General features: G+C 43.7%; 2 protein-coding genes across 26 annotated transcripts in view; one reads left to right on the forward strand and one right to left on the reverse strand.

Annotated features, from left to right (window-relative positions):
* The first annotated feature begins 40,783 nt into the window (after nucleotides 1–40,783).
* On the forward strand, nucleotides 40,784–963,647 carry PTPRO (protein tyrosine phosphatase receptor type O). Of its 6 annotated transcripts, none has more exons than XM_085652636.1 (27): nucleotides 40,977–41,200; nucleotides 433,426–433,699; nucleotides 496,427–496,585; nucleotides 530,122–530,274; nucleotides 575,299–575,739; nucleotides 616,790–616,951; nucleotides 661,127–661,323; nucleotides 691,595–691,715; nucleotides 696,589–696,782; nucleotides 709,730–709,841; nucleotides 711,683–711,834; nucleotides 737,954–738,074; nucleotides 766,818–766,957; nucleotides 793,130–793,262; nucleotides 797,907–798,027; nucleotides 806,437–806,505; nucleotides 830,932–831,015; nucleotides 836,039–836,110; nucleotides 864,751–864,832; nucleotides 867,351–867,441; nucleotides 885,784–885,860; nucleotides 904,999–905,133; nucleotides 909,879–910,001; nucleotides 917,092–917,246; nucleotides 939,582–939,717; nucleotides 957,761–957,874; nucleotides 962,518–963,647. In XM_085652636.1, the coding sequence occupies exons 1-26, from the start codon at nucleotides 41,126–41,128 to the stop codon at nucleotides 957,863–957,865; spliced, it is 3,684 nt and encodes a 1,227-aa protein (XP_085508762.1). In that variant the 5' UTR covers nucleotides 40,977–41,125; the 3' UTR covers nucleotides 957,866–957,874; nucleotides 962,518–963,647. The 6 variants fall into 6 exon arrangements, with proteins under 6 accessions (XP_085508766.1, XP_085508767.1, XP_085508762.1 ...); XM_085652638.1 differs by having other exon boundaries at nucleotides 836,039–836,074; XM_085652637.1 differs by having other exon boundaries at nucleotides 797,913–798,027.
* A 55,678-nt stretch (nucleotides 963,648–1,019,325) lies between these two features.
* EPS8 (EGFR pathway substrate 8, signaling adaptor) overlaps nucleotides 1,019,326–1,153,433 on the reverse strand; it is an 861,544-nt gene continuing 727,436 nt past the window's right edge. For all 20 annotated transcript variants that reach the window (XM_085652654.1, XM_085652642.1, XM_085652660.1 and 17 more), the window contains 6 exons: nucleotides 1,126,640–1,126,751; nucleotides 1,118,089–1,118,229; nucleotides 1,086,723–1,086,936; nucleotides 1,060,197–1,060,377; nucleotides 1,051,664–1,051,793; nucleotides 1,019,326–1,020,405 (listed from right to left, as the gene is read on the reverse strand). In XM_085652654.1, the coding sequence (XP_085508780.1) occupies nucleotides 1,020,292–1,020,405; nucleotides 1,051,664–1,051,793; nucleotides 1,060,197–1,060,377; nucleotides 1,086,723–1,086,936; nucleotides 1,118,089–1,118,229; nucleotides 1,126,640–1,126,751 (892 nt within the window). In that variant the 3' untranslated portion in view covers nucleotides 1,019,326–1,020,291. The remainder of the gene's footprint in view (nucleotides 1,020,406–1,051,663; nucleotides 1,051,794–1,060,196; nucleotides 1,060,378–1,086,722; nucleotides 1,086,937–1,118,088; nucleotides 1,118,230–1,126,639; nucleotides 1,126,752–1,153,433) is intronic.

Consider the following 1,153,433-nt stretch of genomic DNA (forward strand, 5'->3'; position numbering starts at 1 on the left):
AAGTCTTGTCTGGGTTTCGTTGTTATCGTAATAACTTCAATACAGTCATGGGCTAGTGGGTCTGTTCCTATTACAGGTAGAAGTGTGGCAGGATTCAATGTGTTACAGCGTCTGATTTCTATATGTGGCTGAAACAATGTAAGCTCATATCCTGTAAGTCTGGCTATGGTCAAGTGTTGTGTTTGCGTTCTATTCACAAGAACCTCTACTGCGTGTGGTACTTGAACTGTCAATGGATGTCCCAACACTATAGCATCGCTTTGTCTGATTGCCAAAGCTGTCGCTGCTACTGATTTCAGGCAGGCAGGTAAAGCCTGAGCTACGGGATCTAATGTACTAGAAAAATAAGCACATGGTTTGTGTGCTCCTGCTTGTTCCTGTGTGAGTACTGACAAGGCAGCACCTTCGCGTTCTGTAACAAAGAGTGTAAACTGTTTTCTGTAACATGGCGTTGCTAAAACGGGTGCTTGACATAAAGCTTTCTTTAAGCTTTCAAAAGCTTGTGTGTGTTCCTGAGTCCAAGGGAGAACAGTCGATGTGGCTGCCTCCTGTGTGGTTAACTGAATGAGTGGTTTTGCTAGGAATGCGTACTGAGGGATCCACTGCCTGCAATATGACGTGAGGCCTATGAAAGCTCGTACTTCCTTTTGTGTCTTGGGTATTGGCATGTTAGCTATTAACTGAATGCGGTCGGGTGTAAGCTGCCTTCCCTCCTTGGACAGCGAGTGTCCAAGGTAAACAACTCGCTGGACACAGAATTGCAGCTTAGAAGGGGACACCTTGTGCCCCTTTTCGGCTAGGAATTGTAAAACTGTCAGCGATGCTTTTTCACATTCAGGTTCGCTTCTTGCGGTGATCAGCAGATCATCGACGTATTGAAGCAGAGCGGTGTTAACTGGCATGTGGATACTGTCAAGTTCTCGTTTCAGTGCTTGGCTATAGATGCTGGGGCTTTCTGTAAATCCTTGAGGTGCGCGTGAGAATTTAAAGCTACGCCCATTTAAACTGAATCCGAACAAATATTGACTTTCCGGATCTATTGGGACGCTGAAAAAGGCATTTTTGAGATCAATTACAGTAAAGAATGTTGCTTCGGAATCAATAGCTGTCAATAATGACGAGATATCTGGGACCACAGGGAATTGTGGCACAATGCATTTGTTTAACTCGCGCAGATCAATAACCAATCGATATACTGGCGGGGCTGTAGGATCTGTTCGTTTAAGAATCGGAATTATCGGTGAATTACATACATTGGAGTCTGTTTCTACAACTACTCCTTGGGCAATTAGCTCGTCAATGATTTGTAGTAAAGCCGCTACAGCATCTGGTGGTAACTTGTATTGTCGCATTCGTGGTAGCACCACTCCTGTCTTGAGTGTGACTCGATATGGTGTAATATTCATGCAACCAACATCAGTAGGGCCTTGTGCCCATAGATGTGTAGGTAGAGTCTGTAGTCGGGGATCCATGTCTCTAGACACATAGTGACCTTTAAAATCACGTAAAAACAACCTTACTCCTTCCGGAGAACAACATATTATGGCTCCTAGGGCTTTCAGAGTTTTAATTCCTAACAGATTCTCTGGGCATGATTTAGTAAGCAATAAATCTGTAGTTCGTGTCAAAGGTCCTATCGTAAGTGGAAGAGGCTGTGATACTTCATTAACAATAGGTTTTCCTGAAAAACCAAGGGAGATATTCTGAGAGCCTGAGAGGGGTGCCCCTGGAACTTCACTACGTTTTATAGTTGTTCGACTTGCCCCTGTATCGAGTAAGAATTTTCTATCTTGACCTAATAATTCACTATGTACATAAGGTCCTTCTTGATCTACAGGAATCTCGAAAAGGGGTAAGTCAACTTCCCTCTCTAGGCTAGTTCATGCGTAACGCTGATACTCAGGATATTCATACTGTGCAGTCTGATACATTTGTCGTGTTGTGGTCTGTGTGGCAGCAGCAGGCAACGGTGGTGCAGCTGGCACAAACTGTATTGGCTGTTGTGCGGCTGGCATGGCCTGGGCATGCTGCATAGCTCCTTGTTCATTCTGATCCTGTCTGAGTGGCCGTGGTCTTTCTTGTGTTTTACCTATGGCGATATTATGTTTTAAAACTGGACAATCGTGTACGTAATGACCTGGCTTCTTACAATAATTGCATGTCCCTTTTACCGGTCCTGCTGAATCGGAATGTGTCATACCCTTTTTATGTCCTTCAGCTGGTACTGTCTGGGCAACTAGCATTTTCATTTTTGTGTCTTTCATGCGTCTGTGTTCATGTTCCTGTTCCTCTTTAATTCTATTGTGATGGTACTGTAACATTTGTAACATTTGTGTTGGAGTGTTACCTTGCCAGGTACTCTCGAATTTTAATACTCTATTCTTTACCGGGGACAGAGCATTTTCTACTAATTTTGTTACAAACAGATGCGGGTATGATTCGCTACTTGCTTTTATGCCACTATTTATACCAAAACATTTTTCAAATCGGGCATAGTAATCACTAGTGTCTTCATCTTGCTTCTGTTTACAGGCTGAAATTGTACCCCAATCTTCCTTTTTCGTAGTTAATAAACGTGGCAGTACCTGTACTAGCAAACCTGGTAGTGCTTTAGTTTTATCCCCGAGTCCTGCTCCTGCAGTTCGGGCCTTTTCTTCCGCTTCTAACACTGACCATTCTATCTTTTGGTCTCCTACCTCCCACTCTTTTTCCTTGAGTTTCTCATAAATGCCAGCAGGCATCAACACCTTTAATATCGTCATAATGTCGGGATAGGTATACTCTCCCATGAGTAACATGTCTTTAATTTCTCGGTGAAAACCCGCTGGGTCTTTGTCATGACTAGGTACTACTTTCTTCATTTCTAACAATTCTATTTTCGATATAGGCGTATATACAAATACACGTTTAAACTGATTGTCCTCGCCTTTTATTGGGTGTACTTCTCGTAAAGGATTCTGTCTATCCAGGTGATACGTCGTTCTCTCCTTGACAGGCAATGAGACATGCTCTGAGCATACAAAAAGAATATACTGCTTTCTAGATACTAGAATTTCTTTAATTAATTTGGTACCTGGACCTCTCCATTTATTCATAAGCAATTCAGTCAATATGTCAGGTAAGGGACCAGGGTCCGAATGCTGACTCTGATATAGTATAATGAGTTGTTGAATCATATAAATCCCAGCTAACCTCTGCTCATCTGGGGTGAGATTCAAAAATGTGCGTACTACTGTCTCATCACTATATTTTCCGGGACTGTCCACCCAATGAACAGCTGCCCTCGCTAAATCTTGTTCGTCCATAGAATCGGGAAAATGATAACCCCTTCGTTCTCGGAGTAGTTTGTCGGCGGTTTGGAACGAATGCTCGTTAGACCTTATGTTAATTATAGGTATTTGGAAATTCCTGTCATTATCTGGACATATTGGACGTATTGGGTCAGTATGACATCTAGTCTGATTCCTATTACAAGATCTTCCTCTACCTACATAGGCTATGGTGTCTGACTGTCCGGCGGGCAGTCCTGACCCTTCTTCCTCGCTTTGCTCGAACTCGTCTGTCTCTAATCTCTCTTCGTGTAGGCGTTCTATTTCTTTACGGATCTTTCGGCACATGGCTATTATACAATTTTGCTTATCGTGTCTCCCTTCTGATATATTCTGGCTCCATTTTGTAAGAATTTTCATTGCTTCCGGATCTACCCCCGGTCGGTCTTGATTTCTGATCATACAGTTTATGAGGAAACGCAACAGTTCCCCCTGTATCTCTACTTTCTGGTATTCCATAGCTCTGTTAATACATTCTGGATCTCGCCCTGTTTGAACAAAATGATATATTTTATCTAGATGCGCAGTCATTCCTGGTAGCTTCGCTAAATACCCTGCGGCTCGTCTGATACGTAATGATGCCAGGATCATTTCGTCCTCTTTACCGAGCACCGGGTCATATCTACAATCTATAAGAAGTTCCTTAAGCGTACGATCACTTACGAATTTGGGTGTACGTGAATGCGCTGACTCTTGGAAAATAAGTTTATTTATTCTAGGTGGCGTAGAAAAAATATTGGTAGCACCTCCCGTGGCCCCGTCTGGGGCGTCGGGTGTGAAAGGATTCGTCGAACGTGACACAGCAACTATAGGTGTGGACTCAGCTATAGAAGTACTTGTAGGAACAGATGCAGAAACAGATGTGCTTGCCGGAACTTGTGACTCGATTTGTTGCTGCAGGGATACGGGTGCTGGATCTTGGCGTTGGACCTCCCTGGTATGCGGTCTGCGTGGGGCGGAATTAGCATACTCGGGAGCTGCGTCATCTAAATATGAGGAAAGAAAAACATCTTCTGCGGTTCTAGGATGCCCCTTAGGATGTACCTTTATTGGGAATAATGGGGGTGGCAAGTCTTTCGGTATCTCTGGAGTAGCCTTAGGTAATCCTTCGGCCAGAAGGGGATACATACCATTCATAAGGGCATTCCTTTGTCTGTCTACTTGTTCTGATTTCACTCGGATACCTTCCTCAATTAATAGATTCTCTCGAACTTTATTGGAATTCTCTTTACTCTTCTCTTCCTGTCTACGTGCTTTTTCTGTTCGTCTATGTGATTCTTTACGCCATAATTCAACGGCGTCTTTCTGTGACTGTCTGACTTTTCTTTTCCATAACTCTTCCTCGACTTTCATGATGCACTCTGCATCCCAGGTTCCCGCTGTGGGCCACCTCTGACTTTCCGGCAATCCCTTGGTATAATCTACCCATAAATCAAGAAATAATATGGCATCTAAGCCATGCTTCTGATACATAAAGTGCCCTGGAGTATCCCTAGGAGGAATAGGGACGGCTTCTTCAAGTACCCCTTTCCTAGTAGTGATCTGTCTTAATTTCGAAAAGAGCGGCATATTGACAACTGATCCGATACTTAATTTTGAACACACTTAATACAAAGAGCACACTAATGAACAACCATTCATGCCACAATATGCAAGACGTTTAACACATTTAACATTAAAACATTAAACCTTTAACTGAAACAACACTGATGATCGTCTGCATAACTAAATCACCATGCTTAATTCTTGACACTTACTAGATACTTCGGAATACTTGATATACTGCTAAACAGTACAGATACACTGCTAAAACAGTGCAGACCGGATTTGTGTACCCAAACCCGTCTTGACCGGCACAACCTATGTGCACGTCAGAAATGCCTCCCCAGAAATGGTACTCACCGGGTAGCTTCGGAAACGGAAGGCCTCAGTAACTTGAACTTGAACCGGACTGGACTCGACTCGACTCGTCGGGAACTGGGCTAGACTTCGAACTGGTGGGTCTCGATATACCTCGGATCTTGCTCTCTCAGCTAGGCTCTGGTCGGGATACTTCGCACTTCTCACCGCCTCGTCTGGGTGTTGATCGTAGTCTCAGTTGCCCCCGCTTGACCGGAGGGAGATACAGGAAATCCTGCTGGTACGCGTTATTGTCCGTCCAGCTGTGGCAGGAGACCGGGCCTGCAACGCACCGCCGGCGCGTGAGATGAGAAAGTGTCCCTGTTCGGGCGCCATCATGTGGTAAATAAAAATTCCTTTACCGGGACTGAATTTGATACATAATCATAATAAAATAGCTCAGTAAAATGAGAGGCAGAATCCGTGATATTAGAGTTTCGGAATGGGCTTTATTCCAATAAACGATTATAATCGGATGCTTCGAGTTCCATCACCACGGGGGTTCAGGAAGTGAAGTACATACTTTATTGACAAGAAGTAACTTTTATAGTACATACGTTATAATGAAGCAAATACAGTAGGCGTAATAATTGATAAGGAACTTGACGTGGTACCTGCGTAACCGAAAATGGGTGTTTACAAGGAGTAAAAAGACACATGATTGGTTATGATATCATGCATAGGTGGATCTATAAGATAATACTTGACATAGATGCGCGCGCAGCAGCATGACGTGTAATTGACGTGTAACTAGGGGGTGAAGGGAACTTGACGTTAGCTCTACATGTGGAGACGAAAAGTCTGGGGGTCAGATCAACCTAATCCCAAATCATATCTAACATCCTATGTTTAAAGAACTATGTTATCCATAAAGAAGGACTCTCGGACTGAATCTATTCTATACTGACTGTGCGTGTGTATACAAGCGTCTAAGTGTCTACACTGAATGCGAGGGGGTAGGAATATTCCATGGTGACAGGGCTATGAATTACTTGCATGAGGGCAGAGAAGCCGGGCCTCTTACTTGGTAACTGGAAGAATGTTTACTTAAGCTACTAGGCAGGAATGCATCGGCTGAGGGGGAAGCAGATAATTCGAAGGTGAAATACAGCTCTTGGCAGAGAATAGGCTGATGTCAGGCTTCGTGGGCCGCGCAGAGAATGAGACAGAGTTCATGGTCACAGATGCAGGCTCAGACTGGAGCTTTCAGAGGCAGAAGGCAAAAGGAGTTTGATGACAGAATCAGGGCCTACTTGCCTTGGACTGTAAAATGGCATAAGTGAACCATATAAAGCCGGTGGCCTTTCATATTTAGGAATGGAATATCCGACATATTCATGGCGGATCTGACAGAGGACATGTTGACGGTGGACGCACATATATTTGCGTCTTCATAACTGGAACTGGAGGGAACATACATGTACTTGTGACATGCACATAGAACCGTTGGGGTCCAAGATAGGGGACATAACTGACCAGGAAAATCCACATTTCCACAGTGCAGTGAAAAAGTCTACTGAAATAACAGCTGAAGATTTGAATGATTCGTTGAAAGTTCTTCAAAAGAAGGATACAGATTCACAGGCAATTGATGTAGCCAGGTTGCGCATAGAATTGGAGGAGCTTATTGCAAGAACAATTTCTACAGAAATATTGAAAAACCATCATGATGGAGAGTTGTTATTTATGTGCAAGAGTATCACCTGGAGGGCTAAGAGTACACATGACAGGTTAAAAGCAATAGCGAGTGAGCAAGGAGTTGACATGGATAAGGTGAAAGCTTTGCAGAAGCCTTACAGGGTGTATTTTACCGACAAAGACATTGAGAATCTAAATGGTGCTGGTAGAACAGGGCAGATTAAGGAAATGATTGCCTTATTGCGAAAATGGGGTGATGTGGAAAAATGGAAGGATAGATGGTACAAGAAAAGGGAAGATTCAGTGGACAGGACTTACTCAGCTTTTCCTATGAGAGAAAAAGAGAAAACAGTGGATGCTTATCCTATGAGAGAGATTCCTGGAGGAGGATATGTACATGTCCCATGGACAAGACAGGATATTTTATCATTTACGAATGATTTTCCTCGACTGAGAGAAAAGCCCGTCGAGTGGTATAGGCAGGTAGACAGGTTTGTGAAATTGTCAAAAGTGCTGTGGATTGACCTGAATAGTCTGTTTGATATAATTGTTCCAGCAGACTTGTGGGCAGAGTGTAAGATAGTTGTAGATTGGCCTGCTAAGGAGTACCTAAGAGATCCGAAAACGGGAGCACCAGACCCAGTGGTTATGAGGAAGTACGAGCAGGTAATTGTGTTCCTGAAAAATAAGGTACCTCCGAAAGAGACAGACTGGGTTAAGATAGATCGAACACATCAGGAAGCAAAAGAATCAGTTCATGCTTTTTATGAAAGGCTGATACTGGCTTTTAAACAGTTCAGTGGAGATGAACACCTGGGTGATAAGGATTTGAGTCATTTTGTATACAGGTTTATATATGGCCTGAGACCTGAAATCAGTGAAAGGATACGTGAGCACACAGTTGATTGGCAGAGTAAAAAGATTGATGAAATCTTGAGACATGCAAAGTACTTCAGTGATGAGATTGAGGCAAAACAGAGAAAGCTGAAAGAGAAAGCAATGTGGGCACAGGTGAAGGTTGCTGAAAGACAAGAAGCACAGATGGTGGAACAAGCAAATAATCCAGGAAATAGACCCAGATATGCAGGAAAAGGGAAGGGGAATCTAGAAGAAGCAAAGAAAAAGTTCCCTTGTCACAACTGTGGACAATTGGGGCATTGGAGATCCGAGTGTACCAATCCACCATTAGTGAGTAATGAGAATAAATCCTTGAATCAACAGGTGCAGAACGAGGGGTGTAATCATCAGCAACAACAGCAGAAGGTTGTCAGACAGCAGAGCCAAGAGCCAAAACCGCCCTTGCCGCAGAATAGAGGGTCCCAAAAGTATAACCAGAACTCAGGATTCTACAATGATGAGCAGGTAAACAAACCGAGACGTTCTAACCTGGTACAGCAGTACTGGTTAAAGAATGAGGGGAGTGAGTCTGAAGAGAGGAGGAAGAGTGCATACTTGGTGCAACTCTAGAAATAGCCCAGGCAGGACCATTTGTAGATGGGAAAATAAATGGGGAAAGTGTTACTTTTTTGGTAGACACAGGAGCGACGAGATCAACTGTCAGGTCAGCAGATATAAAAAATCTTCCTCTCTCGGACGAAGCAATCCAAGTGGTTGGTGTAGCCAATACACAGATTAAGACTCGATTTACCGAACCAGTAAGGGTAAGAATAGGGAAATTTTCAGACATGCACAGGTTTGTAGTCTGTGACACTAGTCCAGTGAACTTGTTAGGTAGGGACTTATTGTGTAAGATGAATTGCACAATTTTCCGTACTCCGGATGGAATAGCTTTTGAGACACCAGATGAGGATGTTTTGTACAGGATGACTCTAGACAATAGAGAGAGTGAGATTGTTGGTACATATGCTGTGTTTAATCCAGATGATTTGCCTCAGGAGTTGAGACACACAGTAAAAACAGCGGTTTGGGATTTTACTGGAGAAGATGTGGGATTGATGAATAATGTAGATCCAGTGCAGATTTCAGTAAAAGAGGGAATTGTTTATCCTAATATCCCACAGTACAGATTGACACCAGAGATAATTGAGGGAATAACCCCTATAATTGACAAGATGATTCAACAGGGTGTTTTGAGAGAGTTACTGAGTAGCCCGTGTAATTCACCGATAATGGGGCTGAAGAAACCTAATGGAAAGTTCAGGATTGTACAGGATTTGAGAAAAGTTAACAAAATTGTGGTGGCATGTTGTCCCATTGTGCCAAATCCGTCAGTGATTTTGTATCAGATTCCTCATGATGCTGAATGGTACACGGTGATTGATTTGTGTCATGCTTTCTTTTCAATTCCATTGCATCATGATAGCCAGCCGATTTTTGCATTTCGGTTTGGACAGCGTATTTTGGCATGGTGTCGTATCCCACAGGGGTATACAGAGAGTCCTTCGATATTCAATCAGTTGTTGAAGAAATCATTGGAGAGTTTGATCATGCCTGAAAGCTCAGTACTAGTGCAGTATATCGATGACCTACTTGTGGCATCAAAGACACGTGAAGCTTGTGAAGTAGATACCATAGCTTTACTGAATCATCTGGCAGATGGAGGGTTAAAGGTATCTCCAGCCAAATTGCAATTTTGCAAGAAAGAGGTGCATTATCTTGGACACAATATTGAAAAGGGTCTGAGAAAGGCGACCGATGACAGGATCAAAATTATCAGAGGAATGAGAGCCCCAATGACCCAGAGAGAAGTGAGGATGTTTCTGGGGATGGTGGGTTATTGTCGTCAGTGGATAAGTAATTTCTCCCTGATAGCAAAGCCACTGATTAAATTGACTAAAAGTGAGGTGAGAGACCCATTGGAATTGGATGCAGAACAAATGGCAGCATTTGAAGAGTTGAAGAGCAGAATGTGTGAAGCTCCTGCTTTGGGAATGCCAGACTATGAGAAGGAGTTTGAGTTGTACTGTAGTGAGAGAAATGGTTGTGCACTTTCCGTGTTAATTCAGAAACATGGACAACTGAGAAGTCCAATTGCGTACTTCTCATCAACACTTGATCCCGTAGCTGTGGGTTTGCCAGGTTGCCTGAAAGCAGTAGCTGCTACATGCAGAAGCTTGGAACAGAGTGAGGGTATAATAATGGGATATCCTGTACGGGTATTCGTACCTCATGATGTGGCAATTCTTTTGACAAGAAGCAGGACTCAATATATGTCACACAGTCGGTTGACTAAATATGAGAAAATCATTCTGGGAGCATCAAATGTGACTCTTGAGAGATGTGTAAATGTGAATCCAGCAACTTTGTTGCCAGATGCTGAAAATGTGAATGTGGGAGATGATGTTGATCATAATTGTTTGGATGAGCTTGACTACTGCACAAAACCCAGACCAGACATAAGAGATTTGCCATTACCTGAGAGTGATCATGTGCTGTTTGTGGATGGATCATGTCTGAGAACTGATGATGGTGTGCTGAGTGCAGCATATGCGGTGTGCAAGGTTTCAGAAGTTATGGAAGCTTCGTCTTTGAAAGGAGTAAGATCTGCTCAAGTGGCTGAATTGGTGGCATTGACGAAAGCTTGCAAGATTGGGAAGAATTTGAGAGTGACTGTGATGACTGATAGTCAGTATGGATTTGGAGTGGTTCATGATTTTGGCCAACTTTGGCTTCAGAGAGGTTTCTTGACTTCGAGTGGGACTCCAATAAAGAATGCTGAAGTGATTGGGAAGTTGCTTGAGGCAATACAGCTGCCTAAAGAACTAGCAGTTGTAAAATGTGCATGGACAAGGAGATGATTTTGTTACTCTTGGTAATCGTTTTGCCAATGACATAGCACAGTATTGTGCAAAGAACAATCATTCGATTAATTGGGGACGAAAAAGGGAGATGTCTTTTTGTTCTGTGATGTTTACTAATGTCCTAGAAACGTGGGATGAAGTGAAACAGTTGCAGGATGAAGCAGGAGATGAGGAAATGAGAGATTGGATCAAGGCAGGTTGTGCCCCAAGAGAGACAGATCATGTTTGGATCTATAGAGATGGAAGACCAGTTATGCCAAATTCAATGCTATCTACGATGGCAAGAATGTATCATGGCCAGGGACATCTGGGGAGGGACGCAATGATTAGGTCCTTTAAACAAACCTGGTACAATGCAAAGTTCAGGCTGATTGCAGAGAGCATCTGTCAAAGATGTTTGATTTGTCAGCAGTTCAATACTGGAAAGAAGACAGTGGTGAGCCTAGGAACAATAGGCAGAGAAGGAGGTCCTTTTACCAGAATGCAAATAGATTTCATTGAAATGCCCCAAGTGAACAGATTGAGGTATGTTCTAGTGGTAGTCTGTTTGTTCTCAAGATGGGTGGAGGCCTATCCGACTAGGAGGAATGATGGAATAACAGTGGCGAAATTACTGTTAAGAGAGTTGATTCCTAGGTACGGGTTCCCAGTGACAATTGAGTCAGACAGAGGTGGACACTTCTACAATGAGCTCATGGGTTTAATTTGTGAAGCATTGAGCATACAGCAGAAGCTACATTGTGCATACAGACCAGAGGCTTCTGGTGTTGTTGAACAGATGAACGGCACAATCAAAAACCGAATTGGTAAGATGTGTTTAGCCACTGGAATGAAATGGCCTGATGTCTTGCCTCTAGTGCTAATGACTATTAGGTCTACTCCAGATAGAACCACAGGGTTGAGTCCACATGAAATATTGATGGGACGTGCGATGAGACATGCTTTCGTGCCTGTCAACAAGTTGATGACAATAACTGATGACATGATTTTGGATTACTGTAAAGGCCTGGCTGACGCAGTTCATTCTGTGTTTCACCAGGTTGGAGAAGACGCCACCACACTTGAGAAGAAGCAAGCCCATGATCTGAGTCCAGGGGACTGGGTGAGGATTAAGGTGCACAGAAGAAGAAATTGCTTGGTTCCAAGGTGGGGAAGGCCAAGACAAGTTATTCTGACTACGACAACTGCAGTGAAGTGTGCTGGTGTAAAGAACTGGGTTCATGCAAGTCATACTCTGAGAGTTCCAAATCCAAAGGATGGGACTGGTAAAGAGTATTTTGAAGAGTCAGATTCCAGTGATGATGCGGAAATTGAACCAGTGAGAAGAAAAAAGAATCCTGAAAGGGGGGAAGGAGAAAGAGAGTCAGGTGATTCTTTTTTCTTTCCGAGAGAGACATTGAGAGCCTCAGAGGAGAGATCGGATTCTGTAAGAGTGCCTGAAGTTCCAACAAGCAGTGGAGAAGAAAGAAGAGAAAAGAGCGATTCCACAGAGACTACACCTGAATCAGATAAAGAGGTTGAAAATTCACCTGAGATTACTTCTGAAGAAGCAGGGTCAGAAGAAGTTAGAGAGGGACAGATTGCGGAAGACCCCCGAGGAGGTGTAGGGAACATTCCTGATAAGCTAGGTGAAGGGACAAGTAGACAGCAAGAAGATTGCGTGTCGGAGACCCGAGGAGGGACAGTAGCAGGGAAATCTCAATCGGTGGGGAAGAAGTCTGTGGAGCAAAAGAGAATTGTTGAAGAACAAGAGGCAAATGAAACAGAATCAGATGAAAGTGAGAATGAGAAATCAGAGGGTCGAGTTCTGAGAAAGAGAACTTGGATCGGAGAAAGAAATAATAAAGAAGTGAGACCAAAAAGGGTTGTTAGAGGAGATCTTTGGCCTAACAGAATAAAGAGACTGAGGTATAGACTGACACGAGCAAATTCATCTAAAGATGAACAGGTGAACGAGGTGTCGAGTCAGAATCAAGCAAAGGGGGATAAACAAAAGGTCTCAAAAGAACCAGAGGAGATCAAGAGAATCAGAAAACCTAACCAGAAGTATAGGTCACCGGAATGGACGTACGTGGCACTGTCTGAAGGTGAAGAGGCAGAGAGTCAAGGAAATCCAGAGGGGACCGTACGAGAAGTGGTTGAGGAGGAGAAAACTGTTGGAATCCTGAAAGTTATCCTGACTGACATTGGAGAAGAGTCAGATGCTCAGGATGTTGTTGAAGATCTGATACAATTTGATGTTGCTGAAGAAGAAGTGAAAAGTGATGAAAATCCAAATTGAGTGAACTAAAGGAGTCACTTGGAGAAAAGTGAAAAGAAGAGAGTATGAAATTAGCTGTTTGAAATAATATAGGGATCTACAATTTTAGTAGTGGAGTAGAAGAGGCTAAGTCAAAAGACACTGCCAAAGTAGTAAAATGGCTAACACAGAGAATAATCAAAGTAGATGTGCCTTCTTGAAAAGATGGTGTAGAATGTGCTGCTGCTGTACTGGATTATTAATGCTGTTATGGGGTGTGCTAGCTTTACTAGTTACTTTTAGGGTTACGATAAACACTTTTGGAATACATGCTGAAAATGTGACTAACATAGAGAAGAATTCACAGAAAGTAGTTCCGACTAGAATTAGCAACATTTACATACATAAAGATAGGTCAATTAATGATTTTTCTAGCAATGTTTAGGCCTCGGCTAGCGTTGCAGCGCATGCGCTGCTCGCTTTGCGAGGCATGCAGTATACACTATAGTGGGGAAGCTTCGAGGAAGCTCCGCCCACTCTCTGCCCATGTTTTCTATTGGCTTATTTCCTAAATACAGCGTCATTTGTATCCTGCCACGGCTACCGGCCCCTTTACTCAGGTACTATTTTGTTCCCCTACCTCCCCTCCCTCCGTCCATCCTTCTTGGCCCCTCCCATCCGCACTCCCATTCTGCTCTTTCGTCCGCAGTCCGCTCTGTCAGGCTCTCTGTACCCAGGCTCTCTTTTCCCGTCAGTCCTTCTCGGCCCCTCCCACCCGCACTCCCATTCTGCCCTTTCTCCACCGCATTCTTTGTCAGGCTCTCCGTACTGAGGCTCCCTTACCCCGTCCATCCACCTCGGCCCCTCCCACCTGCACTCCCATGCAGTCCGCTCTGTCAGGCTCCCGTACTGAGGCTCTGCTTCAAAATAATATTTAACAAAGGCTGACAAAGAATAATAGTGTGAGGCCCACTGAAGTATATTCGTTTTGGTACTTTTGCAGCCGTTTGTTGGAAGACAAACGGCAGAAGGTCATTGCTCTTTAATTTATTTCAGTTGACTTGAACAGATTGACGAATCTGCGGTACTTGGAGCCGTGGTATATCGTAAGTGGCTAACGGGCCATTTTTTTCCAGGAAACTGTTAAAGAGTGACTTCCAGCAATGGACTGTGCAGTTCTTCACTTCCGGTGATAGACTGTGCAGTTCTTGGGTAATCGCTGCGGCGGGCCGGGCCCTTCTTTCATCCAGGCGGCGCAATGTACATAGCAGGGCCATAGAAGAGCGCTATGAAGCACCCGGAGGTGGTGCCGGCTGATGCACCCGAAGGCCGCTACGCCTGCAACATCTTCCTCGTACTTGGCACTGTACAGCTCAGTGCATGTAAATGAAATCCGACACGGAATGCAAAGTACGAAGAACGTTATTAATTTCTCTGTGGAAAAACAGCCTTCTGGCAGGCGCCCTTTCGAGTGCCATTATTGGGAGGATTGGACCAGCATCGTCACCTTTGTTCCTTTCTCACTGTGAATTATCTCCTGTCCCCCTGTTCCTTTCACCCAATTAAAGTTTTCATTGACAGATGAAAAATGGCAGAAAATATATATGGGTGGGCAAATATAGCGATTAGGACGCAAGTACTGCTTATGCTTTTCTGGTGAAAATGTTACCATCTCGGAATGATATGAAATTTAACAACAAACAGCTAGTATTTCCAGTCGCTTACTAGTATGTTTCGCATAATTCCGGTTTGCAAACAGAGGTGGCGTACATGGTCTGCACCTCATGACGGCCGCATGCAGAAAAAGGTTGAACACCGTCTTCCAAGCGCAGGGAAAGAGTTTGGCTGCCAGAAATCCAGCCCACAGTCGGAAAGCACATACACATCGGGGCTGAGAAATCAGCATAAATACGAGGACACAGCACCGTACGAACACATCAGCACTCCGGCCTACAAATGGGGGCGGCCTGTCTGTGGTGATATGGTTGGGAACTTGGCGCACACAGGCCAGCTTCTCAGCTGTAACCTATGTAGCACAAACAGTGTCGGTGTTGGGGACGCGAGCCTGGTCCTGCGAGTTACAAACATGACAGACTTTAGGCACTATCTTTGGGTGTCTCTGGGGCACGCTCGTCAGGTTCTATCAGTAAAACTGCACACACACTCTGCACCCTGACCTCGGAGGTACGTGGGCACACAGAAGGGAAGTCGATGAAGCGCACACGTCAGGCAGCCTGTGTTCCTATGTACAGTGGTCTATGCGGAGCACAGGGCAGTCTATATGCAGGGTCTATGGGATGCACGGTGCAGTCTATATAAGAGGTCAATGTGGAGAACGGTGCAGTCTACATAAGGGGTCTATGGGGAGCATGGTGCAGAATGTCTGTTGGGCTTCGGTGGCACACATACAGAGTAGCCCGCCCATGTAGGTGTGCTACACACATAGCTTAGAACCTTCGCAACTCCTGAGGCGGAAAGCCGGGAGATAGGCTCTAAACTGTTTTAAAATTGTTGTGTTACTTGTGTTTACTCTGCTGATTTTAATAGCACTACTCACTTGGCCTCACTGGACTCGGTCCAAAAGCACTTTGCACAGCTGCCCTCGCGCTGCCAGCGGACGCCCAAATCCACCTCAGCGCCTTTGCCGGCGTGCCAATAGGCCACGCCCCCTTGGAGGCCACGCCCCCTCCCCTAATACAGGTACATAACCGCTGATTGCAAGCGCCGCCTGTCAGAACCTTCGCAACTCCTGAGGCGGAAAGCCGGGAGATAGGCTCTAAACTGTTTTAAAATTGTTGTGTTACTTGTGTTTACTCTGCTGATCTTAATAGCACTACTCACTTGGCCTCACTGGACTCGGTCCAAAAGCACTTTGCACAACAGCTGCCCTCGCGCTGCCAGCGGACGCCCAAATCCACCTCAGCGCCATTGCCGGTGTGCCGATTGGCCACGCCCCCTTGGAGGCCACGCCCCCTCCCCTAATACAGGTACATAACCGCTGAGTGCAAGCGCCGCCTGTCAGAACCTTCGCAACTCCTGAGGCGGAAAGCCGGGAGATAGGCTCTAAACTGTTTTAAAATTGTTGTGTTACTTGTGTTTACTCTGCTGATCTTAATAGCACTACTCACTTGGCCTCACTGGACTCGGTCCAAAAGCACTTTGCACAGCTGCCCTCGCGCTGCCAGCGGACGCCCAAATCCACCTCAGCGCCATTGCCGGCGTGCCGATTGGCCACGCCCCCTTGGAGGCCACGCCCCCTCCCCTAATACAGGTACATAACCGCTGAGTGCAAGCGCCGCCTGTCAGAACCTTCGCAACTCCTGAGGCGGAAAGCCGGGAGATAGGCTCTAAACTGTTTTAAAATTGTTGTGTTACTTGTGTTTACTCTGCTGATCTTAATAGCACTACTCACTTGGCCTCACTGGACTCGGTCCAAAAGCACTTTGCACAGCTGCCCTCGCGCTGCCAGCGGACGCCCAAATCCACCTCAGCGCCATTGCCGGCGTGCCGATTGGCCACGCCCCCTTGGAGGCCACGCCCCCTCCCCTATCAGCGGAGCCCAGGCACGATAACTTTCCCCGTTCGCCATTGCCGGCGAGGTAAGAGGCCACGCCCACTTAGAGGACACGCCCCCCGCCCCCATTCTGGCTAGAAATTATGTGCATCCATCGTACGCGCAGCGGACGGGCACAGCGGGTGCGCCGTTTGCGCGCCGAAGGCGCGCCTAAGGCAAGCCCGTCTTCGCCCGTCCTCGCCAAGACCTCGCCTCTCGCCAGACCCCCTGCTCAATCACTATACGTATACGATAACAACCTACTCTGGTCACTTAACCCCGGCACCAGATGTCACAATCTAGAAGGATGTATGGGACGAACAGCTCTTCAATGTAAAAGCTGCAATCTGACTATACCCGAGCCACGGCCAATCAGCCGCAAAACGACCAGTAGGAGCCAAGCTTCGCTCACCATCTCTCAGCTCAACGTCAGATCCCTGGTCAAACATCATGCGGAGGTAAGAACGCTCTTATTAGATGAAAACCCAGACATTATGTTTCTCTGTGAAACCTGGCTAAAAGACGACATAACTAGCATCCCTAATTTAGCACTACCGGACGGGTTCTCTATGACCACCATCAATAGGGACTCAAGAGGAGGTGGTATCGCCGCCATTTATAGATCTTCCTTCACCTGTTCCTTTCAATCAGAAAGCATCACGGGCAGTGAATGCGCACGCTTTAAAATATCTACGAGCCCTCACTTCTCCCTTTCAGGCCTGTTTATCTATAGACCCCCGGGACCTTCTTTGAAATTCATAGAAGAGCTCCTTGAGACATCCCTGGCACTGATCACGAGCTCGGCCAATTTTACTATCCTAGGGGATCTTAATCTCCACCTTGACGACACCGGTGATGCTAATATCCGCAACTTCTTAACGGACTTAGCAGCCTTGCAGCTGACCCCTCTTGTTCTAACTCCCACCCATATAGCTGGTCATCTTCTCGACCCTGTGTTCACTAATATCCCAGCAGCCACAGCCGAGGATCCCAAACCTATGGCCTGGACTGACCACTCGCTGGTCACGTTCTCTATCCCGAGTAGTTCCCCTCCCGAAACAAAGGCACCCACCGCGTGCCTAAAACGGCCCTGGCATAAACTCCAACATCTTAACCTTGCTGACAGCCTAGGTGAGCTTAACCTTGGAGGGCATCAACGACATTGAAACGTCGTGTGTGGCCTTCCAGGACTGGCTCACCAAGGGACTGGATGCTGCAATACCGGCCAAGTGGACCAAAGGTCGTAACACCCCCTCCAACCCTTGGTATGATGAGAACCTGAAAACATTGAGGAAAGCATGTAAAAAAGCAGAACGTCACTGGAGGAAGGACTACAAGCGGGAGGAAAAAACGCATACCTGGTCCTGCTTAAAGCATATCACAAAGCCATTCGCTTGGCTCGCGCAGCCTTTTTCGCCAACGAGATTAAAACAAGCCCCAACCCCACGAAAACAATCTTTAAAATCGTCCAAAAAATGCAACATGGAGACAAGCCGGCCTCTCACATCACTTCCACTCAGCAATGTGAAGATCTAGCCACCTTCTTCACTGAAAAAGTGAAGAAGATTTACGATTCCTTCACTCACGACCTGCCAGAGGACTTGAACTCTCCCAACGTCACCTATGAGGGCTCTAAGCTCTCCTGCCTCCCAGCCATCTCGCGTGAGGAAATAACTACAATATGCAAAAAGGTAAAATCCGGCGCCCCCGCAGATCCCATGAAGCCAGCTTACTTTCAGGGAGCCCTGGAATTCTTTCTTCCACCTCTGACCTTACTCCTTAATCTCTCCTTCGCAACGGCAACGGTACCCATCTGCTGGAAGCAGGCCTGGGTTACACCCATTATAAAGAAGCCCACTCTAGACCCCTCCAAGCCGGAGAACTACCGGCTGGTCTCACTGTTACCTTGGGTGGCGAAATTAGCGGAGGCCCACGCGAACAAAGTGCTTAATGACCATATGGCGAAGAATAACATCCTGGATCCCTCCCAACATGGGTTAAGACCGGGTCACAGCACGGAGTCCGCTCTCCTTACCTCCACAGAACACCTACGGAAAATCATGGACACCGGCAAAAGCGCCGCGCTGATACTGCTAGATCTCAGCGCGGCCTTTGATACGGTCTCCCATGCCATTCTACTCAAACGACTAGAAAACGCAGGGATCATAGACTCAGCACTAGAATTGTTCCGTTCGTTTCTCACGAACAGATCCTTCCAGGTATCGGCCCCCCCCTTCATTTCCCAACCCCAAGATATAGGCCAGGGAGTCCCGCAGGGCTCTGCCCTCAGTCCATCCCTTTTTAATCTTTACATGCAACCTCTGGCGGAAGTTGCTAAAAAATGGGACCTCATAATGGTATCGTACGCCGACGACACACAGCTGGTCATCAGTCTTAATGAGGCTCCCTCTCCCGATGCCACTAGATTCAGGGATGGACTGACCGCCGTCGCCAACTGGATGACAGCCAATTGCCTTCAACTTAATGGAGGTAAAACTGAGGTGTTGCTCATGGGCAAAAATTCCAACATCTGGAGCAACCTTTGGTGGCCCCACTCATTGGGCCCAGCCCCCCCCCGCCTAAAAATCTGGCAAAAAACCTGGGAGTCTGGCTGGACTCGACACTCAGCTTCCAGGCTCACACTAAAAAAGTTGCCGCGACCTGCATTGGACTACTGAGAAGCCTTCATCCCATCTTAGGCTTCTTCGATTCCAAAACGAGACAACTCATCGTACAATCGACCATCTTATCCAGGCTGGACTACGCGAGTGTCCTGCTATTAGGAGCTAACAAAGCGGAGATCAAGAGATTCCAACGAATTCAGAATTCCGCCGCCAGGGCTATAGTAGGTCTGCCGAGAAGGTGCTCCGCGAGAGCCACCATCCAAAGACTACACTGGCTACCGGTAGAAGCCCGTATCCATTTTAAGGCCCTTATCTTTGCCTATAAAATTCTGAGTGCTGAGGGACCAGAGCTCCTTCGCCCGTTGCTAACGCCCCACAATCCCCAACGCAACCTCCGCTCCAAAGGGCAACACCTAGTACTGGTCCCCCACACGAAGTACTGTCGCATAGGAGGACGCTCCTTCAGATTGCTAGGGGCCAAATTATGGAACTCCCTCCCCCTCCACATCCGCTGTATTGACAACCTACTGGCTTTCCGCAAAGCTATCAAAACTCTTCTCTTCCCCCCCATGTAGGTTCTCTCCCTTCTTTTTTTTCTCCCAGTTGGTTACGATGGTTCTAGCGCCGGGACGCCCCGTTGCCAGGGCAGCTGTTGCGCTTTACAAAACTGCTAACATAACATAACATAACATAGCTAGTTGATTGTTCCAGCGTGCTGTCAAAGCCCCACAGTCTCTGGTGTGCATGCAGAAGTATTTCAAACATGCTCACTAACACAACAGTATTTTTATTCTCCTCATTTAGTCGAAATTACGTCACGGTTTCCTGGGTAGCGCGCCCTCTATCCTGCCCGCCGAGTCTGCTCCTCCTTTCACCCCTTTGACACCGCGGCCTGTTGGCTGCTGCTGCGGGTCCCACGGGCTGGCAGTAGAGGCCCCTCCGGGCCGGTACCGGGCAGGAGGAGAGCCTCAGTTTCTTCACGCTGCTGTTGTGGCTTGTGCTGCAGATCATGATGGTGCGTGAACTGTCCTTCCGTTTGCTACTGCCCCACAGTACCAGGTGCTTTTGCGGCTTCGCTTCAGGACCTGCCGTGGTTTTTTAAATTGTAACTGTTTATTCTTGTGCTGCTCTGAATGTGTCCACACTCGGAGATGCCTTGACACTTTCAGGCCTGCACTACCCTCTATATACCTCGCCCCTCTGACCCACCTCCCCCAAACACACACACAGAAGGGGTAACCGCTGCGGCGGGCCGGGCCCTTCTTTCATCCAGGCGGCGCAATGTACATAGCCGGGCCATAGAAGAGCGCTATGAAGCACCCGGTGGTGGCGCCGGATGCTGCACCCGCAGGCCACTACGCCTGCAACATCTTCCGCCACGACGAGAAAGCGCGATATCAAAAGCGTGACCGACACCTCATTCCCATTATCGCCGCCGCTCGCGGCAAATCCAATTGAAATTGCCGACCACTAGTGCATTCAGTTACTGACCGTCACCCAGCTATGCAGCGGCTCGGGGCTACCACGACAGACTCCTGTCACACTGAACAGCCACCAACCGATTCTGGACCAAGGAGGCAGGTGGCAAACCGAAATGATTGTCACCTGCGGGGGTTCAGTGGCTCGCTGCCTGAGGAGACTGGCTGCTGCCTTGAATGCAGTCTGGTAGCTGAAAGGAAAATAAACGGACATGGTAAGTGCACACCTTATTAGTAAAATGTTTGAAGGCTGCAATAAAAAGAGCAGATTTCGGTAACAGAACTGGAGCTGATTTTGTGTACTGCTCTCTACTGGGGAAGGGGGTGGGGTGTGGTGATGCTGGACCTCTGCTTGTGTGTGAGGGTCCTGGCGGGGCCTACCTGTGCAGCCTCCCATGGAAAGTACTTCGTACCTTTTCACATGCTCTTGCCGCATCCATGAGGTGTCCCACTGTGCACGGAGCAAGCCGCACCTCCCGGGGCCATGCAGGCACCACTGCCCCCTTGCATCTCGAGTGTGCCCCACATGTGGATGTAAGAGCCTTGCTCATCCACTGGGCGCACACCGGAACCCTATGGTTGTCCAGAATTTCTCCACTGACAATCCTGACCCCCAATTACAAAGGCCGCCCCTCCTGGCCACACGGCAGAAAGGTCTCAAATCATACCATGTCCACTACCCTTTAATACATCTGTTATAATTGTGCGAGTTTGTTCTCGCTAGCCACTTCTCTTTTTCTCATTTGACACTTCACATTTGACCTGTTTCTATCTTGTGGACCGTCCACCCTGTTGTTGCATCCCTGTCAGCCCACCTTCATCACAATTACAACTCTATTGCGTTTTTGTTAATGACAGCCTGCTTGGGCTCTCTTTCCACGTTGAGTGTCAGTTTGGAGGATGAACCACGGCAGGATAACATTAGCAAACATGCAGCCAAGTGTCAATTATAATGTAACACTCAGCATCCCCAATTCATCTTTGCAACGTTTGTTTATTTATGTAATGAACTGCAAACAGCAGAATCAACATACAACAATGGGTAAAAACAGTGTGAATAGACTGAAGATGAGTTCTGTATCGCTTAACAAGTATGTTGTTAACATCTGCAGAGATGATCCTAGTGATAAATATACCCAAATGGAATATATAGTCCAAAATGCCAAAGTCATGTCCTCTGCCCAAGATGCTTATGATGATGAGATATAAGGAAACAGAGAAGAGCATCTCTCATTCCTCCTAAAATGTAAGCTTGTCTCGTTAGCCGATACATGCACGCTCTCCCTCTTTTGGAGCTTCTGTTTGGTTGGGACCCCAGTGTGTAGTCTCATCCGCCCCGTCCGTACTTCTGAGTCTTGTCTTTAAGCAACAAGCAGTTTTATTTGTAAACCTGATGTTATGCATCCTGTGCCATCTCACACTGACCCAATTGCTAATCTTCGAAGTCTTGCCCAACAGTGACCCCCTCCCCCTTGCACATCCCTCATATACCACGGCAACTGTGCTATATGTCCACTTTTACCCTTGTTCTCTGTCTTGCCTCAGCAACATTAGCACCCCAGACGACTCTGCTTCACTTTAGTGGCCTCTGAAAATTGGTCCCCGGGTTCAAAACATCTCTTCCTTTGACAACTGCTCGTAAAGGACACAACCACGTTCTAAATTATTTCATAAGCATAAAAATCCATAATTAGTGAAGTAGATACCCCATTACAATCCAAAAGATAACAGGTATACCAAAAAATAAGTTAAATTAATTAACCAATAATGAAAATATCAGCAACCTGAAACCTGTTGCATTTGGATAAATATTCATATAATGGGGATAATGTGTATAACTGAGACACTTGTTAATAAAAGGGAGCACTTGACAAAGCCAATAGCCTGGCTTGGTGGCGCCAACACATGCTTTCACAAATGCTGATTTTTACAAGTGGTAAGAAAGGGGGCTTGACCGATCACGTCACTTTATCAATGTGCATGCTAACAGTTACATTACACAATACATGTTGGCATGTATACAGGGCTTTAAGTAGACTGGGTCTTGCGGGTCATGACGTTTTAGCAAGCATTTACGCGAGTTTAAACTATTGGTATTGTAATTGACAATGCCTTTAATTTATGTTTTAAAAAACAAAAATAATACCTAGTGAGTCACACAGTTTGGTGCTTACTTCCCCTCAATGTTAAACAACAGTAGATGTTTCAGCACCCAGGCTAATGTGCTGCATAGCTAAATACATATAAGGTCCCAAAGACGAGGCCGATTGCATTGCAAATGCTTGTTTTTCAAAGTTGTTGTACGAATACGTGAAGACAATGGAAGTTAGGGATTGCTACGTCTGTATGCAATTACCTGCATCCGTTTCAGAGGGTGTTACTTATCATCATTTACCAGCTACGTATGGGATTTCATGTAGTGTGCTAAGTAGTGTTTTTTATTTGTTAGGGAAAATAGATTATGAGATGTCTAACAAAGATAACATTTTTGGGCAATTACCTATGAATGCGAAGCTGAATCCAGCTAAAGAAGCTAACATTTTTGGTGAGATTTTTATTGAGGTAGAAGAATTAACATTAGATTACATTTTTAAAAACAATTTAACTTGCAGTTTGAAAGAAGAGGAGAAGGCTTTCCTAGACATGGTAGAGGAAAGGAGAGTGAGCATGAATGAAAAGGCAGGGAAATATGAAGTGAGTGAGAAAATATGGGATATTGAGATGGGAAAGGAGTTGAGGAATGGGGCCAGTCCAACTTTGGCTTTAGATGCACCACAGAAGGGTAAACTATGCATTACCAGAAAGAAATCCCAATATGATAATTACTTTTTTGGGACTAGTGAGTGTCATGATACATACTTTATTGCAACAGGATGGGGTTTTAAAGGTGGAGAAGATCCAGTTTTCCCGGGAGTGTATTATATTTGTGGGAATAAGGCTTATTACAGGTTGCCTGACCATTGGTATGGCACGTGTTATGTTGGCCTGGTCTTTCCAAAGATTTTTCATATAGAAAAGATAGAAGATGTAGAACACATTAATCTACTAACACGTTTTAAGAGAGAAACTTGGTCAGAAATTGTAGGTGATATTTTTGGAGCTTTAATTCCAGCAGTGGGAATTTCTTTAAATGCATATGGAATTCGGAAACTGTCAACAGTGGTGGATCGCTTATCGACAAGTACCGCTGGAGGGTTTCTTTTGGTAAATACGGAGATGATTGCCGTACGTGCCATGTCTATGCAAAATCGACTTGCCCTTGATATTCTATTGGCCAAGGAGGGGGGAGTCTGTGGAATGCTGAAAGTTCAACATTGTTGCACTTACATTCCTGACGAAAGCAGAGATCTAAAGGTCTATATCAAAAATATTACTGATTTGCATGAAGAATTAGTACCACTGGAAGCTGAAAGTATCTGGACTAAAATGGCTAATAAGCTACTTGCTGTTAAGAGTTTTATTGCTAAGATAGGTAGTACCATTATTGGTAAGATATTATTTCCTTTGACATGTGTAATTGTTGCTTTATTGATGCTTAGATTAGGGTGTTTGTGTTGTAAAAACAGGGGAGGGAAAAAGAGAATAATAAGAGAAAATACTGAAAAGAAACAAAAGAGGTCAAAAAGAGACCCACAAGAAATAGAATTAGAGGAATTGAGGGAGAGTGTTTACTTGGAGTCGAAGAGGGATGATGAGAGAGAGTCTGGTGTGTAGTGTCGAAAAAAAAAGACATTTCAATTTCTCCTAAAAATGGGGACTACATTTTTTTTTTTGGGTTGGTTTTTGTGGTGATATATATCACCAAAGGGGGGATTGCTGGAGCAGGGTTTTCTATTGAAAATTTATTGAGATTTAAACTCCAGTTTATGTTATATGTCATGATTAAAATTACTGATAATTAATTAATAATTATTAATTTTGTTAAAGTCTCTGACTAATCAACATTACTAATGGGAGAATTACACGCGGGAGTGCATATATGTTGCTTTATTAATACGTGAACTAAATTGGTGAGCAAATTAATTAAATAAGTGTCGCAAAAGTGCTATTTGTTTCGTGTTTGAGCTTTTAAATAACGAACGTTAATGCTTTTATATGTTGCAGATGGCTAGATAATTACATACACATAAGGGTATTAGTGGGTATTAACACTGTTTAATCATTATGATGTGGTAACGTTGTTTTGTATTTCTTTTAATTAAGATGGTCCGTTTTGGCCTAATCCAAGATGGCCGATATTTACAGCCTGCACTCGAGTGATTGAAATGTGACGAGAGGCCTTGCTGAACATGGTTTGAAACCACCTGACTTCGGCCTCTGTCTGAATTAAAAGTTTCCGTGAGGACAGCAGCTCCAGGCTCGCTGCCAGTTGCCCTTGGAGAAGAATAAAGTCACAATGAACTCTGATAAACTTGCAGTGGCTTCACTATGGTTCCGAGGAAAAGCATTCATGGATTATCATTTTTCTAGCTTGAGTTTCCTTCTTCCGTGTTTTTATTTTTGTGATTTTTTCTGAGCGGAGATTTTCTAAATGTTGCGAATCAACATCCTTTCCTGCTCGCTCTGCTCAGCGGCTCAACGGACGTTTAGAGTTTGTTTGTTACTTTTATTTTGTTAGTTTCATTATAAATAATGTTAGACTAGAGAGGGTCTAAGGCCACTTCTTCCGGAACCTATGCTCGAGAGGATCGACGCTGATTGAGAGGACGGCGACTCGGGAGACTTTACTGAGAGACCTGTCCTGACCCAAATGACACTTAGCTAGAATAGGTAACTATGAGAATAATGATTTTGCTATTGATTGACTTTCATTTGAACTAATTTAGATAAAATAACCTTTGTTTGAATTCCAGTGTCGGGTGGTTATTTCTTTGTCGTTTATTGAGTTACAAATGTATTTCCTGTGTTTAGAATCATGACTCAAGACATATCTTTTAGGTCGCATTGACCTCGCACTAGATGCAGATTGGTTCAGGTTTCTCTCATATATTCAGTGTGGATAGAGTAATAGAATGAATGTTAGTGTAATGGGCCCTAGCGTATGATGAGTGTATGTGCGTGCGACTGTGGATTTACTCTGTCCGTGGAAGTAGGGAGAATTGATATGCTCTGATCTGCAGCAGTGGCTGGGGCAGCAAGCTAACTGTTCAGAGAAGGTGGGTATTAGGAACTTTATTGTTTTTAAAATGTGTGTCTGTGCGAACTACTTAAAATATGAACAAGTATGCAGCATAATCTCACTTTTATTCGGGAAGAGGAGGACGTTTGTGACTGTGACTCCGGGCTCACTTGGCAGAAACACCCCCTGACCCTCCACCCCCCATCACAAAATGTAATGCCCGTGAAAAGGGTAGGTGGACGCAGTGTTATATAGAACATAGTCCTGAGAGCACGATTGAAAATGAAAACTAGATATAGTATATGGTATAAACTATGCACCAAAAAGTGCATGAAACCGGGGCGTGAAATATAATATGCAATACATTGTGCGTAATGACAGATTCATTGGAGAGCGCGAGATAGCACAGGCACTAGCGCGTGCTATGCGATATGTGCCTTGGAGTGTAATATGCACAGGGCAGTGTTGTGTAACCTAACTAGTCTCTAAAGTTGTAATATAAAATATGTGCTGGGGAGTGTAACGTTGCATATGCACTGTGAAAAAGATGTGGATCCCAGATTGTAATATGTATGGCATAGCGCTGTGCGTTATAAAATAGGCATCGAGGAAGGCACGTTAGATGGGGCAATATAACCTGTGCGAAGGCAAGTGTGGCATGACATATTCACGGGGTGGTGTTGCAGTGCACATGGGCTAGAGAGTGTCATAGCATACGCACTAGCTGGTGGAATACCACACAGAGGTGCGTGGCACTCGGCGGGCACTGGTGGGTGTAACAGAGCATTGGGCTCAGCCAGGAGCACGCTGTGACTCTCAAGTGTGGTTCGTCTCCTTTCCAGAGAGTAAAATAAAAAGTATTACACATCCGGCGGTGGATGTGTGTTTTATTAACCGTGAGGGGGGTTTCTTGCATAGTTTGGTCGAATTTTTGTCGAATCCCCTTTGATTGGCTTGGTGTGCGTGTGTATTAAATGTGCCCGTCAATAGCTACCCATGTTTGTATAAATAAACGACAAGGGTGTCTACTTGGAGAGTACCCACTGGCGGGGGCGCCAGGATTAGGCACGGTAGGGCGTCAGACACATCAGAGCTTCACTAGCGATGTAAATACATTCCACGTGGATTCATTGTATGCATAGTCGCCTTTTAATGAATATCACGCAAATCGTCATGGTGATAGGTACATACGGTTTGTCCAGCATGTCCTAGGTCTTTCTATAAATATATATATTTTTTAAATAATAAAAAAATAATAAAAAACAAAGGCTGGCCCCGGGGGATGGGGTCCCCGGGGCCATAAGTGGCCTGAGGAGGGGGGCAACGCAGCCCCCCTCCTAAAGAATTTAAAAAAAAAAAAGACCATGACCTGGGGGTTGGGGTCCCCGGGGCCGATTAAGGCCTTGGGAGGGGGGCCACACGGCCCCCTTCCAAATATATTTTTTTCAACATAAAAAATTAGGGTGCAGGCCCTGGGGGATGGGGTCCCCAGGGCCAATAAATTAGAAAAAGGAGGGGGGCCACACAGCCCTCCTTCTTAAAAAAATTAAATAAATAAAAGACCGGCATCGCGCCGGAGGCTACGGCCCCTCCTTGCAGCACTCTGCAAATGCACCCCCTGGCCACTTGTAAGTTGGGGAATTAATTCCCCTTCAATACTGAGGGTCTCTGAGGGCTAACTAGCCCAACAGGTATCTCCAGTATGCGTCAGGGAGCTGCGTTACAGACAGGTGTTCTGAGGCCACACCCCTTTTTACACCTCTATGCAACACAGCTCTGTGGCGCTTACTGGAGGTACCTAGTGTGCTAGTTTGACCCTAGTGACCCTTAGGATTCAAGGGGACTTAACCTCTCAACTTAGAATGGCCACAGGGCGCGTTTACACAGTGGTGAAGGGAGGGGACGGGGCCTGAGGTGACGTGTGCAAACACGCCCTGTGGCGCGTTTTAAGTTGTGGAAATAATTCCCTTTCAATCCTGAGGGACCCTGTGGGCCAACTAGCCCACCAGGTGATTCCAGTAAGTGCCACTGCTCTGCGTTGCAAAGAGGTGGTGCAAGCAGTGCCCCTTTTTACACCTCTCTGCAATGGCGCTTACTGGACGTACCTAGTGAGCAGTAGCGGCCCGTGGTGGGAGTGCTGCTGGGCGCTGACGTGGGGCGGGGGAGGGGCAGGGTGGGGGTAGTAAACTACGGATTATGGCTGATTAGAGGTAAGTAAACATATAAATAAATAAAATGAATTTTGTTGCGCGCGCTGCATCGCCAAATGCGATGCAGTGCACACAACGAACTTCGTTTTATTTATTTATATGTTTAGAGGTAAGTAATCAGCCATAATCCGTAGTTTACAACCCCCCACACTGCCCCTCCCCCGCCCCACGTCAGCGCCCAGCAGCACTCCCACCACGGGCCGCTACTGCTAATGAGCTATTTTGCCCTTAGGGACCCTGAGGATTCAAGGGGACTTAATTTCCCAACTTAAAATGGCCACAGGGCGTGTTTACACAGTGGGGAAGGGAGGGGACGGGGCCTGAGGTGACGTGTGCAAACACGCCCTATGGCGCGTTTTAAGTTGGGGAAATAATTCCCCTTCAATCCTGAGGGACCCTGGGGGCCAACTAGCCCACCAGGTGCTTCCAGTAAGCGCCACTGCGCTGCGTTGCAGAGAGGTGGTATAGGCCATGCCCCTTTTTACATCTCTCTGCAACGCAGCTCTGTGGCGCTTACTAGAGGTACCTAGTGGTCTAGTTGGACCCTAGGGACCCTCAGGATTCAAGGGGACTTAATCTTCCAACTTAAAATGGCCACAGGGCATGTTTACACAGTGGGGAAGGGAGGGGGCGTGTGCAAACACGCCCTGTGGCGCGTTTTAAGAGGTAATTTTAATCCCCTGCCCTATTATATACTAGGGGCTTACAGAGGAGGTCATGCTAATCACAGGGGGACCCCAACGCATAGTGTTCCCTAGTGTATGTAGGTGTTTTCATTGTATTCTGAGTGTATTTTAACATAGCACTGGCTCTAGGACTGGTTAGTCAGACTCAGTTACCACCAGTATCCGACTGAAAAAGTTGAGGGAACAGTATGATTTTGCAACGAGGCTTCTTTCTGCTCTTCTGTTTGTTCTTTCTGCACGTTATCCTTCTTCCTGCACTTTTCTTCGTCTTTGAGGACTTCTGTTGCTTCTTTCTGCATTTCTTTTTTATCTTTCTGTGCGTTTTTTCTTCTTTCTTCACATGTCCTATCTCTGTAGGCATAGTTAGAAATTAGCATTTAAAAAACCTTTGAAATTCACAGAAAAAACCATAGGTTTCAGGCACGTTATAGTTAGGAATTAGCATTTAAAAAACCTTAGAAATTCACTGAAGAAACCATAGGTTTCAGGGGCGTTTTATTTAGCTGGACTTTTCACTGGTACAAAACCATTGAAATTCCCCCGTTATAGTTAGTTCAGCTAACTATAACTCGCGCGCCCGCAATGCACTGCTGATGACATCACATATTACATCACTCATGACATGGTCAGTGACATCACTCATGACATCACTTGACCTTCTGGTAGGTCGCTCCCCCCCCGCTGCAGCTCCGCCTGCACCCCCGCTGTCGCCGCTGCCGCCGGAGAAGTCGAGGACCTCCACCACCCGCAGGCTTCCACCTGCGCCTCATCCCTGGTGGCCAGTGGTGGCCTTAGGTTCGTTTCATTTCCCTTGTGCTGTCTCTTTGCCTTGTTTGCCTCTGTGACCCTGATTTTGTGCCTGTAACTGCCGTTCCCCCTGCCCCCCGCTCGCCGCTCTGCTCTGTGCCATTTCCCTTGTGCTGTTCCTCTGCTTTTTGCCGCTGTGACCCTGATTTTGTGCCTGTAACTGCCGTGCCCCCTGCCCCCCGCTCGCCGCTCTGCTCTGTGCCATTTCCCTTGTGCTGTTCCTCTGCTTTTTACCGCTGTGACCCTGATTTTGTGCCTGTAAATGTCTGTGACCCCTGCCCCTCGCTCGCCGCTCCGCTTCTGTGCCCCCTTTTTATTTCTGTACCACCTCGCCGTCCGCATGCTTAATTTGTGCCTGTGACCCTGTTTGGTGCCCCCTTTTTATTTCTGTACCACCTCGCCGTCCGCGTGCTTAATTTGTGCCTGTGACCCTGTTTTGTGCCCCGTTTATCTTCTGTACCACCTCGCCGGTCTCCTGTCCTCCGTCCCTGCCGCTGCCTCCCCTGCGGCCCCGCCCCCTCCGCGCCCATTGGCCGCTCCCGTCCCTCGCCTCCCGCCTCCCAGCTGCTCCTCCCTCCCCACCTCCACATATATGGCGGCCGCTGTGCGGTCGCGCCGCTGGCGTGCCGAAGGCGCGCCTAAGGCAAGCCCGTCTGTGCCCGTCCGTGCCTAGACCGCGCCCAGCACCAGAACCCCTGGCCCCCGCGCCAGCCACGAGGAGCACCGCCTCTGCTACGACGTCAAGACCCTCATCGCTCTCAACCCAGGAAGAACCCACACCTGCTGCATGGTCGCCCCGAGGCGCACCCACGGCCCCTTCACCTGCCGGAACTGCAACTTCTCTTGCAAGGAAAGCGCCAAGACACCGACCACAACGGAAACCAACTAGCTCAGATGCATCCTGATCAACACTCGCTCCGCACACAAACACGCCGTCGAACTCTAGGACCTACTCGACACTACATCTCCGGACGTCGCCTTCCTGACCGAAACCTGGATGAATGAAACCTCTGCGTCTGACATCACCATAGCCATCCCAGACAGGTACAAGATCACCCGCAGAGACCGCGTAAACAGAGCCGGAAGAGGCATCGTCATTGTTCACAAAAACACCATCAAGATCTCTACAAACACCAACGACACCCTCAGCACCGCCGAACACATGCACTTCCAGATCCACACGGACCCCAAGACCACCCTAAGAGGCACCCTCGTCTACAGACCACCAGGACCCCGGGCTCAATTCTGCGACTCCATCGCCGTCCTCATCAGCTCACATGCACTGACCTCCACCAACTACATCCTCCTCGGAGACCTGAACTATCACCTGGAAAACAACAATGACATAACTCCTCCACCCTGATCGACAATCTCGCCAACCTCGGATTCAAACAGCTCGTCATAACGCCGACCCACACCGCCGGCCACAATCTTGACGCAATCTTCTCCTCAAGCCCCCACGTCACCTTCAGCTCACACCCCACTGAAGAACAACTCCAGACAAGCCTCGCACTCAACCCTCCGACGAACCCCACCAACCCGGATGATGGTATACTCTCCCTCGAACGCTGGATGACTGACTGCGCCAACACCATCGCGTCACTGAAAAACCCCACCAACAGAGGCACCAGCAGAAGAGTCATCTGGTTCACCCCGGAACTCCTCGACCCCAAACACACCTGCCGGAAACTGGAAAACACACGGAACAGGGACAAGATGCCAGACAGCCACACTGCCTACAAAGATGTCATCCGCAACCACCACCACCTCATCAGGACCGCCAAAAGGACCTCCTTCACAGACCGCCTTGACAACAACACGCACAACAGGAAGGAGCTCTTCACCATCGTGCAGGAACTCTCCAGCTCCAACGCCAATGACATCCCACCATCACAAGCCCTGTGCGACTCACTCGCCACCTTCTTTCACTGGAAAATCACCGACATCCACGACAGCTTCAGACCCCGGACGACCCCTGCCACACCTAACCCACCGCACCCCACCACCCACGAAACCCTGACTACCTGGGCTAACGTGAGCATCGAGGACACAATCAAGACCATGGGATCTATCCACTCCGGTTCCCCTTCAGACCACCTCCCACACCACATCTTCAACAAAGCCAGCAACTCCATCGCACCCCACCTGCAAAAAATCATCAACCTCTCCTTCGAGACCGCCACCTTCCCTGAGAACTGGAAGCACGCAGAGATCAACGACGCCCTACTGAAGAAACCCAAAGCAGACCCGAGCGACCTCAAAAACTTCCAGCCCATCTCCTTGCTCCCGTTCCCAGCTAAGGTCATCGAGAAGATAGTAAACACCCAGCTCACACGACACCTCGAAGACAACAACATCCTAGACCCATCACAATCAGGATTCCGCAGCAACCACAGCACCGAGGCCGCCCTCATCGCCGCCACAAACGACATCAGGATCCTGCTAGACAACGGCGAGACGGCGGCCCTCATCCTCCTAGACCTCTCAGCCGCTTTCGACACCGTCTGCCACCGCACACTACGCACGCGCCTCCATGACGCAGGGATCCGAAACAAAGCCCTGGACTGGACCACCTCCTTCCTCTCCAGCAGAACTCAGAGAGTCCGCCTTCCCCTGTTCCGCTTCGAGGCCTTCAAGATCATCTGCGGCGTCCCACAAGGATCCTCCCTCAGCCCGACGCTGTTCAACGTCTACATGGCACCACTAGCACGCATCGCTCGACAACACGACCTCAATATAATCTCCTACACCGACGACACTCAGCTGATCCTCTCCCTCACCAAGGACCCCCTCACCGCCAAATCCAACCTCCACCAGGGAATGAAGGCCATCGCCGACTGGATGGAGGACAGCTGCCTCAAACTGAACACAGACAAGACAAAAATCCTCATCCTCGGGTCCAATCCCTCCGCATTGGACGACACTTGGTGGCCCACGTCACTGGGGTCCCCCCCGGCCCCCACCGACCATGCACACAACCTGGGAGTCATCCTCGACTCGAAACTCTCCATGACCAAACAAGTCAACGCAGTTTCCTCCACCTGTTTCAACACCCTCCGCATGATCTTCAGATGGATCCCGACAAACACGATGAAAACTGTCACCCAAGCCCTGGTCAGCAGCAGGCTCGACTACGGAAAAGCCCTCTATGCCGGAACCTCGTCCAAGCTCATCAGCAGACTACAGAGAATCCAGAATGCCTCTGCCCGCCTGATCCTCGACGTCCCGAGCCGCGACCACATCACCCCCCACCTGAGGAACCTGCACTGGCTCCCCGTCGACAAAAGAATCTCCTTCAAGCTCCTGATCCACGCACACAAAGCACTCCACAAAACCGGCCCAGCCTATCTCAACAGCCGACTCTCCTTCTACGTACCCAACAGGAAACTCCGCTCCGCTGACCACGGACTGGCCGCGGTCCCACGCATCCGGAGAACTACTTCCGGAGGCAGATCCTTCTCCCATCGCGCCGCCAAGACCTGGAACACCCTCCCCCTCCACCTACATCAAACCGAAGACCTGCTGACCTTCAGGAGACAACTCAAGACCTGGCTCTTCAACCAGTAACATCTTCCCCACCCCCAGTGCCTTGAAACCCACCCGGGTATGTAGTGCGCTTTACAAGTTACATGATTGATTGATTGATTGATGACATCTCAAATGACATCACTGATGACATCACTCATGACATCATCCTTGTGATAGAGTGGCAGACCTCCTCTCCCCCTAATATAACCTTTGAAACACACATTCAAAAATAGAAACTAACATTTTCAAAACAATGGACATACCAATACCAGTTACAACAACCTATTCAGTAATTCTAAGATCCACATACACATACACTCATTCACCAACAGTCCTATACAGTCACTCATACATGTACTCACTCATAATAAGTACTCATACACCTATACATTCTGTTACACAACGCCACTCATCCATAGAGTTACTCACACACATAGTCACTCATGTTAATAAAGAATCAAACATCCATTTACTTGCATATACAGTTATACACACACCACCGCACTTACTTCTACAGAAACTTACACATACTTAGTCTTTTAAACAATCACTTATAGAAACACATACTTATTCATACAGGAACACTTCCAATCTCTCCCTCTCACATATACTCACTTATATACACCAATAGTCACATATACTAGTTTAAAACATATGTAGTTACGCATAAATACACTATTGAGACAGTCATTCACTCACTAACATACCCACGCACACACTCATCCACCCATACAGTCCTGCACACATGCTGTCTTCAACACATACAAACAGTGAGTCACTCATTCATGCAGCTATGCACTACGTAATACCCTCCACCAAACCATACAGACACTCAGACACTCATACTGATACTCAAAAAACCAACTAATAACCTATATAGACACTCATGTAGCTACTCACCAACCCATGCAGCCACTTATACACAAAGTGAGAGACTGATACAGATATTTACATATTTAAACATTACTCTGTAAGCCTTGTATTCACTAAGATACACTTAATCAGTCAGTTATACAATCAATTTTTCAAAAACAAATCATCCATTTAGACACTTATATACCCATTTATTCTTCCATCGACCTTGAGATATACATATATAAAACATATGTAATTTTCAGAAAAACACACATTCACTGGATGATGTCATCAGTGATGTCATCAGTGATGTCATTTGAAATGTCATCAGTGATGTCATGAGTGATGTCACTGACCATGTCATGAGTGATGTAATATGTGACGTCATCAGCAGTGCATTGCGGGCGCGCGAGTTATAGTTACCTGAACTAACTATAACGGGGGAATTTCAATGGTTTTGTACCAGTGAAAAGTCCAGCTAAATATAACGCCCCTGAAACCCATGGTTTCTTCAGTGAATTTCTAAGGTTTTGTAAATGCTAATTCCTAACTATAACGTGCCTGAAACCTATGGTTTTTTCAGTGAATATATATATTTATCTGCGCTGAAAAAAGAGCGGAAAGGACTGTTTCTATATATATATTTAAGAGACTCCATGGAGGTAAGCCATTAAAACTGAATCCTAAATACCAGGCATTGCCTTTGCCACCGGTATCCCCAAATAAACGCCCTCTCCCGCTCCCACAGCTCCTCGCATATCAGCAGCCATTGCTTGCTGCCTCGAATCCTGCGTCGCTCCCGTAAACGCCGTGCCCGGCTGGGCACACAGAACGTGATTGTATCCTCCCAGACCACGATCACCATACCCTAATCCAAGGTAATCCGCCTCCGTACTCTGTTACACCATGGACCTTCGGCTTATCAACGTAGCCGCTCATCACTACCTTCTTTCCTTTATTCCCAGGTGATCCAATACCTCACTACATACCATGTTTCCTGGGCTTGTCACACCACGAGCCCACTCATAAGGTCAGCCTTAACTCTTAGTGAGTGCTCCGGCAACACCTTCACTGCGCCAACCGCAACTCACTGCCCACTCCGTCCGCATTAGATGGCTCCACACCCCATCCATTAATTATCATTAAGCTAAGGACCTTTGTTCTTTAAAATAAGTAATTACCCGAGGTCCTAAGCTACCTGATCGGGTCCCCTTGTTAATTATACTGTGTCGGTAAGTGAGCACGAATGACTGAGCGAAAAGTATTACACTGTTTCCACGGTTCGGAGGGATCAGAGTTGTCATGTTCGATAGTTGCCAAGAACTATTCTCTCCTTGGTAAGAGGAGTTTCCAATGGCACTGTGAGCTAGCTGATATACAGGCCAACATACCCGGTTGGAGTGTCTGGAATCAGTCTGGACACCAAAAAGATCTGGAGTCTGGACACCAAACACGCAGATCCTGTATAGGTCTTATAGAAACTACACAACAATATATATACATATATGTATATACATATATATATAACTTTATGTTTAACATGTATGTAGGTCACTGAATAGTTTTCACATACGTTATTGTTTAGATGCTTATGGGTCTCAGCTTTTTTTTAATCAATCACAATATGTAAATATGATCAAAACATTTGTATCAATAAGTGCCTCATTATTGAAATATTTAGGGAAATATAAAGCTAAAATAAATATAAAAATATATAAAAATACACAAGTTAGCTCTACGCAGAGCAACACTTGAAAGTCTGAGCTTCTATCTATCCATGCATGCACATATGGAACTTTATACAATATAACTTTGTATCTCTTTATTATTTTCCTCATACATCTATACCCTTTCTATGTAAGTATGTATCTATATGTTTATTACTTTTCTCCTGCTGTAGGAAAAAAAACCTACGCTCTCTCCAAAGCACTAATTTGTGTCATCCTATATCCCGATAAATATATCATCTGCCTCCACTTTCTGGTTCATCCCAAACCTCATTCTACTACTGTGATGTTCCTAATAACTATTTCTAGCTTTTCCCTCCTCTATCCCTCCTTGACTCATCCCAAACTTCATTTTACTACTGTGATCTCCCAAATAACACTTTCTAGACTCTTCCCTCCTCTATCCCTCCTTTATCCAATTCAATTAAACTAACAGACGTGCATGTCCACTGCCCAAATTAACAACTTATATTTCCCTATTCTAATCAGCCACTAATCCTCTTTGGGTTCCAGAATAGCATGCTACTCTCCGAAAAATGCTTTTAACGCCTCATCAGGGATAGTAAGTGCTATTTAAATAAAAATACAATTACAATACAGCACAAAAATGTGTAGCATTAAAAATCGATAGAACACATGCAGTATTGGTTCCCCCATAAAGCGTAGGGGTGGCGAACCACCAACAAATGGACCAGGTCTGCCTTGTCTCCAATTACCTGCTGAAATGATGTTTAACTTTTACAGGAAAAGGAGTGTCTGTTTTTAAATTAAACTGTAACATCATGCCAGGGGGGGCTCCACTGCCCCTTTTAAACTTCATGTGTCAAGCAGTGACTTCTTCAGCTCACCTCACACATTCACAGTTGATAGCAGACATGGAGCATTGGCCTCAGGCAGTGCAGCAAATCTGCTAATGAAGCTTCAGTGGGGCTTGTCACTCTTCATCCCTATACCCTATCAGATGGCAGGTTAGTGGAGAAGAACCTGCCTCCAGACGTATCATGGCATCTGATGTGGCAGTAGCTTGTGTTCCAGGCCAAGACAAGCAAAAGCTATCATTTATGACAGCTCCCGCTTGTATATACTGGGGCACAATTTGTGGGAGTCAGAATCCAGGCGCAAGAATTACGGTGAGGTCGAATTCAGAGTACCAATGTAAAATTGTTTTAATAGCTTTTGCGTGTGTGCCATGTGCATGATTGTTTGCATGTAGTTGTAGGTATATATGTGTGCATATGTGTATCTGAGTTTATGCATGATGTATGTCTATCTTGTGCCATAAACATGATCTGTTCTATGTGCTGGTCTCCTTCATTAAAATCGACCTGTTTATTTTAATAACTTAACACTTATTCTGTTGTTTATGAAATGCTATAGTTATTCATTTAACCTAGCAGTCTGTATAATTCTAATATCTATGAAGAACAGCAATGTCTGCAAGGCCCTGGACGTAATAGTGGCAGATGTAGCTGTTATAACAGTATGATATGCATTTTGATATTAAAAAGACTTTTATCCCATATCTGCCATTTTATTCATATTTCTCATTTTCTATTTGCACAGTCGGCCTTTAACACTTTTTTCTTGTCCCCATGTAAAGCTCCCAGGTGCCACGGTATGTCTTACACAGTGCAAATCTTCACAATAAAATAAAATGAATAACGCATTAAAAATACACAGGTACAATTTGTGGGATCACATCAAACTCTGTAAGGGCTGGAAGCCTTCAAGCTCCTATAAATCAGTGAAATACATCAGCGCCCTGGGCAATAAACTTGGAGGAAGGAGTGGGGGGCCTTGTCAGGGGTAATAAGCGCTATATAATTAGAATTACAATTACAATTACGAATCTTTGAAGAGGAGATATGTGAGCACATGGAAGGTACAATCTTCGTCCAAGGTATCCAATGTGAATAACTGCACATCACTTTGAATTTAAGTGCGCCACTGCCTAAACCTTTAATAGGTTCTGGATGTACTTAATCTGCCAAAATACAATATTTTGACATTCATTGACATTGTCAATGAATATGATACAGTCAAACATGATAATCTAATTGACCTCCTGGAGCACAGGATGGGCCTGTCTGGGCCTGATCTTAACTGGTTTTCTTTGTTCCTTCAGAACAGATCCCAAAGCTTCAAGATGAACCAATCCCTGTCCCATCCTGCTCCGGTCACTCTGGGGGTTCCCCAGGGTTCAGCGCTTTCCCCCACGCTCTTTAACCTGTTTATGGTGCCTTTGACAGAAATTCTGAAATCATCCAGCATTTACTATCACATGTATGCGGATGATACCCAACTATACCTGAATATCACCTCCTCCGATTACATTCAGTCCCTCAACTCACTTCTGTGGGAAACTCAAAGCTGGCTGACACGTAACCACCTGAAGCTTAATGCTCTAAAAATGGAATTCCTCCTAATCTCACCCCTCAAACAATCCCAGGTCATGGATCAATGGTTGAATCAACATACTGCTTTTAATTGTAGACCTCACCTCGTTGATTCTGTATCCTCTCTGGGTATTATATTAAGCAAAAGGCTCAACATGCAAAAGCACATTAGTTCCCTCAGCAAAGGAGCGAACTTCCAACTGAGCATCCTAAGAAAACTCAAACCCTATCTCCCTGCTCAAGACCTAAAGGTTGCAGTGCAAGCATTAGTGATCTCAAAGCTGGACTATGGGAGTGCAGCGCTGTGCGGCTTGCCCAGAGTGAAGACGGCTTCTCTTAGGGTTGCCCTCAATTTGGCTACTAAGCTCATAACTGGCATTAAAAAATACCACCCTATTTCTCCGGACTTGCTAGCCCTAAATTGGCTTCCATATGAAGCTTGGATAACCTTAAAATTGCATGCATGGCACACAAAGCCATCCACTTCAAGACCCTGCTTTACCTCGCTCAAAAGGTGGAGCTCTCATGTGGGTCGAGAGCCTCCAGAAGCGCCAGCACCCTCTTGCTCAAACCACAAAAATTCAAGAAAAGAAGACCTACAATTGTGCCTTCTCAGGTATGGCTCCGAGGATCTGGAGCTTCCTTCCCCCCCGAAGTCAAGGTGAACCCTTCCACTGCCTGCTTCAAAAAAGAAGTCAAAGGGATCTTGATGAAGAAATTTCTGCCTCAGTAAGGCCTCTCCATTGGTCACTAGGGCAATAGACGTTGATTTTGGGTCCAGCTGCCTGGCTCATTAGAATGTCGGACAATATATGATTGTGAATATTTCACTTTGTTGATTCTGTTTTGTTTGCTTTTACCCTTCTTGATGCATGAAAGCGCTCTGCTACCCTCAGTAGTCATGTTCACGCAATATAAAACGTTCTAAATAAATAAATTGTGATTTTTGGAGGCTAACTCAAACATTGTGATGGTAACAGAGAGTTTCACACTATGCAATTAATAATCTTAGAGTGGCAGTCAGAGAAACAGGCAGGGCTGCGTAACAATTGTTTTGATTTACGACTTCAGGCAGGGTTTTTTCTATTTGCCTTATTAACTGGGCTATTATAGCCCAAATCAAAAGTTCTAGAAGATGTGAGACATACAGCATTATTGTTAGACACTACGCACATAAAAGTAGATAACTACAAAAATATGGCATTCAAAAGGAAATACTCCTAGAAGAGTGATTTGTCACAAGGGGTTTGGAGGCAGACAGTGTAAGGATAAGGACATATTTGAAGAAATATACAATAGCAAAATGGGATTTTAAGTTTAGAGTCCTTTTAAGCTGAAAAAGCATGATAGCTTAGTGAATTAACACCTGGCTCTGACATTTGCAATGAGGTGGAGATCATGAGTTTGAATTCTGTTAAAAGACTCAGAATTCCATCCTTCCATGGTTCCTCAGAAATGGGGTCTATCTTTAGCTATCTGTATTCGTTGTGCTTCTATACTGCCTCAACGTGTCACTTCTGTTGACTGAATGACGTGCTAGGTGTCAGAAATGCAGTACATTTAAGAAATCAATTATGTGTGAGTGTCTCTGTGCTCGGGTCTGTAAGGCGGTTTGAAAACAAACTATTATCTCTGGGATAGCATTTGGCTTGTTTCTTGTATATATTCTTGAAATTCTAGCCCGAGCCCCGCCCCCCCCCCCCTCTCCTTTTTCAGTTTTAACTATGCGGGCTTGCTTGCTATGCCTCAGATCTTTAAATCGTGGCCTACCACTTTTTAAATCTACCAGCCGACACTGAACACATGATCACCACAGAATACCACTCAACAAATACGTATCAACGTTCTTATCGCACACTACTGCCACCTGAATCCTCCTTTCATAATAGTGTAGTAAAGAGTGTTAGTAGCAACCAATCACTCCCTTAATTTAAAGTGTATTTTTAACTTCACGTTCCCAGTGCTCGTTTCACGTGGCGCATGACTCAATGCGCTTTAGACCCCGAATATTCTACACAAACTTTAAAACAATGTCGTGTGTGAAGATGTGTTACTTGTCACCCAAAAATGACATGCAGGGTGGGTTGTCTGGATTGAAATTAAGAATGCGGTGAAATGTGTCGGCACACACTGGGGGTAGGGGGCGGGGATCTAATTAGAGGGCTACTTGCCGAGCACCTTCTGTTTTAGCCACGCACCTCGTATTTAAAGTCCAAGTTTTCGAAGGTGCCCGCCCACGGGTTCGTTTGGTAGAATTGTAAATTCGGTTTTCTCACGAGAAGTGAATCAAAGCAGAGAGCTTCTTCAACATCTGTAATCTTCCGTGTGTTCATTTTTGGGCACTTTTGTAAATGTAAAACAGAAATGCCTCCTCAGTGACGCAACAGGAATCTGAACCTGCATATTTAGTCACAAAGTGTATGACCGAATTGATACTAGTTAAAGAGAGTTTTGAGCTTCGATGTCTAGTTTGGTATGTTATATAAAGCGTCCCACTTTCAGTTCAATCAAGTAAAGTGCTGCGTCTACTTTGAATGGTCTGCATGCGCTATATAAAATAGTGATGCCACTGAGCTTAACTATACACCATAAATGAGATGGCGTGAAAAATGCGAAATGAAGGACAGTAAGAGATAAGATACAACATTTAGCAGACGAAACACGCTGTGTCTTTTTCTGTTCACCACAGAAACCTAGAAGGCCCGCTGGAGAATAAAAAGCACAGACGTCCCATTTGCTAAAAATAAGATCAGACTGTACCAAGAAAAGTAAATGTGTCTTGTCAGCAGCACACGTGGAAAGTAACTTTTCAAAATGAAGAGCATCGCGGCGGCGGCGCGTGGAGATAAGAGATCGGCGATAGACAGCAGGCTCTCTCTCGGGGGAGGGGTGATCTGGCTGCTATGAAACAAGGAGGAGGCTGACAGCCCCGGCGCTCGGAGAGGAATGCAGGGCTCGTTCATTCGCTCACTGAGCCCAGCAGAGGAGCCCGGCTGCCTCCGTCTGTTGCCGGCTGAGCATGCTTCCAAGAGGGCAGATGGTCCGGAGAGCACCCCTCCCTGCCTATTCCTACCGTCTCTGCTGAGGGAACCCGCAGGCACGCCGCGCCGGAGCGCAGGCATTCAGATAACCGCAAAATAAGTGGAAGGCGCGGGATTTATGTGCACCCTGGGAGCCGGGCGCGCGGACCGGCGCAACTGATGCTGCTGCAGCTGCGATTCGCCATTGTTAACATTTGGAGCCGAGCCTGAGCGGAGGGGCTGCCATTTCACGCCAATGCCCCGTTATTGGCAAAAGGGGCGAGGCAGCCCGATGATTTACCCCCTGATATGCCTCCTTCTGTGCATCAAGGTAAGAGGACGGGAAGCGACCTCCCAGCCCCCCCATGCCCCCTTAGCAGGTTGGTTGTCGATTCCTTGGCCCAGCGCATATGTGGTGACCAGGACAGGGCAGCTGGGCAGCTGTGTGCCAGCACCGCTTTTGTTTAGGTGGTCGTGCAGAGATGCCAGTGTGTGTGCCACCTCCCTCGTGCCTCTTTGCTATAAATAATAGGAGGTGACATCAAAGGTCGGGTTGTGAAAATGTGCTTCCTCAGGCAGAATGAGGTCACTTTCACCCAGGCTGCCTCTCCGCCGTTTCTGTTGCAAGCGGAGCTGGAAGGCAAATCCGCGTCTATTTCCAGGGCCGTCCTTAAATCCCTCAGTCTCTCTAAATTCATCGTCGCGAAGTGGACTGCATGTGCATGCGGTAGGGTTTTGGGGTATGCGTAAAATGTTACCGCTACACTCCGTGCGCTAAATGTTAGTGCCAAAATCGACGCACGTTCGGAACACCGAGGGTGCAATCACAGCATGAACTTGTCACACCTCACTGCTGACACAATCCTGCCTCCCGAGCATCTGTTCAAGTGCTTTCATTGGTGTAGCACTCCCCACACACAGTGAGCATAGGGCGTTATTTTTGTGTTTTTTACCGGGCGACTGGTAAGTCCGTACGTAGGATTCACAACACATAGCTGAAAGGTAAATTGAACAGTATTATTCTACAACACACATTGAAATTAGATTGATTTGACCTCTGACCTTCCGTGATCAGTGGTCCTCTCATATTCAGCCGCTCGCCACCGTGTATTGTTTTAAAATGTTATTGGGCCAGGCTGGAATGTAATTGCACAGTAATGAAGCAACATTGACATTATGACAGTGTTCAATATACGGGTCAATCTTTAGGCAGACGGCGAGGCGAGGCTATACGTGCCGCCGGCTCGGGAGCTGTCCCTTCAGCACGGCTGCGACGCTGACAAGCAGGAAGTAAAACCGCCTGCGCTGTATGAGCATTTGCACACAAAGTGATAGCTGTTTACACCGCCTATGGCTTTGTGCATCCGAAGGGGAATATATGGTTCTCCCGTGGTGTTTCTGGGGCAGCAAGGCAGATGAGTCTGTGTGGATGAATGGATCATTAAACTCGAAGGAATGTCTGATCAGAAGGTGCGCTCAGCCAGAAGCCCCGCTTGCAGAGCGGCATGTGGAAGCAGGCCATGATGATTCCAGTTCAACAGCTTTGGCCCAGAGCTTAACTTTCTGACTTCATGAATATAGGTGAGCGAGGGAGGGTCGCGAGGCACAGGCCACAGCGCAGGGTCACTTGAAGTAGCCAAAAGCCAATAAATGCCACGTAGGGATGTGTTTCTGATATTGTGATATTAAATGTATATTCTTTGCAGGCCTTCCCAATGTGCTGAGTCATGCAAATATGTTTCCACTTGAATTAAAGGGAGTACTGTCTCATGTTAGCCTGATCACATGCAAGACTCAATTAGTTAATATTGTAAATGCTTTGCACTGCTCCGTGGAGGCGCTGCTGTTGTTTCGACGAGTTTCTAAAATTTCAATCAATGACTACAAAATACTGATTGTCATGAATGGACAGAACACATATAGGAGGAAATCTGAAGCCATTTAGGAAGAGTTTCTGCACAATCATGGCTGTCTGTTAATTCTTTCCAACCATAAACTATTGATGCCCCCAGGGAGTATGGTGAGATACCATACAACCCAATACTCCTTGAATGATAGGATGCTTATCAGTTCAACAAGTCTTCTCTTATAGGAAGGGGAATAATATGGGCAGCAATCATTTCAATAGTATTGTGTTATGTAGGTTTATCATGGAGAGCGACATGTAGGAATCACATTTATTCAGCGGCTTCTCGGGCTTCAGGAGCGTAACTATTATGGCTTCTCTTAGTGAAGGGGGTTGATGGTCCATGCTCCGGGAATCCTCTTTCGTTGTCAATAAGTGCAGCACCAGGTCCTCGGCATTGGCTTTATAGAACTGAGAAGTCAGGCTGTCCAGGCAGGGGGCCTTACCCCTTGCCGTATCCCGGATGGCCAGGATGACATCATCTACTGTGAAGGGGTTATCTAGGTAGAGCCTGTGGTTATTGTCAAGCTGGAGGAGTTGTACCGAATCAAGGTATTCCGTCAGGGCATCGGGTGATACGCCCCCCTGAGATGCATATAACTCGGAGTAGTATTGCAGCATAGTCTGGGTGCTTTTGGCTGAGGAAGGCTGCAGCTCTCCAGCAGAGTGTGTGGGTGAGACACCAGTTAAATGCACGCTCAATGACGCTCCTGATGTCAGGGTCTGGGCCACCAGTGCATGAGCCAATGGCATGCGGGCTAATCATTCAATGCTTTCAATGCGCCCACATATGTTTCTGGAAGTGACCCAATAATCTATTGGTGAGCAGGTTCTGTGGGCGATGGTGGCACAAGTCCCTCATCCACGCAATGGTGCCTAGCTTATCCTACGCCGACCAACTTGTAATCACCCATGATAGAGCATATCTGAGAGGCAGCCGGGGATGGGATAGGGCCAGCTGGAGGGAGGTCTATCTAATAAAGGGTCAAGGACAACATTGAAATCCCCTCCCCATATCACTGCCAAATGACCAAGGGCAACGATCTTGTCCCACATATCCGCAAAGAAGCCCAGGGAACCATTGTTTGGACAATAGACGTAGACGAGCACGATGCACTGTCCCAAAAGAACCCTGTGTATTACTATATATCATCCCTCGGTTTCCATCAGAGTCTTTATTGCCACTGGATCCCCACCCCTATGCTGAGTATGTAGAGATGTGTACCTTCACTATCCAACCGGAGCAAAGTCGCTTCCAGGTGTCCTTAGTAAGGTGAACCTCCTATAATGAGGCAAAGTCCACCCTGTGCTACCTAAGGTATGCTATCATCTGCCTCACCTTCCTCGGGTTACTAAACCCTCGAATGTTCCAGGTCAATAACATGCTAGCAGTCAGGGCAGCCTGGAATTTAGTATTACTAGGCCATACAGGTGCAGCTCTGTTGTGTTGCCACCCTAATGCACTCGGTTGTCTATAGGGTGCAAATGTGATTTACTGGATAGCAAAAGAAAGTTCATGCTAATCACAAACAAATTGCACGTTCCAACAGTTCAACCCCCCATCCAATTCAACATACACAACTTGTTGAAGAGAACCCCTTTTCATTTGAGTAAGGAAACAAACAACTAGTTTAGGGGGAATTATTCGCAGGGCATAACAAAGAGGTAGATGGTCTCTCGTCCCGTCACTGGGAAGTGGCCCGGAGAGCGCGTATCAAGGGCTGCAATGTAGGAGTTCAGTCATTATTGTTGAGATGACTGTATTGGTCTGGCTCAGTCTGTGAGGCCATGTCAGGGAGCCTACAGAACTGTCTGTGGCAGAACTTCATTGCTGATTTTGGAGTAGCAAAAAAGTGTGTTTTGCCATTGAGGGTGACACAAAGCTTGGTCAGGTAGAGGAGGTATAGTAGACACCCATCCTCATCAAGATATGCTTGGCAGGAAAAAACTCCCTGCGGTCCGATTGGACCGCCAGGGTGAAGTCCTCGTATATGGATTTTTTTCGCCTTGATATTGACGCTCACCCATTTCTCTTGTGAGGCATGCACTAGTGTTCCTGTGTCTGTAGAGAAGTAAGCATGCTATAACGGGGTGCACCGGCATGCCCAGTGTGAGACGCGGCCCCAAGGAGCGATGCATGTGCTCCTCTGAAAACTTTGTGGTCAACTGGTCACCAAACAGGGCGAAGGAGAGTCTCCATGTAAGTCTCTGTGTTGTTATGCCAGTGAATTCTGGAAAGCAAAGCACTCTGATGTTATTGCACCTTGAGTGCGCCTCCAGATCCTCATTCTTTACCTTGATGGCCGCTAGCACCTTCTCCATTTGTAAAAGTTGCTCCGCGTGCATTGCCGCTCCATCTTTCAAGTCTGAAACAAGTTGTTCTAGTTGGGCAAGGCGCTCGTCATGGCTGTCAAGGCCATTGCCCATGTGATCAAGCCAGCTGGTCAGCGTATCTATTTTGGAGTCAATACTCTTGAGGCCATTTTCCACCTGTGCAAGTAAGTCTTTAACATCTAAGGCACCAGGTGAGCTTGCAGCAGCTCTATCAAGAGTGGACTCTCCAGTAGTAGCCTCCTTTCTGCCTTTCAAAGTGCGCCATTTGTCAAATACCAGCTTTGGCTGCTGTTTATCTGGCTTTCATATCTGTGCAGGCATAAAAGTGGTATTTCTACCTTGACCGATCCCTCTCAGTGCACGTGGGGTAGTGTGTGGTAGTGAGCAGAAATGCTGCCAAAGTGGTGTAGTAAGGAGGGGGGTACCACAAGTCATGGCTCAATGTGATATTGCAGAGGCCCTGCCACTCTTGGTCCCACCATGGGACATGAGGGAGCCTCGTCAGACCGGTTTGCATGGGGGTCCTCCCTTCCAGGGGGCACCTCTGGCCTAACATGCTTGCGGACCCCATCCCACCTCCAGCCCTCCAATGAGAGTAGACAGGCCACAGCCTGGTCAGGCAGGGTGGGCAGACATCTGATATCAGGCCCCCTGGCAACACAGACTCAGGGGAGGGGAGCCCGCCTCACCCAGGAACCCAGCAGCGAGCACCTTGTGGTCACCTGGCCCACACTGCCACCACCAGGGAGTAAAGGATCAAGGCCCAGCCTCTAAAGAAGCCTCGGCAGCCCTTCTCCATTGCCGCACCCACCTCTGCCTACAGTGAGGTTCCCAGGATAATGGACACTCCCTGCCCCCAGTCTGGTCATGCTGAAGCACCATCCAGGAAGCAGGGAGCGTAATTACCGGTTTTAGAGGGGGCACAGCCAGACTTCTGCATTCCGCCCAGCAGCAGGCCTTTGGCCTGGTCCCGGATCATCACATCCTCTCTGGCATCCCAGGAGCTACATGTAGGTCAGCGAGTCTCTAAGGGCCATAGATCACACCCAGCACCAAAGAGCGCAGCTGGCAGCTCTTTGTGAAGGATCAATGACAGATTTCTTCTCTGGGCCAGCGAAGCCTCGCACAGTGGCGGCCATTTTGCAGCCTGGCTCTCTGGCCCCCCATTGGAAAGAAATTGTTAGAATGAGGAAATTGTAAATCAGAATTTAAGGTCTGGGCAAAATGAAAGCTGTAATTCGGAGCATAATGTAAATCCCTTGATCTTTCAAAGAATCTACTTCCATGTACTTCCAACATTAAAAGGTATGTAGGCCATAAGGAAATGGCTAAACTGCCAACCTTAATGATCAACACTGTATGGTAGTCTGAGGTGATCTTGATAGGCCTGGATGGAGTTAGCGGAGTTTCGCTATGCTCCAAATAACTCCGCTACTTTGTACTGAGTCCCACAAGTGGCAGAGTGCCTTAGGTCATCCCATTTGTGCTAATTTTTAGTGCCGGGTCCGACGCTGGAAAATCAGCACGAACATCACCATGCACAGTGCAAGAGGGCACTGCTTCCTTCTGCTGCTTGAGTAGATGTTCTACTCGATCAGCAGCTTCCTTAACGCGAACGGAAATCTTTCTCTGCAATCTGTAGCGGCAATCCGCGACCACCTGCGTTAAGAAATCTTGCCGGGAGGTGATCTGGAGTAAGACTTTTCTCGCTTGCTGTGCTCGTCAACTTAACGTTGGCGTGTGCGAGCGAGGAAACAAACTCTGCTCCGCTATGCTAGTGGAGTTTTTCAGAACAGAGCAGGTAGTGGAAAAAACTCTGCAAACTCCGCAAGCGGACAGGAATTTCACCTCCAGGTCTAATCTTGTAAGGTGTATGGATGTAGAAATCATCACACTCATTTTAGTTTAATGTGATTTAAGACATACTCTAACTATCAATTTGTTGTGCTCCCTTTCTAATAACTACGGTTTAGACATATTCTATCAATTTGCTTTACTCCCTTTCTAATAACTATGGTGCAGATAATGATGAAAGGACTATGGCTCTGTTAATGGATTCACAATGCCTTGAAATTCACTAAACCTGAATATATTTCTGATTTTATTTAGTTGGTTGTAAATGTATGCATCTTTGTTAATATCTTCAGTATTACAGCAGAGTTAACATTGAAAAAATGTGTTTGTACAATGTATATATTTTCTATAATCTGTGTATATTATGTGATATCCTACACAAAACATATTATTTAAAAGAGATAGAATATTTTGGTGTGGTAATGAGGCCAATATATGATACATAGTTCAGTGGCTGCCAATTAGTGTTCCATGCAAGTAGTGATGTATCAGGATGCCATGGGTCTTAATAAAAGCAAATCCAGGGGGAAAGGCCTCCACCCTGCCCCCTGGTTGGATAGTTCAAGGTAGACACAGCAACAATGCAGTGGATCACCAACTCCCTTGATCACCAGGACTGCTTAACCTGCTGGTCTTTTTTGTTTTTTTTAGGGTTGGTGACATAATACAGTATGGTGCATAACAAGTTAGGAGTCAGCTGAGGGATGCCTGGTTTATTAATTGTGTACACTATACGTCCCTTCTAAACGTTGTAGATTATTAGTACATTACATCCCACTAAGATGAGACCAACAGCAGCACATTTTATAATTAATGTTGACCTTGGACCAACTTGTGATCATCCTTAAATGATCCTTTTGCATTTTGTTGCTTCTGTTTAAGATCACAACTGACAACTATTGGGAAATTTAATTAGTTGTCATGCTTTATCTCGTGTAATAATTTGCTAAATAATATACAGTACAAAGTTGAAAAGCCTAATAATTATGAAGGATAGGATATTGTAGATATTTTAAGTTTGTGTTTACTGCTGGGCAGGTGTTTGGTGTTGTGTGAAAGATTTTGGCTTTTCGTGAAGATTTCATTAAAGTTTAATATTACAAATGCTCTTTAAAATATGGCAGAATATTGTCTACCTTCAAAAATTATGATAAACAGTGCTATAAAAATCAGTTATAGGCACAGTCATTTGTGTCCCTTGCATATGATCTGAAATGTAAGGCCACAGTTCTTTAATAACTTTAAGGCAATAAGGTTGGAGCACTTGATCAAGGTTTCCCGCCCAAGTATGATCTTAGGGAATTTGAGGCTATATTTCCGTTTAACTCAACAATGATGATTGCTTATACATATGGTATCTGACATGATCATATTCATTCATTTGTTACCAAGTCAAAGAACTTGTCAACTGTGTATGTTGGGGACAATGCCAAATATTGACATTGACAGAGTAATTTAGCACCTACACTGGTTTTTGAACAACCGCAGAAAGTTTAAAATGATAGAGTTGGAAAATATGTCAATTTGAAATGTAGTGTTTTAATTAGCTTATAGTAGAGGTCATCATCCCCTAGGACAACTTGTATCCAAATGTCACAATGAATAGCACCTCTGATGCACTATTTGCCCAGCCCTGTGAGCGAAGGAATAGGTAGCAAGATCTGTTGTCCAGATAGAGTATGCTAAGTAAATGGGTTTGTAAAACTCACTGGGACTGTCTTGATGAAAATGTAGAGGCAGGTGTCTTCCTAACATCTATTAATGTCTGTGTTCTCTTGTCTACATTTACGAAATTGAAATATGAAATACTTTCAACATTGATGGATCCCAGAGATATTCTCACACAATTATCAGTACCAAACTGCTAATTTGTTTGGGCATTTCAAACAATGACATTGACTTGTTATCTTTGTGGGATAAGCCACTTGCCATCACTTTTAAGAGGGTCTCTATAGGGTGGAGCATGCTGCTGTTTGATAATATTCACGAGGAATTCTGATATGTCTGATGTAGCATGACTACAGATATTCTGGAAGTTTAGGGTGGCTAGCTAAACATCATGTGTAATTCTGCTCTGGGAGGCTGGGGCAGGTGGTTACTGGAGAAAACTAAAGCACGATATTGGGAGAGGACACATTATGGCACTGTCCTCGAGTAACATTAGGAGTTGGAGAGCGCTATGCTGCTGAAAAAGATGAATAACTTTTCAAGGGAGAGTCAAGTCCCAATTATTTGGAAAGTAACATAAAACCGGGAATTAAAGAGCAGACCTAGGGTGGCTTACAACTGGAGAGCCACACAACACGGCAATAGAGAGTACAATGGTGGTTATTGGAGGGAAGGCCACACTTCACAGACTGGATGAGCTGTTGGTGCAGTTGCATAACAGGTCTATAGTGAATACGCACAAGTGCTGGATTTGAAGACACAAAAGTTACAAAAAAGAAACAAATATTAGTAGCAAGAAATCCACAGACTGACAATGAGAGAAGACTATTAAACAGAGAGAGGAAACAGTTACTTCCTTGATAAACCCTGTACCCCCTGGAGAGAGGAGTGGTATACTTGCTTCCTTTTCTTTAATAAAATCTTATATTTCTCTATGCTAATGCAAAAAAGAAGCACTTTAATTCAAAACAATGAGACGGCATAATATGCATGGTGAAAGCCCACTACGAACTCTATCGGCATTGCGGACTGCAGGCTCCAGGAAGAGCATCCTTAAGGGAGCAACGGTGGGCTAATCTGAACAGGAAACACTTGGGAGGCATTCGTAGGAATTGTCCAAAGAAGGACAGGGAGACCCAATCTACTTCCATTTTTTGAAGGCCAACAACCACCTGGTGCCTCTGATCTAGAGGTCCCTCTGGGTCAGCAATAGCATCTATATGCACCCAGACAAACGGCCAACTTCCCAGATGCAAAGTGGTTCAATACTGAGAAGTACAGCAGAGGGTCTCCTGTCGGCTAGGCCCTCGAAAGAACAGTGGGTGCAAATGGGAATACTGAATAAGGGGAGTCATTCTACCTGATGAACATAAGCCTGAACAAATGGTGTTGGATTCACAGACAAAGTGGGGGGTGCGGATGGAATGAGATTCTTGCCTATGGAGATGAAGACTGGGTCGGAAGAGGACGAAGCTTGATTAAAAGAGGGCCATGGGAAGAGGATTGGATTCCCAGTGAAAAAGAGCCTGGGAAATAGTTGCGGGGAGAGGCTGACTGTAAACTCCAGAAGAAGAGAGGGGTTACAACCCTAAGAGAATAAGTGCAACGGAGAATGACTTGCAAAGCCACAGAGCAATGACAAGTCAATAACGATCATTTTATGCATTTCGTGATACAGTGTAAAACTTTAATTTGTTGCATATCTGCAAGTAGAAGGCCTTTTGGTTGTGCACTGATTTCTTGAACAAACATTGCCAAAGCTAATAGGTCTGGTTGCATAAAGCTAACAAATGCAAACACAAATGAATAGAGACAATTTGTAAGCTGTCGCTGTGCAACTTTCCTCTTTCTGGAAAATCTGCAGACCTAAGTTCAAGAGGGCAGCTTTGCTTTTATGTGTGGGTGATAGGCCATCAGGGTTAGAAGAGGTGATTCTTTTGACGCTCCTTCGGCAGATTGACCATTCATTGTGTTTAGGACATCTGGCTCTGTATGATGCTGTAATACAATGTGGAATCTGTGATCCTCAGGGATTCATGTGTGTTGTATAGACTGCAGGTAATGTGTATGGATTAATGCTTCAAAACAGTAAGATTGTTGTGAATGTCCAGTTCTATAGGAGTAGGGGTCGAGTAGGGTGTAAAGGGGTGGGCATTTAGCAATGCAACGGCTGAAGGAGAGTGTAGTTGTCAAACTTTTTGTTTTATCATTTTATGTAGTCGATCAATCAGTTCAATGTTCAATGTCAAACCATTTATTGTTAGGAGTAGATAAAAAATGTGTGCCCTGGACATCAGTTAGTTTCTGCAATGACATTTGAGGTGCATAATCATACCTCTCAGGCAATTCATAAAGAGAGTCAGTTTGTGAGGTGTTGGTCTGATGTGTCTGGACTAGGCCAGGAGGATGGTAGGCAGATGGAGGCAGTATGGATGGATGGTTCTTTCTTTTTCTTTAAGACACTTACAAAGCGCATGGCTACCAAAGGCCTCCTAGCACTAAAAAAGACACACCTAAAACTGCACATCTAACTGCTCAAGAGAACAAAAAGGTTTTAAGATGCTTGCGAAAGATAAGATGGTTGGCCTCAAGATGAACAACATCAGGCAACTGATTCCAACTTTTAGCAACCATGACAGAGAAAAGACGGCCCCCGCACCGGGATCGCTTGAATCTAGGGACAGTAGCAAGATGTTTCGACTCAGATCGTAGAGGTCTTCTGGGGACAAACAAGGAAATAATCGACTGAAGGATCGGGGGAGAGCTCGCCACCAAAGATTTGTGCGCAATACACAACGCCTTAAATTGAATTCTTTTCTCAACTGGCAGCCAAAGGAGTCCCTTGATGTACGGTTTCGCGGATTCTCTATTATGAACCTTCATAAGAAGTCATGCGGCACAATTTTGGACCGTTTGAAGCTTTTTTATAGTCGAACAGGGAGAGTCCAGGTAGAGCACATTGGCATAATCAAGCCTAGATAAAATTAGTGCTTGTACCAGCAGCTTCCTGGCTGTAAAAGGCAGAAGGGGCAAGATACTTCGAATCATTTTAAGAATGGCATAGCAAGAGCCAGCGACCCTAGACGCCTGAGTTTTGAAACTAAGGTTGTGATCCAACCAGACTCCTACTTGGTCTTTAGGCGCCGGCATGTCTCCCATACATTTAGGCCAGAGAGTACCACTCTCCAGGCTGATCGTTTTTCCCAGAAACATAAGTTCTGTTTGTTCCGCATTAAGCTTAAGGAAAGAAGAGTCCATCCATGCCGAAACCTTTTCCAAACAATCGGCCAGGATAGACTTGTTATTGTTTAACAGGTTGAGGGACACAATGAGCTGAGTATCGTCGGCGTACGTAATGATCTTAACCTCGAACGGCTCGACGATATCAGCCAGAGGATGCATATACACATTAAAAAGTGTGGGGCTAAGAGAAGAGCCCTGAGGCACCCCACACTGCAATGGCATCCAGTTGGGGGTAGCATTATTCTCAAATACTAGAAAAGATGTATCCGAGAGATAGGACGCAAGCAATTTGTGTAAAATGCCAGTCACATCACTTTCCTCAAGTCTCGCCAATAACCGTTGGTGATTTACCGTGTCGAAGGCCGCGCAGAGATCAAGTAGAATAATCGCAGCGGAGCCTCCGGCATCCAAGATTTTCCTCGACTCCTCAACAACCGCTAGCAAGGCAGTTTCAGTGCCCTGCTGGGGCCTAAAGCCTGTTTGAGAGGAATGAAGGCAATGGTTGCTTTCCAAAAAAGCAGAAAGACTAGAGTTAACATGCCTTTCACATATTTTGGCAATCCCAGGAAGTAACGAAATAGGGCGGTAATTGGCAAGCACTCTGGGATCTAAGGTGGTCTTCTTCAAAAGGGCTCTAACCCAAGCCTGTTTCCAAAGAGAGGGGACAATCCCAGTGGAAAAAGAGCTATTTATTAGCTCAAGAATAACAGGCGCAATTGAATCAAATACCTGATTAAGGATGCGGGGGGGGGGGTGCTGCGTCACTAGGGTAACCAGATTTAAGGCGCTCCAGTTGCAGTTTTAAATTTCCCAAGTCCATCAATGGAATGGAGTCAATAAAACGTTTTGAGGGAAGGGGTTCATCTCTAGTCAAAGGGGGATTCGCCCCACCTTCTAAAGCCGAAAAAGGGGGAAAGGCCAAGTAAATATCCTGAATCTTCTTATAGAAAAAAAGAGCCGATTCGTTGCAACGACCTGTAGCATTTTCAGGAGGCAAGGAGGGCTCAGGAAGTTGCATAAGAGATTTAGTAATTTTAAAAATTTCACAGGGTGAGTTAGCCGCTAACATAATTTTATTTGTAGAATAATTAGATTGGGCAGATCTAATTTCAGCTTTGTAAACTCAAATGGCATCTCTATATTTAAGTTTCTCAGTGATTGAGAAGTCCTTTCTCCAGGTTCTTTCATGGCGTTTACAAAGTTGTTTCAACTCCCTAACTTTAGGGGAGTACCAGGCAGCGTCATGATCAACTTTTTTCCTAAATAACCATTTTTGGGGGATATGGCTAGCTAAAGACGTCTCAAGCCACTGATTAAATTTAATATTATCACACTCAGGGTCATCACTAAGCACCGGCCTAGTGCTATCAAGAGTAAACGCCCATTCGTCCGTGGAGAGATTAGCTCAGCTCAGATTCCAAAGTTTTACCCTTTCCCTTGGCTGTCCACCCTCCTGAGGAGTCCAAGCAAAAGGAACCATGAAGTGGTCTGACCAAGGTAGAGGGATGGGTTTATCTACTGACAAATCGTTGATATTGGACAATAAAGGGTTCAGAAGATAACCTTTTTGATGAGTGGAGCCAGACACTTTTTGCTTCAGGGCCAATACTTCTAAGATGTCAGTAAGCACCTCAGATTCAGGGTCCAAAGCCAGGTCAAAATTAATATTTAAGTTGCCTAGAACTGTAAAGTTAGAGGTGGAATTTACTAATTTGGCTATGCTGTCTGGGAGCTCTTTACTAAAATTGACACTAGGGCCCGGTGGTCTATAAATAAGGGTACCCGAAAAGGTACATGTGGGGGAGAAGCCTATCGTAAAGAAGCAGCCCTCACAATCCAAAATCAAACTGTCAGTAATTTGACAGCGAAAAATATCCTTGTACACGATAGCAATCCCCCTCCTCTTCCTCCAACATGGTGTTGTCTCTGGAGCAAGTACCCAGATGGGAGAGTACGAACTACTGCTGGATCTGCAGTACTAGATAGCCATGTTTCCATAAGGAACAAGGCATCAAGTTTGTACTCCTCCAGCAGCAACCTCAATTCTGTAGAATGTTTGGGAAGGGAGCGACAATTCAACATGGACATAAAGAAATTGTTTGTGGCTAACAGAGGGGCTTTGGGTTTGGTCCTTGAGAGTATGAATACTCTGTGTCCTTATTGGAGAATCTTTGTTTCAGGTTATGCTTTATACTATATTGATTTATGTCTGGCTGATGCCTGCCTCATTCTCCAGGGGTTGGTTGGGTGATGAAGAGGAGATGGTGAAGAGGAAGAGAGTGAGTTTATGGCGGTGTAACCAGTGATATGTGATAGGCATAGCATCAGTGTTAACATCAGTGTTTACATCCCTAACTATGGCAGACACTTAAAGGACATAAAACAGTGCGGTGAACTGAAGATACAGAGGTTGATATTTGAGAACTGACTCACAATCATGCCATTCTAACCCAGCGTGATATATAATTCATATTTCCAGTTATGGTGTATGCTTAGATAGTAACTGTTTCCCTGAAAGCGACTGTGGAGCATAGACCACTAATACAGGAGAGCAGGTCCTTAGTAAAAAAATAAATAAAAAAAATAATCAAGGTTTTGCTTTGGTGGTATTTCAGGATAGTTTTGATTGGATATGGGGAATCACTGAAGCATTGATACATGCATTCTAGAGTCTAATCTAACAGTTGGCTCACTTGATCATAGGTTTGAAAAGATCACAAAAAAAGGGAAGGGTACTGATCATGAGAATCACATTAAATGTGAGATAACTGCAATATGCAGACATGTGGTATGACTCAGTACAGAGACAAATTGTGTTGGCAAAATGTCACTTTACGAGTAAAAGATGTGTGTGTGTGTGCGTGTGTGTGTGTGTGCACGTGTAAGTCTGAACTCATATTTTGTCAACGGTGCATTATGCAGATTAACTTGTGCAATATCAGCTTCATGTGAAAACTATTTAAAACCACAAATCACTTTTATATCCTAAATCTCATTTATATGCACAAATCACTTTAAGGTGAAAAATCACCCTTGTTGCAAAGTAAGCAGGGTCGTGATATAATATAAATGGAAAAAAACATATTAAAATGCAAAAACACATTGCGGTACAAAATCTCTTTTAGGTGCAAAGTTAAGTTTAGATGGAAATCACCAGTGCTGAAGTTTCACCAGCTTTTTGGAAGCAGTTTTAGGAGTGCAGATGCAGCTCGAATGAAGCTCATAGATGATTTGCTGCACCACATATTCGTAGCAGTGGGGAGTGCTTTGCAGGCGGGTGGAAAAACAAATGTATTATCTAATAACCATAGGTGAGACTAAAATAGTCATTTTGACTGATGTAAAATGCAAATGACACTTTCTTCAGGTAGTGGCTGATGGAGTCCGACAGAAATAAACCAATCTGTTATATACTTGGCCACCTTGAAAGAGATGTGCCCCTAAAAAGCACGTTTACTCCTGTGGCCATACTGATCATTTTACTCACACGACTATGTTGAACTTATTGCGTGCTGTCCATACATTACAGAGTGTTGCTAAGCTGCAAGTGCTTTCATGTATGCTCCTCATCGGGTTCAGCACGTATGTGCTATGTGGAATGCCAGTTTTGGTGTTTCTGACTTTGTAAAGTCCAGTTTGTACCTTTTCATTTCTTTAATCTATGCTTTGCTTTTCTTTTCGATATGCTCTCTGCATGGATATCAATAAATAGACATTTTCATGAAAGACTAACGAGCGGGAGGGAGACATTTTTTTTTTTATATATTCTCTGCTTCTAACCCTATGTAGTTGATCATGTTATGTTTAATTGCTTCTTTCTGTCGGCAAGGTCTTATAGATGCATTTTATTGGAACACATTTTATATTGTGTTTGGGCATTACAAATATTTGAATTTTCGAATCTTTACTTAAAGTGTGAAACTAATGGAATATATTTTCCATTTATCAGGGTTGTAGTGGATCAATAATTGATTGTAAGTGACAGTTTCGTATGAAAATACAAAGGGTATTCGTGCGTGCAAATCGAGATCTATTCCTTCTGGGGCACACATGTGCTCGTGCTTATAAACAGCTGCAAGGCGCATCCTTTCCATCCACCCTGGAACAACAAAAAGGTTTATTGATTTTAAGCACTTGTAAAAGGAATTGGACCAATTTACAAAGCTATTTATGAAGGCACATCTACATTTACAGCTGTGAACTGTTCCATTTATGCCTGTCAGGTGTTCAGAAAAAGATAATTCTCACGAATAAGTGGTTTTACCACCGCATAACTGTATTCTGAAACATCACAATATGTAGAAGTAACCCCCATACCAGCGTGGGAGGAAAAAAATGTTTCGAATTGAAAGTTTACAAATTTATGATTGCCTTTGTGCACTTGATGTAAGAGAGCTCAGCCACCATATTGTGGCACACATATTATTAAATGCACGAGAGCAAAAAAGTGATAGCGCTCATTAAAGGATTTAATGGTGGTTACCACGTGCCGCCTCCTGCATGATGTTAAGGGCAGTAGCTCGTTTTCCCCTGTATACATGCACTGCCTCTGAGTGAGGCAAAGCGTTCTGCCCACCAGCGGTATGTTGTGGTATGCCTTGAATGGAAAACGCATGGACCCTTTATTGCTGCAAGTTCCTTCATTCAGAGACTGGACCTCTGAACCTTGGAAATGCTACAGCAACTTTGAGCTCTGGAAGTCTGCAGCCGGCTAATTAGAAAATGTGTCTCCAAGCGAGCAGCAGTGGGGAAAGATATTAAAAGAGCAAATCACAGATCGATGGAAGCAGAAGGGTGCCTATTAATATTAATACCAAGCCACAGAACTGTGACTACTGATGGACCAAACAGTAACGCGTCTCACTGCTTCCTGTGATTGCCTGTCCACAACATGCAGTGGCCCTGTCAACCATCATCACTTTAGATTAGCTAATGTCAATAAAGAGGCCAGTCATTTTTAGTAATTTGCAAATTAACCAATGAGAGTTTGCGAGAAATCTCTTTCTGGCTATTTGAATGCTCACAAAACAAGCTAGAAAAAATAGCTAAACACTCCAAACACACCGGTTTAAGTAGAAACATCAGCGAGATCTCTAATAGAAATACGATTCCTGCAAAATTGTCTTCACGTCTGGAAACGGGAAGTAGAAACAATCTTTGTCCCATAATGTGCAAATTAATAAAATACACTTTGAGCGTTTAGAGCGGTGGACATTGATGCCTGCCTCTAAAAGACCTCGGTTGAGATAAATAAATACAAAATATTGAAGCCAGTGAATGTAAGCAAAACATATTCCTACCACCTGCATTTATGCATGAGCCAGTCATTGTTCTGCATGCTACAAATGGGTTGTGTTGTTTTTGTGCCTGTGAGAGGTACTGATTTCCCAGCAGGCAATGCATTCTAGCCTAGAGCCAGCGCGAGACCACCAAAATAATTTGTCAGGGTCCATTTAAACTGTGCTATCCCATATACTGCATATTTGATCGTCGTCCAGTTCAGATCAAATCATTGGAGAGCTACTACGAGCATAATATCCTGCGGCGATCCAGGATCAACAATTACCTTGTTTTCTTGAACACCCAGAAAGTCTGGTTACAGAAGGCTTTTACAATTGGTTTAATTTTGCATAACCAAGATATTTTTAATCACACCCATGTAATGGTGGATTGCATCGTCAACACCATTCATTTACTCACAATGGATAGCCATGTAAGTTCCCACCATGTAGATATAAAACTGGAAAAAGACGATAAATTGAACCATAGGTAATGTCTGCAACAAAACTTAGTTGGTTGTGTAGATTTTATAATCTTGCTATGCTCTGCAATATTAAAGCACTGCAGTCAATGTTCATGTAGTTTCGGGGTATTCATTTCAAAATATATTTTTATACCAGCATATACATCCTACTCTATTATAATTTTAGCTCTTTCAGAGTGAAATTCTTCCTGACCAAAGACAAATACTCCCCCTCCCCAAATTATTGAAGAATTGCTATACCGTCATTACTTATTATCACAATATTCTTCCAAAATTATTGTGGAGTCATATTATTCATGTATCCAAAAACTTGATTGATTTTCATTTATTGAAGCTAAATTTCATTGCTAAAACCAAAATAACATCATAATTTATATTATTCTTTAGTTACATATGAGCTTCTCTTATACAAAAAAATAAAGTTAAAATCCATCATCGCCTCCTCACATCACACACAGCCATTCCCTTCCTAAAATGCTCAATCTTATTCATACATCTCATATACCCATACATACTATGCCATAAAATATCCATATGTCAACAGTGTCCAAAAGAAATATGTTTTCTTTTTCAGACTGGAAAAAGCATCTTCCAATCAAGTTCATATAAGTTATATATTGTATCCATGTGTAGATTTTAATTATTCTCTCCTGCTAGTTACTTTCCATCCACCAGATTGGTTTACTTCACATTTTATTGTTCATCTGTGAATTTGTACCATTAGTTAGTATCCTTTAATGGCCATACAATGACGTCAGTCTTGTGTGTGCCAATGCACGTTTCGGTGTGACCCGGTGGATGCCATCCACCTTCCTCAGGGCACAAGAAGACCATTATTTAATTCAGAGCTAACCGTTGGTGGGTAAGGAAGAGATAAAAATGACCTCAAACACACATAGTAAACAAAAATATGAATAACTCCAAAACTTTAACACCAAAGGACTCCCACAATCACTTGTGAATCAACTAACTCCAGAGTATGAGTCCCAAAGAGAGAGTAGCTCATCATAAATACTCCCCACCAACGCACCCAAGTAACCATCATCAGTAAAAATGACATACTTAAAGTCTCATAAACCACCACCACAAAATTTGTTCTAATATTCAACCTACTTGGGAGACCAGGCTCCATAGTGCATGGTATTTTAAACATCTGAAGATACCCCTGTCAAAACAGTGTTAATATCAACACTCTCTCATCTTTCTAATGAAAAGTGAAAAAATAACAATAACAAAGATTTCTATATCAGACCAAAAGCCAGGCAAAATGTCTAGTGTTAGAAAAAGCCCCTATGAATAGTTATGTTCTCTATTGATGTTGTCCAAATATTCCAGAATTCTGCCCAAACATGTTGCCCGCTGGGTAACAAATGGATATAAATCACATACGGTGATATTGTGTGTGTTGTATATTTCATTTGATGTTATTTCTGAAATAAATCATAAAAATATGTCACACCACACGTCCAAACAACAGAAATAGTAACACCGAATCCATTTCCACAAGTCTGAGGACTATAATTATGGGTCCCCGATATACTTATATGTAATGGAGGAGCAACCGTTCTTTAACTTCAGGAGTGACACTAACTTTGCCTCTAATGCACTCACCTCAAAACTGTTTGCTATCAGAGTAACCCCAACAGTATGCCGTCAGGGACAAAAAGACAACAATTTCCGATAGCCCCCTGCAACCGGAAATATATGTTCGGCTGAGATCGCACATGACCAGTGGTAAGTTCCCTTATTCCTCCGTACATAGAGGCTACTGAGGTGGCCATATTTAAAGTGCATAATAATAATAATCCCAGGCATTTACTCTTGAAATGTGTCAGGGTGCCTTCATAATACTGCTCATATTTTTGCCTTGATATGAAAGATGTAACTCACCCCTACATACAAGTCATCATCAGGGGAACAAATAAAGAAATAACTAGACTGTCTATGTAGTCTAAAATATAGGTTTAGTACATAAATACCCTATTGCATGAATTAGGGGAGGACATGAACCCCTCAGAACCTCATGGTATCCTGCAATTCAGTAAAAATGGAAATAAATCAATCCTGGTAGGTAAAAGGAATATGTGTAGAGAACAAAGGGAAAAAATCAACCCACAATCAATAGGTACTGTATGGGCCGTCACGATCAGGGAATACAAGGCTACCTGGTAGGCGTGAGAACAACATATGACAGATTTTTGTGGACTAGATAACACCTAGAATTGATTCACCATTTAGTGGTCTTTCCAAAAACAGATCTGTGGCCACGGAACTTATCGAGATGCCCATATGATGGAAAGGCAACACAGTCGACGACTCATTTGATGTTATTTTGTAAATTGTACTGTGGAATTAGATCTTCTATTCTACGACCCTTTTTCCTGTCACAGGGTGTTACTTACCATCAGGAGACCCTCACATTTTTAAAATCTCTGAGTAATGTGTATACGTGTTGTACAATCCTTGTTTATATTAAAATGGCTCTTCGCAGGCAAAAATCACTATCTTATTTGGACGGTTGACGCTACGAAGAAAACTGAAAAGGCTGTAGGGTTATGTCAATTCTCAAGAAGGGGCATGGCCAATTTATATTTTATTATTGCTCTTTTTAAATAGTGCTAAAATGTTTTTGTCAGTTTTAAATAGGAAAATGTGTCTTTAAATATATACAAATAACCCTTTGGAACTATTTAAATAAAAATTAGAACATACAATTTGCACTATTTGTTGACCAGCCCTCGAATACTGACTGTGACATTCAAATTTTCAATATATTTCATATGGTTTCTTTTATATCTGAGGATGATATATGCCACTTTTATGTATATGATCTTTGTCTCTTTTATGGATTTGAATATAAATCCGAATACAGATATTTGACTGACTGACTAACTAGACTGTTGATGTAGTCTAGAATACAGCTTGTCTTCTCAATCATGAGACAAATAACGAGCTCTGAGGCTTTTACCTTCTTGAAACAATGCTGTGGCAGCCATTTTAAGGGGCACTCCCAAGCCGAGCTACCAATTAAAATTGGAACCTGCTTCCATATACCCTTTTCAGTCATATTACGTTACGTATGATGGGAACTATGGCATCCTTTATGATAAAAATATGCCTTATCTGTATTTTTATCTTGTTTTACTGTATTGTGTTATGTTTGGACTCGTGTTGTTTAGTTGGGTTTTTAATAACTGAACCTTCTAATTACTAATTTCGTGTTTCATTTCCGTAAATGAGCCCACCTAATTTTACAAACTTTGCCCAAAATACCCAGAAAGTCACGTGCTCCTGCTATATATCGCCGAGGTTCTGATGGACACAGGATGTCCTGATGGAGGACACAGATACCATCTGCCCTAGGTCTGCTTTACCTGAGAGTTGTTGATTCAAGATTTTACATTCACACACCTTTTGCAGTGTTTGCCAGTTCTCACCCATTCTCAGGAGCATCAAAGGCCCCATATGGAAAACACGTATCACTGTGGCAATTTACCAGTGTCCCTGGTGCATCCAAATATACGACTAAAGTGGCATTTTCCATACAGTTCAGCATCAGAGATTAACGAAATGTAACTTTTTTTGTCCATTTTAATGAATTTATTGGGTAATGCAAAATTACACTTTTTCAGCTACTTTTCCAAATACATCCACAATGATATGATGTCGCAAAAATAGATTGCAGGCCATGAGATTCAAAATCATATTTCTGCTCACATCAGACAAAGAAGGCGGACTTTTAATAAATGAAAATCTGGGAAACAAATTCATGAATATTTCTTAGGACAAAATGGACAGATGGCAAGCAGTCCATCAGAAATAAGTGATATTTTGTAATAAGATTAGGATAAACCAGGATGATTTAGATCTTATTGCTACAGTATGTACAGGTGTATATTTGTGTGGGGTCATAAAAATTAACAATGACATTCTACGTGGGTGAAATACCACGTTTGAGTTCTGATAACAGTAAAATTCAGCGTACCTGCCCTTCTCAATATTTGTCTGCCTGTAAACGAAAAGGAAACACAGTAACTTAGCCTCACACTTAAAGGAGTAGTGTAAGCGCCTGGACGCAGTTTTAAATTCTAGTAACACTGAGTGAGCCTTTATCCTTATAAGGTCGATGAAATGAGCATCGCTGGGAGTAAGAGTAACAAAATAAGCTATTTTTCACAGAGGAATTAATTCTTTGGTGTGAGTGAAATAAATGGCTATTGTTAAATTATATATTCCATTATGTAGATTGCTGCTATTTTGGGCCATATCTCACAATTATTACTGGAAGAGCTAATTTAAGACAAGGTCTCTGCCACAGTTTTGGGCTGACTGATGTCTTAAATAGCTGGAGAGCTGGGGCAGCGCTGTTGCACCGCGTTAGACAGTGAACAATCGTGTGTTGCTATGGGAACACATGTATCTGAAGTAAACAAGAGAATGCAACATAATGACATGTACAAAGCAACATAACCACTCAATTAAAACGTAACAGTTCACTGCATAACAGTTTAAAATAACGCAACAGGACAATCAGAGGAGAACACCTCACTATGCAATACTGCAGCACAAAAACACAGCAGCATACAAAAACAACACATCACCACCACACAAAAACCAGAACACAACAAATATGCACAAGCATTCTGGTCACACATCACCACCTCCAGAAACTTGGGGGCATATTATCAAGGGGCGACGATAACATTATCGCCGCTTTAGAGCCCGTTTTCGGGCGCAAAGCGGCGATAATATTATCGCATTATCATCAAGGGCACGCTAGCGCGTGATTCCTTGATGTATCGCCCCTTTTTCACACGCCTCGCCTCGCATCGATAATGAGATGCAAAAGAGGCGTGGCTGTGAAAAGCAACATGGGATAATATCGCGAAGGAAGCGTTGTGATATTATCAAGGAGGGTTAGCGATAAATAAAATCGCGTTAAGTATGCCTTAACGCAGGAGTTTAACATATGTTAAATTCCTGACTAAGGCATACCTAACATGGGGGGGTGGATTGTGTGGCTAAGACCACAGGCCCTATCATCTAGGATATTGCCGTTTTCCACCATGGAAAACGGCAATATCTCACCTATCTCTGGAATTTTATCGCCTCAGCGTTGCGCGTTGTTGATAACGCGCTAACCGGGTGATAAATTCTAGAGATAGCCGTCGATAAATATGCAAGCGCTAAGTGCGCTTTGCGATATTTATCGCCGGCCCTTGTTAATATACCCCTTGCTTTCATAATAGTTTGTAAAAGATGTTTACGCCAACCCCTACCATAACTGACAACCAAAGGCATGAAATAGCTTTAATTAAAATGTGTGTGCGATCCAGCCCTTTGGATTTTCTCAACACACTTGTAAGCTCGAGACTGTTGGACTGCCATCATGTGATATACAGCACACTGCACCCCAGACGTACGCAGCATCTCCAAGGGCACATTTATCAGGACCTTCTTGAGAGCAAACATGGAGATGCCGGCTCATCTCAGAACGGCTCGGGGCTTCACTGAGATGCACTTGAGCACAAGCAATTTGTGCTGGAGCATCGCTGAGACGCTCTTGTCATCTCCAAACACGCGGAGCAAATCTTACTGAGACTGCCCAGAGAGCTCTGCGGCCTGTTTCCGAGATGTCCTGTGAATTTCCAATGATGCTCAGAAGGAGCTGTTAGTAAATATGCCCTTGAAACGGCGGCTCTTAATTTGACAAGTGTTGTGATGTCCTGGAAATAGAATTATCGTGACGAAATTTGAATTCGTGCCCTCTGCTGGTGTACTGGGCTGACGAAAAAGATGAAAGAAGAAGCAATGGAGAAAAAAAAGATTAGCGAGAGGGAGAACATGTAAATACGGTGGGCTTTTGTATTAATAGACCTTTCTAACGCAAAGTAAGGAATGTTGTAGACTTTAATATATAAAAAATACCGAGTGTGAAACAGAAAACGCTTATAACACATGGCAGTGTGAATGGGGAGAATATGTAGAGTGAGTGGAATATATAGCAAAAAAAAAAGGATTTTGAAAGGGAAGAATAGTGTGTAATAAATTAAAAGCATGTATTTGGACAGTATCATATACATTAATATTCCCGTATATTGGAAGCAATGGTTTTAAATAACTCTATATCATGTGGAGTAGGAAAATGTAATTTCAAGAAACCAATGTATATATTATTGTGCAAAACCATATTTATGAGTATACCTGCTCTGTAGAGAGTGGATTACACGTTAGACGGTTTAATTTTGTAAATTCGCAAAATATGTACTTTGCAACTGTGTACATTAACTGCTTTTGCTAAATCCTTGATAAAAGCGTGCATTTATATGCTCATGGTAAAGTATTTTGTAAAAGCTTAAGGTCTTAATATCATGCGAGTGATAGAAATGATAGGATACGGTAACATCTCCTCGCTTTAGCGCTCTGACTGCAGACAGAGGTCCTCTGAAATGGCTCCAGTGTTGTAGTTTAGGCTGTATATATGTAGCTGCCCTTATCCTTGGATGGATCCTTACAGCTGTGTGAAAGGGTTGGAGGTTGGCATTGTTCTATGCTGGGTACAGGGCCACAAATTAACCAGCATGTCAGGTGGGCAGGGGAGGGTAGAGAGATCACCTCTCATGCCTTATAGATGGTGCAACATACACAGGGAGTATGGGACGCTTGTAGAACCCTGCCACCCACTGCCTTTGAGACGCATATAATATTCACCGACATGTTCTCTTTAAGCCACCAATGGAACCTTAAAAGTCTGTTGTCTTCGTGACATCACAACCCATCACTCGATGGGGAGTGTACAGAGTGTAGACCAACCCGTTTGCTCAACCCTTGTGTAGGGTGTGCCACTAGGGTTACTTCTAAGGAACCTCACATTGTACATGGGCTACGGGGTGGTATCCAAGCACATGCGTCATTGGATTAGTGATGGCCCGTGTCCTGCACTGCCAGAGAGACAGTAGACCTTCCTCTTTCCAAGTGGGAACTATTCCCATGAGATTAAATGAACAACCCCTCATGAAACGGGTGGTTCCCCGAGAATGCCACCACATTCTATACTGTACGATGGCCTGCAGTCAAAATTTGATGGATGCACAAGGCAGGCCTCTGAAGGGCGAAAAACAATGGACTGGAATGCGCCCCAAGCGAGCACTAGAGACTGAGATTAATTCAAGCATTCTATCTATCACCTTTTTGTTTGCTTTACAAAAATGAGCGTAAATCCCAGGTGCTGTTGTCTGAATGCCCGGCTTACATTCTGTAATTAGTCCCTTCGTTTTTTAATTTTTTTAAATGTGGAGCAGGATTATACAGTTTTATGAAGTTCCTGCATATCTTTTAGTGATTGATAGCGACACTGCAAAACGTATGGATTTCAATGTCAGTACTTACGTTATAAGAATTGACATATGCCATCCTGAATTTGACTTAAAATCTAAAAATATTGATTTGAAAGGGACATCACCGTCTGATTGTTCCGCCGTCTGGCAGTTCTGCAGGACGTTGCTCGAATTCCTTTATCTAATTATGGCTAAAGCCTTGAAAATGATTACATTAAAGGAGTGTGCTACTAGCTAATTGTCCATACATGTATAGGATATTTTTGGAATTGCGATTGCTCTGGGCAATAGGCTCAGCTTTTATTTTTGCCATTATTTTCTATTTTGTGGGTTGGTACCAAAATACCTGAACTTGCTATAGCAAACCAATGAACTCTCTGTGGATGAAGGAGCTCATTGGGTGATGCTTAAACTGCATTCTTTTCAATTCCACCTGTGCTCCGGACTTTTCATCAGCTAAGTTCTGGTAAAACTTGTGAGTGGGACACTCGCTGGACATAGTAAATTACCATTGGAATCTGGTGCTGTAAGATTTAATTCCCACAAGCATTCCTTAATATTTGGAATACCGCGGTCTTCCCACAACTTGGGTTTGCTGATGCCTGTGATGTCAGTATTTCTGGGTGTGGGGATACTGCATCGATATTTATCGCTCCAATAGAATGAGGGCCAACGAGTGGACTCCCTCCCTCGCTTAAGATCCAACCAGAAACACCCTCGATTAAGGCTATGCTTTACTTTCCTTGGCCAAGTTCATACAGAATGGTAGCTTGTGAAAAATAATTGTATGTCAATAATGTGGTAGCTGGACATATATTTTATGGATTTGATCGATAAGTCATTCCTTCAAAACCAGTTATTAAAAATGTCCAAGAGGTCTAATTCCGTTTTTCCAAGTGGAGCAGATAGGGCAATTAATTTATGAGTCACCCCACTACAATGTGGGTAGCAGAAAAAATCCTTATGCTGCAAGCTTTATTTCTTATGTTAAGTTTCAAAGAACTTCCCATCCACCTCCTCAGTAAGATATTGTAGTATTTTGATACTACAATATCTCCTAAGGAAAATCCCCCTCAATGCATTCATTAGTACCGAGTGATAGCTTTAGCTTGACACATACAAGCAATTCATCTCTTATAACCTCAATAAAGGGAGACATGCGAGGACATTAAAACGACAGAGATGAAAGGAAAAATTATGTTCAGAATGTATTTTATAATAATGGAAATATATAGGTGAGAATATACATTAAATGCTGGAATGGCGTTAAATAAGAAAATAACAATTTGTTCTAGTTGTGAGAAAAACGAAAGTTCTACAAACGGACACTCTCCTCCTCAGTTAGTAAATGTTTCCATCCAATACACTCTCTTGTTTAAAATTAGAAATATCATTGTCAACACAAAAGCAGTCTCCATTTACACAATCATATATCCTAACAATTCTCCGATTAACATAAATGTAAAAAAATCTGTGATTTTTATTTATTTATTCTACTAGCTAAAATATATTTGCCTTTAAAAATGTGTGTCGGGTTCGCCAAGTGTAAATTTGGTAACCCAGTTAGTATTACATTCAATGTTGGTTTTTGAGAATGAATTTGAAGCTTTTGCATTACAGAAGGCCATACCCCAACTCTTCACTGTTCCCATTGAGCAAGTAAAAAACACTCATGCTTAACTCAATATACACATCAGCAATCGTACTACTGAATAACAACACCCAGAATATCGTAGTACAAGAATACTGAGGACGGAATATCAAGAGACAATAAAAGAGACAGGTAAGGGAATGTAGGGAAGGACAGATTTGCTATTTCTAATTTAGCGCGTTGATATATGTATGGAGAGTTAGGTTTAGAAAATCTATACTTAACTGTCAATATTTTTTTACAAATATTTTATCCTCAATACTGTGTCACATCGATCTTCTGTGGTCGATATTCAGGCTGCACACCATGTATCAGAACATCATCAAACTATCCCGCTAGTTTCAAATGACAACTGTGGAAATGATAGAGATGGCAAAGATCTTTTGTTTTAGCCAATATGAAATCCACACACACTATAAGCAATATAGGCATAATAAATAAGAAGCCATTCCCAATTTCCAGCAGACCCCATCTCCTTTGATTATTCGCCAACCCAATGTTATACATGACATCTGTTATCATTCTAGGGGCTTGACATCATAACCTTGGTGCATAGGTAGGCACATCCAGCTCTGTCTTTTGTTCTTAGTCAGTTCAAGATTCTCCTCTTTGACCCGAAAACCTCAACCCATCCTTTTACCAATGTAGTAGAGCAGAGTCTACCAAACTGGGGGTCTCACTGGTGGGTCGTGAGCTAAGTTTTGGTGGGTGGTGAAAGTCCAAGCAGTAAATAAAGATGCCTTTAAATTCTTTATTTATCTTGTCACATTTGCTGCACTTCCAAGACAATGGTCAAATGTCAGGCTATATTTTCTAACAAATTGCTGCTTTTTGTTAAAATGGGAAATTATTTTTACAAACTTCTCTCACTTTGAAGTCAGAGAAAGAAAAGTAAAATTATGTGACAAACTTGCTGGGAGCAAGTATTGGAAACGAAAAGCTGTAGGATGTTATTTTTTGTGACACAACAAAATAAAAATACCTGCAAATGAACTGTACACATTCAGCAGTAAAGAAAGCAAACATCAAGCCAATTGTTTTTTGAGAATTCTGAAGTGTGATGGAAACAAAGATTTTAATAGGAACAAAACAAAGCAAGGCATTTACTTGGTGAGGCACAAATGATAAATGTCCACTGAAACTCGATTTCTACACACTATCATTTGTGTGTGATATAATTTAATCAGTAAAATTGTAGGTCTGTACATCTTTAGTGGCCATTTTGTGGCCACAAAAATGTGCTGTTAATTACAGTGTGCTACCACACTGTGCTTTAGTTACATTAAAAAATTGCCTTCCTCATGTCCATTAAAGCTCGGTGAGCCGATAAAGTTTGTCCTTCTAAAGAGTGGGTTCCGCTTCTAACACGTTTGGGAACCCCTGGCTCTCGAAGTGCAGAGGATTAAGATCTACTTCCATGGTAGATCTGTCAGTGAATGCAGCAACATTATTAGTACTTTCTCAGAGAAGTCCCATCATTTAGAGTCTGCTCAACTCTCCCCTGGGGGGAAATTTTCCAGCTATCTGAATGGTGAAAATCGAAAGCATGGATTCTTGAACAATATTCATCTTTTGCTTCATAAATGTTTTGACTTAATACAGTTCTTTAACACTATTAAGATTCACTCTGTGTTTAAATTTGATTACAGGTCTTGCGAAGAATTAGTGAAAGAATATTGCCTAAAGAAATGTATTTGCCATACTTGGTAATTAATTTATCCTTACATGATGAGATTATATATTTCTTTTTCATGATATTACTATGTTGTACCTCAAATGAAGTTAAGAAAGAAGAATCTATATTATACATTTGTACATAAATATATACATACACGCCCAACGTTCTGCAGTCGGCCACCCACTGCATATACAGCTCTTGGCCATGTGCATCTGGGCTCGGCCACAGGGCCTGGCCTGTTGTAGTGCCTTGCTCACATCTCACAGTGGGCTGCCGGCTCTAGCAGTGCACAGCCATTAACCATGCACATTGGAGATTGTCCAAAGACCTTGGTCTGTTGCCAGGCCATGCTTCTGAGCCATTGCATGTTGCCAAAACGAGTATGTGGCGATTGGCACAGTGCATCTGCAGTGCACGGAATTATTATTTTGTCCTTTACTTCAGGATTTGTGAATCAACTGATACCAATAATTTTTTTATCATTTATTTTAAGTCTAGGGGTGTCACTTTGGGACTTCTCGTGTGCCTGCTGATCAGGACAGGCTCACCCTGGCTCCTTGTGCCATTTAGGTTTTTATTTTTCCAAAAACAGTACTTGGTGGTGGGTAATGGCAGCCGCAACAGAACATTTTCTGTGTTGACCAGCTAATCCAAGCCCGGCAGATTCACAAATCCTCAGCTAGATTGGTGAATTTGCATTGCATGATGGGAGAAAATGCTCCCTGACTTAGGGATCTTCCTAATTTTTTCATTCCGTGAATTAACAGTCTAGAGAGCTCCAAAATTAAATCTCTTCATGCCCAAGCCAGGACACCTTTTGGATGCTAATTCCTTGAAAACGAGTGAATGGATTTACACTAAATCAAGCAAACGGGGTTACTTGAGCAAAGTTTTACTTTCATATCAAGTTTGGAGCAATGTCCTCCAGCCATTTTTCCTGTATCAAGGAGTAAAAAATCCTACGGGGTTAAAAATAGAAAATATATCTTTGAAAAACTCCCCCTCATTTTTGTTCCCGCTTGACAGATCCGTACATAACTTGCCAAGAAGAATCTTTTTGTGGAAAGGTTCATGTAGATTCATTGGATGGCCCCAAAGTTAATTAAACCAAAAATGCCTTTTCAATGAAAACTCTGCCTTAACTATACCTACAGCGGTAGACCTGCTACATCTGTAATGTTGGTGTACAGATATTACCTAGTGCCAGTCCCCTCTGGGTAGTCATAGTTAGGTCAGCTGTTCCATTGGAAAAACATTTTTGTGTTGCTAATAACTTTGACCCCGTTTGATGAATCTCAGCAAAAGTTTCCATAAAAGTGCTACTTTTTGAGTAGATTGTGCATGGAATGTTTCTGGGTGATCTGCTAAGTGGGGGCTGAGAAAAAGTGGGAGGTCCCAAAATGGAAAATCTCCATGCATTTTCCATAGACTTCTTTAAGAAGGGCTACAGCAAAAACTGCTGAACAGAATTACACAAAGTTTGCGAGGGGTGCATTTAATAATCGGAGGGGAGCTTGGCCACCTTTCCCAAGCCACCAGATGCCCTGGGGAGATCACCCCTGGGGCCAAAATCCATTAAGAAAGTGGAGGGGGTGCGTGAACCCCCTCCAGGAGCCATCACAGACCCTAGGGTGGGACCCCGGGGCTAAAATCCATTAATAAAGGGATGGAGTGTAAAGCTCTCCTCCCAAAGCCATTATACGCCAAGTGCAGCCAAAGCCCAGGGCCGGAATTCAGTAAATAGGCTTGAAAAGGCCCTGTGGACCCCATCCCCCAGGGCCACTAACTTTCTAAAACTGGGGGTGGGCACATGGACCCCCTCCCTGAGCCATTTATGACCCCTGGAACCCCATCCCCTGGGGCCGGCTCACATGCTATGTTCCAGGTAGCCCTTCCCTAGGACACAGTGGTTTCCCTGCCCGCACCGGCACGGGCAGGGAAACCTGTGTTTACTCCCACCTGGTAGGAGCATTTTTAAATCTCCTGCCATGTGGGGGCAAACCAAATGTCTGCTCCCTGTGGGTGGGAGCTTTGAAAATGCTCCCACCAACTGGTAGCAGATTTGTAATCTATTTACCTGCCCGCAGTGATGTGGGCAGTTAAACAGATCAAGATATTGCTCTTGCCCAGAGGGAGCAGCATAAATAGCTGCTCCCTCTGGGCAGGAGTAATATGTGTTGTCATCAATGGTGTCATTTGAGATGTCTTCAGTGGTGTCATAAATGATGTCATAGAACACGTCATGAGTGAAGTCAAAAGCACTGCATTGCAGAGGCGCAAGTTATAGTTAGCGTTGCTAACTATAACTGGTGAATTTCTGTGTTTTTTTAAAATTAAAAACATTAATGTTATCACTGACATATTCACCTGACTATAATGTTACTTTAACCTTTGTTTATTTCTGCGAATTTCAAAGTTTTTTAAAAACAAAAACAGATCTATTTATCAGACCTAACTATAATGTTAGTTAACCTTTGTTTTTTGTGTGAATATATATATATTATATATATGTGTGTGTGTGAGTGTACATTTGTTTCTTTGTGTGATGGGCTTAGTTTTGTGAATGAAGTTAAACTGAAACTGCTATAACACGATCATAATCTGTCAGTGTGCATGGGATACATTTTCATTCTCCATTCCTTCTCTCTGTTGGCTTTTGAAAACCTCTCTTGACTGTGATTACATTACTATAGGTTTTATGTATAATAAAATTATTGACATGAGGCTTTCCACTGTCCATGATGGGGACAGTGGTGGGACACAGATGGTACGGGAAAGGAGAATGTTGGGTTTAATAGAGTCATAAAGATAGGATGGGCTTGAGGATTTGGAGCTAAAAAGAGCTTTAATTATCTCTCATGGTTTAAATTTTCCTAAAACGACATTTCCAAAGGTGTTGACCAGGAGGTAAACTTTCTATGACAAGATAAAGGACTTCAAAACTGACCCATTACAGCTTGTTCTCTGTTATCAAAATTCTATCTACAGGGTCATATGTTGGAAAACAAAATACATGGCCTATATGGATAGCAGTATGCTGTGTCTTTATAATGTTTTGATATTCTTTCTAATTCATATTTCTCCGAGCTCACAGAGAATTCTTGTTCTTTAGCCATGTTATCTAGGGTTCATTTTTATTAATTTATTCTTATATTCATCATGATTACTCCCCCTTGGCAGATTCTTTGGCATTGATAAATGTCTATTTTGGGGGTCTAACCTTCTCCTACATAACCTTATCTGACTGAAACACATCACAGCTGGGCTGCTTGAGTATGTCAGTTCTCTCTGTGGAATAGAACACTAATCCGACATCCGTGTAATTACACATCCAATTATATTGATGGGCTATCTGTTGTACTTGGTTGCCATGTGTCAATAGTCACAAAATCCCTGAGTCTTTCTACAGTTGGCCACATCATATTAACAAACCAATGGAGAGGACGGACGGAGAACATGTAGGTCAGGTCCGAGGCATTGGAATTGTGTGTGCATTCTTCCACAATTTTGTACATACTTTGCATATGTGCGGCAGGCAGATTTTCAGACAAAAGTGTCATTTCTTAGTCGCACACAATTAAAAAACGGTTTTCGCTCTAATGTGAAAAAGAGGGGAGATCCCTGATTGGTCAATACAGCGCAATTTAACATGTTTTGAGTTTCCACCACAGTGATGGTGATTGAAAAAGTAATTTAGTCTCTGAACATACATCTTCATTCAAGGGAGGCATAAACCTGTCATTGCACTCAAGAAGCAATCCTGGCTCGATCGCAAAAAGCAGCTCTCATCAGGATGTCTGCCTGCAGATGTATCAGTCATGGAAATGTCTATCCCAAGGCAAGCAAATGCGGGAAACTATCTCTTTTCAGCTGAAGCATGCTCTAAGGTTATGAAAAATTGGTGTTCCTGAAATGCAAATACTAAAGATGACAAGCAAAGTTTGCCTGCTATCAAATACAAAATGTATCTGATACTCTAAGAAAAAAATAAAATTTTCCTTTTTGATATTGTATTTCTAGGATTACCTCAGACTAACGCGCCCATTGCCAGTGACCCGGTAATTTTCCATATGTGCTATAACTCCTGTTACCGTAGATATCAAAATGATACATTTTGAGGTTTTTATCACACCTCGTACATGCTGCTGCAGTAAAAGCTGCATTCTCTGGGTTAATTCCTCAGGTCAACCTCATAGAATTTAAAGGGAGAAAAAAGGTCAGGAAAATACTGGTACTTATGGATTTTGGTGTAGTAAGCACCAAAGTCCACATGCTATCCCCATTTTAGTGGTCAATCATGAAAAAGTGGAATTTCTCACTACGTATAAATAACATACCCACAGTATCATTATTGATCATGTGTGATACATATTACACCTAACAACACTCACAGTGAGAATCTCAGCAGTAGTGTCAATGCGGTGTGTGCATAGAGGCAACAGAAAATCCTGTGTTCCCATCTACGAACACTTTCTTTTGTAATTGGACATTAAAATGCCCTTCCACCTCATTATGCTCTGATATTAGTCAACCCTTCAAATTAGGTGCAAAATGATGTGAGGGTTTGTGGACGCTCTCATACGCTAGCCACATAAAGCAGTGGATAGGCAGTCGCGAAGAAGATATGACGTAAAGCATGGCCCTTCCTCATAGCTCCTGAATCATCGCCAACTGGCCTCATGTGATGAGGTTGACTTGTAGAATGTACAGGGTTTTAGGAGGACAGCATTAAGCATGATTGCGGTTTATAGTTTCACGTTTCCCTCCATGAGATTGGCCATTCTAGTTGCAGCAATGCGAGTGTTGCATCCATGTCAGGACCGACTGAACACCAATCTCATAACATGATGCCAGTTGACAGCTGGTATGATTCCTGGACATATCAGGAGATCGCTGGTCTGATTTTCAAGCCAACAGTTTTCATTAGTTATGCAGACACAACTATCCTCATGGGTCTCTAATGGAAATATAATGGCCAGCTGTAAGCATCTTCTGAACATTCATAGAATTGGTCAGGTGGAATCTGCTAGAGTTATTAAAAAAAATAATGATGAGAATTAAGGAAACCACAAATAGAGGGTCAAATATAAAAAGAGCAGGAGAAAGGAAAGAAGACATTTTTTAAAATGGGAGACAAAAGATGGGGTGATTGAAATACGAAAGAAACAATGTGAAGAGAAAGGAGGGATGGAAGAAAAGAAAAGTGAAAAAAAGAAAGATGAAAAGGTGAAAAGAAGAATGAAGAATGAAGAAATGAAGGAAAGGTGAAACAATGAATGGATGGAAGGATGAAAGGATGGATGGAAGAGTGAATGCATCAATGGGTTAAAGGGTGAATGAATGGAAGGATGAATAATGAACAGATGGAGAAGAGTGAAAATACTGATGGGTAATAGGATGGATGAATACATGGATATAGTGACTGGTAGATGCATGAAAGGATAATTTTATGTAGGAAAAGTCAAAAGGATGAATGGATGGAAGGAAAGGTAAAGTGATTTACGGATGAATGGCTGATGACATAGAAGGGGAAAGGATGGATGAATAGATAGAAGGAGGGTGAAAGGGTAAAGGGAACAATCCTAATGATGGTTAGCTTTGCTGGCTTGCGTGCTTGGTGTGTGATTAGAAGGGGGGGTGGATTTGATTTTTCTGGCTACTTCCTTGTATATTTGCATGGTAAACACTGTTGAGACAACACAGCTTTTAACCCCTCCCCTGCTCATGACGGAGCCATTCCGTCATGAGCCACGGTTGCCGTGTGCTCATGACGGAGTGGTTCCGTCATGCCGCGGCCGTTGGCGGCCGCTCCGCCCACGCGGCGCTAATTCCCCGCCTGTGCGGGCGATTAGCGCCGTGGGCGGAGTCATGACGGAACCACTCCGTCATGAGCACAGCTGAACCGTGGCTCATGACGGAGTGGCTCCGTCATGAGCACAGCGCCACCGCACTGCCCCCCCCACCCCCCCAGCGCTGCCGTGGAATTCCCGCCGCAGCGAAGGGGTTAATGGGAGAAAATCTGTGCAAGTACTGGGGGGGATTAGGAAATCAATGACAGGTTTAAATAGTTCATTAGATGTGTGACGTAATTCTGAGAATAGTTGGGACCTACCTAAAGTTCTTTGTTGGAATAAAGATTTGTATTATTAGCATGCTATTGTCTGTTTTAAAGTCTTGCATTCTATGTTTCCTCCATAGAGATTCTACTGGTGTGACTTTGGCTTTCACAAATTCCTACACTTTTACTACATTATGATATACCAAGGAGCAAAACCTTTTTTGACTGCAGAGGTGTTTTTGTAAAGTCTGATAATAATTGCCATAGAGACAGAATAATATGATATCTGGAATAGTATTTGGCGCCTAGAGTTCCAGAGGCAGGGGTGCAGGCGCTGGAGGAGAAAACACAAATATATAAACCTCCTGGCTAACATTGTTGTCTCCACTGGGTACTATTTATTTAAAAGGCTTTGAGACGGACCAGATACGGGATATTAGAGCGGCAATAATGGTGCGTTGGCAGAGGGCACCCAAGACCTTGAACATGGAACAGCAGGAGCATTGTCCCCTAATAAGGATGGCAACAGGCCATATTAGAGCCCGGAGGGAGAAGCGGCGAATATCCCAGTGCACGCTAAACTGTGCTGGAAAATGGTGAGCAATATACAAGGCACATATTCTCATTGGTCTTCCTATTCTAGGCCCTTGCTTCCTTTCAAAATTGATTTTATGTTGCGGACAGAATTCTTTTCAAATCAGTGGAGTTCTGCTAACCTTCCTTCTCATCACACCTCCTCACACACACTTTCCCGTAGACTGTAAATCTATTGATGCGCCTCTCACAAAACATGGTTGAGTTTGATTTCAGGTAGAGAGGGTTTTCAGTCGAACGTACCTTCATTTTTTTCTTTATCATCCTACAGTCATTCCCTGTGTAAACTACCTCAAAAATCTGGAAACTATACAGGAAACAGAGCAACGTAAAGGAGCTCGATGGTTTGCTGTAGAAGTATACATTGGTCAACCATTTGTAAGGTTGTCCTCCCCCCGGCGCCCTTTATTTTTTCAGTCAGCCCCCCAAGACACTGACGTGCAGTGGATCAAAACATGTTCATCACTTTTGACTTTTTGCCGCCTTACAGTGCTCTTATCCTAATTGTGATTTTACTCTCCGGGAAGAGGTGCTTTTACTGAGGACAGAAGCGTGCAATACACTTCCTAGTCTAAGGCTTACATTCATTTAGGGCTAGATGTATCAACCTTGCATTTTGCGAGTCTTTAATAGCGAATTTTACCGATTCGCTATTAAGGACTCGCAAAATGCAATGTATGTAGGGTTCGCATTTTCAAATAGCAATTCCTTCGCATTCCTTATTTGCGACTCTAAAATTCCGACTCACAAATAAGGAATGGCTCCCCATTCATTTTTATGGGCCAAGAGGCCCATAGGAATGAATGGGAATTGCATGCACAATTTAAGAGTACCCAATAGGTACTCGCAAATTGCACATGCAATTTCAAGGGTGCAAGGGTTCCAAAAAGAGACCCTGTTGCACCCCTGAAATATGCACGTGTGCATATGTGGAGCACATGTATGTGTGCCACATGGCACTTAAAAAAATGCAAAACAGTGCATTTTAACAGAAAAACGCAAATTATCACCAACTTTAAGTTGGTGGTAATTTGTGATTCCTTAAAGAGGTATCGCAATTTGCGAAAGCTGCAAGAATAGCATTTAGGGAATCACAAATTGCAATTCCCTAACTGCATTCGCAATTTAGGTTAATCTCAAATAATTGCGATTACCCATATTATGAATTCTTATTGCTTGATAAATGTCAAAACGTATTTTGGAGATCGCAAATGGGTCGATTCTGCGAATCAGCCCGTTTGCGACCACAAAATGCGTGGATACATCTGGCCCATAGAGACTTGTCATTCGCACTCCTCCTCTTTCCTGAGAGCAAAACGGCAACAAAGAAGCCTTCAACCAGCAGTTTACAAGAAAAAAAAACAACGACACCTTCCACTGTCAAACACATTGCACAATGAGAGATGTATTTCATTGTGTGTGCCCTGGAGCTCAGAGGTCAGAGGGGCCCACTGAACGATTGGTCCCGTCTCCAGTCACGACCTTTAACCACGGCCCTCTTAAGGGACTGGGAAGCCCATCCGGGCAGTGTCTCCAATGCTACCCACCTGAAGGCGACTCATTCTTTTCCTTGTAGGCCTTTAGCGACCATCTTGGGAGGTGCCTGGCTCCTAAATTTTTAATATAAACTGCTGTGAAGGCTCTGATGCTGGTTTTATTAATTTCATGATATATCTGTTTATGCGCTACTATTTTAATTAACTTTCTGTTACCAGTATTCATGCAGCTCAGGAGGTCTTGTGGTGCACGAAGGAGGATGCTGGACCCCAGTTTTCATTTTTCTTTAATTTGTCCATTACTATTTTTAATTTAAAGCGCCCTATCTTGCTTCTCCCACTTGGTCCTGCCTCCGGCCTTGCCCTTTAACCACGGCCCTCTTAAGGGAGCGGGAATCGTGTCCACACCGATTTGCTTTTTGGCAATAATGCCCCCTTCTGGAATACCTCGTGGTGGCCCTCTAATTTAGGTTCCCTTCCATCTCCAGTCCAAAAAGCCCAGGACCTTAGGGGTCATCTTTGACGCTAAGTTGGTATTGCAGCCCATACAAATCAGGTGACATCCTCCTGTTGGTTTACATTAAAAGTTTTAAAGAAAATCCACTCGGATGAGTGTCTGTTGATGAAGCAAACCATAGGTGATACCTCTGGGTGAGGACCCTAAAATATATCCCACAAGGGCACAGTGATTTTGACCGATTTACCTGGGTGAACAATCCTACACCCAAGTGAGACAGTGACATGTGGATAGTAATAGGATCCATAAAAACAAGGTAAACCTCCTCAAGTATTGTTCTATATGAAAAGGGAAGGTGAGGGTAAAACCTTACACATACTTCTCACTCCTCCTAAGTGTTGTCCTTACTTCTGGGTACTTCTGTTTGGCTTTGGCGAGGAAATGTTTTTAATCTAAGGATATTTGGTGTACTTTTGTCTCAGTTCCGAGCCTGGCTTCCCATATGGTAGATATTGCCCAACTGCTAGGAAGGCTCTTAGAAAGGCTCAACAGGCCTATTATGCATCGATCAGTCAAGCTAAAAGCTTTCACTACGCTGCGCGCATTGCCCTTTCCAGGAACAATGCTAAAGAAATCTTTAACATCATTCAAAGTTTCCTCTCCCAGAGCGAAGGCTATTACCCATTCTGCCTCGTCTGTCTGGTGTGACGAACTCTTTAGCTTTTTCATCGACAAAATCCAAGCTCTCCAAGCGAATTTGGATGTCGGCAATAGCCTGTCAGTAGGGAACACGCCCCCTAACTGTCTGTCTCCGGCTTCGCCAACTACATTGATGGCCTTCACGGCCATCGCTCTGCCAGACTCCTTGGCGGTCCTCAAGTCTATTAAATCTAGCTCACAAGCAGACCCCTGTCCGGCTAAACTGCTGACTATGGCCACAGAGACGATCAATCCTACATTGGCTGATCAATCTCTCTCTTACCACAGCCACGGTGCCTACAGCCTAGAAACAGGCCAAAAGTGTACCATTGCTGAAAAAACCTACTCTTGACCCCACCATCCCCTCCACCTACTGCCCTATTTCCCTCCTTCCTGCTGTGGTGAAAGTATGTGAAAAATTGGTTAACAGGCAACAATCAGATTATGTAGAACTTCACGGCCTGCTTCACATGGCAGAATCGGGCTTCAGAGCCGCTTGCAGCACTGAGACGGCTCTGGTAGAAGTTGCTGAAGCCATTCAGGAAACTTTGGATTCAGGAGGTAGGGCAGCTCTGATTCTGTTAGACCCGTCAGCAGTGTTCAACACTGTGCCACACTCCCTTCTCCTGGACAGTCTCCTGGAAATTCGAGTTTCGGGGTGTGCTTGGAGGTGGCTGAAATCTTTGCTTGAGGGCAGATCACAACAAATTTGTATCCCTCCTTTCTCTTCCTGCCCCCAGACTGTGACCAAGGGTCTAGTTTGAGCCCTCTTCTTTTGAACATTTATGTCACTCCCCTGATACAGATGGCTGAGGAACTCAGCGCCAAGATCATCGCTTATGCTGATGACACCCAGCTCCTCTTCACATGGAGGAAAAACTATTCCTCCATGAGGATTTCCCTGTGATCGTGTGCACCCAGAGCCCAAGTGAGTCACAGCGAAGCTGTGTGCGTTTGCTTCGTGCAGCCTGAGACCTTCGTGAGGATTTCCCTGTGATCGTGTGGATCCCGGAGTTCAAGTGAGTCTCAGCGACGCTGTGTGCGTGTGACCTGTTGCAGCCTGAGAACTTCGTGAGAAATTGCCCCATGACTGTGTGTCCCGGAGCAGTCTTGTTCTCTGCTTCGATCGACAGCGTGACCAGAAGTGCTGTGATCGTCATTGCCATCGGCCCGGACCGGCATACCCAGAGGAGCTGGGGGAATTCCCCGCCGCAGTACCGAAGTGTATTATTTTTGGCATTACGAACTGCCTGATTGTTGCATTACAAAGTGCATTATTTGTGCATTATGAACTGCCTGATTGTTGCATTAAGAAGTGCATTATTTTTGCATTACGAACTGCCTGATTGATGCATTATGAATTGCCTGATTCTTGCATTACGAACTGCATAGCATTGCATTAATACTGCAAGAACCTACCAGTGCTTGCTGGCCTAATAACCAGCAAGGAGAAATATTACAAATACGCATATGTTGAATTCTTATTGTGTGGTCTCATCGTATATCTTTTTTATATAAACATATCATTGTTTTTATGAAACTCCTGTGGAGTCCATTTGTGGTGTTATCACTGTGTTACTGAGAGCGTGGCTGTAAATACTTTACACATTTGCCTTGGAGATAGGCCTGGCTGCTCGTGCCAAGCTACCGAGGGGGTGAGCAGGGGCTATCTGAGAAGGTGTCCTTCCTTTCCCTGACTTAAAAGCAACTAAAATTCCTTCGAGAGGTCAGGAGCCTTTACAACAAACAAATCAAGAGTACTAAGACTGACTATTTCAGATATCAATTGGATCAAGCTGAAAATTGCTGCAAAAGAAACTTTTCGAATTGGTCAAACTGCAATTAGTCGTCGGTCCTAACCATGCGGATCCTGGTGGCAACCCACCTTCATGCGACAAATTTGCCACTTTTTTCACGGACCTCGCCTCTAAGAAATCTCTATTACCTTCCTCCAGTGCCGCCACACCCATTGACCCCATTGAAAAGCACAATTCGACCACCCTGAACACCAAGAGCAATGCGTCATGTTGCTCCTTTGCAGAATATCAATCCCTCTACTCACTTCAGTGACCATTGCCCCCATCCATCTTCAAAGATATCAAGAATGCACTAATCCCCACTTGGACAAGGATCGTTAACGTTTCTCTGTCACAAGACACGATCCCTCAGTTTCTAAAAGCAGCTCAGGTATCTCCCATACTAAAAAAACTACAATAATTTCTGTCCCATTTCCAACATCCCCACCCTAGCTAAACTTCTAGAAAAATGTGTAAAATCCCAACTTTGTGCTCACATAGACAATTACCAACTCCTAGACCAACATCAATACGGCTTTAGGAAGGGGCACAGCACTGAATCGTCTCTCACTCACGTTATAGATGACATTTTAAAAATACTTGATCAAAACAAATCCTGCCTCCTGATCCTCCTGGACCTTTACTCCGCTTTCGACACGGTTAATCATGACAACCTCCTATCCATTCTGCAAAACAGAATGGGTTTCTTGGATCAGGTTCTACAATGGTTCTCAACCTTCTTACATCACAGATCACAAAGAGTCAAGGCAAATCACTCTTTCTCTCAGCCCTCTCCTGTACTCATGGGGTCCCCCAAGGGTCCGCCCTCTCTCCTATTCTCTTCAACCTCTTGCAAACTCACTAACCTCCATGAACATTCTCTTCCACATGTATGCATACGACACGCAACTCTAGCTGAAAATATCATCCCCGGAAAACATCATCTCACTCAACACCACCCTAATATCTACTCAAAATTGGTTAACTGACCTGCTCAATACATTCAAAACGGAATTCCTGCTCATATCCCCTCTGAACCACATCCACAAACCAGACCAATGGCTGACTCACCTTACTGCTTTCAACTGCACTCCTCTTATCATAGACTCAGCCAAGTCACTTGGAATCACCTTGGACAAGCATCTGAACATGAAAAATCATATCAGCAATGTATGTAAGGGAGCAAATCACTTGATGAGATCACTCAGAAACATCAAACCTTTCCTTCCACAAAATGATTTCAAGCATGTGGTCCAAGCGCTCGTCTTGCCGAGGCTAGACTACAGCAGTGCTACCCTCTGTGGCCTTCCCAAATACGCCCTGGCTCCACTAAGGGCATCCCTAAATGCTGCGGCGACACTGGTTACAGACACCAAACGAAAAAAGCATATATCCCCAGTACTAAAATGAAAATCTCTCAAATGGCTGCCCTATGGAGCATGAATTCTGTTGAAGATTGCTGTTCTGACACACAACTCCCTTCACTTCAATACTCCCTTGTACCTGGCTCATTAACCTGAATTATCCTGTGGGGTACGAGCCTCAAGAAGCGCCTCTACCTTCCTCTTGAAACCACTCATTTTTAACAAAAAGAGAACTTGTCACAGAGCTTTTTCCGGCGCTGCCCCGAAGATATGGAACTCACTTCCACCGAAAATACGCAGAATCTCCTCAATGACAGTGTTCAAATTGTAAGCCAAAAGGTTCCTAATGAACAAATACTTACCCTAAGAGGGATATGCTTCACTTGCCTGTTGTAATCGTTCCCACTATTCATTGTACCACCATTTGTTAAAGCTTTTCTTTACTACATACTGTTGACCCCAACTTGTCGCCCGCCTACACCTGCTGAGTGTGTTAACCTCCTGGGTACAATTGTCCTGTAATCTGTGAAGACTATTTTTTTTTGTTGTTGTTGTTATTTTTCTTACTTGATGTGAATATTGCTTTTTTGTCCTCCTTCCATCATATTGTAAAGCTCTCTGATAACCCTCTGGATCTTGTTTGCGCTATATAAAACTTTATCAATAAATAAATAAGGGTCCCTATTTGACTAAGGCACCTACCCCAGCCAACCAGAGACCCCAAGTTCTAGCAATCCCATAATGACCAGCATGAGACAACACCTGTGTGACCTGCATTGGCTGCCTATGATGGAGAGGGTGAAGTTTAAATCCTTGATCTTGGCACATTCAGCTCTCTATGGGCATGGTCCTGCTTACCTGAGAAAGTACTTCAGGTTCTATGTTCCTACCAGGCAGCTGTGTTAAGCCACGCAGCTGCTTGCCCACATCCTGAGATTTCACCTTAAGAGAGCTCTTGCTTTCAAGCCAGCTTCAGCTTGAAACCTTCTTCCCTTTGACCTCCGCAGCATTCAGGATCCCAAGATGTTCAGGAAAAGACTTAAGACTTTTCTCTTTATCTAGCCATTTCTTTCCTCCTTTCCTTCCACTAGGTTCATGCCGGGACACTCTTCTGAGTAGCTGTGCATGATACAGATCCCATAAACATAAATATTGCGCTCGATATCATTTAGTCAGCTTGTGCATTTCCTGTCATTTGTCAGAGTTAGGGACACATCATTTGGGATGTTAAGATATTCTAATGCTTGTCTCTCTGACTCAGATTCCTTGTGATTGGGACTTCCATTTAAACATCCGCATTATTTATAAATGAGGAAGGAACGGCATACCTCTTGACTTTTTGTAGAAGCTTGTTGGGTCCGACTTTCAATTGTAGCAGGAAATGCACTATTTCTTTTTGACCCAAGCATGTCATTATTTTACCTTTCAGCCATGTATTTCAATCCCTGTGTGTAAAAAACACTTGCTAAACATTAATTCCTGTGCACAACATACTAAATGAAGCAGTGCTCATTTTCTACGTGGGCTCTGCCATGCTTCACTCATGGTCAGTGTGCCAGATCAATAGCTTGCTGAGTCAGGCATTCATATCCTGAACAAAATACTGAGCAGCACTTCAAACGTTTGAATCATGTCAAAGCCCACTCAGCAGTCTGTGGGAAATTGAACACTATATATCAGGAAATAGTGCTTTCCCCCCTCTCCTGGTGGGTGTCACCACCTAAAGGTGGTGAGTTGAGAAGTATGGCAAAAACTGAAGTCTTCGTTTGCCATGAGAGAAGGATTGGATATTTATTTTTCAAAACAATTCACTATTACATATTTTCAGCTTACAGAAAAAGTGCAGGAGTCAAATGAGAGAGATTTTCACGAAACTCTTTTAGAGGGGTGGGACTTTCAGATAATCTGTTAAGTAAGATAAACACAATTATGTTGATCAATCAATCAGGGTCCTTATAGAGCATGGTTAATCACCCATTAGGGCCTCAAGGCGCTGGGGGGGTGGGCTCTGCAGTTCAGTCAGAGAACCAGTTCAGTCAAAGAGCCAGGTTTTGAGGTAGTTTCTGAATCGGGACAGTGACTCTGATTGCCTGTAATGTAGAGGAACAGAGTTCCAAGTCTTTGCAGTGAGGTAGGAGAAGGATCTTCCTCTGGCCATGGTCTTGCGGATTCATGGGATAGTGGTCAGTGCCAGGTTGGCAGAGTGAAGGTGTCTGGTGGGAGTGTGGAAGGAGAGGTGGTGGTTGAGCTATGTAGGTCTGATGTTGTGGAGGGCCTTTTAAGTGTGCTTGAGGAGCTTGAGGTGAATCTTTTCTTGATCAGAAGCCAGTGGAGGTTTCTCAGGTGATCGCTGATGTGGTTGCGGTGGGGATTGTCCAAGATAAGTGCAGCAGTCTAGATTCCGTGCAATTTATTTTGGAGCTTCTGGATGGTCCTAACATAGAGCATATTGCCATAGTCGAGTTTGCTGTTGACGAGTGACTAGTGGACCGTGATGGACTCAGTGGGGATCCACTCAAAAATCTTTCGAAGCAGGTGTAGCGTGTGGAAGGAGGATGAGATTGTGTTGATGTGGGCCACCACGAGTTGTCTCAGGCAGAAGCGGTGGTTCTCAGGAAGAGGACTTCAGTTTTGTCAGAGTTGAGTTTGAGGCAGCTGTCCTACGTCCAGTTGGTGACTGCCTTCATCCCGTTGTGGAAGTTGTTCTTTGTGGTTGTAGGTTCTTCGGTGAGGGAGAGAATCAGCTGGGTTTCGTCGGCATAGGAGATGCAGTTTAGTCCGTGGTTTCTGGCAATGGCTGCCAGCATAATGGAAAAAACATGGAAATGAGGTATGGGAAGAGGATGAAGGAGGATAAAGGCAATAGTAGGAAGGGGTTAGGCAAATATTCCAGCAAATAACTAAAGAGTAGCACAAAAAAAGTAAAACATCTTGAAAAAATATATTTTGGTTTCTAGAGAGAGGTTTAGATTTATTCATACGTAACTCGTGTCAATAATGCAATACAAATACTTTTGGGGACTTCACAGTACCTCTGACAAAAAATAATCGGACTCTTAGCTCACGAGGTACCCATTAGCTTATACAGTTGTTATGATTGCCTTTAATTCAAATTACATGTTCTTTTTTTTCCAAAAGTTCTGATTGGCGAGAATTTCTGCTGATATTGTCTTCCTCAAATTTATCTATGTATAGTGTTGTAACAGGAACACACCATTTGAAATTATTTGAAAGATAATACAGTCCTTTCTGATATCCTCAGGATGCCATGGCATTCCTGGTTAGTGGGAATGGCTTCAGAGATCTCTGGCCCAGACGTCAGATCGGCAGTGGCAACATGTAAGAAAGCACTCACTGTACTGCAAGCTTGAGATGGGAAGGTTTCCGTTTTTTAGTACTTCCTCCAGCAGAGGAGGCGAGGCCCCAGAATCCGGCACATCCCTTCAGGAAATGGCAAGCACCCCATAAAGTAGTTCCATGTCAGCCATGAATAGTGTATTCCTATCTTACTTCTTTATATTATCGCACTCATAGGTTTCGTTTTCCCAGTATAAGCGCAGGACTACATATGTTAACAGTCTGAGGCAATGATGTGTGCAGTCTCAGAAGAACAGAGTAAGAACGAGGCATCTAATGACAAAAAAACTGTCAAATGTTGGTGATAAATGTGCTGATCAGAGAAAACACCCTTGGCTGTTTCCCACATCCAACTGTAAAATGACAGAGGAGGAGTTTGAGGCTGGAGAAACATGTTTCACCTTGATTGGAAAGTACTTGCAGTTGTTCCTTGCTGCTGTGGACACTCTTTGCTGTGGCAAAATGGGGATTTCCTGGGAAGCTTAATACTCAAGAGTTTGTAGACCTCCCACACTTCCCTGGAGCCCAGTCTTCAGAAATAGTGCAGGAGTACGAAGTTCCCTGTCAATCACTCATTGGTAAGGGCTGATATTTTCTTGTCCCTTCCTGATAAAGCAGGCTGTGCTCTAGAAGGCTCTTATTGTGAAATCATTTTTGGAAAGCGGCCCTCAAACCATGACCACCTGAAAGCACTATCCATCATGCACACTTTCAACTACAGAAGTTATATTTTTTCTTCTGAAAGTCGAAAATCTATTTTCTTTTTATTAAACACCCCCAAAAAATTTCAGGTGGCTCCAAAAATGTTGCCATGCCTCTAAAACGGGGTTACAGCAGCGAAAGGGCAATGTTGGAACCCCCTTTCAGCATCTCTCTCATCCTCTGGTAGACATACTGTGGGAAGTATTATGACATTGTCACATCTGCAGCCTTCTCTTCCCCATCCGGCACCTCCCTAGAACACACGCCCTGTCACCTGTGCACCCTTCCTGTGCTGTACCTTTCCCATGGTGGATCCCGCTGTATATAATCTAAAATCTAGTGATCAGATCTCTGGCCAACTCAGATGGATGCATGCATGATAATCAGTTTCTGAAGTAATGGTGCTGGCTAAGGCAGTACTTTCAGCCTTTGCAAAGGCCAGCCTAATAATGAAGTTTGTTTGAGAGCCTTCTGTTTTAAGTATTTTGTCTGCTAATTGAAGGAAAGAAATTGAGTGCCTGGGAGAAGTTCATCTTAGCACCTGAATTATGGTTTTGCCAGTACTAGGCATTTTAGTTTTGCCAGTACTGGGCATCGGCAGGCTCCAACCCCCGTTTAAAGCCTTGACCGCCGCTCTAAAAACTATTAAGAGTAAATAAATACATAACAAATTTAATACAGTGGTCATGCATATCTATACTTCAGACAGAAGCCTCAGTTTATAGTTTTGACACGTAGCTCTTATGTTTCGCCATGGATGCTAACGTTTTGTGACATTTTCCAATGATGGTAACTCATTTTCCCAATAATTTAAATAGATGGTTTCCATTTGTAAACCAGTGACATGCTTATTTTAACAACAGGAAACAGTTTCCTTTTTTGTAATAAGTGGTAATGGTCATCCTATTGTAGTGACCTGGGGGTCTCCAGTTGGCTGAGGTAGGTACCTTAGTTCAAATAGGGACCCTTGCTTCTAAGTCAGGGAAAGGAAGGACACCTTCTCAGATAGCCCCTGCTCTCCCCCTCAGTATCTTGGCACGAGCAGACAGGTTTATCTCCAAGGCAAATGTGTAAATTATTTGCAACCACACTCACAGTAACCCAATGATGACACCACAAATGGACTACACACGAGTTTCATAGAAAAACAATTATATGTTTATATAAAAAGATATACAATGAGACCACATGATGAAAATCCAAAATATGCGTATTTGTAATATTTCACCTTGCCGGTTATTAGGCCAGAAGGCCCTTGTAGGTTCTTGCAGTATTAATGAGCAATTTTTTATGATCCCCTGCCGTCCTAATGCAATGCTATGCAGTTCGTAATGCAAGAATCAGGGACTTTGTAATGTCAAAATAATGCAGTTCGTTATGCAACAATCAGGTAGTTTGTTCTGCAAAAATAATGCAATGCGTAATGCAACAATCAGGCAGTTTGTTATGCAAAAATAATGCAATGCGTAATGCAACAATCAGGCAGTTCGTTATGCAAAAATAATGCAATGCGTAATGCAACAATCAGGAAGTTCGTTATGCAAAAATAATGCAATGCGTAATGCCCTCCGGCACAGATCACGGTGCTTTGGATGGTCTCTATGCCACTTGTACTGACTCGCGGTCAGCTTCTGCCAACATATGCCCCCGAATCGGGTATGGTGTAAACCAAAGTGCAGCTCCACACTCCGGCCCCAGTACTGCCACTCCTCGGCAAGTACGGGGCGTGATACAAGCTTAAGCGGAGGCTCGCGCTATGAGAATGGGATAGGCAGAGAGCGTCTCTCTCTGAGCCCGCACCCCACCCCAGACGGTGACACACGTTACCTGGGGGTGTGACATCGTTCTCCTCTCCTCGTGACTTGGGCCTCCAATGCGACCTCGTCGGTTCCAGGGAGTGGAACTCAGGTCCCCCCGATGGGGTTGATTCGAGGTCCCGCTTGGGCAACGGCAGGCTCAGGCCGGCAGCACAGCTCATCTGGGGATGCCGGTCCGGGCCGATGACGAAGATGTCAGGCTGCAACAGGGCACGTGCACACAGCGTCGCTGAGACTCACTTGAACTCCGGGTGTGCACGATCACAAGGCAATCTCTACGAAGGTCTCAGGCTGCACGAAGCACACGCACACAGTGTCGCTGAGACTCACTTGAGTTCCGGGTGCACACGGTTAGAGGGCAATCCTCATGAAGGTCTGAGGCTGCACGAAGCACACGCACACAACGTCACTGAAACTCACTTGGATTCCAGGTGCAAACTATCACAGGACAATCCTCTCGAAGGTCTCAAGCTGCACAAAGCACACGCACACAGCGCCACTGAGACTCACTTGAGTTCTGGGTGCACATGATCACAGGGCAATCCCCACGAAGGTCTCAGGCTGCACGAAGCACACGCACACAGCGTCACTGAGACTCACTTGGATTCCGGGTGCACACGATTACAGGACAATCCTGACGAAGGTCTCAGGCTGCACAAAGCACACAACGTCACTGAGACTCACTTGGATTCTGGGTGCACACAATCACAGGACAATCCTCACAAAGGTCTCAGGCTGCACGAAGCACACGCACACAGCGTCGCTGAGACTCACTTGGTCTCCAGGTGTACACGACCAAAGAACACGCCTCATGAAGGTCTCAGGCTGCACGAAGCACACGCACACAGCGTCGCTAAGACTCACTTGGATTCCAGGTGCCCACGATCACAGGGAAATTCTTATGGGGGTCTCAGGCTGCACGAAGCACACGCACACAGCATCGCTGAACACACCTGGAAACTTATGTGTTCCTGAGTTTCCAAAACAGGGAGCCAGCTCTCATCAGGCCCTTGGAGATAAGTTACTTCAGGACACAGCACACAGCTAAGTACTGTCAAGCAGGGGGACACAGCACACCACAAAGTCCCCTTAGCCTCTCCTTGGTTCAATCAGCAAACTGCAGGCCAGCCCCAGAACACAAAGCAAGGGTCAGTCCTTTCCTTTAGTCTCTTTAGCTCTTTCTTCCTTGGCAGAGGTTCCCCTTGACCACAAAAGTAGTGTCAATCCTTTTCAGTCTTGATCAATCCATTTTTCCAACGTTCAGGGGATTCAGCTCTCATGGTTATACACCTAAATGTCTTTGAAGTCTTTGTGTTCAGGGAGGCACTGACCCCTGTCCAAACCAGTTCTGGGTGTCTCCCTGCCAGTGATACCTTCTTCCTTTGATAGTGGGAGTCTGGATCCTCAATCACTCAGCAGGAGATGGAGCCATTGTATTATGGCTGCAGCCCAAGCCTCTTCACCTCCAGGGGCTACTCCCCCCCACACTCCAGATGCAGGTCAGCCTGATGCTGTCTCACCTCCTCCCCTGGGTCATACATTCCCCAGATCCTATCACTTTCAAATCCAGACAGTCAATCCACAACCAGGCAGAGACACACAGAAATGTTAGAACACAAAAACCCAGCAACTTCTTAAAGAGTGTTTCTAAACGCACAATGCAAAAACCACATTCACAAAAAGATGTGTTATTGAATTGTGAGTTCAGGCACACTAAACTTCACCTCTCCATCTTAATCCTACGGGAAGATAGGCTGGAAACATATTACACAGCCTCCCCATTCTGTCCCATGGGCAAAATGGCCTTTCAATAGAGAAAACGAAATGGAGAGTATTTCACTGTTAGGACATGGTACACACCTTACTACATGTTCTACCTTTCACATACACTGCACTCTGCCCAGGGGGGGTAACTTAGGCCTACCATAGGGGTGTCTGAAGGGAAGGGTGAGGCCTGGCAAGTGGGTGCACTTGTCAGGACAACAAGGCAGTTTAACAAAGTGTGTGCAGGCACTGCAGTGGCAGGCCTGAGTTCTCTCTTTAGGGCTACTTGTGTGGGTGGCACAATTAGTGCTGCAGGCCCACTAGTGGCATTTGCATTACCAGCCCTGGCACACCTAGTGCACTTTACTAGTAAGGCAAGCATAGCAACCATGGACAACCCCATCTGCGCCCGTCCGCGGCCGGACACCGGCCAAAGCCGGCCTGTATGCGAGAGTCAGGAGCGATCAGCCCGTTCGCTGGTCGTGGGGTGAGCTGCTGGATCTTCAAGGTCCTCTCTGCATTAGAGCTCACCAGCATGATCTTGCGGCCTCTCCATTACCACCGAGTTGTGGGACCTGCCACAGGAGCTTGGATATGGTTAAGGCCCCCAATATGAGACAACCTGGTTGTGGGAGCCGGCCTCGTAGCGTGGTCCTGTTTCCCCGCGCTCAGCCGCACGAGGTCCCATGCACATCGGGGCTCCTCCATCTTGGATTGCACGTCACTCCACGTGACCACCTGTATGACCCTGCTCTACCCGGCCTCGGTCCCAGCGAGGCCCGACATCGAGATGCCAACCCCTGGCTCGGGGGATACCACATGAGCCCTTCCCACTCTCGGCGGAGGGCAGTATCGATGGGACCCCCTACCGTCTCTCCACACCTGGGTGTGATCATCCCACAGCTCTCTGGGGCCTGGCGCCTCTCCTGCTGGGCGTCTGGCCGGCCCCTACCCGTCCTCTCCGCCCCCTCCGGGCGCACGGGTCCGGACATCAAAGGGCTCTCGTCCTATATCTGGGGCGACCCGACAACAGGGCAGTAGTTGTATCCTGGAGTCGAGAGCCCTGCTGATCGGATCGCGGCTGACCCTACGAAGAAGACTCCCCCTGAACCACCCCTTGAGCCCTGCTGACGACGTCGCGGCTCCACCGTGCTTAAAGACCTTCACGAACCTTTGGGGCCCTGCTGACGCTGTCGCGGCCCGACCTTGTTGAACCTTACCACCAGAGCCCAGCTGACCTCGTCGCGGCTCGACCTAAGCGGAACTACCATCCGAGCCCTGCAGACGACGTCGCGGCTCTCCACGTCCGAGCCGCTCTGAGACCAGCATCCAAGGTCTGGCGCAGAGCCCTCCCGTGCCTGGCTGGCACTAAGACTGTCCCGCTACCCTATCCTCTTGAACGAACACTGAGACTCTGACAGGATCCCTCGATCCCTCTGTAAATATTGCACGTATTACTGCCGATAAAGAATCTAATCTCGCAACTACTATTGAGTCCTGTGTGGTGGTGTTACTGGGCCTAGTACGATCATAGGAGAAAGACCTCCCCGAGGAGGCTTCTCAGCGGCGCTCGGCTATAACTTTGCGGTAGGAAGGTGCCGGAATAGTCTCCCCGACTACCCGGCGGGCCTCCCTCCAACATTTGGTGGCCAGCGGCGGGATCCGAGCAAACGCAATCGTACAAGCAAGTAACGCAACCACTACCTGACCAGACGAGAAGAGAAAAAGGGAACCATGGATGGCCAAGAAGCAACCATGGCCGCAACCTTCCAGTTGGAGAAACTGGAGGAATACACCCACAAGGAACTCAAACAATTCTGCAAAGACAAAGGGATCCCAACCACAGGATTGGGCACCAAGGAGGAAATGCAGAAAGCCCTGAAAGCCTGGGCAGAACCCGAGACCCCTCCAACCCGAGCCGAAGGGACCTCGGCCCGGGACGGAAACCTGCCGACCACGGCCCCGACAAACGGGGAGCGAACCATCCCAGACACCAGCCTTTCCCCCGAAGAGATACGAGAACGGGAAAGGGCCCGGACACACGAAATGGATCTTGCCCGACTCCGGCTGGACGGTGAGCTCCTACTGGCGGAGAAAAAGATAGCCCTGGAGCAACTACGACTACAAGAAGAAATCGAGGAGAAGAAAAGGCATCGGGAGCTAGAGGAGAGACGGCTAACCCTCGAGCACGAGAGGAGCCTCAAAGAACTTGAACTAAAAGCTAAAGCTGGGGAGACCAGCAACCCCGGAGCCCGGGACGCTCTGCCCCCGACCGAGCCAAAGGTTCACATCCCCAAGGATGTCGTCAAGGAGTACTATAAAAATGACGACATCCAGCAATGGTTCCGAGCGTACGAAGTCGCCATGACCTCCCATCGGGTACCCCGGAAGGATTGGGGTGCCGGCCTATGGGGGAGGGTACTCAGCGAGGGACGGGATACCCTGCTGCAACTCCCCGACGCAGTGATGACCTCGTACGACCACATGAAGGAAGCCCTACTCACACGCTACGGACTGTCGGCCGAGATGTACCGGCAACGCTTCCGGGACTGCAAGAAGATCCCCGGTACCACATGGGTCGAATACGTGGACTTCTTCAGCCGAGCGTTGGAGGGATGGATCAAAGGGAGCAAGGTCACCTCATATAACGAACTATTCGACCTCATTGTCTGGGAGCACCTCGCCAACAACTGCTTTGTGGAACTGAGGCAACACCTCCTGGACAGTAAACTGACCGAGCCCCGGAAGCTCGCCGCCGAAGCGGACCGAAGGGTCAACACCCGGGTCCCCCGGAACCCCGTGGGGGACTACCAACGGAGCACCACGGGACCTCCCCACCAGCGCGGCGGAGGAGGGGGGTCCCACCGCAGTCGAGAAATCCAGCTGGACCGCCCAGAAGTCCGCCACGAGGGCAAACAACCAACCCGCTTCCCCGACCCAGGGCCGAAGAGGGACCCCTATCGCCCGGTCTGGACCACGACCGACAGTAACCTGCTTCGGATGCCAACAGACCGGCCATTATGCAAGTGACCCGGCTTGCCCCGTGAACCGACGGAACGGGACCACGGGGCCACCTCCCCGACAAATTGCCGCCGCAGCCCTGGGGGAGGGAGAGGACGAGGAGGAGAACCACGACGACGGGTCCCCCGAGTGGGAACCAGCCGCCATGTCGCTTGTATGCCTAGGCTCCCGAGAAATGGTGCCCCGCGCCACCATCCCTAGCAACACCCAGAAGTACCAACAGTGGGTCACCATCAATGGGCGACGGGCCGAGGCCCTCCGGGACACTGGGGCCAGTGTGACCGCTGTCCGCTGCCATCTGGTGACCCCCGAACAGATCCTACCACATGTCCTCTGCCCTGTCCGGACCGCCGACAACACCGAGAGCATGTGCCGGATGGCCCGAATCCCCTTCGAGTGGGGAGGAGTGTCCGGCACCCTAAAAGTGACTGTCCGCGACGACGCCCCGGTGGACTGCCTCCTGGGGAACGACCTAGAGAGCTCCCCCTGGGCCCAGGTGGAGCGCCGAGAGCATCTGGGGATGCTAGGACTACCCGAGTGGGCCTGCGCCACCACTCGGTCCATGACCGTCCAGCCAGCTGCGGCCCCGGCCCCCGACAAACCGGCGGGCCCCGAACCATCCACCTCCTCCAGCCCGGAGGAACCTGACGAGGAGGCCGGGCCCTCCGAACTTTCTTCCAACGAGGCCGCTCCCCTCAGCGAGATCCCCGAGCTGGCCCAGTGGCGCCACGACGAGGGCCCCACCCGTGAACAATTCCAGCAAAAACAGAAGGGCTGCCCGTCCCTCGAGGGGGCCCGACAGCAGGCGGCCGCCCAGGCTGCGGGGGACCCCTCGGGAACCCACTGGGTCTATTGGGACAATGACTTATTGTATAGCGAGCAGAAAGTCGCCGAACTAGGGGCCAGCCGGGTGCTGGTGGTCCCCCTCCGATTTCGAGAATTCCTCTTGAACCTGGCACATGACGTGCCCCTCGCCGGACATCTCGGGCGGGACAAGACGTACAGCCGCCTCGTGACCCATTTCTATTGGCCCCGAATGAGACGAGACGTAGACCAGCACTGCCGGTCCTGCCCGACCTGCCAAGCTAGCGGGAAGACTGGGGGACGCGTGAAAGCCCCCCTGCAACCATTTCCAGCCGTCCACACCCCGTTCGAACGAGTGGGGATAGACATCGTGGGGCCCCTCGACCCCCGGATCGCCCTGGGCCACCGCTTCATCCTGGTACTGGTCGACCACGCCACCCGGTACCCAGAAGCTGTTCCCCTCCGAACTGTGACCGCTCCAGTGGTGGGCCGGGCCCTGATGGGCATCTTCTCCAGGGTGGGGTTCCCCCGAGAAGTGGTGAGCGACAGGGGGACGAACTTTATCTCGAAGTACATGAGATCCCTCTGGCAACAATGTGGGGTCACCTATAAATTCACCACCCCTTACCACCCCCAGGGCAACGGACTGGTCGAGCGGTTCAACCGAACCCTGAAGGGGATGATCAAGGGCCTGGAAGAGCCCCTCAGGAGGAGATGGGATGTCCTGTTGCCCTGCCTCCTGTTCGCCTCCCGGGAGGTACCACAGAAGTCCCTGGGCTTCAGCCCCTTCGAACTGTTGTATGGGCACCCTGTCCGAGGGCCCCTCAGCCTGGTCAAGGAGGGTTGGGAGTCGAACGTCCAGAGTGCCCCGCCCGACGTCTACCGGTACTTCCTGACCTTGCGGAACCAGACTCGAAAGTTCCGTGCCCTGGCAGAAGCCAACCTTGAAGCCAGCCAAGAAGATATGAAACGCTGGTATGACGAGAATGCCTCAGCCGTCGAGTTTGAGCCGGGCCAGCAAGTCTGGGTCATGTCACCCGTGGACCCCTGCGCCCTGCAGGACAAGTGGACCGGGCCCTTCAAGATAGTTGAAAGGAAGAGCCCCGTCACGTACCTGGTCGATATGGAGTCTCCGAGGAACCCCCTCAGGGTCCTGCACGCCAACCGGCTCAAGCCCCATTTTGCCCGAACTGAACTAAGCTTACTACTGGCTACCGACGATGGGGGTGAAAGTGACTCCGAGCCCCTACTAGTCCTCCTGGGGTCCTCGAGCCAAGACGGCTCCTTGGAGGGCGTCCACCTCTCCGCCACCCTGACACCAGAACAGCGCCATGATTGCCAGAAGCTACTGCAACCCTTCGCTGCCCTCTTTTCTCTCACACCCGGGGTAACCCCCTGGTGCGTCCACGACGTGGACACGGGGGATAGCCCCCCTGTACGACACCGCGCTTATAAAGTGCCTGACCGAGTCCGGGCCTGCATAAAGACCGAGGTCGCCAAGATGCTCGCCCTCGGAGTCATCGAGCCTTCCGACAGCCCGTGGGCCAGCCCGGTAGTCTTGGTGCCGAAGGCCGCCGCCCCCGGCACGACCCCCGAATTCAGATTCTGTGTCGACTACCGGGGCCTGAACGCAGTTACCAAGACCGATGCCCACCCTTTGCCACGAGCCGATGAGCTGATTGATCGCTTAGGGGCCGCCCGCTACCTAAGCACCTTTGATCTCACTGCTGGGTACTGGCAGATCAAGCTCACTCCCGGCGCACAAGAACGATCAGCTTTCTCTACCCCCGATGGCCACTACCACTTCCGGGTGATGCCCTTCGGCATGAAGAACGCCCCAGTGACCTTTCAGAGGCTGGTAAATAAGGTCCTGGCCGGTCTCGAAGCCTTCAGCGCGGCCTACCTCGATGACATTGCTGTCTTCAGCGACCACTGGGCCGCGCACCTAGGACACCTTGGGGAAGTCCTGACCGCTCTCCAAAGAGCCGGCCTCACAATTAAGGCCAGCAAGTGCCAGATCGGTCAAGGATCTGTGACCTATCTGGGCCATCAGGTGGGGAGCGGCCAGGTGGCCCCCCTCCGGTTAAAAGTGGACGCCATCCAGGCGTGGGAGCCCCCCGCCACCCAAACCGCTGTCCGGGCATTCCTGGGCCTCACAGGCTACTACCGACGCTTCGTAAAGGACTACGGCAGCATTGTGGGCCCCCTTACGGAACTCACTTCAAAGAAACAACCCAAGGCGGTGCACTGGACGCCCCGCTGCAAGACCGCGTTTGATACTCTCAAAGCAGCCATGTGCGCTGCCCCTGTGCTACAGGCCCCCGACTACAGCAAGGAATTTGTAGTCCAGACCGATGCCTCGGAGTACGGGGTCGGGGCAGTCCTCTCCCAGCTGGACGCCAAGGGCCTCGACCGACCGGTGGCCTTTATCAGCCGCCGACTGCTGCCGCGAGAACAGAGGTGGAGCACCATCGAGCGGGAGGCCTTCGCTGTGGTATGGGCTCTCAAGAAGCTCCGGCCCTACCTTTTCGGTACCCACTTCAGGGTCCAGACTGACCACCGGCCGTTGCGGTGGCTCATGCAAATGCGGGGCAAGAACCCCAAGCTGTTACGCTGGTCCATCTCGCTACAAGGGATGGACTTCACTGTTGAACACCGGCCCGGCAACGACCACGCCAATGCTGACGGCCTGTCCCGATTCTTCCGCCTCGGCGAGGAGAACCCCCAAGAAGATGGGTGACTCTCCCTGCCTTCAGCTGGGGGGGACGCGTGTGGGAGCCGGCCTTGTGGCGTGGTCCTGTTTCCCCGCGCTAAGCCGCACGAGGTCCCATGCACATCGGGGCTCCTCCATCTTGGATTGCACGTCACTCCACGTGACCACCTGTATGACCCTGCTCTACCCGGCCTCGGTCCCAGCGAGGCCCGACATCGAGACGCCAACCCCTGGCTCGGGGGATACCACGTGAGCCCTTCCCACTCTCGGCAGAGGGCAGTATCGATGGGACCCCCTACCGTCTCTCCACACCTGGGTGTGATCACCCCACAGCTCTCTGGGGCCTGGCGCCTCTCCTGCTGGGCGTCTGGCCGGCCCCTACCCGTCCTCTCTGCCCCCTCCGGGCGCACGGGTCCGGACATCAAAGGGCTCTCGTCCTATATCTGGGGCGACCCGACAACAGGGCAGTAGTTGTATCCTGGAGTCGAGAGCCCTGCTGATCGGATCGCGGCTGACCCTACGAAGAAGACTCCCCCTGAACCACCCCTTGAGCCCTGCTGACGACGTCGCGGCTCCACCGTGCTTAAAGACCTTCACGAACCTTTGGGGCCCTGCTGACGCTGTCGCGGCCCGACCTTGTTGAACCTTACCACCAGAGCCCAGCTGACCTCGTCGCGGCTCGACCTAAGCAGAACTACCATCCGAGCCCTGCAGACGACGTCGCGGCTCTCCACGTCCGAGCCGCTCTGAGACCAGCATCCAAGGTCTGGCGCAGAGCCCTCCCGTGCCTGGCTGGCACTAAGACTGTCCCACTACCCTATCCTCTTGAATGAACACTGAGACTCTGACAGGATCCCTCGATCCCTCTGTAAATATTGCACTTATTACTGCCGATAAAGAATCTAATCTCGCAACTACTATTGAGTCCTGTGTGGTGGTGTTACTGGGCCTAGTACGATCATAGGAGAAAGACCTCCCCGAGGAGGCTTCTCAGCGGCGCTCGGCTATAACTTTGCGGTAGGAAGGTGCCGGAATAGTCTCCCCGACTACCCGGCGGGCCTCCCTCCAACATTGGTCTTCGGGGGGACGCTAAGGAGCGCAAGGTTAACATTAAAGCCTGCCTGATTAATTGTAGATCTTTGGTCAGGCATGCCACGGAGGTGTGGTCCCTTCTTAACGATGGGGTCTGGGACCTAATATTCTTGACAGAAACCTGGCTCCACCCAGATACGGTGACTTCAATCGCATTAGCTACACCGTCTGGCTTTAACTTCTTTCATGCCGACCGTGAGGGCGGGAAAAGAGGGGGCGGAGTTGCTATTATCCTCAAGGATTCTTGGGTGATGACGTCCTCGGAACCACTGGTCGAGCTGGGCATTGAAGGCCTCAACTTCTGTATCCAATTCAATCCGTCTTTTGCCCTGGCGGGCATTCTTATTTACAGACCCCCCGACTGTGCCACCCCGGCCCTGCTAAACTTATGTAGTCTGATTGCCCAAAAATCAGTAAAATACACGAATTTCCTGGTTCTTGGGGATTTTAATGTTCATGCGGACACCTCAAATTGCACACAAGCAGTTCAATTGATATCTGCTTTGGCAGGAGCTAACCTCACCCAACAGGTCTCTTTCCCCACGCACATAGCAGGTCACACCTTAGACTTAGTTTTTACCTCTCTCACTGAGTTAGTGATGGAGAGTCCTGTCCCTTTAACATGGTCTGACCATTATCTGATCCCTTTTGGCTTTCCCCTGCTAAATGGAGGACAAACGGAAGGCCCCCGTTGGACGCTAAAGAGAAATTGGAAAAACTTGAACGAGGCAGACTTAAGTGCGGCCTTGCAAGCCACTCGTCCCCACCTATTTTCTGATCCGAATGCAGATGCAGTCTCTATTCATAAATGGATTGCCTCCGCAGTAGACGAGGTGGCACCGGTTACAGTAGCTAAATCTACGAGATTATCCCCGACTGCCGCCTGGTTCTCTTGTGCCCTTAAAGCTACAAAAAGTAGGTGCAAAAGATTGGAACGCCAGTGGAGAGTGAGCTACTGCGATTCAATCAAGGCATCCTATAAAAAAGCTCTAGGGACATAAAAGCAGCTATGAGAGCTCACTTTATAAATCGCATCCAGAATGCAGACCACTCCGGCCGCGAGGTTTTTAAAGTAGTCCAATCCTTTTTTAACCCCAAGGCGCTGGAGACTAAAGTAAACCCCACCCCAGCCTTGTGTGGCAAAATAGCCAATCATTTTGAAAACAAAATTTTATAAGTCTATGACTCCTTTGCTCCACCAGAGCCTACTACGGCATCGGACAAATCCCTAATTGCACCAGTGGCCCCTGGGCTTCTCAATTTTACCCCAATACAATCTCTGGATGCTTTAACTGCTATCCAGAGATGTTGCTCAGGCGCTCCCGACGATCCCTGCCCACCAAAACGTTCGAAAACAATAGCTAACCCTTTGGCGGATTCACTATTGCAGTTATGGAACTCCTCGCTGGATACGGGCATTTTCCCGGATTCATGGAAACATGCAACTCTATTGCCATTAAAAAAGAAACCTAATGGCGACCCAGCAGATCTCAGCAATCTCCGTCCCATTTCCCTACTCTCAGCCCCAGGCAAAATGTTGGAGAAACTGGTGCAGCACCAATTGACCTCTTTCATCGAGCTTAGAGGGGCCTTACATGACACACAATCAGGTTTCAGAGCCGGTTTCAGTACAGAAACCGCGCTCCTTGAGGTTGCTGAGTCAGTTAGGTGGGCAATGGACTCAGGTGATTCGGCAATGCTGGTGCTACTGGACCTGTCTGCGGCATTTGATACCATGGACCATTCTATACTGATCCAGAGGTTACATGCCGCGGGCATTGGGGGTAAGGTTCTAGCCTGGATGACATCCTATATGAGCGGCCGCACGCAGAGGGTCGCCCTTAAGCCATTTGAGTCTGACTCGAGACATCTCTGGTGTGGTGTTCCACAGGGTTCTGCCCTGAGCCCCCTACTCTTCAACCTATATCTCGCGCCGCTCTTCTCTTTGATCGCCAATTGGGGTGTTAAAGCGATCTCCTATGCTGATGACACCCAGCTGTTTTTCTCTTTTAAAGAGCAGTCGGCGGAGGCCTTTATGAACTTTAAAGGCTGCCTACGGGATATTGCGGTCTGGATGAACTCAAACAAACTCAAACTGAATGCGGTGAAGACCGAGGTTTTGTTCTTTGGTCAGGGCGGTGCCCCTGATGCAGAGCTGTGGTGGCCAGTGGAAATGGGTCCACCGCCCTCCCCCGCTAAATGCATCCGGAATTTAGGGGTGAGATGGGAGACAGATCTCTCCCTCTCAGCTCAAATCCAGCAAGTCTCTGCAACTTGTTTTAGTAAATTAAAAAACCTAAGGAAAATTCTGCATTGCTTACCTGAAGACTGCCATAAAATGGTAGTTCATGCAACAGTCACTTCGAGGCTGGACTGTGCAAATGCCCTGTACCTTGGCCTTCCTAAATATGCGATTCATCGACTCCAGATAGTACAGAATGCGGCTGCGAGACTGGTCTGCCGCCTGCCTTTTCGAGACCATGTCTCTCCGCATCTCCTGAGACTACACTGGCTGCCAGTTGAGAAGAGAATCATTTTTAAGGCTATGACCCTGTCCTACAGGGCTCTAAGAGGCAGGTGCCAAAGCTATCTGGAAGACAGACTACACCCCTACAAACAGTCCCACGCACTGCGTTCTAACGCCCAAAATCTGCTCCACTCTTTCCACTTTAGGAAAGCCCGTCTGGGGGGGTAGAACCTTCTCGGTTAGAGCGGCCACACTGTGGAACTCCCTGCCAGGTCACCTTTGCCTGGCTAACACAGAACTTGTTTTCCGGAAAGCCCTAAAGACCTGGCTGTTCAAGTCAGACTAAGATAACAGGGGTGGATGTTGACCTTTCTTTGCCTGTGCTATTGCCTGATGTTTTCAGCGCTGGGACGCCCCTGTTCGGGGTAGCTGTCGCACTTTATAAGCTTCTGTATTATTATTATTGTATTATTTATCATTACACTTTATACAGGGAACACTTGCACTTTGACACTGATCAGCAGTGGCAAAGTGCCCAAAGCATCTAAGTTGGCAACCCCATGTCAGAAAAAAGGTCTAGGGGGAAAGCAAAAAGTTTAGGGAACTTTAGCCAAAAAGAGCCAAGTCCAACAGTCAGTTTTTAGCATTCACTCTTGAGTACATATTTTTGTAATGTTTTAAAGTCATCTGATAACTTAGTACACATTCTTTTAGCCCATGGATTTACTACCAGTTGTAGGTCCTCCAAACAGTCCACTTCACAGTAAATGGCATACACATTTTTGCTTCTTTTCGCTCAAAACAGGGTCTTTGACTTTATTTCTGAGAATAGGTATACATATGAGTAATTTAGATATATGAGGTAGCAAACATGGATGGGCGCAACACGTGTAATTTTGTTAAGCGTAATCACGCAAAATTACCAACAAATTCTGCGAAATCACATGGAATTCCACAGAGTTATGTGAGAAGAGTAATTCTGCATTTAGCACTAGTTTCATAGTGGAAAATGTGCCCTTACATCCAAAATGGACCTGAGGAGGATGCATTTTGCCCAAAAGAAAATAGCGCTGAATGCAATACCCATACACAGCAGTGTGAGCAGCTGCTCACTTAAATGTGCTCTTGCAGTAGGATTTCCCCCCCAAATTACTCTTAATTACATGAGCGGGTGTAATTTTGCTATTATCCATAATTTCGTGCCAAAGAGTTAACAAAATTACTCTGATTACTCTGGCGGAATCGAATTTCCACCCAGGCCTAGTAACAACAAGTTCAACAGCACCTTTGTGCAAAGAAATATTAGGGACGGTTAAACTGGTGTGTTTCTGCACTCAGTTCTGACTCTAGTGGTTAGTAACCATCCGGATGAAATGTTTGATTGTATGACTCTAGAAAACAAATCCGATGCTAAGAAAAGCAGAATAAAAAAGTACATTTAATGTGAGCAGTGAGATATCTAAAATAGGAATCCAAACTGAAGTTTTGAGGGATGTTGCAAAACCACATCTACTTAGCTAGATTGTGTTGCATTTCCATATACCATCAGTAATCCATTTTAACAGTGTACATTCTCTCCACTGTCATCATGATTTCAACCGTAAAGCCAGCTGGGGCAGCTTGAACTAATACCTCTGGGAGATCATGTCCCCTTTATATAAAGCTGTACTGCTAGCAGCAAATCTGAGATTAAATGCTGTTCTCTTTCGACCAAAATAGGTTTTCATTTGAACTCCTGCATTGTAAGTAGTTCACTGCCTGTGTTCCTTTGACCATTACATCTCAGCTTGATTTCTCTATCACGTTTTAATCAAATTAATAAAGGCAATGTACCATCTCATTGAGACAGCATATGACGGAGAGTGACATGTCATGTTTACATTAGTAGTTCTACATTATTTGAGTTAAAGAATGTGGCTCAAAATAACAATGTTTTTAAATCTAACCAAGTAAAGCATTTGTATCAACGTCCAGATATCGGACTCAGATTACTTGCAGCTGAAATGTCAGTGGTAACAAAGGACTCAAAAAAACAGAAAATTGTCAAAAAAGCAGACTTTGCAACAGCAAAAGAGTATTTTGATATGTGCGTGTCGAAAACACGTTCTCACTAATAAATGAGTTTTGCAAGCTCGTACAGATTTCAGATAAGAGGGGGGTTGAAAGGGTCATCCCCCCCGATTTGGTATTTACAATGGCGTGTATCAATTCTTGGTAACCACAATTGCAATACCATCTCCTGAGGTTAGGTGGTATCTGAGGAATCATGTCAGTTAGCCTCAAAGGGGAAGAGGGTAATAAAAGCAGCAACTTATCCATTAAATGGGCATGTGCTGCTTAAAAAAAATGTTTCCTGTTTGAGAAAGCAATGCAGGGAATAAGGTCTGCTGGTCCTCACAGTCCAACATCCCTGCACTGCCAGCCAATGAAAGAAGGTAGCCAGGAGTCACTTGCCTAATTAATATTCATCTGATAGGGCATTTGAGGACCCCCGGTGAATGGGCATTTTGCAATGCGGCCTACTAGAACGTAGGTTGCATCTCAAATTGCATATCCTTTCACAAACCAGCTGGTGTGCAAACTGCACAATATGGTTTGCAAACTGATCTTGCTTTCTACATTGGACCCCAAATATAGTTTTCTAGGAGTCATATCCCAGTACAGCAATCTCAGCCTTCCAGTCTTATGAGGACAGTACATTTCATACCATAAATTAGGTAATAGTAATGTCTCAATTACATTGTGGTATGTAACTCAGTAATTATCATCTGCACTTTCAGTTAAATGAGCTAGATACCGATATTGGTCCATTTTTTTCAAGCTCTCAAAAAAGGAGCAGAAAGTGGATTATCATATGGTCCTCCTCCCTGCCCAACAGTGCAGTTGCTAAGCCAGATTGTTTTTATGTATCAATTGTAAGCACAAAAATACCTGAAAGATATTGTGAGTAAATGGGACAATTATCCAATGGAGAATATGTTAGAAAACATGCATTAGTTATGAGCATTGGCCTATCACAAACCCACAATCAGCATAAATTGCTGGCGTTAACTTGAAAATTACTAAAATCTAAATCTATGTCAAATTTGATCTTATAACAGTCAATGTATCACTTTTAAACTCAAGTTAATCAACAAAAGCTTAAGATCTGGTAAAGATCTTTAGTAATCAATGCATAACCCCCACTTCTTCATGACATACCAATTTTCATGGCTTTCCACCAGTGCTATAGTTCACTTGAAGAGGTTGTACTACAGAATATCAACCACAAGAATATTGTCCAAAAAATATTGACTACTATTGAATTTCAACGTTGTCCCTCCATGTCAATTACAGTAATATCAATAACAAAAATGTCATGTTTATAAATATCAAAGTAAACACAATATTGCAGTATAAAATTAAGACTACAATATCAACTTTCCATTTGCATAATAGAAAGGAAAAATATATCAAAACCTAAAATATTAACTACATTAATTACTGCAAAATAGATGCATTGCTTATAGAACCCTCATAAACTAGATTACAATATGTTTTAAAAAGAAATGTATCTCACATAATTAAAAATGAGTCATTCAGATTACACCTAAATCGGTGTTTGCCCCATGAGTGAAATGACAAAGAAAGTAATGTATCTCACATCATTAAAAATGAGTCATTCAGATTACACCTAAATCGGTGTTTGCCCCATGAGTGAAATGGCAAAGAAAGTAATAAAAAAGCGGAACCAGAAACCTTGTCACATTCAAAAGAGAAACATTTAACAAATCAGAAAAAATATTAATTGATAAAGTCCCATAAATGCGATAAATGCCTAGGAATCAAAGTGCCTGCACCCTGAGCAAAGACAGCAAAAGCTTGTCACACTGCCAACATTAAAAGCATTCCAGGTTCAAGAAAGTAAATAAAACTATGGAAAATGGAATGAAAAATTCTTTAAAAACTGAAGTATGTTTTTCTGTGGAAATAAAAAAAAAAATAAAGTGAGCTAAACCTATTATTTTTCCTTTATATATCACCACAAGAGGAATTGCAACAGAAGTTCACCTACCAAGCAAACTGAAGACAAAAATAAAAAAAACAGCCAGATCTGTAACTATCTATATATAATATAAAAGCAACCTAAAAACATCAGTTACAAATTATAGTATAACTTAAACTTAATAACTATATAACCCAATGCACTGAAATAATTGTACCATTTTTAAATCACATTTAGATCCCAAAAGGTCTAATTATCGAAATTTCACTACAGCTCAAAAAGGAAAACCCCTATTTATGTTCCTTGGCTACACCTTCAGAAGAAAACATAGTAGTAAAGATCAGAGCCACAGGAAATGTATAAAACTGGTTGCTGATTAGGTGACAACAAAAAATGCTACTGTAGGGTAGCTCAACTTATTCTGTCCAACACTCTACCAGTTAATTAAATCCCTCCTTATGGGGCATAGTTACCACAATCTCTGAATAAAAGCTGTCTAACCCACATCTTGAAATCTAAACTTTTAAAGCAACGACAGCATATACACAACACGCTAAGTAAATAAAGTACCGCTCTACCAAGAACTTCAAGGGATCATTTTGACTCTATAGCCTACAGCCTATTGTAAAGTAACACATTTGGTAACCCTTGTCTACTAAAACACTATCCAAATAAAGTGAAACTCTTTAAAAAAGTACCTTTAACAAAGCAAAGAAAAACCTTATATTATTTGGATTGCATATTTAATTTATTTCAATTGTAGTTTGGAAATACCCTAATTTACAAGCAAAATGCAAACATGCTTGAACATATTGTTTTGTATTTTAATATATAACATTCAGTGCACCATTTAATTAAAATATAAATAAATTATACACATACTAAATTAAAATACACACACATCCAAATCATGAACCTAGATAAGAGCTTTAAATAGAAATCATGCAAGTTTCACATTACATAACAGCCAATACAGTGTTAAAGAAACCAACGCAATCTTCTTCAAACATATTTTAAAATTAAAATAGATGTACAATTTTTTGCACTAGAACATCTTCAAATATCCGCTTCTACTGCTATCCACGGAGAACAATCCAAAAATGAAAAAATAGAGAGTTTCCCAAAAATTTTCATAATACATTCACAAGTACAAACCCACAGATATATTAATATATAAAAATGACTCCAAACCAAAAAAATGAATTTCATTTTAAAAGCTAGAGACAATAAAATATCCTTCATAATTTCTTTAGTAAAGTTCCCAAATAATGGGGGCCAATGAATCAAAAATTATCTCGATAGAAATCTTCTTCACTCTTGCATGTATAACTACAACACGATTCTCACTTCAGCTCAAGACAAAAACAAATTAAAAAACCTTTAAAGCAAAGGAGCAGATTATAAATATGGTGGTAAATATACATTGAAACAAATACAAAGACTACCAAACTTCTTCCAAAACAGTAAGGGGCTAATTACGATCTTGGTCGGAAAGCCTGCAACCTTAGTTCGGCGGCTTTCCGACTGAGATTGCGGTTTCACTTCCGACCGCCTAATTTCAGTTTTGGTGGTCAGAAGTAAAACCAGCCAGTCATTCCGGCTGGATTCCACTGGGCTCAAGGAGACCATCGGCCAGTCAGTGATCCAGCGCGTAATCCATATGGACGGTGTTTTATGCCTTCCAGATTACGATGATCGCTTTCCGGCAGGCTTTTCATGCCAGTCTATTCCGACATGGAAAGCCTGTAGTAAAGTGAGTTTGGGGGCCCCTAGCAGGGCCCCTTCTGTTTGTGGCTTCTGTTTGGCACGAAGGGGGCACCTGTGGTGCCTCCTTGTTGGTCCCTGCACCATGTGGCAATCAAGCTGAGATGAACACAACCTCCCATTTCCCTATGAGAGCTTGTGCTATGGGCGGTTTAAGACCCTCGAACATGCTCCCATAGGGAAATGTGAGTATGCGACCACACAATGAGCGGTGTTGTCATAATTAGGCGGTCGGAACTGCCCACCTGAGATCAGTTGGACCTGTATCCGCGACGGTGTAATTGTAATAAGCCTCTAACCATTGAATGCCCATTCAAGATAATACTTTTTTGATGTTTAAGTAGAAGTGAATTTCTTGCCCTCGCTTTCAATATGGAGTAGTTAAGCTTCTGCCACACCGCTGACAGAGGTTTGCCTTCTCTTATCCAGTTTACTTTAGAATTCGCAGATCTTCTCCACTGGCAGTCTGCGTCGTGAGTTTCGCAATCTCAAGCCACGGCCAATCTTAAACATCAAAAAAGGAAATGGAAGATACAACTAAATGTTGAAAAATAATGTCAACCAGTTCATGGTCCTGAGAAGAACCCTGAATTGTTTGGTTTGAAATGCGTCTACACTTTCAGAAGTATGGAGTTGGTTGAAAGAATCCAGGGCCAAAAGGGAACCTACAAAAAACTGAAAAAATAACGCTTGTCCACTGTTGAAAATCTCATTTAAAGACATTTCTACAACCACTATTTATGGTGTAGGAGTACAGAAAAAAATGAAAAAGGTTTACTTCTTGAACATTTCAAAAACCGGGACATTATAAATTTGGCATTACGCTTGAGATGCTGTTTTTAAAATAATATTTTGTAGGTTTTGTGTTTATTACTTTGTAATGATGTGTTTGTTTAAGTATGTTTAATGCAGTGGTGGTTCACAAAGTTGTTTTGAGTTACACAATTGTTATAGGGTTCCAAAGTTTATGACATGTTGTGCTAAGAAACTTAATTTCTTTTTTTTTTTTAAGATATATGCCAAAATAAATTTGTGGTCACTCTAATTAAGTTGCAGGACCATTATGATGAATCAAATGAGAAGTTAATTTCTGTCAGTCAAAGTAACTCTTTGTATGTTTGAATTTATAGTGGCCTGACCTTGCTGACAAAAAGCAGGCACAACCCTTTCGAACCTACACAACTTTTAGGATGCTGGTATTTTCTTGTTCTAACAATTTGGTGCTTCCAGCCTGTATCCTGGATCACATGACTAGATCTAGTTGGCAGTTGGCCTTTGTATATTCCTCCCTGGCAGTATCATAGAGGCCCATGGGTATCGGCAGGATGGACATTCCTCACCTGATGGGAGAGGCAGACCAGTCACCTACCACACTTGCACTTCAAAGGAGCTGCTTCAGCACACCCAAAAAAAGAATTTAACACTAATGTTTTGTGACTCTAGACATCCGGGGACAAGGCAAGGAAAGGAAATTAATTCCAGAACCAGATGTGAGGGGGTCTAAAACATTCTCCCACTTCAAAGCTAGCACCAGGTATCTGGTACCTGGACCAACTCTTTAGTACACTCCTGGACCTGTGGACACTATGGACGAAGGATTGTTCTGCTGCCAGAGGACTACCTTTTTGTCTGAGAAGGAAGACTGGACAGTTCCCTTCATCCCAGGCTACCCTAAGTTTCTCCAAGGGTCAGCTTACTCTTCAGAGTTACAGTGACATTACAAGCTCTAGAGTCCATCCTACAACTGCCCAGCTGACCTGTTGCATTGGGCCTACCTGGACCTGCAACAGGACCTGCATGAGCCCTGCTGGCCTCTGCTGGAGTGAGTTCTTAATCCTTAGAGATGTCCCCCAGGCCCTGGATCCATGGTTTGGCACCATCTGGGCTCCTCCTGGAAGAAAACAAAAATGCTGAAGTTTTGAGCTCTTTGCAACTACTGAAAGGGCCCATTTGTTCCAAGATCTTGCCTCTTGCAACGCCTACAAGTGCAAAGTTCCAGTGAACCGGACTCGTCTCGCTACAGTGACCATCAGCGAGAACCAGCAGCACGAGATCTGCTCTTTAGGCTAAAGCATCAACAGCCCACGGTGACCCCCAACAAGAAGCTCCAGCTATGACCATCCGTGATACCCAACTGGATCTTCACACTATATTGACAACCTTCTGCAAAGCCCAGCCTGTTCTTTACGCTACAGAAATGACAATCCATGATGCTCTCCCTGCTTCTCGTGGTCAACTCCACCCTGAACTGGACTCTTCACGTTGGACTTTTGAGAAGGTAACTTTTTCAGTGGGATTAACCTCTTCCCTGTGTCCGATCCATGCTCCATCATGGTCTGCCCGAACTTATGACTTTCCCCCAGTCTAGTACGACCAGAAGACTGCAAGTGCTCAATTTTTTTAAATTGTTGTGGTATGTTTTTTGTGTTGTGTTTTCATGTTATTACTGTTTGTGTGCTGCATAAATACTTTACACATTGCCTCTAAGTTAAGCCTGACTACCTTTGTGACAAGCTACCAGGTTAAGCACAGGTGAATTTAGTGACATGTTGTGATTCACCCTGATACCGATTGTGGCTGTTACATGGGAAGTTGTATGAGGTTCTGTAATACAATATAATAATATACAGTTTATTTACTTTGTGTAGTAATCGTTCAAAACTATAAAAACTGATATCACTTGTGTGGATAAATTACAGTGTTTTTATTTTGTTATTAAATAAATGGTTATAAAAAATAATAAAACACATGCTAATATTTCTATATATGAATTGAAACATTTACTTTTCACAACAAACATTTTGAAGCAATGAAAGGATTCTTAGTTTTTTATTTTAACATTAAGTAAATTATACTAACTTTTATAAATATATCTAATAATGTTATAATGGGTGTATTGATTTGCTTCTATTTGAGTCCAGACCCATCAACTCTGGGGAAAAGCACATATTTGTGTTTATGAGGTTAGGGGGTCATATTATTTACTAATAGCTACTAGTAATTAATTGTAACTGTATTCCCACTTAAATGTAAGTAAATTAAGAGTAATTTGGAGGAAGAAATTCCAACATGAGAGCATATTTCTGTCCTGTTCCTGTTAGCACTATTTTTTAACTCAAAATGAATTCTCATGTCCATTTTGGATGGGTGCGAGCATTTTTACAATAAGAAACAGTGCTAAACGTAGAATTGGTCTCCTTGTGTAATTATGCGAAATCTTCTGGCATTCTTAGGAAATTCTGTGTAATTTTGCTACACTGAATTATGGGAGTACTCCCACCCATAAAAGATACAACTTCAAAAGAGCAGTATTGTCTAGTTACTACAGCTGTAGGTGCAGTTGGGATTGATAGAGCAAAGATGACATCAAAAAGATTTTATGACAAAGAAATGATTAATGACAACTTCTGCGAAAACACAGCAAACGTATGAAAGTTACACAAATGACACCAATATTCGAAGTATAGTTACTGCATCATAAAAGCATGCAGAAGAAAGATATATTTCAGACATTTTATTTGCTCAACTAATATAATAATGACATCTTATCCTATTTATTAACATGTGTCAAAAGTATGTAGGAGGGTAAATTCTCACGTTATGGAGTTTTTTGATAATCAATCTGACAGTGATATATGAGTGTGAAAGACTAAAATAGAAAATAATATAACTTACCTTGATTTTCATGTGAAAATTAGCTACAATTTTATTTCATGTCATAACTTGTGCACCGCAAAATGACAAAAGAAAAGTAGGTGATACATAATTTTTACTTAACTTCTTTAGCATGCATTTAACATATGTATTAGTAGATTAACACATAAACGACAATGTTTGGCGAAGGCATTAGTTATTTTTACACGTTGGTACTTATGAAATTTGTGAGTACCCTATACTTGTATTCATTTCAGTCATTATTAAAATGATTATTGATGCATCAACAATATGTTTGAACGTATGTGCTTAATTTCCTCTTTTAATTTCTGATTCATAATTAACATGACTCTGTTGTAAGTCAGCTTAAATTCATGTAGGCCTTATTCTTTCAGTGAAATAATGGACTAATATTACCAAAGCATATGGGAACATTCTGTTTTATTGCCAGTAGTATTGAAATAACAATAGTTTCCTTTGACATCTCCTATACTTACTACAAACATAGCAACTTTCTTGAACAGCTACCTGGGAAAGGGCCCTTTTGAACATACTATGCTTCTTCTTCAATGTACCATTGTTTAATGTGTCATATGATCGAATAACTTAATGAAATGCTTAATTGAGCCACCCATTTTTCCATATTTGTGTCTTATTTACTGCTGCATCATGCTCATCCTATACGAACTGACCAATGAACTGAGTGGTCTGACAAATTGAAGTGATGCCAGGAGGTGTCACCCCAGAAACTGACCTAGTATAATTGCCTATCCTAAAGGAACTTGGGGCTGCTCTCTGAGATCTGAGGATCTTGGGGTCTTGTCGTAGAGTAGAACTGAGAGAGAGTGAGAGTGAATGGAGAGCTCCATTTATGTTGCAGAGACATTTGCTGTTTCAGTGACAGGCAAGACAGATCACTGTCCACTCGGACTGGAATGGCTACTTGGAACTTTGCTGAACTCTCTAAAGAGTCTTTACAGAAGACTCACCGCGCACCTTATCTATACAGACACATACACTGTATGTGCTTGGGTTCTACCTTGGCTGAGGGACACTGCCCCTCCTATTTACTTTACTTCCCCTGAATCTCCTAACTTTGATATATTTCATTAAATCTATTCTTATTTGAATTATAATCTAAATGCTAATTTTCTTAATGACATTGCTACCAATCAATCTGATAAACTAAAATACCTACTTGATCTGTTTCTGATGTTCTGACTCATCATTACTTGTGAGTGAGCATTATTTCTGGGTTACCTTATAACTAGAGACAAAAGCAAGAGGGAAGTTTTATGATTATCAAAAATCGATGGTATTTATTCTCTTAGCCATAATACATTTCTACATGAGTGTGACTTCAAGATGTTAGATACAGTTATCCTATTGCTGCCCCTCATTGTGTAACTGCCCCTTCCTTTAATATCCATCCCCTTTCAGCAAAGAGCAAGATCCATCCGAGGACCAAACTGATAGTATAGGAGAGTAAATGATAAAAAGGGCCCAGTAAACTCTCCTTCAGTATTGTGCTGAGTGCCACAGGTTCCTGGCTGTTGGAGTGCTTCTGTATTCAGCGGTGTATCAACAGTGTTGGTTCATCTTCACTGCACAGGTGTAGGCATTGACTGGCTAAGACTGAACAACAAAACCTATAACCTTCAAATTTTCCCAAGGCCAAACACTAGACAAGTTTTAAGTTATGTTGGTATCAAAGGGAAAAATACTTACTTAATTCATCAACATGTATTATACTTGAGGTGCTCATAAACTCTAGCATACCAGCTACTAGAATGCAAAAGTGAGGATCACTCTGATGTAATCTTAAATGAGCAATCAAATGAATGGATCTTGAGGCACAATGTCACTAGTAACAGGGTAAAAGGCTGGTGAGAAAATATGAAATGGCTTTTCAAGTCTGTTGAAATTAAAAGGAATAGGAAATAGAGGTAAATGAAGATGAGTTTTCAAAATATTCCTTTGAGATAAAAATCTTGTGCTTTGCTCCTATTCTTTCCAAGGGGGCTCGTCATTATAAGCAGGGACCAAGTGCTCTATTGTGTCTATATCAGCTGGAAGCAAGCCTTTTAAAGCATGTAATTAAGAGAGTGAAAATCCAATAGGCCCCTTCGCTGTATAATAAAACAAAGAAAACATGTTCCTCTTCTTTGCATGACAGTATTTTCATGAATAACAAAAGGTACTCAGAATGTTTCAAGACTAATGAACATCCACTCCAGTACAAGAAGGTATTCTTCTTATGCTAATATTGCTAGAGGGATTTACCTAACATTTTAGTATAGGAAATGTAAGGTCATAAAAGGATAGTCATGGAACCGTAATCCAAGTTGGTGTCTCATCACATTGTAATGCTGCTGATTACAGACCCCTGAAATAAAGTATTTGACAAAACATTTATGGCATTTGGTGATACTCTTGCAGAAGCATTGGTAAATGTTGTTTTTTAACGCAATTGAACAATTCAGATTGAGTGTGTAGTCAGTGGTGGCTGCCACAAAATTCAAGTAGGGGGTAGGGGGTGGGATGTACGGCAGATTAGGGAATAATAATTTTAAAAAATAACTTACCTGTCCTGCTGCTGATGCTGTCTGCCACCTTGGTGCTCCTCTTCTCTCCTGCTCCCTATGGTGTCCCAGCAGCCCCTGCAACACCAGCATATGCTCCACACCCAATCCCAGCGCAGCTCTCGGTAGCATGAGAGCAACACCAGGATTGGTCTGAACAGCCCGGTTTGCCACTGAGACAGTGCCTGGGAGTCTCTGCTGTTTCTCCAACCCGGTGGAAGAAACCTAAGTGCACATGTCTGTTTGGACTGCCTAAGATGGCTGGCCAAACTGACATGCGCTTTTTAGAGGGCACTTACCACTCCTCCCTGCCATAGCCTGGCCCCAAACCAAGACTCTCTGGCTCAGTAAGTCAGCAGGAAAGAATAATGATAATATTGTTTTATTATCATTTTATTTTTTGCTGACTGACTCAGTGGGTTGACACTCTGTTGCCATTACAGAGGAGCCTCCCCTGTGTTTAGGACATATGTTTAATTTAAAGTCCTGCGCTTGATGGAACAATTAAGCGAAAGCATCAAAAAGCATAAAACATTGAGAGCTCTCTTGTTGTAAGTTCATTGCTTGTCTTGCGCATATCACAGGGATTCAGAAGCATATGGTATAACTAGGCTTTCCTGTTATCAGTTTCTATTTTTGGTAAATTCTGGTGGGGTTTTTTAAGTGTTTTCCAGTGATTTCAATACCTTAAAAAAACTGTGCTTTTCAGTGGTTACTCATTTTCGCCTCATAAAAAACAGAAGAAACCGCGTTTTACCGGTGTTTATGGAATGCTTCGCTTTTATTATTGCTTGCTTTCTTAATTGATAAATGGTATATAGACAGTACCTCTCTGGTTTATGCTCTAATAATCAGTATATGTGTGCCAGTGCCATGAACAGGATATGTGTTTGCGATATGTAGTAATAAAGATGTGCCATGTCATCCTCGTATAAGAACTAGTAGTAGCATTAATACTAGGCACTTCACAAAACCATTTTTGCAAAGTCGCATCCTACCAACGCCCAAGAAATGATTTCTAGAATCTGTGCTCACTCCAAATATGAGGTTATCGGGCCAGCGTGGGAGGAAGACATGGCTGGCCCAGAAAAAGGTGTCATGAGCCCCTATGCAAGGGGCGTTGGAGGAATGGGGCTACAAGTTATTACCTCCTTTTAATCAAAGGTGAGATGGGACCAGAGTAGGGACACGGCACATGTGTTTCAGAACTAAAAGTTAGATGCCGCACCTGGAGTATAACATGTTTTCTACAATTAAAAGAAACACATTCATTGACACACATTTTTATGCTCTCAGATGTGCAATCCTATTGTACCTTTTTAAAACACAGATCTGTGATTGAGAAACACTATAAATGTAGGTATTTATGGTAGGAAACCGCAGCAAGAACCTGCTATTCAGGGGGCATCAAGGGAAGACACATTTCATTTAAAATGTATTTTAGCTCAAAAAGTCCACTACAAAAACAATTTTACTGGTAAGTATATTCTGTGCACAATTTGGTTCACAGGATTTACGAGTCGTTAATCCCACCAATTGGCTGCCCTCCCTCCCCGATGGAGTGTGTTACTGTTCTCCTACATTTATTGTTTTAAGGTGCTTCTTTTTCTCTCCATGTTCCAGAAACATATTTTTCATAAAACTCTGCCCTTCGCTTACTTAGTAAACAAAAGTTGTTAGTATCTTTTCTGGCAGGCAGTATGCCTGAAGTGACCAGGGTTCCAATGTTTGTTAAAAAAGCAAGCAATTTTTAAATTCTCTTGCTAGTCATCAGGGTTGTTAGGCAGAATGTTTCTATAACAATACTGTGCATCACAAAGTTTTATGATCTCCAATTCATTATGTCACCTCATGTAAAATGAAACAATTCTATAACACAAAGCCCTCGTATCTCATGCCCGCAAACCGATAATGATCACATGTTGCTGGGGGCCAGGTGTTGCTCCGGCTCTCGAGCAATTCACACCTCTGCCCCCCATGTGTCGGACCGGCCCAGCAGCATTGTTTTCCAACCCACCCAGCCAGGCCGCTGCATGCAGGCCATTGCATGCAAGCCATAGTGGGTGGGGGAGGAAGAAGTATGCAGGGCCTGCTGGGGGCCAGGTATTGTCACCTCGGCCCCAGTGTCTTAGGCTTCGGTGGAGGGAGTGTGCCTTTGCTTTGGCCACGCTGTGAAGTGACAGAATCCTAGGATCTGCTCAGTATCCTGTGATTCTGGGCAACTCGCTTAATCTTTAAAGGCCTACATTAAAACTAAACTTTGTCTTGTATGTATTCTGCACACATGTAAACTACTCTAGGGACTGTGGGCCGAGATCACACTATATAAAACTACACAAAATAACCAGCCAGGTTTAGTACACATTTTCATGTTAGGGAATTCTAATGCTGATCAATCCGGTAAAAAATACAGCAATACATAAAGGCATGATCTGGGAATGCAGGCCATTTTTTCTGAAGTGCCCGGCCCTAACTGTGATCCCAATCCAATCCTTACCCCATCTCGGCATTCACCATTGCAGCCAGCTAAGATGTTGCTGTGCTAGGCGCTCTGCAGATTTTGGAGCAGATGGGACGTGCAGAGTGAGGGTTTGCTTCAGATTGCTGTTTCCAGTACAGTTCAGTACTGCTTTGGCTCCCTCAAGTGGTCACGCTGTACAATAAATGTTGAAAATCAGTGACACTCGGGTTAAACCGGGTCAGCTGATTTTCTGCCGGTAGGGTATTGTCAGGCACAGTCGGGTTTAACCGATTTCCGGACAGCCTAGGTATAACTGTTGACATTTTGTGGCTACATTACAAATAGGCAAACAATCATTGGTAATGCCAGTAGATCTGGCTTTAAAGTAACTTTGTAGGTAATGTGAAGCATGATAAATAAATAGCATGGGAATAGATATTTATTTGTGTGGAAACAAAGATTTGTAGAATAATATTGCTGTAGGTTCAAAGTACAGGTGACAATTGCACTGTCAAGCCAGACATAAAAAAACATGTAGGTTAGTGGCTGCCCTCCTGCCATCTGTACTGCTGCCAGAGAAAAACACCATATATTATCTTGCTATTTATGAACTTTATTAGCTTTACAATGTCATGTGTATGTTCCTGTAAGTTCAAGCTCAAGCAGCTGGATATAAAACACAAAATAATCACAGTTGTATGTAGGACAAGCACTTTTTGTGGAAGCTCACACATTCTGGCCAATCAAAACATGTATTACAGACTCCCAACATGTGGGAGGAGCCAAAGCCCCTCTCTAGTGCTGCTCACATAATTGTCTGGTGACAGCTGGGCTGTCAGGCAAGACCACAAAAAGCAAGTCATCTACCTCAAAATTATACAAAATATTTTAGTGTTTCAATAGTGAGCTAAGTGGTGCTATGTAGACATTTTAGATGTCATCAGTGATGTCATAAATCATGTCATAGAACATGTCATGAGTGATGTCATATGTGAGGTCATAAGCAGTGCATGGCACGTTATAGCTAGTGCTGCTAACTATAACTGCTGAATGTTTGTGATTGGTTTTTGTTCAAAATGTTAATGTTGACACTCGATAATTCATCTAACGATAGCATTACTTTGACCTTGGGGTTTTCCAGTGAATTCTTTAGGATTTTCAAAATGAAAACAGAGTTTTTTATCATACCTAACTATAACGTTACTTTAATCTTTGCTTTTTTCAGTGAATACATTTAGCTATATATACATACATTTCTCAAAGAAAAGTCTGAAAGCCATAATTAGAATTTTAAAGAGGAACATGTGGGCAGTATAGATTGGTAAATGGAAGGTGCCTTGTACATTTATTTTACTCCCTATGACACATAAAAGATGGATGTTGTGTTATTTTGTGGTACTACCTTTTCCGCCACACCATCCACCCAGCTGCTAAACAGGAATTCAGTGGGATTTTGCCTCCACCCACTTCCCATCATAGAGAGCATATATAGACATGTGTCTGGGAAAGGTAGCAGGATGTCAGAGAGTTCACCTGACCATCAGCCACCGAAAACTCAATCCCCTCCCCACAGGAACTCTGCGACACCCTCGCCGACCACTTCCACATTTAGATATCAACCAACTCAGCACAATGTATACAACCACTCTAATGAACTCCCTCTACTCTGGAGCACCCACAGACCTATGCCCCCACTGACTTTTCAACCTCGGAATGGACAAGATCATCTACCACCTAACCTCCAACCTCAATGCCACAGGCACCTTTTCTGATGGCTGGAAACATGCAGAGATCAGACACCTCCTCAAGAAATCCTCTGCAGACCTCAGTGAGCTCCAGAACTACTGTCTAATCTCACTGCTCCTGTTTCCCACCAAAGTCAACAAGAAGGCATTCATACTCCAACTCACTAAGCACCTGGAGAGAAACAACCCGCTGGACCATTCCCAATCAGGATTAAGAGCCAATCACAGAGCCAAGCCAGCCTTAAAAGCCGGGGCAGACAAGATCTGCACCATATTCAACAGAGGAAAATCAGCCACCCTAATCCTGCTTGACCTCTCTGCAGCCTTTGACACCGTCTGCCACCACACACTCATCAATCAACTGCGCCAGATTGGAATCAAGGACAATGCACTCAGATGGATGGCATCTTTCCTCATGGGGTACACCCAGAGAATGTCTCTCCCTCCCTTCACATCACAATCCAAGTGCACCATCTGTGGTGTCCCCCAAGGCTCATCCCTCGGTCCAACCCTCTTCAACATATACATGACACCACTCGCAGAAATCGTAACAACCCAAAACATCAACATCATCTCTTATGCCAATGACACCCAGCTCGTCCTCTCACTCCCAGCAGACCCCACCACAACAAAGATCAACTACCACAGCTGTATGAAGAACATATAAGACTGGATGAAAAAAAACTGCCTGAACTTCAACACTGACAAAACTGTAGGACTGATCTTCAGCAGACACACCTCCAGCAGACTCCTGGTGGCCATAGGAACTCAGACCTACCCCCAGCCTGAAAGACCACACCCTCAATCTCAGCATCATCCTGGACAGCAAACCCTCCATGAAACATCAAGTCAATGCTGTCTACTCAGCCTGCTTTCACACTACATGCTCTGCAAAGTCTTCAAGTAGCTGCCTATTAGCAGCAGGAAAACTGTGACACTGGACCTCATCACCAGCCAGCTGGACTACAGCAATACATGCAGGCACCACCATGGAACTCATGACACGACTCCAGACAATCCAGAACTCAGAAGGCAGACTGATCGTCAACCTGCCCAAGAAGACCTACATCACCCAGTACCTGAAAAACATCCACTGGCCCCATCCAGAAAAGATCCCAATTCAAGCTTCTGACCCACACCTACAAAGCCCTCCATGACCAAAGACCCACCTACATGAACCACCCCCTGAAGTTCCACCTGCCTCCTAAGGGCCTCCGCTCCACTCACCACACCCTTGCACAGATACCACATATCTGCCACTGCCGCACTAGTGGATGCTTCTTCTCCCACCTCACCCCCAAGTCCTGTAACACCCTTCCCCTCCACCTCAGTACTTCACCCTCGTTGACTCACTTCAGGAAGGGACACAGGACCTGTTTCTTAGACTAACACCTGCAGCACAGCACTTGGATGCCTGATCTATATAAGTATCTCTTGATTGCTTGACCGATTGATGTGTACGAGTCCACCAGATTTGTGACCATTCAAGATGTAAGGTAAGGTCCATGCTTCTGCAATGCGATATCTCAGAAGTAATTTGAACAAAAGGTTTAATAAATGTCATAAAATGCTAATCAAATTTGGGTCACAACCATCGGTTTCATTTTGGTGGGCTGTGGAAAATGAACCTTCCTTGAGTACCTAGATGTGAGCTAAAATGTTTAAATGCTCCGATCTAAAATGGATCAATATATTTAGTGCCTGAGCCTAACGCCCCCCAAAGGCAGAGCCAAAGAATTTAAAGGATAAAAGAGATGTTGACGTGAAATGAACAGAGGAAGATGACTATATCTATACATCACTCACAGCTCTATATGACTATGGAAACTACTTTTACAACAGTTATTGCCGGGGAAAAAGTTAATTTCTAGAATCAACTGACATTCCACTGTTTAATCTTTTGGTCTCCAACTTCTATCTATACTATGTTTCTGTGAGGATGTAGTAAAGATGACATACAGGAACATAAGATCAAAAATATATATCAATGTTCTGTCTATTGTAAAGGCTGACAACTGCATTCCACCAGATGTAAGAACATGACCTCAATTAAATTGCTGGACTCCTAGCTCTAACTTGTTTTGCAAATCAAACCTGAAATCCACTTCCAAAATGCTGTGACTCACTGTAGTATATACAACCATTTCCTCTCATTCCCTAACTGCTTGAATGAGTAATTCCCTGAACTTAACGCCAACATAGCCCAAATAGCTACCAACAATCAATGTGTATGAATTTGTCTTTGTCGGACCATCTCTCTACAACCACTCTATCATCGTGTGTATCAACATCTGTAACATGCACCTTTTAAGTTCTGTGTAATTCTGTCTTTGTGTTCCCTACAATATTCAGTAGAACATTCCATGTGCTCATAGATTATTTCTTCTTATTTTACTGACTGTTGTAAAGAACTTCCCATTTGCACAAGATTTCTGGGTTCACAGACCGCTCTGTGGGGCTGCTGAGATAAAACCTTAAATCTATGGGCCCGTCATATCCCTGCCTACTCTCCAGCACACAGAGAACAAGACATGCTATTGTATGTTTACAGTGGGACTCAGGAAGTAGATAGCATGTGGGCCCTGAGTAGTCTAACTATAGCCTTACCTCACTTAAGACCAAATTTACAAGTTAGACAAATTAGTGTGAGAGCCACACTCAAGTAAAAATCACAAACCTTTCCATGATAAAACAAAAATGTTACTAAGTAAACCTTTGATCAACCCTCTGGTAGCTTAGCACAAAAGCAGTCAGGCTTAACTTAGAGGCAATGGATAAAGTATTTATGATGCACTGAAACAGTAATAAAGTAACAACAGATGAACAATCCCAAACCAATTTAGAAGCATAGAGAATATTTTAATAAATAAAATGACACCGGAATGAGAATAATCCAATCAGTAGCACCGGAGTTTTGAGTTTTTAAAGTTTGAAATAATAATACTGTCAAAAAGGCAGAATTCCCAACTGCGGGTATCTAGTTGCACCAGACCAGGACAAAGTTAAAAGTTCAGGCTATCTGCTATGAAGTGCATGTTGTGTGTAGAAGCAGGTGCGACCAGGTAGGAGTTGTACCTTTTTCTCCTTGGTGCAGTGCTGCAATGGGAAGCACTGCGCCGCATTGCATCGGGTCCATTGAACTGACGATCAGGAGCTGTGCAGTACTGCAATGCAAGGGCCTGTGTTATCTTGTGCCGTTCTGCATTGGATCCCATGAAGCTGGTGATCAGAAGCGGCGTGGTACTGAAATGCGAGGCGCTACATCATTCTGCATCATGCTGCATCTGATCCGGTGAAACCTTCAGCTGAGTAGGGACAAGTACACCTTGAATCTAGACACAGGTTCAGGACCTTGAGGACAGCACTTGGGGGTCAGATTCACTCCCACAGAGGCCAGGAGAGGGGACCAGGTCAGTTCCACTTGGATCTGGTCAGATGGAAAGCAGGAGAGGCCTCAAGACATTTATTGTGTCCCTGTAGCTCAAACAGGCTGTCAGCTAACTGACCTTTGGAGTCACATCCGGAATCCTGGGTTCAAGTCAGGTCCAGTCTTCTTTCTTCAGACAAGTCAGTCCTTCTTCTGAATCTCCTCAAATCCTGGAGTGTTCTAATTTCAGGTTGTGAGAGTACCACTTTTATAACCAGTGCCAGCCTATGGGTGGTGGTTACCCCTTTGCTTAGCACTAAAACTGGTTCTGGTTAATTCTTCCCTTTCTTTTGCTTTTGGTCCAGTCTCTCTTGTGAAACAAAGGACAGTCTCCCATCTGAAAGGAATACACATCACACCACAGGAGAGCCACCAACAGACTGAATGTATCACTTATTAAATGTAATAAAGTAAAGCAGTGTTAGTCTTGCAACAATGAAAATGAAGACAGGTTTTTTTACTGTTAGGACATGTAAAACTTAAGTACGTATGTGGTACTTTTTAAATACCGTGCAGATTGCACTTGAAGCCTTTAGGGCCTAACTTAGGAGTGACTTAGAAGTATAAAAAGGAAGGTTTAGGCCTGGCAAAAGGTTTATTTTGCCATGTCGAAATGGCAGTTTAAGGCTGCACTTCAGGCTCTAAGGCAGGCCTGAGACAGGTATTACTGTGCTTCTTTAGTTGTTGGCACAATGAACGCTGCAGTCTACTAGTAGCATTTATTTTACAGTACCATTTGCTTGGAACATTTTAGTAAATTAAACATACCAATCAGCTGTATACCAATTTTACCATGTTTGGAAGCGAGAGCACACACTCTTTCAAACTGGTTAGCAGGAAAAGGTATGCAGAGTCCTCATAGAAATGGTGTTGGGACCTAGAACAGTATATCTAAATGTCTGGAACACATCCATCATACGAAGAGGGAGAGTTGTGTATTTCTTGGTAGCTCAAAAACTACATCGTGCTACTGGGATACATTACCATCAAGTCTATGGCTTCAAATCAAATCGTTAGAGGTCCTGGGGAAGGGCCTCACCAATGATCAAGGCTAAGAACGTAGCTACCCCTGCTACATTCACACACCAGATCAGTCTGTAGGTCCAGAGTGACAGTGGTAGCTACCAACTGAACTCTATGAGGAAGATCTCACTCTGGACGGATTTCCAAACATTAAATAGAATCAAATGCATCTCTAATTTCATTGAAAGTAAACTACTGCAATACTATGTACATCAAGCAAATAGGGGGTTCTCAGGGGCATTCGTTTGACAAATAATATCTAGATTTTTTTGCAGTGGTCATCTTTAATAAACATTCATCATCTACTTGTACATCAGATTGATAGTACATACACTGATACAAATACCAAAATAAGGGTTCCTCCTTAAGTGCAATGGATAGCCATTTATTGTAAATGTAAACTAAAAACTGTTTTATTATTGTGAAAAAGCGCGTAGACATTACTTTAAAACAAAATGCGATAATACATTCAACATATGATGTTCCAAGATTAGTATGCAAATACAATAAAGAAACATTTACAATAAATACAGAAGTCGAACATACATGAAAATAGATTGGTACACATCCAATAAATAGACTGGGGCTGATTCACAAAGGACTTAAAGTTTCAAGACCTTTTAAAGAAAACTAAGAGGTATAATTTTTGAATGGGAAGAATAAAGAGTTGTGGCACTTTAAACTCTTTTCCAAACAAATGTTTCTTAATAAGATCACTTGAATCCCTCAGAAAGGAACTGTAAAATTCACTCCATTCCCAACACAGGGACATCCATGATGTTTGGTGTAGACCAACATGGTGGTGCTGTAGCAATTTTAGCTTTCCAAACCCTTCCAGATTGTTTGCCCTTTATGGGGCTCGCCATACAGCTTTAGCCATCTTTTATTATAGCCTATCAACTAAACCGTTAGCTCTGAAACAATAGAAAGCTGTCTTTTGGTGCTTGAGCAATACTTTGTTTAGAAAAGGATTTATCTGCTATGAAGTCAATTGAACTCCATTATCTGTGAACAGGGTGATGGTTTTCCTGCTATACAAAAACTGTCCCATAGAAAATCAATGAGGTCGTTGATTGTGGTTTTATTAACCAATTTGGTAAAGATCCAATGTGTATTCCTGCCAATTAAAACAAAAATGAACTTCTTGAGTACACCTAAGCAGTTAATGTTGCCAATGATATCCAAGGCTAGTTTTCCCATGGTTTTATAGGAAATGTCACTGGGGACAATGGTGATGTACAGGTGATTTTGGAAATAGCACTCAAAAGGCAACTATAAGAATCTTTACTACTTGATCAATAAAGGCATCCATTCTGGGGAACCAATAAGCACGTCTAGCTGTATTTTCCATGAAAAGTCTGCTTAGGTAGCCTTCATGAGAAAGCTCTATAATTTGTTCCTCAGTTATTCTGGAGGTATACATTTATCATTGCAGAGTACCAAGTCTTTGTGAATGTTGAGTTTGTGTCTAACCTCCCAAAATTCCAGAAGATTTTAATCTAGATCACTGCACTTTGATGGCCAGCTTTTTGTGATGTTCCCTTTGATACGATTGAGAACAGAATCTCTTTCCATGTGTTTTCTCCATTCAGATTCAGATATTAACGCAGTCTTAGTTTCCACAATTTGGCAGTCTAACGTTTCTTCCACATTTTCCATCGGTTCAGAGAGAAAATCAACATCAAACTTTTGTTTCCCTGGAACATATTCTATTTTGAAGCTAAATATTATCATATGGGAGAGGTAGGGCTTGCAGTAGTGAAAAACGAATGTAAGTATTTTTCACTACCAAGACATGTACGAGTTAGAAGTACATGTCCAACTTTTAAGTACACTGTAAGCTACATTGTGGACTGTTTAGGGCCTACCCTGGGGTGACATATGTGTATTAAAATTGATGTTTTAGGCTTGGCATTTTTTTTTTGCCTGGCCAAAATGGCTATTTAAAACTGCACACATAGGATTCACTGGAGGCATGTTTAAAGGGCTACTTAAGTGGGTGGTACAAGTAGGTGTGCACGCCTCCTAGTTGCATTTAATTTACAGGCCCTGGGTACATGTGTACCACCTTTTTATGTACTTACAAGTATATTTAATATGCTAATTGAGTGTACGTCAATTTTCCCACTTTTGAAAAAGAGAACACAAGTACTTTGGCTCTGGTTATCAGTGGTAAAGTGTGCAGAGTGCTAGAGCCAGCAAAAGCAAAGTCAGCAAAAACAGGAGGATGGAAGGCAAAAAGCTGAGGGAATACCTCGCCAAGGACATAAGGCCCAACACCCGCCCTGAATGCTATTGTATGTTAGGCACTCCTCCCTCCACCTCAACATACAGCAATCTTGGGACCGTTCAGATATGACAATGTTCACAGAGGTGATGAGAGTAGCAGAAGTGCTCCTTAGGGGACCACCCAGACCAGTCAGAGCTTAATTTACCCAGGAGGCAGTGACAGGGAACTGGGTTGCCAATCTTTGCTGCTGCAGGAATAGTAAGACATTGGTTAACTCTTACTTTTTCTGCTCCTTACTTCTTCATAACAATGGGTCAGCAATAAAATCTTGAGACCCCACATACCAATATTTACAACTCTTCTAATTGCAGTTGATGAGGTGCAGACACAGTAGCCAGCCCAGGCATGTGACCACTGTGGCCACCTTGGTTTGTTTCTGCAATGCACTGTGAGTGTTTGAAGTATTTTCAATGATATCTTTGTTTTCTTTGATTAAATTACTTCAATATTAGATTTGTACACACACAGAAATATATAAAAGTGCACATAAACAGACATAATGTTAACAGCTAGAACAAGTAAACATACATATTAAATGATATAGTGATACAGGGAAGTTTGTCAGCTATAAACTATGCCCCATTTCCCACAATGTTTCAACAATTAGTTTCATACTTGTGTCATAAACAAAAAAGATGACCGGAGGAATGCTTGCAAAAAGTCTAACCACTGACAATCGTTCAGGGTAGCATTCCAAACCATCGTTTTTTGCCTACTGTAGGCAAAGGCTGAACTTGCCTTGGGTTGCTTGTGTACTGGTTCAGAAAAGACCTGGCTTGGCTCTTCCATCTTGACTGTTTGTACTGATTTCCATATGGCTGGGCTCAAACTGAGGTAGTATGGTCGGCAAAAGAACAATGGGTTGGAATCCTAACCCAAGTGACTGCCATTGGTTAGACAAATTGTAAACATTCATCCCATCAACAACTAGTGTTAACAACAGGTTTTCATTGCTGAAAATTAGAACCATTGATGCTGTGCCTGATTCTTGTATGGGTGTATTTCCTTTCTTTTTTCTCTGACAGTAAAACTAGTGGTTCTCTCAGTCACATTGAACATTTAGTCCTTCAATTACCATCTTTGTTCTTTATTTAGGAGTTATGTGTTTGTTCTATTACACACATGGCCTATTCTTCATCTTGGAGCCTTTGCTCTAGCAATACAGACATGGGAAATAGATCCCATCAGTGGCTGTAAAATGCATGAGAGCAGCTCCTCCAAGGTACAGCACTTTATCACCCCAGACGTTCTCTTTTACGTGTTCCATAGCACTGGCTGGAAATGTACATGCTGATTTGCACTTCGAACAGTGTTGGAAACACAGCGCTGCAGGCATTCCATGCACCTTCTCCATTTAGCAGTTGGCTTAAAACCTGGGCACCGAATGAGAAACAAGCATTGGCAAAGCCACTGGGTCTAGTGCTGAGTACCAGTCTTTGGCTTTGGCAATTCTTGTTTACTTATTCATGACTTTTGCAAAACGTTGTTGTTGGGAAGCCGTCAGGCTGTCATTCTCAAAAACAAACCGTGACTAAAACCATCAAAAAGTACACATTGACATAGTAGTGATGTCGGAGGAAGTAGGATGGCTGTAATCCATACAAGTAAGTATATTGTATGTGTAATTTTTGTAAAATCACAAGGTCTAGGGTAAACCTAGTTTTGTTTTGGCTTTTGCAAAACTTTATTGTTGGTAAGCCGTCAGGCTGTTGTCAATCACCAAATATTGACTAAAACCATTGATTTTTTGGTCTCAAATAGCATGCATTGACATGGTGGTGCCATAGGCGGAAGAGGGCTGGCTGCAATCCCTTTAAGTAGGTATATTGCAGGTGTAATGTTTGTCAAACCAAATGGTCCAGGGGAATTCTAGGCCTAAAAATTATGGCTACGAGTAGCATCATGCTATTGTCTGCTATCTTGCCTGACATTTAGACCCATGATAAACTCTGGAAATAAACCAGAGCTGACTAGAACTTGCACCCCCACTATGCTCTGCTTATGACCTTACAGATTACACCATTCATGACATGTTCAATTGCATCATTGATGACATCACTGATAACATCCCAAATGACATCATTGATGGCAACACTGGGCATGGTGGGGGCACAGGTTCTAGTTGGCTTATTAATCAATAACTGATTAATTTCAATATTTTTTTTGTTTCAAGTGTTACGTTTAACTGACATGTTTGTCTAACTATAATGTCACTTTAGCCTTTGCTTTTTCCATAAATTTCTGAAGTATTGTTTATTCAAATAGCGACATTGTTACCATACCTAATTATACTATTTTTTGTACATCTCGCCCTTAGTATTAAGAGTGGGGAAATCTCATAAAACTTTGATAAACAATCCACCCTAAAACTTACTAAATGAACTTCTAATTTCCATGCTAATTTCCTCTCAGGTCGACAAAGTTTTTCCATAGTGTTAGAATGTGGCACAACCCAAATAGATTTAAAAAATAATCATCAACTTACAGCATTTACTGTTCAGTCAATGATGAAAAGTTTGATGAAGTTTTAATAAATGTATTTTCTCTTAAATAGATCAATCTGTATTTTTGCATTTTTATTCAGATTGGTCAAATAATTCCATTTACAGAAATATCGAGAAACGTTGGTTAGAACAAGCATACAAAATAACAGCAGCTTCCATAAAGGAATTAGTCCCTATCTTATTCTAAAGGACCTAACCTATCCTAGCAAGACCCTACAAAGAGTTATTTTGGAAAAGAGCAAGTAAAATTTGGAGCAAAAGACTAATTGCTGTGAAAGGTGGAAGTCCCCATAAAGAGCAGTTCTGGAAACTCAGCTGAGTTAACAGCTGGAGTAGCAACCGTTAAACAGGTCAAAGGAATTAATCACAGCATTAGCTATGATCAGCATGGAGTAAGTCTCCTTAAAGGTATCAGGAAAAACAGAAAATCACTGCTCTCAGTAGCTAATAGCAATCTTGTGTGAGAATAGCACAGTCAAGTGCTAAGGGGCATGGCAGAATAGGTATGCATAGAATGGCTTAACTCCTCAGCTAGGAAAACGTACTATATAGAAAGCACAAAACATTTTGTTACAAAGGCAGATGCTTATGTCATTTTTCTCCAAACAGAAAGGATCTTCCAATGGCCTGTTGTCTTCTCTCTCAATTCTCATGGTAAACGTCCATGTTGGCATGTTGTTATTTGAATGTGGCTACAGTGTGTTACAAAAAGATACATCTGGGAAGGTTCTCATGAGAACCTTTGTGAACATACTGTGTTTGCTGTTCAGTGTCCCATTGTGTAACAATGGACTGCTCTATGAAATGAAACATTAATATCTAGCATGTCCTGGTTACATCATGGAATTCAAAACTATAGCAAGCAGTTTCTTTCTTTCATATACATCTACATTAGAAGTATATGGCATAGAAGACTATCTAAAATACAATTAAATCATATCGTGTGAGGAGCAAAGAAATAAATTTTGCAGCAAACAGCACATTTCACGAAGATATCAAGTTCTGCAGTTCAATTTTAACGTTAAGTCAGCATTTACGAAAAAGCATTTATTTTCTTAAAGGGTTAAGAAAGAACCAAGAAAATATTCAGGACTAGCCGTGAAAGAATGATAGAAATGTGAGCTTTCTGCAAAAAAAGCAGCATTTTCACTTTTCGCACATTTCGCATTTTCCCTCACCACAATATTGACACACATTTTCTATGTTAACATTAAGGCACATTCCAATATTATTATGAGGCTACATTTACGTAAACATTTTCAACCACCACAGTATTCTAAAATGTGGGCAAATTGAAGAGCAAAGTTAATACAATGAGCAATATTTAATCATTTGTTCATTTTCCTCGAAGGATATACTGATGGCGACAATTACAAAATCTTTGAGATACCACAGACCATTTTTAAATATGTTCCCCAATGAGCATTACACATGTTGGTTATATCTATCTGGACAATATCTTGCAATATTAAGAGCAGAGACAGATGGGCAAGAAGGTCTTTTGATGCTCCGATGGAACCCGCTTTTTCACCCACATGCTTTCTGTCTCCTGGAATTCACGAGAGAAAACAAAATCATGTTGAAATTTATACTGTCATAGGCATATAACAATCAGGTTTCCAGTCCAAGTATGATATGAAGTCAGCAAATATTTGGGGTGCTTTCATGGTCTTGAAGATAAAGGACCACAGTCTATGATGATCCATATAAACTTCTCATCTGCTTTCAAAATGGTTGACTATAACATCTAATTGCATCATTAATAGTCTGTGGCTGGTGACCCTGAAAGGTGGCTTCAGTCTTTCTTTACTAGATTATAGCTGAGAGTAGATCTAGGGCAAATGCAGTCTCTTAAGAATCATTGCTTCAGGGTGATGTAACAACCTCCAAAATTGTGGGAAGCACAAAGCTGCGGTTAACGGGTGTGACATCACACCAGAATAGCTTTTCAGCAAGAAAATTGGGCTTTGCAAGTCCTATACAAATTATTAAAATATCTGTGTACATATTTTCTTTCAAATATAGTCCTACAACTTCATCAACTGAACTGAAAAACAAAAGCAGATGGTGGGCACTTAACAGAAGGAAGCAAAACCTAATTTACTAGCTATTTACTCACACTTAAGATAAGGAAGCAAAGCCTTATTTATTTGTTAATTATCCATGTTTTGCTTAAGGGACAGATGTACTGTTAACAGAAATAAATGTCGGCAAATATCGCCCCCCAGTTGTGATCTGTGTATCATAAATGTTCTTCTACGCATGTAAATATTGTTACTGTCTTGTGTGTGTATGATAATGAAACCAGACTTATAGAGAGCACAAATGATCCTAGGAGTGTCCCGGTGCTAGTCTACAGGGTGAATAGCCAGGTTTTTAGCTTGTTCTTTAAGACATGTCCCAAACTTTCCTGGCCCAAATGCAAGAAAGGAGAAAGAAAACCCACCGGTCCTGCCCTCCTCACTCTAGGTACTTTTACTGAGGCCTGGTGTGAGTACCAGAGATTACTGGCAGGGCGGTAGAAATGGACATGGCAGGCCAAGTAACTTGGACGAATATTGTGCGAAGCACAAAAAATAAGCTGTAATGTTTTGAAGAGGATTCTCTTCCTAACCGTAAGTCAGTGCAAGGAAGAGAAATGTATAGAAATCCTTGCTCTCTGTGGCAGATTCAATAGGAGTCGACTCGCTGCATTTTGCACCATCTGAAGTCTGTGAATGGCACAGTCAGAAAGTCTAAGATATAATATGTTAGCATGGTCCAAGCGAGAGGTTATCAGAGCCAGGATAAAGGTTTTTCTGGCCGGAAAGGACAGAAAGAACAAGAACATTTTCAAAGCCCACAGGATAGCAAAGCACATTCCAGCCACTGATCTATTCTGAGGTGGAACGTTAAACGGTTATCAAACTTAACTCCTAGGTTCTTGGCTGTCTCCATATAAGAAGTAGGTGGAGCGTATCCATATCACCAGCATGATGACCGTAGTACCAAAAAAGAGTATTTCTGTTTTATTGGTGTTGCCCATGAGCTGTTTCTGATGCAACCAATCAAACACGGTAGTTAGAAAAGATTTGATAGAATCGACAAGATCTTCCCCTTGCTTGAAAGAAAAGATAATTTAGGTATCATCTGCATATGATACAATCTTGGTGCCAAATGACTCAACCACAGAGGTGAGAGAGGTTGGACAATAAATAAAGTTGGGCTAAGGGCAGAGTCCTGAGGGGCCCTGACTGAAATTGACCTATTACCAGAAGCTAACGGGTAGCCAAACTTCCTGTTCTCTATTGTCTAAGAAGGAGGTCAACCACCTCAGTGCCAAACCCTTTACTCCAATCTTCAGAAGGTGATCCAACAGAGAGGAGTGGGGTACCATGTCATAGACCTAACATAATCAGCACAGCCTTGCCACAGTGACTTTGATTTGTTCCGCAACCTCGAGTAGAGACGTCTCAGTGCTCAGACTCCGCCTGAAACCAGACTGACTTGAATGGAGGCAACTGTTAGTCTCCAGATAGCAGGAGAGTGGCCTATTGACTGATTTCTTTAGGATCTTAGAGACTGTAGGAAGCAGAGATATGGGCCTATAATTACTCAGTATATTGGGATCAGCTGATGGCTTCTTCAACAGTGGAAGAATCTTTGCCTGTTTCCAACCCGTAGGAACCAGAGCACTTGCCAGCGACTCATTATGCAACCTATTTATCCATGGATTGATCATCTCTGCAACCATGATTAACACACTACTGGGGCAGGGGGCAGCTGGCGAGCCCTATTTGAGACTTTGAATGACTGTTAGGGACTCCTCAAGAGAGCTTGGATTAAAAGAGGAAAGGGAGCACTCCACCTCGGTGGCTGCTTTTCCAGGAAAAGGGAGGCTACTAAGTTCTTGAACAGAGTCTGCAAGGCTGAGTTGGATGCTGCCAATTTTCTCTTGAAAATAAAACAGCTAACTTATTGCACCACTCTAGAGAAGGTGGAGCATCTTTGGAGCAAGGCCTAGGGGACTTAAAGTTGTTCACTATCTTAAAGAATTCATGTGTCTGATTTCCTTCCCCTTCAATTTTGCTTTCAAAATATACCTTTTTAGCAGACTTCAGTGAGGCATGATATTTCCTGAAATTATACCCCTTTCTCCATAATCTTTCAACCTTTTAACACCGTTTTTTTCTTCAATGAGCACTTCAGTAAACGAGGGTATGTGTATCGCTATCGAGCATAATGGATAAAAGAAAAGAAAGAACAAAAATGGATTTACAGTAAAGAAATATGACCAATTAAATTTACATTTTGAGGCAAAACATCTTCCATTGTTCTATGAACTTTCGATAATAAGTTTGTGTTTTTTCTCTTAAAGGACATGGACACATTGCAACTTTATCTATAGAAAACGAATGCTGAACTGTACATAACCATGTTATTTCTGTACTTTCTGGTCCCAACATTGGCCTTATATTGACTTCCTTAATGTCCTGGCTCCAACAAATGCCTTCATCTCACGATTACCACTCACAACCTTGAAAGCTAGTGGTATGAGGAAAGATATTCCTTATAGATTTAGGGGCTCATTTACAAGCCCTTTGCCCCGCCGGTGCATCACTTTTAATTTGGGAAAACTATGAATATCTTCAAATATAATCTCTAAATGAAACATAGAGTAAGTTAGACCGAAATAGCAGCATATAAGAAATAATTAGATATTAGCAAGGGGACGTCGGAAATTTTGTGGTGGTTGTTACAAACTAAAGAAATAATTATAAAGTTAATTCATGGGAAGCAGGTCAACTTGAGATGTAGGTGTCCTTGATTGAATGAATATTTTCCACATAGAACAGATCAAATAACTGTGATTCTAAACACCCAAATGCACATTTGTAGGCCTCTCCTACTAGACAGCACATGTGTTTCCCTATAATCCTGCATTGTTTTCATGCCTGTGTGATTCTCCCCTGATGTCCACGTTGCTCTCTCTTGTCCATGTGCTTGTCTTCTACCTCTGTGCTCTGCATTCCTCTCTCTCAGTGACTCAGTGCTTAATTTGTGAAATAATAAGTACCTGGGCCCTGACCAGGAGGCCACTGCAGCTTGCACCACCCATTGCCCCTTTCATTGCTGCTGATGACGGTCCCAAAACAACTACTAACCATCTCTCTCGCCTGCAAGTGCGACAGTTCAGATTATTCCAGATATCCAAAGCTAACGGAAAGGCTGGTGTGGCAGATATCAGCTATTTTTAATGTATATTGTATTTCACCAACAACCACTGTTCAGCTCTTCTCTAAATATGATGAACAGTACCACTATGTGGCAGATTGTCATAAGTGAGGTGTGGACAATTAAGTGCCAGTGCTGAGCATCGGAAACCAATTAAGTGCCAGTGCAGAGCACCAGAAACCACTGGCTTAAATTAAGCACTGCCCTCTCTGTCCTTTCCCCCACACCCATTTCCTCTGTGCTGCTTCTCCCTGCCCACTGCGGGCCCTCCGCTTTGCTTCACCCAGCCGGAACCACCATGTTACTTCCACCCCCAACCCTTCTTTTTGCTTAACCCCAGCATCCCTCTTACTTGGCTTATCACCATGTTAATAGAAGTCACTGGCAAAGCCAATAGGTCCGAAGCACGAGACCAACTGGCTTTGCCATTGCTTGTTCTCTTTTGTTATCACTCGCATCAGTTATGCAAGCGAACTTCTGTAAATTGGTTCTGCCTCCTTTCTTGATGTCCAATTGATTTTTTGTTATCTAAAATGAGCATCCTAGGTGGCACACAGACATGGTCATGGCATGGACTCAGAACTTCCATCCCACCCGAGCTAGCTTTACGTAACTAGTAGGAGGTTTGTGGAAACTTGCAGTGCCATAGTGGCCTAGAAACGTGATACATTTTAATCAGACTCATTTGGAAAGTAAAACTAATTCAGAATATACATTATTGCAGAAATGTGTGCACTTCTGGTGGAAATCCGGGATTTCAAATTGAATATCATCTGTTCGGCTTTCCTAGATTGGGCACTTATCCAAGATAGGTCACAATTTATACGTGTATGCTACTATCCAAGTGAATTTGCAAACTCCATTTTTAATCCATCAAAGCTGCTATGCATTGTGTTAACCTCAGAAGGTTTGAAAGTGGAGTGTTGTGGATCACACCTGAGCATAGATAGCTTCCACAGCTTTTACAGTCAAGAGGTAGGTGACTGATTCTACCATTGCCACAAGACACTCTCTCTGTGCATCTCTGCTGCAGTTATCAACCCTTTCGGGAGTAGCTTTCTTGACAGGCTGCCCTTAACTCTTCACGTATCAAGAGCAGCACTATATATCAGTTCTCTCCATCAAAAAAACCCTCATTGTGCTTTCATAGTCCGACCTCGCTTTATCTTTCCATACTTGTCAATCACCCATTTATCTGAGCCTTACAGTTACAGACACGTCTGTAGGAGGACAGTATTCATGGATAAGCAAAATCAATATTCGCCTGGCTCCGCGGTTCCTGTTCCGTGAACAGCACACATCTATCAAAAAGATCAAAAAGTGACAAGTGAAAGATACAGCTCTTGATGGAAGTCAGAGAATATGTTACTTTTGGAGAGGAATACAAGATATGTGCCAGAGCAGAGCTTTACATTTAATGCATATAGAGTTGTCTTGCATTGCCTGTTTTTGATAACATTTTGTTAGGAACTGCTTGTTACCAACTTGTTTAGATGCCACATCTGAAACTCGTTTAATCACTTCCTAAAAAATAATATTTTAAAATAACTGAGCATGGCATTTGACTTGGTAGCGCTATAGATAATATGAAATTCAGAATCTAAATCTTTCATTTTCTTGGACAGTCCTCAACCCTCACAGTTCACATAAGTCCTTCTAACAGTGTCTGTGAATTGATTTTCACATTTTGGTTGCTACGTACTGTGGGGTGTTGTGGCAGTGTAGCGTTCCAACTCAACATTTTTATAACTTTGTGTATACATTTCTGTGCAATATTCTAGCTTCATACCCTCTTTTATACTTCTACACATCGCAATGTTCCATGTACAATTTTTATCAATATAGATTTTACGTAAATGACTGTCAGAAACCATTTCAGTGGGTCATGGGGCAAGCAGGGGTTACAGAGCCCAACTATGTAGTTTGAGGCATTTTACTCCTGATGTATCGAACTTAATATGGATCCTGAGAAACTGGGTTAAGTACCTTTTCAGCACTTGACTCTGGATTAGAGTGGTCTCAGCAGTCCAAGACTTCCTCAGGGGGACGTGTGGATACAGGCTCACTACTCAAAATGCACGCAGCAGCAGCAACAAATCATTGTCCAGGCAAATGCTTGCTTTTTTTTTTTATTTTATTAAAAAAGAGTTTTTTTTCTACAGCTACCTCAACAAAGGTAAATATGACATTCCCAAAAACTACACAGTATCCCTGAGGTCAGGGCTCTAGTGTTTCCCGGGGTCGACTGCCGCCTTGCTTCTAGAGATAATGGTTATTTTCCATCCACTATAGGCAACCTCCAGGGTAAGCCTCACTAGTAGTTCAAGTCTCAAGAGTCCACTATGACTCTATTTTTAAAGTTAGCAATGTTCCAGCACTGAAGCGTTACCTATAGCAAGCTCCCCTGGGCCCAACTGTCCCGAAATTTGTCTACCTGGACCTCGCAGGATCATAGCAACCAGACTTCCTGAGCACGCCTCTTCCATGGATGCTGGACGCGGCCCAAGCAGGCTGTACTCAGGGGTCATAGAGTCTTCACACCGATGGCCTTAGTGGCTCCTCTTTGAAGGATAAGTCTCTGGTTCCACTCACAATGGGGGTGGAGGGGTGGGTGGTGGTGCAAAGATCCTAGCGCGAATCCTGTGCCCCGGGCAGGTGCACAGGGTCCCACAATGACCTCACTCTTCTGGCGACAACTCCATTTAGGTCACAAATCTTAGTGGTCCTGATGAACCCCTCTGGCATACAGGATCACCGTAAACTCATGGTACACAGGCTTTGGCCTGATCCGCACAGTGAAGTCCTCAGCTGCGATCCCTCCTGGCATACGGGGCTGCTGCTCCCCGCTATGCAATGGTTCCGGCCCAAATGGCGCAGCGTTGCACACAGCTCAATTCATGGCAGCCCACCTCAGGTATATGAGGGTTGCTGACTTCATCCTGCACCCTTGTAACAACCTGATTTATGCAGCATCTTTCTCCTCACACCTCACAAAGGGAGTCCGCTCGAAAGGGCTATACACTGAATATCACACACCGGTCTTGGCAATCAGGTAGGTGCTGGTGCTCCGGCATCCCAGGCAGGTGTTCTTGAACTCCCTGGGTGATGCCCCCATCCCAGCAGGTAGAATAGCAGGCCTTGGCCCCCAGTCCTGGTCACAAGCAGAAGTCTTGCAGAGCTTCCCCTCCTCATACTGCCCATCTGGTTGCTTGGCAGATGACAATTTTAGCGTCACACACTTCCCTTGTTATAGTCTATTTGCAGACACCTAGGGCCTTATGTAGGTAGCCTAACATTTACCACTTCATAAATACCGAATTTTACCGATTCGGTATTTATGAAGTGGTAAATGCTATGTAGGTAATCAGTCGGTAAAAATTACCGAATCGGAATTGGTCGGTAATTTAAAATCGGTATTTACCGATTCGGTAATGGTAACTGGCTTCCCATTGATTCCTATGGGCCAGGAGGCCCATAGGAATCAATGGGAAACCAGTTACCATTACCGAATCGGTAAATACCGATTCGGTAATGGGGGGAGCACAATCAAGGGTGGCAGGGTGTCACAGTGACACCCTGTTGCACCCCTGATTCCTGCATGTGTGCACATGTGGCACACATACATGCCCAATCGGTAATTTTACCGATTCTGTAAATTACCGAATCCTGAAATGTCCCCCCTACATACCAAAAGCCTGAATACCGGTCGGTAACGGGATTTTTACCGAAAATCGGCCGTTACCGACCGGTATTAGGCTACCTACATATGGCCCCTGATGTGATTTAGAGTCTTTTGGAAGTTTATGTTGGGGTTGAAGATCTACCTTCTCTGTTCTCTTCTTCCTCTTGAAAGCTGTCTATCACAGAAGAAGCCGTTTCAAAGTTGATAGCAGCACAACATGGCTATGGGAGTGACTGAGGCTCACACATGGATGTTAGCCACAGTGATATTGTCATCAAAATGTTAGGCCATGTCCCCAGCCCTACTCTTTATGATTTTCTTATAAGCCCCATCTGCTTCATGAAATGTTCCTGGGCCCCTTCCTTGTGACCTCTCACTAAATCAAAGAGCACCATATGAAGTGTACAGAAGAAGCCTGGCTCTTTCCTCTCTGTGTGTTCTATGCAGCCTGCAGGAATGCAACAATACACAAATCTGTCTGGGAGGATTCCTCTTCCTCCTCAGGTTTCGTTATGCAGGCCTGGGTCTAGAAAGATGGAACCCAGGGTCCTTCATGTATTGTACCATCCACAGGCACACATATACTCAGTGCATGTATACAGCATGCACACACTGCACAGCACAGTATCCTTCATGTACTGTACTGCTCATAGGAACACCTATATCTAGAACATAGAATTCACTTGCATGCACTGCACAGCACTGTATCCTTCATGTCCTGCACCATTCTTAGGCACACAGACATCCAGCACATTCACTTATCAAGTATCCACTGCACAACACTACATCTTCTACGTATTGTACTACTCTTAGGCACACATACATCCAGCCTATGCATTCACCATGCACTCACTGCTTAGTACTGCCTTATCCCTGTATGGTAGCCTTTCCAGGCAAACATACACCCAGTAAAAATACACCATTTATGCGGTGCGCAGCACTACACACCAAACCAATGTAGGCCAAGGATGAGTTAAGCACAGAGCAGTGGAACGTTAACTAAGTGTGTCTGTAGGCCTCACTCCAGTGACTTAGGTTTAAAAGGGCCTGTTCACTCCTACTGATCACTACACGGTATGCTGGCACCACTGCACCCGTGCTCCCCTGGTGAAGGTAGTAGCCTCTCATCACAATGACGGAAGTACTTTTGGTGCCCCTCCTGATCCAAAAATACCACAGTCCATGAGACAGGCCTACGTCATGATGCACACGCATGATCTGTGCCTGCCTATGACTACAAAAATCAGCATTAGTGACCTAGACAGTGGTACAGTGAGGGCACTCAGAGCAGAGTTGCACGTCCATTACCATGCGGAGAACTTTTCCATCCCAACAATGACTTGAGAAACTTTGATAAAAATCACCAGTGCGCACTATATTCTGTGTGCAGATGATATAAAATGCACTTGACTGTCACCGGAGTTGAGGAAGCTTAATGACCCTCTGAGTCAACATGCTCAACCAGGGGATCCTGTCGGCCAGTGCATGCTCTTTAAGTCTTTGTGAGCGGTCCATTCTGTGATGTCAGCTCCAGACTTCTAAGGTACCAGTTCTCATAATCCCCCCACACCGAACTTTAAAATATTAATCTAGTGTCCTAGTGGTGATTCCACATCCTGCCTAACCAGGCCTAGCAATGTTCAGCTGTTTGCTTCTGTTCTTTTCATTAGCGCTATGATACCTGTGTTTAGCGAACGTGTGCCATGCAAAAACGAAATGCTATAAAAGCGTTGTCCTCTGAGTGCTGCAAGATTTCGCTCCTGCTGAGCATTTAACTATCCTATGTTTTGAAATTTTTAATACATACTTATACACTTAAGTGCAATATTTGCGGAACCTCTGGTAAATGCGTGGACATTGGCCAGATTAACAAAATAATTTGAAAGGACAACAACCTATTGTTTTATGTCACCTTTAATTCCACAGATTAACAACATTGCAACTAATGCTGTTGCGTTACCCATCTTACTGGTACTAGTTTTATCGACCTCAGGGTGGTGACGGGCTTGGTTGGGCCTGTGGGATTCAACCTCATAAACTGCAAATCACATTGGATAACAGCTACAGGAACTTAACCCTCTAAGTCATCTTCCCAACATGATCACCAACAAATTGCAAATGATGTGTCCTTTTACAAACCATGCTTGCCCATCATGAGCTGCACAATTACAAATGTGTTGTGGTTCATTTTGCAACATTTGTGCAACGTTAGAGTGGAAGTGGGGATAATTTGGTCCAATTGTTCACATTCCATTTCACAAAGGAATGCATCGCCATTTTTCCATTGCACATCTCCATTTAACCCTGCAAGCGAATACACGCAGCTCAGTGAAGTGTGTGTGTTTTTCTTGCCAAGTTTGAAGCAGGTATCAAACTTACTATGAGCCCAACGTCTCAAAATGAAATGTCGTTTAAATTTTTCAGAGGTTCAAAAAACATTTTATGCAGTATGTGAAAGTGAGTCAAACATATTACAATTCCTCAGGACCAAATAGGAAGCTGCTACATCAGAAATTGTTATAAATGGGGTTCCTGGTTGGCTAGGGTATGCACCTAAGCCAGTTAGAACCCACCAGTCCTAGTCAGGGTAAGGGAGTTACACACCCAAGATAACCCCTGCTCACCCCCTTAGTAGCTTGGCCGAGCAGTCAGGCTTATCTCAGAGGCAATTTGTAAAGTGTTTGCGCAACACACACACACTAGTGACTCCACAAAAGAAACTTACACAGAAGGTGATATCAAAAATACATCCTTTGTATTATAGGTCTAAATATAGCACAGCACCGAATCACATTGGTTTAGGAAAGACATTGGTTGTTCTAGTAATCACAGATAGTAAGTTACATGGGAATCATTAGCAGTAAATCAAAGGCAGTGAATCATGTGGGTATTACGCAATGAAATGGTTATTTCCAGCACTCATTGGTATTTTCTGTGAAGGGAACAATGAGGTGTGCTCCATGGTTCGCAGGATACCCCATGAGAAAGTAGCAGGGGTGTGTCTGAGGAAAGGAAACAAAAATGGAGTGCATGCAATCATTTGCAATTATCTTTCTAAACGTGGCACTTTCAAACTGACAATTTAAAAACCACTTTTACCAAAAGGTGGGTGGTCAAATTCTGAGTTCAGGGAGTCCAAACTGGATGGTTTTATCAGGTCCCAATGGGAAGTTATGCTGGCAAGGGATTTGCACAGCAGCTCCCATGTTATCCTATGGGGATGATAATCCTGCAATAGTGAAAGATGGAATCTGGTTATATTTCACTATTAGGACACGTCACACGCACTGGTACATGTCCTACCTTCCACATACAATGCACCCTGCCCATAGGGGTCCTGTGGGCCGGCTAGAGGGGTGCCTTACATGTAAGGAAATGGAAGGTTTCGGTCTGGCGAGTGGGTGCACTTGCCAGGGCAACATGACAGTTACCAACTGCACACAGACACTACAGTGGTAGGCCTGAGATACATTTACAGGGCTACTCAGGTGGGTGGTACAACCAGTGCTGCTAGTCCACTGAGTAGCATTTGAGTTGCCAGCCCTGGAACACTTAGTGCACTGTACTAGGGACTTACCAACAATTCAAATATGCTAATCAGGAATAGCCAATTAGAAATAGCAATTTTATCCCGGGAGCACTTGCACTTTGACACTGATCAGCAGTGGCAAAGTGCCCAAAGGCGTATAAGCCAGCAAACCACAATCCAGCATATCACCAAAGAGAGGTAGAGGCAAAAAAGTCAGGGGAACCTACGCCAAGGATGCCAGGTCTACCAGAAATAATTCTGACAAAAATACTAGACCTCCCTTTGGGGTGATACCAGTAGCTTGACATCCTCTGCATTTTACTGTCTCTTTTTGTTGTTTTACCTCTGTGACCCTAATGTATGTCCATTGCCCGGCTATTCCAAGGGGAGGTGCGACTATGCCATGTTCTTTCCATGGTGTGCCATGTATTCTGGCAATTCCTGCACACCAAATTACTGCTAAACATTTTTTATGACATGCTGTACAATTGTTTCTCTCCAATTACTTCGTTTGTCTAATAGTACCTCGAAAATATGTCTTTAAATAAGAATATGAATCATTAATACTTTAATAAATCAGTTCTGCATGCTAACTTCACTGAAAAGACCTGAACTTAGATATTTACCATATACCATACCCTACACTTGCCCCCATGACAAAGGGATAGAGGAATACCGCATTGCTATTCTGCCCCGGAAGTACTGATTCCACAGATATCGGTACTTGTGCTTTGCAGATTTACTAGACCTGTGCAAGATTGCTCCTGAAAAAAGGGAAGTCCCACAAGGTTACATTTTACTTTCTTAAAAAGATGAAATGTCTGCGTAACAAATGTCCCTAAATGAAGAACAATATGAGAATCAGTGAGGAAAGACAAATCCCTGTATGATACTCCTCATATGTAAGCAGTTTTTAACCCCAGTGAAATCATAGTATTAGGTTAAATTCAGTGCTTACTTTGTCAAAGAATAAGTGCTGGGGCCCAAATTCTGCTCAGAAGCCCTCTGCAGGCGATGTCAAAGGTCAGGGTGCTGAATACCAAGGCTGGGTAGTCTTTAATTCACCCCTTTATTTCAATCTTGCAGGTTCTTTTTCATCCCTGCTTTCTCCCTTTGCCACAGGTTTTCCGTCTTCTCCTGCTCCTTCTTTCCCCCTTCTGCAGGCTTACCGGGCAATCTGGCAGTGTTGGAAGGGCTGGTCTCACAGAGCAGTGTATGAGCAGTTTTTCTTGTGACTGTTTGTGGGCCTGTTTTATGGTCAGGTGGGCAGTTTTTACTGTTGATTTCTCTGATAATACGACATACATTGACTGCAACAAACACAAATGCGTGCAGTCTCCCATGCCTTGCAAGATACAGGTATAAAACTGCCCTGACTTGTAAATGTGGGCCACTTGTTGGCTATTTGAATAGCTAGTGGCACCATTTTTTATTTGGTGCCGGGCCTATTTTCTGTCCTTGTCTGGCACTGCTCTTTTGTGTTCTTCTGTCTTGTGCAGGATCAAAGTCTGTTGAGGAAAAATAAGTTCCGTCCCCAAAAATGGGCCCCACCTGCAACCACCAGCTCAAATTAGGCACTGAATAGAGGATTAGTTTAAATACTGTACACAGACAGCAATAGGTATTATTGGCAGCCCTTACACCACCATGGTCCTGCATCTAGCAATAGTGGTGTAGGAGTTTTGTAAAATAGATTTAAAACAACAGTAGTAGGTAAAAACATGTATTCATGCTTTTAAGATTAAAGAAAATAGAACGCAAAAATAATGGTCAGATGACAGCCAGTTATTGTGTAAGGGCTTTGGAATTTCGATCACTTGAATTTTTTCACAAACTATTTTATATTTTATCGTCTGCCTTTTTTCCTGTTTTGTAAATGTCCAGAGTATTTATTTGCTAATTTGTTAAATGAATGAGCTCCTCAGTCATCGGTCGTACTCAGTAACATGAACTCAGCTTCCTCCAACATGTTCTTAGTTCTACCCACAGTTCTGCCACATGCAGCATACTTTACTGTCATTTCTGCTGATAGAGGCCTTGGGAGGTGATGAGGAGGGGACAGTCGGATCCAGGCTTACCTCATTACATACAATATGGGATTGACATAGAAGACTCACTCACCGTAAGATGATGGTCCGTGCAACACTCCCACTCCCAAAGGCTCAGCTATGAGGAGCCTTGATACCTACTATCAAATTGCTCTCAAAAGTGGATAATTTCTCATTTGTCTGAGGTGTAAGAGCCCGCGCCTTGTAATCCCAGAGCAGTCCACAGTTTTAATCCATGATTCTACAAGAACTGAAGTTTTTGGGGGAATCTGATTATTACATTTTTATCACTTGTGGTGGCCACAGCCTTTTCCAGTTGCTGGATTGCATTAAATTCATTGGGAAAGGACAGCACGGTGGGCCAATCGTGTCCAATACGGGTCGGGTACTATGAGGGTGGAATTTATGTAGGTCGGTTCCCAAAATAAGATGCTGGTTACAACATGGTGGTGCCCGAGTGTTGAATGATATTTGATTGAGACCATTTTTCACGTACATCTGGGATGTAAACAGTTGTTTTGAAAGCTCAATCCAGCAAAGGTACACTCCTGCAAACGTCAAACACAAATGACGTGCACATATGAAGAATGCCGTAAAGAATGGAACAGTCCATGTGGGGTTGATAAGAAATATATGGCTGGAACGTTCAAATAGCAGATCACCTGGAGGCTGTTTAGACAGCAGTGCTATGTGCAAGTTGAAATCGAGAGAAAGTGGCATGAAATACCCTGAAGTCAAATAAAGGAAGTATTTAAAGTCCAAGTCCCTGCAGAGATTGTTATAAATCAAGGCATGCTCCAGAAATATGTGATAGATAAAGAAAAAAACTATGTATCAGGGACAATATTTCAAAGGGACACTCTTTCAAATGAGCTGCATTGCTATCTCAGGAGGGTATGAAAACAATTGTTGAAGTCTTCTGTTCCTTCTGTCTCATAATGTTAAATTCTGTTTATCACCCTTGTCTTTAGTTTTTTTAAGTCCAGCGTTTAGATGACAAACTCTTTAAAAATGATATGAGTAGTCTTCCTGTTGCGACATGTGGTATGATGCTTCCTGTGCTGATTAGTTTGCTTCACAATGGGTTTGCCTGATGCAAGCCTAACTAACGCCATGAAATATTTGTAATGCCCGCATGCATTAAATCCTGGTAGTGGATGCACCACCATGAAACAGGTGAGATCTGGTTGGCATTTTGGTAGCAATAAGTACAGTGCCTCAACAACCCGTAGAGTGCTTCCTGTTTGGCAATGGCACTGAAAGAAGCTGCAAAGCTTTGTTTTGCAATCTGTCTTTCCTACAGATCCCAGTGTGTGAAGGTTGAGTAATCTACATCTCCTCCTCTCCCACTAGCATGTCGGATGTTGACTTACTCTCACCATTGTTCTACCTCTAGTCCAGCGCTAGCAGAACATGGAATGTCATTTCAATGATATGCAGCTAACCCTCTGCCCTACTCGAGGGCCTCACAGTGGCCACCACCAGGACAGGGAGTGCCCCAAGATCTGTATGACCCCCTGACATTCAGCCCCTCCAAAATAGAAATCTTTCTGTTCAGGAAAGGCACCCTTTACCAGCTCAGTTTTGGATAATGGTGCACTTCGCTCTTGGAAATCCACCCGCATACCTTTGTGTGGATAAGTCTTTTGTGTTCACAATCCACTCTTGACTGCGCATTCCACATAAAATAAAGGCAATAACCCCGCTTGAAGATTTTGAACAATGGCGCAGCCCACACATCACTCCACATAGACCTAGAGCTCTGCTGCAAGTCTAAACTTTGCTGAAGCTCACAAATTCAGCAAATATTTTGACCGCCTTTCCTCACCTTAATCCACTGACTCTTGAGAAAGGGAAGAGTCACCATCAAAATTGCTTGTAGGACTTTGAATCCCCTCTTCAGCAGCACCTTCCTTACCTGAAAAAGTCACTCTCAGTTACAGAGAGGATACATCAAATCTGTCAGGACCACATCCCATCTAAGATTGGACCGCACCCACCAGACAGCAATAACAACGGAATGAGCCTGGCATTTTCCGGCCATCACCCAGAATTTGGAACTCATCACCACACTAAACCCGTGTTTTACTTCCGGTCATAGTTCGTGAAAAAACTGAAAATCTATGACTTCATGTCCCTTCTGGGAAATAGCTTCTCATGAGTGGTGTAGTTGGAAATGATTTGTTTTAATGGTATAATGCTCCCGACTGTTCTTTCTACATCGTTGCAGTTTTGTGACATATGCATAAATGCATGCATTATTTAAGGAGTTTCATATAGCTCTTACATATCACCCACAGTCCACCTCAGAACACTGCCAGAAATGGAAAACAACATTGCTGACTTTGCAATAAAAACAGATAACAGAAGGGGATGACCCAGATCAGCAATGGAGACAGAATGAATAGAGAGATAGAAAGATTCTTACTGAAAGTCCAGAAATGGACGGGATTAGGGCCCGGACCATTGGATTGGGGAGGAGGGGTTGGTCTATAAACATGGATGTGTGAGGAAAGAAAGTTTGTACCAGAATACTTACTTTTTAAAGCTAAACCCTAGAATAATTAGGAGCCTGCCTACTTCCAAGCAAAAGTACTTCTGCAAATGGTTTGTTTTCAGGTTGCCTGCTGTTTGCAATTGCAACAATTTTGTTCTCGAAATGAAGTCAGTTTATCAACTCTGCATGCTGCTACAACCACTGAATGAAGGTGAACAGACATCACACACGCTGCCACTGTAGCATGGCCCTTCCAATTGTAATTCAAATACTAGGAGCGCGTGGCTACGATAATCCATAAGTTATTTCTTTCACAGAAAACTGCAGTGGTCTCAGCAAAACGGAAACACACGCAATACATAAGTAACATAGAGAAAGCCGCAGTTTCATTAAAAATAACATTTCATTTTTATACATATGTTTGGTTACTGTTATCTCGTTAAAGTCGATATAAACAATATATACATATATATAGTTTAGCCCCTCAGTATACTTAAAGTCACTTCAAGTTGAATAGAAGTTCTCATTTCGATTATTGATATGATTATTAATATGGTTAGTATTTATAGAGAGGCTCCTTCGGAAGAGAACATGTTGGTTTAAATTGATCACTGACATCCCAGTTAATAGATACGAATGTGGGCACCTACTTTTAAAATGACAAGATGTGCACCGCACGTGTTAATGGGCTGTGAACCTGGCAAGATGTGGAGCCTTTAAAAGTGTGTAACTTCCACTTTGAGTAAGTGAAGGCAAGAGTACACTTTTATTTGACATAACCCATTTACCACCACTTTTCAAAAAGTTTGCTTGATTGATTGGAGAGCACAGAGATTACTTGATGGTTTCGGGGTGCTAAAGAACGACACCAACAACAGTTCTCTGGCCAACCTCAAGGATTCAGTACAGCACACGCCAGGTCGCGATAGGCGAAGTTTCATCAGAAGAGAAAAGGTTAAAGGGCTTTCTGAATGCCAAAGATGGATGGGCAAGGTGTTCCAGTGCTTCAGGTCAAGCACTGGGGGGCCTGGGGGGGCCTGGCTTAGCATCGTTCATGGCTGAAGAAACAGACAAGAAACAGAAACTGAAAATAAGGTGTCATTGACCTATATTGAAAGAAGTATTTTTGGGAAAGGGTGCATGTACGTTTCAAAACCCCTCTAGGACTGGAAACAAAACACTTTCTTGAAAGAGAAGTCACTGCAGACAATTGCTCCAATTCATTTGCTGGAAGAACAGGAACTCACACTGACTTGCAGAACTTTTAAATTTCTCCATTGAAACCCTTGCCAATATTCTTATGACTGAATTTGGTCTACTACCAGCCCACAAGCGGCTCTGCTGAAATGTTATCACAGTAACTTATTTGTCTCTGAATGTGTTAAGAGGCTGACTGAGATTGACAGGGCCCAGCCTTATGACAATGCTAAAGATGATTATAAGTGGTTCTCCCAGTGGGTGGAGTCTGCCTTTGATGACGTACTGCCTTTATAGAAGGTCTGCCCAAAGCGGGCATCAGGACTATTCCTTTAAGGCTAAAATTGAATTAAAGTTGGCACTGAGGAAATAGAGGATGGTAGTTTCTGCTAACGCTGAATATTTTTCAATGAAATCCTAGCCACATATAATTCATCAAAGGAAATCTTTATTATAGTCAGGTCTTTACCTTCTCAAAGTGTGCCAACCAAGTAATTATACCATCTCAAGACCTTGTAGAGAGACTATCTAACTTTTTTGAAGATAAAAATAATACCATCTGCAATTTGTTGGGGTTTTCAAGTCAAAAGTCTGCTTGAACAGTCGGCTACTGTCACTTGCCTCTTCTGATAAGACTCGATTGTTAGCTGCCAGCACTGACTTATCAGAAGCCTCAGCTGAATCACATAATGCGCCTTGACTTGGTCAGTTTGACTGCCAGACACTGGAACAGCTTGTTGCTATAGTGGGTGCATTTAAGTCAGATTCCCCACTGGATGCTATACTTCCAAGCGTTCAAATTCTGGCCAAGTGAGCACTTTAACATCCTTTGCTGGAGGTATGCAATGGCTTTCTTACCAATGCCTGGATCCCAGCAGAGTTGAAAAAGGCCCTGATTTTTTCTTTGTTGAAAAACACAAATGCAGACCAAGCTGGCCTCTCACTACAATCATCCCTTATTAGTCCTCTCCTGTGCAGTCAAAATCCTGGAGAAGCATGTCAACCAACTGATATCTGTCTTTCTTGAACAGCATATAATTTTAAAGCCGTAAATTCTGATTTCTGACCAGCATACTGTAAAGAAAGTGCAATGCCGTTGGTCCTTGATGACCTGAGACTGTTTGCGAACACAGCAGAGCCAGCTGGTCTGGTACTCCTTGATGTATTTATTTATTTATAAAATGTTATATAGCGCGAACATGACCCTGGTGGGTATCAGAATGCTTTACAATGATCAAGGCGACATGTACAACAATAACAACTTCATCCAGCAGGGATAATATGTGGGAGACTCTCCTACAGGGCAAACCACCAATGCCAGGTAGACAGCAACCAATAAAGAACATAGTTTAGAGAAATAAGCATGCACGCAGACAAGGGATGGATCAAGTTCTGGGTTATAGGTTATGCGTTTACCGGCATAGATTTGTTTATCAGTATCCTTTTGACTTCTTTCTTGAATGAGGCAGTTGAGGCCTTCATTCTGATTTCGGGGGAAGGGTGTTCCAGATTCTCGGGCCTAGCCTGAGAAGGTTTGGTTGTTCATTTTCTTTTTAAGAAATTTTGGTGGTTTCAGCAGATGGGAACTTGTGCTTCTAGATGCTCTGATGCCACAAGACAGCTCTAGTTTTTGTGCAAGGTACCTCAGAGTGTTGGGATGTAGGGTATTATGTGTCATGCAGGCAGGGCCAGACTAGCCGTAGTGGGCACCAGGCCTTTTCCCAGTGGGCGGAAGGGTGGGACTGGTGGGGGCAGTTTTTGTTACTGGGGGCCGGTTTTGCAGCAGGACTGCAAAATCGGCCCTCTTTAACAAAAGCGCAGCATCAGTGGGGCCAGTTCGATGTAATTGCCACGTGGTTTGCGTTCTCAGTCCGGTCCTGCATGCAGGCAATTTTCAAATGAATCCTCACCTCCTATGGAGCCAGTTAAGTAATTTCAGTTCCGAAGTGATGTGATTGATTTGTCTGCCGCATTCAATGCAGTGTCTCACTCTGACCTTCTACGCGGACTTGCGGAGGCTAGGATGTGCAGGAGACCACATCAGTGGCATAAATCCTATCTCAAGAATAGACAACAAGCAGTCTACTTAGTATCTTGCATGTCAGCATAAAAGTTATTAGTTTAAGGTGTTCTGAGGGGGGCTTGCACTAAGCCAGGCTCTGCTCAACATATATATCCATCCTTTGGTTACTTCGGCCAGGTCCTGTGGCATCGCCTGCATGAACTATGCAGAAGACACCCAGCTGATCATAACTTTAGACAGGACAGGGTCAGCACATCTTGACATGTTCCATCAGTGCATGTCAGTAATTGCTTCCTGGTTGCGACTTAACTCACTGAAGTTCAACTCTGGAAAGACTGAGGTTCTTTGGATCTCCTACTAAACTTTCTCCATCAACCTTTTGAGCTCCATCCTTGTTGGATCCCCGAAGCCCAGTAAAGTCACTGAAGGATCTTGGGTTCTTCTGTCCTTGGAGAAGCAACCCAATAACTTCTTCCTGCCAATCACTTTTATCACCTCTACCTGCTTTCTCCTGCTGGGGATGCTGAGAATAAATGTTCCACCTCTTCCCACACAGGCCAGTCGAACTCTGTTCCTAGATGTAATCAAGTCCAGACAGGTGAAAGAGCTTTTTCAGTGGTGGCTGCACAATTATGGAATACTCTACCCCCTAAACTCTTCACTCTTCTCCATTTTATTGAGCCTCTAAAGACCTGGTTATATGGACTGTAACGGATGCTACAGCCTTGCATCTCTTCTTTCAGGCTCATTACCTTGTTGCTTTGGTGTTTGTATCCTGTCTCTCAGCAACAGGACACCTTTTAGATATTTTCTCGCTCAATAAATGCCATAACATAACATTGTTCACAGTTTCAAAAGGATGAATCCCATTGCATCACGAGTCTCTTGAATCGTTGTCTGTCATCTGCATGTGCCGTGAAGACAAACTCGATACCTTTTCCAGTTTCACATATTTGCGTGTATACACATGAGCAGTCAGCATTAGCAAGTTTGCAGTTATGACTGAATTGAGACATCCACAGGAAATTGTTTTTTTTTTTTCATTTAAAAATTACTTTTTCTCAATTTAACGAATCTGCGCCACATGGAGCAGCCCACTTCTGCTTATTATTTTCATTGTTCTGATGGAGCACAATGTCATCACCCAGTTTAGAGAAAACTATCACAAACTTTTGGGCCAGTGTGTCTTCTTTAAAAAAAAAAATGCAATTTTTATTCACTTTTTTGGGGGCACTGCGAGGGAACATCAGCCCCCGAGACACTGTTAATGGGCACTCCCCACTACATGCAGCGAGCCACATCCCATTTAGACATGCCAAGCAGCATGAGTCTGTGAATAGTCTTTAAAATCATTCGACAATGGCCGTCCGAACATTCGCATGTCTGGGCATGCCTAGGTTGTGATCTGTCAATGGTTTTTGTAAAACTTTATTACAAAACTCTTTCAAATGGCACAAGCATACATGTGGATGGAAGACTGCCCATCTAAAATGGTTCTTCAAAAAACACAAAAAAATAAATAGTGTCAAAGCCAATAAGGACTATAGCGAAAGTCAGACCTACTGGGTTTGCCAATGCTTGTTTTAGGTTTTGTGCACAACAGTCAAGGTCAGACAGAGGTATTTAGAGGCGACCTAAAGTAGAATTTTCCATTTTATCCCCCAAATCAATTTTTGCTCCGTACTGAAGCAAAACCACTGAAGAAAATCATAGCAGAAATATTTATATATTCTGATTTTGAGGAACACATACATTTTATGAAATGATGTAGAAAACAGTGGTACAAAGGGTTGAAACCCTGTGGCAGCCAGTGCGGCAGTACAACCCAAGGCCCTTCATTGTCCATTATTGCTAACCCGTGATGCGGTGTATATTTGTGGCAGACTGCTGTTGCAATTAGACGTCGAGCCTCTGTAGTTAGGCTTTTACCTCCAGCACTTGATATGACAAACAAAAGCAGTCAGATGGAATTTTCAGATGCAAATGATCTAACCAGTTCTGAAGTACTGAAGCATTTCTTGCAGAACAGTTTCGGTACACCAAAAATAGCTCATCGTCTGATTTTACATAAGAGATGACATGAACTGCAAACATTTCTATTGTGAAAGTAGCAAAGAGTAAATAGGCTTTTGGCATAACGCTCTTCCTCTGTAATTGTATCTCACAATTTCAAAAATATATATGCCAAGTATCTCTGATTTATAATTGGTAAACTTCTATTTTAGAAAAAAAACAGACGATGTGACGGGATGTTTCCATAGTGGTACGCATTAAACCAAGTATGATGCTTCCATCCAAATGTGTCCCTGATTATACATATGCCCCAAAGCAATTGATTGACATTTTCAGGTGTTAATAGACAAATAGAATGTTTTTCTGCAGTAGGGTGACAATTATATATTTCAAAAGAAATTCCATTCTGGTTTACATTAATTAAAACTGAAATTCCATAGAGAACTGTAAGAAATTGGGTTATTGGTTGAGAGGGGGTGGAAGCCCCACTCAGGCATCAAACACAATCCTTGTCAGGGTGAACTACAAAAGTCACTAAATTAACCCATACTTAACCCTCTGGTAGGCTGGCACCAAAGCAGTCAAGCTTAACTTAGAGCCAATGTGTAAAGTATTTAGGCAGCAAACAAACAGTAATATGGTTAAAACACAACAAAAATCCCAAGGCAATTTAGAAAATAGTGCACATTTTAATAAATAAAATACCAGCATTCCAAAAATCGAATAAGTAAAACCATATGTATTGAATTTCGTGAAAATAGTGCTAACAAGCAGAAATCACCTCTTGTGGTTAGCTGGTCACGCTAAACCGAGGCAAAATCACACATTCAGGCTGACCGAGATAGAGTGTGCCTGAGATAAAAGGACCAGGTTAGTCCTGCTGAAGAGTTACCTTCTCAAGTCTGTCAAGAAGAGGTCTGTTAACGTTGGAGGAGACCCCAGGGAGGAGGCTTTTAGCGCAAAGAGCAGGTAGATCATTGAGGATGGTCACAACTGTAGCACAAAGAGTCAGTCATGGCTGAATTTTCCATTGGCGGTCACCATGGGCTGTCAATGCTGCAACATGAAGCGCAGGTCTCACTTGCTGGTCATCACAGACTGTTTCTGTCAGTGAAACTTTAGTGAAGAGCAGGTCATGCTGGAGCTTCACTTGCTGGTCATCTTGTGCAACACAATTTTGGTATGGACAGGCACGTTTGCAGTTGTGGGGAGCTCAATAGGGGTGGCCACAACTCACAGAGTTACATAAAAACTCTGTATGATTCAGCAGGGTTCCACCAACGGCCGTAAAATATGCAGCTCGTGCTGTAACTATGCGCCGGTAGCAAAAGCAGTGCTGAAAAATCAGAGCGAAAGTCACCAGGAATTGCACAAGAGTGCACAGCCATTCATCTGGATTTTGCTACCCCTTGAGTAGAAAATGTACTGGAGCAGCACCAAATCTGCTCAAAGGGCAGCCCTTGGGCCGTGACTGCCCATGTTAGAAAATCATACTAGCAGACACCACATCTTGCTCATGAGCTTGCCTATTCCAGAGCATGATGGTTGAAAAGTTTTGCAATGCAGTTATTGGTGTAAATTTGGCCAGAACTCTGCATTAAAGAGTAATGCAGAGTGATCAAAATTCCACCAATTGCGTGGGTTCAACGAAACATTCCACCCACCCCTAGAGCCCAAACTTCGGAATTTTCCCTTTTACTTTAGGAAGCACTCACACTGATGCCTGCCAAGGTTCCAGGAACTGGAGCATCTCTTGGGGATCAGGACTCTCTAGCAGCGGCCAGCAGCATGGGTCAGGCAGGTCTAGTTGCAGCTTGTCAGCTCCCCAGTTGCAGAGAGGCCTCTGGAAGCTTGCTGTGTGCCTGTAGATTTCAGCCAACTGCAAATCAAGCCAGCACATCCATGTCTTATCAGATGTTTAGATCACAATCTGGTTGTCTTTATAATTTTTCTTCTGGAATCCTCTAGAAATAAAGTTTACTCTGTCTATCTTCTAGTTCCATATCTGCTGTCTTCCTCTTCACTTGTCCGAGTTTGTGCACATTAAGAAGTTACACACCGAAGATAACCCCTGCTCACCCCCTTGGTAGCTTGGCAGAGCAGTCAGGCTTAGCCCAGAGGCAATATGCAAAGCATTTGCACAACATACTCACACAGCAGCGACACACTAGGCACACCACAAAAGAAACTTCACACAAGCTTATAAAAACGTAGCCTTTGTATTATCCATAAAACACATTAGAATATATCACATATATACACTGTGTCACCAGGCACTAGTCATGTATTTACAGGTATTTGCATAAATCACCAGGCCAATCGGGCCACTGTCATAATCATCACAATGCACAGTTAGTGAGGACAACCAGTAACAACCGGTAAGGGTGCACTTAGCACACCACCTTTAGGCATAAAAATCAGCAGCAGTGCATCATTTCCATAACACATTATGCCCCTCTTAGGCATAAACATCATTACTGCACCTAACACTGGCGGAGTGCACACATTACAACCGCATCAGGCATTAGGCAATAACTCAGTACAGTACGGGATGAACACCATCAGCAGTGCATCATAGCAAACTTTATTAGTGTGCAGACCCGGTATTATAGCCGGATCTAAAATCGGACTGTGAGTCGTGGAGAAGTTGGCAGGACTCAATACTGTTGGAGAGTTGTTGTTGCACAACTTTCTCCAGGATTTTGGCTGGTTTAGGCAGGAGGGAAATGGGTCTGTAATTGCTAAATATCGAAGGATCGGCTTCAGGTGTTTTTAAGATGGGGATAAGCAAGGCCTGTTTTCAGGACACGGGGTAATAGCCAGTTTGTAAGGAGGTATTCCAGATCAGGTTCAGCAGAGAAGTGATAAGAGGTGCAAGAGTGTTGAACAATTGTGCCGGACAGGGGTCAAGAGGAGAGCCCGATTTGCATCTCAACATTATTTGAGAAAAAGTATTAAATCGACATTCATGCTTCCAGTGCTCCAACCTGCCACAAACATGGTAAGGGTTGGTTTTCTTCAAAGTTGGCACATCTAACCAGCTGTTCTCAGACCAATCCAGACACCTTGCCCTCTACCTTGGTGTGGAAGCCCTGGCTGTTAAAAACCATTAACACCTTGCATTATTGGGACCTGTTGACATCCTCTCTGCACGGGACCAGGATTATCAATAAACAGCTGATTCTGACCTCTCTGACTGCTTTCAATTGTGCAATCATGAACTTTTCTTTCAGTTTATTGTGTTTCATTTCCAAAACATCTCTACAGTACTTGGCATATCTCAGAATTTCATCTATGGGCTTACTCTGCCAACAAATCATATGCTGCTGAATCATAGAACTAAACTCAGGTCTCAACCCCTACACAAATCTGTAAACAAAATGTACCAACTCCTTTGCTGCAATAGTGTCTGTCCCACTGAACTGCTTGGATGCCTGCAACAATCTTTCATAGTAAGCATAAATTGACTCTTCGGTTTTTTGGGTCGTTCTGTTAATCTTGACTCAATCAAACTCTTTAGGAGCAATTTTCCCTTATCAGAAAGGTAATCACCTGATTATATTTCTTCGTCACTAGTGGGGACAGAGCACTTGATTCAGGATGTCCCATCAACTCTACTTTGGGCCAATCCACAGAAACCTTGCATTCAACCCACAAGTCACCTGGAGCCACAATCTCAAATAAAGTATCCAAATCTTTCCATAAAAACTGTGATGTTTTCACAAATCGCTCAACCTGTCTGTACCATTCCACTGGATTCTCTCTCAATTTCAGGAAATCATTTGTAAAAGATGTAAGATCAGACCTGCTCCACGGTACATAGGCATACCCTCAATCAGGCACATCTATCATAGGAAGCATGTGTACATTTTAATCGTCCTCCTCTGTTCAAGATGGAAGAATATATAACCTGACTGTCTTTGGTTCTTTTTTCCTTGACCAAGTACCTTCCCACTTATCCAGCTCGATCCATTTCCATAGGGGATTAACTCTCTATTCTGTAATTTCATTTCAGATGGGCGCATGTTTACAATGTCTTGGTCACTAAAGCTCAACCTGTAACTTCTCTGTAGGGCTTTGGATTCCAGAAAACCAATCAAATGTTTCTGAGCTAATTCCAAAAGTCTATCATGCACGTCTAGTAATGTCTTTACACAGAAATAATAATTCATCATCCTGATAAACCTCTAATCAAGATGGACTAAGAGTTCCAATTATCATTTCTACCATTTCTATTTTAAACTTGGCCACATCCATGACCCTTTCTTTCTCAAGGGCATGAGTAGTCGCTTCTCCACGCGCTCCAGGATTTCCACTACTTGTCGGAGTGTCTATACCTCCAAGCCAATCATCAAATTCTTGGGCATAAGACCTAGTTGTTCCACTGGAGCATTAACAATTATTTCTCTACTATCCGTACCACTACTTAAACCAGGGTGTAAATGCAAAAAGGACATGTCAGAATTTGGTGTTCCCATAGGCACTTCCACCCTAGAGGTACTGTAGTTCATCATCGGTGGGGCAGATGTATTGGACACGAAAAAGGGTGACAGTCTCTGAGGAAACCTTATAGACCAGTCAATCTTAGTCTGATTCGAGGTAGGGTTTGCTCTTGAAACACCTGAAGTGTTCCCTTATGCCGGAACCATAGGAGTCGGTCTCATCGTTGAACCTGTTGAATTGTCAGCTGCAGCATTAGTCCCAGTAGGAACAGCCAAAGTGTGTATAGTATTCCCTACTGGTCCAGGCTTATACAGCGGGATCAAAGGACAAATTGTGACCAGAAGAGTCAATGCATCTGCACATGTGATGTGGAAGGAAGTGTCATTGCTGAATTTTGTGCAACTGAATTTGAATTCTCATTGAATGGTGCCGAAGGCACATCAAAAGTCCCACCAATAGCTGCACTACTCAGTCCACCAGTCTGTGTTTCCTTATATGGGGTAGAAGATTTGCCAATGATTCTGTCAGAAAATCCTCATCAAGTTTGCTGTCACTATCCTCAGGATTATTCTTTATCTCTTCTGCCTAGTTATTCTTTGTCCTTTCTTTTTGTTTACTCTTCTCTTCTCCTTCATTTGTCAATACAGGATATAATCTAGTCCATCAGTCTAGCTTCTGCATAAGTGTGTATGGCCTCCTTGACTCTTCCCTGAAGTCTTTCTCTCTGCCTTATCTGAGTGGTATGTTCCTAATCATTATGCGCTCCAAATTGTGTAGGTCTAGGAGGCAGTTTCATTTCATGCAATACCCTCCTCAAATTCTCAAACATTCTCAAATCAAATGTTCCATAATGTGGAAGCTGCAATATACCATCTTTCTCAGCGTTCTTATGCCATAATGCGAGCCAAAGACGTGTGAAAATTCATGTCTGTTGCCAAAATACAACCTGGCGTACCTTCAGGTGGTGCCTCTTCTCTCTTTCTAACGGGCACAGTCACATCTCTCTTTACTATATTTTGCATGGCTTTTAAGAATTATGTTTGTGCTCAAATTATTGCAATGTTCACAAATGACTGTCAGTTGAAACCAGTAAATAAGTTTCACCCACAGTTCTCTTGTTCGGCAATTACAACTAATACAGACTCTCTATGATGTATGCAACCAATCACACCAACCGAAGTATAGCAACACGGCACACTGTAGCATCAATGTCGCTCCCCGCGCAGCTCACCCTCCTTTACAATTTCTCCCAAGCATGTTCTCTAAGCTATGTACCCAAACCAAATGCAAGCAATTTCAACAACTAACTCTGCTCCACTAAAGAAATGTAAAGATTTTTCATGCACACAATAGGTAATTTGGAATAATTCTTTTCGATCTAATCTAACATTCATTTCAAGTGAAACCTTGACCAGGGTAATCTCACTTGGATTGGTACAGTTATTCCCTGTGCACTGAGATCAACTATACCAACCATGTTGCACTATTACACACAGAATAAGTCCCTATCTCAAAGATGCTGTTGATGACTCTTCATGACAGGCATCACTACAAGGCAGACAACTACACCGAGTGCCTTCTACCCTCTTACTCAACTTTATGTCTATTATTTTATCCCACGATCTTAGGTCACACGGACCCGATAACCACTTTAACTCTCTACATTAATCGCCACACCTCCACGTCAATCTTAATCATTTCCACAAGACAGCATACAGCCACTGCAAAACACCGCAATCTGAGCTTAATTAATTGCAACACGCAACCATATTGATACTCACACTCCTCCACTGCTACAAGTCATTTCCGAACCACCGGTGCTCCATCAATCTTTCGTCTGAACCATGGGGTTTGGGAATTTAGACTGGTCTTGAATAATCTCTAGATAGGGCATCCTAGATATCTAGATCCCCCACATCAGCGGATAAACCATCCGACCTGCTACCAGATTTGACAATTTTTTTCCTGGGCCAACACTTTACTTACTTATCTAATCTTATTTGTAAACTTACACTTGGTCCTCCAATTGACCCTTTTAATTGCACTGTGGGGTGGAGAAAGTTAAGGTGTCACACTTCATTCAATCAATTAACAGTGTAACCTATTTAGCTACACAATGAGGAACAGAAATTGGTAGCCAGGTTTCAGGGTGTTTGTTATAAATTAGTAATCAAATTGAAATAGATCATTCTCAAGACCATGCTATAAAGATACAGAATTACACCAGGGAGACCAGGTCTCCTAAAGAAATTTAGGTGGACCAATATAAAACAAACAAGAAGTTCTGTTAGAGCAATGCAGGATAACAGCTCCAATATCTGATGCCCAGAAAACTATCTTAGGCCATCCCTTCTATACATCAGAAATATAAATATCCCAAGAACAGTCCAAGGGGAAAGAGTGGTTTGGTTAATTCAGAGAGTCTCAGAAATCAAAAGGTTCCATTTCAGAACCAGGAACGAGGCAAAGTGGACTGCATAAAGCACGTATTTGCATATCAGAAGCTTGGTCAAGAGTCTCCAATAAGTCGGAAATGAGTGCTAGCCTAAGCCACACTTAAGGCAAAGTTCATAAGGAACATTGAGGCCCAAACCTAATAAAGTCTATTCAAAGGGGTTGCGGGGAATCATGAAAGGGGTCTGCAAAAAGGACTCAAGAGGAATTCTGCATAGAGTCTGCAGAAAAGGACTCAACAAAGCAATCGACAAGGAGTCAGCAAGGGAAGGTTCTACAGAGTTCCGAATAGAGATTCTTCAAAAATCAAGATGAGCTGTTGGTAGGTTATAGTCCAGAAAGCTTATAGGTAACACCCACTTGGTCATCTTGTCATCAAATGTCCATTGTTAACTTCCATTCCCATGTTGCTGGCTGCAACATCTGTGAAATAGCCCACACTGGACATGAGAACGACATCTCTTTCACACACCCAGCGTAGGGATGAATAGTCCTTTCATTAGCACTCCAGTTCTCATGTGAGCCTTGAGACCCTCACGGGTGAGTAGTGCACTCAACAAAACCCTGATTGATTGATTGATGTGCATGTCGTCAAGGTCCTATTCTCAGGCTATGATCTATTGCTGGTCCAAGAAATGTATTTATTTTGAACTAGCAATTCATGAGAATACCTGCAAGAATGTTGTGTTAGCAACATTGAAATACAGTGATTTAATGAAATGCAGCACAGTGAAATACAGGCCTTTAAAGTAAATGTCAACTTAAGGTATTAAACCAATGGTAACACATTCAATATGCTTGAGCATATTCAACAATATACGAATATGATTTATTTAGTACTTTTAGTTGGTATTGCATTAAGATACTGTGAATAAACATATGACTCAATATTAGGTATGACTGAAAATAACGTTTGAAAGTACAGACATGTAACATTGATGCATACATTGCATGATGGTTATCGATTAACTTGCACTAATATTCTGCACATATAAGGATGGTTGTGAGCTAATAACTAGGGGGCATATGTATCAACCGAACTTTTAATCGCAAACGCTGCGATTCGCAAAAAACAGCGTTTGCGATTAAAAATTCGCATAACGGGATGTATGAGGCAAATTCTCATCGCAAATTTAAGGAATTGCTAATTTAGCGAGTTCTTAATTTTGCGTAAGCATTTAAGAAATCGCAAATTGCAATTTCTTAAATGATATGTAACACGCACCAAAGCATTGCGAATTATCCATAAGAAATCGCAAATTACCACCAACTTCTAGTTGGTGGTAATTTGCGATTTCTGTTAAAAATGCACTTTTTGGAATTTTACAAAGTGCCACGTGGCGCACATACATGCCCTTAGGGCATGTATGTGCATCATATGCACACACATGCTCATTTCAGGGGTGCATCAGGGTGTCATCATGACACCCTTGCACCTTGGAAATTATTCTCAAATTGCGATTAGCAAATTGCAAATCGCAATTTGAGAATTACTTCCCATTCATTCCTATGGGTCTCCTGGCCCATAGAAATGAATGGGAAGGTATTCCTTAATTGCGATTTCGCAGTTTGCTAATCGCAATTAAGGAATTTTAAGAAATCGCAAAAGTTTTGCGATTTTTTAAATACATCCCGTTTTGCAATTCTCAAATAGTGATTCTTTAAAAATCGCTATTTGAGAATCGCAAATGGAGATGTTGATACATATGCCCCCAAGTCACTAAAAGGTACACAGACAATATAGCACATGTTTAGGAATCATGAATCGTGTATTTGTAGTGAAGCACAATAATATGTAAAGGATGGTTCAGAGTAAATTACAAATTATTAAAATGTATCCATCGCAATGTAGCACACGTTCTTAAATCATAAGTTCTTAGGTGCAATGAAGGAAAGCATAATAACACGAACATAGTTATTAAATTCTTGTACATTTGTTATTACATGTCAATCACTTTATTAATCATACATCAAATGATTATTTCTAGATCATTTACACTGAATGCATGTCAATTAGGTGAAGATAGTTCCTTACTTAAACATCAGGAACATTTATTTTAAAATTATTAAACACTCTATTTGTGCAGGATGTACATTTCTACAGTAAAGACACTCTGCAGTAGTGTTGTTGGAGGAAATGGTTGCGTAAATCATTGTGCCACATAAGAATCATGTGCAAAGTGCATGTTCAATATGTGTGTCAGATATCATTCTCGTTAAAGTTCTTGTGACTTGTAAAGAGTGAGAAACTTTGTAATGCACCAATACCAACTTAGAAATAATTTTTGGCCTCCAATATCAACATTTTAAAATGTTCGATTTTACATGTTGCTTCTTTATTTATATACACTTTATTAATCTGTTAATAATATTTAATTTTCTAAAGCATTTGCGGACCCCTGGAGAAGGCATTGTGGACCCCCAGGGACCTCCGGACCACCGGTTAAGACCACTGTTCTATTGTGAATGGTACTGAAACAATCATGTAGCAATACTAAAATCCACCAGGCGCAAAGACCTGCTGCAAAACAGTCACAAATTTTGTTTTTTAATATAATTTGTTTCAGAAATGTTTCATACAGTATGTTCCTTAGTTAAAAACATCTAATATATGTTATGTTGAAAATAGCACTTATTGCACGTTCACCTCAAACGTTTTGCCTTCCTCCTCCTCTTTTTCTGACCTGTACTCTAAATATATTAGCTCATCCCTTTAAACATAGCTCAGGCCTACCATTGCAAAGCCTGTGTGTGCAGTTTAAACTGACATTTCGACCTGGTAAGTTAACCTACTTGCCAGGCCTAAATCTTCCATTTTATTCCATATTTCACCCGTACAATAGGTACTAGGCAGCCCTATGAGCAAGGTGCAGTGCATTTAAAAGGTAGGACACTTACTTTTGAGTTTTACATGTCCTGGTAGGGAAAAGCTTCTAAATTAGTTTTTCACTTTTGTAGGGACTATCGCTTCCATAGGTTCATCGTGGAGATTGCCTTTAAAGTATCTTTTAAGTGTAATTTCCTATTGGGAAAATTGGAGATTGGTGTTTCTGGACTCAATTTAAAAACACATCTTTTATTATAGTTAGTTTTTAAATAGCAGGTCTGAAAATGCCACTTTTAGAAAGTTAAAAGACACACAACAATTTTAGAAAGTTGGTATTTTCTTACTTTAACCATTCTGTGCCTCTGCCTGTCTCTCGATACATGCCTGGGTTAAGATGACAGTTGGTCTTTGCGCATTCCATTTAGACAGTCACTCAGAGGGAGCTGGGGTGTGATATTTGTATACTGATGGGCCTTCCTGAGATAGATTGGGAGGGAGGAGATGACACTTGTACCTGAATTGTGCCTGCCTGCTACATGCTGCTCTTTAGTGTCTCTGGAGGCAAGAAAGGAAAGGCAGGGAGGTTCAAAGGCCTCTTTGACGTCTCTCCTACTTCAAAGGCACATTTGGGAATATGTACTGGACCCCTGACACCCCCAACTCAGTTCACTTTTGGGTCCTGAGAAGACTCTCCAAAGAAGAGGAGCTGCACTGCCTGGAGGTACTGCCACTTTGCTAACCGCTCTGCTGTGTTGGCCTGCTGCCTGCTATTTGCTGTGCTATCAGGAGGGACAGTCACTTTGCAACTTGCTCTGCTGTGCTGGGCTGCTGCCTCTTGTAGTGAAGGACTGACCCTACTCTACAACCTCTTAACCTAAAGTAACTCCAAGTGCTTGTGGCTTGCCCCCTATTTTGAAAATCTCAGTGCCATGAAAGATTTCATCTACGCACTACCCTTGCGGGACTCTTTCACTCATGAGTCTGGCAGCAGCATGTTGACAAGGAGCCTTGATCGCCCGCTCCTTGCTTCAGCAAACTCAGTGCATGTTGGGCACTTTGTACTTCCCCAAGACCAGCGTGTTTTGGGCGCTCTGTACTTCACCAGCGTGTGTTGAGCATTCGTATCTTCCCCAGAACAGAAGGTGTCTCAGGTCCTCATGCTTCCCCCAATGCCACACTCTCCATGTGTAGAGAGTTGCCACATTTCAAAGGGAAGCCCTTGTCTCGTGAAGCAGGAGGATTGCCAAACAATACAGAGAACTCCAACAACATCATCTGTGGGCAGGGCCCGGCTGCCAGAGGGAAATCATCGCAGCTGTGACAGCTGGAGACTGACTTGCATTGCCCATTGCCACACCGCCTAAGTTCTGGGGCGTTCCAGTGACAAGGCCCAAGGTTGTCACCCCCAGCAGCTCCTAAAATCAGATACTGTGCCTATGAACTGAGCCCGTGCTCGCAGCTGAGTCTGAGGTGTCCTTTGAGCCGAGGCGTGTGCTTGCGACTGAGTCGTGCCTAATCCTTTGGTCCTGAGTGACTCATGGAGCACTTTCTCTCAAGTGCAGCACCTAAACCACTGCTCGTGGTCACAAACCCAATCAGAAGGGTCCCTGAACCTTCCCCAACCTTGAAATGGGGTTGTGTTACTTTACGATATGTATCCATCAGTGTTAAATAATCATGAGTGCTTTCGAAGTACTGGACTTACTGCATATTTTTGAATGCTCATAATGTTGCTTGAATATATTGGATTTTTGTTGTTTTGGTCTTGTTTTTACTCAGATAAATATTGGCTTATTTTATGAATCAGCGAGGATTCTTTTTGTGGTGTTTTACTGAGTTACTGTGTGTGTGTGTGCTCACATTCATTACCTACCGCCTCCTATGTTTAGCCTGACTGCTCTGAGCCAAGCTACCAGCGGTTCAGCACATGTTTATTCTGAGTGTGTAACCACTGGCCCTGACTAGGATTGTGATCCCTACTTGGACAGAGTTCATACCTCTGCCAACTAGAGACCCAATTTCTAACATGATACATTTTATATGATATCAAGATGTAGGAATGACAAGAGGGACACTTTTAATTCTGTCTAATAATTTTGAAAGTAGAATGGGTAGCATTATTAAGTATGATAGCAAAATAGAATGATATAAAAAATATAGAAAATCATCTTATTTGATATTTATATTTACCATATATTTGAGTAGAAAGTAAGTTTCATCATCATCTTGATTTATGGAGAAGGGGGATCAGTGGCAGCGATATAAACTGTAACTGATATTATTAAACCATTGCAATTTGGTTTACCATTGCAAGCCTTCAGCTCGATCCAGGAATGCTGGGTTGAAAAGCCTGCTGACTTTAAGGATATAACAGTACTGTTGTGTCATGTGTCTGTGCATATGAGGCCTCTATTGGTCCTCAGCAGACTCTTTACAAGGATTACATCATCTTTTGGATGTGGCTGGGTGGGGTAATAAAGTTTGTGACTCAGTTAACGGTTGCATGCGGAAGAATAAAAATGTGCACACCAGAGCTCCAGGTGTGGCGTGGTGTGTTTACCTGCTCCCGGGCGGATGAGGATGCTACAAGTAGCACGTCCTTAACTTAATTTCATATTTTACTTATTACTCATCATTTTGCTAAAGTAACATCTCCCTCTATTAAAGTACATTATTCCAATGGATTGATTCTGAGGCAATACCAGAAAACTGATAATTTCAGGTCACTTTGGTCAAGTAAGCAATTCCATTGATGAACACATGCTACTTCCTGACGTGATCAACTATCTTAGAGGGAATCTCTTTGACTTTACAAGACATTAATTTTCTGAACATTATATTAAAAATAGTTAAGTGCCTGTCAGTATCCCGCTAAATAATAGGTATGCATACGCTCGCTTTACACAATACCTAATATTTTATTTAAAAGCAGAGGGGAAGTTAGAAACAGGTATGTTGTCATCTATGGGAAGAAACTGCATTTTTATTTTTATGTCCCTTCAAGTAGCACTGCAAACATATTTATATCCCAAAAGTGTCATTTTGCAGTCATTTAAAAACTTGAAAAAACATTTAAGTGACCCACTTTCCTGAACTATTAAGCACAAAAATGCATGTCTAGAAATAGCAACGGTATTTCAGTCTAAAGTCTTCTTCAAGCAATACTGCTTCTCAAGTGTGGAAAATAAGCTTAACACAGGTACACTTGAATAGGTGAGAATAAGCTTAGCTCAGGGCTTTTATGAGCAAAACATATTTGAAAAACATAAACTAAAATGAACTCCATTAAAATGAGGACTCTACAACAAAGACTAGAAGAACAGCAGCAAATAAGAAATTGGCAAGGATGTGTGGCTTTTCTGAAGTTCAGATATACCTTTGGGATTTTGCTATCATATCTTGACATCCTTACAGTAACAAAATACTGTTTAGCAAATATTAAGTACTCAATTGATTTGATAAGCTCTCGAATTAAAGTAATATTTTATTCAAAGGTATCAACAGGAAAGGTAAACTCAATTTTCCTAATAATGTTATATTTAATCTTGGAGACTGCCCACAATAAACTTCAAGGTAAAAAGAAAACAAGCGGCTTAGAGAACCAACAGCATGTGCCTTTTATGTGGTATCAACCGGTATACAATTATTCTGGTAAAGGGAGTAGTTTTGAAAAAGAAAATGTTTTAAATTGACCATAATCACTAGGACCCAATTGAAAAAATCACAGAAACAAATCGGAATTTTTATGGTTTGGTTTTGCATCTACATTTTGATTACATTTCAGAATTTCATGGAATTCTCAAACTGGGCTCATGGGAGTCTGGGACCCAACGATCATCATTTATAGTCTTTTCTTCTGTGGAAATGTAACTGTCCACATATCTGCATGATGAAAACTCATGCAACTAAGCATTTACACTTAGGGCCTAATTACGATGTCAGGCACCACCTGACATCGTTTCTGTCTTGGGACCACCTGGCCTCCTGTCAGCGGTCCCAACCTACCAATTAGGATGCGACAAACAGTGTTCGGTCGCACTCCTATTCTTTATAATGGGAGCATGCATTCCAACCCGTATGCATGTATCTTGAGGGGCCTGCCACAGGGTGCAATGATCAACAAGGGGGCACCATAGGTGCCCCCTCGGTCACCAAACGGAGGCTATGCACCCATGGGGGCCCTGTTGGGGGCCCCCAAAGTCGACTTCTAACAGCCTTTCTGTGTCAGAAAGGCTGGCACAGAAAGGCTGTCGGAATCTGACAAGGTAATCCCTTGGGCGGAAAGAGTCGCCTTTGGGATTACTGAAGTCATTCTGACTAGCGGACGGGCTCTCCGAGCCCGTCAGAAGCCAGTCGGAATGACTGGCTGGATTCCTTTCCAACTGACACCATCAAAATAGGTCGTCGGAAATGAATCCAATCGACTGATTACCAGCGGTCGGAGCCATTTCCTAATGCATCGTAATCAGCCCCTTAGTTCTTTTTTTCGAGGATATATATCAGGCATAACATTTTACCCGTGGTGAAATTCCATCTTCCACATCCCCACTAATTTTGGAGTTGTACCCTGTGCATTCAAACCCTGAAAATAGATTTACTTCTGCCCTCAACCCAAGAAGATCTACAGTAATATCTGGAGAATGAAACTCCCTGCAAATGTTTGATGGACCTGTAGTGTCACTCCAGTGATGTAACAGGAGCGTCAGGATTGCATTAATGTGCCCTGATGTCAGGGGTGTTATGTTACTGCCCCTGCGGACTGAGTATTATTTGGTTCGCCCCGTACCACGTGAGGCTTAGTAAATAAATGCTGCCTTTGCCGGGCATGGCCTCAGAGGAGACCTTGACCTGGGCAGAGTGTGAACAATCCAGCCCGTCTCTGTGTGGGCTTTCCCCATGCCTTTATAATAACTTGTACTACGTCACACCGTATGAATATCGGGGCCTGAATCACCCTCTCTTAAGGGTCCCCAATACAACAGGACCCACCCTTAAATATCCACATACCTACCTGTGAGCAGACCTGACGACATAGACATGCAGCCTTATTGGTGGTGTAATCTCATTTAATTGTGCAAATTCATACAATCCCTCATTTTGTGACGCAAGACTGAGAATGTGTGCTCAAAATTAAGTTAGTGAATTGGGCCCAGACACATTTCAACTTGGCGATGGTCTCATTTATAATTTGTACATTCCATCCATGTGAGAAAAAATTATTCTAGACTAGTCTTGTGAATACGTTGTTTGTTGTCCGATTTGTTCTCTTATAATGAAGAAACTTCATCGAAGATAGATGATACCACAATATACAAAATATGTAATTTGGTTTCCAGCTTTGCCTGCTATATAATGGGATCATTCTCCCTGCAACACCAGGTAGAAGTTCGGAATGGTTTTCAATTTCTTATACGTAAACCTTAGAGGAAATCTAAAATTAAATCTATTTCATATTTCCCTAGTTTATATTAACCATCACTGCAAAATTGTCTGATTGAACATTGCATTAAAGCCCCAAGCCCCACCTCCAGAATTGAAAAAAGATTTGATGGAAATTAAGACCAATGTTAGGGGTTTGTGAAAAGGGGAAAATCTATAAAGGTTTCCTAATGTTGTCTGTCTTGTTTCAGTCAGTATAGCTGCCTGCCTACGTCCCCTTATCAACAAATGTCCCCTTTGATTATAGGGATTATAAAATGTATTTTAAGCATTATGAAAAGGCATAGTCTGAGTGGAATTTAAGAGATGTATAGTTAGCAGTAAATAATACAAGTTCGGAAGTGTTCTGTTATCTCCCACTTGAAGACAATAGTGTCAATATTTGGATTTTGTAAAGATTAATCATTCCCCTGAATTACTTGGGAATCCTGTTTAATTTTTTTAAAGACTGGTTTTTAATCTTTCGGCAATGGAACAAATTTATTTTTTGGGAATATGAGCAAAAGAGATTTGAAGGTAAAAGTATTTACATTTAAGAACAGGTCCTAGGAATTTGTTTTGACTTGTCATGCTGCTTATCAAAACCCTGCTCAATCCCTAATGAAAGGCTTTTTGTTTACTAAAAGAAGATTGAATATGTATTGTTGCAATAAATGAGAAACGTCATAAAGTAAGGTCAACGCATAGTGCAGAAATCTTGAAAAGAGCTATGTTTATTGTAAGTTTGGCATCTCATAGAAAGTAAAATGGAAATGATGGTCTACTGACCTACTTTTTCCTTCTTGGTGTGTGTTTGAATTGATTTTAAAAAAATGTTGTAGTCCGCAGCCATGGCCCTCATAAGCAGATTTGATAGTACACTCCACAATTGTAATCCATTTACATTAGTGGCTTTATCAGGAATGTCACACTGTCCAAGGCCCAAATGCCATTCTGATTTCTTTTTTTTAAAAAATCCAATAATAAATAACTTCCCTCCACTAAGAGTGTTTAGGTACTGGAAACATCCTTAGCTCCAGGAAGAGCAGAATTGTTTTACCATTACATAAATAGGGATCTAACAAGGGCCCAAAACAATGGACTCTTCTTGATGCTAGTAGAAAGATATTTGCAAAATTATTTTTAGAATTCTTGCAAAAGTAGGTGTATGTAAATAACATCATATAAAATAGAAGAATATGGCTTTCAAGCTCATTGTTCTTTTTCAGACAATCTGTAGAGTAATCAGAGTTACACTGGATCCATTTGTTAAGGGCAAAAAAGCAACTAGAGTATGCCACCTTTATTGATTTTTCTGTAGCTTTCAAAATATTGAATAGACCAAATTTGTGACATAAACTGATTGCTCCTAACATGCCAACAGGTATACTTAGGATTTTAATCACATATCATTCCAAGACATGGTGTCACTGTATTAAATCTTGACACAATTTCATGTTGGATCATGAAAAAGCATAATTACATCAAACGGATTTAAGCAGAAGCGCACTTTGGCAGTCATGCTCTCCTATGTAAACTTGTACGGTTTGCCCACAGTGTTCTTCAATGTTAGAAAATCCCCTCCAATGCTTTTGTGGAATCTTGCTTCACATACTATTATATGCGGATCATTTCATCACTTTTACATTACACTGCAGAGGAGATCACTAGCAGTTTAAAATTAATTTTTAAATTATTTTTGGAAAATTAGTGCTATCAAGAATTAGATAATTTTTTTATCACATGAAATGTTGGGTACGCGCCTCTGGAAAAGGTAAAAAGTTAATCTTACCTTGGGATATTCTTGCACGAGAATCTTTTTTACCAGCTACATCTGAAGCCATTTTCCAGGGCTCAGTTCCTTTTATGGCGCTAAAGGCAAAAAATATCTAGAAGTAACTTTGAAAGAGTATTGTACTAAAATGCCCCTAATTCTCTTGTGTGAATTTGAAGGTCTTCCAGTTGTGAGGCTGACCCCCCTATATAGACTAGAGGGGACAATGTTGAAGGAGTCTCAGAAAGGAGCAGATTACCCTTAGAAGCCTTGGGGTAGAATTGGCCATGATGATTTCCTTTGCACAAGCCTTTTGGGGTTTCATACATTGGAACTTATGTATAAACAAGGCAGCTTTGAATACCATCAGAGAACTGGTATTAGGTATTGCACAGGTATGTTATTTTACTCATTTTCCAAATGTTACATTATTTATTAAAAAGTTTGGATTTGGACTACAATGATTATTTTAAGTGGGGAAACATTAATCAAGTAAAATATATAGTTAGGTTAGGGACACAAAAGGTTAGTTTCCATTTTGAGATGTAGACCCGCTCATCAATAAGACATATGCAGGTATGCATTGATTCAACTGTCTGAATTAAATGCAACTTTACCTTATAATTCTACAAGAGCATTTAATAGGAAACACTTTTTTAGATCTCTGCACTGATGGCCTCATATTATAAATAAAAATTGACAAATTCAATGAAACCAATGCTTAAGATCTTAATTGCCTGAATTGCACCTCTTATGTACAAGATCTTAATCAGGAAATCTTTAGTTTGTCCTACTTTGCTTCATAACTCAAAACAAATTTGAAAGAATATGTTTATGCAGAGTAGAGTAAGCAGTGCACAGGAAGCTTTGGAGCATGCTCCCCCACAATATTGGATTGTTACAGGGTACATACATTTGTAAATAGGTTTTTGATTTATATTAATTTAAGTTGGAGCATTGTAGTTGTTTGATGGAATTGATATGTATTTAGAGGTTCTGCTTCATGAGCATTTATTTCAATTTCAAATACAATGTGCGTGTTCTTAGTTGGAAGGTTTGTATCCTGAATTTAGGCCTTTTTTTCACATGCGTTTACAATGCATGCCATAACAACGCGGTCGTTACAACAACCGTGTTGTTATTTCGCATACCGTTACAACACAAGTCGGAAGAACGACTTGCTTTTAGGGGGCGCTGGATGTTGGAATAGTATAATTTAGTATTCCAACTCCAGTTTGTGAGGACACTAGGGAAGGTGTTGGATTTTAAATCCAACACCTTCTTCCCCCTAACGCAAGTCATTTTTACGACTTGCATTGTAACGGTATGCGGAATAACAACGCGGTTGTTGTAACGACCGCGTTGTTGTGGCATGCGTTGTTTAGCATGCAAACAAAAGGCTGTTTACCTTGTATCCCATATGATTTGTTTTCTTGACCTTTCTGGGAGGTTTTTATCAATCCTGAATTAATGCATATATGTTTTTTCAGATCTTTACTGAGCCCTTCGGATTTGCAAGTTGGTGATGGCCCATGTTTATCCTCAAGAGAGGATATGCAAGTCATCACTTCCTCACTTTTTCTCTCTATTTCCTCCTGATTATATCATAATTTAGACTGATAGATTACTAGGCAGATGTGTCTTAGCTTTGTGTGCTACCTCTTTTCAACAATCATCAGGTATCCCTTCTAGAGGAAAGACTGAAAAACACATTGCAGCAAACTTATGAGTACCTCACTGTCACTTTTAATCGTACAGTAAATACATCATTGTGCTTCTAATAGTGAAATAATCTTGGATCCTCCGTTCCTATTTGATTTGGGCCAATTTACAATGTTTTACTCATTTTCAAGAATATTGTTATAGATAACAACATTGTGCTATGCGTTGTGCAAACAAAGAGTGGATCACAAACTAGTAGGATAGTATTATGGCTGTTCAGACAATTATTTTACATTTTTCAACCAGGTGACCTGTTGCCAGTTGAGACTAAGGATGAAATTGATAGATTTATGTAGGGCTACTGTCAATGATACAATCATTTAGACAAATATCTAAGTCAAAGTATGCAGCTAGAGGCATGAAGTCAGTGCATTGATATTTGCTAACCACAATACTTTATTCCAAGTTTGCATCCTGGCACCAACCCTCTTTAGTTTATAATTAGCAGATCCGCTTTTCATTTGAATCAAGCAATTTGTTCTCTCTGAAATGTAAAGGTCTTTAGCTTTTGTTGGTGATGTATAAAGATGGTTTGATCTTCTTGGACCAAAATGTAATAGGACCTCAGAGCACCTTAAGTCACATAGAGGTATATAATGCTAATAAGTGTGAATGAAAATATATTCACTTCACAGCAGCCATGGCTGCTTCACCCTGGAAAATATTACTGTAATTATTAGGTTGAACTACAAACATGATTGCTCTTTGACTGCCATTTATGGTAACTACAATTACCATCGGAAAACACCTCATCTGGTTTCCATAGTATTTCATTCCACTTCTTGGTTGCTTGATTCTATCTCCCATTTTTATTTGCTTATTTGAAACGTTGTAGTGCGCAGAAGTCATAGAGGTGTTAGTGTGCTTTCCAATGAAATATTTCATAACACAACTGAGACTACATATGAAATTAGAATAAAGGGTAATAAAGGGGAGTACTAATTGTCAAAAGCAGTCATTTGGGCAATAGGAGCTCCAGGCAAATAAGATAATATGATTCAAGTCAAAATGCAAACATAGGAATTGTGAGAAAACATTAGTGTTTAAATGTTTTCTAAAAGTGATGAGTGGTGTTAATCTTCGTGGATTAAGGTACACAGAGTTGCATGCTGAAGTGGCTTCAACACAGAAGTTTTGCTTGTGAGATAAAGTGGTTTTAAACAAACGGATTAGCAGAAGTAGCATGTCTGTGCTTCTCAGCCCTCTCGACCCACCTGAGTTTTCAGATAAGCTATAGTATAGTGGCCTTTGGTAGTGGATGACCTTGTGTACTGTGCAATAAACCTTAAATTGAATTTTGATTGTAATTGGTAGCCAGTGTAGATCTAAGTGTATAGGGATACTAAGCATAGGCTGCCTTTGAGTGGGGCAATGCTTGATAGAGGTGCTCAAGCTATAATGACATCTCTAAAGTTTAGTCAGAGCAAGCTGTTATGAGATGCGTTTTTCAAGAACAAGGCGATGGATTTTCTTCTGGGTGTAAAGATGAAAATTGTCTGTTTTGCCTACTTGTTTTTATGTGTGGGATGCATGAAAGACCTGTGTTCAGAGTTAACATTAGGCATTTAGTGGAGGGTGTGGGTGAAGGGGAGAAATCTTCTACACTCTTTGAGACTATTAAAGAAAGAAGGCGGTTTATTTTAACTGAGATGTTCCATTTTCTGAGGATTAAGAAGCACAATGTTGTGCTCCTCAACATATATGAAGAAATGGCCTAAAATTCAAATGAATTCATGTTTTCAAAAAGCACACATTGCTATAGTAGTTCCTGCAACTTAATGTAACCACTTTGTACTTTGTATGTGGATGTGCTCTTAGTGAAAGAGTAGAATGTCATCACTTATGGTGAAATTAGACAATGGACGATGTGGGCTGGTCTATTGCCCCATACTGTATGCAGTAGTGGGTGAAAGAAAAATGCAACTGACCGAGCAACAGGCCAATGGATGAAGAAGGTTGGCTTAAAGCCACTATTAGTAAATATATTGGATATATAATTTTATTGAAATCAAATGTCTCAGCTTACTTTGAGGGGCTTTGATTGAACCCTCTAAATCTATTGGTCTGTTCATCTGTCATTCAGAGTTTGCTTCTGTCAACTACAATGAGTATCGAAATAAGGAGAGGGGAGAGGAGGATATGGCTAGGTTCGTCCTCCTAGGTACTAATAATGCAAAAAAAGATCCGACATCAGGGATCAGAGAACCTAGCTAGATGGGAAAGGAGGGGTCTACTTAGTGAGTAAGACGCACCTCAAATAGAGAAAAGAAAATACTTTTCTTGAGTCCCCTCACTCACCAAAGGTTTCCCCTAGGTGACATGCTTCATCATTGGGGCCATCCCAAGCATCTACTGCTTGGGGCGTGCTGCGACTTGCGACAGTTACGTAGGAGCACTATTTAGTGAAGACTATGTGTAGTGCAGTGAGAGGGGAGTGGTGCGGGTTAATTAAAAGTTACCTAGCTAGTGCGTAAAAGAGTTTATTCTTGCTCCTAGTTGGTAAAGGATAAAAAAGGGGGTTTAATAAAAGGGAGGAATTAGGTAGCAATGTGCTAATAGTCCCTAACATTGAAAGCCAACATGTTTCGAGGTTATCCCCTAAACCTCTTCTTCAGGACTACATGGGGACCAGCCCCATGTGTACCACTCCATGCAAAGACCTAGAATAAGGTGATAAAGTAAAAAGGAAATATAAACGCGCACATTAGTGTCAGCGTAAATCAATTACATACGGTTAGATTGAACGCGTAGTATCTGGAGAAATACAAGAACTACAATGAGTAGGCATCAAAAGTGAGGCTTCATGTAACCTTTTGCCCCGATGTCAAACAAATTTAGAACTGGAAATGAGAGTTAATCCAATTTACGCAAGGTATATCTTAGTGGGTAGGTAATGGCCACATAGGAGGAACAGAGCAATAGAAGTATCTTTGCTGTTAATAAAAATGTATTACATTGATTTCCATTTAAAGGGACGCAATTTGTTTATAATATTTCAGTTTGAAATTCCCCTTATTTTAAGTTTTTTAGGTCTTGTTTTAACCAAGATATTTATATTTTAGTAAAATTAAATATATAATGTACTTAATCATAAGAGCTTTCAGCCAGCTCTCTTCATCGATTGGTACGTTGTCATGGCATTCATATTCTTATTCCACCAGCAAAAGCATACAGTATGGGCCAAAGAGTCAGCCCACTTCGTCCACTGGTTCTCTTGCATGGAGAGTGATGGCATATTTAATTATAATGTGCACATCCACCTAAAAAGAAGTGCATCGTCAATTGTATTTTTTTCCTTCTTTTCATAGTAATCCTGTTGTTTTAAACCAATGTCTTCAATGCCAGGTAAATAGTAACGGTTTCTTTGCACCAACAAGAATAATATTTTTCTGTGATAAGCATTACAATTGAGGATTTACATAATTTTATAACTACTTCTTCATTGAAGGAAGTACTCATACTGTTGTATTAACCGTATATGCAGTGAAAATGGTTTTTTCATGTAAACTGTTTATTGAAGGCTTTTAACACCATCTTCAGCGGTCACATATTTTCCTATTTTATTTGTTTGTCATACACTTGCAGTGAAAGCTTTGCAACACAATTTCATGATCATAAAAGTACAGAAGCAATTTAAAAGGGAAAACAACTCTCATAAATAAAATATGGTAACCATTTCATCTGGATTCTTATAGAAAGAAGTTAAAAATCTTACAAAGATTCAGTTTAAAAGTACTAAAATCTGCCATATCAAATATAAGTTAAAATGCAAAATATAAATAGTTAAATAAATTTACCTAAAAAGTTTTATAATTCCAAGATCTCCTGCCTTTTCCTATAAGCCCATAGAAATGAGGCTAGGGAGAAGCACACTAGATGGTCTGGTAATGATTTTAAAAAGAATAGTGCAACCCTACATTGGACAAAATTATGGCTGTTTAAAATCGGTACAATGTACTTTTTCCTTTCTTTAAGATAGTGACCACAAAAAAACAGTATATGAAGATCTGTTTGGGCAGAGGACTTGTCACAAGGACAGTTGATCAAGTCTGAATGGTTATAAGTTTTCAATGGGAACCCTAGCATTAGTGGGATCAAATTTAACCGAAATCGGATTAATATAGATATGTGGTGTGGTATTGTAACCTCCTCTAGGTAGGAGGATCCACCTGCCCAAGCAGATAAATAAGGTTGATAAACCAGAATAGACTGCTTCCTGTGGTTGTTCTCCCTACAAATGTACTGGGCTTTCAGTATAAAATTGTCGACCAGTCTTTGCTTGGACATTAACCTGCAAGAAAGCGGGTCTGTAAACAATACTTTCATTCCCAACTCTGTCAATTCTCGCTCGACATAGTTAATCCATCAGATTCTCTTATAATAGTCGAGGCTCAGGCAATCTTTTATTAGTCTCTGGTTTAAAGGGAGAGTTTTCCTTCGCCAAATTGAAAACCACAGAAGCAAAGGAGCCAATCTAATTGAATCCGTAATATGGGGTAGGCTTGACTCAGTGTGGAGTATAAAATTAGATGTTGATTGGGGAAGGGAGACCAAGGATTTAAAAAACTTATCTTCAATGATTTGGAGTTGTTTGTGGTGTGCCAGACCCCAGACTCCTTCCCCATAAGTGCCCGCAGATTTTGTTTTAGCTTGATAAATCTGCTTAACAGTGGCCAGAGGTTTCCTGCCCATCCTGGAGGTAAATGCTTTTAATGCTCCCAGACTCCTTTCCATTCCCATGGCCCATGCATCAATTAGTCTAGACCACGTTTGATTCTTATCAAAATGCACCCCAAGATAAGGGAACGACTCCACCAACTCAACACATTTTTATGTGTAATAGATTGGCTTTGTTGGAAATGTTCCCTTCCTGCAGAGTTACCCAAGATTTTTTTGCCTTTTTATTGAACCCTATTTTTGTTCACTGGACAACGCTGTACGCTTTGACCTTGCTAACCAGTGATAAAGTGCTTGTTCTCTCATTGTTAAATATGGTACTTTAGGCACACCCCTGATTGGCAAATTTAGCTTGCTTGTAAGTCCCAAGTATATGGTACCACCTATACCTAGGGCTTGCAAATTAAATGCTACTAGTGGGCTGCAACACTCTTTTTAGTCACACACCACAGTATCCCCGTAAAACATTTCTCCAGGCCTGCCACTGCAGCCTGGGTGTGCAGCTTTTAACTGTCATTTTGGCCTTGCAAAATAAACCTTTTGTCAGGCATAAACCTTCCTTTTAAATAGTTATAAGTCACACCTAAATTAGGCCTTAAGAGCCCATAGGGAGGGCTGCATGGTATTTTAAAGGTATGGCATGTATAATTCATGTTTTACAAGTCCTGGCACTGAAAAACCAACAAAGTCATTTTTAACCATGGCAAGGCTGTCTCTCCCACAGGTTAACACTAGTTTAAACTATTACCTTTCATAAATGCTAAATACAGTTCTACAATAGCTATACAAATGTTTCATGGGCACCTTTTAATAGAAATTAATACTCAAGTTGAATTTTATATGACTAGAGAGTTCTACTTTTTCTGCCTAAAATCAAAAGTCTTTCCAATCAGTGTCCCGCTGTCACCTGACCCCTATGGCTCCTCTGTGGTGCGATATTTATTGCTCCTAGGGAGTGGACAAAGGACTGTGGTTGTGGATAGGTGGACTCCATCCATGACAAGATGGCCTGAGGGGCTGTGCCCAATCCTTTCTTGAGCTTCAAATGATGCCTACCTTGTCAATGGCAGATGAAGCGTACACCAAGGCCTGCTTCCACTTTTTCTCCATAGTCAGACTGGCACCAAATGTAGTGAGAGCAGAGGAACTAACGAGAACTGATTTAAGGCGGGGAACCCACAGGCTAGCACTAGGAATAAAAGTGAACCCCACAGACCTCTTCACAGAGCACTCCTGGAAATGTGGAAGATCAGAAGTAGTGCTGCCCTGCTGTCTAAAACATGAAGCGAGACTGGTCCTGCTTGCCTTGAACCCAGAAGTGATTCCAAGGGTCAATTGACTGACCTCTGTTTCAGCTACAGGCACACCACAAGGTTCCATAGCCCTCTCTGCCTGCAACTGCTCCATTAATCAGTTCAGACAGAATCTGCCCTTGACGCTGCTACTGGCCTCTGTTGGAGTGAGTCCTAAACCTCAAGTAGTGTCCTCCACGACCTGGACCCTTCGCTGGTGTTAGAATGTACTCCTCCTTTCCCAAAACTGCAAGAAGTAGGACTTAGAAATTATGTGCCAGATTTCTGCCTGGAGAATAATCAATCAGGATAACAGTCGAAGACACAGCCATCAACGATGAATCACAAGTTAGCCTCAGCTTGCTGATTTGCCTCGCTGAGTTAGAACTGATTTCCAGAAACCTTTCTAAGTCCGAGCGTAGAGGGCTTCCTTGGAATCGACACCAAGCAGCATCCAATCGATCCTCAGGCCTTCCTGGGTACAGACTTCAGATTTTGCCTGCTCAGGGCTTACCTACCTTCATCAGCGACTGCACCGGGACCCCGTTCTTCAGCAATGCATCATCACCGAGCCCTGCTTTGGATCTAGCTTGCAGCTTGCCAAACTGCCAACTCGTCGATGACCACTTTTTCTACATAAACTTTTTTAAGTCAGAAGGTAAACTTTCCATCAGGATGACCCGGGTCCCTGTACTTGAACCGTGCTCCATCGCAGCTGGCCTTAGCTTTTGACTTTGACGCAGTCCGTTGTTACCACATACCTGCAGGATGTGCTTTGTGTTTCTCAGCACTATTTTTAATTAAAACTTTTAAAATGAATGTCTCCGGTTCTAATTAAATTACATTTTTATTGTTGCAGTCTCATTTTATTTATTAAAATATTCTGTATTTTTCGAAATATGTTTGGAATTTTTCTTGTGTTGTGTTTTTACTTTATTACTGTTTGAGTATTACATAAATACTTTACACATAGGCTCTAAATTAAGCCTGACTGCTTTATACCAAGCTACCAGAGGGTTAAGCACAGATTTATTTCATGACCGCAGTGGCTCACCGTGACAAGGATTGTGATTATTATTTGAGGTGGGTTATCAACTACCCAGAACTAACAGTCTTCATCTCATTTATGCATTAGGTATCTGTAAGGATGTACGCCAATAAGGTTTGGTTCAAGTACTGTCTTTATTTGGTACAAGACAAAGTAAAACACCTCCAGCTTGCTCTCCAGCTTCACACCTCTAACCTCCCTTCACATTCAAAATATAACATTCCATCCATACAGATGGTTCCACATTCCATCTCAAAATGAAGATAACTCTACACATCTTCACCCTTGTACACAAAGGGAAAAAAACAAATAAAAAAACAATTACAAGTACATTTCAATGTACAATTACACAGAAAAATAACTGTCTCCACAGGTTGGAAGTGAGTCACCTCCAATTATACATCAATCACAGAGAATTGGTTGAGGAGCATTCCATTTACATACATTCCCTGTGCTCCAAGCAGAGCAATCAGCTAAAATAAGAATATGTTTCTGTACAGCTCTTACTTGAACAGGTTTAGAAAATTTGCTCTCACCTTTGATTACTACTCCACTCTTCCTGGCTGCAACCCAATCACCTTCCTTTATGTCTGGTATTTTAACAGCTTTCCTGTCATTATAATGACTAGTGGCAGCGCATTGCTTTTGACACACATCACTCTCAACAGCGGCATGATCAACCGACACACACTCTTTATCCTTCAGCCAGCCAGGTACTTCCTTCACACCTGGCTCATGCCCTTTGAAAGAGACGAACGGTGGCACACCAGTCACAGAATGTGGTGTAACTCTATACGACCACACCAATTACTTCAATTCTTCCAACCAGGACAATCCATTCGAAAGTGAGAGTTGTATATTATCCATTATCAAACGATTTATTCTTTCTACTAATCCATTGGCCTGGGGCCTGAACAAAGCAACCCTTTCATGTTTGATTCCTAGTTTTCTCAAGAAATCCACCATCTTCCTCGATACCATCTGTACCCCATTGTCAGACACCAAGGTCTTCGGAATGCCCTCATTCATGAATACTCTCTCCAAAAATCCCACAACCTTGTCCGTATCAATACAATTGGTAGTTTCAATGACAAACCTCTTGGAGTGGTAGTCCACCAAAACCATTACAAACCTGTTGCGAGAACCAAGTCTGGAAATTAGACCCAAGAAATCAATTGTCACTATCACCCAAGGGCGTTTGAGAAAAGCAGTGCATATCAAGGGAGGCTGCCTCACAATCTTAGTCTTGTCACTATTCGCACACGCATAACACTCCTTCTCTACCTCCTCAATTTCACTGTCCATCCCTGGCCACCAGAAAGACTGTCGGATCCTCCTCTTTGTCATGTTGCTTTACAGGTGACCCTCATGAGCGATGTCAATAATCCTCCTCCTAATCCCCGCTGGTGGCACAAACTGACTCCTCCTTAACAACCTCCCATGACACACTCAACTCGTCATGTACATGATGATAACCCTTAAAACAGACGTCCTTCTCATGATTACACCAACCTTCAGATACGAATTTCATAACCTGTTGTAAAATATCGTCCTCAGACGTCGCGGATGCCCACTCTGCCTTATCGAGAGCCAATTCCTCCTTTTCGCTCCCTACTATGCTAATCTCCTTATCCACCACATCTTCATCCTCCACAAATTCCACCACATCAAGGGGCACCCTGGACAAACAATCCGCAACTACATTTTTCAAGCCCTTCACATATTCCATTTCAAAATTGTACTCCAGCACCGATAGCATCCACCTAGAAATCCTGGGGGTTACACTACCTTCTAAACCCCTTCTCCCCTTAAACAAATGAATAAGGGGTTTGTGGTCAGTACGGACCTTGAAAGGTAGACCCCAAACAAAGTATCTGAAATGATTTATGCCCCAACAACACGCTAGATCCTCCTTTTCAATAACTGAGTAGGATGTTTCCGCATTCCAAAGTCTCCTAGATGCAAATCCAATTACTGTTTCTTGACCATCATAAATCTGGGTCAACACGGCCCCAACTCCAACAGCACTGGCGTCAGTGGTAATAAACGTTTTAGCATTTACGTGAAAATGACCAAGACTAGGAGCCCGAGCAATAAGACTTTTCACCTTATCAAATGCTTCACTACAAGCCTCATTCCATACAAATAGAACACCCTTCTTCATTTGTTGTCTCAAGGGTTCTACAATCTCAGTGAAACCTTCCAAAAACTTGGAACAATATTCTGCCAAATCGAGGAAAGATTTCAAATGATACTTAGTAAGGGGAATAGGAGCATTCTTTACGACAGAGACAATACTTTTTTTTAGTTTGATCCCTACCTTAGATATTTCGTGCCCCAAATAAGTCACACAATTTTTCTTCAGTTGACATTTTTCTTTCTTAATTGTCAGCCCATTCTCTTCCATTCTCCTCAACACCTCATCCAACATCTCATCATTATACGTACCATCCTTTCCTACAATTAACACTTCATCTTGAAAGCAAAGAACATTTCTCAGCCCTTCAAATATTTGTTGCATTACTCTCTGGAAAACCACTGAGGCAGATGCCAATCCAAAAAACATTCTACATTAACGAAGTGCCCCCAGCGGTATTACAAAAAACGTGAGGTGCCTAGATTCCTTGTGTAAATCTATTTGGTGATAAGCAGCTGACATATCGATCACACTAAGTACATCTCTCCCACCCATAGCAGTTAACATCTCTGAGGTATTGGGTGACGGCTGCCTATCGACCCAAATATTTTTATTCAGGTGGCATAAATCCACACATAAATTAATCTTCCCTCCTTCCTTAGGGACAACCACAATGGGCGCCAACCATTCAAAGGCCTCAATGGGCTCTATTATTCCTTGCGCCAAGAGTTTTTTAAGTTCTTCATGAAGAGGTTCTCTCATGAGATGTGGCACACTCCTCACCTTGTGAACAACTGGCATAGAATTATTTTTCAAAATGATTCTGTGAGAAAAATATTTGAGCTTTCCCAGATGATCAGAAAACACCTTAGGATACTTCTCCATCACAGTCACCTCATACGTATCAACATTGTGTACAACCGAAGTAGTAACTGGTTCAGTGGCGTTGGGATTTAGAATGATGTTGAGATCTTTTTGGTGACGCCTCCCTAAAAGGTCAGACCCTTGTTTGGTCAAGTATACACGTCCAAAAACTTTGGTACCATTAAAGGAAATTACCATCCATCTCATTCCCACAATTTCTATGAATTTTCCTCCATAGCCAGCCGCTTTAATGTCGGGTTTGTCCCACACAAACTCTTCTCCTCTCCACATTTTGGAAAACGTTTCTCAAGATTCAGAACATCATTGATAATAAGGGACGCCGATTTTACATGTACCATAGGCTCCTGATGTTAAGGACCAGGTATCCCGACTCCTCCACTCTTCTTCTCGGCTTTCTTGGTTAGCTAGACATACACTTTCCCATGATCCTTGGAGACAACGGTCCCTTTGAAATAGAAAGATGTGTTCACAGCGCTTCCTCTGCCCTGAATACCTCTAGATCGCAGTTGTAGAACAGCGCACCTTTACACACTCAGCGCTAGCGTAAATGTAGCCAAAATTAAATCAAGCGGCAGTTCCATTCAGTTTACACTGCTCAGCGCTGGTAGAGTTGTCGCCGAAGCCATCCTCATCACCAATGTAAGGATGTACTCCAGTAAGGTTTGGTTCAAGTACTGTCTTTATTTGGTACAAGACAAAGTAAAACACCTCCAGCTTTCTCTCCAGCTTCACAGCTCTAACCTCCCTTCACATTCAAAGTATAACATCCCACCCATGCAGATGGTTCCACATTCCATTTCAAAATGAAGACAACTCTACACTATCCTCTCTCAATCTAAAATCAGTGGTATACGGGGGTACATTTACAATTAAAAATGACCAGATTAATACTTATTTGATTTACATCAATAGATGTAAGATGGATTCAAGTCCAATCTAAAGTCAAGATGCTGTTACTGGGCCCCATCGCATCACAAAGTGGTTTTCTATACAGTGTGTTATATATATTGCTATGCACACTTCATTCACTCATCTTCCATTTAGAAGATGATCCTAAACAACTGCAGACTTTTGACATTAGGATAATTTTAGAGCTGACATCAAACATGCAATATTTAATTACAGCTGTGTGATGATGGTATATTAATGCATAATAAAGTAAAAGAATGAAAACAGGGATGGACTGTGCATCTAAAAGCAGCCATGGCAAAAATGCTCAAACCAGACCCCCTCCCATAATTTCCTCATGCTATCTCACTGTTTCCTTACATCCATTTTCTCTCTTGCCTTCTTTCCTCTCTTTCTCTCATTTCTCTTTCTGATCTCCTTCTCTCTACCCCGCCTTCCTTCTCCCTCTCTGTTAAATCCTCCCCAGCTCTTTTGAAATTAATCGGGGGAGTAAGTGACAGAGGCACCAGGAGCCGCATGAGCTTTCAAAACTGACCTCTAAAGGCTCCAGCCCACCAGGGAAATGCCCGGTGTACTGATAGGCCTGCCCAGTCATGCATGAAACTCATTGGTATATAAGAACTAGAATGTTACAGGGGGGAAGCAAAGTTAAACATTTCAGACAGGATGTAAGGAAGGATTTTCCTCCTAGATTCCAAGCTCAAAAGCGGAGTAAAAACCAGCCTAAAGTGGTGCTTGACCTCTAGCAGAGGATGGGGGGGCACAAAACAACCGAGTCAGGTACAGCTACCCAGGCCGTTAGGGGGTGAGATAAAAATGCAAAGAATTTGTCAGTTCATCCCTCAGTCAAGGTAAACTGCAGTCTCTCAGGCGCGGCAGCAGACCGGCTTCACTATGTGACAGGAGAAACCAAAACAAGCAAGTCCTGGGGCATGACCTTCACACAGCAGAGAGGGCAAGGAATGTCAGTGTACAGCCAGCAGTCTATGATACAGGAAGGACACAGCCCACACATAATATCCCCCATGCCCCCATCTGTTGAATGTGATTAGCATTCCACACATGTATTTCTAACAGGCTTCGTTATTTCTGAGGTGGGCATCCGATTTATAAAGGGTGGTTAGGAAATGACACAACAAAACATGTTTCCTCACATATTGCCTTGATGTGGAAGCACAAGTTGGTTAATAACTCATTGATAACATTGGCATATGCGTTAACTGATGCAATGTAACTTTTTTTGCATACGTCTTGGCTCATCAAACATGATTGCAGGAAATGCAGGATAGAACTGGGCAATAGGGCAATCAGAACAGTGCCAGATGGGCTGGTCTGAAAGGGTGGTATGCAGGTCTGTTTTTTTGTGGGTTTTTTGCAGTTTTATATTGCACAAACTCAACGTGAAGATATTGGAGAGCTTTATATGAGCACCATTTACATTATACAATGCCACATTCATTTTTGGGAGGCACAGGTAGTGTAAGTGATTTGCCCAGAATCACAGGACATTGAGCAGATGCCGAGACTCAAACCTGGTTCTCCAGCTCCAAAGTCAGTAGCTCTGGCCGTTATGCCACATCCTCTCCCTTTATGGTCTGCCTGGCCAGTTTTTACTGTTGATTTCCTTAGTATTAAAACATGGGTCAGTTTTTACTGTTGATTTCCTTTGTATTAAAACAAGTTAAGCATAGCTACTACAGTTTCTCACCAATTGCTGTAACTTAGTAAAACTCCTAAACATTTGAAGGAATGTGTCAGAGCTGTCATTCTTAGGGTGCTATTTCCCCAACTTTTTGCCTGCTTACCTCCACTTTTTGCTGTATCTTTTTGTTGGCATTAGGACTCTGAGCAATTTACCACTGCTGATCAGTGCTAAATGTGCTTCTCCTCTAAAACATGGTGACATTGGTATATACATGATTGGCATATGTGATATACCATATACCCAGGGCCTGTAATCTAAATGCTACTAGAGGGCCTGCGAAAAGAACAACTGATGGACAGAATGCAGAACAATGTCATACATTCACCCCAGTATACAGATCTGGGCCTAAATGCATCGGTTGCATGGTGAGCAAAATAATGATGGATTTAACCCAGTGACTGGGGGTGAATGTTTGGAATTGTTCTGCATTACGTCCATCAATTGTGTGCCTTTTACTAGTGGGCCTGCAGCACTGATAGTGCCAGGCACACAATTTCAAACTTGACTCAGGTCTGCCATTGCATGGCCTTTGTGTGCAGTTGTGTGCAGGACATGTACTCTTAAGTTTAACATGTCCTGGAAGTGACAAACAGCAAAAGAAAAAATTCACTGCTGCAAGGCCTACTCCTCTCATAGATTAGCATTGGGAATTCCTTTAAACTGTAATTCCAAATTATAAAGGAGTATCTAAATCATGTTTCGCATCTTTGGAAGCGTAATGATAACTCCATTTTAGTGGTAAAGCTGGATTTGACTTTACGATTTTAGACATTTCCTCTGCTCTAAACTTTGCTTTGTGTGCCTGCAGCCTAACTCAAATACACGTCTAGTCTGGGTGACAGCTACACTTTGCGCATTCAAGGTGAGGCTTATCGGCATTCTGAGCACTGATCTGCATTCTGATGGGACTGCCTGGGCAGGGAGGAATGGGAGGGGCTGACACTCTCACTCTCACTTCAATAGGTAGTGTCCTTTCCACACACAAATGCAAAAACAACAATTGATGGACAGAATGCAGAGCAATGTCGTACATTCACCACAGTACAGAGATCTGGGCCTAAATCCATTGTTCCTAGTCAGGGGAGGACCTGGCTTGGCAGTTCGGGCTGGACTGCTGCCATGAGGCACAGGGTCAAGACTGATTTGCATATGGCCAGGTCTAAACTAGGGTGGCATGATGAGCAAAAGAATTATGGATTTAACCCAGATCTCTTGCCTGGGGGTGAATGTTTTGATTTGTTCTGCATTCCGTCCATCAATTGTGTGTCTTTTGCTTTCTCGCCCTAAGTGCGACAGGTATGCCCAGACGTGGGTCCTGGGCTCACTGTGCCACTGGAATCAAGCTATCCTGGCTGAAGAGGGGTGAAACCCCGAAACCGGTCCTAGGATGCTTGTTTCTGGTCCAGGGAGGACCTGGCTTGGCAGTTCGGGCTGGACTGTTCCCATGAGGCACAGGGTCAAGACTGATTTGCATATGGCCAGGTCTAAACTGGGGTGGAATGGTAAGCAAAAGAATGATGGATTTAACCCAGGTCTCTTGAGTGGGGGTGAATGTTTTGATTTGTTCTGCATTCCGTCCATTAATTGTGTGTCTTTTGCTTTCCACACACAAAGCACATATTCTCCCCCGCAGTTAGCCTGGCAGACAGGACTGAGTGGAAAGCAATCTTTGTGCACTTCAGAAAGTTCCTTTGAATTCACCCCCTACATCAAAGGCACTGTTGAGTATAAGAACTCTGCTGGAGCAAAGACTGCTGAGCTGTAAGGATTGCCACTTTGCCTTGACTGACTGTTCTGAGGAACTGCTTCTCTGCCTGCTAACCTCTGCCCTGCTGAGGACAAGGACTGGACCCATCACTCTTGAACCCAGAGTGACTCCATGGGCTTGTTGGCTTGCCTCCTGTTTTCTGAAGTCTCAGGAACACAAAAGACTTCCAGCAATCCTGCTGGTGATGCCGGACTCTGCCATATGTGAGTCCTACCCTTGCCTGAGGTGCCCCCTCCAGTCCTGGGCCTCAGAAGTGGGTTCTGCAGCTGCTTTCTGCAAAACCCAACACATTGGTTTGACTGCGTGAGAAATTCTGCTACATCGCCCTTCGATGCTGATGCAGATGCTTTACAGCCTGCGCAGCTCGACAATGAGGTTCTGCGTGGCACGACTATGACGCATTGCATTCAATTCAACGGCGCTCAACAGTGGCACGGGACCTCCTTTGTTCGACTCGGTGATGAAGCAGTAGGCTCTCAATGTCAACACTTGCTTCAGCCAAGGTATTTCTTCAGCTGGACCTGTCTGGGTCCTATCGCAAGCCAGCCCTCAATTGCGGTCAGCCTGAGCTTTGGATTTGTGCCAGTCCCTCAAGACCTCAGGTAATCTTTTGACCGCAAGTGACTTCTAAGCACTATTTTAGGTTTATTTATTTTTTATTCATATCTTGACAACTACTTATTGGATTTCTGTCATTTTAATCTTGTTTTACTCAGATCAATATTCTGTATTTTTCGACACCTTTGTGGATTCTTTTTGTGGTGTTTTCATTGTGATACTGTGTGTGTGGTGCACAAATACTTTACACATTGTCTCTTAAATTAAGTCTGCCTGCTTTCTGTCAAGCTACCAGAGGTTGAGCACAGGTTTTTTTAATGTGTGTATGCTAGCTTACCCTGACTAGGATTGTTGTTCCTACTTGACCAGGGTACAAACCCTGTCCAAATTGTGCAGTGGCATAATTTCCAAAGCCAGTGAGACTTAAAGGCATGTGATTGAAATGGTGAATAAAATAAATGGCCATTGTACAATAAAATGAATTTTCCAGAATAACATTTCACCCCAGGTGTGCCTGGTGGAAGCAATTTGTCATTTTTCATGTTGAGCATGTATCTTGATTGGAGAAAAACAAGCTACAGCCAGTCATTTGACAAAGCAAGTGCACTTTATCACAGCTGGAGTGAACCATTACAGAATATTGTGTGGATGTTTGAAAGGACATTTCAGGGGCCTATTAGAAGGTAAGTGCTGAAATGGCAAATCTGGAACAAACAATTCAAGTAACGCTGTCCACAAGTTTCATTTTAAATTTATAGCTCCTGAAATTTTATTTGTTGGACAGTTCAGGTTGTAGCTGGTGTGTGGGCTGATTACATTTAGTTTTTGATTGTATTTTGTTGATATTGCATTTGTAAAATTGCACCGATATCCTTAGAGTTGGACTAGTGGAGATTACGGATTTTGTGAGGACTGTTTTCTTTGACGGCACTTTATTTACAGCTTGGAATATTTTGTACATTTTGTCAGACCGGCCCCTGTGCGGTGCATAGTGAGTGTTTTGAGTGACCTGGGTCTGTGTGTGTTCTCCCCCCGAGAAAATCTGGGCAAAAATGATGCATTCTACAGCACATTTTTCATTATATATTCAAGTGAATTAGCTTTCAAAGCATAGTAAATAATGCCCTTAGAGTCCTCAACTATTCAACAATATTTGGTGGGGCTCTCTCCAAAGCCCCTCTCTCACATATATTTCATTTGTTTTGTAGCGCCTCTCATACCAGTGTAAGGTGTCACACACAAATACAGACAATGAATCATACATGTGTAAATCAGTGTATAGAAAGTGTTACATGGGGCAAAAGAGGACTTCAGGGTGTAGGATTCATGTCATCCATACAGGTAGGCATTTTTAAGGGTGCTTGGTCTGCAGAAGCACAAACTCAGGATTCAGAAAGCAACACAGTGGTTCTTATAAATTCCCTGTTGTTGCACATATTTGAACCTCCCTAATCTCCTCACTTCATCAACTATTTCTCTGCCCCTTTTTGGTCTCATCCATCCACATTCTCTAAGATCAGATTCCATCCTATTTAACTGGTCCCTAATTTGTAATACTTATTCTTCTTCACTCAAATGCATTTTATTAATGTAAGTAACCAAAAAGCAACTAACCAGCATATTGCCCAATTCCCTTCCCACACTACATCAAGGAAACAGATATCTTTAATTGATCTATTCACAACCGAAACACCAACCTCTGTACTTCCATAAAATTAGGTCACTGTAGAATTCATCTCACAGGGTACCTTTCTTAAGTATCTCTTATTTTGTAACTACTACCCTTTGCATCAACATATCTCTATCACCATCACAAAATTCTCATCCACCACATTGCAGTTGACCACAAGATAGCCTTGACAGAAGTGAAAAGCATTGCACTATGCTGGCTATGCTATATGTGTGCCAATAATTCCGTCTTAGAGTGCCTACACTCCCATGCACACATCACTACTACTGTACATTTTCAAAGGCTACACCAGTGACTCTTTTCCACTTTCGCTATATACAATCTCTCTAGTTTACCTCCAGTCTTCACTTGGCTATTTTTACCACCTCTTTGTGGAAGACAAAGAAATCCATGGTCACTCATGCAGGCGTCCAAAAATCTTTCCATCTTTAGTACTGGTTATGGGTGAGAGGCACTCTGCAAGGCTGGGGAGGAGCGGGCAATCCTAAGTCCGCTATGCAGGGAGGCAGGGAGGGGGGATGAGTTATGGGGTTTTGCCTTTTCTCACTGTTTGTTTTGTGGCACAAGGTTGTTGTTTTTTTCTTTAAGACACTTACACCATGCTCTGACACAGTTGTACACTTGGTTCCCCTGCCCCGTGCCCCTGATAAGCCGGCTGGCTTGCCATGCTGCAATGGCATCATGACCACTTATTCCTATGAGAGGAAGGGCTGGCAATCCTGGAATGTAAATGTCCTAGGAGACAAAATGAAATAAGGAGTCATTCTTCATTATGTCAAATGACAAGCACCTGATGTGATCCTTCAACAGGAGACCTATTTGAAGAGTACTACTTACCAAGCACTGGACAGATGGGGTTACACATTACTGGCTTATGAGGGGTATGCCACAGGCTCAAGAGGAGTGGGTATCTTAATAAAAATGTTGATACTGCTTACAGTTCATCAAGTCTGGTCGGACACCCGTGGGAGATATGTCGCCCTCACTGGGAGTTGGGAAGAGATGACTATTAATATCTGCTTGACCTATGTCCCACCGCGCCTACATGATGTTAAGCTACCTGAGTTGAGTGGCCTACTACTTTGCGTGCTGGACAGAATGTTGCTCATGGGGGGTGACTTTAACCTGATACTGTTTGAGGAGTGAGACTGCTGCCCCCCCCAAACAGGCAGGATATTCCCAACGCCCACTGCTTGATTTCCGTACAGCCCTTGGGTTGACCGACCTATGGCAGGCCCACAATTCCAGGGACCAACAATTCACATTCCACTCAGGGGCACATGGCAGTCTTTCCCATATTGACTATCTTCTCACCCTCGCAGATCAGCTTCATTACTTCTCGGAGGTCCGTCATCAAGCTAGAGGCATCACTCCCCCCTATATATGAGGTGTTTGGTCCTTCTGGGAACCCCAGAATATATGCCACATCAGGTAATCTCTGGTACCTTAAACTGCTGAAGGATAGAGAGGGATTAAAATTAGCAATGGAGCACTATTTTGCAGAATACGAGACATCAGTTGACTCCTCTCTGACTCTCTCGGAGGCGTACAAGGTGGTAATTAAAGGTCAGGCCCTCTCCTTGATCACTGGGCATAGGAAAGACAAAAAGATCAGGATTGAGACCAGGAAATTCAGATGGTGAAAGCAGGACTTATTTTGTGGGATTCTACTGATGCCCTCCTGCTGAAACAGAAAGAATATAGGGATGTAGTGACAAACTGCACCCAGATGAGTCATAGGGCCATGCAATACTGCTTGTATGAGGTTGGTAACAAGGCTGTTAGCCTGGTTAGACAAAAGGGAGCAAGCCGGATGATGGGTGTTACAGGTGAAATCAAGGGATGGTACATTAGTGAGAAATAGACAGGGTGTGGTGAATGCAATTACTGCCTACTACACCCAGATATACTCCCTGGCTGTGACAGACTGAAGATTGCACCTCATTCAGGCCATATCACTCCTCTATGCTGAGGCTAAGATCTTGGCCAAAGTCTTGGCCTCCCACCTGATCAAGATGATTTCAGACCTGGTCCAGGGTACAAGTCAGGCTTCATGCCCTATCGCAGCACTACCCTTAACCTGAGATGCCTTCTTGGAGTACTACATCTGGCACCTAATCTATAGGAACCTACGCTGGTGCTTTCCTTGGACACCCAAATGGTGTTTGATTCGGCGAAGTGGGCCTCCATGTTTGAGGTGCTAGGTAGACTGGGCTTCAGCCCTCATTTCGTGCGTTGGGTGTAACTCTAATACACTGATCCCTTGGCACATGTGATGGTAAATTAGGTGATCATCCTGTAAATTTAAGCTCCAGCTAGACAGGGCTGCTCCTTGTCACCCTTAATCTTTGCCTTAGCTCTAGAGCCCTTGGCTGCCTGGATCCAGCAGGATCTGCTGGTCTGCGGTCTGCCATGAACTGATCACTGGGAGGATAAAACATATCTGTATGGGGCAATGTCCTGCTTTATGTGACAGATGCTGAAAATACCCTTAACAGATTAATGTAGATCATTACTATCTTTGGCCGATACTTCAGCTAGCCAATTAACTGGAGAAAATCCCATGTATACAATCTACAGGGACAACTGCCGCACTTGCCTCATGACTGCACGGTGATGACAGCATATGAGGGGCTCCGCTACCTCAGGATCGATATAACGATGGAGCCTGATGGGTTCTTTCTCAGCAACCTTTTTATACCATTTGAGAGATTAAAGCAAGATGTCCAACATTAAAGGTCCCTACCATTGTTGCTCTTGGGCAGAGCCGCTCTTTTTTAAATGATGTCCCTGTCGCATTTCCTCTGTGTTCTGCAAAGCATGCCATATCCTGTAGATACCTCAAACTTTAGGAAAATAGAGGATGAGACTAAGACACTGCTTTGGAATGGAGGCCGGGCAAGGATAGCAGAGAACAAACTGACGATGGGTGGTATGATGGGGGATAGATGTGCCAGACATTCAAAATACTATTGGGAGGCGCAGTTGACCACCATAAATGGTTGGGTCTTCCGCACCTCGGAGGAACATGCATTCCAGATGGATAGATTGGAAATGCAGCAAGGACCGTGGTCACCCTCTTTCACACAGCCACACGGGCCCTAGGCTGGAGGGGTAAGATCACACTGACCCCTCCAATTTGGGACATGGCAGTGCTGGATATCCTGGGAAAACTACCGGGGTTTGACAAATTGGACCTCATTAGCCTCTCTCGTGGAAGACCCGTGGACACAGGGAGATGTTATCTCCTTAGCTGACATACAGCGAGAATACCAATTGGCACTGGCCAAAAAATATTGTTACCTGCAGGTACGCGACGCATTGCGGGTGGTGTTGCCGAAGGGAGAGGAGCTCCCTGAGTCTTCACCCCTGGAGGATAGACTGCTCAATGAATACATGCCACATAGGAAAAACTGCGTACTAATGCGACAACACCCACTAGTGACCGAAAGAGCATTGGGCTCATGACCTGGGAAGTCTGGAGGATGACGAGTGGGCGAAGATCCTGTTATGTAAATGTAAATGTATAGGTACTTATATAGCGCCGATCACCACTACGGGTATCTCAGCGCTGTACTCATACCGCTGAAGGAACCCTTCCTGGCTTTCCATGTGAGGTGTCCACTCCTGGGCACCCCCATGGTGAGGCCAGGCATCCCAGCGCTGTTGGGGCCATTGTGGAGATTAAGCAAGCTATTGCCCAGAGTTGCAGCGTGGGACCCATGATTAGAATAGGCACTGAGGCGAGAATATCCGGTCCGCGGAATATATAGCCCGAGACCCTGCCGCGACGGGAATCGAACCCTGGTCCCGGACCAGTGCTCTGCATCGAGGTCTGCCGCTCTAACCATTGAGCCACACTTCTCCACTCCACTGTTATCCGCTAGAGAGGTGGCTACACAGGCAGGTTTCTACTTCGTCCTATTGAAAATCCTCCACCGCTCCTATTATGCTCAGACCACACTGGCAAAAATGGTTAGAACGTCAAATAAAAGATGCCATTGAGGCTGTGGACACACTGGCACTTTCTACCATATAGTATGGGACTGTCTGATATGTCAAAGCTTTTTGGTGGTGGTGGTTGCATGTATGGGTAAAGTGTGTGGAGGTTCCCTTACTGCCTCAGCAAAGCGGAGTCTCCTAAGTATCTGGTAGAAAACAGACCTGCTCCGAATGGAGCATATATGGATCACCCTCTGACTGGCTGTCGCTAAACAGAATGTGATTAGGTTGCGAAATGCAAAACAAGTGCCTCAATTGGAGGATTGGAAATGTGATATAGATTGTGTATGTTGGCCGAGAGGGTGCTATACGAAGGTCGGGGATGACCGCAAAAGTGGGCAAAGATCTGGGGATGCTGGAATAGCTACAGAGGGAACGTTTGTGATGATCTTGCCCCTGTCAGTTTGTAGGAACTATCGCCTACTGCGGTCAAGTTGAAATCTGCTGTAGGCTGTGTTGGGGGAAGGGGTGATAGAGAAGTCAGCAAGGGTTGATGCTGCAATAAAGACAGAGCCAATGGACTTATCAGTGCACTGTTTGATTTTTTTACTTGTTTTCTTAAAATGTAATAAAAAGATTTGTTTAAAAAAATTATTTCCATCTAATTTTACCTGGAATAATTTTGACTCTCCTTCATCACCTAAAATGTCACTTCTCTCCAAGTTTGGCTGCTCAACATCTATTAAATCCACACCAGTGAAGTTTCCAGTCTGTCAAAATTTTATAAAAGCACTCATCCTCACCAACATGGACTTCTGCAATAGTCTCCTGCTTGGCCTCTCTTGAAGTTACTTATAGAATGCACCAAGACCCTGCATAGGATTCACCAGCTGCAGCCCAGCTGCCTTTATGAAAACCAAGACAGGCTGGCCCAATGAGTTCTTAATGTGATTGCTATTGTCTCCATAGCATGGTCAGAAGCAGCTGGTGTGGTGACTGTGGCCTCACAGTCACTCTGTAGGGCTCTTCAGCCTTGTCAAAACAAGAGGAGCTGTCAGGCTGCTAAAATGCCAGACAGAATGTGTTGGTGATGCTTTTCCTTCTGAGTCTCTCTGCCTCTCTCCTATTAAACAGGCTGACCTGCATAGGTATTTTGAAATCGTTCAAGGCAACTCGGTAACTGAAGGAGAGATCGAAGTGATTAGAACTAGACTCAAGAATAGACACTGGGAGAGGAGGAGCCTAGCGCGCATCCAAGATGGTCGCGTGAGCACAGGGCTCCCCGGACCCTCGCTGCTCCTCGGAATTTATCCTGACAATATCCTGATTTGGTTTATGGAATCTGGGAGATGACGACCGGCTGAGCACGTATCTCCTTTCAGAAATTTAATCGGACCCGGGAATCCTGAGTTATCGTTGTTTGAACTTTTGGGACCCACCCGACGGAGGTGCCCGGGGTGAAGGTGAGCCGTGGGGCCGTGTCGCAGTTGAACAACAGCGGCTGCGGCGCGGTGCCAGGGGCCGCTCGGCCACTTTCGGTTTCACTTTCAGACCTCAGGGGGCTGGCCGGTGGAGCGATTGAGGTGGCGGGGTGTTTCCCTGACCTCTGCACAAAGCTTTGTCACCACCTGCCACTAGAGTGCCTATCGCCTTGGGTCCCCCCGCACCGTCATACTGTGGCCTCGGGTGAGGCGCTGGTTTCCAGGGCCGGTATCCCAACTACTTTTGTCCGGCGGTCCCCCTCGGAGTCCGTGGCCTCATGGGGGGCAAGGGGGGCCCCGAGGGGCGCAAGACTAAATCCTCCCTCCGTGGAGGATCGGTCCAGACCAACAACATGGACCGCTATACTCAGGGCAGGGGCTCTCCTGGAACGGCCGGTCCCCCCTCAGACGTCGCCGGTGGTGGCACATCCGTCTCTTCGGAACTTTCCCTACAGGACATCATGGGCGCCCTTGATGGCATCAGGGAGACCATCGCCACGCAATACGAGGCCCTGGCCCGCAAGATCGATACGGTGGCGATTGATGTCACCTTAATACGGGCGGACCTCTCCAAAACAAACGAGAGGGTTCAAACTCTCGATGCGCGGACCTCCACCCTGGGTGCGGATGTGGCGGACCTGCAGGCCGCGCTCGGCGACATCAAGGTGGTCAATGAGCAGATGGCCCGGCGGCTGGAGGACTTCGAGGGACGGGCCCGACGCAACAACATCCGTGTCATCGGCGTACCGGAGTCCTCCGACGACCGCCCGGTTGACCTCCTGGTCGAGGAACTCATCCTCCAACAGCTGACCCCTGCGGGCTTGAGTAAATTTTTTGCCGTTGAACGGGCTCATCGAGTTCCGGGCGGGCGGCCACGGCCGGGGGCCCCCCCGAGGCCTATCGTGGCCAAACTGTTTTACTACAGAGACCGGGATGCGATTCTGCAGGCCTCGCGGGTCCATGGCCCGGTTCGATATGAGAACTCATCCATTAACTTTTATCCGGACTTTACTCAACTTGTCCAGAAACAGCGGATGGGATTCCAGGGGGTGAAACGTCGTCTTCGTGAGCTGGGCCTCAAGTACTCTATGCTCTACCCTGCCAAACTCCGAGTGGAATATGAGGATCGGACTGCCTTCTTTGACTCTCCTGTGGCCGTGAGTGACTGGTTGGACTCGCTGCCGGACAGAGGTGGCCGTCCCGGGCCCTCTGCGGGTGCCAACGGTGACGGGTCCCCTTTGGAGTGACTCTTGGTCCTTGATTTTGCCAATTTGCACTGCTCAGCTGGGTTGTACTTCTTTGGTTCAGTGTGTTTTGCTAGTACCTGTATGGGGGGCGGGCGGGGACGGGTCCCTCTCCTCCTCCGGGGTCTTTTTGTAGACTGGGGTTAGTTGGGCGACAGGCACACTGCAATTTGGGGGGGTTTTTTGGCCCGCAGGGGTGCAGGGTGGGGGGAGTTGGGTGTTGGGGGGGGTGGGGGGGAAGGAGGGGTTGTTTTGTAGTGTGGTTTTTGTTTGCAGGGCGAGATATTGATTTTCTGCCACCTTTGGGACTTGTGCTACTTGCGGGGGGACCTCTGATCTATTGGAGGGGATGGGGGGGGACGGGTTGAAGCTGATGTCATGGAACGTCAATGGGTTGGGGGACCGTATCAAACGCGGTGTAGTTCTGCAGTATTTGCGTCGTCTGACTCCTGATGTGGTGTTTATCCAGGAGACGCATTTGGTTGGCAATGTCTGCCATGCAATGAACAGGGGGGGATACCGCCTCGTGGCTCACTCTGGTTTCACAACTGGCTCCAGGGGGGTGGGCATTCTCCTGCGATCCTCACTTCCGTTGGAGATCACGAGGGTGGTCTCAGATGACAGAGGGCGTTATGTTTGTCTGACTGGGAGGTGGGAGGGGCATCCCCTTGCCCTGGTCTCAATTTACGTCCCACCGGGCCTCCAGAACTCCACCTTCGCGGACTTGGGTCGAATGCTGCTTGAACTTCCGGATGGCCTTTTGCTTATGGGCGGGGATTTTAACTCGGTGGTTTCGGGGGACCTGGATCGTCACCCACCCAGGGCCCTCCCCGCTGCCCAGGCTTGGCTAGGCGGTCTGTTGGAGACCTTCGGCCTGGTGGATAGTTGGCGATTAATGCATCCGACCCAATGTCAATACACCTTTCACTCTGGGGCACATGGGAGTCTTTCTAGGTTAGACTATTTCCTTATGCCCGCGGCGCAGACGGGTCGAATTCGAGAGGTCAGGCACCTGGCGAGGGGTATCTCCGATCATTCCCCGCTGTGGCTTCTCTTTGACACCGAGTCGCGGTCTGCAGGGCGGATCGCTCCCATTAACCCGTGGTACCTGCGAGACCCCACGACCCGCGAGAGTCTGGTTAAGGCTATGGACCAATACTTTCTTGAAAACGAGGGGTCTGTGTTGTCTGCAATGTCCCTGTGGGAAGCCTTTAAAACCGTAATCCGCGGACACGCCCTCTCCCAGATAGTAGCGGCCAAGAAGCTCAGGAGTGAGGCGGTGGTGAAGCTGGAGACTGACATCTCGGGGCTGGAGTCGGCCTTGGAGGCGGGTGTCACTCCGGACGGGCTCCATGCCCTCAGCCTGAAACAGTTTGAATACAGATCTCTTGTCACCGACGCTGCCAAAACTATGTATAGGGAGCAGCAGGGTCGGTTGTATGATGCCGGGGACAAGGCGGGAAAGCTTATTGCGTGGCTGGACAAGAAGGAGAGAGTGAATCGTGTGGTCCCGGAGTTGCGTGTCTCGGATGGAGTGTGTGTGACTGAGCCTGGTGAGATTGTGGAATGTTTTGCCGACCACCTCCGGACTGTGTACTCCCCGGTGACTGATAGGGATGAGGAAGATTCTCGCCTTCTCCTGAGGGACATTGCTTTGCCTGGCCTTTCTGCCGAGGACCGTGAGCAGCTGGACGCTCCCTTGTCGGTTGATGAAATCGCGACTGCGATTCGGTCCCTTCGCTCGGGCAAGGCCATGGGTCCCAACGGTCTACCTATCGAATTATATAAGTTGCGCCCGGATAAACTAGCTCCCTTCCTCAGTCGTATGTTTCAGGAGTCCCTTGAGGCCGGTTCCCTTCCGGTCGACCAGCGACTGGCCACGATAGTCGTGATCCCCAAGGAAGGTAAGCCACGGGACCGCTGTGCCTCTTACAGGCCTATCTCACTGCTAAATGCGGAGCCTAAAATCCTGGCTAAAGTCCTTGCCAATCGTTTGTTGAGCGTTATCTGCGATCTGATTCATCCTGATCAATGCGGCTTCATCCCCCATCGCAACACCGCCCTCAACTTGCGGCGACTCCATGGCGCCCTCGCCAGGGCAGAGTACCTCTCCGAACCGGCCGTGCTGGTTTCTTTAGATGCCACGATGGCCTTTGACACCATCGAGTGGCCATTCCTCTGGGCTGTCTTGACCAAATTCGGCTTTGGGGAGGGATTTCTTGGCTGGGTGAAGCTTCTCTACACGGGACCCATGGCTCAGGTGGTGGTTAATGGGCGGGTCTCTCGGCCCTTCGCTCTCGGTAGGGGTACGAGGCAGGGGTGCCCGTTGTCCCCTCTGCTCTTTGCTCTCGCCCTGGAGCCACTCGCCGCTTGGCTCCGCTGGGAGCCCTCGATCAGGGGGATCCGGTGGGCCCCGGGCTTTGAGGATCGGGTCTCGTTATATGCTGACGATATCCTCCTGTATCTTACCTCGCCGCGGCAGTCGCTGAACGTTCTCTTCGATGTTCTGACTTCCTACGGGAGAAATTCGGGTCTCACGATTAACTGGTCTAAATCCTGTGTCTATCCTATCTCCGGTGGCCCCCCTCTCCTGCCGCCTCGGCTTCCGATTCAAATATCTCTGTCCGGCTTTAAATACCTGGGGATACACATCTCGCTGGACCCGGTAGCTCGCTATGAGCACAATCTCCTGCTTCCACTTCGGCGTTTGAGGGAAGACACGGCTCGGTGGTGTAGGCTGCCCCTGTCCCCACTGGGTCGGGCCGCATTGTTTAAAATGATGTCCCTTCCCAGGTTCCTCTATGCACTTCAGAACTCCTTCGACATCATTCCAGTGGCCTACTTTCGGGAAGTAGAGAGCCTGCAGAGGAGACTGGTGTGGGACGGACGGGCGCGTATCGCCCTGGCCAAACTCACTCTCCCCTGGTACGACGGGGGCATCGCGCTTCCCGACATTCGCAGGTATTATTGGGCCTCACAGCTGTCAGCCATTAACCATGCCACGTATGGGCCTGGCTTGAACCCGGCGTATGAGATGGATAAATTCCTGCTTCCCGGCGGTAACTATACCAGGGCGCTTTACTCCCGCTCGGCTGGACGGACCCTGACGGGCCCCACTAAGATCGCGGTACGGATTTGGAAGGCGGCCAATGTAGCCATGGGCTGGAGTGAGCGACTGACATGCGCTACTCCTTTATTTGCCTCCGACCGACTGGGAAGCCTCTGGACAACGAAGGGGTTTGACCGTTGGGACACGATTGGCATCAGTAGAGTGGGAGACTTATGGATGAAGGGCGCGGTTAAGACCTTCGCGGCGCTCCAGAGCGAATACGAACTCACGGAAAAGGAGTTCTTCCGATACGTCCAGGTTCGGCATGCCCTGCTCTCTGTCTTTGGGGAGGGGACCAAGATCCCGGCCTCTTCGCCCCTCGAGGACCGCATACTTGATGGTCATGTTCCCGACAGTACCATCTCCTTAATCTATAAAAAACTCATTAATAATCGGGCTGACCTATTGGTGCGCCTTCGGGAGACGTGGACGGGGGACGGGGTGGAATTAGACGACGAGGACTGGCAGTCCGCACTATCGTCCCCCAAGGAAGTCGCCATTCCAGCCCGTCTCCGCCTGGTCCAGTTAAAGATTCTCCACCGGGTGTATGTGACGGGCCCCCGTCTGGTCTCGATGGGATTCTCGGAAGACGGGCTCTGCAAGCGGGGGTGTGGGCTCAGTGCCACCTTTCTCCATATCCTTTGGGAGTGCCGGGAGGTGGCGGACTACTGGCGTCGGGTTCATGGGGTCATGGGACAAGTCACCGGGGTGGCGCTGCTGCCGGAGGTGCGTCGCTGTGTCTTGAATGTGTGGGAGCCCAATGATTATAATGTGGCGCAGACTCGGTGGGCGGCCCTGGGCTACATGATTGCTAAGAGGGATATAGCGCAGCTTTGGGGCTCCCAGCGGCCACCCACCGTGTCAGTATGGAAGGAAAACATGGACTGGTGTATGTTCAGGGAGAAGACGGTATATGTGGCCCGCGGTAAACCCGGGGCATGGGGTAGAATTTGGGGGCAATGGAACGTGTATCGTGGGGGTATCTGTACGCCCCCCCTAGTGGACACCGATATTGCCTTGTCCCCCTGACCCTTGATGGTTCCTTGCGACTGATTGTAATAATCGAATATAGATGTTCCTTTCCCGTTACCCCCCCCCCCCGATCTTTCAGTACTCCCTCCTGTTGATAGCTAATTGAAGGTTTGGAGTAAAAGTCCCCCGGATGTAGCCTGACACACACTTTTTGCCCATATGCCTCGCCCTTTGTTTTTTGTTGTTATTTATGTTAAATGTATGTCTCCTGCTTCTCTCGAGCTATCCTGAGCCATTTACGGGGCTGGGCCCCAGGTGTCGCCTACTGCTTTAACTAATGTACGATTCTTTCTTAGTCTAGCGGCCGGCCCTGGTGGTTGTAGGCCCATGCTTGTAACTGCTTTATTGTTTTAATAAAAATTTTTGAAAAAAAAAAAACAAAAAAAAAAAAAAAAGAATAGACACTGGGAAATGTGCAAGAGACCAAAAGAAACATAAGAACAGGACTAAAAAATAAAGTTTCTAAATCCATAAATGTTGCTCTTGATAGCTAAATTCCCAAGTTTATATGACACTGAGAGTGGAAAATCTTGAGATTGTATCATCTCTAAATTACCTGGGTGTGGAGGTAGATCATTCATGTTCTCACAAAGTTATAATGTGGGCAAAGTTATAGGTCTGGCAATTTCACTGTGGTGCAATGCCATCCATCCACTTCTAAGGGTACTAAGGTCCACGTTCATGCACTCATTAAATTATGGGACACTAGTGAACTGTGACAAGCTATAAGAATAGCTAAACAGCAAATTGTGTAAATGCATATGTTCTTATTTTCATAAGTCCAACTCAAAGTTGCAAACCCAGTAACTTTGAGAACTTGTTTTTGAAAAACAAACGTTGGTATTCAAATCTGCCTACATGAAATATGGGACCAGAATAAGAAATGCTGATCTGGAGGATCTTTCAATTTTTGAAAAGAAAAAAAAAAGAATAAATACATCATTCAGCCTACAAGGCTACGCGGTCTTAGCGCAATTTGCTTCATCCTCTATCACTGCCCAATAGACATAATTTGTTAAGGCTGTGGCTATTGTTATTAGTGATAGCAGAATTTTAAGGAACTTGGTTGTAAAAGCATTAGTCTATAAAAAAGGAGAAACTTAAAGGACTGCAAAAGTGGTCAATCCAAACATCAGTGGTTCTGCAAAGTCTGATATGTGTATCTCCATCTTAATTTGGGGGCCTCCCCATAGAGATGCGATTGTGATGGCCATCTTGGTTTAGACAGATGGGGGCTGCATCTTTGATGAGGATGGATCCTTACCCTCCAAGTAAACTGCTTCTCTCTATCCTGCTACTCTACCTGTCAATGGAAGACTACTCCCAATACCCAGTGTGACATGGTGACCTCGAACTGCCATTCCCAAGTTAGTAGATGCACCTGCATCTTGGACGAAGGCAAGGGTAAGGTTGAAGCATGCCTGAGTACCACAAAGTAGAATAAGAGCACATTAGGAGTCAAGACTTTTTCTGGAGGCCAGACAGAGAGTGAAAAGAACATTAAGTGTCCACAAGAAAGGCATGTTCGTATACATAGTGTGTAAGTGTATGAGCAGAGGGAACCCTCTCAGTTGCACACCAGGCCTCAGTTCATGGCACAAAGTATGAATGGAGTTCATCCACTCATTTCTCTCCTATTAGCTAACACAGATTATCCTCTCTACCACTCTTACATCAAATTAATCATCATTTTACCAGTACCTAACACCCATTTACAATGATTTAGGTCATTTCATCTCCTACAGTCCCCCTACTACCAAGTCCTACCCTTTTATATTGAACCTGCCTCCATCCCTAGCAAATTCAAGAGGATCGTAAAAAGACAATTGCACTGCAAATTAAGTATTGATTTCTAAAATACAGCTCTCTGCCTCCTATGTTTTACTACTGGGTTCATTTCTATGGTCAATCTTGCCATAATCTCTGATCAGCATTTTTGTTGAAGATGCTAACTTGGCCTGGACTAACATGTAATATTGGCACTGAACATTCGAACACTGGCAAACATCTGTGAATTAATTGAAGGTCCAGCCTGTGGTTTGAAATGTCATTAACAGCCAAATTCTGCTTTTCTGTAGGAATAGGGTGCTTAATAGAAAACATAATGGCCCATATGTATCAAGCAAAATTGCGATCGCAAACGCCGAAATTCACCGAATTTCGGCGTTTGCGATCGCAATTTTGCTAAGTGGTATGTATGAAGGCAAATCTGCGTGAAAAATAAGGAATCGCAAAATTTGCGATTCCTTATTTTGCAATTGCATTTAAGGAATCGCAAATTTTGCGATTCCTTAAATGCAATGTAAGAAGCACCAAAAAAGTGCAATTTGGCCTTAAGGAATCGCAAATTACTACCAACTACAGGTTGGTGGTAATTTGCGATTTCTTTCAAAAATGCATATTTTTGCATTTTTCAAAGTGGCTGTGGCGCACACACATGCCCTTAGGGCATGTATGTGTGCCACATGTGCACCCATGCTCATTTCAGGGGTGCAACAGGGTGTCCTTTTGACACCCTGGCACACTTGAAATTGCATTCTCAATTAGCAATTCTCTAATTGAGAATTGCAAATTGAGAATATCTTCCCATTCATTCCTAGGGGCCTCTAGGCCAATAGGAATGAATGGGGAGGTATTCCTTAATTGCAATTCGCAATTAAGGAATATGTAGGATTCGCAAAATTATTTGCAAATCCTACATACATAGCATTTTGCGATTCTCAAATAGCGATTCTCTAAAAATCGCTATTTGAGAATCGCAAAACCAATGTTTCATACATATGGCCCAATGTTCCTTATTTTGTAAGTCTAGCCTTGGGCACTGCACCCTTCAAAGACCTTGCAGCCCTCAGTATCACATTTTGCAGTTGTCAATTTTCTACCATACTTACGGGACTGTATGTATAGTAAAATTATACAATCTGCCATATTAATGTACAGTAGATTTCAGTTCTTCAGCTATGCCTACATCCCCTTTAGGAATGTTAAAAGAGTACAATGTTTTATAATGCATTGTAAGAAAATGCCTCTTTTTCTATGGTCACTCCCATTATTTCTGGTCTGATGCTGCTGATTTTCTGACTCTGCGTACTGAGATTTTGCTAACCAGGTCCCAGTGTATGCACTTTGACCCCAAAAACATGTCAAAATTCCCTACACTCGTGATGAGCATATTTAACTTACCTATACTTGCTGATTTATGGTACAAAAGGGGACCCAGAGCTTGTAAGTAAAGTGTCACTAATTGACTGCAGCACAAATTGTGTCACCACTAAAGTAACAATGCAAAACATGTCTCCAGGCCTACCCCTGTAGTCTGAGTATGCAGGTTTAAAACTGCCAATTCAACTTGGGAAAATTAACTTTTTGCCAGGTCTAAAACTTCCTTTTTAAGTCTTACTTAAGTTAGGCCTTATGTGGCCACAGGGCAGGATGCATGTTGTTCAAAAAGAAGGACATGTGTATTCTATATTTTATTCACCAAAGTTGTATTCCACTGTGGCGAGGTTGGTTCCCCCATAGGAACCTTCCAAGGTTACAATATAAAACATCGTAATGCTTAAGTTCAGTTTCAAAGTAGCTAGAAAAGTTATTACAGGAATTATTTTAATAGTAATTTAAATCCAAGTTAGTGGTCGGGTCGGAGTTTAAATTACTATTTAAAAAATGACCGTTTTAGAAAGTTGTCATTATTCTGCTTGAGTCAAATGTGCCTTTCTATGTTCAGAGTCACCAAGGAACAGCATGGCATCTTGATTAGGTGTGAAGTGGCTACCAGAACTTATACAAAAGGAGAAAGAGGTTTGCCTTCCCTTGACAGGATGGCCATAAGTGCTGTGTCCAGAAATCTATTTAACTTAAAAGGATGTCTATCCTTTCAAAGGCAGATACAACTCATACCAGGTTCTTCCCCCTCTATTGTACTGCTAGCCAGCCAGACACCAATCCCAGTGGAAGAGGAGCTGCCCCCATAAGCAGGTGTGAGCAACCACAAAGGAGAGTATGACCATTAGCATAGTCACATCTCCGGGTGCAGCCGCGGTCGGTAGTAGGAGTAACTGCAGGGCGGTGACGTGGGGAGGGGGAGGGGCAGGGTGGGGGGTAGTAAACTATGGATTACGGAGGTTTACAGGTAAGTTAACATATAAATTAATAAAACAAATTTCGTTGCGTGCACTGCATCCCCAAATGCGATGCTGTGCACGCAACGAAATTCGTTTTTATTAATTTATATGTTAACTTACCTGTAAACCTCTGTATTCCATAGTTTCCTACCCCCACCCTGCCCCTCCCCCTCCCCACGTCACCGCCCTGCAGTTACTCCTACTACCGACCGCGGCTGTCCGGATGGGTACAAGTGACATGCACAGGGAACAAAGGTCTGCCATCTTAGCTTTAGGAAGAGAAGAGCACTGTAGAACACTGAACAGTAAAACAAGTAGGAAATGTGGCATAAAGGGGTAGGTAACTTTTACACTATTGGTTAGGGAGCACACAGGAGTTTCCCCCACCCACAAGTTTGCACTGGGCATACATGTGGCATCCCTAGTACCTCTGGAAGACAGAAGAAGGACTGCAATTGCTGTTGTGAACTGTGAGGAGAACCCTAAGGGCTATACCTGCTCCCACTTGTACCCCGAACCAAGAAGAGGACTCCAAAAGTGATTTGAATGATCTCCTTTTAAGCTACAGGGACACAAAAGTTACACGAAGACCGCTTTCTTAAAGACCCTTGCTTAGTTCCAAATGGACCTGCCCTAGTCCCTGCTGGCAGCTTTTGTGAAGTAGAATATTTATCCGAGATTTTTGCCTGGCGTACCAACAGACGACCACGACAAACCTGTTGTAGATGTGCTGCTGCTGAGCCAAAGATTCAGGATGTTCCAGCTCCGAGCTTCTCCACAGCAGAAATTTTGCTTCAGCTGGATGTCACAGAGAGGCCCCTTTTCGGCTACAGCTTGCAGCCTTGCCCTAATGGAGGAATCCGACCTCCAAAAAGTGACTACGACCAAAGGTAGAATTGTTCACAGTGCAAAGGCGCCAAAAACATCCAGCATTCATTGACCTTCATTCACTCATTCATTCATTCATTCATGGACCTTCATTGGCCGGGAATTTTTAATTCCTCCCACTCTAAGCTTTCCTGCCAAATGTCAGCAGCTTCGCCGGGACTTCATCTTACTGCTATCTGGCCTTGTGGGACCCATATTGGCTACAGCTTGCTGCCTTGCCCCACTGAGGAAGGTGCCATCTCTGACCAGGATGAACCTGGTTTTCGTACCCAACCCACTCTCAGACATGGTCAGCCTCAAACCTTTCCCTTGTCCTTGTCTAGTGAGATCAGTAACTTGTGATTGGTCTTTGGTTTTTTGTTTCTTTTTTATATATTTGTTTTAACATTTTTAATTGATATCCCTGGTTCCCTTTGTTAGATTGCGGTAATTTTGTTGTCATTTTATTCATTAAAATGTTCTCTATGTTATAAATTGGAGTCAGATTTTTATTGTGTTTTTGATGAGTTGTGTATTTGGCTTTTTTTAACTGTCTTGGTACTCTAAATGTTTTACTCATTTTCTTAAATTAAGATTGTTTCCTGTGTACCATAGCTCCCAGGGTTTGAGTTCCGGTTTAAATTACTGAAACCTTTACTGGGATTAATAAGAATAGAGACATTATTATTTGTGGTGGTTTACCATCCACGCCTGTAATAATCCACTTTCTCGCATGCATGTAACAAATCGTCTTCCAAGAGCCTTCGCTCTGCCCAGAGCATTCCATTTATGTGTTTTTTTACCACTATTCTTTGGCAATCTTTGCTGCTCCATAGAATAGAAAGAAATAATTGTGACAGACTTGCCCAAAGTTCTGCCAGTGCATCAACTTCTGGTATTTCCAAACCGGAGAGAACAAGTTTTTGCAAGGTCTAATGGTAATCAATATAATATATGCAAAGAGTGCAAAAAATGAACAATCTAGATTTCAAATTCTGGGGTTTGTGATGGCAAGACCTAGAGATTATTGTAATACAGATAGAGTGTACTGACAGCATGACTAAGATATCATAAAACGTACTATATACATTCATTCATCATATAGGACAGGAAGACGCCTACCAGAGTTGAAGTTAATTGACATGTTATTAATCAGTTTTAAAACAGCAACCAAAACCCAGAACTATAAACGAGTTCATAAAGACAGTATGTATTGTCATTCTAAATATTATAATAAATATCACCATATTTGCAGTTTTGGACAAAACAAACATTCAGTGACTCCATTTATGATACTGCTATTTGGAGACTATTGCCAATTATATTTAAAACTAGGCAATACATGGACTCCCTGTAAAGGGAACTCTACGGGAGCTTGTTATAAGGGATACGTGGAATTTACACGTCTTATTATTGTGCAGCACCGCACAGTGCAATTCACTGGTGGTATACTGATGCTTTTGGCGATTGGTGATGATCAAGAAATGGGAAGCAGTGCTCTTGCATGTGTGAAACACAAGAGATTGTGTACACAAATCGTATTAGAACTTTACATACAAAAGCAAAGGCACACCACCGTCTACACTTACTCATTTAAGCCAGTGAGTCGAAAAAAGCAACAGGGTGGATATTAATTGGTGTCAAAAGGTCAACATCTATAAAGCTAGAACAAGGACAGGCGAAATCCTTCTATTAAACATATTTAAATAATGAAAACATGAATGCCTGTCAAATGCTTCTGCTTTTGTATCCAACAATTCTGTCATTCGCTGGGGAGGCAATTGCTTCTAATGCACATGGAAAACCAGAGTAATGTTTTCCCTGTTGTGGTTTTAATAGACTTTTAAGATTTGTAGCATTTTAGTTCGAGATGATTCTTCTTTCATTGTATCATTGCTTCTGCACTTGCTCTTCATTTCGGTTTGCTTCCTTGTCAGAGTGGTAATCATTGAACATGATGAAATGTTTAGATTGTCTAAATGGTAGATAATACCATCAGATATCAAAGGTACAGATACTTGACAGATAGAGCAACTAAAGGGGATGGACTATGCTTCATCCAGAATTGCAAGATGTGGGGAAGGAGGGAAAAAGACTAGAGCCAACGTCAAATAAGAGTCATCAACCAGGGGGCTAAAGTATGCAGGGGCAAAGAGATTTCCATTTATATATAACTGTGAAGATCCAACAGACTTAGGCACAGTCAATCCCATTTACTTGCTTGTTCTAGGTTGCTTGTCAGAATATCGTATACAGAAATATCGCCTGGCACATATTGTGTCGTAAAGTTCGCTTTGGTATAGGTTTTCTATTATTAACTCCAATGGGGCAATATTTTTGTGGGTTTTTATGTCAGACAATATTCTGACAACAATATTGCGGTGCTACACTCTGTCATGTGATTGTGCTCTAACACGACTGGCTTTTTCATATGGTTCAGTCAACCTTGCTGAAAAAATGGGTGTTGGCAAAGCACCACCTTGGCTTATCATTGGTAGTCTCTGAGAAAAGGCTTTTACTGTTTTATTTAACAAATCACCAAATAATTATGCAGTTAAAGAAATAATATCACAACTGTACACTTTGGGCCTGATTCCCAAACTGCATTTGTGAGTATGTTCACACTTTTGAGTAAGTTTACTACTGTTTGGTTTTCACAAACTGCACTTTTGTAGTAATCTATGCTTTTGAAGTAAGCTGGACTGTTCCCATGAGGCACAGGGTCAAGACTGATTTGCATATGGCTTGGTTCAAACTGGAACGGCATGGTGAGCAAAAAAAAGATGGATTTAGGCCCAGATCTCTGTACTGGGATGACATTGTTCTGCATTCTGTCCATCAATTGTTGTTTTTGCATTTGTCGCCCCGAGTGGGAAGGGTATGCCCAGACGTGGGTCCCTTGCTCTCCATGCCACTGGAATCAAGCTATCCTGGCTGAAGAGGGGTGAAACCCCGAAACCGGTCCTAGGATGCTTGTTTCCAGTCCAGGGAAGACCTGGCTTTGCAGTTCGGGCTGGACTGTTCCCATGAGGCACAGGGTCAAGACTGATTTGCATATGGCTGGGTTCAAACTGGAACGGCATGGTGAGCAAGAAAACGATGGATTTAGGCCCAGATCTCTGTACTGGGGTGAATGTATGACATTGTTCTGCATTCTGTCCATCAATTGTTGTTTTTGCATTTGAAGTAAGTCCAGCACACATGGCCAATCACAGGTACTGTATCACCCTCGTGTAGAAAATAGTGAAGGAAGGGACTTACAATAAAATCTTATAAAAAATAATATTAAATTCAGTTTAAAATAATTAAAGATATAGACTTTTATTGTTACATTATATTCTACATTCAAAATGTATTAAACATTGTATAATTATATAAGAAATATGAACTATTTCTATATATTCTTTAAATATCAATTTATCAATTTAAATATTTTAAATAATTTGATTGAATTTAACATTATTTCCTAAGGTGTTTCAGTTTATATCCCTATTTCCATTATTTTGTATTTGAGTGTGATGCAGTACTAGTGGTTGGCCATGTGTAGTACTGGATGTACCACAAAAGTGTAAGTTACTACAAAAGTGTAAGGGCTAAATGACGAGTTTGGTGGTCTTTGACTGCCAGACTCTCGGTGGTGGTCTTGTGGCTCCCGTATTACAAGGCAGCCTTTCAGACTGCCACCATTACGCCGACTGCACCAGGGAACCGCCGCTCTCACAATATGCATGGAGGGACCACCACCACCCACCGAGCATATTATGAGGTTCCCCACCGCCAGCCTTTTCATGGCAGTGAGAAAACAAAAAGGGCCTTTCAGGGCCTCCATGGCCCCGCCACCATGGGGATGCATTCAGAGGGACATGTTTGCATGCACCCTAAGTTCCAGCACGGCTAGGACTTCACAGTGCATGCCGTGCAAAAACTGCTTTTGCATTCCCATTGCGGTGCCCGTTTTCAGAACACCTCCATGGGAATAGCAAAAGAAAAGCCTGCCAGACATGAGTTGAACTCGTAATCAGGCACAAGGCCCATGCACGGCTTTGGCGCAAAGCGTGCGCAGCACCGCCAAAGTCGTAATCAGGCCCTAAGTTACTACAAGAGTGTAGTTTGTGACTATTGAAATGTTGTAATCTTACTCAAAAGTGCTTACTTACCAAAAAGTGTGAGCTACCTTTGTTAATCTGGCCCATTTCATTTATTTAGAAAAGGAAAACCGTATTATAAACAATCAAAATAATGGGTAAAATTGGCCATTGAATTTAAAGGTTAGGCAAGAAGGAAAATGCCTCAATGATATTAAAAGTAAAAGTTGATCTGTAAACACAGAAGACAAAATGGTCACATATGTTGAAGTGTTTACTAAAGCCAACATCAAAATCTCAAAACCTGTGACTAATTGCTGTTGGACTAATTTGGGATGCGGGGTCTTGTCCAGTCAAGGTTTTTACCTCTACATTCAACAACTTTTTGAGCAAGAAATTGTACAGCAGAACAAACCGGAGTCTGTATCAGAGGGTAGTCAAAAATATCTGTGTTAAAGACTCCATGTGCAATATTTCCACCCTGGAGTCCTAATTTTGGCTTGCTTATTTAGCACCCAATAGGCCGTGTAAACCAGCTCCTCCACCATGGCACAAAATTGAGACCTCTTTTCCATTCTCTAGCAAGGAAGGTTCCACCTTGCATCACTGGTGCACAGTGATTAATTTGTAAAATATTGAGTGCCAGGGCTCTGACCAGGAGGCCACTGCAGCTTGCACCACCCATCGCCCCTGTCATTGCTGCCAAAACAACTACTACCCATTACTCTCACATGTAAATGCGACAGTTCAGATTATTCCAGGTCCCCAAAGCTAAAAGAGTGGCAGGGGAGGCAGGTATTAGCAATTCTTTTAATGTATATTGTTTTCCTAAACAACTGTTATACTGCTCATCTCTAAATTACATGAGCAGCGCCACCTTGTAGCAGACGGCCCTAAGTGTGGTGTTGACAATTAGGTGCCAGTGCCGAGCCCCTGAAACCAATTAAGTGCCGGTGCTCAGCACCGGAAAGCACAGGCTCAAATTAAGCACTGCTGGTGAACCAAGTTTCTTTTGGCAACGGAGAGGCCAATAGAAATTAGGGAGATGGTCTAGCTAGGACCTCAAAAGTGATCCATGATTGCTAGGGTCATCATCTTAGGATCTAGAATCAGTGACCTCCCTGCACCAATAGCCCTCTAATCGAGGACATTGCTACATCATATGAAAGTATTGGTCAAGAGGAAAACCACACCTTTGGCAGCTTACGAACCAGCCCTTACTATTTTCCATCAGTGTGAAGGATTATAGTAATATGTGTGTGAGTAATTGAACTAGATAAGGCATAAACCTGCTGAAATAGCTTGCACTAAAGTGCTATTTACACCTTGATCCAGTGGTTGTAATCCAACTTTGGTAGACGGAGCTCCATTATTGCACCTTACTCACTTTTTGACACTCAAAACAGTCCAGTGGCATCAAGTGGAAAGGTCTACCCACCGAGGGCTCTACAAGGTCAGACATGAGGTGTGAAAAAAGTTACCTAAAAGAAGTTATTGGGTTTGCTGTCAGGATCATTTATAAGAAAGCCCTGTGAGATCTGGTACTACTTTCAGGAGGCCGTATTTACATGGGGGTCTTGGCATGGACCAACGGCCAAAGAAGTACGACTTCTTAAAAGCTAAATGTGTGTTATTTCATTGTAATTCCCTTAAAGAAGTGTGTGCGATTAATTATAGATAGCGTTATTATTACATTATATTTTTATCGAGGAAGAAAAAAGAACTTACTCTTATTAGGTGACCTAATGGACTATCCTAAAACACAGACCATTTTAAAAGCTGAAATTGCAAATTAATTAAACTTTTTTCCTTTGTGTCGTTTTAGAATGTATATATAAATGTCAATTATGATCTCTGAGCTTCATTTAAATTGGTAAAGCGTGCATAACCTTAACAATAACATCTTAGGAATGGATTAATTTGAATCTGAGATGTTTAGTTATTATGAAGTTCAAGCCAAGAACCTGTCTATCTTCATGTCAGATGTACACACATAACTTTTACATAGCTGTGTTTTATGCCAAGTCTGAAGAGACATTATTTGGACTGGAGACAACAGTAGTCATTCAGTTGAGGCTGGGTTCTGAAGAAACAGTTCATTATGTAAAACTTGTCTTGGGAGTGGGGCTCAGGAATCACTTAAATTGATTATTATTCAAAACAGTAGTAAATTTAAGAAGCCACTTTCTAGTAAGAGAGAAGATTTGCAGAAATCGGTAGTTTTCCAGAAGGTCTTAGGTGGCAGATGCTTTCAGTATGATCAATGCCAATGTGAGAAAAAACTTATAGTCAATGGTGTTCCAACAGGGAGAGACCTTAGCTAGCTAGTTGGGCCAGGGGCTGTTCATCCTTTCCCCCACATGGCTGTTACTTTAACAACTCTCCATTATTTTAGTTACTGATTTATTTGTATTGATTTTTAGGACAAATGGAAAATATAAATATATTTCCACTTGGCAATTGATATATTAGTTTGTGACACAAACGTTCAAAGGTGAAGAGAAATCAGGAATTTTCAATAATGTTCCCTATCTTCCAGTTTCAGTGGAACAGCTGTGCCACTTCTGAAACCAGACAGCCTGCGGAATGAGATAGTTTAGGAGTCAGAATTGTGATGTGTTTTCTATTCATTAAAGGAAGCAGGGAGGCTGAAATTCCTTCATGAATGCAAACTGAAATGACTTTCTGTGGGAGGAAGGAATCCGCCAGGTAAACACTTTTTAAATGAGCCTCTTGAAACGCTAATAGCCTTCCTGTAAGGTCGCTACGGGTGTTCCTAAACAAACCCCTGCCTGATAAAATGAGGCAATTACGGCTTTTACCCGCTGCTTCTTTTTGAGCTATTTTGTGAAACCTTTGCACAGAGTACTACATTAAATATGTTTTCCGTTCAAAATATTCAAACTGCCTTGGTTGTCTATAATAAGTGGGTTTTTTTTCTCAAAATTCTCTGCCGACCTTCCGCAATGCCATTTAATGTACAAAAAATACTGTTTATAAAAATCATTGTTCCAAGTAATTGGCTATTATTAGTTCACAAACAAGTGTTTTTTAAAAATCATAATCAATAGAAATCATGTGATTTCGGTAAACTGTGCATTTTAATTCCGAGTGATGACATCATTCCTATGTATTCCGATTTTCAAACGATTGGATTTCAAAAGCAATAATCAATATAAAAAGGAACAATGTTTGATGCCTCCGAGTACGAGGCGCAGACTCTGCTTCTAATCACTGGGGCATTCAGTAGCACCCTGGCACAGCTGTGAAATTATGAGGTAAACACCATGGAATGTGGGATTACTCACCCTTCAGGCTTCCTTGAAAGTATTGGTGCATGAGACAGGTAGAGGAAACGTGGTATCTACACTCGGGATGTATTAGTGGAGGGGACTTCCATCTTGCTTCTGGCCACCCTATTCCCCTTCAGTTCCTGGAGCCCCTCCACCATAGGATGTGGGAGTTATTCCTAAGTGGGCTGTGCAGTGGCCTGGCACAGAAAGGTCTACCATCATGACAACAGTAAGCCTGAATATACTCTGGAAGGGTCGAAGACTAACTTGTGTCCTAGACTAAACTGCGGCCTTTTGTACAGAAAAATGTGTGGTTTAGATACAGTCTGTAGCCAGCATTTCATTAAAGAGGGTTGCTGTTTCTGATAGACATAAAACGAGCTCTGTAGAAAACAAGCATTTGCAATGCAATGGGTCTCGCACTTACCATAAATAAAGGCATTGTCATTTACACAATGCTAATAGCTTAAACTCTCGCAAATGCAAGACCTATTGCTTTGCAAAATGCTTGTTTTCAATGTTTGGATCACTGTTTTGTTTAAGCTGTGCTGTGGAGAGAGGCCTGCTGGACAGACCTCGGCCACGCCCCCTATTTCTTGGGGCATCATCACACAGCAATCTCTGTCGCCTTGGTGATATGAACGCATGATAAACATGCACCACAGCACTGTCCATGAAAACCTGCACTGTTACTCCCTATCCATGTACAACCACAAGAAGTAAGATCTCTGCACTCTTACAATATCACATCTTGCAGTGAACATTAGAGACAGCTACTCCCTTGCACCCTCAGGGTATTATGTCAAGCGCTCTGACACCTTCGGGTCGAGTGCCCACTGACTAAACATACAAAAACAAAATAGGACAGAATGAAGACAGAGGGTGAGGACGGCAGAGAAGGTGGCGGAAGCGCAAGAGAAAGACGGAGTGAAAAGGAGAGGATAGATATAAGGGGCAGAGCGAGAGTGTGAGAGAAAAACAAACGGTGAAGGAGAGAGGAGTGTAAAACTTAAGTATCGGTTGATGAGACAATTCAGTAAGCAATGAGCAGGTATTCAAGTGCACCATCTGAGAAGTTTCACGGGCCGCCATGGAAATAAAAAAAACATGGAAGCGGGCGTCACGCTTTGTTTCAGCACGGTGCCCGCTTTTATGTGTTTTTTTTATTGCCATGGCGGCCGTCCGCATAAAAGTGATTTCAAATGCATGAGAGCAGGTGCCGTGCTTAAAGTTAGTGCGGCGCCTGTCCACATGAAAGTGATAAGCGTGGAGGGCTTATCACGTGATTAGAGCGTGGAAGCAGAAGCGGAATTTAAAAAGTGAAAAGCATGAAAGCCATAAAGAAAAAATCAGCATGGATGCGCCAGGGAAGATGCGTCACGCAAGTTTGCACTTGCGCCACCGCAGATGCGCCGCATTTACAATGCGTTGCATCGTGGCGCAAGGACAAGCAGATACGTGACGCATCTGCCGGCGTAAGGTTGGCGCAGTGCTGAAGTTGCGCGACGCAACTCCAGCACTGTTCCAACCTACCCTATCCCTAACATGGTGCGTCAAGCCTTACGCCTGCTTCAAGCAGGCGCAGGGTTTTGACGCATCAGCGTTGGGAAAGTGACTCAGTGAAATCTTATAGATTTCACTGAGTCACTTTTCAAGGGCGTTCCTGCGACGGAACGCCCCCCCTGAGTAGAAACGCCCACATGAAACCTGACGCAGGTTTCATGTGGCGCAGGGCTTTACACCGTGACGCATCTCCATAGATGCGTCACGATGTAAATGGGGCGCAACATGGAGCATGGTTTACGCCGCCGCTGCGTCACAAACGTAACACAATGGCGGCGTAAAAGTGGCGCAAGTCTGATATAAATCTGCCCCTCTGTATTTTACCAGTGCTCCTGAGCCTTGGAAAGAAGTGAGCACTCGGTTGCACGAATGAGACCGGAGACAGGAAAGAAGAACGACTCCAGAATCGACCAATCCTAAGCAGGAGGCAGGCATTAAGTGGTTTTATCAATTACAATAGGTCTTGCAGACAGGGCATGCGCGCTGATGCTCGACCTAAAAAGCACATTCACTGAGGAGTGAGCCTTGTGGTGCTTTGCGAGATTACTACAAAACATGTCAAGATCGGGCTCTTTTTTTCCATTCTCCATACCGATTTGCAAGGCCCCATCGACCTGGGATGTCATGAAAATAGATGGTACATATTGTGTTCAAGCGAGAAATAATGTAGATACTTTCACTTTATGTTTCTGCCCAGCACCCTAAAGCAAGACATTTCTCTCATCAGTAAATACTAGTGCTGATGGTCACGTCATTGATCGTTCTTAAAATCTCAAAGCATCATGCCAATTTGCAGAATCTCAAGAACTGAGCCAACCTTGCCTTGCTAGTGCCCAGTGGACAGCCAGTGTGCCCGTATGCATGCATGCTTAAGAGCAATGTTTTGCTCCAGGCTCTATTAAGACCCTCTAGCTTTGACATTGCCACTGTATACTGGGATGCAATCGTCAGCCTGGAGCTCTCGCGCATCATGCAAATTAGGACCAATTAGTGATCCTCCGGGACTCCAAAAATTGCCTAGTACAAATTACTCCATCTGTGTGTACTCCTCAGAGGGCACCAGCCTGAAAGGATCTGCATATCCAGGCCTCACGTGCAGTACATTACCATTTGCTTGCCTCACATTTACTGTGAGCATGCAGGGGAACTAGAAATGTCCGATCAATCAGCACCATCAGTGGATTTAGTGTCCGTTTGTTTCATTAAAGAGGCTCCATGTCCAGAGTATTTTGGTCTGATTGTATTTACAGTCGTCAATGCTACAGTGCCTAGAATGGCACCAAACAGAGTTCAGGAAAATGATATAATTATATCTGAAGGGCACAAACCGTCGCTATTCCCAATGCAGTCGTTTTTTCTGTTTGTGCGTTTAACAATTGTCCTCTTAGGTTCTCCATTCAGTATCTGCTGCTTTATTTCTCCACGTTTCTTATAATCTGTCGCCCTCTCTCACACACCCAGTGCTTCTCTGGATTGTACCTTCATGCCTTCTTCAGGTTCCACGGCATAGGTTAGGAATGGAAAGCACTTTGTCTCCATAACTCCATTTCATATGACAAAGGGGTATCTTTTTCATATGGAAGAAGTGAGAGGGTTAACTGAAATGCAGCTGAGTTGATATATCTGGCGTTGAAGATCAAGTTCTCTGTTGGTCTACATAGGATGCACAGTAATAACATCAGGCTAGACCCAAAAACATGGCAGAAGAGAAGAAGCAATACAACAACAAGCATTCGATTGAGTCCCAACTCTGCCCTACTCCTCTATAGTCTCCTCCTCTATTTGTATGCAGCCCTGTTCACACTATATTACTTCTCGATATATACTTACACGTATAGATATTAAATAATAGTCTGACAGATTAATAAATGCTTAGAGAGTGTACAAAGGCAGCACTTCACAAGGCTACAGCCTTTACCTTGCCACAAATGGGGCTTCTATTCAGTTGTTCAGGAGACGGTGGTCCAATTGTGTTATGTTACAATGGTGGGTGGGATATGTTCACAATATACTAGCACAACTGCAAATCTTTCTTCACTATGTCAATTTAGGACTTAAAGTAAGCGGCCACAATAAGGAAGCAAAATAAATTGTACTGCTTGTAGGAAAAATTGACAGAGTGCCAGCACGTGAAAATGTACATATTTTGATAATTCATATTGGTTGCTAAATTGTAAACTGAACTGGATTCCTGATTTTTAATAAAAACACAAATTCTGGCCAATAGACTGACCTGTTAATGTTCCAAAATGGCTGCTGCGTGCTGCTGATGTGTCCGTCAAATGTGTCATGTCAAGTCTGGCTCCACCCACAAGGATGAAGTTAATGTAAGCGTAGTTAATTAAAGCAATGTCTCACTCGGTCACGGTGAGTGAAAGGGGTCCATTTTATGTAGTCAGCTGTGGCAGCCGGCACCATTTCAACTGTTTAGATAAGGATTGAGTAGAGCAGACTCTCTTCTTGTCGTGGGTGTGATTACATCACATGGAGAAAAGATTCACTACATCATCTAACTTCCACACAAGTAATATCATTACGATTCTACTTAAATGGGCCTACAAAGTTCTTTTTGGACTCCACCTGCACTCTGTAGCACAGATGTGACACTGAGCACATTTTTTTGAGAATTTGTGGCTTTTGAATTAGGTAATGCTAAACCTCACGCTACCATGTTCTTTCTTTAGGGCACACAGACGCAAGGCCACCAGATGAAGTCTATTGTTCTAGAGTCATTAACTCTCCAGCCAAGGATGCATATTCCAGTGTCGCTGCAGTTTATTTAAATCGCAGCCTAGTCAGAGCAAAGTGTTGCGCCTGACAGACATATGTTTATCTCCACTATGGAAGTGATGATTACTCACTGCAGCCCACCTCACATATGGCATTTAAGCTCCAGAGTCCTATTATCAGCAACTTAGGGACCAGAACAAAAAAATATATATAACCTGCAGAAAAGGCAAATTTGCTACGCAGTCACATTTGAGGTTTCTGATTCTACTGTGCGTGAACATAAAAACTTCAGTCTCAATCAAGAGTAATGGAAATTAAATTGCAATCTGCCTGGAATCCTGCACCAGAAGGGGGGCAGAATCTCAAGAGTTCAATTTAATGCTTAGTGGGATTATGTAGGTAAACTGATCTCCCAGTTTTATCTGAATGTCTCACTATTATCGGGGCCTAGAGACTCTATCTCACTGACTTCTAACAGCAGGGGGACCAATCTCAATAATAAAGTGTTGGATATTTAGTCTGGCCCGCAAAACCTAATACAATGCCTAATTCATGAAGGTGTGCCAAAGGCCCCATATTTCTCTTGTTTGATCCAGTTAGCTGGATAGCCTACCAAGTGCTGACATACCCACATAGCAGAGTCATTTTTAATAATCATAATAATAATATGTAGTCCTAAGAGGAGATTTGCTCACCAGGCAGTGTCAATGGTCAACACACCTGCATTTGCAGTGTTGTGGTCCTTCCTGCAGCTTTTCCTCCAGTCTCTAACCAGAAGAAGGAAGGCAGCACTCAACTCCATGCTCTTGAATCACCAGCAACAGGCCCATGCCCATGTGATGTTCAGTGAGAAGCCAGGCAACTCCAGCTTATATCCAAAACTTCTAGCAGTTTCCCCCCTCTGCCAATCACTGTCGGTGCATCTTGAAACTTAAAACAACTATCAAATTAGGCAGGAGCAGAGTTTCTGTCCGCAGAGAAGAATCTTTGAGGGTTCTGTTCCGAAAGGGAACTGCTTTCGCCACAACCGACATAGAGGAGACCACATACACCATTAAATGAGGAATTTCTGGAGAAAAACATGTTTCCCCATCTGAAGAGTCTCTGATCATAGACAGGTGGCTGTATGTCCGAATATCGACCACCTCAAATCTCAAAGCCAGTGTGGCTTAACGGCTAGAAAGTCCGACTTTGAAGCCGGGGAACCAGGTTCAAGTCTAGTATGAGGCTAAAGCATCCTGTGATTCTGGGCAAAATTGCTTAATCTCCCTGTGCCTTAAAAACATAATGAATGTGTCTATCTGTAATGCAACTGGTGCTCATGCAAAGCGCTCTGATGCCTTCAGGTCGAGTTCGAGCTATAAAAAACTGAAAAACAACAAGCTATCGACCACAAAAATATCATGAAGATAAGTGTATATGGGTATTTTATTATACACTTTTTACTAAACGCCATTCATTATAATGCATGCAACATGTGCAGCAGCGCAGCTGTATGTAATGTTTGAGAACATTACATTCACTTAAGAAAAAGCCTCTGACCTTTATTAACGCTGGGAGTCCAGAAGGCCACTTCCCTGGGAGTAACTGGGCACCCCAAAAACAACAACAAGCAGTCTGTGCACTGTGCAGTAACACCGATGCTCCATTTGGAATCCCACTGCCAAATGTCGAGCTGTGGGAGGATGTCCACAGGCCCGGACTGGCCGTAGCGGGCACCGGGCAATCCCCCGATGCGCCGCAGGGGTGGGGGCCGGTTTTGAGACCCTGGGGGCCGTTTTTGCTACAGGCCGTTTTTGCAGCAAAATCGGCCCTGTAACAAAATCGGTCGAAACCGGCCCTGGCAAAGAGCTCGGTGGCACCCCCAAGCCCATGACATAACGGGGACTCCTTGCACTCTGCCAGCTGTGCCGGGTTCATACACCTATTGCTGCTCTTGGTTTTTCGTAGATGTTACCTTCAGTAGGCAGATAACAGGTGTACAAATGTTCTCAAATCATTCAATTTTTGTCATAATGGTGGTAATAGGGGGTCCTGTAATATCAAAGACTTCGAATATCCCAAACCAAATACACATCTTTTGCACTGAATTACAGTCCCTGGGGCACGTTTACTTGGTTATCTGGAAACATTCTGCATATAGGACAACCTATTTTCACACTTCCTTTAGGTCAAAGCTAATAACTGGAAATGTTTGAAATGAACTCAGACATTGAATATTTCTGTGAGCTGTACTCATTTCCATAATTGTTATTCTTATTTGTATCATTATTAAAGAGGGGCAACCGTATGTTTGTTTGTTTGTTTGAAGAGTTTTATATATCGTGAAGAAGACCCTTTCGGGTGATAGAGCACTTTACAATAACAAAAGGTAGTTATAATACATACGATAAGTGAGATACATAAAAGTACAAACATGAAATTGGTATAGTTACATAAGCAAATAATAGGAAGACAGAGGGGAACACATAGTCGTTCGTAAATACTGGCGTTGGTGGAGTCCGATAGGTGTCAAGGGGTGTGTAGAAGGTTCAGAAATGGGAAAACAGCTCGGATCTCGGTGATGTGGACGAAAGCGTGATAACATAGATCGTCAGACAAGCAGGTGGGCGTCACGAATGGGGAGAGCAAGTCAGTCTGTCCCTATATCAGAAGAGTGGTCCAATCTGAATGCTAAGTCAAGTCTTGTCTGAGGGGATACACCTAAATTTAGTTTGCGGATTGTGACTTCATAGGTGAGATGCTTCTTGAGCCCCAGTGGCAGCGCTTACTCCAGACCTATGTCCGCAAATATCCATTCATTTAGAAACCCTCGGACAACCACAAATGGATGACTGGACGCACTCTAATTAGTTTTACGGATGGGAAATTGGCCAGAGAAGAGGTCCATGCATTTACCTTTCAGCTTGTCAATGTCATTTCAGAAGAGAAGCAACTTCACAAATCTCATTCTTTGCCTCACACCAAAAAAGGCCAACATGAGCTGAGAAGCTCAAGATCTTAGCAAGTGTTAGAAACCAATGCACTTCGAGCTTTCAAAGAAGCAGCGCTTTCACGAAGGTTAAGGGAAATTGTACTTACACTTAGGTTGACATGGAATGAACTCACATTTGCTGTTACAAAGACATTTCCTTGAGCTGTCCACATAATTAACACAGTGGAGTAAATTCTCTTCGCAAAATCAAAGACAAAAGAACTGTTCGTCAAAAGTCCTGCTGCAGTTCTTGTACAGGAAAGATATAATAGTGCCAAATGTAAAGTAAGCACTGTTTTTAAAAGCGCATTTTTAAATGTAACATATTCACAATGTAATATCAGTTCTGCAAAAGGTTTATCAAATGTGACCAGGTGAAATTGCATACTACTCCATGTTCTATCATTATTGTTTTTCTACCAGTGAAAATAGAAGACAAATTGCAATTTATTTATTTTTAACCATACCCAAGGCTTACTACGATGTTGGTCGGAGCTCCCTCCGACTGACACTGTCTCGGTCTCAGGAATGATCAACCTCTGGTCGGCAGTTCTGACCACCTGATTACGATGCCACCAAACACTGTTCGGTCAAATACTCACATTTCCCTGAGGGAGCTTGTGTTACGGCCATGGACCGGCCATAATACAGGATACCATACAGAAATGGGGGTAGTTTGTAAAACTCTGCACCCTGTGGCAAGCACCCCAGGATGCCTGCCACGCAGTGCATGGAATTATAGGGGAGCACCCTAGATACCCCCTCGGCCTCCAACCGTAGGCTGCCCACGCATGGGGGCCCTGTCAGAAGCCTACAAAGTTGCTTTCCGACAGCCTTTACATGTCAGAAAGGCCAGCACTGAAAGGCTGTTGGAAATCGACATCGTAATTCCGACAGCGAAAACGCCATCCATAGAGGATTACGGTGTGGTTCTGACTGGACAGAACACTCCAAGAGCCAGTCGGAATGAGCGGCCTTTTCACGCTCCGACTGCCGACATCGTAATTTGGTGGCTGGACCTCAACCTTACAGTTTTGGGCAAAACGCTTCCGACTACCAGTCGGATGCTTTCCAACCAACATCCTAATCGGCCCCATATTGTGTAATATCGTCTTTGCTGTGGTGTCCCAGATTTTTACTGTCCACCCATGGCAATTCCTTCAAGCGCTGGCCTTTCATAAGTAAAAAGTTGAAAGTAAAATTGCAGTAAAAAAAATATGTTGTGAGGAAGTAATTAGTAACAAAAGAGGAGAGATACGTGAAATTAATGTGAAGGTGGAGTGCAGTGGAGTGAAACAATCATGTTGTGTCAAACCAGGAAGCAAATTGCACAGTTGGAGTTGTTAAATGTTGAAGAGATAAAGTTGCGAGACAGATTTGCACCTTTTTAGGTAGGTTAGTCAGGCTTGCTGTACAAGCACAGATATAACTGTGATGAAGAGGAGTGCCCAAACAGTAAATAGTTTGATCATATGGAGCACGCATGCGTAATTGAGGGGCACAAGCAAAGTAGCTAGGTATATGTCCTTAGATGGAAATTGCAGCTTTAAGCTTTCGTCCACTGACGCGCCATCCCTCGTCCAGAAAGTGACCTGTGTGTATAATGACTTCCTCCAAATCATTGGGCACAAAATATATTGCTACTGGTTTAGCGCTTCTCAAACTTGACTTCCTCACCCATGGCCATATGCATTTTAGGTTAATTCAATGATACGTTCTGCTTAGAAACAGAAAGTGATTTGAAGATTGCAAACAGTATCCACAGCAAGGGCATGTGGAGTACCTAGGCTGGAGTTTCCCAAGCAGATGTTCATAATGGGGTACAATGGGGAATCATTTTCTTTTTTTCTACGGTAATTTTGAAACTAAGACAGCTGACCTGCTGTATCTGTTTTCTGCCAAATGATTCTTTCGTCTAGAACGGCTTGGTTGTTTGGGCTCTCCCTTATGTTTGGGTGCTGTTTGAGCTAAGGTTTGGCTCGGTTTTTCTTGAAGTTGGCTGCTTGATCAAAGGATCCAGCAAATGTTCCCTACTCAGTTCTGCCTGTGCTTTGTTTAATTGAGTCATCAGTAGGTTGTTTGATGCTACATGCTAGTTCCATGCACTGATAATTGTGCTGAACTGGCTTTAGATGCCATAATAAAGTGGGGTGCTTGCTGCTGCATCTGCTATGGGGTCAAACCCTAGACCTACTTCAAGTGGAGCAGTAGATGATGATTGGGGAAGGTCAAATGCTTTTTTCCACAGATTCCTCTCCAGACAACGTTTTACTGATACATTGGTAGCAATACCCTCGCTCTCAGCTTCATATCATAAAATGCTGCTCACTTTTGCTTGCAATACAATTGTGACAGCTCTTAGCTCTACATGGTTGTGTCTTTTTGTGAACTGTGCGATCCTCTCTGCAGCTTTGCGTGCCCTGGCCAAAGCATTGTCCAGATGATATCTCTAGGCTAGTAAATTGGCCACTGTCCTCCTGCCTTTGTTTTTGATAGTGTTTACGGTCGCGATTGTCTGGCTTCCTAGACCTAGTAGGTTACTAGCACCTTCTTGGTTCTGGGGCTCCATATCATGACTTTTGCTTGTTTTGGAACAATCTTTAGCTGGTTGTTAGCGTAGTAGTTTTCCATTGCGGCGAGCTTTAACTGCTATTCGGATTTAGCTCTTTTGAGCTGCTTTTAAAAAAAGCACAACACTTTCCCGTTTTGGAAAACAAAGCCAGGGATGGGAGTCTCCTATCCCTTGCAGGCCGTTATCCCTGTAGTCACTGCCGATGAGAGCGGGTAGTTAATAGCTAGTCGTGTTAGAGGTCTCTCTGAATGGACATTTTGCACTGTGACCTATTAATACATCCTAACCAGGTTGCAAAAAGTCAGTGCGCATTTTGAACCTGCTGTTGGCAACCTTCTTATGTGTGCTTCTGGCCCTTAGTTCTGTACCCCATTGAATCAAATTGCATGAAAGAAAACTACTTCACACTTAGAAACAGAATAATCCCACTGGTTAGCAGCAGCTAAAAATAATCTTTCATCTATAAGCATGTTGGGGCAATTTGGTTGGCATTTGGCTAACAGCGAGGGCACTCCACATCATCGTTCGCGGCGTGGTCGTGGGGAATTTGTTGCAGAGAATCCTTTCGAAGCCCGGGTGATCTATTTAGCAGAGAATTTGCAGGAGGCGAAATTGATTTGCACGCTCCGTAGATGATGCAGGCTCAGTGTGTCACCAATAATATTTTGCTCGGCAATCACTGCTAATTTAACAGTTGTAGCAGCTTTAACATACAATAGCAACAGCGCAGTATGTGATTGCATACGTCTGCGTTGGACGGTGGCGCCTAGCTGCCTTGCAAAACATTCTATGCCAGACTAGTTGTTGCCATGCCAACCACAAATATGCCCAAGGCCTCGAGAGGAGGCAGCGAGGTTCTGGCCCATAAATTATTTAAAAATAAAATTCGATGCGTCTCTATTCAAAGTATTGCATTGCTTTACCTTTATTTATGTTATTCCATATTCTGTGGTGGTAGGAATATGAGATGCTTTCTGTAGGCTTCCAAGTAGCTACTTAGAAGGGGTGAGCCTATTTATCCCTTGCAGACCCCCACTTCTTCGAAATCAGATCAACATTTTTAATTGGTTTCCCCCTCACTTACCAAGACGTGTATATGCAGCTTGTCTGTGCTGGAGTTTTATCCCGAGCATAGAATGAAACAACAGATTCATTGCGCAATGGAGGCTCCTTCAAGTCGCCTCGCAGTGGCTCAACATTCGGTCCCGCAAACTTCCTCCCAATAATGAATTATGAATGATCTTCTCTTAAGCCGCTAAAGGTCTTGTTCTAAGTGTAGAAGTTGTTATCCCTTGCAAATCTGAACTTTATGGAGTTAGCAGTATTTGAGGTCCCAGTAACTCTAGGGGTGTGGAGTTACTAGATGTTGGAAACTTGCATTGGGGCATAATGACTAACAATAAATACACTTTTATAACAAAACCATCGTGCCAGTGGAGGTAGATTATCTGTTATTAACTCCAACGAGGCAATGTTTTTATAAGCATACATTTATTCAGAATATTTCTGTCTCGCAATGTGTCGGCCACGATGTTCCAGTACCCTGCCACAGCCCCTCTTAGAATCCTCTCACACAGGCATTTTCTAGTCACACCAAGTCATTGATTTTCCGTCGCTGTTTCTGCTAGCAGAGCAAATACACGTTTGCGTGTTTGCATGTTAGGAGCCAGGCATTATGGAGCGTCATAATGGAGGGCTGCAATAGTGGCAAGGCAATAGTTTACTGGTAACACGGGCAATTGTCATCTCATGAAAAGGAAGATGGGTCACAAGAACTGTATTCAGACCAAGAGAAACCGTGTGACTCTACGAGATACACAGCAGTAGCACAACTGGTGCAGTCAAGGTGGAATGCCACATCTGGAAACCAGCACAAATTCAACAGGTGTGGTTGTGATTAAAACAAACAGCTGTTAGTACATTGAAAATATACTATTTTTTGGAAAACTCTATCTGCAGCTGTTGAGGAACACCCTTGCCAGTTGCATATCCATCCCATCAATGCATGTATTTTGTTCATGAATTTAAGGCCCAAATACATTTCCACGGTCTTCCTCAATTGGAGAAATAGGGCCAGATGAAGAAAGGTATTTTGCATTTCTTAATGGTTTGAATTGCTATTTTGGGCAATGAGGAAATGCGATTTCTGTATGTACGAAAGGCATCTGCAGAGGTGCTAAATGCGATTTCTATCTAGTAGAAATTGTCTTTTGAAAATCGCTAAATGGGAAATCCCAAATTGGAATTTCCAAATAGCGAATCGCTAGCACTATGTACAAAGAATTTCCTAATTGTGAATAGTCGCAAAATACTCATTAGGAAATGCAATTACCATCAATGTGGATCTGGTGGTAACAAAATGCAACTAAAAAAACCACCCAAAATGCATCTGGCTCTTTCAGAATGGCGGCTCTGTATGTCTTGGCGAGGAGGATGAGGATTTTGGCTGGTAGGCAGAGCAGAAAGCAGAGACAGGAGACACTCCTGACCCACGCCTACAAAGCTCTCCACAACAAGGACCCCCCTATATGAACCACTGACTAATTTCCAACCTACCTTCCAGGAACCTCCGCTCACCTCGCCCCTGCACAGATACCACGAATCCTCCGCTGCCACACCAGAGGACGCTCCTTCTCCAACCTCACTGCCAATTCCTGGAACACCCTTCCCGTCCACCTCTGTACTTCACCCTCACTGACCCACTTCAAGAAGGGTCTCAAGACCTGGCTCTTCAACTGGCACCGCAGCACAGCGCCTAGATACCCTATCGGGTCATTAGCAGCGCTAAATAAGTACTGACTGATTTATTTGATATTTAGAGTGAGGGTCACCCTTTTTGAACAGACTTAGGAGAAGATAAATGAGATGTACAGACTCAGTAGTGAGGTAATTTTGAAATTAATTGCTAAGTTACAACATCAGCAACAACCCCAGCAGTCAAAAGCAATGCCATATTTTAGACGTGGCATCTTTGGTGTGGTTTCCCCTGTCTTTTTGCCTTATATCATCTGTTTTTGTCTGTGTGCTGGATTTAGATTTTACTGTCTTTAGGACTCAGGGCACTTTACCACTGCTGACCAGTGCTAACGTGAAAGTGTTACCAGTCTAAAATGTGGGGCGTGTTAGTATACGTTTTGCATGTCCTGGTAGTGAAAAACTGCTAAATTCGTTATCACTACAGCAAGGCCTATCTCTCCCATAGGTTAACATTGGAGCTGCCTTTTAACATTTTACTAGTGTATTATCCAATTGGGAGCTGACAAAAAATTGGAGTTTGGTGTCTCTGGACAATTTAAGAAATACATCTTTCAGTGAAGTCGTTTTTTAAACTGCTGGTCTGAAAATGCCACTTAGTTGGCATTTTTTCACTTTAACCATTCTGTGCCTCTGCATATCCCTGAATGCACATCTGGGTTGGATGACAGTTAGAATTTGTGAATTCACTCTAGACAGTGAAACACAAAGGGAGTTGAGGTGTGCACTGCATATCCTGATGACCCATCTCCCGGATGATGGGTCTTTCTGAGGTAGAGTGGTGGGAGGAGTTGACACTTGCAACTGAATAAGGCTGTGCCTATTCCTTCACAAAGCAGTCTGTAACCCCTTGTTTTGTGTCTGGAGCCGAGGCCAGGAAGGGGAGGGTTCTTTTGTCCACTACAAAGATTCTCCTTTGAAGTTTGCCTACTTAAAGGTATGAAATGGATGTATGTACTGGACATTTGACACCATAACATAACATGTGTATTTGTAAAGCGCACGTTCACTCTGAAGGGTATCTTGGCACTGAATAACAGCTGTTTATTGTTACCCAACTCAATGGTACTCATTTTATCGACCTCAGATAGATGAAAGGCTGAGTGGACCCTCCGGGATTTTAATCTGTGACCATGAGGTTGAACACAAGTCCCTGAAGTGGACACATTAGTCCACTGAGCAACCAGACCCGGCCATATACTCTGAACACTTGTGGACTGAGGACATTCTACCAAGAAAAAGAGCTGTGTTGCTCTGAGGAGTGACTGACACTTTTCTGTTTGCTTTGCTGTACTGGCCTGCTGCTTGCTGCTTCTGCCTGGGAGTGAAAGGACTGCACTTTGCTTTCTACATCCTGGTTTACAAGTTTCTCCAAGGGCTTGAGTTGATATTGCCTCCTGTTTGAAGTGTCAGGGTCATCAAAGACTTCACCTGCGGCATCTAGGCTGTTCTGCTGAGAGCTCTACTCTGCTAAGTGGTGCCAATTCCAGTTCTGGGCCTCGGAAGTGAGATTGCTGTGTTCAACAAAAAGAAATCAGCATATCTTCATCATTTGTTCTATATTTCGACGTTATTTCAGCCATAAAAGATTTACAAGTTAAAACAGACATTGCAACACATAATATAAAATTGTCAATTCAGGATATACAATAAAATTCCATAAAAACAGAAATATACAGTCACCCCTGGCTACTATTCGCAATTATGAACCATCTCTTGGACCACATATCTATCAGAAACTTCGATAATGCAAAGACGATATGCCCTGAGGTGTCGGTCTTAAGAATTCTCATAGCAACCGAGCATTTGTCAAAGCCCAAGTTCTTGCATAAAGGTACTAAACAATACTTCCTGGCTTTACTATAAGCAGGACAAAAAAAGAGTATGTGGGGTTCATCCTCTTGATCGGCACCGCATCCTGGGCAAGATTCATTCAAAGAGGAGGGCCATTTGCTTGTAAAGGCCCTTAACGGTAGTGTACCATACCTCCATTGAATATAGAGCTTCCTTGCTGCTACTGGATAGATAACATTTAAGAAGTCCTCGAACACATAGGCAGTCTTGTTATTTAAAAATAGTTTTGTCATGGTGCCGACTCGATAATCATGCAGCCATATGCTGCGTTTATAAACCCTGAAGGACTTTGTAAGGGATTTACCTGAAACCTCCCTGCACGCCTGTTCTGGTTCATACCACAGGGCAGGTAGTCCCATATTCTCCAGTTCCTGTTTCACAAATACAAGCCAGGGAATTTTTGCTGCTTTACTATGGCTCAGTACGTCCTTCAATGCAAGCCTGTAATTTAAAAGTTCTGGCGTTATCCAGAGCCTCCGCCAGAACCTGAGAGGTTTTAGGGCTAGCTCATACTGGATAGGACTTAGTCCTAGATCTAACCTTAATGGTAGGAGGGGTGTACTTTGGGGGAGGGCCAATAGCTGTCTCATAAATTTATTCTCCACGTTTTCGAGCCTGCAGGAGTGCCCCCAGAGTTCCCCCCCATTGAGGGCCACTGCCCTTGCCTTGACTTTATAAATCTCAAGCGCGGGACTCACTGGCTTGAATGTCGACTTCGATTGTGACTTCAAAGCCGGCGGAGCTCTTTGACACCGTGCCTCTGGCTGCACTGGAGCCATGGTCCCACCCCAACACAGCAACCATAACTTGCAATGCAGGCAACGCTGCCGCCGTAGCGCAGCTGAACAACTGCCACAGAGTCTTCAGTGTCGGCTGACTCCAACTCTGCTGCCGCACCGGTGGCCCCGTGGTGTGACACCGACACTGTGAATTCGACGCTGCGCGGCTTGACTCTCGACACTTCATCGACCCCACATCACCAGCGGAACCAACGCCTCACTGACAGTGCCGTATCACTTCCCCTGTGCATTGCACAGCCCCGAGCACCGACGTGCCAATGACCTGCACCAATAGTAAGGAACTGACGCCGCGCTTGCCCCAGCAACATCTTGCAGCGTCTTAGTTTTGTCATGGTTTCCAAGGTACTGTACTCGGGGTCTGTGCGACTCCGCTGCCAGCCCGTGCTCCATTGTGGTCAGCTCTGAACGTTGAGTTTTAACTCCATCCTGCACATCGTTGTAGCCCCAGTTTGAGCTATGCAGTTTCTAATCTCTATAACTGCATTTAATCTTTGAAAACTTGTAGTTTGATTTGAATCATGTATATTGGATTTTTGTCGTTCTGGTCTTGTTTTACTCAGATAAATATTGGCTATTTTCCTATACTGGTGTGGTGGACTTTTGTGATGTTTTCACTGTGTTACTGAGTGTGTGTGTGTGTATACAAATACTTTACACATTTCGTCTGAGGATAAGCCTGACTGCTCTTGCCAAGCACCAAGGGGTGAGCATGGGTCATTCTAAGGGTGCAACTTACTTGCACTGACTAGCGTGAGGGTCTCTGCTTGGACAGTGTACAAACCACTTTCTATCACAATCCCACCACTTGTGAAGGTATAGTGTTGTCTACATCTTTTGGCTTCAGGCAGTCACGGGGAGTCATAGTATTGGCAGGAGGAGTGTCACAAAGTGCATTTCCTTGGTTTTGTCTCAGGTTTCTGGATATCATGGCTAGCAAAGTAAACAATTTCATATGTTTACCAAATATGGCCCAATATTTGTAACATACCAAATGAATGTTTTGCACAGTTTCCTAATATAATTGGCTGTGTTGATGGCACACATATTTACATATGCCCCCCTGTGCAAATAAATTCATGTACAGAAATATGAAAAGCACCCATTCGCCCAATGGACAGGTAGTGCGTGATGCCTCATGCATCATAACTGACATTATAGGGATATTGTCAGGCAGCACCCATGACTCCTTCATGTCCTACCACAGTAGAATACATAACCGACTATCTCAGGGGGAATTTGGCAATGGTTTATTACTTGGTAACTACTGACTCAGTGCATACATTGGCAACATTTGTTTGAGTAATGTCACCTACTGTTTTATCCTTCTCATGCATGTTAAGGAGACAGTGCATATGTCTTGCGTCCTTGGATGCTTACACCATACTTGACTCCAACACCCAGATGTGAAAGGCAATACAAAAGGTCACATAAGACAACACGGTCCATCGTCGAACAGACCTTTGGCATACTGAAGGCCAGGTTCCGCTACCTCCACAAAACTGGTGGAGATCTACTTTACAGACCTAAGACCACCTAATTTGAATGGGCGGAGTTAGAGGTCAGTTTTCACTTCCCATCACCTCCAGCAAAACCCTGGCGGTAAGGGTCAGTGAAAACTGCTAAATTCTCCCCTTGCCATGGGAGCAGCTTGGCGGTCATTTACAAATGTGATGGTTGGAATAGTCATGACCTGGCGGACATTAAGTCCTCCTCCAGGCCAATGGAGAATACTCCTTCTACCAACAATGAAATCGGCCCCTTGGACTAGCCATGCATTTTGGCTTGGTCAAATGTAAGCTATTCATCAACAAGCTATTGTATGCATGATCGGGATGGATAGCAAATACTAATTGGGATTAACCTATGAGACGAAGTGGTGTGGGTGGAGCCACAGTAGATAACTTGTAACAACTACAGCTTGGAATTGGGGCAACTGGCAACAGCTCCAGTGTGAATTCTACCATAATGCTTGGTAAGACAATGCATTCCTCATGCTTTGCCCAGGTTCTCCACATTATAGTGACACAGTTTGTCAGCCACTGCATGTCTGTCAAGAAATCTGTTGCATGGTCCCAGAAATGCTGTACCCATATTACAGGTGCACTATGACTTGCCACATCAAAAACTAAGGCTGTCAAATACGATCACCTATTTTCGACATTACACATGCTCAGCCACCTGTATCCGTAATGTCAAGCGCTATAACAGTCGTCAAACCTGGGCAATGGAGAAGACCTTCATCATACTACCTAATGTCAGCTGATGAGCAATTCATGCAGTGCTCTTTCCAACTGAGTAGAAATAGGTCTGTGTTAGACAGAATACTGTGCCACTCAGGCCCCAAGTTATGAGGTGGTGGATATGTGTTCAGGGATACCATGTCACCGGCAACACATTTCCTGGCTAGAACTCTTGCACATAAATCTGTCTATAATGATTATTGCCCCCAGAATGTGGGCCCAGCATTACAAGGTCGAAATACAGATACGGTGTCCCTATTTTTAGAACAAAACCATTTTGATTAGCCTCATGGTGGTAAATTAGAATGGGGGTAAGACAGTGAGGGTTGAAAGAAAAGTAGAGGTGGTGTGATGGCAGGAGGGAACATTCAGTGATCCTCTGTGCCGTGGAAGGGTGTCAGTGGGTAGCAAGGGTGAAGGCATTGCTGCATTTGCAACCTAAACCTAAAGAAAAATGACTTTTCAGAATTTGCGATTTCCTAAATTGCTATTTTCTATTAGTGATTGTGAATAAGGAGAAATTGCTATTAGAGGAATACACTGTTTCATAAATAGCGATTTCTACAGATTCTCTATTTGGAAATCGCAAAGCCAAACTTTCGTACATATGGCCCACATTTCATTAACAAACTGATGTAGGGGTCACAGATGGAAGAACACATTTGTAGAAAGGGATAAGGTGGCAGCGACAGGAGTGAAGCCAAGTTCACCCTGATAATCGAAATACATTGTCAAAAATGTCTCTGGCTAAAAGCATCCTCTTCACTTCAGCGTTGGGCTCATCCACATCTTCCAACTAAGAAGATAAGAAAGTCAAGGAAGAAATTTAAAAAGGCTCCATATGAGATAGTCAGCAAAGTTACTGACTCAAACTTCTGACACTGAGTACCTCATTCAAAGTTAGTCAGTAATTGAACGATACTGAGCCAAAGATACTGATTCTGACCTGGTTCTCCAGTTCAATTATCAGGCATTTTAAGTTACCTTATCTCAAATGGGTAATAACATGCTGGATCCATAATTATAGGTTCCAGTTTCACATGTGTATAGCAGTTCTGGGTCTGTATCCTTCTACATTAACCTCCAGTTCAAGTAGAAGGAAAATGTGTGCAGAACCATCTATGGTTTTAGAGGGTGCATGCCTGGTAAAATTTGAATTGGGCAGGGCAGTATCACCCCAGGAATCCCTCTCTGCCCTTCTCAGGAAGAGCCTCTGAGGTGCCAGTTCAGCCAGTGTAGCGTAACTGCATTCCTAACCATGATCTCAATTCTGTTCACATCATTTTATAACAAGAGGCTGCCACACCCTTCCCACTCTTGTGACCTGACTTCCAATGTTTCGCAGGGTTGGGATTTGTTGTATCTCACTACAAACTGCCATGGAGATGATACAGCTGGCAGAGGGATGTCACTTGGCTGGAACTATAGACTCTGCATAGGACAGATGCTTTTTTCCCGGTGAATGCTTGTTGTACGTTGGCAGTCCACTGTACATACTAGGAAAGGTTCAATGTGACCTTATTAAAGGAAGACCAAGTCCTAGTATATCCCTTGAAAATTAAAAAAGCAAACTGCTCTGCCTGTGCATGCTAATGTGTATTAAGCATGGTCTAACCTCTGACCACTTGTGGTGATGCTGCATATCCCTGAGATGCCACACGGGAATGCTCGCCATGCTGAGCAAGCAAATAGCAATTCCCCTCTAAACATATTCCACTTGGACCGCCCTCTGGCAGACCCAACCAGGAGGTATACTGCTGACATCATTTCATATTCTTCGAGTCCTCGTTCGTTGTCATATATAGCTGTGGTTCAGACTCATAAAGGGCAGAATATAGCACGGTTGATCCCCATTATGCTCTCCACGTGGTGCCAGATCTTGAATCTCTCAAACCATTTCTCAAGGACTTTTTTTTAGTAATAAACAATAGTGTCATAATACACTTGTTCTTTTTGCATAATGCACATAGTAAGCATTTGGCAAAGAAGCCTTTCAAAAGCAGAGCTAAGCAGATATGTCTTTGCACTTTTAAAGAGACTATGTGGCATATTATCAAGACAGGCGATAAAATTATCGCTGCTTTAGCGGCAAAAAACTGCTAAAACGGCGATAATGGGCTTGATAATATGCTCTATGGAATTCCAATTGAAGCTCAGGTTAGATGTCCTTCACATCTAACATGGGCTTCAATTGGAATTCCATAGAGCATATTATCAAGTCCATTATCTCCGTTTTAGCGGCAGTTTTCTGCCGCTAAACTTACCTCAACCGCAGCTCTCTGACTGGGAAGCCTCGGAGGTCACGTGAGGATTAGGAGTGCTGCTTTCCCTACTGAGGGAAGGCAGCAGTCCCAAGCCTCGCAGTTCCCAGGAGAGTTGGAACTGCTGACTTCCCTTAAGGCAAGACAGCAGTCCCAATCTCATCACAGAGTGGGCTGGGGTCAGCGAGACTGCTGACCCCACCCCGCTTTGTGATGAGGTGTCACTGATTGACACTTGTCCCTGGGCTCTTCAGGGCTTAAAACTGAATTGCCCAGGCCCATGGCAACTGGTGACGCTTCCCTTCGTTACGAGGGGGAGGGTCTCAAGGCACTTTTACCAGTCTGAGGAGGCACGCCCACTGGGCTGTGAAATCCTCAGCCTGGAGAAGTGCAGCTCAGGCAGCCAGAAGCCTGAAAATTTAGCACACGTCTAGCTCCTGACTGCCTGAACTGAACCAGAAGAGTGTCTGTCAGGCAGACCTTTGTTCAGCCTGACAGACTCTTCTTGCCTGGAAATGGATGTTTACTTCTGATACACATGAAACTCCGTTGGTTTTTTCCCCTTGATTCTCCAAATAAAAATATTACACCTATGATTATTAGTGATTTCTTGAATAAAAGCTCACATGTTTATGCTATTAGCATTGTATTGTAACTAATATGAACTTGAGTATCAATCTTGCATAAACATACCTGAGCACGTCACCCTGAACAATGTATCCTTCGCAGCATACATTTGTGTCTGTTGTAAATATGTCAATACACTTTGCAAGGTTCGAATATATTTCAAGTAATGTAGTGCTTCCACTCTTCCTACTTAAATAAATGACATTAGTGTTTGTCCATAATAGGCAAGACTGGAAAAGACTGGAAAACGTAACAAATCCCATGCACTAAACTTTCAATAATTAACAACACCCACACCATCTGTTTTTGGTGTAAACATCCTCTTATGTTTTAAAAACTTTTAATAGGCATCTGACAGTACATTAAAGACACAGCTTGAATCATCTGCATATACACTTCTCTTTTGATATTTGTAATGTGTACCCCACATGTAACCTAGCATGAGCTATGGTTATTTAGTTTGTCTAGATGGCTCCTCTTGATTGATGGTGGTATGTGTAAGAAAGTGGGTTACTAGTTAGGAAGGATATGGGGCCTTCTCAAGTAATAAGCCACCACCCTACTGTCTACTGGGAACCAAGTCCGCGTTGGAGCATGTGACTGTCTCAGGGTAGTGAGGCAGAGCAGCCTAAGGCCTGCTCAGGGGAGGTGGTGCGGGCTGATACCCCAGTCCGCAGGCACATAACAAACATCCAAAAAATCATCGTCCAGTCAGTGATGTTACTTATAATAAGGAAACGTTTCTTTGCTGGGCATTTGGCGCTGTAGATCAGACTTGAAAAGTGTTTTTATTTGCTTATTTTAGATATGATTTGTACATTCTGTTGAGCATGTGTTAGATACATTTTACAAAGAGCATTCTTTGATTTCTGCTGGGCCTATTAAAGTGTTGAGTTTTGCCCTTTTATCTTTTTCTTTGACGATTTGGCTTATGGTAATGTTATTAGAGGGACTGTTTTGTCTAAGGTTGTGGTCATCCAGTCTTATATAACTTATTTGCAGAGTTTATATGGTGTTTATAAGTCCTACAAATTCAGCTTACTTCACAGTCTGCAGGTTGTTGCTCAATTAGATGAGTAAGTTGAAAGTCATGAAGGGATCAGGTGCAAGAATGAGATAGGACTTCTGATCTGTTCAGCTGACAGGGCGAGTTTCCATGGATTCATATAGAGCGTCCAGATTGCAGAAGATACGTTCTAACGTATGGCCTGAAATGTGGACTGGCCCAGTGACAATCTGGGTTAGGATGTGAATGGCGGTGCCTGATAAGATGGACTTTTGTTGTAGCATTTATGTTTGTCGCACAAGATGTTTAGGTCACCAAGGACACAGGTGATAGTGTGTGTGATGAATGGGTCTGTCTGATATTGCACATTGTGTGGTGGTCTGTCATGCATGTAGCAGGTGAATGTAGGACTGGGTTTGCTTTGAATAGGAAAGGCTTTGCAACCATATATTGCAATATTTAACCAGTTTGAAGGCTGTCATGGTTTTGCGCCAGACAGTAGGCTAATATTAATATATTCATTTTTAGGTCTCGCCTAGCGTTGCAGGGCGCGTGTGTTGCTCGCTCTGCAAGGCATATTGTAGTATGGTAGGTTTTAGAAGTGGATTTGAAGCCCTGCCCAGCTTTTCTTTTGGCTGGCGTCATCATTTATGGTAAACGCTTGTTTCTGATTGAAAATGAGGCTTCTTTGTTACCACCCTGTCTCCTTTTGGGACCGCCCATCCGGACTGGATCGTTTACTTTCGGCATTACACGGTGGGCTTTATCTGGTAGGTGAGCACTATTCTTAAAACGGACACTGATAGGGAAAATGGCGGATGCAGCGCTATGCACTCAAAATTGTATGCTTTTTTTTACTTTAATGAGCGCGGTGTCCGCTAGGGACACCGTGGTCACTTTATTTATTTATATTTCGCGTTTATGTTGAGCGCAGTGTCCACTTCAGGGACACCGTGCTCTGTTTGGGGTTTTTTTTCCTTTAAAACTGAGTGTGGCGCCGCTTCAAGGACACCGCACTCAGTTTCTTTATATATTTTTTAACTTTAACACTGAGCGCAATGCCTGCTTCAAGGACACCGCGCTCAGTGTTAAAGTTAAAGAAAAAAAAAACGAGCGCGGTGTCCTTGAAGCAGCGCCATGATCAGTTTTAAACGTAATAATTTGCAATGCAATTGGACCTATTGCATTGCAAATACTTTTTTACAAGAAGGTGTCGACTTACTTATGGAGGCTCTGGCCTTTGGGGGCGGTGTAGTGCTTAGGCACGTTATCTTAGGCAAAGCAGTCTGACGAGGAAAAGTAATGAGTAGGTGGTAACCACCTAATTTTGGGCTCCTCCTCCTTTACTCTTGCCCAAAGTTGATTTTAAGTTTGATGCTAAGGGGCTGGCTGGAGGTGGAGTGCGGAATCTCATGACTCTAAAGTTTCGGTTTTACTGGAATAGTGCAATGCTGAAGAGCATGTTGAATTGTTGCTGATGAAAACCTGTAGCAGAGGAAGAGCCTTGAGAGAGCATCTCTTCCAGTTGAACGGGTTTACTAGTGAGTGGTACTCTAACGTTATTTACTCTATAAACAACCTCCTCATCTCCACAGACCGAGCTAGTGCCTTCAAGATACACTGCTTTTTCAGTGCTTTCTGCCTGCCCCTGTGCACCTGATTTAGAAGCATGTATGTATACGCTAATTAGAAAGGCACTGCGCATTTTTTCTTCAGTGATCGAAATTCTTTTTGGGAGATGTATGAGGTTCTGTAAAAACTATTAATTCTCCTGCTGCACCCCTGGCTTAAACAGCTTGCTTCAGGTCGTGTTCCTTTCCTGCATACTGATCCGTACTGGGATCCCCAGTTTCAAAGGCCACATCTCTTCCTAAAATTATGGTGCATTTGTTTGTTCTATACACAGAGGCCTCCATTGAACTCTGGCTTGCATGTGTAACATTCAGGGATGTCTAGGTGCTAGAGCTCTTCAATTACTGCTTTTGTGTAACGTCGTTCAAAGCATTAATTACAAATTCAACCTGAAGTAACGCTTTACATGAGCACAGTCACATTTAATATGTTTTCAATCTAGGCATGCGAAGATTGGGTAGGCCTGGGCAAAAATTTTGTTCCGTTTGCAAAAATTGCGATAATTTGACATTTTCGCGTTCCGCGGAAAGCGCAAAAATGTCAAAATTTCCGCATTCCGCAGCTTAGCGATAATTTGGTTCTTGCTCGCACTGTAAAATAATACATTCTCGCGCGCGCGCGATCGCCTTACCTGAATCCCTGCGTTCGCCGACAAGTTTTCTTGATCCGGTCGCGTTCTCCATGAGATGTTGTATTGTTTTTAGCCAGTTGCGCTGTCTCGCAGTGACGTCATGCGTCGCGCGATCACGTATTTCTTCTCGCGATCATGCACCGCGAGACAACTGAAAACAAGATGGCCGCGCCCGCGAGCAACCACATGGGTAAGTTGGCGAGCCGCAACCATGCAGAAAATCTCGCAAACATGCAGGAAAAAAACTTCTGCATCTTCACGATATTTCCGCGTGTTTGCGATAATTTTTAACATTTTCGCGATAATTTGCGAAAGTGGATTTCGCAAATTCCGCCCACCCCTCATTTAGCCCAGAATCACAGGATGGTGAGCTGGCGCCGGGACTCCAACCTGGTTTCCCCAGGTCTAAAGTCAACACCGTTGGTCGTTATGAGACATACTCCTGCCTGTGATTCAGCATCGGTGTTGTTTGCAACCTCTCTGTGTACATTGATTTAGAGAAGTGCAGTTTATTTCCGGCTGATAAACACATAGAAAACAAAGCTGGAATCTACTTCAGGGACTAGCGTTGCTTTAATATGTCATTGTCTTACTCCAACTCAGTCTAGTAACTAGAACTCGGTCCAAATAATAACATTAGAAAGAAAGGCGCACAGGATGCTTATTGATTTAATCTGCGCTTCCATATAGCGGGCACTCGGTCCAGGTGCATTCCAGCCCTTCACAGCACAACTGCACTGTTTTAACACGAGTGCCAAACATCACATTTTAAACATTTGTTCAAACTGTTTTCAATGTGGTGTCGAGTGCTTGATCTAGCATCATGGGATATTGAGCTGAGGCCGGGATTCCCATCTGGTTCTTCAATAAGGATGGCGGCAGCCTTAGCCTTTAGGCCACATCCCTTGCAAATCTCGAGAGCTAAACTTGCCCACAGTGCCACCTGGATTCTCACGACCAGCCTGTGCAAAATTACAAAGGCAAACAACCAGGAAAAACCTGGAAGTAGGAGTGGAAGCACCGATCATACCTGGGAAGGGGTGGGGAATTAGGACCCCTGCCCAGCTGGGGCAGATGTTCCACAAAAGGCAGCAGCGGGGAATGCAGAGCCCAAGCAATACTTCCGGTTGTACCGCCCTAAACCTGAGGAACCTTGATGAACCCTGCCCACCTGATTATAACCCAACAAGAAGAAACACATGTTCTCCTGTGCTTCTTTCATTCATCTGTTGGTGCGAGCGAAAAGGGCGAGAGCCCACCTAAAGCCCCCAAACTGGGCTAGACATGACGTCATCCGCCAGGTTCTGGGGCTGAGATCTCGTGCTGGCCATGGCTAGTTTGCCTATCAAGGAGGCCACTGAAAAAATACTGTAGGCAGGCAGTGGAGAAACACTAAGGGGCTGTCCCCTTTGATGTTCCCCTGAGGGTGATGTGATGTGACCTTCCACCTTTCCAGTTGTGCAGAGAACGTAAATGATTGAAAATAGTGCACAATTGTTTTTATAACCAGGTTAAATGGTTACGGAACATTTGAAACTGAAAGTGCAGCTGTGTGCCGTTTTTCTGTCCATGGTGGGAAATCTCCGCACAGATTGGAGTAACAACAAGCATTTGCAATGCAATAGGTCTCGCATTTACGCAAGTTTAAGTTATTGGCATTGGAAATGACAATACCTATTATTTATGTTTTAAAAACGAAAACAAAAATAAAAGACATTGTGATTTGTATGTCAATAGCTCAAACTCGCGTAAATGCGAGACCTATTATATTGCAAATGCTTGTTACTCTTTAGCCATGCTTTGATCAGGAAGCAATTAACCTAGGTGTGTACAGAGTTATACCTACCATTTAAGAGTCAATGCATTCCAGGGCTTGTCTGTGTTTACTTTTCTAGGGGATTTGTACAGATGGAGCAACGGATAAGGGGATAATAAAGAGAAAGCAGGCAAGGGAAGAATGAAAATGTGAAGGTGAAAGAATGAGGATGGGAGCAGGAAAAGGAGAAGCAAAGTGGGCAAGGGAAAATGAAGAGAAAGGAATTAGAAATAACGAGAATGGAGAAGGAGATGTGGATGAATGAGAGAGAATGGTGAACAGAGAGATGGGTGTCGGGAATACAGAGAAGACCATTAAATGGATGAAGGAAATGAGGGGAGGGCGGCGTGTAGACAGGGAGGCGAGAAGGAAAGATGAGTAGAATGAGAAATTTGGAGACCTGTAAATTAAATTTGTGTAGCAGGTGCTATGAAACTGGGCTCTAGGTGTGTGTTGGGCACACTGCACCTTATTTATGGTAGTATTTTAATACCGAATGGGAGCTTAGTTTCATTGCTTGAAATAGGCAATTGATCTGTATTTAAAGGCAAAATAGAATGGAGCCACGTTACTATTGGTATATTCTTTTGCATATTTCTTTGTGGTCATGGTTGATATGTCATGATTGTTTGGTTTATGTTCTCCTTCTTGTGAAATAAAAGGCAATTGAACTGATTGGATGGATATGCTGTTTATGGATCAATTAGTCCTAGTATTGTTGCTCTCTGAGCTGCCCCTGTCTTGGTTAAAGGAGTTAACAATAATTTATTGGGATTGTGTGCGGGTCAGAGTCTTTGTATATCTGAGTGTTGGTTGACAATTATAGTTTGGTGATGTATTGAGGTAATGTATGGACATGTTGCATGGTGTTGTATAATGCTGTCTTGTAGGTAAGGAGATGCATATCCCATTGCTGTGTTTGGGTTTCATTTGCTTGTTTGCTGAAAGTTGATGGTTGTGAATTAGGGTTGGAGGAGAAGCTTGAGGGTTTAACTTTAGAGCTCTACATTTGTTGATTGAGGATAGATGTGAGTGTGTAGGTTATGTTGAGATGTGGAGTGCTGTTCAATTGGTGTGTTTAATAGGTAGCATGGTTGTGACTCATATGTTAGTTGTTTTTTTGGGGATGAGTGGTGACATGGGTGCGAGTGTGCTGTTTTGAAGGAGAAGGTGTTACCTGTTATTCTGGATTTGGACTTGAAGAAGGAAATGTAGGATGGTTTTCTGTATTTGAGTTGGGGATGTTGGCTGGTTAGGTTTTGAGATGAGTATGGTATAGGGATTTTTTCTAGCAAGTTTTGTCTAAGGAATCCTTAGTAACTGCTGATCAGGATAGCCGGCAGTGGCCATCTTTGTAGGCAGGCCTTGGTCTAAGACTTTTTAGGGAATAAGTGTATAGAGTTAGGCATGGTGGAGGAGTAGGTGGGGTGAGTGCGCTGTGATCATGGATGCAAGGGAAGTGAGACAGGCTAAGAGAGGATAGTTTAGCAGTAGCTTAAGATTGCAGGGGTGGGTGTGTGGTTGATATGGCAGAATGATAGAGGAGACGTAGGAAATAGCAGAAGGTAGTGTTGGGGAGGGAAGTGGGGAAGAGCAGTGACTGGTAGAGATATAATATGATAGAGTAGAGGGCTGAATATGATCACTTGCATTCAAGGCAAGCTTTCTGTGCTTCAATGGAGCTAAGACTAAAGTTTTAATTATGGGGATTCCAACAAATCACTCCCTTTTGAGAGAGGAGCAGATCTAGATCATCCTCCGTTCCCCTTTCTGTACAAGACGTAATTAATCTAGGGTTAAGTTTTGATGCAATCCTAATCATAATCTTGCACATCATTGCTAATATCAAGGGAATCAATTGTCACGCGTACTGGAAATCTTCTCACTATTCCAAACTAACCCTTGAACAGATGTACCACAAGTTAAGGGTGCATAAAGATGAGTGCGATATTATCTGTCTTTGAATTCAGAAAAAATCTCTGCAACATACTAGAAAGGTTATAAAATCATATCACTGAAAGGAACTTGCACTTATGTATGTAATATCATACTTAGCTGGGCCAAAAAACACTACATTCACTTACAGAGGATTTCAGGACCATATTCAGCACTCTGCATTTAGCAGCGATCCTGGATTTCTCTAACATCTGGCACGTCACTACATGCCGGACAGCAACATGGATCTGTCCTCTACACATCTGATTTGACAACAACCCTTTAATAGAAGAAAGCATGAACACAGATTTTTGGCGTTTCATGATCAAAGACTCTGTAATACTCTTAGAACACAACATCATTCCAAATTCAGCTAGCTTCAAATCACTTTCTGAGGACTGAATTATACAGAATTGCTCTCAACTAAGCATCTGAACTCTCCATGGGCAGCAAATAAACAATGCCCAATCTTGGATCTCTTCTGGCTGGTCTTAATTGGATTGAACAATTTTCATATTGCTCTTCTGTTTGGGTCTCACTTCCCACTTCGTGGTTGATGTGAAACTTGTGTTATATAAAACACCTAAAAAATAATTTGATAAACAACTAAACAAAAATATAAATCCAATGAGATGATGTAACAAGCTGATGTCCTGATTTGTATGGGAAAACATAATACCGCAATGGTTTCCTCTGATCCTCAGGATCACACTCCACTGAGTAGAACACATTAGGGCATGTTTCTCAAGACTTTGTGATGCAAAGTTAAGTAACCTGCTGCACTGTCTTGATAAATGTTAGAACCGGCGGTCTCTAGTTGGCAGAGGTATAACACTTCTGACAAATAGGGACCTACCAACTCTAGTCAGGGAAAGGGGATTACACACTCAGATAACCCCTGCTACCCCCTTGGTAGCTTGGCAGAGCAGACAGGCTTATCCCAGAGGCAGTGTGTTAAGCATTTATGACCACATACAGTAATAAAGTGAATACACTACAGATGGACACGACACAGAAGTTATTATAAAAATAGTATTTTTATATAAGGCTTAGCACAAGACCAAATAACGACAAAAATATACCACAGTCTTAATAAATACTCTTTGGAAGGAAAAATAATAGTTCAAGTAAGGTTTCTTCTTGGCAAATAGTTCTTTAGCAAAGTATTCTTCTGAGCACAGTTCTTTGGCAACAATGTAACCCCCACAGGAGTCACACGACGTCGAGTCTACAAGATTCCCAAGGTTCGGCGTTGACCGCGAGGAGCGCTACGTCGAGCCTGGAGTCGCAACTGACCCCACAAGTACAGTACCTTGAGAAACGAAGAAAACGAGGATCCACGGCGTCGAGATGTCGGCGTCGAGGTCGGCGTCGATCGTGCCTCGGAGTCGGGTCAATCCGCAGCGGTGTCGAGGGATGTCGGGCCGGAGCAGCGCTCACGGCGTCGAGAAGGGCGTCGAGTCGATGCGATCAGCAGCGGCGTCGGGACGGGGTCGCTTGGAGGTGGAGCCGATACTCACTCCTCACTGGCATTGATACCGGTGTCGAGACGGGGTCACTTGGAGCCGGGCCGATACCCACTGCTCACTGGCGTTGCTGCTGGCGTCGAGACTGCAGATTTTCCCTTGGGTACTGGAAACAACACTTTCCAGCAATTCAGCAATTCAGTAGATGGTGAAGTCCTTTGGCCCTGTGACTTCAACAGGAGACTGGCACTCTTCCAGTCCTTGGAGATTTCCTAGCAAGTGTTCAGAGAGTACACACCAAGTTCCTCTCTCCTTGTTCCTTGGCAAAAATAAAGAAGCAGCTTCCAGGTTCCTCCACAGCAAAACAGCACTCTGGCAGAAAGGGGAGGCAAGTCCTTAGATCAGCAGGCTTCTTGTCCTTGGTACAGGTTTCCTTGTCAGAAGTGATCCGAGTTCTTGGTTCAGGGGTCCTTCTCTTATACCCCATTTCTCCTTTGTTCCCTTTGTCCAAACAGGGAGATTCCCACCATCTCAGGTTTGTTGTGGGTGTTGCCAGGCAGAGGCACCTGGCCCATTCACTGAGCAGGGCAGAGTCCTCAGCCGCCCAGCAGGAGGCGGAGCCAGTATTGTCACTGGCAGGAGCAGGGCTATCAGTCGCCCAGCAGGAGGCGGAGCCAGTATTGTGTCAGGCAGGGCAGGCTACTCTTCCCTCACTCTATGTGTAAACGCCCCATTCACCCCACACTGACTCACTCAGACCTCTGGAGCCACCCAGCCCCTGACACACACACCAAACCAGCAGAGACCGGTAGATAGTTGGACAAGAAAATAGCCACTTTCTAAAAGTGCTATTTTCAAACATAGAATTTAAAAACCATCCATCCTAAAGGGTGTGTTATTAAATTCTGAGTTCAGGGATACTAAACTCGACTTGCTACCATGCTCCCTGAGTCAGATAGATTATAATGGAGTTAATAATCCGTCTGCCCAGTCTGGCCTATGGGAGGCAGGTAGCCCTTCAATAGTGAAAAACGAAAATGGCTGTAATTCACTATTAGGTCATGCCACACACATCAGGGCATGACCTACCTTTTACCAACAATGCACCCTGCCCGAGGGCCTACCATAGAGGTGTCTGAAATGTGGCAAAGTGAAGGTTTAGAGACTGGTAAGTAGGTTTCCTTACCAAGTCGACATGGCAGTCAGGGACTGCACGCAGGCGCTGCGGTGGCAGGCCTGAGACACATTTTACACGCTGCTTCTGTGGGTGGCAAAACCAGTGCTGCAAGCCCACCAGCAGCAGTTAACTTACACGCCCTTGGCACACGCAGTGCACTAGACTAGGGTCTGAACAGTAAGTCAACCAAGCCAATCATGGTAACACCAATCAATGTAACAATTTAACATAGGGAGCACTTGCACTGTGGCACTGATCAGCAGTGGCACAGTGCCCAAAGCAATAATCCAGCAAAAACATCGTAAACAGAGGAGGCAAACAGAAAAAAATGGAGGAGAGACTCATGCCAATGATGCCAGGTCTAACACGTGTCCCCTCCAGCTGAAATGTGGGGAGAACTACCCTTCACCCAGGGAGTCCTCATCACTAAGGCGGAAAAATCTGGACAGACCATCAGCATTGGCGTGATCTGTACCAGGGCGGTGTTCCACCGTAAAGTCCATCCCCTGTAGGGAAATGGACCACCTCAACAGTTTTGGGTTCTCACCCCTCATCTGCATTAACCATCTGAGGGGCCTGTGGTCTGTCTGAACCCGGAAGTGAGTCCCAAACAGGTAGGGTCTTAGCTTCTTCAGCGCCCAGACCACAGCAAATGCCTCACGCTCTATCGCACTCCACCTTTGTTCCCTGGGAAGTAACCTCCGGCTGATGAAGGCTACAGGTAAGTCTCGGCCCTCCTCATTCATCTGTGCTAGAACAGCCCCCACACCATGCTCTGAAGCGTCTGTCTGGACAATGAATTCTTTTGAAAAGTCGGGTGCCTGGAGGACCGGTGCTGTACACATTGCAGTTTTCAGGGTGTCAAAGGCGTTCTGACAGGCGTCAGTCCAGATCACAAGTCTCGGCTGCTTCCTGGGAGTCAGCGAGGTCAAGGGGTGCACAATGTTGCCATACCCCTTGACAAACCTCCTGTAGTAACCCGTGAGACCCAAGAAGGCTCTCACCTGAGTCTGGGTTTTGGGCGGTTCCCAAGCCAGGATGGTATCTATCTTGGGTTGCAGGGGGGCCACCTTGCCGCTCCCTACTTGGTGCCCCAAGTACACCACTGAACCCTGCCCAATCTGGCACTTACTAGCCTTGATTGTGAGGCCTGCTCTGCGCAGGGCCAACAACACTTCCTGGAGGTGGCGCAAGTGTTCCTCCCAGCTGGCGCTGAACACTGCTATGTCGTCCAGGTAGGCGGCGCTGAAATCTTCCAGCCCGGCCAATACCTGGTTAACCAACCTCTGGAATGTGGCAGGGGCATTCTTCATCCCAAAGGGCATCACACGGAACTGGTAGTGCCCATCTGGTGTGGAGAATGCAGACCTCTCTTTTGCCCCATCAGTCAAGGCGATCTGCCAGTTCCCAGACGTTAGGTCAAACGTACTAAGGTACCGGGCAGCCCCCAACCGATCGATGAGCTCATCAGCTCTGGGGATGGGGTGCGCGTCAGTCTTGGTGACCGAATTGAGTCCTCGGTAATCCACACAGAACCGAAGTTCTGGTGAAGCACCAGGCGCCGCAGCCTTTGGGACCAAGACCACTGGGCTGGCCCAAGGACTGCTAGAGGACTCAACCACCCCTAAGGCAAACATCTTGGAGACCTCCTCCTTGATATATGCTCTGACCTTTTCAGTCACCCTGTAGGCCTTGTGCCTCACAGGAGTGCTGTCCCCAGTGTCCACATCATGGACACACCACTGAGTGACACCAGGGATTAAGGAGAACAGATCAGGGAATTGCACCAACAGATGGCGACAATCTTGCTGCTGCTCAGGGGTCAGTGTGTCAGAGAGGACAACACCATCCACTGACCCATCTTTTTCTTTTGCGCACAGGAGGTCAGGAAGAGGCTCACTCTCCTCCTCCATCCCAGCATCTGTGGCAAGGAGCATGCCCACTTCGGACCTTTCTAAGTGGGGCTTTAACCGGTTGACATGCAGGACCCTTAAGGGGTTCCTGGGAGATTTCAAGTCCACCAAGTAGGTGACATCGCTCTTCTTCTCCACAACCTCAAATGGTCCAGTCCACCTGTCCTTGAGCGCACAAGGTTCCACAGGGGCCATGACCCAAACTTTCTGACCAGGTTGAAGCTCAACCAGAGTGGCATTCTGATCGTACCACCGCTTCATCTCTTCCTGGCTGGCCTCCAGATTTGCCTGAGCAAGATCTCTGAAGCGCCGAGTCTGGTTCCTAAAGGCCAGCATGTAACTATATACATCCTGGGGAGGTTTCCTGGGAGATTGCTCCCAACCTTCTTTAACCAGACTCAAAGGTCCTCTTACCGGGTGACCATACAAAAGCTCAAATGGGCTGAACCCTAGAGACTTTTGTGGCACCTCACGGTAAGCAAACAGCAGGCATGGCAAGAGGACGTCCCATTTACGCCTCATTGGTTCTTCAAGACCCATGATCATGCCTTTTAGGGTCCGGTTGAATCTCTCAACCAGCCCGTTACCTTGAGGGTGGTAAGGAGTGGTAAACTTGTAGGTTACCCCACACTCCTTCCACAGAGACTTCATATAATTCGAAATGAAGTTGGTGCCCCGGTCTGACACCACCTCTCTGGGGAACCCCATGCGGGAGAAAACACCCATCAGTGCCCGTCCCACCACGGGGGCCGTCACTGTGCGGAGAGGGATGGCTTCCGGGTACCGGGTGGCATGGTCCACCAAGAACAGGATAAACCTGTTGCCCATGGCTGTCTTGGGGTCCAGTGGCCCCACAATGTCAATTCCCACTCGCTCAAAGGGGGTACTGACGACGGGAAAAGGTTGGAGGGGAGCCTTCTGCTTCCGCCCACTTTTCCCACTTGCCTGGCAAGTTTGACAGGTCCTACAATGGATATCTGAATCCCTTCTCATCTGGGGCCAATAAAAATGGGTGACAAGCCTGTCATAGGTCTTGTCCTGCCCCAGATGTCCAGCTAACGGAACGTCATGAGCCAACCCCAGGAGGAAGGCTCTGAAGCGCTGGGGTACCACCAGCACACGGGCTGACCCAGGTTCAGCAGCCTTAGGCTCGCTATACAGGAGGTCTTTCTCCCAGTAGACCCAATGTGATCCTGACTGATCACCTGTCGTTTGGGCTGAGGCCTGCTGCCTCATACCCACAAGAGAAGGGCACACTTTCTGTTCAGTACAAAATTCCTCCCTGGAGGGACCGCCATCCTGCTGCCAATGGGTCAGCTCGGGCAGGTCTCCCAGTTCGGCCACTTGTTCTCCTGTCGGTTCCAGGGCATCCCCCTCAGGGTCTGCTCCCTCCTGGACCGCGGGAACGATGGGGGACGGTTTCCCGCGCCCCCTGCCTCTTCTCTTCACGGTTGGGACCTGGGCCATACTTTCAGGCTCCAGGGCCCCATCAACACCCTTACTGACTGACATGGACCGGGTGGTCGCACACACCCACTCAGGCAGACCCAACATTTCCAGATGCGATTTTCTCTCCACCTTAGCCCAAGGGGAGTCCTCCAAATCATTGCCCAAGAGACAATCAACAGGCATGGCGGGCCTCACAGCAACCTGAAGAGTACCTGAGACCCCCCCCACCACTCAAAAGTAACTTGAGCTACCTCACACTGACTCTGTGAGTTGTCAGCAGCTACAACGGGGTAGAATGCATGAGGGACCACCTGCTCTCTGGACACCAAGTGACACTTGACAGCTGTCACACTCGCTCCGGTGTCTCTGAGAGCTTCCACCCTATGGCCATTAATGGTCACCCACTGCCTATATTTCTTAGTGTTACTAGGCAGAGGGGTTGGAGGGACCATTTCCACGTCTCCTAAAGAGACCAGGGACATTTCTGCGGAACCCCACCCACCGGGGGCACCCAGCTCATCCCCTCCCAGGGCTACACTCGCTACCTGACGAGGGGGTGCACGTGGCGGTGCATTCGAATCCTTCATGGGACACTGGGGATCATAATAACGGTGTCCCAACTGCTTACAGGCATAGCAGGTCATGGGGCCCCTGTGAACAGGTTTACCTGTCGGGGCCTCTGGCTTCTTTACAGGGGGAGGCTGGGAACCCTTCCCTTGGTTCCCTTGGGGACTACTTTGGGGCCCTTTCTGAAACTCCCTCTGTTTACCCCTGTCTCCCCCACTCTTCTGCTGGGGACCCTGCCCACCTTTGGCTGAGTCTCCCACTGGACCCTTGTGGACCCTGGTACTGACCCAGCGGTCCGCCTCCTCAGCAAGTTTTCTAGGGTTAGATATCTTGCTATCAACAAGGTGCTGGCGTAGCTCTGGAAAACAGTTATTAGACAAGTGCTCCCAAGCAAACAAATCATAAAGAGCATCATAACTATCAACCTTGCTACCCTTTATCCAACCATCCATGGTTCTGCAGAAAAAAGACACATATTCAACCCACGTAGTACCAGGCAATTTCTTACATTCTCTAAAGGTTTGTCTGTACTTTTCTGGGGTTAAGCCATATCTCAGCATTAAAGCATCTTTCATATGAGTATAAGACATCCTATCCTCAGCAGGAAGGCTCAACAAGGTATCTCTCCCCTCGTTTGTAAAGCGGCTCCACAACCCCGTTCCCCAATCCTTCTCAGGGACCCGGTGGGCCAATAATGCTAACTCATATGCTTTAAACCATTGGCTAATATCTTCATTCTTGCTGTAATCTTTGATCACATCTTTAGGAAAATAAAACCTACTTTCTGCAGGCACAGATGGAGTGCTGCCACCAGAGGGATTCAACTCTAAACTCTTAGTTTTAAGCTCCATCTCCCTCACCATCTTCTCACGTTCAAACGCTAATTTCTCTCTCTCAAAATCTAATCTTTTGCTCTCCATTTCAGCTTCTCTCTTGCTTCTCGCATTCTCTAATTCCAACTGCCCTCCTAATTTAAGTTTTGCCATTTCCAACTTGTACCCCCTCTCCTTCTCCCTGTCTTCTAACTCTTCGGGGGGAAAGGCTCCTAGAGGACGCACTACTGCCTGGAGATGACACTGGCCCACCTGTGGGCTCTTCCTCTTCCTCTTCTTCTTCCTCTTCCGGTACCACCACCGGATCAGAGGGATTTCTGGCCTCTAACCAGGCCTTCAGCGCTTTGAGGAAGCCCTCTTTCTTTGAGACACCTGTGGTAGGAACTTTAAACTGCTTGCAAAATCCTTTTAGATCTTTTAGCGTGTAGGAATCTATCTTCTCCTTATCAAATTCCCCCACAACATTCTCCACAGGTGTAGCAGCTCCGGCATTCTCCATGGTCAAAACTGGCAGTGTTTAAAAAAATAAGCTCCAGGAAAGCGGAGAACAAAAATAGAATATCCTACCAAAACAGATTGTGGCTGCGTTATGGTCTGCTTTCACTATGTAGCGTACACTAATCACTGCACATGAGTCATAAATGCAAAGTTCAATCCTCACCGCTGACCACCAATGTTAGAACCGGCGGTCTCTAGTTGGCAGAGGTATACACTTCTGACAAATAGGGACCTACCAACTCTAGTCAGGGAAAGGGGATTACACACTCAGATAACCCCTACTACCCCCTTGGTAGCTTGGCAGAGCAGATAGGCTTATCCCAGAGGCAGTGTGTTAAGCATTTATGACCACATACAGTAATAAAGTGAATACACTACAGATGGACACGACACAGAAGTTATTATAAAAATAGTATTTTTATATAAGGCTTAGCACAAGACCAAATAACGACAAAAATATACCACAGTCTTAATAAATACTCTTTGGAAGGAAAAATAATAGTTCAAGTAAGGTTTCTTCTTGGCAAATAGTTCTTTAGCAAAGTATTCTTCTGAGCACAGTTCTTTGGCAACAATGTAACCCCCACAGGAGTCACACGACGTCGAGTCTACAAGATTCCCAAGGTTCGGCGTTGACCGCGAGGAGCGCTACGTCGAGCCTGGAGTCGCAACTGACCCCACAAGTACAGTACCTTGAGAAACGAAGAAAACGAGGATCCACGGCGTCGAGATGTCGGCGTCGAGGTCGGCGTCGATCGTGCCTCGGAGTCGGGTCAATCCGCAGCGGTGTCGAGGGATGTTGGGCCGGAGCAGCGCTCACGGCATCGAGAAGGGCGTCGAGTCGATGCGATCAGCAGCGGCGTCGGGACGGGGTCGCTTGGAGGTGGAGCCGATACTCACTCTTCACTGGCGTTGATACCGGTGTCGAGACGGGGTCACTTGGAGCCGGGGCCGATACCCACTGCTCACTGGCGTTGCTGCTGGCGTCGAGACTGCAGATTTTCCCTTGGGTACTGGAAACAACACTTTCCAGCAATTCAGCAATTCAGTAGATGGTGAAGTCCTTTGGCCCTGTGACTTCAACAGGAGACTGGCACTCTTCCAGTCCTTGGAGATTTCCTAGCAAGTGTTCAGAGAGTACACACCAAGTTCCTCTCTCCTTGTTCCTTGGCAAAAATAAAGAAGCAGCTTCCAGGTTCCTCCACAGCAAAACAGCACTCTGGCAGAAAGGGGAGGCAAGTCCTTAGATCAGCAGGCTTCTTGTCCTTGGTACAGGTTTCCTTGTCAGAAGTGATCCGAGTTCTTGGTTCAGGGGTCCTTCTCTTATACCCCATTTCTCCTTTGTTCCCTTTGTCCAAACAGGGAGATTCCCACCATCTCAGGTTTGTTGTGGGTGTTGCCAGGCAGAGGCACCTGGCCCATTCACTGAGCAGGGCAGAGTCCTCAGCCGCCCAGCAGGAGGCGGAGCCAGTATTGTCACTGGCAGGAGCAGGGCTATCAGTCGCCCAGCAGGAGGCGGAGCCAGTATTGTGTCAGGCAGGGCAGGCTACTCTTCCCTCACTCCATGTGTAAACGCCCCATTCACCCCACACTGACTCACTCAGACCTCTGGAGCCACCCAGCCCCTGACACACACACCAAACCAGCAGAGACCGGTAGATAGTTGGACAAGAAAATAGCCACTTTCTAAAAGTGCTATTTTCAAACATAGAATTTAAAAACCATCCATCCTAAAGGGTGTGTTATTAAATTCTGAGTTCAGGGATACTAAACTCGACTTGCTACCATGCTCCCTGAGTCAGATAGATTATAATGGAGTTAATAATCCGTCTGCCCAGTCTGGCCTATGGGAGGCAGGTAGCCCTTCAATAGTGAAAAACGAAAACGGCTGTAATTCACTATTAGGTCATGCCACACACATCAGGGCATGACCTACCTTTTACCAACAATGCACCCTGCCCGAGGGCCTACCATAGAGGTGTCTGAAATGTGGCAAAGTGAAGGTTTAGAGACTGGTAAGTAGGTTTCCTTACCAAGTCGACATGGCAGTCAGGGACTGCACGCAGGCGCTGCGGTGGCAGGCCTGAGACACATTTTACACGCTGCTTCTGTGAGTGGCAAAACCAGTGCTGCAAGCCCACCAGCAGCAGTTAACTTACACGCCCTTGGCACACGCAGTGCACTAGACTAGGGTCTGAACAGTAAGTCAACCAAGCCAATCATGGTAACACCAATCAATGTAACAATTTAACATAGGGAGCACTTGCACTGTGGCACTGATCAGCAGTGGCACAGTGCCCAAAGCAATAATCCAGCAAAAACATCGTAAACAGAGGAGGCAAACAGAAAAAAATGGAGGAGAGACTCATGCCAATGATGCCAGGTCTAACAATAAAGAATTTACTTTCCGGTGCAATACGTTTTTGCCCTAAAGTTACTCAAATAGCTCTTTGCATTGGTTTGTGTTGCTTTGTATAAAAGAGAAGTCCCACACATGGTACATGGGCATTCCTATGCTACCCACCAAGGTCTTTTGATGCAGACCCCTTACTTCTAAAATTGGTTCAGAGGACTTTGTGCCAAAAAAACCTCCCAGAGACTGGCATTAAAATGTAGAAATAATTTCACTTTTCCTAGCGTTTCAGAAATTGCATGTATGCTGTACTGTACAGCACACACCCAACGTGTGAAAGCTAAGCAAATTTGTTTTGTGCTAAAAGGATTGCGCACCAGTACAAAACCTACTTAAGACTCTGTAGTATTGTGTAAATAAAGAATGACTGAACCTTTTTTGCTTCCTGATGGACTCCGTAGACCTGTGACGCTAGCGTTGGAGTGCAACAAAGTGAATGGAGCTTTAGAACACTGGGTTCTTGCTTACATGCTGAAGAATATAGAGGTGTATGACTAATGTCCGTGTGCAGTGTAGTCATTGGCGAGTACCCGGGCAGGGTCGGACGCTATAGACTCCCTCCTTTTTGTTTTTTCAGCTCATTCTGTTTGTCTGCCTCTTGTGTGTTCTCTAATTAAGCTGACATCTTGCAAACAGTGATGACATTGCTTTGGGTGCTCTTAAGTGATGGTGGGAGTTACAGTCTACTGCCTGGTTTTATGTTGTGGCCTACCGCTGCTGCTTCCAAATCCACAGCAACATCCCTTTCATTAAGAACCAGAGCCTCAGCACTGTCTCCAAGTAAACAAATAACCGAGGAATGTCCAAGGAGAAGGAGGAAGAAGGAAACAGGAGGGGAGGATAAGTAACACAAACACATTAAATGTGATGCTGAACCCTATCCTAACCAAGACAGTGACAGTGTGCCTTCTTTTTATCTCCTGCTGTAGGCCTGTCACTCCGTCCTGATTAATATCAGCTGATTATCTCATTACACTCTGGCAGAGTTTGGGTAAACATAGATGCTAATGATTTCTACTTAATTGAAGGGTGTAATTTGCCTTGTAAGAGCTAAGGTTTTGGAACGGGCGCAGTGGAAATGTCTGACAGGAACTATGTCTAATCTATACCTTTACTGTAACTCGACAGACAATTGTTCTCCCCCTAATGGTTTAAATAGAAAGCCCTGCTTCCATTTCCTAATCCTACCAAACCTTTATCATGCTAGTGTTAGAATAAAAAACACCATTCTTGTTCAGAATGTCTCTTCCCCTCCGAATGCTTACCTCAGAAAGCTATCCGAAGCATGTCTGTCTCAACCGAGCTATACAAGAGCTGAATAAAGCCTGCGGCCAAATCAGGTTATTGAGCAGAAAAAGAAATCAATATTGCAGACAGGATCTTCTCAAGCAGCATGTCATGAAGGTAAATATGTATAGTTATGTATAGATTTACTATATTTAATTTCACATTTATATATCTTCAAAGTACCTAGATGTAGTGTAAACTGTTATAAATCTATTCTTATCTACATACACTTAATTTCACAATATATTGGCAGTCGATAAGCTCCTTAGTAGATTTCTGTTACACAGTATTTGAATGTAAGTATACTGCCAAATCCACCCTGGCGACTCTGCCTGGGCTTTGAAATAGAGCAAGCATTTGCAATGCAATCGGTATCGCCTTTGGGACCTTATTAGTGTTTAGCCATGCAACATACTATCCTGGGTCATGTGCCGCTAGGGATTGAATAGCTATAGAATTACTACACACTTGGTCATGAAATATGAGTCAGGAATACATGCTTGCCTCTGCCGTGTGCAGCGGGGGTGAAATGGTGAACATAACCGAAAGTTGTAGGGGTCTGGGGGGGCAAAGGCCCGTGTTAGAGCCAAAGTCTGTGGTTAAGTGTGGTAACTGAGGCCTGCAGACAGATTCACTAGTAGCTGTGGCTGGAAGGGATCATGGTCACAGCTGCAAATGGAGACAGGAACATAGACCAGAGAACTAGTTTACCAGCCACTGAAGGTGATGTCGCACCTCCAATCTGCCAGGATAAGAGATAAAAAAACACATGTATACCTTTCATGAAAAGTTATACCTCCGAATGTAGGGCTACTATAACGTCATACCAGGAGATGCTGCAAAATGTAGGCCTGTTTTACCCATTAGCAAAGCAAACTATCCCCCACCCATCAAACTGAACACTGCAGAATACAGGGCCAACCTAACTACCTTGAAAGGAAATGCAACATAACATAAAGAAATCCTCTCTGCAATCAGCATCAGAGCTGTAATCCTGCGACTAGAGGCCATGGGGGAAAAACAGGCCTATCCTATCTGCCTGTCGTGATAACAGAAACACATTGCTGTAGCTTTCCTGCAATGCAAAGATTACACTAAAGAACATATATTACACATCTTCTGATTTAAAAAAAAAAGAAGAAAGATTATAGTATGTTGAGACTTGCCATGAGAGATAAAATGTTAGACTACAGAACTACCCCACCTGATATCATGTATCATGTAATGCCGTGGAATATTACCTCACCTCACAAGAGAGGAGAATAAAATAAACTGTGAAATTTCCCCACACGACATCAAAGCTGATCCCGCATAGTTGGTGAGTGTGGCGATATATCTGCCGGTCAGAAGTGAGGACAGGTAAACAATTTGGGACAGTGTGTGCCCTCACAGCCAGCGCTGCCGACTTTGGAACTGGGGAACCAGGTTCGAGCCTCGGCATCAGCTCAGCTTCCTGTGATTCTGGGCAAATCACTTAATCACCCCATGCCTACCAAAAATGAATGCGTCCTTGTGTAACGTGACCAGTGCTCATGTAACGCGCTCTAATACCTTCGGGTCTAGTTCTCGCTATATAAATCTGCAAAAAAAATAATATTTCTCTAACTTCTTACGTGCTGGAGCAACTGAACGACACTCGCCTAGACATGAGTGATAGATAATAGCTGCAGAAGTCGGCCGTGTATGAGCATGCTTGTCTTCGATACATCGTACAAAGGCTCCTGCAAACTTCCAGTGGCCTTAGTGTGGAGCCGCTGAAACCTTTGTAACCAGTATCTGAGTACTTGGTGGCCTGATTGAGGTGCTAACACTCATTGGCCAAGGTACACTCCAGGATCCCACCACAGGGCTGGAGGAAGTTCGGTTGCAGCGAGAGGCGCCTCTTGTCTAGGTTTTCACCTCTCAGCCTGTCAGCCCAACACTCGCGCAACAGGGCCCCACTAGCAGTGGACCTAATGCGGCCATGTTGCGGGGGCGCATGCTTACAGAGAACGTAAAGAGGTTAACCTTGAGTTTAATATATAGGTTTTTACTAACACAGGAGATTATTTAATGTTTGTATCAATATGACTCTATTTTTCTGTTTTCTAAATACATTCAACTACTTTTGTAAGGTTCACTTATTTAATTTTTTGTTAGATTTTCAGGAACATAGGACATTTTAAATAATTATTTTAAAAGTATTTTAAAAACGTGTAATTTTGCATTACATTTGGTAGTTTTTGGAAGGCTAAAAGTTAAATTTTAGCTTGGCCACTGAATCATCCTGTCTGCAGTAGCTGGTGAGCTGCGCTAGTTTCCGTATCTATGGTCTACTCGATCTTCCGCCGCTCTGCTTACTTGAGCTCACTGCTAAGTGCTCATTGTACTTCCACCACTACCGGTGCACCCAGGAAAACAATCTGATGTCAAGCACTGTCCCTGCAACCCTTGGAGCAACTAGTACTGATCCAGACAGTAGCAAGTGTCGTCTGCTTAAGAATTAGAGAGGCATTCTTGGCTGTCACTTTGTGCGTGTGCTGGATTCACTTTTTCCCTTCAGATCCACTGAGAAGATCAGTAGGTGACTTCCAGTCTATGTTTTGAATGGTGAGGTATCTGTGTACTAACCAGGCCTCGCTACCGGGCTCAGGGAGTGCTGAAACCATGGGCAGGCTGCTCTATTCTCCCACTGCAGCCGCTGATGCCCGTCGTCAGTACTGGTCCTGTGCCCCATTGTGCGCATGCATATTAGCGTGCCAGTTTCTGACAGTGTCAATCATTTCAGTAGGGCATTCTATGGGGTGCGGCCACCATTAATATCCGATATTAAAGGGAAAGAGCAAGCGCGGAATGGGTGCATTTTTAAAAACAAATATGTAATGTAGATATGGTGAGCCACTATTCATAATGGTGCGCGGCTGGCATTAGAGGAAAAGCACTACACTGATGCGCTTTAAAAAAGAAATACTCAGTTATTGTAATTGGGACAAGCTGCTATAAATAAAGGAGCGCAGCCGCTGTTATTGTAAAGTCGCGGAAGGGTGCGATTTAAAAAAAAAAAACTTTGTTAAGTTGAATGTGGGCGAGCCCCACAAACAAAGACGTGCAGCAGCAAGGTGGGCTGCTGCCATTGTCCCGGGAGCGTGCCTGGTGCACTGAATGTAAGCAAAGCACGTTGAGCCTGCAGTAAGAGAAACTCAATAAAGAAAATAGTGCTTACAAGACTAACTAACACGTACCGTGTAACAACCGAGGTAAAAGGGCCAGTAGCCATGGGAGTTTACAAATGAAGCCAAGGTGGTACTATGGAGGGACTAACAAGCCTATTAACCAATCAGAAACCTGCATTTACGAAGGACAATGGCACAAGCCAATGACAAATATTGGCGGCGAGTGGTCGGGGCTTCTATTCTATACTCTCATACAGCAAGTCTCGCAAAACAGCGCAAGCACGTTCGCTCTAGGCTCGACCTAAAAATGACTGCCAAACCATTATCCTACATTGCAAGTGTTTTCTTTCTTCAACTGCACAACTTTAACTGGCCCATATCACAGCAATTGTTTACCTAGAGACCTAAGCATCCCTTGTGTATGCATTTACTCTAGGTGAATCCTGCGAAGTGGCATCAACCCTTAACATTCATAGAAGATCAGATGAGCAAGATCAAATGGGTCTCAGATGGGTAAGGGAGTTACCTTATTCACATGCGGCTTTTTCAAATGTAAATAAAAAAACTCTTCTGCAAAAATTAAAAAATTAATTATGTTGTTAAAGGTTTGAAAGTAAGTTGTAATTCCAGACCCTCTCAAATAGTACTGATGCATGTAAGCTGGGCTATAGGGTAGGATCCACCAAAGTGCTGTGTAGAGGTTTTATTGGTGCATGGCATGTGAAATGTTTTCATACTATAAGGGGGCACATTTATCAAAAAATCATGCAGCACAACAAGCCGCCTTGCTGAGCTATGTGAAAGGAAAAGGGCTGGAATGCACCATATTTAATATGATGCGGCCAAGTCCTGTCATTTCCCTGCGTTGGCGCATAATGTGCTGCCTAGCATCAACGCCGCCTTGCCCCATGGTACATGGGTGCCTGCATTGTAAGGGACACCTTCCTGCACAAAAATAGTCCTGTGAGGCATTTTCCTCTTTCTATGTGTTCTGCTGAATGCAATATACCTAGAAAGAGGAAAAACGAGGAGAAATAAAGATTTTTGCCCTCGTTACTCCTCACCTGGGGAGCCTTAGCATTTTGGTGCTTTCCCATGTTTACCAGTGTTAGTAAATCTGGGAACGCAACAAAATCCATGGGTGAATGCAGGGGAACACCCACGCTCCACCCATGGAATGCTTACCTGGAGCTAGAGCAACGCAACACAGCGATTTGCAATGCATTGCGTTACTCTTGATTTATCAAGTCATGCGGGGCTACGCAAGGTGTCCTTGCATGTGTTGATAAATCTTGTTTAGTAGTTGCATCTCACTTGCACCCCATTGCATGGTGCAAGGGCCATGAAACTGTTCAATAAATATGCCCCAAGATGTATTGCACCACTGCTTCATTTTTACCAGCACTTTTTGCACAGTGATTTTGCTTCTTAAATCTTCAAACTAATGACTGAATGAATTCCTTTTCAAATGCACCAGTCAATCAAGGGCCTTATGGCGTTAAGACCATAAAAATTTAAATAATAACAACCTCCCTTCAGACAAATACAAAACAAGTAGGATTAGAATTGCTTGTGAAACCGGCTATGAGTTGCAGTGTAATTGTCCTGTAGTGTAAGACTGTACATGAACTGGTAGACATGGACAAAGAAAGTCTTGTCGGCAGTCCTGGACAGCATGTAGTGAGGATTTAGAAATTGGGTCTCTAGTTGACAGAGAGAGGCACACTGTAAAGTAGGGACCTCAGTCCTAGTCAGTTACACTTCCTAAATTAACCTGTGCTCACCCCCCCACCCGGTAGCTTGGCACAGAGCAGTCAGGCTTAACCTAGAAGGCAATGTGTGAAGTACTTGTGCAATACTTATGTATAGTAACACAGTTAAAGACACCACAAAAACGAATCAATACTAGATTAGAAAAATAGGGAATATTTATCTTATTAAAGCGTGATCAAAACAACAAAAATCCAACTAACTAATCAGGAGTTATGTCATTGAGAATAAATTAGACCATAGATAGACTGAGTCTGTGTGCCACAAATACCTTTAAAAATTTCAAGGTAAATCCCCGCTGATGTCAGAGGAGTATTTTCAGTCCAGTAGTGCCTAAACTCGCAGTACCAGTGCGAGAGGCCGCGTTTCCCTTGATGAAAAGAGAAACAGTCTTGAAAAGCAAGTATGTGCATTCTCCCTTAACTGGAGATATGGTAGTGCTATCAGACAGCTAGAGGAGTGTAGGCGCTGGTCTACCTTTGGCACCGGGGCTTCCCCAGGGTCAGGAGTGGCCTGCACAGTCACCAGCGGTACCAACCTCGAAGTGGGTCTCAGGGAGGCCCCCGCACATGGAGCGTTCGGCATCACGGAGTGAAGCCAAAGCGATCCAGGGTCCTGCTCTGAGTCGAGGTGAGCCTTGTGCCCTAGGTTCATGTCGATGGAGGGAAAGACAATTCAAAACACAGCTCCCAGGTGAAAGACATGTCTGGGGCATGCTGATCCGATGAAAGGCAGGTCCGGGCCACAGCGATGCCTGGAAAACCCATTCCTGCAACGAGGTAGATCAGGATGCACCCGGTGGCCCGAAGCAGGTATTCTTGGGTTGCTGCAATGGTTGATGAGGATTTTACTTCTCTAGGCTGGCTCCAGATGACAGAAGAGTGAGTGGCAACTACTGGATCATTGATCAGCGCTCTAGCGTGGTCGTCATTGCGGGCTGCACAGCATCTCGCTGCATGCCCTCTGCAGTCTTGGTCAGAGGCTTTGGCGCGATCGTCGGGAGTGGTCATTGGGGGTTCCTTAGGTACTGCTAGGAAGAACAGGAGGAGCAGCAGTCAGGGTCAGTCATTCTTCCCCAGGGAGGCAGGAGGCAGCAGGCCAGTCCACCAGAGCCCAGTGCTAAGTGGCTGTCCCTCCTGGCAGCACAGCAAGCAAAGTGCAGCAGGCCAGCACAGTAAAGCAAGTGTCTAAGTGGCAGTTCCTCCTGGCAGCACAGCTCCTCTAAGTTGCAGAGTCTCCCTAGGACATCAAAGAGAAAACCACTGTTGGATCAGCCATCAATATAGAAATGCCACACCCAAGCTTCCTTTGTGTGTGACTCTCTCTTGAAAAAGCACAAAGCCAAGCTATCATCTACCCCAAGCATGTATTCAGAGACATGTAGAGGCACAGAATGGTTAAAGTAAGAAAATGCAAGGTTTCTAAAAGTGGCATTTCAGACGTACAGTTTTAAAATCCTACTTCATCATAAGTTGTGATTTTCAATTATGAGCCCTGGGACAGGGAGACTTTCTCCAGGTATCTATATATTCCCAATTGGAAACGACACCTAAAAGATGTTCTAGGGTACTCCCGATGCTATCCTATGGGAGAGATAGCCCTTGCAATAGTGAAAAAAACAATTTAAAACATGTTAAGCTCAAAAGTACATGTCCAACTTTTTAACTACACTGCACCCTGTCCTTGGGGCTAACTAGGACCTACCTTAGGGGTCACTTACATGTCATAAAAAGGAAGGGTTGGGCCTGGCAAGTGGGTACACTTTCCAGGTCGAAATGGCAGTTTAAAACTGTGCATACAGGGCCTGCAGTGGTAGGCCTGAGACATGTTTTAAAGGCTATTGTAATGGGTGGAACAACCAGTGCTGCAGGCCCATTAATAGCATTTAATTCACAGGCCCTAGGCACATATAGTGCACTTTACTAGCGACTTACAAGTAAATTAAATATGCCAATCCTGGATCTCACCATGTTTAGAGTACAGAGCACATGCACTTTAGCACTGATTAGCAGAGGTAAAGTGGCCACAATACTTTTAAGCCAACAAAAACAAGGACAGAAAAAGAGGAGGAGGAAGGCAAAACGTTTGGGGAAAACACATCAAGGATGCCTGGTCTAACATTAGGGATCAAGGAGAGAAGGCAGGAATGAGATCAAAGAGAACTGAGGGAAGCATGGCAAAACTGAGTGGCATGGATACACTTAGGACTCAGGAGCCTGATCATAGAAGGTCCAATGGCCCAAGCAGATGAGGCTGGATCACATAAAGTGAGTTTAGACTCATTCTGTGCTACAGTTTCAGGCTGACTGGTGTCTTAAGTAGTTGGCGAGAGGGAGCAGTGCAGTTTTATCACCTTGGGCAAGAGCAAATTGGTGTTTGTCATAATTTGCTACTTTTGGCTGGAAATGTAGCAACATTTGTTTTCATATGTATAGTAAACAACATAACTTAACATAATAACAAACACAGCAGCTTAGAAAGCAACAGAACACATCCCCTTCACATATAAATACAGTACAACATATATACATAAACGTTCTTATCACACATTACCACATCCGGAATTCTTTTCATAATATGGTGGTAAAACGTGTTTGGAGCAAGCCGTGCCTTATCTTACCACCAAGGACCTGAAATAGATCAGTCAGAAACGTTACGTGAGCCGGTCCATGGAGTTAAGAATAATCCAGTCCTCCACAGTAGCCATTGGAGCGCAGGAAGGCATGATGAAATATGCATAGATTGAAAACCATCCTAACCACCATGCTTTGTGTCAGCGGGAGCCTCCTGATTATCCAGATGACACACATTGCCGCAACTTGTTTGGATAAAAGAGCAAGGCCAACAAAGGGGTTGCACAGAGTTTGTGGAATGTAAGAGTGTCATTCTCAATCTTCCAATCATGGAAATAAACTGGACATTGTCAGAAATGTAATTACATTTTCACAAATTCTTTTTAGGGAATAAACCGTGCTTTTTTTTACAGTACATTTTTTTTGCCAAAGAAAAAAGCAGCCCCTTAATTTCTCAACTTTTATTGCTACAAAAAGTATGTAAATTATTTTTTCTATCAAACACTATTTTAAGTCAAGAATATTGAAGTAAGTGTCATTGGATGAAATTAAAAGCATCATTCTGCAATCACAATTTCTGTCAGCAGTGTGTGTCTTATTAACTATAAATGCAAACCTAAAGAAATCTGAATTGAAGATCAGACACAAAGTAATATTATTTTCGTGTGCATGCACACGAATTCCACTTTTTAAGTAAAATCCAATAATGAACATGCATTTCAGTGTCAAAGGTCACTTCAGCCAAATTAGTGTAATTCCACAAATATTAGGGTCTTAACTAGAGAATTACACAATGGACGTGCTCAAACATTGTAATTCAATATACCATCAGCACACTACAAGCAAGCACACAGAAGGACATTCCTTCTCGGAGACCTACAGTTCATACTTGTGCTTTTACCACTAATTCAAATTTTTAATGTATGCATAAAGGTTTTTAATGTATGCATAAAGGTTAGAATCCATAAGCATCAGAGACACCATATGTCTCTGGTGACAGCATGAGCCTTTAACTGCGTCGTCAATTAAACTGTTCTCCACTAGATACTATTACACTAATCTTGAATGTTTGCATTTATGTTTGTTAGTAATGTTCACACAAGGATAGCCATGTCAACGAAACCCATTAACTATAACATTTTGACTGTCCTGTTGTTTGCGTAAAGTAAAGCAAAGCCCTGATAGGCAGGACCGGGCTCTGGGAATCAGGCCTGCAGGCTAGAAGACCCTGATGAAGAAGGAGTTGAAATTGGGAGCACCGTCAGTGAGGAATTATAAATCAGAAATATGTGAAAAGTTACATAGGAAGGATAAGGAGAATTGCTGTGAGAAGGTGGACACTTAATCAGGTGGACACAGATGTTGGAGGGAGGAAATTTGGAGTAACACGGGTAAGGAAGAAAGTGTGGCAAGACCGTTCATTTTAGAGGTGTGAAGGTGTCACCTAGTCGATGCTTGATAAATCAATCTTTTGCAGGGTTATTTTGATTAAAATGCATCAAATCCCACATTGCTCCAGGCTAACAAGGTTCAGTTCTCCCATACTTTGATCAAATCAGAGCTACTTATTTTAGCTCCGAATCGTGCCCATTTAATGAAAACTATGTTCGATAAGACACCACCTCTGAAATCCACATGAATATGTCCTGCGGAAGTCTCTGGTATCACACTGACTGCTTGAAAGTGTAGGAATCATGATAGAACTGCACAGTGGTCGATTCCAATGTAATGGACACAATAGCATCTGCCTGCTATAAGGGCCTTCATCAGCCTAGGCGCTGCATCCTTTGCAACAAGGAGTCCCAGCAGCTGTCTGATTGGACGGAGGCTGCAGTCTGTTTGAACAATCTTATAGGTTATATTTATGGTTTCCACATGTTGGTCATACAAGTGGAAGCACCACTCGTGCTGTTCTGGGCCTTGCTTGTCAATGGAAAGGTTTCTTTATTATCTTCAATGTGTTAAATATTTAGAAATGTTCACTTGGTCGGCCAAGTCAAATGGCATAATAGTTTCTTTGCTTACAAACTGAAAACAAATAAGAGAAAAAAAAAATTCTCCTGTATCCTACCCCCCCCCCCCCCCCAAGTGTATTTTAACAAATGCATGAAATGGAAAATGTAAGGTATAATAATTATTTTTGGTACCTTCTTGCCTTAAATGAAAGCATACGTGCATTACAGGATAGGTAGAGGTCTAACTACTGATCAAAAGTGATCACATTCATTTATATTATTTGGGGACTGCAGCAGGACAGGGAATGGATGAAATTTAAGGAGCGCATGAGACCGTTAGTGCAATCTCATGTGGGAAATGATGAGAAACAGGTAATAGCCAATCAGGCTGCACAGTGGGCTCGCAATCCTATGTTTAGTGTAGAGGATGTCTGGGCGGCTATGAGCGATTTTGAGCCATTTCTACTGCCGCATGCCCTTAAACACATGTCTGCTACTTTAATTGGTCTTTGAGGTCATGCACTAAATATGTGTTATATGGACAAGCAATTAACTTCGGTGACAAAAATCTGGAATTGGGGAGAGCAATGACTTATCTCCCTCGAAGGAGTTCCTAAGAAGTAAATAGCAGGTTTCAATATTTCGGGCTTAACCGTAGTACTCCTTGGGGCAATGCATAAGGCAATAATGTTTTTCTCAGAGAAAATTGCAAGTAAAGCTGGACGCAGCACTCAACATAACATTAAATCCAAGAAGGCAAACAACACAAATTACCCAAAGTAATATAGTAAAAGGAACTAAAAAACATAAGTAAAACAACAACAAAATTGTAAGAATCAGTGAAAGGGGTCAAGATGTATAATTTTTTGTAGTAAATGTTCTGCAGTTTGTGGGCCATCAAGTGTCCCTCTTGGCGTGTATTGGCAAGAAATGTATGTGTGGAATCTAAGGGTTTTGTTCAGCACTCTTTACAGTATCTCCTGCCAAGGATATAGTCTTATCCCTAAAAGTATATTCTTCACTACTCCCAAGTAGCTTTAGAGAACTCTCCTCATGAGGAAGGAACCCTGGTCCACTCGCATGTAAAATATAAACCTCAATAACAGTACAACAGGGGCACACAAAGATAATCTCACGCCTCTCAAAAGATCATCGCTGTGCTTCTCACTGTGAGTTAATAGTTTAAAAACTCACTGCTGTGGTTTTATATACATTACAAAATACATTAAATGGATATAAAATATGTGTCCAACTAAATCATTTCAGTAGAAATCTTTGCCATTTTTAATGAACATTACTGAGTGATGTAATTAGCAAATTAGTGGTGTGTCTGTTGCAGGATTTTCACTCCTGCGCTCCAGCGCCTGTTCCACCAAGCTGTTAATTTTCTAAATCATTAATGAGCATTTTTTAAAGAAATTCTTTTTGTAAACACAATTTGTCCCTTTGCATTTTGAAAATGCGATATGAAAAGTGGAGAATTAAAAGGAAATAGAGATAGGGTGTTTATAAGTTGTAAATCTTGTTTACCTTGGGGCATACATGCATGAAATCAATATTATTAGAAATCTAAACTGCACAATCTAAATAATTTGCACTGGGGCAGAGTCAGCAACAGCGACACAAACAAGGGCAAAGTGTTGATTTGCGCCGTTCCATTGATGCAGACTTGTGGTTGCAGTAGTTAGCGCTCTGTAAAGCGAGTGTGTGAAGCTTCTTCTGAAGAGGCGCCTCAGACTGAAAGCCCAGCAGAAACAGAGTCTACTGCATGCTCACATGTGTGCTTCCATTCCAGACCCTTTTACAATGGATAAGCAAAGCACTGCAAATCCGGATTTACTGAGCTCTCCTTCCTTCTCCTTCTCCATCACCCACGTACTATAAAAGGACAAGAGAAGGGAGCCTTTTACTTAGGCCAGACTGGGAGCTCAAAGCAGCCCTGTCAATTTTGTATTTGTGGATTAGCCCTGGGGTGGGGGTGGGGGGAAGGGGACAGGGGAGTGTAAGTGTGAAGCACTGCTGCTTTTGTTACTGGGGGCAGATATTAGGGCATCGCTGCAAAACCGGCCCCCAGTAACAAAAAAGACCCGCACTGCTGCAAAGCCAGCCCCTACCCGTCCAGACTCCCAGGAAAACACCTGATGCCCGCTTTGGCCAGTCCAGCCCTGCTTTTACTTCCGCAGTTAAGCAATCCTGCTCCTAAGCCACTGCCAGTAACTCATTGCAAATGATTTCAAGAGTGGACAATGTCAGACTTTTGGAGGATCCAAAACTTTCCAATCTGGCTCCACAGTAGGAGTGGATGGGTAAGACATGATGGCTTCAGTTTTGTACGCTTTCTTGTGCTTCACAGAGCCTGTTAGAGATCTTCAGGCTCTGCCATCAACAACGTTGGCGGGGGAAGATGAGACAGAACCCTTTTGTAGGTTGGAGTTACAAACCCACTTCTTGCAGATAATCCTTTCATACTCTGAAAGCAACAGCTCCTGGTGTTGAGATTGGAGCTGACAAAACATTTGGGTCCAGATTTACTAAGAAATCACGCAATGTAGAGCTGCAAGGAAAGTTGCTGCATTGCAGTGTATAAACGGGAGAGAGCAGAACAGCACCATCTCTAATAAGATGTGGTGCTCTGTCCTGTGCTGACACACTTCATGCTGCCATGTGAAAACACGGGCACCTTTGCACCATAGTGCAAGGATGTCTGCATTTTGGAAAGAATAGTTTTTGTACAGGAAGTGTTCCCTTCCTGTACAAAAACTATACTTTAAGAGATGTCCCTCTTTGTAAGTGTGCTGTAAAATATAGCACACATGCAAATGGGGGAAAAAGAGGAGAAATACAAATATGTGTCCTCGCTATGCCTGGCTTGAGGAGGCGCTGGATTTTGGCACAAATCCATCTCTATAGATAGGGATTTGTGCCAAGACCAATGAGGAGTTGGATGAAAACTCCCATGCATTACCTATGGAGCACCATCTTGACACAAAGTAACTCAAGGCAGCTCATTACTTTTGGTTACAACCCAACTCAAATCGCCATTTGCTTTGTATTATAAATACCATGCAACACTTTGCATCAGGTTTGCGTTAAAATGCTAAGTTTTTGTACATCTGGGCCTGGGGTTCTTGAATCAAGGAGCAGATTCTTCAAAAGTATGGGTGGTCTAGCTTCACTTCTTAGGAAATCATTTTTCTGGGAACCATATTACAAGACTGTAGGAATTTCGCCTTTCCTACATGAACAGCTGGGATTTTCAAAATCAAAAAGTCTGCGGGTCTCTTACAGAGATAAGTGTAAACTGACTGGTACAACTCAACAGGACGTGGAACTATAAAGGGAGACCTCTTAAAGAGGACAGGATCCCATCACCCACCGAGGTGGCATGCTTCATCATTTAGGATCTCCTCTTAACTACAACCTAGTGCAGTTAAGGAGCTGCAACTTCTTGCTAGTGTCAAAGGAGGAGCTCACGGATGTTTTTAGATGTAAACAGAGGACTAGATCTCCTAAAGATCTATGAAGCTACACACAGTTTGGTGAAAAATAAATGGTGCAGTGTCAATAAGGTGTGTGTTAATATTGACTACCAGGAGAAAAAAAAAAATGTTTATTGGATATCTCAAGGTGCCAAGGTTAAAAAGCAGTAAAGGCGCGGTCTGAACAAATAAACGAACGTGCTAGTGAATAATGAGGTCTACATGTTTCAGCCATACTAGATCAAGATTGTGATCATGGCTACCTTTAGGACCATAGTGTATTACTACTTCAACAATTCTTAAGAGAGTGAAAATTACCACAAATAAAATATTAAGGAACGATACAACCAACCATATACCTGTGTGCTATTTGTAGGAAAAACTACAGGGATACTTGGAAATTGCCCGTATGTAATCGGGGATACCACCCACCGCTCCTGGTAACAACTCAGGGCGTGAGGCAATGATCTGCCCGTCGTTACCCCGGGTGTCCTTCCTGGAGCTCCTCCTTTGACACTAGCAAGGAGTTGCAGCTCCTTAACTGCACTAGGTAGCAGTTAATAGGAGATCCCAAATGATGAAACATGCCACCTTGGTGGGTGATGGGATCCTTTCCTCTTTAAGAGGACTCCCTTTATAGTTCCACGTCCTGTTGAGTTGTACCAGTCAGTTTACACTCATCTCTGTAAGAGACCCGCGGACTTTTGGATTTTGTAGATATGGTAGGGGGACTTGTCCGCGCTAGTCTGTAAATCTCCCTCAGACCCTTCAACCTACCCGGTTTTGTGACATCTGGGATTTTCACCTTTTCCTGGACCCTATACTTTTGTTGGATGTAAAACTCTGCACTTCACCTCCGCTAACCAGTGATTAAGTGACTGTGCTTCCCCTTTGAATGTTGTGAAATTTGCAAACTTTAATTGACATATTTACCTTACCTATAAGTCCCTAGTACATGGTCCAAAGTGTAACCAAGGCCAGAAAGTAAAATGTTAACTAATGGACAGCATACCTGTTGTGCCCCCACTGCAGCAACTGTACAAACATAACTGCAGGCCTATCCTTTGTAGCTGGCTGTTACAGTTTAAACTGCAAATTTGATCTGTCAAATAACACCTTTTGATAGATCAAATCCTTCCTTATACATATTTTTAACACCCCTTTAAAGGACTCTTTGCCTATAAGGCAGTGTGCATGGTATTTAAAAGTAGAACATGTGGGAATTTTAGTAACATTTCACTCAATGCAGTACAGCAAGCAAAGTTGCTAATCTGCATGAAACAGGGAAAGCAGACATGCACCATATCTACTAAGATATGATGCACTTCTGCTCCATCTTTGCACTGTCACACTTGAGGCTGCCTCACCCCAATGCAGCTTTGTGTCTTGTTGCAGGGTGCCTGTGGTATGAGTAGGATTGTTTTCTGCAGGAAGGCCTCCCTACCTGCACAAAAACAATCCTTAACTCCTTCGGTGCTCATGACGAGCTGAGCTCGTCATAACGGCTGCGCTCCGCCCACACACGATTGATTCCCCGCCTGTGCGGGCGAATTAATGAGTGGGTGGAGTCGTGACGAGCCCAGCTCGTCATGAGCATAGCTCCACTGTGACTCATGATGAGCTAGGCTCGTCACGAGCACCGCGGCACCGTGCTCCCCCCACCCACCCCCCCCCACACCGTGGGGGAATTACCCCCACAGCGAAGGGGTTAAAGGCATTTTCCTTTTTCTATATGTGATGCCAAAATCATTACACATAGAAAAAGGAAGTAACAAGGAGAATTAAAGGAATTTCTCCTCATTACGCCTCGGTTTGGGAGGTGCAACATTTTGAGGCAATCCCAGTCATTGCAGTAAATTGGGGATTACATCAAAATCCATAGGTGGATGCATGGGAAGGCCCATGTGCCACCCATAGAATGCCTCCCGGATGCAAAGTAGCGCGAGGCGTTGCATTTCAATATATTTACTAAGCCACACAAAATCACGCGAAGTGGCTTTGCATTGCTTAGTAATCCCAGATAAGGGCTTATGTTGCCTTGCCATAACTTGTGTCACACAAGGAAAATGTGAGTCCTCAGTAAATCTGGGCCTTGATGTTAAACACGATGTTACAATGAAAAAGCCCCTGTAGCAAGGCTGGCTGTTTTATAGGAAAAAACTGGGTAACATTATTACATTTATTAAATCTAAACAGCTTTATTAAACATCCAATTCATTGGTGAAGTCAGATTTTTGTCTAACACTGGGGAAAAGGCACTTTTAGAAATGTACCATTTGCCTCCCAAAAGTCTCTGGAGACAAATTTGCATTTGTACTCCCACTTCTGCCAGCCAGTAATTAGCATTTTAATAGGTGTGAATGGGTGTGAACTGCCTCCCAGCAGCAAACAATAGCCTGAGTTGAATGGCAGAGATGACCCCTCTGAGCCTGACAGAACATTTAGGGTGGGTCTGTGAGCTTCTTTTATTACATTACAGTGTCAAATGCTGCTTGAATGTCAAATCCTGTTGATAGGTCTGCTGGAGTTTTATATATCACACTTGGGGCGCACTTCGTAGGGCGATAACAGAAAACAAAATAATTCAGGGCTTGATTTGTGGTGTACCTCTGGAGTTTTTAGAGAAAGGAGGAGTTTAACTATTCATCCAACTGGAAAAAACTTTCTGTGGTGCTTTGGACCCTTGAATCTTCTGTAATATATATTTAGGGAAGATTTATGGATCCTAGAACAGACAGCACAATGATCTAGGCCCATGTGAAACGTCAGGGAGACACTGGATGCAAGAATCTTGCAGAAGTAAAGTTGAAACTCTCCTCTAGGCAGAGAAACACTGTCCATCTTTGAAAGCAGTCTACATCAGATAGTGGACTAATTGAGGCCTGACTGATTGAGGTGAGTGTTACCCTCATCTCAGGAGATTGTCTTTATCGAAAAGTGTTTTCGGAGGTGTGGAGAAGGTTTGGCAACTTCAGGGCAGATTTTTTTGCCAACAAGGACAGTGCAGTAACTTGCTTGAAATTCGTGAAAAAGCGATATTGGGGATCAAATTCAGGACCCAATATTTAACAGAGAAAAATCTGGTAAATGGGCTGTGACTCTTTACAAAACATGAACAAAGACATCATTTACTTTGCAAAAGAAGGTTCCCCACTGGCCTCTTCACAAGGCGTTGTTATTTATTTGCTTGAGTTACCTCATACATGTATTCACACTAATTGCACAAAGCAGTTGTATAGATGTTTGTATATGGGCACTATTATGCAACAATTAACCCCTTTTTGGATGAGTAATGCTCTCACCATTTGTGGATAACCCCAGAACATAGATGCATCATTTTCCACCAATAACAACATCCAATCTTTTCCAACATGAGGACTAATTCCATGGGAGTTTTCTTTCCCTATTCGTACATATCTAAAGCATTTCAAATTGGCCAATACCGCAAAGGTATGTACAGAACTTCCTCATGCTTTCACACTATGAAAGTCTCAGTAATAATGCATGCAAGTAAACATTTATTCTTCAATTCAATGGGCAGTAAAATAGGCTAAGTCAATTGTACTTTTGCCCCACATCTTTACTGCCTCTCAATTTTAATGGAGTGTTTGACAACAATGGACGTTCTTAGAAGAGAGTGGTTATGTAAGGCACCACCTATGGAAAGGTCATCCAAGAAACAACCTAAAAAGTATAACTTTATATGAAAAGACAATTTCAAAAAAGTGAACAAACTCGAAACTCATGCTATATTCAGCCCTCAAATACAAATAAATTAGCTTTGGGTCATAGAAGCAAAACTATGCAACTTATGACTGTTAGACCTGGCATCATTGGCATGAGTCTCTCCTCCATTTTTTTCTGTTTGCCTCCTCTGTTTACGATGTTTTTGCTGGTTTATTGCTTTGGGCACTGTGCCACTGCTGATCAGTGCCACAGTGCAAGTGCTCCCTATGTTAAATTGTTACATTGATTGGTGTTACCATGATTGGCTTGGTTGACTTACTGTTCAGTCCCTAGTCTATTGCACTGCGGTTGCCAAGGGCATGTAAGTTAACTGCTGCTGGTGGGCTTGCAGCACTGGTTATGCCACCCACAGACGCCGGTTGTAAAATGTGTCTCAGGCCTGCCACCGCAGCGCCTGCGTGCAGTCCCTGACTGCCATGTCGACTTGGCAAGGAAACCTACTTGCCAGTCTCTAAACCTTCACTTTGCCACATTTCAGACACCTCTATGGTAGGCCCTAGGGCAGGGTGCATTGTTGGTAAAAGGTAGGTCATGCCCTGATGTGTGTGGCATGACCTAATAGTGAATTACAGCCATTTTCATTTTTCACTATTGAAGGGCTACCTGCCTCCAATAGGCCACACTGGGCTGACTGATGATTAACTCCATTATAACCTATCTGACTCAGGGAGCATGGTAGCAGGTCGAGTTTAGTATCCCTGAACTCAGAATTTAATAACACACCCTTCAGGATGAATGGTTTTTAGATTCTGTGTTTGAAAATAGCCCTTTTAGAAAGTGGCTATTTTCTTGTCCAACTATCCACCGGTCTCTGCTGGTTTGGTGTGTGTGTCAGGGGCTGGGTGGCTCCAGAGGTCTGAATGAGTCAGTGTGGGGTGAATGAGGCATTTACACATAGAGTGAGGGAAGAGTAGCCTGACCTGCCGGACACAATACTGGCTCCACCTCCTGCTGGGCGACTGATAGCCCTGCTCCTGCCAGTGACAATACTGGCTCCGCCTCCTGCTGGGCGGCTGAGGACTCTGCCCTGCTCAGTGAATAGGCCAGGTGCCCCTGCCTGGCAACACCCACAACGAACCTGAGATGGGGGGAATTTCCCTGCTTGGACAAAGGGAACAAAGGAGAAAAGGGGTATAAGAGAAGGACCCCTGAACCAAAGACTCAGATCACTTCTGACAAGGAAACCTGTACCAAGGACAAGAAGCCTGCTGATCTAAGGACTTGCCTCCCCTTTCTGCCAGAGTGCTGTTTTGCTGTGGAGGAACCTGAAAGCTGCTTCTTTATTTTTGCCAAGGAACAAGGAGAGAGGAACTTGGTGTGTACTCTCTGAACACTTGCTAGGAAATCTCCAAGGGCTGGAAGAGTGCCAGTCTCCTGTTGAAGTCACAGGGCCAAAGAACTTCACCATCTGCTGAATTGCTGAATTGCTGGAAAGTGTTGTTTCCAGTACACAAGGGAAAATCTGCAGTCTCGACGCCACCGACGCCGCCGAATCCAGCTTGACATCGTGAGTAACGGCTCCAGTGTACCGAGCCTTCGACGCCGGCCGCCGGGCCCGATCGACGCCAGCAGCAACGCCAGTGAGCAGTGGGTATCGGCCCCGGCTCCAAGTGACCTCGTCTCGACGCCGGTATCGACGCCAGTGAGGAGTGAGTATCGGCTCCACCTCCAAGCGACCCCGTCCCGACGCCGCTGCTGATTGCATCGACTCGACGCCCTTCTCGACGCCGTGAGCGCTGCTCCGGCCCTCGACGCCGCTGCAGATCGACCCGACTCCGAGGCACAATCGACGCCGACCTCGACGCCGACATCTCGACGCCGTGGATCATCATTTTCTTCATTTCTCAAGGTACTGTACTTGTGGGGTCTGTTGCAACTCCAGGCTCGACGTAGCGCTCCTCGCGGTCGACGCCGAACCTTGGGAATCTTGTAGACTCGACGTCGTGTGACTCCTGTGGGGGTCACATTGTTGCCAAAGAACTGTGTTTCAGGAGAATACTTAATTTTGTTGCTAAAGAACTATTTGCCAAGAAGAAACCTTACTTGAACCATCATTTTTCCTTCCAAAGAGTATTTATTAAGACTGTGGTATATTTTTGTCGTTATTTGGTCTTGTGCTAAGCCTTATATAAAAATACTATTTTTATAATAACTTCTGTGTCGTGTCCATCTGTAGTGTATTCACTTTACTACTGTATGTGGTCATGAATGCTTAACACACTGCCTCTGAGATAAGCCTGTCTGCTCTGCCAAGTTACCAAGGGGGTAGCAGGGGTTATCTGAGTGTGTAATCCCCTTGCCCTGACTAGAGTTGGTGGGTCCCTATTTGTCAGAAGTGTATACCTCTGCCAACTAGAGACCGCCGGTTCTAACAATGACCATGCAAAATGAAGCTCATCTTTTTCTTTCAAACTTTATTGCGTGTTGCAAAGATTTTCCTGATGCATAATAGATTCGCAAATCTATGAATGCGGCAAAGTAGGTCAATCAATATTAATTATAGCAGAAATCTAAGGAAAGACTTGGAATATGCCCATTCACAAATTATTACAACCACTATTTTCCATTAAAGGTAGTGAATTATACCGAAGTCATGTCATCAGATTCCTTGCATTTATGGTGCATCATCTTTAAATGTAGCATGTACACTAATGAATATTTGATTGTCAGACACTGATTAACAAAATATATTTTAATACCTTGCATTCTCTCCGGTGGAGATTCAGCCGCCCAGAAAGATCTGGACTGCCCCATTTCTCATGAGGAGATCGATGAAGCAATCTCCCTCACCTCCTCGGGCAAAATCCCAGTCCCAGACGGCCTTCCCCAAGAATACTACACGCTATATCGCAAAAACCTTGTGCCTCGCCTGGCTGACCTAGTCGACGAAGCGTTTGAGAAAGGTTCCTTCCCACCCAAGACGGACATTGCCACTATTGTGGTCTTGCCGAAATCCCAGCCACCCTCCAGTCACTGCGTGGACTACCGTCCCATCTCTCTCCTCAACACAGAGATCAAGCTGTATGCAACCGTTCTCGCCCAACGACTCAAGCCCTATCTGTCCCTGCTGGTCCACCCGGACCAGTGAGGCTTCATGCCCATGCGAGACACCCGCTACTGTCTTAGACGGTTACAGCTGGCCATAGCTCACCGGCATTTACTCACCCTGTATCTGGCACTCCTTCTGATAGACTTTGAGAAGGCCTTCGATCCGGTGGACTGGGTGTACCTGATGGACGTGCTGGCTGGGATGAGGTTTGGACCCCACTCTAGGGCACTGGTTTGTGTCCTCTATGCCCAGCCGCGGGCACGTGTACTGGTCAATGGTGTGTTGTCCAAGGCCTTCCCCATTAGTAGGGGAACGAGGCAGGGATGCCCCCTTTTGCCCCTACTCTTCGCCTTAGTGATGGAACCTCTAGCCTCCCTGATGCGGGCCGATGGTCACATTCGCGGGTGGGAATGGCCTAACAAGATCGCCATATATGCGGACGATGTCTTGCTCTTCTTGGCTGAACCCTCCTTGTCGGGTCCGCACTGCCTCCAGACCCTGCAGTCATTCGGGCAAGCATCCGGTCTCCTGCTAAATCTGGGGAAGTCGGTATTGGTCCCACTGCACCTCTCCAGGGACTGTTAAAATTGGCAGTCCATCATACCACTTCGGCACCAATCGTTTAAATATGTGGGGCTATGGATTACCCTCCTTCCCGAGCTAGGCTGGTCCCTCAACGTCACCTCATTGGTGAAGAAGGCTAAAGCGGACCTACAGAGGTGGCAGACGCTACCTCTGCATCCCCTGGGGAGGGTCACCCTCTTCAAAATGATGATCCTTCCCAGATTTCTCTATGTCCTCCATAACGCCCCCTTCTGTTTTCCTAGGGTATGGTTTCGGGAGCTGGACAGTCTGGCCACCAAATTTCTCTGGGTGGGGGAAGGGCACGCTTGGCCCTTACCCTAAGTCAGATCCCATCCTTTGACAGGGGTATGGGGATGACGCACCTTTACCTCTATTTCTTGGCGACATGTCTCCTAGTTATCCACGATTGGTTTAATGGGGGTTGGTCCGACCCTGCCTATCGACTCGAGCTGAGTGAACTGGGTCTACCCCAAATCCAATCGCTGATGTACGGGGGATCCATTCCTTCCCAGCTGCCGGATGCAACGCGTTCCGAGCTGTTGGCCTAGCAGGCCTCTTTGCGTCACACTCGTTGGACGTGCAAGCTGACCCAATGTACACCCCTCTGGCAAGGCACTTGGCTCTGTGAGGTTAGTGGGCTGCAGTAGTTTAAATCATGGGACCTCATTGGAATCTCACAACTGGGGGATGTCTGGGCTAGCGGCCACATGCGTTCATTTCAAGACCTCCAGACTCGTTACTCCCTCCACCCCTCCCAATTCTACAAATATTTACAGCTGCGGCATGCCCTCCACACGAATCTCACAGACAACACGAGGCTCCCTGAGTATAGCCCCCCAGAGGCGCAGACTATGCTTGGTGATTTGGGTAAAGGGGGTATCTCCCGCATTTACTGAACCTTGGTCAACAACACCCCCGTTACGCTGGACAAGTTAAGAGACCAATGGGTGGAATGGGTGGGTCCACTTGATGAGGCAGACTGGCGTGAAGCCCTCATGGCGCCCAAGACGGTTACAGCGTCTGCCAAACTCAGACTGATCCAACTATACTATTTGCATGCTGCATACCTTACCCCCTCGCGCCTTCACCGGGTTGGCTGGCGCCCAGACGCCTCCTGTGCGAGGTGTGGCTATGCCCCTGACAAATTTTTCCATATGGTCTGGTCATGCCCCCGCTTGGTGAGATTCTGGGGCGATATTGAGGAGGAGCTCACAGAAGTCTTGGGTTGGGATGTCCCCCATGACCCGCGTCACTCCCTACTGGGGATCACAGATGGACTGAACGGGTCCAGAAATGAAAACTATTTTTTAACACTGCCATGATTGTAGCTAAACTGATATAGCGGCGGAGTGGAAATGCGCGGACCCTCCTGGCCCTGGGAGGTGGCGGAAGGGGGTAGACTGGTGCGCGACCCAGGAAAAGACCTTGTATGCGGCATGAGGATGCCCCAAGAAGTACCATAGGATGTGGGGAAAATGGCTGGGTACCATGGAATGATCAACCTTTGCTCAGTTAATATATAAGTGTATACCTTCAGAAGTCGGGACTCTTGAGATATTATACTCCTGTGAATGTCAATGATTTATCATTTCCGTGTTTAATGCTGATTTACTGTTTGCTTTTCAAAACCAACTTATCAAAAAAAAAATACCTTGCATTCTCTAAACTTTGTTTTCAAGACAAGAAAAGTCCCGGGTTTTGAATTGAGATCTTCTTTTTCAAACTTAAGGAATTAAACCATAATGCCAAAGTCAGGGAAATTGCAACAACGAAAATCGATGCACAGACGTTTCACTGAACTGATTCCCAAAGTCCTTAGGGATCCACATTGATGCAGTCACCAATGTGCCCCAAAGTACAGATGAATTAGCCTCTTCCATTGTGGCTGCCCCCTTTTATAAGTCAGGGAAAATAATCAACCTGCTGTCTCAGTAAATGCTAGTTGGGGTCTGTTGGACAAACACTTCAAATCTATCAACAGGTTCAAACAGTGTGTTAGGGTTTTAGATATTTATGGGCAGGACAGGTTATTGAGACAAACAACCTCCTTTCAATTTGAATCTGAATAGAAGTATGGGTCTACGGAATGTAAATGTCTTCCCTCGGGTGGCAAAAGCCACCATCTCAGAATGACCCTCTGTATTGTGAAGAATCCTCCATAACAGGGCCATGAGTATCACTTTTCACTTGCCGTGGCCCTGCCATCAAAAGAGATTTTAAAATATAACCTTGTCAACTGACGGTTACAGACATAAGTGAAAGTGTATCAACAGAGATGTGTTTTCAAACGCCAATATGGATGTTTAGTTTTTTACTATCAATCATGTTACTCTAATTCTTCCTTATTCATCCCAGGGTTCACGTATGAGGTGGCCTCACCTCCGTGCCGACACTCCTCTAAGCTATGCCTTCTCTAAACTTGTTCTTGACTCTCAATTAGCACTGGTGGCCACCACAAACAACGGCTGGTGGGGAGAGTGTAGGGAGCACGCAGGTTATTAGAATATATAAAAATAAAATAGAAAAATGTACCTGAACTCGACGGCCACCTCCTGCGTTGCGCTTTATCTTCTCTTCTTGGTCCCAGCAGCCTCTGGGACAGACTCCCGTCCTATCCCAGCGCTGCTCTCATGGGAGAGAAGCACAGGGATTGGCCTGAGCGGGCTGAAAAGATGCTCTGCTCAGGCCAGGGAGTCTATGGGGGTTTCTCCAGCATTGAACAGCTGGGCTGGAGAAAACCCCACAGACTCTCTAGCCTGAAACCTAAGTGCGTATGTGTGTTTTGGTTGGCCTGAGACGGCCGGCCAAAGACATATGCGCACTTAGGGAGTGCACATAGCACTCCTCCTCCCATGCCCCTCCCCTCCCTGCACAAGCTGGCTCAGAGACAGCAATTGATAAATAAAGCAATGCTGAACATCATTTTATTTTTCATTTGCTGGCTCTGAGCCAAGCAGTGGGGCGACGCTCCTCCGCCATTGCGGAGAAGCTGCCCCTGTACATTATCACCCTGTAAAGGGTATTCTCCTGATGATCCCTTCTGCTTACAACTACCCAAGCCTAAAGCTGAAGCAGCAGACCAAGAGGGACAGAGAGACTAAGGCCTGGTATGGGGAGTGAAAAAGAAGGGTAATAGGAATATGGTTAGAAATCTAGATGTCACCTCCTCAGTTTCCTTCCACATCTCCATCCGTACGTATGAGGACATACCCAAGCAAGTTCAGCAGCTTTGGAACACACCATTTAAAAAACAATACAGCAGTGAAACCAGAATGTAACTCTCAAATACTGAAACAGTAATGAATACATCTTAAATCAATCATCTTGAGGTAACAGAATCCAGGTGCCATAGGATCAAGGGATTAGGATATTCACATCCAACTTTCAATGGAATACTAAGTTAGATGACTAGGTAGGGGCCTCACAAATGTCTGCAATGGATACACCTTGAGCTTCTGCTCACAAAGTTACCATAGCCTTTAAGGAGAAACCTTTAACAAGAATCTCCTTCCCTTAAAACACCATCCAGCGACTTAAAGTTGCGAAAGAAATACTTATGCCCTTTATAGTTGGGCCATAGTTGATAAATGTACTGTTGCAATCACAAAAGAAGGCAAACCTCTTGAGATAAACAGAAACTGCTATAAACATATAGGGTCATATTCTCAAGAACGTGTGATAATCATCGCAAAAGTAACTGATTTTAACCTACAACATCGCAGTCTATCGCGGGAAATTGACGCCGTGTTAACCAAGTATTCACAACACGACGGTACCATGCGATAGTCACCAGATAACACCTCAACCGACCACGTTAAAATCAACGCCACGCCTCAAAAATGTGAAACACGAACGAAAAAAAGCTGCGATTAGGCCAATCGCGTTACAAAAAGCAGCGAAAACCAGCGGCAGGCCTGCAAATCCCATGCATCTGGTGGGAAAATGCACTAGAAAGGCAACAAAAACAACACACCAGAAAGAAGCCACAGTGCGTAGCAACATGGATGCACCCTGACCGAGCGCAGAGGCCAACACGAACCCCACAAGCCCCACAGACCACCAGAAAGTAGCAACGGCATCAGGAAAGGCCAAGGAGAAGAGGGAGAGGAAAACGGGGTGCAGTCCGCAGGACAACAAGACCATCGTCACGGAGGTGACAGAGCACAACCAGCAACTGACCCACAATCAGACTACCTTGAATGCACCCGGAGTGTCGAGGAGGCCACTGGAGGAGGTCAAGAGGTGCTGGCATGATGTGAAAACCTAAACCAGGCACAAAGACGCCGCCAACAGGACGGCAGCAACGGCGACAGAAGGTGGGAGTCCTGTGCCACAGGAGGAGCTGGAGGAAACGGAGGCCACAGTCAACAGTGCGGAGACCGTGCAAGGAGTCGGGAGTGCGGACACAGCTCGGAAGGACCTGGCACAACATCAGCAGGGTGAGTAAAGGCCAGGGACTGGGGGGACAGGGGAGATGAGCACTATGGCACACATGCACAAATAAGCAGAGCACACTGCACACCCAAAATGACCCTGGATCATATCCCTCATCCCCGTGGCACACTCCAACACACACACAAAGCAATAACAGCACATCCACATTGACCACAATGTGTTACAATGTGCAACCCCGACACTGCAGAACAGAAGACACAACTGGCTCTGCACACCTGCAGAAACAGGCCCACTACATTTGACAGAGCTGGAAACTGTGAAATGGAAATGTACGCGTAAAACCTCACACCCGTCATGTAGTCCAAATGTGCACTGTCCCGCATCAAAATCCTGCACCTAGAAAACAGTCACAATGTACAGTGCCATACAGTCTGCATGTAAACAAGAACAATGCGCCAACACACGTCAACACAATGTCAACATGCATCTCCCCTCCACATTGCAGAGGGACACACAAAACCCCCAGCAGAGCACAGAATACCACACATCAGAGATGCCAGAGAGGACCACCACACCTTCGACACCGATGCCCTACAACAGCCCATGGACATCCCACGCAACCCACCACCAGAACCAGGGCAGCCAAGCTACTAAGAGGAGAACCCAGCCCCTGCAACAGACCACACATGAAGCACCCGCAAGCAAGGCTCGCTCACAACACTTCACCGACCCACACAATGCACCCCAATGCCAGGTTTCAGAATGCCAAAAGCAGGCGAACCAACAGGTGCAGGTGTGTTCTGAACCCATGGAAGGCAAACTAAATCACATACGTGGGTGTCTATTACCCTTCAGGGACCACCTACACCCCACAAAGGAGACCCACACTGCCATAGAGACACATGCAGATGCACATTCCCAGTACAGACCCACGCCCAGGGGCATGCACATATCAGTCACACACCCACGTTGGCTCTGCGTATGACAGCACAGTCCACTGCCCTTACGAATTGTGTGGGTGACGACAAAGCTACATGTCCAAGCTCTTACCTGCTGCCTGCAGTGACATGTCTGCATCCGCTGTACACAGCACAATGTAATGTCCTAGGGACCAGGGCCCTCATGCCTACAACAAGACGACAGGGACACACGCAGATATCATGTTGAACTGGCTACAGGCACGTGCGCCTTGCCCCTTTATTGGCGGGGCCACATGTACAGTGATGCCTGTGCTGGATGTGTGTGGGGTGAGTATAAGGCAGCCCGCACGGAGTGCTTGGTGCTGGCAACAACTTGAACAGTGGACACCAGTGCAATTGAAACAGAAAACACCTGAATAACAGAGTCAACTGCTGAGCAACATGGAGGGAGCCAGAGCAAGTACAGAGGTCACCCAACATACAAACAGAAGTGTCCGTGAGTTTCAGTGTGCTGCGGTTGGGTCCCCAGAGCTGAGCGTGCTAATGTGAAGAAAATGTCTAGGATTGTGTCCCTTCTGGACATTCCTGATGCAGCTGCAGTGTGGGGGGGTGGGGTGTCACACCTGCATCATCTTCCTCATCGCCGTCCCAGGACTGCCTGAGGTGACATTGCTGCGTGAGCTCTCCACAGCACATAACCAAAACAGTGATGGACGATGATTCATGGTGCACAGAGCTAGTGACACCTGGAGTGCTGAGCAGGGGATCAGGCAGAAGATCGCATCCACGACAGGTGCGGGCAACTCAGTCAGTCTGCCTGTACGACCGTTTCAATGGGGAACAGCCATTACAACGCGGTTATTACCACGCTGTGCAGTTACATCGCATGCGTTACAACGCATGCGATGTTACAACGCTATGCCATTACAACGCAAGTCTGTACATCGACTTGCGCTAGATGGCGTGCTAACATTACAAATAGTGTAGTTTACTATCCCAACACCTTCCCTACTGTTAAGTGGACTGGAGTTGGAATAGTAAATTACACTTTTTTAATGTCAGCACGCCATCTAGCGCAAGTCGATGTAAAGACTTGAGTTGTAATGGCATAGCGTTGTAACATCGCATGCGTTGTAACGCATGCGATGTAACTGCACGCGTGGTAAAAACCCGCGTTGTAATATCATACATCCCCGTTTCAACACTGGCAGTTGGCGATTGGAGTTGGTCCTGGCGGGGGTGGTGTGTGCCTCCTGCGGTGATGCGATGTCCGGGCTGGTCAGGACTCAATTTGATGTGTGAGCCCCGGTGGGCCACATTTGAGGCCGGAGGCAGCGAACAGCACAGGGCCACAGACACATGGCGTTGATAACCCCAAGGCCATCACCTCAGAGGCTTTCCAACATCTCAGAAGAAGGGGTCCCGGACCTGACCAGCAGAGAGTTAGTGGCCCCGGATGCACTGCGGCTGGCACAGGCACCCCGCCACGGGACGGCGACTTGCGGTGCAGTCAGATGGGCCACGTGAGCTGAGCGGGTCCTCATCAATGTTCGAAGTGTATGTGGCAGAGGGTTGCAGTGGACAGTGGAAGGTGTCCTCCAGGGCATGATGCAGAGGGTGGAAGCTGTCCGGAAGCATCAAATGGAGGAGTGTAGTGCCACAGCATCATTCTAGCCACAAAGTCAGTATCACCGACATGATGACGACGACAACCCCAAGTTCATGAACTCAGTCGCCACCAAATTTCAACCAGAAAGTGTCCATGGGTCTTGGGAACAGACTTAGTGGCACCGGGGCTGAAAAGGGATGCAGTCTGCGTTGAGGCTTGTACAATGACATCAAGTCAGCCATAAATAAATCAAGACTGAATTTGAATAGTGTGACCTACTCGACTGCAGTGGAGGCCTGAGGCAGGGGTCAGCATGGGCCAGCGAGCTCCTCCTGAAACTCTAACACACGTCGTTGACATGACATTTGGGGGTGACTTGTGGTTGACGGAGGCAAAAGCACTAGAGCCAAGCGGGTGTTCAGTCAGCTTGTGATGCACAGAGTTAGTGACACAAGAACAGTTGTCGGTGGTGTTTGATCACCTCTGTAACGATGATCCTTTTACCCTCTGGACTGAAACGCATCATCCTCTTACACCTCTCCTTGCATGCAATGATATGTACTCTGCCATTGACAAATCAAAATTCAGTCCCACATGTGCGAACAACTCGAACGCAGCATGGCCCGAGGGCAGTAGTCGGCCCACGGACACCTGTGGTTGGACTGCTATGCACAGACTTGGTGTCACCACATCGAAGGGAGTATAGTGAGATCAAATCTGCCATAATTGATGTTCTCTGCTATAGTGTAATCAAGACTCAGTTCCAAATGTGTGACCTACTTTTCTGCTGTACATGCAGGTGGAGTACCTCAACGAGAAGGGAGTACAGCAGGCCAGTGCGCAGAGGCCGTGATGGTCTGAGGAGGCTGCCAGGTTCATGGCACTCTGGCTTTGAGCATACATCAGCACGTGGTGTGCCCTCATCAACACACACCAGTGCCGGTAGGTGTGCATTGAGGCCTGGGTGTGCTGGGCCTCGCAGGACTGGTATGGGGCCCTGCGGCCCAGGGTGCAACAGGTGCACAGGAACGCAAGCAACATCGCTCACGGCGTTGACCTCATGGCGGGTTGAGGGGCGCCGCCCTGGCAGAGTCGTTGGACATTCCAGAAGAGAACCACGCCCAGAGCTACATGCTTTTTATTCACACCCCTACGAGTGCCCGCGGCATACACCGGGCGGGCCCTCTCTGCTCACGCTTACAAGGGGGGACGTAACAAGCTATATTTCCGGGATCTTCTCCACTGGCTGGGGTGACTTGGTTGCGTCCACTTCACTCCATACACCAGCGATGTATGTCGACATGGATATGTGTGTGGTCTGCATACTGCAGTCTGGCCATCGCTTCAACGCCACACTTGGCATTGAGTACATTGTCATTCATCAGTCAGTTGCCTCCTTCACACATGCCTGGCCCCTACCTCTTCCTACAATCTGCTATTGTGTGGCTGAGGTGCCATGCAGTTGATGGCTTATGTGCATGGCTGGCCCAGGTTGCCAGAGTGAGTTGTGCTGTCGTTTCTGGTGGGTGGGCATGCTATATGTGAGTTTGCGATGTGTGCATTCCCAGTGTTGTGACTTGCATGGTTGTGGAGTTGAGGTGTGTGGTGTGTTCATTTGGTACTTGCCAACGAGCAGCGCATTTACGTAGGTGCCAGCCAGGAAGCGCCGGGAGATGATGGGCTGTCAGAAGATGTAGGACTCATGCAGGTTGCCTGGGTGGTTGTCATCGAGGTTGGCGGAGATTCCCTGGTGGTCCACTATTGCCTGCACAGTGATGGTATGCGTGTGCTTTTGTTTGCAGATATTGTGTGCAGTGTCACCTGGAGGCACAATTAGGACATGTGTGCATTCAATTGTTCCCTGACACGTGAAGGAATCCAGCTATGGCTTTGAAGTCTTTCTTGGTTTCCAGTCTTTCCTGTGCAGAGGGGGGGAAGGATAGGTAGTGTGGTACCAAGCTGATGATGGCATCCAAGACAGTTGAGGGGGACTTGGATGTGGCTGGCTGTGAGACTCCTCAGACTCTGGCGGTTGTTGGTTAGCAGGTCCCATAGGCAAACAGGTGCGGCACAGCCAGCAGCTTTGTCTGCGGAGGAATGTTGGTTGTCCGCTGTGTTGGTACCGTCGACCTGTGGGCAATGGTGGTCTGGATGCATAGGATGGTTGTCCTCTGAGCCTGTGGTGGGCAATGACATTCCCAGGTGTTGGGTCTGTGAGGTTGGTGTGTTTTCAGCAGGTCGCTGTCTTTGCGCTGCCTCAGTGTTGGTCTGGGCGGGGGGCGGGGAAAGTCAGGGGGGGGCCTGGGGGTGGTGGTGGTGGGTGTTGTTGCCCTATTGGGGCTCTGGGCTGCATGTTCAGTTGCCCGGGTGTATCTGTTGTTCTTCAGGTGTGGCTCTGGGCTGTGCTCCCTTGTCTGTTGCCGGTTGTTGTCTGACTTTGCACCAGGTCAGAGCAGGTGTTAATTTTCTGCTGCTAACGCACCTTATCGCATGTTTTGTGATCTTATCGCTGATCTGGCTGGTCGTTGAGAATGTTGTGGAGTGGTGTTGTCGCAGCTTTTTGCACAGGAACTCCTACTCTGCATCTCATTAGCGATAGTTGCCGGGGTCATCTGTGGCGATGTTTTTTGCGGCTGCTTTCGCAGGTAAACTGGTGCTATGGGCTGTTAGCACCAGCTTGTGAATGGGGTAATAAATCCATTGTGACTTTGGCTGTGCTAAAGTGCCGTTAACTCGGCGATAGCTCCTTAAGAATATGGCCCATAGAAAGCAAAGCCACTTCGTCAAAAGTTATAGAATTAGGATGAAAAATTGAGATCTGAACCTATTCAAAGAATCATTCTACTTAAAAACAGTAAAGAAAAAGTCTGGTAAACTAAAGACCCATTTCCACAAGTCTCCTGGCGAAAATAATAGCCACCAAAGATAGAATTTAAGGGTCAGAAATTTCAGGGAAACTTCTCTTAAAGGTTCAAAAGTAGCCCCTTTCACTACAGAAATAAATGGAGAATGGGTGAAGGAGGTCAATCCCCCCTCACCAGAGGAAAGACCAGAGAAAACCACATAAAGTCCTGGGAGACAAAAGATTGCACAGCTGTAAGACCCCCAAATGTTCTATGAATGCCTTAATGGTAGCCCCATGTATCATCAGAGTAGTCGAGATAAACCCCAGGCAAACCCACCTGGACAAAACTGTAATTTCAAAATCTGGTTACATTTGCCACAGTCCAACTCCTTTCGTGGAACTGCATTCCTGGAAATAGGTCCAAAGATTATATGTGAGCCTTCCAAATAGATGGATGCCTGGAAGCCGGGAGAGCAGTAGCAACCACTTCTGGCAGTCGCAGTCTTTCCAAACCTTGTCATTCAACCACCACACTAATAAGTGCCTCCTCTGGAGGGATAACCCCACACCAAGAGGAGTGGTGATTGTAGGCTTGTCGGGAGGATTAGAAGCATCCACTCTGGCATCGACCTATATAGTGGAGAACCAAGAACCAGCATTCCGAGGCCAAAACGAGACTACCAGAACCAACCCTTGGTAATTTCTCAATGGATAAGTTAGGAGTTTTGGCAACAAGGCCCTTGGGGAAGGGAAAATACAGAACATCAAACTCCATTAAGTCAGATTTTAACATTAGTAGACATATCTAACTGAGCTCTATGTTGATTGTAGTGTGATTGCAGCCAACAAATACCCACATTTGTAGTGGCATGTCTGTCAGATGGAGCAGTCCCTTTAGTTTAATGCAGCTAAATGAAAGGATAAGTAGAGGAGTGGAGGAGTTGAGCTCTGTCCTATTTCATTGCCAGAATCTTCATCTTGGGCCCATTCAGCATCCATCAGCTTTCATGCATTCTCGCATAGATGGCTACCAAATAGTGGTAGATGTATGGCCTTTCATCTCCTGGCCCTCTCTCCAACTTTACCAGCATCTGGGTATCATTGGCTTTCATCTGGAACTCCAGATAATGGGTTCGGACAACTCCATCTACTTATTTCATGTTCACCTTCAATAGGAGTAGGAGATAGAAAGGAACTAACCACTGATTTGGTATTGAGCAATTTCTGCGAAGACTCGGACCATCTAGTCTAGACAATGTACCAAGAATGTACGATCAATTTAGCAAAGGGAGTCACAGACTTGATCTTTGTTCTGATGGGTAGGAAAGTACAGGCAGAGGTAGTGTCAAAATGGGGTCTATAATATTATATAGCAGTCAGGGCAATGGTAAAACTAAGGCCTTCAGTCCATGGGCCCTTCATCCCAATTTGGGCAACAACATTAGTTTGCCCTTGATTCAGGATTAAAAGTAGGGTGAAAATAGTGCACTCCACCATTCCGAGGTGTGAAACTCAGAATGGGAGATACTATTGCAACCAGTTCATACTGGACCCTGCTAGACCCTGTCACACTGGTATTTAACGTATGCGTTATTAACTCCCACTGTAGCGGGCCAATCAGAATGATGGATTAAATTAGAATGATGGCCCTTATCTCTCACCAACTCCTATGTGTCTAAAATTGCCTATTGAAATTAATGTGGGCACACAGCTGTTGGGCTTGGCCCTTTTTGTCTAAAGTTCCCTAAACGTTTGCTTTCCCATAGACCTTTTTTTCTGACATGATGTTGCCAACTTAGATGCTTTGGGCACTTTGCCACTGCTGATCAATGTCAAAGTGCAAGTGCTCCCTGTATAAAGTGTAATGGTAATTGGTTGTCCATGATTGGTATGTTTGCCTTACTAGTAAAGACCCTGGTAAAGTGCACTATGTGTGCCAGGGCTAGTAATGCAACTGCTACTAGTGGGCCTGCAGAACTAATTGTGCCACCCACACAAGTAGCCTTAAAGAGGGAACTCAGGCCTGCCATTGCAGTGCCTGCGCGCAGTTTGTTAACCTGCCATGTTGTTCTGACAAGTGCACCCACTTGCCAGACTTTACCCTTCCCTTTCTATGCACATCAGACACTCCTATGGTAGGCCCAAGGTACCCCCTCGGCAGGATGCAGTGCATGTGAAAGGTAGGACATGTACTAAGTTGTGTACCATGTCCTCATAACAAAATAATCTCCATTTCGTTTTTCACTGTTGAAAGGCCATCTTGCCCATAGGACAGAATGGGGAGGCTGTGTAATATGTTTCCAGCCTCTCTTCCCAAACGCTTAAGTTCGAGAGGTGACGTTTAGTATGCCTGAACTCACAATGTAATAACACATCTTTTTATGAAGGTGTTTTTTGCATTGTGTGTTTAGAAGCCACTCTCTTAGAAGTGGCTGTGTTTTTGTGCTCTGCCATTTCTGTGTTTCTCTGCCCGCTTGTGGATTGACTGTCTGGATTTGAAAGTGATAGGATCTGGGGAATGTCTTGACCCAGGGGAGGAGGTGAGACAGCAACAGGCTGACCTGCATCTGGAGTGTAGGGGGAGGAGTAGCCCCTAGAGGTGAAGAGACCTCGGTTGCTGCCATAAAACAATGGCCCCATCTCCTGCTGAGTGATTGAGAATCCAGACCCCCACTAATCAAAGGAAGAAGGTGTCACTGGCAGGGAGGCACCCAGAACTGGTTTGAACAGCGGTCAGTGCCCCCCTGAACACAAACACTTCAAAGCTATTTAGGGGTATAACTATGAGAGCTGAAGCCCCTGAACTTTGGAGAAATGGATTGATCAAGTTTGAACAAAACTGAAGCTACTTCGTGATCAAGAGGATCCTTTGCCAAGTAAGAAACAACCGAAGAGACTGAAGGAAAGGACTGACCCTTGCTGTGTGTTCTGGGGCTGGCCTGCAGTTTGCTGTTTTAACCAAGGAGAGGCAAAAGGGACTTTGCTTTGTGCTGTGTCTCCCTGCTTGAAAGGACTTTGCTGTGTGCTGTGTCTGGAAGTAACTTATCCCCAAGGACCCGAGGTGAGCTGGCTCCCTGTTGCGGAAACTCAGGAACACAAATGTTTTAAGGAGAGTCTCAGCGACGCTGTGTGTGTGTGCTTTGTGCAGCCTGAGACCTTCTTGAGGATTGCCTTGTTGTCGTGCACACCAGGAGTCCAAGTGAGTCCCAGCGACGCTGTGTGCGTGTACTTTGTGCAGCCTGAGACCTACGCGAGGATTACCTTGTTACCGTGCACACCCGGAGTCCAAGTGAGTCTCAGCGACGATGTGTGCGTGGGCTTTGTGCAGCCTGAGACCTTCGTGAGGATTGCCTTGTTAACGTGCACACCTAGAGTCCAAGTGAGTCTCAGCGACGCAGTGTGCGTGTGCTTTGTGCAGCCTGAGACCTTCGTGAGGATTGCCTTGTTATCGTGCACCCGGAGTTCAAGTGAGTCTCAGCGAAGCTGTGTGCATGTGCTTCGTGCAGCCTGAGACCTTCGTGAGGAGTGCCCGGTGATCGTGCATCCAAAGCTCAAGTGAGTCTCAGCGACGCCAGAGTGTGACCTGGAACCAACCTCGTCTAGGGAGGGCTCGATTCCCACTGTCCGGAATTAACAAAGATTGCATCGGAGGCCCAAGTTGCTGGAAAAGGAGAGGAGAGTGAGGTCGCACCCCCAGGTAACATGTGTCAATGCCTGGGGCAGGGTGCGGGCTCGGTGGGAGACACTCTCAGCCTCTCCCATTCCTGCAGCGCCAGCCTCTGCTTCAGCTCGTATCACGGACCGTACTTGCAAAAAGAGTGGCAGTACCGGGCTGGAGTGCGGAGCTTTACTTTTTGTTTAAACCATACCCATGTGGGGGCAACTGTTGACAGAGGCTGACTGCGAGTCAAGTTTAGCGCAGACCACGATGCAACCACATATTGTGTTTTTGATTTTATTGGTTCTTTTTTTGAGCGACCTTTAAGCTTTAAGCCACACATCATGTCTCAGAGGAGTCAAGTAGTCAGTGAGGCTGCAGAATTACAGTTCAACATTGAGGCATTGCTTACCTACAAAGTTGATCAATTGAGGCAATTCTGCAGAGCTTTGGATGTCCCATGAAAAGCAGCGCCAAGAAAGAGGAGCTGCAAATGGCCTTGAGGGCCTGGTGGGAAGCCAAAGGAGCTCAGGAGACGGGTGATATTGAGGAAGATGAGGATGACCCAGGGAATGGATTTGGTCCACAGGATGTGCCAGTGGAGGGACCAGCTTCAGGGGCTGGTAGTAGCCATTCAGGGAGGAGTTTTTCACCAGATGAGCTGGAGGCAAACCAAAGGGTCAGAGAGCATGAGTTGGAGGTTTTAAAACTTAAAACTCAAGCAGAAGAAAAGAAGCTGCTCATTGAAAGTGAAAAGCGAGCAGAGGAGAGCAGGAACGCTCTCACCTTAGAAGAGAAAAAGATTCTCTTAGCTCATGATGTAAGCATGAGGGAACTGGACATTAAGGTTAAACATGCAGAGCCCAGTTCAAATAGTGGCAGCATACAGCCAGTGCCAAGTGTGGATGAGTACAAGTGCGCACTGGATGATTAGGTGTTGGTGAGCATGGCAAATGATTTGAAGGGGTTGCTCAACTTTGCCCCTAGGGAGCCCAGGCTCAGGAATTGTTTTCCAGGATTGCGCCAACCCGTGCTAGGGTGCGAGCTCTTTGATTCCCGGGAGCTGTCACAAGAGCCAGACCCCTGGTCATGGGTCCAAGGGTCTGAAAAGGCCTTAGAGAGGGAAGAGAGGCAAAGTAGAACCGTTAGGTCCCACAGTAGCTGGGGGGCATGCGGGCTAGCACTCTGTCTCGAGGGAGAAGGAGGGAGTGTGAGCATCGTCCCCAGGGGTTCACCACCCAACCCCAGAGACTGGAGGGTTCCTTAGAGGAGCACCAGGTTGGAGGCCTAGCACCTACTTGCCAGCTGTGTGAGGAAGAACACCTAGCATCAGAAGGGCATGGGGCATCTGTCACCAGATCTCCAGCGGTCCTGAAGTTTGTGGGTGCCATTCCTAAATGGCAGGCACAGAAGTCTAAATGGAAGGTTAAAGGAGGAGGGTGACCCCCTGTGGGAAAACCGGTGGGACCATCTCCAGCCAGTAGGGCTAGGTCCCCTAGGAGTGTCCAGTGTAAACCCACTTCTAACCTGGAGGACAGGATAACTGGGAACAGTATCCTGACTGATGGGTCTTCCAGGGATACCGCTATAGGTGGGGGTTGGCAAGAGACCAGCACCCCTAGAGAGGCCCCAATTGCCCGTAAGTACCCATGGAGCAGCATAGTTGGCCCAGGGAGTAGTGACCAAGAGAATCCTCTGAGGTCAGGAAGGCATAGAACAGGCGGGTGTCTCTGTGGTAGCGGGCCTGCGTCTGTGTTCTATCGCCCCAAGCAGGAAAGGGAGGGGGTTGTATTGGACTTGGCCCTTTTTGGCTAAAGTTCCCTAAACTTTTTGCTTTCCGCCTAGACCTTTTTTCTGACATGGTGTTGCCAACTTAGATGCTTTGGGCACTTGAACTTGCCCGGAGTTCAAGTGAGTCTCCTCGATGCTGTGTTCATGTGCTTCGTGCAGCCTGAGACCTTCGAGAGGAGTGCCCGGTGATCGGGCTCCCAAAGCTCAAATGAGTCTCAGGGACGCTGCGTGCTTGTGGCCTGTTGCAGCCTCAGATCTTCGTAGCATCAGCGGCCCGGTCCTGTAGTGGTCCTGACCATCGGCATCAGTGATTTTGGTAACAATATGGTGGGTCATGTGATCTTTGATCTTACGAGCCAAGTGCCGCCCCAACCGCCCACCCTCCCCATATGCACGTCCCGTATGCCGCAGAGAAATATATTTGACCCCCCCTCTCAGCTAGTTCAGTGTACTCCAGCTCTCTTTGATGGATGCTAAAGTTCGGTCACAATGCGAAGACTTGTATTCCCGTTCGAGGTCATGTAACATGGTTTCGAGCTTACTAAGCTGTCCTCGCAGATCCTGTAGGATACCAGCGGAAGTACTAATACACATGCCACGAATAGTGGCCTTGAAGGTCTCCCAGAGGTTCAGCGCATTGTCCACCGCTCCCTTATTTTCTGTAAAATATTGTGTAATAGCGTCATGTATGGTAATGGCATAAAGATGGTCAAGGAGAGCTTCTGTGCGGAGGCGCCATGTGAATGCACGGTGTGTAGCGCAGGGCAGATGTAGCGTCAGGGATACATGGTTATGATCAGAAAGTGTGCGAGGCATCCCAGTTGCCTTGGAGACCCAAGCACCCGCCGTCTCGCTCAGAAGCCAGTAGTCAAGCTGAGACCATCTGTTGTGCGCTGTGGAAATATGTGTGCCCTCTCGAGTCTTCGCATGCCGCTGCCTCCACATGTCGATTAGACCCAGCTCAGACATGCCATCATTAATGACCTGGGCCGCTCTAGGTGACTGACCGCCTCTGCCACTTGCCTTGTCCCAGACGGGATCCAAATGTGTATTAAATCACATCCCCACAATATCACAGCATCTGGCCAGACACGCTAAATGGAGATTACGCGTTCGAAAAACCCCAGATCGTCTATATTCAGGCCGTAAGTGTTCACTATGGTAATTAAAACGCCCACTAACTTCCCATGAACTATAGCATATCTCCCAGCATCATCAATACAGGTTTGGAGCATGGTGAACGGCAGATGCCTCTTAACTAGAGTGAGAACACCCCGCTAATAGGAGGAGTATGAGGACGCCAGGCGGTAACCGGCCCAATGTGACCCAGCCCGCCCATCCGCGTGGGTTGTGAGATGTGTCTCCTTAAGAAGGGCAATCGCAATTTCATGCCTTTCAAGGAACGCCAGGACCTGACAAATCTTCTTTGGAGAATTAAGCCCCCGGACATTCCAAGTGAGACAATTAACTACAGTGTGCGCAGGATGTAAAGCAGAGACATAGTATACCTTGAGCATGATAACACAATAATGTGTAACGGTACATTTACAGCAATCACAATATCGACATTAAAAATAGCCATGCTTGTAAAACCCATCAAAAATATTCAAGTCCGCAGTAGGGGAGACATTAATAATGATACAGAACACGGGGACGTGGCTAGCAGCCGAGCGGAATGGTGGCGTCCTGAAGCGGCTCCGCCATCCTCGCCATTTCTCTTCTGTCATCCTGCCTGAATCAGCCTGCTCACCCCTCGACGTGAGGGTCAAGAAACCGTGGACTACAGCGACGCCAGTTTCTTGGCGCCCCGCATCCCAATCGTGGGCATCTGTGACGGCGGAGAGGCGCTCCCCGGATCGCGGCCAGAAGCAACATGGCGGCCCACTCCTGACTCGCAGCGGCAGTGAGGGAGCTGTGCGTGGGTGTGCGGGAGCCCCCGGGGCCCCCCGTTGTGTTGTGGCCTGCTGCAGACAGGCGCTGTCCCATCGTGCAGACAGGAGGTGAGGCGCGCGACCGATTGATGCATCGCATCCCTCCCCCCATGGCCTGCTACTGACTTGGCCTGCTGGTAACCAAAGGCCCCGGCTTGAGGCCTAGCTGAGGGTGGGATTTCCTGCCGACCTGGAGTGCAGCCTTACTGGACCAGATACTGTATAAACAGCACTGCTGATCCCCAGTGGGCCTTGAAGCTGGAGATTGTCCCCTGGGGTGCTGCTGGGAGCGACGTGGAGGCCGGAGACAATGCTGCTGCTTGAGGTGCCGTGTTGCTCTGGTGAGGGCGGCGTGGCCCCCTTTGCGGGGCCCTGGGGCAGCCCATTTCCCTCTGCACGACCCTCTGGATGCTGCATACACCGCGGAAGAGGAGGGGGAGGCGACCGTCCAGTGGAGTGGCGGGTGCTCCCCCCCGGATGCCCTTTACTGTCTGATGCCGTATTGAGGCCTGGTGGTGCTGGGGGTCCCTCCAATATACTGTAACTTTCGCTGTCTCGCGTTTTGGGCCCGCCCTGTTCGACTGGGGCACTGTGGGGCGGTTGAGGGCCTGCACTATCCTGAATCAGGAGGCCGTGTGCCCCTACGGGCGCACCCAGGGGTAAGCTACTAGTGACTGTTGGGCCCCATATCCTCATAGAAGTTCCCACCTCAACCTGTGCCTTCCATTGCGCCCTCCCTCCATTGATGGTTAGACATCAGGCAGATCCAGAATCGGACTACATTGATTGGCGAATCGGTAAAACCGACAGGCCGCCGGGGAGAGGCGCTGTGATTCTCCCTTCCCTGGGCAGGCGGCGGCGATTACCAGCACTGGTTCCACGGGGGCCAGAGGTTACATTGAACGATGGCCAGCGGCAAGACTTCCAGGGCCCAGGCCCAAAAGACACTTGCTAAATTTGCATGGGGGAAGATGAGTGATGACTCCGACCAGGCCACCGGGGGTGGGTCGCATGACCCTCTCCCTAAATCTCCTCCGTCTGCCCCTACCCTCCAAGACGTAATGAAGGCCATCGCCGGGGTCCGGAGACCCGAATCGACACCGTCAACATAGAGGTCTCCCTCATCAGAGCGGACCTCCACAAAATGGGTGCCAGAGTAAAAGAAGTGGAAGATACCACGGCTCTCTTGGTGTCTGACTCAGACATCCTTCAAAAACAAGTGGCCCAGCTCCAAGACCAGCAGGTGAAAATGGAAGTGCTCCTGGATGACTACAAAGGAAGAGCGCGCAGGAACAACATCCGAATTCTTGGGGTCCCGGAGCGGGTTTAGGGGCCGGCGACGGACCTATTGTGGAGGACCTGGTGGTGCAGAGGCTCCAGCTGAAACGCCTGTCCGGTTATTTCTCTATTTCTCATCGAGTCCCAGGGGGCCGGCCCAAAGCCGGGGCTCCCCCGTGACCAATTATTGCAGGAGTCTTCAACTTTCGAGACCAGGATGTGATCCTTCAGACGGCTTGTGCCAAACCGCCCCTACAAATAGAGAACAGTGTCATCTCATTCTTCCCGGACTTCACGACCAAAGTGCAAGCTCAGCATCGCAGCTTCCTAGCCGTTAAGAAGGCCCTACGAGACAAGGAGATCAAGTACTCTATGCTCTTCCCTGCCAAGCTCCAGGTCGAATCGGAGGGTAAGACCTGGTGCTTTTCATCCCCAGAGGACACTTGGAACTGGCTGGAGGGATGGCGCAGGGTGGGGAATCGGAACAACGGCAGACAAGACCAGGCCAGAAACGACCCGCCGAACATTGGAGCTGAACATCGTACAGGCCCGACTAGTGGTGAGAACTCTTCGGACCCGAAGGACCCAAAGGGGTGAGAGGGTAAGTGACAAGACACTGCTCCTGGTTGTGGCTTGCGAGACATTTGGGACCCTTGCACATAAGTGGAGGTATGATGGTGTGGGGGGCTCTGTACCTGCGGCCCCTGGTTGACCTATAATGGAGAGCTTGACATGTTGTAACTTTAGCTGTACTTATAGGAATTGGGAGGGAGGGCGACAGGCACTCTGCCTTGTTGGAGGGTGGGTAGTTTGAAATCCACTGGCAGGGGGGCAGGGCGGGGGGAGGGAGGGAAGTTTGGATTGAGAGTTGAAGTTTTTGTTATTGTTTATTATCATGCTGCAATGGAACTCCTACATGGTTTGGTAAGTGGTGACCGACTGTCAATGTTGCCATTTAGAAGCTCTATGGGTTTTCGATCTCCCACACTGGGTACCCGGCCTCACTGGGCCACTTATCCTTGTGCCTTTCTGTAACGTCTTTACTTCACCATGCCTACTGTTACTGATATTTAGCTGTCCACCTTGACGTGGAATGTCAATGGCCTAGGAGATAAAATAAAGAGGGGTGTTGTGTCGCAATATCTCAAGAGGCACGCACCGGATATAGTCCTGTTGCAAGAAACCCATCTCATAGGTAATAGTTGCATGTCCCTCAGCAGGTGGGGTTATAAGTTACTGTTGCACGCAGGATTTACCTCTGGCTCCAGGGGGACTGGTATTCTAGTTCGCATAGGCCTAGCTCTTACACCCACACGCACATGGGCAGCCCCACGGGGTAGGTTTGCGGTTTTAGAGGCCACCTGGGAGGGGAAAGTATTGAATGTCATCTCGGTGTACTTCCCCCCCTGCACTGGGAAAAGAAGCGCTTGACGATTTAGGTGCTTTATTGTTGGACTTGCCGGTCGGCACCTTGATAATGGGAGGTGACTTTAACTTGACAATGGACGATAGAGTAGATAGACACCCCCAACGGCAGGCTACAAGACCCAACACCCTCATGGCGGAATTCACTCAGGCCATGGGGCTCATTGCAACCGCAGATGACGTACTATACCCACGCACACAGAAGCATGTCCCGGATAGACTACTTCCTTACACATCTGATGAACATGGGCCACTTTCAAAATCCCCGTGCCCATTTGTAGTTAGAAAAGCAACCTATTGGTCTCTGCAGCAGCACTAACTCAAATGTCTTAAAGTAAAGGTCCCCTTTAATCGTCATTAAGGCGTCAGCCTGCTCTTTCATGACCGATATTAACTTGTTATTTTCATATTTTTGACTCTTGAAACTTTTATTCTATTCCGTAAGATGAAATAGTGATTAATCTGAGCTCATAATCGGAATAGCGCCAGATGCAATGACAATATTAATCCCCCATCTATAAACAAAAGGTTTGGACCAGAGAGAGGTCAGCTATTATTAAATAAGGAAATGAAATTCCTGCAACAAAACAAGGGAATCATGCTAATGGTTGCGGTTGTGAATTATTAATCATACTCCAGTGCCAAATTATGTTCATGCTGCCACAAATAAGGGCTGCCACAAAAAAGGCTTTAATACCAACTGGTTCTAACACAAATCTCTTGGTGTCCTCACTTTCACTTACAATCACATCATAGTTCCCAAATCAAGTATCTGTAAAATTATTCCTAGACAATATTGTATATTTTTGGTTCTTCAGAACTCTATGCTAAACACTTGCACATACCCACTTATGTGTTAGTGCTTCATACATGTGTTTATACGGAAGTATACAAAAAGTGAGGGATGGAATGCTTGAATTAATCTCCGCCTCTGTTAATTACTCAAGCCGTTTCCCAGTCCATCCTTATTTTGCACACCATGCCACCTCTGTTTGGACCCAGCCGTATGCAAATCATTTTTGACCCTGCTCCAGTGGGAACAGTCCAACCCGAACTACCAGACTAGGTCCTCTTTGAAATGGAATACAATCAACCTAGGATCAGTTTCACCCTGATTCGGTCTCATCAGCCAGTTGTATCTTGGTTTTAGTGACACAGTGTGCATGGGACCAATGTCTAAGCATACCTGTCCCACTTAGGGCGACAAACTGAAATATACAAAAAGTGATGGATGGCATGCTTGAATTTATCTCGCCCACTGGTAATTACTCGGGAGAAATCCTAGTCCATCCTTATTTTGCGTACCATGCCACCTAAATTTTGACCAGCCATTTGCAAATCTGTCTTAACATTGCTCCAATGGGAACAGTCAACCCCAAACTGCAAGGCCAGGTCCTCCCTGAACCAGAAGACAAACAATCTAGGATCTGTTTCATACAGATTTTTTATACATGTGTTTAGCACGTCTAAGGGCTACTAATCTTGAAAAAGATTGTCACTTAGTCTTGAGGTTTTTACAATAATTTGCCTAAATCACAAAAAAAGGTATGTTGTTTTATGGTATGTTATTTGGGTTTTACTAATGTGAGGAAATTGGGTTACTGGTAGGTCTGGTTAGAGCTTGTGGAGTTTCAGTCCGAGGAATTCTGTGGAATTACTGAAAAACTCCACCAAACTCCGTGGAGTTCTGCAAGCAGGCAGAGTATTGCTCAGCCACCCCTAGTTCCCGCACATAGGGGCATATTAACAAGGAACAGGGAAAATTAATGCTAAGGGCGCTTAGCGTTAATTTTTTTAACGCCCGCTATCGCTAGATAATATCACCTGGTTATCACGTTATTAACAACGCTAACCGCCTTGGCGATAAAAAATCCAGCGATAGCGGCATTTTGGGAGGTTATCGCTGGTAATACAGTGATAAAACTACAAGGATCGGGATATCCTTGTTGATAGCCCATGGTGGATTTAGCCATGTAATCCACCTCCCATTGGATTACGTGGCTAAGTCTGAAAATTAGCAGATGTAAAAAAGCAGCGTCAACCGTGGTTATCGCTGCTTTTTTTGTCTCTAACAGGGTTAGCGTGAAGCTTGATAATAGGAGAAATGTCGCTTAGCGACATTTCTCCTATTATTTTGCTCTGGAACGGCCACTTTGCATCTCATTAGAGATGCAAAGGGAAGCGTAGTGAAAAAGGGTGCTAACATGCGATTTTGCATGTTAGCACCCTGTTGTTGATAGGGCGATATTTTTATCTCCGCTTCTTTGGCTTTTAAAGCCCTTGTTAATATGCCCCAATGTTTGTCTTTTTGGTGTGTCAGCAGGTGCAGAGATTCCCGGAGCACATGGGTCAGAGAGTAACAGCAATGACTTATTTTAATTAGCTCCACCCGAAGCATGACACTGGGTCTGCTTTCATTTTGAGTTACTCAAGTTCTCTGTCATGGTACATCTGGGCCCTTCAGGTATCCGTACCAGACTTAGACCTCCTTCCAACATTGTGTTTTGAACTTTACAGTGGCTTTTTGTAACAAGGTGTCATCCGGAGATACAAAGTAACTGACCTGGGTAAAGTTAACATCTCTTGCTGATGTACCCTCCGCCGGCTGGGGTCATATGAACACAAAAGCCCCCTCGCTCTCACCCTTTCTCCACATTGGGGTTCCCTGCCCTTGAAAGGGGTTGAGTGAGTCAAAGCAACCACACTGCATACTACCCATATTCCACAGTGGGGTACCCCGCCCTCCGAGGGGCCAAGAACATCAAAGCAACACTGTTAACACCCATATTCTATAGCATAGAGGGGCACACTGACCCAATTTGGGTTGCACAAGTCAGAGGGACAGAGACAATGCCAACATTACACAGTGACCTTGTCAGGGGTCACATACATCAAAGCCCCCCAGCTAACACCAATATTCCACAGTGACTTAATCTGGGATTCCGTACTTTTAAGGGACAGAAGCACCACCAGTACCACATAGCAGCGCACCCTGAACTCGGCTGGCATCACTAATACCCCCATTTACTAATGAACTGCGCTCACGTTGTCTGGAGAGGCATGGTGCGATTGTTAACATTTTTAAATCTTGCCTGGAGTCTTAATTCACAATTGAATGTTAGGTGATGGTTTGCTAATGGTGTTTAACAAAGAGCAGACTCCAGAGGTGCTGGAAAACGTCGAGGAATGCATATACTGCCATTTCCAAAAGACAGAATCTCAACTTAGTGAAATGGTTATTACCACCCGTACCTAGTCTTGTAACACCCCTCCCGACCCCAATCCGGAATGCGTTGGTGCAAAAGTCTGTTGTTGTTAGCTCGACTGTATAGTTTTCTTCATACACCAGAAATGTTTTCATTCCGCCCCTGCCTAAAATAAGCATGAACAGAAATAGTTGCAAAGTTCTTCCCCCATAACTGTGTTTGAGGAATTAGTTTGTTTGGATAGTGTTGTTGGTCACGATTGGCATCGGGTCCGTGTGCCGGAACGTTTTCTGGACTCTGTCTTCTTGGTAAAAAGCAGGTACTGGCCTGTCATACACCATTGAGACCATTTTAGAAATCCCTGGAAGAATCAATGATTCAAATGGTGAGCCGGACCCAACTTGCACCAGATATATATATATATATATGTACAAATAGGGGTGAGAAAGCACGCTGTAAAGAGAATATGTATTCCAGGCGCTTATGTTTTTGTTTTATATCCTAATGGAGATGGGCCTCAGGGTTCTTAGGCCTTGCAGGGGCTTCAGTCATGGCAAGTTTGGTGACCTACTGCTGGATGTGTTTGCTGGCAGGGACATCATTAGATGTCCCTCGCTGCATTACAGTTGCAAGACACTGTTTTGGTTGCTGGGCTGCTGGGGAGCCTTATAAACCTAACAAGGTTATATGCAAGGAAATGTGAGGATGGGTAGTTACATACCGCAGTCACAAAGTAATGAGATCTATACCCACCATCCCAAAAATCTGAAAACCTTTAACAGTTCACACCTCCTACCTCCTCATCGAAACTATCAGAGCAAAGCACGGTACACTGTGCCCAGCAAAAGTATTGGTTATCTCAAATTGAGTGTGAACAGCGTAACCTCGATCACCATCAACCCATAACATAGCATTGGTTGGCACTTTAAAAAGAGACATGTTGGATGTCACCATTGCTGTCTCCAACAAGGGCCAGGCTTAGCTGCCTCTCAGGTTCGTGGGCATCGACGGCAGAAGAAGCGCAAGCAGAGCAGCAACCTAGACTCCGCGTCCCATCTCGGAAGTATCCATCAGTTTCACAGACAAGGCAGCTGCTGCCACCAGTGAAGGTGCAGGGCTGCACCCCACTTTCCACAGGGGAAATGCCCAATTGCTTTTAGGAGCTTTCCGCCTCCTTCAGGGCAAGAGATTTGGACTCTGGGGCAGCTTCACCCTCACTCACCACTTTCACTGCTCACCAAGCTCTCGTACTCCTGCTGCCTTTGTTTTCTGCCACGTTTTGCCAGACTGACGTTGGTTTCTTGCTCTCACCAGGGCACATATGATACGATGAACAAGCAGACGGGCAGCACCCTGACACAAACACTTAGCCCCGATGCTGCCATAGTTGCCAATGATGCAGAGAAGATCAGGCAAACATGGATGGGCAGTTTTGCATGTGCAACATATCTGTCTGATGCTTCCAGTAGTTCTGCCACCATGTCTGAGGTAGTCCCATTGCGGTGGATGCTGGTAAATTCCACTACGCAGCATAGGTGGAGTTTTTATCAAACTCTGCACTTCGAGTGGACCGCAGAGTGGCACAACTCTGTGAACTTCACCTACAAAGTGGAGTTTAGTACCAGCCAAGTTACTGGTTGAGGGGGTGAAATGCTACTCAAGCAGTAACTGAAATCATCGTCAGGGTGAAGTCACTAGCAAACCCTGAACTAACCTCTCCTTGGGTAGCTTGGCACAGAGCAGTCAGGCTTGATACAGTAATATTATGATAACACAGGAAAAATCCCTCACCAATTTAGAAAACCTAGAGTCTTTTTTAATAAATAAAACAAGGCCAGAAGGACAAAAATCTAATCAGTAGAACTGGAAATATGCAGGTTCATAGATTTCAGTAAAAATAGCGCCAAAAAGCACCAAGCTCCAACTGTGATTATCTGGTTGCGACAGACCGGTACAAAGTAACAAGTTCAGGTTGACCGCATTGGAGTGTGGACCAGCTACATGGACCCAGTTAGATTAGCTGAACATGAATACCTCAAATCTTGGTTGCGGAGCATTCTAAGGTCCCGCAACAGGGATGCGTCGCAAGACCGTGGCGATGCAATTTCCAGATGTATAATGCAGCATTCGTTCTGGGAAGCTGGAAGACTGTGGTACGAGATCCTGCATCATTGTTGAAGAGGCCGCCGACGAGGGGGCTTGTGATGTGTAGTCTTGCATCGAGGATGCCTTGCACACCGGCTGGTTCTGAAGAAGCAGCAGGCCTTGTGTCATCATCGAGGATGTCGTCGATGCAAGGGCTTGCGTTGATGATGCGCCTTGCAGCAGGCTGCAGTAGTGATGTGAAGTCCTTGTGACGGGAAAGCCCATGCAGCAGAGGCGATACATTGGTTCTGTTCAGGGCTGGACCACTTAGCGGAGGAGATGCATCAATTCAGCTGAGTCCACAGGTGGGCTGGGAGAGCACCTTCAGGCTCACTTCCAAAGGTCCAGGACTGCACCACTGGCAGGGTAGCAATCAAAGTTAAGGTTCTGGTTACAAGAGACTAGCCATTGGAGTCACTCTGGTGTTCCCGGACTCAGGTTGGACCTCCAGTCCTTCCCCTTCAGGCAAGAGGGCAGCAGTCCTTCAGGGCCTCAGTCCAACAGAGTGCCAGTCTTTTCAGCAGCACAGCAATCCTTCTCCCTGGCAGAGTCTCTTCATGTTGCGTTCAGCCAATCAGATTCCTCTGTGCTGACTGCAAGTAGCTAGCTAGACAGACACATATATAGCTAGATAGAGATATATATAAATATATATAAGAGCATTTTTCTATATAGGTGTTATAGCAAAAGTATTCTGCACTCTCAACACCACTCACTCCTATCTGCTACCCATCCTTTTCATCCATTCTTGTTTCTCTCCCCAAATCATCCTTCTTCCCATCTCTCTCACTGCTTCCACTACTTTCAGACTCTCATAACTATATTTCATCCTCCCCTCAATCTGTCTACTCATCAAAAAGACTCCCCCACAACCCTACTAATCAACTTCTATTCACAAAACTGGCAGTGAATGTTTGGGTTTATTTAAAGCACAAGAATAACCAAATTACTCTCCTACTCTACCAACACTAACCTAGGATCTAGAGTAGCGTCTACTCACAGGAAAGTGCTTCAAAGTCTCATAAGGGGCAGTAAGAGTTATAGAAATGTAATTACAATGAGAGCCAGTCTTTTTCGCAAACAGCACGCATTGTTCTGGGACTTTTGATTTTGGTTTGAGCATTGTAACACCAGGCTAAATAATACAGGCATGTTAAGTGTAGTTGGTTGTAAATCTCACGAAATCATGAATGACATGGGGGTTCACCAATCAGCTATAAACTAGATGGTAGAAGCAGGCAAAACATTAGGGACATTATAGGATTCCTTGGCAATTGATGAGGCAGGGACACAGTGAGTACCGAGTCAGGTGCCTTAGGTACAGAAGAGTAGTGATCTGATGTTTATGAGAATGACCTTGGAGCTGGGAAACCCTAGAGTTATGATTCTAAACATCCCAAAAAATGACATTATAGAAACACATAATAATGGTGCTAGGAACAACATAATATGTGTACTATATTTCTAAATAATTCTAGGTACATACTCTATTTTTACTATTTTAGGAAAAGGAAATACATTGTTATTCCATACAAAACATCAGCAGTGTACGCATGCAGCATACACACACACATGCATGTGCATACTCTCATACTGAAACTGGCTGATAAAGATGTCAGACTTATGACATAAAAGCAATGAAATATTCCATGAGTGGCCTTCTACAGCATGTGACATTTTAGAAAATGTAAGTCCAACTTTTGCTGTAAATATGCTTAAATGTAAAGGCTTTTTGCCAGCTCTCTTCACCCATTGGTTAGCTGTTGTGTCATTCGCATATTTCTTCAGCCCACTACAGCAAACTTTACTTTCAAGCAATCAGGAGTTTGTATAGCACGGCTAGCCACCCATGAGGGTCTCAAGGGGCTAGAGGGGGGGGGCGTGCCTGCTGATCCACCTGAGCGTGGGCGCTGGGGGGGAGAGGGGGTGTAAGCCTGCTGATCCACCTGGGCGTGGAGGTTCAGTCGAAGATCCAGGTCTTGAGATCCTTCCTGAATTGGGTCAGCAACAGGGATTGCCTGAGTAGGAGGGGCAGTGTGTTCTAGGTCTTGGTGGCGAAGTAGGAGAGGGATCTTCCTCCGGTTCTGGTCTTGTGAATCCGTGGGACGGTGGCCCAGGCAAGTTGGGAGGAGTGAAGTTGTCTGGCGGGTATGTGGAATGAGAAGCTGTGGTTCAGGTATGCTGATCCTACGTCGTGGAGAGCTTTGTAGGCATGTGTGAGGAGCTTGAAACTGTGCTGTGATTTAAGGCATTCTGCTCCTTCACAAGAAGCACATCCTCACGCAAAGTAGCTCTTTTCTGTGACAGAGACTACTATGCCCATGTGTATTTTTGAGACAAAAAACATTTTTGCTTTTAGACATTTTTGTATACTGGTGAAGGTCCAGTAGCTTGGCCAATTATAAAGTTTTACAAAACCATGACAAAATAAACCAAGCACTGACAAAGCCAAAATATTTGGATCCAACACCCAACCCATTGGCTCTGCCAATGCTTGTTTCAAAATGATGTGTGGAGGAAAACCCCACTCTCCCTCTACAATCCATCCCCGTCCCCCTGAGCTCCCTTGAGGAAAGCAGACTTGCAATTCAGGTCATGTGCGACCATTTGTGGAAGTGGGCAGCACCAGTGGTTAAAGTGGGTAGCCCCAGTGGAGGATGTGGGAGGAGGTCACCTAAGGGTATTTTGGGGTACTAGCAGTTTAGGCAAGAGATAAGCCCCCTGTTCACCCACTGACATCTTTGGCAATGTATGCAAAACGAGGTGGCTGATGTACCCCCATATTATCCTTAAATAGAGAAACCTTCCTCCTGTGGCACACACTCCCTCTCATTAATACGGGCCCTGCACGGCGCTTCTCTGCATTGCATAGCTCTGCCCTGCAGCTGTCCGAAGGGACATTTGTGAACTGCTGTACCTAAGTGCAGCTATTTTCTCAATCTGTATTTAGATAAACGCATGACTACTGCCACGCTGACACATACATTCCTTTGATTGCAGGCTCTGCCAGGAAGCAGATTGTGCAAATCCCCTCAGTTTCTTCACCTTTTCAAAAGTATTCAGGGAAATTCTCTCTGCGTCTTTTCAGGAAATGTTCAAATAGGTGATAATCCGTAAATCCCATGAGCGGTAAACAATTTTGCAACATATTTTTTTAAGTTAGTAGCTGAAGGTGGAAAGCTGAGGAGCAGAGCGGAAATGCTGTACTGTCATTATTTTGTTTGGATAAACTAAAAATGTGCTCTTTCACTTGATAAAGGAGGGCACGGTATTTCAGGTTTTCAGTTAGCATGTGCAAGTTTGTAAAGCTCTCATATGATTGATATGAAATTATGTTTCTTATCTTGTCACAGAGAAGCCTATAAATGAATTCTGTGAGTTTAATTTTCAAATCAACTGGTATGTTGCTGCCAAACAAAACATCTGCTTTGATTGACGCTTTGTAGATTTCGAAACTGTATTTTATGTTTATTAACTGTTACGCTAAATGCAACTGTATGCATTTAAGATTCTGATCCTTGAAAATGTGTATTATTAAGTAAATATTGCTAGTTCTCGGTTCTACTAAAACAAAGGGGCATATTTACAGTTTGCGGCGATAGCCTTCTTGGCTCAACGCAGCACTACGCCAATTCCAAAACGCAGGGCTGCTCCATATTTACAACAATACTGTGCAGCGTTGCGTTTTCCCCTGTGCTGGCGCTAAAATTAGCAGCGTAGCACCAACGCAGGCACCCTTGCACCATAGTGCAAGGGTGTCTGCATTGAGGGGAAGATTGGTTATGTGCAAGAAGGGCGACTTTCCTGCACATAAACAATCTTTAAAGGACGTTTTAAACAACGTTTATGTGCAAGAAGTTCTTCCTGCTCAGTGCAGCACACATAGAAGTTGCAAAACGTCATTTTTTAAAATTGTTAATGTGCTGGAAGGGTGACCTTCCTGCACATAAACAATCATTGGCAATTTGCTGTTTCTGTGTGTGCAGTGCAACGCAGCACACATGGAACCAGCAAAAACAAGAAAAAATAAAGCATTTCTCCTCTTTTCGCCTGTGTAAGACCAGGTTTTCCTTGGTCTTAATTTTGGTGCTGCACCATATTTACGCTGCCCTTGTAAATATGGGACAGCGTCAAAATCAATGGGTGTTGCAGTGGAACGCCCACCACAACACCCTTTGCCCTCCCCTTTCATTCTAAGTACAGCGTGAAAGGGTGTCTTATTTGCAAGGCAGCATTAAGCCATGTTTTAGTGACGTTGTGGTGGCAATAGGGACTTGTAAATATGCCCCAATGCTTTACTGTTTCACAGTATAGATAAAGATAGTTTTACCAACTCCAGTGGTCAGTCAAAGAAGACATTGCCTGCACCATGTGTGTGGAGCACCAATAAAAGTTTAATTACATGTTTTTTTGCATATCTATGTGAGAAGCTGATAAGTATTAAAGATGTGACAGGAACTACAGCCTGCCCTGAGAAGCATACAAACATGAGGAAGAGCAACATCTCCATGATATGATTTATGGGGAAAACAATTAGAGAGCCCATTTGAAAAAAATGAAGGAGCTGTGCAATAGAGCAATCCCTCACCAGTAGAGAGCCCAGCTCTTATAAGGAGCCTTATTTCCTCTCAAAAGATTTAGGCCCCTCAGTACAGGTGCAGTCATTTCTACCTGATACCATGTATTTATCTGAGGTAACGCTGCCTACAAACATTTTCCAGCTTCTTTTTCCCTCACTAAGGTCCAATATACTCTGCTTCTCCATTCCAAAGCAACATTCTTCTCCTCCATCCACCAGAAAGCAAAAGTTGTATTTCTACCATCTTCTTATCAGCCTCTGACATCTTAGGACAGGGACAGAAACAGATAATTATCAGTCTTAAATATCTGTAGGTTCAGGCACACTGCCTACACTTTTTTGCCTCAATTTCGCATACATTTTGCAATCACTAAATGATCATGATCATTGGCACAATCCTGAAAGAGTACAAAAACAACACAGGAGCAATATTGTCAGTTAAATGTTGCAATGTTGGAATGGTTCAACACTGTTTGCAAAGATATACTGATCACGACCCCCCTGCCCATTGTAAATTGGACGATTGCAATACTCCTACCAAAATGAAGACACTTAAAAATCACTTTGCACATCTCTAATATTCACGAGCCTAATGTTTACAGGCACTGAAAGAAAAATGAAACAAAGCAAGTGCAATGGTGTTCAACAACACAATATACCCAAAAATGCAAAGGGACTGAGTCTCAAAGTTTATTAAAATGAGTTACTGAGGTCAATTAGCTGGTAGTCTCTCCTAGTTTAGATTCAGCCTATTATAATGGGGATATCCTTGACCTAGGTTCCCAGGAGCTTTAGGGACAGTGACTACTCAATCAAGGGGTATCATCCTCTGTGATGAAGATGAACAGATCACAATGTGACCCACAGAAATGGATACAAACTCACAGCCACAAAGGGCTTGCTCTATACCACCACCATTTCCAGCTAGCCTGCAAGCTAAATTGGCACTGGACCCCCAACAAAGCAACAGAATCATACTAGGAAGATACTAGCAATGGGGGTGCAAGGAGGAGTGAGATCATCAGGCAGACTGACCAATCAGCTCACCTGCACTTCCTGTCTGTGACAAGGCCCTAGAAATTGCTTCAAGGATCTGCGTCAGTTTCTCTGAACTCCTTTGGAAGGATGAGGTCCTCCTGGGCAGAAAAGGCACCTGCACAGCAGACACAAAGAGATGATGGACGGAGCACTGAAACTTTTTAGGCACTCAACCCTAGTCACAGATCTGGGTTGAATCTATCATCGTTCTTTAGCTCACTTCGCCACCTCAGTTTAGACCCAGCTATATGCAAATACGCCTTGGCCCTTTGCCTCATGGGCACTCCAAGCCAGATGAGCTTCAGAAGAGACTTCAAGCTTCTTTCTAACCATGAAGCTAGGACGCACACATCTCCACGGCCTGAGAGCACCAACAGCATCAAGGTCCATACAAGCCTGTCTCCATAAATACATTTTGTATGGGAGGTCTCAGCTTACATATTTAAGTTCTTGCAGTTAGGAAGTAGCCAACAGCCAATCAGAGTCTGGGCATTCCAAAAACAGGGATGGCTCAGCTGCGCAGACTGGTAGAAGATGTCGGCAGGGAGGAGGCATGTATGAGGGTGGCCAACACAACAAGGGTGTAAAAGAAAGAAAGTCATGAGATATAGGGGTCATAAATATGGGACACATAAATGGGTCAGAAGGATGAGTGGGGAGGGCCCAGATGGATATCCAAGAAAGGGCAATTCAAAGAATAATGAAAGGTAGTCAAAACTGTTCTTCCTAGTGCCATACTCGGATCACTGACAGATTATTAGAAACAAAAATATGTGTGGACAGAATATCTTGTCAAACATATTGAGCACCAAAATATCAGGAAGGTAAGTGCAAATAGGTAAGAATAGAATTACTATTTTTAAATTCGCATCTACGTGGTTTGATATATATATATATATATATATATATATATATATTTTTTTTTTCAAAAGAATGTCCGCTGAATGCCGCACGCCTGCACACAATGCCGGTGCCTGCCGTGGTCGCAGTAACCACAAATTTGCAAATGAATCAATCCGATAGGAATGAGGCGGCACACTGTCCTGATGTTTTAGGGTGTTTTAATCGCTCACCAACAACAACGCGTTTCAGCCGTAAAACGGCCTTTGTCAAGTTGCCAAAGCGTTACAAAATAGGAATTTTTAAACATTCAACGTCATGATAGACATAGACGAGTTATTTTGCAAGTGTTGCACAACAGTCAAACATAAAATATGTAATTGAAAACACTTATTTTCGTTTTTTTACCATAATACTCAATATCAAGATAAGGAGTGAGACATAATGGAAAGAAAATTGAAACTGAAAGAATAATACCTTTCGTTCTAAATGCGTAGTTGTATTCTTAACAACTTCCATGTTCTTATATATCAGATCATGGAAATAGAGAGGGGTTGTACTGCACAATTGTCAGCATATAGACATAGACGAACTACTTCGTAAATATCGTGTCAATAACAAACATAAAGCATACAAATAATCGAAGATGCTGTTTCTAAATTTCATAGACCCCAGTTCTCAATAAGAAAATAAAGAAATACAATGCATTGCCATTGAAATAGTCCCACCATTTCCCATTTTACACGTAATAGACTGGAGTGCGATACTAAATCACATTGCGGGAACGCTTTGTTAATAAAGTTCTATATTAGAAAAAGATTTTTTTATGTGTGAATAAAGTGTGAGAAATAAAGGAAAGGACATAAGCAAAAAGAGGTATTGGTCTCATATTGCCTGTAAACAATAATGTCATCGCTTATCCGCAAGGCTCGGGAGGATTCCAAATCTACTCCTGTAGGTATAAACTGTGATAGATATAACCCTAATGGGATAGAAATATGGGACAAATGCCCAAATATGTGCTATTACAGTAAAAACCAAGCCACAGAAAACGATATCATAGTACCAAGCATAACAATCAAGGATCAATGTCCATAATAGCCACCTAACCTCCATGCTAGTCTTAACCAATGTGAATGTGAATCCCAAAGTGACATATTAATAAATGTGAATCCAATATAAGAAAATGAATGTTAAACATAAAATAAATTAAATCACTTAAGGACATGCAGTTGGGTTACAGAATGGTTTCAGTCAAAGCTATTGGCCAATATGAGTATTGAGTTCTTTCTCTCTGTTCAATCCATAAGGGGCCCTGGTGTTTAGGTCAATTATGTACCTTGATTCTAAGGTACGCAATTGCTGCTCTCTGTCACCACCACGTATATGTTTCATTACTCTGTCAATTCCACAGAACTTGAGTAATGTATTATTGCTGTTGTGTACATTGTAGAAAAGTCGTGCTATAGGGTAGTTAAAAAAATCCAAATTGGTTATAGCCCTCAAATGTTCAAGAATACGTTTTTTAATTGGTGTTTAGTACTCCCAACATAGCGCATATTGCAAGGGCATTCCAAGAGATATACTACATGATCAGAGGTGCATGTAATGTATTTCCTAATGGATTTCTCCCTGCCGTCTTGCATCTTATAGCTTCTGCAGCTGACAGTATTTCTACAAGCTTTGCAGGAATTGTACTTGTGGAAGCCATCCTTGGCATGTAGCCAAGTTTGAGTCGATTCCATTTGTTGATAACTTTTTACCAATTTGTCTTTAAGAGATGGGGGTCGTCTGTAAGTCATTAATGGGACATTCCCCACTTTGTCTCCAATAACTGGATCAGCTTTTATGAGGCCCCAGTGTTTAGTCATCAAGGCTTTCAAATTGCCAGATTTCACACTGTATGTTGTTATCATGCGGGGATCACTAATATTCTCCTCCCTGTCCAGGTTGGTTTCCTTTTTGCGAAATAAAACCTCACTATGTTCAGTGGTTCCCAATTTGTCTGTGGCTTGTTTTAGAATTTTATCACTATACCCACGTTGTTTGAATCTCATAATCATGGTGTTTTTCTCAGCATTAAACCCCCTATCTGTATTGCAATTTCTACGGGCTCTTAAAATCTCTCCGTAGGGAATACTACTAATCAGTGAGGGGGGATGATGACTGTGGGCATGTAATAATGTGTTTCCTGATGTTTCTTTTCTGAAAAGAGCAGTAGTCAATCTGTTGTTAGTGTTGTCAATGGTGACTTTTACATCAAGGAAATCGCATGAGGTTTGACTAATTGAATGAGTGAAACTTAAATTCAGATCATTGACAGATAGTGCATCAATGAACTCCCTGGCCAAGTCTACACCTCCGTCCCAGATGATAAATAAATCGTCGACGTATCTTAGCCATAGGGGAACATGATCAGTGAATTTCTCAAATGCGTCGCTCCAGACCACCTGCTCCTCCCACCAGCCCAGCAAAAGGTTCGCCAGGCTTGGGGCGAAGCAGGTGCCCATCGCAGTGCCCGATCTTTGTCTGTACAGTGTAGTATCGAATAAGAAAATATTTTCCTGTAAACAGAAAAGCATCATCTCTTTGAGCATTAGTGAATGATTTAACATTTCCAAAGGTTGACGTTGCAAGTAATACATGCGGGCTTGGACTCCCTTCAGTTGGTCAATACATGTGTACAAGGAGCACACATCAAGGGAGATCATAACAAAACCCTCTTCCCATCTTATGTCATGAATACGTTTTAGAAAAGCAGTAGTGTCCTTACAGTAGGATCTGAGGTCTCTAACGTATGCAGCTAAGAAATGATCCAAAAATATAGAAGTATTTTCAAGTAAGCCATCATTTGAGGACACAATGGGCCTTCCAGGTGGTTGTTTGAGGCTTTTGTGTACCTTTGGTAATAGATACAAACATGGTACCTTCGGATTCTCATTCCTTAGGAATTTGTATTCATCATCATCAAGAAGATCTTGTTGCCACCAATTCACCAAGAGATTATGATATTTGGTTATCGTTTCATCATAGTACTTCCAACTGATAACTTCGTAACAGTCTTTATCGTTCAACTGACGCAAAGCCTCATGCTTGTAGTCCTCAGTGTTCATTAAAACGACATTCCCACCTTTATCCGAAGGTTTAATCGTTAAGGTAGAATCTTGTAGTAGATTTTTCAATGCTTGTCTTTGTCCTCTAGTGAGATTATCCCGAATGCGATAATCTTGATTGTTCCTCATTCTGGTAAATTCATGCATCAGTACTGAATGAAATGATTCGATGTCATGTGCTGGATTGGGATTGTATCTAGATTTCATTTTGAAACCACTTCTCCGTTTGGTATCCACTGAGAATCCTAGGGATTGTAATTGGATTCCTTCAGATTCATCACTGATTTGTGAATTGTTTGTCTCTAGTTCGTATAGTTCTAGAATATTACCAATATCATTCATGGTGAAATTTGAAGATGCAGAGGGTGATACTTGCGTGCCCGCCATAGTGATGGAACGTTGCTCACCTCGTTTGGATAATAGGTGCAGTTTCATTAGTTTTAGTTTTTCGAATATGTAGGAAGAGGTCAATTCTTGTATCCACATAATTCCAATTAGTTGTAGGGCAGAAGGAAAGACCCATTTTTAGAAGTGTCTCTTCATCTGATGTTAGGGTGCGTGTCGATAGATTAATGATGGTTTTTTCACACGTATCGATATCTACTGTGTTCTTGTACCAAAATTTCTTACGGCCACCCCTTCTTGTTATTCTTGATTTTATTTTTTGGTTTTTGGTCTTCCTCTTGGTCTTCCACGGCCTTTTCCTCTTCCTCTTCCCTCCCCCTCGAAGGGGCTCACTTGATCCTTCTGTTGTTTGAGGATTTGAAATTCGTGTAAAAAAGTCAGTGGTCGTGTTCCCAAAGGGGCAGGGATGGTTTGATGTTCGATGTCAGAACTTAGTTCAGAACTGGAGTCTGTTGAGACTGTGTTTGTTTCTTCTCTTTGGAAAAGCTGTCGATCTCTTTCCACCCAATCGAAACGTTTTGCATATGTTAGGATTCTGCCTTCTGCATAATCTTTTTTATCTCGAAGGAATTTTCAATGCTTTTTCACTTTAATGCTTTCTTCATAAAGTTTCAACCGTCCCTCTAATGCCTTTAGGAACTCTATCACCAACTTTTCTTCTTTATGTTTATCGATTTCAATCCTTAATGCTGTCAGTTCTTGCCTTGTTTTATCCAAGTCGATTTTGGCATACTTAATAAGCATCTCTAACATGCCTCTGCATGTCTTGGCCATGAAGGAAGCCCATTCTTTCAATAGTTCCTGATTAGGATTCTCATAGGTAGGTATAATGGAGATACGTAAACCTCTGGGTACTCGCCCAACTTCCACTTAATTGGTGAGAGAGGTAACCTCCCACCATTTATTTAACTCCCTTTTGCGCAACTTTTCCAAAAGATTGAGATTTTGTTTTAAAGTGGGTTCAGTGACATTAGTAGTTACTCCAATATTCGATGTAGTGGTGTTGGAATCCACGTTTTCGTCAAACAGCGAAAGAGCTACAGCTAGACGCTCTGTTTCCCAAATGTCCATACTTTAAAGCGGTATTTGCAAAGCTGTTCTTCCTAGTGCCATACTCGGATCACTGACAGATTATTAGAAACAAAAATATGTGTGGACAGAATATCTTGTCAAATATATTGAGCACCAAAATATCAGGAAGGTAAGTGCAAATAGGTAAGAATAGAATTACTATTTTTAAATTCGCATCTACGTGGTTTGATATATATATATATATATATATATATATATATATATCCGAGGTAACCTTTTTCCAACAGATTCTAATAGCAGGCGAATCGGAAAGCAGGAACGGACACCTCTTGTATGGTGCAGAATTTTTATTATTTAATGCGCTAAGCCGCCATGACGCGTTTCGGTCTCCCAAGACCTTGATCACATGACGCGCTGACATCCCTTTCCTCAATTTAAAGTGCTAGTGCAGTAAACATGGACAACAGACATTTCAATTGGAATCAACCTTGAAACACATATTCCTGTTAATACATATGTAAACATCGGTCACTGTGCAAAAATGAGCATATATTGTGCAACTTGATGCGTTTTATAAATAGGTTAATCAAATCAATAAATATCAATTTAAAAACCATGATTATATATAAAATCGCACACAATGTTAAGCAGATCCTTAATTGATATATTTACACTGTGCAATCCGAGCGTTTTTTGTGCAAAATAATGCATTATATAAATAGGTCATCAAACTTAATAAATATCAAATCTTAAAAACCATTTATATAGACACGAATATCCAGCTAAAATGTATATAGTGGACCTTCAATTTATATATTTACACTTATTAATTCCTGCATAATGCAAAAAAGATACAAATATTTTTACTAATGTGTGAAAAAAGTATCCGCTATGCGTTTTGTATTAATTGCATGACCAATGTCTTACATATACGTTAGTCCGTAGATCACTTGTACATGCTAACTGATATCAAGTGCTCACCCTAGTGCAGGTGTATTATTTCATTGTTTTATCTTGGTTATTTTTTATATTTTGTGTTGTTTTTTATAAAATGCAAGGAAAAGTGATACATTGTAAGAGGAAAATTTGCAGAATCTACTTATACAAAAATGTAATTTAAAGCCAGGGGATACTGTACATTGGTCCTGAAAAAAGAATTAACCATCAAAAAATCTCTATCATCATGTTTTATCCTTGATAATAAATTTTAATCCAACCACGTATACATATCCTCAGTTGTATTAAGTCCATGTGGACATTTGCTGTCCATTTCCAAAATATACTTTGTCTCTAATTTACGTAATAAGGCTTCCCTATTACCACCTCTTCTCAGAGGTGGAATGGTATCAATGACAAAATATTTCATTTGGGATGCATCATTGTTGTGCACCTCATTAAAATGGCGAGCTACCGGGTAATTTGTGTCCTTATTTGAGATCGCTCTCATATATATATATATAGAGAGAGAGAGAGAGAGAGAGAGAGAGAGAGAGAGAGCGAGAGACTTACTTGGCTAATCCTGTTGTCCTGCCATTTGCTGCCATTGTGGGACGCTCCAGTGTGCTGCCACTCGCATAGAGGAACCCTTGGTGGGACTACAACCCTGGGAGAGGACAACAACACCCAGGGTCCAACTCCATTACTGCAGCTGACGCGAGTGATGGGGAGGCGTGGTGATCGCGCATAAAGCGCTGCATCTCACCCCGCTGCTTTGGATGCAGCTCGGACGAAGCCCGGACCAAGGGCGAGCCCGTCTGAGCCCATCAGAGGCCGAAGGAGGTTGGGCTGGGCCACGTCATTTGGTTTTTGTTTTGAACAGGATTCATACATTATGCCACACAGGCCATTGCTGTGGAAGTCAGTACCTTGACTGAGACCTGAGCCAGAAAGTCTGAGAAAAAACTGAGAGTTAAGGTATAAGTCATCTACATCATGTTATTGCGTGCTAAAAAACCCTTCTCTGGATCATGGCGCAGAAGGAAGCAGTCAAGAGGAAATCGCTAGCAGGTCAAGGGATGGTAGGGGCTCTTGATGCCTTCCGTCAGAGGACTGAGTCAGTCCTTATTCATGAAATCGCCCTTACTGAGCGCAGACTCTCCCTCGAGCCCCACCCCTCTCTCCTACAACATGATACTTCTGGTTGTATAAACTTGGGTGTCCATCCCAATCCCGGTTGTTCTGTCAGATCTACTTCACCTTTAACAACCAGTATTTCGCCCAACCAGGTTCTTGTGTCAGGTGCTGCCCCAGAGACAAGCGAAAAAGTGCATACCAGAAGCCAAATAAGCAAGACTACACAAGGGGGCAGCTGTTTACCACAGCCCAAGAAACGGAATGGGTCAGGGCCTGGTAAACAAATCTACCCACTTTCTAATAGAGGGCGTAGAGGTGTGGTAAGAGAGGTTGTTGAGGAAACAGAGGATATAGCTGGTAATACAGCGGTTAATACTGCCGCTTCTCCATCACTCTTACCTTCGTTTTCACCCGATGATAGTGAAGTGTTTTGGTCCAAATTGGGTGACGTATCAGTTTTATTGAACCCATTGATGCAAATGTTGTCTAAATTGGAAAAGGAAATTGATAAACTAACAAGTGTTGTTTCCCTAGACATGCAGAAGCAGTTAAACCTCAAGAACACCTACCCTTCTCAGTTAATCCAGGTCAGACCCACCTGCTCTGAGTCTGCTCAGCATACTGGGTCCGACCGTAGTTCTAACAGCGAATCTACTAATCCCGGGTTAGGTCTTGATACGGTTCCCCCTGCGATATCTTCTAACAGCCAAGGCACTAAATGCACAGGTGCATCTCTATCGAGGGCCACGGACTTACCCTATACTTTAAGCACACAAGAACAGAGCCAAAACATCCAAAAAACATCTCTCCCTATCAAGCTCAAACTTGCACGCATTGAGGAAACACAGTCCCAAAGGAACAAGGGTGCTCATACTAAATTAGGGTGTGAATTGCTAGGAAATGACGTACTCCATTTACCCCCGGAAGCAACACCTTAGACGATAGTGCTAGCCAATGTCCCCAAATTGTCCACGGGAGCATCGGAACATTGGGCTAGTCTGAAAAACAAATTGTTATATGAGTTAAACATGAGAACAAGGATAGGAAACCCACTTTACTCCAATGGTAAGACGGGTTGGTTGGGTGGGGAATTCGAATAAGTCTCGAGAAGGTGACTGCGTAGTAATCTCCTTCAGTTCACTCGACTTAGTTCATGCGATTTTAGAAAGGGCAGGTAATTGGTCGATGGCACATACTGGGATCAGTATGTTACCCCTTGGTTATGTTTATAAACATCACCGTTTGACACAGGTACCATTTGGGGAGTTTCTAATGGGGGGGGCAGAAGCAGGCCAGATATGCAATTCCAGTCAACAACCAGTTTGATGTTTTTAACCCTCTAGATGAAAACGATTGACTTACCCCTCTGACTCCACTGGATAGCGGAAGATTTGAGAATGTAGTCCCGACAAGAGGTAATTTGCCCAAAGCTCAATCTAATACTTGTGTGGAAGATCTGGGGATCATCAATTTTAGGGAAATGGCTAGGGTCTTAACTGCGAAACCTACTATTGGTAGATCATATTTGGAGTCTGAGCATGTTTTGGACACACACACTAATGCGTTACCCATAGATTCTTTGACAGTGGTCCAATCCACGAGCCTCAGGACATTAATTTACATATTGCACCCGCAGTCAGGAATCTTTCGAATATAGTTACTGAGGAGAGAACTGTCAATACAACCGAGGGTGCTGCAGATGCTTTTGAGGGTATTCCTGTTGGTAGAAATAGGACAAACAATAGTTTAATCTTATTATCATGGAAATTAGCAGGGATACACTCCAAACTGGAAGATCCTGATTGGTTTACTGCTATAGAAAACACTGATATTTGTGTATTTCAAGAAACGGGGGCCGTAGATAAGGTGTATATTAACCCCTTCAGCGCGGCGCGGATTACCGTGCCGTGCTGAAGGTTCGTTGCGCGGGCGGGGCCGTGACGGAGCGGTTCCGTCATGCGCACAGCGCGACCGACGCGCATGACGGAACCGCTCCGTCACACGCTTCGAAGGGGTTATTGGCTACACCTCATATTGTGTGGATGCCCTCCCCCCAAAAGCGTCAGGTAGGGCCAGTGGCAGATTGTTAATATTGGTGAAAAACACTGTAGCCTGTAGGTACAAGCAACTTGTAATAAATTCATTTGACATTATCGGCATTCAGCTTACGTTTCCGGCTGGCCTAACCCTGACCGTGTTAAATATTTATGCTAGGTCATGACCCTTTAGCAGTGAATCTGTGGTAGTTTCACTATTAGATGATCTAGTGGAGAGTTTTCAGGCAAATTCTAAAATTATAGTCTCAGGGAACTTTAATGCTGCGTTTGAACCCTCCGCTCTATTGAGTGCTTCGCTCGAAGAGGAGGACGAGATTTGGGGTATCCCCAATATGGTAGTTGGCGAACATGGTCAACGCTACTCAAATGTTTCATTACAGATTGCCTCTCTAACCGCTGGTAGGAGTCTGAGGGCCTGTAATGGGAGAACTCCTTCAGACATAGGAAGAAAGGCTACTTTCAAGAGGAGTGTCTATACAAGTATTATAGATTACATTTTTGCTGATGTTAGAATATGGTCACTAGTGGAAGACATGATTATTGAACCAAGGACAGACAGTGACCATAACTCTTTGCCTTTAAAACTAAAGGGCAAGGACTTGGATAGGGATGCTCATTGGTATGTTTCCGAATTAATAGAGCCGTGCCCAACCAATAATTACAGAAGAGTCACGTGGCCTAAAATTCAAGCTGACCAGGACCTCTATACTAGCATATACAAGTTCCTAGTGGCCTCCTTAACCAACATCTGTAGCCAAAAGGATAGCGCTGATCTGCCTGATGTTTCGTACGTTATCACAGCACATAAAGATCTTTTTGAAGCTCTACAATCAGTCTTCTCAAAACATAGTCGTGTTGGAAGGCCTGCCAGTGTAAGGGATCGCAACTGGTTTAACGGTGACTGCAAGAGAGCAAAGAAGGCATTACAGTTAGCAGTTAGAGCGTGCTCTAGACTGGATATAATCTCTGCTCGTAACACTTATAGAGTAGCACTTAGTAAAGCCAAGCGTGAATACGCTGACACGACTTGGAACGCTTTGGTCCTAGCAGCTCAAGCCAGAGATAGCCGTAGGTTTTGGCTTATTGTATCTAAGGGCGATGTGGAGAACTTTACTCCTATCAACCATCATATCCAGCAGGAGGTTTGGGTGGACCACTTTTCGCGCTTATATTCTGATGATGTGGTTACTGTAGGCCCACTCACTGGCCAGGTTCTCCCAATCTTAGTTAATACTGTTCCTGATGAGACCATAAATAATCCTTCGCTAGTTTTTAGTTTAGAGGACACTGTGTCTGCAATTAGTAAACTAAAAGTAGGTAAAGCCCCCAGACCCGATTTGATACCGGGGGATTTGTATAAATCAGAACCTACGATATGGGGACCGTATATAAACCTTCTGTCCAACTGTATATTGGCTGGTAGGGAGATTCCGGAAACGTGGAGGGGAGCAGAGGTAATAACTATCTTTAAAAAGGGCGATCCTGCTATCCCCTCCAATTATAGACCTATCAGTCTAATAGAGAACCTACAGAAGGTTTTTGCCAGGCAAGTTTAGACAAACTCCAAGAATGGATGGATGATAACACAGTATTGTCTCCAGCCCAGACGGGCTTTCATTCTAAAATCAGCATGTGCAACCAAGCTTTCAGAGTTTCCCTGCTGGCTTGGAAGTACATGTTGCTTAGGAAACAGCGGCTCTATGTAGTGTTTGTGGATCTGCGAGCCGCATTTGATTTGGTTCCACGTAATTTGTTGTGGAAGACCATGCTTGATTAAGGTGCCCGGAAGATTTGGTGTCTGTGATTACCAGATTGCACAAGGACAATTATGCCCAGATCAGGTGGGGGAATTGACAGAGAGGATTCCGATCCAACGTGGGGTGCGTCAAGGGTTTGTTCTTGCCCCCACACTGTTTTCTCTGTTTATCAATGATGTGGTTAGTTGTTTAATGGGTTGTAAGAATGATGCCCCTTCATTGAACAATGCAAAAGTCCCCATCTTGCTCTTTGCAGACGATTCTTTATTAATATCTACAACTCCTATGGGCGACAGGTATTATTGGATAAGTTCCTGAGCTTTTGCAAGGAAAGGAAACTGGAACTGAACACCTCAAAAACTAAATTTATGGTGTTCGGTACTGGGTGGCATACAAGAGATTAAGATCTTTGAACGGGTTTAAAAGTTTTGATTACTTAGGTATAGGTTTGAATGAGACGCTTAGTTGGGAATTTCAACTGAGGAAGTTTTCTAATACTATGCCAAAGATCTAAAACAGTACTAAGATTTTTAAAACAATCTTACACCCAACCCCTCTCACCGGCCCTCGAAATTTATCGTGCAAAAGCCTAAAGCGGAGCTCTGTATGGAGCAGAGATATGGGGATTTTCTCCTGTAAATAAACTAACGATCTGTGAGAATAATTTTGCAAGGGCTCTCATCTTGCTACCTGTTACAACACCACTTACTCCACTTTTTTGTGACCTTGGGATAAAGAAAATAGGCGACATGGCTGCCTTGAGACCCCTAATTTATTGGCTGCGCCTATGGACTACTCCACAATTAATCGACTACCATAACTCCCTACGGGAGGTCCTAGTGCTTAATGGGGCAAAACAACTCCCTTGGTTCAAACATATTGCTAAATGGAGTAAACAACTGAATTTAATGGGCCTGTGGCAGCACCCAGATAGGGCCACTAAACGTGACATCTCGATCCTTAACGCTACGTATTGGATGATAGTGGGGGAGCATTATATCAATAATCAAACAAGCGGCCATTTAACATCCAATTTTTTAAATATAACATCATGTCTTCTTTTAAAATCTTTTCTTGACCTGATTTCACCCCCCCTTGCCAAAAGCTTGTATATTAGGTTTAGATATGGTAATTTGCTATTGAAATTTCCGGGGAAAGAGGCGATTGACCTAGTTTTAGACACTTGCCCTGCCTGCCGGGAAGTTGATGAAACTGAAGAACATATTTTGTTTTTTTGTCCAAGGTACAAGAAGTTACGCAGGAGATGGATTAGACCATTATGCCTCAATTTGGGTGCTAGGCGACACCAGATTGCGTTTAGACTTTTTAAAAACAGATACTACGGAGCCAATAGTTGTTGCTCTTAGCAGTTTTTTATTTTATTTTTGGCTGATTCGCAAAAAAATCTTACTATAGCTGTGTTGCCATTCAACTTGTTCCCCTTTTATGCTGTATATATTTCTTAAATTTCAAGCTTGGTACATACGGCCCTGTATCCCAAATGATTGGAGGCTGTTTAGCACTTTCTTTTTAGCATGACCAGGTCGATTGTATTTATGTACTTATGTACCCCTGTCTTTTTAAACCTGATTCGGGTTGTCATTTGTACTTATGTTTGAAATGATTTAATACTATTTTTAACTGTACATATATTTATGTTTTATTTTTGTATACTTTGATGGTGTTTTGTACAAATGACTGAATAAAGTTACATATGATGATGATGATGATGATGAGAGAGAGAGAGAAAGAGAGATAGATAGATAGATAGATAGATAGATAGATAGATAGATAGATAGATAGATAGATAGATAGATAGATAGATAGATAGATAGATAGATAGATAGATAGATAGATAGATAGATAGATAGATAGATAGATAGATAGATAGATAGATAGATAGATAGATATTGTATAGGTACAAATATGTGGAGTTATATATAGTTAAAACTTTGCTTACCAATAGAAAATTACCTTCACAATATTTTTGTCCTTCAATGTTCTTGTCCCACAATATATTTGTTTCCGATATTCTGTCTAAACACTGCCATACTCCATAAACTATGGTTAAAAGTTATTTAATTGGGTGGATTAAGCGGCACCATATCCACCTAGGTTATTCATGGGTATTCATAAAATACCAAAGATATAGAGGAGGAGTTCAACAAAGGTAAGAAAACTGTCAGCATTTTGTGATATTAATGTTTGGTTTCTTCTATTCACTTATGAAAATGTTGATATGTCCGTTTCCTAATTTTGCAACAGAAATTTAAAACAAATAATGTTTTAAGATCTACCTTATGAACACAACTATCACATATTATATGATGTAAAGAAGACTCTACCTAATCATATGAGTATATGCAAATTCACTCAGTGGAACGTGGCCTTTTTGACTAACAGATTACAAGCAAATGTTCACAAGCATATTTCACTAACAAAAATTGTTCCTTTAAAAATGCATCAGTAGTCAGATATAGACATCTCAGAGATATTCATCAGTCACCGGCATTTTACTGCTTTTCATGGTGCACTGTGTAATTTACTTTATATGTGTGCTTTAAAGCTGACGAAATGTCTAACACCAGATAACTTCAGTGATAACTCAAGTACTGAACTTTAAAAGTAAGTCACCATTGTAATAAATGAGAGAAAAGAAACATGTTATCCAGAACTCTGCAGCAAGGATGCTGTTTAGGCTGTCAAAAAACACCTCTGCATCAGGGTTTCTACGGGAATTGTATTGGTTACGGATAGAGAAAATAATTCAAAATCAAGACCCTATGCTATGTGCACAAGGCTAGAGCAGGGAAGGGCACAACGTGTATAAAAGAATTGATAAAATCGTATCAACCTTCTTGGACCCTACGGTCCAGTGAACAATCGTTATGCGTGGTCCCTTAAGTGAAATGTGCATGCATGGGAGGTTTGTCCTCCGCATTCCAAGGGTCAAAACTATGGAACAAGCTCCTGGATTGACTGAGGAACTGACCATCATTAACAATATTTTGTAAGCAGCTCAAGACAAGGCTGTTTTAATGCAGCTGCAAGGGAAAATGCTATTTTCTTTCAGAGCCTGTGTTGGAAATGGGGGTCTCTAGTTGACAGTGGCTTGCAACCTTTCCAAGTAGGCACCCTTCCTTCTAGTCAGGGTGAGGGGAGTGCACAGCTAGAATAACACCTGCTCACCCCATTGGTAGTTTGGCACAAGCAGTCAGGCTTATCTCAGAGGCAGTGTGTAAAGCATTAGTACATAAACACACAGTAACACAGTGAAAACAATACAAATAGATACCACACCAGTTTAGAAAAATAACCAATCTTTAGCTAAACCAAACAAGACCAAAACGACAAAAATCCAACATACACAGATTGAGATATCACTTTAAAGAGGTTTAAAACAGTTTAGCCCATATAAAACTATGGATGTGTCACTTTTATCACAAAGTGCCTGGGATGCGTCAAAATCAAAGACCAAAACAGGCGAAGGGACGGTGAGGCACCGGAAAAGGAAAGCAATGCATCGGTTCCTTACTCCCAGGGGAGGTGATGGGTCCGTTCCTTACTGCCAGGGGAGTTGACGCATCAGTTCCTTACTGTAAGGGAAGGAGATGTGTCACTTTTCGGTCACTAGGCCTTGGTTCCTTACTGCTGGTCACTACGTTGCGTGGAAATCTGGGCACACTGCAGTCGATGCAACAGTGGTGAAACAGGCACTGCGTCAACTTCCCCAGCCGAGAGCAGGTGCTGCTCTGAATATTCAGCCGCACAGCATGGCCTGCGTTGTAGTCTGAGCAGGTATCTCAGACATCGGAGACACAGTCCTTGGGACTTGAGCAGTGGCGATCTTGGAGCTGTATGACAGGCACCACATCGATTTTTCAGCCGCACTACAGCAATGCGTTGGTTTTTCAAACCCACGCCACGCTTGCAGCGGGAAAATCAGGCGCTGAGATAGGGGCATGGATTTTCCTCTTTTCTTGCAGCAGAAGCCAAGTCCATGGGCCCAGAACTGGAATTGGCAGGTCAGAACTCCCAGGAGAGGAGTTCAGGGGTTGCAGGTGAAGACTTTTATGGCCCTGAGACTTCTCAACAGGAGGCAAGCACGCAAAAGCCCTTGGAGAACCATGGCAAGCAGGATAATGAAAGCAAAGTCCAGTCCTTTACCTGTCCAAGACAGAAGCAGCAAGCAGTAGGACAGTGCAACACAGCAACAAGCAAAGTGGCAGTTTCCCGCCTACAGCTTCTCCAGCTCTTTTTCTTTACAGAATCTCCTCCTAGTCCAGAAGTGTTCTGAAGTTATAGTGTCACAGCTCCAGTACTTATACCAAATTCTGCCTTTGAAGTAGGTCTATGTAATGCATATGACCCTGCATATCCCTGACCTGGCTTCAGACACACTACTCATGTGTGTGGCACAATCAGTGCTGCACGCTTACTAGTAGCATTTGACGTGCAGACCCTGGACACACACAGTGCACTTTACTAGGGACTGACCAATACATCCAATGTGCCAATCATGGATAACCAATTATAATCACAATTTACATAGGGAGTGCTTGCACTTTAACACTGATCAGCTGTTGTAAAGTGCCCTGGCCTCTAAAACCAGCAATAACTGAATGCAGCACCCAGTCAAAAACAGGAGGTCAGAAGCAAAAAGACAGGGGAAAAACACACCTAAAAGCCAGGTCTAACAGCCAGGGAACCCCAATGGGGTATCTGAGCGCTTTATTAATTGCAAAAAAAACTGCTCTTGTAGATTTTTAAGCTTCTCAATTACGAATTAAGTAGCATTTCTAACATGAGCTCACACAAACACCTTTTCAGTAATTTAAACAGTGACCAGAAAACTTGAAAACATTTCAAAATTTTAACTATGCGAAATTGGGAAACTGCATTCTTTGAGAGCGAACTTTTCACCCATGTGTTATTCTATTAGGGAGGTTCTGAGCCCCGATAGGATATTGCTGCAACACTCACCCAGGATGCCAGGCAGGCAGATCTCGTGCATGGATATCAGTAAAACTAATAAATCCTTTGTATCCCTGTTCCCAGATGCTCGTTATAGGACCCTGGTGAGGTATGGACTGCTGCCTTCATACAGAGAGCATCGCGAGCCAAGGGAGAGGCAGTCAGTGTGCCAATACACCAATTAAAACTACCTCCCGCCACAAAGGGCTGAGGGATAGGGCCCCGGGGATTAATACGCACAGACAGGATTCTTTGGTGGTGGGATTCCAGTAATGACCGCGCCGAGGTTGGAACATTATTTAATCCCGAGCACTGTAAACGAACAGCCGCGTGGCGACGGTGGCTCGCTAGGGCCACGGCCCCTGTGCTATAGGCTGAGTTGTTTCGTCTGTAAAACACTGAAATGTAACGGGTCGCAGCTTGAAGTGACATATGTTGTGCATTTTATTATAAATTGTGCTTACTATGAGCACAGAAGCAGAAAATCTGAAAATGCCGGTTCCACATAACGTAGCTTTACGCATTTAGGGTCGTTTAATTCTGACAAGGTTATTGTCACATCATTACTGTGTGAAAGAATGACCTTCAGGGGTCTTTGGCACTGTATTTTGGAAGATGGGACACCATTCCTTCCCATCAATTAGTACAGAGACGTAATTTAGGATATAGGCACTATGCCACATTTTTTTTTACAAACCTGGCGACCAGAAGGGCGGCAAATTGGGCCCCCGAGAGGCAGCAGGAGACCCAGTCTGCATGATGGCATTGCCCCATAATTAGATACACATGATAATATCATTGATTGGGACTGGCGAGGCACTCCTTTCTCCTGTATCTGCCTAACAATAAGGTTTGAGTGCGTTCGTATGAAAAATAGGCAAAGCGTGTCGGAGACAAGCAGACCTGCAGGGCCTTGAACCAGCATCCCTCTGCCCCTCCGGCGGCCTGTAAGCAGGGACTGAGAATGTGTATTCTGATTGATTGGGTAGGCAGCATTTTTTTTTACTGTCGTTCTTGGTCCTATTAACCGTTTAAGTGTGGCTAAAAATGATGACAATCTCTGCACTTTGATTTATGCAAAGATTATGGTGCGATCTGAGAACGGGGGAGTGGCTGAGGATGAAAAGTGGCACAGGGAAGTAGCGATGCCCGACCGATGTGCTCCACGAAGTAAACAGTCTAAGGTTCAATTACAGAGCACTAACGGGCAAGCATCTCAACCATCTGCTGAAATTCGTGAATTTAGTAGGAAAAAATGTAAACCTGTCGATGTCCAAGCACGCAGCCTCAAGTTTCCAGTGGGTGTTTGTGGGTGTTTGTGTCTGTGAAGAAGAGGCTGAGGCTGTTGCACAACCATATTTAGATATTTAAGTATTCATCATCAAAATATCTTTATTTCGGCAATTTGCCTTAAAAAGTACATAAAAAAATAAATATATATACAGACAAACTTGGCACAGAATGAAATATGTCATGACAATACATTAAGTAGTGCATAGTCCCCTTCTCCTATTCCACATTGCAAAAAGGAATTTAGAGACTGCAAAAACTATACATTCAGATGTGTCAGTTTTTAAAATTCTAAAAGCATGGCTGCATTGCCGAAAACCCATATTTTTGCAGATAGGCACTATCCAGTGCTTCCTAGCTTTTGTGTATGCAGGGCAAAAAAATAGTACATGGAGCTCATCCTCTTTAACACAACTGCAGCCAGGGCAGGTCTCAACAGAATTTGATGCCCAGCTGCTAGTAAAAGCTTGCAGAGGTAGTGTGCCATATCTCCATTGCAAATATAGTTTTCTTGATGGTATAGGATAAATAATATCCATAAAATTCTCGAATTGATAAAAATCCTTGACACTTAAAAAGGATTTAGTTAAAACTCCAATATTAGCGGCAGTCTGCACTCTGTTTTGTTTCTCAGCCACATAGATCTTAGTGAGCATCTTCCGTGAGATCATCTTGCAGCTTAGTTCCGGTTCATACCACATATCACCCAGCCCGAGTTTGATGCACTGGGATTTTATAAACACAAACCAAGGGATTTTTAGTACACAGTTGCTTGACAGAATTTCCTTCAGCTCTAATCTATAATACAATAATTCCGGCGTAGTCCACAACCTGTGCCAATACCTAAGAGGCTTCAGTGCTAGTTCATCATCCATCGACCTCAGATTCAGATCCATCCTCAAAGGATGCAACGGAGTACTCTGTGGAAGTAATAGTAGCTGTCTGATGAACTTGTTTTCAATTTTGAGAAGTTCCAACCCAGGTAAATGCCCCCAAAGTTCTGCTCCATATAGAATTGCTGCTCTGGCCTGGCTCTTGTATACTTCAAGCGGGGGTTTAATTGGTTTGTATGTGGACGTGTTGGAAAACTTAAGGATACCCCCAGCATACTGAGCTAATTTCAGCTGCGCCTTGGCAATTTGTGGAACCCATGAAAGATTTTCGCTCAGTGTTACTCCTAGATAATCAAAAGTTTTAACCCTTTCCAGATTTAATGAATCCAGTTTAGGGTTTGGCCGTGTGGAAGGTGAAGGATTAAACACCATATACTTTGTTTTGTTCACATTAATTTCCAGGCCTCGACCTCTACAAAAGTCCTCGAAACTGTCAAGGACACGCTGGATTCCCATTGGTGATTTGGAAAGTAGCAGGGTGTCATCCGCAAACATGATTGCTGGCACCCTGCTACCTGCCAAAATTGGGGCGTCATTATTAAGGGCGCTATTAAGATGGGAAATCACACCATTGACATATAGGCAGAACAGGGTAGGTGCTAAAACGCACCCCTGTCTCACCCCTCTGCCAATGGGGAACTTGGAGGTTAAAGCCCCGTTCTTCCCATGACGCACCTGGGCAAAGTTGCCCTCATGCAACTTGATCAGTATTGTCAGGATTGGTAGAGGTACCCCCAGACTGACCAACACGCCCCAAAGTTTCCCTCGGGGTACTAGATCAAAAGCGGAGCGGAGGTCCACGAATACCATGTAGAGGCTGCCACCCTCAATCTTTGCTGTTTTCCAAAATAGTAATAACAAGCGAAAGATTTGGTCCATGGTAGAGGTGTTCCTCCTAAACCCCGCTTGGTATTGGCTCAGTATAGCGTGCTCCTCCATCCAATCCTCAAGTCGTTCAAGGATAAGCCGCGCAAAAATTTTTTGCGGAACGTCTATGAGGCTTATGGGCCTGTAATTTGCCGGTAGCAGGGGGGAACCCTTCTTGAAGATGGGAACGATTTCTGCACCCAACCAAGTGCAGGGCACGTTCATTCCTCTCAAGATTGCATTAAATAAAATGCATAGATATGGACCCCAGATCTCCATTTGGTGTTTAAAGAGGTCTCCCGGCAATTTATCTAGCCCAGGGGCCTTGCTAGGTGGAATTTTCGAAATGGCATTAACAACTTCCTCAGGCGAAAACTGTATACAATCATAGGAGTCATTCAGTGCTGGTAGTGCCGGATATGTGTCCATATCAACTTCAATAGCATACAGGGCTCTAAAGTGGTCTTCCCAAATACTAGCCTCTATATTAGGCTCAGTGGCCGGTTTAGGATCCCCACTTCCTGTGTTGATTATAGACCAAAATTTGCGGGCATCTCTCTGTTCTAGAGCGCATGACAGATTGGTCCATTTTGCATGGTCCCAATCCTGTTTGGCCAACTTCAGCATAGCTTTATAATGAGTTCTCTTGGTGGCGATAAGGATCTTGTCATTGCCTTGTTTTACAGCCCGAATCAACTCTTTTTTTGCCAGGCGACAAGCATCATTATACCAGGAGGAGAGGGGGGTCCTATTCTTTCTCTTGGTTGCTACTGGATTAAACATATCTGACAAGATACTAACGAGATTCGTGTGCAGGGCCTGCAGTTTAATATTAAAATCTGGAGAAGGTTCTTGGGTTATTAAAACATCTAATTCAATAAAACACGGCAAGACTGAATTGTACAAACTTGCCAAGTCCTCAGGGGATGCCTCCACCTTGTCCCACTTGACCCTGCGCCGGTCATTCGTCAGGACTAACCTGTCTACTCGGGCATCTCTGGGTCCTAAATCCTTCGGTAGTGTGACCGGAGAAGCCAGCTCCAGCCTCAGCAAATTGTGATCACTGTCATCCCTTACAATAATCTCGAAGTCGATAACCTTCGACCACGACTGTGTCCGAACCATAATGTAGTCTAGACGCGATTCGTGGCCCTTTTTGTTGTATGTGCACCTAGAAGGAGTATCTGAATTGGTGCGTCCGTTACAAGCCCTAATTGAGTGGCTTAGTGTAAGGGCCGTTATTTGGACCGCTAGAGGGGACCAGGACCTAGTGTGAGGAGATTGGATTTGCGGAATGGACCAGTAATCGTCCTCAGTTGCAAGTGCACCATGGTCCATCCCCGGTAAGGGTTCAAAGTGGCAGTTAAAATCTCCTGCTACTAGTAGGGACACATCCGTAGGGATGGAGTGCAGAAAATTTGATAGTTCGTCGACCGTAGTAGACTCACTAGCTAGACTGACAGGCCTCGAGTAGACATTCACAGCAGCCAGCTTGAAATTATTGGGCCATTTCAGAATTACACACTGTATATCATCCGAGTGTGTGCTAACAGACTCGGCTGAGCAGCCCAAGTGAGTTGCCACCCATATGGTGAGACCCCCAGACGGTCGACCCTTACCCCCCCATCGTGCAGGTATATGAAAACCCGCAAATCCCATTCTCCTTTCCTCTGTTCTTGCCCAGGTCTCCTGGAATAGACATATGTCCATTCCATCAATAAACGTTCCCCATTCACCACTCGCTACTTTACTATGTAGGCCCGCAACATTCCAGGACGCAATTACCAGGGATTCAGTGTTCATAAGTGCCCTGGAATTGCAGTCGCTCCTAATTGTAACAGTGCTTTCGCATAGGTGCGGCTCTATAACCTCTTGCACGTCTGGACGCCTGGCATCAGATGAAACCTCTTGGAGTTCAGAGGGGAGTTCAGCGGTATTGGTGTGTTTCTCTATGACAGTAGTTGGCAGCCCATCTATTGCTGACGTGCACTCAGCCTCATCGACAGCCCGACTTTTGCTGTTATTCTGAATTTGCACCGCTCCCATTACCCGACCAAGTCAATCCACTTGGTCCAAACAGCTATATCTGTTTTGTATTGAAATTTTGGGGGGTGCTGGTGGATTATCAGATGGAGCCCTTGGTGGCCTTGCTCCTCCTCTATATTGTACTAATGTCCAACCATTCTCCATAGCATCCCAGCGAGTCGGTGGATAAAAGTAAGACAGTGGGTAAGTTTGGATCAATACACCCTGTCCCTGGTACCTCCAATTGCAGATATATTCAGCAGTTCGGGGATCTTTAAAGTTTACTAGAATGCAATCGCCTTTGATGTTTTTAGGGCCATGACCCACCCACGATGCTCTGCGTACCATGAGGATTTCACTAGTAATGCGTTGGGGAAGTGGTCGGTTTTTATTGAGCCAATCTATTACTTTATTTTTGAGGGAGGGTTATGATTCTATAGTTGAGATTGGGAGCTCGGGGACTCCAACCAAAATTGCCACATAAGGGCTACATTCTGGTGGCAAATCTATGGTACGTTCCTTAGGGAGATACCCCTTGCTCTCCATCTGATCACCCTTCCCTTCATCTATATTGGCATCCCCCCTCCCCAATAGAGTGGTTGGAATAGTGGATGGATTTGTTGCTTTTGGGATTTTTGGAGGAACAGGCGTATTGTTAGTTAGATCTAAGTCAGACTGAGGACGCCCATTTTTGGCAGGAGGAGGGCATGGATTAGGTATATTTGGAATTAGCTTGGTCTGTGTATCCAGCGCCAGTTGTTCTAACCGTGAAAGCTGCTGCTCAATACGAGACAATCTCAATTCCAGAGGATTGATAATAGCACTCAAAAGAGCAGTTATAGTGGCATTTATCTCTGCTGGGGTGTCATGTATCTCAAGTGGAGTTTCACTACTAATGGGAGTTACTACCCCAGTTCCTAGGGGTGTAGGTGGAGCCTGGACTAAAGCAGCTGCGTGTTGGGCTGTTATAGTTGAGTCAGTTGTGATCTGGGTACCCGTATGACCTTTGGCAAATTTCGCTTTTCCCCCCCCGCTCTCGGAGCCGTAGTCAGTTTTCCTTTTGGCATCGCTCCCTCGCGTCTTCCTCGCAACTGGGGGAGACTTAATCTCTCAGGTGAGCTTAGCATTGTTGAAGCTAAAGTAGAATCTAGGGCCTGCTCAGATGGGAGGGGCTGCAATGGCTCTAAACTGCGGGATACATTATCCATGCATGAGGGGCGATTATCTGGCGTTGCTCTGCTAAGAGCATCCGGAGTGCATACATTAGCAATATGACCCAAAGAGGATCTTTTTGCAAACGCTAAGTCTTGGGAGACTCTTCTTTCCATTAATATTATCCCCTGATCAATTACGGAGTTTGCTCTAGTTATAAAGTTGTCCAGAGTTCCTGTTAATACAGTCCTGCTTCTAGTTGATGATGCAGCCATAGTATGTTAGTCAGGGAGCACAAATAACAGTACTTACAATCCTCCTCGCAACCGATACAGCAATACAGCAAGCAGTATCAGGGATGACAGAGGGGTGGCCCGGTCCGGTCTTGAACGGGCTTAAACGGGCTTAAACGGGCCCGCCCTTGGCCCGGGCTTTGCCCGGCGCGTCCCGCGCGCGTCCCGCGAAGCGGGCCTCTTTCCGCTTTAAAGGCACCTCCTGGCGCTATCGCGTCGTCAGTACAGCGCGCCGCCGCTTGGGGTGCCGGGAAATGCAGTCCCGGTGCGGCGACGCGAAAGATGCAAGTTTCCTGGCGCTGGCGGTGGAAAGTACAGGCCCCCTGGACTCTTGGCGGTGGCGGCGTGGGTGTAAAGCTGGTGTCGGCTCAGGTGAGTTGCTCGTTTCAGGGCACAGACACAGACACAGACAGAAACCAGAAACCAGTCTCACATCGTGTGCTTTGTTTACTTCGGTTTTGGAAAATGAAGCAGCAGCGGCGGTTTCAATCTACTCGGCTCGGCTCTGTTCTGCGTCAGCATCGGCAATGGCGGCAGAGCGAACTCCAGCAAACTCCAGCAAGCTGGTAAAAAGTAGTATTTGCCTCAATCACGCAATTCAGCTACCGCACGGTCGCTTTCGGTTCATCTGTTTTCCGTAACTAAGGAGAAACCCCCGCCTTGCGGGAAAAGTGGACGAAAAACCGCATGGAATTCAGCCGTGGTTCTCCTCCGGTCCGCTTCACTCTCCGCGTTAAGTATTCAGTTATTTTGCTCCGGAAGAACAGGGTACATTTTGTTCAACAAATGCTTTGTGATGAAAAACTGTGAAGAGTATTCGTCCATCAAATGAGTCTAGGGCCCATGGAAGTTATCCGTCGGACGAGATTTTGACTTTGGATGCGTCTCGTGAGGAGTCTACACCAGCCACTTCTGGTATTGAAAGATTTTTAGCTATGCACACTCACTTTCTGCAATTTAGGAGATTCCTATTGTCAGTGCGAAGAAACAGGCAAGGCATTCGTAACACCTCGAGAATACTGATGCAGAAATGGGTGACTATCAATCTCCGTTTTCTACTCTTATTCACAATTGCACGGATATATTTATATAGCAAGGGTCCCTTTATATACCATTAAACACCCAATATGTCAGCGTGAAAAACAATAAAAATAACTCACTTGTAACAACTATAAATGTTATACTATGTTAAACTAGAAATATATAAATGGTGGCGGCCATCAGAAACAACGGGTGGTGGGGCGAATGGAGGGAACACGGGGGAGGAGCGCGGGGAGGGGAGCACGCGGGGGGGTGAGCACGCGGGGGGGGGGGATTAGAATATATAAACATTTTAAAAACTGCCCTGAAGCCGACGGCCGCCTCCCACGTCGCGTTTCGCCTCCTCTTCTCTTCCCGGCAGCCAAGGGATAGACTACCATCCAATCCGGACGCTGCTCTCCTAGGAGAGCACCACGGGAATTGGCCTGAGCGGGCTGAAAAGACACTCTGTTCAGGCCAGAGACTCCGTGGGGGTTTCTCCAGTAATTGAGGCATGTTAATGCAGCCGGGCTGGAGAAATCTAAGTGCGCCTGTGTATTTTGGTCGGCCTGAGACGGCTGGCCAAACACATATGCACACTTAGGAAGTGCACAGAGCACTCCTCCTTCCGCGCCCCTCCCTGCGCAAGCTGGATCAGAGTCAGCAAATAAAAAAGTATGAAGAACAAAATGATGCAAGAACATTGTGTTATTTTTCATATGATGGCTCTGAGCCAGGCAGTGAGACGACGCTCCTCCGCCATTGCGTCGGAGCTGCCCCTGTATATAAATAAATATTGGGTCTCCCACTCGGAATACATATACAATTGGATTTTTCATTTGGTGGAACTATTTGGCCTGTTTTTAAAAATAATGAATCAAAAACAATGTTTATTCTGCTTTTATTCTAGGCACCGTGGCATCCTGAGTGCTTGGGGTTTCAAACAGTATAATGACTTTATTTCTTAAAATTTTTATTTTTTTAATTTTTTATTAAAATATATAACATAACAATACAGATCTGCATTTGTTACTGCACAACAAAATGCAATTTCTTTACAGTCACTTTGTCAAACAATCTTACTTCAATACAGCTATATTCTCACAGCATTACATGTCTCCATCCGAATCGCTATCGTCTTCTGGGGGGAACAAATGTCTCCTCTGTGCGTGTTCCACTTTCCAAAGGAAATGATGGACGGAGTGTTGAACATTGCAAGCACTCACCCCCAGTCAACTGATCTGGGTTTAATCCATCACTGTTCTTTAGCCCACTCTGCCACCCCAGTTCACACATGGCCATATGCAAATAAGTCTGACCCTGTGCCCCATGGGAACAGTCCAGCCCGAACTGCCACGCCATGTCTTCCCTGGACCGGAAACAAGCTTCCTAGGACCGGTTTCTGGCATTTCAGCCGTCTTCAGCCAGGCTTGCTTGAATCCAGTGGCAAAGTGAGCAAGGGACTCACGTCTGAGCATACCCTGCCAACCAGGTCCGGCGGTAGGGGTAGGTTCAGGATTAAACGCGTCTGACGACGCGGGACGCACATTGGAGTCCTTTTATAACCGCCGGTCACTGCTGCAAGATTTACTTGATAGCAGTATAGGTTACTTCACTGAACCTGTTGGGTATGTAGATTGTTCACTTACCTATTGTTGTAGATAGTTCTTATTATTGATCCTGAGGAAGTGCCCTGACCATTTTTTGGCTACCATGGCACGAAACATGTCGATCTTCTTGAGAGTAGGGCATGCATAACTAGTTACATAAATCACTAGTGCCTATACCCACCTCAACTCCTATTGTTTTTAGTTAGTACTTTAATAAAATTCATGTGTGGACTAACAGTACCTATTTTATACATTCACCCACATCTACACATCCTAGGGCCCCTTACCCCTACTGCACCCTTCAGCAGGAACAAAAGATCCCCGCCAAAGAGCCCCAATATTGGGAGCCCGTAAGGAATTGCAGCGCCGACCTGACGAGGGGCAGGCTCAAATGATGAAGCATGACACCTATCTTGCTGGGTGTGTGAGAGCCCTAGTTCCAACAAGGGATTTCCCCCTTCTGTTCTTTACCTGTGTCATTGTTGACCAGGCCCCATTTTCTTTGACATATGACAATACATCTTCCCTCTCTCCCCCCCCCTTTTCTTTGCCAGAGGAACTCTGTACCTGTTTGCATCATCAGCCCTGCCTCGTACCTTTGCCCAGGGGGAATTCTCTCGATATGTGACCATTAGCAACTACGTGTGCCACCGGATCGGTATAGAGTAAGCGCACCCAGGAGCAGAACTTCGGTCCGAACCCCAGATGTTGAAGGACCGCGAATAGGAAGGCCCACTCTACCGAGTCAAAGGCCATTTGTGCATCCAAGGAGAGGACCGCAGCGTCCTCCTGAATAGTGTGTTTACGACCTATTACGCCCTGGAGGCATCTAAGATTCAGGGCCGTGTTCCTAGCAGGCATAAAGCCAGGTTGGTCCGGGTGTACCAATGTGTGGAAATGGGGAGTAAGTCTGAGCGCCAGCATTTTAGCTAAGATTTTCCCTTCGGCATTGATTGATGAGATTGGGTGATAGGACGTGCATTCCTCCGCCAATTTTCCAGGCTTATGGATGGCCACAATAGTTGCCAGCCATTGGTCTCTAGGGAGTGTCCCTATGTCGCGACTGGCTTCGAACATTTGTAACAAATATGGGACTATCGTCTCCGCTGTGTGTTTATATAATTCTATCGGGATTACATTGGGACCCGTTGCCTTGTCCGATTGCATTTTGGAAATAGCCATTTTGAGTTCATCTACCGTGATGTCTGCTTCTAGACTTTCGGCATCTTGCGGCGTGAGCCGCGACATACGGATATCATGAATGAATGCAAGTGCTTCTCGTACAGTGGTGTTATTTGTGGAGGTATAAAATTGCTCGTAGTGTCGTGCCAGTGTATCGACTATGTGTTGTGGGTCCGACGTGAGTGCACCGCCTTCGGTTCTAATCTGTCCTATCCATCTACGCGTCCGTTCTTTCTTGTCGAGCCAGGCCAAAGGTTTACCTGCTTTGTCTCCTGACTCATAGATGCGATGCTGGACCGCCTGCAAATGAGAGTGAGCGGCAGCCCAGAGGTGTTCTTTATAATCTTATGTTTTAATGCGTAGGGCATGCATTTTCTCGTCAGTGGGGGCCGCTGCATGTTGGGATTCTAGGTGTTGTACTTCCTGCTCCAAGGTCTCTATTTCTTTCCGTTGTTCCCGTTTGTGCCCCTCTATAAGGGAAATAGCTTGGCCTCTTATTACTGGTTTCTAAGCTTCAAATAGCGTAAGAGAAGAGGAAACTGATGCTTCGTTTTCTAGGAAGTATTGTGTGGTTGTCATAGTTAAGGATTTCTTGATCTTAGAATTCAGGAGTAACCCTGGATAGATGGGGTATATGCGTCTCTGGGTAGTGCAGTGTGCACGAAGGTCTGTCTTTACCGGGGAGTGATCAGAGATCCCTCTGGGTAAGTGTGTGGTCGCTCCCATCATTCCTAGATCGTCCATGGCCGCAAGTATGTAATCTATGTGGGAGAGGCTATTATGCGCTCCCAAATGAAATGTGTACTGTCTCCCCGTTGGGTGTTTGAAGCCTTCACATGTCTAATAAGCCATGTTCCTCCAAAAAATCAGCCAGTGGGGAACTGGTACGATGTTGCTGTCGGCTAGGTGTTCGGTCCAGTGCGTCATTCACAGTCACATTAAAGTCCCCTCCTATTACTAAGTCTCCGTTTGGTAGGGTGAGGAGGAATTTGCCCAGATCTTGAAAAGCGGGGGAGTGCAGAGCCGGGGGGATATAAACAGATACTACGTTAAACATTTGACCCTCCCATTAAGTCGATAAGGCCGTGAATCGGCCTTGGTCATCCTTAAGGGCACGGTGAACAATGAGGGGGAATCGTTTTAGCACTAAAATCCCTACTCCCCGGGAGCCCGTGGTAAATTCCTAATGGGCCATTAATTGGAACCCCCACCGGTCAAGGGTTTTACACGTGGAGCCCATCAGATGTGTATCCTGGAGCAATACAACCACTGGGGAGCTACGTTTTAGATATTGGAGCACTAACCCTCGTTTTATCTTATCTCCAAGACCATTGACATTCCAGGAGATGATCGATAATGTTGGCGTTTTGGTGTGGTGTGGCATTGGATCAGTTGAAGACATTGAGGACATCAATCTACATGACATGTCTGACAGCAAAGGACATGGTGAACCCATTACTACAGTGACTGTACATTGATATCTGCAGATCAATAACTATTAAAACGTCAACAATTAAAACGTTCCCACGTTGCGCATCAACTTCTTTTGCAATCAGAACATGCAGTCCACCACCCCAACTCGGTCTGACTATCTTCATACACAGAATATTACATTTTACGTCTATATTGGGGGTTGGTGTGGGACTAATCCCTGTAAGATCTGTTAAAATCCCTAGACCCCAGACAATTCAACCCCCCTCCCTGCATCCCTGCCTAGTAGGTTTAAAACTACCCACCACCCCGATAGCAGAGTGCTTACAAACCCCAGAATCAAACCCATTAAACGCGAGGTCGCGTGGTTTTAGCGCCCAGTAGTCTCCTCCACCCCGGGCCCACGGCAACACCAAGTTACATTGAGGGATAGAATAGTTCTGAAAGTTCTATTGTTCAGCGACATATTGCCAGTGCTACTTTAGGCAGGCAGAGAGGGTCCCCACATGGTCTTTCAAGCTGGAATTTCCAATCTCTATCTTCACCCGCCCCACATAGTAGAAATAAGAGAGATGATTACCGACCAGCGCAGTCATGTAGTCCTTCATTTTCCTGCACGTGCAGTGTCACTGCCAGGACTGGCAGAATGGGAGCCCCTGGATCGCGATGGCGAGCGCAGCCTGCCCCTGCGCCTGTGTGAGGAGTCTGTAGGGTGATATTCAGCGGTCCGGCGATCCAACTCTTTCGTGCGGCGCTGTGATTTGGTGGACCCTCCTCCAGCCAATGTTGTGCTTCTTCAGGCGCCGTAAAGAAGCATGATTTCTCACCGTTGATGACTTTCAGCTTGGCGGGGAAGAACATCATCTACTTAATGCCCTTGTCTCGGAGAGCCCGTTTGATGTCTTCGAAAAAGCGACGTTCTCGTTGCACCTTCAAGGTGAAGTCGGGAAAAAATCGGAACGTTGCATTGTCATACTGAAGGTCTCCAGTGACTCTCGCAGCTTGCAGGATCGCATCTCGGTCACAAGAGTTACGTGCTATAATGGTACGAGGTGGCGCCCCAGGCTTTGGCTTCGGGATCGGGGATCTGTGCACTCTTTAAATAGAGAATAATGGGGAGAGTCTCTTGGGCTTTAGATGATGCAGGATAAGTTCTTCGAGGAAGAGGTCCAAACTGGGTCCCTCCCCCCCCTCCGGCACCCCCACTACCAGTATGTTGTTGCGACGGGCTCTTCCTTCCTGATCGTCTAGGTGAAGCGCCATTTCTTTATGGTGGTGGATTAATTGTTGGACCTTTTCTTCCAATTTACATGTCACAGTCTGGAGATCTTCGACATTCCCCTCCACAGCCGTAACCCTGTCAGAGGTCTTCCTCATGTCCGCTCTCATTAGGTTCATCTCGATTGTGACCTTATCGATTTTTGTCTCCAGGTTGGTGCTGACCACCTGTATCGCTGCCATGATTGATCCAAGAGATCGTTCCTCTGTGGGTGTGGTTTCTTCATTTGTTCCATCCACCACTGAAAGCTGGCGAGGGATCGCATATTTGTCCATCTTATTGAGTTGGACGGTTGTTGCAGTGCCTTTAGGTTTCGTCATAGTGCCTTGTGCCCTCAACCCAAGCAGTATGGCACCGTCAGGGAGAGTCCCAATATCTTTGAACCGTGGCGAGTGCTGTCTTGGAAGTAGTTGCGGTCAGGAGGTGTCGCTTTATTTCAGTCCACATCAATCCAGGCCGCAGGAGCGGTCGCCCGCCAGTCTAGACTCCCCCGCAGCACTGCTCGTTACCCGCTGGGTCATGCTTAATTCCGGTTCACTCCTCCGCAGCTTCGCAGTTTGGTTCCCAAAATATATGCTGCGCTAGAGGTATAGGGCCACAATGACACGCAGGCAGTCGACTGGAGGCCGGATTTTGTGGTGGGGTCGCGTTTGTGGCTTTGCACTGCGTCCGTTCTTGTCATGCCAAATCCACCTGCAGTAACAAGCCCGTGCAGCGCCGGAGAAGGGAGGGGGAAAGGAGCGAGGATGCACGCCTGAAATCCTCCTGCAGCGCGTCTTCACCTGCTTTAAGGTCGTAGTCTAAATGCCTTTTTTCCCCCACAATGCTGGCGCCGGCGGCGGTATTCCGATGGTTATTCTCACATTCCAGCCACAGTTGTCACCTGCTGCCTTGCCACCCTGCTGCTATGGTGCTTCCCAAAATATTGCCACCATTCAGACGCTGCATACAAGCCTCAGGAGGGAGGCTGTGCGTCTATCTTCCGGCTCATACAGGGGAAACGGGTGGTGTTCTCCCGCGATCCTCCCGGGTCTCACCTTGAAGGAGAGCCGCGGTCGCTGCACATGGGCAGCGCTCTCAGGGGGTCGCCAGTACATGTCGCGCGATCAAAAGGGGTAAGGCCAGCAGCCACAGTCCTGTCGTAGTCATAAATCCTGGCCCTGGGTTCTTGCTGCGGGTCTCCGGATTACGTGACTCCGCCCACCTCTGCCGCGGCTGACACATCACTCTCGATTGCAGCACCGCTCAGATATATCGACTGTAGCGGGGAGCGGGATCCTGAAAAGCGATCCCCCGCCTGCTCCCAGGCTTCCGGCACTGTATGTTTGTTTGTACTGCCCTCAAGATGCCGGATTAATAGCGGATTCAGCAGGTTGTGCCGCAGGCCCTGACGGAGCTCCGGAGCTACGCCGCCATTGCAGTTGGCACCAAGCCACGCCCCCCAGTATAATTACTTTTAATGTTTTTTATGGATATTTTAAAGGGAAGTTTGCTTTTAGATGATTTAAAAAAAAAAAAAGTAATTTTAGACCTTTTGGCTTAACTTTTATATGGCCCGCTCGCTTTTGAAGATAGCTTTTTAGATCGACCCGTAGTATACTGAGTGGGTGTTATGTACCCGAGTTAGGCCCATGTAGCAATGCGACTCGTTTTCTTACATTGTCCTCTTTTCAACACAATAGCATTATTTGCTGTGACCTTTGCACATATTTGTATGCTTTACAATGTTGGATTAGTATCTCTGAAACTACTTTTTTCTTACACACCTGGTTTCGCTCAAAATTATCACGATGCCTTGAACACTGAGTACAAGGACTTTACGCATGATGTACAAATGTCACTCTATCTTCATCCACAGGGCAACAATGCTAATCTGTGTGTAGATCACAAGAATGTCTTTTATCATAAATAAGGAAGCATTTCCGGGGGCTAGCAGAGGAGACACTTCATCTGACACAAAGGGTCCCTGCATGCTGAGGCTTTGCCAAGGAGCTGCCTGACGTCTCCGTGAGGGGTGTCCAATTTGTGACCATTCTGTCCTGCCAGGAAATGGGGTTGGATCATCCCATTCTTGGCTATACACCTACATGCACCCTAGATGCACATAGAGTAGGGTTTGCATAGTAGGAGTACTCCTGATTACTACCTTGTATTATATGCCTGCACATATACACTGTCTGAGCACCATTGTAGAACTATACCTGATATTTACTCTCTTGGTTCTTGTAATCATTGTCATCTGCTTCTGTCTACTGATTATCGCAACACATCTCTTCTATAAAAGAATAACATTTGTTCAATAAATATATTGACTGTATATTTCTATGAGAATAAGAGTCCTCAAGTGGCTAAGCGAAAGGGTTTTAGATCTGGTGCCACAATCCCTGAGAGGTCAGGGTTGTTATGTTGAGTGGTTGCCAGAAACCATTTGTTTCCTGTTTAGATTAGGGGGGCTTACTGTGGTACTGTGAGCTAGCTGGTCTCTAGGCCAACATATCCTACGGGGCGCTTGGAATCAGTCTAGGCATCTCACATAAAGTTTGTTGTCTACAAACGCGCAGGTCCTATGGATTACTGGGAACTACATGACACTAACATGAAACTAACATTTACTTACACAGCACCCTGCCCATGGAGCTACCAAGGGCCTACCTTAGGGGTGACTTATGTGCAATAAAAGGGGAGGTGTTTAAGGCTTTGCAAGCAGTTTTAAATGCCATTCTAGGCCTGAGACAGGTTTGAAACACTATGTCTGTGGGTGGCACATGCAGTGCTTCAGGGCCACTAGTAGCATTTATTTAAAGGCCCGGGGTGCATGGGATACTACTTTACAAGGGACTTACTGGTAAATTAAATATGAAAGACAGGTTTAAACCAATCATACTGTTAGAGCTGGGGGTCTCTAGTTGGTAGAGGTAGGTACCTTTGACCAAATAGGGATCCTTGCTTCTAAGTCAGGGAAAGGGGATTACACTACTGGATAACCCCTGCTCACCCACTTTGGAGCTTGGCACAAGCAGACAGGCTTATTTCAGAGGCAGTGTGTTAAGCATTTGTGAACACATACAGTAGTTTAGTGAAAACACTACAGATGGACACCACACAGGTTTTATAAAAATAAGTATTCTTTATATAGACTTGACACAAGACCACAAACGACAAAAATCCATAATACTGTACTCAAAATTGACTTAAAGATGGTAGAAGTAACTTATTTCAAGTTGATGGTAAATGCAACAAAGTTCTCGCAAAAGTACCTGGATGCGTAACGCAAAATAACAAAGGGCTCGCAGAGTTGGAGATGCGTCGGTTCATTGCTTCGGGGGAGAGAATGGGTCGCGCCTCAATGCTTGCGCAGAGTAGGAGATGCGTCTTGATCCTTACTGGAGAGAAGGTGATGCGTAGATTCTCGTACTGCGGCCCGGTTGCGATGCGGCAAGATGGCGCCTCGATGCGATGAGGCAATCCGGTGCGATGCGATAAGATGGCGCCCTTGATGCGACGATGTGTAGACGATGTGTGCACTCCTGGTGGCCATGCGGCAACTCTGTAACTTGGGAGCCACGACAGGCCCTGCGACACGCTTCTCCGGTGATGCGACGACGACCTCTGCGGCGGCATCACGGTTCTCCCATGATGCGTCGGGTAACAGCTTTGATGAAGACACGCTTCTCTGGTGATGCAGCGGTGACTCTTGCAGCGGCGACACGCTTCTCCGGTGATGCGACGGCAACAGCTGCGACTGCGACACCCTTCTTCTCGTTGAGTCGCACTTCCAGCTCCCAGCAACACGCAGGCTTCTGCAGACAGAATTCCCAGCAAGGAAATTCAGAGGGGAGCTGGTGGTGAAGTCTTTTGTCCCTGAGACTTCAGCAGGAGGCAAGCACAAGTTCAAGCCCCTGGAGTAATATTCTGCAAGATGATGAAAGTCCTTTGAAAGTTCCTTCTCCTCTCCTTGGCACGGAAGACACCACTGTAGGCCAACCCAGCAACACAGCACACTGGCAGGGGGGGGCAGTACAACTCCTACAGCTTCCTTTGATTCTTCTCCTTGGCAGAGGTTCGTCTTATTGTTCCAGAAGTGATCTAAGGTCTTGGGGTCTGGGTCCCCATATTTATACTACTATTCTCTTTGTTCTCTGAAGGCAGAGAGGCCTTTGCCTGGTCCAAACCAGTTCTGGTCAGTCCTGGAGCACTTTGTTGACAAGACTCCTTCTTTCCTTTCACAGTGCAGGCCAGGGACATCAGACACACAACAGGAGGTGGAGCCAGCATTGTGGAGGGAAGGCACAGCCCTATTCAGGTCCCAGGTGCAGCTCCTTCCACCCATCTACATGCAGATCTCTCTATTCAACCCTGTGCTGACTCACCGTCTCCTGGAATCCCCCAGCCCCTGTCACTCAAACTCCAGACACACAATACACAACCTAGCAGAGGCAGGCTTGGACAGTTAAGCAAGAACATACCTACTTTCTAAAAGTAGTATTTTCAAACACAGAATGTTAAAACCAACTTCACTAAAAGATGTATTTTATCATTCTGAGTTCAGGCATACTAAATTCGAATTTCTACCATGTTCCCTGGGTCAGTTAGGATTATAGGATGTTATAATCAAACTGCCCATTCTTGCCTATGGGAAACAGGTAGCCTTGCAATAGTGAAAAACGAAAATGGCTGTAATTCACTATCAGGACATGCCACACACACCAGGGCATGTCCTACCTTATACATACAATGCACCCTGCCCATGGGCCTACCTTAGGGGTGTCTGATATGAAGATAAGGGAAGGTTTAGGGACTGGCAAGTGGGTGCACTTACCAAATCGACATGGCAGCCAGAGACTGCACACAGGCTCTGCAGTGGCAGGCCTGAGACACACTTTACAAGCTGCGTCTGTGGGTGGCACAACCAGTACTGCAAGCCCACCAGCAGTATTTGATTAACAAGCCCTGGCACACATGGTGCACTGTACTAGGGTCTGAAAAGTAAATCAAATAACCCAATCATGGAGTCACTAATTAGTACATCAATTTAACATAAGGAGCACTTTCACTGTGGCACTGAATAGCAGTGGCACAGTGCCCAAAGCATCTAAACCAGCAAAACATTTCAAAAACAGAGGAGGCAATCAGAAAAAATGGAAGGGAGACTCATGCCAATGATATCAGGTCTAACACATACCATTTTTTAGAGGAGCGAGCACATGCACTTTAGCACTGATTAGCAGTGGTAAAGTGCCCAGAGGCAATAAAAAGAAGGTCATAAAAATAGGCGGACGAAGGGAAAAAGTAAAGAGATAACCCTGCAAAAAGGGCCAGGTCCAACATGGAGGAAGAATGTAATGAGTCAAAGTACTGTGAACCGGACCTAAACGGAGATACCAGGTAGCTTTCAGAGTCAGCTGGACTTTGATTTGTGAAGATATTGAGAAAGTAATGACTGTTTTATAATAGAAGCATTTGCATAGAGCATAAAGGTATACAAACATTTATTGACACACTATTTTTGATCACTTAGATTAGCTCTACAGAGTCAAATGGTTTGCATACAATGTTATAAATTATGGCAGAACTTGCAATCCAGTACATAATAGTATGATATCCAAAAACAAGAGCACATCGATATTTTGGGGACTATTGCGATTTTCATAATCTTTATACATCTCAGTAAAACACAAAACAGTGTGCCCATCAGGATGACTCACTACGTTAAATACTAAGCAGTGTCATTTGTGGTGATCTGCAGGACACAAATTCCAATTCTGCCAAGGCCTACACCGCTTTCTATTATTCTGTGGGAGAAACCGAGTAGCATAAAATGTAATCATTTTTTTAATGAAAGACAATGTGTTCAATTCCACAAATGTGTGTATATTCTTCGAGACATTAACATGTTTACCCTCATATAATTTAGTTTTTTCAAATAAGAAACATAGGGGGATATGTACAATAGAAGTGGCGGAGCGTGTCGTTAGCCTCCTGGGCTTAACGACACGCTCCGCCACCTCGGAAACGCAAGGCTGCACCACATTTACAAGAATGTGGTGCAGCCTTGCTTTTCCCCCTGCGATGGAGCTAAGTTTAACAACTTAGCGCCAACGCAGGCACACTTGCACCACAGTGCAAGGGTGTCTGTGTGCATGGGAGGATTGGTTATGTGTAGGAAGGTGTCCCTTCCCTTCCTGCACATAAACAATCCTAAAATGCCATTTTGTAACTTTCATGTGTGCTTCTTCATGCTGCCTTGTACGTATGGCAAGGCCCCTATCGCCACGGGAACGTCACAACAAGTGACGTTCCCGTGGTGATAGGGGCTTGTACATATCCCCCACAGTTTGGTGCTTATACTGAGTTAGTAATTACACACTTTAGAAAACTGAAATTACAAAGTGATAAATTCTGATTAGTTTAAGATCATTAAAGAAGCACCCACCGCGTGCTATATGTTTCTATGATTGATATTATATGGCATTTGGGACTGTCCAATTACATGCACTGCTACTTCATGCACATCAAATCTAACATGGTCATGGTACATCAGATAAAGATGACAGACTATTAAGATTATTCTAACAAAAACAATCTAGTACAGGAAAACCGCTATATGCTTCATCTCCCAAATAGTTTACGTTACATGGACTCTCAATTATAAAATACCCATTACAAGTTCATCCCATTTACAAAAGTATCCCATTTCAGAAAGCTGTTTAAAAATCCGACATAACAGAAATAAAATGTCTTTTTTTCTAACTTCCTCAAGCTGTTGGCTTAATAAAGCTAATTAGAAGAATAACAACTAAATACGTACATTCAGCAAGTCAAAACACCCATCAAAGCCACAGTTACCCAGTACTACATTGCTGAAAATGTGTAATGTACATACATTTCTTATACTCTGGATGTCATGTACAAGAAGAAATTGATCTGTAGCAGATACATAGCTGGCTTCCAATACATCTGCTCTGAGATTTATTCGGGCCTATGTTTTGTGCATGTGAGTAGGACCATGGACAGCATCTTTCAAGCATAAAATGGATGGACTTCCACGCCCTCTTCCAACTGAAGTACTGTTCCTTATACAAGACGAAGTAGCAGCTTCGGAAGTACTTGTACTCTCCACATACCCTGTTGCACAATTGACAGATCAAAAAGACTTCTGAGTTTTGAGTTTGTCCAAAAAACGAAAATACTGGTTGTGTTTGTCAAAATCAGGAAATAACTACTCTTCATTAAGGATCCTTGCATAGCCTGGCAACTGCATAGGTTGATCTCTGTCACAAAAAAAGGACAATACCAAACTGACATTCCTGGAAAAGTATGTTAACCTCTTGGCTGCGGCAGGAATTCCGCCGCAGCGCTGGGGGGGGTTTGGGGGCAGCGCGGTGGCGCTGTGCTCATGACGGAGCCACTCCGTCATGAGTCACGGTTGAGCTGTGCTCATGATGGAGTGGTTCCGTCACGACTCCGCCCACTGCGCTAATCGCCCGCACAGGCGGGGAATTAGCGCCGCGTGGGCGGAGCGGCGGCCAACGGCCGCAGCATGACGAAACCACTCCGTCATGAGCACACGGCACCCGTGGCTCATGACGGAGTGGTTCCGTCATGAGCGGGAAAGGGGTTAAAATGTGGAGTTTCTTGGAGGAAATACAACATTCCGGTCCCCTGCCTTTATCAAGGGGGTCAAAAACTTTTGTTGGTGGGGAAAGCATCGTTTTTTGCTGTTGTCACCATAGATAAAGACGGTATTCTTTGCATTTCTTCTCCGACTAAGGAAGGCTCAGGTATTTGGACACTTTTTTCCCTAAACTTTTATTTTAGAAAATAAGTCCTAATGTCTCTCATGTCCAAGTCTTAAAACTATCAATGACTAGCATTGACACCATGATCAGCCCTCCCCATTGAGAAAGTAAAGGAATACGTCCCTTTGGAAGACTATCGTCTTGCAATATTTCTGTTTTTTAGATGGAATTGCATCAGATGCTGTGCTTTCTCAAGGAGACATCTCAGCAGGGGTTATCAACAGTGGTAGTCTGTTTAGGGGAGAGGCATCCTTTAGGGGAACTAATCAGAGGTGAGACGATTAGGCAACTGCTAAAGCTCACTTAATATGGAGGATGTGCAGGAACATGCACTTCCTGTGTCTGCATCTTCTTCATACATCCTCGCACCTCCTCGCACTCCCTTCCCTTACCATTTGACAAGCATTCTCTTTAGCTAGTGTGTCAATAACGGTTCCTTTCAAGGGGTTGGTTACTGCTGCAGAATCCCAATTGTTATATGTAATATTGATGTTAATTGCAGCTAATGGCCGACCTAAAGAATATATGCTTACGTTAGATCTTCCACTTGGCAAATTCTTTCCAGTCCGAAGAGCTGGGATACAGCAACTTCACAGTTCATTTTGTTTTGCGAAGGGGATTTCGCTTGATGAGAAATAGGTTTGCTTGAGAATGGTAAAGCAAGGCGGTCTTGCACAACCATGGCCCATGTGACATACACAAAGAGTATACCTGCACTTCTTAGTCCCCCCCATCTCCATATATTCATCCTGTTAAGGAAAACAGTGATCATACACCCAGGGGAATCCAGCAATGCTGGCTAATTACAGCCTTTTACCTCAGCTTGTATCATGTCAATCTCCAGCAAGGCTTCCACCTTTACATGCCATTTTGGTGCAACCTAACCTCAAGAGAGTTTCATTGGAGTGTCTTTGTAAGCCTCCAGTGTTTTAATGGTTCGGTCCCTCTTTCAGGCCACAAAGTCTTCAACTTTTTCAATATTTAACAATTTACTCTCCAACAAGGTCCAAAAGAAGTCTGGCAGATATATTGTTTCTGACTCCAAAAATAAATCCCACAAAAGCACTAGTAACCAGTACTTAACTTGTTTAAAAAATTAAAAAATAAGTGTATCAGAATCAATTTTTATTTTAGGGCCGCGGCAGAGCTGCCAAATATCCTGGTTGCTGTATAGCAAGGCTGCCGAGTCTTCAATACTGTTCATGTCTCTTTCTTCCACCACCCTGCTCTTCCTGTCTCTTTATCTCACTCTTTGCAGGTTCTTGTCATCCCTGTTTTCTCCCTTCGACACTGTTTTCATATTTTTTTCTTTCTCTTTCTCCTTCTTTCTTTCTCTCTTTTCATTCTTTCTGTTTCTCTGCTTTGAATCAAAGTCTGATGATGAGAAATAATTCCCGGTCCCCAAAAGTAAGTACTGATTCCAACCTCCAGTATTCAGAAGCATGCATTCAGCAATACATGTACTTCAGCATCTCTAAATTGGGCCTTTTCTTATGTCATTAGTTGGTTGGTTGGCTACAGCTGCATGCACCGGTCCCATTTGACTATTTTCAGGCATTGTAGTAAAAGACTTGTGTTGTAATTTTCAGTTTAACAGACATATGTAATAGGAAAGGAACACAGAGGAACTGATGTATTCGGAAGTGGTGTGCACTAGTGACCAACTACAGCAATTTCAAGTAGAGAAAATGAGGTGATTCATCAAAAACGTTTTTTTGCCTTATCATTTTCATCTAGCCTTTTACCTCAATATCTGATAATAATATTGTTTGGGTTGCAAATGTATGAGGGTTGACATCTTTTTTGGTACTTAGATGCTTGTGAACAAATAGAAAAAATAAAACAATGGTACTCTGTATTTTTCCCCTCATATCCTTGGAAGCCCTGTGCAGCTTTGAAATGGTGTGTGTATTGGTAGTCGTTAATGTTGGGAGAATTATGCACTGGCTTTTTAACACTGGGCTGTTATGATTTTAAAGGCCCCAATAATCATTGATGCTGAGTTCTGCATAGTTTCATATTTGTGAATGACATTTAAAAATCATTATATTTAAATTAGGAGGCAGATGTGGGTCTGTAGGGCTCTCAACAAGAATGTGAAATGTTGACATTTAATTATTGAAGCAGCAAAATACCTCTCAAGCTTGCAATGATAAAAAATATTAATTATTCAGGGACTTCGGTGAGCGTGGCCAGTAACCTCAGGGACCTGAAGCCGGAATGTTGCAGCGCAGGTCTGTCGCTCTTTCCTCGATGGAGGAGGTGAAAAATAATAATAAAAGTTTATTACTCTTTAACATAAAATACGAAAACGATTGCAATATAAAATCTAAATGTAAAATAACTAAAAATGATAATTACTAACCTACATACAGTTACAGCACATTAAATCATAATATTAAATGTATTCAATGATAAATGTATCTTCGTTGTATAATTTACAAATAATATTTCCTAAAAAATCATTTTAAAGAGCATTCCCACCTACATTGATGTTTTTAACGTATTATTACATTTTAGTAAAACATTATGGTGAATTAATTTAAATGTATTTTAAATTTTTTAACATAGGTTTAATATAATGTTTTATTTCAATTAAGTATATTATTACATTTCGAAATAAATAATTATTCAATCATTATTTTCTAACATTAAACAATATATCTATGTATAAACATATACAATCACATATTTTAAAAGTAAAAATATTTCTATTTTTTATTTAACCTTTGCTCATATGGGGTCTTATTTTACTTCTACTTTCATTATATTCTATGAGAGTGAGTTGTAGTTTGCGTGAGTGGCCATCTGAGGTGCTTGACTTAATCCAAGGCTGAGATGGAATACGCTTACTACCGGTTTTGGACATTTCTGGATGTAGTCACTTTGGAAGTGTAGTTATCTTGTGAATAGAATGTCCTTCATTTTGGTATGTGTGTGTGTGTGTTTGTATTTGCAGGCCCCTTCCTAAACCTCTCTTCACCCCTCCCTAAACCCCACCCATTTGGGAGTAAGCATTCTCCCTTTTACAGCCCCTTTCCCTCCCACTTTTACTATACAAACCTGGGCTTACGATGACAGAGAACTCCACGCAGGTGCCACAGATCTCCACATAGAAAAGATAGGAGTGGCAGAAGTCTCCGCATGTAGGTGTGGAATTGCATTTGTAATATCTGAGTAGTACTACCAAACCTACTACAAAATGAAGTATGTATATCAAGCTCAATGTGTTTACAGACAAATCGAATTTCCGAGTTGGGTGGGGACATCACAAATCAGAGTTCCTTTCTGGAGACCCAATTTGCCTGGGAAAACATGGCCAAAATGGATTAAAACCTGTAGAAATCAATGCTTAAACTCAGATTCCTCCTGTTATTCCCCATTCCCAGGTGAAAACTCAGGTAGCACAGTCCATCCCTCACTTCGGAACCAACCCAGCCCAAGGCATCGATAGTTCTAGGTGCGAGGTGTTCCTGCACCCCTCATAGTAAAGGGCTGAACGTATTTCTAGGAAGTTGCACTACTGGATAGAAACCTTTACAATGTGACTACTGTGATAGGCCCTCTTTCACCTCAGTGTCATGTAGAATCATTATTTATCCTAAAAACGACTGACACTGCGCATTTCAGCCTGCCATGTGACAACGATTCATTCTTTCTCTTCAAATGCCTGTGTCACACTGAAACATGCCAACAGTGCTGTGAAGCAGGGCTCTTGGTACAGGCTGCTATAGGTCAGAAAGTTTGAATCGTTTTTTTTACATTTGTTCTCACTGTAACATTGCACTGCTAAAGACTGTGCAGCAGGCATAATATTTAACATTTTTGCACTCGATAAACATTCAGTGATACGTATTATGCTTTGTCAGCCACTTTTGGCAGAGCACATGTACACATTTTAGAAAATGCTGGAGCAAGATGATTCATTTTAATATTGTTCACGCTAATGATACTCTTTTGGGTGGAGAAATGTGTTACCAATTGATCAGCAATGCTACCTGGCCTAAGGCAGAAAGCCCTGAACTTGACACTCGGACATGTCTTCCTGTTTAACCACTATGCCTGCAGCAAATTCTTGACTTTCGAGGAGTTCACCAAGAATGCAGTTTAGGAAATCTATACAAGCTGTCGCTTCTCAATAGTCCTAAAATACATAGATTTCCATATGTCAAATTGCCCTAGTTGGAAAATTCAGCATAGGAACATTTGATGTACAACTACTCTATTTGGCTACAGACTGCTAGCAGCTCATGGATGCGAAAGACCTCTGGGCCAGTGACACAATCCAACAACACTTCAAAATGAGCATGAGAAAGTGCGTTCACCTCTGGTCATTCCATTCAGATAGAGCACAACTACTCAAGCGCAGGCATGCCTAGCAGTCATCAATAGGTATCAGCCAGTCACCCCAGTATCATTTCTTCCCTGCACGTACGTTGTCCATTGGAAGATAAGAGTCATGGACTCTTAGGCTAGGGGAGTGGCATTTCCTGAAACATCTAGCCAGCTGGCATTGTCCAATCGAGAACATAACCTGCAGGGGATGTGGTGACTGCAAAGAATCATTTGAACACGCTGTATGCCTGTGCCCAGATCCGCTGAATGAACGTAGGGCTATACTATGAAGAGAATAGAATAAACTGGGAGTTCGCACCTGTTGACAGGCACTTATCGCCTCCTTAATGTTAATTTTATCTGAACTTATAAAGCGCACTATCACCCTTCGGGTATCCTGGCGTTGGTTTACACTTGCCCTGACAAACATGTATGATGCAATGCAGATAGCACTAACTAAGAATGATACAGATCTTGATTAAACTTTAGGCTAGAGCCAGGTCTTTATTTTCTTCCTAAACTGCAGAAGATCTTCCATCTGTCTAAGACTGATCGGGAGTTTATTCCACAGCCGAGCTGCTGCAGAGCTAAAGGCCCTACCTCCCAGTTTTGATCTTCTGAACCCAGGCACTTTCACCAATTTTGCTGAAGATGAACAAAGGCTACGAAGGCTACGGGTAGGGACATACCATTCAAATTTGCTTTGCAATGGTTTAGGCCCAAAACTGTACAGAGCTTTAAAGACAAAACACAGCGACTTAAATTGTATCCTCTGTGATACTGGGAGCCAATGAAGCTCTTTGAGAGCCAGGGAGGCTGATAATTTACGTGGTCTCATTAGGGCTAATTTAGCCGCTATTATCTGCATTCTCTGAAGTCTCCCAATCAGATATCCTGGGGACTCCAGCAGCAGAGCATTACAGTAACCCAGCCGACTTAGGATAACACATCTCAATATCAGTGCTCTAGTTTGAGTTGGTAGCATCAGAAGAATCTTCTGTAGCACTCTGATAAGGGAGAAGCTGCTCCAGACAATTTTATTTACTTGAGTTTCCAAACTTAATTTGTCATCAACTGTGACCCCCAAATTATGCACCGCCTCAGAGGGTATCAATGGTGTGTCCGTGGGGATAGGCCAGAAATTAATCGGAAGTAGAGGCGGGACTTTTCCAGCCACGCAGCATAAAATCTCCGTCTTATCACAATTGAATTGCAGAGAATTGTTTTTTAGCCACCATGTGGTATCCTGCATGCACGCATGGAAGTTTTCCAATGATAAAGATTGGTTTCCCTCCAGCAACAGGATAAGTTGGGTATCATCTGCATAGTTCATCGGATTAACATTGTGGGACTTAATAACAGCAATCAGAGGGCTCATATAGATGGTAAATCCCGACAACACAGCTCTGAACATTTTGCTGCTTTGGTTTGTCACCATTGCATCCAACATGTTTAGTCAGCGAAGGGCCCAATAGTCTGGTCCTTGTATCCCCCCATGATGTACCTGTTGCAAGGGATCAGCCACATTTTACTGAATCTAAACCAAAGCAGCCCTTGAACGCTGCAAACTTGGAGGTGCCAGCCCTGAGGACCACTTTGCTGCAATTAATGGCTATTCGCATATTGCATCCGCACTTTATCAGACCTTTGCTCTGTTAGTAATGAGGAACACCACACAGCTGTTCTGACTCAAGTTAACCAGATGGGACACATCCAAGGCATAGGAATTGCACTTAATTCTTGTGTTGCTTTCAACAAAGAACATTTAGCAGATGTCCTTATCTAGATAAACTAATTGTTGAATTTGATCAGTCACATTATCTTTTGTAACAATGGCTGTCTCATTGCACTTGCACTTAAATTAATTCTTAAGCTTCTACAAATGAGGAATAACTAGCCACTATCCTTGTGTAGTTGACCAATGGGGTAACCTCAGCATGCTTATTTAAATTGCCGATATTGTTTTAATATGTATGAATTCGACTCCTGCTTAACTCGTATGAACCAGATCTTGTTTTACCAATTGAACTTGTTCCTTCATTTTGTAAAGGTTTTAAATAACCATAAACAATAAAGCATTGTTATTATTATTATTGCTGTATTTGACTTTTATTTTGTAGTTTCTCTACGGGTAAAATATTTAACCCTTGAAAATCGCTTCTCCCATTCTAACATAACACATTGTATTTCTACCCACATCAGAGGACGACGTGTGTCTCCTTTTTTAGTGGAAGACTGTGTAACGAGGTATACAAACAACCAAATAGCATATACATGTATGTGTTATCAATTATGTTTGTCCCAACCTGAAATGCCCTCAGATCCTCTTATAATTCCCAATTTCCAAATGCAGAATATGGTCACAATTTCAGCATTTGTAATATGTGCAAATAAAAGTTTAGCAGCCCATTCTCCAACTCTTCAAATTCCTAATGTACGTTTCCAGAGGGGTCATTGTGTGATAGAAAGTCTAAATAAGGTGTGTAAAACGATATCCTGCTGTTCTCTCCTGATATTTAGTATTCTGCTGCTTAGCCCCATCTCTAACTAACCTTTTTTCATTGCTAGGAGTGGTGTGGTCTTTCCCTCTTCCTCCTTATGAGCCCCCACCCCCTTGTCCCAGTGCACACATACCCTGTTTCTCATTCACCTGTTTTCTTTGAATTTTTTTCATTATTGTTTTCCTTTTCATTGCTTCCTCCCTGCCTGATCTCTGACCCACTACTACCAAACTGTCTATTTCTTAGGGGTGAACCTGCAACCCTCTATGCACTTTTTTAAGTAGTCTGGTGTGGTTCCTTTCCTCTTTTTCCTTCTGCTTCACTTTCTATTTCCTGCTTGTGTGTACCCATTGTCCTGTCCTTTATTTTTGTTTAGTTTTAATCAATTGCGTTTTTATTTAATTTAGTTACTTTTTTTTGTTGAAATGATATTAGTGAAGATGTTTTTAGTCAGAATGAGTTGGAATCAGTGCAGTATAACTGAGGTGTTAAAACAAACATTACTGTCTCACACAATGCCTGTTGCAGTGACTTTACTAATTAAAACAGCTTTGAGCTAATACTCTTAAGGGCTATTGGGAGTGATAATATGTCAGAGTTGATTTAAAGCATTGCATCCTGATTTAATTATTTTTATTATAATTACTACACATCATAAAAAAGCATAGCGTAATTGATGTATGGAAATCTGTATTGATTAACAAGCTTTCCATTACTATTATTGTGGGAGGGGCTTCATGACATACTTGGGACTTCACCTCTCATGTATGTTGGCCCCTACCCACACATTACAATAGTCCTCAAATGAATATTACACTCTGCATATCTGTATATGTAGAAACACACAAGCTTAAACAGAGTTAAAGTAGATATGAGAATTATAATTTAAAAAACCCACTGAACTTCACCAGGTATGGTTAGCTCTGCACACCATAACTCACACAACACCGGTGCAAACCATAATACACCAGATTCTAATCTCATGACCTCATTTTTGATGTGACACATGCACTTACAAAAGACATAAGGAATCTTACTGGTGAGATTATCTATTACATTACATTTAAAACTAATAAAACGATTACTTAGATGATAGTATTTTTATTGATTTGATATTTTTCTTATTTAATGGTGACATGCTTTAGGAGTTGCTACTAATTGCTATACATTTTCTGAGGTCATAAGCATTGCATTTAGTGGTCAAGTTATAATTTGCAAGCCTGTTGAGTGAGATATGATATTGAGAGTTGACCATAACTGGTGAATTTCTGTGGTTTTACTGTTTTATTTCATACCCATAACTGTTCTTTAACTGTCTTTTTTTTAGTTAAGTGGGATGCATGGGATTCTTGCAAATCTTGGCCTCTGACTAGAACTGTAATCACATCCCCATGGATGGCAAACCCCTGTTCAGCATTTCGTAATGTGCAGCTTGGGTTGGTCAGTGCCCAAACCCCAATTGGAGGCCAACCTAGCAGCACAGGCATTTGGACATGCACAGCAGATGTTGGCCACAAGCCGACTATCAATCTCTGTGTGAGAAGCCTACTCCCTCTACAAAGGGCCTTCAGTCGATGCTCAGCATGGATGTTGACTTCCACCCAAATGAAAAGTCGGTCAGACAGTAGAGAATACAAACCAAGTATATTTATTCAGGTACACTCGAGCGGAGTCCAGTCTGACAAGCCTCCTGGGATTGCTGCAGAGGGACTAACTTCAGCAAGCATAGCGATACATTATGTACATGCAGGTCAAACTAATTTATTCTCCACTGCCGATTCTTTGGACCAAATGGTCAGATCCAAGGGTTTCGCTGTTTAAGACCCCAGCCGGGATGACCGCTGGGTGAGGCACCAACCGGTCAGACAGGGCAGCTGCGAGTTCAGGAACTTTCTCGTGCAGGGATCCCTAGTCTGCCCATCTGAGCCGATGATGGCCCGACCTCCTCACCCGTCCGCGAGTGTGGATAGGCCACCCGATGGGGTCCCTGTTCGGGTGCCAACTGAAGGAAGCCACCCGGGTCACTCACAACCATCTCTCAGCCTTCCACCCAAATGAAGAGTTGGTCAGACAGTAGAAAATACAAACCAAGTATATTTATTCAGGTACACTCGAGCAGAGTCCAGTCTGACCAACCTCCAGCGATTGCTGCAGACGGACTAACTTCAGCAAGCATAGCGATACATTCTGTACAATTCAGAACCAATAAAGATATGCCCAACTGGAAATTTCCAGTTGGTAGGAGCTGAACAAAGGAGATACAGAGGGATGAGTTTCGATCCTAAGACCGTAGTATAGTTCCTATTTCCCTAACATTCTCTGCGCATTGGAATAATATACCCTATAGATTTGGCATAGGACTGAGGTCAGTATGCCCCTATCGAGTATATTAAACTTAATTACTTTGTGCCCGCTAACTCAGAGGCCACTAGAAACTCCTTGTAAACAAGAAGGGAGTAGTTTCTGGCAACCGCATAAACATGACAACTTTGCTTCCCTTTAGAATCGGAACACTATCAGAATCGTGGAAACAACAGATAACAGATTCACTCAGCTAATCGTGCATGCTTAGTTTCTTCAGAGTTACACAGAAAGAATAGACGGGCGTTTCAATAAAAGGATTTATTGAACAGTCTTATTTCTCGTGTAAGAGATATGAGCTGTTACAATCATAAGACAGTATGCAAGACATATTATGTACAGCGTAAGCAGTAGAAAGAAATAATACTGCGCTAGCATTATCTTTTAGCTATGACACATATATTCATATACATAAATAACATAAGCTAAAAATGCGAGTACTCATATGATGCTTCTCTTACTAGTTCCAGTGTACCTAACCTAAGTGTAGTACAAGGTAAGAAGTAGGTGATGTATTCTATAGTATGGTAGGGTATAGTATGGTATGCTATAGTCTGGTATGCCAAGTCTGGTATGCCAAGAGTCCCTCTAGGTTCTAGTCAGCTCCATACCTTGAGAATGAGAGAGGTGGGAATCTCTTTCTGTGTCTCAAACTCTAACACCCCGCAAAGGAAGTCAGAACACTGGAAGCTGGATTCTCTGCGAGCAGGGATGACAGCGTCTCTTGTCAGGGCGTCAGGCCGGGATACGGGCTCCTCTAAAGTCGAGGTCTCCTCCTACTTGCTTGGGCAAGGGAAGGTATATTTATACCTGGTAGCTGCCTTGGAATGTTAGCATTGACGAAAAGTCGGGCAGAGGAAGACGTCAGGAATGTACCCTTAAGGAATAGCGGTTCATGCATATTAAATGAGTTCTTGGAGAATTCAATAATCCTGTGCTAGAGCTGAGGGGTCTGGTTTCTGAGAACTCGTTGTGACGTTGGGGTGGACAGATGTAGGTGACCATGCCTGTATTTGGATAGCATGGCTAATGCCTAAATAAGGACTGGGATCTTATGTCTATATAAGGGCAATGCATATTGTGCATATATAAGGACATGTTTCAGGAAAACCGATATACGGACACCTAAAGCAGAATACAACAAGACCGGGCACGACGGCTCCCAACGCAGCCAGGCGGCGAGAGGCTCCAAAGAAAGCGCAAAGAGAAGGGGTGATAGCGGACATCCCTGTCGCGTACCCCTCCCCAGTGCGAAGGGAGCCGACACCCTACCATTCACCACCACCTGAGCCAGTGGGTCAGCGTATAACAATTTTACCCAACCAATAAACTCAGGGCCGAATCCAAATTTCGCCAAAACGGCCCAAATATATGGCCACTCCAAAGTGTCGAACGCCATAGTAGCATCTAGAGATGCCAAGATGGCCGGCTCCCGTATAAACTCGGCTCTAGCCAGCACACCGTGTAACCGCCTCAAATTTAGGGCGGTATTCCGATGGGGTATAAAACCGGACTGATCCTGATGAATCAAGTCGCCCGCGACCCGAACCAGTCGGTTAGCCAACGACAGTCCAATTTTTGTATAGCCGTATACACACTGGGGGCATGGTCTGGTATGTAAACACATCAGCTGCTGCCAATGATGTGACATGCCCATCCCTGAAGGGTAGAAGACCCATCGCAGCATCGTCAAACTGCTGCCAGGTGGTATCTGTCTGATCTATATCTTCTATGTCCACAACCCTTCTGACTCGAGGCAAGTATATACTCCTACGTTGCAGCCGATGGTCTTTATGGTAATTGGATGGGGCAATATACACCGGAGGAAGAAGGAAAGAGAGGTAACACCTGCCAGACCACCCCCTCGGAAGCCAGACATAAGATTGGGATCCACAGACAAAATAGACATTCTGGGGTAGGACTAAGGGTGGACTATTAAGCGTTTTTAGTCCATAAGTGAAATTGCATCTACTTTCCCCCACCTTTACCTCCTATGTTCCCTGGACACGGACACCGGCATGGGTGTGTCCTTAGTAACATTACGATCTTGGAAAGATTGGAAGTACTCGAAAGTGTTGAATCTTTGGAAATCAACCATTTCCTCTAAGCCATGTTTCCTTCTGTATTTTATTATATATACTCATACAAGATGTTGAGGACAGTGTGCCAAACGTCCCATTTCCTTCTCGACATAGGGGAGTAAATCCGTGATGGAAACTTATATACTGTACCACAGTGTGAGAATCAGCAGATGGCATAACCTGAGTAGATAATTGAAAATGATAGTTCACCATAACAAACAATTGAAACCAGCCTTCACAACTGCCAATATATGACAATGGCAAGGACAACAAATTATTGCTCTTATGAGTAACTGAGGGAAGCAATCCATAAACCCAACAATTTTTGTGTTGAAAACATCATGAGCATGAGCTTGATGTAACATTTGCATAAGCACATCTGTGGAAGTCTTTGTGAGTGGTCAAAGTAACAAACATATGCTCAGGGGAAGTGGGCATTGTACCAACCAAGGAATGTACAGGATACTTTTCCTCCAGGAAGCAAGCTATTCCAAGTACTGTTATTAATGCAATCACAACTTTCAATGCTAAGACTATTTTACTCTTTGATGACCAGCCCTGCGCTAGTTGCGGTGCTGCAAATGGCTGTTCCTCCTCCTCGATAGGTCGACCAAATGGATACATTATGAAACAAGAAAAGGGAATGCAATGAAACTGGTAGCAAGGGCAAGTGTTCCCAGTGTCCATCAGAGCCTCACTGGTAGACTCCTATTGTTCATCAACGTTGGCACTCTTGAGCACCGGCGGTGGAGCTAATCAGTCCTTGCTCTCGATGAATCCCACGTCGTCCAGGATAATGTACCCCCCACATTCAATTTATCCTTTCCAATGTTATAACAGTGCACCAATCTCGCCTCACCCTAAACTAACACCGTTGGTACTATAGAAAAGTACTCCCTGACTTGCACAGTCCATCCCTACATAATCTGACTTCTCCTTTGGTGCACTATTCTTTAGCCGAGGACGCAAATTATACCTTGTAACTCCAGGCACAGAGGAGCAACAAATAACTGTTCCTTAACAGCTCGAATCTCCGGAGGGACCGCTGCATTTAGCACTTCGTCTATCTCAGCATCCGTTTGGGTCCATGTAAGCTTTGTGTCGCTAAAAGGGGAAAATCGAGTGACCTTCTCACCCTCAGCATCCCCAATGCCTTCCCTCACCCAGTCGTCATAGGGTACGGGTAATGGTATCCTGCAGCAGTGGCAGGAATGAATTCAATTCTTTCGGCCAGCGACTTTGACTGCGGTCCGAGTAGCGAAGAGTACCTGCTCGGGCCCCTTCCACCAGGGCTCCAAGCTTTTCTCCTGCTGAAAATTTCAGAGCAACATCCAGTCCGCAGGCTTGATGTTATGACCGGGCCCCTCTGGGACGGGTGGGAGAGCCTCTCGGATCTCTTGGTGAATAGAATACAGATTTTCAGTTAACTGGCACAGGTAAGCAGTCAATAGACGGTACTCAATTTCTGAAAACCTACACTGGCGCTCGACGCCCCAGACATTCGCCGGGCGTCCGAATACGACCGAGTAGGGTAGGGTGACAATCCTGTTCTAGAATGTGCTGCCGTTTTTGTAGACAAAAGAGCTAGTGGTAAAGTATCTGGCCACTGTAACCCTGTGGTCTCCTTAATCTTTGCCAATATCAGTTTGAGAGTATCATTGTACTTCTCAAACAAACCCACTGACTGGGGGTCATTTGGAGCATGGAATTTCTGCTTTATAATTTTTTAATTTTTTAAAATTTCTTTTGGGAAGTTTTATATAGCGCAAACTAGACCCGATCATTCGGGTATCAAAACGCTTTACATAGTACCAGTTTCGTTACACAAGGACACATTCATTTTTTCTTAGGCACAGGGAGATTAAGTGATTTGTCCAGAATCACAGGATGTTGAGCGTCGTAGCCGAGACTCGAACCCGGTTCCCCAGCTTCTACATCGACCGCTCTAGCCGCAAGGCTACATCCTCTCCCCTTATGTGCAAACCATCACAAACTAACTGGATAACCTTGGCATTAAAGTGACTTCCGTTATCACTCCAGATCAAACGAGGCAAGCCGAAGCAAGGAAAGAACTACTTCAGGAGTACCTTTGCGGTCGCAATGGCTGTATTTTCTTTAGTAGGGTAAGGCTCAACCCATTTACAGAATGCACAAACAACCACCAACACATACTTCAAATTATTAACCCTGTCCATTTCGATATAGTCCATTTGAAGGAACTCGAAAGGGAAGGTGGGAGGTGTAAAATTTGCGGGTGACATAGGGGTACCTTTGCCAGGATTGTGCATCATGCACACCATACAGTACTTTACTAAATGTGAAGCCATCTTTAAAATATTGTCATTTTGCCATACGGGGTATAACAGTTTGCAAATACCTTTAGCACTGATGTGAGCTGGGCCATGGGCATCGTGACTACAGGAAGAACATATGTGGCAACATCCATCTCTACTTCCCTGACTTGTCAATCCAACATCCCTCATCATTCATCTTTGCTGTACTTTCTTGCCACACTGCTAATTCTTCCATCGTGGCCTCACTCTGTATCTCCTTCACATTTTCTAGTGTATCCTCAAACATAGTGACCTCAGGCACCCACCTAGCGGGACCTGCTACAAACATTCTTTTCATCTTAGTTTGGGCTGTTTCCTTAGCTGTCTGATCTGCTAAGGTGATCCCTTTGCCCACATCGTCAGTAACTTTTCTATGAGCGCTGCACTTCACTATGGCCAATTTCTTAGGGAGTATCAGAGCAGACAGAAGCCTAAGTATAAGAGGACCATACTGAATGTGTCTCCCATGGGAAGTAAGGAACCCTCTCTCTGCCCAGAGCTGCCTAAAAGTATGGGCGACCCTGAAGGCATACTGACTGTCAGTATAAATATTAACAACTAGCCCCTTACTCACTTCGCAGGCCCGAATAAGGGCAACTAACTCAGCTGCCTGTGCGAACTGATAGGGAATTCGTGATGTCTCAACTACCGTATGCAACATAGTAATTGGGTATGCTACAGTGGTGGTGCCATCTGGTAATTTGAAACCAGAGCCATCGACATATAGTTCCCCTTGGGGGTCAGATCAGAGAACATCCGTCAGGTCTCTTCTTCCGTCCAGAAGATACAGTCATTTATGTCAATCTCCTCATTCTCGGAAGGGAGGGTTAGTAACATGGCTGGATTCAGAGCAGCACAGCGTTTAATCGTGATATGCTTTGCAAAGAGCGTTAGCTCGTAGCCTGTCAGACATGCACTGGTGAGGTGCTGTGTCTTTGTCTTATTCAAAAGGGTATCCACAGTATGCTTTACTACAACTGTGAAGTCAGTATCAAGTACGAGTCCCATCGATTGTCTTATTGAGACAGCTACAGCTGCGACCACTCTTAGACAGCTTGGGCAACAGGGTCAAGCACAGCAGAGAAATAAGCACATGGTTGTTGCTTATCCCCCAATTTTTGTGTTAAAACAGAAAGCTCACAACACCCAGCTCACGGACATACAACACAAAGCATTTAGCATAATTAGGGGTAGCAAGCACTGGAGCTGAGCACAGCACAGTTTTTAATTGCTCAAAAGACTGCTGACACTCAGGCTTTCAAGGCAGGGGTTCATGCACATCTTTTTGTGTTAGCGCAAGCAGGGGCTTAATAAGCAGCGAGTAGCCATGTATCCACTGCCGGCAATAGAAAGTGATGCCGATGAAAGTGTGCACATCTTTCTGAGTTAGCGGAATAGGTATTTTAACGATGGTACTGATGTGCTCAGGGGTCAATCTCCTACCCTCTTTCGACAGTAGGTGGCCTAAATAGGTGACCTCCTGTCAACAATACTGAAATTTGGAGAGGGATACCTTATGACCATGGTCAGATAAATGGAGCAACAATTTAACCATACTATCTCTGCCACCTTGTTCTGTGTCCGAGGTGATGAGCAGGTCATCAACATATTGGAGCAATACATTACCTGTGGGGAGGGACAAGGAATACAGCTGACCTTTCAATGCCTGAGTATAAATACTCAGACTTTCTGTATAGCCTTTTGGAGCCCGACAGAATCTAAAGCTTCTACCAGCTAGGGTGAACCCGAACAGATACCTGCTGTCAGGATGATACTGAAGAATGCATTTTTCAAGTCACTGACAGAAAATAATTTAGCAGAAGAAGGAATCTTTGTCAAGAGTGTTGTAATGTCAGGGACCACTGGAAACTCGGGAATCACTATTTTGTTAACTAAAGTCAATCACAAAATGATAAACATCTGTATGGTCATCAGAGGAACCTTTTGAGAATAGGAAGAATAGGGCTATTACAAACATTAGCAGCCATCTCTTCAACCACTCCTTTCTCGATCAAATCATGCACAATTTGCATCAAAGCTTGCTCACCTGCTTGTGGTATTTTATACTGGGGAATGCGGGGTAAAATAGCACCTTTTTAGACACGTATCGAAACAGGCAAAATCTGAAACAAACCCATATCTGTGTCGCTCGCTGCCCACAGAGTGGGTGGCACATCCTTAAACTCTGCAGGAAGAGGCGTATCGTTAGACAGACACTGTGTAGCACGCACAACATTCGGACGCATTGTCATGTAGACATCCTCCGGGGAGCAGTAAATTGTGGCATGCAATTTCTTCAAAAAATCCAAATCCATCAAATTTTCCCCACAATTAGATGTCAACAAGAATGGCAAATCCATAATAAAGGTACAAATGGTTAGCGCAAGGGGTTTCAAAATGGGGCTTACAACGGGTACAGAAAAACCTACTGAGACATTATTATGGCCAGACACCGAAGGACAAGAAATAGAACTATTTGTTGCACCTCTATCCAACAAGAACTCGTTAGTCGAACCATGCACATCCTCACTAATGCACAGATCACGCTGATCTACACGTATCTGAACTGGTCCCTCGCTCTGTCCCTGACTTTCATAGCTGTAAGACATCCCTGTCACTTTATCCGTGTCATAATCATCATGGTAAAACTGTTTACCTCGAGGGTCATAAAAATAATTTTGGTCTGAGCGACCCCGCAAGGCTTCAGCATTCTGAACTCTGTCCTGTCCATCAGCTCCACTACCCCGGCCACAAGTACCTCGACCTCCAGGAACGGCGGCCCTCGGCAACAGCACCATACACTCACCAGTGTCCATCTTCTTTATAGTACGCACACTGATTCAGCCCTAAAGACGTGGAGTTTGCGGGCCTGCTAGTGGGTGGAAGCTGTCGGGCGAGCCACCACAACCTCTCCGTTTCCTCTACAAGCCTGCTGTAACAACACCTTTGTCTTCAATCCCTTATGTTTCTTTTCTGATCTCTCCTTATCCTCATTTTCCCTATGCTCATAATATTGCACCATATTCAGAATAACGGAAGGGGAAGAGGTGGACCAGGTGCTTTCGGAAGCCTGCAATTGGGTCAAAATCTCGGGAAGCAAATTGGAGACAAACCTATTAACAAACAGTCGCACATCACCTTCGATCAACAAGTTCTGTCCACTATAATCCAGAAACACACCTTTAAAACGAGTAAAAAATCAGACACACTTTCATCTTTCTTCTGCTGACCGACAAGCCAATAATTTGTCCCAATCAACTTTTCTCGGAGGGAAAAGAGAATGCATGTATGTAATAATACGGCCAGGCAAAGCAAGTATCTCCACCTTAGGCTTATCACCTGGCTTCTATTCCTGATCCCATGCCTTAGTGTGGTCCCAGGCACCACCCAATTCCGCAGCATGATCCTGTGTGTGTACTTCTCTCCAAATATCAACCAGGACTCGTAAAAAATCATTTCAATATCAGCAAGCATCATCACTGTGGAAGAGGCAGTTCTTTATAATAAGTGGTAGGACTTTTCCTAGGGTCAGGTAACTGAATCTTAAGGGACACAACTTCACTCCTTTTCCATGGAGTATAAACAGATTGTTCTTGGAAACGAGCCTCTATCGTTGGTCTAGTAACATGATCATGCTGATCCCTTAGCTCTGGTATCTCAGGATGGTAGATGGGATGAAACTCCTGCATCGGAAACTGAGTTACCGGGGTGGGGCTCTTCTCCAGCAGTCTACCCCAATAAGCAACCAATTTTGTAACATTACCAAAAATCTGACCAGGCGCCATATCAGTAACGTGTACATCATCCTTAATATCATACAGAATCTGCGGTGCCGCATCCTTGAAATGCTGTTCCCAAAGACCGAACAAAGTAGCCAACATATGTTTAAGGGCATGCTGTTGTACAAAAGGCTCATAACCTTTCATCACTCTCCACCCATCTTCCACACCATGGGTGGTGTTTTGGCCCACTGCGCAACCTTATTACCCACCACCAGTTTCTCTGCATCTGCCATTTCAGATCGGACTTATGTCCATCCTATACGCTACTTAAATTTTGTCCAGTCTCTATCCTCAGGGCCGCCTACTGATGTCCCACTACTCAGTAATGTCGGGGAATGGAGGAGCACGGTGGGGTAACATCAGAGGGATTGGGCACTAACGTCATTGTCGCTGCGTTGTGGGGGAAAGAGCTGAGGAGAGAGAAACCGAAGCAATAGGCATTGCAGGAGTACTAACATTCACAGTTGCCACAGATGGCGAGGACAAAGAAAGAACAGGAGGTGCCGTGGCCAAGGCAGTCTGATCAACAATAACACAGGCAGAAACATCAGGGACAGAAGAACTAGGCAGCTGGGCCTTTGAGGGAAGAGCGGGATATATCCTCTGCGGAGCATAAGGGGTGGGGGTCGAGTATCTAACAATTGTTCCACGAACGTATGATTTTCTTCTTGGGCTATATAAGATTTATCAATCTGTAACGGGAATCTCCTATCTTCATGATCTATCCCTAATGCCTGCTTCTCTCTATCATGTGCTACAGCTTTCTGAGTCAATGTTTGCATTCTCCCTTTCAGGGCCTCTTTCTCTGCTTTCATTCACCTCTTTTAAACCTCCTTTTGCCATGTTGTGAGGGAATCAAACAGAGACTGCCTACTTCTTCTTGCAAACAACTTCTCCTGCAAGAAAGAACATTTTTGTTCATCAAAGGTGCCTGTCAGTGGACACTGCAACTCGGCATTGTCCCTCATATATTTGTGCCATAACATACTAAACATAATAGGGCCAAGGCCATGCTTCACATACATATCAAAATTCAGAGTGCCTTCCGGAGGCGCTGGTTGACTTACTTCCAGTCGAACATCAGCAGAACAACAACGACAACAAGAAACCAAGAGCCGTCTGAACCTGGGCATTTTCAAAAGTAAGCCAGATTTATTATGTTATCCCTCAAAGTGTTTACAGACAATTTGTATCCAAATCGGTCCTCAGACCGTGCCAAAAAAAAAGAAATGGTACCATATCCAAAAAGAACCAAAACAAACTCACCTGGTGCATGCAGGTCAAACTAATTTATTCTCCACTGCCGATTCTTTGGACCAAATGGTCAGATCCAAGGGTTTCGCTGTTTAAGACCCCAGCCGGGATGACCGCTGGGTGAGGCACCAACCGGTCAGACAGGGCAGCTGCGAGTTCAGGAACTTTCTCGTGCAGGGATCCCTAGTCTGCCCATCTGAGCCGATGATGGCCCGACCTCCTCACCCGTCCGCGAGTGTGGATAGGCCACCCGATGGGGTCCCTGTTCGGGTGCCAACTGAAGGAAGCCACCCGGGTCACTCACAACCATCTCTCAGCCTTCCACCCAAATGAAGAGTTGGTCAGACAGTAGAAAATACAAACCAAGTATATTTATTCAGGTACACTCGAGCAGAGTCCAGTCTGACCAACCTCCAGCGATTGCTGCAGACGGACTAACTTCAGCAAGCATAGCGATACATTATGTACAATTCAGAACCAATAAAGACACGCCCGACTGGAAATTTCCAGTTGGTAGCAGCTGAACAAAGGAGATACATAAGGATGAGTTTCAATCCTGAGACCGTGCACATGCTATCTCAATGCCTGTCGCTCTAAGGGTGCGAGCTGGCCTATCTAGTGGGACAGGTATGCGCTATTAAGAACAGTGTATTCATTAAAACAGCAAGGCTCAACCTTGGGGAAATTAAAACTATTGCAGCTGCTTTCAGCAGAGGCAGGAAAAGAAATCAACTTCAATCGTAACTCAAAATGGCGGTCAAACATAAAATGGTGCCGCAAATGCTAATTTAAGGCACAGAATACATAAACAATACAGCTAGAACATTTTTATTTCAACATAGCGCAGGACCTAGTGCACAGTCAGACATCGCACTCTTCCACTATGCAGCCATACCACTGCTGCACATGGCTTTAAGCCTTGTACCACTTAGGTGTGCCAATTTGATTATTATTTTTTTCCCGGATTAGCATACTTACCCACAATCCCAAAAACCCATCGTAAAAAACATTTTTTTATTTTTCTTACGATATTGGTGGATCCCTTTTGAGGGTCTGCTGTCATAGGAATGGAGATTAGGTTATGCTCCTACCCCTATGTAGCTTCGTTTTCTACAGTTTTCCAAGTGGTAATGGTGGCCTCAACAGAAATGTTTCGATGATGGCCAGCGAATCAGATAAGATGAATTTGGGTATCTACAGTCAATCCGCTATCAGAGAAAAAACTCCCCCATTTAATGACATTACTTGAGATATAGAGATATACATATTAATTATAATAAATAATAAATAAATGTGTTTGCACATCCTCTCTTGGATTTGGGTCTCCATGGAGGGCCGATGAATTAACAGTCCAGATATTTCAAATTTTTTACCCTTTTAAACCCGCTTTACACTTTTTTGTTACAATATTATCTCAAAAACTGCTGATTGACTTTACACCAACCAAGCATGCCAGGTTTGAAGTGCTGTTTTTTCAGCGTTTTTCAACACTCCCTTATCCCAGTGTTGATGGATCTGAGTAAAACTTGGCAAGTCTGTAGCAAAACAGATAAACCATTCTTTTTTATTTTGCGGAGATTCGTCGAGTGGTGCCAAGTTATGCCTAGGTAGTTAATAGCAGAGCTATTGGCTTTGCCAATAAATGTATGCATTAGTATTAACTATTTGTTGTCTGAGTTTACCTGACGTGAACCCAATTTTTGGACTGTCAAATGTAAAACATTGCAGGCTACTTTTTGGGTGCATTTAGGTGGGTTAGTTTACATATGCTTGGGGTCTGTTGTGTCATCTAGGGTCTGCTGCACGAAAAATGCAAAACAGGAGCCCCGAACTATAGCAATAATGATAACTCCAACTCCCCCTAGCACAATCTGCATTGTTTTATACCAGGGCTAAAAACTACAGAAAGTTCTTATTTTTCACATAACATTAAATGTATTTGTAATGTGCACATTGCCCCAGAAGGGCATCTCGGCACTCAATAATGGATATATATTGTTATCCACGCCCATGTGCCTTCGACCCATGGCAACTGTACTTATAAAAACACATTCACACATTTAATAAAGCAGTGCAGAGGTCAAAGTGCACGTCACTTCTATAGAAAAGCGAATTGGACTTGAGAAAAACGGTACTTAAAACACCTCACAGATTTCATGCTGCACAGAGTTTGCAAAGAGAAACAACTTTGCCAGTAGTAATGAGGCATCTTCACTGTTGTTTTACCCCGCTGCTATTTTTTAATTACTCCCCATTGTTGATGCAAGTGATGGTCATCCTGACGCACTTGTGGTTTTGCCTCTACTGGGTCATGGCCCCTCCCCAAACTCAGCAATAGTAATACATATCAAATTACATAATTTTTGACGGCATATGTATGTTATAGGGAAGAAAATGTATATGGGAAAGGGGGCATGATGAGCAGTGTTCAATTAGTGAGGTAGAGTGGGCAGTTGTCAGAGTCTTTTGTATAGTGAGAAAAACATGTTTCACTTATTGTTCTTATTGAAAATGTGTATCTTAGATGTCATAGCTTTGGCGCAGTGCACACAGAATTTTTTTAATACTTCCGTTATGTCTTGTGTTTGTGCAGATCCACCAAAAGTGCAAAGTTAAATCTCTGGGAATAGGATTTAAAACCTTTAATCATTTGCTAATAGTTTGTTAATTTATGCATATGGCCAATGTTTGGCAGACGGTCACCATAAAAAGCACAGATCTATAATCCTTAACTCAATATAGATCTACCAAGACGTGGCACAGTTAAAAGGGATCATACAAGCTTTGATTTGAAAACTGGATTGGATTGGAAAATAACTTTGCTACCATTTGCTTGGTTGTAAGAAACTCGAGAAATACTAGAACAAGTCCTAACAAGCATTCCACCAAATGTCACGCGCATGCAGCAAATGGCCACTGTTGGACTTGGCCCTTTTTGCAGGGTCATCCCTTACCTTTTCCTACCCTTTTTTCTAACATGGTTTTGGTGGTTTGAGGACTCTGAGCACTTTAGCACTGTTACCAGCCTACCGGGAATCCCGTTTCTAACAGCTACAATCATTATTAGTAAATGAAAAGTTTTTTACCCCACTTTAACATTGCTGTAGGTCACGCCCTGCAAACAATGACAGCTGTTTGGGGCCAAACTGTGGGCAGCTGACTTGTGTTGCACTTGAGAGCCTGCTGGAAATGCCTGATGATCATATGAAGCTTCATTTGGTTGGGATGTGGCCATATGCACAGGTTGGGTGCAGGCTAAGCCATATGCCTGGTCTTGTGCTCAGAGGCCACTGAACTTGACCAAAGGATGAGTGCAGCTAGGTTAGATGCACACCCTGGCCATGAGCTAGATGTTTGCCCAGAAGATATTCTGCTTATCTAAAGGCTGCTGCATATAGCTATGGGCAAAGTGCCGTTGGTTGGTGGGATGGGTGTTGGGCATGGAGTTTGTCCAAACTCCAGGCCTGATGCACGAAACCTATGAAAATGTCAAAAGTCCTTGCTCAGTGCATTAGGTTCAACAGGTGGGCTGGGCCCATGGACTGGACTCAAGGCTGACCAGAGGTCAAGATCTGCTGCCAACCTTTGCTAAACATGTCCAATGGCTTTCCAAACAGATTCTGGGCGTGGGTCGTACATCAAGCCCCATTGTCAAGCCCCATTGTTATGTACACTGGGTTACAGCAATGCACTTTGCCCACAACTCACTTCAAAGGGTTGGGCCTATTTGGGTTTGGAACAGGGCTTGGTCAAATGCTGTCCCAGAACACTTAGCCTATAATTAAAATTATCAGTCAAATCTTATGTCTACCACTGTGGACTTAAGTGGGTGTCACAATCAGTGCTGCAGGCTCACTGGTAGCATTTAATTGACAGTACCTGGGCACATGTAGTACCACTTTCTAGGAACTCACAAGAAAATGAAATAGGCCAGTTGGCGGAAGCACTTTAGCACTGGTTAGCAGTGGTAAAGTGCACAGAGTCCTATGGTCAACAAAAACAAGATCAGTAAAGAAAATGGAGGAAGAAGGCAAAAAGTTTGGGGGAAGACCACCTTAAGGCTGACAGGTTTAACATACCAGAAACAGGAAGGCTATGCCGTTCCTAGTGGAGAGTCACCCAAGGGGGTGAGTACAGAGAGTTAGGCAGTGTTCAATTCCCTTTAGGATAAGGTGTCCTGCGGGAGGATAAATGGAAGTGGAGAAGGGGGAATTCCTCCTTTCGTAACTTGTGCCCTCACACACCCAGCCAGCTAGGTGTCATGCTTCATCATCGGGACTGCTCCTCATCGGGTCGGCGCTGCAATACCAGACGGGCACCCAATGATGGGGCTCTTTGGCGGAGATCTTTTGTTCCTCGCCATTTGGTGAGGTGTGTGTGAGGGACCTAGGCTCGTGTAGATGTATTGTGGTGAGAGTGCAATTTAAAACAGGTTAGGTAGTCCAAAACAGTACTTTAATAGAATGGCTCCTACCTGATTAAAATGAAACTAGAGTGGCAACTTCTATTTTAAATTTATTAGTTCAGGATTGTATTGCTCTACTCTACAACGGTCAACATGTTTCTTGCCACAGCGTCTACAAGATCAGACGGCAATTCATCAGGACCAATGTGCAAACTATCTACACCTTATGGTTAGTGACTGTCACAATCTACCTACCACGTGAGTTATTTAGGAAAAGTACCTAAACGTTGTTGGGGGTAATCTAAGGAAAAAGGAAAGAAAAAGACACCATGATCAATAATACATGATTGATATGCATCCTTGATAACACTGTAGCTCTCTGTAGAATCTAAAAAGTGACCCAATCTGCTTGTACTGGTGACTAAAACAATATTATTGGTGGTGTCCTGACAGGCACCGTACGTGGTGACACATGGTTTGGTTTATAAACAATTCTTCAAAATTTGCTTATAACGGTAGATAAAACATTTTCTCAACTCTCATTGGTGTAACAGCGTATCTAACTCACCAATTAGAACCCTTGTTCATGCCTCAACGATACCAGCGGGGCTATGACACATCGAGGATAATTAATGCACCCCTTTGTTTACCCAAAGCAGTGCCCCGGTCATGTAGGGAAAGTGTACAAGGGAGAAAAACGGGTGCAGACCTCTACGCATTCACTGAAAGGTTAGCAGTGTGTGGAAGGCCAATAGTGCCCGTAATTCAGCCCAAGTCCTTGGTTGTATGAGGGGCCACTGCCGGGCAAAGGTGAGGGCTCGCTAGTATGCATTGTTCAAATTCCAAATGTCGCCGATGAACTCACCGTAAAGCATTGCCGAAGGAGAAGTGGAACAGCGTTTCTGCCAGCGCGGTTTGTTGGCAGCCATACTCACCTGTAGGTCAGCGTCACTGCGCTGGATCAACTACTCCTGCCGCCGGTCTAGGAAGGTGAGGATATCTCTCACAGGAGTAGAGATATACTCGTCAGTTCCTGCCCGGGGGCGGGGAAAAGAGCGAAACCGGAAGCAGCACGTGTGGTGTGCTAACCTTACTATATTGTGGAAGCAGGAAGTGATCCTGTTGGAATTCATGGCAGACATCTTGGACTATGTCAATAGTGCCGGTAATGTTGTGTTGGAGCAAAGCAATAGCAGGAATTAATATCTAGTGGGAGCACAGTTAATGAAAGCACTCGCTCTCTGAAGGTGTTTCATATATCAGAGGACTGCGTTAAGTAATCCACTCTAGTCGTGTGTAGCAATCCTGAAATGTGGTAAAACAAGTTGTTCTCTATTCCTTATTGTCAGTATAGCGAGCAGGAGCTTACCCCGCGTTTTTGTGCCCCCAGGAGAAGAATCCACATTCCAAGCGGGGCTCTCGTGTGTGAGAGAGAGCCCCGCGTTTCAAGGAAGAGCAGGTGACCACCCCGCATTTGCACCGCATTTTTGCTGCTTTCAGTGGGTGCCCACCCCGCTTTTGTATTTATTTAAAAACAGGAGCCTGCCCCATATTTTCCCCACACAAAGGAATCACTCGAATCACTGCCGCGGCCCGAAACAAAGGAGAGAGCTGCCGTCGCCACCACAAGCGACCCAGAAGTCAGGCAGGAAGAGCCTAACGGTGGGCGGGGCATCGCGCCCTCTGGGGCGGAAGCGGCGGCTGGTGAAGAAAGCGGAGCTCCACTGTGTGAGGGATAGCCCCGCGTCCAACACCATTTGGTGATTGCTGCGGAGGAGGGTGCGAGGCACATTGTCGGTGCCTGCCCCCACCGCATTGAAGGAGACGCTGCAGAAGCCTCCCCAGCGAGGGGGAAGTCTGAAGGAGTCCCACAGAAGGGGCCCAGTGAGTGGAGCCGAAAGTGGCACCAGAAGTGCCCATGTTGGTTTCTCTGCCTCATTTCACACAGCTGCGCCGCAGGAGCGGGCAGCTGCAACGTTGTGGGCAACATTTTTAATTTGAGAGTCCCAGAGTAGGGACTCCCCAGGCGCCGTAGTGTCACATGCTAATTTGCACAGCTGTACCGCCAGTTAGCGGCAGCTGCAAAGTTGGGCAAACTTTTCTTTGAGGGTCCCAGAGTGGGGCTCCCCCGGCGCAGTGTTGTCAAAGGCTAACCTGCAACGTTGGGGGCATTTACAATGTGTGCAGCTTTTCCCAAAGGTTTGCATTGCTGATTTTATGCCTAAATCTGGTTTGTGTGTAACGCATTCATGTTGATGTTCTGCACAATATGTTGTTATGCCCTAGGAGACGCTATGATTATGCCTAATGCTAATGTGCATGCCTAATATCATATTATGGTGTTTTAGGTTTATGCCTGACCTAAATGTGATTGATGCCTATTGTGGTATAGTGCTTGGTTCATTATTTTACCAGTAGCTACTGGCTGTTATTACTGGTTGGTTACATTTACTGTTTATGCTTGGTGATGGTTTTAGCAGCAACCCGATTGCTGCTGCCCTGTGCATAGTCCCCTGCAAATAATGACCTGGTGCCAGTTGGCACAGTGCATATATCTGTGATGGTGATTCTAATGTGTTTTACATAATACAAAGGCTATTGTTATATAACTTTGTGTGGAGTCTCTTTTGTAGTGTGTCTAGTGTGTCGCCGTGTGTATGTGTGTGTGTGTGTGTGTGTTGCGCAAACGCTTTACACATTGCCTCTGGGATAAGCCTGACTGCTCGTGCCAAGCTACCAAGGGGGTGAGCAGGGGTTATCTTCAGTGTGTAACTCCCTCGCCCTGACTAGAACAGGGGTTTCTGCCTGGCGTTGGCGCCTGCCCTAGCCTACCGGGAATCCCCGTTTCTAACAGCCACAATCATTATTAGTAAATGAAAGGTTTTTGACCCCACTTTAACATCGCTGTAGGTCACGCCCTACACACAATGACAGCTGTATGGGGGCCAAACTGTGGGCAGCTGAATTGAACACTGCCTAACTCTCTGTACTCACCCCCTTGGGTGACTCTCCCCTAGGAACTGCATACCCTTCCTGTTTCTGGTTCATTTGGGCAAGTATGCTGGACCTGACCAAAAGCCCTTTCTAATCCTCTTTGTTGATGAAGGTTTAACATACCTCCATTTGTCCTCAAAATTATTAGTTGTACTTGCTTTACAAACAACATACACTCATCTTCATGAGCAGCCATTGACCCCAAGGACATGGTACATTCCACTCTTACCTCACAGATGCCTACTCATTCTGCCTGCTGAGCCAGTGACTCACTCTTGATTGCCACTGGATCAACCTAAACATTCACTGCCTCTCTGTACTCCATACTCAACAACTTGTACAGCCACTAATTGCCATTGGCAACACAGTACATCTCCTACCAAAACTGCTTCTTCACATGCGCTTCATCTCAGACCACATATCTATCGACTACTGCTGCAAAGCCTTTGAATCTTCCTTTCAGAATTCGTCTTCCCTTCCAAAGCAATGAGGCAATATGCCCACATTCTGCCTCCCTCGCTTAGCATGTACTAGAGAATTGTCACTACATATATATAACCATGAATGGATGTACTGGAGGGGAAAAATAGAAACTAGTTGTTGGAATTAAGTAATACATATGAATCCTAATATAAATATTTGAATTTCATAAACCGCAATAGACACAGATCATGAATTAAAAGCCATATTAAAAGATAATATAAGTATTAACATATTTCACTTTTAGGCAGAGATTTGATAGGATTTTCTTTGAGTGACTGTGTTCTTGTAAAGCTTATTCCTTTGTGCTGAATATCAACATTCCAGCACCTTCCTCACATTGTCAGCCTGCATTAGGAGATGAGCAATATCTGGGGACTTAATACCTCAATGTCAAGTAGGTCAGCAAAAAGCACTGAGATGTATTTCTTTCTCTCCCCAGGACGATGCTATAATATATATATGATATTGTTGAAAGCCAGGAATAGGAGTCTGATTGGCCATTGGAGAGAAAGAGGAAATCTAAATTGACTTCTGCATTTCCACTGTGTTCGTTAATGTGTAACTGTAATGTTATTGAATTCTCACTGTGGTCAATCATGTTTCTCATGTAAAGGATTGCACAAATATCTAATGCTATATATTCTATAGTACAACTTAGTTCTGAAATCTTTGCATTTACTCAGAAAATGGTCATAGATGAAAAAAACGGGTAAGCAGTGAGAAATGTTCTTGTTTTCCAAACCTATTCCTGGACTGAAGTTACATTCATTATTGTGAACTACACTTTCACTAATTATTTTAGGACCGAAGATACTTTAGTGAATGAGCTTTCTGGTGCAATCACATGTAGACATGTCCTGAAACCACAACCAAAGATGGAGAACCCAAGATAGTCTAACATGAGCGTAAACGTGGGTGCAAGAGATGGTGAGACCCTCTTCTGTCTGTTAAGCATCAATACTGGCCCTCACGGCCCTCTGTGCCCTTGTTAGGGTATGTTGGGTTATATTATTGAGCATTTGTATAATCAGGCACTCACTAATTACTTGGTTTCTTGAAGTTTCCTTGCTCTGAACTGGAGTTCATTGGTGAATTGTCGATTGGAGTTGTCGGATAATTGCCATTGTTTATATTTGTCAGACTAGATTTCTGGTGATACAATGAATAGTTCCCGTTTTGTCGTGATGCTGACAATGCTCATGACCAAATCAGATTGTTCTTAGTGAAGACTTCGTCTGCAGAAATTCTCCAAGGCAAGGACGGATTCCGAGCAGTATTTCCTAATGATTGCAGGACCATATGACCTTTTAAATAAAGCTCAACTTAAGACCTTCTTGATGTCCACCCAGCTGTGAAAATAGCGTCCTTTGTGATGCAGGAATCTGTACCTTTCCTGTACTTCGAGGAGACCTCCAGAGCAGTGTTCTCAGAGGTATGTAACTTGTTGATGTGCCAGAACAAGTAAGAAAAATCACTTGTTCTCTGAAACCAATTCCAATTTATTTCGTAGTGTTTTGAGATAAAGGGAAAACATTTTACAGCCTTTTTCAATGTCGGAGCTCGATGGTTCAGACTGGTGTGTTTGGTTGTCTTTGTTGCTATTAGGTAATGGCTTGGTATCGTATCATTTGGCAAAAGCGCAAACGCGACCAAATTGGTAATCCAACTGGTCGCGGCGGAATTTCCTATTTTTTCTCTTGATTATATCCTTTTCAAATTCATCTATATTGTTGTTCAATATGTCATAGCTCTTTCTGGTTAGGTCCCCCCAATTAGAGTCCTCAAGGTGTTTGGTTAAATTATTCTCTTCAGTTCTGACTTTGTTGTACTCTTCTTCAGCGAAATCTATAAATTGTCTGATCATGTTATTTGAACAGTCTTTTAGGTTGCCTTCCCATTTTTCTATGTATTCCGGATTAGCTGCATCGGATGGTCTGTAAAATGTTTTTCCTTTGTCTCAAAGTACGACAAACGAAATTGGAATTGGTTCCAGAGAACTAGTAATTTTTCTTACTCGTTCTGGCACATCGACAAGTTCTGTACCAATAATAAGGAAAGGGTCTCCCATTGTCATGAATGAGTAGACCACACCAGATCAGCTCTATTGTTACAGGTCTGCTAAGGCTCCGGACCCATTACCCCACCCCCCACCCCACTCCATGAACATTCTCAGAGATATGTGCTGAGGGCTGTTCAGGTGATGCTGAGGAAAAAAGACTAAAAAGGCAAAACAAGATAAATAAAAGAGCTGAAGTAGAAGTGGGACCTACTATCATGTGTAAAGAGAAACATCCTCTGGCTCCCAGAAAGACCTACACTGGGTTCAGTAGAGAACTCAGCCTGGAGATGACCTCATCAGCGTGACCTAGGTATCAACAGAGACTTGCAGCCCAGCTGACTAGAGCAACTAAGGAAACTAATGATCATAACCTGGTGTTGTGGAGCTGCAGTAGTGATCTCCAGCCTGCATCTGTGGTCCTGAACTGTCTGCCACCTATATAATACCATTATGATGCCAGTAGCTTCCCTCTTTTAGTCCCAGTGAGCCAGAGAGATGTTTCATCTGTCATTGAGGTTGTACTTTTTTGTCATGTGCAGTTGTTTCGATGCCATAACAATTATAGTTGCCCATCTATTTGATCCAGTTCTGGAAAATTCTATAATTTGAAGTCACAGTTGACTATTAACCATATTACCTACTTTCCAGTTTGGAGATGTTGAGTTCTTGGGTTGAGTGGGTGCCTCAAGAAATATGGTGCCTCACTTGTAAAAAATATCTCCAAGATATTGGCTAAAACTTTAGTATACCAGATGACTTCATAGTAGATGCTTCCCCCATTACAAGGAAGTATAGACACTGAAAGCCTTTAAGGGTCCTTAACTGGTCTGTGTTTGGACTGGTGACCTCATTTAACTGTACTCTGTGACTTCATGGCACCCTGATTTAATCTTCTACATTTTGGTTTGGATCGTTGTTGTCTGTGTGATTATTTTTTGGGATGAAGGTGTGTAGACCCTTTTACGAACAAACCTTGTTGCAGGATTTCAAACTCAGGGAGTTGCCCTGTTTGCTAGAAAGCCAGAACTTGAAATCAGAGTGTGAGACATGGCTGGGGAACCAAAATCAGACCTGGTAAAAATATTCAAATCAGCCCAGCACCCTTCATCTCCTTGCGGAACCTCTCTCTTTCAATCCATCAATTCTATCTCTCTCCTCCTCTCCTCTCTTTCTTCTCCTTCTCTGATCACTTTCTACCATCCAACTCCCTCAGTGTCTTTCTCTCTCTCTTGATGTCTCCCCTTGCCTGCTGCAATTAACTTCTGGGGTCTGGAAAAGAAGCTAGCACCTTCTGTTATTCAGCTTACATTATAGTGTGTACTGTTCTTTTAACTCACCTTTTAATAAAAATCCCATTCTTCTTCGAATTTATACCATTGACTAGAAGTTGTTTATTGGCTGTATATACTGTCTTACTGTATCTGAGTTTTTAATCCATACCACCTCCAATAGTAGGCCTCGCGCCATCACCATGCCTGCCTCTAGAAATGTAAGTGCCAGAGACAGCATTATGTCTAGCCGATTGGCTTGGAACAGCATTTGTGACCTTAGGGCAGTAGTGGCAAATGACTGTAGCAACAGAGGAAAATGCCATAGGACCCCAAGAAAAGGAGACACATTCCATAAGAGCATCAAATCATGAAGAAGGGGTGATGAAATGGTCCTGATGGAAATGGAATTAAATCAAACTATAGGTGGACGTGTTTATTGGCATTGACATGCAGCGTATGAATGAAGTACCTTAATGCAGAGATCATGACTGTGCGGGTATGTGTAGACATGTCATCCTAGTTCTAGTATTCACCTACTCAACTCCATTAAAAACTTGTGAAGTTTTGGAAGCGAACTTTCATGCACTGTTGCTCTTCCATGGGGTGTTTTTCGGAGTAGTACAGACATGCTCAACAATTTATTAATTAAATTAAGTAACTTTTGGAACTCTTTATAATGGAGGTTTATTTTTACTCGAGTTATAGGTAATCATTAAGTTACCAGGGCAGAGATATCCATACATAAAATATGCATGTGGGAGAGGTCGGTCGAGAACCCTGGCCAGAAATGTATGTTTTTTTTTTTAGTAGGTTAGGTAGTACAATTACATGATACTGGGGTCATTCCCATGTCCTCTAAAAAAATGAGAGAACATTCCCAGGCCGTCTGGCTCAATAGAGAGGGGTCCAAAGAACCCCCATTTCTTTAAATAAAAAATATAGAATAATGACATTTTGCTGTGAGGGTCGCAGACTCTGCCCCAAGGCTTTGCGGTCTGCAAACCTTCTCTTGGGTCTGCGGGCCTCACATGAATGCTCCTGTCCTGAACACTTGGTAGCCCGTCTCATTTTTGCAGACCCAGGACCATGTTTGTGGATCCAGCAGGCAGGGCCCTTTCTACCATTAGGCAAGACTAGGCGGCCGCCTAGGGTGGCGAAAGGGGGGGTTAAAAAACATGAGTTTGGGAATATCTAATGCATTAATTCTTCTAGCCTGGATGACAGGGGGAACGAGAGATGGTAGTAAAAGGGAGGGGGTGGCATTTTTCAATTCTCACCTAGGGCGGCAAAACACCTAGAAACGGCCCTGCCTGCAGGGAGGCAGTAGCCCCAACAAGGGACTACACACCTTTAAGTATTTATGAACCTAGATACGCCTTCAAATGAAATTAAAAAAAGGGAAAAAGCATTAATTTTAAAAACAAAAAAGTCTTGCAAACCGGAAATGAAAGAATGCAAAATATAATAAAAAGAAAAAGAAATGCAAGGTCTTCAGGGTGGGCTTCTGAATAGGAAATCCCTCTCCATTTAGTTCGCCTGCAGAGGGCAGTCCTCAGTGGTCAGCTGGGCCTTCTTTGTGATACTTTCTGCTTTTTCTGCCCCAGGAGAAGCAAGAAGAAGGTCAAAAAATTGCCAATTCCTTGGGACCCTCATTTACTCTGGGCAGTCATCACAAATATGAAAATCAGTTCATTGGTCACTATTACTGATCTAATGTGAAGGTCATCTGGCATCCTGGATTATGTCCTTTTTACGGGAAAATCATCTAAATATTGATTTTGTACTACTAAGCTCGGATCCACAAATGAGATGGAAACGAGAAGGGGTTGGGTGGGACCGGGTCCAAAAGGACAGACACTCCATTAAGAGATAATACACAGCAGAGCCATGTTCCAGTAATCCCCAGCAGCTGGTTCCTCTTTACCTCTCTGAGCTGTAGCTAACAGCATCCATTACTGTAGGGAAGAAGGCTGCCACAGGCAGGCACCCGAGGCATGTACACAGTTCTGCAGCAGAGAGCCAGCAAGTCCCAAAACTGCTGCCCAACATCCGGCAAGGATCCCGAACACTGATTTATCTCAGGGTGCGTAATGTCCCAAAGCAATATGGCCCCCAGCCAGTCCCAGGAAGGAATCTGTTCACCCAAGTGAAACTAAGCGTAGCCCGTGGGGTTTATTTTAGAGTGTATATTTGTATTTACTTATTTGTTTTCCTGGCCATTTTGTTGCCGGCTTTCTTGCAAGGAAAGATATTTAATTCTGCCATATGCAAGGTTAACGCCGATTCCTGCATTTATTTTTTATTAGAAACAATCTATCAAATAACGTGGCATTTTAAACTGAAATTCTTATGAATTGTTAGAAGAAATCGTCATTTAAAAGGATGCTAGAATAACAAAAGCAGAAGTGAACTAACACTCTCCCCAGTGCCCAGTCTCATGAGGTGTATGAGTGAAAATCATTCTCAGCAATATTAAGCGAAGATAAAATAATTTAAAAATGTCTCGTCCGCTAATATTTGTTTAAGTTAAGTCCAGTGTATGGCATTTTCCAGTGTATCCATCTTTCTTTTCACATGGACAACAGATTCCAAAAAGTGGATGAAAGCAAAACAAAAAATGGTCTAGCCATAGACCAAACCAAAAAGTAGATAAAAGCAAAAAAAAGTGGGCTAGCCACAGACAAAAGTGTCTGTGTCCCTTTTATTTTCAGCCTCTCTGACACCCCAAAGCTTCAACCCAAGTTTCGTTATGAGACATGTAAGTAGAGTCTAGAGTTTTAAGACTATGAGCACCAGAACCTCACAGTTCTGGGCAGATTGGATGAGAGAATTGCGTAATCATTTGGGGAGGAGTTAAGCTGTGGTTATTAACGGTTAGGAGAAATTGAGATGTTCAGTGGAATGTTGTAGGTTGGTAAATAAAGGCGTCGGCTCCTGGACACCACAAAGACAACTCTTTTTGTGTTTGTGTAAAAAGAAAATGGACATGTTCATTAGAACTCCCACATATCAATTTTGGATATTTGGATATGTGGGGGCAGATTTACAAGCCCCTTGAGCCACTTTTGCGTCACTTTTCCCATGTTAAAAGTGGCGCAAGAGGCTTGTAAATCTGCCCCGTGGTGTTTTATGGGCATTGGGGGAAACGAAGGTGTGAGTGGTAAGGCAAGTGTGAAATCCGATCTTAAAGTGCAAAAATGTTGATCATATTTATGTGGTCTGATATCACTGCTCCCAGACAAGTTCATAAACATAAACATGGAAACTGGATATCAAAGAAAATGAGGTTGTGCCAAGTAAGGGAAATGGAGGAGTACGGAGGAGAGAAAAAACGATCATACAGTGTATAAATGGTACTTCCTATTTCTAACTTCTGAGTTCCATGCTTTCCAGCCCAGTTCATGTGCATGGAACAAGATACATTTGTTGGTTCAAAAGGTACATAAGCACGACAATCTATTAGCGCCAACCACAAAAATCATTATTAGCCTCAAATGTAGGTGTAGAAAAGGGGCACACTTGGCTGTTCTTGTTTATTGAGTGGGCTGCTTTTGGGCATTCAGAATGCTTCCTTCATGGTAGCCTTGTATAATACCCAAATAATCCCTGTGTCATCTTGGCACATGTAAAAGCTCAAATGTCATATTTAGGCTCCTCTTTCGGATATTTGTCTGCCGGCAGCGATTTTGATTAGTAATAAGCATTGAAGTTTCATAAACATAAATACTGGTCGTTGGTGTATGCCTCTATGGCGCAACAGTCCAAGTAATTCGGCCCAATGATCAGTATCCTTTCTAAGGCAAATTCAGCAATAAAAAACCAATCTCATCATTCATAAAGACATCCCCTGTTATTAAAAGAGCTGAATTGCAAACTCCCGCACCTGCCAGCAGACAGATGGATCCAGCTCCACACCCCCTCCCAGCAACAACAACGTGGGCTCGATGGATGGGGACCCTGGGGGCCTTTGGAGGCTTTTTGAGGGGGGTTGCGCACCCCCCCCCCATATAAATAAATGCAGCCCTGGGGCATGGGGTCACTAGGGCCGCTAGATGGCTCAGAGAGGGCTGCAAGCTCCCCTCCCCTAAATATTGTTACAGCATTCCCTCCTGGTCCCTGGCCCACCTGGGGGTCGTTTTAAAAAGGCCAGAAGCCTGCTTTTTCATTTTTATCACATATGCTTTACAATCCCAAGGTAAAATAAAAAAAAGGGTTTTGCCTAACTGCAGACACTTGTGATGTTCAATCCTGCTACGCGGCAGCACCCAGCAGGTGCAGCCTGTCTGTGAGCTTGCTCATATGGCTCCAGCAGCTATCGCAGTTGCTCCAGAGCTTCCTTCCCTAAGGCAAGTTCAGGACTCTCTTGGGGGGAGAAGGGGTTTGACCCTGGTGCTCCCGATCTGGCCCTAGTTGCTGCACTCACAGGATCCTCCTCCATCAACAGGGCAGGTCGGGGGTGATTTCACAATGCTTGATTTCGACCCACAGGTTGCACTTAAGTTCACGTGTAACGATTTGACCTCCAAAAGTTAATTAGTACCCGCAGCCTCTCCTGCCATATGGGGTTTCCACAGTACTTGCACACAAGCCCTCAGGCCTTCCTGCACACCAGCCCATGCCACGGGGGCCCTTCCTGGCATACAGGGTTGTCAGTAAGCCTGGCAACAATCCTGCCACTTGTTGGCCGTGTTCCCTTCCACAGCGGCCCCTCCTAGCATACTGGGTCCCCGCAACAGCATGGTATGGGCTTCACACTCCCTACATGGCACTTCGATCACGTAATTTTCATGGCAGCCCTATCCTGACATACGGGGCCACCAACCTGATTGCGCACATGGGAAGGAATCCGTTCGGTGCCGCAGTCGTATGCTTGTATCAGGAGTCCTCTCACCAGGCCACCCTGTTTAGCATTTTGTGTTCTACTTGTGATACATGTTCTGTTGTTCTGATGGTGTGTTATGCTGTTTTCTGTGTGGTTGTGTCACAGTATGGGGTCATGTGGTTTGGCTGTTTTGTTTCCTTACTTAATACCATGGTTGTGTTGTGATTGGATTGGTATGTTGCTTTGTATTGTGCTGGTGCTGTTTTGAGGTATTGTATTGTGTTCATTTCTCTACTGATTTTGTTGTGTTGTGTTAATATTGTATTGTGCTGCTTACCAATGAAGACTTCAATAAAGGCTGATACGTTTCCAGCCAAAAGAAGCACATTCCATTAAAGTTGTAGTGAAACTGACAATTTGTTATTGGCAAAGGTTGTTTATTCTGCTGATCCAACTCTAACAATTTAAGACAACAGTCATCCTACAACCTTTGTACAGACAAAGACTTACATTAGGAGAATTAGCACATCCCACTTATATATGATTCAGCCTAAAGTGCTTTTACTTCTAATGGAAATTCTTGTTTGTTGGAAAGTTGGTTAGAAACATTGGGCGTGATTACAGTAACTCATCAGGTTATTAACCATCAGTGTTTAAGTGGACTGGGGTGTAAACAGGTCTCGTAAATTGAGTGCCATAAATGTTTACTGGAGCACTATGTGCAAGTCCTAACAGAGGGCATAAGCACCCATGTACCAAACAGTATACAACTCTCTCAGCCTGTCTTTAGCTTTGGCCTCTGAACACTGTAGTCAATTCCTGCAGGAGAATCAATTGTTACCTGGAAGCATTGTGCAGCGTTTAGCAGGCTACAAGGAAAGCTGGGGACCAATTAACAGCAACATAATAACCAGTGGTATATTGTGCATCGTTACAGTTGTTTTCTTGTTCTTCTTGGTACTTCAGAATTTGAAACAAATGATCAAGGCTCAAAACATTTCAACACTTTTGGTAAAGGAAACACTCAAGAAATGATAATCTACAAACAACACAGTACTGTGACTTTTTGCAATATTGACCGGGAAGTGCATCTATGAGCTTGCCATTGTGAGCTGTCTTTATTAAATGGACTTCTAAAGCAACAGCTTTTGCTGGACACTCACAATAAGGCGCTTAATAAAATGTATTTCGAAATAGGCTACCAAAAATTATAGCCAATTTCATCAGCATAGAAATCGAGTGGGGGAATGCCCGGGTGCACCTAAGCATCACTTTTTGGAATTCCTCATCTTTCTCATTACAAGCTCTCAAACTGCTTTTGCACAGCGAGCCTATGATGATAAACTAGAAAGCAAGAGGAAACGAATGACTTGGCTCAGCATGCATCCGTGCTGCCAAATGTCCAGCAGGCATGCCGCAGTTGCTCAAGCTGTGACACCAGCAAATTAAATCCCAGGGGTGGACGACCAGAAGTAATGAGATGTGTATTTACTAGACAGACGCTCCCAGTGCCCATGATAAACACTTTGAACTTCATTTCTGATTTAAAGGTACTGTAGTGCATTTAACCAGCAGACCACTATTAATAAAAGGTCAGTCTTTCTCTGTTTCAGGGGAAGTGTGTGTTTAGAGCAGATAATGAAACCATAACCTGGCACAAACCCAAAAGCTAGATACGGGAAGACACTTTAATCAATACTAAAGTAGCATTTCTGCCGCTGACCATGCAAGAATGCAACACACTGCTGAGAATGCTTATTCTCAAAGCTAGGGTGTAGAGGGAATCATGCATTTATTAAAGACTAGGAGGCTAGCATTACGCATCATCCCTTTTATTCACCACTCTGAGCAGCACTTTAAAGAATAGAATTAGAACTTTGAATGAACTCATACGGTACATATCCCTCTGCATCCCCATATAAGCCATTTGTTCTCAATCTTCTTTCTTTTTTGATGCTGCTAATGAACAAGCAGAGAGGGGCGTAAAACCAGTTATTGAATTGTAGCGCAAGCGAGCCCTATGTTTATGGGAGAGGGTTCAGGGGGCTCTTCCCCGAGGAAAGTTTTGAAAATTGCAGTATTTTGGTGCAATTTCCAGCAATACTTCTGTAATAAATATACAAAAAATAAGGTTCTTATACTGGATTCAGCCTGCTACCCTCCTAATCTACCCAGGGTGTGGTGTTACGGGCCAAAGCTGGTGACTTAGGAACTTGGAAACCGAACTAGGTTTAATTCTCAGCATGAATATCCTGTGGTCCTGGGTAAATGACTTAAACTCACATGTACCTATAAAAAAAATAATATGACCTTGAGTAATGTAATTGGGGCTCATGAAAACGCTAAATTACTTCTGCTCGAGTTTGTGCTATATATTTAAACTGCACAAAAAGTTAAAATAAAGGCTTAACATAATTAAGAAGGTGCTGTTTTGTTCAAAGTGAAATTAGAAAATATTGATGAATCACGGCTATCCCACTTAAACTGTGTAAATATTTTATTTCACCAAAACTCAATTTCTTCATTATCATGTATGAAAGCACTTTTAAATATGTGAGTTCAGAGTATCAATTGTACAAAGGTTGTGGCTAAATTTTTTTTTACAAAAATGCAGTAAGTTTCACCATCTGGTAGCTACATTTAAAATAGCACGCAACGGTTGGTACTTAGTGGCAAATGCCCTATGGTATATTATGAAAGTCTATTAGTTAATACACTGCAGATGGCTGTGTGTAACCAGAGGGCCATAAAATTTAATCTTGGTTGCTGCAGTGGAGAACAGTGTATTTTTAGTGCTGCGGTGTCACCGCCTGTGACACACAGCGCTGTGAATATGTAAGTTACTATTTTAAACTTGCATTACATACAGTATGAGATAGACTGCTGCAAAATGCGCAAAAGGTTTAAAGTTCAAATGGTGCTTCCAAAATATAGATTTTGTCCCTTCAACACTTCGCCAGGGGTAGGAAGTGCTATAAAAATACAATCACAATGCAAAGCACGCACTTCACAGCTCAGTGGTTAAATCTTTCCACTACCTCTCAAAAAGAATACATAGCTGCCATCAGAAACCTTCCAGTGATTACATCAATCAAAGCCGGTTCCAGACCAGCACCCAAGCACCCTTTACATTTGTAGATCACCCTTTACAATTGCAGAGTAACTCGTTTTGCACATTTGCATTTCTTTCAGGCAGCTGTCTGCCCGATTTCGGTTTCAAAGCACAGGAAAAGACTAACTGAATTACATGCACTTCAGCTGAAGCATTTAACGTAAAGAATTGCAATAATCACAGATGTAGAATAAGTGAATGACCAACACGCATTTTTAAGAAATGTAAAATCCTAAAAAAAAATATTTGCAATGCTGGGCAATTCGTTTTCTTTGCTATCTGCACAATATACACAAAAGAGCTTGGAGCTTGAGACATTCTACAATCTTTCAGGAAACGCATGTACTAACTTTCTGTAATAAAAACACAAGCATTTAATGTAATATCCATTAATTGCTGGGTGAGGACAAAGGATGGGAATTAGCCCGGTTGCTAATGGAAGGAGAAGGACTCAAGAGAGGAAATAGCGGGAAAAGGAGAGATCGACAGACCAAGAACAGCAGGAAAAAGTAAGAAGAAGGAAGAGAAGAAAGGTCAAAGAGAAGGAAAGTGAACCCGACACTACAGCAAAAGGAGAGATAACAATCACCCCAGTTGTCTTATTGTCCAATTTCGCAATAGGCAAAGGCGCTGCATTCCAACAGCTACAGCCCTTCCAAAGAGGCCCAGCTGTAGCTCCTAAAATCGCCTCTCTGCTGGTACTGCAATTATCTTAACTGAATGCAAAAGGCGCAGAAATATGTGCAGTGTAACTGTTAAGAGTACATGGTAGGCCAACTTCCTAATGCTGCAACCAGTGGCGGCTGGAGACATTCGCGGGGGGTGTCAGCTGGGGTGAGGGGGTGTCGCGCGTGGGTGCTGGGTGGGGGGGAGTTTTAAAATAAAATAAAATAAAAATCCATTCCTACCTGATCAGGCAGGTCCGCGCCGCCTCGCCGGGTCTGTTGGCGCCTACACTCGGGAACAGCCAAATCACTGCTGGCTAGTGGGTGGCAACCCCTCTCAGCCAATCCTGGCGCTGCCAGTAGCGCCAGGATTGGCTGAGGGCACAGCTTACGCTACGCCCGCCTGCCCCTTAGGAGACCGAGGTTTGAGCCTTTGCTCAACCCTCGCTCTCCTAATGGGCATGCGCCAGCCTGTGCAGCCACTAGTGCGCATGGAGGAAAAATTCTCCAAACGTCCCCACTCATGCGCACTTGTGCATTGTGCACTGCTGCTGCATGCCTCTGGTGACGTCTGACTGACAATGCATGTCAGTCAACATGACACCGGACCGCCCACCCCCTTCAGACTCTGAAGGGGGTGGGCGGTCCGACGTCATGCTGACTGACATGATTGTCAGTTTTCCCTCGTGTCTCTGAACTTAAGTAAACTGAGAGTTTACTTAAGTTCAGAGACACCGAGTGAGCTGCTGCGGGTGGGGGGGCAACGCCCCAACGCCCCAAAGGACGCACCGTGCCTGTAATCTCTCCTATCAAGCATTATAAGATTTATGAATTATCTTCCCTTCTCTCATTATTTCAAACTTTTGCAAAACATTAAAACACTTACAACTACCATCCCAAATAAATCCTTCGACCAAACTAACCTTTCTCAACTAACGGATAAGGAAGTCTGGGAGGGATAATGCTAGCCTACTAGTCTTTAATAGCAACACAATTCTCTAAACACCCTAGGTTTGAGATTCAGCATTTTATGGCAAGATGAGCGGCCACAACTTTGCATGTTCAAAGCATTTCTAAGCAAAGCCTAATACATGCACTACAGGCATAAACTTTAACTTACTATAAACCTCTGCATTCGACCAATCTGTCACCTTCATATTTCCTCTAATGTACCATCGGCACTGAATACATTAGAGGCACTATCAACCCTTGCAGAATGAGGTTTATATACAGATGCATTCTCTCCAGCTTCCTGCATTAAAGCTTTAATCCATGTTGCATTGTGGCCGAAGAAACTGGACCATATGCTTCAGATATGAGATTAACAATTGATCTCTTCTTGCACGTTTGTTCTCATGAACCCAGCTCTCATACTCTATAATACATCTCACTAAATACTACTTGGGATATTCATCAAATTTAGAATAAAAACTGATTTAAAAATGTCCTTGATTCTTGTCCAGATCTCAAAAAACACACTATTTGGCTGATACATTCTATTGCTGAACTCCAAGGCCTTGGACTCTTTTAAACTATATCAGACAAAGTAACAGAGCTAGCTTCCATGTTAAATCCATGAGAGCCAAAAACATATTTACTGGCCACTTATGAAATGGAAACAAAAACGACCTTATATGTCATCCCCAGCCTGTGGTGGTCTTCTAAAGTCAATTACCTTGATAAGCCTCCAAATTAATGCACTCCTTCCTACAATTATGCCATTTAAATTCGAGAGTCTTTCCCTTATAGCTGACCTGTAACACTTTAATGTTCAGTAACTCATACATTTCCCAAACTGCTCTACCAAAACACTTACTACCAATACCTCATCAGACTCTAGGGAGCCAAGCAGCAACATATCCAGCTATTCAAGGCACCTCTGCATCTTCTCCTTGTTCCTGGAGCTCAAGATGAATTGAGTAGCTCAGAAACCTCTCCTGAAAGATCCTTGAGTCTTACTGAACCCTGAAATCTTCCCGACTAGGTTGAGTACTCCTGACTTTAATAATGCATGCTCGTATCCTTCTACGCCCATTAACAAACCCTTGCAGAACAAAATTAGAAAATTAATTTCTACTACCAAGTCCAGAACTGAAGAAAACCATGCCTCAATTGTTCAAAAAGAAGTCACTAAAATATCCTAGCATTTCTGCATTCCAATGTGTAAAAACACTTGCTGTAGCATTGCGAAAGGAGAAAAAGCATAGTCATTCAATTCTGACTGAATGCAGTCACAGCTTGTGCCACTTAGTCGAGTTGCCAAAAGATGTATCTGTTCAACTGAAATGATAAATGGAAATAAATAAATCCACCTGTGTGGTCCCCAAATCTTCTGAATTCTCTGAAACAAATCTCCCTTTTCACTGTCCAATTGCTGTAATCCATAAAATGACATGAATACTAGTCTGCCACTCCGTTCTCCTTCCCTGGCAAGTATGGACCTCTCCAACCTATCTTGTGTTTGAGACCAAATACTCGCAACTTTTTCTAACTTCTTTATTATCAGTTTCTGTGACCTAATTCCCCTTAGTTTCTTTAATTGATTCACAACAGTTCTGTTGTAAATTCTCAACAACATTCATCAACCTTGAACCTACCTCTTCTAATTGAGGGGTGTAAAGTATCCTGCTGTCATTTCCAGGCAATTGATATGTTCCCTTTTATCACCTCTACTCCATTTTCCACTTTTATCCTCTTACAGCAACATTGCACCTCCTCCTACATTGTGTGCATCTAATTCTAAAACACAATCTAGAGCTGTTCCAATTACCAAGTGACCATTCCATGCTTTTAAGCTTTCAGACCACTAAATAAACTCCTCTCTTGCTTCCTCTGAAATAACTGTGATGATAGGCCAATCACATGAGCCAGCTCCTTTAAGTAAATACAAAAGTAGTATGCAGTTCCTGACAGGGAAAACCAGGTTGTGAAGGAGAGTGATATCCAGTAAGAGGAGGGAATTCCTCTTTTTGGAATTAGGACCCTCACACACCCAGCCCGCTAGGTGTCATGCTTCATCATTGGGTCTGCTCCTCGTCGGGTCGGCACAGCAATACCCGACGGGCACCCATGAAGGGGCTCTTTGGCGGAGATCCTTTATTCCTTGCCTTAAGGTGCAGTGCGTGTGAGGAGCCTGGTGAGTGTAAATGTACAAGAAGGTGAGGTTAAAATAGGAGGTAGGGGTCTAGTCAGAACAATTTTAATGAGTGTTGCTCCTCTCCTAATTAAAAATAAGTGTGGCGTGCCCCTGAAATAATGTTACAGGGTACCGCGTATGCAGGTCAACATGTTTCTTGCCTATTTGTCTAATGGACGGCAATTCATCAGGACCAGAATCAGTTAATTCTACACTGTCAATAGTGGTCAAATGTATAAGTGCGAGACCACAACCAGTACCCTAAAAAGTGTGGTACCTGTCACTCTAAATGAACAGCCTGTCACTCTAAATGAGCAACTCCATTAGGGCCACAATTACTCATCTACGTTTTCCAGCAGGGGAGGACACTGTAAATACTAGTGCCTCGTATTTTCCGTGCATTGGCGGAGGACCTACCCCTCACGCTGATGAAACCAGGCGGTTGTTGGCATTGCTCTCCAACATCTGTGTCCAGTGCTTATAAGTCTCTTCAGCTGCTCCTGAAAAACCAACTTACTTGGCTCTGTTGAGTATATTTGGGGGAAGAACTGAATTCTATTAAATAACCTGTCACAACTTCTAGCATTAATTGATCACCTATAGTATTTTGATATTCTTGTAAAAATATTCTTAACCGGTATCCCACCTTTCTATGGGAAGAACCAAAAATAGTCATAATACTCACCTTGTCCTAAATGTGAATACTGGCCCCAGCCCCTTGACCTTCTACTTCTTTCACCTCTGCATCTTTGAGGGGAAAAAATGATGTGCCTTTGTTTCTTCTATCTGACCCTCTTCCTTGGATATGTATATACTTGCAGTATACTCGGTCGAAAGGTTGCCCTCTCCTTCCAACTTCTCCATTTAATGTATTCTGTCCACCACTTTTCTCATAGATGTCTCTAAAGCTAGCCATGTCTTTTCCTGTGGAGTCTACCATTCTTTCACCGAATAAAATTCTTTTTGCATCTTAGCTAGACTTCCTATTGGCCAGATCTCTCAATTTTGAGCTGAACCATAACAAAGCTGTCTTATGTCTCCCTGCAAAAATATCTGCATTTGCCTTACCCAAGAAGCATATCATATTGCTTCTTCAACAGTTAGAAGCATATTCAACAGTCAGAATATCCTTATTAATAATTATTTAAGCCAATGCATTTGCCTGTGGTTTAGTTATCTTTGCCAGCCTACGTAGAATAACAGCACGGTCCACAATCTCAAAGGTCAAAGCCAATTTGGATAGAACTAAAAGTACCAAATGGCAATCTCCCACGGCTTTCACAAGTAAATCTAGACAGCAACAGCTTAACAGATAATACTAAAATTGGCTAGCAACAATTTTACAGAGAGTTTGGTGCTACTGGTGAATTATTGATGAGCCTAAATTTCCCATCACACAGGAATCTGAGCTATGTAGTTAAAAGGAACGCTGTGGATTAGATGCAACCACCCACTCCATGCAGGATTTATTCAGTCACAGGGGTGTAAGTCTGACTCTTGAGCAGTAGGCCTCTTGAGTAGGTATGCCTCTTGAGCATATTGCTCTTTCACACCAAACCCATAGTTAGTTTGAATCTACTTTCTCACATTTAATATATGCCTCCTCTACCAAAAAACAAAATGTGGGTGAGAGGAGCAAGTACATATAATACCTTTTCTTTGCGCTGTTTGAGTAAATGTTCCAAATAGAGGTTTCCGAGAACAATCAGCTGTGTCCCACCACTTAAGAAAACAAAGGCATCTATCTCCATGCAGCACACTGACTCAATGCCCTATTTCAAGATAGTGTGGTCAGCTTCATACAGCCAGCCTCTCTCACCTGACGCACACTCTTTGTAAAAGACTGATCAACAAAAGATTGAACTTCAAGGTATTTTTAAAACTTATTACGTGAAATAATACAAAATCTTTCTTTCTAAATGTATACAATCTCAAATATGTTTGATAAGATTTCAAGATGAACCTTCCTAATAATGGTTAAAAAATATTTAAATGTTATTTATAAATAAAACTGAATACATCAGCCAATTAGAAATCTTATAAGTTGGGAGAATTTCCTATACCAAACAGCTGAACACAGAAAAAATATTTCCTAGAAAAAACAAGAAAAATGACTGCCAATTTTCTATTGAGAGCAGCAAACAAAAGAGTAAGAATATGGAGGATGAATGGCTTACATAGGGATACAGAGTTCTATTTATTTTGTGTTATTCAAGATTCTAATTCTATTGTCTTTTAAAGTGCTTCTCAGAGTGATGAACAAAAGAGATGATGCAAAATGATGCCCTCCTGTCTTGAAATTAAAATCAATTTTACGAAAAAATGCAGAGGTCTGTCATAATAATGGTAGTATGCAATAGGAGACTGCAAAATGTTACTTTCTAGAAACATAGGGTCTTATAAAGTGAGCAGTAAAAGTGCCAAATTTTAAATCAGTTCTCTTGTCAAGGTTTTAGCAGGCTGCTGTATTAAATAGTCGAAGACCTACAGCAGAGCTATTACCTCCTAAGAAAATGGTCTGCGGTTTCTTGAAACAAGAACATCAAAGATATGTGCCGCTTTAACCTGGAAATATAGCAAAAAGTGTTGACATACCTAAATTAAACAGAAAATAGGACAATAGCATGCACAAAGAACATAACACAATCAAAACATAACATGGCATAACACAACAAAATAGTCAAAACAAAATATAACATCGCCAGTACAACAAAACATCACATTGCAATAATGAAGCACAAAAACATTAACGTAAACACATAACAATGCCTCACAACTACAACAAAATTCCTCCCAAACAGATCTGGACAAAACTTCTTGTCACATATTACCACTTGCAGAAACCTGCTTCAATAATATGGTGGCAAAAGGTGTGTGCACAAGGCACAACCTAAACTTTCCACCAAAGACATGAAATAGTGTCAATTAAGCATGTTTCATGATCAGGCCATCAGACTACAAACTGTTGTCTACCAGTGTCAACTGACATTCATGTTGGAATCTCTACCAGCAATAAAAAGTGTAATCTCTAGTTTTTCAACAAACGTGATGCTTTTTGCAAAAATAAATTTCAATAATTAAAGCATGACTTATTTATTCTCTACCCAACTCCATCACATCACTAGTCCTCATATGAAGATAACATGCTCCAAGAAAAAGAAACAAGAGAAAAGAGTCTCTAACCCAAATTGAAGTCTGAAGGAATACTCCTGTAATTATCGATTTGAGAACACCCCTCAAGGCGAGGAGGATACAATGTAACTTCCAAAAACCGAACCTTCAGCTCCTTATATGGGTTTTCGCCTTTGTCTTGAGTCTACATTGGCCCCCGATAACACGTTGCCCATAGGGAAAGGCCTTCTCAGCCCATACACCTCGGCTTTACCTTGGACATGTTAGATAATCTTAGGACCCGAAAGAGAGCAAAAAATAAAAAAAATAAAAAAAAGGGAAAACAACAAGATATTTTAATTTCTAAACATTTTGATTTCTTTTACCTGTCATATGGCCTCCCCCCCTTCCTTTTCCCTTTATGTATAACTACTCCCTGACTCAGCCCAAATTTCCCATATTTCCCAATATCTAGCTTTTTTCTTATGAATCCCTACTTGATCTAGCAAAGCAATCCTTTGGATGGAATGTACCCATTCTACTTCCGTAGGGGAGGATGGCAATATCCACTTGATACATATTTCCCTCCGGGCTAAAAGGATCAAAACAAAAAATAGCGCTTTGTGGTTTCTAGTTAGTCTTCGATCTTCAATTTCACTAGGAAGTAACCCAAAAAGAACCGAAACTATTGTTAGCTTTATTTCTCAACCCATAATATAAGAAAGAGTCTTACCAATTTCATCCCAGAAGGGAGTTAAGACCGGGCAACTCCAAAACATATGTACCTCATTAGCCATTTCATCTCCACATTTGGGGCACTTCTTAATGTCTCGACCTCCCATCTTTGAAATTTTCTAGGGAATCCAATATGCCTTGTGCACTGTAAAGATGTGTTTCTTTTTTAAAGAAGGAGCATTTACATAGGACCAAAGATAGAGCATAGATACTTGCCCGATGTTTTCAAGGTCTTCATCCGGAAGGTCTTTTTTCCAAATTTGCATAAATGCAGCCTGGTCCTCCTCTCCACCTTGGGCAAGTAGCCAGTACCAGACAGCCACTTCTTTTTCCACTACGAGTACATATCTTATGCGCCAGATTTGAGTTCCCTTTCACGTCCTTCTCGGCAGATCTAATCCAACTTGTCAGCTGATAAAATTTAAACTTAGAAATCAAACCTCCAGTTAAAGATAGTAGATGAGGCCAGGAAATTAATTCAGCTTCATGTAGAATTTGCCCCCAGGTGTTGACCCCAGATCTTCTTAACGGGGCTGCCAAGCTGTCCATTAAGCATTCCGGAGTGCCAGGGGAGTCCCAAATTGGCGCGGATTCATTGTAGTATGGGATTTTTAGCAATCGTCTTACTTGTGTCCAAATTTTTATTGGCGCACTCAGTATCTTGAGTTTTACTTTTTTGAAAAATTTGGGGTTCCCAAATTTAAAAAGAGACTTCCCAGCTTGTTTAGAGAAATCTTTTGTGAGGGCATTGAAGAGAGGAGAGAACATACAGTCCTCTAACATTAATTGACGAAAGTTTTTTAATTGAAATGCACACATGTACAAATAACGATCAGGGCTTGCAATTCCTCCGTATTCCTTTTTTTTCCTAAGCTTATTTCGTGCAATCCTCGGACATTTATTAGCCCATATAAACCTTGAGAGGAGCCCCTGTACTTTCCCAAACCACATTTTTGAGAACTCTAGAGGGATAGAGTTGAACAGAAAAGTGAATTTTGGAATAATGGACATTTTCACAATGTTAGATTTACCCAAAAGAGAGAGAGAAAGCACTCCCCATGATTGTAACTGGGAGGCTATTTCTTTAGTTGTTTTGTCAAAATCACTTGCGCTATTTTGTTGATATCTTGCGCAATCTGGATTCCTAAATATCTTATCTCCTTCTTTTCATAGGGGCTCTCAAAGTCCATATGCCACTTCATAAGTTCTGTTTTTTGTTGATTGAGAAGATAGCCCGAGACCTTTCCAAAGTTCTCTATTTCCTGCCATATCCCCACATATGATTTTTCCAGGTTTCCAGTGAATATAACTAAGTCGTCCGCATAAAGGCCTATTCTTTTTTCCCACCCATTGCAATTAAAGGGGATAATGTTCTGGGATGATCTTAGATTGTGTGCTAACGGTTCAATATACTTATTAAAGAGTATCGGTGACAGGGGACAACCCTGTCTCGTTCCTCTCCCAATATGTATTGCTCTAGTTAAATTCCCATTAATCAATATTTTAGCTGAAGGGTTCTTATATAATGCCTTTATTGCTGTTATGCATCTATCCCCGAGATCGAAGCATTGTAGAGTTTTAAATAGAAATGACCAGTCGACCCGGTCGAAAGCCTTGGCGGCATCGAATGTCATAACCGCCAAGGGAATCTTATATGTCTGCGCCAGGTCGATTGCCCCAATAAGGTCGTGAGTTAATTCGCTCAACTGCCTCCCTTTCATGAAACCCTTTTGGTCCTGATGGATGAGTGGATCTATCACTTTATTTAATCTTTTTGTAATAATCTGTGAATAGATTTTATGATCACAGTTTAAAAGTGATATTGGGCGGTAGGATTCGCACTCACGTGGGTTTTTATTCGGTTTTAAAAGGACTGTTGCTTCATCCCATGAAGAGGGAGTGTTATCTCCATTTAAAAAAGATGCATTAAATAACTGAAGGAGGACCGGGGCTAATTCATCTCTAAGTGTATTATAGATCTCATTGGGGATGGAGTCGGGGCCAGCAGCCTTTCCTTTTTTTAGGGAGTTTATTACTTGGTTTATCTCATCTAATTCTACTGGAGCATTGAGAAAATCTTTATCTTCTTGTTGAAGCAGTGGGAGGTTTAGACCCCTCAAATATTCCTCCATTCCTCCCATGTCCAGGTTTTCCTCCCCCAAATATAGACTTTCAAAAAAATGGACAAAGGAATCCTCAATTTCCAATTCTTCTGTACGTATATCTTTTATCATATTTCTCGTCTGGTCTGTTTTTGTTTTCCAAGCGAGAAGCTTGCCACACCCTTCCCCATATTCGTGATGAGCCAATTTACTGGCCTCCCATTTCTTTTTTAATATAGCTTCTAAATGGTTATTCAATTTACACTTAACTAGTTTTATGCTATTTAGGATATTCTCATTGTCTTCGTCCATTTCAAGGATTTCATACAGTTTCTGTAACTCAATTTCTAACTTTCCTGTTACCTCTCTTTGCTTCTTGGATTGATTACAATTTATACTTAATAGGATTCCCCTCAAAAAAGCTTTATATGTATCTCAAACTGATTGAATTGCTGCAGAGTCTAAGTTGTTTTCAAAAAATTCTTTAGTCTCTATTTTTAGTTTTTGAATAATAGATTGTTCCAACAATAATGTTCTATTTATGGTACACCTTCGGGATGATTGAGTCTTACCTCTAGCTGCTTTTATAATGACTGCGGAGTGATCTGACATGTGTTGGGGGGCGTGAGATACTAGGACCGTATTACGAAAAAATGTTGTACTTACTAAAAAAAAATCAATCCTTGATCTATGGCCGCATTTTTTGTAATGAAAAGTAAACTTACTGCCATTCGTTTTGGATTTAGCCAGCATCTCGCTCCATATATCTATTAGATTTATATCCACCATTAACTGTCTTAAGGCTCTTCTCATTTTTGCTGTGGTGGATACAGCTCTGGAAGAGGTCGATTCTCTACCTGGATTTAAGACCAAGTTAAAATCCCCTCCTAAAATTATATCATTGTCGACTTCTAATAAATGGGGTATCAATGTATAAAGGGGATTTGGATCGTCCCAATTGGGGCCATAATAGCTTGCAAGCGACATTCCATAACCATTTATTTTTATTTTTGCCACCGCCCATCTACCTGCAGGGTCCACAATACTTTCTTTCAGCACTGCCGATGCTGATTTTTTAATTAGTATTGGGGAGCCTTTAGAAGTGTAAGGTTGGTTTGTGCATATTCAGTGATCGATCCACCTATACTGCTTTATAATTAACTCCCATTCTTCCCTCAGTAGATGGGATTCTTGTATAAGAAAAATCTTACACTCAGACAATCTTAAAAATTCCAATATCTTGTTTCTCCTTCTGGGTACCCTCAAACCATTTACGTTCCACGTCATTATTTCTAAATCAAATTTCCTCATCCTTGACAACGTTCTATACTACATTTTTCAGTGATTTGAGTAGGATAGAGATAAACTGAATATTATTTGGAGATTGCTACTTCAGCTGAGGACATTTTTTTGTTTTTTTCCCATATGCTCCCCACCCTGTGCAAATTAAAACTAAACAATGTTTCCAATTGATGAGTGGGCTCCATCCCCCCACCCCATAGGGGAACCTCCCTTTCAACTACTAGAGGAATTCCTCTGTTTTCAGGCTCAGTCTCGGCTCAAGAGATACAAATATTTATTTTATTTCGCTGAGGAGCTCTTAATTCGATTTATAAGGGCATTTGCTTCTTCAAGGTCTTTAAAAATGTACATCTTATTATCCCACATAACCTTCAGAGAAGCTGGGAACCGTAGAGACGCTGTCACACCCATGGTTTTCAATTCCTGCAATGATTTCCCCAGCTCCCATTGTTTTTCCTGAGTGAAGTGGGATATATCCGATCTAATTCGAAGGGACAAATCAGATCTCTTGTACTCTCCTGCTTTCAAACCCCCTGTTAAGATCTTCTCCTTTAAAGTGTATGATTTGAAATTAACCAGGATCTTTCTGGGGTTTTTCTTCCCTGTTTTTTTAAAGTAAGGGTCTCTATGGACTCTTTGTATATCTCCCTCCAAAACATTTTTATCTAAATCGGGATGAATGTCGCATAGGGTGTTGATAACAAATGCTTTTATGTTGCTACCTTCTACGTCTTCCGGGACATTTAAGAGGCAAATATTGTTCCTTCTTGCGGCATTTTCTAAAACTTCTAGTTTTTCTTTTAGAGCTCTGTCTTCTCCTCTTAATGCTTGTATCTCATAAGTGTTTTTCTCAACTTGTTTTGATAAATTTTCCACTGCTCCCTCCACAGCTCCCACCCTATCAGAGATTGCGTTCAGTTTCATTTCAAAATTCTCACAGACTGCTTGTATTTTTAGTTGATTGTTTTCTGAAACCGCAAATTTTTCTCTGATTTCCGTGAGTAAAGTTGTTATTAATCCTTCTGTAAGGGAGGACACCGCTCCTACATTTGGTGCATCTGTACCATTTATAGAGTTTAACTCGACCGGGGGGACTCTCTCCTCTCCCCCAGGGTTAAGGTGGTCCTGATTGGGCGGCATGGAGTGTGGCATGGAAGATGGCGCATCTGTAGTAGCGCTGTTCTCCAGCTCTAAAAGCTCATATCTGTTTTCAAGAACCAATGGCTCCATTCTTTCCTTATTGTCTTTATTAATTTTTTGGGGGTTCTGTGAGGTGGAGCCTTCAGCTGTAGGAAATTTAGCTTCTCCTTTTCTTAAAGCTATATCGGTCTCTGGTTGATCTGTCTTGCCCCCGACAATGAGTTGCGCAGTTAGGTTTTAAAAAATGATCTTAATGAGGGGGTAACTCTATTTGCTTTTGCTTTGCCTGGATTTTTCCTTTCTTTCCTTTCTTTCTTGTCAGCCGTGATAGAAGATGGGGTTATTACTTTCTTGGTAGTTCTATCTGTTTTGGCGCTTTGCCTTTTATCTAATGTAACCATGTTCATGGGAGCTGCGGGGACTAGATCAGGGGAAGCTCTCCTCCTCCCTCAAATCTCTCTGCGTCTAAGGGTATACCTGTTAGGTTTAGTTTTATTGCTATATAGCTGTGGGCTCTGATTTGCTTGCACCCCCGTTTCCCTATCAAAGTAGAGTTTGGGCCCCTAGTCTCTCCCCCTTCTCCTTACCGGAGTCATTGAAGTTCTCCATATGTTGAATTCAGCCTCCTTCTGCCTTTTTTTTCCCCCGGCGTAATTGTGACTGAGAAATCCTGTAAAAGATCGAGGGTTATGTTGTTCCCCCGATACGAGGGGCTAGAGGGCTCTACAAACAGCCTCAGCGATCTAATCCCAACTCTTGCCGCGACCCCTCTCCTCACTGCGAGACCAGCGGCGGCTTCATACCATCGCCCTCCACGAACCTCCAGCACCCCCTCCACTGCCACTGCCTTGTATCAGGCGCTAAGTGCCGCACATTGGTACCGAGGGAGAGAAAGACGCCAGCCGATTACGTCAAGGGTTTTTTTTTTTTTTTAGCCACCTCCAAAACTCCCTTGCACCTAAACGCCGAAGTACTGCAACTCCCGGATCAAGACGACTTCACTTGCTCATCAAGCCCCTAAAAGTTGCAAAAGGTTGCAAAAATGGAAAAAGATGCCCATTTAAATGATACTTGCTGCCTTCCTGATTTATAGCCGTTCCGAGCTCCTTCAGCGATTCCGCGTGTTGCCGAGAGACGCGAGCCTGCGACTGCCTCTAACCAGCTGCCGCCATTTCCCCCCCCCCCGTCAATCAAGGGCCCTTGACACCTATTATTTCATGAAGTCATCTAAATGGTATTTTTGTACTCTATTTTGACTCTAACCATTGACACTTGACTGATCATGTTTGACTCCTGGAGTCCTCGCTATCACCAGTTTTCTTATTTTCAGCATGTCACTTTAACCTGCTTCAATAAACAAGCTCATTCCTCTACATAGCTCTATGCTACAGACTCATGTACTAAGACTGGTCTTTAGACTAGCACATGGATACAGGTGTTTATTTTACAATGTAAAGGCAATAGGCTAGTTTGACGTCAGCCAAAGAAGTGAGTGCACCAATATGTGGTTGATTGACTGATTAATTCTGTGCACATAAATGAAATTCTAGCTCAGTCAGGTCCAAAGGTGGTGGTTTTATGTGATCTCTATGTCAGACATAGTAATGTTTCCTCAGTTATTTAAGTGAAACTAATGATTAATAATGTTGCATAGTAAAATACAGGATAGATCACATTATTTCTGCATTTATTTATTTTATTTATTTTATATAGCGCTATCTAAATAGATCCTACCTTTAGTTATGACTTTATGTTTAGGCTGCTCCTAATGAGCAGGTCTGACATTAGCACAGTAAATAGCTTCTTTACTGGGGTAGTCAGATACGTGATTATTTTGGCACTTAAAGACCAGGACTGTTTATGTTAAAATGGATTCTGGTGGCAATTGGCAGTCAATGAGGAGATGCTGTGGCAGGTAATCCAATATTTTGTGACCTTGGATCAGATAGAATGCAAATATTTGAGCTACCAATAAACATGCTTTTGTATAGCCTTCCATAAAGTGTAATCAAATAATCCAGACCTTCCATCACAGCTGCAATAAGAATTCCTCTGTATGGCTGGTATATCTGGGTCATTAATTGATAGAATTGGAAAATTCAGATTTTAGAAAAATTTGAGTTGTATTCCTTCACATTATTTTCAGGGCCCAAGTACTCCCTAGTCCTACATTTTAGCTAAAGGGAGCATTTGTCCATATCTGAAAGGATGGAGTATTATATTTTCTTTTCCTTCAAACAAGGTGGCACTTGTCTGTAAATATTTAGTTGAGGCAGATCTGTGCAAAATAAGATTGCTTCATCTTCAGGACTTGTGCCAGCTGAACAAGTGGGCTCTGGATGAGGCACTCAAAAAACTACGTTACCACCTGAACAAGAATAATTTGTCACTGAGTATCCGAATAAATTGTCACTGAGTTTCCTTTTTAAGCATTTAAGGACACGGGGTAAACAGTCAGCAAGACTGGTGAATCATGTGGGAATGCACCCAAAAAATCTTGAGAATGGAGAAGAAGGTTCCCATTTCAACCGTTGAAATCACCTCATTAATAATTCTTTAAGCAAATGCTTTCGCCTGTGATTTAATCCTCTTTGCCAGCCTATGAATAAAGAATAGCGCGGTATACAATCTCAAAGGTCAAATACACTTCTGATAGAGCCAAATGGCCAACACCCACAACCTTCAAAACTGAATCTAGACAGTTTAACAGAAATTGATGGAATTGGCAATCAACAATATTATAGAGTATTTGGTACAATTGGTGAATTAGTGATGAGCCTAAAATTACCATCATAAAGGAACCTAAGCTATGTAATTAAAAGATACTCTGTGGATTAGATTCAATAACATGATCCATGCAGGAGTTATTCAGTCTCAAAGGTAGTCTGAACCAGTAGGCAGACTGATTAAATCGAAGGGCCACTCAAATAGTGATGTGATTAATTTTCTTGCATTATGTTCTTTGATGCAAGAAATATATATAAAAGGTAAAACAGAGACACTTCCCTGGTGGAAACAAGCCGCAGTCGCAGAGCAGTGTGCAATATTAAGTAGAGACTAACGAGGCTGGTAATTAACAGAATTTCAACAGGGAAGTATGACTCTAAGCAAGAAATCATTAAAACACAACGTCAGCTATTCCTAATCCATTATCAACTCAGATAGCTTAGGTTTTTATATGCATTTGAAAATCCATCAATGGTCAGTCCACAATGGTCTGATTGTCATACGATCATCCTTCCGTCTTTCCAGGTACAAATTGTTACTCCAGCATATTTTCTCACACATATCATGAGAAATGACTGTACTTCCATCCTCACAGGTTAGCTGATAAAGAGCTTGTTCATCTTGCTACTTTCCACAGACATAGGGCAAAAGTCATTTTCCAACTATTCACACACATAGGGGTAAAAAGAAGGGTATTTCCTTGTCTTAAGGAATGTCACATGAACCAAGAACAAATAAAGCAACATTTTAGAAATGTATCTAAGTCCAATGCACAAGGCTATGAAATAATACAACCTAAGGAGAAAAAGCATCTCAACGTGTTTCAATTCAACATTTTATATTTTAGTATAACAAACTCCCAATTAAGCTTAAGCATCACAATAAAATCACACATCTCATGTAAATGCATTTCGTAATGTTGTCAGTAATGATTACACAGATATTTTCAACTTCATGTATGGCCTACTGCTACTATTTCAAAAAGTAGCAACATCTAAATTAATTCGAAAAATCATTAAAGTAAAATCATTCAGAAACTCAAATGTTCTTAATCATTTTAAGCACTTATACTGAAATTTTAAGACATCTAACACATTTGGTTTAGGAATTACACCAATATTGATATTCCTAGGATACTGTGCAATAAAGTCAATAACAATGCTAGGTTATCATCAAATTTTATGACATCTCTGTTAAGCATATAAGGTAATCCGTTATTTAAACATCTTAAATTCACTGGTTGGTTAATCCTACTGTTTCTACCTAGTCAGCATGCTTTTATGATGCTGATTTATCAACCTTTCTAAATCTCTGTGTTGTTTTTCTAGACATGCGCATGTGCAAAGTGCACATTTATGTTTTATTGTCGAGATAAGTTTTAAGTGTTGCGCAAGGAAAGACCAGCTTTAATGCTGCATCACCCCCAAGCATAAAGTAAAACAAAGCACTGCCCCCATGAATTCTAAAGGCAAAGAGGAATGGTACAGCTCAGTTTGTACCAAGGTCCACCTACAACTCCCTCCAGCCTGCACCCCGTATATCCTTGTATTGGTGGCAGATGTTATTTAACTCCACCTGCACAGCTGTCCATAAACAACTCAGTCATTTCTTAAATTCCTTCCTGGTAAGCCCAATAATATTAAAACAGCATGTCAGGCTATAAGATAATATTGGAGAAACAGAAAAAGAAGATAAGGAGAAAAGCCTGATGGAATCCCGATCTTTAAGGCGAATACTCCATTATGGGCACCAATAATTACCAATGTACTACGAACTGCTGTTACTGGCCAAATCATAGGATCATGGAAGGAAGTGGTAATAGTAACCATTTTAAAGAAAGGGGATACCAGATCATTTTTTGTTTGACTCCTCTACTAAAATCTTGGGCCAAGTTCTTTTCTCCAGGTTAGAGGTATTGGCAGAGGAAAATAACATTTCATTTGAGACCCAATTTTGATCTCTTTCTGGAGCTGGTAAAGTAGAACAATGTTTGAATCTGTTCCTCTTAAAGGAGATGTACGTCCAAACCCGGAGAGTTGTCTTGCATTTGACATTCATGGATATTTGCTGTGCTTTTCACGTTATTCTAGCATCTACAAACAAGAATGCATTCAAGTTATGGGCATTTCATTTTCACCCTGCTATGCTAATCTCACCAGGAGTTGGTGGAAGAAGATAATAGCATGAGGTGAAGAAAAATTAACACTTGTTGGACGACATAATACTACATACCAGACATATTGTCAATCAGTTCACTTTCTTGGTTGGATATAAAGTAGAATTTAAGGGGTATTTCACAGCACTCAAGGATAATGTAGAGGGTTTGAAGTTCCATTTTCAATCAGTAAGGAACAGGTAAATCTTTTGCATATAACAATTTATATAAATGATGAACGAATAGAAACCACACTGTATAGAAAAGAAACATCTACAAACATGGTACTGCATGGTTCCAGCTTTCATCCAAAACCCCTGTCGCAAAGTATGCCATGTGTTGAATTCCTAAGGCTGAAGAGAAACTGATCCAAGGAAGTAGATGCGCAATGGAAAAATAAGAAAGTAATAAAGTGATTTCTAAACAGTGCTATCAGAAGCACTATCTCAGCAGAGGTGGAACCCTGAATACATGGCCCCAAAAACCACTAATTTGACAAATTTTAATTCAACAATGGGGAGAGGTGTTGGCCTAATGGCTAGGGCGCTCAACCTCGGACATGGGGGAACTGGGTTCGAGTCTCGGTAATGACTCGGTAATGACGCTAAAACATCCTGTGATTCTGGGCAAATCACTTCATCTCCCCGTGCCTAACAAAACAAAAAATAAAAAATGAATGTGTGTCCTCATGTAACGTAACTGGTGCTATGTAAAGCGCTCTGATACCTGATTGGATTCGGGTCAAGTTCGTGTTATATAAAACTCTGCAAAAAAAAAAACAAGCCCTCAAATTAAGCTACATTAATATGGCAAGCAGCATCATTTGACACTGCATGTTTCCATATTAAAATAATATAAATTGATTGGAAAAGTATGAGTAACAAATAAACAATCCCTTACTGGGCTTTATATCAGATGTCCTCCCTACAGGCATCAAATAAGTCTAAATTTGTTTGAGTGGGATGACAGAAACTACATGAGGGAGCATGTACGTCCTCTAAAAACGTATGACCCTTTTTCATAATATAGAGTTAGTGCTAATGGTACCTAGAAACATCTATTTTATCACCGCCAATTGAACAAAGGGTAAATTAGTATGGCTCCTTATCATTAAGACATTTATGGATGCCCTCTGTGTAGAAAGTGCACAAAGAATATTCAGGCCTGTTTTTTCATAAAACACTAGCCCCTTTACTAATCCAATATATATATATATATATATATATATATTTCATCCACAAAGTTACTCCTTCTGAAGTTCAAGCCCCTATGGGAGGGGTGGCGCGGACCGGCGGAGACAACCGGCAATTTTATCAACACAGATTGGAGTCCCAAACGCGCTCTCGGAGTCATGAAATCACCAGGGAACAAGAGGTCACTTAGACACAGGTAGGTTTATTAACGTCATAAACCTGCTGCAACGCGTTTCACCCGCGAACGGGCTTGTTCACACAGCGTGTTCAAAACAAATGCCACCTTACATACTGATTCGTATAGACATAGTTGTCATAGAAAGAGGACTACGTAGCTCCCATTCAAAGGTACATGTATCAACAATTCGAGTTACATACAGCGCCATTTTGCACTTTGTTTATATTACTGGTTAATATTGTGAAATACACATTAAATGCGTTACAGTCTTTGCATTTCATAATTGTACGCAGTAAAAACCAATACTCTGAGTAATAGTACAACGGTATGGCAGAGTCGAGCAATAATGTAAGGCTGACACACCAACTAATTTTATAGTCCAAAAAACGCGTAATCATTCATAGATTAAAGTGTTAAGTTGTTCTCCGCTTTGTGTCATTGCCAGCGTTGCATCTATTGTTGCGCCTTGGACTCTGGTAAAGTTACTTTTACTTTGTACAAGGAAAACTTTATACAGCCTCATATTGAAAACACAATCTATTGTAATCGCCTAATAGTGGCTTAGAGACTGTTAATAATAAAAACGCTTTGCTGCCCCTTCCCTACGCATGTCCAAAGAGTATATGGGGAAATGCTAAGGGGCGCTGACCCAACAGTGCAAATAAGACGATGTAAAAATAGTAACATATAAAACCCAAAAGGTGTAATGTTCGCCCAATAGTGGCACAACATAGATTCTATTCTTTCAGTCATATACGTAAAAAGGGTTTAAAAGGGTTTAAAGGTGTCTAGATGATTGCAAATAGTGCAATCAACGGGATCCATCCAAAAGGGGAGAGCCTTATCGTAACAGGGATCAAGACACCTAACTCACGTCTAACAGATAGATGTGGTCTTCAATTATGTAAGTGGCAAGTTGAGTTGCCCTGTTCACTCTATATTCCTTAAACACCATCAGTGTAAGCCACAATCAAACAATATAGAAAAAGGAATCATATTGGAGAGGGAGAGAAGAGTGCATCTTTGTTTCTTAAACAACATGAGGTCAAATGAAAGGTTAGAGTATTAACATCTCTAATAGGTACATATAAGATTCAGTTCATTGTTAAATACTCGGAACCACAACTTAAAGTCAAGTGCTTGATAGTTGTCAAAAGGCCAAATGCCCGGAAATGAGAGCGAAGAAAAGGGTAGGGACCCCCTTGGATCCTCTAGGCAACAGTCCCTTCCTTTCCTCCTGCAGACAGAAAGAACAAGACAAAAGAGAGAAAAGAAGCACAATGAGAGAGAGCCTGCAAAAAGTTATTGGTCATTAAAAACACATGGTCAAGTTCAAAAACAAGTTCAATTGTGAGAAACATGTCAACACATTGTATATTCTGTTCCTCTGAAAAACTAAGCTGTTAACCAAAGGAGAACATTATAATTAAACCTCATGGTTATGGTCATATAAGCAGGTTAATTAAAACACAAGGAAGAAAACATGGTAAAATGCATAGAAAACAGCGTGAAGGGAGCTTTAAGATAGAGAAGAGGGAATTTCAATACTTTCTGCATGACATTCAATCTGATTGTAAGTGAATTGCCATCTCCTCATCCATGTTATGTCCATTTGGAAATCTGGTACACATCCCAATGATGTGTCTTGATTCCCTTTGCCTAAGACGTAGGATGCGGTCCCCGCCTCGTTTGTTCGGTAAAATTTGTTCTATTCCATAATAGGATAGTTTTTTGTAATCTGAGAAATGAAAGCTTTCGAAGTGTCGAGCGATGGGATATTGTTTGTCTTTATTCGTAATCGCTCTCATATGTTCCAGAATACGTTTTTTTGCCATGTGTGTTGTACTTCCCACGTACCTTAACTTACATGGACATTCCAGTACATAGATTACAAAAGTAGTATTGCACGTAAGAAATTGGTTGATGTTGATCATAGTATTAGTGCTGGTGTTCCAGAATTCCTTCACCATGCGACTATTGGCACAAGCCTTACAGTGTCCGCATGGGAAGAAGCCTTGAATGTTGATACCTCTCGGGACAGTACTAGATATTAGGTCGCTATGGATCAGCAGGATTCTAAAAGTGCGGCCCCTCCTATAGGTGATTCTCGGTCTATCTGGTATACTGTTACCTATTATGGGGTCATTTTTCAGAAGCTTCCAGTTTTGTGTCAGAATCTTTTTTATAGGTTCAGAGTTCCCATTGAATGTGAGAATCATGCGTGCAGAGTTAGATTCCTCATCATTGTCTAAGTGTTCTTTCAATTTGTCTTGTAAGAGAGTGTTTCTCTCAACATTGGATATTTTTTCCATTGCTCTTTTGAGTATCCACTGCGGGTAACCCCTTTCTCTAAATCTTTTCACCATTGTTTTCTCTTCATTCTGGTAGTCGGTCAAATTACTACAATTTCTTTTAGCTCTGAGAAGTTCTCCGTACGGAATGCTCCATTTCAAATTATCTGGGTGGCTACTCATGGCATGGAGCAGTGTGTTACCTGCCGTACTTTTGCGGTAAAGAATCGTCTGTAACTTGTTCTCCACAACTCTTACTTCGGTGTCCAGATAGTTAACTTGCTTATGACTGATAGTACTTGTAAACGTCAGATGTTTATCATTCTGGTTCAGAGATTGAATGAAGAGACTCAATTCATCCTCTTCACCCTGCCAAATGAAAAAAATATCATCTATATACCTTAGCCAAAGAGCAACCTTGGCTAAGGTATCGCAGAGGGTAGAGTTCTTGTGAAGGTCCTCCTCCCATGCTCCCATAAAGAGGTTCGCAAAACTAGGGGCAAAGCATGTACCCATAGCCGTCCCTAGGGACGGCTATGGGTACATGCTTTGCCCCTAGCACACTGCTCCATGCCATGAGTAGCCACCCAGATAATTTGAAATGGAGCATTCCGTACGGAGAACTTCTCAGAGCTAAAAGAAATTGTAGTAATTTGACCGACTACCAGAATGAAGAGAAAACAATGGTGAAAAGATTTAGAGAAAGGGATTACCCGCAGTGGGTACTCAAAAGAGCAATGGAAAAAATATCCAATGTTGAGAGAAACACTCTCTTACAAGACAAATTGAAAGAACACTTAGACAATGATGAGGAATCTAACTCTGCACGCATGATTCTCACATTCAATGGGAACTCTGAACCTATAAAAAAGATTCTGACACAAAACTGGAAGCTTCTGAAAAATGACCCCATAATAGGTAACAGTATACCAGATAGACCGAGAATCACCTATAGGAGGGGCCGCACTTTTAGAAATCTGCTGATCCATAGCGACCTAATATCTAGTACTGTCCCGAGAGGTATCAACATTCAAGGCTTCTTCCCATGCGGACACTGTAAGGCTTGTGCCAATAGTCGCATGGTGAAGGAATTCTGGAACACCAGCACTAATACTATGATCAACATCAACCAATTTCTTACGTGCAATACTACTTTTGTAATCTATGTACTGGAATGTCCATGTAAGTTAAGGTACGTGGGAAGTACAACACACATGGCAAAAAAACGTATTCTGGAACATATGAGAGCGATTACGAATAAAGACAAACAATATCCCATCGCTCGACACTTCGAAAGCTTTCATTTCTCAGATTACAAAAAACTATCCTATTATGGAATAGAACAAATTTTACCGAACAAACGAGGCGGGGACCGCATCCTACGTCTTAGGCAAAGGGAATCAAGACACATCATTGGGATGTGTACCAGATTTCCAAATGGACATAACATGGATGAGGAGATGGCAATTCACTTACAATCAGATTGAATGTCATGCAGAAAGTATTGAAATTCCCTCTTCTCTATCTTAAAGCTCCCTTCACGCTGTTTTCTATGCATTTTACCATGTTTTCTTCCTTGTGTTTTAATTAACCTGCTTATATGACCATAACCATGAGGTTTAATTATAATGTTCTCCTTTGGTTAACAGCTTAGTTTTTCAGAGGAACAGAATATACAATGTGTTGACATGTTTCTCACAATTGAACTTGTTTTTGAACTTGACCATGTGTTTTTAATGACCAATAACTTTTTGCAGGCTCTCTCTCATTGTGCTTCTTTTCTCTCTTTTGTCTTGTTCTTTCTGTCTGCAGGAGGAAAGGAAGGGACTGTTGCCTAGAGGATCCAAGGGGGTCCCTACCCTTTTCTTCGCTCTCATTTCCGGGCATTTGGCCTTTTGACAACTATCAAGCACTTGACTTTAAGTTGTGGTTCCGAGTATTTAACAATGAACTGAATCTTATATGTACCTATTAGAGATGTTAATACTCTAACCTTTCATTTGACCTCATGTTGTTTAAGAAACAAAGATGCACTCTTCTCTCCCTCTCCAATATGATTCCTTTTTCTATATTGTTTGATTGTGGCTTACACTGATGGTGTTTAAGGAATATAGAGTGAACAGGGCAACTCAACTTGCCACTTACATAATTGAAGACCACATCTATCTGTTAGACGTGAGTTAGGTGTCTTGATCCCTGTTACGATAAGGCTCTCCCCTTTTGGATGGATCCCGTTGATTGCACTATTTGCAATCATCTAGACACCTTTAAACCCTTTTAAACCCTTTTTACGTATATGACTGAAAGAATAGAATCTATGTTGTGCCACTATTGGGCGAACATTACACCTTTTGGGTTTTATATGTTACTATTTTTACATCGTCTTATTTGCACTGTTGGGTCAGCGCCCCTTAGCATTTCCCCATATACTCTTTGGACATGCGTAGGGAAGGGGCAGCAAAGCGTTTTTATTATTAACAGTCTCTAAGCCACTATTAGGCGATTACAATAGATTGTGTTTTCAATATGAGGCTGTATAAAGTTTTCCTTGTACAAAGTAAAAGTAACTTTACCAGAGTCCAAGGCGCAACAATAGATGCAACGCTGGCAATGACACAAAGCGGAGAACAACTTAACACTTTAATCTATGAATGATTACGCGTTTTTTGGACTATAAAATTAGTTGGTGTGTCAGCCTTACATTATTGCTCGACTCTGCCATACCGTTGTACTATTACTCAGAGTATTGGTTTTTACTGCGTACAATTATGAAATGCAAAGACTGTAACGCATTTAATGTGTATTTCACAATATTAACCAGTAATATAAACAAAGTGCAAAATGGCGCTGTATGTAACTCGAATTGTTGATACATGTACCTTTGAATGGGAGCTACGTAGTCCTCTTTCTATGACAACTATGTCTATACGAATCAGTATGTAAGGTGGCATTTGTTTTGAACACGCTGTGTGAACAAGCCCGTTCGCGGGTGAAACGCGTTGCAGCAGGTTTATGACGTTAATAAACCTACCTGTGTCTAAGTGACCTCTTGTTCCCTGGTGATTTCATGACTCCGAGAGCGCGTTTGGGACTCCAATTTGTGTTGATATATATATATATATATATATATATATATATATATATATATATATATATATATATTCTTTTTCTTTTTTCACTGAAAAAACCATAGGTTTTAGGGGTGTTATAGTTAGCTGGACATTTCACTTGCACAAAACCATTAAAATTCCCCCGTTATAGTTAGTTCAGCTAACTATAACTCGCGCGCCTGCAGTGTACTGCTGATGACGTCACATATTACATCTCTCATGACATGGTCAGTGACATCACTCATGAAATCACTGATGACATCTCATATGACATCACTGATTACATCACTAATGACATCACCCTTGTGATAGAGTGGCAGACCTCCCTCCAGTGCGCATCCTCCCGTTTTTAAAAAAAAAAAAACAATTTATTGGGCCTTGGGGGTCCTTGTGGGACCCCCTGAGCAGGCCTAGGGGGTCAGGGTGTTCCTACCCTGCCCCCTTTTCGTGTTTTGGGAGGTTTTTTGGGGGTTTCTTGTGCCTCGGTTCTACCGAGGCACAAGATGGCTGCCAACACTTCCTGATTTGGAGTGTTGACAGTCATTAGAAAGCAGCTCGTGCACGGCAGGGTGCGCGCTGGGTACGCATACGGTACGCGGATCCTCAGAGGCCATAGATATATATGTACATTTATATGTAATTTTCTCAGGAACTACTGAACAGATTTACACCATTTAAGCAAAAGGCACGAGTCTGAACTAAGGACTACCTCTTTGCCAAATTTGGTGTAATTCCATTCAGCAGTTCGGGCTGTAGCTGCGGCTAAAGGTCCTATGGGAAATTGCATGGGGAAAACACGTTTTGGGAACCCCCTTTTTTCTCAGCCCCCGCTACACGAATCATCCTGAAACTTTCAGGATAGGAGCGGACCGGAGCTGGCCAAAAGTTTTGAAAATTTTGCCAATATTCGTCAACGGGCTCCAAAGTTATTCCAAATAGAATGTTGCAGATTTCCTATGGAAAAAAGGTCCTAACTATAACTACCTCCTGGCGACTGCCAGTAGGTAATATATGTATATATATCTATATATCTATATATCAATATATATATATATATATATATATATATATATATATATAGAGAGAGAGAGAGAGAGAGAGAGAGCTATATATATATATATATATATATATATATATATATATATATATATATATATATATATGAAATTCCCCCGTTATAGTTAGTGCAGGCAACTATAACTCACGCGACCGCAATCCTCTGCTGATGACATATGTGTCTTTATGAAAAAAAAATATTTGTAATATATGTATAGCTAAAATTTAATGGAAGAAGACATGGGCAAATAAGTGTCTAAATACAGTATTAGCATCAGCAGAAGATTGCGGTCGCGTGAGTTATAGTTGCCTGCACTAACTATAATGGGGGAAGTTCATTGGTTTTTTCTCAGTAAAATTTCCAGCTAACTATAACATGTGTGAAACCTATGGTTTTTTCACTGAATTTGCAAGGTTTTTTAAATGCTAATTCCTAACTATAACGTGTGTGAAACCTATGGTTTTTTCAGTGAATTTGTACGTTTTTTTAAATGCTAAGTTACTTTACGCCATTCGTGGCGTGCGCGCCCACTTAACGCAGTTCGTTCCGTGCGCGCACCGCGCGCCCACTTTACGCAGTTAGTGCCGTGCTCGCACGGTGGGCATGCGGTGCGCTACGCGCACCGCGTGCCCACGTTACGCTAGATGGGCCATGTACGCACGATGCGCTTCGCGCACCGTGCGCACATGGAGGACATATGATGCGCTTCGTTGTGAAAGGTAATATTTTAATTTTTCACTGTATGTAATATGCCATGCGCAAATGGGGCACTTCGGGCACCAATTGCACATGGGGTGGAGAGAGTATGGATAATTTTTTTTTTTTTTATTAATTTTTACCGTACGCGTACGGTAAGCGTAATCGGCGAAATTATCGAAAAAATTAAAATTCCGTTTTTGGTCTTGGGGGATCTTTGAGGACTCCCTCAACATGGCTAGGTGCTTAGGAGCTGTCTAAACAGCCCCTTTACATGTTTTTGGCTTTGTTTTTTAACCCCCTCTCAGACTGCGAGAGAGAAAATGGCGGCCGCCGCTTCCTGGTTTCGACCGATTCCAATGTTTACTAAGATCTAACAGCCAATCAGAATCGCGCTCGCGCACGTCACCGTACGCGTACGGTAAGCGCACCGTAAGCGCACCGTAAGCTGGCTCAGATATATATATTGATTTAAAGGCTATTTTCTCAGAATCTACTGAACAGATTTACACCAAACCTACAAAAGGCACTTCCATGAGCTGTAGACTACCTCTCTGCCAACTTTCAAGGAACTCTGTTCAGCCGTTCGGGCTGTAGCTGTGTCTAAAGGTCCTATGGAAAAATGCATGGGAAAAACGCATTTTGGGACCCCCCTTTTATCTCAGCCCCCGCTTGACGAATCCCCCCGAGACTTTCAGGGTAGGAGCGGAGCGTAGCGCCCCATTAGTTTTGAAAAAACCAAACAAATTATTGGGCCTTGGGGGTCCTTGTGGGACCCCCTGAGCAGGCCTAGGGGGTCAGGGTGTTCCTACCCTGCCCCCTTTTCGTGTTTTGTGAGGTTTTTTGGGGGTTTCTTGTGCCTCGGTTCTACCGAGGCACAAGATGGCTGCCAACACTTCCTGATTTGGAGTGTTGACAGTCATTAGAAAGCAGCTCATGCACGGCAGGGTGCGTGCTGGGTACGCATACGGTACGCGGATCCTCAGAGGCCATAGATATATATGTACATTTATATGTAATTTTCTCAGGAACTACTGAACAGATTTACACCATTTAAGCAAAAGGCACGAGTCTGAACTGAGGACTACCTCTTTGCCAAATTTGGTGTAATTCCGTTCAGCAGTTCGGGCTGTAGCTGCGGCTAAAGGTCCTATGGGAAATTGCATGGGGAAAACACGTTTTGGAAACCCCCTTTTTTCTCAGCCCCCGCTACACGAATCATCCCGAAACTTTCAGGATAGGAGCGGACCGGAGCTGGCCAAAAGTTTTGGAACTTTTGCGAATATTCGTCAACGGGCTCCAAAGTTATTCCAAATAGAATGTTGCAGATTTCCTATGGAAAAAAGGTCCTAACTATAACTACCTCCTGGCGACTGCCAGTAGGTAATATATGTATATATATCTATATATCTATATATCAATATATATATATATATATAGATATATATATAGAGAGAGAGAGAGAGAGAGAGAGAGAGCTATATATATATATATATATATATATATATATATATATATATATATATATATATATTCAATGAAAAAACCATAGGTTTCACACACGTTATAGTTAGGAATTAGCATTTAAAAAACCTTAGAAATTCAATGAAAAAACCAAAAGTTTCACACACGTTATAGTTAGCTGGACATTTTACTCGTAAAAAACCATTGAAATTCCCCCGTTATAGTTAGTTAAGCTAACTATAACTCGCGCGCCCGCAATGCACTGCTGATGACGTCACATATTACATCACTCATGACATGGTCAGTGACATCACTCATGACATCACTGATGACATCTCAAATGACATCACTGATGACATCACTGATGACATCATCCCGTGAATGTGTGTTTTTCTGAAAATTAAATATGTTTTATATATGTATATCTCAAGGTCGATGGAAGAATAAATGGGTATATAAGTGTCTAAATGGATGATTTGTTTTTGAAAAATTGATTGTGTAACTGACTGATTAGGTGTATCATAGTGAATACATGGCTTAGTGAGTAATGTTTAAATATGTATATATCTGTATCAGTCTTTCACTTTGTGTATAAGTGGCTATAAGGGTTGGTGAGTACCTACATGAGTGTCTATATAGGTTATTAGTTGGTTTTTTGATTATCAGTCTGAGTGTCTGCATGGTTCGGTGGGGGGTATTACGTAGTGCATAGGTGCATGAATGAGTGACTCACTGTTTGTATGTGTTGAAGATAGTATGTGTGCAGGACTGCATGGGTGGATGAGTGTGTGTATGGGCGTGTTAGTGAGTGAATGACTGTCTCTACAGTGTCTTTATGAGTAACTACATATGTTTTTAACTAGTATATGTGACTATTGGTGTATATAAGTGAGTATATGTGAGAGTGAGAGATTGAAAGAGTTCCTGTATGAATAAGTATGTGTTTCTATAAGTGATTGTTTAAAAGACTAAGTATGTGTAAGTTTTTGTAGAAGTAAGTGTGGTGGTGTGTCTATAACTATATGCAAGTAAACGGATGTTTGATTCTTTATTAGCATGAGTGACTATGTGTGTGAGTAACTCTACGGATGAGTGGCATTGTGTAACAGGATGTATAGGTGTATGAGTACATATGATGAGTGAGTACATGTATGAGTGACTGTATAGGACTGTTGGTGAATGAGTGGATGTGTATGTGGATCTTAGAATTACTGAAGAGGTTGTTGTAACTGGTATTGGTATGTCCATTGTTTTGAAAAGTTTAGTCTCTATTTATAAATGTGTGTATCAAAGGTTATATTAGGGTGAGAGGAGGTCTGCCACTCTATCACAAGGATGATGTCATCAGTGATGTCATCAGTGATGTCATTTGAGATGTCATCAGTGATGTCATGAGTGATGTCACTGACCATGTCATGAGTGATGTAATATGTGACGTCATCAGCAGTGCATTGCGGGCGCGCGAGTTATATTTAGCTTAACTAACTATAACGGGGGAATTTCAATGGTTTTTTACGAGTAAAATGTCCAGCTAACTATAACGTGTGTGAAACTTTTGGTTTTTTCATTGAATTTCTAAGGTTTTTTAAATGCTAATTCCTAACTATAACGTGTGTGAAACCTATGGTTTTTTCATTGAATTAGCAAGGTTTTTTAAATGTTAATTCCTAACTATAACGTGTGTGAAACCCATGGTTTTTTCAGTGAATTTGCAAGGTTTTTTAAATGCTAATTTTTTTGTTTTCTTCTATTTTTTAAAACATATTTTTAATTTAATGTTCTAACCTTTTATAAAGACTATGGTTAAATTTTTAAAATTCTTTAATATGTTTTTTTAAATATTTTTCTTAAAATAAACATGTTATAATTTTTTGCAGTACATTTTTTCCTTTTTTTTAGTACGCGTACCGTAAGCTTACGGTTAGCGTACGGTTTACGCAACGCCTGTAATTTATCTACGCTGTTTGCGTATAGTTACGCAATTTGCGTAGCCGCGCGTACTCCGCGTGGGACGCGTACGCGTGTACGCTACACGCGCACGTTACGCGGAAGTGTCGGGTAGTGACTGTTATGCGCATGCGCGCAAGCGCGTGTCTTCTTTACGCGCATGCGCACTTTTGCCGTAAGCGTACCGTAAGCGTACCGTAAGCGTACGGTAGGTCATGTGATCATGAAACACAACTTTTGATTGGTTGAAACTACTTTCAGTTCTAGAACTCTCCTACACCACACCCATTCCCCTCATTTCTGCTTGTGATCCCTTAGGAGAAGGAGCTGGTTTGTCTTTGGGATACGATGGCAGAACAGCAGAGCTCTTCTGAGAGTGAGGCTAGCACTAGCAGCACTGTCTTGAGGCAGAGATCGAGGAAACAAAAGCCCTCTTATGTATGGGATTATTTTACTTTTCCTGAAGGCCAGCAAAAGGTGAATGCACCCTTAGTAACTTGCAGGCTGTGTCAGCGTGTACTTTCTAGAGGTAATCCTGACAGGAAGTATTCCTTTGGGAATCACACCATGAAGAGACACCTCAAGGATGTACACAAAAGGACACATGGTCATCTTTTTGGAGGTAACTTTTCAGAAAGACAAGCAAGTACATCCACAGCAGCTCAGCCTGGACCATCATCTGCAGAGCTGACTCCTTCTTCTGCAGGTCAGGTGAGCCCTTCATCTGTGGGGGGAGAATCTCCTTTTGCTGGCCCTCTGGAAATGAACCCTCGATTTCGAAGGGTTGATATTCGATGCGCCTTTTGTCAAGATCTAATTTGCCATAGGGAGACCAGTGTTTCCCTAGTGAACAACAAAATAGATCAGCACATTTGTCGCTTTGAATAATTTTCCCATGCTTTCTTTCCTCTGTCCCTGCATGAACACAACGGTTCTTTTAAGAGCCAACCTTATCTTTCATCTTTTTTTTACATATGTTTTTAAAAACTTTTTTTTTTATTTTTTTACCGTACGCGTACGGCGCGCGTACTTTTTTTTTATTTTTTAAAAAAAACACTAAAAATCAATTATCACATTACAAGGTCCTTGAGAGACTACAATTATTATTATTGACTTACCATACTCACTCAAAAAAATATTTATTCATTTGTTTTTTTTAAAAATAGCTTTAAAAATGGTTCTAGTTTTCGAAAATTTTCTATATGAATCTGAAAAAAAAGAAAAAAGTATTAATATTTTTAAAACATTTTATAATACAGTACACATATTTACATTTTTTTCCAAAAAATATTTTTGCCTTATTTTTGCTGTTTTCAGAATATATTGCATTTCACTATAAATTGTGAAAGCAATTGCATTCATCATTTTACAGCGGGCAAAAAATAATAACAATCACAAAGATTGTAATAAAAAAGCCCAGAATCTCTTTTTACTTAAACTTAACATTATAGAAATGCATAATATTCTAAAAAAATATCATCTAATACCAATAGTTATTTCTTTAAAATACCGTCTGATATGTTTGTTTCAGAAGTATAATCACAATATTATATCTCAAATAACTCCACAATACATCTGATTCCATTTCCTTTAGGCCAAATAGTAATTTAAAAATTTTTTTGGGAATACATTTCCAACAGTAATCAAATAAAATTCTAAAGTTTAATTTGTCCAGATCTCACCGATTCTCTGTTACATTTTGGTTCACGAAAATTTTTGGAATAATTTATTAAGTCCACAATAGAATTGGTTACTTTTCCGCATGGCCAAATAGTAATTTTTTAAATCATTTTTGAAAAAAATTCCAATGGCAGTCCAATAACATTCCAAAATTTAAATTGTGCAGATGTTACAGATTATCTCTAAATTATTGGTTTTTCAAAGTTTCATTAAAAATTAAAAAAGTCCACATTACAATTGGTTATCTTTCCATTAGGCCAAATGATAATTTAAAAAATCTTTTTTCTACAAAATTGCAATGGTAATCCAGTAAAATGGTAAAATTATTTTGTCCAGATCTTGCCAAATCTGTCTAAAATTTAGGTTTCAGGAAGATTAGATAGGAATTTGCTAAATCAAAAGGCAAACGTTGTTTGAAAATCAATTGGGAATCATTACACAGTGTCCAACCTTTTTCACATTTAAGATAAACTGTGTAATGTCCAGAAGTAACAGTAGGTCCATCATGGAAAATTATTGCAACAGTTACAAAAGTTTTTCCTGAAATTGATAATTGCTGTCCTGTAAACTTCTTTATTAAAGTATCCAATTTTGAACCATCAGCTCTACATCGTTGCATCATTAAAATTACATACTGTCCGTATTCCTTTAAAATTAATGTTGAAAACATGTCAGATTTACACTCACCACATTTCATGCTATGATTAGCATCTTTAACTAATTTTGCAAAAGTAACTGTTTTACTTTCTGGCAATGTCAAATAAATAAACCTTTCATTATCAACATTAGAACCACATATATTATAACAATTATCACAACTATGTTCCCATTTATAAGAGAGACCAAAAAAAATGTCAATGGGAACTCCTTCTTCTTCCACTACCTGAAGAAAATACATCAAAAATTCCTGTACGTCTTGCTGTACATTTTGAGAAAACTGTGTTCGTCCTGAACATACATCTAAAAGTTTTCTAATTTCAGTAGCACTTTCTATTTGAGTTTTATCTTTACTCAGCTTTTGAAAAAGGAGACTCAGCTCTGAACAGAATCTTTTTCCCTGATTTACTATTATCTGCTCTTGCAAACTTTCCAGATAAAATGCAACATTCAGCACTACATTTGCGTAGCAGTTGACACCAGAGCTATTTTCAAAATGACATCCTACAACCTGTTCTTCATTTTCCTTTTTCTTTTTGCTTGCAATTACATCACTCCTCTTTTTTTTCCTCTTCTCTACATCTTCATTACAGATATTGTCATTTTTTCTTTTACGAGAAACTACACGTTTCTCTAACACAGGATACTGACCTAAATGAGGAGCATAGCTTCTTCTTAATCTATTATACTCCTTTACACAGTTTGTATCAGCACTAACTTTTGAGTCATCAAACTCTATCATGAATAAACCTGATAATGTTTTCACTCGTGACAAAGCAACATATGCCATACCTTCTTTGAACACAGTTGAACCAATGTTCACAAATGCACAATCTACAGTCAATCCTTGAGACTTGTGAATAGTTACAGCATATGCTAGAGAAAACGGAAACTGCTTCCTATGTACATATAAGTCTTTCACAAGCATGAAACGAACTGTACAACGACAAATATCTTTAACTTCTTCTATCTGATCAAATTTTATTTTTAAACATTCAATTCCTTCTTTTTTCTGATAATTAATAAAACCCACAACTCTTCCCATAGCTCCATTAACTAAACCTTTTTCAACATCCAAATTTCTTCTTAAAAATACTCTACAGTTCATGCAAACATATAGATTTTTTTCTAATCCAGCTGTTTTGGAGATGTTCTTCTCTAGTGAGTCCAATTTATTTTTCATTTTGCCTGTTACTGTGACAGTAATTCTTCCATCCTCAATTTTGTCCACTGCTTCCAATTTCCTGATCTCTTCCTTTTCCAATTTCAAAAGCTCCTCATTGAATATTGAGCATTCACGTAGAGTTGGCATTAAGCAGATGACACTTTTGTTTTCTGCAATGTTCTTGTATATCTTCTCTGCAACTATTTCTTCCTTTGGAAATAAATTATGTAGCAGCCGACTCTGTAATTCTTTTTTGCCAACTTCTGTGAGTAGTCCAATTCTGATATCCTTCAGAATACTTCCATATTCTTCATCGCTTGCTTGCCTCATATTAGTAGTAAGTTCCTTGTACTCAAAGAAGGACCAAATATTTGTATTTCCGATGCTTCCCAATGACTTCTTTGTGTCTTCATGTGTGACAGTATTAAATACTGGTTGTCCTTTAACTGGAGTAAGTTGCAAAAGATCTCCAAAAACTATGACGTGTTTTCCACCAAATAACATGTCATAGTCTGTCTTCAAAATTTGCTGCATTCTTAAATGCACAAAGGCAAGCATTAAGTTTGATACCATGCTCACCTCATCAATAATGAGAACTTGCATCTTCTTCAATACTCTTGAAACTTCCAAGGATGCTTCTCCAGTTAGCTTGTTGAATTGTATTTTGTTCTCATGCTCCACTGGTAACATTAGCAAACGATGTAAAGTGATTCCTTTTATGTTATATGCTGCTAACCCAGTTGGAGCAGTAACCACACAAGACAAAGTAGAATCCGTTTTTTGCTTTAGGTAGCTTCTGATGACTTTTATTAGGAAACTTTTTCTAGTTCCAGCTTGTCCGCTTACATACATCCTGATTGGATGAAATGATGTGCATGAGCACTCTTTTTTTTCATGTAGAAATCCGTGATCAATTTTGTTTTTGATCTCTTCATAAATTTGTTGCTGCTCTTGATTCAGTTGTCTTTCCAAATTTTCTAAGTCTATAAATTCTTCTTGAGCTTGATTCATAGCCGTTTCCACTTCATTCATGGCTATTGATGCTTCATTTTCAACGATTGGTTGTCCTAGGGGATCTTGACTGAGTGTTCCTGAACTTTGACTGTCCTGAGAACTGTCTCTAGCCATTTCTGCTGCAATTGTAGTTTCCTGTTCAATTTCTTCATTTAACATTTGCAGATAAGTTGAGAATGTACTGCATTGTATGCTGTCTTTGCAAGCATTAAAAGAATCTTCATAGCTTTGAAATTCTCCCAGTAGTTCATCCTCTGTACGCCATGGTTTAAACAACTGTAAAAGAGCCAAGTAGTAAAATTCCTTCTTGTCAGTAGTGTCACAACTCAGCTTCCGGTGATTTATCAAACTTCCTTTTGTTTGCTTCACCAAACATCCTTCTTCACCAACGACTTTATATTTTCCATTGTTGATGTCTTCTGCAGCTTTCCGTGAATAAATGTAGTTCTGCAACACTTCATAGAGACACATGTTCTCCAGATGATGACTTCTCTTGGGATAATAAGTGTCCAACATGTTTGATTTCAAAATATCTGTACTTTCTGGGTCATTCTCGGCCAAATATTCAATTTCTCCTACAGATTTCAGTACCCGATTTCTCATTGCTGCAAGGCCTAAACTTGCCCAAATTATTCTTCTTGACTTCGAGTAGAGACTTGCAGAAGATAACCTATCTGAACATTCGTAGGATCCAATTTCTCGATGCGATAACATCTTCAAACTGAAACTGTACAGCTTCTTACTGACAGTCTTCTCGTGAGAAATCTCTTCCCACATTTCCTTCAATTCTGTTTTTTCTGATTTCGTAATGTAAGACGTTACATATCGAGCAACAGCAATGGAATTGTCAGCAACATACTGTATATCCATGTTAGCGTTCCACATGGATAAAATGACTGGGTTGTAGTCATTTATATTTTTTGATTCTTCTTTTCTTTTAAGGTTGTAGGTATTCTTAGGTGATTTTCTTGTGATAGTATGTCTCACAGCTGACATAAAACTGTTTACTCTTCCATTTGAAAGAACAGGTCTAGGAAATCCAAATCGACATTTAGTGTAGTATTTTTCTTTGCTCTTGTATTTCCGTCGACAGTATTTTCCACACCGATGACTTTGGAAACGTAAAACTTGCTCCTTTAACTTGTTCTCTTCTGTGCTTTTTGGTATAGCACATGTTGCATATTCTTCAATGTAAGATAACACTGCTTCATCAGTATCTGTTCCAAACTTTGGGGCATCCTTGATCCACAACAGCATATGAATATGAGGAGCACCTCTTGCCTGGTACTCTTTTCTCCAAAAGAAATCCACTACTTCTCCAAGAGGTGGATTTTTTTTATTGCAGATGAAGGACATCATAGCCTCAAATCTATGATTGAAATATCTGCAAACATTAACCGGATCCAATGAGCACAGTTCTCCTGCTGTCTTGTATTCGATGTTTTTAATGTTTGAATTGGCCTCTCGTAGAAAATCCAGTAAATCATCCCAAGCGTACTCGGCACAGCTTAGGGTAAGGAACCATGTTGGTGTTCCTAAATTCCGTAACATGCATTTTAGTTCACCATGGCGTCGGTACCAATATTCATTTGTCCCACGCTGACAAGCCATCAGATTGGTCAGTTGTGTTTCCAAATGATCATCTCGGTGCTGCACTTTCTCCATAAAATCCTTAGCAGACACATTTTGTAAATGTACTCCACTTTTTAAAATGTGATTTACTGCATAAGACAGTGCAGACAAGTCGCTTTCAAATAAAAGATGGAACAAATAAGGAATACTTTGTCGAAATCTGGGATCTTCAGCATATAGTCTTGTAGTCCGATACTCAGAAGCTGGAATCTGTTCTGGACGTTCATCGTATCGTCCTCCTTTTCCTTTAGGAAACAGCTGGGGAAAACATCGAGCTTCCAAGCTCTCCTCCCATACACTCACGGGAGTTCCTTTTGCTTTCTTCATCTGAAAGAGATCAATATTGTCTCCCATAACTTCTTTTGAATGAAGAGGATGTATGCTAAAATGTTCATAAATTTCTTCTTCCTTTGACTTGTCCACTTTTTCAATTTGTCCAGTTGGTGTTTCTGTGTCTTCTTGTAAATCTTCTTCTTCTTCTTCTTCTTCTATATAAATTGATTCATACCATTTGTTATTCCTTTTCAAATACAAATTTGCTTTTTGTACTTTCCGTACATCTACCAGCTCCTGCCAAATCTTCTTATTCTTTGTAGGTACACCATTAACCAGAATAATTAATGGTTCAGTTTCCAAAGTATCCGCATCAATAGTTTCCATATTTTTTTTCAAATCCAAGGGCAAATACACCACTCTACCTTTTAAACCTCTCAGTAAATCTGAAGGAGGTAATTTACCAGTTTTGGGCTCCATACGTACTATGGTCTGGAACGGATGAACACATTGAATGAGTATAGACTCATATGTATTTAATTCAGAAAGTTCAGCAGGAATAGCATCCAATTCTAAATTATTATGTACAGCTCTGGTCGGCATTCTATTTTCCTCTAACTTGTTGTAACAGTATTTACAAATACGCTGATCTTCACCCAATTCAAAACAATTTTCTAGAAATATATATGTGGCAAAATCCTTCCACTTATAATTATCTTCATTTTCACTCTTTCTGTAGAGATCAACATTCCTAGTTTGTTTTCTATAATGAGTTCTGCGGCAACAAATACAAGTAAAATTTGGTCTTTCATTAGAGACTATTGCAAATTTTGTTATGTGATCATTAAATGTGTTACTTACAGAGGGTTCTACATTCTCTTCCACTTCTTCCTCATTTACTGTGTCCTTCTCTGCACTGTTTTGTTCAGGACCAAAGTAACAAAACTGAATTTCATCAACAACCTTCTCTACATCTGATACCGTTCCTCGGAACAGAGCCCTATTCAATTCATTTAACTTTATTGCTGGACTTTTGGCAAAATACAACCGTCTCACAAACTTTCTCATTTCAGTATGATGAACAGCCAGCATCCTAAAATGATGGAAAACACTATTGCACACTTTTCTAGATAGACAAGCCAGAGAATGACCCTGCAAACCAGTATTCTCTCTCACTCTGCATGGATCCAGACTTTGAAGCACCTTAATCTTCTGTTTTATACTTTTTTTACTATATTCTCTTAGAAACTCTCGAAATTTGTCAATAGATTCCTGACGCACAGTGCAAATACTACTACAATTCCAAGTGTACAGTGGGGCTTTAGGACGTCTCCCCATTGCCTCATCTGCCATCACTTGTACCTCATCTCTTGGAACCATTATCTCCTTCTCCATTATGCAACCATTTTTTACTTCGTATGAACGACCTCTGGTGTCAACTGCATGCAGCAAACTATTACTTTGAAAATAGCTCTCTTCATTAAAAAAAGGTTCACTACTTGAACTATGCATCCACTTTCCTAAAAACACTTTACAAAAGTTTGTTCTGTTCACTACTCTTTTCCTTTTGCTATGTGATTTCAGTACATTAACCATTTTGTCTAATGTACGCATCCTATTCAAAATTAATATGAATAGTTTCCTTTTTAATTCTAATGCCTTTGCTGCAATGGCTTCAATTTCTTTTTTCTCTTATAAAACTTTGCCTTTTGCTTATATTTCTTCACATCCTTTATCAAATTGGACATAACTCTTCTCTGAAACATTTTTCTACGTATCTCTTTAAACGCTGTTTTTCTGTTTAAGTTTAACTTTTTAGTTGCAGAAGGTATATTTGCATTAACTAAATTCTCAATTTTTTCTTGTCCTTTTTGTTTGAAATCATTCTTTCCTGTACAGACATTTTGTACATTTTTCCTTTTTTTGAATATATTCCTTAGAAAATCTTTTTTTTGCTTACCAGAAGATTTTTTCTTCCTCCCAACATCAGCATCTTCTACTAACTTTGATCCTCTAGTTGTCTTCAAATATAGTTTTTTTTTTAGCGTTTTTTGAACTCTGGATTTTGTAGGCATCTTAAATTTTGTTCACTGCTCTTCAGCAATACCTGAAAAAAACTTTATATTACTACATTTCTTTTCACAATACTCACAAAACGAAATTTCTTTGCCAATTTGAATGCACACTTACTGCTCTTTTTTTTTGGCAAGTGAAAATCACTTTTACAAACTGACACATTATGAAACCACTTTTCAGATTTTTTAAAAAGCCCATGTCCAGACTGCTACACTCCAGCAAGGGCAACCAGCCTTAGTGATGCTGAATGTTTTTGCATTACAGACTGAAACCTGAAAACCCCACTCGCTTGTAAATACTGTGCATGATTATACATGGCAAGCAGATGGGTGTGTGCTAAGAGTCTGCTTCTTCCCCCAAAAAATCGCTCCCCCTTTCCATCTAATGCAACTGTGAAATCACCAGAAAAAAACGCAATAAATCTCTGCCTATAATTCCTCTTTGCACACAGAGTCATGTTTTCACATTAGTCCCAAAACGAAATTTCTTTGCCAATTTGAATGCACACTTACTGCTCTTTTTTTTGGCAAGTTAAAATCACTTTTACAGACTGACACATTATGAATCCACTTTTTTGATTTTCTTAAATGCACATGTCCAAACTTCTTTTTCAGACTACCACCATGTGTAACCTGGGTGGCTGCCTACACTCCAGCAAGGGCAACCAGCCTTAGTGATGCTGAATGTATTTGCATTACAGACTGAAACCTGAAAACCCCACTCGCTTGTAAATACTGTGCATGATTATACATGGCAAGCACATGGGTGTGTGCTAAGAGTCTGCTTCTTCCCCCAAAAAATCGCTCCCCCTTTTTCCTACTAATGCAACTGTGAAATCACCAGAAAAAAACGCAATAAATCTCTGCCTATAATTCCTCTTTGCACACAGAGTCATGTTTTCACATTAGTCCCAAAACGAAATTTCTTTGCCAATTTGAAACCACACTTACTGCTCTTTTTTTTTGGCAAGTGAAAGTCACTTTTACAGACTGACACATTATGAAACCACATTTTTGATTTTCTTAAATGCACATGTCCAAACTTCTTTTTCAGACCACCACCATGTGTAACCTGGGTGGCTGCCTACACTCCAGCAAGGGCAACCAGCCTTAGTGATGCTGAATGTATTTGCATTACAGGCTGAAACCTAAAAACCCCACTGGCTTGTAAATACTGTGCATGATTATACATGGCAAGCAGATGGGTGTGTGCTAAGAGTCTGCTTCTTCCCCCAAAAAATCGCTCCCCCTTTTTCCTACTAATGCAACTGTGAAATCACCAGAAAAAAACGCAATAAATCTCTGCCTATAATTCCTCTTTGCACACAGAGTCATGTTTTCACATTAGTCACAAAACGAAATTTCTTTGCCAATTTGAAAGCACACTTACTGCTCTTTTTTTTTTGGCAAGTGAAAATCACTTTTACAGACTGACACATTATGAAACCACTTTTTTGATTTTCTTAAATGCACATGTCCAAACTGCTTTTTCAGACCACCACCATGTGTAACCTGGGTGGCTGCCTACATTCCAGCAAGGGCAACCAGCCTTAGTGATGCTGAATGTATTTGCATTACTGAGTCCAACCTCAAACCCTTAAACTATTCTTTTTTTTTCCAGTACACCTTAATTTATTGTGAAAACATAGTCCATATTATTTTACATGTTCCTCACATTTAAATTTCTCCCAAAACAGAAAATGATAAACGCAACTTCAACAAAAAGAATTTCCATTTCTATTATTCATTTCTTAAGTTACCACATACATCCCCTCTCAAACTCATAACTCACCTTTAAAATTAGTTAGTTGTGAAAGAAATGTGGCACTCAAACAGCAGATTATCAGAGCCAGGATCTCTGTTGTGTTCACCTCTCTCCTCTCAGCAGAACCAGATAATGGCAAACTTTCCCTCTATTTTTCCACACATATACATGTAAGTTTCAAATCTCAGTGCTTCCCCCTTTTTTTCAAATGTAATCACACATTTCTATTGGTTGAAAACCAACCCTTTTCCAAAAGTACCCTGCCCCCAACTTGACTTCTGCCTAGTACCCTTCCCCCAACTTGACTTCTGCCTGCTACCATAGCAACAGCTCATGGAACACTGCTGTGTGGAGTTAGGTCAGAAGTTCGCCACACAATGTTTCAATTCCACAGAGCAAGAGTGCTTGACTTTTCAAACCTAACAGCAAATCCATAGTACTGTTCTTTGGTAACACATTTTTCTGTACCAATACAAAACATGCTTCTATTAATTTACACATACAGCCTAGTTTTTATTCTAGAATGGTATGAAACAGCCAATCAGTTCTTTTTGTTTTGAAAAAAATATGTATGCCTCCATTTCCAAACTGTCTTTCTTTTCATATTGCCATTCTACTGAAAGACACCTCCTGAGTGCATCCAGTTCTCCTTTGAAGATGTTCACAGTGTGGATTGTAGGGCACAGCTATGTCTTCTGGAGTGAAAAGTTTGCAGAGAAAACAGATATGGTGAGAGACCTTGCTTTGCCAAATGTAGACATTAAATGGATTGGTCAGAGAGGGTTAAAGTGGCACCAGTTGATGCCATTGGTGAAATCCTTCATGCAAATCCAACACCCTGACCTCATAATAGTGCACTGTGGTGGCAATGACCTAGGCACTTTGACTGGGGTAGGTCTGGAAATGCTTATGAAGGACACCTTTGCACAACTGTTTTCACTTTTCCCTAAAACTGCCTTTGTGTTTTCCAACATATGCCAAAGGCAAAAATGGAACTGGTCCAATCATTTCTGTCCGCAGATTGACAAAGCAAGAAAGCACGTCAACAAATCTGTTTCTGCTTTCCTCCGTGACTATGGTATGGGTGCCATTTACCACAACAACTTGCGTTATGACATGCAAGACATTTATAGAGGAGATGGTGTGCACTTCAATGATGAAGGGAACAGAGTCTTCCTTTTGAACCTTAGACTCTGCATCGGTACTTACTTGTAAGTACCACTTAAAAAAATGACTTCATAAACACAACAGCTCTTTTTAGAGCTCCCTAATATCTAAACTCTTAATTCTGCATTTCATTTTTTTTTTTTTTATTTTTTTTACCGTACGCTTACCGTACGCGTACCCCGTGATTTTTAAAAAAATCAATAAATGTTTTTTTTGTACTTTTCTGTCCTTCTTTGACCCCCTTACAAATGTTAGGGGGTCTGTAACTCTCCTCATTGCCCCCTTTTCTTGTTTTCACTCTTTTTTTTCAGAGTGAAATACACAAAATGGCGGCCGCCGCTTCCTGGTTTCGGCCGATTCGAATGTTTACTAAGATCTAAGGGCCAATCAGAATCTCGCTCGCGCACGCCATTTTTCTTCCGTACGCTTACCGTAAGCTTACCGTACGCGTACCCCGTGATTTTTTTAAAAAACAATAAATGTTTTTTTTGTACTTTACAGTCCTTCTTTGACCCCCTCACAAATGTAAGGAGATCTGTTACTCTCCTCTTTGCCCCCTTTTCTTGTTTTCACTCTTTTTTTCAGAGTGAAATACACAAAATGGCGGCCGCCGCTTCCTGGTTTCGGCCGATTCGAATGTTTACTAAGATCTAAGAGCCAATCAGAATCGCGCTCGCGCACGCCACCGTACGCTTACCGTAAGCGTACGGTAAGCGTACCGTAAGCGGGCTCAGATATATATATTGATTTAAAGGCTATTTTCTCAGAATCTACTGAACAGATTTACACCAAACCTACAAAAGGCACTTCCCTGACCTAGGGACTACCTCTCTGCCAAATTTCGAGTAATTCTGTTCAGCCGTTCGGGCTGTAGCTCGTTCTAAAGGTCCTATGGAAAAATGCATGGGGAAAACGCGTTTTGGGACCCCCCTTTTATCTCAGCCCCCGCTTGACGAATCCCCCCGAGACTCGCTTGACGAATCCCCCCGAGACTTTCAGGGTAGGAGCGGAGCGTAGCGCCCCACCTATTTTGAGAAATTCGCGAGGATTCGTCAACCGGCGCCAAAGTTATTCAAAATAGAATGTTGCGGATTTCCTATGGAAAAGGGGTCCGCCAGTAGGTAATATATATATATATATATATATATATATATATATATATATATATATATATATATATATATATATATATATATATATATATATATTCACTGAAAAAACCATAGGTTTCACACACGTTATAGTTAGGAATTAGCATTTAAAAAACCTTGCAAATTCAGTGAAAAAACCATAGGTTTCACACATGTTATAGTTAGCTGGAAATTTTACTGATAAAAAAACAATGAAATTCCCCCGTTATAGTTAGTGCAGGCAACTATAACTCACGCGACCGCAAACCTCTGCTGATGACATATGTGTCTTTATGAAAAAAAAATATTTGTAATATATGTATAGCTAAAATTTAATGGAAGAAGACATGGGCAAATAAGTGTCTAAATACAGTATTAGCATCAGCAGAAGATTGCGGTCGCGTGAGTTATAGTTGCCTGCACTAACTATAACGGGGGAATTTCATTGGTTTTTTATCAGTAAAATTTCCAGCTAACTATAACATGTGTGAAACCTATGGTTTTTTCACTGAATTTGCAAGGTTTTTTAAATGCTAATTCCTAACTATAACGTGTGTGAAACCTATGGTTTTTTCAGTGAATTTGTACGTTTTTTTAAATGCTAAGTTACTTTACGCCATTCGTGGCGTGCGCGCCCACTTAACGCAGTTCGTTCCGTGCGCGCACCGCGCGCCCACTTTACGCAGTTAGTGCCGTGCACGCACGGTGGGCATGCGGTGTGCTACGCGCACCGCGTGCCCACGTTACGCTAGATGGGCCATGTACGCACGATGCGCTTCGCGCACCGTGCGCACATGGAGGACATATGATGCGCTTCGTTGTGAAAGGTAATATTTTAATTTTTCACTGTATGTAATATGCCATGCGCAAATGGGGCACTTCGGGCACCAATTGCACATGGGGTGGAGAGAGTATGGATAATTTTTTTTTTTTTAATTAATTTTTACCGTACGCGTATGGTAAGCGTAATCGGCGAAATTATCGAAAAAATTAAAATTCCGTTTTTGGCCTTGGGGGATCTTTGAGGACTCCCTCAACATGGCTAGGTGCTTAGGAGCTGTCTAAACAGCCCCTTTACATGTTTTTGGCTTTGTTTTTTAACCCCCTCTCAGACTGCGAGAGAGAAAATGGCGGCCGCCGCTTCCTGGTTTCGACCGATTCGAATGTTTACTAAGATCTAACAGCCAATCAGAATCGCGCTCGCGCACGTCACCGTACGCGTACGGTAAGCGCACCGTAAGCGCACCGTAAGCTGGCTCAGATATATATATTGATTTAAAGGCTATTTTCTCAGAATCTACTGAACAGATTTACACCAAACCTACAAAAGGCACTTCCATGAGCTGTAGACTACCTCTCTGCCAATTTTCAAGGAACTCTGTTCAGCCGTTCGGGCTGTAGCTGTGTCTAAAGGTCCTATGGAAAAATGCATGGGAAAAACGCGTTTTGGGACCCCCCTTTTATCTCAGCCCCCGCTTGACGAATCCCCCCGAGACTTTCAGGGTAGGAGCGGAGCGTAGCGCCCCATTAGTTTTGAAAAAACCAAACAAATTATTGGGCCTTGGGGGTCCTTGTGGGACCCCCTGAGCAGGCCTAGGGGGTCAGGGTGTTCCTACCCTGCCCCCTTTTCGTGTTTTGTGAGGTTTTTTGGGGGTTTCTTGTGCCTCGGTTCTACCGAGGCACAAGATGGCTGCCAACACTTCCTGATTTGGAGTGTTGACAGTCATTAGAAAGCAGCTCGTGCACGGCAGGGTGCGCGCTGGGTACGCATACGGTACGCGGATCCTCAGAGGCCATAGATATATATGTACATTTATATGTAATTTTCTCAGGAACTACTGAACAGATTTACACCATTTAAGCAAAAGGCACGAGTCTGAACTGAGGACTACCTCTTTGCCAAATTTGGTGTAATTCCGTTCAGCAGTTCGGGCTGTAGCTGCGGCTAAAGGTCCTATGGGAAATTGCATGGGGAAAACACGTTTTGGGAACCCCCTTTTTTCTCAGCCCCCGCTACACGAATCATCCCGAAACTTTCAGGATAGGAGCGGACCGGAGCTGGCCAAAAGTTTTGAAAATTTTGCGAATATTCGTCAACGGGCTCCAAAGTTATTCCAAATAGAATGTTGCAGATTTCCTATGGAAAAAAGGTCCTAACTATAACTACCTCCTGGCGACTGCCAGTAGGTAATATATGTATATATATCTATATATCTATATATCAATATATATATATATAGATATAGAGAGAGAGAGAGAGAGAGAGAGAGAGAGAGCTATATATATATATATATATATATATATATATATTCACTGAAAAAACCATAGGTTTCACACACGTTATAGTTAGGAATTAGCATTTAAAAAACCTTGCAAATTCAGTGAAAAAACCATAGGTTTCACACATGTTATAGTTAGCTGGAAATTTTACTGATAAAAAACCAATGAAATTCCCCCGTTATAGTTAGTGCAGGCAACTATAACTCACGCGACCGCAATCCTCTGCTGATGACATATGTGTCTTTATGAAAAAAAAATATTTGTAATATATGTATAGCTAAAATTTAATGGAAGAAGACATGGGCAAATAAGTGTCTAAATACAGTATTAGCATCAGCAGAAGATTGCGGTCGCGTGAGTTATAGTTGCCTGCACTAACTATAACGGGGGAATTTCATTGGTTTTTTATCAGTAAAATTTCCAGCTAACTATAACATGTGTGAAACTTATGGTTTTTTCACTGAATTTGCAAGGTTTTTTAAATGCTAATTCCTAACTATGACATGTGTGAAACCTATGGTTTTTTCAGTGAATTTGTACGTTTTTTTAAATGCTAAGTTACTTTACGCCATTCGTGGCGTGCGCGCCCACTTAACGCAGTTCGTTCCGTGCGCGCACGGTGCGCGAAGCGCACCGTGCGCGCACAGTGAGCACGCAGTGCACTTCGCGCACCGCGCTCCCACTTTACGCAGTTAGTGCCGTGCACGCACGGTGGGCACGCGGTGCGCTACGCGCACCGCGTGCCCACTTTACGCTAGATGGGCCATGTACGCACGATGCGCTTCGCGCACCGTGCGCACATGGAGGACATATGATGCGCTTCGTTGTGAAAGGTAATATTTTAATTTTTCACTGTATGTAATATGCCATGCGCAAATGGGGCACTTCGGGCACCAATTGCACATGGGGTGGAGAGAGTATGGATAATTTTTTTTTTTTAATTAATTTTTACCGTACGCGTACGGTAAGCGTAATCGGCGAAATTATCGAAAAAATTAAAATTCCGTTTTTGGCCTTGGGGATCTTTAAGGACTCCCTCAACATGGCTAGGTGCTTAGGAGCTGTCTAAACAGCCCCTTTACATGTTTTTGGCTTTGTTTTTTAACCCCCTCTCAGACTGCGAGAGAGAAAATGGCGGCCGCCGCTTCCTGGTTTCGACCGATTCGAATGTTTACTAAGATCTAACAGCCAATCAGAATCGCGCTCGTGCACGTCACCGTACGCGTACGGTAAGCGCACCGTAAGCGCACCGTAAGCTGGCTCAGATATATATATTGATTTAAAGGCTATTTTCTCAGAATCTACTGAACAGATTTACACCAAACCTACAAAAGGCACTTCCTTGAGCTGTAGACTACCTCTCTGCCAAATTTCAAGGAACTCTGTTCAGCCGTTCGGGCTGTAGCTGTGTCTAAAGGTCCTATGGAAAAATGCATGGGAAAAACGCATTTTGGGACCCCCCTTTTATCTCAGCCCCCGCTTGACGAATCCCCCCGAGACTTTCAGGGTAGGAGCGGAGCGTAGCGCCCCATTAGTTTTGAAAATTTTGCGAGGATTCGTCGACCGGCGCCAAAGTTATTCCAAATAGAATGTTGCAGTTTTCCTATGGAAACAGGGTCCTAACTATAACTACCTACTGGCGACCGCCAGTAGGTAATATACATGTATGTATATATATGTGTGTATATATATATATATATATATTCACAGAAAAAAACATAGGTTTCAGGGGTGTTATAGTTAGTTGGCCTTTTCACTCGTACAAAACCATAGAAATTCCTTAGTTATAGTTAGTTATGCTAACTATAACTCGCACGCCCGCAATGCACTGCTGATGATGTCACATATTGCATCATTCATGACATGGTCAGTGACATCACTGATGACATCACTGATGACATCTCAAATGACATCACTGATGACATCATCCAGTGAATGTGGTGTAGTTTGAAATTTAAATACGTATTATATATATATATATACCAATCTGTATTGAAGATTGAGTGGATATATAACTGTCTGGTTGGAGGATTTAGTAGCTGTCTGACTGTCTGTTTAAGTGAGTAATTAAGAGTGTCTCACTTAATACATGGATTAGTAACTAAACTATGTGAATGTGTGCATCACTGTCTCTGTTGTTGTAGAACATGCTGCATCAGTTGGTCACCAACTACATGAGTGTGTATATTAGTTATTGATTAGTTGGGTGAGTATTTGTATGGGACACTGAGTTTGTGTGTGGTTGGATGGGGTGTGTGTAACTCTATGCATAGATGTGTGAATGGTTGATTGACTAGGTGTATAGGTTTAAGAGTGCATGTGGAAACAGTTGTTTGGGTGATTGAGTGTATTTATTTGTGTGTTGGTGAGCGAATATATGTTTTAGTTGTACATCTTCAACAAAGTAAAAAAATTAAAGGCGTTGTATGTGAGAGTTGGTGTATATAAATAAGTATGTGTAAGAGTCAGTGATTTTTTAGAGGAACTATATGAATGAGTGTATAATTGTAAGTGTGATTTTTTAACATATTAACTATGAGTTACAATGTGTTTGAATAAATGAGGTGTTGGATAATCGTGTAAGTAAATGTAAGTGTGATTAATTTTTTTCATGAGTGAGTAGGATGACTGCATAACCGACTAAGATGACTGCTGATGTGTCAATGTCTATATTTGTGTATAAGTGCATTTGATAGTGTTCTATTAATTAGTGACTGCATGTATAAATGATTCTGTTGTTGAATGGGTAGTTGTGTGTGCAGACATCAGAACCAGGTCAGCAGAGCTGCTTTAGAGCCATAGAACCAGGTCAGCAGAGCTGCTTTAGAGGGAGAGAACCAGGTCAGCAGAGCTGCTTTAGAGCCAGAGAAACAGATCAGCAGAGCTGCTCTAGAGCCAGAGAACCAGGTTAGCAGAGCTCTTTAGAGGGAGAGAACCAGGTCAGCAGAGCTTCTCTAGAGCCAGAGAACCAGGTCAGCAGAGCTGCTTTAGAGGGAGAGAACCAGGTCAGCAGAGCTGCTTTAGAGCCAGAGAAACAGGTCAGCAGAGCTGCTCTAGAGCCAGAGAAACCAGGTCAGCAGAGCTGCTTTAGAGGGAGAGAACCAGGTCAGCAGAGCTGCTTTAGAGCCAGAGAACCAATACAGCAGAGCTGCTTTAGAGCCAGAGAACCAGGTCAGCAGAGCTGCTTTAGAGCCATAGAACCAGGTCAGCAGAGCTGCTCTAGAGCCAGAGAACCAGGTCAGCAGAGCTGCTTTAGAGCCCTGGAACCGGGTCAGCACAGCTGCTCTAGAGGCAGAGAACCAGGTCAGCAAAGCTGATTTAGAGGGAGAGAACCAGGTCAGCAGAGCTGCTTTAGAGCCAGAGAACCAGGTCAGCAGAACTGCTCTAGAGCCAGAGAACCAGGTCAGCAGAGCTGCTCTAGAGTCTAAGAACCAGGTCAGCAGAGCTGCTCCAGAGCCAGAGAACCAGGTCAGCAGAGCTGCTGTAGAGCCAGAGAAACCAGGTCAGTAGAACTGCTTTAGAGCGAGAGAACCAGGTCAGCAGAGCTGCTTTAGAGGGAGAGAACCAGGTCAGCAGAGCTGCTTTAGAGCCAAGGTACCAGGTCAGCAGAGCTACTTTAGAGCGATAGAACCGGGTCAGCAGAGCTGCTTTAGAGCCAGAGAACCAGGTCAGTCTCACTTTCCACTACTCACTCTCTACTACTCGCTCTCAACTACTCTCTACTACTCACTCTACTACTCACTCTACTACTCTACTACTCTCTACTACTCTCTCTACTTCTCACTCTCTACTACTCTCTACTACTCACTCTCTACTACACACTCTCTACTACTTGCTCTATACTACTCGCTCTCTACTACTCACTCTACTACTCATCCTCTACTACTCTCTACTACTCACTCTACTACTCACTTGCTACTACTCTCTACTACTCACTCTCTACTACTCACTCTCTACTACTCTACTACTCTCTACTACTATCTCTCTACTACTTACTCTCTACTACTCTCTACTGCTCACTCTCTACTACCCTCTACTACTCACTCTCTACTACTCACTCTCTACTACTCTCTCTCTACTACTCTCTACTACTCACTCTCTACTACTCACTCTACTACTCACTCTACTACTCACTCTCTACTACTCACTCTCTAGTATTCTCTACTACTCTCTCTCTACTACTCTCTACTACTCACTCTACTACTCACTCTCTACTACTATCTACTACTCTCTCTGCTACTCACTCTCTACTACTCACACTCTACTACTCACTCTCTACTACTCACTCTCTACTACTCTCCACTACTCTCTACTACTCACACCACTACTCAATCTCTACTACTCTCTACTACTCACTCTCTACTACTCACTCTCTACTACTCAATCTCTATTACTCTCTACTACTCACTCTCCACTACTCACTCTCTACTACTCGCTCTATACTACTCTCTACTACTCACTCTCTACTACTCACTCTCTACTACTCTCTCTACTACTCACTCTCTACTACTAACTCTCTACTACTCTAATGCTCTCTACTACTCTCTCTACTATTCACTCTCTACTACTCTCTACTACTCACTCTACTACTCTCTACCACTCGCTCTCTACCACTCTACTACTCACTCTCTACTACTATCTACTACTCTCTCTGCTACTCACTCTCTACTACTCACGCTCTACTACTCACTCTCTACTACTCTCTACTACTCACTCTCTACTACTCTCCACTACTCTCTACTACTCACACCACTATTCAATCTCTACTACTCTCTACTACTCACTCTCTACTACTCACTCTCTACTACTCACTCTCTACTACTCTCTACTACTCACTCTCCACTACTCACTCTCTACTTCTACTACTCGCTCTATACTACTCTCTACTACTCACTCTCTACTACTCACTCTCTACTACTCACTCTCTACTACTCTCTACTACTCACTCTCCACTACTCACTCTCTACTTCTACTACTCGCTCTATACTACTCTCTACTACTCACTCTCTACTACTCACTCTCTACTACTCTCTCTACTACTCGATCTCTACTACTCACTCTCTACTACTCACTCTCTACTACTCCAATGCTCTCTACTACTCTCTCTACTATTCACTCTGTACTACTCTCTACTACTCACTCTACTACTCTCTACCACTCACTCTCTACTACTCTACTACTCACTCTCTACTACACTCTACTACTCTCTCTCTACTACTCACTCTCTACTACTCACTCTACTACTCTCCACTACTCACTCTCTACTACTCTCTCTCTCTCCTACTCACTCTTACTCATTCTCCACTTCTCACTCTCTACTATTCGCTCCCTACTACTCTCTACTACTCACTCTACTACTCACTCTCTACTACTCTACTACTCTCTACTACTCTCTCTACCACTCACTCTCTACTACTCTACTACTCACTCTCTACTACTCACTACTACTCACTCTCTACTACACACTCTCTGCTACTTGCTCTATACTACTCGCTCTCTTCTACTCTCTACTACTCACTCAACTACTCTCTCTCTACTACTCTCTACTACTCACTCTACTACTCACTCTCTACTACTATTTACTACTCTCTCTGCTACTCACTCTCTACTACTCTCTACTACTCATGCTCTACTACTCACTTTCTACTACTCTCTACTACTCACTCTCTACTACTCTCTCTCTACTACTCTCTACTACTCACTCTACTACTTACTCTCTACTACTCTCTACTACTCTCTGCTACTCACTCTCTACTACTCACTCTACTACTCTCTACTACTCACTCTCTGCTACTCTCTCTACTACTCTCTACTACTCTCTACTACTCACTCTCTACTCTCTAATACTTATCCTCTACTCTCTACCTCTCTATCTCTCTCTCTACTACTCTCTACCTCTCTACCTCTACCTCTCTACCTCTACCTCTCTACCTCTCTACTTCTACCCCTCTCTCTACCTCTCTCCATATACGCACACATATGCACATATATATGCATATGCATTGATATATATGTATGTGTTTATATATACATACATATATAAACATATATATAATCTGCATATCTATAGAAATACAAATATAAATGCATGCATACATATACATATATGCATACATATGCATGTTATGTACATGAAAATGTGAAAAACACTAATAAAAGCAAAGCTAAAAAGCCACCTAATTACAAACAGAATTGCTTTAACTTAAATGAGGGTGAAACCTATTGCATTTTCAATGCTTGTTTACTTTGGTTCCATCAAGAAGGCATTCAGATGTGTCACACATTTGCCATAAATTCTGAATGTTAGCACTCTAGTTGCTCATTAGATCAGTGTAGTAAAGCTACTGCTCACCAGGGAAGTCTGCTGCTGGTATTCAAAGTGCATGTTTCAGTCTGCATGTCAGAATTTTTTAATGAAATAGAAGAGGATTTGAGAAGTCAAAATGTGCCCTCATTTTTCTTTCTGCAGCACTAATCATAATGAACCCCCTCATTTTGTTCCTTTGCAAATTAAATTTTTTAAGTGTTACCACTTTATTCCAATCAAGATGGCTTCAGGTGTGCCATACTTTTGTCATAAGTAAAACTGTTAGCGCTCTAGTTGTTCTTTAGAACACTCTGGGACATTCTGTCATTGAGCTATACTTGGGCTACATCTGGGTGATATTTGTGCTACATTTGGGCTCTTTTGTCTCTGGTGGCCATCTTTGGAGACTTATTTGTTATGAAGTTTCCTAATTTCCTCATTTACTGCAGTCCCTCAGTAGGAATACTTTCAGTTTTTTACTTTGATTCCATCAAGAAGGCATTCAGATGTGTCACACATTTGCCATAAATTCAAAATGTTAGCATTCTAGTTGCTCATTAGATCACTGTAATAAAGCTACTGCTCACCAGGGAAGTCTGCTGCTGGTATTGAAAGTGCATGTTTCAGTCTGCATGTCAGAATTTTTTAATGAAATAGAAGAGGATTTGAGAAGTCACTTAAAATGTACCCTAAATTTTCTTTCTGCAGCACTAATCATACTTTCTAGGGCAAAATGAACCCCCTCATTTTGTTCCTTTGCAAATTAAATGTTTTAAGTGTTACCACTTTATTCCAATCAAGATGGCTTCAGGTGTGCCATATGTTTGTCTTTAGTAGGACTATTAGCGCTCTAGTTCTTCTTTAGAACACTCTGGGAAGCTGCAGTAGAACACAAAGGAATCAACTGACAGTCTCTGACATTGTTGGATGTACATGTTTTACTGAGAATGTCAGACTTCATTCTCACATGACTGAGAAAGATAATGTGAATTTACAAAAAATATGCTCCCAGTTTAGCTTATAGATCACCTTCCAAACCTCTGTGGGAAAAGCATGAGAAAATTGTTTTCTCTCAAACATGATTCATGATATCCCAGCAGAAGGCTTTTTCACATTGTAAAATCACCTTAGAACACACCACAATTCCTAAGATAAGTATGGTACCATCAACAAAGGATTTATAATGTAACTAAAGTCTTAAAACCTTCTATTAACTGCAATGCTTTTTAATGAGGTGCTATCATGTATTTTGGTCCCAAGATGGCTGCCAACACTTCTTGGATGAAGTTCTGACAGCCAATCAGATCTCACGATGAGATGTGTGGTTAGGCTCCAACCAGATATATATGTGATTTGGATTTAGATTTTCTCAGGAATTACACCATTTAAGCAAAAGGCACGACTCTGAACCAAGGTCTACCTTTCTGTCAAATTTGGTGTAATTCCGTTCAGCAGTTCGGGCTGTAGCTGGGACGAAAGGTCACTATGGAAAATTGCATGGGGAAACATGTTTTGGGACCGCCCTTTTTTCTCAGCCCCCACTTGACGAATCACCCCGAGACTTTCAGGATAGGAGCGGACTGGAGCGGGCCACGAGTTTTGAAAATTTCGCGAAGATTCGTCAGCCAGTGCCAAAGTTATTCCAAATAGAATGTTGCGGATTTCCTATGGATAATAGGTCCTAACTATAACTACCTACTGGCGACTGCCAGTTGGTAATATACATATATATATATATATATATATATATATATATATGCTCGCTCACTCCTTTGTCCTTGCTGGTATAAGGAAAGCACTCACAGGGGGTTTTCTTTCAAATTTCTTTTTAATTCATCCGCTCTGAAACATGATGCGTTTCGGCTAACGCCTTAGTCTAATGTTTTTAAGTTTCACGCCAGAAAACGGCTCACATTTAAAATTACGGCAATGGTCACATGATGTATTTTGCATGGAAATCAAAAAGAGACCACTGAACTCACATATGCAGGCGCCATGTTGGAGAGTATAATCCCCCATCAAGCCCGATGTATAGGACAAACATTACTGAATTATTTTCAGCGTAAAACAAACAAAATGTGAAATCACATCATTTGTACAAAAGAATTAAAATAGTATATCTTACATACAATTAACAAGTCCTGTTTGTCCAAAACAAATCAATCACGCCGTGTATCGGCCAAATTTAGAGTTCAGTTCACTCGTATACTGCCGTGTATCGGCTTAAACACTGCATTTCCATGTTGCATATTATACCATCCCATAAAGCTAATCATCAAGAGTACATAAATCTGACTTTACAGCTATGACAATATCAATTCATCATAAAATTAATCGATACAAGGATTAATCACCCAAGTGCACTGCCAGTTCTTCCCCCACGTTCATTCCCTTTGGCATCTTAGTGCTCTGATCAATAATAAACCTAGATTCCAGTCTACGTAATTGTTTAATCCTGTCACCTCCCCTGATGTTCATGGGGACCTGGTCTAGCCCATAAAAACGCAGCAGCTCCCTGTTATTTCCATGTTTCTCACCAAAATGTCTTGCCACTGAATAGGTTGCATCATTCTTGGCTATTGCTCTCATGTGTTCCAAGATTCTTATTTTTACTGGATGGATAGTACTGCCAATATAACGCAGTCCACATGGGCATTCAAGACAATAAACCACATAGGCGCTGTTACATGTGAGAAACTTATTTATAAATTTGGGCTTCTTAAGACCAATTACCTGATATGTGAGAGTGCTTCTACTATTCACACAGGCCTTACATTTACCACAAGGGTAAAAACTTTTAATCTCCCTTAAGGTTCCCCCTGTGTTAGGTTTAGAGTACAAGTGACTTTGAACAAGGCTATCCTTTAATGATCTGGCCTTTCTAAAGGTTAACAGGGGAGTGGGTGGAATATCTGACCCTATAACACTATCCGTTTTCAAGATATGCCAGTTTTTTCTCATAATTGTTCTTAGTTCATTGGCATCACTTGAAAAGGTAGTTATCATCCTGAATTTATTGGTTCCCAATTCATCTTTTTTCTTCCTCTTACCTTCGGTAAGGAGATCTTCCCTGGACATATTTCTAACCTTATTAAGGGTTATGTCCATGAGAGACTGAGAACTTCCAAATGTAAAAACTATATGCTTTCAATTAAGTTGCAAGTACTTAAACACACGCTGACATGGCAGCCAGGAAAGAGGTATTAGGACCTTGAACTGTGTTTGTCCTTCGTCACTGGCTGTGATTGTGTGCCTCTCCAATGAGATCGCTTTACAATATATTTAAACATGTGCAGTGCCTAATGCCAAGATGATATGCACTGAAGAAGGCTAGATGCCGAAATGCATTTGCTGGAATAAATTCAACTGTAATACGTCCCGTGAGTGCTCCGCATTTTGTAGCTGTATATTTTCCCATGATTTCGCCCTCACGTTTAAGCGGAAATCAGCACCCGTCATGAGTTCTGCAGTTTAAGGGTGAGACTTGGAGCAATTATTTGACTACTGCTAGAACCGCCGAGGAGAAAATGAAATAGCATCCTACCAGCCTGGCTGACAATTATTTAATTGTAGGATTGAAGTAATATATACGGAAACCTGAAGGATGGTGAAACATTTGAGACCCTGGCAGACGAGGAACGGCAATAGAACATCATGGCACAGGCAATTGGAGGCACAATGGCCGTTTTAATTTCGAGGGGCTGGATAAGTCATGCAGCGTGTAAGTGACATTTGACCTTTCATCTAAAAAGCATCCATGAGAGACTGAGAACTTCCAAATGTAAAAACGATATGCTTTCAATTAAGTTGCAAGTACTTAAACACACGCTGACATGGCAGCCAGAAAAGAGGTATTAGGACCTTGAACTGTGTTTGTCCTTCGTCACTGGCTGTGATTGTGTGCCTCTCCAATGAGATCTCTTTACAATGTATTTAAACATGTGCAATGCCTAATGCCAAGTTGATATGCACTGAAGAAGGCTAGACGCCGAAATGCATTTGCTGGAATAAATTCAACTGTAATACGTCCCGTGAGTGCTCCGCATTTTGTAGCTGTATATTTTCCCGTGATTTCGCCCTCACGTTTAAGCGGAAATCAGCACCCGTCATGAGTTCTGCAGTTTAAGGGTGAGACTTGGAGCAAATATTTATATATATATATATATATATATATGTATATATATGCTCGATATTCCTTCCACCACCTTCCCAGTCTCACGGAGCTTCGGCGAAGGATCACAGCACCACAGCCTACAAGTAATTCCAAAGTGCTTTATTCAAAACAAGGTGACATAGACGGTAAGGACGGTCTATGCGTTTCGGCTCCCAGCCTTCTACTGGACCATAGAGTCCTGGAGCCTAGAATGTCCGAATATGCTAATCCATTATTTTTTAATTGAAGCGACATAATGATAATTTGTAAAATACTAATGAACATTAGGAGTAGTGTCTATTTTTTGGGGACGAAAGCAAAATTCATATGGGGTATAAGTTTTTGTCTTTACTCTTCCCATCAGTGTAGAAATTGTGGTTGTGGTTGTTTTGTGCAAATAGATATGCAGTATATTTTTGGCAGCATTTCTTCTTTTTCTGAACCTTAACAAAAGTGCATTTTTTATATATATGTAAAGTACAATTTTTTATGTATATGTTGGTGATTTTTACTCCCAACAATGTCTATATGTCTATACTTTTATCTGTTTAGAAAAGACAGTCATTACATTAATAACTTGATTCCAATTTTTGAAGAAAGATAAAAAATATATATATACAACAATAATGATTAAATATATATATATATATATATATATATATATATATATATATATATATATATATATATATATATATATATATATATACATACACTGCAAAGGGCTTACCAATCGTGTTCTCAAGTTGTTACAATAATCCAGACAGAAACCAAAGTTAGATTTGGGAGTTTATTTCTTCATAAACTCTCCGTGACGCATTTCGAATCCGTAGATTCTTGATCACACAACGGGTGCTGCAGAATACGATGTGTGAACTACTTGGACCTTAACAAAAGTGCATTTTTTATATATATGTAAAGTACAATTTTTTATGTATATGTTGGTGATTTTTACTCCCAACAATGTCTATATGTCTATACTTTTATCTGTTTAGAAAAGACAGTCATTACATTAATAACTTGATTCCAATTTTTGAAGAAAGATAAAAAATATATATATACAACAATAATGATTAAATATATATATATATATATATATATATATATATATATATATATATATATATATATATATATATACATACACTGCAAAGGGCTTACCAATCGTGTTCTCAAGTTGTTACAATAATCCAGACAGAAACCAAAGTTAGATTTGGGAGTTTATTTCTTCATAAACTCTCCGTGACGCATTTCGAATCCGTAGATTCTTGATCACACAACGGGTGCTGCAGAATACGATGTGTGAACTACTTGGACTTAGTGGTGTTCCCCATGGAAGGTAGACTGTGCACTCGTTTGCATAGAAAACCGACCGCGGGGAATTCTGTATTGCATGCCCGGAGTTGCCATTTTGAGAAGACCATAAGTAGTATACCCTATGGTGAACTCCTTAGGATTAAGCGGAATTGCTCCCCAGATAGTGACTATCAAGTAGCAGCGAGAGAAAGCATGAATAGGTTCAAGCAAAGAGGTTATCATCAGGACATCCTTAATGAGGCTGTCAGAAAAGCAGAAATGAAGTCTAGACTTGATTTGATTGAAAGTGAGGATCACATCACCAGACCAGCAAGTAAGATTGACAACAAATTCAGGATAATTATAGATTATTCTGAGGATGCTCAGGTTATCAGAAACATACTAAGAAGGAATTGGTATATCCTAAAAACGGATTCAATTTTAGGAAAAGACATACCTAAGGCACCACTATTGACATTTAGAAGAGCTAGAACGCTACGTGATGACCTAGTACAAAGCCATTGTAACAAAGAGAGGATAACACCACCCTTTGGGAGAATAACTGGTTTTTATCCGTGCTTAAAATGCAGGGCTTGTAGAAACAGCAAGAAAACAACACATTACAAAGTCCCAGGTCTCAAGTCTCCCAGAAAGATCAATAAACTGATGAATTGCAATACCAGTTTCACAGTTTACTGCCTGGTTTGCCCCTGTGGTTTATATTACATAGGGAGCACCATTCACCCAACCAAGGTACGCATTTTGGAACATATGAGGGCTATTCACAATAAGGATGTGTCATATCCAGTGACAAGACACTTTGAATCCCTTCACCAGAGCAATAGGGAGTTATTAAGTTTTTTCTGCCTGGATCATGTGCCACTAAATGTTAGAGGGGGTGACAGACAGTTACAACTAAGGAAACTTGAATCCAGGTATATCATTGATGTACAGACCAAAATGCCACTTGGTCTGAATAGTGGGGAGGAGTTGGCTGTCCACCTGTAGTTTGAAGTATCTGTATATTGATCCTGATTATGCTGTATTATTATTATTTTTATTGAAATTGTTTTTCAACATATGACAGAACAAAACCCATCCAGGGTGTGATGTTTTTGAAAGGCCCATCCAGGGCAGAATTGTATCGCAAATAGAGAAGTTTGTTTGCATGTTTAGTAATGGCCGCCAATGTGGACTGAAGCAAGTCCTATGTTGTTGTCTATGTTTGTAAATGGAGTATTTATGTCCACTGAGAAGTTGTTGCCTCTAGCAATTGACGAAGGCGATAGCTGAAACGCGTTTTGCTGTAAGCTGGTCCAATAAAGTAAAATTGGACAACTGTTCCCGAGAGTGCTGGTGCCTTTGTACCCGGAGCTTTGACTGAGTGCGGTGTCCGTCGCCGCAGAGAAAGCACCCGACCGCGAGTGAAGGGGCGTGACGGAAAAGTGAGCCGGATATATATATATATATATATATATATATATATATATATAGATATATATAGATATATATATATATATATATATACACTGCAACGGGGTTACCAATCGTGTTCTCAGGTTGTTACAATAATCCAGACAGAAACCAAAGTTAGATTTGGGAGTTTATTTCTTCATAAACTCTCCGTGACGCATTTCGAATCCGTAGATTCTTGATCACACAACGGGTGCTGCAGAATACGATAGCTTACACTCTTAGTAGAAGTCAAAACATAGAAAGTGGTCTATTGGCTGAATACATACAGTGATAATGAATTGCCATGTCCGCCACCTTAGGATGGTTAAAACTTCACTTTAGTTGCACTTGTTGTTACAAAATGCGATATTCGGTCATTTGATCAACAATTAGTTTTACGCAAGAGCGTGATCTCCACTGCGGGGTCAGTGGTGTGATGGTGTATGGAGTCTAGTGCTACCGTGTTTGACTGTATCTGTTATGGGGAAAATACCTGCCTTGATTGCGTACTGCCACCACTGCTGGTGGTACATGCTGGTACATGTAGTCAGTTTTAGCTGCGCCCTCAGATCTCAAGCGATACTATGCGATGTATTGCGTGGCTGCGCTGACACCTCGCGCCGTGCTCTACTACTGTAAATTCTGCAAACCGAAATGAAAGTGTGACTAATGCTTGGATGAGTTCGGTTTGTGTGTGTGGCAGAAAAATCATATCCCTTGTTAGTGGGTGGATCCCCAGTTGATCGGTCAGATTCAATGCAATGATCCCTTGTTAGTGGGAGAATCTGTTGACTGTCTATGTTGGCTTGCCATTGTGTAGAAATACCTCTGTAACCCTCTAGTTGGAGTGTTAAAAGTGCCCCATCTACCTCCTGGTACGTGCACATATAATACAATTAAAAAAATAATGAACAAAGAACAGTGCAAAAAACAGGTCTTATCTGTGGACGTGGTTGCAGCAGACTGCCATCACGAAGAAAAGGTTAGGGATCCCATTGTCACAGGCACGATACATGGTCTCTTCCGTTCCTCCTGTAAAGGTGTGAGAAAGAGAGAGAGAGAGCAGAGAAAAGAGTTAACTTCCGCTGGTTCGAAACTCTTGTGGAAAAGTGCACAAAACTACATTACTAACTATTAAAATGTTAACTCATGTGTGATTGTTGTTAGTACTACACTTCTTGCAGGTGTATAGCCATTTCCTCTTCCATGTTGTGTCCGTTAGGATAGCGTGTGGACATCCCTATAATGTGTCTGGATTCACGTTGTCTAAGTTTGAGTGTGCGATTGCTACCTCTTTCATTGTTCAATACCTGTTCAATGGCATAATATGACAGTTTTGCACTGTCAGAGAAGTGATGCATTTTGAAATGTCATGCAATGGGGTATTGCTTGTCCCGATTGTTGATGGCCCTCATATGCTCAAGGATTCTTTTTCTTGCCATGAGGGTGGTGCTTCCCACATACCTTAAGCCAAAGTGACACTCCAAAACATATACCACGAAAGTGGTACTGCATGTCAGGGATTGTTTGATGCTGATCATTTTGTCGGTGCTGGTATTCCAGAACTCTTTTCTAAAGCGGCTGTTGTTGCAAGCTTTACAATGGCCGCATGGAAAAAAGCCCTGTAGGTCTAAGCCTCTGGTGGTGGATGTGTCTTTCAGGTCGCTGTGTACTAAGAGATCCCTGAGATTGCGGCTCCTTCTGTATGTAATCAAGGGACGTGCGGGTATTGTACTACCAATCACCTTTGAGAATATCCCATTTTTCATGACTTGCGTATGTGATCGGTGTCCCCGCTATGTGTGAGGATAATGCGTGTGTCAGTATCCCCAATATTCTCTTCACTGGTTCTGGTGGTGTCGTTCAGTAGAGTGTCTCTCTCCACTTTTTCTGTTCTTTCGATCGCCTTTTTAAGGATTTTAAGGACCCATGCTGGATAGCCCCTCTCCTGGAACCTTTTTATCATCTTGGTTTGTTCTCTCAGGTACCCTTCCCTAGAGCTACAGTTCCTTTGGGCCTTAGCAATTCCCCATATGCGATGCTCCATTTAAGGTTATCTGGATGACTACTCAAAGCATGCAATAAGGTGTTACCGGCTGTGCATTTCCTGAATAGTGTGGTCTCGATAGTGTTGGTTTCCACCTGTGCTTTTGTGTCTAGGTACTCTACCTCCTTCCCACTGATGGTACTTGTGAGCCTGAGATTTCTGGTGTTCCGATTGAGTTTATCTACAAACATCTGGGCTTCCTGTTTGCTGCCTTGCCATATCACAAACAGGTTGTCAATGTATCTTAGCCAGAGGACCACTCTGTAGAAATCTGAATTAAGTTCACTTTCTCTCCTGATATCTTCCTCCCAGGCCCCCATGAAGAGATTTGCGCAACTAGGCGTGAAACAAGTCCCCATTGCAGTACCGTGGGTCTGTTTGAAGATCTGATTCTTAAACATGAAAAAGTTGTTCGATAGACAGAAACTAATCATGTCTAGAATCATCTGTGTATATCCCCAGTACTTGATGTGTCTGAGTTTGAGGAATCTAGCACATGATTCCACATCTTGCTTGTGGTCAATCATTGTGTACAGTGAGTTGACGTCCAAGGTTAAAAGTAAGTAGTCTTCCTGCCATTTTACATTACTGATCTTTTGTGAAAGTCCTTAGTGTCCTTGACGTATGAGGGCAGTGTACTGACGAACTCCCTAAGGAAATGGTCTACATAGCGAGAAACATTCTCTGTCACGCTGTCCCATGATGATACAATGGGCCTCCCTGGGGGGTTCTCTCTGTCCTTATGAATTTTGGGCAGAAGGTACAGTACTGGAAGGACAGGGTAGTCCTTTTTGAGAAAACAGAATTCGTCCCATTCAATAAGTCCCTTGTCCCTCCAGTCTGCCAGTTTCTCCCATATGAGTGTGATGCTGGATTTGTACTCAGTTCTGGTAGTACTGGTGTAGGTTTCTTTGTCATGTAACTGACGCATGGCTTCCTTAATATACATGTCTCTGGAGAGAATCACAATATTCCCTCCTTTGTCTGCGGGCCTTATGATAATGCTACTATCCTCCGTTATTTCTTGCATCGCCTTTCTTTGTCCTAGTGTGAGATCATGTTTAAATTTCTTCATTCGTTTGGACCAATTCTTTTGTCTGTAGTTGAGAAATTCTCTTCCAACTTGTTCTTGGAAGGTGTCAATGTTATCATGGTTCATGGTCGGTAAAAAAAGTAGATTTGGGTTTGAAATTGCTGCCCGCTGCTTTATCATGTCTAATTTCTAGTTCATCAAGAATGTGTTTGGCCTCTGAGCTCATGCTCATCCCCTCTCGCTCTTCCTGTAGTTTGTGTAGTGCTACCAGAGTGTCAACGTCACCTATTGTCAATGCCTCCTCGTGTGCAGTGCATTCTGTTGGATAATGATCTTTGCTTTTAGTGGGTTTCAACTTGTGCCACTTTTTCAATTTCAATTTTCTACAAAATTTGAAAATGTCTATTCTACTGTCAACATAATTCATGGGTACTGCGGGGCAAAACAATAGACCTAAGCATAGTGTTCTTTTGTCTTAGGTGCTTATGGGTCTGTGTGAGAGATTTATGATGGTTTGCGTTACCATGCCATCAGCCATCATTGTTGTTTCCTGGAGTGTGTCTGCTTGAATCCCACCTGCTCCATTTCACTCCCTTTTCTCTCTCCTCTGCCGGCACCTCTTGCGCCTCTTGTTCTGGTGCCCCTTGTTCTTCTTCTTCCTCTTCCTCCTTCCACTGCCGGGGTGTTCTCGTTGTATTTCACCATGGTTGTTCAGCGTGTCATCTGCCGGCTATATATATATATATATTCACTGAAAAAACCATAGGTTTCACACATGTTATAGTTAGTGGAAATTTTACTGATAAAAAAACAATGAAATTGCCCCGTTATAGTTAGCGCAGGCAACTATAACTCACGCGACCACAATCCTCTGCTGATGCTAATACTGTATTTAGACACTTATTTGCCCATGTCTTCTTCCATACATTTTAAGCTATACATATATTACAAATATTTTTTTTTCATAAAGACACATATGTCATCAGCAGAGGATTGCGGTCGCGTGAGTTATAGTTGCCTGCGCTAACTATAACGGGGCAATTTCATTGGTTTTTTATCAGTAAAATTTCCACTAACTATAACATGTGTGAAACCTATGGTTTTTTCAGTGAATTTGCAAGGTTTTTTAAATGCTAATTCCTAACTATAACGTGTGTGAAACCTATGGTTTTTTCAGTGAATTAGTACGGTTTTTTAAATGCTAAGTTTTTTTCCCTTATAATAAGCCCTGTACATTTGGTGGCCTACGGCCACCAAAAGCACAGGGGGTGGGGTAAGTGTGGATAGTGTTTTTTTCCATTGTAATAAGCCCAGCACATTTGGTGGCCTTCGGCCACCAAAAGCACAGGGGGTGGGGTAAGTGTGGATAGTGTTTTTTTTATTTTTATTTTTTTACCGTACGCTTACCGTAAGCGTACGGTAAGCGTACCCCGCGAAATTGCCGAAAAAAAAATAAAACCGTTTTTGCACTTGGGGGATGTTTGGGGACTCCCTCCACATGACTATGTGGGAGGGAGTTGTCAAAACAGCCCCTTTACATGTTTTTGGGCTTCCGATTTTAAAAATCTCTCTCAGTGCGAGAGACAAAATGGCGGCCGCCGCTTCCTGGTTTCGGCCGATTCGAATGTTTACTAAGATCTAAGAGCCAATCAGAATCGCGCTCGCGCACGCCACCGTACGCTTACCGTAAGCGTACGGTAAGCGTACCGTAAGCTGGCTCAGATATATATATTGATTTAAAGGCTATTTTCTCAGAATCTACTGAACAGATTTACACCAAACCTACAAAAGGCACTTCCTTGACCTAGGGACTACCTCTCTGCCAAATTTTGAGTAATTCTGTTCAGCCATTCGGGCTGTAGCTCGTTCTAAAGGTCCTATGGAAAAATGCATGGGAAAAACGCGTTTTGGGACCCCCCTTTTATCTCAGCCCCTGCTTGACGAATCCCCCCGAGACTTTCAGGGTAGGAGCGGAGCGTAGCGCCCCACCTATTTTGAGAAATTCGCGAGGATTCGTCGACCGGCGCCAAAGTTATTCAAAATAGAATGTTGAGGTTTTCCTATGGAAACGTGGTCCTAACTATAACTACCTACTGGCTATCGCCAGTAGGTAATAGGTCGAGGTCGAGGTCGAGAAAGGCAGCAAGTCTGTTGTTTATGTGTCTAATGGAATCAGGACAATAAATGGGAGAATCCCCACGAAGACGAGTGCCTGCTTCTTAATCATGATAGATTGGGAAACATATTTCTTATATATATATATATATATAGATGCACTTTTCTACTTTACTAATGTCCAATACACTTAGCAATAGGCACCGTCTCCAACTATTAAGCGTGAATAAAAGTAGGCAGGATATATTTAAAAATGTACTGAGGTTCCTAGAAATCTCAAAATATATTAGGGAAATCATTTTAAATAAGGAGCTATTAATGTATGTGTGGAAAAAATAAAAATCTCAAAATGGTGTGAGTCAGTGATAAAGATAAGCATGGAAATTGTATTTACTTTTTTGTATTGGTGTCATATGTAATAACAACACTTAATAATAATGTTGTCATTGAGATACATGTTATATCTCTCATTAGCTTCTAAAACTATTCTATGCCACGTCTGTCTTTGGTCTAATTATTTTACACCTTTTTCTTTTCATTCTACCCATTTTAAACGCAATGTAATAAAATAAGAACTTGATGCACCATATTGCTTTATTCTGATTGGATACTGAATCAATCAGTTTTTGTTGATTGTAACAAAATGTCTACTACAAAAAAATAATCAAAGTTAATGATTGCCAAATCAGTGCTGCTTGTGCATCCTTGACTGTAATAGGCATTCCATCGGAAGCTACTTTGTGTGGACTGAAGTTGAATCTTTCTTTCTACACTTGAGAGTATTTCCAGTAGACTTTACGTATATCGTGGGTAGATCTCCCTATGGACTCTGCTAAACAGCGAAGATCAGCATAATCGTAAATGTTAGAAACATTAAACAGTAACATAAGGCAGTGGAAAGGAGCACTCACAAATTCTCAATGATCCAGGACTCAGTCGAGTCTTCCAATTTAACAATTGGACACATTAGCTGAACATGCGCCAAACAACTTTGTTAGCCATTATAACCTATCAACCAGGCATCATTCTAATGAATGGAGAATACCACATTTGCATGAACATGTTATTCTTGTTATATGAACATTTCCTTTCAAAACAGAAATATCTAACTGTTGAACTTTTAACTGTTGAATAGCATGACTATGTACCCACATTTTACTTTAAAATTAATATTTTCAGACTGTCATTTATATTGTAGCTGCTTCGAGATGCTGGAATTTGAACCTTTCATTGATGGTTTTCTTGATATAGGTCTTCTCTCACCTAAATTCAATTAATCCTAGTTGACAAAGAAAACTTGATTTGACACTTGAAAAGTTACTTAACATTTTTCAAAAGGCTGTAGCATATGTTCTAATGATAATTCCCTGAAAATGTTGTACTTCTAAACTGGAATACAATTCCATCAAATAAAGCTTTTGTCTAAGTAGATCACTTGTCCTTGTCAAATCCTCGTCAAACTCTAAATATTTGGTATTATGTTCATTTTTTGTTGTGTCTATTATTTAGTAATTTCTACTATTCTCTTGCAGAATGCAACTCCATTTCATGTTGCCGTCAGAGAGGATAACTCCATTTTAATCTCCCTGGAGCCATCTGATGTGGTCATCGCCTCCTCTGTGTACATTGTTAAGATAACTGGAGAATCCCAGAACTACTTCTTCCAATTTGAGGACTTTAATAGCACATTACCCGCGCCCATTGTCTTCAATGCCAGCTACCATGGACTTTATTACATAATCACTCTGATGGTAGGGAGCCCCAACATGATCCCACGGCCAGTCAAGTCCATCACAGTGCTGACGAGTGAGTATATTGCTTTTCCACATTTAGCTTTCTTAAATGACTTGTTCACATTAGAGCCGAATTTGTATGACAGTTAAATGAATATGGAAATGAAAATCGAACGGTCTGTAGGTGACCTGAAAAATAGGCTGAATTCTCTTTGGCTTTGATAAGAGAAAAGGTTTGCTTCTCAGCATGGCTACTCACCATGAACGAAATGGTGGGTGATGTGTCTGTACAGTTTTAATAGACATATGCTGTTTTGAATGTAATACTGGAAGGTCCTACATGCAAGGTTTTTTTTTCAGAATGGCTTTGGCACTTAAGCCTACAAAAATACTCCAAGTATTTTTCCATGACAGTGCTTCAAGAGTATCTCAACTATTACCATATACACAATTTCAGAAAAGAGGAGACTTGGAATAAGAGAGAAGAAAGAGGCTAAACTGAGACAAAACAGTTTCTGATGGAGCGTATTCCTCATCATAGTATTCTGCTGATGAAAGTTGTGGTCCTTTTTGAAGTGCAGTAAAGCGTATGTCTAGAGAATTATTTTAGTCTTGCAAGAAGCCGTTTGTTAGGTATTAATGTGTCATCAACAGGGATTCCAGGACTTTAATGATCTGAATCATTTCTTAGAAGCTTGCAGCAGGAATGAGAGTCAGAATGGCAAGAATGAATTATAGATCAAGCTTGACAGCACAGCTATCATCCTGCCTTTTGTAATCAACCAAAAAAAGAGTTTTCAGGAGTATTACAGAGAGGGACTTTGGCTATATCAACATGTTGGTAGCCAGGAGTACAAGTTGTTTTTATTGGCCAGAAGTTCTGGCCCTCCACCAAAAGGGGGCTTGTTGAACATCTATTGACGCCTCACGGTTTTTATTCTCACCTAAAATGCCCACTGTATTAATGTAATGAGGTGGCATCATGGTATGGAAACCCCTGGGAACGTGACAATACCTGATCCTGTCCCTTGCTATCTCTTCTTAGCCTGGCCAGTGTTTGGGCACTCTCATGCAAATGATGGCTTATTCAGAAAACAGTGCTGCCCTCGGCCCATCAGCTTTACATCTCTCAGTGGTTAACCCGACTCAGTGAACAGGTTGGCCCTGGACTCAGGAGCACTTACTGACTGAAGCCCCAACCAAAAGGGATGCCATTTGGGAGAACTAGTGAAAAAAAGCCAAGTGCCTCTGTTGGTTATAATCGATTGTAAGCAAATGTGAAAATGGGCCAGATTGCCTAATATTTTTAATTCAATACAGCGGATTTAAAAATAAATCACCCTTCTATGGTTGATGGATGCATTGTCTTTGGTGCTTTTCAGAACCCTTCACACCCAGCCTCTTCACCTGTCACTACTTGCAGCACGTCACAGGTTCTAAACACATCATTCTAAAGAACCAGGGTCTGCTGAAGATGTTGGAGACACTAAATATAACCTGGCCCAATATGGGGATAAATATGAATGTAAAAAAGTACCCCAAAAGATTTGCACTATTGGAAAGTAACTTGTTCACAAGCTGCCACTCCCAATTCAAGATCCTCCCTCCGCAGCTGAGATTTAAGCCATACGTATACTATATTTTTTAACCACGAACTAGTGCACCATACAAAAATGCATTTCTATTTAAGCTTTTCATTTCTTCTCTTCATTATTTTGTTTTACATACAACTGTATACACATTTGTACATGACAATAGAATGAAATATTGTGACTCATGCTCGATTCAGTCCACACTCCACTTCTTTTTTCTGCAAATTATACCTAAGAAAAAACGTTTAGTTCCACTGCTGAGCTCTCTGAATATCAGAAGGTGTAGGTCTGCGCTGCTTTATCTAAAGCTATTATAATCAGTACATATCTGTATGATGGTTTATAATTTTATCTCTGTAGCTGTTAGATTGAGGAAATTGGTAGGGAAGTAGGTTTTAATTATGGTTTTAATGTGGACTTTTTAAGTCCCTGTCTGATTTTTTTATGGAGTTTTGAGTGTTCCTCGCCTGCATGTTGGTTATATTTACACAATTTACTTATTTTTTAGATTGATGTGGAGGGTTTGGATGACTGAAATTCTGCATACAATGTATCCTAGGATGTCTTATTGTTGTATTTACTGGTTTAAAAAATGTTTCCTCTTCTTCTTTTTGAACTGTTATTAAATATTGTATTTATTGATTCTGTACATTTTGATTGGGATATACTGTATAGCAATTGCTTTATGTATTTATGCTTTAATGGTTTTGAACTGAATAAAGCTTTTTGGTGATGATGATCAAGAATGAACATAAACTTAAACAGCTCTCTACGTGCAGCTATATACACACATATTCGTTACAAAGAGGTGAACATAACATAACAAACATTAATTTTATATGACACACATTACTTAAGTCTTGTCTCTCAGTGAGCGATTTCCAGGATGCAGTGATACAAGTGTTTTCTCAAAACCTGATCCACCTGGAGATAGTCCATGCGTGAACAATGGAATTCAATGAGGAACAGTCTCTCAAACAGAATTCTTTAGATGCCTAGTTCATGATCTATCCACATATCATTTTTCATTAATCAACTCCTTAACATAAAGGTCTAAGCATTTCGGCCCCAATCATTATTGGCCTCCTCAGTACCACAGAAAAAAAAGAAAATAATCTGTATCAATCAACAAATCGTCAGCTTTGTCAAGAGCTACTTAGTTTCCTTACACAAAGCTCCACTTGCACCTAACCAAAGTCAGAAACTTGCAACTCTATTATATAGATCAGTTCCAACGTACTTCAAAGCACTCTGGCCTTTCTAGTGGTTGAACCCCCCCTCCCACCAACTACTTGTGTTAGTAGTGGGAGTGTAGTATCCATGACTTCTTACATCTATCATCCATACGCAAGACTACCACATGTCTCGCACCAACATTACTGTAGACAATTATGGGGTATATTTACAGGGCATATCACGGTGTGATAGAAAGGAAGTATACATATAGCACAAATCCCATAGTGCATCCTATGCAATGACATAATTCCTTTGGCATCATATGAGATGTACACCAAGCGCGAGCCACCATGTGTGCTAGCACAATCTATAAATACTTACACGCCGTGGTGGTCAACCCCCAAATCTTTCAGGCTACCAACAAAGAGTTTGCCAGGGAGGTCGCTTGCCTGGTACAAATATAAGATATAAAAGAAAATAAGCTCCTCTCTACACACAACAGGAATGACCCAATTAAAAACCCAAGGACCTACTGAATATCTACTCACTCTTGGTATGGAAGATCTTAGGGGCATATAAACAACAACCGGCGATAATTATCGCTCAGCGCTCTTAGCGTGAGGATAATTATCGCCGGCTAGCGTGAATTTTTATCGCTGAGATAGCGTGCTATTAGCAACGCTTATCTCAATAGCGATAAAAATTCTCACGCTAACGTGAGATTATCGCTGGAAACCCAGCGATAATCTCACGTTACCTTGTTGATAGGGACAGGCAAACTTAGCCATGATATTCTCCTTCCATAGGATATCATGGCTAAGTCAGAAAAATACCAGACGTAAAAAAGCAGCGTTAACCGCGGTTAGCGCTGATTTTTTTGTCTCTAACAGGGTTAGCGACATTCTTGATAATAGGAGAAATGTCGCTTAGCGACATTTCTCCTATTATTTTACTCTGGAACGCCCCCTTTGCATCTCATTAGAGATGCAAGGGGAAGCGTAGAGTAAAAGGGTGCTAACATGCAAATTTGCATGTTAGCACCCTGTTGTTGATAGGGCGCTAGTTTTATCTCTCCTTTTTTGGCTTTTAAAGCCAAAAAAGCAGAGATAAAGCCCTTGTTGATATGCCCCTTAGTTCTGCACAGAATCCCTGAAAACATAACCTATAGCAGAGCTCCCCCTGGTCTTCCTAAATGCCAACAGCCAGGCGGGGAAGTCAAGAGTACTTGCAAGGTATGCAGGGTAATTTAAAGATCACCGAGTGAATGCATGTAACGGTGGCGGGGATCTTAAGGTGTACTAATACTTTTGTCTCTTTGTGAAATTCTCTTGCATGGTTCCATTCATCCAATTAAAATATGCCCAATTTCTGGCATGCTAACTTAACTGATATTGGAACACCCCCTGGTCTTCCTAAATACCAACAGCATCTATTTCCAAATTTAACTCACCGGTGGGGAAACTGAGAGTGCTTGTGAGGCATGCAGGGTAATTTCAAGATCACCATGTGAATGCATGCACCGACTACGGCCATCTTAAGGTGTACTAATCCTTTAGCCTCTATGTAGAAAGCTCCTGCATGGGTTCAATCATACAATCGAAGTATGCCCAATTTGTGGCATATTGTAAAAGGATCCAGATTTTATTAATACTAACTTCTCTTGCAGAGATACCCATCCTATTAGTGGGTCTTAACTATCTATTGTGAAATATACCAGTATGGGGTTCAGAAACCTAGGGCCTCATTACGATGGCGGTCAAATTAGCGTTCGACCGACATCGTTTCGGGCAGGAACTGTCCGACAATGAACTGCCACTAACAGTGTTGTTTCAAAAGCACAATATGGCTTTAGATGTGGCATGGGTACGACAGAGCAATGCCTCAGTCTGTCACAGATTGTCAGTAAGTACACAAAGTCTATGAACAGCTCAATACATCTGCCCTTCATGGACTATTGAGTGCTTTTGATACTGTCAATTGGGACAGATTGTGGGCTATGATGGGAGACATAGGAGTGAAGGAATTATTAGTAGTCCTGTTACGTAGGTGAGATTCTAACACAATGGTTAGGATACAATATGGCAGTAAGGGCGAGAAAACACAGCCAATAGCTTGAACTGAGGGGTCCGTCAAGGGTGCATTTTAGCCACTGCAAGAGGCATTTTTATTGCAGATGAAGTTAGATTTCCATTGGATTGGTAGTGATTTTGTCCCTTTACTCTCATATACAGATGACGCCATCCTCCTGGCAAGGAAAGCTATAAGCCTTAGGAAAACCCTTAATGTTTTTACGGATTTTAGGACAGCCCTTGGTTTAAAAGTAAATTTTAAAAAATCGTTCAGTGTGGTATGTGGTACCAAGTTGACAAAATCTACAACATTTTTGATGGATGGAAAAGAGATCAAAAAAGTTTTACAAAATGTGGGTAATGTATTTAATACACAGCTGTCATGGGACCCTTTATTTACTTTAAGTGCACAGCAGATATCTAGGGCAATGGATGCCCTTTTTTGGTCTGCAGCTAAATTGAGACAGTAACCAGTAAAAGAAATGTTAATCCTCTAAAAAAGCAAAATGCCATTTCCATTGCCACTTATGGGCAGGAATCTGGGGGTATACAGGAGCAACAAGCTTCAATTTGTAGAGAATAACTTCATTAGAAAACTGATGATGGTGCCCAAAAGTGCTTCTATCACATGCTGTCACTCAGAATTAGGCTTAGAGCATTGGCCTCGCACCCTTGCTATTGTCGTGTAGCTCCCACAAATCTATATAGGATCTGCACGTTTAGACAACAGAAACTAAGGGATTGGTGTTCAGACTGATTCCAGACACCACGAAAGGATATGTTAGTCTGTAGTCCATCTAGCTCACAGTGCCACTATAAGCCCCACAACCTTACCAAGGAGCGAATAGGTTCTGACAACTATCAAACATGACAACCCTGATGTCTCAGGGATCATAAAAACAGTTCAGTACTTTTCTCTAAGTCACTTGTGCTCACTGGGTCTCAGGGAGACATACAAAATAAACGGTGGGGATGTTTTCAAAAAGCATTTATTGAACCTGCGTCATTCTAGTATAAAATACGAATGCTGCAACAACCATTACACAGAAACAGATATATATGGTTATAAGCACCAACAGAGTAAATAAAAGGTATAATTCTACCATGGTCCTAAAACAATGAATATATGCGGGCCTATAGACACATGTCAGTAATCGTGAGTACTCCTAGGATGCAAACCCAACTAGATGTACCTAAGTGTACCTAGCATGTAAGTAGGTGTAAAGCCAAGAATCCTCCTAGGAAACAGCCTTGGTCTCGAGTTGGATACCCCCAAGGGGTGTCAGACCACAATGTACTGGAGTGTCTGTGGGCAGGAGCTTCAGCATTTTGTGTCAGCATGGAAGCTTCTCTTCTGGTTTGCCCAGCGAAGATGTGGGACTTATATACCCGAAGGTTACCCTCAGTGGTTCTACCTAGATGTGTCATGGTACTGTGGGTCTGTCGGCCAAGTATGACGATAGTGGTGACTCTTGTACAGAAGTATTATGCAGAAGATGGTGATCCTGCTGTGATACTAAGAATCTTCATGCATTATAAATGAGGCTAGTTTTTTTAGGAAAACCACACCACATTTATATTAATTTGACCAAACAAAGCACCCTGCACTTTGTTCAATTTTGTGCATTCCATAAAACAGTAAGAGCAAGATTTATGCTCCCACTATTGAAAGATCAATGTCCCTGTTCTAATGGAGATGTGTTAGATATTTGTATTCGTTGGACTCTATTGATACCTGCTCTGCTGTTGTGAACTTCATATGGGGCGCTCTTGTAATCAGAAAGTGGTACGGGTAAATGTGGTTATAGAGTGACAGTTATTGAATTTTTATATTAATTGTGAGATGCATTTTACAAGGGATGAACTGTTATTTTAAGCTGGTAATGTCTCTATTTACGGTATGCTGATGCCTTAGCTTAATGCGTTAATACCTTTTGAACATGCTATTTTAATTAGGTTTGAAACTATAATTTTTTTAAGAGTGCATTTTTTAAATTGTTGTGTATTTGATTATGTGCTTCTATGATTTGCTTGATGAATTGCATAAAGCATTATAACTTGACTTGAGTTGGCGGTTCCCCCCTCCTATTGGGATACAACCGCCATGCAGGCCATCATAGAATGCATTTTTCTAGTGCGGCTTTGTGCTGGGGCACAGGAAAAGCGCTGCACTAGAAAAATGCATTCTGTGCACATCCATGCACTGTGTGCTAGGCACCATTTAGTACCTGGCACACAGTGCATGGATGTGTTTGGGGGGCACAACATGTGCCCCCCAGGCCTCTAAGCAGTGGACCATGGTGGACAGGGGCTCTGCTTGGTGCAACCAAAGTCCCTTTCTGCTTGCCTTTCCATGGTGGTGGGACTGCCATCAACAGGTGCCATATCAGATTTGCAAATCAATTGCAGTAAATCTCTTATATTTCACCCCTGGCCCCTAAAAATGTTCTCTTGAATGTTCGCTTCAATGGAGTACTGACTCTTTCTGAACTTGAAATTCAGATTTGTTGCTGGATAGCTCAGTCTCTCTGACTGAGCGAGATCATTTCATGATTTCTAATCATATTGGAACCCTTAACCGTCGCCATACACTCAAAGTCTGAGATCGAGGGCATCTCTACAGCAGCTGGACATTAAAACTTTATGCTATATGCAGATGCCACCCTCTTGACAATAGCATCCCCCAAGTAATCTATTCCCACAGTCATGTCCATGATTGCCATCATTTCTGTTTTCTCAGAATTTAAAATAAACTGGAGCAAAAGTGAGGCTCTCGCAATGTCTAAATACACTACATCAGTGGGTGACCACCCTTTCCTCTTGAAAGCATCAAACATGAAATATTTGGGAATTCTAGTAAGCGGAAACATTCAGTCCATGATACAAAAAACAACCTTGACCCCCAGATAGACCAAATGCAGAGAGACTTTCAATTATGTGATACACTCTAACTTTCCCTCATGTAGGATAAAAATCATTAAAATGGTTGTCACTCCAAGATACAATTATATCCTGAGAATGCTTCCACTGACTATTCCTCTTTAAATACTGAGATCCCTTGATTACAAAATCAAAACTTTCAAATGGCTATGGCAACCTCCAAGACTAGCTCCATTTCGACAGTACCCTGCTACTACATTGGAAGGCCTATGTCTGCCTAACATCGTGGTTTATAGCACTGCCTGGAATTTCTCACAACTTATATGCTGGTTCGGCACTGAGTTGGAATCCCTGGACTAGGCCATTTTTTAACAGAATCTCTAGTCCGGTGCTACGGGTCCCCAAATACTATACACCATCCGAACAACAGCTGATGAGAAGCCCAGAGCTTTGATTGTGGCGTCTATAAAATCCTAGTTGCAGGGACACAGATACTTGGGTCAACTTGGAAATGGAATCTGCAAACCCCTTCCGGCACAATTTCGAACTGAAGATTGAGGAATATCTAATCAACTGGGCCAAGTGACAAAAACAGTGCATACACATTCTGGAAAACTTGATGTAGACGATGCCTTTAAAGCTACTCTTGAGCCGCCAAATGGATTATCAACTTGGGCATAACCAACTGTGTTTGTACATCTGACTTCACTTTGGTCTGACCAAAGCTCTGCGTCATGATAGATTTCTAAGTTGCAAACTTCTACTGGACACTCAGACCATCATAAATGAGGTAGCTACACACAGCTGGTCTCTGGCCTTTTTGAAACACTCGTAGATAGTTTATACTCAAAACCTACTGTCAAATTTCTACTACACGAGTGTAACAAAAAACTTAAAAAATACTCAGAGGAGGACTGGGAAGACCTCCAGCATGATCATGTAAAGAGCCAATGAGAATTCTGCTTGACATTTAGCTACTTCAGAATAAATCATGACAGGCATTGGTCCCCAGAGAAACTCTGCCGAGCCAAACCTTCTTGCACATCCTTGTGTTGGAGTGGTAAAACCATGACACAGGACATGTCATATCCCATGGTTTTGCTCCGTACCACAGCCTACTGAGAATCTGTTTGGTCTAAGCTATGTGCAAAAAACACTTTACAATTCACCACCTCTCCCAAACTGGCCCTATGGCACAATACAGGGAACATCACTTGAATCACCAATCACCAAAGCTGCAAGCTAGACTTTAGCCTTGGTGGTGGCCAAGGTCTGCATCCTCAGACAGTGTAAGTCCACCACTGTCTGGCCTTCACAGAATGGTTGGAAGCCAAGATGCAAATGGCGCTACCTGACGTTTGATTAAAAGCTGAATTTCCAAATGCCCCCCTTTGATGACCTATATGGTCCTTACCTTGAGACTTAGTGCCAGATCATTTCCGATATTTGTTCCCTTTACATTGACTGTTTCTTCAGGGTCAGTTCTCCCCCTCCTTCAGTAGAAAAAGTTTGGGCCAGCTATTGTACCACGCGCTCTTGCCATTTCTAATAAAAGCGTGGTTCTAGACTCCATATTATCGCTAATGGCTGGGGTTAAACCTTTGGGCTGCCTTTTATTCAGCCTTCTGGTCATTTAATTTGTTGGCTAACACTATCGGTCTTCTTTATACTATATACAGTTTATAATACATGAGATTCTGCAATCCTAGTATAAATGCATGTCTCTAATTTTTTTATAATCCACAACTAGTGACGTAATCAGTCATCAATTATACAGAAAAGACATATGAACTTGACTGTTATAAGTAATAACAATCAAGTTCTGACATCACAATGATGTTGCTGGAGCCAGCAGCTGAAGCAATAGGCAGGTCAGGTCATACAGCATAATTGGACAACTGCTTAAAGCAACAAAAACAGAATGCGCTTTTTTTCCTTCTGCTCTATTTTAATAGCTTACAATGACTTGTAGAGTGAATATATTTATTTTTTTGCATCTCTTAGATAAAGAAAAGCAAAAATCTTTCAGCATCTTTCTACACATTTCGAGCTAATGCATTTTTTTTAAACTAGTTTGTATTCACCTGTTTCTAATATCTGTTTACAACAAATATCTAAAAGGTTTTTGATGTGTTTAATTTTGCAGTAGAGTTTTTTTTTCAAGTATTGCAAATATGTTTGCTGTTTCATCTGAAAGAGATTTGCAGCATGGTTTTAAGTGGGTTGTGTGAAAGGTAATAGTGTAACCAGGTATTACACGTGATAAATTACCCCCCGTTGCACTTTATCAGTCACCTCGGAGTTCCATGCCATTATAAAGGAACTTGGCCTTCGGCCTCATTCCTCTATATGGTTATGGAATTGCAACATTCTTATAATGTATGGCAAGGGGTATGTTATCCCTTATCTCTTATACAGTGAGCACATTACATATTGTAATTCTACTGCCTTAAGATACTTTTAACAAAATGTAATAAACAGATTATTAAAAAAAGAAAAAAAGACTAGAATACCACCACCATGCAGTGTAATGCACCATGCCGGCTTGGGAGAGGTTGCGGGGTGGAGACCGAGTGAAACATACTTAGGGGCATATTTACAAGGAGATGGCGCGGCTACAACATCATTTTTTTATGCAGTGGCGGTGCAATCAGTGCTCCACAGTGCTCCATATTTACAAACTGATCCATTGGGGCCAATGTGTCAGTTTGTAGAGCCCTGCATCACATTATACCTGCACCAGGTATAATGTATGCAGGGTAAATGATCCCACGTTAAAAGCCACGTAGAACTGATGCAGTGAAATTTACAACTTTTCACTGCGTCACTCTACAACTTGTCTGCATCAAAATCCCTACGCCTTCTCAAACCAGGTGCATGGATTGACGCAGGGCTTTTAACATGGGATTTGCCTCTCTGTTTGACGCATTGCTATGGTTGTGTAAGTCTTTCGACCAACTCCAGCAATGCGTCATTTTAGCTCCAAAATATGTGGCACAATTTTTGACGCATCCGTGAATCCTTTGCACCTTGGAGCAATGTATTGGTAATACAGCACATCCCTGGCGTAGTTAGGGCATTTACGGCAGGCGCACGAAATCTGATGCATCGATGCTGATGCGTCAGTTCTTGTATAATGCCCTTCAGTCTCCAGAATGAAAACTTCTCCATCACTGTGCTGTCACTCCAACCTGGGAGGAGAAAACTATACAGTAACTGGGAGAGTAAACTTGAATGCATTTAGTGATTTATTTTGGGGGGTGAGTGAGTTTCTATCAATGCAGGAGTTAGATGCAGGTAAGGCTTCCTATATTATAGATCACACACAGCCTGTAGGGCAACATTTGATACTTGCCTAGAAGAACCCTCACAGTTCGAAGTGGTTTCTCACCCTCACAGCTAAATCCACGTAGCACCTAATCACATTATTATATAGCTCCATGCAGTAAGAAGCCCTGGTTGATAGACCCTGGTCAAGAAATAAGTAGAATCAAGACTTATGTGTCCACCTCGTGGAAGCAGTTTCCGCCTATTGTTGTGTGCAAACTGACGACTGCGCATTATACATTTTACATTTATTCCTAGAGACTATTGTTCTACGCTCAGTCTACAAACAAGTATCTTAAGGGTCTGGAGAATTTCCCCGCTGTGGGGCGGCCGATGCTGGATTTTAGCATTGACATGGCTATGTCCCCAGACCCTGGACTGTTAGGATACTATCACCAAGATGTTAACAGTAATGTTATCCCACCCTAATAACCTGTGCTTCCTGGGGTATGTTAGGGACATCCCCACAGGGATTGAGAAGTTTACAGCCATTGCACTATGACGTGCAAAGCGTTGGGCGGCTATGCACTGGGGACTGGTTTGCATACCTCGGAGTGACTTAGAGATCTGGGGTAATAAACAGCTAGAGGCATATGTTGAGCTGCTCCCACTCACACTGCACCCTATGAACCTATGGGTCCCATTAGGCATGCACTTACTGGGACTTGGCCCTATTCCGTGCCCGGTAGCAAATTATCCCTACCCAACCGGCTGATGGTCATGGTTGACGTGTTGTGGCAGAGAGTCCTTTTTGCTTCTGGCATGCAAGCTATGAAATGATTAATATTCTTATGTGATGCTTACTGTTATCGTGAACGCCTATGACATAATAATATTTTCATTGCAATGCACGCCATACTACCGTGCACGTCCATGCTGTGCAATATTCACTATAGTCACAATGATGTAATGTGTGTTGCTTGTGAAAGGTCTTTTGAGCCTAAATAATAACTAATAAGACAACAGATGGTGGAGGACTTACTTGAGTATGCTTTTGCACTATGGCCAAGTTCATTTAAAAAAAATATATATATATATGTTAGATGATTTTGACAGAGTTTCACAGAAATTAGTCTTTATGAAAAGAAAGCTGCATTTGTTCCTGTAAGGGTTTTTGCTGTTGCGGCACAATGTGAAGTAGCATCGCTCAAAAAGTCTTTATATTTGTAAAACTATGGACACAATGAATAAAAGATTATGGAAATGCTGACTCATTTACTGTTTGCCTTTTCACTTAATGAAAATAGCCGGATTCATGTGTAAATATATCCCTGATCGTCATTAAAATTCTATGCATATTCTTTTTTTCAGAGGTTCACTCAAAAATTATTTTCTCAAACCATACCAGTATTTCATATATTACCGGGTGTCTCCGTTTGACTGTCCACCACGCAGCAGGCATGGTGATATTGAATTATTTTATTTTGTGACGCTTTGTATTTTCAAACTGACAAATGAGTTCCTGTTACCGAGACCTATAATGTTTTTTTCCCGAAGCAAAAAGCTAAGAATACATGAGATATGTGTTCATTCAGCAATTTCACGCTGTTTGAAACTTGCTAATAGTGGAGTTTTGGGAAGATTTCCAAAGGTTGGGCCAGATTAAATTATCCCCATCCATCAATCTAGACTTACAAAAGGGAATGGAAAGTGGTCGCAGAAACCTTGTGTACGTTTGGTCAACCCGTCATGAATATGCAAAAGGCGGGTGCAAAACACTCTAGCCTTCCTGAGGAAGCAGGACTGTGTCTCTTTCACTGAACAATGCAATGGGTTCTTAAATAACCACATAAAAGAATGAAAATTCCAATTGAAACGTGTGGCCTTTGTTCTCTTCTACAGTGTGGATGGCCACTTGTGTTGTGCTGAGGGCTAAAGTATGGAGCCATCTTCCCCTCTAGTGGGACACAAAGATTCAAGATGGCCGAGAAAGCAGCAAGGAGACTTGGCCCATGAGAATTGGAGGCCACCAATGAGAAGCTGAGACCCAAGCAGTTCACTTGGTAGCAGCCATTCAACCCAGGGGCTTCCTGCCACAGACCCACTGTAGGTTGGCAGACTGGATGAGGGTGATGGAGCTTCCGAAATACCCATGCTGTCATGATGAAAGTGTGACACAAAAACTTCACCACCAGCTCCCCCTGAATTTCCCTGCTGGGAATTCTACCTGCAGAGAGGTGCCTGCTGTTGTTTTGGGCCCTCTGGAGACTGCGTGTCGCTGGGAGCTGGAAGCGCAACGCAACAAGGAAGAAGAGCGTCACCGCCACAGCAGTTGCCGTCACATCACCGAGGAAGCGTGTTGCTGCCGCAGCTGTTCGCCGTTGCATCACCGAAGAAGCGTGTCGCATCACCGGAGAAGCATGTCGCCACCGTAGAGGTTGCCGTCGCATCACCGGAGAAGCGTGTCGCAGGGCCTGTCGCAGCTCAAGAGTTCACTGAGTTCACCGCACGGCCGACGGGCGCGCACGCATCGCAACCACGTTATCGCATCACATCAAATACGTCATTTTGTCGCATCGCACTGAATCGTCGCATCGAGACGCCATCTTGTTGCATGGCACGCAGTAAGAAACCGACGCATCACCTCCTCTCTGATAAGGAACTGACGCATCACCTCTCCTGCGCTACACTAAGGAATCGACGCATCACCTCCCCCGAAGCAAGGAACCGACACATCACCTTCCCTGCGACCTTTTTGTTTGTTTTGCGTGACGCATCCAAGGTACTTTAAGAGTAAAGTGTTGCATTTGCCAACTACATTGAACTAAGCTATTTCTACCCTCTGAAAGTCATATTTTTATTACTGTATTGTGAATTTTTGTTGTTTGGTCTTGTATTAAGTCTAGATAAAGATTACTTATTATTCTAAACTGATGGGGTGTCCATTTGTTGTGTTTTCACTGTATTACTGTATGTGTTCACAAATGCTTTACACACTGCCTCTGATATAAGCATGCCGGCTCGTGCCAAGCTACCAAGGGGGTGAGCAGGGGTTATTTTAGGAGTGTATCCCCCTTACCCTGAGTAGAAGCAAGTGCCCATATTTGGACAAAGGTACCTACCTCTTCCAACTAGAGACGCCCATTTCTAACACTGGTGATACAGGTTGGGACAAGGAAACTTCTGCTATGTGTGGTCATGCAGCCTCATTGCCACCTTCGGGAAAGAGATATAAAGTCACATCAAAGCCACAAGGGGGCACCCTCTCCCTGCCTCCTATTTCACAGTCATCCTTGTGGTCCAAACATTAGCTTTAGAAGCAATGACCCACACTGAATGGACACTTATTAGCCATGTGCTCCAAGCAGCAACTTGTGTGTGGCACTGGCATGGAAGCAGACAACTCACCTCCCATGGCTCAGTAGTTCTGCCACCTATGGCATGTTATCGCAGTGGAACAGCTCTCATGATTATTTTCCTCCTCCCTGTTTCTTCTCTCCTCCTCTTGCCCCTACCCCAGGTATTGTGGTTTGTTACTTTATGGAGGATCTTGTACCGTGCCAACGCAACAATGCTCAATGGTGTATATATGAAGTAAATTGATCTATGACGTTGGCATAAGCACATTGTAATATTAGATCTCCATTTGTATTGCATTGTTTGTAGCGACTCTGCCACAATCTGGTTACCTGTCAATAAAGAGATTTTGAGAAAGAAAAAAGAGATATTACAATACTTCAACAAGGTTTTGCAAAATCACTCACAGATCTGGACCACTCTCTTCAGAAAGCAGGAGATAGGATAGACCGCGTTGAAATATCCCTGACAAACAAATGCATTAGCTACATCAGGAATTTGGGTTGATAATTCTGGTGAGGGTAAACCCTAACAAATTAATAAATACAATCTGGTTAGAAGGCTACACAGTTTTAGAGAACCTCTGCCCAACCCCAAGTAGCTGTGGCACAAGCAGAAGGCATTCCTCAGAGAAATGTGTGTTCAATTCAAGGAGCATCAACAATGTTAAAGTCAAGCAAACAGCACAATAAAATTCTTGAAGCAACTTATAAAAATAGAAAAATGCAATATGCTAGAAGACGCAATTACAATTACAACTGGATAAGGGGGAATACAGATAAGAATTATTAAAATTGTAAGACAAAACGTACCTACAAAAGTAATCCATCATTGAAAAATATCTGTTTGCTGATGCTCAAAATCTATGGGCTATTTGAGGCTGAACATGATGGATTGGGGGTTGCATACACCAAATGTGTCCCCTCAGTAAAAGTTTTTACCTTCTTACTAAGTCTAGCTTTTGGAGGTCGAAGTCTTCCAGCAGGGCAAGGTTCAAGAACAAAGCCAGTGAGCAGCCCGTGGAGCCTGGTACGTCATCATCAAGCTCTTGCCTAAGCTTTTAGTTAAACTCCAGAAGCTCTGAGGAGGACAAATCTGGATTTTTTAGCAGCAGGGGTCACTTCACCCCTGTAATAGATTTGCCGTCTCCCCTTGTTCCAATCAATATCTTTACTCTTTTAGCACAGTCAATTAAAATTATTGCAAACCATACATTCAGTAGACAATAAAAAAAGTTAACAGAGTATGGAAAGGTTAAGAGAAAGCATACTAAAAGATTAAAAGGTATATTAAATACACATTTTCAATTAGCAATAAAAACAGTCCATGTGGACACATCTAATATTCCCAAAATCAATTCATATATCACAGTACTCAAGCAAGCGATTTAAAATGCATTCCAAATTCATTGTTCTAACAAATAAAACCATAAAAAGAATGTCAACAACTCCAATCTCAAGGAGTTTAAGTGCCAATGCTAATCAATATATGTCATAGCCCCCCCAGCAGAGTTATAAAGCCTTTTGCTATATTTAGCTGTGTGAGCAGTGCTTTGTACCATGTTCATAATCTGGAAGTGGTTCAGAGCAGTGCACCACAGATTCTGGCACAGCAGCTTGGAATCAGGGCTGCTGTCCACGCTAGCAGCCAGATGTGCGACCATAGCGTTTTTGCAACTTGCAATATGCGACTCGCAAAATGGAATGTACTAATGTGTTCCAGACACATTTAGTGACTTTCAATGGGGTGGCAAATGAACTGCCTCATCAATATTAATGACGCAAGTCGCAATTTACAACCCATTAGGAATGGGCTACAATCACACGGATGGTGGTCTGCTGAGACAGCAGACCACCTTGTTTGTGTTTGCTTTTTAAATAAAGCAACTTTTTTTTCAAATGCAGCCCGTTTTCCTCAAAGGAAAATGGGATGCGTCAAAAGAAAAGAATAAAAAGTTTCTTTTCATTTTTTAAGATCAGGCAGTAGTTTGGCTGCCAAACACAAAGGGGAAGATGTCCCCTGAGGACCCCTTCCCATTGGCGAATGGCTTACCACCAGGTGGAAATTGGTGGTAACCGTGATGGTTTTGCAACCGCATTTGTAGTCGCAAAACAGTCATACATCCCCCTGTGACTCGCTATTAGGAAGGGATGCCCTTGGCACGACCCTTCCTAATAGTGACTCGCAAAATCTATTTTGTGATTCGGTAAAAGGTTACCGAATTGCAAAATAGGGTTGGTACATGCTATAACCCCTTTTCAGCGGTCAGAAACAACCCGAATTTCTGTTTGTGACCACTAAAAACGGTAGTACATCTATCCCCAAGCTACATAAAGGGAAACACTCCTTAAATCCAAAGTGAAAGTGCACTACAGTCCAAAAGTATCCACTCCTTGAGAAGGTGCAAGTGTAGTAAAGTGCCAGCCCCTACAAGTGTTTGCCAGTGGTTACTATGCTGATTGACGACATGCCCTGAAAGTAGTGCCGCAAAAGATCCAGAATCATAAGTGACGCTATAATGCAATGCAATTCACAGCAGATTCTGATATTGCGGCCTGGGGTCAAGGCTGCTGTGCAAAATGGACATTCATTGGAGTATGTCTCCTGAGTGCAAGTGTGAAACCATGCAGATCCACCCTGCAAATGAATGAACTCCCTGTATTTGCACAAATCTGCGCAATGTCAGGCCCATCATCACCAGGTATGCACACCCACCACTCTCCAGTGACAACTTCAGCACACAGTCATCTTTGCCAATCTCATGCTACAAAATTGTTACTGCATGAAAGGGAGAATTTATTTTTTGTTCAAAGCTGAAATGTCAATTCAGTTCAATGCCATATCGAACATGATCAAAAGTACAATCATCGGCCTCTGCTGCCAGAGAGCGAGGAAATAGTGAGAAGAGCATGATTAAAGTGCATGGGGGCCCAATTAGTGCCCCGGTGTCACACTGCTCAGCAGTAATGATGCAGCAGTTATGAATTTTACAGATCTTGCTGTTAGTGGGCTTGAATCCCTTTTCAGGCATTCCTCAATTCCATCTTGCAGGCTTATGTTCAGTTGTCTAAAGGTGCAGTGGTGACTGGTACGGAACAGGGGTGCCAGGGCGTTGAAAAGAAATATATATAACACTTACCTCTGCATGGCTGCCGTCGCTCCTCAGTTGTCTCTCCTCTGCTTCTCTTCCTGTCTTCTGGAAGCAGGAAGCACACTGGCTCCCCTAAGCCATCCGCAGTGCTGCTGGCACCAGCATGACAGCCGCATCATGATTGGTGTGAGCGGCGTGGTTCAGCGCTCAGGCAGGGAGTGGGAGTCTGTGTATGTTCTCCAGCTAGACTGTGCAATACAGCCAGGTTGAGAACATGCTAAGTGTGCATGACTGTTTGGCATGACTAAGACGGCCAGCTAAACTGTCGGGTGCACTTAAGTGCACATATTTCCTCCTCCCGCTGCTCTGACAGCCCAGCCCCTCCCAGACCTCACCTGGTTCTCACTGAAAAATAAAATGATTATAACATTGTGTTATTATTAGTTTACTTTCACTTTTTTGCACTGCTAAAAACCAGAGGGACTAGCCGCACCTGCAAAAATGGGTAAAAGCTAGTAGCGCCTGACAGAGGGCAGGGGGGACATTGGCAAAAGATGTCTAGCAGATAATCCTTCGTGGTGCGACAGCTCCTGCCTAAAGTATCCTGGCTGCCTGTTAAGCATGCATACTTATAAGTCTCTAGCGGTATCAGACCAAGGCGCAGGAGTTGGACTTTGATGTTATATTTTGTAGAAAGCAATAGATATACCGAGAGAATTTTAGGCTCATATAAGCCTGCTGTTAAATGAGCATTACTTTTCAAGGTGATGGTTTGTAGGTTCTCCTGGGCTGAAAGTAACCTAGCTTGTTTCAGCAGGATGTTCGCTAGTTTCTTTGCAGGAAGAGCAGCTTGCAAGAGTTCGTTTGCGGCGAGTCGGTTAACCACCGCCTGGCTATGTGCATTTAAATCTGATCATTTTCCTTGTACAATGACCCACAGGAGCTACTTGAGAGAGACCCTGGATCACCTGCAGAAGACTTAGCACAGATGGAAAGAACATTTGTGTTAAGAGCGTACTTTTGGCGGGTCAAATTAAACTCCAGGTGGATTTGTGCCTGTACTGTACAGGCTGGTAGCTTTAATAAGCACCTGTAACATTGGCATTGCACCCGGTCCAGCCAGCTTGAATTTCGATTACTGTACACAAAAGAGCCAGATGTAAGAGTGATTTTACAGATCGCAGAAAGATCCAGGCCTGAAAGATTCTTAAGTATGCGCCGAAAAGCGGAAGTAAGAGCGTTGGCTGTCGGAAGGCACTGTTCATTTAGCCAAACGCCCAGTATTTATTATTTGACACTCTTTCCACTTTCTGGGTGTTTACAATCCAGATCTCAGGCCTAATTTTCTTTTTGCCTAAGATTAAGATATTGGTTTTGGTTCTATTCATGCTGAGCTGGTTGGTTTTACAATATTCAGCTAGGCTGGTCGAGGATCTTTGAAGCCCAATCGCTGTTTGATCAAATAACATCGTGTCGTAGGCATATTGAAATAGGTGTAAGCGTCTGCCTAGCATTTTTGGAGGAAACTTTTTTGCCGCACTGTTTGCGGCATCTTGATGATGTAGACCAATCGCTTGACACTCTTATTCTGACCCATGCATTAGAATAAAGGCACCTGGTGACTAACAAAAGGCGAGATGGAATGCCCCACGCGGACACTTTATCCCACAGCAGGTATCTATCCACTTTATCAAAGGCTATGCCGAGTCAATGAAGGCACTACAGACAGTGGCTGCACCCCTAGTTGGTGCGCGTTTCATCAGGACCGACATACACAGCAGATTAACCTCGGTCCCGTTGCCACTTTTGGAAGCCGGCCTGGGTAGCTGCACCAGAGGCGTGATGAAAGTTGAGAGGGGCCCTCTGCAAGGTACATGGAGGGGCCCCGTTCTGGATTTTATCCGGAGCTCTGAGGCCTGAGTATTGTGGTGAGGGGGGCCCCCTGCAGCTTGGAGGCCCCCCGCTCCGCGGGGGGCGGGACCTGTGTGACACCCCTAGGCTGCACCCATTCCTCGAGCTCCTTATGTAGGATTTTAGCAAAACACTTCCCCTCCACGTCCAGAAGAGCAATAATTCGGGAATATTCTGGTTCGTCAGGGAGCCCTTCTAGTGAGTAGGGACTAGGAGGGAGCTCCTCCACTTCTCTGGCATCTGACAGGATGATAGACAAGAGTTGAACAATAGAGTCAGGTGAAGGGACCATTCTTCACTAGCTACCTCAAAAATACTGAGCAGGGGGCCATTCAGGCCTGGGGGGCTGGTCGGGCGCCTCAATGAATGCCCATCTCCTCCATCATTAGACTCAGTGCCCCATCCGACTCCTTAGTCATGTCTCAACAATTGACCCCATTGGCGGAAGGTGGGGTCGACATAAAGGGATGAAATGTATGTGGTCCATCCAGATACTGAGATGTTGGTTAATTCTTTTTTTTTTTCCCTGCTTCTCAGACAGATTGTGGACATTTGCCAAAATGTTTTGGAGTCTCTGGCTTTTATTGTTAAAAGACAGCCTTCCATTGTGCGTCCAGAACGTGCTGCTTTTCCTCAACGAGGTGACGCCTGTAATTCTTGCGTTCCAGCTTAATTTCATCCTTGCAAACTGTGTTTGTTGTGTCCTTGTTTGCAGCCCTAAGGCTTCTGTTTAGCTGTCTTTTCAGAAATGTTAGCAGGCCATTGATAAACTCGCACCATCGTTTATTGAAATTAAAAGTTAATTTCGGCGGCCCGCGGATAAACGTGTATTTTCTTTGTCATTAGAGCTTCTGTTTTCCCATCCCACCTATTCCTATTGGCCAATTCCAGATCTGCTTGTTGACCTTCTTTTTTTCAACTCTCAAGTTTTAAGTTTATTATTAAATTTGCTCGGTTACTAAAAACCTTTGCAAAATGTAAACAGACATTAAAATACGGAAAATACACATACATTTAAAAGGATGTAGCATCTCACAGCGGGTTATTTTGAGCTCTATGGAAAGTTCAAACAAATACTTTAAAAACCATCATGAGCAGCTAAAGTGCAGGCATCTCTGTAAAGTGCAACCTGGCCAGGTTCTGACATGGATTCCCACCCTCATCCTACAGTAGGAATGATGCCCACGAGGTGCTCAGTTTCCAATGGAGGATGATGTCCTGCATAGAATGAAGTGTAGCCGCCCATAAAATCCAATAAAGTGCATAGCATCTTGCATCTAAATAACAGCTGTCGAAAAAATTCAACTAAATACATTAAAACTATCATTTACGCTAGGTGCAAGCAGCTCTATAAAGTGCAAACGTGTGTTTCCGCCCTTAGCTTCAGTACGACTGATACCCATGAGGTGCTCAGTGCGCAAATCAGATCCCATTGGCCGGTGGTGCCCTGCATGACATGGGGGGCAGCCACCCGTGAAATCCAATAAAACGCGTATTGTGCAGATAAATATTCTGTCCGGCCCTTATCATTGGTAAAACACCTTGCTTGGTATGGCCGCCCATTCAATTAGTCATCGGATTAGCAGCAGGATGAGCCTTGGTGCAGCTGTATAGCTTGGATATCTCTCCCTCCCATTAGACAGCGGGCGCCCAGAAGCCGCGGCAGTCGAACGGCGTTTGCAGCCCTTGCAGAAGCCTTACGCGTTTAGTGGGAGTCACAACCACTGCAGCATTTGTTTTGGTGGGTGATCTTCTGATATGCGCTTTGAACATTAGATTACGATTCATGGCTCGTCTGCTCATTAACACAGGAAGAGTTTAGCGTTTGCCCCGTTCTACCATTTTCGTTTCCACCCTCATAAGAAACTTTACAAACCGGCAACTCATCTGCGGTTCCCTGGGGTGAAGCAGGCCAGCACAGCCTGCCTCTGTGTGCATAGACCTCTTTGCTTGAAAGCAACTCCTAATAGCTGCTTCCGTTCCCCCATTAGCTCCTCCTTGCAGGAGCATTCCAGATGTGGCTGATCTTCTTTCCCATGGCTGCATAAGCGGCATCCAGTCAGTATACCATGTTTCTGCAATGGGGTAGATGTAACAGGGTAGGAAGCAAACCTAAGTGATACTTCAAGAACTTCTCCTTGGCTGTGTTGGTGTACCCTGAGTGGAAGTACTGTTGAGGTGCGACTATACTGTAGTTATTTAGAGTAATCCAGGCATGGGCTCTGGATGCTAGAGCTGTCTTATCTTCAATCAATGAGAGAGGCTTTTTTGTTTTTCTAGACAGTTTTTTAAAGCTCAGATGGCTGATGGGAGTTTTCCAGAACTGGGATAGCCCGGGGATCGACACTGATTCTTGGAGGTAATCTCTGGCAGCTGAGGTGTCCCTGTTCTGCAGCTCCCACAAGAGGTGAAAGTTCAAGGTGTTGTAATCTGCCTTCCTAGTTTTATCCCAACAAATTATATCAGCACCCCCCATCTGTCTCTGCTTATTGACCTACCAAGATTGCGTTGTGCTGTGGAACAACCTCGTGCCCGAGAGAGCTGGACAGGATAGCATGGTCGCTTATGAGAGAATGCTCAATTTTGAGATATGAAATCAGACTAAAGTCTTGCATTCTCACCCGTAGGTAATCTCGTGTAGCCTGTCTTTGGTGTGACATAAGTGTATATTCAGCATTGTGATCGGAGATACTTCTGCCTTTCAATGTTCGTGGACCCAGAGTATTCAAAGTGAAAACTAGTGTGTAACAAAGTTTAAAGCGCCTAATAGATGTCTAAGTATTTAGTGACTGAATCTTCCAAATGTTATCTTCCACATTGAGCCATTCTAGCTCATTCGTGATCATTAGCAGATTGGCGACCGCCAAGAGCCATGTAGAAATTAAGCAAGGCTGTTCAAGTCGTGGATTAAAAATTCTATTGTTTCCCATTTTCTGTCTCGGTTTGGATTTATATGTATGTTAGCCAGAACCAGGGTATTTGGATGGCTGAGTTATAGTATCAAAATGGCACCTTTTAATTCGACCAGAATAGTAATAGCAAGGCCCAGATGATTAGGAACGTATGTTGAGACGCCAGCAGATGGATGACCACCCTTGACCGGTCTTATTTCAGAAGAGTAGTACTCTGTATAGTCTAGCCAATGAATTGGGCAAAGTTGCCAGGTCTCCTGCAAATATTTTTAAAAGTGGGTAAGTGATCAGGTGAGGAGGCACGGTTGTTATAACCCCTGCTGTTCCATGAACAGATGTTCAACAGCTTGGGGTAGGATTGATGACCAGTGAACTAAACTCAATTGGCTGCAGTAGCATTCATTAGATGGCAGGCTCTGCTACCTGATCCTAAATCTTTGTGCATAATTAGATTATTTTGGTATGGTTTACTATGGGGAAGGCCGTGAAACCGCACAATACCATATCCTTAGTTGAGGCAAATTTTGTAGCATTATGGTTTTGTGTAGGCTGTCTGGCTATATCAAAGATTGAAGGATATTAGCCCTGAGTGATTCAACAATCTTTATGCCCCACTGCTCAAGTTTTTTCTTTTCTGACCTAATACAATGGACCTTACTTTTATAAAAAAATTCCAATTCCTGTTCTTGAGTTACAGTCATCTTTTAGCCTCTCCATGAATGCAATAAAATGTATGTTCTTTGAGATTATATTACTCAGGCTTGTATTAGCTGCAAATAGCTTTAGTAGATTACTCCTATTTAATATGTCTTTGTTGCCGTGTGAGGCAGACTCATGGTATTGTGTGATACTGCTTGAGTAGCTTTCTTCGGGGTCTCCAGAACTGGACCCTGGTTTGGCTGTCGGAAAGTGTACAGCATCCTTCAGATAGTTATGTAAGATTATGTAGCGAAGACGCTGGAGCCAAGGTGAGTAGAGAAGGTTTATTGTAGGCTACACGGTTATGGAGTGCTGGAGCAGAGACTCCACCGGCCACCACCACAGCTTCAACCAAAAGTCCCAGTTGAACTATAACATTCTCAGAATACAACAGTTGTTAATCCCATCAACCTTAGAATTCTGACAGAGAATGCTTCTCCCTGCCACCACAAACAAAGGGCAGCACAGAGCAGCATTCTCATCTAATATTGCATTATACTACACACCTTCCCTTCTTCCCAAAACAGAACAAAACACTACTGAAAGAAAACTACATGCACGGCAGAAGAAAAACAATAGATAAAATAGCGGTTCACTCCCAAAACCTATTTGGAGTGACAGATAATCTTGAGCTTTGCCTGAGTCCACCAAGATCTTCCCTGGACCCAGGCGTATTTTCCATAACGACTTTGTCAGATCCACCTGTTCTCACTTTAACAATTTAGAAAATGTTCCACCAATGGCCATCTACAACTTGAACCACATTATTGCCAATTCTCACAACTCGGGTCGGCTTGCCAAATTTGCTTTCTCCTTTTTTTACATGAATCAGGATACTTAATCTTGACCATATCTCCTACTGCAAGGGGAACTATTGTGGCACCCTTCCCGTGATCGTACCAGGCCTTCTGGTTAATTTGAGTCGCTGACATATTTTGTCTTACCATCTCCATGAGTTTATTTAAATCAGAGTCTGATTTGAGCCTTTTACCCATCCAACCAGGCCTAAAACTGGTGTTAGCCTGACGTCCCCTCAAAAGCTCAAAAGAAGAGAACTTGGTGGAGGAATGAGGTGTAGTTCTGTAGAACCATACCATGCAATTCAAAGATCAAACAATGTCATGGCTCCCTGATTTTGCCCACTTGATGCACTCACCCACCACATGATTCATCCTCTCCAACAGACCATTAGTCTGTAGGTGGTACAAAGAACTCTTGGAATGCTTTATGCCGCATGAATCAAGAAAGGCTTGGGCCTCACTACTTACAAACTGAGTTCCATTGTCATAAAAAAGAGTCTCAGAGAACCCCTCTCTCATGCAGACTTCCCTGAAAAATGACACAACACTTGAAGCATTAGCTTCTCTTACAAGCATAACTGTAGGCCATTTACAAGCATAATCCATGAGCACTACCAGTTACCTGCAACTACCAGGCAAAGAATCAACGGTCCCATCACATCAATGCCCAAATTAACCCATGGGCCAGTAGGACATTCAATAGGTAAAAGAGGAGGAGACACGACTTTGAGGCTTTTATCAGCAGCACCACACACACAACAATTAGCCACAATCTCTTCAATCTCTCCATCCATTCTTGGCCACCAGACACTTTCTCGAATGCGGCGTCTAGTAAGTGTTGCACCCAAATGCCCCTCATGGGCATTTTTAATAATGGCCTGTGTTGGACTTGGCCCTTCTGGCAGGTTCACCCCTAAACTTTTTGCAATTATCCTAGCTTTTACCCTCTGTTGTGTAAGGGGTTTTAGGCCTCTAGGCGCTTTTTACACTGTGTCCCAGTGGAGAGTGCGTGCGCGCTGTGTATGTCTTTAGTGAGACTGACCTGCCCTCCCATAGGAATGCATGGGGAATGTGTGTGTCCATGGTAGTTTCTGGTGCGTGGGGAGTGCAGGGTCGAGTTTGGTATGTGCGAACTCGTAAGATTGAATGCTGCACGATGATGTGTGCGGCGTTACTGTGTCTAGTGTAGAAGTGCCACTTCTAGAAGCTGGCATGTCTGTGTAGTAAATATGAAGTGACTGTCTGGCTTGTGATTGGCTGGTGTGCCTGGCTCCAGGAGTCAGGATGGGTCTGCCCCAGTGGTGAGTGGAGAGATCTGCATGTTGATGAGTGGGAGGAGTACACCTGGGACCGGAATAGGGCTGGGCTTTCCCAACACAATGCTGGCTCCGCCCCCTGTGGTGCGACTGATGACCCTGGCCTGTTCTGTGAATAGGGAGAGGGGCTGAGCAAAACAAAGTGCTCAGGAACCAGTTGCATCTGGTTCGCCCCTTCCCTGCACATTGAGACCAAGGAAACCTGTGTATAAAAAGGGGCTGTGACCCCATGTAAAATGTTCTTCTTCTGATCCTAACTGGAGGGGGGGCCTGCTGCGGCTGCTGGGCGCCAGGAGAGACCGCCACTGTGGACTGCCTCCCTGCCTGGAGGACCCTGTGAGCTGGCCCCTGGGCCCAGCCCTTGCCCCCCTGCCTCCTAAAAGACTTTTCCTGGACTTTTGGCTCCAGCACCCTGGGAGCGCTTTGGCATATATTTTACTAGAGCGCTTGGCTCTTGGCCCAAGAGGTGAAGCGCTCCTGATCTGCCTGCAGCACGAAGCTGCACCGTGTGGGATCCCCCCCCCAAAATTGCAAATTATCGAGCAGGTGCCCACCCTGCATCTCGGCGCTAAGAAAACCGAGCGGGAGCCCACCCCGCATCGGCACCTTGGAAGCGGGTGCCCACCCCGCCTCCTGCCGCTTTATTATAATTTCGGCAGGTGCCCACCCCGCATTTATGCGCTTTAAGCGGGAGCCTACCCCGCTACTGAAGTTGTTTTATAGAAAGCGGGAGCCTGCCCCGCAATTGCCGATACCTTTGAAGCGGGTGCCCACCCCGCACTTCTGTGCGCTGAGCGGGTGCCCACCCCGCCTCTGTGCCGGTTATTCCTCGTTCGTATTATATACCAAGCGGGAGCCCACCCCGCGAGTGCCAGCAGAAAAGGAGGTACGGAAGGAGAAAGCGGCGTTGCCTGCTGGGGGGCGTGGCTTAGCCCGGAAGCAGGAAGCAGGCGGGAGCCTACCCCACGCTCCTGCATGTGCCAAGGCAGACGCCGTGACCAAGGAAGTGGTGGATGCCTGAGCGGGGCTCTTGTGAATCAGGAGAGAGCCCTGCAGCCCCAGAAGAGTCGGAGTGTTGCCGCCTCCATCGCCGCCGCTGGTGCTGGCATTTCCTACAGCTGCCCCGTGTGATAGAGGGCAGCTGCAACGTGGCGCAGCTCTGTTAGAAAGGGCACAGTGAATGCCCGGGCCCATCTTTTGAGTCTACAGCTGCCCAGCAAGTAGTGGGCAGCTGCCACGTTTAGGCCTGATCTTTTGCCCTGCTGTTTCTGCTGCGTGCGCAGCCCAGCCCTGACATTGTGGACAAAGAGCATTTTGAGCTCCTGAGAGGCCTAGTTGGCCTGGGGACAGTCTTTCTGTGTTTTGCCCTCACCTAGGGTACATGGTTATTTTTACGTGGGTACTTTTGCGCAATGTGCATTGCCTTTATGTTATTTTTATTCCTAGCTGTGTCTATGCATAGGAGATTGTTTTTCTAGTAGAAATTATGCTAGTGAGTTCAAGGTTCCCTGCGTGATATATGCCCAAGGTGTTTAGGATTGCGTAGGGTGTACTTACCTTTCACCAGTGGTTACTGGTTGGGCGCTACATTTATTATTTGTTCTACATTTCTACAGTTATAATTTGTGTACAGTTGATATATGTTTTACATCTACAATTGGTGATTTGTGTTAATTCTGACAGTGGTCCATGTGGCCCTGTCTTGTGTAAATAGTCCCCTGTAAGTTTCTGCCCAGTGCCAGTTGGCACAGTGTAAATTATGTGATTATCATCTAATGTGTTTATTATAATACAAAGGCTATTTTTATATATAACTTTGTGTGGAGTTTCTTTTGTGGTGGGCCTAGGGTGTTGTTGCTGTGTGCGCGCGCAAACTCTTTACACATTGCCTCCGGGATAAGCCTGACTACTCGTGCCAAGCTACCAAGGGGGTGAGCAGGGGTTATCTTTGGCGTGTAACTTCCTTGCCCTGACTAGAGTGGTGGTTTCTGCCTGGCTTTGGCGCAAGCCCTAGCCAACCAGAAATCCCATTTCTAACATTGGTGATCAGCGGTGGGATTAGGACTTGCGTTTGCGCAGTACCACAGCGACGACTGGCTGCACTACAAAACTCTGCATTTTAGATAATCACGTGTTTGGGGATTATTGTTCTGAGGTTTATTTTTTTATTCTTCTCCTAAAAAGTGTCATTTTTGAATTGTGTACTCTCGCTTCAGCTCAGACACCTGTGTTGCACGTGTCCCTGAGCGTCCTGCCAAAATGGAGTCTGCTTTTAATTTCTGTGGTCTGTTTAGATACAGTATGTATGAGTTGATTGAGTTTTGTGAGGAGAGAGACATAGCAGTGAGTGTGTCAGACTCCCAGTCAAAACTTAGGGAAAACCTGATCCAATGGCAGAAGGATGAATGGGAACGTGAGCGCAGTGAGGAGGAGAGGGCCCGGGCCATACGCCAAGAGGGTGGTGGGTCTGAGGGGAGCCCTGAGGAGTCTGAAGAGGAGGAAGAAAGTGACAGGAAGGGGACGCCAGTAGATAGTGAAGACCCCATAGATAGGGAGTCCCTTGCTGGGTCCAGTGTCAGGGGCAGCGCCCCCTCCCTTTTCCTGTCCCCAGAGGAGTGGGTAGATAGGAGGGAAGAAAGGGAGCATCAGCTGGCTGTGGAGAAGCTCAGGTTAGAGCATGCCAAGGAGATGGCGCAGCTGGGCGTGGAGGAGAAAAAGCTTGAGACCGAGAGGGTCTTAGTGCAGGAGAGGATGGCGGAGGCTGAGAGGGCCTTAGCCAGGGAGAAAATAGCTCTGGAGGGTCAGTTGTCCCCAGAGCGCAGTTGCAGTTGTCTGGATTCCCCAGGGAGGGTAGAGTCCAGTGGTGGCAGCGATATAGTGTCCAGTGCAGGACGTCCCATTCCCAGTTCCCCAAGTATGGTACCTTGTTCCCGAGAGGAGGAGTACATGTTGAAGTTCAGGGGCAGTAGGAAGCTGTCTCACCAGGATTGGGGGGATTTTGTGGCTGAATGTCATGATGCACTGCTGATTGGGTGACGGTTAACACGGTAGAAGATTTGGACGGAATGTTCAATCTGGTTATCAAAGAGCAGATGCTCAGTTGTTGTTTTCCCGGGTTGCGCCAACACCTGTTGGAGTGTGGGTTCGCTAGTCCATGGAGACTTGCAGAAGAAGCAGACTGCTGGGAAAGTGCCCAAGGTTCTGATGAGGTATGGGAGAGTACTTCCAACAGTAGTGGCTCAGGTATCTTCCTGTCCAGTATGGGGGAAGAGGCTCAGAGTAGCCCAGCTACAGTCCCAGAGTAGTGAGGGGGGTGTAGGGGTTCACGACCTATCTCAGTGGAGTAGGAGTGAATGTGTGACTTCGAGTCCCCAGATGCCCGAAACCCAGCCTCAGAGCCTGTATGGTTTCTTCAGGGAACACCAGGTTGGGGGCCTATGCTGTCCTGTTAGTCCATTTGAGGAGGATCACCTAGTGTATGGAGAACCTGGAGCATCTGTAAGTAGAGCTCCAGTGGTTCTGGTGTCTGGCAGTGCCTCTCCAGTAGGGAGGGTACAGAAGTCCAGCGAGAGGGGTGGCATGGGGCTGTGTTCCCCAGTGGAGGAGCCAGTGGGTCAGGGACCATCCGGGAGGGCTGAGTCTCCTAGAGGTGACCATGGTGACCACATGTCTGTCCTGGGGGATCTTCACGCACTGTCAGGTGGACAGGGGACGGGAGATCTGCGCCAGGCAGACTGTCACGCAACATATGAGGCATATGTTACCCTCGGGGGATACTGTGTGAGTCCCTAGAAGTCCTGGAGTGCCAGGCAAGTACTCAGCCAAAGGGTTTAGACCCCTGGTTGGGAGGCTAGGTTCAGGATCAGCCTGACCTGGAGGGAAGGACGACTGTAAGCAGTGTCCTGACCGATGTAGCTGCTAGGGGCACCACTCCAGTTGGGAGGATGCCGGACTCTGGAAGGGGGTGCAGAGGGAGGGAGTCCACACCTCTGACCGCGGTGCAACCTGGGGTGTTAAACCCTAGGTTGGGAGACCAGTTCTCAGGGAGAGGTCCTGAGCTGGTGGGTGGATTGTGTTACGAGGTCGCCTCTCAGACGAAGAGAGGACGCAACCCTAGAAGAAGAGGTAGGGGGAGGAGAGCCTCACCCGGGACTGTTGGTCGGCTTGAGGGTACAGACCCTAGGCTGGAGGATTAGTGGCAGTTTAGAACTGCCCTGATGAGGGGTAGAGTGGAGAATGGTTACTATGTGCCAGGGGTTACTACCCCTCACTCTGTGGGTAGGCAAGGACCAGTGGCATCTGGATGGCCTAGGGCCTGGTCCTGGCCGCGGACAGCTGAGGAGTACCAGTGAGGTAGCCCAGTGGGTCCGCAGAGCTTTTACAGAGGGAACCACGTGGGTTCAGAGTGGCGTAGAACCGGAGGGTGTCCCTGCCGTTGCGGGCCCGCGTCCGTGTTCTATCGCCCAAAGCAGAGAAGCCCATTACGGTGGTGATTGTTCTCCCCTGCGTTTGGGCTGGAAGGGGGTTGTGTTGAACTTGGCCCTTCTGGCAGGTTCACCCTTAAACTTTTTGCAAGTATCCTAGCTTTTTCCCTCTGTTGTGTAAGGGGATTTAGGCCTCTAGACGCATTTTACACTGTGTCCCAGTGGAGAGTGCGTGCGCGCTGTGTATGTCTTTAGTGAGACTGACCTGCCCTCCCATAGAAATATATGGGGAATGTGTGTGTCCATGGTAGTTCCTGGTGCGTGGGGAGTGCAGGGTCGAGTTTGGTATGTGCGAACTCGTGAGATTGAATGCTGCCCGATGATGTGTGCGGTGTTACTGTCTCTAGTGTAGAAGTGCCACTTCTAGAAGCTGGCATGTCTGTGTAGTAAATATGAAGTGACTGTCTGGCTTGTGATTGGCTGGTGTGCCTGGCTCCAGGAGTCAGGATGGGTCTGCCCCAGTGGTGAGTGGAGACATCTGCATGTTGATGAGTGGGAGGAGTACACCTGGGACCTGAATAGGGCTGGGCTTTCCCCACACAATGCTGGCTCCGCCCCCTGTGGTGCGACTGATGACCCTGGCCTGTTCTGTGAATAGGGAGAGGGGCTGAGCAAAACAAAGTGCTCAGGAACCAGTTGCATCTGGTTCACCCCTTCCCTGCACCTTGAGACCAAGGAAACCAGTGTATAAAAAGGGGCTGTGACCCCATGTAAAATGTTTTTCTTCTGATCCTAATTGGAGGGGGGGCATGCTGCGGCTGCTGGGCGCCAGGAGAGACCGCCACTGGGGACTGCCTCCCTGCCTGGAGGGTCTTGTGAGCTGGCCCCTGGGTCCAGCCCTTGCCCCCCTGCCTCCTAAAAGACTTTTCCTGGACCTTTGCCTCCAGCACCCTGGGAGCGCTTTGGCATATATTTTACTAGAGCACTTGGCTCTTGGCCCAAGAGGAGAAGCGCTCCTGATCTGCCTGCAGCACGAATCTGCACCGTGTGGGATCCTCTCCCCCACAATTGCTAATTATCGAGCAGGTGCCCACCCTGCATCTCGGCGCTAAGAAAACCGACCGGGAGCCCACCCCGCATCGGCACTTTGGAAGCGGGTGCCCACCCCGCCTCCTGCCGCTTTATTATAATTTCGGCGGGTGCCCACCCTGCGTTTATGCGCTTTAAGCGGGAGCCTACCCCGCTACTGAAGTTGTTTTATAGAAAGCGGGAGCCTGCCCCGCAATTGCCGATACCTTTGAAGCGGGTGCCCACCCCGCACTTCTGTGTGCTGAGCGGGTGCCCACCCTGCCTCTGTGCCGGTTATTCCTCGTTCGTATTATATACCAAGCGGGAGCCCACCCCGCGAGTGCCAGCAGAGAAGGAGGTACGAAATCGCCGCCAGTGCAACGAGCAACCCGGAAGGAGAAAGCGACGTTGCCTGCTGGGGGGTGTGGCTTAGCCCGGAAGCAGGAAGCAGGCAGGAGCCTACCCCGCGGTCCTGCGTGTGCCCAGGGAGACGCCGTGACCAAGGAAGCGATGGAAGCCTGAGCGGGGCTCTCGTGAGTCAGGAGAGACCCCCGCAGCCCCAGAAGAGTCGTAGCGTTGCCGCCTCCGTCGCCGCCAGAGGAGCTGAGTCCCCGAAGCGAAGCCCCGGTTAGTGGAGCACTAGCGAGTGGAGCCCCGGGACGAAGGGGTTCCCTGAAGGATTAAGGTGGCGCCTAAGGGTGGGGGACCTGATTGCTGCACGGTGCAGAGTCCCAGCGAGAGGGACCTGGGATAGGTACTTCTGCACTGATTCTCCTAGTGGGACATATCGTGTCCCAAGCTCAAGGGGGTGATTTTGTTCTAAGGGCCCCAGAGGGGTGCCCCTACCTACCTGTGCCCGTTCTTCTGTTATTTTGGGGGCACATTGTCTTTAGAAGTCCCAGGGGGACTTGGGGGCACCAGCGTTTTCAGAATCCCAGAGCAGGACTCCAACGTGCACCTGGTTGGTGCTGGCATTTCCTACAGCTGCCCCATGTGATAGAGGGCAGCTGCAACGTGGCATAGCTCTGTTAGAAAGGGCACAGTGAATGCCCGGGCCCATCTTTTGAGTCTACAGCTGCCCAGCAAGTAGTGGGCAGCTGCCACGTTTAGGCCTGTTCTTTTGCCCTGCTGTTTCTGCTGCGTGCGCAGCCCAGCCCTGACATTGTGGACAAAGGGTGTTTTGAGCCCCTGAGAGGCCAAGTTGGCCTGGGGACAGTCTTTCTGTGTTGTGCCCTCACCTAGGGTACATGGTTATTTTTACGTGGGTACTTTTGCGCAATGTGCATTGCCTTTATGTTATTTTTATTCCTAGCTGTGTCTATGCATAGGATATTGTTTTTCTAGTAGAAATTATGCTAGTGAGTTCAAGGTTTCCTGCGTGATATATGCCTAAGGTGTTTAGGATTGCGTAGGGGCCAGCTGATGATGATTGGAAAAATGCGTTGGGAAATGATGCGTTCTTACAGTAATTTTATGAGGAAAGGTTGGCCTAGGGAAAAGGTGTGATCTCCCCTTTTACAACTTTAATGTAAGTTTGAGGATGACATTTATATTAAGGATGGCATGTTGCTGCATTGTGATAAGCTTGTTCCTCCTCATGTGGTCAGACAGGCTGTTAGAAATGGGATTTCTGGTTGGCTAGGGCTTGCGCAAAAGCCAGGCAGAAACCACCACTCTAGTCAGGGCAAGGAAGTTACACCCCTGCTCACCCCCTTGGTAGCTTGGCACGAGCAGTCAGGCTTATCCCGGAGGCAATGTGTAAAGCGTTTGTGCGCGCACACAGCAACAACACCCTAGGCCCACCACAAAAGAAACTCCACACAAGGTTATATATAAAAATAGCCTTAGTATTATAATAAACACATTAGATGATAATCACATAATTTACACTGTGCCAACTGGCACTGGGCAGAAACTTACAGGGGACTATTTACACAAGACAGGGCCACATGGACCACTACATGGGCCTACTCTCCAGCAACAACACTACAGAGACGGTTCATGTAAAAGTAGTTGGACATTTTTGGTTCTAGGAGTATTGTTGAAAGAGAGCGGCTTCACTTCATTTTTTTCCTTGCTATTAATTGTGATTATTGGCAATTCTTCATTGCCAAATAAGGAAGTGTAAGCGTTACAATCTGAAGAATAGGATCAGGAATGACCTATTCGAAGGGTATAAAACCGCACCGACGGTCCCCTGTGCACGGTTTCTGCTGGTCTCCAGGTTTCACACTTCACACTCACTCAGGTACTTCTTCGAAGGGTATAAAACCGCACCGACGGTCCCTGTGCACGGTTTCTGCTGGTCTCCAGGTTTCACACTCACTCAGGTACTTCTCTTATGAACTTTCATATCAAAAGTCCTGTTTTCATTCTATCGCGTTTTAATTGCTAAAACAGATTTATTATCAACAAGTTGCTAAGCTTTCATGGCTTGGCCAGCTCTGGTTGCCTCCAGTAGGAATCAAATTGCACAGGCACCACTGTAGTCCCGGCGGCAGCCGTGCAGTGATAAGGGTAGCACGTGACAGCAGCTCCATCGCCAAGATGGCTGTAGACGGTCTGACGGTTAATTGCATGTTTGGGTGCGCAGTTGCTGTAGGGTTCGACCTCCGATTACTTGGTGCACTCCACGTCTACTATCCATTAAAGTATTTTTATTACAACATACCCATCAGTTTAATCAACGTTTCTTTTTTCAATATGTCAGAAATGTACAAAAATATTGATATTCTCATTTGCATAACACGTTATTTTAGAAAGTATATCTTCTTGCAATAATCTTAACAATTGTAATCCCTATTGGTGGTTTACATCTGAAGCAGGTGTGTCAGTGGTTCCGTTCATAAACCCATATGGTTGATCGGGATCCAGGGGAAAACATTCAGGGGCCAAGTGACATAAAGTGAGTTTTGAGCTGACTGGTATCCATAATATATGGCGGGCTGAGGCAGTGTGTTTTTTTACCTCAACAACAGGTTTTTGTCCCTGGAACTTTTAAAGGAATTATATGCTTTTTGCTAGAAATGTAGCAGCATTTGCGAACATCTCTAAAGTAATTACAGATCACAATAGAACAATAACATAACAATAAAGCTAACACACAACTAAACAACACAGGGTACAACAAAACAGGAAAAACAAATGCCAAATAACAACCACAGTTCAACACAACAACACCACAATGCAATTATTCAAAACAAAAACATAAACGCAGAGTAACACATTACCACCACAAAATGTAACAAAAGAAATAAGCACAGATATTCTTGTCACATATTGCCACCGCCACACATCTGCTACGAGCTGAGAAAACAGTTTCGAGCCTGACGTCCTGTGATTCAACACATTATTATGTCCTTGTGCAATGTAACTGGTGCTCATGTAAAGCGCTCTAAGTTTACACTCTATAAACCTGGAAAACGAGTCTCTTTGAAGTTAGATCAAAAGCAGTGATGCATTTTTCCCACCCTAACGGTACAAATGGAGAGCCCGATAGGGACCCGTCTGGGCACCTGCTTTTAAAAACTGCTGGTGCTGAGCACCGGCAGGATCCGGCCCACTTAAAGCCCTGCTTTTAATCATCATGTGCCAATAATCTGCATTCATGGTGGAGCAGGTCTAATTTATTCCTCTCAAAAGCTTTAACATTTTTGAGTATTTCCGCTTTGCAACATTCATCAGATATGTTTAAAGCCCCAACTTGTCAGTCTTTGTGCTAGCTTTAACATGTGAAAAGGGTACAGCGTTCTTTTGGTAAAAAAAATGCCTTTGCTCAGATTTCATTTCTTTTACCAGTGTGGCCTTTAGCCTTTGTCGTGTCAAAATGCTTTTTTTGTATTACCTAATATGTCAGCTTTGATTGTGCATTTTTATCCCATTCTGCACACTTTGTTTACTTTTAAGAGTTATCTAGATAAAAAGTCAGTTAGCAACGCAGCGTTTATTTACCAGGGATAACTTAACGTGTGAAGTTACTGTTCTTGTTAGCAAGCAGCAGCCTTCCCTGTAAACTAGGGGTAACATTACTCTAGTACACAGCACCAAACACCTCAGGGCTTTGCTCCTCCTCGCCGTGGAAACTGTGCCCCAGCATGCTGTTCATGTGATATTGAGCAGGGCACCATCTCCATGAATCGTCATATGAATTTTTTCTACTGCCATGCCAGAACATGTGCACATTCACTAGTGGGCAGTGCACTGAACTGTGTACAGTGGTTCCATTTTAAAGTCATAATGCAGCTGCTATCTCTGAGGGATGGGAACTCGCAGCATGTTAAATTCTTTCATTTCATTCAACGCAACACAGATCCCCGCCACACAGTTAAACTCCACACTTTTCCATTCCACACAAAGAAGAGTAACGTTCCATTAAAGTCACACTTCCCGGCTCCATGATCAAACCTCTTAATCTGAAAATGTGTGATTGCCCAATGTCTCAGTATCAACTAAATCCTGTGAAAAATCATCTTAGATAGTGAGGAATTATTTACTAGAAGTAGCATATCTTGCTTGTTTAGCTACCTTGTGATAGTTGTCCTTTCTACAACAATTGCAAAACGAACAATTGATGGGCAGATTGCGGAACAATGTCATACATTCACCCCAATATAGAGATCTGGGCCCAAATCCATCATTTGTATGTTCACCGTGCCATTCCAGTTTGAACCCAGCCATATGTAAATCAGTCTTGACCCTGCATCCAATGGGACAATCTAGCCCGATCTGCCAGGCCAGGTCCGCCATGGACTGGAAAAAAGCAGCCTAGGACCGGTTTGGGGGTTTTACCCCTCATCAGCTAGGATAGCTTGACTCCAGTGGCATGGAGAGCACGTCTGGGCATACCTGCCCCACTCAGGGGGACAGATGCAAAAAAACTATTGATGAACGGAATGCTGAACAATGTCAATCATTCACCCCAAGCACAGAGATCTGGATCCTATTTCATGCATTAAATGGAATCGCATCTGCCTTTGTGTGAACCCTTAAACCATTTGCTTTCTGTGGCCTACCTTTTTAACTCCATTGGTGATTAAACATGTAATTTTGCCTTCACGCCCTTTTACTTTCACAAATGAATGCAGCCTTTCACCTCTGTACAGTACACAGTGCTAAAATGTGTGTGATACCAGTTTGACCTCCTGGTCTGAACATGGGGACTTTGGTTTCATTAAAGCACCCCTTTAATTGTGTTTCTAACAATTACATTTATCCTCCACGCCCCTGCTGCTTTGGAAACACATGAAGGAAAATGCCCCTTCCTCTCTTGCTTTGGCTGCCTGTAAGGTGAGTTTTGCCAATACATCTGACCGTTGATCCCTAAAGATCATTTACTAAAGGACACATGTCTAGCTAGCCACTTACGAAATAGGTATAGTTTGTTGGCCTCCTGGTATCAAATGCTTTTGTAACTTTTGTAATCGATCAGGAAGTTGTCTGGCAAAATCTTGCTTTTAAATTGTAAGTTTAGCAGGAGATAAATGTAATTTATGAGCGTGATTACATATTACAGACACATCTCCATATGGGTCTTATTGAAATAGAGGTTCAATGCGGTAATGAGCCTTCCTGGGGAGGTATCACTGGGATTGTGCACCTAAACATGAGGTAAATTGGCCATTACTCTCAACAGGAGTTAAATGTCTACTCACAGTTGTCAGGGCGGTCTTACTGACTCCAAGCCCATCATGCTCCTCTCTATTCTGACTTCCAGTGACTCCCTTTGTTAAAGAAGGCTGGTGTAAAGACTCAAGAGAAAGAAAATGCAAAGCTTATGCTCCCGAATGAACATTAAAGCAAGTTCCATGTGAAATTTGGTCTGCCTCAAAAAAGCATTCTCAGTATTTAGCGATGGGATATTTTTTAGGGAATTTGGATGTAGTGCAACTTATCAATAGCTGTAATTGGCAACCTTAGCCGTAGGAAATCCACCAGCAGGGTTAGAGTTGTTCTTCGTTTATTGTCAAACCTTTGTGCTAGTCTTGGAGAAAATAAAGACATCCTCACTCCCTGTTCAACAAAATCACGAGAGACATGCTCATTTATAGAAAGTCTATGCTAAACAGCATACTTATTATCAATGCAATATTGGCAAGTGTTAGACTTGTCGATCAGGTTTATCCCCATACTTTTTGATTTTTGGCCTTCTGTTTCTAACCTGTATTTGTTGGTTTTATGACTCTGGGCACTTTACCACTGCTGATCAGTGCTAAAGTGCATATGCTCTCCATGTATATTGTGTTTATGGATTGGTGATTCCATGATTGGCATATTTGATTTAATGGTAAGTCCCTAGTACAGTGCACTGTTTGTGCCCAGGGCCTGTAAATCAAATGCTGCTAGTGGGCCTGCAGCACTGATTGTGCCACCGACATGAACAGCCTGTAAATGTAATTCAGACCTGCCACTGCAGTGTCTGTGCGCAGTTTGGTACTGCCATGTCGACCTGGCAAGTGTATCCACTTGCCAGGCCCTAACCTTCCCTTTTCTTTCATGTAAGACGCACCTAAGTTAGGCCCAAGGTAGCCTCATGGGCAGGGTGCAGTGTATGTGAAAGGTAGGACATGCCCTGAGGTGTGTGGCATGTCCTGCTAGTGAAATACTGTCAATTTTGTTTTTCACTATTGAAAAGCTAACTGTCCCGTAGGATATAATGGGAGTTTGTTTATAACATCTCATAAATATAACTTCGCATTGGGACAAGATGGAAAGATGGAGTTTAGTATGCATGAACTCAGAATATAAATATGCAGCTTTTAGTAAAGATGATTTTTATATTGTGCGTTTGAAAATACCACTTTTAGAAAGTGGGTATTTTCCTGCTTAGCCATCCTGTGTGCCTCTGCTGGTTTGTGCATTGACTGTCTGGCTTTGGAGTGACAGAGGCTGCTGGAGCAGAATTTTCTGTTGAAAATCTATCGGGTTTTTAAGCTCCGGTTTGTCTATTTGTCATAGTTAAAATTACTAATCATTAATTATTAATTATTTGTTTTGTGTAAGTGTTTTTTTTACTTATCAACATGTACGTATTAACAAGAGAGAACTACACGTGGGAACGCGTATGTGATGCCTATTAATAATAATGTGCATGTTTAAATGTTGCTGTGTGCTGTTTATTTTAAAGCACAAAACGCTTTTGAATTAATGCGTTTCTGTGTTGCAAAGGCTAGATAATTACATACACATAAGGGTATTAGTGGGGTTAACACTGTTTAATCACTATGCTGTGGTAACGTTGTTTTTGTCTCTTTCAATTAAGATGGTCTATTTTGGCCTAACGAAAAATGGCTGCCGTTTGCAGCCTGGCCTCGAGTGAGTGACTTGTGATGAGAAGGTCTTGCTGAGAATGGTCACGAGACATCTGACCACAGTCCTTGCCTGGTTAAAACTTTCCGTGAGGACAGCAGCAGTTCTGGGCGAGTTTCCAGATGTATCGGAACAGCCTTGGAAGACAAAGGGGCCATAAAGAAAGAACTCTGAGCTCATTGTGTCATCGCCGAGGAAATGTGGATGCTAAGAGATACTTTTTATTTTTGGTTGCTGTTCTGTCTTTTTATTTTTGTGATTTTCCTGAGCGGAGATTTTCCAAATGTAGCGATGCTACATCCTTTCCTGCTCGCTCTGCTCAGCGGTTCAGCGGACGTAAAGAATACTTTTTGTTGCTTTCTTTTGTTTAAAATACTATAAAAATTGTTAGCCTAGAGAGGGTCTTTGCCACTTTGCCATTTTCTTCCCAAACCTGCGTTGGTGAGGATCGATGCTGAGAGGACGGTGATTCGGGAGACTTTTACCGAGAGACCTGTCCTGACCCATTCTGACATTTAGCTAGAATAGGTAATTATGAGAATGATGATTTACTCTGATTGATTTACTTTGACTAATTTTAGATAAAGTACCATACTTTTGAATACGGTGTTGGTTATTATTTCTTATCAATTATTGAGTACTCTATTTTGATTATTGTTGTATAGATTGTTTAGATCATGTTTCAGGACAGTTACAATAACCAGGTCTTATCGACCTCGATGTAGATGCAGGGTGTTTAGGAGTTTTCTTTCCACAGGTTCAGTGCTGGTAGAGTATTTGAGCGTATGTTAGTGAAATGGGCCCTAGTGTATGATGAGTGTATGTGCGTGTAACTGTGAAATTACTCTATCCGTGGAAGTGGGGATATTTTGTACACCCTGATCTGTATCAATTTCCTGGTAGCAGAGGATGGTTATTGATGATTGTCTTGATCTGATTAGATTGCTTGTACATTAGCTTATTGATTATTGATTATTGATTGATGTTGATATATGTACTAATACTATATGTTGGAGTCGTCATGTTGAGTTATATGTAGTGCTTCTGGAACTTGGGAGCTAGTAGCAGTTCCGTAGTAGGGCAGAGGGAAGTATATGCTGCTCTCGGGAAAAACGGGATTGTAGGGAAAAAAAACGTGTGACAATTGAAGTTGCGCGTCACATTGTCTGGGTTCGGAATCAGTGACATTTGTCGTATGTTACTATTAGATATATTTCTGGTATAAAAGGAGTGCGTATGGTAGCGAAGGTTATCTGTGAAACTCTGGTCTTAAGTCCCAGGGATCCGTAAGGTTCACCGTTAAAGCTTATCGCGGGAGAAGTAATAGGTATTCTCTGAGCTTGTTTGAGGAACTGGCAGAGGTAAGCTGCTTAGTTAACGTGTGTTATAATTCTGTAGTGGGACAGATTGTTCGCTGTTCTCGGGAAGCAGGATTCTGTGAGTATGTACTATATTTTTCTTCTTGTATGAATGTGCGTGAATGTGAGAGTATTTAGTTGATTGTAAAACTCTTTGGACAAGTCCTAGAGGAAGCAGTTAATGAATGCATGATAGAAGGGCAGAGTAATGTGCTACTGTGTCAACGGGATCCTTGTGAAATAGATTTTCTTTACTATTCTGTGGTTAGCGAAGCAGACAATGGAGATGTTTATATGTTGTAACTAATAGATTTTGTAGAAATTTGACACGAAGTCTACTAAGAGTTTTGTGAAGGAGGGGTAGACGAGTGACAGGAGACAGAGCAGAGACTGCAGCGGCTGCTGACGTCATAGAGACCGCGCTCTGATTGGATAGTGGATCAGAATAGTGCTCGCGCTAGGATTGGTGCGTTGGTGTGAGCCGCGCAAGGATTGGAAGAGCTATTCTAGTGACGTAGGCGCTCCAGGATTGGTGCGTTAGTGTGAGTCGCGCTGTTATTGGTTGAAAAATCGTATTGTATAGTTGTAATACGGAAGGGATTAAAGTTTGGTAAACGTTAAAATGTATTACCAAGAAGAGAAAAAGAAAAAATCTTTGTTCGGAAAGATAAAGCGCTGGTTTGACAAGGATAAAGATGTTAAAACAAGAGAGGGTGAATTGTTACCTCCAGCGAAAACACCTGCATCCTTCATGGCTGCGAGATATGGGTATCATACCTGTATATGGTTGGAGAATTGGGTTAGGTATACCAAAGAGGATGGTGTTCTAGCATTTCCAGAACATGGTTCATTTAATCTGGCCGTGTTGAGAAATTTACGGGAAAAGATGTTATGTCTTGACCCAAAACCAAGGCCGACACAGTTTGAGGCTTTAGTGGAATGGGAAGAGGAAGTACATGAGCGAGAAAAGCAGAGGTCTGGAGGAAATTACAGGTGCATGTTTGGGAGGAGACATGATCGTGAAACTCATCATGATCGAATGAAAAGATGGCGAGATGCTAGTATGTCAGAGGGATTATATCCTATGAGAACAGTTGAAGAGGGAGCAAAAAGGGTTCCTGAGGCTGAAGTGAGAAGATATGGAGTTAATGATTATGAGGATGAGGTCTTGAATGACATGATTTACAAGAGACCACCTCCATATAGACCAGAACCAGAAGAGAGCACACCAATTGTTTCTCCGATAAGAGATACAGTGCGTATCATTGAGACAGAAAATGTGACACCTGAGTTAAGAAGTGGTAATCCTTTCAGAGAGAGAGAGAATCGATGTGGTAACGAGAATACAAGAGAATTAGCTAGAACTACATCAGAGTTGACTGAAAGGATTAGAGAGTTAACAAAGAATCTGGAAGCCGTTACGGTACCTGTACCCATAGGTCCGATTATGCCTGTGTTTGATAACCAGAGGACAGGTGAAAATGGTTTGGTGATTCCATATGTTGGAAATAAGATGACAAGTTCAGCTGGTCCCTCAGGAGATTCAGGAAGAAGGACAGAGAGTAGTGATCTGAGACAATCAAGACATGACACATGTAGTGAAGGACTGGATGCTAGTGAAGCTAGTTGTTTGGGGATGCCGATTTTAGAACCGCAAAAGAAAGTGGTTCCAGTGAGAAAAACTACCGAAATAACAGCTGAAGATTTGAATGATTGGATGAAAGCTCTTCAAAAGAGGGATAAAGATTCACAAGCTATTGATGTGGCTAGGTTACGTGTAGAATTAGAAGAGCTTGTTGCAGGGACAGTTCCGACAGAAATTCTTAAAAACCATCATGAACGTGAACTGTTGTTTATGTGCAAAAATATCACCTGGAGAGCGAGAAATACACATGACAGGTTAAGAGCAGTAGCGAATGAACAGGGAGTTGACATCGATAAAGTGAAAGCTTTGCAGAAATCTTACAGAATGGATTTCACAGACAAAGATATTGAAAATCTGAATGGTGCTGGTAGGACAGGACAGATTAAAGAGATGGTCGCATTATTGCGAAGATGGGGTGATGTAGAGAAATGGAAGGATAGGTGGTACAAGAAAAGAGAAGAATCTGAGGATAGGACTTATTCAGCATTTCCTGTGAGAGAAAAGGAGAAACCAGTGGATAATTATCCTATGAGAGAAATACCTGGAGGAGGATATGTACATGTTCCATGGACCAGACAGAATATTTTATCATTTACGAATGATTTTCCTCGATTGAGAGAAAAGCCCGTCGAGTGGTATAGGCAGGTAGACAGGTTTGTGAAATTGTCAAAAGTGCTGTGGATTGACCTGAATAGTCTGTTTGATATAATTGTTCCAGCAGACTTGTGGACTGAGTGTAAAATAGTTGTGAGTTGGCCTACTGAGGAATATCCAAGAGATCAGAGAACAGGAGCACCAGATCCAGAGGTAATGAGAAAGTATGAACAGGTGATGGTATACCTGAAGAGTAAGGTACCTCCAAAAGAAACAGACTGGGTTAAAATAGATCGAACACAACAGGAAGCAAAAGAATCAGTTCATGCTTTTTACGAGAGACTGATACTGGCTTTTAAACAATTCAGTGGAGATGAACACCTGGGTGACAAAGATTTGAGTCATTTTGTATACAGGTTTGTATATGGCCTGAGACCTGAGATTAGTGAGAGAATTCGTGAACACACAGTGGACTGGCAGAGTAAGAAAATAGATGAGATTCTGAGACATGCAAAATATTTCAGTGATGAAATTGAAGCAAAACAGAGAAAGCTGAAAGAGAAAGCAATGTGGGCACAAGTGAAAGTTGCGGAAGACAGGAAGCACAGTTGGTGGAACAGGCAAAGAGTGCAGGAAATAATGCAGGGAATAGACCCAGGTATGTGGGGAAAGGAAAGGGGAATCTTGAGGAAGCCAAGAAGAAGTTCCCATGTCACAACTGTGGCCAACTGGGACATTGGAGATCTGAGTGTACTAATCCACCATTAGTGAATAATGAAGGAAAACCCTTGAATCAACAGGTGCAGAACGAAGGGAATAATCAACAGCAGCAACAACAGAAAGTTGTGAGACAGCAGAGTCAAGAGCCAAAACCGCCCTTGCCGCAGAATAGAGGGTCACAAAAGTACAATCAGGATTCAGGATTCTACAATGATGAACAGGTAAACAAACCAAGGCGTTCTAACCAGGTACAACAGTACTTGTTAAAGAATGAAGGGAGTGAGTCTGAGGGTGATTATTGACGGTGCCGAAGAGAGGAGGAAGAGTGCATACTTGGTGCAACTCTAGAAATAGACCAGGCAGGACCATTTGTAGATGGGAAAATAAATGAAGAAAGTGTTACTTTTTTAGTAGACACAGGTGCAACGAGATCAACTGTCAGGTCAACAGATATTAGAAATCTTCCTCTCTCGGATGAAGCAATCCAAGTAGTTGGCGTAGCCAATACACAAATCAGGACCCGTCTTACTGAACCAGTAAGAGTACAAATAGGGAAATTTTCGGACATGCACAGATTTATCGTCTGTGACACTAGTCCAGTGAACCTGTTAGGTAGGGATCTATTGTGTAAGATGAACTGCACAATTTTCTGTACACCGGATGGAATAGCTTTTGAGACACCAGATGAGGATGTTTTGTACCGAATGACTCTAGGAAATAGAGAAAGTGAAATGGTTGGTGCATTTGCTGTGTTTAATCCGGAGGATTTGCCTCAAGAGCTGAGAGACACAGTGAAAAGGGCAGTTTGGGATTTTACTGGAGAGGATGTGGGATTGATGAATAATGTAGATCCTGTGAAAATTTTAGTGAAAGAGGGAATTACTTATCCTAACATTCCTCAGTATAAAATGACACCAGAAATAATTGAAGGAATAACTCCTATAATTGAGAAAATGATTCAGCAGGGAGTTCTGAGAGAACTACTGAGTAGCCCGTGTAATTCACCGATAATGGGGCTAAAGAAACCTAATGGGAAGTTCAGGATTGTACAAGATTTGAGAAAAATTAACCAAATTGTGGTGGCATGTTGTCCTATTGTGCCAAATCCGTCGGTGAGTTTGTATCAGATTCCACATGATGCTGAGTGGTATACAGTGATTGATTTGTGTCATGCTTTCTTTTCAATTCCATTGCATCATGACAGCCAGCCGATTTTTGCATTTAGATTTGGCCAGCGTATTTTAGCATGGTGTCGTATCCCACAGGGGTATACAGAGAGTCCTTCGATATTCAATCAGTTATTGAAAAAGTCTTTGGAGAGTTTAATCATGCCTGAAAACTCAGTACTAGTGCAGTATATTGATGACCTGCTTGTGGCATCAAAGACACGTGAAGCTTGTGAAGTAGATACCATAGCTTTACTGAATCATCTGGCGGATGGAGGGTTAAAGGTATCTCCAGCCAAATTGCAATTCTGTAAGAAAGAGGTGCATTATCTTGGACACAATATTGAAAAAGGTCTGAGAAAGGTGACTGATGACAGGATCAAAATCATCAGGGGAATGAAGGCCCCAAAGACCCAGAGGGAAGTGAGAATGTTCCTGGGTATGGTGGGTTATTGTCGTCAGTGGATAATTAATTTTTCTCTGATAGCAAAGCCACTGATTAAGCTGACAAAAAGTGAGATGACAGACCCATTGGAACTAGATGGAGAACAAATGGCAGCATTTGAGGAGCTGAAGAGCAGAATGTGTGAAGCCCCTGCTTTGGGTATGCCTGACTATGAAAAGGAGTTTGAATTGTACTGTAGTGAGAGGAATGGATGTGCACTTTCAGTGTCAATTCAGAAGCATGGATTGCTGAGAAGGCCTATTGCGTACTTCTCATCGACACTTGACCCTGTAGCTGTAGGTTTACCAGGTTGTTTGAAATCTGTGGCTGCAACATGCAGAAGCCTGGAACAGAGTGAGGGAATCATAATGGGATATCCTGTAAGGGTATTCGTACCTCATAATGTGGCAATTCTTTTGACAAGAAGCAGAACCCAGTACATGTCACATAGTCGGCTGACTAAATATGAAAAAGTCATTCTGGGAGCATCAAATGTGACTCTTGAGAGATGTGTGAATGTGAATCCAGCGACATTGTTGCCGGATGTGGAAAAAGTGGGTGTAAAGACAGAAGATGATCACAATTGTTTGGATGTGCTTGATTACTGTACAAAACCGAGACCAGACATAAGGGATCTTCCCTTGCATGAGAGTGATCATGTGTTGTTTGTGGATGGATCATGTCTGAGGAATGATGAGGGTGTGCTATGTGCAGCATATGCAGTGTGCAAGGTTTCAGAGGTTATGGAAGCATCACCATTGAAAGGAGTGAAATCTGCACAAGTTGCGGAATTAGTGGCATTGACAAAAGCTTGTGAAATTGGGAAAGATTTGAGAACGACTGTGATGACTGATAGTCAGTATGGATTTGGAGTTGTGCATGATTTTGGCCAGCTTTGGCTACAAAGAGGTTTCTTGACGTCGAGTGGGACTCCAATAAAGAATGCTGAAGTGATTGGGAAATTACTTGAGGCGATACAGTTGCCTAAAAAGTTAGCAGTTGTGAAGTGTGCTGCTCATGGACAAGGAGATGATTTTGTGACAGTTGTCAATCGATATGCCAATGACATTGCTCAATATTGTGCCAAAAACAATCAGTCCATTAATCGGGAACGAGAAGGTGAAATGTCTTTTTGTTCTGTAATGTTTACTAATGTCTTAGAGACGTGGGATGAAGTGAAACAGTTGCAGGATGAGGCAGGAAAGGAAGAAAAGAAAGACTGGATGAAGGCAGGTTGTGCCCCAAGAGAAACAGACCATGTTTGGGTCTATAGAGATGGCAGACCAGTCATGCCGAACTCCATACTGTCGTCAATGGCAAGGATGTATCATGGCCAGGGACATTTGGGAAGGGATGCGATGATCAGGTCGTTTAAGCAAACCTGGTACAATGCAAAGTTCAGGACAATTGCAGAGAGCATCTGTCAAAGATGTTTGATTTGCCAGCAATTTAACACTGGGAAAAAGACAGTGGTGAGTCTAGTAACAATAGGCAGAGAAGGAGGTCCTTTTACAAGAATGCAGATTGATTTCATTGAAATGCCCCAAGTGAACAGACTGAGGTATGTTCTAGTGGTAGTCTGCTTGTTTTCAAGATGGGTGGAGGCCTATCCGACTAGGAGAAATGATGGAATAACAGTGGCAAAACTACTGTTAAGAGAGTTGATTCCTAGGTACGGGTTTCCAGTAACGATTGAGTCTGATAGAGGTGGACACTTCTATAATGAACTCATGAGTTTGATTTGTGAAGCATTAAGCATACAGCAGAAGCTACATTGTGCATACAGGCCAGAGGCTTCTGGTGTTGTTGAGCAGATAAACGGCACAATCAAGAACAGGATTGGTAAGATGTGTTTAGCCACTGGTATGAAATGGCCCGATGTCTTGCCTCTAGTGCTAATGTCTATTAGATCTACTCCAGATAGAACTACTGGTTTAAGTCCGCACGAAATCATAATGGGACGTGCAATGCGACATGCATATGTACCTGCAAATAAGTTGATGACAATAACTGATGACATGATTTTGGATTACTGTAAAGGCCTGGCTGACGCAGTTCATTCTGTGTTTCACCAGGTTGGAGAAGAAGCTACCACACTTGAGAAGAAGCAAGCTCATGATCTGAGTCCAGGGGACTGGGTGAGGATTAAAGTGCACAGAAGAAGAAATTGCTTGGTTCCAAGGTGGGGAAGGCCGAGACAAGTTATTCTGACTACGACAACTGCAGTAAAGTGTGCTGGTGTGAAAAACTGGGTGCATGCGAGTCATACTCTGAGAGTTCCAAACCCAAAAGACGGAACTGGTAAGGAGTATTTTGAAGAGTCAGATTCCAGTGATGATGAAGAAACAGAACCAGTAAAAGAGTCAGAGAAGACTTCAAGAGAACCATTGAAAGTCTTGGGAAAAAGATCAGATTCTGTGAAAGAGCCTGAAGTTCCGAAAAGCAGTGAAGAAAAAAGAAGAGAAAAGAGCAATTCCACAGAGACTCCTGAATCAGAAGAGGAGATTGAAGAACCACTTGAGATTGTACCTGAAGAAGCAGGGTTAGAAGAAGATAGAGAGGGACAGATTGCGGAAGACCCCCGAGGAGGTGTAGGGAACATTCCTGATAAGCTAGGTAAAGGGACAAGTAGACAGCAAGAAGATTGCGTGTCGGAGATCCGAGGAGGGAAAGAGTTAGGGAAGTCTCAAACAGTGGTGAAAAAGACTGTGGAGCGAAAGAAAGCTGCTGAAGAACAAGAGGCATTTGAAACAGAATCGGATGAAAGTGAGAATGAGAAATCAGAGGGTCGAGTTCTGAGAAAGAGAACTTGGATTGGAGAGAGAAATAATATAGAAACAAGACCGAAAAAGGTTGTGAGAGGAGATCTTTGGCCTAACAACAGAATAAAGAGGCTAAGATACAGACTGATACGAGCAAATAACTCGAAAGCTGAACAAGTGAATGAAGTATCGAGTCAGAATCCAGTAAAAGGTGAAAAGAGAAAAGAGTCAAAAGAACAAGAACCAGAAGGGATCAAGAGAATAAGAAAACCTAACCAGAAGTATAGGTCGCTGGAATGGACGTACGTGGCACTGTCTGAAGGTGAAGAGGCAGAAAGTCAAGGAAATCAAGAGGAGACCGTACGAGAAGTGGTTGAGGAAGATACAGGTGAAATCCTGAAAGTTATCTTGACTGACATTGATGAAAAGTCGGATACTGAGGATATTGTTGGAGATCTAATACAATTTGATGTCGAAGAAGTTGGAGTGAAAAATGATGAATATCCAAATTGAGTGAACAGAAGAAATTACTTGGAGAGAGTGAAAAAAAAGAAGAAACTGAAATTAATTGTTTGAAGTAATCCAGAATTTTGGAGTTTCAAGTAGTGGAGTAGTAGAGGCTAAGTCAAAAGACACGGTCAAAGTAGTGAAATGGCTAACATAGAGAATAACCAAAGTAGATGTGCCTTCTTAAGAAGATGGTGTAGAATGTGCTGCTGCTGTACTGGATTATTAATGCTATTGTGGGATGTTTTAGCTTTATTAGTTACCTTTAGGGTTACATTAGACACTTTAGGAATACACACTGAAAATGTGACTTTTGCAGAGAAGAGTTCACAAAAAATAGTTCCGACTGGAATTAGTAATACTTACATACATAAAGATAGGTCGATTAATGATTTTTCTAGTAATGTTTTTTCAAAGCTGTTATACGAATATGTGAAAACAATGGAAGTTAGGGATTGCTACGTCTGTATGCAATTGCCTGCATCCGTTTCAGAGGGTGTTACTTATCACCATTTACCAGCTACGTATGGAATTTCGTGTAGTGTATTAAGTAGTGTTTTTTATTTGTTAGGGAAAATAGATTATGAGATGTCTAACAAAGATAACATTTTTGGGCAATTGCCAATGAACAAAGAGCTGAATCCAGCTAAAGATGCTAACATTTTTGGTGAGATTTTTATTGAAAAAGAAGAGTTAACATTAGATTACATTTTTAAGAATAATTTAACTTGCAGTCTGAAAGAAGAGGAGAAAGCTTTCCTAAATATGGTGGAGGAAAGGAGATTGAGCATGCATGAGAAAGCAGGAAGATACAAAGTGAGTGAGACAATTTGGGACATTGAAATGGGAAAAGAATTGAGAAATGGGGCTAGTCCAACTTTAGCTCTAGATGCACCACAGAAGGGTAAGCTGTGTATTACAAGAAGGAAATCCCAATATGATACATATTTTGTTGGGACTAGTGAATGTCATGATACATACTTCATTGCAACAGGATGGGGTTTCAAGGGTGGAGAAGATACAATTTTTCCAGGAGTGTATTATGTTTGTGGGAACAAGGCTTATTACAAGTTGCCTGACCATTGGTATGGCACGTGTTATGTGGGCCTGGTCTTTCCAAAGATCTTTCATATAGATAGAATAGAAGATGTAGAACATATTAATTTACTAACGCGTTTCAAGAGAGAAACTTGGTCTGAAATAGTAGGTGACATTTTTGGAGCTTTAATTCCAGCAGTGGGAATTTCTTTAAATGCTTATGGAATTCGGAAACTGTCAACAGTGGTGGATCGCTTATCGACAAATACCGCTGGAGGGTTTCTTTTGGTGAATACGGAATTGATTGCCGTACGTGCCATGTCAATGCAAAATCGACTTGCCCTTGATATTCTATTAGCCAAGGAGGGTGGAGTTTGTGGAATGCTGAAAGTTCAACATTGTTGCACTTACATTCCTGACGAAAGCAAAGACCTGAAGGTCTATATTAAAAATATTACTGATTTGCATGAAGAATTAGTACCACTTGAAGCTGAAAGTATTTGGACTAAATTAGCTAATAAGGTGATGGCTGTTAAGAGTTTTATTGCAAAAATAGGTAGTACTATTATAGGTAAGATATTGTTTCCTTTAACTTGTATAATTGTTGCTTTATTGATACTTAGATTAGTGTGTTTGTGTTGTAAAAACAGGGGAGGGAAAAAGAAATTAATCAAGAGAAATAATGAAAAGAGAAATAAAAGGTTGAAAAGAGAACCACAAGAAATAGAATTAGAAGAATTGAGGGAGAGTGTTTATTTGGATACAAAAAGAGATGATGAAAGAGTGTCTGGTGTGTAGTGTAGTGTAAGGAGAAAAAGACATTTCCAATTTCTCCTAAAATGGGACCAAATTTCGCTAAATTTTTTTTTTGTTTTTGGTTTATTTGGTGATAAAATCACCAAAGGGGGGATTGCTGGAGCAGAATTTTCTGTTGAAAATCTATCGGGTTTTTAAGCTCCGGTTTGTCTATTTGTCATAGTTAAAATTACTAATCATTAATTATTAATTATTTGTTTTGTGTAAGTGTTTTTTTTACTTATCAACATGTACGTATTAACAAGAGAGAACTACACGTGGGAACGCGTATGTGATGCCTATTAATAATAATGTGCACGTTTAAATGTTGCTGTGTGCTGTTTATTTTAAAGCACAAAACGCTTTTGAATTAATGCTTTTCTGTGTTGCAAAGGCTAGATAATTACATACACATAAGGGTATTAGTGAGGTTAACACTGTTTAATCACTATGCTGTGGTAACGTTGTTTTTAGGTCTCGTCTGAGACAGCGCTTTAGCGCTGCTCTGGCGAGACTTATAGTAAGCGAGTTTTGGAAGTGCAAACAGTGCTTTTCAGGCCTCCAAATACAGTGCATGTGCGCCGGGCGCGCGCACCATTTGGCAGCCTGAAAAGCACTGCCTGATCACTTGCTTTGATGTCCTCAGTGAGCCGAGCGGCCACTGAGGACATCAAAGTGCACACCATTTGCCACCCCCTTCTTGCTTGTTTACTTTGTCTCTGGTTCCCCTCAGGCATCCAGACTCTGCCTCTCTGCGGACTTCTCTGGGTGACCCCTGCTTGTGGACACCGCCTCCTCTGGGCACGGACCGCTCTGCTAATGTCGTTTGTCTTGAGCAGAATCAGCTGCCCGTGACAGGCCCCGCCCCGTTCATGTAAACAAAAGCATGTGTGCCCTATTCCCGTTGATTCTTCTTTCTCCCGCCTTTCCCTCGCTGAATGGTGCCCCTTTGCTGTATTCCGTCATCACTGCTATCACGCTAGGCCTTCGTGCCCCTCTGCTGTATCTCGTTATTCCTGCTATTACGCTGCCCCACTGTGCCCCTTTGCTCCTTTTCGCTCACGCCTGTCATCACTACACCACCAGCACCAGAACATTGTGCTTCTCCCACTATTACTGTTATGACAAACTGCGCCATGTCTCTTCGCCGCATCCTCGTTATGACTGTTACTATACTACTACACCGTGCTTCTCCTCTCTACTGTCGTCATTACTACTATTGCATTACACCACTCTGTCCCTCTGCTGTCTCCTACAACATTGGTCCCTCCGCTGTATCCTTGCCACAACTCCTACGCTGTGCCGCTCCTGTCTGCTGCCCTCGTTATTATTATTACACTGCGACACCGTGACCTTCCGTTGTATTACCGCTATCGCTGCTACACCCTCACCGTGCCCGTTTTTTCCAAACCCATTATTATTGCTATTACACCACAGCACCGTGTCACTGTGCTATATTCCCGCCATCCCTACTATTACATTACAGCACGGTGCCGCTTCGCTATGCCCCCGCCATCCCTGCTGATACACTACAACACTGTACCCCTCCACTGTACCTTCGCCATCACTACTATTCTATCAGTCCGCCTGGTCCCAGAAGGCTCTGCACACCCTGCAATGCTGACCTCATTATCGCCCCATCCCTTAACACACCCTTGCATTCCCCATGCTTGCTTGTTCTCTTTGCAGGTACATGTAGACTGTAATTATTATAATTGATAGAAGCAGTTCAGGGAAGAGATAGCGAGGGAAGGGCACACCCCACAGCCCCTCCTTTGTCTCTTCATAAAATGAGCAAAGCCAGGTCTCCCACTGCTCTGCTTTGGACCTGCAGATCCACTGTACACACATTGTGCTTGTACCCCAACATATCCCTCGACTCCCTACCCACACAGCTAACCCAGTCCACCTTGCTCTTGATATACACTTGAACACTATACAGACAGCGCTCTACCAATGCTCCTCAACATGATCTCTTTTCATGGGTACGCATAGTGCTATGTTGTCACTGAATGACATGCCTTTTATGTCCTAGCATCTTTAGAGTAAAAGTATGCAATGATGCAAAAAGCTCAAAGTTTATTGCAGAGGATCACATGTCATATGACGTCTCTGTCCACGACGGCACGACTTTTGCTAATTAATACTCAGTAATTCTAGGATTGCTAAAATGTGACTGCCCAGTTAATGGCCATTATCTTAACATTACATGGGGTCTGTTTTTTTACGCTTCACTGAATCCAGTGTTAACTGTACAAAAACCAAAACTGTGTGTCAATACTTATGAATGTGATCATCAACAAAGCACACCGCATTGGATGTACATACACTGGGAGTAATGGGCTATTTCTCTTAAGGCTGCGACGCGTGCCACGTATTCTGTGTAATGCTCCTGCTTGCCCCTAGTGACACGCCAGGAAGTGTCTCAGCCGCGGAGCGCAATCAGCTGTCTACGGGGCAGCAGGGGCCCCTGTAGGAATCCGGGGCTGCCGCGCCCACCAGCATCAACTGGGCCTGGTAAGTCTACCTCCACCGCCCCTGGGTGTGTCTGACTGACAACAGACTTCCATGACTCAGTGCAGCAACAGGCCCAGCGACGCACAACCTACCTCTGCCCTCCCCCCACGTATAATAGCACATTCTGTGTGGTGCTTGCTTCAATTACTACTTTGAAAGTGAAAGAAAGAGTTCTGAGCGCTTCTCACTGGGGAATAGAGAATACAATGAGCAGCCATTTATTCTTTCTCAGATACACATGTAGGTTAACAGTAGAGTGGCTGACTTTGAAGGTGGGGAACTGGGTTCGAGGCTGACGGGAGGCTCAAGCATCCTGTGATTCCGGGCAAATCACTTAATCTCCCCATCCCTAACAAGCATTTGCAATGCAATAGGTCTCGCAATTACGCAAGTTTGAGCTATTGGCACTGTAAATGACAATGCCTCTTATTTATGTTTTTGTTTGTAAAACATAAATAAAACGCATTGTCAATTACAATGCCAATAGCTCAAACTCCCGTAAATGCGAGACCTATTGCATTGCAAATGCTTGTTGTCTCTTTCAATTAAGATGGTCTATTTTGGCCTAACGAAAAATGGCTGCCGTTTGCAGCCTGGCCTCGAGTGAGTGACTTGTGATGAGAAGGCCTTGCTGAGAAAGGTCACGAGACATCTGACCACAGTCCTTGCCTGGTTAAAACTTTCCGTGAGGACAGCAGCAGTTCTGGGCGAGTTTCCAGATGTATCGGAACAGCCTTGGAAGACAAAGGGGCCATAAAGAAAGAACTCTGAGCTCATTGTGTCATCGCCGAGGAAATGTGCATGCTAAGAGATACTTTTTATTTTTGGTTCCTGTTCTGTCTTTTTATTTTTGTGATTTTCCTGAGCGGAGATTTTCCAAATGTAGCGATGCTACATCCTTTCCTGCTCGCTCTGCTCAGCGGTTCAGCGGACGTAAAGAATACTTTTTGTTGCTTTCTTTTGTTTAAAATACTATAAAAATTGTTAGCCTAGAGAGGGTCTTTGCCACTTTGCCATTTTCTTCCCAAACCTGCGTTGGTGAGGATCGATGCTGAGAGGACGGTGATTCGGGAGACTTTTACCGAGAGACCTGTCCTGACCCATTCTGACATTTAGCTAGAATAGGTAATTATGAGAATGATGATTTACTCTGATTGATTTACTTTGACTAATTTTAGATAAAGTACCATACTTTTGAATATGGTGTTGGTTATTATTTCTTGTCAATTATTGAGTACTCTATTTTGATTATTGTTGTATAGATTGTTTAGATCATGTTTCAGGACAGTTACAATAACCAGGTCTTATCGACCTCGATGTAGATGCAGGGTGTTTAGGAGTTTTCTTTCCACAGGTTCAGTGCTGGTAGAGTATTTGAGCGTATGTTAGTGAAATGGGCCCTAGTGTATGATGAGTGTATGTGCGTGTAACTGTGAAATTACTCTATCCGTGGAAGTGGGGATATTTTGTACACCCTGATCTGTATCACATTCGCTCAGACAGCCACCAGGGGATGGGGGGTTTGATGTGTGTCCTGCCTTTCCTGAATGAGTTAGGGCAGGGCTGAATAGACCTGAGCTGCATTCAGAGTAGGGGGAAAAGTTCTCCCTAACACCCGAATAGGCCCGGTCTGCATTTAGAGTGGTGGGAGGAGATTTCCTTGGCACCTGAATAGGCCCTGTCTGCCTTACACAATGCTGTCTCCACTTCCTGCCGGGCAGCTGCACCTGGAAGGACAGAACTGGTTTTGGCTGGACAAAGATCTTTTCTATCACCAGAGAACAAAGGAATTTGTGCTATGAAAGGGGGGCCTAGACCCCTTAACTTTAGATTACTGCTAAACTAAGGAACCTGCCAGGAAGAAGAACTGGGAAAGCTGGAGGAGGATTACTGCCCCTGTGCTGTGTGCTGTTGGGGTTGGCCTGCAGTGGTTGCTTCTGTCTTGGGCAGGGAAAGGACTGGACTGTGCTTTCACCATCCTGCTGTTAGAGTTTTCACCAAGGGCTTGAAGTAGAGCTTGCCTCCTGTTAGAAGTCTCAGGGATAGAAAAGACTTCAAAAATCACTTTTGGACTTCAAGGGGAGGCTCTGCCAACGAGAAGATCTGGAAAAACTGAAGGAGGAGTACTTCCCCGTTGCTGTGTGCGGTCTGGAGTTGGACTGTGATGGCTGTTTCTGCCAAGGTGGGGAACTGTGTGTGCATCCTGCTTATGAAAGTATCTCCAAAGGCTTGAAGTGGAGCTTGCCCCCTGTTCAAGATGTCTCAGGAACAGCAAAGACCTCACCATCCTTCTGGGCACTGTCTCTGGTTCCGCTGGTTCCAGTCACAATAGAAGAAAAGAGCAGCCAGCTCCGTCACCGAGTCCATCGCAGACTCCGTGTCCTGAAGGCACCGCTCAGAGCATCGCCTCGCAACGCAACCCTGGTCTCACCAACTCTGGCAATGAGCCGCTGCTTGCACCGTGTCCTGTGGGCACCACACTCCACACCGCTTCACTACACGCTGCTCAGCTGAAACATCAACCGGCTTCGTCGCCGCACTGTGACCTGTCAGCACCACATCAAGCACCGTCTTACCATACAACAGAAGCCTTGGTCTCACCGACTCCGTCAACGAACCGTTGCCTGCACCGAGCCCTGATGTTAGAAATGGCTTCCATCTCACATCGCAACCGCGACAGTTGCCCCGACCGGCTCGCATCGGCGCATTGTCCGTAACAAGAAAGGTACTGTCTCCGAGTCTGTCTACGCTTTAGCTGACCCGTACAGGCGCAGTTGGCTGGAATTGATAGACTCTGTCGTGTTAAGTATCGCTGTAGCCCCGAACTGAGCTACCGAGTCGGAGGAACTGTGTTTTCACAATATTCCTGCAATTTAAAGGTTATTTTGCACAGTAAAAATTCTTACAGTATTGTATTTTGGATTTTTTTCGTTTTTGGTCTTGTTGGTTTAGATAAAGTTTTGCTTATTTTTGTAAACTAGTGTGGTGTTTATTTGTAGCATTTTCACTGTGTTACTTTATGTATGCACAAATGCTTTACAAACTGCCTCTGAGATAAGCCTGTCTGCGTGTGCCTAGCTACCAAGGGGGTGAGCACGGGTTGTTTTAGAAGTGTATCTCCCTTACCCTGACTAGGAAGAAGGGTCCCAACTTGGACAAAGGTACCTATGCCAACAAGAGACCACTATTTCTAACTGCAAGATACTTAAATAACAGCCATATAACAAATTAATGGCTTAAATAATGCCACTGTAATAATAAAAAGGCCTCAACTCTATGCACCTATGGTCTGCTCTGGCTTGCCTTTCTTCTGTTTGGAGCCCCATTTCTGGAACCTTGTAGTATACTTGTCTTTCCTTTCTGCTATTTAAGGCCCCGTGTCGGGAACCCTATATAATACTTGTCTTGCCTTTAGTGTATTTGGAGCTCCATTTCTGGAATAATGCCTTATACTTGTATTTTGATAGCTCATATCAAATAAATCCAGCACTGTGCAGGCTTATCTCGACAATGTCTGCAGGGTTGTTCCAGGTGTGTCTGTTATAGACTTGCCCAGCTGGGCAGCCAACGGCTGTGAGCAGAACCGCTCAGCCCCCTATGGAATGGTGAATGCGGCTGAGCTTTCTAGTATTGAGCTCCGGTCACCGTGAGGGCGGGGGCATTGCCCATGCTGAGCCAGGTCAGAGGAGGGGGAGCAGGGTGCCAGCTCCCCTTCCCCCCCTCGACGACCAAGACCGCCCTGAGTCACTTTTGTGTTGCCCTAAGTTTGGGGGCAAGAATCGGTGTTCGCAGCTGCACTGCTAGATTGCGGGCAGCTGCTTGATGAACACACGGTGTGGGGTGAGCTCTGACATTTGGACAAGGGCATTGCAAGGACGCCCAGGTCGGGCCCCCGAAGATAAGGCCAGGCGGCCTGAGGTTTGCCCCTATGTTTTAGTTGGGCATAAGGCAATTAGGTAATGTGTGCACCTTATCAGTGGAGAAACTCTAGTAGTGGAATGGGGAGTAGTTCTATAGAACCAAAGCATGCTATCAATGGAACCTTGTATATTAACTCTTTCACTCTTACCCCATCTGATACAGTCACCCACCACTCTGTTCATTCGCTCCACTTGACCATTAGACTGTGGGTGATACAGCGAACTTTTCGTGTGTTTAATGTTGGAAGACTTAAGAAAAGACTCAAACTCTGCACTAACAAATTGAGTGCCATTATCCGTGACCAATGTCTCAGGAAACCCCTCTCGAATAAACACCTCTCTCAAAAACATAATCACCGTAGAAGAAGAAATGTCCTTAACAACCTTAACCTCTGGCCATTTTGAGACATAATCAATCAAAACCAGAACAAAACGTCCACCATTCTGCAAACCTTCTATTGGCCCCATGATGTCCAACCCCAACTTACTCCAGGGACCCGGTGGACAGTCAACTGGCAAGAGTGGTGGGGTCTTTACTTTCAAACCTTTATCGGCTTTGCTGCATATGACGCACCTGTCAACAACTTCTGAGACATCCGAATCCATAGATGGCCACCAGAAACCATCTCGAACTCTCCGTTTGGTGAGAGTCAAACCTAGATGACCCTCATGAGCTCTGAGAATAATATTTTTCCTGACACCAAGAGGAGGAATAAGTCGTTCTCCCCGAACTAACACCCCCCCTTCAATGGAAATCTCAGACTGAACTTTCCAGTATGGCTGTAAATAATGCACCAAAGTACTCTCTCTAGGCCAACCATTCATCACATAATGGTTCACTTGCTGAAGCACTTCGTCTTGAGCAATGGCCTCTAACCAACTCCCTTCGTCTCCAACAGCAATGTCTACCGCAGCTATGAAACAATCATCTGAATCGTCTTCGTCCTTTTGGTATTCATCTGAACAGACCCCTTGGTCCAAGCCTACAGGAAATCTAGATAGAAAATCAGCTCTTGTATTTTTACCACCAGAAACATGGACCACATCGAATTGGTACTGCATAAGCCTTGAAACCATTCTCACAATCCTCGGTGAACAACATTTGCTAGTACCAGCACCAAGAATATTCACCAAGGGTTTATGATCGGTCCTCAAAGTGAACCGTCTGCCCCAAACATACGTACGAAACTTACTCACAGCCCAGAGACAAGACAACAACTCTTTCTCTATTACTGAATATTGCATTTCTGCATCCCTTAAAACTCTGGATGCAAAAGCAATAGTGTTTTCACCACCTCGAGTATCTTGCGTAACAACACATCCCAAACCCACTTGACTTGCATCCACCGTGATACAAGTAGAGAGAGAAGGATCATAAGGCTTGAGTGCCTCACTATTCTTAAGTAGAACTTTCACAGTCTCCAAAGCTGTGCTACACTCGTTCGACCAACCGAACACAACACCCTTCCTCAACAAATAGCCGATTGGCCTAACAACCGAGGCATAGTTTGGCATAAATTTAGAATAATATTCCAAAAGACCCAACAGAGATTTTACCCCTGTTTTATCCTTCGGAATGGGCGCATTGATAATGGCATCCAACAAACCTTGCCTAGGACGAATACCTTCGCCAGAAATGTGATGCCCCAAGTACTCGACTTCATCACATAAGAATTTACATTTTTCTGGCTTCACAACCACTCCATATTCTCTGAACGTTTCGAAGACCTTCCTCAACAAAACATTGTGCGAAGTAATGTCTTGGGAATGAACCAGCACATCATCCTGGAATACCAGCACCCCTTTGATATCACCCAACATACCCTGCATCACACGTTGGAAAACCGACGCGGCAGAAGCCAAACCAAAAGGCATACGTTTATAGCGGAAAGTTCCCAGAGGAGAAATAAATGATGTAAAATGACGAGATTCCTCCTCCAATTCAATCTGGTGGTAAGCATTTGCCAAATCTAATTTGGAAAAATATCTCGAACCCCTGACACATGCAAACAAATCGTCAATTTTTGGCAGAGGATGAGAATCCACCCAGATCTCCTTATTCAGGGACCTAAGGTCCACACAGACACGCAACTTACCACACCTCTTGCGCGCTATGACAAGAGGAGAAAGCCATAAAGACGACTCTGTTGCTTCAATGATGTCTTCCTGGCACAAGCGCTTAATCTCTGCTTCAAGGTCCTCCCTAACACTGAATGGGACACCCCTCAGCTTGTGCTTAACCGGTAGTGACCCTTCTTTAACAATAATTCGGTGCTTGAACCCTCGGATCGTTCCTAAACCCTTAGAAAAAACACTAGGAAAAAGTTCTTCCCATTTTATATTGCCATCAAAACCACCATCAGAAACTGTTAAAACTTGCACCCTGCAACCAGGTTTTAGGATCATCCTAAATAACCCCTGGTGAAACCATCCTAAAATGTTTAGTCCTTTGACAGCAACATAAATCTTGCCCTTGATCACTCTACCATCAAATCGAAGTTCATCCTCAAAATAACCCAACAGTTCTATCCTACGACCCTCATAGGATACTGGCGAGCGATCAGGGGGTAGCAGACTCCTATCTCCCCAAGTTTCCTCAAATAGCTCCTTGGTTATCATTGTTATCCTAGCTCCAGAGTCTACAAGTAAATTAAGTGCTTTGTCCCCCACCAAAATCTCAACGATCGGATCGACACAGTCTGTTTCATCAGAAATCTTTAAAACATGATCAGGACTATCTAGAATAACACCAATTGTTTCTGAATCTGACTCACAGTCTGACTCTAACACACATGCAACAGACCTTTTTTGCTCATTAAATTTCTTCTTGAAACAAACTTTAGCAAAATGCCCTGTTTTTTTGCAATAACTGCATATAACATTTATACCTGGGCATCTAATCCCCTTCTGATGTTGTTTGTTACCACATCTATTGCACATATTCTTGGGGTCATGTGAGACATACATATTTTTCTTTGAAATGGATCTTTTAGACTCGTTATCTTTAACCTCTGGTTTGGGGTCACTGCGCTTGGATTTTGAACTGGACGAGATCACATTCACCGGGTCTGGAAGCTTGTCTTCCAATTCTTTTAAAGAAATTTGTGAAGTTTCGATACTCTTAGCTATCTTAATAGTTTCATCTAAATCAGGATTCGAGAGAGAAAGAAGTTTTTGTCTTATCTGTTTGTCACTACAGTGACAGACAAATTGATCTCTGATCAGTTGCTCTAAAAATGTCTCAAACTGACATTCAGAAGCAAGTTTCCTTAACGCAGAAACATACATGTCAACATCCTCTCCATCTTTTTGTTGCCTCTTGAAGAATTTGTGTCGAAGAACCATCAGACTAGGTTGTTTATGAAACCTTGTCCTAAGTTTGGTCACTGCATCTTGAAATACATCTATGTCTTCTCCTGGAACATGAACAACCTCAGGAAGATGTTTGAAGATGGACCTCCCTTCAAAACCAAGTGAATGAAGGAGTAAAAATCTTTTACGTTCATCGCCGAATCTGGATGCTCCAATAGCACCCAAATAGGTTTGGAAAGCATCAAACCACAGTTCCCACCTAACTGGAGGATCCCCCGCAGATTCCAGAAAAGCAGGAGGTGGACTGACAGATTGCATATTGGTTGTGAAAGGCAAGAAAAACGTATAGAATTGTGATCAAAACGCTTTGAGAGATAGTAAGAGAAGAAAGAAAAAAAAAATGAAAAGAGAAAAATCAGAAACGTAACAACCAACTTAAGTATCTAGAAAAAAAACATCCCTAATGTTAGTGTGCAGATCACAGGAAGAATCTGCTTTTTTTTTCTCTTTAAGACTGAAGAAAAATAACTGTGTGCAGATCACAGGAAGAATCTGCTTCTTTTCTTTGAAACAAAAAAAAATGACTGTGTGCAGATCACAGGAAGAATCTGCTTCTTTTTCTTTAAAACTGAAGAAAGATCACAGGAAGGATCTGCAAGCTTCGTAAAATAAATACATATATGTATGTATGTGTGTGTGTGGATCACAGAAGCAATCCACAGGAGAAACAGTAATCTTTAGTTGTATAATCGTAGACTCGACTGCAACACAGGAGCTGAATCACTTGAGTGCTGGTGATTGTTGCTTGGCAACTAGAACAGAAAGACTGACGTAACAAGATCCCTCAGACGTGTTGCCGGTTCGCGTGTGCGTAAAGCAAATAAAATTAGCCCTTAGTTCGCGCATGCGCAGCAAGTCTGAAAATACGAGAGAAAGTCCCCAAAAACGACTGAAACAGAAGGAAGGCAAGCGATAATACTCTGCGGTCCCAGATAAAGCGGCAGCAGAATCGATCTTCCTCTGGTCAAAGTAAGTTCGTGTATACACGAAAAACGGTTGCTCGTCTGTCTTTGTTTTTTTTAAAAACAAAATAGACACCCTTACCTTGCAGCTGCGTAAGGGTGTGTTTTGTGAGGATGGGGAAAATCCTGGTAGTCTCGAGGCGTCGGAGAAGCTCCTCACCCACCTCGGTTTGAAGTAGATTGTCTTTCTTTGGCTTGTCTCGACGAGGCTGAAATACTCGCGTAGGCTCGAGGAAACAGCTGTGTGACCAGAATCGTCGCCAGTAAAATTGTAGTAATAAACTCAGAAGTCGTGAATCCTTGAGGTTAGTTTATTACTGGTCAACACAGCAGAGGCAACAAAAGGCATCCGCCTTCGACAATTAACGTCCTCGCATACATTTGAAAACCCTGGAATCCTCTGACACCATCACCCAGCAACCCATGAACATTCCTAAAGAAACCCTGCCACACAGGCTAACACTCTAAGTTTAATAACCAGGCATAACATGTGTGCACCTTATCAGTGATTACGGTGCCCTAATGATGGGGGTTTACACCTAATGCTTCTTACTAGGGTGCACTGACTATTAGGATGTTTGCCTAATATGCCAGACTAGGTCATCCTGTGATGATGGTGATTACGATATGTGCACTGCTACTGATGGTTTATGCATAATGTTGTTGTGCTAGGTCACTAACTGTTAATTATGATCGTGATGACAGTGGCCCGATTGGCCCTGTATTGTATATAATCCCTGTAAAGTCATACCTAGTGCCAGGTGGCACAGTGTATATTTGTGATTACGTTCTAATGTGTTTTATGAGTAATACAAAGACTATTTTTGATATAACCTTGTGTGGAGTTTCTTTTGTGGTGTGCCTAGTCTGTCGCTGCTGTGTGAGTTTGTTGCGCAAACGCTCTACATATTGCCTCTAGGATAAGCCTGACTGCTCTGTCAAGCTACCAAGGGGATGAGCAGGGGTTATCTTCAGTGTGTAACTCCCTTGCTCTGACTAGAGTGGTGGTTTCTGCCCATTTCTAACAGTCAATCTGTAAAGGCCAATCATTGGGTACAGGACACATGCAATATTAACCCACTCACTATGGCAACTTTTTTGCAAAAACATCCTGCGCCTGCCCTCCTCCATGTATGACACTCATGATACTCATGACCTCACTGAGCGCTACACCAATTCCATGTAAAAAATCATGGACACCCTTGCCCCAATGCAATTAAAGAGAATCCAGTCTAAAAGATCCAACCCTTGGTTCAATTGTATCCTTAACGATGAATGCAGATACCTCAGACTTGCAATAAGAGCATGGAGACATACCCCCTCTCATTTCAATCTTAAACTTCTTCGACAAAAACAGAACTCCTATAATAGGCACATCAGGTGAACCAAATCAGCCTGCAATGATGGACTGAAGCCATGTTTTCCTTTATCTCTAGTGGATGGCACAATTAGTGCTGCTGTCCACATGTGACATTTAACTGTTTATGCCATAGGTGTATTTCCACACTACATAATAAGTCCTTATCAAAAGGTTAAATAAGCCAATCAGCAATTAGTCTATTTCTGCATGTGTTTATGGTCAGGGAGCATACACTAGGCACTGGATAGAAATGCCCCAGTTTGCTGAGTCTAAAAACCAGGAACACAATTCAATAAAAAATGGGCCAGACCACCTGAAAAGAGGCATCGTCTCACATACAGGAAACAGGAAATCAACCTGAATCAGGATTACACCTTTACAGGAAAACACACAAATTCAGAAATTATCCCCATTCACAGTGCTCTAGGAGAAATGTGAATGGGAAAGGTACCTGGAGGAAAGAATTGTAGACATTGGTGTGCAAACACATAGTCTCATAGTTATCCCTCATTCTGACCCATGATATCTGCAATTGCGGTATGCAGGATGTTCAACATGATTATATCAATACTTGTAATGAGGGTCTAAGTCTGAGGATAAAATTCTTGACCAGCCCAAACCTTTCATATGGCATACCCATACTCACTTGGAGCTCACTATTACCAGTGCCCTATTCCGAGGTGCTTTAAAAATTCTACAAAGGCTTTTATTACTTTTTCTGAAATTTTATGTTTTGTATTTGAATTACATTGGCTTGATTGATTATACTAGCAGTGGGACATTTGGGTTTTATCAGCTGAAGTTATTTTATTTTCATCTGTTGATTCCTAATTTTCATGTTTCTAAGTTTTTCAACAACTAATAATGATGTTTACTACCTTCATGAAATCTTGGTTAGGACCTTTAAGCTCCTTATCGCTGCACGGTACTGCTCTTTGAACTACTTTTGCCTCATTGCTCAGAAAGAGAAAAAGGGGCATCAGCACAACCCCGATTGCAAATCATTTACCATATTTGCTCTAATTTCCAAAATATAAATAAATCAAAATTTTAATGGGAAAATTGGAGCTTTTCTAAATTCAAATGAGGCCACCCATCGTCCGTATTATAGTCTGTTGAGGCACTTATACTGACAGAATCAATTTGAGCATACCAACTTAATTTTTAGCCTTCGAATTTCAAATTGAAGATACTTCTTCTGGAGTGAGTAGCGCACGATACTAAGTACCTATATCATATAACAAACAAATTCCTTCTCATTTACAGGGCGTTTTTTACATTTCAATTTTACAATTGTTTTTTTTATTTATATACACTTTATTAATCTGTTAATATTATCTAAATGTTTAAGCAATCACAAATCCCTCAGGTAGGCTCTGTGGACCACCAGGTGTTTCCGGACCACGAGTTAACCATTGCACTACACATTAAATTAATCCTTAAATCTTCAGCTTGAACTATATTGGGGTGTTCCAGCAGGATGCTGTGGGGATTTAATGTCATACATATAAAAGTCTTAGCTAAATTCTTTCTCCTCATCCCATCTCCATACACTTCTGCCCTGCTTCCTATATTTCATATGGTGATATTAGACTGATGCTACTGTAAAATGTGCAACGGACATGACGTCCGTTCAGAGAAATTTAGGATGTTCCACTTTCCGTGTAATGATCCCAGTAATGATAAACTGTTGTGAATTGTAGAGGTAAAAACCAATCACAAATGACATTTGCGAGTGGTCTTTCATTTTCCTCTTCATTCTTGTATTACAGAACCTCTTCCAGTGAGCAGTGTTTCTATCTACGACTACAAACCTTCTCCAGAAACAGGAGTGGTGTTTGAACTTCAGTATCCAGAGAAGTACAATGTTTTCACAAGAGTAAACATAAGCTACTGGGAAGCAAATAACTATCGTACCATGTTATATAAAGGTAAATATTTTGTTTTTCAATTCGTGAGTCCAACGTTATTTAAATAATTGGAAATGAAGAAAACAAACCATCTAAAGTTTTTTGCAATTTAAAAAAAGCACAACACCTGTCAGGGACTTTTAAGTTATGTGAATAAGTAATAAATATTTAAAAATGATGATTATCAGCACGAAAATTGAGATAATTCTGTAACAAACAGGAACATATGTGCACTATAAGATGGGAGAACTACATTTAGATATTTAAAAAATGAACAGAGTAGCGAATATATTATTTCAGGTCTTAACATTTTTTCAAATATAGACCATATTAAATGATTGTATACCCTAGATATGTAAAAGGTTGGTTAAAATGTAATGGTAGTATCCATTACTTAAGAAACAAGACTTGGTTTGTTCCAACCTTTGTTATTTGCGTGAGAGAGACATTTCATTCTGTATTGCGTACTGTATACATTCAATTTCCTAACTTTAAGACTTAACCTAAGATGCCCATTTTATTCCTAGACCCCCAAACCAACCTTTACACGCTATTGAAGTAGAGGGCAACATTTGGTGGCATACAGGTTAATTCAGTTATTAATATATATGATGTAAGTATGTATATATATATATATATATATATATATATTCCTCAACTCGCTCTCAGCTTCCACCTTCATCTTGGAAAAACAAGCGTGGACCCAGGTATCTTGTGCAGTGTTATTTTATTTCATTGCCAGCTCTGCCATTACGCGTTTCGGGCAATCCCGCCCTTGATAACATAACAACTCCTTGACATTTTACTTCGCCTTATAAAGTGCAAGTGCAATTGACAATCCCATGGACATGGAAGAAATACTCACTTTTTTACATATAGATTGGTCACATAATAAAAACATAAATGTTGTGAAGTGGCCAATAAATACCATACTAAGACGGATCCATAGATATCAAAATATATATTAAAAATACATATTAATATATCCAAACACTGAAGTAGCCTCCAAATGAAAACGCGAACCTACGGTGGGTTGTTGACCTATAATTTGAGAACTGCAATGGGAACAGTTTAGAAGCTGACAGTTAATCTCACATTATCCAAACACGTTTCGGGCACTTCACTGCCCTTGTTCACTGTCTTTGCACCCAGAGCAGCAGCGGCTGGCAACAGTTGAATCCCTGCTTCAATTTCGATAGTCCCGCATATTTGAGGCGTCGCCCCTGTGGGCGTGTGCACTATTGCACCTTGGTCGTTGCAGTCCATTCATGCTGGTAATCCCAAGTGGGCGCAGCTACACCCCATGTTCAGTGCCTCATAATACCACAGTGGGTTACTGGTAGCCATACAAACTGGATCCCAGCCCATACCAAGGTCCTCAAAAGGGGCCCACCGTTCCACAGCTGGCACCACGTGTTGCAAGGTGCCGCAGACCCGCTGTATCAGCAGTGCCCTGTCTTCGTGGCTGAGGCAGCCGCTCACATCAAAACACTGAAGTTGCCTCCAAATGAGGACTCAAACCTATGGTGGGATGTTGACCTTTAATTTGAGAACTGCAATGGGAACAGTTTGGAAGCTGACAGTCAATCTCACATTAGCCAAACGCGTTTCGGGCACTCCACTGCCCTTGTTCGCTGGCTTTGCACCCAGAGCAGCAGAGGCTAGCAAAAATGGAATCCCTGCTTCAATTTCGATAGTCCCGCCTATTTGAAGCATCGCCCCTGTGGGCATGTGCACTATTGCACCTTGGTCGTTGCAGTCCATTTATGCTAGTAATCCCAAGTGGGTGCCGCTACACCCCATGTTCAGTGCCTCATCAGACCCCAGTGGCTTACTGGTAGCCACACAAACTGGATCCCAGCCCATACCAAGGTCCTCAAACCAGGCCCACCATTCCACAGCTGGAACCACGTGTTGCAAGGTGCCGCGGACCCGCTGTATTAGCAGTAGCCCGTCTTCGCTGCTCCAAGGCACCCCTACCTTCTGCACTCGCAGATGGGTGCTCGAACGCGCAGGGGTAAATCTGCGACTTATGTCAGGAATAATAATGGTCAGCACTCGCAGGGATGAATTATTCAGTTATTTATGGATAAGTAGTGCAAACAGACGCTTTTTGGCAAATACCTTATATGGCTCCAGGAGGGGAGCTGCGTGGCCCCCCTCATGTTTTGCGCATGGACTGTCACTGAGGTGGTGGTGGTCCCCGGGGACCAGGAGAGTATTAGAGGGGGGTATGTGGAGCTCTCCGCCTTTTACTTATAAAGCCCCGGGGAGGTGGTGGTCCCTGGGACTCCAAGAGCCTCAAGAGGGGGCACTGTGCGCCCCCATCCTTTTTTTAAACAATGCCTCAGGGACCTGACATATCTGGGGGCTCTTTTCAAAACAAGTGTGGGAGCCCGGGTTTGTTTGTTTTTTTCCAATTTTTGCCAGAGTCCATGATTTTTGGCGAGAATGTTTGAAAATATGCTTTTTTGCCCTGGCAGGGTGCCTCTTTTTGTTAACCTTTTTTCAGAGACTTGGCTGAAGCCAAGTCCCAGGCTGGCTGCTAACACTTCCTGGCTGAAGAGTTGGCAGTCAATCAGATCTCAACAAGATAGGGTAGGGTTTGCGTATCCTTCGTGTCCCTAGATATACAAATGTGGTTTTCTTTTAATATCTCTAAAACTATGGAACTGATTTACACCAAATAACAGAAAGCACTCTTTCTGGAGCAAGGGCTAGCTTTCTGCCAAATTTCGTGTAATTCCGTCCAGCGGTTCGGGTTGAAGTCACATGTAAAATCCCTATGGGAATTAAAATGAGAAACACACTTTTATTGACCGCCCTTTTTCTCGACCCCTGCTTGGCCAATCACAGTAAAACTTTCAATGCACAACTAAAATCACCAGCACATTTTTGGGGGAAAAGTTTGTGAAGATTTGTCCAACAATATAGGCAAGTCAAACAGCGCTTCCTATATAATTTGGGACTCTGACTCAGCCAAGTCCAAAACAAAAACTTAAAAATAAAGAAAAGGGGGTAGGATAGGAATACCCTGACCCCCTATGCCTGGTGCTGGGTATCCTAGGAACCCTGCCGGGGTAAAATGCATTTCTTTATTTTCAATTCTGGCAAAAACTTGCTGGTAGAAACAAAAATCTGTGGCAAATTTGAAAAAAACAAGTGTGGTCTCCCAAGCTTGTTTACATAGCCCCGAGGAGGACCAGGTCCCAGTGAAGGGTGTGGCCCTTCTGGGCCACACGGGTTACTTAAACCACCTGCTATGCCTTCCCAAGAATGAAGAGTCGGTCAGACAGTAGAGAATACAAACAGTTCGTTTATTAGCAATACACTGCAGAGGAGTCCATCATGACCTGCACCCTAAGATGTCTGCCGAGGGACTGGCCCCCAATAGCTTACAGTGGATAATCATTCCTCTCGTGAAGCTCCCAAACATGCCCACAATGAAAAACTACCGGCCTGGGCCGAACAGGAACAAAGAGGCACAGTAGGATGAGCTAACACCTGCCAGATGGGTACACGTTATCAAGGCCTCAAGGCCACGGCCCTGGGTCTCAGCCTCTCCTAACGTGGGAGCAAAAACTACACATTCAGTATGCCAGGGCAGAATGGCCTATTCATTAGCAAGTAAGAAAACAGCCTTGAGCAGCAGAGAAAATAATAACGAAATGCAGTGTTCTGCTGAGGCAAGCAACATGAGCAATGAGGCCTCACTTGGGCACAGTCTAAGCAGCCTAATAGGGATTACGAAATTGAAAATGGAGTCACACTTTCTAACCGAAGCCTGCACATTACGGGGATAACTCAGCGGGTTGCATAACGTGAACAAAAATGTCGTCTATTTAGCCATGCACTGCTAACCTAATATAGCATGAGACGAGTGCGTTGCAGGGATGGGAATTTCAAACCTAACAGATCCTCCTTTTAGCAGAAGTGGCTAAATCCTTTATTTGGCTATCCGGTAGGGTCTTTACAATTCTAAGGGGGAGGGCAAATGCGTAGATACTCATGTGACAATCAGGTAACACTGGAAGGAAAGCAACACATTTAATATGAAAATACAACTAATACTCAAATATTCCCTCATCTGGCAGCATTAGATCCTGGATACCCTGCATCATCATATTAGAGACTTTATAATCACGTCCTGAGAGCCTAGAAGCAGGGCTGATCTTGCTCACACAATAAGTGCAACATGCTGGAAGGCAATTAATACATAAGCAACATGTAAAGATGACACCTGCGATAGCTATTAGAACCATTAGTATCTTCCAACCCCATGATGTCAATAGACCCCAGAGCCACCCTGAGAGGGACCATGAACCATTATCCAGGTGGATTTCTGAGGCAAGTCTGTGTAATTTCTGTGTTGCAGAGTATACAGTAGGGGCGCTATCAGGAATGTATACACATCATCTACTGCCGATGACGCCACAGGCTCCACCCCTACCAGCCAGAATGACTTCTCAAACCATCCGATTTCGAAGAGCAACAAGCCTCGTAGCTTGAAGCTCGACTGTAATATTGGTCAGTATACCTGCAGTAGTATTAATGACTCCCTCAACTACTCTGGCCAAGTGCCGAATATTACTGCTATTGAACATGGAACCCCTGAATGGCAGAATTCCTTTCATTATGTCAGTGAATTGCTGTAAAGAGGGATCTGTCTGATCAATATCGTCTGTGTTGACTACTCTCTTGAAACGGGGAGCTAGGGCACTCCTGCACTGTAGGCGGTGAGTCTTGTGGTAGTTGGGAGGGGCTATATAGACTGGGGGAAGGAGGTAGGAAAGGTAGCACCTCCCAGACCATCCTTCAGGGAGCCACACATAACCACGAGCACCACAAACAAAATAAACATTAGGTGGTGGGATCAAGGGCGGACTTTTAGGCATTCTCGATTTGGAAGTGGTGTTGCATCCACTGTGCCTCACCGCTATGTCTCCGGCCCCTTGAACAGAAAAAGGAGTCAGTACATCTACCACTCCTAGGGGTATGGGCTTATCTTCAGTGACATTGCATACTTGGAAGTATTGGTAATATTCTGATACAAGGAATTGCGAAAACCTATCCCAAGCCATCTCTGTTCTGTTTGCCTTTTAACCTTGATCTGCGGCCCTAAATTTCAGAACACTCGATCAAACCGCTCATCTACAGGGGAAACACCATGTGGGGACCTATGGTGGGAATACACATTCATTGTCAAAGAATGGGAACTGGTACTTCTTTTGTCCAAGGAGTCAACTTGAGAGAATGAGCGTATCAAGCTAAGGAAGGTGAACCATCCCTCACAACTATGAACATAGGATAAGGGCATGGACAGCAGGTTCTCACTTCGATGCGTGACAGAAGGTAACAGCCCACACACTAGGCCTGGGTGGTAAATTCCGTTCTGCTCGCCGAATTTGCGGACTTTGGGTAATTTCGTGTTCGGCAGAGAATGTGAAATTGCCAAAAATTCTACGATCCGCGGCTTCTCGGAATTCTTTGCTTGTTCGCGCTTTCAAAATGCGTGTTTGTGAGACTTTTCCCCCAAGCACGCAAACTGCGTTCGCGAGCAGGAAAAAAGCATCGCGAACAGGCGGAACAAGCAATTCTGCGCGTTCCTGGAACTCCTGCGTGCTTGCGGAGATTTTTTTCCATTTTGCGGAGCTTTGCATGGCACCAATACGCAAATTCTGCCCACCCCTACCACACACCCAACATTTAGTTGTATTATAAACAGCATGTGTTTGGTGCAACATTTGAATAAAAACATTATCCTTATAAGACTTCCGGTGTTCCTCATCCCATGGGAGTGCTTCATAGCACTGTCGTTGAGGAACAATAGGAGCCTGACAGTGAGGCTCTAAAAGGACACTGGGTGACATTTGCCCCCATGGTACTGTTGTTGCAATAGTGGCTCTACTCCATAAATATTTCTTTTCCCTTGTGATACATATAAGTTGCCCTTGAAATTTCTAAATGTATCCCTTTGGTCACCCTATCCCGGATGAGGAGCAGCCCTATGCGGTTCCGCGTCCCACTTCAGATGGACCTGTTTGGTCCTCTTGGTCCACTAAGAGTAGGATAGTGTTTGTTGTAATAATATTGCTTTCCCTGCTGGTTGTATTTCGGGTGCTGTTCCTCTTAGAAGAGAAATATCCTGTGCATGCTTGGATAAGCACTACGCCAACACCTCACGAAACTTCTGCTTAATATAAAAGCCGTTGCACACCAATTCAATGACTTTCGAATTGAAGCGACCTCCATTGTCACTCCAAATCACGTGTGGCAATCCATAGCATGGGAAGAACTCTTTTAAAAGTGCCTTCACCGTCGCCATAGCTGTATTCTCTTTAGTTGGGTAAGCCTCAATCCATTTACTGAATGTGCAAATCACTACCAGCACATACTTCAAGGTATTCACTCGTTGCATTTCGATGAAATCCATCTAGAGAACCTCAAAAGGGAAGGAAGGCGGTACAAAGTTACCAGTGGGTGTAGGAGTACCTTTTCCAAGATTATGCTTCAAACAAATGATAACACTAACACCTGCTCTCAAAAGCGTGGAAACTCACCTTTGGTTCTTCCCTGTTGCTACTCCTCGCCGGACCCGCTTCGCGGGTCCCGCTTCGTCGCCTTGGACCCCCGGACTTTTGCTGGACCCTTGAAGCTGCTGTTGGGCTGTCCACTGTGCCTCCCTTAGTCTGTGCTGGGCTGCTGGCGTGGTTGCGCGCGCTTGTACAGGACCGCGGGGCTGCGAGCAGACCCGCAGGGACTCAGTGTTCCAGGAGTCCCTGCGTGAGGTTCTGACCCGTAACACCTGGGTCGCTCTCCCTGCCTGTCCCGCCCACGTATCAGTCATTAAGAAGGGCTGTGTCAGAGGTATTCTTTGGGACTAACACCTGCTCTCAAAGCGTGGAAACTCACCTTTGGTTCTTCCCTGTTGCTACTCCTCGCCGGACCCGCTTCGCGGGTCCCGCTTCGTCGCCTTGGACCCCCGGACGTTTGCTGGACCCTTGAAGCTGCTGTTGGGCTGTCCACTGTGCCTCCCTTAGTCTGTGCTGGGCTGCTGGCGTGGTTGCGCGCGCTTGTACAGGACCGCGGGGCTGCGAGCAGACCCGCAGGGACTCAGTGTTCCAGGAGTCCCTGCGTGAGGTTCTGACCCGTAACACCTGGGTCGCTCTCCCTGCCTGTCCCGCCCACGTATCAGTCATTAAGAAGGGCTGTGTCAGAGGTATTCTTTGGGACTAACACCTGCTCTCAAAGCGTGGAAACTCACCTTTGGTTCTTCCCTGTTGCTACTCCTCGCCGGACCCGCTTTGCGGGTCCCGCTTCGTCGCCTTGGACCCCCGGACTTTTGCTGGACCGTTGAAGCTGCTGTTGGGCTGTCCACTGTGCCTCCCTTAGTCTGTGCTGGGCTGCTGGCGTGGTTGCGCGCGCTTGTACAGGACCGCGGGGCTGCGAGCAGACCCGCAGGGACTCAGTGTTCCAGGAGTCCCTGCGTGAGGTTCTGACCCGTAACACCTGGGTCGCTCTCCCTGCCTGTCCCGCCCACGTATCAGTCATTAAGAAGGGTTGTGTCAGAGGTATTCTTTGGGACTAACACCTGCTCTCAAAGCGTGGAAACTCACCTTTGGTTCTTCCCTGTTGCTGCTCCTCGCCGGGCCCGCTTCGCGGGTCCCGCTTCGTCGCCTTGGACCCCCGGACTTTTGCTGGACCCTTGGGGCTGCTGTTGGGCTGTCCACTGTGCCTCCCTTGGTCTGTGCTGGGCTGCTGGCGTGGTTGCGCGCGCTTGTACAGGACCGCGGGGCTGCGAGCAGACCCGCAGGGACTCAGTGTTCCAGGAGTCCCTGCGTGAGGTTCTGACCCGTAACACCTGGGTCGCTCTCCCTGCCTGTCCCGCCCACGTACTAGCTCATAGCCAGTCACTGTCCCCGCCGCGCGGGAGCGCGCGGGAGCGCCCGGGGCTAAGCCCGGGCAAAGGGCGGGCCGTCTGTGGCCGTCAGGGGCTGGCAGCGGCTGGGCTGGGCCACCTCCCTAACATTTTCAAACATTTCGCCCAAACTACACATGGTCCTTTTTCATTGTTGACGTAAATGTTCATATTTTCATCTTTGCATTTAACCATTGTTAGGCGGGTGTTCCCATTGTTAGCATAATAGCCTAGATCTATTACTGATTACCATATACACGTTTTATTGAGTTATTGACTTGGTTATTTGTTGATCTAAAGATGACCCTAAGATCTGGGAAAAAGAGGCAGATCCAGGTCTCTACTTCTAATGGCATTTATACGGGTACAATTGACCAATTCTTTAAACGCTCTACAGCTATACTGGAGAAAGAAATCGCTATAGTCGAAAAACGCCTTTCATTAGATATAATTACAGGCAAGCGATCTTCTCTTGGGAAAATTAGTGAGGCAGCTTCCCCTATTTCGCTCTCCCTTATAGATTCTGATAGCAATGTTGCTAATTCAGATCCTGTGCCTTTAACTGTTCCTGAGACCCAAATAGGGGAAATGGCGGAGGTGGGTCAAGATAGTTTACTTATCACTGTCCACGATAACATGCTTAACGGTGGAACTACCATTTTGCTAGATCAGTCTAGAGGGAATTCAGGTCTCTCGGACTCACCTAATTTAAATCTTAGTAAGGAGCATGTGATCTCCCCCCCCATTTTACAGCTTTCTCCCCCACAGAATCCTGGGAAACGCAAAAGGCTAGATTTTCCCTTCATAGTTCAACATAATGAGAGAGTGGGAAGCACTATTGATTCTTCTACGCGGCTGCGTAACACTAACGTGGTGGGTCAACCCGAAGATCATAATACCACTGTTAGTATTGTAGAAGGTATACTCCTGGCAAAGATAGAGTTATTAATGAAGTCCTTGCTTTTACCGCTATTAGAAAGGACAAGATTACTGAATGAAAAAATGGACTCTTTGGATAGGCTGTTTAAAGAGAATATAGCATCATTAAACAAAAAGTTAGACAGTCCTATCCCTAAAGGTGTGACTACCATAGCTCCGCCACCACCGAAATCTCCACCGAAATCCAATCCGATAAATAGAAAAAAAGCAGGGACGTCAAGTATAAAGGCGGGATCTCATTTGTTAAAATCTCCGAAACCAACCCCAGTATCGGCCGTTAAGACGACAGTTAGCTCTGGCGTTACACCTAGACAGAAGGCCACAAAGCTACCCCAGCCTAAGAAAACACCTAGCAGTCATGGACATAATCCTCGGCCATTTTTTAAACCTATCCCGAGGAAACATTGTGTTAATCTCCCCCCGGAGTCACAGCCCTATACCATCATTTTAACCGGGGTGGCTCCATTAGTTGATGGCAAAAGAGAAACACACATGGACCTCCACAATAAGGTAACATTTTGGCTTAACAAAAATCGCCCGCTCCCACCCAATACGTATTCTGAAATTCTTAATGTTAGAAGGGTGGATTGGATAGGTTATGGTAAGAAAGATCTTGAAGGGGACTGTGTGGTGATTAATTTTAGAGAATCATGGGTGGCTAATTTTATTGGCAGAGAACCTAGATTTGGTAGAGTTGGGGATGTGCAAACTTTATTGCTGAATTATTTTTATCCCGCTTTTTGCACAAGCGGTCCCCACACCCCACCTCAATATTCTAGAAGAGACAGGCCAAGAGGGAGATTTCATTTAGACACTCCAGCTTATCCTTTGTTTTATCCACAACTCACAAACCGGTTTGCTCCGCTGACCGGCTTGGAAGATGTGGATTGACTTGATAATCCAATGCTGAATCCAGTGCGGAGTGAAGTTGTACCGAGTTCCCCTAACCCTGTTCCATCTCTTAGGGCTGAGATGGCAACAGGGTTGAGTGGTAATTCCAAAGGGGAGGAAGTTGGGGTAAAACCTTTGAATCCCATATATAGTCCTCTAGCACTGGAGGAGATTATTAACCTACCCAACAACCTGCTGAAAGACACAAATAAGATCCTTACAGTCCTGTCATGGAACATAGCGGGATTGTCGGGGAAAATGTCCGAAGCTGACTGGGGCTCTTTTGTGGATTCTTTTGATGTTATTATGTTTCAGGAAAGTTGGTCAACTGTTGCCATTTTTCGGGTTGGTTATCTTAATTATTATAAACCAGCCTGTAAAGGACCAAAAGGCCGTCCCTCAGGTGGTTTGGTTATTTGGATCAGGCAATCTCTAGCCCTTACAATTGAAGAAATTCCTACTTTAAGTAGTGATATTCTCGCCCTGAAACTGTCGGGTAAAAATAAAGAGGTTTTTTCTTTGATTAATATATATGCAAGAGGGCTACCTGGTGGGAAGCCTGCGAGAGCAGTCAGTGATCTAGACTGCTTATTAAACACAATTTCTTGCGATAATTGTATAATGGTGGCTGGTGATTTTAATTGTTCTTTTGAACCCTTTCCTAATCTTGATAATGAAGGATATGGGGAATCCGATCAAATCTGGAATATTCCACCATTATCTATCCCCCCCATCAAAAAGGTTACCAAGGCAGCAATGCAGTGGCTAGGCCTTTGTCTTGAATGGGATTTGCGTGCAGCTAACGGTAGAACTAAATCAGATCCAATGGGAAAGGTCACTTTTGACAATTCCAAGTATTCGAGTCGTATTGACTACTTCTTAATAAAGATAAAATTCTGGAAAATCCTAGAGGATATGGAAGTAGTCCAAAGACCTGAAAGCGACCATAACCCTCTGGCAATCAAACTAATACTGAATGAGGGTTTTAGATTGGATTCTGTGTCTACTACTGTTACAGCTGAGGCTGTTCTCACGAATGACTGTAGAAGAGTATGCTGGAGTAGGCTTATAGACAATCCTACCGTGTTAGAAAGGATTGCGGTGGAGGTCTCAGTAGCCACTAATCTGATGGTACCGATACTTAATGAAGGTACCTCCCCGGAAGAAATAGGGATGATCCATGAGACATTGTTTAATAAGATAAAAACTTTTTTTAACGAACCCACAAAAGGAGGGAAAAATAGTCTAGTACCAGTTAGGACCAAATGGTACGATAAATCTTGTCGGTTAGCACATAGCACCTTAATAGATGCCATTAAATTGAAGTCAGCCATAGATATTAGGTTAGCTAGGGTTAACTATAAAAAAACACTTAAAGTGGCAAAAACCAACTGGGATGAACAGCGTTGGTTAGATTTATATCAAGCATGCACCTCATCTAACCAACAAAAATTCTGGGAGGTTGTGAAGTGGGGTGGGACTGGGGACTCGAAAACACCTGTTAACCACGTGTCTGCAGAACAATGGGTCAAACATTACGCGACGCAGTTTAGTGACACGGTACGGATCTCCCAACATTGGGAAGATGCCAGTGTTCAGACTGCGGCGCCTTTACTTGACCACGTTGTTTTTACAGAATCGGATACTGTAGCTGCACTTAAACAGGTTAAGAACGGTAAGGCTCCTGGTATGGACTGTGTCCCCGCGGACCTTTTTAAGTATGATCAGGTGCACTGGGTTCCGTATATAACCACCCTAGCAAATGCAATAGCCAGAGGGTTGGAGATTCCAAATTCATGGAAAGGGGCAGAGATCCTTCCCGTGTATAAAAAAGGAGACAAAACTAATGCAGGAAATTACCGTCCAATTAGTCTTATCGATGCCTTTCAAAAAATTGTGGCTAGAATGCTTTTAGGAAAAATTGACACTTGGATGGTCGAAGCTGACATTCTTTCCCCACTACAAGCTGGTTTTAGGGCTTATATTAGCACAGTTGACCAGATCTTAAGATTCGTTATGATCTATTGGAAAACTGTGTTTCTGCAAGGCGGCAGGATTTACGCTGCATTTGTGGACCTCAAATCAGCGTTTGATTTGGTCCCTAGAGGAAAGATGTGGGCTGCACTGAGAAAGATGGGTGTTCCTCCTGCGCTCTTAGAACTTACCATCAGGATGCATGAGGGAAACTTTGCTAGAGTAAGGTGGGGTCGTCAGGGCCAGGTTACTGAAACCTTCCCGGTGACTCGTGGAGTGAGACAGGGCTGTGTCCTGGCCCCTACCCTTTTTATACTCTTTATTAATCAAGTGGTTAAATTTCTCTCAGATATTCCTACAGACGCCCCATCGTTGGGGGGGAGTAAATTCCCCCTTTTAATATTTGCGGATGATACACTCATACTGGCCAAAACTCAGAAGGGTTTGCAGGTTGCTATAGATAAATTTGTGGATTTCTGCAAAGAGAACGATTTAGAAATTAACATTAATAAAACCAAATTTATGGTCTTCACAAAGAAAAAAGCACAGAGGGGCAATGTCATTATGAACGGGTCAACCCTGGAACAGGTTGAAGTTATGACCTATCTCGGTGTCACAATGGATTATAGATTACGCTGGAAAGAGCAAATAACAGCGCTTAGCTTGAAACTAATGCGCTTATCCGGTTGTTTGGTGAAGGAGCAGCGGAGCTCTATGACCAAAAGGGTGCTGCCCGCCCTCAAAATATATAGTGCAAAAATTAGTTCTGCCATATTATATGGGGCGGATATATGGGGCTGTGTAGACCTGGATGTCCTTGATAGGATACAAAACAAATTTCTCCGAAATTTAGTTAGTCTCCCGCCATCAACACCAACTCTGCCATTATTGATGGACATGGGGCTTTATTCATTCAAACATCAAGCCCAGTATAGGTTGGTGGCGCTATGGAGACGAATATGGTCCACACCGGAACTTGCCATGTTCGCCCAAGAACTTCAGGATGTTAGATCACAGCAGGGGGCTGGTGATATCCCCTGGTTCAAGTCTATTAGAAACACTCTTTCAGGAATGGGCCTCCTACTGTTGTGGTCTGAGCCGGGCTCCCATATCTTTCCTTCTAAGAAAGATTTTAAATCCCTCTTTTGGTCTATGGTCAAGGATGAATACGTTGCTCTTTCGGAGAAACCGAACTTGACTGGTTTGTTTCTGCTATATAAAATAGTCCCCCATACAGAGTGTTTCTGGGATATAATAGTTAAAACCACTGATAGGAAACTTTACTTCCAGTTCCGTCTTGGTACATTGCCCTTACGGTCCTTTACCAGTGGTTGGCAGAAGCCGGTGACTCCATTTTGTCCATGTTGTATAATCCATAAAGAAACAATAGGTCACTTTTTGTTCGCTTGTAATGCTTATCGTGAACCACGACATAAGTGGCTAAAACCTATTTGCCATAGACTAAAGACCAGGTCGAGCAGAGAAGCCCTATTCATCTTAAGAACTAATACTTCTGAATGTTTCTCAATCGGAATGGCTAAATTCCTTGGATGGGCTTGGTTATTAAGATCAAAGATAGTTTGTAACATTTTGCTATGAACATCTTATATATTTTGTTACTTTGCTAGATTGTGTCTCTGACCAGTATTGATGTTGTATCTTTTAATTGTATTTTTATAATAATAATTTTCCTTCTCCGTCTTTATGTACACATCTAATTTAATTGAGGTCTTAAGTGTTTTTACATTGTATATAATGTTATTGATCATGTAATATTGTTATTAATTGTATGTTTGTAAATATTTTGTCTTTTATGAACAATATTCGAAATAAAGACGTTAAAAACTGAAAACTGATACAATACTTCACTAGGTGTGTGGTTACCTTAGCGATATTATCATTCTGCCATACTGGATCTAGTAGCTTGCATATTCCTTTGGCACTGATATGCGCTGGGCCATGGGCCATAGTAACAACAGGGAGCAGTTAGGAATTAGGCAGTAACCATCACTATTTCCCAGACAAGTCAGTCCAACACCCAACCTCGAGCCAAACCACCTGTTCTCTCCTCCCACATTGCCAATTCATCTAGAGTCGCCTCAACCTGAATTCGCCTGACATTTTCCAATGTGTCCTCGAACATTCCATTGTCCAGGACCCACCTAGTGGCACCTGCCACAAACATCTTTTTCATCTTTGATCGAGCTGTCTCCTTAGCTGTCTGGTCCACGAACGCATTTCCCCTCCCAACATCATCTGTGATGGCTTTATGAGTGCTACATTTTACTATTGCTAACTTATCAGGAAGTGTCAATGCGGACAGCAATCTGTGTATCAATGGGCCGTTCTGTATTCGCAGTCCTTGCAAAGTTAAGAACCCTCTCTCCACCCAGAGGTGCCAAAAACTATGGGCCACCCCAAAGGCGTACTGGCTGTCGGTGTAGATATTAACAGCCAGTCCCTCACTCAACTCACAAGCCCTGAGAAGGGCAACCAACTCTGCAGCTTGGGCCGATTGGTGTGGGATACGGGATGACTCAACTACAGTGTGTAACATTGTGATTGCATAAGCTGCAGTGGTGGCTTGAAACAAGAGCCATCGACATATGGTTCCCCTTGCGGGTCAGATAAGGGAATATCAGTCAGGTCTACCCGTCCTTTTGTTTCTTCCTCAGTCCGAAATAAACAATCATCTGCTTTTCTTCCAAAGGGAGGGGTAGTGACGTGGCAGGGTTCAGAGTGGCACATCGTTTGATGGTAATGTGCGGAGCAAACAAAGTCAGCTCATATCCAGTAAGACGTGCACTAGGAAGGTGCAGTGTCTTTGTCTTGTTCAAAAGCGTATCCACAGCATGAGGTACCATTACTGTGAGATCAGTATCAAGGACAAGCCCTGCCGATTGTCTGATAGAAACTGCCACTGCCGCGGCAGCTCTCAGACAGCTCAGGAGAGCTCTGGGGACGTTATCGAGCATGGCAGAGAAGCAGGCGCAGGGTCTCTGCTTACAACCGAAACCCTGTGTTAGAACAGAAAGCGCGCAACCGTCGGCCTCATGCACATAGAGCACAAAAGGCTTCTGGTAATCAGGAGTACCAAGCACAGGAGCAGAGCAAAGCGCAACCTTTTATTGCTCAAAAGCTTGCTGGCATGCAGGTGTCCAAGGCAGGGATTTATGCGCATCTTTGGTGGTCAGGTAAAGAAGGGCCTTTGTTAGTAGGGAGTAGTTAGGGATCCAATGCCGACAACACGAAGTTATCCCAATGAACGCGCGTACCTTGCGTTGGGTCTTAGGAACAGGCATATTAGTAATAGCAGCTATGCGTTCAGGTGTTAGTCTGCGACCCTCCTTCGACAGTAGGTGACCTAAGTAGGTGACTTCATGTCGACAATATTGAAATTTCGAAAGTGACACCTTGTGTCCATGATGAGCCAAATGCAACAATAATTTAACTGTGGCTTCTTTGCAACCATCTTCAGTGTCCAAAGCCACAAGGAGGTTGTCAACATACTGAAACAGCACATTACCAGGGGGAAGCTCCAATGACTCCAATTGAGCTTTCAAAGCGTGCATATAAATACTAGGGCTTTTTGTATAGCCTTGTGGAGCACAATAGAATCTAAAGCGCCGACCGGCTGTTGCAAACCCAAACAGATATCTGCTATCTGTATGTATGGGTATGTTAAAGAAAGCATTCTTTAAGTCAATGACAGAAAATAATTTTGAAGATGGGGGAATCATTGTCAAGATCGTGATAATATCAATACACCGAGACCTGTTCATCAAAGGCACTTCTTTTGAGGATAATTATATAAGTGGAGGTAGGGGTTCAATAACTCTTTCTCCATATACACCCCTCACTTACATTCAGAGGTGGTGACCTCCCACTTTATTGCCTCTAAATTTCTAAAATATGTATTTTACAGATGACAGTCACTGAGCTAAAATACCCCTATCAAACATAAAGGAGTGTAGCTGTGAATAAACTAGCAGAAACCGATCGCATCAATATATGTGTGAACTTAGAAAAATGGTGAAGGGGCAAGACGGCACCTCACGTGTGCACCACCAGTAGAGCTTGCTGATTGGTACTCACCAGTTATGCCCACTTGTTTCATCATTGGTAGCCATCTTGCCTTAAAGAATATGAAAGTGTTCAGAACAAACAAAAATGGTGCTGAAAAAACGTGAAGTGAATGTATCACAAACTACCACGAACGCGACCACGTGAGAATAAAATTGAGATAAGTAGCACATTAACCGATACCAACTTTATTATTCGCTTGTGCACTTATTCAAGTTAAAACCGTTTGCAATTTATGGATACCGCTTCATACTGAGCCGACATGTTTCATTGCCACTACAACTTTGAGGTAATTTCGTCAGGGCAGTGAGGTCGTCAGGCACCAGTACTGGACACTGCTATTTTCTTCAACAGGGACTGTCAAATGTAAAAACAAACAAATACATAGCCAATTACTCTCAAGGGTTCTCCTTCTCCACATTATGTCAAACACCATCTATTCATTACACACGTGTTTACATTACCATGAACGAGCCAAAGTCCTTCATACCAGCTCTCCCCTTATGTCACTTATGAGACAGAACTCCAAACGTGAGTCTTCATTATGGGCTTGCGCTTTAATGTAGTGCTGATCTACAAATTGATAAAAACACACACTTTTTGTTCATCAGCGGCCATTTACACTCAACCCGGGGATCACTCGAATACTTTTATGTCCGATTTGTAAAACTACTGCGGACATATTTCATGGTTACTGGCACCCCTACCTATTCACTCAGCAGTATTCTCAATTACTCGTTTCTAAGGTCATATCATGCAATGTTACTCCCCTCAATTCAGACGGAGTCCATAAAGACCTTACCGCCTAAGTCCTGAAGAAGCGTGTTATCTCGACCCTCGCTCCCACCAAGTAGCCGCTTCAGTTTAAACCTCCGAAACAGTCCACATGTCACGTGACCGGTCAACGGTCATGGGGGCCATCTTAGAGTGTTGTAAATCTGCCCTAAACTCCTGTCAGTCTCCTTCATTTACCCACACAGTGGCTAAGGATACCAAACGTTTCGATAGTAATACAACAAACTATACTCCCCATTAACTTTAGAGATTAACACTCAGAGACATTGTAATTTAACACTTAAAACGTTGACAGCAGCAAGTCCATATCGGTGAACTTTCATTGCAACCCCTTACCGCTGGTATTTTAGCTCAGTGACTGTCATTTGTAAAATACATATTTTAGAAATTTAGAGGCAATAAAGTGGGAGGCCACCACCTCTGATTGCAAGTGAGGGGAGTATATGGAGAAAGAGTTATGGAATACCTACCTCCACTTATATAATTATGCTCAAAAGAGGTGCCTTCGATGAACAGGTATTGGTTTATTGATGTTGCATGTTGAGTGGAGGGCGACCTGTTCGTCGTTTTCCCTCTGTAGCTCCTTATTGTTTAAGATCGTGGTAATGTCTGGAACCACAGAGTACTGGTGAACCACAAACTTATTCACCTCGCTGTGGTCGATCACGAAGTGGTAAACGTCAGGGTGGGCATTGGAAGAGTCCAAGGGTGGCTTTTTAAGAATAGGAAGAATAGGGCTATTACAAACATTTGCCACTGTGTCCTCAACCACACCAGACCTAATCAAATCCTGAATTATTTGTAATCAGGCCTTTTCTCCTGCCTGAGCGATCTTGTACTGGGGAATGCATGGCAATTTGGCATTGTCCTTTATCTTAATGGAGACCGGTGGGATCTGAAGCAATCCCACATCCGTGTCCCCTGCAGCCCACAATGTGCGTGGCACATCTTTGAACTCTGTAGGGAGGGGAGCATCTTTTGCGAAGCATTGTTTTGCCCGGGCCACCTGTGGTCCAATAGTCATGTATACACCATCAGGAGAACAAAAGTTTGTCACATGTAATCTTTTTAACAAATCCAGTCCCAAAATATTTTCCCCACAATTGGACGTCAATAAATATGGTGAATCAACCGTGAAGGGACCAATAGTCAAGGCAAGAGGTTTGGAAATGGAGCTAACAACCGGCACACCTGAGAAACCCACCAAAACATTGTTTTGGCCAGACAGAGCTGCCCTCGGGACTAGTGAATGGGAAACAGAGCTATTCATAGCCCCTGTATCAACTAGAAATTTGTCTGTGGTGCCCTGTAAATCAGCAGTGATGTAGGGTCCACGCTGATCTATAGGCACTTGAACTGGTCCTTAGTCCTGTCCCTGGCTGTCCTAACTGTGAACCAACCCAGTCCCCTCGTCCATGTCATAGTCATCGTGGTAATACTGTCGGCTCTGGGTCATCAAAATAGTTCCCGGTCTGCCTATTGTACGATGTATCCTCTGACTGCTTCCCCCCTCGGCTTCCTCCTCCTCTTCCACGTCCTCTAAACCCTCAACCTCTCTGGCCCATGCCTTTATTTCATCCCTTGTCCCACCTAACTCCAATGCATGATCCTGCGTATGCCCCTGCCTCCATATGTCCACCGGTACCAGCAGACCACAGAACAATTCAATATCAGCTAACGTCATCACTGTGGAGGAGGCCGCCTTCGTCAGTTTCTTATAATATGCAGAGGGATTTTTCCTGGGGTCTGGCAGCTGACTCTTCAGGGATAGGACCTCACTCCTCTTCCAAGGAGTATAGATCCACTGTTCCTAAAACCGAGCATCAACCCGTGGTCTAATTACCGAGTCCATGGAGTCACGCAGTTCTGGAATTTCAGGATGGTAAATAGAATGGAGCTCCGTCATAGGGTGTTGTGCCCCTATTGTCGGAACCTTTTGGAGCAGTCTGCCACGGTACCCCACCAGTGTCGATACATTGGCCAAAACCTCATTAGGAGCTATACCTGTAGCATATACCCTGTCCCGTATGTCGTATATGATCTGCAGTGCAACACCTTGAAAACACTGTTCCCACATTCCTACTAACGTGGCCGACATGTGCTTAAGAGCACGTTGTTCATAATCTTTCATCACACCCCACACATCTTCCACACTATTGATCGGGTTACGAGCCCACTGAGCTGCTTGATTTGCCACCATTCTCTTTTCTTCATCACCCACAGCAGAATGCACCAACACTTTCTCCATGCGGTCTCGTGCTGCTGCCCAATTTGCTTCATGCATCTCAGGCACAGGCATCTTGGCATGTGACAGTATTTGGGGGGTCACACCCAAGGGGGAAAAAGCGGATGCAGAGACAGGTACCATCATGTTGGGAGACAGGGTGAATGGGGTGAATGGGGGCGTAGCAGTTGAAATGGAACTAGAAGACAAGACAGGAGAGCTAACGGCTTCCGCCCCTGTGGCTGGCATGGATGGGGAGAAGCAAGTGGGCCCTTGGCTGAAGCAGTAGTGCCAGAAACTGAAACACTAGAGAGGGCGGCACTAGGGGCCAGAGACTGGGATGTCGGCACTGTCGGGTATATCCATTCAGGGGTATAAGGAGGTGGGGGGCGAGAATCCAATAGCTCTTCTACAAAATCATCACCTTCCTCTCTGGTAACATAACATTTATCAGTCGGTAATCGGAACTTTCTATCTGCACATTCTATACCTTTTTCTACCCTTTCCCTCTCATAAGCCACTGCTTTCGGTGTTACAGTTTGCATCTGTCCCCTTCAGGCCTCTTTCTCTGCTCTCATACGGCACTGATATGCTTCTTTCTGCCACACTCTTAGAGAATCAAACATCAACTGCCTGCTCTTTTTAGCGAACAATTTATCATGCAAGAATTTCAATTTCTGTTCATCAAACGAGCCAGTAAGCGGCCATTGTAACTCAGTATTTTCCCTCATATATTTATGCCACAACGTGCTAAACATAATAGCTCCGATACCATATTTGACGTCTATGTCAAAATTTGGAGAACCCTCCGGAGGCACAGACTGACTCTTCCAATCGAGCCTCAGTAGAACAACATCGACATCCAAAACATCCGAACTTACTTAAACAAGGCATCTTAATATAAGACACATACACTGTCCCCAATGGACAAATATAACACCAACGAAAATAAATAAAGAAAATAAACAAGAGAACAATTGTCCAAGAAACAAAACAAAATGGTCCGCAAACTGCCCACTGCAGTCCGGAGACTGTACCAAGTTCAAGAAGACAGGCTTTAGCCCCAGAACTATTGTGAGGAAAAAGAAACCAAATTACCAGTTGGTCTGGCAGACTGTTCACAAACGCTCTGTATCTTTCAAAGAGGGTCCGCATGCCCACCAGCTTCACACCAAAACAGACCAGGACATAGCCCGTTGGCTTGTGCCGTTCAAGCAAGGCAGTCTAGAAATTGCACAGAGGCAGTCAAAAGACCACACCAGGAATCAGTCCGCAGGCTCGTGTCATTCAAGAATGGCGCCATTTTTCCAAGAATCAAACCACTCACCTGGTGCACTGAGGTTGAGTCAAATTATTCTCCACTGCCGACTCTTCAGACCAAACGGTCAACTCCAAAGTTACACCTTCTCAGGACTCCAGCCGGTGACCACCAGACCAGGAGTCCCCCGATCAGACGGGCGGAGCAGCTGGGAGAACTAAGCTCGATTGTTGTGGGGAACTCCAATCCGCCCGACCGACCAGACGCACCCCGACCCTGCAAATCACCTTACGGGGTCCCTGTTCGAGCGCCAACTGTAGGACGTGGCCCTTAGGGGCCACACAGGTTACTTACAACAACCTGCAATGCCTTCCCGAGAATGAAGAGTTGGTCAGACAGTAGAGAATACAAACAGTTAGTTTATTAGCAATACTCTGCATAGGAGTCAATCATAACCTGCACCCTAAGATGTCTGCCGAGGGACTGGCCCCACAACAGCCTACAGTGGATAATCATTCCTCTCGTGAAGCTCCCAAACACGCCCACAATGGAAAACTACCGGCCTGGAACATGAACAAAGAGGCACAGTAGGATGAGCTAACACCTGCCAGATGGGTACACGTTATCAAGGCCTCAAGGCCACGGGGCTGGGTCTCAGTCTCTCCTAATGTGGGAGCAGAAACTACACATTCAGATAAGTAAGTCAGGGCAGAATGGCCTATTCATTAGCAAGTCAGAAAACAGCCTTGAGCAGCAGAGAAAATAATAACGAAACGCAGTGTTCTGCTGAGGCAAGCAACATGAGCAACGAGGCCTAACTTGGGCACAGTCTAAGCAGCCTAATAGGGATTACGAAATGCAAAATGGAGTCACACTTGCTAACTGAAGCCTGCACATTACGGGGATAACTCAGCGGGTTTCATAACGTGAACACAACTGTTGTCTAGTTAGCCACACACTGCTAACCTGATATTGCATGAGACGAGTGCATTGCAGGGATGGGAATTTCAAACCTAACACCAGGGCATGCAAAGTGTTAAAAAAAGTTGGGAGAAGGTGCATGCAGCCCCCCTCCTGAATCTATGAAGAGCCCCAGGGACCACCACCTACCCAGGACTGTATTTAGAAAATGTTGTGGGGGTGCAGAACCCACTCCTCAGGCTCACTGGAACCCCGGGGACCACCACCTTCCTGGGGCTTTACTTAGAAAATGGTTAGGCTCATTAGAGAACTGGGGACCACCACCTCCCTGAGGCTTAATTGGAAAATCGGAGGTGGACCGCACAGAAACCCCTCCTGTGGCTCTGAAGAGCCATGGGGACCACCACCTTCCCGGGCTTAATTGAAAAATTGGAGGGGGGGTCACGTGGACTTCCCTCTTGGAGCTCTTAATAGCCCTGGGGAAAAGCTGTGCATTTGAAAAGGAGGGGGGGGGGGCACACTGCCGTGCTGGCATGTGAAGGCTGGAAACCAATTCCGCACTGAAATTCACATGCCAGCGCGGCAGTGTGTAGATCCTAAAGGTGATGGGTAATCGGCCCCTTTTGGAAGGATTGTTTTGCTCTCCTAACTTTTTAGACTAAGGCCCTTTGGAGTTATATACTAAGTCTAATCAGGCAATTTGACCGTGCAACGAGAAACTAATGATCTCGCCTGCCGCCTGCCATGCAGTAATCATATTTTTTGGAGCATCGCGGGGAACCCCCGTTTACTCTTGTCGGGGACCACCTTTTTATCTCCTTTCCACTAATAAAGAATTATCCTACTTGGACAACATATACATTATGGATCTGTCCAGGCTTGCGTAACGGTTGTCCTCTTTGTCCTGATGAAGACCCACATGCAGAGGTAGAAATTACCCTTATCGCGGAAGACGGGTCAAAACGTCGACACTCTCTTTGGCCTGCATTATTACTTTTTAACCCTGGCTCAATGACCAGAGGTCATCCAAAGAAAAGATAATTGATATTGTATACAGGCTCAACATTGGTTGGGGCGACGAAATCATCCTATCCAACTATAATAAGAAGTAGGATATCTTTGCCCCTTATTATTTTTTCTGATTGCTTCCTGTTCTTTTCACTATCACATTGCACATGAGCACCTCCTTTCTCACTCCTCTTCTGACAACCACCTATTGTTATAAATGATTGATTAAATACTGTTTTTTCATGAAAACTACATAAAGATAAGATTTTTTCTTTTAAACAATGTTATCTTTTGTCTCTCTCTCTGTGACAATAATCAAATATAAAATAACATTTTTGTGTGACCGTTTGAAATACTTTTGCCGTCCTGTGAACCCTGCGTGTGCTGAAAAACACGTCTGGACCAATTGTTGCTTCTACCATGTATGGGGAAAAGCATGGAGAAAGAGACACATTAGTCATATGAAGAGAAATAATTGATTATCAGTGGATAACTGTGTCTCAACATTTTTGTTTCTGTGATTATCCATGTTTGTATTGTGATGAATGTATCTACGTGTTTTGCGGTACAATTGACTGTAATAGAAAGTAATATTTAGTTTGCACACAAGTTTGTATAGAACTCTCAATTATGATGGCGCGCAACATCGTGACCAAGACCATTTGTGGCCAAAACTTGTTGCTGATTTTCGGCAAGATAAAATACACTATACACATACCGCTGCGTCTTTGAGTGTTGGTTCCCGGCTTCTACTGGGGAAAGGGAGATGTGTGAGAGGCTGGAGGTGGTCCCGCCAGTACCAGGCAACACCAGGGTCCAGGAGTACCCTGTCAAGCGACATTGGCATTTGTAGGGAGGATGGACGGATGTATGGATGTATGGATGGATGTATGGATGGATGGATGAATGGATGGATGGATGGATGGATGGATGGATGGATGGATGGATGGATGGAAGGAAGGATGGATGGCAGCTTTTTTTTGCAATAAGCACAGCCAAACGTACTACACGTTCACAAACAGTGGCCTGCTGTTGATCTACCTGCCATTTGCAAAATGTTTCTTACCAGAGTAAATTATATGTCTTCCCTAAACATTTTCGATCAGCTTTATATATGGTTTAGTTATAAGTATAATAACTATCATCATTTGTTTCCCCACTCATCCGAAAAAACAACCCTAGAAAAGAATAAATCGGACTCAAATGTTTGTGATCGACACAAGTCGCCCTGCTGTGCCATGTGGGGCGCTGACACTACTTGACAAGCTGCCTCCTTTGCACCATCCGAGCCCGCTCGACCTCTCCCCTGGGTACCACGACTTATTTCCTGGGGATGCAAATGAGAGCATGTCCCTAAGGCTATCAAGCGACGGAGACATCCCTAAAATGCGTCTCAGTCATCACATATTCAGAGCAACCTGTAACGTGATGGAATAAACAGGTGATCTGTGTGGGAAAGCGCATACGTTTCATGGGAAATAGAAGTGCTTACTATATTTACGGTTCCAGGACACCGCAGCCTTTGCTTCTGAAGGCACATTAATTATTAGGCAACCGCGGCCATGTATTCCAATTAGACCCCACGTATCTAACCCGCCCGCATTAATTGTATTGCTGTGACAGGCGCTGCAGCTGTCCCTGGCGGCAGCTCCGCAGCCCTGATATTCATCACGCGTGCTGGGTGAGTTCCCGAGCATACCATTTGTGCAGCACATTCTGGGTCAGGAAACGCAGACATAAATCATGTATGTCAGAAAGGAGCTCCGAGCTCAAGCGCGGATGGCCCGCGGCCTCTCTCCTCATTCCCCTCCTGTTTAATGGTGACATGATCTGATTCCCAGCAAGCTTGACTGTCCCTGGGGCTCCCACTGCGCACATTTGTCAGTCTTGAATAGTCCATATTTAGCCACATCCGCAAATCATTGAGTGGATCGTCAAGTACTATCTTCCTCTTGTGAGCTTCCGAGAGATTCTCCTCTTTCTGAGTGTAGCCAGACTTTGGTGGCATCATTGAGCAGCGATGCCAACTCTCCAAGTCTATGCGCCATGGAAGGGCACAGTATTCGATGAAGGTTGTGAAAGCAGTTCTGAGCGCAATGTACTAAGGATCAGGTCTCAAGGTATTTGCCATTTGTGCAAGTGCTGTGAGGCCATCAGATTCTAATTTTGCTCTGTGGGTAATGGAGCAGCATAATTTGACTCCACCCTTATACGTCACAAATACGCAATATATACGTGCACTTAGCATTGCATATTCAGAGTGTCCTAACGCTATTAAAGGAAAGTGTTGCACTTGAGTTCAGTAATGCAGTGCATCCGCTGTAGAATTAGGAATTCATATATACTGTGTACCTTAACCTTATTTATTAAAATGATATATACTCCTTAGACACCAGTGGCGTAACAACTGCACCCGCAACCCAAGCGGTGGAGGGGGGGGGGCCTCCGACACTGTCCATTGGTGGCTGGCCACTGCCCTGAGAGCTCCTGACTGGGTCCACCACTGTTAGACACTTGATGAAACCATCTTTATAGTATTCAAATTTATTTATTTTAGAAACGAGATTGATTTCACAAATGTTTTCGCGTTGGTATTCATAATGCAGTTCTCAGTTACACTTTTATTAACACATTCAAAGTTACTTTACATTTACTTAAGCTGCAATATGAATCTAGATTTGTATTTAATGTACTGAAATTTCCATTTATTTGTAGTTATGTTTGCACAAATTACACATATTTAAATGTGCATCATTGAATGAGATGCATAAATTGACTACAATAGGCCTGTATTTCTTTTCCCCAAAATATAGCTTTTCCATTTCTGCTTGCATGTCTTTTCCTTGCAGGTGCATTCACATGGTTTGTTAGTTTGAGAATAGATGCAACACTGTATTACGGATAGAGAGCCTGAGAAGAAAACCTTGACAAAAAATTGGAGAGCCAGAGCGTCGACTGACAGGCTCTATTCACTAATGTTATGAGAAGTTACAGGTACTCAAGGACGATATCGTTGCCAGGTTTCGACTGGGAACAACGTGAGAATGGAAAGGAAAATGAAGCCGCTGATGGTGTGATCAAGGGGTGTTATCCAGAACAGTTGTGTGAAAATAACTGGAGTTCTCACAGATCAGTGTTGGCCACCATCTCTTTGGATTTTGCGAGGTGCCGACCTCTATGCTTTTCCCTTTGATTGTTTCCTGAGTGTGGCTTAGGCTAACACGTATTTCCCGATCCCTAGAAGCCTCTTGACTGAGCTTCTGAAATGCTGAAACCTTCCCACATACTTTCCATATTTTTCTCCTTTCTCTGCATTTTTCAGACTTTTTGTGATTCCTTTAACTTAAACATCCTCCTCAGTTTGGAAGTTAATTTAGATGATGTTAGACTTTGCCTATGTAGAGGAGAAAGGACCAGAAACTCTTCCCTGACCATGAAATCTTACTGTTAATTTTCTGCATTGCTGTAACTGAACTTCTTGCTTGCCTTATGCTGATAAGCCTGAACTGCTTTAGGAGGTTGGGCTATCCTGTTTTTATTCTGTATCTTCGCAGCACGGTTTTGAGATTTAGTTACCTGAATTTGACTGTTTACTTGTAATAAATCCTTTAACTTTATTAATGAATTCCTGGTCCTCACTGTGTAGCCAAATGGATTACACTGTTAGTTATATGTGTTTGACCAAGTAATGACTCCCATCTCCTCTCAGTCATATAAAATGACTCATCGGATTGTTAATATGGAATACAATGCTTTTCTTGATAAAGCTGAAATCTCGCCCTTATCAATAGATCCACATCAACCTTGACTCACAAATATGTAGTCAAGCAAGCCCTGAGACCTAGGCCCGGGATTACTGATTTATAGATCACAGTTGGGAGGGGGCATAGCGGGCAGGAAATTCTTGATCAATCCCACAGATAGGTGCAGCAACATAACAGTGGTAAGTGGAGATTGCCCCAATAAAGCACACATGACCGGAGGGGGTACACACACTCCTAAAAGCACCATAAAGATTCAGATACCACATGAGTCAGGAACACACAACCAATCAGGACCCAGCATACGTAGTGATCATATGCTCCCCATGCCGATCATCCAGACACGTTCTCCACTGGCCACACTGTGTCCATGCGGGGTCGAGACCTGCCTGTAGTGACCATTAATTTATGACTCTAAAGGTAGCAACTAACATTCCTCACCATATATGGTATACCAGAAACTTTTATAACCTGTTGTGTTTTGTATAAAAGAAAGATGTATACCGATTGTAAATTGAAACAGTCCCTTGGCAGTAATGTTTAATTAAAAAACCTGTTCCTGTTTTGCCAAGTGCTTCTTGTCTTCTGTTTTTAAAGGATTCCAAACTCAAGCCTCAGGATAACCAATGGTAAGAGGGTTTGCCCAGCGCTGGATCATTAATATGTCACAACACAAAACTGAAGATCAGTAGAATTTTCAGAAATGATGTAAATGAATGAGGCACAACTCCCTCTACAAGCCACCAAATGGCTGTGAACGCAGTGATGGAGGCTTGCAAGGGACAATAGTCCTTCATCATTTCATTCAAAGAATGTCAACATCCCAAGTCCTGTTTCTTTGAAGCACAGGAGTTACAATATAAACAACCATTTGCAAAGTCAGTAGGTCTCGTTGGTAAGCATTCACAAAGCCATTAGGTCGCGCCCTAAAGCCATCTGCAGCAAGACCTAAAAATAGAGGAATACATTTTTTTTTTAAATGCAAGTACAAGGCTGAAGGGCTTTCTTGAGGAATTTATGGTCAGCCTATGGATATATGGCCAGAATTTCAAAAATGCGCCGGACCAGGCCTGGAGGTTGAACCTTTTCTTACTTTGGACAGATAGCCTGGAACAAGCTTCCCCTTGATCTTCATTCAACATCTGAGATGGACATCTTCAAGAAGAAATTAAAAACATGACTCTCCCAACAAACATGATCTGACGTTCAGCATTGCCGCAAGTAGCCTGCCGTTAGCACCGAGAAACTCCTTGGAGTATGCGTGCGCTTTATAAATCTCAATCATCATCATATACAGTTAGACCCCTTGTGTCTGATTATTTTTTCTCAGACCATGCTTGGTCTCCAGCTTTAACACTCCAACCTTTGTATTTTTTCAAACCCTGTACCGCTGTACCATTAACATTGTTGACGTTTCTGATCCATGGAGTGTTTTCACCGCTAACTTCCCATGCTACACACTGCCCTGGTTCATGAGCTGTAAAAAAATATTGTAAAAAAATCAAACCCAATTCCTACTGTCTTCTGCATAAAAGCCTGATGCACAGGCCAGTGGGGCCCCATAAAGAGGTCGAGCACGACCATCCTCCCGACCTGGGATTTCTGCCATATCAAAAACAGCCACTCAAAGCTCCCATGCCCACAGTCCTTTTCTGCGCTCCTGAGGTTGCTTTTCCATTCATGGAACTTATGTGGAGCCAGTGCAATTATGTACCAACGCAAAACCAAAGTGTGCCCTGGGATGACTAAATTATGCAACAAGAAAAGGGAAATGATGTGGCATAAGGCAGCACATACAGCGGCACAACTTTTGCACTATTTTGTTATTTTAACATATATTAATACCTTACGGGCATTCCTAATATCAGTTGAACAAAGAATACAGCAATCCCCAAAGGAAAGGTGAACAATTTGCCCTTAGAAAAGGTCTGCCATTGGGAGTTGGGACATGTGGTGGTTTTATTAACAACTTGTGATTTGAAGTATTGAAATCTGAAAATCTATAACTATGCAGAAATTGTTGTGGCCGCAGAGTTGAATGATACCAGTGGCCCTGAATATATGAAATGTATTTGCCTATATGTTTTGAAATTTAGTTAAGTGTCTACCAAGCCACGTGAGGTTATAATGAAATATTGGGTGTGAGTTGAAACTGATTTGATCATTAAGCCTATGGAATCCTATGATTCTTTAGTGTATATTTCCAAACAAGTGCAGCCAACAAATTTCACCTTATGAAAGGCGTCATCAGGGCCAATGATCTGAACTACTGTCAATGTCAGAAAAATTCCAGGTGCACCGTTATCTGCATCAGCGTTATGAAAGGCAGATGCAGTTCAAATTTTGTTTTGAAAAGATATTTGTTCAGGGGTCGTAACGTCTATCTCCTGATCTGAGCAAGGGCGGCATACCTCCCAATGCGTCATGCAATTCACAAACATTCTTGACGCAAACCCAGCGCATAAATCGTGGTCTGAGTATTTACTAAACCACACAAAGCTGGGGAGAGAGGTTTTGCAATACCATTAATGGTTTTGCATTGGGCTGTGCCACAAAAGTGGTGCAGCCATGACGGAAAATCATAGTAAATCTTTCCCTCAGATGGAGCAGTGATGGAACGCAGTAGATGCCTGGAAGCCAATTAAATGCGTGTTCATGTTAAACTGCATTAGTGTCCAAAGGTAGGTTGGGGGATATACGCTCAGCCCTGACAGTCGTCCGACAAGCGCATTGTTTTTTGTCTGAGATAACAATGGCTGGCAGAAGACCGAGGCAACGTCACAGCAAAGCTGTGGAACATGCCGGCAGCATCAGCAAGGAGGTGCTCCGAAATGGCAGTGCTGTGACGAGCACGGCGGTCACACTGCAGCAGACCGCCTCGCCTGTCGTCAATCCAACCATGATACATGGAATGGTAAGTAAATGTTGCATTTTCTTTATTTAAAATTGTAACATGGAAAAAACACTTTTTGGTAATAGAAACATATGCAAATATGCCATGGGCAGATCCAAAAAGGGATGTGCTGCTCATCAAGCTAGTGGTTGCAGAGAGCCACCCAAACAAGCCAATGACCGAAGCGGGCTGCCAGAGAGCCCGTTTCTGCTTCTTCGGTGGGAATCTGTCCGTCTGTGGTGGTTTGCTTGTATTGGGTGCCGACCTAATGTTTTGCAAGACAGCTAAGGCTCTCTGTGGCGAGACCTAAGGATCGGCATGATGAGAAGATACTTCTGGGGATCCTGCAGCAGTCTGCTGGTTAGCTGTCGCCTCCCCCCAGATGTCTGCATAGTGAAAGCATTCCTTAACAGACTGCATTCAAATTTGTGAGCAGATACAGCCACCTTTCGGGTGTAAGTATACCATCAATAATTTGAATCCAGAGTACTAGTCACAAACCAGTTTTATCTACTACAGTGAGTATCAAGAAAAAGATGATCAATCAATCAATCAATCAAGGAATTTGTATCGCGCACTACTCACCCGGAAGGGTCTCAAGGCGCTTGGGGGAGGGGGTCTGCTACTGCTCGAACAGCCAGGTCTTGAGCTGTTTCCTGAAGGCGAGGAGGTCCTGGGTCAGCCGCAGGTGGACGGGCAGGGAGTTCCATGTCTTAGCCGCCAGGTAGGAGAAGGATCTTCCTCCGGCGGTGGCTCTCTGGATGCGAGGGACGACGGCGAGGGTGAGGTTCGCGGATCGTAGCTGTCGGGTGGGCGTGTAGAAGGTCAGGCGGTCGTTGAGGTACCTTGGGCCCAGGTCGTGGAGGGATTTGTGTGCGTGGGTGAGGAGTCTGAACGTGATCCTCTTGTTGACAGGGAGCCAGTGCAGGTCTCTCAGGTGGCTCGAGATGTGGCTGCGTCGGGGGGCGTCCAGGATGAGACGGGCGGAGGCGTTCTGGATACGCTGAAGTCTTTTCTGAAGCTTGGCTGTTGTACCGGCGTAGAGGGTGTTTCCGTAGTCTAGTCTGCTGGTGATGAGGGCCTGGGTGACAGTCTTCCTGGTCTCGGTCGGGATCCATCTGAAGATCTTGCGGAGCATGCGGAGGTTGTGGAAGCAAGATGAGGAGACGGCGTTGACTTGTCTGGTCATCGATAGGGAGGAGTCCAGGATGACGCCCAAGTTGCGTGTGTGGTCCGTTGGCTTGGGTGCGGTGCCCAGGGCCGGGGGCCACCAGGAGTCGTCCCATGCGGAGGGCGACGGTCCAAGGATGAGGACTTCTGTCTTGTCCGTGTTCAACTTCAGGCGGCTGATGTTCATCCATTCGGCGACATCTTTCATCCCTTCGTGTAGGTCGGCTTTGTCGGTGTCGGGGTCTCTGGTGAGGGAGAGAATCAGCTGGGTGTCATCGGCGTAGGAAATGATGTTGAGGTTGTGTTGGCGTGCGATAGCAGCGAGGGGTTTCATGTAGATGTTGAAGAGAGTGGGGCTGAGCGATGATCCTTGCGGGACGCCGCAGATGACTTCAGTGGCCTCAGAGCGGAACGGAGGGAGGCGTACTCTCTGTGTTCTGCCGGAGAGGTATGAGATGATCCATTCCAGAGCAATCCCCTGGATGCCGGTGTCATTGAGGCGTTGGGCTAGGGTGCGGTGGCAGACAGTGTCAAATGCTGCGGAGAGGTCAAGGAGGATGAGTGCCGCTGTTTCACCTTTGTCGAGCAGGGCTCGGATGTCGTCGGTGGCTGCGATGAGGGCGGTCTCGGTGCTGTGGTTGGCTCTGAATCCGGATTGCGATGGGTCGAGGGATCCGTTCGTCTCGAGGAAGGCGGCCAGCTGCTTGTTGACGACCTTCTCGATGACTTTGGCAGGGAATGGAAGGAGCGAGATAGGGCGGAAGTTCTTGAGGTCGGTCGGGTCCGCAGTTGGTTTCTTCAGTAGTGCGCTGAGCTCGGCGTGCTTCCAGCTCTCCGGGAAGGTGGCTGTATCGAAGGAGGCGTTGATGATGTCTCGGAGGTGGGGTGCGATGGTAGAGGCGGCCTTGTTGAAGACATGGTGGGGGCATGGGTCGGTCGGAGATCCGGAGTGGATGGTGTTCATCATGCGTGTCGTGTCTTCGAGGGTCACTTTGGTCCATGTCTGGAGGATAGCGGCGGGGTGCGTAGGTTCGGTCGATGGGTGCGGGGGTGGAGCGCCGAAACTGTTGTGGATGTCGGCGATCTTGCGGTGGAAGTACGAGGCGAGGGAGTCGCAGAGGTCCTGCGAGGGAGTGATGTCGTTGTTGCCGGTGCTGGGGTTGGAGAACTCCATGACGATGTTGAAGAGCTCCTTGCTGTCATGGGCGTTCTTGTCCAGTCGTTCCTTCAAAGATTTCTTCTTGGTGGTGCGGATGAGCTGGTGATGTCTGCGGGTGGCGAGTTTGAGGGCGGTCATGTTTTCGGTGGTCTTGTCGAGGAGCCAGGCCTTCTCGAGGGTGCGGCAGGCCTTCTTGGAGTCCTTGAGTTCGTCGGTGAACCAGGGGGCCTTCTTGCTTCTGGGCCTGGTGAGTGGGTTCTTCAGTGGGGCGAGATCGTTGGCACAGGAGGTCAGCCATTGCGTGAGGTCGAGGGCTGCTGTGTTAGGGTCCGTTGTCCTGACCGGTGGGTTCTGGCTGAGGGAGGTGGTGAGCTGGTCGACGGTGATCTTGCTCCAGTTTCTGTGGGGAACCTGCTTCGGGTGGTGCTGGACCGTGTTCTTCTTGAAGCTGAAGTGGACGCAGCTGTGGTCAGTCCAGTGGAGTCCGGTGCAGTGGCTGAAGGTGATGTGCTTGCTGGATGAGAAGAGGGGGTCGAGCGTGTGGCCGGCGTAGTGGGTGGGGGTGTTGACCAGTTGCTGGAGTCCGAGGTTGGCGAGGTTGTCCAGCAGGGTAGTCGTGTTGCGGTCGTTGTTGTTCTCCAGGTGGAAGTTGAGGTCTCCGAGGAGGATGTAGTCGGTGGAGGGGAGGGCATGAGGGCTGATGAAGTCCGTGATGCCTTCCATGCCCCATTTCCCTTGTGATTTACAGGAACTCACATTATGTACACTGTGAGTCACAAATCAACTTGCAAAAAAAACAATTGATGGACAGAATGCAGAACAATGTCATACATTCACCCCAGTACAGAGATCTGAGCCTAAATCCATTGTTTTTTGCTCCCCACGCCATTCCAGTTTGAACCAAGCCATATGCAAATCAGTCTTGACCCTGCGCCCAATGGGAACAGTCCAGACCGAACTGCCAAGCCAGGTCCTCCCTGGACTGGAAACAAGCATCCTAGGGCCGGTTTCAGGGTTTAACCTCTCATCAGCCAGGATAGCTTGATTCTAGTGGCATGGAGAGCACGAGACCCACTTCTGGGCATACCCGTCCCACTCGGGGTGACAAATGCAAAAACAACAATTGATGGACAGAATGCAGAACAATGTCATACATTCACCCCAGTACAGAGATCTGGGCCTAAATCCATCGTTTTTTTGTTCCGCATGCCATTCCAGTTTGAACCCAGCCATATGTAAATCAGACTTGACCCTGCACCCAATAGGAAAAATCCAGCACGAACTGCCAGGCCACTTAAGTTCAATGCAACTTTGTTTTCTTTGCATTGCATTGCAATGCCTGCACTTTTACATACCACAGCTTTGCATCATTCGCTATATGCCTTCAAGGAATTGATTCAGAACATAATCTCCACCTTGTGCACAAAATAGATATTTTTTATGGATGAACTTTTGGTTGGTATCCCCCAACAGAAGTCTCATTGGTTCGAATAGTCCACAGTAAATCTGGCCCCCAGAGAAAGGACCAACCAGTCCATGCAAACAATCTTAGGCCGACACATTGAATACAGCTTTAATTGTAATATATTAGAACATTCAATCTCGTTGCCATGATTCCACCAGATTTTCTAATTATTTTGGCGACGAGATTTAACGTGCTTCCTCTTTGTTCTACTACATTACAATTGAATCTGCACTCAATGTGCAAACCACAGTTTGTGTGCAAAGGCTGCTTGTTCATTTTGGAACTGGGAAGCATTTGCTGTGGGAGGTTTTCTCTGCTATAATCAAATCCTACATTTCGGTCCTTGATATGATGTCTTGGTTCCTGTCAGCTTGCACGAGACACGTGTCCCCTTTATCACTTAGAAAGGGGCTGTGAGGCAGTGGTGCCCTCAGTGATGGGTATACAGAGTCAGTTGGCTTCTGGCCATGTAGCATGAGTCCCCCGGCAGACAGATAAGGGGTGTCAGGCAGCCTGCAAAAGAGCTTTTGTGGGAACTGGTGCTCCACAGTCTTGCTAGAAATTGGGACTGCCCACCCATCAGCACCCCACTGGACCACACAGAGTTTAGGAGGGACCATAATGGAAAGGATATCACAGTATCCACGCTTGACCAGACATGGCAACGGTCTTTCTAACATGGAAGCCAAGGGCCATTCAGCTCAAAGGTAAATTGGTCCTAAATACATCGATTGCCATGTTGGGAACACAACAAGGTTGCTGGAAATAATCATTAGATACTAAGCAGAGCACATTTTACGAATAAAAATTACGTCACTGTACCAATGTGTCACATTTTACTTGGAAACACAGCAAGCCAAGACTTTCAATCATTTAAAACCTTGATGCCCTCAAGAAGAGAACAGCATTTTACATATTTCATGAATATTACATCGCTTAAATGGTATGCATACTCTACTGTACCCCATCACAAGATGCAAATCAGTAAACGTTTGATACATTACAGTATATTTCCATTGAACAATAATGCAAACCACAGTATACACAATATGGTAATGTTAGCATTTTCCCTCTGTTAATATACTAATTTTTTTCCAGATTTCTTCAAAGGTAAAACAGTTTTCAACCACTGGCTGCCCGGTACATGCTACAGTAATATAACTTTCCAGTTACTGTCGGAAGCATCATTTAATAAAAGCACACTTGTGGAAAACAGTGGAATTGGACATGAGCCCATGCAACATAGGACAGGTGAGTGGTGATATATTTATTTAATTATATAGTTATTAGTTTTATAAACGGTTACCTTTAATTACTTCAGAGTGCTAGATGAGCTCACAAAGAACAGATTTGTGAAAGGAGGAAGGATGTTAGATTTTTATAAGAAGGGAGGGGCTGCATCTCCTAATCTGTGGTTACTGCTCCTAATCTACGAGGACTTCAATTAGCAAGCAAGTCAGCAAAGTTCAGCCTTGAGGAGTTTCCAGAATCATGCGTGATTGCGTTTGGATTTCAATGTGGGTTTGCGTGCATTTCTCAGTCTAGGGTCCTGTCCTCACAGGGATCTGTCTCTGCCTTTCATCCTCTTAGTTGATCATTCACTGAGCAGCTGATTCTGCAGGCATTCTAGGCCCTTGCCTCAGTAGGCCTTGTGGAGAATCTCTCCTGCACTAGAAAGCAGCAGAGATCTTTCAGGGTGCAAGGGCGTAGCCATCACTGATGTAGCAGGTGTAGTGGGACCAGGGCCTGGGTGTGTGGAGTTGCCCTGCACCCTAAATATTACTGAACTGGAATGAGTCCTATTTCCCTGCTTGCATTAGGGTCCATGACACCCTTGCTGCACCTCTGCCAGGGCAGGGGTGATATGGTCACAATTGCAGAGATTCAGGCACAATCCGGTTGCCTGCGTCTGTAGCGGTTGTAATCATGCTGCTGTAGTAGTCCAGGCGTGCCATGAACAGGACTCTTGTTGCCTCCACCCAGTGGTTAGGTGGTCGAGGTGGAAGGACTTTATGAATTACGGAGAAATGGAGATCAATACCTTGAGATCGTTGTAAAACATTTTGTTTTGTTAAAAGACCCATTTAACTTAATGCAAGATGGCTCTTTGAGTAATTACTCACTAATGGCATTTGGTGTGAGGGGACAGATACAAGTCTGAAGCCCGGAGGGAGACTGATTTTACCCACATTCTGACTTTGGCATATTCAGGACAATTACATTTTCTGAAATTACCATCTGTTATTTTCTATGGTGAGATGTCAGAAGTGCTCTATAAAAGTGTAAAGAAATTATGTGACATCTAATGAGATTATGGAAGGTATGCATGGGTGGCTGAAAGAATATTGCATTTAATCAGCTGCATAAGGGGAACATTCACCTCTCCTACCATAAAAGCCAGTGGAGACCCCAATGTACTTTAGAACTTACTGTTGACCCATAACGATTATTAAGACCAGAGTAACACAGCACTGAAACACTGGCTAGTGTTATATAGTAAGATTGACTAAATATAGGTTTCAAGCACCATATCCTGTCTGTAATCAGTTATGAGCATGTTCCCCCATTTCACAATATGTTCCAAAAACGAAGTACAGACATGCAAACCTTTAATGTTCTACCCATTTACTCTCAAGCGTAGCAATAGGGGGATAACATGGACGAAAGCGGACAGGAATTCTTTCTTAACAGAGGATTGCAAATCAGCGCTTCTAAAACAATTGCTTTATCAAAGTGTAATTTGTTGCAGAAATGTCTTTGCTATCATTGTTCATCCATCACAGAAGGCTCTTTAATTTTGAACTTTACCCTTTAATGAATGATTCTTTCTTCACCAGGACTGTTGATCGACTGACCCCAATCCATACATTCTGAACATATTAGTTACATGTAGATGGGGGCATATGTTCAAGAAGAGTTCATTCTATCCCAAAACTGGTTCTCCCAAAACCCACCTTACAGAACCCTTGGAAGCCTTGAAACCTGGAACCCCATGTGTCAAAATGCATTGATCTGCTAACATAGAAAGGGGTAGCAGGCACAGCTCTAACATGTTCTGGTACAACATTTCTTACACTGTGAAGTGGAATTGCCTAAGTGTAACAGCTGCCAGATAAGGTTGGAGGAAAGTAAATTCAAAGGTTTGGATATGTTAGGCTCCAAACTGTAGATTAAGATGGTTTTGATCTTGTTTCAAAGAGCAGTTCTCGAAAGGCTCATACACCAAAAAACACTTAAAACAAACCAGACCTGCAGTTGTTTATTACTCATTGTTTTAAAGAGGTGACATGATGAACACAACTTACCTTGAGATTTGTGATGAAATCTGGGTAAGACTGTAGAGACTTCTTTTCACCCTGATACTGTTACTCGCCCAGTGGGATAATGTCTTTCTCTAATGAAAGACTACAATCATGGATATTGTTACATTAATAGTTTAAAACATTTCACAATTGTATGACTTTAGGTTTGTGTGTTTTTTAACTGGAGTCGTCCAAGGTTAAGAACAACAGCTGGGGAAGATTTCTGATTTACTAGTGTTAGGCATTAGAGTATTTTGAAAAGTAGCCAGCAACTCCCAAACCCATATGTCCATTTCTTCCCCTGTAGCGATAATGACTCTGAAAGTCTTCATACAAGCCTAAACTTCTGCATGTCTTATTCCACACTGGATCAGGCTTAAAATGTATTCATTTAAAATCCAAAGCACTTTTCCAAATATTAAACTCAATATCTCGAATTTCACTTGACATGTATCCTTTTCTCATTCTCATTACATAAACTGGGGTTTATGGAAATGTTTTTTTTTAACAATTCCTTTAAAGTGAAGGCAGTCAATAACATTAGTTAAATGAACACAATTATTGTCATGATCAGTGACAATTATTTAGGCATAAATTGTGTTGGTAAAATGATCTTCAAACCGACCATGTAAAGACAATGAATCCTAACCTATTCATCATTTCAAAAATGTGTTTAACCCTTCCACATTTATATTGCCTGCTTAAAGTATGTTTAATAATTCTCAAAGTATTACTCCTGTCCACTCTTCCATTTCATACAACAATGAAGCCTTACAATCCTTTGTAATAAAGATTGTATGAGAAATATATTCTGTAAATATTTTTTCAATAGCTTGCAGCACCAGCCTCAACTGAGGTGTCTGACAAATAAGCAAAAGTGGAAAATAGGTATTACCTAACGTACCTTATTTTTGCTCTGCTTGAATACCAGCTCAACAGCAAGAAAGTAGAACAAATTCTTTATTTTTGAACGGCACCCTTCCAAACTAGTAGCAACTATTTTAGGAGATTCCCCCACAACCCCCATGGAACTATTTTTAGATATACGTTCTCAGACAATGCAAGTAGGTGTTCTCAGTGCACCATGATGCCTAAATGCACATCAAGTCAAATTGACCGATAAATTATAATAAAGGTTCAACTTCTTGTATAAAATGTCAAATTGAATCCTGCAAAATTTATTTGTCAGGAGTATACAGTGTAAACATCGATCCTTCAGCTAGGAAATTCTGAAATTTCCTTTCACCAACATTTGTTATGATCTTCATTGTTTTGTTTGAAAAACACAGTATGAAAGCTAAATATGTCCATGCAAAGATGGAGGTGAAGACTTGAATAGAACTGTATGTATAGTTCGAAATGTAATTTAAACACCTTTTTGATAATGTGTATCTCCATTTATTCAATGGGCTATAGTTTTGCATGACTGTAAATTATGACAAAAACCTATTAATTAAAATTTAAATTAATAAACTTCTCCATTTTATGCCGCAATCTAATGTTCATTAAAAAATCTTTTCATTCAGTTTATTTTTTTTATATGTCTGATTCGTATTCAATGAAATGTGCATTTTCTCACACTTAGCTATTTATTGTTAGAGTTTTACATAGCGAGAACTCAACCCGAAGAGGTCAGGTATCAGAGTGCTTTACAGGACCACCAGTTTCGTTACAGACGGACACATTCATTTTTGCTAGGCACAAGGAGAGTAAGTGATTTGCCCAGATTCACAGGATGATGAGCGTCTCCGGCGAACTCAAACTCAGTACCCCAGCTTTGAGGTTGACCGCTCTAGCCGTAAGTCTGCACCCTCTCCCCCTTTTATTTCCTTATCATTTTGTTTCCATTCCTCATGTATTTCCTACTATACTTCTTCTCTGCCATTGCACTTGATGCACACTGGACACCTATGCTATAGTAATTGAAGTATAGACTAATAGCCTGTGATTCTGGACAAATGGCTTAATCTCACTATATCCTTCGAAAATAAATGTGCCCTGAACTGGTGCTCAAGCACTAGTGCAGATTATTACGTGCTGCTGCTGAGCACCGGAAACCACTGGCTAATACTTAGCACTATAATGTCTCTATATGTAAAACATCATTACAGAATGTAAAGTCCAGTAACCTGCATTAAATCCCGGTTTCCCTATTTCAGGTAGCATGTAGTTTCTGTTTTTTGTCCGTGATTTAGCTACTTAATATCTATTCACAATTCCACGTCCATCCGCACAAAAGCCAGACACAATCACCACGTGCGGCTATAGTAATTATAAAGGCAACTTCCCACACAATGCACTTGGGTCCAGCCAGCTGCACTCCCTCGCACGTCCCATAAGCAGCTGACATTAAAAACTCCATTAGGATGCACAACCTACTTTATTTTTTGCATTTATCTCTTTTCTCTAATCTAACTCCCTCCATTTTTTCCTCTTTCTTTTTCTTACTCATTCTTAATACAATAACCACTTATACCACCTACTTCTCTTTTACCAATAACAATTCCTCATTCTTACACCTCAAGCCAATTATACTACATACTTCTCTAATCTCAATAATAATTCATCGTTCTTACGCCTCTAAAAAAATACTGCAGCTACTTTTCTATACCAAATACTAATTCATCATTATAACTCCTCTACATATTAAAGAAACTGCTTCTCTGTTCTCAATAGTAATTCATAACTCTTACCCCTATATGCAATACTACTTGCTACTTCTCTAATACCGACAAATAGCTTTCTAAGCGTCAGTCAACAGTTCACAGTCCCTTCCTGCCTTTTGTTTCTTCCTGGTCAGCAGCCCATATTGGGTATATTTTCATTCATAAAGCTTTCATCTAACTTCGATATTAATAATAAGCATTTTAAGTTGTTTTGGTTGAAGCTGTTAAAAAGCAGAAACAGAACCAGGTTCTAATTCCATCTAAAGAATTGGAATAAAATATAAAATAAAAAAGTAAATAAAAAAGAGGACAATCTTTCAATAGCACATACAGTAAACATTTAACATGCAATAAGTCTACAATTTGCGAAAGTTTGGGCTATTGGCACTGTAAATGACAATGCCTTTCAATTTATATGGTTTAAAAACATGCAAGCAGTGCATAAACACATATTTTATACTTAAAGTCCTTGCTTACTTAAAGCACAACTGGCAGAAACAAGCATTTGCAATGAAACAGGTCTCGCTTTTACGCAAATTTGAGCTATTTGGCACTGTAAATGACAATGCGTTTTATTTATGTTTTGGTTTTTGAAACATAAAAAAAACGCATTGTCATTTACACTGCCAATAGCTTATACTCGTGTAGATGCGAGACCTATTGCATTGCAAATGCTTGTTATGGATAGGAAGAATTTTGGCCCGGTATTTCCTGGCCGCCTGAAAACTATTAAACTGTTCCTAGGACGATATGAATGAGGGGAGGAAAGGTCAAAGTATAAAACGCCAGAGAGACCACAAAAGTTACGACATTTAAATTTTGACACCAATGCTCAGAATAATAACAAGTGTGGTACTTTAAGATTGTGTGTTCAATGTTAACTTTCTCTAGTGATGCATGCCTACTGCCTATCCAAGTCTAATGGGCTCTACAAGCTATGGGTCTCAATCTCATCTGTAAAAATGTTCTGATAGAAAAATGAAATATACAGGTGAATTGGGAGGATCTTTCACTCAAGCAATTAGTTATCCTAACCCAGTCATGCTCATTGTGGTGGAGGCTCTTATTAACCCATTAAGGTGTCAGAATTATAGCAAAACCTTGTATGGCAACCCCGACCACCAAGTCTATTTAATTACTTCTTCAAGAGCATAAACAGTGACTAACTGGTATTAATACATAAAGAGAAGAGGGCTTTCTCTCCTTTGAAAGTTCTGCTTTTCATTGACCTCTTGTGATAGGTGTAATCAGAATTAAGAACTTAACATTACTAGGTAAAAACAATACTTCAAAAGGAACAATCCTTTTTGTCCTGCTATGCTGGAGAAGGAAATTGTGAAAATGGGGCAGCATAAAGGGGATTATTTTAAGTTGTCTGATTCTCAATGAAAGACGGATAAGACAAGGAAAATGCAAATGTAAGGTTTAATTGTAAAAGCATTTTTTAAACCAAATTCATCAGATGTGATTTGGTCATATGAAGTTGCACTAGAGTTGGTTGCTGATTGGGAAAGGATTCAATTAATCAAGAGCCGAGACTTGAACCTAGTTTCCCAGCTCCCACGTTGGCAGTTGTGGCCTTTAAACCATATCCCCTTCCCATTTGTATGTTTCTTTTGCTCTCTGTTAAGCAGGCTAACAAGAGAAAGATGTTGGCTGAAGCTGCCACCTGATAAGAGCACCGGCACTTGATTTGTTACAAATTAACCACTAGGAGAAAGGCTGTAACCATGTCACTATTTATTTCTCTGTACAGCTCAAAGTTGTAAAAATATATTAATCTGAGCTAGAGCAATGTATTTGGGTCAGCAAAACAAAAGCCGTGTATTTAGTATAAACTTAATGCAGGACTTCAGTGTAAAAAGGTAGGCTATGCAGCCCATTGACGTTTTAAATGTTTGCTGCTCATGGAACGTGCAAATGAGTGCAGCTGGCTGGGCACACATGCATTGGTTCAGAACTCCAATTTTCAATAGTTGCAGATGGGGAGCTTTTATGTAAAACTAGTAGCTGTCTGCATATAATTGTGAAAGAAAGAAAGCGATAGAATAAGAGTAAACGAAAGCAGAGATGAAAGAAACATATGAAAGAAAAAAAGATTTGAGCTGTATGCATGTATGTGAGAGAGAGATATAGAAAGAGAAAGAAAGAATAAATGGAGGGAGTTAGATTAGAGAAAAGAGAGAAATGCAATAGAGAAAGTTGTGCTTCCTATTGAAGTTTTAATGTCAGCTGCTCATGAAATGTGCAAGACAGTGCAGCTGGCTGGACACACGTGCACTGTGTGGGAAGTTTCATTTATAATTATTATAGCCGTGGGTGGTGATTGTGTCTGGCTTTTGTGCAAGTGGAATTATGAATAGATATTAAAAAGCTAACTCTCGGGAAAAAAACAGGAAAATGCTCCCTGAAATAGGGAAATAGGGATTTAATGCAGGTTACTGGACTTTACATTCTGTAATGCTGTTTTACGTATAGAGAAAGCATAGTGCTAAATATTAGCCAGTGGTTTCCGGTGCTCAGCAGCAGCCCGTAATAATCTGCACTAGTGCTTGAGCTCCAGTTCAGGGCACATTTATTTTCGAAGGATGTAGTGAGATTAAGCCATTGGTCCAGAATCCCAGGCTATTAATCAAGATCCGAGACTTGAACCTAGTTTCCCAGCTCCCACGTCGGCAGTTGTGGCCTTCAAACCACGACCTTCATCATCTACTGGTCAGGCTACATATGGATACGTATGATCAGCGAACAGGGAGCGAGACAGGGTTGTGTCTTAGCTCCTACGCTCTTTCCCTTGTTTATGAACAGAGTGGTGGAAGTGTTGACCAACTGCCAACATGATGCCCCTAAGATAGCCAGCGCTCAAGTCCCTGTATTGCTTTTCACTGATGACACCTTGTTTCTACCTTGTTCACCGATGGGCCTTCAGCATCTCCTTTTCACTTGTTGAATTTACCACATCTAGGGGTCTGGAGATCAATGCAGGTAAATCAAAGCTCATGACTATAAACCCACACTGTCTTTTTGGAAACAACTTGAAGCTGGATGGGTCAAAGTAAGATCAAGTCAGGAGCTTTGATTACCTGGGTATTAGACTCACAAAGAAACTAACTTGGGACATGCAACTCAATAAAGTCAAACCTTTTTAAACCATATGTAGGAAAGTAGGATCTTTCTGGCATAGATACCCCCACTTTTTGCCTAGTGTCAGTGTGCTTTGACTGTAGTTCACTGGGATACTGCAAACCAGAACCCCAGTGGCAATGCTCTCTCCTCTAAATTCTCTGGTAAGTACTTTGTACACCCCACAACTGGCATACTGGCGTAACATTATAAGGCCCTAGTATATGGTACTGAGCTACCCAAGGCATTGGTACAACAGGGGTCTCCCATGGGCTGCAGCATGTATTATGCCACAGACTTTTAACCTATAAGTCACCCCTATGCTAGGCCCTTGAGTCCAAGGGCAGGGTGCATGGTTCTAAGTGTGTGGGTACACCTGCACAAGCAGAAGTATGCCTACAAACCCCAGACTCCATGTCTGGGCTTTGTAAGTGCAGGACAGCCATTATAAGCCATGTAGTGGACACTGGCAGGCTGAGATGTCCAGCTACATAATGGCTGGCCGAACCTGAGCATGTTTGGCATCAAACATGTTGGAATCATGCAACTACACTGACTTCAGTGTTAGTTGTCTGATACCATGTACTGGGGATTCTTAGAGGACCCCCAATACCTAGCTGTGTAGCCTTATATGCTCTGCCTGCCAGCCCGTGCTGCTGCCGACCCTAGACAGTGTTCTGCCCCCCTGCTGATGAGCTTAACTCTGGCAGGGGAAGCTGAAAAAAGGATTCCCTGATAAGCAGATGTATGACCATCTCTCCTTTAGAATTAGGTATGGTAGGGTGCTTCTGTGCGCCTCCAGACTGCATTGAATGGCACATTTTGTGCACTCCTTTCAAAAAACAGTTTCCGGAGACCTTTGCTCCTGCTCAAACCCACACAAAGTGTCCAGTCCCCTCTCCAGCTCCTCCCTAGGGTGGTGCCCAGAGCTCCTTCTGCCATGTTGAATCTTGGTCCCTGGGAGCATCTGACTGGCTATGACAGCTGAGTGGCGTCCCTGGCCCCCTCTGATAAGTGGCTCACCATAGAAGATGTCCTTCCCCTTTTTAGGGTTACTTAATGGCTCCCCTGAGGGTGGGTTCTTAGATTTGTCCCAACCACAACTTCTAGATCTGGCTGTCCGTCAGCTGAAGACTCTTCTCTTGGTGGACACTGGAACTCTGCTGTTCTTAGAGCAAGGACCGAAGACAAGACTGCCCCGGTGGGGAGATTCCTGCTGCATCTTTGTCCCTATGCTTCTTAAAGTTCTGCAACTCCGTGGCCATGCATCCTCCGAGTCACCAAGGACTCAGCCTGCATCCCAGCTAGAAGGAATCTCACTTCGAGTGAAGAAGTCACTACTCTGCATCCGCAGGCACATATACATCAACGACCTGTTTGCGGATCCTGTGATCTCATGGACATCGCCCGGCTCTGCATCACAGGTGGTAGTTTGATGGTTCTCCAGCCTAACCAGTTTTCCCTTCAACTTGGGCAACTGTGATCCCTCCACAGCTGACGTGAACCACCTTCCTATGCACCACATCTGTTTACCGTTAACAAGGCTTGGTGGCTCTCTTCACAAAAGATCTTCAAGCGCCAAGAAGCACCAGCCTCCAGCGTTGCACAACTCCAAGATCGATGACCTGCCTGCATCCTCTGCAGCGTTGCCCTTCATCCCTGTACGCTGTTGAGGCTTCCCTGCGACTCCCACTACCTGCTGCCAGAGGGTCCTCGAGGAGGCTCCATCAATTCCTACTGGCTCTTCTGCATGCTGAGGGCTGGCCCTGACTAACCCTTGCTGGGTTAGTCTCACAGACCTTGCTGGTCTGCAACACAGCATCTTCACCCGCAATGTGTTATTTGCATCTGCCAAGGCTTGTTGGTGGTCCTGCCACCCACTGACCTCCCTGCACTTGTCAACCGGCATAGGACAGCTTGTGGAAGGCTCCTGTGCTCCTGCATCATCACATGGGATCCACAGCTGCTGCACAATCCTCAAAGAACTAAAGACAAGGGCTGGAATTGTGCTCCTGTGCCTCCTGGTCACCTCCGGATGATTTGGACTCTGTCCCCTCTGCTTTCAGGTTCTTCTCATGAGGATTCCACATACTGGATCCACCGGCACGGTCCATGAGAAGCTGCTGAACTTCCATGAACCTCCATTGGTGTCTACAGGCGGTTCTGACACCACTTCATCCCTATGGGCCTGGGCTCCCTGGTGAAGGTATCCTGGTTCCTGAGGTATTCACAGGTGGGGTGGCTCTCCAACCTTCGTTGACCCTAGTGGTTCCTTTGGGGTCCTTTGGGAGGGGTCCTAGAACTATAAAATGTCAACTGCATCTTACCCTGTGTTATCCTACGGACGTTTGATCCGGAGCATGATGATATAGGCTCTTAGGATTGTCCTTTTTGCCCTAATACAGTGGAACCAAGGGTGCATTTTATATTGATATGTCCCAGGTAAAAAAAGCCGAGGCCAAGATGGATTCTTCCAGTATGCCATTACCTAGGGGTCAAACATTGTGCAGTGTCCCTACATATATTAAAAAGTGACACAACTGATCCAATTGTATTTGCACTCTCAAGGTAACAAAATCGTCATGTTCACTATGAGCTGCTGTAGTGAAGACCTGATGTTGACCTGCTACTGAACTCTGACTCACCACTTCATTTATACAACTAGGCATGCCCAGAAAGAATTTCTCCTGACCAGTCAGACGGAATCCTTTGCTGAATAGGCAGAAGCGGCAGAAGCAAAATATAAAACTTATCTGTCTCTCCATTAAAGGAGTGCGCCTCCAGGCATTTGCACATCCACCAACTAGATTCAGTCCCGTAAAACTATTATGTTTTCTGGGAAATCCTAATGTTGGCTACTTTCATAATTTGCACTCTAAAACCTGTTTGTCTCTGAATTATTGGGAACATTTATTCCTTGTTATGTCAACATGAAATGGACATTATGTTTCCTAGCATTGTTTTATTACAAATACTTCCGGGAGTGCATACTAGTGGAGGCAATAATTGTATCCTTCCTTTCTCTTGGGCAAAACGTATTTGATAGTGGGATATGAAACTGAATGTGCTCAAATGAATCTGTGGTAGTTGTTGCATTTTATCATATATATATATTTATATTCGGCTGGCTTTTGCACGATGAATACTTGCCAATTTCGGACTTGATCTGGTTTCTCTTTTTTGTGATATTGCTTGATCTCTTTCATTAATAATGTGTTTTTATGTTCCTTTCTGACTAATGATGAAGTGTGATATTTATTGCTGAAGTTATATACTTTTATGGTGTTTATGACCGACCTAAAGTAATAATTAACTACTAGTGGGATCCTGCTAATAATATTCACTTTCTCTACTGGACAGTTATCACACTGCTGTTCCTATTGTGACAAAATATTATTTTGATAAACCCAATTGGTATGGCTTTGATTGTGAAAGTTCTTGCTCATAGTTGAGTTTATGTCTTCGAACGGGGTGTGTGGATGAGAGAATGACGTGGAGCTATGTGAGTGGGTGAGTGTTGGGGGTGAGTGGCAGTAAACATCAATGGACAAATGGGTGAGCATTAGGGCTGGGCTAAAATTCCGTTCCGCTCGCGGAAATTGCGATAATTTAACATTTTCGCGTTCCGCGGAGAGCGCGAAAATGTCAAAATTTCCGCAATTCGCATCTTACCAGAAATTCTTTGCTTGCTCGCGCTGTAAAAAAACTACATTCTCGTGTGCGCGCGATCGCCTTGCATGTATCTTTGCGTTCGCCGACAAGTTTTCCCGTTCCGGTCGCATTCTCCACGAGATGTTGGATTGTTGGTAGCCATTTGCGCTGTCTCGCGACAGTTCGCGCCCGCAGTAACGTCATTCGTCGCGCGATCACGTCTTTCTTCTCGCGATCATGCACCGCGAGACAAGTGAAAACAAGATGGCCGCGCCCGTGAGCAACTGCATGGGTAAGTTGGCGAGCCGTGACCACGCAGAAAATACCGCGAACGGGTGGGAAAAAACACTTCCGCATCTTCGCGATATCTCCGCATGTTTGCGGAGATTTTTAACATTTTCGTGATAGTTTGCAAAAGTGAATTTCACAAATTCCGCCCACCCCTAGTGAGCATATGAATGAGGAAGCGGTGCTGGTGATGGGAGTATTGAATAATCTTCTGCAAACAACTTGATTGTAAGCTACATGTAAGTGTGGATCATGCACCAGTTGTGCACCATCATCCATCTCAGTTCAATGCCTAATGCATGTATAAAGCTACTGAAACAAAAAAAGCAAGCTTTTGAGAAAAAAGGAGATTTCTAAATGCCAGCTGTCAGAAACCAATTTAGATTGTTCCTTGCACTGTCCAGAGAAGGGGTACATCTTCACTTTCCCCTCACAAAATAAATTGAAAACTGGCTTTGCTGCAGGATTATGTGGGGGAGGGGTCTTCTTTACCAACATGACATCATGTCATCTGGTAACAATTTTAAATGTGGGCATTTGCCTGACAATGCAAATGGGTTCTCATAGGCAAGCTATTTTAAAGTTATTTTAATAATTGGAGGTTTCTCTACTGAGTGCTCGACTACTGACACTCACAATGCAGAATGCGTCCCTGCTGTCACTGATAGCACCCTCCCTTGCAAAGCCAATGCCAAAGTAGAAACTCCAAAGTTGCTAGAATACTATATCAGCCATCCACTCCTCTACGGTAGGGTACCTACTAGTGTCTCATCAGCTTCAGAACTGATGCTGGATACCCTTGGCAATCACCACCATAAAACATAAACATCTGCAAAATGCTTTGGGTTGATCAAAAATGTGAACAACACCTTAGACATGAAATGACTGAAGGGACCAAGAGTTCAACCAACACCCATCTGTATATTTTGTTTTTGGTGATGACATGAGCTCTGGGTAGCAGTTAACGTTGCCGTCAGACATACCTAAATTTGTTAGCATTGCAAACCTAGATGACAACTTTATTTTTTGGGGGTTTAAACACTTATGTCAGCCTCACAGTGGGCAATAATGTTACCATAAGCTCATGCATATTGCCTCAGAACATCTGAATATAAGCAGTAGAATTCCCATTAAGGACCTAATAATGAGATGCAGTAGGTTGCTATGACGAAGATAGTAAGAGTCCAAGGTGAGCAATTCCTTTGAACCCCGGGTCACAGAAGGGACTTATAGAACTTTATCCAAACTATTCAAAAGGTCAGGGTGACCAATAAGCACTGGGTGGGCAATGAATCTTTTCCATAATTAACGGACAAAAGAGCTGGGAGGATTATACCTACCTACATCCGGTTCATTAAAAAGATGCAAAGTTTCCCTTACTATTAGCAAGGAAAGTTAGCATTGTATTTCAAGACCAGAAGTTCCTAGATTGCTTGTTTAAAAGCATATTGACAACTTTTAAGCCACCTGGGGAAATCTGTTGCTCTAAGAATGTCCTCAAAATGAGATCCAGGTCTAAAAGCTTTACAAGCCATGGCTACTCTACAGGAATTAGCCCTGATATTGTTCCCTGCTTGTAGTATTATCCATTCAACCTATCTGGATGTAATTGAGAGATTAAATAGGAGAGTGAAATAGGGAAATAAATAAGAAGTTGTGAATAGGAGAGCATTCTCAGAAAGATTAACTTTTTTAAGTCAAACATTTTAAGCGTGGAACTGCACGCGCTTTTGCATAATTTGGAAAGCAAAAGCAGTTGGTAATTGTTAAAGTGGTTTCGTCCAACCAGTGACTGAAATAAACATACCAGTCAGAGTAAATCATGTTAAAGAGATGTCTAAAGTTTTAACATCTGATACTGTCTTAACCAAATGAGACATATCACAGCTGTTTATCTGTTAGAAAAGGCCTTTGGGAAAGTTTGAGAAAATGTCTCTTTTTTGCGTTGTCACCTGTAGTAATGCGCATTCTGAATTTAACTGTTTCTTGTACATACTGTTTCTTGTACATATTGTTAGTTCCCCTTTAAGGACCCATTTGTACATCATTCATTTGAAGATGCATTTTTACATCACCCCCATCTTTTTGCTGACTGATATTATTGGTTTGTGAACTCTGCACACTGGGGTACTGCTGACCAGTCTTGGATGTAGGTGCTTTGACCCCTAAAACACGGTAAAACTGGTTACTCTCCAGTTGACATATCAAACTATCCAGTACTGCCATAGTATATGGTGCAGGAAAATACGCCAGTGGTGTGGAAAGTTAAATATCCCGTGGACTGCAGAACCTATTTTCCTATCTGCTAGACTGACAACGAAGAAACATGACTTCAGGCCTACACATTTAGCCTGAAAGCTGCAACTTTTAAACCTGCATGCAAACATGTCAAAATAATCCTTTTTGACAGGAAGTACCCCTACTTTCAAATATTAACTAAGTCACTTCTAAATAGGCCTTGTAGTTAAGGTAGGGTCTCTCTAGCTGTTTCTATGAGAAAAGCTAAAGTACAATTAAAATATTATTTTAGTAACTTTTTGGGAATAAGCTCCACTCAACCACTATTTTTTATTTACTAAAAGTCCAATTGAATAGAGAAGCTGGAATCTTTACTGATATACATGTAAAGTAACTTTTGAAAATCGTGACTCTGCCTGCCTGACTCTTCAGTATGATAATTAGCATGAGCCTGCCTCCAGCTATCTTCGCAGTCAGTGATTTCCCCTTTATGAGATGTGAAAGCTACTCCCAGAACAGAAAGGATGGCTTGGGCTTTTTGGCAGAAAGACCTGGGTATGAAGTATGTGACTCATCATCCCTTAGGAAAGGCAGGAGGGCTAAGGAATGTCATTAACATGAAATGGGTCAGGGGTTCTTTGATCCCAGGGCAACTGGTCCCATTTCAGTGGGAGGGAGATCTGGTCCCAGGGCAAGTTTGGTGTGATTGAGGCGGAGGGAACTGTTTATTTCCCTAGAACCCCCTGTGCTCGGCCACCAGCCTCCGTTAGCAGCAGAAAAGTACTGTCATCTTGATTTTCCCTGAGAGTGGTGTATTGTGGAATAGTTTGCAGTAAGGCAGACTAGATGTGATGCAAAAGGACAAGGTTTGATCTTGGGAACACCTTGCCTATTGGTTAGGGAGTGTCCAGGAGTTACTACCTCCTACTGCTTGGTGAATTTTACAAAAGTGGCATCCACCTTTAGCTCCTCAGAATGCATCTGGAGATGTGGAAGAACACAAAAGTACTAAACCTGCTGTCTTTGACCTGTGTGGAAACCTGACAGGCTCAACTTGCTACCACTTGTACCCAGAATTAAGAAGTGTACTCAAAGGATAAGTTGGTTGCCCTCCTGTGTGGCTAAAGGGACATGAAAGGTGCAAGAGGTGTTTTCATAGAGTGACCAGTGGCAGGTGTACCTGGACTGGACTTAAGTGGATTGTGAAGTTCAAGTGCTGTCCCTGAAGTCATGGGAGCCTTGCAATTGACTGGGAGAAGCCACTCCGAAAAGATAGAAAAGTAGGAACGTAAATATTGTTGACCTCCTGAAGACTAAGTTTAACAGCCCAAAGTGCAACCTCGGTAAGGTGGGAATAGTTGACCCAATATTGTTGCAGAGTTGGTACCTGTTGGGATTCTTTTGGGAATCTTGGTTACCTTTGAGGCAGAATTTTAATTTGTATAATTTCACATACCTGTGTTTCTGCAAAGATGAGGGTGGGACTCTGAATTTATTCTGATTAAAACACTGTCAAAATAGCTTCATATGGGTTGAAACGTCAACTATATTTCAATGTTGGACTCCTTTATATTCATATTGTGTACCGAGTATAAATGAGAAGTGGTACCATGGTCCCTCATTACTGCTGCAGTTGCTGTAGCCAAAAAACGGTTGCTGTTTTCTGACGTTATGGCATTCAGGCTTATACCATGGAGGTTTTCAAGCTTCTAAAGAGAGACTAAGTCCAAATGTTGAAATTTTGATCATGTAATGGTGCGACAGTATCTGACTGACTAGAGGACTTTTAGGGATGGGAAATATACATTTTTCCACTCTGAGATTTTCTGGCCAAAACCAATGGCTACAGCATGATCGCCTCCAACAGGTGTCCAACGATCATCAGTTACAGCCTTCTACCTTACCCCACTGAAGGATTTTGACATCCATAAAGAAGATTAGGGCCCTTATTTAGAATTTGGCTGATGAAATATACATTCAAAAGATGATAGCTATCTTATCTGCCATATTACAAATGTGAGAGGATATGATGGACTCATAATACTGCACACGGGACATCCACTGTGTTTGTGCTGAAGTATCCCATTTGATTAACTCTAAAAAAGGCCCTAAATCTGATTGTAAACATTTTGACCTGTATAACCCGCTTAGTCTATCTGTCCACCGCTCCATTGCAGTCAGCCTAAAATCACACCTGGTTCGAGATAAATCGCAAACAGTGATTTATGATTGGTACTTTCCTTTTTTGCTCGCCAATTGGATTTTAAATATTTTTGTATCATTTTTATCATTGATTGTTTTAAGTATCAGAAATTGGTTTGGGGATTTATTGTTGTGCTTTGACTTTCTATATTTTTTGGTAGAGCTAAACACTTGACACACTTTTCCTTAAATTAAGCCTCTCTGTTTTGTGCTTTAGCTACCAGGGGTTGAGCACAGATTTATTTTGTTGAACTGATGTGTTAAACCTGAAAAGGTTTTGTACCTATTACTTACGAAGGACTTATATCCTCCCCAACGAATAACCCATTTTCTTACAAAAAGCGTACATTTATAAAGTCAACTTGGAAACATGTTCAATACAAGAATAATATCCTACAGTGAAGAATATTTGGGAATTGGAGTTTTGGGCATTGTGATGCTGTTTGTGCATCTATAAATAAGAGGATGCACTCCAACAAGTTTCCTTTAATGTATTTATGTTCCAGAGAATTTGCTGATGTTTATCAACAGTCTGATATGTCTTTTATGAAAAGAAGCTAAATGGCTTAGGAAACGAATAGTGAAGGTCCCAAAAGACGTGATATTCCAGGCTGAACTGAATACTTTCATGCAATATATTGTAGTGTTCCTACAAGAGATAGAAAGAGGTGGTGAACCTGTTGTTTTCTGAGAAGGTTAGGATGGATAGGAAGAAGAACAGCAAAGTCTAAGGATAGTTCCAAAGTATCTTGAAACTACGACTGGGATCTAAAGATGAGAGCTGTTAGACTAAATAATTTTTGATGTCTGGTGTATTTAATCTCAAGATCATGCCAAGAGAGTTAATGCATACTGAAAGCCATTGGACCAGTTTTGAGTAAACACTTCTGTAACTGCAGTTTTTGGCCTCCTGCTGAAAGACTGCGGTAGTTCGGCAAGGAGATATTATGCAAAGCGATCTACTGAAAATGGCCCACAACTTGTGTATTGCTTGAAAATGACTCCACATCATGTATACTGCCTGATAGGCTGGCTGATTTAGATATCAATTGCTCCACTTCTGGAGTGGCAATCTGCTGCTTTGCTGTATATCCCTCACGAGGAAGGCAGAACTTCCATACGCTCTTGGCTACTTCTGTTAGGAGTTTGATTTGGTACCCCTTAGACGATTTATGTAACATGCTGCTGGTATGTGTCCATGAGAAGGAGTAATGGGGAATATATTTGGTGCATGTCTTGAGACAAAGGAATTGACAAGGTGATCTGAAAAACGGATGTGCGGTTGGTCTCAATCTAGTAACTATAAACTGCCAGTCAAATAATGGCCACAGAGAGACCTGCGTCGTAATAATCTTGTAATGGACACTCATAGTATATCTCAGAAATAATTGACCATGGCTTTGGTATTCCAACTCTCTGTGATGGAATCACTAGTTTATTTTCTCTGGTACTTTGTTATCTGCGAGAACCATGAGAGTGTAAAAGCCCTTTTTTGAAGTCTTGGATCTTTCCTGAAAGGAGGAGCGGAGAAAGCACAGGACTCTGGCAATGTGTCAGTGGGAGATGTGTGCTTCGAGCAAGGAGGGACAGAGTTCATATATTATCAAATGTATTTTTAGTTGAGTGAGCTGGAAAAAGCAGATTTTGAATTCTACAAAAATAATTGTGTATCCTTGGCGTGTTGTGATTGGGTAACAGACTTTTGGAATGTGTTATATTAGAAGAGTTGTGTCTCAAGTGTATTTCATCTAAAGAGATTAGCATCTTCTGCCCTGTAATGTGAGGCATGGTGTGAATGATTTCACTATTTGTGTGCAACAACAAGGGACTGAAGATGAAAAGAAGTACATTTGTAAAGGTTACATATCAACATGAATTCCAGGTATCCTTTGTGTTCTTTAAAAATAAAAATAGCAAGCGATGCATATTGTAAACCTAATCCGGTATTTGTTTTGGCTTTAATCTTCGAGATGGAGAATGTTGTTTATTTTGAAGTGTCTTGTAGAGGACAAGCAATGCGGACCTTTTGACATTTATAAATGGACATCATTTATTTTTTTCTCCTTACTAGAATATTGTTGCTTACAATTTTGTTTGGGTGTAAATACGTCTATTCAAAACCTCTTTAGGCAGAGGCACCTGCATCTGTGCCTTTATTGACTGCCCCCTTTTGAGAAGTGAATTGGGAAGAGAAGATGGGACAAGTTCTATCTGGTACCTCTTAACCACCTGAGGCGCCCAAAGTTCCATTAGGACATATTTTGAGTTTGCAAGAAATAAAGCACTTCTGTCTCCTATTTAGGAATAAGGTTTAGTGTCTCTCTCTGGATTGACCTGTGTCATATTGGTAACGTGAACATTTTCTTTCTTGCGGGCAGTCTTTGGTTGGAGTAGGATTGGACTTAGCCTCTGAAAGTATTTCGGAAACGGCTTTTGAAGGTATATCAGCAGCTAGGGTGGCCTATACTTCTTGCCTCGCACAAATTCTAACAGCAAAGACTAAATTAATATTGCTCTTTATCAATCAAGATAAAGGTGGCAGCGTATACTAAGAGTTCATAAATTAATTTGTTCCATAAAGCATGTTGGTGCTGGATCAGCTTTAAATAGGCCCAAAACTATTAATTTGCATCTATTTGATTAACGAGCCTTGTCTTCGCTCTGCCAATATGGACAATTTGACATTTTTCCTGAATGCATATTTTTCTCTGAATTCAGTTGTAGAAATCTATAGGATCTATTTGTCAGCAGGACTCCTTTGCCCTTTCTGCCAACACTATCAGTACAAGAGACCCAGCCTTTGGGATGGGGACTGTAACCCACAGTACATTCATTTGAATGGGTGTACAATTCTATTAGTAGAGTTTTTCTTCCATGTTCTGGATGAAATAGCAGCTATTCACTAAACAACAAATTAAAAAGCATCATTGGAGATATTAGGAGAATTCTGTGTGCAAGCAAAGATCTTACAAGCACTTCTCTTAAGATAATTAAGAATGTAAATTAAATATGTTTTTTATTTGAGAAATGCGAAGCAACATGACCCCATATCATCACCCTTAGACAAACATGGATTCCTTGCAAGCAAATTAAGTATGAAATGCCAGAACATGTAATAGTTTTGAATGTGTCATGTAGAGGAGACTTATGCAACATCTGTGATGTCAGCTGGACATATTGTAATTCAGAAGGAGCCTTCTGTAAATGTTAATAGAAACAGGAAAGCAGTTGGTGGAATTTACAGTTTTTTTGTGATGGAACTATTTTATGTAAAAGCAGTCCTAATGATCAGGGCCAGACAGGCCTTTTATCCCACCTGGTAGTTCTCTGGTGGGCTGTAGCAGTTGGTGCACGATTTGAAAAGCCCCGAGGCGCTCCTGGTTCCTCTGTCACTTTACCCAGCTCCCCGAAGTTATATGCTGGAGTCATGGGCATCCTTCAATAGAGAGAAAGGGAGGTGGCGAGGGGGCCAATAGAGAGAAAGAGAGGTGGCGAGGGGGCCAATAGATAGAAAGAGAGGTGGCGAGGGGGCCAATAGAGAGAAAGAGAGGTGACGAGGGGGGCCAATAGAAAGAAAGTGATCAGAGAGGGAGTAGACAGTAGGAGAAGAGAAGAGAAGAGAAGGGAAAGAATGGATGGATGGATGGATGGATGGATGGATGGATGGATGGATGGATGGATGGAAGGATGGATGGATGGATAAAGAAATTGCAAGGAGCTGAAGGGGCTGGTTTGAGTATGTTTGCACGGCTGCTTTTGGTTCCCAGACAGGCCACGCTAATACGTTTAATTAGATTTCTCCTTTCACTGACATTAGGATCTCACCTTGAAGGCATTGAGCAAATGATTCTTTCTAATCATGTATCTTGTACACTCTCTCAGAAATCATTATGTTTTTGTATAGTGTTTTGCATTTCCATGTTTCTGATTGCTGTTGCTGGTGATTTTAATTACCTCTTTCAATTTAGCCATGTAATTAATTCCCTGGACTCACTGAAAAAGATTGCTACTGTAATTATTCTGTCTTGTGGTGGAGGAGTGCTCCTCGAGAAGTGAGCAGCTGCCTCATACAGTGTTCGGAAGAATAATTATTGTTTATATGCAAATTCCTTCTTGATTGTATGGTTTTCATTTTTTTTCTAATTTCAACCAATAAGACTTTTTTTCCCTCGTGTGAGCTTTGAATCCAGTGCATGGATACCTCACCAGAAGATGAGGTTGAAGCAGAGTGTTTGAGTTTAAAAAAATAACTCATCCCCAGGGACAGAGCCCATTGCCTTCTCCCACAGGTTTGAAATATTTTAGACTGCAATGGCCACCTAGCTGCGCATCAGAGTGAGTCATGCACTTAGCCCCTCTCTGGACTCAACTGCTTTTCTTAGTCAGTCTTCTTGGCAGCCCTCCAAGGCGACAGAAAAATGACCCGCTCAGGCGACGTGGCCCTGTGACAAGAATGGCAGCCAGGAGGTACAGATCCCCCTCCCGCTCATACAAAGACATGGGCCAGGAATAATTAAGTAATACATCTGTTTACCTGACTGATGCCCTCGGTTGGGGAAGGAATGAATCAGTCACTGTGCTTTTAGGACACATGGCCTGGGCAGTGGAGATGGAATTTCCTTATGTTTTTGCAAACTGATTTGTGGTTACACATGTGCTTTGTGAGGAAGTAATTACACCAGTGGCGAACAGGACCTTTCATGTATTGTTCCTCACACACTTAATGCACAGGACAGTGATGGCGGGGACAGGGGGTCTTATGTCTCCAAGAATACTGTCAGTAGGTGTGGCTCATTACACCATATACCAAAGCAACCTATCCATTTGTTAGTGACGTGGTAAAGCGTGCCTAAAGGTGGCTGCTTGGACAATTTACCCCCAAGCAATGTGTGTAAACAGCTCTTGGCAAACACAATAGCTGATTATGCTAGCCATGTCACATATAACTACTATACAGGCAGTGCTGCTGTTCACTCCACTCTAATAAAGAATGAAAGATACTGTGACCCCTTTCTCCTTCAAGCCTCTGGTAGGTCTACATGCATGGGTAAATGAAACGGCGTTAAACTGTGCTCACAGAGGCTGCAATGGCAGGCCTGAGGTCTTTAAAAAGATACTTAGGTGGGTGGCACAATGAGTGCTGCAGGCCCACTAGCAGCTTTTAACTTACAGGCCTTGGGTACATGTACTACCACTTTAATAGGGACTTACAAGTAAGTTAAATGTGCCAATTGGGTGTAAGCCAATTTCACCATGTTTCAGGAAGAGAGCACGAGCACTTTAGCAGTGGTTAACAGTGGTAAAGTGCGCCGAGTCCTAAGGCCAACAATAACAGGAGGATGCAAGGCAAACAAGCATTGGCATAGCCAATAGGTCTCGCCTTTGAGACCTTATAAGTGTTTAGCCAGAGATATTGACTTTGCCTATGTCTTTAATCTGTGCTGTACAGAAGTCTTCAGCATGCTGAAAAGTTATAATAAAGTGCTCTATAAGTCTGAAGACACCAGTGAATCCCTGTCAACACCATAGAGACCCCCAAACAACTTCAACCAGGGGCGATTCTTAACCTCACCCTGCCAAATCCTACTCCGGCTAAAAAATGGCTCCTGCATCACAGTCGGAGAAGGCTCTCAGGTAAGGAACACGCACCCCATGAGAATACAATGAAGTAATAAACCCTGCTTTCCATAATTTTATTGCACCCATGTTTCTAAGTCAGAAACACCGCAAAGCTGCTTAGCTGACCAAGTTGCAACATACCACCGTAATACAAGAGGCTAAACACAATGGAAACAAACAGTTGTTGTACAGTGGGGAAACAAACATCAAAGAAAATTCCTGACTTTGTGGTAAACAGTAGACGTGCACCGCTTGGCCCACAAACTCTATACCACTCAATAACCACGCATTATAAATACTCGGTTCCAAACTGCTAATAATTACACCAAATCCCATGCAGACACGGTTTCATCCTCGCTGATGTCCCTCTGCCCAACCAGCTGGAGCACCCCCGGTCTCACTGCACCCACCTCACCTTGCCGTCTGATTTCCTCATCACCTTCTTACACTTCCCGTACGACTCACTGCCCACGGTGTGAAGCTCCTGGTAATCCTCCAGTCGGGAAGGCATGGCTATAATGGGGGGCAACTAGAAACTCAAGCTCTTCACGTAGGTAACCTGCGAAGCGATGGTAACAAGTACTGCAAACCTTGAGAACTGCGCCACCTCTGGGGTGCGCGTCTGATTGGACGACGACAGTTCAGCTCACGACTCTCTGATTGGAGGGCTGACATAAACAAGGAAGGTCGCTAGGCGGAGAACACTGCGCGAGCAAAGGAGCGCGCCCCCAAATTTGAAGCATCTGAACACAGCCGGGCACTAAGCCAATTATCCTCACCTCTTCCGGTTGAGACCTTTTAGTAGAAACGAAAAAAAGACCCACGTCGACACCCTACATAGGCACCATGTGTAGACCAATTTCTTTTTTTGTAGTTCTTATATATAGCGAACTTGATCAGAAGGTATTGGAATGCTTTACAAGAGACCCATAGTAACCTTGTGGTCTGGCAGATTTACTCAATCAATTTACAAAGCCACAATAGATAACTGAGAAAAATCTCCTTACAATGGTGTGCTCTTCATTTTTTTTAATTGAATTCGTGAATCCTAAATTGAATGATCTCTCCGACGTCACGTGAACAAGACTTTACAGGTCGAAATGCGACATGTCCTTTTGCTATTTTGAAATAAATCCTCGTGCGCGCGTGCGTTTGGGTATGTTTTATACAGTGCTTTCCATCAAATAATTAGTCAACATATAGAAATATGTGGCGCTCGATTAAGGAGCCTCCCCAAAAGTGGGTTAACAGGTGGGAGGGGTGGGGGGAGTGCTGACACAGCGTTTCCCTTGCGGGAGCGAGCAGGGGCACCATCTGTTTGAAAGTTAATTACAAACAGATGTTGCCAAAGCTCGTTCCCGCTAGGGAATCGCCAAACGTGCATGCGTTGCCATTGAAAGCAATGCAAAGCGTGCACGTTTTTGGACAAAAAAGCTAATCGATTCCTAAAGGTCTCCTCCTAAGCAGTGCATGCGCGCTGCGTAGGTTAGACCTATAAAAGGTGGAAAACCACACCAAGGATGTCAGGTTTAACAGATTAATCAGAGTCCTAAAACTGTGCCCTAAGTATTTGTCTTCATTACTGGGTATTCAATTGATATTTGTTTTATCAAGTGAAATGACCAATATAAATGACTAAAAACAACATATGTAAATTTACAATTAAGTTGTGTAACAAACTAATCAGATTTGCGAGACTGAGGTTGGAAGCCTGGGAGATTAACCATTACACATAATTCAATCCGCTAGTGTTATATTGCTGTTCCAGAAAGAAGAAACTAGTTAAATCATGTGAGCAAATAGTTTATGAAATAAGAGAGATCAGGTCATCATAATAACGACAAGCTGTCATTGAACCTCTGCTAAAAAGCTAACTACAGCTTGAACGAAGAGTAGTTGAGAACCTGCTGTCAGAACGGAGTCGGTGGAAACCATAGACAATTCTTGACTGCTGTGGAAGTGTAATGAGCTTGAGCATGCGTAGACGTTTGCAGCTGTCCTCATGGAATTAGTGGTCATCGAGAGGTTCAGTCTTGTCATTTAATATGTGCATCTTCATTCTGCCAAGCCCACTGCTTGATAGTTTACAGCTTCCAGCTGTGCGGCGTGTGGTGTAGTAAGAGAAGGAGGATCTCTTGCTGTGCTTCTTGAAAGCATCTACTATGTTGTGCAGCCTCTCATCCTGTAAATCTTCCAGTCCCTCTTCTTATTTGCAGTACAGTTAATTCAGTCCATTAAACAAAGTGCTTTGTCCAGTTCGTGACCCATGCTCCTTATGGATATTGTTACTCAGCCAACCAGAGTCACAGTTATTTTCTGTTGCGGCCAACGTAAGCCCAAGCAGTTGATATACTGCAGCTTGCATGCCTGCATTTCTGGAACCACAGGGAATTCTGGAGCTCAGACGAATAATTCCTGTTGTAGCGATTGTGAGAAAGTCATCCTTTTTGCCTTGATCACCCCATTTTTGACTGATACTGGTGGTTACTGACTTTGATTCCGCCCTGTGTTCTGCTAACCAGACCCAGAGCCAGTGTTTTGTGTAAAAGGTATATGGTAATTAGTTTTCCTTACAATTACAATAGTATGGCAACCTACCTGTACGCCCCTAGTATATGGTAGGGCATGTAGGTTTAGAAGTCCAGTATATCTAATGCACTTAAGAGGGCACTGCTGTGTTGCCTGCTGTCATTTTAAATGCAGCCCTGCTTTGCAGGCGCCTTTCAAAATGAAAGTATATGCAAATTTGACTTTAGGATTAAAGGTACTTCCAAAGTCTAAAACTACCTTATTTTTACATTTAAGTCACTCCTAAGGTCACCCCTAGGTGCCCCAGGGGTAGAGTGTCTTGTAAATCCAAGCAGGGACATTATAAAATATATATTATATGCTATGGTGAGGGAATAAATGCCAATTTCGTTTTCCCCATTGTAGTACATAAGCTCCATTGGCTAACATAGGAAGGGTTTATTAAACTTTAGTAAAGTCTGACTATTGACAGGAGTAAGCTAAAATTATACTTCAAAGTGTCTAAATAATAGAATAAACCCAACAACTTACCAAGGTTAGATTTATTATAACCAAGACAGAAGAGAAGTTATAAAGCATACGTTTCTGATGTGCCTAAATCTAGGTCCCCCAGAAGCCTGGCTAAATATGGGAGAGCTGTACCAGCAACTCAGATCCCTGCCTGAAGAAACAAGAATAAGAACTGACATGCAGGAACCTTGGCCTGCGCCAAGAGGACTGCACTCTGAATGACTGCACCTGCTGCACTATTTGGATCGACAGCACAAGAAGGACTTTACCTTGCACTGAAAGTTTAAGGAGTAGCCTTCCTGACAGCAACAGGTTAAAAGAGTTCCACCTGCATCACCTCCAGCAAGAATAAACCAGCTGACATCCTTCAGCTGGACTTTAAAGGATTTGACCAGGTGCATTGTGGGTACTGTGGTCCCAACAACCCAAGGAGCAATTCAGAGATTCTGGATCCTTGGTTTGGTGTTGTGGACACTTTGGGACCCCAAAAGGATCTTCTGGAGACATCTCCAGAAGTTAGAGATCATTTGGAGAATTTGATAAAAAAGCTCTATAAATTGAATGACTCATCGGCGAGAGTCAAGCTGGCGACGTCGAACCACGACCCCGCCTAAAATCCAGGTTCTTCCCACTGAAGCTCCGGAGCTTTTCATCAACGAGATTTCCAGAAGTTCACCGAGGCCTCCTGCAGGACCTAGCCACCCTCATCGAACCCAAAGCCGGTCTGACGAGGAGTCTCGCTCCGGTGTCGAGAAAAAAAGCTCCAAAAAGGTGACTAAGTCAGAAGGTAAATCTTGACCGGGCCCTACCTCTCACTGTATCCAACCTATTCTCCATCACGGTCGGCCTGAAACTTTGACTTTGTCCCAGTCAAGCACGACCAAAGTGGTGCTTTTGGCTTTTAGGCACTAGAAAGTGTTTTTAAAAGATTTTTGTTGTTTTGGTGTCATTTTAATCATAAAAATATTTCCCATTTTTATAAATTGGTGTTGGATTTTTATTGTGTGTTGTGTCTTAATTAATGCATTGGTGTTTTTAAATTTTACACACCTGTCTCCTAAGTTAAGCTTGCCTGCTCGCAGCCAGCTACCAAAGTTTAGGCAAGGGAATCATTTATTAAGACCTTTACTGGGCCTTCTATTATGATTGTGGCCTTATGACTAGTGGTAGGTACCGACTGACGCCTACTAATAATCGAACTTCCAACAGCGATTACATTTTTTTTTTCCCCGTGGAAATGCCCAACACTATGTAAACTTTCATGTGTCATTTTTGTCAGGCAATTAACAGAGCTTCAACTCAGCATGACTAACATTTCTGAAAAGAGGCCATTTCAGACCTACTTAATAATTGTGCTGCACAAATGTCGCTATTTTATTGCCAAAAAACAGACCTTACCACATGAGTAGCATATATATTAGGAGCGTTTTACTTTGATAATGATATTAAGGATAGGAAAAGTATTCTGTGGTTGCTAATAAGCAGAATTTATTGAGTTCATGCCAAGTGCCATCTGTACCACTGATACAAGTGAATCTTGACCCATTCTGTATGGAATTAGTAATTCCTTTAAATCTGTTTTCTGGCTTTAATCTCTTCAAAACTAGGTCTGGCTTGATTCTAAACTAACGTTGGAAGGCCAAATCCGGAAGGTGGTGGGGAAATGTTTCGGGACACTTAAAGTCCAAATGAAACTTCTTGACCTTTTACCCATCACTGCTAGGAAGACAATTGTACATGTCTTGGTCATCTCTCAGATGGACTATAGTAATATTCTCTATCTGGGAGCATCTAAGAAAGGATTGACCAAGCTCCAGTCAATCCAAAATGTGGCAGCTCACCTAGTTTTGAACCTCCCTAAAAAAGCAGCAGCCGCGAGGGCCCTGGCAACCCTGCATTGGCTGCCTGTGGAGAAGAGGATCACGTTCAAGGCCATGTGCTACTGCCATCGAATTATGTGGAAAAAAGGACTATGATATCTCCAGTCTATGATAACTGCTTACACACCGGCACAGAATCTAAGATCTAAAGGCATTGCACTGGTCATTGTGCCTAGAATACAGAAAGATAAGTAGTGAGCGTGCTCCTTTGGATACCTCGCAGCCAAGATCTGGAATAATTTGCCAGTGGGAGAAAGAACTGAACCCTGCGAAAACACTTGCAAGAGATTAAAGACATGGCTGTTTCCATCTTCAAACTAGTATTGTGATCCTCAAGTGCTTCCGGACACTCTTTTTAGTAGTTTCCTGCCAAACTTACTGAGAGTCTGCGCCAGCGCAGGGACACACCGATGGTGTAACCATGCGCTTTATAGATGGATAAATAAATAAATAATAAGTATAACACAATCCAATGGTCCAGCACTCAAAATGCAACAGGTATTAAATATTTGTTGTAACATAAGTAATTGTCGACAATTTTATCTTTCAAAAAAACATATGGACTTTCAGCAGAGTTGGTTTTTTTCTTTTTTGATCCTTTATTCAGGTATCTATTTGATCGTTTGTGTTTGCCGGCATAACCGCGTGGCGTCAGTGTAGGCTACACTGACGCCATGCGGTTATGCCGGCAAACACAAACGATCAAATAGATACCTACAGACTGAGGGATGGCCGATAGAGACTAACCTAACGAACAGGGAAAACAAATGAAACTGAATCTTCTAATCGCCATATCACTCAGATATCGTAAGAGTACACACAAAAAATAGATCGCAAGAAAAAGAATACTGCAATTTTAACGGTAGAGCACAGACCACAGAAAAACAAAGTTACTAATCAATGCCCTGAAGAAGTCCGCGAGGATGAAACGCGTTGGCTATGGTCTGTTTTAACATGTTGAAAGAAAATTTCTGAATAAAGGATCAAAAAAGAAAAAAACCAACTCTGCTGAAAGTCCATATGTTTTTTTGAAAGATAAAATTGTCGACAATTACTTATGTTACAACAAATATTTAATACCTGTTGCATTTTGAGTGCTGGACCATTGGATTGTGTTATGGTTATTTGAAGCGTGGAGCTTCAGGAGATTTAGAGGTTTTGGATCTCCGGTCATTAGCACCATACCTTTTATATAATTCGACTAGGGATAGGTGCGGTTGTGCTTTGCCCCAAATCCTCTCTTTTTGCTCAAATAAATAAATAATAAGTCTCTTTCCCTTGGAGGAATGAAGAGAAGAGGCACTCTAACATCTTTACTATGCAAAAGTTTCATTACAATTTACCTAGGGTCCTACAAACACCAATAATGCTCCACATGAGTTTGGGAATGAGTTTAAAGTGATACAAAGGAGGATGGGCTTATCCCTATTCTCCAACTATTTTAGTATTCTTACAAAATGGGTTTACCAAGATCATCCTCATTTATAGAGCACTACTTCACTCATAGTCAACCAGCCACTGCTTATTTGGACCCAAGTCATTTAAAACAGATGAGGTTGTGCATCCTTATGGGTGGACAGAAGCTTCAATTGGAGAGAGTTCCATAAGCAACTACCTTCAATGAAGAAATTGGAGAAATAAAAGCTGCATGAGATCACAAAACCCAAATATTTTGGAAATCACAGTAAAGCACATCTACAATAATTGTTAAAGAAAGAATTTAGGATTATATACTAAAGCACTCAAAAATCTATGCTGAAAGACTACCTTTTAACTCTGCAGCTCCTTGAAAAGACTGAGGGAAGCGTTGTCACTCCTTACTAGGAGAGCTACATCTTTAGAATGAGAAGGTGTATTATTACTTGGGGTGGATGGTAGTCCACCACAAGTAATAATGTCACTATTTTTGTTCGGTTTCAGTAGTTCAACCCCTGGTAGCAATGACACTGGGCAGATAGTCTTAACTTACAAAAATGTGCAAAGCATCTAGAAGTACCAAACAGTTAAAAAGTCAAACTCACAATAAAAATACAACTTTCAGTTTGTAAAAATATAGAATAATTTAATGAACAAAATGACATAAAAAGAACACAAATCTAGCAAGAGAAATTGGAGATATGATTTTTAAAATGTTTTAAATGAAACTTGTGCTAAGAAACATTAAGCACCTTCCGCGGTCATGTGGTTGCTCTTGAATGGTATGCAGGAGCACGTTAAGGCCAACTGCAATGGAGCGCAGGTCAGATACAAAAATCAGGCTCATCCCTGTCAGAAGTTTTACCTTCATTTAAATGGAAATTGAAACTCATCAGTAGGGGCAAGGCAGCAGGGTGTAGCCAAGATGGGTTCCATGAGGCCACATGGCCCATTGTCAAAGTCCTGGTGAAGTTGTTGACTTGTGGCAGAACGTTCAGAGCAGGAAGAATTCAAAATTCATGCCCAAGAAAGGCCCTTGCCAGTCGCATATTTTTAGCATCTTGCCCATTAAAGATTTCTACCTTCGGACTTAGTTACTTTTTGGAGATCAGATTTCTCTAGTGGGGCAAGGCTGAGAGCTGTGGTTGAACAGAGCACGATGAGACCTGATACTTTCTCTGCGACATCCCTCTGAAATAGACTTGCTGCTGAGGAAAAGCTCCTAGCCAGACCAACCAGAATCTTTGGCCCAGCAGCAATATATTTTCATTGGATTGAGTTTGCAGATATGGCTCAGACTTCTTTCAGTTCTCGAGACAACAAGTCTTGAAAAAGTTTCTCAGTCCCAGGTTTAAACATACGCAGGAGGATTTCACTCTGACAGCAGCCAAAGGTTCCTGAGGCCCTGGACTTATGGGTCAGGACTCACTCCACAGAAAACACCAACAATGTTCAGGGCAGGTCTATTTGAAAATGGTCAGCTTGGCTCTTCTAGAAAAGTTGGCATCTTGCATGTTTGTGTCACGGTAGCTTGATAGAAGTTTAGCTGACTGGCCCTTGAAGTCAGGTCCAGGCCTCAGGGTTCTACTCATAGGTCACAACTGCAGGCACAGTCTTTATTCTGTTTTCCACAGGTCAAGTAGAGTTTGAAAGAAGGTGCCTAGGAGTGCCACATTTATGCCTGGCAAGTACCTGTTTTTGGGAGTGCCTCCTGGCCCCCCCCTATCCAAAAGGAAAAGGTTACCAGGGGAAACCCTATCAGGTTTTCCAGCAATTCCTATGTGCTCTACTGCAAACAATCTCACAGTGACCCTCTCTACCTAAAACCAAAATGGTAGAAACTTTCTTCTCTTATACAGAGGTCCTATACCCACCTTACAGTTGTGGCAAAGGAAAGAAGCAACGACTCCTCTCTGGTCACTTAAAACCGGTTCTGCGGTGTTAGAAGGTGGTTCTGACCATCTGAGCCGCCTGTTTTTTTCACTTTTTGAACACCTATTTGTTGAGCTTTTACTGTGGGAGAGCCTCATCAGTTGGGACTCACCCACAGTGAACTCAAGATGAAAGGGACTGCAAGTGTATTTTACCGGTGTCCCCCTGGCGCGAGTAGGCCGCTGAGCTGCAGCCAGAGTAAGGGGCACCGGGCTGGTTACATGCAGACACGTATGTACATGCATGTGCACAAGTATAAGGACTGCGCAGGGGAGATTCCTGGTGTGCGCAGCCCAGGAGCAGCTACAAATTGATTGGTGTGGCAGGACTTACAGAGAGCTGGGTGGTGACATGGAATAGGCTTTCTACAATGGGAAGAAACATTTGAGGTAAAGTCAGTGTGCTTTACTGTTTTCACTCCATTACTCTCCTATGAGGATGGGGAGCACATGGGCTAGTTTCACTTTCCTAGGGCCTACAAATCCCAGACACGCACTAAAGTCCACTGTAACTTATGTGAGAAGAAGTATTCTGCAGAGTCCAAAGTCATATTTGTACTGCTTTTGTGTCATCCAGAAATGTCATATTTCTCTGAGTCAGCTCATAACCAGAGCCTGGGGGCTGACCCTGCCAGGCTGGATTAAGGACCTTCCTCCCCAAGCTGTAGCATCAGAGGACTAGCCCTTCACGACAATCATTCCAAGGGCTAAGGTCTGCTCTCCAAGAAGAGAAGATGGGTGGAGATACAGGTTAATCCATCAGCAGCTGTCACCTGGTGCCAGGCACCAAGCTGCTCTGGAAAGAAGGCAGCGAGGGGGGAAGGGGCTCTCTGAGACCATGTGGCAAGAGACCCCGGGACGACGCCATTTTGAACAAACCCAGAGGCCTGGGCAGGAAGGAGGGAGCAGGGGCATAGAAGTGATGTGTCGCTGTTTGATAGGGCAAACAGAGTTTTCCTGAAAGCCCGCTCCCCATTCTTTAAAAGAGCTTGCACTGGAAGACGAGCTCTCTCTGGGGTGTGGTCTGCTGAGGAAGACTGGTGCTGGAGCCTGGCACCATGGGAAGCTAGAAGGAAGAACCTCCAGACTGGCCCAGGATCCTGACATACCCCACAAGGGGAGACTAGGACAAATGACCAGAAGCCTGGGCCTCTGTGCAAGGAGAAGAGAAGCCCAGGAAGAGAGCCAGATGAAAGGCTGGCGCAGGGAGCCAGTGAAGAACGCTCCCTGCTGAACTCACACTCCTGGAGATCAAGAGTGTGAAAGAAAGTGCTCCCAGTGGCTGGGGAACACCACCAGGAGCAAGAAGAGGCCAAAATAAGGAAGATCGGTCCCCTGGGGGCTGGGATATGCCCCCCAGAAGGTAGGTGACCTTTGGGCGACCGACAACGAAGCGCGTGGGGCTACACTGCCGGTCCAGAAAATGCCCCTGGGGTGGGTCAGGTCCTCGGGTTGCCCCCAGCAGAAGATAAGTCGGGGAGCGCCGTCGTGCTGTCCGTGAAAATGCTCTGCGGGGTGCCAGGAGCCCACCCTGGCCCCCGCCGAAAATGGGGGCAGGGGAGCGCCGTCTTGCCCCCCCCCGCGATGACAAAAGTCAGGAAGCGCCATCGCTCTCCCACATGAAGGGACACCAACCGGGGTGACAGGAGCCCATCCTGGCCCTCGGCGTCAACGGAGGGCAGGGAGCGCCGGTGCACCCCCCGCAATGATCCCAACTCCGGGTCCCAATGCCAAGAATCGGAGCCGGGGTGCGCCGTCGTGCTCCCCATGAAGAAGTCCCTGTGGGGGCCCGGGCCCCAAAGTGAAGATGAGGTGGAGAAGTCCCATTGCACTCCCCCGCGGTAGCAGGAAGGCAGTGGGAGTGCCGTCGCACTCCCCCAAAGACCCGCCGGAGCAGGGAAGCGGCCTCGCGTCTGCCCGCCGGAGCGGGCAGACCAGAACAGGAATGCCGCCAGGGGTGGGGTCACCGAGCGGTTCTCCACCGAGGAGGCCAGACGGGGCGCCCAGGTGGGACCGGGGCCCCAAGGAAAGTGAGAGGGGCCCAGGTGGGACCGGGTCCCCTAAGGGAAGGGAAGAGCGGCCGGGGGTGGGCTCCCTGAGCCATGGAAACACTCACCGGCAGCACGGGGTCCAGGTGGGACCGGACCACCAACGATGTCGTGAAGCAGAGTTAGGGCCGCCAGAGGAGCCAACACGCCTCTCCCCGAAGCAGCGGGAGAGCCGCTGCTATAATATTCAAGAGAATGGAGGCAGCGCCCCATAATGCCTTTGCAGGCCTGGACCGGCCTGCAAGGGAAAACAGCTTTTCTTCGGTTCGCGGTGTCCCCAGGACGACGGGGTCACCACCAAAGGCGTGACAAGGTGCAGGGGAGCTGCAGAAGCTACGCAGTCTCCCCCCAGCACAAAAATGGAAAGTCCCTCAATAAGTCTCATGGGGACTTAAAAGAAACAACCCCTCTTGGGCTCAGCTTACAATCCAAGCATCCCAGGGCTGCAACTTTGGTTCTGCAGCTGGGGGTGTATTAGGGTTTGTCTCAATGGATGCTGGGATGTGCTGGGGGATGTCTGGAAAAGGGCATCCCCTGGAGAATGAAGTGGTGCAATTGCACGACAAGTGCAGTTATCAATGTTATTTCTATGGTGGGACTGTAGGTCACAGGTGTAATATGAAGACATAAGCAAAGTGGGGTTAGGTTGCTGGACATTCCTGCTAGGGTGTCTGGCTGTAAACATTCAATCCTATGATGCCTTTTAGGGGCTTTAATTGCAATGTATTACAACTGATATCAGATATGCTGAGTATCTCATTGAAAGTGATGCCCAAACATGTATTCTTGCTACAGCATTAGGGGAGGGGCAACTCAGACTGTTAGCCACAAGATGTAGAGGTGCATACTGTATGGTCAGTATGAGATGCTCATTCAGGGTTATGTGTCCCCAGGGCAGGTGTACCTATTTTTAATGCTTGTTGAGATGATGGGGTGCGTCGCCACTGGGATTGTGCTAGTTGGCAAGACCCTCGCTCCAGGTTGTGCCAATCCACTGCATTAGGGGGCAAGATGATGTGCAAACATGGAAATGGTGGTACTAGACCCCACCCCCTCTGCGGGAGAGCTGGAGATGTTATGCAATGTCACAAAGTAATTCCAACAGCTTATGTATATTTGTAAATTGGTGCATAGTATTAAGTAGTGTGTGTGTTAAATAAATGTACTCTTACTTGTATAAAGCAAACTACAGACTGGTTATTTCTGCTTACCTGTACTGACGATTACTAGCCCACACCACCTCCCTTGAGTAAGCCTTAGACTGCTCTGCAACGCTACCCTCTGAGAGTCAAGCGCTACAATGGGGTGTTTGGTTCAAAGTGAAGGACAAATGTAGTCATGTTATTTGTGCAGGCCTCACAGATACTGCCTCGTTTTCCAACATGCGGGCAGCTCCTTTTCTAATGGGATTGGTGCATGTCTGGGTAGTATGACCAAACAAGGGATCGATCCAGGTGTTAGCTACTTCTGTCTGTGATAGGGTGGGCATCTTGATAGTCATACTGTCAGAGGTACAGAAAAACCAACACACACCCAAGGCCTTTGTCCCAGCTCTGGGGGCAAGATCACACATCATAAAGGAGCTGTTCAGCTCCTAGGTGACAGATGAAAGATCATGTAAATGGGCTCCAAGAAGGTTTACACAGACTAAAGGTGGCTTTCTAAAACTACCTTTTGTAAAATATTTAGTACAAATTCAACTTTACAAATGGATTGGATTTCTAATAAATATTTTAATAAGTCAACTATTTAACCTTTTAGCTGGTTCCTAAGCTTAGGTAGCCTTATTTAATTTTCATATTGTAATATTGACTCCAAATGCTTTCCTATAAAACAGCTACCCTGCCACATTGAAACCCTCTTTTGGGATTTTGTCACTGTAAGGACATGGTTTACGTCGAACCCTTACATGTTCTACTTTTCAATCCCATGCACCCTGCCTTTATTGGGCATTAAGAACAACTTGGGGTGACATTAAAATTTAAAGGAGAGTTTAGGCCTGTCAAAAGGGTTTATTTTGACAGATTGAATTTACATTTCACCCTCCATAGCCAGTTTACTGTTGGCCAACCTGCAGTCAAGGTCATGAATTAAGGCTCATGCTATCTCCTGTTTTTTACCTGTACATAATGTAAGTAAGTAATACCTCTAAATGTTAACTGCAACCGGTACATATTGTAAGTTAGTTACACTCATATGTTTTATTCACATTGTCTGTTACTGTAACCTGTACTATGTACAGCGCTCTGATACCTTTGTATCATGTTCACACTCCATAAAACTCTCAAATAAATAAATGGTTTGCACTGCCACTGTAGAGATGGTACATGTGAGCTGCAGTCCATTAATGGAATTAACATACAGGGCCTGGGTACACTTGTAACACATGCTATGGACTTACAGATAACTTAAATGTGCCAATTAGGCGAATGACCAATGTCAAATAGCCAGTTTCTAAATGTTTTAGGGGCCAGAGCACATGCACTTGGCATCTATTTAGCCAAATCTCAGTGCATAAAGCCAAAACACCAGCAGCATTATCCAAATTGTATGTATGTATGTATGTATGTATGTATGATGAACGTCGCCAACTGGATGAAGGACAACTGTCTCAAGCTCAACACACCTTTTAAATAAAAAGAGGAGAAAGAGGAGACCGATCCAGAGGGGCTCGTCCTCCTACCACATGTGTCAAAACCAAAAAGAGCCCAACTGTTAATATGGACTACTCCTATTCAAGAATAAAGAAAACACTTGGCTTTCTTATGTAACTCTCACCCACCAGGGCTAACACTTGGTGGCATGCTTCATCATTGGGTCCATCCCATTCCGCTGCAGAACGGGGCATGCTGCGACCTATGTGTTACGTGGGAGCATGTATTGCTGTATATTAAACGATGATGTAAAAATTATTTATTCTTGTGAAGGGGTTAGTTGAAGCTCATCACAGACAAGACAGAGGTCCTCATCTTTGGGACCAACACCTCGCTATGGAACGATGCATGGTGGCCTGCTGAACTCGGCCCATCCCCCACCCAACAGACCCCTCCCACAACCTCGTACAGCAAGCAAACTATGGAAAAACAGGTAAACGCTGTCTCATCTGGCTGCTTCCACACCCTACACATGCTCCGCAAGATCTTCAGGAGGCTCTCAGACAACACCAGAAGCACCGTCACACAGGCCCTCATCACCAGCAGACTGGACTACGTGAACACACTATTTATAGGAATCATCATACGTCTCATGAAGAGAGTACAGAAAATTAAAAACTCAGTGGCTCATCTTCGACCTCCCCAGATGGACCCATATCACATCGCACCTCAAGAAGCTGCACAGGCTCCCGATCTAGTAAAGATGCCAGTTCAAGATGTTGACCCACACATACAAAGCCCTGCACAAAGAAGGACCAGCATACAACAACAAATGCATGACCTACCAACTCACCAGATACCTACGACCCCCTCCCTCTTTCTCGCAGACACCCCCTGGATCCGCCAAAGCAACAGCGGAAGGCGCTTCTTCTTATACCTGATGACCAAAGCTTGTAACAAACTTCCCCTGCACCTCAGAACTGCCCCATCGCTCTGGAAATTCAGGAAAGGACTCAAGACCTGGCTGTTGAAGAACTAATAACTACAAAGCAGTTAGCTACTCTAGCACCTTGAGACTCTCACGGGTGATTTGCTGCACTTTATAAATCCCTGATTTATTAATTGAAAAAATTAGGAGTGATCATGCAAAAAGAGGCATTCTCCCACAGGAACTCTATGAACTGTGGGCATTTCTGAAACCAAGAGACCCAGTCAAATCCAGAATTGTGCGGAGTGAGTGGATCCCGCTACATTTTCTTACCCATAATGTCACAGAAAGATCAAACTTGGACTAAAATCACAGATTTTCTTTACGAGTCACAGGATAAAGAGGCAATTAGATGTTTTTAAAAATATTGCCTATACATTGACTCGTGTGGAATCCGATACGGTGTAAGTTTAGTAATGTTGGTTAGAACACACCTTGAATATATTGAGTACTCCCCCATTGACCACTAGCTTGTTGCCACTGGTCAAAGAGAAATGCTATGTTAGTTTAAACCTCGCCTTGTGAACCTTACAAACATGTTGAAACTCATGGTGGATTAATTGAAGACAATTTCACTTGAAGACAAAATGCACAAAAGCTGAATACAGCACATGCCGTCATTAATGTTTTATTTTGGAGACCAACTTCTTACGTTTGGTGCAGAAATTAGTAAAAAGCGGTGTTGTTGTAATAATCACAATCCGGGCAAGGATGTAAAAAAATTCGAAATGATGCTAAAATTTTCGTCAACACCATCAATCATTGCTGCCCACTAACAGCATCTTTCAAAGCTCCCTGTGGAAGAATCTAGATACAAAATGCCACTTAGCAAACTCAATGAAATATTCATACAACTAATGCTGAAAACGCATAGTTTTCCTGCTTCCAGTTTCAGTGTTATTGCATTATGTATCAATTAGGAAGAGAGTCACTTTAATTTTTAACTTTTCAGTGTTATACTGACTTCTGATGTAAGCCTGACAGAAAATCAAATGCTGGGGCAAGAGCCATTTTATTTTTATGTATCATGTTTCAGTCTGTGCACCAAATGCCTCTAAAGCGCTTTATTAGTTTAGTTAGAAAAACAGAGTCATTTCAACTTACCTTTGATGGGCGCATACAACAATGAATTTCCGCCTGTCTCCCCATAAAGCATTTGTTTGGTAGTGATTTACGATGTTACATTTTTTAATTCCATAATGGTAATATGTTAAAATATGTTTGCCATTCTGACTAGGCATGGGAGCGAAATGTAAATTTAATCGGCGTAATTCTCGTAATTTTGGTAATTTCGTGGTATGCTTGTTACACGAAATTCCCGGAATTAAGTCATGTCGCATAATTGTAGCGCAGGGGCGCAGGCCCAACAAGAATGACCAGAACACACACAGCTGTTGAACGTGCACTTGTGTTTATGGGGCTATCTTTGAGCACATATTGTGTGCTTGGTATTTAAAACAGATGCAAGGACTCATTTCGCACAACACAGTGTTAAATGGCAGATTGGTATTCCGCGTAAATACGGTGTCTGGGTACATATGTTTTAGCTATTGAACTGCGAAGTATGATTTTTATATCCTCAGTCTAGTAATAAGTTTGTGTGGCCTTCAGTATCACAATGCAGTCAGTTTGGACCAGTATTCTCCAATACAGGAAAAACTGAAATGTATAATAAATCCTTTATTAGATTTATTTGGCAGTAATTGTGATAATAAATACTTCAAGTGGCTAATTTATGTCTGGAAATACTCAAATCAAAAGACAGATTTGAATATCTAATTCTTTTTTCAGATACGTATTCTTAAGTTTTTAAATTTTCTTAACTGGTGATGAATTTCTGGAAAAAGTTAATCTCCGGGTGGGGGCGGGGGTGTAATTCAATTTGTTGATGCCAAATCCTGCTGTGACAGCCATTAGGATCAGAATCCTGAGGCTTCATGGGACACTTGCCTTACTTTGTGACCTTGTTCCACTCGAAACATTTCCAACCTGATACTTTAGCTTTAATGAGAGCATAACTCTCACACCAAATGCAATGCGCGTAAACTTACCTTTTGTGTTAGAAATGCTATTACAATTGTCATGAATGATCTTACAGGTAAGAATAAGAATACATGGCACATACTATTGATCTCTTTGAATATAGTATTAAATATTGGTTTGAGTAGGTGTCCATAGCATTTATGGACATTTAGCATTTGGGTTTCGTCTCTTTTTAGTTTACTTTTTGTGACAAAAAAAACACCTCAGAGAATGGGAATATATCAACAAGATAGACAGGCATGAATGAATGATCTTTCCAGAAAGGCAAACTGTGAGACATTGGGTTGTTGGATGACTGGGGAATGTGAGCCCTGGCCAAGAAACAGCCACAATCCCTTGCAGGGTGAACCACAAAAAGTCAGTAACTTAACCTGAGCTTATCCTTGGGTAGCTTGGCACAAAAAGCTTAACTTAGAGGCACTGTGTAAAGTATTTCTGAAGCACACAAACAGCAACCAAGTGAAAACACAACACAAGAAAAATCCCAAACCAATTATGAAAAATAAAGTACATTTTAAATATGTAATTGACACTAAAACTACAAAAATCCAATCAGTAGAACCAGAGCAATGTATTTGTAATGTTTAGGGTTTAAAATAGAACCTAAAAGATGAAAGCGCCAACCACGGACATCTAGTGGTGCGAGACTGGGTCAGAATAAAAATTCAAAGCCTGCCTCGATGGAACGTGGTTTGGATACAAGAAGTGGATTGGGTCCGGTCAGCACTTACCTGAGTAGGTAAAGTTCAGTAGCGCAAGGCTGCAGGAGGTGTCCTAAGAGGGAGCTTTGTCGTCAGATGACCTTGGGTCGAAGCCGCAGTGAATATTTCTACATTCAGACTTAGTCACCGAAATGGAAGTCAAAAAACTCCAGCCGGACGAAGTTGGTTGTGTAGAGCCTTGTGTGCGTGGGTCAACAGCATGAATTGCCATCTCTTCATTACGGGGAGCCAGTGGAGTTGCCACAGCTGGGGTGTGATGTGGGTTCGCCGGGGAATGCCAACGATGAGTCTGGCTGAGGCGTTCTGTATGGTCTGAAGTCTCTGTAGGTGGTGTGCTGTGATTCCTACGTAGAGGCCGTTGCTGTAGTCCAGTAGTGGACTGGACTACACCTGGTACACCGGCTGGTGATGAGGGCCTCTGTCACGGTGCAACTTGTGTGTGGGGGTAGCCACTTGAAGATCTTACGTAGCATGATCTATGACATGGCGACATGGCCACCTAAAAGTGTATTCAGGCAGCAATGGCAGACCTCGGACATGTTTTAGAGTGCCTCTTAAGTGGGTGGCACAATAAGTGCTGCAGGCCCACTAATAGCATTTAATTTACAGGCCGTGGATATCTAGTATACCACTCTAAAAGTTAATTAAGTATACCAATTGGGTATAAGCCAGTTTGACCATATTGTAAGGAGGGAGCATAAACACCTTAGCACTGGTTAGCAGTGGTAAAGTGCACCGAGTCCTAATGCCAACAAAAACAAACTCAGCAAAAAGTGGAGGGTAAAGGGTAAAAGATGTTTGGGGGTGAGCCTGCATAGAGGGCCAAGTCCAACACAGACACAAACAAAATGAACAGGCCAGAACAAAGGGCAGAAGGTAACTTACCAGCGCTCACCAAGGATTCTAAAGGGAACATATTGGGGGCTGACGAGATGATGAATTCAAAAGCATAACCATATCAACATAGATTAATGGCATGTAACTTGTGTGGTAGGGCATTGAAATGACTTTGGTAGTTAAAAATATTGTTGAATACAACAGGGCAAAATGAATCCAAAACAACTGTTATCACAAGCGGCATCAAATCTTGACACAAGTATAGGAAATCCAGCAATAATGGAAGTCCAGTGGTCCAGAATAGATAGCATTGCTTTAGAGTATAGAACATTTCAGAAATGATTAACGTAATGCTAAATGAAAAGATTATCTTTTTTCTCTATTAAATAATAATATTGCAATGTTTTACCAACTATCAAAGACCCCAACATGGCTAGAACTGGTACAGATTTACAGATTATATAAAGCAGTTCTCCTTTGTATGACAATTTGAGCATTCCCATGAAGTCTGAAAAAAAGCTGCATATGTGTTTTATAGAAATAGTTAGAAGAAAGAATCTACACTTTCTAGGCCTTCATTTGGTTTGCCTATTTGAAAAGTGAAATTAGATCTGAAGGTTGTAATTATGGTTCTAAACAGTACTGAAAATGAGTTGCTAAAGTGAACATTTTAAGTGTATCTGAAAGTTGTGCGTGTGGTCTAAATTCTGATCACACAAATTTAGCAGAAATTTCAAGCAACAAAAAAGGAATGTTTTGCTATTTGCGGCTCTCACGGATAGCCATTAGCAGAATAGCTAGATTCTAAATCCAGTATTTCACTGCTATGTTGAAGAACGTTGGTGTAGAATTTGTTACCCACTGTTGATACATCATAAAGGAATTTCAGGCTACTCTGGCTGAGCTCATTGATAGTCTGACAGAGCTGTGCTTGAAATCAGGAAGCCCAGCTTCCTTAGGGGAGGGAAGCGAAGCCAGGGTGTGGTGGGGGTGGGTGGCAGGAAGCCAAGCATTCTTTTCTTACATTTAGATGGGATGAGAGACTAATTGTAAAACATTGAAGTTTTGGTGAACTGGGGAGTGAGCTCTGGTCAAACAGTAACCACAATCCTTGTCATGGTGAAGCACAAGCCAACCCTAGATTAACCTGTGCTCAACCCTCTGGAAGCTTGGCACAGAGTATTCAAGCTCAACTTAGAGGCAATGTGTAAAGCATGTGTGCAAGACCTCAAACAGTAAGAAAGTGAATACAACACACAAAAACAATCCCACAACATGTTGGAAAAAGAGAGCAAAAATTAATAAATAAAACAAGAACAGGACGACAAAAACGCAATCAGTAGAACTGGAGATGAGCATTTTAAAGATTTTTGTGAAAATAGAGCCAAATAGCACAAAGCACCAACTGTGGACATCTGGTCACTCTGGACTGGGACAAAGTCACAAGTTCAGGCCAACAGCGATGATCTACAGCCCAGCTTAAGAAACCCACTTAGGCTCGCTGAAAAAAGTACCGTAAGTCCTGGTTTGTGGACCGTTGCGAGGATCTGCATCGAAAATGTGTCGGGCAGCCAAAGCAAAGCGTTGGTTGCGATGTGCGGTGAGGCTGCGATGGGAGGTTCTGCATCGGCGTCAAGGAACCCAATGACGAGGGCTTGTGATGCAAAGTCTGGCATCAAGGATGTGTCGCGCAGCGAGGCGATGCATTAGTTCCAAGGAGCTGCGAGGCAGTGATGCAGAGTCCGTCATTGTTGTTGAGGCTGCTGTCAATAGGAGGGTCTCCCTCAGGATGTGTCACAAAGCTGTGGAGGCCATGCATGTCTCTGCAATGGGTTCAATCCGTACAGCAGCGGTGATGTGTCAGTAGGGCTCGGTGTTGCTTTACACGGCAGAGGTGATGCATCGGTTCCACTGGATTCACGGAGGCTGGCAGAGCACCAGGACCACTTCCAAGGGGCCAGGACTGTGGCAGCACCACTTGGCAGGGTGGACTCACATATGGCATAGTCTAGGTGCTGGGTTCAAGGCTGTTGGAACCTTCTGTCACTCAGGCTCTAGTCAGGAGACCAGCCAACTAGCCATTGGATTCACTCTTGGGTCCTGGGTTTAACTGAAGCAGGTCCAGGCCTTCTCACCCAGGAAAGAGAGCAGCAGGTCTGTACAGCAGGGCAGCAGTCCTCCTTCCTGACAGGGCATCCACAGGCCCAGAAGGTATGTCTTCGAAGTACACCATGTTCCCTGCCTTCCTTGCCCTGACTCCAGACAACCTACAGACAGTATGCATCCCTATATGTGGAGGCAAGACACAGCCCATTCAAGTGGAAATGCGACTGTGCCTAGCTCCTTCCTCCCATCCTTCTAGTGATGGCCCCTCCAGGCACACCTAATCTCCCTATTGTGCGTGACTGTCTACGAGGAATACACAAATCCGTACTTTCATCTACACCCAGTCGTTGGACCCAGAGACAGTCTGTAGGTACTAAATGGCTAAAGCAGGAAACTACCAACCTTCTAAAAGTGGCATTTTCAAAATTGTAGTTTAAAATCGGGCTTCACCATAAGTTACAATTTTTCATTACAATTCCAAAATCACCAAACATGAACTGATCACCTGTTCCCATTTGGAAAGTACAGCTTATTAAAGGTAATAAAGTAACCCAAATGTTATCCTATAGTAGAGGTAGGCCTTGGAGTAGTGAAAAACGAATGTATGAGTTTTCACTACCAGGACATGTAAAACTTAAAAGTATGTGTCCTACTTTTTAAATACATTGCACCTTGCCCTCTGGGCTGTCCAGGGCCTTCCCTAGGGGTGAATTATACGTAGGAAAAAGGAAGGTTTGTGCCTGGCAAAAGGTTTATTTTGCCAGGCTGGAATGGGAATGGCAGTTTTAAAACTGCACCCACTGGCTGCCATAGCAGGCCTGAGGTGTGTAAAGTGCTCCTTAAGTGGGTGGCACAACCAGTGCCGCAGGCCCACTAGTCACCTTTAATTTAAAGGCCCTAGGCACAGGTAGTGCCGCTTCACTAGGGACTAACAAGTAAATTAAATATGCCCATTGGGTATAAGCAAATTCTACCATGTTTTAAGGGCAGAGCACAAGCACTTTAGCACTGGTTAAAAGTGGTCAAGTGAGCAGAGTCCTAAAGTCAGCAAAAACGAAGGCAGCAAACAGGAGAGTTGAAGGCAAACGTTAGGGTTAAAACCACGGCAAAGATGCTAGGTCTAACCCTAATGTTAAGTATGACTTTCACGTTACTTCTCTGCCTCTCTGTATCATTTGGGAGCAAGGGCAGATGTTTTGGGGTGATATATAGCATACTATTATAGAGGGGTAAATATTAAATAACTGGGATGTTATTCACTATAAACCATCTATAATTCTATATTTTAAAACTAGAACTAGCAATCAAAACAGATATATTGTGTATAACACTGTTATATAGTACAGATAATGTGAGTCTGAGGGGAATAGGAAAGAAGGGAGAGGTGAGGAGTCAGGAAAGAGGAGAGTGGAGTGAATTAGGAGTCAGAGAAGAAGTGGAGGAATCTTTGAACAATATATTAATTGATAGGCACTTTTGTAAAATGCTGTGTGATTCTTTTGCTTTGTTTTAGAGTGTTTGATAGTGGGTTAGAAATCAAAGGTCGCGTGAAAGGGAGCCTAGGGTGCAGTTAGATGGCAAGGTAGCCATGTACTAAATTGTTCAATTGAATGCATTAAGTTAAATGCAAGTCTGAACAGTTAAATTTTCCAGATCTTCAGCAATTGCTTGTAATTCGTTTTATATTATACATTTGGGGTGAGGGTGCTCCAGACTCTAGGTGCTTATACACCCAGTTTTCTTCCTCTCAGTTTCTGCCTGTTGAATAATCATTGGTTGCTCTCATGGGCAGACACCGAGTGTCTGGTTTTGCCGTGGTAAGTTGAGGTGTGTGTTTCTAAAGGACTTTTGTCCCATGTTGCTTTTATGGACAGTGCCCAAGACCTGGAGTTTCATCCTGGCATCTACTGTGAGCCATAGGAGTCCTTTGAGGGTGGTTTGATGTTGTGCTGCTTAGACCGGTTGATGGACAGTCCAGCTGCCTGGTTCAGGAGTCACCGCAACCTACCAATTAGTTTTTGGGATAGACATAGGAGATACTGGAGTTTAAAACACATCAGATGAAAGGTTATTGTAAGCATAAGACTGGGGGAAATTACTTTGATGATTTGTGGATCATACATTTGATTAATTTGCACAAATCTTAAAATCTAGTATGCTGCTGAGTAGTAACTTTATTAGTGTGCTTGGAATTGCCTCTCATTTTAGTATTAGGCACTCAATTAGTGAAATGTAAAGAACACTATACAGGTCTGACAATAAAAGAATGACTGGAGCAGGATACGTTATTATAAGTTGAAAAGACTTCTGCCAGGCGCTTCCAAGAGAGAAGCTTCATGGCACCTGGTCCTGAGATCCTGGACTCAGACGCGACCCTATTTCAAACCTCATCATGAAATAATACACACATTGAGTGAAGCCTGTGCGCAGCAGCAGCAAGCATCATTGAACATCTTTTTTGTAAAGGCAGGCATGAAAATGTCCTTGCCACTTTTTAATGGAAGAGAGGAGGACGGTGCACCATTCTCTTTCCACTTGAATGTCTCAACTGCCTAAAAAGAATCTTTCTGATGGTCTAACCTTTGCATCTACACTACTGAGAATCTGCTACAACCAACCACTGCTGAGAATAACACTATATACAGTGAGGGCAGAAAAAGGGTAAGTGTAAGAGAATGCTAATGTTTACTGCGAGTTTTATGGTTAGGGTTTAGGGAAAGAGGTAGGGTTAGGGTTTGGATTTGGACTGGAGTTGAGTAAGGATGAGCTTTGCTTTAGGGATAGTATAAGGGATAGTGTTAGATTAGGTGTAGAGTTAGGGCTTTGATAATGAGGTGGGTTTGGCATTAGGGTTAACCTTAGTATTAGAGTTATTTTAAGTTTTAGTCTTGGAGTTAGACTTTGGGTTATATTTGGGCCCAGGCTAAGTTTAGAATTAAGGTAAGTATATGTACTCTTTGCCTTAGCTTAGTAATAGTAGTGGTGTTCTCAATAGTGGCATTTTCAGTAGTTGCAAATTTGATGTAGTAGGTTCTATCTAATGATATGCAACCACATTGACCTACTTTAACCATCTTGCAGAAATTTGAAGATGCCCACTACAAATGGTGATTACTTACATCTGGGACTTTCCTATAACCTTTATGCTCTATAAACTCTCAAGCAGCTCCCAGTGGAAAAACTAAATTTGTCGATTGAATTTTCCAAATGAAAATCTCTTAAAACATTTGCAGTATCCCCAGGGCATCTACTATATCCATCAGATTTAAAATTTAAGAAACACTGTCATCTACAAAACACATTTAAAAATAAAATTGCTAATAGATAATGAGTTCACGTAGCGTTAAGACAACAATGCTTCAGGATGTAGTTGAATAGAGCGAAAATGCATTGAAAAGACTAACCAAAAAGATCAACATCTAAATATGGAAATGTATTTCTCATATGTACTGATACTTATATTTCTACATGTTTTTGTACCATGTAAATTATTGGCATCTCTTTTGACCAATATCAATCCAGGGAGACTCAAATATGAATGTTTGTTATAATAAGCTGTACTTATGTTTTTATTTTTTCCAGTTCCCTACCCACCCAGAAACATTTCTGTGAAGATAGTACTCCAGAACGAGAGTAGCTTGGAGGCCAATTCCAGTTTTAGTCCAGCTGAGACTTTCCTAGAATCGCAGGAAGCAATGGAGAAAGACAGCCCAGGCCAATATTCTGGTGATCAACCGGAGAGCCTGACAAATGGCGCCAACATTTGGACAGAGGATTACTATAACAGTACCGATTATGAGACAACTTCACAGCCCTACTGGTGGGCCAATGAGCCCACAACTCCGGACAATGAGGGATTTGTGAATGGCGCACCCATGGATTATGAAAACTATGCTACCAGTATACCTGTCAAAGCAACACCAACCGCTTTTGCCTTCCCACCATTGAAAGCAATGCTAAGCTGGTTGCCCCCAAAGGCAATTACTGCATTCGATGGCTTCTATGTCTTCTTTGAAAAAGATGGTAAGTGAAAAATTGCAATTCATTTTATAAAAAACATGGGACTAAGATACTCTAAATGATTAATTTAAAGACATACTTGGAAGGGGTTGGGTAAACCTCTAACTCTGAATGACTGATTTCTGTTTTTGTGGTTTATCACTTTTATTACGTAACTTAATATTAAAGCACATGTTCGTATCCGAATAAGTTTCTTGATGGTGAGATTTTTTTTTATATTCCCAAAATGAATGGGTATCTTTTCATCAATCACAAAAGATGAGAAGTTCAGCCACTGAATGTAAACATGTGACCAACTGGTTAATGGTTATTTGATTTTCCTGCTAGGTCATTATGTACTCGAGAAAAAAGTGTCTGAGTTTTCGGAAGTAACAGAAAATGTATTAGCTAAAAAACTTAATAACTAGTTTAATCAGATGCAGTGATTTTGACATTGAAATATTAACAGCATTTATAATATTGTCGTTCTGTTCACAACTGTCTAAATGGTTCACATTTACTGCTTTCTCAAGATCATCTATTCACTGAGCAGTGGTCTTAACAAAGCAATAAATGAAAAACACAAATATGTACTTTGATTGACACACTCAAAGCAATCCTGATACTCAAGTCATAAAGACTTTTGATGAACATGTTTTTTCTTCATTTAATAATTTATTAGTCATCTATAGTATAAGATCATACCAGGGACGCACATCCCACATCTTATTGCCGCTGCCTTCATGGTCACTTTCTCAGTCAGACATTTCACGCATTTGGTTCATGCACCTGTGGTACCCACAGCCGAGCCATTAATCGAGGGGCAATTTTACAAGCCCCAATAGCCACAGGAACATCACTTTTTGCAATGTTCCTGTGGCGATAGGTGCTTCACCTTATTTACATGGCGGCGTTAAGCCACTTAACGTGGCTTAACGCCACCTTCTTAATAAGGCATCTTTTCACACAATACTTACCATGAAAGAGGTGGGCAATGGGTGTTGCGGTGGGTGTTCAGTTGCAACACCCATTAATTTTGACGCTGCCCCATACTTACAACGGTGGTATAAATATGGGGCAGCTCCAAAATTAAGACAAGGGAAAACCTGGTCTTCACATGGCAAAATGAGGAGAAATGCTTTATTTCTCCCCGTTTTTGCTGTTTCTATGTATGCTGCATTGTGCAGCACATATAGAAACAGCAAAATGCCATGAATGATTGATATGTGCAGGAAAGTGTCCCTTCCTGCATACAAACAATCATTACAAAAATGACAATTTGAAGCTTCTATGTGTACTGCACAGTGGAGCACAAATACGAGTTACACATTGCCATTTGTCATTGTTTATGTGCAGGAAGAGACCCCTTCCTGCACATAAACAATCATTCCCCCCAATGAAGGCACCCTTGCACAATGGTGCACCCGTGCCTGCTTTGGCGCTAGGCAGCTTAATTTAGCGCCAGCATTAGGGGAAACAAAGGGGTGCACCGTATCTTTGTAAATACGGTGTGTGAAAAGTGGGCACCTTGCACCAGTCCAAACAACCGTTATGGTGATTTAAGAGGTCAAAGATAACCTTAGAAAGCTATCCAAGTGGTAGCTGTGGAGAGCAGCCTTAAGGCTTAGTCTTGAAGGAATATTAAGCAGCTTGTTTTACCAGAATGCAACCTTATAGTATTGGTTAAATGAAAGGAGAACGACACAGTAGTTATAAAAATATGTATTTATTTTTATAACACACCTTAAATACCTCACAGGATCTGCTACACGCAGATAAACACAAATCACACAATACTGTAGCACAGAAACAATCGTAAGTTGCACTAATACACAGTGGGCTCCAGGGGTAGACCAAACCATATACTAAAATAGTGGTACAAGAACCACGACTCGAGTCAAGACAGTGTCTAGAGGTTGAAGAATCGCTGGGACCTCAAGGAACCACCCAAGGTGAGTAAGGAGGGACCCCATGGAGAACGGGTGCAGTGTGAGAACTCGACCGCGTGCTACGTACAATTCAATGGGAGAGTCGCGGTTGCACTTTTAATGTTTAAGGACCCTTCCCAGTGGATTACGAAGAAGGTTCCAGAGCCACCCCACCCATGGATACCGTAGTACCAGAGTTACCTATCCCAGGGAAGCCGGGTGCATAGGGCTGAAGTGGTATCAGAAACCACCGTCAATCTCAATGGAGGACTTGTAGGAAATGCTACTGCAGGAAAGAAGAAAAGTGTCCATCGGAATCTAAAGGTGGATTCGTGTTGAGGGGTACCTGAAAGCAGAGAGGACAGAGGAGTGACCAGGGGCTCGGTTTTCGAATGCCCACCGACGTTGGGTGCTTCAGGTGTGATGATAGAGACCTTGACTCTATAGTTGCAGGGACCAGGAGATGTCGAGGATGACCAGGAGCCAGATACGAGCTTTCCCACAAAGGATGTCGAGTGCTGAGGGGTCAGGGTCCGGCAGGAACACCAACAAGCCTTGGCAGTGGCAACCCATGAAGAAGGACGAGTAAGGGTACGGCCTGGCCCAGCAAGGACCAGGAGACTCACCACAGCAAAGGGGGTCAGGGTAGGCCTGGAGCAACCAGGGGAACACAAGAAAAGCAGCATTGTCCCTCAAATGGACCCACAGGCCAAAGGCACAGGAGTTGCAAGGGGACCTCAAACAGTTTCACAAAATAACATCTTGCAGGGCACAGAGAGCAAGGAGGCCAAAGTCCTTTGGACGAAATGTGCGCAGAGGTTGGGGCTATCGATATGCACTTAGTTGGGGAGAGCCAACAAGCATATGCACTTGCAAAAGTATGTAGTGCACAGGGGTTCAAGTTATGCAGTCCCGATGAAGGATACTGGCCTCAAACTTGGTGAGAGGGCAGCTCAACCTCATAGAACATAGAAACTCAACTCCTGTGTTGCTCGATCCTTTGGAGTCTGCAGGAGCTTAGGATCAGCAGATCAGTCAGTTGCGTTACAGTGCCTGCGAATGCACAGAACTGACTCCTTCACCCCAAGGGAGATAACTTCAGTTGTCCTTGATGCTCCACAGGTTCTGCACAGAGCCTGTATGGTGCACGGGTACAGACGATGCTTTGGACGTAGAGGGAGTTGAAATCAGGCCCAATCGAAATCAAGCGAAGTCCAGATGGTCCAGATGGTCGAAGGTCAGTGGTTTCATGATCAGAACCTTGTCCATGTCAAATCTAGGGTCCTACAGCCAGGTAAGCCCTTTTGTACTCACAGGAGAGGGATGGACAGATTCAGGGGACCCTCCCAGGGGAGGTTACTCCCATGCATCGGAGAATCAAGCTTCGGATCCTGTTGGAGCGCTGCTCCTGTGGGTGTTGTCGCTGCTACTTTTAAACCGCTGATGCCGGAGTAATCATCACCGATAACTTTGCCGTGTTTGGAAACCGACGGCTCAAAATGGCAGATCGCGAGGGTCTTGTATTCGGAGGTCCTTAATGACCCATCTAGGACACGGATTACCCAGCCACACATCGGTCCCATGAGTCTTCGTATCTCTACACCCTCCGATAAGGTATTTCTATCATTACAGGCATGATGTGAGGTCTGTGGTGATCTCTTAATTGATTCGGCCTGACTCTAAAATGGCGACGACGTGAGTGTGGTGGGATCTATCTTGCCGGCTTCGAGGGTGGTGACTTAAGCAAGAGAGGAGTTTGTTTGTCTGTTTGGTTGCAGCGAGGGCAACTGTACGGAGCATTTCGAAGCGGGGGCTATTCAAGCTTCTGTTGTCTTATAACTCGTCATTGCCTGACCTTGCTATGGTGGCCATGCAAGGACGTCATAGATCGGCTATTTCTGCTGGGAGTGGCGTGTAGTGAATTTCAAGCGCGTGTTCAGAGCTTGTGTTTCTACGATTGCTCTATATGTGAAGCGCTTCGTTGCGCGTCGATTTTACCTATCATGACAGTCCTTTGTTAAGGATCATTGTTCTCAAGATGGAGCCGGAACCTCGATCCACAATACTTTTGAATGATTATAAGCTCGCTTGATCTGCAGTAAGCTCGGATGTGGTAGGATATCATTTTCCTTCCTTTAAAGTACCAACATATCTCAGTCATCCAGCCATATGTGGATTCTTAGTTCTTTTCAGTGGGCTCAAAGTTCATACACCTATTACAAAAATATCTACCTGTAAATGATCCATCAGCCACGATGCTGCCTGACCCTATGATGGCGTCCGCCACCAGCGCTATTTCAATCAGCGCCGTAAAGGCGCCCAACTCACAATGCACACCGTCGCTGCGGCTGGGGAGCTGGTGGAGGCTCCGTGCCATTGAATCTTGGGCCTGTGCCATCGCTGCCGTGAGGAGCACCCGACGTTCAGCTGAACCTTCACCGTCCACAGTGAGTACCTGTTACACCTTCGGATTCCTGGCCCAACGACCTGCTGGACCTAGGTCCACGTCTCCTGCTGGAAAGGCTACCGTGATTTCTTGGCCCCCCTCCCATCTGCCTTTCACAATGCTTGCATCTCAGGCGGAGGTGGAGTTTTCTTTAGGGCCTGTCCCCAAGATGTCGACTGGGGCCAGTCCTGACTGCTGCCGCGGGCGACTCCTGAGGCACAGGGGCACTCCTAAACCGACCCTGCTCCTCTTCACTCTCCATGTCATTTGACTTTGAGATCTTTCCATCGGCAGCTGAGACCTTGACATTTTGACTGACGCCCGGTGGAGCTACCTCGCAAGCTAAAGAGGAGATGGGCTATGGATTTCCCTCCTTGACCATCAGCTACCCAGCCGGTCTTTGGGCAAACTCTCCTGCGTCTCTCTACTGGACTTTTCTCCCTTCTCCTCTTCTACATACCCCTACCTCTCTCCTCTCTACTCTGCTCCTCTTTCCAGCTGTTGACCTTTGCCCTCACTCGTCCTTGCTCATAGTTCCCACCCTGTCTATCCACTGGACTTTCTTCTGTGAACTTTCCCTCATCAGTTGAGACCTAGCTATCTGACTAATGCCCGATGGAGCTACCTGTTTAACTATAGGGGAGACGGGCTGTGGATTCCCTCCTGGGACGTCACCTACCCAGTCGATCTTTGGGCAGTCTTCCTTTCGTCTCTCCTGCCGTCTTTTCCCTCATCCTCCCCCTGCACACTTCCCCCTTCCCCCCTCCTCTCTATTTGTCTCACCTCTCTTTCCTCTCCCAATTTGTTGCTTGATTTTTGACGCAATGTGTATTTGTTTTCATTCTCTCTAATAGTGTGTAGCCTAATGTAAAGTGCTCTGATACCTAGGGGTCTAGCCAGTACTATATATAACTCATAATAACGTTCCTCTGAACTTCTGATGGACCTCTGATGATGCCCACTGGGCAGTTACCAAAACTGTTTGTACTCACCTCGATGCACGAACAAGCTTGGCCAATACTTGGCGGAGCTGTCATATGCAACTAAAGAGAAGTCTGGCCCTGGTTTCACCCCCTCGGCCGTCACCTACGCAGCCAGACATCTGACATTATTTTCCTCGTTTTTCCCGTTGTGTACTCCCCCCTCCCCCTCATCCTCCCCCTATGACTCTTTGATTTAAGTGATGTAACTATGTAACCTGTAACTCGCTGTAACTTATGTAAAGCACTCTGATACCCCGGGTCTAGCCAGCACTATATAAAACTTTTAAAATAAAATAAAATAAAAAAATCAATGTCCTTTGTCCAGTTTCATGCCAGAGCAGGAGCCAACGGCTCCCATGACTGGTTTGAACTGGACTATGCACAGGGATACGAAATGTGCCCCTCGTGCAGACTTTCAGGCACTTTGGAAGTGCAACCACCCAGCCCCAATACACTAAATCCTGTCTGGGAGTGGTCACACCTCCCTGTGACAGGATGTCTATTGTGCTGCCTTCCCCTGCTCTAGCTTGGCTACAAGCAGGAGGGCGGAAATGTGTCTCTAGTCAGCAGCAACCATTGTGTGCTGTCTGGGTCGAGAAGGCGGGTAACGGGAAGACCAGGGACCCCACAAAGTTCACTTCAGAAGGGTAGAAACATACCTCCCACACCGGTTACCGGTTTCGAGGTATGATTCCAAGGTGTTTAATACCAAACACAACATGTTTTGTTGCAGCCATTTTCAAGATAGCATTTTACGCGAGCATATAATGCACCTCTACCTATATGTTTGGCTGCGTCACCGACAACCCCGGAGAATGGTCTCGGAAGGCTGCAGGGGTGCTCTGCTCATGCAGGGGCACCCTCAGACTCAAAACCCAGCACCTTGCCTTCAGCACTGTCAAGGCTTGCTAGAGGGGTGACTGATAGGTTTTAAGTATAGTGACCTATAGATCTAGTAAACCTATATCTAAAGTAAGTGGTGCATACACCATCTTACACAGGCTGCAAGGGCAGGCCTGTAGTTCCATTTTGCTTGGCCTCTCATGGGTGGCATAATACATGCTTCAGCCCATGGGAGACTTCTGGGGTACCTATGACCTGGGTACATGTGTACCATACACTAGGGATTGACAAGGGTACCCCATTATCACTCAATCAATCAATCAGGGAATTGTAAGCACGCTATTCACCCATGAGGGTCTCAAGGCCCTGGGGGAGGGGGTCCGAAGATCTGTTTAGCCGAAGAGCCAGGTCTTGAGGGTCTTCCTGAAGGTGTTCAGGGAGGAGGTGCGTCTTATGTCTGCTGGTAGCTCGCTGCAGGTCTTGGCTGCAATGTGAGAGAAGGATCTTTCGTATGCTCTGGCTCTGTTGATGCACGGGGTTTCGGCCATTGTGAGGTTGGAAGATCAGAGGTTTCGTTTGGGTATGTGGAAGTTGACTCTGTCGTTGAGGTATTTGGGTCCGTTTGTAGGCGTGAGTGAGGATTTTGAAAGTGACTCTTTTCTCCACGGGGAGCCAGTGGAGACTTCGTAGGTGTTGGCTGATGTGTTTGTGTCGGGGGAGGCCAAGGATGAGTCTGTTGGTGGTGTTCTGTATTGTCTGCAGAAGGGGTGTTACCGAGGACGAGGACTTCTGTCTTCTCCGCGTTGAGCTCCAGGCAGCTGTTGGTCTTCCAGACTGTGACATCTTGCATTACTTTCTGGAAGTTGAGTTTGGCAGTGGTGGGGTCTTTGGTAAGGGAGAGGATGAGCTTGGTGTGGTCGGCGAAGTCGTCGGCGTAGGATACGATGTTGAGGCCGTGTTGTCGGACGATGGCTGCGAGGTAGGCCATGAAGATGTTGAAGAGGGTGGGGCTCAAGGATGAACCCTGTGGGACTCCACAGGTGATTTTCGTGGGGTCAGAGAGAAGGGTGGGAGTCTGATCCTTTGGCTTCTTCCGGTCAGGATCAAGTCCAGGGCTGTTTCTTGTATGCCTGCGTCGTGTAGTCTGGTGACTAGTCTGCGGTGGGAGACAGTGTCGAAGGCTGCTGATAGGTCGAGTAGGATGAGGGCAGCAGAGTGACCTTGGTCCAGGAGGGTGCGGATGTTGTCTGTTGTGCCGGTTTGTGTGCTGCATCCACACTAGCTTGCTGCTGCCATTCTAGTTTGTACACAGTCTCCATGTTCCCCAAACATCCTAGTTTTGCGAATAAACCTTTTAGGTCTTTTAGTTAGAAAATAATTAAAATTATAGAAAACCAGAAGTGTACCAATTAAAACATAATGTCAATTCTCACTAGTCATTTATGAGAAACAAAAATGCCAATTTAGGCTTTATGGAGTCAAACCAGGATAGATGTGTGTTTTGAATCTGATGCTACTGTCAATGTGAAAATTGCTTGCTGGCCTTAACGATAAGGAAAATTTCAACGTATACAACTGGCTAAAAGAGATCGATCTGAAGATATTCATGTCATGACTCATAGAAAACCCTTTGGCATCCACATTGATGCAAAGATCAGCTTCAAAACACACATCGTGCACAAGGCCAATGCCATCTGGCATCAACTAGCGATATTGTGCAGGGTAAAACATTTCCTCCTATCTTCTGAACAGGCATCTAGGCTCTAGTCATACTCCTTCATAACTGAGATAACGTTCTACTGCATAGACTCCCATAAGCCCATGAGATCTGTGTAAAAAGCATCCTTCATGCAGCTGGATAGCTCATTAAACTTCTCTGGAAATGCAACAGGATAATTCCATGCTCAGAGAGCACCACCAACTCCCTATCCCTGCCAACACAACCTTAAAAAGTGTCTGCAAAAAATGTATATTATTCACAGTGAGAGTCTTCCTTATCTGGCATCCACGATCAAGCCTTCTAGCCAGACATACAGCAGTCGTTTTGGCCAGAAAATGCTGGCTACAAAAGGCAAGATAACAACATTTTAATTTAAGGCACTTAGGGTGTGGAATGCTAGTGCTGTCGAAATCCACCAACAACCTATCCACCTCTTCAGGAAAGAGGAAGAAGCTCACTAGGCTGTCCTCTCACGTCCTGTTTATGTCTTTCCCCATTGAATTTTCTCGCTGTTTTTTCTCCCCATGCAGTGCTTGGTTGTCTTGAGATTTGGTCTGCTATATGAAACCACATACATTGATACATACGAATGGAACAGTACTGCATGGCTTTGAGATTGGTGTATATCATCACTAGTGCATGTATATACATATTACATTTCCAAAGCGCAAATATAGCCAAAATGCAGTGGATCGCTGTACATGGTCAAAGACAAACATAAAGTCAACCAGTATTAGGAGTGGAAGTTGGGTTGTGGACAGTTAATGTATTGTGATCTAGTGTTCTTTATTGGAGCATCATTACAGTGGCCCTGATGTATATGGGGAAGTTGTTCGAGATCCTGGGTGCATATATGGAAAAAGCCTGTTGTCTTGTTCTTTCGTTTTTACACTTCTTGGTCTGTAGTCTGATGGTGTCCTGGCTGCAGGTGTGCCAAGAATCACCAGAGATGGTGAGCTTGTATGCAAGATAAGCTGCTGGTAGTGATGGCTTTGTAGATGATGCAGCTGGTTTTGAAGGTGGTGTAGGCCGACCAGGGAGAAAATAGAGTTCCATCAAGATGGGCTGATGTGACCATAATTCTTAAGGCAAAGAAGTAATCAAAGAGAGGGAGTGAAGAGGTATTAGGATAGAACCTACCTCCTATCTGATATTTAGTAAACAAAAGTGATTCTACCCTGTCATGGAGTGAAAAAAGTGATTATAAATTATTAATTTTTAATTTTGTAATGATAATTATAGTGAGTTTCGGGTGATCCATGAAATGTCACGGAAAACACTATGTGTTTTTAAAATACCCCTCACACACTATGAATCCCATAGTGTCATGCTTCATCATGGGGGTCTTCCCGTCCCTCTACGGGGCGGGGCGTGCTACTACCTACGACTACGCGGGAGCACTGTTGTTATGATGGTAAGGCTTATGTGTAGTGCAAGGGATGTGAGTGTTTAGAAATATGTGTAAAATATAAAGATTAAAAGAACCCTGGCTAGTAGAAAAAACAATTTTATTCTGTTCTCTAGCTGGGAGCGTTAAAAATGGGGAAGAGAGTAGGAGATATCACGAGTTAGTGGCTACCTACTGGGTCAACATGTTTTGTAAGCAGTCCCCACTGCTTTACTCATCAGGATCAGTAAATTATCCCTTAAACACTAGAGGGATATTGTATCAAGATATGTATGCCTATTCGTATCTATTAACAGACTTAAATGAAAGTTGCGCATGAGGGTACACTGACCCCAATGAAAAATATGACCAAATTGGTATCTGAAAAGAAGAAGAAGAAAAAACACTAGTAATACAAGGCTGTTTCATCGTTGTGGGGTATAAACACATCACCATACTTTAAGTATATCTTGCTGAGAATTCAGTTGATATCGTTTTCGTGATATATTTTTCTAAATATATATAGTTTTCGTGATATATTTTTCTAAATATATATTTTTCATTCTATATCTGAGCGTGTAAGGTGAATTTTACTCATCACTCGAATTTTTCTTAGAACAACGAAAAAAAGAAAAAAGGAAGCAGTTAGACACAGAGGACAGACTATATGTGACATTACCACAGAAACAAACATATAGGTATTATACTATGTGGATTCGCTGGTTGTATACACATATATGGTATAATACGCATGATTGCCCACAGTCATTCACTACATGTAAAAAATCGTAATGTACATACTTTAATTAGGCGTAATGTTCAGGCTTCATGAGCACGCACTGGAGGGGAGGGCGCCTGGTTATAGTCACTATAGAATAGTAAATATCGTATTAGTGAGGGAAAAACGGCAGCCGCCGGTGGAAGGCGAGCCTACCAGACTCCTGACCTGGTTTAACGACTTGGCCGAGTCACAACTTACAGTTTATAGGATCATTCCTCGCTTCCGTGTGCCTCCGTGCTGCTCCGTCGATGTCAACACTGGAGTGAGCATCTGTGTTTTTATTGGCAGAGGGCAGGCAAAAAAAGGACGCACAGCTAGAGCGTAAAAGGGCTTCAAAATGGCCGCCCGACATGGACTGTTCGAGGCACCAATCCCTCACTTCCTGATTACGGAACGTGTGGAAATAAAAAGTTGTAAAAAAATCGTAATATGAAACAGAGCATAAGGTACCTATGATCAATCGATAATTCAAAGTGAATCTTTAAAAATGTCAAAAAATCGAGCAAAGGGAAAAAATAGATATTTGCGAGTATTGTAGCAGCCACATGTTAACACTCCGACAAGGAGCGAGGCACAGAAAACGGCCGAAATCAAAAAAGTTGACAACGATCACAAAGGGAGGAAAAAAGAAATGGGTAATTCATGATTCATTCAAATTGATGTCCATTACTTGATAATATTCCTCAGTGCTTAGTGAAGCAAAAGTAGACATATCGCCGTCATTGTGGCAGGAGAACACGGAAAGCAGACTGATCATTGGCACTTCATTGAACATCAGGAAAGTGGAGTGCTATAGTTCGTAAAGAGATCTCCGAATGTGTATTTCACCCATTGTCTTCAAGGGGGAGTTTGTAATGGGGTCTGTAAATCGATCGGATCGACCTCAGACATTGTCTATCTTGTTTGGTAGACCAATCATGTACCCACCAAAATGTCATAAAAAATTCTGGGTGGGTCAGCAAAAGAAGGAATCAAATTGACTTCAGGCATTAGAATTTGTTAATTTAGAGAAAAAGATTAAGGTTTTTAAGAGATTCATTAGTTGAAGTTACACCTGGCTCCATGGAATATCGTCATTAAGGCCCATGATGTTGGTCTTAAGGCGGTGTACCCATCTTTGCTCTTTTTCAAACAGGTATTTGTCAGTCGGTACTTGTTCTATGACTGTCCATGATATTTCTTCTGGTGTATGTGCAAAGTCAATGAAGTGGGTTGCCATTTTCGTTGCTCCTTTTTTGCACTTGATGTTGCTTTTATGCTCACCGATTCTTACTTTTACACATCGCGTGGTCATCCCTATGTATTCCAGTTGACACGGACATTTAATCAAATACACAACGTTGTTACTGTTGCAAGTGGTGAATTTTCTCTGTTCCCATTTGGTGCCGTCAAGAAAGGTGATGTTTGTAGTTTTTCTGGTAAGATTACAGACTTTGCATCTTCCACACGGGTGGTGTCCTTGGATTTTAGCCATGGAGGTTGATAGGCCTGTAGATTAATTGCTGCTAGGTCTAGTGTGGACCAACATGTCACGTATGCTTTTACCTCTTCTGTGTGCAAAAATGGGTTTCGGGAGGTTAAGTCCACCACTATTCAAAATGCGCCAATGTTTGTTCACAATTTTGGTAATTTTATTGGAATTAGTGTTATATGTAGTGATGCAAAATGGCCGTTCTTCTTTGGGTTTCGGTGTAATTGGTTCAAGAAGGCTTTCTCTGCAGTTGTTGCGTGCTCTTTTGTATGCTTTCTCAATAATTCGTTTGGGGTATTGTCTTTTAGCTAATTTAGCTTTAAGATCTTCCGATTGGCTTTTGAGGTCTTCAACTTCAGTGCAATTGCGTCGTAGGCGCAAAAATTGACCATAGGGAAGGTTATCGCGTAGGTGTTTTGGGTGAAAACTCTGATATAGTAGAAGGCAATTTTTTGCTGTAGTTTTGAAATGAGTGGTAGTCACAAGTCTTCCATTTTTAGGTGATATATTTAGGTCAAGGAAAGTCAGCTCCTTATTAGATATCGTACTGGTGAAATTCAGAAATTCATCTTGGTAGTTGAGCCAGGTCATAAATTGATTGGCAGTGATTTCATCACCGTTCCAGATGATCAAGATGTCATCAATGTATCTTTTCCAGATACTGATGTTGCTCTGGAAAGGATTATTGGGATGTAGAATCCTCGTTGTTTCTAGATGATGCACATAGAGACCAGCTATACTGGGAGCAAAGGTGCTCCCCATGCTGGTCCCGTGCTTCCGAAGGTAGAACGTGTCCTCGTATCTAAAGAAATTTTCTCTCAATGCTAGGCTGCAGCATTCCATGATGATGTTTCTAGGTGTTTGATACACCCAATCAGTGTTGAATAGAACCTCCTCGATTATGTTTAGAGTCTCTGTGTGTGGTAAACTAGTGTACAGGCTCTCGACATCACAGCTAATAAGCAGTTGGTGTCTTGGGTCAAAAGGAAGGTCTTCTAATAGTACGAGGACATCTTTTGTGTCTCGCAGGTACGTAGATGTTTTTTGAACCATGGGTCTTAAGAATGCATCTGCGAATTTAGAAACTGGTTCTAAAATAGAACCTATACCAGACACAATCGGGCGACCTGGAGGGTCTTTTAGTTTTTTGTGTATTTTAGGGAGAGTATATAGATAAGGTGTTCTAGGTGAGTCTTGGATAAGAAAGTCTCCTTCTTTTTTCGTTATCCATCCATGTGCTAGTGCCTCTTCCACCATGCTCATAATCTTAATTTTCACCCTTTCAGTTGGATCATTTTCTAAGATTTTGTAATTTCTAGGATCTTGAAGTAAGCGTTTGCATTCTTTGTCATACTGTTCTTTCGATTGTATGACAATGGCCCCTCCTTTATCGGCTGGTTTTATTATCAAGTTTGGATTGCCATTGAGTTCTCGTATTGCTTGTTTTTCAATTGTCGTTAAATTCTGAAAGACATGATTAGTGGTAGGGCGGAGATTCTCCAGTTCATTCATCACAGCCTTCTCAAAGGTGAGTAGTTCTATGGGAAGGGTGATATCCGGTGGAATAAAGGTGGATTTGGGTTTTAAACCAGTGTCTCCCTCTTGTGTTTCTCTAGGTTCTTTGTCTTTAAAAAAGACTTGTAGTTTCAGTCTTCTCATGAAGTCTTGAATTTCTTTACATAGTAAGAAACCGTCCATGTTAGCTGTGGGTACGAAACCTAGTCCTTTTTCCAGGACTGAAACCTGTGCAGTTGTTAGTGGTTCCTCGGTAAGATTGACTACTAGATTCATTTCTTGCTTGTCAATGCCTTTGTCATGCTCCTGGTGGAAATTCTCGCCTGTTCTTCTTCTCTCGGTGTCCAATGGACATTGTTGCCCCTTCGATTCCTTCCTCTGTTTCTTCCTTGGCGTGTCCCTAAAAAAGGAGTTTGGTCAAAATAGGAGTATTCTTGAGGTGGATACTGCCATGGTGGATATGTCCCTTGAGGATGTGGGAATGGAGGTGGTCCATAAAATTGTGGAGGATACATGGTGGGTCCTTGGAAATTTCCCCATCCTCTCGGTCTTTGTTGATTGGGGCGTCTGTAGTTGTTCCTCATATTGGGATATCTGGGGCTTCTCCCATAGTTAGATCCCGAGCTGCTAGAACCAGTATCGGATGAGTCATCATCTGTAATCACTTCTTGCTGTGGTTTGTAATCCTCCCTGATATATGGATATACCCTCTCATGACTGAATTTACTGGTGTCTTTTTTCAATTTGTTATATTTACTCTGTTTGAGAGTAGCTTCAAAGTCGTTCAGCGTTTTATTGAGTTCTTCTAGGTGTTTCTTCAAGCTGCTAGGTGACTCGTAACTTTTTAGTCGTATTTCGATAGTTTGAATTTCTGTTTTCAATTCTAATGCCAGTCTGCTAGCTGTTTTTATAATTAGAACGATCCAATCTCTCGTGCAATGCCACGATATCTGTGACCAATCTTTTTTGAACCTCATATCGTGTTGAAAAATGTATGGTTCATTGCGAACGATCAAACCCTGTGGCGCAGCATTCGCTTTCAGATATTCTGACATGAGTAATCCATGGAGGGCCGTTCTTATTTGGGTGCGTCTTAGTTCCTCTAACTCATCCCAGTCATTATTACCGAGTGAGGGTTCTGTAGTATTTAATCCTTCAAAAGTGCCTAGTGATGACAGGATGTTCTCTATTTCTTCATCAGTGAATGTCAAACCTGCGTTATCTGCCATTGTGTGTTTAGGAGTAACCAGATGGTGTTATGAAGGTATAGCCAAAAAAATGATCTAACTGCTAGATTGTACTCAGAGGAGTAGCTAAAGAGATATTGACCAGAATATGGTCAAATTTAGGGAAACAAACTCCCACAGCTGTACGCTGTCTAAATGCAAAGAAATAATCAAAGAGAGGGAGTGAAGAGGTATTAGGATAGAACCTACCTCCTATCTGATATTTAGTAAACAAAAGTGATTCTACCCTGTCATGGAGTGAAAAAAGTGATTATAAATTATTAATTTTTAATTTTGTAATGATAATTATAGTGAGTTTCGGGTGATCCATGAAATGTCACGGAAAACACTATGTGTTTTTAAAATACCCCTCACACACTATGAATCCCATAGTGTCATGCTTCATCATGGGGGTCTTCCCGTCCCTCTACGGGGCGGGGCGTGCTACTACCTACGACTACGCGGGAGCACTGTTGTTATGATGGTAAGGCTTATGTGTAGTGCAAGGGATGTGAGTGTTTAGAAATATGTGTAAAATATAAAGATTAAAAGAACCCTGGCTAGTAGAAAAAACAATTTTATTCTGTTCTCTAGCTGGGAGCGTTAAAAATGGGGAAGAGAGTAGGAGATATCACGAGTTAGTGGCTACCTACTGGGTCAACATGTTTCGTAAGCAGTCCCCACTGCTTTACTCATCAGGACCAGTAAATTATCCCTTAAACACTAGAGGGATATTGTATCAAGATATGTATGCCTATTCGTATCTATTAACAGACTTAAATGAAAGTTGCGCATGAGGGTACACTGACCCCAATGAAAAATATGACCAAATTGGTATCTGAAAAGAAGAAGAAGAAAAAACACTAGTAATACAAGGCTGTTTCATCGTTGTGGGGTATAAACACATCACCATACTTTAAGTATATCTTGCTGAGAATTCAGTTGATATCGTTTTCGTGATATATTTTTCTAAATATATATAGTTTTCGTGATATATTTTTCTAAATATATATTTTTCATTCTATATCTGAGCGTGTAAGGTGAATTTTACTCATCACTCGAATTTTTCTTAGAACAACGAAAAAAAGAAAAAAGGAAGCAGTTAGACACAGAGGACAGACTATATGTGACATTACCACAGAAACAAACATATAGGTATTATACTATGTGGATTCGCTGGTTGTATACACATATATGGTATAATACGCATGATTGCCCACAGTCATTCACTACATGTAAAAAATCGTAATGTACATACTTTAATTAGGCGTAATGTTCAGGCTTCATGAGCACGCACTGGAGGGGAGGGCGCCTGGTTTTAGTCACTATAGAATAGTAAATATCGTATTAGTGAGGGAAAAACGGCAGCCGCCGGTGGAAGGCGAGCCTACCAGACTCCTGACCTGGTTTAACGACTTGGCCGAGTCACAACTTACAGTTTATAGGATCATTCCTCGCTTCCGTGTGCCTCCGTGCTGCTCCGTCGATGTCAACACTGGAGTGAGCATCTGTGTTTTTATTGGCAGAGGGCAGGCAAAAAAAGGACGCACAGCTAGAGCGTAAAAGGGCTTCAAAATGGCCGCCCGACATGGACTGTTCGAGGCACCAATCCCTCACTTCCTGATTACGGAACGTGTGGAAATAAAAAGTTGTAAAAAAATCGTAATATGAAACAGAGCATAAGGTACCTATGATCAATCGATAATTCAAAGTGAATCTTTAAAAATGTCAAAAAATCGAGCAAAGGGAAAAAATAGATATTTGCGAGTATTGTAGCAGCCACATGTTAACACTCCGACAAGGAGCGAGGCACAGTGAACGGCCGAAATCAAAAAAGTTGACAACGATCACAAAGGGAGGAAAAAAGAAATGGGTAATTCATGATTCATTCAAGCATCACCTTTCTTGACGGCACCAAATGGGAACAGAGAAAATTCACCACTTGCAACAGTAACAACGTTGTGTATTTGATTAAATGTCCGTGTCAACTGGAATACATAGGGATGACCACGCGATGTGTAAAAGTAAGAATCGGTGAGCATAAAAGCAACATCAAGTGCAAAAAAGGAGCAACGAAAATGGCAACCCACTTCATTGACTTTGCACATACACCAGAAGAAATATCATGGACAGTCATAGAACAAGTACCGAATGACAAATACCTGTTTGAAAAAGAGCAAAGATGGGTACACCGCCTTAAGACCAACATCATGGGCCTTAATGACGATATTCCATGGAGCCAGGTGTAACTTCAACTAATGAATGTCTTAAAAACCTTAATCTTTTTCTCTAAATTAACAAATTCTAATGCCTGAAGTCAATTTGATTCCTTCTTTTGCTGACCCGCCCAGAATTTTTTATGACATTTTGGTGGGTACATGATTGGTCTACCAAACAAGATAGACAATGTCTGAGGTCGATCCGATCGATTTACAGACCCCATTACAAACTCCCCCTTAAAGACAATGGGTGAAATACACATTCGGAGATCTCTTTACGAACTATAGCACTCCGCTTTCCTGATGTTCAATGAAGTGCCAATGATCAGTCTGCTTTCCGTGTTCTCCTGCCACAATGACGGCGATATGTCTACTTTTGCTTCACTAAGCACTGAGGAATATTATCAAGTAATGGACATCAATTTGAATGAATCACGAATTACCCATTTCTTTTTTCCTCCCTTTGTGATCGTTGTCAACTTTTTTGATTTCGGCCGTTTTCTGTGCCTCGCTCCTTGTCGGAGTGTTAACATGTGGCTGCTACAATACTCGCAAATATCTATTTTTTCCCTTTGCTCGATTTTTTGACATTTTTAAAGATTCACTTTGAATTATCGATTGATCATAGGTACCTTATGCTCTGTTTCATATTACGATTTTTTTACAACTTTTTATTTCCACACGTTCCGTAATCAGGAAGTGAGGGATTGGTGCCTCGAACAGTCCATGTCGGGCGGCCATTTTGAAGCCCTTTTACGCTCTAGCTGTGCGTCCTTTTTTTGCCTGCCCTCTGCCAATAAAAACACAGATGCTCACTCCAGTGTTGACATCGACGGAGCAGCACGGAGGCACACGGAAGCGAGGAATGATCCTATAAACTGTAAGTTGTGACTCGGCCAAGTCGTTAAACCAGGTCAGGAGTCTGGTAGGCTCGCCTTCCACCGGCGGCTGCCGTTTTTCCCTCACTAATACGATATTTACTATTCTATAGTGACTATAACCAGGTGCCCTCCCCTCCAGTGCGTGCTCATGATGCCTGAACATTACGCCTAATTAAAGTATGTACATTACGATTTTTTACATGTAGTGAATGACTGTGGGCAATCATGCGTATTATACCATATATGTGTATACAACCAGCGAATCCACATAGTATAATACCTATATGTTTGTTTCTGTGGTAATGTCACATATAGTCTGTCCTCTGTGTCTAACTGCTTCCTTTTTTCTTTTTTTCGTTGTTCTAAGAAAAATTCGAGTGATGAGTAAAATTCACCTTACACGCTCAGATATAGAATGAAAAATATATATTTAGAAAAATATATCACGAAAACTATATATATTTAGAAAAATATATCACGAAAACGATATCAACTGAATTCTCAGCAAGATATACTTAAAGTATGGTGATGTGTTTATACCCCACAACGATGAAACAGCCTTGTATTACTAGTGTTTTTTCTTCTTCTTCTTTTCAGATACCAATTTGGTCATATTTTTCATTGGGGTCAGTGTACCCTCATGCGCAACTTTCATTTAAGTCTGTTAATAGATACGAATAGGCATACATATCTTGATACAATATCCCTCTAGTGTTTAAGGGATAATTTACTGGTCCTGATGAGTAAAGCAGTGGGGACTGCTTACAAAACATGTTGACCCAGTAGGTAGCCACTAACTCGTGATATCTCCTACTCTCTTCCCCATTTTTAACGCTCCCAGCTAGAGAACAGAATAAAATTGTTTTTTCTACTAGCCAGGGTTCTTTTAATCTTTATATTTTACACATATTTCTAAACACTCACATCCCTTGCACTACACATAAGCCTTACCATCATAACAACAGTGCTCCCGCGTAGTCGTAGGTAGTAGCACGCCCGCCCCGTAGAGGGATGGGAAGACCCCCATGATGAAGCATGACACTATGAGATTCATAGTGTGTGAGGGGTATTTTAAAAACACATAGTGTTTTCCGTGACATTTCATGGATCACCCGAAACTCACTATAATTATCATTACAAAATTAAAAATTAATAATTTATAATCACTTTTTTCACTCCATGACAGGGTAGAATCACTTTTGTTTACATAATTCTTAAGGCACTGGATGACATGCTGTGGCATGTAGGATGCCCCTAAGGGATCCCAGTGTGGCGTCTGTGAGGCCGTGGAGCCTGACATTATCACTATCTTGATGCAAGAGTACAAAGCATTGAACAACAGTTCTAAACTCACTTTCTGGACAAAACAGGTAAATTTCCTTTAGGCCATCATTGTTTTTGGGGAATGGTGAGGTTGGTGTCCAGGGTGAAACCAAGATACTTGGCATTTGGTGAGAGTTGGGGTTCGAAGCTGCCAAGGTCCATGTCATTGAGCCAGATTTGTACTATATCTAGTTTGTTGTTCTTGCCAAATAATTAGAATTCTGTCTCGCTTGGGTTGATCTTCAGGTAGGTACTGAACATCTCGGTCTGGCTGATGTGCAAGTAGTGTTTGAGGTGTTGGATGTTTGAAACACAGGTGACTTTTTTGTAGCCCTTGGTCTCAATTTGCACATTGGGGAATATTTAGGTTATCTGGGGTTAGAGCATGATGCAGCTTCATTTAAAGCTTGACGTTGAGAGGAAACAGTATGGAAGCTTAGGGGACTGCACACGTGATAGGGACGGTTGTAAAGATAAGAGGAGAACCAGTGAATGACGTTGCGTGTTAATCCAGTTCGGGATTCTAGGGTGGGATGGTCGACTGTCTCGAAGGCAGCTGAAAAGTCCAGAAATATCAAGAACCAGGTGTCATCTTCATCTGTGGTCAAAAGGGCATTATCTATGATATGTAAGGTAGCAGTCTCCCTGATGCAGGATGATCTGGTAGTCATGCAGGAGAGGTTTAGAAATGATGTGGCCTTGGGGTTGAACCAAGGCTTAAGTTTTTATGGTTTTGCTGATTAATGGTAGGTGATTCATGGTCCGGTAGTTGGTGAGGTCTAGAGTAAGTTTATTTAGGATTGGAAGGATCTGGCTTGCCTTGAGAGCTTCTGGGAAGATGCTTTGAGTGAGGGGGCACCGAAAATGGTAGAAGAACATCCCCAGAGAGAGCTATGATGACGGACAATCTTGAGACATCATAATAAGAAGTGGCTTTCAGGGAGTTGAATAAGTCAGCGAGCTCTGGGAGGGATAGGGCTTTGCAGGCTGACCATTGTTGGATTCCATGGGCATTGATGGGTATAAGAAATTAAGAAGGCTTGGTATCATTGATGTGCTGTTCCATCTTCTGTATTTTTCATGGAAAAAGAGGTGGATGGCATTGTGATTTTCCAAGAAGTGAGCAATAGGTGGGTCTGGCAGGGGGGTAATGCAGTGCCTGATTCTCTTGAACAGCATTCGGCTTCTGTTAGTGGCTTCATTGATGGTGTTGGTATTTTGATTTGACTGATGTGATGAGCTGTCTGCCTGTTTCTCAGAGGGACTTCAGTATCAATAGGTCCTCGGGCCCTAGCAAAAAAGGTCCAATACAAAGCATACTTTTTCTAAATTGTTGCTGTATTAATACATATTCATGCAAAATTATGCTCGGAATGTGCCCTCTGTATTCATTACACATTGAATAATATATGACACATCAAAACAGTTTTTTCATGGATAGCAGTGTATGCATATTTCATGTGTCACCCTTTAAGTTGCTAACCCTCAGGGTCCATAATGTCCAGAGAAGAACCGCTTTGTTGTTTCGTTTTCACAATCAATGGTAACTAGTGTTATGGGAGAACCTGGCCAGTCCGCATTAAATCCTTTTATGTAATAGTGGTGAAATTTTCAACTATTCCTGGGCTGGGACACAATGCTCATTGTGCTGCACGTTTGATGGTCATTGGTCTTCTTTAGCTGAATAGTGCAAATGCACTGTGAAAGAATGAGAAGCATTGGTGCATTAGTACATAGCATTTCATATTGCCCTTCACTCCATCTCCAATTAATGTGGCTGTTGGAGTTGGTCCTCTCTGCAGGGTCAACCACCCCCAAAAATCCTTTTATCTTCACCCCTCCTGTTTTTCTGAATTTGTATTTGTTGTCATTAAGACTCTGTGCACTTTACCACTGCGAATCACTCCTAAAGTGCCTGTAAATAAATGCTACTAGTGGGCCTGTAGCATTCATTGTGCCACGCACTAAAGAAGCATTTTAAACTTGTCTCAGACCTGCCATTGCAGCCTGTAGTACAGATTTTCACTGCCATTTCGACCTGGCAAAAAAACCTTTCACCAGGCCTAAACCTTCCTTTTTAAGTCACCCCTATGGTAGGACCTGAAGGACCATAGGGTAGGGTGCATTGTATTTGAGAAGCAGAACAGATGGGTTTACGTTTTACATGACCTGGTAATGAAAAACACCCACATTCATTTTCTCTACAGTAAGACCTATCTGCCCCATTGGATAACAGTAAAATAGAGAAAACACCACACAAAAAGGATCCTACACCAGGTTAGAAAAACAGATCTTCGTTTAATAGATAAAACAAGACCTAAACAAACAACAAAAATCCAATGAGTAGAACTGAAGTTATTGAAGTTTAAAGTTTCTAGTGAGAAATAGCACAAAAAGCACAAAGCGCTATTGGAGATAAATGTTCGCACCGGACCAGGACAAAGTCACAAGTTAGATCCTGATTGCGGAGCTTTGGGTGGATCCACAAGGATGCGTCACACAGCTAAGGCGATGCGTCGATTCCGAATAGCAATGCAGCTGCGATGCAGAGTTTTGCCGTTCTTGTCGAGGCTACCATCCTTGAGAGATGTGAGGAGCTTTGCCAGGTAAAGTGTCACTCAGTGGCTGTTCCAAAGGCATTGTTTTGGTCCCAAGAGGCGGTTTGCAGTGGCAATGTGACTCATTTGCGACAGTTCCCATCCACTCAGCAGAGGCTTGGCATGGGTTCTGCTCAGAGATGTGCCGCTCAGCAGAGAAGATGAGTCCATTCCGCTGGTAGGCACCTCAGGCCCACTTCAAGGGGTCCAGGACCAGTCCTTGCATACCTTCGCAGGTGATTAGCCACGCTATACAAATCCTCAAGAAGAATTTACAACAATATTGGCAATAAGCAGGATCTGATAAACCGTGGAATGTGGCTTGTGGTATAAAGCTCACTGCTTTCACATTAGGCTCTAAACACAAAGGCTACACTAAAGTAAATATAAAGGAAAAACAAAAACACTGGTACTGAAAGGAACTACCTTGGATGTGGATGTGGTCATTGTGCGGGAGCAAATTGTAGTCACTCAAAGTGAAGTTAACTGGTGACTTAAGAAATATAACCCATTGCTCCATGCTGTATGCTATAGTGGGTGGAAGCAAAAGGTGAATGACTCAACAACAGACCAATTGATAGAGAGAGGTGGCTGAAAGCGCCTTCAAGTATATAATGCATTTAACTTTAGTACATCAAAAGGTACTGGCTAACGCGAGCCCTAACAATCAAGATCCACTATGCCATGCAGTCGGATCAAAGGCTTCTGTGAGACATCCTTGAGCAAAGAAGCACCCCATAAGACCATGAAGTATTTAAAAGTTTGTACATTTAGCTGTGGGACTGCATGAGGGAAAATTAAAGATTCAGGTGGCAGAATGGATGTACCTACACCAGTTGCATTTTTCTTTGTTTCACTACAGGTTGCAGCGGTGGATCCACTGAACACATGAAACTCTGGTTCAGTATACACCACCACTTTTTCCTTTTTCTTCACCTTCACTTGTTGCAGTAGCTGTTTGTTTTCTTGATCCTGATGAAGGTCGAGACACTTCTATAGGTCATAAAAGGCCGAAACATGTTGATCTCCTTGATGTAGCTGTCTTGAATCCTGACAGTCGCATCATTCAGCTTATTGTTGTTTTTAATCCTGTCTTAGGGTAGCTTAATAAAGTTTTGATAGCTAGCTCTATAGGCAATTTTATCTCACATTCACGTTAGCACTGCACATTCCATTCATTCACACGCCACGCTCACATAGGTTTTTAGTGCAACCCATGTGCTCTAATTGAAAAACATCCCTGAGCTCCTCCCTCATAGAGAGGGGGTTGTAGCCCATGTTAGGACTAGGTTCCTAACGCGTGGAGGCACCCCTATGATGAAGCATGACACCCATGGTGTGTGAGGGGAATCGTCCTTAAAAAGGTATACCTTCCCCTGACCAGTCGGTATCTTCTCTGGTGTGAGTCATGTGTGTTTCACATTCTAGTAGCTTTTATACCTTGGACCCATGGGCTTTTTTGTGAGTTGATTATATCAGTGGGGAGTGTGCCCACGCTGGTCCATAAACCTCCTCTTGGCCCTCTTTGTGTGTGTTAAAATACAGGGAAAATAAGGCAAGAGTCAGAAGATAGCATTATTAGGCAATTTTAAATGTGTTTCATTGTCAGAGCACAACTGAGACATGTTCAGAAGGTGATGGCATTTATTTTTCCTGCGCTGCTGCTCGAGTCCCATCGAGGAAAGAAGATCCAGGGCTGTAAAAGTTTAATGGTGGGACATAGAATCAAGCTGGAATATTCAGGTGCATAGGCGTCATAGAAAACCCATGGGCATATTTACATGGAGTTAACTCCACCAGAAAGTCACTTTTTCCGACGTTCTGATGACAATAACTCCTTGGCCTTATTTACAAGGCGTTGTTAAGCCACTTAACAAGGCTTACCGCCACCTTGTAAATAATGCCCCTATTCATGCAACACTTGGCATTAAAGGGGCATGCAATGGGTGTTGCAGTGGGCATTCCGCCGCAATACTAATTGCTTTTTTGAAGCTGCCCCATATTACAAGGTTAGGGGCAGCACCAAAAATACTGCCAGGAAATACCTGGTCTTAAGTAGCCGACAAGAGGAGAAATGTTTTATTTCGCTTCGTATTTGGGTCTTTCCATGTGTGCTGCATTCTCCAGGACACATAGATTGAGCAACTCATCTGTAAAGGTTATTTATGTGCAGGAAGGTGACTCTTACTGCACATAAACAATTGCCCCTGCAGCGCAGGCACCCAATGAAAATGTCACTATGGTTACTGTTTTTAGTGCCAGCGCTAGGGGAGACACAGGGGTGCGCCACATTCTTGTGAATATAGCGCATCCCTGCATTTTGAAACCATCAGAGAGAGGTATTACAAATGTTGGCGCTAACGCCATGCTGCACCAGTTACTTTTAAGTATTGGCCCTAGTTGTGAAAAAAGCAACACTCCCAAAGACGTTATGGCCAATAGATTAACTTTATACTCTCAAGTACACCCTTCCTACAGTAGTCGATTGGTAATGAATAATAAAAACACATTAAAGTAGGATCGTAACTTCTTTTAAACTAAGATAATTTTATTGAAAATGTTGAAATAGGTTGGTAATTTACAAGTTTGATTATTCTAAATAAGGTCACATTCCTTAATAATATAGCATTCGCGTTTTTCATTTGATAAAATTCTCAAATTGTGTTTATAGAGATATATTATCAATCTTATACAGGCCTTATCAATTTCAGTGAAGATATGCATTGATGGATTTGGGTTACTGTACTGGCTATCACAGTCCCTGTCCAGTCTTTCAAGCCAAATTGCTTTTACTGGTGCTAGGAGAGAGAGCTCAAATCCACTTTTCTCACAGTGCTCAGGAGAGGCAAAGTCAATTTAGAAGAATCTGATTGTACGGTAGGTCAGGTGAGGCTGTGCCCTCCGCTACCATGACAGAGGACTGCCTACCATATATTGAGATTTCCACTTGCCTTGTATGGCTAAACAACCTTGAATAGCTACCTTTTGTTTATCTACCTGTGTGGCAGATGCACAAGTCTGAATAGAATGACAAGCAGGTGCTCTATTTTCTTGGCTCTACTAAATATGCATTTTTTGTTTAGTCAAACAAACTCTCAGCAATCACCATGATGCGCATGAATGTTCTTTTGTACATTTTTCCTGCCTGAGTGTGCTATGCCTCGCATGGTGGACCTGGGCTGGTAGAATGAATGATGGGCAGTACAACCATTGATATAACCTAATGTGCCCAGTCGTGTATGGGCCTTTACGTCAAGAGTTTCTGCAAATGGAGCCAGCTGCAGTTCTGCTATCAGAAATACTGGGAATTCCCACATTCCAAATTGCCTGTGGGAACCGCGATTTTTGTGAGGTGGGAGCACCACCAATTTATGGCAATGCTCCCATCCAGGCAACAGACAATCAACTGGTGCAGCAGAAGCATCACCTCCTCCAGCACAGTGGCATTGGCACACGCAATTTAGCAATTCCCACCCGTTCAGTGGAGTTTTTGGTGGGCGTCTCAGTCAACTGGGTGGTGAAAAAGAAACACAAAGGCTAAATCACCCTCACATGGAGAGCTGGTCAGAATTTTCAATTTGTAGGACTGCTAGGCTGTTCACAGGCTTGAAAAATGCTAATGGAAATGATTTCAGAGAGACATCCTAAACAAGCATTGGCAAAGCCAATAGATCTCACAATAACAATAGACTATTGGGTTTGGCAATGTGTTTTTGCGATGTTGAACACCAGTGTGGCTGTTGTTTAGCATGGCTAAAAGTTAGTGGTGTGAAGAGTCCTAGAGTGAAGTGGGAGGAGTAGAGTGTCGTAGGCTGGATTTGTTGGAGTAGAGTGTTGTAGAGTGGAGTAGGGGGAGTAGGGTGTCGTAGAGTTGAGGGAATGGGAGTAGAGGTCAGTGGTTCATTGGTAGAGAGTGTCGTAGAGTGCAGTGTCATAGAGTGGAGTGGAATAGACTGGAGTGCCGTAGAGTGTGATGGAGTGAATTTAGGTAGTGGGGTGGACTGGATTGTAGTAGATTGCGGTGGATTGGGGTAGAGTGGTTTGGATTGAGTGGAGTGAGGTGGATTGGTGTGGGTGGACTGGATGGAGTAGATAGGATTGGAGTGGATTGAAATGGGGGAGGTGGATTTGATTGGAGTGGGGTGGATTAGACTGGTTTTGGGTGGGGTGGCGTGGGGTGATCGGATTGGATTGGGGTGGATTAGATTAAAGTAGAGTGGTTTGGAATGGGGTGAATTAGAGTGGAGTGGAGGGGGGTTGATTGGACTGGAGCGGGGTGGATTGTAGTGGGGTGGATTGGATTGGAGTGTGCTGGATTGGACTGGACTGGGGTAGATATGAGTGTGTTGGGCTTGATGGATTGGATTGAGTGGGGTACATTGGAGTAGAGTGGGGTGGGGGATGGATTTGAGTGGGATGGACTGGATTTGGTGAATTATGTTGGACTGGGGAGGAATGAAATGGGGTGGGGTGAATTGTATTGGAGTGAGGTGGATTGGAGTAGGGTGGACTGGATTGAGGTGGAATGGAGGAAGCAGGAATTGAGTGAGATGGAACAGTTTGGGGTGAATTGGATTGGGGTGGGATGGGCTGGATGGGAGTGCAGTAGATTGGATTGTAGTGGTGTAGATTGGATTAGAGTGAGGTGGGTTGGATTGAGTGAGGTGAACTGGATTGGGGTGGGGTGGATTGGATTGAGGTGGCGTAAATTGGAATGAGGTGGGGTGGGTTTGATTTGGCTTGTTTGTGGTTGGGTGGTGTGGGTTGAAATGTAGTGGGGTGGATATGATTGGGTTGAGGTGGATTGGATTTGGTTGGGATGGATTGGATTGGGATGAGGTAGATTGGAGTGGGGTGGGTTGGATTGGAGTGGGGTGGATTGGAGTGGGGCAGATTGGAGTGGGGTGGATTGTTTTGAATTGGAGTGTGGCAGATTGGTTTGGATTGGGTTGGGGCAGGCTGGAATAGTGAAGATTGGAGTGGGGCAGATTGGTTAGGATTGGAAATGACTGGAGTGGGGCAGATTGTTTTGGATTGGAGTGGGCCAAATTGGAGTGGGGTAGATCGTTTTGGAGTGGAGTAGGGCAGATTGTTTTGGATTAGAGTGGGCAGATTGTTTTGGATCGAGTGGGGCAGATTGTTTTTATTGGAGTGGGCCAGATTGTTTTGTATTGGAGTGGAGTGGACTGAATTGGAGTAGGGTGGATTGGTAAGGGAATAGGGTAGATTAGGGTGGATTGAATTGGTGTGGGGTGGATTGGAGTTCGGTGGATTAGAGTGTGAAAGATTGTTTTGGATTGAGTGGAGCAGATTATTTTGGATTGGAGTGGGCTGGATAGGAGTGGGGTGAATTGGGGAGGGAAAAGGAAAAGGTGGATTAGGGTTGATTGGATTGAGGTGGGGTGGATTGTGGTGTATTTGAGGGGGGAATTGAGGTGGAATGGGTGGATTGGGGTGAGATGGATTGGATTGGATTGGATTGCATGGGGTCAACTGGAGTGGGGTGGATTGGAGTTGGGTGGATTAGAGTGGGGCAGATTTGAATGGGGCAGATTGGAGAGGGGCAGATTGGAGTGGGGCAGATTATTTTGGATTGCAATGGGACAGGTTGGAGTGGGGCAGATTATTTTGGATTAAGTGGGGTAGATTGTTTGGGACTGGAGTGTGGCATTTCTTTGGGGATTGGTGTGGGGCAGATTGTTTTGGATTTGGTAGGTAATATTATACCTATTTTTTGTTTCTGAGCCTCTATCTCATACAGGCTTACTTGACACATTAAAAATGCTAGGTTTAGTGCATGTGTGCTGATTCCACTTCCGCTTTGCCACCATTTTGGAAGTGTGCAGTCTAGTTGCCGCAGAGGGATGTTCTTCGGGGACACAAGAAGGACTGGTGCACTGACACGCTTTTTGGTCTGTTGACCCTGTTCTCTACTTGGGGGCAGGGAGCATTTTATCTTTAGCATGTGTGTTGGTTTTGTTAATATTTGACCTATTTTTACATTCTGAGCCTCACTTTCATACCGGATTGCTTGGCACATTAAAAATGCTGTATTTAGTGCATGTGTGCCGATTCCACTTCTGATTTGCCACCATTTTGGAAGTGTGCAGTCTAGTTAGCGCGGGGGATGCATAGACGCACGCAGTGGGCACACAGTGGGCACGCCTAAGGCAAACCCATCTCTACCCGTCTGCACTTAGCCCGCACTCAGCACCAGCCATGCTGCCCAAATCCCCTCTCAGCAGGTCCATATAGAAGGTACTCCCCTACGGAGGTTCATGCTTTCAATCAGGGTGCATTATGTTCAGGTCAGTGTGAACAGTTTATTTCATCTTAGCTGTGGACCTGTTCTCTGTGTTCCCTTAAGCTGCTAGGTTGTATGTTGTCTTCCAGCACCTCCTGATCTAACAACTACCAGCCCTTTTTAAATGTCAGTAAGCATCATGCCAATACTCTAAGGATCCATGCAGCATTAATAAATGTACAATCCCTGCACAAAAACATTTGGATATTCTCTTTCTCACAAAAATGTGGATAAGCGATAGATCAGTGCTGGATATGGTGTTAGCAATTCCCGAGAATTACTCCTAGGTCCATCATGCTAGAGTGGATAAGAGAAGTGGGGGTGTTGCCATAGTTATAAAACATTCCGAGAAGTTTACTTCTTTTGAGATTCCTGAGCTCCAGGGGGGCAGAATCTTTGGGTTTTGCCTCTTTTCTCCAGCAAATAAGTCCTTTGCTGGAGTATTAATTTACCGTCCCCCTGGTCAAGCTACTGAATTCCTGTCCTTGTTAGATGACTGTCTTTCCAATCATCTCTTAAAGTACTCCAACTTCTCTGCTTTGTGAGACTTGAATATTCATTTGGACAAGACAAATGATTATCAAGCCTGCCTCCTCCTGGACATTATGTCTGCTTGGAACATGAGCCAATTTGTGGACAAACATACCCATTCAGCAGGCCACCTGCTTGATCCATTTTTTCTAATAGCTGTATCAAGGTTGCAGAGGTTTGAGTAATACCTGGTCGGATAATTCAACAGTTTGCTTCTACCGTATACTGGTGCAAGGCCCCAGATGTAGAGGGCTTAATCCCTCATTACCGCACCATAAATTGGCTAAGACAGAGGAAATAACATATATTCTTAATAATAGCGTTCCAGCTCTACCAGGCAGGATTGAAGCAGACGCAGTGGCAGTTAATTCCTGGCTAGGTAAATTGGCTGATGGGGTGGTACCCTCCAAGCCAGGGTCTGCTGGCCTGAGAAGTGCCTCAATCCTTTGGTTTGATGAGGTTAAATTAAAGCAGCAGCACTGTAAAAGGCTCAAACATCCTGGCATAAGCTCTATTTACCTGAGAACAAAGAGTTGCATATTTACCATCAGGGAATGAAAAAGGCTCACACAAAGTATTTCGCTAATGAAATGGCCATGTCAATAACAAACCTAAATAGGTTTTTAAAATCACATAAAGGTTTGTTAGTTGTTTTGCCCTGGGTCAGCCCTTGTAAGCCTCACCAAAACTTTGTTCTCAGCTTTCAGATTTCTTTGAGAACAAGATTCTGGGTATTGTGGAGACTTTAACGGTAGCTGGAACTAACAACAGTGTTGACACAAATGGTCAAAGTGGCAGAATGGACCTGCAGTTATTATTAGTAGTGAGATCAAATGGTCTGGGGACAGGTCTCAACAGTTTCAACCTTACTCTCTTGCTCTCTGACAGAGCTTAACACCATCTCAAAGCTTGTAGGTCCAGCTATCCTGATAACCCCTGCCTCCCTCAGATTTTGATCACTAACGCTGTGGCCATTAATCCTACCTTGAATTCTCTTCTAAATAACTCACTGTGCCAGGCTATTTTTCCCAGCTGCTGGAAGAAGGCCATGATGACTCTGCTGCTAAAAAAAAGTTTTGGCTGACAAGTCTGTCTTGGTCAATTGCAGGCTAATTCCTTTTTTGCCAGCATTTTCAAAGATCCTCGAAAAACTGATCAATGTCCAACCTTCTACATATCTTGACACCAATCAGTTTCTGCATCCATCACAGTTGGGTTTCCACCTGGGATACAGCACTGAATCCACTCTGGCAGAGGACTCTGATGCTAATTATGGGACGAAAGTTGCCTTATTGCTTCTGGACCTCTCCGCAGCATTTGACACAGTTTCCCACCCTATCCTGATGCAACGCTTGTGCGATATCGGGATAGGTGTTACTGCCAGGCTTGGTTGGGCTCCTTCTTAGATGTCAGTCTGTGTGGATTCCGTCATTTACATCTGACTCTAAACCCCTTAGGTTTGGGGTTCCTTAGGGATCTGCCTTGAGTCCAACATTGTTTAATGTGTACATGTCCCTCTTGGCAACCCTGGTGGATTCTTTGGAGTGCAGGTCATCTCTTATGCTGATGGCACGCAGATCCTCTTAACTTGAGGCTGGAACATCTCTATCGCCCATTACAGACTTGAAGCGTATCTGTCAGCGGTGTTTCAGTGGATGCGCTGAAGTAATCTCCAGTGCAGCACAAGTAAAACAGAAGTTCTAGTTGTCGCATCCCCCACCCCCTCTTGGGGTGGTGAAGTTTAGCCTAGCTCTGCTCTATCTCCCTTGAATCTCTGAGTAAATTTAAATGACAACTTGCCCTTCAAACCACAGGTGAAGAGAGTAGTTGGGACCAGTTATGGACTTCTTCGGTTCCTGATGAAATTTTTGTTCCTTCTTCCGTCTCCTTGTCAGAAGATGGTAGTCGGTACCCTCATAACAGATCGGCTGTACTATGCCAATGCATTATATTGGGGTATCCCACAGTAGCAACTCAAGAGACTTCAGTTGGTGCAGAATGCTCTATCCCGCCTCCTGCTCAACATCCAGAGGAATGCCTCTATACAGACTCATCTCAAAGAGTTGCACTGGCTGCCTATTCGCAAGAGAGTGAAGTCCAAGGGACATGTGTTATCCCATTGAGCTTTCTATGGCCTAGGTTCCAACTATTTTACTGAGAGACTTCCTCACTATCATCCATCTAGATCTTTCCGTACTGCTGATGCACTGTTGGCAGTGGTGCCTAAGATGAAGAGGAAGAGATGGGGAGGCACCTCTTTTCCTGTGTTGGCTGCTGCAGGCTGGAATGCACTTCCCTTGCACCTGTGTGCTACTAAGGATGTTAGTTCTTTTAAGCGCAGTTTAAAAACATGGCTATTTAGCTTTTTAATTGATTCGATTGATTGGAGTGGGGCAGACTGTTTTGGATTGGAGTGGGTCAGATTGGAGTGTGGCAGACTAAAGTGGGGCACATTGTGAGCTTAGAAACGTGGCTATTTAACTTTTTATATTGATTTGATTGATTGGAGTGGGGTAGACTGTTTTGGATTGGAGTGTGGCAGACTGAAGTGCTGCACATTGTTTTAGATTGGAGTGGGACAGATTATTTTGGATGGTATTGGGGCAGACGGTTTTGGACTCAAGTAGGGCAGATTGTAGTGAGGCAGATTGTTTTGGATTAGAGTGGGGCAGATTGGAGTGTGGAAGATTGGAGTGGGTCAGATTATTTTGGATTTGAGGGGGGCAAATTGGAGTGGAGCAAATTGAAGTGGGGCAAATTGGAGTGGGTTGGGAGGACTGAAGTGTGTGGATTGGATTGTGGTAGGTGGTTTGGATTGAAGTGGGGTGAATTGGATTGTCTGGGCTGGATTGGATTGAGTAGGGCAGATTGGTGAGGTGGGTGGATTGGCATAGATTGGAGTCAGGGGGATTGGAGCGGGGTGGATTGGGGTATACCGCATGATAATGTGTTAACAGTAAAAAGAACAAATGATGGACTGAATGCTGATCAATGCAAGCATTCATCCCCAGTCACAAGGATCTAGGTTTAATTCATTGTTTTTTTGCTCACCGTGCCACCCACTTTGGACCCAGCCATATGCAAATCAGCCTTGACCCTGAGCCTCATGGGAACAGTCCAGCCCAATCTGACAATCCAGGTCCTCCCTGGACCGGAAACAAGTCTATCTTGAATCCAGTGGCCAGGGAGACCAGGCCTGGCAGTTCGGGCTGGACTGTTCTCATGGGGAACAGGATCAAGACTGATTTGTATATGGCTGGGTCCAAAATGGAATTGTCAGGTACCCCACAAGACTTACCTTTGCTTGTGAAGTAATTCCGCAGAGACGACAAGAGCGCCCGTCCGTGTACCAACCTGACCCCCCTTGGATAGGAAACTCAACAGGGATGAGATGGACACAAGGATGGGAGCCGCTTAAGGACGTAGGGCGGTGGTATGGGAATGGAGCGTGCAGGGTATCCCGGGGCAGCTGGAAAACAAACAATAACAGGATTGGTAACCTAACCCCAGGCTATTCCAGACTATCCCTAAAACACACACAACTGTTCTCTTGCCGGGACTCACCAGTGCTTCTGTTTCCGGAATCCAGCGAGACTCTCCTACTAAAGGTGATTCAGCAGAAGCCCTAACTGTAACCAAATAATAGCGCTCCTGCGCGGCTCCCCCAAAGTAAACAAGTAAAGCGCTCCTGCGCGGTAGTCCCAAAATAAACAAACAAAGCGCTCCTGCGCGGTATATCAAAACAAACAAACAAAGCGCTCCTGCGCGGTGTATCAAATAGCACGTAAAGCGCTCCTGCGCCGCTCTCCGAATACACAGTCAAGAACTCCTGCGCTGCTAACAAAACAAAGAAATGTGAGTAAGGCGCTCCTGCGCTGCTCACCCACAGAAACAAGTTCAACAACGCTGCTGCGCTGCTTCTTTGCCGATCGAAATGCTACAGCTGTAGCACTTCAGCAATGGTGCCAGAACGAGAGCGCTCCTGCGCGGGAACCCCCAACACCGTAAGTACCTTCGTGTTGGTAGCGGACAGAAACACTCCTCCGTCGCTGAAGCCTCGGAACTGGAATTCAAAGCACAGAGCCGGCGGGAAACGCGGAGATAAGGCGTTTACCCCGGAAGTGCTTCCAGGACCAGCCTGTGGCAGGAGAAGAACTAGACCGGGGCTCAGCTTCCAGCCGGAAGTGAGGATTCCGGCAATGTTGTGCGTGCTTCGTGGGATGTCGGGAAACGGCAATCGCCGAGAACCCGACAGAACCCCCTCCCAAAAGACTTCCCCCCCCCCCGAACCCCCCGGACCTAGAAGGGACAAGCAGGGCGAGGGCACAGGGGGTGACTGAGATGAAAAGCACGGATCAGAACGGGAGCATGGCGCACATGGGACAAGGGCTCCCAAGACCGCTCGTCCGGACCGTAACCCTTCCAGTCCACCAGATAGAAAAGCTTACCTCGCACCCGGCGAGACCCCAAGATGGCCCTGACCTCATATTCAACATGGCCCGCCACCACCACAGGAGAAGGAGGAGAGGGGATTGGGTTGTCAGAGCGGACCGCCCGCAGAAGGGACACATGGAATACAGGGTGAATCCGCATGTGTGATGGGAGCGAGAGCCTCATGGCCACAGGAATAACCACCTTGTCGATGGCAAAGGGACCCACAAAACGGGGCAACAGTTTCTTGGGACCATGCACATTGATGTGCCGAATCGAAAGCCACACACTGTCGCCCACTCTGTATTCAGGCTCCTTCTGTCTGTGGGCGTCCGCATGCGCCTTGTAGGCGTCCTTCGCCTTGGACAACTCAAAGCGCGCCTGCTGCCATAGTCTATGTAGAGTCTCATGATAGGCGCACACCGTAGGCAACTGGCTGTCCCGGGGGACTTCCCAAGCAGATGTGCGAGGGTGACGACCATGGAGACAAAAGAAGGGGGACATGCCAATGGCCGAATGCTTGCTGTTGTTGTATGCATATTCTGCTAACCATAGTACCGCAGACCATTCCTTCTCTACCATCAGCAACAGACATCGGAGATACTGCTCCATAGTGTGGTTTGTTCTCTCGGCCTGACCATCGGTCTGGGGATGGTACGCTGAGGATAAGCGCACGTCCATCTCGAGGAGTCTGCATACTTCTTTCCAGAAACGGGATACGAACTGCGAGCCCCTGTCCGTTATGACCACAGATGGAATGCCATGGAGGCGAACCACCTCGTGCACGAAAACCAGGGCCAGGTCCTTCGCCGTGGGTACTTTCAACAAGGGTACGAAGTGCGCCATTTTGGAGAGGTGGTCGACTATGGTGAGAACCGTGGTGTGTCCAGTCTTGGTGATGGGAAGGTCAACCACGAAGTCCATGGAGACGGTGTGCCAGGGAAACGGTGGCACCGGAATGGGACGCAGCAGACCAACCGACGGCTCAGAGCTGTTCTTGCCTAACAGACAGATGGTACAGTTCGTTACATGCGTTCTTGTGTCGGACACCAGTGTTGGCCACCAAAATTGTCTTTGTATTAGTTCGAGTGTCTTGTGATAGCCAGGATGACCGGCAAGGACATGATCATGGCACATACGGACTGCTTTTTGTTGACTTGGTACCCCAGGTAAGCACAACCGTTCCCCTTTGAACAGCAATCCGTCCACACAAGTCACCTCTTCGCTGTCTGTGGCCAGGCCTATCGGATCGGACCGCTTCACGTCCCTCTTTACTTGAGCTAGGAAGTCTGTAGATGCTATAACGCCCTGGAAATGTTTTTCAGATATGATGGGAACCGGCTCGGGGTTTTCGGCAGGTTCGTCATGGTCGTCCAGCCGTGAGAGGGCATCGGCCTTGGCGTTGTCCTTTCCAGGTCGGAACGTGATCACGAAGTTATATTCGTTAAAGAATAAGGTCCATCGCAACTGTCGGGCTGTGAGGGCACGGGCTGAACGCAGGAACTGGAGGTTCCGATGGTCGGTGTAGATGGTCACTATGTGTTTGGCGTCCTTCAAGAAGTGGCGCCATTCCTCGAACGCCGTTTTGATGGCTAGCAGCTCCCGGTCAGACACAGTGTAGTTGCGTTCCGCTGGTTGTAATTTTTTGGAATAAAAAGCTACCGGATGTAGTTGTCCTGTGTCGGTGCTTCGTTGGGACAACACCCCTCCTATAGCGTCCTTCGAGGCGTCTGCTTCCACGATGAAAGGTTGCTCCGTGTCCGGATGCACCAGCACGGGGGCTATGGTGAAACGTCTTTTTAGTTCTTGGAAGGCCCTCTCAGCGTTCTGCTCCCACCCGAATGGCACACCTTTTCGCAACAAGCGTGTTATGGGAGCCACCAGTGCGGAGAAACCGGTGATGAACCTGCGGTAGTAGTTGGCAAAGCCTAGGAACCGCTGAACCCCTTTTACGGATTCCGGAGAAGGCCAAGACAAGATGGCTTCTACCTTTTTGTTGTCCATGTGGATACCTTCAGGTGTTATGATGTGTCCCAGGAACTCCACAGAGGTGACATGAAAGACGCTCTTCTCCAGTTTGACGTACAAACGATGTCTTCCTAGCTGTTGGAGGACAGAACGCACATGCTGCACGTGTTCAGCGCTGTTACGGGAATAAATCAGGATATCGTCTATATAGACGATACAGAAGACATCTATAAAGTCCCTCAATACCTCGTCGATGAAGTACTGGAAAGCTGCGGGGGCGTTACAGAGTCCGAAAGGCATAACCTGGTATTCGAAGAGACCGAACTTCGTCCGGAACGCGGTCTTCCATTCGTCCCCCTTCCGGACTCTTACTAGATGGTAGGCACCCCGCAGGTCGAGTTTGGTATAAATGGAGGCGTCTTTTACTTGATCCAGTAGATTGGTGATCAAAGGCAGGGGGTACCGGTTTTTCACCGTGATGGCGTTCATCGCCCGAAAGTCAATGCAGGTCCTCAGATCACCTTCCTTCTTCGACACGAAGAAAAGAGGAGAGGAAACCGGAGACCTGGAATGGCGAATAAACCCGTTATCCAGGTACTCATCCAAATAGGATCGAAGGTGGATGTTCTCCTTTTCTGTGAGAGAATAAATTCTGCTGCATGGCAACGTGGAGCCAGGGATTAAATCTATGCGGCAGTCAAACGACCGGTGTGGTGGCAGGGTGTTGGCTCCTTTTTTATCGAACACCTCTGCCAGATCCTGATATTCCTCTGGTATGGTTGTGTGGGAAACCGACCCCATGCCATCAACGGGTAGTGATCTCGCCTGCACCGAGCGAGCCCCCAGACGATTGTCCCTCGTATAACAGGTCTCACAGCAGTATTCCGAATCCAGGTGAATTATTCTGGCCGCCCAATCGATTCGGGGATTGTGCTTCACCAACCACGGCAACCCCAATATAACCTTGAATTGCGGAGCGTCGATAACATCAAAACTGATGGACTCAGCATGTTGGTTGGCAAGAAGCATGGACATCTTTTCGGTTTGATGTCGGATTGGGCCAGAGGTCAAGTCCGTTCCATCAACAGCCTTGACTGCTTCGGGTTGTTCTTTTGCCACGGTTTGTATACCCAAGGCACTCGAATAACCGGTGTCAATGAAGCTGCCTGTCGCACCGGAATCCAGCATGGCGGTTACCAACCAGGTTCTGCCCGCCTGATTCTGTAAGGAGACTTCGATGCCTACATGATGACTGCCATCGAATACTGCGGGGATCACTGAAGTGTGATACGAAGAACCCAGAGGACGGATCCCCTTGTCTACTGGGTTGTCTCGTTTCCCATCTGATCGCCTTTTGTGATGGGCAACGCAAACGGCCGTCTGCCCCTTGATTTAGAGGGTTTCACTGGACACTCCCTGACGAAGTGTCCGCTTTTCCCACAATACAGACATTGGTTCTGCTTCCTTCTCTTTTCTCGCTCGTGAGCGGTCAACGGCCCTCGTATGCCCCCGATCTGCATGGGTTCTGACGCTTCACCCTGGGGGGAAGCTTCGTCCTTTGTTTTCTCAACGCTTTTTTCTCCAAAGGATAAGAACCGGTTTTCACTGCCCTTCCCTTTCTCGGTCTTTCTTTCCTGGAGACGAAAATTCATCTTCACCACCAAGTCGATGAAAGGACCTATTTCCTCAGGCGGGTCGGGTAACTGTGCGATGAGGTCCTTCAGGTCATCACGTAATCCTCGATAGAAGACTGGCACCTTCTTGTCCTCTGGCCAATTAGCCTCGATGACCAGCCGGCTGAAACGGGTGATGTAATGCAGGAGATCTTGGTTGCCTTGTTTTAAGCTAAGCAACTCGTTATCTGCGGCCTGTACAAAGGTGTGGCGAGCGAACATCCGCCGCATGGCTTCTGTGAACGTCGGCAAGTGGTGGAGCATGGGATCGTCGTTTTCTACAAACGAAATGGACCACTGAGCGGCGTCACCTCCCATGTATGATAAGATGTAGGCGACCTTGGAGGCATCATCAGGAAAAGCCGTATTTCTGGCCATGAAATGTAGGTGACATTGATGGAGGAATATCCCATACTTGGTACTATCGCCGTAGAAGCGTTCCGGTGGTGCCAGTTGTACCTGATGAGGTGTTACGACTTGAATGGCGGAGCTCTGAGTGGGAGCTGCGGGGGCCCCCCCAAAGGTGAAGGTAGGCGGCCTCAACAGCCCTTCTTGTATGACTCTGGAACTAGGGGTAGTGCCCCAAGGACTGGAAACCCCGGATGCCATGTGACTCTGGATGGACGTTACATCATGGCGTAGACTAAGGTTCTCGGCTTGCATGGCAGCCAACATGACTGCTATGTCCTGCAAGGTGACTTCCGGGTCGCCCATGTCGTCTGGGTGGAATAGTAAACGTGGGCTTTGAATTCTGTCAGGTACCCCACAAGACTTACCTTTGCTTGTGAAGTAATTCCGCAGAGACGACAAGAGCGCCCGTCCGTGTACCAACCTGACCCCCCTTGGATAGGAAACTCAACAGGGATGAGATGGACACAAGGATGGGAGCCGCTTAAGGACGTAGGGCGGTGGTATGGGAATGGAGCGTGCAGGGTATCCCGGGGCAGCTGGAAAACAAACAATAACAGGATTGGTAACCTAACCCCAGGCTATTCCAGACTATCCCTAAAACACACACAACTGTTCTCTTGCCGGGACTCACCAGTGCTTCTGTTTCCGGAATCCAGCGAGACTCTCCTACTAAAGGTGATTCAGCAGAAGCCCTAACTGTAACCAAATAATAGCGCTCCTGCGCGGCTCCCCCAAAGTAAACAAGTAAAGCGCTCCTGCGCGGTAGTCCCAAAATAAACAAACAAAGCGCTCCTGCGCGGTATATCAAAACAAACAAACAAAGCGCTCCTGCGCGGTGTATCAAATAGCACGTAAAGCGCTCCTGCGCCGCTCTCCGAATACACAGTCAAGAACTCCTGCGCTGCTAACAAAACAAAGAAATGTGAGTAAGGCGCTCCTGCGCTGCTCACCCACAGAAACAAGTTCAACAACGCTGCTGCGCTGCTTCTTTGCCGATCGAAATGCTACAGCTGTAGCACTTCAGCAATGGTGCCAGAACGAGAGCGCTCCTGCGCGGGAACCCCCAACACCGTAAGTACCTTCGTGTTGGTAGCGGACAGAAACACTCCTCCGTCGCTGAAGCCTCGGAACTGGAATTCAAAGCACAGAGCCGGCGGGAAACGCGGAGATAAGGCGTTTACCCCGGAAGTGCTTCCAGGACCAGCCTGTGGCAGGAGAAGAACTAGACCGGGGCTCAGCTTCCAGCCGGAAGTGAGGATCCCGGCAATGTTGTGCGTGCTTCGTGGGATGTCGGGAAACGGCAATCGCCGAGAACCCGACAGGAATGGCATGATGACCAGAAAATGGATGGATTTGAGCCCAGATCTCTATACTGGGCGTGAATATTTGACACTGTTCAGCATTCCGTCCATCAATTGTTCTTATTGCATTTGTCACCGTGAGTGGGACGGTTATGCCCAGACATGGGTTGTGTGCTCTCCAGGTCACTGGAGTCAAACCAGCCTGGCTGATGAGGGGGGATACCCCTAAACCGGTCCTAGGATGCTTGGCAGTTCTGGCTCGACTGTTCTCATGGGGAGCAGGGTCAAGACTGATTTGCATATGGCTGGGTCCAAACTGGAATGGCATGGTCAACAAAAAAACAATGGATTTGGGCCCAGATCTTTATAATGGGGGTGAATGTTTGCTATTGTTCAGCATTCCGCCCATCAATTGTTCATTTTGCAATTATGTGTTGAAGCATTTTTTTACAAAATTACACATAAGAAAGAAACAATGCCACTTTGCAATAAAATAATCCTAATCTTATGTGAACAGCGCCCACGAGAAAAAACAAAAGGAAATGTGAGTGCAAAGTGAGAAAAGAAGTCTTGGCAAATGAAAAGAAACTTTACTATAGAACAAAAATCTTTTCAGTTTTGTTTGTCCTACTGGGCACGTTTTTGCCAGTCACAGATAAACAGGTAAACAGAACAAAGGTTAAACAGAACAAAATAGTACCCCAATCATGTCGGGTGCAGCGGACGGGCACTGAGTAAGTTGAATCAATCAGTGCTCTGTCCCTGCTCCACAGAGAGGAACGGAAATTTTGTTAGGCCTGCCATGATATATTACGAGGCTGTAAAGAAGAGTGCCACGCAAACCAACAAAAAGTAAGCATCGGGCAGTCTCCAAGTCCTTTTATGTATACAACAGTGTCTCGCAAGCAAAACGCATGTGCTAGCACAAGCTCTTGCAGGCTTGATTCTAAAAAGGCAGCCGGTTCAACAGCATTCTCATCAGCAGAAGGGAGGGAGCTTTTGATGCAGAGCTGGTTCAGGCTCCATAATCGGAAATGCAGGGGTTCCCCCACTTCTAAGTGAGATGAGGGATCCGTAAATTGGGTAGGTAGGACATCTGCCAATTTTTGATACACAGCTTTTCCAAATCTCCATATAAGGCCCTGAAAATGGATAACTTAACACACTGAATGGCGCACCTAACTGGATAGGCATGGGACAGCCCTGTTCATGCCAAATAGTGACAGGTAGAACAGAAACAATAAATCTTCCAAAAGAACTGATGCATAAAATAGGATAGGAATGCTGGCTAAAGACCCAGGTGTAGCATTAAATGAGTCTGAGGGATGGGGGTAGCGGGTGGGACACTATTGTTATGTTAGTAGTTGTGGGTGATGGCTGGGTTTTCTTTCATTGGATTATACTGAATCACGTTGTATATACAGGCATACTAATTGCTGTTGTTGCTAACATACTGTAAATCACATACGAATGTCACTGAGTATATAATGTACTGACATTAGCAAATATTGAAGTGTCACTTGTGCCGTTCATGTGAATGCCTTTTACACTGGGTGTCGTTGTACTACGAAAACTAATAAAATATGTGTAAAAAAATTTAAAAAGGCCCTAAATCCTGAATCAGATTTTAAAAGTAGAAACAACAATAAATTCATGAATACAATCTCTTGAAGTTGTTTTACACCATTTACTTGAAATTGTTTACTAGCACCATAGCACTGGCATATATAAAAAATCTATACTAATATATTTATTAAGTTGTCTTTTTTCCCCAAAAAATTGAGTTTAATGGGAAGAAATTTTATGGTTTGTAGGAAGAAAAGTGAAATACTATGCTCCAGTCCCATGTGAGGATACGTTTAAGTGTGAATGATGTATTGCATGTTATAACTCAAACATCATTACTAAGAGGGATAATGTTATAAATGTTAGTTCTGGCATGCAAAATACACTGGTAAATGGCTAGTGTTAGGAAGATGAAGCTGTTCTGATTGCTACATGTTGGATATATTTTATGCAAGAACGCAGACAGTTGCACAGACTAAGATGAGAGCATAAAACATTGACTAAACAGATTCGTTATGACTTTTTCATGCATATTTCAGGATTTTGTTTTTCATCTGATTTATTTTCTTGGTTCTTATTTTGTTATAAGAAGAAGAATTGATGGACAGATTGCAGAACAATGACATACATTCACCCCAGTACGGAGAACTGGGCCTAAACCCATCTTTTTTTGCTCAAAATGCCATTCCAGTTTGGACCCAGCCATATGTAAATCAGTCTTCACCCTGTGCCCGATGGGAACAGACCAGCCCGAACTGCCAGGTCAGGTCCTCTCTGGACTGGAAACAAGCATCCTAGGACCGGTTTCGGAGTTTCACCCCTCATCAGCCAGTATAGCTTGACTCCAGTGGCATGGACAGCACGGGACCCATGACTGGGCATACCCGTCCCACTCAGGATGACAAATGCAAAAAGAAGAATTGATGGACAGAATGCAGAACAATGTCATACATTCACCCCAGTATGGTGATCTGGGCCTAAATCCATCATTTTTTGCTCACCATGCCATTCCACTTTGGACCCAGCCATAGGGGTTTCAACCCTCATCAGCCAGGATAGCTTGACTCCAGTGTCATGGAGAGCACGGGACCCACGTCTGGGCATACCCGTCCCACTCAGGCTGACAAATGCAAAAAGAAGAATTGATGGACAGAATGCAGAACAATGTCATACATTCACCCCAGTACGGAGATCTGGGCCTAAATCCATTGTTTTTATGCTCACCATGCCATTCCAGTTTGGACCCAGCCATATGCAAATCAGTCTTGAACCTGCGCCCAATTTGTTATGTCTATCAGCTTTTGTGATAATAATCATATTCCCTGCTTGAAATGATTTCCCATAGGCTCACAGATGTTCAGTAATGTAACCTGTTTCATTTGATGCAATTTGATGGGCCCTTTACAAAATGATTTAAGGAGATTAAAATAATTTCTGTAAATTGTATCCCTTGCGCGTCTCTCTTAAGGGGGGGGGTCCTGCTATTGGCTTTTTCATAATAAATCAATTCAGCAAGAGGCAGGCCTTCTCACATTTTAATTAACCTGTACTTCATGTTTTCTGATTTAGGGAACTCAACAGAATTTTCGACCATGGACGAGAATGCACATGAATTTGTGGCCGACCTGAAGGAGCCAGGAAAATATAAATTATCAGTGACAACATTTAGCTCCTCTGGGCCTTGTGAAATTAGAACCAGTCAACTGACCAACACGTTCAGTTTTTATATCAGTGAGTATAAGTCTTCTTGATGAAAATAATGTTTAGCTTTTAGCTGTTACAAATCTTTAGAAGTGCGCAAAGTAGAGAAGGTACTGCAGTTAACAGATTTTGGAATTAACAAAGTAAAGTGCTTTCTATTTAAAACCCTAATACAATAATTCTAGTCCTTTATAATTTCACATGCAAACTGATTGTGTTTGGGCATGATGACACAGGCGTTCAGCTTTTTGATTGATTCTTTAAATGAAATATGGAGTAAAGTTGTGCAAATTGATAAACTTGGTATTAAAGTTTTACTTAGAATTTTCTTTTTTTTTATACTTTTGTGCACTTTTAAAGTTTTCTACTGTGCTGATTTTTCAAAAACAATATTCTATATATACGGTTGTTTAAACAGCGAAATATAAATATTTACTTTGATTGTTCACTTTCAAAAGAAAGTAAGTTCCTATGAGAGTTGTTAGGGCGCCGAAAGACATGCATCTTTGTACAGCATGAAACAAGCTCAAGATTCGGGGATTGTAAATTCACATTTTTCAACGAGTTTCATCTTTTTCCAACATTCCTCAATTACATTTTCTAAATGAGTCTGCACGATTTGCATAAATATACATATTTCATACCTTGCAATGTGCTCTGAAAGAAAGTTATTGATAAAAATTTGTAGTACTGTTAATAGAAAAGTACTCTGTGGACCCTCAAATAGCTGGCCCGGCAGAAAGGATGTGAGGCACAGAAGGGTGGATTCTTAAGGGGCAGAGCCAATGATAGTCAGACTACAATCTGTTGGTCCATATGATTAAATTGTTCTAGATTGGTCATTAAAGAAGTTTTCAACAAGGATAACTGTGTAGTAAACATGTTCTAGCTTACTTTAGGGGTCTCGTAGTCTCTAATTTATGAAAGCTTGGTGAATAAGATACCTGCTGCAGACATCTTTGTTTCTCGAATTTTAAGACATAGTACTGGTAACATAGCTCAGGTGGGTATTGTATTTGCTGCAGAGGTATATGTGTAATCTGCTGATTATAGGTTTGAAGCGAATCAAAGTAACTGCACAACCGACCGGACACATGTTGCTGTTCTAGAAAGATTCCACAGTTGGTTGATGTGTTTTGTTGGCGAGACCCTTGTGTAACCCGAAGGACTCTATTTAAAGTAGTGGTACAGGAATTCAGCCAGTTATGTGGCCACTACAAGAATTTGCTTGCAGGTTGAATGCTTGCAATTTAAAACCCAGCCTTTCAATCTCATATGGTTGATGTAATGTTCTTATACGTTCAGTAGTATTTAACATCCATTATTAAGTGCACAATCCCCCCAAAAAACAATGCTGATGGATGTAATATTTGAATTAATCTCAGTCAGTGGTAATTATTCTGGTTTACATTCCTGCCCCTTGTTCTTTTGCTCACTCTGCCACTCTGGACAGAAATCAACCATATGCAAAGCCGCCTTTTCCTGCTTCAATAGGATCAGTCCAGCCTAGCCAAACTGCCTGGCCATGTCATCTCTGAATGGCAACACATGCAACATCTGACTGGTTTTACCCAGGGTGGGCATCGTCAGTGAGTTGGAACACGAGTCCACTGGCACAGAGAGCTATCAGACCCATGTATGAAATACTTTCTGGATTTATATAGCGCTGCTAATCACCTGTGAGGACATCCAGGCGCTGTCTATGAACAGGGGGAGATTAAGTGATTTGCCCAGAAGCACCGGATGTTGCACCGATGTTGAGATTTGAACCCAGAGCCCCAGCTCCTGAGTCAACAGCTCTGGCTGCTGCGCCACATCCCCTTGCCTGTATTGGCGTTTCCTTAGCACTTCGGCCATTGCAGTGTGAGAAACAAAAAGGTGATGGGTGGAATGCTCATATTAATCTCAGCAACTGCTCATTAATCTGGCAGCATTCCTATTGTTTCCCCTTTGTGCCACTCCAGACTTTAAATCCAAATACCTCAATAAGTGCTGTACATTACAGAAACATGCTTATTTCTATATGGGCGCCCCCACATTCATACTGACCACAATGCGGTTGACATCATGACCGTAATTGTGAAGTTGTGTACTTCAGAGCATTTCCAATTGATTGTCCAGCACTTTGCCGCCTATTTAGCTTGCTTTGTGCTGCATAAATACTCTTAATAACTAAATAAATTAATAGACGTACAGGTAATGTAATCTGAGTAGGAATGTTATTTTTCACAGCTATCTTAACACAGGAAGCAATGTTTACTGCAGTTCATAGTTCTAGTATAATTTCACAAATGTTCCTGAGCTTTCCTTTGGATGTCCATTTACGCTGCATTTTACCCCAGGACCATTGTGAAAGGTGCAAGCCAGGTATATGTGACTTTGGGTCTCTAATCCACCATCCCATAGCAGACATCATTAGTTTCTTCTTTTAGTGTTCATTGGAGGTCATATTCGTTTTTCCTGGGCCTGTGGTGTCCACAGTTCCGGCGCAAAGTCACCACGGCGGGCAATGACCAGGGCCAGGTTGGAGACCCAATTCAGCTCTGGCAAAAATATTCAAACCTTCCCCTCACTGCAGGAGGCCACAACTAAAGTGGAACCATGTGTCACGGCAGTTCATCCTGCCTTGAAAGCAGCCCTTTAAGGCTGCAGCCCTCAGGGAAAAGGCCAGAGTGGCACAATGGCCAGTCCGGCCCTGGCAATGATCACTCTTTCCCTCTCATGGATTTATGTGCTTCTGAAGCCTGATGCTTTCAGAGATTTGCTAATCAACACTCGATCTGAACCTTTGATTAGGTACACATCCGCCTAAAAAATTCCTTCATCTTTAGTAATAAACTTGAATCGAAGTATAGATTTTAATTTTAGATTCTTTTTATATTAAATGTATTTAGCGGTAACTTGTGCCTGTTTCAATTGTGATTTATTTTCTTTCTCTTTTTTGAAACATGAAGTATGTAGGCGATGCAAAATTGTACCAGGCTGTGATTAAGTGCTCGGTTTGGTGGTAATTTATTTGTGTATCCTTCATAAATATTAACAGAAGACGGCACATCTGACTGGTATAAATATATATATATTCAATGAAAAAACCATAGGTTTCACACATGTTATAGTTAGCTGGAAATTTTACTGATAAAAAACCAATGAAATTCCCCCGTTATAGTTACTGTAGGCAACTATAACTCACGCGACCGTAATGCTCTGCTGATGCTAATACTGTATTTAGACACTTATTTGCCCATGTCTTCTTCCATTAAATTTTAGCTATACATATTTTACAATTTTTTTTTTTTCATAAAGACACATATGTCATCACCAGAGGATTACGGTCGCGTGAGTTATAGTTGCCTACAGTAACTATAACGGGGGAATTTCATTGGTTTTTTATCAGTAAAATTTCCAGCTAACTATAACATGTGTGAAACCTATGGTTTTTTCATTGAATTAGCAAGGTTTTTTAAATGCTAATTCCTAACTATAACGTGTGTGAAACCTATGGTTTTTTCAGTGAATTTGTACGGTTTTTTAAATGCTAAGTTACTTTACGGCATTCAAGGCGTGCACGCCCACTTAACGCAGTTCGTTCCGTGCGCGCACACGCGGTGCGCTTCGCACACCGCGCGCCCACTTTACGCAGTTAGTGCCGTACACGCAAGGTGGGCACGCAGTGCGCTACGCGCACCGCATGCCCACGTTACGCACCGTGCGCACATGGAGGACATATTATGCGCTTCCTTGTGATAGGTAATCTGTTAAATTTAATTTGTAAGTGATGACAATAATATGCCATGCACAGAGAGTGTTTTTTTTTTTATTACATTTTTTAGCGTTAGCGCACCGTACGCGTACGGTAAGCGTAATCGGCGAAATTTTCAAAAAATAAAAATTTACCGTTTTTGGCCTTGGGGGATCTTTGAGGACTCAACTAACATGGCTATGTGCATGGGCGCTGTCTAAACAGCCCCTTTATATGTTTTTTGCCTTTGTTTACAGCCCCCCCCTCAGAGTGCGAGAGAGAAAATGGCGGCCGCCGCTTCCTGGTTTCGGCCGATTCGAATGTTTACTAAGATCTAACAGCCAATCAGAATCGCGCTCGCGCACGCCACCGTACGCGTACGGTAAGCTTACGGTAAGCGTACCGTAAGCTGGCTCAGATATATATATTGATTTAAAGGCTATTTTCTCAGAATCTACTGAACAGATTTACACCAAACCTACAAAAGGCACTTCCTTGACCTGAGGACTACCTCTCTGCCAAATTTCTAGTAATTCTGTTCAGCCGTTCGGGCTGTAGCCCTGTCTAAAGGTCCTATGGAAAAATGCATGTGAAAAACGCGTTCGACGTTCGAGGATTCGTCGACCGGCGCCAAAGTTATTCAAAATAGAATGTTGCGGATTTCCTATGGAAACAGGGTCCTAACTATAACTACCTACTGGCGACCGCCAGTAGGTAATATATATATATATATATTCACTGAAAAAACCATAGGTTTCACACATGTTATAGTTAGCTGGATATTTCACTCGTAAAAAAAACATTGAAATACCCCCTTTATAGTTAGTTCAGCTAACTATAACTCGCGCGACCGCAATCCACTGCTGATGACGTCACATATTACACCACTGTATTCACTAAGATACTGTTAATAAGTCAGTTATACAATTAATTTTACAAAAAAAAACCTCCAATTAGACACTTGTATGTCATATGACAATATGTCATCAGTGATGTCATTTGAGATGTCATGAGTGATGTCATGAGTGATGTCACTGACCATGTCATGAGTGATGTAATATGTGACGTCATCAGCAGTGGACTGCAGTCGCGCGAGTTATAGTTAGCTGAACTAACTATAACGGGGGAATTTCAATGGTTTTTTACGGGTGAAATGTCCAGCTAACTATAATGTGTGTGAAACCTAAGGTTTTTTTAGTGAATTTGTAAGGTTTTTTAAATGCTAATTTATGTATGTATTATTATATTTTTTATATGTTTATTTTACAATAAACTACCTACGTATATAGTTATAGATTGACTGTGTCCTGTAATATGGAATGGCTCAGCTCTTTTTTTTTAAATTTGGATAAAGTTGAACAGCATAGTTAATATCTTTGCTAAACTTATAAACAGTTTAAAATGTTTTTTTTTTTAAGGGTTTTTCACCGTGCGCGCATGGTGCGCGCACGGTGCGCGCACCCCGCGATTTTTTGAAAAAAAATAAAATGTTTTTTTCACCCTTCGGGGTCCTTCAGGGACCCCCTGACAAAGGCTAGGGGGTCAGGAACTCTCTACCCTGCCCCCTTTTCACGTTCTCCACCTTTCTTTTTCACTGTCACACACAAAATGGCGTCCGACACTTCCTGATTTTGACCGATTGGAATGTTGACTGACATCTAACCACCAATCAGAATTACGCTCGCGGACATTTGGTGCGCATATTGTGCGCGCACGGTGCGCGCATATAGATATTTATGTACTTTTAACTGCAATTTTCTCAGGAACTTCTGAACAGATTGACACCATATATGCAAAAGGCACATGCCTGACCTGAGGACTACCTCTTTGCCAAATTTCAAGTAATTCTGTTCATCCGTTCGGGCTGTACCTTCGACTAAAGGTCCTATGGGAAAATGCATGGGGAAAACACGTTTTGGGACCCCCCTTTTTTCTCAGCCCCCGCTTGACGAATCACCCCGAGAGATTCAGGGTAGGAGCTGAGCGGAGCGCCCCATTCGTTTTGAAAAATTCACGAAGATTAGTCAACCGGCGCCAAAGTTATTCAAAATAGAATTTTCAGATTTCCTATGGGAGCTCGGTCCTAACTATAACTATCTACTGGCGACCGCCAGTAGATAATATATATATATATATATATATATATATATATATATATATATGCCTGAAGAAGCAATAAATCTTTACCTGAACTTCGGAGCATGTGTCGGGCCCATTCTTGAAGTGGGACTGGTGTGGATATGTAAGCGGTTGCAGGCACCGCTTTGCCGGCACGCCCTTTCGTTCTGGATCTACGTGCATAACCTGTGCAGAGTGGTATGGTAGAAAAACACAGCACGTCGCCCCACCGGATGGTCCAAAATACTCACTGTAGTTTGTGGCCAATTGGGGAGAAAGGAAGCAGCTGTATGCTGTTTGAAGAGGCTCGAGTGGAGTTTGTCATCTTTGCTCCCTGCGTACCCTGCTGAAGAAAATGTGCGTCTCGTTGCCAGCAGAGGTTGGGACACCACTGGGTGTTTGAATATGCTGTTCACTGGACCAGCATTCAACAGCGAGAGGCATGGAAAAACCGGCATGGACTAACGCAGGACTGACGAGGCTGGAAGTAGTGGAGGGCGGGCCATATTGTTTGCACCAATGAGCAAACAGTAATTTCATCTTTAAAATGAGCCCCCAGGTGTAACAACAATAATAGTGAAGCGGGCACTGAGGAAAGCCGTCAGGCTGAAACGCGTCTGCCCAGCGTTTCACCGCATTTTACAGGACATTTGTTCTATGCCTGAAGAAGCAATAAATCTTTACCTAAACCTCGGAGCATGTGTCGGGCCCATTCTTGAAGTGGGACTGGTGTGGATATATATATATATATATATATATATATATATATATATATATATATATATATATATATATATATATATATATATATATATATATATATATATATACACACATTACCTACTGGCGGTCGCCAGTAGGTAGTTATAGTTAGGACCCTGTTTCCATAGGAAAACCGCAACATTCTATTTTGAATAACTTTGGCACCGGTCGACGAATCCTCGCGAAATTTTCAAAATAGGTGGGGCGCTGCGCTCCGCTCCTACCCTGAAAGTCTCGGGGGGATTCGTCAAGCGGGGGCTGAGATAAAAGGGGGGTCCCAAAACGCGTTTTTCCCATGCATTTTTCCATAGGGCCTTTGGACACAGCTACAGCCCGAACGGCTGAACAGAGTTCCTTGAAATTTGGCAGAGAGGTAGTCTACAGGTCAAGGAAGTGCCTTTTGTAGGTTTGGGGTAAATCTGTTCAGTAGATTCTGAGAAAATAGCCTTTAAATCAATATATATATCTGAGCCAGCTTACGGTGCGCTTACGGTGCGCTTACCGTACGCGTACGGTGACGTGCGCGAGCGCGATTCTGATTGGCTGTTCGATCTAAGTAAACATTCCATTCGGTCGAAACCAGGAAGCGGCGGCCGCCATTTTCTCTCTCGCACTCTGAGGGGGGCACCATAAACAAAGTCCAAAAACATCTAAAGGGGCAGTATATTCAGTTCTAAACCACCCAGCATCGATATAGGTGTTCCCCAACAACTCCCAAGGCCAACAAAACAATTTTAATTTTTTTCGAAAAATCGCCGATTACGCTTACCGTACGCGTACGGTTAAAAAGATTTTTTTTAAAAAAATTATCCACACTTTCCCCACCCCGTGTGCAAATGGTGCCCGTAGGGCACCATTTGTGCATGACATATAAAATATTTGAAACTACAAATGAATTCCTTTCACAAGGAAGCGCATAATATGTCCCCCATGTGCGCACGGTGCGCGAAGCGCATCGTGCGTACATGTCCCATCCCGCGTAACGTGGGCACCGTGCGTGCATGGCACTAACTGCGTAAGGTGGGCGCGCGGTGCGCGCACGGAACGAACTGCGTTAACTGGGCGCGCACGCCACGAATGGCGTAAAGTAACTTAGCATTTAAAAAACCGTACAAATTCACTGAAAAAACCATAGGTTTCACACACGTTATAGTTAGGAATTAGCATTTAAAAAACCTTGCAAATTCACTGAAAAAACCATAGGTTTCACACAAGTTATAGTTAGCTGTACATTTCACTCGTAAAAAAACAATGAAATTCCCCCGTTATAGTTAGTGCAGGCAACTATAACTCACACGACCGCAATCCTCTGCTGATGACATATGTGTCTTTATGAAAAAAAAATATTTGTAATATATGTATAGCTAAAATTTAATGGAAGAAGACATGGGCAAATAAGTGTCTAAATACAGTATTAGCATCAGCAGAGGATTGCGGTCGCGTGAGTTATAGTGGCCTGCACTAACTATAACGTGTGTGAAACCTATGGTTTTTTCAGTGAATATATATATACTTCACACACAATTAATGCGGCACTCCAGAGTAGAGTTTTCACAAGGAGTTTATTTTGCACAACTCAACCAACGCTTTTCAGCTATCTCGCGGCTTTGCTCACGGTTAGCACCCGCTGTTTGAGCCCATTGAGCCTTGGGGATCACATTGTAGATATATATATATATATATATATATATATAGTGATTTTTCTCATTACAAATGTTTAAATCAAGTATATGATGGCCATGTTTAAGTAGTTAATTGCTTTCTTTTTTCTATCTGTAGCACATTCTTGCAATAAAAATAATCAGTCCCTATTCGCCCTATATACATTATCACACAAGAGGCTTCACAAAGCCACACGTATGTACAGCTCTATGGACATTGTATGGCTTTTGTACATAGACAAAGCTTCATTAAACCGGCCTCTGATGTTCTCATCAAACTGGAACATCATTTGCTGTAGAGTCACATCTGGTTTCTTGGTGAGGACCGGACGCTGATCGATATTGCAGTTGTATTTTCGAAACGTAAAGGCAAAGCTTCTGACGTGAGGGCTGTGCTCTGAGATACCGCCCTTCCCGGGGATGGGCTCCCTGGGAACGTAGCTTCTGCTGCAAGCAAGCAGCGCCTTACGTAACATCGTACATCAGAAGGGGGGCCGGAATGAAAGATTTATCGGTTACGAATGCTAGGAAGAGATTGCAAACTGCTCACCCAGATTGCGCCACTAATTGGCCCTCGTAATAAATAAGCAATACAGTGCAGTGAAAGATGCACGGCCAAATATGAAATAAAGGAGCAGTCACTCACTGCAAGACTCCAGTGGTAAGACAGGCAGGCAAACGTCTTCATGCATTTCATCTTACATGTTCTGTCATGTCATGTGAATTTGTGCAGCTTACAGGACATGTACTGACTGTGCATCACTGAGTTAGAACATCAGCTGCAGACACCATAGCTCGGAAGCACAGAGAGGCAACCACTGCTCCATGACTCGAGCCGTCCTGGCTAAAGCTCACGTTCCATCTCCCAGGTTTAGCAATTTAGTGGATGCTCTGTAAATACCAACATTTCAGGAAAAGCTTTGTGCCTGCGTTTAGACAGAGATTGCTTTGAGGATGATAAAGACGGAAGTCCTCATCTTTGGAAACAACCCCCCGCCATGGAACGGCATGTGGTGGCCTGCAGACCTTGCCCAACCCCCTGCCCCAACAGACCATGCCCGCAACCTCAGCATCATCCTGGATAGCAAGCTATCCACGAAGAAACAAGTCAACACAATCTCAACCGCCTGCTTCCACACCTTTCGCATGCTCTGCAAGAGCTTCTAGTGGCTCCTGGCAAACCCCAGACAGACTGTCAAGCAGGCCCTCATAACTAGCAGACTGGACTATGGAAACACACTCTATGTTGAAATCACTGCAAATATATGACGTTACAACGCATATAATTACAACGCTTGCTTTACAATGATGTTTTTACATCGCAACTACCATTACATTACATGATTTTACAATGCATGCCATTACAATGCATATTTAAAAACTACCATTACAACGCATTCCATTACAAAGCATACCATTACAACGCATAATACTTGAATGAATGAATGAATGAAATAAACTTATATCGCGCAGACTTAGCCCAATGGGCGTCAAGGCGCCTAACAACTAGAACTGACTGGGAAGAACAGGAGAACTTACTGATAGGCCCTTATAAAATACCAGGTTTTGAGAGCTTTCCTAAACAAGGACAGGGAGGGTAATGACTTAATCTCCAGAGGAAGGCCATTCCAGAGTAGAGGAGCGACAATGGAAAAGGCTCTGCTCCCTCATCTGGCTTTTTTAAAGCGGGGCACTACCAGTTGGTTAGCGTCTGAAGATCGCAGACACCTACTGGGAGTATAACGGGTGAGCAGAGACCCCAGAGCATTTGAGGGGCCAGCCTGCACGGCTTTGTAAGTGAGGCAGAGAAGTTTAAAAGAAATTCTAAAACTGATGGGGAACTTTTAGGACAACAGTAGGGTAAGTGTTGGATAGTGTAGGGGTAAAAATTACTATTCCCACTTCAGTGAGTGCAACAGTAGGGTAAGTGTTGGATAGTGTACGGCTAAAAATTACTATTCCCATGTACCCCAAAACCCATGTCCACTCTAAAACAAAAAAAATCTCCATTACTTACCTTACACTGCATTGTAATGGCATGCGTTGTAGTGGCATGCGTTGTAATGGCATGCGTTGTAATGGCGTGCGATGTACAGGCAGTTGCGTTGTAACAGTTGTGTTGTAAAAGCAGTGCGATGTAATGACTGCATTGTAATGGATGTTCCTCAATCACTTCATGCCTCCTGAAGAGACTCCAGATAATACAGAACTCAGCAGCAAGACTCATACTCAACCTCCCCAGAAGGACCCACATCTCACCCCATCTCAAGAAACTACACTGGCTCCTAATTCAGAAGAGATGCCAGTTCAAGATGCTGACCCACGCATACAAGCCCTTGCACAGCAAAGGGCCAGCATACATCAACAAAGGCCTGATCTTCCACCAATCGACCAGACACCTTCGCTCAGCTTCCCTCACCCTCGCAGACACTCCACAAATCCTCGGAGGCAACAGCGGAGGACGCGCCTTCTCACACCTGGCTGCGAAGGCCTGGAACAAACGACCCGTCCACCTCAGGACCGCACTGCCGCTCCAGCAATTCCAAAGAGAACTAAAGACCTGGATGTTTGAATAATCCGCCATGCAGCAGCAAACTGTTCCAGTGCTTTGGGACCCCTTGGGGTGAATTACCATGCTATATAAATGTATTATTGATTGATTGATTGATTGAATAATTGATAATAGGGCTCCTGAATTCTGCTCTAAAAGATCAAATAAAGATTTTTTGGGTGTAATCCTATCCCTGGGACCATAATATCACCCCAGTTTACACTCACGAGGGCATAAATATGGGGCGCCCGGTGGAGACCTACATCATGAGCACCTTCATAAAAAAAAAGCATTGGTAAATCACATTGATGTCACTTGTACTGCTGGCTTTGAGAATGCATGTTTGTACATATGCAGAGCAAACATTGGCAAAGAGAGGGGTGACCAGCAAGAACAACGAGCCCAGGCCACCTTATTGAGGGGTAAAACTCAAACTGATGGAAAACATACTCAAGAGGTGGGACAAACACAAGAACAGGGAGGAAAGCCAAAGAAACAGTAGGGAAATTACAGACAAGCAAGCCATCTAATCATGAGGGAGGGCAGACAGATGCTTTACTTTGGACATATTGCCCAGAATAAGGTGTGTAGGTATAAGAGGATACTTTGTGGATGGAATTACCATACCCAGATGACATCCTCCATGTCTACTATTATGATTTAGTTCACCCAGGAAAGGGAATAATGTGCTCACACAGTTTAATGGGGTCGAAATCACAGTCATGCCTCTATTCCTGTCCAAATAATGGGTTTACCACCTGCTTTTATCATGTGAGGAGGCCACCCTGGACAGGGTAAGGGTCTGGCAATCAGGGAAAGCATTCCATGCTCCCCTTTCCTATAATGGGGGGTTGAGCAGAGCCCAGCTGCGCTTGTTATGTTATGTTATAGCAACTTATTAAGCGCATGTCTACCCATGGGTGTCTGGGCGCTAGCTTTAACCAAATACGAAAGGGAGCTTAGCTGTTAAATAGCCAAGTTTTGAGCTCCTTCTTGAAGGAGATCAGTGTAGGCAGGGCTCTGATGTGGGAAGGGAGGCTATTCCAAAGCTTGGTTGTTCCTGTAATAAAGCTTCTGCCTCCCCAATTTGCCTTGCGGACTCTGGGGGCCTTTATTAACTTGGCCCTAGAGGAGCGTAGCTGTCTGCCGGGGACATACCACTCAAAGGAGCACTTCAGGAATTTTAGGGCCAATATTATGTAATGTCTTCAAGGTTGCACACAGGGCTTTAAATTTGATACAGCTTCTCACTGTGAGCCAGTGTAGTTGCCTAATTTCCTTGGAAACGGATTTGAATTGATGAATTCCTAAAAGAAGCCTAGCTACTGCATTCTGCACACTTTGCTGCTTATTATTATTTCCTGAATTTTAATGTAAAGGCCATTACAATTATCTAATTAGATAAAAATAAGGCTGTGATCACTGTCTTTTTGGCATGTGTTGGGATGAAGGGAAGGATATTCTTAATCACCCTGAGCAGATAGAAGCAGGAGGAAACCGTAGCGATCACTTGATGGCCAGGGTTAAATTTCCATCTATCAGAATACTTAGGGGTATATTCACAAGAACGTGTGATAACTAAAGCAAGAGTAGCGTAACACAACTTTCAATATTGCAGCCCATTGCGGGAAAATAACCCTGTGACAACGTGGGATTCACAACAAGGCGGTAGCATGCGATAGTCTGCCGACACCGCGGACAATGTCTGCGATAAAACCACCTCGATGGAGGTAAAAACACAAACCACAACACCAAAAAACCTGCGATGGTCCAAAGCGCAATGAGGAAATCAGCGGTAAGCAGCGCCAGGCCTGCAACACACACCTGGCGGGTGGGAAAAATCCCCATAAAAGGAGAAAACACACACACACACAAACTGACCTACACCCAAGCACCATTGAGGCAGCCGAAGCAGGCGCAGAGGATGAGCGCAACCCCACAAGCACCCTGGACGACCAGCCTGGGACCACGGGGACAGGAAATGGCAAGGACAAGAAGACGAGGAAGACGAAGTTCAGTCCGCAGGCGAACAGGATCATAGTCACAGAGGTGATGGAACACCATCAACAACTCTTCGTCACCTCCAACGTGTCACTGGGCACCAAAACTGCAATATGGCGGGACATCATCGACAAGGTGAATGCCGTCGGAGAGCACGAGAAGACAATGGACGAGCTCAAGAGGCGATGGAATGACATCAAGCAGAAGACCAAGGAGAAACTCTCCGGCAACCAGAAGGCAGCAATGCAGACTGGAGGTGGGGGCCCAGCGCCACAGTTGGAGCTGGATGACATGGAGGAGCTGGTGTCGACAGTCATCAGTGTGGAGACTGTGGCCGGAGTCGGGGGACCGGACACTGCTCGACAGGACACAACACAACTGCAACAGGTTGAGTGACCACCAGGTACTGGGGGGAAGGGTGGAGATGGCCACAATGGAACACATGCACAAGCAAGCAGAGCACAGTGCACACCCACAATGACTCTGGGTCATCACCCAGATCTACAGACTGTCACAATGTACAATGCCATGCTGTCTGAATGTCAACCTGTACCATGCGTCTACACACATGTGGACACATTGTAATACACCATCTCCCCTTCACATCGCAGGGGCATGTCAACATTTCCTGCAGAGCAGTCCCAGCCACTCTTCACGGATGACGAGGAGGACAACGCCAGCATTGATACCCAAACCATCCAAGACATCATTGAACTCATCCGCCACTCACCTCCAGGCTCAGGGCAGCCCAGCTACATCGATTAGACCCCACCCACCACCCAAACCACACAGCAGGAGGCACCCACACCCTCCCAAGACCTCCAGGAACAACACATGGCCTTCCAGTGCTGTGTGCTGGAGTGCCAGATGGAGACGGCTGAGCAGGTGCGGGTGGGCTTCGGCATCATGGCTGCCAAACTGGATGCCATCCTTGGGTGTCTATGTCCGCCCCATGGTCTCCAATGGGCCCTGACTGACATCGCTGGAGTCATGATGCGGAGAGAAGAACACCTGTCCGCTCAGAGTGGCTCCAGCCGTGAGCAGGCACACATACGGAGGCTCATGGAGGACATGGTGCGGATGGAGGCAGAAAGGATGGCAGCCACTGCTGCATATCATCGAAATGTAGCTGGGATCTATTATGCCCTACTGACCTCCACCATGGTATTGCTGCCACAAAGCGTGGCGCAGATGAATGATGCTACCCCCACACCATCCACATCCCCGCCCCCTGGGGTGTCAGTGCCACCCAGTGTGGCAGCCGGATCCACTCAGGCCCCTGATGTGTCAGTCACACACAGTGCGGCATCCAGATCCACTCAGGCCCCTGATGTGTCAGTGGCACACAGTGCGGCAGCCGGTTTTGCAACACCCACAGGTGGGGCAGGGCACACACCCGGGGACGAGTACGCGGATGGGACTGTGGTCAGAATGACCAGGCACTAGCATTCATTACTTCCACCTGGCCTGTTTCTGCTTGGTCCCGCACATGGCCTCATGACCTTAGACTGACCCACGACACACTCCGGTGCACTCACCTTGGACAGCAACATGAACTGCCACTTTCGAATTGGTGACCAATGACACGTCGACCAGGCTGCGGACTGTACCCTTCCCTTCAGCAGAACTTATCATCCCTGAATGGACTCTGGCTGGCCCTCCACTGGCCCATATTGTGTAGTGTGCTGGGCATTGCCCTGAACCACTCCATCTGCATAACTGCACTGGATGTGCAATAAACATCCATTGACGCACTGCTGTGTCAGGTCTTTCATCAGTCATGTATGCATGCGTGGATGAATGTAGGGGCAGTGGTTACCCTTGCGTCAATGATGCTCATCCTGTGGGAGGGTGCTACATTGCATATTGTGTGCCGTGTCCCGTGAACACTACAATTCGGGACACACGCATTACTCACTTCCATGTCCGGACATGGACTGTACCTCGCCCAGAGCCCATGTGTCATTGTGGCAAGCCCTGCGCTGGTCCGGCGTACGACAGGCCAGACCACTCCGCTTACGCTCAGACTGGTAGCCATCATTGCTACCCGTCACAGGCGTAGTCCTGGTGGTGTGCAGGTCACTGTTCTCGTTGTCAGCATGTCACAGCCACTCCCTGAGGGCAGGTTTGCACGCACACCACACCCATCCGACACAGGCGTCACAGGCCATGTGACTCCGCCAACAAAATGTGGCAGACGACGTCACATTCTCCTCTGCCCGTGGCGACTGAATGACGGATGCCACGGGTCCCAATCATGAAGGGCCCAAGAGTTTTGTTGCGCAAAGCGTTAGTGGCAACCCAGGCCTGTGTATGGCACAAGCCGACCACCACGTGGCGCTGACTGGGGTTGCACAGGGTTAGTTGCACCCGGCGAATTGCGGCAGGCACAGGCACCCCGCCATGGGACAGTGACTTTGGGTGCACTGAGTCAGTGGCACCTTAAGCTGCTGAGCAGGTGGGCACCCTGCGATGATGCCCCGTCCCGGCGGTCCAGGCAACTCAGATTTCTTGTGCCCTGCTGGACCGCAGTGTAGGCCAGAGCCAGCGGGCAGCGCGGGCCTACCGCCACGTGGCAGGGGCATCTCTCTCTCTCTCTCTCTCTCTCCCTCTCTCTCCATCTCTCTCTCCCTCTCTCTCTCCTTCTCTCTCTCTCTCTCTCCCTCTCTCTCTCCCTTCTTCTCTCTCTCTCTCTCTCTCTCCCTCTCTTCTCTCTCTCTCTCTCTCTCTCTCTCTTTCTCTCTCTCCTTTCTTCACTTTCTCTCTCTCTCTCTCTCCTTCCCTCTCTTCTTCTCTCTCTCTTTCTCTCCCTCTCTTCCTCTCTCTCTCTCTGTCCTTTGATGTGCGCAGGACACACCTTCTCATCATGTTTTTTGTCATGCAGGCTGTGACCTACGGACTGTCCCGCGGGGAGCCGCCATGTGTCTTCATTTCATTTCGGTGTTCATGTTAATAAAGTTTTATTTGTTTCTTCGAAGGTGAATGTGTGATGCTCATTTCTCTGACGACACATGCACTTCAACTGTTGTGATTGTGCGACATAATGCAGAATATTTTGTACATGTTTTTGTGTAGCTGATGTGGCATGTCTTTGTTGTGGGGGTGCCAGGGAGGGGTGGTCCGGGGGGTTGTGTCAGTGGGTGTTGTGTCTCACTTGGGTGTCCGAGGCCGCATGATGGGTGGCTCCAAGGCTTCCTTTGCCCTTCCGATGTGGCCCTGGGCTGGTCTCCCTTTTGTGGTGCTGGCTGCCGTTCGATTTAACACCAGGTCAGAGCAGGTGTAGATTTCCCGCCTTATGCCTGTTTTGTGTTTTTCTCGCCGATCTGTCTGGTCGCTGAGAATGTTGAGGTGTAGTCGCGGCTTTTGACACGGGAAAGCCCACTCTGCATGTCATTAGTGATCCTCTGTCGCGATGTTTTTTGCGGCTGCTATCGCGGGTAAACTGGTGCTCTGGGCTGTTAGCACTAGCTTGTGAATGGTGAGGTAAATTTATCACGACTTTGGCTGCGATGAAGTGCCGGTAATTCAGCGATAGCTCCTTGTGAATATGGCCCTTAGTTGTTTTGCCTTGGACACTGGTTTAGGGGGAGGGCCCAGTTCTTCTGGCCACCATGTAGGGGACCAAGTCAGAGAGAGATTCCCGAAAAGCACAACCTCGGTTTTATTCAAATTAAGTTTCAAGCAGTGTCTGTTCATCCATGAACTGATTGGCAGCATGCAGTCATGGAAATGAGCGGCTAACCCGGTACTGTTTTTGAAGACCTGTCAGAACAATTTGTGTATCGTCAGCGTAGGAGGTCAAGGAAAGGCCAAAAGATTTGACTAGCAAAGCTAATTCTGTGACATAAATATTAAATAATGTAGGACTGATTGAAGATCCCTGTGGAACCCCATACAGGAGTGAAAAAAGGGAAGATTCAAATTGACCCAGAGCTACTGATTGTAGTCTATCTGAGAGAAAAGAGGTGAGTAAAATTAGGGCATTATCCTTAATTTCCAGTACGCTGAGATGGTCGATCAACAACCTGTTATCGACCGTATCAAACGCTGCCGACAAATCAAGGAGAATAAATGCCGCAGCCACACCTCTATCGAGGGCGACTCTGATTTTGTCTGCGGCTTTGATCAGAGTCATCTCAGTGCTGTGTCTACAGCCCATGCCAGGTACCACAAATGAGTTTACCAGATGTGTTTTTCACACCATGAAAATGTGGCCAGATGTCCAAGCACCCAGTAACCGGTGGGTGTGTGACCACTAGGCCAGTTGTGATCCCCCATTGGGGTACCAGTCCGACCAATTTGATATCAGGCCCTAAGTAGTATATATTAAAATATTTGTTAAAAAAAAAGTTTTCTTTAACAAAATTAAAAAAATGTCATTTCCTAAGTACATGCATAGAAGACAGAAGCACAGAAACTCAGTGACATTTTACTGCCACTTTGGATTTCTGTGTAGGTGCCCAACCAGATCCGTCTAGGTGTCCTGCATGCCACAAAAGGGCGGGTACAGTCACAGGCTAGGAGGCCACTGTACAATTACTGAGAGCATGAGCTATGTCAAAATCTTGGTTTCTGCACAGTAACACTACTGCCGTAAAATTAAAAGGTAGCAAAGGACCGACCGGACACCCCGCTGGTGTTGTGCAGTGTATGACAACACACCTTCATGTTGGACCCCCAAAATATCACTGGCATCCTGGCATGGTCCTAAAATATGTTTGGGTAACAATGGCAGCATGTGTGCCACCTGCTTTTTGGTGGACATTTTGTGTAACCCCAACATGTACATCGGTCAAACTGATGGCCAGCTGACATTGCAGAATCAGGCACCAAGAAGGGACCCGGACCTAAAAAAGGAGAAGATTTGAAATATATCTTGGGATCAGTCCTTTTGCTTACACTGGATGGAAGAGCTACAGTCAAGGTTCTGTACACAAAGAGATGGCTTACACACATTGATGCAAAGGGGTGCTGTTCAGGTTTAAAGATCACATCCTAAAAGTAAGCTCCCTGTGAACTAGTGAACATAGATGAAGGGTTTCAGGCTCATAAGACTTATATTATATGACTACTGAAAAGCATAGTTCCTCCGCAGCTGAAAAAAATATGTCTTTTAAACCAATGCATAGATAGATAAAGGTGGGCTGTATGATAAAATACCATATTTAGCACTTGTTTGTACATCCAAAACGTATATTTTTTATTGAATCTACAAGAAACAGTCATGTACACTTATATTATATATAACTTTTAACTCTGTGGTACTTCATGTGGAGCATTATAGAAACATATAGTCATGTTTTTTAGTGGGTATTTGGTCGGTTGTACGTGAAATACTTTAAATTGAGACAATTGAACAATTATCTGACATAAATATTGCTTTGTGCATATGAAAGAAGAATGGCGATATAGGTGATTTACCATTATTCAAATAAATAAAGTACACCATAGAACATTACAAAATCCTCATAACTTCTATCTCAAGCTGGTGATTTTTCTCTCAGCAGCCTGACTCCTTTTCTCCTCCCCTTCCTACAGTTGCATGTGCGTATGCCTGTCTTGCCGTGTCGTCAGAGGACCAAATTCCTCGATTGTTGGAGCATCAGACCACTGGGATACCAGAACGCCGGTTCACTGTGTTCCTTCATGTGTTCCTTCATCTACTCTTGCTCTGTTCTTCTGCTGTGTGGCTCCCAACCCCGGCTGGGAGCCAGAGCATGGTCTCATTCCCCAGAATGTTGTCTTTTTATGCTGCTGCACCACAGCGACAACCACGACCCCGAAGTTGCTAGTGGGAGTGGAGAGTTCTGTCCATTTGGAAGGCTGAGTGGAGAACAGGGAAGCAGAGGCTGAGGCTGTGGCCCCCTGGGGACCCAGGTGAGCCTCTTGCATCTGTTTATGCCCTGTAGTGGTCGCCTTTGGGGTTTTCAACTGGACCCATAGAGTATGTTAAGCCTAGAAATAATTATGACTCTATCACAGTGTTGCTGTATCAGGGGACGCTAAGTGACTGCCTGTCGGCACGCCCCACCTTCATTTTATACTCTCGGCTCTTACATCACACCAGGCGCAACCACCTAGGGTGCCCCGAGTGTGTCTTGCTCACCACATCCCCACATCTTGGGGAATAGTGGTACACTACATTCCTCCCTAACATTAACAAAGATCACAAAAAACTGAAACAACCTTTAGACCATATATGCTCAATATTATATAAAACACCTTGCATGTCAAGACATTACACAATGTTACCACTCTGCCGGCCCAGCTCTTCAGTAGCGTCTCCATCACACCAGGAAGTCATCCAGATGAGATGATGGATCAGGGTTTCCCCTCAGGCGATATCGGGAGTAGTCACTGCGGCCAGTACAGGTCGGCAACCAAGAGTCAGAGTCTCCATTTTCAGGTGGCTCTTGTGGGATAGGATCTGATGTTTCAGACATTCTGTCCTCGTACTGAGGGAAACTTGGAGAGTCACTCTGCTGGGGAGACAAAGAGTCTTGTACTATGTCCTCATCACTGAGACTAGGTTCCATCTCACATTCATGGTGCCTCCTGCCTCCTTCATGAACTTTCTTAAAAAATTAGACATGGCAAGTGCCTTCTTCATCCCCCTGGTTGGCAGTGATCATTGTTCCTGTTCTACTAGCCACCACCCACAGGCGGTGTTCAAATGGAAGGTGGAATTTACTGCCAGGATGGCGGTCCTTGAGGCAGCCCAGGTCCCCTTGGCAAATACATGAGTGACCGGCTCTCTGCTTGATTCTGGATCAATCATTGTTGCTCTTTCCTCTGTTGAGCACAGCCGCACCATCGGTGGGATCGGGAACCCACACTGGGTGATTGGGAATAGTATCCAGAACCACTCGCCCTTGCTGGTATACCCTGGGTGGTGCAGTCACCCTGGGGCTCTTCCAGTCGTCACATAGGGATTCAACTGATAATCTCGCAGAAAACGGTAGATAGCCATTTTGATAGATGAGTGGTCAGCATGGGCTATGTGGATCATCTTGTTAAGGGTCCGCATAAACCGCTCAACGTCCCCATTCACCTGGGGCCACCTCGGGGACACTTTGCGCTGTTGTATGCCCAATGATTTCAAATAATCTTCGAATTCCGGGCCATGTAATGGAGGGAGATTGTCAGTGCTCACCAGCTTGATTATACAGTGGGTGGCAATTACTTTCTCTACCTTGGCTATAACTTCTGACACCGTCTGGAATCCCACTATCTCCACCTAAGGATATTTGGTATAGTCATCGACGATGACCAGGGCATGTCATCCATCGGGGAGATGGGCAAAATCCATGCTCGCATGCTCCCAGGGATGCTTTGGACTTTCTTCGGTGATCACTGGGGGAGGCTGATTTGGGGCACCCGACACTTGACACCAGTGGCATGATCTGACTGCCTGTTCCACCATTTCGTCCATTCCTGGAAACCACACCTTGGCACAGAGTAAACTCTTTGTTTTGAACATCCCTTGATGACCTTGGTGTACCAACTACACCACTCAGGATGTGAGGCTTGAGGGTATGACTAACCTTGGTCCTCTGAGGCATCCATTATCGTCAGTCGACAACTCTTGTCTTACATGTATCAATGGCTCAAGCACTTTCCTTGCTTCTGGGTTACTCTTTGAAAGATTTCTCTTTAAAGGGTTCCAATCATTAGACCAAATGTCGGTCATTGCCATCTGAAGCATTCATCTACTAATGTGTCGTCTGTTAGTGACTCTAGCTCCATTGGGATGGGATGGGAGCGTTCGGCCACTAACCTCATGTAGGCTTCCATCGCTTCTGCCACTTCAGCAGATGTGGCACTCTGAGAGTGACGGGACACCTTGTAGTTTCAAAAGCCTCTTCTCAATGTGTAGTGGTGGTTTGGATGATGACCCTTGGGAAAGGTATGAGAGAGTTGTGGTCCGACGAGAAGACAAAAGGGTGAACATACACATAGATGTGGACGTGATTGCTATGGCCTCATGTTCAATCTGGAAATAGCGTTGTTATTTCTTGGCTAGTGACCAACTAGCATAAGCCACTGGGAACCAGCTCTTGTCCTTTTGTTGCTGCATTAGGACTGCTCCAAGATCATGAGGGCTCGCATCCACAGCCACATTGGTGGCCTTTTTAGGATCAAAGTATGCAATAGGGTGGTGTCTTCTGATAACGCCTTCTTGGTTTGTTGGAATGCTGTTTCCTGTTCAGGGCCCCACTGCCAAAGCGTTGATGTGTTGGTGAGTTCACGGAGAGGTCGAGTGAGATTCATAAGATCAGGGATGAACATCTCATAGAAATTTTCCTTTCCAATGAAGCTTCGTACTCCTGAGATGTACACTTATTCCGAGTCTGGGGCAATCCCTTTCTCCGAAAATGTGTAGCCAAAGAAACTGATCCTGTTTTAGGAACTCGCATTTCTCCCTATGCAGGGTCAGACCTGCCTCTTTGATGAGTTGCAGCACTCCCTGTAGATGCCTGTGGTGTTCTTTCAGCGATTTTGCAGGGACTAGGATGTCATCACTCACATTGAATCGGGGTGAAGTGGTAGTTGGTGATACTCTGGCCTGAGGTCCATCTTGAAGATCCACGTGGCACAGTTTAGCTCACCCAGTATGTCGTCAATGGTGGGTGTGAGTTGGTGTTCCCTCTTGATGGTGTTGTTGGGGAGCCGCATGCCCAAACAAATGCAGATCTGTCCCTGTTGCTTCGGCTTCTTAGCCACTGCAATCAGAGAGCCCCCCTGGGTGGGCCTGTGACCCTTTCTATGATTCCTTCTCGTTCTAGCTTTTCCAGCTCTTCCTCCACTTTTGTCCTCAGGTGGAAGACTGTGTGGCGATGTCTCAGTGCTACTGGATGGATGAATGGATTGATGTGGAGTTTAATTTCTTTGTTCTTGAGTCATCCAATCCCTTTGAAGACTTCAGTGAATTCTTCCAAAATAGTCATTATTTCTTCCTCTTGTACCGCTACGGCGAACAAAATCAGTCTTAGTGTTTCTGCAGCGGCTCTGCTTAAGAGCATGCCATGTCCCTCTTTGGCCACATATAACATTGTGCTTATACTCAGTTCATGGTGAGACACCATAGATGTAAAACAGCCCAGAAGAGGGAAGTGTGATTTCTGCCCATATGTGAATACTCTGATCTTGGCCTCCTTCAGCGTGGGACTAGGGTCCATGGCGCGGTAAGTGTGCGCCGACATGAGTTCAATTGACGCCCGGTATCAATCATCGCTATGACTTGCTGGGTGTCCACTTTAATCTAACACTGAGGGAGATGACGATAGTTGGAAGAAGGTTTCCCAACCACAAGGACATATTGTACCGGCTACTCTTCTGCGTCGTCATCCATGTCCTCTCTGTCGGTTGTGTCATCAACCAGAGTGTGCTCTGCTTCTTTCGGGACTTGGATGACCTGCATACCTTAGTGAAGTGATAGTACGTCCTGCGTGCAGAGCACCATCTTCCTTTTGCAAGGCATTTCCTCATCCAGTGCGGGGGCCCCCACAATACCCACATTCTTTCTTCTTTTCTTGCAGGCGTCTCATTCAAGCAAGTGGTAGGCGTGTTTTTGTCACATTGACCTACTCCATTTTGATAGGGCGGTGAAGTGTGGCCTCCATGTGTGAGGCCCTTGTCTTTGCCAATTCTTTAGACCATCCTAGCGTCAAGATGTCTTGCAATGATTTGACTGATTCTAGGGGTATCATTTATCTATGTTTCACGTAGTAGCACCCTTGGATCACTTGAGAGTGAATCTCTTCCTGCTCGCCCTGGAACCCTCACGTACTTGTGAGTTCTTTCAGCCGGCCATGGAACATGTCTAGTGATTCATCCTACTCCTGGTGGCCTGCCGGATTACAAAATGTTCATAGTCCTTATTGGCCATGGGTTCGAAATGTGCATTTAAGGCATTTAGGCGGGTGGTGTATGTCTTTGGTATGCCTTCCACCAGGGTTTTGTGTATTCTATGTATAACTATCCCGCAAAGGTGTAGCAGCAGGGCTCTCCTCCACTCAAAAGCAATACCAGCCCCATCGAAGAAGAACTGTTGGCGTTCTGTCCAATCTTTCCACTTTGGAGCCAAAGATGATGGTGCACTGTCGACCACAAAAGGCTCAATCTCCGGTATTGCTGACATGGTCATCAGGAAATAATGCGTAGCCCTCTTGGGCACCTCGCAGCATGAGCACTGTCACCCTTGCGCAGGTGAAAAGACAGCCACTAGACTGAGGGTGACGATTCTAGGTGTTGCCCCTCAACACAGGTCTGGTGTGGGTTTGAGCAGCAGAGCACTCTATTGGACGGCCAGGGGCAGCGACACAATCAAAGCTCATGTGAACAGCAGGCCCCCATACATCCAATACTTGATGCTGTAGTAGTGGGGCTGGTGCACCAACTCTTCATGTAGCTGTCAGTATTTAAGGAAGGTAGAATAAAAAACATGCCCAATCCGGCACCCACTGGTAGTACCTGCCCAGGGGCCATGCTGAGGCAGCAAGCTGCAATCCTCCTGGGCACCGACCCCTTCCCTGGAACCACGCACCTCCTTTCAGGATCCTGCACACCATGCTCACCCCTTGCCGCTCCTCACCATCGTCAGGACCGCGGGGGCCAAGTGTCATGCCCGCCCGACTTCTGCGCAAGGAGCCTCATACCTCTGATTAGCACCAGCTCTGACCAGGCCGTGCCGGATGCTTCCTCATGGTTGTGGCTACACTGTCAAGGGGCATGAGACAGGGTCGCGAGAAGACGTGGTGCCACCTGCAATGTGACCCACGGACAGTGGGTGCTGCAGATCGGGTGAGTAGCCCTCTGTGCTCGGTGGGTGGGCAGAGGTTCGCACACATCTGAAGGGCACCACTGACACTGCAGACACCAGGCACAGCACTGGAGACTCCATGGATGGGGGCCATGCATGGCAATCAGGGGTCCTCGTTCATTGCCAGTGTAGTGGCAACCCTTGGGGTTGTTGACCAGGCCCTAGGATATGTGAGGCCTGGAAAGAATTATGACACTACCACAGTGTTGCTGTATCTGGGGCCACTACATGACGGTCATCAAGCCCCACCTTTATTTTATACTCTTGCTTTTATGTCACACCGGGCTCAACCACCTATGGTGGCCCTCAGGTGTGTTGCTCAGACACACCCACACCACGGGGAATAGTGGTACACTACATGCCCAACCCCATTGCCGCCGCCGGTCTGCAAAGCTCAACAATGGACAGCAATAATTTCGTGTAAAGGTGCAAATTCTGCTATTGTAGTAAAAAGTATATAATACGGTAGTTCATTGTTTTTGGTTCTCCCGTTTGGTTCTTCTGGACTCTACATTTGGTGTTATTGCTATTGCCCTTGATCACCTGGGAAAGCTTGTCCCTGAGCATTTCATGCGGCAACAGTTTCTCATGTTAATTCTGGGGCCTCTGTGCAAGGTGAGAATGTGCTAATATGAATGAATATCTTCAAGCAATCAGACACCTGAGTGTAAATGTGTCTCTGACTGAAAGATCAGGATTTTATTATTTATCTCTCTTACTGTTTCATCTCTTTTATTTGAAAAAGTTAATAAAATGTTACCTACAAAAAAGCAGCAAAAAAGAATTGCTAGTCGCCTAAAGCTATTGAAATGGCTGGGGGTGGGGGTCATAACCAAAAGGCCTTGTTGAATTCCTCTCAGGAGATGGAAAAACTACCTGTGGCACTGGACACTCAGTCTTACTAACCTATTGAATATTTCCAGTACTATTCAAAAGTCTCTACTATTACAAGATATTGTCTTGCTGGTTTCCAAATTGTATCAGTCCATTTTAGGAATAAAAGATAAGGAAGACAATATTTAAGATTTGTTATGTGACTCTGGAAAGAAAAGAAAAGTGGGTACAAACCGACTCAATTACCACTTTGGATATAGAAGCCCTTCACTTCTTACATGACTCATGGATGCACCCCTTTGAGCCCCGGCTATCCTTTTCTCCCTGGATAGGCCCCTTCCTGCTATCAGATCAATTCACAGAAAAAATTTCATCAGAGGAGGTATGGATAGAAGAAGTTAACCCTTTGATGGGCCAAATTGTATCTTTGAGTGAACAGTCTGAAAGAGGGAAGAAACCCAATGAGAGGGATGCCAACAACCAAACGAGTCAGCATCCTTGATTTTGGATGTTCTTGCTAATGCAGAGCATCTTCCGTGAGATCTTTGAATCGTTAGCGTTAAATAACAAGCATTTGCAATGCAATAGGTCTCGCATTTATGCGAGTTTGAGCTATTGACATTGCAAATAATAATGCCTTTTATTTTTGTTTGAAAAACATAAATAAAAGGCATTGTTATTTACAATGCCAATAGCTGAAACTCTCGTAACTGCGAGACCTATTGCATTACAAATGCTTGTTCATTTTCCTTTGGGATCCTTCCCAGTACCCCTGACCTCAGGCGCTTTAAGTTCTGGCTGGACAGCAGCGGTGTGCCATCCATTCTACCTGTTGAGCAGCAGCGGTGTGCCATCCATTCTACCTGTTTGCCAGCAGCGGTGTGCCATCCATTCTACCTGTTGACCAGCAGTGGTGTGCCATCCCTTCTACCTGTTGGCCAGCAGCGGTGTGCCATCCCTTCTACCTGTTGGCCAGCAGCGGTGTGCCATCCCTTCTACCTGTTGACCAGCAGCGGTGTGCCATCCATTCTACCTGTTGACCAGCAGCTGTGTGCCATCCATTCTACCTGTTGGTCACCATATGGTCCACTGCTGGATAGATGTGTTTCCTTTCGCCTGGGTCTCCTTTATCAGTATCACGTTGATCCTAGCAAGTGAGAAGCACATCCTCTCCTCCCTCGCTTCCAGTGTGATCTGATAGTGGGTTCATCAATGTAGGTTGATCTTTGATCCAGGGTATTTTTTGATAGTTTGTTACTTTAGGCTTTCTTTTCTTTTCTTCAATTCCGAACTTCATGTAGCTGATTTTACTCGTTGTTATACTTTTGATTTTATTTTAATTTTTGAAATTGCATATATATATTTTTAGTTGGTGTTGATTTCAAGAAATAGACGCCAAACATGTTCATTGCTCGGTTTGTGCCGGCTTTTGGAGTGAACCAGAGCATCCTCTCTGTTCATGCATTGGCTCGTCCACCTCTAGCTGCCAGGGCTTCTCTGATAGGTCCGAGCTGACTATGCCTCGAAGTGGTCGTCAGGGCCGTCTAAATCCCGGTTGTCAGTCGGGATGATTTTTTTGTTCTGTGTATTTTTGGAGTTATCTTGTAACTTCTCCTTGCAATGTGTGTGTTTCGGGGGTAGTTTTTGGGGCATGGGAGTCTGCTGTAGGTTTCTTCAAGTTAGGGAATGATGGTTGCATCTTTCATCCAATCAGAGGCTGGCGGCTCAGATCTATGGAAGCGCCTCGAGGGTTGAGGGAGTGTCTGCTTCGTACTGCTAGCATTGTCCACTGAGTAGGACACAGGCTTTTCTTTTCTTGCTGGATGTGTCATTTACTCAGAGTCCTACCCCATGAGTCTGGAGTAGGTAAGGGGGATTGGCGCCTAGAAGAGATCAGGGTCTGGGAACGCGTTATATAACCCTTTTTACTAGCAACAAACCCCCGAATGTCCAGGGCACGTTTTTCGACACTTCATGGGTTGCCATTTCTTGTGAGTTTTTGACGATTTACTCCAGCAGGAAAACCCAAACTATTCCAGTCTCAGATCTTACGTTGATTGGCGATGGTCTTACGGGTGCATTTGGTGAGAGGGCCTTTTCTGGCGCATGTCACTGCCCACGGTAACCCCTCTGCTTCTATACCTGGACTGCCTAAGGGACGTAAACCGAATTGTACCTATCAAGGGGAGGGCGGTCTTGGTGGCCTGGCTCCTGCCTGCGGGTGCCATGGCTGAGCAGGGAGAGTCTGTGGGGCTGGAGGGCGGTGGGGCACTCACATGGAAGGCCTATTTGCAGATCAGGCGTTGCCGTTTGTTGTCTCTGTGAAGCTGCTACGGTTCGGGCAGAGTCCCTACAAGCTTACTCTGCCCCAGCCCCACAGTCTTCTACGAAGCACTGGTGCCTGGCAGGAATTCGCCCGATACACCCCTTCGCTTTGCTTCCTTAGATGTCCTCATCCAGCCCCTGCTCCCGTGTGGTCCGCTCCATGTCAGATGGGATTCTGGGAAACTAGGGTGATAAGGCCAAAGGCAGCATGGCATTGAAGTAATAGGGCAGGCCATAAACGGAATGGCTTCTGCTGCTTAATGACTTTACTACTCAGAGCTATTCAACTAAATGTATCGATCTTGGAAGAATGGCGGTCTGAATAGCGCACCACGGTAAAAAGCACCTCTTACCTACAGATACACAGTGCTGCCCTGCTGGCCACACAGAGCTCTGCAGCAGGCACACTAACCCAGTATGCTTTCTTACTTGTGGGCTTGTTCCCCTTATGGTAAGAGGCCCTAACGTCCATTTTACACACATCTCTGAAACAGGTACTGTAACCCCAATGTGCTTTGTTACTTTGAGGCTGAAAAGAAACTGATGTACAGTTTGCAATGGCATCTGCAGCAGGCACGCTACCCCACAGAGCTGCTTTACCAGAGGGCGCCCTCTCCCCCTATGGGAGGAATCTCTGACTCACAGTTTGCACAGACCTCTGCAGCAGGCACACTAACCCGCACAGCCGCTTTACCAGAGGGCACTCCTCTCCCCTGTGGGAAGAATCTCTGACTTATAGTTTTCACATATCTCTGCAGCAGGCACAGGAACCCACGGTGCTTTCCAACTCAGGTGCGCGCTCCCCTCCTGAGGGAAGCTCCTCTGACTCAGTTTGCACAGACCCCTGCAGCAGGCAAGCTAACCCGCAGAGCTGTTTTGCCCGAGGGCTGGCTCTCCAGATGTGGATGGAATCTACATCTGCCTGAGGTGGACCGCATTCCTCCTGCCCTGGCTGGAGAGTGGAAGAAGGGCCTCCATTCACAGCGCCTCTGGAAGCCCAGGGACACCCTCGAGGCCGTGGCTGAATTATGGGCCTGAGAGGTAATGGGGCGGGGTCTGAGCACCATGCACACGCTGCCCCCCGGCACGTCCTGGCCTGAACACACCGCACATGCACGAGCGCCACCTCCAGACACCTCAATACCTGCTCTGTGCTCAGACAGGCCTGGTGGGGCACATGGGGCAGATGCTGGTTGCGCACAGGGCGCATGGATACATGGGCGGTAAAGAAGCCCTACTCCCTGGGGGTGTCAAAGGGCTCACCTCTCGAGTACGGCTAATGCCCGTTCGTAAGGCACACACCACAAACCGAGCTGTCTCTTCACGATGAAATAGCAGGTGCTTTCATTACCCGCCTCATTGAGCCGCTGTAGGACCCGAGACGGAGCTACCCCCCCTTTCAAAATCAAACGTGCGACCTGCAGATTGAAGGCATATCAATGTCTACAGCGAGTGTTTAACCAGCTGAGCTATATTGTGCACTTGGCTACCCATTGATGTGCGAGTTTCCCCTTCACACAACTATTGGCTTGTGTGCCAGGTCTGTCTTCCCGGAGATACGTGTGGACATGCCAGTTACTGCAAGTGCGCTGCCTGGGTGTGTAACACACAGTTTGTGAAATACGTGTGGACTTGCCAGTTACTGCACAGGTGCTGCCTGGGGGTGTAACCAGGGCACAAGTCCTAACAAGCATTGGCATAGCCAATAGGTCTCGCATTTGGGACCTTATAAGTGTTTAGCCATGCAACAGTTGGTGTTGTTGCACCGAGGATATTGTGCTGCATAACTAAATACTTATAGTGTCCATAAAAAGAGACCTATGGGCTATGCCAATGCTTGTTTTGTTACACCCACCAGCCACCACAAAACTCCAGCCGCACCAAACTACGTAGCGTGGCACACAAGAACGTGCACGAAAAGGCCGTAACAGTGTTTATATACAGCAGAGGCGCATGGGGACTCTACGGCCAATGAGCACCACGAAATATCGAGTAACGCACTAGGATTGGCTAGGGTGCTGACCATGCTCCAATCCCAGGTCCACTTGCACCATACGATTTCCTTCCACTACAGTGAGACAGTAAGAATATGTTCAGCCGTCGGACTGGCTGTCATGCGACCCGGAAGTACTGAAATTACGACAAATATTCTTAAAAAATTAATAAGAGACAACAAACGCTAGGCTGAATTTACGGACGTTCTTTGTAAGTAGAGGAGAGGTAGTCACTTGTATTGCCTCTCACATTTTATTATTACAATTGGTACTTGTGTCCACAAAAGATGTGTTATTTCTCTGGGATGTCATGGTGTATCATTTGCCAGTAATATGGGACAGGTGTATTTATTGCTGTGTAGACATTGACTATAGTACGTGTGTAATACTTTGCCATTTTATTTTTTTACGTTGACTACGTGGAACGTACTAGAAAAAGCAGTAAGGCCACATTTAGAAAGACTCACTAGAAACAACAAGCAGGAAGTGGGATAAGGGAGGGGGTGGGGCACGTCGCGCCCTCTAAGGGGAGAGAGGCACGCAGGCTGGCAAATGGTGTGCACTTTCGCGGCCGCTTTGATGTTCTTAGTGGCCGCGCGGCTCACTGAGAACATCAAAGCGGCCGCGAAATGATCACACAGGCTGCCAAATGGTGCGCGCGCCCGGCACACATGCACTGCATTTGGAGGCCTGAAAAGCACTAGTTTGCACTTCCAAATCCCCCCGTTTACTAAAGCTCTCGCCAGAGCAGCGCTAAAGCGCTGGCTCAGGTGAGACCTAAAAAGCACGGTCCCAAAAGTGAAAGAGGACCACGCTGGAGCCGAAGCATGGGGATCTCTTGTCTAGAAACACATGGCCCCATAAAGATAAGAAAGTGCTTTGCGACAGCAGCAAAGCAGACGAGCCAGTCCGGCTCGCAGGGGAAAGGGCGTCTATAGAAAACCCTCGTTTCCAATGGCAGGCCACCGTTTAGCATAAACGGTGACGCCAGCCAATGGAAATGAGGGGGGGAGCTTAAAGCCCTCTTCTGAAAGCCCTTGTAAGCAATAAATCTCGCTGAGCGAGCTTCGCATGTGTGCAGCAACGCTAGGCGAGACCTAAAAATTAAACAAAAGACATTCTGGTCTCCTGAAGAATACCAATGAGGAATTAGAATTAATTAAAGCACATATGCCTACGATGGCTCGCGCTTTTGAGCTGCTGAGGATTATAACTCCAGCAAGGATGATTCTGAGGGAGAAAGAAGAGAGGTATAAATTGCCCAGGGATACATAGCAAAGGCCTCAACGTTGATAAAAAGAGACCGTATCTTTAATAGAAAACATGCTTTATCCTTTGTGATGTGTCAGAAAAGCCACATTAGAAATGAAAAATATAAATAAATAACAACAATAAAAATGAATCAAAAGTTGGAGTAATTAAGAGAGTTAAAAGGAAGAAGTCTCCAGGCTACATAGTCATATATGGAATCCAAGTAAAAATGAAGGATACAGTATCCCAAGCGCAGAAGTGAGGGCCCAAGAGACTAGTAGTTTACGTCAAGGTATCAACTGAAAAATAAGAGGAAAAGGTAATAACCAACCTGGTAGAGGGAAACATATCCACAGCAGAAGAAGCCGGGGCATATCTTGGTCAGTAAGACTGGGGACAAAGGGGGGGCTTCAGATTTTCTTACTAGCAGGCTGGCATATAATGTTTAAATACATTATAGGAAAAACAGGGAGCATGAATGCTGATTGATAGGAGTATGAAGAGAGAAAACTATATTTTGAGAAATATTCAATATTCTGAGGACTTTCAAAACAGAGAGGGAGAGCGTGTGTCTGTGTGTATGCAAAGCTCCCTGGGGAAATCCATCTGCCATCTCACAATACCTGACTGGAAGCATCTGTACCGAACTATTTATCAGAAAATACATTTATTGGGGGCTACAACAACACCCCAAACACCCCCCCAAAGCTACGCCCCTGCAAAGTAGAGACCCCACAAAGGTTAATCCTAAGGTTCAAAAGCAATGGTCTGAAAGCCTATCAAGAGCAGGAAGAACACATTAGATAGCCAAATAAATAGTAGGATCAATTTAGGAAGATAAAAATCATGTAGGGTCAGACAAAGACAGGAAGCCCCAGTGCAATATTTTAATATTATTAAGGAAGGGAAACGAATGAGTAACTAAGACCTCTAAATAGACCAAATATTTCATGGGTATTTTATAAGTGCCTATTGTTAAAGAGGTATCTTCCAGGGATCTATATCAGGAAGGCTTCATAGATTTTTTTTTTTTTTAAAGAGGTCACAAAATATAAGCTCTTCTCTCTAATTGTGAAAAAAACAATAATGAAAGTAAAGCAAGAATTATCCTCTTGGGGAGTTTCAATAATACCAATACGAGCGAGATGCCACCCCTTTTTCCAGACCTTGTGTAAGATATCATGGTTGTCTAACAAACAAGCAAATTCAATTCAACGAAAAGAAGGGTTTAATAAAGGAAATTTAAGAATGAATGTCAAGAATTAAAAGGAATGGAGTGGCTTATTAGAGCCACAAATGCAACATTATTGAGGTTCTAGGTTTAAAGAGCATGAAATGGAGGACTACACAAGACTAGGCACTATTGATAAGGAGACGATTTCCCCCTACAACATACACATTCTTTATTGGAATGTTTATGGGTTAAGTCAAATGTTATAAGTGATTCTGTACAAAAAACTTGAAAGAAAATCATATTATATGTTGGCAAGAAACTTGATTGTTGGAGGAGAATCTAGTGTTTGCAGAGTTTGCACAGATAGCTTCTCAAGCCAGTCCAAATAGCACAAGGGGGCTACTAATGCTTGTATCGACAAAATGTGCAAGAAGTATCATTCAATTATCAACAAAGAGTAAGTTGATACATGCATGGAAACTTTCTCTTTTTAAAAAATACTGAAGAGATTGTGAATGATTACATTAGATTGGGGAAGAAGCTACAATTTAAATCAACTTTCCCTGTGTAAGGATGATTTAGGTCTTATCTGTACAAAGCTTCCACATTAAATGATACTGTTAATGGGATATTTTAATTTTCACTTGAACCATTTAAAGGAGGATTTGCATCTAGATGAAATATTGTCAACTTATAATATTCCAACTGCAATACTCCCAGTGTGTCGGAGACCCAAGCTTGCAAACCTGGATAAATGGAGCTTTTCATGTCTAAATAGTTACTTTAAAACTGATATACCTGCAGAACAGACCTATAAATTAGGTAATTAAAGACACCCTATAGATTATATTTTTGTCCCAAAATTGTATTTCTAATTAATTGATGAGTTTCAAATTTTTAATGTAAACAATAGTGGGGTTTTTTCTCAGTAAGTGCCACTTTACAACTAAAATTGACTTATAGAGAAACAATTATAGAGCTAGACCTTGATTTTCCAAAACATCGAACAACGCAAACAAGTAATGATCATCTATTGTTACAAGCCCAGCTAAACAAAGTGGACTTAAACAGCTCATTAATCAATACATTAACAGTGATTCAAGGCTATGAGAGTTTATTAAATGATGTGGTTAAGAGTTTGACTGTCAAATGGCATGAGAAAAATACACACAGGAGTACTAATGATCACATTACCAAAAAGAAGGGGAAGTGGTTTGATACACTATGGGCCTAATTATGATGTCGGTTGATCAGACACCAATGCCACGTCGGTGTCGGACTCACCGACATATCACACAGTGGTCTTCCCGCCGCATTATAATGCCACGGGGGAGGGACCGTCTGCAGTGCTTCCAACGGGCTCATGGAGCCCGTCAGTACATCAGAAGCCATCCACAATGACGGCAGAGCCAGACTCAGCTCCACCATCGAGATTTTGATGGCACTTTCCGACAGCAGTTTCATGTCGGCCTTTCTATCATGGACCTACTGTCAGAAAGCGTCTTTGGGCCACAAGTAGAGCCCCCATCCCTCCGCAGCCTCCCATATGGGGCCTTAAGGTGCCTCCCTCAACATCCCTGCCCGTGTGGCCTGCCACACGGGACAGGGATGTTTCAAAGCCTCCATCTGTCAATGAAAGCTTGTGCTGCGGGCCTTTCCCTCCTGTTGCACAAGATTCCATTGACAAATGGATGCTTGTGACCGCCCTATGGGTGGTTGCATCATAATAGTGTGGTCAGAACCGCCGACCTAAAGTCGGGCAGTTCCTTTTCCGCAGTGTTGTCAGGTGGACGAAAGTACATTTTAGGCATTAAAGAAAGAATATAAGACAGTGATTAAGTGGGATAAAGCACAATATTATAAGACTAATTAGTAGGGAATGGTATTGGTAATTACTTCTAATGTTGCCTCTAAGTTCTGGTATCCAGTCAGTACAGGACATTTTTGGCAAACTTGCACTGTTAGATGTATGGTAACAGAAGAATGGGTGGAGTATGGCTGTATGATGGAACTATGCATGCCTTTACAATGGGTCTATTGCCATGCATTCACCTTTACCAAGCATGCCTTTACCATGCACATTTTTACCATGCATATGCCTTTACCAAGCATTCCTTTACATATTGACTGACAAAAAAACAAAGTTTACAGGGACCTTATAGTTAGGTTCAGTAAATGTTGCAGTGATATGATCAATGATGTCATCATGAGTGATGTAATATGTGGGTTAATTAGCAGTACATGGCGACAGCGCGAGTTATAGTTACCTTATGGTCAAACCCCCCCTACATGCAGCCAACCCACACCAACCCTCTTCATGCAGCTAACCCCATATTGCACATGGCCTTCAGCCAACCCCCCACTTACAGCCAACCCAGGAGGGGGCATGCAGAACCCCACCCCGGACCAATTTCAGCCCCTGTGTACACCTCCCTCAGGGCCTGCCCCAATCTTTTTTAGAGAAGGGGGTTCATAGCCCCTCTCACAGGGCCATATTTGGCCCCAGGAACAACATCACCCGGGACACACTGCTTAATTTATGGGGACTCTCCGGGTCGACTTTGGCCACGGGACCCCATCTCCTTAGGCCCAGCCATATTGTAAATGGGGAGGAGTCATGCATCCCCCTCCCGGCCAATATCTGGCACCAGGGGCCCCATGTCCTGGAGCCAGTCATATTAACAATAGGGAGGGGACATGCAGCCCCCCCTCCTTAGGCCGATAGTTGGCCCCGGGCACCCCATGTTCCAGGGCCTGACCAGTAAAGGGTGGGTGCCCTGGAGCACACTCTGGGTACCCACTACATCATTGTTGGAGGCTGGAGGCAGAACATGCTGCACCCTGTAGGTGGGAGCAATTTTTCATCTGTTCTAAGTGTTTTGAGGTTGTCTCTGTAGTCAAATTATTGTCAAGGGTCCCTACCGTCCATAGTACCTAATATGGTCTGCTTGCCCCGGTTTGTGTGCCAACCTCCTCCTGCCCGAGGGGTTTAATATACCAAATGGTGGGGTACCGTTGGACTGGCAAGTATTTACTAATTCTACATGTCTATAATTTAGTGTGCATGCCACATGACATTTCTTTAGGACAAAAAAAATGTCACCGGGGGAGTACTAGAAAACCAAATCTACCCTGACAAATGCCCAGGACCTTGAACGACCAGTAGTGGAGGCACTATAAGGGTCATAGGACCATAGTATCCTTTTGGCACCTTAAATAGTTCATCCTAATCCGACCCACACACTCCACTAATAAAGGGATACCTTAGGTGTGGATGAGAAATCTTTATATACACGTTATGTACCCCGATAAGAGCTCTCTGGAACACAGTTGAGTCCACCCTGGCTTTTAGGGGCCAGGGTGAACCCGAAGATGAAGCATGCCACTATTAGAGTGGATGAGGGCTACATATAAACAATAATAATTTTTCCTTTTTCCCACCTTCTGTTGAGGTGGTTTATAGTTGTGGTATGGACGTAAAACCCTCCTGTATTTTTCCCTTTAAGCAGAGGGATACCTTTATGTTTATTCAGCTCATTATACCTCATGCTTTGTGACATATGGATAAACCTAATACAAACATTTAGAAAACAAAATCTAACATTTAATTATAGCCAACATTTTTATATAGGGCATTGTACCCACTTACCTGATGAAGAGATTCTCCCAAAAATTAAAAGGTGCAAATATAAAACTTATTTAAAAAAAGGATGAACATAATGACCCAAAGAAATACCGCTTGATTAGTTTAACCAATGTAGGGACAAAGATACATACCAAAATAAGTCTCAATCATATTGAGGAAAATCCAATTCCAGTTGAACTTTAAAGACTTTAAAGAAGGCCATACAACCCAAGATCATTGTTTCAGTCTGTGGGCAATAACGCGGAAATCCACTGAAAGTGTGGGGATCCTTGTATTGTTGTTTTGGCACTTTTTGGGCTGGATTTGACCTAGTCGATCATGAGATATTGTAGACTCCAAAACAAAGCTCTACAAATTCCAAGAGTTCTACTGTTTGCATAGAAATAACTGGGCAAGGGTTGAATTAGATGCACAAGGTACTTTATCTTGGAAAATCAGCAGAGGGAATGGATTGTGCTGGCTCCAACTCTATCTGTCCTGTATCTAGCTACACTTCCCAGAATCTTATCAAACTCTCATCCTTTCCTCACCAAAAAGAAGGGTAAGTCTTTACACTGTGTGGATAGTTTAGTGGTAATAGGCAAGACGCCAAGGGCCATATTCTCAAGGAGCTATCTCTGATTTAACGGCACTTTAGCGCAGCCAAAGTCGTGAGAAATGTACGGCCCCATTCACAAGCCGGTGCAAAGAGCCTACAGCACCACTTTTCCGGCGGTAGCATCCACAACAAACATTGCCACGGATGACCCCAGCAACTATCGCTAATGAGATGCAGAGTAGGCATTCCCGAGCAAAAAGCAGCACCAACATCACTCCGCAACATTCTCAACAACCAGCCAGATTTTCGATAAGAACACAAAACATGCGATAAGGCGCGGACCACAACCTGCACCAGACAAAGGAGCACAGCCCAGAGCCACACATGAAGAACAACAGATGACCCTGAGCAACTGCCAATGCAGCACGGACACCCAAGAGGGCCACAACACCCACCGACAACACACCCCCTGGACCCTTCAACCCCGGAGAAAGAAACTGCACACCAACACTACGAATCCCAAAACAAAAGATTTTGCCTGATGTCGCACAAGCAGGAAAATCAAAATACCTGCGTGGCCAGAAAATGGAGAATCAGTCATACAGCAATGCAATCACCAACACAAAATACCATTCATACAAAAGCCAAAACAACCATTCGGATGAGTCCTAGTGGGTCCTCACTGGAAAATTTGTAGGACACAGCCTGGAAGACAAAATGCAAGAGAAGAAGGTGTGCCATGCGCCCAACAAAGGAAAGAGAGGGAGGGAGAGAGCGAGGAAGAGATATGGAGTGAGATTGCACAAGCAGTGGAAGGCCTCTCGGGCACCTGGCTCCACATGCCAACATGTGTGTGTGTGTGTGTATCGCCATCTGTACACCATGAGCCCAAAGCCTTGTCTCAATCTCAGCGCCAAAGCCACACCACATTCCGAAATCGCAAGTAGTAGTCAGACAAACATTAGGTATGAAAGCTCCTTTGTTCCAATGCAGAAGGCGGGAGGACACCTGCACCTCTGACCTTGGGCCAGAACGTGGCTGTAACACCCTGAGAGAGATGCCATGGTAGATGGGGACGACTCCCACACCACGCATTGCGCAAATTAACTATCCAACTTATCCACACCACACACACAGAAGCCCCTGCCTGAGGTACCCCCGCATGGGATGCCCTTGACACTCACGGAAACAGCAACCCATTCTCCCCAACATTGCACACACATTGGAATCATTGCTCAGAGCTGTGGCATATCCTCCACACAACTGCCGCAGTTCAGAAGAGTGCCGGTTCCACAAGACGCACCAATGCAATGGCAGGCCATCCCGGGCCCATGCACAACCCCTGTCACATGGAACAGTACCGTGAAAGTATGCTGCATTTACTGGGCGCACTGCCGCTGGCAGTGCTGCGGATCAGTTACCGGCTGAGCTTCCTCCTTGCCTACGTCACCTGCATCCAGCCCTGGTTCTGCACATTCGAGTGTCCCATGGATGTCTGCCTATCCAACACAACCGTAGATTAATTGGACTATGACTTGTATCTGCGTCCCCTGTTGGATCACGAACAGGAGTGTAACCGAGACAGCCGTGCATGGGATGCCTTGACATACTACGTATGTATTGGCAGTTGTGCATTGGAGATAGCACAATTCCTCGTGTTCAGTGACCAAATCGAGGAGCTCCCCTATTGGGCTGTGTTGCGGATTGGTGAAACGGCATGGGCTGAACACACCTGCCCGGACCAGTTAATGGATTGGCTCGCCCTGGTGTTCCTTGAACACGACAACGACGTACTATTGGAACACATTGCACATGAAGCTGCACGGGCATTCATGGATGAGTAACTACATTCCTGCAGCCACATTGGATTGTCACCCACAGCAAAGGTCCCAACAACTTGTTGCATCGTGGGGAATACTCACATATCCCACCACAACAGAGGACATGTCTGCCTTCGTCAGGGCTCTGGATGCATGTGTGTGGAACTACGCATGTGTACACACACCTGTGCAAGGTGATGCAGGTCCATGGTCGGAGCAACACAGCGTCGTTTGGCAACGTTACCAATTCGGACACACTGCAGGGGGAGTGTACACAATTGGCAATGTAGCACGACATGTGAACCTGTTGGACCCTTTCACCTGATGACTGTCAGCAGAGCAGACAATCGGCGCACTCCGGTGGCAGAGCACTATGCAGATGCCATGGGCAGTGAGTTGTGCCTCCTCACATGGGGCAATGGCCAGACGCCAAATAACACATGACTCGTCCAGCACGGCAAGGTGGGCTGAGACCGTGGCCATCCGTGATGATTGTCGTCCATTTTTGCCTCCCCATTTTCTGAACCTCGACATGTTCCCATGCTGCGTTTAAGTGTCTTAAGCATGTCCCTGCTTGTTGTGGCCGTTGCCTCGTCCGTACTGACACGCACATGCCAATAAAGTCTATGCAACTCCACTGGTGTCTAACTGTGATGAGTCTTGATTAGATTGTCCACTCGTGTGCCACAATGAGCATCGTCCCTACGCAGGGAAGGTCTGACCGGCGCATGTACAATGGGGGTGGCTCCCTTTTGCGAGCTCCACCTTTGTGAGCCAGACATTGTTTTGGGATAGTTGCTGGCCGACCTGTGCACTTATGTGACTTCAGCAATGTGAGTATGGTGTCCAAACTCAGACCATGGGGAGCAATGTTATGAATTGTAACAGGACGTGTCCACACAGATGTGTGTGGGTAGGTATGCGACGTGAAGTTTGGTTGTCACATGTGATGTAGGACACCACTTCTGGCTTGCTAACGATTTGGTCATTCCTACACACAGCCCTATTCAATACATGGACGTGTGCCTACGTTGGGGGGTTGTGAGATTGTAATTGATGTGCAATGGGGACACAGCTAGTACTCACCTACACAGTCATCCAATTGGCAGTGTGTCTCAGGACACACATGAATATAGATGTCAGTTACCAGGGTGTACCTTCATGTGCAATCATTGTCCCTACATCCAGCCATACTTCCATACGTGAGTGAATATAGTCATGACACACCTGTGTGATTTAGAATGTTTTATTCACATTCAGGTGATTGACGGAGCTGGAGCTGTACATGGCCATCCAAGCCCACATTACATGGAAGCCCAGTGGTGGGCCAACCAGAGTCCTTTGAGAATTAAGAAGTGAGTAGGAAGAGGGGGAGTGCAGTCCGCAGCAGGGTTGCTAAGTGATTGTCCAGCAGTGAAGATTTGGCAGTCCGTGTCGGGGTCTAGGTGAATGTCACAGATTGTTCCGGGGGTCAGTGGGAGGTATCATCCCAGGGCATGATGCATAGGTCAGAACCAGGTAGGGACAGACCATATGGCGGTGATGGATACTACTGCCTCCTTCCTCACGCAGTAATTACCATCCCCATCTTACTCCCCTGATACGGGTTCTGTGTCCGGTGTGTCAGGTGTGTGTGGCGGGGTAATGGCTGCATCTATGTGTGCCACTGACACATCAGACTGCGAAGGTGATGGGGCTGCATCACTGTGTGCCTCTGACACTTCAGGGATCGGAGCTGTGTGTGTCGATGTTCCCGCTGCAGTCATCTGGGACAGGCTCAGTGGCAGCAATAGCAAGATGATAAACTGCAGGGCATTGAAGTTCCCAGCTACTGGTGTCCAGCCGTGGCAGCCATACTTCCAGCCTGCATCTGCTCCATGGTCTCCATTGACCTCCGCATCTGTGCCAATTCTGTGCTGTCATCGCTGGTGCCTGTCTGCCCAGACAGTTCTTGTATCCGATTAATGGCCCCAGAGAGGTCAGCCAAGGTCTATGGTGGAGCATGTTGCCTACAGAGGGTTTCCGATAGGGACTGTACGTGGTCCCTGATGGGACTCAGACACCCACGTATGGCATCGAGTTTGGCTGCCACGAGCTCGAAACCCACCCGCAGCTGTTCAGCCAGCTCCACCTGGCAACCCCACACACGCTGTTGGGATTCCATGTATTGGTCGGGGGTACTGGGAGACAGCTGTGGTGGTGTGTGTTTCCTGCTGTGTGGTCTGTGCAGGTGGTGGGGTCACCTCGAGGCAGCTGGCCTGCCCTGTCCCGGGGATGGGGTGCAGAGGCTGTCAATTATCCGTTGGAGGGTGTCTGGGCATATGTGCAGGTTGTCCTCTTCATCATCAATGAGGAGAAGTGTGGTGTGCTCTGCAGGAGGTGTTATTTGTCCCTCTGCAATGTAAAGGGGAGATGCAGGTTAACAGAGTTTCACATGTATGTTGAAGATTTGCAGATGTTTACATTCAGACTGCATGCCAATGTACATTGTGACTGTTTTGGTGGAGCTGGCTATTTGATGGCTGTCAGTGTGTTTTTCGACTACTTGACGGATGTTTGGTAGTACCCATACATTATCATCACACAGTGTCAGGCAATGACAGATGTGAGTGGACAGTTACTATGCACGAGCGGAACCTGTTGTGAGCTCTGTCCTGTGGTGTTGGTGTTGCACTTTGTACCACATTGCCATCATTGCTGATCTTCTGTGATTGCTATGTGTGTGTGCTGCATTGTGGGCGAGTTGCCCCTGCAGCTCTTATTTCGTGTACCCTTCTCCCTTTGAGGTGGGGTGCCTTTGAATTGTGTGCTTTTCGGGGCTGAATTGTTTTTGACTTCGGTCAGATGTGCTCTCTCGGACAGATTTTGTGGCCTGGTGCATTGTTCATCTGCTGATTGTATTGTATGGCATGGGTTGTGGGTGCACGTGGATATGTCAGAGTGTGACCTGCTCCTTTACGGATGTGATCCGCACTGGTCCACCTCCATGTCGAATCGAGGGCCATGTCATGATTTTTGGCTGCTGCCATGCTATCGGGCATGCAGTGACACTTGCATAGTCAGTGTGGCTCACAGAGCCGCTGCTTTGCTGGATTCAGTACATGTGCATGGGTAGATTGTGATATTGGTGATAAGGAGGGGGGCCCCTTTGTGCACATTGTGGACGGGGGCCTACTTGGTGTTTCTATGTGTGCTGCAGTGTGCCAAGCCTATCAGGGACATGTTCTATGATTATTGTGGGTGTGCAGTGTGCTACACATAATTGTGCATGTGTGCCATTGTGCCCATCTCCCCCGTACCCTCAGTCCCTGGTCGTTACTCACCCTGTTGCTGTTGGGTCAGGTCGTATCGAGCTGTGTCCAGGCCCCCAAATCCTGCCACCGTCTCCACACTGCTGACTGTGGCCACCATTTCCTCCAGCTCATCCAGATCCTCCTGTGTCGCAGGACTCCCACCTCCAATCGCCGTTGCTGCCTTCCTGTTGGCGGCGAGTTTCTGTTTGGTCTGCCTTTTCACATCATGCCAGCACATCTTGACCTCCTCCATTGACGTCCTCAACACTCCGACTGCATTGACGTTGGTGACGATGGCCTGCCATATTTCCGTTTGGGTTGCCAATGCCGCAGTGGAGGTGCCGAACAGTTGTTGATGGTGTTCTATCACCTCCGTGACGATGATCCGGTCTTCCTGCGGACTGAACCCCGTCTTCCTCTTCCTCTTCTACTTGCCCTTCCCCGAACACGGGGTTCAATGCTGGTCCTCCGTGGGGCTGTGGAGTTCGGCTTGTCCTCTGCACTCGGTCCGGGTGCATCCTTGGTGCTACGCAGTTTGAATTGGTTTTGGTGGTTTTTTTTCCTTTCTTTTATAGTGCATTTTCCAACCCGATGCGTGGGATTTGCAGGCCTGTGGCTGATTTTCGCTAATTTTTGTACCGCGATTGGCCTCATCTCATGATTTTTTGCGTTCGCGTTTCGCATTTTTGCGGTGTGGCTTTGATTTTAACGCTGACATTTGACACGTTATTTGGTGACTATCGGATGCTACCGCTGCGTTGTGAATACTTGGTTGGCCCGGCGTAATTTTCCAGCGATAGGCTGCGATGTTTAGAGTTGCGTTAAGCTACTGTTGCAGTAGTTATCACACGTTCATGTGAATATACCCCCAACTAGGTTGCCGCAAATTCTAGAAGACTTTAATAATTATTGTCAAATAAACGAATTAAAGATTAACTTCACTAAAACAAAAATTGTTCGGTAGAAAGGAGCACAGATATATGGTCAGTTAAGCAGACAAGGGTAGAAGACGTTTCATATTACAAGTACTGAAGCATGATTTTTAGCAACAAATTACCCTGGGCATTGCATATAGATAATTCATTTTTTAAATGAAGACCTATACACCAGTGTGTTTCTAACAGACCCACACGGGAACGATCGCGGAAATATCCTTGGGATTGCAATATTCAGTACATGTAAAAAGCTCAATCCACAATATGTGCTTTCTAAGGAAAATGAACAGTTAAATAATAGTGTCCTGCACTCTGCAAAGACTGTGGGGAGAGAAGAAATGAAGGGGGACATTGATTGGGAGTATGAATGAGCAAAAGCAAGATGAATACAACAACAAAACAGTATCCATATTAATGAAAATGTTGTCCTTGTTTAAATGTGACACAACTAAACTAAGTTAATAAACACACTTCTAAATCTCTAGCAAAAATTATTTCAAGTGCAGCATTAATAATTCATTGGTTAATGCTAGGTTCGTCATAAAAATCATAAATATTCAAAAATAATTTGTCACCCAAATTGTGCATTTAAAAAACTTCCAAAAGCGTCAGGACTGGGCTTCCTGAAACCATTGTGTGAAAGTGCTATGTGCATGAAGTGCATAGGCATATACCAGGAGTAATACACCAAAGATGTGTCCTCCCTTTAAGTTTGTAGACCCTATAGTTGGGTTATTGATAGAGTTAGAGTTGAGGCCGTCTTCTCCCTTCCAGGCTTGTTCACTTATGCCGCCCTCCTCTTTCCCACCACTCCCTGCAATTGCCATTGCAAAGCCAAGTAATAATGCCTGGTCTGAGCTAATGTACATTTGAATGAAGCAGAAAGGATCCTTTGCTTTCACAATCCCTGGGAGCAGCCACTTCCAACAGGTTATCTGCTTTTGGTGTGAGAAATCTGCACAATACACAGAGTCTAAAAACATGGCCAAAGCAACACAAAGAAATAGACTGCCTTCCCATCTCCCGAACAATGTGTGCAACTGTGCTCACGAAGAAAGACCCAGCAAGATCCACTGACTGGAAACACGTCATCGGATTCCAATCTGCAAAATCAGAGTAGCATTCTCCTTTTACCTGGAATACCTCTGTACACTTCGCAAAGAAAGGCCCGAGTGCAGAGTTGGGATACATGGTCAGACTGGCCATAGCAGGCATCTGGCATTTCCCCAGGAGGCTGGAAGGGTGGGGCCGGTTTTGGAGCTGTGGGGGCCATTTTTGTCACGGGGGCCGGTCTTGCAGCAGAGCTGCAATTTAGACTCACAGTAATAAAAGAAGCAGTGCTTCACGCTTTGGGTTCCTAGTATGGTGGCCCTGTTAGGATACTTTGGTGGTCCCTCTTATGGAGTAGCTCAAATACTCCAGAACTGATGTAATTACTTTGTTGATCCTGTAAACTAAAGAAGACCAGGAGGCAAACGGCCAAGAATGAAGAGAATCAGTCTTATTTCAGCCCAGAGTCTGAGTGCAGCTCTCCAGTGTGTTGCTGTTCTGAGGTTTGTGCTAGAGAGACTGTGAAGGGTTCAATGCGTGTAACTACTGCGCAGATCATGCAAGACCATGATACCAAGTGAAGTGTGGCACATAAGGAGAGAGTGAAGATGACACTGGATTCCCTGCTGATAGCACCTTTCTTGTCTCTCTTCTCTCCTCATTGTGGTGCCCGATGTTGATGTGAAAGCCTGTGAGACTGGACTGTGGTGTAGTGTCAAACCGTTTCCCCTGCTGTGATGCCAACAAAAGTGTGTGAGTTCTGGGACCCTACACCAAGCATTCACTAATACTCTGAAAATCGCACCTGGGAAGCATCCAAAGAGGCATTTTCCTCTTTCTATGCATGATGTAGAATGTATCACGCACAGACAGTGGACATTACAAGGAGTAAAAAAGATTTTACCCTCGTAAAGACATTCTCTGGGAGGTGTACCGATTTGATGCAATTCTCCGTTTACAAACCTTTGTAAACCTGGAATTACATCAAATCTATGGGTGGATGCATGGGAAACACCCGCGCTCCACCCATGGAAGGCATAAAAGCTCAAAATGTAACGTAAACAAGTGCAAGCCATTGCATTGCCTTACATTTCCTTGCAAAGTCACACAAGTTGGTGCAAATAGCTCCTTGAGTGGATTTGTAAATCTTACTGAAGTTGTCCCTGCGTCACCTTTCGAGATGCCAGGACAACACAAAGGCTTAGTAAATCTCGCTCAAAGTATCTGTATAGCATTCCCCATTTCATTCTAGTTTTTTTTGTTGGTAAAATCATGATCATCAAGCAATATAACACAATTTGTGTTATGAGGTGTTGTGAAAAAAGCGACTCTAAATGAGCACAAGCATGGAATAAATGATATGAGCTACCTTAGTTAATAGCAACATTTTTAAGATATAACTTTTTACCAAATTCTATACAATCATAGGCAATAGCTATTTAATGAAAGAGCACAAGGATGTTGTATTTGTTGCTAATGTGAGCAAAAATGTAAATGAAGAAGGATAAAATCCCAACATCAGAAGTGGGATCAATGCTACATATACATTTTCAAAGGCAATTGGCAACGTTACATAAATTGACAACTGCACAGAAGACTGTATTAAAAAAAGGTATGATTGAACCACAGGACATTTGAGGGTGTGGACTGGAGAACATACTCTAACATGTCATGCCCTATGTATTTTCTAGGTCCTACAGGAGAATGGTTTGAAGAACTGACTGAAAAAGCCCAGAATGTGGCAGTCAACATATTGAGCCAAACAACTGCTGCTGTGATGTGGACTTCCTCACAAGAGAACAACAATGACACCATCATCTCTGTTGTGTCGCTGACATGCCAAAAGCAAAAGGAGAGCCAACGACTTGAAAAGCATTACTGTACCGAGGTAACATTTGCATCACTAGTGCCTAGGTTTGCCGCCTTTCTGGTTCTCCAGTGTTTCCGTGAGCACTACTTTTAAACTGTAGTATTGGGCATCGCACTTACATTCCTTCTAACCATGTCATTTATAAGAACAAAGCTAATTTTTTATTTGACATACATTTTAATTAATTTAAAAGGTTCATTAGATAGGTGTCAGCTAAACTGGGGAGGAGGGGACTTCATGATTCAAGAAGTCAAAGAAGCACTGAAGAGACAATCGTATAAATTGCATTGTCCCAAAGGACATAGAACAAACCCTATATTTCATACTGTATCTAACAGACGATATCACAGAGTTGTTATAGGTGTTTTGATAAAGAGCTGCTGAAGCAAGACCAAAAAAGCAAAGAAATCTCCACCTCTGCCTTGGCAGCAATGCAAAATAACTACAGGATGATAGTTGCACTTTCCAGAAACCTCGAAGAATGAGCAATTTCAATTTTTTGTTTGATATTTGCTTGATTGTTTAGTGGACAAAATAACTACCTGGTGTACTCTGGAAGTGCAATTTTCACAGTGGCAAAATTCTAAGATCTCCAGTGCAGCGGTACAATATGACTGTGTGCATTTTTTGTATACTTCCACCTTAAAGGCTAGGTTGCTCATGCATATTTGCAAGTCCTCAGGTTAATTACCCTCATATGATGCACAACGCTCTCCGATGAGTGAGGAGGATGCTGTAAAAAAGGTCCTAGAAAATTTCAAAGTTGTGTCAAACTTCAGACATTGCCTTGTGAGCGCCACAGTTCTCGGCTCTCTTGGCAAATTGTTTTGGTACAACTCCATAAACACAAAGGTTTTGACCCACCGTAGCAATACCATACAGATCAGAAAATAATTCCTCGAGGAAAACAGGTCAGGCCCCACGTATCTTCACAGAACCCTTGAGATCTATCCACCCACCTACAGGAATCCACTTTCACGTGAGCCAGGACCTTTGCAAGTCACCAGCATGATGCTGCTTGAAGCAGGGATCTTCCTGAATACAGTTTTTCTAGCAGAGACGTGAAAAAAAGCCCAGCAAACCAAGGCCGATATTTACTAACCTTTCACACAATGCAACACAGCAAGGCAACTTGCTGCACTATGGTGCATGAAAGTGAGAAAGCATAAATGCGCCCTATCAAGAAAGATATGGCTCACTTCTGCTCTATCAAAACACAGGAGTTCTTCATGCAGCATAGCACCAAAGCAGGCATCCTTAGATCATGGTGCATGGGCACCTGCGTTATGGGTATGTTTATTTTTGTGCAGGAAGGCAAAACATCTTCCACAAAAACAATCCATAGAGATATATTCCTCTTCTATGTGCACTGCCGAATGCAGCACCATCGAAAGAGGAAATAAGTAGGAGACATAAAGGTATTTCTCCTCTTTATGCGTTTCTCTGGTAGGTACACCATTTTGGCACAAACCCAGGTTTAATGCCTTTAGGAATCAAAGTATATGGATGGATGAATGGGTATACCCTTGCTCTATCCAAGTAATGCCTATCCGATGAAGTATACCACAACACAGCACAAGGCACTGCGTTACTTTAATTTTGACATATTCACATATGGAGATGCAAATTGGCCCTTGCATGGCTTTTTAAATTTGGACTAACATTTTGTGTCATGGCTATGCCAAAAAAAAATGGCACAACCACAACACAAACTATTAGTACATCTGGGCCCTAGTTAGAAAATTTGATCCTCAAATTCTGGAAATAATCCTGGGCAAGACGATTCATGTAATGGGTTAAAATTATCCTTCCATACTTCTCCTGGCAGACAGAACGTCATCATGCAGAAGAAGGTAAGCATATGCCTTCTGTGATTGCAGTGAGGCCTGTAAGTTTGCCTCAGACCTCTACTGCCTCTGTGTGAATGGACAAACCTATCATCTTGCACAGCCATACTAACGATATGAGAGTAACCTGACATCATTTAGAATTGATGGAATGCTTATGGCAGAATCCACTTCCCAACGGGGTACTGTTCATAAAGTAGATCTGGAAAAAGTTGAATTTCTCACTATGTGCTTTGATCCACCACTGTGCTGTCCCTTCCAACATATGGGGCACAGAGAGGCCAGCATGTGAGCTGTCCTCTAATAAGACGATGAGACCTTTTTATATAATTTTTGCAGTTTACATACTCTCAACTGCATGGCATACATCAACCCTGTTTTTGTATTGCCAACTGTACAAACGCAACCAATGTTTAATTCATTTTCTCTATCAATCCATTAGCTTGAGAGTGACACAGTGCAATAATTTTGTGAGTGATACTACATTTGGTCAAAAAATATTCTAGCTCCTTGGACATTTATTGAATGCCACTCTCAGACACAAACTTACTCGGAAAACCTTCTCTAAGAAAACGTTTCTTGAAAAACTGAAAGACTGATTTGGTGTTGGGTTCTTCAATACACCCAACCACCCACCATTTGCTAAAATCATCTACTTCAATAACATACTTGTACCTCTCTGTGAGAATACTGAAATGACCAATAAAATCAACAGCTAATTTTTATCATGGTCCATCAGGTAATTTGATGCGCCGAAGCTGAGCCGTTTTGGGTTTTAGGCATTTAAAGCACTGGTGGAACATATTACACATCTCCTGACAGCCTGAATAATATCTGCATCCATACTGGGCCACCAATGAACAGTGTATTTTCCTTTTAGCAATGGTTTGGCCCAAATGTCCTTCATGCCCTCCTTGGATGATTTTGTCTCTCAATAGCGTGGAGGGTATAAATTGGGTTGCCAGCTTTAAAAAAATATATATTTTCACTTATATTTTATGAGCTTTGCACTTCAACGTATGTAATTTACTAAATGTATTCTAATATTAATTGCTGACCTTACATCCCAGAATTTCACTGTGCGCTTCTAAACGGTGAGACAAGACAACTTTAGAGGATCACTTTATGCGCATGGCGGCGGAGTAATTTATTTAATCGCCCTTCTGGGACAACGGGCTGTTCACCAGGTTATAAATCAGGCCCCATTCATGTATGAGGAAATCTATATTCAGGAAATGGGGAGTAATAATATCCAAACGCTCGACTAATCCCTTATCCTCAACTTCTTCAGTTCTCTAATAAACCTTGTGGCCGCGAAATAATCCCTCAAGGGTTAGGATCAATGGCATCTCACACCAAATATCATTAAATCAGTTTTCAAAAATGCCAATATAAGTAACTTAATATAAGTACCGTATAAAAAAAAATATTTCAATTGTGGCAGCAATGTTTCTGTAGACCCTTGGAGACTACTCAATTATATCAGGATTCCCTATGCAGGGGCGGCCTTAGGCATGTGCAAGCTGTGCACCTGCACAGGGCCACCAAACCCCCCAGGGGCCACCACGAAGAATCGGATACAAAACATATTCGTGGCGGCCCCTGGCAGGGATTTGGCGCATGAACGACTGAGGCGTGCTAAATCCAATGTGATGCACGCTGAATGGTTGTTCTTTTACTCTTTTCCTTTCTAACCCAGTCTCGTCTTTGTGTGGGGTCGGCCTTGTTTCGGGCTCTTCTGCTAGGTCTTGTGCTTGTTTAGAACTTTTTTTCCAGGAGAATCGAGCTTGTTTTAATAGTCCAGATCTGGCACCTCCGGAGGCTCGCATGCGCGCGCATGCGCAGTGCCCGCGAGTCCCGCAGCGAAGGGGTTACAGAAGCACCACGCATCACTGGCGGCAGGAGGGGTGGCAGCACTCGTGCCAGGCGTGCAGCGAGCAGCACCGAGACCGGCCGAGGCCATGCACCGGCGCGCCTAGAGACCCTGGGCAAGAAAGGCCGCCTTGCAGAGGATAGCATGCCAGTGTGCAACCTTTGGTGCCAGCTGCGAGGTGAGCAGCTCGAGGGTCAGGGCATGGGGAGGGGGAGTGAGGAGGTCAGCGTGTGCCACTGCAGAGTGAACCCGAGGGAAGGTGAGCCATTGGACGAGGGTGTGGGGAGCCCTGGGGAGGAGGGCAGATCAGGCGTAGGAATGTATCCCAGCCCGTGGGGGTGAGGAGCCGGGGGCGTGGGGAAGGTTGGGTGAGGATGTTATTGTAGATGGTGTGTGCTTTGGGTCTGGGTGGAGGTAAGCCATGTGAGGTGGCGAGCTGGAGGTATTCTGGTGGTCATGGGAAGGGAGGGCATGATGAATCGTGAGAGAGAGCCTCTCTCTCACGATTCATCTCTGAGAGGGCGCGGGTCGGAGAGGTGGTCTCCGTACGCCAGGGGTAGGGAGTGGTACAGATCGGCGCTGTATGTTGAGGGAAGAGTGAGTCAGGAGTGCAGGGGCGGTGTTTACTTGTGGCTGAGGGGAGGCATGGTGACTTTTGGAGGTGTAACTTGGGAGGCACGGTCGTATTGGGGGGAAGAGGAGAGCAGGGTACGAGGTGTTAGACGTAATGTTAAGGATTCATTAAAATGATTACAATTACTTATCAACAATCATGAAAACAGAGTATGAAGCTGATACTTGTGATCTAATGAGTGGATCTGCCTGCACAAATCTTTTAAAACATCGAGTGTTCGAATGTACTTGGCATTTGGTTATGTCTGTTTATATGGTGTTGAGGCAGACATGAAATGCAAGCACCTATGGATGGACGCCTGGAATAGGATGGCAGTGCCTACCCATGTTAACTCAATCTAATGCCCTTTTGCAGAGACCTTGGTAGGAGACTGGCTTCTTGATCATTTCTTTAATTACATTCCAGTGCTTGTCATGTGACTAGCAGAGAAAACTAGTTTAACTAGTCCTCAGTTTGCAATTGGTGAAGCAGCCTTCTCTGTCCATACTAGGGGCATAGTTACCATTGGTTCAGCAAGTACAGCGGTACTGAGACCCAAAACCCTCAGGGGCCCATTGAACCCTGATAATTGCTATATTTTACTTCCTGAGCAGCAGCCAAAGGGGCCATTTTCCTTGCTTATGCCACGGCCCATGGGGTCGTTGGTACGCTGTGCTAGTGATTTGTACGTCTGCTTGAAAGTTGTCTCCTGACTGGATGTTCCTTGCACATTAATTTTGCTTCAGTGAACCTCTAGTGCCTTTTCATAGCCTTAGGACTCACTGTAATTAATCCTTGTTTAATAGGTGCTCTGAAAGCGAGCAGAACTGGTTGCTGGAATATGGCACTATACAAGAAACCTTAATTAAATATATTGTATTTTGTCTTTTGACAATGTTGTAAAGTGGACGAGTCTTTGGTTACCTGTAGGCTGTCTTCAGGTTCAGTTAGTGACGTACTGAGACAGGTCTCTGTGTGCCATGATTTCAAGGTAGCTTACTCTCTTCCTGCTAAGGTCACTTCCCAAATAGATCATGAACTATTCTCCAGGCTCTACTGTTCTCAGTGGACTGAGAAAACCGACCTTGTATGCCAAGTCACATGATCTCCCCTATAGTTTTATAACACTCTTCAAATAAACCTTCCATATGTGGCTAGTCCTCATAATGTGTCATACATGTAGTGGGAAGGGTAATTACTATCAATCAGTCAGGGTTTGTAAAGCTCAGCTGCTTCACACATAAGGGTCTCGAGGCGGTGTGGGATTCATGCTGCTGGATCATGCTTCTTGTTGGTTGAACAGCGAGGTCTTGTGGTCCTTCCTGAACTGCTGGAGCGATGGTGAGGCTCTGAGGTGCAGGGGGAGGGTTTTCAGGTCTTCACTGCCAGGTGGGAGAAGTAGCGGCCTCCACTGTTTTATCAGCGGCTGCATTGGGTGGCTGCTAGGGAGATGGTTCTGGAACATATTTTCCTGGTAGGTTGGTGGAACTTCACTCGTTCATTAAGGTATGCTGGTCCTTCATTGTGTAGTCCAGGGAAGACATGGCTTGGCAGTTCGGGCTGGACTGTTCCCATGAGGCACAGGGTCAATGCTGATTTGCATATGGCCATGTCTGAACTGGGGTGGTGTGGTGAGCAAAAAAACAATGGATTTAGGCCCAGATCTCTGTACTGGGGTGAATGTATGACATTGTTCTGCATTCTGTCCATCAACTGTTGTTTTTGCAAGAAAATAAAAATGACACATCAAAATCTTTCAGCAGCCGCCACTGCTGGTTGTCTTCTTTTTTTCCCTACCCACTGCTAGCCTCGCCCGCTGCATTGTAAGCAAAATGAAGAGAATTCGAGTACACAAATCTGGTTATTCGAAACGAAAGAGAAAGATGGTTCAGCAGGCTTTCGTAGTGTCACAGGAAGGAGCAATCCTGAACTTTATCACCCAAGGGAAACCTAAAGATGGAGAATACTCTGGCCAGAGTACTGCTGATGCACTAGGTAAAAGAGGCGCTGACGACCATAAAGAAGAACAAAAAAATGATGATATCCATGAGCAGAATGATACTCATGAGCAGACCAATGAAAATGAACAAGGTGACTCTGAAATTGATACAAACATGCAGCAATTACCAACTGAGGATGAGGATTATTACAAAAGACCCTCAGACAGAGAAACTCAACTCAGACAGAGAAACTCAAACATCATTCATCGGTCCATCAACATCTGGCATTCTGAAGGAGGTTCAGAGTTTACAGACGGATGATGCTGGTATTGAAAAGGAAGCCAAAGAGCAAGACCATGTTACAGACCCGTGTTCTGAATATGATTTATGTGATTGGAGGGATCCTACTTTGTGGCCGAACTCTCTTACGGACGCACAACGTGTTTTTCTTGTTGAAAGGGGTCCCTCCAGAGCCCCAGATTCTAAAACAAAGTATCCAAGTGATGAGCACTCAAAAAGTAAACGTCGTTTTTCTGTTACCATGTTACTGATCATCTAACGCCTTTTCTGGACGTTTTATTAAAACACCTTCCTGAGCTCCGCCCCGCCCGGACCCCCTCTTCCGGGGCCCCGTACCTGCGCTCCCTGCACAGGGCCACCATGAGCCTAGAGCCGCCCCTGCCCTATGTAAATCCATAACAGATATTTAATCTGGGCAGGTACCAGATGATATGTTACATCAACTTCAAAGCAATCAGGTTTTTGAGATCAATAAGTTATGTTAATTAATAAGGCATGTGTATATTATTTATGCAGCACACAAACCGTAATAAAGTGAAAACACAACACACAAAAAATGCCAAAAATAGAGTGAATTTTAATAAATGAAAGGATCCCAGAACCACAAAACCTCAGTCAGTAGAACTAGAGATATTGAATTTAAAGGTTTAAGTGAAAATAGCACCAAGAAGCACAAACCGCCAACTGTGGTTATCTGGGTGCCCCGGCCTGGGAAAAAGTCACAAGTTCAGTCCGACAGAGCGCATGCCAGGCATTAGGACCAGGTAAGTTCCACTGGGAGTTTTACTTTATGTCCTTGATGTGAGGCTTTGCATTGCTCAGTGTCGACTCTGATCAGAAGCTGCGTGGTACTACGATGTAAAGTCCTGCATCGAGTTCTATCGCACTGCGTGAGTTCTGATCAGGAGATGCAAGGGCTGCAATGCGAGGTCCTGCATCATTTTGCGTTGCACTGCATCAGCTTTGATGGAACCCACAGTTAGTCAGGGATGAGTACACTCTGATGCCAGCCAAGGGTCCAGGACTTGGAGCGACACCTCTTCAGGATCAGGAACTCACTCCAGCAGATGCAGGCAGCAGGGCTCAGGCAGGTCCAGTTGCATGTCCATTGTAGCAGGGCAGCAGAGCAGCTGGGCAGTTGCAGAGATGCCTCAGAAGCTTGATGCGTCCCTGTAGCTGACACTGGAGGTCACCCAACTGACACTTGGAATCACTCTAAGAAATTTGGGATTAGGACAAGCAGATCTAGTCTTCCTTCTCAGCCAGCAAGATAGTCCTCAAGCAGCGGGCAGTCCTCTGGCAGTAGGGCAGTCCTTCCTTTGTAACTTCTACAGATCCAAGAGTGTTCTGATGAGTGGCTCTGGAGATCCATTATTTATACCTGGTGACAGCCTTTGTGTGGAAGGATTCCCTATACTATCCCACATCTGTTTGGGAAAGTTGTTCCCATTCTCCTATCTAGGCTCCGAACAGTCTGAGATGACAAAAGACATGGCAGGCATGATGTCAAATTCCTTTGTGTGTGCAGGAGGCAAAGCCCTTTCAAATGTAAGAGGGACTGGGGACAGCCCTCCCATTCATCCTGCCATGATGGCTCTTCCTGGCCACACCTAAGCACGCTTTGAGGTCCTGTCTGGAAGCCATACACAAACAACAACAGCAGAGCCATTCACATTATGTGATCCAAGACACTGGCAAAAGGCACAAATGGTTAGGACAAGAAAATGCCAATTTTCTATAAAGGGCATTTTCAGAAATGTGACTTCAATTCTGACTGCACTACTAAAAGGTTTTTCTAATTACAATTCATTTGAGTGTAAACAGTATATTTCTATATGCTCCCAAGCGAAAGTGATAACCTATTAAATTTAATAGGGTAACCCAGTGTTAGTCAATAGGAGAGATTGGCATTAGAACAGCAAAAAAGACTTTAGGAGTTTTTCACTGCCAGGACATGAAAAACCTAAGCATGCATCCTAATTTTTAAATACAATGCACCTTGTCCAATGAACCTTTGTGAGCTACCTTAGGGGTGCATTGTGAATATAAAAAAGAACGGTTTAAGCCTGCCACAAGAGTTATTTTGCCAGGTACAAATTGCAGTTTATAAACTGCATTATAGGCTGCTTTTGCAGGCTTGAGACATGTTTGAAATTGCTACTTTAGTGGGTAGCACAATGAGTCCTGCCACCCACTACTTGCATTTAATTTACAGACCCTGGGTACATGTAGAACCATTTACTACGGACTAACAAGTAAATTGAGTGTACCAGTCAGGTAGATTGTACCATATTTTAGGGAGGGAGCACAAGCACTTAACCACTGGTTAGCAAGGAAAAAGTGCGGAGAGTCATAATGCCAACAGAAAATGGTTCAGCAACAGAAGGAAAGTATCTGGGGGAACCCCTGTAAAAAAAAAAGCCAAGGGAAACAAAATGGACCCTAATGAGACACCACAGCTAAGTACTTTAAGTTTTTAGAGTAGAATAGGTAAGGAACACAGATTGTGGATGATCAACCCAAAAATACATTACCCATTTTAGAGCCACTGGTCAATAGTGTGGAAGTCCACTAAAAACATAAGTAGGGTCCGGGCCACAACACCACCGCATCAACCAATCTACAAAGATTGTCAAGGACTGATACATTTAATAGTCTGGTGCATCTGCCACGGGAGAAGCTAGTTTGATGGCTGTCCAATAAGTAATTTTTGCAGATCACCAAAGACTAATTTCTCTAAAAATTTGCCCAAAAACGATAGTAAGAAGATACATGTATAGTTATTCAAATTGTCAGGATTTAAGTTAGGCTTTTTTAAGAGCGGTTTAATTATAGTGGACTTTCACAAAGTAGGCATGATACCAGTGCTGAGTGGGCTGTGACAGATAATAAGAAGCTTTATATCGATAGAATAAGGGCAAAATATTTAATCTATCTTGCAGGGAAAATATCTTCTGGGGGAGCCAGAAGAGTGAACAAAATTTAGGAAATCTAGAAGAGTTTCTTGCAAAATAGGATTAAAGTGATCCAAACAGACTCCTTGCACATCAGCACCCATATATAATTTATGAAATGCTGGCGTAGAAATACTCTCAGATTCAGTTCATCCTATATATGTAGGATTTTCCCTTCAAGGAGGGTGGATAAGTCATTAGATGTTTTGTCAGATGCACTAGTAGTTGTCAAGTAAGCTGGAGGGCCCTGTAGTTCACTAATGATTCTATAGAGTTCCTGAGCTCACATAAATGTCTTGCTCATATGGTTAGACAGTTTGTCTTCTTAGAACCTTTAGTCTATTCCTTTTATATTTTAGAAAGTACAATTCTTCTAGGGACATGGTCATAAGATCTCCAATTATTTTCAAGCTATCAAGCACTGGGTTTCATTTTACTAACTTCGGGGTAGAAACAATGGATTGTGTTAAGCAATGGTTTTGTTTTTGTGTTTGTGAAGCAATGTGCTGTAATCGAGATTTTCATATGCACATTCATTAGATCATTGGAATATTGAGCACTCCATTGTAGATAATGGAGTGCCCAGGGCTTCTAATGGCTGGTAGAAGCGTGAAGCATCAAAATTCCAATGTTTTTTCACAGCTGTTGCTGTGAACGAAGGCCTCACAGAACCAGAAGTTATTTCAGCACCCTCAAGCTCTGTGAGTCCTTTGTTTTACAAATCAGAATATTCTGCCCTACGGGGGTGGAATGTTCTAATAGCCTTAGAGCCCTTCGTATCAGGAACTACGGCCATTAAAAGGTTTGTCACAGTTGGACTCGGAAATAAAGGCTTAATGACAATTAAACATTTAGGTTAACGGCGGGGCAATAGGAAAATATTGATTGCAGTATTTATTGCTTTGAAAACCAGTAGGAGCAAGCAGACTGATTCAGAAAGGGAAATGGCAAAAGGGATTGTCTATTTATTACTTAATATGAGAGGAACTGTTTTGTTGCCCTCAATGTGGTTAAATATAGAAAAGAAGGAATCCAATAAATAGCCTATCCAGTAGATTAGACCTGAATTTAGTAAGTAAAGATTTAAAAGATAAAGGCATTCTTTTATATGTGAAGTAGGTAGGGCTGGTAGGATGCTCCAGCCACAGATTTAAATATTTCTAGAAGAATGACAATAATTTTCTGTATGGTGCATTGGACAAGCCTTCTGCAAACTTGGGAAGTTTTGTTGAAGAGTTTTAAAGAGTGGGGAGGTTAGAATGAAATCTTTGGAAACATTGCTAAGATTACATGTGAATAAGAGAGTCACTGGCAGGATTTTTGGAATGAGATTTCTTTGTAACTGAGAGATGACAGGTGGTAATAGTTGCACTCCACCGCCAAGTTTATTAGCACAATCCGATAAAGATGTGTTAATGGATTGGCAAAGTGGCCAAATGTCCAAGATCCCCACCTTCTAAGGGCCCCCCTGGGAAAGTGAACATACTCTTTTTTTTTACCTTAGTTTTCTCTCTATATATTTCAATATCTAAACATCTTTCTTTATCTCAGTCTTATTCTGCCTCCCTCCACCAAGTGTCATCTTAAGGATTTTATGGTCCTCAGTAAGACATAGTTCAACTGTTTTTGTGTAACCTTGTTTCCGAAAGTTTAATGTACAGTTCAGTATAGTTTGGCACCTTGCCTGCTTGGTTTAGCAGGAAATGCATAATAAAAATCAAACATGAGTCTTTTCTAGGGCCCCCAAAATACTCAAGGTTACAGGGTGGATCGCAGTGATACATTTTACAGTTGGTAAAAAATGATTTATTAATGAAGGACTACTATTTTCAGATAGCCAGTGATGTAGCGGAAAACGCGTTTTATTTGTAGGAATGCATCATAATCACAGGTATAGTCCGCATCCAGACATAATCCTTTGCCACAATAACAAGGAGTGTTAGAACTTGAAATGAAATATCATGACCTGTGATGTATTTTAGGCCATTTGAATGTAACATGTGGAAATTAACATAGAAAGTAAATGTGACTGGCAGAAACTCTAACATGACGATTTTGTGTCGTGCTACTGACTATCATTCACTTATTAAATGTGTTTATTAACGTGCTATTTTCCATGTAGGTAGTAATATTAATTGAGCCTGCCTTATTTACTATGCAACCTCGTAAAGCAAATATGCCATTTTATAATGTTACCTGAATTTGTAGGCCTGAAATGCATTTTCCCTGGAAGCCCTTGTTTTGGAATTAATAGCTTGAATTACATGAGTGCAGTGGATTTTGTTCTTTCTCATGTTTGTGTTGCAGGTGGTAGAAGCATCCTTGTTAGCTAGAATAATGTCATTGTTTCGTAGTCAGGCGATGAGAGAAGGGGATTCATGGTGAGCTTAAGCCGATAAGAGAAATTGTTGTGTTTCACACCAGAGAAGGCTTGGGAATCAAAGTCAACATGTTGCAGTTCAGGAACATAGCTGTCCAGTGGAAACCTACCTATGAAATCTTGTAATGAGCGGCTAGCGAGTCTCGTTACAAGGCCTCTTCTGAAATTTACCTGTAATAATACGACGCAAGTAGGAAAAGTGCCCCACGTCTTCCTTCTCTGCCTTTGGAGAGAGAGCTTCTTAGAACGAGCTCTGTAGCTTCATGCTACTTGTCCCATTGATGTGGAGAGACTTCTTAGGAAGACTCCACATGCTGACACCTTTTACTTCACTCCTCTTCTGTGAATGCTACAGTAGGGATGCCACATTAAGTTTAGAGTAGGGGATAGACTAATGCTTTATTTTCACCAACCCTTGATGTAGGGAAATTTGGACTTGTGCTCTTTGATCCTCTGCATTCTATTTCTTGAACTAATTGTTCTGTTTATGCTGCATAGATTACGCTGAGTGCGCAGATGTGGCTTTATGCTGATTTCAATGTATTTTTCCACTTACATCTTGAGCTGTGTTTATGTTCAGTTATTCCTGGCTTTGTAATAAATCAACTAACCGTATGTAGTTGTCTGTGGTTATTATGTGTCTAATGAATCTCCTGTGGTATTGATTTGGTTACAATAACAAACTTTCTCCTCTCAATGCTTTCATGCTGCTAAAAAGAACCATTGGATTTTGAGTCTAGAACAGATCTAGAACTTATGGACCCGGCCCTTTCACCAGGTTTCAGTCAAAAAGAACAAATCAACTTCATGTTGTTTACATTGATCAGTAATAAAGTGTCACTGAGTGAGAGTTCTTCTCACATTGTGAAGTAAATATTTTAGGTTGGAGTTGTTAACTGAACTTATGTTGCAACAAAGCTATTACTGATAATAGAGGTGTAGTTTGATATAAATTTCCTCTCTTCAGTACGTCAATCATTTTTATCTTTAAGTGTAAAATCATTAGACGAAATGGTGGGTACTTACAGCGGAGACATGACAAAAATCTCAAGTATTTGACAGATTCAATTTTGTGGTGCCTTTTGAGCAGTATAACAGGTCGTAGGTTGCTTTAAGGTGCGGACGCATACAGGTGGGTTTTCCTTTGATACGTCCGTGGCACACCTATGCATGCATCTGCTGTGTGGCTACTCAGGGGTCAAGCAAAAGCAAGGGTTGACATCGCATAAAAATTAGGGTGGCACTGAAAGAGCTCAATGAAGCACAGTATTCATTTTACACAATGCAATGGCAAAGAGAAACAGCACTTTAATATCTCTACATCTTAAAAATACTCTTAAAACAGTGAGGATTCGCTATAAATTCAAATGACCATTCATTTGAGTGGAGCGATATAAAACGAGAGCGCACATAAACAGTATGATTATAAGCATTTTAAAGTGCGGAACTTTTAGCAAACAAACATATGTTTTAGCAAACATCTAAACAATCTTAACACATGCCCTAGAGAATTAAGACAAGAAAAAGAAGCCCTGTTTGGCTCACATTTGCACAAGCTCTGCGATACTAACCATAAATCAAGTATACTCATTCAGCAAAAGGAAACATATCTTCCTAATGAATTACCTCCTAATGCCCATATTGAAAAGAGTGTCCTTCAAAGAAGTGAGGTTATCTGGAAGGTCAAGAGTAACTAGAATGGTCTCAGTTTATGTCCTTGGCATGGATTTCCCCTGTATTTCTGCTTTTGCTTTCTGTGTTTTTACTGTGTGGTTGACTTCGTTTTTGCTGCTCTAGATGCTTTGGGCACTTTGCCTCTGCTGTTCAGTGCCAAAGTGCAAGTGCTCCCTATGTTAATTGTTGTCATGGATTAGTGTTTCCATAATTGGCCTATTTGGTTTACTATTAAGTCCCTAGTACAGTGCACTGTGTGTGCCCAGGGCCTGTAAACAAAATGCTGCCAGTGGGCTTACAGCACTGATTGTGCCACCCACACAAGCAGCCTTGCAAAAGGGTCTCAGGCATGCCATTGCAGTGTCGCTGTGCAGTCTAGTGCTGCCATGTCGACCTGGCAAGTGCACCCACTTGCCAGGCCCTAACCTTCCCTTTTCTTACATGTGAGTCGCCCCTAAAGTAGACCTGAGGTACCCCTGTGAGCAGTATGAAGTGTATATGAAAGGTAGGACATGCCCTGATGTGTGTGGCATGTCCTGATAGTGAAATACTGCCAATTTCACAATTTCGTTTTTTCACTATTGAAAAGCAATCTGTCCCTTAGGATAGAATAAGAAGTTTACTCATAACATCTTATAAGTATAACTGCCCATGGGAACAAGATAGGAAAAGGGAGTTTAGTATGCCTGAACTCAGAATCTAAAGGTGCATCTTTTATTAAGGATGATTTTACATTCTGGGTTTTAAAATACCACTTTTTAGTAAGTGTGTATTTTCTTGCTTAGCCATCCAGTGTGCCTCTGCTAGGGTTGTGTATTGACTGTCTGGCTTTGGAGTGACAGGGGCTGGGGATATCCATTCTGTTCAGACAACCACTTGGGGTGGGGGGTGAGGTGTGTGCTGCCTTTGCAAGGTGAGTCAGGGCTGTGCTAAATAGGCCTGGGCTGCATTCAGAGTAGGGGGAGGAGATTTCTTTAAACACCTGAATGGGCCTGGTCGCCTTGGACAATGCTGTCTCCACCTCCTGCCGGGAAGCTGCACCAGAACAGACAGAACTAGTTTGGACTGAGCACATAGCCTCTCTGACACCAGAAAACAAAGAGAAATGGACTATAAATGTTGGGGCCCAGACCCCTGAATTTTAGATCACTTTTGGAATTCAAGAGAAACCCCTGCTATGGAGAAGAGCTGAAAGAAGCTGGAGGAGAAGCACTGCACCTTTGCTGTGTGCTGTCTGGGATTGGCAGCAGTAGCTTTTTCTGCTAAGGAGAGGAACTATGTGTGTATCCTGTTTGACAAAGTGCCTCCAAGGGCTTGAGGTAGAGCTTGCCTCCTGTTCAAGAAGTCTAAGAAACAGCAAAGACTTCATTATCCTTCAGGGCACCATCTCTGGAACAGCTGGTTTCAGCCGCTGCACAAGAAAAGAGCAGCCGACTCTGTCACCGAGTCCATCACTAATTCCATGTTCTGAAGGCACAGCAGAAGGCACTGCCGCACTTCGCACTGCATCCTTGGTCTCACTGATGCTGCTGGGCGACCGTCACTGAGCTGTTGTTTGCACTGCATCCTGTGGGCACCGCACACCGTACCACCTCGCTTCACCCTGCCCGGACATCACTTACACCGTCGCTGCCCAACCTGAACATTAGTCGGCTCTGTTGCCTGCAACGTGACCTGCCAGCACCGCATCGAGCACCGCCTCACTCTGCATCGTAAGCCTTGGCCTCACCGACACCGTTAGAGGACCATCACCGAGTCGCTGCCTGCACCGTGCCATGAGGGCACCGCAGGCTGCACCACTTCAACTTCACATCGCAACTGCGACGGTTGCCCCAACCATCCCGCACCAACATGTCAGCTTCAACAAGAAAGGTACTGTCTATGAGTCTATGGATACTTTAGCTGACCAGTAACGATGCGGTCAGCTGGAACTGTTAGACTCAGCATTGCCGTAGCCCCAGACGAAGCTACTGACTCGGAAGAACTAAATTTTCAGCTATTCTTGCAAATTGAAGGTTATCTTGCAGATTAACTATTTTTGCAGCATTATGGATTTCTGTTGTATTTGGTCTTGTTGATTTAGATAAAGATTTGATCATTTTTATAAACTGGTGTGGTGTCCATTTTTAGTGTTTTCACTGTGTTACTGTATGCATGCACAAATGCTTTACACACTGCCTCTAAGATAGGCCTGACTGGTCGTGCCAAGCTAACAAGAGGGTGAGCAGGGATTATTTCAGTAGTGTATCCCCCTTAACCTGACTAGGAAGAAGGGTCCCGACTTGGACAAAGGTGCAAACCATTGCCAACTAGAGACCTCCATTTCTAACAGTTTATCAATGCACTTCTGAAAAATACTAGTAAAAGATGAAACAGGGGCAGAAATATAAAACTGGGAAGCTAAACTATGCAAGATGCAAATGGGGACATATAAATCTAAAAGATTAGGAGCCCGCATGGAGAGCAAAGATGCTTCTTACTTGCATGGATAACAAAGAGAGCGCTTTACTCAAGAGATTCCATGAAGACCTAGGGCCTCATTTATGAAAAGTGAGGCATCGCTGCGAGAAAACAGCGATGCGTCACCTTTCATTGCGCCCTCCTTACGACACCAATGATGTATCATATTTACAGTATGACGCATCATGTCGAAAGGAGTTACAGATACGTCAGTATTTCTGACGTATCTGTAGGCGCAAAAATGACGCATTGCTGGAGTGTGTCACAAACGTGGCGCAACTCTAGCAATGGGTTATTACACAAGTCCCATGTGAAATGTGCCTACGTCAGTCTTCCGCCTGCCATGAGGCAGGTGTAAGATACTGACGCATTTGCGTCCTAGAAGTGGCGCAGTGAAATCTTATAGATTTCGCGGTGTCACTTCTATGACCCTGTCTTGCGTCAGAACGCCCCCCCTGCATACATTATACCTGGAGCAGGTATAATGTGGTGCAAGCGCTTACAAAGTGACACATCTACCTAGATAGGTCACTTTGTAAATATGGTGCAACAAGATGCATTTTTTACGCTGCTGGTGCATCACAAAAAGTGGGGGACGCAGCGTGTGACACTTCCACTATCTGTCCCACGGCCTGGGGTGACATGGTTGCGTCCACTGCTCACTACTCTCCAGTCATCAACAGTTGTGGTCTGCATGGACATATCAGTGGTTTGCATAGCCATGTCAGTCCTGCACATCCACTCCTCACTTCTTGTTGTGTACATTCCCACTCACAGGTCACTTGCATCCTCGCACATGGCTGCATTCCGCATCTCGACACGTTCAGCTGTCGTGTGGCTGTGGTGCCATGAAATGTCTGTATTGGGTGCAGGGGTAGCCCAGGATGACCATGGAGTGGTGTTGTCGTGTCTGGCAGGTGGTCATGTAGTTTGACATGTTGTATGTGGTTTGGTCACGTATGCATTCCCACAGTTGTGTGTTGGTGGCTTTGGGGTGTGTGATGTGTTGATTTGGCACTTACCAACGAGCAGTCCCGTTCCATATGTGCCATCCTGGAAGCGCTGGTTGATGATGGACAGTCGGAAGATGAAGGAATCATGCACACTGCCTGGGTAGTTGGCGATGACATTGGTGAAGAGTCCCCGGTGGTCCACTATTGCCTGCATATTGATGGAATGCTGATGCTTTCTGTTGCCGTAGTGGTGTGCAGTATCCGCAGGGGGCACAAGTGGGACATGTGTGCAGTTGATTGCCCCCAACACGGCCAGGAATTCGGCTATGGCGTAGAAGCCTTGCTTTGTCTCCAGCTGTTCCTGCACAGTGTTGGGGAAGTGAAGGTACTGGAGTATGAAGCTGAGGATGGCATCCAGGACAGGTGTGATGAACTTTGATAGGGCTGGCTGTGAGACCCCTCTGACTCTGGCAGTTGTTGGTTGGAAGGTACCAGAGGCCAACAGGTGCAGCACGGCCAGCAGCTATGTCTGCGGAGGGATGTTGGTTCTCCGCTGTGTTGGGACCGTCAACCTGTGGGCGATGTGGGTCATGATGCGGAGGATGGTTGCCCTTTTGAGCCTGTAGTGGAGAATGACTTCCTCATGCGTTAGGTCTGTGAGAGTGGTCTGTTTTCGGTAGGTCCGTTGTCTTACTCTGCGCTGCTTCTGTGGTGGTCCAGGAGGGGCGTGTCCGGGTCCTGGGGGTGGTGGCGGTGGTGTTGGTGGGTGTTGTTGCCCTGTTGGGGCTCCGAGCTGCATGATGTGTAGCTCCATGGCGATGTTTGTTCTTCGGCTGTGGCTGTGTGCGGGGCTCCATTGCCTACTGCAGGTCATCATCCGTCTTTACACCTGCTTGAGGCAGGTGTTAAATACCTGCAGCTACCGCGGCTTATCGCCTATTTTTGGTTCATTTCGCAGATCTGGCAGTTCGTTGTGAAAGTGGTGTTGTGGTTTTTTCGTGTGTTTTTGCACGAGAACGCCTACTCTGTATCTCATTAGGGTTAGTTGGCGGTGTCCGCCGTGGTGATAAATTTTGGGGCAGTTATCGCGGGAATACTGGCGATGTCTGCAGTTTGCACCAGCTTGTGAATGGGGCGTTGGGTCTATCTACTCTTTTGATACGTTAAGTTGGAGACAAATGGAGATAAGTCCTTGTGAATATGCCCCCTAGTGCAAAGGTTGGCGGCATAAGCAAGCAGACACAAAGACAAAAAGAAACTTCTACCACAAATATGAGTGGTGAAAAAAGAGAGGCGTTTATTCCAAAGGTTTAACATAAGAACCTCCTCCAAAAGGGCTGCAGCCACCAACCCAAAGGCTATCTATCAAAGGAAGGGAGGAAAATAAAGGAAAGACGTCGGGCCATTCATTTCACACAGAAAACGGATCCTCTCATATAAAATGCTACACTAGGCTATAATGTTCATAAAGCCTCCTAAAAAACAAACCCTGTAAAATATTACATCATGAGCTGCATCTGACGTGGCTGGCTCTGAACAACATGATGGATGTTTGTTGTATAAGTAACAATTCAGCACAGACAACATACATCATTGGCACAAAGTCATCAGAAAAACATACTTGAAAGCATAAAGGGCCCAATATAAATACAAATACAGGAAAGTGGTTGCTTTCTTCTGAAATAATTCCCCATGCCAGGAAAAATATAGGAGCAATTCATAGGATCAGTCGAGATTGTATCAGTGTCGCCTTGCAATATATGATGGGAATTGCGAGAGGCTTGTAGAAATAAAGAAATGGAACAAGATTGTGTGGAAAACAATGGAAGAGCTAAAAAAATTTGAACTGTAGCAGCCCAAGTATCTTTACAGATTTCTAAATTGTTATTTCGAGAAGACAAACTTTTCTTACATTAAGAGGGTCACTATAGAACATATCCAATTTACAGTTCTCTCTCTCTCTCTCCTACTCTTTTCTCACAATTTTAAAATATATTTTTTGCACAAGTAAATACTTCATGTAACAATCATTTTTGTTAGCAAGAATCAAAGAACTCTTTGTCGCATGCTGCAATTGGACTGAAGATAATCAAGCAATTTCTAGTATACAATTAATTTTTTTACATTTTCTTTACCAAAACGTAGCAACTTTAAGACAAGACCAAAACATGCCTCTCAAAGTCTCCCTGGCTATCTTACAATGGTTATGAAAGAGTAGAGATATCTTGTATATTTCTACATCCTCTGTGTGGTTGTGTCACCTAACTTTTTGCTACCATACCTTCTGTTTTTGCTGGCCGTAGGACTCTGCACACTCCACCATTGCTAAGCAGTTCGAAAGTGCTTGTGCTCCTTCCCTAAACCATGGTAACAATGGCTATCCAAATTGACATATTTAATCTACATATAAGTCCCTAGTAAAGTGCACTACATGTGCACAGGGCCTGTAAATTAAATGCTATCAGTGGGCCTCTAGCACTGATTTTGCCAAAAATGTAAATAGCCCTTTAAACATGTCTAAGGCCTCACATTGCAGAGCATGTGTCTGCAGTTTTAACCTGCCATGTCGACTTGGCAAAATAAACCTCTTGTCTGGCCCAACCCTTTCTTTTTTAGGTCGAGCATTCGAGACCTATTGTATATTTAGAATACACTTATATGTGTATGTAATTTGTGGGCTCTGGAGATCAGCCCTAGGACTTGTGTGCTTCTGCTTAGGGACTTTTTTTCTGTTCAACTGCCTCTATTTAACTGTCTTGATAGAAAGCGACCAGTAGAGGTCAGTAAAATACCCGAATCACTTTAGCATTCTCTAGATTCGAGTGCATAGAAATTGTCTCCCATGAGCACCCGTAGACAATAAAAAAACCAAAATCTTGTATTTTCAGTGATATGACCACCGAAGGCCCTGATTTTATATTAAAACAGAACTTTGAACTATACCATTTCTAGCTGAAAGGCAATTTTTCTCTCCACGTGTTCCCATACCTGGCAGGTCTCGCAGTTTGGTGCTTACTTTCCCTCCATGTTAAAGAACAGTAGATGTTTCAGCACCCAGGCTAATGTGCTGCATAGCTAAATACATATAAGATCCCAAAGGCAAGACTGATTGCATTGCAAATGCTTGTATCGCATACATGCCCCAAGAGCAGAGTGCAGTGTATTTAAAAACTTGAATATGTATGTTTAAGTTTTACATTTCCTGGTAGTGAAAAACTGGGAGGAGATGATTGGTTAAAATTTGGTGTCTCTGGAATCCTACTTTAAAATCCTAACTTATAGTGAAGTCAGATTTTAAATTACAAATGCCACTTTTAGAAAGTTCGCATTTCCTTGCCTTAGCTATTTGGTGCCTCTGGTGTAGTTGGCAGTTGGGCTTTGTGTATTTCTCCTAGACAGCCACACACACTGGGAGCTTAGGTGTGACTGTATGGGCCATCACCTGCAGGAGGAGCAGGGTCCAGCCTCACTTACACCTCAATAGGCTGTGTTCGGACTCCACACAAAGGGCTGTATACCCCTGTAGTTAGTCTGGAGCCAGGGCTGACAGAGCACAGCATCTATACACTTGAAAGGCATGCCTCTAGAAGCTTCTCCACACTTCAAAGGCACAACTGTGTATGAAAGAAGGACCTCAGTACACTTCTTGACCTGTGGATACTCTGCCAGAAAGAAGGACTGCTTTGCTGCTACAAAGACTGCCACTCTGCTGAACAGCTGCTTTACAAGGCACTGCTGGCCTGCTGGGCTGGCCTGTTGCTTGCTGCCCTCTTGCCTGAGGTAGAAGGACTTGACCAGTAACTCCATCTTGAACTCAGGATGATGCCCTTCTTGCTGCCCTCTCCAATGCGAACAGAACTCTTGGCACAGAACTTGAGAATGTAAATATTCAACAGGAATAATCTGGGACTATATCCGACCTGCCCTCCTTCATGGCCAGACTAGACTTTTGACTTTGACCCAGTCAACACAACCAGATATCCCCAGTGGGTGCTTTATGCTTTTACAGTTTAGTTTTTTAGGAATTAATAACTCCTGTTTTACTAGTTGGATTTTTGTCGTTTTTGTCTTGTTTTATGTATTAAATTAAGCTCTATTTTCTAACCTGGTGTGGGAACTGTTTGGAGTGTTGGACAAATACTTTCACATTGCCTCTAAGTTATGCCTGGCTGCTCTGTGGCAAGCTACCATGGGGATGAGCATGGGTTAATTTGGGGTTTGATTGTGCCTCACCCTGACTAGGATAGTGGTTGCTGCTTGACCAGGGCTCACACTTCCGTCAACCAGTAACTCAATTTCTAACAGAGACCAATATCCATCAGATAGTCAAAGGAGGTCATGGTATCCTAGATGTGGGAACTCTGTTAGCATGAAATCTATCCTTCTTTGAGAATTCCAACTGCAATCCAACTATACCAGTGTTAGACATATGGGTCGCTAGCTGGCAGTGGTATGCACCCTGTCGAACTTGTGACCCTTCGTTCTAGTCAGGGTACGGGTGTTACACAACCAAGATAACCCCTGCTTAACCCCTAGGTAGCTTGGCACAAGCGGTCAGGCTTCTCTCAGAGGCAAGGTGTATAGTTATTTGTACAGAACACACACAGTAACATAGTGAAAACACAAAAAATTTGACAAAACACCAGTTTAGAAAAATAACCAATCTTTATCTAAACCAAACAAGACCAAAATGACAAACATCCAACATACATAAATCAAAATATCACTTTTAAAAGGTTCAGGCAATTCTGCCTATTGAACTCCATGGATGAGGTGATTTTACACAAAGTACCTTGGATGCATCTAAATACACAAGGAAAAACAGCCACAGAGGAGGGAAGCATCGGAAAACACAGCAATGCGTCAGTTCTTGAGTTCTTGAGAATGTGAGGCGCCAGTTCTGCTGCATATAGGAGAAATGTTGTGTCGGTTATGGACTGTAAGGAGAAGCGATGCGTCAAAATCTGAAGACGGTTCTGGTCTGTGGGTGATGCAGTGGAAAGCCTGGCGCACAGGTGTGATGCGATGAAATCCGGATGTGCTGGAGGTCGAGACGGTGATTTTTTTCAGCTGCACAGCAGGGCCTGGGTCAGAATAAGTGCGGTGGTCTTGGACGTTGGAGACACGATGCACTGGACTCAGACTGCGGAGGTTCCTCAGGCTGTGAACTGGCACTATATTGATTTTTTCGGCCGCACAGCGGGGGTGCATGAATACTTCTCCTGCACATTGGTGCTGCATCAGAAAAACAGGCGCTGGAAGGGCACCACCTGGTAGGTCAGAATTCCCAGCAGTGGAGTTAAGGGATGCTGCAGGGGAAGTCTTTGATGGCCCTGAGACTTCCAACAGGATGCAAGCACACACAGGTGCTTGGAGAACCTTGGAAAAGCAGGATTCAAGAAAGCAAATTCCAGTTCTGTCACTGCCCACACACAGAAACCCAGTTCTGTCACTGCCCACACACAGAAACAGCAACTGCAGGCCAATCCAGCAAAGCAACACAAAACAACGGGGCAGTACTCCTCCTGACAGCTCTTCAGTTCTTCTTCGTGGCAGAGTCCTCACTCCAGACGTGTTCTGAAAATGTGGGTCACAGGTCTAAAACTTATACCTTTTTTGGCCTTTGAAGTAGGCATACTTCAAAGGAAAGTGTGTGTTGTCTGCAAGATCCTGCCTTGCCCTGCTGTGGCTCCAAACATGCAAAAAGGGGGTGGTGACAGACTTGTAAGAGGCCAGGCACAGCCCTATTCAGGTGTCAGTGACAAACCCTCCCACCTGTCTAGCTCAGGAAGGCCCATAAGCCTGGTGATGGGCCATCAGGATATGCAGGCACACCTTATCTCCCTTTGTGTGACTGTCTAGATTGAATGTATAAACAACCCAGCTGTAAGTTTAAACAAAGACGTTGATTCCACAGGCAGGCAGAGGCACAGGATGGTAACGCAAGAAAATGCCCACTTTCTAAAAGTGACATTTTCAAACTCACAAAAACCACCTTTCCTATAAGATGTGTTTTTAAATCCTGAGGTCAGAGAGTCCAAACTCCACATCTCTAGCTCTACCCAATTAAAAGTTACACTTGTAAAATGTTACAAGGTGTCTCCAATGACGACCTATGGGAGAGCTAGTCCTTGCAATAGTGAAAAAGGAAATTAGCAATATTTCACTATCAGGACTTGTAAAACACACCAGTACATGCCCTACCTTTCACATACACTGTGCCCTGCCATAGAGGTACTCAGGGCCTACCTCAGGGGTGCCTTATATATAGTAAAAGGGAAGGTTTGGGCCTGGCAAGTGGGTGCACTTGCCAGGCCGACATGGCAGTTGAAAACTGCACTCACAGACACTGCAATGGGCTACTCATGTGGGTGGCACAACCAGTGCTGCAGGCCCACTAGTAACATTTGATTTACAGGCCCTGGGCACACACAGTGTACTTCACTAGGGACTTACCAGTAAATTAAATATGCTAATCATGGCTAACCAATTTTATATATATATATATAAATATATATATATCCAAACACATAGAGTTGTCCCCAAGAAAGAGCCCACAGCGGAAAGGTAAGTTCTTGGCGTTTTATTGATGTAAGCTGCAGTCTCTCAGACAAAACGAGTCTCCTTCGTGAACAAGTCTTTAACGCCGACGCGTTTCGTGCGCTGCACGCACTTCTTCATGGGCAGACTCAGGAAACAGCAAAGACATGCATCTCCCAGCGCTTAAATCACCTGTAACACTCGTCACAGTGGGCGGGGCAACCCCGTTGCCTTCTGGTCTTGGTGGATAAATGATTTCCAGTGAATTTGCATGCGTGCTGCTGATGATTCAAATAAAACCACAGTGACCCCTGGGATCAACAAGAAGGCAGCAGAGACGGGCACTGAGGAGGCCAATCTATGGCTGAAACGCGTCTGCCCTATGTTTCAGGGACATCTATTGCCAGCGCGAAAAACCGTTAAATCTGTTGCTTATTCCCCGGAGCTGTGTCACACTCTTTTCTTGAGTAAGAGAGAATCAGGACTTCATGTTTTACCAGCTTGCAGGTGCTGGTCTTGTGACACGCCCTCTCGGTCTGGAGAGACGCGGTTTACCTGCAACCTTTGGTGGATATACATATATATATATATATATCCAAAGACTACTCCCACCAGCCTTGAAGGTCCTTCAACTGCCAAAGAAGTAAGTACACGAGCCTAAGAATAGTGCAAATTTTCATTTAATGCCCAGAGCGACGGCCATAACGTTTCGGCTCCGTGGAGCCTTGTTTACATGACAGCGTGTAACTCGTGATGTCACATATTTAAAGTGATACGGCTGGTCACATGGGGGGAATCACATGGGTATAACGTCATAAACAGAGAGAAAGTACAATTAACTCCACGGCAATGAATTCGAGTGATCAAATTACAGGCTAACACATTGTCCATATCTATAAGCTTTCCATATGCAATATATGTATCTTACAATGTCGGCATGAATGCCTGATGCCTGTAGAAAATACAATGTAAACATTTGACTACTCCTAAAAATTAAACATGAATAGTGCCAGTTGTACAAGGATAACATAATTGCCAAAAGCGGATAAACAATCTGTTTCGGTCAGTCTTCAACAAATAATACAATATTCCTCATAAAAATATAAATATTATGATAAAAGGTATTATGTTAAAAAATCCAGGTTACCCCACGGACCATTTAATTACAAAAGTGATGAGTGCAATCTATATAAAAAAACTATTGATAAAAAATGAAAAAATAAAATTAAAGTGCCTGTGCTTGAAATGATTGGAAGAATACATTTCTTAAATAAGACAGTTACAGAGAGAGGAACCCGCCCAGTGTAACCCAAGGACAGAATATTCAGGTTATAACCCTTATATAAGGTTAATGAAGCACACAAATAAATTAAATGAATCCGAAACCAGATTTACTTATGTCTGTTAATAAAGTTGGTTTATGCAGAGTAAGGCTGCGGTGAGACCTGTCAATTACAAAGTTGATTTTAGTACAAACTTGGTGTGGTAAGTTTATGGATGGAAATCCAAAAGCAGTATGGTTTCAACAGAAAGGACACAAAATTCCATAAAGGAATGGGGATGTGCAAATACGCAAATTTCACAAATATAAGTGCAATTTGTCTACAATAAATGGTAAAATACCAAATAAATAACCTAAAATATATAAAAAATATATATTACAAGAGGTTAAGACAAAAGACTTAAAAATGTTAAAATGCTGTTATGTACACATCAGATAAAAAAGTTGCCCAAATAGAAACCACCGCTTATAAAAACTTAGTTCGTGGGGAGACTTGAAGAGAAACCACTCATATAGTGTGCCCACTGAATAATGTTCTACAATGACAGGGTAAAAGAGACAAGGAAAAGGCTAGTGGGCAACATTATGCGGTACTGTGTGCTTAACCCAAACATGTATGCAGATCCTCCGTTATGTTCAGTCCTGAAGGAACCTTGGTGTTGAGTTGCAAAATGTAGCGGGTTTCCAATTTGCGGAGATTGGACTCACGATCACCACCCCTCCTGCTCGGTTCAATACAATCAATAACAAAATAGTTTAGACCCTTATTGTCACTATTGTGAATCTCTCTAAAGTGGCGAGCTACGGGGTAGGTGTTGTCCTGGTTAGAAATCGCACGCAGATGTTGCAAAATGCGTTTATGGACCACTAGTTTTGTGCTGCCCACATATCTCAGGTTGCAAGGACAGGTAAGGACATAAATAGCAAACTCGGTCTTGCAAGTCAGTAGTTTGTTGATCCTGTGCTGCTTGTTACTGAAGGGATCAGTAAAAGTTTTGGTGTTGACCCCATGGGAGCAAGCTTTGCAAGTTTTACACTTGTAAAAGCCATTGTTAAATTGTAACCAAGACTTATTGTCAATGGATTCTGGATTAGTGTTGACCAAAGCTTGTCTCATCGTAAGGGCTCTGCTGTATGTGATGGTAACCTGCTGGGGAAGCATAGGACCAATGACAGGATCACTGCGCACGATAGGCCAGTTCCTATTAATGATTTTACGCAATTCTGCATGCTGTTTGCTAAAGCCCATGATGATTCTGAATGTATTTGATGAGCTTATGTTAGTCTCCTCTAGATTGTTGTGCAACGTGGTGCTACTGGTAATACCACTAATGGGTTTTAACAGTTCACTGCGATTATGTGCATTGGCTTTAACTATAGCACTTTCAATGATACTCTCAGAATAACCTCGCGCCTTGAATCTAAGTTTGCTTAGCTCTTGTGCTGTCTTGAGATCAGTATCATTACTGCAAATTCTGCTCAAGTGCAACATCTCCCCATAAGGTATGCTATTGATGAGGTGAGGTGGGTGTGCACTGGTGGCGTGGAGGGTGGTGTTACCAGCAGTGGGTTTACGATAAAGCCTAGTTTCTAATGTACCAGCATTGGTGTAGACCTCAGTGTCCAAGAATGTGACATTTGTTTGGCTATATGTAGCAGTGAACTGAAGGTTGAGATTGTTTACATTGAGACTCTCAATAAACCCATGGGCCTCATTCAATGATCCTTTCCATACTACAAATAAATCATCAATAAATCGCAGCCAAACTATAACATTGTCATTTAGGCACTGGGTATACTCTTTCCGAAGAATCGTCTCCTCCCAGTAGCCCATGTGGAGGCAGGCATAGCTGGGTGAAAAGCTAGCCCCCATGGCTACGCCCCTTAATTGCCGGTATAACAAACTGTTAAACATGAAATTGTTATTGAGGAGGCAGAATTCCAGCATCTCAATAAGCATTTGATTGTGACTAGCAAACTGGGGAGGTTTACGTGATAAAAAGTATTTGGTGGCCTTGATACCGTCATTGTGACCAATACTGGTGTAAAGTGATGTTACATCCAGGGCTACCATCCAATAGTCATCTCTCCACTGGATTCCATTGATTTTACGAAGAAAGTCCCCTGTGTCCTGTACATATGAATCTAATGATTTTACAAAATCCTGTAGAAAATAGTCAATGTATTGAGACATTTTTTCACAAACACCATCATGTGCAGAAATGATTGGTCTTCCAGGAGGTCTGACAGGGTCTTTGTGTATCTTGGGGATGAAATACAGTTTGGGGATGACTGGGTTATCCTTTTTCAGGAAGTTGTATTCAGCTTCAGTTATGAGCTTATGTCTTTTCCAGTTGGTCAATTTATCAAGAATCTCCTTATTTGAAATTACGATGGCCGCTGCCGTTGTTCGGGTATAACAATTCCTATCGTTGAGTTGATTAAAGGCTTCATGGTCATAAAGTTCCTTGTAGCGCCGGGATAAATGATTTCCAGTGAATTTGCATGCGTGCTGCTGATGATTCAAATAAAACCACAGTGACCCCTGGGATCAACGAGAAGGCAGCAGAGACGGGCACTGAGGAGGCCAATCTATGGCTGAAACGCGTCTGCCCTATGTTTCAGGGACATCTATTGCCAGCGCGAAAAACCGTTAAATCTGTTGCTTATTCCCCCGGAGCTGTGTCACACTCTTTTCTTGAGTAAGAGAGAATCAGGACTTCATGTTTTACCAGCTTGCAGGTGCTGGTCTTGTGACACGCCCTCTCGGTCTGGAGAGACGCGGTTTACCTGCAACCTTTGGTGGATATACATATATATATATATATATATATGTGTGTGTGTGTGTGTGTGTGTGTGTGTGTGTGTGTGCGTGCGTGTGTGCGTGTGTGCGTGCGTGCGTGTGTGTGTGTGTGCGTGCTTTTACGTTAATAAAATTCAAAGATTTGCTCCTGGGAGGTCTGGTTTGAGCAGAAAATGCCTCATGGAAACTGTGAAACTAGATGTGTGCTGCAGGCACGTGATGTGCTACCAATGTCCATTGTGCAATTTTAGAAGCTGTATGTACAATACACTGAGCTTGCTGAGAATGTGCTTTGGTCTCCTTAGGATGCTGAGGAAGTTACTTCCACTCTTGACTTCAGACCGCAGGAGATCTGTGGTCCAGGCATTGGTTACTTCAAGATTGTACTATGTGAATATACTCTACCTTGGCCTCCCAGAATATCTTCTCAAGCATCTGCAGGTGGCTCAAAATGCCGCCGCCAGAGCCATTCTCAGGCTTAAAGCTAGAACTCATATGTCCCCATCTCAGAGCGTTCCATTGGCTCCCAGTAAAGAATAGAATCAGATTTAAGGCCATGGTGCTTTTCTTTGAAGCCTTTCATGGAAAGGGGGCTAGGTACATTTGCAGAAGGATCGCCCACTATGTTCCTTTCAGAACTCTGAGATCTTCCTCGATGAATCTAGCAACGGTCCCTAGAATTTCTCACGCCCGGGCAGGGGGATTCTCGTTTGGGTTCCTCGGTGCTCAAGCCTGGAATGCGCTTCCCGCTTCATTGAGAGCGTTGTCAGATTTAGCCACTTTTTAGGAGGCTCCTCATAACTCTGCTTATCAATCAATAATGTAAGTTGCCATTAGCTTTTTGTGTTCCTCTTTTCCCTTTTCTTTTCTCCAATTGAAGTTGGTGTAGGGGGTTTGCTCCCAGGGCCTTTGATGCGCCGGGACACTTTTTTGAGTAGCTGTGCGCTATATAAATGCCTTTATTCATTATTCATTCATTTATTTATTCATTGTATCTTTTGCATAAAAGGCAAAACATGACATACATTTTTCACGTAGATGACCCTGGGCATAGTTCATCGTCAAACCTGTAGTACTCAAGAGAAGAACCTGTCATTTTCATCAAGCTGACCTCTACACTACTGTATTGCATCCAGCACACGTGTTGGATAACGTCCTCGTGTACACAGCACTGTCCTCTTTGAACTTTGGTTATATTGCAAATGATTGCTGCAAAATTGCTATACAGCTGCACACGTTATACAATCTAGCTCCTGCTCGCGGACTGCAGCTGAAATGTATGTTTTCCAGATCAAGACGCATTATTCACATATTGAGTATAGCCATGAAGTCCGGTGTCAGTCTGCGAATAACTAATAGACAAAATTATCTATTAGTAGGCTCCCTCATTATGATCATAAACTGCAGCGTAGTAAGACTGGAGGGGTGTAGGCTTCAGATTTTCGGACAATCAGGCTTCCATGTAATGTGTAAAGATTTTATATGACAAGCATGGTGCATTAGGGGGGACCAAGGGGCAATGGAAAGGGAGAGGAATGCAGATTAGAGGAAGTACCAAGGGAGAAAACACAATATTTTGTTAAATAACTAATATATTTGAGGACTTTCAAAACAAAGGAGAGTGTGTGTGTGCTTTTTTATCTGTGTGTATGTAAATCCTGCTGAAATCCGACTGACATCTCAAAATACCCAGCTGAAAGCACCTATGCCCAACTGTTTATCAGAAAATAAATATTTTGGAGGGAGGTGTAACACCCCAAACACTGCCCCCCTCCCCCGAAGCTATGCCGCTGCCTATAAAATAGATCAGTAGTTACTTAATTCACCTACTGCAAAGATCAGCTTCCTACACTGAGCGGCTTATTTCTGAAAGCCCGGCACCACTTTTGCACCACATAAAGTGGTACATGTGTGATGCAGTATTCTCTCTCAGATTTATGAAGCCACGCAAGGCCAGCCTGCATGGCCTTGAGTTGCCTCATAAATCTTAAGTTGGGCAAGGCAGCGCAAATTCACTGAGATACCTTACTCTGCGCCCGGTAGGAGTTCCTTGGGCATTGCAGTTGTTTTCCCCACGCAACACTCATGGAATTTGGAGAGGTGAGGCATAACGAAGAGATATATTTATTTCTTCTCGCATTGTGCTCTTTCTATGTGTTCTGCATTTTGCACACATAGAAAGAGGAAAACGCCTCTTAGGATTGTTTTTGTGCGGCAAGGTGCCCCTTCCTGCACAAGAACAATCTTGCCTGCAACGGAGTCACCCTTGGGCACCTACTTTGGCGCCAGGCTGCCAAAACGGCACCAGCGCAGAGAGAAAGTACAGGAATGCACGGTATTGCTTTAATACGGTGCATTCCTGCCCTTTCACCTTGGCATAGGGCAGTGCAGCAAGGTGCCATGCTGGGCTTTCCTACGCCAAAATCCCATAAATATGCTCCTCAGTGTTTCATCCATTTGAAATCAATAAAATAGGCACAGCCAAAGTGATTAATAGGTAGTTAAGGCCCAGAGGTTTGGTGAACAGATAAATATTAATAATCCTATTTTAAAAATTAGTATAATTAGTATTAGTAGTAGTTGTATCATTTTGCAGTGGGTAGAAATTGCAAACGACCAGAAGTATTCCAAAACTACATGCGTACATTCATATATTTTCCTCTCACGCAGGTCAACATGACGAGCAACATTATCGATAACCTGGTTCCAGGTGCCCAGTATCAAGTGACGATTTATCTGCGGAAAGGCCCTTTGATTGGCCCACCGTCAGACCCTTTAACATTTGCTATTGGTAAGTTCTCCACGCATCATCTCTTTTGTTGAAATAGTGCAGAGTTGTACTTTTGGTCAGGTGGGAGTGCCAAATGCATGTGCCAAAATCTTTCTTTCCTTTTATTTAATAATTTGGTTTCTCTTTCACCAGATGAGCATGGTAGGGAGGAGACAACAGTATCTCATTACTGTCCTAACTTGATAACGAAATTAGGCTTGATTTCTATACCACAAGTGGAAATCTCAATCCATCGGTTATATTACGAATTATTCCTAACAGCTCCACTAACACCATTATGGTCTTGGGACAACAAATTATTTGCACCTCCCAGAAAAAAATAAGATATCCTCTACTGTTAAAAAAAGAAAAATCATCTAGAAACAGTAGAAGCCATTAGGCGCTTGTTACCAGCTCAAAATGAACCTCAACTCAGAATTCTCTGTAGCATTTTAGTGTTTGTCCCAACCCCACTTGGCAGGATCTGTAACTGGTCTGCTGGAATCTCCTCCAGGGACTTCTACATACAGACGCCTTGTCTTTCCTGTAGACCTGCTACACTGGATCTTCCTCCCGCCTTGGTGATGTCTAATCTGGTTTTAGGTGTTTCCAACCTATTGCAAGCACTCTGTAAATTTCTGTACTCATCATCATCATCGGAAAAACTTTATTCGGTTTTTGCTTTCAAACCATAAAAGTTGCATTAACATAAAACAATTTAAATAAAAATGCATAAGTTAAGATAACAACCAATACAGCAGTTGAAATTACATGGAATAAATAAATTAAAAAAGCCTGAGGAAATACTCTTTACACATCCATATAACTCCTAGATTTAACAGTGGCTTTTAAAAACCCTACTATAAAAAATATACAGTCCTCTTTCAATAATTGCAGGTACAGAAGTGCCGGTCGAGCCTGTCTAAAATTCATTCTTTTTAAAATAGGAACCAGAAAGCGTTTACGCGGAATTTCATATAATTTACATAAAAACAGGAAGTGCAGCGTATCCTGCGGAGACTGTCCGTCGCAGCCGCAGGGCGCTAGCTCTTGACCTCTATTAAAACCCTTGGGTCTGGCGAGAAAAAGATGAAAAAGTTTCAACCGCAACCTGGTTAACAAAAATTTCTCATGTGTGGACAGAGACCCCATGGGGTAGGGTTCCGTCATGGGGGTTGTTTTAAGCATTAAATACGTCCGCACGCTAGGTTTCAACACCTCCTTGGCTAACCTTTCCATTTTCCTCAGTGACAAAAAGACTAATTAGGTCGAATCCACATCCTTCTTTGTAATAACATCAGGGTTGGCAAATAAGTCCCCCCGCCCTAACCCATCAAGGCCACAGAATACGAGCCGAGTTGTTCTGAGACATGGATTCTCTTGGGATCAGGTGGGTGAGAGAAAGATCTTTATTTAACCAACATTTTAGCCAAAAAATCAGGGTTCGCAAAGCAAGTGCATCACTTAAATAGGGAACCCCCAGTTCCTCGTGGACCGCTAAATTAGATGTGCCAAGGGGAACACATAGTAAGCGTTTCAAAAAATCATTTTCCGCTATCTGTTAGGTTTCTGCAATAGTGTATCCCCAAATTTCACTGCCATAAGAAGCTATGGCCAGGCTTTTGGCCTGATACACTTGCAGCATCGCTCCTGTTGGTTTCAAGTTTGGTAAATGGGTTACTCATCACAAATAGGACGGATATCTTGTCCGCTGTATTATGAGTCCCATTATATCAACTCGCAATACGGCAGGCGAGACATCCTTCACGTTTCTGATGGAGTAACCTGTCTGCCAAACTCGTAATCAGGCTCCAAGTGCCATTTTCCTACATAGGGTATGTCTGCCCCTGTTGTTAATGGTGGGACATCAGCCTCTTTCTACTTTGAACTGGTCTTCAAGTACGCTGAAGGAGGGAAGGGGGCAAAGCCATCTTTGTAAGTGATAAGGAGTGTAGCAAAATATTTTCCCCCTATCAGAATCTCAAAAGTAACAACATCTTTCTCTACAAACAAAAATCTGTGGTCTACTAAAATGCTCCAAGACAGAGAACGCTCTTTTATTCAAAGATAGCAAGCCTCAAATTCCACATCTAAGGTCAGGAACTAAATGTCGGCTACCCCTATATTGATGTCCTTTCACTGTTCAGCATCTTCTGTGTTTTAACCCACGCTAGTGATGCTGTTTTAAAATTAAGCCTGTTCAGCTGTTTTCCTGCTCACAGTTAATTTCCAGGCTGCAGTGTCAAGAGTCCCACAGATTCTGTTTTATTAAAAAAATAAGTTTACAGTGTCCTTGAATGGCAGTCAGAGGTCACGAGATGTCACTTCCAAAGCTGGAATCCAGGGTTCAAAAGAATGTGACCTTAATGGTGCTACTCCTACCATTTTGGCCAGTGGCACCACTGTGGGGTGTCATAGAACCCCAGGGCTGCAGAGAATAATATATTATCAGCTCCTGAACTGAAGGGCCGTAGATGTTCATTGAATTCACCTCCATCCACTGGACTCTGTTTCACTGTCCAGTTGTAAGGCTTTATGTGTTACAATTACCCGAGTTGCTGCAGGTTAAAATGCCAAAGATGAATCTCGGAAATCAGAGGTATGAGCGTTTTGTAACATTAAAGTAGACAGGGCTTATGGTGAGGATCACAAGCTTGAACATTCAATGGAATGGGAGAGCGTAACGATCGTATGTGTTTATTATTTATTTAGCCTTTTGTATATCATGTACAAGGTGCTAAAGCATCAGAGAGCTTCGCATAGTAAAGGAACAGTTTCCTATAGGGAGACAGATACATTGATTAATGCGTCATATCACATAATGGTACTGTCAAGAGGCAGAGCACATTATGTAGTGAGCCTGTCAGAGAAGTAAAAGTAGATAGCCAAACCCACAGCCGCTAGAAATCAAAAGTGCAGAAAACAAATCCAAGCCTGAATCTTACCCAAAAGGTTCAACCATAGACGTTTTAAAGAAGGGGCAAAGTGGTCTCTGGCCCAGGGCCCCAGCCTTTCAGGGGTGTCTTGGAGATCCAGTTCTGTTCTGCAGAGAGTCTTGCCCTGATGACCTTAAATAATTCGTAGATTGTTTTAACTATCATTTTGCTCTAATTTATTTTTTGATATGATTGATGTGTGAGAGTCTACTACAGACATTTTGCAGAGAAATGTTGTGTTTATGTTTCATGCAACATCCTAGTGGCGTAGCTAGACTAGGTGACGCCTATGGCTGTCCCTGTGGTGTCCGCCCTGTGGCTGTATGTAAGAGTGTGTGGGGGGGTGCTGGTGATACCTGTGGCGGATGCCCTGAGGCCGTCTTGTGTGTAAGAGGGGACTGGAAATGCTGCAGGTAAGAGCGGGGGGAGGGAGGCAGCTGCCCCCAAAACTCGTGTCACCCGGGGCGGTCAGTCCCTTCGTGCTATACCACTGAAGCATTCATAAAAACAATTCTTTTAGATCAAAACAGGACCTCAATTATCAAAAATGAGTGTGGGTCACATAGATTATTTGCAGTCATTTTAGTGCTCTGCTACTGTATTACAATCTTGAAAACACATCCCTATTCCTGAATTTTAGATGCAAACACATTTAGAATTGGACAAGCGTGCCTGTGCACTGTCAGTGACCTGGCCAAAGAGGGCATGAAAGAGCTGAAATTGGATCATACTTTTCCAAACAGAGGGCCCCAAAATACATTTGGCCCAGGACCCACAAAATCTTTAAGATGTCCCTGTGTTCAACCTCTTTGGTGAGATTTAAAGCCTGTATGAATAACCTGCACATAATAAGGTTAGCACCCCTTAGGCACAGCTGGACTTGCCTTTTATTCCACTTCCCATTTCCCCGTTGAGCTGTTGCCCGCCTAATGGAGGCTGGTTTGGAGAGCCCCGCCCACTTAATGATGTAAAATAAGGCAGTTTTTAATGCAATTATCTGTGTCCAAGCATAGCAGCAATCTCTCATTGGGAGCGGTTGAGTTTAGGGAGGATTAAGTCAAAATAATGTTGCTATTACCCAAATCTATGATTTTGGTTCTATTTAAGTGAGACACTATTATTCAGAAGCAAATCTACAAATGGTTCTGTTGTGTAAGCACCATGGGGTGCTAGTTTAGAATCGAAACGTCGACGTAAAACTATCTCATGCCCAGGCTCACTATAGCTAATCATTTATGGGGATAGCTCAAGCTCAAGTGGAAGACAGGAGAAGGGCAGAGAATTTATGTTATTGTTTTGTTTGTTTTTGCATTTGAAAGGCCACTCATTTCACGTTGTGTCACCACAGTCACCCATTGAACTGTCTGCGTATTTGTTGTGTTTTTTCGTCGTAAGGCAGCTTGTATCTATTTTCTGTGCAAAGTGCTTACAAAATTAAAAAACTGAAAAATCTGAACAAAATAAGTAATACATTTATATGATTTTGATAAATTGTTGTAGGTGTGGTACATTCATCATTGTTTAGTGCTGTTCAATAGTGATTTTGAAGGAATGTTTTGGTTCTAAACTAGCACCTCGTGGTGCTTACCCAACAGAACCATCTGTAGATTTGTAATTATACACCCAGGTTCCGAGGGAGACAGGGTGACCCCATTGATATCATTGTCACTATTCAGAAACAGGCAGCACTAAATCACCAAATATACGCTTCACCAAAAATAAAGAACCATCATCAAGCCTTTTGCGGAGTTCTGGATGAGGACTCCAGATGTTCATCTGCCGTCTGGACTTTACCCGGTTTCAAACCCTACCTCATCTGCTTTATATGGGCTAAACCATCAACATTCCCCTATTAATTTACTCTTCTTTGTCTCCGTGTTCATATCTTGAAGTGTTGCAGTACACAGTTAATAGTATGCATCAAATGTATTCAACAATATGTGTATGTTTAATTTTAGATCCTACAGGAATTAAAGATTTGGTGCTTTATCCGGTGGGGCCCACGGCCGTGGTTCTGAGCTGGAGCAGGCCCTCCTATGGGGTATTCCGGAAGTACATGGTGGAAATGTTTTTCTTTAACCCGGTGACAATGACGTCGGAGTGGACACCCTACTATGAGATCGCAGCTACTGTCTCTTTAACGGCATCAGTGGTAAAGTATATGCACACACTCTCACCGACTAACAATAAACATACATTTAAAGTTACATAAACACTGCTGAGAACAAAATGAGAATGGTCTTTAGATGATGTTGAGATACCTGTATAGCAGAAAAATCTATCTGAAGAGTTCATTCTGCAATTTTAAAACCAATTACCTTCTTCAAAGATAGCATCAAAGTTGCAAAGTGCATCCACTAAATGTGTTTCCACATAGGAAAGAAAAGATTTATGGGTAGGAATATAATTGAAAAAAGTAGGGTCATTTTTACTATTTTTTATTTTATGTATTTCAAGTTATTACGAATCCTACTTTTGGGTTCTAAAGTTAGAAATAATACATTATCTTACAATATATCGTTAACAGTGCATGTTTTCAGAATATTTCAATTTGTTTTTAGATTAAGCCCGTAACAATCGTTTTATTAAAGGTTCATTTTATTGCAGTATACAAACATTACAACTAACTTCAAATTCCATTGTTAATCTACACCAGAAGAAACAGCTAAATAAAATAATAATTATTAGCGATTCATTATTGTCAATTGTTGGTATGTGAGCCTTGAGCAAAAATATTCCATGGTGCTGCTTTCCACCATATTTAATGTGTTAGTTTATGGCCAGAAGCTGCAGTAGTTTCCTAGAGTAAAGATTAGTTTGAAAACTGGTACTTAGGGAACCAGGGCACAATCTTTGCAAAGCATTCTAAATGAGAGTTAAAACTTTGAAATCAGTTGCATTTTAAATCATAGTTCTCCAGCCTCATCTTACCTGGCGCTCAGACAAATAACCACATTTGTTTAGCGAACATTACATTCTAACCGCCATATTTGGGGCACTTTAAATTTGATCAAATTGTATGAAATAATGTTCAACTCTGCACTAGCAAATTACAAAATGCAAATAACTGCATTCACCAGCAGTATGAGATGGGTGGTTTGAAATAATGGGGCTACCCTAGATAAATGAAATAGGTGAAAGTGAGCTGACCTAGTGACTGTTATCATCAGTGTATCAAAAGATAAACCTGTTTTCAAAAACTACGCCCAGATTACTGTCAGTTGACACAGGTTTTGGGAAAGGCCCCTGTCTCTTAACCAAATTACAGTATTTACTGGATTTGTACCCAAGTGATAACGTTTTTTTTTTTTACACACAATTGATTGACAGTCATCCAATATCTTAAACATAATTGCGCTTCTAGTCTATCGATGATTGCTCAAGAAGATCCATGATGATCCTAGTATCACAAATATACTTAAGACTGGACTATCGTCCACAGTTAGACTGGCCAAAGGAAGTACCTCGATATTGAACATTTGAAGGGAAAGGCTGGAACCTAAAGAAATACCACAGACCAGAGGATGAGACGTAAATCTAAACTATCCAATCTGAACGATTAATTGATTAAATACCGTTCACGAAAAAGGATTGGATCCAACTGAGAGCATCTCCGACTCCAGTTTATTACACAGCAACCCATGGTCTCCCGAATCAAAAGTGACAGAGGGATCCTGTAAAATCAGAGACTGAATGTCTCTTGCTTTGCAGTAATAGCATTTGTTCTCTCACAAAGAATAGATCAGTTTCTGCTCAGGCCAAACAATGATATTATAAGAGTTCTCCATAGACTTCATTTCAGAGTGAGTCTGTGATCCTAAAGAGAGCGTCCCGATAATTGGGGAAAGCATTATTATAATGGAATGTGTCGAAAGCATTTGGAAGGATTGACCACTGAAAAATTTACTGACTAGGATAATATGCCTGCAGCAGAAAACTGCCTGTTTTCGGCATGCCAAAGGTTTCAAATTATCGTGGAGCCTACCTGTCTTTTCATCTGATAGAGTTTGAGCTACAGAGTAGAACTGATCTGAGCATTAGGGCTTCTTTGGATTGCTGAGAATGGGGCAATCAAATTCCTTAGAATGGAGTCGATAACCAATAGTACAAGATGGCTTTCGAATCTCACACAGAATATGCACTCGTTCAATTCATTTGCAAGGCGTAGAGGGGAAACTGTTGAAGGGAGGCAGGAGAAGGGAATGGGAGAGGGACGGGTGACACGCTGTAGGGCTTAATGTGCCAATAGAATTAATATGTTGTTAGAGTTGGTCACTTGCGCTAGCGTTTCCCTCTTGCTGTCTCTTTATAAGAAATGACATGTGGCTCAAGGTCAGTTCAGATATGTGGACCATAGACCTGTATTTACGACCAGCACAATATGTTTAATTTCTACTGTAGGAACGGGTGCCAAAAAGCTATTTAGTTTTCTAGTTTTTTTTTTTACTATACATGGTCAATATTAATAATATTTGAAGGAGTGAATGAAAAGCTATAGAAACACATCCATGAGGCATCAAGATGGTAGTCTCATTAGATCAGATTTGTCGAAGGTGGAATTCAGGGGCTCACCTTCATACTGAAATGAGAGGGCAATATCAGGACCAGTTAGAGAAGCAAAGGAATGTGGTCATGCATCAGAGGAACAGCTACCAGACTGCATCATGCCATGCCATGTTTTATTTGTGAGCTTACCAGATGATTACATGCCACCAGTCAGATTGTACATCCACAAACCACTTTCATGTAAAACTGTAGTGCAGTTGGTCAAGCTGAGGACAACCATGACCACAAAACCCAGACTGTACCGGGTTATTCAACGAAATCAAGAAACTGGAAAATATTGACTGTCTCATCTGTCTGGATTTCAATGCTATTTTTGTATTTGATATGTTGCTTTTCCAAGTAATTGGTCCAACACATTTAATTGCTCTGTTTCTTTTTTTAGTATCTTCAACTTCATTTTGCCCTTTTTCTCTCTGTTGTTGTGCTTGGCCAGTTTGAATCTACATGGTGTTGAAATAGGTCTGTTGGATTATCTATTCATATAATGCACTTGATTTTCAGGCAGGTTTCAAGATGTCAGGGTGTGGTATTGATCTGGCAATCCTGTTCACCTTCAGAAAGTCCTACATTTTTGCAAACAGCAATCAGTCAGTAGGTCTTGTAGGCCTGCAGTAAACTGTTAACCATAGAGTAATTATTGCTGAAAAGAATTAATAGGATTGGTAATGGTGAGTCCCTTTCCATGAAGCTATTTGATCACCATATGGTGATTGTAATATGGAAATTAATTCAGGCGTATATTTTCTCATTGGAAACTGTTATATTGCATCAAAAATTCATAATCACAAACAAATCTTTAGACAACAGAATGCAGAGAAGGGAAGCAGTTACAAAAGAGCTGTGTTTCGTTTTTGTCTGATGTGTCAAATTTTCATGCATCCAGTGAGAGCAGAGAATATTTATTTATTTATATATATTCGGGCTCCATGATGACTTTGTAGTAAGCTTCAGATATGGTGAAATATTCCACCAGTAAACAATCTTTACAGGCGATTTGCAAAATTCAGTTCACGTGGAAAGAACAAAGGGGCATATTTACAAGCAGGCGATAAAAATTATCGGCGCTTTTGCGGCCGTTTTCGGCCGAAAAGCGGCGATAATTTTATCACCTAATTAGCAAGACCACGCTAACGCGTGAAACCTTGCTTTAGCGCCAGGATTCCTAACGCCCAGCTTTGCATCTCTAATGAGATGCAAAGTGGGCGTTCCTAACCTAACATGACAGGAGAAATGTCGCTAAGCGACATTTCTCCTATCATCAAGCCCCACGCTATGAAGCATAGCGTCAGGAAAAGTAGCGATAACCCCTGTTATCGCTACTTTCCTTACGCCTGCTTCAGGACTGACTTAGCCATGATATCCTATGGAAGGTGGATATCATGGCTACAGTTTGCGAGTCCCTATCAGCAAGCTAACGCCACATTGCGTGAGATTATCGCTGGGCGTCCAGCTGTAATCTCACGTTAGGCAGTTAGCGATAGGATTTTTATCGTTGCTAATAGCACGCTATCTCAGCGATAAAAATCCGCATTACCCGGCGATAATTATCCTCACGCTAAGAGCGCTGAGCGATAATTATCGCCGGGTGTTGCTGATATGCCCCAAAATACGTAGAGAAATAAAACATTTCTCCTCGTTTTGCCTGCTTAATACCAAGTATTCGCTGGCAGTATTTTTGGCACTGCCCCATACCTTGTAAATATGGGGCAGCATCAAAAAGCAATGGGTGTTGCAGTGGAACACCTACTGTAACACCCATTTTACGCCCCTTTCACCTTTTCAAGTGTTTCGTGTATTGGGGCATTATTTACAAGGCGGCATTAAGCCACGTTAAGTGTCTTAACGCCGCCTTGTAAATAAGGCAAAGGAGTTAACGCCACCAGAACATCGGACAAAGGGACGTTCTGCTGGTGTTAACTCCTTGTTAATATGCCCCATTGTTGGAGTCAGAAGGTAACCAACCCTCCTCCTCCATGCACAGGAACAGTTTCTAGCATACGTCTAGTCTCAAGAGACCTCCTTCCCAGATCTTTAAGCAGTGAGCTGTGTAGCCATACAAAATCTCTATTGAAAGCACACTGCACATAAAAGGAATTGAATAGAAATTATTTGTTGTAATAATTCACAAGTGGTATTTCATCTTCAGGGCTGCAATGTAATCTCGACATTTGGAATCTCCACCAGAAAATCACCAGTGCTCTCAATTTTCTCAGTTCCGTGCCTGGGTAGCTCATCTAGGGTGGAAATGAGCTTTACATCCTGGGGCTTGCAGTGTTGGTTTTATAGTGGGTTAAACATAACTACAAACACCAGCATGCAACAGAAAACATGGCCTGCATTAGCTACCCACCCCTGAAACTGGGTAACGTGAGAGCATTGAACGTACACGTTCTTTCATTCCACACGTGATATGCCCAGCAATGGTCCAGAAAGGACAAGCAAACTTTAAAAGAAAACAAGGAATTGAGAGGGTAAAGGGCAGATACATTTTAACTCGGACGATGTAATGTTAGGCTGATTGGAATATAAATATAATTTTATGTATTTTGCTAACAAATCACCCTTTGCTATAATGGTAACTTTCAGCCAATCACTACTACGTTTCCAATCAAAGGCAGCACATTGCTTTAAAGTTCTCATGGCAAGCAGCCATTTACCCCTGTCTGGTGTGATAACGTAGCACAGCTCCTTTAAGATTTCATCCCTTGCTATGTGTGCGCTGGTGTATTACTTTCCCGAAATGGACTACAGTGGGCTTAAAAGTGGGCTCCTGATTTGCTGGGTCATATGTATGTACTGGATGGGTTGACACTTGGACGCGACTTGGGGTGGTGGGTGGGGGGATATTGTTGGGAAATTGTGGACTATGACAGATGTATATTCGTTCTACTCAGATTGGTTTATAAACACAGTTTACTAGAATCCTGGAGCAGGCTGGCCGCATTCTAAATGTACCTGCCTGTATCACAGTCGTCCTGCTGCCACATGGTATTTCTAAGCTTTAGCCTTGGCCAACAAAAATTGTGGTGGGTTATTGGAATTCAGAATAGTAAAGAGGAGGTGGTAATTGAGGTGCTGTTAAAAATCCTTGAAGGATATTACAGGACTTATTTACCACTGGTATCCCAGAGCTAGTTGTTTTTGTTTGCATCACTTTATATTATCTCTGCACCTCGCCCTCCTCGTTATGGATTTTACTCGTGAGGCTGCCTCACCCCTGACCTTTGTTCACCACTGTGTTAGTGCCCACACGGTGCGTGCGCGTATCAAGAAGGTGCGCACACGGTTCTTTTTCCCTAGTGAGTCTTGCTTTGTGAGATTTCAGATTACTAAACAACTTACATAAATGGGACGTTAGTGCCTCTAGCGCGACTCAATGTTTACAAAGGAGCCCATTGGGAGCACATCTAGAGCCACTTTGGAAGGGGAGGAGGTGCTCTCTGTGTCTCTTTCACAGTTTAAATCAATGAGGCTGTAAATAAGTACTTTAGTTCAACCTGCCTTAAAGAAGCAGAAAAGTCTCCATGAGGATAGTTGGGAAAATGAGCTCTGTTCTAAAGGGAAATACATTCATGGGTCCTAATATCAGGAAGACCTGAAACATATCAGAAAGATGCCAGGATTCCAAGCCTGAGATCTCCTAACAGATACATTTTTTCTGCAATATGATGTACCTCCAGCAGATGATCTGCTGGTTCATAAGGTAATTGAGAAAACAAGCTTTAAGGAGTGGAAAGGTATAGACAAGTCATGGTTTACTTTTGAAAAGATAGGCATTAGAGAAGTGCAAAGAGAACTATCCCTTAATTCCAAAAGTGAACACTATATTAGCCTGAATGTCTACTTCAACTTTCTTTGCCTCAGAAGAAGCATCCATTTCTGATCCAAGAGTGGTAGGGGATATTAAAAGGTTTTACTTAGCCTACAATATTTTCCTGCATGCATGTACATATGAAGCATATGCACCTCAAACAATGTTAAAGAACTTTCAGTTGTTATACAACTGCCTGCAGGATCATAAGATCCCACAGACATTTTAGTGAATATGGAGCTTCTTTCCCAGTTCCTCGCCATCATTTCTTTCAATTCACTTAGGGCTTCAGCTACTGTATTCGGAGCATCTATTTCTGCAAAACACCATCTGTGGCTTAATTTGTGGAAAATGGAGCAGGCTCAAAGGTCCCAAATTCTCTACTTACCTTTCAGAGAAGATGAGCTGTTTTCGACAAAACTTGATAATTTTCTCAAAAAAGTTGGAAGGAGAAAACATTTCTGTTTCCTCTGAAAAAGTCATTGATTCACAAAAAAACTTCACAAGGTTTCCATAAGCTTCTTTTGCGAAAGATGGAAAGTAGAAGTATCTGGCAAGTGGGTTCTCAACGTCATCCATAAGGGATATTCCATAGAGTTCCTCTCACTTCCTCCTCAACCTTATTTTGTCACGACTCCTTTACCCCAGGAACCAGTGTAAAAGCAATGTATGATTCAGAGGATTCACGCCTGATTAGAAATTAAGGTAATCGTTCCAGTTCCATTTGCAGAAAATGGACTAAGATTATTCTCAGCTCAAGTATAATGCATGCAGCTTAATGCAACTCTTCACATCGCAGTCTATCGCGGGAAAATAACTCCGTGTTAACGTGGTATTCCCAAGCCAGTGGCACCATGTTATTGTCCCATGATAACACATTAAATGACCACGTTAAAAGTAACGCGATGCCACAAAAACGTAAAACATGAACGCGAAAATAGTAGCGATGAGGCCAATCACGATACAAAAATCAGCGATAACCAGCAATAGTCCTGCAATTCCCACGCGTCTTGCGGGAAAATGCACCATAAAAGCAGAGTACAAAAACGGTGAGATGACAATGTACGAGCACAACCCCACATCTGTGACGTAGAACAAATGGCCATTGTCCCGCATCATATAGGCATCTCCTCACAGTCACAATGTACATTGACATGCAGTCTGCATGTAAACTGCGCCAATGCAGACACATGCATGGAACACACTGTGAAACCACATCCTCCGTCACATTGCAGAGGGACAAGCAACCCCTCCTGCACACAGACGTGTCATGACCATGATCAATCAATTATGACAGCGTAGACGAATGTAGGGGCAGTGACTCCCGCTTACGAACATGTTGTCCATGTTGTGGGACTTGAGTCACAGGGGGCATCCCTGCATCATGGTGGTACATAACTGACCCCAAAAGGAGCCCTGTTGTCACCTGTAGGTCACAAATGGCATCCAACAAGGAATGATCTTGGAAATATGTGAAACGCCGAAGAGTGAGATAACCTACTAACTGTGACACACATAATTGGCAGTTCGAATACATGACACCCCAAACAGCCTCTCTGCACAGAGGTGACACACCCACCATCCATGAACAAATCATAAAATCGTCGCACTCACACTTGTCTGAGTGATGTGCCTGTACAGATGAGTGACATACACTTAGGGAATGTTATTTTGGAATGCATTTATTTGCACATGCTGTGCCTGTGGTTATTTTGTACTGTCCCATGACTGCCAAGGACTGTCACAATGTGACGTGCTCATCTGACGAAATTTGCAATGACGGTGTCCCTGCGGGCTATTCCTGCTGCGGCTGCAGTGGGGTGTGGTCCACCTGCCTCATCTTCATCATCATTGTCCCGTGCTTCTGGAACTGGTATCCATGGAGCCTTCCCAACGTGACATCCAGGCACCTGAAACGTGACTTCCACATGCCAAATGTGCGTTCCACTATGCCCCTGGTGCGTTTGTGGGCCTCATTGTACTGCCTCTGTGCCTGTGTGTTCGGGGCTCGGAGGAGTGTCATCATCCAAGCGCAGAGTGCATATCCTTGGTCACCTATGACAGTTCAGAGAGACATGAGTCAATAGTTGGTTCTGAATGATGTGTTGGTAGGCTCACTGGTTCATTGGTGTGTGATATGTGTGACTTTGTGATTCCTGTATGACATGTACTGCTTGTTGCAAATGAGCGGCATCAATGTATATTATGTAGCCTGTCTGCTGCTCCTCCCTCCCCCAAGCCTATTCACTAGTGTGCGCCGTGCGGTTGTATCACTTGCACTCCTAAGGCACACCATTGCCATGCCTGTCTGCACATGTCCATAAGCCTAACAACGTCACAGTGATGTTGTGCGCTGAAAGTGGGTGACAACGTGTGTTTGGCCCTATGGTAAGGATAGTGTGGACACAGATGTACAGTTCATGCCTGGCTGAACTCGCCAGGCGGTTGAAGGTAGACCTTTGGCTTATGTTGCAGAAATAGCGACACACACAGCAGTTGGCATGTATGATACAATACCCCCGGGCGGGCTTGTGCACTCTCATGTATCCCTCGGCCGAGGCCACACTCCCTGGACATGCTACATAGCAACATTGTACATTGCGTGAAGGGTGGCGCAGACACCACACCAGAGACACATGCATCAGTTACCTCTTTGGCAAGCCTAAACTCAACCATGCCCAGAGCCATGTGTCGAATTACCACACCCCTATGCTGTACTGCCATATGCCGGTCCACTCACTTATGCTCACAGGGGGGTCTGACACGGCCACATGTCCCAGATCTACCCCACTGCCTGAGGTGACAAGGTTGCACCCGCTGTACACAGCACAATGTAATGTGGTATGGCCCGGGGCCCTTATGCATACATAATGTCCACAGGGACACTATGAGATAATTTGTGGAACTGGCTACAGGCACATGCGCCCGGCACATTTTATTGCCAGGGTCACACGTCCAGTGACGCCTGTGCTGGATGGGTGTTTGGTAGTGTAAGCCACCCCTCAGGGGTTGGTTGGTGTTGGCAACAACTAACAACAGTGATCAGACAATCAGAAATTCAAAGTACAAATAGCAAGGGTCCATGACTTGAGCTGCATAGAGTTAGTGGCCCCGGATGCACTGCGGACAGCACAGGCACACCCGCAAGGGATGGTGACTTGCGGTACACTGAGATTGGGCCACGAGAGCTGAGCGGGTCCTCGTTGATGTTCAATGAGAATGTTGCAGAGTGTTATGTGGGACAGTGGAAGGTGTCCACCCAGGGCATGATGCAGAGGGCAGAAGCAAGCAAAAACAGGCAATATGGTGAAGTTGAATGCTACAGTCTCCTTATTCCCACCATGTCAGTACCAGCTACATGATGAAGACAACCCCCAGGCCATAGACTCAGACGCCAACAAAGTTCAACGAGAGAGTGTCCATAACTCCCGTGGCACAGAGTCAGTGGCACCAGAGCTGGAAGGGGATGCAGTCTGCGATGAGGCCTGTACAATGATATAAACTTTGCAATGAACAAATCAAGACTCAGTTCAAACTGTGTGTCCTACTTGACTGCAGTGTGTGCCGAAGGCAGCGGTCAGCGCGGGGCAACCACTGTGCAGCCAACTCCTCCTGGATCTCTAACACATGGCGTTGAAATGGCACTTGGAGAAGATTCCTGGTTGACTGAGGTGGAGGCACCAGAGCTGAGCGGTTGTGCACCCTGTGACGATGCCGTGTCCTGCCTGGGATGGACTAGATTGGATTTGTATAAGGCCTGCTAGACCGGTGTGTCGGCCTAAGGCAGAAATCCGCAAGGGCCCACAGAGACGTGTGGTCGGAATGCTATGCACAGAGTTGGTGGCACCACATCAAAGGCAGTATAGGGATTTCAACGATGCCATAAATATGTACTCTTCCATTGTGTAATCAAGACTCAGTTCCAAATGTGTATGCCGGTGGAGTGCGCCAACGAGAAAGGAGTACTGCGGGCCTTGCTTGCGGAGGCCGCGATGGTCTGAGGGGGCTGCCCAGGTCGCGGGCCTCTGGCCTGGAGCTAGCACAGGCATTTGGTGGGCACTCTTGGAGACACGCCGGTGTCGGCAGGTGAGCAGTGAGGCCTGGATGCACAGGGGCGGACGAGACTGGTTCGGGGACCAGCGGCCCGGGCTGCGGTTGGCGCACAGGATCACAGGCACCGCCGCACACGGCGCCGGCCTCGTTGCGGGGAGAGTGGTGCCACCCTGGCAGACATGTTGGCCATTCCGGAAGAGAACCACGGCCAGGGCTACGTGCTTTTTATTTACACCCCTATGCTAGCCTGGCCTACGCTGGGCAAACCCACTCTGCATACGCTTACAGGGGGGACGGAACAAGCTAAATTTCCGAGATCATCCCCACTGGCTGGGGTGACATGGTTGCGTCCACTGTCCACAACACTACCAACACCAGGATTATATGTCGACATGGATATGTTTGTGGTCTGCATACTGCAGTCTGTCCAGCACATCCACACCATACTTGGCAATGTGTGCATTCTCATTCATGGGTCACTTGCCTCCTTCGCATATTGTCTGGTTGCCACCTACCTCCACATTCCGCTGGTGTGTGGCTGATGTGCCATGCTGTTGATGGCTCATGTGCATGGCTAGCCCAGGTTCTCACAGTAAGTTGTGCTGTTGTGTCTGGTGGGTGGGCATGTTGTTTGGCATGTTGTATGTGGGTTTGTAACATGTGCATTGCCAGAGTTGTGAGTTTCATGATTGTGGAGTTGAGATGTGTGGTGTGTTCATTTGGTACTTACCAACGAGCACTGCATTCTCATAGGTGCCATCTTGGAAGCGCCGGTTGATAATGGACTTTTGGAAGATGTATGAATCATGCACACTGCCTGGGTAGTTGGCAACAACATTGGTGAAGAGTCCCCGGTGGTCCACTATTGCCTGCACATTGATGGAATGCGTGTGCTTTCTGTTGTGGTAATTGTGTGCAGTGTCGGCAGGGGGCACAAGTAAGACATGTGTGTAGTAAATTGCCCCCAACATGTGCAGGAATCCATCTATGGCATAGAATTCTTGCTTGGTCTCTAGCTGTTCCTGCACAGTGTGGGGGATGTATAGGTACTGGGGGTACCAAGCTGATGATGGCATCCAGGACAGGTTTGAGGAACTTGGATAGGGCTGGCTGTGAGACTCTGGCGGTTGTTGGTTGGAATGTCCCAGAAGCCAACAGGTGCAGCACAGCCAGCAGCTTTGACTGCGGAGGGATGTTGGTTGTCTGCTGTGTTGGTACCATCAGCCTGTGGGCAATGATGTTCAGGATGCGGAGGATGGTTGTCCTTTTGAGCCTGTGGTGGGCAATGACATACTCTGGTGTAAAGTCTGTGAGGCTGGTGCGTTTCCTGAAAGTCTGCTGTCTTTGTCTGCGCTGCCTCTGTGGTGGTCCGGGGGAGGTCCAGGGGGTCTCCAGGGGGTGGCAGTCCTGGGGGGTTGGCGGTGGGTGTTGTGGCCCTGTTGGGGCTCCGAGCTGCATTATGAGTAGCTCCATGGCATCTGTTGTTCTTCATGTGTGGCTGTGGGCTGGGCTCCCTTTGATGGTGCAGGTTGTCGTCTGGCTTTGCACCAGGTCAGAGCAGGTGTTAATTTCCTGCTGCTAACGCCCCTTATCACCTGTTTTGGGATCTTTTCGCCGATGTGGCTGGTTGTTGAGAATGTTGAGGTGTGGTGTTGTCGCGGCTTTTTGCTCAGGAACGCCTACTCTGCATCTCATTAGCGATAGTTGCCGGGGTCATCTGTGGCAATGTATTTTGCGGCTGCTATCACAGGTAAACTAGTGGTATCGGCTGTTAACACCAGCTTGTGAATGGGGGGAGACATTTACCATGACTTTGGCTGCGATAAAGTGCCGATAACTCGCCGATAGATCCTTGAGAAGATTTTGATTGAGGTGAAAAGCTTGAAAAAAATGGTGAAAGTCACAGATTTGTTATATGAAATAGAATTTAATATCTAAAATGAATTAAAGATTTTTGCCTTGGATTTGAAGTGAAAAAATTAGTGAGGGAAAGGAGAGGAAACAATGTGATTCCTTCAAGAGGTATTTAGGTAGTGGGAGAAACTTGGGCTAGGGGCCTGTTTTAGAGTTTGCCTAATGGATTATTCTGTCACAAACATTACAGATATCCCATCTGCTGTATTAGAAGTACATTATATCCAAGGGTACTATGGTGGACCGGATATCGGTCACATTTGTGATGGAGTCACCTGCCCGCCAAACTCTAAATCGGGCTCTAGATTCTCTTTCCTAACTTGGGATGTTTGGAGCAAAATATATTAGCCATTTGCACGTCATGACAGCAAGGTAGTTGCAAGTGTTATTAAGAAGATTTCCCTTTACCAAAGAGAGATCCTGCAGGATTTTAATCTTACTCTTCAGAACAAAAGGTCAAATATTACATAGAGTAAAAGAAGTCTTGGGTCAGGTCAGCATGTGTTTGAGGGCAGTTTTAATATGATGAGAAGCACAAGGACATAAACACTGGTCAGTGGTTGACAACAACCACATTCGAAGTGTTACTTATACTTGCTTGTTCAATTATACAATTTCCATCATAACATATGCTGTAGCAGAAAATGCACTGTTGATGTATTAACTCTGGTGATGTGCGTTTAAATTATGTTACTCGCCTTAAATTTACCTATAATAACATTAACCACTCTAACACAATTGGTTTTCCATTCCAGAGAATTGCCAATCTTCTGCCAGCATGGTACTACAATTTTCGTGTCACTATGGTAACCTGGGGAGATCCGGAAGTTAGCTGCTGTGATAGCTCCACCATCAGCTTCATAACAGGTACTTCAATGTGCAAGAATAGACTTGTTCACTGATCGCACATGTGTTCGCTACCGATGAAGAATGCATGCAACTTAGCAGGCTGGTCAGTTCTACCTTTGTCATGTGGCTCCAGTGCTTTAAGTGGGATTAAAGATTTGGGCTTCTCTAAAAGGGGTTTTGCTCAAGAGGTATAAGTAGGCTTTAAAGCAATGAGTACTATTTTGAAGCGATGATTTGGTTAACGCAGGACAGTGATGGAGAAAAACTTGAAAAATGACTTTAGCAGCAAAAGGTTGGATCGCGCCAGTGGAGTACTCGAAGGGTTTTGAATTAGACGCGGTTGAGAGAAGGATATCCTCATAGATGAAGGAGAAATAACTCCATGGGGATATATGCCTGTTGCTAGGATAGTATGAGGAACAAACAGGAAAAAGGGATATTGGAAAATTCGGCCCTGAATGAATTTTTTTAGACACATCACGTTCCTGCCTTGTTTCAGAAGAATAAGCCAGATTATTGCATCTGGGCACATGACAAGAACAAATTGAGGAAAAAATGGATTGTGATTTGATCATTGTAAACAGTTACTTCACTCTGTTCTTAGGGTGATTAATTCGAGATGTCCTACTTGTTGAGTTCACTTAGAAGATGGAGCACTTACAACATTTATTTTTTGTGATTCAGCTGGGTAAATGACAGAAGAGTTTTTTAGTTCTTTTCAATGTTTCATCTCTTTTTCCAATGTGTTTACAAAGAGAGAGACTAGAAGAGAACCACTTAGAGGCCTCTGTGTTATTCGGTGTTCTCATGACGAGAGTGGTGAGATCACTGATGATGGCTTTGATGGAAGAGTTGTCTTTTTCAAATAGAAGATCAGTAGGAGACAGGCGCTTGAATGAAGCTAAAGTTGATGAAAGTGCTTGGATTTTCTCTACCTAGAAGCAAATAATCCCCACACCATATGTGGACTCTATTAAATTGATCATGAGGGGAAGAAGGAAGGGGTGTTAATAAGAAGGAGGAGGTTAGGAAATGTTCAGACCACGCCAAGACTATGAAGATGTATGTTAGAATGCAATCTTGTTTGGTACAGCCAAGAACCGAGATTATGCCATGGATAGGTTTGCAAGAAATTTAAAGGAGGTCATTAGCTGAGAAAAAGGATGGCAGTTCAGGTATAATCGCTTTAGAGGAGTCATTCCACCTGATATTGAACTCTGCAGGAGGATGGCACCAGGACTAGCGGGGGTTGGCGGTGATGAGTTCATGGAGCATATTTATGAAAGAGGATTGGATCCCAGGAGGGTATAGATGACAATAAGTCTCAGTGTGACTGTGTTGTGTTGGCTAGAGAGGGATCAATTTGAAGGATTTCATTGGTTGAGGAAAATACTTGCCAGGAGGAAGTAAGTTGTTGGACGGCTCTATGAGGTACATGGTCATACCACTGTGAAATCTAGCAGTATTGTCTTGGGCATGCCAACCCATCCTCCATCCACGGCCACTCACTAGTAGCGCTGGTCTAATTTACCACACAAATAGTAAAATACAGTCAAACTTTCAGAATAAAATAGTGGCGGCACATGTTTGCTATTTATTCTCAGTTTACTTGTAGTTATATTTGCACTGAAGCAGCAGGCACATGTTTCGCTGGTCTAAGAGCTTTTTTCAGGGCTTTGTTGTCAGTAGCAAAATGGATGGCACATATATGGGGCAATTATTTCAAGAAGCTACTGCCATTGAGAACTTTTTTAAGGAATTGTAATAATTACATGTACTTCTTCAAGGATCATGTAACAAAGTCACATTAGTCTTTGCACACTGCAACATGTGTGATTTATCTTCTCTTGTCTCCTCAGCACCTGTGGCTCCACAAATTAGTTCAGTGGAATATTTCAACAATTTGCTATACATCAGCTGGACCTATGGTGATGATGCAACTGATCTGTCCCATTCAAGGCTGCTGCACTGGCTGGTGGTGGCTGAAGGAAGGAAACACATCAAAAAGAGTGTAAGTTCCTGTTTATTAAATTGTTGTTTGCAAGAAACATTTCTGATGTCAAATGCTTCTAAACTATAGGACAGATAGACATAGTTACATATATAGTTCAGAAACAAACGCCTTCAGGATGCACTAAATGTACCTCATTTCCACAGGTCACTCCAGCTAGGATCAGTAGAAAAATGACTGATTAATGAGTAGTGATCCTATAACCTTGGCCTATAACCCTACACTTCTGCTTCATTGACAGGACTTTTATTAAGCTAGGTCTGCTGTTTCAATGTGAACACTGTCAAGATTGAAAACTATCATATGAAAGGAAACAGATCCCTAACTTGCCCTTTGAAAAGGGTTTCAGTATCAGTTTGATTTTATCAACCCTAAAGAGCAAGCTAGAAAATAAATCTATGCTCTGGGTCTTTTCAAGCTTTAAAAAGGGTAAAAGGCAGAGATTTTGTGCAAGGATTTGAATGTTAAATGTGCTTTAACGAAGATATTTTATCAGCTCACATTAAATTATTTTAAAAAACTATCTTGCTAGGTTGGGCTTTTGATGTTATATTCAAATGAAGAAACTTACACTTTTGCTTGCTGCGCTTGAAGTATGCACCAAGTGTGCACAGAAGGGCACAGGCAGGGGCATAATAACAAATATGAATGTCTGCTTGGGTTCTAAATTTAACATTCTGAACCCTAGACTGTTAGCGTCATTCCATATGTCTTTGTTGACTCTGTTCAGCACATCTGTGGGTTGATCACTCCCCATCATCACACTGGCTTCTGGAACCCTTGAATTAATGTCAGCCACTTTGAACTTCTCAGGTGTTTCTTACCCACTGTGCCACTCCAAACAGAGACAGTCATGTGCAAATCAGACTTGATCCTGTGCTTGAAGTAATTGCATAGCTGGAACTGCCAAGCCATTCAGTTCATCATCATCTACCCTAGACCAGCTTTAGTATTTTTGTGCCTCACCTTGTACCTTGAGTCTAATGCTATTGTGAGCACGGTACCCAAGTCAGAGTATACTCATTAAACTTAGAACATCTTCCTTAGAAGACCATAAAAATGGGAGGACTCATTTACAAAGCCCTTGCGCCGCTGCTGCATCACTTCTTTTTCATGCATGTGCCACACTGCACCATATTTACAAACTGACGCCTTGAGTCCAAAGCGTCAGTTTGTAGAGTCCTGCATCACATTATGCCTGCACCAGGTATAATGTATGCAGGGTAGGTGTTACCATACAGAAAACCAATGTAGAACTGGGGCAGTGAAATTTCATTGCGTTACTCTACGACTTCACTGCGTCAAAATCCTTAGGCCTGCTCACATCAGGTGTGAAGAATGGCGCAGCGCTTTTACAATGGGACAAGCGTATGCGTTCTGACCCATTGCTGGAGTTGCATCAATTTTAAGACCAACTCCAGCAATGTGTCACTTTTGCGCCAACAGATGTGTCAGAATTTCTGACGTATCTGTTAATCCTTCCACCGTGGAGCTTTGTATTGTAAATACAGTGCATCCATGGTGCTGCAAGGATATTTAGAGCAACGACACTGAAGCATCGATGCCAATGCACCCGTTTCTTGTAAACCAGACCCAATGTGTGCAATGCTCGAATTAATCTGAGCCCTTGGTTATTATTCTGGTCGCATTCTAGCCCATCTTTTTGTTGCCCACAGTGCCTCTACAGCCAGAGACCAACTGTTTGCAAATCAGACTTGGTTCTTCTCCAATAGTAACAGTTCAGTTCAATCTGTCAGGCCAGGTTTTCTCTAAACACAAGCTAGCTAGCCTTGCAGCCTTCAGTGAGGCTTGGGTCCAATGGCGCTGTGGCAACAGTACCCTTAGGTCATAACACAAAGGCGGATGAGTGGAGTTTTGTCTTGGACACTTTTGCAAATGCCTGTTGCATGCACTTGACAAACAAGTAGACGTGGGAACAAGAAAGTAAGAACACAGCTGTATTTGTTGCCTGGATATCGATCAGTGTCGTTGATTTGCCTCACTAGGCAGAGAGGATGGCACAAGAATATTTTGATAGAGATTGTGAGATTACTTGGCATGATGAAAGTCAACTGTGTGGCGTGCTCTGAATAAGGCAGCTCCCTAAGAATTAATAACTCAAAATACAGAAACGTATTGTTCCCATCATTTCTCTTTGATGACAATGTAATCTACGACATAAGAAGTCTGACATTGCCACAAGAGGGCAGTCATGCTACACAGCACCTATTTAGAATGAAATTGCCAATACCATGTCAGAAATATCTTATAACGTCTCAATTTACTCGCTTTTGAAACTCACTGTAATGTTTATCAGGTTATACCTGCATTCGGAGATGTGGTTTCTTTCGAGGAAAACGGTGGCCTAAATAAAAAATACTATAAAATGCTTATCTGAGCCTTTGCTTGGTAAGCACACGTAATGCACATTCTGACATTTTAAACAATACTTTTAGGAAATAGTAAAGAAGTTGTAGTCTACATGGTGACTTCTGTAGAACATTTCATTTTATAAATGTGTCAATACCTAGTTGAAACAAGTACTTCAGTGCCAGATTGTATATTTCCTTTTATAATATTGATTTTGTAAAATGTAGCTTTATGTCCCGCTACCGCTAATAAATGCCCCTGAACCCGAGAAATAAGCCCGAGCCCAGGGTAGGGGCCTATAACGACCGAGACAGTCTATAACCATTAGTAAAGCCCTAGACAGAGGGCTATTCGAACCTGATTCCACCCACTGAAAGTAGAATGCTCTAAATTAAATAGATAGAAATAGAAAGACAAATAATTGACTGTGGGAGCTGAAGGCCTGTACAAGCAAGAATTGGCCCAGAGCCACTGCATTGTCTTCAATAAAACTCGCAACCTTTCAACATAGCGGCCAAGGTTTCAGATTGCTATGTGTGACATTTTCATAATTTCAGTGTAATTATGAGTGACATTTCAATGACTATGAGTGACACTTTCTCACTAGCAAAATCAAGCAATGAAGATGAGGGAAACATATGAATATCACAAATTACACCCATTTGAGGAACTCTAAGAATATCTTAAAACTGCAGCAAAGCACCAGAAATGCAAGGGCACTGTGGGACCTGACTGTACCAAACAGGATGCGAGAGACCATACTGCCTGCAAATGAGCTTCATCATCCATAACGCCCCCCCCACCCCCCGACACCCCACAAAAACAGGATAGATCTCCCATGGGTGGACTGAAGCAGAACCACAAGCCTCACCTTCTGTATGAACTGATCAAACTCTGCTGAGTAGCCCCAGCACGAACCATCACAAACAGTGTACCCCCTCCCATACCATTCAACACTCAAAGCCACCTTCGACACAAATGTCACCTCATTAGAAGGGTTTGTTTAGTGTGCATGGGTCATTACAGCAGAGACAGCCTGGCCTTTCCTGTACCTCTGCAAGGCAACCTCTACAGGGGAAACAGAGTGCATTCGCAAGGAGCCAAAATAAAATACAACTATTGGAAATTACAAATCAAAAGCATTAAGACCAAAAGATATTTTATTGAAATAATGCTTTTAAATATTTATGTTTACCGAACATCTCGCATTTTTTAAACAAGTAGTTAAAAACAATGATAACTCTAAATATGTATTGGTGTGTGGTCAGTTGCATTAACCTTGCTTTTCATCCTGGAAACGTGCCATTTTCTTTGTATTCTGATTCAATTATAAACTTTTATAGTTTTTTTATGTTTACAGACAAGTTGAGAACAGAGAAGGTGAAATAACGAGTTGGCTTTTTAATTAGATATGCATGAATGCTTGTGTGTAGCTGCAAAGCATGAACCGGAAAACATTCCAAAAAGACGATATATGGATGGTCACAGAACCTCTCTGGACTAAAGTCTGATTTTCTGTCCGTTTTAAGTAAGCTGTGAGACTCAGTGCAGCCGAGTGTTAATTCACAAATTAGCTTCTTAGTGGCAGCGCGACCAGCTGCCTGCGGGTCAGGGTCTGGACTGGAGTCTCACTTCCTGTTTTGCATTGTTCATGCAATTCTGGTGGGGCTGAGACGGGGAGCGCAGATTGAATCTGCATGACCTGATAATTGGCACTGGCAGGAGTGGTATCAGCCGCTAACTAAGAATCCAGTGCGCTCCCTAAATGACGACCCTGTGCCCTCAGTATGTGGCCAGTGGCCGCCTCCAACAACGTGTATTGCTGAAGTGACCCGACAGAGTATGTGAGGCGGGCCTCGGGAGTGCAGCCTACGATCTGAAGTAGGTCAGGCCTCCGGAGGCGAGTGCATGGGAGGTCCTGTGCACCACCTCCTGAGCTCAGATCACAAGAGGGCTTATGAGGGGGGCTCAGCTGGTTGCCACACCAAGGCGTGAAAAGAGAGAGACCTGGGGACTGCTTGGAGAACATGGGAAGTGTGCAATGACTGTTTGGTAGGCCCGAGAGGGTCGGCCAAACTGCCACGGTGCACTTATGAGATTGCTACCACTCCCCCCCCTGCGAGCAGAGCAGCCCCGCCCTGTCATGCAAAGCTGCCATAGAAGGAAAAAATAGAATGATAATAACATTATGTTATTATCATTTTACTTATTTTTTCTATCACTGCTTCAAAGCAGTGGAGCGACGCTCCTCTGCTTTAGCGGAGGAGCCGCCTCTGTTTGATGCATGACAGTAGCAAAAGTCACAGCCTTCCACCTGGGACATCCTTGTTGTTTGATAGCCAAGCAACCATGGGCAGTGTGTCAAATCTACTACACTCTTAATAGAGTATTTTAAGCCACACCAAGTATGCCAAAAGTCCCTGTATTCAGCCACAAGGACCTTAAAGGTCAGCCATCTTCGTTAAAGGGGCATTGTGAAATGGGCACCCATCTTGGTCTGGAGGGAGCTCGAGTCGTCATTTATCAATATAATTTTGACTGTCTGCCATGCCCATGCCCATGCCTCCACACAAATATTGATGGAAACCAAAATAGTAAGTAATATGTTTACAAGTGAGTTTCTGGCTCTAGATTCCTTTTCTGCTCGAATTTTCATGTTTTCTTTCAGCTCATGTGTTTGACCTGACATCCTTGTCGTGGTATTCCAACCATTTTGCCTTCACACCTCCTGTTTTGCTGAATTAGTTTTTGTTGGTGTTAAGACTCTACATTTTAGCACTGCTAACCAGTGCTATATTGCTTGTACTTTCACATTCAAACATTGTAAAATTGGACATAACCTAATTGGCACATTTCATTTACTTGTATGCCCATAGTAAATGGTACTACATGTAGCCCGAGTCTGTAAATTAGATGATATTAGTGGGCCTGCAGCACTCATTATGCCACCCACTAAAGTAGCCTTTTAAAACATGTCTCATCCTGTCACTACAGCCTGTAGTGCAGTTTTTACCTGCAACTGTGAACTGGCAAAATAAAAGTTTTGTCAAGCCTTAATCTTTCCTTTTAATACTTTTAAGTCACCACTAAGGTAGGCCCTAAAGGCTAAAAGGGAAGGGTGCATTGAATTTAAAACATAGGGCATGTTTTACATATCCTAGCAGTAATAAACTCCTGAAGTTATTTTTTTACTGTTATAAGGCCTAACTCTTTTATTGACTAACACTGGGTTACGTTATTACATTTAACATGCTAACTTTACATTGGAAGGAGATAGAGACATGTTGTTTACACTCCAATAAATTGTAATTTTAAATCCGCTTTAATGGTAAAGTCAGATTTTAAGCTATAATTCTGAAAACTTTAAGAAAGTTGGCATTTTATAGCCACAAGCATTTGTACCTTCTGCCAGTGTCCTGGGTCACATGGTTGTGAATGTCACTGCTGTTGGGGTTTGTCTATTGCTTCCAGATAATAACTCAAACAGGGCTTAGGTGTGGACAGGGCAGGATGACTGGGGAATGGCTATACTCAGCCCCACCTACACTTCAAAGAGCTCTGCCTAATGCACACACAAAGGATCTGACACAAGGCCTACCATGCTTTCTGACACCCCCAGAAAGTTAGGAGCCTTGGCAGAGGAAGGGGACGAACTTTCCAGAAGCAGATGAGGAGGTAAAACAGGTAGTCCACCCCACACAAAGCCTGGCACCAGGTATAAGTATTGGACCTCCAGAGCCACACATCACAACACTCCTGGACCTGTGGAAGTTACAGAAGAAGGACTCCCCTGTTGCTTGAAGGACTTTCTTGCTGCCTGAGAAAAAAGACTGAACTAGCTTGCTGGCTACCCAGAGTTGGCTGACCTCCTACAGAGACACAACAAGCTTCATAGGCCTCCAAGCAGCTGTCTAGCTGACCTGCTGCAACTGGACCTGCCTGGACCCAAATTTGGACCTGCCTGACCTCTGCTGGAGGGATCCCTGATCCCCAGCAGGTGCCTCCCCAAGTCCTAAACCCTTGCCTGGCATCTGAGTGTACTCCTCCTGAAGTAAAATTGAAAATCCTGAAGTTGAGGCTATTTGCGATCATGAACGTGCCAAGACTCTGCCATCCGTAAAGAGCACCATTTTGAAGTTCCAGTGAGATCTGTTCTCCTTGCTGCCATTGACGACTTACAATGCGCGACCTGCACTTTGGGCTACAGCAATGACAGGCCGCAATAACCGCCAACTGAAGCTTCAGCAATGACTGTCCACAATGCTCAACCAGCTCTTTGTGCTGCAGCGAGGACTGTCCAGGATGCACAACCTGCTCTTCACACACACAGGAAGACTGTGTGCAACACTTAGCCTGCTCGTCATGGATTCTTCTGAAACCCCTAGTGGAAATTTTCACCCTGGTCTTTGAAGGTAACTCTTTAGTGGAACTAACCTGGTCTATATATCCGGCCTGCGCTCCATCTCAGTCGGCCTGAACTTGTTACATTCCTTCAATCTAGCGCGACCAGATGACCGCGAGTGGCACATTGTCCTTTTAGGCACTATACTCACTTAAACTTTCAAATTGAATATATTTGGTTCTACTGATTGGATTTTTGTTGTTTTATTTATTAGCATTTATTCTATTTTTCTAAATTGTTTTGGGACTTTTCTTGTGTTGTGTTTTCACTTCATTTTTGTTTGTGCGCTGCAGAAATATTTTACGCATTGCATCTAAGTTATGCCTTCTCTGCAAAGCTACCGGAAGGATAAGTACAAGTTAATTCAGTGACTTTTGTGGATCACCCTGTCGAGGATTGTGGTTGTTTCCTGAGTGGGACTGAAAACCAATAACTAAATGTTTTACCCCATGAATGTATGCACATACTGATGCAAGCCAAAATAATAATTTAATTTGTAAAAATTGTTGATATGACTGAGCTGAATCTTTTGCTGCTCGTTTTGGCCTCTTTTGGTGTCCTTGTGTGTTTGGAAGGCAGGCTAGCATATCTACCTAAGAAACGTTAATCAATGGGCCAACACATTTGTTTCCTCATTTACTTTGCTTTTATCCTGGCTATACCCTTAGAAACGTCACCACTCTGGGCCATGACATAGCTTACACAGACACAAGACACAACACCTTTGACAGATGCAACAGACAAATGCAACATGCAGATGCATTAGTGAAATAAAGAGAAGTGCACAGTTGTGTCTCTTTCTGTTGATCATTATTAAGAACATTGGAGCTAGATTATTTCACGCAGAGAACATTTCTAACTAATCCGTTTTTTGTGGTTTTGTGTCAGTGGCTCATATTGTGAAATGCTTGCCTCGCAATCCAGTGATCATTTCATCAAGCCTTTATTGACTACCCCCAGCTTCACCAACTAGGCAGATTACACCTGGTGCGACTGTAGTACTGGTAATGGTTGAGTCTCTCTGTGTGCTCCTGAGGGCATTCCCTGTTCACATATTACATCATGTCATTCTATTGCGTCTCGTCATGCTTTTGCTGCGCTGCTCAGCGCGTGATTGTATTTCCAGTTTTGACTTAAAAATAGTGTCGGCCTTGCCAATGTTTGTTTTACTCATACAGCCAGCACTATAAACAATAAGAGGAAAGGGGGTATCTTTCAAATATATTTCTGTCCTCTCATACATTCTGGTCTATGTTATTTGTATTTGTAACATCAGGCCCAGATCCTTCTGAACTGATTTTAAAATGTCTTTCACCTCTGTGATGGATAGATAGAAGCTTCTCTGCCTTCACAGTTAAAAATGCAAGGCCATTGTCCAGCAGCAACTGTATGTTCAGGCTTTTGATAAATTGACATACCATGGATATTTCAGATAGTCATTGGTTACTCTGTGTCTCCCATGGTTCTGTGCCTTGGTAGTCAACGTTGGCAGTCCCTGCCTTATAGGTAGCTTTTCTGTTCAGTCAAAGCTCGTCATCTTCTGGAAAAAATTATTCTGTCACCAGCATCCCAAATACGTGTATGAAATTCAGTGGCAGTTAAAGTGTCAATGACTGTGGGTACCAGTGCCTCTTTAACTGCCCAAGACACTGCTGAATGAACGGATGTGAAAGAACAGAAACTCTACATCATAATTGGCGCATTGACCACAACCATCTATCTTGTCTGAGACTTGGATGGAACAGAGCATCATAATGATCTTTCTTTGATGCACATCTGTGAATGATGAGAGCACCAGCTTTAAGAATGTACTTCTTGACTCCATTCCACAATTTCTGGACTCCCTCTGGGTGGCATTCTTGGCACGCAGGTGGCATTTCATATGAAGAATGTAAAAGTGCAAGGTTTCCAAATCCCGTCTCATTTTTTGTCAAAATGCAGAAAACTATATCTGGGGCTGAATCCAGTATTACCAAGGATCATTGATGGTGTCTAAGAATCAAGCAGGACTATAATAATTCCCAGCGCATTTACTTACATTTACATTTACTAAAGTAGAACTAGGAGTGGCCAATAAATTACGCTCCACTGGCAGAGTTCACAGAGTTTTGCCCATTCCGCGAATGCTTGTAATGCAGAGTTCTGGCCAAACTCTTCCAAACTCTGCCAACTGTAAGCTGGTGAGCGCAAGCGAGCATTGGTGCCCTCTAGTGCCATTTTCAGGCACTAGGAAGGAAACCAGTGATATTTTCTCAACACAGGCAGTTGAGACTGTTCGCGGTGAGAAAGTTGCTGCTCAAGTAGAGAATCTACATGAGCGGTAGCAAAGAAGCAGCACCCTCTGGTGTCCCACATGGTGCTCTTCACGCTGATTTTGCAGAAGAGAACAAGCTCCTGGAGCTAAAAATCAGCTCGAGCAGTGTGACATGCCGATTTCTGCCCGCTCGCGGAACTCCTCCGAATTTCGTGGAGTTTTCATGTAACTCCGTGGAATTCCGTGGAGTGAAACTCCACCTGTGCCACCCATCCCTAAGTAGAACTTGTTCACTGTTACCATGATACTGCCATGTCTGTACTCTGCAAATGGACTTTATCCCTGAAGTAACACTCTACCCACTGTGAAGACAGCAAAAATGCAGAATGCAGTACTCATCACTGCTGCATACATGCCTATGTAACCACAAATTCCAGCCCTTCAAGTGCTTTGATGGCTACCCCAACCAGGTGATCTTTCTTTCTTTTATATTGCTCAAATGGCCATAAACACTAGTGGGTCATCTATTATCAGAGTGACCCTTCACTGATACACTCAGAGATTCCTGGGGTCAAGACTACCACCCCTACTGACTAACCCACCTGTTCTGCCTCAGGGACACAAAAAGCTAAAGAAGAATTCCACCCTGAGTGGGAGAAGCAGCTGCCGAGGTGGTAGTGGACTGTATTGGAAGCCAGGGAGTTGTGTGGGAGAGCATTAACTAATTTTCCAGCATCTTCCAAAAAGATGGACTTTGTAATTTTTTTACCTGTGGAGTATTGTGACAAGGTGCCACCCCTCGATGAGAAAAGTGCAATCTCTCCGAATAAACATTGCCATTTTGACCTAGTCTATGGGATTTATATTTCTGCTCCTACTCACAACAGGTACCTAATGGGAATAACTTGTATGTTTCACAACACAATGGGCCTCATGTAGGAAGCCAAATACCGGTCGGTAACGGCCGAAATTTGGTAAATATCCCGTTACCGACCGGTATTTAGGCATTTGCGATGTAGGGGGCTGATTTCCTGGATTCGGTATTTACCGAATCGGAAATTAAGAAATCGGTAAAATACCGATTCGGTAAATACCGAATCTACAAATGCAATGTAGGGAGCACTCTAAAGAGTGAAAATTAGTATAAAGAATTCGTTATTTACCACCAAATACAGGTTGGTGATAAATAACGAATACCTTGCAAAAAGCAATATTTTGCAGATTTAAGAGTGCCATGTGGCAGACATACATGCCCTTAGGGCATGTATGTGCGCCACATGTGCACACATGTAAGATTCAGGGGTGCAACAGGGTGTCAATGTGACACCCTGCCACCCTTGTATATGCTCCCCCCATTACCGAATCGGTATTTACCGAATCGGTAATGAGGCATACCTTCCCATTGATTCCTATGGGCCTCCGGGCCCATAGGAATCAATGGGAAGGTATGCCTCATTACCGAATCGGTAAATACCGATTCATAATTACCCAATTTTTCCGATTCGGTAAACTTTACCGAATCATTACCTACATCACATTTACCGATTCATAAATACCGAATCGGTAAAATTCGGTATTTATGAATCGGTAAATGTGAGGCTACCTACATATGGCCCAATGTGTTTATATTATCTAAAATAAGGCATGTGTTTTTTAAAGACGAGAACCCTCACTCACCACTAGGATGACATGCTTCATCATTGGGTTCCCTCTTACATATAGTGCCCGCAAGGTGCACTATGTGGGCTACAACTCTCCAATGGAGAGGAGCGTGAGGTGTTTTGTTATACCAATGGAAACAGTGACTGAGGGGCAGAGTGCAAATCAAAAGTGATTTAAAAACATCTCCTAAGGGAACCAAACTTTAATAATATTCCCAATGGATGTCAATAAAAAGTAGTGTGACGATAGGGGTAAAAAATATTTCCTATCTGACTAGGTCAACATGTTTCTGCTAAGCGACGTAGAGTTCATAGCATTCATCAGGACCACTGTCTTGTCACTCTGCTATAAAGTGAAAAAAAACATACTTATATCTTTTCATGTATGTAAGTAAAACAGACCAACTGCAGTCTGGTCTTCTCTCTGTAATGTATAAAGAGAATTCTTTAAAAACATACAACACATCATGATGACCAACATCGTGTCCCCCAGTGGTGAAAACACTGTGCCAACAACCATCACCACTGTGACAACAAACATAATTAAAAGATCTCACCAATATTAGATGAGAATCTCCTCTTCTACCTAATTCAGGTCCATATCAATGTGTCGGTACCTAAGGTAGGATCGAATTGTACACATAAGTCATGGAGGGACCAACTTCTTAGTAACGTTAAACAGACCTAGTGTCTAGAAAAATATCTAGACTATCATCCTATCTCCCCATTTCTATCTCTCTTTCATTCATCATCAGGTGTATTGAAACAGGTGTATAAAAAGCCAATACCTTAATCTAGCCAACAACGTGTGCATAGTGATAGAGATTGAGTCGTTGTCTACAACACGTCTAATGCTATACACGCTGATTAAAGGCACAGTGAACCCCTTTACTCTCCGGCTATCCATGCCGATAAACCACACTAAGAACTCATAACGTGTAGTCCGTTGATCTTCTTCTAACACCTCTGTCTAGACGCTAACGTGTATACAGTGACAGAGGTTAAATCGTAGCTTACAGCGCGTCAAGGCTAAACCTGCTGACTTCAGGCACAGTCAGTCTTCCTCATTCCAAACCTCTTTACTCTCTGGCTATGCGTGACGGTTAACCCCACACTACAAAGCTCACAACGTGTGGTCCGTCAATCTTGTATCAACACACTCATCCAGTACGGTGGTATACACTCACCGAATATCCGCACATAGGGCTCTGCATTTAATGATCAGGAGCGCGAGGACCGTTGGCTGTCGTCTCACGCCATACAAGCGTTTTCCCTGATTCGAGACGGAAGTCAAAAAAACAACTTCCGGTTCATGTCCCGTGCGAGATATCCAACAAAGTATAAAATAAAGTATAACCAAATGATCAACGCACATCACCTCCTCTTAATATTCATACAATATACGGCACTTCCCAATTACCTGCCTCAATAAGGGTTTTCCGGACCTTCGGGAAAAACAGCAATTATTGGTCTCTAATCCCAAAATACTGCATCATGGGTAATGTAGTCACACAGAGTACCTACTGTCATTCTAATGTGAAACATCGCAGATTGCCATAATCTAAAATAAAGATAACTTGTTGAAATATTAAGTAATGTAGCCCATAACATATGTAGAGAGGCAACCTACCAGACTTAAACAGGATCCCAAACCCTACAGTCTGGTCAACAAAAGACCATGTGGATGTTAAACGAGTATTCAAAAATTACTGTAAAGACAGGTAATGTAACCATATAAACTACCCTATATAGATGTAGTGGGTGCCACTGCAGAAATGCCAGGATGAAGTGTAAAACCGAGGACCACTCTACTTGGATAGAATACAGAGGAGTGTAACTCTAAAAATGTCACGGAACAGATTTACGAACTCTGATCACAAAACGATAATTTCATAGTCCATAAAGAACTAGCTGAGTTTTTTCGAAAAGTGCGACTACATTTCTTCTTTTCTAATTTAGGACAAGATGAAAGAAATACAACTCCTAATACTGGCTTGAAAGACAGATCCACTTTTTTGCCTACATTACAACAAGTACCTTCAGAGGTGAATACCTTTGAGAAGGCAGTTCTTAAAACGTATGAAAATAGTTTACAGTCCCCCAAGCCTTTCTACTGTAATATCTCTAGGGAAGAAAGGAAATGTATTCAGAAATTGGGTAACGATATAAATGTTACTATAAAACCAGCCGATAAGGGCGGGGCTACTGTTCTTATGGATACAACATCTTACCGTAATGAATGTTTGAGACAGCTTAGTGACCCGAAGTTTTATACCTTGATTACACTAGATCCTACACCAAGACTACGAACACAAATTGGCACTCTAGTTAAAGAAGGCAGAGAACACAATTGGATCACTAAAAGTGAGGCTGACTTTTTAGTTCAGAAGGATGCTAAGATACCGGCATTTTACGTTCTCCGAAAAATACATAAATCACAGAGACCACCTCCAGGGAGACCGATAGTGTCAGGTATCGGCTCTATTCTTGAGCCGCTATCTAAGTTCGTAGACTTCTTCTTACGTCCTATAGTGGCAGAAATGCTGTCGTATTTGCAGGACACCAAACAAGTTTTATCTCTTTTGGAAACCATTTCTTTTGATCCTGCAGTAGAATTGATGGTCACATATGATGTGGAATCACTTTATACTAACATTCCACAGGATGACACTCTGGAAATTATTGAACAACTACTTGAGAGCCATCCTACAGAAGATTCCACACCAAACTTTTTTGTAATGCAATGTGCCCGATTGGCACTTAAAGAAAAATGTTCAGGTTTGAAGGTGACCTGTACTGGCAAACGACTGGCACTTCGATGGGCAGCACGTGTGCCCCTAGTATGGACAACATTTACATGTACGGTTTTGGGACCAAGATCATTTTTGAGACCAACAATCCTTTTGCACAACGCCTTAAACTGTGGAGACGATACATAGATGATATCCTGGTCATCTGGGATGGTGACCAGGAGTCTCTAGACCGTTTCTCTCAATGGCTTAATATTCAAGACTCTAACTTGAGATTTACTGGTGAATCGAGTAACAGTGCTGTATCTTATTTAGATCTAAGATTAAACCCTAAGAATGGGAAAATACATACTGAACTGTAGCAGAAGCCTATGGATAGGAATTCATTGTTGAGCTACTATAGTTTTCATCCACGGGCCTTACTTAATAACCTTCCAATAGGTCAATTTTTAAGGTTGCGCAGGAACTGTAGTGAGCTGTCACAATATAAGATACATGCAAAAAATCTTAGCGAAGAACTTCTAGCTAGGCACTATCCCAGTAAGTTGATATCTGGGGCACAGAAGAGAGCTCGTAACAACCATCGGGAGGCTCTTCTTGAGTCACATGAAAAACCTGATAATAAAAGAATGGTCTGTGTGACTACTTTCAGCAATTTGTCTGATAATGTGAAAAAAGCCATTAATCAAGCTTGGCACATTCTAAATATTGGTAATCTATCCTTAGAAAGACCGTTGTTTGCCTTTAAGCGGAGTAGAAATCTTCGTGATTTATTGGTACATACAAGAGTGGAGATAGAGGACAACAGACAGATGACACTTTGGGGGTCCACGCGTGTTAGAGGACATTTTCCGTGTGGATCCTGTTCTGTTTGTCCCTTCACTTGTAAGATGACTCAAGTGGATTTGGGTCTCCAGACCCCATGGCTATTAAACACACATACTAATTGCAATACGAGTGGGGTCATATACATGATTAAATGTCCCTGTTTGCTGATCTATATTGGTCTGACCACCAGGAAAGTTAAACTCAGGATGGTGGAGCACCGTAGTGCATTTCGGTGCAAAAAAACAAATACCAGAATGACTAAGCACTTCTTGGACCAAGCACATACTGCAGATGATTTCACTTGGACTATCAATGATAAACCCAAATATGAAATATGGGGCCTCTGGACAGAGTACTCCTTCGAAGGGAACAAAGATGGGTGTTCCGGTTGAAAAGCCACATTTTGGGTTTAAACGATGATATACCTTGGAATATACTATAATCAAGATGATCGTTTTGTGATCAGAGTTCGTAAATCTGTTCCGTGACATTTTTAGAGTTATACTCCTCTGTATTCTATCCAAGTAGAGTGGTCCTCGTTTTTACACTTCATCCTGGCATTTCTGCGGTGGCACCCACTACATCTATATAGGGTAGTTTATATGGTTACATTACCAGTCTTTACAGTAATTTTTGAATACTCGTTTAACATCCACATGGTCTTTTGTTGACCAGGCTGTAGGGTTTGGGATCCTGTTTAAGTCTGGTAGGCTGCCTCTCTACATATGTTATGGGCTACATTACTTAATATTTCAACAAGTTATCTTTATTTTACATTATGGCAATCTGCGATGTTTCACATTAGAATGACAGTAGGTACTCTGTGTGACTACATTACCCATGATGCAGTATTTTGGGATTAGAGACCAATAATTGCCGTTTTTTCCGAAGGTCCGGAAAACCCTTATTGAGGCAGGTAATTAGAAAGTGCCGTATATTGTATGAATATTAAGAGGAGGTGATGTGCGTTGATCATTTGGTTATACTTTATTTTATACTTTGTTGGATATCTCGCACGGGACATGAACCGGAAGTTGTTTTTTTGACTTCCATCTCGAATCAGGGAAAACGCTTAAATGGCGTGAGACGACAGCCAACGGTCCTCACGCTCCTGATCATTAAATGCAGAGCCCTATGTGCGGATACTCGGTGAGTGTATACCACCGTACTGTATGAGTGTGTTGATACAAGATTGACGGACCACACGTTGTGAGCTTTGTAGTGTGGGGTTAACCGTCACGCATAGCCAGAGAGTAAAGAGGTTTGGAATGAGGAAGACTGACTGTGCCTGAAGTCAGCAGGTTTAGCCTTGACGCGCTGTAAGCTACGATTTAACCTCTGTCACTGTATACACGTTAGCGTCTAGACAGAGGTGTTAGAAGAAGATCAACGGACTACACGTTATGAGTTCTTAGTGTGGTTTATCGGCATGGATAGCCGGAGAGTAAAGAGGTTCACTGTGCCTTTAATCAGCATGTATAGCATTAGACGCGTTGTAGACAACGACTCAATCTCTATCACTATGAACACGTTGTTGGCTAGATTGAGATATTGGCTTTTTATACACCTGTTTCAATACACCTGATGATGAATGAAAGAGAGATAGAAATGGGGAGATAGGATGATAGTCTAGATATTTTTCTAGACACTAGGTCTGTTTAACGTTACTAAGAAGTTGGTCCCTCCATGACTTATGTGTACAATTCGATCCTACCTTTGGTACCGACACATTGATATGGACCTGAATTAGGTAGAAGAGGAGATTCTCATCTAATATTGGTGAGATGTTTTAATTATGTTTGTTGTCACGGTGGTGATGGTTGTTGGCACAGTGTTTTCACCACTGGGGGACACGATGTTGGTCATCATGATGTGTTGTATGTATTTAAAGAATTCTCTTTATACATTACAGAGAGAAGACCAGACCGGTCTGTTTTACTTACATTCATGAAAAGATATAAGTATGTTTTTTTTCACTTTATAGCAGAGTGACAAGACAGTGGTCCTGATGAATGCTATGAACTCTACGTCGCTTAGCAGAAACATGTTGACCTAGTCAGATAGGAAATATTTTTTACCCCTATCGTCACACTACTTTTTATTGACATCCATTGGGAATATTATTAAAGTTTGGTTCCCTTAGGAGATGTTTTTAAATCACTTTTGATTTGCACTCTGCCCCTTAGTCACTGTTTCCATTGGTATAACAATACACCTCACGCTCCTCTCCATTGGAGAGTTGTAGCCCACATAGTGCACCTTGCGGGCACTATGTGCAAGAGGGAACCCAATGATGAAGCATGTCATCCTAGTGGTGAGTGAGGGTTCTCGTCTTTAAAAAACACATGCCTTATTTTAGATAATATAAACACATTGTGTTGTGAAACATACAAGTTATTCCCATTAGGTACCTGTTGTGAGTAGGATTATTAGGAGTGGTACATTGAATGGTAATAATTCCTCCACTAGAGACCCTGTTGTGAGATTATATTATTTATATTTCTGCTGACAGGATATCTGTTGTGCTTAACTATGCTTGTTAAGCGTGTTCATTCTATTCTAAATGTGTGTCATCAATGATGCTGCGTTTTATTCACGGTTTATACCTGATTATGCTTCAAAAATGAAAGCTCTTTCTAATATGGTGAGATCCAAAGTTAATTTTGATTGGGATGACAATTGTCAAGCGACGTTTGAATTGGTCAAGGCCGAAATGCTTAATGCAAAAACTCTTAGAGCCTATGATCCGGCGGTGCCTTGTGTGATCACGGTTGATGCTAGCCAGTATGGGTTAGGGGCAGTACTCACACAGGGGACAGGTGAGAATGAAGTGACTGTTAGCTATGCTTCAAGAGTACTTAGAGATCCGGAGCTCAATTATTCTGTGATCGAAAAGGAGCTGTTAGCCTGTTACTGGGCGTGTGAAAAGTTTAGAACATATATTTGGGGAAGAAAATTTATCATACAAACAGATCACAAACCTCTTATATATATTCTAGGTGGCGAAAGGTTGAAGTATGCCACTCCTCGTATTGCTAGGCTGACCACAAAACTTTTACAATATGATTTTATTACAAAACATATACCAGGTAGACAAAATGTAAGAGCTGATTTGTTGTCAAGATTACCCCTGTCTGAAGATGAAGTTGAGAATCAAGACGATGATAAAGAGGATTGCTTTATAGCAGTCGTTGATGCTGTTGATAACAAAGCGTGTAGCGAGGCGGAGTGGAAGAAGGCTGTGATTGAGGATCTGACACTTGTCAGTGTGAAGGAGTACATTGTGAAGGGGTGGCCTCGAGAGAGGTGTGTATCACAGGACATTCAGCCTTTTTGGAAAATAGCAGAAGAATTGTCTATAGAAGATGGTGTGATTATGAGGGATGGTAGGTGTGTCCCTCCTTTGGGTGTTCGTTTGAAGTTAATTGACTGTGCGCATGAAGGTCACCTTGGAACTACCATGACCAAAAAACGTCTCAGGCTTCATTATTGGTGGCCCTCAATGGACAAAGATATAGAGTGTAGGGTCAAGCAATGTGTGATTTGTTGTGGTGCTGAAAAAGGATTGAAAGTGGTCACTCCTCCGCTTCAACCTATTCCCTATCCGACGAAGCCATGGCTTAAAGTGGGAATTGATTTGGTGGGTCCTTTTAATTTTCTGCCTCATAATTTGCGTTTTGCTTTTGTGCTCATGGATTTTCACAGCAAATGGCCTGAGGTTAAGTTTTGTGCGTCACCTACTGCTGGAAATGCTATTTTATTCCTCAAAGAGATTTTTATGAGAGAGGGGTTTCCGGAGGCTATGGTTTCAGATAATGGTGTACAATTTGTAAATCAAGAAATGAAGGAATTTTTGAATGAGTCAGGTGTGAAGCATTTGAGGAGTTCGGTTGGACATCCGCAAACCAATGGTTTGGTTGAGAGAATGAATAGGGTGGTTGTGGAGTGTATCAAGTGGGCCAAACACAATTGCTTAGATGTGGAAGGTGCTGTTAGGTCGATGTTGTGGTTTTATCGTACCACACCACATTCTTTGACGAAAATTGCACCTTTTGTTTCACTCAAGGGTAGAGTGCCTACTTCTACTCTCTATCCAGGATGGTTGTTGAGGACGGTGGGCAACAAGGTTGTGTCTAATGTAGATAGTGTTGCGTTGGAGACTCGTGTCAAAGCAGCACAAGAGAAAATGGCTATTATGTATAATCAGAAAAAGTCAGCCAAAGAAATAACGTTGTCACCTGGTGATATGGTCCGCATTAAGAACACAAGAGGTGTTAGGAAGGGTGGTGTGACGTTTGGTGAGCCTGTATGTGTGGAAAGGGTTTGTGGTGGTGCGGTAATGGTTAAGGGTGGTCATTGGTGGAATATGAGTAAGGTGGTCAAAGTACAAGCGGTTTCAAACAAACCTGGGGAGTCATCAATTTCCATGGGGTGTTCTAATGCTTCATCCAAGATTGGTCTGGGGACGAGTGTGTCTGGTCAGGAAAGGGAGAGGGCTTTGCGAGTTAGACGTCTTCCGTGGAAGCTGCGTTAATCTTTTGTTAATGTTCTGGTACTGGGAGCATTCATGGTATTGTTAACCACTTATTAATGCTCTGGTACTGGGAGCATTCTTGGTATTGTTAAGTTTACTGAAGAGTATTAGTGGTATTGTTAAGCCTATTGAAGTTGTTGTTTGTGTTTCTTTTAACTTCACATTTGTTTATGATGTTGTTGTATAGGTACTTTTAATCTAACTTTGATCAACCAAGGATACCACAATATCCTTCACCGTTGTGATAGAGTAACCCATCCTCCAAGACCTAAATCAGGCCCTTAGTCTTTTGTATTGAAACAAACCAACATGGGTAGAAAAGGTTGCAATGTGGCTGCAATCTTCTTTGAGTTCCAACTGATGATAGCCTTTATTTAAATCAAGGTGCCAGCAATGTGTGGACCCGAATGTCGTTCTCATTCAATTGCCTTGCATACCAGATACATGTCAATGAATAAGTGTACAGCTCCTTCACTGTCCTTTTTAGGCTCTACTACTTTGGGTGAACCCCATGGCCTTGGACCAATAGAACGCTCAATAATATCATGATTAAGTAATGACTCAAGTACTTTTTCAACAGCCTCTTGCAAATGAAAAGCAATTTGTCTATATCTCTGAGCAACAGGACGGACATCCTCATAGATAGGGAACTTTACTTTCATAGTCTTAAGCATTCCCAAACCTCCGGAAAAAAAGGGAGTTGACTTGCTCTCTTGTGGTGAGCTTTCATAGAAATCAGTTCCATAACAGCGGCTGTGCTGAGAGTAGACACATGGATGACTGCTTGCACCTTGGTTTTCTCATGTTTCATTGTTGCTACAAATGAAAGTTGACTTTTTATGGGCATCGATGCAACCCATGTATATACTTTGGTTTTCAATGGCATAACTTGCGGCAAATGAGATAATTCATCGTATTTCTCCGAAGACATAATGTTTATGGATGCACCCCTATCAATTATGAAAGGTATCGAACAACCATTTACTTGTAGTGTAATTTTCGGACAATGTTTAAATTAATTTGGAGCTTTGGCATATTTATCTTTCTTTTACTGACATTTTTTCCACAAGCAGCTGAACTAACATGTCACGTCTTTTTTAAGTAAACATCGACATGGTACATCCATTTTCTTCACTTTCACCTAATACTGATACAGGAGAACTGTTTGATGATGATTTAGATGACAATCGACTTCTCTCAGTATTGATTTGGCTTAACTTTTGTCTATGTGCCATGATGCACTTACTTTTTCCTTCACTTTGCAAGCCATCACAAAATAGTTCTCCTTCCCACAGCCTTTACATATCTGTCCAAAAGGGGGATATTTACGTTCACATGGAAACAAAAATCCACATCTAAAACCCAAACTTCTTTTTGCACGTAGACATCACTTTGTTTCCTTCAGTCTTTTGTTTTGGCTTACTTTTCACACTCACAACAGATTAGTTCTGGGCACCTCCAGCCTCCGTGTCAGCAGCTTGTCTATCAGCATGCTCTTCAGCTCTGGCAACCATTAACATTCGGTTCAGACTAAGAGTTTTTATTTGCTTTATTCTTCTGAATGAATCTGGCAAACATCCGTCAATAACTCTCAGCCGCAGAGTTTCCTCATCATTAAATTAATTGAACTTACGTCTGATGAGACTGTCGAGTCTCTTCACAAATTCATCAACTTTCTGATGTTCTTGTTTTAAGATGTATTGTTCGTGATCAACATTGGTCATTGAATTAAACTTGAGATTCAATACTTCTTTAATCTGACGATATGTGACTTCTATGTCAGTTTGTGACATTTTCTTTATGACTTCTTTTACACCATCACCAGCAAGATTTTTGAGATACTTGACAATCTTTTTTTATCAGCCTCTTCAAGTGCATCAACAAAATCATCAAATGTCTCTATCCAAGCAGTCCACTCATTGCCAATATTCAACTTGTTGGCGATATCGAACAGTGGTGTTGGTTTCAGGAAAGCGGGTGCTTTGTAGCAATTTCTGAGAGTGGCTAACATTGAGGATGGAGCTCCTTCTGGTTCCCTTGACTGTCCATTGTGATCCTGTTCATGTAAGCCATCTCTAACGCCTTGAGATGTGCAGGCCTCTGGATCGCCCTCGAAGACTTTTGGAACAATGGCCTCAGTCTTCACCTCCATTCTCTCAGCCATCCACAATTCTGAAGATATCTTCAGTCTCTTGAGATTGTCACCAGCTTGGTAAGTACCCCTGTGCTTTGTCTGGGCTGCAGCACCTGGAGGTGAGGTCCTACCTACTCACTTTACTCAGGTTCTGATGAGTAAATAACTGTTTTATTCTTTGGCTTCTCTTTGCTCACTCTTTGTCTTCACCATCACAACTGTAACATTATCTTGCAATTTGTGATTATCAATAGCTGTTCTTTGAAAACCTAGTTGTCTCTGCCATCAGCATTAACACTCCAGATTACATATGCCTATATCTTGCATAGCAGTGCTATACAGTGATGTATGGTCCAACCAGCGGGCTCTCGGTCACCGATATGTAGATTTCTTTGCAATGCTTTCGTTATAGTCAACATTTTTAAGGACTCCTGGAGTTGTGCTTTGAATCCACATACATTAAGTGCTGGTTGCGTGTTTCGGCTGCAATACACTTGGCATGCACAAGCAGTTTGTTTGGAACACAGAAAACTCTCATGGAGAGAACTTTCAATCTTAGGGTTACTTATCCCTTAACTCGTCGCTAGTTGTAGCGTCCTCCTAGCCTAGGTACCTATAAATGACTGAGCCACACATGGTGCTTAGTATTACACGCCTTTATTCATCTGCGTGTAATTGTGAACTCAACAGTCTAAACCAGTCTTCATTGCATTCTTCTCTAACACTTATGTTCAGGAGCTGAACGTGGTCCATCATTTCTAATTTGCAAGACACTACACATAGGATTTAGGACTGGGTGAGGTAACTAAATTAATCCAAATAGTGCAGGGACCTCAGTAGCTTCAACGTCTAGCTTTCTCATTCTTTGAGCTTCTGGCTCAAAATCTGAAGGATTATTTGTTAGCCTACACTCATCGTATCAACCTTCAAAGAACCTTCACCATCTTCAACACTCTGTTTTGCCCTTTTGAAAGTGTTTCACATCCAGAAGTAAGACTGAGGAAGTTCTTTAAAGTTTGCCCATATTTAGAGTGTATGCAAGGCTATACAGCAGACAGGACATCCATGATTGTTTGGTGGATGTCCCAGGTTCACCCAACTATAAATTAGGACCTAAAACCTTAGGTAAAGACTTTAGGTGGTTCCATCCACAATACTTATCACACCACCTGCATTAACACTAATTGGTTCTTTGCATTTTCTTGCCACTTTTTTTTCCTTACAAACTTTAAAAATTCATGTCTATGGTTCCCTTCATTCTTATTTATATATCATTTTGCTGATTATATTTGGCTTTATTCTTCTAAATTATTTTCAGCGCTCTTGACTTTATGTTTGATATTGTTTAAAGCTATTACATATTTCCCTGGGGAAATAACTGATTTACTGATATAGTTTGATGCATAAAATTTACATTTAAAATTGTGAAGTCTTCATTTAGTGATGAGTGTATTCTACTCTCTTCGATTTAGTCCCATGGGTTTCCAGAAACTGTTTCTCAGCGTATTTTCCATATTGTCTGTACTGTTCATAATAGTAAGCATTGAATAGTGTAAAGTACTAGGTGTTGTACTGGGTTTATCACTGTGTGTAGTGTGTGAATTTGAAAAAAACAGTGTTATGAGCTTGGTGCTGCATATTTATGCATCGCGTTTGCACCACTCAATGTTGCTAAGGTTCAAATTCCTTAAAAAACAGAAGATAAGAGGCATTTGGCAAAACAGGAACAGTTACGTTTAATTAAGCAATGCGGCCGAGAGAACAGTTACAGGCACGATGTCTGAGGACTGTCTCAATTTACATTAGGTTGACCCTATGCTTTATACATTTTTACAGCAAGCCATGAACGTATCCAGCGCACCATATATGGTAAGGAATGTTGGTTGCTGCCTTAGAGTTATAAATTAATGGTCAAATGGTTACCAAAGGCGAGTCTCGACATTGTGTGGACACAGTGTGGTCAGTGGTGAATGTGTCTAGATGTCCAGCGTGAGGAGCATGTGATCACTGTGTGTGCTAGGCCCTGATTGGCTAATCATGTGCAATCTGACTTTATGGTGTTTTTTGAAGTGCGCGTACCCCCTTGGCCTATGTGTACTTTATTGGGGGCATTTTTCCCAGACCTTTGTGATGTCACTGCGCCTGTCTGTGGGATTGATCAAGAATTTCCTACCTGTGTGTTTGCCTGCCAGCCATACACCCTTCCACCTGTGACCCACCAATTATGGATCTCGGGCTTAGGTTGCAGGGCCTGGCTGACTACATACTTGCTTGTCTAGGTAGATGTGGAGTCAAGACGGGTGATTTTATGACGCATTGATATCCATATTAACATGGTTCATGCGGGATGCAATCCCCAAATGCGATTTATCAAGCCATGCAAGGCCACTTTACGTGGCCCTGAGTGGTGAGATAAATCAGCAGTAACGCAATGGAGTGCAATGCACTGCATTGCATTACTCTGCTCTTGGAAGACATTCCATGGGCATTGCATGGGTGTTCCCAACCAACTCCCATGGATTTTGATGTATTCCAAGATTTACTATTACTGGTAGACCTGGGAATGTACCAAAAGGTTGCGCCTTCCAAGGGGAGGCGTAACAAGGAGAAATATTTATTTTAAGAGTTTTATTTAGCACAAACATAACCCAATGAGGGTATCAGAGTGTGGTGCAGATAGCAATACAACATACATGTAGGGAAAAAATGCACAAAGGAATAAACAAACAACAATACAGGTAATCATTGCTTCCTCTTTCTATGCTTGCTGCATTCCGCAGCACGCATTTAGGAATATGCCTCTGGGGATTGTTTTTGTGCAGGAATGTTCACCTTCCTGCACAAAAACAATCATGCCTACAATGGAGGTACCCTTGCACCACGGTGCAAGGTTGCCTGTGTTGGCGTTAGGCAGCCCACTGTACGTCAGCACTGTGAAAAGGACAAAAAAGCAATGTTTTGGGATCAATACAGCGCATTCCTGCCCTTTCCCTGTAACACAGCACAGCAAGGTGACTTTCTGCCCTGCGTTACTTTTTCATAAATATGCCCATTAGAGTCTGGCTAAGCCTTTCCCTTTACACAATTTTATTATGGAACTGTACGTCTGCACTGGCATGACCTGGTGATTCATCCCACTGTGCTGCTATTATATTTGATAGGCGCGTTGCCTTATCAAATACATTCAAATGCATGTTGGCTTATCAAATGCATTCATGGCATGTTGGTTTATCAAATGCTATATTCCTTCACACCTGGAAGATTACCTGTGTGTGGTATTAAGGTGTGTGGTGTTGAGGTTGAATGAACTGCCCTTTGCTTCTCTGGGTTTAGGGCAAGTCTTCACTTCTTTGTTACTGCCATAATTTTTCATGCGTTGCATACCCTGAAATGGCCTAACCTGTACGTCATCAATATTCACTTCATTATATTATGACAGTAAATTGCTACAGCCAATTGAATTGCTGGAATATCTTTCATCCTCCATTTGACAAGTTGTCAAACAGCATTCTTCTTGAGAGCACCCTTCTCCTTATATTAATCTTCTCATAACATATCATCCCATCCGTTTTGGCAGAATGACACCCTTTAGCATACCAATCGAGCTGTACCCCGTGAAGCCTAAGGGGCAGATTTCAGTTTTTTCATGTAGCGCACTGCAGCAGCCGCAAGTGCTGCACTGCGCTATGTGAAAAGCAGTGAGGAGGAGAGCACCCTATTTACTAAAATAGGGTACTCTCCTCTCCTCTCAATAAAGCCTGCGCTGAAATCAGCTGCCGTGTGCCACAGAGACACCTTTGTGCCATGGTGCAAGGGTGTCTCTGTGAGTTTAGCATAGTTTGGGTACTGGAAGGAACCGTTCCAGTACAAATTACTATCCACAGACTCACTTTAACTATTTTCCCACTTTGTATGTGTGCTGTAAAGCGCAGCACACATGTAAGTCGGAAAAGAAAGGAGAAATGAAAGCATTTCTCCTTCCTTGCGCCGACTTGAAAAGGTTGCAGTTTCCTCATGCTAAACCCAATCTACTTTATTTCATAAATTGAGTTTAGCGTGAGAAACCTTGGTGCACCCCCATGGCGCAAAGTAATGCGAAGCAGCGCTATGCAGTGATTCGCTTTACTTTTCCATTTTTTCCAGCGCTAAACAAGTTACGCTCTGGGAAGTAAATTGGGAAAAAAGATTTTGTGACGATTTGCGACCCAAATGGCGCAAAATCTTACTACATCTCCCCCTAAATGTGTTTTCCTGAATGGGTTAGAACGTTTTTTGACAACAACATCACTTCGCTGCACTCATTGGACCTAAACTGATGAGGAACTTTTCAAGAGCATTTTTTCAAAGTGGTGCATTTGGAGTAGCTGGGGTAAAAGTCCCCCAGATAAAAACAAGCCCGTTTCCATTTACTCTCATTACATGTCTAAAAGCAACGCTTTATCCAAAGGAAGACAAGGTCTAGTTAATAATGAAAACTGGGAATGCAAAACAGGGACATGGGGCTTATACTTTTTTCTGAACATTCCTTGAACATAATTCAACCTACTCCATGCCACATTTAAGTGGAGAGAAAACAAAGTTAACGATTTCTTACTGCCAGACTGATGAGGATATCCATCCTTAAATGGAATATCAAGACATTATTTATGTCATAAGGATTTATATAGTGCGTATTCACAAATTTTAATTGTGCTGCTGAATGAAACAACATAAACAATCATCCAAAAACAGGGGCGTAGCTCCGGGGTAAGGGGTGTTCCACCCTCCTTAAATACATTATTCTGGAGTGTGTAGTTGGGTCCAGGGTCTTCCAGTCAGGCTAGCAGTGTCTGTGGTTAGGTTTCCACTCAGATAGGCCGCCATGATAGCACGGACACGTCTATAAAACTTGGCAGAGCTTGGATACACCGACCCCCCCTTTCATGAAACGAAACAAGAATAAAAAAAAGGACTGGATGACTCTTATGCGGTGCATAGAAGCCTTTTACATTTAATGCTATTTTTATCCCTTTTGCCTTGTCAATGGCGATGATGGTTGGGCAATCTCTGTTTCACACGCCCCGAATGTAACACACTAAGCTACGCCCCACCATTAAAACATCAAAGTGGGTACACTTCCTGCTACTCTCATGTGCAAGTAATGAGTTGACATTGTGTGTGACTAACACTTTGTGTTCATGCTACAGGTGACCCGGAATGTGATGACTGCAGTGTTAAGTGTACCACCAGGAGATATTTACAACTTCACCGTAACTGCCTGTACTGAGAAAAATATCAACACATCCATGCCGCGTCTCATAAAATTGGGTAAGAAGAATGTTTTGATTGACTGCTTGGTGGGTTATCCATGACACACTAATTCAATATTATATGGAATTTGTCTTACTGTTTTCTGTGTATGTTCTCAAAATGGTAAGCACTGCTTAATGTTGCCAATGTATGCACTTCAAACATTAAAATCACAAGCCCCTGGAGATGGAGCTACCAAGCACCAAATTGGCTGACATTTCTGGTAGATCTGGCAGAGGCTCTGGGCTAGATCACAACATATTTTTACTCCTGCTATTTCATATCTTTAGCGGTAAGTAAGGGAGTGCATGGCACAAACACTTTTACTGCTGTTTTATAAAAATAGATTTGTGTATATTGAAATATGTTTCAAGAATATTTGTGTATATTTGTTGTACGTTTTGATGTGGTGGTGTGTTTTTGTATTGTAGTTTTGTTCTGCATTATTGCAAAAGGATGCATTGCACTGTGTCTGTTGTGTCTTGCTTTAATGCTTTGTTGTGTGGTGCCCTGTTACATTTAAATTGTGTCATATTGCTTTATGTATGTTATTGTGTTATGTTTAGATATTTGCTTTAAAGATGCCAACAAATGCAACTGCTTTTCCAGCCAAAAGCAGATCATGCCTTCAAAGTTCCCGTGGGAAGCAACTATTTACCACTATCTAAGGAGGCAAAATAGCGCTGTTGCAGCTTTTTAACTGCTTAAGACATCAGTCAGCCCAAAACTATGACATAAAATACGTCTTTCATTATTTACTGAAGCCCTCTGCCTCAACTCAGTCAAATGAGAGAAAGAATTTAAGGGCCAGAAGCAGCTTTGGCAGTGATGGTACACTGAGTGATTTGGAGTGAAAGCACACCATATGATGACCCAAATCTTAGGCCTTTCCTTACCATCTTAAGAGAGGGAGGCAAGACTACAGTGAGACTTGTGGAGGTTGACTTGAAGGCCGAATTCTCACCAACTTGCTTTTAAGTTTGTATGGAAAGGAATGAATGAGACCTGGTAGTTGACCATTGCAAGGTCATCCCGAGCCCAGGAGCATGAAATTAATACACCACACACAGAGCTCTAGATTGTACGTCTTTATTCCTCCACATATATTCACAAACTGTTCTCTGATTATATCATAACCATTAATAACCACTCCTTAACTCCTCCCAACCAGTTACATACTTCCTACGTTGAGTCCGCCCAGAACTGCAGGTGGCCTGGCACACATAAGATCAGAACACTTCAACCATCACACAACTTTAATTTGCCTGCATGTGAATTACAAATGGATAGGATGACACAAACTCTCAGGAGTGATTAGTAGATGAGTGGGTAGTAATCAAGTGACATATCAGTGTGAGTGATGTCCTAAAATGTTTATTTAGCTCTGAATATTTAGGTGTTCTATAATCTCACCTCTGGTCTCTTAATGTGTGTTTGTCCTAAGGTGTTTCTAATTTCAAAGATGATCCAGAGATGAAGCAGAGGGCTGAATTGGTGGGTGGGTCTCTTAGCACCCTAATAGCAGGATATTGGTTCAAGGCCTTCCCTTGGGTTGAAGTGTACACCCCTCAGTGTAGAATCCTGAGAAAAGTATAAGAAGATTCTACCAGCACAATCTTCACATTTAGTGAAACATCTTCTACCTTGGCAACTTCTGCCACAAATCTTGTGGTGTTAGAAATGGAGGTCTCTAGTTGGCAAGGGTTTTCACCTTAGTCCAAGTAGGGACCCTTCTTCTTAGTCAGGGTAAGGGGGATACACTTCTAAAATAACCCCTGCTCACCCCCTTGGTAGCTTAACACAAGCAGACAGGCTTATCAGCTTAGCCTAGGGTCTGTACCCTTAGACTGGGCAGGGGTCAAGGGCAAGGCTGCCCTCTCCCTGCCCCCCCCTACTGGGGCATGCACCCTCCCACCTGGAGCAGTGCCCCCTGAAGACAAACCGATAGGGGGACTGTTAGCAGTCGCCCCTTCCCCCTGGACACCTTGGATGCACAGCGCACAAAACCAAAAAGGGTCGCAGGGAAGGAGATGCGTCGGTTCCTTACACGCAGTGAAGGTGATGCATCGGTGGACGTGATGCGTCAGTTCCTTACTGCTGCCCAGGGGAGGTCATGTGTCGCTCCTTACCGGCGAGGAGGTGATGCGTCAGTTTCTTACTGCTTGGGGAGGTGATGCGCTGGTTTCTTACTGCGTCCCCCAACGATGTGACAGACCTGGCACCTCAATGCGATGTGTGACGATCCGGGATGATGCCTGGGTTCTTGCAGTCTCAAACCACTGGCAGGTGCTGCATCGGTTTAATCAGCGATGTGTCAGAAGCAGGTGCGGTTGCATCGCACTTCTCTTAGTTGCATTGCTTTTCCAGATCCCAACAGCAGAAACAACCTCCAGGGGCCCAAATCAGCAGCAGGCACCACTTGGCAGGTCAGAACTCCTAGCAAGGAAGTTCAGGGGAGCTGGGGGTGAAGTCTTTGTGTTCCTGAGACTTCAGAACGTAAGGCAAGCTCTTCTTTGTGTCATTGGAGATCTTCCTCAAGCAGGGGACACAGCACACAGCAAAGTCATTTCCCCTTTCCTTGGCAGAAAGTAGCCACTGCTGGTCAACCCCAGACAGCAAACAGCACAGGGGCATTAATCCTCCTCAGTTCCTCCAGCTCTTCTCCTTGGCAAAGGTCCCTCTTGATTTCCCAGAAGTGATCTTTGCACTTAAGGTGTAAAGGTTGAGCATGCTGCAGTATACCCTTACACTGAACAATTATCAGATGATGTCTCTCATTATAAAGGCTCTTTCACACCTGTCACCTATATTTTTAATGATGTAGAAACTGGCATATTGATATTTTTTACACAATTCTAAGAGCAGTTTACAATCGTAAAATTAACCAAATCCAGAATGCTGAATTTACTATTGCTAATTGCTGTATAAGTATTTCTTAGACGTGCAAAACCTTTTGTCAATCAAGCCCAACATGTTTATACCAGGTTCCAGAGTATTGAGATTTATTGAGCCTGTAGTATGGTTGCTATGATATCTTGTCAAACAGCAATATGCACCAGTCAGTATAATGAGGATTTGACACTCTTGGATTAGCATTTCCATTTATAACATTGAACATAATGTTTGCTTTTGAAGAGAGAACGTGTCTAGAGTTTTCAGTAATGGCCCTGTTAATGTATTTTTCCACTTATCAGGTAATATTCCTACATGACTTTGATCGCCAAGCTTTTCAAAGATAAATATTGGAAATGGAATAGTGTCGGTAATTATCTAGACTACCTTTGTCAATTTAAAACTTAAATGATAAATTGACCTAGAATCAATAACATAATTTTTAGAATACTAGGAAACGCTGTGCCTAGTCATTTTACATATTGTGCCTCTCTGGTTTTGTGTATTGATAGTAGAGCAGAGAAATAGTTACCACTGGCAACTAGGAAATAGATAATCATGGAGAGGGATAGAGTCTTGCGTCTTTCTATGCGAGCTCTTGACATGGAGACTGTAGGCAATGGAAGCTTCCTGAGGCAAGGTCATTCATGCTCAGATCTTTGGGTGTCAGACAGCTGTCAGCATTGTGCAAGAGTAGAGGCAGCCTTCCAGAGCTGCTGAAGTGAGGGGGCTTAAGTAGAGCTGCCTCTTGTGATTCGTTCCTGGAAGTCGTGGTCAGCGGAAGCCAAAGTCGGCGTGCAGTCACATTCCGCAGGATATGTAGAGCGGGCTGGGCCTGTTGGGAGCCTGGCTGAATAAAAGCTGGCTCAGAAGCTGGATAGTGGAAGGGCAGGGGAATAATCTAGGAAGAAAAAGCAAGACTTTTTATTCCCCATAAACAGCTGATGAATTTGAAGCCGATGTTTCAGCAATGACTGAACTGCTAAGAGGGCAGAGAGACATAATGGTAACTTTGGGGATCATTACTGTGCTTTGTAAGGGTAACAAGGCAGTATCTGGCATCGTACTTGGAATGGGAAAGATGGAATGCTTGAATAAGGCGATGAACACCAGGCAATATTCTGTGGAATCTCATTTTCATTTAGCTGCTAGGTAGCTTAGGCATTTGCAGACTTTCAGAATGGGTCAACGTGAGCCATGATCCACTTTGAAAGCAGGATGGAAATGCTTGATAATTTACATAAGTGGTCCCTGTAGTGGAAGGGTAGCCCTTGACCTCCACTGCAATAGTTTACAAAAAACCTTCACTAATAAGGTTTAGAATGCAATGCATCAATTTATTGTTATTTCATAGTGAAACAGTCTTGTTGCAAACAAGAACTCAATTTTATGAATCAATCTTAAAGTAAGATGATCCTAAGAATGTGATGGCACTGTGAGAGTGAATAACTTGTGTGCACGTGCTATACATTATGTAGGTAACATGTGACTGATAAGGACCTTTGGATGGAAAATCAAACACTCCAAATTGGATTATTGAGATCCTAGATCAATGTAAAAACAGTCCAGTGTGATAGTTGCCTGTTGACATTTTGACCCTAAATATACAGCTATTTAGAGAAGGGCTGTCATCAGGATGGAAAATATACAGAGGAGACACCATAAGATTGTGGCAAACATCTCACAATCAATGATATGTGTACCAGTTATTCATGAGAATACCTCACAGTGGCTCACAGATGAATTGGGAATCAGGAGTCTGTGGCAGACAAACCCTTCGCCAAGGCTCTGTCTGTCAATCTTGAAATGTATGCATTGTCATGCCTTCAAAGTTCCCATGACAAACAACTATTTACCACTGTCTACGGTGGTAAAATAGTGCTGTTGCAGCTTTTTAACTGCTTAAGACATCAGTCAGCCCAAAACTATGACATAAAACACATCTTTCATTATTTACTAAAGCCCTCTGCCTCATCTCAGTCAAATAAGAGAAAGAGTTTAAGGGCCAGAAGCAGCTTTGGCAGTGATGGTGAAACAATTGTACACTGAGTGATTTGGAGTGCAAGCACACCATATGATGACCCAAATCTTAGGCCTTTCCTTCCCATCTTAAGAGAGGGAGGCAAGACTACAGTGAGACTTGTGGAGGTTAACTTGAAGGCCGAGTTCTCACTAACTTGATTTTAAGTTTGTATGGAAAGGAATGAATGAGACTTGGTAGTTGACCATTGCAGGGTCATCCCCAGCCCAGGAGCATGAAAATGAATACACCACACACAGAGCTCTGGATTGTACATCTTTATTCCTCCACATGTAATCACAAGCTGTTCTCTGATTATGTCATAACCATTAATAACCACACCTCAATTGGAAAAGCAGCTAAGGTAAAGAACATTAGGAATAGCTAATATGGTTCAGTTGATATAGTGAACGGGTGATCCGGAACAGTATCACTGGAATGCAAATTATAGTGGGCAATTCAATAAGTAAGCACTGCAAAAGTAGCTTGCTAGTAAGGCCTCTCACAAGAATGTTGGCTGTGGACTTGGATTTTGCAAGTTAGTCAGAAGGGTTGGCACAGTATTTTGAAAAGTGCAATGGCCTCACTGAAATTTTCCAGAGAATCTCTGTGGCTGTGAGAGGAGAGAGCTGCTGCTACGCCCTGTTGTGCAGCTACTGATTTTGCCCATTGGGAGACCAGACCAGACTGGGGCAGTCTGAGACTATAGCCTAGGTCTCACCATCACCCCACCATCACTCCACTGCCATAACAAGCAACTAAACAGGCAGACAAGCAAGCTGGCCAGTAATTAATGGAGCTGAAGTAGTGAAGGAGTGATCCAACAGTCAAACCACCGTCATCATTCCCACTCCTGCAACCCTAGTGTTCGTGTGTGTGTATTGTGGAGGGGTGTGTGTGTGTGTGTGGTGGAGGCACCGGTCAGCAAGAACAGGGCGAAGAGCTAAGTGGGCGATGTGTTTGCTAATATCAACCCTACTGTTGGTGCTGCACTGCTCTGTAGACCTTGTTTGTGGGACTTTGTTGTCCAGTGCTCAAGCACACAAGCTCCATCTCCAATGTTAAAACCGTTTCTTGCTCTGATAGTTGGGGGCCTCCTTTTTGTCATTCTTCTACCCCTCTTCACCTAGGTGGAACCCTTTAACCGAGGGTGCACCATTCCACAAATCCTGGGAGGTGTCTTGCATGCCACCAAGCAGGGACTTCTGATCATTGTTAATTATTCTTTATATTCTTTATATTGAGCGGTTTGTTCCTTGCTGGTATGGCTACATTTATGAATCATGGGGGAAACAAAAGTTGAATTTGTTAATGTGAAGGAAAAGCACCTCAGGTCAAACAGCTCCATTTTGTCCTTTTTGAACAAAATAATGCAATGGGAGTCCTCCTAGAAGAGATAACCAATATAGAGGTAAAATTGGGCCAACCATTCAATCAACAGCCCTCGGTCCCCCCTATTTCCTCAAATGGGTTCGATGCTAATTCCCCACAGATCCAGACACAGACCATATCTGATGGCCAAGCCCCTCTTGTCCCCGAGGCCAAGGAAGATGCCCCTTCCAACACTGCCCATATTGGTGACCATTGCTCCGACAATCTTATGCATGCGAGGAAAAAAGGAGGGGGAGGGAAACGAAGCCCAAAAAACATAGAGTGATATCTACTCCAGATTGTAGTGGGACCAATACCACATGGAGAGGTGAGAGAAAGGGGAATCTGTCATCAGTACCAATATTATGTAACTAACCAGATGCCCTGAAGAAGATGGAAGGGAATGAGGTCCTAGACACTCTCATACAGAAGGTCTCAAGACTGGAAGATGTTGGGCTCATGAGAGTGCATTTGGAATCACACTCCATAACCAATGGACAGTCCCCGCCAAACCCCTCCATGAGCCCTATTCCACCTCCTAGTGTTGAAACCTTGGCTATCCCCAATCAATCTGTTAATTCAGCCCAGGAAGAGGGGTTTAGGGTGGAGTGTACATGTCCTGGCAATGATATTGCTGGGTCTAATGATCATCATGTGGCTGGTTAGCGGGCTTTGTTTTCTTTGCACTCTCTGAGGGAAGGAAGGGGTATCCTACCCTCTAGGGAACAAGATATCTATCAGGTCCGGGGTGTTACTCACTATCCTGCTGTGATCAAAGGCAGAATGTCTGAGTCCCCTGCATTTAATGAGGGCATTTTGCATCTCCCTCCAGCATGTACACCTTATGTTTTAGTACCAGTGAATGTACACCCACTAAAAAAAAGCAGAAATCTAGTCATATGACCAAGTATTTTTATTTTATTTATTTATTTTATCCTTTAGAGTTTTCTATAGCGCGAACAAGACCCAGGGTAGGGTATCAGAGAGCTTTACAAGGAAGCAGAGTAAGTATAGAACATTTAGCAAAACAACAGAGCAGACAAAGTATCAATAATATTTCTAACAAGGTGTGGTAGGTAGCAGCAACGAAAATGGAGCAGTAGGAACAAGTTCGAGTACGCGTAAGTCATTGAGGTGAAGGAGTCATTAAAGGGAGTGAGGAAACAAGTTTGAAGTAGTAGACTGGTTCAGTGACTTGTGGAATTAAAGGAGGAATTGTGTTCATCTGGAATTATTTTGCTTCCCTTTTGAATAGTGGTGTAGAAGAGATTTTTCTGATGCGTGGAGGTAGCGTGTTCCATATTCTTGGTGCCGCTCCAGTGAATGCTCTGTCAGAAGTGTATTTCATGCTGAAACAAGAGGGTTCCAGGAGCAGATTGTCGGCACTCCTAGAGTGTCTGTTTCCTCACGATATGGTACGTTTTTGGGATAGGTACTGGGGAGTATTGTGGTGTAGAGCTTTGAGTGATGCAAGCCATCTTAGGTGGATTCTAGCTTCATAGGTTAGCCAGTTGAGCGACTTCAGGTGTGGCGATATGTGGTCAAATTTCCTAGATCCTGTAAGGAGTATTGCTGCTGCACTGAGACAGGCTTTTATAGGGGCTGTTGAGATTTTGGGAAGCCCCGAGAGGGTGGTACATCCGTACTCCAACCTTGAAATGACCAAAGCCTGAACTGCAGTTTTAAGGTCAGGGTTCTCGATGAATAGTTTCATTTTTCTGAGATAGCTAAGGTGAAAGCGGGCATTTTTAGCCAGCAGATTGATGTGCGTTTGCATATTAAGGTTCTTATCCAGTGTAATTCCAAGCGATTTGGTGGTGTCCACCAGAGTCAGCGTGCAATTCAGAGCAGTGATCATCTAGGCCCAATCCTTTATATCCAGAGAGTTTTTAGGGAGGAGATTAAAAGAAATTCATTTTTTTGCGAGTTTAGCTTGAGAAAGTTGGTAGTTAGTCAGTGGACGGTCTTTTTGAGAGCTTGATTCGTAATCTTTATCTCTTCAATGGAAGAGATCTTGATGTAAAGTTGAGTGTCGTCTGCGTACATGTGGTAGGAGATATTTGCTTGCTGTAGTAGCTCAGTTAGTGGTTCGAAATATAGGTTGAATAGCGTGGGGGATAGGGTTGAGCCTTGTGGTACTCCAAGTAAGTTGACTGAAAAGGGACAGAGATTTTTGTTCACCATGAACGATTGCATTCTGTTTTCCAGAAATGATTTGAACCATTTAAGGACTCTGCCAGATAAACCCATCCTGTTTTCTAGTCTTCTTAGAATTTTGTCATAATTGACCGTGTCGAAGGCTGATTAGAGGTCGAGCAGGACTAGTAGGCAGGTTTCATTATGGCCAAGAGCAAGGAGGGCATTGTCTACTATATGCAGGGTGGCTGTTTCTGTGCAATGGCCGGGTCTGAAACCCGATTGGCAGTCATTCAGTAGTTTGAAATCCGTGATATGTTGGTTCAGTTGTTGCTGAATGCATCCCAGAGGAATTTCATGCAAATATGTTAAGGTTCTGTCAGAAACAGTTTAGGCTCTGTCTTGATGACACAACCCCAGATTTGTATATATTAAGCACTTATAACTTAATTTGTTAGTATGTCAAGCAGGCCCTCACTCGCTCAGGACACCTAGGCCCACGTGAGCCTTATAGGTGGTTTGATAAAAATTGTACAAGGACAAAGAGAGAGCTATTGTCCTCTCTTAAATGTACTCGCAGAGATAGGAATAAAATTAAAAGGTGCAGATCAGACTATAAATCAGCCGTTGTATCAAGCAAACTGCAACTTAAGGAGGAGGTATAGTCAGACCTAGTAGAGGCTAGTGCCTGCAAGGATAACACCAACTTTTGGGGGCTCATAAACCATTCCTTCCCTAAGGAATGTCAGCTCTCAGACCAGGCAGTTTCTGGGCAGACACAGGCTTGGATAAACCACTTCTTCACTCTTTATGAGTGTGGTGCTTTAGCAACTGGCCCAAACCCCACTCCCAATTCTGATACACTTATTATTCAGTGGTCAAAAGTCAAAGAGACCAAACTGGCGCTCCCTCAGGGCAAGGCTCTTGGCGCTCATGGTGTGCCAGATCCCCTGCCTGAAATAATTGGAGGATCTATGTTTTAACGCTACACATAAATGGGGCCATCAGATGTCTGCACCCAGATGAATAGAAACATTCTGTAATAATCCCTATTTTGAAAAAAGTGGACAGGCAGGACCCTGCATGTTATAGACCAATATCATTAATTCATATTGAGGTGGAGATATTAGGGAACGTTTTATTGCAGAGGCTTTCTAACTGGGCCAATGAGAAATATATCCTCTATGACTTGCAATATGGTTTTAGATCAGGGCGTGGCATAGTCGAACAAAACCTAAATCTGTACCTTCTGACCCATAAGTACACATGGGCTAAGGAGGGGCTCGGTCCATCTAGCCTTCATGGTTCTCAGCTCAGCCTTTGAAGGTGCCAATAGAGACAGGCTGTGGGCTGGGCTAGGGTACTGGGGGTAGACCCCACTCTCATTAATTGTATGAGAGAATTGCATAGAGCTCTCACAGAGGTATTTAGATTTGGCCAACATGGGGAATGTACTCAGCCCTTTAAAATAAATAAAGGTGTTCGTCAGGGCTGTATTCCTGCCCCCCTCTTATTTATTATGAATATTTTTTTTTTGTTTAAGAAGTTTTTATTGAATTTTCAGAGAAAAAGAAAAAGAAAAACAAATGATACAATAAACAAATATTCCAATATAGCGCCATAAAGAGATAATATATAAACGAAGTTGGTTTACAATAACTGGGCAGACAAAAAAGGATCAATAATAGGGCAATTTAAAGGAAAGGCACTGATAAATGGGATAGGAGGAAAAGGGGGGAAGAAAAGGGGAAAGACCAAAGAGAAGAGAGGGAAAGAGAAAAGAGAAAGCCAGAGAGAGAAGAAAATGAAAAGAAAATGAATTATCACATGGGAGGGTGCGAGGAGAGATAAGTAGTAAAAGGGAGCCAAAGAAGATCAGCTTTGATTTTTTGGGAAACAGAAGAGGAGGAAACGGAAGCAATCCTATGTTCATCACAAATAAAATTCCACCAAGTAATTGACGACAGTTTAGAATGGTCTTTCCATGCAGACAGGATCACTTTAAATGCTAATGCAATAAAAAGATCAAATAACCTAGAACTAGGTAAAACAGTTTCCATATCAGGAGCTAAAGAACCTAAAAAGATATTTGCAAAAGTTAAGGTTGCATTAAAGTTGAAAACTGACATGCATACATTCCAAATTGAATTCCAAAAAGATAGAACAGATGCACATTCATATAGCTGATGAACTAATGTACCAGTTTCGGTAGAGCAGGACCAGCAAAGGGGAGAGGATGTAGGGGAAAACTTACAAATAGCAACAGGAGTAATAATGGCTCTATGATATAGAAAAAACAGAGATTGGGTTATCCTGGCTGCAGCCGAAACTTTAAATAATTTCAACCATAATTTGTCCCAACTATCAATAGAAAGAGAGATGGATAGGTCCATTTCCCATGCACTTTCAATGTTGGATTTAGAGCGAACATTGGCATTAGATAACAATAACTTATAAACAGTGGCAGCTTTAAGTTTATGCGCCGGGAATAGAGAATATAATGGTGAAGAGGGTATTAAAGGGGGTGAAACTGATGGGAGAGAGTAAGTGGCTAATTGGGTTTGTATAGCATTAGAGATAATAATGTATTCCTTGTAAAAGGAGTCAGGGAGCTGATATCGTGTCTGTAGTTCTTGGAAGGAGATGATAGAAAACCCATTCAAAAACTGATGCACAAAAAAGATCTCCTTTTCCTTCCAGTATTTGTAATAGAAAGATCTACCTTTATATTTAAGAAATTTGTTATACCATAGGATGGAGGTTAAAAAACATTGGATAGGGGATAGGTCTTTAAGAAATGTATTGCACAGCAATTCACGGGAGTATTTTAATACAGGGCTTTTAGATAAAAAGGTGCAGTTAGACATAAATGTAACATGCTGAAACTGAAACTCTTTTAGAAGCGACCGTTCAAAGATAATCCAACGAGGAATAGGCGTATCCCCAAAATCGAAGGCCAATGAGAAAGATTGTTTAATCAAGAAAGCAGAGTGGTATACTTTAAAATTAGGAAAGCGCACTCCCCCCTCTTCTTTGGGGCGAATAAGTTTGTTCAAAGCAATGCGGGAGCGTTTATTGTTCCATAAAAATTTAATACATAGAGAGTTTAATTGGGAAAAAAACGTGTTAGGGATTTTGACAGGGAGCATAGAAACCGTGTAAAGGATATGAGGAGTGACCATCATCTTAATAGTATCTAGTCTACCCCACCATGATAAAAATAAGGGGGACCACACGAGGAGAAGAGATTTCAATTTAGTCATTAGTGCGTTAAAAGTGAATTTAATAGTATCCGTTATATTGGAGGCAAACCAAATGCCAAGGTATTTAATTTTGGAAGGACACCATGCAAAGGCAGTATCCGCAAACATAAATTGATAACATATCGAATTTAAAGGGAGAACCTCCGTTTTGGATAGGTTAAGTTTGTACCCAGAAATGGAAGAGTAAAGGCGGACTTCCTCTAAAAAAGGGGAAAGGGATTCACTAGGATTGGACATGTATACCAATATATCATCCGCGTAGGCAGATATTTTAGTTTCAACAGAAGCAGAGGCAAAACCTTTAATTTTGGGATTGGTTCGAATACGCTCAAGGAAGGGTTCCAAACACAGGATAAAAAGTAATGGGGAGAGAGGACAACCTTGTCTGGTGCCTCTAGATAGGGGAAAAAATTGAGAAAATTGGTTATTAACAAAAATACTAGCCCTCGGACATGAGTATAACAATTTGATAAAAGAAATAAAATTAGGGCCAAAACCAAACCATTGTAGTGTATGAAACATAAACTGCCAATTTATACGATCTAATGCTTTTTCAGCGTCTAGAGACAAAGCAGCCAGAGGATCTTTATAATTTTTACCATGGGACAGGATGTTCATGAACATTCTAGCATTATCGGAAGCCAATCTACCTTTGACAAAACCCACCTGGTCCGTCTTGATCAGAAGGGGTATGATAGAATCAAGCCGAGACGCAATAATCTTAGCGAAGATCTTGCAGTCGTAATTGATTAGGGAGATTGGGCGAAAATTTTTACAAAAAGAGTGGTCCTTATCAGGCTTAGGGATAATGACGATCAGGGCATCCATAAAGGAACCAGATGCTTTCGCATCAGTAATGAAGGAATTAAACAGCTGCAATAATTTAGGGGCAAACAAAGATTTGAAAGTACAATAAAACTCCACCGGTAATCCGTCCGGACCAGGGGCTTTTGACTTCTTTAAAGCTTGTAGGGCATTAAGTATCTCTTGTAAAGTAATATCCGCCTCTAAAGCGGAAAACTCAGCATTTAGAGACGGGGGAGCAGGGAGTCCAGAAAAAAACTTATCAAGATTATGAGAGGAGGGGAATGTATCATCTGAATAAAGAGATCGATAGTAGTCATGAAAGACCGCTGCAATTTCTTCATCAGAGGACACCAGATTATTGGTGGATTCATCCATGATCGGACCAATGGTCTTACGTTCAGAGCGAATTTTTAAGTAATTCGCTAGCATTTTACCTGCTTTATTTTGCCCTCCGTGAAATTTAGACTTAATTCTAAGTAAAACATTGCAGGCATCAACAGTCGCAATTTTGTTAAGGTTGGTTTTGGCTGTAATTAAATTCTTAAGTGAGTCAGCATTTTTGGAGGAGAAATAGTCATGCTCTAATTTTTTCAGCTGTTGTAATTGGTCCTCATACTTTTTCACATTGGCCTTCTTTTCCCGGGACACAAAGGAAATAGTGAAAGCACGGAGAGCCGCCTTAAAAGCATCCCAGTTGTTAGGAATGGAAGTGTCTGATGGGTTGTTAAAGGTAAAAAATTCATTAATAAAGGAGGTGGCTTCTGTAAGATAAGCTGTATCCGATAACAGGTGAGTGTTAAACTTCCAGCGATTAAATTTGGTGGAGGTAAGTGAAAGGTCAAAAACAGCATAGACAGGGGCATGATCTGAGATAAAGATAGAGCCAATTTCAGATTTTTGGATAGATGGAAGAAGGGATTTGCTAACCAAGATATAATCAATTCTGGATCGGGTTTGGTGTACATTAGAAAAGAACGTATATTCCAACAAATCAGGGTTACAGGTTCTCCAGACATCATACATTGGGCGAGAGGCAATGGCCGATTGAAAGGATTTATGGGTCTTATCTGGTTGAAATTTGTACTTTGATAAGCGATCCGAAAAAGGATCCAACCACTGATTAAAGTCGCCTGCTACAATAATATTAGGACAGTCAGCGGTGGAGAGGAGAATTTTGATATCATTCCAGAATTTTGGATCCGGTTTCACAGGGCCATAAATGTTTAACAAGACTAGCGTTTTATTGTATAAAACAATCTTGGCCATTACCCATCGACCTGCATCATCATTTTGAGAAGAAATAATTTGCACAGATAAAGTTTTGTGGAACAATATGGCAACCCCCCCTTTTTTGTTAACAGCAGGGGAAAAAACAACTTGGCCTACCCACTGCCTTTTTAATTTCAGCGACTCGACATCATTACAATGAGTTTCTTGAAGAAAGGAAATTTGAGAGTTGAGTTTAGATAAATGAGAAATTACCTTTTGTCTTTTAACAGGATTTCCAAGACCACGGACGTTCCACGTAACAAAATTACACATACGCGAGGGTCAGGGGAATGTGATACACATGGTGTGGAAATACTTCAAAGACAAAACGACACTGGAAGACAAAATGCGCATAGAGGTTACAAAAGGAAGCAACAAAACATAAAACCACATTACTAAGAAAAATCAACAAGCCTTTGGCAATGTAATAAATAAAGAGAGGTCTAAAAGCGCCACAACCAAGGAGAAATGAAGGGAAAAAAGCAAAGAGGAAACATGGGACATCTCGAAAGAGGAAAAGAGTGACGCACCAACCAAAGGAAGACTGAAGTAAGAAAGTGTGAGAAAGAGCAGGGGAAGGAAAGAAGGTAAGCAGACGTAGAGAGTATAGGAAAGCAGAGAAAGAAAACAGGTCAAGGAAAAGAGTCCAGACCTGAAAGACATCAATAAAAAAGTGAAGTTGGAGCGTGATGAGACCGGAGAGAAGACAGCGGTATAAACCACATGGATAAGATTGGAAGCAGGAATAAACCTGGTAATTGTAAGAAAGGAGCAAAGAAAAGACGATATGAGGGAAAGAAGAAAGAATTGAACAGGAAGAGCCAATAACAAAGAAGAAGAAACGTGATTAACAAACATACAATAAGCAATAGAGCATATGGAAAGCTATATATACGAAGTATCTAAGGTAACCAGAAAAAAGCTGTTGAGAACACCACACTAAGCAGCAATAGGAAGAAGCACTCAATGATTTGTGTCCATATTCCGAGAGGAGATGTTATTAAGAAACAGTTTCAATTTTCCCGGGTCATCAAAGGACCTTGTCTGGCCGTCGTGGGTGATCTTGCAGATGGAGGGATGGAGAATGCCATACTGGACGTTCAAGTGTCTCATTTGTGGACGCAGTGCAAGGAATTCTTTGCGTCGAGCGTTGGTCGCATTGGAGACATCTTGTGAGATAAAGATATTGTGACCAGACCACGATAGGTGACGTTTAAGTTTAGCTGCTTTAAGTACAGTCATAAGTTCTGTGAACTCCAGAAAAAGCATGATAATACCACGGGGTTTGGTGGAATTCGGTTGAAGGCGACCTAAGCGGTGAGCTCTCTGTATATTCAAGGGTGTAGATGACTGAAGGCCCAAGAGATCATGAAGGAATTTTCGAAGGAAAAGCAACATATCAGGACCCTCAATATTCTCTGGCAAGCCAAAAAGACGGAGGTTATTCCTTCGATTACGATTCTCCAAGTCCTCAGTATCGAGCTTTAGTTTGTGAATCTCTTGTTCCAATAACGGTATTTTTGTGGCAACATCCTGAACGTCACTGACGCGCTGTTCTAACTCAGTCACCCTACCTTCCATGACAATCCATCGGTCCTCTATTTGTTGCAATTTTTCGTTCGTGGCGACCATAAAGGGTTGAAGACCACGCACTTCCTCTAGTATATTATCTAGAACTGGACTTTGTGACGAAAGAATAGGTGAAGGCGGGTCATTCTTCTGCCTTTTGGGCTTTGCGCCAGAAAAAGACGGTTTACTTGGAGGATGGGAGTCACTAGACATCTTGGCAATTTGACTAGACACCTTCTTGGCGGGAAAAAGTATGCGGAATTCTCTCATACGTTGTAAAATTTGACGAAGAGTCTCATAAAGCCATTACAGCATCACCTTAGAACAAATAAAATAAATAAAGCTGTATCGCATCCAGCCTGTAGCTCTGAAAATACCGGAACATAGGGGTTAATCACGGCTCCTCTGAGGAAAAGACAAAATTATGAGACCTTCTCCTGAGAGAAAAACGGTACAGAACAAGCATGGCCAGGGGATAGTGGCAACTGTTGAACTTAGAACAGACTCCCTCTCGGAGAAAAATGAAGCAGTAAAGCATCAAAGCATGACTGGATCCAGGAAATGCGTGTGCGGTGCTGCAGGAATAAGATACGGGCGCCTCGATACAAAATGGCCGCCGTCGAGTATTACCTCAGGAAATCAAACCGCCACGTCTCCGGGTGATAGGAATGATAAAAACAGCCGACGAAGGGCAATTCCGAATCACGACATGTTCCGCTGGCAAATTCTTCTGGAGACAGCAACCGCAGCTCGCTGGGAAGCCTTCCACACAGCTACATAGCACCGCGTCCAAGCGGAGCTAACGGAGATCCGCCATCTTCCCTCGGCGTCCAAGCCACCATTTTATTATGAATATTAATTGTCTAGAGGAGGTCTTAATTGAATTTGAAGCTGACATCCCTGAAGCAGGAGGCAGAGCCATACCAGTTTTATTATACGCCAATGATGCAGTTTTAATTGCCTGTACGGCATGGAGCCTGCAACGTTTGCTAGATTTATTTGTTGATTTTATGTGTAGCTTGGGCCTATCCACAAATGTAAACAAGCATTTGCAATGCAATAGGTCTCGCATTTACGCGAGATTAAGCTATTGGCATTGTAAATGACGATGCCTTTTATTTATGTTTGAAAAACGAAAACACACACTGCTGCACACACACACATCGGCACTGTTCACACACACTGGCACTGCTCACATACAACCAATGTTCACAAACACAGGCACTTCGCACACACACATCGGCACTGCTCACACACACCGGCACTGCTCACACACACACAGGGACTGTTCACACGCAACATCTCTCTCTACACACCTCACTCACTCTCTCAAGACCCCTCGCTGTGCTGATCTTTTGCTTCTGTGGAGAGGAGGGGAGGGGAAAAGTACCCCTCATCGCTTCAATCAGAAGTTATTGCTAAACACAGCTCACCCCCTCCACATGTCAGCGCCCAGTGCAGCAGCACCAGTCGCACTGCCCTAAAGCCGGCCCTGGCAATAGGCAGTGAAAATGTAGCTTATGGGGAACATCTGCAGACTTTGTCCCTGGGAGCAAAGTTCGCGTCTTGGCTCGGCAATACTTCTTATGGGTATAAGCACATTACTTAATCACTATCTGCCGAATAACAAAATATTTCTTTTATCGCTCTGTAACGCAACTCGTGATCATATAAACAGCTGCATTGCGTTTGGCCCAAATATTGCGCTTTAAAAAACCAAAAATCATTAGCTTAAATTCACACTTAAATTAAACGCACACTGATGCACGCCGCACACTGCTGCATGCCGCCCACATCTGCTGCACGCCGGACAATGCTGCACGCCGCACACTGCTGCACTCCACACACTGTTTTTAGGCGAGTTTCTGCTACTAACATTGTAAATGACAATGCCTTTTGTGTGTTTTAAGACCAAAACATAAATAAAAGGAATTGTAATTTTAAAATGCCAATAGCTCAAACTCTTATAATTGTGAGACCTATTGCACTGCAAATGCTTGTTCCATGAATTTCTTGTGCGACATGATCGATAATGGAGGAAGGACAGGGACAACAATATATGCTTTGAGTTTGTGCAATGTTCCCGTTAGATGTTTTCGTTCTCCAATGTCATGATATAATGCATGTATGTTATTATAGGCTGGACACAGATCGTGCCTTACATCCGAGATAAGTTACTATTTCGATCCCCAGCATACTAACTAATCAGTGATTGTATTGCGCTAAGTTGAAGAACTTAAAATAACAGAGAAAAGCCCAACAAGCTAATGACAAGCATTTGCAATGCAATACGTCTTGCATTTACGCGAGTTTAAGCTATTGGCATTGTAAATGACAATGCCTTTTATTGATGTTTTAAAAACAAAAATAAAAGGCATTGTTATTTGCAATTTTCTTCATATTCGCTAATGAAAGCACTTTTAAATTTGTAAGTTCATCATAGCAGCTGTACAAAACCCATTGTTGATTTATAATAATCTGGGCCACTACAAGGTTCACATGACAACTGTCTTGCCTTGTAGTTCACTAATAGCATTGTCGTCAATGTGGGATGGGGACTGGGATGATTCTAAGTTCATGTTTAAAAGCTATCACTTATAATATTAACTTCTCAGTGCAGCGCTGTATTGTGACATATGGCCAAAGCTCCCACGTGTTAAAGAAATTCACTTGTTAAATTTGAAGAGACCTCATTGCAATGTGTTTAATGTTTGTTGAATGATTTTCATGGGAAACACTCTCAATGCTCGGCTCTGGCTCGACTCTCCCTGTCGATTTGCTGGCTCCAATCCCTACTTGCTTCCCCTTAGCACAGCATCTTTGCTTGCTGCAATACGTTATGTTACACATAATACATTTGCCCTTTTTGTCAAGTGGTGCATTTGAAAGCACATTGGCCCAGTTGCAGGCTGCAGAAAGGAAATTAAGGTGCATTTGAGGGGTAATCGGGATTAACCAGTATTCAAATTTAATAATACATTTAACGCAATTTGAGAGGGAAAAACACCAGAGAGAGAGCCATTGAAAAAGAGCAACCGAGTGTGTGAGAGCGCGTGCGCTCGTGTCTCAGAGCCTGTCCCTGAATGCACTCTCTTGAATTTGCTTTTCAGTAACATACGTCTTTTATTATATATCTAGCTGCACTGCAGGCTAAATACCCACTCTTTCCTCTCAAAAATTGCCAGTGGTATCAGCTGCCAATTATGTAGTTGAAAGCTTTGCGGAATCAGCATTTTATATATGTGCCTCTGAAGTGTCAGGCATCGCCCCCTCCCCCTTCGTCTAACAGCTGGTTGTAAAACCACTTCCCCCGGTGCCCTGCCAAGCCATATACAGCTGCCACTGCGGATTAACTAGCTCTCCTGCTGATTGGTTGGACGTCGGAGTGACAGAGTGCTAGCCCGCACATTTCTTATCTGAATTACTTGGAAGAGGAGCATTTCCAGTGAACTGCGCAGGTAGGTGAGCGAGTGGGCAGTGAGAGAAGGTCAGTGAGCTCCGGGGACAGCGAGAGAGCGCTTTTCGGACACAGCTAGGCTAGGAAAACAGTGCATCACAGGGAAGAGAAACGGAAGGACATACGTAAAGGAAGAGATCAAATGGGGGGGCTATCAGTACAGCAGCAGATGCAGTGGTACCGGGATCACTGAAACAGCTTTAAGCCGTTTGTAATGTCCGCTCTATTTAAATCTGTATAAATATGGCTGTATTTTATTTTACCACTAACTGAGTGGGCGCGGCTTGGTTTGCACCCATACTGCCTCACCAGTAGAAGATGGGACGAGAAGGGATTAAGAGGATAAAAGGGTATAGAAGTAATGATGTAAGTAACACGGGAAAGCTACGAAACTAGAAGGCGTGGGCCGTGAGGAGGACCGCGAATAAGCATTAAACAAGCGTTGGCCGCGCGCGAGCGGCCGGAGATGCAAAATGTGGTGGGGGAGGGGGAGAAGCGGGAGTTGTGTGTGCGCGTGCGTCATCGCGATCGCTCTGAAAGCGAAAGTAATCGCGATGACGCACACGAGTTTTCAAAGTGCTGCTGGCGGCCGGCTCCGCGCGTGCACGATCGCGTGAACGCAAGCGTTAGGCCAGCCAGCAGCACTTTGAAAATCCCACATACAAAATGTCTCTTCGAGCCAGCGCAAGCGCTGGGGCTCAGCGAGACCTAAAAAAAATCACACTCTATGGTGGTAGTTCCCAGGAATGTCAAATGTCATAACCCTTCAGCTAAGAGTGAGGCTTTAATAAGGGTGGAACATTTCTCTTGCCTGGATTTGCTCCTCAATTCGGGCCTCAACTGGAAATATCTAAAAATAGAGGGGCCCTCCAAAGTGCAATTTCCAGGCTTCAAGATTTTACAAGATGCATTGGGCATAAGTTCCTAAAATTATTACTTGGTGTCTACAAGGCCAAATGTGTTCCGATGGCCACCTTTGGCAGCGAAATCTGAGGGTATGCCAATACTGACTGTATTTAGGTGATAAAGAACAAATTCCTGGGAAACTTACTAGCCATTGGTTTAGGAATTCCTACCGAAATTGCACATGAAGAGTTAGGTATGCCATATATTGCATATTTCACCCTCTCTTAATGTGGTGTTCAGTTTGGTATAAAGAGGATTTGCATTTTAATAGGAGTATAATCCAGGACTGTTTGCTTTTAGACAATGTGGCTCATATTCCATGGTCACAATACCTAAAAAAATCTTTTAAGGAATTAGGGAGTCCAGGTCTATATTCTTTTTTTTTTTGTTAAATAATTTTTATTGAGATAATGAACACAGAGTGAAAACAATACAGAACTGGTAAAAGATGTAAAAAAGGGATAAGCAAAAACTACTAAAATCTATTTAAAACAAAGAAAATATCTAATCACAGTTGCAGCTGTTATAACAGAAGAGTAGAATTATAAGAGGAGAAGAATAAGAATGTTATAACATCATAATAGCATAATAAAGGAATGTGTTCCATAAGAGAAAAAATTGTGAAATGCGTATAATTTTTACGAAAGAAATGAGAGAAAGGCAAAAGGAGGGGAGAAGAAAGCAAGAAAAGAGGGGAGAAGAGAGAGAGATAAAAGGAAAAGATATGAAAATAATGAAATGAGAATATTATAAGAGAGATCGAGTGTGAGGACAGGAATGTAGTAAAAGGTAACCATAATAAATCCAACTTAATCTTTTGATAAATAGAAGAGTGGGAGACAGAAGAAATTCTGTGTTCATCACAAATTAAATTCCACCAAAGCATAAACGATAATTTAGAGTTGTCTTTCTAACATGTTAATATAACTTTGAATGCAAAAGCAATAAAAAGGTCAAATAAAATAGTTTTTGATGGGAGCTGGTCAAAATCGGCAGAAATAGTACCTAAAAAGATATTATGAATAGCAAATGGAACATCACAGGAAAATAATCAATCGACATTTCGACCAAATAGCTTTCCAAAAGTCATGAACCTTAGGACAATAATAAAGCAAGTGCATCAATGATCCTTCGGAGGAAAGACATGACCAACATAACGGTGAAATAGAGTGGTCAATTTTATGAAGAAAGAGGGGAGTGATTACAACTCTATTAAACATAAAATATAATGATTGTGTAATGTTGGTAGCTTTGGAAGTTTTGAAAATCTTTTGCCACTGATTGAGAGACACATAAATTCCACGCTGGTACAGTACTTGGAATCCAACAACCGGCTCCATGTCTCTCAAACAGGATTCCGTCCTCAACTCGGGAAAGAGACGGCCCTTCTGGCTGTAACAGAGGAGGCAAGGAGACTTCTGGACCAGGGCGGCTCAGCAGCTATCATTCTTTTAGATCTCAGTGCTGCTTTTGACACTGTTGATCATAACATCCTGCTTGAGCGACTAAAAAATCTTGGAGTGACAAACTTGGCACTTACCTGGTTCCAGTCCTTTCTAAAGGATCGGTTCTTTCAAGTCTTTGAGGGAAATGCCACATCAAACCGGTGGCCTATTAGCTGTGGGGTTCCCCAGGCACCTCCCTGAGCCCCATGCTTTTTAACACCTATATGGCTCCATTGGCAGAGATAGTTCTTCCATTCGGCATAAAAATCATCACCTACGCAGATGATACTCAATTGGTTGTGGCATTAAACCACCCTAAGGGATCATCTTGCTCTCTAGGTACTTGCCTAGAGACGGTAGCCGAATGGATGGAACTCTCTCACCTCAAGCTAAATGGGGACAAGACCGAATTGATGTTGTTGGGCAAACCTCCATCACCCTCCTCAGCACTTACATGGCCGACTTGTCTTGGCCCTATTCCAGCCCCAAAGCAGCCGATTAAGAGCCTGGGCATGTGGCTCGACAGCTCCCTCTTTTTTAATCATCAAGCCACTAAGCTCTCTGCTACATGTTTTGGCCTAATGAGAATGCTAAGAAAGAACCTTCCCCTGCTCCCTTTCCAGGCGAGAAGGATTATGGTGCAAGCCCTTATACTGTCCCGCCTGGATAACGGGAATGCGCTGTATCTGGGCACCCCTCAGCCCACAATCCAGAAACTACAAGTGATCCAGAATTGTGAGGCTCGCCAACTTTTCCAGATTTCTCGGAGACAATCAGCGAAACCTGCACTGAGGAATCTTCACTGGCTCCCAATTCGGGCTAGGACACATTTTAAGGCCATGTGCCTGGCCCATAGATTTATTTGGAAATCAGGCCCAGCCATCATCCAGTCTCTGGTCACCCCATACCAACCTTCCAGGAGTCTTCGTTCTAGCTCCGCTTTTCTCCCCACCCCAAGGAAAGTACCAAGATCTAGATGGGATGGACGCTCTTTCTCCCTGAATGCTTCCAAGTTCTGGAATTCTCTCCCCCCTACTCTCTGAGGGGAACCAAACATACTGGCCTTCCGTAAACAGAGTCAAAACACATCTTTTCAGTACTTCGCACTAACATGACGTGCCTATCTGTCTGTCCGCTCCGTAAGCGCTAGGAGGCCTCAGGGTAGCTACGAGCTATAGAAATTGTATTTCATTCATTCATTCACAGTCGATTCCATTGATGAGTAGAAAGCAATTGAGATAAGTCTTGTTCCCAAGATAATTCAATAGGAGATTTATTTTGAGTACTAGTATATGCAGATAAGGTTTTATATATAAAGGAAGCACTGGGAATTGGGTCCTGAGGAGTGTGAAATAGTGGTAGGCATAAACGAAATAGGAGTAGGGTTGGAGTTACATTTTTGTAAAAAGGTTTGGAGAACAGGAGACAATGTGTTATATTGCTGAATGTAAGAATCAGGAAGGTTAAATTTCTCTTGTAGTTGGAGGAAGGGTAAGATTTAATTGTTGAGTATCAACTGATGTACATAGAAAATGCCCTTTTCCTTCCAGTGCTTGTAGTAAAAGGATTTATGACGGAAATTAATGTGCCTATTAAACCATATTGAAGAGTATAGAAAAGATTGATAAAGGTCAAAACCTTTGAAAAACAGTTTGTGAATTAAATGGTGAGCATATTTTAAGATAGGCTATTTGGAAATGAAAATGCAGTTGGTCATGAACATAATATCCTGAAAAGAAAAGCCATGTATCAATGATCGTTCAACAGGAACCCATGTTGGCATAGGTAGATCTTGATAATCTATAGATATGGCATAAAATTGACGAATCAAAAAAGTATTGTGGTACAGTTTAAAATCGGGAAATCGAACACCTCCCTCTGATTTAGGACGAGTTAACTTAGATAGGGCAATACAAGCATATTTATTGTTCCATAAAAATTTGGTACAGATAGAATTAATCTGAGAAAAATATTAATTAGGAATTTTAAAAGGTAAAATTGTGAGCAGAAAAAGCACATGGGGAAAAATCATCATTTTAATCGTATCAAGTCTGCCCCACCAAGATAAAAATAATGGGGACCAAGGAGACAGTAAATTAGTAAGCTTGAGTTTTAATGCAGAAAAATTATGGGTTAAAGTATCAGAAATATTTGAGAGAAACCATGTTCCTAAGTATTTAATCTTTTGGGGGCACCAAGTGAAATTGGTTGTATCAAACATGTATCGTTAACATGATGAATTTAAAGGTAAAATCTCCATTTTAGAAAAATTAAGTTTATAACCAGAGACAGTGGAAAATAAAACAATAAATCTCTTGTATGTAAGGGGGAAGAGATGTGCATGGTTTAGACATGTAAATAAGGATATCATCTGCATAAACAGAGAGTTTAATTTGATGGGAATTAAGATTAAAGCGAGTAATATTAGGGTTAATACGTTCAATAAAAGGTTCTAGACAGAGGAGAAACAACAATGGAGAGAGAGGGCAACCCTGACGGGTACCTCGTTGCAGATGGAAGTATGAGGAAAAAAGACAATTGACAAATACACAAGCACAAGGGGCAGTATATAGTAGTTTGATATAAGAAATAAACCTTTGGCCAAAGCCAAACCATTGAAGAGTATATAGCATAAATTGCCAATTTATTCGATCAAAAGCTTTTTCAGCCTCAAGTGATAGGGCAGCTAAAGGAGAAGGTACTTTTTTCCAAGGGCAAGAATATTTGAGAACATTCTAGCATTGTCAGAGGCAAGTCAGCCTTTAACAAAGCCAGACTGATCAGGTTTGATAAGCGGGATAGTCTTTTCTAAACTGAAAAACCATCTGGTCCCGGTGCTTTGGCCTGTTTTAAAGATTTAAGAGCATTGGTTATTTCTTGAAGGGAGAGATCATTCTCAAGAGGTAAAAACGTATCAGTAAGAGAATGTGGTTTGGGGATACCCTGGAAAAAAGCTTCAAGATCTTTTTCAGAAGGAGTAGTATCCTCTGTCTATAAAAGTTCATAACAGGATTGGAATGTATTGTCAATGTCTGAAACGGAGGAAATAAGTTTATTGGTTGTTTCTGAGTGGATAGGACCAATATTTGTACACTCTGATTTGATTTTTAAATAGTTAGCTAACATTTTCCCTGCTTTATTTTGGCTACCATGAAATTTATATTTAATCTTAAGGACCTTACAAGCATCAACCGTGGCAATTTTATTCAGTGTAGATTTGGCTGTAATCAATTCTTGCAAGGTGGAGGAGGATTTAGAGGAAAAGTAATTGTGTTCCAGGGTTTTAATTTTGAGAAGAGTTTCCTGATATTTAGCATTGAGTAATTTATTTTTCTTTGCAGAATAAGCAATTGTAAAGGCTCTAAATGGTGCTTTAAAGGCATCCCAATTATTATGAATTGAGGTATCTAAGGGATGTGGAATTGAAAAAATTCATTAATAAAAGAGGTCGCTTCTGAAATAAAGGTTTGATCTGAGAGTAGGTAATTGTTAAAATGCCAACGGGCTTGTTTGCATGTGGTAAGTGACAGATCAAAAGAGGCAGAGACGGGATCATGGTCAGAAATAAAAATAGAACCAAGTTCAGAGGAATGGATACAAGGGAGTAATGATTTAGAGACCAGAATATAATCAATACGGGACATAGTATGGTGTACAGGTGAAAAGTAAGTAAATTCGGAAGTGTATGGATTACATGTTTTCCATACGTCATAAAAAGGACGAGAGGTGATGGCAGATTGAAATGATTTATGAGTTTTATCAGGCTTAAATTTGCATTTAGATTTTCTATCAGAGAAGGGATCCAGCCAATTATTGAAATCGCCACCAACAATTAAATTGGTATTCGAAATAGAAGATAGTTTCAATTTTTAATACAGTGCCAAAATTGTGGGTCGGGCATGACAGGACCATAAATGTTAAAGAAAGTGACTTGTGTTTTACAAAGGATAGCGTCAACCAAAACCTATTGTCCATTAGATCACATTCTGTTGATATAATTTGTGCATTAATCGATTTATGAAATAAAATAGCAGCACCACCATGACGATCAAGAGCAGGAGAGAAAACAATTTGATTAACCCATTGACGTTTAAGTTTAAGAGATTCCACATCATTACAATGAGTTTCCTGTAAAAAGGCAACATGGGTATTAAGTTTGGATAAGTGAGACAGTACCTTTTGACGTTTGACAGGATGACCTAAACGACGTACATTCCACGAAACAACATTAACGTTGTTGATGGGTGGGGGAGAACATATGGACACGGGAACAGTAAGCTGCAAGACCAATTAAAAAGAAAAAGAGACAATATTTATCAAATGAAAACAGAAATACACTCAAAGAGATAAAAAAGTATTAATGATAAGAAATCATGAGGGAATATAACCAGGAATTAAAAAGAAAAAAGGTAAGAAAAAAGGGGAAAGAGATATAGAAACAGATTGAGAAAACAAATCAAGGAAAAGAATCCAGATCTGAAGAGAAATAAGCAATCGATAGGAGAGGAGCATGGTGACGTTGAAAAAAAACAAGAACGGCAGAAAGAGAGAATAGGTAAGAAGGGGACTCCTAAGAAATAGAGAAATGGCAAAGAATAGAAAATAAAGAATGAGGAAAAATAGTAAGAAAAAATAGAGTCATTTAAGAAATAAGAGAGATAAAAAGAGGAAAGGATGAGAGAGCATTAGAAATGTAAGGGAGAGGAACAAAACAGTAAAACATCAAAATAGATAAACCTTTAGAACAACAATATCAATGCGTTAAGTAAGAGAAAATTAAGCATTAGTATCCATGTTACGGGAGGAGATGCTGCTCAGAAAGAGTTTGAGTTTCTCAGGATCTTAGAATGAGCGTGAGTTTCCTTCATGGGTAATTTTGCACAGGCAAGGATGAAAAATGTCATACTGAATGTTCAAATGTTTCATTTGAGGACGAAGCGCCAGAAAATCTTTACGACGAGCATTTGTTGCGTTGAAGACGTCTTGAGAGATAAAGCTATTTGAGTTTTACAGCCTTCAGAACATGCATACGTTCAGTAAATTCCAGGAAGAGCATTATAATACCATGTGGCTTGTTTGAATTAGAATGAATGCAACCCAGACGAGGTGCACGTTGTATATTGAGAGGTGAAGAGGATTGAAGATCTAATAGATCTGGAAGGAATTTCTGCAGAAAAGATAACATGTCTGGGCCCTGAATATTTTCCGGAAGATAATAATGGCAAAGGTTGTTCCTCCGATTACGATTTTCAAGGTCTTCAGTGTGGAGTTTCAGCTTGTGGATCTCTTGCTCTAATAAAGGAATTTTAACAGAAAAATCTTGAAGGTCTCCCACACGTTGCGCAAGTTCCAGCACCTTTCCCTCAATGATAATCCATCAGTCCTCAATTTGTTTTAATTTTTCATTAGTAGTGGACATAAACGGTTGAAGACCACGTACCTCATTTAAAATAGAGCCAAGAACTGGATTTTGCAATTGATGAGAGAACAGGAGAAGGTGGATCATTTTTGTGTCCTTTCGGCTTTGCACCTATAGAGGCTGGTTTAGGAGTGATGTGAGGGTTGCTGGCCATCTTAGATTGTCGGATAGGGCGATGAGTAGTAAATAGAATAGAGTGGATCCGGCCCATACACGAACAAAGAGGACAGCAGGAGCAATAAACAATCAATAGCAGGCGCTCACGTTTCTTTGAGGAGACATGCACCACCGCGGCTCATGGGCTCAACAATGCTGCTAGAGGACTAAAAAGCAGCATATACACTCACCGCCACATGAGTTCAAAACACTCGGGGAAAATTAGGTGCTCTTTGTATCAGAAGCTCTGCGACCGAGCATAGCTCACATCGGGACCGCCATCTTGCTTCGGCTTTCAAATATATTGCCCAGGTCTATATTCTAACACTGGAGGAATAACAAAAAAGGATCTTGCATGGGTTAAACAGACTTTTATCCAAAGGGTGACTACTGAAAGGGAAAACTCTGCCTTGACAAAACAGACCGTTCAGACATACACCCTGGTTAAATCTGTGAGTGGATTAGAGCCCTATCTCCTCTTAAATATGTCTAATAGGCAATGACGCCTTCTAACATTTTTAAGGCTACATATCTTTCACCAGCTTTTGTTCCCAAATGGGGCCTTGTATCAATTGCTCAATTTGCCTTTTTGTAGTAAGCGATAATATTTCGTTCTGTGACTCCATGCATATTGTACTTGTATGTCTAATGTTTTCCTACGTGCATCACAAGTATATCAGGCCTCTGTTGGTTCCTGCACTCTTTAGGCAAATCAGACCAGCATATCTTTATTTACAGCTGCTAGTGTCACCAAAAGTATATTTCTTTGTTTTTGTTTACTTTCTGGTGTCCTCTTGATTACCCAATAAGTCTACAATGTAGGGATTTAGGGGCTCATTACGATGGCGGGCGGACATCAGTCCGCCCGCCATCGTTGTGGTGCTGGGACCACCCGCCAGACGTGTGATGGTCCCACCACTGCAATTAAGATGCGCCTGCCATACTGGCGGGCGCATCCAGGGCATTTAACATTGCAGACGGTGCTGCTGGCTGCAGCACCGTACGCAATGCTAAAATGCCATGCTGTGCATTTCTCTGCACTATGTGGCAGGCACCACGTGCTGCCTGCCATGCAGTGCAGGGAAATGCAGGGGGTAACATGGGTACCCCCCAACACAGTGGGGGCCCGCAACAGTCCCCCGAATCCAGCCTTCGCCTGTGTTTTCGTTGTGGGATGACCACCACGAAAAGACAAGCGGAAAGGGATATCCTAATCCCAATGCTGGCCTGTGTTTTGGTTCCGCAAGGCATGTGGAAAAGGACTGCCTTGCAGATCCGTGGAGAACGGACTTTCTGTCTGCCAGGGACAGATTGGGATTCCCACCGCCATCCTAATTTGGCGGTGGGAATATCCTGTGTGATGGCGGAAGGACCGCTACCGCCGGCCCGGCGATGGTGGTTCTTCCGCCATCCTAATGACCCCCTTAGTTACCGTTGGGATAATACAGGTTCTCTTAACTCTATTTATGTTAACTGTAAACTGTTTTAGATCAATTAGTATTTGATGTAATTTCATTTATCTGAGGTCTTATTATGTAGTGCTGCTGCTATACACGGAGCTGTCTATTTTTAGATCTAATGTTCCTGTGTGTTGTACACTTTCATGATTTTACCATAAACTCGAATAAAGTTTAATGAAATAGTAGTGTCATAGATTTAACCTACTTGCATTATTTTTACCATTTTTTACCATGCGTGTATTATAACTTCCACATATTTGTACCCATACATTTATTATTTTAGCGGAATCCCCCTTGCAGGGGCAGTTTAGTGTCTCATATTTCTAAACCTAAAACCCCCTCTGATGCCCCCCACCCCGAAAAGCAAAGCATGTAACTAAATTTCTGGGTTCTCACGTTCATGCAAAGCAGCACAGCAACTTTACCTGCTGCCCTGCCTTGCGTTACTTCTATGTACATCCGGGCCTCTATTGCCTTTTATGACGTGTTGAAGATGTGTTCATTTAAAAAAGGCAGCTGTACCCGTCAGCTGCAGTTCGACTTCCAGAGGCCATTATCCATTGCTTAACAACAAATATTTCTCTTCTCTAGAGCCGGCACCACCAAAATCTTTGTTTGCTGTCAACAAGACCCAGACATCTGTGACCCTGCTGTGGGTAGAAGAGGGCGTGTCTGATTTCTTTGAAGTCTTCTGCTGGCCTGTAGACCCAAACATGGAACTGCAAGAAAAGGTGAGCTTCTTGGAGCACTTCTTTAAGTGTGTAAAAAGAAGTAAAAGGTTCCTGCCACTCACTATGCTCACGTTCTGTCCAATACCAGATCCCCTGGTTCAGCGTGTCTTCAATTAATCCCAAGTAGAAAATGTGACTGTTTTACTTAGAGTCTGTAAAAATCCCACATTATTTATTTATTTATTTGGAAGTTTTAAATAGCGCTACCTAGAACCGAAGGTATCAGAGCGCTTTACATGATCATGCAGAATACAGTCAATCAAGAAAGCAATAACATATGAAGCGAGATTCAATGGATGATAGTACAGATCAAAGAAAAAAAATATCAAGAAAAATTCGAGAGGGTCTAATAAACAGCATAAGCAAACAAACAACAGACTATGACAGACGGTCTAGTTCTGTACGAGAGAAATTAACCAAGTTCAGTAAGCTAAGAGTTAAAGTATTTGTTGAGGAGGAGGAGTTTCAGGTCTCATTGAGGTTCTTGTGTTTTGCGATGCTTAAAGGATTTAAAAATCCAATTTGTTTCCATGCTTTGAGAAACTAGAGTCGCAGATGAGGTCGGGATTGACATTTTCGCGGAGTCTTAGAGATTGGGATTTTTTTTTTAGATTTGCAAGAGTCACATTTTCCTGAGTCGCACGGCTTCTATGATTCATATATGCATACCAAATTCCTGTGTCTTTTCCACCTAGCCAATGTCCGCTGTATCATTCACATATTGATCAATCATTGGTTGATTTTAACTGTCATATGTAATATCGCCTGTGCATGATCCATTAGGCATTACATTAGCACAGCAGGTGTTTGTATTTGTGTATGTTCTACAGGTCAGTATGGAAGCCACACTTGATGGAGAAGCTGTCCTCCATGGTTGTTCATAATTTGAGGTAAAAGCTTTGAAGAGCTCTCTGGCACTGGATATGCCGAGCCCTGATTTAAGGAGCACAATAAGCATGGCCGACTGGCCAGCCAGGCAGGTAGGCAAAACCCCTGGAGGCTGAAGCCCCAGGAGGCCGGTTTTGACAGTTGGAGCCCAGTTTCGCCTCCATGAGTTTTGGTGCAATTTACTCAAACCCAGCGGCCTGCATAACATTCTGAAGCCCATTCAAAGACTAATGAATGGATTTATGGCACCTCAAATAGGGACTCCATCTCCCAGGAGGCTGCAGGGCTAAGAAGGCGGCCCTTGACTAACCTGTTGGCAATCACTGGAGTGCTATAAAAACACATTTTGTCAACCCGCTGCGTGCGACGTGCCCGGGCAAATCCCAGACCAAGGGTGGGTCCTTTGCGCCTGAAAGAGGCAGGTTGGGGCCACCCCGCTTGGTCCCTCTCCTTCATTGATTACTGTCAAGAGGCCCTCAGCCGCACTGACATTGTTCACTGTGTATTCAGGTATATGTTCCACCCCAGGGTCTGCCCATGTTCTCTTTCATTCTCCGTCTGGTAGGACTCAGCAATCTGGCTTTTCATGGAACCCAAGAGCCAGCTTCATGGAGCACTGAGAGATATTTCACCCTGTGGCCTGGAATAGGATATCAGAAGCGCATATGTATGCTACTTGTCTAGTAGAGGCCTTCGGACCTGAATGTAAACATGTTTGTACGGTGTTATCTGGGGGAGGAGGTTCCTCCGTTTACTATACTTCCTGCTTATTGTGGAAGTCTCTCCCCTTGTAGTGTCCCGAATGTTTGTATCCATCATATTATTGTCTGTGTGAAGTATGGGGGAAAAAGGTGGCTGTCCCACACCTAATGTCCCACCAGGTCGCAGCTCAAATTGCAGCCATTGAGGAGTTTTTGTCCTGGGCTGTTGGGGTTGTATCTAAGGAGATGAAGTTAGTGAAAGAAAGCTATCCCTAACCAGGGATGGTGCTCCCCCTGTTTTTCTTATCTTCTAGATGGTTCTACTATATTTTTGGAGCCTTGTGGCACGTTTGTTACCAGCTTACCAGAGGGTGACCAAGACCGAACCTCAGAGGTCTCAGCCTTGTTGCTGAGGAGGAGGAGCCTCAGAGGGACATACACAGAAGAGCCCTATAGCAAGCTCTAGGTGTAAGCACAGGGAACCGGTGGCTGCCCCTAAGCATAGGGAACCGGTGGCTGCCCCACACTAGAAAAGCATTTCAGTTAATGTGGGCGCAGAGACAGAACTAATGTCACTCCTTTCCCAGCAAATAGGTCAACCAGATCACCTGCCTGATGCTTACCTGTGGGAGCTCAATGGTATCTAGAACACCAAACTAGACCCAATTATGTCAAGGATAGCACTCATTGAATCCCGAGAATTTCAGATGCTGGACCACTTGAAATGTTTTGTAGCCCCACACCTTGTTCCTTACCTTGTGAGGTACCTAACAACACCGAGCCTGCCTTGCCATAGAGATCATAAGTGCACAACAAAGAACTAGCTCCCTTGCCCCAAGGTCTTCAGTCGATTAGGGTTTCAAGTGATGTTTCTTCTGCCCACCCCGGCCCCTTAGTACCTATGGCTGGGACCCGCCTCCCGTAGCAATTCACCCTCCATTTTCCAAAGAAGGGGTGGTGATTCACCTGCCTCCGGAAACAACTCTGTGTGTTGTGGTTTTAGGGGATGTTCCCCCTCAGAACACCCAAAACCTGAATCCTTTGTGGAACTAAAACATAAAGTGGTACACTGGTTTAACCTGCATTCTAATATAGGCATTGAGATTTATGGCTCAATTAATATGGTCAGGAGGGTGAGCTGTTTGGGTTCTGATGTCAAGATATGGGTGCGGAACCTTGTTGTGGTTAATTACAATAAACCTTCCATCGCTGTATGTGTTCTGACTACCACAGTCTCACTCAGATCCTCCAGAGCAACCAATTTTGAGGCGCTCCCATTAAAGGCCAGAAAACGTTTGTCAACCTCTGTGGAACCCGGTTCGGCATGAGCTGCTTCCTTGTGGCTGTTCTACAACGCCTATTGGTGTCTCCGACTCTGAGCCTACTGAAACGTTTTGCCCCTCTGAGTACCCTTAAATTCTGTGATTGACTTGCCATCCCAGCGTCATCCCTCCCACCTACCTTGTTCACAACCCACCCCCTGAATATCCCAACTGTTAAGTTGGACAATATGAGGTCGCTACCCTGGAATATTGCGAGTCTGTACGCCAAGGTTAGTGATATCAATTTGGTGCAATTTGTTAGAGTATATCAAGTGATCTACTGCAAGGAACTTGAGAAATAACTTTTTGTTAGAAGGATATTAAACCTATTTCTCTCTTGCAGTACCGTCAGTGGCAATTAAGGATCTCATGTGGGACTCAAATCTGTTGCAGGTGTTTAAGTTGTCCGTCTCTGGTTCCACACCACTAGTATTGATTAAAAAAAATTACACGAAAAACAAGGTCAGCGTGGTATTTACCCTCTCTAGTTTATGCTCAGCTATTGAATTTTTGGCAGGGCATGGTTCTGATTGGGATAACCTTATACTAGTGGGTGTCTTTAACTGTCAACTGTATGTTTGCCCATTAGACCCGGATAACACTAAACCCAAATGTATGTTGGTAGAATGGCTCCACATGGTTCACACAAAGGAGGGTATGGAGTTAAACACAATTCTAAGCACTAAAAACCTTGTCTTTGCTCTAGAGAAGTTAGTAAACTTGGCTAAACCATGCCTTTTCCCTACGTTTAAAGGGAGGGATTGTGCATCCATTATAGATTTTGTTTGGTTTCAGGCCCTGTGTTTTTGTTCATCTCTAATTTTAACGCAGTTTGCAGCCATTTTAGTGACCACAATCTCCTGTCTTTAGCCATTGGTGGAGTACGGGGTGGTATTACGCCATTGGCTGAGATACAAGATGGGCCCACTCTTTGTGACCAAGGTAGGAGACTTGGATGGTTTCAGGTCGTGCCATTTGGATTTAAAGTCTCTCTTTACGGAGTGTTGGCAGGGGATATGCACTTGCTTGGAGCTGAGCTCTTCTGGAGGGCTATCTTGTCCACATTTGCGTGCATTGCCCAGAAGGTGTTGGCATTACTGAAGGCCTCTGTGACAAATACTAGTTTGCAGAATCCAAAAGGGTTTCATTGCGATAGCTGTAAGACCCTTCGTCCGGTCCCCAGGGATGGGGAGCATGTTACCTCCTGTCGGAAGGGATACATGAAGGCCTTAGGGAACTGCACATTTATATTAGGCCACAGTGCATGTAGGATTTAGCCCAGGTCTGTGAAACTAGAGACAGCTCCTTGTTCTGGAGGGTGATAAACAAGACTTATTTTTCTGACGTAACTGGACCGGCTTTCTGCCACCGTATTTTAGAGCAACAAATGGTGTAACATTTTAAAGGGGTTTATAAATGTGGGCTCAGTGAAGGTGAGGGGGACTGGTCAGAGCTAATGTTTTATTTACTTTAGTTTAAGTATCTCAGAGTATTCAGGCATTAACTCACAATAAGGCCCTAGGACCCAATGGTATACCCCCTGATTTTTTTGTGGACAACACTTAGATCTGTAGGCCAGTCTTGATATTGGTACTTAACGCTGCAGCGAGGGAGGGTGCTCTGCCCTTGTGGTCCCATGCCGTAATTGTCCCGGTCTTTAAGAAGGAGGGCAAGGACCCCCAGTGTTATCGGCAGATATCACTGATTGATGCAGTGGTGAAAATCCTTGGGAGGGTACTTCTAAATAGGCTGATGTTGTGGCCAATATGCAAATGCTTTATTTTCTGAGGTTCAAAATGGCTTTAGGCCGGGCAAATCGTCAATGGATCAATGTCTAAATTTAAATTTAATCATAAACAAGTATACTGTTGTCCAACCTGCATCCCTTCATCTGGCATTTTTGGGCCTCATGTCTGCCCTTGACAGGGTCAATCGCAGGAAGCTGTGGGGTCTGCTTCTTCTGACACGGATATTATGCTCCTTTTATTTCTTGGGTTACGTTCTAGCTGTTCAAGCGTCAGCTAGAGTGTCACGTAATTCAAGCCTCTAAAATAGGGCAGGCTGATGCGGCCGAGCAGCGCCGCCTAAATCGTTGCAAGGAACTCATTACCGGCTTCGGGGGGGGAGCGTTAGATCACTCAAGGGCTAAAAATAATTTTTAGATGTCCAAATCTTTTAATCATTCTCATTTTTAAAAACGGTATGAATTTGAATTTGTATTGACTGTTGCTTCGCGCTTTTTGCACATTATTTCCGCTGCTAACCTAAACTTATATTCTCAGTTCCTACCTAACTGGTAGAGAACAATCCATTATGATGGAAGAGCATAATTCGCATCCTTACGCCTTGCCATTTGGGATCCCTCAGGGATCGTCACTTTCCCCAACTTTGTTCAACATGTACGTCACCCCACTAGCGAAACTCATATGCTCCTACGGTTTTAATGTCATATGTTACACGGACGACACACAAATAGTCCTCTCCTTAACATCCAAACCTTAGAAAGTGCCAACTAGTTTTGATAACTGTCACATTATTACCTGGATGCTGGATAACTGCTTGAAATTAATACCTGCAAAACTGAAGTGCTTGATTGGACAGGGAGTCTGTCCCAGGTGCTGCTAGAACCAGGCAGGAAGAGAAGAGGCGGCGCAACGAGACGCGGTGCTGGATGCGGCCAGCAGCTAAAGGTAAGTTTTATAAACGAAAATATAGTATTTCTTGTGCATGAGGCCTTCCCACTTGCCCCCCCTGCAGGACAACTCCTGCATTCTGTCCACCCACCCCATGACCCTTTGTTTATGGCTGACACCACTGCCAGTTGAAGGAGCCATCTTGGAACATTGGGGCCCGGCAACTGAGACAATATGTCTCCACAGGAAACCCTACATTTTGCGCTGTTTTGTAAATATTTTAGCATGCCGAGGAAGCAGTTTATTCTCCTTTTACTGAAATCCCTGAATTTCATTCAAGCTCGCCAGTCCCTTATGTTCTTGCAACTACTAACGAACGTGTGTGTTTTATTTGATGTCTCACGTTTTCTACGTGCTACTCTGAGATCAAGGTGCTCCAGACCGGATTAATCTTGCTGCTGTTAATAAATTACATACATTTCTAATGTAATACATTATCAATACTGTTTTTTTTCCATCACTTTTTGTGATTTTTATAACATTGTGTGTTTATCTTCTCAGTTGTATTACATTTATGTATTTCGATTTTATGCTCTTTTTATGGTTGTATTTTACAACCAAATAAATATTTATATTATGATAGGATGAATGGATTAATGAGAAGTAAGCCTCTCATAATGGTACCAACATGTTCCTTTTCTCATCAGGAACACTATTTTTGCACAGGTGCATGCATGATTAGAAATAGCTCTAAGAGATACTATGCTAATATACTGGAATATTTATTCAAATTCCTCTCAGAACTACCAGTAAAACTAGCACATATAATTGAAAAATTGAGCTGTTATCATGCACCTTTCGGTTTCACTTTTCCAAAATTATCCTATGGAAAATCATACTGAGCAATCCATCAGGGGTCACTCACTTGGTGCAAATGGGGGCTGAATTTACCATTTGTGCCAGGGCTGTTTTAAGTTCCGAGTCCGGACCCTGATAATAATAACCATCGCCTTTACAAATATTGAAGCACAGCAGGCTCTGGAGCTGTTTCATGCTGGTAGGCTTCTGAAGCTTCTGAGGCGGTAGGATTGGAGACTCTGGGGCAGATTTACAAGAAAGTGCCGCAGCCTGGCACCGAAATCCCTTTAATTGCGCTTGTGTGTTTGAAAATACCAGTTTTAGAAAGTAGGTATTTTCTTGTCTAACCATTCAAACCTGCCTCTGCTAGGCTGTGTATTCCTTGTCTGGAGTTTGAGAGACAGGGGCTGGGGAATTCCAGGGGGCTGGGGAATTCCCAGAGACAGTGTGAGTCACCACAGGGCTGAATAGAGAGATCCCCATGTAGATGGGTGGGAGGAGTTGCACCTGGGACCTGAATAGGGCCGTGCTTTCCCTCCACAATGCTGGCTCCACCTCCTGATGTCTCTGCCCTGCACTGTGAAAGTAAAGAAGGAGTCATATCAACAAAGTGCTCCAGGACTGACCAGAACTGGTTTGGACTAGGCATAGGCCTCTCTGCCTTCAGAGAACAAAGAGAAACTGGGTATGAATATTGGGACCCAAACCCAAGAACTTTAGATCACTTTGAGAAACAAGAAGAAGCCTTTGCTGAGGAGTGGAACCTGAAGAAACTGTGGAGAGACTATCCCTAAGCTGAATTGCTACTTGGGGGATTGGCCTGCAGTGGTTGCCTGTCTGCCAAAGAAAGGAGAAAGGACTTTGTGTGCACTTTATTCAACTTGTGAAGGATCTCCAAGGGCTTGGAAAAGAGCTTCCCTCCTGCTGAAGTCTCAGGGACAACAGACTTCACCCACCAGCTCCCCAGAGTTATTTGGAAGTGCCTGTTATTTTGCGAGGCTTTCTGGGGTACTGCGTGTCGCAAGGAGCTGGAAGCACGACTCACGAACAAGAAGCGTGTCGCCGAACTGCCGCTGCCGCTGCCGCTTCACAGCACAAAGCACCTCGCATTGCCAGAGAAGAGAATCGACATCGCATCAGACGCCGCCGCATCACCGGGAAGCGTGTCGCAGAAGAATCGTTGAGTCATCGCAGGTCCACCAAAGCGCCTCGGATCGCCGAAGAAGAGGATCGACGTTGCATCAGACACCACCGCATCGCTGGGAAGCGTGTCGCAGGGCCTGTCATGGCTCATCGCCAGAGAAGAGGATCAACGTCGCATCAGGCGCCGCCGCATCTGCGGGAAGCGTGTTGCAGGGCTTGTCGTGGCTCATCACCGGAGAAGAGGATCGTCGTTGCATCAGACTCCGCCGCCTTACAGGGAAGAGTGTTGCCGGGCATGTCACCGCTCGCATCATTGTGGAAGCAACTCACATCGCCAGGGGAGAGGATCGATGTTTCATCAGATGCCGCCGCATCACTGGGAAGCATGTCGCAGGTCCTGTCGCGGCTCGCATCGTGAGGAAACATCTCGCATCGCCGGAGAAGAGGATCGACGTCGCATCAGGCACCGTCGCATCACCGGGAAGCGTGTCGCATCAAGAAGAAAGCACCATCTTTGTTTATTTGCACCGGATCTTCAACGCATCACCGTCCTTGCAACACTTTTGTTGCCCTGCGTGTCGCATCTTAAGGTACATTGAACTCTTGAGTGTCGCATTTACCATCTTAAGAGAACTAAGTCAAATTATACCATTTTAAAGCAACAGTATTGTGGATTTTTGTCGTTTATGGCCTTGTGTTAAATCCATATAAAGAATACTTATTTTTTATATAAATCTTGTGGTGTCCATCTGTAGAGTTGTCACTTGATTATTGTATGTGTTCACAAATGCTTTACACACTGCCTCTGAGATAAGCCTGTCTGCTCGTGCCAAGCTACCAAGGAGGTGAGCATGGCTTATTTTAGGAGTGTACCCCCTTACCTGACTAGACGCAAGGGTCCCTATTTGTCACAGGTACCAACCTATACCAATTAGACACCCCCAAATCTAACAGTCACTGTTAACAGAAGATGTTAGTTTCCTCTGTCAGCCAAATGTGCAGAGCGGTTCATCATTTGCATTTCAAAACCCATATGCAAACAAAAATGGCTAAAAGTCCATATTTTTTTGGGAAGAGATAATTCAAAATAAAAATGTGTTATCTGGCAGTGCTTCAAGCTGCACGGTTTCCACTTTTATGGTGCATGAGTGATCTTGGGTTTGGGACGCCTCGTATGGGAGCCACATAGTGTAGCTCTCTTTCTCAACAGCATAATAGCTCCGTCCCTGGTCCAAATGAAAACCATCACCAAGTGCCACAGCTCAGCCTCACACAGGCCAGTCTCTTCTAGGGTGCACAGGGCACTCCAGGCTGCCAGTACTGTGGAAAGTGTACATGCATGTCTGGCACGCCAACCCCTTACTCGCTACACCTAACTTTGGTGGCTAAGAAGGGCTACCCCAACTGCCCCACCACAGCTCAGGTTTGACAACACACAAATGACACCCGCTCAGTAGGAACAGGGTACATGTGTCATTGCCAGGCACCTGTCATGGCCCACTCAGGCTTTGCAGGCCCCTTTAGAATGCAAACTCCACATTCTTAAAACGTTAAAGGAATGATATGCTTTGTTCCACTCCAATACCGGTCCATGAAAGTAACTGCACTCGTTATCTATAAACAAGGTCTACATTTAGGGCATTTTCATGGCTGCAACTATAAATTTAGCTGCGCATTCGCTCCTAGTTTACAGGTTTTAACTCTTACAGTTATATATACAAACCGATGCCTTCACAGTATGCTGCCTTCTAGTGTTGCCAATGATTGGAAGGCGGTGCAGCAAAAGCTGTGGATATGGGAAAACCACTAAACACGTATATTTAACTACTGATCCTCTTGAATAATCAGACCTTACACTGCACTCAGCACCTCCTGCCCTCCCCGCCCCCCTCCCACGCCGGAGAAAGTATCTAAAAGGACTATGTTGTTTAGCTGTATTTTAAGCCTTTTTATTTCTCCGACGGGTGTCAAAAATGTACATGTGGTGAACAGGTAAAGACATGACAATTGAATGCAGAAGCTTAGTCATAATGACGCAAACATGATCCCTCTAATGTCTCCTCACATATTTCCTTTGCCGTGCAAAGCTCTTCTACTTAAAAGCAGAAATAAAATCTTCCTGGGATCATAGTATTTGAATGTCAGTGTTTTTTAACAGACACAGCTCATCGCTATGAAGGCATTCTGCAGAAACAATCCGTCCAAAAAGTGATATTAGTCAGTGTCTAAAACGTATTTAAAGGTTCCATGCTAGTGGGGTAAAATGTTAAGAGTCCATAGCTAAAATTCTTTTAACAATCAATCAATAAACCAAAGTGCTCGGCAACAGAAATGAGGTTCTTGCATCACTGCCCTATGCCTGCAATAAATTCACAGTTTAAACTCACAGTCAGTATCAAGGCTTTATACCACCATGCTGTGTTTCATGGGATCGGCCTCCCCTTTCCTAGGGGTTCAATGGAGCGGTCCTCACACATTTCCCGGTTTGCTGACATCATCATATGACCTTGATCACCACTTGCCTGTAAGTCCCTAGTATATGGTGTTGAAAGTGCTCCCAGGGCCTGAGAATGAAATGTCACTAGTGGACTGTAGCACTTATTGTGTCTTCCGCTACAGTAGCATAGCAGAGCACAGATCACTTCAGGCCTACCCTATGTAATCTGACTCCTGCAGTGTAAAACCTGCAGGGCAATCTGTGAAAATAACCCCTTTTGACAGGAGAAAACTACCATGTACTCACATGGAAAGATGGTGAGTTTTAATACGTTTATCAGTTTCCTAATGAAGGAGCGGCACCTCGCACCATTGCCTCTAATCAACATAACACACTAAAGTTGAGACGAGAGCATGGATACTACATATCTTCCCACTTAAAATGAAACACAACAATAACAAAATAAACATGCATAGAATGGCCAATACAATAATCAAATATCCCCATATCACTACTATGTAATGTAACAAACAGTAATAGATACATAACAAAAAACAACTAATTATATAACTATAATCGCAAACTAAACAAAAAATGATAAAACTTCATAATAAAATTTCAAGTAACCAGATGCATAGCCTGTAAGACTACATTCATTTAATTTCAACATCTTTCATTCACTGTGTACACCTCTTCACTCTCCTGGATTTCCTAACCACCCCTTTTAGTTCTTGCCCTTGCCCAGATGCCTACACTTCTGTTCTGCCTTGCCCAGATTCCTCCGCACTTGCTCCTGCCATCAACAAACATTCTGGCAATTCTGAAAAACCTTCCAATTCTCTTCATACACAATGGACTGGAAAACTTTGGCATCCCTTTCCTCACAAAATGTCTCAACTTGACTCTGACCCAATGAACCACATTCGTTTTGTCAGTTAATTTCAACTTAACTCCATATATAGCTCATTTCACATTTTGCATCCACCCTGGACTTAACTTAAAACAATATTCTCTTCCCCTCATTAACTTATATGGAGTCCCACCCGTGGCACTGTTGGGGGAAGTTCTGTACGCCCACACCAATTTTTTCACTGCTCTTCTCCAATCAACACCCTCACGCAACATAAACTGTAAACCTCCCTTCAACACCTTGTTCCAGCTTTCCATGACAGTATTCCGCCAGGGAGAAAAGACTGACATTCTCATATGATGTATACTCAGGCCATCTAGAAATTATGTCATCTCCTTCCACACCAACTGGACACAATGGCCTGAAACAATTTCCATAGGGACCCCTTCCCTGACAAAGATCGCCTCTAAAAACGTAATAAAATTCTTCGTCTCCACATGTTTCACAAACATAACCTCAGGCCATTGTGACAATAAATCAATTGCTACCCATGTAAACATGGTCCCTGAACCTAACATAGCAAAAGGGCCCAAAATATCCAAAGCAATCTTCCAGGGTCCATCACCATTGTCAATAACTTGAGAGGGATAAAACATCACTTTTTGTGGCTTGTCACTCCAGTGACAAATCACACACTACATTACCATGCATTCCACATCACAGTCCCAGTGGAGCCACCAAAATCTTCTCTAATCCTCCTCTTAAACGCGCTCATCTCAATATGTCCTTCATGGGCTAAATGTAAAACTTCTTCCTTGAAGGTTCCACCAATAAACCACATCTCAGGAGTATGCCGTCAAGAATATATAATCCATTCTGAACTATCTCATAAAGGTTTCATTCTTCATCCACATTTCTGTTTTGTGGACAACCATGTTTGACAAACTCCATCACTTTTATTTGTACTTCATCAGACTTGGTCTCCTCCACCCAAGTTTCTTGATGAAATTTGTCATAACTCCTTGGCAACCACAACCACACACTCATCTTCAACTTCACCTCTACTTTCATCCAATAATGGCAACCAGGATAAACATCTGCCATGACATTCGTAATACCTAGCACATGCTTCACCTCAGAGTGATCTCTTACAGTCTATATAGCCACTGAGAAAGGCAAGGAGTAGCACTACCTGTCTCTTTAGTTGTAAACACTTTCACCAATGGTTTGTGATAAGTCCTTACAGCAAACTTACTTCCCCATACATGCTGCCCGAAGTATATATGTCCCCAATAACACACCAGTGCTTCTTTCTCTGTGACTGAATATTTGCATTCTGCCTTCCCAGTGTGCGAGATGCATGGGCAATGACCACATTCTAACCATTGTTAATCTGCATTAAAACTGTACGTAAACTATAATTACTCGCATCAGTCATTACAATCGTAGGCAACTGGATATCAAATGGTTTGAGACATGGGGTGGCAGCAATTCCTCATTTTATCTTATTAAATTCATTTCCACACACCACTCATCACGAGTTGCTTAGCAATAAACTTGCCATAATATTCAGCCATACCAGGGAAAAAGAAGTGGACACCAAGGGTCAGTTGGCTGACCTCTGCTATAGCTAAAGGACCATAACAACCTGCAAGTGACCTTTTCTCTGAAGTGCCTCTCTGACCAGTACCAACTGGATCTGACCTCGACCCTGCTGATGGCCTCAGCTAAAGTGAGTCTTGACCTCCAAGTTCTGTGCCTAAGCTTGCGGAACCCTTGGCTGTGTCTAACTGGACTTCACTTACCACCCCTGAAAACCTTGGATTTTGAATATTTTTGGACTTCCAGACCTCTGCAGGACAGGACAAACCACCCCAGCCTATCTGCCCGAAACGCAACCTCACTGGAATAAGAAAACAGGTTTCTCCTACTCAGAACGTGTCAGCAGCAGCAAACCTTGGCAAGTAGGTACTTGGCCTTGTGGAACTCACTGTCAAATAGAGCTGCAGTCTTGCCCTGTTGAAGAATTCTGAGCTCCCAAAAAATTCCAAATGAAAATATTTTGACAGGGCAAAAGCGCCAAACATATCGAGCCAGGCTCACACATGCCTGAAAGAAGCACCACCCCCTCACTGCTTTCAAATAAACAGGCCCACATGCTTAGAAAAAATAGTTATTGCTGGTTTTCAAATAAACACAAACTCCCTTAGGTATAGCTCCACTATGTAAAGTAAATTTCATTGGTGTGGACGTCAAAGTCAGACAATCCAAGGCATTTGGCAGATCACAAATCTTCTTTACTAACTCAACTACGCAACAGCCGTTTTCTGTCACCAAAGACCACAGATCTAACATTTGGCATAGTATTTCCTTAGCAGATGTCTACCCTATGACCATGTAGAGCAGAAATATGCAGGGATCAGACAGTAGTACCACATTTACTAACCAGGCCCTTTCTTGGTATTTCGATACAAACAGGAAAATGTTACACTAGTTTGTACCTGGTACCCGACAATAGATATTTATATCTCATGTGCCAAGCAGAAAATCTTCATTCTGTCGACCTTTGTCATTTGTCTGAAGAATAGAGCAGCAGGAAGATGTGTTAAATGCTCACCATCAACCTTTCATAAGCTGCAAAAAATCTTAACAGGTGCACACATATCCTCATCTATATGCATACTGGACCTAGGCTGTGACGGAACCACTGGAAATAGTGATTTAAGTGCTTGGAAATGAGACAGGTAGCAAAGTGATGGAAATAATGAAAAAAATAACATATATGGGAGAGCAAATACAACGGAGAGGTACAGAGAAGAGAATTGCCGTAAGAAAGAAAGAAGGAAGATTTAGCAATAGGAATCAACAAGGGAAGAAAGGAAATAAAAACCGAATTCTTTATAATAGCAGAAAAACACCTCCCCATGTTTTCTTAGAGAGAAAAAAAGAGTAAACACTGACAACTACTGATTTTTACATTTTTTGAAAGCTTTGGAAAACACTTGAAAACAGTACCACCAGAGTTCACAACAAATATAAACTAAAAACAGGAAAGTCTGACTACATGCCTTGAGGGCAATACCTAAGCTCCACAAATCCTTCCTTGTGCAAACCAATCATCTACATACTGCAGAATCCCAGATACCTGCTTCGAATTGCCAGGGGAAGCAGGTATCTCCCTTAATGCTTGTCCCGTAATTGTTGTGTAGTGGTTAAAAAGCATAAGTGCAGCTCCTGCAACCTTACTCATGTTTTCAATTACCCATCCATCTTTCTAATCTCTTTAAACAGCACTGCATAATTTGTGCCAGTGTTTGCCAGTGCTCAGCAACAGAACCTATTTCAATGCACCAGCACATTTTTATCACAGTCCACCACATGGTGGCACTGTCAATCTATTTTATTTGTTTTAAAGCACAAAAGCAAATTAATTAATGTATCAAAATATGATTAAAAATCAAACATACCAGAGTTCTAAAGCCATTCTTAAGTCCAAATTATAACATTTGTAGGATTGTAATGGTTTGCAGGTGCTGGTATTTGGCAGCGCTAGCAGGGACCTCAGGTGAAACAAGCAGCAGTGGCCTCCTGAGTAATATCATGGGCACCTGCACTTATTATTTTACAAATTAAGTACTGTTTAAGAGATTCTTAGTGCTTAATGCTTCTCAGGGGTTTCATAGATTCACTGCTGCCTTTTATTTTACTTGCTGGGGTTATCCATAACCTAGGAGTAAGGAGGATTAGAGGGAGTTTTATGATGTGGGACTTAAATTGACTCTGAGCTGGAATCAATTACTAAAACACAGATCCTACAAAGCCTGCAGCCACACAGCTAAGCCCTATCAAATGTCACACCCAGATCGCACACTGCTCACCTTCAATAACCACAGAAGTATCCTTGCGGTCTCGTGTGACAAACGTCCAGGTGCATATCAATGCATGCAGAAGCACATAGCTGCCCTCTCTGCTGCTGCCAGGCATGAATGAAGTGTGGATGAATTCAAGGATGAAGCCACAGAGACACCCAGCTAGGAGAGAAGCTACATGTCTGAGCTGACTGCAGCAAGCTGAGCCATGCACATGCGAGCCTGCAGCTGACAGGCACGCTCCAAGCACAGCCACTTCAATCATTAGGTCTGCAAAGCTCTGCCGATCTTAATTGAACAGGTCAAAGTGTCCCATATGGAGGCACTTTGCAGGAGGACGTGCTTCAACCTATGTTACTTGCTAGGTGCAGTAAAATCCAAAGTTCCCAATTTAAGTGGGAATGCATATCCCAAGTTACCCTTTACAGCCTGGAAGTCCTCGTTTGTTGCCCAATTACACCGAAAGAATCCCCCCAACTGGAGAGAGAGCTAATGTGAGAGTCTGGAGAATTCACACAGAGCCTGTGCACACGCTACAGTATTTCTTGTGAGAGTCTGGATAACATAATTGCTCTCTGTCCTAGAAGAGATTGCAAAGTAAACACAGAAATAAAACAGTGAAAAGGACACAAATGCGTAATCGAGAATACGATTATAGCCAGCCTTACAGTTTGTGAATGTTGGAAAACGGCCCTCTCTGAAGGGTCACCACAAACTTTTTGCCTTCCTCCCCCTATTTTTCTGACCTTGTTTTTGTTAACTGTAGGACTCTGGGCACTTTATCACTGCTGACCAGTGTTAACGTGCATTCCTTTTTTGAAGCACGCGTTTCTGTTTCAGCTATGGTATAAGTGAGACTTGTAGCGAAAGTGGGAGCGCACATTTATTTTGATGAAAGCTTGGTGAGTCTGAATAAATGTTCCCAAGTACAGTACATCAAAGTTGTTTTCCAGGTTAGACCTCATGGATGACATTGAAGGGTCACCAGGGGTCGCAGCTGCCACTCCTGGGTTGCTCCTTGCAACTGTTGGCACTGCCTTTGTGATCGCTGGCCTCAGAAATCACAAATGGTAGTGTATCAGGAATAGAAGGAAAATGGGGCTCAGATGAGTCCTGTTTACGTTCTGTTGCTTGACCAGAACTGAACTTTTTAATTCATTATAGCCTTATAGCCCGCTGCTTAGAGCTGTACCGGTTGTTAAAGGCCCTGAACCGGAGTTATAGGCTTGAGACTAGGGGTGGGCGGAATTTGCGAAATTCACTTTCGCAAATTATCGCGAAAATTTTAAAAATCTCCGCAAACACGCGGAAATATCGCGAAGATGCGGAAGTTTTTTTCCCGCCCGTTCGCGGTATTTTCTGCATGGTCGCGGCTCGCCAACTTACCCATGTGGTTGCTCGCGGGCGCGGCCATCTTGTTTTCACTTGTCTCGCGGTGCATGATCGCGAGAAGAAAGATGTCATCGCGCGACGAATGATGTCACTGCGGGCGCGAACTGTCGCGAGACAGCGCAAATGGCTACCAACAATCCAACATCTCATGGAGAACGCGACCGGATCGGGAAAACTTGTTGGCGAACGCGGGGATTCAGGTAAGGCGATCGCGCGCACGTGAGAATGTATTATTTTACAGCGCGAGCAAGCACAAAATTTCCGGTAAAATGCAGATTACGGAAATTTTGTAATTTTTGCTCTCTCCGCGGAACACGAAAATGTCAAATTATCGCAATTTCCGCGACCGGAACGGAATTTTAGCACAGGCCTACTTGAGACGCAGGCGAGGGCCTATAACGAGGGTGAGGGCCTTTAACAACTGGTATAGCCCGAGGCAGAAGGGACCACAAGGCTATTAGAACATTCCACCCACTAAGGGTAAAATGTTCAACATTTAAAAGGGATAAACATTAAGACAATATTGGATTGTTGGAGCTCTGGACTTAAACCAGTCATAAGCCTGGAGCTACCTTATTGTCTTCAATGGAGCTCTAAACATTCCAATGTTCTAATAGTATTTGTTGCCCACTTTTTATTTTGCACATGCATTACATTTTGAAGAACCAATGCACATTCCAATGATTTAAATTGTTGCTTTCTGCCGTGGTGCCGGAACAATAATCAGAGCGGGTGTTCTGGCCATGGACATCACCTAACTTAAGATCTTTGATTGTATTTTATATGCTGGTGATGTTCGTTTTGAGATATTTTTGCTTTACTTTAACAAGGGAGTGGGCCTTTAATGGCACATATAGCCTAGCTATGGCGGGCTATATGGCTATTAGAACATTCTGCCACTAGAGGGCGGAATGTTCTAACAAATAAAACAAGGCCTTAGGGAGCCGAACAGGAATTAAATCCCCTTGAGCTCCATGAGGCCTTGTTTCACAGTAACAGCGGTGAACGACAAATATTGGAATGTTGGAGCTCCAGCCCTTTACCAGCCATTAGAAGCCCGGAGCACTCCATTGTCTTCAATGGAGCTCCCAAAATTCCAATGTTGTAATAGAGTTTGCTTCCCACTTCAGAATCTTTTTATTTTGCACATACATTACATTTTGAAGCGCCAATGCACACTCCAATGAATTAAATTGTTGCTTTCTGCAGTGGAATAATTTTCATAGCGGGTGTTCTGGCACTTTGTTATAGGAAGGTCAGGAATGCCAACAGCATCCGAGTTTCTTTCATTTTCTCTGCTGCTGCAGAACTTTACACCTTCAAAGGAAAGAAGAGAATCAATCAACAACATTTGTATAGAGCAGCACATTCACCCCTGGGAGTATCTGGGTGCTGTGGGTGTGACATCTCAATCGAAAAGCCAAGTCTTGAGTTTCATTCTGAAGTTTGCCAGGGAGGGAAACAAGGGGGGAAGGTGGTTCCAGGTCTTGGCTGCAATATGGGAGAAGGAGCAGCCCCCACTGTAGTGCGATGGATGCTGGGAGGGTGAACAATGGCTGGTGAAGAGGAGTGTAACTGTCTTGAAGGTAATTCAATCGATGGTTGAGGTAGGCCGGTCTTTGATCGTGTAGAGCTTTGTAGGTGTGAATGAGGTTCATGAACTGGCATCTCTTCTGGATAGGGACCCAGTGGACGTTTCTGAGGTGGGTCCATTTGGAAGATTCAAAATGAGTCTGGCTGCAGCATTCTGTATGACCTGGGGATATTTGAGGAGCTGGGTGGAGATGCTAGCGTAGAGAGTGTTTCTGTAGTTGAGGCGGCTGGTAATTAGGGCCTGAGTGACAGTCTTTCTGGTGTTGGCTGGGATCCACCAGAAAATTCTGCAGAGCGGGCAAAGGGTTTGGGAGGAGGCGGTTGCGTTGACTTGTAGTTTCATGGTCGGTTGGATGTCGAGTATGATGACTAGGTTGCATGCATGGTCTGAAGGCATGGAAGTTGGTCCGAGTTCTTCTGGACATCAGTTGTGGTCCGATATTGAAGCATTCTTCCCGAAGATCAGTACCTCTGTCTTGTCAGAGTTGAGTTTAAGGCAGTTGTCCCTCATCCAGTTGGCTACGTTGGTCATGGTGTCGCAGAAGTTCATTCTGGCGGTGGAGGGGTCTTTGGTGAGCGAGAAGATGAGTTGAGTGTTATGTGCATATGAAATTATGTTGAGGCCGTGGATCTAACAATATCTGCGAGGGGGTCATGTAGGTGTTGAACAGGGTGGGGCTCAGGGATGACTCTTTTGGTGCGCCACATATGATGTTATGGGCTGGGAGGTGAAGGGAGGCAGCCGGATGCTCTGTGTACATCCAGTAAGGAAGGAGGCGATCTATTTGAGGGCTTTTTGTTGTATGCCAAGAGTCTGTTGATGAGGGTGTGGGGGGAAACAGTGTTGAACGGCACAGAGAGGTTGAGAGAATCAGGTCCACAGTCTCTCCACAGTTGAGGAGGGTTCTGATGTCATCTGTGGGGGTAATCTGTGCGGTCTCGGTGCTGTGGTTTGCACTGAATCCTGATTGGGAGGTGTCAAGTAGGTGGTTTTGTTACAGGTATTCAGTGAACTGTTGGTTGATGACGGTCTCGAGTACTTTGGCTGAGTCCAGGAGCATGGAGATAGGTTGATAAATGTTGAGTTCACTGGGGTCGGCAGAGGCTTTTTTTAGGAGGGGTCTGACCTCAGCGTGTTTCCATCTGTCCAGGAAGACTGCTGTGGAGTTGGAGGTGTTGATGATGCTAGTTAGTTCCGGGCTGGTTGGATCCGTGGTTGAAAAGGCAATTGGGGCAGGGATCGGGGGGCCCCTGAGTGTATGGATGATTTGATGGCTGTGGTGGTCTGAGTGGTGAGCAGAGACCAGGAGGTAACCATTCAGCTGATTTGTGCTGGTTGGCCAAGGCTGTTGAGGTTGCTGGTGACGGGTTGGGATCGAAGTTGTTGTAGATGGTAACAATCTTGCTGTGGGAGTAGTCCGAGAGGGTGTTGGAGAGTTCTTGGGAGGGGTGAATGGTGTTCTCTGTGACTGCCGGGGTGGAAAATTCCTTAACAATTTCAAAGAGTTCTTTCATGTGATTGGCCGCTGTATTGATGCAGGCTGTGATGGCTTCCGTGATGCATAGGTAGTAGTTGCGGAGGGCTGCTTTGTAAGAGGCTATGTTGGCAGGGTTCCCTGTGGCACGCCATTGTTTCCCGCATCAGTAGCAGTTGATGTTGGTGGTTCTGATCTCTGGGGTGTATCAACTTCCTTATTTTGATGATGCTAGTTAGTTCCGGGCTGGTTGGATCCGTGGTTGAAAAGGCAATTGGGGCAGGGATCGGGGGGCCCCTGAGTGTATGGATGATTTGATGGCTGTGGTGGTCTGAGTGGTGAGCAGAGACCAGGAGGTAACCATTCAGCTGATTTGTGCTGGTTGGCCAAGGCTGTTGAGGTTGCTGGTGACGGGTTGGGATCGAAGTTGTTGTAGATGGTAACAATCTTGCTGTGGGAGTAGTCCGAGAGGGTGTTGGAGAGTTCTTGGGAGGGGTGAATGGTGTTCTCTGTGACTGCCGGGGTGGAAAATTCCTTAACAATTTCAAAGAGTTCTTTCATGTGATTGGCCGCTGTATTGATGCAGGCTGTGATGGCTTCCGTGATGCATAGGTAGTAGTTGCAGAGGGCTGCTTTGTAAGAGGCTATGTTGGCAGGGTTCCCTGTGGCACGCCATTGTTTCCCGCATCAGTAGCAGTTGATGTTGGTGGTTCTGATCTCTGGGGTGTATCAACTTCCTTATTTTGAGGTTTTGTTTGTTTTGGGTGGGTGGTTTCATCATGGCGACTCTGTTGGCACATTCATCAATCCATACAAATAACTTCTGGACGGCCTGCTCAAGGGCCAATAAAGTTTCAGGTTGGGTGTTGCTAAGGACTTGGTTCCATTGTGTCTCAGTTACCTTTCTACAGCTACAGTGGGAGGAGCTGTATTGCTTGATAATGGTGTGTTGAGCATCGGATATGGTGATGCAAACAATGCATGGTCAGTCCAGGTGAGTTCTGAGGTATGGCTGAATTTGAATTTGTCGCTGGAGGGGGAAATTGAGTCGAATGTGTGTTCGGCTTTGTGCATGGGCTGGGTGACCAATTGGGTGAGGCTGATGTTGTGCAGGTTCTCCAGAAGGGAAATGGAGTTGTCAACGTAGGGGTCATCAACTTGGAAGTTGAGTAGGATGTAAGATACAGCATAGGCGAGGGTAAGAGGGGCGATGAGGTTTGCGATGCATCACAGAAAGCCGGTCAGGGTCCCGGGGTCTGTAGACCAGGAAGCCTCTGAGCATGGTCTTGGCGTTGGTCTGTAGTTGGAAGTTGAGGTGTTCCATGAGTGGATTGGGGTCGTCGTTGGTGGCGATGCACCGGATGGGTTCTTCGAAGCTGGTGGCGTTGCCCTTGCCGTGTTTGTTGGTGTGATCTCAGTGTATCATTTTGTAGCCTTTAGGTGTTGCTGTGACGATGTCGGGGTTTTGCAGAGGGGCTGAGCCATGTTTCGGTGATAAAGGCAACGTCTGAGGTGAGGGTGGTGATGGTGTCCCAGATTTCTGTGGCCTGTTTGCAGTCGGATCGGGCATTTAACTGGTTGTATTGAAGTGGTTCCGGGTTGTTCTTGGTCTTCTGGGCGGTGATGGCACATGCTCCAGTACGAGATGGTGGTCCTATGTTGCAGGAAAATTGGCAATGGCACCAGATGAATGCTCCCTTGGTCAATCGTGGGGGGTCATTGCAGCAGCAGTTGCAACGGTGTCTGTGGATCAGAGCCAGGAGCTCCTTGATGGTGTAGCGGTGGGTGGCGGGAGAGCCAGGGGTCCTGGCACGGGCGGTGTCCGGGCACAGATGAGTTTGCTTTTGGCATGCATTCGGTGGAACAGCCATGCTGCATCCTCCATTAAGTAGGTCCTGGGCAGGGGGTGAGGGGCAGGGGATGTAAATGCTGCAGCAGAGCATAGCGGTAATGGGCTCACAGACACAAACTACACAACCATTAGATTTAATGGGGTAACCCAGTAACTCTCAGAACCTGGGTACGTATATGAAAAGGAAAAATTGGTTCTGTTGGGAGTGAACTTGATTTAAGGGACACTGAATGTGTACAAAAGATTATTACAGAAAAGTGTACCTAATCACAAGAAAACACACACACATAACAAACATTACTCTAACCAACGCAAAGTGATTTTCATTCTCAATATATTTAAATATACATGATTGTTATTGCAATATAAGACTGACCCAACAGACAATACATAAACACATTTAGTGAGCAATAGTGTACAATCACATAAACAATCAACATAGAATTGACATCATGAACATATACTTAGACAAAAAACACTTTAAAAGAATGATGATCCGAGGTTCGTAGCATATAACACCACAATATGTATTATTCAATATTCCAATGGTGGAATTACATGGATCAATCAAATAGATAACGTCGACGTTTCGACCCTAGGAATACGTGTAGATTTATATGCATCAAAGACGGGTCTTCATCAGGACAACAACAACCGGTCAGTCTGTAATTACAGAACATATAATCAAAAACTCAAAGTTATGTGTGTGTCTTAGTAATTATTCTACAGAGATTACGTGGCTACTGCTCACCTGAGGACTAAGAATCGATTTGTTTGAATATATATCCTTGTGTCGCATACGGTGAAAGCAATCAAAAATATCACTGCGACATGGCAAAATTTCCTGCAATAAATAACGCAAATTAACTATCATGTATGATATACTATATAATCATAGTCCGTAAGGTGACTTATCGCCGACACATACCTTACGAAGCTCCTGCGCAGGGCAGACAAATACCGTCAAGGCGATCAACAATTTCTACAAACAAACGTATTTTAGATTTCGTTAGTGGCATAGTAAACAAAGGAATTAAATTAAATAGCCACCTATTCATAAACTTAAATGCACTATCAAGGTCTGAGCCTGAATCTAAGATACCATCCTTAGATTGGTATCAGCACTAAATGGTAACTCCCAGAGTGATGACAAGATCCTATGCGGGCTGATGCATATGTCTACAGTGCCCCATGAATGTAAATTAAGTAAATTTAGTAACGTCATGATAAAAGGCATACTCAAGCTAACAATACGCAACCAAAGTATTCGAGTTTGCGTGGCCTCTATATTCTGAAGCTATGAAATTGAACAAACCGAAACGATTCGGTTGAGAAACTTGCATTTACGCCCTACAGCAACCCGTTACAATCGAAAACTCTGAAATTGACTAAAACAGGGACAAAAGCAGCACAGAGTGAATAATGCCCGCCGCTGAAAAACGTGCACCTCTGACCTACATGTAAATGCTCCCAAACTTACTTTGAGCAGAATGAATCCGCTTCCAATCTCTCACAGTCCGGACAAACCACCTAGACACCCTGACAACAGATCATTACTCAGTTTACCACCCGTAACTGGTCATCATAGATGTAGTAAATGTAAAGTATGTCGATACACTGTGCCTGGAAATAATTTTACACACCGGGGTAAAACATACAGCCTTGATCAATTCACGAACTGTAATACCCAAAATGTCATCTATGCAATCAGATGCCCATGTTCCATGATTTATGTAGGACAAACGACCCAAAAAGTGAAGAACAGAATCCAACAACACACAAGTAGAATAAAATGCAAGACACAAGGTGCTCCCCTTGTGGAACATTATACCACTATGGGTCACACTCATGAACAAATTGAATGGTGGGTTATTGAAAAAATTATTATCCATCAGAGGGGCGGTAATGTGGCTAGTTCCCTCAACTACAAGGAATGTCGTTGGATACATACCCTTGAGGCTGTTGATCATGGGCTCAATGAGCATGAGGAGACCTACATTCAAATGAATAGATTGTAAGTTTTGACTGTATACTGTGAACTTACCCCCACATTTTTGTTTTGCATAAATTCAACTGTCTTTCAACGTTGAGCTTAACATGTGATCAAAGCTGTATCCTATCGTTTCCCAATTTGGCTTGTTGTCCAGACAAACTACATTAATGTAAATATGTGAACTTGGATGAATCTGGATGGATAACGCCTTCGATTCCCCGCTCATGGAAGATTTAATGCTTCCTTGCGCCGAGTTTTCACTAATGTGTTCCACGGGTAATTGTGTGAATTCCTCATGCAGTATAAATACTGTTTATCAAACAGTATATGTTAACATCTATGTCTTCACTGAATATATTCTCTAGGGAAATATCGTTTGTGAATCAGCTCACAATTAATCGGGCGCTGATATATATTTTTATGCGGAAGCGATGTATAAATATACATGAGAATAACTTTCTAATCCCTATTCCACCCAGGCGCCCCCCCCCCCCCCTTTTTTGATGTACTACTCTGATTTCCTAGTTGGAGATTACACTTCTAGCAGGTCATTCTGGGACTCCCATTCCAGGGCCTTGGAGATTCCGCATCCAGTTCACGTTTTTCGAATAATACCTGCCTCAGACCTAGCCCACGTTCCATGTCGTGTTTTCGATTTGGCTGACTCAGATTTTTCGCGCGCGTTTACTTAAACAGCTGACTGTATCTCCAGGTTCGTCGCTTTGTTTGTCCGGACTGTGAGAGATTGGAAGCGGATTCATTCTGCTCAAAGTAAGTTTGGGAGCATTTACATGTAGGTCAGAGGTGCACGTTTTTCAGCGGCGGGCATTATTCACTCTGTGCTGCTTTTGTCCCTGTTTTAGTCAATTTCAGAGTTTTCGATTGTAACGGGTTGCTGTAGGGCGTAAATGCAAGTTTCTCAACCGAATCGTTTCGGTTTGTTCAATTTCATAGCTTCAGAATATAGAGGCCACGCAAACTCGAATACTTTGGTTGCGTATTGTTAGCTTGAGTATGCCTTTTATCATGACGTTACTAAATTTACTTAATTTACGTTCATGGGGCACTGTAGACATATGCATCAGCCCGCATAGGATCTTGTCATCACTCTGGGAGTTACCATTTAGTGCTGATACCAATCTAAGGATGGTATCTTAGATTCAGGCTCAGACCTTGATAGTGCATTTAAGTTTATGAATAGGTGGCTATTTAATTTAATTCCTTTGTTTACTATGCCACTAAGGAAATCTAAAATACGTTTGTTTGTAGAAATTGTTGATCGCCTTGACGGTATTTGTCTGCCCTGCGCAGGAGCTTCGTAAGGTATGTGTCGGCGATAAGTCACCTTACGGACTATGATTATATAGTATATCATACATGATAGTTAATTTGCGTTATTTATTGCAGGAAATTTTGCCATGTCGCAGTGATATTTTTGATTGCTTTCACCGTATGCGACACAAGGATATATATTCAAACAAATCGATTCTTAGTCCTCAGGTGAGCAGTAGCCACGTAATCTCTGTAGAATAATTACTAAGACACACACATAACTTTGAGTTTTTGATTATATGTTCTGTAATTACAGACTGACCGGTTGTTGTTGTCCTGATGAAGACCCGTCTTTGATGCGTATAAATCTACACGTATTCCTAGGGTCGAAACGTCGACGTTATCTATTTGATTGATCCATGTAATTCCACCATTGGAATATTGAATAATACATATTGTGGTGTTATATGCTACGAACCTCGGATCATCATTCTTTTAAAGTGTTTTTTGTCTAAGTATATGTTCATGATGTCAATTCTATGTTGATTGTTTATGTGATTGTACACTATTGCTCACTAAATGTGTTTATGTATTGTCTGTTGGGTCAGTCTTATATTGCAATAACAATCATGTATATTTAAATATATTGAGAATGAAAATCACTTTGCGTTGGTTAGAGTAATGTTTGTTATGTGTGTGTGTTTTCTTGTGATTAGGTACACTTTTCTGTAATAATCTTTTGTACACATTCAGTGTCCCTTAAATCAAGTTCACTCCCAACAGAACCAATTTTTCCTTTTCACAAACTACACAACAGCAATAATGGGCCCAACTAAACAAAGCTACACAAAACTATAGTGGGCACAATATGAGCAAACTACCTATACATAAAAAGGCTGCCTAACCAGGGCTCTGTCCCTAGCAGGAACAGCGGTTCAGCGAGGGCTCTGCTAGTTTGAGCAGGAATGCAGGATGCAGCAAGCAGCGCCGCATAGTAGATAGTGAGAGCGAGTGCTCTCAGTGGCACAAGAGCAGTGAGCTGCTGGACTGAGCAGGGGAGCTGGCACAGGACAGAGAAGAAAGCTAAATCCTAGGAATGACCTGCAGTTTATACCACCATCACATGGACTTATGGTCAACCTTTTGGGTGCCTTCCTCTGTTCTTCCACGGCTGTATGGAAGAACCGAAGGCTGTGTCTCAACACTGGGTAATGTTTGGTCCTTGACTAGGACTGGACATTTTGAGCTGGCTCTGTGCATAGGCATGTGGGGATATATCCATGCTGGCTGTATCTGGGTAGATAGCTACCTCAAATCTTACATATCTAGGCAGCGCTCCTGGCATATAATGACTGCACTGATAGCATATCATGGAACTGCCTCAATTAATACATATGCGTGGTACAACAATAAATGAATAAATATTTTAGAAACCTGTTGCATTATTTTATTAATCTTGAACGCAATGTTTACTCTATTCAGCAGTCTCCGTACCTTAATGCCATTATGTGAAAGGTCATTTGACAACACTTTCTCTAGCAACAAACAGCTCACAATATCATATGATGTCTCTTCCTGTGATGTCATCAGCAGCTGAATATTTGGATGAGGTCACTACCACTGGCATTTTGTTAAAGTGACATCCAAGTCACACTTTATTGTTTATTGGTTTGGGGTTTGGCCATTCCAAATACATATTTCCAGAAAGCTCTCTCAGACAGAGAGTTTAAAAGAAATTGCTTTCTTCTTTGACATTGTTAAGGTATTCAATTTTAATTAATGCACGTCACCATCAACATGACATTTCTGTGCTTCAGCAGAACTGCTGCAATGAAATTAAAATAATGTTGTACTAATTATAACACAAATCCGTTCTGCTTGTTTTGTTTCTCAGGAGCCTGTTACAGTTTTTTCTCATGTTGTGACAATCTCCAGCCTTCTGCCTGCCACATCTTACAACTGCAGCGTGACCACTATAAGCCACCAGTCTCCCAGCATCCCCGCCTGCGTAGTCATCACCACTCTGGGTGAGGGCATCCTTCTTGCTTCTAAGTGCTCTGCAAGCAACGTTTATTAATGTTATTAGAACCGTTTTGGCTTAGAAGGATAATAGCAATTGTTAGTGAATAGGACTGTGCATGTGAATGCTGTAAGGACGGCCTGAGGTATTATTCTGTGTTTATATCTAGCCCATGAATGTTAAAGTAGGGAAGTGGAGAAAACTGCAATAATTACTAATGGCTCTGTTTTACGCCCGTTCTTATGTGTTTGAGCTTGTTTCTTCCATTGGGTGGGGTCAGGAATGGCGGTCCAGCCACAGAGGTCCCTCCTGGCAACCTATGTCTGCTGTAAAGAATATCTCATTCATGGCCTGGATTCTTTTTATTTTTATCACGGACACCGGCTTGAGCTTCCTTTCACGGAACCCTCCTATGAGATGTTCCTTCTCTTGAGCCATTTTTCTTTGCAGCAACCCCATCCTCTGTACCCCTTTCACTTACCTCGCCAGAGGTCCTGGGAGTTCAGTCCCAGCTTCCATCATCATCACAGGGGACCATGGAGTCAATGAAGGGGCGAAGCCTGGGGCTCGCAGACCTCCTGAGTTTAAATCCGATAGCTAAACCATCTGTTACCAACGAAACATTGAAACTATTATAATCTTTACTCAAAGGAGGAATGCAGCCACACCAGAGTATTCAGATGCAATGGGGGTGGAGGCTGAATCTGAATAAAGAACAAGACCACATATGATCCCTGATGTATAAAAATATATAGGGGAAGAGTCATTCATTCAGGTGCAAATAAAGCAACAATATTCGTCTAGACTCATTTCATTATTTATTTTAAAATCCAAATTGGTCTTTTTTAAACACACTTTTATATATTTATAGATAATTGCATACATATAGACAGAAAGTTGTAGCGGTTGAGTTGAGAATGTTTTTCCCCATTGGACTCTTTTCAAGTGAAAAGGTGATATTCACAAAATACGTGTTGCTAGTATTTTTCATGAATACTAATTTTGTAATTAATGAAGACGCTTAAATGTAGATAAACATCAAAATTCAGTCAACATTCGCGATAAACAGGAATTATAAACAATGTAAACATCCAAATTTGTCCCTGTAGAGATTGAATTCAGCATATTCCTATCAAGAGAGAATGGGCCTGAGCTGCATTAGTGGTGGCAGTAGACTCCTAGGAATTGTTTGATTTTGTTATTGTTCTTCATATGAAGCGCTGTTGGGGAGCACTAGGAGCCTTTGTAGGCCCGGCTCACATTGCACCAGGAAAACCAGCGGAATGTAGTCCAAGGGGTGACCTGGATTAATATACAACAGTAATCAATATTAGGCGATGATTGACAGTGTTAAAGCTGGTAGATGGGTTAAGGTGATCAGCGCCGGTTCCCCCATGGAAGGGGAGAAGCCCCCACCCCTCGCTGTTGACACACCCCCCCAGCCATGTCTGCAGAAAGCTGGAAAAATAAAATAGCAATAAAAGGATTTTATTCCCATTTTATTTTTCCGACTTTCTGCCGAACGGAGAGGTCAAGGAGGGGCCAGTTCGTCATTGCCGTTAATTAGCAGCAATGACGAGTGGTCCTTAAAGTGTGAATTGCGCACTTCGGTTTAGCCGGCAACCTTGCTACGGCCAAACCGACATGCGCAATTCAAACTCTCCCACCATGCTGTCTTAGACAGCTGGGTTGGAGAGCAGGTGTAGGCCTTCAGTGCTCTTCGGAGTGCTGAGGCATCCTGCTCCAGCCAACCCAGATGCTTCTCTCATGCAGCATGAGAGCAGTGTCTGGATTGGATAAGAAGCTGTGGGACCTCATGCTGGAGGAGTCTGGAGTCGGGGCCGGAGAACACAGAGGACGTGCTGCAGCGTAAGAAGGTAAGTGAAACTTTTTTTTTTCATTTTTAAATGTATATGTTTATTTGTATGTTTTTACATTTTATTTAAGTCGACTCACCATTTTTGTGAGGCACCAACGGCCACTGAAGGTGACAGAAATTAAGGTGGGCGCTGTCTCAGTATGCCTTCATGGAAAGCTTGATTGTAGAGACATACACAAGGTTTGAATGGTCAGGTACTGATAAAGTGTGTGAAGGGGTGTGCAAGGACATTTTATTATTTCAATGATATTAGTGGTAATTGAGAAGGAATTATATAATTCAGAACCTATGGGCGCAATTTTAGAATGGGAAATATTTGGGGAAGTGTGATTGGGGAGTATTATTTCAAGGCCTATAGGAGGAACATGTGGGCCATATTTACTAGTGAGCTAGAAACAATATTTCTAGCAGGTAAGACATGATATCTGAGGAAATGTATGTCACATTCTGTAACGTATATTCAGTTTCACAAGGTTGGTGCTGTCTAAATTAAAATGACTTTAAACCTGGAGACATGATAATAAATAACAAACCGTGGCTTTAACCATTACCTTGAAAATCTGTGTACCACAGTTAAGATGATAATGTTTGTGTCAACATTTCAATTCTGAATAATTCAAAAAGAATTATTTTTAAAACTAACTGTTTGAACTGGCACCTTTGGCATGGCATTCCCCCAAATATGTTTGCCTTCACCTCTCCTGTTTTCTGAATTTGTTTTTGTCAGCTTTAGAATTCAGCATACTTTATCACTGCTAGCCAGTGCTAAAGGGCTTCGGCTCACACCCCCAAACATAACCTAGACCTAATTGGTATATTTAATTAACTTGTAAGCCCCTAGTAAATGGTACTGCATGATAGAGAGATGATGTTTACATTCAAATGAATTGTAATTTTAAATCCTCTTTAATGGTAAAGTTGGATTTTAAGTCACAATTCTGAAAATGGCATTTTTAGAAACTTTTGCTTGTCTCAATCATATGTGCTATCTGTCAGTGCCTGGGTCAAATGACTGAGAATGACTCTGCTGATGGAGAATGTATATTGCTTCCTGACATCAACACAAAGGGGGCTTAGGTGTTGACAGGATGACTGCGGAGGGTCTGTACCCACCCCCACTTGCACTTCAGAGGGCTTTTCCTCCTGCGCACTCAAAGGAACTTGACACCAGGCCTTTCCTGCCTTTTTTGCCCTCAGAGTGTTTAGAGCTTCCCAGAGCCAGATGTGAGGGTAGGACAGGCAGTCCCTCCACACAAAGACTGGCACCAGGTAGAAATGTTAGACCTCCAGAGCAACGTATTAAAACACGTGTGGACCTATCGAAGAATTAGAAGAAGGACTGCCCTGCTGCTTAAAGAACTGTCTTGCTGTCTGAGAAGGAAGATTGGACCTGCTTGTCTCCATCCCAGGCCACCCAGAGTGACTTCAGGGGTCAGTTAGATTACCTTGTGGGTGAGCTACAGGGACACAACAAGCTTCAGAAGCCTCTCGAATATGCCCTGCTGACCTGCTACATCTGGACCACCCCAGACATAAACTGTGCCTACTGGCTTCTTCTGGGGTGTTTCTTGATCCTCAAGAGGTGCCCTGGGCACCCTGGCATCAGTGGAAGCACCCCCTGCTAGAAAAGGTGGAAATTCTTAAGTTTCGGATCCTCGCAACCATGAATAGGCCAGTTGGTGTCAAGACTCTGCCGCCTGTGACGACCACCAATACGAAGTTCAGTTGAAACTTGCTCATCGTGAGATCAGCACTTAACACTACAGCAACAATAGCCCACGACGACTGCCAACGTGAAGCTACAGCACTGACCATCAACAACGCTGTACCTGCTCTTCGTTCTACAGCGATGATCATCTGCAACGCTCATTCTCCTCTTTCCCCCACTTCCAATGCAAACGGAAAATCAGCACTGGACTTAGAAAGCATATTTTCAGCAGGACTTAGCTGGTCCCTATATCAAATCAGTGTTCCATTGTGGTCAGCCTGAACTTGTGACTTTCCCTTGGTCTAGGATGACCTTGATTTGGTGCTTTGTGCTTTTAGGCACTATTTTCCCTAGACATTTTTTGAATTGAATATCTCTGGTTCTACTAATTGGATTTTTGTTTTTCTGGTATAATTTTATTTATTGAAACTTACTTTATTTCCTAAATTGGTTTGGTGTTTTCCTTGTGTTGTATTTTCACCTTATTACTGCTTGTGTGCTACATACATACTTCACACATTGCCTCTAAGTTAAGTCTGACTGCTTTGTGCCAAACTACCAGAGGGTTGAGCACAGGTTAATGTAGTGACTTTTGTAGATGAACATAATAAGGATTGTGGTAGTTGCCTGAAAGTGGCTTTCACCTCTCTCAACCAATAACCCAATTTCTTACACAAACTGTCCTCAAAAATTGTTTTTCAGAATTGATTGAATGCAATTTTACATAACAAATATACATAAATTAACACGCATGTTCTAGAAGGCAAGTAGGATATTGTCATTTTTAAGCGCAGTCATCAACATCCATCTAGACATGGGGCTACACACTAGATGTGATATGTATTTCACATATGTTCCATTGTATTTCATGTTCTACTAAATTGATATCTTGCAAAGGCAAATGTAGTAACTTATTTCATATTTAAATACTGTTCATTGTCTTAAAATAATGCAGACATGTAAAGCGGCATTAATTTGTAATAATAATAGTACAATTTGCAACTGAAACATCTTGAATGTACTCTTTCGCTGCTATGTAAATTAACCTTCTTTGTTTTGCCTAGTTGCAGAGATGAATCCTAATGTGGTCGTCATATCTGTGCTGGCCATTCTAAGCATTCTATTGATTGGTTTGCTGCTCATAACGCTAATAGTACTCCGACGGAAGCATCTGCAAATGGCCAGGTAAGTGAAATGCTAATTTTTTACCATTTACAATTTTTTTATAGCAAGGAAAAAATGTAACCTAGTGAAATATTGTTTCCCATCTTGATTCAGGATTGATGAAGATCTTGAGAGACATTTTATTTTAGTTCACTAGATACCAGGCAGATCTGATTGGTTAGCTGATTGATTGGGTGATGGATATCATATATGCAGAATGCTGTGCAATGGTAAAGAGATCTCCAGGTGATAATGTATTTGGTAACCTCAACCACATAGCAATTGGGACAGCAAGTGATTTCAGAAACTACTTAGCACAGTGTTTTCCAAACAGAGGGTGGGTCGTGGGAAGATTTTTGGTGGGCTGTGAAAGTCTTAGAAATATATAAAGATGCATTAAAATTCTGTATGTATCATGTCACATTTGCTGAGCTTCAATAACAGAGGTCAAATGTCAGACTATGGGATCGATCACGATGTCGGGCGGAATTGCTTCCGCCAGACACTGTTGCGTATACGGGACGGACCGACCACCTAGTTTGGATGTATTACGGCCATAAACCGGCCGCACTACATGCTCCCATAGGGAAATGGGAGGTGGTGTTAATCCCTCAAGGTGCCTGCCACGGGGTGCAGGCACCCAACCGGAGGCAGTGCACTCAAGGGAGCCTTGCTAGGGGCCCCCAAACACACTTCCCGACAGTGTTTCCATGTCGGAAAGGCGGGCATGGCAACCCTGCCGTAAACCATGCATCGTAATCCCAAGAGCGGAAAGACCGCCCTTTGGGATTACAGGCCCGCCTCCGACTGGCTGACGGGCTCCTTGAGCCCATCGGAGGGCAACCAGAATGATCAGCTGGTTTCAATTCTGACTAACTGATTGATAATCAGCCGGTCGAAATTTATACCAACGATGGCGTTCGGAAAGCCTCGGAGGCTTTCTGACTGCCATCGTAATAAGCCTCCATGTCTACTGACATATAACTGCTTTTTTGTAAATGGGGATTGGTGTTTACAAACTCCTCTCAGTTTGTAGTCAGAGAAAGAAAACTAAAGTGAATTATGTGACTATCTTGCTGGGGTACAGAGTGTGTGAAAGGACAGGCTGTAGGATGTCATTTTTTGTAATACACAGCAAAACGTAAATTAACTGTACACATTTAGCAGTTTACAAAGCAAAAATTAAGCACATTTTCTTGTAATTCTGAAGTGTGATGGAAACTATTTTTTTTAACAGGACCAAAAAAGATCAAGACACTTTCACTTAGTCATACACACATTATAAATATTCAATTACACCCAATTTCCACATATTGTCATTTGTATACATTATAGTTTTATTAGTAAAACTGTACGTGTATGCAACTTTAGTGGCTCTCTGTACGCGACAGTGCGCTACCTCATGATGCTTTAGTTACATTAAAAAATTGCCCACATCTTGGCCATTAAAGTAAGTGGGCCGGGAAAGTTTGTCATGCTACAAAGTGAATTGTGATTTTAAACAGCTTGGGAAGCAAGGACATAGAGACTCCAGGTTTACACTACTTTAGGGGCATTCCACACTTTACACACCATTCCACAAATAAGCTGCTCTTTTGGTTCTAATTCATATTTTCGAATGTATAGTAATCAGCTCAACACAGTGCTCATGTTTATTCAGAAAATAGATCAAAACTGACATTAACTTGACAGAAAATCACCAAAACTTTGCAATGAATACCACAGGCTGGCTGCACTTTTAGGCATCTCCTATCCAATGCGTATTTCCTATACCCTGATGCCCAACTCCTTCCAATTGAGCTGTTCACCACAACAATAGCTCAACATTATATCAATTTCTGCAAATCCATCCCCACGTATCACCCTTGCTGGTATTATCCATCAGACGTTACCCTCAATTTAAATTCAGTTATAAACATGGAACGATGATGTAGCTGAAAGGTATAATGGTGGCACAGTATAAAACACCAATAATAAATGTATAAATAAACAGATGTCGTCTTGTGGCAGCATTCAGTGGCACGTCACTTCAATTTAAAATGTATTCTGATGATCACATGCAGCCAGGAGAATGCTGGGTAAGCATATTCGTTTCTCTTGAATCTCTCTATGAGGCTAATAGGCATTGCATTTTAGTCTCTCTTTAGTTTGAGATTAGACCCACTGGTAAGGCCCTATCAAGGGTATAACTCTTTTCCATTTTCGAATTTAGAACTGCTCCTTCAACTACATCTAGTATAATGGGGTAACCCAGTACCCCTCAGAACCTGGGTGTGGAGAATGTGGAGTAATGTTGGCTCTGTCGGGTACAAAATTACTTTCTTACTTAATGAAAGATAGACAATAGAAGGATTAACTAATGCGAAGGCTCCTGATGGAGATCCGAGAGGATCTTCTTGCCACATTGTGGGCTATGGCCTTCTTCATAGCTGATGCATAGTCCTTTATTTCAGCGGCAATCCAACAGTGCCGCCCCCTGATGTGATTCATCACAATCATAGACCTGCTAAATAATCCTTGGTATTTACTCATACCATCAGGAGCCTTCTCATCAGATGATCCTTTCTAGAATGCAACCCACGGTGGATCATTCTTTGAAGACCTTCAAGTTTTTCATTACCTCTATTCCGGTAGGTTCTTTGTTCACCTACCCGGCTGGTCCTTTTCCATATATCAAACACAACAACCTATTTCTAAAACCTCCTTTTTCAATTGTGCAGGCTGTCCTTTTGTTCCTTTCATCCTGAGGAAGACACTCCGTGACTACCAGCAATTCATGCACACACTTTTGGATCGAAACGTCGACGCACTTGTCACAATCCTGACCCTATTCTCTCCGCTCCACGTGAAAGGCAAATTAAAGTCCCAAGCAGATCGGAGATTCATGTATCTTGGGATGGATGACCTTTGAATGACCATTTTTAACCATTTATACAGCACTGTATATATCTTACTCACAACTAGCACTTTTCTTTTTTGCACCTTTGTCACTCTGTCACTTGCGTCATTCTGAATAATTGTTTTGTTTATTGCTCGTGACAGCCTTTCAGTGTTATTTCTACACCATAAAATGTAAAAAAGAAAAAAGTGATTAATCTTTCAATACATTCTTTTGATATATTCATGATTGGTGTGTTCTTTTGTTCTTCTCTTCTCCATTGACTGTTATTGCACTAATGTTTGAGTCATTGTTTTTTCTCTATTATCTATTATTCATTAAGTGAGAAAGTAAGTTTTACCCGACAGAACCAACATTACTCCACATGCTCCTTCAACTAGGTAGGGGCGTTTCTTGGTCAGAAACATTAGGGGTGGGTAGGTGGGGGGGTGGGAAGGTGACCTTCAGATTTTCCAACAATCACACTGGCATTTCGAGTTAAAATACAATAATACAACAAGTGGGCCTGAGGGGAGCTTAAGGGGCAGTGGTAACAGAGAGGAATGTTGGTTGTTAGGGGTAGGAAGTGGTAGGAAACATAGGGCCTTATTTATGAGGCTTTGCAACACTTTTGCGCTGCCATTGCATCACTTTTTGTGACACAGCGGAACCATGCACCATGATGTGCCCTATTTACAAAGTGACGCATCTAAGCAGATGAGCCACTTTGTAAGCCCCTGGGCTACATTATACCTGCATCAGGTATAATGTATGCAGGGTGGGCGATCCCACGCAAAAAGTCTCATTGAAGTGGCACAGTGAAATATATCAGATTTCACTGCACCACTTCTAGTATGCCACTGGGTCAAAACCTTACGCCTGCCTCACAGAAGGCGTAAGACTGATGCGCCCCCTTTCACAAGGGGCTTGCCCCATGTGAAAGGACACATTGCTGGAATTGCTCCTGTTTTCAGACACACCACCGCAATGCATCCCTTTTGCACCTACAGATACGTCAGAAATACTGACGTATCTGTAACTCCTTGCGACATGGAGCACCGGACACTAAATAGGGTGCATCCATTGTGTCTCAAGGAGGGTGCAGTGAAAACTGTTGAATCGCTGCTTTCACACAGTGATGCGACAGTTTTCATAAATGAGGCCTATAATATTTTGAAAAACAACCAACAGTGTATGTTTCATCCGTGTATATAACTCAACATATCCGACTAAGAGCTTCTGTACCCAACAACTTTACTTCAAAATACTTTTATTAGGGGGGAGTAACACCCCAAACACCCCTTTGAAGCTACGCAGCTGCAACTAGATCTCTGTGTTTAATTGAAATCAGGGAGGATAATTTCATAAGAAAAGAACATTGAAAGAGAAATTATTTTTGAGATGAACAATATTTTTCTTGCTGGCTGAACTCTAAGTGCTGTTAAAACCCAGTTTTTTATTTAATAAAAACATACAGTTTTGTCTCCCATTAAAATGGGAGTTCTTCGTTTCCATCCAAACTATATTACATCAGGTTTATCAGCACTTAACTGAAGCTGACTTGATGCTATCAAGCAGGTTAAGGCTTTCAGTCACTAGCCAACGAATTCAAAGCTTCAGTTTTGTAAGACACTATCAAGAGCTGAGTGTCATATACATATACCTATATATTGTCTGATAAACTAATCCCAAGCCTTAATAGAGTAACTAGATAATTATTGGAAATTATGCATTGAATGAAGAGCCCTAGGGAATCTCCCAGGGCAACTTAGTCAGTAGAGAGGTGAACACCCCTAACTTCACATTCTGAGGTTATTACAGAACTATGCATATGGGTACTCATGGCCACTACCACCTGGACCAACCTGTCTAAAAATAACAAGGTCAATGGGCACAGGCAGCTCAAGAGGTCTAGGACTTCCACATAACTGATATCAATGACCTTCAACAATTGTACCAAGTATTCACTGATGCTGTTACTGTCAAAAAGCCCTCTCTGAAAAAATATTTACTAGCATGAAAGCACTCATCAGTCCCAAAAATTCTTCCACCTGGTTGACCACCATCTTGTCTCTCTTGATGATGGATTAAACCCAGATCAGTTGACTGGGGTGAGTGTTTGATTTGCTCAAGCACTCCGTCCATCATCCCCTTTGGTATTGCTTTGTTCGCTCTAAGTTGGCAGGGTATGCCCAGACATGGGTCCCTTGCTCACTTTGCCGCTGAATTCAAGATAGCCTGGCTGATGAGGGTCATGAACCCGAAACTGGTCCCAGGATGCTTGTTTCCGGTCCAGGGAAGACATGGCTTGGCAGTTTGGGCTGGACTGTTCCCATGAGGGACAGGGTCAGACTGATTTGCATATGGCCATGTCTGAACTGGGGTGGTGGAGTGAGCTAAAGAATGATGATGGATTAAACCCAGATCAGTTGACTGGGGGTGAGTGTTTGATTTGCTCAAGCGCTCCGTCCATCATCCCCTTTGGTATTGCTTTGTTCGCCCTAAGTTGGCAGGGTATGCTCAGACGTGGGTCCCTTGCTCACTTTGCCACTGGATTCAAGATAGCCTGGCTGATGAGGGTCATGAACCCGAAACCGGTCCCAGGATGCTTGTTTCCGGTCCAGGGAAGACATGGCTTGGCAGTTCAGGCTGGACTGTTCCCATGGGGCACTGGGTTAGACTGATTTGCATATGGCCATGTCTAAACTGGGGTGGTGGAGTGAGCTAAAGAATGATGATGGATTAAACCCAGATCAGTTGACAGGGGTGAGTGTTTGATTTGCTCAAGCGCTCCGTCCATCATCCCCTTTGGTATCGCTTTGTTTGCCCTAAATTGGTAGGGTATGCCCAGACGTGGGTCCCTTGCTCACTTTGCCACTGGATTCAAGATAGCCTGGCTGATGAGGGTTATGAACCCGAAACCGGTCCCAGGAAACTTGTTTCCGGTCCAGGGAAGACATGGCTTGGCAGTTCGGGCTGGACTGTTCCCATGAGGCACAGGGTCAGACTGATTTGTATATGGCCATGTCTGAACTGGGGTGGTGGAGTGAGCTAAAGAATGATGATGGATTAAACCCAGATCAGTTGACTGGGGGTGAGTGTTTGATTTGCTCAAGCGCTCCGTCCATCATCCCCTTTGGTATCGCTTTGTTCGCCCTAAGTTGGCAGGGTATGCCCAGACGTGGGTCCCTTGCTCACTTTGCCACTGGATTCAAGATAGCCTGGCTGATGAGGGTTATGAACCCGAAACTGGTCCCAGGATGCTTGTTTCCGGTCCAGGGAAGACATGGCTTGGCAGTTCGGGCTGGACTGTTCCCATGAGGCACAGGGTCAGACTGATTTGCATATGGCCATGTCTGAACAGGGGTGGTGGAGTAAGCTAAAGAATGATGATGGATTAAACCCAGATCAGTTGACTGGGGGAGAGTGTTTGATTTGTTCAAGCGCTCCGTCCAACATCCCCTTTGGTATCGCTTTGTTCGTCCTTAATTGGCAGGGTATGCCCAGACATGGGTCCCTTGCTCACTTTGCCACTGGATTCAAGATAGCCTGGCTGATGAGGGTTATGAACCCGAAACCCGTCCCAGGATGCTTGTTCCCAGTCCAGGGAAGACATGGTTTGGCAGTTCGGGATGGACTGTTCCCATGAGGCACAGGGTCAGAATGATTTGCGTATGGCCATGTCTGAACTGGGGTGGTGGAGTGAGCTAAAGAATGACGATGGATTAAACCCAGATCAGTTGACTGGGGGTGAGTGTTTGATTTGTTCAAGTGCTCCGTCCATCATCCCCTTTGGTATCGTCCAATACTATACAGCAAGATTTTAAATTTAAAATAGAACCTGTTCAATCACTTTCCCACATGCCTTTATGTGAAATGACAATTCCTACTATTCTATTGATTTCAGAATTTATTCCTCAAGGATGCCATTTGTAGCAATGAAATGAAAAAGGGATTTATCAAACATACTACTGCCCGAAGGCATCTAGGCACAGGCCTTAGATAGGTAAGATGTGTAAAGAAGGAGAAATAGAATTAAAGGTTAAATAACCATGTTCTAAGTGCCTTCTTGAGAGCTAGCAGATTGGTGGCCCCTTTCAATGTGCAATGAGGGAGAATTCTGCAATCTGGTAGTGCTTACAACAAAGCCTCTGCCACCCCAGTTTGCTTTCTTCAATTTAGGCACCATGGTATTGAGTTCTGCCGTGGACCAGAGTAGTCTGGGTGGTATATACCATTGAAAGCAGTTCCTGAGATAATCAGGGCCATTGCCCTGAAGGGATTTGAAGGCAATCCACAATGCTTTAAAATCTATAAGCATTTTAACTGGAAGCCAGTGTAGGGGACTGAGTGCAAAAGACGCAGATGTATATTTAGGAATGCCTAGAAGAAGGCGAGCGGCCATATTCTGAACAATCTGGAGTTTAGGCAAGGATTTCTTCCCGATATTTATGAACAGGGCATTGCAATATTCAATCCGATAAAAGTACCATGGCAGTCATCACCATTTTTTGAAGCTCAGGGGGAATAAAGGTGAATATTTTTCTAAGGAATTTTAAGGTGGAAAAAGAGGCCGATGTGACATCTTTGACCTGTCCCTCAAAGGATAGGTTGCTGTCAAGGACAACTGCATGATTCCTTGCTTTGTCAACTGGGGTAGGTACATTTCCCAATTCCTGTGGCCACCAAATAGGGGACCAGAAAGTAGTTTTCCTTCCAAACAGTATGACCTCTGTTTTGCTAGAGTTGAGCTTTAAACAATTTAAGGTCATCCATTTTCCCACTTCCTGCATACAGTCCTGGAAACAGAGAGCAGTTTCATCAGGGATGCTGGCTACCGATATCACTATCTGTGTATCATCGCCGTAAGATACCTCAGTGAATACATGGGATTTAATCAGTCTAGCCAGCGGAGCCACATAAAAACTAAAAAGTGTGGGACTCAGTGACCACCCTTGTGGTACGCCACATTGTAAGGAAAAGGTCGGGGAGCAATAATCTTCCAGAGCCACAAACTGTTCACGATTCTCACAACAGGAGGTAGGTAGCAATAAAGCGAGACACTTTATCCCTATAGTTGCGAGACGATCCAAAAGTATGTTATGAATTACTGTGTTGAACGCTGTGGATAGGTCCAAATGGACTAATGCCACACTGCCTCTAGCATCGACCATTCGTCTCACTTGTTCTGAGACTGTGATGAAGGTCAATTCGGCGCTGTGTTGGCCTCTGAAGCTGAACTGCGTTGAGTCGAGTAGTTCATTAGTTTCAAGCAAAGCTGAAATGTGTGTGTACATACGCAATCTCCTTTCAGTTTTTTGCTTGATGTATTTAATAGTGTGGCACATGTGATCATCTTTGAGTCTCCCATTCCTGCCCCACTGCAGCTACGCCTTGTAGATTACTTAGGCTAGTGTGCCACTTTGGAATTGTGTTTTACCTAACCTAAAAAAACCTGATTAAATCACAATTTTCATAAACACTGTATTGTACTGAATTTTGAAGTTCTTATTTAAATATATATTCTTTTTTTATCTGCTCCTTTTCTACAGGGAATGTGGGGCTGGAACATTTGTAAATTTTGCAACACTGGAAAGAGATGGGAAGCTTCCATATACGTGGTGAGTGTCCTAAAAAAGTCAGAAATAGCTTGTCACCGGAGTTTTGCTTAAAGATTATTGGATTCTGATTCAAACTGGTAATGCTTTAAAATACATTACTTGAAGTTTATTGCTCTGAGGGGGAAATCTCTTCCAAGTAAATAAAAGAGGCTGAGTATATGTTTTCAAACATGACACCCCCACCGGAATCTCCTACAGTAAAATGAAACACCACATTTAAATTAAAGTGGCATTTCCAATAACTTCTCACGGTGAGATATGGCCTGTACCTATAACACAAATTGCAAATGCATCTAATATTGCTTCTCGGCATTAAACATCTATGCTATTATAAATTCCCTTTGTGGCCATGATAATCCCACCAAAACCCATAAACGTTTAATGTCTAATTTTCAGTGTAGGTAAGCCCGATGATCTGTGGATTTATCTCAAATTCATATGCATGGCTGATTACCCTATTTCGAATTTGCAAGTCTCCACTTCTTCTGGGGATGAACATATACTGTATCTAATCTATTTACACGTAATGAGCAGCATTATATGTCAGGGCATGCTATCTGGTAACAGAGGAATATTGTTTGTTTGACACTATTACATTTCTTCCTAATGTACCATTATGCTTCCATTGGCAGAATATGGGCACTTGTATGAAAAGTGTTGTGGGATGAAACAAAATAGATAGAAAACATGATATGCTGTGTAAGCATTTTTAAAATGCCAAGTCTGAAATATGTTCCACTTGCTGGGATACTGTGTTGGGAGTGAGCATGTAAAGTATGGGGTTTTTACAAAATCTGGGGCTTTCATCAGGACTTACATCCCTTTTCTAGATTGCCTGTTGGGGACGTACCTTCTGCAAGGGTTCTGGAACAGCATTCACAAGTAGCCTACAGTAGGATTCTGCTTCTTGCAAAAAAATATAGCAAAATAGAAATTGTGAATCATGGACAAATTGTTCTCCCCATTATAAGAACTGTGCAAAAAATACACAAAAAAGATGAAAACAGCTCCTTGGGTTACTCCTGACATTTCACTTCCCTGACATCACAATCCACAATGTCACCAATGAAATACGTGGTGTTATCTTTGTTCTGGTGCAGTGTACACTAATTTCCTTTGTGAAGTGAGGGGGCATGCCTGCAAGATGACAGAAGAGGCATTCGATCAAAGATTTCTACCTGCACACATAATCCCCCTTTCAGTGCCAATAGGGTTATCCCCTGTTACAATGGTTGCAGTTTGCAATCCATTTATATGTTGAACCTGCCTGCAGCGGACATGGTGGCCTGAGTAAGTGGATGGAAAAAGTGATACTAACCGTGACCAGAGCCACTGAGGTTCAATTTGGGGGCATCTGATGCTGTTGTGGAGCTGGTGCCTGGGACAATGGTGACTTGTGGGCCTGGTGGTGGCATGGTCACCTAGAGTGCATGGGGTTAAAGGACATTCTGAATTGAGGAGGGCCTTTTGCCCCCTTCAATAGGCATACAGTGAGCCCCTGAGAATGGAGAGCAAAGGTAACAATTGCAATACTAATTGGCCTACTGAGCATTACAATGGATAGCCCACATCAACTCCTACAACACACGCTTAGCTAGAAAAAGCCACTGATAACAAACAGATGATGCTTAATTGGGGGACGGATGACATTTGACGTTCAGCATACCCATCCCTATAAGAAAATTTTTTATTTCCCGTTAGATTGCCTGTACACAACCTAGACAAATTCCTGTCCTAACACTAACTGCTGGGCAAGGTAGCGATTGCTGAATATCTTTGTAAAATCCTACCTACTAAAATACTAACATTGGAGTAGGTTAGGTAACCCATATGTATCCACAAATGGAGATTGCAGGCGACAGCATTGCAAGATTCTGTCATCTGACACACACTGAGGGACTCAATCATTTAATACAAGAAGAGAACAATGGCAGGTCGGAAGATAATTCAGAGATGTAGTAGGAAGCATTCAAGGTGGTGCTTAGAGGTTTGCGTATCAGAACATCGATAGGTATTCATTCAAAATTGGTAGGGAAGTGAGAGAGATTGAGCGTCCTCTGTTGTCCTTAGAAAGACAGGTTGTGGTTGAGTGTGACAGTGGGACTTCTCTCATACATGTGAAATTTCAGTATGAGACGTTCCTGTACAGACTGCAATGCCTGGGTTTTAGTGAATTCATGGCCATTCAACACTTAAAGAGAGGCAGGTCAGACAGAATCCTGACACACCTAGTAATGGTCGAAGTACAGCAAGTATCTATAACTGCCTTATGAGATGACAATGGGGAAGTGTATCATATACAGACTGACAATCATTATATGTTTGCTACATATTGCACAACAATTTACTCTTTTTCACCTGAACTACACAATGATCTATTGTTTGAATTCTTTGCTGGTCAGACTCTCTAAGGATCAGAAGTCAGAACTGAAAATTTATTTTATGACACAGGATGGTAGGAAGCAATTAGTCAATTGGTAGAAACCAATTGGTTTCATGATCAGAGGTAAATTTCCTGTTTCTATGTTGTCTTTATCGTTGCTAGTCCAAGTTTCTGGAGGTTTATGGCTCAGTGCAAGCAGCGAGTAGACTTCCTCCCACAACTCATACTACACATCCAAAATCAACAGGGCTTCCAATTCCCCTTGGGAAATATTGCAAATTGATAAATCTCTGACCAAGTCTAAACCAGACAGCTCACTACCAGAGCCTACTGTAGACCACTGTAATGACCTAGCATATTTCTTTCCCAAACAAATTGCAGACATCTACTCTTCCTTCCAAGATATTAAAAGGGAGCCTGATTCTTCTGTAAGTGGGGTAGCAGAAGGGAATTTGAGGATTTGTCTATCAACCTTTCCAGATATTACACCAGCCCAGATCCTCTTTCAGTGCTTTATAGCAAGGTGAAGTCAGGCTACCCTCTCGAGCCTGCCCTTTCTCATAACCGGGTACAAGGATCTGAATACATATTCACGGTCTTGCTGGACCTACTTAATCTGTCATTGGCAAGTGGTCTAGTTCTTCCGGCATGGAAAAACACAGTAGTAAAAACCCTCATCCGGGACGCCCGTCCGCGTCCCGGATTAGTCCAGGACGCTGCGTGGCGATTGTAAAACCAATAAGGTATGCCACATCTATTCAAAAATACAGCGGCTGGAGATAGGTAGCAGGGCAGACAGTGCCGTTGATGTTAACACCGAGATAGATGATAATGCTGCTGATCCGGGGTTTGACACAGGAAATAGGCGCATTAATATGCCTAGTTACCTGAACTGTGGGCTGATAAACTGCAGATCGCAAGTAAAGCATCATACTGAAATTGCGTTACTAATTGACGATATGAAGCTAGATGCCCTGTTTCTTACTGAAACCTGGATCTGATTGGAATCAGCTGTGGAGATTGGCCTCGCCTGCCCCGATAGATTCAAAATCATACATAAACCTAGGGAGGAGGGCATGGGAGGAGGGGTGGGACTGATTTTTAGGGAGGAACTCAAGTCAAGTCAAGTCAAAGATAGCTTTATTCGATTTCAGTTGTTAAAACCATAAAAGCACATAAAAATACATACATAAGAACACAATAATAAAAGATCAAAATACATCACAATCTGAGTACTTCATAATAGGGAAGACCTAAGTCAAGAAGGAAGCCAAAATTTAATTCATAGAGGATCTACATCGAATTGCAAATTTTAAAAATTTTGATACAGCACTAATGGTCAATTCATCTTCTAGTAGCAGCAGCTTTACATAAGCAGGTTTACACTGTCTCAGGCCCCAAATCTTAAGAAGGGGAATCAGAAATCTCTTTCTTCCCCAAGCATAATATTTACAAAATAAAACACAATGTATTGTTGTTTGCGTAGAAAGGTTATCACAGGGGCATTTCATTAAGCTGGACGACCAATCATTATTATCGGGGAAGGTTAACATCCTATAATAAGAACCAGTTCTAAGTCGAGCTAACAACATCCTAGTGTAACAGGAAAGCTCAGGAGATAGATAAAGCTGCATGCCAGATCCCTGAAATATTAGATGATGATGTAATACAGATGTCTTATTCCTGTCCTCAAGCCACCGTTTGGACTCCAGAAATTCAAGACAACATTTTTTAAAAGCCTTTCTGGAGATCGAGGATAGCGAGGATTGGGTATTAAAATATCCTACATACCCCATATTAGTCAGGAATTCCTTTATAAATGAGATCCATTTGATATCTTTCGATCTCTCTTATCTCATGCAGTCTAGCAGGATGGCTCTATTATAAGTAGTTGCCTCAGAGGTCCATATCTTATGCCATAGCAGTAACGGGCTAATTTTTATTAGATCCGATATGTAAACCAGATCGAGTTCTCTATGGCGAACGTATGTGGAGGTCGAAATGGGTACCGCTAAGAGATAGCACAGGAAAGAATTTTCTTTAGCTTGTATTTCCCGGCAATCCGTGGTACCCCAAATACCGGCCCCATAAATAGCGGTTGAGACGCATTTACACTTGTAAATCTCCAAAAGGATACGTACAGGCCTACCCCCCAATTTATTTGCAAATTGTTCAACTGCACCTAGAGCACGGGCAAAAGCAAGATTCCTTGTACTGACCGCTAATTTCCAAGTTCCCATTTTATTAAAAACAATCCCTAAATATGAAAAAGTACTTGTTAAGCCTATCTTAGACTTTTGAATAAAAATATCACAAGAAAGCTTTTTCTTTGATGAGCAGCACATGGTAAAAGTTTTCCCAATATTAATTTTTAAACCCCTAGAACGCATATAAGATGAAAAACTGGTTACCGCCTTTTGGAGGCCCGTTTGGGTTCTAGCCATGATGACCGCATCATCAGCATAAAGTAAAATGGGGACCGCCGCTCCATCAATTTGTGGGTAATCTACATCTAATTCCAATAAAAAGTCCGCCATGCCATTTATATATAAGTTAAAAAGAAAAGGTGCCGAAATGCAACCCTGGCGAACGCCTTTCATTATTGGGAGGAACTCAATTTCACTCTGTTACAGGTGGATAAGCTAGAGGGTATTGAACTGATGGGCTTTTCGCTTCAGGAAGCTAGAGGTAATCTCTTTACAGGACTGCTGTGTTACCGCCCTCCAGGGAGCAATGCCTCACAGTAACTCCTCCTGAACACCATTACTAATCTATCCTTATCACACTCTAATATGGTCATCCTGGGCGACTTCAATTGGTGGGAGAATGCCAGTATGAAGAACCAGCTGAGAGATCTGAAATACACATGTAAAAATCTCGGTCTCCAACAGTTAGTTATCTCCCCGACTCACCAGGGAGGACATATACTTGATCTCTTATTCGCAAACGAGTCAGAGGTGGAACTCTTAAACATTACCCCCCAAATTTGGACAGACCACTACCTCATCCATTTTAAAATGCGGTTAGCTGATTATCCTGTCCAAGCCAAAACCGCCGTGCTGTATCGGAAAGGTAGAAACTGGACTAAATTAGCAAGGATGGGTGCCCTCTTAATACCACCTACAGTGAGCCCTTTCTAGGCTTCCAGTATGGTAGAGGACAACTATAACATCTACCAGGAGTATTTCACTGTTGCTCTAGATGACCTAATCCCGTTGAAAAAAACTAAAAACCAGGAATAAAATTTCAGCGCCCTGGTATAATGAAGACCTGAGACAATTAAGATCACAATGTAAGAAGGCAGAAAGGATATGGAGGAAGGGGTATCTGGATAGGGATAAGGCTACTTTAAAGATAGCACTGAGCAGGTACAAGCTGCTTATTTTGGAAAGTAAGGCTAACTTTTATGCTCAGTCCATTGTACAAGCCCCAAACGGGATTAAGGAGCTTTTTAGAATTGCAAGAACAATATCAGCCCCATCATGTCTGGAGAACAAAGTAAAAGCCACACAAAAGTTGTGTGATGAGATCGCCACTCATTTTAAAGATAAAGTGGCTAAGATTGTTGACCTTCTTAAGGACAACGAAGCAGCTGCTCAGGACTTTGGTAAAGAGGTAACCAAGGGGTCCCCGGACCAGCAATATTCTCTGGTCACCTTCCCTACCATTACTGATCTTACCTTTGATACTGTGGCCTACAGTATCTCTTCCGGCTCACCCCTTGACTCCCTGCCCCAGAAAGTGTGGAAGTCATATGGCCACTTGACTTTCCCTTAGCTGCGTCAGATCTGCAACCAATCTCTGGAAGTAGGATCAGTTCCGGAGGGATGGAAGCAGGCGGTGGTGTCCCCTCTTATTAAAAAGCCTACCCTGGATCCAACTAACCCGGCTAACTTTCGGCCTATCTCCCTCCTTCCTTTTCCTATTAAAATCCTGGAAAAGGGTGTGAGCAGATCTCTCTCAGAATATCTGGAAGAGCATCACTTGCTAGATACGGACCAGTTCGGCTTCTGTCCCGGCCACGGGACGGAGTCGGCCCTGGTCACTATGATGGACAATATGCGAATGCGGGATGACACCGGGAGCACCGCTGTTCTGGTGCTCCTGGATATGTCCGCCGCATTCGACACAGTAAGTCATCTAATTCTGTTAGAGCGATTGGAGGAAATAGGGGTAAAGGGCCGAGCACTACAGTGGCTCCGCTCTTACCTGGCGGGGAGACAGCAGGTGGTAACTCTGGGGCCGTTTTCCTCTGGAAAATCCCCAGTAGCTTATGGGGTACCACAGGGCTCCAGCATCAGCCCCATTCTTTTTAACATATACTTACAACCACTATTCTCGATCATCAAGGCGTCTGGGGTTGAGCTAGTAAACTATGCAGATGATACGCAATTGGCATTTTCATTGGAAGGAAAACAGGCGGTCTCCCTAGAACAATTTCAAAATTGTATGAGTCTGACCACAGATTGGCTGCGGAGAAACTCCCTGCAGTTTAATGGAGAAAAAACGGAGGTATTGTACTACTCGCCGTTAAGGCAGATTCAACATCTGCCGGTGGAGTTCAGGCTTGCCCCGGATGAGGATCCACTGGCTCCAGCAAACACAATATGTAACCTCGGATTCCTGTTTGACAGTAATCTCCAATTGGACTCACAGGCAAGTAAGACAGCCAGCGTGTGTTTCGGGCTACTACGATTACTACGCCGGATTCTTCCGCTCTTGCCAGAAGACATGCGAGCCTTGATCGTAAGGAGCACGGTACTCAGTAGAATGGATTACTGTAACTCCCTGTATTTAGGGACCCCCCAGTATATCCTGCAGGGACTACAGAGAGTTCAGTCGGCGGCAGCGAAGCTGGCGCTAAATCGCAGGCGCGACTCCTCTTCCACTCAGGCGCTGCGAGAGCTCCACTGGCTGCCAGTCAGAGAAAGGGTCCTTTTTAAATCCCTTTGTCTGATCCATAAAGCAACACATGGGACGGGCCCGGTCCCTCTTCAGGAAAGATTTACGTGGTATCTCCCCCCGAGACAGTTGCGTTCCTCCAGCACTAACTTGCTGGCACAACCTAGATTCAAACGTGCCAGGATGGGTGGGAGGGCTTTTAGTGTGGTAGGTGCTCGGATGTGGAACGAGCTCCCACCGATGATCAGACAGTTGGACTCCTTAATGGAATTCTGAAAGAGCCTTAAGACCTGGCTTTTCCCTGCAGCCTGATTATCTCCGTCTTGGCCATTCTCCCAGCATAAGCGATAACTGTTTTGTCAGAGCACCAGTATACCCGTAGGGTGACAGCGCGCTATACAAGCTTCAATACAATATACAAGCTTCAATACAATACTATGTTTGGGGAGATATAGGCCCATTTCTTTACTACTTGGAGTTGGCAAGATATTGGAGAAACATGTTAACCAACACCTGTCTCTGTTCCTGGAATCCAATAGTATCCTGCATCCCACTCAGACAGGATTTTGACTACAGCACAATAGTGCAACAGTGCTTCTGGCAGTAGTTTAAGAGGTCAAGATGCTGCTGGATCCTGGAGGCTCCGCCGCCATCATACTCCAGGATCTTAGCACTGTGTTCGACACAGTAGATCACGGAATCCTTGCCCAGAGAACTACCAATGTCGGAATAGTAGACAGTGTTATAAAACACTTACGAGATTTCCCAGGGACAGGACTTTAAGGTGTTTGACAAAACATGTTATTCTGACATCTTCTCCGTGAAATGCAGAATGCCCCAAATATTACCACTTAGTGCCACGCTCTTTAATTTCTATATATGCCCTCTCACTTAGATCGTTCTAGCATTTGGAATGTCGATCACATCTTACGCAGGCAACACCCAATTAGTGTTCTCCAGCTCACCTGAGCACGGGCCAAATTCCCAACTACTTGGTCCATGACCAGCTGGATGGCCAGCTGCTGCCTTAAGCTTAATGGAGACAAAACAGAGGTCATGCTGTTGTGCAACAATCTGAACATCCAGCCTTTATCAGGCTGGCCTGATTGTTTAGGAATGGCCCCCTCCCCTAAAACCCCCATACAGAACTTGGGAGCGTGGCTCGGCAGCACCCTTTCAAAGGAATCTCAAGAGAGGAAACTCGGCCAGCTGCTATGGCCTTCTCAGAATGCTTCGGAAAATGTTAGATCTGCTTCCCTTTCTAGAAGGGCTGTTGTACAAGCTCCCAGTACTATTGAGCCTTGACTATGGAAACTCACTGTACCTGAGTGTACCACAATATGTAAGCAAAAGGCTACAAGTTATACAAAATGCGGTGCCACGCCTCTTGTTAAACATCCCAAGATACCAATCAGCTCAGAATGCTTCACTGGCTCCCAATTGAATAATGGGTGAAGTTTAAGGCTCAGTGTACTGCAGCTGTACATACCAGGGAGGACTCTGAGGTCAGCTAATGAGGGTTCCTCAAATGCACAGGATGAGATGCGGAGGCCGTTCTTTTTTCTATCTTGTTCCTAAACCATGGAACACCTTGACAAGTAGCCTATACCTGATGGACAATAAACTTACATTCAGGAAGTATCTGAAAACCTGGCCCTTTGGAATTTAGCCTCTCTGCCTATCAGGATGCTCCGGTGAGCATTTGATGTCAGCTAGTGTTAGTGGATGCCAGCACTAGGACACCTATGGCTAGTCATGCACTGTACACATCCCAATAGATAGAATAGAACTCGCAAGGCATAGTGATAGCACCAAAACTAGATCAGGATGGGCTGGCAGGCCCTCATGCAGGCCTTTATCCATGCTTAATGTTGTCTAAAAGACCTTTAGCAAAATGTAGACATGTAGACTTCTGTCTGAGCATGGCAAACTCGCCAAATCTCTGTAGGTTTGTATACATGATGAAGGCTGTACCAGTATCTGAATGGTCTCCTCTGTTACGTCACTAAATATCAAAAGGGGTTTGGCACTTTGAGGTATAATTATTTGTATCAGGCCTTCAAATGTATAACCTTCGGGCTAGAACGTATAAGCTGGGTAGGACTCCTCTATACCTACCCAACTGTCAGATCTGAAGAGAAGACATTGTCTCGAAGCAATGGGCAGTGGGAAGGGGCACTCGCCAGGGATGCCAGGTATCACCTTTGCCATTTGCCCTATTGGCAAAACCCCTGGCTTGCCAAACGGTTCAAGTAATCCATTGAAGTGGGCTCCCTATACTCACAAGTATCTGGGTGTTGGAGTATACCAGGGACACATGATTTACTGGAGGGCATCATGGGATAAGCATTTTTGGCACTGAGGTCAATGGTGAAAACTACAGCTATCACACAATGGTAGCATAGCCCTCTGCAAATTGGTTACATTGTCCCATTTACAGCACTATTTTGTGAATCTTCCTTTTGTGTGTTGTGGTTCATTACAGACCTACAGATATTATTGCTAAGTCTGACCGATAGATAGACACATAATGACATTTGCCGAAGTACAGCCGGTGCTAGTCAAGGGCGGTATGGGTTGGCTAGAATTTGAGTTCTATTATATTGTAGTGCAATTGCATTGGGCAGTTTGATGGATGGCGCCAGAGAGTCATGTCTTTAACAGGAGGGCACTGGAACTCACCCACTGGTGTAGGTGATATGGTGTGCATTGGGGACATGATCCCTCTCTCTAATCTAAAGCAAAGTACTGATGGAAGTGCTCCCTGAAGAGAATGAAATAGCAAATGGCTTAGGAACCAGATCTATCCTTGTGATCCCAGGGTTTAATAAGATAACATGCAGGATAAACATTGATGAATAGGCAGGAGCCAGACTGATGCAAGTGGGAGACCTCTGTATGTGGCAAATGTATGCGGAAAATAGAGACACATTTGTTTTTCACAGAGGTCAGTTCTAAGTGTATGATAGTGTTGTGAGAGCAAGAGGTCTTGAAAATTCCCACATCACATAACGTGCCTCCTAGGGAAGTAATGCCCCTCTACCAAGCTTTTCTTCTGTTTCAGTGTTTGCCACTGAGCAGGAGAGGTCAGAGGAAGACTGGACCAGTATATAGTACAATATTATCAGGTAGTGCCTGATTCAAATGTATTCAATTTAATTTTCTCTACTAGACTTACCTGCCCTTGAGAAAAGAGAAAAGAACACATGCAGGGCTTGACAATGGGTACCCCAGGTGTAAGCAGGTTGATGCTGGGCTCTTCTATGTGGTTTGAGAAAGCCAGTTCCTTCAAACATATTGAGAAGCCCACCCATACAAATACCAGATATGCTGATAATATTTCTGTGATGAGAGACTAGTTCGGCATCTGCCACCCATGGCAATGTAGGAAAGATGTGCAAGAATGAGGAAGGCAAGAAATGACTGATATTACTCCAAGTATTAGTAACAGTAAGTAATGTGTGTTAGCTGTATGCCCCTTTGTTTGTCGGCCACTTGCTCATGTAGTCCTCGAGTACTGATCATTGCAGTTTTAATACATATTTTAAATGCTTTATTCTTTTATCTTTAAGGAATTTATTCATTATTGTTTTACTACAATGTATTTGTATGTATTGCTTGTTTGTATCTTTTATGGCCCTGTGCCAAATAAATTTAAATTGACTGACTGACATCATAGATGTTATAGAAGGTTGTAAAATGATCCAGACAATAACTGCCATCACACACACTGACATAACTGTACAGCCGAGGGCTAGCCTTCTATATTATAGATAGATTGCGACTGACCTACCTGAAACCATCATTCACCCACTAGCAGTCTTAGAAACCACTATTATCCCCTGCACCAACCATTCAATTTTTCAATAGTTTATTGTTGTTTGCAATATGTACAGAAATCATATTTTATCTACTTATGTTGAAGATCATACTGGAAATCTTTTACGATGTTGCATCTTTATTAAATAATTACCTGAAATGGCATCAATAAGTATGGCATCTTGGAAATAATAAAAACTGCTAATAAAATCCATTGCTGAGTATTGTGGATTATTTGGAGAATTGGGTGAATCCATTAATAGCGGATTTCTTTAGATAAAAAGATTGGATTGTATTCACTGTTCTGGTGCCTTCCAGGGAATTTAACAGCTCCTATCCAAAGCAAATGGAAAACTGTATTGTATTCCTGTGGCTGGCTATCAAGATCATGACAGTTTAATATATTCACAACGAAAAATGTTGTTAGACCTAGCACTCTTGCCGTGGTATGCCCCCAAACCTTTTGCCTTTACTCCTGCTGTTTAGATGAATTCATTTTTGTTGGCCTTAGGTCTCTGTGCACTTTACTGCTGTTAACCAGTTCTAAATTGCTTGTGTTCTCTCTCCTTCAAACATGGTAACATTGGTTGACACCTAATTGGCACATTTAATTTACTTGTCAGTCCCTAGTAAATGCTATTATATGTTTCCAGGGCCTGTAAATCAAATGCTATTAGTGGGCCTGCAGCCCTCGATGTGTCACCCACTAAATTGGCCTTTTAAAACATGTCATAGGCCTGCTGCTGCAGCCTGCTGTTCAGTTTTAAACTGCTATTTCAACATAGAAAATAACCCTTCTGCCAGGCCTAAACCTTTCTTTTTAAAACTTATAAGTCACACCTAAGGTAGGCCCTAAAGACTTATAGGGCAGGGGGCATTGTATTTAAAATGTAGGACATTTGCACTTATGTTTTTTATGTCCTAGCAGTTAGAAAACTCCTAAAGCTGTTTTTCTCTGTTGTAAAGCCTATCTCTCCCATAAACTACTACTGGATTACCTTATTACGTTTAATGAGTGATAACTTTGGATTGGGAGCAGATAGAGATATGCTGTTTACACTGAAATTATTTGTAATTTAAACTACTCTTAGATGGTGAAGTGGGATTGTAAGTCACAATTCTAAAAATGCCAATTTAGAAAGTTGGGATTTTCTTCTCATAACCATTCGTGCCTTCTGCCAGTGTCCAGGGTAACGTGCCTGTAAATGGCTCTACTGTTGGAGTCTGTGTATTGCTTCCAGACAGTAACACAAAAGAGACTTAGGTGTGGACAGGATGGGCCAACCTGGCAGGAGGACTGGGAGGGTCTGTACTCAGCCCCACTTATATTTCAAAGGGCTTTGCCACCTGCACACACAAAGGGATCTGATACCAGGTCTGCCCTGTCTTTTGTACCCTCAGACAGATTGGAGCCTTGACAGCAGAAAGAAAAGACCTTTCCAGAACCAGAGGTGGGGGTAGTATAGGGAATCCACCCCATGCAATGGCTGAACCTCCTGAGCCACTGTTCAGAACACTACTGGACCTGTCAACATTACAGAAGAAGGACATCCCTGTTGCCATAGGCCTGCCCCTTAGCTGAGACCTGCCTTGCCCTCTGAGAATGAGGACTGCTTACCTTCATCCTAGGCTAACCTGAATAACTCCAGAGGTCAGTTGACTGACCTGTGTGAGATACAGGGACATACAAGTTCCAACGAGCTCCTTGCAAATGCCTAGCTAACCTGATGCACTGGACCTGCCTGAGACTTGCTGGCCTCTGTTGGAGAGAGTTCCTTATCCCAAAAAGGTGCCCCCCGATCCTGAAGTCTTAGCTGGTATCACTTTGGGAAACTCCGGAGAAGAAAAGGTGAAATCCTGTAGTTTGGGCTCTTCGCAACCACGAACGGGCCCCTTCTCACCAAGACTTTGCCATCCTTGATGACCGCCAATGTGAAGCTCTGGTCAGGCCTGCTCTTTGTGCAACAGCGACTGCCAGAGATGACCGGCAAAGTGAGATGTGCACTGCGTGCAACAACGATAGCTTTCATTGACTGCCACAAGAGCCTACGGCAATGATGGCCTGCGACACCATGCGCTACAAGGACGAGAGCCCATTCACCCAACCTGTTCTTTGCATTAGAGTGACGACCATCCACGATGCTTTTCCTGCACATCACCGCTTCCTCCACCGCAAATGTACTCTTCACGTGTGACGAAGGCAACTTCTTCAGTGGGATTAGCCTTGTCCCTGATTCGTGCTCCATCGCAGTCGACCTGAACTTATGAATTTCCCCCGGTCTTGTACGACCAGAAAACCGCGAGTGGCGCTTTGTGATTTTAAGTGCTATTTTCACTAAAAACTTTAAATTGCATATCTCTGGTTCTAACGATTGGATTTTTGTCATTCTGGCATAATTATATTTATATTGTGTTGTGTTTTCACTTTATTAGTGTTTGTGTGCTACATACATACTTTACGAATTGCCTTTAAGTTTAGACTAACTGCTTTGTGCCAATCTGCCAGACGGGTAAGCACAGTTTAATGTAGAGACTATTGTTGTTTACCCTGACAAGGATTGTGGTCGTTACCTGATTGGGGCCCCCTCAACCAATAAATCAATTTCTTACAAATATATTCAGTGTTGCAGGGAAGAAACTGTGATGGGCTCTGCAGGTGTTAGATTTTTTTGTATATGAAGCCAATATGTTTTGAAGGGTGTCTTTCATAGTAAATACATATTGTTTTGTAAACAGAAACCCAAGAGGAAGCTCACAATTCTAACGTAAATCAGTTTAATATTGAAACAAAAAATGAAGCATAAACAGTATCGACTTAAGCTTATTGTACAAGGTATTCAATTCTCAGGAACCCTTCTTGTTCAGGAGTTACAAGAAAAACAGACCTCTAAGGGGAGCATTTCTATGCACATGATGCAATGGCTTCAAAAGTAGGGACTACCAGTCCCACTAGAAAAGTGCTAAGGTCCCACTCGGAAGTGCAATATTTAACAAGAGGATAAACACATGAAAGGTCTTCAAAAGCATTTTGAGTGACTGCATTAGCCAGAAAGAAATGTGTTCTTGAAGATGAAAACAGAGAGATAGCCTACCTTAACCAATTATTGTTAGAGCAGGATAACTCTTAGCTATTCCAAGAAGACGTTTAATTATTGTGACATGCCTTAGGAAGTATTGAAGGAGTCTAGAATTACATCTGACCTTTCCATTTTACTAAAAGTATACTTATTTGATCTGCTTACTTATAGGGGCTTTCATCCAGCTCTCTTCATCCATTAGTCTGTGTTGTATCATCCATGTTTTTCTTCCACCCACTACATCATACAGCATGGGACAGGGAGACAGTCCACTTCAGCTGCTGGATAGGTTTACCGTGAGTAACGGCATTCTGCTCTTTCACAAGGAGTACAGCCACACAAAGTAGTTCCCTGCCAGTGCCAGGGAGTACTAAAGCATTGCATGTTTTGTGAGCCAAAACATATTTTTGTGTTTAGCCAATGTTTTTTTTTTAATTGCCCTGGTTCTAGCAGCTTCACCAGCATTAGGTTATGCAAAAACCATGACAAAAGGAAACAAGCACTGACAAAGCCAAGATGCAGGCAGTTAACACAAGACCTATTGGCTTTGCCAGTGCTTCTTTATTGACTGATTATGATAATTCAACTACAAACATGGGAAATGTAGCAGTCAGAAGAGAGAGATCTACTCGGAGCGAATGGAAGAGAAAAGGCTACACACAAGGCCTACATAGCTCTGTTCCATTCCTTCCACGAGTAACAGTTTTGCAGCTATCCCTATTCCAGGATCCCAACTGATTGTGAGCTCTTCTGAAGTTAAGCATAGTTTCAGAGTCTTCACCTGTCAAGAAAGTTATTTTGCATTCGGCTGGTTTGGTGACACCCATTTCAGATCTCATTGAACTATTTTATTTCACTGTTTCCTAAATTGGAAATAAATGAGAAGCTTGTGAGGATGGATGTATGAAGGAACTACACATTCAGTTGTAACACGTGCCGTTGCAATGCAAATGCCATTACCATGCATAACCTTCACCCCGCATGCCTTTACAACACATATGCCTTTACTACTCATTACTTTACAATGAATTGCGTTGTAAAAGCATGAATGGTAAGAACATATGGGTGATCCAGGTTTTACAAGCAATTATAAGTATTTTACAGGTAAGTTCAAACCCTTTCTATATATAGATAAAGGGTTTATATTTTCCTGTAAAATACTTACATTTTCGTGATACAAGCATATGCCATCTAAACAAATGTACAGGTAGGTACAAATAAATACATGTTTTGTATATATATATATATAGAGAGATAGATAGATAGATAGACAGACAGACAGACAGACAGACAGACAGACAGACAGACAGACAGACAGACAGATAGATAGATAGATAGATAGATAGATAGATAGATAGATAGACAGACAGACAGACAGACAGACAGACAGACAGACAGACAGACAGACAGACAGACAGACAGACAGACAGACAGACAGACAGACAGACAGACAGACAGATAGATAGATAGATAGATAGATAGATAGATAGATAGATAGATAGATAGATAGATAGATAGATAGATATAGATATCTATATCTATATATAGATATATATATATTACCTACTGGCAGTCGCCAGTAGGTAGTTATAGTTAGGACCTAGTTACTATAGGAAAATGGCAACATTCTATTCGCAATAACTTTGGCGCCAATTGATGAATCTTCGCGAAATTTTCAAAACTAATTCTTTGTTGAGATCAGCTTCTTTGTTGAAAGTTTGGGGGTGATTCGTCAAGGGGGGCCGAGATAAAAGGGGGGTCCCAAAACGTGGTTTCTCAATGTTAATTTCCATAGGAAACATTAGACAAGGCTACAGGTCGAATGGGTGAATGGAATTACTCCAAATTTAGCAGGGAGAAGGGTCTTGGTCTAGAAAGCATGCTTGTGTTTATTTGGTGTAAATTCATTCAGTAGTTTTTGAGACATATCAAAATCTACAGATATCGATATTTGGGAATTCTGCCATCTGATTGGCTGAGGCGTTACGAGCACGAGCTTGTTGCTGATTGGCTGCAAGCGGTGCGAGCGGTTGCAACTAGGAAGTGTTGGCTGCCATTTTGTGAGTCCGTTGAAGTGAATAAGGTGAAAAAAGGGGGAAAGAAGTGGGAAATAGGAGGGTAGGAGCACTGTAACCTCTGTGGGGTGTTTAGGGTGTGCTATAGAAGGGGTGCGAAGCAAAGTATTTACCCCTACCGGTGTGTAAGTGGTGGGCTACGGAAATTAAGTGAGGTATTGGGTAGAGTCTGATGCGGGTAAGGTGAGCTGGTGCGGGACTCGGGGATTAAAGCGTGAGACCAAATTGTGTGAAGTCATGTGCCGTGGCCGCTGCATTACAGTTGTGGAAGTAGTGTCCGGATGTGTTTATAACTACTAGGACGAACTACTGACCCGTACTGGTATGAAAGTCCTGAGGTACGGAATATATGTGAGGTATTGTCTAGAGTCTCATGTTGCTAAGCTGAGCTGCTGCCGGAGTCGCGGATTAAAGCGTGAGCCCAAACTGTGTGACATATGCGGTGAAGTCATGTGCTCTGGTCACTGTGCCACATCTGTGCAAGTAGTGTCAGCATGTAGTTATAGGTACTTGGATGAACTTTTGTTTAGAACATTGTAGTTTGTGTATGGTGCTTAGGTGGTGTTGTATAGGGAGTGCGAAGGTAAATCAATATGGTATTTGTAGAGCGCAAACTACTCACCCCTATGGGTGAGTAGAGCTGGGGATCAAAGCGAGAGGTCTGTGCTGCAAAGTGAGATGGTCTGGCCGCTGCACCACAGCTGTGTGGAGAATAAATTTGGGCGAGGGTGCGGGAGTTGGCGTTATCTGGCCCTAAAATAGCGGGCCTAAGTTGTAAGTTAAAGGGTGGCTCTAAAAAGAGCCCTTCTGTTCATTAGTTGGAGCTGCATATAAGTGCGGATGCACAGCTTCAAGTTATTCAGGAAAACTCGGTTTCCCTGATCTGTGAAGTGTACTCCATCACTTCTGTATATATCCGCCATATCAAAACGTATGTTGTTGTTGTATATGGACCCCATTTTGTGGTCTCTGAGGTATGCAGAGACAGCTTTGTTGACTTTTTTCCGAGATTTTTCAATCTGAGGACAAAATTGTTTGGACCATTTCCACTTATGTCTTTGGCATATATTGGAATATACAAAGACAATTTGAGGCAAAAGTAACATAAATTGTCCAAAGGTGTCCTTCATAAGCATTTCCAAATCTATCCCAGTCAATGTGCCTAGGTCGTTTCCACCACAGTGCACAATCATGAGGTCACGGTGTTGGAGATGCAAGCAGCTTTTAACCAAAGGCAACAAAATTGGTGCCACTTCAAACCTCTCTGTCCAAACCATTTAATGTCCACATTTTGTAAACCTAGGTCTAAGTCAATACGTCACTGTTCTGCATACCTCTTGCACCAGAAAACATAGCTATGTCCTACGATCCACATTAGCATTTTGAAGGTATGGATGGAAGGTATGGAAAGATGTATGTAACTCATGCAGTTCCTTCGTAGAATAAGAGATATGTTTAAAGATGGGGAACTAGTTTCTTTTCGCATACAAAACGGTACCTGATTGGGAGATAAAAAGCATTGTTATTTTAAAAGTAGGGTGCACATTTATTTTGTGGAAAAGTATGTTTGTGATTGGTTAAGAAAAATCAGTTTGCACGTACATATTATAGTACATATTGTAGGATAAAATTTGCTCAACTCAACCACACCTGCTACTTGCATTTGGAAGGCACTGTTCGAACTTAAAACAATCGTGAACTTTTAACCTGCACATGCCGTTAAATGTTTAAGAAAATGTTGTAAAAAAATATCATTAGGTTTAAAAAAATTGATGAACTTTTAAACTCCACGTGTTGTAGAATGTTCTAGAAAGTGTGTTGATAGAATACATTGCATTTCTGACTTCGATGTGTACTTGAATATTTAAAAAACTATTTATATGGAAAAGTAGAAAGACAGTAATAGAGAGAATTTTTAAAGCTAAAAGAATCAAGTAACTATTGTAATTTGTTCTGGATTACCTACTGGTGGTCGACAGTAGGTAGTTATCACTGTTAACGGTCTGAAAGTGCGGTGTTGCTCAGAGTGACTTGATGGTGATATGATATGGTGCTACGCTCGGGAATGAAACCGAGAGTCTAAACCGTGAAGTCATTGCTGTAAAGTGATGTGGTCTGGTGTTTGTAGCATACGTGTGTTAGTAGGCATTTATACCATACAGGGAGTGGGAAGCGAAATACTGACCGCTACTATGTGTTGATAGTATACCGGAAGCGGGAAGCGAATTAGTTATGTCTACCTGTGTGAAGACTTGGGGATGAAACCGAGCTGATTACTGTAAAGTGATGGGCTCTGGGCGGTGTAGGATACTAGCCACTGTAGTATAAGTGTGTAAGTAGTGTTAGTATACGTTTAGAGTATATAGGGAGTGGGAAGCGAACTACTCATCCCCACTGGTGTGAAGACTCAGGGATTAAACCGTGAGCCTAAATTGTGAGCTCAGTGCTGTAAAGTGATGTGCTCTGGGCACTGTAGCATATTTGTGGAATAAGTGTTAGTTTACGTTTCTACAATATAGGGAGTGGGAAGCGCAAGTCTTACCCCTACCAGTGTCAAGACCCGTGGATGAAACTATGAGCTCATTGCTGTAAAGTCATGTGCTCTGTGTAGTATTCCATTGTAAATCATAGTATAATGTTAGTATGTAATTCTACTAGAATCTAAGGGACATATTATCAAGGAACGGCGTTAAAATTATCGCTGCTGTAGCGGCAGGAAACTGCCGCTAAAATGGCGATAATGGGCTTGATAATATGCTGTAGAGAATTCCAATAGAAGCCCATGTTAACACGAGAACATGAGCTTCTATTGGAATTCTCTACGGCATATTATCAAGCCCATCATCGCCGTTTTAGCGGCAGTTTCCTGCCGCTAAAGCGGCAATAATTTTAACACCGTTCCTTGATAATATGGCCCTCAGTATGTAATGTTAGAATGTAGGCCTGTCATGAGGGGAACCTTGCGGAGTTTGTACACGGTGCTGAATTAGACGGTTGCTTTGCTGTCTGCTCCTGTTGGTGGTTGCTTCAGGTGTCTTGTTTTCTTGTAATAAATCTACTTATTGGATTCACTGCTGTCTGCCTCTTCACTACATAAATTTGGCGACGAGTGGGAGAATGCAAAAATAAGGCACCACTCAGCAATATTTCAAAATTGCTTGCATTGTGCTGAAGACCCGTTTTGTTTGTGTACCGGTTTCTACTCATGCCAGGGTCGTCGGCTCATTGAACTATGTTATCCGACTTCTGGTAGGATTTATATTTTTAGATTTTGCGCTTCCTCTCCTTCTTCACTACATTCTGGTCGCTGTACTACACGTGTGTAAGTAGTGTTAGTATGCGTTTATACTAACAAATGCATCATGGTAGTAGGGAGGGCGACCTCTCAGGCGCAGCTCATACAATGTCCCGGGGTGTGCATTCGCTGGACATTTGTGTTTGCTATTAGAGGGTGGTGCATGGCTTCCACCCTGTGATAGCAAATACTTGTTCGACTACTTGAAGCGAGAGGAGGAAAACCTCATATTGCTGTAATATAGGGGATGCGGATGGTAAAAATGGAGAGAAAAGAACAACAACAAAAAAAGCGGGGCCTCACCCGTTCTTTTAAATGAGGCCCCTGGTGGGTGGGTAATGTTCCGTGGCCAATCCAATTATTATATTGCGGGGTCTCTGTAGGACTGGGGATCTTAATGTCACATGTAAATTAGGCGCGGAAGGGCACAGAGACGTTTTGCAGCCTAGGGGAGCGGAGGGGAGTAAACCTATTGTTTACTAATTGTTCGGGGGGTTCGAGGCCAACTGAAGTCCGGGGATCGCCACACTCCGGGTCTTTATTTAAATATGAAGGGTGGGCCTCAGCAGTCCCTGAAGCCTCTGTGGTCATAGGCAGTGCCTTATTTGTTCTGTAATCACACGGGCAGTATTTATGGTGTTATAAAGTGATACACTCATAGAACTCTTGCAGTTGTACAATTATCCAGGCTTCATTTGTCAAATAGTCAGTTAGATTATGATCGATAGGTGCACTCTAATATTAAATAATGTTGTCCTTAAAATCTCCTATAAACAGATGATTTTCACAATAAACAATAGACAAATGTCGTCAGAAAAAGAAGACCTATACACTCAGTTATTTATTAAAAAAAATAAGTAACCTTTATTAAAACAGAAATAAATAGAAATGTAACTTTAATAGAACAGTATAATAAACAAAACGTGGGTTGGACTCCAGTGGAAGCAGCATAGGAAACCTGCAAGACAAAAATGAAACATAAGTATGCGTGCTATGTGAAAGAAGTAAAGAAAGGTAGTCCGAATGAAAGGACCATAGTGAGAATGGAAGGGAGGGGGAGTGGGTGAAAGGGAGAAGGGGAGGGAGAGTCAAGAGAAGAGAAGGTAGAGGAGACAGAGCATTGGCCTATTGCACCCAGCCCTTAGTGTATCACCCATTTGTCTAGGACGCTGGGGTCTGCGAAAAAGAGTGTGGTTCAGCAAGTCCTTAAAATTAAATACATGAGGCCAGAGATTATGGGCCATATTATGAAGGAAGGGCGATAACATTATCGCCGCTTTATAGGCAGGAAACTGCCGCTAAAGCGGCGATAAGGGGTTGATAATATGCCCTTGTGAATTCCCTTAGAAGCCCAGGTTCTGGTGTGAACCTGGGCTTCTATGGGAATTGATGAAACTTCGCAAAACTTTCAAAACTAATGAGGCGCTCCGGCAGCTCCTGTCTTGAAAGTTTCAGGGTGATTCGTCAAGCAGGGGCTGAGAAAAAAGAGGGGCCCAAAAACGCGTTTTCCCCATGTTAATTTGGCAAAAAGGTAAGTCTTGTTCCAGAAAGTGACCTTTTTTTTAAATGGTGTAAATCCGTTCAGTAGTTCCTGAGAAATTCAAAAAAATAAAAATAAAAATTATTCATAACGTCCCTAAAACCTGTGGTTTTTTCAGTGAATATATATATATTTTTTTTTTCATATATTTACACATGCATAAATACATATGAATGTGTGTGTGTGTGTGTGCATGTTGGAATGTGGATTATTAGTAGTGGTAAATATGCATCCACCACTGGCAGTAAGGCCACTAACATGGTCTAGGGCTTATTATAGGTCTCTATAAATTATTCCCATGCTCAACACTTGGTGGCTTGGCTGCATGCAGGCAGGCTTAACAAGGAGACAGGTATGTAAAGCATTTAAAAACAACAATTCAGTAAATAATGACACAATACACAATAAAATAGGAAATATTTGTATCTTTAAAATGTCACAAATACAACAAAAATCCAAAGTAGGGAACCGGAGATATGAATATTTAAAGAATTATCACTTTATAGTGCTTAAAAGCTTATAGCGCCTCTCTGGGACATTTGGGCTCGCTTGACTGGGACACAGTCAAAGTTTCAGGCCGACCGCGATGGAGCCCTGCTCACGGTAGGCCTTAGTCAAAATGTTACCTTCTGACCTAAAAACTTTTCTGGAGCTTTTTCTGACTGGCTCCCTCAATGCTCTTCACCAGGCCAGATTCGGTGAGAGTTCGCCGGCTTACCTTTCAGGGAGCTCCCAGTGAAACTCTGGAAGTTGAACCTCTGGAGATTTACAGCAGGACGAACCTGGAGTAATGGCCGGGTGGAGATTGAAGGTGACCAGCTTGGCTCCCACGGTTGAGCCAGTCCCCTTATGGAGCTTTTAATCAAAGTTGCTCCAAGCTTCTCCGAACTTCTGCAACTTATTCTTGAAGTTCCTCTTGAGGGTCAAAAGTGTCCAAAATACAATCCAAGGGTCTTGAAACTCCGCAATGGTCCTTCAAAGGTTGAGTCCACAATTCCCACAATGCACCTGGACAAAACCCTTACAAATCCACTGGACACACTCCAGGCAGGGGATACTTGGTGGTGATGGTCCAGATGAGCTCTGTTAATCTGTGGCTTGCAGGAAGTCCACTCTTTAATCCTTTTGAAGCATGGTACACCCACGGGGCTGTAGTTCCAGATAATGCAGCAGGTGCAGTTAGTCAGAACTTTCCAGCTTGGCAATCCTTCTTCCTCTCTTAGTTTCAAGCAGCAGATCTGAGAGGCTCTGCTCTGCGTCTCTCACATATACATTCAGTGTTCTCTGGGGTCATGCAGGAGAGGACTCCTGTCCAGTGAGGTGCCAGGCAACACGCCAGAGCATGACCACTTTTTCCTAAGCGTGGCATGTTCCTCCCCTAGAAAGCACTATTCCTCCAAAATTCAGTATGGCTGAAATCTCAGCAGAGGAGCAAGAACTAGCTAACACAACCTCCATTATGGCTCATTTCCATAGCTCTCCTCCCCATAACATCTGCAGATTCCTTCCTTAAGCCTGCCATCTAGCTGGGTCAGAGGGGATGAGGGTAGATGGACCTGGCATTCCTTGCCTGTCTTATTCCGCCTTTCAAGCTTCATGCTTTACAACCCCTCCCCCTCTCTGGCATTCCTGTGTAGAAGAGCTCTCTCTACCAGCTCTACTCAGACACTCATACACCCACTCACACACCCATACAGTCGGTCACAAACTCAGTCACAGATTCTCTCAGAGACGTATGGCCTCAGTCACTCACTCATACACTCAGAGACTAACAAACACACTCACAGACTCACTCAGATACATACATACACACATATATATGTAAATAAACATATATATATATATGTATACAAAATTTGTTGTAAAAGCATGCATGGAAAAGGCATATGCATAGTAAATCCTTCATGGTATTGGTTATGTGTGGTAACAGTACCTGCGTTGTTACAGCCGGTTTGCAATGATTATGTGTGGTAACAGCTGCCTTGTAATGGGTGTTTCGCCGTGAGGATATCTACTACTGAAAACGTTTCACTCAGCATGTTTTAAATTGTTGTATTAATCGGGTACATTATTTCATCTTGTAATAAAGCATATAGGATGATACTCACGGATATGTAATTTTGGACTATGCATGATTTTGGACTGTGCCTGTAAAAAATGAAGGATGCCTGCAATAGAACACACAATTTAACACACTGCTTTTAACTAAACTATTCCTTTGTATGACTTTTTTAAGTTTCTCATGAAGCAAATTGAATATTATCAGAAGCATTCTATTACAATGTGTGTTTATTAAGTGTTACTTTATTAATAAGTATTCAGAATTTATTCATGATTGTACAGAAAGATAATTCACAATAATATTATCAATAATTATAAAACATGATGCAGAAAATAAAATAACTTATCCATGCACAACAAGCGTGCAGGAGCACACAGAGGAATCCCATGCCTGCAAAACCACAATTGCATAGGAGGAGTGTTACTAGGTCATAGATTCTAGACGCAGCTATTTACAAAATGTATTATGTGTACTGGATATTAGGTTTATATAATAGGCATAATCAACAAAAGACATGGAATAGTTGAAATTCAGCTCACTGTCCTGAACACCTCCTGCAAGAACATTACACCTGTTGCATTCTGTCACATATCCCTAATTTTCAAATCTTTACGTCATTTAGTTCAACTTCTTAGATGCAACGTCATACCTGTTCCTTTGTTAATTATTTACATGTAATGGTTCCTTTTGTCTTTGCTGTCCATTTATTAATGTAATTAATTACTTTATTTAGTTATTTATTTAATTAGTTTTATTTATGTAATGTATTTATTTAATGTACGTCCCTGAGTGGTATTACCGCTCTGCAGTTCTCAGTTTGATTGGCTAATGACAATGAGTAAAATTAAGTGATAATGGGTCCAATATTAGTAATCATACAGTTCACTTTTGTCAGTTTCTTGACGCTGTAGAGTTCAAAATTATCGATCATTAATAAAAGGAAAAATAGTTATAAAAAACAGATGTAGAATATTGTTATACAATTAATAAAGTTTATAGTAATCAAAATGCACAGAACAGATAGTATCATCAAATAACAACTGAATAGATAGAACAATCAGGATTACAATACAGCATAGAAAGACGCTGCCTGAGTACCTGTTGTACAAGACCTGTAATATTTTCACAATTTTAAATTACATAATTAAAATGGAGTGGTAGGGTGCCTGTCTAGTTCAATTAATGTCTGTCTAATTTACTGATCTTACTTTGTTTGCACTACTAACTGTTCCTAATTTTTCATCTCTGTGTCTGTACACATTAATGCTCACAGGCGTAGGAGTGTATTTGCTTTCCTAACTCTACTACCTTCATGTCTTTGGACTGATTATCTTTTGGCTTTTTATATTAACCCTTGGTAAGTTATTTTTCTATTTTCACAACTGTTTTTCAAATTCATGTTTATTTTGTAACTGCTGACATTAGATTGTTTCTCAAGAGGTTTTTCTAAATGTTAACTCTTTAGAACAAATACTTTTAAGCGCTTGCATATAATGAAAAACCTAAAAGAATTTTCCACATGGAACTGCTTGCACTACCGCACTGCCATTTAGCAAATACGATCTTGGCTATATTAGGCTTGAATTTACATAATGAGATTTAAATAACTATATTCATGTTTCTTGCCACAAATTAGGCAGGTATTTACTTGGATGATCAGGTAAGTTTGCAAGTACTCACATAATGTCCAGATTTATGCAAGGACAAGGAGAGCAAGGAGGCAGAGGCGATTTGGGAGGAAGGTATGGAGGATCAGCCTGTGGCCACTGATGCATTTATTTATTTATTTTTGGAGTTTTATGCAGCGCGAACATGACTCGTACGGGTATCTGAGTGCTGTATGAATAGCAATCGGGTCATACATAATGGGAGAGGAGAAAAGGAAATGACCATCAGAGAGCAATAAGAATGGTGCGATATGTAAACAGTATATCGTTTAGCATAGCAGTTTCAAGATCAACTGGGGTCTACACAATGCTGGATACGCTGAGATGATTTCAGACTCCTAGAGAAGGAACCTATGCATCAGAAGCTTTTTTTCTTCTTTTTTGAAGACAGGAGCTGAACTTCCAGACCACAAACAAGTAGAGTTCCCAGTAATTGGTTCAAGAAACATCCAATGGAGGGGAGATTTTGGCACTTCTAGGCTGATTAAGTGGCAGCAGGTGGAGGAGAAAGCCACCTTGAAACTGTCTTACCTGTGCACCTTGCACTTTGTTGTTTTCTCCTAGTTCCCCAGTTCAAGCTTGTTTACAGTTCTGTGACATTACTGTACCTGGTTCCATATGAGATGATTCCTGTTGTATCTAACATGAGACTCACCATGTTCTACAAAGGAGTGAGAGTGCAGTTGAAACGTTTTACAGCTAAAATGCATACTCATTATATAGTAGTGTCCTTCCCTGTTTCTCGTGCAACTTATGTTACTGATATTTTAATAACATGGGAAGATCTAATAGCATAACAAGTTTGAAAATAAATCTCTAATTCTGGTGGCTTCTAGTTTTAGACAGTCATTTTCAGATCTGTTCTGAATTAAGCAAATCACAGATTAAGAGATGCAAATATCAGTACTTTGTGGTTCTATGGTACAAAAAACGATCTATCGCTATTGATTTCATTGCCAGATCCTCCAGTTACCCATCTAACCAACAATCAATCATCTTACGAAGAATTGCTGGTAAAACTACCAGCATTTCAGTAGGTGACCCATATCTTGCACGCATCTTTTGGGTGGCACCTTAACCAAGGGGACCATATATAAGATGTGAACAACTCACAAGTGCAATATTGCAGCATTTAGACATAGATGCATCCATTTTAAACACATTGTTATGTAAAAGAGTGGAGGCAAAGTCTATTGGATGAAAAATCTAGCTCTATACTCACTATGCTAACACTTCCCACCAAGAAAATTTCATTAAAGATAAAATGTATCTTAGTAGCTGAAGCACAACTTTTACTGTTCTTCCATCTCCCTTGTCCTAGTCCTTACAAAGAAAGTGTTGCCCCATTCAACATACAGGGTTTACCTCTACCTGGCACCTTTTCCAAATAAATACTCATAGCCCCTTGTTCTAGCTTCTCCCACATCTGAGAGCTCCACCAGTGAAACATCCTGTTTTTCGCCCTAACTCACTTTAAATGCTATGGGTCCAATTCCCATTGTTTCCGTGAAACTCTGTTCATTCATTCTTTTAATCTGTCCATGACTCTTCCCCACTTATCTCTTTAATTGACCTGTTTTTTATACCTCTTCTAATTTTTCTCTTTACTTTGTCTCCCTTTGTTTTTCATCAAGTCCCTCTATCTTCCACTACCTCTTGCTGCCTTCACCTCTTTCTAATTCCCCTCTTTTTCTATATTGCCTCTCTTGGAGTTCTGTACTCCTCTGCTTCTCTCTATATATGTCTATCCCTCTACTGCACTCTAAAACCTTACCTATTTCTGGACATCCCTTTCTTTACCTACATCTTCACCTTTCTTGTTTCTCTATCTTTCTCTCTGGCTACCTCACCTTTCTCTGTTTATTTTATCTCTCTTACTCACATATCTTTCTAGATCATCTCCACCTCTACTTCATGTATCCCTCTGTACTGTTTTCTTTATGTCTCTGTCCAACTCCTGTATCCTGCCCCATTTCATTTCTCTTACTTAGAAGGGTCATTGATACCAGTCTAGCCAGAGAAGTGCACACATTTAAGGAGGAGAAATGTGACAAAGTAGGCGAAGAGAAACTAGGAGAAAGTTACTAGATTTTAACCAAGCACTAGTGAAAATCCTGAGAGCAGCACTTTGATGTTCATTGTTGCAGCCAGAATGCCAGTAGTGAACAGGGGTGACTCCTCTGCAATGGCAGTGGAGCGTCGCCCCACTGGCTCAGAGCCAGCAAGTGAAAGATAAAACAATATTCTTTCATTGTTTTATTTTTTACCTGCTGGCTTAGCCAGAGTGCATAGGGAGGGGTAGGGATGGGGTCATGGGAGGGGGGGAGGAGGACTGGTTTGTGCACTTCTAAATGCACACATGTGTTTGGCCAGCCGGCTGTCTTAGGCCAGCCAAACACACATGCGCACTTAGGTTTATCCAACCGGGCTGTATTGAACAGCTGGGTTGGAGAAACACCACAGACTCCCTGTCCTGAGCGAAATGCCAAACCAGCCTGCTCAGGCCAATCCCCGCGCTACTCTCATAGAATGAGAGCAGCACGAGGATTGCACAGAGAGTCTGTGATGCTGTCACAGTGTCTGCTGGGACCAGGAAGAACTCTGAGGTGCGACATTGGAGACAGCCGGCAGCTTCAGGTAAGTTCCTTTTTAAAAAATAAATTTAAACCCCCCGGGCCCGATTCACAGAACTACCTTAAGACAAAATCCTAAACTTACTACCATTTTCGTATTCACAGAAGGCACTTACTCATTTTGGTATTCACAAAAGACACTTACTCACTTCAGTATTCACAGAAGTTAGGAGTCCTAACTTTAGGACTCCTAAATGCCTTCTGTGAATACCGAAAGTCTTAAAATTAGGATTTTTCTCAGTTTAGGAGTCCTAAAGTTAGGACTCCTAACTTTACTACTAGTAAACTGAGAAAAATCCATATTTTAAGGCTTTCGGTATTCACAGAAGGCATTTAGGAGTCCTAAAGTTAGGAGTCCTAACTTTACTACTACTAAATTGAGAAAAACCCTAATATTAAGACTTTCGGTATTCACAGAAGGCATTTAGGAGTCCTAAAGTTAGGAGTCCTAACTATACTACTAGTAAACTGAGAAAAATCCATATTTTAAGGCTTTCGGTATTCACAGAAGGCATTTAGGAGTCCTAAAGTTAGGAGTCCTAACTTTACTACTACTAAATTGAGAAAAACCCTAATTTTAAGACTTTCGGTATTCACAGAAGGCATTTAGGAGTCCTAAAGTTAGGAGTCCTAACTATACTACTAGTAAACTGAGAAAAATGCATATTTTAAGGCTTTCGGTATTCACAGAAGGCATTTAGGAGTCCTAAAGTTAGGACTCCTAACTTCTGTGAATACCGAAATGAGTAAGTGCCTTCTGTGAATACCAAAATGAGTAAGTGCCTTCTGTGAATACCAAAATGGTAGTAAGTTTAGGATTTTGTCTTAAGTTAGTTCTGTGAATCGGGCCCCCCATGTTCCCACCCTAACATCCCCTCCACCCGCTCACCACTATTTGTTTGTGGTGGCCGCCACTGGTAGTGAAATGTGTTATGTTTGTGATTACAAGTATTCAGCAACTAAAGTTACAATGTCAAGTGCTGTGTGCATATGTATTATTTTATTATTACGTACTAGTCCTCTAACTATCTAAAAAGTCACCCATAGCATGCGTTTCTGACAGTGGGAGTAAGAAGCTGGTAAGGTACTTGATTCCTTATCAAATGTTGTTGTTACATGCAAACAAATCTAGATCAAAACTCAAAAAGTAATGGCTTTATCAAGGCTTGTTCAAGCTTTCTTTTTGGACCTATTTGGCTCGTGGACACCAGGCAGCTTGAGCTTTCAGCTGCTTTTGCAAATACCCCTTTATGAAGGTTTAACATATAATTCAATATTGTTGTGCATCACAAGTGATTTTAATTATCGAAAGGGTGCAATAAATGTAAAAAAATAGTTCCAAGCCGGGGGCCCCAAAATATATCTTGCCCAGGGCCCCACAAATCCTTAAGATGTCACTGTCTCCGAGGGCAGCAGGAGAGTGGAGGCTAATGCCTCCACTTCCGTGGTGAAAGCCCACCTGCATGTGGATGTATCTGTGTCCTCAGCAAGACCACTGCAGCTGCTGCTCCACTGGAGGAACTTAAGCTTTGCAGTGAGAGAGCCATGTTTACTGTGGCCACTCTGCAAAAGTTTTTGGTTTCACTAACAAACTCCCTGCTGTCCTGAGTAGAAAAGGAATGGTGGAACCACCCCCCTAAATAGGGCAGGATGGCTTGGGGAAGATGGACTGTCTGAAATGTCTGCTGATTAAGTCAGCTTTTGTTTTGTCGTTGGAAACCTGGTGCTTCAGCAACCTCTAAATTAGTGCCCAAGTGATTTCAGCCATTTAAATAGCAGGTAATAGGGTTGAAGGGAGTCCTCTCAACACTGATTTACTATTCATGTCTAGGAACTTTAAGTGCACTAAAAATCTTAATTACAAAGTATAAAAGACTTTCTTCAGTATTTCCTAAGACAGTTGATAATTTTCTGAGACACTTTCAGACGTTTATGCTTTCCTATTAGCACAGAAATATAGCAGTGAAAGTTGCAGCATGGCATCTGAAAGTATTTGTAATATGTGTATTTTTATATAACAAAGGCATAGATTATGTGTAGCCAGCAGTAATGATTAATACCTAATTTGCTTTTTTTCCAGGAATAAAAATGGTTTGAAGAAGAGGAAGCTGACCAAGTATGTGTCTCATGACATTTCAAAAAATATCTACAGGTCAATCATGATACAAATAATTTTAGTTGAAAGTGGTTTTGTATTTTATCAAAGTCTTGTTTTCAATTACATTCTTGGTAGGAAAGTGATCTTTACAATATATGCTTTAACTTCAGAACAACGCATGGTACTTTCGGTGCAGATGATGGAAGACTTTTACTATCAGAAAATGTTTAACAGTTGTTCACAATCACATTTTTTATTCATGTTTCCCATATATTTCCTTTTTTTAGTATTGGTTTTATTTATCTTTTTTATTCTTGGCTGCAGACAGCTTTAGCTGTCTACGGGCAAGGTCTTTTTCTTTAATACATTGCATACACTTCGATAGGAGTTTTAGCTTTGTTGTCAATTTCAATTCCAGCTCCTGTTTGGATGGCTTTACTCCCTGTTCTTGTGTTTGCCTTACTCAGGAGCATTTAGGTCTCATATTGCCCTAGCTGGATGATGCATACTTCCAGTGCTGACATAAGACATTGGGCTTGATTTAGATTTTGGAGGACGGATTACTCCGTGACAGCGGTGACGGATATCCTGTCCTTCGAAATATTAATCTTATAGGAAATAATAGCATTTATATTTCAGCGGACGGGATGTCTTTCAGTGTTGTGACGGAGTAACCCATCCGCCAAGATCTAAATCACATGTTTGCTATTTCTGGAAGGAACTATTTACTATTTACTTTAACTGTTCCTTCATTCCCTTTTCTTCCTCCCGTCACTTTCCCCTGCTAGCAACCTCCTCAATTTTTCGTAAACTTTTTTGTGATATTTTCCCACCAATTGTAGTATCAGCGGGTGGCCATTTTAAAATGTCAGCAATCTTAAAGTATATTTGTGACCATGTCAAGATGGTTGCCTAAGAGTGTGTATGAACTCAGACAAGCAGTGGGTACCTATGAATGCTTTGTTTTTATTTTAACAAATCATATTCAAAGACTGCCACTATGGATGTGCCTGAATCCATTGTGTCCATCTTTCAACAGATTTGATAACACATTATAAAGGTATTCAAAGGTGGATGCCATGGATGTGTGCACATCCACAGATGCACTTATTATTGCATTTATAATGCCTTACAACCCATTCCAAAATGTCTGCTGCAGATGTGGGTATTCCCTGTAGCTATCAAAACCTACGCAAACTGCCAGTGCCCATTGGATTCACCAATGCATGTTTGCATTGCTGTGAAACAAAATACATTCACAAGCAGATATATCCACAAGGTATGCTTTACATTACTAAACAGTTGTAATATGTGACACCTTGTCCCATTAAGTGAGACATGTAAACACTCTCTGTCCTATCCGGTTGTGATCAAGGGATTTAGTATAAACCAATGAGATTTGTTCAGAAGCAACATTATAACTCATAAATTCATCTAGCTAAATATTGCCATCAATTGTTAAGAATCAAAATCAGCATATCTCATTCAGATCCCACTTTTTTTGTCTTAAGTACCCAAGAAATCTTTTGCTCTCTATGTACAGGATCACTATTAAAAAATCTATGTATATTCTCAGGCCCAATTCCACTGAAAGTACGAGAAACTTGAAATCTTTACAGTATTTAAAAGCAGCATTTTTGACTCTTTGTTAATTCAGCTGCCTTTGTGTGAAGGTTTAGTGCAGATGAAAAAGCCCAAATCTCAGCGTTAAAAATGCAAGATGTTTACCCCACTTATATCTATTAACAAACCTTAGCAAAGCCAATTGCTCTGGCCTTAGTAGGTGTAATGACTATTATTTTTTTAGTTTTTATTACAAACATATGCTAAAAGTTACAAAAATAATAATTCAAAATTAACAATTACATACAATTATAATAGATTAATACTAGTCCTCACTATCAGGCAGGTGTACTGCCGGAGTCTAAGCTATGTCGGTATCATTGCACCACAAGTATGTCTAGTCTATACTAACCAAAAGGATCAGAGAAGGCTATTTTCATTCTTGCATCACACCTGCTGCATCACTGGTTAAATAAGCTGTAAATGTAAAGAAATGTTTTACACAGCAGCATAGTGAGGCCTGTAAATCTTTGGCTTGGCAAAGAAAACTAAACGTTTTTGAAACACCAGATTTTATTTAAAATATATATATATATATATCAAATTATAAGCAACTTATATAGGGATACAAATGTTTAGTGAGAGCTGGGAAATGTAAATCACAAGTTGTGAGTTCAACATACACTTGACAGTTGTATGATTTTACTGACTTTTGAGAATATGAACTTAGCGCCAACAGACGAAATGACTAGAGCATGCACAGTGCATACATGTAGGCATTACAAAGAGATGAACATTTTCAAAATGTAAACAAATGCAAATACAAATTGCAAAGATAGAGTAGGACATTACCCAGTAATTACAAATGTACTAGTCACAGATGGGCCTGTAATGCTTTGCTTCGTTGAATAATGTGCCTGCACCATTGTGTGTCATTAATTGATTGAGAGGGTACCTCAGGTGTCCCTGTGACCCACACCCTCCCTCCTACATAGGGGATAAGGGAACTCCCTTACAGAGAGTGGCTTCTTATGCGAAACACAGTTAGTGTGCCTCTCAGAAGCTGTCCTGACCCTGCACTCATTTCAGTAACATGGCAATGAAAAGGAATGTCCTCATTTGCATGGGGCACCCTGTTGACTTCATGCTGGTACAAATAATGCATCCCGCAATGCAAGGGGCCAGGTAAGCACTTGCAGCCTCTTCTGTAATATTGAAGTGCCTCTAGGTGCAAAGATCAGGCACATGTACCTGCTGTGCTCCTTAAGCATTTCCTGTAATGTGGCTCCATGACGTTTACTGCTAAGGCCCATGATTCCAGCACTAGAAATGTGGAGGGTGCTTGCCTCTTTAAGTACAGAAATGGCATATTTACTGTTAACTACTGCTACAATGGTCGGAGAGTATAATCCTGAGGCAAATCCACTGGTGGACTTTCCGACACCATGTTGTTCCTCATGGTGGAGGAAACTACTCTGGATTTAACACTACTTACAGAAATTGGAGGCATTTATATTACCTCTAAACCCTCAAAATATCCTCTTCATTGGACTCCAATTCTGCGACTAGCTTAATCAGATCTTTTGTGTGCAAAAGAACACACAGTATTGAAAGATAACTGTCTGAAAACTTTTGCACATTACCTCAGTGCCTTTTCTCCAGATGGTGGTTGTGAGAGATACCTTAAAGCAACGCTTACTTTGTGCTGATGTTTTCCGGTGCTCAGCCCTGGCACTTATTTCACAACACCAGCACTTATTTCTGATAGTCCACCACAAGGTGGTACTGTGTATTATTTTTTAAGCAGAGATTATTTAAAACGTATTTCAAATCACAATAAAAATACCTCGTCCATGCCATTCTTACAGCTCTGGGCGCCACTGAATAGTCCAAATTGTCTCAATTGTTGGGAGTGTGTTGATTAGTAGATAACATTTGCATTGCCATTAGGCAGTGCTACCAGTGGTCTTAGGTAGTACAAGCTGCTCGTGAAATATCTTCGGCCCTGGCACTTACCTTTTTGCACATTAAGCACTGCCTTAAAGAAAACACCGATTACCTACTGTTATCCCTTGCCTGTTCCCACTTTGGCAATGCCAGAAATTGAGTTTTGCTTTCAGGAGTTCTTTAGGGGGACAAACTATCCTTTCCAGGGATTACAATTATGTTTGTAGTTAGTTGAAAAGAGCTCACATCCCACTATAGTCTCTGCTTTTGCTTCATGTTGAGAGCTTGTAATACCAGGGGCCATAGAATACATAGTGCCCCATGAGTTCAATGGGCGATTGTGCAGGCTTCTTGTCCCCCAGGACACTATGCTAGTACAAAATGGACAGCAGATCCTTGTGTGTCCTCTTCTGTAATATGGATCATGCCACCACTAAATGCGTGCCATTGCGATTCGAAGAGAGCCTGTCCTCATTTGAAAGGGAGCATTCTCTATGCAAGTGAGGGAATCCTTTGCATTTTAGCATGCACTTATTTACAGACATGGGGCAGAGACAGAGACACAGTAAAAGGTATAATAACCACATAAAGGTTGTGCACACTCAATGGCATAGTTACAAGGCCTATGCTCCATCGGAGCATCACTTTTTTGACGCTCTGGTGGTGCGCAATACTGAGCCATATTTACAAGGTCATGCAAAGCCACCCTGCAAGGCTTTTCATGGCCTTATAAATATGCCCCCTTTCATGCAGAACAGTCTAGCCCGACCTGGCCTTGCAGTTCGGGCTAGACTGTTCCCATTTGGCGCAGGGTCAAGACTGATTTGCAAATGGCTGGGTCTAAACTGGAATGGCATGGTGAGCAAAAAAACGATGGATTGAGGCCCAGATCTCTGTACTGGGATGAATGTATGACATTGTTCTGCATTCTGTCCATCAATTGTTCTTTTTGCATTTGCCACTTTTAGAAAGTAGGCATTTTCTTGTTTAACCATTCTGTGTGCCTCTGCCAGTTTGTGTATTGACTGTCTGGTTTTGGAGTGACAGGGGCTTGGGATGTACTTTCACTGTAGACAGCCACTAGGGGGGTTGAGGCGTGCCTTGCCCTTCCTGGATGACTCAGAGCTGAGCTGAATGGCGCTTGGCTGCATTTAGAGTAGTGGGAGGAGATTTTCTTGCACCTGAATACGGCCTATCTCCCTTGAACAATGCTGTATCCACCCCCTGTGGTCATACTGCACCAGTGAGGACAGAACTGGTTTGGACTGGGCTCAGAGACCCTTGCACAATGACAACAAAGACATTGTGGGGTATAAGTAGTAGACCTTAAACCCCAGAACATTAGATCACTTCTGGGCTCAAGAGGAACCTTTGACAAGGAGAAGAGCTGAAGAGCTGTTAGGAGGAGTACTGCCGGTTTGCAGTGTGCCATCTGGGGTTGCCTGCAGTTGCTGTTTCTGCCTAAGAAAGGACAAAGACTGGAACTTTGCTTTAAACCTGCCTGAAGATCTCCAAGGGACTGTGTGAGCTGGCCTCCTGTTCTGACGTCTCAGGGACACAAAGACTTCACCCCCAGCTCCCCTGAACTCTGCTGCTGAGAGTTACGACCTGCCAGGAGTTGCCTGTTCCAGGTTTGGGCGTCTGGAGATTGTTTCTGCTGTTGGGAGCTCGAAGAAACCTAAAGAACTGAAGAAATCAACGTATCACTCTTCATGCGGCTGTTTTTCTGTGCGTGCTACGCATCACTTCCCCCTTCAGATCGGATTCGATGCATCACTTCTCCTGTGTATAGCAGAACTGTTGCATCGTCTCCCCATGGTCGCAGGAACTGATGTATCTCTGTGTTTCTCAACGCTTCCCATCTCTGCGGCTCTTTGGCCTTGTGAATTTTGACGCATCTACAGGTACTTTGTGAGAAATCACGCATCTATAGTTTTCTATGGACCAAGTTGCTTGAAACCTTTGCAAAGTCATATTCTTATTACATGTATGTTGGATTTTTTTCGTTTTGGTCTTGTGGAGTTTAGATAAAGATACTTTATTTTTCTAAACAGTTGTGGTGTCCATTTGTGGTGTTATCACTGACTTACTGTGTGTTCTGAGTACAGATACTTTACACATTGCCTTTAGGATAAGCCTATCTGCTCGTGCCAAGCTACTCAGGGGGTGAGCAGGGGTTATCTAAAGTGTGTATTTCCCTTACCCTGACTAGAAGCAAGCGTCCCTATTTTGACAAAGGTACCTACCTCTGCCAACTAGAGACCCCCATTTTAACAGTTACCCGGGTGCTTTGGTAAGGGTGAGTGTTTTGGTTAGCCTGGGTGTTTTGGTTATCATGAGTGTATGGTTATTCTGGGTGTTTGGTTAGTCTGGATGTTTGGTTAGTCTGGATGTTTGGTTAGTCTGGGTGTTTTGGTTAGCCTGGGTGTTTTGGTTAGCCTGGGTGTTTTGGTTGGCCTGGGTGTTTTGGGTATCATGGGTGTTTGGTTAGCCTGGGTGTTTGGTTAGTCTGGATGTTTGGTTAGTCTGGATGTTTGGTTAGTCTGGATGTTTGGTTAGTCTGGGTGTTTTGGTTAGCCTGGGTGTTTTGGTTAGCCTGGGTGTTTTGGTTAGCCTGGGTGTTTTGGGTATCATGGGTGTTTGGTTAGCCTGGGTGTTTGGTTAGTCTGGGTGTTTTGGTTAGCCTGGGTGTTGTGGTTAGCCTGGGTGTTTTATTTAGCCTGGGTGTTTTGGGTATCATGAGTGTTTGGTTAGTCTGGGTGTTTTGGTTAACCTGGGTGTTTTGGTTAGCCTGGGTGTTTGGTTAGTCTTGGTGTTTGGTAAGTCTGGGTGTTTGGCTTGAACGTTCTCAAAAAAGAACCACAGCATTATTATATTGGTTCTGGTCAATAGTTAAGTGGGCACTCTGTAAAAAAGCATACAATCAAAGGCAGTTCAAAGTCAAGACATTAGAGATGACCTGCTGTGGTATTGTTGTAAAGAGTAAATGATTCAGGTGACAAATGTTACAGGCAGGTGAAAAGGCTGTGTTCACAGGTACTTTTACGCTTCTTTCAACAGCTTTTTGCACTTCTGAGCAACTACATTCTTTACTCTGTAGCAGCCTTCCATAACTGCTGAAGTTAAGTTATACTGGACCCAAATGTCACATTCTCAGGCAGAGTACGAAATAAGTAAAAGTTATCAGATGTGTTATGTAAACGGTACTGCGTAAGCACTATCAGATTTTTTGGGTAGTTTATATTGACATTTAAACTTTTCTGTGGTATTTAATTTGCTAGCAGCCACCTGCACAGGGTTTGACATTAGTACCATAATTTACCACATCATATGTTTAATTGATGCCAGCAGCTTTTCAATAATAACGTTATGCACAACACTGTAAAATACCGCTGACACTTTTTACTGCTGACACATTCGTAAATCACAAAAATCAGAAGCATTCTCAACCTAAACCAGGTGAGCACATGGTGATGAAACCTGACTCAATAACATTACAAGTTAAAAGTGCTGAACCGAGGAAAAACAAATCACCCGAGCAACGTTCCACTCGCAGAGAACAGAGGTTTTTGTTGTTGAGTTGTCTGTGCACAGTATGAGTACCACAAATTTCAGGTCGGTCACAAGGGGTCTAATCTAAGAAATATACACTATTTGATGAACCCCCTTCTGATTTTTTAGATATTCTGCTGCACCTGAGATAGAAAAGCAGCTTAAATCATATAGTAAGTTACAAAGCCAAAGAAAAAGAGCAAAATACCATACTCCTCTTGTAATCCTTTCAGAGCAGGACGTAGGGCAGCAGGAGAGACATGGTGGAATTAGTTGGTGTCAGTCAACCAAGGTTCTTTCTGGATCATAGAGTGAAGGGTTTTCTGCTTACACTGGAAAGAGGGAACTATTGATCGTGGATGAGAATGGTGGCAGCTTCACCTAATTGGTGTGGATTGCTGGATAAATGTAAATCAGGACACAGCTATGCAATCGACTCTAAGTGCCACCAGTAGACACTTTGCCTGTACAGAGTGATCAATTATAACAAAGATTTTGAGAGATCAAGGACTACTGTGGCAGGGCCTTCCTTCATCACCAGTTGAGAGTAGTTCTTATCTGATGACAAGTAGTTTAGCACACAAGTGGGTAGGCAGTCCAATATCCTGCCTCGGCAGCAATTAACCAAAGAGAGGGTTAAAATAGCCAACCCTTTGGCCACCTATCTTCACTGACAAGGGGTAATTTGTCCTGTTTTATGTCCTGGTGATGCGGTTCCAGTTGTCACTCCATTGAAGACCATGACATCATCTGACAGAAGGTTTGCAGTGAGTGCAGAACCAGCAGGCGGGCCCCAGTGGAGTAATAGGGCCACCACCTCGTAGGGCATAAACCCAATCCAGTAGTCATGCCCGAGTTCAGTAATAGTAATGTTCTGGAACACTCAAGGATCCTGCAGATGGGACCCAAACATTGCCTGTTAGAATCATGCACAAAATCAGATAATTACCTTAATTTAACACAAAAAATGAAACAAGCCTTCCTGGCAACCATACGTTTGGACATTATGTCCTAAACGCTCATTACCCATATATTCTTATGGGTCCTTCAAAGTTAATGAAATAATTGAATACTATGTGAACATTTCGTTCCTTAGTCCATTCACCTTTAATAAAAATGAAAAAATCATTCACCCGTAATATTTGCTGTATTTTTCATGAGGTGCGAATAGACAAGTGTCAGAAGTAAAAGGAATAGTGCATTAGGTGTCTGTATCTGTGGGATCTTGTCATACATGCATTGTGGATGGGCTGTGCCGTATTTTCTTGGACTGTACTAATGCAAAGATAATTGCCTCCGGCACAGCATCTAAGCCTCATTATCACCGCTTTGATTTTTTGTTACACTATTGTTAATATGTTGCCATTTGAACTTCTCTTCGCGGTAACCATGGCACCCCACGTCATGGTAAAAATAAACACAGTTTTGCATGAATTAAATGTCAGCGCCTTTCTGTAAACATCTCTAAGCATATTAAGCTGAAATAATGTGAGATGAAAGTTATTTTGCTTTGAAACAAAGACTTCTGGGCTAGTTTTTTTCATATAATAAAAAACAACTTGAGTATCTAAGTGCTGGCTTCTATACTATTCAGTTTACAGTTTATTTATTTAAGTGATCAGTCTTTTAAAAACAAAAACCATTACACCAATGACATTTAAATAGTACTGCTGCATACTTATATAAACATGTAAAACCATTAGAATAATTTTTACACGGTTGGTCTACAAAACACTTCTATACATCAATTTTTTTACATTTCGTATAAAATGGAGATTTGGGAGTTCATGTCTTTGTGACAGTCTATATCGATCTCCACAGAGTTTCAACCAATTTCCTTTAAATACACATTTAAAGATTTCACCCCCCTACATATTAGGGGGATTGAGGCCCCGTCAAGCCAGGTGATTACGGCTTCTCTGCACGTTCGTATGTTCATACTATACAATAGTGCTTTTATTAGTGACTTCCGTTCTTTTAGTAACTTAGGGCATACACAAAAAATATGTTGAATCGATTCATATTTATATCCACAAAGTCTGCAGTCTCGGTTATCACTTTTATCCTTCTATGCTGGGATTAAGTCTTTTGTTTCCCACATGTCCAAACGCAGCCTCATATATTGATGTTTTAGGGTAGGCGAGAAATAGGCTGATAAATATTCCTGTAGCTTCCTTTTTCCATATGAGCTGATAACCGTCCAGGCATGCCGTCTTAACAGTAAGGTATTCTCATCCGTAGAGTGAGACAGAAGTTTTATTGTGGTGTTAATTAGTTTGTTAAAAGCCTTTTTCCCTATGCTGAGATTCTATACTATTAAAAAAGTATAGTGCATGTACTTTACGGTCTCGGAGTATACCTACTTCAGAGCCTATTTAGTATAAGGTATTTCATTCACGAGCGAACCAGACCCCGATTTACCTGGATCTCATGCTTTGCAGGGCAACATCCACATTTGCTGCACTGTGTTGCAGGAAACGACACGGCGTAGAATAGAGCCGTGCCTGCAAAGTCTGACCTACTGCTAGTGAAATACCCTGGGGTGCAGGGACATCGTAAGGATTTTTAGGGCCCTGGGCCAAACGTATTTTGGGGGCCCCTGTTCGGAACAGTTTTCAATTTATTATCCAATTTCAACTCTGTTATGCCCTCTTTGGCCAGATCACTGACAGTACACAGGAACACTCATCCAAATTTTAAATGTGTTTACATCCAGGGCAGGGTCGGACTGGGAACAGACCCCCCTCCACCCCCTGGGGTGAGGAGGGGAGTGCAGCCGAGCAGTTTGTGAGGGCCGGTTTTGGCCGATTTTGTTACAGGGGGCCGATTTTGCTGACCCCCGGTAACAAAAGCGGACCCCCAGGGGCCCAATACCGGCCCTCACCCTAGCAGCCTACCGGGGAACTACCTGGTACCCGCTATGGCCAGTCCGGCCCTGATCCAGGGCCAGACTGGGAACAGAAACCGTAGCTGGCAACAAGCTCGTCCAGCCCCAGGGGGTTTTGGGGGCGCTAGCGGAAAGCTTTGTGCCGCTTTTGTTGCTGGGGGCCGATATTGCAGCTATGCTGCAAAACCGGCCCCCGGTAACAAAAACAGCCCCCAAGGATCTAAAACCGGCCCCCACCCTGGCGGCCCACAGGGGAAACACCCGGTGCCCGCTACGTCCAGTCCGGTCCTTAATATTCAGGTATAGTGATGTGTGTTTTTAATACTGTAACACAGAAGCAGTTCACTGTTACAGCAAATATTCTCTGTGACACCATCCCATTTTTCATGTGCGAGTTCCTGTGTTGATGTAAAAGAAACTTTTTGTATGGATTTTGCATGAAACAAATAAAATATTTCTCTGCAAAATGTCCGTAATAAGCTCTCACACATCACACATATTAAAAATAAATTAAAGGGAACCAGTGTGCAGAACAATCTGTTTAAGAATTATTCAAGGTCACCAGGGCAAAAGTGTCTGCAGAAAAGAGCTAGCCCTGTTAGGGGCCCCCTCGATGGCTGGGGCCCTGGGCCAGTGCCCACATTGTCAATGCCTTAAAAACATCTCTACTGAGGTGGAGCACAAGCAGGCTGCCTTGGTGCAGCGGTGATTTGTAGTGTAAGCATGCACTTCCAGTACACGCATCCATGGATACACAGCCACAGAAAGGCCAGGCACATTGGCACTGCAGCAGGCGCAGACTGGATCAGTTTCTGGAGGAAATCTACACATTCCCTTTTGTGTTTATCTGCTTTCACTGAACATTGGTTCATGACGCAAAACCCAGTCAGGCCACATTAATAGATTGAGCTGTGCATCAAATCCTATGGGTGTTTGCTTTGATCCAATCCGAGGAAAAAGCCCGTAACGCATAGTAGAATTCGGGCTCTGAAAAAGGCATTGTGCAGAAAAACTTTGGGCAGGAAAGTAATCACTGGTGCTTATTTGTGCTGGTGTGCGTCCCTCCGTGTAGTCCTAGTGCCGTCTTAAAGCATCTGTAAAGTTGCCCCCAGAGTATAAAATCTGACTTCTGCCGAGTCATAATTTTGTTTGTGGCAATTGTGATAAATACCATAAGGCATTTTTTGGTGAAGAACAGGTTCAAATTGCCCCTTGAGAATTGTTTAAATGAGAAGTTGAGAGAAACGACATTTTCATTTCCTGCTTCAAGTGATGCTGGAAAGAGTTGGATACATTATGCATTAGCAATGATGCTACTTAGACTAAATGGAGAGTGATTTTAGAGTTATCAAGGTGTAGGTTATCAGTGATGGGGAGTATTATGTGTTTAGCATATCAGAGCCTTTAAAGTGAGCCTTATATTTTGTCACAGACGTTTATTTATTTACTTATACAGTTTTATGTAGAACGACCTTATCCATGGTCGTGACAGCACTAAGGTAACCACAATGCAAAAAGAAATACAGTAAAGGACGCAAAAAGATTAAGCCGAAATAGATCAGTAAGCACTTCCAAAACCTTGCAGGAGGGATGAACAACACAGGACAAGCAGTGAGACAATGTATGTCCCTCACCACTCCTGACAACAGGTGGGCCCTCAAAGAACAGTGTAATCCTAAACAAATAAGGGCCATGGATACGAGAACACAGTTCACAAATAAAGCCAATCAATTGGGCATCAACATTGTATCTTGGAACATTGCTGGTATACAGAGAGTACTCTTACATGAATCAGCAAGGAAGATAATGCAAGAAGGTGGCATTGTATGCCTACAAGAAACCTGGGCCACAAAATCAACACACCTGGAAGTTCTGCGGGCTTTCACAAACCAGCAACCAGACACCAACGCCATGGCAGACTATCGTGGGGGATTTCGCCGTACATAAAACAATGTAAAAGAGCTCACAACGAGGAAAATAGAAATAGATTCAGAAATGTTGCAGAAATTCATAGTGGGAGGAAAAGAGGGCAAAGAAGGAAGATCTGCACTGTTAATAATACATGGTCATCTCAAAGTCCAGGGTCTGGCAAAATTAGAGACAACAAGATCCACAATCGCCACAATAGAGGAAATCCTATGCACACATCATTCATTCACCAAGGTGATCATAGGCGACTTCAACCTCCATCATCTAGGAATGGAGGAAAATGAAACAAAGTATCTAACAAGCTCGAAAAAACCTTCAACGACTTCCTACAAAACTAAAACGAGGCATCAAACAAAAATTGAAATCCAATCTCACCAGAAATGCTTACTTACAACAACCGTACAACAATTGATTACATCTTCCTGTGCAACCATCTTAGTCATAAGACAGCTCATTTCACAATGGTGACGCATGAAACAAGCGGCCATGCAGCCCTTCAAGTGGAACTAAGCATCAACACTTAACAGCGGAAACACGTCATAACTCTAGTACAAACCAGAGGCATAGAGGAACACTCATTAATCAGGAGGATAAGAGGGAATGAGCAGAAAGCCACCTTACTAACATTATGGAAAGACGAACAGGAGCGCACAAGTAATGATTCTAGTGTCGAATACACTATAAAAAAACTGGGGAGCACGGATCTCTGCCCTGAAAACAGCCTTCAGGGGAGGAGGAAAGACCACCTACCGAGCAAAGACTCCACGTGTTATGCAAACCTGGCAAGACAACAAAAAACTAAGAGAACTAACCCTGGACCTAAAATGGGCAAAAAGGAACTACTGGAACACCAGAATACATGCCGCGAAGCACAGGTGCAGAGAACTCAACTTGGAATGCAAACAGTTAATATGGACCTTAAAACAGAAGAATATCGAGGAATAATGGATCAGAATCCATGAGCCATCCAAGAACCATAAATAGCTATGTCACGTAGCTACCATCTACATGAAAAGTAATGGAGGCATCCAGCAGGCAGGCTTAGAGGAATGCCTAGTTGAGGATGCAAATGGTGATGATGAGCCTAGGTCAGAAACTGGAGGCAAAGGTCAAGATGGCCCGCTGTGCAGAAGATAAGAAAAAATTAAGAAAAGACGAGGCCCCGAGTCTCAATGGGCTCCCGGGAGGAATTTTCAGAGAAGACCCGGCATATTGGGGTGGAGTTCAATCAACCCTATTCACTGAATGATGCCTGCAAGCCTATGTCCCGGATTAATGGTGTGGCTCACTCCTACAACCTATATTCAAGAAAGGAGACAACACAGAGCCAAAAACTTATAGCTGGATTGCCCTTCTGGACATCGAAGGTAAAGCTTACGCTAGTACCCTATTGGCAGAGCTGAACAGATGGATTGAAGACAAAGAAATCCTCCCCCCAAATCAAACAGGATTTTGCAAAGGAAGGTCGACAATTGACAACATAGTAGCTGTTTCTTATCTGAGCCAGTAAGCTAACATCAAAAATAAAAAAACTGTCTACGCCTGCTTTTTTTACTATTCTGCAGCATTCGATGGGGTCTTTAGCCACAAGTTTTGTGATAAGCTTAGAAACTGGGACATTGGAGCAGACCTCTTGAATGCCATCATCTCTCTTTCTAGTAAAACCTGAATGAAAGTCAAATTAGTAGACAACACAACAACAAAAAAATGCTTTACAGATGGGGTCTAAAATAGGGCTGCGTTCTTGCCCTGACGCTCTTTAATTTATACACAGCAGATCTAGGGAAGATGCCCCAAAATACCAACCTCACAAGTCCCAAAATAGGCCTCAACAAGTTTCAAATATTGCAATGAGCAGATGACCTGGTTGTGATGGATCATACTAAAATTTGTCTCCAAAGGTTTCTAAATGCTCTCAACATCTTTAATGCGACCACTGATCTGGTCATAAACCCACACAAGACGAAAGTTATATTTGGAAAGTGCACAATGAGATAATTTCTACCACAAAATCATATAACTATCTTGGAGCATGGATCAGCGACACTGGGAAAGCATCCTTACACCTACAACAATTGCACTCAAAATCTCAGTCGACAATTTACGCTCTGTGTAAACTCCACCAGAAATTGCAATGTCCAACATCAATTCAAATAAGAAGAGTCATACAGTCCAAAATAAGGGCAATAGCTGGCTATGCAAGGCAGGCATTCCCAGGCAAAATGGGCATTATACTAGAGAAATCACAAGGCCAGGTGTACAAATGTATATTTAAGCTACCAAAATACACCCGGAGCAGCCTGATTCGCTTGGAGTTCGGTCTAGTGCAACAACACTAGGAATACCTAGGAGTGCGGGCAAAATATTATTATCAAGTGTTGAATGCACCAATTGGAAGCATAAAGAGCATACTAAAGCCCATTTACTAAGAGACAACCAATCCATTGATAAGCTGTATGCAGGAAGCTGTGGAACTGTGGGTCTGGCATCAGAAAACTGGGGAAGAGAGGGCCCAGGCTACGTGATAATTAATAATGTTCTCAACAAACATATCTACCAACTGTCACGTGAAGCAGACCTAGCAGGTTACACAGCACAGGATGGCCTCCCGGGGCTAATAACAACATATCAGGAGAATAAAATACCGCCTTACCTGATGCAAGCAGTGGGGAGGAATGCATTAAAAAACATACAATGGGCCACCCACCGAAGAACCAAATCCTGGATGGAAATGCCTGACCCCCATAACCAGGTGTAGAATCTGTAATTATAAAAAAGGAGTCTCAGCTACATTTACTCTGCTGCTGTCCCGTCCTGCTACGACAACGTCAGAAGCTGTTAAAAACTACATATCTATCTATTTTTTTTTGTAAATATGTTTATTCATTTTAAAACAAAACAATCTGACATATACAGAATGTAGACTTCCTCAGACATCTTCTTGGCATTTAAGCAAGTCCAGAGTCTCTAGTAAGTTGCAGGATCGTGGGCTGCAGCTGTATATACCAGTTCAATCAATTATAACACAATTTCGCACACCCGCGCCGGTGTGACGAATTGTCAGGAATATCAGTCCAAATGGGATAAAGTCCACAATAATGACAACTAAGATACATATTTGAAAAAATAACCAACCAAAATACCTCCCCACCCACATATTCCCCCCGCCCCCCGGCGTGGCACACAGGGCAGACGAATCGAAGAACAACATCAATTGGGCATAGCGCACCATTCTACTGCATAGAAATCATACATTACATTGGATAGCAGTCCTATAGTAAAACAGTAAGTGACTGCAGGGTACACCCATGTCCCCCATGTGTGTGTTAATAAAGCAGGCATCAATGCAGGTCATTCAGATCGCTAGTGGCGGAGTCCACATCTGAGTCTGTCTCTGACGTCTTCAACAATAGCGTTAGCGCTTTCCAAGCCCTCGCAGCTTTTGAGGCTTTTTCGCTATGGGCGTGGCTATCCACCTGTAGCCTAATAGCACCCTCGCACTCCACCCATCTTAAAAAGACTGCCCTCCACCTCTGGAAACTCAGACCCCGCTTAGATTTCCAGTGTGCAGAAATCTCTTGCTTGGCTAACAGACGGCCCAAATCTAAAAAATTGCTAGTGATCTTGGTTCTGGAGGTATGAGGAAACCAGTGGAGTAAGCAGGGACCTGGGGCTAGTTCAACATTCCTCTCTGTGACATCACAGACCAGCTACAACACTTCTCCCCAATAAGTCGTCAGCTTGGGGCAATCCCAGAGCATGTGATGGAAATCTGCCCCTTCCATGCTGCATCTCGGGCAGAGCGCTGTGGTCACGTTAAAATATTTGTTAGTCTTAGCTGGAGTCAGGTTGGCCCTATACAAGATGAAAAATTGAACCAGCTGGAATCGAGCATTTCTAGTGCATTTCCATGGTCGTTCGATCAACTCAGCCCACACCTTCTCAGGGATCTCTCCGCCTAAGTCCTCCTCCCACTTCTGCTTCAGCTCCACCAGTGGAGTGAGTCTCTTGTGTGTCATCCGCCGATGTAAACACGTAACTGCCTTGATGGTTCCCGCTGCCAGCACTACTTATTGGCATACCATGGAGGTCTGTAGTTCAGAAAGCCCCTCCCCCCAGTGCTTTTGAATGGCTGCTATTAGGGACGAATTAAGCAGATAATCCCACACGAGGTAGATCGTGTCGATCCCGCAGTCTTGAACAGTAAAAGGGCATTATCGTCATACAGATCTCCTAACGCTGTCAGGCCCAGGTCGCTCCACTGGTTGAGCGCCGACCAAGTGCCCCCATGTGGCAGTATCATGCACATGGTTATAGGGATCTCAGGGGCATAGGGGTGTGCAATCTGCGCCCTTTTCTGCCTTCTGTTCCAGCATAATCGAAATGTTTTAACTTCTGTGGGGAGTGTTTTGAGTCACACCGGTTGTTGTAAGATAATGCAGGACAATATTTGTCTAGACACCCGCCCACCTTCCCTCTCGCCCACTCCCCAGAATTCCAAAGCCACCGCTTGGGTAAGCCATTGCAATTGGGCCGCCAGATAATAGGACTCAAAGTCCGGTACCGCCAGACCTTCCTCCCCTCTCGGGCACAGTAGTGTCTTCAGGGCCACGTGCCGTCTGCCAGTAAGCCAAAGAAAGCCCGTGACCATTGTTTGAAGTCGCTTAAAAATCGTCGCTGGAAGCCAGATGGGAAGGGCTCTAAAATGATACAGGAGCCTAGGTAGTGCCACCATCTTAAGCAGGGCCACACGGTCCGCCACAGACAGTGGCAACGTCCTCCAAAACTCCATGCTGCCCTGAAATCCCCAGATAGCTCTACCCACATTGCCCTCCAGCAAATCTGTCTGTGTATGATAAATACAGGTCCCAGGTATGTTAAACGATTATATTCCCAGTGCACACCATTAGTAATCAGAGGACCCTCCCCCAACGGGCCAGCAGGAAGCAGGCACAACTTCGCCCAATTAAACCTTAAGGTCCGCCACCAGCTCGAGATCTCAAAGCAAACGTTTCGCCCCGAGGAGGGCAGTTCCTGTGTCTTCCAAAAACATGAGAAGGTCATCAGCATAGAGCGTGATGTATTGAATACTACCATGTACATCCAGACCCTCATATCAATGCCTTGTCCTGGCTTGGGCCGCTAAGGGCTCAATAGCCAAAGCAAATAACAGTGGGGATAGGGGGCATCCCTGTTGTGTCCCCCGGCTCACCGCACATGCGTCTGAGATCAACCCCCGTCTTAACGCGTGCCATGGAGAATCTATATAACAATGACGTCCAGCTCACAAAGTCCTCCCTAGACCAAATGTGCACATAACCTGAAATAAGTAAGGCCATTCTAAGCTAGCAAAAGCTTTTTCGATGTCAACTGAAAAAATGGCGGTGGGTGACTTCGAGTATGTATTAGCTTCCAAAATGTGGAGTAGCCGTCGGACATTAACAGCCGTATTCCGCTTCGGGATGAATCCCGCTTGGTCTTCGTGGACCAACTGGGCCATATGAGGGAGCAAGCGGGCCGCCAATCTCCGACTCTGAACCTTATATCGGTAGGAAGCATGGACAGTGGTCGACGCGCAGTTCTATCAGAGGGCGATTTCCCTGGTTTCAGTAATGGGATTATCGCTTCACGGGTAGTGACTGGAAGATGCTTCGTCTTCTTTGCCTCGTTATCGAGGGTCACTAATTTGGGTGCTAACAGAACAATATAAATTAGATAAAACTCAACCAGTAACCCATCTGCTCCGGGGGTCTTCCTAAGTGCCATATGTTTAATCGCTCCTCTCACTTCTCCTAGCGTGATGTCTTGGCCTAATTGTTCAGCCTCTGAGCTATCAAGCTCTGGAAGATCAGCCGCCACTAGAAACTCCCAGAGAGCATCCCCGTTCAATGCCACCTTGCTCTGATAAAGCTCTGTGTAATAGGCGTGGAACTGTTCATTAATTCCCTGTTGCGTGCGACAAAGTGCTCCCGTTGGGCTATATAATTACGTCCCCCGCCTTTCTGGATTGGCCAACCAAGCCAGCAATGCGCCACATTTGTCACGCTCGGTATGAGCACGTATTATATGTTTCTTATAGTCGAAACAGCGCAGTCTCTCGACTCCCACAGCCACGGCTTCCTGTGCCTCCAGCAATTCCCTGTGTCTAAGAGGCTGCCCAGGTCGAGCACGTTCCTGGTCCCGTAAGCGCTGGTCAGCAGGATCTATGTCTTGGAGCAAAGTTTTTCTGACCCCGACCACATTGGAAATACACAGACACCTCACCACCACGTTAAAAGCATCCCATTCCCCAGCGATTGACGATGCCGTGCCTGCATTTTTGAGGAAATACTGAGTTACCCCAGTTCCCACTGCCTCCCGAAAGACTAAATCTTCTAAAAGCTCCGGGTTTAAAGGCCAATTTGTGATTGCAGGGCGCATCTGAGACCACTGAACCCTAACCAGTAGTGGGTTATGATCTGAAAGTGTCCTGGTGAGATACTCGCTATGCGTGATTGTAGTGTGCAGCTCTAGGGAACAGAGTATAGCATCCAGTCGAACATGGAGTTTGTGGAGTGCTGAGAAAAAGGAATAGGCTCGTTCAGTCGGGTGATGCGCCCTCCACGTGTCCACCTGTCCCCAGTGTGCCTGCCAGTCCCTCCTGGCCCTAGCAATCTTATGCGTTGGTGCGGTAGAGAGGGGTGGATGAGATCTATCTAGTAGGACATCAGTGACTGAATTAAAATCCCCACCTATGATTACAGCGCCAGTCAAGTAAGGCGCCAGTTTCCCAGATAGTTGAGCGAACAAGGCCGATTGATCAATATTAGGCGCATATATGCTCCCCATCGCATCGAATCGCAACATCCCTGCCATTAAGCCTGCCTATCACCATCACATATCTACCGACCTGCTGCACAAGCAGGAAACGGACCCCGCTCCAAATTAGCAATTAACTACACGCGCAAAGGCAGAATAAGCAGTGTGAAAAACCTGGCTTCTCCATCTACGCTGCAAAGCAAGGCCCTCTTGGCCCGTGATGTGAGTTTCTTAGAGGAAGGCTATTTGAATCCCCCAGCGCACTAGATAAGCGTGTACCTTATAGCGGTGGTCCATTGTATGCAGGCCCCTGACATTCCATGATATGCATTTTAAATCCAACAACGATCCCATGGTGAAATCTGCACCCAACAGTCATATTAAGTTCTAACAGTGCCACGCCCGGACCCCCACAAAACAACCCCAAAACCCCAACTCCCCCTCCCAAGGACAGTAACCATTGAACGAGCTCCCATCCAAACTGTGGCAAACTAAAACAAAAGAGAACCTCCGACTAATTCGGGGGCAGTAGCGGACGCAGCTGACTAGGGACGTGCTCCCAGCTCAAAGGGAACCAGCTGCAATGAAGCAAAGCTAGCTCAGGGATCATATACATAGCATGACAGTAATGAGATGTAAAGGGAGGCAGTCATCAGGATCTAATAACATTCTCATACGATATCATCTACACTTTGGGGTGTTACCACCGGGAGTTTCATACTGCTAACATTGGATGTGTCTGAGTCATTGTCTGCTGATTCTTTAGCAGACCCTGCGTCATCGTCCGTTGGAGGTGGACTCCGACTCTGTGACAGGGACACCACAGCTTGTAGTGCCACTGCCCTCTCCTTCATAGCCTGTGTTGTGCTGGGCTTCACCTGGGCTCTCCTCCGTGATCATCGTGGCCCACGTGCTCCGGGAGTCCTGTTCTTCGATCTTGTCCCCTCAGGGTTCGCAGCATTCGTCAGTTCATCTTTGTAGCCTTCTAGCCAGTCCCATGCTTCCGTAGGAGAATCAAAATAGTGAGTGGTGTTCTCGAGTGCAATGCGCAGCCGGGTCGGGAACATTAGAGAGTACTGAAGCCCTTCATCTCTTAGTGCTTTCTTGACCTCCAGATAGGAAGCTCGCTTCCTCTGACCCTTCAGGGTATAATCCGGAAACAGAGTGACTTTACTATTGTCCACCAGGAAGGGACCCTCTGCCCTTGCTCTCTGCAGCAGTATATCCCCGTCTCAGAAATGAAGCAAGCGGTCCACTACTGGTCTCGGAGGTCTTCCCGGAGCTAAGGGTCTAGCAGGAACTCTATGACCTCGTTCCAGTTTGTAAAAGGAGGACAGCCCCTCGGAGGCCACCACTGATTTGAACCAGTGCTCTAGATAGGACACCATATCACCCCCTTTGGCTCCCTCCAGTAATCCAACCATTCTAACGTTATTCTGCCAATTGCGGCCTTCTGCATCTTTGGCCCTGCGTTCTAGGACACTGACTCCGTCTGTGACGGCACCCAACTGCTGGTCAGTCGCTTTCTGCGCTGGTAGAATTTCCGCCAGATTGGTCTCAGTGTGCCTGACCATGTCTGATAGCTTCTTATGTTCTACGTATAGGAGTCCCAGGCCTACCGCCACTGTACTTATATCCTGGTGGAGGGTGGCCTTGGTATCAGTAATGGCATCAAGGATTTGTTTCAACTGTTGCTGGATGGGGTCTCCCTGGCTCGGCTGCGAGTGCTCGGTGGCGCTGTCTTCAGGATCCTGCGCCGCCCCGGTAGTTTTATTCCTGGGCTTGCCCATGATGGGAGCGTAACCCGCGGCAGGGAAATCTCCGATCCCTATGTGGATGTGTGCGGTCGCACCTCAGAGCGCCTCTATCCTCCGCTCCCCTCGTGGTGGTAGCCGGGGGGTCACCAGTATTTGGGGCCCACCCAGTATATGCTCTTAAGCATCAGGGGCCTACCTCCAAGATCTGCCAGTAGCGCCAACAGTCATTTATACCATAAGGGGCCCCACCAACCAACAGCCCGTGCGACAGACAGTGGTATCGAGCTGAAGAGGCAGTGCGCCTCACTGGTGAATTTCGCAAAAACCAGTCCAAATCAGATCATTTTCCAATATTAGATGCTTCGGAGGTGAAGCCAGCAGGCACTTCCTACCAGTCTCTCACAAAGGCAAGAGGCTGAATTCTGGCCGATTGTTTATAGGGCCTACACCACTGCCAGTGAGACAAGCAGGCTCAGCCCAGGACTCAAGGCCAGATCCCAAGATGGCGGCCAGGTCTCATTGCGCACTTTCAGGGGCAGTCCCCAGGGGCACACCACTCCCCAGAGCCCAGGGCCACGCTCCGCCGCAACCGTCTTCTGTAACCACAGGGCCGCTGCTTCAGCTTTAGGCGGACGTCCGGCATCTCCCATCGGTGCCGTTACCCACTCGAACCTCCCCTCTGGGCAACGGGGCCCCCGCACCCTGATCTCCTCTGCTGGCACTCACCCTATTGTCATGCACGCTCCCGCACCTCCGATCACCACCAGGCAGGGCGCCCCTGCAGCGTGCTTGGTAGAAGTCTCGGGGGTCGTCCGTCAGCACAGCCTGCACACAGGTCTCCAGCCAGGGCGTCGCGTAGTGGCAGGGCCGTCCCAGCCATCCAGCAACGCAGCCTCCGCCTTTCAAGGCCACACTGGGAAGTGACGCTCTCAGGTCTAGACGCCGGCAACCTCCACAATCAGCTCCGTGACTCCCTACTGCTTCCCCAGGTGTTGTGGAAGCAGCAAGGTGTTTCAGTACGGCCCCTATCAGCTCGAGCAACAGGATAATTGGACAGCTGGTGCGGAGCTCTTCGCTCACGCGTCCACCATCGTCCCCGGCAAGCCACACCCCAACTACATATCTATCTAAAGGTGTTCGGACATGCAAAGAAGCGGTAACAGCTCTGTTCGCCTGCACTGCACCAACAGATTTGGCTAAATTTGGTAAATATATGGCTGAGTTGCCTGTTTGGCTCTCCGACAAAGAAGGCTCAGCTGTCATCTGAAGAGCTCTTACGGTAGCAAAGTAAATAAACAGGAAATAGACTAGCCTTCCAACTCTAACATCAAATTCTTACACGACACAAGGCACTCAGACACCCTGTACCCAGTGGTGCTTAGCTACACGGTGGCCGATTTAGATGTCACTACTGTTCTACACTTCCGCTGCCCAATGGCTTCAAGACACTGAATCGGACTCTCATTTCTTAATTGCTGCTAAAATAACTCCTCTTTTTAAAAACAAAAAAGCATTTTTTTAAACAATTTTATGATCGTACTTAGTTTGCATTTGTATTCAGGTTTTTTATTTAATTATAAATGTAAGAAATATTGTAAATGGTTTTAAGTAATTGTGCAATACATTTTTCATTCATTCATTCAGATTAAGCAGTCAATCACAGTGGTAGTAAAAAGAAAACAGAATATACACAGCTACCTGTTAATTATCAGAAGGGAAATCGAAACATGATAGGAGAAGTAAAAATACCTGATCATCATTAGACATAATGAGTTTCATGATTACTCGAAAGGGAATCCAGGTGGGATGGATAATAGAAGGAGCTTCTGAAGGACAAGGCGAGGAAGATAGTAGTTGTGACAATCAGAGAGCGAGGAATCAACAGGGGAGGATAAGATGGAATGGTGAGTAAGGACAAAGTCAGTTTTTGAGAAATTGATTTATTGAACACTAGCACGGAAGTGTATTTGGAAGAGAAGAAATCTGAGCTCATTGTTGAAGGTAGCTAGCAAGGTAGTGGTGTTAAGACTAGAAGGGAGAGTTCAGTACTAGTGCGGCAGTGCCAGAAAATGGCTGTGCAATTGTACAACCCTTTTTTAAAGTGTGGGGTTCAGAAAGAAGAGTTTCAGTACTACATAAGGGTCTGACCCCACCTTATACATTTAGTTCTGAAGCTAAATACCAAGGCGTTGAGTTGTGCGAGACACGTGTATAATACCATAATGTGTTAAAAGCACACAGGAAAAGTGTTCACATTTTTTTTTATTTCTCATTATGAAGTGAGCAACTATGTGTAATACTGCTTCTAGGAGGACGAGATGTACTTTGGGAAGACCATTCAGAAAAGAATTCCCATAGTCAATCTCCAACAGCAGAAGAGATATAACAAGCATTTTACAGTCTTGTGCTACAATAAATTGACAAATCCTCCAAAGACATCTTGGTTAAAAGCATACAATTTTAGCCATTTCATTGATTTGCAATTGCTGTCTTGCTTTTGTTGGAGGTTGGCTGCGCCACATATTTGTCTTCACGCTGTTTGGCTGTGTTTCTCTACATATGTGGACAGTTTTTGCTAGTCACATAGGATCCTTTAGGGGAAGTCCTTTGTTTCAAAGACTTGTCATTCAGAAGAGGACACAGCCCTCCGGTGGAACCGGGCATGAGTAAGTGGTGCTCTAATAGGATGATCATGAATTGCATGATAACGGGCGGGTGTTAACCACCACTCTCCGCATGTTTTCCCAATTACCAGGCTACTTACAGAACATGATTTCCCACTTCTTTTGGCATCTGGAGATTTTACTGCACCTGGATGTGGTAAACTCTTGAGATTTGTAAATGTGTTTTGTCCATAAATTGGATTTACTGGAACGATATTCAAGTTTCACTTGTTATTGGGCACTAAATCTCTGCTGCTAGGGAGAGCTGTGGTGATGTCTTTGGATGAAGCAGGGTAAATTTAGACGTGAAGTAGTGTTTTTCTAGAGTAGACTCTGAATGGCAGAACCACTTGGACACAGGTGCTGAAATCCTTGGCTGCACTGGATGGGCTGCCTCTCTGGACCATGTGGATATTATATTGAGACTACATGGTGGTTTAATGTTTTAAGCATGTTGATGGAAATCACAGATTGATTTGAGTGTGAAGGCAAGGGCATTTGTATAGGATGCTGAAGGGCAAGTGTTGCCATTTATGAAGGTATAAAAGGCCAAGGGGCATATTATCTAGGGCTGGCGATAATGATTGCTGAGCGTGCTTAGCGCACTTTTCTTTATCGCCGGCTATCGCTGGAATATCTCGCCAAGCTAGCGCTGCATTACCAACGCTCAGCACTATGGCGATACATATTCCAGCGATAGCGGGGCAAATGGCCAAACATCGCCTAAATAACAGCGATGTCCATCCCAAAACGGGGATGATCTTGGTGATAAGGCCCTGTGGCCTTAACCCCATAATGCACCTCCCATGTTAGGTATGCCTAACACCGGAATTTAGCAGATGTTAAATTCCTGCATTAGGCCAGAGGTAGCGTGATTATTATCATCGCTACCCCTCCTTGCTAATATCGCGAAGCTGCCTTCGCGATATTTCCCCATGTTGTTTCTGTCAGCCACGCCTACTTTGCATCTCATTATCGATGCGTAGCGAGTGGTGATAGAAACGGGAGATAAATCTGGAATACACGCGCTAGCGTGTCCTTGTTTATAATGCGATAGAATTATCGCCGCTTTTCGCCCGAAAACGAGCGCTATAGCGGCGAAAAATCTATCCCCAGCCCTAGATAAATGCCCCCTAGGTTTGCTGTTCAGCCTAGAGTTTGTAGGAAAACCTAAGACAATGTGTTTCTCAGGACATTTTTCAGATTGATTTCCGACATCCGTCCTCAATGATAGTTGGACAGGACTTTAGATGGTCAATTGTTTAATAAATGACAATTTAAGGTTTTGGGGATTTGTCTGTGTATCAGTGTGCATCCAGCAGCTTCATCTAGTGGTGGAATAGAATTGGGCACACGCTCAACTCCCGGGGTGCCCTGACAGAGACAGTTCAACGTTTATATCTTGAGGAACTGTTTCATTAGAAAAGAGGTGCATCCTTTCGGCAAACCTCTTCATACAGCTAAAGTAAAGGATGTGTGGTAGATGTTTGTGATCAGTACTATGTATTGCCACAGAGCATGGCATATTCTCTGAAATGAAAGGTAATATTTTGGAGCAAGCTAACTTCCAATATCTTTATTTTGAAGATGAGCATAATTTGTTTGCAGAGATACTTTGGATCAAGCTAACTTCCGATATCTCGATTGTTGATTGTGAAGAACAGCTGAATTTGTTTCGAGAGACCCACATGTAGGACCATCGGGCCGGCCCATTATTCTGCTTCCCCTCAAATCATTCATGATCTCTTTTTGCTCCACAGGAAACTCCTCTTTCCTGTATCTGGCCTAGGCTCTGATTTTGTCTGTACCACTTCTGCTCAGAGTTGTTCCATGCACGCTCTTCCCTTTCTGCGGAGGCGAGCGTTCCCTGACATTTAATTGATGTGAATGCCCTATCACTGAGGTCGAGCTGATTGGCAAATTGCTTTTCCATTCCATCATAAGCTCAGCAAGTAATGAATAAATGGTAGATGTCTCACACCTGCTATTTTTAGTTGTACCTAAAATGTATGTTTCAATCTCATTGTGTGCTAGTGCAGAACATCACTCTTGCCACTTGCTTTTATGTCCTTTTATCCTGTCTTGATAATTTCCAGAAAAAGAGATTATAAATGGTGAGCAGTATAAGGCTTGTTCTGATGTTGCCGGGCATTTATCACTGTAGATTTCCAGACTCTTACCGAGCACACTTTCAAGTCTCTTTTTGCAGACAATGGAAACGAGACACAGGGATGTGGCTTCATTTGTCCCTGGCGATACACCGTTGTTAAGTGAGGAAACCAGAATTAGAACCCAGGTCACATCTCCCCACTGTCATAATCTTAGATACCAGGTCATATTTATATGAACATTCTTATAGCATAAACATGTTCCAATAGGATTTTAGAGCGCTTTGCATAACAAGCATTGGTTAATGCATTCGTTTTTACCTATGTGATTAATAATATTTTTTGTAATATTTTTTTAGCTTGGTGAGCAGTCGTGCATTATAATTTAAAGGCCCTCCTAGGAACGTCCTTGTCCTAAGACATAAGGCGCATGATGGATTCGAAAGTTATGATCTTGTTGCGCCTGCGCAAAGCATGTATAAATTGGCTGTAGACACAAAATGCACACGAGTTTAATCTAACACTAGTGGGAAATCAGTGCAACACAAAGCGTTGCACTGATGCGAAGCACTGAAAGGTATCCCTTGTGAAGATTTCACCTCACTGGTTACAAATGTAATCAAAAGGACCCTGTTGTAACCTAAGGGCTTTTGGAAACTTGAGACTACATGACCATATGAAAGAAGAAAGGCCAAAATCTGTACAGTTTGTACAACAATAATAAGGCAGACAGTTTTAGAGTTTATACAAAAATAACAACAAAGGAAACGAATATACCCGAGGTCAAAGAATCAAGTGTATTCCTGTGGCTTTCAGTAGGCTCTCGAAAAAACATTTACAATAGGTCGACTGGATATTGCGACAGGGCACTGCTACGAAGCAGGAAACACCGAGCTCCAGCGAGAGCTTTACCCAGCCCTGGAGGTCCGCTGGCAGGTGACCCGCCCTGGAGGTACCGAGTGGAAGCCAAAGTCCTCTTGGATCTTTGTTGTTGTTGTTTTATGGTTAGTTGGTTTCTCGGGAGCAGCTCTCTCGGTAGAGCTTTTGTTGCTGAAGGGGCAAGCGCGTGGCATTTGCCCCTTCGTTATTATTATTAAATATGGCCTTCACTCTTTTTAAGGCCCTCCAAATTCTCGGCTAGTAAACTTTTTGGGACCGGATGAATTTCCCATTAAGGGCGGCAAAGTTGTCCCCTGGTTTGAGCTTATTTAATGCCCTCCGGATCAAAGAGCGGTTCCTTTGAAGAAGGTGCGTCATTAAAGATTGAGGCATGTATAGAATTCCCAGGTGTGTCTAAAAGGAAAAGGAGAATTTGGCAGGTCACTTAGAGGTGCAGATGGTTAAAATCACTGGAACAATCGGCCATCCCCTCCTCTTTCTGACTAAAACAACGCTTTCATATACACAGGGCGATAAACAAACACTAATTTATTTGAAACATGGAGTCAAAAAACATATACACCTGAACACAACTAAAAAGAGTTACGTTTGATCGAAAATGACACCTCGAAATCATCAGGGGCATTATATTTGCACATCCCAAACTGTAACATCTCATTTTTCTGTTGTCTGCTGTTTGTTATAAAATGCACAGATGGGCACACAAAAACAGACTTGCACTACTGCACTAATTAAGAAATGTACATGGACAGAAGCTTAATAAGTAGCAACACAGGATGGAATAAACCCTGCAGCACCTAAACGCATGCACTCACATGCACATATATACACACACGTCAAGTACTCCCATACTAACAGGAACACTCTAACAAACACAGAAATCCACACACATGCGTGCGTACAGTCACACTGAAAATCACGCACATGAACAGCCACAAAACCAGACAAACATACAGATACCGCCAGCACACTAAAGAGCATGCACCGCACGTAAAGAGACTCTAACCCTTCACAATATACGCACATGCAAAGATGCCACACAACGATTTTTCATGGTCGGATTTATTAAACACGCCCTTTTCCTCCAACTTCCGGCCATCCTGTGCAACGCATTGGCTTTTTTGTCGCCACTGCCAGGTTAAGGTGAACCCTTCTCCGAAGGTGATATACCAGTATGTTTGAAAGAGGGTGCATCCTCACACAGAATTCACAAGTCCAGCTGCCCCGCAAGAGGTAAAGCGAGGGAAGGGCGGGGGAGAAGGAGAGAGAAAAACATGCAGCTGACAAGCAGCGGGCTTGCATAAAAAAAGTTAAACACGAAAGCGGATGAACATAGTACTTCGGCTATGGGAAGTGATAAGAGTCCCTTTCAAGATATATTAAATACAATAGATTTCACAATCACAGTGTAAGCGCTGCGCAGGCAAAACTTAAAAACTGATTCGAGATACAATAGCTTAAGGAAAGAATGGTACATAAAAAGATGCAGCATTTGTGCAACAGAGAGGCAGATTAGGAGTGGAGGCAGGGATAGTTCCACATGCAGGCTGCAGGCGCAATTGTCTAAGTGTTTAGCTGGCAGCTGGACTACAGTGGTGTAACCAGTAGAATATGGCTGTATAGGATTCATGGTCACAGGGTGTTCAGGAGTTCATTAAGATGTGGGCAGCAGGTTTCGGAGAAGGTCATTTCTGAGTTGTTCTTGCAAAGATGTGTTGAGCCCTGTCTGATACTCAGGGGGTTTCTATGTGGAGTAAGCAATGGGCTTCCTACATGACCAGAAACCGCAGAGCACACATTCTTTCTGCATGTTTCTAGTCATTCGTGATCCGTGCATGTACATACCAGGTTCTGGGAAGGCTGCACATGCTAAAACAAAAGAAAGGCATATGCATTCTAACGATGCTGTCATGCATTGCAAACATTACTGTATTCTAGATGCTAGCGCGCACAGGTCTGACTCAATCTTGTGAAATCCTTGTATGTGTGTGGAGCTACTTAGGGCCATGTCACGAGCAGGCGCACTGGCTCAGCGCAGAGCGCGGCTTCATTGCGTTTGCAGGTCGAAGGTTTATACCAATAACTCCGAATCTCTTCGAGTTAATGCATGAATTTCAGACAGCACCAATCAGAAGCACGGTGAGGCCACTGGTGCTCACCCCTTCCGACTCTGCGCATTAACAGGAAAACACATAAAACCAGGCTAGGCTCTGCACCGAGCCAGCACAACTGTTATGGTCCAGAACTATGGGTGTGCAACTTCACCCAAGAAGTTAATTCTGGTATAATGTTGCCTATTAATAATAATGCCATTACTTATACTTCCGCTCTAATTTTACACTTTGTGAAAATGGCACCCAGTCAATAAAACATGTGCACGCAAGGCTGACAATATTTACCAGCAGGGGGCGTATTCACTGCAGACACGCTAAAGATGGTACTCAACTGTCCCCCTTTAAATGTTCATGTCTACAGTAAATGTCATGCGGGGTTCTCTTTAGATGATATTATGATATAGAGCCCCTTTCAGTGTGTGATGGTGTGCATGGTGCTGGAACTGAATCTCTTTCCTTTTACCTTTCGGTGAAAGTCCGGTCCAGTTGGATGACTTTGAAGCTTACCTCAAGGATATGGCCAAGGATTCGGATTACAAGTTTTCTCTCCAGTTTGAGGTAAGTTGGTGAAGCAAACAGAAGAACAGGAGAGAGAGAGAGAGGTTGGTTTTCTGAACAGTCATTCTCTATTCATGCTCTGTTCCTGATCTTTACCCAATTGTTACTCGCTGTGTTAGAGTCTCTTATCCAAGTTCATTACATAACGCTCTCCCCGATACCCATTGCGTTCATTTTACTGGCCCTGCTTTTTCTTGCGATTCCCTCCCTGGTCCTTCCTCCCAGTGCTTAGATTGCATAATAAGTGCCAGTGCCCACAGCTCTGCTCAGAGGCCTCTGGCTGTACTGGCACGCCAAGTGCCAAGGCTGCATAGTCTGGAGTCCGCTGTATGCCTGTTTGCAGCAGACAGAGCTGCCGACTCGGGAGCTGGGGATCCAGGTTCGAGGCTCCGCGTCGACTCGGCAACCTGTGATTCTGGGCAAATCACGTAACCTCCCTGTGCCCATTGACAGCGCCTAGATACCCTCATGGGTGATAAGTCGTGCTATGTAAATCTGCGAATGTAATTTAATCCACTCCCATGCACTCCCTATGCCTTAATGTCACTCCTGCAGGTTCTTGCTTATTCCCTTTTTGACTGTTATTCCGTGTTTCTATTTCTCCTTCGTCCCTCCTTTATGTGTTTTCCCTCTCTTCCTCTCAGGAAATGTATGATGAGGAAGTGCCGGGCCCCAAGAAGGAGTGCCAGTGGACCCCACCCGCTCAAATTAATCACTGCTCGCTTCACATTGTCCCCTTCGTTCGTTTTGTGTTACCTGCACAGCCTCTAATTCAGTTTGGTCTCTGCTCTGCACTGTTCTCTCCCCTCTGTCGCTAGTGCTTTCTTTGACCCTCTTGTGTGCTCAGAATATGGCTCCCTGTTCGGATGTATGACGTTACAACGCACACTTTTACAACGCATGCACTTACAACGCATTTTTTACAACGCATAATCCATTACAACGCATGACATTACAACGCATGACACTACAACGCATTTTAAAAAAATACCTTTACAACGCATTTCCATTACAACGCATACTACCTTTACAACGCATACCATTACAACGCATAATATTAAATTACATTTAAGGTAAGTATTAGATAGTATAGGGGTAAAAGTTACTTTTCTAACTCCAGGGGGTGCAACAGTAGGGTAAGTGTTGGATAGTATAGGGGTAAAAATTACTATTCTAACTCCAGGGGGTGCAACAGTGGGGTAAGTGTTGGATAGTATAGGGGTAAAAATTACTATTCTAACTCCAGGGGGTGCAACAGTAGGGTAAGTGTTGGATAGTATAGGGGTAAAAATTACTATTCTAACTCCAGGGGGTGCAACAGTAGGGTAAGTGTTGGATAGTATAGGGGTAAAAATTACTATTCTAACTCCAGGGGGTGCAACAGTAGGGTAAGTGTTGGATAGTATAGGGGTACAAATTACTATTCTAACTCCAGGGGGTGCAACAGTAGGGTAAGTGTTGGATAGTATAGGGGTAAAAATTACTATTCTAACTCCAGGGGGTGCAACAGTAAGGTAAGTGTTGGATAGTATAGGGGTAAAAATTACTATTCTAACTCCAGGGGGTGCAACAGTAGGGTAAGTGTTGGATAGTATAGGGGTAAAAATTACTATTCTAACTCCAGGGGGTGCAACAGTAGGGTAAGTGTTGGATAGTATAGGGGTAAAAATTACTATTCTAACTCCAGGGGGTGCAACAGTAGGGTAAGTGTTGGATAGTATAGGGGTAAAAATTACTATTCTAACTCCAGGGGGTGCAACAGTAAGGTAAGTGTTGGATAGTATAGGGGTAAAAATTACTATTCTAACTCCAGGGGGTGCAACAGTAGGGTAAGTGTTGGATAGTATAGGGGTAAAAATTACTATTCTAACTCCAGGGGGTGCAACAGTAGGGTAAGTGTTGGATAGTATAGGGGTAAAAATTACTATTCTAACTCCAGGGGGTGCAACAGTAGGGTAAGTGTTGGATAGTGTAGTGTAATATTATGCGTTGTAATGGTATGCGTTGTAATGGTAGTATGCGTTGTAATGGAATGCGTTGTAAAGGTAGTTTTTAAAAATGCGTTGTAGTGTCATGCGTTGTAATGTCATGCGTTGTAATGGATTATGCGTTGTAAAAAATGCGTTGTAAAGGTAGTGCGTTGTAAAAGTTGCGTTGTAAAGGTTGTTCCCCCCCTGTTCTGCCCCTGAAGTTCTGCCTTCTCCTGCCTCTGCTTCTCATAGCTTACCAGTGCTTAATTTGAGCAGGTGGTTTCCGGCGGTCGACACTGGAACTTAATTGTCAACTCCTGCACTTGTGACAGGCTACGACATAATGGTGCTGTTTGTCTCATTTAAAAATCAACACAATGGTGGCAGAGGTGTCTAGCTTAGTTAATAATGACCTTGTATTGTGATCTGAAGTGGGGCATTTACTCTCTGGATTCGTTGTAATTAACCTGGGTGACTTTCTCCTTCAGTCGGTACTCAGTTTGCATGTAGTTAATGGTGACGTGGTTCGTTTTCTCTCTCCCCGGCAGGAGCTAAAGCTGATTGGGCTCGACATACCTCACTTTGCTGCAGACCTTCCCACCAATCGATGCAAAAATCGCTACACGAACATCCTTCCATGTAAGTCTGGCAAACTACGCAGGGGCCTAGTTTAATCCTGCACACGGCCCTCAAAGGTGTTAGAAACATAATGGGTGGCATGAGAAAGTAAAGGAAACAAAACATAGACGAGGGTAAATGACGTCACGCAATGCCGCCCAAGGCAGGGAAATGCAAATTGCACCTGGTGCTTTTGAAAAGTATAAGCTTTCCCTTTGCAGAGATGTTACTGTAGCTGGAAACGAGAGCCGCTTATGTAGGCCACAGAAAGAAAGGGAGGCTCCTTTGTAGTTTATGCCAATTTCGGAATTTATTAGGTCTCAAACACTCCAAATGACGGCCTTTTCATACTGACAGGAGGAAGTGCGCAGAGTTAACTATTTATTTAAGATTTTAAACCTCCTCAAGTTCTGAGCGCGGCTACATGTTCCTGATAAAGATGCATTTGCGTTATGCAATTAATCAATCAAAAATCTTTATTTCGGTTTTTTTAAACCATAAAAGATGCATATAAACACGTACAAATTCCATATGCAAAAGTGCAGCAATACTATTACAATGTTAATAAATAGAAAACGCGTAAATGAAGGGTGTTGTATATGACCTGTCACCATTACATTAAAAACATAATATGTTTAAAATGGGTATTAAAATATAAATAATATTAACACTAATATAAAACTAGTTATTTTTGTTATTTGTTTGTGCTTCTTATCCTTAAAACATTAAATAGACAATTTATGATAATAATTTCTTCCTAACATTTCCCAAGGGCAAAACTCCCTTTTACCTATTGTGTCTACATCATCATTCCGAATTCATTTATTGTTGCCCTGGAAATACTTAATCGTATTCACCACAACTTCAACCCTGATTTGGCCCTTAGGAAGCTTACAGCAAGTAAAAATGTGCTGACACTGAAAACAATTGGTTGTGATGTATCAGTTTTCAAAATTCTTTCAGCTTCTCTGCAAGACCTAATTCCCATGTTTATGCAGATTGGTTTGATCCATTTCTTTCTAGGCTTGACATATATGGGACAAAAAAATAATACATGCAAATCGGTTTCTTTAACCTTGTTTGGGCATAAGGAGCACAGATCGTTCCTGTTCCAGCGTTGTTAATAGCCCAACGTGACGTAATTGCATTTATGTATAGTACACCATATGTAAACTTCATATATAAACTTTTCGCTAATTGTGGGCGCACCTCATCAAGAAAGGGCTCAAAATGTGCTACGTCCTTAAACAAAAGGAACCTAGTTGCTAGGGATCCGTTGGGAAGACCATATAACACGCTATTTTGGATGCAGGCCCAAAAGGTTGTTTTTAGTAGTTTCTTTGAGGCTACAGACAGCACGGTTGGGTCATCCCAGAAATGAGATAGGCCCAGTTTTCTGAACCACAAGGAAACGTGTCTAAGCCACGGAATACTCCTATGCTGGTCCAACTTCAAAATCTCCTCTAAACCAACCTTGTAGTGTAACAATTCTGGAGTGGACCAAATTCTGACCCAAAATAATATGGGTCTTAATCAGAGGCGCAACTAGAGCCAAATTTCGGGGGGGGGCTGAGCAAAAATTTCGGGGGGGCTGAACTTTAAGCAATAGGCAGAGTGGAGCTGCAGGGGCTCTTAGAAGGGGTGAAACAACAGCAAGGCCTCATTAACATGCAAATGGTCTTTTAAAGACCTGTGAAGTGCTCGGGTGCGGCTTCTTTTTTGCCCGGGAAGGTGTCTCATCCCGGGCTGCCACACACGACGGGGGGGGGCTGAAGCCCTTTGAGTCCAATGGGTGTTGCGCGCCTGGTCTTAATAGTGCGTGATGGTCAGTACGTTTGACATCCAAATCCAGTGTAATCGGAATTAATGGAGCTCGCGCAGGGAGACTTAAAAGCATTCTATAAAATTTATTTTCCCCTATTTCAAAGTTCTTTTTGCAATAAGGACCCCATATTTAGGCCCCATAAAGTGCGGCTGCCTGAGCTTTGTATTTGAACATCTCCAAGGCTGAGGAGACTGCTTTGGAGAAACTACTCCTATAATTTTTCATTATGGGCAGACAATTTTGGAGTAAGACTATCCTGGTCTTTTCCATTTGCGACTTCCAGGATAGCTTTGAATCCAAATATATGACCAAATAGTTGAAACTCTGCACGTACACCAACCTTTGGCTATTTAATACAATGTTTTTTTTTAAAGCTTTATGGAGGTTTATGGACATATATTTCGTTTTACCAATGTTTATTTCAAGGCCTTTCTTCATACAATAAGTGTGGAAGGAGTCTATTAGGTGTTGTAGTCCTTTTGGTGTTTGCGATATTAGAATGGTGTCGTCAGCAAATAGAAGTGCTGGCACCAAATCCCCTCCCAATTTGGGTGCATCATTCTGGCAATCATTCAAAAAGTTCGGGATGTCATTAACATACAGAGAGAATAGGGTTGGTGCCAGCACACATCCCTGGTGTACACCTCTTTTTATAGGGATTGCCTCAGATAATTCTCCTCTCGAACCCCATCTTACTTTTGCGTAGTTCTCTACGTGCAATCTTATTATTTGCTTTAGTAGGTCACAAGGTACCCCTTGGCATCTCAACGAGTACCATAATAAGTCCCGTGGAATAAGGTCAAACGCTGCCTTTAAATCCACAAAAGCAATGTAAAGGTGGCCCTTTCTTATTTTTACATATTTCCAACAAAGACATGTAAATCTGAAAACTGGATCCGTTGTGCAGAGTTTTGTTCTAAAACTAGCCTGGAGTTTTGTAAGCACATTGTTGTCCTCAATCCAGATGTTTAGTCTGTTTAAAATATGCCTAGCATACATTTTCTGTAGAATGTCTAATAGACTGATTGGACGATAGTTTGCCGGGTCATAACGATTACCTTTTTTAAAAATTGTAATCATTTCAGCCCCCTTCCAAGTATCGGGGATGGGGGCTCCCAAGGCTATTGCATTACATAGGGAATTTATATATGGTCCCCAGACACATATCATGCTTCAGTAGATCACCCGGAATTCTATCAGGTCCGGGAGCTTTCCCTGGTTTAACTGCCCTAATTGCCATTTTTGTTTCATCCAAGCTAAAAACTAAAGTAATATCCTTTGCATTAGGTGCTAACTCATCTATATGTATGGATTGCCTACTATCCCTAGCAGCATACAAACTAGTAAAGTGATCCACCCAAGTGTTTGCATCTAAATATATATCTTTGACATCCCTTCCCGTCTTGTTCCCTTTGGCTACAAGGCTCCAAAAACCTTGCTGGTTCTTTGCCTGAGCTGCATTGAGTAAGTCTGACCAAAATCCATCGCCCCATGTTTTCTTCGCATTATCAAGCGTTTTCTTATATTTAGTCCTAGCCTCCCTTATACTGATTATATTACTATTTTTATTGCCATTATTAATCTGGCCTCGGCATCACGATATGCCTTATCGTACCATGGATTTACTACCTCAATTTGACCTTTGCTTCCTCTTTTCTCTTTCCTAAGTATATTTGTCACATTTGGCAACAACGCTGCCAAAAGTTCTTTATGTAATTCTAACAGGCAATCCTTCTCTATTGGTTGGTCTATGTAGGGTGCAAAAGTATCTGCAAATGTGTTATAGATGTTTGTCAAGGACTCGCTATTCCCTAAAATATAAGGCCACTTCAATGATCGGCTACTATTGCTTACTAGAAGGTCATTTAAAGAGGGGTTCCTATCCTCAATACACTGGGGGGTAAAGGCAAATAACTGGCTAGATAACGTCAGTACAAGTGGGCGATGGTCACTCTCAATTCTTGGGTCTATTTTTAAATCAATTGCATAATGCCAGAGTTCCAGCGATACCATTATATAGTCTATGTAACTACGGGAGTTGCCTCTACAGAAAGTATATGCTTTCGGTTTATCTGATGGTAATCATCCGTTATAGGCTCTAAGCCCATGCCCAGCTAAAATTTTCATTATTTGTGCTACTGCCACGGTGCATGGTACTGTGCTATTACTTTCTAGCACGGGAATCTTATTAACTGTATCTTCATCCTCAAATAAATTGCAAAAACCCATCACGGGTTCTAAATTACAATTTAGGTCCCCACCCACTATTACCATTGCCTCTGTCTCTAAGGAATTTAGAACAGAGTCCAGATGTTCTATAGCAGGTGACTCTTTTATAGCAGGGCTCGGTCTGTTATAGACATTAAATAGGTATAGTACCCTTCCGTCCTGATTATGAATTTTTACACCAACCATGTCTTGGGATGGTATACTCAATGGAGTTCTTCTTATTTCAAGGGTTACTCTTATCCATATAACTAGACCCCCTGATGGCCTACCCCTCGTAGAAGGGATTGCATCCACACTAAATGTCTTGTATCTAACTCTGTGTGGTGTTTCTAAGGCCCAGGTCTCTTGTAACAAGCAGATATCGCTCTGTTCAATATACTCATTCCAGTCTGCATCCCTGAGATTCCTGTTAATCCCTTCTATGTTCCACGAAGTGAGGCGTGCGTATGTGTTATGCAGAAAACTCTTCCTTGCGAGACCTCCAAGACCCTCAGAAGAGCATCAGCATTACTCAAAGCTCAATGTGTGAACCTGTTATCAAGTAAATGATGATGATAACATAACACGCTTCTGTGTATCTAAGCACTACAAATATTAGGTGGTACTACTACCCAATTAAAGCACTTAATTTCCGACTTTGAAAAGATGGGAGGCTGAGGGGGTCTTTCTGGGGTTCAAACGTACCTGCAAATCAGAGCATATTTTTGCACTGTGCCCTGTTGCTGATTCCATTTGCAGACTCTAATTTCAAGGTCACCTGAAAGAAACGCTGCGTTTAATGGATCATATTTCATTTCCCCATATTAATTCTGATTTTATCAGTTGGTTTATGACGTCAATACCCCTCCCATCGAAAAGTGCATAGAATGATTGAGAACTAAAAAGACTGGTTGTTTGACCTTGTGGTCCTATAAAGTGAGGGTGATGAGCTGCCGACAACCCAAAAACCATCCTCATAAAAGGCTGTTACTGACCTGGTACCCAAGAACAATGGCAGGGGATAGATATTCCTTCTCCTATAGTGTCTGTGATCAGCGCGAATCTTGATCTGTTTTCACTATTTGATGAGGCTCAGGGCATATGGGCAGCTTCTTCGAGGTGAGATGCCAAGCGTGTCCCAGGGGATGCCTTACCAATGTGTCCATGCAGAAGATCCAGGAATAAAGGAACGCTCACAGACTCCTGAACAATGAATGAGCTAAATACTTAGCCCTAACAAGCATCGCTGAACACCCGCGCTGCCCCTCCCTGAATCTCGAAAGAAGGGAATTGTCCTCAGATCTTGGATTAATTAGAAGATACAATATGTAATTATGTTACTTCATCATTGAAATGGCTGTCACAACCTCTTTGGCAGCCATAATTCTCAGGAAAATCTTTAAATTCATATTATAAATGCATGTAATATTATTTGCAATGTGCATGTTGGTGTATAAGCTACATGCAAGAGATGTCAACGTTTGTTATTCGTGCCCTGAAGATACATTCCAATTGTCTGAGCACTATAAAGAACAATAAACCAGAATTAGTAAAAATGGGAATGTGAAAAGAAAATGTAAAGGCTATTTTAACTATTGCAAATTACGTGCAAATTTTCCGAATAGTATGATCCAAAACTCCCTAAAGTTGAACGGCGATAAAACAGAGGTCTTGATTTTTGGTAATAATCAGGATATCTGGTCCAGTGAGTGGTGGCCCCCATCTTTGGGAACCTGCCCTATTCCGTCCCACTCTGCTAGGAACCTCTGCGTTATATTTGACACCTCATTGACCATGACTCTCCAGGTTAATAGAACGGTGGCCACTTGCTGGGGGGTCATTAAGATCCTTAGGAGAATTGTTCATTATCTTTCCCCCCAGGCCCGTTAGCAGACAGTGGTTGCGCTAGTGGGTTCAAGGTTGGACTACTGTAATGCACTGTATTCAGATATTAACAAGGGTCTAATCTATCGCCTTCAGGTTGTGCAGAATGCGGCAGCAAGATTTGTTCTAGCTGCACCTAACACCTCTTCGGCTACTTTGGCTAGGAAAAGTTTGCATTGGCTTCCAATCCAGCACAGGATCTCGTTCAAACTTCTGTGCTTGGTGTAGAAAGCCCTTTTTGCTGTGCTCCTCGGATGCCTTAGGTTCATTACTAACCTGTTATATCCATGGCAGGTGTCTCCGCTCCACTGAGATTAATCTTCTTGTAGTCCCCCGCTTCAAGAAAGTCAGATGGGGTAGCAGGGCTTTTTCCAATGTGGCCCCTCGCTTATGGAATGCCCTTCCCTCGGAGATTAAGGCCCAACCTTTATTAGCCCTCTTTAAAAAAGCGCTCAAAACGTGGTGTTTTACTAAGGCCTACCCGTAAGCACGTCCATCTGTTTCAACTAGTATTTTTGGGTTAGGCGCCTTGACGCCCATTGGGCTTAGTAGCGCTTTATAAATTGGATTTCATTTCATTTTTCATTTCATTTCATGTAGTAAAACAGGTGTTTTGTATTGAATGTTTAGATGTGTAAGGGAGAAGGGACCTATAAGGAAGAGGTGGTTTGCAATGGCACCCTGGTGAGTCTCTCTGAGCACTCCTTGGCTACAAGATATGATGATAGCTCTTTGCCACACCTTGATGCTAATTGTGTTGGAAACCATGCCTGGGGGGGATATGAGAGTGGGGGTAGCGGGGGGAGGGGCAGGGCACCATCAGATTGACCTGTACAATAAAAGCAGAGCTTACTTGCCGACAATTTTCAGCTTACTGCATGGTGTCAGTGTTTCTGGAGCCCTAACAATTAACAATAGTAGCTGGGCTTTAGCTTGAAACTGCACTCTATACCCGTTCTGTATATGTCATACTTGAGCAACCACTCTGTATATAGCTACTACGTAACCAAATTGTCTATTCAGTCAAACCATGACTGAACAATAAATAACATAAAACGAAACTGTGTGCAATCAGTCATTTGCATAACACATAGGGGTATATTTACTAAGTGTTAGCACCGCGCTGCACAGCACACATACAAAGTGGGAAAAGGTTTAAAGGTAGTCTAAGTATGGTATTTGTACTGGAAGGGTTCCCTTCCAGTGCAAAACCTATACTACACTCAGGGAGACACCCTTGCACACAGCTTCATATTTCTGCACCAGAGCTATTGAGAGGAGAGGAGAGGGCCATATTTCTGTAAATAAAGCGCTCTCCTGCTCTCTTCTTCTCACGCAGCACAGCGTTTGTGGCTGCTGCACTGCACTCTGTGAGAAACTAGTAAATCTGCCCCACAATATGTATACAAAGGATAATTAGCAAACAAGGGGGGTATTATTTTACACTGCCAGGTTAATTATGAGCGCTCTCTTATAAACGTACTTATCTCAAGCTGCAAATGAGTCAGACACGGTGCAACAGAAGAGGGAAAAACAACCCCTAAACCCTCTAAAAGTGGGCCTGAGCCCACTATACACACGTAAAACAAGACTGTGCACACGTCAATTTCACAGTATTTAGGTATGTTACCCATATGTATCAAACACTATTCATGCAATATAATTTCTTGGATAATGAGGGATCGCAGGACGAACAGGTAAATTCAGTTTCCGTTTTTATGGTAACACGTGTTTCGTCATGGGGTACACACACCCCCCGACTTCTTCAGGGCTGGTAAGAAAACATATACAGGGTATATATCACAGACAGATCTCTGAATATACTGAAATATAATGATCTAATTCAAGTTTTCACTTAGGTGGTGGGAAAACCGACAGAATGACAATACATGGAATTAGAGAAAGGTGTCCAAGTGTTCAGGGTGAAGACCCAAAACCATATGGAGAATTATACTATAATTTTGATAATTCTTGAAATATAAAGAGAGATATGAAAATCAATAGGTGCGCAACGTCCTTAGTGCGTGAAATACTATGAAGACCCCTTCACAGTAGGTGCCGCGTGAACGGATGTGTCATCTATCCTTTCAAAGTGTTGCGAGTGCGAGTCTCGTGTATTTAAACTCCATGATTGAAAACTAAATTGAGCCGGGTGAACCAAGTGTATGTGGCGAAACTTATTCATAGCCCCACTCAGGGAGAAACAAACGTAATAAGCATGCAAGAGGATATCGAAATCCTCTTACCTTATCGTGGTATGGCCAATGAGTATGACCTGTAAAAAGCAACAATTCGTATACTATCACGATCCATTTCTTAGTGACTAATTGGCCATGAACATACACTGTAATATCCTAGGATACACTGATTAAATCATACGCGGTAAAGTGAGAACATCGAATCCAGGCTTACCTTACACCTGGTGATAATTCCGACCCAGGGGGTCATATATCTCCAAACGCAACCTGTGCGTATAAACGTTGTCCGTATTAGTTACCATCCAACCATATCTGTGACTAATGGTAGTGTTCCAATTGCGATAATCAGGTTCTGTGAAGAGTGATATCAATTAGTCACTCGCACGCTCCGAAATAAAGCAAGGGGCTAACAATACAAAGGAATCTCTGCTCTGTAGTGGTTCTTACCCGTAGACGAGTGCGTCTATCCGTATGTGCTGGTGTTCTCCGCGTGTATTAGCGTTTCCGTCAGTGCGCATACCCGGAAGTGTTTATAACGGGGCGCCGAGTCAAACACTAGAACGTGTGTGTGTGAATGCGTTTAGTGGTGCGCATGCGTTAGATTGAGTTTGTGTATCTCTCTGACATTATCAAGCAGCGCGAAATAAATGAAAAGTAAAAGACAATTCATGAACAGAAATAAGACAGAAAATCAATAGCTGCAATAAACGGTAGAAGAACAATATTGCCTTCATTCAATGATTTGCAATGGAGAAGCGGAACAAATTATAGCAACACATTAATAGAATTAAAAGAAACACTTAATATACCAAGGGCAAACACATCATGGTGCAACTAGGAGAAGAAAGTGACCACAATAGTTCTCAATGTATGAGATTACCTTGCGTAACCGCTGCATGGCACAATACTAGCCGTCTAGTGTCGTTCTCGGTATAAACTCATACAAGTATTAGAAATCAACATGACATTTATATCCAAACAGAGGTAGTGTAGTGTTGATATTAGTATATGTTGTTACTTTCCTCATTTACCCCGGTTTGTGATTCACTGGTGGTCACTACCGTGTATATATTTTGTCGAGACGAACACATGTACATGATCAAGCCCCAGAGTCAAACGATTTCAGTCTCCTAGGAAATAGTGCATCTCATTGTCGCTGTTGAAACCTAGTTCATATGTCCTCAAGCGCATGATCCAAAAGGCTTCTAATCTCCTTAGATTGAGCTCCCTGTTACCTCCTCTAGGGTTCAATTTGCAGTGATCTATACCATAGAATTTGAACTTCTTTGTCTGGCCTTGTGTTGGACACTCCCAAATGTGTAATGCCATGGGGTATCTTGAATCTTTATGTTTTAAGGCTCTTACGTGTTCTGCAATCCTTTCTTTCAAACATCTTATAGTGCTGCCTACATATTTACCTCCACATGTGCATTCTAGTATATACACTACAAATTTGGTGTTGCAATTAATGTTTGTCCTGATCTCATATTCTTTATTTGGACCTTGAAACGTTCTTTTCTTGTCATCCGCCCATCTACAATTGCCACAACATCCACATTTGTAAAAACCTTTGGATCTTACGCTGAGCCATGTGTCTGGGAGAACGTTGTGTGTATAGCTCGGACTAAGGCGTGCGCGTAGAGTTTTACCCCTTCGATAAGTGATCTGTGGTTTCTTGTTAATGATCTCGGTTAGAGAAGGGTCGTTTGTAAGGATGTGCCAGTGTTTCCGTAGGCTTTTAGATAGGGCCCTACTGTGATCGTCATAATTGGTGATCAACCTGATTGATGTATCTGCGGGTCTTTTCTCCTTTTCTGTGATCGTTTTTATTCTCTCTGTGGTCCTGATTTTGTTACCTGCTTTCTGGATCACAGATGTGTTGTATCCCCTTTTGATGAATCTTTTTTCCATGTCCCGTAGGCAATATCGGAAATCTGTATCAATACTACAGTTCCGTCTAGCTCTTGTGTATTCGCCTAGTGGGATGGCATTTATTTGGTGTGGAGGATGTGCACTTTTTGCGTGTAAGATCGCATTGCATGCCGTGTCTTTCCTATGTAATCTGGTGTGCAGTTGACTATTTTTAATGAATATTTCAATGTCCAAAAATTTGATACTCATGCTACTTGATTCCTGTGTGAATTTCATATGTGAAGTGTTTGAATTGAGATATATACAGAAATCCGTGAGTTTTTCAGGGCTACCTGTCCAAATCATTAGACAGTCATCGATGTAGCGCCCCCAGTATAGAATAGAGTCATGGAATCTGCCTCCTCCTGGTCCCCATATCCAGTCCTCTTCCAATTTCCCCATGAACAGATTTGCGAAACTGGGGGAAAATTTGGATCCCATCGCCACTCCCTTCTTCTGTATGTACCATTGAGAGTTGAATAGAAATACATTGTTATAGAGAATCATGCGTATCATGTCGATCAGCATCTCTGTGTGTTTCCATTGTGAAGCAGCTCTTTTAAACAGAATATTCTCTATGGATTTTATTCCCAGTTCTAGTTCAATGCTGGTGTATAGAGACACTACGTCCATTGACACCAGGATCATGCCTTCCTCCCATCTTAAATCTGACAGAATGTTCAATATATGCTTCGTATCCCTTATATATGAGGGAAGGTTTTTCACCAGTGGTGACAGAAACATGTCTACATATTCAGCCAGTCTTTCAGTGGGACCCCCAATTCCTGCTACTATTGGTCTACCCGGAGGGAAAGTGCAATGTTTGTGTACTTTTGGAAGTGTGTAAATGCACGGGTAGTTGGGTTTAAACACTTTGAGATAATTCATTTCTTCCAGGGTCAGCAGACTGTCATTATACCACTCAGTAAGTTTGTGATTAATCGTTTGTGAGAGTGGGCCTATTGGATTGTGATGTATTGTTTCGTAGCATGATGTATCATTAAGTTGTGAAAGTATTTCTGCATTGTAATCCTGCTTGTTCATTATCACTACGTTGCCTCCTTTGTCCGCTTCTCTGATTATAACATCTTTGTTGTTTGCAAGTTCTTTAAGGGCCATTCGTTCCCCTTTGGACAGATTGTCCGTGTATCTCGATTTCCCTTTGTCCCTCTTGTCTTCAAATTTGTTGAGGTCAGTCAGAACTAGTTTATGAAAAGTGTCTATTGAGTTCCCGCTCGTTAGTATGGGTGTCCACTTGGACTTCGATCGAAGCCCGCTGGTCAATGTGTAGTCTGTCTGAATGTCAAGCTCTTGTAATAGTGCATCTACTCTTTGGGGTGTTTCCTCTGTGTCTGCTAATGATAAGAGTAACTGTGTGTTTAGTGCGTCTTGAATACTGTAGCTGATATTCGAAGAATCAGTAGGAATATGCATAGAGATTTTATTGGGTACAGGATTCATGTTAAAGAAACTCTTCAATTTCAAATTTCTCGTGAATTTGTACAGATCAACTTTAGTATTACACACATCACCCTCATTAGTAGGGTTGAAACTCAAACCTTTTTTCAACAAGTTAATCATTTCATCATTCAGAGACATCGAAGACAGGTTCATGATCTCAATATCATCTGTCGGCCCTGCCTTTATTTCCTGATCTGACCTGACCTCAGTTTGGTGCGGTAATCCTCCTTTTCTCCCTGCCCTCTGACCTCTGCGGGTTTTGCGTTTATGGAATCGCGGATAGGTGGAAGTCTGTTCCCTCTCCTGATTCTCAGTACCTCTCGTAAAAAAGAGGAAGAGGAAGGTGCCCCTGCGTTCTCCAAATCACTGTCTCCAGAGACTGGTGCATTTAAAGAAGAAGTACTGGAAGAGATTGAACTCATATCCTGTCTTTGATTAGTTTTTTCTGATTCTTTCCCTGTCTGAAACAGATAATCATATTTTCTGGCGTAGGTATATACTCGTCCTTCCCTGTAATCTATTTCGTCTCGTTTCAGTTTTCTCGCTTTCCTTTCTTTAATCTCATTTTGATGTTTCAATAAAATTTCATTAAGTATTGCATAATTTTTTTCGGTAGTCTCTTTGAGGTCTAGGGCTGCTATCTCTTTTTCTAATGTTTCAATATCTTTTTGGAGTTTTATCAATTTCCTGTCTGTATTTTCAATCAGAATTGTCATGAGTGTTTGGGAATTATCATTTAATGTGTCTTCCCATTTCTTTAGTAGGTCCTCCTCCAGGTCATCGTATGTTGGGAAGATTTGTGATCTTAGACCCCTGGGGACCCTGTTAAGACGCATATACTGTTTTAATGTTGCTCCGTCCCACCATTTTGAGTTTTCAGTTTTTTTCAATTTTTCTAATCTCGTGAATTTGTCCCGCAGGCCCTCTTTGCGTGTGGGTACATTAAGCCCAGCACTTGCTGCTATTGATTGCCCTTTGGCAAGGTTGTCAAATAGTTCCTCTGCAATTTTGTCTCTATCGCTATTCATGATGAGTCCTTACGTGGATGCTGCTCCAACCTGCGTATCAATTAGATAATTAGCAAACAAGGGGGGTATTATTTTACACTGCCAGGTTAATTATGAGCGCTCTCTTATAAACGTACTTATCTCAAGCTGCAAATGAGTCAGACACGGTGCAACAGAAGAAGGAAAAACAACCCCTAAACCCTCTAAAAGTGGGCCTGAGCCCACTATACACACGTAAAACAAGACTGTGCACACGTCAATTTCACAGTATTTAGGTATGTTACCCATATGTATCAAACACTATTCATGCAATATAATTTCTTGGATAATGAGGGATCGCAGGACGAACAGGTAAATTCAGTTTCCGTTTTTATGGTAACACGTGTTTCGTCATGGGGTACACACACCCCCCGACTTCTTCAGGGCTGGTAAGAAAACATATACAGGGTATATATCACAGACAGATCTCTGAATATACTGAAATATAATGATCTAATTCAAGTTTTCACTTAGGTGGTGGGAAAACTGACAGAATGACAATACATGGAATTAGAGAAAGGTGTCCAAGTGTTCAGGGTGAAGACCCAAAACCATATGGAGAATTATACTATAATTTTGATAATTCTTGAAATATAAAGAGAGATATGAAAATCAATAGGTGCGCAACGTCCTTAGTGCGTGAAATACTATGAAGACCCCTTCACAGTAGGTGCCGCGTGAACGGATGTGTCATCTATCCTTTCAAAGTGTTGCGAGTGCGAGTCTCGTGTATTTAAACTCCATGATTGAAAACTAAATTGAGCCGGGTGAACCAAGTGTATGTGGCGAAACTTATTCATAGCCCCACTCAGGGAGAAACAAACGTAATAAGCATGCAAGAGGATATCGAAATCCTCTTACCTTATCGTGGTATGGCCAATGAGTATGACCTGTAAAAAGCAACAATTCGTATACTATCACGATCCATTTCTTAGTGACTAATTGGCCATGAACATACACTGTAATATCCTAGGATACACTGATTAAATCATACGCGGTAAAGTGAGAACATCGAATCCAGGCTTACCTTACACCTGGTGATAATTCCGACCCAGGGGGTCATATATCTCCAAACGCAACCTGTGCGTATAAACGTTGTCCGTATTAGTTACCATCCAACCATATCTGTGACTAATGGTAGTGTTCCAATTGCGATAATCAGGTTCTGTGAAGAGTGATATCAATTAGTCACTCGCACGCTCCGAAATAAAGCAAGGGGCTAACAATACAAAGGAATCTCTGCTCTGTAGTGGTTCTTACCCGTAGACGAGTGCGTCTATCCGTATGTGCTGGTGTTCTCCGCGTGTATTAGCGTTTCCGTCAGTGCGCATACCCGGAAGTGTTTATAACGGGGCGCCGAGTCAAACACTAGAACGTGTGTGTGTGAATGCGTTTAGTGGTGCGCATGCGTTAGATTGAGTTTGTGTATCTCTCTGACATTATCAAGCAGCGCGAAATAAATGAAAAGTAAAAGACAATTCATGAACAGAAATAAGACAGAAAATCAATAGCTGCAATAAACGGTAGAAGAACAATATTGCCTTCATTCAATGATTTGCAATGGAGAAGCGGAACAAATTATAGCAACACATTAATAGAATTAAAAGAAACACTTAATATACCAAGGGCAAACACATCATGGTGCAACTAGGAGAAGAAAGTGACCACAATAGTTCTCAATGTATGAGATTACCTTGCGTAACCGCTGCATGGCACAATACTAGCCGTCTAGTGTCGTTCTCGGTATAAACTCATACAAGTATTAGAAATCAACATGACATTTATATCCAAACAGAGGTAGTGTAGTGTTGATATTAGTATATGTTGTTACTTTCCTCATTTACCCCGGTTTGTGATTCACTGGTGGTCACTACCGTGTATATATTTTGTCGAGACGAACACATGTACATGATCAAGCCCCAGAGTCAAACGATTTCAGTCTCCTAGGAAATAGTGCATCTCATTGTCGCTGTTGAAACCTAGTTCATATGTCCTCAAGCGCATGATCCAAAAGGCTTCTAATCTCCTTAGATTGAGCTCCCTGTTACCTCCTCTAGGGTTCAATTTGCAGTGATCTATACCATAGAATTTGAACTTCTTTGTCTGGCCTTGTGTTGGACACTCCCAAATGTGTAATGCCATGGGGTATCTTGAATCTTTATGTTTTAAGGCTCTTACGTGTTCTGCAATCCTTTCTTTCAAACATCTTATAGTGCTGCCTACATATTTACCTCCACATGTGCATTCTAGTATATACACTACAAATTTGGTGTTGCAATTAATGTTTGTCCTGATCTCATATTCTTTATTTGGACCTTGAAACGTTCTTTTCTTGTCATCCGCCCATCTACAATTGCCACAACATCCACATTTGTAAAAACCTTTGGATCTTACGCTGAGCCATGTGTCTGGGAGAACGTTGTGTGTATAGCTCGGACTAAGGCGTGCGCGTAGAGTTTTACCCCTTCGATAAGTGATCTGTGGTTTCTTGTTAATGATCTCCATTGCAAATCATTGAATGAAGGCAATATTGTTCTTCTACCGTTTATTGCAGCTATTGATTTTCTGTCTTATTTCTGTTCATGAATTGTCTTTTACTTTTCATTTATTTCGCGCTGCTTGATAATGTCAGAGAGATACACAAACTCAATCTAACGCATGCGCACCACTAAACGCATTCACACACACACGTTCTAGTGTTTGACTCGGCGCCCCGTTATAAACACTTCCGGGTATGCGCACTGACGGAAACGCTAATACACGCGGAGAACACCAGCACATACGGATAGACGCACTCGTCTACGGGTAAGAACCACTACAGAGCAGAGATTCCTTTGTATTGTTAGCCCCTTGCTTTATTTCGGAGCGTGCGAGTGACTAATTGATATCACTCTTCACAGAACCTGATTATCGCAATTGGAACACTACCATTAGTCACAGATATGGTTGGATGGTAACTAATACGGACAACGTTTATACGCACAGGTTGCGTTTGGAGATATATGACCCCCTGGGTCGGAATTATCACCAGGTGTAAGGTAAGCCTGGATTCGATGTTCTCACTTTACCGCGTATGATTTAATCAGTGTATCCTAGGATATTACAGTGTATGTTCATGGCCAATTAGTCACTAAGAAATGGATCGTGATAGTATACGAATTGTTGCTTTTTACAGGTCATACTCATTGGCCATACCACGATAAGGTAAGAGGATTTCGATATCCTCTTGCATGCTTATTACGTTTGTTTCTCCCTGAGTGGGGCTATGAATAAGTTTCGCCACATACACTTGGTTCACCCGGCTCAATTTAGTTTTCAATCATGGAGTTTAAATACACGAGACTCGCACTCGCAACACTTTGAAAGGATAGATGACACATCCGTTCACGCGGCACCTACTGTGAAGGGGTCTTCATAGTATTTCACGCACTAAGGACGTTGCGCACCTATTGATTTTCATATCTCTCTTTATATTTCAAGAATTATCAAAATTATAGTATAATTCTCCATATGGTTTTGGGTCTTCACCCTGAACACTTGGACACCTTTCTCTAATTCCATGTATTGTCATTCTGTCGGTTTTCCCACCACCTAAGTGAAAACTTGAATTAGATCATTATATTTCAGTATATTCAGAGATCTGTCTGTGATATATACCCTGTATATGTTTTCTTACCAGCCCTGAAGAAGTCGGGGGGTGTGTGTACCCCATGACGAAACACGTGTTACCATAAAAACGGAAACTGAATTTACCTGTTCGTCCTGCGATCCCTCATTATCCAAGAAATTATATTGCATGAATAGTGTTTGATACATGTATACAAAGGAAACCTGTCCAAATTAGGCACTCCAAATATTTTTGTTTTCATTCATATATTCCGCTTTTTTATTGATATGTTCCGGCAATAAAAGATATCCATCCAAATACTTCTTAGTCAGATAGCCATTACTCAAGCAGCCAATGCATTTTGTTCCAAGTTGTAACTTCCTCAGGGGTGTTAATAACAAGCATATACATTATTTATTACATTTGATAAATGTAAACCTCTAAAAACCTTTTTCTTAACATTCAACCATTTCACTGTTCCCAGTACAGTGCAAAAAGTGAGAAAAACATCAAGACTTAAAAAAAACAAAAAACACTAAAGACACAACGTTGATACATTTCAATTTTCAAATTAAACGTATTAGAGTAGAAATGACTTATTTACAAAGATACATACTTAGTAATAACTCAAATGTAAACGTTCCCTGTTATCATATCTAATTAAATCCCTCAAACAAAAGACCATTTCCTTATATTGGCCCAGTCTATGTTTTAAGAGTATCACTCTTATCTAGCGAACATATAATATGTTCTTTTCTTCACTATAGGTATTATATGTTGGTGAAGGATTATAATTTATCAGTCATACATTTCAAGGATTTCATGCACTACATATATTGCCATTTTTACCTAAATGAACAAAAGCAATAATTTCAAATCACCATAATTGTCAGAGTTAAATGAGTAACACTCACTAATAAGCAGAATAAATCATACCTATGAGTCTAAAGTAATAGGAATATTCTCAAATGTATATACTTTCTCCAGGGATTTGGCAATCCATAGTTATAGTATCTAATGTAGGACGAAATAGAGAATTTTAGCTAGACCCTAAGATCATCTCAGCGAGCATGACAGATCCTAAATTTGCTCTACACTCTGCACTGTGGAGAATATTCTCTAATGTTGCACTCTGTAGCCAGACTATGGTCTTAACATTGAGCGCCAACACCCCGAGGAGCAATATAATGATCAGATTCCCTATGACATCATGTAGGGATTCGTTCCAGCTCTGGTAACAACCTGGAGAAGCCAGGTACTGATTCTGAGTAGTGTCTCATCCTAGTCCTGCAGACATTTACCCATCGTGTTCTTGTCACAGGCCAAATCACTAAGGTGCACTTCTATCATGTCAAGTTAAGATGCTCTTTTAGTAATATATCCGCAAATTCAAACAAGCGTCACATATAGGAAACTTTCTGTCATGCACAACTTGTTTCAACGTGCGACAATCCTTTATTTGTATTTTATCCTTTATATTCATTAATATATGCACATCCTCGCCAACATAGTATCATATAAATTGAACTTTTGTCATGTGCACTTTTAGACAATCCCATAGTGATACGTGCATGGCCACTAACCTGGAGCAATTAGGCTAATCATTATCAACTTTCTTATATACCTATTGTACCACATTCTTTCCAACAGTATCTGCATTGGAAAAGCAGACACTATGAAATCAAAGTTGTAGTGCAGGCACAATAGGTACATAATATGTATATATGAATGGCGATAGTGATAGTCATTGGCTTATCAACCTACCAAGTTGGTGGCCATGAGCATATCACTAAGGGATTGTCTAAGGGTGCACATGCCAGAAAGTTAGACTTATAGGATGCCAGCTACTAAATGGGCCAAATACAAGCTGAGTGTCAACATATTGAATGATTATGCTGGGAAAATATTATAGAACAAGACAGGAAGAAAAGATGTTTGTATGCTGTAATATGAGGCAGTTACTACTAGCTAAAACAGGTACTAAGCATTATTCACACAATCGAGAATGCGTATTGAGATTTCATATGTGCTTTTACCTAAAAGAAGATATATTTTTAAATCCAGGTTAATTATCTGTTATAAGAATTAAATTGGGGGGGGGGCACCATATGAAGAAGCATTATCTCAATTGCATTTTAATTATATGAAACGTGCTGCAACTTCCTCAAGCTGAAGCTGATTCTGTCTTTGCCTGAACTGATCTAGTCTTTGTTCCTCCTTCAGATGACTTCAGCCGTGTAAAACTCATTTCAATGAACGAGGAAGAAGGGGCAGACTATATTAATGCAAACTATATGCCGGTAAGTGAAAACAATTAGAGCCACAGTGTATGAAGTGTGTTAAAGTATATATACGAAGAGAGTATGTTGAAAATGCATTCATGTTTCCCTCAAGTATAACTTCATTCATAGGTACAGGGGCAGAACTATGCACCCTTACTGTCCTACTCAACAAGTACAGGGCTAGATACAAATATTAGTGCTTAGCTATTGATACACTGATTTATTCTGGCCTTTGTCAGATCTCGTATTTTTGGCCATTAAATGAACATAGGCACAATGAGATGGATTGATGTATCTGGTATCAAACAACATACACAGCTAGGGAAGGCATGAGCAGCTACAAAGTGAAATAGCTTGCTACCATAATCATGTGGTACCAAGGGAGCGTAAATTACTCGTGCTGTTATAGTCAGATGTTTATTTCAGAGAAACAGACAACAACTTAGCAACTAGACCACAGCGTTTCAATTTAGTTAGTGTGAAGTTTAAACCAGATGCACTGAGGGATTTTGCAGTTGCAAACTCTGCAATTAGCAAAACAATATGGTTTGCAACCACAAAAGTTTTTTCTTATTTGCAAAATCTATTTGGTTGGTAAAGTTTTACTGGTTATTGTTTAAGAATTTAGAAACAGGCACATCATGGGTGTTTCGTTAATTCTGTTTGCAAACAATTCAACAGTTACCAATTCGCAATTTGACAATTTCTGAGGTGGTAGACAGTTTTCCAAACAGCTACCGCCAACTCTCCAAGAAGGTTTTCAAAATTGTTTTTTTTTTTAAATCAGCTCTGTTTCTGTTAATAAAATTGGCCTGCTATATAAAACAGTTCTATATTTTGAAATGCAATCACTGGGATGGTGGACTGCTGTCCCTAGCTAGTCACAGTTCCTGTGATTATAACTAATCATAGGGTGTCAGAAATTGTGACCTGTCTAATTCATATTCATCAGAGGTCATTCTGTGACCCCTATGATTACTTATTTTACAAACTCACCTACTAATACATAGGTGTAATGTTCTGGAGAATTGTTTAGAGCCTCAGGTTTTGATTTCTGGCACCCTGTCACCAAGGACACAGTACGTGTGCCAGCCAGAATCAGAAAAGCAATCAAACTGGAACCCATACACAACCCCTTGAACAATGTTTGCATAAGATGTGTTTCAGGCAATATGCAGTCCCATGATACATGGGAGTGGGACAGTTAGTAGCACACCAGATCCTCTTTCATGGATTATCAGTGCACTCAAGGATCACTCGAACACAGGATACAAGTTGTAAAACCTTCATGTAAAACTACAAATCTAATCTAGTGCACACAACATGAATTGTTACTGCAATCAATATAAACAGTAAGGTAGGGAGGACGTTTATGAGTAATGTAAACAATAAAAAAATACCCAACATTTTTGCTATTGAAACTATAGTGTTAATACCCTCATTTACTCATTTACAGCATGCTAGGATACTAGCTTATTTCGAGTGTCAAAGATCGTTTCTATCCTCATATGTTATTCCGTAACAGCTCACCAGGCTGTATGTGCCTGTGATGAGGCACAGTCTTAACGCTACCGGCGAAGCAACTAGTAAAGACAGAGCGATTGCTTGAATCAAGGTGGCGCCCGATTGGTCCCTGTGTTCTTCCATCACCTGGTGTGAAGTTCTCACTGACGTCTATATCTCTGGTTTTCATAGATTAGTCCAGGCTTTGTAGAAGGCTTTTAGAATACAAATTCCACAAAGAGTGGCGTAATGCCCTTCCAGTTACATTCAATCTTTCAGACAGTGTTTTCTTGGAAAGACAACAAATGTAACACTTAAATATCAACCTTTTAGAAACTCTATCATTTCACAATAATGATTAAACATGTAAATAATCAAAAGCAATTAATAAATAATATGAATATATTCTGGTATGCTTGAATATCATAGGTGCACGTACAGAAAATTATGTGCATGTGACATTATCACATGCATTCATTTTTGCTGAATTAATTAGCATGCACATATTCATCGAAGGGGACTTAAAAAAAAAGGGGACATAAGACCTAACATTTTTATGACAAAACATGATATTTATACCATAGGTAAGCTCGCAAAATTAAATACTGGTCACAATTTGAGACCACATTTTGCAACCAGTATCTTAGTGCATTGGCCCCTAGACAGGTATTATTGGGTTATGTCTGCATTGCTGCTACCAAGGTAGCAAAGCGTCCCTTCATTTAAATATAAAAGTATTGAAAATAAGCACGTAGCATGCTTGCGTGACTGCTAATAACCCCTAAAATATCAATGCTGCTTTCAGAAGCAGGTAAAGTTTAGTTTTTCGGGAGAGCCACTCACCCTGTCTTGAACCAAAAATGTGAATTGTTTGTTATACATTAGATAATTTTAGTCCAAGTAAAAAATAGCTGTCTAAGAAATATGGGAAGCACAAACAGAGACCTCTTAATATTCAGCACCCGTAGAGTTCTATAAGCTTGGGCGCCACCACGAGCAAGAGTCTACAACACTTCCAGTGTCAAGCATTTCATGGCATCCACAGGGGTCCCCTGAACCTATCACCTTCATTTTCCTCACTTCAAGTGGCTAGTCCTCTGCAAAGTGTTTAATATGAAACTGTCTCAATGTTTATTTGCAGAGGTTATTCCCTTGTCATTTTCTTCACCTTTACCCATTTCCCTCAACTGCACTATTACATTTCACCCTTTGGCATGCTCTGTTCCTTGTCTGTCTTCTCCACTGCTGTCAAGATGCATCTTCTCTCACCTTTTTCTATTTATTACAACCCGGCTAAACTGTATTTGAAGTGCACCTAGGGTGACTGACTAATTTGTCAGAAAAATATGTCTTTTGATTTTATGGCAAGGTATTAGTGAGGAATTGGTATGAAGGTTGATCAAAAAGGCATCATTTTGCATGGATTAGAGAACATGATTGACGTGTCAGTGAACAAAGCTGTAGAGCAGTGGTTCTTAACCTGTGGTCCGTGGGTCCATGAAACCTATTTAGGGGGTCAGCTAATAAAATGACATAATCTTAACAGATTAATACATTTGATGTAAACAAAGAAGCAAAATGTAAACTTGAAAATGTTAGAACTTTAAGTAAATGTGAACGAATTTGCAACTGGTGGCAAAAAATTAGGTTGGTGTGCAAATACATCAAACAGAATATAGCATGGACGCTGGATGGTCTCAGCTGAATTTAGAAAAGCAACAAATTCCCCATTAAAATAAAATTTTGATTTTTACATTTGTTTGTGAATTAAATAAACTATTTCATCATTTGTATATTTGTTTGATGAAGGCTTGTCTCTGTAATTTAGTGTACTGTTTTGATGTTAAAATAATTGAAATTGCTTAATCTGGGCTCCCCAGCTTCCAGTAATGACCTAGTGGAGGTCCTAAGGTTCCAAAAATGATTGAGTGGCAGTCACCGGACTCGATGATGATTAAGTGGGAGTCCACAGAAGTCAAAAGGTCAAGAACTACTGCTGCAGGGAATATAGTAGCAGATTTTAATTTCACTCTAGAGAAGAAATTGGAGGAGTTTATTCTCCTGTTTGGGCGTCAAACTTGTGGTTCAGGTTTTCGGTATGCATAGAAGGAGCACCAAGTCTGGTCAACACCACAGCTAAGAGTTGGTAGTAGCAACTACAGTAGTTCAAATGAAAATAAAACATTTGGAGGAAGTTTGTAGTTTTATCAAAGGGAGAATGTATTAAGTGGATGCTAACAATGAATCTTGGGATGACTTGAAACAAGGGGTGATGAGGGCACATAAAACGGAAAAAAGAAAGGACTGATTGGTAACACATTTGGAAAGGCATTAAAAAGAGAAAACATTCTTCTGTGATATACAAGAGTTCATCAGAGGTGCAGAAATGTAACCCCTTATTCTTCCGATTTGATTTTGAACTTGAGGAAGGATGTGGATGTTTAACCCCTTCAGTGCCACGCCCTTTCCCCCTCCTGTGCCGGGCGTTGCACTAGTGGGTGGGGTTCATGACGAGATAGTCTCGTCATGGGCACAGCGCAACCGTGCTCCATGACGAGACTATCTCGTCATGGGCACTGAAGAGGTTAAAAAATATCATGGGAAGAAGAAAAGAAAGATAAACATGATTTGATTGATACTTTTGGAAAGGAAATGCTTGATCCATTATTAATTAAGCATTGTCTCTCACTGAACCATTACCAATAGGATATTCCATGCAGGTTTGGGTCAGTGACACCTCAAATATAAATCATAGGGAATTTGTTTGTGTCAGTCTTCTCAACAGGCAAATTTACTGTATTAAATGATGTGTAAAGAACACTGCGCAAAAATAAAAACAGAGCAGAGAAGGAAATGGGATGAGACGGATGTAGTGAAAAAAGGATGGGATTGGTGAAAAGTTTGGAAGATAGACAGGTAGGGTGATTGGCTAGGAGAATAGAATGGGTGGAAGCATGAACTGAAGGAAATTAAAGCAGATTGTGAAGTGGGAATCAGAAGAGGGAAGCATCAGAGATCTCAAGCTGCCCCACGTATTTCGGGGGAGTGTACCTATGACTAGTGTAGCATTGCAGCGACACCAGGGCCCAGAAGTTCAATAATTTTTTTTACTACCAAACCATGGGGTTAAGAGCTCATTTGTCTGACTTGTTTTAGGAAACAATTACTACATCACTAAGTATTTCAACTAATTCTGTTTTGCCTGTCATATTTTTTTTGCTTGGCAGTATAAGTAGAGGACTACAAGCACCAAAATGCAAATTAATGTATGCAGTTAAACCTATTGGGTTTGCCAATGCATGTTCGGGTTAGACAGCCATTGCTGCAGGCATTTGTCTTAGCAATCTTGGAACAAGATTTATTAGAACATTACAAACCCATTCAAAGATAGCCACCATGGATGTGGTTGCAGTCACAGTGGCAAACTTGTAATGCATTTCATTTATCATAAAATGTTTAATAAAATATCTAATCAAATATTATAAAATGACAGCTGGGGATGCAAATATGCTTCCATTATAGCACTCATAAAATGGGATTTTTATAATATTACAAAGCGATTTCTAGGGGCCTGCTACTCCGGAAAAGTAATGGGGAGTCATTTTGAAATGGGTATTATAGCATTTTCAATTTGATGCCTAGTAATGTTGCAGCAGGCTTAAAAAAGTTAATAAATAATAGAAAATAAAGGGGTATAGGCCAGGGTAGGGGAAAAGGCATGGCAAGCCGAGAGTGGTGGAGCAGCAAGAGAAGAAGAAGGGGTTCAGGGATATTTAACACAACAAAATCAAGCAGAGTGGGACGGGTCAGGTGAAGCAACAGATGAGCTTGTGGAGGGGCTGGCAATACAAAGAGTGAGGGGTGAGCACGTGAAGGAGGAAGCAGCAGCAGGGTGCGTAAGCAAGGAGATACATGCACTCCAATGGAGTACTGAACATAAAAGAAAGTAGTAGTTTTAAGAACATAAGAAACCATAGCAGTGGAAATACAAGTTAACCAATCCAAACTGTCTCTGGAAGACAGAACTGCCTTCTGCTTCGAAAGTCCACAAACTAGATGGCAAGTCGTGTCAAAAGCAAGTATATAACACTTTTAAACTGATAGTAAATCAGCAATCAAAATTGTACTCATTCCTGGGAGATAAGAAAATCTTCAGGAATGGAAGCCACAGTTGGATGTGCATCAATTCATACAAGCGTCTTCAGCACTCAAAATACATAGCAGAAAGTTATTCTCGATATTTCAAAATGAGGCTAATGCAATTACGATTTGTTTTTCTTGACTTACTAGACCTGTAACCAAACTGGCGGACACGCCACCAGGGAACCGTTGCAGAGAAAAACTGTGCTGCGTTTTTTGCGTGTCTGCCCTTCTATCTTACCGGAGCGCAGATATTGGCTACGGCCCCTATTTCTTCAATTCGTTATAAGAACATGTCACCAGGCAATGATTTTCTGCTTGAGAGGTGATTTCCCAAAGGTGTCCATTCGTTTCAGGAAATTTATGAATAAAGTGGAACAGCTATTATTGGAAATGAATCAGCCAGAAGCGGTGAAAGGAAATGGGGTGTATCACTTATAGTTGGGTTTTTTGTTAGAAACATTTTACGGTGAGACTGAATTCTTATAACGTGTCAGATTGTATTATGTGAATTTTAAGTTCTGTTGTGTAAGAGTACTTCGATTGCACATTGTTTGACGTATTTTTAACACAATCATGTTAGTGTACATAGCTATAGATTGTCTTCAGGGAGTAAGACTAACCGTGGGACTTTTAGGATGGTTTGTCTCTTTTGAGCTAAACTATAAATTGAGTCAATGCAGATTGGATATTTTTACAACACTGTGGAATTTAGGGAAAAGTCACTTTTGGTGGGCATGCATGTAATGTGGATAGAATGGTTTAGTGTTGTCGGTAAACTCTAGGGAGGGTTTTGCATGAGTGTGGATTTTAATTGTGGATGTTTTTTATTAATATAAATTATTTTTCTTTACTTACTTACTTTACTGTAATACACTAGTTTTCCATTCCTTGGACTTTAATTTAGCAAACTTGTGCATTGATGGTGTTGTAGGTATTGCTTGTTTCAGTTGACCAAATTGGAATAACTAATTTCCGAATTACCTGAGGAGAAATCTGGTAGGCTGAAGACTTAGAGCCACCCAGCAACTTTAGATGCTGCCCATCAGGATTGAGGTGTTTCGAGGTTAGTTTTTATCTAGATTGCTTCTTCTTCTATATTACCTGCTCAGTACCTTTTGTCTCAAGGCCTTAAGATGTTGACCCTTACCTGTACCTCTCTGACTGTTAGGTGTGGAGTGTGTCTGCTGTGAACCTGGTATCTGATCTCCCAAAAGTCCCTCCAGGCTACTCGACTAAGTATTAGAGGATCCTGCACAGTCCAACACATATCCTAACCGTAATCCTTACCAAAACAAGTTTACAAAGCAACATCGGGGGATTCACCAAGTAGTGCAGGTTATTCTGAACTAGCCTCCATATGCATACTTCACTTTTTACATACTGCTACCATAACTTAGGCAACTGTTAAAGATTGAAAAAGAAAGAGCCACAGAGATAAACTAATCAAACGGAAAGAAAGGCCCATCCAGAAGAAGAATAGGAAGCCAAGCACCATGTTCCCAAGGGATGAAAAGTGAGGAGTGCCAAAGGCGGGGTGAAGGGGAGAAGTGCCTCCAATTCCAATAAAGTCTTATGGAAGGCAGTTTCTGAGATGCACTGTATCACCATGAAAGGCTAACAACATTGATTTTGTGTTTGTGTAGACCAGGCTTCTCCAACGAGTAGCTTGTGAGCTACTGTAGCTCTCCAGCTATCTTTAAGGAGCTCTCCTGTCGGCAGCCCAGTCTACTAAATAAGACGTTTTTGCATGGTTGAATTAAAATCTGCGTACCAAAACTGATTCCGTGAACTCACTACACAAGTGTGTACATTTTCATTACTCCTAAGCTGATGTTTGGGAACAGTGGCTAAAATATGACTTGTTAATGAAATAGCTTTACATTTGAGATGTTGGATATACTTATTACTAAGATTATAACCATTGTGCTTGTGGCATTGAAGGTATAGCTTTTCTGTACTACCCACAAAGAGGCATTCCAGATTGCAAAGCCTTTTTAGGTCTCGCTGAGACAGCGCAAGCTGTCTCTTTGAGACATTTTGTAAGTGGGCTTTCAAAAGTGCTACCCACATGATTTGGCAGGCCTAAAGCTTGAGTGCACGATGGCGTGCACGTGCACAGCTGCTGCTCGCACTCCCTCCTCCCTTCTCCCCCTCCCTTTTCATCAGCTTCAGGCTCCTTTGATGCTGGCATTCCCCCCTGCCTTCTCGCCCAGCCCTTGTCACCTCGGCTTGTTATTCGCGCGGTCGTGTCACTTTCACGGCCAATGCTTGTTTTCATTTGCTCCCTGCCCCATGCATGCAGAGTCATCGGGTAGTTCACTGACGAAGTGCGCTTTCATGACACTAAGCAGATGGCTTCAGAGGATTCTTTTCAAAGGGGCCGTCCGGGCTTTTAGGAGACAATTGCTCCCAACATAAAAACTTTGCAAAGCATATCAAGAGCATTAATCTACCAGTAACTTCCCCATTCTACAGTCATTCATCTGTTATTTGATGTATTTTACCTACTTAGTTAATTGGTTCAGGAGGAAAAATATGAAAACGTCACCAGGAAAGGAAAAATAGGCACAGAGAATTATATTAATAAGTAATTCTCTCTGTCTATTTTTCCTTCCCTGGTGACGTTTTCATATGTTTTGCCTGAGCCAATTAACTGACAAAGTAAAACATATTCATGACCGAAAACCCTGTCACGTTGAATGAACCACGTCTCCCTCATCTCCCCTCTCTATGGTCCTTCTGTCTCCCTTGATCCCTCCCTTTCTACCGTTCTCACTCTTCTCCAGTTTCTCCATCAACGTTTCTTTAATCTCTTAACATTCCTGCCCCTCATCTTCCCTCCCTCCCAGATGTGTATCCCCTTCCCATATCTCTTACTGTTGCACCCACGTCTCACTCAGCCCTTCTCTTTGTCCTCATCCTTCCTGTCTCGCACACCCTGCATTTTGTTATGCCCACTCTCTCCTTTATCCCACCCATCATTTCCCATTACCACCTGGCGCACCTCTCCCCCCCTCTGTCTTCATCTCCTTCTATTCCTCCATCATATCTCCCTCACTGTCTCACCCTGTTACTTTCCTTTGCACTTCTTCTCTGTAGTTGCTACCCTGTGTGACAGACTCCGCAGTAGTAGGGTACTTCGTGCTCTCTCTCTCCCTGACACAGGTGTAAGAGGGCCCATGCCACTACCTGTGCAGGGTTGAAATAAGGGCCAAAAGTAAAGAGTACCAAGTCACGGCATCAGTTTACAGAGAAAGCAAAAAAAACGAGAAAATTCCAAAACAAGCATTTGCAATGCAAAGGGTCTTGCATTTGCTTGGACCTGCAGGGCATGTCTCTCTGCATTACCAGCCTGCTTAGGGCACAAGCATTTGCAATGAAATAGGTCTCGAATTTACGCGAGTTTGAGCTATTGGCAATGTAAATGACAATGCCTTTTATTTATATTTAGTTTTTTAAAACATAAACAAAAGGCATTGTCATTTACAATGCCAATAGCTTAAACTCGCGTAAATGCGAGACCTATTGCATTGCAAATGCTTGTTTACCTTACTGCTGGTAGTCCTGCCTGATGCACTGAGGTGATTGCGGCTGGTAATCTTGCTTGGGGTGTCCAATATAATCTTGTCTGATGTGGTCACTATTACAACTTTAATAATATTAGTAGCTCAGGATGATTTTCATTGATCGAAAGCAGCTCTTATGACAGTAAAGGTTGGAGACCCCTGGTGTAGACGGAAAGGGTACCTTGATGAACCCTCACAACTGGCCTCATGAACTCCTCACAATACATCTCACAAGAATATTATCCAAGTGCCAACTATATGAAATGTGAGAAAAGCAGCGTGAGCCCTTGGAAGGAGAAAGTACAAACCCAGAGACAGGCAATAAAACTAGGAGTGAAAGGACGCATAATAGACACACCTGTCCTGTCATTTACAGTTTCTTCTGATTGATGTTAAAGCTTTGATATTTAGAAGTTTCCATTAGATTATCCATTCAAAGTGTGCTTGGCTATGGCTGAGGTAAGTGCTTTGATGCAATTTTTATGAACTTTCTGCTGACAGAATCTTTTGTGCCTAGAAAGAAAAGCACAATTGCAACAAGCAATGACAAAGCCAAAAGGTCTAGCCCTTTTTGAATGAAAGTGCATTGACTGCAGAGTGATTAATGGCCCTTTGATTTTAATCCTACAACCCCCTTAAACCTCAGAGTTGTAGTTAAAATAGCACAGACATGGTACTCGTGAGCTGAAATCCTTTAACAATTCTTTACCGATATCACAGAATGAAGCGGGTGAGTAAAAAATGTGAAAGAGAAGTATGGAAACGTCTAGTGAAATCTGGAGACCCATACTGGCACTTTTAAAAGCACAGAGTTATTGCTAAAGAGTCTTTAAAGAGGTGTCTGAGCTGAGGGCACTATTAAAGCCAATAACAACAAATTGTTAGTAAATAATGGTGGCGTGCTAAAAGGAAAAAAAACGTTCTAGCTCACAAAACTGTTTTTGCTTTTCATAGAAACATGGTGGATGTCATGAAGGTGAAGGAAAGTTCAGTTTAACTTTTTTGAGCTTTGGTGACCACAGTGAACATGAAGGTCTGCTCATAATGTGGAATCAGCAGCCGTTCTCATTAAGATGTGCTTGCCAATAAGTGGGCACACACTGTGCTTGAAGACGCAAATGTTGAGATGACATACAATCGCGTTAACATGAAACAGTTCTCGGTGTATAAAAAAAACAAAAAGAACCAACATACTCTTGCTTAAAGCACCTATGGTAGAAACCACAGCACTTCCTATACTCCTTTCACCCACTGTTTCGACCAGGAATATGATTCTCTGTTGGAGTCAAAGTTCTTTGCAGCTATTAATAATCAACACTTTGTAGGACACGTCTGATACTAGTATGGCATTGCAGCATCTGTCATACACTTAAGTATTTAATTATTTTCCAAGATTTATTTGTATGTATGAATGTGGTATTTCTATAGTGCGAAGCTAACCAAACGGCAGCTGAGCACTGTACAGCGTCCAAGAAAATCATAAAGTCAAAATAAGGTTGGGGACTGTTAATGCATTGTGATGTAGTGTTTTCTTAATAGATGTGACTTCAACTCCTTCCTAAATCAGAGCATTGTTTGCAGGGCTGGAGAGGCCTTGTATTCCACTGGGCATTTCCACTTTGGGCTGGAGCTCTTGGAAGCACATTTTGAAAGCCGAAGGCTGCTCCCAGCTCCCCGAGGTAAACTGCAGCAGGCACAAGAGGCTTCAAAAGAGAGAGAAAGAGGTGGGGGGCAGAGACAAAGTGATAAGAGAGGGAGAAAATAGGATGGATGGATGGAAAGAGGAAGAATGGATGGATGGAAAGTGAGCGAAGGGGCAAGAAGATGAAGGGAGAGGAGCTGGTTTGAGAATTTTTACCAGGGATGCTTTTTGGTTTTAAAGATGACGCAGGCGAGCAAGTGGAGCTGAAGGACATCCATCAGGAGGGGGTGGTGTGATTACATCTCTTTAGACCCATGATGAGGCATGCTAGTGCATGTAGAATGCTCTTAAGGGGCATTTCAGTATGCTTTCTGATGCCTTAGGTGATTATAGGCAATATATATATATTGGAAAGTGGGTTATTAGTAGTGACCTACCAATAGCAATATGGCCATAAACACAATAAAAGGTTCAGTTAGGGTCTCAATAAATTATTCGCTTGCAATGAGCAGGCAGGCTTAACTTAGGAGACAGGTATGTAAATAGGCCTGGGCGGTGAACTTTGCTCCGTTCGGGGAGTTTACTGAGTTTTCTGCAATCCGCACTCCGCGGAGCTCACGGAGTGCAGAAAACTCCGCTTCGCGATGTGCAGTGGAGTTTTTACCCCGCTCATGATCGAGAACGGTAAGTTCGCGATTGCGAACGGTAAGTTCACGAGCGCGAGCTGCCGCTCGGGTAGAATTTCTACCCGAGCTACAGAAATACCAGCACAAACTGCAGTTCACACTGCACTCCGCCACTCACGGAACTTTGCGAGTTTTTTTGTAACTTCGTGGAGTTCCACGTAACAAAACTCCGCGAACTATGCCCAGGCCTATGTAAAGCACTATTCACTCAAAATCCAACATGAAAAAAGTCTCTCCTTTGGGGTTAGATCTGGCTAAACCCACCTACTGGTGTGGCCAAGTTTCACTAACACACCTTCCAACCCCCTGACTAGTCTAATTACTGAGGCTCCTGTGTGGTTTGGGGTGCAAACTGTCATTCTCCCATTGAAGACCAGTTTGACTCTCCCACCTTCGTCCTGCCTTTTGGCTTTTGCAGATAAAGTTCTCCACCCACAGGAAATCCATTGTCTGTTCTGACAGGTCACTTCACACCTCATCAAGCAGCTCCGACTCAGCCTGGGAAAGGCCGGCCAATCAGGAGAGGGCAGCTGGAAAGCTGGATTTTGGCTCACAGAAAAGAAAGTTTAATAACTTATTTTTTGTAATACTTATTATAAATCTAACAGTGGCAAGTTGTTGGATGTATCTTAACTATTAATTAGATACATTGAAGTATATTTTTGGGTGGCGCCTGTTGATATTTATACTTAAATAAAATATCTCAATGTTAGCCTTGGGAGCAATTCACTACAATGGGGAAAATGGAATTTGCAGTTTTCTCTCACTAGGGCTCATAAAACATATTTCATAATGTCCCTCCTGATAGTTTCAAGGCACCCTACCCGTGGGGTACCTAGGGAAGTCAGGGGAGGGGGTGATTCATATATAGAAATAAGGTAGTTTGAGATTTTGGAAGTACCCTTAATTCCCATTCCCATTTTCATATAATTAAAATTCAAAAGTACCCTGCAAGGCAGGGCTGGCTTTTAAAATCACAGCAGTGCACGCTATAGTGCAGGAAATCTACTGGGCCTCTTCCCCTCTCTGCCCTATTATATACTAGGGACTTATAGGTAGTTTGAATCTCCCTTGCCTTATTATATACTAGGGTCTGTCATTGCCAATTATAATTACACCTAACAATGTTCTTTTAATCTGAGCCCAGGGCACAATCAGAGTCTGAAAACCAGGCCCTAGTAGTCAAAATGGGGGCAAAAAGTGGGGGGACACTGCAAGTAGACCCTGATTTCTCACTATTGCACCAACCATTTCTTGGGTTGCCACTGAAGTCTTCAAAGATGGAGGTGACTCACTTGCAAAACATACTTAGAGATTCAGGTTCTGGTTTATAGAAAACGTGTTAAATTAAAAAAGCGGAGGATTGGGGCACATTTAAAGTTACATTCCCTGGTTATTCTGAACTACTAATCGTCGTGAACAAACTCAGAGCTGTATTCAAAAACCATAACAGGTGGCGTGGTCAATGTTTGCTTTTAAAATACTTTCACCAGCAAGTACATCTTAATATTAATTTGGCGCGCTGCGGGAAGAGTTAATAATACCTGTGATGTTAAAGGGTTTCCTCAAAGGTCTAACCAGGAGAGCATGATAACAGCAATATTCAGTTTACCTCAACTTTATTGCAAGGTTCCTGATAACACTACAAAAACAAAATTGTGTACTTTATTAACCAAAAAGTAAAGGTTTTCCTTCTCTTTTTTCTATATTAATAACACAATGCTGGATTGAAGAGAAAAGCTGTTCATTGTAAATGGCAAAAAGGACAGACTGTATAACTCCAGCTATGCACACAAGACAATGAAAAACGAACCGTGCCAGCCAAAGGATGTATTGGTTTATAATTAAAAGGCGCCCAGCTCACAGACGGCAATAAAATGCTACATTAAGTCCTAGCGGAAGTAGGTGAGGTAATTTTAAGTCACACCAAAAAGGCACAATATTATTGGATCTAGAACTGAGACCTGCATGAATGAGACGGATGAAGCTCAGCTGTTGTATTTTTGATGGAAGTGAGCAATGAAGTGATTGCAAACAAGAGAGGCCATCACCAGTGGAAGTCAGAATATGCAGAATTTATGTACTGACAAATAAGAGGCCAAAATACAAACCTTAAAAATCTAAACTGTTGCAGCTAAATACCTGGTAATGCAGATGTTTTAAAAGCAACTCAGCACCATCTTCTGTGGTGTAGCACCCAGTCCAAGGAAAATCACAGTTGCCATATTTAACTGGCTGTAGTGACAATTTCATTTAAAGGCTATATCATCAATTTAGGGAAAAAATAAAGATGTTTTATTTTTTATCAATAAGAGCTACTGCCAAATATTAACAGGAAATTTGCAATATACTTATTATAATCACATACCAGAGACATTAGTGGTGGTGTGACTCTCTGGTGGCAAGGCACAGGCAAAACTCCATGCAGTAGCATTACTTCTATTATATATACATATAAATACATAAAACATGAAATGAAATCAGAGATTGACTCGCCATCCTTCACAATGAAATGGACTACATTTTAAACAGTTGTGTACAAGTGCTCAAACAAAATACCATCATCACAGTGAAGAACTCAATGTCTAAAGTAGACCACACATTCCAACCGACCTAATTCAGGAGTGTGTTTGCTGTTTTGTTCTTTAAAGACAAAAAAAGCTGTATGCCAACTGAAATTGCCTCTGCTTCAATAAAAGTAAATGGGGAAAATACTCCCCAGCCCCCCCCCCCCACCCCCAAAAAATATCCCACTTTCCTGGTCTAAAATGTTGGCACGTATTGTAGATTGACGCACACTCCTATGTTGTGGTGGGTGGAGGAAATGTGTAACTGGCTGAAAACATATATTATACTGTTCGAGCTTGTCCTTTTTGCAGGGTTATCCCCAAACATTTTGCCTTCTTCATGTATTTTTTCAGACCTGTTTTTGTTGGTTTTATGACTCTGGCCACTTTATCACTGATAATCGGTGCTAAAGTGCATGTGTTCTCTCCTGTAAACTTGGTAAGATTGGTCTACACCTGTTGGGCATATTTAATTTAGCTGTAAGTCCCTTGTACAATGGTATCTCATATACCCAGGGACTGTAAATTAAATGCTACTAGTGGACCTGCAGCGCTGCTTGCGCCACCCAAAGAAGTAGACTTTCAAACCTGTCTCAGGCCTCTGCAGGGCCTTGGTGAGCAGTTTACCGCCATAGTGACAAGGCATTTAAAGTGTTTACCATGTCTGAAACTCCCCTTTTACAACATATAGGTCCCCCTAAGGTAGGCCCTAAGTAGCCATATAGGGCAGGGTGCTGTGTAGGTAAAAGGTAGTACATGTGCCTTTGTTGTGTGGCATGTCCTGGTAGCCTATTTGGTTTCTCACTGCCATGAGGCTGCTCCTCTTATAGGTTTGCATTGTGAATTCCCTTACATGTGTTTCAGGGATAATTTCTGATATGAAGGGGTAGCGTGGCCATGTTTGGTATGTTTGGAATAGTAGCGATGAATCCTGCTTATTGGTCAACGTGGATTTTCTATTACTATTTTAGAAATGTTTAGTTTTAGAAGTGGGCATTTCTGTGTGCTTATGCAACAAGGATTCTATGTGCTGGCAGGCTGAACCTATTTCTGCTTTGTGCCCCCAGTGATCTCCAGGGTCTAGGCAACCTGCCCTGTGGTTGGGAGAGATTAGAGTGGTGAGCACTTTTATTGATTGGGACTTCCTTGTGCTTTTGCGTTACTGGAAGTTCCTAGTGCTCATTGGAACTGCCAGGGGATTCACGTTTTCATGCTATGCTGGGCTAGGAGCTTTGGGTAGTTCTTGAGATCTCTGTGTGTTTTCACCACTGGGGAGACTGTCTTGCGCTCTCCTGGGTGCTACTCACTCGGGGCGCTGCCTGCTACCCCGCCGTTGGCCGAGTTCTGGGCTGAGCCCCACCCTAGAGAGAAGGAGGCACTAAACGTGGGCATTCATCAACGGTCGAGTGCTGCAGGAGGGCCAGGCATTGCCTAGCAACCTGCTGACATCGGTGGCATGCAAGGAAAGAAGACTCAGCCCTGCCCAGCAGGACACCGCACCGAGCACAACAACAGAGACACAGCAGAGCCTGTCCCGGTGCGACTTGGCCACACCGAGAAAAAGTAGCTTGAGGGGCTGATCTGAGGTCAGAGTTGCCTCCAAGGCCTGAGGGCCAGTCCAAGTTGGGTTCGGAGTCACCCTACAGCCATCAGCTGTACTGCGAGGCCATGGGCAGCCACATTGAACCCCCGAGAGTGCCGGCACCGTGAGCTCGTGGGCAGCCAGCCTTTTTAGGAGTGGAAGTCTCCCGCCATCGTGGGCTGCGCAGGTGCCTCCCGCCTTTGTTTGGCACATACCTTAGGGGCATCGTTTCTCTTTCAAAGAATTGGTAGTATGGGTCGGAACCTCGCCAGAGGGCCCCATATCGTAGGTCTAGTAGCCTGACAAAATTGCCATATAGCTTCTCATAGAGGTGCAAGTGCCTCGGTTTCCTGTATTTACGGTGGGAGAGTTGATGCCCAATGTTTACAGTCTGCATATTTAGAAATATTTTGTGCTAAACTTGTGGTGTTTTGACAAAATTGCATAATATGCACAATATGTATGATTCATATACGTGTGCATAATTGGCCGCATTTCATTCTCTAAATGTTATGTGCAGGAGCTGCATGATAACTCGCAGTAAAGGCTGTTTTAATAATGTGGGCTTAACCTGTGCACCTTATAATTGTTTACTTAAGCACACTACATGTGTCATGACAATTGCCTAGCTGGCAAAAGTGATTTATTACCTATGTCTTATGACCATTGCCTAGTTGGCAAACTGATTATTGATTTATGTGCTTGTGGTCTATGTGTCTTGTATATAATACAGTGATATTTTTATATAACATTGTAGAGAGAGAGAGAGAGAGAGAGAGAGAGAGAGTGTGCGCGCGCCTGTGGGTGTGCGTGCGTGTGTGTGTGTGCGTGTGTGTGTGTGTGTGTTTGTGTGTGTGTGTATATATAATGTTTATCATTAGCATTCACTCTAGTCATGCGCTCACACACTTTCGCCTATCTGACTTTTTTGGAAGTCGGCTGACTTCTAGTGATTGTCCAGTTTTTAATCCACTGCAACACATTTTTAACACACTGCACCAATCTCACCTATTCCTTAAGCGACTGTTTGGCTTTCTGTCCCTTTCACATCTCACGGCACCAACACTGATTTTTCCTGCAATTATCACTCATTTTTAACTTTATCCATTAGTGACTGCACTGTACAGCATTTTCTCACCTATACTACATCTCTTTGAGCAGTTGACTCGATTTCCAAACATCAGGCTTAGACCTTAGCATGCAAAGATGAGACTCCAGTGACATCTAGGCCCTTCTTCGGCACCAGCACAAAGCTTATATAACTTGACCGCATAAGTTGCGCGCCGACTGGTACAAAGATATTGGCATTGGCTTTCACACGCTTCCAATTATATGAATGCGTTACATTCAATGTTCCCCTTTTAGTTACGATGGTACACCGGATTCCTCCCATATTAAATTGGGCCACATGGCATTCATGGTTTATAGGTTGGACAAACACATCCAAGATTCATGTGGGATACTGTTTAACTCTGTTTTCCTTCAGACTATTTTTGAGAGACTTAAAACCCAATCTATGCATTCTTTTATAGTTTACCATGCCTCTGGCACCGCCAACACCAGCTTACCTTCTGATCTGCCGCGCACAACTGATGTTACAGAACACATGGCCATTTGCACCTACATATAGAGTGGTAGTCTTTTTTCTATGCCTGCTATTAAAAGTGTTTGTCATTGCTGGCCTAGTCATCAATGGATGACAAGATATTTTACTACTTGCTGCAAAAGTGTTAAGTTTTTTGCCTTGTCACTATGAACATAGTAAAGTCACTTATGTCACTATAAATTGAATGCCTTTCACCTTAGCGCACTATGTGATCAAGACCACAGGTTTGTGGTTGAAACGCATCATCCTGACATGCTAAGACAATAAATCTTCTTTACTGCATCGTTAACTGGAGTCTGTGCCCTTGTTTGGCCCACCGTGATCGTTCGTTGGGATCCCGGTTATATCCCGGGAGTTATCCTGTTGTCTGCTGCGCTGTTTCTTTCCTTCAATAAAGGCTTTCAACTATCTGCTGTGGCTCCTCAAATGGACGCTCCTTTTTGTTGGATTAAATGTGGCCGTGTCCGGTCGCGAGAAAGCCCACTGCCTACTACAGGCGGATCCAGCGCTTGCCAACATTGAGCGCAGTGGAGCAGAAAGGCCGCTTGGGGATTTTGAATGAATGCAGATATGCACACACTGGATTCACCTTCGCCCACTGGGGTTTCTACTGTGGAACACTGGTTTGATTTTGGCAGCACCCACTGGGGCGATACGATGGAGAACTACAGGTTCCAGCATGCCGAGTTGCACTCATTCACGGAGGCGGAGCTTGTCATACTTACCAAGGTGTTCCTCATCATGACTGCCAGTATCAGCTTCCTGTGTCTGTGAGCAAGAACACTTTGTTGTTTGAAACGCGTTGGGTATACAATTTTGGAGGGAGTTATCCTGTTGTCTGCTGCGCTGTTTCTTTCCTTCAATAAAGTCTTTCAACTTTCTGCTGTGGCTCCTCAAATGGACGCTCCTTTTTGTTGGATTAAATGCGGCCATGTCCGGTCGCGAGGAAGCCCGCTGCTTACTACAGGCAGATCCAGCGCTAGCTAAACTTGAGCGCAGTGGAGCAGAAAGGCCGCTTGGGGATTTTGAACGAATGCAGGTATGCACACAAAGGAGTCACCTTCGCCCACTGGAGTTTCTACTGTTGAACACAGGTCTGATTTTGGCGGCACCCACTGGGGCGATACGATGGAGAACTACAGGTTCCAGCATGCCGAGTTGCACTCATTCACAGAGGCAGAGCTTGTCATACTTACCAAGGTGTTTCTCATCATGACTCCCAGTATCAGCTTCCTGTGCCCGTGAGCAAGAACACTTCGTTGTTCGAAACGCGTTGGGTATAAAAAATTTGAAGGGAGTTATCCTGTTGTCTGCTGCGCTGTTTCTTTCCTTCAATAAAGGCTTTCAACTTTCTGCTGTGGCTCCTCAAATGGACGCTCCTTTTTGTTGGATATATATATATATATATATATATATATATATATATATATATCTCTGTGTAAATTTTTCTATTAAAAAAGACATCTTTTGCTGATTGTACTTCCATTTGTTAAATATCAATTGCATGCCATTAAGCACCTCTATCGCTTTCAATGAATAAAACTCCAGTTAAAAAATTGGGGGTTGAGACATTTATAAAGGATTTATTGGTGGAAGGGAGAACTTAGTAAATAGGGGTTGAGCTTATCACTCAGACCAAGTCCACCTTAATACACCCACTTTGAGACAGTAGACATTTGAAATGCAGTATTGCAAGGCTGAGTTCTCTCAGTGCCTTTAGGATTGTTTTGTGTGTGTATGATATCTTTTTACGACAGCTAAATTCTTGGACACTTGTTTACAACCATTCCAGCTTCATGATATGAGAAGACGCTAATCTATAATCAATGCACTTTTGCATTAACTGCTGCTTATGTTTCAGGGCTACAATTCACCCCAGGAATACATTGCAACCCAAGGGCCTTTACCAGAGACAAGGAACGATTTCTGGAAGATGATCCTCCAGCAGAAGTCGAAGATTATTGTCATGCTCACACAGTGCAATGAGAAGAGAAGGGTATGTGGTGCAAAGTAATTACCAGTTGCAGATCTGGCTTACCATCACCTCAGGTCTCAATTATGTGGGTGCCTACTAAGCACCTCATGACACATAATGAATCCCCAAAATGCTGGTAATGTGTTCATTTGTAGCCCACTTGAAATCAGTGTAACAAATTCTGGAGCCAACTGTTCTCAGACCCACGGTCCTGATTATACAAGGGTGTAATTTATTCTTCTGAGAAGCAGTTGGTGGAATTACTGCTGCTGTGCTGTTATATCATGGCAATGGGAGGCACTTCAGAAGAGAATCTGCCTATGGAAATTACTTTTATGAAACAAATTTTGTTGCTACTGTGATTTTGAAAGACTATATATTACCACCTATCAGAAGATGGGCCTATTATTTAGGGAATAGGAGACCTACCAACTTAATAAACACATCCTGGAGAGGTCTCAACACATGTCTCAGTGAAAGCCTTCTCCAACCTTTATAGCAATGGTACACGCAGAAGGAAACTTCTCAAAGAAATGTACACTAAGGCCAAGAAGCACCTACAGAATTAAAGTCAAGAAAATAACACAAAAAAATTAAACCATTTAGAAAAAGAGAAAAAAATTACTAAGCAAAAAGACCCCAAAATCGGATAAGGGAAACTGGGTATATGATTTTTTTAAAGTTTTAAGGCAAAAAAAAAAAACATCTGCAAGAACTAAAATACCAATGCAAAGTTTGATGCTATAGTTTACTAGGACCAAGGTGTGTTCTAGGGCTCACATTTTTTAAGCGGGGTTTGGATACAGAAGGCGGATTTCCCTGATCAAAGTTTCTAAATTCTGACTTAGGGCCTGATTTAAAGTCTGGCAGACGTATACTTCATCTCAAATTTGATGGATATCCAGTCTGCCATATTAGGATATAAGGAACTGATGCACTTATACTAAAGGCAGACATGATATTTGTCGTGTTTGAGAAAAGCAACCATCCACCAAACTCTAAATCAGACCCCTAATCTCTATTCTGGAGGTCAAAGTCTTAAAGCTGGATAAGTTCCACTGCTGAAGCCAGTGAGTGTCCATTGAAGTGGGATATGCCATCATCGCAGTCCCACTGAAGCCATTGGTTTTGGTGCCCAAAGCTTTGAGTAGGATGAAGCTAGATTTTATTGCTGGCAAATTTGCTTCACCGCTGGATAGATTTGCTCACTCACCCCAAAATATTACCTTCAGTCCTGTCTACTTTCAGTGACTTTTTGGTTTTCCAAAATCCTCCCTCAGTGCAAAACTGAGGCTAGATACATTCACTACCTATTCCAGCTGAACGTGTTTTAAATCTGGCAAAACCGGGGTGGGACAAATCTGGTTTTCTTGCCCACCTCATGAATGAACTCCTATGGAAAGCCTTAGCACCTTGTCCTGATCCTTCAGAGGCAGAAAACAATGCTGGGGGAAAACCTCATGGCCACTCCTCTATCCTGCAGGTCTTCAGGGTAGGCTTTTAGGAACACCGTTGCTCTCCAGCTAGGGCTCCTACATAGTCCATTCCTCTGTCGTCAGATAGGACCTCTTAAAGCCAGGAGTCTTTCTGCTTTTGTGTCTCTAGATCAGGCAAACAAGAGGCCAACTACTTGACCCTTAGAGAGCTGTCCCTGAGTGTCAGTAAGAGTCAGGATTCCTTGAGTCTTCTTTCTTCTGGACAGACTTTCTTCAGATGGAGACTTCCAGTGTCCAGGAGTGTTCTACGGAGATGGTGCAGAGGTGCCAGTCTTATCCTGTGTGCTAGTCAATGATTAGATGACTTTTCGTACCCTGTACCCTACTTCTTGCCCTTTTCCCATCCTCTTATGCAACATCTCCATGTTTGTGTTACTTTAAAGACAAATCCAGAAGCCATAAATCCAAAATGGCTAACCCATTCTTCTAACAGAAGGATCTCTGACTATCCCTTAATCACAGTCCTATTTAGATAAGATTTCCTCCTTCTATCAAAGCCAAGAAATGTACACAGCTGACAGGACTGGAGGCTTAAAATCTAGGAGGGTCCTGGAGTTGAATGGGATCATATACACTCTATTTGAGATTTCCAAGTTAAAAGGTGTAGTGTGAAGGCTGAGATTTGCTCAGCCAACTGTACCTGCCTCCCTAGCAAATGGCCAATCTCTGTTAAGTGGCCGGTTATGGATAATAACCCTTCCTTACTGAGCCCAAAAGCCTAGCCATTATTACATGAAAAGTAAAGATGTTAACACCAGCCAGGAGTGTGCATTGAGCCTCTGGAGGTGAGAAGAGTGACAAAAGTTGTTCTAACCCAGCTTGGGCAGTTCGGGCTGGACTGTTCCCATGAGGCACAGTGTCAAGACTGACTTGCATATAGCTATGTCTGAACTGGGGTGGCGAAGTCAGCTAAAGAACGATGATGGACTCAACCCAGCTCTGTGACTGGGGGTGAGTGTCTGAAAAGTTTCAGCGCTCCGTCCATCATCTCCTTGCTTTGTTCGCCCTTAGTTGGCAGGGTATGCCCAGATGTGGGTCCCTTGCTCACTTTGCCACTGGATTCATGCTAGCCTGGCTGATGAGGGCTGTTAGCCCGAAACCGGTCCCAGGATGCTTGTTTCCGGTCCAGGGAAGACATGGCTTGGCAGTTCGGGCTAGAATGTTCCCATGAGGCACAGTGTCAAGACTGATTTGCATATAGCTATGTCTGAACTGGGGTGGCGAAGTGAGCTAAAGAACGATGATGGATTCAACCCAGATCTGTGACTGGGGGGTGAGTGTCTGAAAAGTTTCAGTGCTTCGTCCATCATCTCCTTGTGTTTGCTTTGTTCGCCCTAAGTTGGCAGGGTATGCCCAGATGTGGGTCCCTTACTCACTTTGCCACTGGATTCAAGCTAGCCTGGCTGTTGAGGGCTGTTAGCCCGAAACCAGTCCCAGGATGCTTGTTCCTGTCCAGGGAAGACATGGCTTGGCAGTTCGGGCTGGACTGTTCCCATGAGGCACAGTGTCAAGACTGATTTGCATATAGCTATGTCTGAACTGGGGTGGCGAAGTGAGCTAAAGAACGATGATGGATTCAACCCAGATCTGTGACTGGGGGTGAGTGTCTGAAAAGTTTCAGCACCCCGTCCATCAGCTCCTTGTGTTTGCTAACCCAGAATTGACCCAGGCAGCACAAAATACAAATTTATAATGCTACTTTGCACTAAAGTTATCAATTATATGATTTCACAATTAAATTAGATTTTGAAAACTGAGTGGACCTAAATAATTCTTTTTTGTAACATTTCCACAATTAAAGTTGAAAATTAAGGATTTAAATTATACATAGGCCCCTTCTGGGAGAATCTAGCTCAACAGATATAGGGACAACAGCTTTTGAACATTCAGTATCTTTGAGGGCACACTATAGCAAAGATTTAGTGTAATGCTTTTTCATAAATTGAGCAGCCAGCCCTATGGCCTTACAAGGCACACTTTAGAGGTGACTTATTAATATATACAAATAGGTTTTCTTACATGTCAAGGTGCTTTTTCTTTCCATGAGTCGCTGCAGTGCCTTTAAACTTCAGCCCAGCCAGAGCACAGTGGTATTGCAGGTAGTGTATGTCTTTGTAAAATATGTATGTGGTGTAAATTCACACTTACACCCCACATGAGATTTACATTCCATGCTATTGGTCCATATTCCACACCATCTACCATGGCCTTAAAGAAAAGTAAATAAACCAACTGGGTGAAGCCAATTTTGACAGTGCCATCTTAGGGACAGAGCTCAAGCCCTGTGGCACTAAATAGCATATTCAGAAGGTACAGGTTCATACCTGCAGCAAAAATAGGATCCGGAAAATCGTACAAAAAAAACTGAGTGATCATTCAGAAATTGCAGATTTCCTACATCACCCAAATCAAAATGGGACCCTTTGTCTTTCGGCTGATACGTTCTTAGACTTGAATTATACCTTACTGCCGTCATTTCTGAAGCACAGCCCTGTCGCCGTTAATAGGCTGTGGCAGGGCACAAGTCCTAAAAAAAGAAGTGGGGGGACGCTGTCACCGGAAGTGACGAGAGGTGGGGGGACGCTGTCACCGGAAGTGACGTCACAACAGGAATCTCATGGGTATTCATATGCCTTTAGATGAAAGGTGGTCTGCACCCTACCTCGCGGAGGCTGCGTTTAATCCCCCCGCAGTGAATGCAGGTAGACAGACGTTCTGAATAAGCTCTGATCTCGCTCCAGAGAGGCCAAAGAGTGAAGTCCAGCTTTTGGGCAGGGGGGACGGAATCCACCCGTTAAAACCTGGTAAAATAAGTGGGGGGACGCCGTCCACCCGCGTGGTACCCCGACTCGAGCCCTGGGCTGTGGCAGGGGTGGGGGATGAGGGAGATGACTCACCAAGCTCTTCCCTGATCATTTCCCCTCCTATTTGGCGCCAGACTTTGTCGCACACAAAACGTGAAGCAAACAAAAAAGCTTTTTTTTCTTCAATAGATGTGGTAAATTATCTAGCTAATCCCTAACACTACAGATGGCACTGATGTGTGTTTTGTAAGCATCCCATTTTATCAGGTTCTTGTAGAGATTGTGTATTAATGGGGGCCTGGCTCCCCATCCGCACAGTCTCTGATGAATACAAGTGAAGTTCTCTTATTTGTACCCTGCATTTCAAGCCGCTCAGGAGCCTTGTACAAAGAGATCATTCCACCGATGATGTAACGCCTGTTGATTCAAATGCTTCTATAATAAAGTGCCTGTGTTATTCTTGCAGGTGAAGTGTGACCATTACTGGCCATTCACTGACGACCCGGTTGTCTACGGAGACATCACCCTGGAAATGATCGCCGAGGACGAGCAGGCTGACTGGGCATTTAGGACCTTTAGACTAAGCTATGTAAGTTTAAGCAAGAAGATGACATTTGGAAAGCATGTGGCTAGTTTTAAGTTTCATCACCTTTATTTCTGTCTGGGAGTGAACATATTGCAAGGCTGAGTCTGGGTGTTGGATGTAAAGTGTTGATTAAGATTTAAGAAGTAGAGCTGGTTCCTTGTTGAAGTACGACAACTGGTAAAGAGCAGACTTACACTTCGTAATATCACCTCATTTCATATTTGCGTTAAGTATTACTAAAATAGGTTTACTAGATTTCAGTGAGTTAACGCTCGCAGCTGACATCTGCCATGATATAAAACAAGGGTGCAGAAATCCGTTGTGGGGAGTTGTCCCGGAAACACAACCCACAGACAGGGCATTTGGGAGACAACCCAAGAGGGGGTTCTCGATGGGAAAGTCTAAGGTGGGGGCCCTCATTAGGTACCCTGTAGTGAATGGATGAATCTGGAGGGATGTCAAGGGTCTCCCTCTTCAGCTGGCTGGACAATGTCTCAGCTCTGCGGTGGGGGGAGAAGCGTGGCCTTATTCATTTGAAATACCAGGGTGTCCCGGGTTCATTCGCAGCGTGCCAAAATACTGAGCATTGGTACTTCAGGTTAGATTTAATTCACCCTGGTATGACCTGGATGTGAACTGATGACTTACGCTTGGACATCTGGATTTAGGCGCCCGTAACCATCCACGTAGCCATGATCACTCCAGGCAGCCATCACTCAATGTTGTGTTATCTATGTCCTGATGATGACCATAAGTCATCAACATCAAAACGTTGTCAACGTGCTCAAGCAAATATTTGGCTTTGAATTATGACATGATTTTATATTTCGTAACAATGGCACTGATTCATGCATAACTTCAGTTTGAATTCTGGTCCAACACGCTGTAGCATTTTTTTCTTTATATTTTTTTCACTGGTTTCACTTGCGCCCTTTATATGTTTTCACGAGTACAAAGTGTTCACTGTTTCACTTTAATACACAACTCAAAAATATGAATGAAGCTGCAATTTATGCACATTTGATCTGATTGTCCTACATTGACAATATTATTGCATTAAATAATGTTCTTGGGACTATTTTTTGTGATCATCTAATGTATATTATAATTAAGTTATTTCATGAAGACTATCCCCTTATTGATTCCCGTTGAGACATCGTTATATGTTGTCAATGCTGAATATGGCAGGGAGCGTTGCTCCGGCCTCAGAGGTGCTGCAGGTCGGCCATGGTTTTCCCAGAGAGTTCTGGTTCTCTCTGGTGCAAAAGATGAGGACGATTTCCTCATCTTCAGTATTTTTGGTCTCTGAGGTGGGTGCATCTGATCTGACATTATGGCAAGTGTGTCTTGGCACTGGCCCCTGCCTCACCCGCAACAAGGTGTAACACAGCGGCCTCCTCTGAATACCCTCACAAATTGGTTAGGACAGTGGAAGTTGGAACAAGCTTTCACTTTTGCTGAGGACTCCTATAGAGGGTGTGAGTTGAGCCCACAGTATCCACATGCCATCTGCAGTGTTGGCCGTCATCCTTTGGCTTGCTGGTGGACATGCAATTTGGTCTGCTGCCAGGATGGATACTGCTTCCATTTTGAATGGCTGATATCTCAGGGTTCCAGCTTGGGGGGGTGAGTTTGGAAAATGCCAGCACCATTTGCTCAGCTCACTCGTGGGACAGACCGTGGCAGAGGGCCTTTCATTGAGCGTAATGCCAGGTTGATATAGGATTTGTCTTTTGCACCTTTGTATGAGTTGGGCCCTCGGTTCCTCCTGAGCGTCATCATTCATACAGGTGCTTGCTAGCTCACGCAGCCTTGCGTAAAAGATGTCAATAGATTCTCCTTCGCATTGTGACACCTGTCAAAGTTTGAATATCTTGAAGTTAGGATTAGTTTGGGAGTCGAAATGTTTGTGCAGTGCTGTCACCGCACTGTCGTAGTCGGAATCATCTCCCATGTTTAGGAGGTTCCTGAAGTGGTGAAAGAGTATGTCCCTATGTAATGTAGCAAAATTGACCTTTTTGTTTCTCCATCAGTTTCTTTCATGACCTTGAAATAGTTGGTCAGTCTGTCAACCCAGATAGCCATCTGGAGGCTGCAGTCCCTGGGTCACTAAGCTTGCTGAAGGGGGTAAGAGGGCTGCTGGTTTACCTACAGGGTTCAATGGTTGCCCCCACCTCTTGGTGGTGAGAAAAGGCCGCTGGTGAGGCTAGCCGTGGATTGTTGGCACCATCCCCTGGATGTGCTTGGCTCATTGTGTACACAGCACTGCTTGTATAATGTGGTGGCCTGATGGGGGGAGGGGCAGCTTGTGCTGCTGCTGTGTTATCAGAGGTGGGCCCTGCTATCACCTTTGTGAGGTAATCCTGTGACCTCTGCCAATGCGTGCGTACTGTGTGAATGCGAGCCCACCACAAAGGTAGAGGACCCTTTTTCAACAGGGTACTATGTTGGGTGGGCCTAAATGAGGCCTCTTCATGCAAGACAAGAGTGCCGTGCCCGAGTGCCCCTTACAGCCTTTTCAGAGGCTTGCTATGAGTTTGTGCGGGCCCTATTGGTGTAGGGTCTACTCTGAAGTGTTACCAGAGGCCTGCTGGGGATGTGATGGTAGTTAGGTGCACCTGGACAGCCTTAAGTGCAGGGTGTTACTGTGATAAGGGGGTTCTGACCATCTTATCCAACTGGATTTTTTGCTTTTTGATCACCTAGTTTTGACATTTTTACTTTGGGAGAGCCTTATAACTTGTGACTCAACCACAGAAAACTCAAGGAAAAATGGACTGCATGTATTAACCTCCAGTGTCTGCCTTTTAAGATAACGCTGCTGCAGCGCAGCAAGGATAAGGAGCACTGTGCTGGTTACATGTGAACACGTGTGCACATATGTGTGCACATGTGAGAGGGCTGGGCGCAGGCGACTCCTGTCATGTGCAGCCCAAGAACTGCGCACAGGTAGCCTGGTGCAGAAGGAACTACAAAGAGTTTGGTAGTGACCTGGAACAGGGAGGAAAGTCAGAGTGCTTTACTGTATTTGACTGTAGTGACGCTCCATTATATTCCTATGGAATAGGCTGCTTTAGTGTGCAGCTCCAGTTCCCTTTGGCCTAGAGATTCCAGGGCCGCACCAATATACACTGTAACCTTTGTGAAAAGAACAATTCTGTAAAGTACAAAAGCATATCTGTACAGCTTATGGGTCATCCAGGTATGTCAAATTTCTCTAACTTGACATAGGATCAGAGCCCAGGCCTTTTGTCACCATGCTGGGCTGGATAAATTACTTTTCCCTCCAGATTCATGAACAAAGGCCTCACCCATCAAAGGAAGCAATCAACAGTGCTTAGGTCAGCCCTGAAGGAGGACGGGGTTGGGTGAACTACTCTGCATCTATCAGCCAGCTGTCATCCTGTGCCAGGAAGAGTGTCCGCCCCAGACCACTCAACAAAGGAGGAAGTTCAGAACTCTAGAGCCAAACCAGAGGGGGGCTCCATTGAAGATCTGCTGGGGGAAGGCCTCACCAGGAGTAAACTGAGACCAGAATAATCAAAAACAGTCCACTGACGCCCGAGATATGCCTTGGAGAAGTTTTGGGTGGCTTTTGACCTCTTTTCAGCTGCAATGAGTATGGGGCTCTGCCGCCGAATTGGATTTCTGCCTCCGGGGTGGGTTAGGGTCCTGAGACTACACCCGAGAAGACATTGCACGAGAGAGCACCATAGTGCTACCTCGCGATGTGAGAACGTGGGCCAGGACCCCATCCCTGGGCACCGCAAAGAGGAGAGGGGGCCCAGTACCCCATCCCTAGGCCCCAATGGCCGAAGCAAGAAGGGGGGTGCTGACGCTTTCCGGAAAGGAAACAAAGCAAAAAGGAAACCAAGGCAACTCTCCCCAACGCAGTGGGAGAGCCACCGTTGAAAAATTAAACAGGCAATGAAAGGAGCGCCCGATATTGTCCTACAGGGCTCGTCAGCTTCGCCGGCTTTTAAAAATGAAAACCTCTTGTTTGTGGCTTGTGGTGACCCCAGGAGGGCGGTATCACCACCAACATGTTCCCAAAGTGCGGGTGAGCTATAGGAGCAGCTCAGCCTCTCCCCAATGAAAGTGCCAGAGTCCCCACTCTACGTTTGGTGGGACTCTATGGAAGATAACCCCTCAAACGTTTCAAGTGTTTATCAAGTTTCTCTTAGCTATAACTTTTGTTTTAGAGTTGGGAAGGCTGTGCCCTCTTGGGGTGAAGATTATGACTGCAACCAGTTGTGGCCTGAACGTGTTTAATGTGAGCATTCATGTTGAGACACCCTCTAGGGGTGGAAGGTGGAAATTACATCTATGTATGCTTACCAAAGCCATGTCCATTAGGGACTATATTTAAAGTGCAGTATTTGTCTAACAAAAGTGCTTAATCTGCAAACACCCTATAGGGGTGAAGGACTATAATTACATAGATTTTGTGATTATAACTTGTTGCCCTCAGTGCGTATTTCATGCTAAAGCTAATTCTGATAATCCAGATCACCTATTACTAGCCCAAACCGCATCCCTTGAGTCAGCCTTGGACCGCTCTGCAACATGAGCCTATTTGAGTCAAGCGCTTCAATGGGGTGTTTGGTTCCCAGTGGAGCACAAATGTGGATCCATTACTTGTGCAGGCCACACAACTAATGAGCCATTTGCTGCAGTTGTGGGTACTGCTTTTCAGCAGGGATGTTGGGTTAGAGGCTTTTATTTGGGGTCACCGGCCAGTGGGCTAGATGGCCTCATGCCAGTGTCGAGATGCACCACGGTGGTAGATGGGCGCATAAATTAAGAAGGGATCGGATACCAGTAGGTGAAGTGTTCAAGATATGAGCTGTCTCTGCACAACCAAAATCACAACTTTAATGATCTCCTAACGCTGCTTCCGGCCCCAGGATGCCGACATGCATGTGTGCTTCTATGACGTGCACTCAAGGTCACATGGTAGACTACAGATAACTCGATTTGCATCATTTTGCTGCTTGTATACTAAGGAAAAACCCAAAAATTCACCTCTGCAATAACAGATTGTGTTTTATCTTTTTCTTTTCTTACAAAAAGAAAGAGAAGAAAATATGTACACATGTAAAATTTGAACGATCTGCGAGGCAAATGATCGTGTTACTTATGTGGTTACCCTAGTAGCAACATCAGTGCCAAGTCAATTTGCCATTTTTTTTATTTTAAATGTTTCTTCGTGGACAAGGAATTAATTGATAGCATTTCTAATACACACAAGTACACATAAGTGAATTAAAAAAAAAAAGTCTAGTTAATATTTTTAGCAACGCTGCCACAATCTATGTTTATTGCTCTATTCCATGTCACACAAGCAGCAAAATAGTGCAAATTGGTTTTGCACAGTACTGCACCACTGCAAAGTTTCTTTATTACATCAGGTCATGTTTCCTTTATATTTAATAAAGATGTCCTGCGTATTCTGTCCCATTTTAGCACTCACTTTCTAACTGCAGTGACACTTTCTCTTGGAACCATACCATGTACAAATTACACCTCCTCAAAAATTGTTTGTGCGTGGCACCGCCCTCAGTGTCACACGGCAACCGTGGCCCTCTCGGAGCCAGCTATGGCGGCGCTTGAATCCTCTTCTCGAGGGCTTCTTCCAGGATTGGGTTTCACAGTGGCGCATTTCCAGCCCGTCTGCATGGATTCCAACCTCAGCATGCAGCCAGAAAAGCTCCATTGCCCCGTGTGAATTCGCTCTGGTGCCGCGGTTTCCTAGAGGGGCCGTGTGACCCGTGCCAAGGGAAGGTCGTTTCGCTCATTTACTTTCAGTCACAAATCACTCATTGCGTCAGCAACGAACGATTCGCGCGTGGCGAGTTCTACCTCGGTCCTTCACTTTTGTCTAGTACGAACCTATACTTTATATAAACTTTGTCATTAATCTTCCAACTTTTTTCTGCTCATGTTTGCAGGCAAAGAATGGAGGTTACAACTGGTGCATGCAGTCTCTCTTTGTACCTAGTTCACGCTTAGTTACTTGATATGGTTGACTGCCAACGCTGCTGGTTTTTAATCTCACCCAAAAACTCCGTACTGCACATTCATTCCACTTCAGGACTGTGGGCCTTTTAGATTGAAGACTGTGATTTTGCTTTCCAGGACGCTTGGACTCTTGTCATCTATCTTTGTAAAGTATCATTAATTGGCTCAGAGGTCCTCGATTAGAAAGACTGCCACCTCACACGGTGCCACCGTGTGACACAGGTTATTGGCTCCCGTCACACGGTCTCCAGCTGAGGAGCCGACATCACAGGGTGGTTTTCAGAGGCTTTTAACTGCCGACGTCCATTAAAGGATGTGAAAACACCCCAGGGCATTGGCACCAGGGGGGAAGTGGGGTGGAGGAGGGGGGACTTGGGAGCAGGAGGGGTGCAAAAGTGCCTCATAGGTACTTGTTGGTCGGTGGCCCCGCTCTGTCAGGCCCTGCCCCCTCCTTACACAGTGAAAGTGTTCTTCAAGTTGGCAGGTGTGTAATCCAGGACTATGATGTTTGGGTTTCATGGTCTGCTAGGAACCTTGAGTTATAATATCCACCTTAACTGTCAATAGCAAAGCAGGCTTCCAGGAATGCTCCTAGCTACATATATACCTATTATGTTTATATTGTTGATACTGGTCTAAAAACCCAGACACAGAGGTCTGTCTACAAAGGTATTTTGGAGTATGTAAAGAAGTTCCCTTGTAGTACTCTTTTACATACTCTTACATGCCTCTGTGAAACAACCCCACAACCCCTAAACTGAAACTAAAATGGGAATATGGGGGTAACATTCCTGCACAGTTACTACAGAATAGAAACAATGGCACCCTCTTTCCACATTTAGTAATAGCGAGTTGGACACTATGGGCCAGTTCACCAAGGCATGTAAGAGTATGTAAAAGAGTACTCCTGCAACGCTACTTCCTGCGCTTATAAGAGGTCCTGTGAATCAGCCCCACAAAGTCTCCCACCTGCACACAAACCAAATATTACAAACAAATCGAGGGTTCTAGAACACGATGCACTACTGATGATGTCTGGCTCTTTTCACCAGTGCATTGTCTTTTCTTGCAGATGGGTGACGTGCAGGACGTTATGCACTTTAACTACTTGGCTTGGCCTGACCATGGTGTCCCTACAACGAATGCTGCAGAAAGCATCTTGCAGTTTGTGCACATGATCAGACAACAGGCAACAAAGATCAAAGGGCCAATAACTGTGCACTGCAGGTGAGAATTACCAGATAATATTTAGTTTTAATTTCATGCGTAACTTTTTAAATATCGATCAAACATCTGCCCATTATGAACGAGAAATGAATTATTTCCTATTGTTCTACTACACAGGCAGTTGTGTTTGAAGCTTCTTTATTTGCAAAGTTTTATCAGTGGATTTAAGGAGCACTACATGTGGTTGTTTATTATAAGCATCTAGCTCTAGTTACATATTGTAAATTAAACCAGCCAGATTTTAATCTGCCTAAGAAAAACATTAATGTTACCCCAAAGGATAGGAGCCTTAACAGGTCAACATATGTGAACAACTGTAAATACTTAGGGGCATATTTACAAATAAATGGCGCGGCACAGCAAGCCATTTTACTGCGCCAAATTGCGTCATTTCATAAAAGCAGGGATGCGCCCTATTTACAAGAATACAGCACACCCATGTGCTCTCCCCTGTGCCAACGCACAAACAGCAATTGTGCACCATCGCAGCCACCCTTGCACCATGGCAAGGGTGCCTGTGTTGGAGGAATGATTGTGTTTCTGCAAGAAGGGTCACCTTCCTGCACAAAAACAATCATTATTGGCATTTTGCTCCTTCTATGTTCACAGTGGTAAAGACCTAAAAGCTAACAAAAATGGGTTCAGAAACAGGAGGGGTGAAGGCGAAACGTTTGGGGGTGACCCTCCAGAGAGGGCCAGGTCCATCAGGGACCATGTAACAATAATCTGTCTTAGAACTTTGAATTGCACTTTGACCTCTTCCCTGAGGCCCTGCTGAAAGTTTTAGCGTGTACTGTGCAGGCAGCAGGTGCACAGCCAATTCACATGGAACTTCTGCAGCCAAATGAAGTAAAAATGTACACAGTGATTCAGCTACAAGGCTCAGTCTCTTCCATTTATGCTCCCTCACCACCATCACCACCGATCCTACAATGTGGTAATACAGTCACTAGCTGGTAGTGTCTCTTCTAGTAACCATTGTTGAAGACAGACCAACATATTGAGGGTGGGTTCTAATATGAGAGATGGGACAGAGTGGAAATGGCAGACATGTGCTAGGTGTGGGGTCTGTCTGGACTGAATTGTGGATCACATGGACAGGCTGCATTCTACTGACACGATTGGCTATACTCCTGCAGAATCTCTCCTATAGTAGCAAAGGTCTGTTCAAAGGTAAGTCCTATTAGAGACAATGCTGCACATGTGCAGCTGTGTGCCTTACCAGGGTTTGCCTGCCTCACGCTCTCTCAGACTTGGAGTGAGAGGTCATTCGATATTTGTAGTGTGTTGGGAAAGATTCAGATTAAACAGTTTAATTGGAGATTTACACATTGAAGAGAGGGAGCTGCACATGGTTCAGTCAATTTTAGCATTCAAATCGAAGCAGCTCCCACTGTCTACCAGCAAGAGCTGCAGAGGAAGTAGATGGATATGGGAGCCCTGCTCTATGAACGGAGTCCTGAAGATAGAGGGGGTTGGAGAGAGGCATAAAAAGTGCTAGCTCCTATGCTGATTGTTCATCTAAAACTTATTTCACTGTATTTGGTGAGAGGACATAAGGTGTTGGTAAAAGGCACCTCAAACCTTTTATTCATGAAGTCCTTTTCAGCATTCACTTTGAATTTTTGACAGTGGCTCTGTGCTGTTGTCACCCTGCAAACAAGCGACTTAGGAGAGATTAGCTGTAAGGGAGGCAGAAATGTGAGAATGAGGAGTGAGAGAGGTGTGTAGGACTACTTGAAGCCCTACCATCCAAACCTACTAGGAACAGCAATGGAACATCTAACTGTTTACAAAATGCCATTAGCTTTAAGGACAGCCCATCCAAACAATGGCGAAGATAAAATAAGAGACAATGGCTGAAGGGGGCTGTTAAACTACCTCCTGCATTTCTTGCTATATGCCACTTCTGATCAGTGTCAAAGTGCAAGTGCTCCCTTTGTAAATTGTGATTATGATAAATGTTTGGCATATATGATTTACTGGTAATTCCTTAGTAAAGTGCACTGAGTGTGCCTGGTTTTGTAAATCAAACGCTACTAGTGGGCTTGCAGCACTGGTTGTGCCACTCACATGAGTAGCCCTGCAAATGTGTCTCAGACCTACCAATGTAGTGGCTACACGTGCAGCTTTAAAGTCCAATGTTGATCTGGCAAGTGCATCCACTTGCCAGATCCCAACCATCCCTTTTCTTACATGTGTCACCCCTAATGTAGCACTGAAGATACCCCCATGATCAGGGTGCAGTATATGGGAAAGACAGGACATGCTGGTGTGTGTGTGACATGTCCCAATAGTGAAATACTGTGTATTTCGTTTTTTTCACTGTTGAAAGACTGTCTGTCCCATAGGCTATCATTGGAGCTGCAATGTATCATTTTTCAAGTGTAACTTTCATTAGAGACAACATGGAGAAATGAAGTTGAGGCTCTCTGAACTTAGAATTTAATAACACACCTTTTAGTGAAGTTTTTTTTAAATTATGTGTTAGAAAATGCCACTTTTAGAAAGTGGGTATTTTCTTGTTTAACCATCCTGTGTGCCTCTGCCTGTTTGTGTATTCAGAGCCTGGTTTTGCAGTGACAGGAGCTGGGGATGTGCATTGTCTCTAGACAGTCCCAAGGGGGGTTTGAGGTGTGCCCTGCCTTTCCTGTGTGATTCATTGCTGGGCGGAATAGACCTGGTGTGCATGTAGAGTAGTGGGAGGGGTTTCACTATCAGTTGAATAGGTTAGGTCTCCTTTGCACAAGAGGGGGAGCCCTCTTATAGGGAAGCTGGGCCATATAGGACAGAACTGGTTTGGAATGGGCTCAGAGACCCTTGCCACAAAGCAAACAGAGAAAATGGAGTATAAGAATTCAACTTTAAACACCAGAGAATTAGATCACTTCTGGATTCAAGATGAACCTCTACCAAGGAGAAGGGCTTGAGAGATGGGAGGAGGAGTACTGCCCCTTTGCTGTGTTGCTTTGCTGTGTTGGCCTGCAGTAGCTGCTTCTGCCAAAGAAAGGCCAAAGACTGAACATTTGCTGTGAACCTGCTTGAGAAGAATCTTGTAGGGCTTGTGTGCGCTGGTCTCCTGTTCTGAACCCTCAGGGACACAAAGACTTCACCTGCAACACACTGACCAGTGCTTGGACTCCTCTCTGGACTCCTTTATTTAGAAGGGTGCTAATCCCAGTTCCCGAGCCCTGAGAATTGTGTGGTTAGTGCTGCAAAGCAAGGAGAATTCCAACGCCATCAGCGACCTGCACCGAGGCCTTGGGGCACCGCTCATAAAGTGCACGACGCACTGCTGCACCTGCACTGCAGCTCCGACGCCCTTTGATGCCTGCAGTTATCGGCATTCCCAATGCCAGCACCAGCATCACGTTAGCGCAGAGCCGATAACCGACGAGGGTGACTTCACAAACTCTTTGTTGTCGCATCACCACACCGGAGTCGATGCCTCAGCACCGGCACCATCTCACCTCCCCTGTCCTGGACTCAATGCCTCAACTCCTCACAGATGCAGAGCATCGCCGCCCCCATGGCAGAAAGGAGCCCACTCTGCCTTGGCCATTGGCGCCTCACCTTCATGATGCCATGCACTATCTTTTGACTTCATTTTTGAAGGTACTGTTGCTTGGTGGTCCATATGACTCTGTGGAGGGCCCTCACACCTCACTGTCAGTAGCGTACTTTGGATTTGGGCACGTCATGACATCGTAATAGCCCCAGTTAGAGCTATATGTTTCTCTGAGCTGTATTTGTGCAGTATTACCTTTAAAAGTCATATTTTGGATTGTGTATGTTGGATTTGTGTTGTTTTGGCCTTGTTTGGTTTAGATAAAGATACTTTATTTTTCTAAACTGGTATTGAGTTCATTTGTGGTGTTTTCACTGTGTTACTGTGTGTTTGGGGTACAAATACTTTACACATTGCCTCTGGGATAAGCCTGTCTACTTGTGCCAAGCTACCAAGGGGGTGAGTAGGGGTTATCTAAAGTGTGTAATCCCCTTACCCTGACTAGAAGCAAGGGTCGCTACTTAAACAAAGGTGCATACCTCTACCAACTAGAGACCCCCATTTCTAAGAGAGGCTCAGCCAAAGTCCACTCTTTCTGTGTTCTTCTTATAGTATTGATTACATTAAGTTTCTGAGACAGCTAGCACTGTCAGTAGTGAGACCTAAACAAGATTTGACAAAGACAATCAGTCTTGCTTTGAAAATGTTGCACAAGCAACATGATACGCTTTGCAATAGCCCAAGCAACCATGGTGAAACTATAGAAGGCTATGAAAACATTGCTGTCCATACTTTTAACATGGCAACATAACCTCAATTGGTTTCACCAATGCCAGGAGGATTTAAAATCCCCTGCCATTGGCTAAGCCAATCATGGTTACCACCATTGAGAGGGGCAGCAATGGGACAACACCCGTGGCATTAGCAAGGCCACCATCCAGTGCTGGGCATGTCATGAAGGAGCATTGGGCAGAATGAATGTTGGGAGTGGAGTCACTGGGTAAAGAGATCATCCAGCACATCACCAAAGCCACCATTCAGCACCTAGTGTGCTTCAGAGGCGCATCGGGAATGGGCATGGGTGATGGGATGGGTTGAACCTGGGGGATCCAAGTAAAGCGCATGAGTGTGCTCTGAAAACCAAGACATGCACTCCCTTGGAGTGCTAAACAAGTAACTACATTTAAAACAACCATGTGCAATGCAATCAGTCCCGCCTTTAGAACCTTATAAGTGTTTAGCTATGCAGCACATTATTGTGGGAAAAGCAACATTAACTCTTGCACTGTGCACTAGGCAGTAAAAGGTTGCAGTATCACTCTCTGTCACTAGGTGTACATTGGGATCTTTTTTGGCCTTTCTCTGGTAGTTCTCACTGCCCTGCTTCTCTGCCAGACACAGTAAGAGCAATGGGGGCCGCCTCCATCTGACCCTGCTCCACTGTCCATTCTCACTGCCCGCCACTGTAACCACCACGTTGGAACCCCAACCTGCCTCTGTTTCTGCTCGCCATTCCTGTCCTATCTCACTGCCAGCCACTGTCCACTTGGCAATGCTATCTACAGTAAGCACCACCAGAGACCCTTACCCTACCCATACTGTTCGTCACTCACTGTCCCAATGCCAGCTACTGTCCCCCTTAAGCTGCCCCTGCTCTCCCTGACTACCCTTTTCCACTACCAGCTGCTATAAGTGGACTTGTTTATAATGCAAAAGAGGGAGCTAATAGGACCAAATGAACCATCTACACACCAGCCATAGGCATCGTGAATTAAGGAGGCTCTGCCATCAGGAGCACCATTTCTCATCCAAACTGCATTCTGGGGGTTGTAGTTTGAGTTTATTTCAAGATAACAATAAGGCTAACAGCTGAAAAAATGCCATGTAAGGAAAGAGCTCATGACAAGAACATGGTGTCCCTAATGACATAATGTAATCTGGTAAACTTGTGATAAGGTGGCGAGCTTTCTCAAAGGGGAAACCTAAAAAAAATAATCTCAGTAAAGCCTACAGGTGACAGAGAAGTAGTAAATTTACAGACTCCATACTTTAGGTAAGAAAGATCAAAATCATTCTAGAAAAGTTCCAGCATTCAAAGAGGTGGTTTAAGAAAGATATGCTGGTGTGCTACACTGTCACTTTTATGGGGGAAAAATAGGTTAGAGTGCGTGCACTTAGGCTCCTGTCAGAGGCACACACACCGAGGCCAGGCACAGGTCTTCCACGCCTTCAGCGGCAGAATATTAAAAACATTTCACATCCACCATACAGACCCAGCTCTTCGACGACCAGTGCTCCCAGGTGCAGGCACATCCAGAGATGTTCCAGGGAAATAAGCAGGGCATCGACACAGACAGACCATGGACAAGTAAAACAAATACATGCAGCCAGGTCTGTAAACATCTCACCAGGCTGCAGCACCCACACACACTTCTCTTCACAACTACAGATACCCACCGCCCTGATGTAAACCAGGGCACAAGGTGACGGAGTGTCGGTCTACATCCGATCCATCAAACCAAACAGTTTACAGAGGGTTAAATCATTCTGGCTTGAGATCCTCTCCAGCCGTCAGCGTCCCGATAGCAGGGAGTGTTGATTCGCCCTGGCCTAGATGAGTACAGAACAGCCACACGTTACAAGATTGGAGCTACAATGACATGTGAACAGTCGTAAAAGGGCCCAGCGCTGTCCAGACCACCAAGACTTCAGTGCCCGCAGGATGAACACCTTACGTCACCTATGCACATTATTTCAGGAGTGGGGGGAGAAATGCAGCATCCCTCCAACCTCTGTAAAATCAGGCACACCAACAACGGACGTTTCTATTGTACAGTACGCACACAAGTGACACTGCACGATGCCCAGCAGAGGTGCACCTCGCGCCCTGCAGTCATAGTCCATTGTTGCAGGGATTCTGCTCATGCACAGAACTATGCGCAGGAAACCAGGATCTCAGTGAAATGCGGTGTACCAAAAACTCCCCTCAGTACCCAGAACCCCAATCCGACTAGCATCAGGGTCCCATTCGTTCTCCGTATCCTCTCGAAGCTACCAATGTATAGACAACCCAGAACAAGCGACTTAGAGTACTCTCAGGAATGGTGGGAATCAGAAATACCTGTTCGCTATTATTCTCATATCAGTCCACAACAAGAGTAATCAGAAACACGGTAAAGTTTAAAATGTTTATTTTATAAACTGCGTGTCCTAAGATGGAGTATTTTGGCTAACATAAGCAGAGAAATGATTAAAATTAAAACCATCAGCATTGTTACAATAACATAGAAAATGAAGGGAGAAATCATATTACAAATGATAGTGGAATACAACCACCCTTCCTTCACTGGTAAGCTAGTATTATTAGACTAATAGAAGGTCTCTAGGTTTGAATGGGGAACCCCATACCGTAAAGATCAGCTTAGGCAAATCACATCACAGGATCAGCTTTGCTCAGCACCTGGAAAAGTTCTTCTCCAGAATGTGTGTCTAATGCATGCAATATTAAAGGCTCTCGACTTTCAGATATTCGCAGCTGTGTGCGTGTTATGGCTAGAGCTTGGGCCAATCAACCTGAACTCAAAAACATACATTGTTTGGTGGCTCAGACTGTTTCTGCACACAATGTTCAGACCAAGGTCGCAGTGCACGTCTAGGGATGTGAACAACAGACAGTTCTCGTGAAGAAAAGGCAAGCAAGCAGTTTTCAAATAATAACATGTATCTGCAGTGTCGTGTGCAATAGCAGCAAAAGTGGCAAGATGGCGTTTCTAACATCTACGGCGCTTATGCTAACATAGCAATGTATGTATCTAAAACGCTACCTCCACTACACCCCACCTTGGTCGGACCACGAACTGCTAGAGAACAATCAAGGAACGCAGAGTTCAAGTTCGACAGAGCAGAACCAAGTGCATGTATTGGAAATCCAAATAAAGGGGAGTGAAAGTTCGAAGAGAAAAAAAACGTTAAAAAAACCCAAAATGAAGGGGAAAAAAAGGAAATGGAAAGTCGTAACATCTTGCAAAGGCTCAGCGAGCCCAAATGTCGAATAAAAAAAAAAAATGTGTGGGCCGTACAAGGAAAGTTGGACGACATCCAAGTTAATCCATCAACGTGTAAGCACAATAAGTAGCGACAGCCTCCAAGAGGAAGTCATTAGAATGCTCTGTAAAAGTTTCCGCCATCCAGTCTAACAAGGTAAATGAACATACATGTTCCTTGACAACTGGGGCCTCTAGCACAATCAGAGGACAACTGGCGTGTTCTTCAAGATAACTTCTTGCCAAGAAGTCATACGCTGCCGTATAGATGTCCCAATTCCCTAGGACTCCATGTGCCGCTCCACAGGCCATAATCCTGATACCAGAACAGTCCAACTCATGAGCCACTAAGGGACTCATCAGTCGATCATAATCCGGGGCAGGAGACACCGAGTTTGACAAGCACAAATCCAGAGCCCATTCGAAAGGACAATCTAGGCAATGAAAAACAGGTTGCACGCAAGTAAAGTAGGAAAACCGGAAGGACAATCCATAGGCTATGCTCAGGGTTGCCAGTGGTCATGTTCCATAATTTTTCAAGCATCCGGTTACGAAGATGGAGCAGCCGGGACAGGCTGTCGTGTGACGCAAATTATGCAGCCATTGCGCAGTAAGCAGACCAACAACAGCACACCAGCCGTGAGGGTGAGAATCAACGGGAGCCCGCCAAAGACGCTGGAAAAAATAGAATGAAAAAATGCCGGTATCACACTAAAAATAGTTTGGAAGGAGATCACAAGGCCGGAGCCCACAATTTTTAAAAAATGCGCCAAACCAGTTGTTGACGAGGCATTAAATATAGTTTGAATCAGGGCACCAAAATGAAGTGGGAGATCAGTATTTAAAAGCGCATGCACCTCTGTGCGGGTGTTTGCTATGTGAAGGACAAATGTTTCACAGGAAGAAGTCAGGGCGACTTCTTTTTGAGACAATAGATCCCTTATTCTGCTCATCTTGTTGAACTCTGCTTTCAAGGTTGGAATGGAAGGCCAGATGGATACATCTAGCCGCCCATGCGGGGGTGGGAAAAGGACATTTTTACAGCAGACTACTCTCTGTGATACAGTCACAATGTAGGGAATTGCCACTAGCATCCCGCAGCACGCCTCATTATTTAAAAGCAAATAACTACCATTAGCTAACAACGTGAAAGTGAGTGTAATAGCTGGCACTGGAATACCTTTCAGGACGCATGCTAAATTAGGTGCCTGAACATTGCACGTGCCATGCAATTGTATGTACCTACAAACTACTGAGTGATCAGGTGTGGAAGTGCAGTCCTCACCTTTCAAATAAACTTCCTTACCTTCTCTCATGCACCTATATGTAAATGGGAGTGACCAAACTTCATGCAGGAAAGCAGTACCCAACGGTTCATATCTGCCTAGGGCATAATGTTTCATGCACAAACTGAACTTAAACAAAGGAAATGATAATGTGATTAGCCCGTGGATAAGCCACACAGCGGAGTTCAATTCGGCCGCAGAGAAAGGCAAAGGTTCTAACTTTTCAATATGAAGTAATGAGTATGTTGCATCTTTCATGGACATAAATTGTTGTTTCGCAGTTAGATTAAAGGGAAGGAACAAAGACGATGTATTCATGTAGTCCCAGGGGACTTTCCCAGCCTTTAACATTTGCAAAGTCCATGCAAACTGCATTATAGAACGTAATTGATTTTGGCCATGATACAAAACAGACATATCATCCTGCACAATGTCAAAAACAAATGAAACAATATTATCTAATGTGTAAATTCTGGAAGAAAGGGTGTTAATGCTATTATCGATGACAGCTAGTACTTTTTCCATATTGGCTTGATCAATGGCTCTCAATCGGGAAGCTGCTTCAATTTGCGATAATTTCCAAACTTCGTTATAAACAGCACACACTCATCTTTTGGACCTGCCACCTACAGGACCCTTAACAAAATCATTCAAATTTATTTTGTCATGTAATTTAGATAAAAGAAGTTTAACAGATGCCAAGGTGGAATGTTGCAGCCAAGATTGGCATAACTTCCCCACAGAGTAGGTAGTAACAGAATGAGAAGATTCAAAGCGGGGGTCTACGCGAACCTGCGTATACCTAGGTCGCAGACCCAAAAAACGATGTTGACAGGAATCTGAGCTTGTCTGCCAAGTTAACCATCCTTCCGAATGTAATTTGGAAATATTGAAGGATGTATTAGTAATGTATGACTGCAACGCATCAAGGTACAGATCTGTATGATTATCCCAATGTGGATAAGCACCCAGATCTGGAATAGAGGGGGAATCAGTTTTTGAGAGGTAGCCAATCCAAAGCAGGTGGTCTGAAAAATAGTGGAATTCAAAAATAACATGTGGTTTGGGATAAGGCAAGCAAGATGCAGAGCCTCAGTCCCTTGCACTTGCCATTTCTTGGAACCCCAAACAGATTTAAGATCAATAGTAGCTTTCCACAGGTCATAACCCTTGACCGCCAAATCATCCATAAAGGATTTGGAATACAATAATTTAGTGTGTGTCAGCCTAACCTTCGAGGCAGACTCCGCTGCCACTTTAAATTAAAGGCGGCAGGTTTCGAAACACTGAAATCAGTGAAATAGGCAAATTTGTTCACTAATGTGCTGGAGCTGCCTAGCATTGGTGTTGGACAATGTTCCCATTACGTATAATTTACAAAATTTCTAAACGTATTGGCTTTATGTAGGAAATGATTGCCATAATGTTGATAGCAAAACAGTTCCCCATAATTAGCAGTGTCTAAATACAAATCTTCAGCATCAAAAGCGGCATAATATTTCAAATCAGAAAATAATGCTTCTATGGCCTGAATGTCCCTATCATCAGAGCGGATGTTTTGTTTCACAACATCACCCATAGAAACTCGAAGAACATTCGGAACATTAATAACTTCAGTGGGTCCATGAATTTGAAATTTAACAGCATCCCAAACAATCCCATCTAACACAGGCCAGGCAGTAATATTCACAAAAGTCTGGTCCCTCTTCATGATGTGTGATGAGGAGTGGGGGGCCAAAGTTCCATCAATTAGTCTAATTGTAGATCTTTCTTTTAGGTAGTGTCCATTCACAAGACGAAAAAATACCACCACAAATCCAATGGACATAAACAAAAATATACATATGAGCACCAGCCAAATGTAAGTCCAAGGGGAAATCAAAAAATGGCTTTTAAACCAAACAGCAAAAATAGAGACTTTTGATGGGCACTGGAAGTCATAGAGTTAGTATCAAAGGAGAAACGTGACTGGTTAACTGCGGTTGATTGTAAAACAGGCAATGATACATCTGCAGGATAAGCATACTCAGTATCTTCAGGTGGACCACCAGCCGGTGGTAGCATCAAAGGATCCGTAACTGTATGCATCTCGATGGCAATATCAGGCATGGTGGTAGAAGCCGGAGCCAAAACAGAATTTTTCAGCATCGCAGGGCAAGAAACCGCTGGAGTCATACTAAGAAGAATCGGCCACTCTGTGTAGTTTGACATTGTCAATGGAGATGTACCTGTTATCCTTGCGACCAGGAAGTGGTGGTAAAATGACTGTTCTTGTACCCTGCACGCCAAGCACTGGAACCGGGGCACGATAAGAGGGGCCGAACTTCTCCTTGTTCTCCACCTTCTCACGGACCTGTTCTCCATCTCGAGGTAGCCAGCCGACTACCGGAATCTGAAGCGCAGCATCAGATGTGGAGGGCAAGTGTTCTTTTGCGAGACTGTCTCTGGTCTCTTGTAGACTCTGTAATAAGGCACAGTGATCATCTACGTCAAAGGGTGTGGCTGACGCCGCCATGTCTAGGCCATCAAGGTCCGGGACTAACATTTTTATACCAAAGAGCATCATGTATGGGGTTCGCCCACCCAGAGACCTTCTAGGGAGATTATTAAGTGCACGTTGGACGTTATACAGATGGGCTAACCAGTTCCGGCCAGTGCCTAAAACCCTAGCTGTCAGGAATTGCTTTAAGTCACGGTTCATTCGCTCCACTACACTATTACCCTCAGGCCGGTATGGAGATGAAAATTTGACTTGGACCCCCAAAGATCTCATGGCTTCTTTGTACACCTTAGAGGTGAACACAGGGCCCTGTTCAGAATGAAAGGTACCACACGCAAAAATTCCCACAAAGACACGCAAATCCCTTATGACAGTACGAGCATCAGCACTCCTTTGTGGCCATACCCAAAGAAAATGTGTGCACGAATCCACTGCAACTAAGATATACTTATAAGCAGTATCAGAGGAGAAAGGACCGCAGTGATCTAAATAAACACACCCAAGTGAATTATTAGATATGTACAACTGAGTTTGTGGTGGGCGCGCAGCAGTCGAAGGTTTAATCTGCTGGCAAATGTCACAATCAAGAGCATAAGTGCGAGCTTGTTTATACAACCTGCGCCACCAGTAACGCTGTTGTAAATGAGTAACAGTAGCTGACACGCCGGCATGGGCAGAGGCCATACCCTTGTGAGCTGCTGTTATCAAGGATGGTCTACAGTCCGCGTTGGGAATCAATCTGTCACCAACGTCGTTAATTCTCACATACGGGACGTTATCAGGACTTAAGTGATAATGGTACCGAGAAGGGAAACCTCTTGGGTAATTACTTCCCTTCTCAGTAGCGGCAATAGCTGCCAAGATGTCATCATCGATCTTACTTTTGGATCTTGTAACTGCTACAAGATATGTCGCCACTGCTGTTTTCGCTGCCTCGTCAGCTAAGCAGTTGCCGACAGCGTGGACACCAACTCACTGGTGACCAAGAGTGTGAATTATATTCACGAGAGGCAGATGCTGACGGGGTTGCTCATGTCCTTGTTGGGCACCCCGACCTTTGCCACGTTCTCCGCCACCGGACTGTGAGACCGTAGTTTCCTGTGAAGAACGAGGAGAACATTGTTCAGTAACCTGAAATCTATCAGGTGACCTAATACTAGTGCGATTGCGCAAATCGTATGTGCGTTCACCAGTTGCCTGTACCGGAGACGCAGGACGAGACCCCTGTTTCTGTTGCTGCTTTCCCTGTTTCTTTGTTCGCCAATTTTGTTTAGGAAAAGTTGGATGATCGTCTTTGACAGACGAACTCACCTTAGTTTGCTGTATTAAGTCTGGAATGACAATAGTTGGCTTAATCCCTAAACTACTGCGGCCAATAGTCCTATAAGTCTCCGAAATAATTTTAGGCAACTCTCGGGGCTTATCGAGTTCATCGACGCGGGCTAAGCCATTAGCCACTTGAAATTGTACCGCATCTCCCTTGAGATTACCAAGGACGAGAGTGGCAACTACGTCGAACACACCGACAAGCCGCATTCCCAACTCGACTGCCGCCTCCGGATCGTGTTGATCTTGAACACGTTTGATGACGGAGGGAAGCACTGCCATAGATGGGGTGCCGAAGCACTTCGAGTAGACGGCTGCAAAAACCTTACCCCAGTTGTCACAATCAGACACCTCTGGGACTAAGTCTTTCTGCAAACTAATGGTGAGGATCCTGTGTTTCTCCACAGCAGTAGAGTACGGAAATACTGCTTCCAGCTGGTCAAATTTTTCAGCAAGGCAATAAGGAAAATCGTCCTTATTCTGGGGGCACTTGCCCATTACCGAATTAACCGTGACGGGACTAATAACAACCCCTGTCTGGCCAGCTGGCTGACCCGCAACCGCAGGTGCCCCCACCTGCACGTTGCGCGAAACGTATTGCACTAAAGCCCTATATACAGTAATCAGGGCTGTATGGAGGACGCGCAACTCATCCACCGCAACAGTCTGATAGCGGGGATGAGGTGTAAATCCGGCCAGCACTGGCCAAGTGGGCCCTGGAATTGACAAATGGCCCATTCTAACCGGTGTAACCGCAAGGGGAAGGGCGCCATTAAACCAAATGCGATGCTGACAAACCGAAATAGGAATTTCTTGCGTCCTATATGGCGTATAATTTGCTGGGAGCCGCGTGTGAGTATAGGAGTGAAACGTATCATCATCCGCATTCACCGCCGGCATAGTCACCCAAGAGTAAAACATCTCGTAGGGACACGACGCATCAGCACTCACCACAAAAATAACGGCCATCCCATCGTCCGGCACCCCAAACTGCGTCAAATGACGCCGCAGAGGTGTTCGGCTATGCGCTGCAATATCGACCGCCATAAGGACACATAGAAGAACAACAACTGATATTATAGTAGCACAAGGGTTCAGAAATACAAAAACCTTTTTAATTAACAAGCTTGAAGGAACCTATCGTACTAATAGGTAGGCAAAACCGTCACTCCCGCTATCCGGAAACAAGAGTGAGGGTGTTGTGGACTAATATAAGTACTACTAAGGCGTTTCAAATCAGAAGACCAAACATTAGGTGCGTCATGTTGCAGGGATTCTGCTCATGCACAGAACTATGCACAGGAAACCAGGACCTCAGTGAATTGCGGTGCACCAAAAACTCACCTCAGTACCCAGAACCCCAATCCGACTAGCATCAGTGTCCCATTCGTTCTCCGTATCCTCTCGAAGCTACCAATGTATAGACAACCCAGAACAAGCGACTTAGAGTACTCTCAGGAATGGTGGGAATCAGAAATACCTGTTCGTTATTATTCTCATATCAGTCCACAACAAGAGTAATCAGAGACACGGTAAAGTTTAAAATGTTTATTTTATAAACTACGTGTCCTAAGATGCAGTACTTTGGCTAACATAAGCAGACAAATGATTAAAATTAAAACCATCAGCATTGTTACCATAGAAAATGAAGGGAGAAATCATATTACAAATGACAGTGGAATACAACCACCCTTCCTTCACTAGTAAGCTAGTATTATTAGCCTAATAGAAGGTCTCTAGGTTTGAATGGGGAACCCCATACCGTAAAGATCAGCTTAGGTAAATCACATCACAGGATCAGCTTTGCTCAGCGCCTGGGAAAGTTCTTCTCCAGAATGTGTGTCTAATGCATGCAATATTAAAGGCTCTCGACTTTCAGATATTTGCAGCTGTGTGCGTGTTATGGCTAGAGCGTGGGCCGATCAACCTGAACTCAAAAACATACATTGTTTGGTGGCTCAGACTGTTTCTGCACACAATGTTCAGACCAAGGTCGCAGTGCACGTCTAGGGATGTGAACAACAGACAGTTCTTATGTGAAGAAAAGGCAAGCAAGCAGTTTTCAAATAATAACATGTATCTGCAGTGTCGTGTGCAAAAGCAGCAAAAGTGGCAAGATGGCGTTTCTAACATCTAAGGCGCTTATGCTAACATAGCAATGTATGTATCTAAAATGCTACCTCCACTACACCACTATAGATTTCAAGTGTTTCTGGGCTGATCATGGTACCACAATTTAAAAGCAAATAAAGTATATTGAGAAAGAGACCAAAAATAAAAGTTGTTTCTGCCTTTCAAGATCACTTAAGAAACAATTTTAGTATAAAAGCATTCACCACTAAATAAATGCCGGCAGTGCAAAAGTGAACAGCACAGAATGCAGTCAACAAGTTCCAGTGAAAACACCACATGTGTACCTATTCCACCCATATTCATAACACAGCAAACATTCCAGTATTCATTGGAGAAAAGCGAGAGTTTATACTACTTAAAGTTCAATTGAACCTTCGAACACCTTTTCCTAAGCAACTCTCGGAGACATATTATTACATGAACACGCGTTAGTAAAAGATCACACAGTTTGAAAGCGCTGTGCCGTAGCGAAGCCTAGGACAGTAACATGGTGCAGCCGCTGCCTGAGATTCATGGAACTAATCACAGAGGAGCGCAGGAGGAAGCACGGCTAGAGCCAGGGGTGAGCACTGGGCTGTGAAGGCCGGCTTGGGGCTGAGAGTATCCCCCTTGCTGTAGAGGGAGCGCAGTTATGAATTATCTTGCCCCGCCCTCTACTCCATCACCAGATGGGTATCTCCTCACCAGTGGACGCAAGACCAATGAAAGGTGCCTAGTGGTTGTAAAGTGCATACTGACCGGTGTACTAGACCAGGAACATGCTGGCAGCCAGCCCACGACCTCAACGGCATGCGCACAAACTCACAAGCATGCAGATGCTTCCACTTTCCTCGGCTTCACATGACCAACTGAGCTGCAAGCAGCTTCTGGGTCAGCCACGGTCAGGGACTAGGAAGAATGGAAGAGAGGTTTACTATGACAGTCCTACCCAAAGCTGTGCTCTTAGAGTGACATCACGTAGTAACCATAACGACGGAGAAGGTGCGCTTAAATAAAAAATGCACTTGACCAAAAGTTAAAGCGGCACTATTATTAACTAAATAAATAAAGGTGCCCCGTGAAAAGGGAAAGCGGTGGCAATAATAAATAAATAAATAAAGGTGCAATGTCAAAAGTGAAAGTGGCTGTATTATTAAATAATTAAAGGGCGGCAACAGCCCACGGCGAGCAGCGCGCCCAGCACTTGCCATGAGCAGAATGACGCACAGGCAGCTCCTCTCTGCCCCCGGGGCCCTGCGTCAAAGGCCCTCCCTGCTTCTTTTTCCCAGTGTCTGTTCTCCCCTACACCTTGCCACCACCGCGGCCATTTTCTTGGCTGCTTTAAAAGTCAGCAAAGCAGATAGTGGTGCCTAACGTAGGAGAAAGTCAATAAACAAAATAGTACACATACAGTGTAACAACTAAGAAAGGGGCCAGTAGCCATGGTAGGATACAAATCACGGCTTGGCCCTACTAAGGAGGGACTAACAAGCCTCATAATGAAACAGAAGACAGCATTTACGAAGGAAAAAGACACAAGCCAATGAAAAATATGGACTGGGGAGTGGGCGGGGATTCTCTCCCGTACTGAACTACCACAGATCATCCCCAGAGCAGTGCTTGGCGCTGGCTCGACCTAAAAAAAACAGAAAAGCTAGTTCAATGACATCAGCAGTGGAAGTCTAGGCACTAGCCAGTCAAACACTAGGGTGAACAATCCATCCATGGGCGGGACATACACAGAAAGGGGAGAAAAACTAATAATAAAAAGCAACAAATTGAGACTGAAAAGAAAGGCACAGCATCATGAGCAGCAGCTGTGTGTAGTATTGTGTGCAATGCTGGCTTAGTCAGACAGCTGTAACTGTCTATCGCGAGACTGCAAGAAATAAACCCCCTATTGTTTGGCTGTCGCACCACAATCCCACTGTAGCCTCAAGCTGTTATCAGCTTACCTCAAAACGTAAAGACGTTAGTCTTAACATCATGTTTTTTCACCTTTTCCTTTATTTATTCTTAGTTTATCGCCTTTTGTGCAAGAGACAAAGCATTCCCTTTTTCCCACTGAGTTGTGCTGGCTGCACTTTCCATCCCCTCTTCCAGGGCGCAGTTTGTTGGTGCGTTGCCACTGAGCTGCGCTTTGTCTTTCTCATATCCTGTGCTCTGTGAATCATCAATTTGTGCAGCATTTCGGGACTTGGCAAAGGTTTTCTTGGGGACTGTAATCACGTTACGAAAATCGCCCACCAGCAGCCGCGCTGTGCGTGCGCAGTCCGTGAAAAACTGAGATGAGTCAATTATAGTGAAACTGAAGGACTTATTTAAATTATAAAGTTCTGGAATCGGCGTCACTGATATAAAATGGGTCTTACGTAAAACAGTTGGAGTAACTTCCCGAGGTCTTAATATTGTTTCGTATTTAACTTTCTAAGGGCCTGAAGCACGACGCACTGTAGAGTACGTTTCAAATAATAATGATAGGGTATACGTGTAAAGTGCAAGTGTTTGATGATAGGAGGGGATCCGAGAAATACGAGAAAATAAAAGATCGAGGGGCAGATTTATGAGCCCCTTGCGCCACTTTTGCGTCACTTTTCCCATGTTAAAAGTGACGCAAAAGTGGCGCAAGGGGCTCATAAATCTGCCCCGAGTACTTAAGTGGAGCACGTCACATATCTGCATCTGCATAGATGGGATGTATGTGTTATACCGATCCAGAAAAACAAAATTGGCTAAACAGGCCCCATGTGATGGAAAGAACTTCGGTCCATATAAATGTCGAAAAATCGAAGGAAAGGGCGCCTCAAATTAACAAGACATTACTACTTCTTTATTTATTTTGATTCGTGGTAGAGTGTATTTGCTGAAAATGAATAACGTATTACTATGTCTGAATCAGCTCCTTTGGTGGCTAAGAGTGAGTCTGTGAGGCTTGTCTTTGTCTGCATTTATGTATTAAATAAATATGTTAAGTGGATAAATAAGAATGAATGAGTGATTGAGTGCCTGGATGAAAGTGGGTGCGTGGATGGAAGAACCATCGGCAGTGAACCGCTGCTGCCAGCATCTTGCATCTCTGCACTGCAGTGCACTGGTTGGGCAGTGACAACCATGCGGCTGTGCTGCAGATTCTCGAGGGAGGAGGGTGTAGTCTTGTGGCGAGAGAGTATCGTAGTTGTGCCATGTCCTGCAAGCCCTGATTTGCCACCACTCCTGTACAAAGAGCAGGATTACAATGCGTATGGCCTTCGTTTAGAGACCATGTTTGAAAATGCCTACCATGATATTGTCGGTGTGTTTCAAGCCTCAGCAGGATCTCAACAGCCATCTTGAGAGTCCAAGGAAAACACTGTTCTACAAAAATAGGAAAACAAATTCTATCACAGAACGTCATACACTCACTTCAATGATGCACATGCACTAGAAGATGATGATGCATGGAAATACAATGCCACCAGTTCAGTGGCACGTGCATCATTGGGCAAAGCAAGAAGAGCGAGTCTGCAGGAACCATATGTGATCTCAGAGACAGATTTTTCATGTGGAAAAAATAAACAGCTGCAAAATGCATGGGCTGATACCAAACATCAAAGACAGCCCTTCAAGCCAATGTCTTGGGGGGCAAACCCAAAGACTCTCTTTGTCTGTTGTATGATTGTATTGACATGTGACAGCTAAAGATATCTGAAGGCAGACAAGAAAAAGCTGTATAAACCCAGCACAAACAATTTCATCTACACCTGGAGCCCTCTGATTTTAGGAAATCCTAATCTCCATTCATCTTATTTTCCAAAACACAAACTGATTTAGAGTTTGGCAGGCCGAAGGCACTTTGTCCCCACCTTCCCAAGGGACCTCTGCTCATCAAACCTAGAGTGGTCTTTAAACCCCCAGGGCTACTCTAAATAACCCCCACACCATGGGTGTTTTCTCCCCTTTGTGTGTGTTTGGGGGCGGTGGAGTCATTATTATGTTTTTTTTTTAACTGTTCCTCCAATAGCTTCTACCTGGCAGTGATGGACAGCAAAGAAAACGCACATAACTCTGTCCACTCTAAATATGGTGGACAGCATTATATGTTAACTCCAATGGCGATACTCCATCAGGCCGTCAGAGGATTATGTCAGAGTAGGCTGGTATCAACATACAAAAGCATCGCCGCCTGATTTATATCACTGTTTCGCAGAGATGGTACTTCAGCGCCGTTGCAACTGTGTACCATACTCATCAACCTCTAAATCAGCCACAAAATACATTATTAAAGAAGATAATGGCCATTGGAACATGGAATCGGTTCTGGGAATAGTTTGTCCCCTGCCGACCACCAGAGATAGCAGTATCAGACCACAGGAGGTAGCCCGTAAACCACAAGGAGACTGGGGCAGTAATCTATACCACCAGAGATATGCAAGAGTGGACGGCTCCCCAAACTAGAACACAGGACCAAACATGGTTTGTTTAGGATGCACAACTGCTCATGCTGGCCTCCTTTAAAATTCCAGGCTCTTTGGTTTGTGGAGTCAGATTGAAAGAAAAGCCCTGGATAGAGATGGCTGGAGAGTCATGGTTGATGACATATTCCCCAGGAAGAGTAAGTAAGTTAGTTTGTTATACCAAGTACGTTTTAGCTCAGTAGAGAGAAAAATCAGTAATAAAGCTAATACAGTTGAAAAGACCACGGAAATGAAAATGAAATGAAACCAGTCTCAGATCAGTTACAAAATACAACAATGTATTCACTGAGACACATGAAAGTTAGAGAAGGGCCATTGCATGACAGATTAAGGATATGATTATGAAAATGTAAAGAGCTGAGCAGCGCAAACACCTCAGAGGAGTTCAACGGAATAGTACTTGGTTGGCTAGAGCTGGTGGTTGGTCACACTGGACATGCTGCAGAGGGATTACCTTCCAGGAAAGTGTTGAACTCATCCAGTTATCCGATCCCCTGACAGGAAGCTCAGTGATGAAGTACCATAGTCAGTTAGAGCTGCAGTTTACTTTTACAAGAAAAAGAGAGTGGTATACATTCCAGATGAGATCAGTTTATGATGTCATTTTGCTGGATGACAATTACGTGGGAGGTATTTGATTTATTAAGCTTTTTGTTTAATTTTTGTATTCCTGGTTTGTGTTTATGATTTGGACATTAACTCCACCATAATTCTGGCCTTGGCTTCTGCATGTATCATATCTAGAATCCGAAGCTAGTGGGAACAGGCTCCAAGAATTCTGTTGGAGCTGCAAACCTGCAGAATGCAATAGGCTTTGGGAGAGGAAACTAAAAGGGGGCAATGGCTTCCTCAAGTCACTCAGCATGCGCACCAAATACAAGGCTTCTAGACAAAGTAAATAGGGAATAGAGTTATGTAAACACAAACATTATATCTGATAAAAATGTAATCAATCAAATGCTTTGATGACAAACATGGACCAGTTAAGAGATTTTGGGACTTCACCACAGTCGATACACATATGGCCCTGTGCATTTATTTCACCATATTTAACCCCTTGTGTGCCCATGACGAGCTGGACTCGTCATGGGCCGCGGTTGCGCTGTGCCCATGACGAGTCCAGCTCGTCATGAACCCCGCCCGCTAATGCAACGCCCGGCACAGGGCGGGGAAAGGGCGTGGCACACAAGGGGTTAAGGACACATTTCCGAAAAACAGAATTCATTTACATACCAGTTGCTACATGGGATTATATCCCTATTACCACTCCCACACCTTGAGAGACCCCCAAGCCTCCACGGCAATAGGTGGCAAAACACGTGTACACACAGTGGTTCCAACCTTGGGACCTTGCAGAATTGAAATAAAATATACGCTGTACTAATCCGGGATTAAGACTCCTTGAATTATATTAGAACTACAAAATTACAGAATATATAGGATATCAGCTCTGTCCTTTATCTCCTTCCCAGCACTGCCCCATTCACTTGTGTAACTTGACAAACCATCAAGCAATCAATCAAACAGTATTTGTAAGGTGAAACACTGTCACTCCAAGGGGTATCTGGGTGCTGTGTCTCCATTGAAGAGCCACGTCTTGAGTCTCTTTCTGAAATCTGCCAGCGAGGAGGATGTACAGAACTGGACGGGCAGGTCGTTCTAGGTCTTGGCAGTGATGAAGGAGAGGGAGCCGCCACCGCTGCAGATGAGGCAGATGTAGGGTCTCTGTGTGAGGGCTACTGAAGCAGTGGTTGATGTAGGCAGGTCCGTGGTTGTGAAGGGCTTTGTAGGCCAGCATGAGGATCTCAAACTGGCATCTCTTCTAGATCGGGAGCCAGTGGAGGTATCTCAGGTGTGGGGCAATGTTGGTTTGTTTGGGGAGGTCCAGGATGAGTCTGGCTTCAACCATCTGCATTGGCTGGAGTCTTCTGAAGAGCTGGGTGGAGATGCCGGCATAGAGGGCATTGCAATAGTTGAGGCGGCTGGTGACAGGGGCATGAGTGATGATCTTTCTGGTTTTGGTTGGGATCCATCTGAAGATTCTGCGGAGCATGCAAAGTGTGTAGAAGCATGAGGAAGCGATTGTGTCGACTTGTCATTTCATGATCAGTTAGCTGTTGAGGATGATGCAGAAGTTGCATGCATGGTTGATCATGTGGGTCCAAGATCTGCAGGCCATCAGCGGTGGTCCCATGAAGAGGTGTTCTTTCCGAAGTTCAGTACTTCAGTTTTCTCAGAGTTAAGTTGGAGGCAGTTGTCTCTCATCCATTTGGCTATGCTGGTCATGGCACTGCAGAAGTTGGTTTTGGCGTTGGAGGGGTCTTTGGTGAGAGAGAATCAGGTGAGTGTCATCTGCATAGAAGATTATCTTGAGTCTGTGAGATCTGAAGACTTCTGCGCGGGGGTCATGTAAATATTGAATATGGTGGGGACGAGGGATGATCCTTGTGGAATGCCGCATATGTCGTCTTTGGGTGCGGAGGAGAAGGGAGGCAGCCAGATGCTGTGTGTGCATTCTGTGAGGAAGGAGGCAATCCACTTGAGGGTGTCTTGCTGTATGCCTATGTTGTAGAGTCTGTTGATGAGGATGTTGTGGGGGATGGAGTTGAACGCCACGGAGAGGTTGAGGAGGATCAGGGCCACAGTTTCTCCGCGGGCAAAAAGGAAAATAATTTGCTCTCAAACCTCTTTTAATATTCTATGTCACAGAAAAACTGGGAGTACACCTACACAGGCTGAACACAGGTATTAGAAACTATATTTAAAAACAGGGCTACTTTGCCCTGCTTGGCTGTAACTAGAGGTAATACGGATTAAGGTGTCATGCTGTACAGAACATATTTTCCAATATTCCAATTCAAATATCCGTATAACAGTTTGGAAGTCAGAAGGTTTATGTAGAAGTCAAGATTATGATTTCCTGTGTATGACTTTGTAGATAAACAATTGATAACAATGCAATATTTGTGCTTTAAAGTAAATGTGTCTGGCCATTATAAAAAGTGTCAAACATTATCGATCATAAAATATATGGAACATTAAGGGCCACAATTGACATGTCTGATTTATGCAGAATGGAGTAATGCAACGCTCTTTTGTTTTGCAGTGCTGGAGTTGGGCGGACAGGAACATTTATAGCACTGGATCGTTTAATGCAACACATTCATGATCACGAATTTGTAGATATATTAGGACTTGTGGGAGAACTACGGTCACACAGGATGTCCATGGTGCAGACAGAGGTAAGAACAGAGCCTTTGGAGTGCAGAGATGGATCTGAAAGTGGAAAAAAAATGCACTGTCTGACAGTGAAGGTCATTTGTAGTTTTAATTGACACTAATAAGGGACAATAACAATATAAAGACCACTGACACTAGCGGGCGTCTGAGCGAATTTAAGCAGCAACTCTACAACGGATAAGGATAATGCGTTTATGTTGTACAATGTGAAGTAGGCTCTCCAGCAAGATAAATTCTATTTCTAGAATTATTACAGATAAAATCCTGGTACACTCAGTGATCACTCGACAGTTCATCATTTGGAAAGAGTTCTTCTTCTCTCAAGCCACTGAGTTGAAGACTACCTACCATAGTCAATACATTGTGAAATCCAGTACCCCTGTCCTACTGCTGACTCTCCTTTGTGAAATGCATTATGATCCCAGCCAAGCCCTAAGTACTTCAACATCTCCTGTATCCTATTGAAACCTTCCTCTCAGTAAACACCTTTGGCTCCGCCCTCGGATGACAGAGGTGGGATTGTGTGGATTTAGTATTTGAATAAACCTGTCACTGACTTGGGCAACCCCGCCAGAGGAAGTGAGCTCAGCCTTTTGAGGGCATAACTCACACGCGCAGAACTATCCGGATCTTTGTGGTCCTTGAAGTAAAATTAAGAAGAACCTCTAGGAAGTATTTTTAAGAAAGGCATAACCTCATGGTAAAGTGATCCGGTTCTGCCAAATACTTACTAGTGAAGGCGATTTCTTTGCTTTGCTGTTGTTTTGTTTTCATCACATATTTTGTGTTGGATTTTAATGTCCACAATCAGCTCTTCTAAAAAACACCATGTTCTGAGCTCCAAAACTACACTCCCAACAGTAACTTGCCCGAGAACAGCAGCACAGGCTCCTAGAGGCAGCCATGCCCCTTTTGGAAAACTCAGGGGTGTCGCTTCAAGGGGGGTGTTTGGGGTGTTACACACCCCTAATAAATGTATTTTCTGATAAATAGTTGGGTACAGGTGCTTTGAGTCAGATATTGAGAGATGTCAGTAAGATTTCCCCATTATTTTTTACATACACAGACAAAAATGCACACACATTCTCGCCCTCTCTGTTTTGAAAGTCCTTAGTTTAATAAATATTTTACAAAAATATTGTTTTCTCTCTTAGTACTCCTTAGGCCCCTCTCACGCACCCTGCTTGTCCTATAATGTATTTAAACATCATATGCCAACCTGATTGTTGGAAAATCGGAAGCTCACCCCCTCTCCCTCCTCTACCCCCATTCCCCATTGGTTCTTACTGACCAAGCTACACCCCTGAGGAAACTTTATTAAAACCAAACAAAACGTACAAGATAAAATCCACAGACTGCTAGCCAAACAATGACCCATTATATTTAGACCTACAAAGCCTGCTCCTATGCCATGTACTCTTACCTCTGCTTTTGACAAGCCACATTTCTGCATAGCACAAAGTTAACATAATCTAAGTTATTAAACTGTATGCAGAGAAACCCTTCATTTTCAGTATAACTCACTTTACTAAAGTTACTTAAAAAAAATAATCAATTATCCTGTCCTCTTTGTAAGTACTTATGTTGGATGTTTCACACCTTCCCTTTTATCACTGCTCCCGAAATGTGCCAGTAGAGATGGATACTGTCCTACTTTGCTATTTCTTTTCTTCAATGTTGTCTGCAAGAACTACTAAGCATGTGGAATGCTTACTATCTTTTGGTCATAACATGTCCTTGATACTATATTTTGCTCAATAGCCTAGCATAAGCATGTTTATAAACACTGCATGCTATCACATTTTCATACTTATCTTTAAACACATTATTTGCTGAATCATGCTGGTCATAAAGTGCATATGTTCAGTTTTATAGAAATTAGAGGCTCTTTCGCTTCTTGTCTATGTACTGTTTTACAATAACAGAAATTGAAATACATTACATGTGTGTGCAATGGAGCCTAAATGTAAATCTATGTTAACCTTCTGTCCCCCACTATCTTCCGCATTTGAAATGTAGGGTCTTTGACTCCAACTTCCTGAAACTTACACCATGTCCTCCTGCACCCCGCACAGCCACAGAATATTCTAGAAGTAGATCCTTTAGTCATGCCATCTCTTCACATGCTAATCATGACCTGGATTATATGCAGTGTTGTAGTGACTTGCCAATTTTTGCCCGCCAGGTCAGAATGCCAGTTTCAGTAGTTAAAGTATAGTTTCTGCAATGATGTGTTGATGCAAATGTAATTTTGCTTTGGTTAGTCAGCACAAATGCCTGTGAAACTTGCCCAATCAAACACATGGAGATAATGGACGGAGTGCTGAAACTTTCCAGACACTCACCCCCAGTCAAAGATCTGGGTTAAATCCATCATCATTCTTTAGCTCACTTTGCCACCCCTTTTCAGACACAGCTTTATGCAAATCAATCTTGACCCTGTGCCTCATAGGAACAGTCCTGCTAAAACTGCCACGCCATGTCTTCCCTTGACCGGAAACAAGCATCCTGGGACCGGTTTCGGGCTAACAGCCCTTATCAGCCAGGCTAGCTTGAATCCAGTGGCAAAGTGAGCAAACGACCCACGTCTGGGCATACCCTGCCAACTTAGGGGGAACAAAACAAGCACAAGGATATGATGAACAGAGTGCTGAAACGTTTCAAACACTCACCCCCAGTCAAAAATCAAAGACCATGTGCAGTTAAGTTTCGCAGATTCTGGTTTACAAAATCACAGTTTGTGTATGTTAAGAACGCAGAAGGAACTTTTTATTAGGTGAAATTCACAGGTATGGCAGCTTGTCTCCGTTGGAGGTTTAAGGAAATGTGGCACAATGAGAAAGATTAGAGGGACTGGGAACAGAAACAAAGCATTATATTTAAGAACATTTTGTGTTTCCATCCCCACCCTGGAAAAGGTCCAAAAATGTATTCGAAAAAAGGTTTTCAGAGGGTGAAGGGGCACCATCATATTTTGTAGGATTCTCCGCATAGAAATAAATTTTTACTTTTGGAGGAAAATAAAATGGTGGTTGTGATAAATATGCATTGATTTTTGTGTCTAATGTGGGGGGGGCGGGGGTTGAGAATCTCCCCCCAAAAAAGAAAATGTTCTAAAATGTTATGAATAAACCTACTGGGAGTAGCTTCATAATGGTTGCATGACACAACCATAAGCGTGGTTAAGACATATGCATGGTTAGGGCAAGCGTTATTCAGCTTGTGGGGAAACAGCACACGTGCTTAGGGCAGCATTGCAAGGGTCACTTCCGGTTCATAACAGCTCAAAAAAATGTTGCGGCCTGAGCAGAGCATGACAACTAGTTCAGAGTGTCTACATAGCCCAGTGATGATGCACTCTGCATTGGAGCCACTATCCTTCGGATATGTTGCACAAGTTTAAGCAAAATGTCTTGGACAAATGCTTCGGCTGTGCTGTGCATGTCTCTTCTTCGCTTGTAGTCTATCTGGCATCCCTGACTGTGGCGTAACACATGCCCCCGCGGTGCAGGGGTCTCCAGGGTTACCCATACTGGAGGGGGCCCCCTCAGCCCTTACTGATGTGAATGTGAGGGGCCCCTTATCATATCTTGCAGGGGCCCCCTCTCGTTTTGTTATGCCACTGATCCCATAATTTGTGAACATACACTAATGGCACTGCCACTGAATCCATTGGTATTGCTGACATTTGTCTTCTGTCTGCGCTATGCATTTACCATGTCGAACAGAAAACATGTCTGCTTGCTGTGCTTGGGGTGAGTAGAATCGTAGTAGTGTGAAACGTGTGGGAGGTACTAACATATATCAGAAGGATCTGGGTCTGGAACATGCCTTCAGACCCAGGCAGGTCTGATCTCAGGATGCTTCCTGTACAAAACCTTCTCCTGTGCTTGGATCTGATCATTAATGGCATTGGTGTAGGGGGAGAGGAGCATGAAAAAATACTTTTGAATGCACTGCTGTGATCTGATTTACTAAGGTGAAACGGTGCTGCAGGTTCATGAAATACACTTTATTCATTTTGAAGAGACTATCACATTTTACACGTTTGCGGTCTTTAAAAATAAAGGTGTTCCTAAAGTTAAGGGGGGTAGTACAACCTAGTTACTTCCTTTCTTTAACAGCAATTTCCTTTAAATACATGCTTGCTATTTATTAAACATTTTTAAATGGTGGTGCTGAATCCAGTAAATTGAAGCCCAGTGCTGCTGTTGCACGGGGGAGTGGGGGATGGGGGGGGGGCGTATGTAAAGGCCAGGAGGGCCTCATGCGTCCCAGGGCCCTGCTTTAAGTATCTTCGATAGAATCTATCGGGTCACTCTAAAGCTAACATTCTTTTCGTCTAAAGTGTTATTACGCGTAGATCCACCAGAGGACAGTATACATTAATTTATAGACAGTTAAGGTTTGCTTCAGTCTCTAAAAATATATGTATGTTTTCCTGAAAGAATGGTCTGAAAATGTATTCTAAATATGAGGCATATGTGCGCATGTTTTCAAACCCTGCAGTAAGGTTCTTCGCATATATGTTCATCACCTTCAAATCTTCCATTCCTCGCTGGTATGTTTCTTTCTCTGAACCGGGGGTGGGTAAAACGTGCAGAGCGGAAGGATGAGGAAAACGGGGGTTATTGGTTGTTGTATCGTCGCAGTGAGGCCTTCTCTCGTTTTAAAAACGGCACTATCCCGACATCCGCTCAAAAACATAAAGGGCTCCACACAATAAAAAAAATAAGTCTAGTGGTTGTTAAGAGGCCGACTATTGTCTGAGGCAAGAGAGAGACATTACATGGTAAAATTAACATGCACAGCACTTTTATTCTGTTTTTTAACGTACAAATGCATTGAGCATGCGTCTAATTAAGTGAAAAGAAAAAAATAGTATTTAATTACTAAGTACAGTAAGAGTAAGACTATGAACATTCACGTTGGAAACACATGGCTGCTGCAGATGTATTATCTCAAGCAGGCCTTTAAGTGGGATGAAAAAACTGGGGTCTCTTAAAGGGACGTGGCCAATGTGATTAAGGGAGTGGCTTAAACACACTTATGCTAAATATCTGTGCTAAGCATAGTGTGCCGCCCAACTTGTATTTTGCTGTTTTCTTAATTGCTTCCAGATACATGACACAAATAACATCATACCCACAACAAGACAGGACTATTGGCTTTGTCAAGGGTTGTTAGCTGCATAAGATAAATAGCAGCAACTATGGCTTGTATACAATATTGAAAACGCTTGCACTTAAAGCCCTGGTGACGAAATTGCTGCTCCTGAGTTTCAAAAAGAGAAGGGAAATCCAGAGAGAAAATCACTCTCTATAAAGGATTTCCCTTCCCCTACAACGCTCACCTGGCATGATGTCATGCCGTAACTTCTCCACTAGTGAGAAGTGAGCAGTGTGAGCACGCGCACATCCATGTGCCTGCTGTGACTGCAGTCCGGAAAAAAATGGACCGCCTGTGCCAGGGCACAAAACAGAGCCCGATAGAGACCTGTTTCGAGGCCCCCTTTAAAAAACTGCTGGTGCTCCGCACCGGTGAGACCCAGCCCACTTAAAGCCCTGATCTCAAGGTTTTCCAATTATTGTAATGCCACTAGTGGGCCTGGAGCACTGACTGTGCCACCCACATAAGTAGCCTTCCAAACGTGTCTCAGACCTGCCATTACTGCCATTTTGACTTGACATTTACAACTACTTGCCAAGCCTTAAACACCCCTTTTATTACACATAAATCACCCTTAAGATAGACCCTAAGTAACCCTAAGGGTAGGGTGCTATATAAGTAAAAGGTAAGAAATGGACTTTATGTTTTGCATGTCCCGGTAGTGATAAACAGTTTTTTTTTCTTTTTCACTACTGTGAGGCCTACCCCTCTTAGACCAGCATTGGAAATTCCTTAATACACTTTAAGCTGTAAATCCTGATCAGAGAGGAGTAGCTTTTTCTTGTTTGATATCTTTGGAATGGTAATGATAAATCCTCCTTACAGATGAATTTGGATTTAACATTACTGTTTTAGAAATGCCACTTTTAGAAAGTGGACAATTCTCTGCACTTACTGCTCTATGTGCTTGACAGCCTGTCTCCAATACGTGTCAGGGGAGGGTGACAGCTACGCTTTGTGTATTCCCTCTAGACAGTCACGTGCACAGTAAGGTGAGGCTCATCTGTATCCTGAGCATGAGCCTTCTGATGGGTCTTCCTAGGCAGGGAGGAATAGGAGGGGTTGACACTTACATTTCAATAGGTAGTGTCCTATCCACACCCAAAGCACAGATGTACCCCCCCACGGATGGTCTGGCGGACAGGACTGGGTTGAAAGAGATCCTTGTGCACTTCAGAGAGCAGCTTTGAAATCACCCCCTACATCAAAGGCACTTTTGGGTATAAGTACTGGTTCCCTGACCCCCCTGAAATCAGACACTTCTGGTTCTTGAACTGAACCTCTGTCAGAAGGACTGCTGTGCTGCTTAAAGGACTCAAATGGGCTGCTTTTCTGAAAGAACCACTTTTTAGCTTATTACTCTGCTGTCTGCTGCACCCTGACTCTGCTGAAGGAGAAATGGACTCTGCCTTTCCTCTATGTCATCTCCAAGGGCTTACTGGCTTGCCTTCTGATCACTGAAATCTCAGGGACACATAAGCCTTCCTGCAATTTGCCTGGCTATGCTGGGCTCTGCCTTCGGTGAGTTCTACCCTTGCCTGCGGTGCCCTCTCCAGGTACTGGGCCTCAGAAGTGGAATCCTCAACAGTTTTGCTGCAAAAAGTGACACATCGTCACCACTATGCCAATCGGAACCGACGCAGTACTCTTCGACGCCGACTCAGAGCCTATCCAGAGACAGCCCTGCATGACACAATAACAACTCGGGACCTGATTAAAGTTCAGACGACAATGCAGCGCCCATTCGAGGTCCCGACTGTGAGGCTTGAGTTTGACACATCGACCTGATACTGTGAATAATAAAAGACGCATTGTCTCACTGGGTGGAGAAGATTTACACTTCGTTGCTCAAGACCAGAAAAGGTACTTTGTTCACCGGGGCCTGCGTATGCGGCCCAAACTTTGGCATTGCCCTGGTCCAGCACAACCTAAAGTAACCTTTTTAACACTACTTGCTTCTAGTGGCTTTCCTGCATTTATTCCTTTAAAATTAAATATCTCAACTTCAATAGATCGGATTTTTGTTGTTATGGTCTTATGTTGTTTATAATCTAAAAATCTATTTTTATAAACTGGTGCGGAGTCGTTTTTTTTTTTGATGCATTCATTGTGTTACTGTGTGTGTGTTGCACAAATACTTTACACATTGCCTCCATAAAACATCTGCATGCTCTGTGCAAAGCTACCAGAGGCTGAGCACAGGTTATCTCTATCATGTATCTAGCTTACCCTGACTAGAGTAGTGGTTCCTGTCTGGCCTGGGTGCATACCATATTCTATGTTCTGCTTGTATTTTTTTTTTAAATAACACTTTTGTGTGATAAGTGTGAGGGAGGGCACAAAGGATTTGCTTTTCCTCCTGCCACCCCAGGTAACTGGCAAGCTGTGCAGGCTGTATGGGAGAGCGATGATAAGTTTTATGAACTTGCTATGGGGACAGAGGTGGACTAATCTATACTTCTTTGGGATCCAGATCCCAGGGACAGGTAGTGGGCTATATCTCAGCTCCTATGCAAAATATTTTCAAATATATTCAGAAGGAGAATAATGCTTGAAGTTTCAGGTCGACCTTGCAAAAGTAAGAGCCTACTTTGTGGGAGCCTGCATTTGTTTCACTGCTCAGGTGTGGCAGCTCCTCAGACAATTCAAGCTTTTGGGCATGCAGTGAAGGTGACATTCATGAATACAGGATCCTGGGGAAGAGGCCATTCTTGCTCCCAGGGGCACAGAACATAGAACACGTATTTCCCACTGGAAACACCACTTGTGTCTATAAAGAACAGTTACTTCTACGAGGTCTGACACATCTTCCGGATGAAGAAATGAAATGAGAAAGATGAGGAATGTCATTGAGAAAAATGTGGTATCCTGTACTGTACCACACAGCCTGATTCACTTTATCGGCAGTAGCCAGGTTTTATGCCATAATTTGCAGCCCTCTTAAATTTCTTTATTGCCAATTTGTAGATACCCTATAATTTGACCTAAAGTGAGATTTCCGAGAAAAGTTCTGACTGCGACTCAGAGTGACCACAAGAACAGAAATGGTTTAAAGAGAAGAGTGGGTTGTAAGTTGGGGATCCATTGGTTGGGGTGAGTCGGGCCCTCCTGTTGGGGGGCGCGGGCCGTTCTCATCGCGACAGATGCTTAATTGTTTTTGAAGTATAGGGTGGGGGGTTGCTGGGGGGTTGGTTATTTGCACTACACCACACTGACAGGGTGTCTATGTATTCCTATCGGGCTCATCTCCACGCCCGTGCAATGGCAGACACAGTATCACATGGCAGACTGTCATTTGGGGGAGAGTAAGACCTTGGGTTCGATTCGCTTTCTCAGCTGGAACGTGCGGGGCACCCTCGATAAGGTTAAACGTGGGGCTATACTTCAATAGGCCAAACGGGCGGGGCGGACGTCCTTATGCTGCAGGAGACACACCTTTTGGGGGACAAAGCTCTTTGCTTTCAGAGGTATGGGTACCACCAGGTGTTTCACTCCAGTTTTGTGAGGGGATCGCGAGGAGTGGCAATACTGATTCATCGAAGGGTTCCATTTGTACAGGTAAAGCAATGGACCGACACTCAGGGGAGATATTTATTCCTGCAGGGAAAGATTGGGGAGGAATCCCTAGTGCTAGGTAGCGTATATGCACCTCCTCCATTACAATGGAATCTAGTGGAGCGTATTATGACCACTTGGATGGACGTGCCAGATGGGGTGTTTGTGGTAGGGTGAGACTGGAATGACGTGATGGACATGGCAGCAGATCGATGGAGGGAGAGGGGGGCACGGGGTGGCGGCACCACGAAATTTCATTGTCTAGCGACAGGCTTGGACTGGTTAGATGCATGGCGACATCTCCATCGACATGATCAAGAGTTCACGTATCTATCGTCGGCGCATGATTCCTATTCCAGGCTAGATTCTTTTTTGGTCTCAAGAGTGCATGTGGGCAGGGTGGAGGCAGCGGAGATTCTACCAAGAGGATTATCGGATCACTCCTCAATAGCCCTTACAGTGCGGCTGGGGCGGGGGAGGCAGCCGTTCAGGTGGCGCTTGTCGGTGTGGCACTTGCAAGACGCAGACTATAGGGAGCACATGGGCATCGCCATAGATGACTATCTGAGTGTGAATGTTGGGTCGGTCGCACGGGCCAATACGGTGTGGGAGGCAATAAAGCCATTTTTGAGGGGAAGGGACATCTCTTGGTGTGCGGCGGCACGTTGAGAACGTGGCGAGGCGCTTCTCCGGGCGGAGGCAGACATTGGAGTTCTCGAGCGTCTGGGTCGGGCAACCGGGGGCGGGCAGGCTAGGCGACAATTGCTGTTTGCACAGCAAAATTACGCTGCGCTCCTGCTAGATGAGGCCCGGCAGGCCTGGCTGGCAACGCGGAGTAGGGTATACCAATGGGGAGACAAGTCTGGTAGGATGCTCCATAGGCTTTGTCAAGGGATATACCATTCACAGACACTTCCGGGCGTATTGGATGAGTCTGGTGAGCCACTCAGAGACGTGGGTTCTGGTCGACAGCTGTGCGCATATTATGCAGACTTGTACGCCCCTAAAGAATGCCTATCTCCTGAAGTGATTGATCGGTTCCTGGCCTACCTCCCGCCCAGAGCCTTGACAGATGCAGCGAGGGAGGAATTGGAGCTCCCGCTGACAGATGAGGAGCTGGGAACCGCATTGGGGGAACTCAACTCCGGGAAGGCTCCGAGTCCTAATGGGTTTCCGAGCGAATTTTTTAAATGTCCCTTCTTGCAGCCGGGCTCTCACTATCGTGTGGTGGTAGAGGAGGCGCGGGAACGCGGCTTTCTCCCCCCGGACTGGAGCATGCGGAAGTGGTGGTGTCTCATACACCCGGTAGGCCACCGGATCAACACGCATCATATAGGCCCATCTCTTTGTTGAATGTTAAGGCCAAAATATTGGTGAAGGCCCTAGCAAATCGTCTGTTGCCCCACATAGCGGCACCTGTCCACCCGGATCAGGCAGGTTTCATGCCTCAGCAGGTGACTAGACACAATATTAGGTGGGCTCATGTTGCAGTAGCGGCCGCCCAACGACTGGGCGTTCTGGCGGAGTTGCTGCTAGCTGACATGGATAGGGCGTTTGATTCCCTCAGCTGGATATATTTGCACTGTTGCGTCGGTTGAATCTCGGACCGTGGTTCTTGTCTTATTTGACCCTGGTGGGGTTAGAATCAGTGCCTGAGTTTGGCCCCTTGGAGGCAAAGGTCTTTATGGGGGATATACAAGACCACAAGATATCTAGGATATATCGAACCCTGGTTATACACTGCTCCTCCACACTGCAGAAACTCCGGGAGGATTGGGAGGTTGACCAGGGACCCTTGGAGGAGGAGGACTGGGTGGAGGCCCTAGCTGCCCCGCATGGGGCGGCCATTGCGGTGCGTCTATGCCTGGTCCAGTTTAAATATTTGTATAGGGTCTATTACACGTGAACGCAGTTGTGGAGGGCGGGGCTGGTTGCATTCTCGCAGTGTCTCAGATGCCACAGGGAGGAGGGTACACTGATGCATACAGTTTGGCAGTGTCTGTCTCTGGATCGGTTTTGGAGGGATGTTTTCACTTGCCTGTCAGAGGTTTTGGGCTGGGATCTTCCCTGCTCGCCGAAACTGGCACTATTACATGTCCTGGAGGGGATAGGAGACAATATCTATAAACGTCACTTGTTATTGTTAGGTTTAACGTTGGCAAAGAGGGATATAGCGAGGGCATGGAAGGCTCTGAGGCCCCCTGCAGTGACCACATGGAAGAACGCTTAGGACTTTTGTATGGGCCTTGAGAAACCAATCTTCCTAGCTAGAGGATGCCCCCTAAAACATTTCAAAATATGGAAATGGTGGGCAGACTACCGGGGATTGCTCCAAGACCCGGTTTCTGTAGAATGCGATTAGTGAGTATAAAATCAGGGCTGCTTGGTAGGAACTCTGGGAGTGGGGTGGGGGGTGGGACCCAGGTGGGTAATTTGACTTTCAATATCTATGCGGATCCAGTTGGGGTGGATGGGTAGTGCACTTGGGGGGAGAGGGGGCGTTAGATTTATGTTGTATTACCTTTAAGATCTTTTTGGGCGTAGTAGTGGAATAATGTCAAAGTCAATTCTATATGTCATAATTGTGCAGATGTCGCTGGGTTACAGGGCTCTGCTGTACCTGAGCCGCTTGACCAATAAAATGTGTTTTAAAAAAAAATGCAATTCTAATAAACTTTAATACTGTAGCGCAAATAACTTCAGAGGACGGGGATCGCAGGAGATCGAAACCTTCCTGATAATTGCGGGGCAACCTTTTCTTAAAAGTGGCATAAGGAAACGAGTCCTTGGCTCTTTGTAAAGAGCGCAAAAGAGAATAAAGTGCAGGGTGCTTTGTTGTGCTAACCCGTCACAGGGGCAAGGAGTAAGGTTATTGCACCAGCCAGCCTGTTTAGGAAAGGCCACTAAAAAGTGCAATGTGCAAAGCCGAAACCTAATCAATAAAAATCGGTGCTGCGAGTTCGTAGTAAAGGACAAGTAAAATTGTTGTTGAAAAAGGTGCCGATCTTGGAGGGGGTACAGCCCTAATTGCTGCCAGGGATTGTTATACTCCGTAAAATATGCCTTTTTTATAATGAGTTTCATATTAGTGTCGATGCTCGATGGATTATCACAAAGCCATGGAGTGGCCTCAGCATTATCCAGCGTCATACAATCCTTAATGATCGCTCTTGTGATATTTAAATCTTCTGACAACTAGACTTTGGCCCAAAGCATCAATGGGGCAATGTTAATCACATTTGAAGTGAAGCCTATCCACATTATGGGACCATCAACAATCTTTTTAAGAACGTATTTTCTAGTGTTTGAAGTTGAGTACTTTTATAATCTCCCCATACTCCCACCCCGTAGGTAGCAATAGACAGACATTTTGCTTTATTTAAGGTGATCAATTCCATTACCGGTTTATGGCCTAACTTACATGCAAAACGAAAAAGGCCTTCAATGGCACGGTTAGTATTCAGCACCCTTGATGTGATAAGAGTGTCCCGGTCCAGTTTGTTATTAAAAACATTCCCCAAATAAGTAAAATTAGAGACCTTATTAGTTGACTTGCCCTTTTCAGAAAATGTTCTAGATTTAGTGTGTTTTGGACCGCAGACCATAACATAAGATTTAGTGAAGTTTACTTTTAGGTCCACGGCTGACATAAAATCAGTAAAAGCATTCAAGGAGCTCTGTAAGCTATTTGCAGTTAAAGCCATTAAAACCGTGTCGTCCGCATAGGACAACAATGGGACCGGGTTGCCACCGATTTTTGGAAAGTCTAATTTCTGGACTATCAGGGCTGATTCTAGACCATTCGTATACACGAGAAAGAGAAAGGGGCCCAATATGCACCCCTGACGGACTTTTTCAGTGGAAACGATGGGTCTAGTTCTCTCTCCCCCAGGACCATATCGTATGGCTACCATAGTAGATGCATGTAGCCTACGCAGGAGGGTGATGAGAGGTTTCTCGAAACCCATTTCACCCATCATGGACCACAGTTTCCCCCTGTTAACTATATTGAAGGCAAGGTGGATTGATCCCATCCTAGCCTTCATGTACTTGCCCATAATCAAGGCTGTTTGTTTATCCCCATGCCTCGCCTAAATCCGTATTTGGTTTGTGATATTAGCCCTATTCAATCTGCCCAGGATTCCAGTCGTGCTAAAATGACCCTCCCCATCACCTTGACCATAGCATCGATCAAGGAGATGGGCCTATAGCAGGCCGGGTCTTCCTTATTTCCCTTTTTAGGTCTCGCCTACGCAGTGCACAAGCGATGCTTTGGGGACCTTTTGGAATCGCTCCAGGCTTTCTTCAAACTCGTGCATGTTTTGCACTGTTTGCTATTAGTCCTCGTGCATGTCTGGCGCCTGCTGCTGCTCGTTCCCGCAAGTTAAACGCCAGACATGCCATCAGTGTCTACAGGCATTCAATATCCTGTTACTAATGAGTTTACTGCCCTCTTCCCTGTCCGGGCACTGCTTTCTGTACAGGAGATGGTCTCTTGGGATTCCAGAGGCTAGCATGGCGCCGTGCGGATATTAAGCAGTCAGCAGGCTTCCTCCTAACCACTAGATGGCAGCAGTACATTGCCCGTCACTATTTGGTTTTGAAACCATTCTTTAACATGTGCCCAGTGTTCCCGCTAATCAGTCTGTCATATGCAGAGCGTCCATTGTGGTGGAATAGTAATAGAAATACACTGCTATACTCGTGCAGAAGGACACTTCCCGTCCATACACCGCACTCAGTGAGCCCTGTGTCATTGGCACTCAGTGAGTCAAGTATCAGTAAGATGGTATTATCATAGTATAGGCTACCCTCGTTGGGTCCTAGATAACGGTTACATTATTCACAGTCCACACTATGCAGTCACTGAGCCCAGCGCGCATGTGAAAGTTTTGCCTACCTTTAGAGCACTTTCAGTGAGTCCTCGGTCATAAGAGGCTATTTTCGACCTATACACCATATTCAGTGAGATAATTGTAACCGGGCTGCATACCTGCTCTTTACACCGCACTCAGTGACTTCTGTGCAGAATGTATCCTTCATCCCTGGAGCCCGCTCAGAGAGTTATGTAAATGGAGGGAGGTGGGGGTGGGGACGTATATTCTTGAAAGATATGCCGCCCACACTGAGTGCAGTGTGAGCTGGAGGGTTAGAGCACACTCCGTGGGCTCACAACATATACTCTCTTGGTGAGTTCCGTGCACCCTTCGTCTTTTCTGACAGAGCAGAAGAAGAGTGTAAACAGGGGGGTGGCGGGAGGGAAGGGGGTGCCTGCCCGGACCCTGAGGTCTCAGCTGTGCCCGGCCAGTCTCGGGTACGTGGTGCAAATCCTCTCCCAGCCTAGGCAGCCCGTGGTCCTCTCGAGCGGACCCCCTCGCGCCTCTCGACTCTCCTGGGCACGCGCCTGCCTGCCTCTCGCACTCCTGCGGCATCCCTCGCCGGATTCTTTGTCGATGCCTTTGAGTTGAACTATATTGCCATGACAACCCAAATCAGAGCAGCTTTGGAAAAGTGAGGCATAACTGCAACTGATATACAAATAGTTGGATCTGTCAAAGAGGACCAGCTTCTGAATTTTAGGGGCATCAAGGAGAAGGGGTACATGTGAATAATGCCGCATAAATGTGCTGCATTTACCTAAAATAGTGCTGCCTGCTAACTCTTGTCACCTTTAATATTGTATTTAGTTCCAAACATCACCAAGAACAAACGGAACACCTTCTCTCCTCGGGTTACCAATGCATTGTTTCCATGTCTTAACAGCTCACTCCTCCCTGTCTCTCTTTGCGTCTATGTCTGCGCCAATCTTTCTCCCTCACTGCGCCTCTCCCTCCTCTCTCTCTCCCCCTCTCGCTCTCTCACGCTCCTCTTCCGGTTGTATTTCACTTTGACTGTCTTCCTTTCCCCTCTCACCCACGCTCTTTCTCCTTCTTTGGCTCGTTCTCCTCCCTTTAGTCTTTGCATCTCTGTCTCTTTCTTTACATCGCCCATACACTGTTGTCCCCGTCACGCCCACTCGCTACCTCGTCCTCATCTCGGTATCTCATACGAGTCATGGTCTCTCTCTCTATCGCATTCCCTCTGCCTTTCTCTCTGTTTCACAGAGTTTCACCTTTCATTCCTTTCACTGTGTTTCTCTCGCTTTAAGTTTGGCTAATGACGGGACCTTGCTACAAAGCAACACTGCGGTGCACGCGATGGTAGTTGTATACCAAGTGGTTCAGAAGAAGGTGGGTCGCTGGAGGGAACATCTAAAGTAGGGGTTCGCAGTGAAGACTGAGATTGTCCTGGGAAGAGGCTCACACGGAGGTCTGAGCGATGAAAGGAGGGTCCGAGCCCTAGGTGGGATGGAGCAGCATCAGGAGTTGCTCTGGCATCTAGGGGGCTGCCCTGGGGGAAGTGTTGCCTAAAGTTATGATTTTTCATCTTCTTGTTTAGGTTGAGATAGGGTGGACTCTGGAAGGTATGCACTGGAATGGCATTCAAGATACTATGAGCCCGGAAAGAGAATGCCTGGCATCTTGTCTTCTCTTTCCATCATTTCCCTTGTCCCAGTCTTGTAATGCTGCTGCTGCTGCAGGGTGTGCACACGCCACTGGAGGTCTTGAGGTAGGCTATCAGCTTTGGTGCAGTGACAGAGTTGACAGCTTGAGACTGGTGGGAGCTAGTGAAGGTCTCTGAGGGCCAGTGTGCTGCTGTTGGACTTGCAAACATCTCAGATGAAGTGTGCTTCCGTACGGAGCGCTGTCTTCAGTGGAGTCACACAGATCTCAGGGTCGATGGGCGCAGAGCGCTGTCTTAGATGAAATGTAAATGGTCCAGGGCTTGGGTGGCAGTTCTCAAGGCTGTTTCAGTAGGATATGCTTAACTAGTTAACTCTACGGAGCAGGCCAGTTTATTCCAGACTGTTGTCATCTGGTGCACAATGTGGGCTCTGAAGCTGGGGTTAGTGTTAATGTAGAAGCCCCAGGACCTAGCACCTTTGGCGCATCAAGGAGTGAATCCTTTAAGATTCACCTCGGGCAAGCTGCCTTGACTTCTTGTTTGAAGTCAGTAGAGAAGAGCACAGGTTCCACCTTAGTGGGGTTAAGTGTAAGGCGAACCTTCAGATGCTGTTCTTGGATCATAGCAAAATATCCTTCAGGCGACAGATATAGAAGCCAGATGAGACTTCCAGCGAGAGTTGTGTGCCATATGCATACTGGTGAACTGTGGCATCCTTATCACCCAGTAGACTTCCCAGAAAGCGGCTCTTGCCGCTTTCATTAGAAGGCGCGTCCCCTCCACCCCACCTCCACAAGAGTGCGCTTTCATTTTTTTTTTTGCATTATGTAGTGCGAATGAAGGGATCAAAGCACTTTACATAAGTACTAGTTCCATTACAGAAATCTGCCTGGTGGGTGATAATGTGCTGCACACTTATAAGGTCTCAAAGGCGAGACCTATTGGCTATGCCAATGCTTGTTGTATTCAGGTACTACTATAGCCTCTTTCCATGAGGATGGGATGGGGCCAATGATTGCCGCTCTAAAAACATTTGTTAGGAAGGGTGACCACAGTAGCATATTACTCTTAAACAAAATCAAGAGGTACCCCGTCCGGCCCTGCAGCTTAGAGCTGTATAGCTTTCGTAAGAGTATCCTCAAACTCACCTACAGTTAGGGAAGAGCTCAGGTGGTGGGCAGTGACTGGATTTAATGGGACGTCTAGACTTAATTCCTGGCCAGTGATACCCTTGGGGTTGAATATGTTTGTAAAGTGCGATTCCCATACTTGTCCTGGTATCAGTGAATCCGTCCCCCTTGAATCCATTGTGAATAGGGGGCGGTGTATTACCTCCCAAAAGCTCCTAGAGTCCTTTAGTGCGCTCGCTCTCTCTAAGTCCGCCCAGGCCAACTTTCTGAGTTCATTCTTCCGCTTAACCACTGCGCTCTTGTAAGCCTGTCTTGCACTCTTGATGAAGGATTTGTCTCTGGGGCCTATATGTAGTGCCTCTTTTAAAACCTTTTGGGCACTTGGGCACTCTGCGTTGAACCATTTAGGCCCCCTGGGTTGTTTCCTTAGTTCATATCAGACTCTACGATTAAGGCACCTATTACACCTGTCGTTACCACCAACACAACCTAATTGCAGGCATGGTGCTCCTGCTCCGGCCCTGTGTTTCCTCTTAATATTTGCAAAGAAACAACAACAAAGGAAGCTTGGGACCACAACAGGCAGGGTAAGGAAGGCAGGCTATGCTGATCTGCAGAGAGGACAGGTGGGGGCAGTAACAGAAAACTTATTAAGCCAAACAATGACAGTCAGTAACACAGTCTGATTTGAGGTGCTGTACTGAGCAGTCCACTATGGGTGCTTTTATACCTAATTTTTACATTTCTTTCCATTCATATTTATTGCCAGCATTGCTTTAGTACGATTGAAAAAACAGCCCAAAATGACGATTATTTTTTACCGGTACACTTTGTGGAGCAATTTGGTGTCCACTGGTCCCATTTAATTGTCTTGTTCTGGAAAATTTGGGAGAATACGAGGAAGGCGAGCTGGGCAAGATTAAGAACAGCCATGACAAGAAAAACAAACAACAAGCAGACAAGGGTACCAGCACTCATATAAAAGTGTTTTACCTTACTTTTCGTTGGATCTTAGTCGTAGGGAGACTGCTGCATGGAACTCTACTGCACCTCTGGAGGCCGGCGCCCTGGGCTTGGGCCCAGTCTGCCCATACTAAACGCCAGCCCTCCCCAACCCCTCCAAATAGCAGATGTGAAAGGACAATTAAATCGGACCAGTGGAAGGGACACCAAATTTGGTTTCGCCCGGAGCACTCTCTGAACAAAGGCCAGCTCTGGGTGGGGGCATATGGGGTTTTGTTTTACCCCACTTTATTCTTAAATTTCATGAAAGTCAAAATGTAGTTTGCCTGAGTTAACAAAGAATCAACTTAAAATACTTTCCCGATGTCAAAGAGGAGTAGTTTACCTCACAGCCTTATTAAGTGTGAGCACTCAATTCTGCAAATCTCGGAGAACACCTCCCAATCAGCATCCTTAACCTGCTCTGCGTCATCATCACCCCCATGACAGTGAATAGGTCACGGTAGGGGTCACCGGGCCCTATTCACTTACAGAACGGGCCTCTCCGGTGTGGTTTGCTCCTGGCTGATTGTGCTGCGCCTGTTGGCTGCACTCTTGAGTTGGAACATCTGTTGCAGTAGAATCGTTAACGTTTCGTGATTGCTTGGCACGCAGGGTGTTCTCAGCACTTCACTTCCAAAGTATTTCCTTGTTCCTCACGATGACCCCTTTCTATCTCTCCCAGGAACAATACGTCTTCATTCACCAGTGCGTGCAGCTGATGTGGAAAAAGAAAAAGCAGCAGTTTTGCATCAGTGATGTCATCTATGAGAACGTCAACAAATCATAGTTGTGAATGGTGAGTACGCCTATTGTTTTTCCACCTCGTATGCTTGAAATGGGAGGATTTTCAGCCTGAGGATGCTAGACGCAGCATCTTCAAGATAACGGGTACTTCCCCACGGTGGGAGAGCGGCTTCCGAGATGAAGCTCGCTCGTCCACTGCAGCCGAAGCCAGGATGCTTTGCAGCAACAAGCGTTATTTGTTTAACACCCTGTGGATAAAAAGCACAATACAACGGTAATCCTAATTCACCAAATCTCGGATCTCTCATAGGAAAAAGATGGTGGCGGTAAAGGTTGATGCGGAATACAAGCAAAGATGCATTAACAGCCAGCAGGGGCTTTCTTTTAATTCTCAAATAAATCAGTAGTTATGGGATCAGATTCACGCAAGAGCTCCCACTTTAAAACACTAAGGGGGGTTGACGCGATCCTTATTTAAGGACGACGAGTGCACGTATGTTTACCCCAAAAACATTTCAGATTGAGGGCAAAAGTAGATGACCATAGTAAATGCATATATCATGACACAAGAACACAAAAGATCTTCCCAAAATCACAACACTGACCTCCTGTGGAATATAGGACTACCTTCAAATAATATACATAAGGGTTTTTGGGTAAAGGGTCTGTCAAGTGGAGCTACAAAAGTGGATAGCATCTTACCAAATTCTTCCCATGAAACATCAGATGAAACAAGGCATTGGAACAGACACTATTCAAACACAGAATGCACAGAGGTAGGCCACTTTGAATTGTAATGATTTTCATCCCTATTTAGAGAGCACAGAACAAGTAGCAGCAGTGTGGGAAGAGAGTGTTCTGTCTATCTTTAGCTACCTTATTTAGACAAGGCCACTGGAACCTAGTCAATATTTACCAAGGGTAGTACAATGCAAAAATCTGCAGTGAGACAAAAATTGCAAAAAACAGCGAAGCGTCAAATTCAATCACCATTGTACACGGATGAAGTCATTAGCCACTCTCACCCAAAAAGTGCTATCTTTCTGTGCCAGTAAACATAACTAAGCGTTGATATGCAGAGGAAAGGTGAGCAACCAGTGTCTTGCATGAGATGCTGCACTCAAGGCACAGCTTCCGGGGTAAATGTTGCACACAATCACGCGAATGTTAATCACGCAATTAGTGTCATTTTGCAGAAATTACACATTTCATTTGAAAAAAAACCCACAATTTTCCTTTTGCAAATTGTTAGCTCTTGTTTTAATTTGGTACTAGGATTCCACTCAAAGCTAGGTCACACTCCTTTGTGTACCTTTCTTTGATATGGCTTTTCATTCAATCATTAGGATTGTTGTACTTTTTCAGCCAAATTGATTTTCACTTTTGTTTCATTATTGGGTTTGGCTCAGATATATTTTTTACAAATTCTCTTGAAATCATTGCCCAGTAGATTCTCCTCGGCTTGGCCCTTAGGCAAGCACAGCTTTGTATCAACTTACCAGCTTGAGCAAAGGACGCAGACAAGCTCTAACCCATTCATCTTTTACAACTCAACTTTAGATAATGGGTACTGACCATTAGGTGTTCTAGTTGTTTAGAATGGCGTAAGGAGAACTGCAGTTCTTCTGTGTACTAGCTTGCTTGAGGTATAGTCCTGGGAGTGGTGATGGTTTTGAGTGGAGCCAAAGAGTGTGGATAGGAGGTGATCCTGACATTGAAGTTGATTTATTGATCAGGGAGGTCTTGGTCTTCTTGCAGCAGGCAGAAAGTTTGGAGCTCTGAAGCCCATGTTTCCTTAGGGATCGAATTTCCGTTGCGTCAAGCATATTTTGGAGGGTGCAGTTCTACATTGGTGGGGCAGTTTCAGGCTAAAGCAGACAACACAGTGGTCAGCCCAGGTGAAGGGGTGTGATGTTATCCACCGTGATGCCAGAGTAGTTGGTAAAGACCGGTTCGATGAGGGGTCCGGCGGAATGGGTGGGGTTCTTTACCAGTTGAAAGAGCCCAAGTGTGTTTAGATCATCCAGGACATTGTTGGTGTCTTGGTGGGCATGGTCTTCTCTGTGGAAATTGTGGTCACCTAGAAAGATGAAGGAGTTGGAATCAAGTACCAGTCGGGCGATTAAGTCTGTGATGGTGTTTCCAAAGTTGGATCTCGAGTCAGAGGTCGGTAGAGCAGAGCCCACTCGAGAGAGGTGTTGCTGGAGATGTGGAGCTTAAAACCTAGGTGGTTCAGGAGATCACTGGAGTTTGCTGAGGAAAGGGAACAGTGGATGTATTCTATGTAGATGATAGCTAGCCCTCCTTTGGGTTTGCTGGTTCTTTCCTGTATTTCGATCTTGAAGCTGGGGGGAATAGCTCCTGGGATGTTGGGGGCCGAAGTCGGGGAGAGCCAGGTTTCAGTCAGGAAGAGAAGGTCCGGGGAGAGGTTATGTTGGGGGTCCCATACTTCAATGGCTTGTCTGATGATAAATCCAGTATTGACGAGGAGGTAGGTTAGAGAGTTGTGCTGGTGGGTGTAGTGTGAGGGCAGGTGTATGCACTAGGTGAGGAAAGGGATTGGCAGTGATAGCTGGCGGGGGTGCACAGGAAAATCAGGAGTTTAGAACAAGGCACCTTCAGTGTAGGAGAGGGAAGCATGGGGAAGGATATCTGAGGTTCAGGGAGTATAGGTCAGTGGCCGAGTAGCATCCGGGGTTGAGGTGGGTGGGAAAAGGGCCAGGGGTCCTGTCTCTGGGCGCAGATAGGCTTGTCTTTGACACACAAACAGTGCCTCTGCATTACAGCTGCCATTAGGCTCCAGAAGGGGAGAGGAGATCCAGGGGGCAGTGGACGTGTCTAGGCATGACTGGAACCGGCTGCAGAAGAACATGGGAAGCCGCAGATGATCGTCCTGTGCTGGGGGCAAATAGCGGCAAAGGAGTAAAAAAAAAACAGAAAAGGTGGCAAAAGGCAACAGGAGTCAGAAAAGGAGAGTGGAAGTGGCAAAAAGAGTCAAAAAGAAAAAAAGGAGAAAAAATGACAAAAAGATAGAGTGCAAAAAGTGAGCGGGACGAGTGAAAGCACTTCAGAAAGAGCAGCAGGAGAGTGAGTATGGATCCGAAAGTGTGATAGAAATACAGACAGCACGAGAAGAGAAGTGTGCAAGAGGCAGAAAGATATACAGAATGGAAACACATGCACAAGAAAGTAAACGGTAACGGAGAGAACCAAGAGACAAAAAAGGTGCAAAGGTTCAAAGATGCAACAAGTGACACAAGAGAGCTGAAATAGAAAGAGCAAAGGCCTGCATTACCTGCAGGGCAATATCAGTAAATTGATCTCAGGAGTATCTTCGCTGTAAGCAACTTGTCACTCTCCTCTCTTTATGTCCTTTACTCCTGATGGAGTAAAAGACATAAAGAGAGAGAGTGAGGAAGACAAGGTGGGCAGGCAGGGGGCCTCAGTCTGGTGCTGCAGCAGAAGCAGGTGCAAAAGGGCCAGGCCTGGTAGCAGGGCCTAGTCAGCCAGAAGCTCAGTTAGGCAGGGTCCAGCAGCACCTTCATAATAATTGGTAGATAAAGAACACTGCTGCTAATTCTCATTTCAGGTCAAGAAATGTAAGAATCTTGGAAATGTTGTGCAGGGGCATCACCCCTGATACTCCTCAGGCTGTGTGAACCAAGGAGCAGTAGATCTGGTGGCAAAAGGATCGCTCTTTTTGTTGAATTTGTCTGAAATGGAGAAGCTTAAGATCATGTCATATTAACATAATGGGCAGAGGTAGCCTGAAATGTTAATGACTTGGAAGAAAATAAACTTATGGCTTTAATCAGCAGTTGGGAAACAGATTTTGTTCTCCATTTCAATCAATCCTGGTGCAAAGCCTTCGCGGTGGTTGTCTGCTCAGCTACATTGGTCGCCCATGCTGGACAGAATGATTTTGGCTAGATCTCATTAGATTTTCATTGCTACGGCAACTCTACGAGATACTACATCCTTTGAGGCACACACCCCATGCAGTAACCTCAGTTTAATCACCATGACACTTAAATAAATTAAACATCAGATTGTTGTTACTGTATTTACTTTTGCTGCTAGTTTCGATTACGATGTCTATCCAGAAGTAGCTGAAACGTATTCAACTTTTATTTGTGTTGTATGGCTTCTCGGCTAGCGATAGCATCTCAGTTGCTCCATCTCACCCTGTCTCTTCTAAAGAGTGCAGCCAAATCATTGAGGAAATCTGCAGCCATGTTATTTGTATTAGTTTGGCAATACCCATAGCTAAGCTATGTTTATCTGGCAAACTCAAGGACATCAAATATGGCAAGAGTCAATGTTTGCAATATAGCATTTCCATCCTATGGTCCATGCCTCCTCCCTGAGTTACAGGTCCAAGGTACAGATAGGTTGTTTTGTAGTTTCCCATTAAAGCCACTTATAAAAAAGTACTTTGGAAAATTATGTGGAATTTGTGCTTGGAATTTCACAGGTGGAAAGAATATTCATAAGCCTGTTGTACAGGTGGGATTTCAGGTCTCGCTATGGAGAGCTTGATGACCATATAGGAGAAAAAGATGGCACTTGACACATCTCCCACATCTGTGACTTCCTTTCACTCTACAGAACTTTGCAAATATTTGTAATATTCCTACCAAGTCAACATTTTAGTTCTAATACTTTAATTTCTCCTTGTTACTGTTTTTTTTTCAGGTGAGACCATGAAGAACACCCATCTTCCCTCGCTTCAGATTTTTTTTGAACAGCTAGTCTTTTACCAAGGAGGGCCACTGCTCTGCAGTGCCGCGACATTGCCAGAGCGATACCTTTCGACGGAGAAGCACTGGGGAGAAGTAGCCTTAAAGAGCCTGCAGTGTCTTTCCGACTGTTTCGTTCATGGACATTTTCAAACCCTGGACCAAATTCAACTATGTAAAAGGAAGGAAGAGGACACTTAAATGTGGGCACACAGCACACCAGGAAGGAACGTTCTGCTGGGTTTGCTTAGATTTAAGCAAGTGCAATACTTTTTTATGGTTGAATTGGAAAGACTAGAGCCTTTTCCAATGCGTCATTGATGTGTAGTAAAGTTGCGTGTGTGAGGGAAAAGGGCATTGTTAGTATCTAATAATACCTCATTGTTACGTGGAGGGCATGGACATGTTTGGACGAGTGATGAAATGGAGTCTGCCTAGGAAATCTCTGTGTTCGTTATCCCAAAAATCGCAGTATTAAGGTACTTGATTTATCAATGTCAGTGGACTATGTATCCTACTCCGAGACCATCATGCAAGCCAAAACATGGAGTAGCAAACCAAGGTTCGGAAGCTGAAATGGCTCTTGTACGTCACACTAAATAGTGGTGCTCTTCCAGTGCCAATTTCCAACTAATACGTTGTGTCATCCAGTCACCTGGCCACCAGTGTCCCTGAGAGTAGCTCTGATGCCTCAGTAGCTCCTGGAGCCTCGGTTGCATCTATCAAGTCAAGCAAACACGGCCCCTGTGCACCTCACCTGTACACTCCACCCATTGTTCCGTTTACCTGTGCAAATGTGAAGCTAGTTCCTTTCTGACTAATTGTGATTGTGGATAACCATGTGCTTGAACTGACACAATGTCGTACATCTGCTGGAGGTTGGAGATGCATCAGCCGTGGAGTCTGAGATGTCCGCATGCTACAAGATATTATTATCGTCAGCTGCCTTTCTGTGATGTTGTCAGGCGTTAGTATGTGGGCCCACCAGGGGACCTTTTTAGCTGCCACTTAAATTTGTAATCAGCATCATTAGCACCACTACTTGTATCCCTTTGGGTTTGTTCCAATTATAAAATTATGTCAGTGTGTGGTGTGTTATTAATGCTGTCAAAATAGGCCTTCGTGCAAATTGTTGTTGTAGGCGTGCGTCACTGGGGACTACAGTGATGAATGCACAGTACATACAAGACAGTCATTTGAATTCAAAAGAAAAGCCGACTATTCCGCTGAAATGGCTTTGCTCGCATTTAAGTCAAATTATACTGCAGTTTTATTTTCACAGACATGCCTACTTGCAAAATATTTCATAGCCATGTGGTTGTGGGGCGCCCCGAAATCTTTTATACCCCCACCAAAATTTACCTCAGGAGAATGCCCACAGTTCAATGGATTGGAGACCGTGTTAAACTTCAGTTTCATGAGGCAATGTGTCCCCGAGTTAAGACATCTCCAAACACATCAAAATAACAGAAATACAGTCAGTTAAGTTAAGGGCCCAACACAGTAACTCAGTTCAGGACTAGGGGAATAGTTACAGGGTTTTATTACAAAATTCAAAAATAAGGCGATACAGATCTAATGCCATGAAGATTCACAACAAATAAGCATTACAGAGAAATGCAGAAATATTGTGAGTCCCAAGTGCAGCAACATGAGGAGAAAAACAGAAAGCATCCCTACCAGCATAGGAAAAAACTCAGAGAAGTTCTGATCCACCCCCAAAAGTCGAGGGTTTCTATACATTATTTCCGCTTATGAAATTACTAATACTGCAAAATCACTGTGGTGTGAGCAAATGTATCATTCATTAGCAAATCAGAACGCAGTTCTATTAAGCATCACAATGCCTTACCATCTAAGCACCATACCCCTACATCAATATTTAGTCTGCCCTCTCTATGCGAATGTTATCTGGAGTTGGTAGAACAAATTGAATAATTTGGCTTCTAGGCCTAAACTGAGGCCTACTTAACAAAGATCTGAAAAGTGCACTTCTGTGAAATCATTTTAAAAGCAGCAGCACTTAATCAGTGTATACATGTGAAATCAAGTGTTAAACTACTATTTGCACTTTGTTATTTAAGCACAAAAATATAAATGCACAAAAAATCTCCACCACGTCCCCCTTTGATTATTTTATAATCACTTAAAACACACAATCTAATTAGTCAATAATTATAATGCATGATGCATCACTTTCTGCTTCTTTCGTGTTGAATTCTCCATCAAGTTCATCTGGTTGTAAACACAATCTCTGACATTCTCAAATTCATACTCTTCCTTCTATCTTCTCTTTGATGCTTCTCTTCCTTAACACCCATATTTTAGAAAGAGGTACTCAGAGGAACAAGAAATCTATATAATTATTTCATAGGTTAATATTAGCCTAAACATACACCCTCCCAGACTATCAAACCATTCACCAACCTTGGTGAACTCCTTTCCTATCTCACAACCCAGGAACCTACTGCTTCCCACAAGCCATGCTCCTCTAAAGTTTGGACTTCACAAAAGATATTTAGTTATATTCAACACGTTTATTAATAAGCCTACTGTTATTAGGTACGAAGGTTCAACACTCTGAAATATTCAATACCTGGCAAACACCACTTTCCTTCATTAGAAAAATATGTAGCGATAAGCAGGGTTAACATAATCATTACCCACATAACAATCAATTCATAGTTATTTGCATTAAAGCGTCAGCAGTGTTATAAGAAAGCCGGTCCACAAGCTTAGACAACCATTTAATTTTTACATATTTCACAGTCACACCTATAGATGGAATCTTAGCTCCTAATCTATCTAAGACCACGTTTCGCTGTACTCAAACCAACTGCATCATTCATCTCACTTACATTTATAAACTCTAGGAAATACTAAAGCAAGATAACAGGAACCCGCCCAATTATGTGGAAGGTTAAAATAAGCAGTCTAACCACATTTAAAATAAATCCCTCTCCGAAGTGGTTGCTTACTAATCAGGGAATCACCTCTAACAGCACAACTTTTTTCATACGACGTCTCGCCCTCAAGGTTCACAGCACACAATACACAACTCACCCTTTCTCTCTTGCTCCAGTATTAATCTTGGATGCAAATATCCTTCCTATACAAAATACTATGCGTAGACACAAGGGAAAGCTTTTTTCACTTTGCATGCGTTCTGCACAGTGCAGCACGCATGCAAAGTCCGAAAAGGAAGGAGAAATGAAAGCATTTCTCTTTCCTTGCGCCTAGTTTAAAAGGGCACATTTTTCTCACTCTAAACCCAATTTACTGTATTTGGTAAACTGGGTTTAGCTAGGAGGAACATTGGGTGGATGCATGGGAACGCCATGCGCCACCCTTGGGATGCCCCCATGTCGCAAAGTCATGCGAAGCAGCGCTATGCGCTGCTTCGCATTACTTTAACATTATTTCCAGAGCTAAACAAGTTTAGCACTGGAAAGTAAATTAGGAAAAAAAGATTTTATGCTCTGGTAGCTTGCACCGAGCAGTCAGGCTAAACTAAAGAGGCAATGTGAAAGTATTTGTGCACACACACAGTAACACAGTGAAAACACCACAAATGTACTCCCCACCAGTTTAGGAAAATAGCCAATATTTATCTGAGCAAAACAAGACAAAAATTAGACAAACCTAACATACACAAGTCAAGATGTGAATTTTGCAAGATTAAATCAAAATTCATTGCTTCAAAGTCAATAGCTCCAACTAGGGCTATCTGGTCGCGATTGTCCGGGGCAAATCCAAAAGTTCAGTCAGACCACGATGGAGTGCGGGCTGGATACAGGAGTCACGCAGACCCACTGACAGTACCTTGGATCTGTTGATGCTCAGGGACGATGCGGCAAAGTCGGGCCTGCATTGTAAGTCAAGGTCATTGCATCGTACGTGGTGTCCACTGCTTCGGCGAAGGCTGTGACAATGAGTCAATTTCACAGGGATGCGCAAGTTCTGAATGACGCTTTGGGGTCGATGCGTTGGTCTCTTGGGTTGCAGCACCAAGCACTCAGTTCCAAGGGCCCAAGACTGGATTTGGCACCACTTGGAAGAACAGGACTCATAGCAGAAGAACCCAGGAGCTGGTAAATATGCAGGTGAAGTCTTTGATATCCCAGAGACTTCAGTAACAGGAGGCAAGCCCTTGGAGAATCTTTAGATGCAAGATGTAGAGAGTAAAGTCCAGTCCTCTCCCTCCCAGGCAGGAAGCAGCAGGCAACAGGCCAACAAAGCAAAGCAAGCAGCAAAGTGGCATTGCCTCATGGTAGCACAACAGCTGTTTTTCCTGGCAGAATGTCCTCAGTCCAGAAGTTTTCTGAGTATATGGTGTCAGAGGTCCAGTACTTATACCCATTTTAGCCTTTGAACTGGGGAGATTTCAAAGAAAGGTAGTTGCAGTGCACACAACCCTGCCCTTTCTGGCCCTGGCTCCAAACACACTACAACTGGGTATGCAGCTCTTTGTGTGGGGACATGCAAAACTCCAAAGCACATGTCCTACCTTTGAAATACACTGAACATTGCCCAAGGAGCTACCTAGGGCCCACCTTAGGGGTGACATATGTAATAAAAGGGAAGGTGTGGGCTTGGCAAGTAGGGGAACTGGCCAGGTCAACATGGCAGTTTAGAACTACAAACACAGGCTCTGCATTGGCAGGCCTGAGACAGGTTTGAAGGGGTACTCACTTGGATGGCACAATCAGTGCTGCAGGCCCATTAGCTGAATTTGATTTATAGGCTTTGGGCTATATAGGGCACATTACTTGGGACTTATTAGTAGTCAAATATGCCAATAAAGGAGAAACCAAATGTCATTACATTGTAGACACAGAGCACATGCGCTGTAGCACTGGCCAGCAGTGAAATAGTGCCCAGAGTCCTAAAACCAGCAAAAATGACATTCAGCACACAGTCAAAACGGGAGGTTAGAAGCCAAAAAGACAGGGGAAATCACGACAAAAGATGTCAGTTCTAACAACTGCACATATACTTTTTTGTATATGTGCAAATATGTTCAGAAATGTATCATAGTTTCCCCCATCTTTAGCTTCTTCAGAGACAGGCAAGTCTTCCAGCGAAATATTTAAGTCCAACAGATGGGGTGATAGATGCTTGTTTTTATGAAAAAGACTAACAAAGACATTACAAGAAAGACCATAGGACATTGAAAGCTGCAAGTATTTTGCACTTTCATCTGCAGAAGAAGGAGGGAAAAGTACACATAAAACAATCTTTGACCCCCCCCCCCATAATATCCACATACTCACCCAACATGTTAGTATATATGTTATCATGGAAACTACTGGCTAAACTTTACCTATGTTTCAGTGTATTGGAAACAACATCAAAATGTAGTGTAGTTAACGGAACGTCTGTGGAGACGTGCCTCACTGGAGAAAGGAGACGCAACAACAAGCCAACTAAAACTATTAGCGTGATTATCAAGGAGATTAGACCAATGAGTACATTTGCTATATGCCATTCTCTATTGAAATCAAAATCAAAAAGTAACATAAAACTTCCAGAAAACCTACAATTTTCTTTAAAAACAATTATAAAATGTTCTTCTTTCTTCATTTTTTCAAAGTAACCATCAAAAATAAAAATAGGCTTCAATAATTTGTTCCATAGTTCATTTGGTTCATATTCTCCCACTCTTTTCTTCATCAGAAATATTATGCAAAGTTCATACTGATTTCACCATTGTCAGTCTTTTCTGATTCCTCAAGGAGATCTTCTTTTCCCAGCTCATTTTTTAAAATGAATTGGCAACAGTTTATTGGACGGTAGATCTTTGTATCTTCTTCTTCGGACACACACACTTGATACACCAATTTAGGCAAAGCATTATTTCAGTTTAGAATTCTCTTCCTTGTTGATCTTTTTGCAGCCTGATGCTCCCTTTCAATGTTCTCTGAGTTGATTTCAATTACTTCTTTGATTTGTTTCAGTATTTAATTTTTCTACCGCGGTGTTTTGCAATTTCTCTTTCCTGCTTTTGGTGTCTCAACTTCTGCATCTTCACTTGTGACTAGTTCTGAATCTTCTTCACTCAGTGATGGACTTTAAATTTGATCAGAATTAACCGCTTAACTCACTAACAACTGCTTTCTTCCCTTGGGGGTTCTCAAGACTCGCATTTTCAACTGGAGTCTTTACTGGTACGATCAGAGACTTTGTCTTCTTGCTGCCACGCATGACTGTGCGACAGCTCTTCTCTCTGACCTTTGGTTTGAAACTGGCCACAGCTGCTGGTACTTTCAACTGGATCTTAACTCTTATCAACTGGATAAATTGCTATGTCTTTAACAGTTTCTGAATTTTCTTCACTCCTCCTCTGGATCCAGGCTGTGAAATTGAGCTTGTCTCTGTGAATCAGTGGATGTTGTCACCACTTCTTCCTCTACTGCCTTCATTCATCCCATATGAGCCTTGTGGATCCACTGTGGAACTCTGGTACACTTAACAGCAGTGTTAGTCACAAGCACATCTTGAAGTGGGCCTTGCCGGCGCTCTTCCAAATAATTCTTGTGGACATGTTTCTTGATGAGAACCCAATCCCCTGGGTTCAGTGGGAGGATTTCTTTTGTCTTTGCTGTTGCCAAATTCACCTGATGAGAAACACGTTTCACCATATCAGCCAGACCTTTGCAGTAATCTACCATGATATCCTCAGTCACTGAAACAAGTGTAGCTGAAGGGATGTATGCAAGTCTCATTGCTCTGCCCATCAGGACTTCATGGGCAGCCTTTTAGTCTGGTATACTTCTTGTACCCATCAGGACATGAGAAATGGTATCAGGCCGTTTCAAAGTAGTGGATGCATACACTTTGGCCAGTTTATTCTTGATGATCTCATTCGTCTTCCCCCACAATGCCAGATGATCGAGGACCATAGCTACAATGGAACATTTGAACAATCTAGAGTGCTGTACAAACCAACATTTTAAATTTCATTTTTTACATGTGAGCCACAATTCTTCTCAATAGAGGTCAGCAGGCCAAAACAGGGTATTTATTCTCTCAATAAAAACTTATCAACTGTCATGCTATCCAAATTCCAGGTTGTGTGGGCCTCGACCCATTTAGAGAATGAGCAGAAAATCATGAGAATATACTTAAGGCCATTGTAAATTGGCCTCTCAATGAAATCTACTTGAATTCTGGTAATGGCCTTCTGATTTACCAATATGATTAATTCGGGCAATAGTCCTCTCTTCTTGATCATTCTCTGACAAACTAGACATCTCTGATACAAATCGTCTGCAACATTTCTGTATTGAAGTTTTGACCAAATATTGAATATTCATGACATAGAGTCTCTCCCTACATGTGACTGATTACGTAGATTCCCAGTAATACAATTTAGCATGGAGTCAGGCAATATATATTTGTATTCAAGAGTGATCCAAAGATTCTAATAGTTCCTTTTGCAACCTAAAATTTCCCAGTTTTTCTTATCCTCTGGTGCTTTCTGATGGAGGTCGCTTAAATCACTCAAAGGCGTTTGAAGTGGATTCAACAAGAAACAACTTAGATTTTCTGTTCCTGCAACAAAAGTTTCATTTTATACGTTTTGTTCATTTCCTTGAATCGTAATGTGTTCAATTGATCTCACATCTTCATTTTCAAGTGCACTATATTTATTTCAAAGCATGACAATATCTTTTCCAGCCTTAGGGGTAGCACACTTGATCACTGCAATTCCTTTAGCTGATGTATTGCTCCCAATAAATCTAGTATGTAGGAGCTATTCCTGATGGGATTCCCAGAGAATGTCGTAAAACTCCTTTGTGGCCACAACTGTTCAAAGTCATTGATTACTCCAAAACCATATTGGCTGTCTGCGTAGCTCGTCACATTAAAATCCTCTGTAAGACAACAAGCTCTTGGCAATGCAACCAATTTTGCCACTTGTGCTGAATTTACATTAGGCAGATATGATGCTTCAAGAATTTCTGAAAGGGAAAATACTGCATAAGAAGCATTCAATGCACCATGATGGTCTCTTAAAGAAGAACAATAATGCGCAAACAAAATCAGATCCACCATTTCAAGAGGAGTTTCTTTAATGTCTTGGCTAGTACATAAATTTGGCAGAGACGCAGTCGTGTTTTGGTTCATCATCATTAGGATCACTCCTCTGTGTTGCAGGAGCTAAGAAATTTCATCTTTTGATTGAAATATTCTCAGCTGCCAGTATGGCTTGTTTATATCTGGTCAGACAACTGTTTGTCAAGTGCTGAGTGTGTTTACGAGGCAGAAAAATCTCAACAGAATGTGGAACAAACAAAATTAGTGTATGCCCATCACAATTCCTTCACTTTGCTCAATTGCAATGCAAACAGCTGCAACCAATTACCGGCAAGCAAGAAGACGTAAAGCTATTGGATCCAACACAGCTCACAGATAGGCCACTGGCCTCATGACTCCACTATGTTTCTGAGTTAGTACTGAAACTGCACACCCAACTCTCTTACGGCAATAAAGAAAAAACTCCATATTTTAATCAGGCATACTAAGGATGGGACCATTGCACAGTTTTTCCCTTAACACCCGGAAGTCCTCTAAGCATTCATCATCAAATTGTCATTGTGGGTGATCCTTATTTGCAGTCAAGGAAAAGTTTGGAATCCAATGATGACACAGTAGCCAACAGAAAAAACATCCTCACCTCCTTCTGGGTGGAAGCAGGGTCGGACTGGCCGTAGAGGGCAGCAGGCATTTTCCCAGTGGGCTGCCAGGGTGGGGGCCAGTTTTGGGTCCCTGGAGGTCAGTTTTTGTTACCGGGGCCAGCAATATTAGCCCCTTGTAACAAAATCAGCAGAAACTGGCCATGGCAAACAGCTCGGCCGCACCCCCACCTTCCCCCCCAGGGGGGCAGACCGTGCAGTTTGCCGGGGCCGGTTTTGATTCCCAGTCCGGCCCAGGATCACAGAAACACATTTGTTTGAGACTTTCCTAGGTCTTTTTTCAATATGATGACCAAGGTAAATTCTTTATTACAGTACTGCATTTTTGTAGAAGAACTCTTGTAACCATTGTCAGCTAAAGGGTTCAACAGCACAATCATATCATGCTTAGAGCCCTCTTTTGTCTTAGATGCAGCCAGTGGGTCATCTATATATTGAAACAGGACTAAATTACAGGGCAACTGTGAATTTTCCATGTCTTACCTTAGGATCTGACTACAAATTGAAGGACTTTCAGTATACCCTTCTGCAATTTTAAACCAAATGAGAGCTTAATTTTGGAACTGAAATGAAAAGAGATATTGACTGTCCTCATGCAGATGAATGTAGAAAGACGCTAGGCATAAGTCAATGACTGTATACTGTTCTACATCTGTTGGAATCTGGAACAATATTGCTGCAAGATTCAGTACCAACAGACAATATGGAATCAATATTTTATTTATTTTTTCAAAGATCCTGCACAATTCTTCATTTACTGCTCAGTTTTTTAATACCCATCGTGGGAGAAATAGAAGGACTACCAAGCACTTACAACAAGATTTCTTGTCTATAATTTTTTCAATTAATTTCTTTTGAAAGTTTGTATTGTTTAATTCTAGGAAAAACTGCATTTGGTTTCATGCTCATCTTGACAGGTTTGACACTTTTTTATCAATCCTATCTCTTTTACTGTAAAATTCCAAAAGTCTTCTTTGACATTATGTCCAGAGGACATCATAATCTATAGTCAGAACTGGGAACAACTCAACTCTTGAATCATGTTATTTTATTTTGAATATAACAAATCGTGGGTCTCAATTGCGACACCATATACTGTGCAATAAATCATGCAGTTCATCTTGTAAAGCAAGTCTCTACCCAACAAATTGGCAGGACTCTGATCACATAACATAAACTGATTATTATTCTCAGTTGATCCAATTTTAACAGGGACATCTGTTGTAACCTTGTTAACAATCTATTTATTGCTAATACTTGGACTTCTTTCCTGGGAGGGGTAGGCTTTAGAGCCTCGACAGATTGAACTGTAGAGCAGGTAGCTCCTGTATCTATCAAAAAGGTCACACAGGGTGGCCATTGACTTCACCATCCATGAATGGGCTACTTTGGTCTACCTCCACGACTACTCCAAAAAAGCAATCCTCCTCCACCTTCATGCACCATCATTAGGAATTTGTTTCTGGAAAAAATTGACGAAAATCATTATTCAGAATCAATGGAGTCTACCAAAACCCTTGACTGTAGGGCATTTTGTTTGTCATACTTAGCTGCACCGCTAGAGCTGTGGGCATAAACCCATAATAAAAGCAGATCAAAACCACCAGCACCATCCCTCTAAGGATCTCCAACTCCACAGTAATTCTCAAAACTCTTTCAGAACTTCTCTAATTAAGCATTCACTGACTCTTTCAGCTCTTGTGTGGATCTTAAAATCTTTGACCAATTACCTCTTTCCCCAGCATATTCTTTTTCATATACTCTATGACTGCTCTGTACTTAACAGCAACCACTCAGATGGAGCATTATTAGGCTTCACTCTAGCTGGTTCTTCTGTTAACCAAGCAACAGCAACCTTACACTCAGACTGCAATTCACCAGGAACACCAATCCAAAACACATCCAAATCAGTCCAAAGCATTTTCAAAATTGCCACTTTATGAACCTCCTTGCACCACTTCACCGGTTCCTCTCGCAATTTTGGAAAACTTCATGAATGAATAAAGATCACCTCTCACCCAAGGCAAATGCACATAGTTCCCTTCATACACATTTCTCAGAGGAAATATTGAAAATGCCTCTAACTTAGAATCACTGGTATACCCCTTTGCTTTCTTTACTGCTTCTGAAGCCTTCTTTTTAGTAGCAACCTTCTTTTTCCATCTTTTTCTGTACTTCTTCAAATCTTTAAAGCCTTTATCTTTTCAACCAAATTCTTGATGTGAGATCATGTTATTAAACGCAGTTTTATTATATCGTGAGTTAGATCCATGTTTTAATTTTTCTGTACATTTCATGTTTAACCTCAAATTCACGAGGCAATATGTACCTGAGTTAATGCACCTCCCAACACATCTAAAATACGATAAACTCAGTCAGTTAAATAAAGAGCCCACTGAATAACTGAGTTCTAGAGCAGTGGAATAGTTAATGGGTTGTATAACAAAATAAAAAAATACTGATCTAATGCCATGAAGGCTTTCAGCAAATAGGGATTACAGAGAAGAGCGGAATAAAAAATACTCTAAGTCCCAAGTAAGCAGCAAAATCAGGTGAAATATACAAGTATAACTAGCAGCAGAGGAACGGTCTCAGAGAGGTCCTGGTTCACCCCCAAAATGGAGGGTTTTTAAACATTATTTTCACATATGAAATTGCCAAACCTGCAGAATCACTGTGGTGTGAGAAAATGTATAATTTCGTTAGCAAATCATAACATAGATTTATTATGCTCATATTGCGTTAACACCTAAACACTAACCTTCTAGAATCAAGAATTATTCTGCCTCTGTCCACTCTATGCTAATGCCATCCGCAGATGGTGCAACAAACGAGATACATGAACAAAATCAAACTTTTATGAATGAATAGGGTGAACTAGCAGAAGAACTTTGAAATGTAGTAACAGTATGTGACTGAGTTAGGAGAGATTAATCAAAAACCGCATGAACAGAAACCATGGAAATTAACTGACACGGACTCTACTAGAACGTGTGCTGTAGAGATAATAAACACGGAGATGAAGGGGGTGGGGAGTTTGAGATCCAGTTTGAATAATATGGCTGCTAGGCCCCAATTGAGGCCTACATAGAGATCAGGAGAAAGCACTTCTGCAAAATCGCTCCAAAAGTGGCAGTACTATATCAGTATATGCATGTGTAATCAAGTGTAAAAATTATAATTTGTACGTTGTTAATTCTGCATAGAAATATAAATGCACACAAATCTTCCACAACCCGAACACAAACTCAACTCGGCTGTGCTCCTACCAGTAGCCCCTGCCCTATCCTGGTCTCTGGAGAGGTTTTGCCAGCTGCGGTAAGGCGCCAAGTGAAACTGGCACCCATTGTCTCTGGACCTGGAATTATCTAGTCTGAGAACAGAGCAGGCCATTGCCTGGAGCGGATTGCCACCCTGAGGTGAGGCTCAGGGTGGGATACCACAATTTGTAGTCAGGGATTTAGTGATATCAATTCTAGCTGTGGTTCTTTTTATTGCTCCACTGTAAAGGCAGTTTTTTAGGTCTCACCTGCAGGCAGCATACATGCGCCGTCGCTAAGTGACAACCTATTGTGTCCCAAAAAAAAATGAAAGAAAGAAAAAAACTCTAAAAAGAGGCTTTTAGCCCGCCCATTAATTACCATTAGTTGGCATCTATATCACTCTTCTTTTCTGCCTTCTAATTCGGCAGAATATGGGAGACGTCTTTCTTGTTTCTTTTAGTGTGGCACATGGACCAAGTACAGATTGATTCATCTTAATTAACGTCTGCTTGCCCCATCGCTGTGATTGAGGTACTATTTCTTTGGCAAGTTATTTTTATAGCACAAACTCAACCCGACCCAAAGGTGTTGGAGCGCTTTACATGTGCACTAGTTATATCGCGCAAGATCACGTTCATTTTATATAGGCACAGGGAGATTAAGTGATTTACCCTGACTCACAGGATTTTTGTGCCAATTCTGAGATTTGAATCTGTATCCCGAATTTCCTGCTGCTTAATTTAAACAGGCTTTTGTTACCGGACACCCTTGTCTCTACTTAGATATGCCAATTCATCTCTACTGATGGGGGAGGAGGGGAGATGTGTGTCATGAGAGAAAGCGGGGCATGCCCAAGTCATCTGAGATATAGGTGGGTGATCATTTTTTATTTAAAACAGTAGGGTTGGGGACTTCCTTATAGTCTGAAAGGATATTTGATATTGATATTTATTGATTTATAGAGCGCCTGAATCACCCCACCAGGGGTATCTCTGCATTGTAGAGTTACTACAGCCCACCACAGAAAAGGAGCGAATTAGAACAGTGAGGTTTTTAGAAGTCTTCTAAACTGTAAATAATCTAGACATTGTCGCAGATGGATCGGAAGTTGGTTCCAATAAGAAAGGGCCACATGGGAAAAAGCTTTACCACCTAGATTAACTTTTTTATAGCGTGGAGTCCGAAGTAAAGATTTGGACCCTGATCAAAGGGATCTAGGTGGCAGATATTTGGTGAATTTGTCTGCTAGGTAGCTAGGACCTTGGCCATTGAAAGATTTGTGGACCATACAGCAGATCCTAAATCTGATCCGCTTCCCCACCGGAAGACAATGCAGTTGCCGCAGAAGGGGGTGAGAGGGCGTTCGGGGGGAGCATTGGAGATCAGACGAGCCATGGTGTTCTGAACTACTTGCAATCTATTTAAGGAGGCTTCATTAGCTGAAATCATCAAAACATTGCAGTAGTCTAGGCGGTTTGGAACCAGTGCCTGGATAAGAGTATTTTGAGGGGTTAAAGGTAAGAAGGGGAATACTTTTCGGAGAATACTTAACACATGGAAGCATGCGCCAACCGTAGATATGGCATGCTCCTTTATTGTCAATTTCTGATCCAGGCAGACTCCCAGATTGTTGACCACCAATTTGGGAGTCGGAGCAGTGCCCAGTTCCTCTGGCCACCATCCTGGGAACCACCTCACCAAAGCATCTCAAAACAACATGATCTCAGTTTTCCCCGCATTAAATTGGAGGAAATTATCCCTCATCCAGCCAGCGTTGGCCGTCATGCCCATTGAAAAAGTAGACTGGGCATTATGATTGTTTTTATCAAAGCAAAATAGGAGCTGAGTATCGTCCACATAGGATATTGGAACAAATGCTAAATTCCTCAATAACACTGCTAAGGGAGTAACATATATGTTGAATAAGGTGGGGCTGAGGCAGAAGCCCTGAGGTACTCTCTTGTCTTGTAGTCTTAGAGCGGAAAGGGCCTAGGTTAATGGTCTGAGTTCTATCAGACAGATGCATTTTGTAATTTCAATTGTTAACGTCCCTTTTTTTCCTGAACGGTTATCAGAACATACGACGCAAATCCATTAGTTCTTGTTAGTAATAGCATTATTATGCATGCTGTTCTTGAAATGTTTCATTATGTTAGATTATGTTTCTAAAGCACTCTAATAATATAACAAATAAATGGTGCTTAGAGGAGATGTGCAGATGTTCTGAGACTAAGAATTATGGGGCAGAAAAGTTTTACATCTTTTGCGGACCATGACATACTTTTGGAGGATAATGAGTTTTAGGCAGGGGTTCCAGAGCATGGACAGACCTGTAGAACCAGTTTTGTAAACTGCTCTCACTGCACCCATCTCACAACAGCCAAGCTCCGCTTACCGTGAAAAGAGTTGTAGCACTTGCAGGCATTGCCGTCACCGGCTCACACTCAACAAACTTAATAGAGGAATGTATGATTTTATCACCTTGTTTAATTTTGCTAATTTCAAAAGTCGCGGGTGGGTAAAATGCTAAGATAGAATTTCAGGGAGATTAACTTGTAAATAATAAGCTACAGCAGTTTAACTAACTGAGCAGTTCAATCGGGGGAGCCTACTTCAGGTATCCTGCCGGTACCTACAGGGTATTAATGCAAACCCTGACATTCTCTATCAGGAGCAGATGCAGCCCTGGAACTGCAATGGTGTTTAATGCATAGCTCCCCCCGTTCAGTAACATGGAAACCACGACCAGCAGTTGCAAAGCACCTGAAGGTCAGCACTTAGTGATTGCTGCCCACCTCACTCTTTATGCTCATTAATCAACTCACACATTCACAGTACCTTGTTCACTCATTCACTTAATGGGTCACTCTCAGCCATTCAATTCTCGGAATCTTTTTAATCTGTTTACTGCTTATTCAACATTTTCACTCACACATGCACTAGGGTGACCACCTGCCACTGAGGCAAACTCAGGATGGGACTGCAAAAACTCAGGACAAAGAGTCAAAATTCAGGACAAAAAATCAGGACAAAGGTTCGAAATTCAGGACAAAGGGAGGAGCGCCATACCCCAAAGATTTATCAATGCATTTATTCACAATTTCTTTGTATGTTGCACTACTGTGTATGAGATTGCCTCTAGGTATGCTACATTCAGATGGCGTATTATGTCATTGTTCAATAGTAAATTGACACCCTGGAGCACGGTGTCAAGGGCATCACCCCAACTCAAATATACCCAATATTTCTTGGAGAGAAAGCAACAGCAACGTTTTGATTACATATTTAAACATTGCAATACGCATGGCAAACAGTTTGGGAAACATTAAGGTAAGTGACTTTTTTACCTTTTGTAGTTTAGGCAAGTTGAACAAACACATCTGGCTCACCTGACCCTCCACGAGATGTCAAACCTAAAAAAAAACAATGAGCAGATGGTGTTGGTGACAGTCTCACACCAAATGTCAGGATGTAAGGTACCCACAACTGGTCTGTAGCCTCACAGCAACAAGAAGGTCTGACTTGCAATAGAGTGGATGTATGTCGTTACAACGCACACTTTTACAACGCATGCACTTACAACGCATTTTTTACAATGCAAAATCCATTACAACGCATTCCATTACATAGCATGACACTACAACGCATTTTTAAAAACTACCTTTACAACGCATTCCATTACAACGCATACTACCTTTACAACGCATACCATTACAACGCATAATATTAAATTGCATTTAAGGTAAGTATTAGATAGTATAGGGGTAAAAATTACTATTCTAACTCCAGGGGGTGCAACAGTAGGGTAATTGTTGGATAGTATAGGGGTAAAAATTACTATTCTAACTCCAGGGGGTGCAACAGTAGGGTAATTGTTGGATAGTATAGGGGTAAAAATTACTATTCTAACTCCAGGGGGTGCAACAGTAGGGTAAGTGTTGGATAGTATAGGGGTAAAAATTACTATTCTAACTCCAGGGGGTGCAACAGTAGGGTAAGTGTTGGATAGTATAGGGGTAAAAATTACTATTCTAACTCCAGGGGGTGCAACAGTAGGGTAAGTGTTGGATAGTATAGGGGTAAAAATTACTATTCTAACTCCAGGGGGTGCAACAGTAGGGTAAGTGTTGGATAGTGTAATGTAATATTATGCGTTGTAATGGTATGCGTTGTAAAGGTAGTATGCGTTGTAATGGAATGCGTTGTAAAGGTAGTTTTTAAAAATGCGTTGTAAGTGCATGCGTTGTAATGGAATGCGTTGTAATGTATTTTGCGTTGTAAAAAATGCGTTGTAAGTGTAGTGCGTTGTAAAAGTTGCGTTGTAAAGGTTGTTCCCCCAATAGAGTATGCATCAGAGACCCCACATTGTTCTCAGAACTGGGAGCCTGACCACCAGCGAGAGAATTAAAGAGCAGTATGAAGTAACGTTCAGATGGGAGATCCACAGCAACTGATTCAAAGGATCATTGCTAAGAACCAGATAAATAAGAAAGAGAAGAATAAGGTGGACAGTTCCTAAAAACAGATAGGTCTTCCATCATGGATGTCATTTAGGGGTCGCAGCTGCGACCCCTGGCTTGCCCTTCCTACCCCTGGCACTGCCTGGCACTGACTTTGAGACCCCTGGCCACAGACGTGGCAGAATCAGTGCCAGGCATACAGTGGCAGCTGGGGCTGCACTCTCTTTGTATTCTGAAAATTATACTATTACACTAATAGTGGATTATATATGTTTATATATGATATTTTTCACTATTCATATTCTAAATATGGAGTTCAATTCGCTGAAATATGAACCTCTCTCGCAGCTGAAGTATGAAAAAAATTGCTATTAAATGTATGTTGTGTGGGTGCTTGCGGGTGACAGTGTGTTTATATGACAGTGTGTGTAAGTGTGAATGTCATAGGGCATGAGATGTCACTTCCGCTACCCATGGCATTTTTGTGAATTGACGTGCATGCCCTCCATGAGTACCAGAAAGTATTGCGTACCTGGAGAGAAGTCTCAGCAGAGAGGCCAGAAACAGAAGAGGCACTGACTGTCAAGTGGTTAAATAAGCGGTCTCTTGGAATGTTCGGCGCTAGGTAATTGCCCACTTTATCCATGTCTTAAAATGGCTCTGCAGTCAAGCCAAGCCTAAACCAGTGATCTGGCTCATCCCCAAGGAGCATGCAGAACCTTCAAAATGTTTGGGATACAAATTACACAACAAACAAAATATAAGGACATGATAAAGACTTTAAAATGTAAAACGTGTTTCTTTAACACAGGGAAGTGTTTCAATTTAGTATAATAGATCACAACATTGCCTTGACATTTATTTGAATTGGAAGTTTCTAAACATGAACTTTAAAACATGTATTAACTTGATTTGACTTGAATAGCTCAATTTAGTCATGCGGGGGAGCTGGGATTTGAAGCCAGGTTTCCTGGTCACACACAGTGTAATTAAGCAACTGACTAGATTACTTTATTTTTCTCAATCCCCTTTAGCACCAGAGGACAATGTTTTTGTACAATTCTGCCTGATGAATAGTACACTGTGTTAAGTAAACACAGATCACGGTTAATTTGAAACAAGGTCTAATAAAAAAAAATAAAGGTGCATAGTGAAGGTGAGGGACTGCAAGCCAACATATGCTAACATCTAACTGGCTTTCTCAGTGGTTGAAGGGCATCAAATAAATATGGATATTGTGATCCTGAGTGCAACAGGGATGTGGCCAGTAAGCGTGGAGACGGAATCAAAGGTGTAGCTAAAAAGAACAAAATATTCTGTGACTATTTCTGGATCTTTCACTAAAAGGTAACTGCATATAAATTAATGCACATCTTAAATAAAAAGTAAATACAGGTTTAAAAAAATCAGTGAGAAATGCACTATTTTATGGTATGAAATCTTTGTTGGTTAATGTGATCACTGCAGATGTATGAGTGTGCAACCAGAAGCCCATGGAACTAAATTCTATTTTTAATGCTAGGAGGTTCCTGCCCAGGACAGAAAGCACTGTGGATGTGCTAGTCATTATTTTCAATTGCCATTACACACAGTACAAAATGTGGACATATATGTAAGTTACAATCAATTTTTTTAAGTGTACATTTTAGTAATATGGAGATTACACCTAGTGCATACAGTTTTACAACTGTCCATTAAAAGCACACCCTCGGCTTGGAGCACCTGCTACAATGCCTCTCAAAAAGAATACATCTTTGTCTTCAGGAAGCTTAAAGTGTCTCCATCAATTAATGCCACCACTACCGGCTCCCAAGCAGCCTTTAAATTTACAGATTAACCAACTGCACAGACCTACATTTCTTTTCAGGCAGCTGGCACCCTGGCGAGCAGGCTTTTTCTTGTTTATGTGTCTGCCGCTCCCTCTGGATCACAGCCCAGGAGACCTTCCACTTCAGCCGAGGCATTTAAACATTAACATAGGTCTTTTAGCACAAAGGCTAAAATTACAGACAAATACCGTCCATTGAAATGTTCATAACAGACAACGGACATTAGGGGTTTTTCATAGACAGTCCATGATAATTACAGACGGTTGGTCACCCTAACATGCACACATCAGCCCCAGACCATTAACATGCTCCTTCAGTCTCTCACTCACACATATTCATTCACTGAGCGCCAGTCAGATATTGTCTTACCCAGAGCACAAGTCGAGGGTACATGCGGGCAGACTGCATCTACCTACTTTTTTCACAGGGTGGACGCCTTCTCCCACGCCAAGATGGTTGGTGCCCCTCACGGAAATATCCTGAACTAGTCCCGGTGAATTTCCACACACCGGGACACATTCAGCAGCGCCTGCACATTGTCTGCTTTCATTCCGAGCAGGCTGTGTGGGGGCTTTCATATTGCAGAACTCAGCTGGGCCATTAGCAAAGGCCGAAATTAAGGTGACATCAGGCCTTCTTTTGATTATGTATCCTGACTGGGAGTTATTTGGAGCCTCACACCTACCTGCTAATGCAAAGGAGGGGAAACAAACGCGCACCGCTTGTTGTTACTTCACAGTACTGAAGAAAGGCATGCTTTGCCTCGGTTCAGGCCCTGCACATAAAACATATGCATGCACTGGAAGAATGTCAGAGGTGATGGCCTGGCCCCGTAATTACACAAGTAACAATTTAAGTACCACTGTTTTGTTTTATTTCTTTTATAGCGCTACTCATCTCAATCGAGGGTGTTGGAGCTCTTTACATCACACATATACATGATACATTGACAATAGATCATAAGTGTGTAAATCAATGCACAGGATTGTTACATAAGACAGTAGTCACCTGTCCTTCATAGCTCACTGTGCTATATTAGTAGGATTAGAATTTATGAACTGCAAGTAACAAAATGATCTCTGTGTGAAAATGAGTAACCCGCTGTTTGTTGCTCCTGGCCAGCGCTGCATCTGTGTGAGGGCTGCTCAAACCCACGACTTGCGGAACCCGCTTCGCGGGTCCCGCTGCGGAATCCCCTCACCTTTACCGCCTGCTGCTGGTCTCCTGCCTGGCTGCTCTGTGGGGGCGTGTGAGGCTTCAGGGCTGCGAGCGCGAACCGGTGCTCACCTTCCCAGGAGTCCCGGACCCGGAGGCTGAGTCACCTGGCCCCGCTCTCCCTGAACGCCCCGCCCACACCTTTCTACAATTTAAAAGGCACCTGGACCCTTTCTTCGTGGGACGCTGTTTGTTGCTCCTGGCCGGCGCTGCATCTGTGTGAGGGCTGCTCAAACCCACGACTTGCGGAACCCGCTTCGCGGGTCCCGCTGCGGAATCCCCTCACCTTTACCGCCTGCTGCTGGTCTCCTGCCTGGCTGCTCTGTGGGGGCGTGTGAGGCTTCAGGGCTGCGAGCGCGAACCGGGACTCACCTTCCCAGGAGTCCCGGACCCGGAGGCTGAGTCACCTGGCCCCGCTCTCCCTGAACGCCCCGCCCACACCTTTCTACATCACACCCCATTGGTCTTTGGCCCATAAATATCGGAGAGTGACGCTGCGCGGGAGCGCGCGGGAGCGTCCGGGGCTAAGACCGGGCAAAGAGCGGGCCGTTTGAGGCCGTTCGAGGACTGAGAGGACTGGACTGGCCCACCCCTTTAGGCTCAACATTTTTGTAAGCTAAATTAATATCTGAGGGGAAATAGATTGACCTTTGTCACAGTGCCTTAGCGCTATGGATCCAAGGGTAACCCGTATTAAGTCTTCTAAACGTGGGTCACAAATCAGTGGCCCCATGGATGACTTTATAACCCGCACCAATATAGCCATAGACGAAGAGATATCCAAGCTCCAATCCCGGGTCTCGTTAGAACTAGATGCCGCCAGAAGAGTGTCCCAAGTAATTGCACTTTCCAAGAAATCCTCTCTAGGCCACATAGCCACTTCTGTCACCCCTGAGCGCCCAGCCCGCCCACATTGTATAGTTACTCAGGCTGATGTTCACCATTCACCGATTCCGGCTACTCCCCAATTTGCCTCAGGAAGTAAGAATGAGGAAACTCCATCGACACCTCTTAGTGTGCACATCCCTGTCCCCATTGCATTTTTCCCGAATCTGTCCAATATTATTTCCAGTGGTAAACAACCGAAGAGGAAACGCAATTCTCGCTCAGCTTATTACCGCAAGAAAGCGAAAATTGCTGTTCCAAAAGATCTGCTAGTGACCAACAGCACAGCATTTAACGCTGGAGTAGAGATTATCCCTAATACCCAGTTATGTAGTGAGGGGCAGGGAAAAAAACCATCTACTCCCCTCCTTAATACTCCAATAGGTGGGGATCCCGAAGTAGACGGGTTAACTAATAATAATAATAAAGAATTTATAGAGGTGGTTTGGGACACACTTAAAAAACTTTTGTCACCTCTAGACCTAAGACTATCAAGGATAGAAAATAACTTGTTAGAAATAGAGAAGAGCATTATTGCTTTGGCCACCCTTGGCTTGAAAAGTCTGGAAAACCAGGGCATTATTGCAGCTGACTCATCGCCACAACCTACCGCACCCCAAATCAATCTAGCTTCCTCTTCAGTACCACCCACAATAAAATCTGTCCCTAAATCAAGGTCAGCTACGGAGGAGCAAGCTCGCGTTAAACCAAGGTCAGTTACGGAGGAGCAAGCTCGCGTTAAACCAAAGGCTCCCCCACGAGGTCCCATACGTAACCTGCAACATTCCAAACGCGAAACACTAAATAGATCGATCTCCAGTGAAACCCAGGTTCCCCCAGCCAAAGATAATTTTAGAGGTGGCTATATTGACCTTCCCCCAGAGGCAAATGACTATGTGGTTGTCTTGACGGGTGTTCCAATGATTGGTAATGGCCAATTTGAAAATCATTGGTCGCTGAAAAATAAAATAATGCACTGGTTAAATGTTAACAGACCAATCCCCAATGGTAGAAGAAGTCGTGTACTGATGGTTCGCAGAACCCCCTGGGTAGGGCCAACGCTGAAATCCAGTTCGGGGGACTGCATAGTAGTGACCTTCGAAGACCCACACACGGCACACCGTATCTGTAGTTGGCCCAGTAATGATGACTCCTTAGTCAAACCTAAACCACTATCCTTTTTTTATCCCCCCCGACCTATCTGTAACCAGGGGGACAATTGGTCATTGGTCCAACACCACCAACGACCGAATAGGCCCTGGTGCCACCGGGAGACCCCTCTACATTGGAATGGTCTCTCTACTTTTAATAGATTCAGTGGCTTAGAGGAGGTGGATTGACTCCCTGTGCAATCACCCAAACAACCCCGAAGGCAATTCTCAACTTCACAAAGGCATCATTCTATTGATTGTCCTGCCCTTGAGCCTGTAATAAGCCGAGTAGGACGATCCAACAATGTAAGGGTTGATGGGGTGATATTGTCATTAGACAGAACAGCAAATTGTAGCAGGGAAGATTGGTCAAACTTGCTCTGCATGACCCCCCCTGCATTTACTTCTCTTGAACACCCGGATTCTACCTGCCTTGCCTCCTATGTGACCTCCAATCCCCAGCAAATCGAGCCATCTGTGAGGCCTCTAAGACCTGTGGGTGTGATTGTTTCTCCTATGCCCATTGACCCCATCAAAGTCTCTCCAAAAGTTGACTCTGTCCTAAAAATTCTATCTTGGAATGTGGCTGGTCTTGGTCGTAACTTTGACATCCCCGAATGGAACGACTTCCTGGAACCCTTTCACATTTGCCTCTTTCAGGAAACCTGGTGTTTGGAGCCAAGACATCGAGTGGGATTCTCCACCTTTTTTATCCCTGCAGTCCAGGAACAGGGATCCAAAGGTCGCCCATCAGGCGGCCTTATTATATGGATTAGTATTACTCTGGGCTTCAGGGTGAAAGAAAGAAATACCCAATCACCGGATCTCCAGTGGCTAACGATAACATACAAAGGGGGAAGAAGTATGGAAGTCTTCAACATCTACCTGAGGGGTGCCAAAGGTGGTGTATCCCATCTACCTCCTACAGGCCTAAACCGCAACCTGGCTGCCTGCAATGCGGACTCCTATATAATGCTTGCAGGCGATTTTAACTGCTGTTTTGAGCCCTTGGCCAGCGATGATATCTTGGACACTTTTGAGGAGGACACCAGGAGAGGTATTCCTATTTTGAATCTTGACCCGATTCCCAAATGGTCGCAAAACGCAATAGAGATCAATGCCCTCTGTATGGAGCATAATTTGCGACCGACAAATGGACGATCTAAATCTGACCATATGGGTGCACACACTTATAACAGACAAGACCATACGTCTAGGATTGATTATATTATGCTTAATTACAATCTCTGGCAACATCACCTAGATATGGAGGTTATAGTGTCGGGTGATAGCGACCACAACCCCTTATCGCTATCTATTTCATCTCCTTGGCAGGCTGGAAGTCAAGGCCCACTCGGTCATAAGTGGAAATCCTCCCACGAATTAGTCCCCTCAAATTGTAGTAGGCGCTTAAGGTGGGCAAAAGTCTTAGCCGACGAAACAAGGATGGCCCAAGCCGGGTCTATTTTGGAAGAGGTGGAGCCCCGGATGAACACTTTAAGTTTAACCGATAACAAGATCTTACCTCTTTTCACTGAGACTGTATTGGCACTGAGTGACTTATTTACTGTTCCCCAAACCACTCGTAGGGGTCCCTCGAAAACCTTGCATAAACAGTCAGATAAGTGGTATACTGTAAAATGTCGTGAAGCTAAGAAGGAACTTGTTGTGACATTGAAGTCCAAAGACACAGCTGCCATTAGGGCTGCTAGAAAATTTTACAAAAAAACTATATTTGAAGCCAAACAGGTTTATGATTTTAACTTTTGGGGAGATTTAGTAGAGGCTAGCACCAGGAAGGACGCCAAGAGGTTCTGGGACCTATTAAGATCTAGGGAAAAGCCCATTGACCAGCAGTTAACTTGTAACATTACAGGGGGGGTATGGTTCGACCACTTTTTACAACTGTACTCCGCTCCTCCAGGCCTCCCCAGCTGGCCCGCACACCCATGGGTTTATTGCCTAATTCTATAATCAACCTCCCGTGCTATGATGGCCTATTTACCAGCTTAGAAGTAGAGAGAGCAATCCAATGTATTGTCTCGAACAAAGCAGCGGGTCCTGACGGAATCCCAGGAGACCTAATTAAGAATTACCCACCCATTTGGAGTAGATTAATTGCCTCGCTTTTGAATGAAGTTATGTTGGGTGGAGTCTTTCCTGACTCATGGAGGGGCGCTGAGGTCGTACCTATTTTCAAAAAAGGTTCTAGGGACGACCCAGCGAACTACCGTCCAATTAGTTTACTGGACTCTTCCCAAAAGGTAGCAGGGAAGGTGGTATTGGGCAGGATTAACGAGTGGGCAGATGGAAATCACATCCTGTCAGATCTTCAAGCGGGCTTCAGAACAGGAACAGGCACAATCGAGCAGACGTTCCGCCTTCTAATGATTTATTGGAAAGTGGTGGTGCTGGGAGGGGGCAGTCTGTATTTAGTCTTTATTGACTTGCGGACTGCCTTCGACCTGGTACCACGCGCACTTTTATGGAACGTCCTCGATGGGTTAGGCCTCCCTCCATATTTGCTGTCGCTGCTCGTGAAATTTCACGATAGGAATTTTGCCCAAATTAGATGGGGCGCACAGGGAGAGAAAACATCTCGTATCCCGGTGGACAGAGGCGTTCGCCAGGGCTGTGTGCTTGCCCCCACTCTGTTTTCTCTTTATATTAACGGAGTGGTGGAGCATCTTCTACAACAACCATCGGATGCACCAACCCTGGCTGGAAGGAAAATCCCAACGCTCCTGTTCGCAGACGATACCCTCCTAATTTCAAAATCACCAATGGGCATCCAATCGCTGCTTTCTAGCTTTCAAACCTTCTGTGAAGGAAGGGGTTTGGCCATAAACATAGGCAAAACTAAGTTTTTAGTCCTTAACCCGCCCAAAAAATCCGTCTATCCCCCGGTCCTAGATTCTGTTCCACTTGATCGCGTCAAAGAATTTGATTATCTGGGTATACGCATCAGTGACACCATGAGCTGGAAGGCACACCACCAAAAAATCTTTCTTACTCACAAAAGGGTGGCAGGTGCACTGCTCAAGGAACAGCGAGCCTCATTATTAAAACCTATTGGGGCTCCCCTAGATATCTATAGGGCTAGGGTTGTAAGTGCGGCACTTTACGGTGCTGAGCTGTGGGGCACCCATAGAGTTGACACTCTGGCCCATCTTGAGAACAACTTCCATAAAGATCTAATGGGTTTGCCCCACAGCACGCCAACAATCCCATTGTTGTTAGATGCAGGTACCCGGGCAATTTGCGACCAAGCGAAACTACGCCCACTTTTGTTATGGTCCAGAATCTGGAATGTACAGGAATTAAGAAGCTATGCAGAAGCTCTGAATGACATATTGTCATTACCAGGTTTACATAAGATCACCTGGCTTAGGGAGGTAAAAAAGCTGCTTTATAAATTAGGCCTAGGAGAGGCTTGGGCTAATAAATCTGCACCCCCGAAACAACAGCTAAAGAAGGTTTATTGGGCATGGGTAGACAATGAGAGGGCCCGAAGTATAAATCATTGTAAATCTGTAATTCTGTTTCTGTCGGTCAAAGACTCGCCGTTAAGGGAACTTTATCTAGACACCATTCAGAGCTCATGGGACAGAGCACTGTACATTAAGTTTAGGATGGGGGTGCTTCCATTATGTGAGTTTATGTCCACTTGGAAACCGCCCGCTCAAACTGTACCTTATTGCCCCTTTTGTGATTTAAGGGTTGAGTCTGTGTCCCACATGTTATTTGAATGTAGTGTCTATGTAGCTCCGAGACGTAGGTGGTTGAAGCCCCTGTGCAGGTGTCTGGGAACTCGTTCTCACTTGGAAGCCCTGCGTATTTTACGGACAGATGCTAGACCCTTCTTTTCCACTTGTATGGCAAAATTTTTGGGCTGGGCTTGGTGTCTAAGAACTGCAAGAAAACTGTTAACTCAGTGAATGACCCCCCCTTACCCAATATGCTGTTCCGGATATGAAATGTTATTATGCGGACGATTGTTTTTTAAAATGTTTTTTTTTTTTAAAAAGGTGGAAAATGCTTTTATGATATGTTTTTATCGAATAAAGCTACTTACTTACTTACTTACCCATCAACATAAAATAAAATTTTAATCTGCATATCACATGATGTGCTTTTCAGGAGACATATTAACCCTCTATGCTACTTTGGTTCAAATCTGGGACTAGACAAAACACAGTTCTCTCCAGCAAATGCATTAACATCCAGAGTTATTTTACAATTATTATAATTCCCTACGATTTATTGGGCACACAAAGATCTATGTAGCAGATGCCTTAACCCCATAAGATATTTCAAAATGCATACTTTGCAACTATTTAAGTAGTACAGATTTAATGTCACATTTCTCCTTGTTGTCAATTTCTTAGTAGCAGAGTTTAAAAAAAAATTAAATGTATAGGTTGAGGCCCATATTTTGAGTTGGGGTTGCATCACTTTTAGTTCAAAACCTCTAAGTAAAATCTCATTTGTTAAATATTGTAATCCGCTCAAATGTACTACTAAACATATGTGCGAGGTCTTAAGATCTGATGTCACTTCTCGTGATGTCACTTTTTGAGAGGTCATAGGGTGTGATGCCACTTTCAGTGATGACCTGGGCAATGTCATGGTCGGTGATGTAATGTGCTGTGATGTCATGCACCATGATGTCACTTGCATAATGCTTAACTTGGCTAGTCCACTCACTTACTTTTTTAAAGACATGTGCCCTAGTCTCACTCAGGCATACTCCGTCGCTCTCTATTATAATTTCCGTACTGTGTTATAATAAATGATATTTTCGTGATGTGAAGTGATTTTTAAGTTTATAGCTGGTTAAATATGTTCTGATTGTGTCTTATTGTAAACGCGCCTGCAAGCTGTGATCCTGCACTAACCCTGTGGTGTGTGCTGCAATCACTCGTTCCAAAGCTGCGCATAGGCAATCTGTGCCACACTGAAACAAACTAATACACAGATGCATCATGCACACACAGGGATACATAAAATACCAAAACGCAGCCATAGATATTAACATAAATATATATTTATACACCCTCTAGCACACATCTCACACACACATCCTGAAATCAGTGGTGGTCTGTACTTTTAGCAGGTAGGGGGAGAGGCTGGCCACAGATGCACACAAACACTGACACTCATGCATTCGCACACCCACATCCATTCACAACTCACTCCCAAATATTCATGCACGCACACACGAAAAATTAAAAATAAAATCATACTTACCTGTGCAGCTCTTCCTCGGAGATCCCAGGAGGGATGGGACTGCTGCCTACCCTCATTGCCTGATCTAATGTCAGGGAAGGCAGCGGACCCTCCCTTGTCACAGAGTGGGGTGGGTCAGTGAGACTGCTGTCCCAAACCCACTCTGTGAGAAGGTGCCAATCACTGACTTAGAACTGAAGCCCCCAGGTCTCGAGATGCTTTGCCAGGATGAAGAGGTCACACCCACAGGAGCTGGGACTTCTTCAGCCTGACAAAGTTCAGCTCGGGCAGCCAGGAACCTGCGCATTTAGCACTTGTCTAGCTCTTGGCTGCCTGACCTGAAAATAAAGAGAGTGTTGGTGAGGGTGACATTTGCCCAGCCTCAGAGACACTCTATATGGTGGCCAAATGGTGAAGGTCATGGCCCCTCAGACGATTAGGATGGACCGCTGCTGCCCAAAATACATATGCACATATACCTTCATGCATTCAATCAAATATCAAACACACATCATAATCACATACACACAGAGACTCCCGCAGACACACAGAGTTTTGTCCGATGGGCACAGACTTTATGTTAAAATATGATACTAGCTTGTTGATCTGTAGGCAAGGCCTGCTGGTTTCGAGGAGCACAGGTTTCTCTTTGGAGGGACAGCAGCCAGCACAAAAGCATACATATAATCGATCCCACTTCCGGGAAACCTGGACTGCGTCAGGGGAGACCAGGACTCTGAGTAATAAAGATTACCGGTACGTAACAGGGGCAATCTGTCCATGAGCTTCATCTCCTCACATAGCCCACATTCCCCCTGCACCGCACACTGTTCTCTGTGTTCCCCTTCTTCTATACACACACCTTCAAAATGCCCTTGCGCCACTGCCCCAACTTGTCAGTCTGTTCACATGCCCCCAGCTCCTAAGAGTCGGCCAAAGTTCCACAATCTGCCACATGACCCACTTCTCATGCTGCCAACTTGCCCTAAATTGATCATAGTCAGTTTCAGACCCCGCCCCTCAGAGCCTGTCCCTCTGCCCCAGCTCCACGTGACCGAACTCACTCCTCGCCCTGTTGACCTGTCCCCTGCTTCCCAGTCGGTCAATATGCCCTGGCTCATCACAGTCTGTCCCCCTGACACAACTCCTCATAGTTTGTCTACAAGACTCTGCTCCAGCACTTAATTTGTAAAAACACTCAAGTGCCTGGTCCCTTGTTAGCTTGCACCACCAATGGCCCCTGAACACACACAACAACTAACTGTCACGCTCCTACAAGTGTGATAATTCAGACAATTCCAGGCACCCAAAGATATCAGAATGGCTTGGGGCAGCAGGTACTAGTCGTTTTTATTGAATATTGAATTAATATACAACTCAAATTTCACAAACAACTCCATCTGGTAGCAGACTGTCATAAGCACCGGAAACCACCGGCTAAAATTAATCAGTGCCTGCTCCTCATACTGTCTGTTGACATGCGAGCGCGCCTCAGTTAACCAAGTCCATCAAACTTGCTTTCCCATCACTATTCAGAACCTACGACGGCCATTGTTGTTGCGTTGCCCATACCGATGCCCCACTCCCGCATTAACTGCCAGGTCGTAGCGCTTTTACTCTACCATTCAGACATGCTGCACAGCAGCCGCACTGCGGCATAACATGGCGAATAGACATTGACAGAGACAATAACTCTCACCCTATTGGCTTTGCCAAGGCTCGGTTCATTCATAACAGGTCATATTTAGGGAATCATCATTTGAACTTTCCAAAACATATAATCAATCTAACTTTATGGTTCTAAGTTTAGTGGGGTGGAAGGGGGGTTGGGGAGGAGAAGATATATTTCTTTTTCAAATTTAGCCAAAGCTACAGAATAAAAACTTGAATAGTCCACATCAAAATCTGTTTTTAGTACGAGCCGAACCCGTCCTTAAGTTTGTGAAGAAATCCCCTCCCACAGTTTAAAAGTAATTGCATACATTGACAGGTGGGCCTCAGGACAAGTTGCATGCCCAAATTCTAATCTTATTATTGATGCCTACAAAGAGTTAATCATTACTGTGCCAGCAAACATGGTTCATAATGTGCTGCATGCATTCACTTGTTAAATATGTGGAGCTTTTACCCAAAGTGCTACTGAAAATATGCGACATTGTCTTTTTTTTACCTGGCAAAATGTTAATGTGAAAATACATTGAGGTGTGGGTTTTCCTACTTCACTCAATGTAGATTCTCTCCAAACTCGTGATCAGGGCCTTAGCTTATAATGGAACATAATTATTTTGCTAAATGGCCTATCAATAATTCCACCTAACCTCATAATTTAAATTATGTTTCCTCATAATAAAGTGTCTCTGAGAGCACTGCAACAACCACTTCCGATGGGGCCATCTACTTTTTTGGGGACACAGATACAGGCTAGAAAAGTGCTTTGTGGTGGCCAGAAAGTGACTTATCCAGTGCAATAAAGAACACCATATAAAAAAATGAATTTGCTATTGCATTGTACTTTAGTAAAACTGGATAAGTAGGTGGGCCATTCTTTGGCTTTCCTGGTCGCATCTACCATAGGGTAGTGGGATACAGAAGGCGGTGTGGGTGGACATAGCAGTTCCTTAGCTAAAGGCATGCTGAGTGATACTCATAGATGTACGGACCACGTACTAGGCTACTAGTTACCTAGACAGTTTGCAACAAAGCAACTAGTCACCTTACACACGTGTCTCACCAGCTTTCTTTGCGAATATATTATTAAGTACTCGACAAGAGGAGGCTGGGACAGCTTAAGATAAACCACAAACAATATTACACAAGAATACTCTCGCAAGAGAGCTTACGACAACTGGGTATGCTAGGGTTTTAAAGCATGGAACGGTTTCTGTTGATAATTCTGAAATTCAGAATAGAAAAATAGTTGAATTTAAAACAAAATGGATTAAAAAGCTCTTTAAAAAAAACACCAACAAAGACGGTAGAAAAGTAGGGAATTCCATAATTAGTGTGCAAGGGCCTAAACACAAAATGTCACCTAAAACAGTGGCACTGCCCCCAAGAGGAAAAATACATTTTCGAGACTTATCCAGTAAGTTGCACTCCCAGTAGGTGGCGCCTGCTGCCTAATTTGCTACGCAGAAATGGTAACCCTGCAACTCCAAACATTAATTTGTAACTAGGAAATCTGACCAGCAAAGCCATGTGTTTGTGACTTTCACGTATGTGGAATTTATTTTAAGGTAAACTAGACAATTTAGGAACACGCTTGAAACCTGATCAAAGGACTTGGAATTCAATTTGAACATGGCCTGCCAATGAATTGAAGAATCCATAATATATCAGGAGACAAGTTGTTCTTTGACCTTGCTGAAGTTGCCAAAACTAGATTCAGGCCAGCCTAAATTGAATTAACACGAGCCTTAATAACGTTGATCTGAGCTTCCATAACAATATATTGTTTTATATACACTTTAAGGCCATATGCAGGATAGCTGCTTACAAGTGTATTCACGCGCCAAGTTCCCCAGAGTGTGAAAGCTCATGTCTGTGCCTTGTTATCAACAGTATTAAACTGTAGTTAGCCACCCATATTTCATAGACAGCAATGTCTTTTGATTGATTGATTGATATGGCAACTTATAAAGCGCAAACAAATGCCTGAATGTGTCAAAGCGGTAATGAGGTTGTCCTACAGGGGGGCGAGCGCATCATCCCTACGCTAAATGAACATTACAAGACAAAAAGCCAGGTCTTTAAGGACTTCCGTAAAGGAAAATGGATTTCTAGGCAGGAGAATAATTGAGGGAGAGTATTCCAAAGGTTAGCGGCCGCCACAGCAAAACCTCTACCTTGCATCTTGCCCTCCGAAATCTGTGGATAACCAACAGATCTTTACCAGCAGTACGCAATTGTCTAGAAGGAACATACCATTGAAAAAGATGGGTAACACCCTCAGGACCTGAATTGTGAAGTGACTTGTCAACAATACAAAAGGTCTTAAAGGCAATTCGCTTGGCGGCAGGGAGCCAATGCAGTTTCCGAATAGCAGCAGAGGCTGAATGATATTTAGGAAGATCCAGAACGAGTCTTGCTGCAGCATTCTGGACAAGCTGCAACTTGTCGATGGCTGTCTTATTGATGTCCAGGTAGAGAGCGCTGCAAAGATCCATCCTGGCCATAATCAGTACCACAGCTGCTTGTTTACGTGTAGGGAGAGAAAGAAACGGAAACACCTTCCCCAAAGCATGAAGGTACTGTCCTATCGACCTGAAGATTAAAGGACAGATTATCAACCAGGATGGCAAGATTCTTTGTGGACGCAGCAGGGCTGGGATATTGCCCCAACATTTCTGCCCACCAAAAATGGGTCCAAATAGATTGTTGGCAACCAAAGATCAAAACCTCGGTTTTGTTCCTATTCAGTCAGAGGTAATTTGTTACCATCCAGGAGGCCACAGCCTGCCTGCAGTTGTTAAAAATGGTGGTGGAGGCCTCTATGTACTTTGTGTGAGACACAATATTTGTGTGTTGTCAGCATAGGATAACGCCTAAGCCCAACAGACCTTTTCAGTTTTGCCAGAGGAGAGATATATATATTAAACAAAGTTAGGCTTAGGGATGAGCCCTGCGGACCACCACACAAAGTGGCTATGGTTTCAGAGTAGAATTGGTCCGCCACCACTGTCAGTGACCTATCGGTCAGGAAGGATGACAGAAGCTACAAGGTTAAGTCTGTGATCTCAATTTCCTGTAGGCACTCAATCATCCTAATGGAAGAGATGGTGTCGAAGTCCGCAGATAGGTCTAGCAGAATCAGCACTGCAGCCTGTCCAGGGTCAACCATGGAGCGGATGTTATTGACCGTGGATAGTAGTGCCTTGTCTGTCCCATGGTTGCTCCTAAAACCATACTGGGAAATGTTGTTCCAAATAAAAGACACACAACTGATGTTCTGCGGGTCAAGACTGATTTGCATATGGCTGGGTTCAAACTGGAAAGGCATGGTGAGCAAAAAAACGATGGATTTAGGCCCAGATCTCTGTACTGGGGTTACTGTATGACATTGTTCTGCATTCTGTCCATCAATTGTTCTTTTTACATTTGTCACCCAGAGTGGGACGGGTATGCCCAGATGTGGGTCCAGTGCGCTCCATGCCACTGGAGTCAAGCTATCCTGGCTGATATGTGGTGAAATCCCGAAAACGGTCCTAGGATGCTTGTTTCCAGTTCCGGGAGGACCAGGCCTGGCAGTTCGGGCCGAATTGTTTCCATTGGGCACAGGGTCAAGACTGATTTTCATATGGCTGGGTTCAAACTGGAATGGCATGGTGAGCAAAAAAACTATGGATTTAGGCCCAGATCTCTGTACTGGGGTGAACGTATGGCATTGTTCTGCGTTCTGTCCATCAATTGTTCTTTTTGCCGTTGTTCCAAATAAGTCATCAACTGGGCATTTAAATGTTTCTCCAGGATCTTGCCAGGAATGGGTAGCACAGAAATGGGGTGATAATTTTTCAATTCAGAGGGGTCTAAGTTGGATTTTTTAAGCAGAGACTTAACAATCATGTTTTTCCAGCTCTGAAGGTAGCATCCTGAGGAAATAGCCTGATTGAGAATGGTTGCAAGGTAGGGAATAATTATGTCCCCTCCCAACTGCATCAGTTTGAGAGAGCAAGGTTCAAGTGGGGAGCCTGATTTAACCGCTCGAAGAAGCTTTTCGGTCTCCTCATGAGATAGAGGGAGAAAAGCAGAAAGATAGTAATCCCTATTCTTAATCTGTGGAGGACTGCAGTCTGAGCATTTAGTCTTTAGGGCAGAGATGGAGGGCTCGTGATTGAGACTGTCCAAGGAGGAGCAACTGTCAAAGATTTTGTAATGAAAGAATATTGCCATATGATTACCTAAGACCTGCATGTTCTCATTATTGGAGGAAACAGAAGATAAGAATAGAAGATTGATCAATTTAAATAGATCCCTAGAGGGCTTGACTGAAGTAATCTTCTGATTGCAGTACAGGGTTTTCTCTATCCTTAAGGCTGCTTTATATTCTATCAACATAGCCTTATGGTTTTTTTCGCCAACAGTTCAAAGTGTTTCCACCAGACGCGTTCTTGACATGTAGAGCACTAACCATCAGCTCCTGCCAGGAGCAAGTACACCCAGTTGGTAGTCTTCGACTGGTTGTATATAAATATCAGTAAAATGGGAGAAGGGAAACCTAATGAACCTCTCATAGGGTATGCAGAGGCACAGGAAATAATATCCCGTAGTAGCACATCGCATAGTTATTTTACCCTTACATCTTAACACTTTTTTGGCCCAGCAGAAAAATCACACAGCAATTCCTCCCAGGAGGCAGGGAAAGAATATAAACAAGATGCGGAGCAGCCTAGCAGAGCCTGCGCTCAGAATCGTTAAAGTCTGACCAGAAAATGGCAACGTCAAATATTAAAAATGTTGCTTGTCTGGGGTTCCCCTACACCTTACAAGTCTACTAATTAGCCCGGTGATTATCTTTCATGGAGGCATATGTCTGCGAGAAGTCAATGAATTTACAGAAACCAGATGTAACAACAAAAAAAACCACTTCTGAGCTGAAAATAATGTAGCACACCAGAAAGAAGCCATCACTTTCCACTGCCACATAAGGGCATTAACAATTCAGTTTAAATTTGAGATATCCCTTTTTGGCCAAATGTTTGGCATCTTGAGATCTATTCTCTTTGTTTTGCAGTATAAGTGTGTTGTAGGGTAGGGTAGAGTGAATAATCATGGCGCAAGGAGATGTAGAAGCGAGATAATGAGTGGTAGAATCAAAAAGTATGGTTTTTAGGTGACTCCATTTTGCATGGATACGTTTTTCAATCCTGTTTTCTTACTTACCAGGATCTGTACCCCTGGGCAGAACAGGAGTGGGGGAGGGGAGTCCTTCCTCCCCCTGACACTCAGTCTGGCCTTCTGTACTCTCCGTTTAGAAGTGGTATGCCCAAATGGCTGAGCTTTCAGGGCATCCTGGGTGGCGGTCCCAACCAGCTCCTCTGATACCAGTGTCAACTCATTTCCCAGAAGGCAGTCTAAAGGCATTTGGTGACTAACAATGGCCCTTCTCTGGGTACCCTCTCCATCCCACTCCAGAAATACCAGAGCCATGGGGTTGAGTCATTTCTGCCTCATGGCCGGAGATACCCTATGCACCTGAACGGTGTACTGCTCTTGGGAAACTAGCCTTTCCACTACCAAGGTCTGGCTGGCCCAGGTGTCCCTCAGAACTGTGACAGGGATCCCATTAACCTTGACCTGGTGGAAGTGGCTCCCCCCACCCTCAGGGATCTCCAGTCCAACTAAGTGAGACTAGGGCATGATCTACCTCTTGTCCCTGGGGACTAAGGCCAAATGGGCTACACCTGTACTGTTCCCACCAGAGGGTGGTTTATTTGGACAGAGAGAGTCCACCAGCGTGTGTCTTAATTAGGGGCACTCAAAGCAGTGGGGTTGGAAATGGGGCACCTTGAGCCACCACCCACCAGAACCACCACCTGTTTCTCAGGAGGGGCAAGGGGGCAAGGGAACCCTTTCCTCCCCCCTTACTCTGGGACTTGTCTGGGTCATCTTTAGCCTCCAACTCTCCCTGGTGGGGGGGAACCTAAACCACCATTCTTGAAGTCCTTACCAGGTACCTCCTTGGATGCTCTGGTGCTGACCTAGAGGTCTGCCTCCTGAGCAAGCTTCTTAGGGTCAGTCTGCTTGCTATCTACCAGGTGTTAGCGCAGACCTGTAAAATGGATATTGAGCATGTGCTCCCCCAAAATCAGGGTGTACAGCCCTGTAAAATCATCTACCTTGCTGCCTCTGACCCAGCCCTTCAGTACCTTACTGGAGTGATCTAGAAAGTTCAGTCAGATCTGGTTTGGGAGTTTGTGGCTGTCCCTGAACATCTGCCTGTATCTCTCAGGGGTCAGCCCAAATTTAGTAAGAATGGGCTTCATGGGAGCATACTTGGTCTGATCCTCCACCTCTAAACTCAAGAGTTAAGCTCTTCCCCGTGGTCATGTACTGCCACAAGCTACCCCCCAGTACTCCTTTGGAACTTTGTCTACCCTTAGAGCCACTTCATAAGCGGAGAACCACTGATCTATCATCTCACACTACATAACTTGATCAAAGCTCCTTGCTTATGCGAACTTTCACCTCTCAATTGTGCACTGCTTGTATGCTGCCACAGTTACTGATGGGCTCCACCTGCATAGCTTTAATGTCTAGGTCTCTGAACTCATGGGCCATTCACTGTTCTTCCATGGCTAGTCTCTTTTCCTCCAAAGCTTGCTCTTTCTCCCATTTAGCATTCTCCAACTTATATTTTCTCTCTTCTCTTTTGTCCTCCAACTTCTCTGGGGACAGGCCCCTGGAAGACACTTCTTTCTGCATCGGGAGGGATTTCCAATCCTGGGAGTAGGTTGCCCCCCTTCTCAACAGACTGCCTTCCAAGGTTCTCTTGTTGGTCTTGCTCCAATTACTCCTCATCCAACTCTTCCTGCTTATCATCTGTTGGGGTCTGATGGGCCTCTGCCCATGCCCCTAAGACCTTTCGGAGCTCTGCCTAGTTATTGCTCCTCTTATTGGGCAGCCCCCTTTTCTGACAAAACTCCTTTAGCTGGGCCACTGCGTAGCTCTCCAGGAAGGCCAGCTCAAACGGAGTCATTTATAGGTAAAGTCAAAGACACAAGAATAAGGTAGGGTGAGAAAATTTGGAAACAGAAAGGCCGGTCAGTTGAAATTTTACTCAAATGGTCTTTGAAATGTGATGGTATTCTACACCAAATTACTGTATGGCACTCCACAAACAAGTCCTATCCTCACAGCTCATCATCAATTTTAGAAATTGAGTCAGTGGCTGACTCAGGTGGGAGCTCTAGTCAAGCAGCAACCACAATTATTGCCAGGGTAAGAGGCAGGCAAACCCTAAATTAACCTATACTCACCCTCTTGTAGCTTGGCACAGAGTAGTTAGGCTAAACTTAGAGGCAATGTTTAAAGTTTTGTGCATCACTTGAAACAGTAAAATCAGTGATAACACCATATTTAATTTGAGGTAAAACAAGACCATAATGACACAAATCAAATCAGGGAAGCTGGAGATATTGAATTTGAAAGTTTTAGGGTGAAATGGCACCAAAAAGCACAAAGTGCCAACAAGGGATATCTGGTCGTAGCAGACCGGGACAAAGTCACAAATTCATGGCGAACATGATGGAGTACGGGCCGGCTACAGGGACCCAGTTAGGCCCGCTGAACAAAGTACCTTAAACACTGGTTGGCAAACTTCTGAGGTGGGGAAGGGTTGCGCAGTTGAAGTGATACATCAGCTCTGAGATGTAGCAAGACTGTGGTAAGGTCCTGTTGCATTGTCGTTGAGGATCCTGTCCATATGAGCTTGCAATGCGAAGTCCGGGCATCGAGGATGTGGCGCGCAGCTGGCAATGTCTTAGTTCTAAGGAGCTGCAATGCGGAGGCCAGCGTCTTTGTGAAGCTGCCATCGACGAGGGATGTGAGAACCTGGGTCTGAGATGCGCTGCGCTGTCCGTGATGTGTTGGCTCCATAGATGCGAGAGTAATGCGGACCTTCCACCCCATGCCCAACCTATGCAGTAGCGGCAATGCATCAGTTCTGCCAGAGGATGAGCCGCTCATCAGAGAAGATGCATAGGTTCCACAGGTAAGCACCATAGTCCCACTACCACGGGTCCAGGACTGGGGTGACACCACTTGACAGGGTAGAGTCACAGATGGCAGAGTCTAGGAGCAGATGCAAGGTGGTTGGACACCTGTTATGCCATGAGGCTTCAGATCAACAGGCCAGCCAACTAGCCCGTGGAGTCACTCTGGGTCCTAGGTTCAACAGATGCAAGTCCAGTCCTTCTCGCACAAGCAAGGAGAGAGGCAAGCAGTAGGTCAACACAGCAGGGCAGCAGTTTTTCCAGAGCAACAGTCCAGCAGGCCTTCAGCAGCACAGCAGTCCTTCCTGGCAGAGTATCCACAGGTCCAGAAGTGTACTGAATTGGTGATGTCTGAAGTCCAGTACTTGTATCCAGTGGTGCCTTTGAAGTGGGGGAGACTTCAAAGACAAACCCTTGAATTACACAGATGTCCTGCCCTGTTAGCCCAGGTTACAGAATAGCTACAGGATGCAGATAGCCCTTTTTGTGGGGACGGGACACAGCCTATTCAGGTGTAAGTGAAGCTGGGTCCCGCTCCTCCTTCCTATCCTGTCAGGATAGCCCAGTCAGTCACGCCCACTGTGTGTGGCTGTATAGGTAGAATACACAAACCCCAATTGCCAACTACACATAGTCATGTGTTCAGAGACAGACTGCAGGCACCAAATGGCTAAGGCAAGAAAAATACCAACTTTCTAAAAGTGGAATTTTCAGAATTGTAATTTAAACCAGACTTCACCATAAATTAAGATTTTAAATTAGGATTCCAGAGACAGCAAACATGAGCCAGATATATCTTCCCATTTGGAAAATACACTTATAAAATGTAATAAGATAATCCAAATCTTATTCTAGGGGAGATATAGGCCGTGCAGCAGTGACAATTGGATTTAAAAGTTTTTCACTGTCAGGTCATGCAAACTGAAAATTACAAATACTGCTTTTTAAATACATTGTACCCTGCCCGCTGGTCTGTCCTGGGCCTAAAAGATTCAACAAAACAAGTAGTTGTCTCCACGCTTACTAGTGTCTGAATGTGCTCATGGCGGCTTGCTCGGAAGTTTATGATCAGCGAATTGACAGTAAACACATGTGCAATACACCAATGACACCATGCTCAAAGTAGTCGTGGGGTGTCATCTCAAAATTTTCTGGGCCATTAGGGTATTTTTTATATAAACAAAAGTCATCATAGGGGCGTAGTGGAGGGCGCTTACCTAAATGCAAGAGGATTTGAGGTGGTGCCGCACTGAAGCGTGCGAAGCTGAAATGAATATACACATGTAACAGGTATAGAGGCAAGAAAGGCACAACAGGGCACAGGCAATGAAGAATGTCGGCCGGCCACGAGGGCGGCAACAATACTCACAGTTAAGGCGTGCGGACGGCGTGTCTGCACCTACCCTGCCTATCTCCACGGCCCCGGTATAGTACTCCTGATGAGGAATGTTGCACGTTATGACTTGTTTAGGGGATGAAGACTAAAGCTCTGACTCACCAATGAGGCGGTACTGTGCATGTCTGGCGGCCATCTTAGAGTGGCTAGACGTACTGTGGGCAAATTGATTGTTATGCTAAGGGTAACCTAGCAGGGAGACCAGGTGAATTGGTAAAGCTGTGTCTGAACACCATGATGAATGGTCACTTCTGCCAAGGTGGTATCTAGAATAAATGCATATCGGCATATGGCGGCTGCAATAGCTTTTGTTAAACGAGGTAGTCGTTGATCTGCGAATCATCGTAGGACATGAGGTAGTACTATGTCATTCTACAGGGGCATAATACATTGTACATCGAAAAGGTAGACGTGCACGACCATCTTCCTAAGAGTGTCAAATAAGAGAGTAAGGCATTTCATGACCTTCCTCTTAGTGGACAGGAGCCCCTGAGGATGTGATCTCCTGTGATTGAGAGGGGGTAAAAGGAACCCCAAGCGGACATTCTCAAAAGAGTATATACTATTGGTGTTCCAAAGAATCTATGCCCGGGAATGTATGATTCTTAATGTACCCAGGAATGCATGCACTGGAAGTGGTACTGCATCTGTCCAGATCATGGAAGGGGGGGGGCTATACCACTGGGTATAAGTCATGCCTACAGGAAGGTATAGATGTCTATACCTCAATCCAAGGGATCTCATCATTGAGTCCACTTCGGTTGGTCTGGAGGCAAAACACCCACTGTTGTTCCTGTCTGAAGAGGGTGGTAGCATTCCAGGACGGGTTTGCTTCCAGGACAGTCCATTTCAGGTCTTCAGTGGAGTGGTTTGCCTCCTTGTAGTGGTTACTCATTTTGATCACACTCCGGCCACATCTGATCATACTTCTGTGTTCTCTCATCTTATTTTCATTGGTCTCGTCGTCATCCCTACATAGTACATGGTGCAGGGGCAAATAATCAGGTAAATGCAGTTCCTCGTGTTGCAGTTAGTATGCGGCCTTTGTGTCCATTGGAAAGTACCCAACTGGAGGGTGGTTGAGTGGGTTCTAGAGTTGCACGCTGTACAACTGCCACATGGGAAGTGTCCTGTGACCCGTGGGAGATTCCAAAGGGTGGTCTGTGTATTTGGTTTTCTTGCACGTGGTCTGGTGTGCACCAGCTGATCTCTCAGATTGTATGTTCTCTTGAATGTGAAGCGGGAGCGTTCCAGACTCAGGTTGCCAGAATGCAAGATCCTCCAATGTTTTAATAGGATGGATTTGATCTTGTTGGAGAGAGGGGTGAAGGAGGTGACATGTCATGACATCATCCTTGGTGCTTGTGTTGTTTTCAAGACATGCCTCCCTATTGTTGTTGTGTGCCCTCTTTTCTGCCAGTCTCACTACTTTTGGAGGGTATTTTCTTTCAAGGATGTTACTGCGGAGTTCCTTTGCTTGGGTGAGGTAGCTGGTAAGATCGCTGCAGTTGCATCGAAGGTGGAGGAACTGTTCGTAAGGGAGATTTTCCCGGAGGGCCTTAGGATGATGACTTTCAAAGGAGAAATTATGAGATCCCTTAGACTGAGGTATTGACATCTATAGGCAAGACTTATACCCAATGCTGTATCACCCCCTCCATGATCTGGACAGATGTAGTACCACTTCCAGTGCATACATTCCTGGGTACATTAAGAGTCATACATTCCCATACATAGATTCTTGGACACACCAATAGTATATACTCTTTTGGGACTGTCCGCTCAGGGTTCCTTTTACCCCCTCTCAATCACTGGAGATCATATCCTCAGGGGCTCCTGTCCATTAAGAGGAAGCTCACAATATGCCTTACCCTCTTATTTGACACGCTTAAGAAGATGGTCGTACACGTCTACCTTTTTGATATGCAATGTATTATACCCCTTTAGTATGACATAGTACTACCACATGTCCTACAATGATTCACAGATGAACAACTACCTCATTTAATGAAAGCTATTGCAGCAGCCACATGCCGATATGCATTTATTCTAGATAACACCTTGGCAGGAGTGACCATTCATCATTGAGTTCAGACTCAGCTATAGCAGTTTGCCTGGTCTCCCTGTTAGGTTACCCTCAGCTTAACAATCAATATGACAATAATACATCTAGCCAGTCTAAGATGGTCACCAGACATGCGCAGTACCACCTCATTGGTGAGTCAGCGCTTTTCATCCCCTCTACGTCATAACATGCCGCATTCCTCAAAAGGAGTACTATCCCAGGGACGTGGAGATGGGCAGGGTAGGTGCACTCAGTGGCTCAGTGGATTAATGCGTCTGCTGCAGGGGCCTGTGTTCGACCTCATGGTCACAGGTTCAAATCCCGGCGGGTCCACTCAGCCTTTCATCCATCTGAGGTCGATAAAATGAGTACCATTGAGTTGGGTAACAATAAACATCTGTTATTCAGCGCCAAGATACCCGTAGTGGTGAACGTGCGCTTTACAAATACACGTGTTATGTTATGTTATGTTATGCACATACGCGGTCCGCATGCCTTTACTGTGAGTATTGTTGCTGCCCACGCGGCCTGCCGACATTCTTCATTGCCCGTGTCCAGTTGTGCCTTTCCTGCCTCTATACCCGTTACATGTGTATATTCTTTTCAGCTTGGCACGCTTCAGCGCGTCACCTCCACACCACCTGATGTGCCCTCAAATCCTCTTGCATTTAGGTAAGCACCCTCCACCACGCCCCTATGACTTCTCTTGTTCATATAAAAAATACCCCCATGGCCCAGGAAACCTTGAGATGACACCCCACGACTACTTTAGGAACACAGTGTCATTGCTGTATTGCACATGTATTTACTGTCAATTGACTGATCGTGAGCTTATGAGCAAGCCGCCATGAGTACATTCAGATGCTAGTAAGCTTGGGCACAACTACTTGTTTTGTCTGTTTGTATATTTACGATATGTGTTTCGGAATTTTTATGAAAAAAGCTTGTAATTTCATTCCGTAGTTCCCAGATTCGGGATCATATTCTGTGTAAGCACGACACAGTTAGCAAGCTGTTTTTCCTGGTCTATAGCTATGATACATGCTACCAGAGATTCGCTTCAGCTAGGATTTGCGAAGTCATTAAATAAACTTTCCTTTCTTTGACTACTTGCATTTTTAAGGCAATACCTTAGATACATACCCCAGATACAGCCGTCTGTCCACTCAGGATCTGCTCAACTAGGGTTTTAATCACCTTTTTCTCTCTCCTGATGTTTTCTCTTTCCTACAGGTCAGACCCTGAATGACACACACAGTAGATAGCAACTAGGGGCACCAACTCAGTGTGGGGTAGTTCGCTCACTTTAAGTTTTTTTTGTCCTGACGAAGCGCCACAGATCCTTATGACCGCACCAGGTGCGAAACATGTTGACACACCTTTGAGGTAGTAAACGGAGATGGGTTCCCCTCCTATGGTCATACTTCCCCTATCTAGCCTCATTATCCTGACTACCAGGGTTCCTTTCAAACCCCAAGGTAGCACCCACCTGTCAGTTTTTTTGTTATCCCTGGACGGGCGATCCCCTCATTAAAGTATAGTGCAGGATCCCCTTATCAGTTTTAACCTCTAATCACACCTCACTACTCCACATCACGGTAACGTCACTTGCACTCATCATATGGCAGCCTCTTTGAAAGATCTCCACCAAAGTGACCCTTCAGAGGACCCGTAGGGTATTGCAGCACCGGCCCGACAAGGAGCAGTGGCCTATGATTAAGCATGACATCCTCTAGGGGATGTGTGAGGGCAACATTAAACAGTCCTGTTAACTGTCCCTATCCATAATCCTGGTCCGAGCATTCTCTACCATTTGAGAGACCCTGCTCCCTTTTTCTTAGGAACATTTGCCCATTTTGTTGAATTTTTGATTAACTATAGGAACACAGCCTTTGGACCTCATAATTTAGCTCCCTGTCCCCCCCACTCATCTTGTTCAAGCAAGGGGTCTCTATGAGACCTTTGCGGGGCCTAGCCTAGTTGTGACTTATATGTATTAAAGAGGAAGGTGTGGGCCTGGCAGGAGGTTTAACCATTTAAAATCACACACACACAGGCTCTACAATGGCAGGACTAAGACCTGTTTAAAGGGTTACTTAAGTGGGTGGCACAATCAGTGCTGGAGGCCCACTAGTAGCGTTTAATTTACAGGCCCCGAGCACATGTACTGCACTCTAATAGAGACTGCTAGGTAAATTAATTAAGCCAATTATGGGTATGCCAATTAAACCATGTTTTAAAGAAAAAGTACAAGCACTTTAGTGCTGGTTAGCAGTGGTAAAGAGTCCTACAGCCCAAAAAAACAATATCCTCAAAAAGGAGAAAAGGCAGGCAATAAGTTTGGGGGTGACCCTGCAGAGGGGGTCATTTCCAACACATGAACACTTGTTTACAACTAGCGTATTTTGCAGTATCCTATGATCACCATTTCAGCACACTTGGCACTTATAATAGTGAAAAATAAAACCTTGTTGTGTCTAAACAAATAATGGTTTGCTGCCTTTACATACATATACCTTGCTATAAAAAAGTGTTATCACCCTTATGGATTTCTGATCATGAAAATGAGATTAAGGTATATGAATGCTTGCCTTATTAACAGACTGGTTTGAGAGTGTTTAGACAAGGAATATTTAGGACAGCCCTGACAAAGACCCTTCAACCCTTATAAACAAGGCTGAAACATATCAGCAATTTGTTGTCTACTCATAGAAACAAGTAGATAGCAGATGCATTGTATATCAATATCTATCTTTTTACATATTCTTTTAATCATATCTGGGTTACCATAATTAATAAAGAAAAGATTAATTGAGATTGCCTAAGATATTTTAAGAGACGGATCCGTGTCTATGTCCAGAACCACATCATCAAGAACCCGATATACCGCCGTGGTAGTATCATCCCTACCATTGTGTGGTTAGGTCACCTATGATGAAGCATGCAAAGATTCTGTGGGTGAGGGGACCTATCCATTTATCTTGGATACCTGTAAGAATTTTGAAGAGGGACAAACAAAAAGGAAGAGTTGTCCCTATTCCCTAGCATCTTTTGTGTTTATGTTACATCTGTTGCCTTCAATGTATCATTTAACCAAGCACTTGATTTCAAGTCTTTGTAAGTAAACAGTAAACCCAGCCACACAATGCTCTGAGAAGCCCAAGTCCTTCTGTTCTTGCCTCATATGTTTTGAGGCATCAAACTACACATGTCAGTTATATAAGAAATAAAGAATACATAATCTCTCAAGTTTGTATTTATATGTCTTTATTTAGAGGTCATCTCCTCTGGGGGGAATTTCTTTGCCAATTCAGCAGACACACGTTTTCATAAAATGAAACACAATAGTGTTTTCAGATTACCTGCTATGTCGCAGATTTATATTCATTATCCAGCCAACCCTGTAGTTTGGTGCTTGACAACATTAATGTACCATACATATTGAGCTGGAGTCTTGAGACACCAATATCGATCTGAAATACGAAGTGGTGACTCAAGATACAGGTGGCCGCCCTTACATCGAAAGCAGGGACATTAGCGGCAAGGATCTAGGATGCAGAAGGATGATCCAGAAGAAACACCCACCACCTACTGGGATTCCCTGAGCATGCTGAGGCGGCAAGGCGGAGACGTTTGTATAGACACGGATCCAGAATACCCTGAAACACATGGGTCTGTCTCCCCAATTTGCAGTCGAAGGGGCACACTGTGCTCTGGTGACCCCTCTGTGCCCAGTATCCTGCAACACGCTATCGTAGCACGCGTCCTGAACTATAGGGACAGAGACTGCCTCCTCCGGGCGGCAGGTGAAGCCAATAATGTCCTCTTTGAGAATCACAAGATCTCCATCTTCCCAGATTATATGTAGGAAGTGCAAGCTAAATACAAATCTTTCCTTGAGGCAAACAAACATTGAGAGTCATGGGCTCCGATATATGCTCTTAAACCCCACATGACACAGTACTTTGGGGGGGTAAGTCGCATTTATTCAACACAGCTGAAGATGTCTGGAGATGGCTGGAGATGTGGGACAAAGTGCCGAAAGAAGGCGAGGATCCTGGAGAACAGAGACATGAGGTGGAGCAGCGTCCCAGGGTTTGGACTGGAGAATCCGGGATGACTCTGGGATCAATGAGGCCAATGGGAGCCAGGATCATTGTTAAGTAGGATGGCACCATGGTGCTGGCGGCTCCCGAGCTGGGTCCTTGTGCCCTGGGGGCTACGTTCACTTTGACAATATAAATGGAGCTCCCTGATGCCATGGCTAGGCATGAGGACACCTGAGGGACTGGGGAGGGGGATGGCAGAAGATGAGGGAAATGTCATTTAATTATGATCATAATCGCCCACGAATTTCTGTACTAACTACAATCGTTTGAATTTAGTTGCCTGCCGACCCGTATATTCAATTATGTCCGTATTGCACGTAACCTAATGACACATCACACACCCCTCACGTCTATAAAAAAACTTTATTTAAAACAACACAGGCTAACAAGCACGATGTATAGCTGTTTGTACCATTAAGCACACAAATGCATGTACAACTTCAACCACCTTCATGTTAATCTCGATCATTCAAAGCCACATTACAACCTGTTAGTCTGCCCAGCATGCCATATCATTCAAACAACACACCCAAAAATAAGAACATTCCTTATGATAATTTTTTACGTTTGTCCTAAGACTAATCCCTGATGAAGGGTAATAAAAACCCGAAATGCATTGGATGGATAAAATAGTCCGTACACTATGAGTCAATAAATGAATTGGAAATGAAGACATAATGTATGAAGAATAAAATACATGAATTGATATTCATTGAACTAAACTCGTTTTTCTTCATTATAAACTGAAGAGCCTATCTTCATAGGATTCTAGTAGTGCCCAAACGGGGACACATCCCATGTAGGCAATGCAAATCAATACTTGTTCAATTGACGTCACGATTGAAGACGCCACCCCGGGTGCACACACAAGCATCTACAACTGAATAGGACCCTTGATACACCAGCGTTGTAGCGCGTATTCTAGCCCTATCATTTAATACGGTATGCAACAAGGTATGGTGCACAATACGTAATACACGGAAGACAGACGGGGAGCCCCTTGCACTACTAGAGGTATTTTTAGAGGCTCGGACCATTAAGACTCTGAACCCTACTATGCGCAAGGGCATCATTTGTCTCATACTGAAGCCACGGGGTGCCCCAGAGGCGTTTGCAATAAGTGGTGCTTGGGTTGGGTAGGACTAATGCGGATTTATGCCGGCTCTTTGCACAACATACAATCTCTGGTGGTTAACACACGTACTGCACAAGACCACCGGAATGGACCAAGATTTGGTGTTTGTATCGAGTGACCTAGAGAAGGCTTTTGATACTGCCAATTGGAGTGATCTCATGGCAGTACTCCGCGGTATGGGCTTTGGCCCAGGGTTTCTTGCTGGATACATGTTATACATGGTTAGGGTGGGAGGTGAGGTATCGGAGGCATGGGCTGTCGAGGGGGGCATCTGACAGGGTTGTCCCATTTCGCCACTCCTGTTCACTCTAGCTGTGGAGCCGATGGTGATACTGTTGCGTAGGGAATTGGAGCCTTGGAGTTTACGAGGGGGTGAGCAGAATCACATAGTCTCATTATATGCAGATGATGCATTGATCTATCTCCATTTGTCTGAGGAGTCGGGGCTATCCCTGATGAGACATATGGCAGCCTTTAGTCTAATCTCGGGCCTATAAGTCAATATCCAAAAGACCTTACTGCTCCCATTGGGAAGGTTGGCTACGTTACCGCCTGAACAATTGCCCGAGCTTGGGATTCGCTGGAAGGGGGGTGAGCTTTTGTTACCTGGGACTGATGGTTGCACATACAGAGGACACATGCAAGTGCCTCAATGCGGACAAGGTGTTGAGACCTGATCGGTTCGATAGAATTCTGGAAGACTCAACCCCTGTCGGTGATTGGGCAGTGTTAGACATGGGGGTCTCTAGTTGGCAATGATTTGTACCTTTGTCCAAGTAGGAACCCTCCCTAGTCAGGGCAAGAGGTTTACATTTCTAAAATAACCCCTGCTCACCCCCTTGAGGGCTTGGCACGAGCAGACAGCCTGATCTCGGAGGTAGTGTGTAAAGCATTTGTTCACACATACAGTAATACTGTGAAAACACTACAAATGAACATCACACCAGTTTAGAAAAATAAGTAATCTTTATCTAAACCAAACAAGGTCAAAACAATAAAAATCCTCAATACAGTAATACAAATATGACTTTCAAAAGGTAGAAACAGTTCTGTTCAAAGCAAATTGCAGATGCAACACTTTTCATGCAAAGTCCCTAGGATACATCAAAAACATAAGCAAAAAGGGTCACAGGGAAGGTGATGCGTTGGTTCCTTACATGCAGGGAAGGTGATGCGTCGGTTCCTTGTTCCGGGGGAGGTGATGAGTCTGTTCCTTACTGCTGCTCAGGGGAGGTGATGCGTCAGTTCGGGAAAACAACCTTTACAAAGCAGTCATTACATCGCACTACATTTACAACGCAGTAATTACATCGCAACATCCTTTACAACGCATGTCACTACAACGCATCCATTACATTGCATGTCACTACAACGCATGACACCACATCGCATGTCACTACAACGCAGGCATTACATCGCATGTCATTACATCGCATTTCATTACAACGCATACCATTACAACGCATAGTACCCCTACACTATCCAACACTTAGCCTACTGTTTCACCCCCTGGAGTTAGAATAGTATTTTTTACCTCTACACTAGCCAACACTTACCCTACTGTTGCACCCCCTTGAGTTAGAATAGTAATTTTTACCCCTACACTATCCAACACTTACCTTAAATGCAATGTAATGGTATGTGTTGTAATGGTATGTGTTGTAAAGGTATAATACGATGTAATGGAATGCGTTGTAAATGTAGTTTTAAAAAATTTGTTGTAGTGGTATGCAATGTAAATGTATGCGTTGTAAAGGATGTTGCGATGTAAAAACTGCATTGTAAAGGCATGCGTTGTAAATGTATGCTTTGTAGCGTCATACATTCATCGGTTCCTTACCGGAGAGGAGGTGATGTGTCTGTTTCTTACTGCGAGGGAGGTGATGTGTCGGTTTCTTACTGCACTCCCCAACAATGCGACAAACCTGGGGCCTCCATGCGATGCGTGACGATCTGAGACGATGCGTTGCTTCTTGCAGCCGCACAGCAGGGCCTGCATCGGAATCCGTGCAGTGATCTCGGACTTCAGAAATTGCTGCACTCGATGCAGCGTGCAGCGATTTCTCAAGCCGCTCCCAGGCAATGCTTCAATTTCTTCACCGATGTGTCGGAAACCGCTGCGTATGCGTCGCGCTTCTCCTAATTGCGTTACTTTTCCAGCTCCCAACAGCAGGGACAACCTCCAGAGGCCCAGAATAGCAACAGGCACCTCTTGGCAGGTCAGAACTCTCAGCAAGGGAGATCAGGGGAGCTGGGGGTGAAGTCTTTGTAACCCTGAGACTTCAAAAACAGGAGGAAAATTTCTACTTTAAACCCTTGGAGATCTTCCTCAAGCAGGGGACACAGCACACAGCAAAGTCCTTGCCCTTTCCTTGGCAGAAACAGCTACTGCAGGCAAACCCCAGGCAGCACACAGCAAAGAGGCAGTACATCGCCTTCAGTTTCTCCAGCTTTTCTCCTTGGCAAAGGTTTCTCTTGAATTCCAGAAATGATCTAAAAGCCACTTTTTATAACACAAAATCCTATGTTCTCTGGTGGCAGAGAAGCTCTTTGCCCAGCCAAAACCAGTTCTGTCCTCTCTGGTGCAGCTTCCTGGCAGCAGGTGGAGACAGCATTGTCAAAGGCATTCAGATGTGAAAGAAATCTCCTACACCTACTCTGAATGCAGCCCAGGTCTATTGAGCCCAGCCCTGACTCACCCTGGAAAGGCAGGACACACCTCACCCCACCCAAGTGGCAGTCTGAACTGAATGCACATCCCCAGCCACTGTCACTCAGAAGCCAGACCTATCAGAGACACACAGGATGGCCGATCAAGACAAAAACTACTTTCTGAAAAGTGGTATTTTCACACACAGAATGTAAAAATCATCCTCACTAAAAGATGCATCTTTATATTCTGAGTTTGGCTATACTAAACTTTATCTTCCTATCTTGTCCCAATGGGAAGTTATATTTATAAGATGTTATAAATGAACTCCTATTCTATCCTATGGGCAGATAGTCTTTCAATAGTGAAAAACGAAATTGTCAGTATTTCATTATCAGGACATGCCACACACATCAGGGCGTGTCCTACCTTTCACATACACTGCACCCTGCCCACAGAGGTACCTTGGTCCTACCTTAGGGATGACTCAAATGTAAGGAAAGAGAATGTTCGGGGCTGGCAAGTGGGTGCACTTGCCAGGTTGACATGGCAGTACCAAACTGCGCACAGACACTGCAGTGGCATGTCTGAGTTACATTTACAGGCTGCTTATGTGGGTGGCACAATCAGTGCTACAGGCCCACTAGCAACATTTGATTTACAGGCCCTGGGCACGCACAGTACACTGTACTAGGGACTGACTAGAAAATCAAATATGCCAAACATGGACTCACCAATCCATAAACACAATTTAAAGTGAGCACTTGCACTTTGGCACTGAACAGCACGGGCAAAGTGCCCAAAGCATCTAGACCAGCAAAAACTAAGTCCAATACACAGCAAAAACACTGACGGCAAAGGCAAAAATACAGGGAAAACCCATGCCAATGATGCCAGGTCTAACAGGCCGGCAGCCATTGCCAAGCTGGTCTTCCTTCCTCGCTGTCTGTACCTTGTCCAAAACTATTTGTTCCCTTTTGGGATGGAATTTTTTGCCATCTATACAGCCTGTTGATTTCTCTGCAGAAAGCGGGAAAGCACAGCCAGTTCACCCTGTCAGTTCTTAAGAGGGACATGGAGGAGGGGTGACTGGCGCTGCTGGATATGCAACATTACAGTTTCTCAGCACACCTTCAGCATGCGGCTCGACGGTTAACCGACATGGATAATTGGGAGTAACGGTTGTTGCAGGGTATGATCGGTGACAATACCTTGCCGTGCCTGTTGATATGGGGTGGCAGCGCAGACGTCCTGACCCCTACCTGGTTCATCACAAGGCCAAGGTGTGGGAGCTGGCAGTGAAGAAGGTATTACGCAGGGTCCCCTTTGATAGAGAATTGCAGATCTGGGACCTTGAAACCTTTCGATCCATAGAGCAAGATAGGTCTATGGAAATATGGAGAAAGGGGGGATGCATTCTGTAATGATGGACACTTGAAGAAGAGAGGTAAGATTTATTGTAAGTACAAAGTTCCCACAGACGGCTGCAGTGTGCAAGCAAGCACTACTCTGGCCAGTCGTAAACTGTAATCCTCAACTGTCACTAACGAGCCAACTGTCTCGCAGGGAAAAGGAGTCCGGAGTCTAGATGTTAAATAATAAAGGGCTGAGGATTGAGCCCTGGGGAACCCCATAAGGTGAGTTGTGAATCTCGGAGCACGCTGCTGGCGAGATAACCTGAAACGTACGGTTCGTCAGGAAGTCTGCAAGCCAATTGAGTGCCCTGTCGGTCACCCTCAATGATTGGAGAGTCTGCAATAACACGGTATGCGAAACTATGTCAAAAGCGGCACTTAGGTCGAAAAGTATAAGTGCCACAATGCCGCCCGTGTCAACTTGATGACGCACCATTTCTGTGACCCCAAGCAAGGCGGTTTCACTAGCAAAACCAGCTCTGAAGCCCGATTGTGAACCATTAAGAAAATTGTGGGAGTTCACAAATGATGTCAATTGGAGATTGATGTGCTTTTCCAATATTTTGGAAAAAGCAGGAAGAAGAGAAATGGGCCTAAAATTAGATAGTTGCGTGGGGTCAGCAGTGGCCTTCTTCAACAATGGTAAAACCATTGCGTGCTTCTAGATAGAAGGAACAATTGCCTCTTTTAAAGAGGCATTAAGCTGCTCCATGATCAGCAGCAGGGAGGATTGCTCAAATTTCTGAAGCACAGTGATGGGAATGGGATCTCTGGGAGAGCCAGATTTCAGGCTGTCCAGTATCCGCCTAAAGGAGTTAATTTCTAAGGGTTCCCAGATGTCAAGTTTGTCAGTGTGTTTGAAGAACAGGTCTGCCTGTAGGGTCCCATTGGTAGTAAGATAATGGGAATTCTCAGATTCTTGCGAGGCATTATTCGGCGTAGAGTCCTGGAATGAACCATATCTTTTTTCGACTTTACTCCAAAAAAAAATCTGGCAAGCTCCTCACATTGTGAAGAAATCAGATCAGGAGAAGCAGGTAGGCAATCGGCACCGGACACATTTTTTACAAGGTTGAATAGTTGCTTGGGATTATTCTGTGCTCTGGAAACAGCTGAGGCCACATAATCTATGCGAACAGCTTTGCAAAGTGAGCGATAGTCCCTTAAAGCCTTTTATATGTCAATTTAGCCTCTAGTGCATAAGTCTTTCTCTTCCATTGGGCTGTACCATGCCCTTCTCATTGAGTTCTTAACAAGGTGTTTTCGGGTAGCCCCTCTCTCGCAGTTTGTTGCTCAGAATAGTCCATTCTTTTAGTGTGTAATTTCTACAGATCCTGAGGAATTGGCCAAAGAGAAGGCCACCTTTGAGGGCCTGTGGGTGCTTTTTTATTGTAGTAAAGTTCCATATGTTACCTATAAAGAGAGACAATAAGATGATTTTCATTGTTCTTGATCTCCAGGTCTAGGAAAGGGAGACTGTGACAGTCGATGTGTGTGAATTTTAGGTGTTGCTGGCAGTTGTTACGGTATTGGGTGAAATATCTTAGAGTATTTTGGGGACCTCTTCAAATCATAAAAATATTGTCAATGTACCTTTTCCAACAACAGATGTTGAGCAGTAGAAATTCAAGAAACCAAGCCCACAACCGTTTTTTAGGACAAACACCAAGGGGAAGGGGGAACAGGGGGTGGCCATGGAACCAGCACCCTGGGGGGGGGGGGGGCGCCAAATGAGCTGGCAGTATTACAAATGGGGCCTTGAAGGATAATAAACTAAACAAACACCTGTGAGATGAGACACTTTACCACACTGAATATGGACTTTGCAATTTTGCATACTGATGAGACATTCTCCCATATCACCACGTCTACTGCCTTACAATGCATTCCTAATTTCAACCTATCCAATCACATTCTAGGTTCAGAATAGGTTTCCTTACTGAGAAAAGGTCTTTCCTTTGTTAAAAATTGGGCACGTGGTATTGGATATAGGTATTTCGGCGCCACTGAAAAGATTCACACATTAAATCTCCTATCGTCCAATTATTATGACGGTGCTGTAAGGTGCGGAGAACCACAAACTCCACAAAAGAAAGCGTCTGCTAGCATATATTCAACTTTCCTTTGTTATAACGGAAATAACTGACTTCTTTAAAGTACAAACAGAACTTAATAGATTCTTTAGGAGAATCAGGTTGAAACACTTTTTCCATGACAAAGACACCCTCACCGTCCATTCAGTATCCTAACTGAGACCCACATCCTCAGTCATCCCTCTGAAAGCTAAGATTTTCCTAGAAATACTAGCCTTCCAAACAGTGGTGCTAGAAGTCATCAAAGCTCTCAGGCCAGTGAGGTCATTAACCCCATATATTATTTCATGGCCTGAAAAACAATCCCTCAACAAACTTAAAATAGAAGATTCCAGTGTAAAGAAAGAGCTGCTGACAAAGGAGGTGGTATTGGTATACAGGACAGACAGAAGCATGAGGTAGAAATCATCGGACAGTTGAGCAGTCCTAATCATTATAAAAAACTGTCTGTTAATCCCCTCCTTGAAATCAGACGGAAAATATTAGACACCACTACTAGTGGATTGGAATAAGGGTTCCTCACACAAAATGGATGTGAGTTCCTTAACAAAAAATCTGAGGACACCTGTTCTATACACCCTCCCCAAAATCCACAAGGATGCCAATGAACACCTACGGAGACCCATGCTTTCAGGATACGATTCCAATATTGAGTCTATTGGCGAGTACATCAATATTTTCTAAGGGTAGGGGGAGTTGGCGGAGTGGCACTACGTGGAATTCCGCAGAGTTGCCCAAAACCTCAGTGGAATCCCACTCCGCCCTAGCCAGACTTCAGTGTAAACGCGTACAGGAGGCACGGTCCTTATTCTAGCAGGGTACATGACACCCTTGCTTCACCACTGGTGCACCCGCAACCCCGGGCTCTCTTTTAGCCCTCTCAACCTCCCCCCTCCCACTGATGCAGCAAGGCTGCTTTGGACCATACTGCTACACAAGGAACAGCGGTCTCCCTGCACCCCGGTTTGGTGAGTAATATAAGGCCATAACATGTGTGCCATGGGCTGCTCACACTCTGGTGCCCGGTTTTCACTCTGTCTGCTCCACTAATTACAGCTATGCCCTGCCCCCTTTTTCTCTTTAAGTACTTTGAAGTGGCAGGTGGTGGCATAAAAATGATTTAAACGCCATACAAAGCTGGTGAATGCACATGCATGTGCGTTATATCCATGTACGCACATGGTAACGTACTGTAACTACTGGATACATCCTTTAAGCTCCTCTTTGAACGTAGCCGGTAACACTGTAGACTTGTGGGCGAAGAGCAAATTGGGAGAGAATGTGTCGCTCTGATACCTCGGGTCTAGTTTGAGCAAATTGCACTTACAAAACTGAAAGAAGTGCCGCTGAGGTTTAGGGGCACAGCCCCGCTGCCCATGCAGCTGCCTGTGCTCGGAGAGGGTGGGAGGCTGGTAGGCAACTGCACACATCCTGAGGCAGACGATAGCCAGGAGAAGCGAGGGTGTTTGTTGGATCACATTTGAGAGTTGTTGGTGTTTCGTGGGTCAGATACTACACCACCTGCGGTGTCTGGAGGGTGCGGCAGCAACTCCTACATCCAAGAATTCCCTGATTTCATCTGTTGCTTTTATTAGGACCGTTTCGGTGCTGTGATCTGCCCTATAACCAAACTGGCACTCATCTAGAAAATTATGTTCATGGATATAGAATGTTAGCTGGTCAGTCATGACTTTTTCCACCAGTTTACCCGGGAGTGGAAGACGCAATGGGCCTATAGTTTTTTGGTTCAGCTGGGTCCAAACTGTGTCTTTTCAGAAGGGATAGAATTCATGCCCTTTTCCAGATGGAGGGAAAGACCCCTTCTGTAAACATAGACTAGAAGATGGTGGGTAGACTTGAACCGAGAATCTCAGGGTCCTGTTTAAATATCATGGGGGGAAAAGGGTGGTAGGGAGAGCCCGATTTGGCCTGCTCGATAAGAGTTGTTATCTTGTCGTTAGTTACTGGCCTAAATTCCATGAAATAGGAGCACAAGGGGATCACGGATTAAATTAAGCTTCTGCCTCAGGTCTGGTCCTGTTGTCAAAAGTAGCATAAATTTGCTGCACTTTATTTTGGAAATGCTGGGTAGTGAATTACAAATGGCTTTGGACTGTTCATTCATACTTCTTTCTGAAAATACGGACAATTTGGTTACCACCTGGAAAAGTTCCTTAGTAGAATTTTAACCTCCTCGATTTGCTTAGTGTAGTAGGAGCGCTTTTCCAAAAATATAAGATTTTTATATTTAGATCGTAGAGTTCTGTATCGGGAGGGCTCGTTTTCATTATATTTTGATCTCCAGCGTATCTCCTGCTTTAGGCAATCTTGTTTTTTAAAGTCTAAGGGCTTCTGAACACCAAGGAGCTGACGGAACCTTCCTGTTACTTGAGGCTTTTTTGTGGGGGGCTACATTATCAGCTGCTGACATGAGCCAACGATTGAACTGCGTGGAGGCATGTCCTGCATTCTCAGGCAGTTTAGTTTGGGAATGCGAAAGTTGGAGACTAAGCATGTTGTTGTCAACCTGCTTCCAGTTATGGTAAGATCTAGTGGACATATTGGAGGTGCTAGCCTGAGCAGTAGGTGGACCATTTAGCTCAAAGATAATTGCAGAATGGTCGGTCCAAGATAATGGTAGGATCTCTTTAATCTCACTTAACTCACTAATAGTGAAAATTCCGTCTAGGGTATGGTCCGCCTGATGGGTGGGGCCCATGATCTTTTGGCGAAGGCCTGCCGTGGTCTTGATGTCTAGTAGTGAGGCAGTATTATTTTCAGTGAAGTCTTCAAGATAAAAATTTAAATCACCCAGAATGTGAAAGGTATTTTCAAGGGCATAGGTTTCTAAGAGTGGTTTAAGAGTAGTGAGAAACCTGTTCTCCACCCAGGGTTAATATTGTCATCAAAGAATGTGCCCTTCTACTGGACTCTATATGTGATAGTACATGCATGATTAACCTCATTGAAAGCCTAGAATTTGATCCCTCAGAAGAAATACTAGTGACTCTTGACATGGAGTTTCTTTATACCAGCATTCCCCAACAGGAAAGCATAGAAGTGATCAGGCATATCCTCGTTCAACGACCTGCCCCAAACCGTGCTCCTACTCCTTTGATTGTGAAACTCCTAGAGATTGCCCTGACCACTAATTATTTTGGGTTTAGCTCCGATTATTACCAGCAATGCTCTGGGACATCCATGGGAGCCATTTATACAACTAATTTGGTAAATCTTTATGTTGACCAATTTGAAATCGACTTCTTCAACACGGACTTCAACCCTTACTGCAGCAACATCCGTCAAATCATAAAAATCCTACAAATCTGATATGATTGCCTGTGTCACCACAATGCCCAGATACCAATAAAATAGTATAGCATATCAAAAAAACATTGGCCCCTTTTTAACACAACAAACACCTTCAAGAACTACCTCTTTTCCCTTTTAAGAACGGCAAAAACATTAGAGACCTTTTGGTACACATCAACACCAATGTCCCTAGACCAGCAGAAACCATTCTAGCCTCATGAGGCCTCAACCCTATAAAGGGTCACTTTAAGTGTGGCAATTGTGTTTCATGCCAGCACATGCAAAACACAAACACCTTCATGCATGGAACCTTCAGACCACTCTCCAACACCACACCAATTGTGCATCTACTTTTGTTATCTTTTGTATTTGGTGCCGATGTAACATGATATATAGTGGAAAAACATCCCAACAATTCAAGGTTAGGACTGACAAACACAGAAGCGGTATCCGCTGCTCTATTTAAACGGCCCCCCTGGTTCAGCATTATTTAGTAAAACAGCACACAGCGGACAGCCTGAGGTGACAAGTCATTGAAAATGCCCTACTGTCTCCCAGAGGTGAAGATGCATCATACACTCTCCAAAGGCTGGAGTGCAAGTTGATTGACAATTGCAAATTACTAAGACAAGGACTTAAGCCCATGGAAGAATGGAGCAAATTTATTGCCCTAATGAATTAACTTTAGCTCTGATTAAACAAAGGATTCCAGAATGTATTACAAATGAACCAGCAACTCTTTCCAGACCACCTCCTGCTCGCCCTCTCTTCATTTACTAAGGCATCAAGACTGCTACGCTTTTTCTAAACATTGGGGATCTTGTTAGACCCCATCTGTTTTCAGAACATAAATAGACAGCATGAATATTGGACTTGCTCAATGTATTTCTCCCCTTGCACAGTGTCGCAAATGGGAATATGAATATTGTATTTGTTTAAAGCAGTTATTTATTGTACTGTCTTACCTAGTCTTTCAGACCTGCCCATCTGCTAATTTGGTAAATCTTTATGTTGACCAATTTGAAATCGACTTCAACACGGACTTCAACCCTTACTGCAGCAACATCCGTCAATTCTTGAAATAACATTCAATTTGGAAAAATTGAATATGATAAATACTAGTTGACGTTTATGTGTTGTGCCTAGACTGATTTGTGACCGAATTTGTCTGTCTTACAAGTAATTTTTTTACCTTGATTGATTCAATACAAGAAAGTTTGGTCGTAATACATTGTTTTTTCAAAATTAGCTCCATGTGAACGCATGTTCCAAGTTAATCCTCAAATGGAAGCAGAAAGGACATGTGTGGGTTCTTCCCCAGTCCACTTAAGTCTTTTTCTTTTTTCTGAACTCCCCCTTTGAAAGAATTTACAACACAATCACCTTAGAGCAGAAATGTTTTTCCAGCAGCCCAATCAGCCAAGTTGGTACTTCAACTATATCATAAAGCAGGGTATCATCTTTTTTCTAGTTAACGATTATCAAAATGTTCTCATTGGGCTGTCATCCTATTTAAGCCTGAAACACAGATACGCCCTTTATGCAGGGCTCTCAACTGGGTCAATCAAAAAAGGTGAATGTGTAAAACTGTACAGCAATGCAAATCTAAAATGACATGATGATAGCACTCACAAAATTACTCTGCCTTCTGGTAACAGCAGGCAGTTACAATACTACAGTGCATCTGGCCGAAGGACCGACCTAACTGAGCTCATGCATCTAAAGGTACTATCCAACAACGCCTTCAAGAGGCAATCTAGCACATTTCATTATCCTCACAGCTGGTGGTGGAGGACTTTCTCTTCTCATCACTAAGCTTAAGGAAATAACATCTGCAAAAAAGGCAATAAACATAAACAGATGTAAGGAAGAAGCAAAACGCCTGTTGAGAAATACAGTTTCACAGAGAAAATGTCAGCCTATCTATAAATCCGACACTTACTGATTCCTCAACAAAACTACTTCAAGATCCTCAATACAGTCTTGATCATAAGCTTAAAATGGGTGCCAACGTATCATACATTATTGGGGCAATAGCCTATGAGTTCTCTAACGTAACTGTTTTTAGCACAAAGCTCATTTCATACTCGTCACGTTATGTCGCAGTGAATGGTTACATCCAAAGAAAGGAAAAAAAGAAGACAAACGTAGAGCAAATACTGTTTATTGCAGACTAATCAGCTGAATAATGTGAAAAGGCACTATGAAACTAGATAATTATGAATCATTCTAATGAATGGCAAAATATACAACATTTTGAAACATCTTTTAAATATATTTCCAGAGCAATATTAACATTTAAAGACAGTGAAATAATCTTCTCTCAAAAATAGCATTTACATTAAGATATTTTGGGAATTTGTCATGTCATTCTTATATTTATAAATTAACAAATGTCATCTTGCATATTCACATACGGATTTTCCTCTGAACAATAATTCCTAATCATTCCTACTTGAAAGAATAATTTGCAGGCTCTTAAACAAGCATGTCCTTACATTCGCAGCAGCCTAGTCTTTCCTTAGCTTTAGCCCTCCATTTACGTTTGCCTTATTTCGATACTCCAAGGTTTGGGAAAATATGCTTTGTAAATCCATCAATATAATTTACTTACAAAAAACTTAACACATACATCTTTGTATTAACAGCAATATAGCTCTTAATGTGTCACATCTTTAAAATTCCACAAATCAGTTTTTTCATTCAAAACGTTTTTGCACTTATACTGTTGGCATCAAAAAATAATCTTATGAAATCTAAGTCTTTCCAGCCGACAATAAAAAAGGTTAAGGAAAGTGAACAATTTGCACAAATACAACAGTGATAAAGAGAGCTGTGAAAACAGCAAAATACGTGAGGGGTGTCCACCCATCAGGAAGGAATCTCTTGGTGCAAGAATGAAAACAAATCTCATTTAGCATGGTGAAGACTCTCATTGTGATTTTCAAGTAATTTTACTGTTGGCGATAGCTGGGAAGCTCTGCTCACTGAACTGCTTCAATATGGCGACATTCTATGCCTATTTACATCAGACATATCCTTCATGGCTTCCTAAAACAAAGCATGTTGGGATAAATATTAAGGAAGGTGCAAAGAAGCGTTATGGTAAAACATTCAGTGACTGTTTCCTTCATCAAAAGATTCCACACCCGAATCAGTAGAAGCAGCACTAATTTTCTCTTGTCGCCGTCTCATGATTTCTTGGAGTTCCGAGCTGCCGCTGTGGTCCTAAGAATCAACAAAAGTGAGGGGGCATTATTCGTATTTGTTCAGAGACACTGGGAACACAATGTTTTCACAGGTTCTGTTACTGCATGCCTGCTTTAGATTTAGTCAGCTTTAATCCCAACAAAATTCCAACACATCTTTCAAAATAATGCACCATAACAGGCATGCACCGGTTGAACCTCAACCAAGTGACATAGAAACATCATTATGCATGTGTGTAAGCATAGGTATGTGGATTCAGCACATTAGTCAACAAGAAAAGATTTATCACAAATTGTGTAGTCAGGATATATTTCATGATCCCTGGAAAAGAACTCACATCTTTATTAGAGATAAATACTAGGTTCATGTAACGATTGTTCCTCCAGCCAACCAGACTGGGTCAATTAAGCACTGCTGTCCAGCCACTGATTTCTAATTAAAGAATGAATCTCACAAAAAAAGGGCCAGTCACAAAGGCTACGTGCAATATTTTAATCAATACTGCATGCATAACTGACAATCCATCGAAACATCTGCAGCCCGTACAGATAAGAGTGATGGGGTGTGGGATTCGACAGATGACCAAGAGGGAAAATTAAATAATTTTCCCTCACCGTTGTCTGTCGAAATCCCCCCCTCCCCCCAACCTAGCCCCGCTACTCGTACCCCGGTGGGCTGCAACTGCATCTACACACTGCTTAGAACTGTTCTCAATAGAGCAGCCCTAACCTTCTAAAACATCACATTTAGGGCCTCATGTAGGTAGCCAAATACCGGTCGGTAACGGCCGATTTTCGGTAAATATGCCGTTACCGACCGGTATTCAGACAAGTGAGATGTAGGAGTCCAAAAACCACTTTTCGGTAAATATGAGGCGGTAAATACCGATTCATATTTACCGAATTCCAAAATACCGAATCAGATTTACCGAATACATAATTAACGATTCGGTAAACATGAAGTGGTAAATATGAAGTGGTAATATTTAAAATGACATGTAGGAGCACTCGGTAATTAAGAAATCCAGGAAAATCGGTAAATAAGAGTCGGTAATTAACACGGATTGAAAGCAGGTGGTAACCATCAACAATGCATATAGGCAATCCCAAAATGCAACAGCGTGGACAACATGGCCGCCATGTACGTCATTGCAAGGCGCCTACGTCTACAGGCAGCAGGACTGAGGGTGTGGCGACGGGAGGAACAAATCTACAGACAGCGCATCACACTATTCCAGCTGACTGATGCAGAGATACATGAGAGGTACAGGCTACACCCCGAAACCATCATGGACTTAATCAGGGACCTACACCCACTCCTGGCCCATCCAATAAGAAGGGCGCACGCCATACCCCCACATGTGCAGGTGCTCTGCAGCCTACATCTGTTGGCATCCGGCAGTTATCAGGTGGTGATAGCTGCGGTGGGTGGGGTATCCCAGAGTTGCCTGTCACGTTTCTTCAGGAAGTTCCTGGATGCCATGATGCAGAGAATGCACCACTACATAAGCTTCCCAAACACACAGGCTGCACTGCAGAAAACAAAAACAGACTTTTATCACATGGCACAGTTCCCCCATGTCATCGGCTGTATTGATGGTACACACATCCCAATCTGTCCACCAGCTGATACAGAGCACATCTACAGGAACAGGAAGTCCACCCACTCCATCAATGTGCAGGTGATCTGTGATGCAGGGAACATCATCACAGATATTGTTGCAAAGTTTCCTGGGAGCACCCACGACTCTTACATCTTCCAGAATAGTGGGATCTACACACGACTGAGTGCCGGAGAATTCGGAGAGGGATACCTGCTAGGTAAGTAACAGTGACGCCCCTTGAAACCTGCAAATCATAGTGTATAGAGGCATGTTACTGATGGTTCCCTTTTACTCATCCAGGCGACAGTGCATATGCATGCCAGTCATTCATCCTCACTCCCTACCTACACCCAGCAACCCAGAGTGAGAGACGATACAACGTGGCACATAAAACAACACGCAATGTGGTGGAGCGCACGTTTGGACTACTGAAGAGCAGGTTCCGCTGCCTGCACAAGAGCGGAGGCGCACGCCAGTACAAACCCATCACCTGCTGCAAGATTATTGCCACTTGTGCAATGCTGCACAACCTTGCCACGAAAAAAGGTACAGATGTGGAACTAACATATTTTGAGGACAACGAGGATGAGTCAGGCCAGCCAGAGGGCAACGCAGCTAGAGTGCCAACTGCAATCGATGGGAGAGAGAGACGGGCAGAGATCACATGCAACTATTTCTGAGTAAGTGAGGGGACACAGCGAGTTGTGAGAAGTCCTGACGTAGTTTTAATGTGGCACCACGCCATGAACACATGAACAGGCCAATCAGGCAATATACCATCTATACAAGGAGTATGTCCAGGGTTACGTCACCCAATGGGAAGTGGCTTAGCAGGGCTACATCAATGTTTGCGCATACGCGCTGCAGTGGTGGATTGCACGGCCTGTGCATCCTCACTAGAGCCAACCCCAAGCCGCCTGCTGCTCCTGCGTGCTTCTGGGACGGGGGGTGTGATGCTGCTGCTGGTGTCGATGCTCTCCGCAGCATCCCCTGCAGCAGTTGTCGACGCCTGACTAGTCAATAGCACCCCTAGTGCACTTGTCACCTGCACCATCCCCCGAGACAGGTCGCTGCAGCACTGTGTTAGGCCCTCCTGCATCGTCACAGAGCGCCGGCACAGTAGAGAAGTCGCAGTTGCCAGACGGTTGAGTGCCCTGCTGGTAGTGTCCCTTCTCTGGCGTTCCCGGCGCCGTGCTTCGATGTCAGCATCTAATTTGCTGCACAACTGCTGGATTGACTGGGACATGTCCCGAATGCCCGCAGCCATGCCGCTAATGTTATTGTCCATGTTGACTAATGTTGTCTTCATCACCCGCATGTGCCTCTGGACTGACATGACTGCCTTTGATTGCAGGCGCTGTTGTTTCAACATTTGGCCCTCGAGCCCCAAGAAGACACCATGGCCGTCAGTGGGTGCTGGTGGACTCTGGACACGCGACCTGTGGCGCCCTCTTGCTCCCGTCTGTGCTGCCTGTGAGGTGTGGGCACAGTGGCATGGCTCCCTTCCTGGGGCCCGGTGCGGTCTTCTGGGCCCATGCTGTCGTCTGACGAGGTGTCTAAGGCTCGTAGCCTGGCTGCTGGACGCCTCCTCATTCTCACACCTGCAAGCGGAGATGTGGCCGGTGATTCGAACATGAGTGGCGATGCTGGCTCTGGTTGTGGTGATGCTGGCTCTCGGTGAGGTGATGCTGGCTCTCGGTGAGGTGATGCTGGCTCTCGGTGAGGTGATGCTGGCTCTGGGTGCGGCGAGGCTGGCTGTGTTGGTGGTGCGGCTGCCAGTGGGCCTGCTCCCTGGTCTGAACTTGTGCTGGCTAGAGGTGATATTTGTGGCCGGTGTGCCGTCTCTCCTGCAGCATGCCCTGTCCTGCATGATGTCACATCTGTGGACAGAAATACAACATTGGCTCAGTGTCCCCGAAGGGCTGCATTGCAAGCGTCACAATCAATCATTTCACATTCCAATATGTCCTCTGTCTCCTTGTGCCTCGAGTGCGTGACATGCCTTGTTGCCCTGTAACATTTACGTCATGGTTAGTGTTGCCCTGACTACATCTCCCGGAATGCATTGCCTGTCTGCACTGACACGTGTGGACTGCAGTGTGATTCTCGTTTCACAATGGGGGATGTGGGATAGGGGTAGGGGGGGCTACATTGCTGTGCTTTCGTCTTACCTTGGTGTGTTGCGGCTCTGGCAGAGCTGTCGGCGTCCCCAAGACCCACGACGCTCTCTTGCTCGATTGTGGCCGCCACCAGCTCCTCCAGTTCGGTGAGGGCAGGTGCCCTGTTGGTTCCACCTCCGGTCTGGCTGGCCTCCTTCTGGATGTCGCCCATCTTCCTCTTGGTTACAATCCTCAGGTCATACCAGCGCTTTTTGAGGACCTCAATGTCCCTGTGGGTCACTCCCACAGCATTGACCTGCGCCTGGATGGCCAGCCATATGTTGCGCTTTTCCGCCTCAGGCACTTGCAGGGATTGCCTTCCAAACAGCTTCTGGTGCTGCTTCACCACCTCCTCCACCAGCACCTGGAGTTCCTTGGGGCTAAATTTCAGCTTCCTCCTCCTTTCCCCTCCGTCTTTCTGTGTTCTCTGGCTGGACATGCTGTTCGTTTACCCGCTCGCACATGCAACGGCTCCCTGCCTCTCCTCTGCACTCCAAGCCTCTCCAGGGTGGGCTAATTATGTACACCTGCCTGGGTGTGGCCACTTCGGCTAATTATGTACACCTGCCTGGGTGTGGGCACTTCCTGGTTGGGTGGGCTGTCGTTGCACAGGATTAGCTGTTTCGTCAAGTCATGTGATTTTATTTACCGAATCCGTACATACCGATTCGGTATTTTCCGATTCGGTAAATACCACCTCGGTATTTTCCGATTCGGTAAATACCACCTCGGTATTTTCCGATTCGGTAAATACCACCTCGGTATTTACCGATTCGGTGAATTCCGATTCGTGATTACCGAATGTTACCGAATCGGTAACTGTTACCGAATTTTTACCTACATATAACTTACCGATTCTAATTTACCGATTCGGTACGGCTCGGTATTTAAGAACCGGTAAAATTTATTTACCTACATGAGGCCCTTAGTCAGCCAAAACCAGTGATGCAGCCCTACCCAGAGCCTTCAGGTGAAGGTTCAGAATTCTGGGTTCCCACTGCTGTGCTTTCTCCCAGAATAATGACCTTTCATACGCATGTAATTCAATTAATTTTTTTTCAAAATGTATTTAACCAAGCCCGCCCTAGCTGCTTAGCTTGTTGGAGTCTCTCAATTAAAAGATACTACACTGATATTACCATATTGGGTAGAGAGCTTACAGAAATAAGCAAGTTAAGATTGGTATAGTAAAATTATCAAAAACGGCATTGTACAATGATGGTCGTGGGTAATATGCTACATCATCTAATTAGGGGAGGAAATCACACACAAAGGTATATATACTTATACGAAATCATTTATATGATTGCAAAACATTGACATAGGTTTGATACTTCTATGGTGCCATATAATCCTAATGCATCACACTTAACCTTCAAAGATGACATCACATGACAATAGAAATGACTAGGAAACAAAATGCATATCCCAATTTGAGAACCTTCTTGAGTTATTAGTTTTGTTTAGACATTTCTGTAGTGGTATGCGACTTAAAGTGACAGAATGTCTCAGATATTTTAATTTTTAAAAGATAACTATGCAGCTGGAACAACAATTCAACAGATTAATAGTCATTTTATGGCTCCAGTTTTTTTGTTGTATGCTACTGAAACAGAAAATTTATTTTTAAATTCCTTAAAAGATGCATTATGTTTCACAGACAGGCCGTTTTTTTGCAATTATGATCCATTTACATGGACTAGTGGCTGACTGGATGTGGATATTCGGTTAAGGTTTCGTGATGTGTGTTGTACAATGCGTTGGCCATGTCCTAATTTGTATACATTAACCCACAATTATTGTCCAAGGTCTGATGGCCATTACACATTTACATTTCAGAGGTACATATTAACTTAGCCTTATCCTCAAAACTCAAATTGCATTTAAAAAGTATATGATTCGCATAATTAAGTTAACACAAGTTTAGTGATTTATTTAACTAGTGTAGGGGGGCTGAGGGATTAATCACAGCATTTTGTAGAAGGTAATTTATTTATGTACATGGGACTGGCATGACACGTTTGAATATTTTTGAGTACTGGGAGCCCCCTCCTTAGAGGCAGTGACTCCTGCAGAGGAAAAACACACTAAATGGCTTTTCTCTTAAGAAGCTCCGACAGTCAATGGGTCTCACTTTTGGGACCTTATAAGTGTTTAGCCAGCGCTATTGACTTTGCCAGTCTTTACGCTATGTTGTAGAGCAGCGCGGGTGCTGTTCAGCATTTAAAAAAGTGAGAATAAAAAAAGTGTTATAAGCATTTTTGTTACTTTATATATAACCAATAAGGCATTCTGTATTTAAACTTTGAACAAACTTTTGGAATCATTGTTTTCGCATGTGTTTAAATAATTTTACAAAATAAAGTGTAGTATATAAGTATAGTAATGGCGCTTGCACAGAAAATGAGAGGCTAGTAAGGAAATGTTCAAACTGTAGCTCAGATCTCCAATGTACATCCCACTGTATGATTTTGGAGGACACACTTAGGGGAGAGTTGACGTGGACTTCTTTAACATAATGCACAAGAATTTAAAAGAAAGGGATCTTAGACTGGGTTATTTGCCGTGTGCTATGGGCAGTGATGCGGGCTGGGGCCAGTGGCTCAGGTGCAGAGTCTATCCAACGGAGACCCCCAACAATAAATATAAGGCTGCAGCAGAGGTCAGCACTCGTTGGCATCATCCTGGATCCATACTGTATTGATGCAGGCTGCGGGCCAGCAGCTCCGGTGCCAAGAGTCTCTGATGCTAGAAGTAAAGTGCAGAAGCCGCGATCGGTAGCTGTGACCAAAATTCCAGAATAGTTACTGCACACAAAACAGAAATGGTGCAATTTGAGACTGTGTGGCACAGTGCGCACGCAGCACGTCTTTATAGTGTGTAATAATACAGCTGCGCCCAAGTACGGTACTCAAGGTGGTGCCCACAGGGCTCTGTGAATTATTACAGTATAGGAGCCAAGGTAAACATGCACTGGGCACTGTATGAAGCAGCGTGCGCCTTGATTGGGTAAAGGGACACTGTGCATAATCATTCACTGGTGCTGGGTTTCTCTTTGATGGAAGAGGCAAGTACACCGTACGGACGCTCCACAACCGGCAGGACGCAGGGGCAAAGGGCGCGATCATGGCACCGGTGTGGGGGAAGTATGCCTTTGGCAAGGACAGACTCACTGCAAGGGGGGCATTGTACACATGTCAGGGATGCAGCCGGGCACTGCGCACAATTAGGGTACTGGTGCCATGGCACTGTACATAATGCAGTCACGCCGGGGTGAGATACATGTAACACGGGTAGTATATGAGGTACTGTGCACATGGCAAAGGGCTGTTAACAATGCAGCTTTACCCGAGTACAGTACACAAGGCAAGGGCACTGGGCCTGGTAATGGTACTGAAACCGGGCAACAGCATGTACACAATCATGTGCATGGTGCCAGGGTAATGTAAGCTTACAAAGGGCATTGTACATATGGCACAGGCTGGGCACTAGACATATAGAACAGGAGGTACAGTCATGGTGGGAACACCAGGAGACTGTCCTCTTGACCGGGCCGGTTTAACGTAAAGTGCAGGTACACTGGAGGGCGAGGACACTAAAGACTATACTGGAGTGCATTACACATGACACAGGCGCTAGGGCAATGTGCCTGGTTTTGTCACTGAAACGGGGCATGTACAAAATCATGAGTGCTGCTGGGGTAATGTACACATGTCAGGGGTAATGTACACATGTCAGGGGTAATGTACACATGTCAGGGGCACTGTACACATGTCAAGGGGCGGGCACTGGGCACAGGCTGCACTGTCATAGCTGGGACGCTAAGATACTGTCCTCATGGCAGAGTCGATTTAACAGGCAGTGTGCGCTCACAAAGGAGCCAAGGACTGTAAGCAACGCATCAGCGGTGGGGCGCAGTACACGGTACAAGGGCGCCTAAGCTCTCTGCCCAACCATGATACTGGGGTTGGATTACTGTACACGTCATGGTAGTGACCCACTGTATTGCACATGTGGTAGGCATATTGTAAAGTGCAATGTACATATCATTGAGGACAAAGAATGTATAAATGCAAAGCGTCCTGCACAATCCATATAGCAGGGCTGGAGGGGCATTGGACTCATGAATGGGTTCAGTGGCACTGTACGCACTAAAAGCACTGTACAAATCACAGGCATGCGGGAATTGTAATAAATACACATAACAGGCACACAGAAACTGTAAACACAGCCAGCGCACCCAGCTAGGTGAATGCTGCAGCTTTGGCAAGTTTTACAACCAAACACAAACCTTAATAAGGAGTAGTTTCTGGCACTCGGTGAACATTCATAGTTTATGTTTGGAGTGGGAGTTGTAGGAAGAATGGCAGCAACAGGGGATGGAGGGAGTGGGAAGGAAGATGCAATAAAATACTGGTCCGGGTCCATGGGTGCGTGAGTTCCCATGCACCCACAGTGTAACCCAAGAAGAAAAGAAAAAAAATAGTCCCCAAAATGAACAGATAAACAACAAAGCCCAAAGTTACAGTATTTGTTCCCTTCTCCATGGGAGGAAACAAAAGACAAAATGGAGGGACAAAGAGGAATGATTTAGAGGTTTCTATGGTTCTCTGCATTGCCTGAAGGATTGACCACTAGCAAGCAAGGAGTTTTAAAGGACACTGAAACAAACAAATGAAAAGCAATGGGTGGGCTGTAAGCCCACTAAAGTATATACAAAAGGTATCCAAAGCTCGATCTAACATTGAGCGAAGGTCCCCATTAGCCGCAATGACATGCTTTATTATCCATCCCCCCTACACCATGGAGACATGAAAGTTACACACCTCCAGCTTCCCCGGAGCTCTTGATGTTTCTGCCCACTAAAGTCCTAGAAAGTTAGATGCATTCATCTGGGCAAACGGGTTCCCTAAATCCTACTGGCTCTCTAAATTGTACAGTCAACTTAGTTTTGAAGAGTTAAGATTACACTCTGCCTACATTAGTGTACTTCATAAGTTGTCAAATTGCAACAATTCCTTTACATTGTTAAGAATTTTGTAAAGGATAGATTCTCCTGCTGGGGAGTGCACTAGAATGCTTCCCTGTAAGTAGCTGTACGCTATGCTATGTTATATTGATTTGTGTAGTACAATAATCACTTGAGAGAGCATCCAGGCACTTGGGCAGGTGTGTGGTACCCAAGGTGCTTATATAAAGAGTCAGGTCTTCAGCTTTTTGCTGAACTCAAGAAGTGAGGAGGAAGCTTTTGCAGATGTGGTGAATGTGTGCAAGGTAGCGTGAGTCAGAACGTGGGTATCTGCTGGGTTGGTGAAAGTGTATGCGGTTGTTCAGGTATTCTGGTCCTGTGTTGTGTAGGGATTTGTATGTGTGCACGAGAAGTTTGAATTGGCTGCACTGGTGAACGGGGAGCCAGTTACGCTTCTTGAGATGTGATGTGGATGCCACGTGGGAGTTCGAGTATGAGTTTTGCAGCGGTGTTCTGGATGGTCTGGAGTCTGTTTAGCAATTGTTTGGAGATTCCGGTGTAGAGAGTGTTGCCAAAGTCCAACCTGCTGGGGAGGAGTGCTTGCGTGACAGTCCATCTGGTGATCTGAGGCAACCATTTCGTAGCATGTGCAGGATGTACAAGTAGGAGGTGCACACTGCAATGACCTGAGCAGTCATGTTAAGCTTGTCATCAAAAATGGTGCCTAGATTTCTTGTGTGGTCTGCGGAAGTTGGTCCTAGCTTCGACAGCCACTATGTGGAGTCCCATGGGGAGGACTGGTTGCCATAGACCAGTACTTCCATCTGATCAGAGTTGAGCTGCAAGCAGCAAGTGCGCATCAAGTCTGCTATCATTGTCATGTAGTTGGTAGTTGTCTTGTCCATCAGGGAGAGGATGAGTTGGGTATCATAGGCATAGGAGATGATGGGGATGTCTTGTGATGGGATGGGATTATGTTGGCTAGTGGTGTGATGTATGAGTCAAAAATGGTGGGGCTGGGGGAAGATCCCTCTTGGTCTCCGATGTGAAGGGTGGCAGCCCGACCCTTTGGGTTCTTCCCATGAGGAAGGAACAGATCCATTTGAGCCATTTAAGAGGAGATCCATGTATGCGAATTTCATGGAGTCATCTAATGAGGGCATTATGGAAGACGGTGTCGAAGGGCGCGGAGTGATCAAGCAGGATGAGGGCTGCTTTTTCTCCTCGGTCCATGATGATTTAAATGTCGTCCGTGGTCGCGATGAGTCTTGTTTCGGCGCTGTGGTTCTTCTGGAATCCTGATTGAGTGTTGTCTAGAAGATGGTGAGGTCCAAGCTGGGTTATGAGTTGCTTGTTGAGGGCCTTCTCAATCACTTTGGCTCGACAGGGGAAGAAGGGAGATCGGTCGGAAGTTAAGTTCATTTGGATCAGCTGTACGCTTCTTGAGGAGGGCGTTGATTTCTGCAAGTTTCCATTCATCCAGAAAAGTGGCGGACGTGATAGAGGTATTGATGATGAGGCTCAGGGTGGTGCGGATTAGTGATGTTCCCAGAATGTAGATGTAGTGTGGGCATGGGTCCATTGGGCTGCTGAGTGAATGCTTTACATGATTACCACTGTCATTTCTGGGGAGGGTTATCCATTCGGTCAGCGGCTTTCCTGAAGGAGAATGAATAATGGCTATTGAATGACGGGAGGGTTCTTGTCTTTTGGATTGTGATATACTTCACTACTGAGTCTGCAATCCTCTGTCCTAATACGAGCATCCCAAAATGCTTTTTTTCATATCAATGTGTCGAGTAAATTTCAAGTGTGGCTTGAGTTCATTCAACTAGCTGACAAATGACATTGCTTCCTCTGTATTTAAGTGACAGATTATAAACACATCATGAATACCATCTTTTCCAGAGTCTTATCCTTTTGTAAAATAGGGGATCACATTGCAAATATACACTTCATCCAAAGTCATTCACATACAAACAGTCCAGTCTTGAGTAAAAAGTACTGCCCCCGGCCTGCAGCAAGTATGAGTTATCAAACTGGAAAACATTCTCGGTCAAAGCAATTTCTGCTAGTGTCATCATCAAGGAAATATGTGCCTGATGTTGCAAAACAAATTATTGCAAAATATGGTCGACTACCCTTAATGTTGCCTCCTGTAGAATATTACTATATAAGGATTTCACAGTAACCGGAAGTAGCAACTTATTGTCTGAATAGAAATTCAGATCTTTTATCATTTTCAGAATGTCCTTCCTTTCGGTATAAGGGCATTTTTTTAAACAGCTCGAAGAAGGGAGTCACAAAATTGTGAAATTGATTCCAGATTGGGTCTAGTTTCTGATACTAATGATCTACCTGCATATAGTGTAATGCATTTATCAATATTCGGTAGGATATAAAAATATGGGATTGTGGGTTTTACAGTGAATACAAAGTGACCTCTTGTTTAAACAGCCACCCCACTGCCACTCATTGCTGAAAAGACAAACATTCAAACCTCTTGTCATTTTTGTCCACAAGGACAATTGTATCACCTTTATTGGCCAGTTTTATGACAATTTGTTTATTGTTCAGGAGGGATGAGAGGCTGACTTTCTATTCTGGACATGCTTTCTAATGTCTCTTCAAAATGTCAAGTCCTTTAACACAGCCTTTTCAAACTTTTCATCCTCTGGTGGCACTGCACTTGGAGGTAGATTTTCTCTATAAGCCTGAACTGGTCTTGTTAGATCGGGCATTATCCTGGTTTGCATCAATAAGGCCCTTGAACAATCACCCTCTACACTTTAACTTTCCAGATCTCGGTCTCCCAGTTTATTGCTTAATTGGCAGGTACATTCACGCCTCCATTCTAAGAGCTCCAGGGGAAGCCCACTTTGAGTAACTTTCATGTCTCCATGGTGAAGGAGGGGTGTGATGATGAAGCATTTCACTTCTGTGAGTGGAGGCCTTCATCCTTTTTAAGAAAAGAACTATAAAATGTACTTTTACTCTGTAGAGACTAAGTTCTCAGAGGGTGGGCTTCCTAGTACTTTACCATATTCTTTCTGGTGTGTTAGGTACTCGTGGGTAATATGATAGGGTGGATGTACTTTTGAAGTCATCTAGGGAGCTCTTCCTCAATTACTCCCCTTCTTTGTACACAATTGCTGCACATGGGTTCAGCTGCAGGAGGGAATTGGAGGGCACTTCTTAAGACCATCAGGGAAAGTGTAAGTCCCTAGATATTAACCAAATGACCAAATAAACGCCTTCCGTGGGGCAATGCTGGCAGAATACTTGAAGGCAAAAGCTGCCACAACCTGCTAAATGGTATCCAACAAACCTAGAATCTTTCTAGATGAACCATGACTGGTCTCTAATATCATGAAAGTGCACTTGAGACTGGATAATTATAATAGTCAACACTGCAATAAGATTATGTAATTACCTCCTAATTAAGATCACATAAAAGGAATGGAATATTAGAGCTATAGTCACAAGCATTACAAGAATAAAACAACACAGAACCCCAGTTTCCAGTGTTATGCCAACATGTTTCTGAGGTCCTTCAGAGGTCCAAGGAATTCATCAGGGCCAATGCCATCCTCTAAATCCCTTATGTCAACCGCTATGTAAATGGTAGAGCATGAAACGCCTGGCCACATTTAGGTTTTATTCACATCTTTTCTTAGTCCACTGTAGACTGCATTTTGTCTCCACACCCTATAACAGGCTTTGACCTTAAATATTTAACAGAAATTAGATTTGCCCTGTAGTTTAATGCGACTAGGTAATGGGGGATGGGGTGGGTCGGAGTAATTGATTAGTTATGTTTTTTACCATCTCTTTCAGGATAGGTTCTGTGAGGTTTCCACAACCATATATCAAATCTTTCAGCAGTTGAGACATTTCACACCACAGGAAACCAGGAAGATTTAGGTGGTTTCTATGATTCTCTGCATTGCCTGAAGGACAAAACATTTGTATTTTTACTGTTAGAGGAAAAACGAAGACTACTGTTTATGCCTATAGGAACTTACTCCATAAACATTAAAGGAAGGACCCCAAGTAGAATCTCCAGGAATCTTTATTTGCTGTGGGAAATCTGAAACCCGATTTGAAGCTTCGTTTTTGAGACATAAGGTGGCTAAAGCTCAAATGTCTTGTTTTAGAAGAGGAAGACTGCTACCCAACAAATCAGTCCCAGTTAACTGGTGAAGCAATGGAAAGACAATGGGACCTATTGATAAAACTCAGGGGCTGCCCTTAAGATGTGCAGAGTCGACTGGGTTCTGTTCGATCTGATGTTTGGACCAACTTCTCAGGGATTTACTTTCAACTGTTGATGTTAATGATTCCTTCTGGCAATGGGTTTTCATCTTTAGTATTTACTGAATCCCTTACCTCCTTTATTATTTTATGTGGCATTTTGCTAGTAAAATATTGATCTTTGTAATTCAGTTTCGTTTTGGGCTATGTCGTTTGGTGAGTTCCCTGTGCAATATCTCACTGTTTGCTGCACTGCCGAGACCAAACTACCGAAGGTGAGCCAAGTCTACCAACATGGAAAGCTCATTTACAGCAAGACCGTAAACTCGGTTTAAAACCTGCCAGTCTCACTCCTTTGAGTACTAAGACACACCAGGTATACTTTACCCAGACAACAAAACTCATACTTGTCCATACCATATTCTTCCAATGCCAACCGCCACTTTGGCAGAACTTCAACTACTTCTATCAAGTAATAATGAATCCACATTGCGATTATCAGAGTGGGTAGAGGTGTATGCGGATGGTGGAAATGTATGTGTTTTGTGCAAAACCTTATACTCCTAAGAAGATAAGTGCCATAGTCATGGAAATATAAGTTTTAAAGGTGAATAAATAGATCCAGAATTGTATGTACCTACTTTGTGTCAATAAAACACACCATACCCTGGGTCACAAAGGAGGTCATAAGTATTAACCTTTAAAAGCATCCAGGAGCAGTCACAAAAACAGATGTTGCCACTTTCATTCCATTTCCAGAAATGAAGCACATCTCCTAAAGAATCTCACTGATCGAAATTAAAGTTGCATAAAAAATTATGAAGGATGCATTTTTTGCCTTTTTTTATGGGGCTGGCATGAACATTGTTCCTAAGTATAATATAGCTGAATGATACTTTTTATTTCGAATGCCAACTTGTTATAATAATCCTTTCTCTTTAGAGGAAATATTTGTCACGGAAGTGATTCACTGGCATCAGCAAAGTTAATTTCTGCCAGCATCACTTACTTTTTCAGTACAAGTGGCATTTTATGTGTCTGTAGAGTAAATCATTCCTAAAATATATTACTGCCAACAGAAATAGAAACAAGACTCCATTATTTCCTAGAAATTCATCAGATTGTAGGAAGTAATGGCATAACATTTAGGATAAATGGAGAATTGTACGGAGTACCCGTCAGCACGTCTAGCTTAACAGCAAACATATTTACAGTACTCAATATGGCAGGAGAGTGACTATTCCTGCTCAAGCAAGGTTAAAAGTTAACTTTTACTAGCACTGTGATAAGTCATCCACCAAATCTATGGTGCCTAGCCTGCCATCATGTCTGGCAGAGTTAACTCCATGAAAGAACACTGGGGAAATGTTTACAGACATTCATGGAAAAGGTAAGTATGGATCCCTTACATGATGGGAAATCTACCCAGCATGATCGGGAGGCTTGATATGTAAGCACTGAACATCTATCCTCACTAATGGGGTACATTTTCTGTACCCACAAGGATGGTGGCCATTGCGCTAGCAGTGACAGACATTCATGGATTTTGCTAACAATGTTACTTCACGAATGTGGTTCTTCTTTTCGTTGATAACGTTGCTTTAGTGCCACTCTAGATATATAGAATTTCCTCTGCTTCCCAGAAGATGAAAGAAGGGAAGGCAGAAGCTAAAGAAGGGAAGGCAGAAGCTAAAGAAGGGAAGGCAGAAGCTAATGAAGGGGGGGTGTGTATGTCCTATTGAGGACTTCATGAATCACTAATCCAAAGCCATCTCCTCCTCTCTCATCAGAAAATATACAGACTCCCATCCCACATTTATGAACAGTCACGCCACAGCTACTTTTAGGACAGGCTCAATAACCATACATTGTTCTCTTGCACAACCTACTCTTAGCAGGATATTTTTTTAGACTGAGGAGTCAATTAGTGATCATGGTGTGTAGGAATTTTGCGTTAATAGAAAAGTTTGATGTTTGTGTGGAGATCAAGTTTTGCTAAAAGAAATACCAGTATGTATGCTATTTCACTGTTCCATCTACATTTCTACAAACACCAGCTTTAGTATTGGAGAAGATGTGCCTCGTCACTTACAGCCATGGAGAATACATTTCTCACTGTGTTGCACATCATGGTAGATTTCGCCATTGAGATTTGCCATTCCGGGAGCGATCCTTCTATATTTGAATGTGCAACTGCCCCGATGCATTCCCAAAATGGCAGTGTGCTCCAACTGGCAGCAGTAAGTTGAACATGGGCATAAGTGATTGACTGCTGGTGTGTTTCCAGGGGTAGCAGAGTCAATTCCAGATGCAAAAAACAGTTTCTGCATCTGAAATGCTGATGCAGTGTTTGATTCCCCCATTAATAAAGAGGACTTGTGGTCCTTCCTGCCCCAAACAACTCTGGGTGTTCCTAGGTGACCAGCGCTTTGGGAATGCCAGAGGCATACATTGGTAGTGACCTATGCAGCGCAGTACATTTTTTTGCACACCAACACAGTGGTCTAGTAAAGATTCAATTGTAGGTCCTCCACTGGTGAAGAACCCTACATACCACAAAATATCAACTGAAGATTACTTCCATGCTCAATTTATCTAAACAAATAGGTGCAGACTTAGGAAAATGCCCCAAGCTTTACCAAACCAACGTCTCCAAGGATGAGAGGGTATTAATGACATCACTAGACTGCGGTCATAAAAAAAGAAATTGGACAGCATCAGTGCCTACGTTTTGGCATATATAGCAGGCTTGAAGCAATTTTGGCAAAAGTCACAGGATCTGACGTAGCTATGCAGGCGGTGGAAAACAAGCCTGCTAGACATGTTCAAGACCTCTGCTGCAGAAAAGAAAAACTATCTGCCACTGAACTTCTGTGTTGTGTTGTCACTGTTCTAATCAATGTCGAGCACAAAGTGCATACATTTGAAATACTAGGGCTGTAGTCAACATCAGGCCACTTGGATGGCAGAAATGTAAATGAGATTGATTTGCATGACTCAACAGTGACTTTGTGAATAGCGATAAGATTATAAAATGATTGGCAGGATGCCATTTTGGGGCAGACAATATTATTGCCTACAAGAGGCAAACACCAGTGTGTAATTAAACAGGGAACTGTGCTTCTAACTTTCAGGAATGAGCTTCAGCATGATCAGGTCCAGAAACGGGCCATGAGATAGAGGTTGTTGCTGCACATGGAATAGAGATTGCACTTTTTCCGGGATGTCAGCCTAGCCACAGATATCCACTCAGAACAGGGGTACCCCAATCTGGATAATAAGGAGAGCAGTAGGGGAAAAGAAAGTCAGTAACTCAAAAAATGTAGCTCTACCTTTTCATATATAGGTGGATCAAATAAATCTCACTGGTATGTTACCCATGTTTGGTTGTCAGCAGCCACATCATTTGGAAGAGAGCACAAACAAATAAAAATTTGAGGTTGAAGATAATGTTTTTTATCTTTATTATTTTGATACAATAGTTCAATTAATGAATCTACAAATAACTCGTGTATTAGGGATGAACAACACAGCAACATTTTTTTGGTAGTGATATATACAAAAAATCAAAGTGGGCCCCCATAAGGGAATAGAAAGAGTATATATACAATTAAATAGCAATCATATTATCAGGCACACCATACATTCATACACAGTCAATCAAAAACATAAAGCATACATTAACTCTTCATTAAAATATTAGTGGATATGCGGAGGGGCAACCTCCTCACGATGTAATGGTGTCTAAAGTGTTAGACACCACTAGATCAATTAGGGGGATACGCCAGAACAAAACAACGGGACACGCCGACGCGCGTTTCGGTGCAATCACCCGCTCAACAGGTGCCACCTTCTTCAGGGCGTTTTCTCTAATTAGATTTGATCTGGCGTAGAGCTACATTTTTTGAGTTACAGCCTAGCCACAGATGCCAGAAGGCAGGCACTATAACAACTAGAACAAGCATTGGCATAGCCAATGGGTCTCGCCTTTGGGACCTTATAAGTGTTAAGCCATACAACAGTTGCATAACTAAATACTTATAGGGTCCCAAAAGCGAGACCTATTGGCTTTGCCAATCGGCCGTATGGCCGCGAAAGTGATCGCGATGAAACATCAAAGCGGCCGCGAAAGTGAAAGTAATCGTGGTCAAGTGCTACCAGGCCAGCCTAGAGCTACAGTGCAAGTGCGGGGGCGCACGCGCCACGCTTTACCGCGATTACTTTCACTTTCGCGGCCGCTATGATCGCTATTACTTTCTCTTTCGCGGCCGCACGGCCGCTTGACATAGCCAATAGGTCTCGCTTTTGGGACCTTATAAGAATTTAGTTATGCAACTGTTGCATGGCTAAACACTTATAAGGTCCCAAAGGCGCGACCTATTGGCTATGCCAATGCTTGTTTTTTCCCAAAATAGTTCGTCAAAATGAGGAGTGTGATTAATGCTACATAATGTTGGTGAGTATTCTCTCGGTTGCCTTTTTTGAGTATCACAGTAAGAACACTTCTACATCCACTTGTTCTAAAACCCAAACATGAGTCCTCAATTTCTGGGAGGGGAATCGAGTTTAGTATAGTAGCCAGCCAATCTTTTTTTTTTAATATGAATACACTACTAGCGCCCCACACCTCCCTTCCATGGTGTTCTGTCGAGTTCCTGAATTGTATTAATATTTTGTCCATTTTACGGTTGCCTACATTCGCTACTTTCAAGTTTCTGCAATGTATTCTTTATCACTCTGGGGCAAAATATATAAATACACATAACACGTGTATGTAATCATGGGAGACTGCAATAAGTATAAAAAGCCAGTCTCTAATTTCCTTACAACAGGTGTCTTGTTGTCTCTTGTAACCTGCAACAAAGATGTGATGTAGCTGTTCAACTGTAATAACTGATTAAACTTGCATTTTAATGTCACAATGTCTGCTGCCAGAGTCAGCAGCTAGGGTGAAAGGCAGGTCACGGAGCAGAATTACAGCTGCAGTCTGCTGTTCTATTTGTCTAAAAAGAAAAAGCGATCAGCAGAAAGGAGATATTTAGGGTAACATTTTTTCCATGTTACAGGTCATTGAAGATATGATAGATTCGCTGCACGTTCCTGCACAATTTAAAGCGGAGCATTTTTTTTTAACCTGATTTGCATTAAACGGATTCTAAAATATTTTATATTTAAACTGTTTGGTGTGTTTAATTTCTCATCACAGATTCTACTTTTGTTCTTCATCTGCAAAGTACATGAAAGAGAAAGACACTAAGGATTTAAGAGGTGTATATGAAGGTTATGGTATGGCCATGTATTAAAAGTAATAAACTATCCTCAAATAACCTCTAGCTCTATAATGTAAGATATATAACGTACATAAATACCAACTAGGTTCCCATGGACATAGTCACAAGTAATAAAAACAACGAGAGGACTGACATCATATCAAGGAGATTTTAAAAAGTGTATTTTTTTTTTTTTTTTTTAAGAGACCAGAGTTCTTACTCCATGAAGTACTCTAACAAAAATCATAGGTCACACTGTACTCAAAGGTTTTGGGGACACTTTTGGTCACCTTTTTGCAACAATGAGTGCACTTTTACTTCAAGGACCATCCTGCCGTTAGACTAGTATTTAACTTTTAGGGCAGAGAGAAATTAGATAAAAGGCCTGGTACTGCAATGGATCCCACATCATTTCAGCTACGTCAGCCATCTTCTTTTTGGCAGGAATCAATAACACTACACCAAAACTTTAAAGGTAATAATGGGTAATAAGGGCATCTTAAAAGCAGAGGTCTGATCCAATGTCCTCATTAGCACCTCACCCACAGGCCTAGCACGTAACCCTGAGCAAAAAAACAATAACTAGATTAACTTTGAGATGATATTCGCTATCAATATCCCAAAACAAAACGCAAAACTAAACAAAAATGAAGTCAGCTGAAAATAACTCCAGTAATAATTCAGAATCGGAATATACAATATATATATATATATTTTTTTTTTTAAAGGGGAAAATGTTTATATACCGTAAAATGAGTAGTTTGTTTTTACAATATCAATGTGCTTCGCTGTGGAATAAAATAATTATTTCATAGTGGTGGATGCAGTTTTTTTTAAAGGAGCTCTATCTATTGTAAATCACTGCTTCAAGTAGATTGTATGCGACTGTTTATGGCACTGTATTTACATTTTGCAAGTTCTAAACTACATTAGTGCTACATTGTGGTGGACGTTCATTAACTGCCTGCACATTAATCCACAATTTGTTCTAGCAGCACTACAATCATACAAATAAAACACTATTATTTGCATGCCAGGAGAGGAGACGGATACGTTGAGAAAAGGTGGTGGCTACGAAAATAAAATACTTCAGGCGCCCAACCAAAAACAAGGCACCACGTGGAGCCGGAAGGTGAGTTTGAGGGTTGTCTACAGTCCATCACTCACAGGGACCAGGACAGCTTCTTCAGAATCCGAAAGAGTTGCTAACCTCAGGCACATCTGTTAACTTTGTAGGAGGTGGTAGGTATGGAGGAAGCCAACGCATCTCGGTGGAGCGTACAACATTTGACTACAGTACAAAAGAGAATGCCCGACCGCAAAGGATTAAAGTAGGTGTGAGCTGAGGAGTATGCAATACATCCGGGTCTTACAGATTGTGCTTCAAGGACCAATACTGAGTTACTGGGGATACTGCATCACATGAAGGCAAGTGGACGGGTGTACTGTGAACGGATGTCACAGGAAAGGCTTTGGGAGACTCCTGTCCTGCTTGCATGCACTCGTCTGCTGGAGTGGGAGATGTGCTACTGCAATGGCAAAGGAGTAGCAAGCTTAAGGTGTGCAGACTACCCGCATCAAATCCAGGGCCTTTAACAAGCAACCGATACTGCCGGCTACTCAAAGCAGCAAGGTGGGGAGAATGCAATGGGCAGAGACTTCGCCCACAGGCTTCCACTACAGAAAGGGCTGTCTGAAGTTTTCACTGAGTGACTTAAGTAATCCAGCAGCAAAACTGAGAAATGCACACACTGGATCCGGCACCCAGCCTTGGGTCCTTGGATTCCATCACTCATGGGATACAGTACTCAGTCTCTGGTCTCTCTTCTTCAGAGCGCTTGCTCACCAGGTCCTGCACATCGTCTTTCGGTCAGTGCACTGATGTCATGAACTTGTCGAGCACTGACCGCTTCTCTCCCCTCCAGGCCCATGACCATTCTCTCACCCACGTCGCGTCATGCACATTGCCTCAGCGCCAGCAACAAGGCGGCAATACCTGCTGCGAGACCTGATCTCCGCAGTCCCCTTCAGGACAGCCCTGTAAAACGCAGGAACTCCCATCTCGCCATTAGTGCAGGCATGTCTGTCTGACACACAATCAGATGAATGTTTGGGAGTATCGCCAGCCTATGCGATATTTAATATCATTATCACATGCCTGCATTAAAAGTGATTCAGGTTGTACATTCGTCTGCAGTTAGACACACTTTACGTAAGAAAACCCAGAAAGGTACTACAAATATTCAGTGTTAGCACAACTGTGGCTTCTCTTTCATAATGAATGTGTTGTTAAAGTGTGTGGGGGAGGAGAAGGGGGCTATGATTTTCACAATGCATATTATGGGATCATTTATGACTGTACACAAACTGTTCTGGACGTAGTTCCACAGTTCATCTACAGTTCACTTTGGTAAATACGGTTTCTGTTGCTAAAGTGCCAAAGAATTATACATGAAATATCAGGTGAACTCCTCAGCTGCATTATATCTGGTTTCACATCCAGTAAATCAGGAGAAACAAGAATCACCATTGTAACCAATATATAAAATCAGTTTTTCTCCAAGTATGACCGCAGCAGAGGCCTGGCTGACAGCCAGGGACCCTGCCTCATGGTTCTGCACTACAATCAAATAATATGGACATCAATCACTGCTATACCGCCATCGCTAATAGGAAAATATGACTTTCTAGAATGTGCCAACAGCCGCCTGGCAGTCAACCTTTTACCGTGCCGCCCTCCTTCTGAGCTGGTCCTTACATGTCAACCCTACGGATTTAGAAGGGAGGCTACCGTTTTTGGCAAACCTACAAAATACACGTTTTCTCTGTTTTTTCCTACTGTTTTTAGGAAGCTTTTCAATGAACAATCTAAAAGATAAAACCTAGCTCCCTCAGCAGGAAGAGAGTTACCAACACCTTCCTGAAAGCACTTCCGTGTTTCATACTTTGCAGCTGCTACTGGAGTGAGACTCGCCTCACTACACCGCAATGGCATGATTTCTGATGAAGAGAGGTGTAAGGACACAAACGTCACTCATAGGACATTTATTTCTCATGATGACGTCAGGGTCAGAAGCTGCATGCCCCTTTTCACTCATCTAGGTCCCATACCACATAATGTAAATTCTTGTGAGGTCATCATTGTGCCTAATATTGTGAGTTTTTATTCCCAGCGCAATGCTCATAATGCTTATTAGTAGATTTACAACTTGAAATATCCTACTGTTTTTGTTCCTAGAATGTCGGTAAGTTCACTACTGTAAGTGCTTATCAAATGCATGTAGGCACAAGCGTGCCATGGATGGCGAAAGCAAACTGCATATCTCCTGTCATAAAATCAAAACACATTTCAATATGCAAAGAGTACTATAACAAAAATCAAATACTACAGATGTAATGGTGGAACAGTCTTAGAATATCTAGAATATTTTAAATAATGTATACACACAATATTTCATTAAGAACAAGGTGGTCAATTTTTGAAAGCGTTGAGGTACACCTAGAACCAATGCATATCACACCACTTTCTAAAGAAGATGGTTGGATAATTAAAATATAATTCTGTTCTGAAGTAGGATCATACCTTATTAGCACAAACATCACAATACATTTACTAAGCCTGTGCAGGAGAGCAATAGTTCAGTGGCTTTCAACAGGGGGCGGGCGTACATGCCAATAGAACATGCTCTTCCAAAATGTATGCAAAATCTCACTTTACACCACACTGACAAAAATTGTAAAAGGAAGAGGTCCCTTCTGTTTACAATTATCCTCAGACGCACACAAAAATCTGCCTTGTTCTTAAATTTGCAATACCTGCAATCACACTGCATGAATCTCAATTTTTCAGACAGACACCTGTAGGTTGAAAGAAATGTCAGGAGAAAGCAAAGGCAAGCAATATCCGGCCACAACAAATACAGATAACTTTGAGTTCGCCTGATAAAGGTTTGTTTTGGAAAAAACACGGTGCATACCAAGGAATTTCATAAATAAGGTCAGGTTGAAAAACACATAATAGATAGGATAAACTTAATTTTCCTTGAACACAAATGACCAGGATGGTAGGGCAATGATCATCCCTTATCTAATGTTACATCCTTCTAAAGCATTTTCTATGCCTTTGACACCAACGCTACAACTCATGAACTCATTTCATAAAACGCATAGAACACTGCTTTTCCACACCTTACTTTTGACAGGCATGACGGTACTACTGACTATCGACCTGAATAACTTGGTACAGAGGGACAAAAATATTGAAAGGTAGGTGCATATAGGGAAGTATAGATTTACTATTCCGAACTCCGAATCTACGTACCTTGAAGAGATATGGGCCTGCACATGTGTGTGGAGGTAGGTATAAAAAAATCTAGACATACTTACCTGTTATTTTGTTCGATATTTAGTCCTTGATATTTAGTACCATCAATATTCTGACTTCAATACTTAGTATTCACGCTGTCAGAAGGAGGTAGAGTAAGCCGCTGCATGGCTTCTGACTTTGGAGGATGTGAGAGAGATCAAGAAAATGATGTTTCCTCGCACATTCGATGCAAAAGTATTTGAAAAGAGATTTAAGGGTCATAGCCACCTATGAATTACAGAAAGCCCTCTTGTAAAATATTGGATTATTAGTGTGTTGGGGGGAGGGGGAGTTGGAGCCCCTCTCAAGTAATAAATACATTTCCTGTCAGGGTGAACCACAAGAGTCACTAAACAAACCTGTGGTGGCTTGGCACAAAAGCGGTCAAGCTTAACTCAGAGGCAATGCGCAAAGTATTTATGCAGCTCTCAATCAGTACCAAAATGAAAGCACAATCCAAATCCCAAACCAATTTAGAAAAATAGATTAAATTGTATTAAATAAAATGACGTAAAAATGATAAAAATCCAATCAGTAGAAGGATTATGTTACATACCATGCAAGCATCTGTTCTTGGAACGCAGAGCTGTAGATTCACATGCTTTGCATACTCCTACCATCTAGTGTTGGGTCCGGATGTTTGAAAGTTAGTTTTCTGCAAAGAAGTCTTTTCCAGTCACGAGACAAGGTGACTCCTCCTTTCGGTGATATTGCTCATGGGCATTGACTCCACTGTTAGACTGTTTTCCCGCAAGAGGGTGAGAATGGAGTAAGTAAGTGTAGAATAGAGATGCCCATGCATATATAATGTGAATAATAAGAACTGCAAAATCATAGGTGTCCGGGGAGGAGGGAGGGTGCATGTGAACCCACAGCTCTACATGCCAAGAATAGATGCTTACAGGGTAAGTAACAATCTGTTTGATACATGTGTGCTGTAGATACACATGCTTTTCGTAGACTGTATAGCAGTACCCTACAAAAGCTGTGGCTAACCAGTGGGTGCTGCAGTTGTTTGAAAGAGTGTTTTTAGCACTGCCTATCTGACATTAGCCTGTTGACGTACTAACACGTCCACACAATAATGTTTTGTAAATGTTTGTGGTGTAGATCATGTAGCTCCCTTACATGTCATCTATGGGAATGTTGCCTAAAAAGGCCATAGATGACCCTTTTTTGCGAGTAGAAAGTGCTCTAGGAAGTACTGTTAAAGTTTTTTTAGCTTTAACATAGGAAGTTTGAATACATTTGACAATCCATCTCGAAATGCCGGCTTTTGAAATAGGTTTTCCTTTATGAGGTGGAGCAAAAGCAAACAAAAGTTATTTTGCAAAAATCTTTTGTCCCATCAATGTAGTATAATAATTCACTTTTGACATCAAATGTGTGCAGAGCTCTTTCTGCTACTGAGGTTGAGGAAAGAACACAGGTAACTCAACTGATTGGTTAATATGAAAGGCAGAGACAACCTTTGGAAGAAATGTTGGATTTGTACGAAGAACTAGCCTATCTTTATGAAGTTTAAAGAAGGGTTCTTCTAAGGTTAATACCTGTAACTCACTAACACGTCTTAGTGAAGTGATAGCTATTAAGAAGGCAACTTTTCATGAAAGACATTATAGTGAACAAGTGTGTAATGGTTCAAAAGGTAGGCCTATAAGTCTTGTAAGAACAATGTTAAGGTTCCAGACAGGTGCAGGTGGTACCATGGGTAGTAGTATTCTTTTAAGGCCTTCTTTATAGGCTTTGATCACAGGTACTTTAAATAAAGACAAATGTTGCCTATTCTGAAGATATGCAGCTACTGCTGCACGGTGTAGTCGAATAGATGTGCAGGCTAAACCTGCTCATTGTAGATGCAATAGATAACAAATAATAGTTTGTATAGATGCATCGAGCGGGTCAATTCAATTATTATTACAATATATGACAAATCTTTTCCAATTTGCTGCATTACACACTCTAGTGGTAGGTCTTATTGCTTCATTAAGAATTGTCATACAATCTAGTGGTAGGTTTAAATAACCAAACTCTATGACTTCAGAAGCCAAATCGCAAGGTTGAGGTCTTTGGGATTTGGATGTCTGATTTCTCCATGGTTCTGTGCGAGAAAATTTGATGTTATATGAAGCTTCTGATGAGGAACCAATGAAAATTCCAACACTGTTGTGCACCATGGCTGACAAGCCCATATGGGAGCTACGAGAATCAGTGTGAGAGATGCCTGCAGGAGTTCCCGAACTAGAAATGGAAAGAGGGGGGAGGCAGGAAAGCTGAAGCAAATATCCCTGACCAGTTCATCCATAGGGCATTTCCCTTAGATAGAGGGTGTGGGAACCTGGGGGAGAAGTCTGGTCATTCGGAATTCTGTGCCGTGGCAAAGAGGTCTATTTGTGGAAATGCCCATTTTTGAAAGTAAGAAGGAGAACTTGTGGGTGAAGTTCCCATTCGTGTATTTGTTGTTTATTTCTGCTGAGGAGATCTGCAAAGATGTTGTCTGTGCCTGGAAGGTGCACTGTTAGTAGATGGATATTGTGATGAATTTCCCAACACAACTTTCTTTACCAGGTGAGGTAGAAATGCTTTCAATGCTAGTCGAACTGCTTTCAGCTCTAAGTAGTCAATGTGATCATTCTGCTTGGAGTTCCAAAGACCCTGAACTGTTAAGTGTTTTAAATGTGCCCCCAAACCTGTTTTTTGACACACTTAACAGACTAGACTAAGACTCACACTTCTCAAACATTCAAAACAACCCATCCCCAGCCCACTTTCCCAGAACAATTTTTTCTTTTTCCCAAACAAGTTTCATGTATCAAATCACAAAACCTGGCCAAAACCAAACATATAGTAACATTTCATAAGCTTTTTGATTCTTTCAATAATATGCAAAACACCAATTGGCCACAAAACAAAACCTTTTGGGAAAAAGAAAAATCAGGTTTGAATAGGTGCTGGAAGTAATGTGAATGTGTGAAATGTGGTGATGGAAGATGAAGAATGGTCTTTTGATGATATGAAGGTGATATGTATATATGAGAAAGTGTTTTAATGATAGGGGACTGTGTTACTTGAATTTAAGTTTGTCTATGGCTATAAATAAAGTTTGACTAATTCAAATGGAAATTAATTATCTGTGGTGACGTGTTTTTCCAATGTTCCAGTTGTGAGAGGTGAATGACGCATCAGAACTGGCACTTGTTTGTTCATTGCTACTATTGCTAGGCACTTGGTGAACACTCTGGGTGCAGTTGTTACTCCAAATGGAAGCACTTTGAACTGATAATGATTTTTTCCTATATCAAATCTGATGTATTTGCGATTTGCTGGGTGGATGGGTATATAAAAGTATGCGTCCTTTAAGTCTAGCATTGACAAAGTCGCCTTTCTGCAAAATTGGAAGTACTTGTTGTAGAGTGACCATGTGGAAGTGTTCTGATAATATGTATAGGTTTAGAGGTCTGAGATACAATATTGGTCTTAATAAACAGTCTTTTTGGGAAATTAGGAAGTATAGTGAATACACTCCTGTTCCTTGTTGTAATGTGACGAGTTCTATAGCTCCTTTTGTTAGAAGTGCTTGTACTTCTTGTTTGAGTAGATATTTGAGTTCCAAAGACAGTTTGTGAATACGAGGGGTATGTTGGAAGGGTTGCTTGGGAATTCCAGGCAATAACCATGTTGGATAATATCCAATACCCATTTGTCTGTTGTTGACTGCTAAATCGGTAGAAACTGATTGAGGTGATTAATGTTCTGGAGGCTTGATATCAAGTCACTGTTTGTTAGTAGAGGGTGGGGTACGTGATGGTGTACCCCTACCTCTTCTTTTGAAGATGTTGCCTCTATATCCACCTCTATAAAAATTATCTTGAGGAGGAAGGCTGTGCCTGTGCGTTCTATAAAGATATGGAGGCTTCTGTGGTGTTATTTTTGGAGCCCCCTCTGTAGAAGGAGCAACTAAAGGAACCTCTATTTGATGGAGACTGAAGGGTGCCCATTGATTTTGCCACTTCTTTGTTTTTTTCATTACTTCTAGCGATTGGTCTATCTGAGGCCCAAAAAGGTGTTCTTTGTCAAATGGTGCATTAAGTATAGTTTGCTGAACCTCTGGTTTGAAACCAGAAATTCGGAGCCATGCATGCCTCCTTAGGAGAATGCTGGTATTGAGTCCTCTAGCTGCATAATCTACAGCATCTAAAGCCCATCTAATGGATGAATTGGAAATAAGCTTATCTTCTTGCACTATTTCTTGGTCATTTTTCCTGTGATCTTCTGGAAGATATTGTAATAATTCTTCCATCTCAACCCAATATGCCCTATCATACCTAGCCAACAGCCCTTGAGTGTTGGCTATTCGCCAAGGATTGGCTGATTGAGCAGCTACTCTCTTTCCAGAAGCATCTATTAATTTTGATTCCTTAGGAGGAGGTGCTTCTTCTGAGCTTTGTGAATTTGCTCTTTTACATGTCTTTGAAACTACTAAGGAATCCAAAGGCAACTGACCCTTAATGAAGACAGGGTCAGATGGAGGGGCTTTATATTTATTTATTGACTCTAGGCGTTAAAATACGTGACCTAACAGGAGCCTTAAAAAGTTTGTATGCATGCCTCATCATACCCTTTAACATAGGTAAAAACAGATGTTCAGTATGCATTCCCTAAAGTTTCAAAAAGGAAATACTCTTTTAGGTCTTCTTTATAAAAAGTGACACCATGATAAGTGGCTGCTCTAGCAATTAACTCTTGATCTGTATTATCTTCAGGAGGGGAAGGATTGGCTGGATATAGATCAGGATCTGTGTTCCCCGGTGGATCTATGGTATAGTCATCCCATGGGTCAGATATCTGATTATTATTGTCCTCATTATCAGCTATATCTGGATCTATATAAGGAGACCCTGGAGGTTTAATATGTAACCGGTCTGATGCTGGTACGACAGGTACCGGTGAAAAGGAAAGAGTGGTTGGAGGAATGTTAATGGGACTAGTAGCTATGTCCTTTTTCTTTTTCTGAGGTATTCTATAATCAAGGTCTATTTCCTGTTGGGAGGTGGTATCACTGGCGTAGCGGTCATGTGTCCAGTTTGAGGGCAATATGGATTTCTTCTGTTTGGGATCCAGCTTGTGCTGCATTTTCGCCAGAATCGGCTCCGGTGGCTTCAGAGGAGCATCTTTGTCTTTCGGGTGCAAAACTTTTTCGGGCCGAGCTCGATTTGTCTTCATCTTTCGATGCCGAACGTTTCGGATCAAGGGGGTTGTCATCTCGGTTCTAGGCCAAACCGGAAGGTTTGACTTTGTTTCAGTGCCGAACCAGGAGGCGGGGTGTTAGAATCAGCCTCGGTGCCTACCATGGCCTGATGGCAATGGTGGCCCAATAGCCTTTGGCTTGATCAGAGTGGGTTTGGTGGGCAAAGGGGCTTGGTTACTCACAGCACCCTGTCCAGATGGAACGTCGTGGGACTCGAGCTCGAGCTCCAATTCTGAATCTGAATGCTGGACGGAAAAGGTCTCTTCCACCAATGACGCCATCATCTCTTCTTGTTTGACATCCTTGCTAAAGATATTGGGAGTTTGCTCGATAGTCTGTCGCTGCATGTCTCTGCGTCGAGCACAACGGTTTCTCAGTCTTTTTTGAACTGCCACACTTTGCAGTCTTCTTTATGCTCTGGAGAGAGACAAAGGTTACAGACCTTATGAAGATCGGTGTGCGGGTATTTGGAATGGCACCTAAGACAGAATTGGAATGGCGTCTGTTCCATTGGCGGAAGACTCGATGCAGGATCTTCGAGTGGAAACAGTAGAGGAGCTAGGCCCAAAGGCTGCAATTAGAGGTTTCCATGGATAATGAAAGTTTTCAGAAGTTCTTCGACATGCAGACGATAGTAACGCAATCAAAAGCAATACAGACGAGGGTAGAATGAATTGCGAACCAAAGGGATCCCGATTGACTAGTTTGAATCAGAGAGCAGCAATACATGTCCGAAACGGATGGAAGAAAAAATATCTAACAATGGTGTCGATGGCCATGTGCACTATTACCGAAAGGAAAAGTCACTTTGCCTCGTGACTGGAAAACCCTTCTTCGAAGAAAAAACAACTTGCAAACATCCGGACCAAACACTAGATGGCAGGAGTTTGTAAGCATGTGTATCTACAGCACACATGCCTCGAACCCAGAGCTATGACTTTTTAAAGTTTTACGTGAAAATAGCACCAAAAAGCACACAGCTCTACTTGCAGTTATCTTCTCGTGCTGGACAGGGCTAAAGTCACAAGTTCAGGTTGACAACGATGGATCACAGGTCGGATACAGGACCAGGTTTGTCCCGCTGAAGAGTTTACTGTCTCAAGTCCATGCAAGGAGCTGCAGGTGGAGTATCATGTTGGCAGGGGCCAAGAAGAGACGTTTGTCGGTGAGAAGAGCAGGGCGGTAGCTGTTGTAGAGTGAAGAGCTGGTCATCAGTGGAGATTTGCGCTGGCAGTCAACACTGGATGTCGCTGCTTATGTAGACTGTAATGGCTGACGCAAAGAGCAGTGGACACTGGAGATTCTCATTGACTGGCATTGCAGGACGTCGTCATTTGGCATGACGAGTCTGCTTCACGGTCGCGAGGAGCTCAAAACCTCAGGGTTGTCAGTTTCAGGGAGGCCTCTGGAAACATCTTGAGTCCCTATGGATCAAACAGGTGGTTGTCCAACTGACTCATGGAGTAATCAATTCTGAGGAGCCTAGGTTCCATGCAGGTAGTGTTCTCATGAGAGTGCCACATTGCTACCTGGTGCCAGCCTATGTGGTGTAAAGCCCTGCCCCCCCCCCGCAAGCAGGATCTTGTCAGTTTTTACCCTTTCCCTGGGTTTGGCAAGGTGCTGCAGGCAGGGTCCTTTGAAGTGTAATCAGCACAGGGCAACGCTCCTCCCCAGCTACTCTGTCAGGAAGACCCACTCTCCACATGTAGGCCCCTTTTTGTCCACATGTCTGGGAGGAATACACATCACACAACAGGAGAGTCATTCTCAGTAATGTGACTCTGCACATTGGTAGTAAGGAAAATTTGGTTTAGGAAGAAAAATGCCAACTTTCTAAAATTGTCATTTTCAGAATAGCAACTTAAAATCGGACGTTAATATTAGAGAGGATTTTAAACTACCTTACAAAAGACTGGAAGAAACATTTCTCTATTTGGTCCCAAACGGAAGGTATCACTAATCCAATGTAATAAGGTGACCCTGTGTTAATCTATGGGAGAGAGAACCTTTCAACAGTTAAAATTGACTTTAAAAGCTGAAGCATTTAATTTATAGGTCCTGGGTACATGTAGTACCATTAATGAGGGACTTATAAGTAAGCAATTTAAGGGACGGAGCACAAGCACTTTACCGATGGTTAGCAAGAGTAAAGTGCACAGAGTCCGAATGGCAACAAAAATTAGTTTATCATAAAATGGGGGGGGGGGGGGGGGGGGGTGAAGGTAGGAAGTTCGGGGAGCCCAGCAAGGATGTCGGGACTAACACCTTTGCTTTGCTTCTTCAAGATATTCAATCAACCCCTCTCAACAACTGCCAGAGGCTATTTTTAATCAATAATAGCTTCCGTCTTTACACATTAATATCACTACATAACACAACTATTAAATTGTTCTTCCTTGTGTATGTCCATATATCCTAATCACAAGAACCCACTGCAAACCTTCTCTCAAAATAAAAAACTTGTTCACAACCAGCATTTCACTCTCACCACATCTTTTCATCTCAACCTCCCCTTTAAAGAAGTTGTTGGATCACCTTGCTAGAAAACAGAATTACTCCTCATTCCTTCTGAAAAATATTGTGAGATATAAAAAATATTATGAACTAGTGTAAAATATGCCGATGAGTATTGAAAGCTCAGGTGTACATTAAAAACTTACTAGGATCAACTTTGGATCATCAAAAATGAAAGGACCCTGTTGAGAGTTGAGCAGATGGGGTACTTTGTCAAAATGTGATGGATATCCTCTCTTGGCCTGGGCGGTAAACTTGGCTTTGCTCGCAGACTTAACAGATTTTTTCCTACTCTGCGCAGAGTGAGGAGTTGTGAAGAACTTTGTGGATTGGCGCAGAGTGGAGTTTTTCCTCTCCCACGGCTCACCAACATTAAGTTGGCGCGAGAGGAAAATCCAACACTAGACCACCACCTGGCGGGAATTCTCAACGAAGGCAGTCGCTGCAGGTCGCTACCACTTGCGTTGAGAAACCTGCGGCTCGGGTTGAGGAATTGCCGCCTGAGTCAACATGAGCAGCAGAAAGAAGCTGCGCTCTCTTGCATTGTGCGTGGTGCCATTCAAGCTGATTTTACAGCAGTGGACAAATGCCCGGCCCAAAAAAATCAGTGCAAGCAGCGCAACTTACCTCACTCTGCCGCTTGCGGAACTCTCATACTTCATGGTGCCCTATCATGCACATGTAATACAGTGGATGAAATATCCACCATGTTTGTGACAGAGTATCCCATCCGCCAAACAATAAGGCCCTTCATTTCCTTTTACATGACCTGTATGATAAACGTTGAGGTGAAACAGCGTGAAATTTCAATGCTTAGTAACCAACTTTAATGGTAGAGTGCTCAAATAAAGATATTTTCAATATGAAGGCACAGAAACAATGTATTTTCTTACCTCTAGTGCAGCTTTCTGAACTGTAATTTGGCTGTAGACCCTGTTTCCTTCAAAGCACACTGCTCTTAGTTCACTTTTATTGAGAGAAAAAAGCTGTGCACCTGTTAGCACCCCGAGGCTGTTGATAGTTCTACAAAAAAGAAAAACAAAAAATGCTACTATAAAAAAATGTAGTATATGTGAATAGAAACAGTGACTGTAACAAGCCCATTGAACAAAAAGTACTGTATGTTTTAGCTAAACATAATTTGAAATTCTTCGGAAAAGATATTTGACAGTGTTTAATATAAAGGCTGCGTACCAGTAATTTAATTCTGATAATTTCTGAATTATGTTGTAATGGACTTATCACCTCTGAAACATGACCAATGTCAATGATTGGATAAAAAACAGCATGATAGCATAACGTAATTATGCTTTTAATTTGTGTTGAGCTGTATTGATTGTAATCTCTTAAACTAAATTAAACTAAAGAAGGCTAATAAAGAGCAAGCGCTCTCTGAAACTAAGTTCCGTAATAGCACAGTGTCTTTCTCATTGCATAAGGTATTTTCTGAGGTTTGACAGTAACTATAATACCTGTGGGGTCAGCACATCACAGTTCAATTTAATGTGCAAAAATGAATTCTATACTGTTCCAACCAACTCCTTCTCCACATCATTTGGCAGTATAAGCGCTGGGATTAGCACCCACCTAAAATAATTTATCTTCTTACCCTCCTGACTTTACCTACCACTACCACATGGGACATAATATATTTGTAGGTGTCAAATGCCAAGTAAACTACATTAAAATATTTCACTAAGTGGTATATTGCATGGACAAATAAGTATGCTACTTCCAATATTTTGTTAGTGCCTTGACTATTAATTAATGCTGCCTACTTACTTACCTCAAATCCCTATGTGATACAAGTTCAATCTTAGTTATGATGTGCTCATGCAGTAATGATTATTATTAAGTGAACTCTATTGTATTGTAGCATTAATATACCACTTATTACCCCACGCAGGGAATATGCGCTACATAATTGCTATGCTACAATACAGCACAGGGTGTTTATTTGGAAGTGTGTGGTCTTTGTTTTTTGGTCCTATTACAAAAAGTGTTTTGTGTTATGCGTGACAACCACTAAGGTGTGGTTGTCATGTTATGGAATGCAGTGCTTAGCAGTGTGATGGATGAAGTCGTATGAGATAGAGGCATTCAGTTAATGGTTTCCAGTACACTGGAAGCCTTGATCAGTTTAGTAGGTCTCTTTATTGTATTTCTTAAGATCATAATCTCCTAAGCTAGTTACCGCATATAGTTATGCATTCTTGAGATTTCTGTTTATGATCCTAAGCAGGTTTAGGATGGAGGACAATAATTGCATGGGTTGGAGATCTGCTGTGATGCACTTTATTACACTTATCCCTTATATGATATTGTTGAGATGTCAAGGAGAGGTCAGAGTTGGGGCCTGCAGTGGTGGACTAAAGTATAGTCCACTGATGGCCAGAAGTGTCTCAGACAGCTTCAGTTATTCCATGTCTGTTCTGTTGATGGTGGGTTGTTCATTACTGTGAACTGATCCCATTATGGTTGATAGACGTAACATGTGGCAGTTCGGTCTTATGTGAGTAACAGGATATGGGAATTATCACGCAGCTTGTTTGAACTACAATTGGCTGAACAACTGCTGAGTTTTATGGTATTGGTATTAATGGGGACCAACAGTGTTTCAAGTATTAATTTACATTATTATGGATTATAAATCAGGCTAGATATGTCTCAGCCCTTAATAGCTTAACTTGACCTAGAATGCAGTGTGCTGATTTGGATGTTCCATTTCTTATGAATGTAGACTGTAGATTGTACTTTAAGGGGTGATAATTGCTTTGGGTCCTACCTTAGGGTTTTAGGATGATGCAGTTACAATAAAGTAAGAAACAACCAGTTTGTCACCTCTTCTAAACTGTAAACAGTTCTGGATGCTTCCACTCTTGGCTGGCAGTGTGACTGAGACCTTCTCTGCTTGTACTGAGAGCATCTTATGGCTTTCTTACAGTAAGATGTCATGACAATCTGTGGGGCACACCTGGAGCACAGTGTTCCGTTTTGTTTTGACTGCTTGGATCTAAATTGTGGTATAGTGATACCATTACTTGGGAGACTCTGTGGACAATGCAAAGAGCCTAGATCATTGACGGTATAGCTACAGATAGGCAATGGAGAGCTTGCAGGACTGGTGGCAGATATTCTCTGAGGTGGAGGTAGAAAAGTACTCTTGCCACAGCATTTGTGTTTGTTTTATTTTGTGTATACAGAAACTGAGGTGAGTGGGGGCAAGTTATAGGCTGTACACAATCAAGCTTAGAGTGCAAGGGATATTGCTGCTTCTGTTGGTACCCAACGTATGAGTGGATATGTAGCACTATTTTCATTGTGTAAAAGGTGTTCTTTGTTACCTTGCTGATATGTGGTATCAAGGGTAGGTTGAATCCATTGTTATTGCAAGGTTTATTCTCTCTCTTGGTGTATTTGGAGGAGTCTTGATTTCCTTGGGCCATAAGGGGGTAGGCTCTGTGTGCCATTGACCAAAGTCAATGATCTGTTTTAGTGCTGAGCTTTAAGAGGTTAGTCATCCTCAGTGTATTTAAGGCATGGGAGAAGTAACAAATCTTTACTTTTAGAGGTCTTTTGGGCCATCCATTTTTAAAATTTGTTGATTATCATCTTCTTAATTAACCAGTGAAAATGATCTATCTAATGAGGTCTGGAGAGGGGGTTAGGTAGATGTGTCAACAGGAAAAGAAATATGCTGGACCCTTGAGGGACGCACAATCATGGGTGTGAAGAACCGATGTGTATGGTGATAGGTAAACCATGTTTTGAATGTCTCTGAGGATTGAGGCAATTCATTTTAGAGAGTTTATACCTATTTTAAGAAGATGGTGTCTTTTTAGTATGGTGTGGTGGTAGATGGTGTCAAATGCTGCTGCTATGGCCAAATACGGCGGCCACTTCATCATTTTCCATTGTAAGTCTTAGGTCATCCCATAAGAATACGAGTGCCTCTGCCTTGTTTGAATCCAGATTATTCATGTTGTGTGGGTGCAGAGACTTCACTGAGCCATATTTCTGTAATTAAGGTGAGGTTTGTGAAGTTTCTGAGAGGAGACCAGTTATGTTGTAGCATATTTTCTTTTTACAGTCCTAGCTTTGAAAAGCTGGTATATTAGGTGGTGTGTCCTTTTCCTCTTGAAGTCATGGCACTTTGAGAAGGTGTTGTCTAGTATAGGGGAGTGGTGAAGGTACTAAGGTGGGGTGGGCTAAGGGGGTAGAAGGTTGTGGTTTAAGACTGAAATGAATAGTAAGCTGTTGTATTAGAGACTCTTGAGGTAAGAGAGGTGGGTGTTGGTACTTTTGGTATAAGGTGGTAGTATTGGTTTACACTGTCGTTTCAATGGGGTGTGAAGGGGATGGCAGGAGAGGAATGATCATGGAACACAGTGATCATGAGTTAGTCCATTCCCTCAATTTTTTTTGAAATTGTGTTTGTCAAGTGTCTGTGTTAATGTTTTTCTATGAGTAGGATGTCTTTGGATAATGTACTGTTATTTTGGTGTAGAGGAACAGATTGCTGTGGATGAAGTCTGTGCAAAAGAAACGATGGATGGAGTGATGAATAGTGCAAACATTCACCCCCAGGCACAAGGATCTGGGTTAAATACATCATTCTTTTGCTCACCACACCACCCCAGTTTGGACCCAGCCATATGCAAATCAGTCTTGACCCTGTTCCTCGTGGGAAAAGTCCAGCCCGAACTGACAAGCCAGGTCCTCCCTGGACCAGAAACAAGCATCCTGGGACCGGTTTCAGGGCATCACCCCATATCAGCCAGGTTAGCTTGAATCCAGTGGTCTAGTGAGCATGGGACCCACGTCTGGGCATTCCCTTCCCACTCAGAGCGACATAAGCAAAAGAAACAATTGATGGATGGAATGCTGGACGATGCAAACATTCACCCCCAATCAAAAAGATCTAGGTTTAAATCATCATTCTTTTGCTCACCACACCACCCAGTTTGGACCCAGCCCTATGCAAATCAGTCTAGACCCTGTTCCTTGTGGGAACAGTCCAGCCCGAAGTCTGTGGCAGACCTCTTCAGTTATTCCATGTCCCTTCAGATGATGGTGGGTTGTTCATTATTGTGAACTGATACTATACTAGTTGATATAAGTAACCTGCAGCAGTGGTATGGATATTCATGCAAGTTAAAGTCCTTATGAGGTGTTGGCTCTGGGAGTGACGTCCTGTGGAGGTGTTAGCGGCCGATCTGGGTGCTGCTGGTGTCAGAATGGTTATATAATGATTTCCCATCGACTTGGTGGTCTGCAACTACAGCAGCATTGTGAATAGTTGATGTATGTGTAATATTAGACAGGTGCCCTGTAATTGGGTATGAAATTCAAATGCAGGTAAGTAACAGTTAGCTTTACCCCGTGGATGCTTATGTGGGTAGGTAATAAGGAGTACTAGTTTCAAAGTGGTGGTATCTACTGTCTGCACTGGTGAATGATTGCTTAACCGGGGGTCTAAATGTCGAGAGGCAGACTTTCGAATCCAAGGCTCTTTCCAGGTCCAAACAGGCAGCACCCTTATCCTGTCACCTTTTACCTAGATGCCCAGGTTGGACACCCTAAAGGTTCTGTTTCAGAAGGAGGGAAACCCTACTGATCAGGTGAGTTGACCGGTCTAATTAAAGCCCTAAACCCTAACTTCAATCAAACCCCTACACCTCAAGTCAAATCAGAGTCCTAAGCATTATGTCCAACAAAAGCCGTAGGTCGAATCTGAGCCCTAAGCTGTAGATCAAATCAGAGCCTTAATATCTGGATCAATGAGAACACCAACCTTAGTACTCAGGTGGTTTGCCAGTAAAAACAAATATGTTACTGGTAAATTGACTTTAGCTTAACAATGGCTGCAGTGTGAGGGAAGGAGAAATCCGTGTTTAAATGACTGTGGACCTTATTGTCTGCAGCTGTGCCAATTAACGTCAAACATATGGATCAGTGAAAACTCTGCTCAGGTTTGCTTCTCATATAAATTATGTAATATTAATCAAATTCAACAGTGGGCATAATGGGAAGTTAAGTAACCTTGAGCAAAACCCAGAAAGCTATGTCTGTAAAAATACCCTAAGTCAGTGATTCTTAACCCGTGGTTTGCAGACCCCTTAGGGTCTGCCATACCCATTCATTCACAGTTTGGAATGTGAACAACACAATTCCTTGTTCCAGAATACAATGTAATGTCTATTAAAAGGTGGGAACTGACTTAAGTGAGTTATTTGCCATGGGGACCCTTGGCAGTTATGAATGTCCACACCACCTTACTGGAGTCAGTCAAAAAGTGCAGAAAAGCAATTAAAACATGCTTAAAGCATCCCATTTTAGGAGCCTTAAAATGCAGGGCTACACATTCATGTAGTGTAACTCAAAATTGCAAAGGTTTCACAAAGTACTATGCTGCTGGTAGGGTTTAATGTCATAATATTCAGTGAGGAGTAGGTGAATGCCCACCAACTGTGTCCAGGAAATTGCTTTTTTAACATTTGTATAGCACATCTCTAAGCCAAGACATTGCATGAACAAAGCAGATCATGCCTTGTAGCAGAAACCATTGCTCAGAATAGTACTGTAGACCAACACAGGCTCCCTTAGAGTGCTCAAAAGACCTCAGATTCAAATACTTGTTCCAATACAATTAGAACATATCTGTGCCTGTTATCTTGTGAGCCTGTAGGAAGGGGCTACAGCCTCCTATTAGACATCAATAATAGAGACAAAGACAAAAAGTAGATGATGGCAACTAAGAACTCTTTATCATTAGGTGATGTAAAAGTGCAGAGTATTTACTCCTGCAACCTTGGAAATCTTTTGTTAAAACTGCTGTCTTTAAGAATTTTTTTTAAGGCTGCCAAGTTGTAAAAGATCAAAAGAAATGGTGTGCAAAAGATAGTACTTAAATGAGGAGATCTCAGAACTACATCTACGGAACAAAATAAATAAATAGCTACTTCATGGATTTGTTGATGTAACAGAAGCACAGGTTAACACTCACAGATTACGTTTGCCAGGTACAAGGCATTTTTGGCATGATTAATGAAACCATTGTGATGCCCACATGAAGTTTATCAGTCAGTATATTTTGATATTCAGGAGTGGGACCATCTGTTTATTCCCTAAAACGTTTTGGGGCAGATTTCGATGTCGGATGGACCTGAGTCCGCCCGACATCGGTCTAGAACTTGGACTGACCGACTTGTCGGTGGTCCCAAACCAGCAAGTAGGATGCAACCGACCGGAATGCATGCTCTCATTGTAAAGAGCTAAGGTGCAGTTCATCCCTGCACCCCGTGTCCAACACGGCAAGGTGCCTGCCATCGGGTGCAGGGATCAACAGGGGGATGCCTGTTGGGGGTCCCCAAAGTCGACTTCCCACAGCCTTTCTGTGCCGGAAAGGCCGGTGGAGAAAGGCTGTCGGAATCCGACATTGCAATCCCTCGGGCGGAAAGAGCCCCGGAGGCTTTCCGAATTGCATACAGGCTTTCCAAGCCCGTCCTAAGCCATTCGAAAATCCAGCTTGGATTAATTTTCGACTGACTCCATCAAAATAGGTCAGTCGGAAATAAATTCAGACAGGAGATTCCTACGCCATCGTAATCTGCCTCTTTGTTTGAAAGATGATCATTTTCTTTCGCACTATAATTTGACATACTGGCTTGCAATAGATTACTATTCTTGTTTCAGTTAAAATGCAGCCCAATGAATAGGTAAAGTATGTGATGAGAGAAATGCCTAAATTAATTTCAACCACCTGTATTTACTGTGAGCTTAATTCTAGTAAATTTCATTGCTCACTTTGTCTCTAGAGAAGTAGACCAACCTCATACAAACCATACTCGGCCCTGCTGCAACAGGAACATTCCAGCCCAATGTGCATAACAAGTAGTCTATTTTATTATGGAAAATGGACTGTGGAAGTAGCTGTTGCTTTTATCTATACAAATGAACTATTTTAAAGAGTGTTTCGTACACTCCTCTTTTCTTTTGATTTCAAGGGAAGATCAAAGCTATCTGCAACATTTTTAGTTGGTGCAGCTGCCGTAAGGCAGGTTAATGTATAAATAATGGTCAAATGTGGAGCAAGGCGATATATTTCCACAGCAAACACAGCTTTGGTGCAAGATTTGATTGCTTACTGCCCACATCTGTTCCCAAAGATGCTAACAGAATCCCTACAGAATCTGTTGGGGTCATGTAGACCCCCAACAGCCAGTCTACCTATGCCATTGTGCGGCAGAGGCCAAATCTCTGCGCACTCTGTGACAGACTGCCCACCCTACCTAGAGTGAACTCCTACAGTAGATCATAGAGAAAGCCAGTACTTTAATCAGAAATTAATACCTAGTAGGGTACCATGAAATGGCAGTCAGCTAGGGGTTTACTTATTTCTTAGAAGTTAGAAAACCATCCCTGATGTGCTTGAGAGTCTAGCTGAATTTCTCTTCCCGAGTCTTGTATGGTAAATTCAGTCAGGGAAAATCTTTACTGGAACCACCTCTCTGTATAGGGCGAGCCTCAACTTTTTGTAATAGCAAAACTGTATCCCAGTTCACACAAGGGTATTCACTGGCCTAGTTCCCGTGTGTAGTTTCAGTAATTTGGAGTTTGAAATGGCAAGGCCTAATCCATGCAATGTGTTGCCCTCTATGCACCTAGTAGCATTGGAAAATTAGAAACATCTATTTTGTGAGATGAAGGAGGTCAAGAAACTATTTTGTTAAAGAAGCCTAGCACTATTGAGAAATACACTAAATCTGATGATTATGTGTTTTATCAATTTTCATTAACTTCTTTCCCAATTTTGCTAACTTGCCCTTTTCATATTCATATGGTGGGCATGGATATGAGGGAATAGATAAGGGAAGCTAAAGCAGAGAGAGATAGATAGCACAGCCACTTTGTTATTAATGGTCAGGATATGATTCAAATTATCTTTTCATATTTAGCCTCTTTTCTTCACCTATGTTAATCCCAGACCAACCAAAGAACTAGAGACAGCCTATGACACAATGAACAGAAATACCGGACTAATAAATTACCTTGTTTAAAGACTCAGTGTATCCTCTGATTTCTTAGCCAGGTGATGCTGGTAAAAAGATTTCAATAAAAATACATTTCCAAAAATGCAAGGGCTTCGGAGGGAACCAAAGAATCACTACAAAATCAGGCCAAATAGAGTTCTTTAAATGCTAAGTCAGGGATACTGGAGAACAAGGTTCATAACAGAAAATATGAAGTTTGACATAACTGGACGCTTAGCTGCTGCCAGTATTTATCATCCTTTCAAATTCATTTACAAATGTATCCTAAGGGAACAGTGATGAATAAGACTTAAGAATACGAATGTTAACATAAAACTCAAAGTTTAACATTAATGGGGATAATAAAATACTTGAAGAATGGAAGATAACTTACTCTGAATTAAAACCCTTTGACTCTAACCAAAGTTTTACATCATCCGGAGAAGAGTCATAAGTGATATTCAGTACTGGCATGTTTTGTTGTGGCACATGGAACTTTCTTTGGGCGGCACTTCGACCAATGGTAAGTCTCTGAGCAAGTTCATCCTGGACTTCCTCCATTTGTGATTTCCGGCCTGCAAAGAAGAATGAAAGTAAATACAAATTTCCTTTTAGCTCATTTAATTAAGATGAAATTTAACATTCATAAATGTGAATATGAAAACCATATGAAGTCTGTATAAGTAGTAGAACCCTAAACATCACAAATATTTAATACGGGTCGCTCTTTGATTGATTAATACTGAAAGCACACTTAATGTTTTAGGCTTTCTTGATGAAGGACCTTTATGCTCATATTTTATGATAATCAGATTATCCTGTATTCAAAGTTCCTTACCCATATAACTATTACAACATTACCTTCTGGTTGTCTGATGTGAAAGAGATGAAGTTAAATTATGGGATCCACATGCCAAATGTATCAAGAGATCCTTGCGATCATGGTATCTCACTGACATATGTTACATCATTGTCAAATGTTGGCTGCCTTTAAAAGTGTTTATTATGCTTTCATACAATCATTAATTTTCCATAGAGGTATAAGAGCCACAATACCTAATAGAAAAACTACCTATAGCACTCATCCGTATTATGTAGGTCAGCTGATTTGTGTAGCACAAATCAAACTGTAATGAAACAATGATCTGTACAGATGACTTGTAATACCATGCTTTGGGGAGGAGTGGGGGTTGTGGGGTTCAGTAGAGAAAGGCCAGGTATGGAGATGGACCAATGGGATCCATGTAAGATAGCTAATCCACCAGCCAGGATATAGGATAAAGGTGGAAGAGTGCTGGGTCACACACCTTAAGGCACAGGGTCAAGACTGATTTTCATATGGCCAGGTCTAAACTGGGGTGGCATGGTGAGCAAAAGAAAGATGGATTTAACCCAGATCTCTTGACTGGGGGTGAATGTTTTGATTTGTTCTGCATTCCGTCCATCAATTATGTCTCTTTTGCATCCTCGCCCTAAGTGCCCTTGGTATGCCCAGACGTGGGTCCCAGGCTCACTGTGCCACTGGAATCAAGCTATCCTAGCTGATATGGGGTGAAACCTCGAAACCTGTCCTAGGATGCTTGTTTCCGGTCCAGGGAGGACCTGGCTTGGCAGTTCGGGATGAACTGTTCTCATGAGGCACAGGGTCCAGAGTGATTTGCATATGGCCAGGTCTAAACTGGGGTGGCATGGTGAGCAAAAGAATGATGGATTTAACACAGATCTCTTGACTGGGGTGAATGTTTTGATTTGTTCTGCATTCCGTCCATCAATTGTGTCTTTTGCATCCTCCCACACTAGAGGCATGGGCAACAAAAGCTTGTCAAATGAGTTGGAGGAAGAGCGCTGAAGTTGAAACAGAAGGCTTTTCATACCAAGGGTCTGATTGTGAGAGAATGCAATACAACAAATACTTTTCTTAAGTGAAGGAGGGATTTTAACTTAAGTTCCACAACACTGGCATATGGCAAAAGTCGGCCTTGGGTCTGGTCTTTTCCATTTTCTGGTATCCAGTACAGGAATGGTGCAGATACTTGTCCTGTGAAGCCCTCCAGAATTTTTATCTCGGTTGCCGAGCAAGAAGGAGAGCCACCAGTGAGAGGGTAAGCTAGTGAAGTTATAAAAGTCGGAGTAATTTGTCAACATGATTAATGAATTGTGCTACTGCATGAAGAGCACTCTTTCAGGGTGTCAGATTGGTTACTGGTGTTGCAGTTCTTACAGCACTACTACCATTTAAATGGAACATGACATACACCTGGGATTTTCTGAAGTTCTATTTTAGCAGAAAAGGCTTCTCTCTGTGGAACAGGGACAATGGATGTCACACAATCTAGGGCATAACGTGTGCAGTCTTAAGTTAAGGATGGTACCAAGACTAAAGCATACAGATTTGGTGCTGCTTTGTGAATTCGCCTACATTAATGCCCATCAGCCATTCCCGGGTCAGGTGATATTTGGTGGAGTGGCAATGAGGACAAACCATGCCTTGGCTATGGCCCAGCATTAAATAGGTCTTGGGCATCTAGGTTTGAATTACTGCGAGAATGTTCATCAGCCAGGAGATACTGTTGCTTCAATCAATCAGGGATTTATAGAGTGCACTACTCACCCGTAAGGGTCTCAATATCCTGCAAGGGGGGTGGCAGTGAGAGGGGGTTGGGCAGCTATGAGGTCATCCGAAGAGCCAGGTCTTGAGGTCCTTTCTGAAGACTTGCAGTGTAGGGCTTCACCTGAATCTAAGGGGGAGTTCGTTTCAGGTCTTGGCCGCAATGTAGGAGAAGGATCTGCCACCCGTCCTAGCTCTGAGGATGTGGGAGATTTTGGCAAGGGCTAGATGGAGTGGAGGTTTCTCTTGTGGGCGTGGAAGGAGATTCTTTCATTGAGGTATTGGGTCCGGTGTTGTGGAGGGCTTTCTCTCTTTTCGACCAGGAGCCAGTGGAGGTCGCAGAGGTGCCGAGTGATGTGGTCGTCTCGAGGGATGCAGAGGACGAGTCTGGCTGCGGCGTTCTGGACAGTCTAATGCGAAGGAGTGATTTGTTAATTCCGTGGTAGAGAGTGTTTACGTAGTCCAGCCTGCTGGTGATGTGTGTGGGCGACTGTCTTCCTGGAGTCAGGGGGGATCCATTTGAAGGTCTTGCGGAGTATGCAGAGGGTTTTGAAGCATGTGGAGGACAAGGCGTTGATCTGTCTTTTCATGGTGAGTGAGGAGTCTAGTATGATGCCTAGGTTGTGGGTGTGGTCTGTGGGGGGGAGGGTTTCCAAGGGCAGGGGGCCACCAAGTGTCGTCCCATGTGGTGGGGGTGGATCCGAGGATGAGGACATCCGTTTTTTCCAGAGTTGAGCTTCAGGAAGCTGCTGCTCATCCAGGATGAGACATCCTTTCATTCCTTCCTGGAAACTGTGAATGTTGATGTCGGGTTCCTTGGTGAAGGAGAGGATGAGCTGGGTGTCATCGGTGTAGGATACTATGCTGAGTCCTTGTTTTCTGACTATGGTCACGAGGGGGGCCATGTGGATGTTGGAGAGTGTGGGGCTGAGGGAGTAATCTTGGGGTACTCCGCATCTGATCTCTATGGGTTCAGGGAGGAAGGGCGGGAGTCTTATTCTTTGTGTTCTGCCAGTGAGGGAAGAGCAAATCCAGTCTGAGGCAGTTCCCTGTATGCCAGTGTCATGGAGTCTGGTGACTAGTGTGCAGTGGGAGCCGGTGTTGAAGGCTGCCGAGAAGTCTAGTAGAATGAGGGCTGCGGTGTGGCCTTGAACGAGGAGGGTGCAGATGTCGTCAGTGGCAGCTAAGAGGGAGGTCTTGGTGCTATGGATCCTGAAGAATCTGGATTGAGATGAGTCGAGGATGATGTTTGTTTCTATGAAGTACGTTATCTGGGTGCTGATGATTTTCTCGATGACTTTGGCGGCGAAGGTGAGGAGAGAGATGGGCCTGTAGTTCTTGAGGTCTGTCGGGTCTGTGGATGGCTTCATGATGAGGGGTTTGACTTCGGCATGTTTCCAGTCATCGGCGAACGTGTCGGTTTCAAGGGCGCAGTTCATTGTCCGTCGTCATTCTGGTGCGATGGCGGCCCTGTGGATGATGTGCAGTGGGCAGGGGTCAGGGGTCAGTTGGTGCGGAGGAGTGAATGATCTTCATAGTCTTTGCGGTGTCTTCTGTGGTAACAGGGGTCCAGTTGAGGAGGGTCAGCTGGGTGGCGTTGCTGGTGGATGGTGTTGGGTCGGTGCCTTGGTTGTAGAAGTTGTCGTAGAGTGTTCTGATCTTGTGGTAGAAGAAGGAGCTGAGTTTATTGCAGAGGTCCTGGGAGAGAGGGATGTCGGTGGTTTCGCTATGGGGTCTGGTGAATTCTTGTATGATGGTGAAGAGTTCCTTGAAGTTGGAGAGGATTCTGTCCTGAATTAGATTTCTCTTTGTTGATCTGAGGAGTTGGTGGTGTGCTGTGGTGGCAGCCCTGTAGGAGAAGCGTGCTTCCGGGGTTTTGCTGTTTTTCCTTGCTTTCTACAGTCGTCAGCACAAGCGCTTGGATTTTCGGAGATTGGTGGTGAACCAGGTGGCTTTCATGTTGTGTTGTCTGTCAGAGTTCTAGAGGGGGGTAAGAGTGTTGGCGCAGTTGGCAGAGGTGAGGTGCTCTTCGGTGAACTTTCTCCAATTTCTGCGTGGGAAGCGTGGTGTAGGCTTGTGTACCGTAGGTTTCAAGAAGGCGAAGTGGACACAGTGATGGTCCTTCCAGGGAGGTTCTGTGGTGTGAATGAAGCAAATGTTGTTTCCTCCGGAGAAGATGGGGTCGGGAGGGTGTCCCGCCGTGGGGGTGGGGACGAGTTGCTTCAGTCCAATGTTGGCAAGGTTCTCTAGGAGGGCGGTGGAGTTGGGTCGCCAAGGTTGTCTAGGTAAAAATTCAGGTCTCCAAGCAGTATGTAGTCTGTGGAGGCGAGGGCTTGGGGCGCAATGTAGTCTGCGATGGTGTTGGTGAACGGGGAGCGGGTGGTCTGTAAGCGAGTCTTCACGGAATGTCGTTCTGGGGTCGGGCTGGATGTGGATGTGTTCCATGGGGGTGTGAGGCGTCGTTCACGATGGAGGTTGTCAGTCGGAGGGAGCTTTTGTGGATGATGCAAGGCCTCCTCTGGGGCGGACTTTCCTCATGACCTTGTACCTGTTGGGGATGGCGGTTGCAATGTTGGGAGTGGAGCTGGCATAGGTTCAGGTCTCTGTGAGGAAGGTGACCTTGGGCAACAGGGTGTTGAGGAGGTCCCAAACTTCTACTGCTGGTCTGTGCACCAAGCGTATGTTGAGGGTGATGCAACTAAGGGGTTTGGGCGCACTGGCGTCCGGTGGGTTGGCAATAGCAGTCTGGGTCTGGAGGTGGATGAAGGTGTGGCGGCAGTGTCGGCAGGAGAACAGGCCTTGAGAGTTGCTCAGCATCGAGAGCTGGCAGTTGTTGCATCCAGGGTTGAGTGGGTGGAGAGTGCTGGAGTAGTAGCGGCGGGGGGGTCGGAGGACCAGGGTCCCTGGTGCTGATTGGGTTGCGATGGGCGCAGACATCGCTTGATAAAAGTCTTCAATAAAACTGGGTATCATCAGTCTACTGGTGAATTCTGATGTCTTTAGATAGATGCTGGAATGGCGGATGGAGGCTTGTGAGCTACATGTCACTGGCATATATTGGGACTCTGGAACCCCAACTGGACTGGTTGGGCTCTATTTTTAATTTATGCCAAACTAGTGCTGGATGCTACCATGAAAGCTGGCTCATGATGAAGGCATTTGAATTATGATTTGATGATTGGTGGTTCTGAAGGTAGCGGAGAAGTCAAGCAAGATCATAAAGTAAGGGTCTTTATTACCTTTGAATAGAAAAGCACTGTCAACTACCTGAAAGGTCATGGTCTTGGTTCAACAATGTGGACTAAAGACTAGGCTGATAATCCTGCAGGAGGATATTATACCAGAGTTTCCCGGGAAACTGGCTTAAAATGGCATTCTTAAAGATAGTCCTAGGAAATGGTATGTGAAAGAGAGTTGTACGTAACCTACAGAGTCAAAGTTATTGAGCTTTCCCTTGAGTCTCAGATTTACAAAGTAGCCAAAACTTGTTTCGGGCAAAACAAGTAACTGAAGAAAATCTTTCCCTATATTACCCGTATACATCACATTTAAGGGTTATGACCTTAACACAATTCCACCTAAACTAAGGAAAATATCCCCTATTTAGGTCTGCACTGGGTATACATGTGCAAACCTCTGGAGCTTCACTTCTTACTGGCTCTAAACATTGAAGCAACATCACCCTTTTTTGAGGACCCTGTACAGGTTACCCATCAGAAAACAGTATTATTTAAATATTTTATAACAGTGCACAGTGCTATTTGTTCCGGTCTCCTGCCTTTCTGGCAGACACATTTCAGCTATGTCTCCCATAACGGCTTTTATGTTTACTTGACGTACCTAAGTCCAGAACTGTCTCATTCGGTGACGGGGCTTTTTCTATTGCTTATGCAAGAGAATGGAAGAAGCTTCTTTCAGAACCACGTGTCCCTCCCCCCCCTCAGCTTGCTTTCAATAAAAGTCTCAAGACTTTACCTTTTAATCTATAAAGAAGTAAATATTTTTTCAAATGTATGGACTGTATAATTCCTATTGTGTTCTTACTAAAGTGCCAAGAAGCCTTAGTGTACATGCACTTCTAAATAATGGCATATTGCACCATAATTGAATAATTGTTGGGTACTTTGTCAGATAGTCTGGATCCATGTTTGACTTTATAGGGACAGCAGGGCATGTCCAATATTAGCCATATCTAGTCAGAAGTCTTTCAAAACAGCAGTCTATGTTTAGTTCAACAGCTGTATTGGGACTTCTCCACAAATGAATATGGCAGGATGATGCACTTGTAAGATGTGGCCTACACCAATTGTCGAAGGTTACCAGGTTGTTTGCGGAGAGGTGTTAATGGTTGAGCATTTTGATGCACTATTTTGTAGAGTTCAAAGTGCTCTCCATCTGATGGGGACATCATTAGCAGCTTTCCAGTAACAGACAGTTTACTACTTTGTATGACCTACATGCAGTTGGTGTAGGGATCCCTCAGGGATGCCAATTTTCTTGAGGCTGCACCCGTTCAATCCAGTTCTATTTCTCCAATAGCACACTTGGGTTTATAACTTCTTGGCTGCACTGAGGTGCAATGGCTTGCAATCATGAAGTGTCATTTTGTTTGGGCTTCAGCAGCTTTGGTCATGTGATAGTATTGACGTCTTGTATTAGTACTGATATTAGACAAGGCTGCACAGTAATTATCTAATCCTATCAAGTCTGTCAAGCCTTTGAGAATAGTATCAAGTGGGAAACTCTGAAGGATGTGTTCGATGTCAGTTTTGGATGGACTCAGTGATTTTTGGAAGTGCAGCTGAGTTTGAGAGGATGACTGCAAAGTCTATCCAGCTGACATGCAGCGAGGGAGGCAGATGACGTTTGCCATAAATGTGCAGACTAGGTCCAAGTAATTTCCCTTGATGTGAGTTGGCATTGTGACAACGCATCCCATGGGGCCAACAAGTCCTTTCTTGCCTTTGCGTAGCCTGGAATGTTGAAGAAAGTTAAGAAAGGTTTTCTTAGCCAGTTTAGGCTGCTATAATTAAGCCATACACATAGATGTCGAATAGAGTGTTGGGTACCGGTGGCTGTTAGATGACATGAGACAGTCTGTATTTGGAAGGTAACTGGAGAGGAGCTCAAAGAAGATGAACTCGGCTGCAGGAGGTGCAGGGCTATGATGTTCTGTGGATGGCACTGATGCCCCAAATGGGGTAACTCAGTCACTGAATGTACTTGATGCAGTGATCCTGAAAGACCAGGACATCAATGGGTAATGGATATTGGCAGAAAGAGGATAGTCCGGTTTCTGTAATACTGCATTGATAGCAATTCTGCATTTAACTGTGTAATGTGGTGGGAGGGCTGTGCAAGAATTGAATGGTAACTGGATGTTTGCTAGCTGGTTGGATCGTTCTGGGGTGGGCTGGCAGTTAAGTGAAGAATTAAGGGGTGCAAATACCCTGAATCGCTATAATCTACAAATTGGGCCATTCATTGTGGTCTGTTCTACGGGCACATTTTACCTGGGTTTGAGGCACTTCCTTTTCACTACGAGCTACTATATCTGCCAGGTGACATCTTCATCTCATAACCACTTATGCATACTCTCAATTGTCTTTCTACTTGATTCATATCAATCTTTTCAGCTCGGTGGCATGGCCAAGATGGCAGCCGCAGCGGACGTTTTCTAAAGAGCTCCGTGGCGGGCCCGCCTAATATCCTACTTTTTTCCTGCCATCGGTTCCAGGGTGCCTTTACCCGGAATCGTACATATCCTGAACCCCGGACGAACATCTGCGGTGGACTCCGGCAGTGGGGCAGGTGTTGGGGAATGCGGTGCCAGCTGCTTGTGACTGAGGCCCGCACTGACTGTTGGACGGAGCCCCCTTGACGATAGGGGGGCTTCGTGGTGACCAAAGGTGGTGCAGGGACAGCAACCAGCTACCTGCCGTGGCTGGCCGGCTTAGGCTGCAGCTCTGGACTGGGTGCCAGGCCGGTATCCGGAAGAACTGTGTCCTGAGGGCCGTGTAGCAGCCGGGCATGGTCGGTGCTAGGGCCTGCCGCTTCGGGCCTGGTATCTGTGGTGGCCAATCCATGGTGCTCTGCGGTGGGGTGGCCAAGACGGTGCCTGGGGGACCTAGAAGGATTGGCTCGGCCCCCTGGGAACTGCTTCAGTGGATAGCAGGCCGTAGCCTGAGGAGCCTGAGGAGCCCAGGAGAGGGCGTTGCCATGACATCGCAGCTGACGGACAGCCTGGCCCAGAGGTGAGAAGGTGACCGGATCGGTCAAGAGTGATCCAGACGGGGACTGGGGGCCTTGCTGCTTTCTCACCCCGGGCACTTGACCTAGCCATTGGGAACTGCTGATGGAGGCGCGCCCCGAGCACACGCCCCCTGGTGACTGTGGTTGGGGCCCTGGGAGCAGCGGACCGAGGAAAGAGCCATCGAAGGGATGGTCTTATCAGAACTCAAACCGGGTTGGAACACAGAAGAGGCAGGGGCCCATATGCCACATCACTTGCAGCACCCCGCTACCACGAGCCCAAAATAAAAAGGAACAGAGCGCTTGGTGGCTCTGCCGTGCCAGAGTGGCGCCCCCCAACCCCGGGCGGCGCGTGGAGACCGCAGGCCTTGCCTTCCCTACTTGCTTTCCCCCTAGTGGCCCGGGGGGGGCTCATGGTCGTTTTTGGGGCCTGGGTTGCTGCGACTCGCAGGTGGACTTGCCGGAGATGGCTGGGCTGGATTTCCATGACCCTTTAAAATTCGGGTCCTTCTCATCATGGGTGAACACAAGAAGCTGGCCAGATTCGCCCCGACTGAAGCAGACAGGCAGACTCGGGAGTGAGAGATCGTAGGAGAGTGTCCTTAGACTGGAAATGGGCCCACATTTCGATAACAGAGGACCGCTGGCATGGGCAAAGATAGGCCCCAAAGAGGGGTCCAACAAACAAAAATGGACCAATTCACGGCCAAGGGTTCTGTGGCACGCTCGGAGCCTCCAGGGGCCTCTGTGCCTGTCACAGCCGGCCCCATGGGTGAGTTCTCAGGTACCCAGATTCTCACAGCTATAGAGACCTCTAGTCAGCTGGTCCAGGCCAAGATCAATGCAGTTTCACTGGACGTGAGCCTTCTGTGGGTCGACCTACACAGGGTTGCAGTGCGATCCCTAGCCACAGACCAGAACGTGTCAACACTGGAGACAAAGGTCTCATTCTTGAAGGCTGCCTTAACAGAATTAACTGCAAAAAACGGTCGTGCTGGAGTGCCGGGCTAAAGATGCGGAGGGAGGGACGCTCCCGCAAATGTAACCTCCACTTTGTAGGCTTCCCGGAGAATGTGGAAGGCTCTGAGCCCAAACTGTCCCTGGAAAAATAGATAAGGACGACTCTAAAAATGGATCAGGACGATTCTCCCCTCAATGCCCGTTTCCTCCTGCTTGGTGATAGAGCGGGCACACCGGGTACTGGGACCCCCCTGCCCCCACCCAATGTGGGCTGTGCCACACACTCTCATTGCGAAGATCCTCAACTACAGAGATCACAATCACATCCTTTGGGAGGCCCGGCGTAGCGGCGATCCGGTCTCTGAGAACCGCACCATCCCTATCTTTCCTGACTACACACGCATGATTCAGCAACTCAAAATGTCTTTCAGCGGCATGAAACAGAAGATCGGGCAATGAACTTAAAATACATGCTGCTATACCTGCTAAACTCCGAGTAACCCATCATGACAAAGCCCATTACTTCACCATCCCCGAGGCGGCCTGGGACTGGTTGGAGGCGAGAGGGAAGGAAAGGATATCAGCCCCTAGAGGCTCTGGCAGGCTGCCCGCAAAGCCTTGGTCACTGTACAGGTCGCAGAAGCGCGGCAGCCGAAATAAACATCTGCAGAGAACACTTATTGTAGACTTGAACAGTCTTATGGCACCCTGGCAGATTGGATTGACCGCCAGGACTGGCAGGCGACCCCACCTCTTTTTTCCTCTCTTTTCTTCATTCTTTCTAACCTACTTTATCCTCTGCATAGCTCTACACCACAGACTTCCATCCCTGATCCCCCCTCCCTTACTACCTCCTTTCGTCCCTATTTTACCCCACCCCCTCCTTTTTTTCTCCTCTATCCCACGATCCCCGAGTGCTCCCCCTTCCTCCTTCCCTCCCCCATTTTTCTTTTCTACTCATTAGTTTAGGCTTTGTATGGACATTGGGTATTTTTTTTTCCCTTCTCTCTATTCTAGTCATTCTTGAACTGCAGAACATGTGCGTTGTGAATGTGAGTGATTGAGTGACTGTAGTAGCGGTGGCGGCACAGGAGTTCCGTCTACCCGCCTCGGTGGGCGAACAGGATTCTCCCTGCATCCTCGCACAGGAATGGTCACAGTGAGTTTGGTGTGATTGATTGTGAAACGGTGTGGTCAGTTTAATCTCTCAAGAGTTAATTGGTATATCGCTAATTTCGTAAGCTGTATGCCTGATAAGTTTAGTTTTGAAGTTTAAGTGGGTGTTATGTTAGGATCAGATTGGGCAGGCACGGTTGGTTTATCATGTATTTACTCGGTGGGTGGGGACCGGTCAGTCATCTGTTTAATGAGACAACAGCTCTGGCGGGGATGCCCCACCAACCCCTGTTTAACCACGCAGCCTGGAGATGGATGGTTTAAATACTGAAACCTGGAATGTAAGGGGGATTAAGCACATTAGTTAAAAGGTATAGGATACAAACATATCTCCGTAGGCAGTGGATCCACATAGCCATTTTGCCGGAGACACACCTAACTGATAATGAAGCCCAAAAGCTGCACAGGAAGTGGAGAGGCCAGATGTTCTATGCAACATACTCTACCTACGCCCGGGAGGGCAATCAGGATAACCCCACATACCCCATTACGGGTTTTGAGCTTAACCGCAGCCATAGAGTGGGGATACATGGAGTGCTAGATGGCATGGAAGTTTGCCTCCTGAATATCTATGTCACCAACACGGATGACGGCGCTTTTTACCTAGGTCTTGCAGAATTAATAATGTCCCATGCAGGCATACCTCTCATGTGGGCTTTCGATTTCAACTGTGTATTAGAGGGGTCAATCGATCGACTCCCCCCGAAACTGCACACAAAACCCAACATGGTATAGGCTCTTCGGGGGGGTGATGAGGAGGCTGGGGTGGAATGGTGGAGGACGGTGCACCCAACGAAGTGTGAATACACATGCTTTGCCCCGACCCATGCGGTGCACAGCCACCTCAATTGCTTTCTCCTTTCCGGGAAGGGAGCTGAACATGCCTAAAGCATATGTATACTTGGGCGATTCCTATCAGATCGTTCCCCAGTAATACTACAATGGGGTACTAGGAGCAGCAGTCCAGAGGCCCGCACTGGCGGCTCCAACCCATAGCACTAAAAGATAAATTTTTCGCACAGAGCTCAGTATTGCAACCGATAACTTCTTCCACAGTAACTGGTTGTCCACAGACGCCAGGGGCACGGAGTGGGATGCATTAAAAGTGGGGCTGCGGGGGAAATGCTTGTCAAAGGTAGGCGGAATGAGACTACGTTTGGAGAGGGAACTTGTGGCTGCTGAGAATAATTTGAACACATTGCAGAGTGCAAGCCCTGGTTCAGGAACTTTAGATGAGGAAAGGCTGAGAGCTCACCGTCGAGTGTGAGCAATATGGGATAGGCTGGAGTGCCTGGTTAGGCAAGAATACGGACAGCTCCCACATAAAGAAGGTGATAAAACCAGGAGGCTGCTAGCCTGGCTTCTCAAGAGAGAGCGTCCACCCCCTACCATACTAACAATTAGACAGTTGGATGGGGCCCTTACACACAAACAGTCTGCCATAAATTTGCAGCTGGATGCTCATCTGGCGGGTGTGTACAGCAGGGGCCGGGCGATCGAAGGGGTGGTCATAGTGCGGTTCCTCGATGGAATACCCCTGCCGCAACTCACCGATGAACAGGGTGAGACGCTGGGGGTGGAGATCAGCCTTGAAGACCTCCAGGAGGCGGTGCGAGACATGGCAGGTGGTAAGACCCCTAGGCCTCCAAGTAGAATATTACAGGGTGTTCGTGGATCAGTTGCTCCCAAGGCTGCTGGAGACCCTGCGGGAGGCAAAGCAGACAGGGATACTCCCAAAGACCATGAAAGAAGCCCAAATAGTAATGCTAGTCAAACAGGGCAGAGACGCTAAGTCGCCGAGTTCCCTACCGCCCCCTCTCCATGCTGGGAGTGGACACCAAAATCCTAGCCTAGTTTCTAGCATCGAGGCTGAGGCATCGAGGCTGAACAGAGTTGTAACCAAACTAGTGCATGAGGACCAATGCGGATTCATGCCAGGCCGAGGCATGCACAGGATTCTGTGTAGACTTGCGCATGTACTGCATTCTTTTGCGGCCTTGGAGACACCAACTGCGGTGATCTCCTTAGACAAAGAAAAAGCCTTTGACACCTTGCAATGGGTCTACATATGGGAAGTACTACTTAGAATGGGACTAGGCCTGGATTTTGTGGCATCGGTGCGCCTCCTGTATCACCGTCCCATGGCCTTAGTGAGCAATGGCGGGCTAGTCTCTACCTTAATCACTACTGAACGGGGTACACGGCATGGTTGCCCCCTGTCCCCGCTCCCATTTGCCCTGGCAATGGAGCCTCTTGAAATTTGCCTGCGGAGAGACATGGACCGCTGGCGCCTAGTGGTGGGGGGGTGAACACGTGGTGTCCTTTTATGCGGGCGACTCATTGATGTACATGCACTATCCCACAGAGGCTGCTTCGGGCTTCCTGGCTGTGTTGGATAACTTAGGAAAGATGTCCGGGGTGACAATCAACCCCAAAATGTTGGTTGCATTTCCACTGGCAGGTCTGGCAGAGCGGGATGTGGCTGAACTCCCATCGCAGGCGCTCACTTGGAAGAGTGACCATTTCCACTACTTGCGGATGCAGATAGCCCACTCGACTGAAGCCCAATATGCCCTGAATATGGGGAAACCCTTGAAAGCTTTGAAGAGTCAATACTTTTCTGGAACAGACTACCGCGGTCAGTCACGGGACGAGTGGCGCTGGCAAAGATGGTGCTGATTCCCCGCTGTCTATACACGCTGCATAACTCAGTCTGCTGTATTCCGAATGATACCTTCACCACTCTGAGCAGCCCCCTGATATTATTGGTTTGGGCAGGCAAACACAGGAGAGTCAAATTCGATGTCCTAACGCTGGATATGGAGCAGGGTGGCCTGGAAATCCCGGACTTATGCCTCTACTATATCGCAGGTCTTCTCAGTTAGTCGCAGACGGCTCAAACACGAAAAAAGGCTGCTCGCTGGCTGGTGCCCTGAAGTGGACATCCCTAGGTATCTAATGATGGGTTCGAGGACCCCTCCGAACTGCCCATTTGTGATCAGACAGGTAGCCTGGGAGCGAGTGGTCATCCTTGTGCTGCAGAAGGCCACCTGTGCGCGCACGCCCCCCCCCTGAAGTGGCTTCCTGGTTTTCACCATATACAATCGGTCATAAATGTTGCCCATTGGTGTGAGGGTGACTGCACCTCGGCGGGGGACATTTACCTCAATGACTCTTTCCTGTCTTTGGAGGCTGCAAAATAACACTATAGAGTCCCAGAATGCCACTTCGTCCAATATGCGAAGACAATCTGCACGGTCCGCGAAATCTGGACTACGTTTCCAAACGAGCCAGAGGAATCGAGCGCTTTTTGTACAATCCTAGATCCAGCCTCCTTCCGAGGATTAATATCTAGACTATATAAGGACCTGAAGACAGATCATAGAACTGACATAACAGTAACGCAGGACAGGTGAAAGGAGGATCTACCTGTGTCATTAACAGAAGGGGAATGGAAACGCGCATTAGCGCAGGTACAAGACATTTTGAGCAATGCCCTATTTAAACTTACACAGTTCAACTATCTCCACCGCACCTACCTGACTCCCCTGAACTTATCCAAGTTTGACGCATCACACTCACCTAAGTGCCTGAGATGCGGTACCACCCCTGCTCATTTCGTGCATGTGACCTGGGATTGTCCCATGATCTGCTCTTACTTGAGCACAGTGCTGGACACACTGCGGAGGGCACCAAAGCTCCCAATTGAGCCATAGAGTCAAACACTGTCTGCTGGGGGTACTACCGGTCCCCAGGGCCAAAAGCCACCTGCAGCATAAATTTAACATGCTCGGGCTGGTGTTGGCGAACGAGGCATAGCCATCCACTGGAAACTAGCCACAGCCCAATTCCTGTAGTAATGGAGGACGGATCTCTGCGAATGGGCACATTGGAGGGAGCAACATTGATCGCCCATTGTACCAGACCCTGTCATCCACACAGTGATCCCCCCCCCCCCGGCGGGCTCTCCCCCCTCTCCCATGGCTTCACAATGAAAACTACTCCCACCTCCCCCATCATTGAGGCAACACTTCCCGGCCTACAACATGCACCCAGGTGTCAGCCGCCAGCCTGCTTACATTCCGATGCCTCGGACACCCTGTGGATGAATTATGCCTTCTTCACTAGACCGCTCCGCACTTATGCCCTCATTGCATCACCCGTCACCTACTCAGACACACCCCAGATGGGGAGAGGGACAGGGTGTGAGGGTTCGCTGCAACATGTGAAAACCTCTAGGCCCTCAACCAAAGACACAAGTATAATGAGGGGGAGGATGCCCTTCCCACCAGACACTGTCGATAGCAACAATAAGTTTAAATGTTTCGTTTGATAAAAACAAGAATAAAAAAAGTTGTAATATGATGGGAAGATAGCAACTATAGATGAATCGCTCCTGTAGTAGCATAGAAGTGTCTACCGATCAGGCAATATGAGGTGAAGCCCACCAGCTGGGTTTGTTTGAAAGGTTGCACCTGAAAGGAGGGCTGGGTTAGCACAGGAGAATTGCTGATATAAGATGCTTGCAATTTGCCGCCCTGTGTTATAGGAACTGTACCAAGGGGTCCCCTTGGCGGGGTGATCACATAATTACCGATGTTTCTGCAACAATGTATGTACACAGATCCTGATTTGTTTACTACCAATAAAAAGAATTATAACAAAATTTACAAAAAATAAACATTTTCAGCTCTAGCCCTAGCTCCCACATATTTTCAAACTTGTAATTAAGTCCTTCATTTGTATGCGGTCTAAGAAACCCCATAATACTCTCTACCGAAGATACCTCTATTCATTCTCCCTCAGTCACTCATTCAATTTTCTTCACTTAAGAGAACCCTTCAGCGTTCATCCCTGCTATTAACTAAGTCTCATATTATTTACCTTGATATCTTGTACATGCCCACTCACTTCACCTTTTCAACTGTTCAGATAGTATTCAGCGCACCACTCTTGAATTTGCTATAGAGTATTATTTCTAAACTCTTATGACTATACGTTCACTTCATTGCAATGCCTTTTCACTACTTTTAAACTTTCTTTATTAACACTATGCATTCAACTTTCGATCCTTCTAATTTACGTTACTCAAAATTGAGCTTTTTCATTCTCTTCATCTGTCTCACCACTTTATCCCCTTTTCGCTCACATATTTTTAAGATTTTGTACTATTTCAGATTCTGAGTTTTCTTTTACCTTCTGAAATAAGCTAACTCCACTATTGCCACTTCTCACCACATGTCTCAATTTACTTAGTGTGTTTTTAACCATTTCTGCTACTGGATCTTTACAGAATTAATTTCAAGACCAGAGCTACACTATCTTCAAATATGAACCCTCTCTCTCCTCCACCCGTCACATTTATTTTCCACTAAGATCTCCTCCCATCTCCAATGTCAGGCTCGTCTGGTACAGACAGCCAGGAATGCCATCATGGCAGTTATAACTCATCTTTAATTTTCTGTCTTTACTTATTGTACTTTATCTAGCTGACGTTTTTGACAAGTCTTTCACTTGATTCTTCTTGCTACCCTTTAACCACTTGTTCTACTGAGCGCAGTACTTTCCTGATTCTTGCCTTAAATAGAGCTTACTTAGCGTCTTGCGCTTTTCTACTTACATTGGTCTTATTTAGCTTCTTGAGCTAAAACCTTTTCTTTTAGATCTCTTTTTATCCTCATATGTATATTCACTACCAGGATTTTGACCTCAGCCCCTTCTCTTTCTCTCCACAAGTTAACCATTCTAATATATTCTACTCATTCTACCCTTCATGCCACTGTATGCCACTCCTTCACAACTATTTAATTGGTTTTCTTCTTTCATCCCAACATATGATGACACGGTCTCAAGAAATTTGTAAATTAATATCCTCTGTAAATTCTTTGGTATCCACCAATCTTTAAATCTTTATTCAACAAAAACAGAGATCCTTTTCGGTTCTTCCATCTACTTTTTTTCCAATTGTTTGCATTTCAATCCTACAAAAACTGGAACGTTTTCTGCTCCTGCATCTATTTTCCTTCCTTGCGGCCACTTATCTATCACTTATGCAGATGATCATTTGGGGAAAATTTGCATCCTCTACGCAAATGTTTCAATTTTCTAGAAAGCCAAATAACCTAGACACTTTGAAAAAGACAGCACTATTTGCCTACCTGAATTATCTTCCTATAATTCTTTATCACAATCAACTTAAATGAGATTGATTTCTCTTCAAGGCAGGCAAATGCCGACAGCTCAGAATGTTTGGATAAACGCTCCTTTGCCAATTTTTTGGTTTTTGTTTCTGCCTAACTGTCCCTTTGCATCTACTTGCACATCATCTCTGCAGGATTGCCAGATTTCTTCGAGGAAGGGGTGAAGACTGTTTGGATTCAAATAAATGTTTTTGCCAGTTCCAAAACTGTTACATTCTTCATTCAACTTCACAGAGAGTTACATGACACTGATAAAGACCAGACAATGTAAACAGATGCTAAACAAAAAGATGTATTACACTGCCAGTGTAATGTTATAAGATCTGAAATACCTAAACTCTATCCAAAAGCAAACCAATTGAAAAAAGCGGCTTGCATATTTAAACTGTGAAATTATCCATAGTAAATATTTTTGATACTAACTCAGGAAAAAATCTCAATTTATGATATAGATGTATAAACTTTATTTTAAAATCATTATAAAATAGAACGGGACATCAGATGCTGTTAAATGGACAATAACGCCTTGAAGTCTAAGTTTATTAGATAAAAACTCTGAGTCACAACCCTTTCATGAACATAACAGTTTAAATACTTCTTCACCTGGAATTTCGAAAATTTAACATATTTTGAATTAAATGCACATTTTAAATCACTTCTCGCAAAACGGATTTCTGAACTCCTCCGCTCTGTAAATAATCTCTGCTTTCGATATGTTGGGGCTTCATCCAGAGTACTGAGCTACCAACTAATTTGACAACACAAGATGTTTACTCCTAACTGGACAGACCACATTTTTAGGTTGGGTATAGATAGCATTAGTGTTCTTGTCAGCCATGCATTTTTCCAAAAATATTTGTTTTAAATTCCTACATGTATTGAGGTTCTCGATCAACACTCTTTCACCATTAGTCTGTTCAAATGTCACTCAAATAATGCTCCATACTATCATAGCACAAAGTGTAGGTCAATGGACCAACCCACTTCAAGCATTGGATCCCTTCACTACCTATTAGTGACTGCATTTGTTTCCTTGCACATGTATACACACACACAAAAAGTTACACAAGAATAAAACTTTTTAAAGACACATAATTCAAAGTGACTACTTGCCGCTATCTATTGTAGTGTATCATCAACTATTATTGTAAGCTGCAACGATGACTCATCAGTATCAGAGAGCTTTGGTGTATTTATTGCTCGTTTAGATAAGACATTAGAGAAGTAAGAGTGTATATGCAATTTTATTTGACTTGAGAGGGACCACTCTTAACTTGAGGAACTGCAGCAGCGTTGATGCCTTTGAACTTCTTTCCAATAAACTGATTTTGCAGTTACATGTATTCATTGTGTGCACATTCCAGGACATTAGCACCATCCTGCAATAGTTACGCAGTTGGCTCTCTCCATTGGGGTTCACATCCTAACTACTAAAGAGAAATGAAAAGTTTAATGGGGGGCGAGGGGGGAGAGGCATTCCATGGCAAATGTGATCTTGTATAAGTTAATATATTTGATTATTGCTCGTTTATTGAAAATGTGTGCCAAGGTGCAAAGCAGTGCTGCGTGTATTTTCTCAAGATGTCAATGTTGTGTGCCTTTTGCATTTCTAACTCTTCCAAACTGTAACTATACACTAAGGAAGAGCTATGATTCCACTGTACTCTTCTGCGAAGATCTCTGTTGGTGGTATAGTTCAACTGCAGATTTCCATCTCCATTTCACTCTTCTAAGGGGACCTGTGTTGATTGTACAGTGCAACTGCAGCTTTTCATCTGCAGTGCTCTCTTCTGTGAGCACTTTGGTTGGTAGTATAGTGCAACAAGTTTTCTATCTACATTGTACTCTTCTGTGAGGACCACTGTTGGTAGTATAATGCATCTGCAGCTTTACAAGAAGCACAAGGCCTTCGAGTAGCAGATGTTTATATGCAAATTTCAAGGTTGGAGCCACACACACTCAGCTTTGTGATTGACATTTCATGCAATTGTATCTGTCTTTTGGGACCTCTTGTAACAATTTGAACAACTGCAGCAGCTTTGAAGCCATTGCACTTCTTTCTGATACACTGGTGTTGCAACTACATGTATTCAGTATGTGCAACAATTCCAGGATGTTGGTGTCATCCCGGTATAGTTTAGTGTTTGCCATTCTCCATTGGGATTCATATTCCAATTCCTAAAAAGAAAGGAAAAACTTAATGGTGGAAGTTAGTCCATGGCAAATTTGATAATGCAGAAGTTAATAGGTTTGCAGTTTGGACTTGTTTGAGGAATACTTGGACCAAGATGAGGACCTCTGTTGGTAGGTATTGTGCAACTGCAGCTTTCAAGCACCCTTGCATTCTCTTCTGAGGACAACTGTTTGCAGTACAGTGCAATAAGCTTTCTATATCCATTGCATTCTCCTGTGGATATATGTAGGCTGCATAGTGACACTTAAGCGATCCACCACTTGTCTTAGGATGTGGAAAATCTGGGCCTAGATACAGGGCAGCACTGTATGCTTTTTCTCAAGATGTCAACCTCGTTAGTTCACACTCGTATCTTTGCTTTGAAAGTTGAAGTATGGTTTCACATCTCCACAGAATAAATATGGATGCTGCATAACTTACTATGCAGATAGCCTATGTATGAATAGTGCAAGGTGGACAGATTTATTGTGGTTTTGATCTGGTTGTGCATCTCCAGTGCGTAGTTATTAATAGAACATTGCAAATAAAATGCAGAAAGAGATGTGACACCCAAAGTGCTGCGCCCTTCACTGGCAATCTTTTTATAAGAGACTGTTTAGCGCAGCTCCAGTTCTCTCTCTTGCCTACGTTATAATTTTGTGTGTGCATACCGGTCTTCCCTTTAGTATAACTGCAGTCCTCCATCATTTGTCAGCAGTAAGGCACACGTGCAGCGTTCCAACCCCATTGTACTCTTCTGTGAGGACTTAATTTGGCTATTTAGTGTATCTTTAGCTTTCAAGCAACTATATTCTGCTCTGAGGACATTTGTTGACTGTATAGCAAAGCTTCAAGCTTTCTTGGTCCTAGCTTAGTTACCATTATCAACCTCAAAGAGTTTAGGGTAAAAGTAGGGCCAGCCTTTTATATCTTTGTGTTTTGTGGAGACTCATTACTCCTAGTCCGCTAATGACAAAACCAAATACAGATTTCCTGCTGCAGTACGAAACAAAAAAAATGCTTTGCCTATAAAATCTATGAATGACCAATAATTTAATGTGTGATGTGAAAGTCTACTTTTCAGATGTAAACTCATTTCAAATGCTAATGCAGGAGGATCCAAGAAGTAATTATCAATATTTTAAGCCAACAACGGAAGGAAGCTGACCTGAAGCCCCTTTCTATATGTATGCAGTGTGTATTGAATACAATGTTTGCCACACTGGTGGCAAGTACCATTACACAACAAACCTAATCCTGATACAAGCACTATTACAAGAGAAACCTAAAAACATATGTACATTCTCATGGTTTTATTCAATGTAACACATTCAATATTGCCATAAAAAAGACATAGTCGAAGCCAGACCCACAGGCTTTACCAATACTTATTAGGTTTTTGTCTGCTCATGCAGTGAGTGCAACTTGGTCAGTCATTGTGCCACAATTGGTTTGAACCCTTAAAACATTTAATTATGTGCATTGTTTTGCAAAGAACAATTTTTCATAAAACATGTATACACAAAGTGCAAAAATTGGTTCCCCAATATTATAAACTATGTCCATCAGTGCCATTCAGTGCTATCATTATAGGCAGATAAAGGCTATAAGTCTGTATCTTGAAGACCGTGATTATTGCACCAATTCTGCCATTTTATCTGTCTCCTTGTTTTCTTCTCTCCTTAATCATCAATTCTTCCTATTGTCTATTCTGACTCCTCCCTCCTGTCATCACGTCTGGCTTCTCAATCCTGATCCCTCCGATTCTTCCCCTTCATCTACTAGCTAAACTCCTCCCCATATTTCCTTCCTTCCATTCTTTTGCCCTCGCCATATCTTGCTATCTCTATTACCCTGACTTTACTAAAACTATGTCACCCTCTTACTACCTCCTCATCCTCCCCAACATAAACCCAACAGTCACTGTTAAAATGTCTGCATGTCTCCAAGGAGTCCAAGAGCATTTAGTGTGAAGCTGGGGTGCAGCCATTCGAAACTTGATGCACCCTTTATAGGTTGGTCAATGATGCTATGCCACTGCTCATGGCATCCAAAATCAAGGCTCTGCAAAGCCAGAAACAGCAGAAGTAGCAGATAAGAGACCAGAAAACATAAGGAGGAGAATACAGATGCCAATCCTCATCCTGCAATGTCACAAGGGTGAGTATTGCCATGCCAGTTGCCATCTGACAAGCTCCATCCATCTTCCCCTTCAAAATTCTCAAAATTTCTTCAAAAGCAACAGTACTAGGATGATGCCCTTGCCCATCCTGTACTTGAGAACTCCTGGATACCCACAGCCCTTGACCAGGCTATACTAGAACCCACCACCATTCTGTCATGCTGTGCTTCCAGACACGACCCATGGCTGCTGTACAGCACTCTGTTATTCTCCTGCTTTGTTCCCTTTAGAAAACCTAACTACAGAGAACACCTTCTTGACCTTGTTAGGTAGGTCGCCCCCCCCTCCGCACAGCACCGCTCGTGCGTCCTGACCCTGCCCCAGCTGCTGAGGTAAGTTTTGTGCCCCTTGCTCTGTGCCCCGTTTTTTCCCTCTGTGCCCCGTTTTTTCCTCTGTGCCACTTGCTCTGTTCCCCGTTTTTCATCTGTGCCACTTGCTCTGTGCCCCGTTTTATTCCTCGGTGCCACTTGCTCTGTGCCCCGTTTTTTCCTCTATGCCACTTGCTCTGCGCCCCGTTTTTTCCTCTGTGCCACTTGTGCTCTGTGCCCCGTTTTTTCCTCTGTGCCACGTGCTCTGTGCCCCGTTTTTTCTCTGTGCCACTTGCTCTGAGCCCCATTTTTTCCTCTGTGCCACTTGCTCTGTTGCCCTGTTTTTTTCCTCTGTGCCACTTGCTCTGTGCCCCGTTTTTTTCCTCTGTGCCACTTGCTCTGTGCCCCGTTTTTTTCCTCTAAGCCACTTGCTCTGTGCCCCGTTTTTCCTCTGTGCCACTTGCTCAGTGCCCCGTTTTTTCCTGTGACCCGTTTTTTTCCTCTGTGCCACTTGCTCTGTGCCCCGTTTTTTCCTCTGTGCCCCGTTTTCTCCCCTGTGCCCCAGTGATTGTGCCCTTGCCCCTGCGCCATCCACCGCTCTCGTTCCCGCCTCTGCATCCCCTACGGCCCCGCCCCCCTGACTGCCCATTCGCTGCCCCTACCTCTCGCCTCCCAACTGCTCCTCCCTCCCACCTAGCCATATATGGTGACTGCTGTGCGGCCGCGCCGCTGGCACGCCGAAGGAGCGGCTAAGGCAAGCCTGTCTGCGCCCGTCCGCGCCCAGAGCCAGGACGCCTGGCCCCCGTGAACGCCTCAACGTCCACCTCTGCTACGACTCCAGCACCTTCCACGTACTCAACGCCGGACAATCACGCACCTGCTGCCTGGCCACCCCGAAGCGCACCAAAGGACCCTTCTCCTGCCGGAACTGCCGCTTCACCAGCATCCGGCCCGCCAACCCACCTACCAAAGAACCCAACCACCTCAGATGCATCTTTCTCAACACCCGCTCTGCACGCAAACACGCCGTAGAACTCTGGGACCTACTGGACTACAACACCCCAGACGTCGCCTTCCTGACGGAGACCTGGCTGAACCCCTCCTCGGCACCCGACAAAGCCATAGCCATCCCGGAAGGCTATAAGATCACCCACAGGGACCGCACCAATGGAGTAGGAGGAGGAATCACCATCGTCCACTGGAAGACTCTCAAAGTCTCAACCAACACAGACGACACCCTCAGCACCACCGAACACCTGCACTTCCAGATCCACACCGATCCCAACACCACCCTCAGAGGAACCCTCATCTACAGACCCCCCGGACCACAAGCACAGTTCATCGACCTCATCAGCACACACGCCCTCGCTGCCATGGACTACATCCTCCTTGGGGACCTGAACTTCCACCTCGAGAACAACAACGACACAAACTCCTCCACCCTGATCGACAACCTCGGACTCAGACAACTCGTCACTACATCCACCCACTCTGCCGGCCACACGCTTGACCCCATCTTCTCCGCAAGTTCCCACGTCTCCTTCAACCACACCACCGAGTTCCACTGGACCGATCACCGCTGCATCCACTTCACCTTCCGGAAACCCACCACGCACCACCGCACCCAACAAATGCCGTGCCACTGCTGGAGCAAGTCACCAAAGACCAGCTTTCCACCTCCACCTCCACCTCCCTCGCCCGGAACCCACACACAGATCCAACCGACCCCGACGCCTGCAACCTCAAACAGTGGATCAATGACTACGCCAACACCCTCGCCCCCCTCAAGAAGCCCTCCAACACCCACACTAGCAAGAAAGCCAGCTGGTTCACCGAAGACATCCAGGACTCTAAACGAACCTGCCGAAAATTCGAAAAAACCTGGATCCGTGAACGAACACCGGAAAGCTACACCGCCCACAAGAACGCCACCCGCAGACACCACCACCTCATCAGATCCGCCAAAAGACCTCCTTCAAAGACCGCCTAGACAACAACGCACACAACAGCAAAGAGCTCTTCAACATCGTGAAAGAACTCTCCAACCCCAGCTCCAACACCAATGACATCCCACCTTCACAAGACCTGGGCGACTCGCTGGCCTCCTTCTTCCATCGCAAGATCACAGACATCCACGACAGCTTCAACGCCGCCACCACCCGGCAACCACTGAGACCCCTGCTCCCACGACCACCACACGCACCAACCGCCTGATCTCCTGGACCAACATCAACGACGACGACACCATCAAGATCATGAACACCGTCCACTCCGGATCCCCGGAAGACCCCTGCCCACACCACATCTTCAACAAAGCAAGCAGCACCATCGCACCCCATCTCCGGAAAACCATCAACATCTCCTTCGAGACAGCAACCTTCCCAGAGAGCTGGAAGCACGCAGAGATCAACGCTCTACTCAAGAAACCCAAGGTGGACCTCAAGAACTTCTGACCCATCTGCCTACTCTCCCTACTCCCGTTCCCGGCGAAGATCATCGAAAAGGCCGTCAACAAACAACTGACCAGCTTCCTCGAGGAGAACAGCATCCTGGACCCGTCCCAGTCCAGGTTCCGCAGCACCGAAACTGCCCTCATCGCCGCCACCGATTACATCAGGTCCCTTCTAGACAATGGAGAAACCGCGGCCCTCATCCTCCTGGACCTGTCAGCCGCCTTCGACACGGTCTGCCACCGCACACTATAAACACGCCTACGACGCTTGAATCCAAGAGACGGCCCTGGACTGGACCACCGTCTTCCTCTCCGGCAGAACACAGAGGGTTTGCCTCCCCCCCTTCCGCTCCGAAGCCACGAGATAATCTGCAGCGTACCCTAAGGCTCATCCCTCAGCCCAACGTTGTTCAATGTCTACATGGCACCACTCTCCGACATCGCATGACGTCACGACCTCAACATCATCTCCTACGCCGACGACACCCAGCTGATCCTCTCCCTCACCAAGGACGCCCACAGCGCCAAAACCAACCTCCACGAAGGAATGAAGGCCGTCACCGACTGGTTGAGGAACAGCTGACTGAAGCTGAACTCAGACAAGATGGAGGTCCTCATCCTCGGATCCACCCCCTCAGCCTAGGACGACTCCTGGTGGCCGACTGCGCTAGGAACACCCCCAACACCCACCGACAACGCACGCAACCTAGGGGTCATTCTCGACTCTACCCTCTCCATGACGAAGCAGGTCAACGCCATCTCCTCCTCCTGCTTCAACACCCTACGCATGCTTCGCAGGATCTTCAAGTGGCTCCCCACCAAAACAAGGACGGTCACCCAGGCCCTCGTCAGCAGTAGACTGGACTACGGAAACGCACACTACGCAGGAGCCCCTGCCAAAATCCTGAAACTGTTTCAACGCATCCAGATCGCCTCCGCACGCCTGATCCTCGACATCACTCGCCGCAGCCACATCACACCCCACCTGAGAGACCTACACTGGCTCACTATCAACAAGAGGATAACCTTCAAACTCCTCACCCACGCACACAAGGCTCTCCACAACACTGGACCAACGTACCTCAACAGCCGACTTAGCCTCTACACCCCCACCCGCCAGCTCTGCTCCACAGACCGCGCCCTCGCCACCGTCCCCCGCATCCGAAGAGTGACCGCCGGCGGCAGATCATTCTCCCACCTCGCCGCCAATACATGGAACACCCTCCCGCCATCCGCCTGCGGCAGACCGAAGACCTTTTTTACCTTCAGAAGACTTCAAGACCTGGCTCTTCGAACAGTAGCAGCTTCCTCCCTCCCCCCTAGCGCCTTGAGACCCTCGTGGGTATGTAGTGCGCTTTACAAATACCATGATTGATTGATTATATTCACCTAAGCATGATGTATGCTCCTAAAGACTTCAAAAAAACAACCTCTCTCTGAACACTGACACTCACTAACCTTTGATAAAAGACTTCATAAACACCTATATTTAAGATTCATCTGCTAGTGTAATTGAAACAGACAACCTCTTCTCCCTCCACAAGCCAATACCATTCTGCCTGTACATTTACCATGCTTTCAGAAGGTAGGTCTATATACTCTTAGGAAGTTAAATATTGTCCAGGATCACCACCAACCTAGCAAATGTGTTCAAGCATTTTCTGTACAGCTGCTCATGGAATGAACCATGTCATCCCAGTTCCATATGGAGGACCCTTATCTGAATAGTTCCCATTGCTGCTGGAAAACCACTAACACTAGTTTTCCAACAAAACGGCCAATGTAATTCAATAAAAGGAAGGAGGAAGAGGACAAAGGGGAAGCAAAGGTAGGAGACTGAGAGGACAAAAGAAAGTCTCAGTAGAGGGAGGGTGGTAAGTGAAACATGAGAATACATCTACTAAGAACTGCTCAGGATAGAAGATACTGATGTTAAGAGCCAGTACCTCCTCCCCATGCATCATTTGTCAGGAGGCACTTTGAACTTACTAGGAGAATTCTTCTCCACTCTCTTTCCATTTTTCAGTAAGATAATTTAATGTTTTCGTAAATACACATATTTCTCAAAAGTACTAACATTGTGTAAAACACAAGTGAAAAATTGACATTTTAGTAAAATCTACTTTTGCCAAATTAGCAATATTTTGAAAAACATGTATCATAATATTATGCGGTTCTGATGAAGCAATACACTTAAGATAAAGTTAATAAAAAAACACCTGAACCAATGATCAAGCGAACAATAAATTGCATAATGCCTCAGTGGTTACTACATACCAGAAATGTTTGGTGGTGAACAGTTAGCTTTTATATTTACAGGAAGATATAGCCCCATGGAAGTTTTAGTGCAAGTATATTTTACTCTCCCCAACACCTTGGCCACTATTTGTACAGTCCTTACAAATTTCCTGAACACTTAAACAAAGACTGACAAAAACTGTTAAGAACATTGTATGTCCTGCTGATCCAAGAAACAAACAAAGACAAATGCCATAGGAAATGAATATGGAACCCTATATATGAGGCAGCTATCATCAACATGAATTACAGATAATGCAACAAACAATTAAACAATCATGATATGCGTCATACCCATTTAATACACTTACGATCAATAGGGATTTGCTTGTATCTTTGGTTTTCACGTATAATACTTCCACCACTGTCACTAGAAGTGCTGCTCTGGCGGCTAATGTTCCCTCCATATGGTACCTTGGGGGCAGGTATGTAAGGTGGCACAGGAACTGGTGCTGGCGTTGGAGGTGGTGACGGGGCAGCAGGCATTAGCTCGGGTTGCTTTGGAGGGTAGTCCATCTTTTGTTTCTGAAGAGATGCAAAGAACTTTTAATTTAAAGATTCAAGAATGAGTCCCTCATTCCTTCCCACCCGCTCTATGCCCATCCTAGTGTCACATATGTATCTGCAGATAACCCAGTAAAAGACGATGGATAATTAAGCAGGTACTTAAATTCACTTCAAAAGAAGGCTGAACAAGTGACCCTCAGCAAGAAGGTAAATCCAAGAACTGCCTTAGCAGAACTAATGCAAACAGACTATTTTGTGATTAAGTGAAATAGAAAATTCAACCTAAAATACAATGTTCAATGCCAAAAAGAAAGTTGAGAGGGCAACTGAGGACTTTATTCCATGAATCATATTTCCCTCTGTAAAAAAGATCTGGATGTGGCTCAAGTACCTCACAAGGTTCACGCATTAAACTCCACTGATCATAGTAAATTGTGGAATGGATTTGTCGAGTGTTTGTGTGCCTTCTAGTTTACACCAGACACTTATTTGATTTTATGCGTTAAAGTAGACCATATTTTATATTAGTCAGAAGGTGAAAAAAAGGGAGAATTAGATAATGTTGAAACGTTTTGGCAGCTCACAAATGCCAGAATGTGTTGGGGTTTTTTTTAGCAGAGCTTAAAGACACAGTCTGTAGTGTGCATTTTAAGTGTAATATTATACGGTACGTGATGGTACGAATATTCTTACTGCAAATTGCTTTGACCAGCATCACTACCTTCCAATAAGGAAGGATTTCCTGAAAGCTCCTGTACATCACAGGTTAGCATTCCAATACATAAACCACTGTTGTCAACTAAAAACACAAATTAAGTCAATTTCTTTTTTAAGGTTTCCAATTTCAGTTATATGACAGTGAAAATCTACATTCGCGTATGTATTTTGCAAACATAAACAATGTCTTTGAGCCTAAATTGCAATGCTCTCTGTGCAATGAGTTGATCGATAGAAACAATCAATTCAGTATTCCAAGTAATTTGGAACAATGGTGGTCCAGTAATGATCTGACAGGATGTGACCTGGAAAAAGACAACCTTTTTTTAGTCCATGTTGGAGCAAAGTGTAGAACTGGAAGAAAAGCATATACTGATAGTTCATGTGACTATTCATGGTTCAATGTAGCAGTGAACAGCATAAATCCAGAAAGTATAATAGTCACTGAGAGTCGGTTTTCATACTTGCCAACAAGCGGTAGGTCCTGTAGGGCAGCTCAGTCTTTTCATGCTCTGGTTGGCACTGTCCATATCTACCTTGTCTACATTACTGAATTATATTTAGAGAAGTGAAATCAGTGGTGCAGTTGCAAGCATCTATGTTGTGGTGATATACCATGTATGTATGTATCTATATGGTATTCCTATAGTGCAAACCTAGCCAAAAGGCAGTGGAGTGCTGTTCAAGGGCAAGCTGAAAGGCAATGAGTAAAAGGAGTGAAACCTGGGTTGTGGACGGTCAATGCATTGTGATGTAGTGTTCTTTAAAGAGGTAAGTCATCAACTCTTTCCTACATAGGAGCAGCACTGGGGCTGTCCTGAAGGATGAAGGGATTGTGTTCCATATCCCTGGTGCATAGATGGAAAATGCTGGTTGTATTTTTTTGTTAAACCTCCTAGTCTGTAGTCTGGTAATGTCCTGGCTGTGCACATGCCGAGAACCACCAGAGATGATAAGCCTGTCTGCATGATAATCAGGGTGCCAGTTATGCTTGCTTTGTAATTGATGCAGTTGGTTTTGAAGATGGTACCAGCAGGCAATGCAAACCAATTGAGTTCCATCAGGATGGGATTTATGTGAAAATATTTCTTTAGGCCCTGAATGAGACATGTTGCGGTATTGTTGGATGGTTGAGAGCGAGTCTCGGATGTGGGTGTGGGGTATGCAGAGTAGAGTTGTTGTGTAATATTGGGCCCAAGAGAAGAGAGCTTGTTGGAGTGGCAGAGTTAGTGTTGATGAACACATTTTAAGGAAGGGGGAGCAATGGTGTAAGTGGGATACTTGAGATGTTGAGTATGAAGGGTGCAGGAATTTGAAAAAGGTTTGGCAAACTGTGAAAAGTGAGGGCGTGCCTGAAGATAGATGTGTGGGTATTCAGATTCATTTCTTACAATACAATATTGAGAGACTGAGAATTTTGGCTCAAGTGAATTCTTCCTTAAACGAAGAAATTACTAGCCATAGAACATGCTCGCAGATTAATCTTTTATCATATAACCACAATTATAGCTAAATAATTTGCACCCTATTTCACTCTATATTGGGAAAGCAGGCAACAGGGAAAGTGGCTAAATGGATATTAGGTGTCTGCAGGGCATAACCACTTAATAGCACACATTTTCCATCACCACCTCTCCTGCCAGAACTATCAGATTAAAAGCAAAGAAAGGTGTGCACAAACCACAAACCATCCAAAATTATACTGCTGCCGCCCGAAAAAAATGTGTATTTTAATATTAGTTTGACTAATGTAAGATTGGTCTGGTACTTCAGCCTGTTCAGATCTGACAAGGTCACTGATTTTAGTCACTGGGTTGTTAATAGCTGCGTATTTTCTGCACACCGTTTTTGTTACAGCTTCAGTTCCCGATTCCTTCATGTAGCCTACGGGGTCTGGAATGCTTCCTGGGAGTTATTTAATTAGTATTTATTTTCTTGCGAATGATGTGACACAGCAGATTTGTTTCACTAAGCACATAGGACTTCTTTTTTCTGTTTCGTAGGATTTTTGCTATAATCAGTTTTAGACTTGGCATACTTTGTATAGATTTCCCGGAATTTATGCCTTCAGATCGTTGGGGAGGGGGACTGCTGGCCTTAGGTTTCTGCACACTTTACCACTACTAACCAGTGTCAACGTGATTGTGCTCTTTCCCTACAACATTATAACATTGGCTTATCCCCAACTGGCACATTTAATTTAGTTACAATTCCCTATTAAAGTTCACTACAGGTGCCCAGGGCCTGTAAATTACATGCTACTGATGGGCCTGCAGCACGGCTTGTGCCACCCCCTCAAGTAGCCCTTTAAACATGTCTTAGGCCTGACATTGCAGACCCTGGCACAGTCAACCTGCCATGTCGGCCTGGCAAGATAAACCTCTTGTGAGTGATGGAGCAAGGTTTCGAATAAAAGAAACTTGCTTGTGTGCAATCCTCTCAAATAACATGTAATCACGTAACCAATCTGTTTTGTAAATACTAATATTGCATTACACACGACATACTGTATCTAGGGAAAGGTTTTATATGTGTATTACTAACAAGTAACCGAGTGTCTTAAAATGGCCGCCAAAAACGCGGGAACTTCAGTGCACATGCGTCTACTGCATCTACGTAATAGGACGTCTTCTATGCTGGGGGTGGGGGGGAAACTTTGCTGCTGCGCAATAGCTCTTAATATGGCCGCTTGAAACTCACATGTTAATGCGCTTGGTATTGCTTAAACTAAACCTTATAAGTCTACCAAACACTAATGCGAAAGATTAAAATAAGTAAATGGGGATAGAGTAGAGATAGGTGGTATACAGTGAAATAATTTATTTCCGTATTCCAACGTGCCTTTTTCTGACTTTATTATTAGTTCATATTTAAGTCTCGGAGGGTGACTGAAATCCCTACCCCATTTGACTCGCGCACAGACACACAGAAACCTGCCGGAAACCATGATGGCACAGTTGAAACACAGCCAAGGCTACACTGGACAGACGCCTGAGAACTCAACCTATTGACCCGGACAAAGGCAGAGACTTAAAATAATGTTTCAAAATGTATTGATCGTAACATGAAATGTGGGTGGGAATAAAGCTTTGGGAAAGTAAATTAAGGGGCGGAAACATAGAACAATGGTCTTAAGAAAAATATTACGTATGGTGTGATGAACTCGCCTCCTATCCCTGTCCAATCAGAATAGGGGAAAACACGAAATTGAAACATTTGGGGGTGGTACACGAGCACAGAATAGTATAATTGAGGTAAGTTAGTTAGAGAATTGTCAGTCCCGAGACCAGTCTGTCAGACCCGTCATTCCGACTCGTCACAGACCCGACACGTATGCTGCCACAGACGCTGTCCGAGATGCTGTCTCGGACCTTGCAGATGCCAGAGACCCTGCTCGAAAGACCGAAATACTGATTGAAAAGCCAATCATCTAGAAGGGGAGTTGCAAAAGAACTATTTGAGGAGAGTAGTGCCAGAGAGGGGTGCAACGCAGGCAGTGCACTTAGAAGGGGTCACCTTCCTAGTCCTGAACCTGTCTTGATCTTCATCTCCTGTAATGTTCTGGAGATCTGCACCAGACTCCTAGGCCAGGGGTTTGGTCATCGCACTAGCCTAGGTAATTATAAATCTGTGTAGTATGTCCTTGTACAGCTCTCTATTCCCCCTCCCCCCCCCCCTCAGGTACCGTCTTCATTGATCTTTATTTTGTGACTTTGCTTTGACTTCTTCTTGAAGGAAGAAGGTGTTAAGTTGTGTTTGAATTGACTCACAAGATAAAGATTTTAAAACTATTCGAGTTTGTGGTTATTTCAAAGGTAAAGTAAATGTCATTTCTACTTTAAATTAACTCAGCAACCTGATTCATTGAGCGAAGGAAAATTATTGACAAGGAGATCGAATTGGTAAGATTTGGTAAAGGTGAAGATCAATTTACAGGTAAATCACACAATTGATGACAGCGGGTTTTACTAGCTTACTTGTATGAATGTTATGGGCCCAGGTGAGTATATGGTATGTGTGAGTTACCCAAGCTGGTAACCCGCTCCATCAGTGTACTTAGTAGCAGTGGCATGGTTAGGTTCCAGTTAGTTAGGTAGAAATATTGTGGGTTGTATTATTGATTTATGCATTAACACCTGTTATTCGTTTGTTTTGTTTCATGTTGTCTAGAAATTCCCAGGAATATTGAATAGCGGGTGGTGAATGGAAGCAACACTGCAGTGAGGTTACTCGTCTGGATCAGGAAGTTGCTGAAAGTCATGCAGGACTAGAAGCACTGATTTAGGGATTATTTTTCTTTCATATAAAAGTGAGAGTAATTGGTAGCAAAAGAGTTCACTGGAGAAACTTTGGTCTTGTATCAACTAGAAAGGGTAATACTAAAGGAGTAGCAGGTTCTCCGATACTTGTGTGAAGAGTAAGTGGAAAGGTTTTTGCTCGCAGCAAAAGGAATAGACTATTCTTTCAAATTAGAGGATCAGACAAAGTAGCAAATGTATCTGTACGGGTCCCTATTAAAGTCGGATCCAACATACAAGTTCCACTGTCTATTATTATCCTTGGCACTCCTATGTTTACAGCTAATCAAATGTTCGCTTTTACTTAAACACTTCTCCAATACTTGTGTGTCTTCTAAGCTTGCAACCAATCAGGGTTCATTTTTCACAGTGCGTTTAGCCAATATTAGCGCGGCTCTCAGTGACGTCAGTATCACTCCTCACTACTGACCCCTCCTTTACAATAATTTGCATCAGTCACACACCCGCTGTTTCAACCAATCCCAGCGCGGTCCTCTGACGTGAGTGCAGCACTCGCAACTGACCCCTCCTTTCAAAGGTAATGCAAAAACGTATTTTCACACAATTTTACATACAATTTTCATTAATCAATCAACAACATAGAAAAAGGTTTATTGGATTTGTTTACGAACAGTAACTTAACCAGAATTCACATGCAATGTACGGAGAAAAAAGGAAAATGTCATTTATGCAGAAAATTTAAAATTATTTTAAGGATAAACCCATTAAAACTAGAGAAGGAATTCTTATCCCTCCCCCAAAAACTCCCACATCATATATGATGGTGGAAAGAGGCTATCATACCAGTGTATGGTTAGAAAATTGGATAGAATACACAAAAGACGATGCAATATTAGCTTTCCCCGAATTTGGAACATTTAACGGGAGAGTTTTACATAACTTACACACTAGAATGGATGAATTAGAACCCAGACCCAGATTAACACAGTATGAGGGATTAGAAGAATGGGAGACTGAAGCATTTGAGCGCGATAGTTTACGAAGTAACAGAAACCTGAGTAGGTATTATCCAAAATTTCCACGTGAAACCCGAGATAGTCAGATGAAACAGTGGAGACAAGCCATGGTGGCTGAAGGATTATATCCTGTACTAACAACTGAGGAACAGGTTGGAGGAAAATGCACAGAGAAAACAAAACACTTAATGACAGGTAGTGGAGACTCAGAAGATGATTATTTAGAAGATATCTTAATGAAAAATCCTCCGCCTTATCAAGAAGGACCAAACAGAACAACCCCGAGTGCCCCAGTTCTAGATACGCCTTTAATTCCACAGATTGTACATGACAAAAGGGAAAGGGTACTTCAAAAAAAGAGAAAGGGAAGCGATAAATAAAAATAGAAGTGAATTAATTCAGAAAATTACCCAGTTAAACATGCATCCTGAAGCTCTGACTATACCAGTGACTATAGGTCCTGTTGTCCCATTGTACAGGGATAAATCATACTGTCCTAAAACACCAGTCATGACTACACCCATTATTGACCCTAGAAAAGAGAAAATAATAATTGACGACCAAGCTAGTGAGTGTGAGTCAGTGATTTCATTAATGGATTTACCGATAAGAGGGCAAATAAATGACACACCCAGGAGAGTCACACCAGGTTGCTCGAAAGAAGTACGAATAGAGACATCCACAGGGACGAAGAGTGCCACAATAGTAACCTCAGAAGAAATAGAAAGATGGGCACAAGAAATAGAGAAACCAAACCCAACACCGAAAATATTAGATATTTTCAAATTAAGAGTTGAATTAGAAGAAATGATAGCTGGGAATATCGGACTGGATAGGATAAACACCTATAGTGAGGAAGAATTGCTGTTCATTTGCAGAAGCATAACCTGAAACACAAAAATGTTTCATGAAAAGTTGGTGAATTTAGCCTCTGAAATGGGAATAGAGATAGGGCGAGCGAAAGTACTGCAAAAACCTTATAGAACAGAATTCTCTGATAAAGATTTGGAAAACATGAACATGTCAGGAAGAAAATTGCAGGTTAAAGAACTGATGACGATATTGCAGAAATGGGGAGATTTAGACCGATGGAAAGTCCAGTGGACAAAGAAAAAGGAGGAAGCACAAACGAGTTGAGTGACATCTGAATATTTAATGAAAGAAACAGAGAAGGCAGAAAGGTTGTATCCAATGAGAGAAGTTCCAGGAGGGGGATATGTACATGTCCCATGACCCCGACAGGATATTTTATCATTTACTAATGATTTCCCTAAATTGAGAGAAAAACCAGTGGAATGGTATAGACAGGTTGAAAGATTTGTTAAAGTTTCGAAAGTTTTGTTGAAGGATCTGGATGGTCTTTTTGACATAGTGGTGCCTGCTGATTTGTGGACTGAATGTAAAATTACAGTCGATTGGCCTAATGAGGAGTACCCAAGAAATGAAAAGACAGGAGCTCCGTCAGAGGACGTTATGAAGAAATATAACCAGGTAATCACTTTCTTAAAAGGGAAAATTCCCCCAATAGAAACAGATTGGATAAAAATAGATCGAACAACCCAGGAAAAGATGAGTCTGTGCATGCGTACTATGAGCGCCTCCTACAGGTGTTCAAACAGTATACTGGATTTGAGAGTATTGGGGATAAGGACATGACTCATTTTGTGTATCGGTTTGTGTCACGGTTAAGAAAAGAAATATCTGAAATGATTAAGCAGCATAATTTGTGCTGGCTAGCGAAGTCCATAGATGAGATCTTAAAATATTCAAAATACTGTGGAGATGAAATTGACAATAGAGGAGAACGTGATGTGGGCTCAAGTGAAATTAGCAGAACAGCAAGAACTCCAACACCAGAATCAGGTAGGAAATACAGGAAGGGAGCAAGGTCATGGTGAAAATAATGGGGGTAAACCAAAAGGGCAGTCGAGTAGAGAAGAGGCAAAGAAAAGATTCACTTGTCATGGGTGCGGAAAATTGGGGCATTGGAAGAAAGAGTGTAAAATATACAGAATTATAATGGCCCAAATCAAAATTTAAATCCACAGACGCAGAATGAGGTGATGAGTCAACCGCAGCAGGTTGTAAACCTACAGAGTCAATTGCCACCTGACAAATTTTGTGAGTCAAGCCAAGTACAGTGCGGACACCGGATTCCAAGAAGAAAGTGGTAAGAAAAATTATGTAACATAGCAGTTTCTTTTGCAGGATAATTATTTCGAAGACCAAGATTAATGACAGTGCCTGAGAGGGGAGGAAAAGGAGTGCGTACTTGGCGCATCCTTACTGGTAGATCAGTCAGGTCCATATATTGATGGTAAGGTAGAAGGAAATGACATTACCTTTTTATTGGGCACTGGTTCTACTGTGAGAACAGCAGACATCCCAAACCTACCCCTCTCAGGAGAAGCGATCCAAGTAGTGGGTATTTCTAATAAACACATTTGGACCCCTATTACAAAACCAATGGAGGTGTGTATTGCTAAATTTAAAGAGATACATAAGTTCATAGTGTGTGATTCTAGCCCTGTGAATTGATTAGGAAGAGATTTGTTGTACAAGATGAATTGCACCATATTTTGCACACCGGACGGTGTTGCCATACAAACTCCAGATGAAGGTGTAATATACAAAATCATGTTAGCTAAACAAGGAACAGAAGTAGATGAATTATATTCAGTAATAACCAAAGATGACTTACCAGATGAGGTCAAAACAGTGAATCCTGAAGTGTGGGTTTTTAGAGGAAAAGAAGTAGGGTTGATGACAGATGTAGGCCCTGTTAAAGTAACTGTGAAAGAAGGTGCAGTCTATCCAAATACTCGACAATACAAGATGAGTCCTGAAGTAAAGGCTGGTGTTGCAGCAGAAATTGGTTGAATGGTCAAGCAAGTTATTCTAAAAGAAATCATGAGTAGTCCCTGCAATTCACCTATAATTGGCATTAAGAAACCGGAAAGTATAGGGTAGTACAAGATTTACGAAAGATAAACAAGAATGTTGTGCCATGTTGCCCTATAGTACCCAACCCGGCAGTAATTTTGTACCAAATACCATGGAATGCAAGATGGTTTACCATAACTGATTTATGACATGCCTTTTTCTCCATCCCATTGCATCCTGATGGTCAGTTTTTTTTTTTTCATTCAAAATTGTGGATCGTATTTATGTTTGGAATCGCGTTCCTCAAGGGTAAACAGAAAGTTCTTCGATTTTTAACCAAATTTTGAAAAAATATCTTGAGACATTAGTACTACCCAGAGAGTCAGTCCTGGAACAGTATATTGAGGACCTACTGGTCGCATTCAAAACGAGAAGTGACTGTGTAACTGATTTCATTGCCCATTTAAACCATCTAGCCAAAGGTGGACATAAAGTGTCCCCTGAAAAACTACAATTTTGCAGAAACAAAGTAAAATATTTGGGACACCAAATAGAACGAGGACTAAGGAGAGTGACCACTGATAGAATAAATATAATAAAACAAATGAAACTACCGCAAACCCAAAAGGAAATAAGAATGCTCCTTGGTGTCGTAGGGTATTGCAGGCAATGGACTGTAGGGTTTTCTCTACTGGCGAAACCCTTGATACAATTGACAAAGAAACGGGCAAGAGACCCAATAGAGTGGGATGATCAGAGCATGCAATCTTTTGTGAAATTACAAACATTTTTGTGTGAAGCACCTGCTCTAGGTATGCCAGTTTATTTTAAAGAATTTGCATTATTCTGTGGTGAGAGAGAACTGTGCCCTCTCAGTCTTAACACAGAGACATGGTCTAATGTGACGTCCGGTGGCATATATTTCTGCTACTCTAGATCCTGTAGCATCCGCATTGCCGGGATGCCTAAAAGCTGTGGCCGCAACATGCATGAGTCTGGAACAAAGCGAGTCTATTGTGATGGGAAACCCTGTAAAGGTGTATGTGCCCATGCAGTTGAAACTCTTTTAACAAGAACTCAAACTCAGTATCTCACTCCAAGCGGATTGACAAAATTTGAGAGGATCATATTAGGAGCAGAAAATGTGACCATAATTAGATGTACTGTTCTTAACCCAGCTACCTTGTTACCAGAATCCATGCAATGAAGAAGTGAAAGATGAAGCTGAACACGAATGTCTTGACGTAACAGAACTCAGTACTAAACCCCGTCCAGACATACAGGATGAGCCTTTGAAAGATGCCGAGCATGAGTTTTTTGTATATGGCTCATGTATGCGCCATGAGGAAGGAGGTTTGAGTGCTGCTTATGAGTGTGTGCATTGGCTGGAATAGTCGAAGCATCCTATTTACCAGGAGTCAAGTCTGCACAAGTAGCCGAATTGATAGTTTTAATTAAAGCTTGCAAAAATGAGAAAAATTGGAAAGTAACCATTTACACTGACAGTCAGTATGGTTACAGGGTTGTGCACAACTTTGGCCAGCTTTGGATGCAGCGAGACTTTGACTTCTTCAGGGTCCCCCTTTAAAAATGGAAATTTTGTTAAAGAATTGCTTGAAGCAATACAATTACCAAAAGAAGTGGCAGTGTTAAAATGTGTCGTACATCATTCAGGAAATGACCGAGTGACGGCAGGAAATCGTTATGCTGAACAGGTTGCCCAACACTGCGCAAAATATCGAATGGCAGTAAACAGGAAAGTTGAAAATTGTGAAATCAGCTGCCAACTTATGCTATTGTCAGGATTACAAACATGGAATGAAGTAAGAGAATTACAGGATGAAGCAGAGACAAAAGAAAGAGAAGAGTAGGAGAAAATTGGTTGTCAGAGAAGGGCAGAAGATGGTGTATAAGTGTCCTTAGATGACAGAGCGATATTGCCAGACTATATGCTTGCACCCATGGCTAGGATGTATCATGGAGACACCCACATAGGCAGAGATACAATGATTAGACTCTTCAGACGAGATCGGTTTAATCCAAGGTTCAGGAACAATGTAGAGAGTCTTTGCCAAAGATGCTTGACATGCCAACATGCAGGCAAGAAAACAGTCTGTATGGGGAAAATCGGAAAGGCTGAAGGTCCCTTTATAAGACTTCAAATAGATTTCATTCAGTTGCCTGTTTGTCGAAGATTGAAATATGTACTTGTCATCGTTTGTTTATTTCCAAAGTGGGTGGAGGCATACCCCACCAGAAGAAATGACAGTCTGACAGTGGCCAAACTCCTTATTGAGAGAGCTTATGCCACGTTTCGGTTTTCCTGTAACTATATAAAAGGGTCTCATTTTAATAATGAAATAATTCGATTAATTTGTGAAGCATTTAAGATTGAACAAAAGCTGCACTGTGCATACCGCTCAGAGGCATCTGGAGTGGTAGAACAATTGAATGGCACAATAAAGTCAAGGCTGGGAAAGGTGTGTGCATCCACTCCACTGGACTGGCCTGATGCTTTAGTCTTGTTCTGATGGGACTTACAAGTATTCGAGACAAGAATACCGGATTGAGTCCCCATGAAATAATTATGGGAAGAGCAATGAGGCAGGCATGTATACCAGGACACAAGCTGTTGAATATAACTGATGATTTGGTACTGGAGTATTGCAAAGAGTTGGCTGACCAAGTGCGTTCTATATCTCACCAGGTTGGAGAAGACGCAGTCCCCAGGCAGCCGAACCAAGCGTATGATCTGAATCCCGGTGACTGGGTTGTAGTGAAGAATCGCACTCGAGAATCGTGCCTAGCACCAAGGTGGGACAAACCACATCAGGTTATATTGGTTACAACAGCAGCAGTAAAGTGTGCAGGTTTGCCTAATTGGATTCATGCAAGCCATACTAAAAGAGTACCAGCATCTGACGAGGAAGAACCTCAACTGACTCAAGCAGTTGAGGGGGCTGAAGGTTGCACAGCTGAAGGATCCCAATTAATAGATCCTGAAGTAGCTGACCAAGAACAACCGAGCACCAGTCAGGATGATTGGATCCCAATAGTAGATATACCAGAAGTGATTGTAAGAACCAGAAGCCAAACTAGATTAGCTAGTCAGGAAAAAAGTGAGAACCAGATAGGTACAGAAGAACGCGCTCGGGAAATAGAAAACACGATTGTTAGAGAACCTGGGAAGGACTAGATAAGGAAAGCACAATCTACTCAGACAGATGAAATTGAAGTCACAGCCCCAGAGTCTGAGGAGGGTCAGTTAGGTTATAGAGAACACGTTCAGGCAGAAGAAAATCAAGAAACAGAAAGACCTGAGCAGGACCAGATAGGAAAAGTCGAACAAGTTCAAGTAAGAGAAGAAGAAAAACTAATCAAAACTGAACCTGTGCAGGGTCAGACTAGGGAAGAAAAACGCATTCAAACAAGTGACATTAAAATAATCAGCCCTGGACAAGGTGAGGTAGAGAGAGATTCGGAAGACAAAAATAATCAAGTTGTGCCACAACCTAATGAAAATAAAAGAACACTTGAAGAAAGTGAAAGTGCAGTGCAAACTAAAAGAATCAGAAAAGGTGATAATTGGCCTGGTGTTATCAAAAGACTGAAATATCACTTTAAAACCATAACAGAAGAACCAGAGCAAGTATACAAAGTATCTAGTCGATCTGGACCATCAACTGAAACACCAAAACAAAGACGCCCAAGATTGAAAATAATAAATAATAAATTCAAAGGTCCTGAATGGATGTACGTTATTCTTGAAGATTGAGAATTTGGAAATAATTAGAGAAAATGATGAAAGCTTAAATGCAGAACAAATTCATGAAGAAGTGAAACCAACTTGAAAAGAATGTTCTCCCTTTATATTCTGTCACAAAGTTAAAAATACTAAAGTAAAGAAGAGAAATCTTCTTATCCCATTTGAAAATGGCTGACAATAGAGCTGTTGGAAAACCGAATCGTTTAAAGAAATGTTGTAGAATATCTATATGTAGCATATTTTAGTACTGACAGTAGCCATTCCTTATGTGATGGTTACGAAAACAAAGAATAGCACTAAAACACATGAAAGGGTAGCTAACATCAAAGGAGATAAGGTGGAATTAGAAGCACCAGATGACCTAGATTTACATCACCCTGTGAATAAAAATGATACAGACTTAACTGTTTTTACAAACCTGTTTGTACAATATGTAGAAACCATGGAGATTAGTGATTGTTACGTGTGTATGAAATTACCCGCATCAGTAGCAGAGGAGAAACATATCATCATTTACCATTGGCGTATGGTATTTCATGTAATGTTTTAGCAAGCTTATTTTATAGAACAGGGAAATTGCAATATTATTATTCTTAATGTAGATGTGATTTTTTCCAAAGTTCCTATGCGAAAGAGCATGAACCCTCTACTTAGTACGAGAGACTCACAATTTATGGGTGAATATTTTCTAACGATGAAAGCAATAGATATAGCTGAAGCACATAAGCAGCACAATTTAACCTGTAAATTACATGAAGAACAGAAAATATTTTAGAATTTAGTTGAGACAAGGAGACAGGATTTCCAAAAAAGAGCTCCTGGACATAAACCTCAGATACCTAAATGGGCTGAGGAAGAAGAGCATTATGCAAATGGCAACACTCGTGCTGCTATGTCCTTGGACTTTGAAAAGAAAGGCAAAATCTGTCTCCATAGGTTAAAGACTGAATATAACAATGTGTTTATTGGTTCCAGTGAATGTGAACATGATTTCTTAGTAATTGAGGATGGGGACTAAAAGGAGGGACAGATCCAGTATTTCCTGGAATCTATTATGTGTGTGGCAATAAAGCCTATTTTAGGCTGCCAGACCATTGGTATGGGAGTTGCTATTTTGGAATAGTTCCCTAAACTCCCTAATAGTTCCCTAAATTCCCTAAATAGTTCCCTAAATTCCCTAAATAGTTCCCTAAATTCCCTAAAGTATATCATGTTAAAAGGATTACTGGAAGCAATGAAGACAATAATGGACTAACACGTGTAAAAAGAGCTTGTTTTTCTGAAATAGTAGGTGACATTTTTGGTGCATTGATACCTTCAGTGGGAGTTCTTCTAAATTCACAGAAAATGTGTCAGTTGTCTACAGTAGTTGATCGTTTATCTACTGACACTGCTGGAGGATTCTTGATGATTAACACTGAATTAGTTGCGGTCAGATCTATGGTTATGCAAAAGCGACTTGCTCTTGACATATTGGCAAAAGAGGGCGGAGACTAAATTATTGAAAACGCAACATTGTTGCACGTATATTCCTGATAAAAGTGTTGAAATTGGAGGATATATTAAACATGTTACAAAATTAGAAGAAGAGATAAAACCACTGGAAGTTGAAAGTGTATGGAAGAAATTGACAAATAGTATTTCTAACCTATGTAGTTGGTTTTCCAACATAGGTAAAGGTATTCTAGGTCAAATAATATTGTCCATAATGGGAATAACACTGTTAGTATTAGCAATAATGCTTTGGCACAAATGCTGCAAAGGGAGAAAGAGATATGAAGTGAATGAAAGGGGCAAGAAAAGTAAACTTGAAGAAATACAGCTGGAAGAATTAAAAGGAGACTTTTACAAAAGAATGAGAGGATCACAATTCAAAAAGGAAAAAGAAAAATGAAAGGATTGAAGAAGAAATTGAGATGCGCTAAAGTTGGCATCTGATTCAGTAAAAATCAGTGATGGCACTAAAAGCCATCAGAGAGGGGATTGATGGAGCAAGGTTTCGTATAAAAGAGACTTGCTTGTATGCAATCCTCTCAAATAACATGTCATCACGTAACCAATCTGTTTTGTAAATACCAATATTGCATTACACACGACACACTTTATCTAGGGGAAAGTTTTATATGTGTATTACTAACAAGTAACCAGAGTGTCTTAAAATGGCCGCAAAAATGCGGGAACTTCACTGCGCATGCGTCTACTGCATCTGTGTAATATGACGTCTTCTATGCTTGGGGGAAGACTTTGCAGCTGCGCAATAGCTCTTAATATGGCCGCTTCAAACTCACATGTTAATGCGCATGGTATTGCTTAAACTAAACCTTATAAGTTCTACCAAACACTAATGCGAAAGATTAAAATAAGTAAATGGGGATAGAGTAGAAATAAGTGGTATACAGTGAAATCATTTATTTCTGTATTCTAACATGGCTTTTTCTGACTTTATTAGTAGTTCATATTTGGGCCTCGGAGGGTGACTAAAATCCCTACCCCATTTGACTCGCGCGCAGGTGCACAGAAACCTGCCGGAAACCATGATGGCACAGTTGAAACACAGCCAAGGCCACACTGGACAGACGCCTGAGAAATCAACCTACTGACCCGGACAAAGGAAGAGACTTAAAAAAAGGTTTCAAAATGTATTGATTGTAACGTGAAATGCGGGTGGGAATAAAGCTTTGGGAAAGTAAATTAAGGGGCGGAAACATAGAACAATGGTCTTAAGAAAAATATTACGTATGGTGTGATGAACTCACCTCCTATCCCTGTCCAATCAGAATAGGGGAAAACACGAAATTGAAACATTTGGGGGTGGTATACGAACACAGAATAGTATAATTGAGGTAAGTTAGTTAGAAAACTGTCAGACCAGAGCCCGAGACCAGTCTTTCAGACCCGTCACAGACCCGACACGTATGCTGCCACAGACGCCGTCTCGAATCTTGTAGATGCCAAAGACCCTGCTCGAAAGACCGAAATACTGATTGAAAAGCCAATCATCTAGTAGGGGAGTTGCGGAAGAACTATTTGAGGAGAGTAGTGCCAGAGAGGGGTGCGACGCAGGTGTTGCTCTTAGAAGAGGTCACCTTCCCGGTCCTGAACCTGTCTTGATCTTCATCTCCCGTAATGTACTGGAGATCTGCACCGGACTCCTAGGCCAGGGGTTTTGTCATCGCACTATCCTAGCTAATTATAAATCTGTGTAGTATGTCCTTGTACTGCTTTCTATTTTTCTCCCTCCTCAGGTACAGTCTTCATTGATCTTTATTTTGTGACTTTGCTTTGCTTCACTTTAAATCCTTCTTGAAGAAAGAAGGTGTTAAGCTGTGTTTGAATTGACTCACAAAATTATTGATTAGATAAAGATTTTAAAACTTTGAGTTTGTGGTTATTTCATAAGTAAAGTAAATGTAATTTCTACTTTAAACTAACTCAGCAACCTGATTCATTGAGCGAAGGAAAATTGACAAGGAGATCGAATTGGTAAGATTTGGTAAAGGTGAATATCAAATTACAGGTAAATCACACAATTGATGACGGCGGGTTTTACTAGCTTACTGGTATGAATGTTATGGGCCCAGGTGAGTATATGGTATGTGTGAGTAACCCAAGCTGATAACCCGCTCCATCATGAGGCCCAAACCTTCCCTTTTAATACATATAAGTCACCCCTAACGTAGGTTCTGGACAGCCCAAAGGCAGGGTGCAGTGTATTTAAAAACGTACTTTTAAGTTTTACATGTCCTAGTAGTGAAAAACTCTTAAATTAGTGTTTCACTACTGCAAGGCCTGTCTATCCCATAGGATAACATTGGGATTACCTTATTACAATTTATAAATGCAATTTCCATATAGGAAGATACAACTGAGTTAATTTTGGTATCTCTTGAATCACAATTTAAAAATCACAACTTATGGTGAATTCGGATTTTTAATTGCAATTCTGAAAATGCCACGTTTTAGAAAGTCGGCATTTTCTTAATTTAGCCATTTTTGGTGCTTGCTGCCTATCTCTGATCACATCTGGTGTAGTTGACTGTTGTGCTTTGTGTAGATCTCCTAGACAGGCAATCACAATGGGAGCGTAGGAATGACCTGATGGGCCATCCCGGCAGGATGGGACCGGGAACCTGGGCACAGCCTCAGCTACGCCTGAATAGGCTGTGTCCTGTTCACATACAGATTTTTGAACAACTCCCTGTAGTGAGTCTGAATCCAGGGCAGGAAGGACAAGGACTCTGTGCACTTTAAAGGCAGGTCTTTGAAGTGTCTCTCACTTCAAATGGGCACAACTTGATAGAAGTACTGGACCTCAGACACTTCAGTACACTTGTGGACCTGTGAAGACTCTGCCAGGAAGGACTGCTGTGCAGCTCCAAGGACTGCCACTCTGCAGGACTGCTGAACTCCTGCTTTACTGTGCTGACCTGCTGCCTGCTTCCTGCCTGCCTGGGTGACAAGGACTGGACCTGCATCACTTGAACCCAGAGTGACACCAAGGGCTAGTTGGCTGGCCTCCTGATCTGAAGTCTCCGGGACATAAAAGATTTCCAACCAACTTACTTCTGCACCTGGACTCTGCCATCTGGGAGTCTACCCTGCCAAGTCATGCCACCCCAGTCCTGGACCCTTGGAAGTGGGCCTAAGGTGCTTACCAGAGGAACCAACATATCTTGGCGCATCCTTGAGCAGAACTTTCACATCACCGCTGATGCTTGGATTGGACCCGGCACGGAAGACCCGCATTGCATTCGCAGTCCTCGAAACTGATGCCTCGCTGAAGGCGTACCACATCTCGGCCCAGGTCCTCACACCTCTCGTTGGCGTCACAGCTTCATCGCTCATCCGATTCAATGCATCACCTCAACTGCGCATCGCATCCTCGACACCGAAATTCGCATTGCAAGCTCCATCGACAGGATCCTTGACGACGACACATCAGGAACTTGAACCATGGCCTTATCACATCTTGGAACCGATGCATTGCCTCAGCTGCGGGACTTCTTCAACCCAGATCAAAACATCGCTCCGCAACCAGGATATAAGGTACTTTGCTCAGCGGGGCTAACTAGGTCCCCGTAGCTGGCCGTACTCCATCGTGGTTAGCCTAAACTTGTGACTTTGTCCCGGTCTGGCACGACCAGATGTACCAGGTTGGCGCTTCCCGTTACGATGCACTATTTTACAATGCATTATTTAAACATTCATAACTCAAGTTCTACTTATTGGATTTATGTAGTTTCAGTCTTGGTCTATTATTAAAATGTATTCTATTTTTTCTAAACATGGTGTGGGATCTTTTTGTGTGGTGTTCACTGTTTTACTGTTGGAAGTGTTGTACAAATACTTTACTCATTGCCTTCACGTTAAGCCTGACTGCTCTATGCTAAGCTACCAGAGGGTGAGCACAGGTTAGTTTGGGGTTTTACTGGTGCCTCACCCTGACTAGGACTGTGGTTACTGCTAGACCAGGGCTAACACCCCAGCCAACCAGAAACCCAATTTTTAACAATCATGAGTGTCCATGAGAAGGAGGGAATTTGTTCTCGAAGATGTCCGGATAAAGTTGTGTTACCAGACTGCATTTTAAGATGATGGCCATAGTGCTGCCTGCTCACAAGTGATTATTGAGTCAGAACGGATCCTTCTTGGATGTCAGGATTAATTTGAGTACCATAGTGTAACACCATTTTTATTATGCTATACTGGTTTCTCTGAAGTCAGTGAGATCGACTTGGTCTCAGTCCAGTCCATATGGCATGTCTGTTATTGGTTGGCTTCTGGAACACACTTGGTAAGGTAACTGTTTGTCATTGAGACACCTCCCATTCAAGTCCAATGACGTAGTTGAAGCAGCATTTCTCGTGGAATTTGAAGAAAGTTACGTCTTCTGGTATACCATCTTCACCAAGAAGGTGTCAGTTCAGTTCTTCAGTGAAATTGTCACACATTAATAACCTTGCCCTCATGGACTGTTTCATGATCTCTAAGGATAGGTAAGAGTGACCGTCTCTCTTTGAGGTATTGATTCCTCAGAGCTTTCCTTCCATTTACTCTCCGAAATTCGGGGAAAAGTCCGACATATTTATTTCTCATGTAAAGAGCGAGGGTTACTCTTTTTTGCTAAATTATTTCCCCAATCTGACTCGCCCTTATAACATAAGGATTCTGATGAGGAAGATGCACAAAGTGTCATGAAGTAATACCACAGACTCAGACAATTGATGGCGAACACAATTTATCTGTTAAATACATAAGGCTCAATAAAAATACAATGAGAATTAGGTTATCAAAGAGGATTGTCAAAGTTTGGTACTGTGTTACATCTGTCCACTAGTCACCTGGAGTGGAGGTGCAAGAGCAGTAGAGGTAATGAGATTGGTTATTTACAAATCTTGTTTACACTCATTTGCACTTGTTTGTGTTGTTTTCTTCAGTCACGCTAAATCACTGCTGTAATTGAAGTCAAGTTCTAGCTTTGCACAGTGGATTTAACAAAGCAGAGTACTAGGAGGTCTAGTGAGATACAACAGGGTCTAGTAAGAGACGCAAGGGAAACACTTCAAGAATGTCAGCAGTACATTACCTCTGATAGTTCTCCAAGTAATTGCTGTGGGAAAAAATGGAGCAAATGATACCATGATGAGAAAACCTAAGCAATGTTAGAGATTTACAGTGACTTTGAAGGTATTCCTGCCCCTTGTACCCAGCTCATTTATTGGATTTATATAAATGGAAACACATTCATTTTAGACATGGCTTATTTCTTCTTGATCACAAATTAAGACTAAACTGAATTCACCAAGCACATTGACTAATGCCTACATATCAATAACAAATCATTGCCTACAGCCATAATTTAATAGACACACATAGCACACTCCCTGTAACAGATTTATTTTTAACAGTTCACAGGATACAAACAGGAAAACATGCATTGGCAAAACCAATGGTTCAGGTCTTGGCACGCGTGTCAAGACAAGTGGTCATGCGAAGACCATAAATTACAGTGCAAGACAGCCTATGGATGAAGTGGGCTTACCTACTGGCCCATGATTTTGGTGGGCAGTAGAAAATGTAAACGACACCTTAATAGGTGTGTGTGTGTGAATGTGTGTGCATAGCAATTTTTCTGTACTGTGGTCAAACTCCAATTTGATCTTGGCACCGTAGCAAGCTTTTTTTTTTTTATTAGTATGGTTGTTCTAAAGAACAGGTTATTGAACCACATTATTTTAACTGCCATGGTGTGTGTACACACACACATACACACACACAGACACAGACCATGGCAGTGAAAATAACTGTGGCTCAAGAACATGTTTTTTAGAACAGCTGTACTAATAAACAGATTCATACATTTATCATTACAGTACCAAGGTCAAATTTTAATTTATGACCACAGTAAGTAAAATTAACATTGGAAAAATATGTTTTTTTCTGTTAGATGTTAGTAGTAACAACTAATTTATACAGAGAATCAACTCTCCTAAATGTGGTTTTTACTATATGGGACAAATTTAACCACGTGCATCCAGGTTTTAGTTAAATACCTTTTGTTAAAACAAGTATATATGAAAATGTCCATGAATGTGCACAGCAGGAAATGATACCTCTTACCATTTTTGAAGAAAGGGAATGACATAATGACTTTAGACTTCACCGCGCTTGAGACATTGCCCTTCCCCCACACTCACCTATGGTATTTAATAGTATTTTACACTCTGAGCGTCAGCATATATACTATATGTATGTGCGTGTGTGCATACATATATATGTTATTTGATTTTTTGGGACGTCATGAAGATGAGGAGGCAGCAGAGACAAAGCTCTCCCTGACAGACCTAAAAATGAAAACACTTATTTCTACAATGTTTATTTTCAGACTATCACAAAATGTACTGAATGGGTCAAGGGCATTTCTGGGTGCACCCACAGACAACACGAACAGTTTATCGACAGGATGGAAAGCATGTGTCGACTAGGGACATTGAATGGTGCAATGTGTTTCTAAGTTTACCAGTGAAACAGTCAACAAATATGTATAGGAATGTGTTATCTAATCGGTGACCTTATTGTCAACTCGAGAGTGCCGTGTGGAGAATCGATATGAAAATAAGTCATAATATCAAACGTGCCTCGTTTTCACAGGCCGTGCAATGTTATCACAAGCTCCAAAAGTACATGTTACTAAGTGCGAGGTACAGAATCCTCTGCTTCCATCAACATTATCACCCATGCAGTGTTCTTTCCCACAATCACGCTTTTCTCGCACCAACTAATTTAGTAATGGGGGACGGACAAATCTTAATCTATATAAAACCAAAGCTTTCACAAGAGTAAAAACCAGAGCAAATCCCTATTTCTCCAGCGTGGTGCCTTTCAGCTCCCCGATGAGAGGAGGTGGCACACCTGAAATGCCAGACTGCGAAACTATGAGGATAAAACTCACAACTTCAAGGCGCTTAATCTGATTGTTTTAATCTGAAATAGTATGCTGTGAAGATGGATACTGCAAGCGACTGGTGACCAAAGAGGGGCATGTCTCCAAAGGGCCAGTGGCACTTTTATTCCTTATTACATACTAACACAGAAAAACTAAACACTCCCAGACTTTAACCCGCTCAGATATGAACCGGTCTGATCCAATCCTATCCACAAGAGAGCTCCAGACTGTAAAATACTCGGTGGTGTATTGTGTTTCCCCCTCCCCTTTCAGTCCAATTCCATCCACAAGATTGCTTACAAGTCAAAAATACCTGGTGGTGTATTGTCAGCTACCCAACTTCCTAATTGTTCCCAGACGGCTCAATTATATTCACAGGACCGCTCCTACATGAAAATTACCTGGTGTTATATTATCAGACACCTGACCCTTTATTCCTCCCCACCCAATCTGATCCTAACCACAGAATTGCTTCGGAGTGAAAAATGCCTGGTGGCGTGTAATGAAATATCTGGCCTTTTACCATCCGCCACTAGGTTCAATTCTACTCACAGAATGGCTCCTGAGTGAACAATATCTGGCAGTGAAATGGAGGATAACGAACCTCATACCCGCCCCACTCGGTACAAGTCTCTCCACTGGTTCGCTCCTGACAGAAAAATACCTGGTGTTGTATAGTGCACATATTGCTATCATTTATTTGTCTTGTGTCAGTGCTTCAGAGCCCTTCTGTGCCACTTTAAGAGTGTTCATGGTGGGGAGATGTGTATAACACTGCACACGTCAGTGCGCTCATGCAAGTATACGGTTCTACATATACGCAATATAGCGGGTGGGCATATCGATCATGTGCTGATACCATGAAGACAGTGTATGCACAAGTGAAATATTAAACCTTGCCTTATGTATTTTAGCTAAGTGACGGCACAAATACTCTTACTGCCAGCTGTTTCAAACATCACCATTACCTTCCAGTAAGGAAGGGTTCGCTGAAAGATCCCGTGGATCACAGGTAAGAATCCCTCTGGAATGCCTGTATGCGGACCTCTGAATTTCCACCCAACGTCAACAAAAGCAACACACACGTCAAAATATTAGGGTCAATGCAGGTGGATACACAATGGTCGGTTTGTGTTGCATCTTTAGTGTACGTGTTTTTTTGCTGTAGATTATATACTATTCTCATTAACTTTTTAAACAGAGCAACCCAAAAAGAATGAATTAATTATACTGAAGTGTGCATAGAATACATATGGAGATGGGTAGGCGTAAAATACTCGACGTACTGGAAACAAAGCACTGCACATATGGTCGAAACGCCGTTGACTGTTAACAAAAGCGAACCATTACTTAGCACTTATCATTGCATAGAGTGTTATTCAATACAATGTATATTTTCTAATGGTCGCTTATATGTTTTGAAAGGAAACCTTGTACATATGTCACAAAATACGTCACCATTAGTTTAGGTTCCAAACATTTTTCACCGGGACACCTTTCACTACTGTTTAATTTTCAATTGTTGTAAATAAGTATTTCAACTTCTAAGCTCTATGTATGTATTGTTGACTTTACCCACTCACTGCATAAACAATTCTACAAATTGATTGTATCCATGGTGTATGTGGCTAGCTCTCTTTTTGACATCAATTTAACCATGTACATTTGCCATTGTGCATACTTTATTAAGAATAATCTTTAATAATCCAACGGGAGCTATTGTTTCCTTGCTAAAATACTCGAAGAGCAGGCTACTAAAAGCTTAGTTCGGGTACTGGAAGCCACGATATTCTGTGCATATTTAAATTACAACGCAAATGCATTAAGAAGCTAAAACATTTGTTAAGGTGCATTAATATCAATAAGTGTGCAAAATGTGTCTTGTAGTTTGGCACAAAATTAGTGAAATTAATATTCAAACGTTTAATAGTTAGGTGGTAACGTGGTGTTAGTGGTGCTGTTGCTGATGGCACTAATTGAGCTTGTGGTATTGGTGGTGATAGCATTGAATGTGGTTGTGTAGTATTGCAGTTGTTCGTGTGGTGTCCTATTTGTGGTTGTGATATTTATTGGTGTTGGTAGTATTAGTTGAAGTGTGATGGTGGTGAGCGCATGTTATTTGTGATGGTGGAACTGATACTGGTGGTGGCATTGCAGGCAGAAAATAAATAACTGAATGGGACAAAAACTGCAATGATGAGTGAACTTCTTAGATGTCAAACAGGGCGTCATATACTACCACAGGAGGCAGAATAACATTCCTTACAGGCAAAGGCATACAGTGAGAAGTACTCTGTGGTAAAAAGGGTGACAGACAGCTGTACCGACCAGGCACGCCTATCAACTCGTCTGTCCAATAAGCATCAGGCAAGTTTTGAAAATAATTCACAAACGCAAACTAGAAAGACCATATGAACAACACAGCACTACATGAGTGACGAGAATAGAGTAACAGGGTTTGAGATGCGTATGTGATTAGAGAGGCAGGTAACGCTGTAAGAAACTGAGACAAGAGAATTAGAATGTGCACTCCTAGGAGGATAACACCCTCAGCCCCCTGGTATTCTGATAGTTTAAAACTACAAAAAACGGAATGCAAACGATTGGAACGTGCATGGAGGAAAGGGTATACTAACTCTACTAAGAAGGCCTATAGGGATAGTCTCTTCAGCTATAAAAAAGCGCTTTTTGGTACAAAAAAGAAAATCTATGGGGAACAGATTAGCAATGCGAAATCTTCCGTAAAAGAACTTTTTAACACCGTTTTAAAACTTACAACACCCATCACGGCAAAACCTCGGAGCAGCCCTGGATTCTTTTCGGGAAAAAGTTGGCACTATCTTCTCTTCTTTCAGCACTCTGCCAAAGGATGGCATCAAGATGGGTGTCTGGGATTCTCCCAAGGACACCAAGATAATCTCCACCTTTGACAGTTTTGCGATAGTGGATGCCCAAGATGCTACTAAGCTTCTGCGGGCAATTCAATCTGGGTCCCCTTTAGATTCGTGTCCAGCATCAGTAGCTAAACTAGTCCTGAATACTATCGGAGCGTCCCTTGCCCCTGTTTTTAACAATATTTTTAAGTCTGGTCTGTTTCACAAAGTTTGGAAAAAAGCCTTAATCCTTCCTCTTCTTAAGAAAGCTAACCTGGATCCTAAGGAGCCAAATAATTATAGGCCTATCTCTCGTCTTCCCTTACCGGCTAAGATGATTGAAAGAGAAATGAACCGTCAATTAAGCTCCTTTATTACTACCAATGGGCTTTTAGATTCCACTCAGTTTGGCTTCCGCGCAGAACACAGCACAGAGCTGGCGCTGATTAAGTCAATCGAGGAAATTAGAGAAGTACTAGATCAGGGTGGAGCTGCGATTCAGATTATGTTGGACCTTTCGGCGGCCTTTGACACGGTCCACCATGAAGTACAGTTGGACCGGCTAGGCGAAAGGGGGGGTTACAGCCAAGGCTCTCGCCCTTCTAAAATCTTTCCTCACCAACAGAACCCAAACAGTAGACATGGGTAAAGATTGTTCAAAGCCATTTTATCTGCCCTGTGGGGTTCCACAGGGATCAGCGCTCAGCCCCACGCTGTTTAATATATGTGTGTCCCCGCTGGCAGCCCTCATACGATCATTCGGGTTCCAGCTGACCTCCTATGCAGATGACACACAAATAGTGTTATCTATACAAAAGGGCAAAGAGGCTGAGACTGGTCGGGACTGCTATAACTGCATGCAGTCTATTGCAGGCTGGATGTCAGCAAATTGCCTCAAGCTAAATGCAGGGAAGACAGAGGTGATTATCTTTGGTAATCCCTCAAATCTCTGGTCAACCGACTGGTGGCCTGAAGCACTGGGTCCACCTCCAGCCCCCACTGTTAGGGCAAAAAATCTGGGAGTGATGGTGGACTCCAGACTGTCTTTCGGGGACCAGATCGGCAGAGTGGTATCCTCCTGTTTCCATCTCCTTAGGATTATGAGGAAAATCAAATATTTTCTTCCGGAGGATAGTCTTAGGACAGTAATAACTGCGCTCATCCTGTCTCGCCTAGATTATTGTAATGCCCTCTATCTTAACATCCAAAAAAGGCAGCTCAACCGACTGCAAGTGGTGCACAATGCAGTCGCTAGGGTCCTTTTGGGTATCCCTAGGTTTGTCTCAGCCAAGAAGGGACTTCGGGACCTCCATTGGCTCCCAATGAAACAACGTATGGAATTTAAGGCCCTATGCCCGGTCTTTAAGGCCCTTGAGGGGCATGGCCCTGCCTTTATGGGACAACATCTTCAATGATACATTCCCTCCAGGGCTCTACGGTCAGCTGAGGCAAAGCTGGTAAAAGTTCCACGTGTTAAAACTGCCAGTTGGGGGGGCAGGAGCTTCTCCTGCTGCACCGCAAAGGCCTGGAACAGCCTCCCCCTGCAGCTTAAGGAGCAGTCGGGCTCCTAGAGTTTAGAAGGGGCCTGAAAACTTGGCTCTTTTCCTAATTGGACTTTTCTCTCTACCATGTAGGCAACGTTTCAGCGCCAGGACACCTTAGGCCAACAGTGCGCTTTATAAGCACCATTAACATAACACAACAAGCTGAATGATGCCAGGGCTCCGAGACAAAACCTTACATCATCACTGGTTACACAAGCCTGCATGCGGTACCAGATCACCGCAGCAAAGGGGTCCGGGCGAGTTCCTTTGTGCGCGAATTTATTTGAACAGCTGCGGAAATGCATCTCACTAAAATACTGGTGAAAACACGGACAGTGCACTCCAAGCTGCAGGAGAGACGCCACTCCACCCAGGCACCCTCACATCTGTCTGCTTAGGCCTTTTGCAGACGGAGAAGTATTCTCTTTCGTGGTATTTGCAGTTAATTTCCCTTCTAGAATTACAAACATCCATCTTCCTGAAGCCTTGTCCAATAGCAGTCCGTTTTTCCGTCCTAAACCACACCGTCCGCCCTTCTCTGCGTTGACATAAGAGGCGTTGACATCAGTGTACTTTTCCGTGCAATGTGAGCACGAAAGCTAAATGACGGCAAATAACCTCAGTGCAATTTTGCTGCTCAGGGGTGAGAAGCAAAGAAGTCACACGCTCGTGGCAACTGGAGAGCCCTCTGATGGCGCCAAGTGCACGATGGGAGCGCCCTCCGGGTGAATGCAGACGTGTTAGTCAATCTCAAACAGCAATCACAAACTGTTAGAAACACGAACTCAATGTCAAAGCAAACAGCGTGCCTGCTACCAGAAAACCACCTGCACGGAGGTCAAAATTAACTGGAAAAATGTCCCTTGAATTACAGCAGGGATTTCAAGACCGCTCGTCACCCAAAGGTGTGGAACGTGAATAAAATGCATACCACACAGTATGTGTTAGTGTATCCTTAAAAGGTGGTTATTGGCACTAGCGCCTCATGCTCAAATCCCTTAAAACCGGGCCTAGAAACCAACGACGAATGAGATACATCGACTGCATGGAGTTCATGACACAAGGAGCGGGTTCAGATGCCCGGCCTGAGCGGACGCCAGGGTTTATTCAAGTGCGTTCTGCACGTGGCACAATGACATTCAATATTATACTTTGCACTCGCGCTTTCGTACCTGGCCATTGCTTCTGTTCATCATCACGCGCATAAAAGGGATTTGTCCAGTTATGACACTTCAAACAATTGCTCTAAAGACCATTTGTGCCGAGAAAGAAACGCGTTTTGCAGGAGTGAGGAGGGTGTGGGAGGTTCACCCAGCGTTCTGGATGAACGGACACGCATGAGGAGGCAAGGTGTTACAACCGGATTGTGAGGTCTACCGTCTAAAAGCTGAATGCACTAAAGCGTTCGAGGCACATGTGACGCTGTACCTCACAGTAATATACACGTGCATGGTCTCAGGAGGATGTTGTAGGTGAGTAATGTTTAAGCCATGTTGTAAAGTGTCGTTAAAGTGCCAATTACAAAATTCTACGAGATAATGTATAGAAGTAAACTATTGAGACTATTTAGAAATACAGTAATGGAGACCAAAGAGGCACAGAAACGAATGTGATTGAGGCGACAATGCTTATTCTGTTATGTCCACGAGCCATCATGGCCAGCTAAAGGATACAAGCTGGACAAGGAAAAGGGTTATCAGATGTTCATCTTATACGTCACTCAAATGCAGGCTAACAAACACACGCATGCAAGATTCGGCAATAGCAACGTTTTATGCCAGGTGCACTATATCCACAAATTATTGAAGGAAACCTGATACATATCAAAGTTATGGCTTTTAATGGAAACGCACACAGCACACAAAGTTACTTCACCAAACCAGGATATACAAAGGAAATGTAAAAAAACTAGAAGTGTTGTACATTTGAAAGAGGACAGTAATGTGGCTGCAGACTAACGCTGTGATCTGTGGATGGCCATACCGAAGGTGAAGGATGTTCTCAGTGCAACCAATCTACTTCTGACAGTGCATTTTCCAATATGGAGTGCACTAAAAAACCCCCGGGATTGCTTTTGTGGTAAACACACACAAAAACAAACTTCAACACCGAGTTCAGAAGGGAGGCTATTGGCAAGTGAAGGATAATCATATGCATGTAACAACTTTTTCCTGACCTGGAACTTTCTTAAAACCTCTTTGAAGCAGCCACATAGAGGTGGGCGAGCCACTGAAAGCTCAAGCCAGATGCCTGGCTCAGCTCCTGGTCCTCTTGGAATCTCAAGCCTAAAACGAGTCAAGCCTTCAGGGGAGAGGGGGTGACTGAGAAGGAACAAATGCAGCCCATGTAACATTGGGAACCACGTTTGAATCCCGGCCTTGGCTCTGCATCCATCACATCTGTGTCATAAAAATGTGTAAAATAGTCTGTGCCTGTAGCGAAGCGCGCAGATGCCTTACGGCAAGTTCTGCGCCATGTGAGACTGCCTAAAAAATCCCAAAATAAAAGGCATGTCACCCATGCCCTAATCGCCTCTTTCAATAACAACAAAACATTAACCTTTGATGCAAAAAAGAGATACCTTTCTAGTGGCTAAATTGCACAGTGTGAAAGTGGAAAATCTGTTATCAATCCCGAATCCCCAGCTTGACCAAACTGTGTGGTCCTAGGCAAATACTTTGTCACCGACCCTCCTTTTTACATCGAGCTTAGAGTCAGCGTGCATTGCGATACTTGTTGTAGTGGAGTAGGGAATAGACGCCCCACACACTCACTGCCCATATTGGCCATTGGCTTGTGTCATTGTCCTTCCTAAATGCTGGCTTCCGATTTGTAAATAGGCTTGTTAGTCCCTCCTTAGTATTGCCTCGTCTTCATTTGTCACCTCCCATGGCGACTGGCCCTTTTACTTCGGTTGTTACACGGTACTGTTTTGTCTTTAAGCACTATTTTCTTTTTCGAGTTTCTCTTACTGCAGACACGACATGCTTTGGTGCCTTCTTTACAACACCGCCCTCCCTCCCATTGTCCGTGCCTTCTTTACCCCCCTCCCGTTGTCTATGCCTTTTTTACCCCTCCACCCTCCCGTTGTCCGTGCCTCCCCCCATCCGCCCACTCTCTTTCCCTCTCCTTGTCCGTGATGCCTACCATTTGCAATGCAATATGTCTCGCATTTACGCGAGTTTGAGCAACTGGCATTGTAAGTGACAATGCCTTTTATTTATGTTTTGGTTTTTAAAACATAAATAAAACGCATTGTCATTGCTGTTACCGCTTGACAGCAGAAAGATCGTGGTGCAGGCTCTGGTGACGTCAAAACTTGACTATGTCAACAGCTTGTACCTCGGTCTTCCCAAATCTCTTACCCAGCGCCTACAATTGTTACAAAACGCAGTGGCCAGAGCTATCTTGAGGTCTAAACCCAGATCTAGTATGACCCCTACTCTAAAGTCTCTACACTGGCTTTGCATAAAGGAACGGATTACTTCACACCAATGACCATCTTCTTTAAAGCTTTCTACGGCTTAGACGCCAGCTACCTGAATAAGCGCGTAAATCGCTACATTACATCTAGACCCCTAAGATCTTCTAATGGCAACTTTGCCATCATGCCCAAAATATGCCGTGCCCGCACTGGAGGCAGATCCTTCGGCTTTCTAGCTGCAAAATTATGGAATAGCCTCCTTGAGTCTGAGACTAACCACAGACCTACTATCCTTCAGGAAGAACCTAAAAACCTGGCTTTTTAATAACTAAAGGATCGTTTATGCATGTTTTCCTTCCGTTGTCACGCGCCAGGACTCTCTAGTCTGGGTAGCTGTGCTCTATATTAAATACACTATTTCATTTAATTTACAATGCCAATAGCTTAAACTGGCGTACATGCGAGACCTATTGCATTGCAAATGCTTGTTTCCCATTACCAGATATCAGAGCATTGTCAAATACCCGAGTACAGACTGTACACTGTCCAAAAACTTTGTACGTTTCAATTAATAAACTATTTACTGTACAAGATTCCAGTAGCCATATAGGGTACATATGGCGACTGACTTTGCTCTTAATTTACAAATAGGATTGTCATTAGGGCGGGTGTAGGAATGTTTCTCAGTGTCAGTTTAAAAACAATCATTTTTTGATAAATATTTCTCAACGCAGAAATACAATCTGATTTATGCAGGTGAAATGCTTTCATGTGTTAATGAAATATGCTTTTTGAATTCTGAAGACACTTTACCATATTCTAGCTTGCTGCATAATTTACAAGTTAAATATTTTGAGGGCCCAGCTCCTGCTCATGCTCTTAGAGCGAGAGACGACCCTTGGCTCAGCTCTCCATTCATTGGTTGGCTCGCCCACCTCTACAGCCACAAGGGGTCCTGGCTAGTTTGCCTGTCTCATCTGATTAATCAATGACTAAATTAATTCTCTGCAAAGCCCGATTCCTTTCCATTCTTGCAAGGGAAGCATCAGCAAGTGCTATTTGCTAAGTTTAAGCTGTATTAGATGCTAAAAGATATCTTACACGAATAAAGTATTTTATATTTATCCTCATGGCAAACAGTTCTCCCGTTACTGTACTTGTATGACAAAACAGTCAGTTATGGTAGATGTCAAATATTTAAAGGTTCGGAAAGGTCTGAAAACATGGACTTTTCACAACTAGTGGGCATGTTGTATTTCTCCTTGCCAGTGTGACGAGTTTGTGAATCCATAGAGGAAATGTGTGGTATATAGCTTTAAAAAACAAATGAAACTTACCTTGGCGCTGATGGGTTGGATATTAATCGTATACAGAGGAAAAGGTGGACAGAGTAAGGGTAGCAGTGAGCTTGCAGGAACTAACAAAAGTGATTTCAATGGCAAAGTTGGGATACACATACATACCCAAATGCTTATGTATATGCATGTATATATATCATAGCTGCTGTACATGGCCAGGATTTCTATGCATTTTGTTACTTATTTATAAGCTATAAAGACAAGGAATGGGTTGAAAAGCGAGGGAGTCGTAGAATCTAAACCCACTGCAACACTCAAGAAGCAAGTACACTAGGATCACTGCACTAGAAGGAAAGCAGCAAGTCCTACCTTGAAAATTTCAAACTCCTTCTTTGGCATCAACAGCTTTTAACAAACGATGGCCATGGATAAATCAAACCAATGCACAACAAAATTAACATTTTGAAAAAGAAGAGCTCTTATTTGGAATACATTTAAGACAACATGACATTATCAATCAATTGAAATATGGCCCCATAAAGTGTCCGAGTGCAACAGTGTAGAGGCCAAACACTCATTTGTCAAACTCGCAGTTTACGACAAACTAATCAATTCTATGCATTTTTAATATTCTAGAAAGAAAACATTAGATGAATAAATTAACCTGATCACCTAATCCAGATCAGCCAAAGGAAACAGACATGAAAACTGATCAAACTGAACCATTCTCTATTAGTTAGTGAGCATCATTTTTTAACAATATCCCTTACAACATTCAACTATAATCCACAAACATTCATCTTTTTGCCACAATGCCCAAGTTTAGCTGTGACAGCCTGGAATTTACACAGAACAAATACAGTCTAAAGGCTTTACGAAAAGCAACTTTTCACTGAACGTGGACCTCATAGAAAAAGCGCTACCAATGAAATGCTGATAGTTACCTGTATTGTATGACTGTATAGGGGTTCTGTTCGTCCTCCAGATTCCTGAGGTTTCACAGCAGTCAAGATGTTATTTGGCACAAAGCCAGAAGCGCCACTTGCATTCTGAACCTTCCACCACTGTTTGCGGTCATCAATAATCTGTGAAATAAGTCACATAATAAGACTAGTTTAATTTAAATTTCAGATGAGATTGCCTTTGAAAATTAAAACACCTTGAGAAAAAAGCTATTGTATGCAATTCGAACAATACTTACACATTTGCTATGCACTTCTCAATATAAACACAATAAAAGTTACTTACCTTCCGTAACGATATATCTGTAAGAAACATAGGTTAGTTATAGTCCTTACCTTAGAATTACCCCCAGGCGTCGGACTGGATCCGGAATGTTTTTCGTCAGCAGTTCCCCTGCACGTTGGAAAGGGGTGTCGGTCGACTCTGCGTTTGTCGACGTGGTCCCTGGGATGACATTGCGGTAGCTACATAGACGCCGCCCTTGCGCGCTGACTTCAGTTCTGTACACGACTTTCCACATCAGTAGTGCAGAGCCATGCAAGACACTGACCACTGTGGCTCAAAACTAGGGCCCTGAAAGGATGACCTTAACCGTAGAAGTCAGTTCGCAGAACGGGGAGGATGGGTGGGGCGGTAAGGAATCTATAACTAACCTACGTTTCTTACAGATATATTCTTACCGAAGGTAAGTAACTTGTTCATCTGAAAGAAATAATTAGTTAGTTATAGATTCCTTACCTTAGAATAGATACCCCAGCAATACCAACCCCAGAGGTGGGCCTGCGAACTAACTTCACAGCAGAAAGTCCTGGAGAACAGAACGGCCAAAGAAGCAGTCTCTCCGGACTTGGCTGTCCAGGCAGTAATGTTTGCTGAACATGTGCAGAGATGCCCACGTAGCTGCCTGACAGATGTCATTTAGGGGGACTCGTCCCAAAGCAGTGGCAGCTGCCGTCACCCTGCTGGAATGGGCGCGCAGTCCCAATGGAGGCTCCTTTTATGCTAAAGAATATCAGGCTTTGATGCACAGAACAAACCACCTGGAGATGGTCTTAGCGCCCACGTAACCCACAAAGAGTTGGGCATTCACCCGGAATCGTTTTGTGCGATCCAAGTAGAAGGAAAGCGCATGTTTTGGATTCAGACGGTGGAGCCTCTCTTCCTCTTTTGAAGGATCCGGAGGTGGAAAGAAGGTGGGCAAAGTGATGGTTTGGCCAATGTGGAAAGAAGTAACTCCACCTTGGGAAGAAAGGAAGGTCTAGTTCTGAGGACGACCTTGTCCGGATGAACAGGCAGAAAGGGTGGCTTGGAAGGAAGCGCTATGAGCTCACTCATCATGCGAGCAGAGATGATGGACAACAAGGAAGGCAGTTTTCAAAGTGAAAAAAGCCTGAGAGGACAATTATGTAGTGGCTCAAAGGGAGCACACATAAGATAGTTAAGAACCAAGTTCAAGTCCCACTGGGGCATAACGAAGGGAATAGGAGGAAAAAGATGAGTAATGCCCTTAAGGAATCTATTTACAACAGGGGACTTGAAAAAAGAAGGCTGATCAGGAAGCCTAAGAAAGGCTGAGATGTAGCCCTTTAGAGCCCTGCCAGATCAGAGAAACGAGGAACAAGATGACTACAGAAAGAGGGGCAGAAAGGGGCAGTCTTTGCTGTGCACCATGCCACAAATTTGTTCCATCGACAGGCGTATACCATCTTAGTGGAGGGACGCCTGGCTGCCAAGATAACATCGTAGACTTCAGAAGGCAGGTCAAACGACGACAACTGCCGCCGCTCAATCTCCACGCAAGGAGGTGGAGGCTGGACAGGTTCGGGTGGAGGACCGTCCCCTGCTGCTGTGACAGAAGATCCTCCCAATCGGATCGCAGGATCGATGGCCATGTTGAGCAGCTCGGGGTACCAGAATCTTCATGCCCAATCCGGAGCCACAAGAATGACATGGGCCCAGTCGCGCTTGATCTTCTTCAGCACTTCAGTTTCTTCGCCCTGGACAACCCTTAAAAAAAAGCTGTTCATCCACCCAATGGCCCTTGGTATGATCGATGTAAAAGCTTAAAGTTATTTTGGAGTCACATCAATAGGGCGTCTTCTCCTCTTTTGAGAGTTGAGGAGGAGCAAAGTATGCTGTAAGAGTGATGGATTGCCCAAATTGAAAAGGAGTGACGAATTTAGGTCAGGAAAAAAGGTACTGCAGTATGCCTGAAGTTCGCTCAGATGACAAGCCTAATTGATCACAATGAGGAAGACAGTCTTCAAGGTCAAAAGATGTAAAGAGCAGCAGTGCATCATCTTTAAAAAACTGCATCACAACAGGTTATTTAAAAAATAACAGTTAGTTGGTTAAAGATAAAATGGGTGAAAGGGCTGACAGATAAACTTTAGTCATTCCCACAGCAAGGTACCGCTGGGCAAAGGCAAACTGAACAACAGGACACCCGACAGTTTAGCTTTAAGAGGTCTTTCTTGTGGACTTCACACCAAGACTCAAATCAGTCCCAGCACCTGGCGTACATGTATCTGTGGAAGGACACCTGGCAATAAGGATGACATCTACCACTTCAGGTGGCAGATTGAATGCATTTAAGTGCACCTGCTCAATCTCTACATATGGAGGTTGCAAGAAATTGGGTTACTCGGTGGTTGACCTACTCAAGCATTAACCACAATCCTTGTCAGGGTGAAGCCGCAAGCAACCCAAAATTAACCTGCGCTCAACCCTTTGGAAGCAGAGCAGTCAGGCTTAACTTGGAGTCAATTTGTAAAGTATTTATGCAGCACTTCAAACAGTAATAAAAGTAAAAACACAACACAAGAAAAATCCCACTCAAAATTATAAAAATAGAGTAAATTTCATTAAATAAACAACATCAAAAAAACAAAAATCCAATCAGTAGAATCGAAGCTATGCAATTAAAAATTCAGAAAACATAGCACCATAAAGCACAAAGCGTCAACAGTGGATATCTGGTTGCACGAGACCGGGACAAAGTTACAGGTACAGGTCAACCATGATGGTGCACGCGCCGGCTACAGGGAACCAGATAGGCCTGCTGAACAAGAGTACCTTAAATCCCGGATGCGGACAGCTGTGGAGTCACATGTTGAGTGTACATAGCGCAACCGAGGCGATGCTGGGTCCTGTTCGGCGGTGCGTCGTATAGCATCAGTTGGAAGGAGCTGCTAGGCCGCGAAGCAAGGTCCTGTGTCATCATCGACAAGGCAGTTTGTAATGCAAAGCCCTGAGTTGAGGATGCATCACGCACAGGTTGGTTCTGAAGTAGCTGCAGAGCTTGCGATGCTCAGTACTGCGTCACCATCAAGGCTGCAATCAACGAGAGGCTTGCGATGCAAGGGCCTGCATTGGGATGTGTCGTGAGGTGGTTTCAATGTGGCAGTGGACTGAGATGCAAAGTCCTTGAGTCGAGAAAGTCCACGCAGAAGCATTGTGTCGGTTCTGCTCTGGGTTGTGCCGCGTAGCAGAGATGCTTCAATTCTGCTGGATCCACAGATGGACTGCCCTAGCACCTTCAGGCCCATTTCTAAAGGTCAGGAAAAGAGTGGCACCACCTACAGGGTAGGACTCTCAGATGGCAGAGTCCAGGTGCTGGGTTCATGGTTGTTGGAGCCTTCTGTTCCAGAGTCTTTAGTCAGGAGGCCAGCCACGAATAAGAGTCCCTCTGGGGTCTTGGGTTTAACAGATGCAGGTCTAGTCCTTCTCACCCAGGAAAGAGGAAGCAAGTCAGTACAGCAGGGCAGCAGTCCTTCAGAGCATAAGTCCTTTCAGCAGCACAGCATTCCTTCTTCCTGGCAGGGTTCACAGGCCCAGATGTGTACTAAAGAGTTGGGGTCTGAGGTTCAAAGTTTATACCTGGTGCCCAGCTCGCCTAGGAGGTCACAATAGACTAGAGACAGTCCATTTGTGAGAGTGCTCAGGCAGTGCATTTGTGATGTGCAAGTGTGGTGGATAATAGTTCATCACCCTCATTAACTCAGTGGCCCATACTCCCTCCCAACATCTATCTTCCCTTTGTCTCACTGTCTGGGAGCAATACACAAGACCAACTGCCAGCTATACCTAGTCATGTGACCCCGAAACAGGCTGTAGGCACCAAATGGTTAGCACAAGAAAATGACAACTTTCGAAAAGTGGCTTTTTAAGAATTGTGATGAAAAATCTTACTTTACCATTCTTCAGACACCAAACTTGACATGTCTACCTGTTCCCAATAAGGAATTACAGTTTATTAAATTTAATAAGATAGCTCCAATGTTATACTATGGGAGAGGTAGACCTTGCCACAGTAAAGAATGAAGCTGGGAGTTTTTCACTACCAGGACATGTAAAACTTAAAAGTACATGTCCTACTTTTAAAATTCACTTCACCCAGTCTACTGGAATGTTCAGGGCCTACCCTAGGGATGACGTCTATGTATTACAACAGAAGGTTTAGGCCTGGCAAAGGATTTATTTTGCTAGGTTGAAATGGCAGTTTAAAAACTGTACATACAGGCTGCAACGGCTACCCAGAGACATGTGTGAAGGGCTACATAAATGTGTAGCACAATCAGTGCTGCAGTCCCACTAGCAGTACTTAATATCCAGGCCCCGTGTACATGCAGTACCACTTTACTAAGGACTTACAAGGAAATTACATGTGCCAACTGGGTGTAAGCTAAGTCTACCCTATTTTAAGGTGAGAACACCTGCACTTTAGCACTGGTGAGAAGTGGTAAAGTGTGCAGAGTCCTAAAGCCAGCAAAAAAGTCAGCAAAACAGGAGGGTTGGGGGTGAACCACGCCAAGGATGCGAGGTCTAATAGAGGTGTAGATTGCACAGGCTCATGTGGAGGACCCTACCTTGCTGCTGCGACAGGAGATCCTATGTAGTGATTAGAGGGTAGATGCTAATGACATGAATTTCCTAGTATCATATTCTCTTGGCCCAACCCACAGCCACTTAGCCGACTTGGGCCTGGCCTTTCCTGATAATTTTCAGAACTCGGGGCAGGAGAGACAGGGGCAGGAAAGCATACAGGAGTCCCATGTACCGTTCTAGCCGGAATGCATCTCACTGCGAGTATCTTTGTTGAAACTCCAAAAGGGCAAAACCTTTTGACACAGTGTGCCCTCTACAGTGGTGAAAAGATCTAGCCAGGGTTCTCCCCAATGACAAAAGATGTCCTGTGACACTTTAGGGTGTAGGGGATATTTGTGATCCAACTAACACCTTTGACTGAGTGCACTCACCCTGGCTTTTAAGGAACTTGCCAGGGGAATGCCCTGATGCTCCTGCCACCTCCAGAGGTGCAGAACCTCTTGGCAACCTCTAGGACACATGACCCCCCCTAAAGGGACTGTGAGGGCTTCACATAACAGGAGAAAGTGCTTAAATGCTGCCGGCCCAGGCTGTACATTTTCCATAAGGACATTTGCCTTAATCCCAATAGAGGTTAGTTGTAAGTTCAGGACTTCAGCATCACACTGAATTACAACTGCAAATGAAGCACTCTGGGTGGTAGCAAGTTTTGATCATAACCAGAGCCAAAACAATAATGGAGCAATTGTAAGCATGTCAATTCTAGTAAGAGCAGAGGATTGGAATCAGGCTGTATTGTGACTGGGTGCGCCTTAGTGATTTCGTAGTGCGACATTGCTTGGGATTGTGCTGAAATCTGTTTGGGGTCTGATATATGAACCAGCACTGGACCCTTCACCTGTGCTGTCAGTACTGGCATCAACAGGACAGCCAATTCATGGAGCTGCGGTGGAAGTTTGTATAGGATCTGGTACAGAGTTTAATACAGGTGCGTGGGGGTGAGATGGCACCAAGTTTGGGTCTGCTGGCTTAAGTCTGATTGAAGGCTCCTGCAGAAGACGCTTGGGGCTGAAGGCATGCCAGAGGGAGACAGAAGAGTATCAAATATCTGCAACATGGCCTTGTTAAAGACTTTAATATGCATTGCTAATGATATGGATAATTTGGGGCGCAGCCGGATCAGCTGAGGAATCGGTTCAGTAACTTGAGATCCAGAGGGAGTGAGCCTGACATTCTGGACTCATTTGTGCCTTATCTTTGGATAGAGACTGGCAGAATGGGGATCAAGTCCCACTTCTTCTTTATGCTCATGTTTAGATTTAGACTTACCGGAGGATTCTGAACACAAAGCTGACCTCCTACAGCCGCAATTCAGTGCTCTTGACTTACAGCATAAAGCCCACAACTACTTTTTGTATTTGTCAACATACAGGTTTGCTTCCAGGTAATTGATCACTTTCAGGTGAACTAGAACACTTTTGTTGCACAACTTCAAGTAGTGCCCCAAGCCCAAGCACCAGAGACATACTTTGTGCAGGTACATGATTGAAATCTGTTTCCTACAGTCAAGGCATGGTTTGAAACAGTAGTTTTAGGAGGGAACAATGCTCCCTAGCACGCTGGATCTTCTTGTTTTAGAGTTGAAAAGTTGACTAAAGTGGGACTGGGGCTCAGAATCAACATCAGAAGGCGTGGAAAGAAAGGAACCGAGCAAGCAAGGGTGGCACTTATATGTGGCTTCACTCTGACATTTCTGGGGTGGTGTGGAGCCAATGCAAAGCTGCATACCACCATGAAGCGGCGTGCAGGAACACTGCTGAAAGGTTTATGGATCTAGGTCCAGCCTGATGCCTGCGGAATGTTCCAAAGGGGAGGAATCTGTGGTTAACAGAATCAATCAAACAAAATATTGAAGGATTGTACCAGGCTATAGCTTCACCCTCTTTTTTTGTATTACAGGATCACAGCACTGCTCTCAGATAAGAGCAGTTCACTGTTCTTATGGAACACAATATAGATACATTTTGACACACAATGCATTTTATGAAGCCGTGGGAAGACTGATGTAAAAGTAACCTGTGGTCATATGCCAGAAGCCCATGCCAATGATAGTAAAGTCTTCACCGAAAAAAACCTAGCAGAGAAGGGTGGCAACTTACAGAGCTCTGGCAGGTCACTCAGTCATAATTCAATAAATAAATCTATGCATATGATCTCAACACCACCATTTCAGCTGGTTCTAACCACGGTTAAAATATAACACAATTACGTCAGGAGATGATGTTACTTTTGAAAGACTTGTGAACTTCTGTTGTTGTTTCGAAGGGCATTTCGGAACTATTGAATTTGAAATGCCTATTGACATGAAGAGGTCTAAAGAGTTTACTGCACATGAAACATTAAGAAAAAGATAATCTGTAGGACAACTGGCATCACTTTAATCCAAAAGAAAAATCAAGAATTATGAAAACAAATCTGATTTGTTTGAGCTATTTGAGTGGATTGCACAAGTCATCATTTTATTTAAATTTGCACAGACATTTTCTCCAGTGCTGGATCAAAGCCCCGTTATTACTCACCACTGTACTGAATCTTCATTCTGAACAAGGAGTTGAGATAGTCATTGTGTTCAGAATCCGTTTGAATATTTTCAAGGGGTGAGATCAATTGGGGACATATCTTATAGTCCTTGGAGAAAGCCAGCAGGGACATTTGGGATTCTCTTTGCTGCCTTGATGATAAACTGAACTTGAATTTTGTGAGAGGTGCTCTGTTCTTTGGCAGAATCATTGACAATACCCATGAAAATATGATGTTCAAACCAAACAATCCTCAATTTGATAGTGCAAGTGCTGCATGCATATCATGAAGCAAAAATACTGATGGTTAGGTGCAGGACGGGTATATGATCAGCAGTGTAAACAAAGAGAGAAACTATATACTACTGATTCTGTTAGGTTTGGAGGATCTGATCATGTTGAACTCCTCATTGGCAATGACCAGAAAGTATCAAGAATATAACTCATTTCCCAATTTTGTATTTAAACATTTTAAATATTTTCTTTTGCAAATACCAGATGGACTGGAACAGAGAAGAACCTCAAAGAGGAGGAAAGCGAACAAACACTGCTATAAAGGCCAATTGCACAACCACCATCGCTTTCAGGAGATCACATCTAACAACATTGCTGCAAAAAGAATTATTCATTCATTCATTCATTGTATTCTGCAACACATACGATCATCCACAGGAGCTAAGGAGGTAAAAACAAAGTTAGATGTCGCTTCATTCACCATTTGCTCACCTCGACAAATAGAGTTGTGTGGAATGAAAAATTCTTCAACATGGTGGTGCTGCATAAAATGAATTTTAATGTTCTGATAACCATCAAGTCTTGTCATTACTTTACTTATGTAACATTCTTCAAACTGTGGTCCAAGAAGGCTGTGGTCACTCGTTCTACATTTATAGGTGAAGCCAGTCACTTCATTTGAATAATCTTAGAGAATCCAAACGCATTTAGTCAATTAGAAGTTTTAAGAACATCTGCATCACTTTTCAGGAAGAAATCTTTAAACATAAGGTGAATACCATAATTACTTTAAGTCACAGTTGTTCTTACATCTGGAATGGATGTAGGCATATAAGATATACATTCTTAAATCAGTCTTTGCAATAACTAATGCCAATCTGCTGCAAATTACCTCCAAAAGGTCATCCTTCATGACAGAAAGTTCATTGCTGTTTCTTGCCACAAAGTCATACTGGGATTTGGCATATCTTTTGGCCTGTCCTTTATTTTGTGCTTCATAATTTCTAAAGAAAAAAGAGATTATCTTATTTCCAAATTGCAACCTACCTAATTCAGCTGTCACTATGAGCTGTAAGTGATTAGCCACAGATGCAATAAAAAACAAATTGCATTCATAAGGTTTTAGACAGCAACTCTACCTCACACTTTAAGACTCCAGGTGATTAGTACACTATACAAATCAACATATTCATGTCCATTTAAATTAAAAAGGCGGATATATTAAAAATGCACAGGTTTTTAGATCACAGAGTAGAACGTGATATACAGAAGCAAACCATTTCCCCTAACCGTAAACCAAACCACACTTCTGCACATGTTCATACATGAAAACTACATAACACTGCACAAAATGAGCATCACTTTAGAAGGCGGTCATCAGTGGCTACAGGGCAACATCATGGGCAATTAAACAGTTAAGATTAATTGTCTTTTATTGCACTGGTACTGAATGATCCAACTGCTGGTCTGAAGATGCAATTTTATTTCACTCTATAATGTCAATGCACAAAACATATATAAATATATATATCCCCTCCCCCCCACACAGGTTCATTTATGGACAGCCAATTAGTAGCCAACCAGCTTCAGCTGAGAATCTACGCAGCCACTGAGCCTCACACTCATAATTGCAAAATTGTTGATAAACAACCAGATGTTTAAATCGAAAGCAAAGCATCAATGATGTATCACTTGTTGTACGGTAGCAGAAAAAATAGAATTAAGCCTTCCTTTAGCCAAGAGAAAGTTCTAGACTTAGTTTCTCTTCCAGTGCAGATAAAATTCTAGACAATATTTCTCTTAATTTTCAACCAGTGATCATTTAAACAGTGTACTGGTTTAACACTATTAATACATTCACAGCTCTCAAGAAGGTATTTGACTAAAACATACTATTAGATTGTTTGGCCAGCAATGGTTTTGACAGTTCACAGAAAACACAAGCATCGCTAAGCACCCACTTGTATGATTCACCAAGTGAGAAGAAAGGATCAACACACTACACACCAATACCACGCTTTTAAAAACAGATCTTACTTTGAGCATTTGGAAGAAATGGTGTATAAAGATAATCTGCCCATATCGTGGACGCCCCCTACTTTCCAAGCCCTCTCCCCCACTCATGGTCAAACAATTCCCAATATATTCTCTTGAACTGGCATGTTTAGCCCTGTTCAACATTAGTGGCTCTCCTAGACAGACAGGTTCCTACACAATGCCATACTTACAGGCAAGGATACTTTGTGTCAATGTCATTATCACTCTTCGTAAATGTTTGTCTGGTCTCAATAGGCAGCACTTATTACATTACACACTCACCTACACTTAACCAACAGCTATAGGAGAAAAATGTGAATTTCACCCTTTATTGTCTTGCACCACCAGATTCCTTTCCTTTGAATTAGCAGACCTGATTTCAATATGTTCAGGAGTGTCATGTATTTCCCAGTCTAATTAATTCAGCGTAGATCTAATCAAACGAGAAATTACCCCAGAGTATACACCATAATGCAGTAGCCGTTCTAATAAGTTTCCAGATATTTTGAAGAACAGAAGACTCCAAATCTTTTGAGAAAAATGAGACAACGTGGCCAAGCAATAATAATTGAGCTATATGGAAATATACTACAACCATATATTTTGACCATCTATACATCCTAAGCTTTCTTTTGCTGGGTGACAGACAACCCTTACCTTCAATGGTCCACCAGACAGAACAAAACGTTTTTAGCATGTTTTTCAAAAAACCCTCACTAACACAGAAATACAACTCTGCCAAGGTGTGCCATCCCCCCACCTTTGTTCCATCTTTGTCTGCCAAATGTAGGAGTACCAGAAATGTATGGGTTTTCCATGGGTTAAGATTGCCTACAGATATCTGGGTGTACTGCATTTGGGAAATTTGGAAAGCAATGGAAAGCGAAATGACAGTTTACGGTATCCATTTTTGGTGACTGGAATTACCCCTAAGCTGCATGGAAATATAGTACAACCATATATTTTTAACATCAAGTTTAATAGCTAAACATAATCCGGTTTATTTTTCTGGGTGCCAGTAATCTCTCACCCTGACTGGCGGGCCTGAAGATCACACTGAACATGACATATCTCTGCCAAAACCTGACCTCCAGCTTTGTTCCTTTGTGTATCCTGAGCATAGGAGGTACCAGACATGTATGGTTTTCTATCAGTTCAGGGTAGCAAAATGGGAGCAGTGCATTTCAGAAATTTGGAAAGCAACTGCAAGCAAAAATGATGGTTTAGGTTTTATGTCTTTTGGTTACAGGTTTTACTCCTGAGCTGTATGAAAACATGCAACATTCTTGTCTACACATCCTAATCATGGGGCTCCAGACCTCCCTCGGCCCAAATGGCTGGTTGTCACAAAACCCCAGAAACGACATATGTCAGATTTACAGATTTTTCCATCTTCAATAATTGGTTGCTTCCTTCAGTCTTCCTCATACTGGAACACATCACTACCAAGGCTAACCCATATCCAAGTTCTTCTTAGTATTTGATGGGGTTACAAACATATGTGGACTCCCATGGGTTAGACGTCAGGGAATGTTTAGGATTGGGGAGACTCCATGGAAGATGCCTGAAATACTTGTGCCCCAGGATGAGTAGCATCTTGGGGGCCCGTATAACCTGCCAACTCAAGACCATTCTAAAAATTAGACTTCCCTAGAGAATACAGGGGCATGCAACCTGTGTAAATACTAACATGCTTTATTAACTAGAATTCCCTTGATTATCAAACCGTACATTAAAATAAGAAACCTGCGAGGGCGTGTCCAAGATGGGGGCAGTGGCAGACGCACTCTAGGGAGCTTTGTGCCAGCCTGCCTGATTGCTGACATTAATCCTACCCCTCCCGCTTGTTACGGCCCGAAGATTACCCCTCCAGCTCCGGAGAGGCACTAGAGTCGCTTCGGTACATTGGGGTGGAGAATGTGGCTGATCTTTTTTGCTGCGGAGGGTCTGCCCAACGGCGGCCTACTGGGGTTCCTGATCCCCGGCACTGTGTGACCCGACACTGCCATTGGAGTTTGGGGGTGGAGTCCTGCTCGGACTGCCAAGAAGTTGAGGTGGGGTTTTCACCCCCATGTTGAGGCCATCACACACACTACGGGGCTGCCTGCTAGGAGGGCACGGCGGCAGCCCCCGACATATGGACTTCTCCATCGTGGGTGCACAACCTGGACTGTGAGTGCCGTGGTGATGGGGCCTGTTCTGACCTGAAGATACGGGCGGGACCCTAGACCAGGATCTCAAGCGGTGCAAACCTGAGCCCTCTGGGTACACAGACTGCTTATTGTTACGGTGGGGGACCCCGCCGGCGTTAGCATGCTGTAGCTGGGGCTCCCGGACTTGGTGTGCACTAGGTGAAATGTCTGACATGGTGGATTGAGGCCCTGCCCTTACATCCAAGACATTCCAACAAGTTACGGGGCTGCTCGCTAGGAGGGCAGAGCGGCAGCTCCGCTATCCCGCCGCCCCTTTGCAAGGGGCTGCTTAGCATCAACTACGCTATGGTAATAGAGCCTACTCTGGCTTTGCTGACATTTGGGGGAGGGAGGGGCGCGGTCTGCCTCCCCCCCCTGTACTGGGTGGCCTTTGAGCCATTGTGATCTCCTGTGGCCAGCCTAGCTCTGTCAGACATGTAGAGAGATGGGCGGTGCAACAGGGCAGCACTGCGGTTCACACTCACCCTACGTCCCGCTTGCGGATCCATACTGGATCTGGAGGTGGCTGTTGCCAGGGGATTTCGCTGACTACACAATGGTGCATAGCCCCTCCCCCCCTTCTCAATGGACTGCAGTGAGGTCGCTCAAAGGGCGAGATGATCATTCAGCTTTCCGAGCGGCTAGGACCATGCAGCTCTGCCAAATTGGATTCACTTGTCCCTCAGCCTCAAATCTACTAGGCGTGGTGGGTCGCAGGCAGAGATCCTATTGGCCGACAATGCCCACCATGTGCAGTGCAGCTCATGTTCACCAGGTGAGATGCCAGCTGCTTCCCTGGTGGTGCCTTGGTGCTTGCGCCCCCGCCCTAGTGGTGGCTGCCACATACACCTTACAGTGTGAGAAGTGGGAGTGTTGACTCCACAGGGAGGTAGCGGGTTCCTTAGTGGTGCTGCGAGTCTCCACAAATGGAGCCATGCGAAAGGACAGGCCATCTCTCATATATGGCGCAGGGCAGACCACCGAAGACAAACTTACCACAGGACCCCCTGCTAAACTCTGTCACATCACAAACAGACCCCACTGGAGCTCAGATGCTTGCGGCCATAGACGCCTCGGGCACAGCAGTGCAAGGAAAGGTAGTAGCTGTATCTCTGGACATGGGCCTGCTGATCGTGGACCTCCGGGCAGTGGCAGAGCAGTCCATAGCTACGGGGCAAACTGTCACTGAATTGCAGGCAGAGGTTTTGACATTGAAAACTGCCCTTTCAGACCTTTCAGAGAAGACTGCAATCCCAGAACGCAGAGCTGAAGATGCAGAAGGGTGCTCCCGAAGATGTAATCTGCAAATCGTTGGTTTTCCGGAGGTGGCCGAGGGAAGAACACCCGAAGTGTTCCCAGAAAATTGGGTTAAGGATACATTTCCGGAAGCCTCCCTGTTCAAGCAAGTGCACCGGGCGTTGGCCCGACCCCTCCGGTTGGTGCTGCGTCCCATACTCTTATAGCTAAAATCCTCAATTATAGGGACGGTGACTGCATCCTTTGGGTGGTCCGGCAGGTGGGGGACTCTGCCTTTGAAAACCATACAATTTGCATATTCCCCAACTACACTCGGCTGGTCCTTCACAAGTGTGAAACAAATTTAGAGCAATGCAGTAGCAATATATGTTGCTGTATCCTGCCAAGCTAAAAGTTGTGCATGATGGACATTCTAATTTCTTCCCCACCCCTGAGGGGGCATACTTTGGGCTCATGGACCGCTTCCTACCCTCAGGTGAGGCCACAGTGATGGCACTACATACGCAGGTGCTGGGACGATACCTCTCAGACCATGCTGCAGTGTTGCTGCCCCCGGGTCCCTCAGTGGCGATTGCAGCCAGATACCCTAAAGGAAGATGTATTTAGATCAGAGATAAGGGAGGTGAGGAGGACTTACTTTGATAACAACTGGAAATCCACTAGTAGAAGGGGGACAGAATGGGAAGCCTGAGAGATTGTGACACGTGGGGAATGCTGCTCTATGGTGGGAGGGTTGAGAAGACATTTGGACAGAGACATGACCAAGGGGGAAGTCACCCTGGCTTGTTTACAGGAAGCAAAGTCTTGATGGGGAGAGACACTGCTGCATTCCCAACGTAGGGTAGGAGAAATATGGGACAGACTAGATTGGCTGCTACAATGTGAATACCGCCAACTGCTTCACCGGGAGGGGGACAAATCAGGTCGCTTATTGGCTTGGCTTCTTAAACGCGAGCGTCCCCCCCACACCCCACCCTCATTATCATTCTCATGCTTCGTCAGGCAGATGGCAGCCATGTGTCAACACAGCATAGTATTAACTCCCTCCATGCTCACCTATCGGTGGTATACAGTGGTATACAAAGAGGAGGTGGGGGTCACCCCATAAGTCCTGGAGCAATATTTAGATGACCTTGTGCTCCCCAGCCTCACTGACGGCCAACATGAAGGTCTTAATGCAGAGATTCAGCTGGAAGACCTGAAAGAGGCAGTGGCCAGCATGGCCCGCTGCAGGTCCCCAGACCCTGATGGTCTGCCGGTAGAATACTCACAGACCTACGCAGACCTGCTTCTTTGCCTTCTGAAGACCTTGTAGGGCAGCCAGGAAGATGAGACTTCTACCACAATCGATGAGGCCAAAATCATAAAGATCCCTAAACCGGGTAAAGACCTGTGTATGACGGGCTCTTATCTGCCTTTATCAATGCTAGGAGTAGATACTAAAATACTGGCTAAAGCACTGGCAATGCGTCAGGGTAGGGTTATAACCCATCTAGTCCACCCGGATCAATGCAGTTTCATGCCAGACAAGGTATACATACAAACTAACAAAGGTTATCTCATGTCTTGCATGCCATGGAAACTATGGACATCCATCTTACCAGCTCTAGACATCGAAAAGGCCTTCGATACTCTGTGGTGGTAATACCTATAGGAGGTGCTGTCACGAATGGGCCTTGGACAGGAATTATCGCCTGGATGTGCCTCTTGTACAGTCTACTGACTGCTAGAGTATGTAATGGCGGTGTGATTTCTGAAATTCTCTCTAACGGGGCATGAGGCAGCCCGGTGATGCCACAACTTTCCCACACAAAAATGTGTGAAAAAGGTGATTTTTTCAGCTAAATTTGAGGTTTGCAGGGCATTATGGGTAAGGACACGCTGGGGGATCCACGCAAGCCATACCTCCCTGGAATCCCCAGGGGGTCTCGTTTTTAAAAATGTATAGGTTTGCTAGGTTTCCCTAGGTGCCGGCAGAGCTATGGTTCAAAAACTACAGCTAGGAACTTTGCCAAAAAAGGGTCATTTTTCACAGCGAAATTGAGGTGTGTCCACGTTGCGTTTTGCGCCGTTTCCTGTCGCGCGCACTAGGCCGACCCACACAAGTGAGGTACTATTTTTCTCGGAAGACTTTGGGGAACACTGGGTGGGTGGAAATTTGGGGATCCAAGTAGATTCCAGAACTTTCCACCACAGAAATATGGGGAAAAAGTGTTTTTTTGGCAATTTTTTAGGTTTGCAAGGGATTCTGGGTAACAGAACCTGGTGGGAGGCAGTCAAGTCACCCCATCCTGGATTCCCCTGGGTGTCTAGTTTTCAAAAATGTATAGGTTTGTTAGGTTTCCCTAGGTGCCGGCAGAGCTAGGGTTAAAAAACTACAGCTAGGCACCTTGCTAAACAAGCATTTGCAATGCAATAGGTCTCGCATTTACGTGAGTTTGAGCTATTGGGATTGTAAATGACAATGCCTTTTATTTTTTGATTTAGTTTTAAAAACATAAATAAAAGGCATTGTCATTTACAATTCCAATAGCTTAAACTCGTTTAACTGCGAGACCTATTGAATTGCAAATGCTTGTTCTGATTGCTCAGAGAGGGCGGCTTTGATGTGATTTGTTTTCTCTTTGCTCGTTTGTTCCCCTCCACAGACCCCAGAGCTGCTGGGGCAGAGCAGAGCGTGTTCGGCGGCGTCTATTCTGGTATCGTACACTGAACCTAATAGTTGTCAATGTGACTTGCGGGCTGCACCATAAAGCGCACTGGCCCCGCGTCAAGGAAAGCGGTCGTTCGAACGTAGATGCAGAATTGCTGGAGGGGAAGGGAGCAACCCCTGCAGCTGCTTGCACAACACCAGTCCGGCAACAAATGCTCTTCTTATGAAGATCACAACCGTCCTGAGCACCCCAAGGGCTCCAGTCATTAACACAGGGGGTGGTCTTTTAAGTACTAAGGAAAACATGCCGGACTGTGATGTGGAAGAATCTTCCCTCTTCACACCCCCCTTCTGAAGGGGATGTGAAAATCAACACGAGCCAGTGTATTTTTTCACGCCTAGAAAAAAAGCAGCATCCTGAAAGCAGTATGGTCATCTTTTCCCCATTAAAAACGTGTTTTAATGCTGAGCACGATCGTCTCTTTCCTACACGCGAGTATCCAATTTTGCTCGTTGTGTTCCCGTACAGTGTGTGCACTTGGCAGCGCCTGCTCGCTTGACATGCAAATGCCACCTTCCTTGTTTTTCAGTGTGAATGGGAATTGGGCGTAAGGTGCAAACGGCGCGCATTTGTTTCTCTGCATATGGCATGTGCAAAGTGTACATTTGTCTGCGGGTGCTGCTATTAGTCATCCGTACATGGCATTTTTTATTAGTTTCTTTCCCACGCCCTCCTCTTACGGGGTGCTGTCTGCTGGGTGAATGTATTACCATCCACTGGCTTGAAGGGGAAGGAATCACAGTCTTACTTTCCTGACATGCCTCTGACTACTGTACCCCACGTCTACACCGAGGAGCGGTAACGCTGGCACGCATTCAGTCGCCACCCTGATTTACAATTCTTGGAAATGTCCTTTTCTTGTGCAAGAACAATGATTGCCTGTCAACCAAACCTTCCACGCAGTTCTGTGCACCCAAATACGTCCTGCAACCCTCTCCTAGTGCACTCCCATAATTGTTTTCAACCAACGGCCTTCTTACAGAAACCGTGTTGCCCCTTCTCTGTCCGTTGACCACTTTTTCCTCAGACTGTGAGACAGGGCTTGAATACCCTTTTCAGAACTGCCCGGGTTCCGTTTCTGTTCCCCACTAGACAAACACAAAACAAAAGCACCGCAACCCAGATATAATTGGACTGATTATTAATTAATTAACTGCTCGCGTATGGAATGGCGGTTTCATTTGCAGCAGTGGAGCCGGCCTTTCCCATCATGCACCACTTGGCCCCGGTGGTCTTGATGCATCTTTAAACGCCGAGTGCTCTGTGAGCTGGGGCGTGCTCACTCGGATGGAAAAATGCATCTTCGGGTCTCCAAAGCTGCTCTCTCTGCAGCAGGAGCGGAACTGAGATAGCAACTCTTATTGCAGCGCAGTCACCGGGGCATGGCAGGGCACCGGGCACACCCAGCACGCCGAAACCTCCAGTACTAAGCAATCGCCGTGCACATCGTGCTTAGCCAGGGCTGCCCATGTACAGGTGAGGGGTGCCAATGCACTTTCAGGGTTGGAAGTGAACCTGCCGGTGGCCATGGCAGTCAGTCAGACAGTGTACATCACAGGGGTGCCAGCGCATAGCTCATGACTGCCATGCACATGCAAAGAATGTCAGCGCCCATGGTGATGATGTGATGTGCACACCACAGGCCGCCTGTCACAGAACTGGCTCTTCATATCTCAGGCCTGTCAGCGTCCTTGACGGCTTTCAGTGCACTTTCCCCGGACTGACTGTGCACATCCCAGACCTTCTAGCGCCTATGATAGTGCTTTCAGTGCACAGCATTGGGCCAAGAGTGCACACAGTGCACCGCTCTGCCACTGCACCTCTCAGGACAGCCAGCGCCCAGCACAGGGCTGCCAGTGCACGTCCTAGCGCTACTAGTGCCCATAAGAACTTCCAGTGCACACCCCTGGCCTGACAGTTCACATCCTATGGAACGTTCCACGGCTTGCACAGATTGTCAGCGCCTATAAGAGAGCTTCCAGGCCACAACCCGGACTGACAGGGCACCCTGTGCCCACCACGGGCCTGCCATTGCACAGCCAAGGATAGTCAGCGCCTCTAAGAGAGATTCCAATGCACATTCTCGGCTGACAGGGCACATCCTAGAACAACCTCTGCCCATTACTTGGCTTCCGCACCTCCCGACCACAGCCCGCCCACTTCCCTGCGCCCCATAGTTTTGTGACGTGCAGCCACGCACTGCTCCTTGGTGTGAACTTCCAACAGCCAGCCCAAGCCAGCGATTTGTTAAACTGAAACCCGCGACGATCAGAAGCGGCCCTCTAATTTAACATGACAAATTGCACGTAGACAAAACAAGGACCAGAAAATGATTTATGGATTTTTTGCGATGTTCGGAGCAAAGTAATGCAACATGAATTAAACATCCGAATGCGAGCTCTATCATTCGTAATATCCAACTATCGGCTGTGATATCACACCCACACTATGAAACACCGGCGCACAAACACGCACACAGAGAAGCACATCTTCAAAGTGATGCCCGCTTCACTGGCACACACGGCAACACCCAGATAGAGCAATGCAGCAAGACAAACTTAAGCCCACATGCACACCAAAAGATACACACAGGCGATTGCACACTTTAAGAGACGCAGATACAGAAACGTAGAGCTACATAACAGCTGTGCACAATTGTATGCATGGATACATACACATGTACATACAGATACATAGTTGCAGAAACATATATGCACATATAGAGCTACATACAGATCTACACACACACGTAAATATTCTCATAGAGATGCATAAACAAGTACACGCACGCAGCTATATATTTATATACAAATATGTATATAAGTACACAGATGCATGCTGGCAAAGACGCATTGCACAAACTCAATTTTGTTTAAAGAACACTTTCTTCCTGCAGTCGCCTCTGTAAATGAACATACGTACCAATCAGCATGTTCTGCTCCTACTGTCACCAAAACACACTCACGCAGACCTCCCAAACGCTGCCAAAGCTTACGGTTTCCTTGTCTTGAAAGTGAAAATGTGTTACCCTTGCCACACAGCAAGTTTTAACCGAGCTTTATTTAGCACTCATTTTGACGAAGAAAAATGCTCTAGTTGCTTGTATGACATTCCCAGTCAAAATATGACGCGCTTATTTAAAAATGCGTGGGCAGTGAACGCCATATGCACGTGGTTACAAGTTCGGATGTCCTCCCATTGTCAGACGTCCATCACTTATAGATTTACAGGTGCTTCATTCCTGTATTTAAAAAGTGCACAGCTATTAAAAGTGTGAGTTATGTTCAACCTTTTCAAACACTGTCACCAGATTAATGGAAGATTATGTTTTCATTGTGATATGCCTTTTTGAAAAATGTTAAAATTGCTTCAGGCAACCGTTCCAAATGCTCGCATTAAAAAGTACTGCATTTCCGTAAACTGCTTAAGCCTGCCAATTATCTGAAGCCAGATAGTAAATAACAGGAAGCAAATAGTTCACATCGGGCAAATAGAACAAGCATTGGCCGCTTTCGCAGTGATCAGCCGGGAGTGGTGCGTGCGTGTGTGTAGCAGGAAGTGGGATAAGGGAGGGGGTAGCATGGTGATCACTTTCGCGGGCACTTTGATGTTCTCAGTGGCTGCGCGGCTCACTGAGAACATCAAAGCGCCCGCGAAAGTGATCAGATGGATGACAAATTGTGCGCGCGCCCAGCGCACATGCACTGTAGCTGGAGGCCTCAAAGAAGCACTAGTTTGCACTTCCAAATGCCGCTTACTAAAACTCTCGCCAGAGCAGCGCTAAAGCGCTGGCTCAGCCGAGACCTAAAAAGGGTAATTTTGCATTGTGAAAATGTGGTGTGTTCACGTTGGGTTTTGAGCCATTTCCTGTTGTGGGCACTATGCCTACCCCTACAAGTGAGGTACCATTTTTATCGGGAGACTTAGGGTAATTCAGATTTGTAAAGGAACTGTTATTACCTATTGACTTTCGATGCATTTCTGCCTTCCAAATGAAAGACATTGTGTAAAAAAGAAGTCATTCTAAAAAATGACTGATAATTCTCATGCTAGTATGAGTATTCCCAATTTCGGAAATGTGCAAATATCTACTGTTTCTAAACTCTATATTTTGTTCCCATTTCAGAAATACATAGGTGTCTTTCATACCGATTTTTCCATGTACACATTTTTACAGAATAATTACTATATACCTGGTACATAATAAAAAACCATTGCAAGTTGCTGCTCAGTTTTTGGCTCTGGGTTCGTCGGGTTCTTGGTGAACCTACAAGTCCTATATATCCCCACAACCAGAAATGTCCAGTGGATGTAACGGTATATTGCTTTCAAAGAGCTGTCACAATTAGAAGAAGTTACAGGTGAAAACGTTGACACAAAAGTCTTTTTTATTCAACAAATTTTCAATTTATCCTATATTTGACTGTTAGTTTCTATAAAAAAAAACCTTGATGGATCTACACAAATGACCCCTTGCTGAATTCAGAAGCTTGTCTACTTCTCTAAAATGTATAGCTTTCCAGGATCCATTATTGCTTTTGTACCCATTTCTACCATTAACTGGAAGGAGGTCGAAAGCACAAAAAATAGCAAAAATAGGCTATGTCCCAGAAAAATGCCAAAATTGTGTAAAACATTTTGGGTTTCTGACAAAGGTCTGGTATCCCCTAAAAGCTGGGAAAATGGTGATTTCAGCCCCACAAACCCTTTTTTGATAACACTTGCAGGGAAAAACCCAGAAGCTTTCATTTGCAGCCCGTTTTTCCCATTGTCCCAAAAACAAACTACATTTTGCTGTATTTTGGCTCATTTCTGTGACCCCTCCAGGGGAATCCACAAGCCTTGAGTACCTCCAGAATCCCCATGATGTTGGAAGAAAAGGATGCAAATTTGGCGTGGATACCTTATGTGGTCAAAAAGTTACAGGGGCCTCAGCGTGCACTACCCCAAATAGCGAAAACAGGGCGTGGCACAGGAGGGGAAAAGGCCTGGCAGCGAAGGGGTTAAGTTCTAGTCTGCTCCATACCTTAGAATGTGTGAAGTTGGAATCTCTTTCCGGGACCTGATATCTAACACCCCGCAAGGGGAGTCAGAAACACTGGAGCTGGATTCTCTGCGAGGAGGATGACAGCGTCTGGTCAGTGCATCAGGCAGGAACTCTATCTCCTTCTGAACTTGCCGTGGCGAACCGCAAGTAGGCAGTCGAACTGGACCGTACCGGAACCATGATTTGCCATGGTAAGTGCAGGTATATTTACACCTTAAAGGTGTTTAGGAATGCCTGTATTGACGTAATGGTCGGGCAGCGGAACGTCATGAATGAACCCCTAAGGAATAGATGTTCATGCATAATAAAGGAGTTCTTGGAGAAATCAATATCCAAGCAAGGGAAATTCCTAAAGGCTTAAGAGTCTGGTTTTCCAAGAACTCGTTGTGACGTGGATTGATGGATGTAGGAGACCATGCCTGTATTTGGTTAGCAGGGACAATGCCTAAATAAGGGCTGCATTTTCTATGCCTAAATAAGGGCAATATGAATTGTACCTATATAAGGGCATAAATCGGGCAACCTATATACGGAATCTAAATCTACACACAACACCCAGTCCAGTTTCATACGAACGACATTACTGAATCCCAAACATACTAAACATATCTAAAAGAGTATCGCATGATCAGCTAAAACATGCTCAAACATATCTAAAAACATATGTCCTAAAAATGCATTACAAAACCATTGCTATGCATAAGGTGCTGTACATATTAAAAGCAGTATTTCATTCTAAGCATATGTGTGCATTGGAAATGCTAAAAAGAATGAACCAGAAATATATACACATGATGGAATGGCTCGTTAATACACAAAAAAGGGCAGGAACCATTCCAAATCAAGTGTTGATGTGACAAGGTGGCATAATGTCCCTGGAAGATTTTCAAAGAATTATTTTCTCTATGAATAGTTCTACTATAAACAGATTACTGTGCCTCAAAATGAAAAAAAAATAAAAAAAATTTGGAGAAAAAAAAATGAATCATAGGAAAAAAGTTTCAAAGTTAGTCCCTTGTCTGAAAAAGAATGAAGGCCAAATTCAGAGTCTCATCGGAACACTGTGTGCCTGAATCAAAAGTCAGTGTGTGGGCCTGGAGAAAACATGAAATCTTCTAATCCTGTAGACAAAAGGTCGTCTACCGTTGTAGGTGAAAGTTGGAATACCTCGTTTAGAAGATTAACTGCACATAGATGTGAACTATCGTATTCAGCATTGGTTGAATCAGCCATGTTCGAATCGGATGTTACCTACGTGCCTGATGTTTCTTCTCGTACCTCAGCAGTAGCAATTTGCGTCTGAGATCTCAATGAATGCCGTCATCTGGATTGGCAGCCGCTGGGGACGACACAGAGCATGGGACGTTACCCAGGGTCCAGCAGAGTATCGATATCGGTAGGCATGACTGATGGAAGTGTTAGACAGATGTCTAGCACACATTCTTCACCGCAGAGCAGGCCGCGTAGAACAGGCAAGATGCAATCTTGCCAGATTGGTCTGAATGACAGAAACCATGTGGTGTTTAATTATAGTAGACGAGGTAAACCCAAAATTTGGACGATACGCTCACGACACTTCATCTCCAAAAGAGCTCTATCCATGGTGAATTGGGTGTCGCTGGTGATTTGGCTTGTCATATCGTAGCAGTAGGATCAAAAATAGGATCCCTGCAACGAGTGCTAAAAGGAGCGGCAGTCCACCAAACAGAGTGCACTAAGTATGAAAATATGCAGAGGATTGCTTGAAAAGTTGCTAACAGACCTGCACACACGTTCTTAAATGCATGTATAATACCGCTCGTATCACACATGTTTAAGATATGACCTAACATTTCTGAGAAATGTACAGGGCAGTTTGTATACAAAAGGGTATGTATCTCGGCAGAAGTCCTTGCCACTTGGAGATCATAGGTATCTCTAGCCGAGGTCAGTGGCACGGTTTTCAGTAGAAGAATGGCTTTCATTCTGCTTAGAGTATCAATTTGTAGAGAAGAGATGTTCAGTGAAGGCCATAAAGGTGACTCCCTGACTGTGTCTATTTGTGGAAACAAGACTTGCATACAGCAAGTGACCCTGGATGTAACCGTAACTAGATATGAAATACTGGCAACATGCCACAGCAGCTGTGATCATTCAACATAATGTAACTCCCATTAGAAAGTTGGCCAACAATTGGATTAATCACTGCAGCCGGTGGACCTTGCAGATGACAGCATAAGTTTGTAGTGGAACCATCACAGGCCCCGTGTAAGTTAATACCCTGACAAAGGAGAGAACCGCTTGGTGCGTGTTCACAGTTTTCACCACTAAGAAACACTTCACGTTCCCCACTCCAACATCTGTGTGTGTAAGGTAAATCCCAGGATGTCTCTATGTATCCTTTACCCAACCTTTCATATCTGAGTACTGGTTTATGTTTTAGGCAATACTGAAAATGGAAAGTTGTAACAGGCAGAGTAATTTTACCATGTATGAGACAATCAGTAGCTGTTTTTTCTGCCACGGGAATGGTAATTTTTCCAGTCTTTCAATGCTCAGCACAGTGTAGTCTGCTCCCCTTTGTGCCAGTCTGATCTGTTTATCAGTGAGATTGAATTCTGAAAACAGTGACGTAGTGTTGATTAAATGCCAAGGCAAATAGCCTGCACGCAAGTTTTGTAGCGTCCAGCCCAATAACATGATAGAACGTAGCTGAGACTGACCATGCTGCAACATGACCAAGTCTGGTTCCATGAGGTCTATGACAGAAGACACAATGCTGTCCAATGAATATATTCTGGACGACAGAGTCGTTAACCCATTGTCTACTACAGAGAGAGTTTTCTCTAAATTAATACGATCAATTTCTCTTATTCGTTCTGCAGTCTCTGCTTGGGTAACCTTCCATGCTTCATTATAAGCAGCGTAGATACCGGCATATATGAAACGTTTTTGATGAGGTTTTCTTGGTCCTAGCAAGAAATCCCTAAGGTCTGCGCCTTCTTGAAGTAAAGTTAATTGTTGTTTTACCTCCTTCAGTGTAGCTTTCTGTAGCCAACCAAGGCAAAGTTTCCCTACACTGTATGTTGTTACTACCCCTGGATGCGGTCTTTGAACATAGCGTGGGTCTGGCCTATGATAGTGAAACCCTGTGTTTTGTTCAGGAATCCATCTTGACAGTTATTCGTGTCTGTGGGCCAGAGCAACCATTTTTTCGATTCTGTATCTGATCTGTTGTGATGCAAAATATTATGTACGTCGACCTCCCCCCGTATAGTGCTATTACTTGCAGGTATTGGTATGGTCGGTGTGTTCATGGCTTTGATCTTGGCTAATCCAAGGGAAGACATTTGTTGGACAGTGTCATTCAAAAACATTATTTGCTCAGGGATGATACAGGCTCTAAACAAAGCTTCTACACCCTGTACTTGCCAATCTTTTGTACCCCAGACAGATTTTGTCAAAATGTTGTCTTTCCAAAAGTCGAAAAACTGTCTAGGCAGTTGGGCAATAAAGGCTGCAGAATAAATCTGTTTCATATTGGTAAACATATTTTTCGTTCCGGTCTTGTTCACATTTTTAAAGTAAAACCTTTCTGGATTAGACAAATTGTAGCCTGAAAAATATGGAAATTTCATTGCAAAAATTTTCGAACTACCCTTTGGAGGTGTAGGACAATGTTCCCATTGGTTATACATAAATACATTTCTAGGTGATGCAGGTTTATGCAAGAAATGATGACCATAGTGGTTATAACAATACATTTGTTCACAGTCTGATGAACCCTCTAAATATTCATGATTTGTGAATACTGTAGACATCTCTAGATCAGACATGTTATTAACAGTCTCGAAGTCCCAATCATCAGAAAAGGTACTAGAGGTAATAAAGTCACTTAATGAAATCTTAAATAAGTGTGGAATCTTGAAAAGATCAGATGGGCCAAAAAATATCATATTCAGTTTGGTCCCAAACTATACCATCATGTATAGGAACGGCTGTGATGTTCACTGCTGACTAGTCTCTTACTTCACGATGGGATGATTTGTGTGGCTGGAGAAGTAAGTTCACTCTTGCTTGCTGTGTCCATTTGAATACATCTTCCACTTATCAGCATACCCAGAGTTATCACCAGAGCTAACCATAGTAGAAAGAAGAACATTCCCAAAACAATCCATAGTTCAATCTATGGTGAAACCAGATAAGTCTTTTTCAGGTGATGAAACAAATCTGTTGCTTGTTCTTTCAAAGTTCTTTGTGCTGGCATTGTTTCAGGTTTGCTGGGATCCTCAGAAAACGCATCAAAGTTAATGAAATAGCCAGACGCAGTTCTGTCAATGGTTTGAATTGCATCAGGATTTGTTGAATTCACTGGAACCATTGGATCACTTGTTACGACGTTTGTAGACAGGTGTATCAGGACGAACTGTTATTTGGGTTTCAAGAGGGATGAGTCTTTCAGTTTGAACCTCTTGGATTGTAGCCAGCGGAGTGCGTCTGCTACATTGTCGGAGTCCACTTGGCCTACTGCTTAGTATCGCCCACATAGTGTGGTTTGATCAGGTCGATGGACACAACTCTTTACCAGCAAGGGGCGGCAGTAGTATTTTTCTTGATCCGTGGTTTGCTAGGACAGGCAGGGCCGGACTGGCCGTAGCGGGCACCGGGCAATCCCCCGGTGCGCCGCACGGGTGGGGGCCGGTTTCGGGCCCCTAGGGGCCGTTTTCTGTTACAGGGCCGTTTTTGCAGCATAGCTGCAAAATCGACCCTGTAACAAAATCGGCCAAAATCTGGCAAAGAGCTCGGCGGCACCCCCCCCCCCCGGGCGGAGGGGGCCAGCCGAGCACATTGCTAGGGCCGGTTGTGGTTCCCAGTCCGGCCCTGAGGACAGGTACTGGTTGTCTTTAAGAAGGCCCAAATTCCTTCTTGTCCGCGATCTTTTCTCTGACTAGATCACCAAGCTTTGGGATCCAGACAGGCCTTGCTGGGACGGCCGGTTTTTCCCCAGTGATGGTTGGCTTCAGGAGCACGTTGCTTTGTTTCGCTCTTAGTTGATTTAAGTCCTGTAAAACAGCCAAACGAACTTTGATATCAAACTTTTTATTTTCAATCACTGTGCCTTGCATATCAAGGTCTGGAATCAACATTCTAGTTCCAAATAGCTCTTCATATGGAGTGACACCCCCTAGAGAACTTCTTGGCAAGTTGTTAAGTGCGTGCTGGACCCCATAAAGATGTTTGACCCACCCATCACCCAAACCTAATACCCTAGCTGTTATAGACTGCTTTATGTCCCGGTTTTTTCTTTCCACAACAGATTTTCCTTCAGGATAGAATGGAAAACAATACCGCAATGCTACGCCCAAACTGGCCCAGGCTTCTTTGTAAGCTCGAGAGCTAAACGCAGAACCCTGGTCAGAATGTAGTGTGCCTATTGCGTATGTGCCGATAAAGACTTGCAAATCTTTTATAACAGTTCGAGCATCAGCAGAGCGCTGAGGGCACATCCATAGGAACCTAGATTTAGTGCTCATGGGATCGCATTAGTCCAAGAGGACGCCTGCACGTAGATAGTCTAATGCAGTCTAATAATGGTGTCTGAACTGGGCTGGCTATGTTGTAGTCAGGTATCTGGTGGCGTTCTGTACTGCGATCTCTATTGCAGTCTATGCAGTTATTGAGGAAGATATGAATCAGTGTATTCATTCCTGGTCACCAGTACATCTCTTAATTTTAAAATTGTTTTAGAGATCCCCTGATGTGTCAGACCCTCTCCCAGATGTGCTTCGTAAATCAAAGCTGCTCTTCATTCCATGTTTTGTATTACCCTATTCCCCACTCCAGGGATTCGAGCAAACGGAACGCTGTTCGCATCAATTATATATGAGTGGACATTTTTTAGGTTACGCTTCACCGCTGCCTTTGCTTGAAGCATTGACAGCCAGCATTATTTCACTATTTTCGTTTTTGAACGAGTGATTGCAGCTACGGAAGCCGTTTGCACAGCCCCTTTCGTGGCTTCATCAGCCAATGAATTCCCTTCAACGTGAACGCCATCACGTTAATGACTCAGCGTGTGTATCACGTGAGTGTTTTGTAGTCCGTTTCGCAACTGAACTACTCGTTCCCAAAGCGTTTTATGCTTGATTGTGCCACCTTTTGCATCTTTGAAAACATTTTGAAGCCAATTCTGTAAATATTCATTGTATGATTGAACACAATAAAAAGAATCGCACACTATGTGTGCGGGGAATTCGCGATCCGTATTTTCAAGTGCCATTTTAAATGCTTGTAGTTCAGCTCGCTGAGCTGTACAAACTCCTAGAGATTGTGTTTTTGTGACCATTGGTCTGAATTTGCCATCGCGTACACAACCTTTAACGATCGCACTGTAAGCTTGTTTACTCCCCATAGCGAGTTGCGCAGATCCGTCAGTATAAATTATAAATTCGTACTGATCAAGAGGGAGAAATTCAGTAGGCAGAGGACATTCGTGTTCGTATTGCAGGAATGCTTGTGGTTTTAAATAAGGATCAAAAACATATTCGACATCAGTTGCAGCAAGAGAATTAACCCATTGTATCCATCTTGGATGTAAAGCTTTAGCATTCGGAATGCTAGCTTTAGTAACTGCCTCTAAGGCTGGTACAGGAGTCACGCCGATAATGCGTTTCCCCTGTGCTAGGGCTCTTTCTTTTGCTACAGCGGTTTGAACTGCTGTCAGAATCTTTTCTGTAGAAGTGAATTTAATTTCTGCTTGTGTATACAAGTGTGATTTGTATGCAATTGGTACTTTTTCACCTTCGTTAAAAGTTAAGTAGGTGAATCCGCATTGACCCGGAATGATTCGGATCGCTAAGTTGCGTACATTTACACGTGTTTGCAAGTGTTTAGTTGCTAACATGTCTGTTTGAAGGGAACGCAGAATTTCTGTGTGTTCTTGTGTCCAAATTGTGGCTTTGAAATCAGGTTTGATTATTTCATAGAGAGGTTTAACCCTCTCTGCGTAGTTTAGAATGTATGTTCTTCCAAAATTCAGGAAACCTAGAATCGACTGTAAGTTCTTCAGCGTTATTGGAGGTTGGAGCATCGCACACTTTTCTAAAACGTTGGCTGCCAGGCTTTTGCCTTTACTTGAAAGTTCATATCCTAGGATAAGGATGTTGAGATGGGCAATTCTGGACTTTTTAAAGTTGAATTTGTAACCCTCAGAGGCTACAAGTTCAAGTGTCTCTTCAGGTCATCATCTATCAGATCTATATCATCGACATATGACAATGCCTCGTCATCATAAATTTGTAGTAACTCTGTTACTCTTGCTGAGAATAACGCGGGCTGTTTTTGACCCCCTGTGGGAGTCGACAACATTGACGCTGCGTCCCCATTATTGAGAAAGCGGTCAAATATCTACTTTCAGGTGCAATATTTTGACAAAAGAAACCATTTGAAATGTCTAATGTGGTTTTGTACTTTTTACGCACAATGTTATTCATTAATGCTGTACTGTGTGCATTTTGCACTGCAAATGTTTTACAACAAGAGTTTAGGTGTCTGTAATCCAAAACTAGACAATATGTATTGTCTGGTTTGGAAACAGGAAACAAAGGATTGTTCATTGATGAGGTGCATGTTTCAATTACCCCTTGGTATTCAAGTTGATCTATGATCTCCCTGACTTGTTTTTAGCTTCTTGCTTAACCGGGTACTGCCTTTGTGCAGTTGGTTGATTTTTTAACTGGATTTTGTGGTGAGGTGAGTCCTCATCCCATCCTACATGATTCTTATATAATGCTGGAGGGCCAGGGCCACTGCCCATTTCCTGGCATAAGTATATTTTAAGTGTACTGGAACATCGTTGGAGAAGGCTGGCATGTCTTCGCCATGTGGGCACTCCCTGACAAATTCTGGTGGCCAGTCTTGTTCTGCTAGAAGTATATCAAAAACCCTTTGAAAGTCGCTCCCAAAAGAGTGCTTTCACTTTTCTTGGTATGTCTCCCTCCATCCGGAGTGTTATTTCAAATAACCTATGTGGAGAACTAACCCTGGTATCTGCAGTTTCAACTTGAATGTCCACATTCAAGTCCACTGTCTCCAGAAGCCCCTTCAGGTTCTGGCAAGCTACAGTAACTTCTGCTGCGCTGTCCAACATTGTCTGAGCCCATTCTCTGTTCTTGAGTTGTGTTCTCAGAATCCTCGGCATGTCTGATCTTCAGACCTGCTACTTTCTTTTTGGAGAATTGAGGTTTTGGTTTGTTTTTCTGAACGTGTTGATCGTCTTTGGACTTCTTTGTTCTCTGACCGTCCTCTTCTTTCGGATGTCTGTGATGATATCTGAAAGGTACGAGAGGAATGTGTATCAGTATCTTGATACCGGTCAGTTTTTCTCAAATTATCCCTATTCCCGAGGTTATACCTCCTTTCAGAGGGCTCCTTTTGAGGAGACCTACCGTGGGATTGAGAATCTTTTTCTTTTGAATGTTGTTTGTCATTTTCCCACTTCTTTTTAGAAGAGGTAGGATTGTTTTTAGTAAAGGCCTTTTCAGGACCTTCAGACAGTTGTGGTTTAACTATGTAATTCAATTAAATGTTGTATCTGATTAAGTAATTCTTCGTCTGACATTGTTTCAATGTCAGGATGAGGTGTGTAGCCGGCTAAAATCGGCCATGTTGCTTCTGGTCTTCCTAGTGGACCGAGCCTGGTAATGTGATTGTAATGTTTTAGGGTGCCTTTAAACCAGAGATCATGCTCCTGGTATGTGAGTGGAATTTCAATATCCTCGAAAGGAATATATTCCTCAGGTGGTTCATCTTCTTAGTAGAAGTGAAACGTTTTAGTTACTGGATTTGATTCTGGGAATACTATCCATGAATAGAATACTTCTGTCTGATGAGATTCATGTGCCTCTCACAAAAACTGCCCTACCACCTCTTGGTGTTAGGCCATGTTTGATAAGTTTTAGAGTGATGGCTCTCCTTAAATTTGGAGCGATGATTTTCGCATTTTCATCGGTTTTATCAAAACCTGCATAATCAAAAGCTGCTACGACTTCGTCGGGTACAGCTCCACCAGTATCGGTGTTTGTGCCGCTTTCGGTCATTGTTTAAAGAAAGTTTCAGAGCAAGTTTCAAGGGAACTATGATCAGGTGCACAATATTTTGTAACACTGTATCCTTCAACGTTGAACAAACCAAACAGCTAATACACAGGATTTTTGTTCTACTCCGCTATGGCGGATATTATCCCTACCCACTCCAGACGTCTTATGGAGTATTAGGAGTAGGGGTCTCTGAGAAAAGCACGACTGAGTTACTTCAGTATCTAGCATTAAATTAGTGCCTTACCAAACCGTTGGGCGCCATGTACTGTAGTTCCTATATCCCTGATAGGCTCTGCGCATTGGAATAATATACACTATAGTTTTGACACAGGACTGAGGTCAGTATGTCTTAATTACTTGTGTGTGCCAGCTAACTCAGAGGTCACTAGAAACTTCTCGAATATAAAAGAAGGGATTAGTTTCTGACAACCGCATAAACATGACAACTTTGTTTCCCTTAGAGTCGGAACAATCTCAGAACCGTGGAAACAATAGATAACAGTTTCACTCAAGTCAATCGTGCATGCTTCGTTTCTACAGAGTTGTACAGAAATAGAGAGACTGGCGTTTCAATAAAAAGGGGGTTTATTGAACAGTCTTATTTCTCATGCAAGAGATATGAACTGCTACAACCGTGAGACAGGATGTGAAGTACAATACGTACAGGGTTAGCAGTAAGATAAAATAATACTGCAATAGTATGGTTTTTAGCTATGACATATATTCATAAAATACATACATAAATAACACAGGCTAAAATGTGAATACTCATCTGATGCTTCTAAATAGTTCTACTTCAGTGTACCTAACCTAGGTGTAGTACAAGGTAAGAAGTAGGTGCTGTTTTCTAAAGTATAGCTAGCTATAGTTTTAGTTTTGCCAAAAGTTTCTTTAAGTTCTAGTCTGCTCCATACCTTAGAATGTGTGAGGTTGGAATCTCTTTCCAGGACTCGATATCTAACACCCCGCAAGGGGAGTCAGAAACACTGGAGCTGGATTCTCTGTAAGGAGGATGACAGCGTCTGGTCAGTGCATCAGGCGGGAACTCTATCTCCTTCCGAACTTGCCGTGGACAACCGCAAGTAGGCAGTCGAACTGGACCGTACCGGAACCGTGGTTTGCCATGGTAAGTGCAGGTATATTTAAACCTTGAAGGTGTTTAGGAATGCCTGTACTGACGTAAAGGTCGGGCATCGGAACGTCATGAATGAACCCCTGAGGAATAGATGTTCATGCATAATAAATTAGTTCTTGGAGAAATGAATATCCAAGCAAGGGAAATTCCTAAAGGCTTAAGAGTCTGGTTTGCCTAAATAAGGGCTGGATTTTCTATGCCTAAATAAGGGCAATATGAATTGTACCTATACAAGGGCATAAATCGGGAAACCTATATACGGAATCTAAATCTACACACAACACTGACTGGTCTCAGAGAGGGGACGAGGTTTATAGTTTTACTTGGACAGTGCAGCGGTCTCCTCTGTGGCCTGAGACACCACCCAGCTACATACTACGGGAAGTGCACTGGGGCAAGGCCTCTGTACCTTGTTACTGAGTACATTATGGTTACATTCAGAGGGGAAGATGGGATGGACATAAATGTAGGACTACATAGATCCCTGTTAGAGTATGTATGAGAAGTACTGCACTGCCAGATGATGCCAAGTTTTTAATATTTATGTTTTTCTTTGATCATTATATCACTGTTACTGGTTCACCTTGCTAGGGATATGCAGTGCCTTTAGCATCTCAGTTGCATTCCATGTTGCGGCAAGTATTTTCCCCACATCTGCAACTTGATCTATGCACCATATGTATTCTATATGTGAAAGTACTGTATACTGATGCTATATCTGTACTGAAATAAAAACAAGTAAAAAAATAAAATAAATAACAAACCTGCAATTTCTAAAAATTTCTGTGACAGAATACTCTAGAAAATGGCAAACGTCCTAACATACAATGGTAAGCACACCCTTAATCAATTACATTCACCCCAAGTACCGGATAGGTATAATTACTCTAGATTGTAGATACCACACATATATCACTTAAGTAATGATTAGCACAAAATAATTTTCTAATTTATGTTCCGGGTCACACTAAAATACACAAAGTCCACACTGTTCAGATTCTTCAGTTAGGTGTTTTTTATTCCTGTTGTGGTTGCATCCAGCTCGAAAAACTGCCACTATGCCAGCACGTGTTTCATCTCCCCTTAGACTTTATCAAGGCGATTGGCAAAACGCTGGTTGTCCATCCGTATTATAATGTGGACCAAAGTTGTCTATCTCTCACGAATGAATATGTATCCAAAGCTTAAAACCTGATTACTTGTCTTCAAAGGGTATCTGAATTCTCTCCAGAAAAAGAAAGTGCACTCGTCACGCACTACGACTGGGTGTTAGTGACCTCGGAAAGATGAAATTCTAGTCCATCTCCTTTCCGTATAAATCAAAGTTAAAATGCCAGTAGGGAACCCTGATAAGCTCCTCTCCGTAAAACGATAGCAGTATCTCCTCCAACAGATTCTCGTTCTCCGAACGAGAATCTGTTGGAGGAGATACTGCTATTGGGAGGAGCTTATCAGGGTTCCCTATTGGCATTTTAACTTTGATTTATACGGAAAGGAGATGGACTAGAATTGCATCTTCCCCTTATTACTAAACTGTCGAAATATTACTGTGAGCAGACCGCCGACCTCTCCCCCAATCACAGATTGCAACTCATTCATTTCAAATTTCTCCATCGGCTATAACCACACCAGCACAATTGCAATGCATGGGCCTGAAGGAAGAGGCACGCTGTGAGAGATTCTCATCGCCATAGGTGACGTTTATGCAAATGTCACTGGGAAAAGGTACCGAATACACATCACTGTCTGGAGAGAAGTCAATAAGCCCACTGTGTATGTAGGCATGTTATATATGAAGTGTCTTACCTCACCATAAATTCCTGACATTTCTTCCTGCCCTTACTACGATTCTCTATCGAAGACTAGCTGTTGATAAGACATCACTATGTAACATGTAGTGATGTAATTATGTGCTGGATTTGCTCCTCTCCTCTCCCCTTGTTTTCCCCCTCCTAATCTCCCCTTATCCACCTGTTTCTTGTTATTGCTACAAGGCCATAGCCTCTGGTTGTTTCTGCACTTTCTAATCCAATAAATAGACTAAAATTGTTTAAAAAATGTAATACAACAATATATTTTAAACACATTGGTGCTATGTTTCAGTATCATTAATGCATGAAAAATTATGTGTTTGAGAAATATCTTACCATTTATGGTTTGCATGGGTGAAAGTGTCTTGCAAATGATCACAAATTAAAATGTATAACGTAATCCAATAATATACTTTATATTGAAGTCATTGTCCGTATGAATGAATGCAGATAGACATAACCAATGTTTTTAAAAATCATTTTTGCATCTACTTTTGTATTTATTAATACACTTCTCTTTGAGGAATATATTGGGGAACCATCAGATCATGACAGTTTAGGGTAAAAATAATTTCAGTTCCCAGTGTTATTCTGGTGCAATATATCCTCAAACTGAAAGGAATATACAATTTTCAATGTAATAAAAACTGAAACTAGTAAGGCTGCCTCCTCAGGCATATCATGCCAACACCATAGTTAAAATATAGTTGGGCATCTACAACCGACGGATCTATGTTGTGTTGGTATTTCAATCATGCAATTATGAGGTTTTTATCCTCAGCTGTGTCAATTACTGTAATGTTGGGGTCCAGGCCATGCAACATTACTTCTTGGGAAGATTAAGGCTCAAAGATATAACGATGCCCTTCCAGTGAGGTAATTGTGTGGTGTCACTTTCACTTCTCCTGGCATTTTGGTAAATCATATCCAGTTCACCAGCAACTAACTGAAAATGTGGCTCAGCTGCCTTCCTCTTCCTTGTCTGCTCTACGCTTTTGGAATAATTGGGAGCTGTGGGGGTTGGAGAAATGTCACTTTGAACAGCAGCTTCCTTAACTACTCCCCTGATTCTGTTACGGTTACCATATGTGTTTATACCTTCCGGCAAAGCAGATGTTTTCCAAAGGTCGTATTTGCAACAACCTTTAAGCTGTTTACTGAACTAAAACTGAAAAAAAGTAACAAAAGGGCACCACCATTGCACATTCAACAAGTGTTTCATGCATAGTACTTATGTCTTTATCTAAGATTACACAGTTTAAAACATGCCTATGGATTGCAGAGGAGCAAAAGGTTCGGTCAGAGCAGTAGAAAAGTGCAATTTCAGTTGGCCTTTAATTCTCACTTGTACAAGTTGTCTTTAATGCCTCGTACAAATCTCTTCTTCAATGAACTTGAACTCAACGTTAATTGGAAATACATTATTTTTGCCGATCCACTGAATAAACTCAAACATGGTAAACAATTAAGTATTAGAAGTAATACTAATACCATTGCCCTCACCACCCTATTACTCACATATCTTCAAGGTCAAGTGTGTAATGCTGGGTTTTAAATAGACAATGTTTAAATAGAAGTAAGCATAAGGAAATCAAAAACATTTAATTAAGATGTGGATCATGAAAATGGCAAACAATGATAACAGAAGACTGATCACATAACAGTAATACAAATTTACACAAATTGTATTAACTCATCGTAACTACTGGTCAGAAGCTCAGTGTTTGAACTGCAGTAGTTACCTAGCTATTCAATGGCTGTGGAGAACTGTCTCGCTTTATTGAAGAAGGAGAAAGGGGTAAGACAAAACAAACGTTTTATATATAGTGAGAGTGAGCAATCATTGACTGACAGAAAAGAGAAAAAACACTAAACAAACTTTGAAAGAAAACACGTATTGTGTGCATATAGATCAAAATGAAAGTATGATTAGAGATCGTGACAGCTAGTTGATCAGTGGACAGGTGCACATAAAATGTAAACCTCTTCATCGTGGCAAAACATATTTGTTCAAGGACTGGGTATGTTTTCTATAAATGTATAAAACAAATGATGGCTGTATTTTGCATTCATCCACTCGTCAGGAAGAATCTATTTGATTGATGTGCCTATGTGAGAATTTGTAACTTGTTACTTTAAAAAATGTTTTTATGGAACTATAGTGTGTTCCATTTATACAAATTAAGTAAAGTATTACTGTGTAAGGAAATGTTGGTTTATTTTGAACAGGTAGTCTAAAAATAACTCATCAACACACCTTAAATTCTAAACAATATCAATGGGGGCAGTAGACAAATGTAATCATATAGGTTAACCCATTACTCCAAATCCATAGCCCTAAAATCAAACTCTTAACCCTATTATCCAACCTTATAATATAATCCCATACATTCAGCCATTTAACTGTAACCCAAAG

The sequence above is a fragment of the Triturus cristatus genome, chromosome 4_1 (assembly GCF_964204655.1).
Source record: "Triturus cristatus chromosome 4_1, aTriCri1.1, whole genome shotgun sequence".
NCBI lineage: Eukaryota > Metazoa > Chordata > Amphibia > Caudata > Salamandridae > Triturus > Triturus cristatus.

What these genes read in the sequence shown, in the direction of transcription:
- PTPRO (XM_085652636.1), top strand. Translation starts at nt 41,126, where the DNA reads ATGCCCCGTTATTGGCAAAAGGGGCGAGGCAGCCCGATGATTTACCCC. An exon ending in CTACACGAACATCCTTCCAT is followed by an intron (nt 867,442 to 885,783) that starts GTAAGTCTGGCA and finishes TTCCTCCTTCAG; the next exon opens with ATGACTTCAGCCGTGTAAAA. An exon ending in TTAATGCAAACTATATGCCG is followed by an intron (nt 885,861 to 904,998) that starts GTAAGTGAAAAC and finishes CTTATGTTTCAG; the next exon opens with GGCTACAATTCACCCCAGGA.